Source organism: Pongo abelii, chromosome 16, assembly GCF_028885655.2.
Source record: "Pongo abelii isolate AG06213 chromosome 16, NHGRI_mPonAbe1-v2.0_pri, whole genome shotgun sequence".
Lineage (NCBI taxonomy): Eukaryota > Metazoa > Chordata > Mammalia > Primates > Hominidae > Pongo > Pongo abelii.
This window is the reverse complement of record NC_072001.2, coordinates 51015417-52050449: the sequence shown is the minus strand read 5'-3', so window position 1 is coordinate 52050449 and position 1035033 is coordinate 51015417. Positions and strand designations below refer to the sequence as shown.

General features: G+C 38.8%; 10 protein-coding genes, 4 long non-coding RNA genes and 1 pseudogene across 72 annotated transcripts; 9 read left to right on the top strand and 6 right to left on the bottom strand.

The window, feature by feature from the left end:
• Positions 1-78304: 78304 nt before the first annotated feature.
• On the top strand, positions 78305-135916 carry SECISBP2L (SECIS binding protein 2 like). 2 transcript variants are annotated; one of them, XM_002825425.5, is made up of 18 exons: positions 78305-78791; positions 86934-87112; positions 89027-89351; positions 91619-91754; positions 96038-96267; positions 96552-96576; positions 97236-97351; positions 105159-105293; positions 107069-107149; positions 107678-107845; positions 107992-108133; positions 111848-112017; positions 112803-112935; positions 115308-115470; positions 123514-123734; positions 124632-124786; positions 128077-128296; positions 131748-135916. In XM_002825425.5, the coding sequence occupies exons 1-18, from the start codon at positions 78768-78770 to the stop codon at positions 132428-132430; spliced, it is 3306 nt and encodes a 1101-aa protein (XP_002825471.1). In that variant the 5' UTR covers positions 78305-78767; the 3' UTR covers positions 132431-135916. The 2 variants fall into 2 exon arrangements, with proteins under 2 accessions (XP_002825471.1, XP_009248094.1); XM_009249819.4 differs by lacking the exon at positions 105159-105293 and having other exon boundaries at positions 78335-78791.
• Positions 135917-150967: 15051 nt separating this feature from the next.
• Positions 150968-152820, bottom strand: LOC100431955 (keratin, type II cytoskeletal 8-like; annotated as a pseudogene).
• A 7798-nt stretch (positions 152821-160618) lies between these two features.
• Positions 160619-300473, top strand: SHC4 (SHC adaptor protein 4). The gene is made up of 12 exons (XM_024232402.3): positions 160619-162173; positions 199451-199521; positions 233546-233609; positions 240022-240141; positions 252274-252327; positions 256551-256602; positions 266465-266588; positions 268170-268341; positions 273016-273076; positions 280673-280852; positions 289226-289479; positions 298099-300473. Exons 1-12 carry the CDS (start codon positions 161589-161591, stop codon positions 298252-298254), a joined length of 1893 nt encoding a protein of 630 aa, XP_024088170.2. The 5' UTR covers positions 160619-161588; the 3' UTR covers positions 298255-300473.
• On the bottom strand, positions 239944-313588 carry EID1 (EP300 interacting inhibitor of differentiation 1). Of its 26 annotated transcripts, XR_008513475.1 has the most exons (6): positions 313406-313479; positions 310338-310426; positions 309071-309191; positions 284074-284193; positions 283826-283875; positions 280240-280457 (listed from the first exon to the last, which is right to left on the bottom strand). XR_008513475.1 is itself a non-coding variant. In XM_054531064.1 (5 exons), exon 5 carries the CDS (start codon positions 246238-246240, stop codon positions 245674-245676), a length of 567 nt encoding a protein of 188 aa, XP_054387039.1. In that variant the 5' UTR covers positions 246241-246481; positions 253221-253324; positions 309071-309191; positions 311467-311649; positions 313406-313499; the 3' UTR covers positions 244591-245673.
• CEP152 (centrosomal protein 152) lies at positions 313135-460171 on the top strand. 27 transcript variants are annotated; one of them, XM_054531431.1, is made up of 31 exons: positions 313135-313253; positions 318414-318507; positions 326050-326153; positions 326371-326440; positions 326522-326800; positions 327934-328084; positions 330634-330774; positions 332713-332852; positions 335086-335286; positions 339960-340107; positions 341829-341920; positions 342713-342876; positions 351327-351531; positions 354954-355079; positions 355704-355813; positions 356565-356693; positions 356836-356968; positions 361009-361290; positions 363422-363553; positions 367226-367876; positions 371299-371419; positions 375142-375309; positions 378800-378896; positions 379444-379547; positions 381697-381850; positions 382093-382196; positions 384509-385399; positions 394346-394474; positions 398857-398938; positions 400578-400923; positions 405713-405867. In XM_054531431.1, the coding sequence occupies exons 2-28, from the start codon at positions 318421-318423 to the stop codon at positions 394375-394377; spliced, it is 5016 nt and encodes a 1671-aa protein (XP_054387406.1). In that variant the 5' UTR covers positions 313135-313253; positions 318414-318420; the 3' UTR covers positions 394378-394474; positions 398857-398938; positions 400578-400923; positions 405713-405867. The 27 variants fall into 27 exon arrangements, with proteins under 27 accessions (XP_054387406.1, XP_054387401.1, XP_054387420.1 ...); XM_054531426.1 differs by having other exon boundaries at positions 384509-385624; XM_054531445.1 differs by lacking the exon at positions 382093-382196 and having other exon boundaries at positions 385271-385399.
• Positions 460172-476949: 16778 nt separating this feature from the next.
• FBN1 (fibrillin 1) lies at positions 476950-711997 on the top strand. Of its 2 annotated transcripts, XM_024232279.3 has the most exons (66): positions 476950-477105; positions 477734-478078; positions 509635-509717; positions 511908-512006; positions 522488-522583; positions 526339-526434; positions 584220-584417; positions 587823-587948; positions 595322-595447; positions 600662-600820; positions 605117-605296; positions 605952-606092; positions 607818-607937; positions 611305-611430; positions 612788-612910; positions 616359-616481; positions 617566-617718; positions 622460-622513; positions 624104-624229; positions 625269-625394; positions 625910-626029; positions 626237-626374; positions 627234-627284; positions 628906-629031; positions 631392-631619; positions 632975-633100; positions 633225-633353; positions 634039-634164; positions 634272-634397; positions 635913-636035; positions 637468-637593; positions 639627-639752; positions 646750-646872; positions 647023-647145; positions 648724-648849; positions 650656-650778; positions 652890-653012; positions 653323-653487; positions 655565-655633; positions 655730-655855; positions 657402-657524; positions 658183-658341; positions 661100-661171; positions 664677-664802; positions 668717-668839; positions 672532-672657; positions 674597-674713; positions 675937-676065; positions 676699-676818; positions 679504-679629; positions 683469-683618; positions 683997-684062; positions 684304-684420; positions 686572-686691; positions 688296-688418; positions 690569-690700; positions 692901-693026; positions 693599-693805; positions 695526-695651; positions 695902-696024; positions 699972-700088; positions 700354-700482; positions 701236-701355; positions 706299-706530; positions 709327-709501; positions 710691-711997. In XM_024232279.3, the coding sequence occupies exons 2-66, from the start codon at positions 477915-477917 to the stop codon at positions 711078-711080; spliced, it is 8616 nt and encodes a 2871-aa protein (XP_024088047.1). In that variant the 5' UTR covers positions 476950-477105; positions 477734-477914; the 3' UTR covers positions 711081-711997. The 2 variants fall into 2 exon arrangements, with proteins under 2 accessions (XP_024088047.1, XP_063572713.1); XM_063716643.1 differs by lacking the exons at positions 679504-679629; positions 683469-683618; positions 683997-684062; ... (4 more) ...; positions 692901-693026; positions 693599-693805.
• A 78450-nt stretch (positions 711998-790447) lies between these two features.
• On the bottom strand, positions 790448-801963 carry DUT (deoxyuridine triphosphatase). Of its 3 annotated transcripts, none has more exons than XM_063716644.1 (7): positions 801785-801963; positions 800575-800713; positions 798463-798554; positions 796884-796928; positions 791630-791704; positions 791410-791480; positions 790448-790978 (listed from the first exon to the last, which is right to left on the bottom strand). In XM_063716644.1, the coding sequence occupies exons 1-7, from the start codon at positions 801807-801809 to the stop codon at positions 790922-790924; spliced, it is 504 nt and encodes a 167-aa protein (XP_063572714.1). In that variant the 5' UTR covers positions 801810-801963; the 3' UTR covers positions 790448-790921. The 3 variants fall into 3 exon arrangements, with proteins under 3 accessions (XP_063572714.1, XP_003778493.2, XP_002825465.1); XM_003778445.5 differs by having other exon boundaries at positions 801497-801949; XM_002825419.5 differs by lacking the exon at positions 801785-801963 and adding an exon at positions 801181-801576.
• Positions 801964-811620: 9657 nt separating this feature from the next.
• Positions 811621-846038, top strand: LOC129050102 (uncharacterized). The gene is made up of 6 exons (XR_008513575.2): positions 811621-812680; positions 817846-817914; positions 819343-819481; positions 837275-837344; positions 842921-843082; positions 845897-846038. It is a non-coding gene; the product is annotated as an uncharacterized LOC129050102 (long non-coding RNA).
• Positions 829737-926369, bottom strand: SLC12A1 (solute carrier family 12 member 1). The gene is made up of 27 exons (XM_002825416.3): positions 926341-926369; positions 924561-925166; positions 911797-911928; positions 911566-911641; positions 905394-905489; positions 903234-903373; positions 902057-902167; positions 899720-899831; positions 897555-897682; positions 891043-891127; positions 887737-887888; positions 885632-885739; positions 885188-885311; positions 882990-883091; positions 880871-881026; positions 876766-876865; positions 873595-873706; positions 865235-865375; positions 863167-863273; positions 858174-858256; positions 847642-847785; positions 844720-844851; positions 844378-844489; positions 841010-841096; positions 833576-833711; positions 831485-831552; positions 829737-830429 (listed from the first exon to the last, which is right to left on the bottom strand). The coding sequence occupies exons 2-27, from the start codon at positions 924978-924980 to the stop codon at positions 830294-830296; spliced, it is 3300 nt and encodes a 1099-aa protein (XP_002825462.2). The 5' UTR covers positions 924981-925166; positions 926341-926369; the 3' UTR covers positions 829737-830293.
• LOC129050103 (uncharacterized) lies at positions 890219-907415 on the top strand. The gene is made up of 7 exons (XR_010137467.1): positions 890219-890467; positions 891211-891303; positions 899774-899844; positions 900237-900379; positions 902080-902213; positions 904969-905101; positions 907036-907415. It is a non-coding gene; the product is annotated as an uncharacterized LOC129050103 (long non-coding RNA).
• A 2542-nt stretch (positions 926370-928911) lies between the features above and the next one.
• CTXN2 (cortexin 2) lies at positions 928912-954303 on the bottom strand. Of its 2 annotated transcripts, XM_009249813.3 has the most exons (3): positions 954095-954295; positions 940797-940910; positions 930742-931408 (listed from the first exon to the last, which is right to left on the bottom strand). In XM_009249813.3, exon 3 carries the CDS (start codon positions 931349-931351, stop codon positions 931106-931108), a length of 246 nt encoding a protein of 81 aa, XP_009248088.1. In that variant the 5' UTR covers positions 931352-931408; positions 940797-940910; positions 954095-954295; the 3' UTR covers positions 930742-931105. The 2 variants fall into 2 exon arrangements, with proteins under 2 accessions (XP_054387400.1, XP_009248088.1); XM_054531425.1 differs by lacking the exon at positions 940797-940910 and having other exon boundaries at positions 928912-931408; positions 954095-954303.
• LOC134760266 (uncharacterized) lies at positions 940732-944591 on the top strand. 2 transcript variants are annotated; one of them, XR_010137469.1, is made up of 3 exons: positions 940732-941008; positions 941595-941723; positions 943151-944591. It is a non-coding gene; the product is annotated as an uncharacterized LOC134760266 (long non-coding RNA). The 2 variants fall into 2 exon arrangements; XR_010137468.1 differs by having other exon boundaries at positions 940732-941067.
• An 87-nt stretch (positions 954304-954390) lies between the features above and the next one.
• On the top strand, positions 954391-992489 carry MYEF2 (myelin expression factor 2). 2 transcript variants are annotated; one of them, XM_002825414.5, is made up of 17 exons: positions 954391-954664; positions 963917-964125; positions 965355-965407; positions 966629-966636; positions 966731-966824; positions 972881-973072; positions 973767-973920; positions 974466-974515; positions 974634-974697; positions 978780-978881; positions 980390-980440; positions 980732-980800; positions 981105-981203; positions 981504-981575; positions 983314-983522; positions 983602-983653; positions 989654-992489. In XM_002825414.5, exons 1-17 carry the CDS (start codon positions 954504-954506, stop codon positions 989815-989817), a joined length of 1803 nt encoding a protein of 600 aa, XP_002825460.3. In that variant the 5' UTR covers positions 954391-954503; the 3' UTR covers positions 989818-992489. The 2 variants fall into 2 exon arrangements, with proteins under 2 accessions (XP_002825460.3, XP_002825461.1); XM_002825415.5 differs by lacking the exon at positions 981504-981575 and having other exon boundaries at positions 954392-954664.
• SLC24A5 (solute carrier family 24 member 5) lies at positions 990380-1012102 on the bottom strand. Its single transcript, XM_024232515.2, has 9 exons — positions 1011952-1012102; positions 1011082-1011261; positions 998301-998384; positions 998104-998207; positions 997659-997759; positions 995754-996034; positions 993538-993744; positions 991507-991608; positions 990380-990702 (listed from the first exon to the last, which is right to left on the bottom strand). The coding sequence occupies exons 1-9, from the start codon at positions 1012070-1012072 to the stop codon at positions 990380-990382; spliced, it is 1503 nt and encodes a 500-aa protein (XP_024088283.2). The 5' UTR covers positions 1012073-1012102.
• Positions 1005494-1028204, top strand: LOC129050101 (uncharacterized). Its single transcript, XR_008513574.1, has 5 exons — positions 1005494-1005598; positions 1006783-1006904; positions 1007754-1007918; positions 1026070-1026164; positions 1027161-1028204. It is a non-coding gene; the product is annotated as an uncharacterized LOC129050101 (long non-coding RNA).
• Positions 1028205-1035033: the final 6829 nt, after the last annotated feature.

Below are 1035033 nucleotides of genomic sequence, written 5' to 3'. Positions count from 1 at the left end.
TTACATAAATCATTTGTGAAAAGTGTGCTAAACTTTTTTTACAAGAGTGATATTAATTAGGATTTATTTTTCAATATAATTTGGAGACCCTTTGTTATCCAAATAAAAATGATGAGTTTTTGTGCCTGTATTCAAATATGTATGCATGTGATAACCCTTGAAAGCTAAAGCCCTTCTTAACTTTGAGTTGATGGAATTAGAATTCAGAGATTTGAATGAAATGATTTAACCTTTATCCTCCAATTCTTACAGTGCCCAGTTCTCCTGTGCTATCTTTGCTTTGTACAATAGTGCATCTTCCACTTTCTAGAGAGAAAGCATGCACTTATTTGGAAAACTGGGCTAAATATATAACAGTATCCAAAGTTATACCATAATAATTTATTGTAATTGTGTATTACATAGCTTTGTTTACCCAGATATAGGTGCGTTCTTTTTTTTCTGTTAGTCATCTGTGACTTTTGTTCTGGAATACAGGTTTTTAAATATATCTTAACAGTCTGACTAACTTAAAATAATTTATTCTTCCCTTAAAACATTTTTCTGTGTTTTTGTGCATCAAATATTGTAGAGTCGAAATCTTAGAGATTTCTTATCAAAATATAAATTTAGGGGAAGTTAAAAATCGATTGGCAAATTTGTAGCATTTATTCACTGATTAAATATTTTCCACTTTTGTGAAAGCCATACCAGTGGTTTACGTCATATTGTAATGTGTTCATCTCATTTTTCTTTTTATCCCTAAACGTAGCTAAAAGTTACTGCAAAGAAATCTTTGGCTGCCACAAGTAGATGCTGTCTACTACAAGAGCTGGATTTCCATTACTCACTCTTGCTCTTACATTAAAGTTGATTAAATACTTTTCTCTACATCTTAATGTAACATAAGATTTCTTTTTAAAGATAAGTATATATATACTAAGTAATGCTCTCATTACATGAGTCCCTTCTAACTACAGGCTGATACATCTTTCAAGAAAACTGAGAACCTAATATTTAAGTGAGGCCTATTTTAAATGAGCTATACTGTGGGTGGTACTGTTTGTTACCTTATGTAAGACTTAGGTTTGTCTTAGACTGAAAAACTCTTATTCTTAATATTTAAAATATCCATGATGGTAGAAATTTTGTGGGAAATTTTCTTTTTTAATCAATAGTTATAATTCTTCAGTAAACACAGGTATGTATACTTTTGTGTTGTCAGTGTCAGTCTAAATCTATGGGTGAGGCAGTTAGTCCATAAGACAAAAAATTATTTGCCTAGTGGATTCCCTTTACCTCTTTTTAAGAAGCTCAGAGATCTGTAATCATTAATTTACTAAGGATTTTTAAAAATATTATTTTAGTCACTTTTAAACCTGAAAATTTCTCTTTTGATTTAGATTTTTGAAGTGAGGCTTGAACATACACAAGTAAAGCTGGGAGTTTCATTCTTTGTATGGGATTTATGACTAAATATTTCTAGCATTTTGAAGAAGATAAACATTTTGAACTGAAGTATATAACAAAAAAAGGAATTTGACATTTAACTATTTTGTTTCAAAGTGTTTAAGAACACTATCCAGAACAAGAGATGGAGTATCGGGTTTCAGAACGTGACACAAAAGGCATTTGGTCTTCATTTATGTGATCAAAATTAAAATTTTCCTCTTTTTTTCTTTTTCTGGAGGTTTTCTTTTTGTTTTCATTGTTTTAGGTTTTTTTCCCCCCCCAAATCAGCATCCTATTTATATTTGTTTGATACGGTTTTTTGTTTTTGTTTTTGCTTTTTTTGGAAACAGTTTCGCTCTTGTCACCCAGGCTGGAGTGCAGTGGCGCAATCTCAGTTCACTGCCACCTCCACCTCCCGGGTTCAAGTGATTCTCCTGCCTCAACCTCCCTAGTAGCTGGGATTACAGACACCTGCCACCAAGCCCAGCTAATTTTTGTATTTTTAGTAGAGATGAGATTTCACCATGTTGGCCAGGCTGGTCTCAAACTCCTGACCTCAGGTGATCCACCGCCTTGGCCTCTCATAGTGCTGGGATTACAGGCATGAGCTACCGCGCCCGGCCTGATACAGTTTTAAGCAGGAATTTGGCAGAAATTTCGTAACGAAGACAAATTGGAGGTTCTCTTTAACTCGAGATTATTAAATTTATAGTAACTTCTTGGGCCATTAAGATGTGAGTTTAAATGCCGTTTGGAGGATTTGTGTTATATTAAGCATCACAAATTTAAACTGTCAACTAGTGATTCTACATGTTTCTCAAAATGCTGAAATTTAGCATCACTTACTTGCTTTTGAATTTTAAGGAGATTTGTCTTAGGTAATGTCTCAGAAGAAACCACTGTGTGGTTCTCTAAAATTTTACTTTTTTAGTGTCACATATAATAATATCTAAACTACCTGTAGTAGTTAAAAATATTATGGCATCAAAGGTATATGCCAAGTCTACCTTAAAACCCTGTGACAGGAAAAAAGAAAAAATTATTTCTTAAATACTTACTATTCAGGGGCAACTTTGTTCCATGTTGGCAAAGTTACAAACTTTGCTGAGAATTTCCACATGAATAGCTGGCCAAAACTTTTTTGTGTGCATATGTATACGTATGTAATAAGTGAAACATACTTGTGGGAGTACAAAATTCATCACCAGTTTATCACAGTAATTTTCCAGTTTTCTATTTTACTTAATATCACTTATTTCTGACACAGGCAAATGTCATATGCCATGAAAAGAATTACCAGTGTACCAGTAACTTGCGTGTTATGACTAGGTTTCATGTGGAAGACTGTCCAAATTTACATAATACAGAGTAATTTTTTAATTCTGAAGTAAGGGCATTTTAAAATTAATTGCTAAAGGTTGTTTTATTGTACATCCATTTTATGGGAGTTTAGAGAGTAGAAAAAGTAATCTCTAGCGTCATCCCATGAAGTTGTCAAAAGTTTTGGCATGCTTATTAGCAACATGTTAATGCCAAGTGTTGAGTACCTAATTTCTGTTCAAATGTTTGCCTATCCCTTACTGTTTATGACAGTAATAAATTTTTATGCATCTATTTTAAATAACACTGAAGAAAATTAAAATATATTTCAAGAAATGGAACAATGACATGGAAAATAGAAAGTTGTTTGGTTTTGCAATGTGTTACGTAATTGGTTGCATTATAAACTTTCTCCATTTTATCATAAGCTAATATAAAAGGTAACAAATTCCTTGATCTAACACTAGGTGGGAAGGAAGTAGTAGGTGATTAGGAATATAACAGGATGTCTGCCTGAAATGGTCAGTTCCACCAATTAGTAATTGAGAACTGATTATATGTACAGGATGTGTCATAAGATGCTGTAAGGCTTAAATACTCAAGGGTTTTTTTTACTTATCTGGAAGTGCACATTCCTTATTGGTAAAAAAAAGTACATAATCTACTTCTTAAGTATTTACTGTGTTACATTAGTTACAATGCTCAAGATCAGCACAGTAACTTTACAATATATATGCTTGATCTAGTACTTCAAAAATGTATACTTCTGTGAAATATCTGTTGAATGTTTTAAGAATGCTTCTCTAAAGTACTGAAAATCTTGTTCATTTGGTTTGAAAGGATTTTAGTATTTTCCATGTTTAAGATTACCTTTTTATATGCTTTGAAGCATTCATGGAGGAGCTGGTCTCTCCTGAGCTGTTTAATTATCTGACCTGGAACAATTCATGTTGCAAACAAATGTCTCTTAGGAATTATTCCTTCAGTATAAAATTAAACACTTTAAAGCAGGAAATTAAGCCAAGGAAAGACATGGGGTAAGAAATATTCTCTCCCAAGCTTTGTAAGCCTTGTTATGGTGCTTTAAAATGAACTATTTAAGGACTGCAACGTCTAAGAAACCACTTGTGAATTTATTATATATCCAAAAATAATGTTCTCAGATGTAACATTCACCTTGTGGAATGGACCACCCTAATCTCAAAGTACAGTGATAACGCAATCAGACAGCTTTTGAAAGTCAAAAGAACTTTCAGAGTAATAGCCATATAACCAGGGTTCCAATGTAAGTGTCTAAAACTAATGTCACTGCAAATTGTCATTGCAAATCCTTTGGCCTTCCAAGTTGTGGGAGTAGAAGAGGAGTGAAACAGATTAGCTACTTCTATTTCAGCTGCATTTCACACAGCAGTGGTAGGTGGTATTATGTTGATAGCATTAGCCTAGCAAGAAACTACATAAGCAATATACATCTGACATTTGAGTTATTTTATTTGTGGTACTTAATAGTTTTATATTCCCAACTCTCAATTTTTAGAGTAATGAATGAAATTTTTTTTCTTTCTTTGCAGAAACCTATTTTAAGCTTCGGATTATGAACCACTGTAGGTTAGTGGTCTTCAACTGAAGAAGAGTTACCTAACTCAAAAAATAAGTTTTGTGGCCAGGCAAGGTGGCTCACTTCTGTAATCCCAGCACTTTGGGAGACCAAGGTGGGCAAATCACTTGAGCCCAGGAGTTTGAAACCAGCCTGGGCAACATGGCGAAACCCCATCTCTACAAAAAAATATAAAAATTGGCCAGCATGATGGTATGGGTCGTAGTCCCAGCTTCTCCAGAGCTATTGTGGGAGGATCACCTGAGCCCACGGAGGTTGAGGCTGTAGTGAGCCATGATCATGCCACTATAGTCCAGCCTGGGTGACAGTGAGACCTTGTCTCAAAAAGTTTTGGGACTAAATATAGATAATAAACTAATGTACTAATCGGGTAAGGTAGGGTTGGTTGTTAAAACTTAAGTCACTGTCGTCATTACCATCTTTACCACCAACAGGTAAAGAAAGGAATTCAAACATGCTAGAATACTAAAAGGGTTATATCCTTTCTCTAACCCCTTAATCTGTTGAGACAGGTATTTATTGTGCCTACCATGTGCTAGGGACCATTCTAAAGTTGAAGAATACCATATGGAATAAATTATCCTTGTGCTCAAAGAGCTTAGCTGTGTGGGGAGAGGCAGATACACAAGTTAATTTTAGAGAAAAATTTTATCAATTAAAGTTTATTTCACACTTAAATGAGGAAAGAAGCTGGACATGCAGATCTAGAGGAAGAGCAGTTCAGGCAGAGGTTAAGTGCATCTTCGTAGGGATGGGTATCTCAGATTCAAACGAGGCAGGGTATGATGTTAAGACTTTAGAAGTGGGCGGGGACCAGATTATGTGTAGTCTTAGAGGTAATTAGCTGAGATTTTATTCTAAATACACTGGGAAGACTGGAAATTTAAAAGATGGTACTGGCTATTATGTGGAAAAATTACGGTATGGGGCAAGGATGTGGGCTGGGAGACAGTGGGAGTCCATTGCAGAAGTCTGGATGAAAAATGATGGAGATTTTTGGACTAGGACAGGAGAAGTGGGTAAGATCAGGATAAAGCTGACAAGGATTTGCTTATGAGTTGAAATTGGGGGTCATGAAGGAGAGAAACGTCAAGGATGGCTCTTGGATTTGTTACTGAGTAACTGGTAGACAGTGGTATGATTAAATGAAATGAGAAGACTAAGAAAGTATTTTTTGGTAAAAGAAACAGTGGACAAGGAGCTTGGAAATAAATGAGAGTGGTGTCACAGAAATGGGCATTTCAAACAGTAAGTATTAACTCAATGCTGCTGAGAGGTTAAATAAGGGCAGAGAAGGGCCCTAGGCTTTAGCAAGATGCAAGTCTTTGGTAATGTTAATAAGCATTTTCAGTGGAATGATGGAGATGTTCCAGCTCTTCTATTTAACTATGAGTAATTTAATTTAAATAGTCATCCTTAATTTCTCACTATAAATTAAAGATTTTTTTGTTTGTTTTGTTTTGTTTTTTGAGACAGTTTCGCTATTGTTGCCCAGTCTGGAGTGTAGTAGCACAATCTTGGCTCACTGCAACCTCTGCCTCCCGGATTCAAATGATTCTCCTGCCTCAGCCTCCCAAGTAGCCAAGACTACAGGTGTGCACCACCACTCCCAGCTAATTTTTTTATTTTTAGTAGAGACAGGGTTTCTCCATGTTGGCCAGGTTCTGCATATATGTATATAAATATACATGCATATATTTATAAGCATTTATATATCTATATATGTATAAGCATTTATATATAAGCACTGTATATTTATAAGCAGGTTCTGGCCAACATGGAGAAACCCCATCTCTACTAAAAATACAAAAATTAGCTGGGCGTGGTGGTGCACACCTGTAGTCTCGGCTACTTGGGAGGCTGAGGCAGGAGAATCATTTGAATCCGGGAGGCAGAGGTTGCAGTGAGCCAAGATCATGCTGCTGCACTCCAGACTGGGCAACAATAGCAAAACTGTCTCAAAAAACAAAACAAACAAAAAAACCTTTAATTTATAGTGAGAAATTAAGGATGACTATTTAAATGAAATTACTCTCCTGACCTCGTGATCTGCCTGCCTCTGCCTCCCAAAGTGCTGGGATTATAGGCGTGAGCTGCTGCGCCCAGCCTAAAGGTTTTTTTTAAAGTCCTTTTTTTGGTGGTTGTGGTGGTAGTAGGAACACTAAACATGAGATTTTTAAGTGTACAATAGAGTATTGTTAACTACAGGCACAATGTTATGCAGCAGACCTCTAGAACGTTTTCATCTTGCGTAACTGACTTTATACTAATTAATTAGCATCTCCCCATTTCCCCAACCCCCAGCCCCTGGTAACCATTTTATTCTTTGCTTCAGTGAGTTTGACTATTTTAGATACCTCACATAAATGATTATGCAGTATTTGTCCTTACCTGAAAGTTGGTTCTTTTTTCCATCTTCTGAATGTTAAGTAGAATAACTTAGGAAATTTTGAAATAAAGCCAACTATAACTCCAGACATTAATAACAAACAGCTTTCTATAAAATGTCTCTTCCTATAAAGTATTTTAAAACCAGTTTGTTTCCTTTCCAACACTGTGTGTGTGTGTATTTATATATATTTTATTATTATTATTATTTTTCAGATGGAGTCTCGCTCTTGTTGCCTAGGCTGAAGTGCAGTGGCGCGATCTCGGCTCACTGCAGCCTCCACCTCCCTGGTTCAAGCGATTCTCCTGCCTCAGCCTCCCAAGTGGCTGGGATTACAGGTGTGTGCCACCATGCCCAGCTAATTTTTCAATTTTTAGTAGAGACGGGGTTTCACCATGTTGGCCAGGCTTGTCTTGAACTCCTAGCCTCAGGTTATCTGCCTGGCTCAGCCTCTCAAAGTGCTGGGATTACAGGAGTGAGCCACTGTGCCTGGCCCAACACTGTATATTTATAAGCATTTAACTTTAAAGTTTTTCTTTGATGCCTATTAACTATAAAATTGTTGAAATCCGTGGCTTTACCTAACATTTGTATGTCCCCACAAAAGCAGTCGATTTTTCCTTGATGAAGAATGAATTTTTTATGTGTAAACAAAGCCCTTTTGGTTTATCAATTTTTGTGATATCTCAGAATATCATTATAGCTAGATGTTAATATAAAAATCATGAATTATAGAAAAGTTTGGGTTTGTCTAGAAGAAACAAACCAGTTCAAATATAAACAACATTGAAAGATTATATTTTGAGTAATGTCAAATTCACAGTGGAATAACAATACATCTAAAATTACCATGTTTTATTAGGTTGGTGCAAATGTAATTGCAGGTTTTGCCATTGAAGGTAATGGAAAAAACTGCAGTTACTTTTGTGCCAACTTAATATCTGAAAGTACATACTTGGCTTTACATATTTGAATGCTCATGAAGCAAGAATAATTAAATTTACAGGCAATCATATCTCAGAAGTAATGGCCATTTCTCCTCAATAGACAATCAGGGAACAATTGAGTGAGATTGTGCTTCTGTGGAAAAAATAATGAATTCTAGCAATAGGTTGCTATCTTTTTTTTTTTTTTTTTTAAAGAGTCTTACTCCGTCACCCAGGCTGGAGTGCAGTGACACAATCTCTGCTCACTGCAACCTCCGCCTCCTGGATTCAAGCAAGTCTCCTGTCTCAGCCTCCCAAGTAGCTAGGATTATAGGCATCTGCCATCACACCTGGCTAATTTTTGTATTTTTAGTAGAGATGGGGTTTCACCATATTGGTCAGGCTGGTCTTGAACTCCTGACCTCAGGTGATCCACCCGCCTCGGCCTCCCAAAGTGCTGGGGTTACAGTCATGAGCCACTGTGCCCAAGGTTGCTATCTTAATAGATGCCACTTTCAGCTTCCCAGGAAAGAGGAGTGTGGTAGAGTAGAAAGACCTAGGAAACAGGCGACCTGCATTATATGGTTGACTAAGAATTGAGATCTTGCCACTTAATCTCTCTGGGCTTCATTTTTTTTTACTTGAGTGATTCTTTTTAACCTCAGGTATATAGAACAGAGAAACTCATAATCCTTGTCACCTGGCATAATAGCATGTCTTTTCAGTTTACTTTCCATGTATTTAGTTATGTGTATATTTTGAAAAAATAATATACATATGCCTATTTTTAACTTTTTTTTGAGAAGGAGTCTCGCTCTGTCACACAGGCTGGAGTGCAGTGGCGCAATCTTGGCTCACTGCAACCTCCTCCTCCTGGGTTCAAGTGATTCTTCTACCTCAGCCTCCTGAGTAGCTGGAATTACAGGCATCGGCCACCACACTAGGCTAATTTTTGCATTTTTAGTAGAGACGGAGTTTCACCATGTTGGCCAGGCTGGTCTCGAACTCCTGACCTCAGGTGATCCACCTGCCTCGGCCTCCCAAAGTGCTGGGATTACAGGCGTGAGCCACCGTGCCTGGCCTTTAATTTTTATAAATGACAAATTTTATTGATAAATAATACTTGTACATATTTATGGGGCATGTGTAATATTTTTTACATGCGTAGGATGTGTAATTATCAAATCTGGCTGTGTAGGGTATCCTTCACCTTGAGAATTTATCATTTCTATGTGTTGGGAACATTTTCAGTCCTATCTTCTAGCTATTTTAAAATATACAATACATAGTCACACTACTCCGCTATCGAACATTAGAATTTATTCCTTCTAACTGTGTATTTATACCCATTAACCAACCTTTCTTCAACCACCCCACATACACACCCTTCTCAGCCTCTGGTATCTATCATTCTTGTCTCTATCTCCATTACATCAACTTTTTTAGCCCTCACATGTGAGTAAGAACATATGATATTTGTCTTTCTGTGCCTGGCTTATTTCACTTAACATAATGACCTCTGGTTCCATCCATGTTGTGGCAAATTGACAAGGATTTCATTATTTTCTATGGCTGAATAGTATTTGTGTGTGTGTGTACACACCACATTTTCTTTATTCGTTCATCTGTTGATAGACATGGGTTCTTTTCATATCTTTGCTGTTGTGAATCATCCTACAATAAACACAGGGTGCAAGTATCCCTTTGATATACTGATTTTTTTTTCCTTTTGATAAATATTCAGTAGTGGGATTGCTGGAACGTATGATAGTTCTCTTTTTAGTTCTTTGAGAAATCACCATACTGTTTTCCATAATGGCTGTACTGACTCACATTCCTATCAACAGTGTATAAGAGTTCCTTTTTCTCCATCCTTCCCAGCATCTGTTATTTTTGTCTTTTTGATAATAACCATTTTAACTGGTGTAAGATGATATGTCATTGTGGTTTTGATTTGCATTTCTTTGGTGTTTAGTGATGTTGTGCATTATTTCATGTACCTGTTGGCCATTTGAATGTCTTTTAAGAAATGTCTATTCATATCCTTTGACTACTTTTTAATGGGATTATTTTTTTTTTGTACTGTTTAGTTGAGTTCCTTATGTATTCTGGATATTAGTCCCTTGTTGGATGAATAGTTTGCATATATTTTCTCCCATTCAACAGTTGTCTTTTCACTCTGTTGATGGTTTCCTTGTCATGCAGAAGCTTCCTAGTTTAATATAATCCCATTTGTGTATTTTTGTTTTTGTTGCCTATGCTTTCAAAGCCTTAACCATAAAATCTTTGCCTATGCCAATCCCCTGAATCATTTCCCCTATGTTTTCCTCTAGTACTTTTATAATTGCATGTGGTATGTTTTAAGTCTTTAATCCACGTTGAGTAGATTTTTGTGTATGGTGAGAGATAGAGGTCCAGTGTCATTCTTCTGCGTATGGATATCCAATTTTCCCAGCACCACTTACTTAACAGAGTATTCTTTTCCCAACATGTGGATTTATTTCTGAGTTCCTTATTTTGTTTCATTGGTCATTGTGTCTGTTTTTTACCAATGCCATGCTGCTTTGGTTGCTATAGCCTTGTAATATTTTTGAGGTCAGGTAGTATAATGCCTCTAGCTTTGGTGGTTTTTGTTTTTGCTCAGGATTGCTTTGGCTATTTGAGCTCTTTGGTTTCAAGTGAATGTTAGGATTGTTTTTTCTATTTCTGTGAAAATGACAGTGGCATTTTGATAAGGACTGCATTGAATCTGTAGGTGCTTTGTGTAGTATGGTCATTTTAACAATATTCTTTAATCCATAAGAATGGATGTCTTTCAATAAGTTCTCTCAATTTCTTTCATCAGTGTTTTGTAGTTTTCCTTGAAAAGGTCTTTCGCCTACTTGGTGAAATTTATCCGTATGTATTTTATTTTATTTTATTTTTATACCTATTGTAAATAGGATTGCTTGGTTGATTTCTTTTTCAGAGTTTGTTACTGGTGTATAGATACACTAGTGATTTTTAAAGTTCATTTTGTATCTTGCAACTTTACTAAATTCATTTATCAGTTCTAAGAGTTTTCTGGTGGAGTCTTAAGTTTTTCTATGTATAGTATCATGCTGTCTGCAAACAAGGACAAGTTGACTTCCTCTCTTTGAGTTTGGATATCTTTTATTTTTTTCTCTTGCCTAACTGCTGTGGTAAAACTTCTAGTACTATGTTGAATGACAGTGGTGAAAGTAGGCATGCTTATCGTGTTCCAGTTTTTAAATGAAAAGCTTTCCATTTTTCCCCATTCAGTATGATGTAAGCTGTGGGTTTGTCATATATGGTCTTTATTATGTTGAGATACTTTCCTTCTGTACCCAATTTCTTCAGAACTTTTGTCATAAAGGGATGTGAAATATTATCAAATGCTTTTTCTGTGTCTTTTGAGATGATCATATGGTTTTATCGTTCATTCTGTTGATGTGATGTTTCACTCTTATGGATCTGCATATGTTATACCATCCTTTCATCCCTGGGATAAACCCCATTTGCTAATCGTGTATTATCTTTTGGATGTGCTGTTGGATTTGGTTTGCTAGTATTTTCTTGAGGACTTTTGTGTCTGTGTTTATCAGGGATATTGGCCTGTAGTTTTCTTGTTTTGTTGTATCCTCTTCTGGTTGTAATATCAGGATGATGCTAGCCTCATAGAATGAGTTAAAAAGAATACCCTCCTCAGCCAGGCATGGTGGCTCACGCCTGTAATCCCAACACTTTGGGAGGCCGAGGCGGGTGGATCACCTGAGGTTAGGAGTTAGAGACCAGCCTGGCCAACATGGTGAAACCCCATCTCTACTAAAAATTCAAATTAGCTGAGCGTGGCGGCATGCGCCAGTAATCCTAGCCACATGAGAGGCTGAGGCAGGAGGATTGCTTGAACCCAGCAGGCGGAGGCTGCAGTGAGCTGAGATCACACCATTTCACTCCAGCCTTGGTGACAGAGCAAGACTCGGGCTAAAAAAAAAAATATATATATATATATATATAAAATCATGCCACTGCACTCCAGCCTGGGGAACAGAATGAGATTTGGTCTCAAAAAAATAAATAAATAAATAAGAATACCATACCCTCCTCAATTTTTTGGAATAGTTTGAAAAAAAATTGGTGTTCTTTTTTTGGAAATTTGGTAGAATTCAGCAATGAAGCCATTCAGTCATGGGTTTTTTGTTGTTGTTGTTGGGAGACTTTTTATTACTGATTTATTACTCATTATCAGTCTATTCAGGTTTTCTATTTTTTCCTGATTCAATCTTGGTAGATTGTGTATGTCCAGGAATTTATCCATTTCCTCTATGTTTCCCAGTTTGTTCATGATAATCTCTGACAGTCTTTTGTGTTTTTGTGGATATCAGTTGTAATGTCTTCATTTTCTTTTCTAATTTTGTTTGAGTCTTCTGTCTTCTTTTTTTTTCTTGATTAGTCTAGCTAATAGTGTATTGATTTTGTCTTTTCAAAAAGTAAAATTTTTGTTTTATTGATTCTATATATTTTTATGCTCTATTTTGTTTAGTTCTCTAATCTTTATTATTTCTCTCCTATTAACTTTTGGGTTTGCTTGTTCTTGCTTTTACAGTTCTTTGAGGTACATCATTGGATTGTTTATTGAAATCTTTCTTCTTTGATGTACACATTTATTGCTACAAAATTTCCTCTTGGCAGTGCTTTTGCTGTATCCCATAGCTTTTGGTATGTTGTGTTCGATTTTCATCTGTTTCAAGAGCTTTTTAAATTTTTCTCCTTAATTTCTTTCTTGACCCAGTGGTCATTGAGGAGCATGTTGTTTACTTTTTATATATTTGTACAATTTTTAAAATTCCTTTTGTTATTGATACCTGGTTTTATTTCACTGTGGTCTGAGAAAATACTTGATACGATTTCTACTTTTAAAAAATTGTTAAGACTTGCTTTGTGTCCTAGCATATGGTCTATCCTGAAAAATGTTCCATGTGCTGATGAGAAGAATGTGTATTCTGGAGCTGTTGGATGAATTGTTCTGTGTAGGTGTGTTATGTCCATTTGGTCTATAGTGCACTTTAAATCCAATGTTTCTTTGTTAATTTTCTGTCTATATGATCTGGGTAATGCTGAGAGTGATGTGTTGATGTCCTCAACTATTATTATATTAGAGTCTATCTCATCTCTCCTTTTAGATCTAATAATATTTGCTTTATATATATGAGTGCTTAGGTGTTGGGTACATATATGTTTAGAATTGTCCTATCCTATTGCTGAATTGATCCCTTTGTCAACATAATGACCTTCAGAGCACATCTTGTAGGACCAATCTAGTGGTGATGGATTCCCTCAGCTTTTGCTTGTCTGGGTAAGACTTTATTTTTCCTTCATTTATGAAGGATAACTTTGCTGGGTATAGTATCCTTGGCTGATGGTTATTTTTCTTGCAGCACTTATATATCATCGAATTTTCTCCTGGTTACTGCTGAGAATCTACTGTTAGTCTGATGGAGATTCCCTTATACGTGACCAGATGCTTTCTCTTGCTGCTGTTAGAATTATCTCATTGTTTTTCACTTTGACAGTTTGACTATAATGTGTGGAGATTTTTTGAATTGTATCTGTTTGGGGATCTCTAAGCTTTCTGAATCTGTATGTGTAAATCTCTTGCTAGATGGGAAGTTTTTAGCTATTATCTTGTGAAATAGGTTTTGTATCCCTTTGGCTGACTCTTCACCTTCTGGCACACTGAAATTTTGAATATTTGATTGCTTTGTGGAGTCCCATGTGTCATGTATGCTTTGTTCATTCTTTTTTATTCCTTAAAAAAATAAATTGGGTTATTTCAAAAGACTTGTCTTCAAGTTCTGAAATTCTTCTGCTTGTTCTAGTCTATTGTGGAAGCTTTTAATTGTATTTTTTATTTCATTCAATGAATTCTTCAATAATTTTTGTTTAGTTCTTTTTTATGATACCTATCTCTTGGCTAAATTTCTCATTCATATCCTGAATTGTTTTTCTTATTCTTTATATTGCTTATCTGTGTCCCTCTGTATCTCACTGATACTTTTAATATCATCATTTTGAATTCTCTTTCTGGGATTTCATAAATTTCTTTTTCATTGGGATCTGTTGTTGGGGAATTATTATGTTCCTTTGCAGGTGTCATATGTCTTTGCTTTTTCGTGTTTCTGTGTCCTTACATTGATATCTGTGCATCTGGCATAATAGTCACTTCTTCCTCTTAGAGGAGGACTTTTTCCTGATGATGTATCTATAATGTTTGTTGGGTAGGACACTTTGGCTTTGATTATGAGTGTGAGCAGTACTATAGGGTCTGTATGATTTATTTGGCTATAAACACCATCTGTGGTGTATGTATGTGATTTCCTCAGTGGCTTAGGGTGTGGTTGTTAGTGGAGGCTCTGGTGAAATTTTACTGGGAACAGAGACACCAGGTAGACTACTCCACTGGCCCCATTGGTGACCATGGAAGGCTGGACCTGCCTGTCCTTGGGCCCCAGGACAGCATGCACTGGCACTTGTGTTAGTTGCTTCAGGTGGGTCACTTCTTGGGCCTTCCACCACCTTGCTTGGGTGCCAGCAGTGGCATTGGTGGCCTGGTGTGTGGGCAGGTTGTTGAGCTCCTGGGCAGTGGGTGGTATGTGAACAATGGCAGTGGTAGTGACAGAACAGCTCCCTGGCTCCAAAGTGGTTCACACTGGTGTTGGAGGTGGCTGCAGCAGGTACTCAGGCCCTCAGGTGATGCATTCAGGTGGGTGCCAGCTGTGGTGGTAGTGGCAGGTTGGGTGGTCCCATCCTTAGGACCCTGGGGAGAGTGCTCAGGTGCCAATGATGATGGATGAGGCAGGGTGATCCCAGGCCCCAGATGACATTCTCAGGCACTGGCCAGAGGGTGGAGCTAGGCTGGGCAGACCTGTCCTCAGGTCCCTCAGTGGTACATGTGGGCATTGGCTATTGTTGGCCGAGGCAGAGTGATCCCCAGGCTCCTGTGGGGATGGCAGGGTTGCTTTTATTGGTAGCCAGCAGAAAGCAGGTGGCTGGGTAGCACATGATTTGGCCTTAGAGTGTGGCTGTGGATAGGATAGCCTGTCCTCATGGCACTCATAAATATGCCACAGCCCTGCTTCTGGGGACAACAGGATTATTGCCAATGGCTCCCACTTCAGCCCTGGCAGCAGTAGCCAGCAGTGGCAGTGGCAGTGGCTGTAGGCAGGGCATGTCACTGGGACTCCAGGAATGTGGAGATGCAGAGACTGTTGGGCCCCGTGGCGGGATGCAGCCTGGTGGAGACTGAGCTCTCAGTATCCTGCCATGTTGTAGCTACTTAGGACTCATAGGGATGCGTGGGACCTAGCATGAGTTTCCTCTTTGGAGCAAGGGTGTTGTGTGGTATGGTCTCCAGGCAGTTCCCTATGTTAGTCTCAGGGCCTGCGAAGGTAAGGGACTCTTCCTTTGTCTAGGACTGTGGGAGTCCTCCATAGGAATGTGGACCACGGGTCGTCTCTCTGTCTCTCACTTACCCTTTCTCCACATTGAGCAGCCTCTTTAGGCTACCAGCCAATCCTAGCTGAGCAGGCTGCCTTGATTCCCTCTCCTTTGCCTTAGGTGTTTCCTGTTACTTCTCTGTTGAATTCTAGTTTTCTTTCTTAGATTATCCATTCAAAGTGTGATTATCTACTTGCTATTTTGGTTCTTCTTTGTGGAGGAGACAAGTATCAAATGCCTCTACTCAGTCCTCTTGAACCCGTCCCTTTAACACTCTCAGTACCTTTTTAGACTATGCTTTTATCCATGTGATTTTTAAATCTGGTTTATTACTTCTGACTGTTGTTTTGTCACTTATATCTCATATGCATGCCACAATTTACGTATTTATCCTGTAATAGACATCTATGGAGGTTCCTTCCAAATCCTTACTACATAAATAATTCTGTGATGAACACTTTATCCTTATCTCCTTATGTACCTGTGCAAAACTTATTCTGGCATGTGTATCTGGAAATACTGGGTCTTAGGGCATAGTACTTAATTTCAACAAGTACTGCCAGATAACTCATCAAAATGGCTGTATCATTTATGTTCCCACCAGTAGTGCATAAGGGTTCCAGTTTTCTTTTATCCTTGACAGCCCTTGATAATATCTAACTTTGGTATCTTATTGTTATTTTAAATGCACATTTTTATTACTGATGAGCTTGTACTCTCTTTGTACATTTATTAGCCATTTAGTTGTCCCCTTCTATGGACTGTCTACTCTTCACAATCTGTTATCGGCTTATTTTTACTGATCTATGTCAGGTCATTTGTGTATTCTAGATATTAAACTCCTATCTGTCTTATTTTAGATTTGCAACTATTCTCTGAAGCATTGTCTCTTATGTCCTTATTGAACATAAAACTTTCATTCTAATGATAAGTCTATCCTTTTTCCTCCTCATCACCCATACTTTTTAAGAACTCATTTAAGAAATCTTTTCCAACACAGAAGTGTTGTTTTGTAGTTTCCCTTGTATATTTAGATCTTTATTTGGAGTTTATTATGGTGTATGATTTAAGGTAAGCATCAAGCTTTTCATTTCTTTGTAATGAAGCACATTTTCTCAATTTCATCTACTAAATTATTATTCCCCACTGATTTGTGATGCTACCTTTTTTAACTACCATTTCTACAAAGACAAGGGGTATATTTCTGTGTTCTCTAGTCTAGTTCTATTTGTTTCCTCACCAGTGCCACATTGTGTTTTTATTACTGAGCTGAGTGATGTCTTCATTACAGGAGAATCTCCCCACCCAATTTTCTGCTCATTTTGAAATTTATTTTAGTATTCATGTATCTTTATCTTTATTTTTCTGTATCAATTTTGCCATCGGTTTGTCAAGTTTCTTTAAGGTACTGTGGAGTTTTAATTGGAATTACATTAAATTCAGAGATAGATTTGTTTCCTTTTATGTGACTTTTATGTGACTCTTGTTTTTAGTTTTTTTCACTATAAAGATTTTGAGCATTCTTTGTTGTATTAATTTCAAAATCTTTATAGCTTGTGATCTGTTATTTTCTAAAATATTTTCTAGTTGGCTATTATTGAAATAGAAGAATGATATTGATAATTTGCATACTGGTTTTTATGTTTACCCACCTTGCTGAACCTTATTTATCAATAGTTGGTCTTTGATTCACGTGTGTATGTGTGTGTTTGAGACGGAGTCTCACTCTGTCGCCCGGGCTGGAGTGCAGTAGTGTGATCTTGGCTCACTGCAACCTCCGCCCCCTGGGTTCAAGCGATTCTCCTGCCTCAGCCTCCCAAGTATCTTGGATTACAGGTACATGCCACCACGCCCAGCTAATTTTTTGTATTTTTAGTAGAGACGGGGTTTTACCATGTTAGCCAGGATGGTCTCGATCTCCTGACCTCATGATCCGCCCACCTCAGCCTCCCAATCACCTGTGTTTTTAATGTGGATAATCATGTCAAAAATACAAACACACACATTTATTTATTTATAAGCATCTCAAGTTTCTCCAGTAGGCGAGAAGTTCGTTATCAGTTTTGAGGAGTTACCATTCTTTAAATTACAAAAATTCTCTTCTGTTTTTTGTCTTCTAAAATCTCTTTAAAAATCATAAATAGGTTTTATGAGCTATATAAAATATTCCTAGACCTAATAAGATGAACATGTGTGTTCACATAGTGAGTTACATGATGTTAAATCATCCCAATATTCTGGGACAAACTCAGACTGATGATTATATCTTCCTTTTGAATACAATTTTGCATTTAATAGCCAACATTTTATTTAGAGGTTTGCCACCTATGATTTTAAGTAAAATTGGGCTATAATTTTCTCTTCTTGGACCATCTTTAATTGGTTTAGTTATCGAGGTTATTTTACATCATAAAATGAATAGGCAGCTTTCATTCTTTCTGTTTATTATAACAATATATAATATACATTGTTATAATACATATAATATGTAGCGTACACATACATTGTATTATATGTATAATATATGTATATATATGTATAATATGTATACATATAATATGTATAATATGTTCTTGAAAGAACTCACTTGTAATGCTGTTTGGACTAAGACATTTCAGAGATAGTAAGATTTTTAAATTAATCTTGCAGTTTCTTTAATGATTATTCATCCTTTCAAAAACTTATCTTGTGCTGTTTTGGCATTTTATTTGTTTTCAGAAATATACCTAATTTATATCAGTCTTCAAATTTATTAGAATATAGTTTGTGATATTCTTTTTATTTTTAATATCCATTATATTTATGATTATTCCCCTTTTTTGTTCTGTATTTGTTTATTATGTCTATCTTATTAGTCTTTCTAAATTTCCAGTTTGGGGCTCATCTTTATTATGTTTTTTGTTCTCTTACTGATTTTTGCCCTGATCTGTATGACTTCCTTTATTCTCATTTCTTTAAATATATATTCTGTGGCTCCTTTTCTAGTTTCTTGAATTGAATCATTTTTAAATTAAATTATAGTAAATTTGCTCAAAACTATATGAAAATCCTCTTTGGTATTTTCCTTATATAGATCTGCTGATAATAAATTCTTCTGGTACTTATTGGTCTGAAAATGTCTTTATTTCATCTTCATTTTTGAAGAATATTTTCACTGGGTATATAAATCTAAGTGTGCTATTATTTCCTTCAGCACATCGAAAATATTTTACTATCTTGTGGTTTTTATTGTTTCTTTTGAGGAGTCAACTGTCAATATAATTGTTTTGCCTTTGAAAATTAACTGTCTTTTTATCTTTAGCTGCTTTGAAGATGTTCTCTTTGTCTTTGGTTTCCCACAATTTTACTGTGATGTACCTAGATGTGGACTTTTAAAAATGCATCCTCTTGGCATCCTTTGGGTCTCTTGAATCTACAGATTGATATCTCTCACCAGTTATAGCAGAATATCAGATATTGTCTCCTTGGGTATTGCTTCTGCCACATTTTCTCTCTTCTTTTTTTCTGAAACTCCAAATAAGCATATATTAGACCTTTTCATTATATCCATGTCTCTAACCTTAATTTTTATTTTTTTTGGGTTTTTTTTTTTTTTTTGCCTTTATGTGCTTTATTTTGGATTTTCATTTGCCTTTTTTTAATATTGTCACTTAGCTATGTGTAATCCATTATTAAATTTATATTGGTTTTGTATTGTCACTTAGCTATGTGTAATCCATTATTAAGCCCATTGTAGTGAGTTGAATAATGTCACCCCAAAATTCATGTATACTAAGACCTCAGAATGTGACCTCATTTGGAAGCAGCGTCTTTGCAGATGTAATTAAAGATCTTAAGATGAAAGCATCCTGGATTTAGGATGGGCTCTAAATTCAATGATTGATTTCTTTATAAGAGAAAGGAGAGGAAGATTTGGACACAGACACACAGAGAAGAGGTCAAAGTGAAGACAGAACCAGAGATTGGAGTTTTGCTGCCATAAGCCAAGAAACCAAGAGCCAAGAAACACCAGAAGGTAGGAGAAAGGCAAGGAAGAACTTCCCCTCTAAAGCCTTCAAAGAAAATATAACCTTGCCAGCACCTTGATTTTAGACTTCTGGCTCCAGAACTGTGAGAGAATAAATTTCTGTTGTTTTAAGCTACCAGGTTTGTGGTAGTTTGTTCTAGCAGTCCTAGGAAACAAATATCCCTATCCATGAAGTTATTTTCCAACATTTACGGGAAATTCCTTTGAGCCAATTTGTCAATCAGTCATACATACTTTTGTGTGTGTTTCTGTTTAAAAACAACTTATTTAATGTATATTATTGATTCATTAAGGTTGACCTCATGGCCAACAGCACTATAACTCATGCCTGAACATAGCTTACCTAACACACATATTTTCTCCATAAGATACAGCCTTCCTGCACTTAGGAACACTACACAGCACTTCAGCACTATGTTTTGAGGGCCATTAAACAGCAAAGTCACCAACACAAAGCCCAAAAATGGAAAAACTGGCACTAAATAGGTTGCAAGAAGAACAGTTGTGTATATTCTGAGAGCTGAAACTAGAAGACAGAGAATCAGTCCCAGCTCAGCATGTGCACTTTGGGTTACTCACATTTTTCATTAGTCTTTGCAAATGTATGTTCATGAATGACTGTGAAAGCACCAGAAATATTGATTTTCTGGTTACAAATACATTTTAATGAGTAGGTGAATTCTCAAATATGAAATCTGCAAACAATGAGAGTCAAGTGTACAACTAATCCAGGTATGCATTAAACTTCCAGCTGGGAGCTGAAAGTCAGATTTTATATAATGTCAGATTTGAAGGTGTGGTACTATATGGAGTTTGAATGCCATTCGTTGCAGAAAATGATCTAACATTTTCAACAAAGTGACGTTCCGTGGTTTCTCACAGCTAGCTGCCTAAAGCCCCCACTTTAATGCGTCTTCTATATTGTGCTATCTGGTTTTTTGTTTGTTTGTTTTTGTTTTTTTTAAGACGGAGTTTCACTCTTGTTGCCTAGGCTGGAGTGCAATGGCTTGATCTCAGCTCACCGCAACCTCCGCCTCCTGGATTCAAGTGATTCTCCTGCCTCAGCCTCCCGAATAGCTGGGATTACAGACATGCACCACCATGCCCATCTAATTTTGTATTTATTTTTTTTTTAGTAGAGATGGGGTTTCTCCATGTTGGTCGGGCTGGTCTCGAACTCCCAACCTCAGGTGATCCACCCGCCTCAGCCTCCCATAGTGCTGGGATTATAGGCGTGAGCCCCCATGCCCAGCCTACATTATGCTATCTTAACCCAAGTAAAAGGACACCTCCCTTCTTTCCTTACTTGTTTCTCACCTTTCCCTGGTAGGCTATTCCCTTGCCCTGTTACACACTTTTCTTTAACAGAGTCCCAGCTCTCTCTCCTTGTCTCCAGTGACACAGGTTTGGGGTCTGCCATCACCACCACCATTATGCCTTATTTGCTTATAATGCAGAAAAAAAAAAGGGGGTGAAGGCTGGGCAGATAGCTTGGCTTAGATGAACTCTGGAACATTTGTTATAATAGTCAAAAGCTAAAACTAATCCAAACAATTCAATAATCTTACCATGAGTCTTCTATCCTGTTTTTTCTCCAGGTACTTGTCAATAATGTGTATTTTATACTTGTGCCAGGGACAGAATCCAGCCAGTTTCCTCTTTCCTGTGACTTTGAATCAATATATTTAAGGGTTTGGTTTTTTTACTTCTTATTCTTTTTTTTTTTTTTTTTCCTTTGAGACAAGGTCTCACTCTGTTGCCCAGGCTGGAGTGCAGTGGCATGATCATGGCTCACTGTGACCTCGGCCTCCCAGCCTCAAGAAATCCTCCCAACTCAGTTTCCCAAGTAGCTGAAACTATAGGTGCACACCACCACACCTGGCTAGTGTTTGTATTTTTTTTTTCTTTTTTTTTTTTTTAGAGATGGGATCTCACTATGTTGCCCAGGCTGGTCTCAAACTCCTAGCCTCAAGCAATCCTCCCCCCTTAGCCTTTCAAAGTGCTGAGACTATATGCTTGGGCCACCGTGCCCAGTGCAAGCATTTGGTTTTTTATAGTGCTTCTATCTGGGAAATCAGGCATAGAGGAATAGATTATAAGATGGTTTTGAAAAATACAAAGAAACCCAGATGAGACCTACAGATTCACAGTGACAGAAGACATATTTTTGCAACTTCCTTTTGAATCTCCTTTGCAAAGAGTCCTTTCCTCATTTAGCCCAGACCATAAGAAAGGATATAACAGACACTGTCATGTTAGTTGAAAGCAGGAAATTTATGTTGGCCAGTGATTTCTTTCTGTAAGCCTGAACAAAGTAAAGCTTCACACTCCATAAACTCTTCTCATGCTACCCATATATATAGGTTCACTCACTGTCCATAGAGCAGTTAAAAATGATCGTTTTTTGGGCAGAGAAGCTACAAGTTTTTGGATTATTTCATTTTGTAGAGCAAAATATTTACTGAAGACACCTGCAGGGGAGGTTATAACAATCTCCATAACTTAGAGAGGACTCTGTCAATAAAATGGCATTTTGTCTTGTCTTCATCAAGACTCCTATTTTTGGAAGGTTTTTCCTTAATTTTTAGAATGCTTTTCTTACCTTAGTTTGAAGCTTTTGGGAGGTCTCTTAGTGACTTCATTCTCTGGTTTAGGTCACTTATGACTATAACCCCGTATCAAGAGACTTCTTACCAAGATATTTTAATTTTTCACTAGTTAAATGTCCATTTTTGTGTAAGAGTGCATGACATTTAATTATGAGCAAGTTATTTGGGTTTTCTGTTGTAATATCCAAGAGTCAGAATGAGGGCACAGGACAAAAAGCAAAGTACTTAGAAATGTGCTTTCAGTCAATATAGGGATGGGGGTTCCATTACTACTATGATACAGCTACAGCCCTAGAGTCATTATTCTGACTCAGTGAAGGAAAAACACTGAGCAGAATTGGGTGTAGCAGCGTAGATACATCCAGATACTAAATGTGGCTAGAATCTCTGAGTCAGAAGTTTCTTCTGGATTGAGCTCCACTGGGTTCCTTCATTTTAGTGAAAATGCTGTAGGTCAAACCCCCACATTTATGGAATAACCCTGGGAATACTTGGAGGTAATTCTTCATGGTATTACCCATGAAGAGATCCTGGTTCTCTACATGAATTAGCCTGTAGGTGTCATAATGTGGTTTTTTTTGTTTTGTTTTTTGTTTTTTTGTTTTTTTGTTTTAGAGACAGAGTTTCGCTCTTGTTGCCCAGGCTGGAGTGCAATGGCATGATTTTGGCTCACTGCAACCTCTGCTTCCCGGGTTCAAGCGATTCTCCTTCCTCAGCCTCCCGAGTAGCTGGGATTACAGGCATGTGCCACCATGCCCGGCTAATTTTGTATTTTCAGTAGAGACGGGGTTTCCCCATGTTGATCAAGCTGGTCTCGAACTCCTGACCTCAGGTGATCCGCCCACCTCAGCCTCCCAAAGTGCTGGGATTACAGGCGTGAGCCACTAAACCCGGCGTGTCATAATGTTTTAATAGTTACGTGCACACACATATATTTATTTTTTATCTGTCATGTTTGTCTTTTATCTTGAAAGACAATCTCAGATGACATTTCTTATGCCTTCTCCTTAAATTATTTCTGTAGTTTTGAGGCCTACTATTAATCTGGCAGTGTAATTTTTTTTCTGTATGCATTTTCATATGGCTTAGAAAATTATTCTGCAAATAATACATGTCCATTGTTAAAAAACTCAAGGTACACAGGATATATCATGAAAAGCAAAAGAATCAGGCCAGGCGCGGTGGCTCATGCCTGTAATCCCAGCACTTTGGGAGGCTGAGGCAGGTGGATCACCTGAGGTCGGGAGTTCGAGACCCACCTGACCGACATGGAGAAACCCTGTCTCTGCTAAAAATACAAAATTAGCCAGGTGTGTATGCCTGTAATCCCAGCTACTTGGGAGGCTGAGGCAGGAGAATCGCTTGAACCCGGGAGGCAGAGGTTGCGGTGAGCCGAGATTGCACCATCGAACTCCAGCCAGGGCAACAACAGTGAAACTCTGTCTCAAAAAAAAAGAGAAAGTAAAAGAATCTTGACCTTAGATATAATCATTATCAGTAGATTATTTTCTGTCCTTCCAGAAACTCTCTGCATATAAAAAAATACAATTTTTACATAAGTGGGGTCCAACTAAATGTTCTGCCACTTGCTTTGTGTCTAATGTGTATATTTTAAATTGATATAAAGAAGGCACAGCAAGTCAGGGTCCATCATACAGTATGACATTTCACAACATTGTATTCTTTTATTCTTGACTACAACATAATGTGCGTTTAAAGTGACCTTTTGTTTTAGTGTGTATGGAAGGAACACAAGAGTTTTACAATAAACAATATCTTACAATAATGACTCATTATTTGGAGGAAAAAAAACCTAGTAAATATCTTGGGAAAATGTCATCGTGCATCTGGTGGTCAGCAAACTTGGAGTGAGATTCCTGTCTAGTTCTGTGGCATTCCATATTCAGTCTCACAAAGACTGGGATTGTGAGAAAACTCATTTTACCAGTGGGATGTTTCACAAAAACTTTTTTGACCAAGATACTCCCACCATTCTCAAGACCTATAATCTAGTTAGATTTATAAACGGAAAGCTTAATGCTTATTATTTTTAGCACTGCAAATGTTTCCACTTTTGGCTTTTAGAAAAACAACTTCCACCAGTTAATTTTCAGGCCTACTGTGTGCCAAGATATGATGAATGCTTTTGGTATGTCATTTAATCTTCACTGCAACCTATGAGGTAAATAACTGTTCTTTTCTGATTTCCTTTCTGTTAACAAAACAAAGGCACACAAAGGTTAAATAATGTGTTCAAGACCACATCACTAAGTGGAGAAGCTGAGCTTGAGACCAAGATTAGTGTAACTCCAGAGGCCATATGCTAACCTCTGTGCTACCTAGCTTCTCCTGTGCAGTATTTTGTCCCTTCTCTTTCCACCTATTGCCCTTGCACTGTTGGTGCACCCTACTCAGCACATCTGCAGCGTTAGCTTAAACAGCATATTGCCTTTACCTTTTGTTTCTTTTGAATCTCACTTCTAGAAAGCCCTGTCCTCATTCAGCTCAGACCACCCTAGTACAAGAAGGGTCAGCAGACACTGCCTATTAAACTGAAAGCAGGGAGTTCACGTCGGCCAGGTGGTCTCTTTCTTAAACTGGAACAAAGATAACCATCAAATGAATATCAACTCTGTATGCCACATATGCCTGTTTACAAAACACTGGCTTTTAGTATGACCTACATCCACAAAATAGTGGAAAATTAGTATAACTCGGTAGTAGAATATGTTACAGAGAAACTCACCTTACCTGGTCATGAGTCTTCTCCTGGGCTTCAGCAATCTGAATCTCAATTCTCTCTCTTAACTGTCATACTTCCGATTCTCCTTCCTATCTACCCAGTCTTTTCTCTCACAAACTTATGTTGTAAGCATGTTCTTTTTCTTCTGCATTTGCATCCTTGAAATACTGTTTCATAGATGCTCACAGGCATGTGCAAGTGGGGAAGGGTGAGTGAAAGTACATATAGCGGAGTGTCTTGGTGTGTATGTGTATGGATGAGCAAATGGTATATTTGTGTGCCCAATTCACTCTCTGATATATGCTCTGGTATATGTTCAATAAATATGATAAATAACTGCTAATAAAGATACAAAATTCCTTTTCTATAACAGAAATGTGGTAGTAGAGCTAGGGAATTTCTCTAAGGCTCTCTCTGTCCCTCACTAGCTAACCTGTGCCCTAGTCAAGGCCTGCAACATCTCTTATCTTGATCCTTACATAGAGCTTCCAGATTAGTCCCCTAAGCTTTTCTCTTTCAATTCATCCTAGTAGCCAATATCAGATTTGTCTCCCCAAAATTCTCTAATTGATAACCTACATATTATGAGCTGAATTATGTTGCTCCCCCTACCCCCACCAAATTCATATGTTGAAGCCCTAACCCTTAATGGGAATGTATTTGGAGATAGGGTCTCTAAGAAGGTAATTAAGATTAAATGAGGTAGTAAGAGTAGGTTCCCAATCCAATAGTATCGGTGCCCTTGTAAGAAAAGAAAGACAGACCAGAGTTTTTTCTCTTTATGCCAGCACAGAGGAAAGGCCTTGTGAAGACACAGCAAGAAGCAATTATCTATAAGCCAAGAAGAGAGCCTTCACCAGGGACTAAATTAGTTGGCACCTTGATATGGAACTTCTAGCCTCCAGGACTGTGAAAAAATAAGTTTCTGTTGTTTAAAGCATCCAGTCTACGTTATTTTCTTGTGGCAACCCTACCAGACTAATATACTAGGGTAACTCCCTATTTTTCTGACTCTAGACCGCTTTATACCCCCTACCAAATCCAATCCTACCATAGTTACCCCTCATCTCCAACTTGGCATTCTCTGCAGTCAAGTATGGCTCTTCAGTGTTTCCTGAATACTACCTTTTGTTCGTGGTGGTTCCTGCTTCAAAATAAGACCATGCCAATAGATTATTTCAACAGCCTCCCAGTTGGTCTCTGTGCCTTTCCCCTTCCGTTTATCTTCAGTCTACTCCTAGCACAGCTGCCAAGTGATTCTATTAAAGCATGTCCAAATATCTTACTCCCCTGTCCAAAACCTCCCACTGGATTCCCATGTCACTCAGAGTAGAAGATCATATTCTTAAAATGGCCCCCAAGGCCCTGCCCAAAAAGTTCTCCCATCGTCTTTCTGACTTGATCACCTACTACTTACTTTCTTGTTCATTTCACCCCTGCCATATTCGTCTTCTTGCAGTTTCTCCAGCCTGCCAGGCACATCCCTCCTCAGGCTGTTGCACTTGCTGTTTTCTGGGTCTGGAATACTATTTCCCCTGGATAGCCACATGACTGCTTCCTTCATTTCTTCAGCCATTTGCTCATATATATCACCTTCTAAGAGACATGGTCCCTGACCAACCTATTTTAATTTGCACACACACATCCCACTTTCTGCTTTATTTTTCCATGGCCACCATCTGTCATACTATTTATTTTACTTTATTTTTTCTTATTTTCATGTCCTTAGAATGTAAGCTCTCTGAGGGTAGAGATTTTGTCAACTTTGTTCATTGCTATGTCTCCAGTGACTAGAACAGTGCCTGACTGTTCAAGAAAAACAAATTAAATGAATCCCAGGGCCTCTGCCTTCCTTTTCCTGTCTGATTTAATTTTTCTGGTTTACTATCCCAAGCCATAGTATCTGATCAGACATCAATTGTTCTGTTTAACATGTGCTTGTTTTTTTTTTAATCTTCCCAGCCAAATTGTAACTTTCTTGAGGGCAAAGACAACATAGGATTAATTTTCTGCAATCCACAGCTCCTAGCAGAGTGCTGGGCATGTAGTCAACATTCATTAGATTGTTGATGATTAGATTCTATCTACAGTAAACTAGAGTCTTTCAAGGTGAGGCTGCCTATTGGATAACTATAAAAAATTTCCAAAGGGGCAGACAACTAGGCTAAAGGTATACTTCCTTCTTGAACACTCAAATTCTTTATGATAGAAATTTTCATAGCCCGGAAAAGCCAAGCAAAGGGTCTGTTGTTTATTGGGAGCTTAAGGAAATATGAAGGATGCACAAGAATCATCAATAATTTGTCAGGTGATGTCTTGGGCCAATACAAGTATGGTTATAACTTTTGTAATAGTCTGTCTCCTCGGTCACCAGCTAAATCTGCTGAGAAAAGGATGAAAAAGCCAGATCCAGCTGTCTATCTAAAGGCCAAGAGGCGTACTTTAAGTTCTAGGGTGGAGTTCTAGAAGCTAATATATACTTACAGAAAAGGGCCAGAAAAAAATGTTAATGTAGCCACTTCGGAAAACAGTTTGGCAGTTTCTCAAAAAGTTAAACACAAAGTTGCTGTATGACCCAATGTTTCACACCTGAGTATCTACAAACGAGAAATGGAAACATATGTACACGCAGAAACTTGTACACAAATGTTCATAACAGTATTATTCATAATGGCCACCAAATAGAAACAACCCAAATGTCCATCAATGGAGGAATGAATAGATAAAATGTAGTTTGTTTATATGATAGAATACAGAGAGATAAAAGAAAATAAATTGATACATGCTACCTGGATGAACCTCAAAAACACTATGTTAAGTGAAATAAGCCAGACACAAATAACCACGTGTTGTATGACTCTATTACATAAAATGTTCAGAAAAGTAATAGAGACAGAAAGTAGATTAGTGGTTGCTTGGTGCTGTGGCTGAGGGGGAGGAGCATTAACTATAAATGAACATGAGGATTCTTACTGGGGTGAAGAGAATGTTATAAAACTGATTTATGATGATGGCTGTGCCTCTTGGTAGAGTTATTAAAAACCATTGATTTGGCCAGGTGCAGTGGCTCACGCCTGTAATCCCAGCACTTTGGGAAGCCAAGGCGGGCGGATCACTTGAGGTCAAAAATTCGAGACCAGCCTGGCTAACATGGTGAACCCTGTCTTTACTAAAAATACAAAAAAATTAGCCAAAGGTGGTGGTGTGCACCTGTAATCCTAGCTACTTAGGAGGCTGAGGCATAAGAATCTCTTGAACCCAGGAGGCGAAGGGTGCAGTGAGCTGAGATGACACCACTGCACTCCAGCCTGGGTGACAGAGCAAGATTCTGTCTCCAAAAGAAAAAAAAAAAAAACCAACAACATTGATTTGTACACTTGAAATGAGTGAATTTTATGATAGAGCCTCACTCTGTTGCCCAGGCTGGAGTGCAATGGAGTGATCATAGCTCACTGTATCCCTGATCTCCTGGGCTCAAGCGAGCCTCCCGCTTCAGCCTCCCCAGTAGCTATAGGTGTGTGCCTGGCTAATTTGAAAAAAACTTTTTTTTCTATAGACAGGAGTCTTGCTATATTGCCTAGGCTGGTTTCCAAACACCTGGGCTCAAGCAGTCCTCCCAACTTGGCCTCCCAAAGCACTGGAATTACAGGTGTGAGTCATAACACTTAGCCTAAAATAGTTTTTTAAAAAAGTTAATATTACCTTTTTTCTGCTTGTAAAAGGAATGCATACTCAGAAAGTACAGGAAAGCATAAAAAAGAAAATAATACCTATCCAGAGATTAAAAATTACCTATTTCTTTCTGGTCTTTTTTTTAAAAATGTGTGTGTTTTACATAGTCGATATCATTCTCTGTGTGCAATTTTATATCCTGATTTTCTGACTATTATATGATAAGCGTTTACCTTCTTCATCTAAGCCTTTTGATAAATATCAATTGCTGAGTAATATTTCATCATGGGGATGTATTATAATTCATTCAACTACCCTCTATTGCTGGACATTTCAATTTTATAAATAACACATGCTGAATATATTTGTACAAAAAAAATCACTAAGGCTAAACTAGATTTTCCAATCTAGTTTATTTCTGGTTCTCAGTCTATCTTGCAAGTCTTGAATTTAGAAACATGACCTTGGTAATAGGGGCTTCCTTATCTTCAGTTGGTGAAGTGAGCCCTGCTGAAGTGCTGAGAATCACTCATGATTTCAAAATAGAGCAAGGGTTACAATAGAATGAAACTGATTGGCTGGGCCTGCTTGCTCTGGTGAGAAGGCCACGCCAGTGTCAGGGACTGGGATCTGCAACAGAGGGTGAGGACTCCAGTGCAGCAAGAGGTCAGGAACAAGGCCAAGAGCCCTAGAAAAGGTGGCCAAAGCAATAGAGCACGCTCCAGGGTGTCAGTGGGTCACCTGTAGTCAAGAGCGGGCTGGAGTCTGGAAGCCAAAGGGTCTGAAGCAGAAAGAAGTCATCAGCTCTCCCAACTCCTGGCAGAAACAAAGGTAGATCGAAACACAGCACCAGGAACCAGAAGTGAACCCAGCCCTAGGACAAAGACTGTTTGCTAAATGCTCTGTCACATGTTGACCCTAAGGAACTGTGTGTGTTGGTATATAGGAACTCTAGTTAACCTTCCTACCTATCCAGAGGTAGGACTGGAGTTAGAGGGTGTTAACCCATCAGTCTTGGTGTGAGAAACGTCATTTTAAATAAACAATTGTATAAAGGTAATGAGTGGGTACTGATTTCAAATGCCATGTGAAATAAAGGTATTCGCTTTCTCATCACTCGTAGAAATTGACCATGAATGTTGTAAAATTGACTATGGTGATGGCTGCACAAACTCAGTGACTATACTAGATATCACTGAATTGTACCCTTTCAATAGGTAAATTGTATTATATGTGAATTATATCTCAATAAAGCTATTTTTAGTTTTTAAAAAGAAAGAAAAGAGAAACTGACCATGATTGGCTACTCTTTAATATCTAGAGGATGGGGGCCTATGAACTTCTCCCCATGTTCAAAATCTCTACCGTATCTGCCTCCCAGTGAACATAAGGTTTCAACAGTGAGAACTGATTCCTCCGTATCATTCTATTGCTTCATCTAACCGTCAAGCTACCCTGAGATACCCAACTCCCAGGGTTAAGAAAGAGAAATGGTGGTTAAGAAAACGTGCTACTTGTCGCTGGAGGGTTTAGGGCATAGGCATTAAAGGCTGTGGAATGGTCGGGCGCGGTGGCTCACACCTGTAATCCCAACACTTTTGGAAGCTGAGGTGGGTGGATCACCTGAGGTCTAGAAGTTCAAAACCAGCCTGGCCAACATGGTAAAACCTCGTCTCTACTAAAAATATAAAAATTAGCCAGGCATGGTGGCTAATCAGGAGGCTGAGGCACAAGAATCATGTGAACCCAGGAGGCAGAGGTTGCAGTGAGCTGAGATCGCACCACTGCACTCCAGCCTGGGTTACAGAGTGAGACTTCATCTCAAAAAAAAAAAAAAAAAAAAAAGTCTGTGGAAAACCAAGTTGTGGAATCCATACATTATACACATAGAAAAAGCCTAAGCAAAGAAAAAATGTTTAGCAGCAATTAAAATGCTAACAGCAGTGTAAGAGAAAGGGGAGAATGATTTTTTTCTAACAATTTATATTCTAATGTTTCTTTGCCTGTCAAGAGATGCCATTCTGTGGTTTTTAATGATGAATTATTCTGGAGAGACAACACATTCAGCTCAGCTCAGAGAACTTGCTCTGTGAGACGTGCTTGTTTCCTGTGACAAAAGGAATCCAGGGAAATATGAAAACTTAGGGTGCTTGTAAGAGCTAAAAGAAGAGAAAAAATAGCAGGGGCATAAGGGATCAAATAAAGTTACCTTTTGTTGTTCTTGTTCAGAGTTTTTGTCTGTTTTTTCAATTATATATTTAAAAAAGTCAATTGGAGATGATAGCTATGTAGGACAACCTGACTTATCTTCTCACATCTTGGCCTCTTCTACTGGAAAATATTTTCTTTGTGAAAATACCAAATACAGCTGCTATTCTCTCCCTCTTAAAGGAATATCTTGTACCAAGTGAGCTGGAGTGAATTCAACAGTATCTTATCTGCAAGGAGAGTAGCAAAATAATACAAATGCAAATAATACAGACACAAATAAAAACATTTATGTGGACATAACCAGCTTAACATGAAGGACAAATGTTACCTTGTCCTCCAGCATTGGGAAAGGAGGTAGGGTCTGGTATGGGGTGGTTTATTCAGTTCTGGCTCAGCAGGTAGATTTTGATCTGCTTGAAATGAGCAGATGGTGCAATGGAAGGAGTCATGAAAACTGAACTATCATTTTGCAAATGAAAAAACTAAATCCCAGAGAAGCGGTGACTTATCCAAGGGCACATCAGTGGCAGAGCCAGAATCACACACCACGTCTTAGCCTTGTAGTCCAGCACCAGGCTTTTCAGAAGCAAACCCAAACCTGACTCTAGAGAAGACCTGGTTCTCATCTCTCCTCAAGATTCCTTTGAAACAAACTGGATCCTAATCTGGATTTCTTTTCCCAGAGATGCCTGGATTTAGAGGAGAACCAGGTCTGGCCTGCCCCTCTGGAGCCAGGCCAAAGCTGAGCAGCAGTTTGGGAGGGCCTGAGGGGTTCAGTACTTGGGCAGATCTAGTTAAGTAGTCTCTGGATCCTTCCACATTTCAGTTTTCAGGAGCAACAGCACCAACTCCCCTCAAAAGTAGCAAACATGAATAGCTAAGGCACAGGTATAACACTAGTGGTCCCAAATCATTGTCACATTCATTAAATACCAGCGTACTGGTCATTTGAGAGACAAAACTGGGGAAGATCCTGGTCTACTCTCTGATGACAGCTTTGTGTCTGGGTATGATCCCAAGAAGGAAGCATTCATTCAGGGAACACAAAGGGGGCCTGTGTGGAAGGTAGAACTGGAAGAAAGTAGCATTGTACCTAAGGAAGCTCTGGATGGCTTCTCTTGAGAGGCAGGCTGGAAGAGTGTAGGGAGGAGGAGTGCTTGGTGACAGAGTCTTGGAAAGAGAAGGTGAGTGCTAACTTCTTTCTACTTCCTGCTATTTATCAAGCTGAGAGCTGCAAAATGTTCTATAACTTCAGCAATGTTTTTTCTAGCACATTTGAAGTGTGTCTTACAGTACAAAATCAAAATCAAATAACGACAAATATCAAAATGTCTTTATCTGTTGTCTTTCTGAAGAGCAGCAGCTCATATATTACATTGAGAGTTTTAGCAGATTCTTCTGATATTTTGATAAGGTTTAACCAAGTATTCATAGATAACAGTTATTCATGTTGTAACAGAATTGTTTTCATATGAAAATTCCAGAATCATCATTTAAAAGCATTTTTTAAAATAGAGTACACCAACTCTCCAATGAAAGTGTAGCTCAATTGATAAGAAAATATTTCTCTGTTGTTTATTTTTTTTAACTAGAAGTGACCTTGGAGATTATGTAACCTAATCTGCTTATTTTAAAAGTGCTTCTGGCCAGGCACAGTGGCTCACACCTGTAATCCCAGCACTTTGGAAGACCAAGGCAGATGGATAGCTTGAGCTCAGGAGTTCAAGACCAGCCTGGCCAACATGGTGAAACCCCGTCTCTGCAAAAAATACAAAAACTAACTGGTCATGGTGGTGAGTGCCTGTAGTCCCAGCTACTCAGGAGGCTGAGGTGGGAGTATCATGTGAGCCTGGGAGGTCGAGGCTGCAGTGAGCCGAGATCACACCACTGCATTCCAGCCTGGGTGACAGAGTGAGACCGTGTCTCAAAAAAAAAAAAAAAAAAAGTGTATTAGTATTGTTTGGAAAAATCCTAAAGCATACTCTTCACAACCTAAAGATAGATGGACTGAGCATAGTGGCTCACTCCTGCAATCCTAACACTTTGGGAGGTGGAGGCAGGAGGATCACTTGAGGCCGGGTGTTTGAGACCAGCCTGGTCAACTAGTGAGGCCTTGTCTCTAGGAAGGAAGGGAAGGGAAGGGGAGGGAAGGGAAGGAGAGGGGAGGGGAAGGGGGGGGAAAAGCTAGAGGCTCGTGCCTCAGGAGTTCAAGGCTGTAGCAACCTATGATCATGCTACCGCACTCCAGCCTCGGTGACAGAGCAAGACCATGACTCAAAAAAAAATGTGTGTGTGTGTGTGTATATATATATGTATAAAATAATATATAAAATATATAATATATATTATATATATATTTGGAGGTTTTATTTAAAGCCATAATATAGCATATTTCAAGTTTGTATCACTGAAAAATTGAACTTATTTTATTATTTGACAAACCAAACTAATGTTTATGAAGTTACAAGAAATCATCTCTAATTCATGAGCTTAATCTGATTATTCTGGAAATATTTTTAGACAGTAAAATATCTGTCACTACTTACATTATCTTATTAGAATAAAAAACATGTGTTTCAGATACTTAAAAAACAAAACACGTGTGCGTATATATGACTTTTATGTGTCATTTAAAAATAAAAGTTAAATACTTCAGATGAGTTCACATGAGAAATGTTTATTTATTTATTTAAGACAGGATCTCACTCTGTCCATCGGGATGGAGTACAGTGGACCAATCATGGCTCACTGCAGCCTTGAGCTCCTGGGCTTAAGCCATCCTTCAGTCTCAACCTCCCAAGTAGCTGGGACTACAGGTATGCAACACCAAGTCCAGCTAATTGTTTTAATGTTTTGTAGAGATGGGGTCTCACTATGTTGACCAGGCTGGTCTCAAACCCCTGGCCTCAAGTGATTCTCTGGCCTTGGCCTTCCAAAGTGCTGGGATTTCAGCCATGAGCCACCATGCCCAGCTGAGACATTTTTTAAATAGATTAAATAATTTTATCTTCACTATCCTATTTTTTTTTATTATTTTAAACTGGAAAAGAAAGATGACTCCTACTGTTAAAATTCTTAAATGTTTTCTCAGTATATTTCAAAGGCAGGCAGATAAACTTAGGTGTCTAATACACTGAATCTAGAATAAATATTTAAATATTTCCATAAAGTGGGCTAGCTGATGAAAGCAATAAAGTAAAATTTAGCAGTAATTGATATAAAATTTTATATTGGGTTCCAAAAAATTTTGCATCACTTGGAATTTTTAGTGTAGATGAGAGAAGACTTAGCGGGGAGAAAATAGCTGTTTTCAAGTATTTAAAATGTATTCAGAGAAAGAGAAATTGGCTTTGCAAGGTGTTGCTTTAAAAGTTAAAATTAGGAGCCCAGTGGGAAGTAGATATTGGGCTATAATGAGAAATAACTTATTTTAATTACTGCTATAGGCAGAGGAATGGGCTGCTCTGTAAATGGCAACCTTTGCATAAGAGATTTTTTTTGTAGCAGTTGTGTTACTATCTAACTCCCTATGATTTAAGGAAAATAAGCTAACCATTACCCCAGCACCCAACCCTGCTTTTCAAGGCCAGCATGGTGGCTTATATATAATAGACCCTCCACAAATATTTTTGAGTAAGTGAACTGATTATGGCCTAATTATTGCTACATATCAGTAAAATTATGGAAATATAACAAATTAAAATCAAAGTATGTAGTTAATCTGATAAAAGACATTTAAAAAACTAATGAAGGCCGGGAGAGGGGGCTCACACTTGTAATCCCAGCACTTTGGGAGGCTGAGGCAGGCAGACCACTTGAGGTCAGGTGTTTGAGGCCAGCCTAGACAAAAGGGCAAAACCTCATCTCTGCTAAAAATACAAAAATTAGCCGGGTGTGGTGGCACGCACTTGTAATCCCAGCTACTCGGGAGGCTGAGGCAGGAGAATCGCTTGAGACCAGGAGGTGGAAGTTGCAGTGAGCCGAGATCTTGCCACTGAACTCCAGCCTAGGTGACAGAGTGAGACCCCACCTCAAAAAAAAAAAAAAAAAAAAAAAGGATGAAACATTTATAATCTTTTTAACTTAAGCATTTCTTTTAATGTTGAAAACAATTTTTTTTTTTTTTTTTTTGAGACAGGGTTTCACTCTTGTTGCCCAGGCTGGAGTGCAGTGGCACGATCTTGGCTCACTGCAACCTCTGCCTCCCGGGTTCAAGTGATTTTCCGCCTCAGCCTCTCAAGTAGCTGAGATTATAGGCTCCCACTATCAAGCCTGGCTAATTTTTTGTATTTTTAGTGGAAACGGTGTTTCACCATACTGGCCAGGCTGGTCTCAAACTCCTGACCTCAGGTGATCCACCTGCCTTGGCCTCCCAAAGTTCTGGGACTACAGGCATGAGCCACCGCGCCCGGCCAATGTTGAAAATTTTTTTGACTTTTATTTATCCACGTTACTTTGAACTTAAGGTTGTGTGCAGATTATTAAATAAAAGTCTTACAGCAAATGCCTGCTGGACTGTGAAAGAATCTGTTTTACAACAAAGCCATATTTAGTTTTAGCCCAGCTAAGAAATCAATCAACCCAGAGCATCACATGACACAGTTTAAGATACGCTGTAGCTAGGGATGGTATTTTTACTACTGGAAAAACATAACCATGGACATCATCTGTTTGATTTGTATTTTTTTTTTTAGACAGTGTCTCCCTCCGTTGCCCAGGCTGGAGTGCAGTGGTGCAAACATGGCTCACTGCAACCTTGACCCCCCAGGTTCAAGTGATCCTCCTGCCTCAGTCTCCCTTGCAGCTGAGGCCACAGGTGTACACCACCAAGCCTGGCTATTTTCTTTTTTTTTTAATGTACAGATGTGGTGGGGGGTGTCTCAGTTTGTTGCCCAGGCTGGTCTCGAACTCCTGGGCTCAAGCGACCCTTCTGCCTCGACCTCCCAAAGTGTTGGGATTACAGGTGTGACCTCCCAATAGTCAGCCCTGTTTGAATTTTTTTAAAGCAATCCTTTCCTTCCTGACCATAGAGGAGGGAAAGTAACTCAGGTTCACCAATACATACATACTTAAATAAGTATTGGAACCATTAACTAAAATAAGAAAAAATAGCAAGTTAAGTTCTAGAATTCTTCCACCCAAAGCATATTCAAAACAAGCAAACAAAATATTCAGTTCTGAGTCTTGCATCTTTTTAAACTGTATTCTTGGTTAGGCCTTAGACATGGTAAAAAGAAGCATTCTTTCCTCTTCCTTTAGTTCTTTGTCCTACATTATTAGGGTCTTCCTTACTTCATCTCCCATGCCACCTCTTTAAATTAAAAATTTGAAGGCATTTGTCCATCCTACTTCAATGTCATTGTTTAAAATTATAAACTGAGGATTTGCAAATTCCTTAAAGTGGAATTTAAGAAAATCCTTAACATTTCATAAGTCATATCGTAGTCAATGTCCTATTTTCAGGACATTGCCTGCTTTTTTCCAGAGCAGACAAATTCCCCAGAGTTATACAGCGTGCCAGACCATCCTCCTTTTTATTTAATTATTTCGAAGGATGAAAAGCTTTTTCATAGCACCCCCACAAAATCTGTTATACCAAGCACCATAAGAAGTCACACATAGCATTGAGCTCAACACAATGCCTGTGATTGTAACTCCCCTCCTCAGCTTCTTGTCTCTCCACTCCTCAGGGCTGTAACTTGTACATGTTATCTCTTCTGAATGCGGGCTTAACACTAACATACCCAGCAACCACACACAGCTTCTTGCACCCACCTCAAAGTGGTAGGCTGTTGTTCCTTCAGCATGGGTATCCAGCTATGGAAGACAGGAGATAACATTTTCTTTGGTTGCCTATGAACTGGTTCTGTCATGAGATGCTAGGCAGGGCTATGCTTGCATAGCACTGCTAATTATTCCAAGGCCAAAGTGGTCCATTTTGGTAGCTATCTCTCAAAATACCACTGGCTGAAACTTAATGACTGCATTCAGCAAGGATTTCATTCAGATACCTACCCAGGGATACCTTTGACAAACAATTTAAAAGCCTCACCAACAAATCTATTGCTGATGGTTAGGTTTTCTATGGGTGTTTATGGAGAATTTTCTTATGTGTTCACTTTTGTAATTTGATAAAACTTGCTTTAAAAATGCTCCCAGCTGGGCGCAGTGGCTCACGCCTGTAATCCCAGCACTTTGGGAGGCCAAGGCGGGCGGATCACCTGAGGTCAGGAGTTTGAGACCAACCTGGCCAACACGGCGAAACCCCGTCTCTACTAAAAATACAAAACAAAATTAGCTGTGCGTGGTGGCGGGCACCTGTAATCCCAGCTACTCAGGAGGCTAAGGCAGGAGAATCCTTGTCACCCAAATGATATCCTCCCTTGAACCCGGTATGGGGAGGTTGCAGCAAGTTGAGATTGTACCATTGCATTCTAGCCTGGGCGAAAAAGCAAGACTTCGTTTCACAAAAAAGAAAAAAAAAATGCTCCCCACCAGTGTTATCTCAGCTGTGCTGCCATGGCATAGAACATTTGGTCTTGGATCACTGACATTTCCCAATGTTGACTGAGGGTCATTCAGTCAACCTATCACATCTGATTCAAGCGAAGTGTCAGCCTCCCAGGCAGATCTGAGTGGCTGTGTTTCACCAGTTTCTGTCTCACAGATCCTGTGAATCGGGTAACTGACTCTGGCCCCTCAGTCGTAAGAAAGATCAGACTCACGTTTGTGACCCAGCTCTGGCAAGTATGTAGGACCTTAAGGCACATGTACTAATCTCACGGCGGGCTTTATTATTTTTTTCACTATATTTATTTGTTACAACTCTGTCATGGGTATTTTATGTATTTTTGCAAACCACCTAAAATTCTGGTGTAAGTCAATAATTTAATCATTATTATACTTATTAGTAATCTGATCATTTTAAATCAATTAATTTATCATTCCGTACCGAACAGAAAGTGTTCTGATTGAGTGTTGTCACATTGAAGAGCCATTCTTATTCATGGGCATCTGTTTAAAAGTTACGTAGACTGGGCTGGCGCGGTGGCTCATCCCTGCAATCTCAGCACTTTGGGAGGCCGAGGTGGATGGATCACCTGGGGTCAAGGGTTCGAGACCAGCATGGCCAACATGGCGAAACTCTGTCTCTACTAAAAATACAAAAATTAGCCGGGCGTGGGCGTGCACTTGTGATCCCAGCTACTTGGAAGGCTGACACAGGAGAATCGCTTGAGCCCAGGAGGCAGAGTTTGCAGTGAGTCGAGACCACACCACTGCCCTCTAGTCTGGGCGACAGAGTAAGACTCCATCTCAAAAAAAAAAAAAAAAAAGAAAAAGAAATTATGTAGACTGCTGCTTTCTGGGATATTTAAAAGTCCATCATCAATTACCTCCTTCTGCTATTCATTTCTTACTTTTTGTTGAAGGAGAATTGAAAAGGCAATCAGGAGAGTCCATGTCAAAAGGAAAGAAAAGACTACATGAGGCACACGAACTCAAATTCATTTAAATGTTTTCAGAAATATGTCGTGTATATTTAAAATAATATACACATTGTTTTACTGAACTAGGATTCTATTGTTCTGGGTGAATTACTAGAATTCTTACACAAGTTGATAGGAACTAGAGGCTCAGCAGACGTGATATGATATCTAGTAAATAAATTAAAGATATTAAATTATACAGAAGAAAGTAGGTTATGTCCTATATGAAATTTAATCTTAAATTATTTTCTCTTTTAATTGTCTAAGCCTTTTACAATATTATTTTGTTTGGTGAATGGCTGAAGAGTTTAGATCTGCTTTTGATTAGGAAGTGACTGAGATGTTTAGTGGAGAAAGGAGGAAGAGTAACAGGTCATTGCTACTTGGTAGTAGAATAAAAGAATGGTGATGAGCTCATCATCATCAGGCATGTTTATACAGAAAAATCAGTCTTTTGTAAGATAATTTGCTAGCAAAATTATCATTGAAAAGAATTTCTTGTAGCCAGTTCAACAGAATAGTATTGTTGAAGACTCTCTAAAACTGTATTCTTTTGTATATAGAAGTGAACCTTTGTTATAATGTTGTGCAAATATATATATTTTTCTACAACATATTAATAATATATAATATATACTTCTATGTATACAAATATGTACTTAGCACTTCCTCACTTCTATTGATAAAGGCACAATAAGTTAAATAAAAACGGTGACAGTTTGGTGGAGAATAAAATTTCAAGGTGAATCTCAGTCTGTTTCCACCACAGCCTACCTACCTGTGGGTCACCTTGAATAATGAGGCCCTGGTGGGTTTGAATTTAAAATGAATTGACTCTCACCAATTGTTTTGAATGTTTATACAATCTTCAAACTTTTTTGATTAACTGACATGTATCTGGTCTTCATTGGGTAGATGTAGCAGAGCTAAGACTAGAATTTACCAATCTTGGTAGTTGCTTTCTGTTCTTGATTGATTATCCAGGAGGAAGCAAATCTTGATCTTTCACATTACTGTTTGTTAACTAACACTATATATTCAGCTTATCTCTAGTTTTCTAGAATTTCTCTGGTCTAATTACTTTAGCTTTTCCCCTCATTCCTTGCTTAGAATTAAAAACTTTAACTTGGTTGTGTAAACTGACATTGCACAATTTCTTCTATTTCACAAAATAAATTCTCTACAGTCTTACCTCGTTATCTATTACAAACTTTGCTGAAGGTAAAATAAACATCTTAAAAAGTGCTTGAGTGCAATGCTCAGTCTCCTCATGCATTTTGGTACAATCTAATTTTATTAGAAGCTATTTTTCACACAAAATCTCAACTACTATTTCTGGCTCAAGAAACTCCAGTTATTCTTTCATCTATAGACCCTGCGTTTACTTTTGATAAAAAGGCGGCATTTTGTTGGCTCTAATTAAGTTTGGCTCAACCCATTAGCTTTGCTAACAATAAACTAATTGTTGGTGAAACTTGTGTTTTATTTGTCACCCTCTCCCCTCCTCCATTTTCTAGCTTAGTGTAGTGACAGGAACAGGCGCAGCTGACTTGAAATGTATTATTTTGTCTTTCTGAGCCTCCGTTTTCTCATTTGCAAATATACCCATCTTAGGATTGCTGAGCAAAATTGATCCAATTCCTCCAAAAGAATCAGCACTCAGTAAATGTGAATGTCCTTGCCCTCAGAGAAGGATCTTGTAGGAAATTACACCAGCAAAGCAAAGTCACTGGAAAGCAGTAAGTCATCTCTTCATCTGAGTTTTACATCCAGGCTTTGACACACAATAGATGGTGGTGGTGGTGGTGGTGGTTGTTTTTTACTAGTCAAGTGCAGCAGTGAGAGGTGGGGAAAGAGCAGAACAAGGAGTTCGAGTTGTAGCTGACTGCAAACAATTGACAGGACTCACTCCCTGTTTTACCTTTAGCCCACAATACATGTTTTGAAAAATCACTCTCCCAAATCATTTTCAAAAACTTAAAGAAGAAAGCCCACATTGAAGCCTGGGAAAAATTGTTTAAATTTGTCCCCTCATTTAAGATTAACCTCTAGCTCAATATTGTAATGATGATAAATTATTCTCAAAGCATTTTGCACTTTTCCTTTATAATATTTATCACAATTATAACTAAATGCCTTGATCCCTGGTATTATGAACTCTATCTTGAAGGGAAGAACTGTGTCTGTCTTGGCAACTTCTATATCTCCAGTTGAAATACAATAGGTGATCTTAATAAACATTTGAAGAGTCAGTGAGTGAGTGCAGTAGTCTGTGTTTCTGTTTAAAGCAGTGCTTCTGAAAGGCTGTAGGTGAATCCACTTTAAATCCATTTTTCCCCCCCAATAACTTGTGGTAAAATTATCACCAATGCCTTCTCCCCATTTCAGCCTGCTCTTCACTTGACATTATCTCATTAAAAGAATCTGTTTCTCATTGATCTTCCTTCTGCTCTGTAAATAAATGCTTTGGGGAGATAGGCTAAGGGTCAGAGAAGAAATTTAAAGAAATGCTACTGCTGAATTATTTTATTAAGGCAAAATCTTTTCACATATGAAAAGTTTGTCCTTATATTTTTGTGTAATAGTGTTAGATTTTCACTTGTTGCAACTTCATTAAAAAAATATGCACTGATATCTACCCAGGACACTCCGTAAGTGTACTTAAAACATTTTCCTAAAAGAGCACAAACCATATTTTTTGCCTAAATTTTATTTTAGCTTCTTTCTAATTCTAAGCAAAAAGAGTATTTGCTACAACTATACATCACATTTTTTACTCATTATTTAACTAAAAATTTATCGTAAAATCTGTCTTCAAATCCATCAGTAGAAAAGGAGAAAGGATTTAATACTTCTATAAAACTGTGGACTTGGAATGGAAAAAATGTATCATGAGTTTGAATTCTTCAACTGCTTATTTTTCTGGGGGAGGGCCGGAGGGGTTACGGATGGGAGGCCTTACTCTAAGAGTTATTGTGATAGGATCTTTTGACAAAGGCAGCTCTTTTTAAATTGTTTTTCAGGCCCTTATGGGTTGGGATAAGGACCTATGTGCTGGAACTTACGGAACATTTAAGCTGGGGCTTTTTATATTTCCAGGACATTTCTAAAGAACATGAGAGTCTTTTGCTTTCCAAAACATAAAATTTCAAAAACAGTCTTCTAAACCTGCATATGAGTAGTTCCCACCTTACCTCATTCTTTAAAACAAGATTTTCAACACACTTAAGAATTACCTTAGAGTTTGTGAAGAATGCACATTCCATAGTTACGGAGCTGAGCTCCGGCATTGCATGTTAACCCGCGGGTTATGAGATTCTTACGTACATGATCAGTATAAACTGTGCTTTGGAAAAGGTTATTTTCAGATAGAAGTGGGCAACTGGGTTTCAATGACCTCCCCACTTTTGCTGTTTTTCCTTCTCCACTTCCACTCAGTCAGTGCCTCAGATTACTTTCTTAGACATTCTCCTTCCACTTCTCAACAGAGAGGCAGCCTATCCAGAGAAGGTCCATGACAGAATTTGGTCTCCCACTCATCCTGTCCTCGATCCACACTCCCATCCTGCACTTCCTTTTTTAGCTCACTTGCTTATGATGGTTTCAGAATGGTTTTCTCTCCCACTTTGTTCCTTTGTCCACAGGCTCACCATTAATATTTCCCCAGGCATTTTGTTCTGGACCTCTGTGAACCACAATGACAATCTGAGAATGCATCTAGAGTGAGGTAATCATGGAAACCATATCCATGAGGCCCAGAAATGGGAACTAGGGTATTTAGCTTAGAGGGAGTGGATGTCTTACGGAAGTTAACTTAGACTCATGCTGTGCGGTTCTATGAATCCTAACTACAACAACTGAGTAAAAGTTATGCAAAAGCAGATTTTGGCTGAGGATCAAGGAAAACTTCCTAATGAAATAGTAGCTTTGCAAAGTTATAAAAATCCAGTCACTATGAGTGTTCAAATAGAAGATGGAGAATTTCCTGTAAGCGTTTGGGGAAGGAAAATATTCTATTAGTGAAGATCAGAATTATTCATTTGTTCATTACTCTATAAACATTTGTGTAGCACCCACTGTGTGGATGGTGCCCCAAACAGTGGTGATACAAAGATAAATAAGACTTATTTCATGTTTTGGAGGAGCTTAAGGTCTAGCAGAGAACCAGACATTTAAACAAAACATTGCAATATAGTGTGTTGAGTGTAATAGTAGAAGAATGCACACAGTTGGTATCAATCACAGGCATGTGTGTGAGCAAGATTCAGAGATTCCAGCTCTCAGACTTTAAGCTGGAAGTCAGACTTTGTTATACTTTGACACCAAGTGGAGTAGCAGTGAACTCCCCTCAACCCCTAAGCTTTGCCCAAGCTGCAGATTTGGGAGCAAAATATATATTGTGGTTGTTTTAAGCACTAAATTGCAAGGTGGTTTGTTAAGAAGCAACAAATAACTGGAACAAGGATGAAATGAATTAATTTATATAAAGAGCATAGAACAGTTATCTAGCACATGGTAAGTACTCAATAAATATTAAGCTACTATGGTTATTGTTTTATTATTACTTATCATTGTTACAAAAGTGGTATTATTAAAAAAGCATTAGTATCAAAATCTATATCAATTTATTCAGCTTTATCATGCCATAAACTGTCTGCTCATATTTCCTGCCATTTCCAGATGCTTTTCCTCTTTCTTTTGCCACTTCCGCATTGCCCATAGCCACGTGGAGTATGTCTACAAAGAGCTAAGTATTTTGCATTTTCTATTTACCTTACCCGGAATATAGCAATACTCTCCTCCCTGGTCAAGCCACTTTCAGATTGTCCCTTCTGATCCATTCACTTACATGACAGCCAGAGAGAGTTGTTTTTTTTTTTTCAATTCAAACCTGACCACATCAGTTGCCTACTTAATATCTTTCAATGGTTTCCCACTGTTCTTAGGACGCAGCCTCCAACCATAATTGTGGCTTCCAACCCTGTATGGTTGTCCCTCTGCTCACTCTCTCCCCCCTGAATCTTATCACCTTTACTCACTGTATTCCAACTAGCCTGGTCTGCCTGCACCTCCTCTCCTTTCTGCCTTAGGGTCTTGGAACACTGTTCCCTCTGGGCCCTAGGCTCTTTGAAGAGCCTTTTTATTGAGTTAACTCCTCCTTGGTCTTCAGGCATCACCTTAAATTTTACTTTCTTATGGAAGATCCTGAGCTCCATAGCACTTCATCAGTGGTATATAAATAATAATAATTATTATTAGTATTGTATAATTATTTGTTTAATGTCTGCCTCTACAAAGGCAGGGATGATTTCTCCACAGCCACATTCCCACCACCGTAGCACATAGGAAGCAAATGAGTGTCAAATTGACTCATTTCAGTGGGTTGTGCTTAGGTTCCTAATGTTTATACATATATTAGATATACAAAATATGTATATGGTCATGGACCTCTTAATAGTAGGGATATGTTCTGAGAAATGCATTATTAGGTAATTTTTTTACTGTGCAAACAGCATGGTGTGTACTTACACAAACCTAGATGGTATAGCTACTACACTCCAGGACTATACGGTATAGCCTATTGCTCTTCAGCTACAAACCTATACAACATGTTACTGTTCTGAATACCATAGGCAATTGTAACACAATAATAAGTATTTGTGTGTCTAAACATAGGAAAGTACAGTAAAAATATGGTATAGAAGATAAAAAATGATACACCTGTATAGGACACTTATTATGATTGGATCTAGGAGGGTGAGTCAGTAAGTGAGTAGTAAGTAAATGAGAAGGCCTAGGAAATTATAGATTTTATAAACTACCGTACACTTAGGCTACATTAAATTTACGCAAAATTTTTTCTTTCTTCAGTAATAAATTAACCTCAGCTCAATGTAAATTTTTTTATTTTATATAAAAACTAAACTTTTTTCAACTTTTTGACTCTTGTGTAATAACACTTATCTTAAAACACAAACATTGTATGGCTGTACAAAAGTATTTTCTTTCTTTATATCTTTATTCTGTAGGCTTTTTTCTACTTTTACATTTTTTAATTTTTTTAAGTTTTTAAGCTTTTTCATTACAAACAAAGACACAAACATACACGTTAGCTTAGGCCTACACAGGGTCAGAATTATCAATATCACCATCTTCCACTTCCACGTCTTGTCCCACTGGATGGTCTTCAAGGGCAGATGACGCATGAAGCTGTCATCTCCTGTGATAGCAATGCCTTACAGAATATCTCCTGGAGGACCTGCCTAAGGCTGTTTTACACTTAATTTTTTTTTTTTTTTTTGTAAGTAGAAGTAAAGGTTTTCTAAACAAAAAAATCAATGCACATGATTATATGGAAGTTAGAAAAAAGAAAAAAAAAACATTTTTAAAAACCAGAACTGTGCTAAATGCTCCATGTATTTTATTGCATTTTGTCTTCACAATAATCTTGGCAGAAAAGCACTTTTAACTTAGGCACAGAGAAGTCACTAAGCTCATAAGGAGCAAGTTGGCATTTGAACCCAGTGACTCTAGGTCTGCGCTGTGAGAGTAACCTTCAGAATCGGTGGTAATTCAGGCGAAGATAACAGTGGTCTGCCCTGAGATAAGGGCAGAGGGGTTGAGAACAGTGGACAGATTTGACGACTATTAAGGAGATAGGAATGAAAGGACTTGGTGATTGGCTAAAAGAAGTGAGAAGAAAGAAAGAAAGAAAAGAAAGAAAGAAAGAAAGAGAGAGAAAGAGAAAGAAAAGGAGAAAGGGAGGAAGAGAGGAAGGGAGGAAGGGAGGAAGGGAAGAAGGGAGGAAGGGAGGAAGGGAGGAAGGGAGGAAGGGAGGAAGGGAGGGAGGGAGTATTAGTCAGGACGCTTTGCAGTGCAAGGAACAGAAGCTCAAGACCAGCCTGGACAACCGAGCAAGACCCTGTCTCTACAGAAAAATTTAAAAAGAAAATTAGCCTGGCATGGGGGAGAGGGCCTGTGGTTTAAGCTACACGGGAGGCTGAGGTGGGAGGATCGCTTGATCTCAGGAGTTTGAGGCTGCAGTGAGCTATGATCGTGTCACTGCACTCCAGCCTGGGTGACAGAGGGAGACTCTGACTCTAAAAACAAAACAAAAATGATATAAACCAGAGGCAAAGCTGTTGGAAGGGAAGGTTTGGGGGATTCCAAGGTGTTTCTAAGGACAATTCTCAGCATGCCGGCAGTGCTGTGCCCCTCGTAGCCTCAGAATATGTTTCACTTTCTGGTGTCAGAAGCAGACTTTCTGCTCCTAAGGGTATAAGCAGAGCTCTCCCAAAACTTTCTCCACACGGTGCAGCAACCTGCGCCATTCGGGACCTTACACGCATGCGTGTGGCCACCCTAGCGCATCTCCTCCTGCAATTGGCCACCGTCTGTGTCCAGGGATAAGCACGCTAGCGGCGGGGCGTGCCGTCGGTTGGGAAAAGGACTGGAAGAGGCCCTCTGAGCCCCTGGCAGGGGTCGGGGCGATGAGCCTAAGGAGTTCTGCGTCCTGGGTACAAGGAGAGTGGTGTGGATGGGGGCCACAAGCTCCGCGTGGGAATGTCCCCTTGGTTCCAAGACACCACCCTTTACAGGGAAGGGCGCCGTTAGAGGAGTGCTAGGGAGTCCTTCTGCTACATTCCCTCGTGGCTTCCCAGAACCTCCCTCCCGACCCCTCACACCCAGCGGAGTTTTCTTCAAGTCTCCGCAGCCAAGTGGAGCCACATGCCCTGGCCACAGATGCAAAGGGTTCTGGGAAAGCAAATGTCACCTTTTCCACTTCCGCAGTGGAAGAGACAGTGCAAAGTAGGGGATGGAATATGAGATGGTTGTTGGGAAGGCAGCCAACTAGGACCGCCACAAAAAGTCAAGAGTAACACCCAGAAGTTTCTTTAAAAGTTAACACAAAATCATACCTACCATGTGACCTAGACATTTGGCTCCTGCAAATTTAACCAAGAGAAATGAAATCATATGTACATACCAAGGCTTGTACGTGAAATAGTAGTTTTAATTGCAATAGACAAAACCTAGAAATGACTCAAATGGCCATCAACAGGCAAATGAATAAACAAATTGTGGTATATCCATATAATGGTATGCTACATGCTAATAAAAAGGAATGAACTATTAATACACACATCAACATGGATGAATCTCAAAATAATTACGCGTAGTGAAAGAAACCAGACAAAAAAATACATGCTACATGACTCCATTTATACGAAATTCTGAAAACTGCAAATTAATCTATACTGACAGAAAAGCAAATCAGTAAATATGTGCAGTTTATTGTGGTCTATAATTTATACCTCAGTAAAGCTGTTTACAACAAAACAAAGCAAAATATTGCCAGGGTGTTTTTTATTTGGGCAATTGGTGGTTCACTGAAAGGACCACAGGTTGGGAGGAAGACAAACAGATCTGTTTGGAAATACAGTGCTGAGTCTGAATAGAACCATAGAATATCCAAATAGAGAAGTCAGTGAGTTTTGAATACTAGAGTCTCTTTAAGGAGAAGTATTTGGGCTAGAGCTGCTATTTTACACCTGAAATATGCACATGAAATTTTATGACAACAGCCATTAAGGTTGAATGGTGAGGACAGAGCCAGACTCCAGTAGATTGAGGCAGGAGCAAAGAAATGTAGAGAGAAAAATAGGTAACTCTTTTGATAAGTTTGGCTGTTCTGGATAAAAGAAAAATCAAGCAATCGCTGGAGGAAGTGTCTGAGCTGAGGGGACGGGATGTTTATTTGATTTTTAATATGGAAGATAATTGAGTTACATTTAAAGTCTGAGTATAAAACTCCAGAGGAGAGGTAGACATTGATGCAGGAGAGAAAGAGATAACTGATGTCACTAAGTGCATCAAAATGTAAGAAAGATTGGGATCCAGAGTGTTCTTCTACTGTAACCAAAAGGAACAAGAGACATGTACCCAGGAGTTGGTGGCAGGTGTGACAGCTGTGCTGTGCTCATTGGGAGAGCACCTGCTGCTCACTTGAAGTTTTTTTTTAAATAATAATACAATCATTATTCTATTCCTTATAAATAAATATATGTATATATTCAATATATTCATTATAAGCCCCCATGTACTTGAAAATGTTTTCATTTTCCCAGCCTCAGCAATTATCAACTGATGGCCTATCTTATTTCATCTCTACGCCAACTCATCAACTCCCCGATCCAGATGATTTTGAAGCAAATCCTAGACTCTTTTAAAATAGACATATAATTACTATGCCATTGTTCAAACTAAATAAAAATTAATTCCTTAATATCTTCCATTATTCAGTTGCTGTAGAACCAGATTATTGACCCTGCCTACTGATTTGTCATAGGTAGGGTCTTTTGGGAGAAAGAAACTAATAAAGGTTTGTGCTGAAATGCATACCCAGCTCCTTACTGCACTACTATCATGAGTGTCTTCCCAATTGAGATGTGGGCACAAAGTAGAGCCCCAGTTATAGCCCTGGGTAGTCAAAAAGCTCAAGTCCTAGAGCATGAACTGTGGCAAATCCAGACATAGGAGCTGAAGTCTTAGCAGCATTTGATTCATCCATTTATTCATTTAATATTTTCTAAGTACCTATTCTGTGTCAGGCACCATTGAAGACACTGGGCATATAGAAGTAAGCACATTGGACATGGTCTCTGGCCTCATGGCTATTCCAGCCTACTGCAGTGGGCTCCCTTTACCCTTTACGGAGAATCCATCCCTCCCTCCCTTCTTTAGTTCACCTAACATTGTTCTCGCTTCCAATTTGTATTTGTTGTTAAAACAATATTGTAACATTGGAGGAATTTTTTAAGAAAAAAAATTATCTAAAAAATAGCTAGATCTTTTCATAATTGTTTTTATTTTTCCACGTACCCTTCTAGTATTTGTTCATGTATTAAAATTGGAAGTTGGCTGTAATCTCAACGCTTTGGGAGGCCGAGGTAGGTGGATCATTTGAGATCAGGAGTTTGAGACCAGCCTGGTTAAAATTAGCCGGGTGTGGTGGCAGGATCCTGTAGTCCCAGCTACTTGGGAGGCTGAGGTGGGAGAATCACTTGCACCTGGGAGGCAGAGGTTGCAGTGAGCCAAGAACACACCACTGCACTCCCACCTGGGTGATAGAGCGAGACTCCATCTCAAAAAAAAAAAAAAAATTGGAAGCAACCTAAATGTCCATGAGTATGGAATCATTAAATTCATACAACCATTAAAAATGAAGTGGATCTCTATACATGTGCATATTACAAATATATAAACTCAAAGTTTGCCTAAGTCAGGGATTCTCAAGCTTTAGCATGCATCAGGATCACCTGAAGGGCTTGTGGATGGCTTTGCAATCAGTAGGTCTATGGTGGGACCTGAGACCTTGAAATTCTACCGAGTTCCCAGGGGATGCCAATGCTGTTGGTTGGGGGACTGTAAGAACCACTGCCTGATCATTGAATCTTGCTAAAGCAAGGACAAGTTGTAAAGACTCTACAGGTGCTTTGTGCTGTTCAAGTGTAGTGTTCCAAAGCAAATGGCTATTTATTTACGAGGCCATTTTGGTGAGTACAAAAGTTAGCAGAGTTTGAGGTAGAATCAAAAGGTACTGAGCTCTGCATAATAATAAAGTGGGAGGACACTTGAGTTCTGGGGAAAATTAGGGGAGAAAAAAATAGAAATGGGGAAGAAAAATGACTAGAGATAAGTGGACAAAAGGACTTTGGAGCTCACTGAAATATTCAATTTTAAATTATTTGCTTTCCTTTTCTGCAATAGAAACCATTGAATCGTCTCCAAGTATTCTGATATTGCTTAGTCAATAGTATTTTGCGAAGTGGAGATCAGAAGTGTCCAACATGTGGTGATGTGGTACAGAAAAGGAGAAACACATACAGAAGGTGAGACCAAGAGCAAGAATCAATAATTCAGCAAAAGCAGGATGTCAGAAGAAGGGACTAGGAGAAATGAAAGCCCCAGGAGTCCCTGAGGAAGAAGAGAGATGAGAGATGGTGCTCAGAGCCATTTTTACTTGCTATTATGAAAATGGGTGTGCCCATAAAGCTGGAGGACTTGTAGTACTATCAGCTGATATCCAGCTAGGGACTGATATTGAGCATAGATGACAAGGTCAAGTGTGACAACACTTGTGTGTTGCAAACAATGGGGGTACAGTCATGGTTGTGGCAAAGAATTGAGACAGAATGTAATTAAGAGACCATGTTTACTCTTAGAATAGAATACCCCCAGAGTACGTGGTGAGTTTAAGCTGTTAGAGTTTAGTCAGAAAGAATAACTCCCACAATACCAGCAAGGATTTCCTGGTCAGTGTCTGTGTAGTTCCATTCAACAGGAAACATTATCTTTAGGAACAATCTGTACCTTAATGCCACATGGCATTGGTGTCCAAACAGAAACAAGCAATGTAACACCTAAGGTAACAGTGCTTTCTTTTTCTGATAATAAATTAGCACAGTCTCTGAAGCCAGCAACTGTTTCACATTCTAAACAATATTGCTTTGTGACGCATAAAATTTGCTTTTCCACTAGCAATGCAATAACTTGTTATTTTGTGGAAGGCAGATAGAGCACAGATGCTCTTTCACTTAGAGTACATCCTAATCTATCCATCATGAGTAGAGAATATTCTAAGTCAAAAATGCATTTCATATACCTAACCTCCCGAACATCATAGTTTAGCCCAGCCTGCCTTAAATGTGCTCAGAACACTTACATTAGCCTACAGCTGAGCATAATCATCTAACACAAAGCCTATTTTGTAATAAAGTGTTGAATATCCCATGTAAGAGTATAATACTGATTATCGCTAGCCCAGGAAAAGATCAAAAATTAAAATTCAAAGTATAATTTCTGCTGAATCCCTATTGCTTTTGTGCTATCATAAAAACCATCATGTGTTGGGACCATCTGTATGAGGACTGTCCCTACAATGCGTCCCACGGGGCTGGATAGCTTACATGTGCTCTCATGGCACCCTGTGCGTCATTCAGTCACAGCACCTATTATATCACATTTTTAAAATTATTATTATTATACTTAAGTTCTTGGTTACATGTGCAAAACATGCAGTTTTGTTGCATAGGTATACACGTGCCATGGTGGTTTGCTGCACCCATCAACCAATCACCTACATTAGGTATTTCTCCTAATGTTATCCCTCCCCTACCCCCCCACCTCCCACAGGCCCCGATGTGTGATGTTCCCCTCCCTGTGTCCATGTGTTCTGATTGTTCAACACCCACTTACGAGTGAGAACATGCAGTGTTTGGTTTTCTGATCTTGTGATAGTTTGCTGAGAATGATGGTTTCCAGCTTCATCCATGTCCCTGCAAAGGACATGAGCTCATCCTTTTTATGGCTGCATAGTATTCCACGGTGTGTATGTGCCACATTTTCTTAATTCAGTCTATCATTGATGGACATTTGGGTTGGTTCCAAGTCTTTGCTATTGTGAATAGTGCCGCAATAAACATACGTGTGCATGTGTCTTTATCGTAGAATGATTTATAATCCTTTGGGTATATGCCCAGTAATGGGATTGCTGGGTCAAATGGTATTTCTAGTTCTAGATTCTTGCAGAATTGCCACACTGTCTTCCACAATGGTTGAACTAATTTACACTCCCACAAACAGTGTAAAAGCGTTCCTATTTTTCTACAACCTTTCCAGCATCTGTTGTTTCCTGACTTTTTAATGATCACCATTCGAACTGGCATGAGATGGTATTTCATTGTGGTTTTGATTTGCATTTCTCTAATGACCAGTAATGATGAGCATTTTTTCATATGTCTATTGGCTACATAAATGTTTTCTTTTGAGAAGTGTCTGTTCATATCCTTTGCCAATTTTTTTGATGGGGTTGTTTGCTTTTTTCTTGTACATTTGTTTAAGTTCCTTGTAGATTCTGGATATTAGCCCTTTGTCAGATGAATAGATTGCAAAAATTTTCTCCCATTCTGTAGATTGCATGTTCACTCTGATGATAGTATCTTTTGCTGTGCAGAAGTTCTTTAGTTTAATTAGATCCCATTTGTCTATTTTGGCTTTTGTTGCCATTGCTTTTGGTGTTTTACACATGAAGTCTTTGCCCATGTCTGTGTCCTGAATGGTATTGCCCAGGTTTTCTTCTTGGATTTTTTTTTTTTTTTTTTAAGACAGAGTCTCGCTCTGTCACCCAGGCTGGAGTGCAGTGGCGCGATCTCTGCTCACTGCAAGCTCTGCCTCCCGGGTTCACACCATTCTCCTGCCTCAGTCTCCCAAGTAGCTGGACTACAGGCACCCACCACCACGCCCAGCTAATTTTTTTGTATGTTTAGTAGAGACAGGGTTTCACCATGTTAGCCAGGATGGTCTCAATCTCTTGACCTTGTAATCCTCCCACCTTGGCCTCCCAAAGTGCTGGGATTACAGGTGTGAGCCACCGTGCCCGGCCTTCTTCTAGGATTTTTATGGTCCTAGGTCTTACGTTTAAGTCTTTGATCCATCTTGAGTTGATTTTTTTATAAGGCGTAAGGAAGGGGTTCAGTTTCAGTTTTCTGTGTATGGCTAGCCTGCAAACAGAGACAATCTGTCTCTGCAGAGACAGTTTGACTTCCTCTCTTCCTATTTGAATACTCTTTATTTCTTTCTCTTGCCTGATTTCCCAACACCATTTATTAAATAGGGAATCTTCTCCCCATTGCTTGTGTGTGTCAGGTTTGTCAAAGATCAGATGGTTGTAGGTGTGTGGTGTTATTTCTGAGGCCTCCGTTCTGTTCCATTAGTCTATATATCTGTTTTGGTACCAGTGCCATGCTGTTTTAGTTACTGTAGCCTTGTAGTAAAGTTCGAAGTCAGGCAGCGTGATGCCTCGAGCTTTGCTCTTCTTGCCCAGAATTGTCTTGGCTATGGGGGCTCTTTTTTGGTTCCATATGAAGTGTAAAGTAGTTTTTTCCAATTCTGTGAAGAAAGTCAATGGTAGCTTGATAGGGATAGCATTGAATCTATAAATTACTTTGGGTAGTAAGGCCATTTTCATGATACTGATTCTTCCTATCTACGAGCATGGAATGTTTTTCCATTTGTTTGTGTCCTCTCTTATTTCCTTGAGCAGTGGTTTGTAGTTCTCCTTGAAGAGGTCCTTCATATCCTTGGTAACTTGTATACCTAGGTATTTTATTCTCTTTGTAGCAATTGTGAATGGGAGTTCACTCATCATTTGGCTCTCTGTTTGTCAGAGACTATTGGTGTATAGGAATGCTTGTGATTTTTGCACATTGATTTTGTATCCTGAGACTTTATTGAAGTTGCTTATCAGCTTAAGGAGATTTGGGACTGAGACTATGGGGTTTTCTAAATATACAATCATGTCATCTGCAAACAGAGACAATTTGACTTCCTCTCTTCCTATTTGAATATCCTTTATTTCTTTCTCTTGCCTGATTGCCCTGGCTACAACTTCCCATACTATGTTGAATAGGAGTGGTGAGAGGGGGCATCCTTGCCTTGTGCCGGTTTTTAAAGGGAATGCTTCCAGTTTTTGCCCATTCAGTATGATATTAGCTGTGGGTTTGTCATAAATAGCTCTTATTGTGTTGAGATACGTTCCATCGATACCTAGTTTATTGAGAGTTTTTATGTTGAATTTTGTTGAAGGCCTCTTCTGCATCTATTGAGATAATCGTGGTTTTTGTTGTTTGTTCTGTTTATATGATGGATTACATTTATTGATTTGTGTATGTTGAACCAGCCTTGCATCCCAGGGATGAAGCCAACTTCGTCTTGGTGGATAAGCTTTTCGATGTACTGCTGGATTCAGTTTGCCAGTGCTTTATTGAGGATTTTTGCATCGATGTTCATCAGGGATATTGGCCCGAAATTTTCTTTTTGTTGTGCCTCTGCCAGGTTTTGTCATCAGAATGATGCTGGCCTCGTAAAATGAGTTAGGGAGGATTCCCTCTTTTTCTATTGATTGGAATAGTTTCAGAAGGAATGGTACCAGCTCCTCTTTGTACGTCTGGTAGAATTCAGCTGTGAATCCATCTGGTCCTGGACTTTTTTTGTTGGTAGGCTTTAATTATTCCCTCAATTTCAAAACCCATTATTAGTCTATTCAGAGATTCAACTTCATCCTGGTTTAGTCTTGGGAGAGTGTATGTGTCCAGGAATTTATCCATTTCTTCTAGATTTTCTAGTTTATTTGTGTAGAAGTGTTTCTAATATTCTCTGATGGTAGTTTGTATTTCTGTGGGATTGGTGGTGATATCCCCTTTATCATTTTTTATTGCATCTAATTCTTCTCTCTTTTCTTCTTTATTAGTCTTGCTAGCAGTCTATCTATTTTGTTGATCTTTTCAAAAAACCAGCTCCTGGATTCATTAATTTTTTGAAGGGTTTTTTGTGTCTCTATCTCCTTTAGCTCTGCTCTGGTCTTAGTTATTTCTTGCCTTCTGCTAGCTTTTGAATGTGTTTCCTCTTGCTTCTCTAGTTCTTTTAATTGTGATGTTAGGGTGTTGATTTTAGATCTCTCCTGCTTTCTCTTGTGGGCATTTAGTGCTATAAATTTCCCTCTACACACTACTTTAAATGTGTCCCAGAGATTCTGGTATGTTGTGTGTTTGTTCTCATTGGTTTCAAAGAACGTCTTCATTTGTGCCTTCATTTCGTTATTTACCCAGTAGTCATTCAGGAGCAGGTTGTTCAGTTTCCATGTAGTTGTGCGGTTTTGAGGGAATTTCTCAATCCTGAGTTCTAGTTTGATTGCACTGTGGTCTGAGAGACAGTTTGTTGTGATTTCTGTTCTTTTACATTTGCTGAGGATTACTTTACTTCCAATTATGTGGTCAATTTCAGAATGAGTGCAATGTGGTACTGAGAAGAATGTATATTCTGTTGATTTCAGATGGAGAGTTCTGTAGATGTCTATTAGGTCCACTTGGTCCAGAGCTGAGTTCAAGTCCTGAATATCCTTGTTAATTTTCTGTCTTGTTGATCTGTCTAATATTGACAGTGGGGTGTTAAAGTCTCCCATTATTATTTTGTGGGAGTCTAAGTCTTTTTGTAGATCTCTAAGAACTTGCTTTATGAATCTGGGTGCTCCTGTATTGGGTGCATATATATTTAGGATAGTTAGCTCTTGTTGCATTGATTCCTTTACCATTATGTAATGGCCTTCTTTGTCTCTTTTGATCTTTGTTGGTTTAAAGTCTGTTTTATCAGAGACCAGGACTGCAACCCCTGCTTTTTTTTGTTTTCCATTTCCTTGGTAGATCTTCCTCCATCCCTTTAGTTTGAGCCTATGTGTGTCTTTGCATGTGAGATGGGTCTCCTGAATACAGCACACTGATGGGTCTTGACTCTTTATCCAATTTGCCAGTCTGTGTCTTTTAATTTGGGCATTTAGCCCATTTACATTTAAGGTTAATATTGTTATGTGTGAATTTGATCCTGTCATTATGATGCTAGCTGGTTAATTAATGCAGTTTCTTCATAGCGTTGATGGTCTTTACAATATGGCATGTTTTCATAGTGGCTGGTACCGGTTCTTCCTATCCATATTTAGTGCTTCCTTCAGGAGCTCTTATAAGGCAGGCCTGGTGGAGACAAAATCTCTCAGCATTTGCTTCTCTGTAAAGGATTTTATTTCTCCTTCACTTATGAAGCTTAGTTTGGCTGGATATGAAATTCTGGGTTGAAAATTCTTTTCTTTAAGGATGTTGAATATTGGCCCCCACTCTCTTCTTGCTTGTAGAGAGATCTACTGTTAGTCTGCAGAGAGATCCACTGTTAGTCTGATGGGCTTCCCTTTGTGGGTAACCCAACCTTTCTCTCTAGGTGCCTTTAACATTTTTTCCTTCATTTCAACCTTGGTGAATCTGATGATTATGTGTCTTGGGGTTGCTCTTCTCAAGGAGTATCTTTGTGGTTTTCTCTATATTTTCTGAAGTTGAATGTCGGCCTGTCCTGCTACATTGGGGAATTTCTGGACAATATCCTGAAGAGTGTTTTCCAACTTGGTTCCACTCTCCCCATCACTTTCAGGTACACCAATCAAATGTAGATTTGGTCTTTTCACATAGTCCCATATTTCTTGGGGGCTTTGATTGTTTGTTTTCACTCTTTTTCCTCTAATCTTGTCTTCTCACTTTATTTCACTAATTTGATCTTCAATCACTGATATCCTTTCTTTCACTAGATTGAATCGGCTATTGAAGCTTATATGTGCTTCCCAAAGTTCTTGTACTGTAGCGTTCAGCTCCATCAGGTCATTTAAGCTCTTCTCTACACTGGTTATTCTAGGTAGCTATTCCTCTAACCTTTTTTCAAGGTTTTTAGCTTCCTTGCAATGGGTTAGAACATGCTCCTTTAGCTCAGAGGTTTGTTATTACCGACCTTCTGAAGCCTACTTCTGTCAACTTATCAAACTCATTTTCCATCCAGTTTTGTTCCCTTGCTGGCAAGGAGTTGTGTTCTTTTGAAGGAGAAGAGACATTCTGATTTTTGGAATTTTCAGCCTTTCTGCTCTGGTTTCTCCCCATCTTTGTCATTTTATCTACCTTTAGTCTTCGATGTTGGTGACCTACAAATGGGGTTTTGGTGTGGATGTGCTTATTGTTGATGTTGATGCTATTCCTTTCTGTTTGTTAGTTTTCCTTCTAACACTCAGGCCCCACAGCTGCAGGTCTGCTGGAGTTTGCTGGAGGTCCACTCCAGACCCTGTTTGTCTGGGTATCACCAGCAGAAGCTGCAGAACAGCAAATATTGCTGCCTGACCCTTCCTCTGGAAGTTTTGTCCCAGAGGGGCACCTGCTTGTATGAGGTGTCTGTCCACCCCTACTGGGAAGTGTCTCCCTGTCAGGCTACATGGGGGTAAGGGAACCACTTGAGGAAGCAATCTGTCCATTATCGGAGCTCAAACATCATGCTGGGAGAACCACTGCTCTCCTCAGAGCTGTCAGGCAGGGATGTTTAAGTGGAGAAGCTGTCTGCTGCCTTTTGTTCAGATATGCCCTGCTCCCAGAGATGGAATCTAGAGAGGCAGTAGGCCTTGCTGATCTGCAGTGAGCTCTGCCCAGTTTGAGCTTCCCTGCCACTTTGTTTACACTGTGAGCATAGAGCCGCCTACTCAAGCCTCAGCAATGGTGGACACCCCTCCCACCACCAAGTTCCCACATCCCAGGTTGATCTCAGACTGCTGCGCTAGCAGTGAGCAAGGCTCCGTGGGCATGGGACCTGCCATGCCAGGCACAGGAGGGGATCTCCTGGTCTGGTGGTTGCGAAGACCATGGGAAAATTGCAGTATTTGGGGAGGAGTGTACCGCCTCTCCAGGTACAGTCACTTATGGCTTCCCTTGGCTAGGAAAGGGAAATCCCCCAACCCCTTGCCCTTCCTGGGTGAGGTGATGCCCCGCCCTGCTTTGGCTCACCCTCCATGGGCTGCACCCACCGTCCAGCCAGTTCCAATAAGATGGACCAGGTACCTCAGTTGGAAATGCAGAAATCACCCGTCTTCTGCATTGATTTCGCTGGGAGCTGTAGATCAGAGCTGTTCCTATTCAGCCATCTTGGAAGTGACCTCCCTATATTGCATTTTAATATCTGATCATTTGTCTTTTTTCCTCCAGTGGACTATAGGCAGCTTGAAGTTGGGGACTGTGTCTTTCATTAGGCACTAGGACATTATACAACCTCATAAGAGGAACTTTTTAAAATAAGTGCATCAATGGTTGTATGTGTCTTACAGTAGACAAAGAAAATAATATTATGCCTCAAAGTCCTTCTCTATAAAATGACAGGGTTGAACTGCATGATTGCCAAGATCTATAGATCTAAAGGGCATCATTTGTCTCAGATACTTGATATATTCAAATAATTTAGAACTGCCTGAAGCTTTCCCAAGAATCCATCCACTGTTGATTCAAGTACTTTATTAACAGAGGACAGAATCTGAGATCCTGGAGATCAGAGTCTCCACTAGAAGCACTGGAAAATTCCAAGCCTATCAGAGATGAAGGGATGGAGATTCTTTTGGGAGTCTGCAGCTTCATCTTTGATAATAAATCATTCTACATGAAAGAAGCTAGAAACGAAACGTTGCATATGGTATTATTCCATTTACATGAAATATCCAGAATAGGTAAATCCATGGAGACAGAAAGCAGTTTGGTGGTTGTCAGGGGCTTGGAAGAGAGAGGAATGGAGAGTGACTGCTTAAAGGATAGGGGGTCTTCCTCAGGGGTGATGAAATTGGTCAGGAACTAGATAGTGATGATGGTTGCAAAACATTGTGAATGTGCTAAATGCTACTGAATTGTACACTTCAAAATGGTTAATTCTATTAGCCATGCACAGTGGTGAATACCTGTAGTCCCAGCTATTTGGGAGGCTGAAGCAGGGGGATCACTTGAGCCCGGGAGGTTGAGGCTGCGGTGAACCATGATTGCACCACCACACTCCAGCCTGGGTGACAGAGCAAGACCCTGTCTCGAAAAAAAAGTTAATATTGTGTTATGTGAATTTCACCTCAATAAAAAAAAAGTCACTGACAACCTTGAACTGGGCCAAGATTTATACCAAACTTCATTCTCTAAAATTACAAATAGTATAGTGTTAACTGACTGCAGAAACTTGATGAAGGGTCTGCTTAAGTATCTTATTTGTATCGGGTCTATAGTTCCAACAGTCTCTTTTCCAATGGGCTTTAAATTAACAATGTTCATCATTGTCATAATAATAGCTAACATTTATTGTGTTTACTATATTCTAGATACTCTACTAATCTTTCTGAAGGTATTAACTCAATTAATTCTTATAACAACATTATGAGGTTGGTACTATTATCATTCTAATCTTACAGTAACCCAACTTTACCCACCAGAGCAATAAGTGGCAGGCTGAATTCAAAACTCTAATCTCACTGATTGAAAGCCTATGCCTCTTGTTAATAATGCCAAGGACACAAATGACACAGTTCATGGTAGTACATGCAACTGATTTAAAGAGACCTTGTTTGATAAGATAAGCAAGATTTTTGCATATTTTTCTAATTGCAGAGATATACCTGTCTAGTTTTCAAGTGAATGAGCGCAATGACAGGGTCTTGCTGGTGAACAGCAACCTTGGTGGAGGAGATGCCAAACAGACTTGACCAAGTTAAAGGAGACAAAGTCAGACTCAGAGTGAGCCTTATAAGCTTTCAATGTCTGGAGAAATACCATGAGAAATCTACTGACACCTTCTTCAATCAGACTTTTTCATGGTACAGATGCTGTGTACCCAGGTCTCTTGTTCCTTCTCAAAAGGTGTTATCTCTAGAAAGGATAGGTGGTACTCTCTTCACAAAGGAGTCCTTGCAAGATCAGCTATGTGAGCATTATAATGTTAAAGGAGTTTTGGCTAATTTGGTAATTCTGGCAAAACATCTCATGAAAAAATATTGTGAGCAAAGCTTGTATTGATTATTGAAATGTCATGCTATGCTTCATTTGTTCACTTATCCTGTTTTATATTCTAAAGTATCCTAAGGCATATATCCTCAGTTTTTCTGAGTATGATGCAACTCTTGGATCTCAGTGCGCTGTCAAGAATCCAGATCATCATGTCAGATGATGTGACCCTACCACATAAGTTCTGGGCTTCCATCCATCAGCATTTGAATAGCATGCTCTTTCAAGGTGGCCTTTCCTCATTCAGAATCAACACTCCATATCTTTAAACCTGTGACTCACCACATCCTCTGAAAAAGGTTAAGATGCCTGAAACTGATCTGCAGATATTATGGAACATGCGTTCCTTGTGTTCAGCTGCCTCTGTTGTCCAGAGTTTCTGCCTAGGTTAGGGACAATATTTAAGGAGCACATAACCTCACTAGTTCAGGCCCTTCTTTTTGTTGTTGTTGTTGTTGAGACAGGGTCCTACTCTGCTACACAGTCTGGAGTGCAGTGGCATGAACACAGCTCACTGCAGCCTCAACCTCCTTGTCTCATATGATCCTCCCACCTCAGCCTCCCAAGTAGCTGGGACTACAGGTGCTCATCACCATGCCTGGCTAATTTTTTTGGTATTTTTTGTAGAGATGAGGTTTCACCACATTACCCTGGCTGGTCTCAAAACTCTTGGTCTCAAGCCATCCACCCGCCTCAGCCTACAAAACTGCTAGGATTACAAATGTAAGCCACCATGCCTGTCAAGGAGCACTTCTTAAATGTCAGATTTTAATTGCTCAAGAGGCAGTATCAGAGGATATGATTATGAACTCCATAAACCAGGTGATCCCTCGACATCTCATCTAACAGTCCCTGACCTGTAGAATTGAAACAGAGAACAGGGCTCTGCCAGATAGAGTGCAGTGCCCTCGCCAGGGGCTGAATTTATTTTGTGTTTTAGTTAGTAAATAGCACCTCTCAACGAGCTTCAGAATTGCTTTACAACTGCCTACTTGGTATCTCCACTTGGATGTCTTAGGCCATCTCAAACTTAATATGTTCAACACTGAGCACTGGATTTACTACCTTCCTCCCAAACTTTTCCAATCTCAGTAAATGGCTCCATCGTTCACCTATTGCTCAGGCTAAAAACCTGGGGGTGACTTTGAATCTTCTCTTTCCCTCACACCCAAAGCATCATCATATTTTTCTAATGCAGAAATATACCTGTCTAGTTTTAAAGTGAATGAGTGCAGTGATGAGGTCTTGCTGGTGAACAGCAACCTTGGTGAAGGAGATGCCACAAGATTTGACCCAATTAAAGGAAACGAAGTCAGAGTGAGTCTCTTGTTTCTATTTATAAAATATATCCCAACCCTGACAGTTCTTATCCTCTCTTACTTTGGCTACTTTAACAGCCTTCCTGCTTCTCTCCCTGCTTTCCTGCTTCTCTCCCTGCACTCTTATGTCTATTATTTAATCAGAGGCCAGAGTAATCTTTATAAAACATAAAACAGATCATGTCATTCTCCTGCTCAAATCCTCCAGCGATTTCTCATCACATTTACAAGACATTCACAACTATGAAATATAGCCTATAAGGCTCTGCATACCTTTGTGACCTCACAAGTATTGCTTTTTTCCTGAGTCTATTTTAACTTGACTGGCCCTCTTGCTATTCTTCAAACTCATCTAGCTCATTTCCATCTCAGGGTCAGCACATCTGCTGTTCTTTCCACCTGGAACATCACTCTTCCGCAGATGTTTTCATGGCTCACTACCTTACTTTTTTCAGGGCTCTATTTAAATGTTTCTTTTTCAGGAAGGCCATCCCTGTCCACCTTATCTAAACTAGCCTCCCCTCCATTTTCTATCCCTTTACCATGTTTTATTTTTATTCATAGCATATATAACTTCTGATATATTTAAGTATGTGTCCAATGAATGAATGACTTCCTAATAATGCTAGAAAGTGAATTTTCACCACCTAATGCTGTGCAATTTTATTTATAAAGGCATTGCATCTTTTCCCTCTGAATATACTCCCTCAAAACATACTTTCCTCCAGCAGTAAAGAGATTATCTTAATGATCTTGAAACAGAGTCCAAACTAATCACACCAATATATACAATTTCGAGAACATGAAAGTGCCCAAACACCAGCAAAGATCTCAAAAGAAATCAGTGTAACAGCACTGAATCCCATTGCATGCAAACATATTTCCCCTGCAGCGGTGGGATTGCAAAATGTTACATGTGATAAAGATCAAAGGCTGTCACAGGGAACTGGATGGAGTAGGCAAGGACTTCAGGACTGAGTTATACAATTGAAAGTGTTAGGATGTTTTCAAATTCTGACCTAGGACCTGACCTCAATGAGAATAAGGGGGCTGAATGCTTCGGACTTGCTTTATTTCACTCAGTCCATTTCCTAGTACAACAACATAGTAATGAGCCACACGCCACAGCCAGGGCTAGCAGCTTTTTCAGTGCTGCCTATTTCTGAGTTGAGCATTTACAGAGTGAGAAAATAGAGAAGAAAAAAGTAAATGATTGGGAGATGGAAAAGGGAAAGAGAGTGGCAAAATGGGAAGGAAGAGCAGGAGAGAAAGAAGGAGAAACTTGATGGGCCGGGACAGAGCAGCAGAGAAGGGTCAGCATGTGAGTGATTCTATCAGAACACCTCCCTGGTGCTGGTGCTGCAGTCAGGCTTTGGTTGGTAATGGGTATGTTGAGAAACGAAGAGCTTCGCACACAGGGCTTTGCCCTATGTGGTCTCTCTTTTGTTTCCTCTCCCTTATCGCTCTTATTTCTCCTCTCCTTTCTTTATTTCCTCTGCATATTCCTTGTCCCTGTGCTTTCCTCCTGACAAACACCCTGTCTTACCATCATTTGCAATGGACACATTTATTGCCTGCAAAGGAGACACTAGATTTGCTTGGGCCCTGGGAAAATATATGAACAGACATAGGGACATCTGTATCTGTGAAGCAGCTTTGCTGAAGCAGCAGCTGCTCTTCTCTAATCCCAGCTGATTGGGACATCCAAAATCATTTCCCCATACAGTAATCGGGTTGCAAACTTGCCACAAGGACCTTTCCCCTGGAGGCTTAGTTCCCTTTTCTGTCCCAGACGGATCACTTTGATATGGAAGCGGGGTGGGGAAGTGCTGGGAAGGGAAGGGCAGGTCCCCGGCTAGGGCTCTGCCTACCTGCCGGTGGTCACGAACCTTGGTGAGGACAGGCACTCCTGCCTTCGTGCCCAAATGTTGCATTTCCCAAGACCACGCTGGCCCACCATGCCCCCATCCTGTGCCTATAATCTGTGTGACCTGGAGGTTCTCAGGCTTATTGTGCAATGGAGTGTCTGCCCATTCTCTAGAAATGGAGTAGGAAGAAGTCACTCTCCCCTGCTCTGGGGCCTGTAAAAATGAGGTGGGAAGCTTAGGAAGAGCCCTAAAATAGTCAAGGGGAATGTGAAAGATGAGGCCCAGGACAAGACCATAGCAGGCAGTCACACAAGCCGCTGGACGTCGAGAGGAACACGTTGTTTGAAGAAGACACAAGCAGGTGGACTGCAAGAGGACGTGGAGGGGAGCATGCTGGTGGAAGAGCACATGACAGACGGCACATGGGCGGGCTATGGACTGGCAGAACGGAGAGGAGTTTGGCTGGGGCAGTCCGAGGAGAGCGGGGGCTGCCGCGTGGCCCAAATCCAGGGGAAAACCATCTCCCTTTTGGCTCCCCAATTTGCTGAGAGCTACTTCTACTCAATAAAACCTTGCACTAATTCTCCAAGCCCACACATGATCCAATTCTTCCGGTACACCAAAGCAAGAACGCTGGGATACAGAAAGCCCTCTGTTCTTGCCATAAGGCAGGGGTCTCATTGAGCTGACTAACACAAGCTGTCTATGGACAGCTAAACTAGAAGAGCACATGGTAACACACACCCACTGGGGCTTCGGCTTTAAACATTCACCCCTATACACTGCCGTAGGGTTGTAGCCCCCCAGCCTGGCCGTCTGTATGCTCCCCTAGAGATTTGAGCAGGGGGCCACTGAAGAAGCGGGCCACACTCCCATCGCATGCCCTGCAAGGGGGACAAGGGAAATTTTCCCATTTCACCTTCACTAGGTTTGTGGTTATTTTCTACGCCAGGGCATTTCTGGCTGGTGTGAGGAGCAAACAGTATAACTCAGGGCACATGTGATGAGATGCACCATTTAGGAGGCCTTGCCCAGGACCTAATAGCCTGTGAGCTCCAAGCTGAACTATGAAGTGTCTCCTGTATTAGTCTCACCAACAGGAAGGAGTTGTTTCCTTATGTACAAGTTCTTTTGCTTGCTGTATTCAAATTCCAGCTCTGCCGCTTCTATCTATACAGGAATTTTGTGTAAGCTAATTACCATATATACGTGGTAATTATATCATGTATATAACATATATAAGTCTCAGTTTCTCCTTCTGGAGAAAAAAAAGACAGTACCTTTTACCCCAAGGGTGCTTGTGAAGGTTGAATGAAATGTTTTCTGTAAAGGGCTCAGCACTGTTTCTGGAACAATCAGTGTAAGCTATTATTACTACTTGGTAAGAGGTCATTGTGAACAGCCTCTTATCATTCATTGTTCTTGATGGCCAGGGGCTGTAGTTCCTATTATTTCTTTTAGAGAACTTGACCAGTTCAAAGACTGTGAATTATAACCTGTTAGAGTTTGGCACAACTGGGAATCTGGAGACCCCACAGTCAGCTGGCAAGTGAATGGCCTGCCTGTTACAAGTCAATGTGAAGAAGCAGGGCAGATCAGCCAGAAGCAACAAGACCGGGATTGCAACAGTTGTCTTCCTTAAGAGTTCTGCCAACTCTGATTAAGGATGGACTGGAGAAGAGGCCGGGGTTTTATAAGTAGGTATAGTTTCTGATTGACTTTTGTATTGACGGGTCTTTTGAGATTAAAACCCCACAGGATAGTATTGGTGCCCTTCTCTCTATCTCCAAAACAATTTTAGGGTTTTATATTATTATAAATAATTTCTTATTTCCCTCAATGTTTATCTTATACTACCTTCTACCCACAGGACCCAGATAACACAGGGCCTAGATAGTTTGGCAAGGGAGGATTGAGTTGATAATAATTGTCAACATGAAGATTCCAGCTATCCTTTAAATGGACGGAAATGATATTCTCGTGGATATACCCTGTTCTGTTTTAGAGTCAGTGATGGATTTCTGGAGCTCCCACATCATGCATCAAGCCAAGTGACACATACCTTCAGGTTAGTTCTGGGCCTCATCTCTCATATTCCCCTTGACTATTTTAGGCTCTTCGTAAGCTTCCACACCTCATTTATACAGGCCCCAGAGCAGGGGGCAGTGATTTCTTCCTACCCTATTTCTAGAGAATGGGCAGACACTCCATTGCACAACAGGCCTGAGAACCTCCTGGTCACACAGATTAAAAATCATGTCACACGCACATAGATGACGAGAAACCAAGAAATATTTTTCTTATGTTAGAAAGTTGGTGGATTTTCTTTCTTTTTATTGTGCTATTTTTGCTCTGATGTTATTTATGCAAAAACGTTTAAAACTCTTTCTTTAATTAAAAAAAAACAAATTCTGTCATCTATAATGTATACCTCCTGTCACGGCATTCTTTGAAGCAGGAATGTTTTCAGAGATGGTATCTCTGCTAGTTTTAGTTATTTAGCACTTGTTATTTTCCCTCTGAGACTGGCAATATCTTGCTTATCATTGGAAGCCTTAAGGAAACTTGATGACACATCAAGGTTAACAAGAATTACACATTCACAGGTTGAGCTTCATACATTTTGATTCTAAGAATCAGGGCCTGCTGATGAAGAAAGCGCCTACTGGTTCAGAAAGGACATTCCAGAAAGAATGTTAGGTTTGGGGAGCTGTGGATATGAGTCACTGACATGAAAAATCTAGATAGCTTGTTTGCAAAGGTTTCTAAAGACAGAGTAAAAAAAATTGCGTTTTTTTTTTAAATATTAAAAATAGAGACGGGGTTTCACCATGTTGGCCAGGCTGGTCTAGAACTCCTGGCCTCAAGTGATCTGCCAGCCTAGGCCACCCAAAGTGCTGGGATTACAGGCATGAGCCACCATGCCTGGCCAGAAAACATTGAGTTTTGAAGGATATTTTTCAATTTCAGATTTTATAGTACTTCTAAATGAAGGGGGACTATCAAAGATTCATAGCTTTCACTATCATAAGACAGCATCCTCTAGAGAAAGACTGAGATCTGGAATAGTTCATGAAAATAATATGATAGGCCAGGCACAGTGGCTCATGCCTCTAATCCCAGCACTTTGAGGGGCCGAGGCTGGTGGATCACTTGAGCTCAGAAGTTTGAGAACGCCTGGGCAACATTACAAAACCCTGTCTTTACCAAAATACAAAATTTAACCCAGTGTGGTGGTATGAGCCTGTAGTTCCAGCTACTGGGAAGCTGAGGCAGGAGAATCCCTCGGGCCTACGAGGTTGCAGTGAGCCAATCTTGGCTCACAGTCTTGAGCTAAGATTGTGCCACTGCACTCCAGCCTGGGTGACAGAATGAGACACTGTCTCAAAAATAAAAAAGAAAACAATCTCAAGGACATCATAATAAATCTGGGAAGTTATTTCCTATTTTTAGTTGGAATGGTCTGAAGACCTCACTGCCATAAAAATGAATGTCATGTCCAATTTTTATCTAGTTCTCCAAGTCCATTTATGCATTTATTCATTCTTTTTCAACTCGCTCTTACCTAAACTAGATTGTTACAAAACAGCTAATTATGTAGTTGATCTTACCATCCAAAAATCATTTTTTGATGTTATTGTCTTCTGTTTTCATTTTACTTACCTGCGTCTAATATTCTCAAAGGAGCTAGGGAGTTTTCCATTTAAATCCACCATTTAATTACCTGTCTTCCTTTTTCTGGTAAACGTCTGACTCAGCTCTAAAGGCAAGCTCATTTGTTCATTCAAAAAACACTGTTGAGTAATTTCTCAAGGAGTGTATGCTCTTAGAAAGGAAATAATTACATAAATAATTATACACAGTACACAAATAATTTCAGGCAGGATATGGCACAACAAGCTAGAGGAATTTTGAGGAGGATCTGTTTCACCCAGGAAATGGAGGAAATGATTTTCAATATAAAAAAGACACACTAAGTAGAAAAAAAAAATGTGTGAACAAAGTCAGGGAGGTGGGAAAGCACAGAATACATTTGGGATAGGCAGTGAGCCACCAATGAAGTTTGTAGATTGAATAAGGTGCATGCTCAGAGCTTCCATTTGGAATAGCAATAATAAATGTGTTCTGAGGGCTTGCTCTGTGCTAGGCAGTGTTCCAAGCACTGGAAACATTGAGCAGTGGGCACAACAAACAAACAAAATCCCTGCCTTCCTGGAGTTTATATTTGAGATAAAAATGACAGTCAATAAACAAAACAGACAAATATACAGCATTTTAGATGATGATAAGTGCTATGGAGAAAAAGCTGGAAAGGAGAGGGAGTGTGCGTGTTTGCATGCTGTTTTTTTTTTCTTTTTTCTGTTTTAAAAATTTCAATAGCTTTGAGGGGTACAAGTGGTTTTTGGTTACATGGATGAATTATATAGTGGTGAAGCCTGAGATTTCAGTGCACACATCACCCAAGTAGTGTACATTATACCCAGTATGTAGTTTTTAAATCCCTCACCCCCTCTTCTACCTTCCTCCTTCTGAGTCTCCATAGTCCATTATATCACTCTGTATTGCATGCTGCTTTAAAGAAGGTGGTAAGAAAAGGCCTCACTCCAAGGTCACATTTAAGAAAAGGCCTGAAGTGAGGGCTTGAGCCATGTGGGTTAACTGGTGGAAGAGTGTTCCTGCCAGTGGAAGCAGCAAGGCCAAGGGATCTCAAGATGAGAGTGTGCTTAGAATGACAAGGGAACAGCAAGGAGTGAGCAAGTGAATAGCAAGTGAGTGAGGAATAGGAATTAAGGCCAGAGGCACGGTAGGGGCTTGATCATAGGGACTTCAATGGCCACTCTAAGGACTTGGGCTTTTACTCTGAGACGAGAAGCTCCACTGGAGCTCCTTGGAAGAGAGGAGTGACATGATCTGACTTAAAATTTTATGGCTGACTATGGCTGATTGGGAGATTATCTGCTCCAGAGATTCCGACTTAATCGGTCTAAGAGGGGACTGAATATTCTAGCTTTAAAAGTGCCACAGATTGAGAACCACTCCTCTAGGGCTTGCAATGTGTTCTTGCATTCATTACCTCAACTCGAACCCCTCAACAACCCCGTGCATTGTGCAGATGAGGAAACTGAGGCCCAGGGAAGCTTAAGCGACTTTTGAGGGCACATGGCCTGAAATGGGTATAGATAAAATTTAAACCCAAGTTATCAAGTCTTAGTCTAGTAGTATTCTTTCCATCATAACACTTATATTATCAATGGAATCTTTTTTCTTATCAGTTTGCCACTAGTTTATAGGAATTTTGGTGAATTCATCTTATATGCTGAAAACATAAAGATATTATCTCTAGTAATTTTGATTCATAATATCTTTACTCAGGTTTGATTCTATGGTCTGTTCTGTCACCCTAACCACCCTCTTGCCATTCGATCATGTTACTCTCCTGCAAATAATGAGAGATACATACTCCAGTTCAGCTGTGCCCTGGCCTCAGCATTTGGCCAAAATTTGCTTTTCAGTTTCACCTTCAGCATTGGCCTTTGGAAGGTCATATTGTCAAATTTCTATTTCACCTTCTGGCAAGTCTAAACTGGGTATGGCCTCCCCATCAGGTGATCTTACTGGGTAACCATTATATCTAATCAGCATAACTATGTAAATTATAAGAACAAAGTATGTTAGTCAGAGTTAGTGTTAATATATGAATACGCACTTTCAAATATAGGTAAGCATTTTGGATGTATTTCCTCTGTTGAAATTCTATTAATTGTTTAATATAAACTTCAGTAATAAAGGTAATTGTGAAAATTTTTAATTTTATGCAAAAATGTAGAACTTTCAAGTAGTTAGGTAAGAAAATAATTGAAAATTAATACAATTATGCAAAAGATGGGCTACATAAATTTAGAAAGAAAATTACATCCTTTTGAACCACTAATATTCATACAATTTAATTAATAATAAAAGGCATGCAGAAATAAACACATATTAGAAATTAAAATTTTAAATGAGAGTAACAATCTTAGGTGTGCATCTGAAAATATCCACAAAGCATCTTCTTCAAGCACAGCACAAACTTCAGTTTCTAGGGGGCTTCAATGAAATGGAATCATGTCCATTGGCCAAATCTTCAAGTCCAGCAGCAGAAAAGCAGATAAAACTTAGTTTCTATTAGAAAGGAAGGGAAGCTTAATAACAGACGATGACATCACTATCGGAAGTATCCTATACTAGCAGAGCTAGCCAAAAATAATCTTGTTCCTCCTCTGACTTTGGTTAATAGTGGACTTTAATATTTATAATTGCAATGTGCAGTATCATGACTGTAGGAACACTAGTAATGCTAAGAAATTGTTCCTGCATTATTTAAGCTTCTGAAGTTTGACTACTGCCAAATAAGAAATGATGTTTAACCTTCTCATGTTATATTTTTAAGGATATGTTATTAATATATGTTCTAAAATTGTATGAGACTCCTAAAATTCTGATATGTCTTGGTATATGTTATCAGTCGTAGTTATAGTTAGTATGTTTAATTATTGTAGGTCACAGAAATAGCCAAATTTCCTTGTCAATTGTATCTTTAACCATGACCATTTTAAGTCTTGCTTCCAGTTAATTGCTTAATTCTGGTGCATTTTCTGAAAGCTATTTAAAAGCAACTAAAATCCTAGAGTATTGCGCCTTCAAGGAGGCTCATGGAAAGGATGGAAAGGACCCTGAGAAGCACTCTTGAATACAGGGTTCTGATAACTTTAGGATCATATAATTTGGACTGGGTAGGAATTCCTAGAACTCTCATGAAGAGACTGACTGATTCATAAAACTGCTAACCCAAGCAGGACAAGAATTGATTGAATATCAAGAAAAAATTTTGCCAAATGTTATGCAAAATGAGCCAGTACTGAAATTGTTAAGAAATTCAACTTAAATGAACTCCACGGCCCAAGGCAAATTACCTATGATAACAGATTTAACAAACAGTGCTGTGCAACAAAATTGCTATTTAAGAATGATAAAAATTCAGTGTTAAGTGTGGACTCATGGAGAGCCTGGATGGCTGCCTGGCCCTTCCTGAGTCCTTATAGCTTCCATTATTAAAAGCTGTTTACCCTATGACTCATTAGGAAAAGAGGTAAAATGATTCAAATTATATATGTGTGTGTGTGTGTGTGTGTGTGTGTGTGTCTGTGGTGACTATTCTAAACTGCTAAAATGGCTTATGATCAATGTTTAGTTTGTCAAATTCATAATTAAGGGAAAATATCAAAATCTGAGGTACATTTCTGCTACATGATGAGCCTTTTAAACATTTATGAGGGCATTTCATTCAATTGCCATTTTCTATGCACATTTTCTGATTGTATAGAAGCTTTCCCATGCAAGAAGGCCAATGCTATAACAGTAGCTAAAAGGTTATTTTAAAATGTGTTTCCCTCATTGGGAATTCTGAAGAAATCTCCAGTGATGGAGGTACTTGTTTCACTGGACAGGTTGTAGAACAGTTAAATAAAGTATTATAGCATTAGGCAAAGCTAAATGAATCGACTGGATTGCCTTGATCCAAAGTATTGAAGATTGATGGCAATCAGATCCACTTCCAGAGGAAAACATAAGTTGACCCCTTATGAAACAGTCACTGGAAGGCCTATCCCCCTAATAATAGAACATTATATCTCTTCCATTCCTATACTCTGATATGACTAATTGCCGCAAGGCTTTAATGCATTATGCCAAAGTGTATTTTAGTCAGGCAAAGGAAATTTTAATGACCCATTGACTCAGGATAATTAAAACATTGATGATATAGAACCGAGATATTGGGTCTTCTGGAAGTGAAGAGAAAGACTGCCCTTGCCACACACACTGCAGCAAAACTTTGGGACCACAAACCTTGTATCCATAGTCTCATAACTCTAAACAGCCCTTCCAGACTCAGGACTGTATACCAGGGGTCCCCCTAACAGGTACTGGTCCATGGCCTGTTAGGAACCAGGCTGTACAACAGGAGGTGAGCAGTGGGCAAGCAAGTGAAGCTTCATCTGTATTTACAGCTGCTCCCCATCTCTGGCATTACCACTTGAGCTCCACCTCCTGTCAGATCAGCAGCAGCATTAGATTCTCATAGGAGCGAGAAGCCTATTGTGAACTGTGCACATGAGGGATCTAGGTTGCATGCTCCTTATGAGAATCTAATGCCTGATGATCTGTTACTGTCCCCCATCACCCCCAGATAGAACTGTCTAATTCAATGGTCCCCACCTTTTGGGCATCAGGGACTGGTTTCATGGAAGACAATTTTTCCATGGATGGGGGAGGAGAGGAAGGGGCGGATGGTTTTGAGATGAAACTGTTCCACCTCAGATCACCAGGCATTAGATTCTCATAAGGAGCATACAACCTAGATCCCTCCCATGGGCAGTTCACAATAAGGTTCACTCTGCTATGAGAATCTAATGCTGTTACTAATCTGAGCTTGCTTGTCTGCTGCTCACCTCCTGCTGTGCAGCCTGGTTCCTAACAGGCCACAGACTGTACCTGTCCACAGCCTGGGGTTGGGGACCCCTGGTTTAGTTGCAGGAAAACAAGCTCAAGGCTCCCACTGATTCTATGTTATGGTGAGTTGTATAATTATTTCATTATATATTACAATGTAATAATAACAGAAATAAAGTACACAATAAATGTAATGCGCTTGAATCATCCCAAAATCATTCCCCACCCCTAGGTTCATGGAAAAATTGTCTTCCACAAAACCAGCCCCTGGTGCCAAAAAGGTTGGGGACTGCTACTGTATACCTATTGGAGACCTTAAGGTAAAGTTAACTGGGAATTTTCTCCCCAGAAGCAGACAGAATCCTAGACATGAAGAACTTTCTCAAGATCATGGATCAAGGACCTGCCATCCTGTGGTGCTTACATCTTCTTGCTTATGCCTCTATGAACAATAGAACTGGAAAAGGTGCTTTGGGTGTACCCATAGGGTATACTTTTATGTGTGGAGGATTTTACAGCTAACTTTATACAGGGGAAACCTTATGCTTTAATGCAGTGGTCCTGAACCTTTTTGGCACCAGGGACTGGTTTCGTGGAAGACAATTTTTCCATGGACTGGGGGTGTTGAGTGGTAGTGGTGATGGTTTTGGAATGAAACTGTTCCACCCCAGATTATTGGGCATTCAGTTCTCATAAGGAGTGTGCAACCTAGATCCTTCGCATGTGCAGTTCACAGTGCAGTTCTCATTCCTATGAGAATCTAATGCTGCCACTGACCTGAAAGGAGGCGGAGCTCAGGCAGTAATGCTTGCTCACCCACTGCTCACTTCCTGCTGTGCGACCCAGTTTCTAACAGGCCCCTAGTTGGTACAAGTTCATGGTCCAGGGGTTGGGAACCCCTGCCTTAAGAAATGGAAGATGAGGGGCCAATGTGGCTAGGGATTTTTTTTTTAGAGACAGGATCTCACTCTGTCATCCATGCTGGAGTGGAGTGATGTAATCATAGCTTACTGCAGCCTTGACCTCCCAGGCTCAAACAATCTTCCCACCTCAGCCTCCTGAGTACCTGGGACTACAGGCACGCATTAAGTACATCTGGCTATTTTTTTTTAATTTTTTTCATTTATTTATTTTTTTGTAGAGGTGAGGTCTCACTATGTTGCCCAGGTTGATCTTGAACTACTTGGCTCAAGCGATCCTCATGCCTTGGCCTCCCCAAGTGCTGGGATTACAGGCATGAGCCACTGTGGCCAGCTGGACTAGGAATTTTAATGGTACCTTTGTTGCTCCACTAACAGTCAAAAACAGAACCTTGGTCCACTCTTCTTAGCATACATCATAGGTTAAAGAGAACATTGCCAGGAGGACTTCACCTTTCTGGATGGGCATCATTGTTAGGTTTTCTTTTCTGTGGCATGCCGTAAATATAAATCAGACAATGATTAGAAATGTGTTCCTTGTAGTAGACTTTATAGAAGATTTTACTGCAAAGGCTATGGTTGCACGACAAACTTAAAAATTATCTTGCTAAAGTTGTGCTAGATGACTGAATTACTCTAGATTATTTTTGACTGAACAGGGAAGGATCTGTGCAATTACTGACACTTCTTGTTGTATGAATACATCAGGTTTTATAAAGACTCACTTGCAGGGGATTAACAAACAGCCTGGTTGGTTAAAACAAGATTCTTTATCAGGCTCATTTGCAGATCTATTTGATTTTAGTTGGCTTAGTTCATGAGGACTCTGGCTAGGGAGCATACTCCTAACTCTTGATATTATCCTTCTGATAACCATAAGAGTTGTATCCCTGGTGCACTGTATTTTCTCCAAAATTTTAAATGCTTGCATATTGCCATCTGTAGAATGTCAAATGATCTCCCTTTTATTGGAATGACAAAAACTCAAAGAAATGAATGATCATGAAGACACTGTAACCTATGAATGATGTGCTGTGACTAGAAATCCAAAATGGTGGCAACGGGGAGTAGTGCTAAACCCTAAATTTTGGTTACACTCACTTAGATGAGAACTTGAGCAAAAGGGGGAAATTATTAATCAAAATTATGGGAAGCCAGTGTTCTAGACAGAGCTCCTGCAGTAGGCCCCAACAGACCAGACCAAACCAACATGGAGTCACTCATGCTAAATGCTACATAATCAAACTGAAACATTATGGAAGCAGATCAATCCCAAAACAGATCAGTTTTGTCTATACTGAGAGGGTGACCAAAAGGATGAATTGTAAATTAAGTTAAAGCTGCCTCCTTACACATATAGTAAACTGTCACCTAACTGGATGTGTAAACAGGCTATAACTTACTCTTGTACTAATCACGCAGTTTCAGCCAATCATAGGTGGCCAACTGTTCAAACCATATTCAAATAAGACAAGTACCAAGCTGTAACCAATCCAGCTGTTTCTGTACCCCACTTCCATTTTCTGTACCTCAATTTCTATAAGTATGATTGGATCATGTGGGAACCCCAGAGTCTCTCTGAGTCTATTCTGGTTGTGGGGATCTGCTCAATTGGCAAATCATTCTTTGCTTAATTAAATTCTTAAATTTAATTTGCCTAAAGTTTCTCTTTGAACACTACTAAACCTTTTAATAATAAAATTGTAATAATAATCCAGTTTTTCAATAGTCATTTAGATGTGTTGTTATATCCCAGAAGTATTAATTTTAACATTTCACTATTCAGCATTCAGACAAAATGTGAATTCAGTGCACTTCTTTAAAATTCTCCAAATGGCTTTTTGACTTAAAGTTAAATCCAAATTATTTACCATGGCTTGCAAATTAGTACAAAATCTGGCCTGGTCTAGTCTTCCATTCTATCTATTGTCCATACTACTCTCCCCCTCCTACCATTCACTGTTCACACTGGTCTCTCCTTTCTGTTTCCACAATTTAAGAGTTTCCCCTCCTGAGGCCTTTGCTTGTCTTTCCCCTATCTTTTTGTATTTCTCTAATCTCACATCAGATATCACCTCTTCAGTGGTCAACCATCTAAGGTAATCCATTTCTTCCTCCTAGGGACTTTGTGCCCTGCATCCCAGCCGCTCCAGCCATGGCTAAAAGGGACCAAGGTACAGCTCAAGCCGTGGCTTCAGAGGGTGTAAGCCCCAAGATTTGGCAGCTTCCATGTGGTATTGAGCCTGTGGGTGCACAGGAGTCAAGAATTGAGGTTTGGGAACCTCTGCCTAGATTTCAGAGGATGTATGGAAATGCCTGGATGTCCAGGCAGAAGTTTGCTGCAAGGGCAGGGCATTCATGGAGAACCTCTGCTAGGACAGTGTGGAAGGGAAATGTGGGGTGGGCGACCCCACACAGAGTCCCCACTGGGGCACTGCCTAGTGGAGCTATGAGAAGAGTGCCACCTTCCTCCAGACCCCCGAATGGTAGATCCACTGACAGCTTGCACTCTGCTCCTGGAAAAGCCGCAGACACAACACCAGCCCATGAAAGCAGCTGAGAGGGAGGCTGTACCCTGCAAAGCCACAGGGGAAGAGTTGCCCAAGACCATGGAAACCCACTTCTTCCATCAGCATGACCTAGATGTGAGACATGGAGTCAAAGGAGATCATTTTGGAGCTTCAAGATTTGACTACCCTGCCGGATTTCAGACTTCCATGAGACATGTAGCCCCTTTGTTTTGGCCAATTTCTCCCACTTGGAATGGGTATATTTACCCAATGACTGTACCCCCATTATATCTAGGAAGTAACTAACTTGCTTTTGATTTTACAGGATCATAGGCAGAAGGGACTTGCCTTGTCTCAAATGAGACTTTGGACTGTGGACTTTTGAGTTAATGCTGAAATGAGTTAAGACTTTGGGGGACTGTTGGGAAGGCACAATTGGTTTTGAAATGTGAGGACATGAGATTTCGGAAAGGCTGGGGCAGAATGATATGGTTTGCTGTGTTCCCACCCAAATCTCATCTTGAATTGTAGCTCCCATAATTCCCTTGTGTTGTGGGAGGGACAAAGTGGGAGATAATTAAATTATGGGGCAGTTTCCCTCATACCGTTCTCATGGTAGTGAATAAGTCTCATGAGATCTGATGGTTTTATAAGGGGAAACCCCTTTCACTTGGGTCTCATTCTGTTCTCTTGTCTGCCACCATGTGAGATGTGCCTTTCACCTTCCACTGTGATTGTGAGGCCTCCACAGCCTGGTGGAACTGCAAGTCCATTAAACCTCTTCCTTTTGTAGATTGCCCAGTCTCAGGTATGTCTTTATTAGCAGCGTGAAAACAGACTAATACAATGACTCATGAAGGGTACTGTTTTGTATACCTTATACATATCCACACCTCCCATGGGCAAAAGGAGATGCTTCCCCTTACCTCAAGCTATGTGAGAAAAGCTTTCTGGGAAACACTTGGAGAACTTGATACATGTTGCCTGGAGTGTGGTAGAATACAAGGACCTGAGAGAAACAGTGGGAACAAGCTGCATTTTTGCCTACTGTATCTATATAAATTTTTCCCAGGGCAAAGTGTACTGAAGTCTGTAATCTACTTTGACATGCCCCCAACATAAGACAAATTAATAGCTGGATAAAGGGATGGAGGGATGGATAGTTACATGATAAATCAAGTGTAGCAAAATGATCCCAGGGATTGATGGGATCCCAGGAATTCTGCCTAAAGCCATTTTAAAAGGGAATCCAGCAAATAAGGCTGGCTTGCTGTTCCCCAAATTGATCAAGCTGATATTTAAACCCTCAGAAGCCCAAGGGCTGAGGGCTAGGGTCATAAGTGATTGCTCTGAGATGACTTTGCTGCATGTAAACATGCAGGAAAGTAGTAATTAAACATCTGAGAAGCTCTGCCATCCTCCCCCTCACAGTCCAAACCTGGAGAAATCTAAAAGCCTAATCAGAGTGTTTAAGGTAGAGGAGGTGGAGATATAAAATGTAGAAAACAAAACTGAAGTGGACCAAGCCGCGTCCTTCACTGCAGGCTTCCAGCTTGAAGCAGGACTGAGCTGGGGAAAAGGAGAAGTTTTGACGTGGAATAAAGTTTGTGTGACCTTCATGAGATTTCATCCAAGGCAGAAAAAGAAATAGTCTTCAGAGAATTTGAAGGTACAGGACAATAAATAATAATTCTACTTGCACCCTAGTGAATCCTGCTCCTTCAATAAAATGCACATGCCTAACAAAACCCCAACCCCGGATGAAAGAATCCTGATTTAATATAATATTACAGTTCATTTATTCAATAAATATTTGTGGAGCACCTGCTGCATGCTAGGCTTTGGTATAGGTAGTAAGAATAACAACAATGTATAAGACAAGCATTTGATATAAGTAGAGAAGTTTTCAATGTCACTGGAGGTAATGGTGACATTCTATGTTTTGATAGAGATTTGAATTACATAGGTGTATGCGTTTGTTAAAGCTAGAATTCAATATTTGGTTATAGTTTTTTCTTTTGAGATAAAAATGTACATATAATGACATGTACATAACTTAACTATATGTTTGCTGAATTTTGACAAGTGCCTAGTCACCACAACTCCACCTCTCTTTATTGTCAGCAGGTAACCTTGCCTCCTACATCACTGAGAAAACAGAAGCCATTAGGCATTCCCTCAACTTTTGGCACCCAACTTATAAATGTATATAATCTGTAGCCATATTGATCTTTTCTTCCTTTCTTCTGTTACAGTAGATAACATGCCCCTACTCCCATCAAAGGCCTATTTCTTGCCCCTGGTATTTGTATCCTATCCCCTCCGAGCTTCTCAGAGGCCTTCATCTATTGGATTATCCCTCACATTCTGAACCCTCATCCCAAGGGATGAGCTTGTGTGAGTACTAAAGGCTGAATTTTCTCTTTCCTCAGAATGCTAACATGTGCCATTTCCTCTTCTTGAAACAATTTTCCTACTTCTTCTCCTTTACTGATCATAACTCCTACTCACCCTTCAGGTCTTTTTGTAGATGCTATTTACTCAAATACGCCTTCCCTGACCTTCCATCCCTTACCATGGTAGCACCTATTGTACTTACTTTTTCATTACACTCATCTCATAAAGACTTCTTCTATGCATGTCTTGCCCACAAGACAAACATGGTCTCAGCCCTCAAGGTGTCTCATAAACTGCTGTACCTCTAGTATTTAGCATAGTACCCTGCACATTAAATATTTATTGGTGAATAAAATAATTTGCATTCATTTATATCATCTGTAAAATGTAGTATTTTTAAAATGCCTTACTTTTTTTCATAGATTTTAATTTTTTATCTACTAGCTATTGCCATCTTTTTAAAGATTACATTAAATGAGAAGGGCATTGTGACATTTCTGTTCTCATAATTCTTATGATTCTGTTCTTATAATTTTAATGAATGTCTTGTACATAGAAGATTCTTAATGAAAACAATTTTACAGTCATAAAAATTCTATAATGTGGAAAGATCCTTGGGAATCCTATATTTAAATTTCCTCAGATCATTCCTCAGAAGAAGGAAGAAAAGCAAAAGTACTATAGTATTTTTATGAGTGCATTGCTATTATCTTTTTACTCGGATGAGGGTATATTATGGCTATAGACCACCAGTAGGAAGACAATCTGAAAATTCAGAGTTATTTTATCTTTCAATCGTGAAGGAGGACGGTCATCTGTTAGTTTACATAACTACTCCTTATAAATAACTTAGTTTTTCTGAGCAACCAACCCTAAATTCATTCAGCATTCATTGAATCACAGTTAGGTGTGTGATAGGCACTAGGGACCTAACATTACGTTAATTGCACATATATGTACAAATGTTACATACATTTGCAGTTCAAATACACATGCATTTATATTAAATTTGAGGAGGCAGAAAATTTACTAAAATTAAATAAATATATTTAAATGTAAATATAAATGTGTAAATATAAATGTTTCTCCTTTCAAGATGTTTCTATTGCCAGCCTTGATATAAGTCTCACTGACACAATATAGCTCCTTTCAGCAGGCCAATATATAATACAGGTTGAATGTCCCTTATCTGACATACTTGAAACCATAAGTGTTTCAGATTTTGGATTTTGGAAGATTTGCATTATACTTACTGGTTGGGCATCTCTAATCTGAAAGTCCAAAATCTGAAATGTTCCAATGAAAATTATCCTTAAATGTCATGTTTGTGCTCAGAAAGTTTCTAATTTTGGAACATTTGGGATTCAGGAGGGTTTGGGATTTCATAGTTTCCAATTAGAGATACCCAACCTGTATCAACATAAGTACAGCAAGGGGCCTTCACATAACAAGCCTCATATTGGAGTCTAATAACAAGACTAATAACCTAGACTAATTAAAAAGGCAATTAGTCTTTACTGATATCTCCTGAAGCATGACAAAGCAAATTTCTTAAAATCTCTTTCCCATTCCTGGCTGTGAATCTCCACACAAGTGCCCCAAACAGCAGCCACCTCAACTCTTCCTTCACTTAAGTGTAATTTAGCTTATACAGTTGTCCCTAAGTATCCCAGGGGGATATTGGCTCCGGGATCCCTGCTGATACCAAAATCCATGGGTGCTAAAGATCCTTATATAAAATGGTGTAGTATTTGCATATAATCCATGCACATCCTCCCATATACTTTAAATCTCATCTCTAGATTACTTATAATACCTAATACAATGTAAATGCTGTATAAGCAGTTGTTAAACTGTATTACTTGTATTTTATTGTTATACTTGTTATTTCTTTTTTCCCCAAAATATTTCTATCCGCGGTTGGTTGAATCTTCACGGAGGGTGTGGGTGTTGGAGGGTGTGTCTAAGGAGATGCCCAGAAGAAATTTGCCATGCTAACGGTAGTGCCCAGTTTCAAGACAATCTCTGCCCTTAAGGAGCTAAGGATCTGAAGATAAAATAATTACCCGTTGGGTGGTGTTATACAGATCCTGCATAAAATTAGGAGTTCTGAGATGGGCGAGGTCAGCCTGGATGTGAGCCTAGAGGTGGGCATGAACCTGGATAATGAATTAACTCATCAATAAATATTTGTGGAGAGCTTCCTAGCGGGCCTCTTCCAGTCATTCTGTGTATGCGTTTTACATATGCATTTTTCTAGGGCAAGACTCCATTATTTTCAGAATATTCTCATTCCTTTCTAGTCATGACTCCCTTTATTTGCGTAACATAAGGAAGGAGCAGATGTACGGTGGGCAGATGAAAGCTTTTCCAACATCACTAAGAGGTGGTTTCAGATCCTGAAGAGGTCTTTGAGGTCCCGGGAGACCTGGGTCCCAAGTGGTCTGACACTTCTCGTTTAACAGTCGCAGGGGTGGCGTGTGGTTCGGGGCACCTGCTCCTGGGCGCCTCCACCTGGCCTTAGCCTCCAGGCCAGGCCGGGTTCCTCCTATCCTTGCTGAGGCCATTTGCTGTCACTCCGCCCACTGCCCCTCTCTGCCTCCTCCCCCACTCCTTTTCCTTCCGTGCGCCTCCATTTCTAACTACGCCTCCAGCCCATTCGGGCCCTCCTCGGCTTCCGTCCCAGATGATCCCTCCCCGAAGCTGCCACCGCCTCCTCCATCTCCCGGAGCTGGAGCCGCCTCCTCAACCAGTGGCGTAGCCGAATCGGTGTCGCGGCCAGCCAGATAGGGGCGGAGGTCCGGAACCCAGTCTGGACCCGAGCGGGGGGCCATGGAGAAAGCGGCCCGAGGCGCTGTTTACACCGACTAGCGCGGGCCCCTTGCGGCTGCAGGCATCATGGACCGAGCCCCCACAGAGCAGGTACGCGGGTTTGGGCTGGGCCCGCCGAGCCGGGGGTTGGGGTCGCCGCTTCCTCACAGGCCAGGCCCAGGTCTCCGAACGTGAGGACCGGGGGCCGGTCCTGCGATCGCAGACCCCTTCACCTGGGAGCCTGGCAGCTCCCGGCTCTCCTTCATTGTTCCAGCTGCTGCCTGGGACTTGGGGGCTTTTCCAACCCTGATTACTTCCCAGGCGGAGGGCTCGCCGTTGCCGCTTCTCCCCGGCTTGGTGAAGGGGTCAGAAGGCTCCAAGTTGTCCCTGCTCTCCTGGGAGGAGGGCTTATAACTTCCAGCAGTCTCCCCGCTTCCCCCATTCCCTTCAGCTCTGGAATGTGTTTTCAAGGTGGAAAGGCGTTTGAAGGCTTCTCACCCAGAAAGACTAAGAGAATGTGTGGTAACTACAGATGAAGGGGAGTCACGGGCCTTTTAGATCTGTGTTCAATGGAGCGAAGCATTGTTTTTGCAGTGGTTTTACGGAGGTGTTTCTTTTAAGAAACGATACTACGATTTCCCCTTGTCCTTTTATCCAGTTATTTTGCAAAGAATTGTAATTCGTGGGGGTTTTTTTTTTTAAAGCCAGCTTCTGTTTTAAGGGTGTAAAGCATAAGCTTATTTTCGAACCCGTTTTCATATTCACAAAGTAGTCCTATTAGTGTTCTGTTTTGTTTTTATTTGCATCAGATTCCTGATTATCCATGCTAGTAGGTGGTAGCAGGCAGGGATAATAACAGTGTTAAAAGTAATCGAAAACAATAGTTTCCCCTCCAGTATTTTCCACTCTTAAGATCTCTGCGAAACGACTTAATTTGAAGTCCAAGTTTATTCACTCTCTATTCCCTTCTTCGAAGGCCTTGCCCATTGATGACTAGATGACGGAAGAAGAGAGGCTAGTAATTTCTGCCTATTAATTTTACAGTTGGATAACTAGCACCTGAATTAATGTGATAAGATTTCCCAAATTCCTGTATGTGTCTATATGTAGTTGAAGCCGGTTTGTATTTTGAAATCAGACTCTTAGCAGGCAAAGCACAGCTTCGTAGTTGTGTATACTTGTTTTTACAAAAGACTTATTTTTTTAAAAAAAAAGCTTTATGTGAATATAACTCTGAAGACACAAATGAGTTTTATAAAACAATACATGGAATTACCAAAGAGAAATTGATATGGAGTCTCTTGGCAAATACACGTAGGCATTTATGTGACCCAGAAGTATTCTGTATACAGCCTATATCTAGTTTAATTTAAAAACATTTTTGAAGGTATCTATCATAAATACCTGAGATTTCAAAGCCTGACAAATGAATACGAATTTTCCTTGAATCATTTCCTTGTATGTGTGTTACTAATGAAAGGGTTCAACATTTTGTTCCTTCACTAGGATGCCAGGACTAAAACCAGTAATGCTACCTTATGTATACTTAGAGTTCCTTTTATCCTAGAGGAAATATAATTAACTATTTAGATGGTAATTTTTAGCATAGCTGTTTGTGATTATCCTAGCAGCAAGTGCTGTGAGCAAATTATTTAAACTAGAGAGCCTTTTCCTCTTTCATCCCACATCTTTCCAAAGTCCACGACTTATTAAAACCTTGTACAAATTTAAGAACTAGGAAAAAAACATGGAAGAAGGTTTTCTGTTGACTTTTTTTTCTTCCAATACCTCTTCACTCTTCCCCAGCCTAACCCTAAATGAAAGAATAATTTGAAAATCCTCCACTCCCCTATACACTCAGAAAATATATATAGAAAAGTGATGTCTTCACCTCGTTTATGCGATAGGCAGTTAATGCAGGGGTCCATGAATGACCTGGAAGGAGTATGCTTCTTTATATGCCTTTTTCTAGGGCAAGAATCCATTATTTTCATCGTATTCTCAAAGGACGGCTAAGAACCATTAACTTAATAGTAGATTGGGAACTGAGACTTCTCAATTTTGTGGAATTCTTGATTCTTTATACCATAGAGTCATGTAATGGCTTTTCCAGTATATTTGGATTATACTTCTGTGTTTCTACTATTGAAGTGAATTTAGGTAGATTAAAGTCATTGAAAAGTATATGTAATATGTGTCAATTTACATTTTTCCTCACAGAATGTTTTTTTCCCTTTAGACCAGTGTTGACATACTCAGAATTTCTCTAGATGCCTACAGCATTAAAACTTACTCATTATAGTATTGTAGTAGTTAGCAATTCAGAGAAGTTTGGTTTTTAAAAAGTAGTACTTAATATAGACTTTCTGCATTTTATCTTAACCTAATTAAATCCTTGTGTACTTTACAAGTGTAACTTTAAAAAAAAAAACTTGTTTTTGCCTGAAGGCATTCATGTTCTTGTTCTTGTGAATTACCTTTTTTTAATATATAAAATCTTTTATAAAAAAGGTAAATTGTATGTGTGCTGATCAAGATTGTAAAAAGTAAGTTACTGGGAATACAGTGCTAGATGGATAATCTTAATTGCAGTAATGATTATTTGAAAGAATGTTACATCTAGAAGAAAATCTCAGGAGTATCCTCTTTCAGCACTTTTTATAGAGTATTCTCTGTATTTAATCAAAATAGCTAGCTTAATTTTAACTGCCAGAGTTAAATGTTCTAAGAATATGTGTTGCTTGGTATATAATGCATTTTTTCCCCTAAAAAAAAATTGCATTATGAGATATGAAGAATAAATCATGGAGTTCATTTTGCTTATAAAGGCTTACTGTTTCTATTTTTAGGAAATTTATTGAGATTTTTAAAAATAATGGGCTTAGAAGTGACAGAACACTTGAGGTTAACAGTCTCTTTTCTGTTATCACAAATAATTTAAATGTTGGCTTAATTTTTAGTATATTAGCATTAGATAGTTCTTTTAAAAGAATTTATAAAATTACTAGTTATTAATGTCTTTAATTTTTGGAAAAACTAATGAAACATATGATTTCATGCAACATGCTTTTTATCAATAAGGATAGAAAATTGTCTAGCTTTTCATTGTTTCCTTTAAGTAATTTATAAACTTTAAATAATGTCAGTACTCCAAATGAAATGTATTCTAAATAAGTTATTTTAAATGTTTATTATTCAGTAATACGTATAGTTGGCCCTTACGTAAAGATATAAGTAAATGACCTGTCTTACCAGATTTAAAAAATAATATGTTCATAATAAAAAGAAAGTATTAATATATACATTTAGGGAAATAGCATTTGGAAATTTAAAAAGACATTTTCTGTTTTTTCTTTTTGAGACAGAGTCTCACTCTGTCGCCCAGGCTGGAGTGCAATGGTACTGTCTCAGCTCACTACAACCTCGCCTTCCCAGTTCAAGCAGTTCTCCTGCCTCAGCCTCCCGAAGCTGGGATTGCAGGTGTGCACCACCACACTCAGCTAATTTTTGTATTTTTAGTAGAGACGGGGTTTCACCATGTTGGCCAGGCTGGTCTCAAACTTCTGACCTCAGGTGATCCACCCACATCGGCCTCCCAAAGTGCTGGGATTACAGGCATGAGCCACTGCACCTGGCCAAAAAGACATTTTCAAGCTCTTAGGTCAAAAAAGAATAAAAAATAATATGATAGGTTATTAAAAATGTGTTAATAATAAAATACCACATATGAAAAACCTATGGGGCCCAGCATGGTGGTGTACACCTGTAGTCCCAGCTGCTAAGGAGGCTAAGGCAGGGGCATCGCTTGACCCTAGCTAGGTGTTCTGGACTGTAGTGTGCTATGTGGATCAGGTATCTGCACTAAGTTCAGCATCAATATGATAACCTCCCTGGAGTGGGGAAACTCCAGGTTGCCTAAGGAAGGGTGAACTGGCCCAGGTCAGAAATGAAGCATGTAGAAACTCTGGTGCTGATCAGCAGTGAGATCACGCCTGTGAATATCCACTGTACTCCAGCCTGGACAACATAGTGGGACCCCATCTCTAAAACAAACAAACAAAAAACCTATGGAATGTGGCTGAAGCTATACTCTGAGGCAAATGCATAGTCATAAATGCCTTCATTGTTAAACAGTTTACAAGGAGAATGAAAATTAAGCATCCAAGGCAAGAAGTTAGAGGGGAAACTCCATCAAATCAAAAGAGAAAATAATAAGTTAAAAACAAAGTAGTAGATAATTCAGAAACTAATATTAAATCTAGAAAGCTGGTTTTTAAAAAAAGTAACCATCAGATTTAAAAAATATTAGATTTGGTCTGTTTTTTAAAAAGGAAAAGTATGGGTAGCAAAGCACTCTGCCCAGTATGGGCAGAATCTACGTTAAATGCTTTGATTTTTCTTCCTCATTATTGTCGGGAGTCTGTGAAACTTACACATGTAAGTACTGTGTTTTGTTTTGGCATTTTAATCAAAAAAACAGCACAGCTAGTAGTTATCTCTTAAGCATTCATCATTTTTCCCTTCAGAGGACATTTATTTTATCTTTTGCCATGAGATGTAAAATATCTTAAAGTTTGAGATATTCTATTTTTACCTTAACATAGAAAGAATATGGAGGGTTTCCATGGTCATGTTTTTTCTGTGGGTGTGTGGTACATACTCTGGAGTTTCACTGTGGGAGAGTATCTCGTTATGTTCCAACTTCAGTTTTGATTTTAAGTGGGTGTCAGTTTTTTATTGCTTAATCTGGGAAAATTATTTGCATTCATCTGGAGGTTCCATCTCTGAGGAATTTAGTGTACATTCTCTGCCGACGTGTGCTTTGTGGTAATGTTTGCCTATTTTCCCTAACCCAGTCCAGCACAGTGCTCTTTCCGGAATGTATGCTAAATGCACGTTTGTTGAATTTTATAGGCTCTCAATGATCTGAATACATTTGTCTAATAAACTCTTAAATAACATTTTTGTTTCATACTCTGACAGAGTCTTGAGCTTTCTAGATTATTTACATCAAAGGCATTTTGTTTATAGACATTTGCCTTAATATACACAAAATAAAAAGTGAACATGAAACTGCTTAAATATTTTTACAAAGATGATTCTGGGACTATGATTTTTTTCATTAATTTGGAAAATTCTGAAATAATTTCTGAAAGATGAAGATAGTTTTGCTATGTAGATAGCCCTGCTTTTTTGTGAAGCAAATAATACAAGAATGATTAGACTTTGTTAAGTGTAGTTTACATTTATTCCATATTTATTTCCTTTATGAAGACAACTCCCTGCTATGAAAGTTCTTATTCCTAAAAAATAGATCTTGGCAAAAGTAGAGAGACTAAACACAGAAATTCAAACTGAGGAATAACGTTCTATAATATGTCTAGTCTAGTTTTTTCATACATTTTGTTGTTCACTGTGCAAGGCTTTTTTTTTTTTATTTCTATACTAATATAATTAAAATACTGCCAGAATTTATTTATTTAACATGTTAATTTTATGGGCTTTATTATGTGGACTTTTAAGAATAGTTTGGGATCTTAACACTCCTTTTCAGTCCTGAGAACAACAGATGCTGCATTTTGATGTATATTACTGAAGGCCTCAAAGTCACAATAAACAGTTTTTGAAACCATACAGAGTTGTAGCTATAGGAGAAAGTTTGCCAGTCTGTTCCTACTAGTGACATCTTCTGTTTGTGCAGCTGTTGACTATAGCAGCTTCTCTCTCTCTCTTTTTTTTGTGTGTGCTAAAAACAAAGGATCATTTTAGTGTTTGTGAGTTTTATTGTTGAACTCTGATAACTAGAATTGCACTTAGAATAGAAACCAATACAAACTTTAATAAAGGCACATACTGTGTATATGTGCAGACATTAGTTTTGAATTATACATAATACCTTTTAAACAGGTTGCCAAAGTTTATAAAACTTTCTATAAAGTACAAATGAAGTGGGGTGTAAAAATTTTTTGCAACTTTTGACCTGAGCAAGAATTTGAACTTATTGCTATCAAAGTAATTTGTGAGTTGATATTTTTTGGGGGGAGAGGTCAGAAAAAGTGTTGTTTTAAAATTATTTATTTATAATTATATTAGTATGGTTAAGACTGATAATTTGATGTACCCATATACCTTGCTGAAAAAAATGTCTACTAGCTCAGATTTATAAAACTGCTCAGTGAGTTCTCATATGTTGTAAAGAACTTTTTGTTTCTTTAAAAGAAATCCTGGCCAGGCTCATGCCTGTAATCCCAGCACTTTGGGAGGCTGAGGTGGGAGGATCACTTGAGCCCAGGAGTTCAAGACCAGTCTGGGAAACGTGGCAAAACCCCATCTCTGCATTAAAAAGTTTGCTGCGTATGGTGATGTGCGCCTGTAGTCCTAACTACTTGGGAGGCTGAGGTGGGAGGATCACTTGAGTCCAGGAGATTGAGGCTGCAATGAGCCATGATCACACCACTGCACCCCACCCCCACCTCCACCCCGTGACAGAGCGAGACCCTGTCTAAAAAAAAAAAAAGAAATCCTAAAAATTACATTTTTAGTGCAGTTAAACCGTTATTTCAGTTTCTTTTCTTATGCATGTATGTGTGAACTGTATAAAGCAAGCTTCCATTATCTTTGCATTATTGCTGTAAGTCGGCTTTTCTTTTTCCTAATTGGGGAAATATTTATTGTTTTGATATATTGTGTCCTATATAAGTGAGTTTGGGTTCTAATGAATATCACAGAGTGAAAATTACTAGCTTGTATCATTAGAGTTTGAAGATATTTTTGCCTCTTATGTTAATCTTTAAGAAACCAACTTCAGTTCACTAATATTTGTATTATTATTAGAGTATATCTACTTCTGATTTGGTTAATAGTACAAATGTAAACCTCAAATCAGGTAGGGAGGAAGGATACTGAATTAATACTGCTGGACAGTTCAGATTTTACCATCCCCGCCCCTTTCCTTTTAACAAGCATTTATGAATATTTACAATGAACTTTTTAGAGAACTTAATTTTTCTGAAACAAATGAGCATATCTCGTCTTCAGATTTTTTACTTGGATTCCTTACTAGCTGCTTTTGTGAGAAACATGAAATTTATTCTTACAACTATGTTTTGGTGGGAGCCTCTAATAAATATCACCCTAGTGGGTTTGTTGGGGAAAAGTTCTGGCTAGGACCATGGCTTTTAAGGTAATTTTTTACAGTAGTTAGAAACATTAGCTTGCATTTCACTTACTGGTTTCATTAAAACATGTTTCATATCATTTGATATTATAATATTTATATGATTTTTTACAGAATGTACTTAACGATTTCAAAAAATAATTTAAAATGTTAAATTTGTTGTTAACTATAACATATAGAAACTGCATAAAACCAATGTACAGCTTGATGAATTGTTACAGGACAAACACCTTGTAAATTTTATCCTGGTTAGGATATAAAACTTTGCCAGGCACCCTGGAAGCTCTCCAGATTCCTCTTAATCACAACTCTCTTTGCTAAGAATAATTCCTATCCTGACTTATGGATTTTATTTACATTTCTTTATAGTTTTGTTGCCCATATGTGCATCCCTAAATACTACAGGTTTTTTTTTATGTCTTTTAAATCTCTATAGATTTCTTGTAAGAAAAGAGACAAAGCAAACTAAAATGGATTACATATCTTGGATTACTTTTGTTTACTCACATGTGTACTGGGAAACTGAAGTACTCATATTTTCCCCAGTTTAACTGTGCACATTTTTTCTTCCTAATGTTAAGAATTTTTTAATCTTAGACATTTTTCTTTTAATGATACTGATCTAATTTCCAGAAGTGAACAGAAATAGACAACTTTTAAGACTATTGAAACAAATATAGAGTAATATTATCCTTCATAATTTTGTTCAATTTTTTCCCCCAACAAAATGAGGTAAAAACACATTGTTTTGTCTGAAGAGCTACATCTCTTACTACCAACTTTATTTTTAGACCTTGGGGTATAACTTCTGTGTTCTCTTGACTGTTTTAACAGCTTTAATTACATTGAAATGTAACATTTGGTTTATTTTCCTTATTTGATGGCTTTGTCTAAATAACTTGATCATTATTCAGTTATTTTAAAATTGACATTGCTCTTCCTTTTGGATGTTTTATGAATGCTGAGAAGAGACCTAATTACCGTTTATAAGGACTGACTCTTCTGTTGTTAAATTTTGAATTTGTAGGAAGTTGCTTGCTCATTTGTTATTAATGTATTCTACTTTCTCTTTGAAGAATGTCAAGCTGTCAGCTGAGGTAGAGCCATTTATTCCCCAGAAGAAGAGTCCTGATACATTTATGATCCCTATGGCTCTCCCAAATGATAATGGAAGTGTTTCTGGTGTAGAACCAACTCCAATTCCCAGCTACCTGATTACTTGTTACCCATTTGTGCAGGAAAACCAGTCCAATAGGTAATTTGTTTATTTTTATTTTCTTTTTTGTGGGGGTGGCTATAAAAGCTGGCAAAGTGCACTTAATATTTTTCTTTTGCAACTTTTAGACTTTAACCATTTCTCTATTAAGAGGAGTAAATAAAACAATACTGAAATTTGGAAATTGTTAATATGGATTAGTTTCTCATTTTTTCTAAGAGAAAATTGAATTCTTAGGCTATGTCTCCTTCAGTAAGTCATTGAAATTTATTTGAAGTAAGTCAGCTCAAAGGGAGAAATAAAATATTCAGAGGTGAACAAAAACTTTTTTTTTTTGAGATTGAACGTCTAATCTCATAGTTGCCAAGACAGTCTCTGGTGTAAAAGAAAATACCAAGCAATAGTCCTTAACTTTGAAGCTGTCATGGTTAGCATATATTAGTATTTCTAGACTTAGATTTTAGTTTAAATTTATGTCCGTGCTATAGTTACAGGATGATTTAGCAAAATTGCCCGCAGTTGGGTCATGTGTAACCTAGTGGTTAGGGTGTTACTTATGATAGTCGTGATAGCCATTCTAACCCTGCTTAGACTGTCTGAGTGATTAGCACTTCATTGGTATAGTTTATTTTATTGCTGTATAAAAGTACTTTCAGCCTTTTTCAAGTTATGTCACACAGAAAATTTCGTTTTTCTAGGACTATAAATGGATGAGGCAGCTGGTAACTGGCTATAGGTTCTGTCATTCCTGAGGGCTGAGTCAATCAATATTTCCACCCATCTATAAACCACTGTTGCACATTAGTGTGCCAGTGCACATTCTTTGAGAAATTGTGGATGTATGGTATATAAGGCCATTAAACTACTCAAATATTAAGTGTTCAAGTAAATATTCTGAGGCTCTTAATCAAGAGTCTTGAGGGTTAGACAAATAGTAGAAACTAAGGAATCATTTTCAATTGAAGTTAGCATGATATTAAATATCTTTGCCTATATTGGATAATGTGCAAACTGATTCATGAAACTAAATTTAATAATACTTTTTTTCTATTTGAAAAAATGGCCAAGTATACAGTATGATAAACTTAATTGATTTTCTTGGTTTACCAAATAATCTTTGTGCATTCATGAGTAAACCGGCCAACAGATTATTTAAAAAATATTTTTAGGAATATGGCCGTGAACATTTTACTGTTTTGCTTTGTCATGGGAGTAATGAGGAAAAGCCCTCTGCTTCAACTCCCTAGTCCCTAGGACCCCATATTGATTTGGCGAGGGGCTGCTGGGACAGGAAGAATTCTGCTAGTGTTTTATATGAACTGCATTAGAAGAAGCTCCGCTGCTGAAGATGTCAGTGGGCAGATTTGCCTCTTTTCCTTCCCTTGGACCCAGAGCCTGCTTCTATTGCCGGGAGGGGAGCCAGGAAAAATCACTTGGACTTGGCCAAGTGATTAGGGGAGTATGAGAGGAGGAGTAGGAGGCTCTGGGATTGAGCTGAAAATGAGGAATTAAATCACCCTATGTAAAGATCACCTTACACAATGTTCACTTTACTCTGTTCTTTACAGAAGGCTGTCACAATTGTGTACCTTGGATGGGAACTTTGGACTGCCATTGTTGGTAGATACATTAGTTAGGTGTTTAACTTTTAGGCAGAAATATCTTGAGGAATTTGAAGGCAGAGTTACAGACAATGCTGGTATGTGGAATACTGTAAAACCATCAGGTTGGGTTAATTTATACTGTCATTTACATTGTTACTGCATGTACATAATGATCTCTATAGCAAAGAAATTTATAAGATGATGATAGTTTTCTCTCCTTTCCCAAAATTATCATGAAGCCACTGTTCTGTACTGTTTTGTCTTTTATTAGTATAAGTTAAGAGATTTTGCTTTAGTGGTATTTTTAGACTTGTCAATAGATTTGTTCTTCTTTGATTTTGTTTTGCAGACAGTTTCCTTTATATAACAATGATATACGATGGCAACAACCCAATCCAAACCCTACTGGACCATACTTTGCCTACCCCATTATATCTGCTCAGCCACCTGTTTCTACAGAGTATACGTATTATCAGCTGATGCCAGCACCATGTGCCCAGGTTATGGGTTTCTATCATCCTTTTCCTACACCTTACTCCAACACCTTTCAGGCTGCAAATACTGTAAATGCTATCACCACAGAATGCACTGAGCGTCCAAGTCAGCTTGGACAGGTCTTCCCATTGTCCAGCCATCGAAGCAGAAACAGTAACAGAGGATCAGTGGTCCCAAAAGTAAGTGTCTGGTCTTGATTGGCTTTTAAATTTGATATTACTTATATTAGTATAAGTAATTTGCTACTTGGGTTGATTGACCATTAATGCTGAATTTACTGTAAAACATATTGTTCACTATTGTAAAATGGTAAAGGGTATGTAATTCTTAAAATAATTTTCTTTGTGTTGTTTGTTCCTCATTCTTAATTGTGATATGATTTACAATCATTTTCACATTCCTTTAGAGCGTTTTACATAACATAAGGCAGAAATATTTACAAATAAGTTTAGTGATAAAAATTGCTTGGTGACACTAACATTCGTAAGTGATTAGTGTGTATCTTGTGCTAGCTGTGTTGAATGGCTAATGCACTTCAAGATATTTCAATGGGCCAGGTACAGTGGCGCACACCTATAATCCCAGAACTTTGGGAGGCCGAGGCAGGCTAGTCACTTGAGCCCAGGAGTTTGAGACCAGTCTGGGCAACATGCGAAACCCCATCTCTACCAAAAATACAAAAATTAGCTGGGTATGTTAGTGCATGCCTGTAGCTCCAGCTACTTGGGGGCTGAGGTGGGAAGATCACTTGAGTCCCGGAGATCAAGACTGCAGTGAACTGAGATAGCACCACTACACTCCAGCCTAGGTGACAGAGTGACACCCTGTCTCAAAAAAAAAAAACAAAAACCCAAAAGATACACTTTCAATCTTCAAAAGTTAGCTGGAGACATTATGGAAAAGAACATTTGTGGTTCATTAGATCCCTTCAACTTTATTGTTTCTAATCTGTGAATTTTTAGTAGGAATAGCACTTTGTTATTTAAGAGGTACTTTACTTTTATATGAGCAAGGGTCTCCTAGGACTGAAGAAAATGAAAGATAAATATGTGAAACCACTTATTCAGTACCAGCCTCTTGACTAAGTTAAAAAAAAAAAAAGAAAGAAAAATGAAGGCTTTGAATCACAAGAGAATTAAGGTTTAATTTTAGTTAACTTTTTAACTTAAAAGGCTATTTTACAGTTGAAGCCTTATTGTCAAAGCTAATGGGAAGAAAGAACGTGCTTCTAGTTGGCACTTTTGAGCTGATAGAAGAGGGACATCTTAGACATATCTTATGAGTACATCATCAAGGAGTTGATACTTTCCCTAGATTCCATTAGCCCAACTTCTTCAATGAAGTCTTTGCTGCCTCCTCATATAATTTCTAAAAATTGAAATACAAGCAGCAGAGATTGCTTTAAAAAGCTTTTAGTTTTTGTTCATGGAAACATTCATGGTCAAGAAATATCCTTTCAGGAACTCAGAATGAAAAAAAAGTGTTGGAAATAAGATAGTAGTATATAATTTACAGATGTTTAAGGAACATGATTTCTTAGAATACATTCCCAGCACTTCAATTTAGGACGTTCAAGAAGTTAAATAAATTCAGAGTTCTATTGTGTAAGTTGCTATTAAGTGATGAATACTTACATTTTGAAAAGTAAAGGAAGAGATCAGTTTATTAATATTGATTGATTGATTGACAGGGTCTTGCTGTGTCAGCCCGGCTGGAGTACAGTGGAGCAATCATTGCTCACTGCAATCTCAAACTCCTGGGCTCAAGTGATCCTCCTGCCTTAGCTTCCTGGGTAGCTAAGACTACCGATGCCTTTGTTGTTTTTTTTTGTTTGTTTGTTTGTTTTTTGTTGTTTTTTTTTTTGTAGCGATCGGGGGTCTCTATGTTGCCCAGGCTGGTCCCGAACTCCTGACCTCAAGTGATCTTTCAGCCTAGGAGCCCAGGAGTTTGGGATTATAGGTGTAAACCACTGTGCCCTGCCAGGATCAGCTTTTTTATATTTTCTTTTTGAACGCTGAAGCAGAAACCATTTTTCATGTCATTGCTTTTCTGAAACTAAAATTTACTTTGGGATAAGTTACTACCCTTTTAAAGAAATTTACAACCCCTTATATGACATTATTATACCCCTGCTATTAATTATTTTTTGACTGAGAAAATAAAAAATACAAGTAGCAGTTAAAAATGAATTCATTTATTAATCATACTTGTGTTAATTGTTATTTGAAAAAGTGTATATATATGTGTATAATACATTATTTAGCCTATTATGCTTTGCTGCAGGTATTTCATGAAATCCTAATACTGTTTCCTCATGGAAGCCAAGAATTTTGAATATACACTTAGGATGTGTATTTTATAATGTTTATTTTAGATGTGTATTTTATGATGTTTAGTACATTGAATAGTTGTGTGTTTTTTGTTTGTTTGTTTGTTTTTAAATCAGCAACAGCTTTTACAACAGCACATAAAAAGCAAAAGGCCGCTGGTGAAAAATGTAGCTACTCAGAAAGAAACAAATGCAGCAGGTCCTGATAGTCGATCAAAAATTGTGCTTCTGGTAGATGCTTCACAGCAAACTGGTAAGGCAAGGGTTCTTAGATGTGCATCACTGATTTTTATCTGTTTTCATTCATTCACTTTATAATTGTGGTCTGAACCACTTGTCAGAATTGTAGACTTTCATCCTTTCATTTGTCCTGCCACTTTGTGAAATTCTCTAGGAAGGATAAAGCAATCTATGTCCTTTATGTTCTTTCAATTTGCTTGCTGGCCTTATGTACAATTTTGGGCGGGTTTAAGATGTCCTTTCCTTTTGTAATAATGGAGCAGTTCAGAAACCAGAGATGGAATTTTGCAGATACTATAGAAATTTGAAAAACTCATTTTGGTTAAAATTAAAATTGTACATGTTTTTATAACTAGATTAAAGCCCTTTATGAAACATCCTAATATCCTGTATATCTTTGTAGAAAGAACTTAGGAAGTTTTCTATGCCATATTTTAGCATAGATCTGAACCAAACCTATGTGTGTCATGTATATCATGTTAAACAAGTACAAATTTTGAACTAGTCAAATATCATTTTGTCAAAAATTTTTAGAGGACTGTATAGGCATTAAATAAAAAAGCTTTCACTTGGTAATAGACAAGAATTAATATTCTTACGTGTTATTTTTTATAGTTTATATTATGAAATTTCAGTTTGTATCTTTGATCTCAGTACAGAAACTATCTGCAGAGTAGATGTTTATCTCCTCTCACCGATAGTCACTGACACTAGTAAAAAATCTTTGTTTGTGATCCAAGGCCAAGATCTGTTCAAAGGCACAATTAGCTTTTTTATCTCTGTACAGCCTCCATTCAAATGAAGTCTGAGTTGAAATGAATAAGATGGCTTATACTTTTTTCATTTAGATTATACCCTTTCTTTTGGAGATCTATATATCTTTTTACGGTTGCTTAGATCCATTAGGAGCAGAGAAAGGATCTGAAAATCAGTTTAAAAAGTCTTGCTGATGGTACAGTCATTGTGTGGTTAAAGCATAAAGGCATGAAGCTTTGAGATTAACAGACTATGGGAAAGAATCATAATGTAGTATATTACGAGGTTTTCTGGTTTGGTTGTCTCTAGTCATAGTGACCCATTTCTATGTGCTTTTAACCCTGGGAAGGCTTTAAAATATCCTTACTTCTTTACGTTGCTTATTATTTTAACCACAAAGACATTCTTTCTAAGGCATAGGAATTAGAAAATGAAAAGATGAAGGTGAAATTTGAATAGAATATTATATATTATACATCCTATTAGTATTTTTGTTTTTAGTTTTCAAATCCGAGGATTTTAATTCTATCAGTATTTTTATTCTTCAGTTAAGTTTTTAATTTCTGAGGATTAATTGGTATCAATCAGAGATAGAATGAAATATTATAGTTTATTAGGAATGTCTTTCCATTTGTAACAGATTTTTACATTTGAACACAAGCTCATTATTTAATAAAAGTTTAATAAGATGGCTGGATCTAATATAATATACAAAAGTTAATTGCATTTCAGTTTGCCACCCACAAAATTTAAAAAAAAAGATGTCATTAACAATAACACTGAAAAAGAGAGTCTAGAAATCTTAGAGAAGACATATGGGATGTATAGGCAGAAAATGGTAAGACTAGGCTGGGCGTGGTGGCTCATGCCTGTAATCCCAGCATTTTGGGAGGCCGAGGCAGACAGATCACTTGAGGCCGGGAGTTCGAGACCACCCTGGCCAGTATGGTGAAACCCCATCTCTACTAAAAAATATAAAAATCAGCTCTGTGTGGTGGCACGTGCCTGTAGTCTAGCTATCTGGGAGGCTGAGGTAGGAGAATCACTTGAACCTGGGAGGCGGAGGTTGCAGTGAGCTGAGATCCCATCACTGCACTCCAGCCTGGCAATCGAGAAAGACTCTCAAAAGGAAAAAAAAAAAAAAAAGAAAATGATAAGTCTTTATTATGGGACATTAAGAAAAAACCTAAATATCGTGTTCAAAGTAATTTTGGGGAAACTTGATAAACTAATTCTAAAATAAAGGAACAGTGGTCTCAGAAGACCCAAGACATCCCTGGAAAAGAACTTTTCCTCTAGATATGGAAACTTATAAAGCCATCTTAATTCCTATAGGTTTATTTTGTCAATGCAGTATACAAAAGTTGAACAGAACAGAGAGCCCAGGAACAGAACAGAGAGCCCAGAAACAGACCCCACATGTGTATGAAAACGTGTATATGGAAGATGACAGAGATAGCATTACTGATTTATGCCCCATGCAGATCTATTTCAGATTGATTAAGGACTTAGGGAAACCCAATGGTAGAAGAAATATAGGCAGATAACTTTATGACTGCAGGGAAGGAACTATTTCTAAAATTAAGAATTTCTACTTATTAAAAGTAAGTGAAAGAATAATCCCCAACTTGGAAAAGACTTTTACCATGTATATAACTGACAAAGGATTAGTATGAGATATATGAAGAATTAATATGAATTAATAAGAGAATGATCCCACCCTGTCCTTGGGGCCCGTGGAACACTGTGCTAGCAGGCTAAACAATTTTGTGGGAATATGGGAATTTTTCTTTGGACCCAGTCATCTCATTCCTATGAATGTATCCAAATGGAGCCTCCCCCTAGAAAGAGAGGGGGTATTTGATTAAAGATGCATATTGCAGCAGTGCAGCAAAAGTACTGAAGCTTTCATAGTGTCCACTAGTAGCAGGTAACAAGTCCTGCTTGGATACTACTCTAAGTACAGGACACCCACTCAGTGGAATAATATGGAGTCATCTTATAATTATGATGACTTGTCATAACATGACATCATATTAAGCAGAGCACAACTGAAAATTCTATCAGTGTTGTATAAAAATTATGAGTGGGCAGAAATGTGGAAAAAGGAAAACTTGTAGTTTGTTCAAAGAAAGTCTTGTTTTTTGTTTTTTTGGAATGTCTTGCTACAATTATAATTTGTGAAGTAAATAAGAAATACAACTCAGTAGAAAAATGGCAGAAGTCAGATAATTCAAAAATAATATTAATAAAAATTTCTCAGAAGGGAAAACACTTGTGGCTAAAGGCAAAAAACAAACAAACAAAAAAAGATCAGCCTTATTATTAAGCAGGTACATACAAATTAAAACCCACAATGAGCCACCATTTTATAATCAACAGATTAGGTACAGTCTGGATGATAATGTATTTAATGAATATATGGATCATTGGGGGTATATACTACTGTTGAAGTATAACTGTCTATTAAGTACCTTTGAAAATGATTTGGCATCAGGTAAAGTTGGATATGTGCATCCCCTAAGTTCTGGCAGTATTTACCTTAGAGAAACTTACATATGCATATATACACATTCATATGTGTGTGTATCAATGTCAACAGTACTATTGTTCTTAGTAGCAAAAGTCCAAAACAACTCAGGTGTCTCATCAGTGGTACAAAGGATACGTACACTGTGGTATATTCATGTAAAGGCATTCTAGATTCCAGTGGCATTAATGAATTATATCACATGCACCAGAATCTGAAAGCCAGTGTTGAGGTGTGGGAGGGGTGAAAAGTCACATGGACAAAGTGGCGTTTTAAAATAAAGTTAGAAACTGGAAAATTATATGATTTGGGTTTTAGAAATACAGAAATCCATGGTAAATCTATAAAGAAAAGTGAGGGAATGATATGCACAGAATTCAGAATAGATGGTAAGCTCTGGGTAAGAAAACGGTATAGTAGTGGAGGGGAGCACGCAGCAACCTTCAAAAGATTGACGATATTCTCTTTCCTAAATGGTTGATGATGGTTTTAGTATTTTAGTGATATATTTTATTCTATTTTCATAATAAAAACATATAGGATGGGCGAGGTAGCTCATGCCTGTAATCCCAGCATTTTGGGAGGTCAAGTCGGGTGGATCACTTGAGCTCAGAAGTTTGAGACCAGCCTGGGCAACATGGCAAAACCCTGTCTCTACAAAAAATAACCCCGGTGTGGTGGTGGTGCGTGCCTGTAGTACCAGCTACTTGGGAGGCTGAGGTAGAAGGATTGCTTGAGCCTGGGAGGCAAAGGTTGCAGTGAGCCAAGATTGCGCCACTGCCCTCCAGCCTGGAAAACAGACTGAGACCCTGCCTCAAGAGAAACAAAAAACATTATAAACCAGCTTACCAGGAACATCTTACCTTTTAATGACCTTTTCAAAAAGTTGTCACCTATTTCTTCATTTATGAAGTTTGGTATCTATTTTCTTACAATCTTGATGATGATTTAATGAGAATTTATCAGTTTGTTCATCACAAAGAATTGTCAAACTTTCCTTGCCTTTGTAGATTTCCCATCAGATATCGCTAACAAGTCTCTCTCAGAGACCACTGCAACAATGCTCTGGAAGTCCAAGGGCAGGAGAAGAAGAGCATCCCACCCGGCTGCTGAATCTTCTAGTGAGCAGGGGGCTAGTGAAGCCGACATTGACAGTGATAGTGGTTACTGCAGTCCCAAACACAGCAACAACCAGCCTGCAGCAGGGGCTTTGAGAAATCCTGATTCCGGGACCATGAATGTATGTGACATCGTCTTGATTTCTTTATTGGTCATTGATATCAGTATTATTATTTTGCGTCCTCTGCTAAAGCTTAAGTATCTGTTTTCATTAACAATTCCTGTAGTAATAGGATAGTTACAAATGTATTTTGTATTTTATTAATAAAAATATTCATTTATGAAGAAGTATGATAATATTGTGATATGCATGCTTCACACTAGGATAAATTATAAAACATTTAGCAAAGTACATAATGTTGGTTCTCAAGTAGAGTATAATTGTCTTTTTGTTTCTTTTTTTAGCATGTGGAATCATCTATGTGTGCAGGTACTTGTTTTCTGCATTGTGTTTTTGCTATACTTTCTACTTTGTCCATATCAGAGTTTTCCTTTTAAGCATGAGGCTTGCTGGTACTGCAAAAAAAACTTAGAAGTCTTCCAGAGATTCAAGGTAATTTGAAAGTACAGTTTTGCTGATCAGCTTGAGAAAATGCCAGCTGGAGATATTCTGTAAGAGGACACTTGCATTACTAAGAGCTGTAGTACTGCTTAGAAGTTTATAGGGCCGGGTGAGGTGGCTCACGCCCCTAATCCCAGAACTTTGGGAGGCCAAGGTGGGTGGATCACCTGAGGTCAGGAGTTCGAGACCAGCCTGGCCAACATGATGAAACCCAATCTCTACTAAAAATACAAAAAAGTTAGCTGGAGGTGGTGGTGAGCGCCTGTAATCCCAGCTACTTGGGAGGCTGAGGCAGGAGAATTGCTTGAACCCGGGAGGCGGAGGTTGCAGTGAGCCAAGATCTCGCCACTGCACTCCAGCCTGGGCAAGAAGAGTGAAACACTGTCTCAAAAAAAAAAAAAAAGGTTTATAGAAAAATTTTCACTATTACATTTCTAGTGACTGAATTTCATTATGTGAAGGCAGGTCAATTTAGGTTTTCCTATCTTTTATAAGTAAATTATAATTTAAAATTTCATTTGTTATAGGTGGTGTAAATTGGTCCAATGTAACTTGCCAGGCAACTCAGAAAAAACCTTGGATGGAAAAAAATCAGACATTTTCTAGAGGTGGAAGGCAAACTGAACAAAGAAATAATTCACAGGTAATTCGAATTAGGTTGGAGAAAATTGATTAGGTATGAGATGAGTCATTTTAGATTTGTTAGTTACAGTGGTGTAGTGGATATGCACATTGAGTGATTTGGAAGTGAACTATCATGTGTAACTTTAAAATGGCTTAGCTAATAAACTTAAATAATGAAACAAATGGCAAAGTGTTGAGTGGGTATATATGGTACCATTTTTCTACATTTCTGTATATTTAAATATTTTATAATGTTAAAAAAGGATGCCCTTTAATCCTGTTTCATTTGCCATGTCTTTTTCTCACATAAAAATTCAAAAGCATTTTGTGCTTTAAATATTGATTCTTTGATCTTAAGGATTGTAGCCTTGTCCACGTGTCTTTACTTGACTGTAAATACCCTTTTGTGCTAATGGCAGTGCCATAGTGATGGCTTGCCATGAGGTAGTCAGACAGAGCAGTTTCCTGAGGCCCAGAGGAACAAGGTGTAACTGCAGTACAGTAGAGCAGGCTGTGCACTGCCATGAACTACCCATAACTCTATCTTCCTGCTTTGGTTGGCTATAAAATCAGGGAGTTGTTTAATGGTCATTATTTTTCCTTTTCATTTTTTAAATGGCCTTCTTGGATTCCTTAACTCTATTTAAGGAATTAAAACTATCATATGACTATATGGACATGTTCATCTGTGAATAAACTTAAATAGGAGCAAGTTACTAATGGGTTAAATATACTAACTCTTTGCCTGTTCCTTTGCCTCCCTGGAATGAAATACAGGTTGAGCATCCAAGAAAAAAGTTTCAGATTTTAGAGCATTTTGGATTTGAGTTTGGGATTGTAGAGCATCTGAAACTTTTTTCTTTTTAGTCGACACATGATAACTGTACATAGTTATAAAGTATAGTGTGATATATTGATATATGTATATAATGTGTAATGATCAAATCAGGGTGATTAACATATCCATCATCTCAAATATAGATCATTTCTTTGTTTTGGGAACATTCAGAATCTTGTCCCCTATTTGAAAATAAACATTAAATTATTGTTAACTGTAGTCACTCTACCAGGGCTATAGAACACTAGAATTTATTCCCTCTATATAACTGTAATTTTGCATTTGTTGACCAACCTCTCCCTGTCCCTCTATCTCAACCCTTCCCAGCCTCTGGTAACCACTATTCTACTCTCTACTTGTAAGATCAACTTTTTTAGCTTCCACATGTGAGTGACAATGTGGGTTATTTATCTTTCTGTGCCTTGCTTATTTCACTTAACATATTGTCCTCTAGGCTCATCCATGTTGCTGTGAATGACAGGATTTTGTTCTTTTTATGGCTGAATAGTATTCCATTGTGTATATATACCACATTTCTTCATCCATTCATCTGCTGATGGACACTTAAGTTGATTTCATATCTTGGCTATTGTGAATAATGCTGCAATAAAGAAGACAGGCAGATATCTCTTTAACATACTGATGGCCTTTTCTTTGGATCTGGTCGTGGGATTGCTGGATCATATGGTAGTTCTTTTTTAGTTTTTGAGGAAACTATACTATTTTCTGTAGTGGTCGTACTAATTTACATTCCCAAGATCAGTGTGTATATGAGTTTCCTTTTCTCTGCATCCTCACCAGCATACCAGCATTTTTTTGTTGTTGTTGTCTTTTTGAGAATAGGCATTCTGAGATGAGAAAATACCTCATTATGGTTTTGATATGCATTTCCCTGATGATTAGTGATGCTGAGCATTTTTTCATGTATGCCTTCTCTTGAGAAATGACTGTTCAAATCATTTGCCCATTTTTTAATTGAAAAATATGAAACTTTTTTAGTGCCATGACGCCACAAGTAGAAAATTTTACACATAAGTACTTAACACAACTTTGTTTAATGCACACAGTTATTTAAAATACTGTATGAAATTACCTTCCAGCTATGTGTATAAGGTATATGTGAAACACAAGTCAATTTCGTGTTTAGTCTTGGATCCCATCCCCAAGATACCTCAGTATGTATATGCAGATATTCCAGAATCTGAAAAAGTCTGAAATTCAAAACACTTTTGGTCCCAAGCATTTCAGATAAGGAATAACTCAACCTGTACTTCATATGTACCTTAACATTAATTAGGCTGTCAAAAAAAAAATAATTCACTCTTCCCTGTGGTTATTGCAAAAATAAATCATTTATGGCAAGCTTGTGAGGCAGTCTAACTTCATTTGAGCTAAAAGGGGAATCATTTATGTAGATTAGATAAATGAATTCTACCTAATATTTACATATGGGCTGAAATTTTCTGCTGAGACTGTAATTGCTAGTCCTACCCATGTTTACGGTTTCAGTACTATTGGTTTTGGTATCAGTAGCTCACTAGAGAGGAAATAATACTGAGATGAAAAACATTTTATCTCTTTCTCAAAACTTGATGAGAATGTTAAAAGAACAAAAAAGAAAACTTTGCAAATATATATGGCACCAAAGAACTGGAGCCACATGTTTGACAATGTATTTGCTTTCTACTTCTGATGCTTTGTTATCCTTGTACTTTACTTGTGTGTGTGTTTGATTTTTGATTTGATTTTTGAGATGCAGAATCTTTTTAAGTCAAAATGTTTTTCCCTGTTTGCAATTTCTGATTGTTTTTAGGCTCTAAACATCTTTTAGAAATCAAATAAATACTGACCTGTGTGTTCTGCTACTTGTTATAATATAATATTTCAGGACATTTTTATCTGAGATTTATTTTGATCCATGGTAAAACAAAATTTTCAAAGTAGTTAACCAGTTGTCCTAACATTCTTTCCCTGGTCTGTGTTTCCATTTTAGTGATTTGCTGATTTCTTTCTTTCTTTTTTTTTTTTTTGAGACAGAATCTCGCTCCTGTTGCCCAGGCTGGAATGCAGTGGCACGATCTTAGCTCACTGCAACCTCCGCCTCCCGGGTTCAAGTGATTCTCCTGCCTCAGCCTCCTGAGTAGCTGGGATTACAGGTGCCTGCCACCAAGTCTGGGTAATTTTTGTATTTTTAGTAGAAACAGGGTTTCACCATGTTGGCCAGGCTGGTCTCGAACTCCTGACCTCGTGATCCACCCATCTCGGCCTCCCAAAGTGTTGGGATTACAGGGGTGAGCCATGGCACCCAGCCTACTGATTTCTTATATGTTATTTTGGGGCTACTTGTTTTGTTCAGTTTATCATATTTTTGCACCTATACCATGCTGTTTAATTACAGGAGTTTTAAACATCCTTCCCAGTGTTTTAACATTGGGTAATATAGATCATTTCTTTAGTCTGGTATAGGTCTAATTTTAAATGATAGAAAGAATCCAAAAAGTTGAAATCTTTTAAAATGGCTTTATTTTACGGAATAGGTTGAAAAGTAAAAGAGATTTTTAAAAAAAGATTATATACAACGTAAAAGTCTCATTTCACCTCTGCTTCTCCTTGACTTCTCCTCTCCCCCATACCTCTCCCACTTTGAGTAATTTCTTGTAGTCTTCCAGAGTTTTTTCATTTCATTGTAAGTGAATAGAAGTATATATCTTATTTTTCTTCTTTCTTTACATAAAAGAGCATATCTACTCTGTTCTCTGCTTTGCTCACTTAACAGTGTATCTTGGAGACATTTTCATAATTTCCATATTACTACGTAAAGGGCTTCCACACTTTTTCCTTTTAGACAACTCGTAGTATTGTGTGGATACAATCTTGTTGATTTCTGTAGTCTTACCAGTGGACACTTGAGTTGTTTGCAAACTGTTGCTGTTATAGACATGCTGCTGTGTCATTTAGAAATGTGTATGTATAGAATCAGTTTCTAGTTAGGGACTGCTGAGTCAGAAGGTAAATTCATCTGTTGTTTTGGTAAATATCACCAGATTGTATCAGTTCGCATCCTCAACAACAATGTGGAAAGTGCCTAGTTTCATACGGCTTCAGATATAGTGTGTTTTCAGGATTTTGGGTGTATGCCAGTTAGATAAAAATTATGTCTTAATGTAGTTGATCATTCTTCGATGTGTTTAAGGAGCATTTGTATTTACTTCTTTTCCTGTGAACTTACCTGGTCCTATCCTTTGCTCATTTTTTGAATCTTGATCTATTTCTTTCTTTTTTGGGGGTACATTTTAAAATCAGTTTGATCAAGTTTTTATCAAATTCCTGAAGTTACTTGGAGTCTTTAATATGTAATACAAGTTGCAAATATTTTGCTAGGTTTTCCTTTTTATTTTTTATTTTGCTTATTAGTATCATGGTTATTGCCATGCACAGTTTATTTTTTAAATAACATTAAGAAGTTTATATTTATAAATTGAATTTATTGGTTCTTTTTTTTTGATGGCTTCTAAAGGGTTTTAAATCATAGTTGGAAAAGCTTTGCCCCTACTCTAAAGCTGTGAAGGAATTTTACTTGTTTTTTCCTCTAGTGTATTTATGGCCTTGCTTTTTACATTTAAATCTTTATTCCATTTGGAGTTTTTCTTGGTATATGATGTGAGATATGAGCCTACTTTGTAATTTTGAAGTGACTTTTTAAAATCTTCCAGCACCATTTGTTGAAAAGTTGATCTCTTCTTCACTGACTTTAATTACCTTTATCACTTATTAAATTCCCAAATATATTGGAATCCATTTGTGGACTTTCTATTCTGTTCCATTGGTGTTTAAATTAATCTGTAAACTTAGAGAGAATCAGCTACCTTTATGATGTGTCATCTTTCTATGCAAAAACAGTATGTCTTCCTATTTTTTATTCTTTTTTTTTTTTTTTTTTTTGAGACGGAGTCTTGGTCTGTTGCCCAGGCTGGAGTACAGTGGCACAATCTTAGCTCACTACAACCTCCTCCTCCTGGGTTCAAGTGATTCTCCTGCCTCAGCCTCCTCCCAAATAGCTGAGATTACAGGTGCCTGCTACCACACGTGGCTAATTTTTGTATTTCAGTAGAGAGCAGGTTTCACCATGTTGGCCAGACTGGTCTCGAACCCCTGACCTCAAGCGATCCACCCGCTTCGGCCTCCCAAAGTGCTGGGATTACAGGCGTGAGCCACTGCACCTGGCTTGAGTCATTTTTTTGTGTTCTTTAGAAGTGGTGTAAGGCAGGCATGGTGGCATGCACCCATAGTCCTAGCTACTTGGGAGGCTGAGGTGGGAGGAGCGCTTGAGCCCAGGAGTTTGAGGTTACAGTGAGCTATGATGGCACCACTGCACTCCAGCCTGGGCGACAGAATGAGACCCTGTCTCAGTTAAGCAGTTAGTCAATCAATCAAATAAATGGAAGTGTTGTAAAGTTTTCTTTAAATAGGTTTGTACATATTCTTAGTGGCAATTCCTAATATTTTTTTCCTTTTTATTGTAAATGGGGTATGAAAACTTCAAATTTTTAAATTAATTTTGTGCTACTCATTTAAGAATGTTAATATATATTCAAAGCTGTAGCTTCTGCTTTGTTTTGTTCAGTATACCCTCTTTCTATCAACAAAACTCTTTCTTAGAAGAACTGACAAAAAGTATTTCAATGTCATGAGGTTATTGATTCGTTCATGAGTTTATTGGAATACTTGCACAATTGGCTCACATGAACTTTGTTGGGACCATTAGTTTGGGGGTTTTAATTTCATCCTGGTGCTTTATGTCTCGAAGTGTAAGAATCAGGTTGCGTTTGTTTTTAAAGGAAATTGTTTTACTGTTTGTAACACCATTAATGCACGTATACTAATTCTGGTTTACAACAGCAAGCGTGAGAATTCAGGTGGTTCCAGGTCTTTGTGTGCATCTGTTTGATTTCAGAATCCAAGGCCTGTGTACCAGCACCTTCTCTCCAGGTCTGCTTCCAATTCGCAGTTGTTAGAATTTTGGAGTAGCTGTTACTGAAGATTATACTTTTCATATATTTTAAGTGTCCTGGTTAAGAGAGGCATTTACTGTTAGCTGCATTTGGTACTTAAGAGAGGTAACTTGAAATGTGTTAGAGTCTTAGAATGCTTAATTTTTTTTTCTTGCCCATATGACAGTTGAACATTTTGCATATTTGTTAATGGGATTTTTTGGTCTGTTTTGGCTGCTGTAAGATAATGCTATAGACTCAGTGACTTATAAACAACAGAAGTTTATTTCTCTCAGTTCTAGAGGGTGGGAAGTCCAAGGCACTGGCAAATTCAATGTCTGGTAAGGGCCTGCTTCCTGGTTCATAGGTGGCTGTCTTCTAGCTTTGTCCTTGTGTGGTAGAAGGGGTGAAGGAGGTCTCTGGGGTTTCTTATATGAGGTCACTAATCCCATTTGTGATGGCTCTGCCCTCATAACTTAATCACCTCCCAGAGGACGCACTTTCAAATACCATCTCATGGGCGGAGGGAGTATTGGGATTTTAATACATGAATTTTGGGAGACAGAAACATTTTGGTCCATAACATACAATAGTAATACTAATTTATGTGATTGAGTAAAAGCTTATTCTCTTAAATCTTGGAAACAAGATTTGTATTAAATAATTCTCCTAATTGTTTTATCTATTTTATAAAAAAAAAACTACAAGTATCAGAAGATTTACAGTAGTTAAATTAAAGAGTAGCTGGGCACGGTGAATCATGGCTGTAATCCCAGCACTTTGGGAGGCGAGGCAGGAGGATCCCTTGAGCCCAGGAGTTCTAGACCAGCCTGGACAATATAGGTAGACCCTGCTTCTACAGAAAATAAAAAAAAATTAGCTGGGTGTGGTGGTGCACACCTGTGATCCTAGCTATTTGGGAGGCTGAGGTGAAAGAATCACTTGCGCCCAGGAGGTTGAGGCTGCAGTGAGCCGTGATCGCACTACTGCACTCCTGCCTGGGTGACAGAGTAAGATCCTACTGAAAAAGTAATGTAAAAGGCCAGGCATGTGACTCATGCCTTAATCTCAGTACTTTGAGAGGCCAATGTGGGAAGACTGCTTGAAGTCAGCAGTTTGAGACCAGCCTGGGCAACATAGCGAGACCCCTGTCTCTACAAAAATACAAATAAAACAATTAGCTGGGTGTGGTGGCATGTGCTTGTAGTTCCAGCTACTTGGGAGGCTGAGGCAAGAGAATCACTCGAGCCTAGGTGTTCAGGCTGTAGTGAGCTATGATCAAGCCACTGCACTCCAGCCTGGGCATCAGAGCAAGATCACATCTCTCAAAAAAATAAGTAAGTAAGTAATATGCAATTTCCCCCTTGTGGTAACATCTTGCAAAACTATAGTGCAATATCACACCCAGATATTGGCCTTGATACAGTCAAGATGCAGAACAGATCCATCATCACAAGGACCCTCCTGTTGGCTTTCATAGCCACACCAACTGCTCCTTATCCCCTAGAATCCACTGATCTATTCTCCCTTTCTAATTTTGTTGTTTCAATAATTTTGTATGCCTTCATACAGTCTTTTTGGGATTGGCCTTTTTCACTTCCGTGGTTTTCTGGTTGTTGAGTTTATCAATACTGTAGTTTATTCCTTTTTGTGGTTGATACAGACTTCTATACTATGATCTGGATATGCCACAGTTAGTTTAACTGTTCACTCACTGTAGAACATCTGGTTTGTTTCCTGTTTTCACTTTTGTGAATAAAGATGCTAATATTCATGTCAAGGGGAAAAAAGCAATGTGCATTAATTGTCTCATTTTTCTGTTTTTCTTATACTTACCTTACTTGTCAGAAACTTGATCTTTAAAATAAGTGATGCACTTGGTGAAAATTTATTGAGTTGTACACTTGGGTGTACTTTTCTGCCAGTATGTTATATACTTGAGTGAAACATTTATTTAAAAATAATTAGATTTTTTTTCCCCTCTGGGGTTTACTTAGGTTGGATTCAGATGCCGAGGACACAGTACTTCCTCAGAAAGAAGACAGAATTTGCAAAAGAGACCAGATAATAAGCATTTAAGCTCTAGTCAATCCCATAGAAGCGATCCAAATTCTGAGTCTTTATATTTTGAGGTATTTTTTTCAAACTCTATTTGTAAGCTGTTATAGGAAATGTTCCCATTAAAAAATTAATTTGTTACATTGTGAACATTATGAGTACTTTTTATGTCTTAACATGTGATTCTAGTATTAAATTATAAGTTACTCAGAAGTATTAACTCGTTTTTGTCTTGGTTATATATATTTAATCTAACATTAATTTTACTGATGTTTATTTTTATAAATTTTTGTCCTGTGTGTTCATCATTTTGAGGTAATGTATAGAGGTAGAACTTGATTTCATGTGGACTTTATTTAGTATGGAGCTTTTTCACTTAATTTTTGTTGTTATTCAATCCATTTGAAAGGCTTTTCAGATTTGAGTAGTTCAGTCAGTTAAGTTGTGCTGCCAGCCAGGAGAATTTTAGAGAAGGAAGAAAAATGTTTTACTTTCTCTGATAGACAGTTCATATCCTAATTGCACTGTTACTCATCTAACAGATTCTTACTGGTGGTCTAGTATATGTGTGCAGTTTACGGTGCTCTGAATGATACATTAAGGTGAATAGACCTGCTATCTTTGGGAAAGTTGCTGTGTAGTAGGAGAACATAGGCATATACACACCTAATACTTAGTTGAGTGTGGTTAGAGTTGAGCGCAGAGACAGGTCACTTTGGGTTTGTGGCAGGGTAGGTAACATTTGAAAAGAATTTAAAAAACAAGTAGAATTTGTATGTGTCAAGATGTTTTTCACCACACATCTCTGGTAACTCATTTGAGTAACTCATTGTGGTTGGATCATAAATTCTATTAAATGAGTTAATAGATGGGAGATTAAACTGGAAAACTTGCTTGAGGTCAGAGGATAGAAATCAATAATATGCTGGGCGTGGTGGCTAATGCCTGTAATCCCAGCACTTTGGGAGGCCGAGACGGGCGGATCACTTGAGGTCAGGAGTTCGAGACCAGCCTGGCCAATGTGGTGAAACCCCATCTCTACTAAAAATACAAAAAGTTAACTGGGCATGGTGGCGGGTCCCTGTAATCCCAGCTAATTGGGAGGCTGAGGCAGGAGAATTGCTTGAACCCAGGAGGCGGAGGTTGCAGTGAGCCGAGATTGTGCCATTGCACTCTAGCCTGGGCAACAATAGGGAAACTCCATCTCAAAAAAAAAAAAAATCAATAATATGTTAGATAAGTTTAGTAATTGAGCCAAAGGACTTGAGAGTATATCTCAGTTATTCTATCAAGAATAGTTTCAGTATATCCAGATCTGGCAATTGTAGTACATGTACTCAACTGTACTATTGGTTCTGTACTTATATTTAAAGATATTAGATATAATTTTCAGGATAAAGGAAGATATTAATAAATTAATTTCAATGGAAAAGATTTTTTTTAACCTTATTGACAATCGTGTGGAGTAATGCAGAACAAGGAATATATTAATAAAGTTTACATGAAGCTGTCTATTAAACACTTTTTCAAATTATCTGAATGTGATAAAACCCAGTTTGAATTTCTTTTCAATTACCCACCCATCTGAAGGTAGAATTATTAATAAAAATGAAATAGTAGGTGCAGAAATCCAAAAAATGGAGATGTGTGGATACGCCCCCATCCTTGAATAATTAAATTGTTTATGTTTTAGCATGTGAGAAATGACATTTCAAGACCGACTTTGAATAATTCAGTAGTAGAATACAAGAAATAACTTCCTCATTTTTCAATACTTCTAAGCATTATAAAAAGTTTTTTTTAGGAGTTTGCCTTGAACTCTTTTTACTTAAAATGTGAAATATTTCAGGATGAAGATGGGTTTCAAGAACTAAATGAGAATGGAAATGCTAAGGATGAGAATATTCAACAAAAGCTATCTTCTAAAGTAGTAAGTAACTCTTTAAAAAGAAAAGCAAAATATAACATCATTTGAACAATGGCTATGTTGAAGGGAAATATTAAAGATAAGTGTAAAGGCACATGGAGCAGCAGAGTGTGCAGGAGATGGTGTTTAGTACCTATCTTTAATATTTCTTTCCAGCATAGCCTGAACAAAGATAATTCCCTATGAAATCCACAGTTCTATTACTAAAATACCGTTAATTAAATACCATCATACAACATACAGTCTGTACTGAAATTTTCCCAACTGTTGCAAAATTTTACTTTGGATGTATTTTGTTTTATTTCATGGAAGGATCCAGGCAGCCATCACCCACTGCATTAAGCTGTTTTGTCCCTTTATTATTTCCCAGTCTGAAATGGTCCCACTGTCAAATCCTGTTCTTTATGACATTGAATTCTTTGAAGAGTCTAGTTCGGTTGTACTGCAGAACATCCCACATTCTGGATCCTTTTTCCTTATGATTGACTTTTATGGGATCACTAACAAATGTTTTTTTTCTGGTTATCATAGTTGGATGATTTACCTGAAAACTCACCAATCAATATAGTTCAGACTCCAATTCCCATTACCACCTCAGTTCCTAAACGTGCAAAAAGTCAGAAGAAGAAAGCTTTAGCAGCAGCCCTTGCCACAGCTCAAGAATATTCAGAAATAAGTATGGAGCAAAAAAAATTACAGGTACATATTCATTTTTATGAACAAATGTGATAGTTGACTTGCTAGGTTTGGTGGAATAGATAGAAGGAGTGATAAATATAGTCATCTTAAAATGCTACAGTTTCATACTGTAACAAAAAAATTAATTTTTTATATTTATTTTATAGGAAGCTTTATCAAAAGCAGCTGGAAAAAAGAATAAAACACCTGTGCAGCTAGATTTAGGGGACATGTTAGCTGCTCTGGAAAAACAACAGCAAGCAATGAAAGCACGGCAAATTACTAACACCAGACCTCTGTCATATACAGGTGATATCATTAGTCTGAGCAATTTGCTGTTTGTCTCTGGTAATATATGTTAGATGTTGTTAATCGAAATTTTTAAAATTTTATATATGTATATATATGTATGTGTGTGTGTATATATATGTGTGTGTGTGTGTGTGTGTGTGTGTATTTTAAGTCAGCTTTAAACCACAAGCCTTAAAATTGTCCATGCTCCTTTCCACACCTAGTCCTTTAACATATCCTGTCTGTCCTGCCTGCAAAACGTATCCATACTCTAACTACTCACCAGATTTCCTGCCACCACAGTAGCCCCCATTATCGTATCATACTGGACTGAGTAGCCTCCTTACTACTACCTACTTTTCCCTCTTCACAACCCCTCGTCTGTGTTAAAAGGAGTGACCTTTTTAAAATGTAAGCTGGATTATATCACTTCACTGCTCAGAATCTTCTAATAGTGCTTCATTTCACTTGGCATGAAGCCAGATTCCTAACTAAAGCCATATTTTTAGCTGACCCTATTACCTTTTTGCCTTCATCACCATTCTCTCCTAACACACTCTGCTCCAGCCACATTAGCAGTCCTCAGACACACCCAGCATGATCCTAGCTCAGTATCTGTGGGCTTGCTATTCCCTTTTCCTGGGATGCTCTTTCCCCAGGTATCAGCATAGTTTGCTTCCCTCAGGTTCTTTAGATCTCTGCATAAGTGTCAGTTGACAAGCATTTTGACTCACCCAAATTTTTTTCTTTTTCAAAGATTGAAATAAAAAAATCACAAGTAATCTGGCTCTCTTAAATTATCCAGTTTAAAACTCAGTTGCATACAAGGGTTTTGATCAGATTGTGTGTGTGTGTATATGAGAAAATGATCTGGCTTTCTACTGAAACAGTAATTTCTATTTTAACAAACCTTGTCAGATTTAGAGCTCAGCTTTTCTGTGTTCCCTCATTTCTTTTCATAGTCTTTTTTTAGAGGGTGAGGAATAGAACAAAGGAACAGGAAAGGTACCAATGTACGGCACCAGCACCGATGTTGAGGGGCAAAATTGAATTTTGTGTTTCTTCTGATCCTATGTGAAGGGACTATTACTTATTAGACAGAAAGATATATTACAGTGTATAATTTTAACCTGTGTGCAAAATGTTTAAACCTATTTAGTTACCAATCCACTATCAACCTTTGTTATTACAATAGTTATTTGTAATAACTATTATTACAAATAGTACTGAATGTATATAAAGCTTTAGAGTTGCATGTTGAGATGGGCAGAGTGGCAGTAATCTCTCACTTAAGAGTAAAAATAGGGAATAAAACTGAGAGTTAGCAGTGTTCTGGAGGCGGTATGGCCTAGTAGCTAAAAGCAGGGGCCCTGGAATCAAGTTGCCTTTGTTTGAATCCTGTTCTTCAATGTGTTTCATTGGCAAGTTACTTAACCTTCCTGTGCTTCAGTTTCCTCACATTAATATGAGAGTACCTACTTCAGGATTGTCTTGAGAATTAGATGAGATGATATGTGTAAAGTGCTTAGAGTATCTGGGTTATAATCACTCAATAAATGTTTAATATTATTATGGAGACAAGATTGTTAACCTGTGATACTTCAGATGGCTTATTGTTACAACTTTGATTAATTTAGCAACTGTTAATATATATGTTTATATGTGTACATATATACAGTATATATAGTCTGTATTATATACATATATACAGTATATACTGCTAAATACATACATTTATATATTTATACATATACTGTTAATATACATAAATAAACGTATATATTTAGCAGTTGCTAAATGTTAATATGATTATATAATTACTGTAAATTATATAGCTATATATTGTTTTATATATAATGATATGTCTTTTTTAATATATATACACCCATATATACACATGTTCAAGAAAAGGATGAGACTGATCATGATGAAAAAGAATTATAGGGAAATGATGGATCTGGAAACAGGTCAGTGATGACTCCAGACTCTGTCTTGGATGACTGTGGTGGTGATAAGGGAAGAGCAGATGCTGCCTGTTGTATTTTAAATGCTAGCATGGGAGATTCTGGTGGTTCCTATTTAGCATATAGTTACGAATGTATAGTTTAGGTTACAAGACAGTGAGTTTCAAATACAGAAGATTGTTGAAGTTGTGGAAATCAGATTGTTGCGGGAAAGAAAAATTGGGAAAAAGATGTTCACAGACAAAGCCTTGTGGAATGCTCACATTTAAAGGATAAGACGAAGAAGAACAAGAAACATAGATTTGAGAAAGAATAAGAAAAATAAAGGAGTGTAATGTTACAGAAGGCAAGGATAGAATTTTGAGGAAAAGGATGTAGTCCTTGGTACCAAATGCTGAAGAAAGCTAGAGTAGAGTGAAGAGTCAGAGAATTGTATTTGGCAATTGCAAGATTATGTGTGACCTTGACAATACGTTTCAAGAGAATGGGTTGGGCAGAGGTCAAATTGTAATGATTTGAAAAGTGATAATGAGAGAAAAACTGTTTCGAAGTTTAATAGGGAAGGAAAGGGGAATGGTGGCACCTTAGCTTGAAGGGAAGTCAGTCAAGGGAAGGGTTTAGTTGGTGTGCCTTTTTAAAAAACCCTTTCTTTTTTTTAGATAGAAGATTTTAGCATCTTATTAGGGGATCAAGAAAAAAGTCAAGGGTCAGGGAGGAACTCGAAAGATGCAAGGGTATAGGAATAGAGTTAGATCTTAGAGGAACTGAGATGGGATATTAAGAATAAAGACAGTTGGTAAGCCTTGGACAGGAGTAAGGATGTCTGCCACCTCCTTTCAGGTGGTTTGTAAGTTTATATTGGATAGCATCTTCTCAGGGAAGTGGCAGGAAAGCTCTGCTAGAGTGGGAGGATTGAGGTTGGGGATTTAGGTATAGTAAAGGATTGGAAGAAGCCAGTGGAAACTGAGGGTATCAACCAGACATAAAAGAATTACTGAGGCCGGGTGTAGTGGCTCACGCCTGTAATCCCAGCACTTTGGGAGGCCAATGCGGGCGGATCACAAGGTCAAGAGATCGAGACCATCCTGGCCAACATGGTGAAACCCTGTCTCTACTAAAAATACCAAAATTAGCTGGGCGTGGTGGCACGTGCCTATAATCCCAGCTACTCGGGAGGCTGAGGCAGGAGAATTGCTTGAACCCAGGAGGCAGAGGTTTCAGTGAGCCGAGATTGTGCCACTGCACTGCAGCCTGGGCGACAGAGTAGACTCCATCTCAAAATAAATAAATAAATAAAAAATAATAATTACTGAATGAGGCTGAGTGCAGCTGAGTGGGTAAAATCATTCTTTACTGACCAACTGAAATAAGGAGAGAAGTGATAGATAAGATATCTTACATAAGGACAAATAGCAGATTCAGTAGGAATAAGAAGGGGTGCAGCATTGTGAAGTTTCAAAGGTAGAATGGTTCTGACTGAAGAGCAGTTGCAAGGAATTGCCATGTTTGAGAGTTGTACAGGAGAGTAGAACTAATTATTTATCCCTATAATGGACCTCTAAATTGGTTAATTGCATTGGCTTAGTCTCTAAAGGATAGGTAAAAGCTGTATCTGAGGGACACTGCCTATCCATGTGTAGTGCTCCTACTGTTATGATGTCGTTTTTTCCATGGGAGGGGGATGTTCTTGTTTTTGTAGTTATTGGAAATTTTGAAAGTATGTGGGATTGACCCTAATGGTGAAACTAATGTTCCTCTTTGTTTTTAGTGGTTACTGCAGCTTCTTTTCACACTAAAGACTCTACTAATAGAAAACCTTTAACCAAAAGTCAGCCCTGTTTGACATCCTTTAATTCTGTGGACATTGCTTCTTCTAAAGCAAAAAAAGGAAAAGAGAAGGAAATTGCAAAACTAAAACGACCCACAGCACTTAAAAAGGTAAACCGAAATCTGATGGGATATTTATTTTATAGGATGAATAAGGATTTTAATCTGTTTTATAAAAGTAGGTTGTTGTGTCTTAGCCAACAGATTGTTGTGAGAAGTATTCATACATGTGAATCTTGACGATAATGTGTTAATTTGAAGCTCAGGATATCATCAGTATCATGACTATCTTTCTGTGTAGAACAGGGCCCTGGAAAATGAATTATTTCTATAAGGTTAAAAAAAAAGTTAAATATGTAGTATCCCAAAACATTAGACTCCAGGAATCAGAAGCCCTGGATTTCAGTACTAACTTCAGTGCTTGCTACACATATCATTTTAGGCAACCATTTTACTCTCATCTTTCTCATCTATAAATTGGGGATCATATTTGATTTAACTCACTATTGTTAAAAGGGTCAAAATGAGATAATTCATGTCCAAATAACTGAAAACTGTAGAATGTCAATCAAATGTAACTGTATGACCTGGGTTCCAAACTTTTTAATTTACCCTTTTTTTTTTTTGGAAACTCTAGTTTGCCACCTAGGATTGAAAGCATCAGATATGGTTTGATAGCTGTATATTCTATAACATAATTGCTTTTCTTTATTTTGTATGCAGTACTTCCTTCAACTTATAGTGTCTGAAATTACATTTGCCTTTTTGCCAGTTAGCCAAACTTCTCATGTTCATGTTTAAGTGAACTACCATACCTGTGTTATAATGTATATTGTCATCATTTGTACATAGTTGAAGAGTAATCAGTAATTAAAGACTAGTGTAATGACTTTTAGGTTATTTTAAAAGAAAGAGAGGAAAAGAAGGGGCGCTTAACTGTGGACCACAATCTTTTGGGATCCGAGGAACCAACAGAAATGCACTTAGATTTTATTGATGATTTGCCACAGGAGATTGTTTCCCAGGAAGGTAAGGAAGCTCCCCCTTTCTCCTCTTCTCATGGAATGGTCTGAAATATTTTAATAGATATGTAAGCTATCACTAGTTAATGCTCCTGATTGGAAAACGTGCTCCATATTTTACATAAATCTCTTTATTTTTTAGAGTGGTTTCTTTTAAAGATGCTTTTGTAGGGAGATGGTTAAAGAGAAGGGGACAGGTGTTATATAGGAGGCCTATGACATTTTTGAGGCTTAAATCCTGAATTTGTAGTGAACTCTCAAAATTAAGATGTCATGAATGCATGAGATCTCTGGAATTGTCACAAGTATTTTCATTTTGTTTTCTTTTACATCCAGAATACTGTCGGCTATCTTTCTTTTTAGGGCTACTTTTCATTGAGTCATTTTTGTTGATTTTCTTGCTTTCATGGAATTAATACATATGTCACAATGAATGCAATTGCAAAACAGAATCTAGTTGGTCAGTAAGATTCAGTGTCGTACAGTAAGTAGCAACACATATGATTCCAGTTGGTAACTTAGCAAAACCGCAGATTTCTTCTAATATTTATACCACCATAGAAGAAAGATTTTTCTGCTAGTATATCTTTATTGCCCAACTTTCTGCAACACATTTAAATCTGGTTTACACATAGGTTAAGCAACAATGTTTCATTGTTTTTAGAAAAATGAGTTGATTCCTAAGGATTGTTCACCGGGGACATGTTTGTTTAGGGTTCTCTTTTATTCTCAATTTAATGATTCCCCATGTTTTTAGGTGTAATCATCCATCCATTCATTCAGCAAATGTTTACTGAATGCTTACCCCATGTATTTTAGTAACTAGAGTGGCAGGAGGAGGTTGGGGAATGTAATAAAGATATATAGTAGACAGGTCCTGCTGTTGAAGCGCTTACAGCCCAGTAGGAAGGTGAGAAGATACATGTGGGCTGGGCGCAGTGGCTCACGCCTATAATCCTGACACTTTGGGAAGCCAAGATGGGCAGATCACTTGAGCTCAGGAGTTTGAGACCAGCCTGGGCAACAAGGCAAAACCCTGTCTCTACAAAAAAATACAAGAATTAGCTGGGCATGGTGGCTCATACTTATAGTCTAAGCTACTTGGGGGACTGAAGTGGGAGGATTGGTTGAGCCCAGGAGGTTGAGGCTGCAATGAGTGGAGATCATGCCACTGCACTCCAGCCTGGATGACAAAGGGAGACCCTGTATCAGAAACAAACAAACAAAAAAACCCAAAAGAAACACATGTGTAACTTTGCTAATTAATGGACTAGATATACAAATACAAACTAATTTCCTGAGTTTAGCTGTTTAGGAAAGAAGCAATAACGAAACGAAGGAGACAGTAGAGTTAAGAAATGGCATTTAATAATGTGGCTTCTTGAACACAGAAGCAAAGACCAAATAAGAGAGAAACTGGGGTGGTGCCTGGAGAATCAGGAGTGGTATGGAGAGGGTGAGGTAGAATTTGTCATTGCCAGCAATAATGGGAAGTTTTAGATTGTTTAAAAAAAAAAAAGATTTCTAAGAAATAGATGGAAAACTAGAAATGAAGAAGTGAGTAATGTGATCTGGAAAGAGGTATAGATTTGTGTGTGTGTGTGTGTGTGTGTGTGTGTGTGTCAGAGTCTCTGTTGTTGCCCAGGCTGGAGTGCAGTGGCGCGATCTTGGCTCACTGCAACCGCCACCTCCCGGGTTCAAGCAATTCTCCTGCCTTAGCCTCCCGAGTAGCTGGGACTACAGGCATGTGCCACCACGCCCGGCTAATTTATTTGTATTTTTAGTAGAGATGGGGTTTCACCATGTTGGCCAGACTGGTCTTGAACCCTGGACCTCAAGTAATCTTCTGCCTTGGCCTCCCAAAGTGCTGGGATTACAGGCATAAGCCACCACGCCCGGCCTAAGAGGTGCAGATTTTTTCTCTTTAATTTAAATTCTCTAGGAATACATGTTTTAGATAATGTATATTCTTCTTCATCCCTGTGGAGACTTCTGGGCTATGCTTAACTTTTGAGAGAGAGAGGGAATGTTTTTTTTTTTAAAGAGATGGAAGTCTCACAGTGTTTCTCAGGCTGACCTCAAACTCCCAGATTCAAGCGATTTTCTCGCCTCACCCTCCCGAGTAGCTGGGACCACAGGCATGCACCACCTCACCTGGCTAAGAATATAAATATACTTCAGCAGACAATAGGAGAATTTAATTTTTGTAGTGTATGGAACATGTTTATTTGTGATATGAAAAATGCCCACCTTATTAGCTTCTGGAAAATTTGGAAATGACCCAAAAGACAACGGCCATTCTAAATTGCATTGATCAACGTAGAGCTTTTCAGCATTTGAAGTTTCTAAATTTTTTCCCTTCACTCCACATCTCCACAGATACTGGACTAAGCATGCCCAGTGATACTTCACTCTCTCCAGCAAGTCAGAACTCTCCATACTGTATGACACCTGTGTCACAAGGCTCTCCTGCTAGTTCTGGAATAGGCAGTCCAATGGCATCTTCAACAATAACCAAAATCCACAGCAAAAGATTTAGAGAGTAAGTTTTATACTTATTATTGAGGTTGAATAGTTTAAGGATCTTGATTGTAGTTCTGAATTTAGTATTGTCATTGTTACTCAGTGAGTCAAGCAGACAAAAGACCAGAGATCTTTAACTCCTTTTGGATTTTGTTTAACAGTTGGGTTTATTATTTAAAGCATTGCCTTCTGTCAGCTGTTAGTATTCACGTGAGAGTGATTTGACAGTAAGTATATTCTCTTTATATCAGATAGTATTTCTGTTCTAGAAATCTAGACTCTTAATATCTTATATATTAATACTATCTGTTTTCCTCCTACAAATGCTTTTGCTTTTTTGTTTATATTATTGGCCCTTCAAAAGATCATTCTAACCAATTAATAGGTTTCTAAGACCGTATTATATGAAGTGAACCTATTACATAAAGCTATTTGTGCAAATATTTCTAAGTTCTTAAATTGAGATAACTGGGGGATCTCAGAATATGATACCCCATCTGTGAATAGCTTTAACAGTTGTTGCTGTGAAGGATTTTAAGATTTTAACATTTATGTTGATGAATTAATTTTACCTTTAAAAATGACATATGAAAGAATCCCAGGGTGAAAGTATAATCTATGTGAGTCCAAATTACATTGGTTTATTCTGTTCCTTTTCCTTATACCATTGTTTTTGAGCAAATACTTCTTTCCTAGCTTTGGAAAGTTAATTAAATGTCAAATCACAGATGTGGAGCAAATGAAACACTTGGGGGATAAAATGTTACGTATGTATGAAATGAACAGCTTGAAGGAAAAAGGGAAAAAAAGAATGAAGAAAATTGCATTTTGGGATGTTCTAGTCTTTGATTGCATTCTTCAATTTCGCACACTTTTGACAGTTAAATGTTCCTCAGTCTCTGCATTTATGTATATTCTTCTGAAGTAGTGTCATTCTTGTACTTATTTAACTATTTTTCACAGAAATACAAAAAATTCCCCTGCAAATTTTTTTGCACTAAAGAAGAACAGGCACAGATTTTCCCACTATATAGTATAAAAGTAGAAATTTGCTTGTGTTGGTTATTCATAGATAAGAAACACCAATTCTCCCTATTAAGTACCTGCTTATGGTAGACATGAGGGGTGATTACTAGAAAAGATGGAAAGAGTATACAGGAGAAGTATATACTTAGAAGACTTCTTTATCCCAGAAATTAGGTACTGTAGTGGCCTCACGCTTCTGACTTTCTGTTTCTCACATTATAGTCATACATAATCTCAGAGAGCCCTACTCATTTGCTTTGTCTGATGTAAAGGCATGTGATTTTTACCTCATGACCTCTTTGGTTTTGGCTTCAGTTTAATTATTGAGTTCATCCTCCATAGCCATAAATTTTCGGAGCTCTAGGGACCCTTGAGGCCATTTTACCTAGCTCCTTACTTTTATGACTGAGAAAGCCAGTGCCCAGAAATCTGTCCAAGCCCAGAGGAGGAATTGTTGGTAATAGGACATTCAGTTAGAAATTGTATATATTTCCTACTAGAAGCATCTTTAGTAACTCTTTACCAAAATCATTATATTTGTTTTTATCTAATAGCAGGTTGTCATTTGGTTTATATCCTTAGGAATTTAATAATTAGTAATTCTGATAGTCCTTACCTTAGGTTAACCTATCCTTTACATAAAATCTATCTGAATCGAGCTCGGCAAAGCCGCTGTAGCCAGACTGCCTCTTTAGATTCCTCCTCTCTGGGCAGGCATCTCTGAAAGAAAGACAGCAGCCCTGGTCATGGGCTTACAGATAAAACTCCCATCTGCCTGGGACAGAGCATCTTGGGGAAGGGGCAGCTGTGGACGCAGGTTCAGCAGAGTTAAATGTTCCTGTCTGCTGGCTCTGAAAGGAGCAGCGGATCTCCCAGCACAGCGCTCGAGCTCTGCTAAGGGACAGACTGCCTCCTCAAGTGGGTCCCTGACCCCTGTGCCTCCTGAATAGGAGATACCTCCCAGCAGGGGTTGACAGACTCCTCATACAGGAGAGCTCCACTGGCATTTGGTGGGTACCCCTCTGGGATGAAGCTCCAGAGGAAGGAACAGGCAGGAATCTTTGCTGTTCTGTAGCCTCCGCTGGTGATACCCAGGCAAAAAGGATCTGGAGTGGACCTCCAGCAAACTCCAGCAGACCTGCAGCAGAGGGACCTGACTGTTAGAAGGAAAACTAACAAGCAGAAAGGAATAGCATCAACATCAACAAAAAGGATGTCCACGCAAAACCCCCCCCGAGGGTCACCAATATCAAAGACCAAAGGTAGATAAATCCACGAAGATGAGGAAAAACCAGCGCCAAAAGGCTGAAAATTCCAAAAACCAGAATGCCTCTTCTCCTCCAAAGGATCACAACTCCTCGCCAGCAAGGGAACAAAACTGGACGGAGAATGAGTTTGACAAATTGACGGAAGTAGGCTTCAGAAGGTGGGTAATAACAAACTCCTCCGAGCTAAAGGAGTATGTTCTAATTCAATGCAGGGAAGCTAAGAACCTTGAAAAAAGGTTAGAGGAATTGCTAACTAGAATAACCAGTTTAGAGAAGAACATAATAAATTACCTGATGGAGCTGAAAAACAGCACGAGAACTTCGTGAAGCATACGCAAGTATCAATAGTTGAATCGATCAAGCGGAAGAAAGGATATCAGTGATTGAAGATCAAATTAATGAAATAAATCGTGAAGACAAGATTAGAGAAAAAATAATGAAAAGGAACGAACAAAGCCTCCAAGAAATATGGGTCTATATGAAAAGACCAAACCTACGTTAGATTAGTGTACCTGAAAGTGACGAGGAGAATGGAACCAAGTTGGAAAACACTCTTCAAGATATTATCCAGGAGAACTTCCCCAACCTAGCAGGACAGGCCAACATTCAAATTCAGGAAATACAGAGAACACCACAAAGATACTCCTTGAGAAGAACAAACCCAAGAGACAAAGCATCAGATTCACCAAGGTTGAAATGAAGGAAAAAATGTTAAAGGCAGCCAGAGAGAAAGGTCGGGTTACCCAGAAAGGTAAGTCCATCAGTCTAACAGCGGATCTCTCTGCAGAAACCCTACAAGCCAGAAGAGAGTGGGGCCAATATTCAACATTCTTAAAGAAAAGAATTTTCAACCCAGAATTTCAAATTCAGCCAAACTAAGCTTCATAAACAAAGGAGAAATAAAATCCTATACAGACAAGTAAATGCTGAGAGATTTTGTCACCACCAGGCCTGCCTTACAAGAGCTCCTGAAGGAAGCACTAAATATGGAAAGGAAAAACCAGTACCGGCCACTGCAAAAACATACCAAATTGTAAAGACCATCAACACTATGAAGAAACTGCATCAACTAAGGGGCAAAATAACCAGCTAGCATCATAATGACAGGATCAGATTCACACATAACAATATTAACTGTAAATGTGAATGGGCTAAATGCCCCAATTAAAAGACACAGACTGTCAAATTGGATAAAGAGTCAAGACCCATTGGTGTCCTGTATTCAGGAGACCCATCTCATGTGCAAAGACACACATAGGCTCAAAATAAAAGGATGGAGGAATATTTACCAAGCAAATGGAAAGCAAAAAAAAAAAAAAAAAAAAAAAAAAGCAGGGGTTGCAATTCTAGTCTCTGACAAAACAGACTTTAAACCAATGAAGATCAAAAGAGACAAAGAAGGGCATTACATAATGGTAAAGGGATCAATGCATCAAGATGAGGTAACTATCTCAAATATATATGCACCCAATACAAGAGCACCGAGATTCATAAAGCAAGTCCTTAGAGACCTACAAAGAGACTTAGGCTCCCACACAACAATAGTGGGAGACTTTTTTTTTGAGATGGAGTCTGGCTCTGTCACCCAGGCTGGAGTGCAGTGGCGCGATCTCGGCTTATTGCAACCTCCACCTCCTGAGTTCAAGCGATTCTCCTGCTTCAGCCTCCTGAGTAGGTGGGACTACAGGCCTGTGCCACCATGCCTGGCTAACTTTTGTATTTTTAGTAGAGACAGGGTTTCACCATGTTGGCCAGGCTGATCTCAAAGTTGTGACCTCAGGTGATCCACCTGCCTTAGTCTCACAAAGTGCTGGGATTACAGGCGTGAGCCACTGCGCCCAGCCGGTAGTGGGAGACTTTAACACCCCACTGTCAATATTAGACATCAACGAGACAGAAAATTAATAAGGATATTCAGGACTTGAACTCAGCTCTGGACCAAGCAGACCTGTTAGACATCTACAGAACTCTCCACCCCAAATCACAGAATATACATTCTCAGCACCACATTGCACTTATTCTAAAATTGACCACATAATTGGACATAAAACACTCCTCAGCAAATGCAGAAGAATGGAACAGTCTCTCAAACAAAGTGCAATCAAATTAGAACTCAGGATTAAGAAACTCACTCAAAACTGCACAACTACGTGCAAACTGAACAACCTGTTCCTGAATGACTACTGGGTAAATAATGAAATTAAGGCAGAGATAAATAAGTTCTTTGAAACCAATGAGAACAAAGACACAACGTACTAGAATCTCTGGGACACAGCTAAAGCAGTGTTTAGAGGGAAATTTATAGCACTAAATGCCCACAGTAGAAAGTGGGAAAGATCTAAAATCAACACCCTTACATCACAACTAAAAGAACTAGAGAAGCAAGAGCAAACACATTCAAAAGCTAGCAGAAGACAAGAAATAACTAAGATCAGAGCAGAACTGAAGGAGATAGAGACACAAAAAACCCTTCAAACAATCAGTGAATCTAGGAGCTGGTTTTTTGAAAAGATTAACAAAATAGACCGCTAGTCAGACTAATAGAAAAGAGAGAAGAATCAAATAGACACAATAAAAAATGATAAAGGGGAGATCACAACTGATCCCACAGAAATACAAACTGCCATCAGAGAATACTATAAACACCTCTATACAAATAAACAAGAAAATCTAGAAGAAATGGATAAATTCCTGGACACATACACCCTCCCAAGACTAAACCAGGAAGAAGTCGAATCCCTGAATAGACCAATAACAAGTTCTGAAATTGAGGCAGTAACTAATAGCCTACCAACCAAAAAAGCCTGGAACCAATCAGATTCACAGCCGAATTTTGCCAGAGTTACAGAGGAGCTGGTACCATTCCTTCTGAAACTATTCCAAACAATAGAAAAAGAGGGACTCCTACCTAACTCATTTTATGAGGCCAGCATCATCCTGATACCAAAACCTGGCAGAGACACAACAAAAAAAGAAAATTTCAGGCCAATATCCCTGATGAACATCGATGCAGAAATCCTCAATAAAATACTGGCAAACCGAATCCAGCAGCACATCAAAAAGCTTATCCACCATGATCAAGTCGGCTTCATCTCTTGGATGCAAGGCTGGTTTATCATATGCAGATCAGTAAACGTAATCCATCACATAAACATATCCAATGATAAAACTCACATGATTATCTCAATAGATGCAGAAAAGGCCCTCGATAAAATTCAACAGCCCTTCATGCTAAAAACTCTCAATAAACTAGGTATTGATGGAATGTATCTCAAAATAATAAGAGCTATTTATGACAAACCCACAGCCAATATCATACTGAATGGGCAAAAGCTGGAAGCATTCCCTTTGAAAACCAGCACAAGACAAGGATGCCCTCTCTCACCGCTCCTATTCAACATAGTGTTGGAAGTTCTGGCCAGGGCAATCAGGCAAGATAAAGAAATAAAGGGTATTCAGATAGAGAGGAAGTCAAATTGTCTCTGTTTGCAGATGACATGATGGTATATTTTGAAAACTCCATCATCTCATCCCCAAATCTCCTTAAGCTGATAAGCAACTTCAGCAAAGTCTCAGGCTACAAAATCAATGTGCAAAAATCACAAGCATTCCTATACACCAATAATAGCCAAATAATGAGTGACCTCCCATTCACAATTGCCACAAAGAGAATAAAATACCTAGGAATCCGACTTACAAGGGATGTGAAGGAACTCTTCAAAGAGAACTACAAACCACTGCTGAAGGAAATAAGAGAGGACACAAATTGAAAAACATTCCATGCTCACGGATAGGAAGAATCAATATTGTGAAAATGGCCATACTGCCCAAAGTAATTTATAGATTCAGTGCTATCCCCATCAAGCTACCATTGACTTTCTTCACAGAATTAGAAAAAACTACTTTAAACTTCATATGGAACCAAAAAAGAGCCCATATAGCCAAGACAATCCTAAGCAAAACGAACAAAGCTGGAGGCATTACACTACCTGACTTCAAACTTTACAAGGCTACAGTAACCAAAACAACATGGTACTGGTACCAAAACAGATACATAGACCGATGGAACAGACCAGAGGCCTCAGAAATAACTCCACACATCTACAACCATCTGATCTTTGACAAATCTGACAAAAACAAGCAATGGGGAAAGGATTCCTTATTTAATAAATGGTGTTGGGAAAACTGGCTAGCCATATGCAGAAAACTGAAATGGGGCCCCTTTCTTTTACCTTATACAAAAATTAACTCAAGATGAATTAATGGCTTAAACATAAAACCTAAAACCATAAAAACCCTGGAAGAAAACCTAGGCAATACCATTCAGGACATAGGCATGGACAAAGACTTCATGACTAAAACACCAAAAGCAATGGCAACAAAAGCCAAAATTGACAAATGGGATCTAGTTAAACTAAAGAGCTTCTGCACAGCAGAAGAAACTTATCATCAGAGTGAACAGGCATCCTATACAATGGGAGAAAGTTTTTGCAGTCTATCCATCTGACCAAGGGGTAATATCCAGAATCTACAAAGAACTTAAACAAATTTACAAGAAAAAACAACCCCATCAAAAAGTGGGTGAAGGATACGAACAGACACTTCTCAAAAGAAGACGTTTATGCGGTCAAGAAACGTATGAAAAACTCATCATCACTGGTCATTAGAGAAATGCAAATCGAAACCACAATGAGATACCATCTCATGCCAGTTAGAATGGCAATCATTAAAAAGTCAGGAAGCAACAGACGCTGGAGAGGATGCGGAGAAATAGGAATGCTTTTACACTGTTGGTGTGAGTGTAAATTAGTTCAACCATTGTGGAAGACAGTGTGTCGATTCCTCAAGGATCTAGAATCAGAACCATTTGGCCCAGCAGTCCCATTACTGGGTATATACCCAAAGGATTCTAAAGCATGCTGCTATAAAGAGACATGCACACATGTGTTTATTGCAGCACTATTCACAATAGCAAAGACTTGGAACCAACCCAAATGCTCATCAATGATAGACTGGATAAAGAAAATGTGGCACATACACACCATGGAATACTATCTAGCCATAAAAAAGGATGAGTTCATGTTCTTTGCAGGGACATGGATGAAGCTGGAAACCATGATTCTCAGCAAACTAACACAGGAACAGAAAATCAAACACTGCATGTTTTCATGCGTAAGTGGGAGTTGAACAATTAGAACACATGGACACGGGGAGGGGAACATCACACACTGGGGCCTGTCAGGGGATGGGGGGCTAGGGGAGGGATAGCATTAGAAGAAATACCTAATGTAGATGACGGGTTGATGGGTGCAGCAAACCACCATGACACGTGTATACGTATGTAACAAACCTGCATGTTCTGCACCTGTATCCCAGAACTTAAAGGATAATTAAAAAAAAAAAAAAATGTGGAAGACAACAAATACATTTGTTAATTTATCAGATATTTTTGAGTGTTTAGTATGTGCCTTTTTCTAGGTGATGGGGATAAAGTGATAAATAAAACCAGTATCATAATAAAAGCAAGCATTTGTTGAATACTTAAAAAAATCTATTTGAAATGCAGAAACAAGGAATATCTGTATCACTCTTCTGTTTTTGTAAATGACTGAAGGATTTAAGAAGTTTTAAACACTTCTTTAAAAGACTTTTCATGAAAACTTCTTACCGTATATATTTTCTCTTAGAGATATTTTCTTAATGTAGTTTTATAACTATAGGGAAAAAAATTAGGATGGAGTTACCCATTTTGGTTTTTTTTTTTACAGGTATTGTAATCAGGTTCTTTGTAAAGAGATTGATGAATGTGTGACTCTTCTTCTCCAAGAGCTTGTCAGTTTCCAGGAACGCATCTACCAAAAAGATCCTGTAAGAGCAAAAGCAAGGAGACGACTCGTTATGGGTCTAAGAGAAGTTACCAAACATATGAAGTTAAACAAGATCAAGTGTGTTATAATTTCTCCAAACTGTGAAAAAATCCAGTCAAAAGGTATGCGCTTTTTGCTTTTGAAGTGTTTTGATAGTATAGCTGTGGGATATACAGTGAATATAAAGTGGAAGCCATATGTCTTTCTCATCAGAGTTTAGGTATAAAACAGAATATTGGAGCATGAGAAAAGAAAATGCAGTCTTTCAATATCTGAAATTAAGTAGTAGAATTGAGACTGGATTGTAAATAAAATTCCTCATGTATGAACACCAGTGGAAGATTTCAGTTTGGCCCACCAACTGTCCCTTCTGTTGTGATCAGATGGAGGTCTAGCCAGAATGTATTTCTTCTGCAAATATATTCTGCTTTTAAAATTTTATGGTGGTGATTTGTCTCTGAGAAACCAGCAGTTTCATTTAGAGGCACTTAGGCAAACCAGCACACAAGTACTTTGAGCTACATCATGCATCCTTATTTGTCCTTTTTGATGGGCAACTTTAGGTGACTGTAGTAGACAAAGCAGGTTGTAGTAGTAGGCATATGCATGGCGAGGAATATCAGTGAGACCAGTAATGTGTAATCGATCTCGTTGCATTGTGAGAGATCTTTTCTTGAGCTGAAACATTTGCAGGTCAGCCACTATTAACAATTTTAATTAATTTCTTTATTATAAATATTTGTTGAATTGCAGTTTGATTGCTGCGGTGCTAATCCCTATGGAGAAAGAAAAATACTGGATTTGAGGGAATTTGGAATTTAATAGGGGAGAAATAAAATACATATATACTTCCATATATAGTGTAAAATCAAATAGGATAATGTGTGTAACAGCATTAAGTGCTACAAGTGTTCATAGAATTCTTTGCTGCTGCGATGTTTTATGCTTTAGCTATCGGGTGTGCAATTAGCTCCATGTAGGCAACAACTAAAGGCATCTGCATGTGTTGATTTTCACAGGTGGTCTGGATGAGGCTCTCTATAATGTTATAGCCATGGCACGGGAACAAGAAATTCCTTTTGTGTTTGCCCTTGGAAGGAAAGCTCTAGGACGCTGTGTGAACAAGCTGGTTCCTGTTAGCGTAGTGGGAATCTTCAACTACTTTGGTGCTGAGGTAAGAATTTAGAAGACACACACTCTTGCTCTCCAGCACATCCCCCAGATAGCACATTTTTCAATTGACATATGCCAGTGTTATGTTTAAGCATTTGAAGGAGTGAGTTGACAACCCTCAAAGAATGAGTGGAAATTTTTTGAGTATTACATTTCCTCTTTTAGTGGTGGAAAAGATTTATGTAGATTAATCCTAAAGCATTTTGAAAAGGTTTTAGTTCCTATTTCTGCCAAAGTGGTTTTTTTCTTCCGGGCTCAACTGCATAGTACTTGGTAATTTGTTTTACTGCTGGTTAAAGATATCTGATATTATGTAATGTAATTTCTTCAGTCTCTAGATGGGTATTTTATATTTCCTAAGGGCTGGTCTGGTATATTTTGTGCTACTAGGAATCAGGAGACAAAAGAATCCTTTAATTGGAAGGGATTTTCCTTTAGAAAATGAAATTTCTAAACCAATTGTCACAATCATTGTACCCGTGATACTATCAACCATTATCTCTTTGGCAATCTGCTAATATAGATCTTTATCTATAGGAGCTGATAATATAATGGTTATCAATTTAGAGTAATGCTCATCAACTGTAGTGTTTAAGACTGTTTTTTAACAAAGTTGATTCTGAAGTACTTTGTGATATCATTGACAGACTATTTTTCCCAACCACACTATTTTTGTGTATGTGTCTATCCAGTCACCATGTTTGCATATCCTACATTCTCCTGTCCATTCTGTTTCTTTCCCACCACCCATGAAATTCTCTACCCACCGGCTTTATGAGCATATAAATAATATTTGTGCTCCCACAATAGCCCGTGCTTTTGTCACGTTTAGCATAGCACACTGCCTTGCTGTAGGTTACGTATGTTTCTTTCCCTTTAACTGTGAATTCCTTGGTGATAGGCCCCTTCCCTTGTCTTTATATTCCTGACACCTTTCACATTACTTGAGTATAAGCAGGCAATATATGTTTGTTGAATGATATTGTGAGATAGATGTATATCTGCCCACTATGCTAGACTGTATGTGAGAATTTCTTGGTGCCTCATGCCTGTTAGCCCAGTAACTCGGGAGGCTGAGGTGGGAGGAGTACTTGAGGCCAGGAGTTCCAGATCAGCTTGGTATATTACCAAGTATGTCTATTCACAATGAATGGTAGTGCACCTGTTACTGTTACCATCTGATACAACTAATCTTGGAATTAAGTTTCCAATCTTTACCCTCACATTCAAGGCTTTTATTCCTTGATCCTAGCATCTCTCTTCAGTTTTTCTTCTCTTTCCTTATATTCTTTTATTCCTAACAATTTCTTTCTTTCTTTTATATTGTAAAACCAATGTTAAACTCACATATCCATTTGCATATTTTCTTTTTATTGTTTTCACTTCAGTGCATGGTTTGTTAAACACTGCAAATATTTGTCAAGCCTGTTACATGTAACCACATAGGGGCTGTTGTTTTTCGTTTTTAACAGAATCTGTCCTTCCTCCTTTTTAAAAATAATAAATCCTGATGATATTTTTTTACACTACTAGTAGGTAACACCCACCACTCTTCAAAAATCAATACAGTTAGCAGCATCCTATATTATACCTGCTATTTTAAACAATTTAAAATGCAGCTGGATGAAGGATGCTACTTATATTTTTCCCTCTTGAGATGAATCTTCAGAGACTTATTATTCTACAGCAATGTAGCACTTTTGCCATGCTTTCATCTCAAGGTTTATACTTAGTATAAAATTAAACAGATTCTCAAAAATGTCCAGGTTATGTTTAATTCTTTGAAATTCTTAATGTTGTGAGTATGTTGCATTGTGATACTAAATTGGACATTTAACAGGAATGCGATGCTGTAGAATTATGGCATAACTAAAAGTCATATAGATTGGCCTTCTGGTGGCTGTAGAAACTTAAATCTTTGGACGTCATTAGGTATCATGGTTATTGAAGTGCAACTTTAATGCTATATGAATTTTGCCATCTTATTATTTTTTTTTTTGAGGCGGAGTTTCACTCTTGTTGCCCAGGCTGGAGTGCAATGGCATGATCTCGGCTCACCGCAACCTCCACCTCCCGGTTTCAAGCGATTCTCCTGCCTCAGCCTCCTGAGTAGCTAGGATTACAGGCATGCACCACCACGCCCAGCTAATTTTGTATTTTTAGTAGAGATGGTGTTTCTCCATGTTGGTCAGGCTGGTCTCGAACTCCTGACCTCAGGTGATCCACTTGCCTTGGCCTCCCAAAGTGCTGGGATTACAGGCATGAGCCACTGTGCCCAGCCGAATTTTGCCATCTCGTTAGATGTGAATATGCTCAGTGTACCTACCACTTCACGGAAATTGTTTATTTTGTTCCTATTTTTGTTTCAGCAATGAAAGAACATCTGGTTTTTTAGCTCCATATTCTGCTTCCAAGCTCTATATTCTAATTTGCATTTGGCCCAGTAGTCATGCTTTTTCTATCTTGTGTTATCTTTTCATCATCTTCAAGGTCCTAGCTCTCCATATTATCACCAACTTACTTTTGGTCTTCGTCTAGTTCTTCCAAAAAGTAAACATTACAGAAAAATTTAATTCCTATGGAGACTGCCATCTTCTTCTACATTCCTGAACATCACTCAGAATACACTCATTCCCTTATATTCTAACCCAGATAAAATTCTTTACTGCTCCCCTAACAAGCCTTATACTTTTCTTATGTCTGTAGCTTTATTAATGATTTTGCATATTTGGCTTTGAAGGCCCTTATTTCACCCCTCAAAATTGTACCTTTTTCAAGGCCAATGCTGATGTCATCTTCCCTTCATGACTTCCTCAGTGATGCCCAGCAGTTTAGAGTTGATGCCTCATCTAAAGCCATAACACTTTACACCTCTCAAGGCATGTAAGGTGTTATGCCTTGGATTATAGGTGTCTCTTACCATCTTTTTCCAGCCACACAGAAGGTTCCTTGAGAGTAGAGTTGATGTTCAGTCATCTTTGTACCCTCTGTAGTGGCAGACACTAAAGGAAGAGTGCACTTGTTGAATATTGTAGGAACTTTTAATATATCACATTTAGTGGCTAGTGTTGGAATCAAGACATTTCCTCAGACTTGCGAGAATTAAATAAACAGTAAATGTAAGTTACAGAGTAATTTCATAAGGTTCTGTGGTTTGCATACCATTTGGATTTTTGTCCTCATTGAAATTGTGTCTGACCCTGAAACAAACAGTAGAGATACTTATTATCCATAATAGGAATAAAAAGTGTAACCAAAAAATGGATTAATCAAAATACTCTTTCTTTTCAGAGCCTGTTTAATAAATTAGTAGAACTCACTGAGGAAGCCAGGAAAGCATATAAAGATATGGTTGCAGCAATGGAACAGGAGCAGGCTGAGGAAGCCTTAAAGAATGTGAAGAAGGTACCACACCACATGGGACATTCTCGGAATCCCTCTGCAGCAAGTGCCATTTCTTTCTGCAGTGTTATTTCTGAACCGATCTCTGAAGTAAATGAAAAGGAATATGGTAAGTTGTTGAATACTCTTTTAAATGACTTAAACCATGAGATGATTTAAATGACTTCCTATTCTACCTTTTTTAATCTTTATTCTTGATTATTCAAATGTTGCTCGAAATTTGGTTTAAAACATTGCATTAAACATGTTCATTAAAAATCAGGAGAATATTTGGGACTGAGACTTCTTATGACACCCCGGAATTTAATCACAGTTCCAAATCTTTATAAAAGCCTCAGGGGCTTTAAAAAGCAAAACACACCATACTTGTGACCTATCACTAACTAAACATTAGGAAGTTTTATTCCAATACTTTATGCTCAGTTACTAAAATTTTATGTTTCCTAAGGGCTGGTCTGAAGGTAGTGAGTTATCTAATTTGTTCACAGTCAGTTATAGATCAGTCTCCTTGTTCTGCTCTTTCCCCCCTTCTCACTACTGCACTTCACTAGTCTTAAAAAGAAAAAAATAAATTAAAAAAAACTTTAAATGTTGTATTTACTAAGTAAACTACAGACCTGAATATTATTCACTCTAAGCTTATAAAACCTAAACATGATATTTGCCTTAAGTAAAGTCTGATTGTAATCAAGAAGAGATACAGACTAAAAAATAGTATTTAATGTTTAACTTTTATTTATTGAAGTCTACATCTCAGTAGTTTCTTTGCCTTATTTCTATAATACTTTGAGCTCTTTAGTTCTCTTTCTTGGTTTAGTTTACGATTTGTTTTCCCTATGTAACTTCCTTTCTTCTTTTTTTAAAATTTTAAATAGTATAGCCACCTTCTTTCATTTGGTTCTTTGTTCGTTCTTTTTTTCTTTTCTCTGGAAGGTTATCAAATAGCTTGTTGCCACCTAAAATTTAACATGTAAAAAAACCAAGTCCTCATTTTCTTCCCATATTCCCCTTCCTGGCCTCCCTGTCTGTGATTGTAGTTAGATGTTTGAAATGCTTTCAGTAAAGCTCCAGAGCAGAGGCAATTAACAAGTTGTTGTGGGCCCTTAGGAAACTGTTGGCCAGGGATGGGTGATACTGGTTTAGAGGCAGACATGTTTCTTTTGCAGGAGTGATACTAGTTGAAAATTAAGAAGATAAAGGGAAGGTGCTAACATTGTAAATGAGCACGATCCTCTCTATATAGTGAAATGCCACATCTCAAAGGCAAGCCATAAGAGAAACCTATAAAGCTGTGGGTTTGGGCAGATGACAGAGTAACAAATAATATTCATATGGGCACATATAAACACAAGTAGTATAAAACGAAAGTCTCAGAGATTGAGGTGTTTTCAGAAAGCACCAGATTCAAAGTGTTCAAAGATTGAAGCCTTGGTTTTTCTATACTCTGCCTAAAGGTTTTAGGTGTAATCAGTTAATCTCGGGGTCTTGGATTTCTCTTTAGAAAAAAAAACTGTTGAAATGTTAATGTGCATCTAAAATTTTTAAACATTTTATGCGTTTCAGAGTTTTTTTCATAATTAAATATATGTGGGAAAAATTTCACTTACTAGACTGTTTTTTTTTTTTTTTCCCAGCACTTACTATATACCAGTCATAGGGACACAGAGATGAGCTGGAGTGGAAGTGAGGAGGGATGAGGAAGGTGAAACAGCCAACACAAAACAAGGCTTTTGACTGGATATGTAAAAAGTACTGTGGGAGTTCAGGTTAGCGATTGCCTGTCAGGAGTCAGGAAAAACTTCATGAAGGAACTAACATTTAAGAGTGGTTATCAAGATGAATAGGAGTCTGAAGGGGAAAGGAGGAAAACACATCTACAGAAAGAGTATAGCTTATGTTCCAACTTTAGGGAACAGTGAGAATTTAGATGACACTGAGCATGGAGTGTGTGGCCCATGGCGCAGGGTCAGAATGAAATAGGACCAGAATGATAGATAAGGGCCAGATCATGAAGGGCTTTGCTGTGCCACGCCAAGGATTTTGGATTCTATCCTAGGGTGATAAAAAGCCAGTTAGACAATGATATAATCAGTTCACAAAACTGGTTAGGAAGATGTTAACAAATGAACAGCAAGAAAAAGAAGGCCTGAGCTAAGGCAGTAGTAAACAGATTTAGTAGTTTTTGAGCTACAGGTGTCATGGTATAGTGATTAATTCAGTGGACTAAAGGGATATAATATTAATAAGAGAGAAAAGTAGGATCAAGTGTTACTATAAGGTTTCTTCTGCTTTGAGATTGTGTAAATGATAATGTCATTAGCTGAGAATGAGAATATAGGAGGAGGTGATTTTTTTTTTTTTCCATGAGGTAGAAATGACAGTGGAAAGGACTCATTCTACACTAAAGTAGCTTCAGGAAAGAAATTTTTTCCCAAACAATGTATCGTGACTTGAAGTGCCCAAAACATGTTCTATGTCAATATATAGTCCATAGATGGTGACCATATTGAACATACTAATGTGAATAGGTTTGCTACAACTTGATTACAATATTATACCTACTAACTGCAAATAGTAGCTGTAATGTCAATATGATAGAATTTTTATTTTTTAAAAAAATTTGAAAAAATACAGGGGTGAGAGATCTTTACTGATTCTTGGTACGTTTTTTGCCTTCAACTGATTTCCTATCATGAGAAATAATTTAGTTTGTCATCACTGTAGTATATAATACTTTTTTTGTCCTCCAAAATCACTTGGTAAGCCAAGCTATATATATATTATAAAACAACCTTTCACAGATGTTAGAAACGCATGGATGGATTCTTTGCTTATAATTGGAAACACATGTCCCATTACAGGCCAAAAGATAATTTAAATAACTTGCTGAGTGAGCATGGTACAGACACATGAAATCAGAATTATTATTGCTGGACATCTTGGCTCTTCTATCTCTTGGGTTGTGGGTCCTTGAGCCCAGTACACCTCTAGGCTACCAAAAAGTTAGGCAGTTCATTGATTTTCATGAATATATGGATTTTATTTATGAATGCCAGTGAGCTCCTATTGGTATAAGATCTCTTGCATTCTGAAGCATTAATATACTTATTCTTACCTCCCTGTTTCTTTATCTTGAATGTACATTTTTGGGAATTATTTTCCCTTTATAACATTTAAATTAGGTTGGGCACAGTGGCTCACACCTGTAATCTCAGCATTTAGGGAGCCCAAGATAGGAGGATAGCTTGAGCCCAGGAGGTCAAGGCTGCAGTGAGCCAAGATCATGCTACTGCATTCCAGCCTAAAAGACAGAGAAAGACCCCATCTGAAACACACACACACACACACACACACACACACACACACACACACACACACACTTTCTCTCTCTCTCTGTCTCAAACTAGTACTAAATAAACTAACTTTGTAGTTTTTCCAGTCAGTTTCTAAGCCAACAAATTTATATATTTTGTTGTTCTTTCTTTTTGGGGAGTTTTTAAAGAGTTGCATGATTTTGAAACAGTGTTCTGGTTTTTAAAAAATCTGCTTGATACTTGTAGAAACAAATTGGAGAAACATGGTGGAAACTTCAGATGGACTGGAAGCATCAGAAAATGAGAAAGAGGTATCCTGTAAGCACAGCACTTCTGAAAAACCTAGTAAACTTCCATTTGACACACCCCCAATTGGTAAGCAGCCGTCATTAGTGGCTACAGGCAGTACTACCTCAGCTACAAGTGCTGGGAAATCCACAGCAAGTGATAAAGAGGAAGTGAAGCCAGATGACCTGGAATGGGCCTCACAGCAGAGTACAGAGACTGGCTCTTTGGATGGCAGTTGCCGAGATCTTTTGAATTCCTCCATCACCAGCACCACCAGCACTCTTGTACCTGGCATGCTTGAAGAAGAAGAAGAAGAAGATGAGGAGGAGGAGGAAGATTATACTCATGAACCCATATCTGTAGAAGTGCAGCTCAATAGTAGAATTGAGTCTTGGGTCTCAGAGACCCAGAGAACTATGGAAACCCTTCAGCTTGGAAAAACCCTTAATGGTTCTGAGGAAGACAATGTAGAGCAAAGTGGAGAAGAGGAAGCAGAGGCGCCTGAGGTGCTGGAGCCAGGGATGGACAGTGAGGCATGGACTGCTGACCAGCAGGCCAGTCCTGGGCAGCAGAAGTCCAGCAACTGCAGCTCGCTCAACAAAGAGCACTCTGATTCTAATTACGCAACTCAAACTACGTAACTCAGGAAATGTCGGCTCTCTATCTCCAGCTGTGGAAGGGTTGCAGCCATTACCTTTTATGCTTCATCTCAGCATTTTGCACTGTCCAGTATTTAATATACGTATTTAATTCCCAACAAATATTTTTGTAGCTTTTACTTGTTATGATCCATAGCTTAGCTTTTAATTAGCATCTAAGTGTCTTTCTAAGAACTGTGTGGAAAATTCAGATCTGTTTCAGCTTATTTTGTAATCAAAAATAATGATAAAAAGAAGACCAGATCTTAAAGAAAATAAATTTCAAATGCTTACTTAAAAGTCATTTTGAAAGTTAAAGAACAAGGTTCTAAGGATAGAAGCAGTTATCAGTGTTTGCTTCAGGACTCCACCTCCTCTACTCTAATTTGACCAAAAAGCTGTTTGGGCTTCTTTAAAAAAGAACTGGGGGTGGAGTCAGAAAACTAAATGAAAGGCTGAGGGTAACTAAGTCCACCAGTGTTGTATGTTAAAAAATCAATGCAACTTTTATGTGGTCCACAAATGTTTAGTCAGAAGTCACTGATTATTGTAATTAATTAGTGTTGGGATGGGCTAAAACAGAGCCTTCAAAACTTCAGCTAGCAGTGGAGCCACCATCTTAGATTATAGCTAGCTAGCCTCATTTGTGGAAAGTGATAGATGCTGTCTATAATAGTGAACAGTCACCCATGATAGGACCTCCAGGTTCTGTCTCATATTTGCTTCTTACTTACCTCAGGAATGCTCTTGTACATAGACTTATTTACAAAAAGCTAGGCACATTTTGACAGGTGAATAACTGTAACCGATTGTATGACTGCTGCACTTACATGTAAACTCTGCAGAAACAAAGTCTTATACTGGTGTGTTCTCTTGCATGCTTCTGGTTCAGGACTCTTGATTTGAGATATGGATTTGATTGAGTATCCAAACTTGTCCTGAGTGCAAAACTGTTTCAGCTTTTAAAAAATACCTATTTTGCACCTAGCCTTGAGCACCTTCCACATAGCAATGACCATAGTTACTGTCAGGAGGTCAAGGAAAGGAACTTTGCACAACTTGTGACATGCATCCTGATAATCAAGGCTTAGATGAGGAAGTTTTAGAAGATAAGAGAAAGTTGTTCTAATTGTGCTGAAACTATTAGATGATTTAGAGTACACAGATATGTAGGTATTAATTCTCTATTCACTATTATTTATCTCTGCCCTTCTCTAGGAGTTTGTATACCTGCTTAGGAGACAATAAATGAGCTAAATGTTTTATTTGCTGGTCAGTCACCACCTGGACTTCAGTGACTTTACAAGTTTATGTAATGGTGGAAGAATAACAAACTATGTAATTTTTTTGTCTTCCATCCAACTCCCCACCACCCCCAACTGTCCCCCCCCACCCCCCACACACACATGCACACATCCACACATCCGTGTGTGTGTGCCAGTTTTCCACTTACAAGCTTCCATAAGCAGGCACAAAACTGAGAAGGAAGGGGTATTTTCCCTGCCCTGATTATCTGGGGCAGGGCTTTGCCTCACAGAGGCAGGACAGAAGAATTGGGCAGATTCTTTACTGAACTCATTGGGACTACTGTGCTAGTTTTGATGTTTTATAATGCTGGCATTTAATTACTGGAGAGATTGGATTCTTGGTTGATGATTTAGTATTTGTGAATTGTGAAAGTTTAGGAGGATTGCTGTGTAGAAAATGTTAGTCAATCAACTTTATTATTGTGCTAAAAGGGGACATTCTTATACTGTCCTGTCTAAACTGTTCTCCAGGATAGACTTCCTAGGCACTAAATATCCAATATTTAAAGGAACACAGCAGGTAAGGAATGAAGCCTCTGAAATAGTACTCATGGATTTATACATGGCAGATCTTACTGTCTCTACACATTTGGAAGTGTTCATTGGTTTGAAGAAATGATAGAGGTTTTGAACTACTGACAGTCTTAAAAGTGAATTTAAAAACTGTTCATACTTTTTATGGTGTAAATTTCCTTTGCTCGATGTCAGTGATTCAGATAACTCTTGACCTTGAGATGATGGCTTTTCACAGGTTTCTTATATTTTATATCTCTTCTGAACATGAATTGTCATTTTGGATTTTTGACATTTGTATCAAAAGAGAAGTTGAGGAAATCTTCGGAACACTGGTAACTTTTAGTTTTGCTATAGACTTCAGAAGTGTTTATTTATATGTTCAGTAAATGCTCTCGCATATGCAGTACCTCTTCTGCCAGCAAAACCAAGGGACCATAGCCTTTTTATGAGACAGGTCACCTCTAGAGGACAACCCAAGAATTATTAAAGGAAATGTTACCATTTTGAGAGCATGCTTAAATAAATATTAATAATGTCTTTATAACTTGTTTCCTTTGAATTTTGGAATATTGAATTACAGGCTTTGGAGGAGTTGTGAAAATTAGGAAAGCTTTTATATATTTTTTGAAGTGGGCATGGTTGGCTCTTTGAAGACCTATAAAGAGATCCAGTGGGAAGAGTAAGCGTTGGTTCATCATCACAAGAAGTAAAAAACATAGTGATTTTTTTTTCTTAATGTGTAGAGGTGGTTTTACTGGCAATAATTAATAATAGATTTCTATTTCAGTCTGTAAGTATATTAACTAAAATATGAATTACACTCCCAAAGTTAGATTTCTGCTTCAGTAGGTTTGTTTGCTGTGAAGATTACTTCTCAAAAGACAAATGTTCATATTAGCTTAATTTTTGGTTTAAATATGTTTGTAAATGATGTAATATATTTCTTTTGACTAAACATGGAAAAGTAATGTGTGTTATACATTGAGAAGTTTTTACTGGCTTTGACTGGAGGTCGTTTTTGCAGAGATGGTATTTTATATGATTCCAGTATTTGGAAAAGAATTAGTCAAAAGGAATTCACATAGTTTAAATACTGAGAAATTAATATCCAAATATGTACTTGTCTGATTTCTAAATAAGCTGGGGGAGGAGGGAGGGGTGGGAATCGAAATGTGCAAATGAGTAGTGAATGCTACACTCATTTTCAACTCTTTAACATGAAACTGTTCAATCTTAACACATTGTTACTTTAATATATGTATAAAGAAGTATTACTGTTTGTAAAGCTGCTGTTTGCTTAAAAAAAAAAACACCCTTGTCATGTATTTTCTGTATGTTGGGCCAACAGGTTAGAACATCAACCCGTTTAAAAATTTTTATCTTTTTTTGATTTAAAAAAATTCTGTGAAATAATTTATTTACAGACATCTTCCTCCTCCCTCATCCCTTCCAACCTTTACATACATCACAGAATCAACCAAACTGTTTGCCTAATCTGAAATCTGAATCCTAATGAGAAAAATTTAAACTTTGTTGGCACATCACACCTTGAAAGTATTTGTATTATTTTATAATTTAATTTCTAAATATACCATGTAAGTTTATAATTTAATGTCTTAATTGTAATGCTCTAATAAAAAACTAGCAAAATTAGTGTGAGTTATAACATGAAGGGATTTTCATCTTTTGCTGTATGAAGGATAATTGTTATATCACATTTGGGGGGTAATAACAGCTTTTTTGCACTATGTAAATACTAGTGGGGATTCTTCTGTACTAATAAAATGATTATTGAAATGAAATCTGTCCTTTCAGAAGAGATACTTAAAGAGTTCATGACTCCCCACATGTAGAAGACAGAAAAAAGGGTGCAGCTTGAGTGTTGATTGGTGGTCATATGGGGTTGCCAAAAAAGGCTGTAAAATCGGCACAAAGGAGTTAAGAATAAAAATCTCCATCTGGGATGGTTGGTGTGATCTGTGGCATGGGCCCAGGCGTTTAGCCAGAGACCATCCTGGTATTAGGAGAAGGCTTCTATAGATTCCTTCACCTTTTTATATTAGTTCCTCTGTGCTGGGCACTGTTCTAAGTCTTCCAAGTATTAAGTCACTTAATCCTTAAAACAGTCCTGTGAAGTAGATTTTGGTTACTATTTCTCGCTTTTCAGATGATGGGAGAGTCATGGAGATGTTAACCCAGCCCCACACCAAAGCCCATGCCCCGATCACTGTACTTTGTTATGTCTTGGTACAATGTGCACAGGGTGTGCAAAGCAAACATGCTTCCTTCACCTTCAGGTGTCTTCGGGAATGTGGAACAGGAGGACTGAAGAGGGCCCTGGAGACTAAAGTTATTGGGCCTCACCTCATCGCGCTTTCCCTAAGTAGCCCCAGAACTTCTCACTATGTCACAGTGAGATGTAGGGAATCTGAAAAAGAGTACATTCATCTGTCAGAAAATAGGATACTAATTTTCATAACAAAGAAATGAACTTTTTGGTGATCACAAAGAGGAGGATGCCTCATCGGTTGTATCAGATACTTCCTTTTTAACCAGTACATGTACAACTCCCTAATTTTTTCCAATAGTGATCAGTTTTTCTCCTAACTGACCAGAAGAGAGTGTGCATCGCACCCGAAAACAGTCAAAAGCTACATGTAATATTAATACTTTTTTAAAGCAGGAAACGGTGAAAGAGAAGTAACCTGAACTATGGGCCTTGCCATTAAAGGTGCTTAGTTGAGTCTAAGCTCAGAACTGGGAACCATGCCTATGGGTATCATTTCATTTTAGAGAGAACATTTAGACATGTTGAATAGGTCATGTGAAATTTCTAGATTAGCAGTTCAGTCAGTACTTTTGGCTTGATTTGGGTTCTTGTGATGTTACTGTCATGGAAGATTACACTTGGCTTATATATTAGGCATCAATGGCAGCCTTGTGGATTGCAGAGCCAGAGTATGGTTTGCGAAATGGGAGATGTTTCAGTTCTGGACCCAGTCTCAATCTCTGTATTTCTCCCTTCCCAGTCCTTCCATTTTGACACTTTGAGTTAATTATTTAGCAACCATGTGGCAAGCAAGGTGACCCTTACTCTTGCAGAAATGGGTTGGATAATTGTGCAACTATAAACTGGCTGTACCTGTATCTAAGGTTTCAGTTGGAAGCAGATGATTGGAGCAAATAAGATAATGAGCTGCATGAAATTTGGAGCTTCTGGCTGAGCATGATGTTCTTTATGTAATTGCTGAGGAACCAACCAAAGAATGGAATTGTGATCTGGTGTGCTATGGTTTTGGAGGCTGGCGTAATAGGTTTCTGTGGAAGGAATGAGTGCTTCATGTAGCCATGGCTTTGAATTACCCAGAGGGAACAGATAATAGCTATAGCATTCCTGTGGTAGGCCTCTGATGGGAGGCAGTGTCAGTTGCATCCTTATCTACCAGGGGATGAGTGATGTGAGTAAGGCGGGTTCCTACGCTTCATTGTGCAGATTTCTCCAGGTAATTGTTTTCACCCTTTGCTTCTCAGTCTTCTCTCTGTTTAACTGAGTTAGAGAATTTCATTGCCTTGTAAACCCTCAGCTTAAGAATGGAGTATTGAATTGAAATTAAAGCAGTTAATGTTTGTTAGTTCTGGATAAAGAGAAATGAGAGAAAACTTTTAAAATATTGGCTTCTCAATCACAGAAATAGTAGAGGTCATCATCCCTCTCATTGTTCCTTTTCCTTGCTTCCCCCTTCTTAAAGCCAATATTGTAAGGAAAATGGTGAGCTTCTAACAAATCCTGTAACATCTGTAATTAGAAAGGTAAGAAATTACTGTATTCCTATTTTACAAATACTCAAACACCATGATGACCAAGAAAGATAAAACTATTTCCTTAATTTTCTCTTTTCCTAATAAAGTATAACAATTAAATGATGTAATCTTTTAGATAAGGTGATCAGCAAACTGATCAGCAAACTATTGCCTTATAGCCTGTGGGCCAACGCTGCCCAGCACCCTCTTTTTGTAAACAAAGTTTTGTTAGAACACAGCCACACATTATTTACATATTGTCCATGGTTGCTTCAGTGCTACAATGCAGAGGTGAGAGACCATATGGCCTGCAAAGCCTGAGATATTTATTCTGTGGCCAACCTCTAAAATTGAGATGATGTCCAATATTTTACACTCAGGTGATTCCCGCCCCCAGTTCTTTTATCTCCAGAGATGATACATTTGTTGTGGTTTTACATATTAAAAAACGTACTAAGCTCTGCCCAGTGGTAGAAGGCATGCAGATGCATAGGAGGAGCACCACCAGAAGCAAGCCTGGATGCTTTTGACAGTACTGGGGTTTGGGAAGGCCTGAATTCTTGTTTCTCTATTCTCTAATATTGGGCAAGTCCCTTGAATCTCTGGTTCTTGATTTCCTCTTCTATCAGGGGATGTACTGGATGAATCAGAACTTGGCTCCTTAGAGAAACAGTGCAGCCATTTTTTGGTCAAGGATGGTCATGAGTTGGATGTGAGCTGGGCACTTTCTAAGGCTACCATAGCCAAAGACTGCCAGCACCCTCAAAGTGGCCTGGATGGGTCCTGTCCCCAGAATGGGTCATGGCAATTAGGCTGATCACCTTAGTTCTTCCCGTTCCAACCCTCCCCCCCACCACCCTCCGCTAAAATTTGAACTGGAGGCCAGAGAAAGCAGAGTGGCACAGGTGTGCAGTATGCAGGTATGCAGAAAGTAGAGAGGCTATGAAAGTAACAAAGCAAGACTGACCACTTTGCATTTGTTTTAGCCCATGCTGTGCTTTAATCAACACTACTTTTCCTTAATTGTGTAGAGCTTTTTATGTACTTAAAATATTTTATAAGAATAACCAAAAGGAATGGACCAACTAAAACGCAACTATTTTCTATCCCATAACTGACTTCGCAGATTTTGCACTGACTTCAATAAATTAACAAACAGAAAAAGTATTAGTAGTGGAAATGGAACTGGAAGCCAGATTTAAACCCCTATCTTGATTGATTTAGCAAATAACAACTATTTGTTAAATAGCCAAGAGCTACAGATTTTATTTTCTTCCCACGAATGAAAAACTCTTCCTTCATCTTTTCCCTGGCCTAACCCTCCCCCAAGTAGTGAGAAATATGGGTTCCATCTATGACTCTCCCATCTGCTCTTTAGCTAGAGAAAAGTGCTTTAATCTTCATAGAAAGTTCTAAGATTGTGTTAGCAACCCACTTATTTGGTTTCCTTAGCAACCAGAACACAGTATTTAAAGTAATGGCATTCCTTGCTCGGAATAGAAATTAAGTAAGCTGATCGTGGTGCCCCTGGTCTGCTCAGGGCTGCTTCACCTCTTCAAACACTATTTTTCACCTGCCAATTCATGGTAACAAACCTATAAATGGTAGCACAGGGGCAACTATCTGGAATACAATATAGTTAAAGCTCTGGACCTGTATCCACGGCCAACTTCAGCTTGGCCAGCTGCAATGGCCCCTACAGTAGCCCAGTCTGTGGAAATATTGACAAAACAAACTGTCTCTTTTAATTCCAGAATTTAAAAAATGTTTCCATGTACTTGTAACTTTTGCAGCAATTTAGGTTAGTTGCCACCAGCTTCCAAGAAATCTGAACACGAATCAAGATGATGAAGCTGCTCAGGCATTTAGAAAAAAAGCATAAAGAAAGAAAAAAAGAACTTTAAAAGGAAATCAGTACTAAAGTATTATTAACTAGGCATCTGTTGTTTTGTCTGGTTAGTACATCCATTCTTTGGGGAACAACACTTTATGCCTCACACACCCACCAGCGATATAATCTCTTAATTGCAACAGGAGCAGCCAGTTAAGTGACCCCGAAACCATTGATAAGTCTGGAAATCCTGAAACAGTTGATCTGTGCTGGGCCAGTGGGTTTTTTCTTTGGGAATTTTGGACTTGGGACTGAGAGAGCTTGGCTCAAATGGTTTGGAGTGTCTGGCTTTTAAAAGAGGAATCTCTAAAGTCATCTTTGGCTAAGAAAAAGCAACATCTGGGTCAGGCAGTGTTGAACAGGTTTCCTTACTGTCAGACATTTTATGGCCTCCAATATCCTAATGTATTCTGACTTTCCATGAAGGAAGGATTTATTATATATCAGGCTGCATTTCCTCAACATGTTGGACCATGGCACACAGAGTTCTCCAAATTTAGTCACAGAGCACTTTTTCTGTGCAGGAACTATGAACATCCTGGGGAACTAGTTTTTCAGGTAATGTGCAACAAAATATATGTTGCTTAAACTCTGAAGGTCCAGGAGGATGAGGCACACAAGGAATACCTGGACTGCTGTAACTCGCAGATTCTCAACCAGCGGCAATTTCACCCGCAGGGGACATTTGGCAACATCTGGAAACAGTTTTGATTGTCACAACTGAAGAAGGGGCTACTTGTCATCTAGCAGGTGAAGACCAGAGATACTGCTAAGCACCTTACGGTACACAAGACAGCGACCCCACCCCACAAGAAAGAACTATTTGGCTTGAAATGTCAACAGTGCAGATGTTGAGAGGCCCTGCACTAACTCAATCCTGTGAGACTGCATTAGTCCCGTATAGGTTCATGGCCCCAAGAAGGTGGGCATGTGTTCATATGGTGAGTTATCAAATGCTCTTGACTTCTGTTTCTGGCACATGTTTATACATTCTCTAATGTTCCAGAGTTGGCTTAGCCAGAGACATCCAGGTCTTCCTGATACAATAGGCCTTATTTTAAAAAAGTGTTTTTTTCAACCGCCTGGGGAAGAGAATGAAGAGAGTTTGACCTGGAGCTTCTGATCATGTGCCAGTACCTCCTCCCATGTCTCCCACTTGTTTCCTCCCATCATGTGGGCAGGCGTGTGAGGAGCAAAAGGGCAGGGAGGCACCTCTGGCAAGGGCTGCTCAGCGAACACTCCAAGAAAAGCACAACTCAAGTGCGAACAGGAGGCCAAAGGAATTCAGTGGTCTGGCCCTATCACACAATTGAATCAAGCAAAGGTGGCGGGGACTGAGTTTTCTAAGACACTGTGACATGGAGTCCAGCTGCCTGCCCTGCTGAGTAGCATCTCTGAAGCAGACACAAGAAAGCCTCTGCAGGATACTCCAGCCACCTCCCAGGGAATGGCTGCCCTGGAACCAAGTCCCTCAGGAGAATCACTGGACAGGGGCTTGGAAATGCCTGAGCAGCTCCTATAATTCTGGAAAGAATGGAACACAAAGCCCCTGTCTACAAAGAAGAAGCTCCCTTAAGATTACTGTTGAAAGACATAGGGAGACTTACTAAGCCACAAACTGAGGACCCTCTATTATATTTTAATCAAATCAGTGTTGATTGATGCTGATTCTGGGCCACGGTTGAGTTAGTGTCCTGGCAGAGTTGACAGACACACAGGCTGCCCCATCTCACACATGGCTGTGTACTGAGAGTTCTTAAATTGCTTGAAACATGGAACATTATCCCAGAGTAGCCATATTAAAGTGCTCATTATATTCCCAAGCTAAGCCCTAGAAACCCTTAACCATAAGTCATATTGGAGCTGAAATGATAGGAAAAACCCACAGTTATAGGAAACTATGCTGCTGCAAATGCGTTTCAGCTTCATACACTGAAACTGTTGTTGAATTCCCCTTGTTTCTAGGAGAAAAGTGTATAATTCAGGAAAATAAGTACACATTTCCAATTACGTGGCCACTCCTACTCACACATATAAATACACACACACACACACACACACACACACACACACACACACACGGTCTTTCTCTTACCCAAACTCCCCCCCAGTGGGGCAGTGTGAGAATCAAGGATCAAGGTTTCCCGGTGCAAAGGCAGGTCAGCAGCACTTTCCCCTGCTGGGGTGTTGATGTCTCAGAACAGACGATCTCCTGGCTATGGCCTCCAGATGCAGTGACAGGGATAAGAAAACACAGCACACTCTGCAAGTCTGTCAAATAGAGACACAGGGCAGGCAGCATGTTTCCCCAACACAGAGGTCCCAGGTTAGGGGATCTTTAATATGGAGAGAATCGTAAAGATGATTCAGTCCAAGCCCCTCATTTACAGATGGGGAAACTGAGGCCCAGGGAAGTGAAGGGACCTGGCCAAGGCCACTTAGCTTTGTGGAGGCATATTAGGGCTGGGATTCCAGATCCACCAATCCCCAGGCTGTGCTCTTGTCCCTGCAACCTGAGACTCAGAAACTAGAATTCCCCTCGGGCTCCTTCCAACGCCCAATTCTACTTTTGCGAAACACATTCTCTAAGAGAAGCTTTGTTTTCTGGCTAAAATAGCTGTGCTTGCTGAGTTGAGGTCATAGAACTCTTGAGGCAGAGATTGCCAAACTTTGCCACCCCATGATAACTGCAGATGCTGCAGTTTCTCTGCACCTGGAATCTTCCTTCTCCCAAGCAGAAATCAGCAATTGGCAGCACCACCAAACACCAGCACATGTCTCCCATCCTCACCATGTTTATCTCCACTCGTTGGAAAGGAGCTGCCCCGCCTCTGGCCATCTGACCAGAATGTTCTTAACTCTCAAGAGGAGAGAGACTGCTCTTTGTAGGTGTGTGATGGTGATGGAAAAGGAAATGCAAACACTTTGTCGAAAGATGTAGCACTGGTGCTCCGTGGCCCTCTGTCCACAGATGTCTGATAAGCCTCCAAACCTCTTTTCTAACCTGGAAACACCCATCATCTTGCTCAAAGCCATGCTGCTCTTTACGAGGTCCTCAGGCTGCCAGAGTGAGTGGATCAAGGAATTGACCTTAATGATACCACTATGGTATAATAACATATTTCATGTGCAAGGCTGTTCACACCTTGAAAAATGCTTTTGTGTAAATGATCTCATGTGGCCCTGTGAGGGAGGTAAGAGAAGTGATTCTTATACCCATTTTATGGACAAAGAAACTGAAAATAAATCTGATTATTCTTCAAATGTATCCAGTGGCAGAGGCAAGATCAGAACCCGAGTCTCTTGGATCCAGTATCTTTTCCACCAAACATATAGCAGTCTTTTGAAAATTTTTTATTGTTCTTGAATAGACAATATCTACACATCGTTCATAATTCCAAAGATACCAAAAGATGTACAATGAAAAGCAAGTCCCTTTCCTGCTTCTCTGCTTCGTTCCCCAAAGGCAGCTCCCTGAAGATGCAGCCTTCCAGAGCCCATCTATGCACGTCCCAACAGTAGATATGTGTATGGAAATACATCTATATGTGTGTATTTGTGCATGTGCATAAACACAAATGAAAGACAGCTTTTATCCTCTTAAACATATGTATTTTCCACTTCAGCCCATGTGGAGCTGCATTCCGAAAGGATCAATAATGCTCATTTGGGTGGAAGGTGGGCGATGTATCTTACAGTTAAGTGCACAGGCACTCTGCAGTCAGGCAGATCTAGGACAGACTTAGTATTGATCAGGTACATGTGACAAAACCTCTCTGGGCTTTAGTTTTCTCATCTGACAAATGGACATAATGATTCCTAATACATAAGTGAGAGAGTGTCTGTGACATGTTTAGCACATAGCATGTCCAATAAATGGTGGCTACTTACTGTATGCCTACTATGTGCCAGATACTGTCCTGGGTACTGGAGAAAAGAGGTGTTGGCCCTTAAAATGTGTTTACAACTTAAGGTTGGAGAAGGAGATCTAAACAAACAAATTTATTTATTTGTATATTTATGTTATACTAAATATTTTTATATGTTATATTTATTACAGCAGAATGGTTGGGAAGTCGTTCACAAACAGAGTAAGAGCATAGACTCTTACCTGCAGGTAAGACATTCTTGGGGTCCAATCTCATCTTGAATGAGTTATTCAACTTGCCGTGAGCATCAGCTGCCTCATCTGTAAAATAGGAATAATAATATAGAGTTGTGAGGATCGAGTGAAATAATGCACAGCACTTAAAACAGTGCCTGGCACATGATAGACATTCAATAAACGGTGATTTTCAGAACTGTACAGAACGAATGCCTCTGTAGAAACATGTACAAGGCACCCAGGTGGCACATCGAGAAGGCAAGCCTTCCAATGACATGAGAACGGCCACGTGCCAGGCCTTGTAGTTGATGTTTTACACGCATCCTCTCACTGAATGCTCAAACTCCCTCTGAGAACTGTGTTACCCGCTTTTCACAGAAGAGAAAATCAAGGCTCAGTGAGCTTCTTCCCAGGCTCTTCTTCAGATGTGTGCTGAGCCCTCTTGTGCCCGAGCCTCTGTGCTACACCCTGGGCCAGAGCAGAGATGGCAGCTCTGGTCCTCGAGGAGCTTCTATCCCCGTGGCTGGACAGACCTCAAAGTCTCACTACACATCTGATTATTCATTCACAGCCATGATAGAGAGAAAGGGATGTGCCTGGCTTGGGACCTGATCTGGTTCAAGAGGATGTGAGGTTCCATCTCCATCTGCTCTTGCCTTCCCAACATCTCAGTTTGTGAGGGAGATTGGAGTGTAGAGAGGAAGAGACTATGAGCAGAGGTAGAAGTAGTTGGGCCTGCATGGAGGGGAAGAAGGTCTCTTTTCAGCCCAGAGATCACAGGGAAGTCCTCTTGGGGAGCCTCCCATTGCCACAGCTGTGATGAATGCTGACCTTGGCCAGGCAACGCCTCTCACACCCGCAGCCAAGGAGGGTGTGGAACTGACAAGATGCTGAGTGTATAGCTTCCACTGCTGTCATCAGTGGCATTGTTGAAAATATCCTTTACATCTAATTTACATGGCAGGTTCTAGTCTACCCAGCACTTCTGACATCCACCATTTCATTTGTTGTACATAACATTTATATATAATATTTATATACAGTTGGGGGGGGGGGCCAGGAGAGACTGGGAATTACTTCTCATTACAGCTACTCCTCACTGTAGCTCAATTTTCTACCTTCTGAGGTAAACTAGGTAGGTATTATCAGCACCATTTTACCGATAAGGAAACTGAGCCTGTGAGCATTTAAGTGACTGGCCCGAGTTCACAGAGGTCATTTGCTTCCGAGCCAGGGATTTGGTCAGTAGGGTCCTCACATTGACATGCAGCGATGCCACATGTTGGTCCCTTGTCAGACTGCCCAAGTTTCACCCTGTGACAGAGAGCCTCTTAGCTCCATATTCTTTACCAGGTAGAATTAGGCTGTGTCCTGAGGAAATAAGGTCCTCATGGCAGGTCTGGACTGCTCTCCTTCCCTATGTTCTAGTGACACTCCTCCCTCCCCACTTTGGCTCCTGTTATGAACTGAATTGTGTCCCCTGCCTCCATTCATATGTTTAAGCTCCCACCTCCAATGTAACTGTATTTGGAAATAGGCCCTTCAAGGAGATAATTAAGATTAAATGAGATCATAAGGATGGAGCCCTAATATGACAGGACCAGTGTCCTTATAAGAGGAGACACCAGAATTCTCTCTCTCTAAGCACGCTCAGAAGACAGTTCATGTGAGGACACAGCCAGAAGGTGGCCATCTGCAAGCCAGGAAGAAAGGCCTCACCAGGAACCAACCCTGGCACCTTGATCTTGGACTCCAGCCTCCAGAACAGTAAGAAAATGAATTTCTGTGGTTAAAGCCACCCAGCCTGTGTCACTTTGTCATGGAAGTCTAAGCAGACTAATATAGCTACTATGTCCTAAATCTCCACCCTCCACCTTCACCTAAAGGCATTGAGCACAGGTATTTTACCCAAGATTTTCTTTCCGGGGTTCTCCTCAATTAACTGTTTAAATTAATCTCTCTTGCAGTGTTTATTTTCACAAAAACTTTCAAAAGAGATTTCCAAAGAAATAGCTTGTGACCCTGAGAAACAGGTTTGGCTTCATCAGTGAACAGCATGAATTATGAAACTGATCATGTTCCCCTGTTTGACATGTTTGCTTGGGAGCTCAGAATTAAACTGACAGCCTAAACTTCTAGAAAGTTTACTTGCCCTTCTGTGAAACACTTCATATACTGTCACCACTACTTTCACCTTAATTTCCTTCTTGTTTTTTTCTCATCAGTTGCTTCTTACATTCATTTATTTCATAAGTTAATGGAAGAATAATACATTCTTGTTGTAAATAATGAAAAGAACTCAGAAGTATCCAGAACAAAACTTGAAAGTATTCATTTCTTACGTCATAATACTCTCTGTATTTGTGTAAGTAGCCTCAAATCCATTTGGAACAATATTAGGAATAATCAAATTTTTTAAAACAAATAAAAAATACCTTTATCTGAAAAACAAATAAATAGGTACCTTTGTTTGAAAGCTTACTATCATGCTAGGAATGTTCAGTATGCTTTCTCTTTTGATTGTCACAGCAACTCTATAAGGCAGATTTCATATGCTCACTTCACAAACTAACAGAATTGAATGAGGTTAAGTTAGTTGTCCAAAGTCATAGTAAGTGGTAAAGTCAGGATAAAACTCAGATCAAGAGTTCAAAGTCTGTGTGTTCAATAGCAAAGTCATGGAATCAACCTAAATGCCCATCGATGGTGGACTGGATAAAGAAAATGTGGTATATATACACCATGAAATACTACACAGCCATAAAAAAGAACGAGATCAGGTCCTTTGCAGCAACATGGACGAAGCTGAAGGCCATAATCCTAAAAGAACCAACGCAGGAACAGAAATAACAAATACTGCATGTTCTCACTTATAAGTGGGAGCTAAACATTGAGTACACATGGACATAAAGAAGGAAACAGGCCGGGCGCGGTGGCTCACGCCTGTAATCCCAGCACTTTGGGACGCCGAGGCGGGCACATCACAAGGTCAGGAGATCGACACCATCCTGGCTAACACGGTGAAACCCCGTCTCTACTAAAAATACAAAAAAATTAGCCGGGCGTGGTGGCGGGCACCTGTAGTCCCAGCTACTCTGGAGGCTGAGGCAGGAGAATGGCGTGAACTCGGGAGGCGGAGCTTGCAGTGAGCCGAGATAGCGCCACTGCACTCCAGCCTGGGCGACAGAGCGAGACTCCGTCTCAAAAAAAAAAACAAAAACCAAAACCCAAAAAACAAAAACAGAAAAGACACCAGGGCCTGCCCGGGGGGGGGGGGGGGGGGAGGGAAGGGGGAGAAAGGGGAGAAAATTTAAAAAAACTACCTACTGGGTACCATGCTTATTACCAGGGTGATGAAATAATCAGTACAGCAAACCCCATGACAAGCAATTTACCTATATAACAAACCTGCACATGTACTCCGGAACCTAAAATAAAAGTTAAAAAAAAGAAGTTTGTGTGTTAGTTTATTTGTTTGGTTTGATTGTTTGTTGTTGTTGTTAACTATCTTGACCCTCTATAACAAAGAGAAGGATTAGGAAATTGATGTACAACTGGGTTGTGTGGATGTGCGTGTGTTGCGGGGCAGGGGTTGTGAATTGCTCTTCAATCACAGCTACTCCTCTGTCTGGTGCAAGCCATTGGCAGTATTTAGGCAATTCAGCCAAGAGCCAGGTTTTGTTTTCCCTTAAGTGGCAATAGAGACCTGACCCCAGCCAGCCGACCTTGTGTCAACTCCAGGAGAAAACGGCCAAGGCCAAGTGTAAGGACCGTAGCCTATATCACCTTCCACCACTGATCAGTGGGCTGCTGCTATCAGCCAGAATACAGGGCGGCCTCTCTCTCTGGGAAGAGGCAGCAGAGGAGTCTGGACAGCGGATAGTTGGTGGGAAGAAACTTGCCCACCTCCCACCCGCTACTTCTCCCCAACCAGGGCAAGTTCGCATTGCTATACAACACGTGTGCATAGGCGCCTTCCGGACCGCTGGCTCCAGTAATTTGTACTGGCGTCCCCCTCCTCGTAGGTCCTGGCCAGAGGACTCAGCTCTCGATAGAAACACTGACCGCTGTCCTAGCTAGCAGGCAAGCCCATTTCTATTTTCATCTGAATTCCCAGCATCTTGGGGAAAGAACTTGGCCCTTCCTATCGACCAGACCCATTACGAGCGAGGAGAGCCTGCAGGCTCCTTCTTTAGCCTTCTTTGACTTGGACTACTCCGAAGACAAAGGTGAACTTGAGTGCTGCGGAGACACAGCTTCCCTTTATGCTCCCACCAGGCCCCCGGGCAGCCTAGTATCCATCACTGAGGCCCTATTGTCCCGGCGGGGCACCCGGGGCCTGACTGCCCACACTGTGAAAGCGCAGTTCCAGCCCCCTCTCCCCTCCCCCTGAGTCGCTGTGCCTGGAGAAGGGCTTTGGAGTTTCACGGAATGCACACTGGCCCTTTTCTTCTCGGGGCGCCCGCAGCTTTGATGCTGTGCGCCTGGCAGCCTGGTGCTCCGCTGGTCTTTTTCAGGGAGACCGTGCGAAAGCGCGGACCAGACGCTCTCCCCGCAGCCCGGCGGGGCTTCCCGAGAAGGGCACAGCCCGGGGCGGCCGCGGAGCCGGCGGCCTGCAGCTCCCGCCGCCGCACCAAGGGGGCGCTGCGCCTGCCCGCGGGGAGCCCACACAGCCGGAGCTCATCCGGGAAACTCATCCGCCGCCCGCCTTTCAGACGAAAAACAGGCAGCCCGGGGCCCGGCAATATTACCTCTGGGAGCTCATTCTGAGAGCTCATTCTGAGATAATTAGATTGGCATCTGTGAGAGGATATGTCAAAAAAAACTTCTTCAGCCAAATCTATGAAAAATTGCAATCATGCTAAAAAGTTGGAAGAATGGTACAATAGACACCTATATATCCGCTATCTGGCGTCTGCAATTAGCATTTTGTATGGAAGGATTTAGCAACAATGGCTATCACTGTCCTATTGTGTGTGTGTGTAGGAATCTAAGTCCCCCCCTCTCCGATTTATTAAATTATGCCACATTTGCACAATGGTACTATATAGGCGTTAAAGTAACATCGTATATTCAGCGATATGGAGATTTTTTTTTGTTAAAAAAAAAAGCAGGTGGACAACCGTATGCACAATATTATGTTGTTTTTGTATGAAAAAAAAATACATATGGGGAAAAGCAGCCTGAGGTGGTTTTTGTCTCTAAAATGTGAATAAGGATTGTGGCTAAATTAGGATATGGATGAATTTAGTTTTCATATCTGACTTATCTTTGTAACTTATCTATCAATGAAGTACTTCTATGCAAAATGAAAAAAAGAAATTTAAAACATGTGGTCAGCTCAAGAAGCTAACCAGGCTCCGCGGGATTATTTCAGCACTATTTATCATGACAGAAGTCCTGGGCTCTCCCAGCCCACAAACAAACACTACTGTGTTGCCCCTTCTGGCCATTTCCAGCTCCACCAGCCCCACACAGTTTCCCAAATTTGCTCTAGATCCGCCCTTCTCTTATCCCTGCTTTCCTGCAGCAAACTGCATTCCTCCCTCTCATCACTTACTCTTAAGCCAGAGAGGTTCCTTAGTCTCTATAAAGAAAGAATCCTACCATGGTATTCACTTTTCCCACTAAAAGCAAAAGTCTTGTAAGATAAAATTCCTCTTCTTAAAAAGAAGTCTGGGGCTTACCCCAGAGGCAGACCCTGACCTGTCTCTCTGTGAGAGGCCTGTTCCGGTTAGTCTCCCGGGAAAAAGCATTTTTTTTTTAGTGTGGGTTCTTTAGGCATCTTTAGGGCCAGCTGGACGATATTTTCATCACTACACAAGCAACGGCACTTTGGGAGACTACAGTAATAATAGCTCACTTCGTACACGTATTTTTAGTTCACAAAGTAAATCCACAGACTCCCTTACAGTGATTCCCAGAGCATATCCAAAATCATTTGGAGATAGAAATAGGGTTGCTAACTTATGTTTTGCCAGGTAGAGCCATTTAAAAAGCTGCCTAGTATCCATGTTTGCCATTACTTCATAACAGAAAAGACATTTTACCACACACAGAAAATAGGAAGGACAATCTCAATTTTTTTTTAAAAAAGCACTATTTAAATAGAACTTCACTATAAGGTCCTCCTTTTCCCCCATGTATTTTAAGATTATTACTATTTCTATATAAACTGGAGAAAACATTTTTACAGATAATCAGTGGTTTGGGCACAGCACTCCATTGTTTTTGATACTTAAGAGTTACCCATTTGCAGGTGAGGAAGCCAAGGTTTAGAGACTATCAGCTGATGGAATGGTTAGAATCAAATTCAAGTCTGTCTGCTCTCAGTGGCTTTTTCTTATTGCAGATTGCTTCTGTCTAACCACATTGCCAGTGTGATTCTACCAAGAGAAAACCTAACTGAAAAGCAAATGAAAGTCTTGGCTACACTTGGATCACCAGACTACACCCAGTTGGTCAAATTTTATTTTTGATTGAAAAACCACTGAGCTCATCAGATGGAATTAGCCTTTCAGGAAAGTTCCTCTCTAATTTCATTATTTGCTTTATCAACAAAGTCATTCATATGGGTGGTTTCTAGGGGAGAATTATATATTAGAATGCTAATATATCTACTTGTATGTATCTATCCATATACGTCTATTGACTGGTGCCTGAAATTCCCTCATTTTGGTCTCCTTTAGTGATAGGTTTTTAAACATCACTAAAAATTTAAGAATAAGGCAAAAAGGTAGACAGCATGTCCTTTCAGTGTAATACTGAAGCATTGTTTAACAAGCTTAGTCAATAATTTTTTTTTAACTTTTATATTCGGGGGTACATGTGCAGGCTTGTTATAAGAGTATATTGCACGATGTTAAGGTTTGGGGTACTAATGATCCCATCACCTAGGTACTAAGCATAGTACCCCATAGTTTTTTTATTTTTATTTTTTTGCAGAGCTAGCTGAGGTTTTATTTTGGAAAAAAAAAATGGAATTGTTTTGTAATTGGAGGCATGGGCAAGACAAGTCCCCCAGGCAGGACACTTCCCCACGGGTGGGCTGAGGGCCCGGGCTGAGCCTCAGGTGGGCCTCCTGTTCCCTGTGCTCCCCTGCACAGCGGCCTCCCTCTCAGGCTCTGCGGCAGCGGCAGGAGGGGTAGGCTGGGCGGGACTGCCGTGGCCATTCACTTGGGCAGGACATCAGAGGACTCGGACACCAGCTTCCCATCGCGAGTCTTGATCGTCTTCACAACCACGGCTCTGATGGAGCTGGTGCGGCTGAAAGAGCTGGAGGCCCGGCCAGAGCCAAAGCTGGAGTCCCAGGCCTTAGCTGAGGTCAAGGCTTGTGACGCTCCGGTAGGCCGAGCTTGGCTCACCTGCATAGCCACTGGTGGTCTTCTTATGGATACTCATATTCTGCATCCCAGACTCCAGCCGGCTCCCCTTGCCCTCCAGCAGCTTCCTGTAGGTGGCGATCTCGATGTCCAGGACCAGCTTGCCGTTCATCAGCTCCTGATACTCAGGCAGCTGCCGTGCCATGTGCCATGTCCTGCTTGGCCCGCTGCTGGGCAGCCTCCAGCTAGGACAGCTTAGCGTTGGCATCCTTAACGGCCAGCTCCCGGCGCTGCTCAGCATCTGCGATGGCGGACTCCAGGGAAGCCCTCCGCTCTGGCCTTTGAGGCAGGCCCTCAATCTCAGCCTAGAGCCGGCTGATGTTCCGGTTCATCTCAGAAATCTTCGTCTTTGTACGACGCCGGTCATCCCAGTGCTTCCCAGCCAGTGTCTGTAGCTCCTCATACTTGATCTGGTACATAATCTTAGCCTCGGGCCGGCTGCATTTGGCGATCTCCTAGTACTGCGCCTTGACCTCCGCAATGATGCTGTCCATGTCCAGGGAGCGGCTGTTGTCCATGGACAGCACCACAGATGTGTCCAAGATCTGGGACTGCAGCTCTGGGATCTCCTCTTCATACAGCTGCCTGAGGAAGTTGATCTCCTCAGTCAGCCCCTCCAGGCGAAACTCTAGCTCTACCTTGTAAGCGTCATCCACATCCTTCTTGATGAGGACAAATTCATTCTCCATCTCTGTAGGCTTATTGATCTCATCCTTGTACTTTTTCTTGAGGTCCTCCTTCAAGAAAGACATGCAGAGCCCCTGCATGTTGCCAAGCTCCGCCTCCAGTTTCAGCTTCTCCTGGCCCAGGATCTCTAGCTGCCGCAGAAGGTTGTTGATGTAGCTCTCCAACATGTTGTCCATGTTGCTTCGAGCCCTCTTCTGCTGCTGCAGGAGGCTCCAGTTGGTCTCCAGCATCTTGTTCTGCTGCTCCAGGAACAGTACCTTGTCAACGAAGGAGGCAGACTTGTTGAGGGTCTTGATCTGCTCTTTCTCCCGGGTGTGCATGCCCTGCATGTTGGGGTCTACTTCCAGGTTAAGGGGGGTCAGCAGGTTCTGGTTGACTGTGACGGCTGTGATGCCTCCCATACGCTGGCCCCGCATAGCCTCCACACAGACCTATACTGGTGCCCAGGACATCTGGGAAGCTGATGCTGCCCAATCGGGAGAAGCTCAACAAGCTTAGTCAATAATTTTTGTAACCTTTATATTCAGGGGGTATATGTGCAGGGTTGTTATAAGGGTATATTGCATGATGCTAAGGTTTGGGGTACTAATGATCCCATTAGGAGGCCTGGGGGCCAGAGGTGGACACCTTGTAGGACTTCTGGGTCACCCTGATGGACATGGTGGAGGCAGGAGTGGAGGCAGGCAGGCTGAACCAGGCAGAGATTCGAGAGGGAACGGAGAAGCTACTTCTAGGTCCTGTAGTTAGTTTTTCAACCCTTGCCTCACTCCTGGCTTCTCCCCCAGTAGTCTCCAGTATCTATTTTTGCCATATTTATGTCCGTGAGCACCCGATGTTTAGCTACCGCTTATAAGTGAGAACATGCAGTATTTGGTTTTCTGTTCCTGCGTCAATTCACTTACGAAAACGACCTCCAGTTTCACCTATGTCAACGCACGGGACATGATTTTGTCTTTTTTGATGGCAGCATAATATTCCATGGTGTATTTATATGACATTTTCTTTAATCTGCCATTGATGGGCACCTAGGTAGATTTAATGTCTTTGCTATGGACAAGTGGGACCTAGTTAAAGAAAACTAGGTTTGCTATGGTGAATAGTGCTGCAATGAAGATATGACTGCATGTGTCTTTTCGGTAGAATGTTTTATTTTCTTTTGGATACATACCCAGTAATGAGATTGCTGGATCAAATGGTAGTTCTGTTTAAAGTTCTTTGAGAAATCTCCAAACTGCTTTTCACAGTGGTTGAACTAATTTACATTCCCACCAACAGTGTATAAGCATTCCCTTTTCTCTGCAGTCATGCCAACATCTGTTGTTTTTTGACTTTTTAATAATAGCCATTCTGACTGGTGTGAGTGGTATCTCATTGTGGTTTTGATTTGCATTTCTCTGATGATTAGTGACATTGAGCATCCTTTCATGTTTTTTGGCTGCTTGTATGTCTTCTTTTGAGAAATGTCTGTTAATGTCTTTGCCCACTTTTTAATAGAGTTGTATGGATTTTTTTTTTTTGCTTGTTCAATTGCTTAAGTTATAGATTCTGCATATTAGACTTCTGTCAGATGCATAGTTTTCAAATATTTTCTCCCATTCTGTAGGTTGTCTGTTTACTCTGTTGATAGTTTGTTTTGCTGTGCAGAAGCTCTTTAACTAGGTCCCACTTGTCCATCTTTCTTTTTGTTGCAATTGTTTTTGAGCGCTCAGTTATAAATTCTTTCCCAAGGTTGATGTCCAGAATGGTGTTTCCTAGGATGCTTATGGTTTGAAGTGTTAAATGTAAATCTTTAATCTATCTTGAGTTAATTTTTGTATATGGTGAAAGGTAGGGGTCTAGTTTCTTTCTTCTGCTTATGGCTGGCCAGCTATCCCAGCATCATTTATTAAACAGGGAGTCCTTTCCCCATTGCTTGTTTTTGTCAACTTTGTTAAAGATCAGATGGCTGTAGGTGTGTGGCTTTATTTCTGGGTTCTCTATTCTGTTCCATTGATCTATGTGTGTGTTTCTGTACCAGTACCATGCTGTTTTGGTTACTGTAGTCTTATAGTATAGTTTGAAGTTGAGTAACTCTGTTCTTTTTGCTTACGGTTGCTTGGCTATTTGGGCTCCTTTTTGGTTTCATATGAATTTTAGAATAGTTTTTTCTAATTCTGGGAAAAATGATGTTAGTAGTTTGATAGGAATAGCATTGAATCTATAGATTGTGTTGGGCAGTTTGGCAATTACAGTGATATTGATCTTAATTTAGCCTTTTCTGGTCATGCTCCTCAAAATTTTTCCAGCCACTGCCTATCGCCCAATTTTGAAACCACTTCACATTTTATATTTGTTATAGTAGTACTTCACTTGTGGTGCCAAAATCTGTATTAGTTTTCAATGGCTGCCATAACAAATTATCACCAGCTTAGTTTAAACAACACACATTTATTATCTTGCTACTGTAAGGGTTGTGGTAGATGTTTGACACAGGTCTCTCCAATCACCTGCTTAAATCAAAGTATTGGCAGGGCTACATTTCTTTCTGGAGACTTTAGAGAAGAATCTGGTTTCTTGCTTATTCAGACTTTTAGCAGAATTAAATTATTTACAGCTCTATGTCTGAGATCCCTGTTTCTTTGTTGGCTGTCAGCTGAGGACCCTGTCTTCATAGCACCTTCCTCCATCTCCAAAGGCAGTAACAGTAGGGTGAATCCTTCTCACGCTTCAAATTTTTCCTCCATTTTTTTATATCTCAAATTTCCTAGCTCTTACCACAACAAGGAAATGTTCTCTGCATTGAAGGACTTGTGTGTTTAGATTGGGCCCACGCAGATAATTCCCCCATCTCAAGGTCTGTAATCTTAATCACATCTGAAAAGTTTCTTTTGTCATGTTCCCGGGATTAGGGTATGGACATCTTTGGGAGTGCTTAGTCTGCTTACCATACTGTCAACATCCAGAGTTGAACCCAGGTTGATCTGACTGCTTTTGGACTTTCCCCACCTGATTCTATAATCTCCTCTCGTAACTGTGCTTCTGTCTCATGCCTAGAGGCCCTGCTCTTCTTATGATCCTGTTCTTGCCGCTGTATTTGTGTCAGGTAGCAATGTGTTGGACTGTAAGTAATAACTAACGGCTAAGAGCTGCTTGAGTTGTTTGAACTATTGAGGTTCATTTTTCCCATATAACAAATCTAGAGGTGATTGCTGGTCTTGGTTCAGGGATTCAACAATGTCAAAGCATTGGCTTCATAATTTGGTTGGTCTTTCCTTCATGGTTGCAGTATGGCTACCATAACTGTAGCTATCATATCCACATTCAAGACAAGAAGACATGGGGTGAAGAGAGTGGGCTCCAGTTTTATCTGCCCCTTTAATTAGGAAGTAGATGTTTTCCCAGAAGTCCCCATCATATTTTCACTTGCATCTCATAGATCAGAACTGTATCAAATGCCCCTATTCCCCGCAGTTGCAAGGAAGCCTGAGAAGGAGAGTACTTAGCTTTTCCTGGTGGAGGTGGGCAAAGGAAAAGAAAGTTGGAAATGAGGATTGGATTAGCCAGTTCATAGTGCCAGAATTTCAGCCTATCAGGACTCTATCTTTGCCTTTTTCTCTTGCCAGTCACAATTAGAGTGGAGATTCTGCTCCTGAATCAGCCAACTGATGATTGTACTTGGACCACTTTAACACCCACTTACTCCTTATAAAATATTCCTGGCCCCAATTAACTACTTGGCCTGCCATCTGACATGGCCTGGCTGCACTTTCTGTTGCTTCTAGCTGCTGGCCCCTGGAAGCACCTGACCACCTTTCAGAGGCTTAGAGACTCCCCATCAGCCCCCTGGCTCTGCAGAGGTAAGCTTCTATTCTGACAGTGCCTGTTTTTACATGGGTCATTTATAAGCATCGTGTGTGTGTGTGTGTGTGTGTGTGTGTGTGTGAGTGTGTGTGTGTTTGCATGTACGAAAAAGGGGGAAATTGGACCACATTGGCCAAGAACATTTTAATCCTATGCTAGGTTTAAGTTTAATAAAGTAGAAGGTCTTCTAAAAATATTACCATGGCAGATAATATCTGTTTTTATCTTCTTCCCCCCAGTAACAGAACTGTGATTTTCTGTGCAGCAACCATGCACCCAGACAAAAGACTTTTTCATTCTCAGATGAAGAAGACTTTATCTTCTTTTACAGCTAGGTACAGCATGTGATTAAGTTCTGGCTAATGTGATATAAATTAAAACATTGTATGGGGAATCCAGAATGTTTCTTTAAAGAGAGAGGGCATATCGTTCTTTGTCCTTTCATCCGTTTTGCTGCCTGGAGTACAGATGAAATATCTGGAGCTCCATCAGCCATTTTGGGCTATGAGGAGAAGGACTATACTTTAGGGATGGCCAAGAGCTGACACTGCCTCTGGATTTCCCACCTCCAGAGTAATAAACTTTCTATTTAATCTATTGTAATTTTTAATTTTTATCTTATTTTCAACTGAACCTGACCCTAAGTAATTCATCCACTTTTCATCTGCATGCTGTCTAACTCTTTACATAGCCTTCCTAGGTACATTATTTTCTTTTCAACAGATAGGAAAATATCCGTTTTCCTGTACATTTTTTTAGCTGGTCCTAGTTCTAGGAGTGTGAGATCAACAGCAACCATCAGAAAACTGTTGACCTACAGGGCTGGAGACTGTGAAAAAACAGAAAACATTGGGTTCAGGAAGCAAAAGGTGATTATTCCCAGAGTTAATGACAACTTTGGGGGATATGATCCTGCCTTCATTTTTGTGAGGCTAGGCCCTTACTCTCAGAGATACAATTCTTCTTCACCATCTCATTTCCCCATCCTGAAAATGATATTTTGGTCTCTACCAAGAACTTTATATAAATATTTTCTTGTGGAATTTTTTCCCCAAAATAGAGCTTCAGCAATGTTTTCATTCCCAGCTGATGGGCTGTTAGACTCATTGTGGGTATTGCTCAGTGAAAATCCTTCGCTAGTAGGTCTGCTTTATGGTAGAAATTGTAGTGGAGGGATGGAGTAAGAGTCCTTGTGCTGTAGCACTCAGAAGCCACCTGCTCCACTTTGTTCCAAAGTAGCAACTGGCCTACAGCCCCCCAGGGTTATTGTGTTTCTGCCTTGTTCTCTCTCCTCTTCCCCATATCCTCTAGCACAACCTTCCTCTACCCCGAATTCCATATTGGGTCATCTTCAAAAGCTGGGTTGGCATTTTTGCCAGGTTCTCTTCTCTCCTCCTCCTGGACCTGGCTAATTGTAGCATGGCCCAGCCTGACCCAGGTCTCCCTTGAAAGTGCCTGTTCTACTCAAGAAGCTCAGCCAGCACAGGTTGTCTCTTGAGAAGCTGACAGGTTGTTTCCTAGCAGGTGCCTTTGGAAGAGGGATGTCTCAAAGTAAAGGAGGCATACCACTGGGGTCTAAGCAGAACTCTGTTTTCCAAGGGCAATGATGAGGCGTTCATGGTTCTTAGATGTTTTAATGACAATAATGGTTTTTCTTATCTATTATTCATGTTTTTACTTGTGAGGTATTTAGGGTGAATTTTATAGGTATGCTTTCCAAGGAGGAGAAAGGAGCAAGAACTAACATTTATCGAGCATGCAGTAGGAGTTAGGTTCATATACACTGCATCATGTCACAGTGGTTAAGGGCATAGTTTGGAGTGAGTCAGTGCTCGGTTCTACACCACAAGTACCACTCCCTGGTTATGTGACTTGGGCAAGTCAGTAAATGACAGATAGCCTGCTGCATACACTTGCTGGGGGACTTAAATGTGAAGCACTTAGTTCAGGACCTGATCTAGAGTTAGTGCTCAGCAGATATTATTATTATTGCACACATTTTACACATACAAAACCTAAGTCTCAGAGACGTTACATAACTTACTCAAAATCCCACAGCTGGTTCTGGAATTCCCAGATTAATGTTCATCCAATTACATTTTGCTGCTGAGTGCATACTGCTTGTAGCTAGTGGCCCAGTTACAAAGGTTTCCTGAGACATCTAGTCTGGTATTATCTTCTGATAAATGATCTTTGGGCTAAATACACTTTCCCTGGGGGTTTTGGAGGGGTAGATACAAGAAAACCATAGATAGGAAAATATTCTGCCAGCCCTGATCTCATTGATCTGTGAGGGCCAGCTCAGGGGTAGGCTTCCCAACAACCCTAGAACCTCCAAAAATCCCCAGCTCATCTTCCTGTCCAGTCATTTCTCAGAGCTTTAGGAAGCAGTAAGATGCCCTGTAGCCATCATAGGCCTGGAAACTAGACTTGAGCTCTCTGGTCCCCTGGGAGGCAGCAGAGTACAGTGGCTGCCAGCATAGGCTTTGCAGTCAGGCCCAGAGGGATCCCAGGATCATTATTCAACAGCTGGAGCACCTTGAACAAGTCACTGCCCTTTCTCTCAGCCTCATTTTCATATCTGTAAGGCAGTGAGGAACATACTCTAAGCCTCCACAATTTGTTATAATAATTGAACCAGAATGTAGGTAAACTGTCAGGTGTTCCACAAATAGTAGCTCTTATTAATATTATTTTAATCATTACAAATTGAAGAGGATGTTCTAATGCCTTGGAAAAAGCAAACTATCTGTCTTACCCACCTATCTACCTAGAATGAAAAGCAATTCAATCAATGAGCCTTTTCTTGGGCTGTTAGGACTGAGAGAGTGGTCCAGCTGGGCAGGCTTAGCCTAGAGGCTATTCCCCACTTTCCAGTTGCAGATCTGGTCTCTTTCACCCTCATAAAACGCTGTGGCAGAGTTACCCAGGACAGCCAAGGTCTCCAGGCTTTGGGAAGAGAAGGATCCCACAATGGCCATGACTGCTTTCTTACCTTACCTAGTCCCACTTCGCAACCCCCAACCCTCCCAGGACTCACACTTTCTGATGAATGTAGGCTGGTCTGAGCTCCTGGAGTCTGGCCAGCATGGTGCCTACCTAGATGAGCTGGCTCCCCTGGACACCCCATCCTGCAGTCATGAGACCTCCGTAAGGATTCCTATCAGCCAGGCAGGCCCCTCTCCTTTCCAGCCTTCTCCAGGCCCACCTGATTTAAAAAATTGTTTTCTTTGAACAATGTTGACTTTCTTGGCTTCTCCCACTTTGTACTAATTTTTCTTTTTAGTTGCCTAGAATGATGTAAACTCTGCAGTGTGAGGGGTAAGAATATGAGCTTCAAGGGGAGGCAGCTCTGGTTCCAATGGCCATTTTTTCATACTGCCCACATGTACTTAGTGAGATGGGCACTGTACGGAGCATTGGGCCTCATAAGCCCTCATAACAACCCCATTAGATGGCTGCTGCCAACATATGAGGACATTCAGGCACGGAGAGGTAAAGTAACTTTCTAAAGGAAGCATGTGATGAGGTCATCACAGCATAGCAGAAGCAAGGCAGGGACCCAGGGACCCAGGGGAAGGCAAGAAAAATGAGAGGAAGAAAGCAGATGAGGAATGAGGAGGAATGAGAGGTAAATATTCTTGCCCAGAGCCTGTCTCCTCAGCCCCAGGGATGTGGGGTCCAACTGATTTAGCTACTTTCCTCAGTTTTGCCAGGAGGAGATGTAGGGGAGGGAAAAGGAGGTCAACAAGGGTTGAAGGGAAGATTTATGAAGATGCAGAAAGGCCTTTCCAGGGAAGGAAATGCCTGAACAGGCTTGGCAGACAGGATGTGATAGGTGCGTTATTTCCCTGGGGGACCAGGGAGCTTGGGAGGAGGATGCCGCTTTCACTGGTCACTCTTAACCATTTAAGTCAGAACCTGTGTTTGGATCCCAAGGGAGCTCAGGCTCCCAAAGTCATGAATATACATAAGCCTAATCCAGCGTTAGGGTCAATAAGATGATAAAGGTGGCACCCTTGATTCCTTTGGTTGCCAGTTTGTCTTAATTTTTTAATTAATGAACAATTTCAGATGTCAAAGCCTTGAGCCACGGAGTAATGCAATCTTTTCTGAGCGTTCTTCATCTCTTCCTATGTGTGATTTCCACCCCACCCCGACACCCCACACCCCCAGTGTTTCAGCAGTTTCCTCTTCTCCATTCCTGAAGAACCTGCATTTCCTTTCCCCAGCTCTGGTTTTGGCTTCCTGTGTGCTAAGCCTTTGCAGTTGTCATCATGTCTTCAGTATGCATTTGATAGGTACAGGAAGTCGCACCAGACGGAAGATGGAACCAACAATCAATAAAAAAAGAACTATGTTTCTAAGAAAAATGCATCATGGCTTCCCACAGGAGTTGTGAACCATATGTCCTAATATCCCTGGAACAATGGGTCTAATTTTCAGCTCTTCTGCTCTGCCCTCCCGGCCATCTCAACAAGAATGAAAATAGATCTTTTAACCTGCTGCTCCCCGGCTAATGATCTGTAGTAAAGATTGCCTTTCCTTTTAACTCATTCATCAGATACCACAATATAAAATATGTCCCTCCTCTCCCGCTAGCTTTATTTCTCTCGGCTACTAGTTTAGTATATTTATGGTGTATGAGTCATCAAGCTGCCTCCTGATTGGATAAAAACCAAGCACCTCTGAGACCGTCAGTCAATTACAGCTATTCTCAGCTTCATTCACAGATTTATTAGCTTGCACACACAGAGAGAAATTCATTCGGCAAAGTTCATTCATAAAAATTTCAACACGCTGCGTATCATCCTGCACATCTCAGCTTTCGGCTGCAAATGGGCTTCTGAGAAAAGCTTCGAGAGGAGTCCAGGAGGGAGGGAAGCTCTGAGCGAGGGTAGACAGGCTGGGAGGGTATCTGAGGAACACGGACCCATCACAAGTCAGTGAAACAATGCGGAGCAGCGCCCGTCAGTAGTACTCCTGGCTGGTGGCCCAGAACGGGATGCAAGACAAGATCTTCCAAGAGAGGGCAGCCTTTGGAATCAACGAACCCAGGCAGAAGGGCCTTTGGTTCATAAATACATTTTTTTTTTTCCTTTTTAAATGAACAATCACTGGAACAAATAAAGGGTTAATAGGTCAGTCATTTGCCCCGCCCTGTGGGAGCCGAAGGGAGCAGGTTCGAAAGTTCCTGTGTGCAGAACAGAAGGCTGGGGTGAGGGTGGGAGTCGGGTGCTAAATATTTCTACTAGGCTCCTGCAAGGCTAGTGATGCAGCGGCCCCCCCTGACCGGCGCTCGCCCGGGTTCTGTGCCTAAGAGTTGGCCGTGAGCGACCCGCGCCGCCGGGAGCCTGGGTCTAGGCTCTCCCGACAAGGATTCCAAGGCGAGAACACTGGTGCCTCTGCCTGGGCCAGGGAGGGGCTGAAATCAGAGCAGGGGAGGCGTTTCCCCCATGGGCTGTCACCCTTAAGGGGCCAGGAGCCGAGGTGGGCGAGCTCGAGAGCAGAGTTGGAGAGGTGGCTGCTGCGAGTTGCATCGGGCGTTGAGGCATTTGATGTCTGCACCGTTTATCTACCAGACGACGAGGCGATTTATGCAACAGTATCCTGTTTCAGCACTGCCAAGGCTATGCGAGAACGCGGCCAGGACAGCCTGGCAGGACTCGTGCTGTATGTAGGACTCTTCGGGCACCCCGGCATGCTGCACAGGGCCAAGTACAGCCGCTTTCGGAACGAGTCGATCACGTCCTTGGAAGAAGGTAGCTCCGGAGGCTCGGTCGGGAACAAGGGCTCGCCGCAGCTTCCCCACCCCGCCCTGGCACCTCACCTGCCGGCTGAAGATGCCACCTTGCCGTCGCAGGAGAGCCCCACCCCATTGTGCACCTTGATACCCCGCATGGCAAGCATGAAGCTGGCCAACCCGGTCACTTTGCTGAGTCTGAAAAACTTTTGCCTGGGTACCAAAGAGGTGCCTCGGCTGAAGCTCCAGGAAAGCAGGGACCCAGGTTCCAGCGGCCCCTCTTCCCCAGAAACCAGTCGAAGTAGGTCCGGAACTGCACCTCCACCGCAGCAGGACCTGGTGGGCCACAGGGCAACCGCCCTAACCGCTGATTCGTGCCCGCTTCCTGGCCCTGGGGAGCCACCCCTTAGGAGCAGGCAGGACAGGCACTTTCTACAGCACCTGTTGGGGAAGGGCATGAATTACTGTGTGAGGGTAAGTCCATTTTCCTCTCTGCACTCTTTCTGAGAACTTCCGTGGAAGGGGGCATCTTCTCTGCTTTCTGAAAGGGGTCTAACGTTACCTGCCTGGGTTCTGTGTTTGGACAGGACATGATACAACTGGACCAAGGCGGAGGGGAGCTGGGTTTACAAATGTCCCTACAACTATCTAACTTGTACTGGAGTCAGGCAGCCTTTGGTTCAAGGACATGAACTAGTGCTAACTTGTAGGACATGAACTTGTAGGTACTTGGCAGGTGTAGAGGCAAGTTCTGATAGAGGCAGTTGATGGCACCACTTTGTCCCCACTGGACCTAGTATTCTGGCCAAAAAGAGTCAAGGACTTCAAATCTGATCAGTGATGGAGACCTGGTAGGTTATAGTGGCCATTGTATTTTGGATGAATACAGTAAAGATTTCTGTGCTATAGAAACACATGGTGTGTAAGGGGCTTGAATTTTTCTTTAAAAATTTATTTCAGCATTTAACAAACACTTCTCAAAACATGTCCGAGTCTCTAACCTTGTGCTAGGAGCTAGTCTTAGCTCTCCGGTGCACATTTATTGCCTTTACTGCCTACGCTGCAGCAAGTAGGCCTTGTCCATGAGCTATGGGCAAAATCAAGGTCCTTACTGGCCTTGTATCTGTCCTTGCTTGGTCAAGATTTGGGCAAATGAAGATTTGGCCTGTTCCCTTTTGGAGCTCAGATTTCAATGAGATCAATGAATACACGCGAAATACTAAGATAATAATACCTAGCAATAGATAGCTAATATGAGAATGCTGAGGGAATTCAGAAAAAAGGAAAGATTATGTGATCTGGGATTCATTCACATGGGGAACCCTCAGGAGAAGATGAATCTTGGAAAAAATGTCAGATCTGGGTTGGCAGAAAGCAGGAGATTCCTGGTAGGCCAAGACTAGGAGCAAAGTCACTGTGGTGGCTGCAGGGGAGCATCACACACTGGGCCTTATGGAAGAGGAAGGGGAATGCTGGAGAATAGTGGGTGACTGAGGGAGGGGCTGGCTTGTAGTACTCAAACAAGTATGAGTTGAATAAAGACAAATAGAGATCACAGGTAGCTTGGGAGACCGAAGTTGACTGAAGCTCTTAAATGCCAAATGAGGAGATTGTAAATACTCTGATTGGTAAATGAGAACCCTCCTAGGTTTGTAGGGCATGACTTGCTGAAAGTAATTTTTAAAAGACCAGTCAGTTGATTTATTTGACATGGATTGAAGCAGGGAAATATTAGAGACTTGGAGGGCAGTAAAAAAGATACGCTGAGAGTTTAGGTATGAGGGAATGAGAACACTGATTAAGCTGGAGAGGAGAGAAAGGAGGTGAATGGTAACGCATTCCATGAGAGAAGAATGAGAGAAGCCTCAACAACCCTAGGAGATTAAGCAGATCATTTCAGATCATAATATAACTAATAGAATAGTGAACATTTATGGAGCAGTGGGTAGATTGATTAGTTTGTTACCATTGTTGTTTATTGGGGTTGTGAATGATTATTGATGGAGGGTTGTAAAGGGTGAAAAAAAAAAACTTTCAAATTGAAGTCTCAGAATGACATCAGTGATGCCAATGACTGAAGCAGAGTAAATTAGGAAATGGACTCATTTTAAGTTTGTTTTTGACATATTAAATTTAATGTAATGATTTCTAAATAATGCTAATATGTAGGTAGACAGTCATATAAGACTAGCACTCAGGTGAGATGTCTGATCTGAAGGTATAGAGAGCTAGCCCAAGAACTGTATTACAGACAATTAGGATCTCAGGGAAGTTCAAATAATAAACACTGGAAGGGTTACAGAGAGCAGGCTTGGGCAGTCCTGGCAAATGGGTAACTAAAACCTCTACAGCAGATAAATGTATGGGACATGCAGCTCTTGCCCTCCCCCACAGTGACATGGCACATAATGGAAATATTTTCATGTTTCTACTAAAAGTTCATGGGCATATTCTCATTTGTCAAGATTAGGTGTGTGCCAGGCTCTCATGGGAAAACGAGTGACTCTCCAAACCTGGGCTCTCTGCACCTGTCTTACGATCACCTACACATCCTCTAGCCTCTGCCTCAGCTTTCCTTTCCTCTTGTACCTCCTGCAACCTCCCCATACCCACACACCTGTACAATTTTAAATGTGAAAAGAGTTGCTGTGTGATCTCCAGTTTCCCTAGGGAGTGCCTCCTCTGGCGTTTTAGATTTTTAACGGGGGCACCATCTGTCTTTTCATGGCAATAATCACTGACTCCAGAAAAAGTGCCGACCCCATGACCCAAATGAACCTCACAAGATTGCCAATATCCATGATGTCCAATACAAGCTAATGACATCTCTTATGAAGTCAAAATACATGAAAGAACTTACTTATTAAGTTTTATAGAATCCTAACTTTGAAAGATGGAAGACTCAGAAGTTATCAAGGTCAATTCCTTTATGGTGAAACCAAACCCCAGGTTTTTCAAAGGCCACGCAGATGAGGTAAAGCAGAGTGAGATCTAGAGCCCAAATCTCCTGTGTGCCATTCTTATCTGTCTTCACCACAGGTTTCCATCCTGGTTGTTGTTCTGTTCCTCAGAATTCTTTTGAGATGTGAACCAATTTTGAAAAATGAAATGCTAAGCTATTAATTTACAGTAAAAATATCATACCAAATGAACCAAAGTTGTGAGCTCTGTATTCCCATCTGTAGGAAAAAGCACATAAAAAATTTTAAATCAAACCTTGCTTGGTAATAATGGATTCAGAGGAGAGAACTGAGAGAAAGATGATCTTAATGGCTAGTTGACACAGGGCTGGTGGATTTAGGGGCAAATTTTACAGGAAAAACGCCACTTCATATTCTACCTTCTTATCCATATCATGTGACTGCTCCTCTCCCTGCCCCAACTTATTTGCTAATCCATTCATCCATTTATTCAACAAATATGTATCATGAATCAATCATGCAGCAGGAACTGTTCTAGGCACTGGGCGTCCATGAACAAAACGAATCAGTTCTAAGCATCAGTAAACAAAAGAGACCAGGTCTGAATCATTGTGAAATATTTTAGTGAGTGGAGATAGGTTCAGTTGAATCAATGAAAAAATATACTATTTCAGATGGCATTAAGTGCTATGGAGAGCATTAAAGTGGGGTAAGTGAAAAAGGCAGTAGCTTGGGTGGGAATGGAAGGTATATTCCTCTTGGGTAAAATGTGGGATTGTTATAGCTACTCTTTATTTTGTTTTCTTGCATCTTTTCTCTTTATGATAGGGACTATATTTTCCATCTGCGCTAAGCTAGAGTTGACTTTGGGTTAAATATTATTTTTAAAAAATGGTTCTTCATTTGGTCTTATGATTGTAGAATCAATGATACAGCTGAAAACACTTTATGAATCCTGACCACCTGTTTTGAGTAACTTTAATTTAAGCTCAGACTTTGGGCCCCCCGAAGGTCTCTCAGGGAAGGGGGCCTAGCAAACCATTCTTTGAAAGATATTGAGCCAGAAATAGGACAGTGAGATCCCAGTCTGGGCAAAGTAGTGAGGTGAGCAAAGCCCATTAAATGGTGTCAAATGTGACTTCATTCTCCCCATAAGACTAAGTCTCCTTTCTTTAGAGGCCTTTCCAGGTCCATTCATCCATCAGCAGACATTCACTTAAAGGTCTCCCAGGTGCCCAACATAGTGGGGAATGTGGAAAGTCTACAATGTGACAGTGTTCTCCTCTTTAAAATGAGAGAATTGGCTTGAAAGCCCCCTCGCAGCACCAGTATTTAATGAATGTAGGGTTCCTTTCTCACACGAGAGATGTTTAAAATGTCAGTTTCCTTTCCAACTCTCAACCTGGCTCAAAGACTTAATAAAGCAGAGGCAAAGAAACCAACCTGGACGAGCTTTGGCAGGTAACTACAGTGGCCCTCACCACAACCCCCTGAGGAAAGCCGTGTTCTCCAGGTGAGGACACTGAGAGCCCAGGTGTCTGTGATCCACAGGATACTTCACAACTAGTAAGTAGCAGACTGAGGATTCCTAACCAGGTGGGTCTCACTCCAATGTTCCTCCACTTCCCAACCTCTCACTTGCCTCCAAGCAAGACAGGCAGTCTCTGAAGTATGGGAATGGAGTAGCGTAGATGAAAGGCCACACTGTGCAGGATAGCCTCATCATAGGACCAGCCCATGGAACTTGCCTTGTGATATGCATTTGCATGACTTCAGTCTCTTCACTTCAGCCCAGCCCAGCTAACTGTTTCCCAGATCGCATTAGTTTCCTAGGGCTTCTGTAACAAATCCCACAAACTGCGTGGCTTACTACTATAGAAATCAATTCTCTCACAGTTCTTGAGGCTGGACGTCTAAAATCAAGATATCAGCCAAGTCACACTATCTCTAAAAGCTCTAGGGGAGGAATCTTAGAGCTCTTCCTTGTCTCTTCCAGCTTTTGGCAGTTGCCAGCAATTCTTGGTGCTCCTTGGCTTGTAGATGCATCACTCCAATCTCTGCCTCTGTCTTCACATGCATTCTCTCTGTGTGTCCATGGCCAAATTTCCCTCTTTTTTATAAGAACATCAGTCATTGGATTAGGGCTCACTCTCATCTAATATAATCTCATCTTCACTTGATGACATTTGCAAAGACCCTATTTCCAAAGAAGGTCACACTCACAGGTTCTGAGGGTTCAGACTTGGACATATCTTTTTTGGTGGATATAATTCAACCTAAAACAGTCCCCAAGAACATTTATTGCAATGTGTTTGCTCACATAGGCCTTCTTGGGTATCAAACTTATCAGCTTTGTGTGCAAATAGAAATTTGTGTTGGAAGATTTTCTTTTCTTCCTTTATAAATCCCACAGTATACTCTTACCATCCATCTTTTCCTGTCTAAGGTATCTTATCACTGATTCAGTAAACTAGTATCATCAATCATCTGTTGTGTAGCCTAGATGTAGTCCACAGTACCACAGTGTTATGTCTACCTCAAGTAGCTTTTCCACAGGAGAGTACAGGTCTAGGAGTTTGGAGACTTGTATTAAAGTAATGGCTCTGCCACTAAGCTGTGTGATCTTGGGTGGGTCACTTCACCTCTGCGGGCCTCATTTTCTCATATTTGAAAGAAGTTTCAGCCAGGCACAGTGGCTCATGCCTGTAACCCCAGCACTTAGGGAGGCTGAGGCATGCAGATCACTTGAGGTCAGGAGTTCGAGACCAGCCTGGCCAACATGGTGAAACCTCATCTCTACTAGAAATACACAGATTAGCCGGGCATGTTTGTGTGCACCTGTACTCCCAGCTACTTGGGAGGCTGAGGTGGGAGGATTGCTTGAACCTGGGAAGTGGAGGTTGTAGTGAGCTGGGATCATGCCACTACACTGCAGCCTGGGCGACAGAGCGAGACTCTGTCTCAAAAAAAAAAAAAAAAAAAAAAAAGAAAAAGAAAAGAAAAAAGGAAAAGAAAAAAAGAAGAAGTTTGAACAAAATGCTGCTTAAAATCCTGAGACTCCAGGTCTTCTTTCCTACCTGTTTGAAACCCCTTACTATTAGGATCTCTTTTGGTTAGAAAGAGTTACCTTGAGGAAATAATGTTTATCCACTTTATGTTAGCAGAGAAGAGAAAGAATGTCCTTCAGGGATGCATTCACTTCTATTTTAGCACCCTCTTACTAACACTGAGCTGGCTTCACCAGTAAGGCAGAAAGGAGGGTGTTATACTGGCATGGGTGGAGGCAGTAAGTTTTAGAGAGATGGAGGGTGTTAGAACGGCATCCAAGAGTAGGATTCCAGGGAGGAGTGAAGGGTGGGCTAGTTCGGGGGCAGGCCAGGGTTGGAAGAGGTGAACGATAGTGGATGGGATTGTGGGAACATGGCATTCCTTACGTGTCTGGCCAGCTAGGCCTGACTGGACTTGGTGTCCAACAGGAGGACTGCAGGAGTGACAGAAATTAAGCCATCTCTATTTTCTCTGGACAAAAGAGCCAAGAGAAAAAGGCCTTGCCACACACATAGCCTGGTAACTCTAACCTTGAAAGAGGGAGATTTGTAACTCCAGGAGACTCCTGGAGAGACAGTCCCATGGTTTACACAATGAAGCCAGACCTGGGTCACTCAGGTACCCACAACAAAGGGACATGGCTTTCTGCCTCTGTAAATTTCCTTCTTTTCTAAGTTATTGGTGGTTGAGAGGGAGGTAGTATGGATGGGAGGAAATAATTCCAGCTAAAACTGATGACTTGGCATTGAGGGTATTATATTTTCCTTCCTATTTCTTTCTTCGAGTAGATGTGGAAGTAGATTCTGCTGGAACTTAGAGAAAGCCTGGCAGGTTTGACCCGTTCCCCTGTTCTTCTCTCTAGACCTTCACATATCCCTTGATTGGTCCAGTCCTTTCTTGCCCCTGGACACTAGAGCCTTAACTGCAAGAAAGTCTTAGAGATCAGTGAGTCCACACACTTCATTTTGCAGCTGAGGAAACTAAGGCTCAGACATGTGAAGTGACTTGCCCCCAGCCACACATCTACCAGTGGTGGAGCCCAGACAAGAGCTCCCAGTTCTGTGTACAGCCCTCTATTTTCTACCTCCACCTTGCTTCATCTTCTCCCACTCCCTGAAATAAATGTGCTACACCAAATGCCTCTACATGATTAAAATGCTGAGTGTGCTTTTTAGAAAGATAATTACGAAAACTTCTTTCTAATGGGCAAATTGTCTTAAAATAGCAGTGAGAAGAAAAGAGGGAGCATAGAAGGGTGGCAAGGAGACCAAAGAGCACTGGCTTGGCCAGTTTCAACCTTTTGATTAAGGAGGTCCCCATGGATGGCAGTGTGTCCATGTTGGGCCAGGACTTGTTACCACATGCATGGACTGGCTCCCATTTCATTCATTTGCTACAACCTTAATGACCTTAGGGTCATTTCCCCATTATGGCTTCCTCTCATTTCCATGTTCATATTACTCTGAAGCCAATACGGTGTTATCATATGGAGGGACCGAACCAAGCCTGGATCCCAATATGACAGTTCCATCACCAGGAGAGTGATCTAAATGATGCACACAGGCTGCCCCACACCCCCCTCCTACCCAGCTTCACTCACTTACATCATCTGTCTGCACCTCAAGGTGGCTAGGTTTGCACACCCACCTGTGGCTTTGGAATGTGAAGACGTTGCTAGTCCCTTTGTCTTTCATTTTCCACTTCAGAATATGCGGGAAAGAAGCTGAGAATGTCCTCTTCCTGGGTAAACATACTGGGATGTCTTTCTTTTATGTAAAGGGACAGAGTACTGGGGGCTCCATGAGACCCAAGAGAGGGATCCTGCCTTCTCAACTCATGGAGCTTTTTCTCATTCTAACAATGTTGCAAAGAGTTTTTAAGGGTAGTAGAACTCTAGGATTAGTACAGGCTGTTCCCATTTCATGAAGAGATTGCGGGTGAAGAGTTAATTTGTACATCAGTTCTTCGAGACATGAAATTTCTCAGAGAAATAAAACTAAAACTTGATAAGCCTTCTCATACAGTTAGGGAGAGGATAAAATAACAAACTGTATGTAAAAAGCTTAGCACAAAGCCTGTCTTATAGTAGGTCCCAAGTGAAGGGAAGAGAATGGATTTTCAATAGCCTAGGGGTGCCTCTGGGCCAAAAACTCAGGATAGACTAAACTTGGTTTTGGCATTTCCCCACATTCCTTTAGCATACTTTCTCCTGGCCAGCAGCGCCACCCTGGCAGAACTTTCTTCCCTAAGTCGTGCCTTGTGCTGCTCACCAGGGAGGGCCTGCCTGCCTTCTTCTCTAAAGCTGCCTAATGTTTATCCGCTAGTCCCCTGCTCCTCCAGTGCAGCAAAGCGAAAAGCATCTGCATTTTGGAAAGATGTTTATTTACTTCACTGACTCTTTATTGTAGTGTTTCCCAAAGTTTGCTGAGGACCACCTGTATCAGTTAAAAATGCTTGTTAAAATGCAGATTCCCAGTCCCCATCTTGGACTTACTGGACCAGAATGTCTGAGGCTGGGGCCCAGAAACCTGCATTTTTGGCAAACTTCTTATGTGATTCTGTGGCAGAGAAGATTTGGGAACCTCTGCTGAGTCCAGTCAGAGCAATGGTTCTCAAAGGGGGATTATTTTGCCACTCAAGGGACATTTGGTAATGTCTGGAGACATTTTTAATTGTCATAACTGGGAGGGGAGGTGAATGCTACTGGCTTTTAGTGGCTGGAGGGCAGGATGCAGCTAAACAGCCTGCAAGGCCCAGGGCAGCTCCCACAACACAGAATTGTGAGGTCCAACACGTCAGAAGTGCTGAGGCTGAGAAACCGTGAGCCAGTGGGATGAAGTGTATGAACCCGGGATGTAGATTAGGAGGCAATATTAAATGGAAAAATAAACAACTGCTCAGTGATTCCTGTAAATCGAATCTAAGCCACTTCTAAATCTTCTCATTTTATTCTTTCCCCTCTTTTAAATATACAGATTCTCTAAAAATTATAGTTCACACCACTTTCCACCCAAACAATATTCCTGTGGCTTCCATATCAGGATTTCAATTCATGGGATGAGGGTGGGCCACATGAGCCATATGTTGCTATGAGCCACTCGTACATCAAGGATGTCCACATTAGGACAGATTCTACCTTAACCCAGGAGCACTTGGGCTAAATGACATCGACAGGCTAGCTTACTTTCTTTTTTCTGTGGAGGGGGATAGAAATATGAGATTTTATTAGCATTTATTTGGAAATGTGGGAACATAACATCACATTCTCATTAACATAATAGCTATGATTTGTTGAGCTCTGTGTATGTTGCAGGAAGCTTGCATCAATTACCTCACAATGACCCTGTGGAGTGGGTAGATGGAGAGGAAACTGACACCAAGAGAGGCCCATTATCTGGCCTTGGTGCTTATAAGTAGCAAGCATCAGTATTGAAATGGGAGTCCAACATGTCAATTCCGCTACTGTAGTTTGCTTTACACAGTGTTTTTTGTTTTTGTTTTTGTTTTTAACTTTTATTTTAAGTTCAGGGGTACATGTTACATAGGTAAACTTGTGTCATGGGGGGTTGTTGTACAGATTATTTCATCACCCAGGTATTAAGCCTGGTACCCATTAGTTATTTTTCCTGATCCTCTCCCTCCTCCCATCCTCCACCCTCTGATAGACCCCAATGTGTGTTGTTCTCCCTCTATATGTCCATGTGTTCTCATCATTTAGTTCCCACTTGTAAGTGAGAACATGCAGTATTTGGTTTTCTGTTCATGCGTTAGTTTGCTAAGGATAATGGCCTCCAGCTCCATCCATGTTCCTGCAAAAGACATGATCTCATTCATTTTTATGGCTGTATAGTATTCCATGGTATATATGTACCACATTTTCTTTATCCAGTCTATCACTGATCTTCATTTAGGTTGATTCCATGTCTTTGCTATTGTGAATAGTGCTGCAGTGAACATACATGTGCATGTGTCTTTATAATAGAACGATTTATATTCCTTTGGGTATATACCCAGTAATGGGATTGCTGAGTCAAATGGTATTTCTGTCTTTAGATCTTTAAAGAATTACCACACTGTCTTCCACAATGGTTGAACTAATTTACACTCCCACCAACAGTGTATAAGCATTCCCTTTTCTCCACAATCTCACCGGCATCTGTTATTTTTTGACATTTTAATAACCGTTCTGACTGGTGTGAGATGGTGTGTGGTTTTGATTTGCATTGTTCTAACGATCAGTGATGTTGAGCCTTTTTCATATGATAGATGGTCACACGGATAGTTGGACACTTCTTTTGAGAAGTGTCTGTTCATGTCCTTTGCCCACTTTTCAATGGGTTTGTTTTTTTCTTGTAAATTTGTTTAAGTTCCTTATAGATGGTGAGTACTAGACCTTTGTTGGATGCATAGTTTGCAAAACTTTTCTCCCATTCTGTAGGTTGTCTATTTACTCTGTTGATAGTTTCTTTTGCTGTGCAGATAGCTTTGTATCTTAATCATGGTGTCCTACTGTTACTAGTACCTTCATTTTCACAGGGAAATGCATTAAGATTTTTAACAACTTATTTACAAGTAAATTTTAAGAGCAGAGCCTGTCTTGGGGTTTAAAACTTCCTCTAGTTAGAGGGGTTGACATTCCAGAAGGCAGGAGACTTGAAAAACCCATGTGCTTTAAGGACAACCCCAGAAATTGGATTTTTACCCTTAATATCATCAGAAAATAATTTATTATATATATGAATCATTTATTGGGAAGTGGTAAAATGCATAATTCAAACTTAATCTTTTTTAACCTAATGCCAATCCTAGCTCCTTCAAAGGCCATCGTCCCTCCCACGTCCCTCTCAGCTTGGTTCCTTTAACCCTGGACTCAGAACTCATCTGATACATTAGACTACAAAGTTCTGTTTCATGGTGAGTTAAGCTCTCCAAGGTCACAGGGCTCATCGTCAGCAGCGCAAAGACTAAATTTCACATCTCCTTACTCCCAGGCCAGTGGTCTTTCCACTACATTATGTGAATGAGAAATAATTCTTGCATGAGGAGGTGTAGTAGGAAAGTAAAGCAAAGATGTCCACACACGTTACTGTAATAAATGTTAGGTTATAATAAATGAAACCAAAGTGATACCAATGAAGGATTATGGGAGTTCAGAGAAGAAAGGGCACACCTTCCATCTGAGATGATTAGAGAAAGTTTCATGGTGGAAGAGGTATCTTACCTGAGTTTTAAGAAATGGGTAGAGTTTCCATAGGCTGAGATGGAGAGAGAACATCCTAGGCAAAGTGAAGGCATGGAGGTGGGAAAGCAGAGGATGTATTTGGGGAGCAGTAAGTGATTTGACTTGGTTGAACAGTGCAAGAGGCATATGTAGGAAATCAGAGGGAAAATAAGATGGACTGATACAACAAGATTGTATAGTACCTGAAAAGTTGGGTTTTCAACAGAAAGCCACTGGGTTTTTTTTTTTTAATGGGGGAATGACAAATGCAGAGATATGCTTTAGGAAGATTACATGGGCTGCAATGCTCAGAGAGGATGCAAGAGGAGGGAGCCTGGAGAAAGGCAACCAGAAGAAACAGAGTGGTAACGAAGGCAGTGGCACTAGGAAGAGAGGGGAAAGATGGGACACCTAAGGGAGGAAGAAGCCACCAGCTTCTCACCCCTTCGGAAATGGGTCACAGGCAGGAAAGTAAGGGGGCAGGAAGGATGGGGCTGGGGATGAGTCTCATTGTACACCTGCTGTGTTCAAGGTGACCCCAAAGCATCCAGGTGGAAATCTCCAGCAAAAAATAGAATAGTTAGTACTGGGGAGAAATTATTTTTGTTGTTGTTGTCATCAAGCCCCGTGGAATGGACAAGGCTGCCATAAGGAGAGGGTAGAGCAGGATTTAGGATTTAGGTGTTCTATGGAAAGGGAGGAAGGGAATGGACAATATGAGGAGCAGGATGAAGAGAGGACAGGTCACCTAGGGAGAGGGTGGAGAGAGTTTCCAGGAGAGAGAGGTTGGTCAAAACCATGTCAAAACCTTGTGGAGGGTTCAAGGAACATGAGAACTGAGAAAGAACCACAGGGCTTGGTCTTTTGTCTTCCTACTCCTACCCTCCTCCAGGATATTAACGCCAATCATCGCGACCCAAGCACACCAGTGGATATCCCACACCTCCACTGTCACCTCCGCCCGCTCAGTGAATGGTGCCTCCCTGTTGTCCAAGTCAGAAGTCTGGGGGACATTCTAGACCACTCACTCTGTCTTGCTGCATGCAGCCTCCTCTTATCACAAACTGTCAATTCCACCTTTATGACATTCCTCACACACTCCCATTTCCCTCCATCCCCACTGCAGTTTCTAAGGTGGGGGCTCTAGTATGCAGCATTTTAAAACTTATTTGATCAGCTTCTCATGGAGTTAATATTCTGTGAAACACAGGTTGGGAAACTCTGCTATTATAGCTTTCATTTGAAACTAGGAGATCAATAATCATAATACAAGGTAGAAAATGATATATGCCTATAGAAACAGTCATATACATCAGTGTGATGAAGTAGATATGTCTTCTATCTGGTAGAGATGTCTTCTAGCTGAGTAGTCAAGGAAAGCTTCCTAGGGAGATGGCCTCTGAGATGGTCCCTAATGATCGGTTAGAAGTTTAACCATAGGGAATATATATATGTGTAATTTTATATATTATCTAAAATATATATGAAATTCAATAATATATAAATTTTATATATAATACTATAAATACAATTATATAATATAAAATAACATATACAATTATATAAAATAAACACATATTATTATATAATTATGTATTTACTATATTATAAAAATATATTTTATGTTTATTGTATGTTAATAAATATATTTATAGTATTATATTTATATTATTTATTAATACTAAATATTTTAATAATATTAATATGTTATTTTGTATATCATTTCATATTTCATATTTTATATATTTAAAATTATATACTATATAATCTGCATATTAATATATTATATAAATTATATGTATAATTTATAACTTGTATACATTATAAATTATTAATATACTAATTATAATATATAAATATTACATAATTTACACTTACATCTATTAATTTACATTTATATAAAATTATATTACTTTACATATACATAATTTTTTTAAGGTATTGTAGATGAGGGAACATAGATAAGGAATTATAGGTTATCTGCAAGGGAGGGCACCGATTTTAGTTGGGCCAGAGTAAAGGCTGCTGGAAAAGAATGGTGGGTAATAATGCTGAGATTCGATCCAGATTATAACAAGTCTTAAGCATCAGCTTAAGTTAGGGTGTCTGAGCAGAGGCTTGAGGATTTGCGCTGGCATACGAAGTGCCTTGAGGTGGGGAAGCCCATTAAGAGTAGATTACAGCAATAGTCAAGGTGAGAAGTGTTTGTATCAGGGTCTTGATACAGGCAATGACGTAAAGAGATAGAGATATCGTGGAAGAATAATTGGATAAAGAGGGAAAGGGGAGAGGGTAGAATTCAGTCCAGCCTGCCTAAGGTTTTTTTTTTTTTTTTGAGATGGAGTCTCGCTCTGTCGCCCAGGCTGGAGTGCAGTGGCATGATCTAGGCTCACTGCAAGCTCTGCCTCACGGGTTAATGCCATTCTCCTGCCTCAGCCTCCCAAGTAGCTGGGACTACAGGCGCCCACCACCACGCCCAGCTAATTTTTTGTATTTTTAGTAGAGACGGGGTTTCACCGTGTTAGCCAGGATGGTCTTGATCTCCTGACCTCGTGATCTGCCCACCTCAGCCTCCCAAAGTGCTGGGATTATGGGCATGAGCCACCGTGCGTGGCCAACGTGCCTAAGGTTTTGAGGTACGTGGCCTAGGATGGGATGGGAGAGATGCCAGTGGAAGACACAGGACTACAGAAGGACAAGCAGTGTTGAGAGGGAACGGATGAAGTTCCATTCCCAACATGTTGAGTTTGAGGTGGCAGAGTCATCTAGATGAGAGGGAGGTGTGTGATTTTTCTTTTTTGAGACAAGGTCTTGCTCTGTCACCCAGGCTGGGATACAGTGGTGCAATCACGGTTCACTGCAGCCTCAACCTCCCAGGCTCAAGCCATCCTCCCACCTAAGCCTCCCAAGTAGCTGGGACTCCAGGCAAACACCAACAGGTTTAGCTAATTTTTAAAATTTCTGTAGAGGCTGAGCCTTGCTATGTTGCCCAGGCTGGTCTCAAACTCCAGGGCTCAAGTAATTCTCCTGCCTCGGCCTTCCAAAGCGTTGGGATTACAGGCGTGAGCCACTTCGCCCAGCCCAGTGTGTTTAATATCTGCTTAAATTATGTGATTTCAATGGCAATTACAATTGCGATATACAGGTGCCATATACAGCAATTACAATGGCACAAACATAGCAGAATTCTTGGTAAGCCCACAATTCAAATACTCACAGCCACAAGTGTGGACATACTGGTAGCCTGCTGGCTTCATGCAGCAAGTTGTCAACTGGAGATCAGTCAGCAGAGTTTTATGGTATTGAATTTTGTGTTAACAATTCAGCAACACGATTTGTTGATATGTCTCACAATGAGTTTCCTATTTTTGTCCTCACATGTAAATGCTTTGTTGTATAGCTTTAATCAATGAGTCCATTTTACATTCAATTGTTTTTCTACTAAACTTGACAACAACATCTTGCCCCTGAAGAGCAGAGAGCATTTAACGAATATTGTTGTACTTACTCTCAAAATGGTTTCTGTTCAGGGAAAATGATATATAGAGAGTGTCCCAGGGCAACCTAGAAATAAAAAACACAGCTAGGAATACAACAGATATCTTGGCTGCCCATGCAGAATCCTATCCAAGACCCTGTGTATTCATGAGATGAAACTGAATCAGCAACTAGAAGGGTGTCTCTGGGGATGGAGGTTTAAATTTAGAAACTCATCTATGGCCTTTCCCTTTATAAAGAAAGCCAAAACATGTGAGTTTTGAGTTTCTCCCACTGCTGTCAACGTTTTTATCAGCTGAAGACTAAGTGAAGATGCCTTGATTTTTGTTTTTCTTGATAACAACATCAATCTTCTAGAGGGCCCTTTGCATCTCCATAGCATTCTGTAAACATTAAACAAATTATAATAAAGGGTGTTATAAAAGCAGGTGTAATTTTTTTCAATAGCTTTTGTTCGTCATTTGGAAAAAATACATATCTTTCTCAGGTGTGATGACGTTAACTATCAGAAATACGCTGGCAAAAACCAAGATACTTTACCCACAAAGTGGATATATTTTAGCTCTTATTTACCCAATGCTTCTAGGGACTCAAAGGCCTCCAGGATCCTGGTGAATGAGATTGTTCTCTCACTTGTATTTTTTAAATAGAGGAGTCAGGACAAGAAAAAGGGATGACAAGCAATGACTTTTTGAGGGGTAATTGCACTATTAACAACTTTTTTTGTATTCTTTCAGACTTTTTTCCTAAGTGTTGCATATTTGTATATACACACAAATATAATCGTTGACACAGATGAAAATTATACTGTACATGGTGGTCTGCAATGTGTGTTTTTTTCTCTCTTGTGGATCAGGGCACCCTTGCATGTCAGTACCTGTTGATCCATCAGTGGCAGGAGAGTGTCTTGGAGAAGGGGTCACACTTCTAGCCATTCCTCTATTGAAAGACAAGACCCAGAGGTGCTGGAGGACCCTGGCCAGAGGCTGGTCTGTTTTCATGCTGATTTTCTTTTGGCTTCTGAGATAATGTTAAAGATACTCATTTTGGCCAAATGAAGACATACTTAGAAATAGTTTTTGATTTGAAAAAATATGTATCTTGGAAATACTGACAGTTTGAAATAAAAGACTAAAACTTTTCAGAGTAGCTCTAACTGAAGCCTCATCCCCTAAACCCCCCTAGCATAAGCATTATCTATAGCTCACAGGAGCTCACACAGTCTATTTACATATGCTGGACTCTCAGGACCTGTCTAAGTTATGTCAAGTGTCTCTTCTCAACCCTTTCAAATGCAGAGGTGAGTTTAAAAAAATGTTAATCCATCTGAAATAGATATCTGCTGTTCACTTACAAACAAAGAAACTCTTACTCAATACTAAATCTTGAATTTTTTTATCTTTTATAACAAGCAGCAATAAGTTGCAAAGTTCTGTGAAATAAAGGCAAGTACCATATCATTGTGCCTAGTCCAGTGATAGGAATGTTCTGGGGAGAGAATGTTCCAAATGCATTGCCCAGAGAGCAAGAAAGATAAGCAAGGAATGGGGAACAGCCATCCAGTGAAAATCTCAACATGAAACAAGTGAAAGAGATTCTGGCCTGGAATGTGTGATAAATCTCCAAATTTCTCTTCAGAAAATGTAAGAATCCGATTTTACAACTAGGCTGTCACTTAAGAAAAGAAGGAGGAAGAGGAGAGGGAGAGGAAAGGGGGAGGAGAAAGAGAGGAGGGAGAAGGAAGAGGAAGGATGAGAAAGGACGTGGGCATTGCTGTGGGAGGCCCCTGGGCCCTGGCAAGGAGTGAGTATTGATTCTGGAGGCCTCCAGGAAGCATAATGTGCACAGTCATGGGTAATATATTTATTTATGATTTATACCCTGCTGACTTCCAAAAAGGTTTGAGGTGGCTCACCTGCTAGTGAGTTAATGCTTCCTACACACACTGAGCAACTCTAAGCAAGTGAAAGAGCAGAAACTCTGTGAGTCATCACCCGTTTAAGTGATAAGAGGGAGAAGGGAGCTATTTCTTCTGAATAAGATGCCCACAGACATTGTCAACGCTCACCAGTAAGAATCTTGACACAGTAAAGCTCATTTAGTTGACATCACTAGGCAATCATTGACTTTTTCAGATAATTGAAGCTTCTCCCTTTAGATGTCAGTCTTCTAAAAATGTAGTATTTTACATGGAAACCTCTGTATAATGAAGATTATATGCTTCCTTCTCTTCATAGACAGATGATACTGTTTGAAAAAAAATTTTGGGAGGTAAATGTCAGGTTTTTTTCTAGATCTATGGTTTATTTTTATAACAGTTTTATTGAGCTATAATTCACATACTGTAAAATTCACTCTTTAAGTGTACAATTCAATTGTTTTTCATATAGCCACAAAATTGTGCAACCATTACCATTGTCTAGTTTTAAAAAATTTTTAGCACTCCAAAAAGAAACCCTGTAGCCATTAGCAGTCACTCCCTCTTCTTCCCCTCCAACCACTGGCAGAGACTAATCTACTTCCTGTCTCTGTGGATTTGTGTTTTCTGGCTATTTCTTATAAATGGAATCATATAATATGTGGTCTTTTGTGTCTGGTTCCTGTCATTGAGCAAGTGTTTTCAAGATTCATCATGTTGTAGCATGTGTCAGTTCTTCCTTTCTTTTTATTCCAGTATAATAGTCCATTGTACGGCAATACCACATTTTGTTATCCATTCACCAGTTACTGGACCTTCGGGTTGTCTCTACTTTTGGGCTATTATGAATAGTGCTATAATGAACATTCATGGGTAAGTTTTTGTGTAGACATGTGTTTTCAACTTTCTTGGGTGTACACCCAGAAGCGGATACTGATTGGAATTCAATCTCCTTTTTTTTTTCTGATGGAAATGGAGCCTTCATTCTAACAGTCATGGAATGCAATGGTTGGTTGCCGCTGAAGTCTGGGTTCCCAAGTGGTTGAGCTTTTTGAACTTATCTGTCTATATTTTTATACTTTATCAGATTTCTTTTGTTCAGTCAGCTATCACTTTTTGCTTTTCAGAGTGAGTCTGTCTCTGGGAGGACCCAACATTTCAATCTGGGCTCTTGAGCTCTGGAGAGGACAACCTGTTACCACTGTTATCGAAACCAAGGGTAAATGGGCTCTGAATGAAAGACTGGGTTGCTCTCCTAAGAGAAAAACATAAGCATAAACATTAGTGTTGACTTAGTAGTATTTTTAGATGTTTTTGGGTGCATATTTTTGTATTCTTAGCCATGCTTAAGACATTTGAAGTTGTTAGGTGTAATACTTTCAGTAAGGTGTTATTGTATAAAGACTCTGCTTTCAGATAATGGGGATTAAAACGTTACTTTTGCTGACATATAGGAAAGTCTGTTTAAGAGCTGCTGAACTGATTCGAGTAAGAAACCTTTTTACAGAGCTCTTTTTTGGTAGGAAGAGGGCTGCAGAGGAACCCTGACTCCTCAGCTGCCATCTGAAAGCACAGTTTAAAAGAACCCCCTTATCACTTCAGATTATATCACTACAAAACTCAAATAACTGGAGTTTAAACAAGATAGAGGTTCCCCTTTTTGTTCATGTTAGGTAGGTTAGCCATGGATTCAGTCATCAATAACCCAGGATCCTTCCAGCTTTCTGTTTGGCCATCCTTAACACATGGCTTCCATCTTTGGGCTCATTCAAGATTGCAACAAGGCTGCTAGAGCACCCAGCATCATACCCATTTTCCAAGCAGCAGGAAGAAGGAATGGCAAATACAAATGGTGTACCTTCTGGCTGAGTCAGCTCCCTTTTAAATAGTTTTCCTTGAAGTCCTACCCAATAACATCCTCTCACATCTCCTTGGGCTCCTGGCTTCCAGGGAAACTGAGAAATGGCAGTTTTTAAACTAGGTACATTGGGGATCTGTTGGTAAGGAAGAAAGAGGGAAAGGACAAGGAACAAAAGATGTAGGTAGGACACCCAGAGTCTCTGCCCTGGCTGCCTAGGCTCTCATGCTTTAAGATGGATGCAACAGAGGTGGACACCACATGGTGTTGCACACAGAGCTGGGCAGAGCTTTGCAAGAGCCCATCCTTTTACCACTTGAAAGTTTGTAGGCTTAGATTGTTGAAAAATAAATAGACCTTTTTCTGAAGAAGACATAAAAATGGCCAACAGCTATATAAAAAGGTGCTCGGCCAAGGCAGAGACTCTGGGTGTCCTACCTACACCTTTTGTTCCTTTTCCTTTCCCTCTTTCTTCCATACTAACAGATCCCCAATGTACGCAGCTTAAAAACTGCCATTTGTCAGCTTCAGTGGAAGCCAGGGGCCCAAGGAGATGTGAGAGGATGTTATTGGGTAGGACTTCAAGGAAAACTATTACTGATCATCAGGGAAATGCAAACCAAAACTATATGGGATATCATCTCACACCTGTTAAGAGGGCTATTATCAAAAAGACAAGAGACAATAGGTGAAGGTGTGAACAGGGAACTTTTGTGCACTCTTTGTGGGAATGTAAACTGGCACAATCATAATGGAAAACAATATGGAGGTTCTTCAAAAAATTCAAAGTAGAACTGTCATATGACCCAGCAATCCTATTGCTGGGTATATACCCAAAGGAAATGAAATCAGCATTTTGTAGAGCTATCTGCACCCCCATGTTCATTGTAGCATTATTCACAGTAGTCAAGATATGGAAACAACCAAAGTGTCCACTGATGGATGAATGGATAAAGAAATTGTGGTATATATACTATGAAATATTATTCAGCCTTAAAAAAGAAGGTAATCTTGTCATTTGTGACAACATGGATGAACCTAGAGAACATTATTCTAAGTGAAATAAGCCAGATATAGAAAGAAAACTACTGCAGGATTTCACTTATATGTGGAATCTTGTAAAGGTGGAATATATAGAGGCAGAGAGTAGAACAGGGGTTACAAGGGCCAGGGAGCAGGAGAAAATGGTGAAGTATAGGTCAAGGGGCCCAAACTTGCAGTTACATAGGATGAATAGGTCTAGAGATCTAATGTGCAGCATGAGGACTATTAGTAACATTGGATTGTAGATGGAAAATTTGCTAAAGGAGTAGATGTTGGGTGTTTTTACCCACATACATAAAGATTATTGAGAGGAATGTTTTTGGTAATGGCTGAATTGTCTATCTCAGTTATTCAGTGCGACTTTCTGGAGGATATGGAATTTCAGAAGAATGTTAAAGGAAGTGATGCTATCAGCAGACCCTCTTTAGGTATTATGGGAATGGCTGGCTTAGAGCCAGCATGGTATCACCTACACTTGGTTTCCATTGATGTACTCATGAATGCCATTGGTCAGGGGAATTCAGGGCAATGGTTGAAGGTTGGGTGTGTAGTCAGTGACTGGGCAAGAAAAGAAGCTGCCTAACTTCTACAAAAATCTCAAGCCTGAACTACACTTCTTATTAGCTGTAACCAACTGACCTCTCCCTGCTCCTAGACTCTTACTTCAGCATGCCTAACTTTTTGATTACTTACATCAATCTATGTATCCTTCTAGAAAGTCATTACTTAATGTAAAAACCAATAATAATAATTGATTATCATGAGACCTTCAAGCAATGTAAAAAATAATTGGATAATAATAACCAATAATTAATAATAATCCACTCATGCTAGCAGACTTTAAAGGAAAATAGAGATCTCCCTGTGCTCTTTTTTTCTCCTTAGCTAAAAATGCTGAGTGTGTTTTTTTTTTTTAAAGAAAATAAGCTATAAAATAAGCAACTTGAATCTAGGATCCTATTTACATTGCATCCTGAAGGTGTTGGTTATTTAAGTTATAACGGCGTTATTTGAGTTTGATTCAAAAATCTATGTTCGATTTTAATGGGAACCTGATGTTTGTGATCGAATAGCTTAGCAAATTTCTATGCTTGCTTAGAGCTTTGTGCTGCGGGGTGATCTTGTTCAAGTCACTTAAATGCTTTGAAAATAAAGGGGTTGAGACAAATAGTGTCGTCCATCACAAAGTTTTTATGAATCTAGAGTTTTTGTTTTTTTAAAAAAAATACTAACAGGTCACCTTGTTCTAGCTCTGATCATGATGACCCTGTGATGTAATCCTGAAGCAACCCTACAGTTACTGAAGTCACAGGATCCTGCTGCTGTCCATCTTCATGGCATTGCCATTTACATAAAATTAGGCTCAATCCTGATTATTTATAAGAATATGAGTCAAATACTGCATGTTCTCATTTATAAATGAGAATGAAATAATATGTACACGTGGGCATAGAGTTGAAATTGATAGACATTGGAGACTCAGAAAGGTGGGAGGGTGTGAAGGAGGTGAAGGATAAAAAATTACTTAATGAATACAATGTGAACTATTTGAGTGATAGTTACAGTAAATGCCCAGACTTCACCACTACCCGGTATATCCATGAAACAAAACTGCACTTGGACCCCTTAAATTAACACCAAAAGGAGATTCCCCAAAAGGTATCCAGACATGTGAAAAGGGCAACTGTATCTTCAACTTTCAAAGTTACTTGATTTGAATGCTTGAGAGAATCTGATTCATAATTAAAATACTTTATTTGAATCAGGTCTTTCACATTTCATGGGTAGTCTTCACTCCTGCCTCCCCAGGAACTGTGATCTTGCCATTATTTCTCTTCTCTCCTGTTACTATCAAACTTTCTATGAATAAACATGCTCAAATCTGTTCTACCCTTAAAATAACACCCTCCCCTAAGCTTATCTTGCCCCTCTTGTTAAAATACCAATTTCTCAAAACAAAAACAAAAGCACTATGCTTACCGGTTCACTGCCTCATCTCCATATCAAATTTTAAATCTCTTGCTACCTGGCTTCTGCGTTGACTACTCCACTGATATTGTTCCACAAAAGCCAACAGTTGCCAAACTCCTGTGAACATTTTCCAGTTCCTTAGCCTATTGACCTTCTCCACTGCCCTGAATTCAGTCAACAACTTCTTCCTCCATGGAGCTCTGTGTACCTTTGACTGCTGCTGTCTTATAATCTTCTGATTCACTTTGTACAACTCTGACTTTTGTGTCTTTAGTAGACTGTTCTCTGCCTTCCCTTTAAATGCTGAGTGACATCAGATAAGCCATTTAATTTTTTATCCACAAAAGGTAGAGGAGTTGGAATGGATCATCTCTAAGGTCCCTTCGAGTCCTGGTGTGCTTTTAGTCATGTTATCAGGAGTCAGAATTCACTGCTCAAGGTACAGACCACTCTTGTGTTTCATGTAAAAAGAAGTATAATGAGAAATGATTAACATTTGAGCTGCATTTCTGCAAAGCCGTATTGTTGACTGCTGCTTTTTCAAAGAAGTCATAAAAGCTGAAAACTAATACAGCATAATTCAGCAGTTTATCACCATGTGGGAGAATGACAAATGTGAGTCATGGTTTCAGTATAACGAACATTGATCATTCATTTAGGACTTCAGTGCTGTGACATAGAGGGAGAGTGACATCAATGAGGTTCTTTGCCCACATGGTCTCCAGACATGACCACACATTGGACATGCAAAGTCCTAGAGCGCTGGGAAGATTGAAACCACAATCATACTGATGCTGCTACTAGGAACATCAACTTTGACCAGACATGACAACTGATGACAAAAATTTTGGCCTTTGACACTGCTGAGTCAAACGGAAAATGGAGTAGAAGAAAGGGTTTGATGGAGCTGCTGTTTGTCTACCTTGTGGCAGTATTTGCAGATGCTCTCATTTGTGAATACACAGAGTTCCTCCAATAAATATTTAATTAAATTAAAACTCGACGTCCTAGGTACTCAAAGCTGAGTCAGATTTGTGTGATTTTAGGGTGTAGCATATAATTATTTAATTTTGTTGAGGAACTTATAATTGAGAATGAAGGTCACAATATCCCAAAAATGTTCAATTGTAAGTGGATTTTGTGTTGGCAGGAGAGACCATAAACACAGTGTCACTATTAGGTTAGATCATATTCTCAACTTAACTAGACAAGAATACAAAATATAATTGGTAGGTCATTCACTAAACCATCCTGCAAGGGCATTGCCTTGGCCACAGCAGTAACCATAACCAACTTGATGGTGGACATGTTGGGCCACTGAGAAAATTGACAGGGCCCTGTGCTTAAGGTGTTCTTAGCAGACACCTAGAGCAACCTTGTCAGCATCTGTGTCTGGGCCCATCCCTCTGCTGCCCCATGATGGGGTGCACAGGGCTGCCGCCTCTTGGCATCTCTGCCTGAGAGCCTTGGAATACCAGATGGGCTTCCAATGGCAGGCCTAGTCTTTAGATTAGCTTTGTCTGCACAGCTATGATCCTGGCTTTTTGCCTAACCTTTCAGAGCAAAGGACATCCAGCAAGACTCTCCTGGGAAGCAGATTAACTTCTGTGAGTCACTGCTCTTCCATCTCATTTATGATTCATGACCTGAGCTGTATTTTTAGCTTTTATTTATTTGGGTCTGAGAAGTGGGCTGGGTGGAAGTGTAGTTGGGAAACTCATGAAAGAATAAGAAGAAATTGGCATCACATCTAAGCGAGGGTGGCCTGAAACTTGGTTATAGTCCTCAGACATTCAGCATAGTGTATTGAGAGCCTACTGTGTGTCACATATTGTGCTGGACTCCAAGAACAAAAGGGAAAATGAGAACCAGCTGCTGCCCTCTAAGAGCTCATTGAATTGTGTGGGCAGATGGTTAATTGGATGGTTAATGTAATGTGGCCCCTGCTGATATCTCAGCCATACCCCTGGACATTAGTCATATTGAAGTATTTGGTATTTTTGGACCACCCCTTATTTTTGCCCTTACCTCTTGCACATGCTGTGCCCATTGTCTGGAAATTCCTCCACCATCACCTCTCGTTGCCTGCCCTTCATAACTCGCCCCAGCATCCTTCCTCTGACCCTTCTTCCCTGATTCCCTGAGGCTGGTCTGGAGCCTCTCTGACACACTCCCATAGCCCCTTGCATCCCAGTGCTCATCACATGCCTATGGAGCACCATTGATTGAGGTCCCTGCACAGTAATTGAGGCTTGTTTATCAGCTCCCCATACTAAGGCAGGTAGAACTGAAGACAATCAGGAACAGCAGTATAGTCATCCCACTGTAATGATGAACATATGCTGAGACCTTTGTGTGTGCCAGTCACTGTGCTTAGCACCACACATGCATTACCTGATTGGATCCTCACAATAACCCTATGAAACACATAAACTATTGTTCTTGTTTTATGGATGAGGAAACTGAGGCTTCGAGAATTAAAGTTATTTGTCCAAGGTTTCACAGCCAGTATGTGTAAAGCTGAGATTCAAACCCAGGCCCTTCTGACTCTCAAAGCCCATGCTCCTAGACTCTATGCCATATTCCTTCTCCCCTGTCATGGTTATTGTATCAGTCAGGATAGGGCAGGTCATTCTGTGTTAACAAGTAATGCCAACATCTCAGTGGCTTAGACAAAAAGGTTTACTTCTTGCTCATGTCATGGTCCGTAGCACATTGGCTGGGGGCATCTGCTGTATGTTATTCTCACTCAGCAAAAAAGCTGAAGGTGGCTGTCTATCTGTGCCTCCCCAATTGCAAGAGAAAGGACATGTGACAAATCACTCCCACAGTGATATCATTGGCCGAATCAGGTGCTGTACCCAACTTCAAAGGGGCAGGAGAAGTGCAACGCTACTCTGTGCTGGGAAGGTGAAGAATTGGAAATATTTGTGGAACAGCACTAATGACTCCCACAATATAAAAGAAAGGAGTGAGGGAAATAGAGAAATGAAAATAATAGAGGATAAAGTGTTCAGAGGAATAAGGGCCTTCCAGGGAACAGGAGAAAGCTTGCCTTTTTAAACCATAGGTCTCCAGTTAAACGGCTGCTGGGATCAATTATTCAGTTGTTCTTCCTGTAAGTTGCATTGTTAAGGCTCCTTCTCTTCTGAATGTATTAATACTTTGACACAACCTGGGATTTTGCTGGATCTATCAGGAGAGAGTAGTCAATTGCTATTACAAAAGCATCTTAATCTGAGTAGGGTCAGCTTTTGCAAGCCAGTATTCCAATTCTCATTTTCATTACGGAGAACCAGTCCCACCAGGTTGAAGACTTTCTCCAACAACAGAGAGAAGCATTCCTGGTTTCCTAGGATTAGGCCTACATGGTGATAAAGATCTTAAAAGTTTCTTAGGAGGCTTGGCTACAGTGCCAACACTTGCTCCTCCCCGCAAAAGACTTGGGTTAAAGCTATTGGTTGCAACTTTTAGATCTCAATAACAACGTTAAAATTGAATATAAAATACAAGCCCTCAAGGAATTTCTGCAAAGAATATATTGGGAATATTTTGGTCAAGGAGAATTCACCTTTGTACAAAGCAATTCCTGTTTTCAGAGAGCACAGAATGGCTGACACAGTATAAAACTGAGCACAATACTTACAGTCTTAGGTATTGGATCAGCAATCTTTTGTCAAGTCACTATAAGTTATTAGATAATGTAAAACATTTGCTACATACAGGGGGTGTCTGGCCTTACCACTTCTCTTTCTCTTCATGATATGGATAGATAGATCTATATGTATATCATTTATCTATCTATCTATCTATCTATCTATCTATCTATCTATCTATCTATGTGTCTGTGTGATAGAGTACTATCTTCTATATATAATATATGCAAGGCATGAGTCTCCCCTAGATGATAAACTTCTTTAGGTCAGGATCGGAGAGATGACATGGAACAGCAGCTTTAAACATCAAAAGATCTGGGTTCTTCTCCATTAATCAGCCCTGTGGCTCTTGAGCACAGCATTGAACCTCTGAGAATCAGTTTTTCCATCTGTAAAAATGGAAATCAGGGCCAGGCGTGGTGGCTCAGACCTGTAATCCCAGGTTTTTGGGAGGCCAAGGTGAGAGAATTCACTTGAAGTGAGGAGTTTGAGATCACCTGGGCAACATAATGAGACCCCATCTCTACAAAAATAAAAATAAAAAAGGAGATCACCTACCTATTCAGGTCTCATCACAGTTTCATTATGAGGATCAAATGATATAATACTTTTGAGACTAAACAGAATATACATCTCTATTTGTGCAAAGGCACATGATGAATCACATAGCACAACTTTTCTGGCCATGCCTAGCAGAAGAAAGAGCCATTTGTGTCTCCCAACACATTGGTGCAAAGTTATTCCTAGGAGAAGTCATAGCTCTCCAAATGCTATCAGTATAGTTTTTGCCACAGGGATGACCTCCAGCTGGGTGACTTTGTCTGTGCTCAAGTCTGTAGGCAGAGATGAAACCTCTCTTAGTTCAAAGAAATTCCCCTGTGTAAGGGATTTTCAATGGGAGTAGGACTGTTGGAATGAGACAGTGCATAGCTGCCTCATGGGATGCAGATGGTTGTCATACTTTCCTTGCCCACAGATGACCAGTGCTTTTTTCAGAGAAATTGAAAGATTTCTTTGGACAATTGTAGGCAGCTCATTTCCCAGTGTATTAGTCTGTTCTCACATTGTTATAAAGAACTACCCAAGACTGGGTCATTTATAAAGAAAAGAGGTTTAATTGACTCACAGTTCTGCAGGCTGTACAGGAGCCATGGCTGGGGAGGTCTCAGGAAACTTACAATCATGGCAGAAGGCAAAGGGGAAGCAGGTACAAGCTTGGTTCAGCTTACTTTAGGCGGACTGGGAATAGAATCTTGGGGATGGAGACAATGGAGACTCTCTCCATCTGCTGGGGTGGAGTCCACTTTAGCAGGGAAAGACATCGAAGGAGATGGATTGGGCCAAGTGAAAGGCCTTGCTCACTTCACAACCCTGCCTTTTGACTTGGGCAGGAACCCTGGAGAAAGGAGATCTGCCTTTTGTAAGAGCAAACAGAACACACAACTTACTGTTAGAAGGTTCCATCGTTATAATGACTAATGACTTACAGGGTTGAAATTTCCTGGTTGTTGAGTCTCCAATGTGAATGACTGAACAAATCCAGATTTTCAGGCTTTTAAACCCGGAGCAGAAGGAGGAGCTTTCAGCAAAAATAGATGTTTGTATTTTAAAAATATATATTCAATTCAATCAACCAAAATATATTTGGAGGGTCTACTATGTTCCAGGTGTTGGGGATACAACACTCCCTGTTCTCTGCTACTAATCTTCTAGTAGGGGAGACAGATAGCCAACAAATACATAATAATTTCAGCAGTAAGTGCTCTGTAGAAAAGCAAATAAGAGGACAGAGAATAGTGAAGAAATGGAAAGTGTTAGCAGCTCTATGCTCCTTGATGCTATAGATTATAATATACATATTATTATATAATGCTATTATTATAGCATTCAAAGGTGCTATAAGATTATTCCTAAGAAAAGTCAGTTTTTGCCAAGACCACTTGCACCTCCTCCTTCAAGGTGTGTTCCAAGCAGCTCATCTCTCTGTCCGTCTCACTGAGCTCTCTCTGAACTTGCTTCCCTATTCCAGGGCAGGAGATCCCCTACTCCCACTGCTTCAAAACCCTGCCCAGGTTTTCATTTGATTGATGTTACACTAAAAGGGGAAGGATTTTCCATTCCCTTCTTACACGACCCACATTCTAACTCAAACCTGGCACAAGGAGGGCTTCGGCCAGCTTAACTTCAGGATTATTTTAATTGACAATATACCCCTTTAAGAAGGAACACATTACAAATGGTCCAGTTAGGATGCAGGTTATTTTGAGACTTCCTGAACATCATTTCTTGGCTAGTTCATTCAAATACATAATTTAATTGCACTGTAAGAGGTGCTGGGCATAATGATGACTAAGACTCACTCCCTGCCCTTGAGAAGCCCATAGTCCAGCAGGAGGCATAGATACTGGAACAGATAAATTGCAGCACCACAGGGTGACTGCAACCTAGGGGCGTGACCAAGGTGTTCTGTGACACCAAAGGAAGAGCAATGAACTCCACCTCAAGGCTACAGAATATTTCAAAAAACTGTAGTAACTGCTGATGCCTCATTCATTTATCCGTTATTCATCCATTCATACATATTTCCTGAATAGTTTATATCAAGGATCACACACTGCCTGCAGATATTGCTTGTTTGGATTCCTTTCGTTGTTGTTGCTTCTTGGTAATTGCTTTATTGATATGTAATTCACATACCATATAATTCACCCATTTAAAGTATACAATTCAATGGTTTTTTAGTATATTCACAGAGTTGTGCAACTATCACCAATTATAGAACATTTTTATCAACCCCTAAAGAAACCTTGTACCCGTTAGAGGTCACACTCCATTCCCCAAAACCACATAGCCCTACTTTCTAGCTCTACAAATTTGTCTGTTCTGGACATTTCACATAAATAAAATAAAATCAGTCTTTTATGATTGTCTTTTTTCACTTAGAATTAATATTTTCAAAGTTCATTCATGCTGTAGCATGTATCAATACTTCATCGCTTTTTATTGCCAAATACTATTCCATTGCATGATATACTACCTTTTATTTGTCCATTCATCAGTTGATGGACATTTGGGTTATTTCTACCTTTTGGCTATTATAAATAATGCTGCTATGAACATTTAGGTGCAAGTTTTTGTGTGGACATATGCTTTCAATTTTATTGGGTATATTTCTAGGAGTGGAATTGCTTGGTCATACAGGTAACTCTGTTTAACTGCTTGAGGAACTGCCAAGCTGTTTCCCCTAGTGGTGTTACCATTTTGCATTCCCAGCAGCAATGGATGATGGTTCCAGTTTCTCCACATCTTCACCAACATTTATTTTCACTTTGCTGGTTTGTATTTTAAATTATAGCCATTCCAGAGGGTGTGAAGTTGTACCTCACTGTGGCTTTGATTTGCATTTCCCAATCGTAAATTATATTGAACATCTTTTCATGTGCTTATTGTCTATTTGTATATATTTCTTGGAGAAATGTCTGTTCAGATCTTTTGCCCATTTTTAAATTGGGTTGTCTTTTTATCATTGGGTTGTAAGAGTTTTTTAATATATTTTAGATGCAAGTTTCTTAGCAGATATATCATATGCAAATATTTTCTCCCATTCTCTGAGTGGTTTTTTTCACTTTCTTCTTTGTGTCATTTGAAGCACAAAAGAATTTAATTTTTATGAAGTCCAACCTATATATTTATTTCCTTTGGTTGCTGATGCTTTTGGTGTCATATCTAAGAAACCATTGCCTATTCTGAGGTCCTGTGATTATGACTGTTTCCTTTAAGGAGTTTTACAGTTTTAGCTTTTATATTTAGGTCTTGTAACCATTCTGAGTTTATGTTTTGCTTATGGTATGAGATAGAGGTCCAACTTCTATATACAATTGCTCTGGTGCCATCGGTTGAAAATAATGTCATTTTTCCATTGAATTCTTTTGTCACCTTTGTCAAAATTCAATTAACAGTAAATGCAGGGGTTTACTTTTGGACTCAGTTCTATTCTACTAATCTATATGTCTACCATTATGCTAGTACCACATTATCTTGATTGTGTAGCTGAGCAGTAAGTTCTGAAATTGGGACATGTGGGTTCTCTAACTTTGTTCTTTTTCAAGATTGTGCTGATTATTTTGAAATTACACATGAATTTTAGGAAATTACACATGAATTTGAAGTTAGACATGAAGTTTAGGATCAGTTTGTCAGTTTCTACAAAGAAGCCATCTGAGATTTTGATAGGGATTCTGTTGAAGTTTTAGATCAGCTTTTGGGAGTATTACTATCTTAACATTATTAAGTCTTCTGATCCATGAACATGGGATGTTTTTTCCATTTATTTCACTTTTCTTAAATTTCCTTCAACAATGTTTTTCAGTTTTCAAAGTGTAAGCTTATCCTATCAGATTTATTCATAAGTATTTTATTCTTTTTGATCACATATTACAAATGAAATTATTTTCTTAATTTCATTTTGGATTGTTCATTGTGACTTGCTGGAATTAAAAATTAGGAAAACTTACAAATAAAGTCTGATTTCTGACCTCTTTTGAAAAATCACAGGGTCTAGTTTCCCAAATGGTAACGAGGGACTGGAATGATTGGTTTGGGCCTTGTTCTTTTTGCAGGCCGTATGGTTCCAAGTTTGTCCTAATCTAGCTACTTTCTTATATCTAGTTTACTTTACTCATTAATATCTTTATTATTAAGCATTGAGTTTTCGGCCTTTATGATTATTCTTTTGGGAAATCTAAGTTAGATGAGATTCAACTGGAAAGAGCAGTTAATATTATTTAAGTCCTTAATGTGATTGTTTTTATATGCATATCCCATTCTTTCTTAAAAGTTACCTCAAGCCTTATCTTACTTGCTCATCTCAAGAATATTGTTGATCCAGGCTTTACACAGAGGATACAAAGAAGAAACAGACACCATTCTTGCTATAAAAGAGATACAGACACATTGACAAAGAAGTAGTTCCATATTAGCAAAGGAAGTTTTATTAAAGATCTGCTAGAAGTTCATACAGAGTATAGAAGAGGGCCCAAACAAGATCAAGGGTGCAGGTAGGGATAGGGAAGAAGAGGAGAGATCTCATAAAAGAAGTGACTTTGCATTTCCTTGTGAATGATGAGTAGGTGTTAATCAGATGGACATGGATAAGAAGGACATTTCAAGAGGAAGGAGCAAAGGAAGGGTTTGTTCTGAATTTTGAAGCATGGTGAGTTCAGGCAAATGACTAGAGTGCAAAATGAGAGGGCAAAAGCGGGGAGGAAAAGGCTAAAGAGTTCAGAAGGAGCCAAATCATGAGAGGCCCTGTACATCATTCTAAGAAAGCTGGATCTTTTCCTGAAGACTGGTGTTTTCTCCAAAGTGTGATTCCTGGACAACCTGTAGTAGAAGGAACTGAGTGCTTATCAAAATGCAGTTTCACAGTCTTACTGAAGAAGAATCTCTCAGAGCCCGGGAATTTTATTTTTAAAATCTGATTTGCAAGTTTCCCTGGTGATTCTGAAGTTCTCTCAAGTTTGGGAAGCTCTGCTTTAAGGATGGGGGTCTTGGGAGTGTTTTAAGTGAGAATGATTGGGGGATAGGACAGAATGATTACATGCCATATGTGGGTTTTAGTAATGTGCTGGCTGCACTGGGAAAGACAGATTCAAAAGGTGGGACACCAGAAACCCCATCTTAGGGAGGACCATATTCTAAAGTCAACAGTAGAATAAAACTCAGAATAAAGAATACACTGGATCATCCTTGAAATCTCCAACACCCGCGCATCTGGACGATCAATTGTCAGAATCAATGTCTTGTGTTTCTGTTTGCATTTATGGAGAGATACTCTTTCTTTGGGGCAGAGTATGTCTCTAGAAATGCAAACAGAAACACAAGACATTTATTATTGCAAACAGAAACACAAGACATTATTTAACTCTCCATAAATTCAGATACTCTTTCTCTGGGGCAGATAGTTACCCTACTCTCTGGCAGGTAGGGTTGAAAGACTGAGGAGATAACAAAGGGGCTAATATCTCGCTTTCTGTCTGCCAAATGGATGCAGTTGAATTCATATGCTTCGCCCATGAATATGATGTGAGACCCCAGTATTGCAATTGAGAGAAAGAATGTGCCTAAACTTGGGTAGTAAATGCTGGGGGTAGTGTGCAGAGTTCAGGGAAGAAGACAGGGAATTTATGACGATGATAGGGAGATTGAAGGGATGGATTTGAAGAAAAAGTAAGAGTTGACTTTTCTGGTTTATGTAATTAGGTAGATAGTGATACTATTGGTTTAGATCAGAAATGAAAATAGAGGAATAATTTGAATGTATTCAATTTGAGATGCAATTAGAATATTCATGTGCCAATACACATCTGAAGGTGGGAGAAAACCTGGGCTAAAAATGTGTGTGGCATGAGCATGAGGTAGTAATTGAAAGCAAAGGAGTGTACGTGCTAGAGACTGATTTTATTAGAGTAGAGTAGAACCTAGGAATCAGAATTTTTAATACTTCCCAAGTGATTCTAACATGCAGTCAGGGTTGAGAACCACTGGTATAGGGAGAGAAGAGAAGGAACCACTGGTATAGGGAGAGAAGAGAAGGAACCATTGTTTTTAAAAAATAAGAAACTAGCAAAGGAGACTGAGAACGAATAGTCTGAGAAGAAAGATGAGGAATTGGAGAAAATGTTCTCAGGAAAGCTAAAGAAGAGAGGTTCAGAGGAAAATGAAGAGGTTGAGTAAAGGTCAACAGTGGTAGGTGACCCCGATAGGTAAGTAGGAAAACAAAAATCGTTCACTAAAGGAACTTTGAGGAAGTAGTTGGTTTGCTCAGGCAGTTTCACTAGAGTGTTGAGGCCAGAAACTTTACTATTGTGAGTTGAGGCATGAGTGAAAGGAAGAAAGTAAGACAATGTTTCAAGGTTGTGAAGGTAATGTCCCTGTTTCTTACTCTCCCATTTTTTTTTAAATGGGAAAGACTAAAAATTATTTAAAGGTGGCAGAAATATCCTGCTGTGTTTTCCTGCCATTTTGGTAGCCTCTACCATTGTTGAACATTTATTGCATGAAGGTCAGACCCTCTTTATACCATAGTTGATTATATACTGTTCTTCAGTGTTTGTTTTTAATTCATTAACTATTTATTTTTTATTTAGAGACAGGGGCTCGCTCTGTCCCCCAGGCTGGGTGCAATAGCGCGATCATAGCTGACTGCAGCCTCAAACTCCTGGGCTCAAGTGATCCTCCTGCCTCAGCCTCCTGAGTAGCTGGGAAGTGATTTTCTTCCTTGTCTTAGCACTCTTATTATAAACTTATCAAGTGCAGGGCCTGTGCCTTAAACTTCTCTTGAACAATATTCTCCCATACTCCTAGCCAAGATGCAGGTATATTCTGAGAAAAGGAATAAGCAACGTATAAAAAGAGATTTCACCCTAGTTAATAAAACTGTGGTTCCTACAGGTGAAGTGGTGAGCTTTGCTTATTTTATTTTTCAAATCTAAACTAATACTATTACTTATTTTAAAAAATAAGTATGTTTACACTTATTTGTATAAACAGTACAAAAGCATAAAGTAAAAAGTAAAAACCTGCCTCTCTCCCATTTCTAAAGGCAACCACTGTTAGTTTCTTATTATCCTGCAGACCTTCTTTCTAAGAGTGTGAGAATATGTATCTTTTTTTCTTTATGTAATGTGCTTGTAGTCATCATTCTGTAAGAGAGTTAGGATGAGACTTCCCATAAGTAACTATCATTCCTTTTCTCTGAAAATCCCAGTAATTTCTTCTCTGGAGAGCAAAGCCCAAGATACACATGGCCATAAATAGGCTGTTCACCTCTCCCTGGGAGCAAGTGGTTGAAGCTCAGACAGTACAAAAATATTATGACTGCCTTGGGGCATAAAGGGAGGAAACGAGCTGGGAGTTAGGTAAACCTATGCCGGGGGCTGAATGGGCAGGTTGTCTGAGCACCACTGAGCTCCGCTGCTTTCCCACCATTCCTGTATGGCTCCAAATAAAGGTCTTCAGTGTCCTCTCCTCACCGCAGGGTGGGGAATTAGGGAGTGTCCTCTGTCTCACCTCCTGCAGTTCCCAGAGCAGTTTGGATTCACATCTGCTGTTACCATTGTGGTCCCCCGTCTCGACACTGTGTCACCGTGTTCCTGGGTAGACCAAAGGGAGGATAGTGGCAGCCAGCAGGATAACTCCTCTTTTCACTTTTTCTGTTATACAGGGTCCTAGCAATGCTCTGAAGACTCTAGAATAAACCCTGATTCAGTACCAGTGAATAAATGAAACTGAGCCAGGCACTTCTCTTTAATAGGCTTCAATTTCCTCATATCTTAAATAAAGTTAGCAACAATGACTAACCTCATAAAAAGAAAAGATAAGTCATCTCTTTTCATGGTTGTCCTATCTGAATGGGGCCAGGTTTCTTAAGAACAGAGCCCATGTCTTATGCAGATCCACATTTAATACATGAATGAGAAGTATTGTCATCTCCAGTTTATAGCTAACAAACTAAACTTCTCCTCTCTCGGGTCTTGATAGTCAGCCACTATCTGCTTATGCAGTCATCAAACACCTAAAGAAAGAAGTGGACAGAGTATTTTTATGCACCGCCCCCTCCCCGCTTCCTCACCGAGGTTGTTTTTAAGTGAAATGGATTGTGTGAGTCAATGGGAAGACCCACTCCATTCTTGACTTTGGGGTAACTGTGGCAAAAATCAGTCGTGGTTTTCTCAACACATGCCCACAGTGGAAGGGGACTTGTCCTCATTGTCAATCATCTCAGGCTATGACTCATGTTTTTCCAGAAACTTCTGTTGTATCATACTGAGGCTTGCAGGAGTCACCTGTGCCATAGCTGACAGACAAGTGTATGAATCAAAACAGAGGTTCACACGAAGGGAAGGGGATCCCGAAGCAATGCTTGGGCTTGCCTTAGTCCGAAGCAGATAAGGTGGTTATAACCATGAAATGTGATTAAGAACGAAATCTTGGAGGAGTTCCTCTCACCCCCAAGACACTAAAAATTCCTCTCCTCATTGATAACCAAAATGAATGGCAACTTATTTAATAACTGGGCTGAGAATAGCCTTCACTTTGACACTCTCCTCATGTGGGCCTCAAACTTGATCAGCCTTGTGTGTCCTTGTTCCAGCTGTTTCTGTTTGTCCCTTTGTCCCCCTCCTGTTCAGACACGCAACCTACTCTCCTTTCCTTTTAAAGTGCCCACTGTCAATTCTATCATCCAGGGCTGTTCTCACCCATAGCTTATAGCCCGCCTGAGAAGTAGGGCACATTCTTGCCAGCTTCCCACTTCACTACAAAACCTCCTCGGTCTAGGATGTGTGTTGCCACTCCAAAATGAAGAACAACAAAAATAACAAACATGAAGTAATTGCTGAAAAATCTAGAAACCTTGCAAAGACATCGTTCTGGCCTGTAGCACCTGAGGCTGAGTCCTTGGTGCTCTTGTACTCCTGGGTGGAGAGACCAGCCAAGCCTTCACCTCCCTCCGTCCCTCGGCTCCACCCAGCCCCCACTCATTGTAAAGGTACAATAGAATTGAACAAAAGATGCTTCATTCATTCTTTCAACAAGTGTTTATTGAGTGCCCACCAGATCCTAGGCACTGTTGCAGGGAATATGGCGGTGATTGTGATCTTTACTCTTATGGTGGTTATAGCCAAGGGAATAAAAAGAGGTACTAGACAAGCAAATTAACAAGTAAACCAATAATCAGTCAGTGATGAATAGGGGCTGAGATGAAGGGTGGGAGGGGGCCTCTGAGGTGTGTCATTTGAACTGAAACCTGAAAGATGAGAAGGGGTTTGTCCTGCAGAACAGTGTAGGAGAGCCAGGCGGACAGAATGTCAAGTGCAGGGAAGCGCTGGGGTGTATTTGAGGAGTAGAAAGGAGGCCAATGTGACAGCAAAGTGTGTAAGGGGACAGTGACACTGATGAAGCTGAAGGGGTGAGCTGGGGCCAGGAAACCCAGGGTCTAGGGGTTTATAGTAACGAGCTTGTTTTGATCATAGATGCCAGGGGTTTCACGTGGTGGAGGAACATGATCCGATATACAGTTTTGAAGAACCACCGCGGTGGAGTGTGAAAAATGTAGGTGCTTGGTCACCTTTTCAAAAAGTGTGCACTGATAGGCCAGGTGGTATCACCTTGTCTTCAATCGGTGATTTACAGCTAAAGGGAAAGATGATACCCACCTCCTCACCAACAAGGCCTCCTGGGGGTATTGGAGGGGATCCAGGCCTGCTCCCCAGCCTGTGTGGGGAGTCCACTCTTTCCAGGGCCAGGAGTGCAGGATATAGGGACGCAAGACCTAGGCTTTGAGGTGGAAGAGGGTGCTGGAAGGCACCAAAAGCCAGAGCAGTCAGTGAAGACATATGGGCAATCTTTTCATGCCACCTGGACGTGGAGCTTGGATGCTTGGAATTTCCTGTCTTGACAATTCTGAGATGGGCTTTCTAACCTACTTCCTATATCTAGCTTTCTTCTCTTAATAACACTTACAGTTGAAGAGAAATCTCTAGACACCACTTCCTTAAGGTACCCAAGGCTTGGGAAGTTAGGTGTGATGGGGACAGAGTAAAATATCCAAAATGTTTCAGTACTAGAGATCCCAAGAGGAGTGTAACTGAGTGTGACTAACAGGAGTCTGGATGAGACTGGCAGGGTTATTGTCCTGGCCAGCATGCTCTTCCCAGCACCAGGCTCCAGGCAGCACTCAGTGCATCAAGGAGTTCTGTCTGCACAATCTGCTCAGAAATACTATTATACAGCAGGACGCAGTGGCTCATGCCTGTAATCCCAGCAATTTGGGAGGCCGAAGTGGGCAGATTTTTTCAGGTCAGGAGTTTAAGACCAGCCTGGCCAACATGGTGAAACCCCACCTCTACTAAAAATACAAAAATTAGCCAGGTGCAGTGGCATGGGCCTGTAATCCCAGCTACTCAAAAGGCTGAGGCAGGAGAATTGCTTGAATTTGGGAGGCAGCGGTTGCAGTGAGCCAAGATCGTGCCACTGCACTCCAGCCTGGGTGACAGAGTGAGACTCCATCTCAAAAGAAAAAAAAAAAAAGAAATACTATTATACAAGAAGTGTCTGCGTAGGTGCCCCTCCCCACCAGCTCCTGACATCTTTTGACAGTGTTTTTGCCATTCCCAAGCATAGAGCGGCTGGAAAGCCTCCAAAGGAAAGCTAAACAGGGAGCATATCATTTCCAAGGAGACAACAGATCACTTTCAATTGGACCTCTTAGCTCTAGTAATATTTCTAAGGCAATTCTCAAAGAAGCACTCTCCCTCCTCAACCAAAGCTCTTCTGGGAGGATTGACTCTCACAGCCTCACCTGGCAAAGCTACACAGAAGACTACTAAGTCCACGTCCCTAGGCTGAATCCTCTCAGGACTCCAGAATCTAATTTTCAGCTGCCAGCCTGTTATTTCCTGGATACCCCACCAGTGCCTTAAGTCAACGGCTCCCAAACCAATTCATCATCTTCCCTTCTCCTGGCTTTCCTGTTTCTGTTGATGGCATCACTGTTCCCTCTGCTACCCTGGCTAGAAACGTCTGAGTGAGTCATCCTTGACTCATCCTTCTCTCTTATTCTCCGTATCAAATCAACTGCCGAATTCTGTAGTATCTGTTTCCATGATGTCACCTGAATCTGTCCTGTCCTTCCTATCGACACCATCCCTCTTCAGTGTAGGCTGTCATTACTTCCCTCTCCACAGGATCATCCTAACTTATTCCCTCACCATTAACCCACCTTCATACTGCCGCTGACTTAAGCCTCCTCCAACACAGATCTAATCGCATCATGCTGTTGCCAGCAGCCTGCTATGGATCCTCACTGCTGCCACACTAAATATAAACCATCTTTCAGCTTTATAAGTCACAATTCCTTTTGCAATACATGGTGTTCAAGCTAACCATACTAATCACTGATACAGCACATGACTTTTGTCCTTTCAAGAACCCCCTTAATATTTAAATCAGCTGCAAAGGATGATAAGATCTTATATTACTAAGTTTGGTATTCTATGCCTTTATATGCTTGTTCTATCCACTTAGAAGATTTGACATTCCTGTATTCTTTATCTCACATTTATTTTTGCTTCCTCTACTATTTGGGCCTTTGTATGTACCAGGCGTTGTTCTAAAAGCTTTATTTACATGTAGGAAATACTTTCACTCTCCTAACAATTCCTATTGTATCCCCATTTTACCAGTGACAAAACTGTGAGGCACAGAAGTTAACTTGCTGAGGTTCAGTTTCCATAACTAAGAAGTAGCAGAGCCAGGATGCAAATTCACATGATTTGGCCCCAGAGCCCATGCTCTTAACCACTGAACCCACATTTGTCTTTGTTACTTGCGTTATCTATATTATGGTTTGGATTTAACTGGTGTTTTGTAATTGAATTGAACCTTTAGGCATGTGTCCATTAATAGTCAGAAATAACAGTGGTAGGCAGAGGATGCAAATGTAACTTTATAGCAGAAGCTGATTTGAGATGCTTCCCGGGAAGTTGCTGTGAAGCTAAGAGACAGCTTCTTGGAATTTTTGTCCTACTTCTTCTTTTTTTTCTTCTTATTCTAGTACATGGGCTGTATTGAAGTGCTGCAATCAATGAGATCACTGGATTTTGGAATGAGAACCCAAGTTACAAGGTAAGAAGCCAAAAATGGGAGGGGCTTTGAGCAGTATGGTTTAAAGTCACAATAATTTCTCTCACAGGAATTTTATGCAAACATTCCAATTCATTATGCACTTTTATTCAAGTGACTGGAGCGTAGAAGGCTCGCCCAGTGACCTTCAATGAGTGGCTTGATCTCATCGTGTGAAAGATTTCTCAACTGTGTGGCGGTGCATCTGTGTTTCATGTGAGGATGAATAAGATAATACAGTCTACAGAAATAGCTGGTTTCCCAGGTACCAAAAGTATTTAAAATTATGCCTGGCAGGAAGCCATTACAAGATCAGACCTGTCAAAGAGGTAGCAGAAAATAAGACCAAGTAAGACTTTCAACATGAGAAAGCCCAAGCTTTCCCCAAGCTCTTCCTGATGTGAGAACTTGCTTACTCCTTGTCTGGGTCTCCCTCCTCTATGTACAATGAGCTGTATGGAACAGTGGAACCAAGGAAGCTTTACCCAGGGTGACCCCAGGGAGCTTAGAGGAAGAAATCAGAATCCCTGTTATGTGGAGCTCAAGTCAGAAGCAGAAATACAAGGCATGGTTCATTAAAGCTAAGCCCAAAGCAAGGATGGAAAGAAGGAGTGAGTGCAGACTGGCAACTGGAAAAATTGTGAAGTGAGGGAGATGAGGTGAGAGGACTGGGTCGATATGGGTGGTTCAGAATGAAGACTTGGGCATCCATTGGATGTGGTGCCAAGGTGTGTCTCAGGGGCATGCCACAATAGATCTGTGCTTGCAGGCCTCCTGTTCTGAAGGTGAATGTTGTCATGTAGAGAATAACTCTCCCTAATGCTCATCCCATGAAATTCTAGGCCTAGAAAAAGAAGTATCCTGCGGTCAGAAAATGTAGCGAAAGGAGCCACATCACTCTTTAGGAGACTACAGTATACAATAGTATATTGAAGACTCTGAGCCTGGTGCAGTGGCTCACGCTTGTAATCCCAGCAACTCAGGAGGCTGAGGTTGGAGGATTGCTTGAGGCCAGGAGTTTGAGACCAGCCAGGGCAACATAGTGAGACTCCATCTCTACAAAAGTAAAAAGAACATAGCCAGGCATGGGAGCACATGCCAGTAGCCCCAGCTACTCAGGAGGCTGAGGCTGGAGGATCACTTGAGCCCAGGAGTTCAAGGCTTCAGTGAGAGATGATTGTGCCAATACACTCCTGTGTGGGTGACAGCAAGACCCTGACTCTTAAAAAAAAAAAAGAAAAAGAAAAAGAAGACTGAGCAGTCCTGTGCTGCTATAGTTGAAAAAAACTCTACCCCTCAAAATCTTCTTTTTCTTTTTTCTTTTCTTTTTTTTTGAGACAGAGTCTCACTCTGTCTCCCAGGCTGGAGTGGTGCAATCTCGGCTCACTGCAACCCCCGCCTCCCAGGTTCAAGCAATTCCCCTGCCTCCGCCTCCCGAGGAGCCGAGACTACAGGTGCCCGCCACCACGCCCAGCTAATTTTGTATTTTTAGTAGAGATGGGGTTTCACTATGTTGGCCAGGCTGGTCTTGAACTCCTGACCTCAGGTGATCCACCTGCCTTGGACTCCCAAAGTTCTGGAATTAAGGCGTGAGCCACTACACCCAGCCTTACCACAAGATTTTCTAAACTTATTGGGCCTTGGATCCTTTTCTCATATAACAGAAATGTACATCCTAGGGTTCCACGAAATGTGCCTTAGGAAATGCTGATTTGGATTCTCTGCCTTATGATGCATTCAAATCTGCCTTTCCAAACTTCTCTCAACCTATCCTTGGTATTTCCTCTGGAGTCAAACATTATATAATCCTGTTTTTTGTACTCTTGATACCTACGTCAGTCACTGGCACATGGCAGAGGCTCAGTGGATATTTATTGAATAAATTCATGGTTCCACCTGACTACACTTCAGTATTTGCAAGCAGCTACATTTCTTCTCCCCTTTTTCAGTGCCTTCAATTACTCTTCAAGTGACATGGTATCTAGACTACTTTCCAAACTGTTAGCCCTACTTTGATGGACATATTTCAGGGTTTACTCCATTTTGATGATTCTTAATCTTGAGACAATTTTTCTTCCAATCCTGAGCAAGCTACAGATGAGAAAAAGAGGGCTGATACCCCAGGTGGGCACAGAACAAAGGAATTCCCACTGTCCTAACCTGAGAGCTATGGTCTGAATATGTCCCCTCAACATTTATGTATTGAAACTTAATTCCCAGTGTGAAAGTATTAAGAGGCAGGGCCTTTAGGAGGGGATTAACTCATTGGCCAGAGCCCTCATGAGTGGGATTAGTGATCTTATAAAAGAGGTGCAAGGGAGCATGTGAGGATGCAGCAAGAAGAACCCGGCTAAGAAGCAGCGTGAGCCTTTATCACACATCAGATCTACTGGTGCCTTGATCTTGGACTTCTCAGCCTCAAGAAGTGTAAGAAATACATTTCTATTATTTATTCATTACCCAGTCTGGGGTATTTTGTTATAGCAGCAGGAATGGACTAAGACACTGAGGATGACTAATCTTCTATTCATTCACCCATTCATTCATTGATTCTTTCTCTTTCACTCGAATGTTTATGGAGTACTCATAAAGTGCCTGAAACTGTTCAAGCATTAAGGATCAAGCAGTGAATAAGACAAAGCCTCTTCCCTCATGGAATTTACATTGTTGCTGGGGAAACAGACTATAGGCAAGGAAACAGATAAATAAGCAATATACTTTCAGATAGGAAGAAGTGCTTATTTATTGCATCAAAAAAGCAGGGAATGAGGATAGAGATTTAGGTGGTGGGTTTTTAAATTTTATTTTATTTTCTAGTTATAAAATATTGCATGTTTACTTAGACGATTTGGAAAGTACAGAAAAGTATGAAAGAGAAAATTACTCACAATCTTACCTAGAGAGGGTGTCTATTAACAGTCTGTGTTTGAAATCCCTTTCCAGTATTTTTTTCTATACATGAGCTTACAAAGAATTTTACACAAAATCTGAACAATATTATATACTAAGTCTCCCATATTGAGCCATTTCCTGTTGCTAAAGATTCTAAAGCATGTTTTATCATGGTAAAATATACATAACGAGATTTACTATTTTAATCATTTATAAGTGTATAGTTCAGTGGCATTCAGCACATTCACATTGTTGTGCAACTATCGTCACCATCCATCTGCAGAACTTTTTCATCTTCCCAAAGATGGAAAATCTGTACGCATTAAACTCTGTACCCATTAAACAGTAACTTCTGGCTGGGTGTGGTGGCTCACGCCTGTAATCCCAGCACTGGGAGGCTGAGGCAGATGGATCACTTGAGGTCAGGAGTTTGAGATCACCTGATCAACATGGTGAAACCCTGTTTCTACTAAAAAAAATACAAAATTAGCCAGGCATTGTGGCACATACCTGTAATCCCAGCTACTTGGGAGGCTGAGGCAGGAGAATTGCTTGAACCCGGGAGGCGGAGGTTGCTGTGAGCCGAGATCACACCATTGCACTCCAGACTGGGCAACAAGAGCAAAACTCCATCTCAAAGGAAAAAAAAAAACCCCGATAACTTCCCATTTCCTCTTCCTCCCCAACCCCTGGCAACCACTGTTCTACTTTTTGTGTCTATTAATTTGACTGGTCTAGGTACCTCATAAAAGTGGAAACATACAGTATTTGTCCTTTTCAGTCTGGCTTATTTCCTTTAGCACAATGTATTCAAGATTAATTCACGTTGTAGCATGTGTCAGAATTTCATTCCTTTTTAAGGCTCAATACTACTCTCTATTGTATGTCTATACTACATTTTGTCTATTCATCCATCAGTCAATAGACATATGGCTTGTTTTTCTAAAATTTTAATGACTGCATAACATTCTCTTCTCCTCCTCCTCTTCCTGCTCCTCCTCCTCCTCTTCCTGCTCCTCCTCCTCCTCTTCCTGCTCCTCCTCCTCCTCTTCTCCTTCTCCTTCTCCTTCTCCTCCTTCTTCTTCTTCATATATAGAGACAGGGTCTCGATATGTTGGCCAGGCTGATCTTGAACTTCTGGGCTCATGGGATCCTCCCACCTCAGCCTTCCAAAGTGCTGGGATTACAGGCATGATCCACCATGCCTCGTCTCTTCTATTTTTCATCATTATAAGTAATGCTGTGTTTAACATCATATATATATCCTGATTATATTTCCAAAGGACAAATTCTAGAATTAGGATCACTAGCTCAAACAACATAAATGTTTTAAAGGCTTTTGATATGTATTGCTGGATGGCTATGCAGTCTATTTGTACTAATTGATACCCCCTTTTCCCAGCCATTTATCTATTTTTATCTACTTAAAAAAATCTCTGTCTGGGCGCAGTGGCTCATGCCTGTAATCCCAGTACTTTGGGAGGCCGAGGCGGGCAGAATAATTTGTAGATTTTTATTTTTACATACAACTAGAAACCCACCAAGTAAGATATAGGAAGTTACTAATGTTAAGAATTTGCAAATTAAAATGAGTGCATTATTTGGGTTTATCAAGAATGATCATTCATCATTTGGATGTGCAATATTACAAAGCTCCTGCTCATGCACAGTTGAAGGTAATTGGAATTCCCATGCCGGGCGCAGTGGCTCACGCCTGTAATCCCAGCACTTTGGGAGGCCGAGGCGGGCGGATCATGAGGTCAGGAGATTGAGACCATCCTGGCTAACACAGTGAAACCCCATCTCTACTAAAAATACAAAAAAAAAAAAAAAAAAAAAAATTAGCCAGGCGTGGTGGCAGGTGCCTGTAGTCCCAGCTACTCAGGAGGCTGAGGCAAGAGAATGGCGTGAACCCGGGAGGCGGAGCTTGCAGTGAGCCAAGATGGCGCCACTGCACTCCAGCCTGGGTGACAGAGCCAGACTCCGTCTCAGAAAAAAAGAAAACAAAACTCCGTAAACTCGTAAGTCTATATTTCCCTATTATTTTGTAAATAGTAAAAGGTGAACTGTTGTTTTTTTTCCCCCTCTGCTTCGAGGATTCAGTTATATCTAACATACACACCCAGGGGAAGATGTCTGGTATGGCATCTGGATATTGTTTCTTGTAGATGTGTCTATACATGATTCAGGCATGGCTGATTGTGTTCTAAGCAGTTATGGAAGCTCGAGGGTGGTGGTCTTTTATTTTTAGATCTGGTGGTCAGGAAGTCCTATCTAAGGAGAGGACATTTGAGCTAGGGCCTGAATAAGGTAAGGGATCCAGCCATGAAAGTATGTGAGAGAAGAAAGCTGAAGGCAGAGGGAAGATGGCCACGGACATCATGGGTCCATTGCGGCAACATTCGGGCAGGGAGTTTGTGAGAGAGGTCGGGCATGGTGGCTCACACCTGTAGTCCCAGCACTTTGGGAGGCCAAGGTGAGAGAATCATTTGAGTCTTGGAGTTTGAAAGCAGCCTGAGCAACATAGTGAAATCCCATCTCTACCAAAAATAAAGCATAGTAGTGCAAGCCTGTAGTCCCAGATATGCGACAGGCCAAGGTGGGAGGATCACCTGAGCCTGGAAGATCAAAGCTGCAGTGAATTGTGACCACACCACTGAACTCCAGCCTGGGTGACAGAGCAAGACCCCATCTCTAAAAAAAAAAAAAAAAAAAGAAAAAAATTAAAATAAATTTTTAAGAGTGTGAGAGGGTGTGCATCTTCTCCCAAGAGTGGATGCAAAAACATTCAACGGTCAACTCAGGAGAGGGAAAGGCTGACTGGAGGGGAGGATCAAATTTTAAAATGTCCTATGGTGTCAAGTGGTCCTACTTGAAGTCTGGAGATTCCAGCCACCAGTAGACTGGGGACCTTATCCATGGTGGGTCTTGAAAGCAGTGAGGCTGATTTCCAAGTGCCAGGGCCAGACATCAGTCCTTTACTTCAAAATCCTGTCCCCATCCCAGCTTCTTGAACTATTTCCCTGGGGCTTGTTGAATTTGAAATGCTGTGACTTGCAGCTACTTGGGTGTGAGAGCAGACCTGGGACTCCCTGACCCAGAAGGGAGGAGGAAAAACCCCGTCAAAGAAGGGTAAATTTAAAAAAAGAGAGAAGATATAAAATAGATTATCTCTCACTTTAAAGAATTAGCAAAAAATCAAAATTTGCTGAACAGAAAAATTATATTGCAGAATTCACCTCTGACTTCCTTTTAATGATGAATTCCTTGGTGTTTCAAATAACGTTTTGTATGGAAATAAATTACTTTCACATTTTTTTCTCAGGAGCTCACATATTGCTGAAAGAGAGGGTGATCTTTGAAACTCTTCTTTGAAATTGTAGGTCTTGAACTAAATAGGACTATGAGCTAAATGAAAAGACTTTATAAACATAAAAAAATTTAAAGAAAAAAATGGAAACGATTCAACAGTAATGTTTAATGATAACATCTAAGACAATCGGTAACAAAACAACCTGAATAGTGGTTGAACATCAAAAATACATTGCAGTTGAAAGAAGAGAGAATGACAAAAAAGGAAAAATTAGAAGGAAGAACAGTATTTGGGAAGTTGGGTGGGAAATAGAGGTTGTTGAGAAAGTGGTCCTTATGGCCTTGAGAAACACGCATTATTGAATGAGCCAGTTTAAAGTCAAGGTGAGAGAATGTCCTATGGATACAACACTCAAATCAAATATTTCCATCCAGTTAACATATGGGGGAGTTGGGTGGGAGGGAGGTGGATGGGATCTTTTGTTGTGTTTTTTCAAAAAAAATTTCCATGGACCAAATTAGGATTTCGTAAGAAAAAACTGTATTTTGTGTGATCATAGCTATCTCTAGACATTGACATACCACCAAACATAGAATAATTCAGGTGTGAATGCTGACAAACTGGTGTAAGTAATTACCGCTACAGATACAAACAATTGGAGGCTGATGTCTCACCCACTGTAAATATCTCACCATCTCTAGATTCCAAATATCAGGGAGACAGAAACATGAAATTCCTGATAATAAAAGGAGGAGCCATGATTAAGAGTCAGCCTTTGAAACAAAGGAGAAAGATGGAGCAGAATTCTTGCCTTTAGAGGGACCTTTCTGCCAACCATTTGAGGGCTGAATCCACAGACTTAGAACACAGAAAGTACTCAGATAAGAGCAGAGGAAAATAAAAGGACAACAGGCCATTGACTTTCTCAGCCATTCCCCTGATGTCACCCCTTTCAAAGCTCTCATCTTGCTTCTCTACCTTGACTCTAGATTTAGTCCCTGGGGGAGCCAATTGAATGGCTTTTACTGTTGTTCCTCCACTAATTCTCACCCAGGCATTCATCCCCTTGACTGATTCTGGACCAGATCTCCATTTTTAATAATAGAATATTCATGCAAAAGGGCAAAAGAGGAGTTTTTACTGATAATGAAGAGAAACAAGATCATTAGGAAAATAAAGGTTCCTAGCCGCAGTTGTCTTTAAAATGTCTGGAACGGTATCAAAAGGAAACAAGAGAAGAGAGAAAATGAAGATCATGCTAAGAATGACATTGCTACTTAATCTCTCCTATAAAAATGTTCTCCTTATGTTTTTAAAAACACAGTTAAAGAAAATAAAACAATAACAACAACAAAAACACCTGACCTAAATCAGAAATCTCACACACACACACAAGAAATCAGGTCACTAAAACTTAAAGCTCAGCTTCCTTCCCTTGAGTAAGCATCCACATCAAGTAAAGAAGAAAAAAAAATCTTCCTTCTCCTCTAAGGATGGCTACCTCTTTGTGTCTAGGTGGGAACCTGCCTCAAACGCTGAAAGAGGAATAGACACATCAGGGTAAACCCAGTAAGTGGAGCTGGTGAGAAAGGGCTTGCCTTTCAACCCTGAAGAACAGAATACATTTTGATACCTAAGGAAATTGCAAAGGGAACATTTAGTTCATCACCACAGTACATAATTCACCCCAAGGGGCGGAGCACACCATTGGCAGGAGGGACCTCCAGATCACTGTCTTACTACTCTGTACTTTTCTGATATTTAGTGCCTTACACATGTAACTTGTATTCAGTAATAAAATCAGCCAGGCTCCCAGCACAGGATCTGCCCAAGCCAGGCTTACAGGGCAACTAAGAAGCAGTGGCTTGGAGTGGGTTTTCCTCCTTTGTGTGATTGCCACCCTGGGGGTCTGTGAAGGAAAATGGGGAACTGTTCAAGAATGGGTGGCGAGTGCTCCCTTTTGAGGTCCTGGCTTCGGATTCATTTTCTCTAGCTGATCTCTACCTGTGCCTCGTGGTGTATCTGTCCCATTCCATTCTGTGAAGGAAGAAACCCTGAGTAGTGTTTTTCTTTTTTTTGGAACTGATGCTATAGACAGTAAGGAGGCTCTCTGGGTGATGTGGTACTAGCTAAAGCAACAAGGAAACAGAGATCATCATTCAGAAGATATTGTAATTGGATTAATTTCCTGTGTATAATGTTATTGCTCCTGAGCAGTGATTCTGCAAATTTCATTCACTATGTTGAAAATTTTGATTATTGTGCTTCAGCAGGACATTAAAGGCAGTGACAAATGCCTTTAATGACAAATGCATACTTTTGGGGGTGTGTGTGTGTGTGCGTGTGTATGTGAGCAACCATCAGCTGCAAAGCAGATTCAAGATGCATCCGAACAATTACATAAAGTCCTGTACATGCGGTTTTCAAGAAACGTCAACACTAGAAGGAAAAGCATTCTGGAGAGGTCAAATATCTGTATATTAGGTAGCTAAATTAAGATATGTTTGAAAACAGTCTGGCATTTGTCTAAATTTTCTGAGGATTGTAGGAACAGGATTAGTTACAGCAATGCATGGATAAGTGAGAGTATCTCTGCTAAGCCTTAGAGTAGTTTAACAGCATATGGTATGCGGATTCTGTGTTGACTTGTTGCAGTTAGGAGTAGGATTGCAGCCACATGTCATGTGAAATAAAGACCACCAGAGAGGGGGATAAAAGGCCAAGTCTATTAATTTAGCAGACAAGGGAACACTCCCCAGTGAAGAACTTTACTGAGAAGAGTGCTAAGGAGAAAAAAATCAGGAGTTTTAAGTTCTAATTTATAGTGATTATGCTAAGGATTGAAAACAAGCACTGTAGCTAAGGCAGAATGTCCACGGTTGGTTAAAACAGGTTGCATTGTTCATTGGTCAGGAAAGGGTGTTAAGACCCCCGCAGTGGTCTGCTGTTCCAGGGTCAAGGTTCATGGCCTTTATCAGCTGATTAGAACAATAAACCATGCAATAAAACATAACATCCAAAGTTGATCTCCCCTCAGTGAGCACTGGTGTCAGTGGAAGGATGATTTCCTTTCACACACGTGCAGATGTCAGGAAGCCTTTGCTGGAAGTCTGATGTTGTGTATGTGAGTGTGTGCACATTGACCACCTCTTCTAGTTTCAGGTTTCACTGCTCTCCAGTTTTGCCCAATCTAAGATCTCCCTTTTCAGATACTTGAGATAATTGAAATAGCCAACTAAATTCCTTTTAGAAGCCTTCAAAGATCTAATCATTTAAAAAAAAATAATTTCCAATCAGTTGGGAATGGTTCTGATAGCATGACAAAGTCAAATGCAGACAGAGAGGGTATGAAAGTCAGTTGTACCTTTTTGCTCTGTCATTAGCATGATGTCTTTCACATAGCAGGCACATAGTTACTGTTTGTTTGAATGAACAGGTGTAAAGTCAAGAAATAAAGCTGCTAAGGCAACCCACGGAATGGGAAAAATATTTGAAAATCATATATCTGATAAGGATAAGGAATTAATATCCATAATATGTAAAGAACTCCTATTACTCAACAACAAAAAAAGAACCCTATTGAAAAAATGGGCAGAGGACTTGAACAGATGTTTCTCTGAAGAAGATATACAATCGTACGCATAATTCCTCTTATATGGGGTACCTACAGCAGTCAAATCCAAAGACAGGAAGTAGAATGGTAGCTGTCAGGCAGTAGGGGGAGTTACTGTTTAATGCTTATAGAGTTTCAGTTGGGGAAGATAGAAAAAGTTCTGTTCTGGAGATGGATGGCGGTGATAGTTGCACAACAATGTGAATCTGCTTGATGCCACTGAGCTGTATGCTTAAAAATTATTAAAATGGTAAATTTTGTATTATGTATATTTATTATATATATTTAAAACTGCAGTTACCAGATGAGTTATATTTCTGGAGTACTGAAGTATTCAATATTGTATACCTTTTATTCTTTAAAAAGGGTGCAAAGCAAATAAGAAAAGGATAATTGAGGCTTCAGGGCTTAAGTTTCTAGCAGGTCATACAGCAAAGAGAATTTGGTAAGGAGTGTGTAGTGGCCTCTTCTAATTTCTTGACAGCGAATTCCAACCAAAAGCCACACTGGCAGAGAGGAGCTGCAGCAGAACAAGACAATGAAAGAGTAGCTAATAATAGCTAATGTTTGTTAACACTGCACAGAGCTTCTGCAACCACAAAATCACCTCGAAAGGAGTGATTTCCCCTTTTAAAGAAGGGAAAGTTGAGGCTCAGAGAGGTAAGTAGCCATTCTAAGACCACACAGCTGTTTTGCGGGGACTCAAACCCATGTACTCACACTCCAAATCCCTACCACACTTAATGTTTCCTAGTGAGATTGCTTTGGATTGAAACTAAGAAACGGTTCTTGTGGGCTGTGAATGAACTAATGTGGGAGACAATCAAGCAAAAGGCTCAAGTCTTTAAAAAGCACAACGTCGCGCCGGGTGCAGTGGCTTATGCCTGTAATCCCAACACTTTGGGAGGCCGAGGCAGACGGTTCCCTTGAGCCCAGGAGTGTGAGACCAGCCTGGGCAACATGGTGAAACCCTGTCTCTACCAAAACTACAAGAATTGAAAACCAGCAATCCCGAGAGGACCCACAGACCCTCTGAAGGAAGCAGATTGCTCCTGCAGGACCCAGGAGAACCCCCAAAACTGTGAGTGCCCCAGATGCGGAAGTGGAAAGGGAGACCCTCCTCTCCTGAACAAACACACCCACTGGAGAAGCTGAAGGTCTGTTTGCGGGAGAAGTTTCCAACTTTACCTGGAGCTGAGTCAGTTTGGAGAGCTGAATGAAATACTAGGGTAGAGGAAGCAGTAGAAAGGCCCTGGGAGCTCACTGGGCCCCCTAGCAGGCCATTCCTGCCTGGAACCACAGGGATCCATCGGGAGGGTGACCAGAGGAACAGGGGTTAAAACTCCACAGGGAGAAGGAATTCTCTAGTTGGACTTTGTGACAATTTGAAGGGGGTAAGAAGCCTCCTGGCCAGAACTTGGGGGAGGGCACAAATCCTGTGCTCAGACTCCACATGTAGGGAAAGAACCAAGACCTTTACTTTTGCAGCTGGGAGGCAGGTAGCCTGGAGCTGGGGCAGGTTTTCAAGCCCCTGTCGCTCTCCATCTAGAAATGGACTGGGGGCTATTGGGGAGAGCATGGTGGAAGTTAAACTGGACCTTCGGTTTGCATGGGAGCTTGATGAGGCCTGTGACTGCCAGCTTTCCCTGACTTCCCTGACAACCAACATGACTCAGCAGAGGAAGCCATAATCCTTCTAGGTACACAGCTCTAGTGACCTGGGAACCCCACCCCCATCCCCCACAGCAGCCACATCAAGACTTGCCCAAGGAGAGTCAGAGCTCAGACATGCCTAGCCCCACCCCCACCTGATGGTCCTTCCCTACCCACCCTGGTAGCAGAAGACAAAGGGCATATAATCTTGGGAGTTCTAGGGCCCCACACACTGAGGGCTCCTCTCCATACTACTATAGCTGATGCTCTCTGGAAAGTGCCACCTCCTGGCAGGAGGCCAACCAGCCCAAAAATAGAGCATCAAACCACCAAAGCTAAGGACCCCCATGGAGTCCACTGCACCCGCCCCTGCCCCCTGCCCCCTCCAGTGGAACAGGCACTGGTATCCACAGCTGAGAGACCTGTAGACAGTTCACATCACAGGACTCTGTGTAGACGACCCCCAGAACCAGCCCAGAGCCAGGTAGACCCACTGGGTGGCTAGACGAAGAAGAGACAACAATCACTGCAGTTCGGCTCACAGGAAGCCACATCCATAGGAAAAGGGGGAGAGAACTACATCAAGGGAACACCGTGTGGGACAAAAGAATCTGAACAACAGCCTTCAGCCCTAGACCTTCCCTCTGACAGAGCCTACCCAAATAAGAAGTAACCAGAAAACCAACGCTGGTAATATGACAAAACAAGTCTCTTCAACACCACCCAAAAATCACACTAGTTCACCAGCAATTGATCCAAATGAAGAAGAAATCCATGGTTTACCTGAAAAAGAATTCAGGATGTTAGTTATTAAGCTAATCAGGGAGGGACCAGAGAAGAGTGAAGCCCAATACAAGGAAATCCAGAAAATGATACAAGAAGTGAAGAGAGAAATATTCAAGGAAGTAGATAGCTTAAAGAAAAAGAAACAATAAAAATTCAGGAAACTATGGACACACTTTTAGAAATGTGAAATGCTCTGGAAAGTCTCAACGATAGAATTGAACAAGTAGAAGAAAGAAATTCAGAGCTCGAAGACAAGGTCTTCTAATTAACCCAATCCAACCAAGACACAGAAAAAAGAATAAGAAAATATGAGTGAAGCCTCCAAGAAGTCTGGGATTATGTTAAATGACCAAACCTAAGAATAATCGGTGTTCCTGAGGAAGAAGAGAATTCCAAAAGCTTGGAAGACATATTTGGGGGAATAATCAAGGAAAACTTCCCTGGTCTTGCTAGAGACCTAGACATCCAAATATAAGAAGCACAAAGAACACCTGGGGAATTAATCACAAAAACATCTTTGCCTAGGCACATTGTCAAAGTTAAGACAAAGGAAAGAATCTTAAGAGCTGTGAGACAGAAGCACCAGGTAACCTATAAAGGAAAACCTATTAGAGTAACAGAAGATTTCTCAGCAGAAACCCTACAAGCTAGAAGGGATTGGGGCCCTATCTTCAGCCTCCTCAAACAAAACAATTATCAGCCAATAATTTTGTATGCAGTGAAACTAAGCATCATACATGAAGGAAAGATACAGTCTTTTTCAGACAAACAAATGCTGAGAAAATTCACCATTACCGCATCACCACTACAAGGACTGCTAAAAAGAGCTCTAAATCTTGAAACAAATCCTGGAAACACATCAAAACAGAACTTCTTTAAAGCATAAATCACACAGGACCTATAAAACAGAAATACAAGTTAAAAAGCAAAAACAACAACAAAAAAAAACGAAAGTACACAGGCAACAAAGAGCACGATGAATGCTCTTCAATCTAAACCTCACATTTCAATACTAACATTGAATGTAAATGGCCTAAATGCTCCACTTAAAAGACACACAACTGCAGAATGGATAAGAACTCACCAACCAAATATCTGCTGCCTTTAGGAGACTCACCTAACACATAAGGACTCACATAAAGTAACAGGTAGGGTAGGAAAAAAGCATTTCATGCAAATGGATGCCAACAGCGAGCAGGGGTAGCTATTCTTATATCAGACAAAATAAACCTTAAAGCAACAGCAGTAAAAGAGACAACGAGGGACATTATATAATGTAAAAGGCCTTGTCCAACAGGAAAATAGCACAATCCTAAACATATATGAACCTAACACTGGAGCTCCCAAATTTATAAAACAATTACTAATAGACCTAAGAAATGAGATAAACAGCAACACAATAATAGTGGGAGACTTCAATACTGCACTGACAGCACTAGACAGATCATCAAGACAGAGAGTCAACAAAGAAACAATGGATTTAAACTATATCTTGGAACAAATGGACTGAACAGATATATACAGAACATTTCATGCAGCAACTGCAGAATACACATTCTATTCAACAGCACATGGAATTTTCTCCAAGATAGACCACGTGATAGACCATAAAACAAGCCTCAAAAAATTTAAGAAAGTTGAAATTATATCAAGCACTCTCTCAGACCACAGCGGAATAAAACTGGAAATCAACTCCAAAAGGAACCTTCAAAACCCTGCAAATACATGGAAATTAAATAACCTGCTCCTGAATGAGCATTTGGGTCAAAAATGAAATCAAGATGGAAATTTAAAAATTCTTTGAACTGAACAACAATAATGACACAATCCATCAAAACCTCTGGGATACAGCTAAGGCGGTGCTAAGAGGAAAGTTCATAGCCCTAAATGTCTACATCAAAAAGACTGAAAGAGCACACAAACAGACAATCTAAAGTTACACCTCAAGGAACTAGAGAAACAACAACAAACCAAACCCAAACCCAGCAGAGGAAAGGAAATAACCCAGATCAGAGCAGAACTAAATGAAATTGAGACAAAGAAACAAAAAAACCAATACAAAAGATAAATGAAACAAAAAGATGGTTCTTTGAAAAGATAAATAAAATTGATAGACTAACCAAGATTAACCAAGAAAAGATTAGCAAGATTAACCAAGAAAAGAAGAGAGAAAATCCAAATAACCTCACTAACAAACAAAACAGGAGATATTACAGCTGACACCACTGAAATACAAAAGATCATTCAAGGCTACTATGAGCACCTTTATGCACATAAACTAGAAAACCTAGAAAAGATGGATACATTCCTGGAAAAATACAACCCTCCTAGCTTAAATCAGGAAGAATTAGATACCCTGAACAGACCAATAACAAGCAGCGAGATTGAAATGGTAACTTAAAAATTGCCAACAACAAAAAAAACCTCCAGGACCAGATGGATTCACAGCAGAATTCTACCAGACATTCGAAGAAGAGTTGGTACCAATCCTTTTGACATTATTCCACGAGATAGAGAAAGAAGCATACCTCCTTAATTCATTCTATGAAGCCAGCATCACCCTAATACCAAAACCAGAAAAGGACATAACCAAAAAAGAAAACTACAGACCAATATCCTTGATGAACATAGATGCTAAACTCCTTAACAAAATACTAGCTAACCGAATCCGACAACATATCAAAAAAGATAATCCACCATGATCAAGTGGGTTTCATACCAGGGATGCGGGATAGTTTAGCATACACAAGTCAATAAATGTGATACACCACATAAATAAAATTAAAAACAAAAATCACACGATCATTTCAGTAGATGCAGAAAAGACATTTGTCAAAATCCAGCAATGCTTTATCATTAAAACTCTCAGCAAAATAGGCATACAAAGGACACACCTTAATGTAATAAAAGCCATCTATGACAGACCCACAGCCAACATAATACTGAATAGGGAAACGTTGAAAACATTCCCTCTGAGAACTGGAACAAGACAAAGATGCCCACTCTCACTATTCCTCTTCAACATAGTAGTAGAAGTCCTAGCCGGAGCAATCAGACAAGAGAAAGAAAGAAACAGCATCCAAATCAGTAAAGAGGAAGTCAAACTGTCACTGCTTGCTGACGATATGAGATATGATCGTTTACCTTGAAAACCTTAAAGACTCCTCCAGAAAGCTCCTAGAACTGATTAAAGAATTCAGCAAAGTTTCTGGATACAAGATTAATGTACACAGATCAGTAGCTCTTCTATACATCAACAGCGACCAAGCAGAGAATTAAATCAAGAACTCAACCCCTTTTACAATAGTGAAAAAAAAATAATCCTAGGAATATACCTAACAAAAGAGTCAAAAGACCTCTACAAGGAAGACTACAAAACAATGCTGAAAGAAATCATAGATGACACAAACAAATGGAAACACATCCCGTGCTCATGGATGGGCAGAATCAGTATTGTGAAAATGACCATACTGCTAAAAGCAATCTACAAATTCAATGCAGTTCCCATCAAAATACCACCATCATTCTTCACAGATTTAGAAAAACAATTCTAAAATTCCTATGGAACGAAAAAAGAGCCCACATAGCAAAAGCAACACTAAACAAAAAGAACAAATCTGGAGGCATCACATTACCTGATTTCAAACTATACTATAGTGCCATAGTCACCAAAACAGTGTGGTACTAGTACAAAACTAGGCACATACACCTACGGAACAGAATAAACCCAGAAATAAATCCAAATACTTACAGCCAACTGATCTTCAACAAAGCAAACAAAAACATAAAGTGGGGAAAGGACACCCTTTTCAACAAATGGTGCTGGGATAACTGGCTAGCCACATGTAGGAGAATGAAACTGGATCCTCATCACTCACCTCATACAAAAATCCACTCAAGATGGATTAAGGATTTAAACCTAAGACCTGAAACTATAAAAATGCTAGAAGATAACATTGGAAAAACTCTTCTAGACATTGGCTTAGGCAAGGATTTCATGACCAAGAACCCAAAAGCAAATGCAATAAAAACAAAGATAAATAGCTGGGACCTAATTAAACTGAAGAGCTTTTGCATGGCAAAAGGAACAGTCAGCAGAGTAAACAGACAACCCACAGAGTAGGAGAAAATCTTCACAATCTATACATCTGACAAAGGACTAATATCCAGAATCTACAACGAACTTAAACAAATCAGTAAGAAAGAAAACAAACAATCCCATCAAAAAGTGGGCTAAGGACATGAATAGACACTTCTCAAAAGAAGATATACAAATGGCCAACAAACATATGAAAAAATGCTCAACATCACTAATGATCAGGGAAATGCAAATCAAAACCACAATGCAATACCACCTCACTCCTGCAAGAATGGCCATAATCAAAAAATCAAAAAACAGATGTTGGCGTGGATGTGGTGAAGAGGGAACACGTCTACACTGCTGATGGGAATGTAAACTAGTACAGCCACTATGGAAAACAGTGTGGAGATTCCTTAAAGAACTAAAAGTAGAACTACCATTTGATCCAGCAATCCCACTACTGGGTATCTACTGGTGGTCTTAGAATGGCCACTTACCTCTCTGAGCCTCAACTTTCCCTTCTATCTACCCAGAGGAAAAGAAGTCATTATTCGAAAAAGGTGCTTGCACACACAGGTTTATAGCAGCACAACTGCAAAATCATGGAACCAACACAAATGCCCATCAATCAACAAGTGGATAAAGAAACTGTGGTATATATACATATATATATACACCATATATATATACACACAGATATATACCATATATATACACACACATATATATACCATATATATACATATATATACATATATACATATATATATTCATGCATTCCTTTTTATGACTGTGTAGTATTCCATCATATATATATATATATATATATATATATATGGATTGAAAAAAAGTCATAAAAAGGAATGAATTAACAGCATTTGCAGTGACCTGGATGAGACTGGAGACTATTATTCTAAGTGAAGTAACTCAGGAATGGAAAACCAAACATTGTAGGTTCTCACTGATAAGTGGGAGCTAAGTTATGAGGACACAAAGGCATGAGAATGATGCAATGGACTTTGGGGAATTGGGGGGAAGAGTGGGAGGGGATGAGAGATAGAAAACTATAAGTATGGTGCAGTGTATACTGCTCGGGTGATGGGCGCATCAAAATCTCACAAACCACCACTAAAGACCTTACTCATGTAACCAAATACCACCTGTACCCAATAACTGATGGGAAAAAAAACACAGACTTTAAAAAAATACAAAAATTAGCCGGGCATGATGGTGCATGCCTGTAATCTCAGCTACTGGGAAGGCTGAGAGGAGAATCGCTTGAACCCAGGAGGCAGCAGTTGCAGTGAGCTGAGCTAGCGCCACTGCACTCCAGCCTGGGAGACAGAGCACAACTCTGTCTCAAAAAAAAAGGGAAAGAAAAAAAAAAAGAAAGAAATCACACATCACCATGACCATTATCATTGGTAAGGTCAATCCTCTGGGCCACATCTAATTCTTAATTTTTTTTGCATTTCTTTTCTGATTATGAAAAGTAAATCTGGCTTATTGTAGAAATTGGTAAGTAGAATAAACTTTTAAAAAAGGCAAATCACTGGAGATAACCCATAGTAACAGTTTGACGTATGGTTTTTCTAATTGCATGTTTAAAAACTAAAGTGAGATCCTGTAGTGCATATTAATTTGTAACATGTTTTTGCCACTTGTTGGGCACATTTTGTAGGTCATTGAGTCTGAGCAGTAATTGCTTTGATTTGAGCCTTAAGATAGAGGGAATAATTTTCAGTTCATCTGCTTGCCCTAGGCATATTTACTTCTGGGTTTTAAGTAACAGAAAATGATTGCCTAGCTTACGCAAAAAGGGGAATTCCTTAAAAGGATATTGGGGCAGCTCATGGAACCTGAGGAGCAGTAAACAATCAAACTAATAAAGGACAGGGGCCAGGTCTTCTGAGGCTTTGGCAGCAGGAGTGCAGGGACGCCCCCATCTCTGGTTCTCTTAGTTCCAAATAATAATTTCCAGTAAATATGGCGACTGAGGCTTAACCCTGGACTAGACATCTTTAACCAGGACAGCACTGTATTGTGGCAATATGGTAGTTCCATGGTAATCCTGTATTGAGAAGGGGAGTGGGTAGGGAAAAGGGGATGAGATGGGGGAGTAGGAGAGGGGAAGAGTAGGGGGAAATGGGGGAAGGACAAGGACAAGAAAAATCAGGTGGAAAATCAGGTGGACAAGAAAAATCAGCTTGTAAAATGAAGGTAGTAGATACAGTAAAAAGTAGATTTCCACCTCAAAAGGAAAAGAAGACATTAGATCAATTTCTTTGGACTATTTAAATTATCCCTAAATATGCTCTACTAAAATCTAATATTTGCAAAATTGTTAATCAAATGTTTGATGTTATTATAGCAGTGAGTTAATTGTAGAACATAGTTCAATTGAGCTGTATTTTTATGTGGTGGTTAAACATTTCTAAACTTTGAGACTCCATGTATAGGTACTGTATATATTTAGGCCCCTTTTTTAGGACTTAGGGCATTGTTTTAGTGTTTTAGATATTTATAGAGGTATATAAAATAGTCATAGTTTTCGTTCCATGACAAGCTGTTGGCAGTTTCTATATTTCATTTGCTGAGGAGTCCTTGGTCAGGAATGAAACTCCCAATTATAGCATCTTTTCCATGGAAAATATGATCTACATTATGAAGTGGTTTCTAAAAATATGTTGCGGCTAAAAGCATGGCCTGCTAATTTATCCATATAAATCTATAGAAACATACAGATGTGCAGATATTATTACACAAACACAGCTCCTCAATCAGGCAATATATACACATTCACTAGCCTAAGCAAGAATAGTTATATATCTGTCCATGTTGAAATATACATGGTAATGAATGGCTTCAAGTGTTTGAAGAGAAACAAATTAATTCAGAGATTAAAACACATGAATGTGAAAGCCTATGCATGTGTATTTTTAGCTCTGATTGCTGAATGAAATAGCTTTCTCCAGTGATTTCTTCCCAGGCCTTCTTTATTATGCAGAGTCAGATGACAATACATTCTAGTATCTCTGTTTGGTGGCCCCTTTTTGCTTTCCTTAAGCCTGGATTTCTAATTTTGATTTTGATAGATACAGTGGCCAGCCTCTAGTCTTAATCATTTTACAATGCAAGTAAGAATAGGCCTTTTGAACCATTGTTCTGGGAAGCACAGAAGCTGCAGTCGAATGACAGCCTCCTGAGAAAGCTCAGAGTGTGCCCTGGAGGATGTCTGGCCTGGAAGGAATTGGGTTCCCTAAGGTCTTTTTTCAGTGGAGCAACCACAAGGGCTCCATCATCCATCATTTTTGGGCTTGAAGGTTTTCCTCAGAAGCCCAGTCCCTGCAGCTGGAAGGATTCAGAGCCACAGTTTCTAGAACATAGTTGGGTTGAAAATTATTTATCGAATAACGGAAAAGTTTCTAGGCTTCTCAGGCCTGGATCACAGATCTTGAGATGACCCTGGAGGTCTTGAACTTTCCATGGTCACTGCTGGTTACAGAAAAGCAGAAAAGACCTAGAGAATCTAAAACATAGGATTTGACATGCTAAACCTGGCCAAATTCCAAAACAAGAAGCTCTTGGACAATTAGGTCAGGTCCCTGGCTCAACAGGAGACTGTTTGGCTTATGGGTGCCATCCGTGTGTGTGTGTGTGTGTGTGTGTGTGTGTGTTGTGTCTGTGTGTGTGTGTGTATACGTGTGTGTCGTGTTTAGAGACAGGATCTCATACTGTAACCCAGATCCTGTAACCCAGGCTGGAGTGCAGTGGCATGATCAAAGCTCCTTGCAGTCTCAAACTCCTGGGCTCAAGTGATCCTCCTGCTTCAGCCTCCCAAGTAGCTAGGACCACAGTCATACACCACCACATCTGGCTAATTACATTTTTTTTTTTCTTGTGGAGATGGGGTCTTGCTATAATGCCCAGGCTGGTCTCAAACTCCAGGCCTCAAGCAATCCTCCCACCTTAGCCTCCCAAAGTGCTGGGATTACAGGTGTGAGCCACTGTGCCCAGCCAGGTATATTTTTGAACAAAGGAATAAAAATAAATTCTGTGAAGATACTCATTTGGATCAGACACCCTTGGGGTCCACAAGTTGATTCAGATGAAGGGAAGGATTTCTCAATCATGTGAACTGGATGAGCCTTAACCTCTTTCTAGTTGAAAAGATCAAACATGGTTTCAACTATTAGCAGGCTGTTGAAATAGCAGTTTATTATTAATTTATAGTGACTTATCAACTTTGTCATCACAAAATTTAACATTTATAAAATAGATATTACTATTAACCCTGTTTTGTCCATAAGAATATTGAGACTTAGAGAAATTAAAAAATTTACCAAGGTCATCTAGCAAGTCAATAGGTGGTAGAACTGGAAATCAGATCTGCCCTGCCTCTTGTGCATTATGGGTCAACCAAAGTGGAATAATTTTAAGGAACAAATCTTGGGGAAGTGCTGAAAGCCAGAAGGGACAGAATAAGGAAATGTTTAATCCTGGGTTTAAGATGCCAGATTCCTTGTTTGTGAGTTCTCTCTGGAAGGGCTTCATAAAGATACTCATAAATCTGTAGGAAAAGATACTTTAATGTCCTTTTGTGATTTCTAAGGAGAAAAAAAATGTGTGAGATAGTAGTTCTCAAACTTTAGTATGCAAAGGCTTGTTAAAACAGAGAATGTTAGCTGGGGTTGGTGGCATGCACCTGTAGTCCCAGCTACTTGGGAGGCTGAGATGGGAGGATTACTTGAGCTCAGGAGTTTGAGGCTGTAGTGTGTGATGATCACACACTTGTGAATAGCCACTGCACTCCAGCCTGGGCAACATAGTGAGCCCTTGTCTCTGAAACAAACAAACAAACAAACACGTAATATTGGACCCCAGCCCCAGAGTTTTTTGATTCAATAATTTGCATGTCTAATGAGTTCCAGACGATGCTAATGCTGCTGGTCCGAGGACTGCACTTTGAGGCCCGCATGTGCAAGGGAAGCCTATCCAGTGATTTTAAAATGAGGTCTCCACGTAATTTGGACCACAGACTACATGGAGGCTCCTTATTTTTGAGCAGGTGGTTCCCCAGAAAATCTCCCAAAGCATCTGCAAGTTTTAATTGTTGTTTTGTTTTTGCTTTTAAGAAAGGAAAATGGGAATATCAGGGAATGTGAGAGCAGTGAGTTTTAACTATGCTACATCCTAAATAGCTAGAAAAAAAATAATGATATAATTCCTTTTGGGAAGAGTGAGCTAGATGGGAGGTACCCAAAACTCATCAAAAACTAATCTCATCCAGAGATAGTCTTTTCATTGGTAAAATGAGAGCTTTGTGGCCAAAGTAAATGCAGGACAATTGGTGCATCTCTCTACCTGCCAGGCAGATTTATTCCATTTCCTGCTGGTGTTCTCAGTAGGGAAGCTGAGAAATGCCTTTTAGAGTAAGTTCACAGCTCTGGTCCCTTTAATTATATGTGATTGAGTTGTAGTTTTTGAGAACTGCACTTACTTTAGGAAATGTGTACTGTAGTGTTATGTTTGAACAATTAAAAAGTGGGTGTTTTTGATCCAGATCATCTGTGTCTCTTATGAGAAATTCTCTGAAAATGATTTTTTTCACTGTTGTCTGTGACAAAATAGGTTCTTGAAAGACATCATCTAGTTAAGTGTATGCAAGTTTCAGGGGGCATAACTCTGGCAGCAGCTTGTTAGCAGGTCTCAGGCTGGATATTGAAACATGTTCTGAGATGGAGAGTTGAATGCGAAAGGTTTACTGGGAGGGCTCTTGAAATCAACTGTCAAGGGAGTGAGGGAAGCAGGGCTTGGCAGAGGGAGAGGCTGAAAAGCAATGAAGTCACAGCAGACTCCATGGGCAGTTCTGGAGCTAGGATGGCACTTCAGAGTCGCCCCGTATTGAGGTACGGGGACCAGGCCTTGGAACCCCATATTGACCAATCAGGTCGTTGGATGCCTGCTGCCGCGGGGGAGGGGACATAACATGGGCAAGGCAACTTCCCCTAGAGAGCACAATTTCTGCGGAAGGAACTCAGCTATGATCCATGAGAAGTGAGCATTCCAGCAACTGGAGGAATGAGTACCTCTGTCCTGAAGGGGGATTGGATTTATATAGGGAGACAAGGGTTACACTTTGTTTTGACGACATAGCACTACCTAACATTCATATATTGAATACATTGTATTTCCAAGGCAGCCTACTAGGTACCATGCAATATCTGAAGAAAGCCAGACATGTATTCTGCCTTTATAGAAACTTGTACTATCCATTGCTATACACATGATAGACATAATTTGACCTACTATATAACATATTAACTATAGCATTTCAGTTATAACACACAGAATACTTTGCTGGGTACTAGGTGTTGTACAAATTAGGTTAGACCCAGTTCTTTTTTTTTTTTTTTTCTGAGACACGGTCTCACTTCCTTGCCCAGGCTGGAGTGCAGTGGCACAATCTCAGTTAATTGCAGCCTTGACCTCCCGGGCTCAAGCAATCCTCCCACCTCAGCCTCCCCAAGTAGCTGGGACTACAGGTGCAAGCAAACACACCTGGCTAACTTTTGTATTTTTTGTAGAGACAGGGTTTTGCCATGTTGCACAGGCTGCTCTCAAACTCCTGAGCTCAGGCAATCCGCCTGCCTCGGCCTCCCAAAGTGCTGGGATTACAGGCATAAGCCACTGCACCCGGCCTAGACCCAGTTCTTAAAGTAGATAGCCATTATAAGGATAAAGCAATAATAATGGCTAGCATTTACTGAGGTATTGTTCAAAGCACTATTATTATTCTTACTTTTTATATTTAAGGAATTGAGACATAGAGAGCTTTAAAAACTTGTTCAGGGTGACAGAGATTGTAAGAGACAACTAGATTTTGAACTCTGGCTGTCTAACTGCAGAGTCTACCTAACTAGCTTTTCCTCACTTTCTACTATCATAAGAAAGTAGAGTTATAGATAAAGCCATCAAATTTGAACAGTTACTATAATTTTGCGCTTTTGTTTATTTCTGTATTGCCTGCCCAAACACTTTGCACTGTTTCATGTACATAGTATCACTTAATGAAGGTTAGATGATAATTAAAAGGAAAAAATAATTTGTTTCCATCTGCCTCTACTGAGTGCTGTTAGAATAAAAGAATGGAAAAACAATGATTTACAGCATAAAGGGAGTCCCATAATTCTTATACTGACATACGGAAAGACCCCTTTCTTATAATACCCAACTTCCTGTACCAAGAAACCGAACAAGACAAAGTTCAAAATATGTATAAACAATCCTTGCAAAAGATTGCACTCTAATAAGCTTTGCACCATGCACAAGCTAATAACTGACCATGACCCCAAAGCCTCTTACATTTGTTTCTGGTTTGCTTTAGAGCAAGAGTCAGAGAACAGGAGCCTGCAGGCCAAATCCCATCTGCTACCTGATTTCGATTTTGCCACCTTGTCAGCCAAGAATGGTTTTGACATTTTTTAAATGGTTGGAAAAAACACCCCGAAAGAGTATTTTGTGACACATGAAAATCATATGGAATTCAAATTTCAGTGTCCATAAGTGTTACTGGCACACAAGCACAGCCATTTGTTTATGTATTGCCTATGGCTGTTTTTCTAGCTACAACAGCAGAATTAAGTAGCTGTAACAGAAACTATATAACCTGCAAAGCCTAAAATATTTCCTACCTGGCCCTTTTCAGAAAAAGTTTGCCAACTGCTGCTAGAGTGATTCTCAACCTTAGCCTTGTTGGAAGCATTTGGAAGAGATCTTAAAACTTCTGACCCCCAAGCCCTGTCCTGCACCAATTAATTCACCATCTCTGGAGCTGAGACCCAGTCTTCAGAACTTCGTAACATTCTTGGTGGTGTATTCCAATGTGCAGCCAAGGCTGAGAACCACTGCCTAGAGTGTTGAATGCATTTGAGGGGCAAATGGATTAGATCTTGCTGCCTCCAGAATGACCTTGCTGCCTCCAGATAAGAGAGAGAATGCAGGCCACTCTCTCACTGCTTGTGTGTGCAAGGGATGATGTAAGCAAAGATGTTCAGGACCTCCATGTGCCCTCTGGTAAAAGCCCTTCTTTTTTTTTTTTTTTTTTTTTTTTTGAGATGAAATCTCACTCTGTAGCCCAGGCAGGAGTGCAGTAGCACGATCTCAGCTTACTGCAACCTCTGCCTCCCAGGTTCAGGCGATTCTCCCGCCTCAGCCTCCTGAGTAGCTAGGACTACAGGTGCCCACCACCACTCACGGCTATTTTTGTATTTTTTGTAGAGATGGGGTTTCACCATGTTGGCCAGGCTGGTCTTGAACTCCTGATTTCAGGTCATCCTCCCACCTCGCCCTTCCAAAGTGCTGGGATTACAGGTGTGAGCCACTGTGCTCGGCCATAAAGCCCTTCTTCTTTAGGAGATGAGGATGGGGGAGGCAGAGAGGAGAAGAGAGGATTATACCAAATATCTATCCCAGAATATAGAGTGACTACATTGAAAACAAAATTCCCCAGAACGGAATATCATCAAACGTATAGGCAGTGTAACCTTCCCTAGCCTAGCCTCTAGGAATAGGTGACCTGATTCCTTAACGTGCACTAACACAACCATCTGGTCTAAGCTATAGAGCACAGAACCTGTTACTCTATGCAACGAGTCCAAGTAATTTTAATCAGCTGTGTGGTTCATGAACTCTGTATCAGAATCACTTGGAAGGTTTGTTAAACTGTAGATTCCTAGGCCTCACCTCAGAATCAAAACCTCTAGGAACAGTCCTTGAAATCTGTATTTTAACCAGCACCCAGTTGATTCTTAAGAACTTTACAGTTTGATCACCACTTACCTAAATGGTGTACTCTCTGTGGATGTGGAAGCTGAAGTTGTCCTACTATTATTTGTCAAGGTGGATTAACTGGCTAGACCAGTTGTTCATTCCTTCCAGAGGTGCACACACATTTAAAAAAATGGAATTCCCAATAAAATTTACAACATATATGCCAAATAGCCTTTAAAAGAACGAGAGTTATTTAAAAGAAAAAAACAGTGGTAGAAGTAATATATTCATTACACCAATTGCTGTCTTGCTCAATAGTATAGACACCTGTATGACAAACTGTTTTACTGTTTGTTTATTTATTTATTTATTTATTTATTCATTTATTTATTTATTGAGATGGAGGGTTGCTCTGTCACCCAGGCTGGAGTGCAATGGCACAATCTTGGCTCACTGCAACCTCTACCTCCCGGTTCAAGCAATTCTCCTGCTTCAGCCTCCCTAGTAGCTGGTATTACAGGTGTGCACCACCATGCCCAGCTAATTTTTGTATTTTTACTACAGATGGGGTTTCACGATGTTGGCCAGGCTGGTCTCAAACTCTTGACCTCAAGTGATCCGCCTACCTTGGCCTCCCAAAGTGCAAAGATTATAGGTGTGAGCCACCACACCTGGCCAAACTGTTTTAAATATCTTTAAAATTCCAAGTATTCTCTGAAGAATTTTTGGAAGCAGATATTCATTGTTTAGAGTGAGCTTGAGTGAATAAAGTGGGTGACTAAGTAAGACCTGTTTTCGTTTTTTTTTTTTTTTTTTTTTTTTTAATGAGCTTTGGCTTTTAAGTGACCACATTATGCATCAGTGCACTCTTTAACTCCAAAAGACACACCTTCATAATATTTTGAATGTTTTGTCAAAAACAGAGTTGTTTTAAAGAAGCCCAGTTTACCCTAAAGGAGAACAATCTTTTGAATTTATAAATTCCCATGTATTTTATATGAAACCAACTCTATTTCTTATTGTCATTTCTTTAACCACTTATAAAGCCTATAAGCCATCAGTTTGTGGGTGTAGATGTTTGAATTTTGAGATACATGATTGTATTACAGGAAATCTCTGTGGGGACAGGAAAAACCCAGCACTTAATGTCCGTTAACTAGTGAGATTTATAGGGGAGATGTGATACTCTAGACAAGAGGGTCTTTCACCTCATTCCAGTGTGATTAATGAATTCACATTTGCATCAGAGCCAAAGGGCAAAATCAAGAAGTAGACAGATAAACCCATTTCCTATGGTTGCTGAGCTGGATTGGCTAGCAAATGTACTTTAGAATCAGACTTTAAGTACAATTCAGGTGAACAGAGTGGTACACTCAGTCAGTGTGGGGATAAATGCTGTGGGCAGTACTCAAAGGTTTTATTTGACCATCCTGGGACTCGAGGTGCCTGTTTCTAAAGTGAAAGGATGTATTTTATGAGCTGAGTTCACCCTCCTAGAGTGCACGAGTGATGCCCCTTGATAATAGCACAAAGTTTGAGGCTTTCCATTTTCAACTGGTCTATGGGCATTGATTGCATTCATTGTGTGCTTATCGCCACAGAGGCAGGCTCCTGTTCTAAAGTGTCCTGTCTGAGGGCTTTCACAAATTCTTGGATGTCTTTAATTTCACTAAGCTGGACAAAATTGAACACATAGATCACTGAGCCTTGCTGTCCTGGAGGCAAAGATTTAAAAAAAGATGGTACTGGTTTCCCTAGAACAATGAGAACAGCATAATACCACATGGATGTGCAGTCTGAATTACTCAGAGTCTCTTCATTCATAATAAGAAGGCAATCCGAGACATTTAGGGCGCAACATGTCCCTTAGACTTTGTTAACTGATTTCTTTAAGGACTTAACGTTGGAGATGCAAAGTGAAAGAAAGTCTTTTGGGAAATGCAGGTGAATTTGTTTTGGCTGAGTATCGTTGACTTTTTATTTTGGAAAGGCTCTTGCTGTGATTAAAATTTTATTCTCATTCCTATTTGCAGGGACAAAACTGGAACTACTCCTTCACTGCATATGTGACTATAGATGTGTGTGTGTGTGTGTGTTTGTGTGTCAGAAGGTGGGGGATGTGGGGATCATTGCCTTTTAATCATTCCAGCTGGGCCCCTTCGCCTGGTTTCATGTTGCACATTTCCTGGCTTTCCTATTTACTGAAGAACTGCATCTTGACATTCACCAGAAAAAATCTGCCGCACAGCCTCTCCTCCCATTAAATGCTCCCCTTTGTCTTGGATTGTGATATTGCCTTCCAAACTTAAAAAAAAAAAAAAGTGTGTGTGTGTGTGCATGTGTGTGTGAGGCGACATTGCTTCCAGAGGAGCTTGACTGTTTAAGGGTTAAAGACACAGATGAATTATAACTTAAGTGTTGTAGTGGCCAGGAGTTGGTGAAGAAAGGTGGCTTTGTTTGGATGATTAGTTTGGACTCTGTTAAGACAGACAAAATATCTTTTTTTTGGTCTTATGGCATAGGCAGGGTTTTATACGCTTAAAAGCAAATCTTCAACGGCATTCTCATTCTCTTACATCAGCCCACTTCTCCCCTTCTCTCTCATGTGGCGAAACAATAAACAAAGTGGCCACTGTTGGTGCTCTGGGGCGTTTCTCTTTCTTTCTAATACAGGCTCCCAAGATGGAAATCTTTAGCCATTGAAACCCCAAAATTTCTGCTCCTCTAAGAGCAGACACTTGCTGAATGATTGCTAGCTGGAGAAAGTCTCACCGCCACTCAGCTCCAAAAAGGTTCTGCAAGAGTGCGGCTGCTTGGGCTGCAAGAATGGCGGGGACCCCCTGGGCCCCAGGAGAAATCGCTCTCAACTCTGTTTTCTTTTTCTTTTTCCTCGGCATTTGTAAAGTTGGCCCAAGCGTGTGGCTGAGACTCCAGAAAAGCACTGAAAGTACTATTTGTTCTTGAAAATGTTACAGTTAATGTCTTGGTCCCAGTAGCAGGGGAAGAAAAGATCTTTGTGAACAAAAGCAACAAAATGTAGGCATCTATCTGCCTTTCGTTGCTGGGATTTCAGGAGATTTGTTAACGCTGCTATCAGCAAGGCAAGTGGAATTTGAGAGGTTAATTTAAAGCAATAATTGTTAACCTGGGATCTGTGATTTCTAAGAGGTACACAGAATGTTTTGGGGAGCTTTGGAGTGAGGAGTGGACCTTCTTAAATGGAATAGAAAAGTTTGTACAGGCTGGGCGTGGTGGCTCATGTCTGTAATCCCAGCACTTTGAAAGGCCAGGCGGGCAGATCACCTGAGGTCAGGAGTTTGAGACCAGCCTGGCCAATGTGGCAAAACCCCATCTCTACTAAAAATACAAAAATTAGCTGGGCGTGGTGGCAGGCACCTGTAATTCCAGCTACTTGGGAGGCTGAGGCAGGAGAATCGCTTGAACCCTGGAGGCGGAGATTGCAGTGAGCCGAGATCATGCCATTGAACTCCAGCCTGGCCGACATAGCAAGACTCCGTCTCAAAAAATAAAAAAAAAAAAAGAAAGAAAAGAAAGAAAGTTTGTACAAATAGGTCTTTTACTGGAGAGAGGCATGGCTCATCTTAGAGTCTCCAATTCAAAAAATTAATAACTACTTTTTTTTGAGACAGGGTCTTGCTCTGTCGCCCAGACTGGAGTGCAGTGATGTGATCCTAGTTCGCTGCAGCCTTGAACTCCTAGGCTCAAGCAATCCTCCTGCATCGGGCTCCTGGGTAGCTGTGGCCACAGGTGTGCACTGCTGTGCCTGGCAACTTAAAAATATATATATTTTTGTGGACACAAGGTCTCACTGTGTTGTTCAGTTGGTCTTGAAGTCTTGGACTCGAGGGATCCTCCTGCCTCAGCCTCCTTAAGTGGTGGGATTACAGGCATGAGCCACTGTGCCTGGCTAATAATTACTTTTTAAAGCAAGTTCATAAGCACAAGTTTTCCCCTTTTTTTCTTTTGAGCGGAGTTTTGTACATCAAGAGATTTTGGGCGCTCTGTAAAGCCTCACATGCCTCAAATATACAGTTCTCAGTGAGCACGTGAGTGCACACTCATAGTGCACACTCATATGTGTTTGCCCAGGTGGGCAGAGCCTGGCTCCAGATGCTCATTTCTTCCAGGAGGTGGCAGCCAGCTCATAGACAGCAGAGGGCTGGGGAAGGGCAGGGGCATCCGAGTAAGCCTTTTCTAGAGTCAGCCCCTACCACTTTGTCCTTTTGCCTGGGTAGTTTACCAGCCACGCTGGTGTTAACGATTGGCTGAAGAGCCACCCCTCACTATGTTAGGGGAGTGAGCAAGGGAAGGACACTCAACATACTACTTCCCCTAGTCTCTAGAGCCTAAGACTCCCTCCTTTTCATCCATCTGGCAACGTGGTTCCTCCCCAGTGCTTGTGGGTTTTGAAGTCAGAACTGGATTTGCATTCTGTCTCTCTCACTGTCAATTGCCTTATTTGTACAGTTATTTAAATTATTTGAACTTTATTATCCTCATTGGTAAAATGAGGGTAAAGTCCATACTTTGGAATGATACTGTTACGACTCAGTGAAATGATGTACATAAGGTGCTCACTTCTGGGCCTGACCATAAAAGAGTGCTCAGTAAATAGGGGCTGGCCAGGAGCGGTGGCTCACACCTTTAATCCCAGCACTTTGGGAGGCTGAGGTGGGAGTCTCACTTGAGCCCAGGAGTTCAAGACCAACCCAGGCAACATAGGGAGACCCTGTCTCTACAAAAAATAAAAAAGGAAAAGAAAAGATTAGCTAATTGTGGTGGTGCTTGCCAGTTGCAGTGGTCCCAGCCACATGGGAGGTTGAGGGGGGAGGATTGCTTGAGCCCAAGGAGGTTGAGGCTGCAGTGAGCTATGATCGCACCACTGCACTCCAACCTGGGCAACAGAGTGAGACCCCATCTCTACAAAAGCAAAAATTAAATAAATAAATATAAATAGGGGCTGTTCTTTCACTGAAACTCGGGCTCCCCGCTACTGCAAGGTGTACCATTCTAAAAGGCATTACTAAACGCGCTCAAGATTTTTTGTCTTTATGAAACTTTTGGGAATAGAAACAGGTAACTCTACTTAAAAAACTGAAAAAGGAAATCTGGATTTAGTGGCTACAAAGATGGAGGGGTTAAAAGCTAAGCTGGAATGGGAGCAGAGAGAGAAATAAAGAACATCTGTTAGTATCCATAACAGGAACATTGTCCCATCTCTCTATGGGTGTCACCTCTCCATTGGGACATCTTTGATGTGCCTTCACATCTCAACACCTTTGCCTCACACTAGCAAAACTCCTGCTGAAGGAACTTACTTTGCATTATTTTCAATATTTTAAAGGATTACTTATCCAATCAAGTGCACAATGAAAGTAAAACATAACACTGTTTACCTTGTTTATATCTAAACATCAGTAGAATCAGAAACAAAATAGCAAACCACAAAAAAAGCACCTAAAACCAAGCCATAGTTTATAAGCTCTTTCTATATTACTATTGACACAGGATTAATTTTGTATAGCTGCTACCAATGTGTACATACTGTTGCAAGTTCTACTTTTTCACACTAATTTATATAGACTTCTTCATATTTCTATAGTGCGAGTGGCAATATTTATTTTGATATGTTTTATCTCTATATCACAAGACTTTGGGTTGGTTTCTTACTTGAAGTGTTTCTTTTACTTATATACTCAATGCTATCCCAATACAGGCTTCTCCCCACCTTGTCAAAGGCTGTAATAAATTATTTAAACAAATTGTTTTTAGAGACAGGGTCTCGCTCTGTCACCCAGGCGGGAGTGTAGTGGCACTGCAGCCTTGAACTCCTGGGCTCAAGCAATCCTTCCAAGTAGCTGGGACTACAAATGTGTGCCACCACGCCCCGCCTGTGCTCTGATAAATTTTGACATTTGTCAACTTTTACCAAATTACTCTCTAGAAAGATTCTATTAATACTAACCAAGGCCCCTGGCAATGGATAAATATGCCTAAAGCAGAACATTTCCCATCTTTTCCAACACTGGGTTTTGTATCTTTTTTCCTAATTTAATATGAGTGAAGTATCTTGTTTTAATTTTCAATTTTAAAATTATAATGAATGTGAATATTTTCCCGTCTTAAAAAGCCGAATGGTTTCTCTCTCCTTTTGTGTGAATTATCGGATCCAGGGGTCAACAAACTATGGCCCATGGGCCAAATCTGGCCAGCTGTCAGTTTCTATAAATAAAGTTTTATTGGAACACAGCCATGCTCACTTGTCTACATATTGTCTAAGGCTGCTTTTTGTGCTACAATGGCAGAGTTGAGTACTTGCAAAAGAGCAAAGCCTGAAATATTTACCATCTGGCACTTCACAGAAACAGTTTTTAGACTCTTATCGCTTAGTTAATATTCACTCTTGTACTACCATATGTTATACTCCGGCAATATCAAAGTACCTGTAATTCCTCTCATATCATGATACTTTGTGTTTTGGTGTCTTCACCTATGTTCTTCTGTCTGTCTAGAATTTCCAATCCCCTCCCTGCCAGGAAGGTTCATCCTTTCAAAACCTCCTTGAGAGGTATTCATGCTGTAAATTATTCCTTCAACTTAAATTCACTGCATTACTTTTTGGTAGAAGATATTGATAATTGGTGTGAGAATCAAGAAAACAAATGTGTGGGAAAACAGTTTGTGAAATTACAAGATGCTATATAAAAGTAACTTCTAGCAAAAAGTTACTATATTTGGCATATAATTATTGTTATATTTTTATTATTGTTGTCATTATATTTGGCAGCATCAATATCCACCTTTGTTTTTACTTTAAGTTCACATCATTTATAGTCAACTTTTTTTTGGTTTTTTTTTTTTTTTGAGACGGAGTTTTGCTCTTTTTGCCCAGGCTGGAGTGCAATGGCGCGATCTCAGCTCACTGCAACCTCCGCCTCTCGGCTTCAAGCGATTCTCCTGCATCAGCCTCCCAAGTAGCTGGGATTACTGGTGCCTGCCACCACGCCTGGCTAATTTTTTGTATTTTTAGACCAAAACATCCAAATCACTCTCATGGAGTAAAGGATCTGCCCTATCTTATAATGCCTCTTTATTAAATACTGTCAATAGAGTGGGGTGCCTCGACTAGCTATTTTGGCAGTATCAGTGCCAATTTGGATTAATAATGAGTCTTATCAATTATTGAGTAATCATTAAGATGACTCAAAACGTCAATCAACCAACCAAGCCAGAGGGCCCAACTATCTGTGTTATCCTTCTATTTGACTCCAGAGAACAAAGGATAGAATCCTAGAGAAACAATAAATATGAAATCCTGAGAATATATGCTAACCAAAGATCCATTCTATCCTTTGATTGCAGATGATTATGCAAAAATCAGACAAGATAATACCTTGAAGAAGAGTTTCATTTATATAGAAAAAATGATGTGAGCTAAAACATACATTATAAGTGCGAAATAATGCCTAGAATCTTTGGGAATTCTGCTTATCTTTCAAAAGTATTTTCTAGAAGAACATCGCTCTGCACTACAAAATATCATAGCTGTAGTTTAAAAAATCGGTCTGCATGGCCGGGCGCGGTGGCTCACGCCTGTAGTCCCAGCACTTTAGGAGGCCGAGGCGGGCGGATAACGAGGTCAGGAGATCGAGACCATCCTGGCTAACACGGTGAAACCCCATCTCTACTAAAAATACAAAAAAATTAGCCGACCGTGTTGGTGGGCGCCTGTTGTCCCACCTACTCGGGAGGCTGAGGCAGGAGAACGGCGTGAACCCGGGAGGCGGAGCTTGCAGTGAGCCAAGATGGCGCCACCGCACTCCAGCCTGGGCGACAGAGCGAAAACAAAAACAAAACAAAACAAAAATGGGTCTGCATTCCTCTCTCTGACCTCTCCCCACTTCCTTTGGGAATCTAAACTATAGAAAATATTATTGTGAAATATAATATTTATAAAAACTATAATACAATGTTGCATGTGTATGTGTGTTGGGGTGTGTGTGTGTGTGAGAGAATACAGTTTATTAATTTAAACAATGATCTCTGGGGAATCCAGAAGAGATTTCCATTTGTCTTGTGAGACGTTTAATATATGTGTTCAAAGCCACAAGGCTAAGGTTCAAATTACACAGAGTGAAAGCTTGGGCAGTTATGAATGCTCAGAGTCCCAGAGACAAAACCTTTTAGTTATAACTGCATTTCTGGAAAGGAGGGCGCCAGTTCCTTCACCACTTCCATTAAGGAGCAACTACTTATTTTAGCGGTGCCTTTCTCTCAGGAAGTGCAATATATAGGAAGGGCAGAAAAGTAAGCAAAGGAGGAAATTTGATATTGATTTCTTTTCTTCTGTGAAATTACATGAAAGCTCAATGGCTTGCAGCAGCAACCTAGTCAATAAAACTCCATTTGAGACCACCTTGAAGTTCAACGTTCTCCCGATCCTTTTAAATTTCCTCTAGTGTCAGGTTCTTTTTGTATTTAATTGTCTTTAGTTCTGAGATACTATGAAGCTTTTTATTCATAACATTACAGAGATGATTTTGCTAAAGATAAAACTGTGAAGTATTTCCAGATGACAATGCCCTGCCCCTCCTTTTTGGTTAAAAATCAACAACACAAAAAACAAAATCTGAAAACCCAAGGAAAAACAGAGATGAAAAAAGTGAATAGTAGAGCTCCTTGTTGTAAAGCAATTGCTCAGTATTAGGGTGCTGCTAGGTTTTCCTGCAGAAGGAGTAAGTACAGCATTTCCTCCTGTGGGGCTGGAAGAATACCATTTGTGTCGGACTCACTATTATGTATGTATACTTTTTGGTTGTGATAATTTCTAACATTTCTTAAACACTTACTGTGTGGAGGTAGTATGCTAAGTCTTTATATGGTTTCTGTTCTTTAGGGAAGCAATAAGTCGCCTGTGTGAAGCTGTCCCCGGGGCAAATGGAGCCATTAAAAAGCGAAAGGTAAATGTTGATGTGCTTTTCTTGTTTATGTTTCCCTAATTATGGCAAAGATAGTATGAAAATCGCTGTTAGTTCATCCCACCGTATGACCCAAGGTCCAGCCTGGCCTTTATTAGGTGGCATGATATCAGAGCTGTACTCAAAGCTGCTCTTGTCCCTCAAATCTTTCTGAGTTGCCTGACACTGTCTGACGTGGTGATACCTCCAGCTGCAGAGGGGAGAAAGCCCCTGGGCTTTATGTCAGAAATGTAGGGTGCCAGCCTTGGCTCTTGCTGACCAGTGAGCATGGGAGCTCATCTTGCTGAGACTCTGTTCTTATTTCCTGTGGAGTTAGGGAGTTTCACTAAATGGCCAGTTTAGTGCCTTCCAATTTCCACATTTTATAATGTGTGTATTCTGCATTATAACTTTTAGACTTTTTAGGTTTCCTGGCCTATTTTCTAGTATAAATATGGATAGTGGTAAAGGTGAGGTAATAGCACATGGGTAGAGTAGCTTTCCCTGTGGAAAGAAAGCAAAAGTTTTGATGTTAGACGGACTCGGATTGAAGTCCTGCCTCAGCCACCTACAAATGGTGTACTCTTGGACAAGTCACTTAACCTCTTGGATCCTTGGTTTACTCATCTGTAAAATGGGAGAAAATAGCACTTACTTTATAGGGTTATGTAAGAAATAAATGAAGTGATGTCTACATACTACCTACCACAGCGTCTGGCATCTATTACCCTTTCTGTATTAATGGTAGCTAGTATTATTGCTATTAAGCTATGAGCCCTAGAATATTTTGTTGGTTTGAAAAGTCCAAAGGGCCAATGCAAAAGCTCTTGAGATAATTATATACATCATATAGAATTGCAGACTGTTTAAGGGAAGGGTTTTTTGGTTTTGTTTTTTTTTTGTTTTGTTTTTGAGATGGAATCTCGCTCTGTTGCCCAGGCTGGAGTGCAATGGTGCGATCTTGGCTCACTGCAAGCTCTGCCTCCCGGATTCAAGCCATTCTCCTGCCTCAGCCCCCCGAGTAGCTGGGACCACAGGAGCCCACCACCACGCCCGGCTAATTTTTTGTATTTTTTAGTAGAGACGGGGTTTCATTGTGTTAGCCAGGATGGTCTCGATCTCCTGACCTCATGATCCGCCCGCCTCGGCCTCCCAAAGTGCTGGGGCCACAGGCGTGAGCCACCGCACCCGGTGGAGAAGGGTTTTTTTAAGAGATCTTCCGGTCTAACCTTTTCATTTTGCCAGCTACTAAACTGAGTCTGAGACAAGAGATGATATTTGCCTGAGTCACTAGGATGATTAAGGTCAGAGCCAGCTGTAGAAGCCAAGTCTTCAGATTCCCAGTTTAGGGCTCTATTTCTATACCATTCTTCCCCATTTTTGGTTATCATTCTTCATTATATTACATAGGGCTGAAGCCAGTGTCACCTAGAGAACCCACCTGGTATGAAACATTCTGACAAATGGCTCTTAAATTCTATCAAGGACTCCCTATGACTAGTTTCTTTCACAGAACCCATGGTTCCAGAGTAATCTCTAACTTCTTCCTGCTTCTCATAATTTCTGATTAGGATGCTTTGAGACTGGATGATTCCAGCTAACAGGCAAGATATTCTCATTTAAGGAGAGGGATTCCCCATCCCAAAATAAAACAGAGCAAACCTGGCTATCATCTATCCGGAAAGTACACTTGCAGAGAAAAACAGAAAAGCAGCTAGTTTCCTTCAATAGCTAGCATGTATTGAGTACTTAATATGAGCCAGGGACTCTTTCCAGCACTTTAGGCTTTTTTCTTTTCTTTTCTCTCCACTTTATTGTGGTAAAATATCCATAACATAAAATTTAACATCTTAACTTTTTTTTTTTTTTTGAGACAGTTTCACTCTGTCACCCAGGCTGGAGTGCAGTGGCTCACTGCAACCTCTGCCTCCTGGGGGTTCAAATGATTCTCAATGCCTCAGCCTCCCGAGTAGATTGGGATTGCAATCATGTGCCATCATGCCTGGCTGATTTTTGTATTTTTAGTAGAAATGAGGTTTTGCCATTTTGGCCAGGCTGGTCTCTAACTCCCTGGCCTCAAGTGATCTGCCCACCTCAGCCTCCCAAAGTGGTGGGATTATAGGTGTGAGCCACCACTCCCAGCCTCATCTTAACCCTTTTTAAGTGTACAGTTCAGTGGTATTAAGTACATTCGTATTTTTGTGCAGCCATCGCCATTATCCATCTTTAGAACTCTTTTCATCTTGCAAAACTGAAACTCTACACATTAAACAAGAACTCCCCAGTCCCCTATCTCCCCGGCCCCTGGCAACCACAGTTCTTCTTTCTGTGTCTATGATTTTGAGTACTCTAGGTACTTCATATGAGTGGAATCATACAGTATTGGTCCTTTTATGACTGGCTTAATTCACTTAGCATAATGTCCTCAAGGTTCGTCCATGTCATAGCAGATGTCAGAATTTACTTCCTTTTTACAGCTGAATAATTTTGCATTGTATGTATATACCACATTTTGCTTATCTATTCATCTGTAGATGGACACCGGGTTGCTTCCACAGCTTAGCTATTATGAATAATGCTGCTATGAACATGAGTTACAAAATCTTTTAGAGACCTTCCTTTCAATTATTTTGGGTATATACCCAGAAGTAGAATGGCTAGATCATGTGGTTATTCTATTTTTTAGTTTTTTTAGGAACTGCCATACTGTTTTCTACAGCAGCTATACCGTTTTACATTCCCACCAATAATGCACAAGGGTTCTAATTTCTCCATATTCTCACCAAGCCTATTCACATTTTCAGTTTCTTTATGATTTCATCTTGATAGGTATTCTAGGAATTTGTCCATTTCATCTAGGTTCTCCAATTAGTTGGCATACAATTGTTCACATTAGTCTCTTACAATCCTTTTTATTTCTGTAGAATTGGTAATAATGTCTTCACTTTCATTTCTGATTTTAGTAATTTGAGTCTTTTCTCTTTTTTGCCTTAGTTCATCTAGCTAAAGGTTTGTCAGTTTTGTTGATCTTTTGGGAGAACCAACTTTTGGTTTAATTAATTTTATCTATTTTCCTATTTTCCATTTATTTTATCTGTGTTCTAATCTTTATGATTTCCTTCCTTCTGCTAGCTCTGGGTTTTGTTTTTTTCTAGTTCCTTAAGTTACAATGTTAGGTTTTTGACTTGAGACCCTTCTGCTTTTTAAATAAAAGTGTTTATTTTATATCTATGATTTTTCCTCCTAGCACTCACTGTTTTCACTGCATCCCATAAGTTTTGGTATGCTGTGGTTTTTATACTTTGTTAATCATCACAAAAAACCTAGCCCCTAGTGTTATTATTTATCCTCATTTTACAGGTGAGGAAACTGGGGCCCTGAGAGGTTAAGTAACTTGCTTAGTGACCCAGTCAGTGCATGGAGGAGCTAGGTCAAGCCCAAGCAGTCTGGCTCCAGCATTTACACACTTAATCACGATGTTATCTGCTTCCTTGCCAAGCATCTGCCCTGGGGGGAGGGAGCCAAAAACGATTTAGGAACAGTTGAATATAGTCAGATCTTTGTTTGATTCCTTTAGATCTGTTAGATACTGCATCATTAGCAGTTTGGAGTGCTAATGGATAAATGATTTATTCATTTATGTGATCTCCCATGAGTTTTGAAGTCTAAAAGTTAATGAATAACCGAAAGAACTGGGGGTTGCTGAGAGACTATGCGACATAGAGTAAGAAGAGCTAGGCTGCTATGTCAGTACCAATAAATTGACCCAGATACAGTCAATTAATGTTTCCCTATCTTAATACTTTTCTCGTTTGTAAAATGTGGATAAGCACCTCTGCTAGGCCTGCCTCCACTCTTTAGTAAAAGTTGGTCAGTATCCCATCCTCAGCCTCCTCTTTCTGTTCCCTTCCCCTCTCATTCCCATAATGACCTCTCCCAAGGCCAGGGTCTGCAGTTTCTCCCCTACCTCTTTCTTGAAGGAGAAATCCTATAGCAAAATTGCCAAAATTCATTTTAAAAGTAGTAATTACAATCACTACAGTTTGTTAGCACTTCGCTGTATACTATGCATTTCCATATACTTTATTATTAATACTAAATTTGATTCTCCTAAGACCTCCCATGGCTAGAGGTAGAAGAATGGAAGTGATAGTATTATTACTCCTGTTTTGAAAACGAAAACATTGAGGGGTTCTGGAGTTGTCTAAGGTCCCTTGACAAGTTAGGATCACACCTGGGACTTAAATTCCAGTTGCCTCACTGCCCATCCCATGTGCTTTCCACTCCTTTCTCTTCCATGGGTCTTTTAACTATTAGGACACTTCTAATAATGGCATGAAAGACTTTGTCTCCTATACAATAAATACATTTTGGGCATTTCTCACGAGATTAAGGTTATGGTGAGAACAAAATTAAGATGATTTACGTAAAAGTTCTTACAGATAACAAAATGCTTTTCGACTATGAGATAGTGTTATAATTTAATTTGTATTTCATAATAATAATATATATATATATTTTTTGAGACAGTCTTGCTCTGTCGCCCAGGCTGGAATGCAGTGGCCCAATCTTGGCTCACTGTGACCTCCGCCTCCGAGGTTCGAGTGATTCTCCTACCTCAGCCTCCTGAGTAGCTGGGATAACAGGCACGCGCCACCACGCCTGGCTAATTTTTGTGTTTTTAGTAGAGACGGGGTTTCACCATGTTGGTCAAGCTGGTCTCGAACTCCTGACTTCGTGATCTGCTCACCTCGGCCTCCCAAAGTGCTGGGATTACAGGCATGAGCCACTGCACCCAGCCTCGTAATATTTTTAAAACTAGCATGGAAAAGAAACTCTAGAGAAGGAAATGAGCAACTTGCTATTAAATAAAATCACTGTGGGGTACACAAAATCCCTGAATTGTGTGGCTCGCTTTGCCCAGAGCTGTGTAAGAAGCAAAGAAAGTAGACCAAGAGTCAGCTTTATGATGTGGTGATAGCTGTAAGGTGTAGGGCTCCTTCTTCACATTGTTTGCACTACATTTTAGAATGTGCTTGGAATTAAAAATAAAACTGTACATTAAATTTCAACAGTGTGTGTTTAACAGTTTGGTATGGCTCCAGAATGAATCAAATGAGAGTAATATAAAAGCAAAACTAGGAAAGAAACAAATTGTGTTTTCATTGATTGCTTCAAAGTATTGATTCATATGCTGAGGAATCACTGATTTCCATCATCTGGTCCACTTTCCAGTAGAGGATTTCAGGACTTAATCCAAGCATCCATCAAAGCATTCAAATCTCTCAAATTATTTCTTAGAATTTTTAATGTTAGGAAGGGCAAAAATAAGTAATAATAATACTAACTAACAGCTCTCATGTAACCAGCCAAATACTGTGCTAAATGTTCTCTAGTTATTATTTAATCTTCACAACAGCCCTTATGAGGTGGCTACTGTTTTTCCCCCACATTTTATATAAAAGGAATTTGAGGCTTAGAAAGTTTATTTGTCTAAGGTCATCAGTTGGTAAGTGGCATTTCTGCCTGAGGAAATCTGCCAGCTCAGCCTCTCGCCCCCTTGTTGGTACCTTTTTCCTGACATATGACCCCAGTGCTTTTCTTCATAATTGCTGGGTACCCCCTGCTCTCATGATTCTTCACCAAACCCCCACACCTCTTCTCCTTGAGAAATGCCTGGTCCAGAATTTTGACTTTTATCAAAACATGTCCCTTTCCTCAGGATCTTCCTCTAAATCTTTATTAGTAATTTCTGGTAAATCATCTTTATTAATGAGTTAATGTGGAATGGGCTAACCCCTTCCTAGTAATATTTGTTCATTTTAACAACTGGGGACCTTCTGAAAACAATGGTTTAACCTAAAAGAGTGCCCAGTGGTAGAATTTCAGGCATCATGGTTATCTGAAGGTAACAATTAGACTAGTAGGGAGGACTTTTTAACTCTGGCAAGGGAAAGGTGAGGGAGGAACAGGGATGGCTTCAGAGAAGGAAGCAGTTACGTAATTGGAGAGTTCATCAATGCCTTCTGTGGCATTAGATTCAGTGGATTGTCAAATTTTTCTTTTTTTAGATTTGTAGTATTGAAAAGGACTCAAGAGTTCAGCTGGTCTAAACTCTCACAGGAATTTGTTTACATTAAAGCAGGAGCCCACTCCCAGCACCTGGGGAGGAGAGAAACTATGAGAAAGTTCTGAGGGCCTAAATTTCACTACTTAATAAAGAATTTGCTGCATCCTAATTTAAAAAAAAAAAGTTTATTTAATAAAAACCATTCCCTTTCATTTGATTTACGTAAAGTAAAATAAAGAGGAAGAGTTTGGACTTTGACTCATTTTTAACATTTAAAAAACATTAACATTTATTCTGTAACAAAATTCCTAACAGTGTTTTGTTTTTCTTCTTTAATTTTTAAAGCCTCCAGTTAAGTTCCTATCAACAGTTCTTGGCAAAAGTAATCTTCAGTTTTCAGGAATGAATATAAAACTGACCATCTCAACATGCAGTCTCACATTGATGAATCTTGACAACCAACAGGTAAGATCACAAATGTCATTTATAGATAAACATATCTATTTTTCCAGAGAAGCCTGGGGATAATGAAAAGAATAAAGTTTTAGACAGAGTATGCCTACAACTTAATACAGCACAAGGGAAAAATCTGCTGAAGATTTATGCATCACAATCATTAGAACAACAGCATTACTAACCCATCACTGGGGCATGTAACCACCTACATAGGTGTCCCTACCTAACTGGCTTTGAATGAAGAACTAAGATGCAAAGAACATAGAAAATATCATTTAGCAACTCATATCATTGAATAGATCATTGATGTCTCCACCAACTCTCCCCAAATGGATAGCAATTCCGTTATCACAACTAACAGACTGTGTGTTGGGCCAGGGTGCAGATGAGCAACAAAGGGGAAAGGTTGGGGTTAATGTTCTAGCGAACTGAAATTTAAGCAGAAAATATTTTCTTCCAATTCTTGTGGTTGAGAAGCTTTCTAAAATGTTATTGTAAAAAGATAATGTTTTCTTCCTTAATAATTTATTGTACTGTGGTGTGCCTACGTTTTCATTGTGAACCTCATTTCTCAAAGAACAGCATTGCTGAAGCAAATGTAGAAGATACGTAGGCATTGGGCTAAATATGTACCTAAACCAGGACATTTTGTTTGGCTTGCTTTTAATTTTTTAAACGAAATTCCTTCTATCAGGTTATGTACGTGTGTTAGGATCTGATTTTCCTCTTTGTCTAATATGTTGTGATCCAAGTTTCTTTACACTTAAGGTTTTACCATATGGAGTGCTGTTGATCAAGGTTTAATATGTACTTAGCAATAATAACATGCTAAAAGTCTGAGGTTACTTATGAGGTTGAAATGCTGGCTTTGCAACTTAACTAGCAAATGACTCTACTACTCTGGGCTTCAGTTTTCCTTATCAGTGAAATGAGGATTATGGTACTTATTTATAAGGTTTCTGAGGGGATGGATTTTAAGTGTCTCACAGGGCTGTTTAGAGGATTAAATGAGATAATAGATGTAAATTATATAGCATGTGCCAGTCACATGATACCTATTATTATTATTTACTCAAATATTCTCAGAGACCTTTTCATATACTCAGTACTTCATAGGAAGAGCATATTATAAGATTATAAAATTATCAGTAACATATAAGTACAGGTTTTGAGGGCTATTTTATTTTCTAAATTAAAAAACAGAATAAAATACAGTGTTTAAGCAGTATTATACAACACCTTAGAGGAAAAGTGTTAATATGAAACAGTTACAAATAAGTTCTTGTCTAGTTGGGTCCTAATTGATCTTCCAAGAGTGGTGATACCATTGGTATCATGACAGCATAACATTTTGGGCTGCACTTGGAAGACACAACACATGTGGGTGGTGAAACATTCATTCAGTCATTCTGACATTTTGACTTCAATACATATGTAGATGCAAAATTTATTTTTAGTTTTCATTCACATGGATGGTACCACGCAAGCTCAATGCTTTTAGTTATGAGATTTCACTCAGTAGAGGAGCCCTCGGATTATCTCAGAGTTTTGTAAGGGAGGAAGAGTAGGCAAAGCTGAAGCCATCATAATGACAGCCTTTTGGGTAGAATCTAATGATCATTTTTTAAGATGGCCCTTTCTGTGGGGTGTCTGAAATGAATGAGGAATTTATGAATGGGATTGTGGTGTATGTGGTGGGGCAGAGTTTATTCTCAGCCTCTCTTTCCCCTTCAGTACCCTTCTTTAGGGCAAAGTATTACTACCCATCCATAATCTTTCAGGCAAAACAGAGGTGAGGATAACGGGTGGTTTTCATTACCAGTAACTATAGTAAAATCATGTGCCTTTGAAAGTAATCCATAGCTTTTCTGCACTGGTGGCATGGAATGGGGTTGTATTCAGCCCACTGCTAGAGTGGGGACCAAAGTTAAGATCTCATTTATCTCAGACCTGAGGGCTGATTTTTAATAACTATTTTGAGCTTCTCTGCAGGCCTAGGGGAAATGGCTTCGGGGTATGGGGGAGAGATGTGCCACTGTAGAGGCCTCAACTCAAGAAGCTTTATGTCCCATGAGAAAGGCAACTAAAATGTTTAAGAAATGAAGGCAGCAAAGATGAGAGACCTTGTGGATACAGCACAAGAAAAGGATTAATTAAATCCTTAACGCTACCACTGGAAGTTCTAAAATAAATACAAACAAATACTAATGCCTTCTCCATCCCCACTTAATTTCTAAGGTATACTTTGGACTGAAAACAAAGATTCAAATTTATGGATATATTCATAGATGATAGCATTTATGGAACAGATAGTTCACATTTATCTTTGGCCACTGAGAACATCAAGAATATAACAATTCATTCCCAGAAAATATTTTACAAACCTCCAGAGGCAGAAAATATTAAACATGCAATGCTTGCAATTTTTAAATATTACCATATTTCAGGATGGGAAAATATATTTTTGCAAGGGTAAGTTATAGGTATTTCCTTGTTTTAAAATTCAAGCAACAGACTTCATTGACATACTTTAATATAGTATTTTAGGGCCTCAAGCAAAGTCAGAGAGTCTCAGTTGCTCACACTCCCACTAGTTCTTTACTGATTTCTACAACTCTAACAGGTACTGAATTCAGAAGGGTAATAGAGTTAAGGTAAAACAGGCAAAAATTGAGACATCCTTTAGTCTCTACAAGGACAGGCAACTTGAGATATTTAGAGGCCAAGTAGGTAATGCAAGCTGTGCAAGCACAAGAAAAAACAATGGTGCGGGCCCAATGATAAATGTCAAGTGCTACCTGGCCTCTACTTTGGGGAGACAACACTGAGGAACTTGGCAAACAGAATACCTTCCTTGTCTAAAGGTGAATCAGATGGTTTTTTTTTTTTTTTTTGCTTTGTTTTTTTGTTTGTTTGTTGGCTACATAGGTCTATAGGTCAAAGGCTCCCAGATCTTTTACTTTAAAAAAAAAATAATAAAAAGGTAAGAATCTAGATTTTTAGCTGCTGTCTCTGTACTGAGATGTTGGTCTCTTAAAATTATAAGAATGAACCAAACAAAATAGATCTGTGGCCTGAAGACAGCCAACATGGGATATCTGATCTAAGTGAACATTTATAATACGTATGGATAAATTTGGAAAACTCTCCCTAATCACACCATGTACTCAAAAGCTTCTTTAAATCCCCTACCTTGCAAAATCAGTTAGAATTTCCCCAGAACTCCTTTCTCTAGCTCCCTTAAATGAAGATACACACACACACACACACACACACTCACACACATCGTCATTTAGTCCTCACAATTTGTAAGGTACATCCAATTGTTCCTATTTTCAGTTTAGGACCTGAGCCAGAGAGATTAATTTCCCAGTTACTGAGCTAATAAATAGTAGAACCCAAATTTTAACCAAGTAGTCTTGTTTGTCTGTGGTAACTGCACGTAAAAGAAATACAAATAATTTTACACCCCTAAAAGGGGTGTTAAAATGTTAATTTTCTATCCTCAATAAATACAAGTATTTATAATTTTCATTGTCTCTCAGCTTACTGCCTATTTTTAAGACTGAAAAACAACCGAGCCAATTGCAGAGCCCAGGTTTTTCTCCCCAAGATGGGCCTTCAGATGCAATAGTGTTTCCCACCCCCACCTCTTGTGCCCTACTCAGTCCCAGAGAGAAACAGAATCACAACCTTCTAGTTTGTGGACCTCAGATTTTTTTTTTCAAGAGTTTATCTTTCCTAGTAAAGATAAACTTTCCTGGTAAAGATAAAGATCTGGAGGTAAATAAAACCAGCCAGTTTATTGTGCACTAGCATACCCCCACCCCCACTAATTTACATCATGCATGCAATTAATTATCTATCCACACTCATCTGACCGTAGCTACAGGCTAATTGAGAAAGCAGTGGAAGAGGCAGTAGGATTAAGAAGTCTAAGCACCAACATTTTACTTCCACCATCTCTCCCTCCCAACCCAGCTAGTGTCTGAGCAATTCTGATCAGCCTTGTCACAGTCCTATCTTTTACAGATCTCTCTCCCCAAAAGACAGGATGACCATAAAATAAATAAGGCTCTGAATTGTCCTGTTGCATTGGATATTCGTTCTTTACTGCTATAATGGAGCAGAAGCATTTGGAACCTTTTTACTGATCATGATAAAACCTGCTGATATACTCATTTCGCTGAACCTAGCCTTCTGATGTAATCATTACTCTCCTAGAACTTCAGCATCTTAGTAAGGTAACCACGGCAACATACTCATTGATAGGGCAGGTTTTCCCAGACCAGCAAATTCTTAAAGGCAAACACTTAATTTACAAAGTTTAATTTCCAGAAATTAATTTGTGAATTAGATAGCTGAAGCTGGATCATTTTCCCTTAATACTGGTTAACACATACAATAGAAAGTAGTATACAGAGAAAGTATGTATGCAATACTATTAGCCAAACAAAATACACAGAACAAGAAATTTTATTATCTCCAATGCTGGTGCATAACAAATAACAAGCTTAATTAGAGGAGGAGACAGAGGGAAACTTCAGATACGAAGGTAATTTCTGGGCAGTTTTAAAACCTTTATAAGTTGATAGAATAACTGTTCATAAAGTCTTTTTAGATATAGGACTTTTTACTTGACAACTTTTATTAACAGTTCTTACAATATGAAGTTCAACTAAAGTCTTTCACCTGTCAAGTTAAAACAGCAAGCAAAACAAAATTTCTCTAGTATATAACAGCATGAGCAATGGTTTGTTTTCTTTGTACATTCACACACATTTAGTGTCTAGATTTGAAACTTTTTAATTAAGGATGTCTTAATTTTTGACTTTTAAAAATGGTTATGACAATGGATTTTCTTGATTTATAGATCACAGTGGCTTTATAAATGATCAAGATACATGTACAAACAAAATTTCAGATGTTCTTCGAAACACATCTTAAGATACAGAGCACACGTGATACATATTTGAGTTTACTCATCCTTTTGGCATAATGAAGAATACTCCAATTATCTTACACTGAAAATGTAGCCTTTGATAACTGTGGCTTGACTAGATCACAAAATAGAATTTTCCAAGTTTTCTTAAGCGTTCAGTCCAAATAACTCAAAAGATACGTGTCCTAGTTGGATACATTTTTTTCTCATTATATAATTAGTATCAGTGGGCTCTTGTATTGACAGTTTGTCTTGGTCATGACTTATTCTTGCAAAACCATCTTTACAGCAAACAAATATGAAATAGATTTTCCCCAATGCAAGGAAAATAATCTGGATCAGCAAAGTCAAAGCCATAGGTGTTTTAGGGCATTCTTGATAACAGATTTCAACGGTCTTAAAATCTTTCTTTTTCTTTAATGATTCTCTTCCTTTTTCACATCTGTGCAGTCACTGTCCTATTGTCTTCTATTCTGAAAAACAAATTTTTTTGAAGGTCAAGTTTTTCAATGGCACAAAACTATTTGGAATGAACCCAAAAGATAGCGGAAAGTTGGGTCCCTCCTCAAGTAGTTTCCTCCTCTTTTAACAGCATGTAACTACTCTCTATCAATAATCTCATCACAGCCGAGTTCTTCGGTCAGACGATTGACAACCATCAGTGAAAAAAGCTCTTCGATAAAAGCTAACTGATCAAACGGGGTCTTCTCATAATGCATCTGAAACCCGCCATCCAGGGCTGGTTCTCTTGTTCTCAGAAACATCTTGTCGGCTTCTTCAAGAGCGGCTGATACTCTGTAGCCGGCACCACTAAGCTGCTCCTCTTCGGGATAGTCGTAGTCGTCCTCCCAGTCATCAAATTCCTCGCCCTCGTCCTCGCTCTCGAAGTCTGCGCCCGCCACCTGGCCTGGCTGCTCCCCAGCGTTGGGCCCGTTAGCAAGGCTCCGTTTCCCCTCTGGCGCCGCCATTGGCTGGGCCTCCTCCTCCTCCATTGGGCCTTCCTCCTCGAGCTGTGGCTGGGCCCCGTTGCGGGAGGGACGCAGGGATAGCTCCCGGCTCCCGCTGCCTACCTCCATCTGCGGAAGGTCACCCTCGCCAGGCATCACATCCATCTGCAGGTCACTGCTCTCTTCATACAGCTCGGACAACTCAGCCATTTCCGACATTGTGCAAACCGCTCAACCTCTCGGAAAAAGCTTCCAGCAAGATAGATGCTGCGCGGCCGTGCGTTCGTGCGCGTGCCCAAAGGCTGCGCGCTTGCGTAACCCCGCGCGCAGGCGTGGTCCTCAGGTACCGCCTCCTGCTTGGCGCGCCACTGTGGTTGGAGTAGCTCAATGTTTTACCCGGGGTGTTGGCGTCGGTTTTTGAGCTACGTTTCCATCGATTCGAACTTCGTATGTAGGGACCCTGCGTGCAAGAGCGTAACAGTTTCTGTGTTACTTAACCCTACTGCTGTTTGTAATGCTGCAAACCGGAAAATAACCTTACATGGCCTTCGTAACATTTAATGCTCCTTCGCCCCCTTCTTCCTCCTCCCCTAGGCAATTTACCGATGTACTGATGACTTCTAAATCCACGTCTCCAAACCAGACAACATCCATAACCACAGATCAGCATATTAAGAACTAATCCATTGTGTCCTTTTAGTGTTGTCATTTAGAAAGTTAAATTCACAAACAACATATATTGTACTTTTTTTTTTTTTTTTTTTTAGTTATAGTGAAGAAATACTTGGTCCCATTTCTTTTCGTCTGGGAGTTATCTTTCCACTATTAGCAATGCGGTGTGTATTCTTTAAATTCTTTTTATTTGCATTTACATGTGTCTTTATGTATTCATAGCAAAATACTATTTTGTGTGTTTTTTAAAAACATGTTTTACCTGTTTTTACCTTCAACTTAAAAGCCTCAGCTTTTAAGTTGTATATACTTATATGAATTATATGACTGTATACTCACAGGATTCAAGCACATTTCATTTAGTCTGCACTTTGTTTCTATTATTATTACATTGTAGTTATGTAGAATTATACAACTCACCATAATGTAGAATCAGTGGGAGCCCTGAGCTTGTTTTCCTGCAACTAGATGGTCCCATCTGGGGGTGATGAGACACAGTGACACCTGAGGTGTGTTCCTTATGTGCGGTCTATTTTGTAATCTCATTTTGGTTGCTGTTACTGTGGAAAATCCTGCCTCACAAAGATAGGATGTTGAAAATGGAAGGAGGCTTTTGTGGCAATCTCAGGATGTTCCACCTTGACTTTAATCGAGAACGTATGGAGATTTGAAGTTGTCTCAAACACACTTTTAAGGCCACCGTCATTTGCAATATCAAGCAGTTGATCCTCTTCTAGCGTGGACAAAGTGGATTCACCTGGCTTATTCACAAATGGGTCACAGATCCATTCCGTCTTTTGTGGATGAGAAGTGTGATGGTTAATACTGAGTGTCAACTTGATTGGATTGAAGGATACAACTATTGATCCTTGGTGTGTCTGTGAGGGTGTTGCCAAAGGAGATTAACATTTGAGTCAGTGGGCTGCGAAAGGCAGGCCCACCCTTAATCTGGTTGGGCACAATCTAATCAGCTGCCAGTTTGGCTAGAATATAAGCAGACAGAAAAATGTGAAAAGAGAGACTGGCCTAGCTTCCCAGCCTAAATCTTTCTCCTGTGTTGGATGCTTCCTGCCCTCAAACATTGGACTCCCAAGTTCTTCAGTTTTAGAACTCGAACTGGCTCTCCTTTCTCCTCAGCCTGCAGACAGCCTATTGTGGGACCTTGTGATAGTGTGAGTTAATGAACTCCCCTTTACATATATATACATATATGTGTATATGTATGTGTGTATGTGTATATACGTATGTGTGTGTATATATATATATTCCATTAGTTCTGTCCTTCTAGAGAACCCTGACTAATACAGGAGGTAATGCTCAAAATATTGAAAGCTGAGATAGGTGATCATGCACCAGCTGGGAGAAAGAAGACCCTGGCTCAGTGTCTTTCAAAATCTCTGCTAATGTTTGAAATGTCAGAAATCCCAGTGTTCATTTGTCACCTGCATAATTCCAGTTTGGCTTTGAATGCAGCCACCTTATCTGCCAAGTTGAACACAGTTGTTGTTCGTCCCTGAAGTGACAGAGTTCACTGAGCAGGTTGAATGTGTCACACAAGTAAGCAAGTTTTTTTGTGACCCATTCTCTGTCACTGAAATGTGCCGCCAATGGTGACTGTTTTTCTAAAAATAAATCTCTGAAGCAGCTCTCTTAACTCAAAAACTCTGGCCAGTGATCTACCTTTAGAAAGCCATCTCACTACTGTGTGTAAGAGAAGACGTGTGTGCTCTGCATCCATCTCCTCACAGAGCTGCACAAACAGATGTGAGTTAAGGGCATGTATAATATAGTTGATAATTTTAGTCACATACTGCAAAATGTTGTTAAGTTCAGGTGACATTTTCCGACTAGCCATCATTTCTCTATGGATGACACGGTGCATAGACTCACATTCAGAAGCGACCTCTTTGACCTGAGTAGTGAAACCAAAATGCCATCCAGTCATGGTAGCTGCTCCACCCGTGCATATACCGATGCAAAATGACTGATTCCACTTTCCTGATATGTAATCATTCAAAGACTTGAATAGTTCTGCAGCTGTGGTGTTGGTTGGCAACAAAAGTGCATATAACATATAACATATCCTCATTCACATCCTCCTGAAAAATATATCACACACAAAAAAGCATTGTTCCTTTCTAACAATTGTGCCTCATTATCCTCTGATATTTCATCAGTTCATCTAGTTGTGGTGTTAGCCAAAAGAGGAACACATGCCACCTTTTGAACTGCAGCCTCTCCTGAAAGTTCATGACAAATGTCCTTAGCAGCAGGCAGGATCAACTCTTCACCAATAGTAAAGGGCTTCTTAGCTTTAGCAATGTGGTTAGCCACTAAGAATGATGCTCTCAGTGCAAACACATCTGATGAAGTGGTGGCCTTCAATAATTGCTTCTATTCTTTGCGTTCACATTGTTTTCTTTTGAAAAACTCCAAAGGCTTAGTGTTAATGCAGGGTGTATTAATGCAGGGTGCGTGGTCTCCATGTGACAAAGCAGTTTAGAAGGCTTCATGGCTTTGTTAGATAGCCGCTTGCTACATATTATACAAAGCAAGCTTGGATAATGTGAATCACCTGTTGCAAGGAACTGGTATTTTAAGTAGGACTCTTGGTATTTTCAAATGCAGCTTTCTTTTTGTTGGCAGTCTTAAAGTCTTCTGCAGTCTCATCACTGGATCTTTCCCCCTTTTCAAAGAACCTCTCCAGTGAAATTTGTTTTTTACTCATTTTGGCTAGGGTTAGCTTATGGGCTTACCAAAACTGTGACCGAGAAAGTGCACGGTGCAGGAAAGAGACATGGATGGAAGTGGTAAATAAAATAATGGGTGGGCCAGGCACAAACTAAAATCGTCGGATTCAGACTTAAAGCCTGCCATCAGCTGCAGCTGTACAACTGAAGTACATCAACTCACTTGCCACTATGTAGCCTGCCACCAGATGCAACTTAAGTGTCACTTGCTACTTACTGATAGGGTTTTGATATGAGTCTGCAAGCAATTGATTTATTATGGTCTCTGTGTAGTCAAAGCTCTCTGCGATTGTTAATCTGTATTTGCAGCCACTCCCCAGCACTAGCGTCACCACCTCAGCTCTACCTCAGATCATCAAGCATTAGATTCTCATAACGAGCATGCAACCTAGATCCCTCGTATGCGTAGTTCACAATAGGGTTCATTTTCCTATGAGAATCTAATGTCGCCGCTGATCTGACAGGAGGCAGAACTCAGTAATGTGAGCAACGGGGAGCAGCAGTACATACATACACATGAAGCTTCTCTTGCTCATCCACTGCTCACCTCCTGCTGTGCAGCCTGGTTCCTAACAGGCCACGGACTGGTACTGGTCTGTGGCCAGAGGAGTCGGGAGCCCCTGCTCTAGTTCTCCTCACCATGGACACATAATTTCTGGCTGACTGCTGCTTGGTGTCAGATTTATCATAGACTAAAAGTTCTTAAATACATGAGTCTATTTTTAGACTTTGAATTCTTGCGACATTTCTACAGTTTTATATCTTGCGGTTTGATCAGGAATATTTCGTCTTTGTTCTTTAAAAAACTGTGCTAACTCTTCTTGTGCATTTATTCTTTCATATGAATTTAGGAGCATCTTGAATATGATATTATAATATTTCTTGTTATCTGATAAGGGAATTCTTAAGCATTTGTTCTTTTAAAATTTGCTTTAGCTCTTCTTGCACATTTATTCTTCCATATGAATTTTAGAAGCATTTTTATTGGAATTGCATGGAATTTATAAATTAATCTGGGGTAGGATTGACACCTTTGTAATACCATCTTCTCATCCATGAAAGTGATATATATCTTTCTACTTGTTCAGGTCTTATTTATATACTCTTCAATGAAGTTTTCCAAAAAGCATTACATGATTCTTATTAGTTTTATACTAAAGTACTCTTACAAAGTGTACCTTTCTCCCCGAAATACAGTGTCTAATTGGCTATTTTTCTTTTTTTTTTTTGAGATGGAGTTTCGCTCTGTAGCCCAGGCTGGTGCAGTGGCGTGATCTCGGCTCACTGCAAGCTCCGCCTCCTGGGTTCACACCATTCTCCTGCCTCAGCCTCCCGAGTATCGGGGACTACAGGTGCCCACCACGCCCAGCTAATTTTTTGTATTTTTAGTAGAGATGGGATTTCACTGTGTTAGCTAGGGTGGTCTTGATCTCCTGACCTCATGATCCGCCCACCTTGGCCTCCCAAAGTGCTGGGATTACAGGCGTGAGCCACTGCGCCTGGCCGACTGTTGTTGATATATGGGAATGACATTGATCTTTGTATATTGACTTTGTTTTTACTGAAATATAAATGTAGACAAGTACACAGATAATAAGTCCATAATAATTATCACAAAATGAACAGTTGTATAACCAATACTCAGATCAAGAAACTCCAGCAGTCCCAGAAAATCTTTTGCCCCTTCTTCCTGTGCTCCAGAAATAACCACTATTCTGATTTCAAATACCATAATTTTGCCTAGTTTTGAACTTCATATAAATTAAGCCATGCAGTATATATTCTTTGTGTTAGACTTCTTTTGCTCAGCAAACATGTTGCTGCTATATAGTATGCCGCCATTTGAATATTAGAATAGTCATTATTGGAATTGTTTCCAATTTAGGGCTGTTATGAACAGGGCAGTTACTGTCTTCTTTGAGAATATTTTTTGTTGCACATATTTACACAGTTGTGTTGGATATACATCTAGAAATAAAATTGCTTGGTCATCTTATATAATCAGCTTTGGTAGATTCTGTCACACAATTTTGAAAACAGGATTAGTCAATAGGTGCATAGTTGGTGTTTTAATGAACCTTCAAAATAGCATGACAAATATGTCTGTGCAAATGGTCATTACACTGTGGTTTGCAAGCAAGCAATCCTAGACTCTCAAATAGAAGACAGTCTTCTTAGCTAATTAATGCAGTTTACTTGGCGATTCTCACTCATATTAGAAGTCTTAATGTTAGTGCCTTACTCAGGATACATTTAGTAGTGAATGACTGAAATCAAATTCAAACTAACTTTTGCAAAAAGAAACAAAAATATAAAGGGAGAGGGTGAAATATATTGGTTAAAGTGATGAAACAAATGTTACCACCAGACTTTTTTCCTATTTTTAGTTCTCAGTTCTGTTTTTCATCAGAAGAAAAGCTTCATATTCCAGCAGACTTTTCTCACACGGCAGCGTAATATGGCCCCTAGAAGCTTTGGGCTTACATAGTTTTTAATGGCAGAGAGAGATGCTTTCTCTCCTATTATTCATTTCAGTTCTTGCCAAAAGACATTGATTGGCTCTGCTGTATCCAGAGAGATGGTATTTTCCGATTGGCTAGCCCTAGATAATGTTCCACCTGGGTGGGCAAGGGCAGTGAGATGGGCATCACAAAATCATCAGAATCTCGTGGTTTAAATTAGATTATTATAGAGTGTAGGTTGGGTGGTTTTCAAAGGGATGCTGATCAGGCAAAAACAAAACAAACAAATGTATGTCTATTACTGTTAGACTGTATGTAACTAGAAATAACGATTAATTTATATTAGCATATATGTTTATGTTTTTCAGATTATTGCAAATCATCATATGCAGTCTATTTCATTTGCCTCTGGAGGGGATCCCGTAAGTATGGATTCACAAAAGTTCTTTTTATGAGTTAAAATAACTTCTTGACATTTGGGGCTGGATGATAAAAAATAAAATAACTTTTACATAAACCATATTAGCCACTACATGTCTTTTCCTAACATACTATTACAGTCTGTGAATAGCTACATGTAGCAGATAATAAAATACTTGCTTTAGGCAAAAATTTCCTATTATTAAATTTTAAAATACTTGGATTAGTAGATGAGCTAGTAGTGCTCCATTGTGTTATTAGCCATGGAGTTATCATCTAATAAGCTTCTTGTTGATAATATCTAGGTCATGAAAAGCAAGTATGTCATACATGTGTTGCTCAATCCTTCCTTAGAATTCTTCTCAACACAGAGTTTCTGGCACACTTTACTAATCAACCGGACTTGATATATCAACCAAGTCAACTAAGTCTAATCTGGAATGAGCAACCAGGTTTGCAGGAACTCATGGAGGAAATGCTGAACTGGGGAGAGAGAACTTGTAGTTCTTCTCTACCAAGACGGGGTCGTGTGGTACTCATTTCCCAGAAATTGTACAGGATTTCTCCAAGCCTACTTTGCAGAATGGAGTGTCATTCCTTCACTCCCTACTGCACCATTTCTGGACCACAGCAAAAGGAGAGGGGCTTTGAAGCTAGGGAGCCTGCCACTGAGAAAGAAGCAAATCTGTTTAAACTGAGGGAGTAGAAGAATACTTTTGCCACTCTGTGACATTATCGGTCTTTTTATTGTACTCTTTCCTCTTCTAACCTTCCATATGTTTTGATGAAAGGTTAGATGAGGATGGAGTATGACTTTCATAATGGTTAAACATCAGTCATGTCAAGAAAACAGGGGGAACATACACAGACCTTGTTCTTACTCAGAATGTATTACCTTCTTCTCTGCAAAGCATTGTTTTAAAAGATTATATCCTTCAGGAACGAACCAATAAAATTCAGTTTAACGATTGTTTTCTATCCACCACATTTAGTTTTCACCTGTAATTGAGGAATAAAATGTAGAGTCATAAATGATAGGACGATAACCTAGAAACCCAAGAAAGATATAGAGGATGCTAAAAACTAAATCTGGCAGCTGATACCATGGTAGTTTTCATTTGTTTTAAACTTTTTGCTAAATATTCAATGGGGGAGAAATAATTGTATATCCTAAAAGGAAGTAAAGTTCTGAAGTTACTCTGTAATCATTGCTTCATTTAATGGCATCTAAAGTATTTAAGCAGGTTCTTCCACTTGGGTGTTGGTGTAACTTACCTGTGTATAAAATATATAGCTAAATGCTATTTCAATTAGCCAATTCTTAAAAACACTTCAATAATTACTTGTCTTCACATTGGCTACCAATGACCCAAAGTATTTAAGCATGTCAAACCAAGACATGCTTTTTTTTTTTTTTTTTTTTTTTTTTTTTTGAGATGGCGTCTCACTCTTGTCACTCAGGCTGGAGTGCAGTGGCACGATCTTGGCTCATGAAGCACATGGAAGAAAAGCAGCCTTTACAGGATTTCAAACCCTTGTTTTCTAATTAATGGATATTCAGTTTCCCCTTTAAGCATTACTACTTCCTCATCTTTTAGCCTGGGGTATAGTTATTTTCAAATAACTATTATATATTAGTTCCATGATGCTGCCATTTTTAAAAGTAAACCAAATGTTAAGAGTTCTACCTTTTCCCCAAGAAATTCCACAGATGCCTAATTGTGAATTCCCATTAGCAAACAAGGGACATACAAGGTGTCTGGTGCTTAGCAGCTGCTATTTGAGCCCAAGAGCCTATCTGGACTCTTTTCCATCCAGCCTTGTAATCTGGCCTCAATAGCAACACCAAGGATGGTGGCTGGCAGAGAGGGTCAACTGAATCCAGGCTGAAAAAATACCAGCACTTTCTCTTCTTCCTAGCTCAGTCATCCATGAAGGAACTCAAATACTTTTCTTAAGAGATTTAAAGTAGTGTTTATACATGTAGTGTGAAAAATAATTATTGGCATTTGCCCTAAATTTCTCAAGGGTTGTCATCATGTTAGAACTGGTGTGCAAACACTCATTTACTCAAGGCATGCCCTGAATGATTTCTGTTATTGTTCTCCAGAATCTTAATTTTTTCATACTCTCTTCATGTGCCTTTAGTTCTTTAAATTGACCAAAGCACTGTTCCTATCAAAAACAAACATTAAATAATTTGTGGCCACTATGGGAAAGTTTGTACCTGCTGCATTGAGAGCACCTCTGTGCTCTCTAAAGCTGGTGAGAAAGCCTGTTGATTCTAATTTAAAGTAGAAATCTGGCGGCGGTGCCATGGCTTAGTTGGTTAAAGCACCTGTCTGGTAAAATAGAAGTCTGGAGCCACCCTAAGCATTGGCATTAGAAATCGTCTCTATGAAGTTTTACCATCAGGTCAGGGAGGCAGTATGATGTACTGCCAGGCTTTGGAGTCAAGTAGACATGACTTATTTAAACTCCCTAAACTCCAGAGTCCTCATATGTAAATGGAAGATAATCCCTATTGTCTGACAGTGTTGTGGGAATTAAGTGAAATGATACGTGGTTAGTGTTAGCACAGTGCCTGGCACACAGTCACAAGAAGTAACTACTACCACAATTGCTAACACATGCCCATATTTGTTTTAGGATACTAACTGAGATCGTTTACAGCTTCACAGCGAACTGTGTACAAGGGTAGGAAGTTGACTTAAAAGTCCCTGTGGTCCAACATAGTAATCTTTCTACAAGATTGCCTCCAAAATTTCAAAAATAATGAATAGTCTTCTCATCTCTTGGCCTTTCTCACCCTCATTTTTACTCTCTTTGCAAAAACAGTTGTTTTCCATCTGTCAGCCCTGAAAACAGTTGTTGTTAATGCCTCTATAACTATGTATACTTTCTCCACTTAAAAAATGCATTGTGAGTATGTCAAAAATTAAATACATTTAAACATATTTTCCCCTGCTATTTGTGCTTTACTTTTAGCATTCTGTAAATTCTCCCAAATGTTTACAGCTATAGAATTTTAGAACCATACCAATGTTGGAGGCTGTTTTGAAGATGAGGAAACTGAGGTCTGGAGAGGTCTCACAGCCTCTTTCCCATAATTGGACCTATCAGACAGCGTGGCTGGCATCAGACCACCTCTTCACTTGAATAAGAGTGGCAAAGTCCCCAGCAATTGTGGCTTTCCTTCTAAATTCATATAAAACAAAGCCCAAGGATATGGCCTTATTTATTTAGAGGATATTTAAAACCTTTTTTCTTTTTGCATAAGAGAAACTTACTTAGGTATGTGTTATTATTTTTTTTAATTGCCCAAGACGAGTTATGCTGACCCTGAGATCCACTTCCTGTGTGATTCATTGTGGGTTATTAAGTGATTGTCCTTGAGGGTATTACAAATATGGGCTTTTATTTCCTGCCAGTTGATTGCATCTTCCCTCTAGAGAATCATACTTCTAATCTGCAAATGGCATTGTGTGTATTTTTTTCCCAAGAACTTAGATAACAAAAAGCATCTTTAATTATTAAAACCTTATCATTCATCAGCTTACTGTTTTCAATAAAAGCTGGAATTACCAAGTGGCGTTTTGTTGGTTTGTTTTTACGAAGTCAGCAGTGCATCTCTTTTTGAACTTCTTAAGTTTTTCAGGGGTTGTCTTTTTTATAAATGATTTTTCTTTTCTGTATATTGATCACATAAATTCCTGGTATTTTCACTTTATTATCCCTTAAGTTAACTTGCACTGCAGACAAGCAAGCTAACAACCACAAAATCCAATACTTTCTGATGTATATGGTATATGTTTGGACAACAGGAAATCATGATACCCTATCTTAGTTTATGTCACGTTTGTGATTGCATAATCCCTGATATTTCAACTTTCAACCTAGGACAGCATCATAGTCTCTAGCCATTTTTAAAGAATATGTCCTAACATATTCCCTATCTGCTTTCTCTTTTATTCTTAATGACAGTCTGCCTCTAAATTTTTAATTTTCTGATTCTTTTCCCGAGGGACAGAGAACATTGACTCCATAATTGTTAAACTATATAGTGTATATTTGTTTGTGTTCCGTTTTACAATGCTTTTCTTGTCTCTTTAATTAAAAAACATTTGTATTTAAGTCCTTGCCTCAGTATCATGTCCGAAATATATGTTTCTTTCAACAGTACAGTTCATCCATTTTAAATACAGTCATTTTCCCTTTTTTATAGGATACTACAGACTATGTTGCCTACGTAGCTAAAGATCCAGTTAATCAACGAGGTATGGAAAGCAACTTACAGATTTTTTTAAAGAGCTGGTATATACCAACTCTAAAAAGTAACCAACAGTTATTTTCAATGTACAGAGTGATGAGTATCACTAGGGTGATATAGGATTCTAGAAATATTATGCAAATTTGAGTTGGAAATAAATCGCCGTTAGCAGAGCAAAGTAGAAAAACTATGTAGATGAAATTTAAATCATTTTAAAGATCCACAAACCAAAGGCTTAGCTATTTGTGTACTCAAAAGAGAAGCTATTATGGTTATGATAGAGGGGGCTGGCTGTCACATCCCCACTGGACAAATGAATTACATGTAAGATCAAAGCCAGTGAGGAGTGAGGTTATTGGCCTGCATTGGCTTTGGGGTGTGTGTGTGTCTGTGTGTGTGTGTGTGTGTGTGTGTGTGTGTGTGTGTGTGTGTGTGTGTGTGTCTGTGTACTTGCTGTTCAAGAGCCTGTAGTATCTCTTTGAATGCTTGACTTCATCATATGGATTTCAGCTTAAACGCCTCTTCTTCAGAGACCTTCTTTGACAGCACGTCCTGTCTGCAGTAGCATCTCCTACCTTGCTGCATCACAACACTTATTTCTCTTTTCATTAACACTCCACATTTCTATTATAGGTTAGTGCAGAAGTAATCACAGTTTGCCATTACTTTCAATGGCAAAAACTGCGATTACTTTTGCACCAACCTAATATTTTATTTACTCACGTATTGCACTTGTTTGTATGTTTAATGTGTCCTTTCTACTAGGCTAAAATCTTCATGAGGGCAGGAATCTGTTTCTCTTACTTGCTGTTGTTCCCTAGCACTCATCACGATGCCTAGCATATAGGTGATACTCAAAAACTATTTTATTGAATGACTGAGTGAATGGAAGAGTGATTTGACGGGAATTCTTGTTTCAGGATTTAGCAAGGTCACATGGTTAGTATTGCTTCTCATCCCTAATGCTGGGACATTCAGACTCCTCTTAGGGAGAAGTGTTAGGTTGGTTCTCTGCCTTAACTGCAACATATTAGTTGGGCCACATCCTCGCTGTCCCAGGGATGGAGTTTGCCCCCAAACATTTATTAAGTGGACATGGAGTAGGACTTGAAAATTTAGAGAGCTATAAGACACCGAGGTGGAAATGCACATGGGATGCTGGGGAGTAAATAAATAGAACACCCTGGACCTCACAATGTAAAAGTCTAAAAGGCATCTATAGGACAGATACGAGAGAGCTAATAAGTAGGGACTTAATCCCATGGGCAGATGGGTGGAGAGTACTGTTTACAAAGAAGAGTTTAGACAGATTGGTTTGGCAGCAGGATGTAGTAGATGGATTCAGGGAGAAACTTAAGGCGGGGATATCCATTTGGAAGCTATTGTGATTGTCAGAAATGAAATGATGAAGCCCAGCTGCTGGCATAGAGCCTGGCACGTAGTAGATCCTCAGCAAATGTTTGCCAAAAGAATGTGGCAGCAAAAAGACGAAAAGGAAGGAACAGAGGATAAACACTGTGAAATACTCCACTAAAACTGACCCACTCTAAACTACATAAGAAGAATGAATCATGGTCAAAGAGTGAGCAGGAGAGACAGGAACTAGTGAATGGGGCAGTGGAAATGTAGGAACAGGGTGCAACAAAGGATACCAGAAAAGGGCAGCTTCTTCTAATCCCTGCCTGAACTTCCCTAAATAATAACTTCTTGCTATTTCTGGGAAGGCCTCTGAACAACAACACTTTTTGTCTTAACATGGAAATGACAGGGTGAAAGGAAGAAAAAAATACATCAGGAAATCTAGATGTTTAGTAACTTTGCCATCAGTCACAGAATATCTCTGGGCATGTCATTGCTCTTAAGTAAATGATGGTGAAGAGTTCAAAGATTAATGTTGTTGCTAAGGGTAACGGCCAAGAAGGACCCACATGCTTGCAAAGCTCTTCCTTTGCGTAAGTGAAACAGGAGAGACAGAGAAAATTATGATGCAGCACATTCACTTTGAAAGCCCCTCTTCTGGTGCCTGAGTCATTTGTCAGAGCTGAGCTGCTTGAAGAGGACCCCTGGGGATCCTGGCATGGGGATTTCGAGAAGGCATTCATGAGAACTGTTGAGCGAGGTCCTGGTTGGGAGGTGAGGGATAGAAACAGTCCAAATCAAGGTTTCAGTTTTTTCTTTCTTTAGCCATCAGCCTGTGTATAGGAAATAAGATGGATGCTGGAGTCAGAAAGACTGGGTTGGAATCATAATTATTTCATCATCTCACTGTATGATGTCAGGCAGATTGTTTCACAACCTCAAACCTTGATTTCCTTGTCTTTTAAGTGGGAATAATAACATCTGCATAACACATGGAAAGCATAGTTTTCTTTCCTCCCTCATTACATCTTTCTTTCCTATAGGAAAATGGGTGTGTCCAAGAAGATAACTTAGTAACATAGGGTAGTTTTCTTGGCTTTAAAAGTTAATATGTCTCTATCACTTCTTCCTCCTTTTCTGATCTCCTCGTTCTCTCTCATATAGCTTGGCTATAAAAATCTCTGTGAGAAGACACTGTGTTCTCAACATACCTCCTGCTTGCACACACTCCTCTAGCGCTAAATCTTTTCCCCCAACCTGAAGCCTTGGACTGACAGTACCCGCAAAGAGGTGATGACACAGCTTTTGAATACACAAATAATTATTAATGATTATGGAAGGAAAATCCCACCATGGTATTATCATTTAGTAGGAGGGAGAAGGAGGGAGAAACATAATCCATAAGATGTGCATAGAGAAAGAGGGATGTCTAGAGAACAGTGCCTAAAACATAGTAGATGCTTGGGATTTGTGGAGTAAGTCAAAAAAGACACAGGTGAAAGAGCAGTGTAATGAGAGCTTACAGCCAAGTGTTTGCAGGGTGTGCGAATGTGCGTGTAAAGGCGGGTTTGCAGAGAAAGGAAAGAGTGGAAGTAGGGGTCCCACAGCTGAAAAGATAGACCAGAGACAGATCGTGGGGGGCTTTGAATACTGGCCAGGAGGTCACTGGAGCCATCAAATATTTTGAGCTTTAAAAATATTATTATGTTTTGCTATTCTGAAATTACTAAATGATCATTTTTCTGGCAGTTGTGTCTTTAAAAGTGGTATTGGAGGCCGGGCGCGGTGGCTCACGCCTGGGAGAATGGTGTGAACCCGGGAGGCGGAGCTTGCAGTGAGCCGAGATCACGCCACTGCACTCCAGCCTGGGCGACAGAGCAAGACTGTCAAAAAAAAAAAAAAGAAAGTGGTATTGGTATTGGAAAGCAGAAAAGCCACCTGGAATTATACAGTTCAATTTAGAGGACATCTCATTAGTCCCAGGCAGCAGTGTAATGTTCTAAATGGCACTGGAGGAGGAAGGAACAGTTTGGATCAAATTTGTGAACTAATAGTACTTGATGACTATTTAGATATTTAGATTGATGGAGAAATAGGAATCAGATGTTCCCGAGGATTTAATGCGATATCATATGCAATGCAAATGTTTCAATACCTGGCTTATAGCACCTAGGCAATAAATGGTAGCTATTATTACTATTCTGTGTGATGTGGAGTGGTGTTGCCACTAAAGAAACAGAAATTCTCATAAATAGAACAAACAAACAAATAATCCAGTAAAAAAAAATAGGCAAAGAAAAATGGCCACCATTTATTGCATGCTTACTATGTGCCAGGCATTTTCAGTACTCCGTCTGCATTATCTCATTTCATCCTCACAGCAGCCCTAGGGAGTATGTAAACATATCATTCCTTTTTTTTTAATAGAAGAAAACACTGGAGGTGAGAAAAATAAGGCGGTTTTCCTAAGATTACCCAGCCAATAAGTGGATGGACAGATTCTACGTCCTGAGCACACAAAAGAACACGGCAAGGCACCAAGAAACATTTGGAAAATAAAAAAGTTTAGCCTTACTGGCAATCAAAGACACACAAATTATAATTAGACATCATATTTCATCTCCAAATTTCAAACATTGAAAAAAGATAAAATGTGGTTTGGAGTAGTAGTTATTCTTGAACACTGCTGATAAAGAGTTTAGATTCAAATATTTTAAAGAGCAATTTGATCATTTGCATCAAACATCTTAAAAATGTAAATGCCTTTGAACCAGTAGTTTTATTTCTGAGGAAATAATTAGGATATGTACAAAGATTAAGCAATATAGATCATTTTTGTATATTATTTATATCATAAGACAAAATTAATTTAGTATTCATAAGTAGCAGATTAAATAAACTCAGAATGTACTATGGTCAGCAATTAAAGCTAATTGTAGAAAAATAAGTAATTATATGGGAAAAATATTCGCAATGCTGTTAATGCAAAAAACATTATGAAGATTGTGCATAGTATAATCTCAGGTGACTTTTCTGGGTAGATACAGGTTATAAAAAGATAGGAAAGACATATGGCAAAATGTTCCTAGTGGTTATTGAGAAAACCACTGGATAGTGAAATTTTCTGTAAATTTTATTTCTTCTTGGTGCCTTTTTGTTTTCTAAAACTCTTACAGTGAATATTTATTACATTTATAAAAAGAAAAAATATCCAAAACCCTTGAATAAATGCTTTAAAATAATGAAATCAGAAAGATGATGTTATAAAATTAACTAGCAAGTTTGGTTCATCCGGGAGAAAATGGCAGACAAGAGAAGCCCAGAGAGTAGGTCTGGGGCTGGGGGTGGGGCTGGGGGTGTGGCTGGCAGGGAGGGGAGGGAGACAGGCCAGGCTTGCGGGTGCAGAAAAAAACTGCAACTTCTTAGCAGAACCCAGAAAGAAGAGGGCTAAGGATGTCAGGGAGTGGGAGAAGCCACAGGAGACAGTGACTTGCCTAAGGAGTAGTCCGGGGACGGGAGGAAATCCAGAAATGAGTATTACCTAACAGAGGGGAAGAGCAAGTTTCTTCTGAAGGAGACATCTCAGATGGTCACACACTGAAAAGGAGTTAAGGGGCATGAGGGTGGGAAGATGCTATTCCGCCCAGCAATTAACAGGCCGCTGGTCACTCTGGAAAGCTCAATTTCTGTACACCTATAAAGGCAGGAGCCAGATTGCAGGGATGAGGAGGAGAGTATAGTTGACAGGAAGTGGAGATGAGCAGAGGAGGCTGGGCTTCATGCTGACAATCCCAGAGCTTCCCACACTTCCTTTTGCTTGATTCGCTTTTAGCATTAGTGCATTTAAATCAGGGCAGTTTCCACTTTTCCCATCTTGGCTAGGACCCTTTAGTGAACTCTTCATTTTATCAAAGGCCTTTTCTGTAGAAAGGGTAAGTTCCAGTAAGAATGTTTTGAGTTTAGTTAGTGATTAATACACCCTGCTTCTGTAATTGCTGTGAATGAGGAAATCCACATTGTCTTACTCCAAATGTGTGGCAGTCCAGGAATGTTTTAATATTTTCTCTGAATCTAGTCTGTGAAGAGGACTGGACTGCCTGGACTACCTGGATATAGGAAGGCCATGCTTCTGGGTCTCTGAAGAAAGTTTAAAAAAAAAAAAAAAAACCCAAAACCAGTAAAACCAACTTAAATTAATCCACTTATTTTTATTTATGTTTATAGTTATAAATTATGCGTACGACTGTCCTGGTGGTATTAGTTAGCTATGAACTGAATACTGGCTTGCCTCTTTGAGGTTGTTTCTTCCTTAAGTATGGAGGACTCCCTGCTTTGATCCCATAGCACCATCTGGTGGTTGACCTGAAAAGCTGAACTTTTGAATTTCTAGTTTTCTAAGTATAAAAGGAAAAGACAGAAACAAAGCAAAACAACTGTGTATTAAAAACAAATATAAAACTAGTAAAGAAGTGTCTGTTATCCTTTAATAATAGTTGTAATCCTCTTGTTTATGACTACCTAATTCAATAACCAAATAAAAAAGACAGGTGAATATGTATCTCAGGTTCTTTTGAATCTTAGTGTAGTACTTGATACCCAGGGCTGGAAGTGTGAGTCCATCCTGCTACAGGTGGGATGAAAAAAATCCAGACTTTCATCTGATTCCAGACATGGAAAGCAAAGCTCAGGCCTTGGTAACAAAGTTACCATATCCCTGAAAAGGCACCCTCTTTTTTTTGTGACTTGGCTCTTTTTATGTATAGTTACTCGTCTTTCTTCTTTCCCTTTAGCTGAAAATTGGGCAATTCTTGGCCAAGCTTTTGGAATTGGTTCTAATCCTGGGAAATGGGCATATTTATATGTGATTCAAGGCCCACCTCTATCCTGTCCCATGACCAACCTAAAAAAGACCATTTCCACAGAGCAACATAGCATGTCTGTGAAAGGCAACAACGGAACTGTGAAAGTACATGTGCTTCCTGAAGGTGGTGAGACTGGGCAGAACATCTGCATGGGGTCAGTCTGTTTGTCTGCTGTTGCATCTTGCCTGGAGACAGACAGACACCACTGTTTGTTCTTTTGTTTTTGTCCAGTCTCCTCAAGCTGGGTGTGTTGGGGCATGCCTGTAGTCCCAGCTACTTGGGAGGCTGAAGCAGGAGGGTCACTTGAGCCCAGGAATTCAAGTCCAGTCTGACCAATATAGTGAGACACCTGTCTCTATAATAAATAAAGTAATATGGTAGTAATAGGCTAATCCAAAGAAAAGCAGAAAATTATGTTGATAGCATCGGCCTATGAACAGGACCCAAACCTCAAAGCATCAGAATCAGAAAAGTTGAGATAAGTAAAACATTCTAGAGGTACACCAGAAGCGTTAGAGGCTGGGTGATGTGTCTGATTGATTCATTCATTTCTGTGTACCCACATGCTGCCCTGTTCCTCAGAGACTTTGAGCTTCTGTGACAGAGGAAGAATAGGATTTCTATAAAACAAAAAGGGACTTCAAAGATGACTCAGGGCATTGTCTTGGCAGACGAGGACCTTGCCATAAAGTGACTTGTTCAAGGTCACGTACGTAGTGGCATAATTGGAACTTGAACTCAGATCTGAATCTTTTCACGGAGTTCTTTTAAACATCCTATTCTCTCATCTCCCTCACTGGAAGTACAATTTAGCTTTTCTTATTTATTTATTTAGGCTTAAGTATCCTGCTTCTTTCATTATCTTCCTCATCTTTATCTCTCAACATCTCCTCAATCCTAAGGAAAAATAAAATTGCAAAAATTGTTGTTTCCATTTTGATATGACTCTCTATTTTGACTTCATTTTTATTTTTATTATTATTATTTTTATTTTTGAGATGGAGTTTCACTCTTGTCACCCACACTGCAGTGCCATGGTGCCATCTTGGCCCACTGCAACCTCCGCCTCCCGGGTTCAAGTGATTTTCCTGTCTCAGCCTCCCAAGTAACTGAGATTACAGGCACCTGCCACCATGCCCAGCCAATTTTTTTGTATTTTTAGTAGAGATGAGGTTTCACCATGTTGGCCATGAACTCCTGACCTCAAGTGATCCACCTGCCTCAGCCTCCCAAAGTACTGGGATTACAGGCGTGAGCCACCGCACCTGGCCTTGACTTCATTTTTAATTGGACTGGGAATTTATGAGATTAAAAACAAAAGGATTACCTTTTCTTTTAAAAAAAAGTATTTATTTGGTTAGGTTGCTAGCATGTTAGTGTTAGGAGATATTTTATCATTTAAGCCATATTTGATATTATGTAAGCTCTCTCTCTCTTTCTTCCTTTCTTTCTTTTTTAGAGACAGGGTCTTACTATGTTGCCTAGGCTGGGGTGCAGTGGCTATTCACAGGTGTGATCACAGTACACTAGAGTCTGCAACCCCTGGGCTCAAGTGAACCTCCCTCCTCCCTCCTTTAAGCTTCCCAAGTATCTGGGACTAGTGAATTACCTTTTCTTATAATGTAACACAGCTTCTCTTGGCTCAACTGGAGGATACATCTCCAAGGGTACTTTTTAGGTCTCAGGATATGAAGCCTGACTAGCAAGGAGGAGACTATTTCCACAAATGACCAAAGAAGTGATTTATGTCACCTAGTAGCTATAAGAACATGTCCCATTGCAGGGACTTACTGCAATTCTCACTTCAAAAAACTCAAAGACAATTTCATACGGTAGAACTATTCATATGATTCAGAGAAATCAGTATTTATTCATTCAACAAATATGTTTAGAGCATTTTCTATCTGTTGGTCACTATGTAGAGCTACTGTGGAGAAAAATATAGGAACAATATAAAATGGCAGTCTAAATATAGACCAAATATTTTCCTTTGGTAGGAAAGATATAAATTTATGTATATTCTTAAGTGGGTTTCAAAACTGGAATTAGCTCCTAAGTCTATTTCAAGATCCAATTTGTACTTTAAAGGGGCAACTTTATAAGAATGATTTGACACCTTAGCATTGTTTGATTTAGTAATACCACCACACCACCATCACACACACACACACACACACACACACACACCCACACACCCCTTTCAAACGTGTTCAGACAAAATTTTTAAATAAAAGTCAAATTAGTTTTGGAATGAGAATATCTGAGATTCCTTGAGATGGTTATTAACATAAGGCTAAGAAACACTGTTATAGGTTCTGTTATAACTTACTGTTATCAGCTTACAAATTCTATTAGATGTGAATGAATGGCCTTTTACTTCAAATAAATATGAATTTTTTCCAAGACAATGCAAAGCATAAAATCATGCTTCCAAGTTAGCATAGTTAAACCAGTCCATAAAGATGGCTGTCTTTCATCTCCTCAGATATCCCTTTTAGTAATGTGTTCCAGGTTTGTTTTCAAAATGCTGAGACCCAAGATACTTTCCCTGGTATTTAATCTGATTCTCCATGCACTCCTTTAAGCCCATTGCCTCTCCCCTGCTTTCCTTTTCTCAGAAAATAGCTGACAGTTTTTACAACACTCTTGTGTATATTAAACTGTTATTGGGCTTTTCCTCATCTCTCAATTCTTCTGGTTATCCCAATGTTCCTTTGTAAAAATTCGTCATGAGACTTATTGCCTCTGTCTTTAAGCCATCCTTAGGACTCTTTCTAGGTCATCGTTAGGAAACTTCAATCAATTATATCTTCATATTGCAAGGCCATATTCTAACCAAGGCAGGAATGATGTTACATATGGTAGGGAGATTAATTTACAGTCCCTAACCACAAGCTCCTCTTTTCAGTGGCAGCAGCAGATTTGCTTACTCATTTGTGATAGTCGGATGCCTGCCCGCGCGCCAACTTGTTTATTTTTGTGTGAAAACTGGTGCCTTCCCGGTAACTGTGTCTCAGAAAAAGTATCTAATATAAACTCTCATATCTTCTAGTAATGACACCTTCACCCAATGCTGATTTTGATGCTTATTGAAGACAGTTTTTTAGTGGGATTTCAAAGATGGGGATTGCTGTACTTTTCAGTGCTTTGTAATAGCAATGACAGGAAAAAAGGGTGACAGCCAGGGGGTATTCCAAAGTCCCTATCTTTACCAACAGCTCATTCCCCACTTTTGGAAGGGATTTAGAAAGTCATATTTTTTCAATCTTCCGTAACATACCATGCAAAGATGACAAAGATGAAACCTCAAACTTCGCCCTCTGTGTAGATTAGTGCCCTAAGCATCATCTATATTGAATTCAAGAGCTAGCAGTTAAACATTAGTCACATTATTAGTCAAATCAGTGTACTTTTATAAAAATGTGGCCCCCAAATCCCTGCCTTGAGCCCCCAGTTTGTAAGTGTTGGATATATTTTGATGTAAAATTTGAATGTTTCTTCTCTTCGATTCATGTGAAATGTGAAGTATTGTAGTCCTGCTCCCTTTTATTCAATTATCAGTTCATGGTTTTGAAGCACTTTGATTTTATGTAATCTTCTCTTTCTAAAAATTTATTATAATATTATTTTTTGTACGTCCTCTTGCAGCCTGTCACATATTGGAATGCCACAATGGAATGGCCCAAGACGTCATAAGTACCATAGGGCAGGCTTTTGAACTCCGGTTTAAACAGTACTTGAAAAATCCTTCTTTGAATACTTCTTGTGAAAGGTCAGCCAAGAGTTTTACAATAATTTGACAATATATATATGTGTGCATTTATCTGTATATATTTATTTATTTGTGTGTGTATATATAATATTAATGTGGCATTTTAAAATGAACTAATAAAATTAGTAATTTTTTTCTTACAAAAAGACAGTCTCAGTACAAAATAATATTTTCCTTCCATTCATATTTATCCAGTTATATCCTCTTGCTTTGTAACAAGATTAAAAGAGATCCCTTCTTGCTAAAAATAAGAATAGATTATCTCTATTATTTTAGCACTATAAAGAGCTTTGAATTAATTAATTGAAATCAAAATAATAAACATCAATAAACTCAGATTTGTATCAACCCCAGATCCTTTGCATATCAGTTAAAAAAAAAAAAACAGCAAGAACAAAGAGCAAAATAAGAATCAAATGTCTCTTGTAGGAATTCCTGCCAGTTGGTTTGCAATGTAAATAGATAGGCTCCAGCTAAACTGTGGTTAGAGTGGAACACGACGGGACCCAAGGATTTGGTTGTTCTAAGGCACAGAAAGTCTGCAATGAAAGCTGAACCCTTTCAGGCCTGTCAGACTCCACCAAGTGTGGAATGCAGTGATGCCTCTGGCTCACACAATTCATGCTGGAGAAACAAAACTCTTGGGTACTTTAAAATGCATTTTCCTCTGGTATGTCACTTTGTGTATCAACAAATACCAGGTTTGGAGATCTCCTTTTAAGATGTCGTTTAGGGTAGCAAAGGAGAGGGTGTTACCAGGAGGCCTTGATGCTGAATTTTTCCCAGGATAGCACTTCTGTCTTAGTGCTATCATTTTATTGACACGTAATGAACCCAACAAAACTGTGTGAGTTGTCAGTTGAATCAGTTCAATCCAAATAGACTTGATTTATTCTTTTTTTTTTTTTTTTTTTTCAGTAAGAAACTTTCCCTGATTCCAATTTGGAAGAAAAGTCTGTTTGTTTGTTTGTTTGTCTTGCCCTGTTTCAATTTTAAAAACAATTCCATGTTTATATAAATCTACCCACTTGCCACATATGGTTGTAATATTTCTTTATTAATCCCTTATACTCCTCCAGTTCTGTGCAGACAAGATAGCTGGCCATAGCTCTCTTATTTTTTTTTTTTTGTTTCATCTTGGTTTAATAAACTGGGACAGGCCCTGTACCCAAAGAACAATATTTAAATTTTATCTGGGCAAAACATTTCCAAAATGGAACAATCAAAGTGTGCTGGAGATACTCAAGAATACTTTGTATTTTTATGATCTTATGACAAAAATGTCTTACATTTAGGGAGTTCATATATTGTTATTGTCATTATTTTTATCACTGGAGGAGACACAAAAGCATCACCCTTGGCACTTTCTATTGGCTTACCCCATTTTGTCTACAGAAAGCTAAACAACTCAACCATCTGACTGCTTCCATCCAGATGTTTAACATCACTTAAGCACAGCTATAAACTGAAAACATGAATGCAAAGTTTTTCAGGATGATTTGCTTGGTTCTGATGCCCTTGCATCCCTTACAGTATTTGAATTTTCGCCCAGCCTCTTGAGGATTCTTTTTTCCTTCACAGTGAGGAGGTGCATATTGATAGCCATGCTGAGGAGAGAGAAGATCATGAATATTACAATGAAATTCCAGGGAAGCAGCCACCAGTAGGTGGTGTTTCAGATATGCGGATCAAAGTTCAAGCCACGGAACAAATGGCTTACTGCCCCATACGGTGTGAAAAGTTGTGCTATTTGGTATGTAATGTTTTATTGTTGTTGGAACCAGAAATGCAATTCTGCCCTTATCACTAGAGCATTTACTTTGAGGATTTCCAAATGCTAGTTTAGAGAAAGTCCTGTATTCCTCAAATACAGAGCCAGAGAGTGAATAACTGTCAGAGGCTGCATTAGATCATTTTTACTCCTAATCCCCCAATTGTAGCCTCAGCAGATGATCTCATATCTCACTTCACTGGGAAGACTGAGGCAATCCAACATGTTATCCTCAGCTTCACCCCTCCACAGCTCTAAGTCTGCCCATGTTCTCCTTGCTTCTCTTCCTTAGCAACTATCTCCAAAGCTAATCTTTTCCCTGTGCTTCTCATCCAATCCTCTCCTGCCAACTCTGTGTCCTAGTTCTGTCCAGTAACCTCTGTCTCAATCTTCACTCTTTCTCTACTGGTTCCTTTTGCCTGCAAAAAACCTGGACTCCCTCAACCCAACCTAATAATGTTCCACCTCCTTGTCATCTTCCTTTCACCCACAAACTTCTAGAAAGCATTGTCCCTGTCTTTGTATTACCATGTGCACTATACTGGAAGATCTGAACTCTGCTTGACAATCTGATGGAAGTTACTTGTACAATGGTCACCAGTGGTTTAATTGCTAAATCTATTTCCTTCTTCAGTATTCTGTATCTGTTTATAATGTTTGACCCCTCTTCTTTTTTGTTGTTGTTATTTTTATAATTTTAACTTTTATTTTATTTTTGTTTTAGTTTTTTCTTTCCACCTTTTATTTTAGGCTCAAGGGGTACATGTGCAGGTTTGTTAACAAGGGTAAATTGTTTATCATGGGGGTTTGGCATACAGATAATTTTGTCACCCAGGTAATCAGCATAATACCTCGTAGGTAGTTTTTAAATCCTCACCCTCCTCCCACCCTTCACCCTCACATAGGCCCCAGTGTGTCTGTTGTTTCCTTCTTTGCGTCCATGTGTACTAAATTCAATTTTTATTTTAGATTCCGGGAGTCTGTGTGCAGGTTTTTTACATCAATATATTACATGATGCTGAGGTTTGAGATACAAATGATCCCATCACCCAGGTAGTGAGCATAGTAACAGATAGCTTTTCAGCCTTTGCCCCCTTCTTTCCCTCCTCCTTTTAGTGGTCCCCAGTGTCAATTGTTGCCATCTTTATTCCATGAGTACCCAATATTTAGCTCCTACTTCTAAGTGAGAACATGTGGTATTTGGTTTTCTGTTCCTGTGTCAATTCACTTAGGATAATGGCCTCCAGCAGCATCCATGTTGTTGCAAAGGACATGATTTTATTCTTTTTTGTGGCTGCATAGTATTCCATGGTGTATATGTACCACATTTTCTTTATCCAATCCACCATTGATGGGCACCTAGATTGATTCCATGTCTTTGCTATTGTGAATACTGCTGCGATGAACATACAAATGCATGTGTCTTTTTGATAGAACAATTTATTTTCCTTTGGGTGTATACCCAGTAGTTGGGATTGCTGGGTCAAATGGCAGTGCTGTTTTAAGTCCTTTGAGAACTCTCCAAACTGCTTTTCATGGTGACTGGACTAGTTTACATTCCTACCAACAGTGCATGAGCATTCCCCTTTCTCTGCAGCCTCGCCAGCATCTGTATTTTTGCCTTTTTAATGATAGTCATTCTGACTGGTGTGAGATGGTATCTTGTTGTGGTTTTGATTTGCACTTCTCTGATGATTAGTGATGTTGAGCATCTTTTCATATGTTTGTTGGCTGCTTGTATGTGTTCTTTTGAGAAATGTCTGTTCATGAAATTTGCCCACTTTTTAATGGGGTTGTTTTTTGCTTGTTGAATTAAGTTTCTTATAGATTCTACATATTAGACCTTTTTGGATGCATAGTGTTTGTGAACATTTTCTCCCATTCTGTAGATTGTCTATTTACTCTGTTGATAGTTTCTTTTGCTGTGCTTAGAAGCTCTTTATTTAGGTCCCACTTGTCCATTTTTATTTTTGTTGCAATTGCTTTTGAGGATGTAGTCACAAATTCTTTCTGAAGGCTGATGTCCAGAATAGATTTCCTAGGTTTTCTTCTAGGATTCTTACAATTTGAGGTCTTACATTTATATATTTAATCCATCTTGTATATGGTGAAAAGTAAGGGCCCAGTTTCATTCTTTTGCATATGGCTAGCCAGCTATCCCAGCACCACTTATTGAATAGGGAGTATTTTCCCTATTGCTTATTTTTGTTGACTTTGTCAAAGATCAAATGGCTGCAGGTGTGCAGCTTTATTTCTGGGTTCTTTATTCTGTTCCATTAGTCTATGTTTGTGGTTTTGTGCCAGTACCATGCTGTTTTGGTTACTGTAGCCTTATAGTGTAGCTTGAAGTCAGATAATGTGATGCCTCTGGCTTTGTTCTTTTTGCTTAGGATTGCTTTGGCTATTTGGGCTCATTTTTTGGTTCCATATGAACCAACTGTTTTAGGATAGTTTTTTCTAATTCTGGGGAAAATGATGTTGATGTTTTATTGGAATAGCACTGGATCTGTAGATTGCTTTGGCTAGTATGGCCATTTTTATGATATTGATTCTTCCAATCCATAAGCATGGAATGCTTTTTCATTTGTGTCATCTGTGATTTCTTTCAGCAGTGTTTTCTTGTTCTCCTTGTAGAGATTTTTAACCTCCTTAGTTAGATGTATTCCTAGGTATTTTATTTTATTATATTTTGGTGGCTATTGTAAGTGAAATTGTGTTCTTGATTTGGCTCTCAGTTTGAATGTTATTGGTGTATAGAAATGCTACTGATTTTTGTACATTGCTTTTGTGTCGCGAAACTTCATTGAAGTTTATCAGTTCCAGGAGCCTTTTGGCAGAGTCTAGTGTTTTCTAGGTATAGAATTATATAGTCAGTGAAGAAAAATAGACTTATTCTTTTCCTATTTGTATGTTTTTTTTATCTCTTTCTCTTGCCTGATTGCTCTGGCTAAGACTTCCACCTCTTAATTTTTTTATTTTTTATTTTTATTTTATTTATTTATTTATTGAGACATCGTCTCACTCTGTCACCCAGGCTGGAGTGCAGTGGCATGATCTCGGCTCACTGCAACCTCCGCCTCCCAGGTTCAAGCAATTCTCCTGCCTCAGGCTCCCAAGTAGCTGGGATTACAGGTGCATGCCACCATGCCTGGCTAATTTTTCTATTTTTAGTAGAGACAGGGTTTCGCCATGTTGGCCAGGCTGGTCTCAAACTCCTGACCTCAGGTGATCTGCCCACCTTGGCCTCCCAAATTGCTGAGATTACAAGCGTGAGCCACCACGCCTGGCCCTACCTCTTATTTTTTGAGACCTCTTCTGTAAGCTTCCAAAACATTTCCACCTTATCATTCTCTTTCTGCATCTTTAGTTGCTGCTTTCCTTTCATTTTTTCACATTTTCCAACATTTTATTATGAGTATTTTTAAACACATAGACTATTTGAAAGAATTATACAATGAACACTCACTCGCCATCTCAATTCTACAATTAACATTTTATTATATTTGCTTTATTACATATGTAGCTGATAATCATCCATTGATCCATCTTATTTTTGATATGTTTCAAAGTAAGTCATACCTTTTCTTTTTATGTTATCATTTATTTCATCTCCTCCAATAAAAACACAAGCCCTGCCCTACCACCACATTAGCACTCTCCTAGGCTCTACCCTTGGCCTTTATCTTGCTTCTGGAAGGCCACCTGTGTACACACTTCCTCTACCTTCTCTGTCTTTGGCTTTTATGTATCTCTCTAGCTGTAATGCCACATTGCACTACATTGCTTATCTATATCAAGGTTGAACTCAGCATTTTCTCCCTGACTCCAAACTTGATTCCTCTACTGATTTACTCATGTTTATTGATGGCACTGACAATCTTTCATTAATCTACAATCTTCTGTTTTTCTCACACTTTGGGCCCCATATCAGTTCAGTCTTCAAGACCCAGGATTCTACCATGAAAATATGTTTTGAGTCTATCCAAACTTTTCCACTTCTACTGCCTCTTTCTAAGTCCTGGTCCTCACTTGCCTAATGATTCTGAAAGACTGTTTCCTGACTCCAATCTCATTCCCTCAAACCCTCCTGCACAGTGCTGCCAAACTAATCTTTTTAAAGACACTGCCCATCTCAAAGGCATCAAGTGGATCCCTCCCCTGAGTATATTGCTGACAAGAGTTGTGTGTACAGGGATGATCGAAGCTCTCTGGATGAGATTTTCAAGGGTGAGACGTGAGCCTGGCATAAACCTGAGTAGGGTAGAGATCCAATCTACCAATTCAAAGTTAGATAGAGGTTGGCTACATGGCCAATGTTTATAGCAATGTCCTGAAAATCACTTTCTGGCTGAGACTTAGATTGAGTTCTGGAATGCGACTTCTCAAGCAGAAGCAGTAACCCTCAGGACACAGGACACGTAGCCTTTAGAACCCCCCAGCCCAATCAGAACCAACTCTGCAGCTCCAAGGCGATGAACTATGAAGAGTGTACTCTGTTCACTCCAAATATCAGTTTTCTTTTCTTACCTGTCAAACATTTCCTGTGTCAGAAAGTGAAGTCTGCTATATTCTTCTGGGAGTATTATTAATTTTTTCTTTTAAGTTTATAAATGTGTACTATGTTTGTAAATGTTTCATAATTTGTTGTTCATGCAGCCTGGAAACTCCAAGTGCAGCAGTGTATATGAGAACTGTTTAGAACAAAGCAGGGCAATAGGTAGGTACAATGCCCTTCTCCATCTGCCACCCTCCTTATTCCTTGTAAGTCCTATGGACATATGTGGCCCTTGCTCTTAAACACTTCATTGAAAAGTCAAGTATCTACCACTAAACGCATAATCCTTTGGCTGTAGGCTTCTCAGAGAGGCCCAGAATGTTGCATATGTGTCACTAGGAAGACTCATGGTTCTCCCTTGCTCTTGTGTGATCTGCCATGCTGATGGTTTTGCTTTATGGAGTCTTTTACTGCCTTGACATCATGAAAGCTCTCTCTCTGGAAAGGTGCTTCCTCTGCTCGAAACCCAAGGGAGTTCCACTTCAAAGAAGATCAGGAGTAAGCTAATGTGAAAATTGATGCCTGTCAGATCCATTAGGATTAAGATAAAATCTTTATTCTGGCTTGGCAAAGGGAACAAAAGGATGTCTGAAATGTGAGAATCTCAATTAGGAGCTTGTCCACCCCATACTTGCCAGAGTATTAAATGTTTTATTACTGCATGTGATCATTGATGTTGGACAAAACTTTTCCACAACATCAACTATCAGACTGGAAATATATTTTAATTAAAACATGTTATATTATGAGTTAGTTATTTTAATTCCTATTAGTTGTTGAGCATATTTATTTCTGCAGGAAGGAAACTTTTGCCGTTTTAGAGGGGGAGATGACTGAACTGTATAAATAATGCAGTGGAGAATACAGATGGATAACCATATTTAAGGACTCAAATTAAATTAGCAGGAACTTGCCATCTACAAGGTAGTCACTTCAAGGATACCTTTTTATTTCTTATGGAATTACACCAATGTAATATATTAATTTTATTATGTTTTATATAGTGAAGGATACATGAAGATTTATTCTTTCTAGTATAGGTATGATTACCACCTTCCTCTATCTTGTAAACAGAGTAGTGAACTAAGGCAGCATTTTATTTTATTTTATTTTATTTTATTTATTTATTTTATTTTTTTTGAGACAGAGTCTCACTCTATGGCTCAGGCTGGAGTGCAATGGCGCAATCTCAGCTCACTGCAACCTCAGCCTTCCGGGTTCAGGCGATTCTCCTGTCTCAGCCTCCTGAGTAGCTGAGACTACAGGCACCCACCACCATGCCCAGCTAATGTTTGTATTTTTAGTAGAAACAGGGTTTTGCCATGTTGGTCAGGCTGGCTTCAAACTCCTGACCTCAAGTGATCTGCCTGCCTTGGCCTTCCAAAGTGCTGGGATCACAGGCGTGAACCACCATGCCGGGCCTAAGGCAGTATTTTAAGTTCTGTAAAAACATGCCTTCTTATGACAGAAATTAAAATTCCATGATATTCTTTAAAGTTATTTAAAATTCCAGACCAATCTTTAATAATATTACTAAACAAATTAAATTAATGGCAAGTAAGAATCTCTTAAAAGTTATGCTCTCTGGCAGCCATATTTCCTTCCTCTCTCCTTTCCGTCATCCTGGAGGTTCTTAACCTAAGGATTTAATAGTCAGGAATGTACCACGCGTGCCTTGTGGTATTGCAGCCATGTTCTCCCCTGTACTGAAGCTCACTTGGAAATACCTCCATGTCCTATTTTATCTCATTCATATATTCTTCATTTATTCAACACTTTATTTAATGACTACTTATTGAAGACTTCCCATGAGTCAGGCACTGTGCTAGGTGCTAGAGCTAGAGACACAACTGGCACTCTTGTAGTTGGCAGTTTAGCCAGGAAGACACACCTTGAACAAATGCCTACAAATATGAAGAGTGCTTCAAAGCCCAAGATGTTATGGGAACAAATAATGGGGAAGCCTAACTTAATTCGGGGAGCTGTAGAGGCTCTCCCTAAGGAAGTGACAATCAAACCAAGGCCTGAAGGATGAGTGGGAATTATCCAGGCACAGAGAGGGAGGTAGGAAGGAAGTAGGAAAGGGACATAGGGAGAGAGGGAGAGAGAGCAGGGGAAAGAAGAGAGAGAAGATAAATGTGCACCAGAACTGAGCGTGCCAGGACCTGTTCCCAGATCACTGGGGCAGAGAGAGCTCAGGAGTAAGGAGAGAAAGATGAGTGTCGAACCTATAACAGCGTCCTAAGGATCTTCAAAATGTTCAGTCCTGCCCAAATACCTCCCTTCCCAGCTTGTTTCCCTCCTCTCCATTAAATAGTCAGCATAGCCACATCCCTCCTGTCCTCAATAACCCAGATTCTGAAGGGAACTCACTGAATGAAAGTCTAGAAATGGACATTTCTAGAATTATGTTGAATGGGCTAAATCACAATACTACCACTAGAAAAAGGGGACATGGTTTCCCTTCTTCTTTTTCCCCCAAGAGTTCTCAACTTGATTAATTAAAAAAAAAAATTCTTAAAACACCCATCTCCAAAAACATAAATTTATGAAGGAATTAATGGATATGAAAGTATTTCAATGTTTATTCAAGTTTTTTTTGTAAGTGTAGTCTTGCCATATAATTCAATTTATTGTTTCAGATTATCTTAGTTTTATTTCTTCTTTAAACCAACAAACAATATAACCCCTTATTCTTATTTACATATATATTTCCCTAAGCCACTGTAAGAAGATTCAAACACATTAACAGACTTTAATAAAAGTTTGTTTGGAGCCTGGGGTATATTTTTATAGAATTAATCCTAGCCATGATGGTTAACTCTTAGACAAGTATACTATATTCTACTATTCTGATTTGCCTATATTGAAGCTTAAATGTATATTTTGTAATGACAGATAAAACAATGGAAAGTTCTATTGGATACTCCCTTTCTTAATGGTGGCTCTAAGGTAATGATTGTAACTGGGAACTTCAGAATCTTGAGGAGGTGAGATGGTGTTTGCAGTTAAGAAAAGTCCTCCACCTAGATACTTTGCTCTCCCGTAAATCACTGAATTACAATATTGTTTCCATAAAAAAGCCATTTCTGAGTTCCAGTGAGGAACCAGAATGCTCAGAGGCTATCTCTCCAAACCTTAGCTACTAAAACCATGGTGGGACAGAAGGACTCAACCCATGTCCCAGTGGCCATGACAAGTAAGGTCCCTCCTACTGTGGCAGGAGAGAGTTTCCTACTAGTGTCTTTTCATCCCTAGGCACCTATAAATCAGGTAATCCTATCTTGAGACCTGTCTGTGATTACTTGGGCATATGTTTTTTTTTGTTGTTTTTTGTTTTAGACGGACTTTTGCTCTTGTTGCCCTGGCTGGAGTGCAATGGCGCCATCTTGGCTCACAGCAATCTCTGCCTCCTGGGTTCAAGCGATTCTCCTGCCTCAGCCTCCCGAGTAGCTGGGATTACAGGCATGTGCCACCATGCCCCGCTAATTTTGTATTTTTAATAGAGACGGGGTTTCTCCATGTTGGTCAGGTTGGTCTCGAACTCCCAACCTCAGGTGATCTGCCCGCCTTGGCCTCCCAAAGTGCTGGGATTATAGGCGTGACCCACCGCGCCTGGCCTACTTGGGCATATGTTTTTAAAGTAATCTGAAATTCTTGACCAATGAGCAATTTAATAGCAGTTGCCAGAATAGCAAATACATAGTTTTTGTGGCTTTTCCCAGAGATTCATATATAGGCATTTGAGAGATACCTATAGAAATATTTTTAATAACCTACCAAGACATCCATTTATTAAAATATTGACTTCAAACTTGAATTCCAGTGTATTATAAATACTGCAGTAGCCTCTGGTTGTTGAAAGAGTTAATTGTATTTATCACTAAACATAGAAAAGATCCCTATCCTTCATACTTACGGAAAAATTCCCTCATGGAAAACAATAATTAGCAAAATAGAATAATGTTTCCCTGACCTTCCAGTTAAAATTGAAATGTTGATATTTTTAATCAAAAAGACATTAAGTTCCCACAAACCCTAAGGGCTTACACTTTAAAACGTTGTTACTTACAGTGTATATACTGTGTATGTATTTATTTTCCTCTACAAATCTTCTCTTAGGAAAGTTGGATAGGGTCTTGGAGTAATACTTGGCACAAAGAACTTTTGGAAGGCATACTAGCTGGCATGTGTATCTAAGCCCTCGTGAACCATACACTTCAGCCTAGAATGATTTTAAATTTGGGTCTGGGGTGGGCTTTTTTTTTTTTTTTAATTTAAGGCAACATTACCAACTTAAATATGATGGCCCATATGAAAAAAAAAAGGAATGGCCGTTTCTTTCTTTTCTTTTCGGTACTCTGTTGTGCACTTAAAGGTGGCAGTTTTCAAGAGAGGCTAGATATAAACACCTATGTTTTTGGTGTCATCCTACGGGATGGTAAAATTGTTGTGGTTAGCTCAGGCTAACGCTTTGTGAGGGGCAGATGCATTAGCACCCTATGCTATGGATTGATCCAAAGTCTTCAAAACGTGGTGGGGTTAAATATGCCAACAAAGGAAGATTGGATAGACATGCAGTTATTTGTCTAATCAGCTGATAAACATTTTTCTTTTGAGCACCTGCTTCATCCCAAGCACTGAAGATGCAGAAGATACACAAATTAGATGGGTTCTAGTCTTTCCTCAAGGACACGAGGAATTTGCAGTCTCAAGGGGGAAGACAGAAGTAAAACAGATTCTTGCAGTATATCATGAATCGGGCACCATTCCCGACCTTAGGGAGGGAAGGATTCAGGGGAAGGCTTCCTGCAAAAGATGGCTTCAGAGCAGAATCTTGAAGGACAAATAAGAATTAAGTAAAGAAAAGGAGGGGGAGGATATTGCAGTAAGAGATAAGCATCATGTATGGAGGCCCAGCATCAATGACTAAATAATAACTGAGCATCAGTGGGAACTATTTATCGAATACCTGCTATAAGGCAGGCACTATGCTCAGTGTCTCACCAACATTATTTCACTTAGTCCTCACAACAGTATTTTATGCTAGGCACCCACATTTTACAGATATGAAAACTGAGTCTTAGAGAGGTTAATTAACTCATCCCAGACCGCTCAGATAGTAAGAGATACCCCAGGGATTTGAACTCAGGTCCATATGAATTTAAAAGCTGACCTCTAGCCAGGCCCAGTAGCTCACACCTGTAATCCCAGTGACTCCAGAGGCTGAGGCGGGAGGATCACTTTAACCTAGGAGTTCGAGGCTGCAGTAAGCTGTGTTTTCATCAGTGCACTTAAGCCTGGGTGACAGGGTGAGATATCAACTTAAAAAAAAAAAACTGACTTAGCCACTTTCAAGCACTTTTGATTATATTTCACTTTCAGTAAATTTTTATGAGCAGGCACTCCTACAGAAATGGTTATTTAGTAATATATAAGTTGTACACACGTGCTAATATATTAATATGTGTATATCATAAAACACACAAATATAGGAAAATTTAAAGTTAGAGTAGATGATAAACATTTTTTACAAAGACTTGCTAATTACAACAGCTGGATGCTATCATTAGATAATATCTCAAGGTCTAGTATGCATTTAGAGCATTTATTGAAAAAGAAAGTAGATGTAAATCTACATTTAATTCGTGATAATTTGAACATTTGAGGGGCCAGAGCTCTGATCTGATTAGATCATTCTTGTTTATAAGCTCTTAATGCAGCTAAGGAGAAGCTTGTACTAAAAGAATTATCCTTAATCCTTCATTTCTTTGCAGTAATCTTTTAGCCACTTTCCATTTGTAAAAGCAAGTTTAGTTTAAACTAGATAATATAACTTATAAATCCACTTAACTAAGCAAATGGAAACTATCTTATAGGTGGCAAAATGTACAAAACAAATGAGGCACCCTGTCAACTCCTCCCTCTGTAGAAACCTCACTCCTGTTTTAGGATACCCCCCATACAGAGTATGACACATGACAAGATGACATGTAACAGCTGACAGACAAGGAGTAAAGGAGAAGCAGGTGGTAAGACTGCAGACTTCTGACTGGGCTTCTCCTGCTTGATGTATTCTTAGTTTCCATACTATGAGTTACAAGTATCATAGCATTATTCACCCTGATGTGAAATTCAGTATGTGGTTGGTCCTTGGACCACACTGAAAAGGTTTAATGACTAAAGCAATAGAAGGACTAATATTGTCTTACATTATGGCAATGGAATGTCACTAGTTCAGGTGCAGCCTCATGATGACCGTGAGCACATATGGCTAGCTATGTGGCTAGCACATATTCTGTTTAACTAAATAATAAGATAGAACATAAATAATAGAATGAATTACTCGCATGATATGGACTTTGGAGGTTGTATTCATCTGTTCTCATGCTGCTAATAAAGACATACCCAAGACTGGATAATTTATAAAGGAAAGAGATTTAATGGACTCACATTTCCACATGGCTGGGGAGGCCTCACAATCATGGCAGAAGGCAAAGGAGAAGCAAAGGCACATCTTACATGGCAGCATGCAAAAGAGCTGTGCAGGGGAACTCCCATTTATAAAACCATCAGATCTGAGACTCATTCACTACAAGGAGAACAGTATAGGGAAAACTGCCCCCATGATTTAGTTATCTCCACCTGGCCCTGCCCTTGACACATGGGGATTATTACAATTCAAGGTGAGATTTGGGCGGGGACACAGCCAAACCATATCAGAGGTCAAGTGCAAACTGCTGGGAAAGCAGAGATCTATTCTGGTCTGGAAAGTCAGGGAAGGCCTTCCTAAAGAAAGAGATGTTTAAGTTAATATCTGAAGGATGACAGTGATGGAGAAAAGGAGGGAAGAGCATGTTAATTAGAGGAGACAGCCTTTTGATGTGAGCTCATACTGCAGGAAGGCCAGTGTGATCCCAGACAGAGGCTGGGGAGGAGAGAGGAAGAAGAGTAGCTGGGTAGACAGAGCAAGGCCTACAGCTTGTTAAAGAGCATGGGAAGCAATTGAAGAGGTGTGAAACCTCTGAGAAATATGACTGGATTTGCAGTTTTTAAAAGATTATTTGGGCTACAATGTGTAGAATAGAATGGAAGGGGAGAGGACAGATTAATAGAGGAGGAGGAGATAACCTGAGGCTTGAGTTCTTTTCATTGAATAACAGAATTAAACATCAGCAATTGGTGCAAGGCTGAGGTTGGCAAGTGCAAACTTTGAGCATAGAGAGAAGCCAGACTTCCTACTCTTAAGAATTTTATTGTATTCATTCATTCATTTCTTATTTATAAATTAATTTAGTTCACAGGAAATAAGGATTTAAAATTAATCAGTTTTGAAAAGGAGTTTAATTATAGATAATCAAGTTCAATATGACATGTGTGTTTTCCTGATTCCTGGGCAACCCCTCTGAGCAGTGTTGAGTGCGGGTTTGTGCTGTTTGCTGAGACTATCAGCCCTCTTTCTTCCACAGCGGTCAGTCCTCTTTGGATCTTCCTGCTTGTCTTCTGTCTGCTGTTGATGAAATTGATCAGCTGGGGGCTGGGCCTGAGAAGGGAAAGAAGCCCAGTGAAAGGGTGGCTTTCCCTCAGAGACTGGTGCTTATTTTGATTTTCCAGGTCAAACCTAAAAGTTAAGTGTTCAATCATTGTACAGGGTGGGGCATGGCCTTTAGATTTCTATCAATTCTAGACTCAAACATGATTTTGTTTACTATTTACAAAGAAAAAACATAATGCATTGATCACTACTAATCACTACAGGTAATGTCCATCCAAGAAGGGTGCAGTCCGAGCAAGATACTTCATTATTGAAGCACACGTGCCGAGTGGATCTCTTCGATGACCCCTGCTACATTAATACGCAGGCTCTTCAAAGTACACTTGGCTCTGCTGGAAATCAAAGCTCAGCCCAACCACTGGGGAGCCCATGGCACTGCGGAAGTAAGTAGCTACTCACTGTCTGTATTCATTTCTTAGGGCTGTTTTAACAAATTACGACAAACAAATTTATTCTTTCACGGGTCTGGAGGCCAGAAGTCCAAAATCAAAGTGTCAGCAGGGTTGGTTCCTTCTAGGACCTCTGGAAGAGAATCCATTTTATGCATCTCTCCTAGCTTCTGGTGGCTGCTGGCAATTCTTGATGTCCCTTGGCTTATAGACACATCACTCTAATCTCAGCAACTGTCTTCATATTGACTGCCCCTGTGTCTCTATTTCTTGATCTCCCTCTCCTTCCTCTTACAGGACAACAGTCACTGGATTTAGGAGGAGATGAAATGATTGGATGAGATGAGACTAATCTCATCTCAAGATCCTTAATTTAATTACATCTGTAAAGACCCTTTTGCCAAATTAGGTCATGTTCAGTTACCAGGGATTAGGGCTTGAATTTATCTTCTTTTTTTTTTTTTTTGAGTCAGGGTCTCACTCTGTCACCCAGGCGGGGGTACAGTGGCATGATCACGGGTCACTGCAACCTCTGCCTCCCAGGCTCAAGCGATCCTCTCATCTCAGCCTCCTGAGCAGCTGGGACTACAGGCATGCAACAACATGCCCAGCTAATTTTTGTATTTTTTGTAAAGACAGGGTATCATCATATTTGCCCAGGCTGGTCTCAAACTCCTGGGCCCGCGCCATCTGCCTGCCTCGGCCTCTCAAAGCATTGGGATTACAGGCACCACCATGCCCGGCCTTGAATTTATCTTTTTGAGGGCTACTATTTAACTAATTGTACTATCTCACATTTCAAGAAGGCTATTTTCTTGGTCTCATTTTCAGGGATTGAGTTTTCTTTCTTTACCTCCATCCTTCACCATAGTTAATATCGATTAGACCTTTGTGGAGTTGTTTTAGGTTTCAAGGTTTAGAAATGTTGATTTTGAATAATCCTTTCAAATACTTTAAATTTACTTCCAACTTTTGATTTCTACTATGTACTTTTGCTGAAAGAAGGGCTGTCAAGGCCAGGAGATAATTTTGAATTTGTTTATTTGCATGAGTCACAGTGGCTACTGTTTCTGTTAGGGATAGCATTAATTTTATTCATTTCAAAACCCCTTAATAAGTCATCTATAAAGCACTAAAATAAGTTGGCTCCTTTCTTCACCCATGTACTGTGGGTAAAATACAATAAGACAAACATCTTTCCTGCCAAATTACTATCAGGGGTAAATGCATAAACAGGAACATAAATAAAAATAAAACAAGCCAAAAGCCTATAATCAACTGAAAAATAAAAAATGCTTTTCATAAAATATTGAAGCTTGTTTTGTTCAGAGATTGGCATGGTGTCAAATTTGGTTTGCTCCAATGATGGAGAGCCAGTCACTGAGAAAATCCTTTTAATAGTCCAGGAGATTTCTCCAGAACTGCCAAAGACAGCTTTCCAGTTAGTGTGGCTACAATGCAAGACAAAATTTAAAAGATTTTGTTGAGCCTGGATCTCAGCAGACCGTCTTAACTGTCTAGATTAAGAACCAGGGGTCCTTATTGTCAGCCAGGTGACAAGTGATCCCTCTTTATGCTGACTTTCTCAGATCACTCCTGACACCCTATCCAACCAAGCTGGATTCTCTGGAAGCAGATGCTAAGATGAAGCTTGGCAGGCAGGGTCTGTAAGAGGATCAATATCAGGAAGCAATGGAGAGGAAGTAGGATTGGCCGGAGTGGGAAATGGGACTACAACACAGGCCTGACAAAGCCTCAGCCAACACCAAAAAGCCCATGTGGTCTGTCGGAGTTGTCCTACATTGGGCCCAAATGGCTGAGCCTATATAGCCCCATTTATCTCAGTCTTGGGATGTGGGCCACACCAGGAAGGTCAAACCCTGGGCCGCTGAGGCAGAGCCAGAAGGGCTGGTCAGCTGCAGGCTGACTGCTGACACCTGGGGCAATGGTGCTTCCTTGAAGGGAGATCTGGGCAGTGCATCTCTGTGGCTACCACAGAGGACATCTTATGTGACGGGTGATGAGATGTGAAACAAATTCAGATTTTTGCTGTTAAGCTTACTCAGCTGTGCAATGGGAAATGTCCTGTGTGGATAGGTAATGTTTGTTACAAGTTTTTGGGAAAAAACCCTTTCTGGACCTTAGATTTTATAAGACTATATTCTTGATACCTTTCATTTCACGGACTCTTCAGAGCCACACATATTATCAGAGAACTTATTTAGTGGGTGGCCCAAATTAGGTGATCTGCAATATACTTTGATTCACAACTCCAGTTCCTTTATAATTTAGTCTTCAAAGTTAAAATTATTCATAATCCAAGCAAAGGAACTTTGCCTTTTGTCATAGGCAATTCAATAATATGAAATGGCAAAATTAATACATAACAAAATTTCTATCATTCATTGAAAGTAAATAAAGTCTGCCTTGTCCAAAATTGTAATGTCAAAATGTATTTTCTCTGACTCTAGCCTTTTTTCCCCACCTTTCTCCCTTTCCCTGCTTTGGTGGCAACATATTAATAATTTAGGCCTTTGGTACGATCTCCCTCTTTATTTCCTATTAGGAATTAATGTACCATAGTGCTCTTGGGCTCCTTGCTGCCCTCTTGAGGTTAAATTCAACATTGCTCCCTCCAAAACAAATCCAACTCCAAAACCTTAAATTATGTTGATTTAGGAACATTTAATAAAGAGATGCGGGAGGCTTCGTGGCTTAGCTGGTTAAAGCACCTGTCTAGTAATAAAGAGATGGAGTGGGGATAGCTTTATACATACTTTTTAATAAAATGTCTTAACTGCACCTTTAACCTTCCACCATAATGGATCCTTCTATTTTCTTCCTTCCTCCCTCAAAAATCGTCTTTAGCTTCTTTAGGCATACTTAGCCTCCCTTAGCCAGAAAAAAAAAAACTTTTGATAATTCAGTATAACCAAACCAAATAAAAACAAATCCAGAGTTACTAACCTAATATCTCTCAGGCATGCTCGTAGGGCTCCTCAGTTCATCCTGTCACACTACCAACAGAAAAAAGGTTCTGACACAATCTTCATTCTCACCAAACATGGCAGAAACATTCCATGAGTTCTGGTACTAATTTTTGTTTTGATTTATTGTAGTTTCTGTCTCAGTTGCCATAACAAATACCGCCCTCCACCCCCCGCCACCCTGCCAAATGCTGTAGTGTAAAAAGGGCTGACATTTATTTCTTTTACCTAAAAGCTCAAAGATTAGTGCCACGGGATTGGTAGGGTAGCTTTCTCATTCTCAACATTTGGTTTCCATCTCTGGTCCAAAGTGGCTGCTTGGGCCCTCATCATCACATTTGCATTCAGCTAGTGGGAAAGGAGAAAAGCAAGAGGAGCACATATATATTTCTTTAAAGGACATGACCCAGAAGTGGCAGACATCATTTCTTTTCACCTGCCATTGGCAGACCATAGACATGTGGCCACACCTAGCTGCAAGGAAGGCTAGAAAAATTACTCTAGCTGGGTGCCCAGCTAAACTTAGGAGTTCTGTAATGTAATTAAAGGGAGGATAGATATTGGTAGATGACTAACTGTCTCTGCCACAGTACACCTATCTGCCACTCAGATATTCGTGAGCTTTACTTTTCACATAGAACATATTTGACCTCTCCCCAAGGAAGACTTTGCAAGTACTTATACCATTACAGCATCTAAGATTAGATGAAGATTCTTATTATCTGCCAAGTTGTCTGCCACCCTCCATACCCCAAATTAGTGGGGGAAAAGGAATAAGATAATTGCAGTAGAAACTCACATTCACAAAAGGGAGGAATGCAACAGCATGGGACAGCAGTCACTGGTCCACAATGATGACCAAATCTGGCCAGGCTAGAGTTGTGAAAACTACATGAGCTGGAAGTGGAGAAAGCGATTTGCTTGGATCCTGGTTCAGCTTTAGGAAAGGACTTTTGGTGTCCACTGTCATCTGTGGATCCAGATGACGCCATCTGGGTTGTTCCTACCATTGTTCTCCATGTGCATACTTAAAGTAGATATTGGAGAAAGTGCCTTTCTTGGGGGCTTCGCCTTGCTTCAGAGTCCAAAAGCCGTGGACCAGAAGGGATTGTGATTTCTTTGGCAACGTAGTTTCCTTGAAAACTTAGCAGGATTCCATTTTATTAGCTTAGAGGCAGTTCCATATGAAGTTTTCCACAATATTCCTTCATTGTCTTTTTATTGCCTAAAACATCCATAGTGATATCCCTTCTCTCTCACCTGTTATTGGTAATTTTCTCCTTTTTACTTGATCTGTCCTCTTTTAGGTTTATTAATTTTATTGATCTTTCCAATGTGCCCAGGTTTTGGTTTAATTTTCTCTGTTGTTTTTTGTTTTCTATTTCATTGATTTCCATTTTATTTTTATTATGTTTTCCTTCTACTTGCTTTGGATTAAATTTTCTCTTTTTTATCCAACATCTATTATATTTTTTAAATACTGGCTTCATAGTTTTATTTTCATAATAAAATATTTATTCCCCTTGACCTTTATAGATTATGTGAGGTTGGGGATCTAACTTAATTTTATCCATGTTTGTCAATTTTCCAAACACTATTGACTGAGTAGTCTCCTCTTTTCCCTGATGCTACTTTCTATTATATCAAGCTCTTCGTATATATGTGAATTTGTTTCTGGGATCTTTATTATGTTTTTTCTATTAGGCCACTTGCTTTTTCTCAACCAACATCTTAATTACTATATACTAATTGCTATGCATTTGTAACATGTTTAACAGACATTTAATTCTTCCTTTACATTACAAATAATTTTTCTCTGGGCACTATCTGAATCTCTCTCTCTCATTTATGCTTAATATTTCATGTTAACATGTTTTTCTAACAAATTTTTAGATACTTCGTGTAAATGAACATATTTTTCCTGTCAATGCAAATGCATTTTTTAGAGTTTTCATACACCCAATAATCCATACTAATAAACAGTATACAGACAACTGTCATTATTCAGAGATTCCATATTTGAGAATTAGCTTACTTGCTAAAATTTAGTTGTAACTCCAAAATCAATACTCATGGTCCTTTTGTGTCATTTGTGGCCATGCATGGAGCAACAAAAATTTTCAGTCACCCAATGTGCACATTCTCAGCTGATGTCAAACAAGACAATGCTCCACTTCTTGTTTCAGCTCTCAGTTATAATAATCCCCTTATATACTTCCTTATTTTACTCTTCTCTTTTAGAAATTTGTCTATATAAACACACAATCTTCACTATTTTAAATTGCTCTATAGTATTCTATTGTATGAATGCGTCATGATTTATGTAATCAGTCCCTTATTGATGGACATATCAATTTTTCCAGTGCTTTGCTAAAATAATAATTAATACTATAAAAATTGTTTTACAGGTGCTTTTTAAAAATGGGATTCATCAGTGTGCCATCTTTACAGTTCATATTGGTGTCTTTAAATGTCTCATCCTTTCTTTCTCATTGAGATTACTTTCAATTATTTAATCCAGATTTTGCATGTTAGATTTTTTTCTCTTCCTTAAACTGTATTTTCCCTTTTAGAGGTTTTGCCCATTAGATCCACTTGGGTGTGGATAGCCATATCTATACTGTACCTTCTTGAAGGTCTGATTGTGAACAATATCTCTTTAAGTGTCAATAGGAACTCCAAGATGATATAATTACTTTCTTCCATAATTCCTATCACTTTTTTATGGTTTCAATTAAATCTAGATTGGCCTTCCTTATTACTTCCTTAACCTTCACTACTTCTTCTGAGAAAATATGATTATATCAATTCAACAATTTATTAAATATTATACATAAATTATATATAAATAACCATATTTAGATTATAATTATTATTGTCAAAGTCAACTTATGCATTAGAAAAGGAGCAAGATAATGGATAATGTACCACAGTGTTGAGTGGTTTTATTTAGTGATGAGACCATAGGTGATTAATTTTATTTGTTTTTCTCTTTCCTAGATTTTAAAAAGCTAGTATGTGTAACTTTTAAAATTAAACAAAATAAACAAATTATCATCTATTCTGGCAGAATCAGATTTTCAGCAAATGTTTGGATGATTGAAATCTCCCAGCGGAGTATCTTGTCCTTCTGCTAATTTGGGAAACTGTTAGGGAAACATTGTCCATTTCCTCTGGTTGGCCCACGATCCGTTGCCTCTTTTCAAGATGATATAATGTCTGTTTTTCTATTGTTTTGTCTTTGTCCAAAAGCTCTTCACCATAATCTCAGAATAGACCAAAAGCCATCACGCATTAAGATGTGTATACCCACACACACTGCGTGCATGCATTCCTCCCACACTCACACACTTTTTCCACACACACAGACACACACATAGCTACTCATTAGAAGTTATCCATCATGCCTGAAAGCAGGCAGCACTAAGGCCAGTTACAAGTATTATTCATCAAATCTGCATACATTTTGTCAGGCTATTTCTGGCAACAATAGAAAGATTTGATTGTGGAAGAGAGTGTTTCCAGCCATTAGATTTAGATTAATGATATTTTTTAAAAGATCTGTTTGTGAATACTGCAGTATAACTGTGTGCAGAAAGAAGCCCTCCAGTAGGGACAAAACTATAACGTATTAATAGTAGAATTGAATTACAGCTACAGGACACTGGTTGCCTACACCAGTGACTTCATGGAATGATCATGTGTAAATTGTAGTCATACAAACTCATAGTCAAGATAATTTCTCATTTGCAAGACCCTTACCTAAGGACACATAAACACTTCTTTGTATTTATAAAGATAAAGACTGGTTTCTATTTAAAAGATGCTTTGTATTTAAAAAAAAAAAAAAACAATGTCTAGTTTCTATGGTTATTTTCCTGGTTAAATTTGCCTTATTAAACATACAAATTTCAGACATAAGAACCTGGTTTCAGACATAAGAATTTTACGTTATTAGTTCTGGAGATGCTGAAGGCTACCCCAAATAAGATTAGCCTTGCTACCTGCTAGGGACCTCTGTGGGTACTACTGCAGCAGAGTGGCTAGATTCTACTAAAAGAAAGTTTTTCACATCTAAGGCAAGGGCCTTAGAGTTTAGTAATTAAGAATCTAGGCTTTGGAGTCAGATGACCTTGTTTCGAATTTCAGATCTACCAACTATTAGCAGTGCAAATTTAAGTCCCTTAACCTTCCTTTTTGTTTGTTTGAGGCAGGGTCTCACTGTCGCCCAGGCTGGAGTGCAGTGGCGCGATCTTGGCTCATTGCAACCTCTGCCTCCCTGGTTTAAGCGATTCTCTTGTCTCGGCCCCCCAAGTAGCTGGGACTGCAGGCACGTGCCACTATGCCTGGCTTTTTTTTTTTTTTTTTTTTTTTGTATTTTTTGTAGAGAGAGGATTTCACCATGTTTCCCAGGCTGGTCTCTTAACTCCTGAGCTCAGGTAATCCACCTGCCTTGGCCTCCCAAAGTGCTGGGATAACAGGCATGAGCCATCCTGTCCGGCCACCCTTTCTAAAGATTTATTTCCTTGCCTGTCTAATTTTGAGAGTTAAACAACATAATGTATATAAAGCATTTAGCAGTTTCTATCACACTTGATAAATGAGAACTATGCAGTAACTATTATCACTATTATGAGTGTGGATAGTACTATAAACTGCTAACTGGAGGTCCTGTCCCATCCCCAGTGCTCTCAGCTCTGGACAACACTTATTCGGCAGCGCCTTGGGGAGCTGCTTTGGGCTGTTCCTCCCTGATGATTTGTCTTCTTTTACCTCATCAACTCTTTTTGTCCAGGCAGGTGAATGACACAAACAACAAAGTAGTCCTTTAGTAGGAATGCTGTGAGGTTTAGCAAAGTTTTGAAGTTTTGGGTCAGAAGAATGACTAGACACACACTAATAATTTGGTTTTAAAAAGGTGGGACAAGAGCTAAATGCTAAAAAGTGGGGATGGCCTGAAGTTATTATGGCTATTTTCAAAGGTTTGGAAACACTGTGGAAATTATTTGTATTCCAGGTACAGCATAAGCCTTTTTCTCTTTAACATGCAACCCCTAGGACATAAAGAGCCTCTCTCTGCAGTTATAAAAGCTGTTCTCATGGGTCTGTTCCATTTCCCATCTGAAAGAAAAACTCCTGCACCTGGGCAAGGCTTCCCTGGTAACAGAAGCCAAAGGCAATGTTTGGATCTACCATTAAATTAAAGCCTGTTGGGAGTTCTGAAAACAAAAACCTCATCTGTTCCCCAAGCAGTATTATTTAAACAATGCCTGGCACACAGTAGGACCTCAGGTTATATTTGCTGAGTGAATAAATGAATGAATGAATGGACGGATGAAGAGGTAACTCGATGATGTCTCTCTTTGTGTTCTGACCTCAGAGGCACCAGAAACTGTTCAGCCGGGTGCCACAGCCCAGCCTGCCAGCTCACATTCTTTGCCACACATTAAGCAGCAGCTGTGGAGTGAAGAATGCTATCATGGCAAGCTGAGCAGGAAGGCAGCAGAGAGCCTCTTGGTAAAGGATGGGGACTTTTTGGTTCGAGAGAGTGCAACATCCCCTGGCCAATATGTGCTGAGTGGACTACAGGGAGGCCAAGCAAAACATCTTCTTCTGGTGGATCCTGAAGGCAAGGTATCATTGACTTCTCATTAGAGGTTTCACAAGATGTTGTTCTATTAAGCATACCCTGAATGATTTCCAAAACCTGGTATTGAATAGTGCTCAAGGCTAAGTATTTGCTTTTTCTGGAACCTTCCAGCTGGAGCAGGACATGCTAACTAGAGGGTAGTGGAGGGGTTAGAGTAGGAGGCCACCCTGGAGTATCAAGCAGAGGACAGCCTCTTTCTGCCCTTTTCAATTCAATGAATTAAATGAATACCTGCTATATAGAAGTAAAGGAATTTGCGGCTGTTTGTTGTTCAGTATCACATACATAGTCCTTGCTCTCAGAGTGCTGATAATTTCATAAAACAGGTGCTTAAATAATTATAATATAAAGCTGAATGAGATAAGAATGGTTCAACCAAAGCATTATGGTGTTTCTCAGAACAGAGAGGTCATTCTGGTTGAGGCAAACTGAGAAGGCTTCTTATAGAGTACATCATGTAAAGCAGACCTTGAAAGAAGGCAAGATTTCAAAAGGGGGACATTTGTAGTATAGAGAAGGAACCATAGGTGCAGACAGAGTAATAGAATGGTATTGAGCCAATAGAAGATGAATGACAGTAGCAAAGGATGCCTGTAGACAGAAAATTATCCTGGGAAAGGTAAGTTGGAGCCATCAATATGGGGCAGAAATGCCTAATTTGCCAGGCAGTGGAGAGGCATTGGCAGTTTTGAGACAAATGATGCAATCAAAGCCCATGTGAGTGGTGACATCAGCAAGATGGCAGAATAGGAAGTCCCAGCCCTTGTTCCCCCAACAGAAACACAGAATTAACAACCCTATATTGACCAAAATACCTTTATGAGAACCACAGAATTCACTTCAAAAGTTGCAGTACCTCAGGTGAGCATAGAGCTGAAAACAGTCATATTGAAACAGGTAAGAAGAACAATTTCACTTTATCTGCATCATCTCCTTCCCCAAATCAGCATAGCTCAGTGGCAGGAAGGAATTCCATGTCTCATGACCTCTCCCTTGGGGGAATGGGGGAAAGAGAAGAGTAGAGCTTGCATGCCATGTCTGGCTTTTCAGTGGGTTGCCTGAGGGACTGGTTTCTGTCTCACTTCACATGGAGTGCTCATGGTACTGCCATATTTTGGATGCCAGGAGCCACTGAGAACAAAGAAGAGCACAGGATAGCTTGCTGCAGCTGGCACTCCTCAGTACAAATAGGAGAAAGTACACAACTTGAAGGTTCTCCTTCAGAAGGGAGGGAGGGGAGTGAAGTGTGTCCAGAATTCCAGCTTTTTGGAGGGATGCCTGATGAACCAGTTATCTGTCCTGCCACTTGGGGCACTGAAAGGAAGCTGGCATACCTTGGATGCCTGTGACCATGGAGAACAAGGAAGAGTGTGGTGGCTTGCTGCTATAGAACCAGAGAACTTGCAGTGCCACAGACATCAGAAGGAGCAAGAGATTATAAGTTCCTGAAAAACGGCAAACCTCTGTAATTGAAAAATTGAACACACAGGCCCAGAAAAGTAACATCCCCTCACAGAAGGTTTTGGAGACCCCCAGAATCTCTACTTGGGCTGGTTGGTATGATTCTTCCCTTGTATGAAGCCAGTTTGTAAGGAAAGGGAGAGGTGGCTGTTTTTCAAATGCATAGATCCCAACACAAAGTTATGAAACTCAAAAAGAATCAGGGATACATGGCCCAAACAAACAAACAAAATAAATCTCTAGAAACAGATCCTAAAGAAACAGAGGCATATGAATTAACTGACAAAGAATTCAAAATAAGTATAATAAAGATGCTCTATGAGCTCAATAATACCATCCATGAACAAAGTCAGAATATCAACAGAGAGAAAGAAAATATTAAAAAGAGGCATACAGAAATTTTAGACCTGAAGAATACAATAACTGAACTGAAAAACTCACTAGAGGTGTTCAACAGCAGACTTGATTAAGCAGAAGAAAAAAAACAGCAAACTCAAAGAGAAGTCATTTGAAATTCTTCAGAAAAAGGAACAACAACAAAAATAATAATTTTAAAAAGTGAAGAAAGCCTAAGGGATTTGTGATACACCATCAAGCAGACCAGTTTATGCATTATTGGAGTTCAAAATGGAGAAGAGAGTGAAGGAGAAGAAGGAGAGGGAAAGGGGGCAGAAAGCTTATTTAAAGAAATAATGTCTGAATCTTCCCAAGTAAGGGACGAAAATGAACATCAGATTCAAGAAGACCAATGGACTCCAACTATGAGGAACCCTAAGACATTCACATCATGATACATTATAATCAAATTGTCAAAAATAGAGAATTTTGAAAGCAGCAAGAGAAGAGACTCATTATGTACCTGAGAGCCTCCATAAGACTATCAGCACATTTATCATAACCCCCACAAGACTATCAGTGGGTTCAATATATTCAAAATGCTAAAAGAAAAAAGACTGCCAACCAAGACTACTCTATCTGCCAAAACCATCCTTTCTTTTTTTCATCTTCTTCTTTTGAGACCACATTTCACTCTTGTCGCCCAGGCTGGAGTGCAATGGCACCATCTCGGTTCACTGCCAACCTCTGCCTCCCAGGTTCAAGTGATTCTCCTGCCTCAGCCTCCCAAGTAGCTAGGATTACAGGTGCCCGCCACCACACCTGGCTGATTTTTTGTATTTTGAGTAGAGACGGGGTTTTGCCATGTTGGCCAGGCTGGTCTTGAACTCCATACCTCAGGTTATCCACCTGCCTCGGCCTCCCAAAGTGCTGGGATTATAGGCGTGAGCCACCATTCCTGGCCAAAACCATCCTTTAAAAATGAAAGAGAAATATAGACTTTCTGAGATAAACAAAAGATGAGGAGTTTGTTACCACTAGATCTGCCTTTCAAGAAATGCTAAAGTCCTTCAAGTTGAAACAAAAGGATACCAAACAGTAACATGAAAGCATATGAAAGTACAAAGCTTGCTGGTAAAGGTAAATGTATAGAAAAACACAGAATACTGTAATATTATAATGGCAGTGTGTAAATAACTTTTAATTCTGGTTATAGAAGTTAAAAGACAAAAATATGAAAAATAAGTCATATATCACTTAACAATGGGGAAATGTTATGAGAAATACACTGCTAGATGATTTTTTTCATTGTGCAAACATTTTTGAATATATGTACACAAACCTAGATAGTATAGCCTACTACACACCTAGGCTATATGGTATAGCCTATTGCTTGTAGGTTGCAAACCTATACAGCACGTTAGTGTACTGAATACTGTAGACAATTGTAACACAATGGTAAATATTTGTGTGTGTAAACATAGAAAAGGTGCGGTGAAATAGGATATAAAAGATTTGAAATGGTACACCTATGTAGAACATTCACTGTGAATGAAGCTTGCAGGACTGGAAATTGCTCCAGATGAGCCAGCGGGTGAGTGGTGAGCAAATGTAAAGACCTATGACATTACTGCACACTACTGCATACTTTATAAACACTACGCACTTAGACCACACTGTTTATTTTTTTTAATTTTCTTTCTTCAATAATAAATTGAGTTTACTGTAATTTTTTTACTTTGTAAACATTTAAATTATTTTACTCTTTTGACTTTTTTTGTAATAACACTTAGCTTAAAATATAGGTTATAGAGCTGTACAAAAATATCTTCTTTCTTTATATCCTTATTCTATATGGTTTTTCCTATTTTAAAATTTTTTATTTATATTTTTCACTTTTAAACTTTTTTGTTGTTATTAAAAATAGAGACAGAAACACAGACATTAGGCTAGCACTAGACAGGGGCAGGATCATCAATATCACTGTCTTCTATCTCCACATATTGTTCCACAGTCTTTAGGGGGCAATAACTTGCATGGAGTTGTCATCCCCTATGATAACAATGCCTTATTATAAAATATCTCCTAAAGGACCTGCTTGAGTCGCTTGAGAAAGTGTCACTATTTTCAGACATATGACCTTGGAGATTTGCTTGCTTTGTTTCTTTTTTCATCATAGATTTGCTCGTACGCAGATAATGCAACATGAGCATTCTTTTCTATTAATGAAAACCTTTTGGTGTTGGGGGTCCATGTTTTTAGTCTTTTTCAAAAAGCTTGTTAAGGTCTGAAAAAGCTTCTGCTAAACTCTTTATTGTTAATTTTTGGGGGGATTCTTCTTCTTTTTCTTTGCCTGCACTTTCCTTTCCTTTTGCCTCCTCTTCAGCTATGCCTTCCTGTTTCAGTTCCAACAACACATTAGTCAATTCTTCAGGACAATTGCATTAGGCAACAGGAATTTTTCAGCTTCATTATAATCTTATGGGATCACCATTGTATATGCAGTCTGTTGTTAACCAAAATGTTATTATGCTACAGTAACTATATAACTATAAAATATGTTAATGAATACACAAAATTTAAAAATGTAATTGGTGACATCAATAACATAAAATTGTGTGTGAAGAAATAACAGTGTAGAGTATTTGTATGTGATTGAGGTTAAGTTGTTATCAGTTTAAAATAGATTGTTATAGCTGTGTTTTATGTGAGCCCCATGGTAACCACAAGGAAAATACTTCTAGAAGATACACAAAACAAAATGATAAAGGAATTAAAGCCTATTCACTATGAAAAATCAGTGAAACACAAAGGAAGACAGCAAGAAAGGAGAAACAGGACCAAAAAAAGCTTTAAGACAGAAAACAATAGAATGGTAATAGTTCTTCTCTAGTATTAACTACTTTAAATGTAAATATATTAAATTCTCTAATCAAAAAGCATAGAGTGGCTGAATTGATTAAAAAAAACCAAGATCCAACTACATGCTATCTATAAGAAACTCACTTTATTTTATTTATTTATTTTTTGAGAGTCTCGCTCTATTGCCTAGGCTGGAGTGCAGTGGCACAATCTCAGCTCACTACAACCTCCGCCTCCTGGGTTCAAGTGATTCTCCTGCCTCAGCCTCCCAAGTAGCTGGGACCACAGGGGTGTGCCACCATGCCCAGCTAATTTATATATTTTTAGTGGAGACGAGGTTTCACCATGTCCACCAGTCTGGTCTCAAACTCCTGACCTCAGGTGATCCACCTGCCTTGGCCTCCCAAAGTGTTGGGATTACAGGCATGAGCCACCATGCCTGGCAAGGACTCATTTTAGATTTAAGGACACACGTAGGTTGAAAGTGAAAGTTTAGAAAAAGATATTCCATGAAAATGATAACCAAAAGAGGGCAGGAGTGGCCATACTTATATCAGACAAAATAAACTTTAAGTCAAAATGTCAAAAGAGACAAAGAAGGACATGATATAATGATAAAAGGATCAATTCTTCAGGAAGATATAATAATTATAAATATATATGCACATCAGGGTACCCAAATATATGAAGCAAACATTGACAGAACTAAAGGGGGAAATAGACAGCAAAACAATAATAGTAGGGGGTTTTAATGCCCCACTTTCAATAATGGATAGAATACCAGACAGATCAATGAGGAAAAAAAGAACTTGAACAACACTGTGGACCAAGTGGATCTAACATACATATACAGAACATTCCATCCAACAGCAACAGAATACATATTCTTCTCAAGTGCACACAAAACGTTCTCCAGAATAGATTATGTTAGATAGCAAGACAAGTCTTGACAAATTTAAGAGGCTGACATCATACCAAGTATCAGTGGAATGAAACTAGAGGCAGAAGGAAAACTGGTATTTCCACAGGCAACAAAAGGGACACTAGAGAAGTAGCATTACATTAAACTAAAAAGCTTCTGCACAGCAAAGAAAACAATCAGCTTAGTGAAAAGGCAACCTACAGAATGAGAGAAACTATTTGCAAACAATATATCTGAGTTAATATCCAAAATATATAAGGAACGCCTACAACTCGATAGCAAAAAAATAAAAGCAACCAATGAAAACATAGGCAAAGGACTTGAATGAATAGAGATTTCTCCAAAAAGACAAAAAAATGACCAACGGGTATATGAAAACATGCTCAACATCATTAATCATCAGGAAAATGCAAATCAAAACCACAGTGAGATAATACCTCACACTTGTTAAGATGGCTATTATTTTTTAAAAAAAAAGAGGAAGAAAATAACAGGTGTTTGCAAGGATATGAAGAATTGGGGCCCTCGTGCATTATTGGTGAGTGTGTAAAATTGTACAGCCTCTATGGAACACAGTTTGGAGATTTCTCGAAAAATTAAAAATAAAACTACCATATGATCTAGCAACCTCACTTCTGGGTAATTATCCAAAAGAACTGAAAGCAGGATCTTGAAAAGATATTTGCACTCCCATGTTTATTGCAGCATTATTCACAATAGTCAAGAGGTGAAAACAAAGATCCACTAAATGATGAATGGATAAAGAAAATATGATATATCCATATAGTGGAACACCATAGAACAACCATAGAAAAGAGGGAAATCCTGTCCTATGCTACAATGTTCTCAAGGAAGTGGGTAGTTGCTGTTTGATGGGTATAAAGTTTCAGTCATGCAAGATGAAAAAGTTCCAGAGATCTGCTGTATAACATTGTACTTAACAGTTAACAATACTGTACTGTACACTTAAAAATCTGTTAAGTGTTTAGTACAGTATTAACTGTTACATAACAGATATATATATATATACACACACACACACACATATATAACAGATCTCATGTTATATGTTTCTTACCACAGTGACAAATCTTGTGTGGGTGAGGTTACAAACACAGTGTCTGCAGGGCTAGGCCAGTACTGTCAGTGAATAAAGCTGGGCAGGGGATAGAGCGAGCATAAGGTACAGTGGGCTGTGTTAAAAAAGGCACATACCCTGTGTAAGGGGGCAGTCACCACTCAGCTCCAACCAAATGCTGTCGTGCAGAGCAGAGGCCCAGTGGGACCAGATTTTATTTTTTTCAAATAAGTCATAAAACCAGAGTTTTATAGGAACTCTCCCTAGTTTTAATTCAAAATAGTTGAAACTCTCTGTGCATAACCTCTCCTCCCTATCCTAGCCCCTAGCAAACTAAAGCATATGGGGCATTTGGCCAGAGTGGCCTGTTTACAGTCTCTGTACTTGACAGATTAATTTCACACTTGTATACAGGATTGATTAAAGAGAAGGGGAAATACCAGGGACAGAGAGAGTAATTAGAGGCTTCTAGGTAAAAAGTAGTGAAAGCCTGAGGCAGAATGGAGGCAGAAGAAATACAAAGAAGAAGGCAGAGTGACTTGGCATTAAGAACATAGAATGGCAGGATTGGTCAGCTGATTTGGTGTGGGATGGGAATGAGATGGGGGAGATGAAAACCTTTTTGAGGTTTGGAGCCATTTGAGAGCAAATTGGTGCCATTGTGTCCTTTTCTGCAAATCCTTGAATGTGTATTTCCTAAGAACAGAGATATTCTCTTCCATAGCCATAGTACAAAGATCAAAATCAGGAAACTTAACATTTGTACAATACTATCTAAGTCATAGTCCATATTCAAATTGTGTTAATTATTGCAGTAATTATGCATGATTTTAATATGGCAAAAACCAACATCTAGACAGAACTCCAGAAATCCCTTGTAGGAGAGCTGGCAGAAATACATAACAAGGTGCTGCCTTGTTGCATGCCTTCCCCTTTTCTGGATGGTTCCTAGCCACTCTCCAAACAGGAGCACGTGTATAACCAGGCCACCAAGCTGGTGGAGCCACAATGGATAGTAATGTACAGCTTCTGTCTATGCATAGGGTACTAGGAAGGGAATTCCATAGAAGGCATGCCATAAGAAAATTGAATTTCTTTGGCACGCAGACAGTAAGTTCCATACAACAAATATCTGTGAATCAGCTACTATGAAGTCTGTGGGAAGGAGACATGAATGCCTATTAGGAAGGTCTGAGGAGGCTTCTTGGAGAAGACAGGAATGCTGAGCCTCCAAAGAGAGGTAGGAGGTAGAACTTCTCCAGAAAGGCCTGCTTCTGACAAAGACAAGGTGATATGGAAGCACTCTGGTTAACAGAAGATAATTACAATCCTGGGATTCATGCTTGTATACAAACCAGTTAAATAGTTATAGAGATAGTGACATAGAATATACCAAACAATAATACTGCAAAGAGGCTGATTGCAAATTTGGATTGGGTGACAAGTGCCTACCATTTTCCTAACTTATGGGAATGGTTGCTTTAAAATGGTAATGAGGAATGAGAAAATTGTTGACTAGGGACTACAGAGTTTAAAAGCACCTTTTCTCCTAGCCCTTTGGGAAGCCAAGGTGGGCATTGGCTTTCAGGAGTTCGAGACTAGCCTGGGCAACATGGTGAAATGCCATCTCTACTAAAATAAAAAAAATTAGCCAGGCATGGTGGCACGTGCCTGTAGTCCCAGTTACTCGGGCTGAGGCACTAGAATTGCTTGAACCCAGGAGGCAGAGGTTGCAGTGAGTCGAGATCATGCCACTACACTCTAGCCTGGGCCACAGAGTGAGACTCTGTCTCAAAAAAAAAAAAAAAAAAAAAAAAGTACCTTTTCTTTTTTCAGCAAAGTATCTACTTTAGGGTTATATCTGGCATTTTCCCCCTGATTATTTATATCTTTCAGGAGAACTACTATAATTTAACCTAAATATATTTGTACTTCTTTTTCAAGGTGAGGACCAAGGATCATGTATTTGATAATGTCGGCCACCTTATCAGATACCATATGGATAACAGTTTGCCAATCATCTCCTCTGGAAGCGAAGTAAGCCTTAAACAACCAGTGAGAAAAGAGAATAATCCAGCACTTTTGCATTCCAACAAATGACAGTATTGAAGCACCATCACACTGATATTTCAAGAAACCCATTTTGTATTAGGACACAAAGATAATTTAAACTTTGTTTGTAGATAAAATAGAGCACAAACTGTGAAGTGCATCTTTCTGAGACCATCATGGACCAGGTCCTCTATAAAATGAAGAACTAACAAAAATTGGTCTTCAGAAATGAAAATCAGAAAAGAGGAAGAGGGTTGGTCATTTTAAAAGAAATTATATGTATGCACGGATGTCACTTTTTAAGGCCATATTGCATTGATAACAAGCTAAAAGCACAACTAAAATTTCACATGCTAACGACAACTTGAATGAACTGCTGGGGCAGTGGTATGTGCCTTTCAACTTGATAATTTGGGGGACATTTTCATATTGGGAGATTAATTCTAAGTATCTTCATGTTCTATGACTACAGAACCATTTGCCAAAAAAAAAAAGCTTTTCTTGTTACAAAAAATAAGCAATTTTCTTGAGCCTTATTGACTTTATTACATTTTCTGTTTAGTAGCATTTTTCACTGCAATGTTAAAATAAATATGACATTGAATTCGAACCGCGTGTACGTCAGTGGAATCAAATCAAAAGCCACTAACATGGCTGTCTGTTTCATTGGACTGTCCCATTTGCTGGTTAAAAGGATTGGGGCCCAAATCCTCTGGCCTAGCACTTCTCAGTGTTTGCTATTCAGACTGTTTAAATACAGCATGTGACAAGCTGAAGAGGCCAAATCTATCAGTCATTTCTGATTTCATTATATTCTCCCCCTCTTCCTGCTAAGAAAACAAAAAACAAAAAACAAAAAAAACCTCGTGAGTGCATGGATTTAAAAGAGGGCAAACAAAACCAGTATTCTTCATATTTACTGTTCAAATTGGTTTCATTCTTAGTAAAAAGTACAGAATCTATTTGAAATTACAGGAAAATTTCTTCTTGATTGGCTGACACTGAATCATAGTTTCTCACCTACATATATCCTTAGCACCTTGTGTAGATATGATCAGACAAAATCAGAAGGAAAAAAAAAACATATTGAATGAAGCACTTGGAAAGATTTTCCACATGTAGACCAACTGGTAAACTAACAGAGTGATTAAGCATGGTGTACAGAAAAGAATTACGCTGAGTCTTATCAGTGTGACCTTCAGCAAGTTGCTGAATCTGTTTGGGTTCCAGTTTCCTTGGCAATAAAATGAGCTAAATGGGCTAGGTGAATTCGGAGGACTACTTCAGTCCTAACTTATAGTATGAGTCTCTAAAAAGCAAGTTTTTCATTTGTTAGAGGTCATTATTGATAACCAGTCTGTATAGTTAAGGTAAAAAAATTAAGCTTTTCCTCTATAGTCTGTGTCCATACTCACAGAATGAATGGCACACCTGAGATCAACATTCACATAGTTTAGACTCCAAACCATTCGGTCTAAAATATTGAAACTTTGGAATATAGGGAATGATGATAAAAGTGGATTTGGTTTGAGTAGCAGAAAACTAATTCTTTCTTGCCTTTGCAAGAAAAATGTTTTTTGTTTTTTGTTTTTTAATCTTGAGTTATCTGGATATTGCCTTAACTCCATTTCATTTTGGCTATGTAGATACAACTTAGTCTTTGTGATTGTGATGTATTTGCTAAGTTTTAAATAAAACTTCTTTTGGATAGAAATCATTAGAAACCAAGCATACTGAACTCTAATATTTTACTGTAAAGGCTTATGATTTTTATTTCTACTGCCATTAATTTTTTAGATGGATTTGTTTCCTCTTATACAACTAGAATTAATGTATTTTTCACCAGTTTTCCATATACCTTAGGTCTTGATCATTTGTCCTTAAAAAGGGGATCAGCATGAGTACAGATAGTAGAAATGTATGGGTAGTCTAACCACTTTTATCAGAGACAGAGCAGGGCTGTGGTCTCAGTCTAGCTGAGCAGAGTATTAACTTGGTAGCAAGAGTTTCTGATACAAATAGATGCAATGACTGTAAATGGTGTCAGCAGTACACATGGATAATCAGTATTTGACTGTAATAGTATAGTAGTTAAATACAGCACTTAAAAATACCACAGACACAGTTAAAACAAAAGGAAACAATAAAAGGAATGTCTGCATGCTATTTTAATCTCACATTCTTTATCTGTCTTAAAGTGGAAATCCATTTGCCTATAAATACCTGTAAACGACTTTAAAAAATAAATGATTATTGCTTTGTGACAATTGACAGAATATGTCTGATGTTTGGGATTTGGAAACTGTCATTTGTAAAATGTATCAGGGAAACACATTGGCTTAATCAAACTGCGTAATTCAAGGTGAGTTTAATAAAGGGACTATTTACAAAGGTGTGGGCAGAGTTTAGGGAAATCAGGAGGGAGAATGCAGTGCCCTGGGGCCAATTAAGGGAGAAAGGGAAAGAACAGCTGACAGAATCTGGGGAGGGAGCTGTGTGCAAGGGCTGCCTTTTAGGAGCTGTGGCCTGTAGTGGAGGAATGCAATCAGCCCTGCTGACTCAACTAAGAGGCAGTGAGGGGCATTCATAACCCAACATTTTTCTGCTCCCCCTATCTGTCTCCTGCTGGGATTCTCCACTGGCCCAAGCAACTTGAAGACAGAGAGCAAGGGAGCTCCTTGATGCAGTTCTGGAGGTCAGCCTCCTGGGAACAGAGGGGGATGGAAAAGACTAGAGGGGGAGATCTGGAAGGGCAAATAAATGGAGTACATCTAGCACAGAGGACTTTGAAGAGAGTCAAGCTTCTAAAAGCATTAGAGAGGCTTTGGGTTAGCCAGTAAGGCAAAGCTAGTTTGCAGAGAAATAAGTCCAGATTCTCAGGTAACCATAAATGAATTACAGCAAAAATATCAATTTGTTATTATTAAAACTCAAGCTATATTTTGAAGCATTGGTTATTTTGCTCAAGACCAATCTCCAATGCATTTCAGTCTTACAGAGATACTTTTAATCCCACCTTCATGTTTTTTGCAATTCCTTCTACTAATTTTGCCATTTTATTACTTGTAATTATATATGGAAAAGTAATGAACCTGACCCTGTTACCTTTTATGATTGGAATTATAGACTGACAAAAATTATAATATGAAATCACTATGTCAAACATATATGAAATATACCATCTGCATCTGTGGAAAATATTTAAGTATCGACATATTAGTGTTAAAAATGAATTGTCTGTAGTTTGCCATAGTCTTACTAATGGGACAAACTGTTTTAGTCTGTGAATGAAAGAGAATTTATCACTACAGACTCTGAAAACATCAAAAGAATAATAGGGGAATGCAACACACAGTTCTACACATATAAATTTGACAACAACTTGGATGAAATAGACCAGTTCCTCAAAAAGTACAAACTACCACAATTTAGCCAATATGAAATTGATTATTGGAATAACCTTATAACTATTATGAAACTGAATTCACAATTACCTCCCCCAAAGAAATTCCAGGCTGAGATGTTTCACTGGAGAATTCTATCATTTGAAGAAATAACATTAATACTATACAATTGCTTCCAGAAAATGGAAGAGAAGGGAATACTTCTTAATTCATATTTTGAAGGTAAAATTACTCTGACATCAAAACCAGACAAAAACAGCACAAAAAAAAGAAAACTACTGATGAAATCTCTGTGAATATGATTAAAAATCATTAACAAAATATTAGCAAGGATTATTCCCCAATATATAAAAAGAATTATGCACCATAATATGACTAAGTAAGGTTAATTCAAGGAATACAAGGTTGGTTCAATGTTTGAAAATCAGTTACTGTAATCCACTATATTAAGAAGCTAAAGAAGAAAAACCACATGATATCAATTGATGCAGAAAATGCATTTGATGCAATTCAACATCGATTTATGATAAAAATTCTTAGTAAACTAAAAATAAATAAAGACCTACAGAGGCTATGCTTGGTGGCTCACACCCGTAATCCCAACAGTTTGGGAGGCCAAGGCAGGCAGTCGCTTGAGCTCAGGAGTTTGAGACCAGCCTGGGCAGCATGGCAAAACCCCATTTCTACAGAAAATTTTTAAAATATTAGCTGGATGTGGTGATGTGCACCTGTAGTCCCAGCTACTCAGGAGGCAGACATGGGAGGATCACCTGAGCCTGGGAGGCCAAGGCTGCAGTGAGCCATAGCTGTGCCCTGGCATTCCAGCCTGGACAATAAAGTGAGACCCTGTCTTAAAAAAAAAAATCTACGAAGAACCTACAGCTAACCAACATTATACTTAAAGTCATGGCCTGAGTCATTTCCCCCTAAAATCAGGAGCAAGGCAATGATATCTATTACCACTATTCTTGTCAATATAGTACTGGAAGTTCTAGATAGTGCAGTAAGACAGGAAAAGGAAATGAAAGGTATTTTATTTAAAGATCAGAAAAGAAGAAATAAAACTGTCCCTATTTGCAGATAACATGATTGTTTATGTGCAAAATTCCAAGGATCTACAAAAACTCTCAAAATCCCCAAATGCAGAAAATGACCCAAAAAATCCCTCCTAGAACTAAGTTTAGCAAAGCTTAGAGGATACAAGACAAACATACAAAATTAAATTGCATTTCTATATATTAACAATGAGTATATAGACACAAAATTTAAAATGCAATACTATTTACAGCTGCTAAAAAGGACATGCATGTAAACCTAACAAAATACGTACAAGATGCACACTGCAAATGACAGAATGCTGATGAAGGAAATGAAAGAAGATCTAATAAATGGAGAGGCATACTGTGTTCATGCATCACAAACTTCAACATAAAAAAGATGTCAACTCTCCCCAAATTGGTACACAGACTTCATGCAATTCCTGTCAAACTTTCAGCAAGATTTTTGTAGATATAGACAAGATTATTCTAAAATGTATGTGGAAAGGCAGAAGAACTAGAATAGCTAAAACAATTTTTAAAAAGAACAAGGTGGGAGGAGTCATCTTACCTGATTTTAAGACTTATTATATCATTTTAAAGACTGTATTGACGTTGGTGGAGGAATAGATATATAGGCCAATGGAACAAGATGGAGAACCCAGAAACAGACCACTCAAATATGTCCAACTGATTTTTGACAAAGATGCAAAGCAACTCAATAGATAAAGGTTAGTCATTTCAACAAATGGCGCTTGTGGTGGTTAATACTGAGTGTCAACTTGATTGGATTGAAGGATGAAAACTATCGTTCCTGGGTGTGTCTGTGAGAGTGTTGCCAAAGGAGATTAATATTTTAATCAGTGGACAGGGGGAGGCAGACCCACCCTCAATCTGGGTGGGCACCATCTAATCAACTGCCAGGCAGCTAGAATAAAGCAGACAGAAGAAGGTGGAAGAATTTGACTTGTTGAGTTTTCTGGCCTTCATCTTTTCTCCCATGCTGGATGCTTCCTGCCCTTGAACACCAGACTCCATGTTCTTCAGCTTTTGGACTTTTGGACTTAACACCAGTAGTTTGCCAGGGGCTCGTGGGCCTTTGGCCACAGACTGAAGTCTGCACTGTCAGCTTCCCTACTTTTGAGATTTTGGGACGCGGACTGGCTTCCTTGCTCCTCAGCTGGCAGACGGCCTATCATGGTACTTCACCTTGTGATCGTGTGAGTCAGTTCTCCTTAATAAACTCCCCTTCATATATACATATATCCTATTAGTTCTGTCTCTTTAGAGAACCCTGACTAACACAGTGCTGGAATACTTGAGTATCTTTCGGCAAAATGAACCTCACACTTTACAGAAACCTTAAGTAGATTGTGGACTTCAATGTAAGACGTAAAACTATAACACTTTTAGGAAAAAACCTAAGAGAAAATCTTCAGGGTATAGAACTATGCAAAAACTTATTAGACTTAACATGATCCATAAAAGGAAACACTGGTATAGTGGACTTCATCAAAATTACAGATTTTTGGCCGGGCGTGGTGGCTCACGCCTGTAATCCTAGCACTTTAGGAGGCCGAGGTGGGCTGATTGCCTGAGCTCAGAAGTTGGAGACCAGCCTGGGCAACATGGCGAAACCCCATCTCTACTAAAAATACCAAAAATTAGCCGGGCATGGTGGTGTGTGCCTGTAATCCCAGCTACTTGGGAGGCTGAGGCATGAGAATCACTTGAACCTAGGAGGCGGAGGTTGCAGTGAGCCAAGATCACGCCATTGCACTCCAGCCTTGGCAAAAGAGCAAGACTCTGTCTCAAAAAAAAAAAAAAAAAGAAAAATTACAGATTTTTTGCTCTGTGTAAAACTCTGTTGAGAGGATGAAGGGCAAACCATAGACTGAGAGAAAATATTTGCAAACCACATATCTGACAAAGAACAAAAATCTAGAATGTAGTTAAAAACTCTCAAAAGTCAACAGTTAGAAAAAATACAACAGAGGCTGGGCACAGTGGTTCAGCCTGTAATCCCAACACTTTGGGAGGCTGAGGTGGGTGGATCATTTGAGGTCAGGAGTTCAAGACCAGCCTGGCCAACATGGTGAAACCCTGTCTCTACTAAAAATACAAAAATTAGCCAGGCATGGTGGTGCATGCCTGTAATTCCAGCTACTCTGGAGGCTGAGGCAGCAGAATCGCTTGAACCCAGGAGGCAGAGGTTGCAGTGAGCCGAGATCACACCACTGCACTCCAGCTTGGGCAACAGAGCAACACTTCGTCTCAAAAAAAAAAAAAGGAAAAAAGACAATAGAAAGTGGGCAAAATATATGAACACAGATTTCACTGAAGAAGGTATACAGGTGGCAAATAAGCACATAAAAATGTTTGATATCATTTGCCAGTAAGGAAATTAAAACCATAATGAGATATCACCACACACCTATCAGAATTGGGTAAAATGGAAAATACCAACACCACGAAATGCCAGCCATGAGAAGAGAAAGTAGATCCCACATACAATCCTGGTAGGGACATGAAATAGTACAGCCACTCTGGAAAAGTCTGGCAGTTTATTAAAAAACTGCACGTGCAACTAACATTCAACCCAGCAACTGCACTCCTGGGTATTGATCACAAAAAAATGAATCCCTATGTTCACACTAAAACTTGTACAGGAATGTTCATAACAGCTTTGTTCATAATAACCAAAAACTGGAGACAACCCAGATCCTTCCATGGGTGAATGATTAAACAAACTGTGGTATATCCATACCATGGAACACTATTCATCACTAAAAAGGAGGAAGCATTGAGAGACGCAACAACTTGGATGAATCTCCAGAGAATTAGAAGAGTGAAAAATGCCAGTACCGAAAGGTTCTATGCTATATGTGTGTGTATATATATATATATATATATACACACACATATATAAACATTTTGGAAACAATAAAATTATAGAAATAAAGAACAGATTGGGGTTCCTATGGTCTGAATGTTTGTATCCCCCTAAGATTCATATGCTGAAACCTAATCATCAATGTGATCATATTAGAAGGTGGGGCCTTTGTAAAGTAATTAAATTAGTGCCCCTATAAAAGAGGCCTCAGAGAGCTCCCTTAGCATTTCTGTCATGTGAAGACGCAGTAAGAAGGTGCCTTCTATGAGCCAATAAATGGGCCCCCATCAGACACCAAATCTGCTGGTGGCTTGATCTTGAACTTCCTACTCTCCAGAACTAGAAGAAATAAATTGTTGTTGTTTATAAGCCATTCAGTTTATGGTACTTTGTTATAGCAGCCCCAGCGGACTAAGACAGGGGTTAAGGAGGGAGTTAGTAGGTGGGAGGGAAGTGGGTGCAATTATAAAAGGACAACATGAGGGATCCTTTTGGTGGCAGAATTGTTTTGTATCTTGACTGTATTAATATGGATATCCTGGTTATGATGTTGTAGTATAGTTTTGTAAGATATTATTGGTGGAAACTGGGTAAAGCTTACAGGAGATCTCATTTCTTCCATGTGAGTCTATAATTTTCCCAAAATGAAAAAGTTTAATAAAGTTTAGGGGTAAAACCTAGATATATCAAGAGACTTTAGGCAAATTTCTACTTTAACACTTGGCAGCTCCACTGAATATAGTATATCCACAGAACATGGTGATAAGATCATCTTGGTAGTCCTGGGTCCCATCATGCTAGGACTAGGAGGGTCAATTGGAGGAGCTGCATGAGGTTACATTCTTGAAGGGCCTCAAATGTAAATATCTGATATTATTTCCAGAGATACGCTGATAAGATCAAAGGATGGCAAACAAGGATGTTGTAGGAGATATAGCCAGTGCTTTGTCCAGACCCCCTGGAGTCCCTCAAACCACTTCTGTCTACCCCTCCCCTGGTTTCTGTGTGTTTTGCTTCTGTGTCACTGTTCATTCTGAGAACAGATGCAGGCTAGTGAAGCTGCTTTGGGTCACCAAGAACCAGAACGGCCTGTGAGTTTACACCTCGCACCATCACTCATACAAGAGTGCGAAAGCTCAGTTCCTTCGCATCTGTTACATTCCAAAGTTCAGGATCAGGGTGGGGGCTGGTACTTCTGAAATCATACCCTTACGTGGCCTCTTCTCCTAGCTTTACCCTTTTCTTCACTTCCTTACTGGTTTCTTCTGAAAGCCCTTAAAAAATCATCTGTATGACTTTTCATCTGGGAATCCAACCTCAGATCAAATAACTTTCACCATGTATTCCATTACTGGATTAGTCTAAGTATTCAAATACATTAAAATTTTTAATAAATATGAATGCATACAAATTTATAAATGCTAATAAATTATACATTTTCTTATGAATGGCATCATTCTATTATGCTGTATTTTGTCAATATGGATTGAACACACTATGTAAGCATTTAAAATATACACCAATTTTATAATCTTGTTTTGATACATCTTTCTTTTTTAATCTGCTGAATGTTTTAAGAAACAAAAATGGAATGGCCTGAGCTTCTCTTGCCATTTGGGTGGGTCTTAATTCCACATTCAAATATAATTATTGCAGCTTTGGATCTTTAAAAATGGTCAGTATCACTTCTGACAGCTTTTACTGGTTTCTGATTAAAAGCCTGTGGTGATTAAAAGCCTGTGATTAAAAAGCCTAAACATGAAATCCAAGCCATTGGGGCTTACACTCTTTTGATCAAAGTAGCAAAAGACCTAACTTTCATCCAGCCCGTCTCTTTCTTGGGCAGGGAGAAAAGAACTTGGTGACAACAGAGAACTGGAGAGGAACAATAGGAATTATTTACTTACTTTTTTTTTTTTTTTGAGACAAGAGTCTCCATCTGTCGCCCAGGCTGGAGTGCAGTGGCACGATCTTGGCTCACTGCAGGCTTCGCCTCCCAGGTTCACACCATTCTCTTGCCTCAGCCTCCTGAGTAGCTGGGACTACAGGTGCCTGCCACCATGCCCGGCTAATTTATTTTTATTTTTATTTTTTGTATTTTTAGTAGAGACAGGGTTTCACCGCATTAATACCAGGATAGTCTCGATCTCCTGACCTTGTGATCCGCCCTCCTCGGCCTCCCAAAGTGCTGGGATTACAGGCATGAGCCACCGTGCCCGGCCTATTTACTTACTTTTAAGAGAGGAGTATGATCTCATTCATATGATTTTATATTCCTAAATACTGCCCTATTTTTCAAAAAACAAGTAATTTTTCACACTTGCCTTGATAAATATTTAAGCAGAAAAAATTCACAGCCAGCATATTTTCATAAAGTATAAGCAAATTTCAGAGGAATTACAAGTTGATTGTTTTAGTAATAAGAACTCGAACCTCTAAATGTCTATTATTTAATTTATTTATTTAGTTTTTTGAGATGGACTCTCGCTCTGTTGCCCAGGCTGGAGTGCAGTGGCTGATCTCAGCTCACTGCAGCCTCCGCCTCCCAGGTTCAAGTGATTCTCCTCCCTCAGTCTCTCAAGTAGCTGGGACTACAGGCGTGTGCCACCACGCCTGGCTAATCTTTCTATTTTTGCCATGTTGCCTGGGCTGGTCTCAAACTCCTGGCCTCAGGTGATCCGCCAGCCTCGGCCTCCCAAAGTGCTGAGATTACAGACATGAGCCACAGCGCCCCACCCAAATGTATGTTATTTTAAAGTCGCTATAGAAAAAGTGAAAATATTTAAAGCAGTTAACACTATATAGAGTTGGTTTAACCAAACAACTCACAATAAACTTACTTGATATTGATGAAGCCAAACAAACATAGTTAATAAATAAGCAGTAATAACAGCTCGTAAAGGCCATGACTTCCTGGGGGAATGGTGCTATTAACATCCTCCTTCCAAAACTGGGAATTCCAATTACCTTCAACTGTGCATGAGCAACAGCTTTGTAATAGTGCACATCTAAATGATGATCATTCTTGATAAACCCGAATAATGCACTCATTTTAATTTACAAATTCTTAACGTTAGTAACTTCCTATATCTTACTTGGTGGATTTCTAGTTGTATGTAAAAATAAAAATCTACAAATTATTCTCCTATGATAATTGAAGAAATACCTTGGGCATTTGTATCGTTTAACACAAATGAGGTATACCAGTGGGCCATGGCCCTATTTGGAGTATCACTGGTCTAGACTTTTCAAATATAATCACTAAAAATATATCTTAGTCATGAATGTTTGGTTGCCAAGAATGTAGACCTACCTTTATTAACTTCTTAGGGCTACTGTAACTAGTACCACAAACAACAGAAGTTTATTCTCTCACAGTTCTGGAAGCTAGAAGTCTGAAATCAAGATGTTGGCAGGGCCATGCTCCCTCCAAAGGCTCTAGGGAAAAATCCTTTCTTATCTCTTCCAGCATCTGGTGGCCCCAGACGTTCCTTGGCCTATGGCAATCTAACCCCAATCACCACCTTTACCTTCACATGGCTGTCTTCTCCCTATGTGTCTCTTTGTGTCCTCTCTTCTTCTTATAAAGACACCAGTCATTAGACTTAGGGCAGATAGCACTTCTGTGATGACATTGCTTTAACCTGATAGCTTTGACACCAAAAAAGAGGAAAAGGGAGAAAATGATGGTTTAGCTTTACCTAAGTTTAATCCCAAATGAGCTCATATTAAACAATTGTATCAGCAGAAACCATATTTCCAAATAAAGTCACATTTTGAAGTTCTAGGTGGACATGAAATTTTAGGGAACAGGATTCAACCTCTACAATGACCCAAGCCAGCTCAAGTCAAAAAGTTTTTAAGGTTTAGTTATCACAGAATGTAAGGAAAAGCTAAACTGTCTGGCTTTTCAAAGTACAGGAACCAGACAGATCCATGGCTTTCAGTGGCAAAAGTTCATGATCTTCAGTCTAGGGTCTACCATGTATATGACACAGTTATGGAGGAAGCATATTTCCCATAAAATACAGGCAAGTGTAATAAAAGTCTGCTTCTCCTCTGTATGGCTACCACCTTGCTCAGTTTTGTGGAATCTTAGTTATCTGGGAAGGGAATATGATTGGCCCAGCTTGGGTCTAGTGTTCCCCTTTGATTCAGTCAAGTCTGGCCAGGACCGTGGGTGGTAGGATGGTGATGGTGGTGAGGTCATAATGACTGTGAGCAGGAGCAGATTCTGTGAGAAGGGACTTGAGCAGAGTGGGCATTTTGATCCACATGTCAATATTAAATGATCCCAGCACAGTGTTTGGCACAAAGTAGGTGTTCCCAAAATACTGTTGAATAATGGTCTGATCTCCCTTGGTTCTTTACAAGTACTCCTGTTCCATCTCTAGCACTTCCTATTTTTGTTCTGTTCTCATGAAGCCATATCCTTTGTGTAGACTCTTTGTTTGTCCCATCCCATAAGCTCCTGTTGCCCTTGGCACACATTCACCCTTGTCTTTCTCTGCCATCCACTCCCAGAACACCTTCCTGGTTTTTCCTTACTACCTCAGACCCCAGTGTGTATTCTAATCCAATAAGCCATAGTATATAGAAACACAATGGAAAATAATGTTTTTACATTTAAAAGCTGTTTCACACAATCTCATCTCATTTTTTTTTTGGCTACAATCCTGAGAAGTGGGTATTATCATCCCTATTTTCAGATAAGGACTTTGAGGCTTTTGAGTGTTAAATTGTTATGGACAATGCTAGTAGGTAGGAGAACTGGGACTTGAACTCAGATCTTCTTACTCTAAGTTCTGTGTTCCTTTGAAGATAGTACTCCTTGATGATAGCACTTTGGATAGCACTCCTGTGGTGGCATTGCTTTGACCTGATAGCTTTGACACCAAAAAGGAGGAAAAAGGAGAAATGATGGTTTAGCTTTACCTTTATAAATGCTTGTTAGTGGCAGGGACCCCATCTCATCAACAATGACATTTTCTCTTGAAATGTCTCACCCAGCTCATAGGTGTGCCCATTTAAAACATGCAAGGTAAACATCGAGCCAACGTTTCACAAATAATCTTTTGTCCATCATTTGAGATCTTTGGCAGTTTTACTTTCTTCCCCCGCACTTGCCTTTGTTATCCCAGAATGCCTCTGTCTGCTTGTGTTCCTTTGGATGTTAGATTCATTCCTTGTGCACACCATTACCTGACCTCTGTAGAATGCCTTTCCTATTCTCCCAGGCTTAAAGCTCTTCTATGGACTACCTCCTTCCTGCCTTCTTCTCCAGACTTACCTCTAAATGTAAGATTCCTGCACTTTTGCTGGTCTGGACTTCAAATTGCACTCATGCTAATCAACTGACCTGTTGAGCTCTCTCCTTCTCTTCTTCCTTGAACCTGCCTTGATAGATTCATCTTTAGGTGTTCACTTTCCCTAGAATTATTGCCTATTCTACTCTTATTACACTTAGTAAACAATTTCTGTTATTATTTATCTTTCTATGTAAGCGTCTTGTAACTCAGAGTGTTGGTACCTTGAGCATGGGGGTCCTACCCTGCACCTAGACCAGGACTTAAACAGGATAGGTGGTCAAAGAAATTTAGTTGAATATATCCATAACTCCACCAAAAACCGTTTCTAGAGGCATGGCAGGATGGGAGGCTGACTTATTCTTTATTTTCCCTCTTTGTCACGTATATTCTAGTCTCACTAAAATATTTTGTATGTAGTGAAGAGCTCTGGGTTTGGAGATAAAGGACCTGGCTTCAGATTCTGTCTCCCTTGTATTAGCTGTGTAGCCTTGGACAAGTCATTTAACTTATTTTTATGTAAGTTTCTTCAACTGGAAAATGGGGTAGGAATACCTGTCCTAACCCCCCACAGTGTTGTAGTGAGAACCAAATGAGACAATGCTCGTGAAAGAACTTACCAATTTGTAAAGCACTGTGTAAGGGATTATAAACACTGCCTCCTCATGTGCTTCCCCTGACACCTTTTATGCTTTCTTCCTTCTAAGAAACAGTTGTTTGTGCGTGGGGATCACCTGACATTCTTGCTGCAGCACTCCATCATAACCCTCAGCAGAGAATGCAACATACAGTTTGCCAATCGACTTCAGTGGGATGTGAAAAGTGAAAAGTGCATTTAATTCTCACTAAGATGCCTTGGCTCAGATTCAACAGATGCCATTTACTTGAAGGCCTTTTATTTGCTTTTTCTGCCCACCCCCTGCCAAAATCTTCATCTATTTGTTCATTTATTCATTTACTAATTTAACATAATTGTTTTGAGTGCCTACCAGGGTCATGTTAGATACCCAAGAAGTAAAGTGAGTACTTCAAGATATTCACATTGTACTGAGTGTAACAGACACACAAAAACTTACAGTAGATATAAGAACTATAATAGGATATATAGAATACACTGTGTACAGAGGTAGGAAAGATCATTTTTGCGAAGTGAGGGAGTGTGTGTCATGAAAGGCTTCAAAGGAGGTGCTAGTCTATCTTGAAAACTAAGTAGCAGGAGAAGTAAGGTAGAGGCAATGCAGGTGGAAGAAACAGCTTTCACAGCAGGTGAAAGAAAAAAAGCGCTCTGGGAACCATTGTTAGCTCAGCCTGTGATTTCATTCATTCTATTACAGTGGATTAAATTACCTGTTATTTGCCAAACCCTATACCAGTTTATGGGATTACAGGGGTCAGTGTAGGCATCATGGGGGTGGACGGTGAAGTAGCAAAGGAAAACTAGCCACATTATGAAGAGCCTCGAACTGGCATTTTACTCCATGCCAGTACACATGGGAAAGGGTTGAAAGGATATGTGAACCTGCCGCCACCAATTCCTTGATTATTCACTGGAACCCTTTCAGCCAGAGAAGATAGACACAGTACTGGGCTTTACTGAGGACTGGGTGGCGCTGTCTTTAGGGGCAGGTTAATAATATACGCCTAAGTGACAAGAACACTCACACCCGAGGAAATTAGAGTAGTGAATAGACACGTGGAAAAATGTGCCATCTTATCAGTAATTAAGCAAAAATGTAAACAAAGCGGCATCTAGTAAGGTAGAAGACAAAGCAAAATATCTAAGGCTGTTAAGTAATGGGGAAGCAGGCGCCTTAGAAAACAAGAAGGGCAAATGTAAAAAACTTTTAAGGCAAAAGTTCGGTGGGGAATCTGCAGGATTCTGTGTGCTGAAGCGCAGGAGGCACGAGTCACCTTTGCAGTCTCCGGTACCAAACGGGCAAAGGGTCCCCGTAAGACCGCTGCACCCTGGGAGAAGGTAGCGGGTGAAGCGCTTCGGCGTGTCTAGGCAACTGATCAGCCCGCCCCCTCCAGGGTAACTTCCTCGTAATTGGCTCTCGAATTCACCAATGGGCGCACAGGGGGAGCTTCCCGCCACCTCTGGCGCCCGCTTTCAAACAGCCGTACTTTGCAACAGCAGGCGGACTTCTCAACCAAGCTTGAGGAAGGCGGAGACTTCTGCCTCCTCGCTCCGCCCCGAGCCGGCACGGCTCCGCCCACCGGGCGAGCTTCTAGTCGGCGATTGAAGGAGGCGATTGCTCCTTAAGGGCCTCCGCCCCGTGAGTTCGGTTGTGACTAGGAAGGCGCTAGTGGACTAGAGCCAGGGTAAGGAGATTTGCTGGAAGTTGGTCTTCCGCCAGGACTAGAGCTTCCTCGCGGTAACAGCCTCCGTGGCCTCCGGTGAGTTCCGGTGAGTTCTGATTCACGGGTGGGCTTGGACCTTGGATTAGAGGAGTTGCCGGGTCCTCGGGATGCTGGCTGAGGGTTCCTGGGGGGCTGACCTTCCCCCTCCCCAAATCCCGCGGTGGTGGACTGCCCGCATGTTGCGGGCTCAGCTTTTACCTTTAACGTGTCATTTAGACCTCTTCATTCCTCCAACATCTTACTTAGAAGTGACATATGGGAAGCCCGCCTCGTTTCCAGGCTGCTGGGGTCGCCCCTAGACCCTACTCTGCGGACCCCGCCTTGGTCACCCTGGCGTCACGCCTGGCTCACAGTAGGTGCTCTGTGCACGTGTGTTGACCGAGTACAAGTGACGCTGGCACCCAAAGCCAGCAGCCCCGGGCATCCTGGGCCCCGTGCGGCTTTGGTCATGTTTGTAGTGCCGTAGCTGACGCCAAACAGTTCCTCAAGGTCATTCGCTCAGCCTGTGGATGATGATTGTGTATTAGCATTACTCGCTCCGCTCTCTGGGCAACTTGAATCAATTTGTCCAAAGTGCTGTCATTAGCACTGATCACAAGATGTTGTGATGATTTGTTTATATGTCTATTTTCTTTCCCTCCATCATGTCCTGTTAAACTTTGTAATCTTGAGCAGTGCTTGGTAAATTGTCGAATGATTGAATAGGGTGCTTCCACCAGGTGTTGCAAGTCTAAAGCGGGCTATGTGCTCTGGCTGTTTCCATTCTAGAAGGCGAGTTATGTCAGCAAGTAAGTAGAATTTCCCAACTCCCAGTGCAATTCTTAGAAACCCCTTTTGTGGGGATTTATAACCCTTTCTATATCGTAGTCATGAACTCGAGTCTGATTTAAGCCTATTATCACCTTATACCTTCATAGTGCGTGACAATGAACGTGCACTCCCTAGACATGTGAATGCACTCAACTAAAGAGAAGCTGAAGTTGAAGCCATAAGAAAAGCATAAGAAATACAGTCTGAAAGTGCAAAGGAGTGGCCAACTCCATGGGGGAACAGGCTTGGTAGGGCGTCTTGAAGGAGGGTGGCATTTTTGTTCCATAGGAGGTTGCATTATTTGAAGTGACGTTTCTCATAGACTGCACATTCACCTTTTCTCAGATATGCGGAATCCTCTTTATTCCCTTAACCTCTTCGGTAGCTGGCAGACTCCTGTTCATCAGTAATAATGTCATAATAGTAAAAAAACTAGAATGTATTGATTGGTACATAGTGCTAATTACTTTTCATGTATTATCTTGTGAATCCTCAGAATCAATCTTTGAAGTAGGTGTTGTTTTTACCCCCATTTCTTTAACGTAGAAGCAGAAGCAGTTTGCTCAAGATTGCACTGCTGATAAATAGAAGAGCCAGAATTGAGCCCAGGTTGTCTGAATGAGTGCCCTCATTCTTAGAGCCACTTATAGCCATATTGTGTCCTTTAAGATTTATTTCTAATCTAAAGGCTCTTTTTTTCTGTGAAACTTCTCTAAACTATCCTTTCTTCTTAGGAAAAGTTAATTTGTGCTTTGTACTTTCATCTACTACGGAATTTATTACAATATGTTATTGTAACTGTTTATATCAGTGGCTCTATCTAACAGAGGATGAGCAGAGACAGTGAGCTCCTCCTGGCTGGTACCATGTCTTAGATGCATCTAGGATATGATCTGGAACACAGTGGGCATTCAATAAAATTTTATTGAAATAATGAATTCGTATAAGGTAACATGCCTATATCATATTCAGTCAACAAATATTTGTTATGTGCCTACCATGTGCAAGTGGGCAGATACATTTTAATTCTGCCTTTGGAGTGCTTATAGTTTATTAGATGAAGCAAAAACAATGCTACTTTTGCTTTGTAATCTTTTGTCCAAATAAACACCCATTGGTTTTGTTGCAAGGAGGGCAGAGAAAACAACGGGGGACAACAAAAGGAATGCTGGGTCAGAGCATCCATCTGAGTGTAACAACAGGACATACTTTTTATAGTCTTGTTAAGGGTTCAGAAAAAGTTATCTAGGAAGAAAGTCTACCAGACTGCTATTGAAGAAGAAAACCAAAACGTACTGTTTACTTAATCTGCATCTTGATTTCTTAAGTGGTCAGCCTTGAGTCAATAGATATAGAAAATTTTCATTATTTTTACTAGTGGCATAGTATTGACAAATTAATTCAAAATAATTTTACTAGTGTAAATGTTAATTTTCAATATATTAATATTGATAGTTTTCAAGATGGTTTAGCAGTTGATATTTTCACCAGCAACTCATGAGCCATACAAAATACAAAATAGTCACCACTGGTGATAACAAGTTTTTTTTTTTTTTTTTTTCAATCTAGTGGTTGAAAATGGCATATTGTTTAAATGACACTTCTTTGAAACATCACGAGCTTAAGCATCTTTTCAAACTAATTGATTTACACTTTTTAAAGTAAATTGTCATGTCAGTTGCCCAATTTTATATTGGATTGTCTTTTTCTCATTTCTTTGTAATAATTTTATATTGGGACTTCGTCAGGTGCTTTGCAAATATTTTTCTCATTCTTATTTTTCTTGACTTTGTTATTGATGTATTTTTTCATACATAATATTTGACTCGTTAATGATGTCTTTTGCCTTAAACAAAATTTTATTTTTTGTGGTTAGGTTTCCATCACATTTTTCTTTATGGCTTTTGGGTTTACTATCTTGCTTTTTTTTTTTTTTTTTAAAGAAGTCTCTTTTGTTGTTCTGAATATTATACTAAAGTCTCTGGTAGCAGTGATAATGATTGGTGATTAATAAGTTAAGGTATTAGCTTTTATTTTAAGTTTCATTTAAAATATGTATTACCTTTTTACTATTTATGTTTTTAACCACATTAAGTTGATCAGATTTCCCTTTATGTCTGAAATCATTTCTTAAAGTCTTTTGTAGTTTATAGTTCTGATAAGGAAAACTTATACCTTCTTCAGTGGGGAGATTTTGTTTTTTTCAGGTATTTTTAGATGTCTTCTTTAATGACATGTTTTGGATTTAAAATAACATTAAAGATATATACTTTGATATTTTACATTCTCTTTAAAAACAAAACCGTAAGTATTCTCTATCTGAGAAAAGTAGCTCTCTATTTAAAATATTAGTAGCTACATTTTTAGCAATAGGCTCTTATAAATCTTAATGTTCTTTTTCAATAATCAACATCAGTTGATGGCAGGTTAATAAAGGATTGGAACAAACCTCTCTTCTCTAACTTAATGAAGGAGAAATTAACCCAAATTCCATATTTTGTCTTGTATTTATATTTAAATGAAAGAAAGGTAGAAGACAGAATTCAGAAGCAGAAAGGATTTTTTCTGCCTGGAGGATTCAGGAATTTCTTTAAGGTCCAGCTTAATTTCATCTCTTTTAAGGACATGGGATTTAATTGGGCTAGTATTTTCATTATATATAGTGTTCTGTAGACTATTAAGTCTATTTGCATAGTGGAAAAAAACTAGAGACATGAGATTGTGTGTTTTTTCCTCACCATTTCATGTTACAGGCTCTTTATCATACTCATGTCTTCGTCTTATGTTGACATAGAAAAGGATTCTTATAGATAGACTTAGATTTATTTTCCTCGATATGCATGTCTCTTCCCCCCTTTAGCCCTGGCACAAGGGTAGAAAGGAGTAGGTGTGGTCTGAGAAGCAGAGGCTGGAGGGTTTTAAGTTGAGGTAAAGAGTCTGAGTTGATATGAGTTAAAAGGGACGGGTTGGGTGTAGGGACCAGAGAGGAAGGAATTAGAAGGTAGACTGCAAATTAGAGGTTGGCCAAGAAACATAACTCAGGCCAAAAACCAAAAACTTCTCATGGGGGATTTTCACCACTGAAGTTCATATGTGTGTTAATCTTTAATACCATATTCATCTATTCTAGCTTGCATATTTTCTTTTCACATTTTAATATCTACAACATAGACTGCTTCCTAAAATTAATGTTATGTCATAATTTGATTGGCTACATCTTGTTCCTACTGCTACAAATGGAACTGCATCATAGAATCAAAGACATCTTAGATCTGATGAAATGGGATATTGTCTGCTCTAGAGCTATTGGCTTCCACAAAAGTTTGTGATATAGTTCGTATCTGTTAAGACGAGGGAGCTAAGTTCTGTATGGTAAAATGCATTTGGATTGCTGGATCTCCATGCTTCTGATTTTACTTCCAATTTAATGACATTTTAGAGCTTGAAAGGTGTAGTGAATGAGTTGTGGCTCAGGCTCACATCCAAGTGCGTTTCATTGGCATGAACAACAGTGGACTGAATGGAGGGCAGTGTTAAGCCAGGTAATTGATAACACCTGTCTGCTTTTTTTTGTTGGGATTGTTCAGAGCTTTGAAGTTCTGAGGAGTTTATGTATAGTGTCAGGATCGCTAATTATAATTTAAATCAGCAGCAGCTTTTTTGAATGTAAGTAGTTGAAAACCCATTTCCTGCTGCTGCTTCTGCCCCGCAGCAGTGACTGCTCCCCAGGGAACTCTTGCTGTTGCTTTTGGAATTGGAAGTCCACAGTGGTGGAGCTTCACAGCTTTCACTTCTGTTTTTCCCGAGTTTATTGCCAGAACCTGATTTTATCAAGCTTAAGAGGAGGACATTTAAGACTTATATTTTGTTGTGCGCTCTATGGCATTTACTGAATTGTAAATGGTTTCAGAGTAGCAGTCATTCAGTCATTCACTCATGATTTAGAGGCCCTCTTCTTGTAAAGCATGATATTTGGATTTCTGATATTAAAAAAAATGAGGCAATAGGGTACTGCCTGTGCCATGTTTAATATATCACATTTGAAATTTTGTTTGAGCTTAAGATTTTTACATTTGGCACATTTCTAGTTTATTATTATTGTCATCTTATTTTTCATGTGGGCAAAAATCTTACTGTTTTATACTTTTCAGACCACTAGAAAGGTCTATTCATAGTTTTATTACCTATTTGCATTTTTTCTTTTCCATGAATTGCTGTCATATAGCTATTTTCTATGAATCACAGTTATTTGTATTGGCCATAACTGAGTTATACATATTTTCTCCCAGTCTGTTTCTGTCTTTTCACTTTGTGTATGTATGGCATCTCTTATGTAGTTTGTTCTGGGGAGATTTTATGGGGTATTCAGAAACCAAACATCTTTCTCTTCCCACAGGAGGACCATGTCATTAGACTTTGGCAGTGTGGCACTACCAGTGCAAAATGAAGATGAGGAGTATGACAAAGAGGACTATGAAAGAGAGAAAGAGGTAAGTTGTTAAAAAAAAAAGAGACACTAAACCTAATCTTTAACAAGTTTTATTTCTTGATCAAAATTATATCATCTTGTGTCATTTTGAAGGGATTTGGATTTTTTTTTTTTTTAAAAAACAAAACAACCCTAAAATCTGCTTGCTATTTAGACTGAAAAGGTGAATAAGTGGAATGCTTCTGTTTTTGAGACAAGAATAAAACACAACTGTGAATAATACCGTCACATAAATGGTTAAATTTTTCTTTTCATTTAGGAGGTAATGGTTGGCTTTGGAAGTGGAAGGTTAGTTTCTAGGTGCTTGTAACATTGCCATGAACAAGTCTGACAAGGCTCTTTGCTTTGGGTAGTTTACATCCTAGAGGAGGCAGACAATAAACAAGTAAACAAGTGAGTAAAGTAATTTGAGTGAGTGATAATTTATCATTGATAAATGACAGGGAAACAAACTGGAGTGCTATGAAAGCAATTGGTAGGGGATTGCTGTAGATGGGGTGGTGAGGGAAGGTCTGTGGGAGGAGGCAATATTTGAGCTGAGACTTGACTTATGAGAAGGAACCAGCCATGCAGAAGCCTGAGGAAGAGCAGTCTAGGCCAAAACACCAATGAGTGTAAGCTGGGAAGTTGGGAAGAGACCCCGTGTATGCCACAGATCATGTGCAGCAGCCAGAAGGCCATGGTATTGGGTATATATGAGCCAGTGTTGGGTGGTGGATGTGGGTGTCAGATCATGGAAAGCCATGATAAGGTGTTTGTATTTTATTCTAAGAGCAATGGGAAGCCAGTGGAGGATTTTAAGCAGGGAAAAGTGATATCATATTTTTGAAGATCTTTCAGAAGACGGCATGGTGAATAGATTATAGAAGGAAAGGAATAAAAGGGAGAGACCATATTATTTATATATAAAGTGTTTAGCAGAGTTCTTGGCACATAGCAAATGTTGAGTAAATGGTGGCAATAGTAATAGCAGCAGTAATAGTGTTATTGGTGGAAGTCAATGTAGTTGTTTTGGTTGTTTTTAGTGTAAGTCAAATTTCTTGATTGTCTGTGATAAAAGGCTTCTTTTGTCCTGACGCTATTTTTTTATATGACCCGTTTTCTAACATGTGAAGAAATCTTTTTTAATAGTTGTTGGGGACCATTAGTAGTAACAGGAAGCAAGGAATAGGGTCAGTTGACCATTGCTTATGTGGCTGGTGGTAGAATTAAGGCAGTGATAGAAAACTGGCAACTTGCTGGATTTGGTTCAGACAGGTATTGTTTGGTTGCACAGTGCTTTTAAAAAATTGAATCTGTATTTGAAGATGGGAAAATTTTATGCAGCACTGCAAAGTCTCTGGCTTATCTAAAAAACATCCAAAGCCCTGGCCACACCTGGCCTGTATTTGCACATGGCAGCAGGCGGGCTGGAACTGAGGAGTGGCTCTCCTTCCCCAGCTGGCCACAGTCCCCACTTCTCACACAGACATGGGCTTATGCACTCAGACCTGCCTGCTTCACTCTGGTAAATTCTCTGCCAGGGCCCTGAGGGCATTTGAGTTTATGACCCTGGTGAGGGTTTCCGGATTTTGGCAGGGCCCCTCACAACAATTGTTGTGGCAAGGATGGGAATGAGGATTTTCTGTTACTTTGAACCTGCAGCATGAGGTTTTCATGACTGGGCTTGGATAGTTGGCTGGGGTTTAGCCACTGGGATTCTTGAGAAGGTCAGTTTAAGTAATCACTACTGTAAAGAAGAAAAAATATTTTGACAGGTGATTTTTCATTGAGAAATATATTAGAGAGATAGGTAGGGTGTTAGAGCTTACTGCCAGTATATTGTGTGGTTAAAATTTTAGAGGGGATGCTAGTTAAGGAGGCAATTAATTCTAGATAATATAGAAAACAGCTATTTGGGATCACCTCTGTGATAGATTGTATGCTGGGATAGGGAATTTCAGGGGAAAAGTTGTTCTTGAAAGATCAAGTATCTAAGAATGAGTATTTCTAGCAGAGTGGAAGGATATATAGCTGAATTGACTCTAACATGATGATTATGGTTAAATTTGTAAAAAACTTCATGTTAATAAAAATATTTTTACTTTAAAAAATAATTGCTGCAAGGGAAAAAGTGAGATGAGAGGCTAGAGAGGTTCAAATTTTAGTAACAAACTTTGGAACTGTTCACAAATCTTCAGCTGTATGTATACTTTGTCACTACAAGTTAAAGTAATAAATTGGGTGGTCAAACCCAAGCTTGCATGCATATCTAGGTTTTTTGACTGTCTCAGTCTTCCTGACCCAGCAATAGCCAAATGGTTCACAGCCTTAAGAGATTAAAGAAAAAAAGCTGTTTCTTCCTGTCTACCTGATTGGTAGCTTTGGGACTGCGGCTTTGGGATTGCGGCTAGGTTATAACTGTTAGCAGTGGGCTAATGCATATTGCTTTCTCTACTTAGTGAATCACTTTGTGTTCAATTTGCTGATGTGGGAGGAATGCCTTTATCCCTGATGATGTGCTAGAAGGCTTACCAGGCATACCACATCTGACTCAGAGTCTACCCTGCTAACGGTTTGTGAGAGCCTCTCTTGGTACATGGTTGGATAGTCCTGATTTTCACTGTCTAGGATGAAAGGCCAGTTGCTAATACAGCATGTTTTTCCAAGCTGTGTTTAATTTTGTTGTTTTGATGCCAGTTGGGATTTTGTCCACATGTGCCCATATCCCAATGAATACACCATTCCAACCTTCATGCCATCCTAATGAGCAGCTTTACAATTATGATTTTGCTTTTTCCATTTCTATTCTCTCCATTGTTTGCATTAAAGATCAAATGGAGAAAGTGTCTTTAACATTCAGAAAAAGGAAAGGATTTAGTAAATATGTTATTCAATATTTAGAGGATATTTAGACCAGTGGATCTCAAGCCAGAGACCATCACGAATATACCCATATTTTGCAAAAAAAAAAAAAAAAAAAAAAAACAAGAATTTTGTAGAAAAGTCCTATAATCTATTTCTAAAGTGCTACAACTCTTAATGGTACATTAGTAAAAGTTGGCCCACTGTGGGTCAAGGCATAAAGGCATAGTAGAACGGTACATAAACCACAGCTTCTCACAGTGTTTCAACTGAAACTCCATCTCTTAAAAATCGTCGACAGAGCAGATTAGGGCGCAGATCAGTGAGGGTGATGACATCATAGAGATATGTATCATGTCAGTTAATATCAATTATTTGTCACACATTACTTATGTTTCTCCTAGCTGGGGGACATTACTTTCTGATTGTACCACTTGAGAGCTGCTGATAATACTTGTCCTTCTTGCTAAGAAGGAGATCTCATCCAGAGCAAACTTTTCTTTATAAAGCTGTCCCAGAAAATAATTCAGAAGCTATTGTATTAACTCATTCATAATGTAACAATGTGACTTTGCAAAAATACTTTTCACCTAAAGTCACTATACTTGTGATTCCACAGTCGGATATTACAGTGATATAGTTCTTTTTTTTTTTTTTTTTGAGATGGCATCTCGCTCTGTTGCCCATGCTGGAGTGCAATCGTGGGATCTTGGCTGATGCTGCCTCCCAGGTTCAAGCGATTCTCCTGCCTCAGCCTCCCAAGTAGCTGGGATTAGAGGCATGCGCCACCATGCCTGGCTAATTTTTTTTTTATTTTTAGTAGAGACAGGGTTTTGCCATGTTGGCCAGGCTGGTCTTGAACTCCTGCCCTCAGGTGTTCCAACTGCCTCGGCCTCCCAAAGTGCTGGCCACTGCGCCCAGCCCCAGATAAAGGTCTTTTTGTAATAGGCATGCTTATTATAAGCCTCTTAATTGTTGGTAAAGCCACAGCTTAAAGAAGATTGCCATTTTGGACTCTCACAGTCAGCTGGAGTAGACATGTACTTTCTGCAATGTCACCAGAAGTAGCTCTGTGATTGTTGTTGGTTCTAGATAGTAAAATTATCTGTTTATGTGTGTATATATTCTGGAGCTGGTGATTTGGGGCAGAAATACTTGGTAATCTATGATATCAATATAATATTTGCTGATGATGGATCATTTAGTGTTGATGGGTCATTTAGTGATGACATATTTGAAAATGATCTCGATTAGAAAGGTAGATGGTTTAGGTAGCAGGTGGCAGATAGAAACTTGCACCTGGCAATACTGACTTGGTTTTTATAGCAGTACTTCTCTAACAGAATAATAAAGCTCCATTGAACTCAGCATCATGTATTTTAGAGGCAAGGTTTCCATTGCATAGCCTTTCTTCCACTTTTTAACTGCCTTGTTTGATGTAATTGCGGAAGCATTTTGATGTTTTGTTTCCACTAGAGGGAGTTGTAAAGCTAGTATTTGTTTACATTTAGCGTGTATCCATGAAAGCATTATTTAATAATTCATATTTGAAAATATCAGAATCTTTTTAGAAGCGTACTAAGAGGTCACCTGTTTAAAGGGAATATGACCGTTAGGTGTTCCATTTGCTACTCTTTCTCTTGGGAGAAGATTATTGTATGGTTGGTAACTTGAGGCCTCTTGCCTTCATGAATATTGAGGATTATAGGTTCTGAAGATGATCTGTTTAGTTAATTTAAGTTGAAAATCCTAACAAAAGGTTTACATGTTCTCTGTTTTACATTTGCCCCTGAATGTAGGCTTTTGTATGTTCTACATGGGTTATTGCAAAGTGTTTTGTTAAGAAAGTTCTTTGAGTAAAATGCTCTTTTTTTTTTTTTTTTTAAGAAAGAAACATGTGAAGTAGAAAGGGAGGGGAGTTTATAGAATGATTCTGAATTTATTTAAACTGAGGCCTTAGAGTGGCAGATTATCTTTCTTACAGGGAAGGTATCTGTTAAATTTTTAAACTCAGTTAATACACAGTAATATCCTATTGAGATTGCTGCTTGCTGCCAAAAAGCAGTCTGATGAATTTTAAATTAATGAGTGGTATTAAATCTTATCAGTTATAAGGATTGTTATTTCTGTTCTTTAATCTGTATTTGGAAGTTTGATAGATCTTTAATGAGGAAAATTTATAGTTTCTAAATTTCTCTATTTGGTAACATGCATAACTAGATATGGCAATTTTGTGTTTTATTGCACAGAGTTCAGTGACCAAAGGGCAATTTGACAATGTATATGAGGAGGGCACACTTTGATCCTGGGAAATGGAAACACTGGAGGTGGGATTTTGTTCCTGAATGGCCTTATTTAGGAGGACTTCATTTAGCTTTTCTCTGCCCTGAAACTTACAGAAGAAGCCAGGGAATATGACCCAGCTATGCCAAAGAACTTGATGGATACATTTTTTGAAGATAAATTTTAAAATGTTAGCATATATGTAAAATATCTTGCAAGACCCTAAATACTATAGGGATGATTTTGCTAGTTGATGTTTATGTATGGATCCAGAAGCATTTTGATTAGCTGATTGCTTATACTCAAATTAATTTTTCTCTGTGGATGCCAATTTTGTGGTGTCACAAAGCTATAATAACAGCTGAATTATTATGTAGTTTTTTGTTTTTGTGCGGGGAAAGAAATGTACTCTTCAGATGTCCCTGTCAAGGCGCCCCTGAATTTTAAGGCTATGTACTTGAACCTCACTGAAGGTTTAGAAGAAAATATTCTTTCTGTTCAGGAGTCTTTACTTAATGTTAAGTATAAAAGATTTGTTTTATTTTTCCTTGTGTAACATGTGGGGGTAGTCTTTTTCCTTAAAGCAGTGATGCATAATTATAGACAACAAGTGGTGCTACTTTTAAAAGACCTCATAGATGCGATTTTTTTCTCTAGCGCATTTGTGTCTTTGTAGAATTGCTTTGCTACCTTTCGTTTGAGGCATGTTGTATACAAATATGTTGATGTGTTCTGTTTTGTTTTTCATGTTGTGTCTTTTGTATTTCTTGTTTTTTTGTATCTCTGTCAACTCTGATATGGCTAATTCTTAAAATGATTTTTCAAATACCTTGCATGTGGAGGTGAGCAATAAATGAGGGTCTTACGTGTTAATGTTAGTGTTAAACAGATTTAAAGATGAAGATAACTTTTCATTGAAGAAATTATCTTTCTCTTGTTGCGTCTTTAGAAGACAAATGGATTGAGAAAACCTTAAAAAAAAAGTCCATCCAATGAATATGAGAAATAAATACAGAGTGAGGAAGTATTCCCACCCACCTCCAACATACTCTATTCCCATTCCCAAATTTTATTTCACCGAAGCTCAGTTAAGAATTTGGGGCATTCCTTTCAGACCTTCCATAAAATATATTTATTTAACTTTCACTATACATATTTTGTTTAAGAAACTTTTTTTTTGGTAATTCTTAACATAATACTCAGATATGTTTTATGGACACATTCCATTTCTTTTGTACTAATGACAGGTAAAGTGGAAAAAAAATGCTATAGACCAGGGAGCATCTCATTTTTTTTTTTCCTGAAAGGTTTTACAAAGTATTTAAGGTCTTTAAAATCCACTTGCATAATGTTATGGGGTTTGATTTATGTCCTTTGGAGGGATGTAATCAAGTTGTTAATTAAACTGGTGCTTAGTTTCTTAAAGAGAAGTAATTAGAAACAGTTTCCCTAAAAAGTATTTAGTAACATAATATTTGATCTTCTAATTGTTACGTAATTTAAGAAATATATTATATTGGGATTATTAGGGTAATATTATTATATTGGGTTTTGAAGAAAGACAATAGCAGATAGTTATTGAAATCCTAAAAGTTATTGAATTATGTCTAACAGACTAGCTGATTTATTCATCTTTTTATCATGTTTGAAATTTGAATGAATTAATTTTGTCTATCTAGTTTATGTAATAAGCAGAATGCTAAAACTGATTTTTTTCTAGAAAATAATAGGAGAGAGAAATCAAATATTTAATGTCAGATGTAGTGTCATGCTTTTGCATGTGCTATCTATAGAAAACAGTCCTCCAACTCTTCTTTTACTCAGATGTTGTATGAGAGCAGAGTATTGTGTATCTTTTCATCTTTGGAAATAGATGGCTCTCTACTAATTAGTGACTCCCATGGGTTTCTACATTATCAGAGCATTTAAGGGCTTCTAGGCCACCTGCTGCTGCTGCTGTTCTCATCACCTGGCCAGAGTGCATCTGGCTACTCACATTCCCTATGGGATGTCTAATTGTCAATTCCCCAAGGTCTGATTACTGGTAAAACAGGATTCTGAGACTTAGTCTGCCTGCCCTGTGATAACATAATGCATTGATTGTACCATTATTGTGACTTGCTGTGTTTCCATAAAAAAGTTTTTAAATTCTGCTCTATGTGTATTTAAATCTGAGATCTTCGTTAAAAAAAAAAAAAAAAAAAAAGCCTTCTGATATAAATCCTAAAATTATGCATTCCCCTTTCCCCAAGTGAAATGATGAATATAATTTGTGTGGAACTTAAGAAGTTAATTAAAGGAGGGAATTATGAACTTCTTTGACCTCTACAGTAAAAAACCACTCGTTCCAAGGCAGCTTTGGCTTGGTGTCTTGTGTTTAAGTTGGTATGATATTGATGCAGACCTTTTGACTCAGTTGCAGCAGTTACTCACAGACCTTCCCCATGACATGCTGGATGACGACCTCTCCTCTCCGGAGCTCCAGTATTCGGACTGCAGCGAGGATGGCACAGACGGACAGTAAGCACCTGAAGTCACTTTCACTTGTATATTGCAATTCTATAAGTCTTTTTCTTTTGATGAAGATTAATAATTACATGATTATAAAATTATAAATTGATTCTTAAAATTTTGGGTGAAGGTTGGAAGGAAAAATGTTAAAATCTTGGGGTTCTTTGTGTTATCTATGTACAAATAAATGATAGGCTTTAAATCGAAAGTATTCCTTTTTCTCAAGACCACATCATCCTGAGCAATTGGAGATGAGCTGGAATGAGCAAATGCTGCCCAAATCTCAAAGTGTAAATGTAAGTATCTGGTGTGATGATAACTTTGATGAGGGTGGGACTGGATCTTCATGCTTTTGTTTTACTCTTCTTATCTAATAGGGCTATAATGAAATTAAGAATTTATATGCTGGAGAAAAATGTGGTAATGTCTGGGAAGAAAATACAAGTAAAACTGAAGACCGACATCCTGTGTACCATCCTGAAGAAGGTGGAGATGAAGGTGGAAGTGGTTATAGCCCTCCGAGTAAATGTGAACAGACTGATTTATATCACCTTCCTGAAAACTTTAGGCCATATACCAATGGTCAGAAGCAGGAATTTAATAACCAAGCAACCAATGTAATTAAATTTTCAGATCCTCAATGGAACCATTTTCAGGTATTGTAAAAACTTGACTTTCAAGAACTTGTGTGTGTGCACACGCATTTGCGTGATGTTTGTGCATGTTCAGGAAATGTATGTGAGTACAATGGTAAGATGATTTAACCACACGAAGTTCTGAGAGGGCACTTATTCAGGTTCATGGTGAATTAGTCATGGTATTTTCTGTTTACAGTCTAATACAATCATGATCTTAAGTCAGAAGTTTAAAATAGAGGCTCTTTGGACACAGTTGATTAAACATTAAAAGCTCAGTCTGCCAAAGAATAACTATCCTCGTTTACTGCTGCTTCTACCACTGCACTGTGCTTCAGTGAGAAGCTATGTTCAGGTCTCTTATTGTAGTTTTTAAAGCAGTAATTCTGTGTAGGTGGCAACATTTAATTTCCTCAGTTTTCTTGCTCACCACCCATAACAAATTTTAGGTTAAACACGTCAAAGCTGCTGTTTTGTATGGTGATATAACAGTAGACAGGATGAATGTGAAGGAAAAACCAAAAAACCTTGTTTTTCCTGGGGGGGAGTTTAATGAAGTAAGACCTCAGGATATAGTTAGTTGCTTCTTAGAATTTCTCGATGACAGCAAATACCTCAACAGCTAGTCTGTGTCACGCAATGACAGGATGGATTTTTTAGGGCTGTTAAGTGGTTATTTTCTCTTAATTCTATCTCCGTAGAATGTTATTATTCATCCCATAAGAGTTACTGACTATTTATTAGATATGAGGCACCGTAGTCCGTGTTCATGTTATTGAATATGTGCATTTTTATATTCCCAAGATGTTGGCATAATCTAAATCATTTGTAATAAAATATTTGTATATAATCTTATTGGAATTCTTGGGTTTTATTTATAAAATTGCCTTCATTGTGTGCTCAAAAGTAGAATTTAGGTGTCTATAAATTATGTATTGCAGATTTTCAATTAATAGTGTTAAATAACAATAAGTGCTACTTTTGAGCAGATATATATATGTGTGTGTGTGTGTGTGTGTGTGTGTGTATATAAAAACAACTTTGAACTGTACCAAAAGTAAGTTCTGTAACATAACGTTAATTTAGGTGTCTAATTCAGATAATTTTGGAAGAAAAGGCCAAATCTTAATTGTCAGTTTCATTTGTTATCACAGGGTCCCAGTTGTCAAGGTTTGGAACCGTATAATAAAGTGACATATAAACCTTATCAGTGTTCTGCCCAGAATAATGGCTCACCAGCCCAGGAGATAGCAGGAAGTGACACATTCGAAGGCCTGCAACAACAATTTTTAGGAGCTAATGAGAGTAGGTATCAAGTTTATATTTATTTTTTAATACCACATAATTGGGGAAATTTGAATACACAGTGAATATTTGAGCACGTTCAAGAATTATTATTTTTTAAGTATGACAGTAGAATTGTGCTTGATATTTCAAAGAGCCCTTATTTTTAGAGATATATACTAGAGTATTTATGAATAAACTGACATGAAGTCTAGGATTTACTTTAAAATAATAGGCTGTTGAGGGGTAATGTTGGGTGGGAATATAGATGTGGCCAAATTGGCCATGAGTTCATAATTGTTGAATCTGGGAGATGAGTTCGTGGAGATTCACCATATTATTCTCTTTACTTTCTTATATATTTGAAATTTTTCATAATGAAAAGTTAAAGACATTTTCCCAACTTTATATTTCAGTCATTCTAGTTTGTTAAGCCTTTTCTCCTCATTTGTATAGTGTTAAGTATCCTTGCCTATCATACAGGATACCTGGACTTATTTGAAATTTAAAAAAATTTTAAAAGACTTTTTATGAACTTTATATATTTTTTTGACTGAAGCCTAATTTGGAAAGTGAAACATAGTTTTCAATCTCAGATTTTTGACTATATAGAAGTGTAATTTAATACATCAGCACTATCATCAACTTTTTTCTTTTGATTTTACCGTTTTTAGTCAACTCTGATATAAATTACTTTATATTCAGAATTACTTAGATATCAGGTTCAGTCATGCGGCATTTGCCAGTTTTTTTTTTATAGTATGTATATAAATATCAGAATGAAAAAAGTGTTTATAGGTACTAGAGAATTCTGAGATGAAATGCTAGTATCAAAAAACAAAAATCCCAAAATATAAACCCGTATAGTGACTGTACTGAATTACTCTTGTCATACTGTCTGGCATACTAAATAGCTTCTAATTATTGTGCATATTGAAGAGCCAGTGTAATTCTAGAGTGTGGCAGCAAGTGTTTTTGTTTTACTTTTTGTTTCCCTTTAATTAGTAGGAGAAAAGTCATACTGGATATTCTGGCTTACCTGGGCTATACCAAAGAGAAAACTGGACTTTTGGGTTGTGACTTCATATTGTTGCTTCCATCGTACACTGGGACGGCAGGGTAGTTACAGGGGGAGGCCCAGAATTCATTTTCCCCTGAGGGAGTCAACAGCAAATATGAGGATAGCCTCTCTTTGTTCTTAAGTTTTTTGTGGAATGAGGAAGTGCACAGTGTATATGACATAACTGGTTTTAGGTTGAGTAAATGAACCTCACAGCAGTGGCCTGACATCTCCTTAGTGTTTACTCTTTTAGTTCCCTTATAAAGTTATATTTGTATCTCCTGGTCTTTCTGCATATAAAAACCTTTCCTTACCTTTCTTAACAGTCTGCACTTCTTCAAGTTGAGTCAGTTACACATTTGTCTAAATTTGACATTTGGAAGTTAATTAAATAACTTAATGGTAGTGCCAATTTAGTGATTACAGTTTCTTAGCAACAGTAGTTAAAAAAATTTGGAGATGGGGCTAGCTCTACTATAAGACCTATGAGGAGTTTGACTTGTATAAACTTTTCAGTCTTTAATTTTCTTTATTTAACCAGATCTCTTTTTAAAAAGAGGACAGAATTATTTAGTTAGCAAGTGGTTAAAACTCAGTAAATGCATTTATTTCTGATTGTAAGCTAACAGAAACATTGTTCTAGTAGTAAGTGAAGAATATTTATCATTATGTAGTTGAAGCTTACCTACCAATCCTGTTTTCCATTTTTTTCTCTCTTTTTAAAGTGGTCCCCAAATGACTAATTGTTTCTAAAAGAAGACTTCAAATTTTTTTTTTTAATTATATATTTGTGGAGTAGATTTGCAGGTTTGTTATATGGATATATTAAATAATGCTGGGGTTTGGCTTCTAGTGAACCCATCACCCAAATAGTGAACATAGTACCCAATGGATAGTTTTTCAACCCTTCTCCCCTGCTCCCTCCCCAAAATTCTTGATTAATCTATTCACTAGCTAATTAATTCAGTTATGTGCCAGCATCAATATAAATATAATATTTTCCCCACTCCTGCCTAAAATAAAATATTTTGAGGCTGTCTAGAAATTTTCTTTAAAAATGATTTTATAGAAGCTGATGTACTTGTTTTGTTTTTAATTTTCTGACAGCATATTACTTTATTTCATTGCAGTTGTTATATACTGATTTTTAACTGGCTAAAATGGTAGTTAGTGATTCAGGGTTATAACTTAAACCAGTGACTTTCAAACTTTTCTAGCAGTGACCCACTGTAAGAACTATATTTTTTTACATTGTGATATGGTCTGCAACATGTATCTATATGAACAGGTATATATAAATGAAACAAGTTTCACAAAATAAGACTGTTTCTTACTACATGATGCACTCTGATATATTCTCTCTCTCTTTTTTAATCCTAGTCACAATTCACTGAATTGATTTCATGATGCTCTAAAAAGTTGTAGTCACAGTTTGAAAAACACTGCTTTAAATGACTGTAAATTTATATTTTGGTATGTTTTTATCTGATAAATTGTCTTTAATTCCCAGACTCTGTAGAAAATATGAAGATTATTCAACTTCAGGTTCTTAACAAAGCAAAAGAGAGACAACTGGAGAACTTAATTGAAAAGTTAAATGAAAGTGAACGTCAAATTCGATATCTGAACCACCAGCTTGTAATAATAAAAGGTAAGATGCTGGATGCTGTCATTTATGAGGTACACTGAGCTAGATATCTTGTTTCCAATAACCTCAGATTACATACGAAGCTTAGAGAGTAAAAACACTTGGTTAGAGGGCTCATAGTGAGTGAGGCATAGCAAAACAAAACCCAGGATTTCTGAGTGTTGGCCTTGGATTACTTCTCGTTGGAACACGCTGTTTTGGAGACCAGGTGTGGTGGCTTACGCCCGTAATCCCAGCACTTTGGGAGGCTGAGGTGGGCGGATCACTTGAGATCAGGAGTTCAAAACCAGCCCTGGCCAACATGGTGAAACCCTGTCTCTACTAAAAATACAAAAATTAGCCGGGCATAGTGGCAGGCACCTGTAATCCCATCTACTTGGGAGGCTGAGGCAGGAGAAGGAGAATCACCTGAACCTGCAGGCGGAGGTTGCAGTGAGCCGAGAAAGCACCACTGCACTTCAGGCTGGGTGACAGAGTGAGACTCCGTCTCAAAAAAAAAAAAAGACAATCTATTTTGGAGTCCCCATATTTTCCCTTTTCTCACTTAGGCTTTTAGAATCATTGATCATTATTTAACTGTACTGATGGCATTCTGTCCTAAAAAGTTGTTGATTCCTTATGTCTGATTCCTTATGTCATTACTCTGGATGAAGTATTCCAACTTTCAGAGTGATTTGTGTTTAGTTTGCACTGCAGCGTTTTCTGAGGCTACAAATTAGCATAAACGTTTTAATCCAAATAAGAGTTAGTGATTGTGAAGTGCCATGTCTGGGATAAACACATAGAGTAAATACAGATTCAAATTATAATTGCTTACTCCTTGTGCTTTCTCTAGTTTTGGTCCACATTGAACTTTCATTTGCAGAATAATTTTGTGATTGAACTCTAGCTCATTTCAAATTTAATTGATGGTAAAAATGTCTCTTTGTGTAATGCTCATAACTATTTTGAGAGAAGAACTTGTGAGCTGTTATAGCAAAGTATGTGGGAAGAATTTAACATTAGGTGAATTTAAGAGTTCATTCCAAGTGGGTCGGGCACAGTGGCTCACGCCTTTAATCCCACCACTTTGGGAGGTCAAGGCGGGCGGGTCACGAGGTCAGGAGATCGAGATCATCCTGGCTAACACGGTGAAACCCCATCTCTACTAAAAATACAAAAAATTAGCTGGGTGTGGTGGTGGCGCCAGTAGTCTCAGCTACTCGGGAGGCTGAGGCAGGAGAATGGCGTGAACCTGGGAGGCGGAGCTTGCAGTGAGCCGAGATTGCACCTCTGCCCTCCAGCTTGGCGACAGAGCGAGACTCTGTTTCAAAAAAAAGAGTTCATTGCAAGTATGTGTAGGATAATTAGTCCTCAGATAACTTCTTCGATTAGCAGGGGTTTGTCCCCGAAAGGGATGCAATAATAGTTTTAAAGGAAATAGTTTTGCTTCTCTAAAAAAATTTTTTTGGTGTCAGGTTTTTTTTTTTAATTTTTAATATTAAATAATTTATTTATTTGGGGCTGGGTGAGGTGGCTCACGCCTGTAATCCCAGCACTTTGGGAGGCCAAGGTGGGTGGATCACTTGAGGTTAGGAGTTCGAGACCAGCCTGGCCAATATAGTGAAACCCCATCTCTACTAAAAATATAAAAATTATTTGAGAGTAGTGGCAGGTGCCTGTAATCCCAGCTACTCTGGAGGCTGAGGTTGTAGTGAGTCAAGATTGTGCCACTGTACTCCAGCCTGGGCGATGGAGTGAGACCCTGTCTCAAAATAAATAAATAAGTAAGTAAGTAAATTCTTTATTTGGTTTTCTCTAAATCAACTAAGGCTCATTTTTCCGAATTAAATTTAATTCAACAACATTTATATATGATACAGATGTGATATCTGATAGGGATCGTGACATTGGGGTCCCTCTACAGGAGCATTATTTATATAAACATTTTTAATACCATAGATGAAAAGGATGGTTTGACTCTCAGCCTTCGAGAATCACAGAAACTCTTTCAGAATGGGAAAGAAAGAGAGATACAGCTTGAAGCTCAAATAAAAGCACTGGAGACTCAAATACAAGCATTAAAAGTCAATGAAGAACAGGTACCTATTTTAACTTATGTATGGTAAAAAAGTTAAAAGTTTAGTTATTTAACAAAACTTTTTGTAGGGTAGGACTAAATTTAGAAGAACTTTGAAGTTATTGACAAAGCATTAGAACTTAAATTTCCTGACTGCAATAGTTTGCTTCAGAATTGGTATCCCGAGAAGTTTTTATTTTTATTTTTCCTGCTGCTTCTCCATTTGGAGAACTGTTCTTTAAACTTGAGTGTAAAGTGGTGACACGTTCACATTCTTTGATTAATGAGATAGCCATTTGATTTTTGAAAATAGTCATAAGTCATTGGTAGCTAAGCCTGGTGGTGGTTGATTCATTTTTTGGCAGGGGGCAGGGTTAAAAATGAAAGTGATGGCCGGGCGCAGTGGCTCACGCCTGTAATCCCAGCACTTTGGGAAGCCGAGGCGGTCGAATCACCTGAGGTCAGGAGTTCGAGACCAGCCTGGCCAACATTGTGAAACCCCATCTCTACTAAAAGTACAAAAATTAGCTGGGCATGGTGGCAGACACCTGTAATCCCAGCTACTCAGGAGGCTGAGACAGGAGAATCGCTTGAACCCAGGAGGCGTAGGTTGCAGTGAGCTGAGATCGCGCCATTGCACTCCAGCCTGGGGGACGAGAGCGAGACTTGTCTGAAGAAAAAAAAAATGAAAGTGACTATGAAATAATGAGCTTGATTTTGAGTGAGACTTGTAGCTAAGTCTGAGGATGGTTTAATGAAAGAGTTTAAACAGTGTTGTCTCATGTCTGGCTCCTCCTCATCCTTCAGGTCTTAGCTAAAAACAGTTACCTTTTCAGAGGACTTGCTATTCACTTTATATGTAAGGTAGCCCATAGCTCCATCCTCCAGCTCACCTTCATCATGCCATATTCTATTACTCTATAACTATCTGAAATGATCTCATTTGTTTACTTGTTATTTATTGTCTCTTCCCACTAGAAAGTAGTAAGAGCTTAGACCTTTTCTGTTTGGTCATTATGTCCTTAGTGCTTAGAACCCTGCCTGGCACAAATTATCTGTGTCATTCAAAGGATGGAACTCTTAGCAATGAAAGCAGTATTGGAATAAATAGGCAATCTCTGGAATAGAATGAAGAATAATTCTCTTGAAATTTTAATTTTTGTATGTAATGTAGATTATTTTTAACTTTTTGAAAACCAATAGTTATTAGATTAAAAAGTTAAGTTGCTTTTATGTAGTAAAAGGTTATAATTTTGTAATCTTTTTATGTAAGCAGCAGAATCACCAAGTGTATTAATTTCCTATTGCTGCTGTAACAGATGACCACAAATTCAGTGGTTTAAAACAACACAAATTTATCTCACAGTTCTGGAGGTCAGAAGTCTGATATGGATCTCACTAGGCTAAAATCAGGGTGTCAGCAAGGCTGCATTGCTTTCCGGAGGCTTTAGGGGAGAATCCATTTTCTTGCTATTTCCAACTTCTAGAGGCCACCTGTGTTCCTTAGCTTGTGGCCCATTTCCATCTTCAAAGCCAGCAATGAATGGCTGATTGAGTCTCTCTGGTTCTGACTTTTCTGCGTTAGTTTTCCTCATTTATGGACCCTGTGGTTACATTGGGCCCACCTGGATAATCCAGGCTACTCACCTTATTTTAAGGCAATCTAATTAGCAATATTAATTCCACATACAATCTTAATTTTCCCTTGCCATGTAATATAACTTATTCACAGGTTTTGGGGATTAGGACATGGTCATTTTGGAGGGCTATGATTTTGCCTACAATACCAACTGTGCAGTTATAGCTTTGAAAACTTTGTTTTTAGTAAGTGACCATTGGCAGGTTTCATCAGTCTTTCAAGGAACAGTTGTCATTTTTCTATGACCTAACAATTGGGTTACCCCACACTTCGGTCATAGAGCAATGCAAACAGCACTGGGGCCATCATGGCATCAGCAGATTCCGTGCCTGATAGCCACATCCATCATGCTGTGCAAAATCCTCTTTCACTCCCCTCAGGTATCTACCAAATGTGTTTTCTCAGAGAACATTGTTTCCAACAACTATGGGCCTGGAGGGTCCCAGCTAGGGAAGTTTTAAGGAGCTTGAGCCATGATGAGTGGAGACCCCTTCTCTGCTCTCATTAAAACATGCTTGAGTTTTAGTTTATAGTAAAGGTAAAAGTTTATAGACAGCACAGAGCTAAAATACTCTGTGTATATTTTAAACGTGGATATCCTGTGTGTATTTACTAGATGATCAAGAAGTCCAGAACAACTGAAATGGCTCTGGAAAGCTTGAAGCAGCAGCTGGTGGACCTTCATCATTCTGAATCACTTCAACGAGCTAGAGAACAGCATGAGAGCATTGTTATGGGCCTCACAAAGAAGTACGAAGAGCAAGTATTGTCCTTACAAAAGAATTTGGATGCCACAGTCACCGCACTTAAAGAACAGGTTGGGATGATTTCAAATGAGCAACTGTTATCAACAAGTAAAGCTGGTTATGTTTTGTAACCGATATTTTATGGTTCATCATATAGAAGTCTTGGATGTTTGTAGTAAATGTTAGATTGTGTGTGAGGTGAGTGAAACTTAAAAGCCAGTGATATTGGCCGGGTGCAGTGGCTCACACCTGTAACCCCAGCACTTTGGGAGGCCAAGGCAGGCAGATCACCTGAGGTCAGGAGTTCAAGACCAACCTGGCCAAGTTGGTGAAACCCCCGTCTGTACTAAAAATACAAAAAAAAAAAAAAAAAATTAGCTGGGCGCAGTGGTGCATGCCTGTAATCCCAGCTACTTGGGAGGCTGAGGCAGGAGAATCGCTTGAACCCAGGAGGCAGAGGTTGCAGTGAGCTGAGATCGCACCACTGCACTCCACCCTGGGCAACAGAGCTAGACTCCGTCTCACCAAAAAAAAAAAAAAAGCAGTGATATTTTAATCTGAGAATACATCCTAAAGGTATACTTTTGGAAACCCTACTTTTTATACGATTATTAGTACTTTTTCAACTTTCACATTACTTGTCCTTTATTTGTGGGGTATTTGTGTATGTTGTTTATATGGTCCTAGAATAAATCCAGACCAGAACAAATGAGTCTGCCGGCGGCTGGCTAGAACTTGAGAGGTTACCTTGGAAGCTTAACCAGTAGAAAGCCTTACTTGAGTCTCCCAGCATTTGGTAATTCACCTGTCAATACAGTCTGTTGAGAAATGATTCTTGGGAGGAGAGTAAATTTTGAGGACAGTACAATTTATAAAATAAGAAAGCAGTCTGATCTAGACTTAATGAGATTTGAATCTTGAGCATATTGCACAGTGAATTTTTACTATTTTCACTCAAGGGGGAATAAAATATTGAAAGCTAAATGTGAGTCAGGTGGTGAGTTTGCTTGTGCTCCATAACTCTAGGTAATCACTTGAGTGAATAACATTTCAGAATTCATTTTTCTTAATGTAATTTCAAAATTGATTTAACTTAAGGGAAGGAGAGAAGAAAAATCAGATGTGAGGGTATGGAAAATTTCACCATACTTAAAATTCATGCTGATTTGGGTTATTTCTGACCTATATAGCTGCCTCTAATTTTTCCATGCTTTTAGGTAGAACTATATAAGACTGCATTACTGGCAATAATTGTTTATAATTTTATTTTATTTTTACTTGTATTTATATGCATTTTTATTATATCTATTTCATTATGTATTTATTTTATATAAAAAAATTGTGAATTTGATCAATGTGGAAGATATATAGGAGTAGGGAAAGATGAAGGCCAGTTATGGTGGCTCATGCCTGTAATCCCAGCACTTTGGCAGGTTGAGGCAGGTGGATCACTTGAGCCCATGAGTTCAAGACTAGCCTGGGCAAAATAGTGAATCCTTGTCTTTACCAAAAAAAAAAAAAAAATTAGCTGGGCATGGTGGCATGCGCCTGTAGTCCCAGCTACTTGGGAGGCTGAGGTGGGAGGATCGCTTGAGCTCAGGAGGTCGAGGCTGCAGTGAGCCATGATTGCACCACTGCACTCCAGCCTGGGTAACAGAGTGAGACTCTTTTTCCAGAAAAAAAAAAAAAAAAAAAAAAAGGCTATACCAAATTATTGAAAAGTCTACTTTATAGAATATTTAAACAAATAGAATTTGAGATGTAGCTTCATAAATTTTTATTTTATTTTATTTTAAAGTTAGTTTTGGCCAAACACAGGGTAACATTGAAGTTAGTTGGACTTGGACAGTAGCCCTTCTTGGATGACTAGAGAAGAGTGGATCCTGGTGGCTTTTCCTTATTGGGTTGGGGGTCTCCATTCTCTTTTGACTTAAATGCAGTTTCATTAGAGATGGATTGGAAGGAATTTCTAGTGTTTTCTACCCCTGTGCCCACTGCATTCTCTGTTGTCCACTGCCCCACCCTCTTCAATAGAAGAACTCTACAGTAAAGTCAGAACAAATTCTTGATTCTGCGCTGGGTGGGCTTCAGACCCCTGAACCCATAAATTGAAGGTGTTAAGGTCTTTTCCCACTGTTACGTTCTTTGCCTATTTTTACTTTGTTTTATTATTATTTTTTTAACAGAGCATGGCACTGATGTTAGGCTCTGCATATAATTGCATAGCTGCTTTGCAAAGTGGTGATTCCAAAGAGGCTAACAGAAGCCCAGACCTCAGCATCATGCCACATATCCATGTAACACACCTGTACACATATCCCCTGAATCTGAAATTAAAAACAAAATGTCTGTGACTAGTATATTTTGAGAAATTTATGGATTGTAAAATTATTAGTGTTTTTCTTAAGACACCAGCTTTTCTGGGTAGAAAAGATTGTATGCACTCACAACATATTATAATAGTTCTTTTTTTTTTGGCTGATTTTCCCTTGAATTTTTTTAGTAAGACAGAAAAGGTGAAAGAAATGGGCTTCATGGAACTCATAGTGTTCCTCCAATGTCATAATTCTCTCCTAGTAAACTATCTCCTGGACTGTGTCCACCAAACTGGCTTTTACCTCCTCCCATTCATAGAAGTGTCATGTTAAGATCTCTGATTATCTCCTTGTTGGTATATTACTTTTTTCCTTCTGTCTCCTTGAAATCTTCAGCTTTTGGTGAAGTCATGGACTTTGGTTTCTATGTCATAACCTTCTACCTTTTCTTTAATGTTATATTTAAAGGCTCCACTTTGAACACTTTCTGTTGGCTTAGAGACTCCCACAGACTTAGAGACTCCCACAGACTTCTCTGTGTGTGGTCCAGTGCTCATTTTCCTGTGTGCTAGAACCCTGTCCAGTTCTTTTCCCTCCCACAGATTCAGCTGTCATCTCTATCATCTCTGTCTCTTTTTTTTTTTTTTTTTTTTTTTTGGAGATGGAGTCTCGCTCTGTTGCCCAGGCTGGAGTTCAGCCGTCATCTCTTTATCATTACACTCAGTCTTGAAAAATGTCTGCCCGTATCAGTCTTGAAGTACTCAAGCTAATCATGGCAAACATTAAACTACTCAATCTTTTTTGATTTTTGGTATTAAAACTTTAAAGTTTTATGAGTATGATCTGTTTCCCTGAACTTGTCAACAGGATATACCATAGTTTAATTGATTGTTACATATAATCAAATTATTGGCAGAGTCTGCCTTTTCTTTACAATTTTTTTATACCTACATTTTCTTTAACTTTGTTTGCTAGTTCCCAGTCCCTTGTTAACACTATTGTGACCTCCCCAGAATATAAATATTAGCTGTCTCCCCACCCCTTCTTGCTGTCATTACTGTCATGCTGTCATTGATATGAGCTCATTCATTGTGTTTGCCACGTTACTTTGGCACTTTAGAACCAGGTTTCTCAAGCTGGCCTGGAATTAGCAGCAGTGTGCCAGGAGGTTTGCAGTGCTGAATAAACATGGACTAGTTTCCAGAAGCTTCATTTTGCTCAAAAATTTAGTAGAAAAATTTTAACGCAAACACAGCTTCATTATGAAATAGAATACAAAATTCACATGGATTTTTAAGCTAAAATGGGAGACTTCAGAGTCTTTTTGCTTCAAGGTACTTCTGTGTTAGTGCTCTTATGGAATGTACCTTGTGTTAGTGTCCTTAAGGTATTATTGGGCTTTAGGTTATACTACGGATCAGGCAGCAAAAGCCTAAGGCCTTTTCCCTACTTCAAAGCCCTTTCTCAGTATTCTTCTTATTTCTTATTTTCTTTAGGTTTTCTCGGGTAATTTCAGTTAATTAACTTAATTCACTCCTCTGCCTGTCCCACGCTCTGCCATTTGCCTGGAATTCAGCCTGTGTAGCCTTTTTTGAAAGAGAGGTGATGATTTCGACAGTGTATTTGTTCTACCTGGACTCGGGACTCCCGTGATTCATTACACCCAAACATATTTTCTTTTGGAAGAAACTTGAGTATATTGCATACACGCTCTATATTTTATGTAATCCCATATAGTTACGCACATGCACATACACATTTACCCTATTTTTCTTTGTCATTTATTTTTCAAGTGTTTCTTACAGCACTTGATATGTCTAAGGCACTGCAGAAGCACCTTCAAGGGGGTTATTAAGAGAAATAAGACATCTAAAAGGTGGAGAAAGATAAGAGAGAAATAGATCAAGTTTAAAAGAATTTCAGAGGAGGGAAAGATTATTTTTGGCTGCTCTTAATGGAATGAACTTTTGGCTGCTTAGAATACAGTGAGTTTTCATGTGTTTATCTATATCCTTACTGTTTTGGGATACAAATTGCAAGATTCAAAGTAGTCTGCCTAAATATATATACATACACGTATACTGACAATATAAAATACGTATAGGAATGTAATAAATTTTCTTTGGCTTGAATAAAATCTAATTTTTGAATAACTCATTGTCTTGTGAATATAGAGTCGAAGGAGACTTTAGAAGCCACCTAATTCAACCTTTATTAGCATAATTACAAAAGAAGAAACAGACTGAAGAGTTGAAGCTTCACCCAGGCTCTTGACTCCCAGTTCTGTGCACTTTACCTTGTAAAAGAGGTGATGCTACCATGTGATGATCTTGTGTTTGACATCAAATCTAATTATGTATCATAATTTTTAGTTTACTCTTTATTAAAACTCTTTATGAAAATGACTTCCTGAACTTTTTTCTATTTAGGAAGACATTTGCTCTCGTTTGAAAGATCACGTGAAACAACTGGAAAGGAATCAAGAAGCAATCAAGTTAGAAAAGACTGAGATCATTAATAGGTTGACAAGAAGTCTAGAGGAGAGTCAAAAGCAGTGTGCCCACTTGTTGCAGTCTGGTAGGTGTCTGGTAGGGCCACTGTCTCCCCAGAAGGTTGATTCAATATGCAGAAAGAATGTAGTAGGATCCATGAATTGTAAAAATCCAGAAGGGACAGAAAACACAATCAGCAATAAATTTCTTTAAAAAAAGAAATATATATATATTTTTATATATGTGTGTATATACACACAAATATAAAAATATATATATATAAAGGTTTAGTTTGTTTTTACTAAATAATTTGGAAGCTGGAGACCAGTATAAAGTACCAAATAAAAATAACCATAATTCTACTACTGAGATAATTATTGTTAGCATTTGAATGTATTTCTTTCAAATGAAATGAATGTACACACATAGACAATGTCCTGCTTCTTTATGTAATGCATTTCTGAAAACATACTAAAGCTGAACATGCAAAAATTGAACAATAAAATACATTATAAGGTAATTTCTATCCCTGAAAACTAAAAATGATTATAAAATCCCATTGTATTTTGCTTTTTTAGGCCCAATATTTGATCCTATAGTTCTAGCCTTTGTATAACTTCTCTCATATTTTTCCCGTCATAATGGAATAGTGACTTACCTAGTCAGTTGAGGCCAGAGAGTTACATTTTTGTCATGCTTCAGATTTCTAATATGGTCTTTATAGTATTAAGTTTGGAACATATGCTTCCTATCATTTTAGTTTCAGCAGTTGTTTTATTATTAATTTTTATAAAATGATATTAGAGCAAAGAACAATAAAATAAAATGAAATGATCACGTTTGTACAAACACTGCTATATAGATAAAACTTCCCTGTTTGCTGGTAAGTAGCTCACATTGTGAAAACAGGTCAACAGTTATTCATTAACTGATATATGAAAGTCACACTTTGGCATATGAAAGGTAATTTAGACTGTTGGTACAATATGTGAAAGGGTGGGCTATTCAAAAGCTGAAAATACTAAAGTCAAAGACTGCCTAAATGTATGTGTATATGTGTCTTGATAGGGGGCAAAATTTGGATTATGCTTTATTAAGGGCCCCTCCCTGTTTAGTTTTATAGCCTTTATTTTCATTTGGCATTACTTGGTGAGCCTTTTTCCTGGCTGTTAAATGCTTTGAAAATATTATTTTCTTTATGCCATCATTGCTTCACTTAATCATTTCCCAGATGGTCATTTTCTTTTGAAACCTAATAATGTCCCTTTTAAATTGGGAATAGTCCCCCCACCACCTTGCCCAGTACATTTAAAATATTAGGTTTCTAAAGTTTCAGAATTATAACCCTAATACACTTCATTTACATGTGGAGGTGGGGATGCTGGATAGAAAAGCATCTACAAAGAAGTTAAAGGCACTATGGCATAGTTTTCTTATTGCAGGGGAGAAATGGGTTCCAAAGAATTTTTTCTTTGACTTTCCATGAGTTGGAGTGTTATGCTCCTCTTAAAGGACTTCCGGCATGTTAAGGTCTGTAAATGTGGCTGATTTGATTCATAAAAAGGTCATAGTAGCCCATGCCTTTAACTGCCCAAGGTCATATGGGATGCCATACTAAATCTGGGAAATGTCTGGCCCAGACCTATGCCTTCTGGGTCCCATGGGCTCTATGTATTCTAAAGAGAAAATAGTAATAAAGCAGAACTTTACTTTCTGTAGCCTCAGTGGATTCAGGTCTTCTGTAGATCATAAGTACTTTGTCCCCTTACATTTTTTCAGTATATCCTGTGGTTCTTTCCTCTGCAGGGTCAGTACAAGAGGTGGCTCAGCTACAGTTCCAGCTGCAGCAAGCACAGAAGGCACATGCTATGAGTGAAAACATGAACAAGGCTTTGCAAGTGAGTGTTGCCACTTGGAAGAGACTCTGTAGGTATCTGAATTAGGCAGTAGTTACATCACCTTTTTGAATCTTGGGTTTCTCTGTATAATAGAGGTGGTTGGACCACCTTCAAACCAGCCCATGGGAGTTGTTCACCATCTCCTTCACACAGTTGGCAAGTCAAACTCAGGTCTGTCTAATTGCAGAGCCAAGGCCCTGCACTTCCTGCCAGTCTGCCTGCCACCTCCTCCACGTGGCATGCCCTTTCATCTTTGGGTGTATCCCAGAGATCAGTTCATCTACGGGGGTGGGGAATGTTGAATTTTGCTGCAATTCTCTCATATCCTCCTTCAGTGCTGTTTACATTTTCCACTGGAGGGGGAGGAAAATAAGGGAGAAGAGTTCCATTATTACCTCCACCTTTTCACCACTGGCAGGCTAAAGTACAACCCGTTCTTGGCAAATTAGCGTACTTTACTCTAGAGTACTCCTGTACTCTAGTAAGCCAGAAAGCACCGCCATCAGCATTTAAGCCCAAGGAACACACCACTTTCCATGGAGGACAAAATCTAAGAGACAGAGATGTGAGAGGAAATCCTTATGTTTGTTTTCTCGTTCATTTATTCATTTAGGCTTTACTTGAAAACCTGATATATGCCGACCTTTATAAAGTATAATGTATACTAATAATATATTTGAAGAAGTTTTTTTGCCTTCTGTTGATCATTAAAACAAATTTTGAAACATAGAATGACTGATTTCTTTGTATAGGAAAATAATGAAAATTATTTTTAATAATTTTGTGTTGTAGGAAGAATTAACAGAACTAAAAGATGAAATTTCTCTCTATGAATCTGCTGCAAAACTAGGAATACATCCAAGTGACTCAGAAGGAGAATTAAATATAGAACTCACTGAATCATATGTGGATTTGGGTATTAAAAAGGTCAACTGGAAAAAATCCAAAGTTCCCAGGTATGGAAAGAATATTTTAGTTTACTGTAGAAGAACCAACATTAGTAATACTGATGATGCATGGTATCTGTTTTAAGGTGAGAGTGTATTATTTTCATATGTTAACACTGTATATTGAATGCAGATACCTTGCATTTATCAGTGATAATATGAAAAATATACATTAATTTTTCCTAGAAACCTTACTATGACCTTACTTTTAGAGATTCTGTCTTTTATATTACTGCTTAATACAGATATTTTAGCAATCTCCTAGAAGGAAGTATTTTATCACTCCTGCCAGAGACTGACTGGGGAGGGAATAGTGGTGGTTGTAGAAGGAGAATTAAACACTTAAAGGACTTTAGAAGCACTTGCTGCATGGAAGGTGCTATACAAGGCTCTGGGAATAGAGTACAAAAGATGAGATAGGAACTGTCCTTCCCACAGGGAGCTTACATGTTTTTTGGTCAGGGAGAAAGAAACATTCTTGGAAACAACTAAGTGCTATGAATTCAATGTTATGTTTGATGTTTAGAGGTGGGATTTACACATTTCCTGTGCTGGTTTTGGATAGGGAAGAGAGATACGGTGTTTGGAAGAGATTGTATTTAGGTTAAGAAAAGATTTTTGGATGCGTTTGGCCCTTACCACCACCCTTTTGTTTATAGTTTAAGATGGAGTTTGTCATCATTGTTGAATTATAGTTTCCTGAGAGTGTTTAATACATGTTGTATTTCAGGTATTACATAACTAAATACAAATATATAAATGTCCTGAAAAGTTTGCTCTACGATAGGTTTTAGAAGTTATGTATTTTGATACTGTGATCTCATTTTAAGAACAGTAAGATGAGATTCAGTAAGTTGAAATATAAAGTGATCAGGTGATACTGTGAAAGAAGATGGTATTATTCTAGTTTAGTAAGGCTCCATTTATCTAGAGGTCTGTCTTCAGGGACTCTTATCCCTAGAAATCACAGCATTACTATCCAGAAGGAAGCAAAGAAGAAAATATCAGAACTGGATTATATGATGTATTTAGTAGGAGCCACCTTGAAGTTCTTATCCCAGGACCATATTGACTTAGATTTATTTGTACTCCATGAATTGTCTCATTTCCTAACTGACTGCAGAGGGCTAGGGCAAGGGTTGGGAAAGACAGTATCCATCCTTCGGCCAGCAGCTCAGCCTTAGCAAGGAGAAAACTGTGGAAACCCAACAGGCTGGAGTTGCTGAGTATCACAGCAAATAGCTCTACACATTTACATATGTTTGAGCCACATCAAAATGTCCACAGTTATGATCCCAAGTTGTCAAAGAAAGGCTTCCAGTTTGGTTAGTAAATTAAAGCAAAAAACGAAGTGCATTATATCTTTTTTAGACAGATTTACATAAAATGTTAACATAGTCACCTGGAAAATTCACTGCTGTGAATGTCTCATTTCCTGCTAATGCCAGATTAATTCTAAGGGGCTAGTGGAAAGAGCGTGGGCTTTAGATCCAGATTGTTTTGAATAATAGTTTTGCCATTTTATTACTAGCTTTGTGAGCTTGGGCAAATTTCTTAGCTTTTCTGAGCCTGTTTTCTTATCAAGCTTAAAATCCCTTGGAGGTTAAACTGAGGATTAAAATATGAATATAAAAGGCCTCAGGTAACACGTTGTAACATATATTAGGCAGTTGATAAATGATGGCTGTTACTATTGTTATTCAGTAGATGGTTGATTAAAACATATCACTGATCAGATTTTATATTAAGTCACATGAATTTTATATTAATTCAACACATACCTTGTAAAATGTTCTTGATTCTCAACCTTGTGAAAAATATCAAAACCAATATTAACATGTGAGAGCTGGAAAAACCAGAGTGAACTCCTTTGCTCAGTAAGGCAGACAATTAGTAGCAGAACCAGTACTTGAACCCAAACTCCTAAGAAAGGCTCGGTTGTCTGTCTGTTCATATTTACATGTCAGTTAAACCTTTTTGCCTTAAACTCCTTTCTTCATGTCTTTTATTTTTGAGGATTAAAGATGTAGTTCATGCCAAAAAAGATTTTTCTCCAATTTGTGATTACTTTTAGTTTCTGCTATAGTTGGTCTGGGAATTGGATAAATAATACATTATGTATGTTTATCTTTTCAAATAGTTACTTCTTCATGACGTCTATTAAAACATATTCTGCTACCTTTACACTTTCTATTTACTTAGTGCTCATAGCCAAAATCCTGTACTTATCTTTTTTTTTTTTTTTTTGAGATGGAGTTTTGCTTTTGTTGCCCAGGCTGGAGTGCAATGGCGTGATCTCGGCTCACTGCAACCTCCGCCTCCCAGGTTTAAGCAATTCTCCTGCGTAGCTGGGAATACAGGCATGCGCCACCATGCCCGGCTAATTTTGTATTTTTTGTAGAGACGGAGTTTCTCCATGTTGGTCTGAACTCCCGACCTCAGGTGATCCTCCCACCTCGGCCTCCCAAAGTGCTGGGATTACAGGCTTCAGCCACCGCGCCCGGCCTCCTGTACTCATCTTAAAGCACATTCCTATAGATAATAAACCGGAGACACCACATCATTATTATAGTAAAAGGAATGATGGATGCATTCAGTGGGAAAGTGAAGAATAAAGCACATTGTGATTAGTCACTGAGGCTTGGCAAAAAGACATCCAGTGAAGCACAAGATAAGCGAAGAAACATCCCACCCAGCAGTTTATTAGATGATATTTTGGCTTCGTGGAAAACTAAAAGCAATTATACTCAGATCAAATTGAAAGGAGATAAAGGAGAGAAGATATTTGTCTCTTTCCCCTGGTCTACTGTGATTCCTAGAATAAGAGGAAGCAATAATTTTCCTGTGTTGGGAATTTTAGTTCTTTGTTGACTTGGGCTGCTTTCAAATCACTGACCCAAATATTGGTGGCTACAAGCTTTTATTACCAACTACCTCCTCCCTCAAGCTACTGCCTAGTAAATTTTAAGGGTTTAGCCTCAGTGTTCTATTTTACATTCATGGAATTTGAGTAGCTAAATCTGCATGCAGCTTGCAGACAGCTTCCTCTCTCCCTTATTATAGTTGGCCGCTAAGCTCAAATAATAAACATTTAACAAGTGGAATGCTTTTTCCCTTTGGTCTTCTCAGCAGGCTTCATAAGGGACTACAGTTTATTTGGATTTAGGAGAACTGACTTCCATAGGGCTCAGTAGTGAGCCTTTTTCAGGATTGGTCACCACCACTGATTTTTTTCCCCTTTGAGCAAAGAAGAGAAAATTATTTTAGCAAGCACTTTCTCTCTCTCTCTGACTTGGCTCCCTCTAGGAGTACAGGATGTGCTATTTCAGTGGTCAGCATTCAGTAAGAAGAGAAATTGGGGATGCATAATTTGTTAACCGAGCAAAATAATCATTCTGCTTAAGGTTAGTTCACCATGTCTTATAGCACAGGAAGTTATATCGTAAAATATTTTATATTTCTTATAATTTATATTTTCTACTTCAGTGGAAATAGAAGTGGTTTAAATGAGATCTATGTATATAGACAGACTACTTACACTATATATATATATTACATATACAAAAGTTGCATTTTGTATTGCAAAAGCTCCTTTTATAACATTAAAAAGCCTACCTAATAGTTTATTCATTTTCTCTGTCTCACACACCCATACACACACACACACACACACACACACACACACACACACACAAATATTCTAAGATTTTATTTGGAATCATCTAAAACTGAAGAACAGTAAACATTTTAACTCAGGTATTATTTTTGTTTCTAATATAGGTTTTTTAAAAAAATATTTTTGGAACAGTTTTTAATTTACAGAAAAATTTATATTATGCAGAGTTCCTATATACGATATGCTGCACCCATTTTTCCCTACTAATACCTTATGTTAGTATGGTACATTTGTTACAATTAATGAGCCAATATTGGTATATTATTATTAATTAACATCCAGGGTTTATTTACATGCCCTTGGTTTTTATTTAACATACTTTTTCTGTTCTGGGATCCCAACCAGGCTACCCCATTACATTTAGGGGTCATGTTTCCTTAGATTTCTCTTGACTTTACTTGTTTTTGATGACCTTGACAGTCGTAAGGAATACTGGTCAAGTATTTTGTAGGAAGGCTCTCTATTGGAATATGACGTTTTTCTTATGATTCTGTTTTTCTCATGGGTTTTGTGGAGAAAGACCACAGAGACTTTCATCACCTCATCTTAAGGGCAGATACTGTCAACTGTTTATTTCTTTCCAAAAGTAACTTAATCCTCCAATATGAAAAAATTAGAAAATATGGACTAAAAAAGAAGAAAATATAAATCACCAATAATCTCACCTTACTTCCCATGAAGAAAACCACTATAATATTTCAGTATAAAACTTCCACATCACCTGTTTTGTATGTTTCTAAAATATAAAATAATATTGATAATATTTCTTTATAATGTCATTTTACTAGTATATTCTGAAATCTTTGAATATCAGTGAATATTTTTATATATTACTTTTAGTGACTATGTAGATGAATGAACCAGTTTAGCTACTAAATCGCTGTTTAAAAGTTTTACTATAAATAATGCAATATCATTGTTATAAGCATCCTTGTAGTCAAGTCTTTATTTACATCTTTGATTACTTCCTAAAGAAGTGGAATAATTGTCTTGCTAAAGGGTGTGCACTTATTTGAGGGTTTTGATGCATATTACTAAACATCCCTAAAGTTTACATTATTACCCACGTCCTGAGGCTGTCCCTATTTTTTGGTAACCTAGCCAGTATTGAGAGTTATCACTTTTCCTGTTTATAATTTTTATATGGTTAGATCTGTCACTGTTTTCATTTATGGTTTCTTGATATTTAAAAATAAGGTATTTCTCTAGGACTTTCTATAGTTTTATTTTGCTTTTTAAATCTTTCAAATTGTGAAATATACCATATAAAGAACATGGAACATAAATATATAGCTTAATGAATTCTTTGAAAGTGAATATTTGTGGGACCACCACCCAGGTCAAGAAGTAAATATTGCCACGAGCTGCCCATATTCTTTCTTATTGTAATCTTGAGGCTAACTACTATCTTATCTATTAGGGCAATCATTTTCTGTTTTTTTCTCTTAGCTTTTTAATACCCAGTTATTCACACCTAAGCACTACAGATTATTAGATTTGCCTTCATATAAACAAAACTCATACATTAGGTGTTTGGGTTTTCTTTTTCTTTTTTTTTTTTACTGTTTTATTGAGATATTATTGCACATACCATAAAAGCCACCCACTTAAAGAATACAGCTCAGTGGTTTTACGTATATTCACAGAACTGTGCAGTCATCACCACACCTAATTTTAGAGCATTTCAACATCCCCCCAAAGAAACTCCATGCCTATTACCAGTCATTCCCATTACCTCTTCCTGCCTCCACAGCTCCAGACAACTAATCTACTAATCTGCTTCCTGTCTCTATGGATTTGACTGCTCTGTGCATTTCATATAAATAGAATCGTACAATATGATCTTCTGTGAATTTTCTTTACCATTTCTTCTCAAGCATGTCTGCTGCTGACAGTCTGTTTCCTGTTATGAAAATATCCTTATATTTGTTTATTATACAATTCCTGACCAATTGTTCTTCTATTTCAGCACATTAAAGCTATGTTGGTCCACTCTTTCTGGACTCAATGGTTTCTGTGAAGAAATTCATTGTTATTTGAATTAGTGTTTCTGTCAGTAATGTGTAGTTTTTTCTCTTGCTGCTTTAAGAATTTTTTTCTTTATATTTAGTTTTTGGTACTTTGATTATGATATGTTTAGGTGTGTTTTTATTTTAGTTTATCTCATTTTGGGTTCTCTGAGCTTCTTGAATATATAAATTTATTATGTCTTTCACCAAATTTGTGAAAATGTCAACCATTAATCTCCTTAAATACCTTTTCTGTCTCTGTGTCTTTGTTCTCTCCTTTTGGGTCTCCAGTTACATGTATGTTAGATTTTTTGATATTATACTACAGTTTCTTGAGGCTCTGTTCATTTTTTTCTATAGTTTTTCCCTTTTTATTTTGCATAATTGCTACTGGACTATTTTCAAGTTCACTCCTTTTTTTCTTGTCCTCTATACTCTATTGAGCCTATCTAGTGAAGGTTTTGTGTTTTTTTTTTTAACTTTTGTTTACTTAACAACATTTCTATTTTCTTCTTGTATCACTTTTCTTTCTCTGTTAAGAATTCCTGTTTTTTCATTGACTTAAGGTATCTTTACTTCATAAAGCAGAGATATAATAGCTACTTTAAACTTATAAAACTCTTTTAGTGACAGTTCCAGCATTTGGATCATTTGTTGATTCTCTTTTAAGAATTGGCCACATTTTTCTGGTTAGTTGCATGTCAAGTAATTTTAGATTATATACTAGACATTGTGAATTTGTATGAGTGTTTTAAATCTCAGTTCGGTTCTCCAAGCCTTTGCCACATTGCTTTGAATCCAACCTGTGTATGCATCCCTTGGGGGTTAGTCATTGTGAGACTTGAATGTGTGGTTTAAATTTCTGTTAAGTTTTTAAAATCTTTGATATGCTGGTTTGAGGGTTGCCCTGTACATGCATAGTTCAGGGCTTAGACTGAGGCTTGTACAAATTTATACACAGAATTCAGGATTCCTTTCTCTGGTTCTCTTCTCTCCGGGAGTCTTCCTACACTCTCTCTTTATCACTGGGTTTCAGCAATCTGACATTGGTGTAATGTATGCTGGTTTTCTTTGTGTTTCTTCTGCTTGAGATTCACCAAACTTCTGGGTTTTGTTGGGTTTTCATTTTCATCAAATTAGGAAAAATTTGGCCATTTTTTTTTTTAAATATGTTTTCCATCCCTCTTCTCTTCTGGGACTTCAGTTACACATGTTGGAAAATGTAATATGTTCTGGGTATTTCTGTTTTAGTCTTTTTTCTCTTTGTTTTTAATTTTATAGTTTTATTGCTATATCTATATGTTCACTGATCTTTTCTTCTACAGTTTTAAATATGCTATTAACCCCATCCAGTATATTTTACATTTCAGATATTATAATTTTTTCTATAAGTTTAATTTGGGTCTTTTCTGTATCTTCCATTTTCTTCCACATGTTCATATCTTCCTTAACCTTCCAGAACATATGAAATATATTAATTCTATTGTCTGTGTCATTGATGGGTTAGTTTCTATTGATTGGTTTTTCTCCTGGTATGGTTCATGTTTTTTTCCTACTTCTTTGTATGCCTGATAAATTTTGATTGAATGCTAGACATTTTGAATTTTGTTTTGGATGCCGGATATTACTATATTTTTAAAAATACTGTTTAACTTTTTCTGTGACACACAAGTTACTTGGAATCAGTTTGATCCTTTCAAGGCTTTCTTTATAGGCTTTACTACATCAGGTTTAGAAAAGGCTTTAATCTGGGGCTAATTTAACCCCACTACTAAGGTATTATTTGATGCCTTTTAAATTAGGAAGTCTTTGCATTATGGCTCATTGAAACACAACATACTCCCAGCCTTATTCATTTCCTGTGTTTTTTTCCCTAGCCACACATACATAACAGATCTCCAGAGCTCTTTTTCTGTGCAGCTTCTTTTTCCCCAGTATTTCTTCCCTTCATATTCTAGCCACTCTGGCCTCCCCAAACTCTGAATTCTTTCTCTGAAACTCAGTGAGATTACTGGGCTCTGTTTGGGTTTCACCTCCCTGTGCTATGGCGTGGACACTCTCCAGGCAGAAAGCTGGGGTAATCTTAGAGCTCACCTTGTTTGTTTTCCTTTTCTCAGGAATCCCGGGCCTGTGCTGCCTGTTGTCTAGTGATTGAAAATTATTATTTTATTTTCTTTATTTGGTTTGCTAGTTTTTAAGGAGGAAGATAAAGTTAGTCTTGTTAATTCATTATGGCAAGGAAGCAGATAATCTCTCAATCTTTAAATCTATTGAAACTAAAATTGGGTTTAAAATTAGCATGGTTTTATTTTTGTGTTTTTCTAGTTACTCAGATAGTCACCCAGACTTGTGTTTTAGTAAGTTGAAAAAAATAACAGAAATTGTTGGTTAGGATGGCTAGTGTTTATATTCTTTTCTTCCTTAATATTTATGTTGTTTCTGTTAGAGTCATAAAGGGCATGTATATACAGCATGCAGTTTTCCAATAACACAAATGTAAATTATGTCAAAGTTCCCATTTCTAAGCTACTTACAGTGAGCAGCAGGACTAAGCTTGAGAAGGCTCTTCCTGTGAATAAACGTATTTCTGTATATAGAGACATGGCAAAGGTGATAATCCTTGTGTATGACAACATTTAAAATTGTTTTGAAATACTAGTATATAATTGTATAGGTTACAAAACATGTTCACCACTGTGGTCAGTGCTTTTAGGGAATAGCCATGTCTGATTTATTACTTGATTTAATGTTAAAAATCACAATTTCTCCATTAGCATTGTACAACAAGAAGATCCAAATGAAGAGCTTTCAAAAGATGAGTTCATTCTGAAGTTAAAGGCAGAAGTACAGCGTTTGCTGGGTAGCAACTCAATGAAGCGTCGTCTGGTGTCTCAGTTACAAAATGACCTCAAAGACTGTCATAAGAAAATTGAAGATCTCCACCAAGTGAAGAAGGATGAAAAAAGCATTGAGGTTGAGGTCTGTAAAGCCTATAGAGTTAAAAAATCATTTTTAAAAGGCTCAATAAAGAAAACTTTTACACTTTTTTTTTTTTTTTTTTTTTTGAGACAGAGCCTCACTCTGTCTCCCAGGCTGGAGGGCAGTGGTGGAAACATGGCTCCCTGTAGCCTCGACCTCCCATGCTAAAGCAATGCTCCCACCTCAGCCTCCTGAGTAGCTGGGACCACAGGCACACGCCACTATGCCTGGCTAATTTTTAAATTTTTTGTAGAGACAGGTTCCCGCAATGTTGCCCAGGCTGGTCTCAAACTCCTGGGCTCAAGCGATCCTCCCACCTCAACTTCTCAAGGTGTTGGATTACAGGTGTGAATCACCACATCCAGCCCTTTTACACTTTTTTAAATTAATAAACCTTTGGCTTTCAGGAGTTTATTTGACATTTTTAGAAGTAAAGTTTAAAGAAGGAAATACCATTTTTAAAGGGATACTGACAGTCCCCGACTTAGGATGGTTTGAATTACAATTTTTAGACTTTACAGTGGTGGAAAAGTTATATGCATTCAGTAGAAGCCATATTTCAAGTACCTGTAAAACAGTTCTGTTTTTCACTTTCAGTACAGTGTTCAATAAATTTCATGAGATATTCAACAGTTTATTATAAAAGAAGCTTTGCATTAGATGACTTTGCCCAACTGTCGGCTATTGTAAGTGTTCTGAACACATTTAAGGTAGGCCAGGCTAAGCTATGGTTTTAATAGGTTAGATGCATTAAATGCATTTTTGACTTAATGATATTTTCAACTTATAATGGTTTTATTAGGCGATAAACCCATTGTAAGTTGAAAAGCATCTGTATGTTTTTTCTGGTTACTCTTGGCACCTAGTAAATGAGATACCAATTAGGTAAAATTCCTTTACCATAAATACAAGGAAGTGTTCTCTGTAACAAGGAATCTGCATTTCTTTAAGATTGGTTTTTACCAACAGTGCTCTAAAATCTAGTTAAAATAAATCCTCCATAGAAATCCTTTAGTATTTTCTATGAGATTTTCCGGGCCCATGTTCTTACAACAAAAGTCATTCTATATGAGGACGTTAATTATATAGTGATGATGGTACAGATATTATATAGTGGTGGTGGTACAGATGGGAAAGGCACAAAATCTGGTTATGTCAGTCATTGAAATCCACCTCTGTATTCTTCAGTTTGGAAAATGAAGCTGGAGCACTTTGTGACACTTTTGACTTTACAGAGCCAATTTCAGACAAATTGAAACTAAACACATGACTAATAAGTAAGTCAAAGATATTTCTGTAAGATCATGCTATCACAGAGATCTTTAGGGCTGCTCTCCTTTATAGATCCTTTTTTTTACCCTTCCATATTTCACAAATCATCAGCCATCTATACTCCCAATAGAAAATAATATATAAAACACCTAATAACTAAGAAAAGGAAAAGAAGAGGGAAAAGGAATGTGGGTAGTGTACTCCTTTTCCTCCTGGGTGGAGATAATTGTTTACTTCCTTCTTTAGTACTGTTTTATCTCCTATTCTTTTAAACTAGGAGTTGTGTTCATTAGAACAGTTCTGCTAAGGTATGTATAATGTTCTTTGCTAATTATTGTGGAATTTTAATTGTGGCTAATTTATATTTTGGAAAAACAGTGTTTTTGCTATCAAAATCGTTTCCAGCCTGATTCTCTCTCCTGAGTAACTACATTTGATGACTAAAACATAGATTTTAATATTAACAACAAATGAGAGAGACTCCTCCCTGCCCTGCCCCCTGCACATTTAACATCTTTAAATCAAGCTGTTTTCATCGTTGCCCTACATTTCTTTAAAAGGATGGGAATGAAAGCTTGTTTCTCAATTTGTATTAAGACATTAGAGTTTATTAGTTTAAGCATTTTGGTGGGAGTGCTCTAAGATTTAGGATACTAGAAACCTGATTTTGAGTCTGAACCTTAGCTCAGATATCTTGGTGCTTTCTTTGTTCTGTATTAAAGTTGCTAATGGCATTTGCTATACAGATACACTTTATCATGTGTAGCAGTCGATAGTGGTCATGCATTGCGTTGTTTTTTAGCCTTTCCATTTCCCTCTGTAGTCTAGTTGATCACTAGATCGAAGGAATAACTATCTCATCTTTGAGTATTCTTTTTGTCCAGCTACTCTGTTGCCATAGTGAATTCTCGGTAGTCTATATCTAAACTCTGATTTTTCTCAAAGTTACTTCAGCTGTGGGCTCAAGTGATCTGCCCACCTTCACCTCCCAAAGTGCTCGGATTACAGGGATGAGCCACTGTGTTGTGGCAAAGAGCTCAGAGTCCAGGTACACAACAAGTGAAATGGAGTAGATGTATTTTTAAAATCTTTGTAACCCCCATCAATGCATAAAAAGAAAAGTAGATAAGGAAAACACTCAGAGGAAAATATGCAAAGTTATATAAACAGATAAATCTGGGAAGATGGAAAAACAAATGAACAATGAAGGTATATAAGAGGTTCCACTTTGGTGGTGGACACAAACAAGAAACACACATGAAAGCGATTGTTAGATATTCTTTTCCCATCAAAGATAATTATTTAAAGATAATCACTGCCATTGGATGCAAAGAGAGATGGGCAGACCCATGTACTACCTGACAGTATACATTTGGATGGCATTTCTGGAAAGCAATTCGCCAAAGTCTATCATGAGTCTTAAAAATTGTGTGTATTGAATAAAATATATGTCCATGAGTGAATGCTGACATAAATGAATACATACAGAAATAGGATAAATGCTTGATCTTAGTAGGAGAACATATGATGAGAAATAGGATATTTGCATTGTCTCAAAGTATCCTATAAGATACTTATCATTTATTATAAAACAAAAAACAGTAAGTTTGCAATGGAGATGACAGATCCCACCTTCAACTGATTATTACCAGTGGTGAGACATAGTGATATTATGTGTCTCCTGCAAAGAGCACATATCAGTTCTTGACATGCATGCCAAAGATGCATAACCTGATTTTAATAAACCTAAAAACTCCAAATTGAGGAACTTCCTACAAAATAACGGGTTAGTATTCTTAGAAAACATCATGGGTTTGAAAGACTGAAAAGCTGTCCTAGATTGGAGGAGACTAATGAAACATGACAACTAAATGCCACTCAGAATCATGGATTTGATCTTGGACCAGAAAACAGACATTTGGGGCAAATTGGAGACATTTGTATAAGGTCTGTAGATTACTTGATAGTATTGCATCTGTGTTAATTTACTAGTTTTGATCATTGTGCTGCAGTTATGTTGGGGGAAGATGAGTAAAAGCTATATGGAGATTATTTGTACCGTTTGCAATTTTTTTAAAGTATGGGATTATTTCAAAGTGAAACTTAGAATTTTTTAAAACTTGAAAAACTTTTGACTATTTAATATTCAGACTAAAACAGATACCTCAGAAAAACCAAAGAATCAATTATGGCCTGAGTCTTCTACTTCTGATATTGTCAGAGATGATATTCTGCTGCTTAAAAATGAAATTCAAGTTTTACAACAACAAAATCAGGTGATTAAAAATATTTTTTATATTTTATGAGAATTTTTATTTCCTCATTAAATACAAAGGATATAATAGAGTTTTTGCAAATAAAGAGGCAATGTGAGTTAGTAGACAAGTATATTAGTAGGTGATTCTGAGTTCCAGTTACTTCCCTTTGCTAGTGAACTGTTGGTTAGTAGTTTCATTGGAAGGTAAGTTAGTGTAGTTCCAGTTCTCTTTCTCTATTGTAGCATGGCTGACAGAGGTATTCTTTCCTCCTTAGCCAGCTCTTGACCCAGAAGTAAAACTTTGCTTATTTAGATGGTTGCTGAAGATTATTGAATTCTGAGACTTATTTTAAGGCATCAGCTAGCCAATACTTCTCTGGTTAAATATTTTCATTTTATATATTTCAAAGTAAATACAAAATTTAAACGTTTAGTCCTGTCAGAAAGCTACTTGTTAAATAACTGAATCTGTGTTCTTATCAAAGCGTGAAGAGACTTTTTTGTTTGCAGAATTGTAAAAATAATGTCAAATACTGTTATAGGAGAGAGAGAAAGCATAGAAAATATTTTTAAAAAGATAAAATTAATCAGTGAAAATGATGTTTATTTTCTCTAAGTACTAAGTATATTCTTTTGTGTCTAGGAACTTAAAGAAACTGAAGAAAAACTGAGAAATACAAATCAAGACTTATGTAATCAAATGAGACAAATGGTACAAGATTTTGACCATGACAGACAAGAAGCTGTGGATAGGTAAGGTCTACATAGATGCCTGACGACTGTCTCCTGGGTACCCTTCCCGTCTAAGTCCCTGCCCTTCCCTGTGACAAAAAGATTCAAAATGAGTGAATTCTACCCTGTTGAGATCTTGGATTGGCAGAGATGAGTCCCTGGCTTCTCAAATTAGAATTTGGAACACATTTTCCATAGAGACAGTGTTATGTAGTGGGTTGGGTTCTATAGTATCATTGAAACTGTAGTTCACTGAAATATTATAGCTTAATTTTTTTTTAAAGACTCGTCTGGGAAACTATTCTTTATAAATAAAAAAGTCTGTGAGAGGGAATATGTCTTCCAAATACCAAATCATAAACTTGGAAACAGACTTCTGGAACATAACTTACTTGTGAGTTGGGGACTGCTAGTATTTGTGTTTAATATAGATGACTTGAAATTTTGGAGCCACACCCTCAATTATTGCCATTAATTTTTTATAAACAGAAGTCCTCAACATAGATTACTGTCTCTGTTTGAAGGACTGGGGCAGTCTCACATCCAAGTTTCTAATTGTTCTCTAGAAACATTTGAAGAAAGAAAATTTTGAAGATTCTCATAAGATTGTTGGCTGTTAATTAATTATTACCACTTTCGGTTGGGGAAAAGTAATCTGACCTCAATTATAATTTGCATTAGAGGGAAGAGGTGAGGAGGCACGAAGGAAGCCGATTCATTTTGGTGTTTGTAGTGAGACTGGGAATTGCCTTTGATTCCGCTCTGTTTCCAGGTGTGAGAGGACTTATCAGCAGCACCATGAAGCCATGAAAACTCAAATACGTGAAAGCCTATTAGCGAAGCATGCTTTGGAGAAGCAGCAGCTCTTTGAGGCTTATGAGAGAACTCATTTGCAACTGAGGTGAGAATAAAGAGTTTAGCTGCCTTTTAAGCTGTAGAGACTACATTCCCCTATTCCGTAATTTAGAGGAAAATTGTTTGTTATGCAGCTCTTGTATTTTTTTGTGGTTAAATCATTTAGTTGCTGGTTTTGTGTATCCAAGGTCTGAGTTGGATAAGTTGAATAAGGAGATGACTGCTGTGCAGGAATGTTACCTAGAAGTGTGCAGAGAGAAGGATAATCTAGAATCGACTCTCAGGAAGACCATTGAAAAGGAGCAACAGACTCAGGAGAAGGTACAGTACAAGTTTATGTTGTATCGACATCCTTTCACTCTTTAAGCCTCAGTATTATCATTTAAACGAATACACTTGTTCTAGAGAAGTGAATAAGGAAGGTATTCATAGGTTCTCTTTGCTTTTGGCTGTATCACAGTCATATAGCTCACAAATAAAATACAGTAAATACTGAAATGATTATTAAAACCTTAGTGTACAATGGCATATAGATAGGAGAAAGTGAATTTTTTTTTCTTGCAGATTTATTCTAAAGGGCAGAAAAAAAAAAAAAAGGATCAGTGTCACTTTAAATCTGAAAATCACAGATCCTCATTTTCAGTGTTGACTGTTCAGGAAACCCTATGTAGTCCTGTGAGCACTGCACAGAGCATTCCTTCAGAGCCCTTTTTCTTGGATCCATTTCTTTCTCACTACCTCATTGTCATTTTATTCTTCTGGGGAGAAGAGTAGGAATTTGAATGTTGGTCTCATGATAGGGAAAGTGATGATATGGAGGATATGGACAGCAAGGTCAGCATCTTCGTATGACCTCCTTCAGGGAAGCTGGAGGGGCTAGAGTAGATTCTCCAACTCTGCCTGATTCTTCTGAGTCACCCTTGGTGAGTGTCCAGGAGTAAAATCACATGTAAACAGTCACACCTCTTTTCTTCCCCGTCCTGTCCCAGCGCCTTAACAGGCCTGACTGTCCTTCACACTTTGGACCAGCAGCAAACCACAGTTTGAAAGCTGTCTGCCTCAAGATTAGAAAATATTTTTAAATGCTTCAATAAATGTTCTATACAGAGGTTTTTGAATAAGTTATGTTAAAGCAAGCTATTACTACCACACACTTAAAAAGAATAGTAAAGAGCAGGCAAGGAATTCAGTTCATTCAATATCTTGATTATTGTTGAATAGATTAATATGGTGAAAAACGTGCCATGTATACATATCATCTAGTGGAAAAAGAACTTCTAAAGGGAGCTGTTTTAGGTAGGGATGGCAGTATAAAAGTGAGACAGGATCTTATATTTCCTTGAAATTGAGGACTTAGCTTTCAGTAATGTTTTAAAAATTAAAATAGGGAAATCACTAGTGTGATTCTTTTATATGTATAAAAATTGGCAAGAACATAAGAGGAATTTTCTCAAAGAGATCATTTCAGGAATATTTTCTGATACTTTTACTAGAATCAATTTGACTATAAAATTTGATCTCATATAATGGGTCAGTTACAATTAATATCTGCTACTGACTGATATTTTGGCTCATGAGTGTTTGTACACAAGTCCAAGAAGAAAAGTTAAACTGCTATTTGATCCTTCAAAAACAAATTTAGAGGTTAAATTTTGCACGTGTATCCCAAAATTTAAAGTATAATTTAAAAAAACTTTTCATTGTTATACAGTAAAATTGACTTCCTCCCACCACTGGGCTTATAGTTCTATAAACCTTTAACACATTTATAGGTTTATCAGGATACAGAACAGTTTTATCACCCTAAAACGCTCCCTTTTGCTATCCTTTTGTGGTTACACTCCTCCCCCAAGCCCACCCCTCACTTAAAGGGCCAGTGTACTTAAAGCATTAGAAGTTTAATTTCTTCCCTCTCTGGGAATTCATTAGTTTTTTACTATAGAATTATATAAGCTCTTAGTAGTATAAGCCAGTCAGAACTGAAACATCTTTATATTTAGGAGACTATTTAATCTTCTCACATTCTTCAGAGGCAGGCAAAAATACACCTTTTTTTTTTTTTTAAAGGAGATGTTTCACATACATGGGAGAATCTTACTAAACTCTAGAACAAGTGAGGGCACTTTTGGGGTAGCTCTTCCATGCAGGACATAAGCCATTTTACTGCAGCTTAGCTTTAGGTAGGGAACTTAACCTGGATACAGAATATATGAGTCAGGTAACAATAAGAGTTAAAGGGTGTTTTTTTATGTTTCATGCGTTGTTTTCTGAAACACTTGCTGAGTCAGGTTGCAGGTTAAATAGGAGCTCAATTCCAAGTTTCAAAGCTTTTAGTAGCACACAGAACTTTCCTCACATGTTAACCTGGCTCATTGAGAGAAAGGGGGAAAAAGTCACGTACACAGAATCCTTCAGGTTGGGTAGTAATCAGTGAAGGCTATGAATTTGCAGACAAGGCAAAGATGGTCAACATTCCCATTCCTGATGCCATTTCTGTACACATTAAGGCTTATTTATACAATTGTAATATGAGTCAGGTATGTGCATTTTAGAAGTTAGAGGGATTTTTTTTGCTATCCAAGCCATGCACAACAAGTTCATATGTTTTAACTTGGAGACTGTTAGTGTTGTAGAGAGATATTTATTTGAATTTTGTTTAAAGAGACAGCTGTAAGCAAACTGCAGGTGGACCTTGAAAAAAAGTACCAAGATACACTTATGATGCAAAAGAGCAAGTGGCTGAAAGATCAAGAAACTGATATTAAACAGCAAGTTGAAAGTGAAGTGATCTTAGCCAAAGCACATTGGGATAAGGAACAGAAAGAGGTGTGGATTAAAATTTCTTTCTGGTCACCACATTTTTAAAATGTGGTACTAACTTCAGAGACAATTCTTCCTGAACCAGATACATAATTTTTATTTGCCAGGCACTTACATAATTGCCCATTTTACCTTTCGGAATTGAGCTATTAGCAGTTACCACACCCGTTTTATTTTTAGGAATTTAGCCACCTCTTGACTTTTCGACCCAACTCGGGATATAACAAGTTTTATGGGCACTTCTTTGATTCCTCAAAATGAAACCATGATCTGATTTCATATTGTGGAATGATTATAACTCTAGACTAATATTTATAACTAACAAATAAGCCATACCATGGATTAGAAACAAAGAAGTAATGGGCAGTCTCAGAAGCACATAATTTGTTACCTCTATTACTTAAATAGCAAATGAGATTAGGAAATGCTAATAGTTCCCTAGCAAGCTAGGGAACAAAGTATGATCCTAAAAGCTTATTTAGAAATGAAAACAAAAAAAAATTCTCAAGCTTATTTAAACTAAATTTTTTTTTTCCTTTTTTGAGACGGAGCCTCGCTCTGTCTCCAGGCTGGAGTGCAGTGGTGTGATCTCGGCTCACTGCAACCTCTGCCTCCCGGGTTCAAGCAATTCTCCTGCCTCAGCCTCCTGAGGAGCTGGGATTACAGGCAAGCGCCACCACACCCAGCTAATTTTTATATTTTTAGTAGAGATGGGGTTTTGCCATGTTGGCCAGGCTGATCTTGAACTCCTGACCTCAGGTGATCCGCCTGCCTCAGCCTCCCAAAGTGCTGGGAATACAGGCATGAGCCACTGCACCTGGCCTCAACTAGATTATTTTATCTACAAAATGGCTATTAATTGCTATTGATCTGGTAGCCAGGGAAACAGTTGGAGAACTTCAGATACCCAGGTGGTGAACAGAAAAAGGGAAAACCAAATTGTGCTGTTACATAGTTTTGCCTAAGACTGTGTTTAGCTCCACCTCACTGTACTGTTAAAGTGGAAAAATCATTAAGATGTTCTTCCAATAATACTGCCTCCCTTTTGAGTGTAGTCTACTTAGTAAAATTTAACATTATAACAAATAAGATTCTAATGTGTTCAAGTGAGTTAAACTATTTTTTAGATTGTTCAGGTTTTGGTTCGTTAATTAGATTTCCTCCATCCTTTGTGGAGAGCGTGGTGTTGATGGCAAAACACATTAACTGTAATTTTTTTTTTTTTTTAAATCCTGCCGTCTTTGTAGTGGCAATAGGAAAGATTCCAGAAGGTTGCATATTAAGAGCAAGATATCCTGACTTTACACAACATACTTAAATCTTTCATGTGATTTTTGTTGTATAGTTAAGTTCAAAGAGTAACTTTCAAGTTTTACTTGAGAGTGTATTTTAATTGACAAAATTTCTAAACCTTTTATAATTACTACAACAATATCTAGATGGTTTTCAAACACAGCTGTGGTTGTTTTTCTGGCTAGCCTTTAATTCTAGTTTTTACTTATTTGAAAATTTTTCTTCTGTGATTTTTCTTCTGAAAACAGATCAAAGAAAAACTCACTCAACAGCTTGAAAAGGAGTGGCAGTCTAAGCTGGATCAAACTATAAAGGCAATGAAAAAGAAGACCTCAGATTGTGGCAGCCAAACTGACCAAGTAACCACCAGTGATGTTATTTCCAAGAAAGAGATGGCAATCATGATAGAAGAGCAGAAGTGCACAATCCAGCAAAACTTAGAACAAGAGAAGGACATAGCCATCAAGGGGGCTATGAAGAAACTCGAAATTGAATTGGAACTCAAACATTGTGAAAATATTACCAAACAGGTAAAAGGCAGGTTTATTCTAGTAAATTTATTGGAACTGCCTGTCTCTTAATGAAAACTCATAAAATGCTATCATTGAACTCGTTCATAATTTATACTTTTAAGATTTTGTGCATTTCTAGGATAGAAAACCTGTCATGTTCCTAAATTTTTCTTCATAATATTTCTGTCATAAAGCTGTCACTCCTCGGTTTTTCTGTATATTCTTTCGGTTTACAAAATATTTGCTCCTTTGAGATTAGTCTAAGCATTAAGATGCCCAAGGTTAAAGAGGGTGCTTTTTACATCTGAATGAATCACAGTTTTAATTATGAATCTTTCATATCTAATTTTATAGAAAATATTCCACTAAGGTGGTTATAGATGAGTAAACCTAAGCGCATAAGGTATTTAACAACATTATGTTGAGCCTTGATGCAGTTGGATCTGCAGGCGTGCCCTTAAATGGAACTTTATCTATCATTCCCATCAGCTGCCCAAAAGTGGTGCCAATACCTTTCCTTTGAGGCACTCACAAAACTAGCTTTTAACTGACACAGTTACTTGATTTGAAAGAAATGTCATACTGAGAAAAGTACAGCCTATTGTGACAGAATAAAGATGAGTTATCTGTTATATCTCTCTTACCTATTACAGTGATTCTCAAAATTTTTGGTCCCAGGACTCCTTTACAATTTTAAAAAATTTAAAAATTGGGTACTCTAAAGAGCTTCTGTTTGTGTGGTTTATATTTACACTATTGGAAAATCTGAGAAATTTTTAAAAAACAAAAATACCCAAGCACACATTCCACTGGCTGTCAGAACAATGACATGATCACAGCATGCAGCTTTTGGAGAACTGTGCATGAGAGAACAGCAATAAAACAGATAGTGTCTTAATATTATTTTGGAAAAAGTTTTGACCTCACAGACTACCTGACAGGGTTTCTAGCCTCAAGAGTTCCTTGGACTTTGATACATCCGTTATGTAGTTATCATTTTAATTTTATTACTTATTATAAACTCTTAAACAAGATAGCACTCAATGTAAAGTTTTTGAAAATACACTGTACTTTTGATAAATACTTGAAATTCTGCTTATTTGTTACATTGTTCTACGTGATTTTACAGGGCACCCTTAAAGTCTGGAAATACAGGCAAATATATGTAATGGTGCCAAGGTTATCTTCAGTTAGTTTACCGAAATGTTTACTGAAGGGGGTTTCAAAAGAGTTAAGAAAACGTTCCACAGACAAAAAGTTGAGTTTAAAGGTGCTGCTTTGGTATTTATGAAATTATTAATCTTAAATAGCATAATACAGCAGAAAGGAAATGTTTCATAATAACTTTTTAAGTAGATAAATTTCTACAGGAGCTTTATCTTTTCCCCATTTGTTAACTCCTTGGAATTTGTACATAGATAGAGTTTACACATTGACATATTTAGCACTTTAACGAGAAATACAGCCTCTTATATCAACCCTGCTTTTGTGTTGTATGTACGTATATATACATATATCTGCATATCTGTGTATATTTTAAAATAAAGGAATAGGGTAAAATTATTTAACATAATCTTTTGGTAACTAGTGGCAGATTTACAACCAGATGACCCTCATAATTAATCAAGTCTTAATTTTTTCCCTTCAGAGGTATCACCCTCATTCTTTAGTATAAACTCATTCTCGACAGTAGGAAAGTTCACAGGTGTAGGGCTCTAAACTAGATCAGTGTATGTGTTCATGCACATGGGTAGAGCATGAGGAGTCAGGAAGGTGGTGGGTGTAGTGATTAGACAGCAGTTGGCACCAAGCAGCCCTCCAGGAGGCCTTCTCCTTTTTCCCAGGATAAATAGGAGTTGTTGGAAATGGTAATTGGTACCTCGTATGACACTTTCTAAGATAGTACTGATCATCAAACATTCACAGATTCCCACTTCCTCTGTGGCATTTGTATGGGATGCTATGGGAAGTTTACAACAAAAGGATTAGAATCCACTGTTTGGGATAGGTAGGGTACTTGAAGTCAGTTTGACTTTATTATGTAGTGATATACAGTATAAAATACTGAAATGATAATTGCTGTTTCAAAATGGGGTCTTTTTTAAGTTTTATACTCCCCTTTACCTCTTTCTTTTGCAATGTCCTACAGGTAGAAATAGCTGTGCAAAATGCTCGTCAGCGATGGCTGGGAGAACTACCAGAGCTGGCAGAGTATCAAGCACTTGTGAGGGCAGAACAGAAAAAGTGGGAAGAACAGCATGAGGTCTCTGTGAACAAAAGGGTAAGAGCTCTTCTGCAAAGACACTTCAGGAGGTCCTCTTGCCTGACCCCTTCTCTTATCTCCGTCCTTGGAATTTTTACCTACTCATAGAATTGTTGAAGGATAAACATGTTGATGCATGTTAAGCAATAGCTCAAAGCCTAGTAAGTGTTCTTGTCATCATCAAGTTGTTCTCAGAGAAGGAATGTATCTTCCTATGAGGATAACTTAGAAACTATTTAATAACTCCCATTCTTATCTTGCCCTATCTTTAGATGAAATTGAGAACAGGTATATATTTGTTTATTATTAGCTATACAATATCCTTTCACATGCTTCAAGATTGTTTTCTCTGTTGTGTTAGTAGTCTTGTAACATTCTTCTTGGTAAATAGCCAGTTCTCCTTTCCAGAAATGTCATGTTTCTTGACTGGAAAATACAGATATTATAACCATGTGTACTCTTCCAACTTAATTACTGGTTTAAACCAATTCTAATCAAAATGCCAACAAACTGAATGTATTTGAAGTTGACAAAATAATTCTATAAAATGTTTTTGGAAAAATAAAAGGACGACGTTTTTTAATGTTCTGGAAAAATTATAGTCAAGCCCTAACACATAATGGAATATATTGGAAAGCAACAACTCAGACTGTATTGAGTCACAAAAATAGAATTCAGTTTAATTCAGTGCAATACAGATTTCAGAGGTAGGCCCTACTATAAATAAAAGCTTAATAAATTGTTTTAAATTTATTAAATTTAAATTTAATGAGGAATGAGGAATTATTTCATAATAGTCTTATGATAGCCAGGTAACACTTTGGAAAAATTAAGTTTACCCAACGTGTATCACAATAAACTCTAGGTTAAGGAAGGAGTTAAACATTTTTAAATAAAAGTGTAGAAAAATTAAAAGAAAATTGAAGATTTCAGATCTGTACCATAATAACAACTCAATTTCGAGGCAACATATCCAATAGCAAAGATAAAGTAATAGGTTGAAATATGTTTTGTTTTTGTAGTAAAAAAGTAAAGGGAATAATAAAAATAAGAAAAATGGATAAAACATGATAAATTATTCTCTATACTTTTTAGTATGTCTGAAATATTTTAAAAGGAAATTTAAGAGGGAGAGAGAGAAGAAACAATATGATTGTGAGGATATGTGTCTCAGAGATCAGAAGTCAAGTAGAATAGTAAAGTTGAGTACAATATAGAAAATAAAACAGGCCAAGAGATCTTTTCATAAGAACATAGACGGCTGTATGTTTGTGAATGCAGACATATAGAAATGAGAGAAAAGTGTTTTTGTTGCTTCTCAAACTTCAGCAGGCCTGAGAATCACTTGCAGGGTTTGTTAAAGCATAGCTATCTGGGCTTTCCTCCTAGAGATAATGATATAGTAGGTCTGGAGGGTGTCCTGGGTATTTGCCTTTTTTTTTTTTTCCCCGAGATAGAGTCTCGCTGTGTTTCCCAGGCTGGAGTGCAGTGGCACAATCTCAGCTCACTGCAACCTCTGCCTCCTGGGTTCAAGTGATTCTCCTGCCTCTGCCTCCCAAGTAGCTGGGATTATAGGTGCCCGCTACCTCGCCCGGCTAATTTTTGTATTTTTAGTAGAGATGAGGTTTCACCATGTTGGCCAGGCTGGTCTTGAACTCCTGATCTCAGATGTTCTTGCCCACCTCGGCCTCCCAAAGTGCTGGGATTACAGGTGGGAGTCACCACACCTGGCTGGAATTTGCATTTCTAACAGGCTCCCAGCTGGTCTTTGGACTACACTTGGATGTAAGTAGCACTATTCCAGATAATTATGTCAGCCACAAACAATAATGTCAACATGTTGTGCATCCTTCCTCCAAACCAAAAGAGGTCCAGAAAGGGCCAGTTCCATAGCATTGGCTATAGAGTTATTTTAAGATTAGAGTGCTTAGTTGAGATCTGTGACAGTGTGAAGACAGTTTTTAGAATTCAGAAGTAGTTAAGTTGGTTCAGTGGTTCCCAAACTTTGCTGCACATTGGAATAACTTGAGGATCTTTAAAAAATACTGTTGCCTGGCCCCCTACCCTTAAACTTTGTTTTGTATGGGCCCTGGCCTGGGCATCAGGATTTTTAAAAGCTCCTCAGGTGATTCCAATGTGCAGCAAAGTTTGGGAACCACTGAGTTGATGAATGCTGTCAAATTCTCTTTGTAAAACTTCACATGAGAAAATGCACATTTTGGTAAGGTTGGGCAGGTCATAAAAATTCCGTGGAATCCATCACCTCTATCCAAGTCACCTGGGAATGACTTCCAGGCATCCATTGCAACATGACCTGTTTTCTCTAAAAACACTATTTAAACATGTTTCAAATCACTACTGAATTATTCTGCTGGTAGCAAAGGAATTTTGCAGTGAATTCTTTTGTAAAGCTCACCTTAGATACTGGGTTCCTTTAGCAGAAAATTTATTTAGTAGATACTCTATCCCATCATCCCAGCCATATATATAGTATTGATTAATGGTAACTACCATTGTCTAGGCCAAGCCTTTGGAGATGCCCATTTCTGTCTTTTGACACTATTGTGTCCTTGTGCCTTCTTTGAATTCAGTTAGGAATTCAGTCAGGAATATTAAAAGTGAAAGGGACTCAAGGCCATTATCTACTCTACTCCTTTATATGGGTGAAGATGTTAGTGCCAAAGAGATTAAGTGACTTTTGCAAGGCCATGCATCCAAAAGTAATAACTACATAACATTTATTGAGTTCTTATCATCTGCCAGGCTCTGGGCTAAGTACTTTAAATGGATTATGTCCTTATGTCATTTAATCCTAAAGGATGCTATCAAATTGGCATTGTAATTATCCCCATTTTATAGATGAGGAAATTGAGGCTCAAAGAAGTTGAGGAATGGGCCTTTAGTTCCTCAGCTGGTAAGTTAATTCCAGCAGTTTGTCTCCAAATTCTGTTCTGTTAAGCACCTGTGCTAGGCTTCCTCTGCAAATTGGTGTCAGGATTGGAGCTTAGGTTTTTTGATTTCACTATTAGTTTTTGGTTATGTACTACTATCTGTTTTTTTCTGTGATCCACTAGTTCTATTATTCTGTTATACAAACAAATTAGACTAATGAAAAATGACTTTTTCTGTTTGGTATTGTCCTTTAATGAACTGTTCTAGCCACTAAAAGTGCATTAAAATACAGTTACACTTATCAGCAAGTAATTATGCAGGTGTGTGCTATATTCCTAAGTAATAGTAAAAAATCCTTATGAGTCCGCTTTTGCTTTAGGTAAAAGATACTTAATTTGTTGGGGGCACAGATAAAATTTGAGATTGTATCTGTATTAAAAAAACTAATATGAAATTTTTTCTCACATTAGTTTTGGCTAATTATATAATTATATGTGTGAGTGTTTATGTGTCTATACATACACATAAACACATATTTATGTGTCTATACATACACATAAACACATATTTATGTGTCTATACATACACATAAACACATATTTATGTATATATTTTGACCAGTTTAAGTATAGTGTAAGTATAGTTTTTAGAATAATGTCTTATCTAAAATCACGTTTCCTTTTAATTTTGATTTTACATTTCCTAGCTTTAGAGGTTAACCCAAATAGTTACTTTAATTTTTTTGCGAAGGAGGAGAATCATAAAGACTTTTAAAATGCATGTTGTTATGCTCTTTAGATATCATTTGCTGTTTCTGAAGCTAAAGAGAAATGGAAGAGTGAGCTTGAAAATATGAAGAAAAATACACTTCCTGGAAAGGAATTGGAGGAGAAGATTCATTCTCTTCAGCGGGAACTCGAGTTAAAGAACGAAGAAGTCCCTGTGGTCATCAGGGCTGAGTTAGCTAAGGCTCGGAGTGAATGGAACAAAGAAAAGCAAGAAGAAATCCACAGAATCCAAGAACAAAATGAGCAAGATTACCGGCAATTTTTAGATGATCACCGAAATAAAATTAATGAGGTGCTTGCGGCAGCTAAAGAAGACTTTATGAAACAAAAAACTGAACTACTTCTTCAGAAGGAGACAGAATTACAAACTTGTCTAGACCAGAGTCGTAGAGAATGGACTATGCAGGAAGCCAGGCGGATCCAACTGGAAATCTATCAGTATGAGGAAGACATCCTGACTGTACTTGGGGTTCTTTTAAGTGATACCCAAAAGGAGCACATCAGTGATTCTGAGGATAAGCAGCTTTTGGAAATCATGTCGACTTGTTCTTCAAAATGGATGTCTGTGCAATATTTTGAAAAACTAAAGGGCTGCATACAGAAGGCATTTCAAGATACACTTCCTCTGCTTATAGAAAACACTGACCCAGAATGGAAAAAGGTATGTTCCTGAGAGTGAGAGAAGGTATTGAACACCAAGAATGATTATAGAAGTTGTATATAGTGTTTTTTCCTTTTTTCGTTTTAAATTTTAGTAGATGTAAGTCTTATGTTTTTGTTAGTGGTTTAAAAAACTTTCTGTAGCGAAATCCAAAGGTTTGCATGTTTTGTTGCCAAAAAACTTTACTACTTCATAGTGTCACAAATACAAGACAAGCTTTTAGCCTCTAAATATCTTTTTCCTAAAGAATATTTAGGACAAATACCTTAATGCATGCGGGGCCTAAAACCTAGATGACAGGTTGATAGGTGCAGCAAACCACCATGGCACATGTATACCTATGTAGTAAACCTTCACGTTCAGCACATGTATCCCAGAACTTAAAATAAAATAAAGAATATATGCTGTTCTTTCTAAGGGCCTGAGATTTCAGAAACTGAAATTTTTTTTTTCAAAATTCTGTTTTCTGGGCCTGACCACTTCATGAAATATGCATAATAAGAGTTTCTTAAAAGCTTGTAAAGAGTTTGGAAGCCTATTTATTGCCCTCAATAAATTTATGTCTCATTTAGGCAAAAAAATGCCAACCAAGTACAAAGAGTATTGATATAGAAACAAGCAAATAAATATGACTCACTCGCATAAAACTCTGAAGCCCAGTTTCTGGATGTACTATATATGTGCATATAGAATTAATTATATTCTCTTAGTTATATAAGTACTCTCTGAGACCAGCTTTTAATTTGTATGAAAGTTTCAATAAAACCAAAGTCTTGCTACCTTATGATCAAAGCAATTAGGTATGCATGAAAGATCCAGAATGATATTCTGAGCATGCTGATTAGCCAATTTCAACATTTGGAATTAGAGGCAGGAAAAAAAAAGCCAGTATTATAAAGTTTGTCTAATAGAGTTGAGACTTAAGAGTGAAGTTCCATCAAAATATTGTGATTAAAGAGTTTCAAGGCCAGGCTTGAGCATTTGGTATTAATACCTACTTGGGAGAGTTATAAACTAGAAAAAATAACCTTGAGTTTCAGTTCCATATTCGATGATAACTAGATTATTATATTGGGCAATCACATAGTTGCTCACTGGAAAAATAAAATACAAATCCCCGGCCTAATTCCTTGGGTTTGGGTAGGATATGCATGGCACAGCTTAGCCTTTCTGGGTCCTGCATTTGAAACAGTATAGAATTTTAGAGCCAGAAGGGACCTGAAAGATCAGCTCACTCCATCCTACTTCACCCCAGTTGATATTTTTATCCTTGACTTCACAAAGATGTTGCTACTGAGTAGTTGCCTTCAATGTAAAAATTACTGGGCAAGATCCCTTCCCATGAATACTGCTTCACACTTAATTGAGATTTTTTGGAGAAAATAATTAAAATAACTTGGAGAAAACGTAAAATTATAGCAGATTTGGAGATGAGAAATGATGGGAAAATCATGTTTACATGCTTTCGTTTGTAAGCATGTTTCGATTTTTATAACAGTTATAAAATCTGTTATAAAAATCAAGAAACTATGACACCTTTCTCCTACCATTAATATATACATATAAAATCAACCCTGGAGTCTTTTTACAGGGCTTATAATTGTGCAAGCAGTATAAGATCATCTGTGTGACTTAATGAGGCTCATAAGTCTATGGAGACAGAATCACATAATCTGGCTAAGAATTTAGATGTTTACGGCTTTTGTTGGGTGGGTCAGATTCCATTCCTGAGAAAAGGATGGCTTTGAAATGCCTAATCTGGAATTTGTCATAGAAGTAATACTTGACCTTCTGCCGTTTTCGAGCTATCTTCACTCAGGACCTTGAGGTAAAGCTATGATTATAGAGCAGTGATTTTAAATTTGTTACATAGGTGCTGTAAATGTGAGGAACTATAATTTATAATTTATTAAATCTCTAGTTTTAAAAATTGTTCATGGAAATTAAAACAAAAAATGGTTTATTAATATATAAAACCAAGTCCTCATTAAAATAACTGAGACAATCAAAAGTTTTTAAATGGAGAGGATGCAATGAATGAAAAATACAGCTTTCAAGAAAATGAATGCCTTATCAAAATATATTAATACAGTAGTTCATAACAGATAAATATCAAATGGAACAAAATTTTCAAGCAAACTTAAAGATGTGTGTTGTGTTGTTTGTGTTACCATCAAAGTCAAGTTAAAACTGAGACAAAAAGGTTGTTGTTTTTCTCCCTTTTCTGTCATCTTGACTTTTCTTCCCCAGTTTTGAGTAAAAACTGGAAACACTGACTGCATTTTGGTTCAGCTTTTCCTACTCCTTTTGGCCTCAAACCCATAGCTTCTTGATTGCCTCTTCTCTATAATTGCTAACCTCTGCTTCTGTTGGACATTGTAAGTAGGTTTTCTGACAGTCGATTAAATGGTTTCTCATAATCAAAATCAAGGCTTCTAGAATCAGGTATATATAATATGTTTTAAATAATCAATAAGACTACTTTCTCAGTACCACCTATTCTGTTCCTTTCCGATTTAGTAGTCATCTTAAATCTGAAAACATTACCATAAAAATCCATTGATTTGGCCGAGTGTGGTGGCTCATGCCTGTAATCCCAGTACTTTGGGAGGCCAAGGCGGGCGGATCACGAGGGCTGAGGCAGGAGAATCGCTTGAACTGGGAGGTGGAGGTTGCAGTGAGCTGAGATCGTGCCAATGCCCTTCAGCCTGGCCAACAGAGCAAGACTCCATCTCAAAACAAAAACCAAAAATGAAAAATCCAGTGATTTAGTAGCTGTATTGCTGTGACAAGGACTGGAACATAAAAACGTTCAATAAATATTAGTGAAGAAATGGTCTTGTGCAAGATGTTTAATTTAGCTAAGCCTCAGTTTCTGTCCTTAACTTTGGCATTCAGCTGGCCTTCCTTACAAAATTACTGTGTATGTTAAAGTATTTAGAATCATATGAAGTACTATATAAATTTAAAATGATTTTTAACTGTTATTTTCAATTCATGGGAGGCAGAGGGTTAGCATTATACTTGCTAATTAACTTGTTCCTTGCTGTAGTAAAAATGTTCTAAATTTTCAAGAACAATTCTGATTTTATATTGTCTTTCATGTGGTTTAATCACGTAAACTATTGAAAAATCTCAAATTCACATATATAATGTGCAAACCATATCTTCTGTCTGTCTCATAGCTGCCCACCAGTCGCCTGTCAGACAGTGTTCTAATTTGGAAAGTTTTATAGGAAGCTAGTTCCTAGTACAGTGACAGTACTTATGTAACACCCTAAGAAAAATATTGGCGATAGATAGTTCAGGCAAGATTTTTTTCAGGTAGTGTTTTCTCTTTGTATTTTTAATATTAGCACTTTAAATATAAAATTGTATAAAGATTTTTACTATGCATTAACTTTGAAGATACTTTATTTCAGAGAAATATGGCCGAGCTCTCTAAGGATTCTGCCTGCCGGGGCACTGGCCGAGGAGACCCTGGACCTGCTGCTGGACACCATGCTCAGCCCTTGGCCTTACAAGAAACAGAAGCAGAAGCTGGTAATTGGATTTTGTTCCCATCAGTCTTTGTAGCATCCATAATCACCCTTCTGAAGGGTCGCTTTGAGGATAAAAGGAGATCATAGATGTGAACAAATGTGTAATAATCGTCTGACTTAATGTCTCCTCTTCCTAGATTTCATTTTGTATTTAGAGAAGAGAGTTGATTAAGGCCCTTTTCTTCTATTTATGGTTTTCCCTCCATTCACAACTGATTCTTGTTACAAGGAGAATCATGAGAGTTTTAACAGAGAAGTCATCTTCTTATTCCCTGAAATCAAGGGTTTCACATCAGAGAATTGCCAAGTAATAGACTTTTTCATTCAAATTACTGAAACTAATTTCAATCACTTTTTAATGGAAATCTTTCTGAAATGTATTAAATGTTTTCTAATTGATTTGTGAGTTTTTCTGAGGGCATGGGCAGTGTTTTTAATCTCTTCCTTTCCAACGTATGGCAGAGTGATGAATTAATAGTATAACTTTTCCTTAATGACTTAGACTCTTCATCATGACAAAAGAATTCTTGTACTGTAGTACAGCCCCTTGTATTCAGAGCTTACTGAGGAGTATAGGACTTATATTGCCTATTCATGGAGATTCTTGAGCTAGAAATTTGCAAATCCTTTATTAGCTCCCATCCCTTTTAGCCTCTTGACCCTTTTCAGCCTGCTCCTTTCCTCCCCACACAAATACACAACAGCCTCTCTCTGCTGCTTATTTGCTGTTTCCAATGTAACCTGGAAAAGAACTAATAATTGCCAAGGCCAGTCATACCTACTAAGTAAATAACGTTAGTTGCCACACATTTCTAATTCAGAAGGCAATGTTAACAGAATCTTAGAGAATCTCTGCCTATACCATCTCTGCCTTTCTCATTGTTCACAAACCCTTTTCCCCTACTTCTAGGTTCTAGGTGGCTGAGAATATCTTACTGCCAATTCAGTGGATGATAATATTACCTTAATTTGTATTTTGCATCGTACTTTTTATGTCCTATTTGGAATAGCCTGAGAATTCTATCTTAATCTGTGAAATGAATGGGTAGAAACAAGTTTTGGATGTTATTTAGCTTTAGGAAGTCCTATAAATATAAAAGCAATTAGTTTTGGCCAAAGACAAATCAGACTATAAAAATATTTTTCTTTAGTCTTTTTTCCCTTAAAAACAAACACATTAATAAATTCATTAGAAAGGATTAAATAATACAAAACATGTATTAAGTGATAAAGTCCTTTAAAATCCTACCACCAGAGAGTACCACTGTTCGATGTTTGGTTATATTCTCCTAATATCTCATTATTATTTAAAGTACTTAAAACATTAATTATGAAATACTTAGTTCATTCAAAGAATATATGTATGCATCTGTAAGTTATGAAGCCTAGCAACCAGGAACCCATTATTCAGCTTAAGGCACAGAACATCACCAATGCTATTGACCACAGTTCTATGCCTGCAGCTTCTCCCCAGTCTGAGCTAACAAATATTCTGATTTTCAAAAATTACTGTCTTTTTTAATGTTTTAATTATGTGTACGTACCCTCAAAAAGTTGTTGCCTTTTTATGTTTTAACGTTATAAAAATGGTTTAATACTCACATTCTTTGTAACTTGCTTTTTTCCCATTTAACAGCATGCTACTAAGATTTGTCTGTGTTGATGCAATAGCTCTAGTTCATTCATTTTCATTGCTACATAGTATTTCAATGTATGAATATACTATGAGTTATCTGTTCTCTTAGTGGTATTTGCATGAGTTCCAATTTTACAACAGTATCCTAGATGAAAAATATAAATGCGATTTATGGTACCATTGTGATGTTTCATTAATCCTTTAATGCTCATTAACATAAATGGCACCACTTAAACTAAACTGTCAGGAGAGAGCTAAGAATAATTTTGCTGGATCAATGACTTTACAGTAACATTTTGGCCCCTGAGCCTGTGCTAACTTGTATTCCTGCTTTATTATATCACTTATATTAATAGTCTACTTTTTAATCATTTTTGTATATTTTAATTTTATAAATTTTATATATTACTAATGACAATGTCTGTTATTTATCGTGTACTTGCTCTGTGCCAGCTACTGTGCCAAACAGTTCTTATATATTTACGTCTTCTAAAAGTTTTAAATCATTTTTTAAACTTGGAAATAATTTCAAATGTATAGAAAAATAGCAAAAATAAGAATAGTTGCGAAGAACATTCATGTACCCTTTAATGAGATACACCTATTGTTAACATTTTACTCCATTTTATGCTCTTATGTATATATGTGTATGTGAATATTTCATTTTTTTATGAATCATTGGAGGGTAAGTTATATATACGTTGTGACTTTTATGGCTAAGTACTTCAGACTGTATTTTCCAGGAACAGGAATATTTTCTTGTTTAACCTTAGTACAGTAAATTTAACATTAAAGTATTGTATTAATCTACTGTTGTATTCTAATTTTGTCAATTGACCCAATAATGTCTTATAGCATTTTTTTTTCCCCTCCGGTACAGAGGTTTGTCTAGGATCAGCTGTTACATTTAGTTGTAATGTATCTTTAGCCTCCTTTAATCTAGAACATTTCCACAGCCTCTGTTTGTCTTTCATGACATTGACATTTTTGAGAAATATTCTCTGCTTCCACCTTCACTTTTTTTTAACAGAACTTTTCTCATTTGGGGTTTGTCTGGTGTTTCTTCATGGTTGATTCAGGTTGTGTTTTCTCAGCTGGAGCACTGCAAGGGTGATATGTTGTTACATCTAAAAATTGTGGTGTCCATGTGTCTTATTGGTGAGGTTACTTTTCATTACCTGGTGAAAATGTTGTCTAATTTCTTCACTATATAATTACTGTCTTTTTTTTTTTTCACCCTTGCAACTGATAAGCAATCTGTGGGAGACACTTTTTAAGACCATGCAAATATCTTCCCCTCATAAAAACCTTCTCTTATATTTGGCAACCATTGATGATTCTTGCTTGATCCAGTCTTTACTATGGTGGTTGTGAAATTATAATTCTTCCAACTTCCTCCCTCTATTTATCCCAGTTGGCACTAAGCATGTTGAATCAAGAATCCTTTCCTCTTATTTGTGTATTAATTTTATCTCTCTGTCCATTGATCCATCTACCTACCTACTTACCAACCCACCTACCTACCTACCATTCATAAAATTATTGGTATAAGTCATAAATTCCTATTTTTAATACTTTATAATTCATTACTATATTTCGTTAGTGCTCAAATTGTCCCAGATGCAGCTAGTGGAGCTCCTTCAAACTGGCCCCTATGTCCTTGTGACATGCCTGTATTTTTGAGTACTTTCTTACTTTCTGGCATAGGAAGATATTTCAGTCTTATTTTGTATATACCCTCTCCCAGTACTGGAGTCAGCCATTTCTTGAAGATCCTTGACTCTTTTTAGTAGGGAATGGTATTCAATACCAAGATGCAGAGCAATAGGTTTCATGACTATTTTTAAAGTAGATAATAGTATCCAGTAGTGCTTTAGACAAGTTAAGTAATATGCTCCAAGTCACACAGCGAGTAAGCGGTAGGAACAGTATGTAAACCCATGTCTCTGTAGCTTAAGCATCACACTCTTTCAGTCGTGCTGTAGCCTTTAGTCGTGAGTCATCTGCTTTTGTTTCTTTTTTTTTTTTTAATTGATAGTTCTTGGTCTAAACTGATATAAAAGTTTTCTATCATTTAATTTTTGCAGATAAGAAAAAGATCCTTGAAATTAAGGATTTATGCTGTGGACACTGCTTCCAAGAACTTGAAAAGGCAAAGCAGGAATGTCAAGATCTGAGAGGAAAACTGGAGAAATGCTGTAGGCATGTTCAGCATTTAGAAAGGAAGCACAAAGCTGTAGTGGAAAAAATTGGAGGTTAGCATTTAAAGTAGCACTGCTACCAATATGAATTTCTTTGATCCTTGTTGAAATGTTCAAATGTGACATTTTAGTTAATGTGTGCACTGATCCTCTTTTGGGATTAATGTAAACTAATTTGGATCTTATTTTTACTAATCAAATTCTTATTACAAAACTCAAAAGAGGAAGATTTCGGCTCTGATAAAAAGTCACATTCTTGTCTTCCTTTCTTGATTGAACAGATATTGAGGGCCCAGTATGCATCAAGCAGGCTTCTAAGCACTGGGGATGCAACAGTGAATAAATCAAACAAAATTCCAGTTCTGGTGGAGATGTGTTCCCTTCCTTCAAGAAGCTGTTGGTTAAGTGAGGAGATCTAAAAACAGATTAACAAATAATTAAATGTTGAATGCTGTTGGCAGTGTTTTCCTAAGAAAGAGGATTGTTAATTCTACCTCTTATTAAAGTTAAGAAAGGTTTGACTAAGCCTTGAAAAATAGAGGTGTTTGCCAAGGAGAACAGCGTTTGAGATAGAGGGAAAAGGCATAAACAAGGGCGTGAGGGTCTGGACTGGCCTCCTTCTAGTCCATTCATCACAATGCTATGAGGTATTTGGAAAGGGATATTGTCTACCATTTCCCAGTGCCCCTCTGAAGAAGGGAAGTTTTGGGGCTTAGATCGCTGCTCCCTCTTCTTACCTTTCACTATTGCTTATAGCCTATATGCTATACTCTTTACGTTTGAAATGCTTCCGATTCCTGAGCTGGTCCTATTTCTTTTACTGCTGGACCTTCATTGCATATGATGTTTGTATTATGTCTTGTACTTTTTCCCAACATTCTTTTTAGTCTTACTTTCGTCCTTTAGGATTCAATTCAGAAGATGCTTTATCTGCAAAGCTCTCCTTGATTTTCCCTAGTCAGGGTGAAGTGGGCTGCTCTTGTGCGGCCCTGTAGCATTGGCTCTTCCTCTGTTATCACCATTACCATTCTGTATTGTAATTGTTTGGTCACTTGTCGGATACCTTCTCCAAATTCTCCAAGAATTTTCTGAGGAGAAGGAATATGCCATATCTTGTTCATCCTAATAGCCATGGTGCCCACCACATACCAGATAATAAATGTTTAAATGGACAAAAAACAAAATGCCAGGGTCCTAAATAATGGTGTCATTCAGAAAAGACCAGGTTAATAAGTTTATTTTGTACATCCACTTCTTTCTCTTGCCTGGACACTGGCAATAATCCCCTGACTCTTTATGCGTCTAGTCTAGCCCTTCTAATCCATTCTCCGTAGGGTAGCTGGAGCAACCTTTTTAAAAAGTGAATTGAAACATGACACTCTTGTTTAAAGCTCTTCAGTGGCTTGCCGTGGCCTTCAGTATAAAACCAAAAACACTTAGTTTAACGGGGTTTGAAAAGATCTTGATGCAGCGCCTGCCAGCCCCTCCAAACTTGTCTTCCCCCAGCTCTCTTAATTTCTCTCAGTAGAGCCATAGCATGGATTTCATTGTTTTCTCCCTTCGCCAAAACATCCTGATCTCATTTGGCTGGCTAACTCCTTCTCATCTTTTCCCTAATACATTACTTCCTCAGGGAGGCTTTCCTAACCACTGCAGACCTGTTTAGTCCTCCTGTTATACACTCCCCATAGTTCCTAGGCTTTTTATAACATTCACCATCCTTGTAATTATTTGCTGTCTGTACTTCCCTTTGGAGTGTAGTCTTTATAGCAATATGGATCAAGTCCTGTTCCAGCACTTAGCACAACACCTGGCATCATAGCACAACTCGGGAAATAGTGCTAAGAGAAGCCATATGTAACTACCACCGACTGCTTATTAGTAAGGCACTTATTACTTTTAGTACTTATTACTAAGAGATAGATAATAATTACTTTAAGACCGGAAAGGGTTTTAAGAATTTTGAGATTAAAAATTTAACAACTGCAATTCATTTTGTGATTACTTAGCTCTTTTGTAGAGGCCAGGAGAGTAAATTAGTTATTTGTCCAACTGTAGATATATTTAAAACATAGGTGTGTTAAAATATGATGAAAACCAAAACAATTTGTTTTACAGAATATGGTGACAAAGGCAGTTGGATATGATTATTATTTATAAATAAACATTATTTATAAATATTTAGCACCATACCATTCTACACAGTGCTTTTTGAAGCTGATATCTTCTAGAACTGGTAGACTTGCAAATAATCAAAGAAAGTTGATATATCACTCAAAACAATGCTTGATACAAAGGGTCTGGGTCAGAATTTAAGTCAATAGTTTAATTGAAATTTTTTCTTAATATAACTTTAGTAGGTTATTATATCTTTGTTATTGAGATTGCTTCTTTGTTTCTTAAATTCTATTTTTCCACTCTCTTGGTAGCGTTTATTGAAAAATAGATGGGGTGGGAGTGAGTTGTTTAAAACAAAAAGTTACATCCATCACCAGGGGGAATAGAGTAATTTTGTTCCTCAACTTACGGTGTGTTGAGAGGGTGGCATCATAGGAAACACGAGATGCCATGTTCACATTTATATTGGTATTTCCAGGCCTTGTGTAGGTGTTGTGCGTTTGTTGTTTTATTTCTATTATAATCTGTAAGTTAACATGTGAAGAAAGGTTCAGAAAGGTTAATTTTTCCTAGGCTTATCCACCTTGTAAGCAGCAGAGTTAGAATGTAAACTGATGTCTCTGACTCTGAAATTCATGTGTTTTCCTTCATACCATATGGACTCTTATCAGTTTCCTCATCCTCTTTTCAAAAGCTCAAAGAATTATAATCTCCCCCACCCTTAAGAAGGTTCTTTGTAATTCTCCCCACCCTTGAGAATGTACTTTGTGAGATCCACCCCCTGCCCCCAAAACATTGCTCTTAACTCCATTGCCTATCCCAAAACCTATAAGAACTAATGATAATCCCATCACCCTTTGCTGACTCTCTTTTGGGACTCAGCCCGCCTGCACCCAGGTGAAATAAACAGCCTTGTTGCACACATACACACACACACACACACACACACACACACACACACACACAGTTCAAAGAATTGAAAATCTTACATTATTTCTGAAAAAGACACCTACTTAAGGTTAATTTTCTTTTTGTTTTATATTGAGGTGCATGTTCAATGATCATTTATATGAGCATAAACTGTCTACCAGGATCCATACCAGGATCTAACATGGAGTTAGAAAACCTAGTAGGTTTCTACAGAGCTTCAGCACAGTTGGAAAACAAAACACAGGCATCTGAAACAGTTGAAACCCAATTCCAGAACAGTGTGTAACCCGAAGCAAGAAGAAGATGGGATACAGATTTTAAGCGCTGAGAAAACAGAGCAAGGGAATGGTCTGAGTAGGGTTTCTAAGGGAATGAACGTTACAGAAGAGCGACTGGAAATTACAGTGTCTTGTATAGACATTTGTATTGGGAACTTAAGGGAAAAGAAGGCTTAAAAAATTTTTAACTGTCATATACTATAAACTTTCTGTTATAGAAGAGAATAATAAAGTTGTTGAAGAATTAATAGAAGAAAACAACGACATGAAGAATAAATTGGAAGAACTGCGAACGCTTTGTAAAACACCACCAAGGTATACTTTTACTATTTTAAAGTGCTGTTTTAAAGAAATCTAAGTACAAGTATCTTTAAATTTTTTTAAGTATCAATTTTTTTGTTACACAGCAAAAAGTATAAAAAAGAAGAAAATCCCCCAAAACCATATTTCCTGAAGATACCCTCTAGTGACCTCTTGTTTTATATCATTTAAGCCTCTTTCTACACATACTCCACGTGCACAATGTGTTTTTAAAATTGAGGCTATAGTATAAGGTATTTTGTAACTTTTTATTAATATTACTAAGCATTTCTCTGTGTTATTAGATATTCTCCTACATATGTTTTTCAATACCTGCATAAATTTTCATGTGGATTTACCATTATTTATTGAAGCAACCGTAATATTTATGTCGTTTCCATTTTTCCCCTATTTTAAATAACTGTATAGTGGAGATTGTTCTATATGAGATTTTTAGCACTTCTCAGTTAACTTTATTAGAGTATATGGATACATATATATTTTTCAAATGAAATTTTTCACTTACCATTTCTGTTTTTGTAATCTTTGGTTTGTTTTTTAGGTCATTGTCAGCAGGGGCCATTGAAAATGCTTGCCTGCCATGCAGTGGAGGAGCCTTGGAAGAACTTCGTGGGCAGTACATTAAAGCTGTAAAAAAAATTAAACGTAAGTCCCTAAGAGATTCCGAAGATTTTAAGGATGGCTTGGGCCTTTTTTATTATCACTGTTAAAGTAAACTCAGAGTTTACCAGCAGTAGTACTTTTAGGGAATTTTCCAAATTATCTTTTTCTCCAATCTTAAAAGAGATTATTGATGCCTTTTCAAAATTATGTAGTCATTGATCATTTTGCCCAAATAATATCTTTTGGAAGTGATGTGAGAATAGTCTTATGTTTATATTGTTGATTTTCTTGTTTCTTTTTGGACACTAGTATTAAACTGAAAAGTTAACAATCTTACAACTTAACAAATTTGTAGTAAAGAAAATGTCACATGGGTTTTAAATGAGCAATTAACTATTACTTCTTACCATAAACTTTTTTTTTTTGAGACGGAATCTCACTCTGTCAACCAGGCTGGAATTCAGTGGTGCAGTCTCGACTCACTGCAACCTCCGCCTCCTGGATTCAAGCGATTTTCTGGCCTCAGCCTCCTGAGTAGCTGGGATTACAGACATGCGTCACCACACCCAGCTAATTTTTGTATTTTTAGTAGAGACAGGGTTTCACCATGTTTTCCAGGCTGATCTCGAACTCCTGACCTCAGGTGATCCACCCGCTTCGGCCTCGCAAGCTGCTGGGATTACGGGCGTGAGCCACTGCGTCCAGCCTCCTACCATAAACTTTTAAGGACTGTGGAAGTGGATCTAGTTAGCAATTGTTCTGTTGTTTCTGGTTATTATTTCTCATAGCTATAAATTTATCAAGTCCTTGTCAGTACCAGGTTGTGCCAGCATATCCTGTAGAGCATTCTCCTGATGTGTGTTTTCCCTGTTTTGAATACTTCTTGGTTTTAATTATAATATGCATAGAAGGGATATATGTCCCAAAACAATAAGCAGTGTTTATATAGGAAAAATGTATATTAACCTCCTAAAATTACATTTCTTTTTAACAAAAAGAGCAGGAAAAGTCTGAAGTTTCAAATATAATTGATAGATTCAGAATCACGTGTAGATGTTCTGCAAAGCTCATTCGGTATTAATAAGGGAATTTGCTTCTCCATTGTTACTGGTGCTAATAAAGGGCATATTGCTACAAGCAAAGCAACTTTTTGTTGATAATGTATTAATTGGAAGTGGAATTTTAAGCATGTTTTCATCCTAACGTGATAACTTGTATGTATGTGTGTATATTATGTTTTAGTTATTTTTTAGAAAGTTGGTTGGAGGTTTTGTGTTGACATGTACTCCATTTCATTTTCCATTTCAAATAATGAAAAATAGTCTCCCAGTTAGTATTTTTGCATAGAACCACTAATTTTCAGATGCTTACTGACATTAAGAGGGAGATTCCTGTATGAATTGGTATCCTTAATATAACAGAGATGGTGAAATTCTGGATGTAGGATGTAGTCTTGGGTTTATTAAAAAAAAAAAAAAAAGTTAGCCTTAGCTAATAGTAGTCCTAATCAAAGATATATTGAGTTAAAAAAAAAAAAAAGAACTTGAAAGCTGTGGGCTATGTTTGTATGTAAATTTCAGAGGCCAACTATAAGTCCCATCACCCTCCTTGTAGTCTCATTTTGTACATATCTCTTATGAATTGTAATATTATATTTAGTTAGATGCTCAAAAAGTGCTGCTGAAAGAATTTTCAATAAATAATGGAACGTAAATTTTCAGAGCACGAGAGAAGAATGAGTCTCTCCAGCTCATACTGCCTCCTTTTCTTCTATCTTTGTGTTTGCTTTTTCCTTTCTTTCTGCTTAACCCTTTCTCTATATTTTATTTTTCTCTTTTCCTAACTGGACATAATGTACAATTGAAATAGTAAGTTTTTGTACCTCATATTTACAGTATTTTCTTCGCTAAGTGTTTTAGAATATGACAAAATTTAGCTGGGGAATATGCCGTGTTTCCTTACTATATGTAGCTGTCATCATTCCGAAAGAACTTATAGAGTACTTCTCATTTGAGTCTACCAAAATGATGATCTAAAATATTCCATTTTAATGACTGTGGAAAGTATAATGTTTAAACTATACTGAAAATCACTTCATCTACCAGAAAATTGATCTGAAGTCTGCCCCTCCTGTTTCTGAAAAAGTGCTAATAAACATACATTCTGTGGGCATTTTCTCACTTCCCTATAGGTGACATGCTTCGTTATATTCAGGAGAGTAAGGAACGAGCTGCAGAAATGGTAAAAGCAGAGGTACTGCGAGAACGTCAAGAAACCGCCCGAAAGATGCGCAAATATTATTTGATTTGCCTCCAACAGATTTTGCAGGATGATGGAAAAGAAGGGTGAGTTCAGTCTGAACAATGTGTCCTGAGATTACCAGGACAACATGTTGTCATTTTTAAAGCATTTTCCTTAACCACTAAATTAACTATTTCTACATGATCAGCCATAGGGGGTTAAGAGAGGTTTATGGCTGTGCTACCCTAAATGTTGGCAGAGCCAACAGGAAAACAGAAACCGTGGGGCTAAGGCAACTCATTTTTTCCTTTAAACTATATTTTTAATATTCTGGAATTCCCCACAGGGCTGAGAAAAAGATTATGAATGCTGCTAGCAAACTTGCTACAATGGCAAAATTATTGGAAACCCCTATTTCTAGTAAGTCCCAGAGCAAAACTACACAGTCAGGTATGTCAAAAGTGAGTCACCAAATGGTTTTTCTATCTCTTCTTCTTTAGCTATTTAATATTCTCAGTATGAAAAAGGCAGGGAAGGTAAGGAGTGAGAGTTAATTTGTGAAGTTGTGTATGTTTTACTTAAACTAGAAGTTTACACAAAAAGTACACAGTTTCCAATTTAAGTAGGCAAACTGAGCAGGCCCATCAGCTTCCTATTGCTGCTTCCATCCCTCGAAATGATAGAAAAGATTTTAAACAGCAAATAAAGAATGAGAAAAAGAAGAAATTACAAGTGGGTTTTAAAAAGTTGCAGTGGGCCAGGCATGATGGCTCACACCTGTAATCCCAGCACTTTGGGAGGCTGAGGTGGGAGGATCCCTTGATCCCAGGAATTTGAGGTTGCAATAAGCTATGATTGTGCCACTGTACTCCAGCCTGGGTGACAGAGTGAGGCCCTGTCTCAAGAAAAAAAAAAAAAAAAAAAGTTGCAGTGGATAGACCAGAAGCTACAAGAAATCCCTGAGAGAAAGAAGACAGTATAGGATGGAAGATAGAAACCTCAGTTCAAAACCACCAGGAGATGACAATTGCAATTAGGAGCAATATCAAAACTGTTCCACATATGAGGGTGATATGTTCCAGGAGAAATAGAGGGCCTAGGGGATATGAATGGGGTAATTAGTTGGTGTTCTAAACCAACAGCAACCAGATAAAGAGGGTTAATCCTCTCTTTATTTCTTCTTCTCCCCTCCCTTCCCCAACCTCAATATTGAGCCTGGGCAACAACAACAAGAACAAAGAATCTGGGAGCAGGGCAGTGCTCCAGGTGGCTAGCCATATCAAGCAGGAACTGGGAGCCGACATGCCTTGGGAGGCTGAGATGGGAGGATCACTTGAGTCCGGGAGGTCAAGGCTGCAGTGAGCTGTGATCGCACCACTGCACTCCAGCCTGGGAAACAGAGCAGATCCTGTCTCAAAAAAAAAAAAAAAAAAAAAAAAAGTAAGAGTAACCAACAAAGACATAAAACATATAACTTTAAAACTGGTAAAGGAACAGCTTTGGAAAAAACATTTTCAATCTAACAAAATCAGGAAAGAGGAAAAAAACCTAGAAAGCATGGGTAAGTAGGACATAATAGTAGTTTGAAACATCAACAATCACACTAAATATAAGTAGGTTAAACTCAGTTATTAAAAGACCACAACTTTCAAACAGGGTTTTTTAAAATGTGGAAATTTGCTATTTTTACAAGAAGAACATCTAAAATTAAAAATCAGGGGATGGAGAATGATATACCAAGCAAATGCAGTGTTGATATTAGATAAATTATAGAGGTAAATAAAAGATTAGATACATTAGAGTTAGCATTAAAAGGGACAAAGCTGATAGTTCATAATAATAATGGAATAGTCTCCCAAGAAACTATAATTGTTTTCTTTCTGTAGATAATACAGCTTTATATAAAGCAAGAGCTGATAGAAATACATGCAAAAGTCTGGTAAATTCCCAATCACACTGGGAGATTTTTAACATATCAGTGGGGAAATGGGGTTCTTGAACCTCTGGAAAACTTGAAGCTGAGATTGTTCAGGGGTCCATGAGTCTGATGTTGGTAAACATACCTCATGTACAAGCCAAAGATTATTTGTATAAATTTTGGAATGGTGATGTGAACCTTAGGTATGAAAAGGCAGTAACATATAACAAGAAAATAGTTTTCTAGATCTGGGGCAACAGTGTGCAAATAATGTCCCCAGCAGAGAAGCAAATCCTTTTCATGGACTCTAGGGCTTTCTACTCTGAGATACAATGCCTCTAATTTCATGCTATGTGGCTGCTTTGTCTTTGATCAGATTTAGTGTCTTAGGTAATTAAATCAGAAAGTCTATTTAGCTATTCTAGAAGTGTTTGTGTAGGTATTGGGTGGGTGGGGTTCTTTGAGCGAACTTGTCAGAAACTCCATTCTTAACATCAGAATCAGGGCGGGATTGAAAACATTGTGGCTGGATCTTGAAATTGCTATAACATCTATTGCAGAAAATGATAGGTCAGATGGATAGCAATAATAATTATATGTCAGATTTTAGTAACAAAATTACCAAGCTTTATCTAGTGGATATATGTAAAAGAATATTTTTAAATGTCCAGCATTGATGTATTTTCTTTAAGAATTATTACAGTATATAAGCATTCTTTGGGAATTCAGTATAAAAACATAAATTTTTTCTTATTTTTAATTTTTTTTATTTTTTTGTTCAAGGATGAATCTTCCCTTTAAATATTAATTTTCTCTTAATTTCGTGTTTCCTTGCACATAATAGCACTGCCCCTAACTTCAGAGATGCTGATTACTGTTGAAAAATCAAAAAGAAATGATGTGAATCAGAAAATACCATGTTGTATTGAAAGCAAATCAAATAGTGTAAACACCATCACCAGAAGTCTGTGTGAACAAGCTCCCAAGAGGAGGGCAGCTTGTAACTTAAAAAGGCTGTTAGAGAACTCAGAGCATCAGAGCATAAAGCATGTGGGATCCAAAGAGACACATTTGGAATTCCAGTTTGGAGATGGTAGTTGCAAGCACCTAAACAGTTTGCCAAGGAATGTTTCTCCTGAGTTTGTTCCTTGCGAAGGTGAAGGAGGCTTTGGTTTGCACAAGAAGAAAGACTTACTCAGTGATAATGGTTCTGAATCACTTCTGCATTCAGCTGCATACCCCTTTCTTGGAACCTTAGGAAATAAACCCTCACCTAGATGTACCCCTGGTCCTTCTGAATCAGGATGCATGCATATAACCTTTCGTGATTCTAATGAAAGACTTGGTTTAAAAGTATATAAATGCAATCCACTAATGGAAAGTGAAAATGCTGCATCTGAGAAAAGTCAAGGTTTGGATGTTCAGGAACCTCCAGTAAAAGATGGAGGGGACCTTAGTGATTGCTTGGGCTGGCCTTCCAGCAGTGCAACCTTATCCTTTGACAGTCGTGAAGCATCATTTGTACATGGTAGGCCACAAGGAACTTTGGAAATACCAAGTGAATCTGTTAATTCCAAACAGTTTTCACCATCTGGTTATCTTTCAGACACAGAGAAAAGTAATATGATTTGTCAAACAATGAAATGTCAGCGTGATCAAACTCCATACCTGTCAGAAGAAACCATGTATTTGGAGCCAGGAAAGATCAGTGTGAATTGTGGACACCCATCTCATCGTAAGGCTGATAGATTAAAGTCAGATTTCAAAAAACTGAGCAGTACATTACCATCTTCAGTGTGTCAGCAGCCTTCAAGAAAATTAATTGTTCCGCTATCTAGCCAACAAGATAGTGGCTTTGATAGCCCATTTGTTAATCTAGACTAATTATGGTACAGTATTTAAGAAGAATCATTAATATATTAACAAAAATGGAAGGGAAGACCTCATACTGAAAAAAACTGTGAGCCCTGCCTCTTTTGAGATGTTTTAATAACATCTGTTATATAAGTAAAGCATTCTTCTAAAATTGCTTGAGATATTTATGCTGCCTTAATATTCCAAAGGCCTGATGGTGTATGTATAATCTGCTTTTGTGTGGTGCTTATTTTTGATTTCTAAACCATCTATTTTTATACTTATAAATTGACTCACTCTGCAGTGTTAACTTATTTAAATAAACTTGCATATGGTCTGTAGAATTGTTATGAATTATTTTGTAGTTCAGAATACAGAAATGTCATATTGGCATCATGTTTGAAATTCACCCAGAAAAAAACATAAATTTTGATTATTTGTATGTATTAGTCAGATTTAGTTTTTGAAATTAGTCATGTTTAATGAGGCTATAAACTTAATCTACATATACTTTTCCTAGAAATATCTACTCAAAATTTTGATCTTTTTTTCAGTTAGAGGTTTTCCAGGGTTTACTACAAAATACATAGCTGTATCCTAGTTTTATTATTTAAATATTAGTCTGAATTTTTTTAGTTCTTACTTGTATAATTTCAGATCACCTGTGACATCCAAAAACTTTGTCTTTTTTATGGCTTCACATTTGTTTTTTCATCTGAAATACGACCTTTTGAAAAATTGAGATAAGTTTTGTCATGTAGCAAAAAATGTAAAACGATTAGATTTTTACATTCATTTATAGTGCAGAACTGGCTAATTAATGCTCTAGGTTAAAGGTTATAATTCTAAACTGAAGAATACTTGCAGAAATGAATGACTACCTAAATATCATTGTTTTTAGGTGAATTCTTTTTCAGATCCCTAGCGATGGGTGTGAACATTTAGCTGTATGCAAGTGCTTCCGAAAACAGTTAACTATAGCTTTCTCTCACATCTCCAACACCTATTATATTATGGATTGTATTTGGTGGTTAATCTAGTGTATTTTTCCACCCAGAGCCAGATAACTTAGGTGGTGATGGGGAGATGGCAAGATGCATCCTCCTCCTGATAACCATCTCTAAAAGCAAGAACCTAGAAAGAAAACTTTTTGGGCTTGGAAAGCTCTGTCACCTTAACTCTTGACCAGGGATAAATAAGTCTAAAAATTGACCCTGGACTTCAGTGCTTGAATTCACACACAGCCATAGTAAGGAACAAACCATCTTGTGAAAGTCTCACTTGTATTATGAAGATACAATGCTCCTTCTCCAACAGTTAGGCTGTCATCTCTCACTCTAGAAAAAAACTCTAAACCAGCCAAGTTTATGCTCCCTATGGATCTGGTTGGTGCTTGATCATTTTAAGCCCTTGTTTTTAGTAAACTTAGAATCTAGGCTCATTGCTCACCTACCTTTTCCACTTGGTTCAAAATCCATGTCAATTATTTAAACTCTTCAACATTAAGGTTGAAATTGGAAGTCCTCTTGCTTTCTGCTACTTTTAGAGTATCCTTAATCTTTTTTGATACTCATAATCTCAATAGGATTAAGTTACTTTATGTCATACATCCTATATCCAATTGGTTGGAGATAGGGTGTGGTATAGGGTGTATGACAAAGTAACCTAATTCTATTATGATAAATATGAAGGTATCCACTTATTAGTGTGCAAACCAAGGGGCTACACAGCCAAACTATGACTAGTGATGTACATTGGTTTGAAAGGTCATGGCAGAACAAAAGGGAGGCAGGAGCCCTGTAGATATCATGATCACATAAATCTCACTTTGTCATGATATTTAGTCCTTTTTTTAATGTTGCTGGATTTTTATTTTATTTTATACTTTGTTAAAGATTTTCATGTGTATGTTCATGAGAGATATTGGTCTCTTGTTTTCCCATGCTCTCTGTCTTGCTTTGGTAAAAGGGTAATACCAGTCCCATAGGATGAGTTGGAAAGTGTTCCCTTGCCTCTGTTTTCTGAAAGAATTGGTGTAGCATTGGTATTATTTCTTCTTTATATATTGGATGGAGTTTACTAGGTGAAGGCATCTAGCCTGGGCTGGTGGTGGGGGTGGTGCAGAAGTGTGGATTTTAAGTAATGTATTTTCTTGTTATAGAGCTATTCATCATTTCCATTTTTTCTTTAGTCAGTTTTGGTAGTTTTTGGTTTTTGAGGAATTTGGCTATTTTATCTAAATTGTCTAATTTGTTGACACAGTTGGCCATAGTATTCTCATAATCCTTTAATTTCAGTAGGCTTGATAATGATGTCCCCCTTTCATTCCTGATTTTGGTATTCTGTGTCATCTCATTTTTTTCTTAGTCTATCTAAAGGTTTATCAGATTTGTTGATTTGTTTTCCCCCAAATAACTTTTGGGTTCTTCTCTTTTCTCTTGTTTTTCTATTTCCAATTTCATTGATTTTTCCCTCTTCCTTCTGTTTGCTTTATGTCTCATTAACTGTTCTTTGTTCTTTTTTTAAAAATTTATTTATTTTTGAGATGGAGACTTGCTCTGTCACCAGGCTGGAGCGCAGTGGCACGATCTTGGCTCATTGCAACCTCCGTCTCCCGGGTTCAAGCAATTCTCCTGCCTCAGCCTCCCGAGTAGCTGGGACTACAGGTGTGTGCCGCCATGCCCAGCTAATTTTTGTATTTTTAGCAGAGACATGGTTTCACCATATTGGCAAGGCTGTTCTTAAACTCCTGACCTCAAGTGATCCGCCCACCTCAGCCTCCCAAAGTGCTGGGATTACAGGCATGAGCCACCACGCCTGGCCCTTCATCTATTCTTAAAGTGAAAGTTTAGATTATTGATATGAAACTGTTCTCTATTGATATAGATGTATAAAGCTCTGAATTTCTAAGCACTGTTTAAGTTGCACCTCATATGTTTTGGTATGTTGTATTGTTGTTTTCATTTAGTTCAAAATATTTTCAAACTTCCCTTGCGATTTTTCTTTTGACCCACAGATTATTTAGAAGTATGTTACTTCATTTCTAAGAATTGAAGATTTTCAAAGTTTCTTTCTTATTTATTTTTAATTTACTTGTTTTCAGATAATATACTTTGAATGATTTCCATCCTTTTAAATTTCTTGAGACTTGTTTTATGGCCTGGCATATGGCCTATCCTGGAATGTTTCACATGCACCTGAAAAGAATGTATATTCTGCTCTTTTTTGATGGAGTGTTCAAAAATGTCAGTTCAAGTTGGTTGATAGCATTGTTCAAGTCTGCTATAGCCTTGCTGATTTTATTCCTATTTGTTCAACTGGTTATTAAGAGTGAGATATTGTAATCTCTGGCTGTAATTGTTAAACTTTTTTCTTTCAATTCTGTCAGTTCTTGCTTCATGTATTTTGAAGTTTTGTTGTTGGGTATATATACCTTTATATCTGCTATGCCTTTCAGATGAATTGGCCCTTTATTATTTTAAAATATCCCTCTTTGTATCTACTTGTTTTAAAGTCCATTGTGTCTATAATTACTGCAGCCACTCCAGCTCTCTTATGATTACTGTTTGCATGGCATGTCTTTCTGGTTTTTTCCTTTTAACCTATTTGTATCTTTTAATTTGAAGTGAGTCTCTGGAAGACAGTATAGTGCTGGATGTTGCTTTTTTTTTTTTTTGTCAGAGAAGCTTTGATTGGAGTTTTTAGGTGCATTAAAATTTACTACAATTTTGTTAGGTTTGCATTTTCCATTTTGCTATTTGGTTACTATGTATCTTTCGTTATTGAATTGCTCTTTTATTGCCTTCTTCTGCATTAAACAAATATTTATGAGGGTACCATTTTAGTTTTTTTAACCTTTTTTTTTTTTTTTTTAGCTATTTTTCTAAATGGTGTCTCTACTTATTATCATAGGTATCTTAATTTACTACAGCCTACTTCACATGAATATTGACTAACTTCTGGTACAATATAGCAACTTTGCCCCAGTTTAGCTTCATTTCCTTGCCCCTCCTTTGTGCTGTTATGTCTTACATATGTATGTGTGTATATATATATATATGTATATATTACAGTGTTATAATTATTGCTTTATACAATAAAGCAATATGTCTTCTAAAGAATTTAATAGAAGAAGAAGTGTATATTTATAGTTCTTTATATTTACCAACGTAGTAATCGTTTCTGCTGCTCCTTCTTTGTTCCCATGGATTCTAGTTGCCAGGTCTGTTGTCATTTCCTTTCATCTGTATTCCACTTCCTTTAGTATTCCAAGTAAGGCAAGTATGCCAGCAACAAATTCTCTCAGTCTTTGTTGATTTTGGAATATATTTCAAATTTATATTTGAAGGACAGTATGTGATATATTTAGAGTTCTTGGTTGACTTTTTTCCTCCAGCATTTTGAATATGTCATTCCACTGCCTTATGGTCACCACTATTCATGATGAAAGGTCAACTGTTAATCCTATTGGTCTTTATATATGATGAATTGTTTTTCTTATACTGTTTTTAAGATTTTCTCTTTGGCTTTCAAGAGTCTGAGCATGGTGTGTCTAGGTCTGAATTTGTGTTTATCCTACTTAGAGTCTGTTGAGCTTCTAGGATTTCTAGATTTATCCTTTTAATAAAATTTAGGCAGTTTTTTGGCCATTATTTCTTCAATTATTTTTTTCTGCCCTTGTTTCCTCTTTCTGGGGCTTTCATATACATTAATATGCTTACCATTGTGTCACAGGTCTTTGAGGCACTGTGCATTCTTCTTTAATCATTATTGTTTTTCATATTGGATAATTTTATTAATCTATGTGCAAGTTTCCTGATCCTTCTGCCATCTCAATTCTGCTGTTTAGCTTATCTAGGAATTTTCATTTCAGCTATTGAACTTTCTGACTCTAGAATTTTCATTTGGCTCTTTTTAAATTGATGCATAATAGTTGTACATATTTTGGGGATAGACATATTTTGATACCTGCATGCAATGTGTAATGATCGACCAGGGCAACTGGGACATCCATCACCCCAAACAGTCACCCCTTCTTTATATTGGGAACCTGCCAATTCCTCCAGCAATTTTGAACTTTACAACAAATTATTGTTAACTATAGTTACCCTACTATACTAGAGTGGTTGGTTAACGGATACAAAAACATCATTATTTTTATATATATATATATATATATATATATAAATATATATATAAAAAATATATATGTATATATATAAAATATGTATGTATATATATAAAATATATGTGTGTGTATATATATATATATATATATATTTTTTTTTTTTAGACAGTATATCACTCTGTCTCCCAGGCTGGAGTGCAGTGGTGCAGTCATAGCAGCCTTGAACTCCTGGGCTTAAGTGATCCTCCCCGCTCAGCCTCCCAAGTAGCTAGGACTACAGGTGTATGCCACCATGCCTGGCTAATTTTTTAAAAAAAATTATAGGTAAGGGATCTCACCATGTTGCCCAGGCTGATCTCAAACTCCTGGCCTCCCAAAGTGCTGAAATTATAAGCATGAGCCACCAGACCTGGCCACATTTGGCTCTTTAATAGTTACTTGTTTTAAAATAGCTACAAAGCAGCTATTACAAATATGTTTTAAAAATTAAGGTAAAATGTTTAAAGAATTAAAAACACGACTTTTTTTTTAACCAGAGATTCATCATTGATCATGTATTCTTTTTTTTTCCTTTACTCTAAAAAAAAAAAAAAAATACATGTGCAGAACGTGCAGATTTGTTACCTAGGTATATGTGTGCCATGGTGGTTTGCTGCACCTGTTGACCCGTCCTCTTAAGTTCCCTCCCCTCACCCCAAACCCCCAACAGGCCCTGGTGTGTGTTGTTCCCCTCTCCGTGTCCATGTGTTCCCAATGTTCAGCTCCCACTTATGAGTGAGAACATGCAGTGTTTTGTTTTCTGTTCCTGTGGTAGTTTGCTGAGGATGATGGCTTCCAGCTTCATCCATGTCCCTTGCAAAGGACATGATCTCATTCTTTTTTACGGCTGCATAGTATTCCATGGTGTATATGTACCACATTTTCTTTATCTAGTCTATCATTAATGGGCGTTTGAGTTGGTTCCATGTCTTTGCTATTGTAAATAGTGCTGCAGTAAACATACATGTGCGTGTGTCTTTATAGCAGATTGATTCATAATCCTTTGACTATATACCTAGTAATGGGATTGCCTGGTCAGATGGTATGGTATTTCTCTTTCTAGATCCTTGAGGAATTGCCATACTGTCTTCCACAATGGTTGAACTAATTTACATTCCCACCAACAGTGGAAAAGCATTCCTATTTCTTCTCAACCTCGCCAGCAACTATTGTTTCCTGACTTTTTAATAATCACGTGAGATGACTGGCGTGAGATGGTATCTCATTGTGGTTTTGATTTGCATTTCTCTAATGACCAGTGATGTTGAGCTTTTTTCATACGTTTGTTGGTCACATAAATGTCTCCTTTTTAGAAGTGTCTGTTCATGTCCTTTGCCCACTTTTTGATGGGGTTGTTTGTTTCTTGTAAGTATGTTTAAGTTCCTTGTAAATCTGGATATTAGACCTTTGTCAGATGGGTAGATTGCAAAAGTTTTCTCCCATTCTGTAGGTTGCCTGTTCACTCTGATGATAGTTTATTTTGCTGTGCAGAAGCTCTTTAGCTTAATTAGATCCCATTTGTCAATTCTGGCTTTTGCTGCAATTGCTTTTGGCGTTTTTGTCATGAAGTCTTTGCCCATGCCTATGTCCTGAATGGTATTGCCTAGGTTTTCTTCTAGGGTTTTTATGGTTTTGGGTTTTATATTTAAGTCTTTGATCCATCTTGAGTTAATTTTTGTATAAGGTGTAAGGAAGGGGTCCAGTTTCAGTTTTCTGCATATGGCTAGCTAGTTCTCCCAGCACCGTTTAGTGAATAGGAGATCCTTTCCCCATTGCTCGTTTTCGTCAGGAAAAACATGAGTATTTTAAAATAGCAACTATAAGACAATATTCCCTGTTGAGTCATTGTCATCATATTTTCATCATTTTTTTTTCTTTTCCATATATTTTTCTGGTAAATATTTTTTATCTGGTAAGAACACAAGAAGGTAAGATATACTCTTAACAAATTTTTAAGTGCACAATACAGTGTTGTTAACTATACATACAGTGTTTTACATCAGATCTCTATAACTTTTTCGTCTTGAGTAACTAGAACATTATACCTGTTGAACAGTAACTCCCCATTTCCCCTGACAACCCCCCTTCTATTCTGTTTCTGTGAGTTTGACTGTTTTAGAAATCTCATGTAAGTGAAATCATGCAGTATTTGTCCTTTTGTGACTTTTAGTCTTTATTCAACATCCAAGCACATGCATAGTTTTTCTTGATGGCTTTTTTCTTTGATATAAATCAGACTTTCTGTTTCTTTACATACCCTATAAATTTGTTGAAAACTGGAAATTTTATGTAACATATTGTAGCAACTCTGGATTTGGTATTTGTTCCCCTGGGGTTGTTATTGCTGGTTTATTATTATTGTTGTGTTGTTTCATTATTTGCTTAGACTTTATCTGCAAAATCCTCTATGGTGTGTGCCTGCTGATTTCTCCACTGTTGTTTTAATTTGCATTTCTAGTTTTTAGCTGGTAATTTTAGGGGATTTCTATGCATCTGTATTGCTTAATGATTATTCAATTATTGGTTAAAGGTTGTATTGAAAAACCTTGAGTCAGTAGGTCTTTATCCTCTGCTGATGTGTCTGTGCATTCAATGTTCAGGCAGTTTTCCAGTCTTCCTCCACTTTGCTTCCCTCTGAGCGCTTCCAGGTCTTCCTGCTCATGTGCACATCCTCATTAGTTCAGGGATATGTGGTGGGCATGGGCCTTCTTAGGTTTTCCCTACATATGCACACAGCCTCCCACTCCAGCGGAGATGTGTGGAGAGCTTATTTAGCCCCTCATTTCTAGACTTTCTTCCTGTTAATTTAAAAATTAGTCTGCCCATCTCTTGCCCCAAATGGGACTGCAATCTCAGACTAGCAGAGCTATGCATCTTCCCTGTTTTTGTCCCTCTAACTTTACCGTTTTTAACTAACCCTACTACTGGGCATGGGCTCCTTTCCCTCTACTCCAAATCAAGTGAGCCCACTGTAGCAGAGAAGCTGCTAATGTTCACCGTCATTCCTACACTGTTAGCACTACCTCACTGATCAAGCTGGGGAGAGGAATGGGAGCAGCCCCTGGTAAGAACGCCTCAGAGTCTCACTGATCTTCCAGAGTTCAGCAGCTTCTCAATTTTGCTTGTTTCCCTTTAGCTGATTTTTGGAGCCCTGAAATGGTTGTTTTTGTTCTTTTTTCAGTTTTGTAGTTATTTTTTTTGGGGGGGGGGGCAGGGGAGCTTCTTCACTCCAGCATCTCCAGAAATTTCCTTATTTTTATTTATTTGTTACGTACTGGAGTAATCTCTTTTCTGTGTATTTACTAATTTTTTCTTTATTTTCCCCAACTTTTTATACTGAAAATCTTCATAATCTATAGAAAATAAACACCTATATACCCTGCATTTAGATTTACCAATTGTTTACTTTCTACGTTTGTTTTACATTTGTCTGTAAATATACATACATATGCATGTACATAGTATGTATATGTATATAAAAACATTTTTCCTTAACCATGATTATTTGCAGACACCCTGAGTATTCCTTCCTAAATACTTCAGCATACATTTTCTAAGAACAAAAACATTTTATTTCTTAAATACAATTGTCGTATTTAGGACACTGAATATTGATAAATATTTGTATACATATACACTTAAAAAATTTTTTTTATTTAGGAGATGGGATCTTGCTCTGTCACCCAGGCTGAAGAGCAGTTACTCAAATCACTGCAACTGAACCGAGCCTTCAACTGTTGGGTTCAAATGATCCTCCCCACTCAGCCTCTTGAATAGCTGGGACTACAGGTACACAGCACTGCACTTGGCTAATTTTTAAATATTTTTGTAGACACAGTGTCTCGCTATGTTGCCTGGGCTGGTCTCAAACTCCTGGGCTCAAGCAATCCTCCCACCTTAGCCTTCGAAAGTGTTGAGATTACAGGCGTGAGCCACTGTGCCCAGCCAACATACATACATTCTATATTCAAGTTGCCCTAATTGTGACAATAATGTGTTATAACTTTTTTTTAGATCTTTGCTGTTCACCTTCAAGCTGAGGACTTACCACTTTTCTTCGATTATGAAAAATGCTCAGCCAATAGCTATTCATTAAACAAATATTTATGAGGTGTCAACAACCGATTGTTAATGTTCTAGGGTGATATAGTGCTTATCAAAACATGAGTTTCTACCTTCATGATTCACACTCTAGTCCGGGGAGACAGTAAATACACATAACTTATGTAGTATGTTAGAAGTTGGTAAGTGCTATGGAGAAAATAAGGGCAGGGTAAGGGTAAAAAGAGGAGTAAAGAGGGAGTGATTACAAATTTAAATAGAATAGTGAGGGTTGGTCATGCTGAGATGGTAACGTTTGGGTAAAGATTAGAAGGAAGCCACTCTAACTCCACCATTGCTTCTGTTTCCTACTTCTGGAACTTCTCTTAGACATAGCCCCATCCTCGTTTCTCTTCATTGTTCTTTTGTATACTTTTATTTTTCTGTGCTACTTTGTGGAGGTCTTTTTTCACTGGAAGTACTGTCTTCCAGTTTGCCAATTCTGTCTTTGTTTATTTAATTTATTGAGTTTTGAAATTTCACTTCTGGGATTTCTAGTTGGCGTTTTTACACCTACAGTTTTTGTAAAATTTCTACCTGTTTAGTAATCTTGTTTTCTAATAGATTCTATTTATTTATATTTTTAAAGACTAAGAAATTCTTAAAGTTACTTCTAGAGTAATTTATCATGTCACTTGGGAGTGAGTTCGTATCCAAATTGTTGCTTTTTGTTTGTTTGTTTTTGCCTTACACAGAATTAGTTTCCCCCGTGTGTGGAATTTTGGCTTGCAGTCTAACTTGCAGTCTAACAGTGAAGAAGGTTTTTTTTCTCCTTCTGAGTTCTCTCCCACCACTCTAATTCTTTTGGTTGCCTCCATATGGGCTCCATATAGTCCCCAGTCCAAGACTGGGTCTTACGTAGGTGATTTCTGATCTACTGGAGCTATTCTAAAGCTAGTCACTGAGCCAGCAGGCAGCTTGGCCCAGTTTCTGGCTGCAAAGCTCTGCCTTTAAGCTCTAGGCTCTCTAGATACATAGTTTTAATAATATAACTTGTGGCCTCAGGTGGAGAGTGTAGCTTTTTCAGCCTCCCTGAGGTAAGGAACCCCTACCTGGACTACTACTTTAGACAGCAAGCTTGTCCTTTGTTCCTTTCCTCAGTTGGATGCTTTTAGTCCTTGTTATTCTGCAGAAACTCCTGGCCACCTTTACTACTTTTCTTTTTTTTTTTTTTTTTTTAAGCCAAGTCTCACTGTCTCCCAGGCTGGAGTGCAGTGATGCAATCTTGGCTCACTGCAACCTCTGCCTCCGGGTTCAAGTGATTCTCCTGCCTCAGCCTCCTGAGTAGCTGGGACTAAAGGCACGCACCACCACTCCCAGCTAATTTTTGTATTTTTAGTAGAGACGGGGTTTCACCATATTGGCCAGGCTGGTCTCGAACTCCTGACCTCAAGTGATCCACCCACCTCAGCTTCCCAAAGTGCTAGGATTACAGGCATGAGCCACTGCACCAGGCCTACCTTTACTACTTTTAGATACAGAACAGGTAGTACCTTACTTTTCAAGTCCTTAGGGACATTTTGTGTTTTAAATGTCTTTTTTCTCTATATACTTTTTCCATTATTGTTATATGTTGGTAGATGTTGGGTCCTTCCAAAGTGTAAACTTAGAATGCCGTCAAGGACCTAAAGTCTGCTTTGCCATTAGCTCTGTGACTTAGCTATTTCTGTAGCCTGTCTGGGCCTCAGTGTTTGCTATTATTAAGGTTTAGGCATATGATTACCTAAAGATTCAGGTAAACCAGATTTAAAAGTATGTGAAGGCCGGGCACGGTGGCTCATGCCTGTAATCCCAGCACTTTGGGAGGCTAAGGTGGGCGCGTCACCTGAGGTCAGGGGTTTGAGACCAGCCTAGTCAATATGGTGAAACCCCGTCTCTACTAAAAATATAAAAATTAGCCAGGTGTGGTCGTGGGCGCCTATAATCCCAGCTACTCGGGAGGCTGAGGCAGGAGAATTGCTTGAACCCACGGGGCAGAGGTTGCAGTGAGCCGAGATTGTGCCATTGTACTCCAGCCTGGATGAAAAAAACGAAACTCCCTCTAAAAAAAAAAAAAAAAGAGTACATGAAGAATAGTGAGATAGGTAAATTGAGGCTAGATCATGGATGGTCTTGGATGTCAAAGCCAAAGAATTCAAAATTTGGTTCATAGAAAATGGAGAGTTGTTGAAATTTTGGTAACATGATTTAGAGAGATTAGGGAAGCCATATTATAGGAGGACTTGGAGGAACAGAGGAAACAGCCAAGGAAACAGGAGGACAGTGTCCAAGGACAGTCAGGCAAGGAACAAGGCCAGAACCAGGGTAGATGTGGTAGAAATAAAGAGGCGACAAGATTGAGAATATGACACCCCCATGCTTCCAGGACCTACTGAGAAGTGCCAGAAGGGATTTAGAGCCTAGGTGTTTGTGAAGATGACTGTGCTATCAACAGTACTAGGGAATCAAGACAGGGTGGATTGAAGGGACCATGCCCTCCCTTGAGTACTGAAGTGCTCAGTCCTGTGGTGGGCACAGTCATGAGAACAACTAATTTACAGATACTAACTTGATGATGAGCATTGTGCCAAGCACTTCACTAATTCCTTTAATCCTCACAACAGCTTTTTGAGTGAGGCTCTGTATAAGCACTTTATGGTTGGCTAAAATCAAGGCTTAGAGGAGATAAGTAATTTGTTCATGGTTAATACAAGCTTGCACCAGGCAAAGCCAAAAGTTATACCCAAGTCTTTTTTTTTTTTTTTTTTAAATAGTAAGCTTTTCATTTGAGAATAGGTTTAGGTTTACCAAAAAGTTGCAAAGATAGTACAGAGTCTCTATACCTCTCACCCAGATTCCTCTGTTGTTAATGTCTTACATCACTATGGTAACTTTTTCACAACTGAAGAACCAACATTACATTTAAATATATACGTATTTTTTTTTCTTGTGACGCTAGAGGCCACGGCTTTAATCCCTATACTGTCTTTATTTGGTTTGGCTTACAGGTGAGCTGGAATTTATTTTAAAGGGGAAAGTCCTTTTCTTTTTCCGCTCCTTCCACTTCCCCTCCATGCTTCTAAGCAGGAAAATGAGTTCAGCAGGCTCCTCCACATGTGAAATCAGTTTAACTTGCTTTCTCAGCAGGATGTAGAAAGCAATAGATCTTACTCTTTAGCAGGGGTTTATAGAATATGACATTATATGAAGATTATGCTGCAGCTAGAAATTTACCAACACAATGGGAAAGCCTGTAATATTATAGAACCATCTTTTGTAATTTTAAAATTCAACCAGTAATGGTTCATCTTAAAAGAAAAAAGATATTTAGAAATTTTCTAGTAGTAAATATGCCATTTTTAAATCTCTTGATATAATTGTAACAACTTTTCCCCTTAAGGACCAGACCAGGAAATTAATTAGAAATCAAAATGGTAAAACATCATTAAATAGAAACTTTGTTATTTTCAAAAATAAGATAAATGAATTGGCTTCTTCCACAAAGGTCAGCAATAATCTGGAAACTTTGAGAACATATTAAATCTTGTGCTCTTAAAAATGTTGTCTGGTGAGTAAATTAAGTAGAATCAACAAAACTTTTAAAACTTATTTTTGGTTTTGGTTCAGGCATAGCCCTTGTCTGAAATATTTCCTCATTTCATTTCACAATTTTATCAATCATGTTGTATATAGAATGCACTGGATGAAATTCTGCTTCTTATATTTTCTTGACCCTGTGCTCTTACACAAACTGTTTCCCTAGAAACGGTTAATAAAAATTGAAATACCCTATTTCACCCTATTCAATAAAAGTTGAAATATCCTATCTGTGTAAGAGCACAGGGTGAACTCAATACATGTATTATCACAATGACCCTGTAGATGTCAATGATTTCGTTGGCTACCAATTAGTTTTCCTGGAAAATTTTTTGAAAATGTGGTCCAGTGTCGCAATCTACTCTGCAAGGTCTTCAAGATTATTCATTAAACATGACAATGGATCAGTTATCATATTAAGCTCTGTACCTACACTTTTGTCTTAGTCCTTCCAACAATTTTTCAAACTAGGTCTTATTATCCTCATTCTATAGATGAGAAAGAAGGGAAGGAACTTATGCAAAGAGTCTCATGTGGCTGAACAGGAGTCCAAGGAAGCCGTGGAGTTACTGCAAGGTGAATATGAACTCATTTGCTGGCCATGCATTGTCTACAAATGAAAACAACATATCTCCAGCATCAATATGGCATTGTTTTCAAACATATGTAGATGCCGTTGCTATCATTAATAAGAGGACTTTATACTAAAAACATTTCGGAGTTGCTGCACTGTTCTGAAAAATATCCTGTTAAAATTGGATGAGACCTGTACTGAATAGTTCAGATCTAGTTAGTACAAAGCAGACTTCTCAGGTTAGAAGAGGTAGTCACTAGGATCAAACTTTGGCATCAAATATGTTGCAAATCTTTATCACCTACTGGTGAGCCTAGATTCCACATCTGGAAAATGGGAACATATAGTGGACACTATTGGTTATCTACCCAACGTTATTACCTACCTTCCTTGTTGGCAGACCAAGGGGGGCATAGCTGTCACTTCCCCTCATGACTCAGTTTCAACTCTGTTCCTGACTCCTGTTTGGCCTGAGTAATCCCAGTGGCCTCAATTCCTGTTACCGTGACTTGTTTAGGGATGGGCATATGACTCAGTTCTGGACAATGCCATATAAGGGAGAGGCTGCAGGGCTTGTAGAAAATGTTTCTTTCTAAAAAGTATTTTCTTCCACACTGGAAAGAACTGACTTAAAATGACAAATGTGTAACTTCTAGATCAGTGGTAAGAGCATTTTTTAGATGTTACTGTGTCTGGTTGTAACACCTGGATTTGCAGCAACCATCTTGCAACACTGTCTTCCAAATGAATAGCTGTTATTAATGTTATTCAGAGAAACATAAAAGGCCTCAGGCATCTGGGAAGGACTGGCCTCACACATCATTCATAAGTAAACTCTTTGCTGGCCTCCTATAAACAAGGACATGTCAATTGTTACTTTAGGTCTACCGTCTAAGTCTAGCTCCTAAAACTAAAGCCGTTTGATTCCACACTGATTATGTTGCTTACAAGCTTATCTTCCAGGTGCAGAACAAGGACAAGACAACATCAGTCATCTCCTTCACCTACCAGAGACAATTGCATAATTGATTCATTCTTTTCTCCTTTTTTTCTCTTCAAACCTTCATCTTATCTCTGTAAAATGTAGATTTACTGGGCACTAACTAAAGTCTCAAGAGAATATAACCATTCGCCTTACCTTCCCCCCTTCCTGCATGCGTGTCTTCCTTTAAAGAAATATATAAATTCTAAACCTCCTGAAAACCTCTTCAAGAAAACAGCCACAGATGTGCCTGTGGCTAATGTTTTCCCAAATGCGCCCTAAAACTAGTGTAATAAACCTCCATCGATTGAGACTTTTGCCTCAGTCTCTCATTTTGATTATCAGTTCAAATGAGAATTTTTGCAAAGGAACTTATGCTAACTGGAAAATAGTAAGGACTCAATAATCAATGTTAGCTCTGAGTGACAATGATAAGGTGGTGCTTTTAGTTTCTTCAAGCCCCTAAATCTGGTGTGAAATCTCCCCCACTAAACACTGTCATTTCTTCTATGTTGTTTAGTACTCAATAAAAATTGCAGATGGATATATCAATCTAGGTCAATATAGGACAACACAAATTTGTGTTCCCAGAATGCTGGGAGGTTGAGAAACACCTAAAACCAAGTTTTAAGAAAGGCATATTCTTTTCTTCCCCTCAGATAAAAATATATTTGGCCCATTCCTCCAAAAAGTAAGCAATATTCCCATCTGGAGAGAGAAAAAAGATCTCACCTATTGAAAGCAAATTATCTTCCTCAAGTCACTTCCTGAATAAATACTGTAGGAAGTTTACTTTCAAAGTTCTCTTCCCTGGAGCAAATCAGATTATTTACATGTATTTGCCTGCTCTGAAGAAAAAACACTTGAACACCAGAAGAAAGAAAATCTGTACTTGCTCAAAGTCAAAATACCAAAGAATAAAGAAAGATGTCTCCTTAGGAGAAATGAAAAATTTTGTTCTTCTTGGAAGAAGTCTTCAAAGATTTTAGAGCAAAATATATACAGGTATGAGTATTGGTATGGACACCATAAGATTAAAAAAAGACCTAAAAAAATAAAGATGTTTTGGCTTTAGTCCCTCAGAGTAATTAACATGTTGCTGTAGCTGACAAAATCTGTGGCCAGATAGAAACCTGCTAGTTGAAAAATTTGGAATCCTGTAGCCTCCCATCTCTGCCTAAGATCAAGGCCAAACATCTGCTCTCCTCCCACTTCCCGAGCCATCAGCCTGTTTAGAGGAGTCGGGTCAGTTGTCTTGCAGAGAGGGTGCAAAGGTAAGTGGCAGAGGGGCCAAAGCCCAGTGCCAGGCTCAGCTTTCATAATGTGCCCTGTGATGGATGCTCAGAGTTCAGAACACCCAGCTGGCCAGAGAGGCTTTTGGAAACAACAGAGGATTGACGTTCTTCAGTACTCATTTTCCAGCAAAGACAAATATCTGATTATATAATAGAGAAGTTATGTCTTCTGGCACCCAAAGAACTGACCTACAATGACAAATGTGCAACTTATTAAGCAAATTCCATTGAGCCTGCAACACATACTAGTCGTTTTCTCAAGACACGTAGTTGCTTTACCACCAAGAACCCTTTCCTCAATGGTTCCAGCTGGCAAAACTCACTGTCATTTGGATCTATTGCTTTGTAATCACACAAAGCTGCTCCGTGGGTTCTTCAAAATTAAACTAAGTTGATCTGCTCTGATTTCCCTTTGCTGCCACGATTCTAGAGACCATAGATAATTGTTTAAGCCCAAATCCATAAGGCGAGTTTCTGTTGGAGAAAAACCAGGGAAAGAGTCTTTCCGTGATGTATCTTGTATACGCTGGCTCCTCTGGTGTGGGTGCAACTTTGTTTGCTTAATCAGGATGCACACCCTAAGCAGAGATGCCTGGTTTTGATTTAAATGGGTACAAAATGTGTTCCCTTTGTTCTGGACCTCTCACTAAAGCTAGTACAGAAACCTTGGCTCTATATGTTATTGGGGTTTCTCCTTTTCCAACAAAGCACATGGGATGGGTGGTCATGGCAATGGTGAGCAGGATCATTGCGGCGCATTAAGTTAACTGGCACAAATCATTTGTTTGCTGAGGAGGAACAGAATCATATGTGGCAATACCTTCCCGGGGAGTGTTGCATCACTGTCATCACAGACTGAGCTTTGGAGAGGCGTGGGAAAGGATAGCAGTGGCTGACTCCTCTATGTGTTTTACTTACATATAGGTGCAGCAGAGAGAATAATCAATATCTATGGTGACAATTCATAAGCAAGTCCACATTTAAAACATTAATATATAAAAAGCCCCTTTCCCAGCTCTGGTCCCAGTTGCCTAATTCTCCACCCTTGAAGCAGAGTTTGTTACTCAAAACCTATTTACATGAATATAAATGAATAAATATCCCTTATTTTACATGAGTGGCAGCATAGTATACCTACTGTTCTGTACTTTGCTTATATCAAAAATTTTAAAGCAAGCATATGAATGACATTGTTATGCTTTTTAGTACTAAAAATTGAAGACCTGAAAATAGTGAAAGCTGGAACAAAAAAAGGTTAGCCACTTACACATATGGGGTGGTACTCCACAGATTATTTATAACTGAAGTGTGAGGCAACCTACTAGTGGAAACAGCCTTCCCTTTCCCAAGGAGGTGATGATGACAAAGGAGGACAAAGCTAAACACAGGTGTACCCTGCTAGTCTCCCTCTCCTTCCTACGGCCTCACTTCTTCCCTTTCTCCAGACCTTCTCTCTGTGCCTTTCCTAAACCACCCATCCTGCTTCCTCACCAATCTTGTTCCTCTTCTCCTTCTCCCTCCTGTCAATCAATCCCTCAGTTCTTTGCATCTACCTTTTTCACCTCCATCCCTTCTACCAGGTCATTCTTCTGGATTCCCTGACTTCGGCCCTTCCTTGCCTTCCTGGTCCTCTTTAATGGGAGTGGAGGAGCTGCCTGTGTCATTGGGGGTCAGAGAAGGACGTGGGTCACAGAAAAGCTGAATCTGGAAAGGATAACACTGAGCTAGTGGGGGTGTGTAGGAGGCACAGGGATTGGAATGAGAACTGTGTTCCACTGCCTTCCCTGCCTGCCCACGTGTAAGACGTAGTGTTATCAGTCAGGGTTCAAACAGAGAAGCAGAACCAGTAGGAGATAAAGATGACTAATATGGATAGATAGATATTAAGGAAGTTACTTAGACAATTGTGGGGGCTGGGTAAGTGAGTCCAAAGTCTACAGAATAGGCAGTCAAGAAGGGAAGAGCACAAGCAAGCTGGGACCCCACGTGCACAGGTCAAAGCTACTGTTCACAGGCAGGGTCTCTGTTTCGTGTAGGGCCTTCCAACCAGTTAAGTCAGGCCAACGCAGGATAATTTCCCTAATTAAGGATCACCTGATTAGGAACTTATTTATACCCACAAGTTCCTTCATCGCAGCGCCTACATTCGTGTTTGATTGCATAACTGGCAGAAGCATGTGAATGCAACAAAATGGCTGCTGTTTCCCTTCCATCCCCCAACTCTTGCAAGAGAATATCTCCTGTAGCCCAACTGGGCAGAACCTATTAGCAAGGGAATTCTGGGGAATACATTTTAACCCAAACAAGTTGAGCCACTACAAAATAATCAGAAACAGTTACCGTAATGGGCAGCTGCTGGGCAAATGCCCCAGTCCTTGCCAGGCCAGACTCATCCTAGAGGAACCTGCAGCTATGGGCCACAGCACTGCTGCTTCTGCAGTGCTCCTTTATTGATTGCCCTTAAAGAATGGTATAGTAGAAATAGAACATTTCAATATGCCTTCCATCCTTCCCCAGAGCTCCCCAGACCTTCAGAGTAGCACTTCAAGGAGCACTTGCTGAAGGGGAAGATACTTCTGCTAATAATAATAATAATAAGCCTTTTCTCACATGTTAGAATTGGAACTGTAAGTCAAAGTGGAGATGTTACAGGAATAATTTTGCATCTGCTTGTCAACTGTTTGCTCCTTCAGACCCTCTCTTCATCTTCTCCACCCTGCTTAGACTTTGGGGCTCTGACAGGTTTGAGCTGCATCAACAGTGCTTTCTCATCCTCTCTCCAGCTCCCAGTTGGGTTTCGTCACCGAGTAGCGCTGGCAGGAGATAGGAAGGAAGAAGAAAGTGAAGTCCAGCTGTTTAATTCCCTGACTTTAACCCTGCAGATTACTTCGGGCTGCCCATGTCCCTAAACTAAAGGGACTTGTTGCTTCAAGGCAGCCTCTGTCCACCAGTGCTTCTCAAGCTATACATAGGGAAGGAACAAGTTGTTTTGTTCCTTGTTGTTTTGTTTTCATCACCATTTCCTTATGGACTTACAGTTGAAATCAACTAATTAATCTAGGATTTAAACTCTTGTCCACTGACTCTAAAGTTAGTGATATCCATTCTTTTATCATTCTGTAACTACTAGGAAAGTAAGAAATGTAGACACCCTCTAGAAATACAAATTAAAGAATGTGTGTGCCTGGATTGTCCTGATGCCTAGCCTTCTAAGCTAATTCTCCAGTGGAGCCTCAGTAGGGGCTACCTTCCTTCTCCTGCCCATGTCCCCTCTTCTCTTTCCCTGAAAATGTCTCTCCCCGAGAACAAGAACCAGGGCCCAGATCTTGGAAAACTTTGAAGAGGTGATGAATTTACTGTGTTAAAATTATATTTCTTTAAAGTGGAAGTAGTAAACCAATGGGCCAGGGTCTTTAATAATCTTAATGTGAGGGGACCCCCACCTAAGGACTCTTTCCTTCAGCTTTTGGAAATCAGCTTTTGGAGTGCAAAGAACTTGGAACAAAGAACTTGGAAATCAGCTTTTGGGGTGCAAAGAACTTGGAACAAAAACAACGCTCTGCAGTCTCTTTAAATATTGAACTACTCAAGGATCAGGAACACTGCAGTTGCTTTTGCCTTTCAGTGAGAATTAGTGCTCAGAAGGAAACTTCTCTTCTGAATTAAGGTTTAGGGAATCTTTTTGGTCACCATAACTTAGTTATAAATAAAAAGAAAACTAGAAATGGAATGGGCATGTGTATTGTTTTAAGGAACTGCTCTTGTTCCATTAGTGAGTGGCTTTAAAGAGTACAAAGACTCCCTAGCCTTAGGCCTGGGGCTTTATTCCACAGAGCAGAAGACTTTCACATGGAATTGGTGATTCCCTCACATCTTTGGATTTTAAAGCAATTAAGTGAGATTGATCAGAAACAATAGACATAAGGCAACAGTTGCAAATATAATTTATACAGGATACCCAACTTGAGTTGTGGTATGTTCTCACTTAATGTTTTACTCCCCTCTAGTGGATTTTTATATAGCACATGATACCCTGAGGGTGGTATAGGATAGAAGATTTTAGAGGAAAAAAATGATTCTGCAATATGTTTAAAGCATGTTTATGTCTTGTAGAATTTCTATACAAGTCTATATAATTTCAGAGATTAAAAAAAAGGTTGTCCGGGTGTGGTGGCTCACACCTGTAATCCCAGCACTTTGGGAGGCCAAGGCGGGCAGATCACAAGGTCAGGAGTTCGAGACCAGCCTGGCCAATGTGGTGAAACCCCATGTCTACTAAAAATACAAAAATTAGCTGGGCATGGTTGCATGTACCTGTAGTCCCAGCTACTCAGGAGGCTGAGGCAGGAGAATAGCTTGAACCCGGGAGGTGGAGGTTGCAGTGAGTCGAGATTGCACCACTGCACTCCAGCCTGGGCGACAGAGCAAGATTACATCTCAAAAAAAAAAAAAAAAAAAAAAGGTTAAAGACCTGTTAGTTCACTTTCCCCATTTTGCAGGTGAAGAAGCTAAGTCTCAGAAAGATAACTCACCCAAGAGGACACAAGTATAAACCTGATACCCATGGCAGTAGAAAGCCTACACTTACCCACTCAGATGCTCATCAATGGAGGAGACTTATGCCTGGAGGAACTTGGAAATCAAATTCAGTAAGTGTATTATGGGTTGTTGATACTCTAGAAGGGGAGGGATTTGCATCAGGAAGGGAAGGGTAAGTGTTAACAGGGACATGTAGAGATGAAAGTATTGACAATATAAACTCTGGGTTGCTTTCCTTCTTGCTACTGCCAATTGGTGCAGCACCTGCTTAGAGGTGTCCTTTGGCTTGGAGACCTCCCTAGTCTATATAGTCTGAATTCTTACTGTGTAATTTTTAGTTCTGTTTCATTCTCTTTAAATTTTCACAACCATTCTCCAAAGAATTTCTACTTACCTCCACTCTCCTAAATAAATGTAAAGTTTTACTCTTTTGTATGAAACGTTTTCATCAACATTCCTAAAGTTGATGGTTCACTTTAGGAATGTCTGATTAAGCTTCTGCTAGACTGGTCCTCCCACAGATAACAACTATAACCTCTGGGCAAAATAAGAAACAAACAAAAATCTACCTGGAGGCAATGGAGCCTGAACAAAATGAAATTTATTCTGGAGGGAGGTTGGCATTTGGGAGAAGGGAATGGTAAAGGGTAGATTTCCTGTGTTTTAACAGCTCTTCACCTGAAGGCAGACCACAGTTGGCAACATGTGGTAGCTGAAATGCCCATAGAAAATTGGGAGTCTTTCTGGTCTAAGGAATCAGAGCACAGAGTTCAAGGCAATTGTAGCTACTGGAAAGTGAAGGGGGATCCTAGCAATCATAAAACCAGGAAAGGGAAACTAAAAAATTGCTCAAATCTTTGTTGATCTGTGACTTCTTCATGGATGGACCAGATTCCAAGTAGCTTCCTTAAGAATAAAATAACTGGACTGAGATTTGGGTTATTGCCCAAGAGAGAGGAGTTTACAGTTTTGGTCTAACTAAGTCACTTGCCTGCTAAAACAAAACAGAATAAAAAGTAATACTCTTTGGAGGAATATAACCAAATCCAGAGTCTTCTCACATAATTTTCACAGTGTCTAGGATATAATCCTAAATTACTGAACATAATAGAAACAACAAAAAATGTGATCTATTCTCAAGAAAAATGATAGTCAACACAGACCAAACCTGAGATGATCCAACTGTTGAAAGTAACAGGCAAGAATTTTGAAGTAGCTGTTGTACACATGCACAATGACGTAAAAGGAAATATGCTTACAATGAATGAGAAGATAGGAAATTTCAGCAAAGAAATAAACCATTAAAAGAACCAAATAGGGATTCTTGAACTAAAAATTAAATTATCTGAAATATAACCTTCACCATGGGCTTAATGGCAGAAGGAGATGACAGAGGAAAGAGCCACTGAACTTGAAAATAGAATCAATAGATTTATCTGATAGGCAATAGAGTGGTCAAAGAAACTTAACAAAGAAAGCAAGCAAGCCTCAAGGATTTGTGGTACAAAGCCAAAAGTTTTAACATATGTATAATAAGAGGCCCAAAGGAGAGGAGAAAAAGAAAATTAAACAAAAGAAACATTTTAAGAGTTAATGGACAAAATTTCTCCCATTTTGTTTTTGTTTTTGTTTTGTTTTTGCTTTTTGTTTCTTTGAGATGGACTCTCACTCTGTCACCCAGGCTGGAGTGCAGTGGCGTGATCTCAGCCCACTGCAACCTCTGCCTCCCAGGTTCACACCATTCTCCTGCCTCAGCTTCCGGAGTAGCTGGGACTACAGGTGCCTGCCACCACACCTGGCTAATTTTTTGTATTTTTAGTAGAGACGGGGTTTCACCATGTTAGCCAGGATGGTCTTGATCTCCTGACCTCGTGATCCACCCGCCTTGGCCTCCCAAAGTGCTGGGATTACAGGCGTGAGCCACCGCGCCCAGCCCCCAATTTTTATATGAATTATAAATTTACAGTTTAAAAAAGCTCAGCAAACTCCAAGTCATAGCATAACCAAAGTGCTGAAAACCAAAGGCAGTGAGAAATTTCTGAAAGCAGGCAAAGAAAAGCAACAAACTATGTATAAAGGAACAATTATTTGATGACCACTGAAGTCTCATCAGAAACAATGAGACCAGAAAACAATTAACCAACATCTTTAAAAAGCTACAGAAAAAAAAAAATCCTTCAAAAAAAAGGAAAGGAAGGGAAGAGGAGAGGGGAAGGGAAGGAAAGGTGAACATCAGAACTGGTAACTAGAAAATATTTTTTCTCTGTTTCTTTAAAATATATATATATAACAATTTTAAGCAAAAATTATAACATTGTCTCATGTTTATAATGTATATAAATTTAATGCATAAGACAATTATAGCATAAAATAAGGGATGGAGGTGGCTGATAAGTGGACTATATGCTTGCAAGTGCTCTACAATTTACATGAAGTGATATATATCTTGATAGCAGTTTGGATTACACAGATGTTTGCAATCGTCAAAACTCGACAAATGTACACTTCAGGTTTGTACATTTTACTCAGGTTTTACCTTTTACTTCAGGTTTGTAAGTAAGTTTTACCTCAAAAGAAAAGCACTGCAGACAATGTTGAACTCTAAATATTAACAATACAGAAAATATTGAACTCTAAAATGCATGCTGAAACATTTAGAGAGAAGAGTATGGATGTCTGCTATTTATTTGGAAATACTAAAAAAAATAAGAGGGATTGATGTGGATAAAGGGATGGGTAGATAGGGGATAAAGCAAGTGTAGTAAAATATTATTCATATATTCTAGGTGGTAGGTATACAATGGTTCACTGACTAATTATTTTAACTTTGCCATATGTTAGAAAATGTCTATAATAAGGCTGGGCATGGTGGCTCGTGCTTCTAATCTCAGCACTTTGGTAGGCTGAGGCCAGAGGATTGCTTGAGCCCAGGAGTTCAAGACCAACCTGGGCAAAGTGGAGAAACCGTATCTCTACCAAAAATACAAAAATTAGTCAGGTGTGATGGTGCATGCCTGTGATCCCAGCTACTTGGGAGGCAGAAGTGGGAGGATCGCTTGAGCCTGGGAGGCAGAGGTTGCAGTGTGCTGAGATTGCGCCACTGCACTCCAGCCTGGGTGATAGAGTGAGAACTTGTCTTAAAAAAAAAAAAAAAAAGTAAAAGAAAAAAGTCTATAATAAAATGCCAGCAATATGAGGTTAAAACTGCATTTATAAAGATTTATAGTAATCTTCTCCTTTGTTTTTTTCCAATGTAATATTGATATTTATTACTGGCTCTAGGAAGACTTTAACATGGCATTAGGACACATTTTTCAAACCCAACTGTAAAAATAAACAGGTTTTAGAAATGTTTTTAATACAGAAGTTACTAAAAAGAAGAAACTCCCAAAATTTTATCATCCAGCAGCAGCACTTTTAATATTTTGGTGAATTACTTTTCAGTATTTTAAAACATGAATATATAATCTCTTTCATCATGGTGATTTTATTATGACATTAAATATTTTTATAAAATAAAATTTTTTGTTTTGTTTTGTTTTGTTTGAGACAGGGTCTCACTCTGTCGCTCAGGCTGGAGTACAGTGGTGTGATCACACCTCACTGGAGCCTCACGCTTTTTAATGGCTTAATCCCCCTTTTTAATGGCTTAATTGTATACAGACATTATATTATTTGATGTGAATGAAAAGATAGAAATAAATAAACCTCTTATTTGACATATAAATTGTTTTCAGCCTTTCACGTAAATGTTTACATAAAAAGAGGTCATAGAACAAGAATTAAAAATTAGAAGGGGATCAGACTTCTCACTTGCAACAAATAAAATTAGAAAACAGTGGAACAGTGCTTTTACAATTCTGATGGAAAAAGACCTTCAATTCATAATCCAGTACTCAGCCTGCCAATTTAATAATAATGCAATGCCTTTAAAAATTTACTCTTTCCAGGTACAATAGCTCATACCTGTAATCCCAGCACTTTGGGAGGCTAACGGGCAAATCACTTGAACCCAGGAGTTCCTGACCAACCTGGGCAACATGGTGAAACCCCGTTTCTACAAAAAAAAAAAAAAAAACACAAAAATTAGCTGGGCGTGATGGCGTGCACCTGCAGTCCCAGCTACTCGGGAGGCTGAGGCAGGAGGATCACTTGAGCCCAGGAGTTCAGTGCTGCAGTGAGCCATGATCATGCCACTGCACTCCAGCCTGGGTGACAGAGCAAGACCCTGTCTCTATTTAACAACAACAACAACAACAAATGACTCTTTTTTTAAACAAACAAACTATTTTGGGATGTGCTTTCCCAAAACAAGTTGGCAACAAAGAAAGTGGAAGACACAGGATCCAGGAAACAAGAATGGAATGCAACACAATGGAAAAAGGAAGGGAATTCCCAAGACAAAAAGGAAATTGCCAGGGTGGTTGTGAAGGGGAGTTCCAGCAGTACAGTGATTATGGAATGCAGCCCATCTAGAATCGTGGAAAAGAATGGAGATACTCATGAAAGAGAGTTCTTGAAGAAAAATGAAATGTATAGAATACCCAGTGAGTTTAAACTTGAGAGAATAGTTTTAGTTCTGTTGGGAAACTGTGGATGAAATGATGAGAGGATGATGAAATGATGATGGATGAAGTTTTCTCAACTTAAAAAAAAAGTTGAGAAAATGTAAAAGACAGTATTTTTTCCAGAGAAAGAGTTGTACATGGAAGTAAATATTATCATTGTATGCTGTAGGCTTATCCCTGAACAATATTTATTTTCTCATAATAATGTAAACACGTTACACTGCTTAAAAAAGAATGATAAAGCTATATTGAGATTATCAGGGAAGAAAAGTGTATGTATGTGGGGAGAAGCAGGGTATGTACGAGCAAACTCCTTATTTTCCATAGTTGAAAATAAATAGATAATATCTAAAACTAAAAAATGTTGAGAAAAATCAGTATAAAGATGTTATTGAGAGGCCGGGTGTGGTGGCTCACACCTGTAATCTCAACAATTTGGGAGGCTGAGGCGGGAGGATTGCTTGAGCTCATGAGTTTGAGACCAGCCTGGGCAGCATGGCAAAACCCCATCTCTACAAAAAAAAAAAAAAAAAAATTAGCCAGGCATGGTGGTACATGCCTGTAGTCCCAGCTACTCAGGAGGCTGAGGTGGGAGGATGGCTTGAGCCCAGGAGGTTGAGGTTGCAATGAGCCAAGATGGCGCCACTGCACCCAAGCCTGGGCGGCAGAGCCAGAACTTGCCTCAAAAACAACAACAAAAAGATGTTATTTAGAAATTTGGGGCTAAGCATGTTCTCACTTGTAAGTGGGAGCTAAATGATGAGAACATGTGGACACATAGAGGGAACAACACACACTGGGGCCTTTTGGAGGGTGGAGGGTGGGAGGAGGGAGAGGATCAGGAAAAATAACTAATGGGTACCAGGCTTAATACCTGGGTGATGAAATAATCTGTACAACAAACCCCCATGACTCGTTTATCTATGTAACAACAAACCTGAACTTGTACCCCTGAACTTAAAATGAAAGTTAAAAAAAAAAAAAAAAAGACATTTGGAGGTAAATACTAGAAAACAGCTAAAGGGATTGAAAGTTGCCCTGGGGGACAATACATTGTTGCCCCGGGGGACGACAATTTGGACTAGAAAAAGCTAGGCTAGAATTTTGCTGTTTTTTCATTATGTCTGTTTTTTATTATGATTTTTTTAAACTCTTAATTATGGGAGAAGTGTATATATTCCACTAGTCCAAGCTAAGGCACTTCCAGGTTGCAAAATCCCCTGAGTAGGGCTTGCAAAGCTTAACCACATCATCCTGAAACTCCACATAGTTGCCGTGTGTGGTTATACAATAGCTTTTAGCAGGCACGGTCACCTAGACCTGACATCTGGGTTCTGGGTAGAATTTCTTACACCATGATTACGAGACTCATCCTGTGACATTGCCCATAGTCCCTAAAATAATGACTAATTAGCTCAGATGTACAGTTGAATTGCTGCTGTGAATTTGCAGGCATGCTAGCCAGTTAAAGGTTGGGAGAGGCTGAGAGGGCTGCCCTGGGACTATCACATTCCCCCTTGTGAAGAAATTTAAACAGAAGCTAGATAAAGGCTTCAGGAGAATGTTGTGGAGACTTGTAGATTCCGGATAGGGTTGGCATAGGTGGCTGTGAAGTCCCTCCACCCTGAGATTCTGTGAAAGACTTTCTTCAGGCCTTGCTTAGAGTTGCTACCAGTTAGTATTTAGGGCAAGGATTAGAACCCAGGAAGAGATGTTAATTATCTCTTTACCTCTCTTAGTTTTTCTAACAGCCTTGAATACATTCAATATATTTCCACTGCCTTTCAAATGTTCCTAGTGTGTTTGAAAAGCATGTATATTATCCATTGTTGGCAATCTATATTTTATATGTGATCATTTGATAAAACTTGACAAATGTTTTGTTCAAATTTTAATTTCTTGCCTGTTCAATCTGTCAATTGTTTTAAGAAGTAGTGAAACTCAGTTTCTCCTTGTAGTCATCTCAATTTTTCTTTATTTTGAGCCTATCTTATGTTCATGAACATTTAGAATTCTTATTTCTTCCTGATTTATTAAAACTTTTGAAAACTATGTAGTGACCTTTGTTATCTTCACGAATATTCCCCTCTTTCATTTAAAATTAATACAGCTCTGCCAGACTTTTTCATTAGTATTTTCCTGGTATATATTTTTCCATCCTTCTACTTTCAACCTTTCTGTCTGATACTCATACCTTCTTTCTGGGGTTATTTTCTTTCTTTCTGATGTACTTGAGAAGTTCCTTTCCCACTGTCAGCAATGGACAGATAATGTAGACAGAAAATCAACAAAGAAACATCAGACTTAAACTGCACCACAGACCAAATGGACCTAACAGTCATCTATAACACATGCCGTAGAATACACATTCTTCGGAACTGCAAATGGAAGATTCTCCAGGATAGAATATGTTAGGCCACAAAACAAGTCTTTACAAATTTAAGAAGCTTGACATTGTATTGAGTATGTTTTATGGACAAAATGGTATAAATTAGAAATCTACAAGAAGGAAAACTTCAGAAACTTTACAAATACATAGAAATTAAACAATATGCTCCTAAATAACCAATGGGTTAATGAAGAAGTTAAGAGGGAAATTTAAAAATTTACTGAGGCAAATGAGAATGGAAACATATCACACCAAAACCTATGGGACACAGCAAAAGCAGTTCTGAGAGGAAGTTTATAGCAATAAATACCTACATCAAAAAAAGAAAAAAGATTTTAATAAACAACATAATGATGCAACTGAAGAAACTAGTAAAGCAAGAATGAACTCAACCTAAAATTGGTAGGAGAAAGGAAGTAATAAAGCTCAGAGCAGAAATAAACAAAATAGAGACTAAAAAAATCCCAACAATTCAAAAGGTCAATGAAACAAATAGTCATTTTTTTTTGAAAAGATAAGATAAACAAAATCAATAAACCTTTAGCTAGACTCAGAAAAAAAGAAGACTTAAATAGGTAGAATCAGAGATGAAAAAGGAAATATTACAACTGATATCATAGAAATACAAAAAATTGGATGACAGAGCCTTGGCAGAAAATTAAATAAAAATTTAAAAAAATACAAAAGATAAGCTGGGTGCAGTGGCTCATGCTTGTAATCTCAGCATTTTTGAAGGCAGAGACAGGAGGATCACTTGAACACAGGAGTTTCAGACCAGCCTGGGCAACATGGTGAGACACCCCGCTTCCACCTCTACAAAAAATTAAAAAATTAGCCAGGCATGGTGGCAGGTGCCTGTAGTCCTAGCTACTCAGGAAGTTGAGATAGGAGGATCTCTTAAGCCCAGGAGTTCCAGGCTGCAGTGAGCTATGACCATGCCACTGTACTCTAGCCTGGGTGACAGAGTGAGACCCTTTCTCTCAAAAAAAAATTTTTTTAAGGAATACAAAAGATCATAAGAGACTTTTTCCCCCCATTTTGCCATGCCTTTGTAAAAATCACAGATCGTAAGTGACTATTATGAACAAGTATATGCCAACAAATTTGACAACATAGGAGAAACAGATAAATTTCTGGACACACACAACTGTCAAGATTAAATAAAGAAGAAATAGAAAATCTAAACAGACCGATAATGAGTAGGGAAATCAAATCAGTCACAAAAAGTCTACCATCAAAGAAAAACCCAGGATCTGATGGCTTTACTGCTGAGTTCTAACAAACATTTAAAGAAGAAAGAATACCAATCCTCCTCAAACTATTCCACAAAATTGAAGAGGAGGGAATACTTCCAAACTCATTTTACAAGGCCAGCATTATTCTGATTCCAAAACCAGAGAAGAACATAACAGAAAAAGAGGAAACTACAAGCTGTAGCCCTGATGAACACAAATGCAAAAATCCCCAAGATACTAGCAAACTGAATTCAACAGCACATTAAAAGGATCATTCACTATGATCAAGTGGGATTCATCCCAGAGATACAAAGTTCAACACATGCAAATCAATAAATATGATGCACCAAATTAACAGAAAGAAGGACAAAGCCATCTGATCATTTCAACAGCTGCAGAAAAAGCATTTGACAAAATCCAACATCCTCTCATGATAAAAAGTTTCAACAAATTAGGTATAGCTAGAATGTACCTCAACACAATAAAGACCATATATGACAAACCCACAACTAACATCTTACTGAATGGAGCAAAGCTGAAAGCTTTTCCTCTAAAATCAGGAAAAAGACAAGGATACCCACTTTTACCACTTCTATTTGGCATAGTACTTAAAAGTCCTAGCCAGAGCAGTTTATACAAGAGAAAGAAATAAAAGACATGCAAATTGGAAAAGAATTCAAATTGTCTGTGTTTTTGGGCAACATGATCTTATATATAGAAAGCTCTAAAGACTCCACCAAAAAACTATTAGAACTAATGAACAAATTAAATAAAATTGCAGGATATAAAACCAACATACAAAAGTCAGTAGTATTTCTATACACTAATAGTGAATTATCTGAAAAAGAAATCAAGAAAATGATCCTATTTACAACAGTTACGAAAAAATGAGTTATGTAGGAATAAACTTAAGAAAGGTGAAATATCTCTATACTGGAAACTATACTATAAAATAATGATGAAAGAAATTGTAAAAGGCACAAATAAATGCAAAGATATCCTGTGTTTATTGATTGGAAGAATAAATATTGTTAAAATGGCCACACTACCCAAAGCAATCTACAGATTTAATACAAACTATCAAAGTACCAATGAAATTATTCACAGAAATAAAAGAAACAATTCTAAAAGTCAAATGGAACTACAAAAGATACAAAATAGCTGAAGCAGTCCTGAGCAAAAAGAACAAAGCTACAGGCATCACACTACCTAACTTTAAAATACACAAAGCTATAGAAACTGAAACAGCATGATACTGGCATAAAAGCAGACATATAGACCAAGGAAACAGAATAGAGAGCACCTTTGGGGAAAAGACAGTCTTTCCAATAACTGATGCTGGGAAAATTGGATATTCACATGTGGAAGAATGAGAATAGACCCCTACCTCTCATCAAGTGCAAAAATCAACTCAAAATGCATTAAATACTTAAATGTAAACTTGAAACTCTGAATTTACTAGAAGAAAACATAGAGAAAATGCTTCATGACATTGGACTAGATAAAGATTTTTAAAATAAGACTTCAAAATAACAGTTAAAAGCAACAAAAGAAAAACATAGGCAAAGGGGGTTACATCAAACTAAAAAGCTTTTGCACAGCAAAGAAAAGAATAAACAGTGAAGAGGAAACCTACAGGATGGGAGAAAATATTTGCAAACCCTGTACATCTGACAAGAAGTCAATATCCAGAATAAATAATGAACTTAAGACAAAAATAAAAATGCAGATAAAAAATGAACCAAAGACCTGAATAGTCATTTCCCAAAAGAATATATACAAATGGCTAACAAGTATGTGGAAAAATGTTCAACATCACTAATCATCAGAGAAATACAAATCAAAACCCTAATGAGAATGGTTATGAATGCCTATTATAAAAAGTTAGAATGTCTATTATAAAAAAGACAAAAGAAAACAAGTGTTGGCAATGATGTGGAGAAAAGGACAAACTTACACACTGATGGTGGGATTATAAATTAGTACAGCCATTATGAAAAACAGTATGGAGTTTCCTCTTTAAAAAAAATAGAGCAACTGCATGATCCAGGAAGTCCACTACTGGGTTTATACCCAAAGAAAACTGAATCAGTATGTCAAGGAAATATGTACACTGCCATGTTTATTTCAGCACTATTTGTAATAGCCAACATATGGAATCAACCTAAATGTCCAACAAAGAATGAATGAGTAAAGAAAATGTTGTACATATAAACAATGAAATAATACTCAGCCATGAAAAAAATTAAATTCTATCATTTATGACAACATGGGTGAACCTGGAGGACATAATGTTAAGTGAAATAAGCCAGACACAGAAAGACAAATACCACATAATATTACTCATGTTGAATCTAAAATAAAAAGTTAATATCATAGAAGTAGAGAAAACAGTGGTTACCAGAGACTGGGGATAGGGGGACAAGGAAGGGAGAATGGCCAGAGGTTGATCAATGGGTACAAAGTTACAATAAGATAGGGGAAATGAGATCTGATATTCTATTGCACAGTAAGATGACTGGTTAGTACTAAGGTATTGTATATTACCAAATAATCAGAAGACATGTTATTCAAAGTAAATATATGTTGGAAGTTACTTCCTTCAGTTTGTCTGAAAAACTTTTTTAAGTTTATTTTTTACTTCACTCTTAAAAGATAACTATTCTGGGTGTAGATTTATAAGTTGGTGATTATTTTCTTTCAGTGTTTTGAGGCATTATTCCATTGTCCTGCTTTTATTGTTGTTGAGAAATCAGCCTTTGGTCTAAATATTCCTTTGAAAGTAAAGTAATCAGTTCTTTTTACTCTCTGTTGATTCTCTCTTTCTCTCTTTCTTTCTTTCTCTCTCTTTCTTTCTTTCTTTCTTTTTTGGAGGGGGAGTACTTTTAAAATCATGTCTTTAACTTGATGTTGTATATTCTCACTACAATGCATCTAGGTTAAGATTTGTTTGCATTTATGCTGCTTGAGATTCACTGGGGTTCCTGAATCTAAAGATTCATGAGTCTAATGGATTCTGGAAAAGTTTCAGCTATAATCTCTTCAAAATATTGCCTCTCTCCATTACCTCCTGCAACTCTCATTAGATGTAGTTCAAACTTCTCAAACTGTGCTCTATGGTTTTTGATTTCTATTTCATGTTTTCTATTTCTGTATCTCTTGAGTTGCATTCTAGTTAATTCCTTCAGCCCTGTTATTCACTACACAAAGTTTCTTTTCAGCTGTGTCTAATCTGCTGTTTAAGCTGTCATTGAATTTCTAATTTTAGTTTCTAAATATTTAACGTAGTTTCAAAAAATGATTTCTGTCTATTTTTGATAACTCTTATTCCTTGGCATGTTTTTGATAGCTCTCATTTTTTCTTTAATTATGTTAAACAGTTACATTAGTTTTTAATTGTTCTAATATACCCTGTCTTTGTAAATATAATTCTGTAGTCTATTATTTTGTCTACCTCTAACTCATGATGGGTTGTTTTCTTTTTATGAGTATGGTGATGTTTTTTTTTTCTTTGTTTGTTTGTTTTTTAACTTTTATTTTAAGTTCAGGGGTAAAAGTTCATGTTTGTCACGTAGGCAAACTTGTGTCATAGGGGTTTGTTATACAGATTATTTCATCACCTAGGTATTAAGCCTAGTACCCATTAGTTATTTTTCCTGATCCTCTCCCTTTTCCCACTCTTCACCCTCTGAAAGGCCCCAGTGTGTGTTGTTCCCCTCTACGTGTCTGTGTGTTCTTTTTTGAATGACACACAGTGATATTTTTTGAATGACAGCTCGAGTACCTTGGAACTTTGTCCTTAGAAATTCAATGAAGCCTAGGTTTAATCAAGAAATTCAATGAAGCCTAGGTTTAATCAAGATGTACTTCTCTGCAAAGAACTGTGCTCTGTGCTCACTTCTGTGACATGTCTAGAGGCCTTTCCAACCTGAGAATGCTTTAAATGCATTTTGTGTGTGTGTGTGTGTGTGTGCACGCACGCGTGCCTTATAGAATTTCAACTCCAAACTATTATTTGGGTTAGGAATTTCAGGACATTTAATTTCTTTCTACCTGAGGCAAGTGTCATAATCTGCTTCTATGAGTTGTTTGTTTCTTTGTTCTGTATTTTGTTCACTAAGAGTGTTACCTTTCAGGGGTCTCACTTTACTTGGGGATCTTGACCTGACTCACCTTGTATGGGACCTGTGCTTTTTCTCCTGTGCCCTTTTTTTCATAGTCCACCAGGGATTGACAGATGTGCAACCTTTGGCTTCAGTGCTTTCTCACACTCTCAATTCATACTTTCTTGTTTTTTGATTTGAGGCCTCTGAGGATTTTCCTAATTTTCTTGCCATATCAACTACTCGTTTGATGACTGTGACTTTAATGAATATATATGTATATTTATATATATGAATATGTTTTAATATTTTAAAATTTATTGTACCAGGATTAATTTTTGCCATTTAGTTTAGCATATTGAAGAAAACAGAAATGCCTTGCTTTCTTTCACTCTTAATTTCTTTCTTTTACTCCCTCTCTCCCTCCTTCTCTCCTCTTGTTTTCTTTGTTTTTTCTTTCTCATTATTTCATTTTTCTTTTTTGTCATTCTATTTTTCTTTTCACGTGCCCTTGATATTTTCTTTTTTCCCTCTTTCTTGTCCTCTTATTATTCTTGTTTGTTTTATCTTTCTTGCTCTTTATTTCATTTTCTTTTCTTTCCTTTTTCTATCATTCATGCCATTTTTCAAAGGAAAGCCCCAAAAATTGTTTTCGGTTTAATACAGAGTGATGTTTTAGTAATCTCTTTTTGTAAAATTAGTTTGACTATCACTAATTAGGACAATGAGGTTCTGTGTCATTGGAATGAAGTGCTATTTATTGACTATAATGCTTTTTAAATAATAAGTGCTCAATAGATGTTTTTGTTTTTGAATGAAACTTTATTCAATATTCTAACTCTGTTATGGTGAACACATTGTGAGATCCAAATGTTGCCAAGTAGACTGTACCTGTGACTCAGTCAAGCCTAACCCAAACTGACAGAGAAATTGATGGAATGTTAATTGATAGCAGCTGGATGACTGGCATGAGTGCAGCCACAGGAAAGGGCCAAGGATCTCTCAGTGAATATAAAACTTACATTTATCAAAGGACCCAGAGGCTTTTTAATGAGAATGACCTCTGGTTAAAATTAGAGTGAAAGGGAAATAAAGATAATAACTTAGGGACTTTGGGTTCTAGCATATTTTCCACTTAATAGCCACTGACTTAGAAAATGAAACTCATGGAATTCTCATAATAGTGGTGACTTGGCTCTAATGATCCCGAAACCCCAGTAGGTGGGTTCATGACTTGTTGGTTAGCAACAATGGAAAATATACTAAGTGGAGAAAACAGGAATAAGTCCCCAAATTTGAAATATCATTATCAGTGTTTTGGCTGACAGAAAACAGGTTGTGGTTACTGAATTTGCCTCTTAGAGTGGGCTGAGCGGGGGTAGCTTATTCATTGGAATTGAAAACAACTCTGGATGGATTTGAGGGGAATAAGATCAGAGTTTTTGTGGATCACAAGCTGGCTGTACATCAGTAAAGACCTCCCATTATATGAAAAATTCTAAGTTAATACTGGAATAAGTGACAAAGCTAAACCTATCATAGGTCCTAGGATGTGTTTTGGTGGGGACCCTCCAGGAAAATCTCCTTTTGGGGCTGCAGAGTTCCCCAGAGAAATTAGTGATCACCCTGTCCACTAAATGAGGTCTCTGGTCCCTTACTATAAAACTGGCTGATGCAACTTGATTGTAATATACTAGTTTGACTTCGGGTGTGTTCAAAATATTAAAGCATGATAGTGTTTAACTATATACTGATGAGTTGTTTTATCTATTTGCCGTCCCCAATACACAGCTTTATTTCTATAGCATTTTAAAGCAAATTCCTGAAATTATTGCATTTTATCTGTAAATACTTTCGAATACTGGCTACCTCTGAGAAGGGTTAAGGTTATATCTGGTTGGTCCAATAGAGGATGCCACAAGACATGAGCCTGGTCCATGATACTTCTTCCTCATCTGCTAGTGCTAACATAATGCATAGTAATTTCTAGATATGTGTCAGGAACATTTTAAGTGCTTCACATGTTTTAACACCCCTGACAAACTTGGAGGGAGTCCATTTTCTTGGGGTCCCACAGGCTATCAGAACAACTCTACCTACATATCCATCAATATGTGCTCCACTTTGTTAAAAGTGCTGAAAACTGCAACCCTTTGGACCTGTTTGGCTAGGGTTTCTCTTTTTTTCATTTTCACTGTGGCTCAGAGGATGAAGGTGACTTACTGCTTCCTTGTGTCTTACCTATACATGAAAAGTGTGTTTCTCTGGATAAAATATCATTCATTCAGAAGACAAACAGCTGTTTTCATTCTTGGAAACTGAAAGGTATTTCTTTTTTTTTCTTTTCTTTTCTTTCTTTTTTTTTTTTTTTGAGGCAGAGTCTTGCACTGTTGCCCAGGCTGGAGTGCAATGGTGTGATCTTGGCTCACTGCAACCTCTGCCTCCTGGGTTCAAGCAATTCTCTTGCCTCAGCCTCCCGAGCAGGCGGGATTACAGGTGCCCACCACCATGCCTGGCTAGTTTTTTGTATTTTTAGTAGAGATGGGGTTTCACTATGTTGGCCAGGCTGGTCTCAAACTCCTGACCTCGTAATCTGCCCGCCTCAGCCTCCCAAAGTGCTGGGATTACAGGCCTGAGCCACCGCGCCTGGCCAGAATCTGAAAGGTATTTCTTCATCAGATTCATATTTGAAGACATCTTTAATTTTTTTAACCATTAAATAGTGTTTACTTCAGTTGTGGGCTCTGCTTCTCTGGGATGATTATGAAGAAATGGAAGATGGCATGTCGAACATACAAACTTACTTTGGAATTTACCAGCTTGCTTTCCTTTGAAGGTGCAAGGAAAGTAAATCAGTAGGGTACATTACTATATCCATCTACTAGAAATTGTTACCTACTATGGTAATCTTTTAGGTTGGAATATTTTAGACTGGAAAATGAATCTTTTCCAACCTTGTAATCCAAGAAAGTTTGACCACTGGTGTTTTGACTCAAAAATAAATTTTGAGAGTTATTTGGATTTTTAAGAGAACAGATGAAGAAATGGTATAGTATTTTAAATATATTATTTTGTAGTTAAAAATTATGAATATAAAGTCTGGTCTCTTAGAATTCAGGTGTACAAAGAAGAGTTTTTCATTAGAAACCGGCCTTGAGCAGAGACTGAGCTGTAGGAAAGACAGCCCTGTGCTGCCTCCCTAGAGGGCAGGGACAATGTGGGGGACTGTGTATTCTGACAGGTACCAATATCACACGCTACCACAATTCAGATAACTTTAAAATAAACTTTTGTATCTGATAGATACACTTTTTTGCCCAGATACTTCCTGGCTATTATTGAATACTTTGTCCAGAAGAAAAATTTTAATCATTAGTTAAAATTTTTAAATGGCATTTGAATTCTATGGAATTTATTATTAATTAGGTACGACTGACATTTCTGCATTGATGAATTTTTCAATTTGAGACATACTACATTTGTCCTTTTAATTTTTTATGTTTTTAGACAAGTTTTCTTGTTGTATTGCTTTTGTTTTCTTTATATTGCTCCCGCATGTTCCTTAAGTTTATTTGTAGGTATTATACATTTTGTGTTGTTTTCTACATTGTAATTTCTGGTGGACTAATATTGGTATTATAAGAAACCTATTGGCTGGGAATGGTGGCTCCAGCCTGTAATCCCAGCACTTTGGGAGGCTGAGGTGGGTGGATCACTCGAGCCCAGGATTTCGAGACCAGCCTGGCCAACATGGTGAAACCCTGTCTCTACCCAAAACACAAAAATTAGCAGGGCGTGGAGATGTGTGCCTGTAATCCCAGCTACTCAGGAGGCTGAGGCAGAAGAATCACTTGAACCTGGGAGGTGGAGGTTGCGGTAAGCTGAGATCACCCCACTGTACTCCAGCCTGGGTGACAGAGCAAGGCCCTGTCTCCAAAAACAAAACAACAACAAAAAAAACCTATTGATTTTTTTGTGTTAATTAGTACGATACTGGTTGCTTATTAGTTTTAATAGTGTTTCAGTTGTTTTTCTTGTTCTTCCAGAAAGGCAGTTATCAGAAGTAAATAATAATGATTTTTGCTTTTTCCTTTCCAAAATATATATTCCATGTTTTGTTAGCATATATGATTGTATTGGCTAGCATATATGTTGTATCTAGAGTGATATTAAATCATATGGTAAACAGGATTCATTCTTGCTTTATATCTGATTGAAACGGAAATGTCTTTGTAGCAGTATTCTCAAAGTTCCTGAAAATACTGTTTAAAAAACAGTAGTCAAATATATTTCGGAAACACATATTAATATGTTAAAGGTTCTGAAATATCTGTAGTAAAGAGATTTGTTTACATGTGATTAATTTATTGTTACCATTTCCTAAATGTACTTAATAATTTAATAATAAACCATTAATCTATCCCTTCTTTTTTTTGAGACAGGGTCTTTGTCTTGTTCACGCTATAGTGCAGTGGTGTGATCATAGCTCACTGCAGCATTAACCTCCCAGGCTCAAGTGATCTGACACCTCAGTCTCCTGAGTAGTTGGGACTACAGGGATGCACCATCGTGCTCAGCTTATTTTTTATTTTTTGTAGATACAGGATCTCACTATGTTGTCCAGGCTGGTCTCAAACTCCTGGGCTCAAGTGCTCCTCCTGCCTTGGTTACCCAAGTTGCTGGGGTTACAAGCGTGAGCCACTGTGCCCGACCGACCCCTTCTATTTTTCTTTTTCTTTTTTTTTTTTTAATGTAATAACTGTAACTTTACCTAACCAATACTCTACATATTGAAACATGCTATTGGATATTGGTTGGAAACAACTTTTTTTTTTTTTTTTTTGACATGGAGTTTCGCTCTTGTTGCCTAGGCTAGAGTGCAATGGTGTGATTTCGGCTCACCTGGACCTCTGCCTCCCAGGTTTAAGCGATTCTCCTTCCTCAACCTCCCGAGTAGCTGGGATTACAGGCATGCACTACCACGCCTTGCTAATTTTGCATTTTTAGTAGAGACGGGGTTTCTCCATGTTGGTCAGGCTGGTCTTGAACTCCTGACCTCAGGTGATCTGGCTGCCTTGGCCTCCCAAAGTGCTGGGATTACAGGCATGAGCCACCATGCCCAACAGAAACAATTTTAAAGACCATTTTACATAAATTTATTTGATTCCTATTTTATTAGTAAATGCTAAATTTTACCAAATGAATTTTTAGTAATCAAGATGATTGAAATGTCTTTTTTCCTTTGATCAATGTGATGAATTATATTGATAGATTTTTTGATATTAAACTATTTTTGAATGTTTAAAAGAAACCATTCCAGCCAGGCGTGGTGGCTCACGCCTGTAATCTCTGCACTTTGGGAGGCCTAGGCGGGTGGATCATGAGGTCAGGAGGTCAAGACCAGTCTGACCGACATGGTGAAACCCTGTCTGTACTAAAAATGCAAAAATTAGCCAGGTGTGGTGGCATGTGCCTGTAATCCCAGCTACTTCGGAGGCTGAGGCAGGAGAATTGCTTGAACCTGGGAGGCAGAGGTTGCAGTGAGCCGAGATCGTGCCATTGCACTCCAGCCAGGGTGACAGAGTGAGACTCTGTGTCAAAAAAAAAAAAAAAGAAAGAAACCATTCTATGACCATGGGGTTTCATTCCTTTAATATTCTTCCGTATTTCATTTGCTAATATTTTATTTAAGATTTTTAGGTCTATAGATCTTAACAATAAGAGCCAAGCATTAATGATCTAGGATACTTAGATAGAAGTAGCCTGCTAACTTTTTCTAATTATGTTACCAAAAGTAACCAAGACATTAGTACCTAAATCCAAAATACTGGGTTATATTCAAATTATATTCTTGATATATATTAATATAATCCCACTTGATGTTTTTGCTGTAATTCACATCTTTTCCAACAAAAGACTTGATGTGAAGTTTCACCAGAAAATAAAAGAGAATTTCAGTTATCTTCACTATCAATTACATAATTATATATTTTAAATCCCTGACATATAAAAATTACATATTTTATCCAATTTTACTCAGTTTTAAAAATAAAGATTAGGAGAAGAGAAGGGAATTACTAATGGTTTGTTAATCAGCTGTGGCAAACCATGCTTGTCAAATGATGACTTAAATAAGTAAAAACGTTCTGGGAGAAATAAGTGTATTATGTAACAGTAAGTCCTCACTAGATTCTGAAATAAACACAAAATAAAATTATTCCAGTATCTTTTTTGGAAGAAATACTTCTTTACACATTCACAGGGGAAGCCACGGGGGACCTAGTAGCATATCTGCTTGGTAAGTTGGCGTTTGAGATTCATATAGCTACCTCCTCCCATTATGTGATAGGATGCCAAGATCCCTTAATAACTGCCAATGTCAATTTTTTATTGTTTTGTTTTTTCTTGCTGTATGTCTATGATTAAGAAAAAAATGTCAACACATTTTAACAAAATCCTATACATGTGGTAAAAAAAATTTAAAACCCAAAGTGCTGAATCTAGGCCTTTGCTTAATAATAATCACATGTATGATGAGAATTTTGGAAACATTTCAATTGCAGATTCAACTCGGATAGCATTATTAGTGCATGTAATTATAATCTACATGCCAGTGAGCATAAATTTGTAACCAATAACTTGTGAACTTCTGTTGCTGATTGTATCTGTTAAGGTTTGGTGCAAATAACAGAAATATTCCAACAGCAGAACACCCTGTCCTCCGTGTTCCTCCTCCGTCCCCACAGATCACTTTTAATATTTCTGTGTGTCCTTCCCCCATTTTCTGTAGGTCTTTACTTTTAACCACCCACACCTCTCCAGAGGACTGCCCTCGGGTTCCTGGAGCCACTTTGTCTGCAAGCACAGGGCGTCCGCTGCGCCCCACAGTATGGTTCATACCCAATAACGACAGCGTGAGGGTTTGAAAGCCCAGCTGTCTTACGCTCTATTTAGGACAACCTCTGAGCTGTAATTTCCCCTCCAGAGCACTTCTGAAGGATCTGGCTTGGTGGGCCTAAAATTGCACCCTCACTTGACTTTTTCCCTTTCCTGTCCCACCTCCCTCATCTCCTGAGTGGTTTTTCCTGGAAGCACTTCCTTAATCAATCATAGGCACATAAATCTTCATCTCAGAGTCTGCTTCCAGGAATACTGACCCAAGACACAGCATAAGTATTTTCTTTAGAAGAAAGGGATCTAATGCAGGGAATTGGGTGCTTATAAAATCTTTGGAAGGGAGCAGGAATCAGAGGCCACCATTAAGATTAAGAATATCCTGCCATAATCAGAGGGCCGGTTTATTAGTCCATTCTCACACTGCTATAACGAAATACACAAGACTAGGTAATCTATGAAAGAGAGATGTTTAATTGACTGTCAGTTCCACATGGCTGGGGAGGCCTCAGGCAACTTACAATTATGGCGGAAGGTGAAAGGGAAGCAAGTACCCTGTTCACAATGGCAGGAAAGAGAAGAGTGAGGAGTGAAGGGGGAAGAGCCCCTTATAAAACCATCAGATCTCGTCAGAGCTCACTCATTATCAGGAGAACAGCATGGGATAACCACCCCCATGATCCAATCACCTCCCACCAGGTGTCTCCCTAGACACGTGGGGATTATGGGGATTACAATTCAAGATTAGATTTCGGTGGGGACACAGCCAAACCGTATCAGCAGGGAAGCTGCTGCTAGCATGGACACAACTACCTCTCAGTAGCCAAAGCTGGTGACTAGACAGCAGAACAGTTCTTGGCCACTATCTTGTAGAAGCTATGTCTTTAAGACCTTGATTCCAGCTATAACCCCTAACATCCACAGTAAATTTGCATCTGACTCAGTTCCAGCTTCCTCATCTTGCAACTGCAGATAACTTGCTATTTTAAATGTAGAACCCAGCTGCAAGGGAGTATGGGAAATGTAGTTTTTACTTACCAGTCTCTGCAGCTTAGGAAGACACCCTAGAAGGAAGATGGAAGCTGGTTGCCAATTGATCATAATCACAGCACTAGGGATAAGAGGAAATGAGTTAACATGCAGTCACTTCAGGGACCTTGGGCATAATGGTTTTTTGCCTGGAACATGTGTCTGCTACCCTCAATTCCTACTCTACCCCAGAGATGGCTAACTGATATTTATCTTTAGTTTTAGATGAGTGTTTCTCAAACTGCAGCTATCACTAATCAAAGGGTCATAAAATCAATGCAGTAGGTATTTACCACCAAGATAGAAAAAAAGTATAGAATATAAATCATATTTCTTAGTGTAGGTCATGGTCAAAAGGCTTGAAAAACATTCCCTTGAATGTAACTCCTCAATTTCCTGGTATTTTAAGTCTGAGTGTGATGCCTTTCTTGGAAACACTGTAATTTACTCATTATAGTTCTTAATGGATATGTTAAATGTCTGTGCTCTTCATTAGACTCCAGCTGCCAGAGGTCAGGTACTGTGCTCATCTTGCTATCTGTAACCTTGGCACCAGGTCTGTCACAGTTTTTATACTTTTTTTTTTTTTTAACGTATCTCTTGAATGAATAAAGGGGAAAAGGATTGTTACGAACTTTTGTATTACTTAGCCACTCTTGGGATTAATAAGTAGACTTAAGGCTCAGAGAAGACCTTGAGCAAGTGCATAAGCTAGAAATAAGATTAGTAATAGGGGCACTGAAACAAAGTGAAAAAATATCCCAACACAGATCAATCAGGTAATACAGAGCAAGAGCATCATGGAATCCACAAGGGAGAAACTCTAACCAGTCAGCATGTAAATCACTCCCCTAGCCTCACTGCAAAGACTTGTTGCCTGCTTCTTAGCACTGGAGAATAGGAAGCATGAAGGAAACTCATTCCAAACATGTACGTATAGTTCATTGAATAGAGATTTCATTTGAGTGTGGGTTCAGTTTTTCTCAACAACTCTTTATACAATTCTCAGTAAGTCTTGAATTAATGAATTCCTTAATGGTAATTATGTGTAGATTCCTTTGCTGACACACCTATTTGACCAGAGAGTGAAGAATCTCATGAGTAAAGCCAGTAAACAGGCCCTTACCCCTTAGAGAATTCTGCTGGGGGAGGTGTGTATATAACTGCTGTGTTATTTAGTGAAAGGTACTGATGGCTAATTGAGTAATAGTATGATAATGTATTAAAAAATAAATTAATAAAGCCAGCAGAATTCTTACAACAACTCTGGAAGATTTTAGACACTTTTTGCAGATCAGAAAGCTCAGATACAGGGAAAGCAAGTAACTAACTTGCTCAAGGTAGTAGAGGTGGTGCACAGCAGTGAGGACTCAAACCCAAATCTGTCTCATTCCCAAACTATGCTCTCAACCACTCTGGCAGAGCAAGTGGTGACTAATTGTCTAATCCTTTTTCTAGCCCTTAATTATTGCTTTTTGCTTCTTTGTGGCATGAAGTTTATTTTAATTTTTCCTGAGGTTGATGGCCCATGACATAAGATTCCACACTCATATACTAAAATTGCAAAAATTGCATGGATGGCCAAGAAAAACTTCCCTTTCAGATTGCAATCACTTGGAAACATTTCCTTTACTGTCTTGGGTTTGCATTTATGGTTGGAATGCATAAGCCTTCCTAGTTACTCTGCTTGTTCATTTCTTTAAAAAATGTGTTCTGTACTTAACTATGTCACAGGCAGAGTTCTAGACATTGGGGATATTGACAAAGTCTCTGCTCTCACAGAGTTTTCATTCTAGTTGGGGGAAATAGACAACTAAATTTAAATTTGAAATAGGTAACATGAAAAGTAGTCATAACTATAATAAAACAGCAATGTTGGGCAGGACAGCTGATTATGTGTGTGAATGTGTAATACGTATTTTGTAGGGTAGTCAAGGAAGGCTTTTATGATAAGGTGGCTGCATTCGTGAGTTTTCGCACTGCTATAAAGAACTACCTGAGACTGGGTAATTTATGAAGAAAAGAAGTTTAATTGACTACAGTTCTGCAGGCTTAATAGGAAGAGGCCTCAGGAAACTTACAATTATGGCAGAAGGTGAAGAGGAAGCAAGCACCTTCTTCACACGGTGGCAGGAGGTAGAGAGCAAAGGGGGAAGTGCCACATACTTTTAAACCATCAGATCTTGTGAGAACTCCCTCACTATCATGAGAACAGCATGGGGGAAATCTTCCCCTACAATCCAATCACGTCCCTCCCCAGACATTGGGAATTACAATCCAACATGAGATTTGGGTGGGGATGCAGAGCCAAACCATATCAGTGGCATTTGAACAGGGACCTGAAAAAAATGAGAGAGAAGAGTCCTGTGGGTATATGGAGCAGCACTTTCCAGGCAGAGAGACCAGCAAGTGTAAAGGCCCTGGGGTAGAAGTGCACTTGGTTTGTTTGAGAAACAGCAAGGAGGCCTGTGTGACAACAGTGAAGTGAGTGAAGGGGAAAATAGTAGAGGTGAGATAAGGGCAAGTTCGTATAGGGTCTTGTAGGCCCTGCTAAAGATTTTAGTCTTATTCAGACTGAGACCTTATATTTAATAATGGGAAATAATATACTTTAAATTACTTTTCAGAAGGATCATTCCAGCTGCTGGGAGAAGAATCCAATACAGGGAAGCAAAGATGGGAGGTGGGAGCTAGACCTGAGAGGAGGCTATGGCAGTACCCTTGGATTGTCGTGGATTGGATTAGTATGGTAATGGAGGAGTTGGAGAAAAGAAGTGGTAATCTACATATAGTTTGAAGATAAGCTTATAGGAATTTCTTATGTATTCCTGTGATATTAGATAAAGAGAGAAATCAATAATGACCGGGATGCTTGCCCTGAGAATCTTGGAGAATGAAGCTGTCATTTACTGAGGAGAGGAAGACTATGGAATGAGCAATTCTTTTTTTTCCAGGGGCAGGGGAGGTAGTAGTGAAATCAAGAATTTGGTGTTGCTCATGTTAAATTTGAAATGTCTATTGCTGTCCAAAAGGAGCTTTAGATATGCAGTTCTGGTGAGTGAACAGGGCTGGAGAAATTTCAATTGGGAGTTGTCAGCATAGAAATGAGGCTGAATGAGATCATCTGGTAAGCAAATATAAATAGAGGAAGGATGAGAGTCTAAGATTGAGCTCTTGATACCGCAGTCAGAAAGATGAGGATGAACCAGCCGATATTTCTGAGAAGGAGTAGACAGTGATGGAGGAGGAAACCCAGAAAGTGTAGCATCCTGAAAACTAAGTGAAGAAAGTGTTTCATGAGGACTGAGAGATTGAGTAGAATGGGTTGGATGATTGAGGACTGACCATTGGATTTGAAAACACTGAAATTGTTGACAACTTTGATAAGAGCTATTTATGGGCATAGTGGCATTGAGAGAATGAGAGGAGGAGTGGAGATGGCAGGTACAGATCGCTCTTTCTAGGAGTTTTCCAGAGAAACGGGCTGGAGAAAAATACTGATAGAGACTTTAATTTGCTTTTTAAAGATAAAAAAGGTTTGCTTGTTAATGGTATTTATCTAGTAGACAGAAGAAATTTAGCCTTAGATACAAGTATGAATTGTCTAGCTTAAAAATTTTTTTTTTGGAGTTGGGGACTCACTCTGTCATCCAGGCTGGAGTGCAGTGTCATGATCATAGCTCACTGTAACCTCAAACTCCTGGCCTCGAGGAATCCTCCTACCTCACCATTCTGAGTAGCTGTGATTACAAGCATACAGCACCATGTTCAGGTACTTTAAAAAAACTTTTTAGAGATGGGATTTCACTGCGTTGTCCAGGCTGATTTTGAATTCCTAACCTCAAGTGATCCTCCCACCTTGGCATCCCAAAGCACTGATTACAGGTATAAGCCACCCCACCTGGCCACTGGTTTTTAAGTTCTACTTTTTGTAGTAACCCATAGCTGTTAACAGTTATGGCTTATTTATGACTTGGTTCTTTCTCTAAGCTTGAGGAGAACATATCATTCCAAGTCATTTTAGTTGGATTAGGGCTTTGAGACCTATAGATAGCTTAAATTTACATTCTTAGCACACTCAGCTTCTGCTTTACCTGAGAGATTTTTGATGACCATAAACTTTTTCACTTTTCTAACCATAAAATTATCCATTTCCATCTATCATTTCACATTGTAGCCTAAAAAAGTAATAAAGAAATATAGATTTCAGGTAATTTTTTTTTTTTTGAGACAGTCTTGCTTTGTCACACAGGCTGGAGTGCGGTGGTGCAATCTCGGCTCACTGCAACCTCTGCCTCCTGGGTTCAAGCGATTCTCCTGCCTCAGCCTCCCAAGTAGCTGGGATTACAGGCGCCTGACACCATGCCTGGCTAATTTTCATATTTTTAGTATAGACAGGGTTTCGACATATTGGCCAGGCTGGTCTCAAACTCAATTTCAGGTAAATTTTAAAGACATATCTACTCTAAGAATCTTCTTGCTCCTTTTCTAGTTATAAAAGGATGTTTTTCTCTTTAATACAAAAGTATTTTGTTTTTCTCTATCATGAGATATTAAGTGCCCACCAATGGAATTCTTGAATCTATATACAACTGGTATCCTTGCCAACAGTGAACACAAGACTTCCAGATCACTTGCAAATCAGGCTCTTTTAAAAGATCTCCCTCATTGTCTTTTCTGGAAACATTTAAAGACCATGTTTAATCAGAACCAAAGACAGTTTTATTTTCTATTGAAAGTAAATTAACATTTCTTATCAATGTTAGTGGGTTGTGATAAGGATTCACTATCCCCACTGTTTTTCATTAATGGCCAAGTTTGTTTCTGACTTGTCTTTTGCTTAATCCCCTGTGGAATAGAGTCAAGTGCATGTTTTTTAACATACAACTACTTTCTCTACACCCCAGGAAATGTGAACTGTGTGTCACATCCAGTAAAACATGGTGCCTCCACCATGGAGTCTGCTTTATTTGAAAATTTAATTTTTGCTTTTCAGAGTGTTATAATTTTACCTTTCTTGCTCAATCTAAGGCAGAATGAGTGGTTCTTTTGAGTCTCCTTATTCTAATATTAGATTTCCCAAACTAAATTCCCTCTTTACAATGCACAATTCTAGATTTAAATATGGTGTAAAAAATTCTACTGTCTTTTTATGCTGATTTAATGTATCTCCTGTGTTAAAAGCAAGATTGAAAACGGACATGCAGATGGACACATCCAAAGAATCAATGAGCTTGAAGATATGGCAGTGGAAACTTCCCAAACTGAAATGGAAAGAGAAAAAAGAAGAAGAATGCAAAAGTCAATATACTTTTAAAGGACCAGGATAAAAAACAAACAAACAAAAAAAACAAGAAAAAAACACCCAACCAGAACAGAACATCTAAAATCTGTGGGACAGTATCAAGATGTGTATACGTGCAATCAGGAATACCAGAGGGACATCAAACAACAGGTTCCGAAGCTCAGAAAATAACAAGCAGGATAAATAACAAAAGGGTACACTTACACATATTATAGTCAAACTGCGACAAAGAGAAAATCTGGCAAGAAGCCAGAGTAAAAAAAAAAACAAAAAAAACCCCACCTCATCTACAGAGGAACAAGGATAAAAATTACAGTAGGCTTCTCATCAGAAATTATGCAAGAAGAACACGAAGTTTTTAAAGTGATGGAAGAAAAAATCTTCAGCAACCTGGAGTTCTTTTTCTTTTTTAACTTTTAATTTTTGTGGGTACATAGTAGGCATATATATTTATGGGGTGTTTGGGATATTTTGATACAGGCATATATGTGTAATAATCACATCTGGGTATATGGGTTTCCACCTCAAGCATTTATCCTTTGTGTTACAAACAATCCAGTTATATTCTTTAGTTATTTTTAAATTTACGATTAAATTATTACATCACCATGTTGTGCTATCAAATACTAGATCTTACTCATTCTTTTTAAAGTATTTTATATACCCATTAACCATCTCCACTTCCCTCCCACCACTCCTTGGTGGCCCTTCCCAGCCTCTGGTAACCATCATTCTACTCTCCATGAGTTCAATTTAAAAAATTTTTGGTACTCACAAATAAATGAGAGCATGAGAAGTTTGTCTTTCTGTGCCTGGCTTCTTTCACTTAACATAAAGACCTCGAGTTTCATCCATGTTGTTGCAAATGATGGGATCTCTTTCTTTTTTCATGGCCAAATAGTACTCCATTGCAAATAAGTATCACATTTTCTTTGTCCATTCATCTGTTGACAGACATTTAGGTTGCTTCCAAATATTGGCTATTGTGAACAGTGCTTCAATAAACATGAGACTGTAGATATCACTTTGATATACTGATTCCCTTTCTTTTGTGTATATACCTACGAGTTGGATTGCTGGATCATATGGTAGCTCTATTTTCAATTCTTTCAGGAACCTCCAAACTGTTCTCCATAGTGCCTATATTAATTTACATCCCCACCAACACTCTATGAGGTTCCCCTTTCTCCACATCCTCACCAGAATTGACTATTGTCTGTCTTTTGGATAAAAGCCATTTTAATTGGGATAAGATGGTATCTCATTATAATTTTGATTTTCATTTCTCTGATGATCAATGATATCGAGCACCTTTTCATATAAATGTTTGCCATTTGTATGTCTTCTTTTGAGAAATGTCTAGTCAGATCTTTTGCCCATTTTTAATTAGTTTATTAGATTTTTTTTCCTATAGATTTGTTTGCACTACTTATATATTCTGGTTATAAATCCCTTGTGAGATGAATAGTTTGCAAATATTTTCTCCCATTCTGTCGGTTGTTTCTTCACTTTGTTAATTGTTCCCTTCACCATGCAAAAGCTTTTTAACTTGATCTGATCCCATTTGTCCATTTTTGCTTTGGTTGCCTGTGCTTGTGGGGTATTACTAAAGAAATCTTTGCCCAGTCCAATGTCCTAGTTTCTCTAATGTTTTCTTATAGTAGTTTCATAATATGAGGTATTAGATTTAAGTATTTAATCCATTTTGGTTTGATTTTTGGATCTGGCCAGAGATAGAGGAGTCTAGTTTCATTCTTCTGCATATGGATATTTAGTATTTCCAGCACCATTTATTGAAGAGACTGCCCTTTCCACAATTTATGTTCTTGGCACCTTTGTCAAAAATGAATTCATTGCAGATGTATCGATTTGTTTCTGGGTTCTCTATTCTGCTCCATTAGTCTATGTGTCTGTTTTTAAGCCAGTCCCATGCTGTTTTGGTTACTATAGCTTGGTGGTATAATTTGAAGTCAAGTAATATGATTCCTCCAGTTTTGTTCTGTTCTGGGTTAGCTTTGACTATTCTAGGTCTTTTGTGGTTTCATATAAATTTTATAACTTTTTTCTATTTCTGTGAGAAATGTCATTGGTATTTTGATAGAGATTGCATTGAATCTTTAGATTGCTTTGGGTAGTATGGACATTTTAATGATGATTCTTCTAATCCATGAACATGGAATATCTTTCCATTTTTTGGTGTCCTCTTTAATTTCTTTGATCAATGTTTTATAGTTTTCATTGTACAGATCTTTAACTTCTTTGGTTAAGTTAATTCCTAGCTATTTAATTTTATTGGTAGTTACTGTAAATAGGGTTCATTTCTTGATTTCTTTTTCAGGTTGTTCACTCTTGACATATAGAAATGCTACTGATTTTTGTGTGTTGATTTTGTACCCTACAACTTTAATAAATTTGTTTATCAGTTCTAATAGTTTTTTGGTAGACTATTTAGGTTTTTCCAAATATGATCATATCATCTGCAAACAAGGATAATTTGACTTCTCTCTTTCTGATTTGGATACCCTGTATTTCTTTCTCTTGTCTGATTGCTCTAGGTAGGACTTCCAGTGCTACATCGAATAACAGTGGTGAAAGTGGGCATTGTTGTCATGTTCCAGATCTTAGAGGAAAGGCTTTCAGTTTTTCCCCATTCACTATACTAGCTGTGGGTCTGTCATATATTGCTGTCATTCTGTTGAGGTATATTCCTTCTATATCCAGTTTTTTAAGGGCTTTTATCACGAAGGGATGTTGAATTTTATAAAATGCTTTCTCAGCATTAATGAAATACTCATTTTTTTTGTCCTTCATTCTGTTGATATGATGTATCACATTGATTGATTTGCATATGGTGAGCCATCCTTGCATCCCTGGGATAAGTCCCACTTCGTCATGGTGAATGATCTTTTTAATATATTGTTGAATTTGGTTTACTAGTATTTTGTTGAGAATTTTTGCATTGGTATTCATCAGAGATACTATTCTCTCTCTCTCGTTCTCTCTCTCTCTCTCTGTCTCTGTCTCTCTTTTTGATGTATTTTTGTCTGGTTTTGGTATCAGGGTAAAACTGGCCTTATAGAATGAGTTTGAAAGTATTCCCTCCACTCTGTTTTTCAGAATAGTTTGGGTTGGATTGCTATTCGTTCTTTAAATATTTGGTAAAATTCAGCAGTGAAGCCATCATTTCCTGGGTTTTCTTCGCTGGGAGATTTTTTTAACTGTAATTTTAATTTTAATGTTAAGTTTTGGGGTACATGTGCAGGATGTGCAGGTTTGTTACATAGGTAAATGTGTGCCATGGTGGTTTGCTGCACCTATCAACACATCATCCAAAATATTAAGCCCAGTGTGTATTAGCTATTTTTCCTAATGCTCTCCCTCCCTCTGCCCCATCCCCCAGTAGGCCTTAGTATGTGTTGTTCCCCTGCTGGGAGATTTTTATTACAGCTTTGATCTCATTACTTTTTATTGGTCTGTTCAGGATTTGGATTTCTTCATGGTTCAGTCTTGGTAGGTTGTATGTGTCTAGGAATTTATCCATTTTTTTCTAGATTTTCCAATTTATTGGCATATAATTGCTCACAGTAGCCTCTAATGATCCCTTGAATTACTGTGGTATTGGTTATAATGTCTCCTTTTCATCTCTGATTTAATTATTTTTTTTAAAGATAGGTTCTGGCTCTGTTGCCCAGGCTAGAATGCAGTGGCAGGGTCTTGGCTCACTGCAACCTCTGCCTCCTGGGTTCAAGTAATTCTCAAGTCTCTGCCTCCCAAGTAGCTGGAACTACAGGCGTGTGACACCACACCTGGCTAATTTTTGTATTGTTTGTTAGTAGAGACAGAGTTTCACCATGTTGGCCAGGCTGATCTTGGACTCCTGACCTCAGGTGATCCACCTGCCTCAGCCTCCCAAAGTGCTGGGATTACAGGTATGAGCCACCATGCCTGGCTTGATTTAATTTATTAGATTCTTCTGTCTTTTTTTCTTATCTAGTCTGACTAAAGTTTTGTCACTTTTGTTTATCTTTTTAAAAAACTTTTTGTTTCATTGGTCTTTTGTTTTCTTCATTTAATTTCATTTATTTTTGCTCTGATCTTTATTATTTAATTTCTTCTTCTAACTTTGGGCTTATTTTCTCATGCTTTTCTAGTTCTTGAAGATGCAGTCAGGTGTTTCTTTTTGTTGGTTTGTTGTTGTTTTTTGAAGTTTTTCTCTTTTTTTGATGTAGGCACTTACAGCAATAAACTTCCCTTCTGGTACTGCTTTTGCTGTATCCCATAGGTTTTGGTATGTTGTGTTTCCATTATCATTTGTTTCAAAATATTTTTCAATTTTCTTCTTAATCTCGTCATTGACCCACTGGTCATTCAGGAGCATATTATTTAATTTCCATGTTTGTATAGTTTCCAAAATTCCTCTTGTTATTGATTTCTAGTTTTATTTGATTGTGGTCAGAGAAGATACTTGATATTATTTCAATTTTTTGAATGCTTTAAGACTTGTTTTGTGGCTGAACATATGGACATATGGTCTATTCTTGAAAATTATCCGTGTCCCCAGGAGAAGAATGTGTATTCTGCAGCTTTTGGGTGAAATGTTCTGCAAATATCTATTAGATCCATTTGGTCTATAGTTCAGATTAAGTCTGATGTTTCTTTGTTGAACTTCTGTCCGGGTGATCTATCCAATGCTGAAATTGGAGTGCTGAAGTCTTTAGTTGTTATTGTATTGGGGCCTTTCTTTCTCTTTAGCTCAGATAATATTTGCTTTATATATCTAGGTGCTCCAGTGTTGGGTGCATGTATATTTATAATACTTATAATCTCTTGCTGAATGATTCCTTTATCATAATGACATTCTATGTCTCTTTTTATAGTTTTTGTCTTAAAGTCTATTTTGTCTTATATAAGTATAGCTACTCCTGCTTTTTTTTGTTTCCATTGGCATAGAGTATGTTTTCCCTCCGTTTATTTTCAGTCTGTGTGTGTCTTTATAGGTGAAGTGTGATTCTTGTAAGCAACAGATCATTGGGCCTTGTTTTTTCATCCATTCAGCCACTCTATATCTTTTCACTGGAGGTTTAGTCCATTTATATTCAATGTTGTTGTTGATAAATAGGGACTTTTGTCATTTTATTATTAGTTTTCTGGTTGTTGTGTGGTCATCTCTTCTTCCTTCTTGTCTTCCTTTTAGTGAAGGTAATTTTCTCTAGTAGTATATTTTAATTTCTTGATTTTTATCTTTTGTGAATGCATTGTATGTTTTTAGATTTGCGGTTACCATGAGGCTTGCAGATAATATCTTATAAACCAATATTTTATACTGATGACAACTTAAAACTGATTGCATAAACAAACAAGCAGAAGGAAATCTAATAAAAATTCTGTACTTTATCGCCTAGCTTTTAAACTTTTTGTTTTTTCTATTTATATCTTATTGTACTATCCATGTCTTTAAAAGTTTTTGTAGTTATTATTTTTGATTGGTTCATCTTTTCAACACTCTACTCAAGGTTTAAGTAGTTTACATACAACAATTACAGTTTTATAACATTCTGTGTTTTTCTGAGTATTCACTATTACCTCTGGGTTTTGTATCTTCAGATGATTTCTTATTGTTCCTCAGCATCCTTTTCTTTCTGATTGAAGAACTCCCTTTAGCATTTATTATAGGACAGGTCTGATGTTGATGAAATCTCTCAGCATTTGTTTGTCTAGGAAAGTCTTTATTTCGCCCTCATGTTTGAAGGATGTTTTTACCAGATATACTATTCTAGAATAAAAGTTTTTTTTCCTTCAGCACCTTAAATATGTCATGCCACTCTATCCTGGCCTATAAAGTTTCCACTGAAAAGTCTGCTGCCAGGCATATTGGAGCTCCATTGTATGTTACTTGTTTCTTTTCTCATGCTGCTTTTAAAATCTTTTCTTTATCCTTCACCTTTGGGAGTTTGATTATTAAATGCCTTGAGGTATTCTTCTTTGGGTTAAATCTGCTTGGTGTTCTACAGCCTTCTTGTACTTGAATATTGATATATTTCTCTAGATGTGGGAAGTCCTCTGTTATTATCCCTTTGAATAAGCTTTCTACCCACCCCCCACCTCCTTTTTAAGGCCAATAACTCTTAGCTTTGCTCTTTTGAAGATATTTCCTAGATCCTGTAGGTGTGCTTCATTCTTTTCTCTTTTGTCTTCTCGGACTGTGTATTTTCAAACAGCCTGTCTTCAAGCTCACTAATTATTTCTTCTGTTTGATCAATTCTGTTATTAAGACACTCTGGTCTGGGTGCAGTGGCTCACACCTGTAATCCCAGCACTTTGGGAGGCCGAGGCAGGTGGATCACCTGAGGTCAGGAGTTTGAGACCAGCCTGGTCAACATGGTGAAACCCTGTCTCTACTAAAAATACAAAAATTAACTGGGCATGGTGGTGGTTGTCTGTAATCCCAGCTACTCAGGAGGCTGAGGCAGGAGAATTGCTTGAACCTGGGAGATGGAGGTTGCAGTGAGCTGAGATCATGCCTCTGCACTCCAGCCTGGGTGACAAGAGCCAAACTCTGTCTCAAAAAAAAAAAAAAGAGATTCAGATGCATTTGTCAGGATGTCAATTGCATTTTTCAATCCCAGAATTTCTTCTTGCTTCTCTTTAATTATGTCAATTTCTTTGTAAAATTTATCTGATAGGATTCTAAATTTCTTCTCTGTTTTATCTTGAATTTCTTTGAGTTTCCTCAAAACAGCTATTTTAAATTCTCTGTGAAAGGCCACATATCTCTGTCTCTCCTGGATTGGCCTCTGGTGCCTAAGTAGTTTGTTTGGTGAAGTCATATTTTCCTGGATGGTCTTGATGTTTGTGAATGTGTCATTGGTATTTGGGCATTGAAGAGTTAGGTATTTATTACAGTCTTCATAGTTTAGACTTGTTTGTACTTGTTCTTCTTATGAAGGCTTTCTAGGTATTCAAAGAGATTTGGATGTTGTGATCTAAGTTTTTGGTCACTGCAGCCATATCTGCATTAGAGGGCACCTTAGGGCCAATAATGCTGAGGTTCTTGTAGAATTGTAGAGGTACTGCCTTAGTGGTCTTTGATAAGATCCAAAAGAATTGTCTGGATTATTAGGCAAATACTCTTGTTCTCTTCCCTTACTTTCTCCTAAACAAACAAAGTTTCCCTGTCTGTGCTGAGCTGCCTGGAGCTGGGGGAGGGGTGACAAAAGGACTCCTTTGGCCGCCACCACTGGGACTGTGCTGGGTCAGACCTGAAGCTGGCACAAAAATGGGTCTTGCCCAAGACCTACCATAGCCACTACCTGGTTATGTTCGCTCAAGGCCCTAGGGCTCTACCATCAGGAGGTAGCCAAGCCAGCCAGTCTTGTGCATTTCCCTTTAGGGTGGTAAGTTCCCCAGGGTCCTGACAAGTCCAGAGATGCTGTCCTGGAGTCAGAGACCTTAGAAATCTACCTGGTTCTCTATTCTATTGCAGCTAAGCTGGCACCAAAACCATAAGACAAAACCCTTCCCACTCTTCCCTCCACTTTCCCCAGGCAGAGGACTCTCTCCTTGTGTCTACCACCACCACAGGTTCCTGGGGGAGTACTGCAGGGTACCACCAATATTCACTTAAGGCCCAAAGGTTCTTGTGGTGAATGCTTCCAGGTCTGGGACTCACCCTTCATGGCAGTGGGCCCCCTCTGGCCCAGGAAGAACCAGAAATGACATCTAAGAGCCGAGGCCTGGAATTGGGGATCCGAAGAGCCTGCTTGGTACTCTCCCCACTGTGGCCAAGCTGGTACCTAAGCTGCAAGACAAAGTTCCCTGTATTCTTCCATCTTTTTTTCTCAAGCAGAAGGAGTCTGTTCTCATAGGCATCACAGCTGTGAATATGCTGGGTTACACCTGGAACCAGCACATCTCAGAGTCTCACTCAAGGCTCATAGCATGTACTACCTGGTTACCACTGCTAATTATTCAGGGCCCAAGGGTTCTTTAGTCAGCAGATAATGAATCCTGCCAGAACTGGATCCTTCCTTTCAAGGTGGTGGGTTCCCTTTTGGCCCAGGATATGTCTAGAAATGTTGTTTGGGAGCTAAGGCCTGGAATGGGGGCCTCATGACTCTGCCTGGTGCCCTATCCTTCTGTGGCTAAGCTGATGTTCAAGATGCAAGACAAAGTCTTTTTCACCTTTCCCTCTCTTCTCCTCAGGCAGAAGGGAGCAGTCACTTTCATTGTTGTGAGCTACCCTGCCTGGGGTTGGGGCAGAGGTCATGCAAGTACTCTGTTAGCTGCACCAGCTGGTATGTCACTAGGTTGCATAACCTCCAAGTCCACTGGCTTCAAGCCCAGCCCTAAGAGTTGCCTAGAATTTGCAGTCCCTGTGACCTATGTTGCCTTTCAAGTTTACCTAGGATCCCATAGCACTTTAGCCTGTGGTGGTGAGGGTTGCTGAACCTCAAGTTCCAGCTGCTGGGGTGGGTGATTCCCTTCTGGTTAGGGGTGGTCTAAATGTTCTCTCTGTGGGTCTCAGCTGAGTTCTGCCTGGTGTTGGCAGCACTGAGTTCCAATGCAAAATTCCACAATCACTGTGCTCTTCTTCTCGCAAGTGTACAGATTCTCTCTTCTGTGCCATGTGGCCATTACTGAAGAATTGGGGAGGGGTGGCAATGGCAATTCAAGATGGTCTTTCCTACCCTCCTCAGTGCCTCTTTCAGTGATATGAAGTTAAAACCAGGTACTGTGATCACTCACCTGATTTTTGGTTCTTATGAAGGTTCTTTTTTGTGTAGAAAGTTGTTAAATTTGGTGTTCCTGTGGGGAGGATGATTGGTGGAGGCTTCTATTCAGCCATCTTGCTCTACCTCTATTTAGAGTTTTATATCTAGCGAAATTATCCTTTACAAGTGAAGGTGCAATAAAGACTTTCTCAGGAAAACAAAAACTGAGGGAATTCCTTGCCAGCAGACTGTCCTACAAGAAGTGTTAAAGTATGTTCTTTAGGGAGAAGGAAATTGATATAGTCAGAAATGTGAATCTACATAAAGAAAGGAAAACATCAGAGAAGGAATAAATGAAAGTAAATTGAAATCTTTTATTTTTCTTATTTTTAATTGATCAAAAAGCAAGCTGTTCTCTTAAATTAAAAATTGTGGCAATGTAGTGGGTGAATATATCTAATGGGTAAGTGAAATGAAGAACAGCAATCTCATAAGTGACAGGAGGGAGGAATTGGGACCTTCACTCTATTTGAAGTGCTGTAGTGTTTTTTGAATGTAGGCTTTGATTAGTTTTAATGGAGTATTGCAAACTCCAGGTCAACCATTTAATTTTTTAAAAAAAGAAGTATAGTTGATATTTAAGAGAAGATAAAATGAAGTTACATAAAATGTTTCTTAATACCAGAGAAGGCAAAAAAATTTGGGAAGAAAGAACAAATACAATGAATACAAAGCAGTTAAAATCATGGTAAATAAATTTACATTATACATTTTTGGTTAAAGTAGAATTGTTTAGAACTGATGCATGCCATTGCCTTTTTAACTTAACTTTTTCATTAACATCCAGTGCTCCGTTCCAAACAGGTCAGGAACACAGCATCTGCTCTGTTTGTGGAACATGGAGGAACCACATTGCCCTCAGCTTGGGGTTCCTTTGCCCATTTCTGGGCCTCTTTCTCCTTTGCCATCTCCTTTGTGAAACTGACTTAACTGGAACCCACAGAACATTAGACTGGAGGCAAATGCTGGACCAACTTAGGGAAAGAGTTTTTCCTGCCAGAGAGAGAGCCTGTGCTGACTGTTCAGTCTCATTCTTCTGCCACGTAAAGCCCTCAGGAAAGATGTCTCACTCAGAATTTTCTGATAAGTTAGTGTACATAGCAACAATGATAAACCGTTGGGGAACTAATAATATGATTTATATCCTGGAATTCCATGACACCATTAACTCATGCAAATAACAAGCAAGTTCTGGCTCCCTGGCTCCCCTCCCCAGGAATAATCTAATTGCCAGGTACACTTATCAAAAGTTAGTTTTGCCAAAAGGCATACATCATAAAGCTTCATGACTTGGCTATTGATTTAAGCATTCACTGGATGAATAGAGTCAATTTAATGTAATGTTAAGGGCTGTCACCAGTGAATGGCCTTCAAAAGATCTCCATGCTTTTTCTTTTCAAGCATATTCTTCACATAATAACTTCAGATGCCAATTGGGCATAAAACTATGCATTTGATTCACTCACATATCAATATGTTACTGAATTGAGTCCATTCTATATGCTCTATATAGAATTAGCATTCAAGTTAATCACAAAAATGTACTTTTTTAAGTACAGTCACAAACCACACAATGATGCTTCAAAGATGAATCACATATACCTCAGTGGTCCCATAAGATTATAATAGAGCCGAAAAATTCCTATGCCTATTTACATCATATCTGTCATAGCATTGTAGTGCAATGCCTTACTCATGTGTTTGTGGTGATGCTAGTATAAACAAACCTACTATACTTACTACCAGTCATAGAGTAGCATATACAGTTATGTACAGTACATAATACTTCAGTGATAATAAATGACTATGCTACCAGCTTATTTACTATATTTTTGTCCTTATTTTAAAGTTTATTCCTTATACTTATTTTTTAAAAAGTTAAATGTAAAACAGCCTCAGGCAGATCTTCAGGAGGAATTCCACAAGAAGGCATTGTTGTTATCACAGGAGATGACAGCTCCGTGCCTGTTAATGCCCTTGAAGACCTTCCAGTGGGACAAGATGTGGCAGTGGAAGACAGTGAAATTGATGATCCTGACCTTGTGTAGGTCTGGGTTAATGTGTGTGTTTGTATTTTCATTTTTAACAAAAAAGTTTAAAAAGTTAAAAAAAGAAAAATAGAAAAAGCTTATAGAATAAGGATATAAAGACAGAAAACATTTTTGTACAGCTACACAATGTGTTTGCATTTTATGTTATTATAAGAGTCAAAAAGTTAAGTGTGTAAAGTAAAAAAGCTACAGTAAATTAAGGTTTATTATTGAAACCTTATTTATTATTATTGAAAAAAGACAATTTTAAAGATAAATATAGTATAACTTAAGTGTACAGTGTTGATAGGGTTAAGTGCCCCATATAGCTACACCACTGTTTATCTTTTATTCTGCATTTTACTGTACCTTTCATATGTTTAGATATAAAAACACCATTGTGTTACAATTACCTCCTGTATTTAGTACAGTAACATGCTTGCTGTACAGGTTTGTAGCTGAGGAGCAGTAGGCTAGACCAGATGGCCTAGGTGTGGAGTAGGCTATGCTATCTAGGTTTGTGTAAGAACACTCTATGATGCTCACACCACATCACGGAAATTGCCTAATGATACATTTCTCCGAATGTATTCCTGTCATTAAGCTATGGATGACTGTAATGAAAATCAGTCGCTGAGGACTACGACATGCCTGAGTGACAAAAGATCCATTCAGTTTTTCCTGGGGATTCCAACAATGTCAGGCAAAAAACAGTCTGTGCCTTTATTTTCTACACACAACAGATACTGATCAGTTCATTTTCCTTCAGAGGTTTGTCGAATGTTTATCATTGTAAATTATTATTATAAATTACTATAACTTCAAGCCTTTCAAAAGATATTTAAATATTTCCCATATTTTTATGCATTCAGATGCTTTCATACAATTACACTGCCATTTCCTAAACTGCTGTTCTGTGGGTGTTGAATGTTTGCCACATATTTTCTTGTTGGAATTTTGAGAAGTGTATTAAAATAAGTTTAAAATATTTTTAATATACTAATATACATAAGTTTCCAAAGAAGGGTATTTTATTAAATACTTGGACAGTTTAATAGGACACTCACTCAAAGTCTTTGCATGATGAATTTAGTAGTAAACAGGCAATTATTAATTTTTAAAATGTAATTTATTTACTCTTCTGGAACTTATAATTCAAAAGGACATGTCACATTTTCTTAACCTCTTTGGTGATATACTACGGTTTTATTGGTTCAAATCAAGAAAGAGATCATGTGTTGTTTTCCATCGTGACATATGTGATATTAAATTCTTTGTAGATGGAACTCAGCAATTTGCTTTCTCTGTGTCTGCTGGGTATTTCCTGAACGTCTGCAGTGCCTGCCTTGAATCTATGGGTTTATTTGTTAGTTGAAAGGCATTGTGCTTTTTTATCTTTTGGAGTTAAATTTCAGTGACTTGTCAGAAGCTTTCTTGGACCCCACTTTCTCCTGCTTGGGTGTGATGCGTTTCTTTTGGAGCCTGCCATAAGTGCTTTCACAGCCATCATATCACTTTACCTTGGATATCATAGGGATTCTCTCACATGTACCATGCATCCACTTGCACCTATTTCCAGCAGGCCAGACAGTGAGTCACGGGAGTGAGTGAGCTCTCAGCAGGCATCCAGGTGATCCTGCAAACCTTTCAGTAACACCTGCCTGTGGAAGGAGTCCACGTGTCCCATGGACTAACAGCCCGACATGTCATCATCTTCAGCTTCCTCTTCCACCTTCCAGTCTTATGAATCCTTAGGGAGTGAGATGTTCAAGGCAGCCTTTCTTTCTTTGACAAATAGGTTATCTTTCAGTTTAAGGAGTTAATAAGGGTTTCTTGCTTCTTGCCTTTTACAGTCTTTTAAATCTTTGCAGTTTTTGAAATTCTCTTTACAAACATCCTCAATCTCATCTCTCATATCTTCTTTATGTGTTGTATTTCCTATTATTGATTGCCTATTTCTATTTTTAGTTGACATTTCCAAAGGAAGCCATGATCATATATTTAAACTCTGAACACACAGAGAAAATTACCCTAGTAACCTTGTTTGTGTTGTGTTTGCTTTTGTGCATAAGGCAATCACCAGTCATGGAGGGACTGAGCTTGAAGATAAGACTTCAAGCCTTAAGAAACACTGAATATTCCTGTTTATTAGAAGAGACGAAGAGATTCTTAAGACAGATAAAATACTTACAGTAGGAATCCAGGAGGGAAAAGATTATTGACAAAGAAGCTGGAAGTTGAAAGTATGACAAGAAATTGTTGAAAAGAAAAAAAGAAATTACATCCTTTAAGCTGTATGAGATTCAAGAGGTTGGATCTGTAGAGAGAACATTCAGAAATAAAGCAGTAACATCCACTTCTTGCTCCCACATATTAAGGAGGCTTTTCAAGTGTGGGTGGATTATGGAAACCTATTATCCCAGCCTGAGGAGGAAGGGACACATCCATGGCAGTTGGTGGAGACTCCATGTTGAGAAGAATGGAGGCAGCCACAGAGAGCCACACATGGTGTGTAGGGAAGAAAGCATTTCTCATGGATTATGTTCCCAAGACAAGATGGCTAATGCTATCCCAAGTTGCTGCTACCCATGTCTGCAGGTTCACCTGGAATGAATTACATTGCCTCAGGAGACATGGGCTGTTTATCTAACAGTCGCAGTCCTGACAAGGAAGACAAAGGGCGCATAGCAGAAATTAATGAGCTTTAGAGTCAGAAAGAACTGGGTCCCAATCCCAAGACTGCTGCTCATAAGTAGTGTGATTTGGGACAAGTTACTTAGCCTTCCTAAATCTTAGGATTTTATTTCTAAAATGGGGATGTCTGCTTCTCCAGGACATGTTAAGGTGTCTAGAATAGAATCTTGCACATATAAGCCACTTATATAAATACATGTTTAAAATCTCCAAATGTCTTTAATTCAGCTTTGTTTAAAATTAAAACAAGAGGCCCATGAGTTATTCTTTAAGTAACAAACTTTAGAGACTAAGAAGCAACACACTCTAAAAAATCAAAGCACTATGTTAGTTACAGCCTTTGTTTAGATAGATAAAAGACAGCAGATATTTATATACTAATTATCTTAACATTTAAGTATATGTTTTGTTATTGTCCAGTTTCTGTGTAAATCTGTTTGCCAAAAATATTCTAAGGTTTGTTTTAATTCTTCTAAGGACTATTGAATTGTGATTATAAATGCTTGTTTTGGGAAACTACATTTGTTAAAATGTATATGTGGAAAACAGTTCACTTCAAATGACAACTACATAAGATACTAATTTCACCCATCAATATAGTTAAAATTAACCCTCTCACTATGTTTTGACTGATTTATTGTACAAATTAACTCAACCAGTATAAAAGGACTGTGAGACTCTCTTAGAATTATAAACGTATCTAAAGGGATTTTCCTTTGAACAATTTACCTTACACATCAAAGTAAATGTGGCTAAAACAGATGACTTTAAAATACAATACAGAAACTCAATTTTCCCCAACACATTTAAATATCTGTCCTAATCCACTTGAGTCTGCAACTTATTCCCTATTCTTTGAGAGCTCATATTCCAAATAGTCCACAGTCTGGCCAAACCTTGAAAATTCTAAATAGCATATTTTGATAGAGGAAGACAGCCCTGCCTTTCCTCACTATGTACTTGCTTCCAAGGGGTTATAACCTACCTGGCAGACATGTTTGCTGGCTTAGGAGAGCCATTCCAACTTAGCTGAGTGTGGGAGGACAAGGGGGAGCCCTTATGCAGATCCTATGCAGCCACAGCCATCCTCCTGCACATGAAAGTTTTCATTATCTATGGGTTTGTTGCTGTTTTGATAGGAATCTTCTATATTGGGGTGTGTGTGTGTGTGTGTGTGTGTGTGTGTGTGTGTGGTGTGCATTCATATATATGAGAGGAGAGAGAGAATGATTAATTAGCAAGCAAGGCAAAATGGTAACAATTGGTAAATAGAGTATATGGGTATCCTTTGTACTATTACAATTTTTTGAACATCAAAAATTATTTCAAAATACAAGGCTAAAAATAAAAAAGAAACACACCCCAGATTCCATGTCTAAGAATCCCCCCAATACCTCATGCTAACCAGAGCGCTGCTTGGCACAGGGAAGACGTGAGAGGGACAGTCTGGCCTGGCCTCCTGTGTCAGCTCTGATTTGCAGCTCTGACTGTGCAGCGGTGCACCTACGTGGTGTGTGCAGATGAGGAGCTGGAGACCCAGAAAGGGTGGAAGCTAGGAAGAGATGCCTTGATGAAGAAGACATGCTATGTGTCTGGTTAAAAAAAAAGGTTGGGAGACATATCTAGGCTTCCTGACTTTAAGTCTGTGAGGATAATAACTAACTAGAAAGGTCCAACAAAGACAATTGGGTATCTCCAATCCAACTTCAAACCCTAGTGAAGTTTTTCACCAAGAAAGAATTAGGTGGGAAAACACACACACACACACACACACACACACACAGTACATTTATACATAGAATCTGTGTGTGTGTGTACATATGTGTTTGTGACAGGCGTGGCTGGACCATTTTTCCTCAACAAACTATCTTCTTGGCTCATAGTCCCAACATTTACTTTTCCTCCTAGCGTCTCTCACCCCATGTCCCCAGGGCAAGGCAGACTAGGAAATTTCCCAGTGGAATGAGCCGTACTAGAAAGTCAACAGAGGAAACAGAAAACATTGTAACAGAAGAGAGGATACAGAAACAATGGAGAAGACGGTCATTTGGTGTCCCTAACATGGGCCATTTCCTTGTGGTTCTCTGGTGTTGCATAACTCCATATCTTTTTGCAGCCCTTATGAAGAGAAGGCTCAGTGGGGTGGTGAATACTGGTCTAAGTGCCTGGGGGGCTGACCTTGTACTACTGACTTAGTGAATCCTTGCCTTGGGTCCTTGTAATTTTGTCTTTCTAGGCTTCTTCCTGATCTTTCCCAGTTTTCTCATATTTCCTGAATAACATGTGACTCATAACTGGCCCTCTGGAGACTTTGAGGAGCATTTTGTAATAACTGTGCCTACATTGGTCACCTCTGTGAAATCGGTTGGGAGCTTTGAACTATTGAATCATTTGTTTTTATGTTGGGCCACCTAAGAGGGTGTTGGCTATACTAATACGTAAGGCTTTCCTTTCCACTGTGGTGCCTGGCTCCTAACTTCTTGTGATACTTCAGAGTATATCCCCCTAAAATTTGTTTTGACCACCCAACTGCCAGCTAGAACCAAGATTTTGATATCCTGGGTGGCAAGATTTAATAAGTAGATTTTATGAATTCCTAGATAATAAAAGTTAAAATAAATCTTAGATGCATTTAAAAATGTGTCATGTATTATTTTAGGCATGTGAGCTATGAAATAATGGCAATAATGATGTGTTTAAAACCATTAAATCATGTAGCTGGCTGAAAATGTTCCATAAAATAGAGTGAGAGCAATAACTGTAGGTCAGATTGAATTCTGAAAGATGACCACACAGGGACCAGGCAGGCTTTAGGACATGAACATGCTCTGAAGCAGAAATCATTTTAATGGAATTTCCTGAGGTTCACAGAAAATTTACGTAGTTCATAAAACAAAGATAGTACGAAGGTCCAGACATTCAACAATTGAAGCAGAGTTCAAACAGGACAGCATACTAAGACAGTCCTGCCATAAGTCAATCAGTGTTCCACAAGTTCTGTGTGTAAAGGAATCTGGTAGGCACTGAGGAATTCACAGCTGATTTGTTCTAAGTTGCTTTAATGCACAGCATCCCATTCAGTCCTCCCATGAACCCTAGCGATGTAGGCAGAGCTAATAGTTATCTCCCCAACTCAAAGATGAAGAAATTGAAACCTGGGCAGGACGTCTCAACTTTAATGCACGTATAGAGCAACTGGAGCTTCCATTAAAATGCAGATTCTGTTATAGAAGGTCTAGAGTAAAGCTTGCAATTTTGCATTTCTAACAAGTTTCCAGGTGATACTGATGCTGCTGTGTGTTGTAAGACCTTAGAGAATATAAATGATTCCCATTGGCCTGGCCAAGAAAAATTGAAAAGTTTCAAAGCATAGTGGAGAAATAAATGGCTATTATATGTTTGGTAAGTAAGTATCCTGATGCTATTAGCTAATAATTTTTAAAAATTGGGGCACACTTCTATAATAAATTTACCATGATGAATTATATCTTACTGATGTGATTAGCTTCCTTGAGTAGTCTGTAGCTTCCTTGAGAAGAAGTAAGAAGAATGGAGTGGTGGTAAGGGGGGTGAGATGGTAATAGTAATGACCAGATGATCCTGAGAATGGCAGCAATTTATTGAGCACTTACCTGTGTAAGGCATTGGATTAAGTCTTTCACATTACTGCCCTTGATCTTTATAACAGCCCCATGATATATCTTTATCCCTAACTTACAAAAGAGGTATTTAAGGGCTAGAGAAGTTAAGTAACTTAGAGCTGGTCTTAAACCAGGTCTGTTTCATTCAAGACAGGGGCCATAGCTTGCTGGTGTTTGTTTTTTGACAACTGGCACAGAACTGGAGAGAAGTGGCTTTTGTTTCTGTGAAATGGGAAGCTTGGCCCAAGAAGAGGTTGTCCTTCCTAATAACTATCCCAACAGTAGAATGGGCTGCCCTGATGGAGTAGGCGTCCTGCTTCCAGGGATTCTTGAACTGGGTGGGCTATTGGGCTACCCAGTGGTTTTAAATCTACGTTTTACAGAGTTGCTTCAGAGGGGACCCTTAACTGGGGTAAAGAATAGACCTGGAAGGCAGGCTCTGGGCTCTCCTCTGCTTTTAGCAGAGTAGCACTTCTTTATTTTATTTACATATTAGAGTTGTGTTTGAATAAACTTTTCTGATGCCATAAACATGTTCAAAGCCTTCAGACTAGGTGATCTCTAAGATATTGTCTAACATTAACGTTGCATGATTTGGCCAAGGTTTCATGGCAGAACTTGGACTAGAGTTGGGTCAACTGGCTCTTTCTTCTAACCTATGCTGTCCTGAAGTCCAGACCTAGTACTTGCTTCCTTAGGCAGTACATTGACACAGTCATTGCTCTGAGGCTCAGTGGTTTAGGGGAAAGAACTGTGAATAGGATGATCTTGGTACAGTCTAGCTTCTCCACTATTAGCTGTGGAAACTTCAGCAATCATTTATTTATTCATCAAATACTTATTCTGACTCACTATGGACCAGGCACTTTTCTGTGCACTGGGAATATGATGGTGACAAGACAGGGGCCCTGGCTGTCATCAAAATCATGTTTAAAGGAGTTATATAGAAAATAAAAAGTAAATACAGAAGATAATTCTACTTATTTGTTGCACCACACACAAAATAAAATAAAACCAAGAAATGTGATAGTGATTGGTGGTTTTGTGGGCCACTTGAGACAGGGAAATCATCTCCTCTTTACAGTTTGGCTGAGACCTGAAGGAAGACTGTCCATGTAGTGACCTGGGGGAGGGGATGAGGAAGAACATTTGAGGGTGAGGTAGCTGCAAACACAAAGTCATGACATGGGAATGAATTTGATACTTTGAGGAACAGAATATTCCAGTGTAGTGGGAAAATTATAGCTAGAAGGAAAGTTGCTCTAAGAAAGACTGGAGAGGTAGACCAGGACACACATACCGGCTTTACTTAGAGTAGCATCATTATGAGGTTAAGATGAGACAGTGGAAGTGAGAACCCTGGAATGAGAATGTATCTTGGGCTGCTGCAGAGGCTCATAAATAGCCCTTTACTTCTCCACTTTCCAACAGAAAAGAACATCCAAACAAAAACAAAAAATGAAACAAAACAAAGCAATCCAGTATCTCTTCCCAGTTGGATCCTCCTTTTGGTGTTATCTGACTCGTACTCAGTGGGAAGAAGCATAAATGCTCAGAACTTCTGAGACCCCATCTTCAGAAGTCCTGCCTTGGGGCGCATGGGCACTCAACAGACATGTGAGGAGGAAAAGAAAAGCCCCACATGTGACTCCAAGGTATCCCAGTTGCCCCTCCCCCTTGGTTTTCACAGCTTGCCCAAGCAGTGAGAACATCTAAGAAGGAAAGATTGGCTTCCAGGTGTTTCTGCTGTTTCCTCCTTCTGCCTTGTCTTGGCAAACAGTTCACTTTAGTAAAAAGAGCATTCTGTCAGGGGATGTGAGCTCCAGTTAGGGATCCACCGCTAATTAGTTGGGTGACCTTGGAAAGTCCTGGAATTTTAGAGCACAAAACACCTTAGGAAAATTACTCATTTTCCTACTTCATGTCCAGATAAGGAAATGAGATTCTGAGAGGTCAACCTCAACCCCAGGTCATTTGTTGCATGGAGAGTCGGGTCTAGAACCTCAGGTCTCATCATTTCCAGTGCAGTGTTCTTTCTATTGCAAAGTGCTCTCATGCCTCTCCTGGGACAGATACTGCAACTGTAAGATGAAGCAACTGTGTTGGCTCAGGTGTCTCATCAGTGCACAGTTGTGCTTTATCCGGCTAGCACGGGGCTGTAAAGTCCTTCAATGTGAGCCCTTGGGTTGGGGCATCAACTCTCCTGTTTGACATGACCCTATCACTCCCATGTAACCCATCTGTGTCATCTGCCCAGCCTGTTCACACGAGCTTAGGACTCTGGACCAGAAGATCTCTTAGGTCTCTTCTAACCTTCAAAGTCTCTGATCCTGAATCTTCTCCTTTCAGATTTTTAGAGAGCAAACAGGATTCTTGATGGGAAAAGAGAACCTTTTGGATTAACTTTGTCCCCTTCTGGCAGAAACACCACCCCTCAAACCAGAGGGGAGTAAGAAATCACAAAAGTTTAGTCATCAACCCAGAGAGGCCAAAGTCTGTCTAAAGACAGCCTCAGCTTATTAAATATAACTTGTAGAAAACCACCCAGCAAGATCAAGAGGACAAACCCTTTCAGGGTTAGGAATAAAGGGCCTCTTGTAGTTAAAACAGCACCCTTTCAGGGAGACCCCAGCATCACACATGCCAAAAGTATGTGAGGCTGGAACACCATGTTTCTGGGATGGCAGTGTCCCAGTGGACTCAAGCTGAAGCTCAGTGCTGGGAGGAGCAATGTTGGCTGCAGATATTGGGTTGGCCTTGACTGAAACAATGACTATGCATGCTTCAGGGAATTTTAGTAAGAATGAGATCACCCTGGCTGTGCTGGGCTTTCTTCACATAGCGTGTTATCAATAATGGAAGAGTTAGAAAAGGCAATGACTTTAAATATCCCAGGGAGACTTCACCCTTCTCCATAAAGTGTAGGTCCTTCTCCAACCCTGCTACATCCCTGCCTGTAGAACACCAGCCTCAATCCAGGGGGATTTTGCCTCATGTTTTTCTGTGGTAGAAATGTGAATTGCTATATAGTTTGCCCTATCAAAGGACCTATAGGGCCTGAGTGAAAAAAACATCAATTCCATTATGCCTATATTCCTCATCTATTCATTCATTCATTTGTTCATTCTTTCAACCAATATTTATTGAGAGGCTACTATGTACTGGACATTATTCAAGTGCTTGGAATACATGAATGAATAAATTTTTAAATCTTGCCTTCATGGAGCTTATATTCTATGTAATAGGTGGGCTATTCTGTGTAGATACTAAAGAGGTTTAAAGTTTTATGATCATCCTTTTAGCCATTTGGCACCCTTTTCAATGGCATTTTTAAGAGATGCTAAAGGTCTAATACACTTTTCCTTCACTTACTTTTCTTCTTACATCCACAATGACTGTTAGGAGCAAAAATATAATTTTTCACTTTCTATGGCTTTTTCTTCCTGCAATCTTTGCAGGAACCTCAGGCTTAATTATTACAACGTCAGTTCCCACCCTAGATTTCTGAATACCAAAATGAGCTTTTTAAACCCCTGGTTTATATCTTGAGTTTCAAGACACTTCTTGGATGTCTGTGTGAAAACTCAAGATGTGTAAAAATGAACTGGTCTCTCCACAACCAACTATCTTTCCTAGTTCTAATATCAGTGTTGTCAACACCAGGTTTTTTTTTTATGTTCCATTTGAAACCTTGTCTTCAGTCACGTGTTATGACTCTGATACTCAGTCAGCTAATCTACTGACTTCTTTCATCTTGTTCCTTGTGTGTGTCTCTGTCTCTGTTCTCACTGCCTCCCTCAGATCCTTTCCAGCTCATTCTTGGATCAGTGCATCAGCCTCCCGGGGAAGCTCTCCTACCCCAGGATCCCCTGTTCCAATCTATCCTGCACGTGGACCCCAGGTGAATGTTCCTTTCATCCCACCTGTTGCTTTCATCCCACCACTGGCTGCTCGTATCTAACATAAATCCCTTGCCAGATTTCTGAGGCGCTTCATGGTGTGACTTGCCTATACCAACCAATCCAGCAGCTCTTTCCCTTTTCTCAACATGGTCTCCCTACTCTTAATATTAAGGTGGGTCTCTTAACATCCCTCAAATGCATAAAGCTCATTTAATTTGTGTTCACACTTTTCCTCCTCAGCCTGGGCAACATAATCTTTTTCCTTTAGCCTAAATAGATAACACACCTCTTATTTGCAACAGAACTCTAGTGCTACCTCCTTCGCAGAACTCCGTTCCTGTGAGCTTTGATAGAGCTTCAGTTGCATCATACTGTTCAGCAACCAATCCCATTAGTCTTTAAGGATTTGATGTATTCATAATCTTGCCAGATGAATCCATAATCTTGCCAGATGAATCCTAAGCTCCTTAGGCCAGGAACTATAGAGTATACCGTTATATATATATATATATATACTATATTGTACTACACTATATCATATTCTACTGTACTACATAAAACTGTACTCTACTATTTTGTACCTACATTTTGTTTTTTGTTTTTTTTTTTTGGTTCATCGTTGGTTTATCTAGGTAAACTCTTCCCCCACTCCATATCCCACCATCAAATATGATGTTATTTCACTTCACTGTTCCCTCACAACTCCACTGTGTCAAAGATAAATAAAAAGAGCTTTTTATTAAGGGGAAAAATATATACAGCATATTACCATGTTTATCCCATCTTTGATAATCCATATTTATGTACACAGATATATTACACATTTTTGGGTACAAGGTTTATTCTGGTGTTCAAGGCCACATCTTTTATATTCATTTGAAATTGTTAATTAAGAGCCTGGCTGTTTTTTTTTTGTTCTAGTAGTCTGATCTCAAATGAGAAAAATAATTTAAATAGACTATTAGAGAGGTTCACTCATCTTCAATAAAGGTGTTTTTCTGCAGAGAGCTAAGGTTTGACAGACATTTCCTTTTTTTAAAAGTCATTTTATGCCTGTCCACATGGAAAATAATTTGCCCAGAAGTAATGAGAATATGGTTGTTTATCCTTTAGCAATATATGCAACTTCAAATTCAATGAGCTAAAAATCTGTTTCTTTCAGAATATAAATTAACTGTCAAAAATCTGCATCTCAAATGTTTGTGTGCTGTGTATTTCTCTCTTAATTCATGCACACCATGGATTGTATAGCATTACCTCATATACGGTAATCATCATGTGTCAATGTGAGATACTGAAAAATACACCATGAGTGTCCTCCTTGAGATCAAAGCCATCCAAGTCTAATTAACTTGTTTTGCAAACTGTTTCTAGTTCTTGTCCCCAAATATACAAACATCAGAAATCAGAAGTCAGTCTAAATATTTGAATAGCCATGGCTGGGTGCGGTGGCTCATGCCTGTAATCCCAGCACTTTGGGAGGCCAAAGCAGGTGAGTCGCTTGAGGCCAGGAGTTCCAGAGCAGCCTGGCCAACATGGTGAAACCCTGTCTCTACTAAAAATACAAAATCAGCCGGGTGTGGTGGTGGTGTGCCTGTAGTCCCAGCTACTCAGAAGACTGAGGCACTAGAATCACTTGAACCCGGTAGGCGGAGGTTCCAGTGAGCTGAGATCATGCCACTGCACTCCAGCCTGGGCAACAGAGGAAGACTCCCTCTCAAAAAAAAAAAAAAAAAAAAAAATTGAATATCTTATTGCAGTAAATAATACAATTTTAACTTGCTATTCTTTGGTTATCTGTACTTTTAGTTTGAATTTATATACTTTGTGCTTTTTAACATTGTCTTGGAACAATTTAATAAATGTTACAAAAGACATTCCTTTCCGTATGGAACAGACTCATGAACTGTGAATTATTGTATGTGGGTCATTTACCATTTTAATTCATCATTGGTTTTCCTAGTGTCAAAAATCTATCTTGCTTCACTGCAGAGGAAAAGTTATACTCCTTTCAATTCAGGAGGATCCATACATAAGAGAAAATCCTACAGAAGACAATAGAGCTGATTATCTCTACAAATCCAATGGGCATATTGAAATTTCTAGCCATTTGGGATCTGCACTATGTTAGGGGGAGATCAGGCCAGAACTTGGCAGGTCACAGAAGAGAAGTGCATGATGTGGCTTGGCCTCCATCATCTTTTCAGTGCAGGGTGGTTGTATTCACAGAGTTCAGGCAAAAGATAATAAAAATGGCTTATGCATGTCCCGTATTCATCCGGGCCAAGCCTGCTACAAAGTTACTCAGTCTCAGGGTATAAGAAGCCCTCAGCCTTCCCGGAAGAAAGCAAAGGAAAGGAAAACTAGGAAGAGTTCAACAGCTTGGGTTGTAATTTCTGCACTTTTTATGACAAATTCTTGTAATGTTTACTCATTTTTTCCAATTTTTTCCAGAAAAGGTTATATCTCTGCCTCCTAGGGTTTTGTAAGTAATGCTGACACATTTTTATAGCAGCCGTCATTGAACAATATTTACTTTTCTCCTAGTTTTCATAATGAAGTTAGAATTCATAGAAAAGGGACATATGAAATATTTTATCTGTGGTTTTAAGACCATATTGAGGCAGCAGCAATAAAGGAAATGGGTGGAGAATTTTCATTAACTCTATTGAACTTGAGTTTTCCCAAACTGGACACATTATCTTGCTAGAAAGTTACCCTGAGCTCCCTGAACACCAAATTCCTTTCTTTTTGCTCTCTCCAACCTTACCTCCTTTCTTTTTAACTAATCTGAAATGTGAATTATTTTGCCTAGCAAAGAACATAGAATAACTATAGAACAGTGCTTTGCAAAGAATAGGTAGTCAATAAATTGTTTCAGAATGAAAGAAAGTCACTTGTAATTTTAATTGGCATGCTTAGGAAAGATGAATTTCAATAAATCATTTTTCTTCTGCACTTTAAAATAATGTTTACTTATTTTTAATGCATAACCTTTGTAGTAAATTATATATAATACAATGAGAAAATAAAAACCACTGATAATCTTATCACAATGATAACATTTTGATGTATTTTTTGGTATTTTTCTTTTGATATACATTTCATATATATGATTTGTTTCCTGTTTCTTTTTTACTTACCATTGTATCATGCACATTTTCCCAAATCATTAATAGTTTTCCAAGACATTATATTTCAATAGGAATGTCATATAATGGTATCACCGTGTATTCAACTGTTGCCTTTCTGTTAGTCAAAAATATTATTTCTAATATTTCAATATAATAATACAGCGACGAATATCTGTATATAAAAATCTTGTTTATAGTTCTGATTGTTTTCTTAGTTTGGTTTCTGGAATTACAATTAAAAGTATAGGTATATTGGCATTTTAAGACATTTTTATTGTGGACAACTTAAAGCATAAAGAAAAGTGACAAAATAGCAAAGTGAAACCCGTGCACCCATCACTCCGCTTCAACAGTGATCAGCTTGGGCAAACTCGCTTATCCTCCACCACCACCCACATCCCTCCGCCTGGGTTATTCTGAAGCAGATACCAGGTGTCTGGCCATTCCATGGTAGAACTCATCCTTGACTTTTTTCCCTGGTCCCACACATCCAATCCATCAGCATGTTCGATTGTTTTTGTTTGTTTGTTTTTGTTTTTGCTTTTAATCTCCAAGGATACCCTGACTGTGTCCTGCCCTCTATCTCCATCAGTGTTACTGTAGTGTGGGCACCATCATCTCTCACCTGGACCACTCCGAGAGCCTCTTAATTGGTTTTCCTGCTTCTCTTGCCCACATATTTTGAGGTAAAGGTCTAAGACTTCTAGTAATGACTTTAAGACAATTTCCCATAACAATTTGTAACAAATTCATCTTGCCTAATTCTTAAATTTTTCTGTTGAGCTTATTTTTTTTTCAAAAGAATTTCAAAAAATGTCCAATCTATTTCTTTATTTTTTTTTTTCTTGAGACGGAGTCTCACTCTGTCACCAGGCTGGAGTGTAGTGGCACAATCTCGGCTCACTGCAATCTCCGGCTCCTGAGTTCAGGCGATTCTCCTGCCTTAGCCTCCCGGCTAGCTGGGACTACCGGCACATGCCACCACGCCCAGGTAATTTTTTTTTTTTTTTAATTTTTGGTAGCGACGGGGTTTCACCATATTGGCCAGGTTGGTCTCAATCTCCTGACCTTGTGATCCGCCCACCTCGGCCTCCCAAAGTGCTGGGATTACAGGTGTGAGCCACTGCGCCCGGCTCATCAAATCTATTTCAACGAGGTTATTCTTGGTGAAACATCAGCAAATAATTTCTGTGTGTGTGTGTGTGTGTGTGTCTGTGTGTGTGTGTGTCTTCCTCCCTTTCTCTCTTTCTCTAGAGATACAGAGGTGTAGAGAGAGAGAAAGAGAAAGGAATATATGTAGGCATATATCTATACATCTATCTAGATCTAGATCTATATTATGAGCACAGTTGGATGGTTGAGGGACAGTTCTGTCTGGAGAGAGGAAGTTAAATTAAGTGACTCATTAGGGTTCCTTCCAGGTATTGAATTTTTTGAGTCTATGAGAGCTCTTAATATAATATAAATTTCCAGGTAAAAAATGAGAAGAAGCTTATTACTTTTGAAGATATGGTAAAGAAATAATATTAGATTAAAGCCAAGAAGAGTTTAAGTGAACGATGATAATGTTTGCCTAATTACTGAATAAAACATGTAGATTTATGTCTTGTCTCTCCTGTGGTTATTGAAGCCACTGTTACGGAAAATGTTGGGGGACTAGGATGTGATCGTTTATAAATAATAGACATTTGGAAATTTGACTGTGCTGGTCCCTCAGAAGACTCACTTTCCATCACTTTGGTATTTAGAGTTCAGACTCATATCAGACAGCTCTAATCTTCCTTTCTCACCTACGTGGCAACCAGCTGTATTCGGACTCCTTCCAGCCTCCTGCATGTGCAAGGTTACAGACTCTCTCTCAAGGCCATCCACATTAGGGTGGTCCCATGGCTACTTCAAGAGCTTTTCACATGCTGCACAGAGACTTCCCATGAAATCCCACTCTAAGCTTGTGTTTGCACAACTTGGATGAATCAATGAATTCATGCTTTCTGGGGCAACACTTTAATAAACAAACGTTCCTTCCTTTCTGTTTCTGGATAGACAGTTCTGAGAAGTATTTCTTAAGGATATTAGCCTACTTGCTAACCCATTTTGTATTGGCACTTCCTCTCTCCCTGCACTGTGCTCCCCACCCTCCTGTGGTAGGCAGCTCCAAAATGATCCCCAATGTCTGGGCTCATGATACTCATGCCCTTGAATAATTCCCTCCCTTCGAGTGTGGGCTGCACCTAGTAACCTCTTCTAAAAACAGAATACCATTCAGAAACACTGATGGAATGTCACTTCTGACAATAGGTTATAAAAGCACTGGCTTTCATCTTGCTCTCTGTCTCTCTCTCTCTCTCTCTGGAAGCCCTTGTTCTCAGGAAAGCGATCTGCCATTTTGTGAATATCCCTGAGAAGAGGCCCATATGGCAAGGAACTGATGCTATCAACAGGTAGTGAGAGTATGAACACTGCCAACATCCACATGAGTGAGGTGGGGAGCAGATGTCCCCTTCCAGCCTTGAGATGACCACGGCCCCAGCAGATACACGGTTGCAGCCTTTTGACAGACCCCAAGTGAGAGGCGCTCAGCTAAGTGGCTCCTGGATTCCTGACCCACAGAAACTGTGAGATAATTACATGTGTGTTGTTTCAAGTGGCTAAGTTTTTGAATGTAATGTGGCATTTATCATGCAGTAATAGATAACTAATACACTCTACACCCTACCTCATCCCTGCCCTCCACACCTGCCTGCTGGGATCACATTCCCCAGGAAAGTGCTCATAGGTAGGTTTTTTTGTCTTAGGGCGTGTTTCTGAGAAACTTTGGCCAAGACGTATTTTCTTCATGTTCTCTGATAGTTACTTGTTGATAGCTCATTCTCAATGTTAGATGCAAGCCTCTTTTTAAACATTTATTTGGCCTAGAAGACAGCAATTTTTTTTGATTTGCTCATTCCCCTCTTTTCTCAGCTCAGAATAACTTTCCTCAGGGGTGCTTTCGGCTGATGCTTCTGTATCAATTTTCCTCATTTCTCCCTTAGGAGCCCCTACAAGTTTTGGGCATGCATCTGCATTTCCTACCCTCCCTGACTGCTATCTTCTCTCTCTTCACGTCCTCCTTTTGTATCATGAAATAGGTTCTCATGTTGATTTTTCACATTTTCGATTCAGTTTTCAACTAAGTTATTTTCACTCCAGCTCCAGATGATAGTAACTTTTAGAGTTGTTAAAGATACCTTTTCTGAAAAATCTTTAGCTACTTCTTATTAAGTTTTATATTGCCCTTTGTTTTGGTTAAAAATCTATTTTTGCAATACAGGCGATTATGGTAATAGCCTAGAACACTGGGGAACTCAGGTGAGGAGCAAAGTAACTCAGAACCTGGGGTGCGGCAATGACCTGGGGGCAATATGGAGAGAGTGGAGGGGGAGCTGCAGACTTGCTTTGATGACAAACGCAGCTACATTAGGATCAGCCTACATGTTTCTCTTGAGTTAACACCATGAGAAGCGCAAGCTGGAAAAGATCATCTTATGTGTTGTCCTGAGGCTGTAGGTTGCCTTTCTGGGATGGTCTGTCTCCTTCAAAGCTATTCTTGACATTTATTTGAGTTGGGTTTCATTTATGTCAGAATATTTAGAGTGAGGCCACACTACCATGATTGATTTCAAGTTTCACCCTTCCCTAGGAATGACCTTGGAAATAAGCAAGGGATGTCTTCATTTCACACGTGGGAAAAACTGGTTCGCAAAGAAATTAAGTAATTTATCCAAGATGGGAAATCTGGCGGAGTGGCGGGACAGAGAACTTTTATAATCTTCTAATATTTGTAGAAATTATTTAACAGTTATGCTGTTTTAGAATCAGGTATTTATGAAAGTTTTTAAAGTTTAAGTGAAGACTGACATTCAGTGAAGTCCTCAATGTTTATCTTCCATATGCCCAGTCTTCCATTTCCACAGACTTTGGCGCCTTTCCTGGTTTTCCAACTCTCCCTACGTGTGATGTTTCAACCAAGGATCCCTTGTCAAAATCTGACCTCAGCAAAGGAACCGAATCTATGCCCTCATACAAGAAAAGCATTTATGAATGCTTAATGTATTACTTCCCTTTAAAAATTATTACAAATAAATGAATCTCTAATTATAGAATTTGGGGACTCCAAAAGCTGGGAAAAGGGTTGAAGAACAGAGGTGATGAGCAGGGAAAGAAGTTTTGAAAAACATTCTTTTCTTGGGCCTTGTTGCTCACTATGTAACAACATCCTCTTACTTTTCCTGTGGTGGGAAAGTACCCTGTAGTACTAGCAAGGTGCACCCAGGTAGAGGACAACAGGAATAGTTATCCTACTTGCTCAGGTTTACATTTTTACACATGAAACATAGTTTCTTTTACATGTTTATTTACTTATTTGTTCTCAGGAAGACTGACAGCTGGGTGATGTGAAAGGGACATTATGTTCTGATATCCTTCAGATAGAGAAATCCTAAATTGCGGTTAATTTCTTGTGCGTATTCAGCTGCTGGATTGCATACATCACATCACTAGCAACCTGTGCAGAATGGCCAAGGGATGGAATATGTGGCATTGGGAACAGAGATTGTCCTTGGAGATTTCTGCTATATTCCCTGCAACTTCAGGACCTTCTTGCTCTTGAAAGTTGCAGTTTCATATTGGCTGCTGGACCAGTCCTGTATGATGTGCCACTTATCAATAAAATGAATTGGTTTCTCCAGGGTGTGGTTATCTCATTATGGTTTTAATTTGCATTTCCCTGATAACTAATAATGTTGAACATCTTTCCATATGCCATCTATATATCTTTTTATGCAAAACTTAAATATTTTGTACATTTTTCTAAAATTCGTTTATTTTCTTATTGAGTTGTAAGAGTTCTTTATGTATTCTGATATAAGTCCTATGTCAGACATATATATTGTAGTCATTTTTTTTTTTTTTTTTGGGACAGAGTCTCTCACTCTGTTGCTCAGGCACTAGTGTGATCATAGCTAGTGAGCTTCAAACTCCTGGGCTCAAGCAATTCTCCTGCCTCAGCCTCCTAAGCAGTTGAGACTACAGGTGCATGTGGCCACACCTGGCTAATTGTTTATTTTTTTTGTAGGGATGAGGTCTCACTATGTTGCCCAGGTTGGTCTTGAACTCCTGACCTCAAACACTCCTCCTGCCTCAGCCTCCCAGGTTTCCTTACACACACACAAAAACGCTAAAACAACAACAACAAAAACCCTGTTCTCTGCCATCAAAGAATGGGGAAAAGAGTGGCCTAACAAAACACAATTTTTTTGGCAAATTCAAAATTTGCCAAACACTGTTCAAACGCCAATGGAAAAATTGCAGCCTCCTCCTCTAGCCCACAAAGACAGACTTGAGTGCTATGATTCCCCAGCTGAGTGGTATCAGCAGGGCTGAGGTGGAAGCTGATCGTTCCTTCTCTACCTAATGAAAGGGAAGGGTGCTCTGATTCTCTTGGAAGTGAAGGGTGTTTGGACTCTCATGCCAGGGTACCATCTGCAGGGTCCTGTGCTAAAATGGGCCTCCATGCTCACCTGGAACCAACAAGAATTAACAAGGCAGTGTGAGGCAGCTGTAGTCACCACTAGGTTGAAAGGAGAGCTAGACAAATCCACAATTATAGTTGGAGACTTTAATACCCTACTGTGAGCAATTGATAGAATTATAAGACAAAATTGTTTTGGCTATTCTAGTTCCTTTATATTTTCCCTATAAAATTTGAATCAGTTTTTTAATTTCTGCATAAATGTATACTAGGATTTTAATTAAGATTATGTTTATCTATAGGCTAATCTAGGAAGAATTTAATTCTTAACAACATTGAGTCTTTTGATCTATAAACTATTATTACATCTTTCCATTTATTTAGATCTTCTTTAATTTCTTTTATGAATATTTTATAATTCTTATATGATTCTTGCATATATTTTATTAAATTTATTTCTAAGTATTTCAAATTTAAAGTGACATTTTTTAGAATGAATATGCCTTTGTTTGGCCTTCATTTTGGAGGATGTTTTTGCTGGGTAGAGAATTTGGGGCCAACAATTTTTGTTTGTTTGTTTCCACACCCTAAAGATATTGTTTCACTGTTTCTTTACCTCTGTTGTTTCTGATTATAAGTCAAAATTAATTTGCATAATTGCTCCCCTGTATGTAATGTGTCATTTCTTTGGTTCCTTTGAAGATTTTCTCCTTATCTGTGTTTTTTTTTTAGCAGCATAGTCTTTTTTATATTGATTCTTCCCCAGTTTGCTGAGCATCCTCAATCTGTAAATATAGCAACATTTTTGGTCATAGTTATTCAAAAACTATGCTTTCTGCTCTCTGTCTCTTTCTCTTCTTCTATAACTTCAGATGCTTGTATGATAGATCTTTTGATATGGTCTCAGAAGTCCTTGAAGCTCTGTTAATTTTTTTAAGTCTTTTGTCCTTTTTCTTTGTGTTCTTCATATTGGATAATTTCTATTGATTGATATTCAGGCTCCATGACTCTTTTCAATATGATCTCAATTATAATGTTTAGCTCATCCAATATATTTTTAATTTCAGATATTATATTTATAAATTCTAGAATTTCTCATTAGTTCTTTTTTATACTTTCTGTTTCACTGCTATTCCTCTGCCCTTTCATTCATTATAAGCATATTTTCCTTTGTGTCATTCATCACAATTATTTTTATTTTTATTTTTCAACTTTTATTTTAGATTCAGGAGGTACACGTGCAGGTTTGTTACCTGGGCATATGGCATGATGCCGTGATTTGGGGTACGAATGATCCCATCACCCAGGTGCTGAGCACATTACCTAATATGTTAGTTTTTTACCCCTTCCCCCATCTCTCCCTCCTCTCTCTAGTAGTCCCCAATTTCTATTGTTGCCGTCTTTATTTCCATGAGTACCCAATGTTTAGCTCCCACTTATAAGTGAGAACATGTGGTATTTAGCGTGTAGTATTCTATGGTGTATATGTACCACATTTTCTTTAATTGATCAGAATTATAATACCTGCCTTAAAACTTCTTTTCTGATAATTCCAATATCTGGGTCATCTTGGAGTTTCTGTCTCTTGATTGTCTTTTCTCCTGAAAATTGCTCACTTTTTATTGTTTCTCTGTATTTTGAATGCTAGGAGTTGTATCCTGGATATTATGAATGTTTAATAGTGAAGACTCTAGATTTTGTTGTGTTTCTTCAAATAGAGTTGTGATTTGGTTTTGTTTTGTTTAATGGGCAATTAACTTTGTTGTATTCAAAGTTATGAATACAACAGACTATGAACTCTGTCTCTTGGACAGTAGCTGAAACTGCAGTTCAGTTCTTATAGCCTTTACTGGGTTGGGTGCAGTCTGTCCATCTATGAATATTCACAGGCCAGGCAGACATTTGAAAAGCATGTACACACAAAATTTGTTGTTTCCCCTCTTTGATTCTTTCATTTTTGGGATTCTCCCCTTACTTTCCATCAGGTGGGTTGCCCTGAACTCTGTACTCTGTTTCTTCAGTCCAGAAAGACTATGGATTTTCTCTCAAAATTTTAGTCACCCTGTGCCATGCTGGTTGCAGCCTGTCTTCAGACCAAAAGTCATAAGAAATAGAAAATTCACCCTGTGCCATTTCCTTCCTCTGGGTATCAACTCCTCTCCAGAATCGGCCTGCCTTTATTCACACTCTAGTCCTTTAGATAATTATGTTGTTGTAATTATTGTTCGTTTTGTTTTTGTAGTTTTTCTAGCTTAGTGTTATTTGTAGAAGAGTTCATCTAGCAGGAACCAATTTAGTCAGACTAAAAGTGAAATACCAAATGGTATTGTTTTTAAAATGTTCTTTAAAAAATCTATTTTACTTTTTTTTGCTAATATATAGAATGATATTGGATTTTTATATAATGACCTTGTGTCCTATGTCATTGCTGAATTCACTTTCTAGTTCTAGTCACCTTTTTGTCTATTGTTAGTGTACTCTATCTAAATGGCTGTTTTGTCTGTGGCAGTTTGATTTCTCCCTCTCCAATATATATGCCTTTCATTTCTTTTTCTTGCTACAACATTCAGTACAGTGTTAAATTCAGTGTCAGTGTCAGAGATTCTTCCCTTCTTCCTGACTAAAGGTGAAAACATTTGGTCTTTCACCACTGAAAGTGAAGTTAGTGTCATTTCTCCATAGATGTTCTTTATCAGGTTGTTCCCTTTTATTCCTAGGTTGCTGAAAGTTTTTTATTACAATTTTGTGTTTAATTTTCTCAAATGCTTTCTCCGTATTTTGTTTTTCTCTCTTAATTCATTAGTATGGTGAATTACATTGATTTATGAATGTTAAAAAAACCCTTTGATTCCTAGGATAAACTCTGCTTGTTCATAATGCATTTTCCTTTCCATATATTGCTGACTCTGATTTGCTAAAATTTTGTTTAGGATTATTGCCCCATATTTCTAAGGGTTATTGATCTGTCCTTTCTTTTCCTGTAATGCCCTTGCTTGGTTTTTTCAGAATAATGGTAGGCTAATAAAATGACTGGGAAGTGTTTGCTCTGCTTCTATTTTCTGGATAAGTTTTTGTAGGAATGTTACTATATCCTCCGTAAATGTTTGATAAACTGTATCAGTGAAGCTATTTGTACCTGGTATCTTCCTTGTGGAGATATTTTAAATTATGAATTTAATATCTTTAAAGGTATCTTCAGCCCTGTTTCTATTCTTTTGCACCAGTTTGGTAATTTATGTCTTTCAAGAAATTTTTGTATTTCATTTAATTTTCCAAATTTATTGGCACAAAGTTGTTCTTAATATTTCCTTGACCTTGTAATGTCTGTGGGACTTTTAACAATGTCTTGTCTTTTATTTTGAAATGGGTCATTTGTCTCCTCTCCTTTCATCTTGAAGAGTATTTAACTTATATTATCCATAACAGACTTTTAGGAATGTTGGAAATATTGGGCCACACCCTAGAAGAGGGCATCACCTTGAGCTAGCAGTTTTCTGAGGCCAACAGCAAAGCTCAAAGAGGGACACAGCTGTGAGCCGTTAGTAGTTAACATTCCCAGCAACTGGGGGCTGTGTGCGTCGGCACAGAGAGGAGAGTTTGGCAGAGAACAGCGTTATCCACTTTGTAAGGGAAAACACATTTTGAATGTGAGATAAAGTTTGAGCAAAAGCAGGGTATTAAATAGAAAGAGATTTGCAGTGACAATATGGAATTGGGCTTGGTGAGGGCCAGGGGGCAGAGAAATAAATGTGGAAAGGGCCTCAAACAGTGCCGAGCAACCTGAGTTCCCTGGATCCATAGGGGCCTAGGAAAATAGTTATGTGCATCCTAGAAACAAGGACAAGTCAGCCTAGCTAACGGTATCAACCTTATGTATTTATGTTGATTATCTCATGCTGATGGGCACTCAGACTAGTGAAAGTGGATATTTATTTTTACTCAATAAATATGAAATATACTTCCTGGTTCCTGATCAAGAAAGTAATTCAAATGTATTCTCAAATCTTAAGAGCTGAATATTTATCTCTGGAAATGTAAATTTATTATTGTGTATTTTAGACAGTTTTTAAACAAAAAAAATTCTGTCTTGGAAACAAAACCATCTTGCAAAGCTTTCTTTAATTGATAATCATTTGAGTATCTACATGCACTAATAATATTTATTATTCACAAATTATCCAGACATGAATGTATTACATGAATGTAGTTTCTTTATCACCTCCCAAAATTCTCACTATCATTCCAAATGGAGATATGTAGGTCTTTTTTTATCCTCATGTTTGCCAGGAGCAGAGTCTGTTTCTGATATTTAGAGGTTGTCCCTCCTTTCCTCTTTAATTACACAAGATTCCTACCCTTCTTGCCATGAGAATCTGTTTCCAAGAATATATCTGAAACTCAAAGAACAAATGCTGGTTATCAAGAGGGTTATCCCTTCCAGGTCAATTTGCAGGTTTATTAGGAATCAAAAGTCTAAACTATAGGAAAATGCAATTTTAATTAGCTGATAAATTTAATTTCTTACAGATGCTCACAAGTCTGAATCCCAAGTCTCTTCAAAACTGTTGCATCTCCTTTACTGACTGGCAAAATTGCTCCAAAACCTCTGCCTTCTGGCTACTTCACCTTGGCTGGGCTGCCTTCAGAACTGCCACATGTGACAAACACCAAGCTCACTATCTTCTCTCTTCCCCATTCGCATCTTTCTCCTCCTCAATTCCTTAGTTCTGTTCATTCTCTGGCCAACCAAATTCAAGTCTCAGTGTTATCTTTGGCTTGCCTCTCTCCATTGCTTTTCATATTCAATCATTCATTCAGCTGTAATGATTCTATCATGAAATGACACTATAATTTTCTATTCATTTTCATGTGTACTGACACATCTTTGGAGCACGTGCTTATCACCAAGACCCAGCTGCTGCCTTAACCTCCTGATCTCCTTTCTTAAAAGATTTCTGTTTTCCAGTTCTTCTTGCATGGTGACAAAATATTAATTTTCTAAATCATGTCATTCCCATGCTTTACATTCTATAATAATGTGCATTTCTTCACAATCCTCAATCTTCTGGTCCCAACCCACTTTCTAATCTTCTCTTTCTCTTTTTCTTCTTTATACATTCCACCCAGTTTCGTCCATTCTTCCAAACAGGTTGCATACTTTCCTATCTTTGGTCTTTCCTTGTACAAGAGTTTCTCCTCCAATATGAGAGGAGGGCTCTACCGTTCACCTGTAAAAGATTTTTTTCCCAAGTTTTCAACCCTCAGCTTATCTCCTCCTTTCTCCATGAAAACTTTTCTGGTCACTGTGGCATAGAGGTCTCTTCCTGTCCTCTGAACATCTAGAACTCCCATTCTCTGTTGGTTTGGCACTAATTGCCTTAAATTGTTAGTTTCCCTTTTTTTTCTTTTTTGGTGTACAGGGTTAAAAATATACTAGACATTAACTGTGATCCTGTATTCCCTTTCAACTGAAAGCGAATCCCACGTTGAGCAAATGGGAGAAGTTGAGAGAAGGGGAAATAACTCTGCCTAACAGGGGGCTGGTGGGCCTGGAGGGTAGACTGAGGAATCTTAGGAAAGAGGCCAGGGGCAGAGAGGAGGAGAACCATGGCAAGCACAGGTGTAGGGGTGGATTTGAAAGATTTGGAGATGGGAAAATTAAGGTCTGAGGGAGACATGGAGATTCTACAGTAAAGAGAGAAAACTGTGCTGTGCGTGGTGTGGCACAATCTTCCCTTCACATCTCATGAGAGTCCTTCAGTAATAACTTACGTTACTTTTTACTGAAGATCATGTCATGTTTTCTCATTAAGACAGATTCTGTTTCTTTGTGATATGACACTGTATGGAGATGGGCTTTCAGGTGAGAACAAGAAGGGCTGACTACACACACACACACACACACACACCTTACACTTCTCAGTATTCCATGTGATGCCAAGCAGTACCACAAGTAGAAGGAGCTCGCCTGCTACCTTGGATGTTTGTGTTGGTGTTCTTAGACCTTTGTACCCCTTTTCACCCAATTCCCATAGACCTGTCACGGTCTCCAGTGGTTCTCCCGAGATTCATATATTCTAGTGACGATGCAAGAAGATCAGTTAGGGTTTGGGAAGAAAATAAAATGAAAAAAACATATATGCACAGGCACATGTACACACAAAAAATTATCCTTTAAAATTTGCGTTTTGTGGGATACGTTTTACAATATGCGTGCAAAGTAGAATTGCCATATAATAAACACTGCTTCGCAATACAGCACTAGAATTGTAAATATTCTTTGAAAGGATCTAATTCATGGATTTCCATACCTTGTTGTATTTCAGAGAACTGGACACTTTAAAAATACAGATTCCTAGACTCCACCTCAGACCTACTGAATCAGCATTGGGTGAATGTTAGGGACAGGAGTCTGAAGTTTAACAAGCTCCTTGGTTTATCCTGAAACAGCCCACTCGTGGCCTGCCTTTCACTGAAATCTAACTCCCTCATTTTCTTAAAGAGGAAAAGGAGGACCCTAGAAGTAAAGTGACTTTCTGAGGCCACAGCAGATGGGTAGCAAAGCCGAGACAGGACCATAGTCTTCTGTCTTCTAATTCCATGCTTGTTGCATCCCTATTTATGTGGTTGATTTTCATACCACAGAATTTTCTAGCATTTCCCAGACTCTTCCTTCTCCTATTCTATTACTCTGGACACTTCCCCAAGTTTTTTTTTTAATCTGTGGAAAGATATCCAGTATGATGTCATTAATATTGTTGCTAGCAGAATCATGCAGAAATTGAGAAATTTCAAGCTGTAGCACAAATGGCTTGAGTTCCAGATGGAACTCAAAGGGAACAAGTTTTAAGACTACTAAATCATACCAATTGTGATTGAAAAATACAAAAAGCATTCAAGCTTTCATAGATGAGAGAAACACAGATAAAGGACCTTTGATAAACCCTTTTGCAAGCATAGATGAGTGAGAACATGGTGGTCCTAATAATTAAAATAGAGAATTTAGAGGAAGAAACAAGTTTAGGGAGTTTGCTGACATATTAGTTACCTCTTTCTGTGTAACAAATAACCTCAACATTTAGTGGCTTCAAACACTACACATTTGTTATCTCATTGTTTCTGTGTCACAAATGAGGCACTGCTTAGCTAGATGCCTCGGGCTGAACGTTTCTCACTGCTGAATCAAGGTGTTGGCTGGGGTTGCAGTCTCATCTGAAGACTCCCAAGCTTGCTTGTGTGATTGTTATCAATAGCAGAGTTCAGTTCATCAAGGGTGGTTTGGACTGTGGGCCTTAATCCATCACTGTTGGCCGGAGGCCTCCATCAGTTTCTTGCATAGGGCCTCCCTGCAGGGCAGCTCACAACATGACAGCTGGCTTCCATCAGCGTGGGCAGGCAGGAGGGCAAGAAAGGGCAAGCAAGACAGGCTCCTGAGTCTTTGTGTAACCTCATATTGGAGGTGACTTCCCATGGCCTCTGCCATACTCTCTCTGATAGAAGACAGTGACTAGGTCCAGGCCATGCTCAAGGGGAGGGGATTACCCCTGGGCATGAGTACCCAGAAGGGGGATCTTTGGAGGCCTTCATAGAGGCTGCTACCACAGTTGAGTCTGAATGCCTGTGGGAGGACTAGGTGGAGGCATCCAGCAGAAACTTGGACATCTGAATTTGAAGCTCTAGGGAAATGTCTGGGTTGGAGATTCAGATTTGGGAGTTAGTAGTGTGTTATGAGCAAGGGGTGAAATCATGGGAATAGATCAAGTCAGCCAGGAAAAACATTTTTTTAGGTATCAAGTAATTACTGGTATGCACTAATTACTAACTTTTTAGAGAAAATTCAGATCTAGAGTGAAAACAAAAACAGATGTAGGAAAACAGAAAAGTCACTAACCAAAGCTACTTGTTACTCATAACTTAATCAAGACTTTCATATTTTCCATGAATATTTGGGTTAGGGCAGGTGGCATTTTCTGGTATCATTAGAATACTAAGATCCTGAAGAAAAAGTGCATTATTTACGAAAATTATTTAAAATAGGTGACCAAATGAAATGTGGAAAGCCTCTGGATGGAGAAAAATAAGGTCTAGTTTGCCTTTCATCAGGTTTAAACCAGAGATCAGATGGATCTCAGTGTTTTCAACAAGTTTTGGGTTATGGATATTATTAACATTCATATAATATGATTAATCGTGGTCATTTAAAGACTGACTCCTACAGGCCCACAATACCCCTTCTCTTCATAAACACATAGCCCAGGGTGTGTCACAGAAACCTTGGAGAGCTAGAAGTATGTCACCGTGAAGGATGGTGAAACACCCCGCATGTCCCCTTTGGCCCATAATCTTCCCTCCCTCTGTGCCTTGGACTCATGCTCATCACTTCCGCCTGGAATGTTCTCCCCATGTAGCCAAATCCTACCCTCCCTTCAAGGCGATCCTCAAATCCCATTTCTTCCATTAAGTCTTCTGACTGGACCACTCCACCCCACCCCACCTCTCTCCTCTGTGGATCCCTGTCTTGGTGCCAGCCACTTTGGAGAATCATGCCCAAGCTAGGTTCTGTGCTGGCCTTTTTCTTTAACTCCAGAAGTTGGTAAACTATGGCTGCACAGAGCAAATCTGCCCCCACGCCCTGTTTCTATATGGCCTGCAGGCTATGAATAGTTATTACACTTTTAAATTGTTGAAAATGATCAAATGAAGAAGATTTCATTGCACATGAAAATTATATGAAATTCAAGTTTCAGTGTCCATAGACAAATTTTTATTTTTGTCAGTAAAATGCGTGTGGAAATTTGTTTTCTTTTGCCTTACGGTTCATGAGCTTAAAGTATTTGTTAGCTGTCTATCACTTTATAGAAATTTGCTGACCTCTGCTATAAGCACTCATTTTCTCCCTCCTGAGAGAGAGCAGGCTGCAGGACAGACACATTTTGGTGGCTTCTGTAGTGTCTCCCACAGTCTGCAACACAAGGCTGGTGTTTGGTAACACTTGTTGAATGGAGCTAAGAGAGAATGTTTTTAATTTGTGATGGATACGATGTTATGTCCTTTCCTGCTGTCCAGGCCTCTGCTTTATTCGCCTCTGCCTTTGGGCTGGTATCTGTTATGTCTGGTAGAAAAAACGACAGGGAATACCAGGGTGGGTCACAGAACTCATGGAAAACACAAGTGAAATGAAGTCTGGGAACCAGAACTTTTTGTTTTGGGTGGAGAGCAACTGTTTGCTTTGGGGGATTGAGGTAATGAAAGTTATTTCAATAACATAATTCAACAGTTGTACATGCTTTCTGCCAGAAAGATGGCTAGGCAGACCTCACCCAGGGACCCCATCCACAAAATGCAAAGGTTAAACACTCAAATGCTGAACAAATTCTCCTCCCTGTTTAGCAGAAGATAAAACTATACATCCACCAGGGTTACAACTATGTAAAATGCACTATATGGACAAAGACTAGAGGCAAAATGAGAAAACTAAAACAGGGTGGTTGGGATTAAAAAAAAATACTTTAAAAAATCTTTTATTTAAGTAGTTAAAATATTTCTAATAAATAAATTTTCTGAAGAATCATGAAAAAGAAAACAATTCTCATTTTTTTCTAGCATGTATACATTTTTACCTTTTTAAAACTCTTTTTCACCTTTTGCCCTCACAACACTAGAATTTTATATTGAAGTGGGAATTGCTCAGGATTGTTAGTATAACACAAAAGCACAAACATATGCAAACTTTCCCTAAAACAAAGGTTTATTTATGTCATTTTAAACTGCTCTTTCTTAAGCCTGCATTATATTTTTATAACTACAAAATTCTAGAATGGGAAGAACATTACTAACTTCCCTCTTAACGCAGTGCCTGCACTAAGCGAAGGCCTAGTTCATGGTAATTGTTGCTGTAAGGACCTCCTGCAATGCTCTAGCCCTTGTGATTCTTAGGGGGCAGAAATGGCATCCCTACGCCAGTGAAGCCTCAGCTTCCAGCAGTGTTTGGCTTTTAATCAAAATTGGTTACACAAATGAATGAACCAAACAATCAAAAAAAAAAAGAAATGGCACATACATAGAGGTACTATCTATGCTAGCAATCAGGCAACTGAATTCCACCTTCAGCTCTTTAAAACTAAGACCAATTCATTCATATCCTCTCCCAAGTGGGAGTGATGGGACAACTGAGGCGCAATGAGGCAATATGACACACCAAGGCTCTGTCAATTGCTGGAAAAGTTTAGGGCTTTCTTTAACCCAGAGAATGATGAGGAAGAATGGCATGAGGTTTTAAGGTTGCCATCACATCACTATCTAGAAAAGAAGTTCATTCAACAAATATTTATGGAGCACTCGTTTTGTACAAGGAATTGTCCTATATTATGAGGGAAGTAGAAGCTGAAGCAGAGAGGTGGAGACTTGTCTATGGCAGCCCTCTTGATCTCTTCATTTCCTGGAGTGATCTTGGTGATCCTGGAATCTTGCATGGATCTTGTAGCATGGAATAAATGAGGCTCTCAAGTAAGATGCAATAGATTCAGGCAGCAATCAAACTCAAGGGATGAAATCTTAGCTTCCCAGAAGACACAAGAGAAGTGTTGTGGATACTGGGAATGACTCCAGTTTGCATCAACCCTAGATCTTGACTGAGATTTTGTGGCCACAGATGAGGTAGCAGTGACGACATGAAAAGTTTCCTTGATTTGTCAAAGGCTTGGTTTTAATTACAGCTCCGCCTCTCCTCTTGATTTTATGAATTTGAGCAAGTTTCTTAACTCTTCTGAATGTGAGTTTATTCATCTCTAAAACTGAGAAAAATTATTTTATAAGATTTCAATTATTTATCTATTCCTACATAATAGACGACCCTAATAAATAAGCAGCTTAAAACAATGATATATGTATTCTATGGGTTAACTGGGCAGTTGTGCTGATCTGCTGGGCTCACATATGTGACTACATTTAGTTGGTAGCTCAGGAAGAGTCTTGATGTAGCTGAGAGAGTTGGGGCTGTCTCTCTCCACATTGTCTTTCATCCTGGACTTCTTGAAGGCCTATCCATCTCAGGGCAACATCTAATAGGTAAAAGAAGAAACTGCAAGATTTCTTAAGGCCTAGCTTTGGAAGTCATACAATGTTACTTCCATGATATTCTACTGGTAGAAGAAAAATACAAAGCCAACTCAGATTCATAGAGTTGAGAAATAGACTCTACTTCTTGATGGAAGAAGATAAGAAATATTGCGGCTATGTTTTTCAATCTACCAAAAGTTGTGGCAAAAATTAAATGTGATTATGTATGTGAACGTATTATTTTTCTCTCTCTATATATAAATAGGTATGGTTTCTGGTAGCTGTGATATATGCATTACATTTTTATAACTACAAAATTCTACAAGACTCACTAAAAGTCAGAAGCCAATCTTTGAAGATATAGTTGGTTGTATCATGAGTGATCTATTTGCCACTATCAATGGCAGGAACTGAGGCTACATGAAAGTCTAGTTACCTTTTTGTGAAGTCATGATTTAGTTTGCAAAGGAAGACATAGAAGCTGATTTTAGAGTACGCTTCTTCCAAGTAAAGCTTGAAAATGCTTTATTTCAGTAAGCTCTAAACATCTTGAAAGTTCTTGAGATGATGTAATGGACATCTGGATTTTTTTTTTTTTTTTTTTTTTTTGCCCCGACAAGCATTAATGCCCTTCAATTTTTGGTGCATGACCAAAATAGTGTTTTGCCCATCTTTTATAGATGAACCCCTTTCCCATGGCATGCAATCTTGTTGGGAATATCCATCAAGATACTCCATCATCCTTTGGCAAGGATTGTGCCCAAGTTCCCTAAATAGCTATGTCAAAAGGACCCTGTCCTTTGAACTCCAAGAGGGGTGGCAAAAAGATGAAAATGGTTGGAATTGATTTACTCACATGACATCAGCCTAAAGAGGTTCACTGCTTACCGTTATCCCAGAACTGTACTACTCCCCATTTCATCACAAAGTCAAGTTCAGTGAGCCATCTCATAACCTGATAATACTTAAAAGGTCTTTTTTTTTGCTTAAATTTTCCATAGCTAGTTTTCATGCTTGTAGACAAAGAACCCTTGCTGACATAGATACTTATACAGGAGGTATAAAATGATGAGAGTGGCTTGAAGCTAAAAATGCCACAAGATTTCAATTGATCATCCTGGTTAACACGGTAAAACCCCATCTCTACTAAAAATACAAAAAAATTAGCTGGGCGTGGTGGTGGGCGCCTGTATTCCCAGCTACTTGGGAGGCTGAGGCAGGAGAATGACGTGAACCCCAGAGGTGGAGCTTGCAGTGAGCCGAGATCGCGCCACTGCACTCCAGCCTGGGCGACAAAGCGAGACTCTGTCTCAAAAAAAAAAAAAAAAAAATTTCAATTGATCCAACAACAAACAAAGTATTTGTGTTTTGTCATAGTTTTCAGAACACTAGCAAGTTTCCTTGAATAAGGAATGCCACCTTATCTTTAAGGATCTATCATACAGCTAGGGGGAGTAAGTACAATGGCTACAAAAAATATATATATATTTAGGTTGATGCAAAAGTAATTGCGGTTTTGCTAGTACTTTTAAATGGCAAAAACTGCAGTTACTTTTGTGCCAACCTAATAGTTCACTATAGCAACAGAAGAAATATCCCTAATGTTCAGTGCCTGACATGGCACTTGGCATATAGTAAACATACTATAATTATGTATTAAAATTAACTATTAAGTGAATGATTCAGTTAATAAGTGCAATGATGTTAGAACAAGAGAGATGGGCATGAGCTAAAACACCTACGAACAAGAAGGAATTTGAGCAGGGTTTCTCAGGGTGAATAGAATTCTTTGAAATAAGGAGATGGAAGCAAGGAATTCTAGCCCATGGACTTAATTTGCAAAGTCTGTGATAGGTTTAAGGAGAGTTGGGTCCTCAATCATCTGGCATCAAGAAAATCTTGTTGCAAAGACACAGATTTTTATTATTGGTTACTGAATTTTGTCATAAGTAGCATGCTACTCTAATATATGTTGATTGCCTAGATAGCGGGAATAGTTCTTGTATATTTAAAATGCATTTACTTTTAAGTAATCAAGTTACCCCTGCTTCCCCTTCCCCTGTAATCTTCCACTATTGTGGTGAGAACATGAGACTTATTGCTCAAAGAGGGGAGTATATGGCTTGGAGCTGCCACCCAATATGAAGGAAGAATTTTTCCTTTATTGGAGAAAGAGACCAATGAATAAAGAGGAGGTTGTGGGGGAAAGCAAAGGCCAGGTAAAAATGTTTAATCCAAATCCCTCTCTTGGAGGTGAAACCCTAGAAGGCAGTTTGAGTTAGAAGTAATAGAAATGTCCAGAAATGTTGGAAGAGGGGACTTGCAGGGCACCAGGATTTGGCCTTTACTTCCTGGGCAGAAGCCTTAGAAAAGGCTTGTGTTTGGTTGCTGCTGACCAACATGTCACTGAGTGTAAGATTCTGAGAGGGCACAGCATGTCTTGCGTGCTGCTGGAGTACAAGGAAAGCATGCAGTTTCCAGAGTCCCCTGTGGGTGCAGAGCAGCCCAGAAAACTGGTGGGCAGGACAAGGCCTTTCTGGATGTCCAAGAGCCCTGTTTTCTCCTGATCCATGGTCCCTCTGCTCAGATCCTTTTCCCAGTGTGAATTACCTCCTTACCCCTCCCTACCCAGGCAGCTTTAAAAAATGTCCATGTGAAGGATCCACTACAGACTACTCAAATCAGAAACTCTGGGTGTTGGGGCCTGGTGTCAGTGTCAGATTTTTTTTTTTTTTTTTTGAGGCAGAGTTTCACTCTGTTCTGCCCAGGCTGTAGTGCAGTGGCACAATCTCCGCTCACTGCAATCTCTACCTCTCAGGTTCAAGCGATTTTAGTGCCTCAGCCTCCTGAGTAGCAAGATTTACAGGCATGCACCACCACACCTGGCTAATTTTTGTATTTTTAGTAGAGACAGGGTTTCACAGTGTTGGTCGGGCTGGTCTTGAACTACTGGTCCAAAGTGATCCACCCGCCTTGGTCTCCCAAAGTGCTGGGATTACAGGCCCAGGCATGAGCCACCACGCCCATCCTGGTGTCAGAATTTTTTTAAAGCCTCTCATTATTTTACTGCATAGCCAGGGTTGAGAACTGCTATCCTAAGTAGAGTCTAGTTATGTTTTAGACTTAAGTTAAATATCACTTCCTCAGGGATCCCTTTCCTCATCAGCCCTAGCCTAGGTCAAGTCCCCTTGTTATATATCCTCCAAGCAAGCACCCAGTACTTATCCTGTTTGGCGCTTAACAATTGGGCCATTATTTGTTTCAAGTCTGCCTTTCCTTGTTGACTACCTGCTGTGTGAGGGGAGACACATTTCTGCCCTTTTCACTAAATTGTTGAAGTCTGCCGTGTTCAAATTGTTGAACCTGCCTTGTTAAAATTGTTGAAGTCTAGTTCAACAATGCACTAAGTGGTACACAGTTCGTGCTCAGTAAAAACATCTTGAATGAATGATCTCCTTTACTCAGCCAGGAGTGTGTGACCAAGGCTCTCATTCATGAATCTGCTAAGAGACCTTTTGCAGGTGAGACCTTAAAGTACACCACATACATACTTACAGGACTATGGCTTTAGATCAGCTCATAGTTCGCACAGTTTTACTGTTTCATCTTCATGTATCACAGCAGTTCAGCATGTCCATCATCACCATTACAACCCTGTGTGGTGGACACTACAAGTCCCATCTTGTAATTGGAAAAAAGTTGAATAACTTGCCCAGGTCTCTCTACCCTACTCTCTGGGCCCCTTTACAAACAATTACAAATAAGGAAAATCCCTTTCAACAGGATACGTTCCCAGGGTACCTGTTTGTGCTGAGCTTTTATTTTTGGCTTGACAGCAGGCTGGTGGCTGCTTGCAGGGGATTTTCTGGGGGTCTCCAGTTACAGCAGCCAGGACCCAGTGTGCGACTTCCGGCCTTTCTAAACTGTTACAGGGTGCAGGCATCATCGGATGCCACAAATACTATACCTTTCAAAGCCACTAAATTCACTGTGCCGCGCATATCCTGGGGAGAGGCAGCTGTGTGTGTGGGAGGGTGAGGGGACCGGGAGAGTGTAAGTAGAGTCCTCCAGATGAACCCCAGTCTTAATCTGGGCTAGGCAAGAGGACCATCCCTTCACCGCTCCCATCCTAAATCCTAGGTTCCAACATTTACAGGCCCCTGGGTTGGACACCGACTTAGAGAGAGCATCCTGGATTCAGGCCTGGGTGGCTTGAATTGAGCCTCAGAAGAGCCGCGTCTGGAGTGGGCTCTCGACACCCAGGGCAAGTGGGGGCGGCAGAGCCCTCTCCTCGGTCGGCACAGCAGCCTCTGCCGCGGTCCCGGCCTGCGACGCGCCCAGTCTTAGCCTCCCGGCCTCCGGTGTCTGCTGAGTGTCTGGCGGGAGAGGCGAAAGGAGCGCGCTACCGGGAGGCGCGGGCAGCGGGGACTGGTCTCCTCTCGGGCCAGGGCCTCCGGGGCAGCCGTCTCCAGCGTGCATTCTTGGTGCAGGTGAAACAGCTTTCTGCTCCGGCAGGGCTTCACCGGTCGCGGGCGAGGTTAATCTCGGATCTAAACCTCGCAACCGCAGAGCGGGCTAAAACCGCTACTCCACCTCTTCCCATTTCTCTCCTCCCCACCTCTTCCCATTTCTCTCCTCCCCACCTCTTCCCATTTCTCTCCTCCCCACCTCAAGACAAAAAGTCCCAGGCCGGGCAGGACCCGATCACCTCTGCCTCCTCCCACTGCGCTAATCCTGCGAGCGAGAGGCCCCGCACCGAGGCGGAGGCTGGCAAAGGGGAGTGGAAAGGGAGGATGGATGGGGCTGGGGGGTGGGGTGGTGATGAGGGCGATGAAGGAGGGGGTGTCATTTTCTTTTTCTTTCTTTTTTTTAAAAAAGTATTTCTCTCGCGAGAAACCGCTGCGCGGACGATACTTGAAGAGGTGGGGAAAGGAGGGGGCTGCGGGAGCCGCGGCAGAGACTGTGGGTGCCACGAGCGGACAGGCGGCCACAGCTGGGACAGCTGCGAGCGGAGCCGAGCAGTGGCTGTAGCGGCCACGACCGGGAGCAGCCGCCGCCGCCTCCTTGGGAGTCGGAGCCGCCGCTTCTCCAGTGGGTGCAGCCGGGGTCCCGACGGGGGTCGGGCGGCCACCGGGGCTGGAGCTGCGGCCACGGAGGCTTTTGCGTTTGCGCCGCGCCGCGCCGAGGGCAGGGACAGGGACTGGGGTGAGGGGCTGTCCCGGAACGTCCACAGCTGGCGCTGGCCCTCCCCTGCCTGACAGCTTCCTGGCCCGGGGCTCTTGGTGCCGGGCTCAGCGTCAGATGTTCGGGGGGCGGTGGCAGCGCCCGGAGTCGGCGGGGACGGCGCGGCGGGCTTCCAGCCTGGCGGAGAGGGCAGACTGAGGAGTGGGGCGTTCAGAGAGCGCATCGCGCGCAATTCGTGCCACTAAAAAAATAAACCTAGAGAGCTCGCCCGGGGCTTAGGACCGCTGGGGATATGGGTACTTTGCGCTGCGCTCTTCTGGCGGGGCCCGGGAGGCCGAGGGATCGGCCGGGGCTGCTGCCGCCGGGGGCCTGGGCTTTCCAGCCAGCTGTGGACCAAACGGTCTTCCCTTACCCAAATTAACTGCGCCACGCGCAGGCGGCGCACGGGTTGGGCTCGGGAATGGGGACCGCGAGGCTTCAGCATCCCAATGCCCTGAAAGTCTCCCCGCCTCGGGGATTTGTCTCTGTGTTGCAGCTGGCAGGGGCCGCCTGAAGTGGGAGCAGCGCCTGGAGAAGGCGGGAGGAGCCCGGCCCGGGGGACGGGCGGCGGGAGAGCGGGACCCCGGCGGCGCGGTGCGCTTCAGGGCGCAGCGGCGGCCGCAGACCGAGCCCCGGGCGCGGCAAGAGGCGGCGGGAGTCGGTGGCGGCTCGGCATCATGCGTCGAGGGGGCCTGCTGGAGATCGTCCTGGGATTTACCGTGCTTTTAGCGTCCTACACGAGCCATGGGGCGGACGCCAATTTGGAGGCTGGGAACGTGAAGGAAACCAGAGCCAGTCGGGCCAAGAGAAGAGGCGGCGGAGGACACGACGCGCTTAAAGGGTAAAGGAACCGGTTCCCTCCTTTGGTGTGGGTCTCTCAAGTTTCAAGATCCAGAACAACGGGCAGGATGACTCTCCCTGTGGAAGACTCCTTGGCAAGACCTCCTGGGGGCACCTTAGAGATGCTAGGGTTGTTTAGTCCCCACCCCGTTCGTGGTTAAACTACCTTGCCCCTACTCCCAGAGATTTCTGCCCCAAAGGAGAGGACATGATTAAAAGGAATCTTGGGCCATTGTTGAGGCAAATTTTGGGAGGCGAGAAGAGTTCCTTGGGGAAGAAGGGGAGGAGTTGCGAGTGGGATAAGAGGAGAAGTCCATTCCTTTCCCTGCAATATCAATTCTGGTTGTTTCTAGAGGAAAGTACTTTCCTCGGGGTCATTTTGGTAGATGCTGTATTTGAAAGGGGGTAAGGAAAGGAAGGGATTCCCATGACAGTCAGAGGAGAAATCACACAGCAGTTGACTCTTCCGTAAATTATGCTTATTAAAATTACGGATTGGGTTTTCTGGGCAATGCTTCCTTTACATGTCTACACTGGAAGCAGAACAGGGCAAGTGGTTCTGAGAACTGGTTTTTTGGGTTGTGTGGGGCTCTCCGTTTCACTGCAGCAGTAAGGCCGCTGTGGCCGGCCTTAAGGGGGTATTTTTAACTAGTGGTGTTTGTGTTGTGTACATGCAATTGACCATTTCACGGGCTTCCCATGCCGCTATTATAGATGTTTCAGCCGGAAACATTTTAATTAGGCTTGACTAAGGGTTGTCACTTTCCTGTATTGAAGGACAGTGGGAATACATTTCCTTTAAGAGAAATTTGTCTGCAGTTGTTTAAGTTAAAGCCTCCATGGAAACAGCAGGATGGACTGTCAATGACCCCTTTTGTCTTCTTGGAGGAGCCTGTTAAATAAACTCAGACAGTATATATAGGAAGATTTTGTATTAAACTCTTACCATTCTCGCTGATGCTCTTTTCCTGAGTGGTTCTGTAGCTTTATTATATAGCTGTGGGTCACCAAGTGATGGTATCCACTTGGATATGTGGCTGATCATGTCACTTACTCTTTTTTTGTTATGAGGTGTTACAGTCATGTATATGTAGTAAAATTTGTGTTTGTATGGCCCAGATATGAGAAGAAAAAGTAAACTCACCAGACCAGTTTTTGACTCCTAGTCTGGAGTAAGGACAGGATGATTGTAAGAGCCAAGCACTTAGGCTGCGATAAAATAGCACAGAAAATAGTTATGATTAATTCGGTTCCATCTTGGCCTTTGTGGAAAATAAACCCAGAATTCCGATAATGTTGGAAGGAAGTTTGCTTATCATGGTAAGCCTGACCCTGATCAGACAGCAGATGTTTATTGCCCTGTGTGCAAGGCACATGGCAAGTTCAGTAAGTAGACTGAGGCTCTGATTTTCATATGTTCTCAAGAGGACCTCATTTAGTCCAGTATTTTTCCTTCAAAAAATACATTTCTCCTACATCATAATATCTTAATATCTATTCTGATAGGATTGCTCCTATATATAAAGGATGTAGGGGTTTAATTCTGTGGCTGAAGATCTGCAGGGAGGTGTGAGGCCTGGTCAGACATTTGTCTCATTTCTCTGGGCTGTCATCAACTAGTGTGTTCCCTTGGGAGGCACAGACTGAATGTGAAAAAAGAAACTAAGCTTTACTTTGTTGCTTAACAGGATGCCACACTTTTACTCACACTTGTGCTTTTTCTCTCTGGTTTTACATTTGTTTGTTATTATAGGGAGATACCTCTCTGTGCTCCTCACAGTATTTGATCATTAACACAGACCTTATCCTATTGTAAACTATTTATAAAGCCTTCCTAAAAACAGGGTATTAATAGAATTGTAATTATGTGTGTTCCTAATTCTCATGTTAACTATAAGATTTTATAATAAGAGAGAGATATATATATACACACACACACACACACGGGGGTGAAAATAATAATTTAGAAATATATACAATTAAAAGTATTTCCCTGCCACCTTTCAGAGACCATTTTCTTGTGTATTTTTCTATAAATCTTTTAGGCATATGTATACATGTACAAATAAACACAAATATATATGTATACATACATATGTGTGTGTGTATCCTTTTTAATACATGGAATATACTGTACATGCAATATTCTGAACTTTACTTACTTTTTATGTATCTTTAATTCATCCATCTGTTAACTCATATGGATCTACCTCATTCATTTTCTTTCTTTTTTTTTGAGACACAGTCTTGCTCTGTTGCCCAGGCTGGAGAGTAATGGTGCAGTCTTGGCTTACTGCCTCCACCTTCCCGGCTCAAGCGATTCTCCTGCCTCAGCCTCCAGAGTAGCTGGGATTACAGGTGCGTGCCACGAAGCCTGGCTAATTTTTTGTATTTTTAGTAGAGATGGGGTTTCGTCATGTTGGCCAGGATGGTCTCAAACTCTTGGCGATCCACCCACCTCTGCCTCTCCAAGTGCTGGGATTACAGGCTTGAGCCACCGCACCCGACCCCATTTTCTTGTTGTATAGAACCTCATTATGTCACTGGAACAGTTCCCTAGTGATGGCTTTTTAGATTACATTGAGTCTTTTGCTATTACCAACTTTCTTCTGCATACCTGTGTTTACATACACGTGTTTATATGTGGTATATATTAGTAAAAATAGAATTGCTGGATCAAAGGCTTTCCCATAGATTTTAAGCAAACCCCAATTCTTATGTTAAATTTGAATAACATTTTAAATTTATTCCCTCTGCTTATTGCCATTACAGTCTCATGAATAAATCCTTTAACGGTGCCCTGCTGTATAAATCATCAGAAAAAGCAGTTATGTACTACATTTTTGCAGTTATTGCTTAAAATTTCTGTTTCTGTCCGTTAAAATATTACCGGCTTCAAAACTCACCTCTTTGACTACAGTGAAACCTGTTTACCATTCTGATTGGAGATGCACAGTTTATGAAGTGAAAGTGATTTGTAACCCCTGAGTCTTCCTGATGCCCAGTTGGTGGCAGCAACTTGCAGCACCTCACTAATCTTTCCTCTAGTTAAAAGGTGCTTTAAACTCATCAGTATCTGCTGTGCACTGGTTCCTTCTCCCCAGCAAATACTGCCTTCTTGTTTTTCTCTGATGTGGCAGGTGACTACAAAATCCGCCTTGTTATTCTTAAAATGCGTATATATTCCTTTCTTGTCAGCTCCCTCTCTTCCTAGATTAGAAAGCTGCCTCATTTTCTGCTCACTGGATGTGCAGTCCCAGCTTGTCTTCTTCTTCTCCCACCCTGTTGCAGGTGTTCTTTTTTTTTTTTCTTCTCTCCCCACTGGGCAGCAAAAGTTGTTCCACAGTGGAAATTTAGGCATCCTCAAGTTTCTTCCCAGCTTCTGCTGTGTTTTCTTAGAGTAAATTGCCAATTTCTGTTTTTACAGGAAATCCTTTTTTAAAAATAGAATCAGTGTGGTCCCCATCCACTCTGCAAAAATTGCATTTTTATCTATTTTCAAATGAGAATTGTTCAGATTTCAAAACCACGTGAAATAATAAATGTATAGTAGTTTTCTTTTCCTTGGGCGTTGCTTGATATGTGAAATGGGCTTATGAAAAATAATAAAATCATAACTTTTTTTCAATTCATAGGAATTTTTCTCAGCTAAACTCTAAACGGTGATTAGGCAAAAAATGTGGGAGACAGTCCAAAAAAAAAAAAAACTCAACTGTACTTGAATAGCAGTAGTTATGCACCATTTATTTATGATTGCCTTATTGCTTTAGCTCCCAAGTAAGGATATATTACTGTTCCCTGTCAAAGGGAAAAGTTCTTCACAGTGAGATCTCCTTTCCCGAACCTTGGAGAAGATGGATTGAGACTTCTGCCCTTGTCGTGTGGTTTATAGGTACATGAGACCAGTTGTATTTGACACAATTTGTCCCCTTGTGTGTGATTCCTTTTGGTCTTTGTTTATTTGTTTATTTTTTTCCAGAGGTCTTGTTGCCAGAAAAATACACATGGAACAGTTCATACCCATGGTAGATTATGTGATGGCAAACTCCAAGGGATTAGTTACATAGAAGTCTGTTATTAAAATAAAGAACTGTAATAGGGAATACAGAAAAGGTTCTGTAGACTTTATAAAGTCCATTTTACTTTATAAAGGGGACTTTAAGACTTCACCTGAAGTCAGATGGGCTAATAATTAAATATGGGGAAAGACTCCTGCAGGGGTATGGTTTACATTTATTGAAAAGATTAAGCTAAAATATTGGGACACAATTTTTTCTTAGAAAAGGGTATAGTGTTCTTAAATAGAAGATTTCAGCAATTCCACACATGAAACAAGAAGGTAGAGGCAAAATATTTATTTATGTGACTCATTTTGTAACATTGAGGACATAGAGGTTGTTTATAAAAATGTGTAAGTTGGTAATACAAATTAATTAAAACACACATCAGCCTATGGTGAAATGAGATGAGAGCTGATGGAAATGGAGTACAGACTTCCCTTCAACCTTATTTGGAATTTTAAAGAATATTAAAATGTTCCTTTATTGTCTTGTGTAGCACATACTTTAAAAATTATAGTATTATACTGATGACTGTAATCAGGCAAAATACTAAAAAATTATTAGAGTATTCATGTACTAGTTTGTTGGCTTTTTCTTCCAATAAGTCAATCAGCCTAACCACTTTGGGAATTTTAGCTTTATTTTCAATGTGAAAATAAGATTTTACAAATGTTTTCTTGAAAGAGAAATACATTCTTTTAACAATTTCTTTGTTTTTAAACACAAACCCAGCAAATGGGCCTGCTTAAGCAACTTAGAATTTTTTCCCATGAGATTCTTTGAAGAAACCGACATCGATAATATATCAGGCTTGAGTTATGTGGCCTAACTCAGGCACATGATAGTTTAGTGTTTCATGATTGTTCAAGTCAATTTTCTCATTAGATAGTTAAATCATCAAAGACAAGAATCCTATTATAAGCATTTTACCGCTAACTCATCATTAAGTGGGGTTTCAAAAAGTTCATTAATTCAAGAAGGCTTGATTGAATGCCAGCTTGAGTTTAGTTCTGTGGAATGCCAGAGACATACACCCCATAACCCTGGGGGTACTTCAGGAACCATGAGTGCACAGAAGGGTAGCGTCCCTGGAAAGGGGGTCTGGTATTAAGTCTAAACAAATACATAATAACAATTGCAGCCATGGTAGGTAACATTTAGATAACATCTATATGCTAAGCACTGTTCTTACTGTTTTGCGTATGATAATTCATTGAATCCTCATAGCCACTCTACAAGCTGGGTGCTTTCATAAGTTTCCCTTCACAGATGGGAGAGCCGAGGTATGCAGAGGTTAAGTTCTAAAGACAAAACTTAATGTTAACTTTTCTTTCTCCATTAATTTTAGTTATGGTTTTGGTTTTTCATTCCACCAGACAAAAATGCAGGCCCAAGACATTGGTAAAATTCCACTTAAAATTCCTAATATTCTTTCATGCTAGTTCACAAATCCTAAGTATGGTTAATCACATAGTATTATTTAGTCCAACAAGAAACTTTCTGCAAAGACATTAATAAAACAGAAAGAATCATAGGATGTTAAAGCCAGCGGGACTTAGGACAGCGTGTGTATTGTATTTTAATATTAGACTTTGACTTGTGTGAGGGTGGTAGGTAACCATTGCAGGCAGCCTGCTGGGCGTTGTGTGGGCTTCTGAGCTGGAGGCATTGCTGTTTATGTTGTTCAGAATCCTCTTGCTGTCATGTCCCCTGTGAGAAATCTCTCTCTGAATAGGGTTGCAAGAAGTATTTCTCTTTCCAGTGGAAATTGGTATGTGTCTTAAATTGTGACCAGTCATATGAGTTATTTAATTATTTCTTTTTCATTTTTTACCTTGGTTGCCTGTAAGCTCAGCCCAATTTTTTACATTAAATTGCAGCCATAATGGTAAAAAAAAAAAAAGCTCTGATGTATCACTTATGATTGTACTTTGCAAATACTAATTCCCTTAAAACATAAATCCTTTATGAGGAAAATTAAGCTTATTTATTCATTTAATTGATGAAGAAACAAGGGATGCAGAGTTTCAGTAATTACTCCAGGGACATAAACTAGTAAGTGGTAGAGTTGGGAAATCTAGCTTCATAGCTGGAGCTCTTAATCTTAATATTTTACTGCTTTACAGTTCTAATAAATCTTGTAGCTGGTAAATTTTTCTCTTCCATACCTTTTATACCTTCATTTCCCAAGAATCTTCTCCCACCATTGCTATGTGGAAAGACTCAACATTTATTGATGGCAGATGCTGTTATAAGCCAAGGGAAGCATCATTGTGGGAATGGGATTGATCAGAAGTGACTTTACAGTGAAAGTCTATTAGGGCTGGGCATGGTGGCTCATTCCTGTAATCCCAGTGCTTTGGGAGGCTGAGGCAGGAGGATCACTTGAGCCCAGGGGGTTGAGGCTGCAGTGAGCTATGATCATGCCACTGCACTCTAGCCTGGGCGACAGAGCAGGAGCCTGTCTTAAAAAAAAAAAAAAAAAAAAAAAAAAAAAAAAAAGGTTTATCAGTGGTCAACAAACTGAAGACCAAGCTCACTTTTTTTGAAAATAGAGTTTTATTGAAACAAATCCATGCCTGTTTATTTACTTATTATGTATGGCTGCTTTCTCCCTACAGCAGCAGAGTGGAGTAGTTGCAACAGAGACAGTATGGCCCACAAAACTGAAACATTTACTCTTTGGTCCTTTACAGAAAAAGTTTAACAATCTCTGATCGACGTGATAAAAAGTGACTGTCTACTAGGAGTGAGAACTCCTTGAAGGCAGAGATCTTGCTTGTTTTATTTATCTCTAGGAACATCTAGGAACTGGGTATGTGGCACGTGTTCAGTAGAATAGTTTTTGATGGTTGAACTCTGGGCAATTTTGATGAGCTGATTAACTGGATATGGTTAATTATATAAACTAGAGCTTGGAGTAAGTATAGCTGAGAAATAAAGGAATGATGAGTGAAAAATACATCAAGGGAAAGGGATATGAAGTGTCTGAGGTCTTAGGACATTGACTGCAGTTGGGCAGGGTTGGCACGGCATGGTTCCAAGTGACATGGTTTGTAGTGTAGTCTATGAAACGAGTGCCCTCTGGAGCTGTGCAGTTTGCAACCTTGAACAATCTTGTGAGCCCGTACATAGGTGGCAACGTTGTTAGGGAAAGGAGAGGGACTAGTGGAAACATAAATGTCACTGATTGTTGTGAAAGGCAAGGACGGGGAGCCAGTAAAGGATTTTAAGATAGGAACATGATCAGATCTTTGCCACTGGGTAGAGGTATGAAAAGTAGATGATTAGAGAGAAGAGAGACTGAAGACAGGGAGATTTGGATTTGGGAGGCTAATATAGGAGTCACAGTGAAAGTCTGCGATGGTCTGAGCAAATTCAGTGAAAGGTGTGAAGAAAGAAGAGACTCAGGTGGTTCCAGAGTTAATGCAGACAGTACTTGACTAGTTGCTTGTGAAAGACAAAGGGGAGGAGGACCTAGAATGCTCCCACCTCCATATATATTCAAACTTACCATACACGAAGTCATTGCAGCACCATAAAGAGAAAATAAAGGGAAATGAGATCAGGCCTAGGCCCTCTACTACCACGAAACAAAGTATTTTCATTTGTGAGTGTTTGGGTTATTTTATTGCTACGTAACAAATTGCCCCAGACTTGGTGGCTTAAAACAATAATTTTATTCTTTCTCATGATTCTGCGGCTCAGGAATTTAGACAGGACACAGTGGGGAATCTTGTCTCTGCGCCCCACAATGTCAGTTGGGTTGGAACAGGCAGTATGACTTCTTCACATACGCATCTGGTTCTGTGACCAGGCACTGGCGCCTGCAGCCCTGTTTACTTGGGTGTGGTTTATCTAAATGGACCCACTGAGGAGGGGAATAAAGGAAGCAAAGAGCCACTTGTCTGGCTCTGCTGGGGGCCTTCCAAGTTTTAAAGCTCTCATGCAGTCTCCTGCCTGAACCTGCCCCCGGGATGGAGCCATTGAATGTGTTTTTTTTTCAAATGGGGAGACTGAGCCTCAGATGCAGCGACTAGGCCTTGCTCAGAGTGAGTGTCTGTTGGGGCTGGATCTTGAACAGCAGCCTCCTGACCCTGGTCACATGTGTTAATCCCACATATTGACCGTAGGCTAACTCGAAGGGCTGGGGGCTGGCTGGCTGGGGTCACATGGGCTCATATGTCCTCGACATTGCCTGGATTCCTTGATTCTCCTTTATATAGTCTCAGGTTGTCCCCTTTCTGTACGTGGCCTCTCTACATGGTCTTCAGAGCAGCATAGCCAGACTTTTTCCATGGCAGCTCAGGATCTCTCAAGAGCACAAAAGTGGGAACTACCAGACTTTCTTCAAACTTAGCCTGGAATCGCATGACCTGGAATTCCATCCAGGTCATAGGCCTCATCCAGATTGAAGGGCATGGACTATTAAGACCTACCTTTGGATGTGAGGAGCAGCATGTGTCTGCCGGGAGGGGGGAAAGTGGAGCCATCTTTGGAGACCAGCTACCACTGTGAGGCAATAGATCTTTGAGGAGGCCAATCAGATACTTTAAGTTTTAATTCTAACTTGATCAAGTGCAATTGGCTTAGTTCTCTACTGAGGATGCCTCATTGTATTTTGCTGCTGTAACTTCAGAATGAAAAAGCTCCATAAATATGGTGTTTGCATGTTCTGTTAGATTAATGTTAGGGCTTTGTTCTTAGTTTGTCCACAGTTCTGCATTTAAAGAACTCACAACTGTCAGGAATAAAATTAAAGTTCCTAATGAACCAGTATGTTTTGTTTTATTCAAATATGAGAATTTCAAAACATCTAACCATTTTCCATTTGCTTTTAAGAAAATCAGCTTTTAAGATTATACATGAAATAAATTTAATGTGCAATCACTCTAATTTATTGACTTTGGTATGTTTTAACTTTCTTCTGTATGGAATTTTATTTTCAATTTCTATTTATAGCCTCAAATGTATGTATCTGTTGGTGTAATCCACCTCAATTTTTTAAATTAGGGGTTATAACTAATAAGTAAAAATAGGTTGCAATTGCTAATAGAATTGGTGTTGTAATGAGCTGAACTGTACTATTTTTCTTATAAATGGAGTAGCCACATTGTCAATAGAATAAAATTGGATTAGGAATATAGTCAAGTTTGCATTGTGGCTGTCTTATACTATATCAAATCCTAGATTTAAATTTCTTGTGACTACCACTTTTTCAACTTAAGTGACTTTTTTTTGGTTGAAGTTATCACTGACTCTATTTATTCAGCTCCCTCAGAGCGGAAGAGAGAAAGCAAAAATCCCTATCTCCACCATTCCCAGCCGGAGATGTATTCCAGACAGCAAGCAGGCTCAGAGTGGGAGAACTGCTCCATTAAACAAGTGGTTTAGTTCAACATTTTGAAGGATTATGAATTCCTAGACCATCAGTCATACTTACATTCAAATATAAGTATCCAAACACATCTAATTCCAAATATAGTACAACCATTTTATGATGTTGGTGTTGGGAGACAGGATTTATGTCTGCCCTACAGACACATTGTCTGCTGTCAAGTTTCATGGTTTTGAACTGAAGTATTGTAATATCTTTATTAATAAAGACAATGTATTCCAGAGGCAGGGTTTCATTGTATGTGTGTGTGTGTGTGTGTGTGTGTGTGTGTGTGTTTTGGTTTCTTCTTCTTCCTTTTCCGTTTCTGTTTCTCCTTCTTTGTTGCCATCTTTTCCTTTTCTTCTTTTTCTTCATCGTCATTGTTTCATCTTCTTTTTGTAAGTAATTTCATAAGCTGTGCTGCAAATAAAATAGGGAGAATAGGAATATCAAATGAGAGTTAAAACCTAAAGAAAAGTAAACAAGGTCTAAGTAAAATACAAAATTTTTACCTGGGAACTTTGGGGTGTTCAAAAAGAAAAACAGGGTTAAGGTTTTTGTTAGAGGAAGGAAGGAGAAAGCCTGAGGGAGGCAGGAGGAGAGAGCTGGGAGAAGGTTCTGGAGTGAAAGTCTTGCCAGCCAGTGGACCTAGGCTGGACAGAGCAGACGCTGGGTTTTGAAAGATATTGATGACAACCCCTTCACTCCTGGCAGCATTGGGACCAGGCGACCTGTGGCCTTAATCAGCCTCTTTTAGGGGACAGAGAGCTTACGGAGGAGAGTCAGGACATAAAAGAAAGACACTTGGATGCCAGAAAAGATTCGTATGGAAACATTTAGAGGAACGCAGTGGAAAAGCAGGTTAATCCATTGTCTGGTATGCACCTGTGTATATGGTACTATGTAAAGTTTGATGCATCCTGCTTCCCGTAACTAATGGTTTATTGTGTATCATTTCCCCTGTTCATTCAGTGCTAATTTATAAGATTGTGTAATCAGACCCTAATAGGTTTGGGCCTTTGATGAATAACTTTTAAAGGACCTTCTTATTTTTAAATGCTTTTATTTTTGCCATTGAAATTATGGCTCATATCTTCTTCCATAGCCAGACCATCCATCTTTAGAAAAATTCATATTACAAATTAGTTATAGGAGGACAGATTTTAGAAATGTATAAATACTGAAACTGAGGCCCAGAGAAGGTCCAGGAACAAGTGCTCGAGGTGCTTGTTTTCCTCTCCGGTTTGTAGGTGTGGAAGCTGAGTCACGTGGTAGCTAGAGCTGACCTAAGACGCGTGTTGTTGGGTAATAGATTGGGCCTCTTTGTCTTCATACCCTCAAGAGGTTGACTGGTATCTGCAATTTCTCTGCTATGCTTGAAATAACCAAACCTTATCAATCCTGGGGGCATGGGTGTTTTTCTTTCTCTCATTTATTTGACCTTAGGCGGTCTGATTAGTCTCTCAGCGGTCAGCCCTGAAGGAGTGATGCTGTAGCAGAGTTTTATGTCCTCAGTACTACCCTGCTCTCAGTGGGAACCTCCACATTAGAAGGGATTGGGTGGGATGGGACTTTTTGAGGGAGGTAGTTGTCAATGAGGGTATCAGTCAGGTGGTTGGAAAAAGAGAAATAGTCTTCTCCAGGAGTCTGAAGCATGACTCCTCCCCCCAACCCTCCACCACACACATACTCACACTTCGAATTGGCAGTCAAAGAGTCAAATGACCTGGGATCAACTAAGGCAGTTCTGGGTCTGTGATTAAGCTTGGTTTCTTGTTGTGTAACTTGCTGGCTTAGTTATCCAAACTATACATTAAGAGTTCATGTAATAAACATGCTAAACAAAGAAAAAAATTCTTAAATTCTTGTGTTTTCTTCCATATCATCTCCCCTAGTAATACTGTAAAACATCTGCCTACTCCAAGCGACAATTACGTTTTGAGCATTAGATGTGTTTGAATAGGACCCAATGCTTCATTTTCAGAATGAACACCCTGTCTTGGGCTTGTTGATATTATTATCTTTTTTTCCAATGATTCTAGGCAGAACTGCTATTTGGAATATCTTTCTCTCCCTTTACTGATGGGGTTAATGTCTGAGGAGATGTAGGCAAGTGCTTTTCAGTGAAGGACTTGATGTGCAGCCTTTAAGTAGACAAATAGTTTTTTAATCTTTCATGGACTGCTGGTGCTTCACACCCCAGAGTTGAGGCCACTGACCTCAAGTTTGCAAATTTTATATCCCATTACCACCCTGTGAACTCTGTACTCCCCAGGGTCACATAGTCGATGTTTTAGCTGGAATCTGAGAAAGTGCCTGAACATTTCCTGAAGAGTTGGCTAGGAATGTTTGGCAGTTTGGTCATAAAAACCCAGAGCTAGTGGCTGGGGTATATGTTGTAATTACCTCACACTATTTCCTATTTGAGCCTGGCTGTGGGTAGTGGGGTAGACTGTTATTGATTGTGGGACCATATTTTAAAGGACCAAGGAGTCATATTCAATGATCACTAATAACCATTGGCCACACTTTCAGGGAGGTTTGGAAGTGTGGAAATAGACATGCTTTGGGTCAAATCCTGGCTCCACCACCTACTAGGAGGAAACCTCAGATGAGTGATTTGACCTCTCTGGGCCTCAGTTTCTTCACTTGTAAATGCGATTAAATTACTCATCTTTCTGTGTTGTCCTAAGATTTAATGGGATGGTACATTTCAAGTTCTTAGTACTGTGCCTGACATGTTTAGCTATGATGTTAAGAATGATTATAATGCTGTTACAGATAAGGAAAATGAGGCAGAGAGTCATCCAAAGAGGCTGTTTTTTATGGCTAAAGCAAAAATCTAGATAATCATTCCTATCTGGATACCACAGTCTCCACTTTCTTGTCATAGACATGATTATATTAAGAAACAGGATGCAAACCTGAATTTTAAAATGTTCAAAAGTGTAATTTTAATGGACTTACTGTATCTGCGGAGATCTGGTTATACTTAAAGGCAGTTTGGGGATAAGTTTTTATTTTTAAATTTTCTGTTTCCCTAAATTGTGTTGTCTTCATTGGGAAACAAACTTACTAAATATTATTCCTTATTAATATGCACCCCCTCAACTCTTCCAAAAAAGTTTGCATTTTTTAACTGGCAGATCGGTCAAATAGGCCTTGCCTCTTTCCTGATTAACACATTTTTTTAAAAGATACTTTGTGAAAAGAATTTAAATTTTAGTAAATGGAAAGACTGGGTTGAAAACCATTCTCTTTGGCAGCAGTGCAGAGATACCCTGGGAGTTAGAGTTGTTTCATGGCAAGGTGGTGCGCCATTCTTGAAATGTGCTTTAATTGCCTCTGTTGGAGTGAGGATTTGGTTATATTGGGTAGCCCAGATGACCACCTGCAATTCTTAGCCACACTGCCTTTCAGCAAATAATCTCAAAGGTAAAGAGATAAGCCCTCTTTTCCAGATTCCTCATATCAGATCTCACGGAGAACTCCAGCACTGCCCCAGTCACACGCCCTTCACTGTCGCCAAAGAAATAGGACTCTCCAGCTGGTCAGGACTGAGCCATGTGTTAGTCCTGCCTGAACCACGTGGAATGGGCTTAGGAAACGAAGAGTTTGGTTAGCAGAGAAGGGGAAGGGATACTGGATGGGCAAACACAACACATCTGCACTCACAGGGAGAACGCTCTCTTTCCCATGGCGTAAGTATTCCCTCCACCCACTCTGTTATCACTGTCCTCTCTAGGTGCTTTGTGGGCAGGCCTTGCTTGCGTGATTGGGGACAGGCTGACTCAGATTGGCAGCCCCTGAGAAGAGCCACTTTCTAATTGAGCGTTCCCTTCCTTTGGCTTCATGCCATGCAGCAACATAATGCTCATTTACTACAAAGAGATTCTTATTTGTTCTTCTTCTGTGCCCTCTTTCTCTTGAGAAATTGAAAATCTTTTTATTTTTAAATTTTCTTTTAATGATTTCCATTTTGATTTTAATGAGAGTTGACTTTCAGAGAGATCTTAAACTATTGAACATCCGTGAGAGTGGAACAAAACATACATTATCTTAATTTAGGCATAGCTTTCGCAGAGTTCCTATACGCTGCACCCTACATGCCAGCTCTGGTTAACTGATTGGCAGTAAACTCTAAGAAGTTGCGGTTGCTTCATATTCATTCACAGCCTATAAAAATAAGAGTAGAGTGTTTTAAATAAGGAACGATTTAAACAGATAATAGTTACTTTTCTATTTGCCATTGAAAATGTTCAAATTACTTAATGTCTCTCATCCCCGTGGGGTAAATCACACTATCACCAACAGAAAGTTTGTAAAAAAGTAAGAATATAAAATCGAACAAATGAATACCAGGTACTTTCTTTTCTCTCTTTTTTTTTTTTTTTTTTTGAGATGGAGTCTCACTCTGTCATCCAGGCTGGAGTGCAGTGGCGCGATCTCGGCTCACTGCAAATACCAGGTATTTTCTGTGCTCAGCCAACTTCCTGGGAAAAAAATAAACCTCAAATAAAATAAATTTTTCCTTTTAAAGTTTTGAAAACCTTTCAGGTATTTTACAAAGATAGGCAAATCATTTTTTCTCTTTTTGTTTGTAAGAAGTTCTAACTTAATCCAGACATTATTGAACTTTGACAGAAGACAGCAGGGTCTAATTTGACTGCAGACTGACTCATCTGCTCATTTGCATTTGGGACCTTCCTTCCTTGAAAATAGGTTGTTTGACACACATTCTCACACATTGAAAGGTCAGAAGACATACCAGGATTCTTTGCTAAATGATTTCCTCCCTTCATTTCGTATTTCCCATGACCATAAGAATTCTTCCACTTATGCACAGAAAAACCCAAATTTAACCTTTTTATGGACCTGGTACACATAAACCCCTTCCCCCAAAACACATCTTTTGTTAACTGATGGGTTTATGTTTGTCATAAAGAAAGATAAAATGTCTTTATAAAAATGCATCATGTCAAAAAGGACTTGTGATGCCCAAGGAGATCCATCCCCTGGACCGACATGTTAATTGTTTGCACAGGTGTAGTGAAGTCGTTTGTTCTTGGATTCCTCATCTAGTGAACTGTAACCTTATTTAGTAGCTGGATACTTAGTAGAAACACTTTGGTTAGTTCTTGCCACTGATTTAACATGGTACACATGTTGGGATTGGACTGTTGTTGTCTCTTAATGGGGGTCCCCTCCCTCTCAGGAATGTTGAGCTGCATAACAGATAAAGGTGGTTCTTCAAGTGAACGAAAACAGAAAACAAAAGTGTGGTGTGATGGCATGTAGGAGACTGTGGATATCAGGATGGACTAGGCCAGGTGCTGCTGCAAATTTGTGTTTTTTAAAAAGAATTTTATTTAACACAGATGTGGATAATTTCAAAACTAGCAAGAAGGATACAATGATGATCCACCTTCAGCATTTATCAATTAATGGTCAATCTTGTTTTATCTACTTCTTCTCTCTTTCATTGCATTTATTTTGAAGTAAATCCTTGAAAAATCGTTTTACTTTTAAATATTTCAATGTGTGTCCTAAAAGATAAGGGCCCTTTAAGAAACATAAACACAATAACACTATTCTGTTTACCATTAACACTAATTTTCTAATGTTATCAAATATTCAGTGAATATTTAAAATTTCCTAATTGAGTCATAAATTTTATTTGGTTTTTTTGAAGTTTATTCAAATCAGGATCCAAAAAAGTCCATATTTTGCAATTGGTTGATCTGTCTTAAATATTTTTGAATATATAGATTGTCCCCCTGTCAGTTTTTGCTTATAATTTATGTATTGAAGAAATTGGTTCCTGTCCTCTACACCAGTGCTTCTTAAGATGCCAGTCCACAAACTCCTGTTACTGGTCCATGATGAGATGAGAAGCCAGGGTGTAAATCCAAAATATGTCACTAAGCACACTATTTAGTTCAGCTGATATTTTATTTCTAGGGAGACTTTCTCTATGAAGGAAGCAGTGAGATGGTTTAGATTCTAGCTTAAGCTCGTTATCTCATTATAGACTGGTAATGTCTAGTTTGTAGAACAGCACTGGCCAGTCCTTGGACCACACATGGCTTTCACTGCTGGAGAGTTTCTTGCAGTCCAGTGATGACTGCATTCCAGTGGTATGGTCCTACCATGTTTCTCAGTCCCCTGTATTTGTTGTGAATTGCTAGTTAGAGCTAGATGCTTGATTCAACTCAATTAACTTTTTTTCAAGAAGACTTTATGTGTCCTTCCATTAGGTATGTGTCCTTCCATTAGGAGGGACATCATTACTACTAGTCTCTCTTTTTGTGTTATTAGCAGCCATTGATAATCATTTTCTAGATCTATTTATTAGGATGGCAGAATGGGGATATTCAAATTCTGTCGTTTCCTATTGACTTACTAATGCTGTAAAGTTTTACTCCTAGTTTTGAACTTAGGCTCAATGCTTCACAGCCAGTAATGTTTGCATATGCTGGGTCTGATTTTTCTTATCCGCGACTTTGTTGTAGAAAAATTATTTAATATCTAACAGTAAGGATAGGCTATAATGAGCTATGAAATTGTGGAAAATTCACACAGAAGGAGCCTGGCATTTGAAAGGGAAGAAAATAATTCTGCAAAGGTCCATTTATCCCATGATCTTTTGTGAGTGTCAAGATGGAAGCACTCAATGTGTTTTTATTTTAAAGTAAGGAATTTCAGGCAAGAACCTTATGAAAAGTTGGTAACATTTTGGACTATGAGGGTAATAAAGAAGATATCTGCAGAGATTTTAACATTCAGAAGTGAATTTTTGTACCTTCATTTCGGCATTGCTTTCTCAGGAATACTCTTTTTTTTTTTTTCAAGAAATTGGAACAAGTACAGCCTTAGTGATTCAAATGAAAGATTCTGAAAATTACTGGTACACCCAGTCCCCTTTGGGGAAAGGAAGGTAAGGACAAGAGCTGCCCCAGGAGCTCCTCCCCGACTGTTTGTAGGGGATAGTATGTGCGCATGTGCATGTGTGCCAGGCACATCACCCGTGTGTTTCATGTCAGTGAAACATGTCCGTCATTCTCTTAAGGCCTCATGTATTCTTACTTGATAGAAAAATCCTGGGTGAAATGACAGGCTTTTGGAACTGCTTTTTAGTCAGTGGGTGCTGCTGCAGAGATTTAGAAGCCCTTTAGGTATACAAGGTGGATGTATTTCTGTCTGTTTTGACATCATCATCACCACTTCAGAAGTTGTCATGTTGAAGCTTTGTGCTGGCATTTAGCACCTGCTCTGCTTAATTATAGCTTGAAACACAAATACTGTGACATCTTCCCTGGAGCTGGAAGGGTGCTGAGAGGACAGTGCGGGCATCACTCACACTGAGAGGGAAATCTTTCGGGTTGGATTTCAGAGAAGAGCTGTGCTGGCCGTTGGAATGAGGACAGTCACCGCTTTCTCTGTGTAATGGACAACATCCCAGAAGCCTCTGAATTAAGTCACAGAGACGTGAAATCGGAGGGGTTTTTTTTAGAAGATCATCTGGATCACCCAGGCCTTCGAGCGGCTCATTGTCTTCCTAAGCCGGGTCAGACAGTTGCCTGCGTGTCCTGATGGTTTTGCTTAGAGCTACTTTTCAAAAGACAAGCCACACCCATGTTGAAGTGTATGTACTAACACATTCCAATGCCAGCTCTGAGTAGGTTTTGAATTATCCACATGTTGAATCTTTCTTGTGCTCTCTACACACCCACTCCCTCAAACATTGAGCATGTTAAGAGCTGACTAATGTTTTTACTGGAGGGTGCAGGACAGAATACTCATTCTCTACTGGGAAATGCAGAAACTATTTCAGAAACAGAAGTGCCAATCTATAGTAGTGAATGTTCCTAAAATGTGTTCTCTTTACATTGTTTTCCTTTGCTAATACACTTCCCAAGCGCTGTCGTATTTATTTATTTTGCAAACCTAGTAAAAAAAATCAGAGCACAAAAAATGACGTACAAATTAGTTTATACAAAAAAGAGAATACGTTCTCTTTGGAGTATTTATGGAAACATCCTTCTAATCTCTAATCTAAAAGTCTTTAACACTAACCTTGGAATGTTTTATTAATAAAGTCTTTTGGTTTTTAATTAGGGATTTATGACGTTTCCATTGTGTAGCCTTTGAAAAATTACTTCACTTCTCACATTTTCAGTTTCCCCATCTGAGAATGAGCACACCAATACATTTTCTTGATAGGGTTTAGGGGAAGAGTAAATTTTATAAATTAAAGCTCTCTAATGGTTGCTAATTATTATTTTTATTTCACTGAATGACTTCACATGGACTAAAGTACTGATTTGGTGAAATTCCCTCAAATTTAAATTAGACTATTTTTATTAAAAGTTTTCCAGATATCTAAATGTTTAAAAAATAAATGCTTACAACTTTGTTTCAAATGCAAAATTAAAAAAAAACTTAAGTTTTTGACTGCTAATATTGTGAAGTGTTAATTTCAATGAAATAATCTCAGCAAGTGCATGCTTTTACCTCACTTCCTCTGACTTTATAGAAACTTAAAATCTGTTAGTGATTTATTTATTTTTGTTCCTGAGCAACAGTATTGTCCCTGTTTTGATGGGAAGGCTAGATAGAGAAATGTTTTAAAGATCCGTGGCCTGCTGACTGCTGTGAAATATGGTTTGAGCTACAAGATCTCTGAAGCTTTTGTAGCTATAAATGTTTCTAAATGATGCAACTGAAATGTGGAAGAATTTCATTCTCGTACCCCATGTATTCCACTTATGGTTAATTGTTGTTATGTGTTAGATTTTTTCCTTTTAATTTTCTAAAATTTAAAAAAGTAGATGAAATCATACTGATTTCTTACTGGTAATTATACTTTTCATTTTTTTTTTTTTTTTTTTTGAGACAGGGTCTTGCTCTGTCACCCAGGCTGGAGTGCAGTGGCATGATTGTGGCTCACTCTAACCTCAATCTCCTGGGCTCAAGTGATCCGCCCACTCAGCCTTCCCAGTAGCTGGGAAGCTACAGGTGCATGCCACCATCTTGGCTAATTTAAAAATTTTTTTGTAGATATAGGGTCTTGCTATGTTACCCAGGCTGGATCTTTTTTTAAAAGTTTCTTATAAACATATCCACCTTTTTAAATAAATTAAATACTCACTACTCTGACAGAATTCTCATTAACTTATGTTGTCTTAGTGGTAAATGAAAGTTTAGAGTTTCATTTACCACAATACTTAGATTCAAGTATTGTGTTAGGTGCTGGGATTGTAAAGATAAATCTGAACTTGCTATATTTAAGGAACTTGCAAAAAAAAAAAAAAAACCCTGGCAATTTCCAGTTTTAGGAGAGGTGAAATTCTTGAATAATTTTGGTATGAGACTGAAGTCATCAAATAGGATTCAAAACGGACTTGCTTCCTTGCTTCACGTGTAAGCCACTCGTGCTAGAAAATAGCTCACTGAAGTCCATCTGTGAGCCAGTCCAGGATACTGATTTTATGTTATAGTTGCTAATGGGGCGGGATCTTCTGGTCTTTAAAATAAATCAGGTGCATTGAGGATGAGAACTCTCCAGGTTTTAAGTCTCTGATTCATGGACTTGTGGATGTCCTCTATTGGCCCTGATAGTCTCATGTAGGGGGTCCAGAAGGGTGGCAAGCCTGGGCTGGGACGGCTCTGACTCTGGCTGCCCTCTCAGGACTGTGTGGAATTGACTGAGTTTAAGGTGTTCAGTTCTCACAGATCACTGGGCAGCTTACTAAGCTGAGACATGGTGGGTTTGAGTGGCCAAGTTTTCCTCTGGTTGCCTGCTGTGGAATGTGTTTTCCCATAGAAACAACATTTTAAGTTGTGGTCTAGTTCCCAGACCAGCCCACAATAGCCTATTCAGCTGATAATGCAGCTGAGGGAGTGCTATTTGACTGGTCTGGAGACCAAACCACCACCTATTAACATTGTTTCTATTGGACAGGCCATTCCAAGTTCTAAATACTAATATATAAATGAAATTTTGGACCTCTACCTTTTTGTCAATTGGGGGCTGACAGCATTCGGAACTCAAGTATCAAATCACCCTGCACTCTAGGTTCCTGAAAGACCTCATTCTTTCTGTCTCCTAAGTCTGACCCCATTGGCTGATTTTCTTGTCTCTTCCTGGGGCTGCCAGTACATTCAGAAGATATTATCTCCCTGGACAGAGCTCTTGGTTTGAGAATTTCTGGGAAGTGGCAAGAATCATGGTTTTAGTCCCCAGTTGCTTCTGTGGGTGGTAACGGAATTCCATGAGCTCCACCCCCAGCTCCGCCTCTGGCCGGCCTCTCTCTGTGCAGGCTCAGAATCCCCTCACCACTTGTTTTGTGTTTTCAATCATTTCTATAATTTCGTTCACCCTTTGGAAAAGTATAGTGTGGCTTCAACTTGAATAAATGGAATGAATATCCCAGTCAAAGAAAAGCTCTTGATAGACCCTGAGCTCACTGGTGAAGTCCAGGGGTTTCAGAGTGCTGGGAAGCAGTTCTTTACACGGACAACATGTTCTCATCGTGTCATTGGCCATATCCTCTCAGATGCTCCAGAAGCAAACATTTGAGATAAGCTGGATTTTTTATTTGGAAGCAATGTTTCCTCATCCTTAGATGGTCAAATAGTTGAAACTTCATGAAGAAATTCACCTCTTCCCATGTATGGGAGCAACTTTTACCCAACCAACCAGACGTGTGACGCCAGTAGGCCAGATACAGATGCCCTCCCTTGGAGAAGTGATCCAGTACACACTAGGACAGCAAGTTATTCAAATCATTGCCTGAGAACTTTGAGGAGTCCATTCTGGTGGTGTAATTTTCTAAGCAGACAAGCAGACTTAGTGTTCTTAGTGCTGCTTAATCCAGAGTTCCAGAAGCATGAAGTGAAGAGTGCTGACTTGCTGCACACATGATGTACTTTAAACATCTGTGCTTCTGGTCTTCATGGTTCAATTGTCTAGTTTCCTGTAGAGTGCATCCCATGGCTTTTTGAGCTTCAAATTCTTTTTTTTTTTTTAAATATATACACTCCACCTATAAAAGATTCCAATAGGATTTAAATTGGCTGTCAGTCTAAAAATGATGTCCCAGATCCGAGGAACTGCCTTTTCAGCTTTCTGTTTCCTAATTATCTTAGGCTGTGCGTGTGTGTGTGTGTGTGTGTGTGTGTGTGTGTGTGTATGTCTTTGTGTGTGTGTATGTGAGAGAGAGAATGTGTGTGTTGGGGAGGAGGGTGCATGTGTACATGCCCTTGAAGGGTGATGACATTTTTGGACCATAAGTTCTTGGGCTATTGCTTTTGATCAACACAAAATGTCCATGAAAAGTTGAGGGTACACAGTGAATGAAACTGTTGATGCAACACCTTTGTGCTGCCTGTGCTGTGAGTTACTCCACTTAGCAGTGGGAAAACCTTTCATCCAAGCAGCACATCCAAAGAAACCTGTGAAGGTCACTCTGTGAATTTTGTCATGATTGTCTGTAGGAATTGGCCACATGAGGCTGGCTCCATCTATGGCCTTGATCAGTTGCAGCAATCTGCCATAATAAAATGCATGCCAACTTGTGAGCTGAAAACCTTCGTTTAGTTGCTTGTGGGATTTTTTTTTCTTCTTTTGCCAAAGAAATAAATAGAATCAAATGTTTACATATGTGTGTTATTTGTCTACATTGATTTTGTATTTTCTCAAAGGAAAATATTGATTTCTGAGTTATAAACATGGATAACTTCACTGATCAGAATAAGCTAATGACTGGCATGTCAGTGAAATAATCAAGGCACAAAACCACCATACATTTCTGTTTAACTGCCTATATAGCCTTTCAAAGATATGTTAAATAGTCTTCCTTTAAATAGATAAATTTATAAGAAATAATTCTATCGCACAGATTTTAATGTTGGTGGTATATTCCATCTGGCCTACTTTTGGCACTGAGGAGATGATATTAATCTTTGTTAATTGTACTTCGTACTCACTATTGCCTTTAGTCAATATTATCTGTGTGCTTCTAAATAGACTCCAGGATAGTCTAGGCATAATAGACATTGTTTCTGTGCTTGAAGAACAATTTATTACTTTGGGAGTAAAGGGAGTGGGGGGTTGGGCTTCAGGGATGAGATCTAGACATATAATTGTTTTAACTATATAACTACAATATAGCCTATGTAGGTTTTTGAAGATATGTCTGGAATTGTGTTTGTAGTATGAAAGATGGATGGATTCATCAGGGAACACTAAGGGAGATGGAACTACATATTGAAATGGAAAGATGGAAGAGCTGATATAAAAATGGAGGAAGTGTCTGGTTTTAGCGTGTGTCAAAGATAGCAGTGCGTGCATGAGTGAGGGCTGAGATGGTGAAGAAGAGGAGCTGGGTAGGAGGGTGGAAGTTGAAGGTATAGGTAAAGATAAGAGTCGACAGGTAGATTAGGCCTACCTGGTAGATATCTGAAGCTAATAATGAAATGTTTAACATTACAGAGAGTGAAGGTCCATCTTTGGGCTGCAGGGGAATAGAAATAAGCATGGTGAATATGAAAAGATACTTACCCATATTGTCCTAATGGAGTAGAAAGAAACTAGGAAGCCAGGAAAAAAGAACATGATATTAGTCCAACAATGAAATCACCAGGATTTGGACAAGGGATTTGCTAATGGAGTTGGAGAATTTAAGAGGAATTTCATCAGTGGGATGAAATAAAACTAGTGACTCCCCTTAGCAACCGGGAAACATCAAGTCATAGCTCAGATAGTCCTCTTCTGAGCTTACCATGCATGCTGTAGCTAAAGGCCTTTGTTCTGGCCTCCGTGAGTTCCCCGGGCCGACCTTGATGTTAGTGCTTTGTCTGTTGTGTAGATACTCTTTGTCTATATGCCTGTATTCCCAGACTGTAAGATCCTCGAGAGCAAAGACTGTGTCTTAGTCACTTTTTAAATATAGCTGTTTTGTTTATAATTGCATTGTGACAGGATTGTTGTTATTTTACCTTAAAATAAACTTTTCACTTTAGAACGGTTTTAGAGTTACAGAAAAATTGAGAGAGTTCCCGTACACTGTGGACACTTTACTCTGTTATTAGCATCTCATACTAGCATGGTATATTTTTTGTAATTAATGAACCAATTTTTTTTTTTTTTTTTTTTGAGACGGAGTCTTGCTCTCTCACCCAGGCTGGAGTGCAGTGGCGCGATCTCGGCTAACTGCAAGCTCTGCCTCCTGGGTTCACACCATTCTCCTGCCTCAGCCTCCCGAGTAGCTGGGACTACAGGCACCTGCCACCACGCCCGGCTAATTTTTTTTTTTTTTTTGTATTTTTAGTAGAGATGGGGTGTCACCACGTTAGCCAGGATGGTCTTGATCTTCTGACCTCGTGATCCGCCTGCCTCGGCCTCCCAAAGTGCTGGGATTACAGGCGTGAGCCACCGCGCCCGGCCAATGAACCAATATTGACGTGTAGTTAGTGATTAAAGTCCATTCCTTATTCAAATGTTCTGAGTTTTTACTTAATGTCCTTTTTATGTTCAGAATCCCATCTAGGATACCACACTGCATTTAGTAGTCATGTTTTCTTAGACATGACTTAGCTGTCACAGTTCTCAGACTTTCTCAGACCTTGACAGTTTTTAGGAGGGCTGGTCAGATATTTTGTAGAATGGCCCTTAGTGGAATTATTTGATGTTTTTGTCATGATTACACTGAAATTATGGGTTTTTGGGAAAAAAACCACAGAGATAAAGTTCCATTTTTATCACATAATATTAAGGGTTTCACATAATATTTTATCACATAATATTAAGGGTTTCACATAATATAGTATCAACATGATTTGTCATTGTTGCTGCAACTCTTCATTGCCTGGCTGAGATAGGATTTGTCAGGATTTTCCACTCCCCCACCGCTTTATACTGTACTCTTTGGAAGACAGTCAATATGTGTAGCTCACATGTAAGGAGTGGGGAGTTATGCTTCATCTTTGGAAGGCAGAGCATCTACGAAATTATTTGAAAGTCGGAAGCACAAGAGATTTGTCTCTTCTCTCCCATTTATTTATTTCTTCAATCATTTATTTATCAGTATGGACTTATGGATATTTATTTTTTACTTGGTGTTGTAATCCAATGCTGCTTTTTTATTTTTCTCCAAAAGGGTTCTAGCTTTGGCCATTTGGACTTTCTTCATTTGGCTCCTGTGTCCCTTGCCATGCTCCCCTCAGTGTGGATGTTTGTTTGGCACTTCCTTATACTTTCTGTCACTGCAAGATGCTACAGATTCAGCTTGTCTATTTCCTGCCCAGCCCTAGAATCATTTCCCAGGAGCCCTGATTCCTTTTATTGAATAATAGTATTAGCAACCAAGATCTAGGCATTAGACGTGCTCATCTTGGTCAGTTTTATTTCTTATCTAACACAGTGCCTGGCATATAATAGGCTCTCATTAAATATTGCTGAACAGCCAGCAATAATGGAATGTTGAGTAACTGATGGTACAAATCACTCAATGAAATATTATGTATCTATCAAAAATGATCATTAGATTTATACAATAACATAAGTGAAAAAGTAACAAAAAATGAAGATTGTAATAACACTCATGCAAAACAAGCAGAGACTTGTGCAAAAAATGCTAACATGGGGAACTAGATTTGAATTTTGGCTCCCCAGTTTATTAACAGTATGAATTTAGATGGATTAATCTCTATGGCTCAGCTTCCTCACATTAATTATAATGCAATAGTAATGATACAAATAATAACTTATTTCATAGGAGTATTGTGGGGAGGTAAATGAGTGCTGTGACTGAAATAGGATAAGCACTCAATAGATATGATTAATTTAGTGATTATTGTGAGGCTGATGGAACTATGGTGTTTTGTCTTTGTTTCCCAAACCCTCAATGATGTATAACATTACATACATCGTGATCTCTTCATCTCTCTTCCCAATCTTCTGTAAGGAATATCTGGAGCTGGATCATTTCAGCCATGGTAGTCTCACTCTCCCTTCCTAAGAATTCTCATAGTGCTTCCTATTTGAAATGATTGCTCAGCAATGTTTTTATGTTGTCTGGGGTTCATCACTACCCTTTGTACATACATGCTCCTCCAGTCCCCCGACCATGGCTCTCAGGAAAGAGGCAGCTTGAGTCCCTCTCATGAGCCCTTCAGTGCACAACCAAATGTATCTCAATAGGTTAATTTAATTTTTAAAACATGTTGATTTGGCAATCATATAGGTCGAAGCATGTAGAGTATCCAGACTTCAATAAATGTTAGCTTTTCTCCTGTTTTTTTTTTTTTTAAACTTTTATTTTAGGTTCAGGGGTACATGTGCAGGTTTGTTATACAGGTAAACGCGTGTCGTGATTGTTTGAGGTATAAATTATTTCAGTTTGTTTCTTAATCATATTTTATTTCCATAGTCACAAAAGAACAAGAAAATTAAAAAAAACCTTTGGGCTGTTAAAAAAAAAAAATTGTTGAACAGCTTTGTGCTTGTGGGCAAGGTGAATAGTCCTGATGTACCTGGTTGTGGACCTGGCAGTGAACTTATCGGCTACACAGGAAGAGGAGCTATTGATCTTGGATAAATTGAGTTTGAGATGGTAACAAAGCATTTAATTCTAAATGCCCTGAAAACAGGAACTGAAGAGAGAAGAAAAGAGACAGAGTGGAAGAAAGGCAGATAGGGAAGGGGAGATGAGGAAGGGAGGGAGAGAAAGAGGGAGAGAGAAACAGATGGACCATGGCTTGGGAGGAAAAGATAATAGAGTCACCAATCTACTGGTGATGGAGAAGGCAAGAAGGGGATAAAGCTCTTGCAAACCAGCATAAAATCTGTTATTCATTCTGTTCCTTTTCAGATTACTTTCATCTAAAAAATAAAAAAAAATCCCAAACTGCACAAAGTAGGTTAGAGTGGTTGGCTGGCTTGCATCCTCAAAGGAGGAAGCCAGAATTGCCCATGTCCCAAGCAGTGTCGACCCAGACAATCCAGAAAAGAGTTTCTGGGTCTACAGCAGCGGTCTCCAACCTTTTTGGTATCAGGGACTGGTTTTGTGGAACATAACTTTTCCACGGACCAAGGGTGTCGGAGGGATGGGGGGATGGTTGCAGGATGATTGAAGCTCATTACATTTATTGTGCATTTTATTTCTATTATTATTACGTTGTAATATATTATGAGATAATTATACAACTCACCATAATGTAGAATCAGTGGGAGCCCTGAGCTTGTTTTCCTGTGACTAGAGGGTCCCATCAGGTGGTGACAGGAGTCAGTGACAGATCATCAGGCATTAGATTCTCATAAGGAGTGGGCAACCTAGATCCCTCCCACACACAGTTCACAATCAGGTTTGCACTTCTATGAGAATCTAATGTTGTCCCTGATCTGACAGGAGGTGGAGTTCAGGTGGTAATTAGAGTGATGGGAGCAGCTGTAAATACAGAAGAAGCTTCACTTGCTTGCCTGCCACTTACTTCCTGCTGTGTGGCCCAGTTCCTAACAGGACATGGACCGTTACTGGTCTATGGCCCAGGGGTTGGGGACCCCAGTCTAGAGAGCCAAGCTGAAGCTTAGGGAGGTCATAGAAGCTGTTCTCATTACCAGGGTTTGAAGTTTTGTTACCCAGGTTGCATTGTGACTGGCAGATGGACTGGAACAGTCACTTGAGGTATTCACATCACTAATGGGAGACTTGACTTCTGACTTCAGTGAAGAGGGCCAGAATAAAGGCACTAAAATAAAGGGGGAATATTTGAAAGGTTCGTCAGAGTAGTATGGGCCCCTTCATCAGACAGTACTCAGGTGTCTTTTCTTTTTTTATCTTGATAAGAAAATTGTCAAAGAGCAAATAAAATCATGATGTGTAGTTCACAATACAGGCAGCTCATTTATGTATTGTAATTGTTTCATGATCTATCACATTTTTTATAGTGGAAGTTATTTTAACCTGGGAACAGTAGAATGTTAAGATATTAACATGGGACACATTACATGGGAAGTTGGGTGTCCTTTGTTGTATGAGGGCATATACCTTTTGATCCCCTCTAGATTTATACTTAAGGGGCTAAATCATAATTTTTTTCCTTAAAGGTTAAAAAAAAGCAGTTAATGGAGCAGGGTCAGCTTCATTAGCCCTTACCTAGTGCTTAGTGTTCTCCTTGCCCAAGAGTTTAATCACTAACAAATATGTTGAGAAGCTAACATATATGAAATAAGAACCTCCTGACCTTGTTTTTATTACCTTATTAACCTTTTCTGAAAAGGAGTTTGCACTTTGCATAGGAAAACGGAAAGGCTATCTTGCTGTAAGAGGCCAAATTGCAGAAGTGGGCTCTGGCTAAGGAATGTGGACACACTGCAGACATCTTGCACAGAGGCCAAGTCTTGCAATGATGTGGTCAGACGTGGTAGAGGCCAGCTGTTTGCTCCGTTGAGAGAGGCTTTTGCCAGTCCACAGGATCTCTGAGGGCTGTGTTTAACTGAATCCAAGTATCAAACCTGCTGAGACTCACTCATCCCCCAGGTTGTTTGGAGTTGGGTTCTTACAGAGCACAATATTGAAAGTAACTGGTAAGAGAAGTTACAGATAAAGACTTAGCTATTTAAAAAAAATGTAACATACAGTGGTGAAGTGGAATATAAATGTATTTTCCCTCTTTCCCCTATAAACTATTAGAATACAGGTAAAAACAGTTTATGCTGGCTGGGCACGGTGGCTCACAACTGTAATCCCAGCACTTTGGGAGGCAGAGGCGGGCGGATCATGAGGTCAGGAGTTCGAGACCAGCCTGGCCAATATGGTGAAACCCCGTCTCTACTAAAAATATAAAAATTAGCTGGGTGTGGTGGTGTGTGCCTGTAGTCCCAGCTACTCGGGAGGCTGAGGCAGAAAAATCTATTGAACCTGGGAGGTGGAGGTTGAGGTGAGCCAAGATCACACTGCTGTACTCCAGGCTGGGCGACAGAGTGAGACTCCATCTCAAAAAAAAAAAAAAAAAAACAAAAAAGCAAAAAAAACCCCCAAACAGTTTATGCTATGCTTTATCCTTGGTCTATTGATGGACATTCTATGATTTGTGTTACTTATGTCACCATGAATGCTACTGGATGAACTATCATCTTGTCCTCTAAGTACACTTTTGACTTAACATAAGGTTAGGAGAGCGTGCTCTAGAATCAGGCTTCTTGAGTTCAAATCTCCATTACACACGTCTAAGCTATGGGACCTTGGCCAGGTTGTTTAACCTTCTTAAGCCATAGTTTTTTTTTTTTAGTGTTAAACATTATAACAATAAAAATTACCTCAAAGAGTTGCTATTAGGATGAAATAAAATAATATGTCTTTAGCACTTAGCAAAAAGTTATGTCCCCTTTGAATTTTAATTTTTTAAAATTTGTTGAATGTTATTGCTACTTGCACAGAGCTTTAAATCCGACTTCGTGTGTTTGTGTTGGAGTGATGGGGGTTGATGGGGATGGCTCATGAAGTGAAAAGAGAAAGAGGTATGGATGCTATACTTTCATTGACCCGAAAGAGTAACTTTATTAAAGATTTACCTTTCTTGTACAAGCATTTTTTATTGAAACCTTATAACTAAATCTTTTATTATGGAAATAATCCAGCATGTCTCATTTAGAGTTTACATGTTTTGGTTCTTTCCAACTTCAATAAGACATTCATTTATTTCCAGAATTAGAGCTGTTTTTTTTCTGTGTATAAGTAAAACAAATGTCACGCAGCTTGTTTGAACGAGTTCTATTGGTTTGCAGTTTCTTAAGACCAAAAGCAGCAGAGGAGAAATCTTACATGTTTCAAATACTTTGCGTTGAGCCACATCACATAGCATTTAGAATGATTTAAGAATGAATGGCAACACAATTAAAACAATCATTGTCATTTGAAGGTATTGGTTGAAACAACTGAAATTAAATAACGTATTACTTGTGAATGATAAAGTTTTAAAACTCATTGAAAGTCAGAGGATGCAAATAAAATAAGTCCAATCCAAAATTATAAAGAACCTTAAGAAATACAGTGAAATGAAAATGCGATGCACTAATGAAAGGGAATGGTGAATGAATGAAACAAGAAGTATCCTGTTTCAAAGATAAGACGTTCGTACTTTGAAAGTCGAGTTATTGCTTTAAGTGAAAGACGATGATGGAAATAGAAGAGCATATATTTTAAAATGAACAGTGTGGATGAATATTAGAGAAGAAATCAAGAGAACTCTCTCTCTGCTTCCCCAGGTTCTCATCTCTTAAGGTAACTAGGTTGAAACATTTCTGTTTTTTGTTCTTCTCATATTCATCTCCATGATACCATCTACCATGTTTGTACCTCTGTATCTAGATTTAAACAGTACCCATTGGTTTCTTGCTTTGAAAGATGGGGACTTAGCTCACTAAAGTATCTGTACCCTTTTTCTCTCTTCTTCTTCACAAGTTTAAAATATAGTTGTAGTATAACTTTTATTTATAGGTTATTTTAAAACAATGTAATATATATATGACTCTGTTTCTAGGATCAGCTGCTTTATTGACTGCCACACTTTTCCTCCCAAATTGTTTCCCGAGTTATGTCATCTGTCTCATTACTTTTACTCTTGTGAAGGTTTACAACATTTACATTTTCTTTTGTAACTATAGTAAATTGTAAAATCTTCCATGTTTTGGCTGTAGATTGATTCTAAACATTAAAAAAAAAGAATGTTTATATTACCATGCTTTTTCAAATACCTTGGAAAATCTTTAGAATATTTTGCTTTGTAGGACTGAAATAGTTATTCTGGACCCTTTGTTTCTGAGCTTCTTCATCTTGTGTGTGTGTTACGACATATACATTTTTGTCAGACACTATGTCTGTGACATATTATGTCAGACAGTGTATGATTGTAGTAAAAAAAAAAACAAAAACCTTGTTATGTCAACCACAGGGCACCCTGCAAAGGCTCAGGAGTGCTCTGACACTATTCCAGGATTTGGTAGGGATTGTACTATCTCCAGCGGAGCTGTTCTAATGGGCTGTTGCTGGAGAAGGTTTGAGGTGGTTGACTTTGGCCTGGATTGTCATTTCAAATTGAGAGAACTTTTATAATAAAAGTTTGGAAGGTTTGTGTGTTCCCCTCTACCCCAGCTGTCTACCCTGACTTCCTCTCTCATTTTCTTTTCCGAGAATTTGAATTTCCCCAGGAACTTCTGGACACTCTGAAGTTTCAGGCATTACTTTGTCATGGAGGGACAAAGGGTTGAGAGCCTTTGACTTAAAATTCTCCATAACATCTTTCTTCCTTTATTCCTTATGGTTCCACTGGCTGAGTAACCTAGGTCAGAAGATGATTCCATCAGGATGATAATGCTGCATTGCATTTTCATCATCTTTTTCATATATGAAGCTTTCATGTCCATTATTTGACATATATACACACAAGGGAGACATTTCATTATGCCATTGTACACAGAAATATACTGAGCTCACACAGGCTCTAACATCATGCGCATATTTCACCTCTATCCAATCATTTCCTCTCTATCCTTAGAGAAGGCCTGGGCTGCTGGGTATGGAGTTAGGGCCCTTTCCTTGGCTCCTCCAGCTTTCTTCCTAATTCCGTTTCTGACCTCAGCATCTGTCAGTGTGAAGCATCTGTGGTGCCCTGCAGGGTGTTCCAGATTTTCTGGAGCAACAAAAGGAGTAAAGGACATAGCAAAGACCTTACGTTGGTTCCCAAACCTGCATGATGTTGAAGTAGTGAGTTCAGAGGAAATGTGGGAGGACTATGTACTGTTTCACATGGTCTACATATACAAAGAGAATGTGGGAGTGTACCCTAACTGAAAATACATTTTAGCTATACAGTTATTTTTAAAGGTTTATGCTTTTGGGGTTACAGTGTTTATACCAGTAAGCTTTGGAATTGCTCCTAGTTTGTGAAATTGATTGCAAAACATTTGACCTTCCTTATTAGCCCTTGATCACCAGCAACTAGCATCAATGCTTAGGCCCTCAGGATATGGCAAAGTAAAACTAATGGTTGCTTCTAGGTCTCTGTGTATTATGGTCTCTGTCCTAGTTTCCAGTGTAGAAGTCATTGGATCCTTACTTAGTTGCTCCCTGAAATTGTTAAATGTGGATCATCTGGATTCTGAATGGAGTTTCTACTCCAAGACATGTGATGAACTGTCTGTAAACAAGAAACCCAGAGTGACACTGATTTTATTTTCTTGTAACTGCTGTTATCAAGTGTGTTTCCATACTTTTTTTTTTTGGAGACAGAGTCTCACTGTGTCGCCCAGGTTGGAGTGCAGTGGTGCGATGTCAGCTCACTGCAGCCTCTGCCTCCTGGATTCAAGCGATTCTCGTGCCTCGGCCCCCCAGGTAGCTGGGACTATAGGTGCGTGCCACCATGCCAAGCTAATTTTTGTATTTTTGGTAGAGATGGGGTTTCACCATGTTGGCCAGGCTGGTCTTGAATTCATTACCTCGAGTGACCTGCCGCCTCGGCTTCCCAAAGTGCTGGGATTACAGGCGTGAGCCACCACGCCTGGCCTGTTTCCAAACTTTTGCTAAAGAAATATTTACATGTTTTGGCCTTTATTTTTTCTGACTCATGTCAGAGTTTGCATTCCTGTAATTTTAGTGAAAGAATATGTAAAATTATAGAGGTGAGATGGGCCATAGGAAAAAAAAATATATATATGGCTTCAAAGAGTAGAAATGTAAAGTCTTATGTGCGTTAGATTTTATTACAACCTTTCTTAACCATATTGGTAAGAAATTTATTGTTTAAGTTTATTGTCTAATTTAAGACTTGTATGGTTTCATGAGTTGTGACAGAATGTGCTACATTTTATATCTCTGGTTTTTATTTCCCTGATGGGCCATATGCATAGGTGATATTAAGGGCTGTCCCTGTTGATATTGCTATGTTAGTGTCCCAAGCTACCAACCCAGCATTGAGTCTCATGAGTTTGCTTTATCTGTCTGCCAGGAATCATCTTGCTTTTATAACTCAGGAATATTTTTTTCCTTTTATTTGGCCATCTCTTCCTCTTCTTCTTCTTTTTTTTTAATGTATGGAATTCTTCTGTTTTTGTTTTAGACCCAATGTCTGTGGATCACGTTATAATGCTTACTGTTGCCCTGGATGGAAAACCTTACCTGGCGGAAATCAGTGTATTGTCCGTAAGTAAATAGAAAACTTGTCATTCTGCATGTCCTTCTTTTGTTGTGTTGGTTGCATGGGGAGCCTTAGAATGTGGCCCTTTGTAACTGTACTATTAATCTGTTGATAGTAGAGCCTTCCAGCTTTAAGACTTTTCTACCTTTCCAGTTTGGGAAATACATCAACTTGGTCAAACCCCTGTCAAAGTTTAGTCACGGGGATGCTTTGCTCAAGGTTGTGTCATTTACATATGTTGTGTCTGGCTACACAGACTATCTAATTACTTTGATGGGAGTTTGAATGAAAGGGTATTATTGCTGCTTTTCTTATTGTAATTTCTAACTTTGTTGGCCACCCACAGGCCTAACCAAACCCTGTACATTGAATTTGAGTGATTGAGGGACCAAGAGCAGACCTGACTCTTAGACAGAGGGGAAAGGGAGGAGATAGAGCACCAGATGAAGATCAGTGGAAAGACTAAGAAAGATCTCAAATGATAACAGAGGTTCCTCTATTGATTTCTGCTGGCAAGGCAAACTTCCAGATTTCTCCGATATCCCACAAATGTTGAGTGACAAATCACATGCCAGACAAGGTGTTCTTTAATGGAGACACCAGAGTCAAATTTAGTCATGATGCCTGCCCTTCATGAGCTTTTACAGTTGTTGTACCTATGAAATAATGTCCAGTTTTCAGAAAACTCCAGTAGTATAATGGGGAAATTTAGAGCTGAAGAGACATTAAGAATCACTTAGTTTACCTTCTCACTTGGCTGACAGTGGTCAGTGGAGTATTCAATAGACTATATTGGCCAATATTTGCTTCATGACCTGAAAAAGTTTAACTGTTTCTCAATTCTTGATTTTGACCAGAAAGCATCTCCTTTATTTGGCACATTATGGTTTAAGACCAAAATTGGATCACTAAAAGAAAAATATAATGGTATTTGGATTTTCTCAATGAACTTTATAATAGAACCCTTTCCTAGCGTTCTGTAGAGTTCTCTGAGAAATGATGTCTCCAGATATTTAAATAAATGTTTATTGGATCTTTGACAGTTTGTTTCTTAGTCATTTCCAGTTTCCATCCTAAACTCTTTGGATGTTTGAATGCACTTTCTATCAAGTGTACTCTTTTAGCCTTGCATATCACGTTTGCACTTGCAAGGTTGTGCAGGAGCTTGAGGAAAAGATCATGCCTGTCATGACAAAAAGTAGTAACCAAGTGCTAGTCTGCTGATAAATATAAATCATATGCCATTTAAACTTACTGTTGTGACCACTAGCAGAGCATTTGGTACCAGCATGATATTAGTCTCTGGGTGGTATGCAAATGTTAGTATTTTTCTAAAGGATGAATGGCTTCCTGACTGTAGAATCAGTCAGTACTCTGGCAGTAGATTCCAGCATTCTTCTCTCAGACTGTTGATGGAATTCAGAACAGGATAAAAATTAAACATTAAACATTTACAACAGGCCGGGCGCAGTGGTTTATGCCTGTAATCCCAGCACTTTGAGAGGCCGAGGCGGTCGGATCACGAGGGCAGGAGATTGAGACCATCCTGGCTAACACAGTGAAACCCTGTCTCTACCAAAAATACAAAAAATTAGCTGGGCATGGTGGCACATGCCTGTAGTCCCAGCTACTCGGGAGGCTGAGGCAGGAGAATGGCATGAACCCGGGAGGCAGAGCTTGCAGTGGGCGGAGATCACGCCACTGCACTCCAGCCTGGGTGACAGAGCGAGACTCCATCTGAAAAAACAAAACAAAACAAAAAAAACATTTACAATAAAATTGGCTCCCAAGAGTAATAATGTAATTTTTATATCATTAAATCTTAGAGTTAATATAATAATATATTTCTTGTGATCATATAAATATGTTTAGATGCAGGATTTAATTTGTTTGTTTGGTTTTCTCTTCATAGCCTGTCCTGGGCTTTTGATGGATTGAGTGCTGTGGACTAAGCAAAGAGAGGTTGAGAACCACCGTTACTGGATAAAGGAGTTGTGGATTTTAAAGCCAGAGTTTATTTAGTTCAGTAGACTTGTTTTGAAAATGAGTACACCTGAGGCTTAAGGTCATATAAGTCATGACAGCAAAGTTCGTGAGGGACCTGAGAACCCAGGTTTCCTCATTTGGGGATTGGTCCCCTATAACAAATCGTGTTCCAAATCCATGTGCTAACAGACCTGTGGTTTTATTCACAGCCATTTGCCGGCATTCCTGTGGGGATGGATTTTGTTCGAGGCCAAATATGTGCACTTGCCCATCTGGTCAGATAGCTCCTTCCTGTGGCTCCAGATCCAGTAAGTCTAACGTGTCATTATATATAATATTATTTTATGTGGCTACACCCCATTTTCTCCTAAATTTGATTTTGGCTTTCCTCTTTCCTGCAATACATTTTTTCACGAGAACATCTGCCTTCTCTGTTCTGCCCAAAATACTTGGAAAGGCTTTCCTTCATCTGGCCTCTCATTTCGCTTCTTTACTCTTTATAGGAAAATTACCTATGGGGCATAGTTACTATGAATAGTATAAAGCTTATGGCCTTTTATGTAGGTATCGCCTTATTCATCTTTGTATCTCCAATGTAAACGCCATAAAAGGTGCTCAATGAAATGGTTGTTTAACGAACATTTTTGGCTCAAGAAATCTAGGCATGCTTCCTTGTGGTACTGAAATATGAATCTGATTAAAAACTTATTTAAGACTCAAGACCCCTGCTTTACAAGAAGAAAATGTAAGAAGTCATTATGGAAGTTTCTGGGGGTGATTTATAATGAAGCATAAACATATTTTTCCTTTCAGAATTTTGCCACTTTCTGTGATGCCAGATGAATATCCACAGTTCATTCTTCAGAGCCTTTTCTTGCTTGTTCTATTGTTTTTCTTTTGGGGGTTTGGGCAAGTGAGTCATAATTGGTTGTTTAAGAAGCTGAAGTTCTTGTTTGTATAAACAGCCCCTCAAAACTTTGACCATCCCCATGGCAAAAAACATAGGTCCCTTTTCCATTTCTTTTTGTCCGGTGAGAAAATGTATCCCCCTTATTGTGTGTCCTATTTTGACAAAGTTTTAAAGAAAAACATTGTGGAATAAGTGCATTCTCTTTTGTTTACTGCAAGTAGAGACTTCAGTGTGTCAAGGCTCATTACCTGTTAAGAGTCCGAACATTTGAGTGTGTCTCTCACAAGCCAATTAACAGGTTAGGGCAGATTGTCCTGTGTAGCACTCTTGGTGCCCTCTCGCCTCCCTTCGCTTCATGGATGAACACGGGGGACTCTGCCTGAGAGCTTTGTATACTTTTCTGGCCAGAGAGCATGCCAGGTCTGCATGCAGGGCAAGCTGGAAGTGCTGGGGGTTAGTGGACCTAGAAGTGACTTTTAACCAACAACAGATGGAGAGTGGTTGGATAAGTGCCTCAGCTTCCTTGCTTCTCAGTTTGGATAACCATGAGGTTCACTCTGCACTGTCTCCTGAAGTTCCCCAGTGGGACTGAACCCTCGCTGTTCACAGTGATAATAGATTTGATAATGTACTTTATTAGCTTCCTTCTCCTTTTGTCTCACTTTTCCACTCTCCTACGAGTGTTTCCTAGAATTACTTTCAGAACAAACTACTTCCATTTAAATTATTGTCTCAGAATCTGCTTCTGGTGGAGCCCACACAATAACAGCCACCTTTTACTAAATATAGCCAGTTACAATTGGGGTAGAAATTCCCCTATGGGCTGGGACTCTTGCTTATTGCACTGAATGTAGCATAGTTTTCCTTGATCTCAGCTTGGTGTCAGACATGCATCTTCCGAGTAACAGCAGGTTCATTCTACGTAGCAAGGGCCCCTGAACTGCAGGAATAGAACGAGGCAGAGAAGCCAGCTGGCAGCACATCTGGGAACATGCGGGACATCTCCGTCTCTATAAGGGTGACTTCCAGGCTGCCGATGAGGCATAAGCATCTCAGGGTTGGAAAAGAAGTGCATTTATAAAGTTGGGAATAGACCCCATCTCTCAGATTGGTTCCTGAACCAACTAACAACATTGCACCCCTCTGGGGGAAGAAATATAGCCAGATGGCAAAACTGGGTATTAAGTTTGGAAGGTCTTCAATGATAGTGTGAAGTGATAATGACTTCTCTATCGAGTAGAAATCATGAGATGTGGAGACAGGATGTTAACAAGACCCGAGGGAAAAGCCGTGGTCCTGGTAGAATCCAAGTTAACTGTGGGGTGTGATGAGTATAGTAATAAGGTCCTGGGGCCAGATTTAGTCTAGAGACTAAAATCCAAGACTGTGGGTGGTGCTTTCTGAGGAAGTCTGAGTCATATCTGTGGTACCTGGACATTAGACAAAGTCCCCAAGTAGCTTGTGGATGAGAGTAGTGTAAGGAGGAGGTTCTGGTTTCATCAGGATCTTTGGGGGTACTTGAAATCTTTAAAATTGTTGGCTTTGAGTCTCTCCACACTAATATTGTCTAAATGGCTTGCAAAATTAAAGGTGGCAAAATATTTTAAATTAAGGGTAGCTGGGGATGATCAGAATTCATTTCTCATCTTTTGGAGTGATGTTCTAGGGAACAGCTGTGCCATTCCACAGAACATCCTGATCACTTTGCTAACTTTCCTGCTAATAGAAGGACAATTCTACTCAGTGAAATGTTTGCATTCACTACATGTGGTTCTACTAAAAAGGATCAATTTAGATCACTGAACCAATTTTTCCTATGAAAAATTTTATACTTGTTATATGATAGGGATCAGGGAGGTCTAGGCAAGTCCTGGGACCTCAGAGAGCCTTAGTTTTCCCACTTGAATATGAACAGAATGGAAGAAGTGTTGTTCTTTCAGGTGGTTTTTGACTTGAGTGTCCTGTGACTCTGAGAATAGAAAATGATCTCTTAGTGACCTGAATCAGAGATTGCATTTCCAGGAGGTTCAAAGTACCAGCCAGTGATCTCTTGGACAACAGGAAGTTGTGGCTTCCCTTAGTGCTGGTGGAACTCTTGACACTCGTCATTCAGCACCAGGGCAAAAAGAATGATTAGCTAGACAGGGTCAAAACAGTAGTTTTTCTAGACTTTAATTCCAGCCCTCTTTAGGACTGTTCTTTGCTATGTCAGTCTCTGAGGCTAGAGATGGATTTTGAGCAATCCTAATTGTCATGAAGACCTGTCATGGTTTACTGATGTATGAATTTACTCATTCTTCTAATATGTGTATACACACATACAAATATGTATTAGCTTGTAACACTGGAATTAATAAACTCTATAACTTTACATATATATTAGTCAGTTTGGGCTGCTATAACAAAATACTATAGACTGGGTCATTTATAAACAATAAAAATGTATTTTTTTACAGCTCTAGAGGCTGGGAAGTCCAAGATCAAGAGGCCAGCAGATTACATGTCTGGTGAAGGCCTGTTCCTCCCAGATGGTGCTTTATGTGTGTCCTCACATGGCGGAAGGGGCAAACAGGTCTCCCAGGCCTTTTTTTTTATACGGATGCTAATCCTTTCATGAGGGCTCTGCCTACATAACTTAATCACCTCCCCAAAGGCCCCACTGCTCCATACTCTCCCATTAGGGACTAAGTTTCAACATATAAATTTTGTGGGGACACAAACATTTAGACAATAACATATATATATGTATATGTATGTGTATATATATGTTATTGTCTAATTATATATATAATTATATATGATACATTATAAAAATTGTTTCCTATAGTTTATATTTTGTAATTTTGTATTTTCTATTTTGTAATTCCTATAGTTTATATTTTGTAATTTTGGAATCTTATTCTGTTTTATGCTTTACACTTTTGTAAAGAATGCTAAAAATTAAACTTCATATTTTGAGATAATTGTAGATTTACAAACAGTTGCCTTAGTCTGTTTTCTGCTGCTATAACAGTATACCACAGACTGGATAACTTATAAACAACAAAAGTTTATTTGGCTCACGGTTCTGGAGGCTGGGAAGTCCAGAGCATGGCACCAATGTCTATCGAGGGCCATCCCACGGTGGAAGGCATCACATGGGGAGCAAGTATGAAAGACAGACAGAAAATGGGGCGGAACTCCCGAGATGACCAACCCGCTCCAGAGATAATGGCATAAATCCATTTATGAGGGCAAAGCCCTCATGACCTTATCACGTCTTAAAGGTTCCACCTCTTAATATCATCACAATGATAATTAAATTTCAACATGAGTTTTGGAAGGAACATTCCAACCATGGCAGTTGTAAGAAATAATTCAGAAATATTCTGGGTATTCTTTATTTAGTTTTCCCCATGGTGACATCTTGCAAGACTATAGTATAAGAGCAGAACCAGGATATCACAAAATCAATACAGTCAAGATACAGAACATTTCCATCACCACAAAGAGCGCTGATGTTACCCTTTTATTGTCATTTTCCTCCCAACGTAATTCTCTCTTTAATTCTGACAGCCACTAATCTGTTCTACATTTCGATAATTTTATCATTTCACAAATGTTATATAAATGGAATCACAGAGTATGTAACCTTTTGGAAGTGGCTTTTTTCACTCATCAGAATTCTCTGGAGAGTCATCTAGGTTGTTGCAGTATCAACAGCTTGTTATTTTTTATTGCTGAGTAGTAGTACATGCTATGGATGTACCACAAGTTTGTTTGGCCATTCACCTATTGAAGGGCATCTGTGTTGTCATCATTTTTTTTTTCTTTATTGTTTGAACTAAGCTGCTATGAACATTTGTGTACAACTTGTGGTGTGAACACAAATCTTATGTTCTCTGGGATAAATGCTCAGAAATGCAATTTCTAGGTTGTATGATAGTTTCATGTTTAGCATTTTAAGAACTGTCAAATTGTTTTTGGAATCGCTGTATGTACCATTTTGCATTCTCACCAGCAGTGTATGAATGACCCAGTTTCTCTGCATCCTTACCGGCATTTGGTGTTGTCTTTATTTTTAATTTTAGCTATTCTGATTGCTGTGTAGTCGTCTCTTCCTGTGGTTTCAATTTGCATTTCCCTACTGGATAATGATGTCAAACATCTTTTTATGTGCTTATTGCCACCTGTATATCTTTTTCAGTGAAAGGTCTCTTTATATCTTTTGTCCACTTTCTTATTTTTAATTAAAATATTTTTTTTTAGACGGGGTCTTACTCTGTCACCCAGGTTGGAGTACAGTGGCACGATCTCAGCTCACTGCAACCTCCGTCTCCCAGGCTCAAGTTATCCTCCCACCTCAGTCTCCTGAGTAGCTGGGACTACAGGGGCACACCACCATGCCCCACTAAGCTTTTTGTATTTTTGGTAGAGACAGGGTTTTGCCATGCTGCCCAGGCTGGTCTTGAACTCCTGAGCTCAAGCAATCCGCATGCCTTGAGCTCCCAAAGTGTTGGGATTACAGGCATGAGCCACTGTGCCTGGCCTCTTTTGCCCAGATGCTAATTGAATTGTTTATTATTTCATTATTGAGTTTTAAGAATTCTTTATATACTCTAAATACTAGCTGTTTGTCAGATATGTGATTTGCAGGCATTTTATCACACTCTGTAGCTTGCTTTTTAATATTTTTAATGGGATGTTTCATAGAGCAAATGTTTTCAAATTTGAGTAAGTGTAACTTATCAGTTTTCCCTTTACTGGATCATGCTTTCAGTGTCAAGTCTAGGAATGCTTTGTCTACTCCTAGATTCTGAAGATTTTCTCCAACTTTTTTCTGATAGTTTCATAGTTTTATTTTTATTTACTTATTCTTTGAGACAGGGTCTTGCTCTGTCACCAAGGATGGGTAGACAGATTTTTCCCACTTTATCTTTTTTTTGTTTTAGCTATTCTAGTTCTTTTCTGTAAAAACTGTAGATTAATCTTATCTATATTTACAAAACCTTTTAGGATTTTGATAGGAATTGCATCAAACCTGTATATCAATTTGGGGCCCCTTACACTTTTCAGACCCCTTATACTTTGATCACATTTTCTCATTTAATTTAATTCAATTCAATGAGAGTGTCAGTAGGACTGGTCGCAGACAAAACCTCTCGGACACCGGTTTTAGGAAGGAAGGGGCTTTAATCAGCTGGGAGCAAGAGTTTGGGGCATTGGTACTCCCAATGCAAATCTGAGCTCTAAGGGTGTAAGAAGGCCAGCAGAACAATTCTAGACCAGTGTGTTAGCAAGTTTGAGGGAGTGCGGTGCAACCAAATCCTGAAAGTGTGAGGACATTCAGAGGAAGGGAAGGTGGTGCTTTAGCTAGTCTGGAAGAAGTCATCCTTGAAAAAGCTTTTCAAGGAAGTGTGGGATTTATATGGACTGGGAGGAGAAGCATGCATGGAATCTACTCAGACTTGTCCTTAGAAATGGTTGGACTCTTTGCTTTCTAGTCCACCCCTTATGGAAGCACCTTTATCACTACTGTCATTTAACTTGTCCTTCTCTGCAGCTTTTCCAGCTTGGCTAGATTTTTTTGTTTGTTTGTTTGTTTGAGAATTTTAGTGAAGTTTCTCTTCCAAGCTGTGTGTCTTTAGGCATCCCCAGACATCTGTTCACTTAAGGGAAATGCCATTGCTGTTATCTCTCCAAATGAAAATTGTTTTTATCCTGCAGTGACTCTGATTGTCTCTGTGGACTGTTGTCTCAGGTGTAGAGTCCAGAAATTAGTCTAGCTGTTTAATTTGTCTGTCTGTGCTTTTCCTAGTACCTAAATTAAAATCAAATGTTCATCATACAAATGCTTATGTGCAAATTGCTCCCAGTGTTCTTTCTGCCAGTTGTGCCTGCCAAGATGATGGCAGGTCTTTAGAGTCATTCCAAACCTAATGCATCCCAAAGAAAATCATTACCTGAGGTATTTAGATCCAAGTGCCAACCCTGCCTCTCTCTCATTCCCATAGCATGCTCACATTGTTCTCTTCTGATGAATCATTTAAGAACTAATCTGTGCTGGGCTGTAATCTAAAGAAAATTTCTTCTGCTCTTTCTGGCCAATGCTGCCAAATGAAAGACGTTCAGTAAGTCACTGTTGAATGACTGAAATGACTGACTGACATCTGATATGAACACAGAATTAATTTGGGATCTTTTATGGATATGGGGAAACGGCAACATTTTCTGTTAACTCTGGGTTATTGAGCCTTACATGAAACCCTTTACGGCTGTCTGCTTGTCTTCAAGGGCAGATCCTCACTGGGACTCTAGGACTCTCAGGGTTCACTGCATATGGCAGGGTCAGTGCACTTTGATTCCCCTAGTATTTTCAATTTCTAGTAAAATCTTAACACAGATTGAGTTTAGGAATATCTTCTGACTTGGGGTACTTAGTGCATCCAGTAAAGAATACAGCATCATTATGGGTGTAGGAGGAACCTCTAGTTTTCAGTTGGCTTTTTTAAGAGACGTAGAACTTGGTCTCCTAATTATGATACATCTAGAATTCTTGTTCAAATCAGCATAAATTTAGAATATGCATCAATGGCAGGACTGAATCCAAAATAAAACCAATTTGGGTATATATTCTCTGTAAAATATTTCCTACGTGTGCAGTGAAACTGCGTATCTAGTTCCTTCACTTCCCCACAGAAATCCTGAGCGACTGCTCCCACCTTTATCAGAATGTTTTATTCCCTCCTAAAGATCTAAGACTCACAATGAATACAAAGTTTCCCGTGGTAAACAAGGTGGCAAAGCAGGTGATTCTGAGCCTATTATCTGTGCTGAGCCTGCCTCCTCCCGGCTTCCCCCAAGGATTCATGCATATGGTTCCTTGATGTCTTCTTGTTTCACAAGTCTGAATGAGTGCTTTTATTTTGTAAAGAAAGAATATTTTATGCTGGAAAAGGTTTGCCTGAAAGGGTAAAAAATATATATCAGGGAGATTTTTTATTATATTGCATTTAATTGTAAACTTAACCATTCTTGCCAGAAAGAAGAATTCGTTCTGATTTTCAACTTGAACAAATAATGTAAAGTCACTAAACTACTGTTAGCTTTTTTATCTCAAAGTAGTTAAATGGCTTTGTTGCTCATGTGGGAATGGAAATTAGCTCTTGGCATGAACTGCTTTAATTGAAATCAGTTTGAAGGCTGAGTTCCTATGCTGCTTGACAGATGACATCATTTCCTGTGCTTTTCCCAATCCTCACTGTTTTTCTAAGATAGGATGAAGCTAAGTTTAACTTCAAATTTTAAAGCAACTATACACCTTTTAATGACCTACTTAGAATATTATTCAAAGTTTTCACTAAATCATTTTTTTTCTTTGTGTACATATAGACAGATTTTTAGTTAAAAAAGCATTTTGGCTGCGATGGTTTAACGGAATCATAAGAGCCTAAAATAACTGCAATCAGTTTCCGGGGTTGCTTGATTTCATTACTCCAACAAAGGAGTTATTTCTGCTTTCATACATGGGGAAACAAAGATAAAAATATTTTTAATAGCAACCTACTTAGTAGGGCTGTAGAAGTGCTTCGGACACAATGGACAACTTCTAAGTCTCAGTTTGGTCTTTGGGCATAGCTTTTGATGTCATCATCAGGCAGCATGAGTTAAGTAAATAAAAATTAATTTAGCACAGTTTTATACAGCACTTACATTTAAAGCAAGGTGCTACTCTAGGCACTTAAGGGGATATTGCATAATTAATGCTCATGACACTCCCCACTCTCAAGAAGTTTTTAAACAAATCAGGTGGGGCAAAATAAGTAAAAATAGGCTGGATTATATAATATATGCTTCAAAAGAGAAATATGAAGTAATTGGAAAGGAGAGAGGGCTCACATTTGGTTTGGGAGGTATCAGAAAAGATCAATGGAAAGAAGCAATATTTGAAATGGGTTTTGGAGATAGATAGGATTTCAGGTTTGAGGGAGAACTGTGTGTGTTGTGTTGGGGTTTAGGAGTTAGGGGCAAGGAGACAAAGAGGCAGGTAAGAGAGAGGGTTCTACAGAGGGACTAGGACAAGGAACGTGCCAGGTGTTTTGCATGGCACATAGTAGGCACTCAGAAATGTTTGTTGAGTGAATGAATGACTGATAAGTAGATCAGGGGATGGAGGGATAGAGTCATAGGACATAGTAGGCATGTGCCAAGGAGCCCCGAAAGACACCTGGGGCCATGCTGAGGGGGCCGTGAACGTGGAGAGATGGAGGTGGCTCTAGTTCAGTAGAAACAGGCCTTTGATGGTGTTTCAGTGTGTGGCATGTTCTTGAAAAGGCATTTAACTTTCAACTCGACCTAACTTCTTTGTGCCATAAAAGGGTATAGAAGATATTGGGTTCTGCACTTTCCTTCCCTGTTGGCAGGCTGAGATTTGTGTAGCTCCTTATAAAAATTGTCCCTTTCTCCACTTTTCAATACCGTGGCTGAGGATTCCTAACAAGGGGTAATGGACAGGGTGGCTGTTGGGAGGAATCTTTTATTTGCTCTGGAGAGAAGATTTGGCCCCTGTGCTTCAGGAAGAGTGAGCATAAACAGCAGATTTCTGCTTTTGTGTAGAAAAAAGACATTCTCTTCTCCTTAGCTAAAGTTATTGAACCTTCTTCCCTGAGAATTTACTCCCGCAACTTGGAGGACCAGACAGAATAAGCCAAACCTCCAAAGTCCAATCCTGGCTTCCATGTGTAGGCAGGTATCAACAAGGATTAGTGGTTAATTCAATCAAGCCTTGGACTGGGAAATAGCCTAGGATTTTGAAAGTGCTATTAGCACTCCTAAATTACTGACCTAAAGATAGCCTGAACACTGGAGAAATGAGAGGACTTGCCTGCGCTGTTGTCATTGCTCACTATGAGCCCGTGGCTGTCTTTTACTTCAGCCTCTCTGAGTGTCTCATTGTCTGGGGTCTAAGGCTGTCAGCCCATGGTCTTTCTACCCTGGGCCCTGAAATGTACACTTCTGTAGGTGAAAATGAGGATCTTATTTAGTTAGAGGTTACAGTTTAAACAAGCAGCTCTTTCTCAGGCAAATCCAGCTGTCCCTGCCATCAGGCAGTCTTGTTATTAAATGTCTTTGTAGGTATTTTCTTTTTTCTCTATTCTGCCTCTAAAATTTCTTTTAACAAAATTCTGTGGAATTTGCTACTCTTAACTGTTCCCCTGAGCCATCTACCTGGGATTCTAAATCTTTTCACGGGAAAATTATTGCCATCATAATCTTGTCTCATGGTTACCCAAGGCAATACTTTCTTGTTGGTATAAATTACAGAAATGACACTGAGTTGTAATTTCTGTTAAATTAAAGAAGTCATTTAGCACTATTAAAGTGAATGCCAAAGAAACAATTGCATTGCATGGTAAATGATTTTTTTTTTTTTTTCGCTCGCTCTGTCGCTCAGGCTGGAGTACAGTGGTGCGATCTTGGCTCACTGCAACCTCTGCCCCCCCAGGTTCAAGCGATTCTCTTGCCTCAGCCTCCTGAGTGGCTGGGATTACAGGCATGCGCCATTACGCCTGGCTAATTTTTGTATTTTTAGTAGAGACGGGGTTCCACCATATTGGCCAGGCTGGTCTCAAACTCCTGACCTCAGGTGATCCGCCCACCTTGGCTTCCCAAAGTGTTGGGATTACAGGCGTGAGCCACCACGCCTAGCCGGTAAATGATTTTACACACACAAATAATAATATGTTTAGCATTCTCAATTAGGTCATTATCGGGTAAAAATAGATGAATCCTGATAAGCTATTTGATTTTCTCTTCAAATAACTACAAATCAACTCCTGCGAGCTGTTGCAATCTATGCATTTAAGTTGCAAAAGTGAATTCTTCTTCTTTTTTTTCAAGTACAACACTGCAATATTCGCTGTATGAATGGAGGTAGCTGCAGTGACGATCACTGTCTATGCCAGAAAGGATACATAGGGACTCACTGTGGACAACGTAAGTACACTGTAGTTATAAGTATTCTAGATGTTAACCTGTTTGTAGACAAGTAGAATAAAGAGATAAGTGCTGATGGATTTTCTTCGATTACCTGGGACACAGCATGTTTACAAGTGTCCAGTGACCTTTACAGATGAACAAATCACTTACTCAAAAAACTTAGCACCAAATTTCCAATTGGAACCTTGGTTGGTTACAGGTTGTTTGATTCATTTTCCTCTCATTTACCTTCACCACCCTTCTTTCCTGATCTCCTTGATTTCTAGTCACCACCAAAGGAGCAGAATTCTTGTTCATTCCAGACGCGTACCTTCCACTCACTTGCTGAACTTCAACACTTGGATTTTCAGGAAGCATCTCAAATAAAATATTTCAAAACTCAGCCTCATCATTCTCTCCAAACATGTCCTTTATCTTGATTGGTGGTATCTGCATCCCTCTCATTTCCCAATCTGGATTCTGCTACTGAAGTGCTTATCACGTGGTGTTCAGTTTGAAGGTTCATTTGCACACACCATTTATTGTGTCTACTTTCTACCAGTCCCTGTGCTTTGCAGAAGACGAACATTCTTTTTAAAAAGCTTGTTTTTTTATTACTTTAAGATGAACATATATACCCTACAGAAAATTTGGAAAAGTTTAAAAATACAAAAAGTAAAATTATTCATGATTTCATCATTCCAGATACTATCTTCTAGACTTGTAATGCATACTTGGTACATGAGTTCTTACTGTATATATAGTTTTTGTACCACTTCTTCACTTAATATTTTATTCAAAGTATACTCATTTCACATTTTAAAATACATTTTAATGGTTGCCTAGTACTCTATTACATGGATGTTTGACTGTTTCTTTAGTGAATCCTCAATGGTGAGCGTTATTCAGGGCGTTTCTAATTTTTGCTTTTGTGTATATATGTATTAGGATTAATAATGTTATTATAAATAAACAAAAATGTAGAGAATGCCCTAGTGACCATCTATGTTAGTCTGTTTTCATGCTGCTGGTAAAGACATACCCAAGACTGGGCAATTTATAAAAGAAAGAGGTTTATTGGACTTACAGTTCCACATGGCTGGGGAGGCTTCATAATCATGGTGGAAGGCAGGGAGCAACAAGTCAAGTCTTACATGGATGGCAGCTGGCAGAAAGAGTTTGTGCAGGAAAACTCCCCCTTATGATAACCATCAGATCTTGTGAGACTTACTGTTATGGGAACAGCATGGGAAAGAGACCTGCTCCCATGATTCAATTACTTCCCACCTCCCACAACATATGAGAATTCAGGATGAGATTTGGGTGGTGGCACAGCCAAACTGTATCACCATCCACACACTGCAGTGGGAGAAGAATATTGGTTGAGTTTTGTGTAGGCCAGCCTGGAGAGAGGAGAGGCAGGCTCCCCAGTGTTGGTGATCCTTGGGCTGAGTCTTGAGGGATGGGTAGGAGTTTACCTGTCAGGTGATGGGGAATGGACCTTTTGGGTAGATGGTAGAGCATGACCAAAGCACCAGCACAAGACACAGCAAGGGATGTGGGACATAGCAAGTGCTTTGGTGTTGCTAGAGCTTAAATGCAGAGGAGAGTGAGGGGAAAGGAAGTAACGTCAGATAGGATGTCCTGGGCCAGGTTTTGATGCCTTTATATATATTTATACTGTGTTTTCTTCCAAAGTAGGGCCAGGAAACAGGAGTGAGACCACAACAATAAACAACACTAATAACATCAATAACATACGTCTTTTGAGTTACTCTGTGCTTACTGTGTGCTAGGCACATTTTAGAACTCTATGTGTGTTAACTCATTTAATATGACAACAACCCTTTGTGTTAGAGGCCACAGATGTTACCTTCTGGCAGATGAGGGAACTGGAACACAGGGACCTCAGTAGTTCCTCTAAGGGTGTATAGATGGTAATTGGCAGAGTTGGCGTTGGAACCCAAGCAGTCTGACTCCATAGCCTGTGTGTTTACTCTTGTGAAATACCAACCTTATTACCCGTCACTTATGAAGGTTTACAGTGAGGAAGATCACAGTGTGGAAGCACAACTGGAGGAGGACAAAACAGGAGCAGGAAGACAAGTCCTAACTAAGGCTGTGGCTGTGGAGATGGCGAGAGGGGCTGGATCCCGAGGCATTCCAGGAGAATCAGGAGGGGCTGCTGGGCATCTCTCCTGCTCCCCTTGGTGCTCCATGAGGGAGTTTAGCCCAATGCCCAACACACAAGTGCTTAATTAACACTGGCAGAATTAGAAAACTTTTCCTAACCTTCAGCTTCCTCATCTGTAATCTGGGAGGGTTGGCTTAGGCAAGCTCAAAATTTCTTTTCTGTTTAGAAGCTCTTCATTCTCCCTGGCTATAAATCAAGAGGCAAAGAAGACAATTAATTTACATAAACCTCTCTGGTTATATGACGAGTAATGTCCTCCTGCCATAATTTTTGGTTAAAAAGGGTTGTGTCAGTTCAGGTCCTCTTATGCCAAGAAAATATCAAGACAGAATTTGACATAAAAGAGAGTTTATTGGGGAAAAGGCCCATGAAGAATAAAGGAAAGAGGAAGCAGAAGTAGGAGGGAATGGTCTTCAGACCATGATGCCTGTCTGATCCTGTGCAAGGAGGGAGGGAAGGAAGGACAATTGCATAGAAGGAACTTCAGCCTATAGTGTAGCTCCAAAAAGCCTTAGCCAGGCTGATGGAGAACCCAGGGCAAAAAGTGCCCATCAAAGAGTTCCATGATGGGTGGAAATGGCCAGGCTTTAGTATCCTAATGCTGTGTTCAGTCATTGGCTGTGAGCCTGCCCTTGACATAACCACTGCAGCAGATCTGAAGGTACAGCAGCTGGAAGTGGTCTGCCAGCTAAACTTGCAGGAGATTCTCTTGAGGGGAAGTATGAGTGGCTCAACTTCATGGCTGCTACAGGGTAATGTGTGGAAAAATGTATAGAAAATATATAAGGAGCAAGGAATTTGAATGGAGGTTTTGGGGGAGCCTCATGGAGCAGTAGGATTTCAGCTGGGCTTTGAAGAGTGGGTGGAACTGACATATTTGGCAGAGAAGAGCCTGCCACGCATGATGAAGATGCCTAGAAAGAGCCTATGCATGCACGAGTTACAGGAACTTGTACAAAGAGGAGTTGTTCAGCACATGAACTTTCAATTCTTATTTTAATGTCTTTTCTAACAAGCAAAATATCCTGCCCTGAAGCATCTCTAGATTTACTGCACCAATAGTTTCCGTAAGTTCTGTCATAACTCTCAATTGGATTTTCATTATGGTACTTAAATTACTGAAGATCATTAGTAGTATTTTGTTGTTTGCAGTTGTGCAATTGAACATGCTGCATTTCTGTAAGGGTGACATCAGAGGGGCTGATATTTCCCCTCATGGGAGCCCTGTTGCAATTAAACGTAAATCATAAGCAAAAGAGTCTTTGCTAACACACAGTTCCCATCCAGTGACATCTCTTAGAAACCACTGTTATCGAGGTTGAACTGAAAGCATTGCTCAGATGCTTCATGGAATGAGACCATCAGCATTAACATAGATACAAACTCATCTATTCCCGGCAGCTTTACCTAAGAGTTGACTGAGGAATATCTGAGTATCTGTAACAGTAGAGTGACCGTTCAAAACAAACACCAGGGTGACTTTAGACATTTTATTGTTGTCCTTCCAGGGGACCACAAGTGTTACTTCATTAGCATTTATTTTCAGGTAAAGCGTCTCAGCTCTCTCCTTATTTTACAGCTGTTTGTGAAAGTGGCTGTCTCAATGGAGGAAGATGTGTGGCTCCAAATCGATGTGCATGCACTTACGGATTTACTGGACCCCAGTGTGAAAGAGGTAATGGTTTTTAAAATCATTTGCATAAAGACATGCTGGTACCTAAAGCTGTTACTAATTTGCACAGACATTGGGTCTGCATGGCTACTTCCTGAATGTTGATGAGCTTTGAGGGGATTTCTCAGTTGTCATTGGGAAGGTCCCTAGGATGATAAGACAGTGGCCCTGAATCTACACATGATATTCAGCAATGTTTGTCAGTCCAAGTTTACCTAAATTCAGTTATTTGCTAATTTGATGGTACTCAGTTATGAGCGTATACATAATTACCAGTTGGCATCAGGATAAAAAAGGGGAGAACTTTCTTCTGTAAGGGTAAGAATTAAGCTCTTTTTTATGCCAGTGAATTAGAGAAGTGGTCTCGAACAAAACATATGTATGGAAAGGGAGAAGTTCAGTATGAAAAGCACACCTAAAGATCTGTTGGACCCGTTGGGGGCTGTAGAGGTGTACAAGCTCAGCATTCAACACTCACCATAGATATATTGAGTGTCTGCTGAGAAGCTGCTTTGTGTAGATGGTTTATTCAGTACTCATTGCAGCCTGCTAGAGTGTGTAGAATTATCCTTAATTTTGCATGTGAGAAGATGAAGGCACAAAGAGGTCCAGGGATGTCCCCAAGGCCACATACATATGAAACCTTTAATTTGAATATGTGTTTTGTCTCTTCAAGTCTAATGTTTATTGCTGCTCTTAATTAAAAGAACATTCTACCTGATTTGCCTACCTAAAAATACAAGTATGATATTGAGATATATGTGGATATGCAATATTCTTAAGTTTTTTTTCCCTGAACTTTGGTCTTATTAATAATCTTGTCTCTACATTTATAGATTTTTTTCTCATCATCCCTAGTTATATAATGAAAGTTTAGAAGTTTTATGTTACACAAAACTGTAATTGAAAATTTGCATGAAATTTTAAACTGCAATAATCACTTTTAGCCAAAGTTGTGTAGACATCTTATTCTAAGATGGAAAGTAAAGATTCAGTAGCAGGTGTTGATTGAATATGTCATTTAAAACATGTAATAGAGGAAAACAAAGAGCAGAGAGTGGTTTGTGAGAAATTGTTTATTTTATGTCTATGTTTATAATTTATCTAAATTCAGTTGTTTGCTAATAATGCAGTAATACCTATTTGAGCAAGAAATTCCAGGTCGATTACTTTGATTACTAGGTAAATTACATTGTATCTCTATTAATGGGACCACTGCATGGTATTGATGGGTGATGCATAATAGACCTTTACATTGCATGTTGATATCCTTTAGGAGTCCCTCCTTAAACTGCTTGTCTTTACAACTTGCACAGATGTGTTTTTATTCGCTAATAATTATAATGGTCCAGAGTACTAAAAACTATTTCTACTAGGCAGTATCATTCTGTGGCCCTATTACGTAATCAGGGAAGTTGTAGGAGATTAAAATTGTTAATGTGTAGCTTGAGGAGTGGTGTGTGAAAATAATTTCTCAGATGATAATACTGGGCTTAATTTGTTTTAGAAAAATCACTAATAAGATGAAGTTACAGGGCATTTTACCTGTAACATTTTAACTGTAAGCATTTTAACAAAGTGGTTAAAGGTTTGCTGCAAAGACTATTGATGCTCATAGTTGATATTGATGATAACACAGTCTAAAATAAAGGGCCTGATATTGAACCATTCCACAGTGATTTCTTCAAAGATTTGATCTTTGTCCAAGATTAAGAAATGCCCTGAATGGGTTAAATTACTAAGCTACTAAACAAAACTGGCATGTTACTCAGAGGTTTCTCCAAGTTTGGGGGTGTCTTCAACTGCTCCCCTTCAGGAAAAAGGGCTATCCTGAAATCTGCATTAAGGTGTAAATATCTGTTGGCGCCATAGAATTTTCCCAGTGGTGATTTTCAAAATCAAATTCATCCCCAAGTGGCAGATTTTCAGGCATTTGTGGTAGTGGAGACTGGAGAGCAGAAGGCAGGCTTGCCCATTAGTAGTAGAAGGGTAGTGCCATCTACCCACTGCCTGTTTTACCCATGGGTACAGTCTCAGACCTTCAATGGGAGAAGGAAAACATGGGTGTCATTTCCCACACCACATGGGAGAGGGGAGTCTTTTTGATTCCAGAATTCTATTTCCATTTGTAGAGTCTTCACTGTTTGCTGCTCTTATGAAAGTCATCTGCTTACCTCTTTGAAGAATTAGAGGCAGTAGATCCTCTTACTTAGATGTATGTTTGTGGTTTCAAGAGTGATGAATAAAAATCTGGCACCGAGTCAGGACAGATCCATCCTGAAGTGTGGGGAAGTATTCAGGGTGACTTCCGATGGTGGGTTGGTATACTTATTGTGGTGCTTATTACTGGATAAGTACCTAGATTGGTTGTATTCTGTTTTAACTGGGATGTGATGTTTTATTTTTTAAAGTGCACATCCGGGAGGTCTTTACTACTTTCCTTTCTCCCTTCATCTACATTTTCCCTTAGTATTCTCTCCACATCTCTTTTTATAGCATTTACCACATTGCATCAAAACAGCAAGTTTCCAATCTCCCTCACTAGAGCATGAGTTTTCAGGAGCAACTACAGTTTCATCATCTTCTTAATTCTAGCCTTACTGTGTGATGCACAGTACACGACCCATAGATGATGAATTGGATTCATTTAATAGCATCAGAAAATCTGGAGATATAATGATCGGATATGAACAAGTATCTCCTGGAAATAATTGCTGTTTGCCAACAGTCCTGGATATTGGTTTCATTGGTTTCATGCTAAACAGAGCGATCACAATGTTGATACCTAATTTAATTTGGTCCCATCTTTCAGAAGAATGATCTTTCAGGTCCACGAGACTGTCATTTTTCAGTTAACAGGGATGCGAAAGGGAGGAATGTTTTAATCAAAACTAAGTAACAATAAAAACAAAAGCAAAAACCTCTTATCATGATGTACTACACATGTAAGGGAACATTTAGAATGTCAGTTACAAGTACTTCTCAGGATAAAGATCTATGTCCCTGGGAGATCTTGGAACTTTTATACATTAATAACTACCTCAGAGACCCACTATGAGTGTGAAATACACCTTTGGGGGTCATACTGGCAGGATTTGTATCACATTAAGCCAATAAGTCAATCTTAATCATCCATGAACATAGTATTTTGGTTTTGTGATGGAGAGAAGCAGCAGATCTCATGCTTGAATTATGAATCATAACAGTCATGTAGCAGTGTAATAAGATTATAAAGCAATTTGTCTTACTTGCAGCCTTTTGCCATTAAGATAAGTTTGTTTAAAAAAATTCTTGGCTGGCCAGCCTCATCCCCAGTGGGCAGGTAGCAATGATATATTTTACCATTGCCATTACCATTGTTTCTCTACACCCAGAGGATGAAAAATAGAGACCTGTGGCTTATTTGGCCTGTGGTGTCTACTTTTTAAAAGCTGAATAGGAATACCTTTAAATACATCTTCTAGTTTGTCATAGTCCCCACCACTGCCTATTGTCACATCTTGCTCAAGTTCATTCATTTAGCTTAGGTATTAGCCCTTGTGAGCATTCAAGTTTGCCACCTCCTGCTGCTTTCTCTGTCAAAGATTGTGTCTCTTTATTTTTTTTAACCACAAGTTTCTTTAATTTTTCTTCCTGTCACTTTTTTTTAGTAAGTTCACATTTGTGGTTTTCTTGTTGCCTCCTACTCCGACCCTTTGCCTTCTCTCTGCATGGGCCTTGAGCAACTAGTAGAACTTAATCACTGTCTTAGCTCAGTGGTACAGTATGTTAGCATTTGTTATCAGATTATTGAAGTGAGGTCAGTGCCTGTTTTGGCAATGACAATACAAGCTAGTCGTATATTGCCATAGTTACTGCTAACAAAAAAACTGTGTGGAATCACTTTCTCTTGCCATCTTGCCTCAGAATGCACATTTAAAATCTTGTTAAATGCCTTTGTATTAAACACAGTGAATCATATGAGTGGATGAGACTTTTCAGGGTCATGACAAAAGAGAGAAGAGTGATGGAGACAGACCTGAACTTGGAGATGGGGGTGGGGTGTGATGATGGGGCTTAGGGAAGAAGAGAAACAAAGAGACACAGCAAGAGAACCAGGAGAGCATTGCGCCAAACAAACAAAAAAGAGTTCAAGAAATAACTTGGCAATTGTTAGACTCATCGAAGGTCTGAGAATGAGAATCATAAAGCGGCCATTGGACGTAAGAACAGCTGACATGTACTGAGTACTTGCAGTGTGCCAGGCAGTGTGCTAAGCACTTCACTTTGATGATTTGCAATAACATTATGAGAAAAATCCTGTAGTAAGTCCCATTTTATGGAGGAATAAGCAGAGGCAAAGAGAGATCAAGTGCCTTGTCCAAGAAGGGACAGCTTATAAGTGGTAAAATAAAGGCCTGAACCTAGACATTCTGGCTCCTAAGCCTGTGCACATAACCACTGTGTAGTACTTGGACTTCACTGGAAAGGGGCCACTTGCAACTCTAAAGACCTCACTGGAAAGGGGCCACTCATAACTCTAAAGACTTTTCTGAGGAATGGTAAGAAGAAACCTAGAACTATGAATTTTAGAATGGAAGTCAAGATGAAAAGGCAAAAGAAAGGATTCTTGCGTATTCTTGGATGTTTCAAATGTAGGGTTTTGGAATATTCCTCTATTTGATTTATTTCAATGTACGAATCTGCTCTTGGAAAGAGAGAGATTCCTGTGTGTTTACAGGACATATAAATGTGCTCCAAAGGACTGAACTAACATGCCTGGAAGTAGACATATGGAATGAATATTGTCATTTAGTGCAGTTATCATGGAAAGTTATATAGTTTTCTTGTAATATTACAACTGCTCAAAATGTGTTTGGAACCCTTTTTTGGAGGTGCCTTTACAGAATCAGCAATACATTCAAATCAGTGTGTGATTTTTTTTTTCCCTTTTGAGGAGGCATTTGAGTTTTCAGAAACAGCCTACAATAATTTACTGTTAATTCTAGTGACTACGGTGGGTAATCACACATTTTAGCTGTTTGGGATCAAAAGCAGACTTAGATTTAAAAAATAGTAAAAATAATTTTCTCATGTGGTTCATAAAGCACATGGAATTGGTTTAATGTTTTAATGTCAAACTTTATGTGAGCCAGAGGATGAAGCCTTTTGGAAGCGTAAATGCAAATAGCAAGAAGTTTTCTCTCATTTCTCCATCTGAAGCTCCTCATCATGTATCCTCAGAATATTAGCATGCACATGGACGCTTCTAAATCCTGTTGCATTTGTTCTGTGTTAAATTCCTACCCAAGTCTAAACTGTGAAGACAATACTTGGATTGCTGCCAACTTAAGAAAGGCTGTTGGCTGTTAGGCTGGCTATCATTAGATAAAGTATAGGGGAAAGCATTGTTGAACTGATAGCCTTAAGGAAAAGGAACAATTGGGGCCAAAGTGGAGTAGAATAAAAATGAGAGGATGGAAATAATCCTTAGTTCATTAGAGAAGCAGAACAGTTGAAAGTGAACTAGCTCTTCATGCATGTACTTGCTTCCTAGGAAATTACAGTCTTAATGAAGCTGAAAAGGTTTTTCTATTTGTTTGCACAATAATGAAACAGAACAGAACAAACAACAGCTAGGTTGATTGTAATTCCACTTCCTTCTTATATGTGCAGTTGACATTTGAGAAACTTATCCTCACACCTTGTTTCTCTGATGATATAAAAATGATTTTGCACAGATATCTTTCTAATGATTTTATTGAATGACTTTCAAAAATACTGCATTAAGCAATTGATAAACACATATTATATAAATCCAAAAAGGCAGCATCTATACTGTGTCTAATGAATGGAAAGGACTAACATGTAATTATCCAAATATATAATAATCAGATAGTCCATTTTGGAAACACTTGCTTCGAAAAAGAAAGTAAAAACATTACCTTATCTCAAGACCTGTTTAGAGAGCTTTATGGAATCAGGAGCTGATTTTCCTGTGCTTTTTTTCCCCTGGTGTTTTTCAGGAAGGTATTAATAAAATATAGATTCATTTTTTTTCTCTATGTGGAAGTAAGTTTTACACAGCTGCATTTCTGACACGAATTTTACATAATTTTAAATTGTAGGTGGCTATCACTAAAGTTCCCAGGGTAATGCCACAGACTAACTCCCATTCTCCATGTGCCTTTGGAAGACAGAGCTCTGTGAACTATGTATATTTTCTTCTTTCCAAAAGCAAAAAACAATAAACTGTCATTACTAAACTATACTGAAGGCCTCTATGAACCTCTCTTTTGGTATTTAGTTTCAATGGAAAGTAACAATGTGGCTGGGCGCGGTGGCTCACGCCTGTAATCCCAGCACTTTGGGAGGCTGCGGCAGGCGGATCACGAGGTCAGGAGATTGAGACCATCCTGGCTCTACTGTGAAACCCTGTCTCTACTACAAATAGAAAAACAAAATTAGCCGGGTGTGGTGGCGGGCGCCTGTAGTCCCAGTTACTCGGGAGGCTGAGGTGGGAGAATGGCGTGAACCCGGGAGGTGGAGCTTGCAGTGAGCCGAGATGGCGCCACTGCACTCCAACCTGGGCGACAGAGCGAGATGCCGTCTCAAAAAAAAAAAAAAAAAAAGAAAGAAAGTGACAATGTGTAGATAGCAGGGGCAGAATGCCCTAAATGTTACTGTGCGTCTACAGTGGTATTGCAACATTTGTGGCAGCTGGTGGATCATTGAATAAACTAGATTTTCCTAGAATAGTTCCAGGAATTGCATCTATTGACACACACACTTGTTTTTTTGTGGCTGGGTGACTGTATACACTGAGGGAACACATGCTGCTCTGTCTCTGCACATACGTGGTATGAACAAGCAGCGGGGATGGGATGCAACCAGAAAGAAGCTTGATTTTTGTCTCCCACTCACTGTCCCTCTCGGCCCACTTTGTAGGCTACTTCTTCTCCTGCTGGTAGATGAAATCATCTGGTCTGTTTTAGACTTTCTCCCCTGCAGGTCCCTTAATGGGGGCAGAGGCATCTGTGCTCTGACTGTTGCTGACATTTCCTTCCTCAATTGCTGGGCATCCAGTGGTACCTCCAGCTTCTCGAGTTCTATTTGCTGCTCCAAGGAACCATCTGGGAAAGGAGCTAGGCTCAGTCCACATCAGCTTTCTTTTTGGTGGCCCCTAGCTTGTTGGCAGAAAACATTCATGCATTTTTTTCTGCCACGATAAATTGCTGGAGTGCAAACTATTGACACATTAGCAAATGCTCATTGGAACCATTGTCCAAGCATCTGGCCAGACAGTTTCCAGGCATTTGACAGTCCCTAGTCCACAGTGTCCTCCAGACTTCTGGGGATAGGTATCATGCAATCTGAGGAGTCTCCCTGAAGCCTCTCTCATGACTTGGCATCATAATGTGGCCCTCCACCAGTTTCCCAGGAAGGGCTAGTAATAGCCCAGCTCTCTCCAGAGTAACCCGCTTCCCATCACTTGCTACTTTGGACATATTTGAATACTCCTGATATGCATAAAGGCTTAAGAGGTCATCATCACCCACTTTGCAAATTATGCATCAAAATATCACACTTGACTTAGAAGGTGGCATCTGTTCCCTTGGTGCTTCAATTGAAATTTTGATTCTAACATTCTCTTGTGTTATCAAAGCTAATCATTTAATACAACTGTTAAATTTAGTGTCATGGTTTCATCTTCAAAAACAGTTTTTTTAACTTCATTTTTTAGCTCTTATGAACTTATTAAAAAGATAAAACTAATTTTTATAAGTCGTTAGCCCCACATTTAATATTTGAACCACTTTTCGATCTTGGATGTTCAAACAGTAGAACAGTACTGAACAATAGAAATATAATGTGAGCCACATATATAATTTTAACTTTTCTTGTAGCCACATGAAAAAGTAAAAGGAAACAGGTGAAATTAATTTTAATAATATATTTTATTTAACTCAATATATCTGAAAGTTTTATGTCAGTAGATACTCAGTATTAAAAATTATCTATGAGATATATTGTATTCTCTTTTCCATTCTAAGTCATTGAAATCCAATGCATATATTATACCACATCTCAGTTTGGACCAGCTAATATCCACATGTGGCTATCATCTAGGACAGCACAACTCTGGAACTTCCAGTAATACATATCCAAACTTTACCCAAAGTATCTACTAGATTTCCAGTTTTTTTTCTTTTCCTTCCTTCTGCTGCTGCTCCAACTCTTCAGAAAGCAGCATCTTAGGAAATCAAAGAGAGGCTGCATTGATATTTGAAAAGTAAACCATTAAAAAAAAGAACTGGGGCCTCAGAGCTGAGCCTAATTTCTCAGGTTCTCTGTCTTAGTAGAAGTTTGATCAAATATAAGTGATAAAGCTCAATCTCTTGCAGTCATGTCAATTAGATATAACAACTACAGCATATATTTAATAAAGCCTTGACACTAAGCTATGCATGATGATATAATCATGAGAGGAGTGTATGGCTCTTGTCATGAGGGACTTAAAATAATTTTTGGAAAGAGAGACATGCATACTATGTTGGAAATAGTTAAGTAACCAAGCAGGGCCAGGATTTAGCTAGGCAGAGGAGATAAAGGAAAGTACTACAGGTAAAGGGAAGAGTTAGTACAGATTTAGAGGCTCATATTGACCTGGGGAAAAGGGAGGACCCTGCTGTGTCAGCTTTCATGGTACTGGAGCCCTTCTATGGGAGAAGAGGCAAAGGCACAACGTCAACTCACATAACTCCAAAGAAGGGAGGGTCTATTGCAAGCCTCTCTGTGATGCCCTTCCATTCTATTGAACTGTGCTTCTGTACAATTTCTGTCTGAAGCAGGATATTGGGATTAAAAAATGCCCCTTTGTATGTATAAATTAGTGGGAAGACTGGTCTATTTCTGAAACTGTTTTCACTTTCTTATAGACGGCATTCAGGAAATCCTTACCAATTTTATATGCCCAACTGAGAGTACTTCAGAACACTTAATGTTTATGTTCCCAGTAGTTATGGTCTCTAGAGAGTCTATGCTGTTTTTGGTTTATGAACATATGTTGGACAAATACATGGGGCTTCATGGTCCCGACGATGTGCCAAAGTACTTTTTATAGAACATCAGTCCTGTGAGGGGTTCCATGAAATAAAGTTGCCATGGATATAATATCATTTTTGGAAACTCCATCCCATGTCTTCTTCTTGGGGAGGCACTGGGTATGTTAGCTCTTGGGAGTCCTGCAGGAAGGAAACTGTTTTTACTTAGTTTAACTCACATCTCCAAGCCCATGAATTTTATAATTTCTTCTTTCCAATTTATTTTCCCTTAACACCTTTAATGTCTTCATCTTGGAGATCTGGATTCTTATTATTTTGACAGTCATTTTGAAAGTCATTTGACATCTGCATGACAACATTTTCATATTCTAGATAGATGTTTTGAAGCCATATATTATCCACATTTTAAAGATAAATATTTGCCTAAATGTCTAGAGGTTTTTGGAGGAAGATCTTCATTATTTAATCATTCACCTTTTGGGTTCCTAAGAGGATTCATTTGACCATAAATTTAAACACAGCATGAGACACTCATTCTTTGGGGTTTGGTTCTCAAATACTTTAAAGAATCATATAGGAAAGCTGGACTATCCCATTAAATACCGATAACTTCCTAGTTTTTAATGGCTTGATGTGGTCAGTATGCATGCCATCCTGGTTCTGGTTCTTATCAGCCACTGGGGGTACTACTTCTAGAACTAGGAGTATGAGATATTCTTAGAGCTAGAGCTCCCTTTTCTATACTGGTTAGATCCTTTTCTTTCAAGGTTAAGTTTAAGTCTCATTCTCTCCCCAATCATTTCCTGAGTATAGGAAGCCAGCCCCCAAACCCCCACCCCAACCAGCCCTGTCAGTTTCTATGCAACTTTGCTGACATGGCCACCTCTGGCCTCCTGGACCCCGCCCACATTTCAGTTGCTCAGTGAATCTATTAAGTTTTTGGTTTTTGCCATTCACTTTAAGGATTACATCAGACATTTTAGCATTTTTATTCCTCCAATGAATTCTTGTTTTTCTTGCATTTTATTACATTTTAAACTGATTAAGTGACCCAGTGCTTGTCTTTGGGGATATGTACTCATGATTTTTAAATATTTACTAAGAGGTAAAGAATGAGCATATTCACCTTGTCAAAAAACTTTTTTTCCATGTACATTTATTGATTTTTGTGTTGAAATACTTCTATCAGCATAAAACCATCTAGAATTTTGTTTCATGGCTTCAGGAAGCCTTATCAGCAAATTGCAATATTTAAGTTTCCTTAAAAATATTTTCTTTACTAAGTGAAACATAAATCATCTATTAATTTTAAAATATGAAATAATTATATAGGTATTATTTCAGTATTTTCTTTAAAAAGTCAATTTGGTTTATCAGTCCCATCATCTGGGAATTACACAATTGGCTAATCTGCTTTTGGGACTACTAAAATAGAGGTTTATGTATAGTCTCTCAGTCAGACTATGGTACTCCCCATAGGCCAAAGACTAGAAATTAGATCTGATACTTCTTCCTATTTCACTACCAAGCTTAGAGCTGTGAAGAGAGTAGGTATCTATTAAATATTTGTTGATTTACATAATTTAACTGTGGGCTCTTGAAGTCGATGAGAGGGAGTGTTTAAATGTTAAATACATCTGTTTAATCCAACATTCTAAGGAAAGACATTCAGGACAACAATATTTATAAATCTGTGTGTATGTTATATGGAAATATGAGTGTAGTTATTTATAACTGAAATATTGTAGGAAGTGAACGCATGAAAGAAAGTTCTCCAACTTTCCTACCATATTCCCTCAGTGATAATCTTTTGTCTCTGAACTGTTTCAGAAGAGCTTTATAAGTAAACAATAGATTGGGATATTTGTTTTCTCAGGAAATAAAGAATGTTCTAATGGTTCAGTTTATAAGATAGACCCATTTCTATCTGTGTCCTTAGAGAGCCGTTATTCTCTTGCCTGCCCTCTCCTAGGAGGCGTTATTGACCGTTACCATTGTAGGCACTGAACCAGGCTGAAAGAGAAGCCTTACAGGATGGAGGCAACTTTTATCCAAATTGAAAATGTTTTTATAAACATACATTAGCTCTTCATGAACCATTTGTTTCCTGAAGTCCCAATGGAAATGATCATATTCTGTTTGGGATTCCAATGATATATTCTTTAAACTAAGACTCATGAACGTTAAAAGGCCAAAGCGAAGCCGGAAGTAAATTTTGACTCATTCTTTATATAATCATTTGAAAACTTCACTTGAAAGCTGGAGAAAATTTTGGAACTTTCTTGTTCTACTATGGAGAAGATAAAAGCAGAAGCATCCACAGTATCTTAATGATATAAAACTGGCTTTGGAAAGTAGTATGTAATAGAATTCAGATTGTCCTTGGAGGAAAACAACCCTAAAACACCATAGAAAATTCTTTATTTATTTTTTTTTCAGACAGCATAATTTGGAGTGGGATTGGGCTATTTCTTTTCAGACCTTATTTAGGCCTCATTTCTTTCTACAGTGTTCTCCACATTGCCAAGCAGAACAAGCTATCACAAAACTAAACAAAAGGCAGTGCCTAGAAGGCATCCCATCCCTTGACGGAGCCAACTGGGAGTGTACCCAGGACTTTCCTGTTCTCATGACTCCTGGGGTTGTTATTCTTTACTTTTTATGAATGAGACAAAATGATAGTGAAATTATTTTCAGAACTAAATCATATCTCAAAGGAGTCTTCATTCCGACTTGTCAGTATCACATGACAATCATTTTAATGTTTTCATTTAAAATGTCTAATTAGGAGGAGTTGTGTTTTTCTAATTGCCTAGCCATTCCTAGAAAACTGATCACGAACTCACACTGAGGATAAATCTTGCTACTTGCTGGGTTGGTGGCCTTGAGCAAGTTACTGCATGTCTCTCAGGCACAGTTTCCTAATCTATACAATGAGGGTAATGATAGTATTTATCTAGTAAGATTGTTAGGAAGATTAAGTGAGATAATCCACAAAGTACTTAGCACAGGATCTGGCACATAATACATGTATAAGAAATGTTAGCTATTTTAAATTCACATGAAAGTGAGGGTAATCTTGGTTGACAAGTATCATTTCATTAACAGTGTCATGAAATGTTCACGTATCACTGAAATTACACCTAAACTTAAAGGCCTCATTTTGACCATTTTTTCCACTTAGAAGTTTTGTTATTTTACTTGAACAGCGTATTTTTTGGATCCCCTATTCAGATGAAACCCAACATTCTTGAGCTGGATATAGAAAGGTCAACATCAAGACAGAAGCACATCAGTGATGTGCTTTTCTTTAGTACACATTCAACTGTTGCAATTGTAATGAAGGCTAAAACTGCAATAGTGCAAATAGTAATAAAGAAAGAGAAAATGAAGGGGTAAGGGGAAACTATTTCCATAAAATGTAATGGTAACTGTGGCTGGGAAGCATTTGTTCTCCCAATAACTAACCAAAAGTTCCTGAAAGATTTGCTTACTTTTACTGACATATATGCAGGTACAGAAGGGAAAATGAACTTGTCTATTCAGAAAAGGCCAATAACGAAATATAAGAGGTACTTAGCTATTAGAAATGTGGCATTCTAAAATCAATGAGAGGTAATAGACACTTACCCATCAGTAAAATAAACTGAACACCTCTGTAAAGTATATATTCAGTTTCCAGGTGGCTGTAAGACCTGAAGTCTACAAATATGGCCTGGTCAGGTTGGATGGGAGTGGGGGATGCTTTTACTCATGGAACCATGTGCCATTCTTCTTTCGTTGCAAAGGACTAAAAGTGTTAGTCCCAGAGGACTAAAGTTAGAAAAATCAAAACATTTGGTTATTTTAAACCCACAAATTTCAAGCTGCCCTCGTTAGTGTTCAGTTTTGTTAAATCTGTCCATAAAAAGGTGTGATGTTAAGCTGAAAAGAAATTGTTCTAAGACAAAGAGCAGAGGTGTGAGTTTATCTATCATGCATGAGTATTTCTCAGGCACTATGCTAATGACTGGAGATGTATAATAATGAATGGAACACATGCATCCCACCTTCTGGAGTCGCATTCTGGTGGGGAGATGGAAGCAGTGGTTAGAAGGGCATGTGTAGAAAGGCTGGCCGCACATTGAGAGGTGTGCAGTGGTGCTGTGACTCCCACACTGGGAATAGGAGCTCTGTACATTTTTCTATAACACATTAGAAGTCTGATGGCTCCAGCTGACCATGAGACTCTTCCCAAAGGAGCCTCTGGAATACCGACTTTGTTAAGTTGAGAGAGCTCTTCTTATAGGTTTCCAGTGCCCTTCAAAGTCAGAGGGATCTTGAGTCTTTTGCTGCTTATATTGCTTTTCCTCTAATCCTTGTGCTCCCACAGGGACTCTGATCCCTAGCTTTCCCCCAGAAACGTTAATGAACTGGAACTCAAGTATCCAAAAAAAATGCAAGTACACCACAAAAATGGTTTGTTTAGGCGTCAAACATTTTGAGATAATGCATACTTTTGAATGGATGCCTGCAGTCTTGTCCCTGGGGAACGCCTTTGGATGTCATGCAATCCTGGCTTCAATAAATCATTTGCTGTTTGGACAAGTCGTGGCCACCACGTCAGTCACTAGATACATTTGTAATGGTTTACGTGAACAATAACAACAACCACCTAGCAACACACTGTTTGGTCATGTCATTTTTTTCTAATACCACATGTGGTTTTGTGGGCTTTAGAAGAATAAATTCTTACTGCATCTAAAAGGTCTTGAAAATTAAACAGCAAATATTGTTGGAGGCCTACTATGCACAATAGGTGAAATCACACTGCATGGTGTAAGAATAAAACATGGGTCTTTGCTAGTTTATTAGTAATTTTATACTCCACATGGGAGAGACTGTTTCTGTTCTGTTCAACATTTTACATCTAATGCCTAACACGCGGTAGCTCAGCAAGTATTTGTTGACTGGAAAAATGAACAAATGAGTAGTTTTCAGGCATAGTTTATTTCTTGAATTTCCTGTAATTCAAAAAAGGAATGACTGATCTACCATCTGTACTTTTTAGCCGATAGTTTTTTCCCTCGACTTTTTAAAACCATGAACACAACAGTGTCAGGTAGAGGCAAGTGTATTCTGTGAAATGTTAATACCTCAGAGATGCCACATTTATGTGATCCCTTCCATTTATGCAGCACTTAACGAACACATACCACCTCAGTCAGTCCTTGGGGCAACCCTTCATATTTTATAGAAAAGAGTGAGATTGAAGGGGAACCTCTGTGACTCAGAATTCTAAGGCATGTGTCTAGGAATGAGACTTATGTCTTCTCAGTCATCCCAGACTATGGGGCATCTATATTCTCCAACACGTATTTGCTTGCTTTTAGAGCTCACTGTGGTCACTAGCATTACCTTTTGTTATTATTAACTATCTTTTAATTTTAGCTCTATCTTTGTTCTTTCCTCTCATTTTGCACACCTTTTTGATTTTCAGTCAGACTGCTGACACTTTGCTATTTCTGTTCTCTGTGTCTCTTAGACACTATGTCAATTTTAAAAATTTCAAATTTGAGGGAACTAGGCAATATTTAGAATTAATTTTGTCAAGGAGAGCTTGTCTTTAATTGTAAATGGATATTATGTGGTGAAAACACTTGGCTTAGCTGAAATTGAGCTATGCATAGAATCAGAAGACAATCTGGTCCTGATGGAGTCTGAGAACACACAGGCATGGATAATCTGGATGTGTGAATGAATGAACTGCTGCTGTGTCACACTGCCTGGGACATCATTCTGTTGGAATTTCTGTGAAAGTAGACCAGGCATATTGCATATTGGAGTGTGTATTCAAGGAAGAGTTGAGAATTGGTTTTCTTTTATGACCTCTTTGTTTTCTTCTGCATGTATCAGGAGATTTGCAGTTTCTGTCATATAAAAACTACTAGAAATTTAGAATTATCTCTCTAAGAGCATGAGCCCCATGAGAACAGGGCGTTTGACTGTCTAATCACAGTGGCTAGAAAATGTCTGACACAGAGTAGATGCTCAATAATATTTGTTGAATTAAAGAATGGATCTGGCATATATACAGCTGATCACTTTTAGCAATAGGACATGGGTTGATGGTGTAGTGAATGATTTGTTGGTGCATTGCTGTGATGATGTTCTGAGCTCACCCTGCCTCAGTTACTCAATGACAGCAAATTCAAGTCATGTCAGAGTTGGTGTTTGGCTCTTGTCTGCCCCACTATACAAGTGCATGCAGTTCTAGTCTCCGTTTTGGTGGATCGTTTCCTACCCTCTGGCTCGCTATACTTGATTATGAAATTATAAATGGCTTTCGTTTATCTCTGTAGGATAGAATAGTAACTGCAGCTAATCTGTGGCTGAAAATAGGGAGATAAGAATGAAAATAATTAAAATGGATCACTCTGGGTAGCCTGAAGTGACATGGATTAATGTGCTATCAGTTTTTTTCCCCCTGAGAAACATTTGGTCACAAGGAAGTTTGGCTTTCAGAAGAAATTCAAATTTGGGTGTGTGGCTTTTGGCATAGTCTAGCATCACTGGAATGATCTAAAGTAGATGTTTCTTTTTTTCCCATGCCTTCCTGTGGGTGTTCAGAACAACCCAGTCTTTTGACTGTAGGGTTATCTGCCATTCGTAGACTGAGCATTTCTTGCCAAGTCATATGGAGAAGCCAGTTATCGAGTGCACTTGGAGCAGAAGATAATACTTGGCTGAAGCATCCCAGAAAGCCTAAAAAGCTAATGTCAGAGGGATATAATGTAGAGTTTCTAAGGAGACGTGGAGAAAGAGACTGATGGATCGATTGCTTGATCTCCAAAGGGCAGGGGCTCTATCACATGTTTCATAGTGCTAGGAAATGGCAAACTTTAAAAAGGTGTTTTTCAGTTGCCCCAAGAAATACAAACATGAGCTTGTCTGACTGTCAGGGACGAATGGTCCTAGTGCATGCATGATGACTGTATGTTCTTCTTTGATAGCACCACGGTGTGGGTAGGTATGAGGATCTGTTGGCTCAGGAGCAATTGGAAAAACTGGACAAGGTAGGAAAAGAAAATGAAACTAAGAGGTTGGATCGAGAAATACCAAGAAGGGTAGAAATTTCAAGCTTTTTTTAACTTCAGTAACTGTAAGAGAGAAAGAAAGAATGAAACAGAAATGTCTGACTCTGTCCCTTCAATTTCAAAACATATTTTGTAGCTCTCCACTGACTCTGGTTTCTTCATTATTTATTTAATAGGCTCCTTTGTTAGCTTCAGGAAGTTAATACTAGTGACAATTCTTTTAGTCGTATTGGGTTGCTAAAAAGCTGTGGACCCTACCACATACCACAGTTTAGATTAATTGAATCTAAGTGTGCATGAGTTTGGTTAAATATGTAAGAGGGATTTATTATTAAGAGCTCTTCTTAGGACATACGAGCTTGGAAGAGCCTGATTTATAACTTAGGAGCTTTTTGACTTTGTGAAGGGATGGGACATAAAGTGTTCTTTTCCAGAGTGATGTGGACTGAGATAAGATTTATAGATTAGTGAAAGAAGTCCACGTCTCAGTCAAAAGATTTCCAGAAATGTTCTCCTCATTATTCTTCAGAGACCTGAGCTATTCCAGATGTCCATAGGTTTCAGAAAGGTAGCTTCTGGGGAGTTGAGACTTTCTAAAAGATGAAAATGTCAACTTTCTTCCTTCCCTGCTTTTTTGAGATGGTAGTAGAGCCATATATTCAACTGTATGTAGATGAAATTGTAATATAAGAAGAAAAATAATGGCTATAATGGCCATTATTAAAATTCAGCAGTAGGCCAAACAGGAATTATATAACTGTTTTGCTTCATAGATAGAATTGTTCCTAAATTCAGTTGATATGGAATTTTTAAGAATTTATTTTTTGGGGGATCAAGAAATGATCTGTTGTAAGCATGCAAGGAAAAACTTCTTATTCTCTGCTCTAATTGCTACATCCAGATATTTATTATGACATACAAGCAAGATTCAGTGCTCGTGGTGAAATCTCTGTGCCTCATGTTGCATTTGCCCTGCTTTCCCTCCTTTCAAAGCTGTGCTTACCACTTTGGTATATGGTCACTGAAAGTGTCTGCGAGCTTTAACAAGTTGGAGATGCATTTCTACAGCTGACATTTTTCACTTAAAAATAAATTATAGGATGCGCTTTGGAGAGCACACACCTAAGAGTGGAACATTAACAAAGGATTCGTCAAACCACAGACACTTCTAGTGGCTCCAGTTGACAGTGTTGCCACACGGCCTGAAAAAATAACATTAGTACCAGCAAAACTATCATCCCTAACATTCAGTCATTATCCGTGTGGACAGGCTTGGGAACAGCCATGTGGATGTATCTACTTTGTGCTTCTTCCCATGCAGATTTGATTTTTCCTTCCAATTTCTCCCTTTTAATGAATGAACTAATAATGAATTTGAACTACTTGCCAACCTTAGAAGGTTTGATTTTAAAATATATTTTCTTCTCAAATACATGAACCAGTAGCATCACTTTCAATTCCCTACTCCTATTCTCTGTCCAAAAATACATATGCCAATCTTCAATTTTTTTTTGTAGATTGCATGTAAACGATGGTTGGTTTGTATAAAGATAAATATTACTTTAGTAACAAGCACATAGTAACAGCTTAATTTCTTTTTGAATTGTTAGGCTGCACAAATCAATCATGTGGTGCCAGCTGAAGACTGCTTTTACAACAAGACATATGTTACAAATATACTAATCTTAGCGGCATATGGCACCTGAGACCTCGTAGGAAGGCGTTGCAAATAGGATGATCATGCCATATTAGCTGGCTCACTTCCTAACTTACATTAATTCACGCATTATGGAGCGTCACCAACACATGAAACAAAAAGTAGAAATGGCACTGCTGAGTAATCACAAGCCATTGACTAAAGAAACTTTAGGGAAGGAGGGGCAATGAGCATTCTTTGAACCACTTAATTCAAGAAATAACAGGCTTTGTTTATTTAAGAGGCCAGTCTGTCTGTTTCCTGATCGCATTCTTATTGTGAAAATGCCGGAGCATATTACAATGGATAAAATGAGAGGAAAAAAAGGGCGATTTAAGTAGGCCGGGAAAGAGTGGTGGTAGATGTTTGAATGCCCCCCCTTGGAATTAATCAGTGGTTTATAAACCTGAAATGCTTTTTAATTTTGAGAACTGAGTTTCTGACTCAAATTATACAAGAGAAAATGTTACTTGGCTTGAGAAAGGAAAAACTTTGGTTCATGTAAATATGTACCCTGATGCCTTTATCATGGGGGAATTGTAATTAGGGATTCAGAGTCTTGAGAACACGATTGTGACCTAGTTATTTCTGTACAGCAAGTGCTCACAGGAGGTACTGGCTAGACCTGAAAATAATGAATTAAGAGATTCCAGCTGGGATGTGATGAAAGCATTTTTGGGAATCTCTGTATCTTGGCTGGACCACATGGGTTATAACTTGGAGAGACCTAAACGAGTAGTAGTATATGACAGATTTATAGTCCAATTGATGTTGGGCATCAGAAAAAAAGGCTGAGGTTAAAAAAATGACTTGAGAATTATGAGTTCTTAAAAGAATTGCTATTGGAAGGGATGCTAATGCAGGAAAGCATGCATTCCTTATATGAGGGCAATAAAAATAATAAAATTTGGTGCTGAGGCATTGAATGGGAAACACAGTAGCTTATTTTTCACAGAGACCCCTCCTCCAAGATCCCTTATCTACCTTCTCTGCTGTACAGTTCTCCACAATACATCCTCCATCTAACATATAGTATATTTTCTGTCTGACCTAGTTCTTCCATGACATTATTAAACTCCATGAGGGCAGACATTTTGTTTGTCACTGCTCCCACCATCCCCTGCACTTTGTTGTATCCTTAGCTACTAGAGTGATGTGTGACATTTAGTAGGCTCTTGATAAAAATTGTTGAATGAATGAATGAATGAACGAGTGCATCAGTGGTGTCATTTTTAAGCCAGAAATTCATTTTAGTCCCTCTCTTCCCTGCATCTATCTCTCCCACCCTCCCACCTTCCCTTCATTCCTCCAGCAAGCACTGGATGTGCCAAGGCACAAAGACCAATAAAAGAAGGTTCCTGCCCTCCAACTTATGGTCTGTTGGGATCAACCCTTGGGTAAATGAAGGAGTCCAGTACAGAGTGATAATGATATTAGACATGCACAAAGGGAGATCAGAGTAGAGGAGGAGAAAACATTTAATCAGGCTGAGAGGTCAAGGACAATTTTTTTCTAGAGAATTAAGGATTGGAAAATTAAGGATTTGTAGAGCCTAAGAGAATATGTAAGAGTTGATGAAAAATGAAATGACTTGCAAGAAAGGATACGACCTGGAAGAAGAAGACAACGTTGTCAGGGAAACAGCAGGTGGTTCACTGTGGAGGGAGGGAGATGATGGGAGCAGATGGAGTTTGAAGGTAAGTTAAATGGAGAGTCATTTCAAAATCATTGGTTTTCCAAGGTGTTTTGTTGTATTCATTGAGAGTCAACAATACTGAGACTTCATAATACTTCAGACAAGTAGGTGAGACCACTCCATGTGAGTTTCGGTCCTCTTGCTCTTCTGTTTCCCAGTTTACTATGTGCCCCTTGCCAGCTTGATATCTCAGGCTAAGAAGTAAGTGGACTTTCTGTTTCTGTTCTTTTACTTAGGATAATGCTTTCCAGTTCTAACCATGATACTGCAAAAGACATTATTTTATTCTTTTTTATGGCAGAGTAGTATTCCATGGTGTGTGTGTGTGTGTATGTGTGTGTGTGTGTCTGTGTGTGTATCTCACATTTTCTTTATCCAGCCCTCCATTGATGAATCCTTATGTTGATTCTATATCTTTGCTTTGGGAATAGTGCTGTAATAAAAATATGAGTACAGGTGTCTTTTTAATATAATGATTTCTCTTCCTTTGGGTAGATATCGTTGGATTGAATGGTAGTTTTATTTTTAGTTCTTTGAGAAATGTCCATACTGTTTTCCGCAGAGGTTGGACAGAGCCAAATATTACATGTTTTCACTTATAAGTGTGAGCTAAACAGTGGGTACACTTGGACAGAGAGAGTGGAATGATGGACATTGGAGACTACCAAAGGTGAGAAGGTAGGAGGAGGGTGAAAGTTGAAAAATTATCTCTTGGGTACAATGCTCACAATTCAGGTAATGGGTACAGTAAAAGCCCAGAGTTTGCCATTATGCAATATATGCATGTAAGAAACCTGCGCTTGTACCCCCTAAATACATACATACATACATATGTAAATACATAAAGAATTAAGCGGAGCTCTAAAGCTGGTTTACCATTTCCTTGCCAGAGCATTATTTGGAGTGTGGAGGCTTTAACATTTAATACCAGTTGCAAGACTCTAAAGTCCATGCTAGAGCAATTGCTCTTTCAGCCTCATTTTGTTCCCTGTGATTGTGGGCAGGAGCCATCTCTGAAAGAATACTCCTGTCTTTCATGTTATTTACTTGAGTTTACACTCTATGTCACACATGAACTATTTCCTATCTCTAATCTGCAAATGTTCCCTTCTGGAACCCATTTTTATGTTTAACCTATAGGAATGCCTAACTGTTGAGTAAAATGGTGCTTTTGTGTTATTTTCATCTAACATAACCTCAGAATTTTAGTATTAATATCTTTATATGTGATGGAGTCATCATCAATATTTGTTCTTTTAAATTGACATTCAAAATTAAATGAACGAAACAACAGTGATATTCATAAAATTGGATGCCATTTTGTGTCATACTTGAGTTTCCAAATGGAAGCCTCCTGATTGTCCTGATCTGATGTCACATGGAAGCCACTGCATACTCTTGATCTTTTCTATGTCCTAATCATTTTATTAACATTTCTTGGAATCTTTTCTAGCTTATTGCATTTATATTGGCTGGTTTTATAGTGATAAGAATATTGAGAGCTGTTTAGGATATAGATGTTATCTGTATGTGGTGCCTGTACAAAGTAGGTGCTTAATATGTTTTTTTTTTTTGAATGGGCAAGTAAGAGTTATATTTTTAAAACATGTATCCAATCATTAACCACTTCCTACTGCCTTTAGGAAAAAGTCCAGACTCCTTTGCCAGAGCCACCAGGCCATTTACAACCTGGAACCAGCAGACCTTTTCAGCCTTATCTCTTGCTGTCACAAACAACAATCCACAATCTACAGTATATGTTTGTAGTGCCATGCTTCATCCATGCTGCTCCTTCCATCTGACATTCTTCCTGATTTGTCAGATGAGAAAGCTTCCATTAGCCATACACAGAAGAATCACTTCTCTATTTCCAAAACATTGTTTGTACTTCCCAGATAATCACACTGGTTCATTTCACTGTCTATACTTATCTCCCCATCTAGGTTGTACACTCAAGACAGAGGCTGTGTCTTACTTACATTTGTATCTTTAGGGTCTAATATTGTACCACTGACCATTGCAAGGACTCAGGAATGTGCTCTGAATTAATTAACAGGGTAATTAGGCCAGTGCCACAGCCTGAGTATCACACAGCTTCATGGCCTCTGCTCCACACCATGAGGACAGGACCCGTGCGTTTGGGACAAGGCTGAAGAGGCCTAACCCTCAGCCAGAGCTCTGCAAGGCTGCACCAAGGCTGGGTTTAATCTGGGACCCCTCATTCATCCACAGTCAGTAGAGGAGTGGCCATCACTGGCTTCTAAAAATCCATGGGGTCCTGGCCTGTCTGCCCAGCCTACCCTCTTCAGAGAAGAGTTCTTTGATGGTACTGCCCAGGGTCTCTTGATAGCAGAGATTTTCCTTGGGGAGCAGGCTCAGTCAAAGCCTCAGTCTGGTTCTGATGGTTCCTTTAATTGTTTGCCAAGAATCTGGTTAAAGGGAACATGACAGACTTCAAGGGACTGATGAGAATCCAAGATCTCCTTGCTGGCCACAAATCATTAATCGAGAGCTATGCCTTAGGAGGGTAATACATATTTTTTTTCTTATGACCATGATTTTACATTTGTTGAAGCTTATTTAGTCTTTAGCTCTCCATTCACTTAGCCTTGTAAGACCTGTTTTGGAATAATCATAATTATTATTGTTATTTTAAAATTTAGCCATTGTCCTTTTTTATTTTTATAACACTATAAGCCATATTGTTTAATTTACAATTTATTATATTCTGTTGTGATATGAGATCATAGTGATGGTTAGTACAACAATGTGATAGCTATCACTTAATGCACCATTTTAAGATTAATGTGCATCATGGTATGAGTTATAGATATGAAGTTCCAATGTATAATTTGAGCTGTGTTGTGTATTCTGGGCCATAATCATCACATAACTCAGCATATGTATATATAAATATATGCAAAAATACAAACTTGCAAAAACAATTTGAGACAATCCCCAAAGATAGATCTCAAAGAAAGATTTCTTTCTTAGTTGAAACCCTTTCTTAGCCTCCTGTTTTCGGATAATGCTCAAACTCCTTAGTGGACCAGACAAAGCCTCCCATGAGCTGGTCTTTCCCACTTCGCTGGCTCATCCCCAGCAGGTGCCCTTCATTTGCCTGCAGAACCATGCCCACATCCTCCCTTTGTTCCCCCTTTTCACACTTAACAGATGTTCACAACTAGTCTACTTGTCTCTGTTTGGAGCCCTTCGCCTCTTGTTTTTTTAAAAAAATTTAAATACAGAACAGTGCAGTGACTAATAAGACAACCATATTTAAACCCTCTACCTGGTATTAACAAATGTCAACATTTTATGAATTTTAAATAAATGAACCAGAGCATCTCAGATAAAGCTTATGTCTCTCTTTTCCTCCCTAGTTCCTTTGCCATTCCTGTCTCCAGAGGTGACTGCCATCATGAATTTGTGCTAGAGTTTTTAATCTTAACAATTTACTGTGTGTATGACCTCGTGGCCATTTGTAACTGTGTAGATTTTACTTGCACACTTTCTCTCCAAGATTTTAAAGAAAATGCCGTTTTAGACAATCCCCAGTACTGATCCTTGGGGGCTCTTTGCTTCCTATTCTTTGAGGGGTCTTTGTTTTTTTTAACAAACTAATTAAATTGTTGCTTATTTCTTAAAAATTTTTCTACTGTTTCTGGTCTGGAGCTTCTTCAGTGATTTTGTGACAGTCTTGGAAAATCTAATTTTAATTCTCCCCTTTATTGAAAACTTGGTTGGTCTTTTCCTTTTCTGACCTCCTCTTGCCCCAACAAATGTAGAGATTAATAATACATAATTTCTTTTTACAGAAAGCACATTACTTATTTATTAGCTTGGAAGTTTCAGCAATGAGAATCCTTAATTTGTAATGTTCAGAATTTTTCTCAAAGGCCTTTTAACATTTCGATCCTTTACTTAAAAAATCCTGATATCAAAGTAATCCATATTCATAATAGACAATGTGAAAAGTATTTTTTTTAATTTAGAAAAGTGCAGAGAAGTTGGAGAAAATACTCATAGGCCCCTGAGCGACTGCTATTAATGTTCAATATGCTCATTTAAGAAAGTTTGGGAAGTAGCGAAGGAACTACCTACCATACTAATATAATCACAGTTAATATTTGCCTGACTATATTTCCTTCTAGTTTCTATTTTTCTTTACATAGTAATTTTCTCTGCAATCACAATATAAATTCAGTTTGTATTATATGTTTTACACACATACACATCTTAAAATACTGTATAACCCTGTGTTTTCATTTTTTAAGCATTTGGGCTCTACCCTTAGCTTTCATTATTTTCTGTTATTTCGTTATGTGTAACATCTTTGAACACAGAGTGTTTTTTATATTTAGAACGGAGTGGAATTGTTGGAGAATGGCTACAGGCACTTTAAAGCCCTTACTACCTATTATGAATGTGGTCACGTGTGCACCTGCATATCTAAGTTTTGGTTTCACCTCAGTCTTGCCATCATAGGGGTTTTTTAAATAATAAAAAAGAAAGAAAAATCCTTGCTTATTCCCAACAATAGATATTAACTCTTTATTGAAATAGGTTCTTAAATCTTTTTTTAAATCTTTTTTACTTTAAATATTTTTGCAGGTATTTAAATTTGTATTAGTGTACATGTATTTTTATTTTCATTTTACATGTGGTCCTTTTCCTCGTGATTTATCTATGGCTTTTAAGATTAGAAAGTCTTTGTGCTTTCAAAGATTCAATAAATATTTTTATTCATGTTCTTCCAGTTTTTTGTGGTTCGATTTTTAAATATATTTGATGCTTTAATCTAATTTGGATTTGTTGTAGGCCTAAGACAGATCTACCAGGGTACCATTGTTCTGCTATACCTAGTTTAAACCAGTGATAAATGCTGTCAGTGGTGGATGGATGAATTCCAGGATTCATTTCACATTTTGTACCTGACTCTTTGTAGGAGTGTTATTTAAATCAGACTGATGGGTGTTGCTAAAATGTTGGACGAGCCTTGGACTTCTCATACCCATGCTGACCTGTGGCTCAGTGGGAATCTAGCATTTGTCCCTGAAGGTGCATTGCCCTTGGTTTCTGAATAGCCTCCGGCTAGTTTATACTAGATCTTTGGCCTTTCTCTGGGGCTTGTGAACTCTGCTTTCCAGCAAACAATGTACCCTCACTATTAGTCAACAGACCATTTTCCTTAGGCCCTGGAAAGCCTATAACACAAGCTCCTTCATCCACAGGCAGAATCCCTTCCAATCACCTTTCCTCTTGGATATGCCCACCCATCCCCTGCAGCCTGGCCAGCAGATGCCAGTTTGCCTGGGCTGATCAGCACATTCACACCAGCTCTCTCTCCTTAGCTGACTGAAAGGCTTTCTTTTTTAGCTCCATGACTGCAGAATAAAAGCAATAACACTGCTCTTTTGTTTTAAATAAATGAGTATGGGGCAAGTGATTCAATCAATAACTGAGCAAGAATTGACTTTTCCAGTTTAAATGTAGTGAGCACCCTATCACCTAGATTGTTCAACAGATTGAGGAAAACATTTTAAGAAATGTTAGATAGGGGAGTCATGAATTTCATGAGGATGACTGTCTCCATAATCTTCTCACCCTAAGGTTCTGAAGTTACATGAGTATCTCATTTCCCACCTCCCTTTTTTTTTCAAAGTTTTCCCAACATTTACGGTAGCAGAGGCACAAAACAAATTTTTTTGCATGTGTATTTATGTATGTGTATACATCCTTTTATTGATCTCTTCATGAAAAGTAAGGAATGTGATATAGATTTATGTAAAGAATCTTACTTGCTAGAACGTGATGTTAATGAGGTCATAACCGCAGGGTTGATCCTTAGATAGGCCAACTGTGTTAAGTCCTAGGATTAGTTTGGAAAAAATGGCTTCTAAAAAACAGGAAAAATATGATTGGAAAACAGGTTAAGTATCTGCCCCAGGTGGTTAGATATATAAAGCTTACTTATCCAGTGAGTGCGAAGACGAAAACCAAAAGAAACAGAAAGAATATTAAGTCCATACAGTTGAGGTAGAAGTAGAATATCTAACCATAGACTTGTAGGTTGTATTAGTTGACAACGTGTGCATCTTTTTAGGTAAATATAAGAATTGGTTTGTCAATTGGTTTTTTTTTTTCAAAAAAGCATCATGGAGGTGTAATTTACATACCATAAAATTCACCCATCTTAAGTGTATAATTCAATTCAATTCAAATTTTAGTAAATTTAGAGTTATGCAACCATTACCACAATCTAGTTTCAGAACATTTCTGTCATCCCCCAAAAGATTTCTTACACCTATTGGCAAAAAATCCTTCCTCTCTCCCAGAGCGCTGGGCAACCACTAATACACTTTCTGTCTCTATAGATATGCCTTTTCTGGACCTTTCAAGTAAATAGAATCTTATAATTCGTAGTATTTTATATTTGGCTTTTTTCACTTGGCATAATGTTGTAGCATGTAGTTTATTCCTTTTTATTGCGGAGTAACATTCCATTGTAAGCATATATCGTATTTTGTTCATACATTCACCAGCTGATGGACATTTTGATTGTTTCCAGTATGGGGCTATTATGAATAATGTTGCTATGAACATTCACGTACAAGTCTTTGTCCGGCCATATGTATTGCTTTCTCTTGGGTGGATATTTAGGTGTGGAATTGCTGGATTATATGCCAAGTTTATATTTAACTTTTTAAGAAACTGCCTAATTATTTTCCAAGGTAGCTGTACCATTTTACATTCCCATTAAACAGTGAGTGAGGGTTCTAGTTTCTCCATATTCTCACAACTACGTTACTGTCTGTCTTTTTCATTATAACCATTCTAGTGGATGTGAAATGATGTCCTATGGTTTTCATTTTTATTTTCCTAATGATTAGTGGTGTTGAACATCTTTTCATCTGCCTATTCATGTATCTTCTTTGGTAACATGTTTACTCAAATCTCTTGCCAGCTTTTAAAATTGGGTTATCTTCTTATTGAGTTGTAAGAGTGCCTTGTAGTTTTTAATGCAAGTTCTTTATCAGATATTGGAAATATTTTCTTCCAGCCTGTGACTTGTCTTTTTAATTTTCATAATGGCGCCTTTTGAAGTATAAAGATTTTTAATTTTGATGATGTCTAAATTATCAGTCTTTTTCTTTTATGAATTGTGCTTCTGATATTTTATCTAAGAACTCTTTGCCTACCCAAGATCTTAAAATTTTTCTCATGTTTTCTTCTAGAAGTTGCATAGTTTTAGCTCTTATATTTAAGTCTGTGATCCATTTTGAATTAATTTTTGTATATGGTGTGAGGTGAGGGTCAACTGTTTTGCATGTACATATCCATATCCAATGTTACTAGTACTATTTGTTGAAAAGACCATCTTTTCTCATTGAATTTCCTTGACACTTTTGCTGAAAATCAGTTAGCTGTAACTAGAAGGGTTTATTTCTGGCCTTTCTATTCTGTTTCATTGATCTAATCTCTATTCTTACTCTAGTACCATAGTCTCTTGATTACTGTTGCTTTGTGGTAAGTTTTGAAGTCCTCCGACTTTATTCTTCTTCTTCTAAATTGTTTTGGCTACTCTGGGTCCTTTGCATTTCCATATAAATTTTAGCTTCAACTTGTCAATTTCCACAAAACATTCCATTGAGATTTTGATAAAGATTACCTTTAATCTACAGGTCAATTTGTGAAGAAATGTTAACAATATTGATTTTTCCATTCTGTGAACATGGACTGCCTCTCCACTTATTTAAAGATTTTTTGACTTATCTCAGCAATGTTTTGTAGTTTTCAGTGCACAAATTATGCACTTTTGTCATTAGATTTATTACTATGAATCTTATTCCTTTTTATGTAATTGTGAATTGAATTGCTCTGTAATTTAATTTTCTGATTGTTCATTGTTAGTATATAAAAATATGACTGCTCTTTGTATACTGATGTTGTATTCTGTGACTTTTCTGGACTTGTTTTTTTTTTTTTTTTTGGTAGATTCCTTAGGATTTTCTATATACAGGATTATATTGTCTTGGAGTGAAAATAGTCTTTCTTTCTTTCTTTCTTTCCTTCTTTCTTTCTTATCTGTAACTTTAATTTCTTTTCTTTGCATCATTGCACTGGCTAGAACCCCAAGAACAATGTTCAATAGAAGTAACAAGAACTGATATCCTTATCTTGCTCCTGATATTAGAAAGAAAGCATTTGTTATTTTGCCATTATGTATCATGCTAGCTGTAGGTTTTTCGTAGGTACCCTTCAACAGGTTGAGGTAGTTTCTTTCTATTTATATTTTGTTGAGAGTTTTATCGTGAATAGACATTGGATTTCGTCAAATGCTTGGTCTGTATCTATTGAGATGATCATGTGGTTTTTGTCTGTTATTCTATTAATATGGTGTATTACATTAATTGATTTTCAGATGTTAAACTGACCTTGCATTCCTAGGACAAATTCCATTTGGTCATGGTGAATACTTCTTTTTATATATTGTTGGATTTGATGTGATAGTTCTGTGTTGAGGGTTTTTCTGTCTCTGTTCATAGTGAATATTGGTCTGTAGTTTTCTTTTCATGTCTTTGTCTGGCTTTGGTATCAGGGTAATCCTGGCTCACCGAAAGGTTGAGAAGTGAGCCAACTGATTTTTTAAAACTGGTCTCAGTTAGGGGGAAGGAAGGATGGTACACAACAGTGTTTCTCTATCTGTGATGAAATTTCATTTAAAAATCATTTCTTATCTTGTGAATTGATACTTTAAAAATATAATAAAAATGAGTTACTAGAAAAATCATACAAAAATATACAAATACAAGCCCCACTGATGAATTATATTCAGCCTGTATTAAATTACTCCATGAAATTGATACAAACGTTCCTAAAGGTTTACTCTTAATTTCTGTGTTTACCTCATCACAGACTGGACACAAACAGTTCTCACAAATCTGTGAACCAGCTTTTAGTCGCACTGGTGTAAACCCATGCTTCTCAAACTTTAATGTTCATAGAAATCACCTGGGGATCCTGTTCAAGAGCAGATTCCGATTTGGCAGGTCTGGGGCAGGGCCTGAGTCTCTGCATTTCCATCAAACTCCCAGGTGATGGTGATGCGGCTGCTGCTAGGCCACAGGTCACACTTTGAGTGCCAAGGCTGTGAAAAACAATGCAGACAGCAACGTAAATGTGATTGTTAAATAACCATGTCGTAAATTGCTTTGGGACATATTTTGGATTTTCCAAGATTGTTGGATTGTTACTCAGCTGTCAGGATTCTCTAGATATCAGTTGTTTTTCTTGGCCTGTGACCTTTCTGGGTCTCCAGCTGTTGGTCTATAAATCCAGGGGGTTGAACTAGAAGATCTCTGAAGTCCTTTCCAGATCTCACGGTCTATGATTTTAAGCATCCATGTCAAAGGAGAATTATGGTTTCATTTTCTTTTTGTATAAACCTAATAAAACATGAACCCAAAGTTTTATGCTACAACAGTTCTTAACATAATGTTAAAAAGTAACAGTAAACATGCTTTACTAAATTTTGGATGATCCAGAAAGATTAGTGTCAACATTCAAAGGTTTTTCCATGTTGAAGTCTTGAAGAGAAAGGGTGGGGGTCTTGTTTAACCTTATAGTTGGAAATCCAATTAAAAAAATAATTGACTTGCTTAAACTGTAGAGACACAAGTAAAATAGGTGTTTATATTATGAAATTCAAGTTGACACAAAATAGCTGAAAGGCTTCAATTTCAGCCAAGTTGAAATGATGTCATTTTCCTTTATATTTCATTTTATTTACTGAGATACTTGAAACTTTTTCCCCTGTTGCTTAAAAGCAAATGAAAAGGGTGGTAAATCAGTGGTAGAAATGTGTTGTCGAAACCTCCAGGGGCTGTATCGTCAGCCTTCAGCACATATTAGTGTGATTCTGCTATTCTTACTACAGATGATTACAGCAAACTCTGCAATGAAGGGTGGAGGCATTTGGTCAGCCTCCAAAGAAAGTGACTAATATTTGACCTAATGTACAGAGTACATGAATAACATATTCGTAGGGTAAGAAAAAAATTCTGGTTTACAGGGTGTGTAAGAGTTCATATTTCTTTTTCAATTCTTCCAAAAGATTTAAAATACTCAGCTGCTCTATTAAATTTTTAATTCCTCAGGCTCAAATGCAAATCATGCATTAGATGCCACTATTCAATTCAATTTAAGAACAGACTCTTGCCCCAGGAATTTATTAAAATAGTTTAGAATCTTGAAGATAAATAGTATCAGTTTTGTTTCATTTAAGTTTGTAGTGCCCTCATTCTTCAAAACAGCTTTTTCGTTTTATACACTGTTGAGTAATGGTTTCCCTGGATACAGACATTTGAAGTCTACAAAATATATAGGAGTTTTTATTTGCTGAGATTAGTGGAAAGTTGGCATTTTCTTTTTCTTTTTTTTTTTTATCACATTGAACATCATTTAAATAGTATACTTACTGTATTTCTGTTATTTTTGGCACAATATTTTACTTGGTGGGTTTCCTTTTATTCATTTAGTAATAATGGGGTCAGCTTGGCAGGCCTTTTATTTTTAATTAACTAACACATGATTGTGTTATGTGTTAAGATATGTTCATTAATGTTAGGAAAAACACAGATGAAAATGTTTACAGTGGTTCACTCTGGGTGGTGGGATTGTAGTTGAATTTCATTTTCTGATTTCTAATTTTTTGTGTCTTTTGAATGTTCTACAAAGGCCACATGATTTTTTTGAATTAGAAAAGACCACAAGTATAAAATTAATAAAAGCTTAGAATTTCTGGCTTTATTTCTCTCTAGAGAAATGGAACTTTTCATGTATCTATTTAATATATATGATGCACTTACTATACATCATGCACTTTGCTGGGTCTGGGGAGGAATAGGGGAGGTGAGAGACAGCTGTTTCCCTTAAGCTCAGTTCTAGATCTTTATCTGACCAAGGTATGGTGGGTGGCGAGCAATAAATGATATCCCCCAATGAATTATTACCATCGTAAAGTGGTAATCATTTTCTGCTTCTCGCCTGGAATTTAAAGAGAATGAATTGAGATTCTATATGTAAGGCACTTGGTCTAATACTTGGTACATAGGAAAGTAGTCATGACTACCGTGCTTTGCACATTCATGGTGTTGAACTCATTACCTCTAGAGTTAGGCCGGTCTGTTTAGATAGCCTGGGGAAAAGGTAAGACCAGATACCCAGGTGACATTCATCTCTGAGATACCTCCCCCATTTCTGCAGTTATTCTTTCATGTGGCATCCTTTTAAATACCAACCACTAAAAGTTTGGTCTATTAACTTAATTCCTTCCAAGCCAAGTTTCTGTTGGGACCTTTCTCTGAGAATACAATTCTAGTTTTATCATGAAGGATAGTGAGAAACTAGGATTTATTATGTAGTTATGCAACTGTAAATATTTATTTCATCGATATGTGAGGGCCACCTGGGGTTTTTGCTTTTAATTAATTAAATTAATTTTATATTAATAGAAAATAAGCATTTGAGAAGGCAAAGATATACCTAGACAAAAAAAAAAAAAAGTCCTGAATCACTGAAAGCAGTTTAGACAGAGACATTGAGTCCAGAAACTTCAACTTAATTCTCCCCAAAGTGTCTTTTCTGTGACCCCACAACAAAGCACACATAAAATCTCATTGGCTTCGTATCACAGAAATGCTTCCCTGTCCCAGCAGATGATTCTAATAAGTTTATTTTATTGATCTGGTTGCAAGGGGTGCTGTCCAACAAATAATCCTATACAATAAAAAGCCTTCTCGAGTGACTGTTGAATAGTCAGGGTGGTGTTGGTGTCTGTGTGATGATGAGGGTGATGGGTGAGCAAAGTTCAGCTAATCACAGGGTTATTGTTCTATGGTGAGGCAGCCACAGCATCACTCTTGAGCTTTCTGCATGCCTGCCTCCCATACCAAACATTACAGCCTTCCCCTAAAACTTCCAGACCACCCACTGGAACAATATAGTATATAAAAAGATCCAGATGCTTGGAAAGAGAAAGGGTGAAGTGCAGAGCATGCGTGATACCTTCTCGTTGGCCCTTCTAGATTTTGAGCACTGTTTTTACATAGCTGGCTCACTAAAGAGATCAAACTTCATCTCCAAGTCTCGTTTTCAGAGCATTTTTTGAAATATATCAAGATTAAAATGTATCACAAAAAAATCTGCATTTTTAAGATTTTTCTGGATTCAGGGGTGTCTGTGCCTCTACGGCTCAGCACCTTTCTTCAGTATTCTCCAGAAAACAGGGGGAAACAAATCATTGTAGGATGTGCACACACGTGGAGTTCTAAAGCTAGACAGGATGTGGGGAATAGAGGAGAGAGGAGAGAGTGTCAAATAACAGAGTGATACCCACGCGAAAAGAGTACCAAATACATGGGGAGCGCCCGTTTGCAGAATGGCACAGGAGAGTTGGCTAAATACACATAACTTACACTTGAAGGCTTAATTGCTTGGAAATTTTCAAAATATTTTATTTTATACATGTATATATTTGGAACTTAGGCTACTTGGTAGCTTTGCAGTGGTTCACCTCGTGAAATATGGCTTCTCAATCTGTTTGTTCAAAACAGATTTAGTAGATAGGGTTTTTTTTCCCTCCTTCCTGCCTGCTCCCTGCTGATTTACAAGAGGCAGTCTTCTTCATATGATACTCATTAATTAATTTATTTACCTAACCCCTTCATTTTCTCTCACCTTCCTCTCCAGTGTTGCTTCCTTAGTTTCTCTTTATCACATTACCATTAAAAAATATTTACCTAAAACTCTCTTTCTCTCTCTCAAGTTAGCTTCAGAAAAGGAGAGCTGGCCGCCTGTTTTCTCCCATATCTTCAGTGCCTAGAATGGTGTCTGGCAGACAGTAGGTACTCAGTGAATATTGATGGTAAAACTTAGTTCATGAAGAAGTTCTAGACAGGAATATGAGGAAACATCTTGATTCATTTGATTGCTCATCTGTTCATTCATTCATTGTCTCTCATGTATTTATTAAAGACATAGTCTGTGCTAAGGACTGTAGTGCTGGGTACTGGCATATAATCCTCCTCTAAAGGACTTTACAAATAGATAAAAACATCTTCTTTTGGTACAATCTCTTCATTTAAATAAAAGACTAATGAAAATTAGATTTAAAATGTTTCATTACAAATTTTAGAGTCCTCCAAACTGTTGATTAAAACAATACATAAATGTTTCCCTTCCAGTTTAAATTAAATCAGAAAGCTTGTGTGGGCTGTTCTCCTTGCCTGGTTTAGACTGGAAGACCTCAGCTGCAGGGAAGATGCTTTCCTCATACCATGGGCAGGTAGAGCTTTCCTGCCAGTGAGCAAGTTGGCATGCCAGTGTTTGAGTGGCAATCCATTAGTTGGAATCACCACCTAGTGCGATCTCTAAAAATAGCAATCTTTATCCTTGAAAATGAAAATACTTTGGTTTTAAAAATATGTTTCTGTTTTTAATGAATCCAAGACTTGGGTTAATTTAAAGGCACTCACATTTCCCTTTGCTGATGGCGACACCCAAAACGTTCATGCCCATGCACAAAGGGCTATTCCATTTGGAGTTCTTTTACGTTGACTCAATTCCCCATTTGTAATACACAACATGGCCACCACTGGGCAACAGAATAAATTTATTAAAGCAAAGAAAAACTGGGGGTTACTGTGTTACATGCTCTTTCAGATTTGTAAAGTTTCCCTGAAGTAGATATATCACAGTAATCCATGGCCTCTTTGTGGGCTACGGTCTGCCAAAATTACTGAAGATGTCCCAGCATCACAGCATGGACCTATGGAGAGGAACTTTATGGCATTCTGGCCCAATCTCTGCTTTTTGTAGAGGGTTCTGTGGAGTTTCGGTGAACTGAGCTTACTAACCAGGGGTCACAGAGCTAATTGATGGGAGTCCAGGCTTGACTCCATTCTTCTAACATCCAGTCCAATGTTGCCCAAAATGTGATCTACTGACAACTTACATCATGATTGCCAGGGTTACTCAACAAAAATGATTCCTGGTCCCCAGCAGAATCAAAATTATTGAGGGTTCAGTCCAGGGATTTGCATTTCAATAAGTTCCTCAGTGGTTCTTATGGACACTAAAATTTGGGCTTTTACCAATAAGCCTTAAGACCCCATTTCCAGGGAAAGCTATGTGCTAAATAGTTCTTCCGGAATGCTTGCCCAACAGAATGACTTGCCTTCATGTTTGCTCTGCTGTGTATATTGACAGTATAAACCATCTCAAGATGAGCTTTAAGGATGAGTAAAAACATACACTAAATTAGGAGCTGAAATCTTTAATTTAGAGATACTTTTTCCATAGTCTGAGAGTAGGAAAATTTTCATTTGAAGGTTGTTGATTCAGTGGATCAATCAAAAATTGTTGGTAAAGTGTAAAAAAGGTAAATATGATTCTTTAAAATTTTGAATTGAGTGTAATGGAGCTCAAGTTGATATTTAATATGTTCAATTTACTTGTGTTTTCATAAAAACCTTGCTGGATGAATATTCAGGGTACTAATAAAGTTGTTACCTGTTTGGCCGTAGGAACTGGGCAGAGGGAAGTTATGGGAAGACTTTTCAGTGAATATTTTCTATGCTTCTTGATTTTTGAACCCTTTGAATATAGTGCCTATTCACAAATTTTTAAATAATATAAATGTTTAAAGCATTAACATTCATTGTAGGGCCTTAGTAGGTGATTTCTCTGACTCTGCCCAGGCTGCAAAAACACATACTCTAGAATCTAGGTGTCCCTGTAGCAGAAGGTAATGAACATTTCCAAAGGGCAGAGCCAGGAAGGGAAAGACTGCACATTCAGCTAGTTTTAAGGAAATCACTAATTGGCTTGAAAAGATAAGTCATTTTGTTTTAGCACTTACACTCATTATTTTAAAGCCCCTCCCTGATAGACCACTCATCACTGGGGTTTTGGGTGACCTTGGGCAAATCACTCAACCCTCTTGAGACTTTGTTTTCTAGTCTGTAATAATACTGATGAAAACTCCCTGTATTTCAATTGGATGACAATTTCTGAATACATTATTTAGTTTTCACAACAACTCTGGGGGTTGGGTAGTATGGCATGATCCCTATTGTTCAGATGAGGAAATTATGACCCAGAGAGATTATATGGTTTAGAGAGGGTCACACAGGGGTGGGACATCTAACTTCCAGTACTGAGCTCTTTCCACTGTGGCATGCAGGGGACGTGGATTAGGCAATTTCCAGGGCCTCTTCTGGCATCCAAGTCCTTGAGTATATGAGCTATTTGGGGCTCCGTCAACTTTTGTTGAAGTCTTTTGGAAAAATCCAAAGGAAATTGAAGCCATGGGTTTGCAGTTTTAGAAGCTTGCATTGTAATTAGAGTATCAAAATGTGCTCATATGAAGACAACCAAGGAATACTTACAAAGCCAACACATACCAAGTTATGCAAATTACAAATATACCAGATCTCATATCACATAGCACAAACTCTGCACCTAACTACCGAGGGGATGGGGAATCCCAAACCTCAGAGAATAACATTTGACTCTCTCATCCTCTCCTAAATGATACCAGCAACTGCTCTTTGAGCACCCAGTAAGGCAAGCATTTGTTATGTATTATCACATTTAATCCTTACCACATCCTCTGAGGCAGGTATTATTATCCCAATTTTATAGGATAAGGAAACAAGACTTAGAGATTGAGTGATTTGAATAAGGCTTGTAGGTGGTAAAGCCTGTCACCAACCAGGGTCCTTATTTTTATTGTTATTTTTATTGCTATCTCCTACAGGAAAGTTAGGATCCTTTATTGATTTAAGGTGTGTGCGCTTTGTCTCATGCCTGGCTCGTCTGCATGTATAAGAGTACATGTAGCATGGTTTCAGATAAGGGTATGTTGAAGAGAAAACTTAACGTACCTCTGCCAATACCCAGGGCGAGCCTGATTTCATGCAGTAGCAATTTGAGTCGCCGTTAGTGGGCCCATGAGTAAAGGAGGCCCATGAATTCTGCCTTCTTGCCTCAAAACTCTTTATTATGTGAGCCTGGCTTCTCCTGTGTAGCATCTGTTACTTCGTTTTGCCTTCCACATGTACTAAGTAGAAATAGACAAACTTAACTCTTGCAGATAATAGATGACTGAAAACAGATGATGGGAACACAAAACAGGCTTTGTCTCCATAGGATTTTGTTGGTAAAATACTTCGTCTTTCACTTCAATATATTTTGTTCATTGTTTTGCTGCTGCTTAGATATGAAAACTTTCCTCTATTGTCCTAATCTTCTGATATGCCATCGTCTCTTTCAACCTCTTTTCCGATGCCAGAGTGAATCCAGTCTGCCCTTGAATACTGTAGAAACCTCCTGGCAGTTGTTAACAAGCCTTAGCATTTACTCAGTTATTCTGGGAAGAGAAGGGAATTTACACTGTTTCCTTAGTTCACATAGACACAGGCGAGGTAAGTAGCCTGGCTGGGTTGGCAGAGGTTCTTGAGGATTGTAAAAACTGTGCTTTGCTCTGGACCCTGGCTCCTCACAGAGGTCTGCCTGCTTGTCCTTGGTCTGTGTCCTCGGCAGGCCTTTTACTTGAGTCAGACTCCTCTAATGAGAGAGTTCTTGGGTTTCAGTCTGGGGGAATCCAGCCTCCACCCGCCAGACTTCCTGGAGAGCTCTCTGCTGATGCTGAAAGTGCCTGGAGCCTTGAGGATTGGATCAAGCTTCCTTTCGAAGGGGTCTCAAAATTCTTTAGACATAATATATTTGTGGCTACAATTTGTTAAGAAAGGAAACAGGCTGTACTAGCCAATAAATTGTCAAAGGAGCACATACCTAAGATAGAGGAAATGGTTTGCAGCACACAACGCTCTCACTCCCTTTTCTAGTGCTCTGCATTCAGTATTTACACTAACTTTTAGTAGCAGCTGATTTCTAAGAAGACTTCTGGCTTCTGCTCTTTGCATTGACCAAAACTCTTGGGGCATGTGTTGAGTGAGGGAATGCCTTTTTATTCACCTGCTTCCTAGTCTGAACTTTCAGATAATCAGCACTTCTTGTTCCCAGTGTGAATCCAAAGAGCTGAAACAGCTTTCTTTGTGGGAAATCAGGTAAGTGGGATTTCTCTGCAAGGATGCAGATGCAGATCTGAGTGCATTTACAGTGCTCCATAGCTCACTGACTAAGCTTTAACCAGCAAGTCAGAGCTATACAGCACCTATAGGTACTCCCACGATACTTCAAAAATTTTCATGGAATTGTAAGCATTGATTGTCAGAAAAACAGACCTAGTTATCTCATTCTGCAGGCTTTGCATCTTTCAACACATTTGATATCCATTCCTACTAAATTTTCTCTCTGAATCTGATCCGTCTGCTATTCATATATTTCTGTTGTTTTATTAGTATGTGCTGTAGCCAGATATTTTGCTAATTTGTGTGCTTTTTCTTTGCTTTTTCATAATTCTACCCAACTTCTTAGGTATAGAATTTCCAAAGCTAGTTGTCAATGTGCCAAAACAGCCAAAACAGCTTTAACAAAAAAAACTGTGCTTTGCTTGACTGGGCTGTAAGATGACTTAGATAATTTATGCTTCCCTTCACCATACTTGGGGGAGTACCTGTTTAGAAAGGGTTTTATATCCTGGCTTGGAATAGGTCTAATAATTTAAACCCTCTCTCCTGGAATTACCAAGGTCTAAAACTAAACCTCATGCTAATAATGCTGAAGTTGAAATGGTTTTCAAAATGATACCCAAGTGTTTATAATTTTTTATATGCTGAACTATCTTGTTTAGATAAACTGGAAGAAGATATTCTGGGATAGGAAATGGCTGAAGGAAACAAAGGTGTGTGCAGAGAAATACATGAAATGTGTTGTAGGATCAAAGATTTAACAGTTTATATGGAACAAGGAGAACTCAAATAGGGAGATGGGAAATGGAGTTGGATGGTAGCTTGGCCTGGCTGAGAGGACTTGGAGTGCTATTTATTATTTATGCCCAGCTTGTTTAAGAGTTTTTAAAAAATAGGAAACCACATTTGAATGGGAGTGGGGAAACCACTCTAACTTTTAGCCACATAGGAGAAGCCTAGTTATTCAGACCTCAAGCCTTAGTCCTGGCAAATTCATCTCCTGGTGATGGCTTAATTATATTTCAGGCATAGTATTTAAGGTGAGTGTTAAGTTTTTATTTTTAAGTGAGAATCTTGCAAATGCAAGCATATCAACTGATAGCCAGTGTCTTAGGGCCCCTGCACAAACAGCTAAGTATGCTCAGAGCGCCCTACTGTGGAAAAGATGCCATAGAGGAACACCCTGTCATCCTTTCCTTTAACCTTCATCTCATCATTTTCTCTTCCCTTCCCCAACCTGGACCTATCTTGCCCAGCCTTCTCAATGAATACTTGGCATGAACTTCATTCACTCAACTTTGTCGCTGACACGCCCGTTGTACTGACGGAATCCTGGCTTGAATGGCGCTTGCTCAGCTGTGCTTTAGACAAACCCTTCTGGCTGACCTGGTTTAAACCTGGCTTTCTTGACGCCATCCTCGGCGTGTTCCAAGGTGAAAAGGGACTCTGCTGCCCCTTCTGTTGCTCCTCTGCAGGGGAAACCAGTTGCCACTTGGCACCAGGATGTATCAGGCCTGCATCCAGAGTAGTAACATGATTTAGTGAAAATAGTACTAGACCAGGAGGAAACTTGAGTCCTAGTGCTGGTCTGCTTTTCAGTGGCTGTGTGACCTTGGGCAAATCATTGCGCCACCCCAATCTCAGTTTTTTTCATCTATAAAGTGATGAGCTGTTCTCTAAAAACCTTTTTGGTCCTCAAAGTCAGGGATTCACATAGGTTACCAAATTCTTGAATGAATAGAGATTTGGGTTCTAAGTGCATTTCTTTTCGTCTACTGCACTGCCTTTTTCCACAAAACAGGGGCCATCTCTATATTGTTTTGTAGTGTGCACTCAACTCCCCTCTCAATCTTGGGTTCAGGTACCAAAAAGACTTTCCTTCACCTGCACAGTTCACTACAAAGAAGGGCATTCTAAAAGTCTGTAAGTGGGCCAGGTGATTCAGGATGTTTTACATTACTTTAAGAAGCTTTTTCTTGAATTAAATCACTCTGTTTTTAGCAGCTCTCTGGGTGATGCTTTTAAAAATATCACTGATAAAAAATATGTGCTTGAGACAATTACAGGTATTTCACATATAATATTTCACCCAAATCTTAACAACCTTAAATTATCTCCACTTGACACGTGAGGAGATTGAGGCTTACTGAGATTAAACAATGACACAGGGCTAAGAATGGGCAGGGTTGGAATTTAGGTCAGAACTTTCTGTGTCGACAGCCTGAATTCAACTCTGGCACTATGTTCGCTATGAGGAGTAGCTGCCATTGCTGTAAGAATACCTGGCGTTTTGTGCAGGAGGTCTCAGGGAACCCTTTTTGTTAGGTTTCAAAGAAAATGATTTCTAACTGCATTTCAGATGCCTGGAATTTATGCTGTGCCAAGCACTTTTCCACTTAATTCTAAATCCGTGGGTATTTCAAGGGGAATTTAACCCATATGGTTCTGATTCACTTGTACTTAACTCATCAAAAAGGATTGTTTTGTAAACCTTAGCCTCTTCTTATGAATGCTTTCGAGCTCATATTTGGCTGGCATTGGCTGGATTTTGAATCTGCCATGGTTGAAGCTTGGTTTTAAATCCTTCTTTCCAACAACTATTTTGTGGTGGTTTCATCCTAGGAGTGGATGGAAATTGAAGGTGAGTCATGAAGGCTCTTCCAAAACTTTACCAGGATTCCAGTGATATAGAGAGTCATTAACCTTTGAGGTTCGTGATGTTTGTTGCACTCACCTACAGCCTTACCCCATTAAGTAGTTGAATTGTGCATGGATGTGATCTATGAGGGTAAAAAATTAAAATCATAGATGTTGCATATTCCCCTGGGATGGTATAGAGAAAAATTGTCTTTGAGATAAAAGGTATTTGTGGAGGTTAGGTATATTACTACTTTGGAAAAGCCTTTTAGCATAAAGTCTTCTATTTGGGAGACATTAGAGTTATAGAGCTAGTGGAAAGTTTCTTTCAGAAACCCCCATTAGAAATGTAGAAGGCAAAAGCCTGTTTATTATCTTTGCATTTAGATGAGTTGGGTACATTCAGTTCTGATAACCTGCTGAGTTGGAGAATTAATTAACTTGTCTAATTAACTTCACATGAGCTCATCTAAGGAATGTGTGTAGTTGTGTGGCCCAGAGGAAGCAAGAACAATTTTTATACCTAGTTAACAGTTTGATTTAAGAAAGATATATTGAGTGTCTTCTATTCCAGGAAGTTGGGGTTAGAAGATAAGAGTTCAGAGATAAACAAGACTCTCCTCCTAAGGAACGTACCATTTGGTAGATTATAACCTATATGCTTCTCTTTGGACCATGGCCAAATGGTATGACTGGCAAATAGTCAATGTACAGCAATACATCATGGGAGCTCAGAAGATGAAGATGTTCATTTTGATATATGAAGCTGGACAGGCTTTTCCCAAAATGCAGTGTTTAAGTTTGGTCTTGAAGGATAAGAAGGCTTTTGAAGGCAGGGTCAGGGGTGAGACAACCAGACATGTTCTTGGGTAATACAGACAATGCCAAATAGTCTCCACAGATTTCTGCTCTGTTTATAGACGTGGAGTGGGGTGAGTCTGCGGAGGTGAATCAGAGCGTTAGAAGCTCATGCTGGGCAAAAGGGGGTTGTGCACAGTCCTCGATAATGAGCAGCTAGGATTAACATGACAGTTTTTAACTGAGCACAGATTTTCAGGGCTGGGACAGTTTAGCCTTGGATCAAGAAGGAAACACAGGAAAGGGACAAGGAGGGGAACAAGATGTGAAGGAACAGTATGTGAGATTTACACATCATCACTGCATGCCATGTTTAAATAGAACATACTGCATAACATCTTAACATGCCCTTATATTTCTGTAGTGCACAAATAATGGCTTATTCTGTCTCACGTTGAAGAAACCAATTAAATGATGCGTGTTGGGTATAAAGGTTTTTTCTGTTGAAAGTATCATTGTCATAGAATAGAAAGAGGTACAATCAGACAGAAAATTAAATATCTTAAATATTTCTCATGTATAATGTTTACAAACACCCTATTATCATCCCTATTTATAATTAAGAAAACTGTGGATCAGAAAGTAAATAATTTGCCCATGGTCACATAGATATATAAGACACTTCCGTTTCAGTTTGCAGATATAATATGTATGTGTGTATGTGGCTTACCTTTTCTATTTGTCATACTTTTTCAATTCACTATATGACGCATTTACAGAGTATATGTCATGTATGTGTTAGTTACAAACCTAATTTAAAAATGAATACTGCCCAACCTAAGCACTAAAATATGACTGATACCCATTTAGGATTCCCCGTACCATCTCCTTCCTGCTTCTCCACAGGGAGGTAACCTCTATCATAGATGTTATTACATATATTTTTTTAGCTGACATCAACATTGCTTCTGTGTTATCATGGTTTACAGTGAATATATTTACAAAAACAAAATTGGGATAATTTTCATTTCTTGCAAACAACACTCCAACACTGCACTGAGGGTTTTGTTAGCTCAAGATTTAGGAGTATGAGAACAAGGTCCTGAAACTGATTTGAACGTTGCTTCAATCTCAACAGCTGTGATTTAATCCTGGGGAGCAAGAGGGCAAAAAATGAGGCCGAAGGGGAGGCATGAAGTAACCAACAGGGCCTGATCTGGGATTTGAAAGATGTAGATTGTCGTTCCATCTGCCGCTAATTTGTTCTGTGACATTGAGAAAATAACTTCGCCGCTCTGTGTTTTGATTTACCCTTGTGTACGTTGTACCGTCATTTTGAGGAAGGCAAATTAGTGGGGAAAGCACAGCTTTTAGAATGAGAAACACCAAAAGCTGAATTCTCATTCTGCCACTTACTGTTTGTATAACCTCGGGCAAATTTCTTTACTTTGAGCCTCAGTTTCCTTCTTTATAAAATGAAGCAAAAGTCTTCCTCAGAGAATTGTGAGAATTAAGGGAGACAGCATGTCTCCCTTGTAGCCAGCACCATGCTCCATAAATGCTCATTTTCTTTTTCTTCTTCTATAAATTTCCTTCCAATTCTAAAATAAGAGATTCCAGTGCTCATCTTATACATAAATGACTGAAGCACAACCAGCTCATAATTATGGAATTTCCTGTATTAAAGGGCTCAACATTTCTCTCAAATCAGACTTGTCATTAGAAGACTTTCCAAGGTCTGGATGAACCTTTTGAAATTAACAATAACATCTGGAAAAAAAAATGGCTCCTCTCACACTCACAGAGTAGAGAGAAAGGAGTGAGAAGTATTAAATAAGTTCATTTACTACCCTTGTTTCTCCCGTTCCCTGAGCCAAAACAATAGACTATAAAGCTGCGACTTCATTTTTATTGTTTCATAAGCCATCTGCGTTTGCATAAAGTGTCAGTACCGTTACCCTATTTAAAGGTTGAATAATGTCACTGTGAGTGCAATACTTACCTTTCACTGTCTCCCGGGAACCTACCTAGGCATTTACATAGTTCTTTGCTTTCTTTTCAATCCATTCTTATTGACGTATTGTTTGAAATTGGCCACTGTTTGGGAATAGCTCCAAAATTCCATTATTTCCATGTGTCCACTCTGTTTATATTTTTATGATTGTTATGGTAACCAATCAAATATGTAACATTTGGGAACTGAGGGGAGGGGATGGTGGTCTTTACTTTCAATTGAGGGTAGTATATAGGGCATATCACATTCAAAATATCTCAATTATTTAAAAAATAGAATAGAGAAAGAGGGTCATCTAACAGAGATATTAGTGAGCTTATTTAAAAAATAGAACGTATCTTACAAATGAGAACTGGCAGTAACTCTTATGATGGTAATGATGCATATGACCATTTATTTGATTTAATTGGAAAAATACGTGTACATCAGAGAACAGTGGATTAACGGAGATGATCAGAGTTGAGTCATGTCCCAGCATTAGATATCTTACTAGGTTTCGAGGAAGAAAAATTAAGTTGATTTGGGGAATATGAGCTTAGGAAGGAATATCTGGAATTCTCATTTGCATTTGGGTAAAATTTGTTTATGCACTTGACCTACTTTGCTCAATCTTTTTGCTCTTAATTTTTAAAATACAAGCTACATAAAAATTCCAGAAATGTAGTATCTTATGCTTGGATTATTCACTCATATATATGTCAAATGACAACACAATTTGTGGACTTGGTGTCTCAGTTAGAAATGAGTTTGGATGCAAATTATGCAAAACCTAACCACAGTGACTTAAACAAATAGGGCTTAATTTTTCTTATGTCAGGAATGAATTTGGAGGTATATGGTAGCTGATGGTGATTCCACTGCTCAAAAATGTCATCAGGCCAGTCCAGTGGCTCACGCCTGTAATCCCTGCACTTTGGGAGGCTGAGGTGGGAGATCGCTTGAGCCCAGGACTTCAAGACCAGCCTGGGCAACATAGGGAGACCCCATCTCTACAAAAAATAAAAAAATAGCCAGACATGGTGACATGTGCCTGTAGTCTCAGCTATTTGGGAGGCTGAGGTGGGAGGATCGCTTGAGCCCAGGAGGTTGAGGATATAGTGAGCTGTGATCCCACCACTGCACTCTAGCTTGGCCGACAGAATGAGATTCTGTCTCAAAAAAAAAAAAAAAAAAAAAGTCATTGAGAACTGAGGTTCTTCTTTCTTTGTGCTTTACAAAACCACAATGAGATACCATCTAACACCTATTAAAGCTACTATTAAAAAGTCAAAAAATAACAGATGCTGCTGAGGTTGTGGAGAAAAAGGAACACTCACACACTATTGTTGGAAGTGTAATTAGTTCAACCATTGTGGAAGACAGTGTGGTGATTCCTCAAAGACCTAATTACAGAAATACCATTTGACCCAGCAATACCACTACCAGGTATATACCCAAAGGAACATAAATCATTCTATTATAAAGACACATGCATGTGTATGCTCATTGCAGCACTATTCACAATAGCAAAGAAATGAAATCAACCTAACTGTCCATCAATGAGACCGGAAAAAGAAAATGTGGTACATATACACCATGGAATACTATACAGCCATAAAAAGGAACAAGATTATGTCCTTTGCAAGGACATGGATGGAGCTGGAGGCCACTATACTTAGCAAACTAACACAGCAACAGAAACCAAATACTACATATTCTCACTTATAAGTGGGAACTAAATGATGAGAACAGATGGACGCATAGAGGAGAACAGCACACACTGGGCCTTTTGGAGGGCGGAGGGTGGGAGAAGGGAGAGGATCAGGGAAAACAGCTAATGGGAACTAGGCTTAATACTTGGGTGATGAAATAATCTGCACAACGAACCCCCATGACACAAGTTTATCTATGTAACAAACCTGCACTTGTAGCCCTGAACTTAAACTAAAAGTTAAAAAAAAAAAAAAAAAAGAACAAGGTCTTCATGAATCCAGGCTAGGACTTGATCTGCATGTCACCTTTATCTTTGCTCTATATTGCAAATTCAACTATTGTTTATAACAGAAGGCCAGGCAAGAGAGTAGAGATAACTTAGAACAAATCTCTTAGCTCTTCAGAATGGATTAAAAGGTGTGTCTTGCAGATTGTGGGTCATTGACATCATTTGTTTTTAAGAATAGCGGGATATATTGGTTATGTGTACCCATGGTATGTGTGGGAGGAGAGGAAAAATAGAAGGATCAGGGACTATGGTAGGTATTTTGTATACTCATTTACTACTCATACAACCTCAGGAAGCAGAGAAAACTGACTCAAAGGGTAACTTTCTTCACTGCCACATTGATAATCAGCATTCCAGAATTCAAATCAAGCATGATAGATTCATGGAATTATAAGTGGTTAATTACATCTTGAGCAAAAGGAATGAATAGTTCAAAAGATTAAGGATTTAGACTAACTTAAAGATATGTCATTTTGCATCCTCCATTCATTCATTCATTCATTCATTCATTCATTCATAAATACTTGAGTGCTTATTATGGGCCCACGGGGATATTCTAGGCCATGGAGATGCAAAGTTTAAAGAGACAAAATATGTATCCTTAAGGCTCACAATCTGATGAAAGACAATCATATAAGTGAGAGTTTACCATGGAGTTTGGTTAGTGCCACAGAGGAGGGATTAGGAGTAAGTCGTCAGGGGAGACTTCCAAGTGGAGGAATTTGGTGGAAAAATAGGGAGAGGAAAGGCATTCCAGGTAGAGGAAATGGCATTTGCAAAGACGTGTGGAAGAGAAACAGCACCGTGAGTTGAGGAACTGCAGTTCACTCAGTGTCAATGGAGGGGGAAGGCATTTAGGGAAGATGCCAGAGAGGAAGCCAAGTAGGGAGCATTTCACAGAGCGTGTTAGGGTCTAACTGAAGTTAGGTTCACTCCAGCAGGGCAAAGGGAAATGAGGGTCTACACTAAAGCAGTAGCAACTGGATTTCAGAGGAGGGGCAATAAAGAAGCTGTTGAGGTGGTAAATTTGACAAAGTTTGCGGGTGATTAGGTGGGGGTGTGAGGGATACTCTGTGATCCCCGCTGCCCTGAGTCTGTGGCCCTGTGATGTGGGCTGTAGTGATGCCCTTTCCCAAAATAAGAAGCGTGGGAGGAGCAAGTCTAATGGCAAAACAAGCTTCTGTCAGACATCTTTCTACACGCTCTGCCCTTCCTGCACTATGGAAAGAACCTTCTCTTCCTAACCTGGCTGCAGCCATCCTGGCTCAGGCCACCTGAAAGGCCACGAGGGCATCTGAATGGTTCATGATCTGACCACTTGAATGCCATCAGAGAGTGATGTGTCTAACTCGAGACGAACAGCAAATTGGTTGCTGAGCTGAGACTGGCGTGCAGGCCTCCTCCCTTTTAGGCTTATTGTCTTTAGGTTCTAGCCCTGCACTGTGTTCTGCCTAAATGGGCAAGGTAACATTATCCACAAATGCCTGCTGCCATTTGGGGAAAATTAACCAGGACAGTATGTGTTACTAAAAATTAGATATCAATTTATAGAGGGCAGTGATGACTTTCCTGCAGGTTTATGTTTCTCTGTGGCTCCCTTTGGAATTACAAGTAAAGGAAGGGGAGAACTGGAGTCGTTTTTTTGTCTGTGCTTGTGTCACTAACTAGGAGAGCTTTTTTTTTTTTTCTTTTCTTTGAGAATGAACATATAAAACTCTAGTAAATCAGAGTACGTTATCTAAGTAATGCCAAATTCTTATTAGTTACTTCTTTTTAAATAGTGCAGGGGGTTATTACCTTTTCTGAGCCATGGACACTTTTAAGAATTTGGTGAAAGAACATGTTCTTCTTCCAAAAAGGAATAAATGAAGGCATTGTATTGAGTCCAAGTGCATTGGTTGCAAGTAATGGAACTAGCTTAAGCAGAAGGGGGGATTTACTGTAAGGAAATCCCAGGTTATAAGAAACCCAAGGGCAGATGCTATAGCAGGGCTTTACCCAGGGCTGGAAGCAAAAACCAAATGCTCTCTCCAACTCTTTCTGGAGCCACCTGGTCTCTATCCCTGCCCCATGCAGGTGGACTGCTCTGTGCATCATGCACATGCTGCCTCCCTGCTCCCAAGGTACGTCACCTGAGGTCTAGCCAGCTGCAGAGGTGAACACCAGTGCTCCTCAATCCCAGTTCCAGATTTCTGAAAGAGAATATGTGATTGCTCACTTAATTGTGTTCAGATTCATCAAACTTGTACATGTGATTTATGTATAGTTTCAGGGCACCTTTAGACCTACCAAGTCCCAATCGTGGTCTTCAAGTTAAGAACCCATAACTAGAGAAATCTGAATACCCATAGACCAGCAGCACTAACTTTTAGCCGTACAACTACTGCAGAAATTTGAAAATACATTTGAATAGAAAGCATTTGCATGAGCATAGTTCCTAAGAACACTTGCTTTGTGTAGGAGTTGTGAATTTTAAATATTAATAGTGAAATCCCAGGATGGCGAATATGATGTATATTAAATTATAACACTTTCCAAGGTCGTTGATATTCTATTCCTAACTTTTACCCTTAAAGGTTTGGAAAATTCCATTTTAATTATTGTTAACATGCTTCGTAAATATCCAAGGGAATAAAACATAGACCTGTTAATACATCCAGAGAGCTAAAATCTGGCTCAAGTTTTTTTTTCTTCCACAGTTGGAGAAAATTGTGGTGTTTGGCTTCCCTCTTGGGGCATTTTAAACCACTTTTAATGCTGTCTCATTATTTTCTAACCATATACACTTTCCGCACGTATCTAACTAGCTGCCTTAGATGAAACCCCAGCGTCTGGCCAAGCTGATGTAAATCTCTAGTAAGTGGTAAGAGGGAACAGAGTAACACAGTGCCCTGTCAGTGTTCAGACAGTACACGATTTAATAGTTGTAGACCTTATAGTCTCAGGAGCAACTTTAAATCTTTTTTCTAGTTCTATAGAATGGAAGTTTCTAAGGCATATACTATTCTCCCACTGGCTCCACTGGGCAACACTTAGCTAGAACTAGAGTGGCCTATCTGCCCGTAGGATAGTATTAAGATTTAACTTTTCACATCATGTGTACCTGGGGTGTCTGGGAAATAACTATTAATTCAAAAGAGCAGGGTGAATATTTGCATAATTGCTAGTCTGTGCCATAAAACAGTTGTCACTCACCAGTGGCCCAGAATATCGAAATCTGTATGTTTCCAGTGGAGCTGCCAAGAGGCCCCATGTGATTGTCCCATTAGTAACGTGTTCTCACTCCACTTAGCAGGTCTGAAAAATGGACGAGCATAAAATAACAGTGAAAACCCAGTTCTAGGGTCTGCTGCCTTAGTCTTTGGTGTCTGAGAATATGGATCATCTGTTGTATTTGATATCTGAGCATGTACTGATTTTTGTCAGGAGTCTTCTCTTGTTGATGAATTAAATCTACATAATCGGGTTTTGGTGCTGCTGCCTCTCCCACCCCCTCAGCTCCCATGCCTGTCTTTTGCACGGTTCACTCACGTGTTCTGAGTAATGCTTGTACTTTCTTCCAACTTGTCTTTCTTCAGCTGAGTTCAGCGCCAGACTCTGAGCTGGAAACAGTCTCAGGAATTTTTCATTCATCAGACATTTTCTTCCAAAGAAAAGTTCTGAGGAGAGGAGGGCCACCTTGATAGTATGTTAGCATGCTTCTGTGACTCTGTGTGTGTGTGTGTGTGTGTGTGTGTGAAAGAGAGAAGATATACAAACAACCTATATACCACATATCTATTAGCACATGGATATTTGATAAAAAGCCAATTCTAGAAATAACGTTTGCCAACCAATGTATCAAAACCATCTCCCTGCCGTTTATCTGTCTTGATATTACAGAAAGTTCATATTTATAGGAGGCATTTCTCAGCTGTGGTTAATAATGGCTGAACTTTTGTCCCTGCTTTAAGTTTTCCACCACATCTCTCAGAATTGATGCTATCATGGAATGTGAATGTGGTGTGTCTCCATTTCCTGTAGAATGAACTCAGGGCTGGCAGCTAACGCTAGTGGTCTTGGATTCCCATGCCCTGTCATTTACGAAAGGGGCAGTGGAGTTCCTCTGGAGGAAATCCCACCCACCACGCCGGGATTCCATCACATATTGTTGGTCTGGGCCATGGGTACTTCATACTTGGTTTTCTGTGAAAATTCACCAAATACGTTTGAAGTAAGAATCTCAACCCTAATGTTTATACATAAATGTCTGAATATGATAGGAGTAAATGCTTGCTCACAAAAAGGAAGGGAAGGAAAAGAAATTTATAAAAAAGCAAAAACACACAAGTCAGGGTATAATTATATTTTACACAAGTTTTGTTTTTGTTCATTTTGATAGCGTTAAGATTTACAGATAATATCATTTTATTTAGGGACAGCCTCACTAATTCAAGTTACCTGTTCTACACCAGGTACCTTATTGTGAAAATGGGAAGAACTTGTTAATGGATTATTAGTATTTATAGCCTAATCTTCCCTAGTTTCCCCATTTCAGCAAATGACCATTTATTCAGTGATGGAAGCCAGAAGCCCAGGAGCCTTTCGGTTTCCCTCACGCTTCCCATCTGATCCATCCACACGTGCCGTTGGTTCTTTGGCCCAAGGACGTTCCCTACCTGCTGGCCTTCCACCCTTTCTATGCCACCACTCTCGCCAACTTTCACCTCAAATCCTTCAGTAGCCTCCCTGAAAGCCTTTCCATTTCCACTCCTGAGCCCTTAAAGGAGCACACTTCTCAAATAACACATGTGTTTTCAGTGGCTTTTTATTGAGCTTTGAGCCAGATCCAGACTCCTCATCATATCCTGAGATGTTCTGCATAATCCAGTCCCTGCCAAAGGATCCAACCTCATGGCATGCCCCTTCCCCTTTGCACTCAAAGCTCTGGTCACAGCAGCTTTCTTTTAATCCTAGAGAAGCCAGGCTATCTGCCAGCCCAGAGCCACTGTTCTTGCTGCCTCCCATACTTAGAAAGCACTTAGATGTTGCTCAGCTGGCTTGTGCTCATCCTTTAGGCCTCAGTTTAAATGTCACCTCCTCAAAGAAGTCTTTTCTGATAACTTTTACCAAGGTAGGTGTACCCAATTATTCTCTATGACAGCAGCATGCTTGTTTCATTTGTAACTAAATTACAACCTCAAATCGAAAACTATTTTAATGTGTTGATCTATTTATTCACTACCTCCTCCACAAGATTGCAAACTCTTTGTGAACAGAAGTTTTATGCTGTGCTATTCACTGATACAGGGTCATGGCTCAATAAATATTTGTCGAATGCATAAGGAAACCCATGATTCTGTTTTACAGTTGTAAAGTGTAGGCCTTTACAACTGTAAAGCATTGAAGTCAAAGTGTTTAATTTAATTTTAGGTTGTGGAATTTCTTTCTGTTTTTCTTTCTTTCTTTTTTTTCTTTGATACAGGGTGTCACTCTGTTGCCCAGGCTTGAGACCAGTGGTGTGATCACGGCTCACTACAGCAAACGATCCTCACGCCTCGGCCTCCTGAGTAGCTGGGAGTACAGGCGCCTACCGTCACACCCAGCTACATTTTTGTGTATTTTTTGTAAAGATGGGGTTTTGCCGTGTTGCCCAAGCTGGTCTTGAACTCCTGGGCTCAAGCGATCCACCTGCCTCGTCCTCCCAAAGTGCTGGGGGTATAGGCATGAGCCACCGTGCCAGCTAGAATTTTCTTTTTATTGTGTTAAAGTATACATAAGATAAAATTTACCATTTTAACCATTTCCTTGTGTACAGTTTGGTGGCATTAAGTACATTCACATTGTTGTGCACCTTGTCACCCCCATCCATCTCCAGAACCTTTTCATGTTCCCAAACTAAAACTCTCCATTCCTCCTTCCCCTAAATCCCTGGCAACCATCATTGCACTGCTGTCTGTGAATTTGACTGCTCTGGGTACCTCATATTAGTGCACTGCAATTGATTGATATTTTATATCAATTTATTTTTATTGCCTCTTTACTAACATAGGCCTTTACCCTCCATGTACACAATGTTCAATGTTAAAATTGGCCTGCTACTGAAAATCTTATTTCTAATAATTATTTAATGATAAAACATTCTATTAGGATTCTTCATGAACTTAATTCATCTTCTGTGGAACTTATTTTTGGAAAATAAACAATATTACAAGGTACTTTTATGATATACAGGTTAATTTAAGAATATGTTGCCCCTGACAATTTTTATATTTAATCATAAGACCCTTTCCTCTTGGGCTATTAATCTTGTTTTTGGATTGGAGAGAATATTTTATGCTTCATGGCTTTGAAAAAATATAAAAGAACAAATAAATTGTTATATAATATTATTGTTTTTGTCTTGCTGTTTAATAGCTGATGCTCTGTGGTCAAACTTCAATGTTTGGTTTAACGTGACATTTCATACAAGCTGTTTTAAAAGGGAATGAATCAGAGCCAACTGGTTCTTTAAAGTGGAATTTGCAGACCATTAAGAATGAAAGTATTCTGTATGATTTTATTATCTTGATGGTAAATATGTCACCCAAACTATGATTTGACTTTACCGATTCTCCCAGTCTTTTTTTTTCCAGTAAAAGTAGAGATAACTTTGCAGGAAGATGAAAGTCAGTAATGACTTGTAGGATTTATAGTGAAGGAACAAATAATATCAGGTAAATGATTATTTCAAAATGAGATGTTCTTTTACTCTGAACAAGATTTCTAACTGTTTTCTTCATCATGGAACAGAATAAAATGTGGTAACAATTTGCTGTAGTTGAATTGCTGCCATGTATAATTGGGTCCCACAGAACTATGGCCTGGATTTTGGTGAATTGCTTAGTCTGCATGTTAGATTAAAAGGTGTACAACAAATCACCTTGTTTCTGCAGTTTTGAATGATATTTACATTTAAGTCATAGTGGTAATACTTTTCATTTATGGAATAAAGAAAATAAAATCAGGGAAAATACTAATGTAGAAATAGTTTTGTTTTTTTCCTACGTGGTTTATTTCTAAAGTGCTTTTTAAAAACATTTAGTTACAATTAAGCCATACCTCAGATGCAGTTTGTTAAAGATAAACATTTTGCATAATATAGTTTAGTAAATTTTGCCAAAAGTTCGTATTCTTTTAATAACACTGTATAGACCATGTTAAATAGGTAATCTTGTGTGCAGTATTTTATATAAATGCATGGATTGGAAAGTACATTCAAACCTTATTGTGTCATTTTAAAAATGCCATGTAGCTTGAATAAGATGGGAGAAGCAACATTGCATAGTAAAAGTAGGCCTGAAAGGAATTTCTTTCACCTGAAATTTTATTATAAAAAATTTCAAACTTACATTAAAGTTGAAGGAATAATATAAAGTATACACATATACTTTCCACTTATATTGAATAATTGTTTCCACTTTTATACACATAATAGCTCTCTATGTGTATGTACACATATGTATGTATATATGTGTATATAGAATATGTAAAATACATATTAAAATATGTATTTGTTATTTATTTACGTTGCTGAATTATTTGAAAGTTAAGTTGCATAAACCATGAGACATCACCTCTAAGCACTAAGGACATTCTTGTATGTAACCACAGTACCATTATCACACCTAGAAAAACAACAATTCTGCAATGTCATGTAGTATGTAGTCCATATAAGATTTCTGAAATTGTCTCTTTTAGAAACAGTATCCAATTGAGTTTTGATTATTATGATTTTTAATCTAAAATAATCTCTGTACTTCTTTTGGTGAAGAGAAAGTCATTTGCTTTTGGAAAAGTTCTGGACAATTGCCTTAGAAAATATCACATGTTCTGAGTTTTCTGGTTGTTTCCTTGTGGTGTAATTTACCTTGTTCCTCGATCCCTATATTCCCTTTCAGCTAGAAGCTTGGTGTGGAAGTTTGATTAGATTAAGCCTTGACACTTTTTGACAAGAAACTTCATAGATAATGTGCACTACTTTATATTTTATAAAATCAGGAGTCCCGGAAGAATTTCAGATGGTCTCTGTGATAGTGCAATTCTGGAATAAATTAAGAGTTGACTTTTGGTGTTACTGATGCTAAATAGGCCTTGTATTTGGGCCCCAACTGGAGGATCCCCCTGGAATTCCACTCAGATACAAGCTGCAGCAGGGGTTGGATGCAGGGGTTGGATGTGAGAGTTCCTGACAGCGGCATGAGATCATGTATATCAGTGTGCTTTGTAAAACTAGAAGGAAAGAGACTGGAAATGGGAATTCTATTAACTATTAGGACACTGCCGTAGTGGATGATCAACCTTCCTAAATTTTGACTTTGTTGTTTGCTTTGATGAGCTGGTAGTTAGTATAATTAACTATAATATAATTGGTAAAGAACATAATAAAGTGCCTCATAATCAGTGCAGCACTGTGGAAATGAATAGTATTTTGCCATGATTACGATGTCAGTCCTAGTTGAGACATACTGGGTTATGTTGAGTGGCAGCGATGCCAGTTTATGGGCTGTCTTATGTTCCTAAAGTTAGACTTTCAGATAAGTAGTTGTTATCTTGCAGACATCTCCAATTAATCATGGCACATGAGCACTCTTCATTAAAGGAAAAGAGAAAGAGAGAAAGAAAACACACACACACACACACACACACACACACACACACACACACACACACAGACACCTTAGAGTCCTAGAGGGCAAAAATCATCTTGGGGAGCTTTTGCAAGACGCATATGCCTGGGCCCCATGCCACATCTACTGAATCAGGTTCCATGGGGAAAACTGGGGGAGGACAGAGTGGGGCCCAGGCATCAGCATTTTGCAAAAGCTCCCCCAAGTGATTCTGTTATGTCCTAAGGTTAAGAATGATTGCAGTAAGAGGAAGTAACAGCAGTTTGGAGGCTGATTATGATAATGGAACTTCTTAACTTTAATTTTCCTTAGACTAAAAGTTCTCTGAACTCCTTCCTCAGAAAGTTGTATTGAAATTCCACACATTAGGAGCCTAATGTTCCCCAGGCCAACCTACCTGGGAGAAATAAGTGTGCTGTGACCCTCTATGTCATGGATAAATTGATATCTCTTTCTTTTGTTTGTCATTTTTATGAAAAGAAGGATTTAAAATAATTGGAGCCTAGTGCCCAAAATTATATCCTTGTGCCTTCCCTGCAGTTTGTGGTTTAGTGACTGGGCAGGAGGGACAAGAATTCATTGTACCACAGAATATTCTTTCCCTGTAAACGATGCATTTGCTTCAGGGTGAAGTCTGATTACAAATGAAAGTGAAATAATGCTGTAGACCACAGCATTCTGAGCTGCAGAGCTGGGCATGAGCTGAGGATCAGAGGCTGCAGACACATGTTGGTCAGAGCCCAAGCCTTGAGGCCAAATCTAACGGGACTGGAGAGCAATCCTTGAGCTAACCACTCAGAATGGGAACATGGAGATGCAGAATTTCCCATGAACCAGCCACACTGGAGTAAGCCAGTTAAAAACAATTAGAATCGCACTTTAATTTTGGAAAGACTTGGCCTGTTGCCCTAGTTCATGAAGGTCTTATAAGGAAGTGATTGTAGAGCAATTTGCAAATAGAAAGCATTTCTAATACTATATTTTAGTTGCATTAGGAATAATGATTTACACTGAAGCCAGGAATGAGTCAGACGTTACACAAGCTTTGAGTTAAGCACACTCCCTGTCTAATGCTGAGACTATCTGAAAAAAAAAAAAAAAAGAGTATGTAAATTTAGCTTAATATCATGTAAGTGCTATGGGAATAATTGTAAATAATTGGATTATTAGTAAGGAATTGGGAGTGTGGGCAGATTTCTTTCTGCGGTTGGAGTATTGGACTAAAAACAGCATAACCTTGGCAATCTAAATGAAGTACAGGACGAAAAGCACATGCCGCCAAATCGGAATGACATTTGAAAACCATGCTAATACAGCATTTACCTTCCAAGACATTTTTAGATCCAATTTTATTTCATCCAGATTATGCCTCTCCCTCTGCAATCAGCAATTTTTGTTTAAAATATGAATCTACAAATACATTTATATCCACTTGCTAATCTGTACTGTCAAATAAGCCAGTTCGAATTTGTTTCCAAAATAACTTTGTCTATAGTGATAAGTATCTAGCACAGAAATGTACTAAGTCCATAGATTCTATACTACATAAAGTATTCGCCAAATATATAGTATACTTAATAAATTGGATCCCTGTGGACTGTTGGGATGCCTAATATAGATTGTCAGAATTAACAACTACCATCTCGATTCTATGTATTTCGTATTGAAATAAGAATAATACGTTATTGACCCTGGAAAAGTCTTAAGGGTTTTTTTTTTTTTAATGAAGATCTTCCAATGAGAAATTCACATCTGAAGTTATGAATCAGTGGCACACAGAACTGAATCAGATTTGTGTTAGCATTTTGTAGAGTGTCTGGATTTTGCTGGTGTCACTCACAAAACACCATATTTGTATCTATCCTGAACCTTGGCAATTCTCATATATAAGATAATTCCATAGAGTATCTTGGCGAGAGGAGGTGGAAAAACAAATCCAAGCAGTGTTGAAGAGAGGATTATAAATTAAAATTCATGTTGCATTATGCTTTTTAAGAAGGATTGAATATGGCAAGCTAACCTGAATCTGTTTGATTAAAGCATTTGCACTTGTCTCAGTAAATTAACAGAAAGAAACAAGCCTAAATTCTCTTTCTTGTTACCTAACATAGAAAGTTTTATTTATTTTTTAAATAAAAGATTACACTGCTGTGATCTTTCTAGTCTCAGAGGTAGGTTATATATAGTCACAAAAATCTTGATGACTGTTTTTATCCTGAAAAGGATTCATTGTAATGTACACTGAATGCTATGTGTAATAATGGAGAATTAGAGGCAATTTAAATGATAGACAGTAAGAAAATTACTGAACACATTCTGTTATAACTTGATGGAAAATTATGCAGCAATTAAAATCATATTGTAGAATAGCATTTATTACATGGGAAAAAGCTTTGGCACTGTTAAGTGAAGAAAATCCAGCAAGATTCAAAAGTATATTTTTAGTATAATCCTTATTTTATGATTTAAAAAAAACACACACACATGCATACACACAAAATCTTATGTACGATAATATAATCAATATGTTATCAAGGGTTTCTTTAGGTGTAATTACATTTGTTTATATGCTACTGCCTTTTCTCAGTTGTCTAAAGTAATTACTTAATTTTGAATTAAAATACATGATAAAATATTGAAATAGAAAGGAAAGACCAAACAGCAAACATGTATTTATTAAATCCCTATAGGTATTGTTTGGGAGAATTGAGCGAAAAAAATAAAGATGACTTTGGTATTTCATTTTGTCCACATAGTTCCTGCATTTTAAAGAGATTTTGTTACAAATTACTGCAGTGCTGAGTGACTTTTTCTTCATCGAAAGAATGAAATGAGGGCTGAGATTTATTCAACAGCTCAGTATTTAATATTTGTTTATATTTTTGTTTGAATTCAGTATCTGTGGAAGAAGACAGCAGGTTTTGAATAAATCTGGCATACAATGTAAAATATTAAAATATACCTAGAGCTTGACTATATAAAACTAAAAAAACAGTAGAGTAAGAAATGCATAAACAAAGTAAAAAAAAAAAAAAAAAAAAGACAAATGATCAACAGAGAAAGTGTCAGGAGAAAGGGCTGGAAAGGTGGGTGGGGCTATATCATGCAGAGAAGAGGGACACAGAGGTCTCAGGCTTGTCTTTTGGAATGGTGAGTCTGGTTGCATGTAGATATCACTCACACAATTTTTGACCTGTTTGCATATCACTTGTACTAGTATTTAATATTTTTAAAAAATTGAATTAAAAGGTTTTTCAATTCATCATCCTCATAGCAGACATAACTGTGAAATCATGAGTCTGATATATTTATGCTGTTTCATAATACACATTAAAATTAATATATGACTACTAAAATCTAAAATCATCTTGCATCCTGTGAGTGGGACATAACACTGGCATGGAGGGAGGGAGCTGGGGAGCTGGGGACTCGGCATTTGGACCATCCCGTCTGTCTCTCCAGTGCTGCCATAGCTTGGATATGGTAGCCTTCTTTACATATATGACTGGCATGGAGTTTTGTTTTTGGAATTCTTCAGAAGGTTGATCTTACAGCATGGGCATCAGAGCAGTGCTATTTCTGCAACACCATTGAACAGAGGTGGTTCATTGCAGATAGCAGAGGAGAGGGAGGAAGAGCGCATAGTGGTGGGGAGCAGATGGAATTGAAATTCCAAGGGAGGGGTTGGAGTGGAGGTGCAAGAAAAAGAAAGCAAGAGAGAACACACAGGATAGAGGGATGCCAGCAGATAAGATTCAGCTATTGCCAAAACACTGTTACGATCCAGAATGTTCACTCTTGCTGGTACTGTAATGCAAAGTTGTCCTTTTTTCCTTAGTAAATAGCATGTCTGCCATGTCCTATGAGCTACTTAAAGAAAGAAGAAAATAATGAAAGCATCCCAGTAGTTTCATTAGCACAGCCAGTGATTTTTGTAAAACTGTTGCATTCACAGGTGAAAAGAACTTACTGGGGTCATTGAGTCCATTTTTAGACTCACAGGAATCACTGCACCTGTACACTTCTGAAAATGACCTGGAAGCATGCAGATGTTGGTTTGTGGATAGAAGCCCATGAGTCCCACCCCAGCCCAGCCTCCCTTGTCTGTCAAGGTCATTGTAGAACTACAGAAATGGATATTATGGCCCTGATTTCTCTCACAAGGGGACAACCTGTGAGGACAACCTGGGTTTGGTCCTCTCACTACGTCTTTATCTTTCTTATTCGTTGTTGGCTCTCTCTCTGTAGGAAAAAAAAAAAAAAGAGGCAGATGTTATAACTAGTGGTAGACTGCTCTGATTGGAAATTCTCTTGTGGACTTAGCTTATCCCTGTTTTGCTTTAAGATGGTCATTTTGCCTAGGGGTTCCAATGATTTCAGACCAGTGTCCTCACTCTTTATATTAAAGCCTAATGTGTTTTGCATGGGCAAAATTTTAAATTCTTGTTTGTTGGTTTGCTTGTTTTGTATTTGAAATAAGATGACCCCAACTCAAAAGAAACAGATAACCATTTCTTTTATTGAAGGAACTCCCAGGAAGAAGGTGCCATGACTTGCCTCACTGCAAGCTTCAAAATTCTTTGCTTTCTCAGCCCTAAAGAACAATAGACTGGAAGCTCTGTGAGGTCAGGGATTTGGCCTCTTTTAGTCACTGAAGCATGTGTATCAGGCATAGGAGCTGATTCAGTGCAGGCACTGATATATTTTCTTAAGTAATGAGTGGATAATAATATTACCATGTTACATTTGTACAGCAATTCACAGTTGTAAAGAGTTTTCCATTAGCTCGTCTGATCCTCACAATGCCGTTTTCAAAGTGGGTAAGAACTGATGTTTTCTTCCCTATTTTGTAGGTTAGGAAATCGGGTTCAGAAGTAGAATGGTCTATCCAAGGCCTTACACAGAGGCAGTGATGCATGATTCTGTCCCTGAAATTCATTTCTCAATTTGGAGTCAAGCAAGATGGAGCACAGCTGTTCCTCTGCATGATGGTTCCTGCTTTTCTGGATTTTCATCAGATTTTTATTCTTTATTTTCAGATTACAGGACAGGCCCATGTTTTACTGTGATCAGCAACCAGATGTGCCAGGGACAACTCAGCGGGATTGTCTGCACAAAAACGCTCTGCTGTGCCACAGTCGGCCGAGCCTGGGGCCACCCCTGTGAGATGTGTCCTGCCCAGCCTCACCCCTGCCGCCGTGGCTTCATTCCAAATATCCGCACGGGAGCTTGTCAAGGTAAACCCGGGCTGATGGAATTATTAATGGATTAATCTTATTTGCTCTGGAGAGCCATTCTCCAATGAAGTTGAAGAGAATGGAAAAGTAGTGTCAGCTTCATAACTTCACAATTTCGCTGACTGCATGATATCCAGCTAAGGCATTAAGAACGTCGCTCTCGAGAGAGCAGCTGAAGTCTTACTGAATGTTTTCTTGCCAACCATTCCCCCTTTCTGACCCCAGAGGTGTTTGTATGTACCTCTGACTCCAGGGGTCGTGTGATTCTGTTTACAGCGATGCAGTGCATTATGGCAATGCTGTATAGAAACACAAAGCAAGGTTTGTGAACAAGGTAGTTTATGTTTTTCTTAATTTTTTTTTCTTCATTTGAAACTGTTAGAGTTCCTCTCTCTCATGGGTTGTGCTTAACTGACCTGAAGAAAATTGTTTCTCTCGACATTTTGCATGCTACATTATGCATTTTTTTACAAGTCCGAAATAAATTAGGATTTGTTTCACGTTTTAAATATCCCCAGATGTCGCCTGCTAGCTGCTTCTCCTGCCTCCCGTAGATGCCCTTACTCTGTTTTTGGCTTTTACTCCTGTTCTTCCAGCTGTACAAATTCTTTCATTGTCTGGATGTCTGGCAGGAAACAGGAGGAAGTGAACAGAGGCAGCTCCACACTAAACTGATGGGATTGAAAACTCTCAGGCTGTATCTGTTTCCTTTAGACAGCCTCAGGACTTTTTATAGCAAGTTGCAATATTTTCAGAAAATTCAGAATATGCTTTTCTGAGGCAAATAGATAATACTTTGGCTTTGTTTTATGTGTTAATTCTAACGGTAATGTGCACTAAAACAGAACTTGAGCTTAGTCACACAGTTTTGTGGGTCTCCATTACATTCCACTTCAATAAATTCCACTTCTGATATTGTCATTCCTGGCCTTCAGCTCCCATGTACGACATACAGCTCCTTTGGATGCCCTTAAATGTATCCCTCTGAATGTCAGGAGAAGAAATAAGTCAGCTTGAAACTCTAAAATTATCAAGGGATGGATGGTAGTATTTTATAAAATTAAAAGTTTAGTTGTTTTTTGGTGCCTTCTTATTTTTCCCATTTTTAGAAAATCCCAGTGAGTTTTGAAGAATTTGTTGGTCTTGGGATTACAAAGTTAGCTAATACCCATGAACTCGTTGACAGTGACCAGAGAGCTAGACTTTTAACTGCCTCAGCTGCCCATCAATGAGCCATTGTCAGAGGTTAGGGTGCTAATGGAATTGGGGGGTGGGGGGGTGGGGAGAATGAACTGCCTTCTCTTTGTCTTTGCTATTCGTTTCATAAATCTGGATCTTTCCAGCATTTGCTTCCTGTTTCTTTCTAACTCTGCTATTCAACATCCAAGAAAAAAAATGTTTTTTATAAGAAAAGTTTTGAAAACCCATTGAATCACAATGGCAGTTATATTGCCATTTTGAGAGTGAAATTCTTCACGTTTGGTTGTTGTTGTTGTTGTTGTTTTTTCTAAGAGATTCTGCCACCAGGTTGTGGCTCTCGCCCCTTGCTGGTGTTTCCAGTCCTTGGGTCAGATGTGAGGGGCTGTGGGCAAATGGGTTCATAAAGGAGCTTATTCTGTCTTCAGACCTGGAGTATACAGCCAGTGGAGAATTGCCTTGTCTATATTTTCTGTTGGCCAGAAATCATGATCAACAAGACAGCTAGTTCTGCCTATATGTAAAAATCTTGATTTTCAAAAACATTTTAAAAAATACATTCAACACAACAAGAGAGTGGAAAATTCTGGTCTAAGACAAAACTGAAATTGGCTAGAAAACATAATCTAATGATTTTCCACATATAATCATGTATCTGTGGGTTAAGACATTTCATTTAAAACAGTAAGTGACACTTTTATAGTAAACTAAATTGTTGTTTCTTTAATATCCCTCTTACTGCATGCTGACTTTTCTCAAGAACACAGGCGTTGAGATCTTATAAACAGCAATCACTTTTTTGCTTTACTCAATGAAGAGTGAAACTAAAGAGCACATTAGGTTTCCAGGTTTCAAAAAGAATACATTAGACTGTTTACTTGGGGATTCTTTATTAAATCAGACTTTTCTGTTATGAACAAAGAGATGGAGAGAATGTACATGTACTTTTATAATCTTTATAACAGAAGTAGTGAGCCTGAGATGATTAATTTTGCTCCTGGAAGGTTAATATTTGGGCTTACACATAAGAACCCAAGTTAGTCCTTAGGTGCTGGTTATACAACAGTGAAGAAAATGGACAAAGTCCCTGCTTTCTGGAAGCTTATATTGAAGACATTCAATTTATTAAATAAAACAAACAGGCATGTATTAGGTCAGTGGGTGGTTAGTCCTGTGGAAAAAAATAAACAGGAAAGGAAGGATGATTAGAGCCAGGAACCAGGTGTTGCTGTTGGACTGTCAAGGGAAGGGCTCGTGGCTAAAGTGGCATTGGAGCACAGACCTGGAGGATGAGACATTGTGGGCCATGCAGCTCTCTGGAGGAAGAATATTCCGGGCAGAGGGGCAGCCATTACAGAGCTCTGTGGCAGGTGCATCCTTGGCATATTTGAGGAATCCAGTGTAGTGGGAGAGATAGGAGGGTGGAAAATGGGTAAAAGAGCAGAGAAGTCATGTAGAACTCCCCAGGACGTAGTACACACTTGCACGTTGAGCTGGGGAAAGACATGATCTCACTGACATTTACAAAGGTGCCTTCAGGCGGCCACTGTGCCAGCAAGGTAAGTCTGCAGCTGAAACTACACACTCACTCACCTAACAATTTCTCTCGCTTCTTGGCCTAATTTTCTGAGTTGTTTAATTTTTACTGTGCAAGGCACTTCTCCAGAATGTGAAGTGAACATTTCCACTTCATTTGCGCAAAAACATTTAGCTGTCTCGTGTAGTCTGAGTGACCTTCAATAAATTCCGTTTCAACTAAATCACTCAGTACAACTCTTAAAGGTAGTTTCATTGTAGAAATGTATTGCATTTTGATTTGCAAGATTTTTTGAATAACTGATTATTACTACCAATCTGGAGATAAAAATGAAGCTGTGAATAATGGCCTTTTAAACGTATCTTTCTACTTTGCTGCGTATGTGCTAAAACCCTCAAAAGTTAATACACTCTCCTCTACATTAGGAAACATGGAAGGTGGGAAAACAAACAATGCTTGTGACTTCTTATGGAACATTATTAATCAAATGATGTATTTTACATAATGCAATTGTGAGAAACAGTTTCTCTAATCATATTCCAAATATTGTGATGGACAAATCCCTCACTGATGTAAATATGCTAACATAATTTTGGACAAATTATCACGTTTTATTCTGCAATGAATTTTATATGATTTTTTTTTTCTCTCTGTCTTCTGTAATCTGACAGATGTGGATGAATGCCAGGCCATCCCCGGGCTCTGTCAGGGAGGAAATTGCATTAATACTGTTGGGTCTTTTGAGTGCAAATGCCCTGCTGGACACAAATTTAATGAAGTGTCACAAAAATGTGAAGGTAAGAAATCTTATGCTTTGCAGTTGTGGGGGGTGTAGTGGGGGCAGGCAAAACTCAACATTAGAAACAAGCTTGTTTGCAAATTATTCCTAAATCCTTCTGTCTTTGTCATCCCTGTGAATGTGTAAATATAATATTTTTAACAGTAATAGTATGCCTTTGTGCTATTGGACCAGAAAAACCCTGTAGCTTTTTCCACTTTTATAGACCCAAAACAAGAGGTCCATCTGAATGAAATTAAATATTAAAAACATGAAATATTTTTGAACCAACGTTTGGTTTAAAATGTTCAACACACATGTTTTTGCATAGTTTTAGAGACAATGAATTTAAATTTGGTCATTAGATATCATTCAGAATAATATATCTTCCGAAGTTTTTCTAGTTAAAAGGCATGTTTGATTCTGTGTGTGGGGAGGCAGATTGATCTATTAACCCTTATATTTATGCTCCTAGTACATGCTCATGATTTTCTTTTCTGGGGGATGGTAATTGCCTATCAAATGAAAAGCTTTTAATGTTAGTCAAACAGAAAAGTAATTTGAGATAATTTGTATATTTACATTTAGTTTATAGATTGAACTTCTACAAATATATATACAGAGGATGTGTTTATATTCACCACTACTGCTACTGCTATTTGCCGAAATGAGGCCTGACTTCCAATTACAGTCATAATTTCTTCGTGGGAGGGGAGCATCTAGAAAATATGTAGGCAGCATTGGACTCTCTTTGATGAGTACGTGTAACTTATATATAGTAATGTCCAACAATAGTGTAACAGCATTCTCAGGGCTACATCTCTCATCAAGATCAGAAGAGAAAACTTTTTCCTTCATCCTCAACTCACTCCACCTTGAGGTTTCATTTCGATGGATGCATTTTTATTGAAAACAGATGCTGTTGTATTTATGCCCCTAGACTGTAACAGTGAGGACATTCTAAGTTATTTGTCTGGGCTGGATAATTAACCTTGTCAGTTGCCACTGTATATCAGATGAGCAAAAGACAGCTTTAAATTTAAGGTGCAATTCATAAATTACATGTAAGACATTTAATATCTACTTGCCCTGAAACTGAATAATCTAACTCTGATAGAACTATCTTTATGAGTTGGAGTTGTTTTTAGGTTATAAATCATCATTGAATTTATAATTGATACTGCATTCTTGAACATGTTATACATAGTTATTTGGGGTAGTTGTGAAAAAATAGTTCTTTCTAAAGGCTTCTTAAAAAAACATTTTAAGTTTCAAAGAACAATAAAGTTGACTCTCAATAGGCCAATGTATTTTAGAAGTTGTACTGTAGATCTAAATTTGAAGCAGAGAATGTTGACACTGAAAGGGGCAAAGAACTCAGCTAGTTCCACACTCTACATTATATATTAAGGAATGGTGTCTTGGGTGTATTAAGTGCCCTGTCTGAGGCCATTCAGACAAGACTGCTCAAATTTACCTCTTTAACTCACACTCTGGTGCTTGCTGAGCCATATTACATTGTCCTCTTTCCTAGATGAAAGTTATTATTCTGGAATGGATTTTCAGGCCATATATACACACACACACACACACACACACACACACGCACACATATATATATACACACACACACATATATACACAAACACACATATTTATATATATACACACATATATCTATATACACACACATATATATATGACATTAACAAGCCATTAAAGTTTATCACATGCAAAACCTACATCAACGATAGGTTGTGTTTTATCTTTTAGGCTTTCTCAGTTTAATATATTCAGCTTCAGAATATATAATCAGCTCCAAGATTGAGGGGAATATAGTCCTTATGATTTGTCCAGTCTGTGTTTTGTTTTCTGAAATTATGATGGCTTCCAGCCTGAACTAGAATTGATTTTGTCTCTTGCTTTTCACTCAGACAAGTCAATTAACAGGAATGGTCTATGGATGTGGACTAGACAGAAGATTCTAATTTAATGCTCAGACTGAAAGAAAAATCATTCGAATCTTTTTATTGATGCTAAGAAACCTATTATGGTGGTGTATCCAGTGGACCAAAAACTCAGTCTGAGTATTACTTAATCCTTTTCCACACACACAAAAATTTTCCAGCTGCATGTGAAAGTCAGCAGCAAGATAAAAACAGACTATTTTGGCTAGATTTTTTTTCCTTTGCCATCTACTATTACATTAAATTTAGATAATGGTTTTTTCCTTCTTTTCCTTCTAGTATCAATGCAAAATTGATACTAGAAGAGAATGTCCTGTTAGTGCTGTACATTCTCTGGCCTGGAGACTGGTGTGAGCAGGGTTGACCTGTCTTACTCTGGTAAGAAAGTAATCAGGAAGTACCCTGAGAGCTCTTGGCAAGCTGGGTTCACTTCTTTGACGTCCTTGCTCCTTTCCGGTTACAGTGTCTCACTGTGGAAATGGCATAACTCTGGGCATCGGCTGGTGTCTAGATGGTCAATAGAGGGAACCCAGGAAGTCTGGGCCGTAATCACTGAATATGTGCCCTAGAAAGATGATGAGTATAACCGTGGGGTTCTGTGCCCTTGTGAAAATGTCCTGGTACCTTTGCCATTGCTTTGAGTGGCTTTTTAAAGGTAGCTTCCTTTAGACTTGGAGGGGAAGGAATTGAGTATTTTTCATAGAATTTTTTCAAGAAAAACCAATTCCATCAAATTGGCTTTAGCAAATTCACAAGATGCTAACCCTCACTCTCTCAGATCTGAGAATGCCATTATTTGAGTTGCTTTCCGTGAGATCTTCCTTTTGCAGAATTCTCACTTCCTTCCTAAAATGTCCCTCTTTCCAAAAACTAAAAAAAAAAAAAAAAAAAGTTATGGAAAAGTGTTTTATAAATACATATAATTGGAGGACATTTTGAAATGTAAATTAAGCTGAAGGGATTTAAATAACAATTATTAAATTTTCATACATTTAAGAAGGAAAAGATTGAGATTTATAGCTGTGATTTGAGAAAAAAGGAAACAGAGTTCATGCCCACCTTCTTTGTTGATCTTTCCAATGACTGTAGAGTATGCCTGCTGAAAGAACACATGAACCTTTTTCTTTGGAAACCAAGTCCATATTTGCATAGGTTACTATGGGAGGAAATTAAGAAATAAAAAGCGTAATTAAGGGATTAAGTTTTATTTCTGGAAGAAGTCCGTTGGATTCCTAATTAACCAGTAATATTTTGGGATTTAGATTATCGCCAGCCCAGCCTTTAGCAATTATAATAGCACTGCATGATGCACAGGACCTTTTTAAAAATGTAGCTTTTAAATCCATGCACTCCATAATATGTGAGCCAAAAACCTCAGGACTTCCCCTTTCCAAAATAATGGCATATTTATCTCATGGCTACTTACTGTTAGGGGCTCTTATTCTTTCAGGAGCTAAGGAGAATTCCTGGGGTGGCTTAACCCACTACCACAGATGGGGCTCCATCCTCTTTCAGCTGGTTGCAGGCCCTAGACTTTTACTGTTCAAGGTAACTGGTTCTCTCTATGCAATTAGTTGAAAAAAAAAAAAAAATCTCTGCGGTGAAGGTGAAAGAGCCCTGGAAATAAGGTAGGCCTGGCCCCCATCCTTGATGCCCCGTGGTCAAGTCCCTAATCCTTTGTGTGATCTTAGATAAGTCAATTACCATCTCTGAGTTACTTCAACTTTCAAATGAGGGGGTTGAACAAGATGCTATGTGGGGGTTCTTTCCAGTTCCAGAATTCAGACTCCATTTTCAAGTTGTGATCAGACAGCGGATGCAGCATGAATAAAAGCTGGCGTACATGGTGTGACTATAAAATAGTATGGCTGATGTTTTTGTCAACATGACTCGAAGAATCAGCTTGTTTAGTTTTTAGTGATACGTTTTACACTGGGTTGAGTTTGTACAATCAAACAAAGTTAAGCTTACAGGCTCAGTGGCATTCGTGATCATTAGTGTGTCACATGTTACTTTTAAACAGCTGCCACAGTTTTTAGTTTTTTTCTCTCGTTGTATTAGTATCTAGGCAATCAGGATCAGGTTAACTGTCAGGATCAGGTTTCTCTTGTCAAGTCCACAATCTTGGATGGAGCTTCTAGATAGCCAAGTAATAGATGGTGATGCCTGTCCCAGAACAGACACCAAGCTCCATCCATCTGCCCTCCACACTCTTTCCTCCCATTCTGCCAGAGGAGCCCTAGGATAAAGGGGCTTAGGCATGGGAATAATGCTCTGGGAGAACAGATGAGACCAAACGATGGGAAGGAGCAGAAACAAAGGACAGGTGGTGAATAAGGAAGGAAGAGATCTGCCATTTGTGACTATTCTTAAGGTCACAGCAAGAAGCCAGTGGGGTCATGGACAGCTACCATGGGACAGCTACTCCCCAGCAGCTCTGCCTCCTTTCCTGCCTCAAGGAAGCAGGGAGAAATGTCCAGAGCACGGAAATAGCTCTTCCCAGCCAAGCACCACTCCCCAGCAGGCCTCCCCACCTGGTTTACTTTCATGGCTGGCATTTGACACAGCCTGATTTATAGAAACTGAGAAAGTGACCGTTCTCAAATTCCCTCTTAACTTGGGATGCCTCAAATTCAATTAAAAAGAGGTGAACACAGAGTGGGAAGAACTTGGAGAAATAATAAATTCATATGAACGAGTTTCAGAGTGTGAGTCAATCCAATTCAAACACCTTTTTCTGGCCTTTGCCATCAGGAACTTTCCACCACAGCCTGGTAATAGATAGAACTCTTGCTTTTATTTGTTACGAAGCCATGCCACTGAGAAGCAAGGTGGTTTAGGAAAGGGGAAAGGCACTAGACACCTGAAGGCAAAAGGGTGTGTCACTGAGAAGGAGACATATTAAGGGGAATTTGAAGTCATTTAAGCTCCTTCAAATGTAACAATTTAGCCTAGTCCCATTTTATCTTAATCTATGTGAACTCAGGGAGGTGTGCACTATGACATATTTCCTGACCTGCTGGCTTTCAAAGGCATGTACCTAGGTGGAAACTCCCCACACCCACCATAAAAACCCCTGCCAGTTGGAGACTTGGGTTTAGCCTCACTTTATAAATGATGGGCCTCTTTGCTCTTATTTTAGGTTTGATTCATGTCAGTTTTCTGAAGGCCTCAGTGTAATGCAAGTGGTATACCTGGGCACCAGAGGTATAGAATCAGGCCCACAATCCTACCTGCATTATAAGGATTAGATGATTGGGTACAGATAAAGCATTTTGACTATGCCGAGCACTCAGCACATGCAAACTCTCATCATTATTGTTGTTGTTATTGTTATCTTCAATAAAGGGCCCAAATCTCACTCAGCCAGCGTGGAAAAGATGTTTCCCCCATTCTGCCAATGTTAATTCTATTGTTTAAACAAATTTTTCTGACATGGGCTGTCATTTAAACTTTTTGGATACTGATGTACTCTAAGTGGCCTTAATAAGAATGGTAGCTGTCATTTATATTAATGGGTTGAGAAAAAATATCTAATACCACATTGTCTCCTCTTGTGATCTTTGGCAGGTGTTGTAGGACTCAGATATTAACTTTTAGGGACACTTTGAAAAAGGTACATTCTTCTTAATTACAATTATGGCTTCGTCTATCCTTAAATGAAGCTTTGAATCCTGTAGGCTCTTTGACACACTTGCTTTTTGTTTGTGTTAAGTAGAAGTGTGGCTGCCTTGAGATATTACGTGGGTAACCCTAGGCTCTCTCTGCCCTTGGCAGTTTCTCTACCTGACCCTTTCACAGACTCTAGTGAAATTTATATCTGTCAGAATAGAATGTGCACCTTTACCGTTACATAATTTTGCAATGACAGTGCTGTTTATGTTAACATTGACTCTAATATAAGCAGTGAAATATTGTTTGGTTTAGCCTCTAGCCTAGCATGGAAGAATGGTGATTTTGGTTTTAAAAAGGTTAAACTGAATGTAAACACTGTCATTGCTGCCTTTTTTACTAACAAGGTGAACTTGAGTCAGAAGATACTTGAATCTGGTTCACTTAGAATTCTATTTTGTCTTATAAATGAAGAGAGTACTTAGCCTGTAGAATAAATGTTCTTATTGGGGGTTGTAAGCCTTTCCCAGTTTTAACGGTGTCAGGCTGGCCATTGTAATACTCCTAGGAGGCCTGGGTCAAATGTCAACTCTCCCAAAGTCAGTGTAGAAAGCTCTGCTGGTCTCAGAGAGGAGACCATGCAGATTCCCTGTGCCCTGAGTTTACTTCTAGCCTAAGAAGGAAGCTGTCATTTTTTTTCTCTTCTTCTGCTGGTGCCGTATCTGTTGACATTTGTCAGTGTGTGGGTCAGGCTATTGAAAATCTCTCCTTGAAGGAAATGGCCAAATTTGTCCTAAGGGAATTTTACTGCTTCCTTGATGGAAACCAGTGGTGTCAAGCCCTGAGGGCTAACCCCAGCTTTGGCCTCCATAGCATTCAGGATGTTTATTAGAGGATGTCCTTGGGATCAACACCTGCAGAAGAGGAGAGGAAGAGGCAAGAGCGTGCAGAGAAGGCAAGCTGGGGTGCAGCCCATCAACAGCCTCCACTGGCCCCAGAAGGAATTGGGGAATTGGAGTGACCTTCAGTGTTGTCTTCCCTTGGGGCAGGATGCACCAGACTTTGATCCTCCTCCACAATTGCTTATTGGGTGTCGGGTGCCTGGGAAGGGTGTGACCTTGGGTGAGGTGGCTCTCTGAGACTCAGGCAATCTTAGAAGGGGCTGAGAGCCAAAGACCGTCTGTTGACAGTATTCCCAGCCTCCTGGGAAGCAAGTCCCTCTTTGAAGGGGACATTGGTTAGGGCACCCAGTGTCCATCACAGTTCATTCACCAACCACAGAAGACCATCATAATGGTAGTTTGGATGCTACTGAGAACACCAAGTTGGCCAAGTTGGGATCAGCACTCAGATCACAAGATCTCTTCTGTAGGATTCCAGTATCTGCATTGTGGAAAATAGATTGAAAAGCAATGCAAGAAGTGATACAGAATATAAAATAATTAGTAGGAGAGTTTAACTTAATGCAAAACATGGAAACAAAAGGAAAACAAAATTTTAAAATAAATGACATTTGTAACATTAACATGCTATAGTTACTTGGTGAAACAACAGTACACAGTTTTAGATTTTAAAGGGGGGTGATTTCATTTTGCCCTAATCTATTGAATTTGGTAAATCTTTTGGGTAAGTCTGTGTTGAAAGAAGCAGCATCTACCTTTGAATTGACTGTTCTCCATGCAGTTTTTACTTTCTAAAGGTAGCTGTTTCCAGGGACATGATTTGACTAGTGTTAACATCTGAATCCTTGTACTGACGAATGGTTTTATATTGTGTTCTACAAATGCTGAGATTCTTTTTTTTTATATTCCAGATATTGATGAATGCAGCACCATTCCTGGAATCTGTGATGGGGGCGAATGTACAAACACAGTCAGCAGTTACTTTTGCAAATGTCCCCCTGGTTTTTACACCTCTCCAGATGGTACCAGATGCATAGGTAGGTTTAATTACAAACAGCATGCATGGTTTGTTTAAGTCAGTTCCATAACAAACAACTTTCTAAACAAGCTTGTTAAGGAGCACATATAATTTATCAACTGAGGTAAACTGTACATTTTTGGAAAAGTGTTAAACAGTTGACTGCCCTCTTGAAGAACAGAGGCACCTTGTGGTCATTTTGAAGACGTTTTGCCTCCCATAAAAGAGGAATGATCCAGGAGACCTTACAGATATCTTCAGTCTGTTAATTAATGTTGCAGTCATGCAGCATTAAACCTTGAAGCCATCCCAGGTGTCTCTCTCTTTTTACCCCCACCTTCAGTCATTCCCCGGAACCTATGTTAATTTGGCCTGAATTTTTTCAATAATCTCTTAATTGGTCTCCCTGCTTCTTGGCTTCTCTACAATCCATCTTGTCAGATTTATCTTCCTAAAATAGTGCTTTGATTAAATAACACTCTTGCTCAAACCCTTGGTAGTTTTCCATTAGGACTTAGAAATTAGTGGTTTTCAGTCTGTGTCCAGTGGATCCTTCAAGTGTTTCAAAGCCCTCCAGGGCTGCAGGGATTGCGGAGGGCACAGAGAAAAGGGAGAGAGCTGAGTGGAAAGGGCTGTTGTCCCCCCACACTCCCACACACATTCTAGGCATAGCAATTTCACTTTATCTGCTGTGAGTGTTAGACTTCCATGTCAGGTATCAATTAAATAAGGGGTTCTATTGTTTAAAAAATAGATTTGGCTGGGCGCAGTAGCTCACGCCTGTAATCCCAGCACTTTGGGAGGCCGAGGCGGGCAGATTGCCTCAGGTCAGGCGTTCAAGACCAGCCTGGCCAACATGGTGAAACCCTGTCTCTACTAAAAATACAAAAATTTGCCAAGCGTGGTGGCGGGTGCCTGTAATCCCAGCTACTTGGGAGGCTGAAGCAGGAGAATCACTGGAAGCCAGGAGGCGGAGGTTGCAGTGAGCTGAGATCTCGCCACTGCACTCCAGCCTGGGCAATGGAACGAGACTTCATCTGAAAAAAAAAAAAAAAATAGATTTGACAGCTGCTGGATTTAATAATTGTTAAGACTTCTTTAAAAGTGCAGTGTTCTAGATTAAAATTCAAGTTCCAAAGTGCACAGTCTGATATTTAAGGACTTTAAGAGAGCTTCAAACTACATGGGGATTAAGACATATTTAAATATCAGATGGTTCACATTTTAAAAGTTATTTTCTTTTTATCAAATAATATCCATACTAACTTTTTACAAAGGAGGAATGGAAGGGAACTAAGATTCATGGATCACGGGGTATGAGGTGTTTTATGTAAATTATCTGACTTGATGATGTTCATTTCACAGCAGTATTGTAGATGGGAAGCAGCTGAGATTGAGAGAGGTTAGATAAATAATGGCCCAATAGTTTAAGTGGGTAGTGAGAGAGGGATCTGGGATTCCACTGTGACCTGAGTGCACAGCCCAGACTTCCTTCATTTTGCCTTCTACCCCTCAACTCTGGATGCAGTTCACTCTTTCTTGCCAGATCCCTAGGCAAGCCCTGTTTCTTCTTTGGAACTCTGTTGTGCCCGTAATTAGCAACTTATCATACAAAATGATCCAAGTGACCTTTCTGCCTTCCCCGGTGCTCCTGTTTCCCTCCATGGTAAACAACAGAGACCCCAAAATTATCCCTGGTGATGAGAAAATACAAGTAGCCCCTGACAGTATAAACAAATCCAAGGCTTGTTCGTAAGACAGTTGTTTGGAATGAGTAGGTCTCACCAAGAGAAAACCCCCTATGTAGATAGTGGTATGCAGTATCTTCCGTGCACATTTCTTCTAACCGTAAAATTCCAACTGTCACCTTCTGCCGCCACATTCTGAGACTCTCAGACCTCCCAGCCCCGAGCTCCCTTTGTGTTCTAAGCTCTTTTAGTATTATTTTATTTGTTGTTCTTTGATCTTCCTGTGGCATTTGTAATACTACCTGTAGGGTTATCTTTTTATATTGTTCTCTCTCTTTGACTCCTAGGAGTCATAAAGATGTCCTTTCCCTAGTTCGAGCCTCACAACTCCTAGCTCCTGGTTTTACACAACCATGTTTGTGACAGGTTAGGAGAGGCCTGTTGACAGGCTAGATGACCTGCAAACACCTATTTAATCCATAATATATTTGCTTTGATATAATGTGATTTCTGGGTCCTGAGAATAAGGGCCAAGTGATTCAAAAGGGGAGAAAAGAGTGAGATTTCCTCCTGCTTTTCTGCCAGATGTTTTGGCCAGGGCAGATTTAAAATAGAAGATGTTTGTGGTTCCTTCTGTGTCCCTTTAGGTCCCCTTAGCTTGGCTCCTGAAGGTCTTCAAGTTATTCTACAGCCACCCCTTACCCTCTGTACAAAGTGACATACCACCACAACAGTTCCCCCCCACTTGGTGTGGCACTGTTGCCTAACGAAATGAAAAACTTCAGGCTGGTGTGTCCTGGGGGTCATTTACTCCAAATGGTTTCTGATTTTCAGTTTTTTCATTCCTTTACTTATTAGCCTGTAGGTTTTCATTAAAATTATAAGTTATATAAATGTGTATTTTTAACAAAGGTACTTCTTCAGCAAAAAAAGAAATTAGAAAAATTATTATTATATGTGCAGGTGCCATTTGTAAATCAGGGACTGCCAGTAACCCAAACTTGATTTGTAATTTTTTTTTACCCCCAACGTTCACCATTTTGATGAAGAGTTTGTGACCCATTGATTTAACATATAAGTCAGCCAGATGGGCAATAACATGGTATCATAGTTAATTTGCAAAATAATAGACATTAGCCCATTAAGCTTTTGTCATTGGCAACTGTAGGCCCTAGTTTTGCTCTGAAAGATAGCCCATGCCGAAAATTATATGTACAAATTCCATAATTTGGTCAAGTGTTTACACTGGGTTTTGACCACTGCATTCATTTGAAGCTGGGATATAAGCCAGTTTTGAATATCTCTTCCCATTCTCAACAGTCTTTGGTTTCCATGCCCCAAATATTTACTAATTCCCAAGTATATAAAGTATTAGTGGTTTTAAGGCATTACAAATTAGAATGTAGGAAGTTCAATTTCTCTGCCCTCTTGATGGGGGGAGGTACCACCTGAGGCTTCACAGAGAGCATACTTGTCTATACTCCCTCTCCAGCCGTTTATCCTGGACCAGGCTGGAATAAAACTTGTTCTGCCTCTTTGGTGAAGCTATTAGTCTGACCAGAGGTACAGGAACTGGAACCACAAAAAAATTCTGGAAAGCACATTTATACTGGCTAGTGGTTTTAAGTACTTTTTGGAAATAATCTTGTATCCTTTAAAACTGACCCATAATTTTCTTTTATGGTTTGTCTAGGTTTGTTTTAACCTTCTTCACTTGATGTTAATAATTTAAATGTTTCTAAATTACCCTTGTTTTTATTTTATTAATTTATTGAAGCCTCAAGACATGAGGGCTTTGTGTTCTTAAGAATGATGTAGATGATAACAATTACAGGTATGACCCTCTTTGAGAAAACTTGAAATTTAATATTCAGACTTACAGGAAACCCAGGGACGGATTTTTGGCTATGAAAGATCTTTGCTTTACAAAAGGAATTAACCCTTATATTCCTTTAAATCAGTGGTCCCCAACCTTTTTGGCATGAGGGACTGGTTTCGTAGAAGACAGTTTTTCCATGGACTGGGAGGAGAGGATGGTTTCAGGATGATTCAAGCACATTTTATTAAGCACATTTATTGTGCACTTTATTTCTTTTATTATTAAATTGTAATATATAATGAAATAATTATACAACTCACCATAATGTAGAATCAATGGAAGCCCTGAGCTTGTTTTCCTGCAATTAGATGGTCCCATCTGAGGGTGATGGGAGACACTGACAGATCATCAGGCATTAGATTCTCATTGGGAACACACAACCTAGAACCCTCGCATGTGCAGTTCCCAACAGGGTTCACCCTCCTATGAGAATCTAGTGCTGCCACTTATCTGACAGAGGTGGGGCTCAGGCGGTAATGCCAGCAATGGGGAGTGACTGTAAATACAGATGGAGCTTCACTCATTTCATTCACCTGCCGCTCACGCCCTGCTGTGCAGCCCAGTTCCTAACACGCCACAGACCAGAACTGGGGATTGGGGCCCCTGGGGGTTAGAGACCCTTGCTTTAAATAACAAGCATATTGGCAATACTATTTGCTTTCAAAATTTAATTTTATATGATCTCTATAGAGATATAGTTTACTTGAAGAGAGGTACACCCTCAGCACATGTCAGGCGGTAAAAGAGTTTTGCATTTTGCTACCTGCCTTCACTGTTTCACGGTAATATCTCAAAGGCATATGGAGCAGTTAGGTTTTCCTATGTCACAAACTCTTTCGGTAACCCAGAGCTGCACTGCAGTGTGTGGGATGTCATGACAGTTAGACATGATGTAACCCAATAAAAGTGATATAGAAATATGTCTTACCATGTTGCTTTGAGAAGACACTTTCTGCCAAAAACGACAACAACAAAATCCTTCTAGAGCTATTGTATCATATAAGACTAAGAACTTGGAATCATGTGCCATTTTGAAGTTATAAATAACTAGTACCTTATAAAATCTGTTAGGGCCCCAAGACAAAAGGAAATCTTGATTAATAAGCATTGGATCTAAATGCAAAGTGGCTCATTCTTCAAAAATAACAACAACAACAACAAAAACTTATGTCTGACTGTCACAGTTGCAGACTGGAAAATAAGAAAGATCTTTTAGAAATGTAGACTAAATATTGTTTTAAAATAGATTTACATAAATGTTTTCTTAAAATGGCTCGAATTAAGCAGTTTGAAACCAGGGACAACCCAGTCTGTCTTCAGCATAGAGACATGTCTTTATAAATAATTAACTGTCACTGCTTGTGATTTTCTTAGTCTCTCTTTTTCTATGGCACACATGGTTTTAATCATTCGTTCCCACCTTGGGTATGGAATGTGGGACTTCAGCCAAGTGCACCAGCACACAGGGGCAAAAGGTGTGAGACCAGGGATTTCTGACTGAGCACTGTTCCTGTGCAGCGCTCGCAGCTTCCCTTCCAGGGGGTAGAGGTATGAGTTAATCCTGCCGTAGCCCAAGTGTGAAGTATGGAGCTGCTGGGGCAGGGGAGTGTTTTTACGAGTCTGATCTCAGTGATGTGTGTGTGTGTATGTGTTTCTTCGTCCTCAGATGTTCGCCCAGGATACTGTTACACAGCTCTGACAAACGGGCGCTGCTCTAACCAGCTGCCACAGTCCATAACCAAAATGCAGTGCTGCTGTGATGCCGGCCGATGCTGGTCTCCAGGGGTCACTGTCGCCCCTGAGATGTGTCCCATCAGAGCAACCGGTAAGAGCCCTTCCAGTTATCTGCAGAATATCCCATCCCAGCCCTCACAAGCCCAGTGGCAATGTGCATGATGCAGATGTAATGGAAACTTGGGTAAATGAGTAGACTCCAGGAAACATAAGAGATGACGTCCAGGGAAATTTCCCTAGAAAATGCACAGGGAAAAAAAGGGGTCTGTACAAAGAATAATGTTTTCAGATACTGCTTTTTACTTAGCTGCCATATTACTACTAAACAGAAACCTTTTGGGGAAGTACTTATTCTCATTTTAGTACTTAATGGCTCTCATGTAGTACTCAAAAGCTCAGTAAAGTAAAACTCAGCTTTCAGAATTTTTCGGGTAAGTTGTTCAGGAGACACATTTCCTTTTTCCTAACATTGGACCCTTTCCTTCCTGCTAAGTCCTGCTTATTTTTTTTTCCTTCACAGTATCTCTTTTATCTGTCCATTTTTTTTTGTTTCCATTAGAAGCATATTTTCTCTAGTCTGGACTGTTCCAGTAATCTCCTAACTAGTCTCTGAAATCCACCATTGCCATGTACCTTTCCCAAAGTATTAGTCAGTGAAGTTCAGTTTAAAAAATTTTATCTAGGGGAGAAAAAGGAGACACCTTTTGACTAATTGAGCCTATTTCAAAACACCATGTTGTACATAACGAATGCGTACATTTTTATTCGTTAGTTTAAAAATACATAACTAAACAAATACATAAATACAGCACACTTTCGTTAGTCCAGAAAGATGTCCAAAAATATTTCCCCAGGATGAACTCGGGCAATATTTAGTGGCCAATTCACTCCATTTCTTGCAAAGAACATTTGCTACTTAGCACAGCATTTAGAGTCCCCAAATCTAATCCCAGTTCATCTTTTTAATTCTTGTTCTTTATAGTAGTTTAAATTATGTGATTGAGTTTTCATTGCACCCAATCTGAGCATTTCTAAATTCAAGTTGGCTTTCTTTCTAAAACTTCTTGCCAGTTTAGGCTCTTTCTCCCTACTCCTGCCATCCTTGCCTGTTATATATCCTCTTGTCTTGTTAAGGATCTGCTCAAACATGTCCTAATCCATGAATGTCCCAAGGTAGCCGCAGCTGGAAGTGCTCCCTTCTTCCTTGTGCTCCCGTGGTTCTGGCTGGTACTATCACTATGGCATGAGTCCCATATGTGTGTTCACATCTTGCTCTTTTACTGGTTGATCAATCTCAGTAGGAAATCTCATTCATTATTGTAGTCTCATATTTCTCATGCTTTTTACACTTCCACAGTATTTAGCAAAATCTTGCTTATAGGAGGCATTCAAATAGAGAGAGCAACTTATTAGGCAACATCTTTCCCACCAGTTGAGCATATTTCAAAACATCACGTTGTGCACAATTAATATATACAATTTTTACTTGTCAATTAAAATAATGATACATAAATAAACAAATACATAGATGAAGTTTACCTTCCTGAGTCCAGTAGGGGACCATTTAGTAGATCACTGTTTAGAAGCACATGACTTACTACTAAGACGTGGCTTAGGTACCAGGAGAATGGCTTTTAAAATGCATATGTTAACGTAGGAATCAGCAGCTTTGATGTGGATTCCTTCCTGTGTTGAGGCTTTGAATAGAGAAGAGGACTAGAGCAGGTTTAGGTGCCTGCAGGAAGACCTACTTTGGGACAGTTGGAGCAGAAGACCAGGTTCCTGTGTGTGGCTTTACAGGGAGCTGCCCTCCCAGGTATACCACTGAGAGATGCACAGCCCTGAGAGGCCTTGGGCAAAACAGATTTATAGAGCAAAATAACTTGAAGGTAGGTTTTTGTTTGTCCAAATGTTCCAGTACCGGTGCTACAGAGATCTGGGCTCTTAGAGAGAGTGATGCAGGAAGGATTTTAGATTGGCCAGCTTTTCACTCTTTAAAAAATAAATCAGCATCATCTTGGGTTAAGTGGAGTTAGGAAAGATAGACATCAGCTTGACAAAATTAGCCCCACGTTGCTGATCCTGAATGTAAAGGGGCAATGAGAAGATTACTAATCTGTAAGAAATAGGAAGAAATATAGGATTCAGTCTGATACACTTTCCTAGAGAGGTTAAGATGAATTTAATGGCATTCTTAAAGTAAAATACCCACCTAATTAGCAGAAATGCTGATAAGCTATTCAATTTCTTTTATATAAATTCAAAAAGTCTTAAAAAGAAAGGCTGAATTGGTAACTACAAATGCTTGGAAGCAAAGTGAGTTCCTTAATATAACTGTCATTTAATTAAATTAACACATAGTTAATGAATTCCTGTTATGTGCAATTTGCAGGGCAAGGCTGAGAGTGGGAACTAGTCATGAGTTAGAGATGATCCCTGACTTCAAAGACTACACGGTCTTAGTGGTGGGAATTTGGTGAGAGCAGGTTCCCAGGGAATGATGGATATGGCACGTAGAGATGATAAATCTATAGGGAGAATCACTGTTGGTTGACAAACAGAATTGTGACATCCTGAGTCAGGGAAGCATGAACAACATAGAATTCCTTTACAAATACATTCAAGTACGTCAGTATCTCTGTAATTTGAAATTCCAGTTAAATCAGAATTAAAATGCTGTAAGAGAATTCTCTGAAAACATAAACTTGACCTGAGCTGGAAATGTCAAATATGAATGAAGAAATTTTAGAAACGGACCAGAAAGTACCAACAGTACTTTCATATTTAACCTCATGTAAATTGGCAGAATGTCCCGTGAGGTTGAAATATGAATGCATTTCAGTAAGACCTATTACTGTCTGAAAATAAGTTAAATTTTAGTCTGTAAGGAAAAGAAAAATATTAGTCTAATTTCTATTAATGGCTGAAACTAGCATAGAAGGTATCCATGAGAAAATCAATGTACAACTGTGAAAATAAAATTACCAACATCCTAGCAAGAGAGGAAAAAAATGAAATTTAAAAGTCACATAAGTTACTTATAGAAGGGAACTATGATAAAACATGGCTATTTGTAGGCAACATGAAAATGAATAAAATAAAAACATCCTTGGAAACCTGGATACTGCTTAAAAACACCTTTTTGGAAGCCCAGAACAAATGTGTTGAAACCTAAAGATGATTTATTTGATAAAGACCTGACGCTGTGAAAAATAGTAATCATCCTAAAAATGTAGAATCATAGGGAAGCAGATGATGAAGTCAGGATGTCCTCATTCAGAGGGTCACTATGCAGCATTCATACCAGACCCGCCACCCCTTGGTATTTCTCCTCTCTTATGGGCCACTTCTCCATTGATATTGCTTTCTTTTACGAATCAGTATTCTTCAGGGTTCTGCCTTTGTACTCCCTTCTCTTCCCCTTCCACACCGCTTACATGAGCTTATCCATCCCCATGGCTTTGAATAGCACCTCTCTGTACTGATGACTCTGCAGCTCACGTCTAGCCTTGATTTCTCTAAGCTTCACACTATCTTTTACAACTGCAAGGTGATAGCTCCACTTGGATGTCTGATCTCTCAAAACTCATATGTTCAAAATGGAACTTGGTTTCTTCTACCCACCAAACGTGCTACCACCATGATTTTTCCCATCCAGGCAAGGGCACCAACATTCACCCAATTGCTCAACCAGAAAACTAGGAGTCATTCTTGACTTCTTGTCTCCTGAGCTCTGACACTTACTACTTCACTGAGCACTATACATTTATCTAAAAAATGTACTTCACTGAGCACTATACATTTATCTCTAAAATGTGCTTCAGATTTGTCCACTTCTGTCCGATTCAATCACTGCCTCCCCCATCCGGACATCATCATCTCTCCCTTGGTCTTCTGCAACAGCCTTGCCTCCCCACAGTAATGTTCTTCATATGTTGTAATTGTAAGCATGATCTTCTGAAAATGGTCATCTGATCATGTCCCACCCCTGTTGAAGACATCCAGTGGTTTTGCACTGCGAATAAAGTAAAATCCAAACTTTTTAATGTATTCTGTAGAGCCCTGTGGGATCCACAGGTGGGACTGGATGGAGAAAGTAGTACTTTTATGTCTTCCATGAGGTGAATTTTGATACAGATAAAGACTCTGAGGTTTTGGGAGGAACATGGTTTTGGATTTGAATTATTGTATCAGAGTGGTTGCTGCTGCAGGTATTAAAAATGGGAATCCAGTCAGTTGGTTCTTTCTCTTTTCTCCAATTTACCTGTGAATTCTGAGGATCAATTTTATTCAAAAATATCTTTAAAAAAATAAGGATGACTTCTATGGGCCTATGATCATAAGCTACAGCTCAGCTGTTGTGTTTTGTTTTGTTGTGTTTTTCTAGAGGATTTCAACAAGCTGTGCTCTGTTCCTATGGTAATTCCTGGGAGACCAGAATATCCTCCCCCACCCCTTGGCCCCATTCCTCCAGTTCTCCCTGTTCCTCCTGGCTTTCCTCCTGGACCTCAAATTCCGGTCCCTCGACCACCAGTGGAATATCCGTATCCATCTCGGGAACCACCAAGTAAGAATTCAAAAATCATCTAGTTATTTTTCTTGCATTGTTCAAGTTAACATTTTTTATTATTTGTTTATGCTGCTTTAGTCATTAAATAAGTTTGTAAATTGTTATATTCATTTTTGGTTTACATAATGTTATCTATTTCTATATCGTCTGTATGTCTCAATTTTCCTATTGCATAGAGAAAAACGAGAGGCTTCCTATTCTCCAGAGATTAATGTCCTTTTGTTATTGGTGTTTTCAGGCAACTATGGGAGAGTTAATGGGCGATAGTTAAATCTCATTCACAGAAAGGATTAATAGAGGAAGTATAAAATTATACTTTAGGTTATAGAGCTTGCAAGGCAGTTTTATAAGTAGTTCAATACCAATATCTCTCTGCCTTTGTTATTTCTGCAAACTAGAGGTTTGAGAGTGAGATGGTGAAGAGGGCAGGGAAAAGCAGGCTGCAGCTGGGTTGCGAGCTCCCCTGTGCTCACAGTGCAATGTGATCTCTGTTGGCAGGGTGGAAATATGCTCTGTTGTCACCAGACGACCTTTGCCCAAAGAGTATCCTCTTTCCTTTCTGATTCAACATCTTGTTCATTATTGTCAGATTAAGTACTGATGAAAGGTACCATAGTTAAAATAATTTTAATGGGGCTTAATGTTCTTCTAGGGGTGCTGCCAGTAAACGTTACTGATTACTGCCAGTTGGTCCGCTATCTCTGTCAAAATGGACGCTGCATTCCAACTCCTGGGAGTTACCGGTGTGAGTGCAACAAAGGGTTCCAGCTGGACCTCCGTGGGGAGTGTATTGGTACGTGAGCCATCCTAGGTTGGCACCAAGGGTCTGTTGCAATTCTGTTCCTTGACTCTACTGGTTTTCTATTGCTGCTGTAACAACTTACCCCAAACTTGGTGGCTTAATACAATACAAATTTATATTATCTTTCAGCTCTGTAGGTTAGTAGTCCAACAGAAGTCTTACTGGGCTAACATCCAGGTGTTGGGAGGGCTGTCTTCCTTTTGGTGGCTCTTGGGAAGAATCCATCTCCTTGCCTTTTTCAGCTACTAGCAGCTGCCTGCGTCCTTAGCTCATGACCCCTTCCTCCATTTTCAAAGCCAGCAGTGTTGCATCTTCAAATCTCTCTCTCTCTCTCTCTCTGGCTCTCTCTTGCAATTCCCTCTTCCACGTTTAAGGATATTTGTGACTGCATTTGGCCACCTGTATAATCCAGGGGACTCTCCATCTCAAGATCACTGATTAGCAACCTTAATTCCCTCTACAAGTTTAATTCCCCTTTGCTAGCTATATAACATATCCATAGGTTCTGGGAATTAAGACATGAGCATATTTGGAAGGTCATTATTCTGCCTATTAAAGTTACTTTTAACTTTCATTGTAAAAGATACTCAATTCATTTCTGGTAACTCCAATTTAAGACACCCTACCAAAAGCCTAACCATTAAAAGAAAGCATTAAAAATGTCCCCAAATTATGGAATTTTGCACATTATGCTAGTCTAAATGTGTAGCTTACCAACTGTCTTAGACTAGTTATTTTAAATGGAAGAAAGAAAGTTTAAATTGCTGATGAGGCATTTAAGCTGGTGAAGGGAGGAAATGTAATGAAAGAATAATCAATTTGTTGGATTGGATAAGAACACTCAGCTCCTATCAACTTGTTTTTAAAATAAGTTCACCTCTTAGTTCTGTTATGAATTCTAATTTTATAATTATAAATTTATGATTGGTCAGAAATGATTAGTTCTTATTTTCCCAAACTATTTAATTTCCTGATGATATGAACACTCCTTCTAGAGGTCATCCAGAGCTGAGCAGAAGTGGGAACATCTAACTCAGGGTTGCGGAATGTGAGGTCAGATCTGTATCTGGCACTAAGAAGCATGTGGACAAGTGGGTTATCTTTGCTAAATTTTAGCTTCCTCTTGTTTACAAGTAGGGTCACATAAACCAGTTTATCTCTAAATGTACTGACAATTCTAAGTGACTGTAAAACTAGTGTGAGCCTGTGTATTGAACACATCTGGGGATGGGGGAAACTCCGTGGTGATTGAGAACTGCCCTTTAAACAACAGTTGCTTCATGTTTTGTTCTAACATTTTAGTGGAACTCAGCAGGGAATGCTTGAATATGGTTAGACCTTCTTTTTATTGGAAAAAAACAGAGCTTCAGGAGATACTTGGAATCCTATCCAGAAGCCACTTCTGAAATGTTAGTCTGTTTGGTTCTCTTAGATTAGACTCAAGGAAGAAAAAATGTTTATTAGATCAGATTGTTGAGTTGCTACATGTTTGGAATTTTTCTCTGCAAAATGACACATGAAAATAATACACTTTAACTGCTCAACCAGTCTTCAAATGGCTAATGACATATCGTAGTGGAAAGAAAAAAGATCCTTTTATTATGTTATTTATTTCTCAAAGGAAAATGTTTTATATGTATAAAAGGAACCAAGAAAGTCTTAGAATTATGAGGTATTGCTATCTAATTTTGCACTAAAATACATTGTGCTTTGCAGATGTTGATGAATGTGAGAAAAACCCCTGTGCTGGTGGTGAGTGTATTAACAACCAGGGTTCGTACACCTGTCAGTGCCGAGCTGGATATCAGAGCACACTCACGCGGACAGAATGCCGAGGTATGGTCCTGGCGTGGAATGTGGGACATATATGCTAACAGGGGGTTGGCTTCAAAGAAGTTCCATGGAGTTTAAATAACCCATGCCGGAAGAGACTAATATAGTCCCATGGCTTTTTTGAACTTAGTTCCACCTATTGTCATGCTGGAAGACAGTGTCATAAAATCTGGCAAACATTGATGTTATTTTATAGGATGCGTCTATGTCTGAAGGAAAATCTTATTTTCAGTACTGTTGTCTCATCACTATTATTGCCTCTTTAACTTTTCATCTGAGAAGTAGAGAGTGGGATTGTCCTTTGTGACACAGCAACTGAGGAAAATTTCAGTTGAAATTATGTGCAATTAATTTCTTAATGGAAAGTTCTAAAAGATAAGGATGTCACTCTAAGCCCTTGCTGCTTTTTAGTGTGGTCAGCAACAGCATCACCTAGAGCTGCTTGGAAAGGCAGAATCTCAGGTTCCACCACAGACATACTGTTGCAGAATCTATATTTTAACAAGATCCCCCAGCAATCTGTATGTACATTGAAGTTTGAGAAGCACTGCTATAAATGTCCCCTCATAAAAAATTTCCCATCAGGTTTATTAACTAATTTATTAAGCCACCCAATATGCCTTTTATTAAATGACTCTTATGTACTAAGTTTCTAAAACAGAAATAAATAAGATACAATGATCACTGCCAGGGAGCCCAAACATCTGTCTCCATCTCTATCTCTAAATTAAGCACAAAATGAACTGTATCATTAATTCAGTAAAGACAGAAAAAAAAAACAGGCAAATACTCTCTTAAAGTTAAGTAAAAAGGCCCATCTATGATAGACTGGATAAAGAAAATGTAGTACATATACACCATGGAATATTATGCAGCCATAAAAAAGAATGAGACCATGTCCTTTGCAGGGACATGGATGGAGCTGGAGGTCATTAAACTTCGTAAACTAACATAGGAACAGAAAACCAAATACCGCATGTTCTCACTTTTAAGTGGGAGCTAAATGGTGACACATGGACACATAGAAGGGACCAACACACACCAGGGCCTATTGGAGGGTGGAGGGTTGGAGGAGGGAGAGGATCAGGAGAAATAACCAATGGGTAGTAGGCTTAATACCTGGGTAATGAAATAATCTGTACAACGAACCCCCATGACAGAAGTTTACCTATTTAACAAACCTGCACATGTATCCCTGAACTTAAAAGTTTTTTAAAAGTTAAATAAAAGATAGCAAGGTTTATATCACTTTAGAAAATTGGTAGCCATTGACAAGAGTTAATTTTATTTGCCCCTTTTAGCAAAAGCTCTTCATGAGTTGAAGACATACAGAAGTTTTAATTTTTATCAGTGAACTGGCTTCAAAATTTTTGAATTTTGTTCTCATGTAGAGATTTCTTGCCATCAGTGTGTTTTAGTGCACTACATATAAATGACCGTTTTAAGCAGAAAAAAACTGGAACAAGGCCTTTGAACTCACTAACATTTCTATTAATTAATTATAAATATGGATAGGTTGAACACGTAACTGAGTTGAGAACCTTCTTAATATTATGACTATTGTTTAAAATAATTAACATGTACAAATAGCATACTAGGCATTTTGCAATAATAGAAAATAAAATGAAATCAATGTCCAGAGACTGCACTGTTAAATAAGCAAAGAGAGGTGGTTATAGAGAGCACTCAGCTGGGGCAAGGACCAGCCAGTATAAACTCATGTATGTGGTTCTTATCAATCTGAGACTTAGTATTGGAGACTGAAGATGACCTGAATACTTCAAGCGCTGACTTCTTTAAGAGCTAGTGCTAAGGTTATCCGGAAAATAAGAAGTTGAGAATGTGCTCACATTATTTTGTGGATGAAAGTTGCAACAGAATGGTCCAAAAGGCTGTGCACATAGCTGGGAAGTAAGTGAGGGGCCGAGTAGAAGGGGACAGAAAGATGGGCAGAAACACAGTAGAGGAGAACTTTGAATGGCAAGCTTTAAATTTGTCTTATAAGGCAATGGGGAACCCCATGACATTCTGAAATTGAGGAAGAGAGAAAAAGATGAACTCTTTATCCTGTTTATTTTAACCTTGGGCCTCAAAAAATTATAGGATCCTTAAAAAAAAAGTCTGCTCAAGAATATGTGGTTTTTACCATTTTTTTTTTTGAGTGTGGAGCAAGTCTGATTTTTAGCAAGGATTAAGAAATAAACGAGAGAGAAAAAGATCGTAGGTTGTTGGCACAAAGATCAGACAGAAGAAAAGCCCAGACTGCCTCAGCTCGTCCAATGACTTGTGTGGAAACCACTGCAGGATCTGCCCAGAAAGAAAGTGCATCTGAGGGCCAACCACAAGACACCATACAGACGCAGGGTAAACAGTCAGAGTAACTGATGTGCCATGAACGCACGTGCTCATTGTTCAGGGGATATTTAGGGCACTTAGACAAATGTGACCTCAACTCTGCATAGATAGAAATGCTCCCATCCAACTCCACATAGTTTCTTGGTCCCTGTCTTCTGGGAATAAGCCCTGGAAGTGATTGTGTGCCTGTGTAGACAAAGTGGTTTGTGTTCATCCTCTTTGATGTTTATCCAGGTTTGTAGCTTCTAGAAACTGAGAGAAACAGATAATCCAGGGTACCATGCTATCCACTTTGGGTAGATTGTTAATCTTTAAGGGAGAAATCAGATACAGGTTGTTTGAGTTATTGTTATTTTAACACTTCTGTGTCAAGCTCTATTGTGTACCTTGGCATAATATTAACCACAATAGAAAAAAAGGAAAAATACCCTCACAGAATCAATATTTTATTTGGTTGGTAGAATACTCATAAATTTGTTTTTTAAAAGACTAAGAATCTATCAGCAATAACCCTGCACGTAAACCAGAATTGGCATAAGGAAGATGGACATTTTAGAGATGTGATTGATGGTTTTCAGGCAGAATTAAGTTGATTGTTTAAAAAAATAGCATATGTTGTATTGTTCTGAGATAGCTGTAAAATATGTCTTTTAAAATTATGTGTTTAAAGATGCCAGCCAAATTTCAGTATAAATAATGATTTATACTGGTTAAATAGATGTGCTTGAAAAATGGTGAAGAAGAATCTATTTTGTTTACAGACTTCAGATTTAAGGAGTCTTATTAGAAATTAGAGTTACATCTAATGCAATTATACAGGGTTTTTATCATGTCTTTTCAACTCTGATAACCCTAAATATTACATTATTTGATAACCAATTTATGTTGGAGAATATTATTAAGTAATTAAAACCAAAAGCTAAGATCATGAGTTTGCAAATGGAGGGAGGGGGAAATAAAATAATTTTAACTCCCCTAAATAAAGCTATTTCTTCTTTTTAAACTTTGATTTTAGACATTGATGAGTGTTTACAGAATGGCCGGATCTGCAATAATGGACGCTGCATCAACACAGATGGCAGTTTTCATTGCGTGTGTAATGCGGGCTTTCACGTTACACGAGATGGGAAGAACTGTGAAGGTAATAATAGTATACTAATGTTAGTCCTCTCCTTCCATTGCAGTTTCAATATCAGGGGACTTTAACAAGACCAAATAATGAGTGAAATGTCAAAGTATCAAATATGTTTTATATATTTTATCTGGGAGGGAAGCCTAATTTTCCACAATATTCATTTCTTAATTTACATTTGTGTGAATCAAATAACATTTTAATATGCTAGGAGAGCTTGCCGTTTAAAGATCCCTGGTGTGATGAAACTTTTGTGGCACAATTTCATACTTCCTAATTTTATACAATCAGAATTTGTACATTTTTTAAAAGTAGGACATACCTAAGTCCATGTATTATCTAGCCGTTTATAATCTTTTTGTTTAAAGTGTCTGCCTAGTAATAAAATGCTACTAATCAGTATCTGAAATATATATCTAAAATAGATATAATGTAAAATACATGTTATGTATATTTTCTATATATGTAATATATGTGTATATATATTATGTATATATGTATTTCTAAATATGTAATATATAGATAATATTCATAAAATACATATTTAAATATAAATAATATATATCTAAAGTATAAATAATATATATTTAAAATACATTATATATGTCTAAAATATGTATGTGTTATATATACCTAAAATATGTATATATAATAAATTACTTTGGTCTTTCTAAAGCCTGTAAGTGAAAACACTGTATCTAAAAGAGCAAGTGCCTCCCAAGACAGCTTTAATATCAAATAAAATAACATACTGATTAATTTAAAGAACCATCCCCAATGTTTAAGGGATCTTAAAAGTTCACTGGCACAGCTATAATCCATAGTTGAGCCATGTATTTTAAAAGTCCACTTTTTACCTGCCTCTATTTAAAATTGCTTCAAACTACAAGTTATCTTCTGGTTTTCATCTTTGAAAGAATTAGGATGTAGCCTAAATACATTTCAAATTCCACTAATCTTAGTTTTGACTTATTTTCATATTCAGAGCATTAGAAGTAATATGAATCTGTGAAATAAATATACCCACTAGGCTATTAGCACATTTTTCAGTTTGTAAACTATTATTCCTAAAAAGAACTCTGATAACTTATATGGAGTCAAATTTTATATATTTTATAAATAAATATACCTATACATCTAGCCCTAGAGTTTGCATGTACATGCCAAAACTCACGAACTTGAGATATGTATTTCATATGTCCCATCTTCTCCTTCCTTAGATGATCTTTTTTGGATGAAAATTAGCCTTAGGCTGTAATAACAAAAAGAAAGAAATATGAAGAAGCAGAATTATTTTCATCCAGATTGCTTTCCTTCATAAGCTTACTCTTCCGGTCATAAGAAAATGTATGTTTTGTATTTTCAGATATGGATGAATGCAGCATAAGGAACATGTGCCTTAATGGAATGTGTATCAATGAAGATGGCAGTTTTAAATGTATTTGCAAACCTGGATTCCAGCTGGCATCAGATGGACGTTATTGCAAAGGTTTGTGCTATAAAACCCTAGATCATGTTCTTCACCTGCCTTTTCTCCTCTTTATGTTGTTTAGAGGTACCGCCTTTCTTTACTGATTCTCCCCACTTAAAGTACCTTGAATTTTGGTTTGGGAAAACTGACTGAAACTCCTTCTTAAATCCAGCCATCCAAAGAGCTACAGTTTATGCCCGGAAGACTATTGTTATTTCAGAAAGCGTATTTGAGGTCTTCTCAAAGGAGTCAAAAGCTATGTAGCAAATAAATAATCCAAACTGCCTATTGGTCTTCCAACAGATGTGGGCATTGTTCTAAAAAAGCTGAGTTGTACCTCTTCTTTCCATTTAGGGAATAATGGTGGTTAGGCTTCTTGATGGCTGTTATTTGCCACCTCTTACATCTTTATCTGGACAGAATAGTGTAGACTGTTATTTGCAATGATCTCTTCCTCATAATTTCCTCTAGGCGTCTTAAGACTCAGAAATTTTTTTAAGGATAATTTATTTAGGCTTTATCAAGTTACATAAGCAAGAAGGGAAACAGGATTAAGCAGAATAAATAAACAACCAAGACCCATTTTTTAGTTTGGTAAACCATTTTGAAATAATCTCATTGCTCCAGGTATTGAAGCAAAAATGAGGATTTTTATTTTTGCTGTTGAGAATTGGGGTCCTAAGAAAAGTTACTGGAGACAAATTTGTGCTTAGTGTCTCCTGTCTTATGTAGGGATCAGTGATTATTGCACTTGGTCCAGGATCTGAGTTGGAACCAGACTTCTTAAGGAACCTCATACTCAAAACAGGTCCAGAAAATCTGCTAAAATGCTGCACTTAGAGCTTCTGGGCATAGTTTCAGATGCAGAAGTGTAGAGGGTCAAGCTATTCAAGGTAGAGGAAAGCAGGATAAAGTCCTATGGTGCCTCTTCTCTGTGTGCCCCTAGTGGACAGCTTTGGTAAACGTGTTATGGAAGAAAGCCTTGTATTAAGTCCTTGGCAAGATGTGCATTTTCTCCAGGCTTAAAAGAACTTCAAGCCCTTGGTTGTTTACCTACATTCTCTATGACCTTCACATCAATGGCTCTTAATATTGTGCAAATCTGTCTTCCCAGCAAGAGAAAACAGTTGGGTGTTTCAAATTTGAAGTAGGAAGGTGGTTTCTGTACTTTTGAGCCCTGTGCTGGGAGGAACTTATAGGAGAAGAGAGGATTAACACATAGAAATATTCTACAATGTAAAATAGTATAAAACAAAGTGCCAAATTGTGCAAATTTATCACTGTAAAAGTAAAAAAGAAAAAGGAAGAAAATGATTGCTGGAATATTTGGAATTAGGCTTCCAAAAAAATAAGAGAAAGAAATATGAAAGCCCTTTGTGAGCAGACCTAGGAGAATACATAATCTTCTTGTTGATACACAGAGCACACTAAGATTCACTTTTAGTGCCTCTAGGCTCCTGCTGACCCAGGCCACAGCGTCCCAGCGTTAAGTATGGCCAATGGATAATGCTATGACCTCATAGATGAAACCAGGTTTGGCAACCATTGGCAACCAGTGAAATAGTATCCTGTCAATAAATTGGTTGTTCTATTAATTTGAAAGTGCTGATGATATGGATGGTTTGTTCTAACTTTAGCATTCTGGCTTAAGGATCTGAGAGAGAGAGAGAGAGAGAGAGAGAGAGAGCTCCACAGCTCTGTATTATTATCAATGTCTTCTTTTTTCTAGCTTATAGAGCATAGAATACACACACTGTAATAAGACTAAAGGATGAAAAAAGACAGAAATTAATCCCATGTATACTGAATTTCTTCCTTTTTATAATTTTTCTCTTTATGCCATAGGATAAGATTTTCTCTTAGCCCAGAGCACTTAGTTCTGAGCCCACAAAGATGTGACCGTTCAAAGCTGAATCATCAATGCTAATTCAGTCTCCACAGTTAACCCATCTGATCAACAACATGGCTTCTCTGTTCACTCTCTGAAAGTTGAGGCCACTAACTTTGACCAAGGTTACCTCCCTTTGGATCTACTTTACATCTCCGTTCTTATTAAAAACCCTTTGTGTTACCTTTCAGGTTGTAGTCTCCACGTTTTACTGTGTGTCACAATTTGAACAAAAAGATGACCAGAATAACTAACCAATTTGAGTTCCTGTATTTAAATATAACTGCTGTTTCAAATACAGTCTGTACACAGAACCTTGGACCACCCGAATATATTTTGTGCCAAACAACACAAGCTAAGTAAAACACGAAGGTGTTTTACTCTCAATTTGCCTTTTTAAGGTCAGGAGAAAGTTAATAGTCACATACACTAGTTGTATATTGTAAAAGGAGTTGTTATAAAATCATTTGCTTTTTTCTTTTTCTTTTCTTTTTTTTTCTAAGACACAGTCTCACTCTGTCTCCCAGGCTGGATGGAGTGCAGTGGCGCGATCTCAGCTCACTGCAACCTCTGCCTCCTGGGTTCAGGTAATTCTTGTGCCTCAGCCTCCCAAGTTGCCGGGATTACAGGCGCATGCCATCATGCCCAGCTGATTTTTGTATTTTTAGTAGAGATGGAGTTTCCCCATGTTGGCCAGGCTAATCTTGAACTCCTGGCTTCAAGTGATCTGCCCACCTCAGCCTCCCAAAGTGCTGGGATTACAAGTGTGAGCCACCACACCTGGCCTAAAATCATTTGCTTCTAAGTGTTGTATGTTTTCCAAACCACAATTTTGGTGCCTTTTGTACTTCCCCATATTAAGGGGGGAAAAAACCTCTGCTATTATTAATATGTGTCCGATAAAGTCTTTTACCAGACCTCCTTAAGTATACACATAAAATACCATAAAGTATGCGTAAAGTTTAAGAAAGATTTTTCTTTGCTGGGTTCCAACTGCATACAGTGCTGTTATTGGCCAAGAATGGTCATCAAAATAATCTGTATTCATTTTCTGTTCTTTTACTATGGTGTTCCATTAAGGCTTTAGTTGTATATCCTTTAATTTTAGGCGAATTTTCCCAGAGAGCCAAGACATGGGTGATACTAGAAGAGATGCCAGTCTGGGTGATGAATACCAAAAGGAAAGTCTTCCTGTAGTTTACTATTACCCTAGATTTCTGAGAGCCCTGGAAGAGCTACCCTGGTTATGCGTTTCACAAAACCCTTTGTCTTTTAGCAGCCATTGTTCTCCTTCCTCTGATTCTGTTTTTGCCTTTGTGATTATTTTGGATACAAAAATCTCTTGGGAGAATATATTAAAGTTGCTTTTTATGGAAAATAAGTTCCAACAGTTGATTTCTCTTGATTTTGTTACTGTTCTTTCAAAGGAAAATGAGAATGCCATTTGAGCTTTTGTTGCTGATGCTGCATATTATTTCCTATCTTCCCCATTTTCAAGTGTTAAAACATAATTGTCAACATGTTATCATTTTAGATAAATGTCACTTCATTTTTAATAAGTGCCTTTCTCTGCCACAGACATTAACGAGTGTGAAACCCCTGGGATCTGCATGAATGGGCGTTGCGTCAACACTGATGGCTCCTACAGATGTGAATGCTTCCCTGGACTGGCTGTGGGTCTGGATGGACGTGTGTGTGTTGGTAAGAAAACATCATGGCTAACCTTATGAGAGAGGTTCAGCCTCTGTCACTCAATAAAACCCACTAGTAACAAATGCTCTCTACTGTAGCAGATAAGATATAAAGAATATTTGCAGAGCAACAAACCAACAGGGTCAGTTCTCTTTTTGGTAAATTGAACATTAATTTGAGGATTAGAAAGAGGAGCTAAGTGAAAAGCAAAGGAATCCCCACCTCTCCTTCCCCCTTTTCTTCCCTAATCCCATAGCTGTCTTCAGTTTTCTCCAGGCCTCCTTTGTTGATATTGGTCATTGAAATTGATGTGCATATGCTATTATCTCATGATGAACATTTTAATAGAAAATTGATGTCCATGGGCAGTATAGAATTCAAAGGAGAATATGGATATTCCAGAAACCCTCATGATAATAGTTTTATGAAGTTTTATAAAAAGTATGAGACTTGTTGAAAAATTGATACCAATTTTATCCAGATTATTTTTAAGAAAGGTACTCAGTAAGCCATTTGAATTGGAAAAGGATAGGGCATAGCAGGAGACTCTCTTCCTGGTGGTAAAGATAACACAGCTTAGTTGACCAACATCTACAGATTTATATAACGAACCTTTTACAGATTAAACTTTCTCCTTTTTGGAAAGTATACCTAATTCAGACATTCAGTAATTGCATGTTTATTTTGGGATAGGCCGCATTTCTAATAAAGGTCTTATTTAGCAGGATGTGAGATTCAACATTCATCCATCATTAATTCAACATTTATTAAGTTCCTGCTCTGCACAGGCCCGAGAAAGACAAAATAAGTGAGATATAATTCCAGCATTGAAGGGCCTCACATTTTAGTAAACCATGATACTCCCTAGAAAACTGAAACAGTCTGGCCATTAGTTTCCAATGCTTAGAAGCTGAACGTGTTTTGTTTTTCTGTTTTTGTTTATTTTTTCTTCAAATGGAGCCCTGATATCAGAGGCATTCCCTGTGAGTTACACCAGGGATGATGGATAAATAAAGCCCTCTTCAACTTTGACTTGGGGGGTTCTCATCTGTTTGAAGTGACAGTGTGATGACAGATGCTTCTTCCTGTTTAGACACACACATGCGGAGCACATGCTATGGTGGATACAAGAGAGGCCAGTGTATCAAACCTTTGTTTGGTGCTGTCACTAAATCTGAATGCTGTTGTGCCAGCACTGAGTATGCATTTGGGGAACCTTGCCAGCCGTGTCCTGCACAGAATTCAGGTATGTGGTATCATGGAGATGCCCTCGTACTGCCAGCCTTCTGCCACCATTGAGGTCTTTGCATTTGTGGAATTCACAGGGAAAGATGACATTTTGCTCTCCAGGTATGCCATGTGCCTTCTTGGGGTCTTGGCAGAGGCCAGCCAGTGTCTAGTCACAGGTACTTATCTAAGCCTCATAATTATTTGGAATAGGCATTGTATTTGTGCCTCTCGTATAAACTCTCCTACCTCAATAATACTCAAGCTGTTTGCAATACATGCACCTTGCCTTGTTTTCTAAAGTTGTTTCATGATGTTTGCATTTTGCAGAAACTATTATAAAAGCAGACTTTTACACAGCATAAAAGTAAATAACTGTCATATTACTTGACTATTTCCAATAGCTTTCCAAAAAACCATTTGTAAATTTTGTTTACATCCCACGTATTGATTTTGGTGTGGTTTTCTTTTTCTTTCTTTCTTTTTTTTTTTTTTTTTTTTTTTTTGAGATGGAGTCTTGCTCTGTCGCCCAGGCTGGAGTGCAGTGGCGCAATCTCAGCTCACTGCCACTTCCACCTCCTGGGTTCAAGCGATTCTCTGCCTCGACCTCCTGAGTAGCTGGGATTACAGGTGTGCACCACCACGCCTGGCTAATTTTTGTATTTTTGGTAGAGACGAAGTTTCACCATATTGGCCAGGCTGGTCTTGAACTCCTGGCCTCGTGATCCATCTGCCTTGGCCTCCCAAAGTGCTGGGATTACAGGCGTGAGCCACTGCTCCCGGACCGGTGTGGTTTTCTTTAATGATTTGATTTAACCTGAGAGAAAAAAGTATTTTTCTCCAGTTGAAGTGACATGGCCTAATGAAAAGAGAACTGGATAGCGAGTCAGAATTCTCTTCCTCCATCAACAGGCAGCCAAATTACTTAATTAGGGGATTTAGTTGTCTGTGTATTTTGCTTATTTCTGAATTTTCCTCACCTACTTTTCGAAAGGATTTGAGGTGGCTTATATTAATAAACATAATTATAAAATAGAATAATGCAGACAAGCTATCCTTAGACACTGCATCTACAAAATGAGTTGCCTTAGATAATCCAAAAGGTCCTGTCCAGTTGTAAATTATTTCTATTTATAAAACAAGAATAGTTTACTGAAATTAAAACAATGTTCCGCCAGTATTTAAACACAATTTTAAGGTAGCTTGGCAGTGGACCTCTAATGTCCTAAAATAAAGTTAGACCTAATATTGAAAATATGTAGCTCTGGTTGGTTGGTTTTACATATAGGATTTAGTCAGTTTATTTCTGCCCTAAAGCAAACAAATTAAAGAGTAAATCATAATTTTAAAAGATTTGTTATTTTAAAAATGATAGTATTTGAAAGTAATAGTTGGACATTAAAATATACTATGAAAAGTTAGAGAAAGTTAAATGGAAGACTTTAAAAGAAATCGGGGGCCAGGCATGGTGCCTCACACCTGTAATCACAGCACTTTGGGAAGCCAAGGCAGGTGTATCACTTGAGGTTAGGAGTTCAAGACCAGCTTGGCTGACATGGTGAAATCTCATCTCTACTAAAAATACAAATGAACAAACAAACAAACAAAAAGTCATGCGTGGTGGTGCGCGCCTATAACCCCAGCTACTCGGGAGGCTGAGGCAGGAGAATCACTTGAATCCAGGAGGTGAAGGTTTCAGTGAGCCAAGATAGCACCACTGTTCGCCAGCCTGGGTGACAGAGCGAGACTCTGTCTCAATAAAGAAAGAAAAAGGAAATGAGGGATGCCTATTTAAAGAAAGAAAACTGCTCTGGCTAATGAATTCACCCAGTGAATAATATAGAAATTATCATTTTATGTATGATCACCAATCAGTTCAATATGTGTTTATAATACTTTTATTATATACAAATATCATTCTGTTGAAGATACTTTCCTATAACTTTATAGTTGTTTATTATTAATATCATCCTTTTGTGTGTTACTTTAACTTTTCAAAGTACTTTTCTTACCTACTTTGAATTTGCAATACAGACAAGTATCATGAAAGCTGGCACACAAGAGTACAGGTGACTTGTTCACATGTTGAATGATTGGAAGAGCCAAGATTTAGAATCCAGGAACCTTGGTGCATATAGTTATTTGCCTTTACATTTTCCTCTGGACCAAGTGCACTTCCAAAGAATTCTTAAAATCCATAGGGAAATTATGTGAGTTTATGAAAAGGTGACCAAAAGACCAGATTTCTTTAAGCAGTTGTCTTAGTCCAGTTTTTGTTGCAGTAACAGAATACCACAGATTGAGTAATTTATAAAGAAAATGCGTTAATTTCTAACAGTTCTGGAGCCTGGGAAGTCCAATATCAAGGTGCCAGCATCTGTGGGGGGCCTTCTTGCCAAGTCACTTCACAGCTGAAAGTGGAAGGGCAACAGAGCATGCAGGAGTGAGAGAAAGCTAGAGAGGACTGAATGTGCTTTTATAACAAAGTCAGTCTCATGATAACTAACTCACTCCCATGATAATGACATTAATCCATTCATGAGGGTAGAGCCTTCATGACCTAATCACCTCTTATTAGGCCTCACCTTCCAGCATTACTATTGCATTGGGGATGAAGTTTCCAGCACATGAACTTTGGAGGACACATTCAAACCAAAGCAACAGTAAAGCTTAAAGAGAGTTAAATGTAAGGCCCGGTTTCACTAACTTTTGTCTTATATTTGAATGAATTTACCCAAAAAAAGGTCCACACTGGAAGTAGTTTCATTCATTTGGTTTCTCCACCTCTTTGGTCGTGAACCATCTGAATGTAGGATATCCCTCATTTCAAGAATGGGGGGTAGGCTGTTTAAAGTACTGAAAATATTCAAAAGGAATGTCTTCAGTCAGTTGAGGGAGAGACTCCAAATATACAAAATCTGAAGTTCATCTTTGTGGTCTGCAAGTCAGGCAAGCTACATATGAAGCTGTTTCTCACTGGCTGCTGGAGCTGATTCACATTGTTCAGCAAGCCCTCTTGTGTCCTCAGCCTTCTGACAATGACATTTCACAGACATGGATCAGTTAAACCCACGGGAGTGTAATTGGTCAGTTAAACCCACAGGAGGGTAATTCTGGGGGATTTTCTCATGGATCCCTCATGTCACTGACTCCATGGCACTACACTGAGTTAGCTCATCAACACCTACCCCTTACTATGTATTTATAATACTATTATTTACTTATTTTTTTATTCAGGGCCTGAGCTGTGCACAGTACACGTTCAATCATTAAACATGTAATGTTAATTCTGTACAGCCACCAGGTGAAATGGGAGTTGTCATTCCAAATTTATGGGAGAAGAAACTAACAGAGGAAAAGGGCTGCTTCCAAAACTCCCAGCAATTAGCATTGTCATCGGTATTAAAACCCATGCTTATTTGAGCTCACTACAAAAAATGGTGCAGTACCAGATCCTGCCTAAATGGAAAACAATGGTGACAATAATTTGCTTCCATTTAGGCCAAACATCAGCAAAATTGTCATTATCTCTAAAAGTTCTTTTTATAAAACTGGCATGATTTTGGTTTTCTTGTTTTATTACTTACAGTATTTCATGCATATTTTAGCTTTTTGCTGATATAGCAGAATAAAAAAGATGAATTTCTTTTTGTTCCCAGACCTGGCTTTCAAACACACCTTCCCATCTGTTGTTTTTTTGGCCCCTTCTAAGATGGTTTGAAAATTAAATCATCACTGCTTTCTCAAATTCACATTTGTTAGAAGACATGATAATTTTTGGTTGTATAACTCATTGATGTCCACTGTGATCAGGATGCAGTTCTCTGGCATGCAGGAGATAGGAACTATTTGCTTCAGCAGTGAGGTGCAGTCGCCTCTACAATAAGCCCCAGCCCCTGATATCCAGTTCTCCTTCCACTTAAGCACAGATGATTTACACTTGACCGTGAGACTGTGTTTGCCAGAAACCATTGGCAACTTAAAGGGACACTAGTTTCCTTTCCTTGGATAGTGTGATTCTAGTTAGTTCTACATTTTCAGCATTCACTCTTATGTCAAGTATTGTTGGAATTGTATATAAAACATGGTATTAATTTTAAGAAATAGAAATTTGATTCTATCTCAAATTTGGGGACATATTCTTTATACTTCAGTTTCTTCAATATGATCTCACAGTTTTAACATTAAGCAGTACTTTCTCTATGGACATATCATAATGAATCCAGTATCCTGATACATATTAACTTTAAAACTACACTTAAATGCAAGAGTAGGTATTCTGTTGTTGCTCTTGTGAGAGGAGGCTAGAGAATTTGCAGAGAGAAATGAGGAAATGTTAAGAACCAATTGTACTGAAAAAACAGCTAGCACTGAGAAACAAGATTATCCCCAAGATGGTGGGAGAAAGTTTTATTAACAGTTAAGAAACCACATTTTAACAGGCACATTTCACCGTAAGTGTAAAGTGTTCCCTGGTGAACAAAATCAAGTTATAGGAAAAACACCTTTTCCGAAAGGGCTTTGCACAAGGAATTGCTATAACTTGCCTGTATCCTTAAAAGTTGTTTTCCTCGATGATGTGTAGCCTTTAAAATGGGAGCCTGGTGTAAAGGTGACTCCCTGGGGAGATACCTCCTTTTCCGTTACCGCTTAAGTTTGGTTCTACTCACTTTGGAGGAAATGATGTGTGCAAAACCAAGGGCAGGATCTACCTGTTCTGCAAACAAGGGAATCATTTACTATCTGTTAATTTATTGCAGCGGAATATCAGGCACTCTGCAGCAGTGGGCCAGGGATGACGTCAGCAGGCAGTGGTAAGGATTCCTTTCAAAATTTACTACCTTCAGTATGTGCAGAGGCAGCATCAGGCTTTCCTGTGGGTTTCCAGTTGATCCCTTTACACTAGTCTGGCCTGACTCCCTCTCTGGCCATCACTGTGCCGTGTATCTGGGATGTTCAGAAGCCTTCAGTGGCAGAGCAGCCAGGGCACTGTGGGCTCTAGGATTTCTGGGTGTGGCTGTGGGGCTTGGCCACTGAGGGTGTCAGGTGCTCTCCCAGTGTGGTTGATGGGTGCTCGCAGATGACGTGTAATGACTTTTGTTGCTCATGCTTGAGAAGGGGCAGCCTGACTCTCCTGTGGATCTTCCACTATCAAGTACCACTCAGGATGATGGGCTAGTTGAACCATTCTCCATCTGCATTCTGAAGGATTCTTAACTGTTAAGTGCTCAGTATTATAAAATGGCAATAGAGAGCAGTGACAACAATTAACTGAGTTAGAAGAGAATGAAATATTTAGCTAGAGAAATATTGGTGCCATGCAAGGAATTAAAGTTAAAAGAGAGAATTGGAACAAGTATGAAAATAGGTGACAAGAAAGAGGAAGGGATTATTTTATTAATATAAAGCTACGTAGTTTGATTCAGGGAGATCTGAAAGAACATGGACTGGCTGATTGATTGTCAGTTCATTCAGCATGATTAGTTTCATCATTGTGTGTGAATGAAAATGTGGAGGGGATATTTAGAGGAGGAAAGAGGAGAGGTAAGGAAACTTATAACGAATAAGGAGTTAATGGGGAATAAGTAAGTTGTGATAGGGACTTGGAAGAAAAAAAAAAGTCAACCCTAATTTATAGAAGAGTCAGGCACCAGGATTTGAGACTATCCATTCACTGGTTGTCATTCAGCACCTGCCTTGACTATGAGATCCCTCCTCAGTTGTGAGGGTACAGAAGAGGGAGGGCCCCACCTCAGGTGGGCAGAGCAGCGGAGGCTTTTTCAGAGCACGTGGTGTTGCAGCTGGCTTTTGACCTGTAAATAGGCCTACTCCAAGCATTCCTGACGCAGAGTGAAGAGGACATTATATGTTCACAGAAGAGTGTGAAGTCTGGGATAAGTAAACAAAGAATTTATATTTTAGTTTAATCTTGAGGATATTGTTGAACCTATGAAAGTTTGAACCATGAGAACGATATAATACCTTGTTTTTAGGATGGTAAGAATGGTTGCAGTGTAGAGTAGTGAAGGGTAGATGGAAGAAAGAGGGGCTGGTGGTAGGGAGACCAGTTGTCGGGACTTGGGATCTGCTGTCGATCCATTTTTCTATCTTGGTGCTTGGACTAGGGGAAGTCCGGGAGGTCTCCTTCAGCTTGATTAAGGATTGGTTATCTTGTAGTTCCAGCTGAGACGCAAAGTTCCTCTCAGGAACTTGTGGGAGAAAGGTTTGACTCAGAATATCTTACAGTGAGAAAAAGAGATTGAGTGTTCTCTTTCCAGTGAAATCGATTTTTTTTCTCCTGTAGCTCCTAAGGTCATTACATTTATTGTAGTGTTATATTTTTAACAATTCATTCAGTGTTTATTTTATAATCTTAATTGATTTTGACCTTTTTTGTGGTGCAGATATAAATGAATGTGCACTAGATCCTGATATTTGCCCAAACGGAATCTGTGAAAACCTTCGTGGGACCTATAAATGTATATGCAATTCAGGATATGAAGTGGATTCAACTGGGAAAAACTGCGTTGGTGAGAAGTTTTACCCGTTTTCTGAAACATTTCCTGCTTAATGCATTCCTTCTTTCATTGCTGGGAGAAAACTGCCTTTGAGTAGCTTAGAGGACTGGGCAAATGGACACGTTATACTTCGGATGTCAGCACAGCATATGCATATCTTTAGTAACAAAAAGTTACATCACTGAATCTTCACAGTTTATGAGTAACGATGTATCAGATTCACTCCTTGAAATGATTTGCTCCTTAAAATAATGATGTATCAGATTTCACTCCTTCAAAGAGAAGCTCATTAGATATAAGATGCAGAGATTCTGAGCCATTCTCATGTGACTACAAAGTCAACCTTGATTTTACTGAGAGAGAAGCAGCTCTTCTCCTAACCATTTATTAGACTTAATCAGAGAAACCACAGCTTCTTTTCAGGAATACCTGCTCTCTTAAAGTTGGGTTTTGCTTCAGACAGGCATATTATTCAGTGGAAAGCAAGCAGTTTTCCTGAGGTCCCTGAATCATGAAGCTAAATTCCCCATGACAATCATAAATGCTACAGATTACTTTATACTTTATAATCATACCTGGAGACAGTTTGAATTATTATAAGGAAGAAACACCCATTCTGGAACTAACACATATCAAAGATGGACCATACTTTCTAAATATTTATTTAGTTCCTTAAATCAATAAGGTTAATCCTTTTAATTCGACAAAATGAATTAAATTATATAAATTTAATTATATAATGTAACTATATAAAGATTAATGATTTCCAGCAAATCTGTATTTTCTTCCTGCTAAAGAAATAAGTGAATTAAATAGCCTAGTGACTTTAGGCTTTGTAGATATTTAGTTTAGATACTTAGTTTAAAACCAGGTCAAGCCTCTGTTTTCCTAAAATGAGATAGTTTAGGTAAAAGCTAATGGTACAGGAGTTTTGCCTTTTTGCTTGAATTGATCATATCGTTATGACTTTAAAGATCTAATGTAAAAGAGCAAAGTAGATACAGGCAAAGTTTGGGCCCTTTTTAAGTGTTTATTTTCATTGACTTTGCAGATATTAATGAATGTGTACTGAACAGTCTCCTTTGTGACAATGGACAATGTAGAAATACTCCTGGAAGTTTTGTCTGTACCTGCCCCAAGGGATTTATCTACAAACCTGATCTAAAAACATGTGAAGGTAAACCATATTTTTGTTCTTATACTGTGTACTTTGCTATCTTTTGGAATGCCATTAGAAAACCATAAGACTAAATTAGAGTCTCCTGTATTTTAGACAGTGATGCCAATTTAGTTGAAATTCTGTGCTTCTACATGGCACTAGTATGTACTTTGTAAGCCACTTATGGTATTTACTCGTAATTGGCATTTTAATTGCCATCATTTAATAGATAAAGAAAATGTTATGTGTCTGCTATTTGAGCTATTCATTCAGAAATCACATACACATTTACTCCAGATTTTCTAAATAAAAAGAAAGATTCAGCCAAGTCCCATATTCCATACTATAGAGATGTACTAGTCTATACTATAGGGTTATTATTTTGGCATTCCATCTAGTGTAGGAAAAACTATTTAGCCCAGCTTTACTATGTGGGATTAAGGATATGTAGTAGCAACTGGGGTCAAAGTTGAAGTACTCTTTTAGGCCCAAGACTAGATTTTAGCAGTAATGTAGACCTGTTTTTGTTTCAGACATTGATGAATGCGAATCAAGTCCTTGCATTAATGGAGTCTGCAAGAACAGCCCAGGCTCTTTTATTTGTGAATGTTCTTCTGAAAGTACTTTGGATGCAACAAAAACCATCTGCATAGGTATTTATCTTTCTGAGAATGATTCTTCTATGTTTATCAATGTTGTTATACTTAATGTCAGCTTTTCCTGCAAAAGAATTTAAGTATGGATGAACAATATTAAAAACTTCATTATTCGTTGTTTCAAATGCTATTTTTTCTATAATTCCAAGGTGTATGTTTGAATTTTTATATAGATTCTATTAAATATTATTCCCTCCTCTGCAGAAACCATCAAGGGCACTTGCTGGCAGACTGTCATTGATGGGCGGTGTGAGATCAACATCAATGGAGCCACCTTGAAGTCCCAGTGCTGCTCCTCCCTCGGTGCTGCGTGGGGAAGCCCGTGTACCCTATGCCAAGTTGGTAAGAGAAACCCGTGCTGTGGTTCCTATACCGCTCCACTGGTCTTTGCATAAAAAGGGGAAGCCTAGTATTTCATTTATCTAGGCTCACATGAGAATTTGCAAAGATTTAATCCTGATGGCCCCGAACATATTGCTGAGTGGGAAATAAGAAGTGTCAAATTTTATGTGATTTTGTTCATTTAGTATTTTCTATCTTCACATTGTAATGTGATTAGTTTGTGTTGCTTCCCTGGTGCACCAGTGCCTACCGGCTCTCTTGGGAACCTTGTGGTTAGAGGTTCTGAGCTTTTGATAGGTACAGATTATCTTTCAAAAAGCTAATTGATGTAAAGAAACCGGTATTCATGACTAAACTTCATAAGGGTTTCTTCTAAATCTGTTGGGAATTTGAGGTTTGACAGCCTTGCTCATGGTTTTGCTGATTTAATGTTTAAATATATAAATGTGTAAATTTATGTGAATGCTGGAGGCTATGAGATCTCCAAATTATAGATTGAGTTTTCCATATTCATGTTAAAGTAATTCTATAGTGTGATTCCTATTTTCAGGTGAACGGCAAGAGAGAAAGCTACCTTCAGTTTTCCTCTTAGCTATCACTTTAACGTGATCTATAGGGTACGTCTGTGTCTTTTGTAGTATCTTAGTGGAATTGAGCTTTATTTGAGGAGACATTTCATTACTGTTCTTCCTCACCTATGCAATCACAGAAACATTTTGTTATCTCATAGTTATAGCAACACAATCTACTTCATGTTCCAGGTCATCTTTCATGTTTCTTACACTATGTCAGAACTGCAAAGTCTGGATATTGTTATCTCAAATTTGTTTTCTGTTTTGTTTTTCGCTTTTTATTACAGATCCCATATGTGGTAAAGGGTACTCAAGAATTAAAGGAACCCAATGTGAAGGTATTTCCGATTACTTATAAACCATACATTCTTGTGTGCATAATGAATGTTTGTGTTAACTCGGACTGGATAAAGCTGTCATATAACTTCACAGGGAGAAATATGCAGCAGAGAAAAAAAAATAATGAGAACTACAAAACAGAACAGCTGTTAATTTCACAAGCATTTATATACTATTGCTAGTGTCAGAACGCTATGTCCAAAGGACAGGGTGGGTGGCTGAAAATGTTTTAGGTTGATCACAGTTTAGAGAGACTGCACTTTCAAAATGCTATCAGGAAGAGAAAAACAGGAAGTTTTTGATGAGTCTGTAAAATTTGCCTTTCTTTGGTTTGTCCTGGCATTTTTTGTTTGTTTGTTTCACAGTCATGGATGATTTAGAAGGACACATTCTGTTTTCTCTTTGTTGAAAGTCTGCATGGAGTTTCTTCAGTTTGCTGTGATTCTTTCTCGTGGAGTTTCAGATAGACATAGGTCATGGTGACTAACACAACCTGACATGACACAGCAGCTGAAAAATTTTAAAAACAGCAATTAGTCCCATATGTGGGATGAAATGAAGTTTTTTTCCCTGTTAAAACAAAGAGTCACACTACAACCCCCACCCAAGGTCTTGCTTTCCAAATGATGACTGAATCCTTTGGCCTTTCTCTGGTCCAGACCCGCTGTTAATAACTTATCTGACCTCAGCAGCATATTTTGTTGTACAAGTGACCAAAACAAAACAAAAAACCCAAAAAGGTAGATTCCACCCTCTCCCCATTGATCTCTCTTACAAGGAAAGATTCAGAATATTTTTTCAGCATTCCTGGTGTGGAAAATTATTTCTTCTAAATAGAGACACAGTGTGTATGAGTTTCTTAGCTAATGTTCCCCCCCCCCTTTTTTTTTGGCATTGACAAGTAAGTGCCTTTCTTTTGATTAACTTGGTGGTGAATACTTTTCCAAATTAAGTGCAGAGAACATATTGCTCTCCATTAGGCAAACTGGGAAGGACTGGTACATTTGAGAGAGACTAGATGAATGATGAATGAATGAACATGAGTATCTTTTAATTCTCCTCAACCCAACCTGAGACCAAAGCATGGACAGAACAGCCTGAGACCGTGGCTGAGTTAGAATTGATTGTACATTTTCTGGTGATTTATCAGAACTTCTTAAAAGAGACCCTTCACTGGCCCACATATTCCTTGGTGGGATATTTTTCTATGCTGACCTTCAAGGTGTTTCTTCTTTGCTAGTTTGAAAAACCAGGTTTTTGCTTCTCTACTCATTTCCAGACATCTGGTCTCATAAAGCAAATTATATTGCCAGGAACCTTACCTGAAATGTCCACAGCTACCAGAGCTGTCTCCAAGAACTCACACCAGCTGCCTGTCTCTACAACTCAAAAGTTATTCCCTGAAACCAATGGAGAAACTCTTATATATTTAGTAATAGGTGGGCCTGTTCTGGTTGCTATTCAGGCACCCTAGAAATTCTACATGAACTACTTGTAGGCAAACTAGTTTTATGAAGTTACCAGGTTCAAAATGGGGAATAATTATGACTCCATGAGTAGAATAAGGTAGAATGATATTATAAAGATATATTAACTTTATGCTTTTTTTTTCCTTTTTAGATATAGATGAATGTGAAGTGTTCCCAGGAGTGTGCAAAAATGGCCTGTGTGTTAACACTAGGGGGTCATTCAAGTGTCAGTGTCCCAGTGGAATGACTTTGGATGCCACAGGAAGGATCTGTCTTGGTAAATACTGAGCTCATTATTTTTCTAATAATAATTTATTAACGATTATTAAAAATGAAGTTAACAAGATATAGCTGAGCACTTAGCTTCAGGTACAGACACACACTCCAAAGTTCAGCATATCCGATAGGGTCCATGACCGCTCCTTTGACAGTCTTTCGAATAGTAAGGAGCAACTGTAGTTTCTGTTGATATGCAACTATTCCTTAAATCACTAGCATCACAGTTATTTTTCCAGAGCTCTTAAATCGGCCCCATATGCCATGAACTATAAAATACAACCTGAGTGGTGGAGAAAAGAACAATATTTGCACATACTTGGAAACTGTAGCCCATGTCTTCTAAGCATACCCTGACATTGGCCAGAAGGACAGGTCCTTGCAAAAACACCTGGGAGATCAGGAGTGAAGATGCCACTCCCCTGAAAAGTGAACCTGAGAAAGCCCAAGGCAGGTATCACTGCTAGTCATAGTGGGATACTCTATGCCAACTGCTAGAGCCCAAGTGGGATCCTCTAGCCAAATTGTCTCACCCCAACCCTAAGTCCTTAGAACTCTTAAGTCCTAAGTCCCTATGGGCTTGTGATAGCGGCAAGTTTGAGATCCCACATCTCATGCATCTAAGGTCTGGCAGACTTATTCTGGTGTTACTACTATGGCTTCTGCCTGCCTAGAGTATATCCCTTGGATCACTGGTTTCTGAGTCCATGACTCTGGAAATGATGCTTACCTGTACTTTGCATCTGAAACCACATTACTCTGAAGTGTACACTTAGTGAAGACTATTGTAGGTAGTTAAAAAAGTCGGCCGGGCGCGATGGCTCATGCCTGTAATCCCAGCACTTTGGGAGGCCGAAGCGGGCGGATCACGAGGTCAGGAGATGGAGACCATCTTGGCTAACACCGTGAAACCCCATCTCTACTAAAAATACAAAAAATTAGCCGGGCGCGGTGGCGGGCGCCTGTAATCCCAGCTACTCGGGAGGCTGAGGCAGGAGAATGGCATGAATCCGGGAGGCGGAGCTTGCAGTGAGCCGAGATAGCGCCACTGCAGTCCAGCCTGGGCAAAAGAGCAAGACTCTGTCTCTAAAAAAAAAAAAAAAAAGTGGTATACAGTGAAGGATTTTGATCACTTATAAATTAGAATTAACAAACCTTTAAATATTGAACTTTATAGTTTATAGTGTAAATAAATAATATGGAATGGAAGCGGGAATTCAAAGCCAAAAGTATTTTTGTAACTAAGGATGTCAGTTAATGCTATTCTGAGTCTTAGTTTATTTGTTTAGGAGGGATCAGTATTTAATGAGAATCTTCTTCTAGGTTCTTCAGTTGAAAGATGCTTCAGTGTTTAATTTAGGATTCATTTAAAAATAATTTATCTTAATATGGGCAGTCTGAATATAAAACTGCCCAGAAGACTTCAAAAACTTTCTAATGTTAGAGGAAACCCAGGGAGTTAGATAAATTGTTAATGACCCCATTGTGAAGGAGAAAGAGAAGGAAGATACATCTTACGTTTCAATTACACTTCATTATTTTCAGATGCATAATCTCATTTGAGCTTCACAGAACCTTCTGAGAGATGAGTGCAACATCCTATAACAGATGTGGAAATTCAGGTTTAGGATAATTTATTGAAGACAATCCACTGAGTTACAGAAGAGGACCAAAATCCAGCTCTTCTGACCTCTGCTCTGCTAGGCTTTCTGCTCTTCTTCATAAGCCCATGAATTTGGGTTTGGGGCTAGAGGTATCCCACATGTACCTTGAAGAATGTGCCCATAAGCACGTGTTTAGGTGAAAGAAATATTTGAGAAGAAAAGTGAATGGCTTTTCTTTGTATTTTTCTCTTTAATCTCAAGTAAGGCAGTCCTCTTTCCAGAGTTCACCATTCCACCTTTCCAAAAATGAAGTGGGTCTGAGGAAAAGGTGATTGCACTAGGGCAGACACGCTCCAACAATAAAGAGTACAGTTGGCTTTTAGCTGTGGAGGACATGCCAAGACATCATGGCGTGCATGCATCGGTGATAGGTATTTCTGTACAGTAGAAAACATCTCCCGAAAGAGCATCGTGGGATCTCTCAGAATACCATTCCTTATGTAGAATTATCAGACGTCGAAAGGGAACTTTTCAGAAATAGGAGGTGCAAACATGGGCTGACACAGAGAGTCTTTATTAGGCAAGGATACTTACCCCAGAGCCTGGGTTTTTTTTTTTTGAGGAATAAAACTAATTCCAGTCAATACGTATACGGCAAATTATTACGTGTGCAGTATTTTGCCTAACAGAGTGTTGGCAGTTTGGGGCAGTGGAAGCCGTGTGGCTCTATTTAACCTCCCTTGATTCTCTCTGACAGATATCCGCCTGGAAACCTGCTTCCTGAGGTACGAGGACGAGGAGTGCACCCTGCCTATTGCTGGCCGCCACCGCATGGACGCCTGCTGCTGCTCCGTTGGGGCAGCCTGGGGTACTGAGGAATGCGAGGAGTGTCCCATGAGAAATACTCCTGAGTACGAGGAGCTGTGTCCCAGAGGACCCGGATTTGCCACAAAAGAAATTACAAATGGAAAGCCTTTCTTCAAAGGTACAGTGTTACGTTTTCCATGGCCAACTGCCTTCCTTTTTAGACCAATAGGGTGCATTTTCATGATCTCAGCACTCTACTTGATCATCCCAGCATGGACTTTTTGCTTTCTGAATTATATAATTATCTTTGTTTAGAAAAGTATGAACTTTTTTTTTTTTTAACTGTTTGGTCCAAGAAGTCCTGAGGGTTAAAATTGTTTTGTATGGAGAGAGAGTTTCAGATAGTTTCTAGGTGGCCCTCTTAAATGTCAGTTACGTAAATTCAAAGGAACTTTAATTTTGCTTCCAAAGGCTATGGTAATTCATTGCTGAAGAAGGACTTGGTGTTCTAGAGATTTAATCTCCCAGTTCTGTCTCACATGTAGAAATTACTTGTGTATTTCTTGAGTGTTTGGTCTTGCTTTGGAAAAAGGGCCCGTAGTGGGAAACTCAGGTTACATGTTACATGTATGTAGAGTCTTCTAGTGTACAAGAAGCTCTTTAAATTATATTAATGAGATCTTGAGCTGGACACGGTGGCTCATGCCTATAATCCCAGCACTTTGGGAGTCCAAGGTGGGCAGATTACTTGAGTCCAGGAGTTCAAGACCAGCCTGGGCAACATGGTGAAACCCTGTGTCTACAAACAAACAAACAAAAAAAGCTAGGCATGGCATGGTGGTGCATACCTGTAATCATAGCTAAAGTGGCTGAGGCACAAGAATTGCTTGAATCTGGAAGGCAGAGGTTGCAGTGAGCCAAGCACAGCACTGCACTCCAGCCTTGATGACAGAGCAGATCCTGTCTCACAAAAAGAAAGAAAGAAAGAAATCTTAAGGTATATACATTGAGAAAAGATTTTTAAATGGTACAAATTATTTGCAAATAATTTAAATTATAAATTATATCTTTGAAATTTTTATATTTTTGGCATATCCAAAAAAGCACCAAACAGTATTAAGTGAATATCTCATTCTGCTACACAGTCAATTGATAGCTGTAGGATAATATATTCTAATAATGTTCTATGTGCTTTAAATATAGATACTAGTGGTTTAGAATATGTTATCTATTCATTCAGCAAGTAGTGGTTAAATATTCACTATGTGTCAGGCAGTGTGCTGGGCCCTAGAAGTCTGAATAGACACATTCTTTGCTTCTTTAACAATGCTTTATAAAATGTAGAAATTTGAAAGGCTAGAAATGTTTACAAAGTCATATATCTCATGGATCATCACACATTCTTGGAAATGTGTACTGCCAAGACCTTAAATCAAGAACTTCCAACCTTCATGATTTAAAATGGTGGGCACTGAGACCTCCTGACTGCTTACTCATAAACTTATTTTGCCCCACATTTTCTTATTCTTGAAGATATCAATGAGTGCAAGATGATACCCAGCCTCTGCACCCACGGCAAGTGCAGAAACACCATCGGCAGCTTTAAGTGCAGGTGTGACAGCGGCTTTGCTCTTGATTCCGAAGAAAGGAACTGCACAGGTCAGTGAATGAGCCTCAAGGGCCAGGAGAGGGGACATCCTTTAAAACTCTATCTTTAACATATTGTCGCAAGAATTAAGGCTGTCCTGAGACTCATTTGCTGCCACTTGCTGTTTTTGTGCAGACATTGACGAATGCCGCATATCTCCTGACCTCTGTGGCAGAGGCCAGTGTGTGAACACCCCTGGGGACTTTGAATGCAAGTGCGATGAAGGCTATGAAAGTGGATTCATGATGATGAAGAACTGCATGGGTAAGTTTGGGATCATTTGATCAACACGGAAAGAGAAGGATTCCATGAAGCTTTGATGGCTCACAGCCTGTGTCCCAGGTTCTTCCTGCTGCCCCAGTGCACTGGGCTCCAGACCAGTGAAGTTAGGAATCAGTCTGCAACACAGGGAGACTGAGGTAGAAAGAATGAGGGAATTCGTGCTGTGGGTTTGTGGGTGATGGCCGAGACCAGTTGTGGGTCCTTGAGAAGTGAGTTTAACCCCTGAAATGGATACCTGGGGGAAGAGAGGACAATTGAAACAGAAGCTGTAGTAGAGGTCCCTTTACGAAGTGTCTGTCCAACACTTCTAGAAAAGGCGATTGATAAACTGGTTGCTTTAGGTCTGGTTTCCTAGAAACAAAGTTTGAAATGGAGATTCTTGCAAAAGTGTTATTTCTTTCTGTGAACAAGTTCTCTCAGAAGGTACTTGTCAGGAAGTAAGGAAAGCAGGGTAGTGCAGGAGAAGAAAATAAACCAAGAGTTTGGCTGCATTTTGGTTTTAGTCTGATCCTGTAGGGAGCTCTGGTGTATGAATAGCACCAGAGAGTTGTCCCGCCTTGAGACAAGGAGGTCAATATGGACACCCAGCAATGGGTGGGGGAGGAGTGCTTGGTCTGGTGGAGGAGATGAGGCCCCCACCTTTAACATGGTCATTTCCATTTTGCAGATATTGATGAGTGTCAGAGAGATCCTCTCCTATGCCGAGGTGGTGTTTGCCATAACACAGAGGGAAGTTACCGCTGTGAATGCCCACCTGGCCATCAGCTGTCCCCCAACATCTCTGCGTGTATCGGTAAGGAGGAAGACTTTCACACCATTTACTTGTGGTCAGCTGTTTGAACGACATCACTGCCAGAGTTGGAAGCTTATGTTTGGGTGTTCTTCTTATTTTCCCAACAGACATCAATGAGTGTGAGCTGAGTGCACACCTGTGCCCCAATGGCCGCTGCGTGAACCTCATAGGGAAGTATCAGTGTGCCTGCAACCCTGGCTACCATTCAACTCCCGATAGGCTATTTTGTGTTGGTAAGTTCTTTTTATTTTATTTTATTTTATTTCATCTCTCCCTAAAACACTCCATGTACTCTGAGTTTTGTTTTCATCACTACTTTTACTTATCTTTCTTGTTTCTCTGCAACATTCTTTTTATAGTGGCTCACGATCTTTGGATCTCATCTCCATTATCTGTTTAAAGAGCCAGTTAAATGAAGGACATAGGATGTTTTAGCTCTAATAAGCATAATTTGACCCATGCCGTTTGGATGGGGAACAGTAGTAGCATGTGCTTCGTCTACGCACATGCATACCAATGATGGTAACTAACCACCTGAAATAAACTCAACACGGTGAGTGCTGTGGAAAAGACAAAAATGCTGAGGTGAAATCACTGCCCTTATGTGGTTTAGATCAGCTAAAAGATTTCAAAAAATAACTATTGGAAAGAAGACCATGGAATGTTCGTATCTTACACTGCAGTTGAGGTATGCCTGGCACTCCTTAAAGATGGGTTTTTGTGGGACAAGAATTTTGCTTTGTGGTCAGCCCTCTGTAGGTTTAGTCGTGCTGTGAAGAGTGGCACAGACAGTCCTGTGGCTTTATTGTGCCCCGAGTCAAAGCGAAACTTTGTAGAAACTGCCAGTTTTTGCCTGGTTTGGGGTGTACACCATGTGGAACTGCCAAGTCTCAGATGGTTTCCACCCAAAACCATAAATCAGCCCAAAGTTTTCTGAAACATGGCCCAGGACAACTCAGAACTTCAACTCAGGTTATTGAAAAAGATTGGAACCTCAGCCAATCAAACTGAATTTCAAGTTTATAAGTGAATCTGTGGCCAAGAGAATTTCATCCACGTGCCTATTATCATAACTGAGATGTGTTCTCCTAGCACCCAATACTTCTCCTGCATTGCAAATGGCACATCATGCATGGTGCAATTAATTGTTCATCTGTCTCCTGGCCGCAGTGTAATCATTTTGAAGGCATGGATTGTGTCTGTCCCATTCACTATTAGAATCTCATCTCTAGCACATAGTAGGTATGTCATTAACGTTTGTTGAAGGAATCAAACAGTGACTGCCAGTTGCCCTAGAATGCTTTTTCCCCTTTATTTGACCTATGCCTGGAAACTTTAAAAATGTGCCATGCTCATAAACACAGAGGGAGGTGTGTTAGCCCATTTTTGTGATACTGTAACAGAATACCTGAAACTGGGTGATTTATAATGAACAGAAATTATTAGTTCACAGTTCTGGAGGGTGGGAAATCCAATATCAAGATGCCAGGATTTTGCATGGTCCTTCTTCCTACATCATCGCATTGAAGAAAGCATGAGGGTGAAAGAGAGCAACAGGGGGCTGAACTTGCTCTTTTATAACAGCACCGATCCCACCATGAGGGTAGAGCCCTCATAGGATGATTACCTCTTTTACAGGTCCTGCCTCTTAAATAGTGTTACAATGGCAGTTAAATTTCAACATGCGTATTGGAGGGGACAGACGTCCAAACCATATCAGAAGGTGATATTATTTTCATTTCTTTTAGACATTGATGAATGCAGCATAATGAATGGTGGTTGTGAAACCTTCTGCACAAACTCTGAAGGCAGCTATGAATGTAGCTGTCAGCCGGGATTTGCACTAATGCCTGACCAGAGATCATGCACCGGTGAGTAGGTTCTAGCCTCATGTTGAATCTCTCAGTAGGTTCCTAAGTAAAGTAGTTTAGGGCCCAGGCTTTGGAGTCAAGCAGGCTTGAGTCCAAACCCTTGTTTGTCATATATTTTAACTGTATCCTTAATCAAGATACCTATTATTAGAATCCTCATCTATAAAATGAAGTTAAAATTGCCTGCATAAAATAGTATTTACAGAGCTTACCGTAGTACCTGGCATATAATAAATGGAATATAAAATACATTTTCCTTCATTGACCAGACTTTTGAAGAGTTTGATGTTTTGGCCTAATTCAGTGCAACTCCAGGTTTATTCCTTGAACCATCGGCAACAGCATCACCTGAGAACTTGTTAAAAAATGTAAAATCTCAGGCCCCATTCCAGATCTACCGTATCAGAAACTACTGGGGTAGATCCCAGGAATTTGTTTTCACAAGCTCTCCCAATGATTTGGGTGCATGCTAAAGTTTGAGAACCAGTGGTCTAATTTACACTTCCTTTTGTATCACCCTGGCTGCGAGAGCTGTGAGCCAGGCAGAGGTGAGAAACAAAGTGGGTAATAACATAGGCTTTGATTTTGGCTTGGCTTAAGAAGAGAATTTGGATTTAGGAACCAAAATTATTTTACTGACCTAGAAAAATGTCCCTTAAAAAATCTAGATATAAATTTGGCTACAAAAATTGTTGAAAATAAGGCCAGGCACGGTGGCTTACACCTGTAATCCCAGCACTGTGGGAGGCTGAGGCAGGCAGATCACCTGAGGTCAGGAGTTCAAGACCAGCCTGACCAACATGGTGAAACCCCATTTCTACTAAAAATGCAAAATTAGTTGGGCGTGGTGGCACATGCCTGTAATCCCAGCTACTTGGGAGGCTGAGGCAGGAGAATCACTTGAACCTGGGAGGCGGTGGTTGCAGCGAGCCAAGATCGCGCCATTGCACTCCAGCCTGGTGACAGAGTGAGACTCTGTCTCAAAAAAAAAAAAAAAAAAAAAATTGTTGAAAGTAAATATTATTACTAAGAACATCTAAGTAGGTATGGTTATTTCAAGTAATTCTTACCTTAAAATATTGCTAAAACAGTTGATAGAATTCAGGCATTTATAATTTGACAATAGAGAAAATAAGATTTATAATAGTTTTTGAATGATAAATGAAAGAAAGATTTTAAATAAATAATAGACTTTTAAGCAGGTATGGACTTTGCCCTTGAGCAGTGTATTATAAATATTGAAAAATATTTTTTCCTTTTTTTACCAAGGATAACCCAATGGGCTAGTTTATGCAAAGCTTCATTTGGATTTGAGAGTTAATAGTCTTACGCTAGTAGGCTAAGTTTATTTGACTTTGGTCAGTTAATATTTTCTCACTGAACAGTGGAACCAATGTCAACAACCTGTGGTTGTTGGTTTTATTCTTTGCAGACATCGATGAGTGTGAAGATAATCCCAATATCTGTGATGGTGGTCAGTGCACAAATATCCCTGGAGAGTACAGGTGCTTGTGTTATGATGGATTCATGGCATCTGAAGACATGAAGACTTGTGTAGGTAAGCAAAGAAGACAGAATTTTTCATCTTGTCTTATTAGTCATAAGCACTGTTAAATTACATAAAGTTAGTTTGGGTCATTGATAGAAAGATTCCATAAGAAAAGTAAGGATATTTAGGGGCACAATACTCATATTTTAACCAGCATTCCAAAGAGAGCTTTCTTGTGGCTATTAAATGGTACTCTCGTCAGATATGTTATGTGGACTGACTGACCATTTGTCAGCTCCAGATGGACATTTCTTTTATGCCTATCCATTACTTTCGTCCACTTAACCCTCCTTCTGCTTTGACTATCATGTAGGCTTCTTAAATCCTTGACTAAAGGCAAACAAAATTTACTTCTGACAAGAATGCAATAAACTTTAGAACTGATCTATTTGTTTTGTATAGTTTCTATTGTTATGTCTTCAAATTTGATAAACTTTTCTTCTACGATCTCTAATCTGCCTTTCCTCACATACAGTGTATTTTTCATTTCAGATGTTGTAGTTTTCACCTCTAAAAGTTTGACTTGGGTATTTTTTCATATATTCTGTGTCTCTGCATAAGTTCAATCATTCCTCTAGCTGTTTGAACACATGGAATACAGTTATAATAACTTTTAGTGTCTTTGTCTCCTAATTCTATCATCTGCATTAGTTCTGGGTCATTTGAATAAATTGACTTTCTTCCTTATTTTGGGTCATATTTTCCTGCTTCATTGAGTGACTGGTAATTTTTGATTGGATGTCAGATATTGTAAATTTTGCCTTACTGAGTGCTAGATATTTTTGTATTCCTAGAAATATTTTTGAACTTTGTTCTGAAGTGTAAATTACTTGGAAACACATAGATCCCTTTCAAAGTCTTGCTTTTAAGCTTTTAAGCTACACTTAGTCTAGGGGTAATTTTGCTCTGTTAGTGAGGTAAGACCCTTCTGGATATTCTACCCAATTCCCTGTGAATTATGAGGCTTTCCAGTCTGGCTGGTGGGAACAGGACAATCCCAGACCCCCTGTGAACTTTGAGGATTGTTGCCTCTCATTTTCTTGGGTAGTGCTTTCCCCAGCCTTGAGTAGTTTGTTTCCTTATATGAATGTGCTAGTCACTACTCATCTGAATACTTGCAGAAGACTCTTAGCAAATCTCTGGCATTGCTTTCTTCTGTGTAGCTCTCTCCTGTCCTTTACTCTGCCCTATGAACCCTAACTACCTCAGCCTTCCAGGATGCCCAGATTCATCTCCTCAACTCAGGGACAGTGCCTGGCTCCGTCTGGTACCTCCTCCTTATGCCATGGAGTTAAAACTCTCCTATTCAGTAATCTCAGGCAATTGTAGGATTCACCTAGTTTTTCTTTCTGTCAGGGATCACTGTCTTTTGTTGCCTAATATCCAATGTCTAGAAAACCATTTTTTAAGGTATCTGTTGTCTATTTTTTTTGGTTGTTTCATCTGAGAATGTAATTTTAATTCCTGTTATTCTATCTTGGCCAGAAGCAAGAGTCTGGTATTGATTATATTTACATTTTTATCACATTTATCTTCTGAAAGCCTTTACTGAAAATTTTTGAAGTCCTAGAATTAAAATGAATGTCATAAAAAATGAATAATTTTTAATTTGGAAAAGAAGTGAAGTCTTCTTCTTACACTAAGACAACCAGTTCATCTATCCTTTCTTTCAAAATATGAAAACTAAATTGTTATCATCATGCAGACTGAATTAAACTTTTCATCCTGCAACAGAGTATGCTGTTCTAGAAAGTTTTCTAGACTGTCACATAAACGAGCTCTAAACTCAGCATGGAGCCCATCTGTTTATTTGATTACCTGGCCTGTTGCTTATGGGCCAGATGAAAGCCAGTCGGAATAATGAGCCTGCAATGTAAAGAATGAAGAGCAAGTGTAAATTGCCCTCTAAAATTTAACATTGTTTTTCTGAGTGAAAGCATTTCACCTTTTCTAATTTATTTGTCATAGTTATTATGTCTCGGGGGGAAAGTATTCAATGATATCAAATAGCTATATGTATTAATAATGTCTATGTTTTACAGATGTCAATGAGTGTGACCTGAATCCAAATATCTGCCTAAGTGGGACCTGTGAAAACACGAAAGGCTCATTTATCTGCCACTGTGATATGGGCTACTCTGGCAAAAAAGGAAAAACTGGCTGTACAGGTGTGTTTGTTCAAGTAGAACAATAAAATATTAAGTAGTTAAGAGATTGGTATCATAATTATAGATTGATACATGTTTTAAAACTCATACATTTTAACTGTATTATAAAGCATTTTGCATAACATTTTTCATTAATTTAGCTTCCACTTCTTTGAAATTTGTCATCGTTTGTATTGGATCCAAGTTGAAGGTTTTTTTCTTGACCTGTGGGGGAGCAAAGGTGTATTGAATAAATTAACACTGTAAATAGCACATTTTTATGAGGTTAAAAATCACATTTTCATATCAAATTAGTGAACATGCTAATTACCAAATATTCATGGCCCTTTACTGAAGCAAGGCTTTTCCAATAACCTCCTTTGCCAACACTTCATTTAAGGTTTATAACTGGAATTGCTCTTTAAAGGAACACATCCTACAATTCATATATTTCATCAATTCTCACTAGTCTTCCAGTGCCTTAAATAGGAGCACTTTTGATGTATTAAGTCGTGTTAGTCCAAATAAGTCTTTATTCATGGGACTTAGCAAATCTTATGAAGTGATAATGGAACCATTTTAATGTTGTTTGTCCATTACCAATAGCACATGAGAAAATGTTTTCACAATATTTGTAGGAGACTATCCTATTAAATGCCAAATGGACGAAGTTACTCTGTGGTAATGACATTGTGTTTCGTTTATAAGTGTTTAGTTGGTATTTTCAAATATGAGGCAATGACATTAAGTCCATGGAATGATATAATAAAGTTTTACTCTAGTTACTTATATTAATTTGACAGATTATGGCGTATAACATAATTTAAAACATAATGGAAACCATGGTGAGCTTGAATTAGGTAACTGAATAATTTCTTAATAAATAACAGTCTTTAATTCCAAAACCCAGTTTGGCAAGCTCTTATGACTTAAAACAAACATTAAAATATTTGCAGATTGGCAGTGGGGCAAATGTGCAGATCCTCCTCTTAATTATATCAACGTATTTCAAGAAAACACCAAAATATATTTATTATTGTTTCAAACTGGCCAATAATGCTATTTCAAATTTATTGATATGTAGGATGAGGGCAATAATATTATTGTTGGTTCAAAAATAACAGATGCTAGCCAAATTATGAGAAGAAGCATGAAGCTGGAATGTTTTCATTTTCACTATGCTACTCCTTACGTGAAGCCTGGCTAGGGGTCCATTCTGATAAATGGCACAGTGTTTAAACTCTCAACTCCCCATATGGCCTCTCGGTACAAATGGTGCCTAGCTTTGTATGTCTATGGTTCAAGCTTTATTTTTAGCTTCCAGTATAAATATAGGACTTGGTAAGGGATGATGGTCTGGCAGTAGTGAAAAGAAAGGTAAGATAGTTCTGTATTATATTTTAACTAATAGAGGATAATACCACTGTTTTGCTAAGCTGAGCACATTGAAATTCAACCCGGAGGCAGTGATGCTTATGAAAGGAGAAGTTAATCTCATGGAACAGCCTTCATTCCCCGTAAGAAAGAGGTCTCTAGAATTCAATGCTCCAAATTCTAGCTAACTGGGTCATGTGCAGTGGCTGATTATTTTAGGCCTTACCCTGAAGAAAGCTTACATTTTCATGTTATTTAATATAGTTTTAGGTAAATAAGATATGATGTATACAATGCTGTTGGCGCAGTGCTGGTCAATAAATAAAAGCTATTGTCAAATTAAATGAAACGTAGACACAGTGTCTGGAGGCCATTTTAATGAAAGCCATTGCTTCTAGTCTATATCTATTGTCCATTGTTTTGTTGTTTCATTTGAGAATGTAATAGTCTAGCAAAAATTTTATGCTACTGTTTATTGATTCATGCTTGAACTCAGTTTAAAGAAGGAAAATCTTACTCTTTATATTGAAAGGCTTGTTTTTCGTAGTTGAATTTGCACAGATACTAAGACCATGGTAACAGAGCTGTGCACTACAGTTGCATGAAGTGACACCAGCTTTACGTTAAGAACAGCAGCCTTTGAGTCAATCACGTGAACATAGATTTGAAGTCAAAGAAACACTTGATCCTCTTCAAATCTTTTTCATAGATTTAAAGTCAAAGAAACACTTGAGCTTTTCCTCCAGTTTTAAAAATTACAGCCTAAAATGATTTTCCAATTTGCTAAAATCCAGCTAGCACTGTAGGAAGACTTGAGTTTTATGCCCCTTTGATACCAGAGTAACATGGCATGTGATATTCTCATCTGAAGGAGTAGTACCCTGAATTGTGTTCTTAGTAAATCCACTCATTCATGATCTTGAACAAATCACGAGGGTGCTCTGCAGTTACTCAAATGTTCTCCTTGGGTAAGTAACAGCCCTGACCTGTGGAACGGCATCACATTTGATTGGAAATGGCTTAACCAGTCAGTTTGGTATACTTAAAAACATGTTTTTAAAAATCTGGGGCAAAATGTTTTTTGAATCCCATGTCACTAAGGCTCTTTTAGCTGCTTTTAGTTTAAAATTCGTGTCATTCACAACTTAGAACACCGTCAGGTTACCTTGGTGATGGCTTTGTTTATAATGTTCCAGGCAACTAATATAAGTAGAGATAGGTATCTTGCCTAACTGGATAAGCAAGCAGACAAAAGGAATATGTCTACTTATTTATCTATCTATTTATTTATTTATTTAGATTATTGTTTAATGAAAAGAATTATGAAAATATGTATGCTATTTCATAAGGAGAAATTTTGTTTCATGAGAACTAAGAAAAAGACCTCTGGGCTCCATTACAGTTTTGTCTAAATATTTCAGCTCCCTGTCATTACTGAGTATTTCCATTTTAACAAATAAACACGTTTTTTCCCCCAATCACTTTAGCAATGTTCAGAATCCACCCACTGACTTACATTCCCAGCCCACACAGATGCAAAGGGTTTCTTTTTACTCCGTAAGCTTTGTTCAGACCATGGGTTTTGCCAAGGGGGAATGTTCCATTTAATGGAGAGAGAACACATTTGCTTGAAATGCAGAACACAGCTCTTCTATCCTTGGCTTAAGTGGGCTGGATTACAATTTTTCTATGACCCAATGTAAGGCATCTGCTGCTTGTTCTACATAATTAGGGCCCTGCTAGGTGTCATCTTTGATGGGTGGTCCTGGCTTTCACAAGCTAATTTTAAGACCCTACCTCCCATCACGTGCTTACTTAGTTAATGAATAAAGCAAGCATACCATTAAGTGGAATTAAATCAGACTTGTTTTCAGTTAAAATAGCAGGATTTCTGGGTAATTCCATATTGGAAACTAGCTGGTTCCTTTCACAAGAGAAATGTCTCTGGTGGATCTTGGTCCATAGGAGAGAATCATATATTTCAGCCACCAACAGTCAGTGAGAATTTGTGTTCATTTCGTTCCAGTTTCTTATCACTGCTAATTTTCCTTCACTGGCTGTCGGCCTGTGAAAACTCCATGGGTGTTCAGTTAATAGTGTTGGCTCAAATTTGGATCCAAATTAAGAAATCCAAGTAGCCCTCACGTTTGGCCTCTCCATTCATGGTAACGCCCTCTTCCTCAATGCCTAATCAAGGAGTTTCTGCAGTGCACAGCTCTGCCAGGTTAGGATCCAGGAGACAGATGCCCAGATGGCAGGGAAGGCAGGTGTTTGTGTGGGTGATACAGCCTCTCCCTGCGTGACTGTAAGAGGAGGCCACAGCAGCCCCGGGCACAAGCCCATACTTGCATGACAGACTTGCATGGGACATACCCAGAGCCTGTGAGCAGACCCTTGCCCTTCAAGAGAGCCATGCAAGAGGACCTTTGAGTCTTTGTGACAAAGGTTTGATGGAGTTAAGAAGGTTGCGGGGTCACTTTAAGTTTGAATTTCTTTGCTTTTCTTGGCTTATGCTGTTCTTAATCTTAAAAAGGAATTTTCTGTTTGCAGCAAACTTGTGTAGGAAAGAGAACATTTTTACAGAAAGAGATATTCTTGGCAAACATGTACTATGTTTCCTTCACGTTACTGAAGAGTGTTTCAATACAGCATTTTTGTTTGCTTGTTTTCCTTATGGCTCACTTTCCCCTTCTGTTTGCTTTTATGATGACTTACAGTCCAAGTCTGCCACAGAAACAATTAATGAATGATAGGTGCATGCATGCACACACACCCACATGCAAAAACCTTTTATTTGGAGATGCCTTTATACTTTATGACCACTTGAAGTCTCTCCAATTGTTACATACTGAGAGTGTAAAGCATTGAGATAATAACTTATACAAATACTCACAAAATGGAGAATTGAATATTGGCTCCTGAGTTACTCTCTCCTATTACCCAAAAGCCCATGATACACAGCCTGTTGTAAATATAGTTTCTTTTCACCTCGAAAACATTGCCATAAAACTGAAAACACTTCCTTAAATTGTAAATTTCTATTAGCATATTACTAATGATTTTTAAAGGAGACTCTCCGTTAAAAACAAATAATAATTTTCTTAATTGCAGGATTAGACATGGAAGGTAAAAGCCATATGAAAATGATAATACTCATAAAATAAGAGTACCTTTGGTCATTAGAAAACTGGAAAGAAAAAGATTACAGAATTACTAGATTAATAGGTTGTGGTCATCTCTGAAAATTATGCTTAGTAGAAGATATTAGTGAGTATTTCTATAAGTCAGTTAATATTCACCAATATTTTGGTAACTCCATAAAGCAAGGTTTAGAATAAAATCCTGATATGACTAAAGAAATGAGCTCAGCTGGGCGCAGTGGTTCATGCCTTAATCTCAACACTTTGGGAGGCCAAGGCGGGTGGATCATCTGAGGTTAGGAGTTCAAGACCAGCCTGACCAACATGGTGAAACCCCATCTCTACTAAAAATACAAAAAAAGAAAAAAAAAAAAAGCCAGGTGTGATGGCAGGCACCTGTAATCCCAGCTACTAGGGAGGCTGAGGCAGGAGAATTGCTTGAATCCAGGTGGCGGAGGTTGCAGTTAACCAAGATCACACCGTTGCACTCCAGCCTGGGTGACAAGAGCAAAACTCCATCAAAAAAAAAAAAAGAAAGAAAGAAAGAAAAGAAAGAAAGAAAGAAGCTCAGCTAGGCAGCTGTGGCCCAAGGAAAGGAGTGCCAATCACCAGATGGGGAAATTGAGTTTCAGGAGGTCCTGGCTCTGCCCCTCACTGACTGTAGGGCCCAACTTCTTTGCCTTCTTCTGAGAAACTGAGGATTGGGAGAATGGAATTACGAGTTCTTTCCACTTAGAAAATTCCTTGATTCTATAACATCTGGAGGCTTTGATACTTATGCAGTTGAAGCTTTTTGTGTCCACATAAGATTATTTGTCAGAGATCATGGCAAATATAGGAGAGAAATTTAGGCAGAACTCCACAAAAATGGTGATTTGTTGCATTACCTCTGAGGGGAGCAATTACCTGAGGCAGAAAGAAGTTTCGACAGCCCTGCTTGGGAGTATCTTGTGCTAGTTCTACGGGATCTGTTAGGTCAGGTATGGGAAGACATACATTCTTGAATTCCTGTGCCTACTTAGCACTGTTATCCCTGAATTGGCCTTCCTCCTCATTTCCTTGGAATGTGCCATGCTCGATTATTTAGCTGGTTAAAGCTCCCAGTCACAGTCTAAAGCTATGTGTCTCTCTTGACCTGGAGTAATAACTTGATAGGTCCATGTGGCTGCCAAGGTTACACTAAAATCCACCTGTACAATGTGTCATGACTGAAAGGACATTCTTCCAGGCATGCTGCTTCATTTTTATGATCATTAGTGATATTATAAAGTTCTTTTGTGGGAGCAATCTGTTCTTATTTCATTTTGTGTTTGCTCTAAAAGTTATGAAGAAGCCAAAGATCCCAGGACCATTTCAGAACTTCAGATGGAACACTTGGCAGATAGCATGTTTGTAAACACTTTCAAATCATTTAGTTGGGCTTCATAAGTAGACAAAAAGGCAAACATGAATTACTTGCCCAGTGTCTTTTTCATGCCACTATTCAAGTGTTCACTGGGAATTCTTGCAGAGTTTTGTATGGCAAAATTGTTCTTCTTGACCTAAGATTGGTGTTAGATGTTGGTTTCCATATAGAGTACCATATTTATGAGTTCTTGTTCTTAGTTAATGACAAAGTTGATTATGGGGGTAACCCATTATAGAATGGGCTCGTTTCAGAAAATTTTCACTTAGTGCTTTATGTTCTTTTCTGTAACATATTTATGTTAGAGAGTCTATCTTGGCTAAAGCTGACAATAGAATTTTGGAGAATAGAGCATTTTGGAAAATTTGGAGTCTTTTAGTAATGTGACCCTAATCTGGTATTTCTTATATTCTGACAAAATCCCCATTGGATTAACTTGAGTTTTACATGAAATATACAAGAAGGCTTGGCTCTCCAATGTGCTAGGACTCTAAGAAGCTAGGGAAAAGATGGCTTATATACTGTCTTAAGGAACATTTTCTGCAAATGCTTACATTAGCAATACCTAAAGTAAAGCTTTTGTAGAAAGAAAGCATAATTAAATAACAGTGTTTTAAGTTTGAGAATAAAATATATTTATATAGAATATAATGCAAAAATTTTCTAATATGCCAACAAGTTTGTATTTTTTGTCTATACAAGATATGAAAATAATGTGCATCATTACTGCATAGTTGACTTACTAAAAATACTAGCAAAAGAAAATATATGATAAGGAGTATTAAAACCATAGAAAATTAAGCAACTCATTATTTATGGTCTTCAGCAGTAAAAAGTCACTTTGCAGTGACTGGAAACTCACATTAAAATATGGAAAATAGTTAGAGTTAACAATAGCTAGTACAATCATATTGTTATATCTTTATAATTTGAAATTTAAAGCTGTTTGATATATGTAGAGTTTATATATGGATGCAAAACCAGTCTATACTATACCTGGGAAGTTTGAAGGCAAGTCAACTTTTGAATATTACTTATTTTAAAAACCAAAAAGACATTTGTGCTGAGCCTTTTTCTAAATCACTGTTCATTTTTCCAGACATCAATGAATGTGAAATTGGAGCACACAACTGTGGCAAACATGCTGTATGTACCAACACAGCAGGAAGCTTCAAATGTAGCTGCAGTCCTGGGTGGATTGGAGATGGCATTAAGTGCACTGGTGAGTAGGAAAGTAACAGAGATTGCTTATCAAGGACTGCATAGATTACACATATGAAAATATTAATTATGTAAAGTTATTTTAATTTGTGTATTATTGGTTTTAAATACCACACTTTCTGTTAATAATGATATAACCTTTTTCCATAAGATTTGGACGAATGTTCCAATGGAACCCATATGTGCAGCCAGCATGCAGACTGCAAGAATACCATGGGATCTTACCGCTGTCTGTGCAAGGAAGGATACACAGGCGATGGCTTCACTTGTACGGGTATGTTCACACTGGAAACAACCGTGTCAACACCAGTCAGAGAAGCAAGGCATTCCACATTTCTCAGGCTAGCAATTCTTTTTTGAAGACTGGGTCAGTTAATAGAAAAGATTCATCATTTGGCACTAGAGCTCTGTGGGAGAAAAAAAAATTTGGAACCAGGTCAATTAGAGAGACCTCAAAAGCTTCTCGATAGATAGGTAGGTAGGTAGATAGATAGATAGATAGATAGATAGATGTTTAGGTGCCATTATCACATCATTTACAGTGATCTGTGCTCTAACACAAAATGATACCAAAAAAGTCGTATCATTCTCCACCTCAAGTCAGCTAGGCCTTATAATAGTTACAATTGGCATATATATCATTATATAACTGTGTATAATGATGTCATTAGTTTAAACAAATCATACTTCCTTTTATATGCCTAGCCTTTATATTTTTTTTGCCTATTTCTCGCCAATGACTTCCTTTCTGTACCAACACAAGGATAAGCTTGCTGTAGGGAACTATGTAAGGAGAAGGGATTAGATGTTCTAGATTAGAAGAACAGTATATATTTTTCTCCAACAGGCCATCATCATCATCATCATCATCATCAACAACATTCCATATTGGTATAAGTAAAAATTTCAAACCTGCTGTGGAATTCATTCACTTCCAGTTTTGCAATAATATATTAGTGAAATTTTCTTTTTGGCTCTAATTAATAGCCATAGAATTAACATAAACTGCTATACACATGTAAACACACATGATTAGACTTGTCATTACATAAATTATACATATACTTACATGTGCATGTATTTACAGACAGCACTTTTTATATCAGAGCTCTGGAGTTAAATAAAATAGTAAGATCCATTGGCCATTAGGTTGCATAGCTACTCCTATAACTTAAAACATTAATTTATCCTGAGCACTTTGTTCATAAAAAGTCATTTAAGCACAATAGAGGCTAAGGCTCATTAAGTGATTTACCTGGAATTTTTTTTATTCACTGAAAGTTTTATCTCAGATGAAATCATTTTTGCCTAACTTATTGATGTTTTGTCATCAAAAACCTCCCATCATTTTGAGAACATATTCAAATTCCATGTATTAGGCATGTGTGGTTTATGTGTTTGATATTTAAATGCCTGTGATTATTAAGAAAACTAGGTAGAGATTAAGCAGATGGAATTTTTCTTCTCCCCTATGGTTGCCACTCTTTTGCACTTTTGGTGCCCGTCTAAGCTAAGCCCAAAACTTGAGAAATAGGCACAAACGTGATGTGTCATTTCCTGTCATGGGTGTGCCCTCCATATGGATGACCCTTCTTGAACAGGCCTTAGTTTGCATGATTCCTTTGGCTTATTCATTTAATATCATTCAGGGTAAATTATCATTCAGGATTCTGAATCAGCCCCATGTAAATTGCATATTCAGTATTAACCTTCCAAAGAGAAAAATAAATGACTTTCAATGTGTCAAACTGAAGTTATGCTGAAACATTGCTGCACTGGAAAGTTGTTAGACCTGAGGAATTAGAAAGCCCCTAACCGAGGAAGAGTAACATGTGTTTCTTTCTGGCTGTAGACCTAGATGAGTGCTCTGAGAACCTGAATCTCTGTGGCAATGGCCAGTGCCTCAATGCCCCAGGAGGATACCGCTGTGAATGCGACATGGGCTTCGTGCCCAGTGCTGACGGGAAAGCCTGTGAAGGTAACTGATGGGGAAGCCGCTGGGAGCCTTGCCGGGCTTGATGAGATTAGGTTATTTAAACATTCCTGATGCTTTTTTTTTTTTTTTTTTTTTTAACTGAGATATGTTTTAGCTTCATTTCTAAGCTGGTCAGTTCAATTTGTAGAGGGGTTAGGTTTCCAGCTGACCATTTCTCTTGGTGCACAGAAAACCTCAGCTGACTGGCCACAAGCTGTACATCCAGCCTTGGCCACATGGTCTGCAAGGGTGTATCCATTGGTCAGTGAGGGTAACCAGGTGTGGTTAAATCAGTGCAACCCATTTATCCCTACGGAAGGGGACGCAACACATTAATCCCTACTGAGGGAGAGAAGAGCTCAAAGTGCAAGTTCACTGATAATGTCCTGTTGTGGGATTATCACTAAATATGGAAACACAGTTTTTAATCTCCACTGTATTTGGTTTCTAGAAATAAAAGCGGAGCAAATAGTCTTGTCCATATGTAGAATGGTATGTCTCACATTTGCTGTAAATATCTAACATATATGAACATGGGACAGTTTTGCAAATCTGTTCAATAGGGGACCCTTGGGATACTGCCATATGGCATGGTATCGCTCAGCTTTAGGCTCTGTCATTCTGATAAGTGTTGGTCAGACAGGAAGAGTCCTGGGAACCTGTTAGCTAAGGCTGGATCCCATTAGGAAACACAAGATTCTTCCCTTTACCCACATTTGTCAAATTTAAGCACATTCTCCTTCATTGAAAAGAAGATTTCAGTAAAAATAAACAAATGATAACGATTGTCAGTAGAAGTTTAAACAAGACCCTGATTAATGTATTAGTTAATAGTTGTTCCTTGTTAACAAGACATGAACTCAAAATCAGTCATTAGCTATGACATGTATACTAATTCAGCCTCATGTATTTTTATGTAAATACTTTGTTATGGAACTGTTGGGTGTTCTTTATACAGTTTATATTAAATATGCAGAGTTTGATATAAAACTCCTTGGAGTCAAGAAACCAGATTATGCTCTTGATCATGTGCCTAATGCCTTGTTTACTTTTGTTACTCCAAATATCCAAGGAAAACAGGTACTGTGCCACCTCTGGTAACAGAAATAGTCACAGTGAAAGTTTTGCTTCTCTTATTGCTATAAGGGAAGGTTCTGTTTGTTTGTTTGTTCTTAATATAAATCATGGCTGGCGGAGTGGTCATGGCTATTTAAAGCTAGTCTCAAGCCTGAAAATGTAACTGTGTGTCAACTGCACACGAAGAATGTTAACAGGAGGTAGAGACAGAGGCCTGGAAGAAGCGTGTGCGGTTTTTCAATCTCCGTCAACAAAGGCAAACACACGCCATAGGACTAGGGACACTGGAGATTATGCAACTAATTATGACAGTTCCCCGAAAGACATTGTGGCTTGTGAAGTTTTAATTCACAACAAAAACAGTGACTACATAGATAGATTAAAAAAAAAAAAAAAAACTGAAAAAACGAATTTAGTGTAAGGTGGCTTGCTTGCCTCTTACTTTACGAAAGTGATGTGGACCTACGTGGAACACTACAAATGAGATATGTATCTATAAAATGCTCAGCCCGCTGCTTGGCATGTAATAGGGACTCAGGAAAAGTAACCTCTCACCTACGAGACTTCTCTGTGCATGGCAAATCATCTAAAAGTCTATAGGAGAAGTGCCCAGATTGGTGTTAGGTAGTCTGCATTTTCTTAGTATTTACATTAGTTGCCTAATTATATTTGACAGGTTTGTTTTAGAAAAATATAAATTAAGTTTTTTTGCTTTTTTCTCCCTCCCCCAAGATATTGATGAGTGCTCCCTTCCGAACATCTGTGTCTTTGGAACTTGCCACAACCTGCCTGGCCTGTTCCGCTGTGAGTGTGAGATAGGCTACGAACTGGACAGAAGCGGCGGGAACTGCACAGGTAAGACCTCTACTGGCATCAAAATCGGCTCCCTGGTGTCCCGGGGGACCCAGCTATTGGAGCCTCCCTGGGACTGCACGAGGGCTGTCACAGAGGACAAGAAAAGCAAGGGGGAAGTATTAAGAATCACAGATACCTTTTCTCAGACCTGGCACTGATTGGAGGTGAGGATCCAGAGGAAAGAGTCTAAGACAATTGAAGGAGCAGAGTTTGTAGCCTTGAAATTGAGTTTGTGGCTACAAAGGAGTGTTCTAGGGGTGCTCTAGCGGTGTAGCTTCCCAGCCATTTCCTTTTCTACGTGAGTACATTTTCGGAGAGTTTCCTTTTGGAGGCCATGCCCTGGGATCATGGGTTTTCTCCTTGTACTTTGTTGTTGCAATACCCACCCCACTCCTTCCTATCCCTGCCCTGCCCGTGGTCACCAGAGTACTGGGTACACAGAGCTCAGCCACCTATCTCTAGTGTATAAATCATTTTCTTGTTGAGCCAAGGACTCTCAGGGAACATTAGAAAAAGCTTAGAAAAACTACAGGCACCCAAGCAGACTGCCACTCGGTTCTCTTTGGCACTAAGACTTTGAAAGCCATTTGCATTTCCCCTTCCTAATTCACCCCTCTGTTCAAGGATACTGAAGAAACAACTTATGTTCTGTATGAGTTCAAATTTCAGGAAAAAATCTGGTCTTTTCAACCACCTAAACAAACCATGACTCAGGGGCTCTCCAGATCATGATCACCACCACCACCCTGCAAATGCTCTGGATGGAGTATTCCTCTCCAGCCACACATTCTTCCCTTGGTTTTCCTTAAAGCTATTACGAGACCAGGCTGGGTCTCTTGCATGCCTCAGGAAGTCCCCTCCCCATGGCCTGTACCCTCTCCTGCGTGCCCCAGATCACTATCAACATCATTCTGTCTAATCTCATTTCTGTTACTCTGGCCCTGTCCGTCCAAATTCACATGCAATTTCAACAGAAAAATCATCTGCAGCGCAACCCACAGGAGGGTTGCCAGATCCAAGGGGAGGACCAAGGCGAAGGTGTTGTCCCTCTTCTCCAGTCCCTCCTCACAGAAGCCGTTTGTCTATTCTTGAGTATTTCATGAGTGTTCAAAACAGACAAAAGGAATTGTACAGAGTGGAACTTGCCAAAACCCATGTCCTAAATATCTGGAATTCTGTACATATTTTTGGAATAGAAACTGAAAGGGAAATATTCAACTCAGCATGGATGATGGGAGAGACACTCCTTGCCGACCTCAGGGAACACGCTAAGCCTCACGCGTGTGTGTCAGGGGAAGCAGCAAGAGTTGCCCTTCTGAGGGTTTCCTGGGACATCTTGCTCTAATTTGATGAAATAACAAGCCACATATACTCAATATATTTTCTTAAAACCTGTGTCTGAATTTTTGGTTGACCGAGGTCACAACAGTGTTTTGCCTTCAGTTACCTTGACTGGAATATTTTACCTAGTGCCAAAGTATATTATATTATGTATTTTATATTTTTTTATTATATTATGTATTTTTATATATATATATATATATATATATTTTTTTTTTTTTTTTTTTTTTTTTTTTTGAGATGGAGTCTCGCTCTGTCGCCCAGGCTGGAGTACAGTGGCACCATCTCGGTTCACTGCAAGCTCCGCCTCCTGGGTTCACACCATTCTCCTGTCTCAGCCTCCCGAGTAGCTGGGACTACAGGCACCCACCACCACGCCTGGCTAATTTTTTGTATTTTTAGTAGAGACGAGGTTTCACTGTGTTAGCCAGGATGGTCTCGATCTCCTGACCTCGTGATCTGCCCGCCTCAGCCTCCCAAAGTGCTGGGATTACAGGCGTGAGCCACTGCGCCCGGCCCAAAGTTATATTTTATCCTGATGACAAATTTGAACGGTAAATGTGTTCTGGGGAAAGATGACCAAAGACTATACCATATTTCCTTCCTGAGGTGTTTTATCTCTGAAGTGGAATACTGCATTTCTAGATGTAGTTATAACTAGTAGCTTTAAAATTCTTGTTTGGAGCTCTAGATTGGGCCCTGTTCTTTTATGGTGATGTCTGCCTACACTGGCTCAGGTGGTAACTCCACTGCTCACTGTTCGGTTTTAGATGTGAATGAATGCCTGGATCCAACCACGTGCATCAGTGGGAACTGTGTCAACACTCCAGGCAGCTATACCTGTGACTGCCCACCTGATTTTGAACTGAACCCAACTCGAGTTGGCTGTGTTGGTAAGACCTTAAAAACTTTTCAGAGAAGCAAGCATACTGTGTATTATTTTGAAAACAGCACCAAACGTTCCATTCTTAAAGTTTGCAAAATGAATGATACAGAAATTTAAACATTTCCTAACTCTGCTTTAAATTCAGATATCTTTTCCATAGGGAAAATTCTCGGTAGTGTATAATGTTCATGGGTACTTTTTAGTTTCTCAGTAAAAGTGAATTATGGTTTTTGAACAGTTCCTGAAATGGGTTTCAATTTTCAACCCCAGTAGAAAGATTCTGCCTGACGCTTCTTGTGTTTGTATATGGTAAATAGATACCCGCTCTGGAAATTGCTATTTGGATATTCGACCTCGAGGAGACAATGGAGATACAGCCTGCAGCAATGAAATTGGAGTTGGTGTTTCCAAAGCTTCCTGCTGCTGTTCTCTGGGTAAAGCCTGGGGTACTCCTTGTGAGATGTGCCCTGCTGTGAACACATGTAAGTGGACGTCCTCCTATTTATTATTATTTCAACTCCAGCCAGTTCTCCTTTCTAGATCAGAAGATAAACCTTTTCTACTCTTAGATCAGAGAAGAAAGATCAGTCGTCTCAGCCCTGTAGAGGGGACCTTATTCCCAATTCGAGAGTCAGAAAATATTCCTGGTTGGCTCACAGTAAAAGATCAGGTAGGGCAGATAACATCTCACTTCTGTGTAAGTGAAAAGCAGATAGCATTACTTTAAAGATTTTCCAGATTAGGTTACTTTCACCATGTTGCTTACCTTCCAGGGACACATTGATTATCTCTCCTCTTCTCATCTGTTGACTAGTTTGGAAGGCTCTACTCCAGACTCAGTGTCCCTGGGTTTGAAGAGAAGCAATTAGTTAAGCAACTGCGAAATGGAAGATTATTCCATTGTTATGGTGTGGCTTGAAAGAAAGCTTTAGCATGTGATTGTAAGGACATACAAACTATGTCTCCTAAAAATATAAAAGGGTTTTCATTTTTCCTAGTGGGTCCTGTATTATGATTCAGAATTAGATGTAGCTTCTTTGGCAAAAGTCAGTGGCTACTGCTTATAGCGTATATTGGGATAGGTATGGATTCTTTTTTTGCTGAAGGGTCATTTATTCAGTTCTTCTAAAAATATTCGTTGAGTACCTAGAGTGTGTACTCTGGATGTGCAAAGGTGAATTAGACTAGATCCTGCCATTCAGGAGAATATAGCATAGTAGGCAAATTATGACCTAAACATAAGCGCTATAATTCAAAATAGGCCTCAGAAAGAGAAGAAAGAGCAGGCACAGTGCTGTGTTGGTACAAAGAGCACACCTGGTGCAAATTAGGACTCCACTACTTGTCACCCGTGTAACCTTGGGCAAGTTCCTTAGCATTCATAAAATACCTCATAGGATTAAATGAAATCACTCATGCAGAGCACCCAGCACAGGGGTGTGTGCTCAGCCGGCTTCTCCTTCTCTCTTCTCTTCAGAAAGGGAGGTCAGTTCTGCTTGGGAGAGGGTGGGGACTTAGTGTGTTTTTTAATTGAGCCTTCAAGAAGGTTGTGACATGAAAGAAGAAACTCAAAAAGTATGGATGATTGCAGAAAGAGGAGAACAAGTAAAAGAGGAGGACTGTTCATTTCATTGGTGTCGAAGGGGGCAAACTAGGACACTTAACTAGGGGAGTCAGCTTTGTAGATTAATAATAGTAGCAAAACAATAGATATCCACGCCACACCAGATCTGGACCAGAGTTAGAACTGGAATATATACATATAGGCATATGTACATATAATTTCAGGAAGCCAGGACAGGGATTAGCAGATCGGGACAGACCATGACATTATGAAAGAACTGATCTTATAGATCCTCACTGGGATGATACAGCAGGTTACAGACATTCTTATTCACCTGTCCTGTACATATCACCATGCTGGTGCATGCCACTGAAATAAATGTTTCTGGTAAAATAGTTGGATGAAATAATTAATGGGGGAAACCCAAGGACACTATAGAAAGTTGTTTTTGGAAACCAAGAGAGTCAATATTGCCACCCGTAGAAACAGAGGCGCAAGAAAGGTCTCTAGTCATTAAGGAGAGAATTGGGATGGGAATCAACGGAGAACAGCTTTTCCTAAGGCTCTGTTTGGAAAGGGTTTTGGAAACAAGCCAATTAAGATTATTAAGGGAAGCTGTAATTCCCAGAAAGTAAGGCTGAACAGAACATAAAAATGAAGATGAAGTTTTTCAGAAAATAAAAAGGGAAAGAAAATCTGTAAAAAGAAATAAGGGATGAAGGTAAGGGATAAAACAGTCCACACGCATATAAGACCAGGGAGTGGTTAGAGTTCAAGGACTGAGGACAGTGGCCTTGCATTGGGGACACAATAAAAACCATTGGAAAATGGGAAGTGTACACAAAGGTGTTAACTGACTTCAGACGGGCAGAGTAACAACTAAAGTTTCCTGAAAATGAACATTTTCAGCTGGATATGTGAGTATTTCTCTTGAGGATATTATTTCTAAAAACTTTAGATTCAGAACAACTCAATTTGAATTTTTGTTTCAATAGCCGAGTACAAAATTCTTTGTCCTGGAGGGGAAGGTTTCCGACCAAATCCTATCACCGTTATATTGGAAGGTAATTGTGTTTCCTTTGTCTTAAAGCGCACACAACTTGAATTTCCTTGGGTTTATTTACAATGCTAAAGGAATGCCTTTGTTTTGATTTTGATAGATATTGATGAGTGCCAGGAGCTACCAGGGCTGTGCCAAGGAGGAAAATGTATCAACACCTTTGGGAGTTTCCAGTGCCGCTGTCCAACTGGCTACTACCTGAATGAAGATACACGAGTGTGTGATGGTAAGTGGTCCTTGTAGGATGATAAGGTCTTGCAGATATCAAGAACTGACCTGCAAAACCAGAATATGGTTACCAGGAAAATAGAATTTAGCAGTGTAGCACAATGGTCTAAACAGGAACATAGCCAGGTAAATATGTCACACATGTGGCAATTTGGACTAATGTTACTCAAATGATGTCATTTCTGGTAAGTCCTAAATCTCCCTCTTTTCCTGAGAAAAACAGAATCTTATTCTGCTGGACCATAGCCTCATTTATGCTTACAAAAGAGTTTTCCATGCTCTTCAGAAAAGCCATTTTTTACGAGAGTGGCATAGGTCCCGTTTCAGTGCTACTTCTCTATTTGGGGGAGTTCTGGGCCCTCTTCTTTTAATCCTTCACCACTTATCATTGGTGCTCATGTATTCAAATAAGCTTCTCCTAGAAGGCGGCCCTTTGGCTTTGTACTATGAGTGGTGGCCCTTGTTCATCCTGTGTTACTGGAAAGGTGGAGAATATTAACCACTTACAGGTTCCAGAGCACTTCAGCCATGAGCCATGGTTTTCATCTACAAGGAGGAATCACCCACCTGTTGAGGAGAGAGACCTCCTTGTGCTCTGCATAAGAAGTATTCCCCTGGCTCTTTAAATGGCTTATTAGGTCACCCAGACAATGGCAACCTTATTGAGTATTAGTTGAACATCACAGTGTATATGGCACAGCTCTAAGACCCATGGAGTTAACAAAGATTAGAATCAAGTCCTTCATTTGGAAGTGGGGAGAGGATGTGAAATATGCTCCATGCTGCCTTACCAATGCAGATTCATGAAGCCAGCTGTTAATGGCTTCGGGATACTATATACCCTATCATAGATTTTGTGAACATAAGAAGCATACTTGTCTTCCTAAGGGATATTTGATATTTTAATTTCTCCACATTTCTATCTCTGCCTACCTTTGAGGATATTATAGGTTCATTTATTAGGAGACTCATTATTATATTTGATAATGCCTCATGTCAGGAGGCAAGAGTTCCTTCTCTTTTTTGTTTTTGGTTTTTGTTTTTTGTTTGTTTCGAGACAGTCTTGCTCTGTTGCCCAGGCTGGAGTGCAATGGCATGATCTTGGCTCACTGCAACCTCTGCATGTAGAGTTCAAGCAATTCTCCTGCCTCAGCCTCCCGAGTAGAGTAGCAGGGACTAAAGGTGTGTACCACCACGCCTGGCTAATTTTTGTGTTTTTAGTAGAGATGGGTTTCACCATGTTGGCCAGGCTAGTCTGGAACTCCTGACCTCAAGTGATCCACCCACCTTGGCCTCCCAAAATGCTGGGATTACAGGCATGAGCCGCCATGCCCAGCCAAGAGTTCCTTTTCTAAAACCCTCTTTCCTCAAAAGGCACACATTTGCACAGAGAGAGGACGCGGATGAATGAAATACCTATTTTTGTTATCTTATTTGAAAATACCCTATGGATTTGCTCTCTAATGTCAACATTCATTAAGTATCAGGCCATTCCAAACTGTGAAGTTTTCGTATTCATATACCACTTTCTCTTTGGATTATAGATGTGAATGAGTGTGAGACTCCTGGAATCTGTGGTCCAGGGACATGTTACAACACCGTTGGCAACTACACCTGTATCTGTCCTCCAGACTACATGCAAGTGAACGGGGGAAATAATTGCATGGGTAAGTCCAAGCTTTTCTCAGTAATGCATGTTTGGTTCTCATCTACAAAGAGGAAGAGAGCTCACAAGTTCATCACCTTAGGGTGATGTTACTCATCAGACTGAGTGCTGGCATCCCTTCACTGTCTTGTTAGGAGCCTCTTCCCCTGTAAATCATAACTTGGCATTTTTTCACCACCACGGGTGAGTGGTTGGGAGTTTTCTCTAAAATGTAATGTTGGAAAATCCCAAACAACAGTTAATAGTACTTCTTTTGTTTGACTTTTGGGTGTATCTTTGTACAATTATATTTACAGCGCTGACCTACCGTATTAAAACATCATGAGTCGGAAATGAGAAACTTACTGCCAAATGGCAGTAGAGAATTGTTACTAGGAGACTGGGCAGAGAGTCATTTAAAGTTTATTAATGCTACAGCTATATAATGACTTAGTTCTGTGGCAGGAAATATCAGGGAATGTATTTCTCAAAGTCCTTTTTCTTGTCGTAGCATAGGTAGCTAGAAAGTTGTGTAAGAGCAAGTTTTTTCTGTCCTTATCAAAGTCAAGCTACAATACAACTCAAATGAAACTTGCTTGTTGAGTATCCACTTAGAAATTTGTTGTGATTTCCCACATGGCATCACCAACCCTCCAATCCTTTTTTTACCTCCCTTCTAGATATGAGAAGAAGTTTGTGCTACAGAAACTACTATGCTGACAACCAGACCTGTGATGGAGAACTGTTATTCAACATGACCAAGAAGATGTGCTGCTGTTCCTACAACATTGGCCGGGCCTGGAACAAGCCCTGTGAACAGTGTCCCATCCCAAGTACAGGTGAGTTTTAGTTTCTCCATTATCAAAAATATAGGTTGAAAAATTACCCAAGAATTGTTGGGGAAAGCAGTCTTAGTGAAGGAAGCAAAGTGTGCATTGTTTATCTTTACAGGGAAAAAAATGGCTCATGATTTAAATTCACAGTTGGTGCTGGTCATTCCAGCTGAACATTGAGTCACAGAATATGTTTTCTAATGTATACCCTAATATGTAACCAGACTTGTAAACTCAGCATATCACAAAAATATAAACTATAAACAATGTTCTCATTGTTACTGAATTCTTCATGTATCTAAAAGACTGTAAACATTAGACAAATCAATGTGACAATAAGGGAAACATAATTCCTTGTCTTTTTACTTATTTAAAGCTAAACTCGTTCCAAAAATAAAGGCAGCCTACAAAGATGTAAATGTTAAACAAGAAATAAACATAAGGCAAATGGCAAACAAGAATAAGAAAGATAGAGCCAGGAACAGGACTAATACACAAAATTCAAGCCGGGAATTCCTACACACTTGCCTGAAATAAGCAATAACTTTAGCCCCAAACTTTCTGGCAGCTCCTATGAAAAGGGAGATGTGATCAAGTACAAAATTCTCAATGACCATAAAGAAAACTCAAAATGAAAGGAAAGTGCAACTTTTCTTGATAATGAGATCCGAGATAAATTTCTTCTTATATTCTCATAGAGAAAGAAACTAAATAATGTTGTCTTAAAAAAAAAGGGCTAAATTGCATCCTTTGAGTAAATAAAGACATTAGTGTACTGTTCTTATATCATATGGTATATGCTGTGCATTATGTATATGATGATGACATCATTTGCCAAGATTATGATTTGGGTTAATTGAAATTATCAGGCAAGGAATTGATTAGGGTATTCTATAAAGGGAATCCTACACCATTTTCCACAGTGATATATAAAATATTAAATCTGTTGTCTGGCACTACCTGACATTGTATGCAACAGAAAATTCTTTTTTAGTAAAATGTATTATTTCATCCGTTGTTTACTCCAGAAATAATATAATAACCACCACTTAGAATTCTGATTTACCTCCACCCTGCAAAATGTTTCTAGACCAGGGCTTGGGAAAATACACCCCATGGGCCAAATCTATTCCACCATCTACTTTTGAATGGCCTGCAAGCTAAGAAGGATTTCTACATTTTAAATGGTTGGAAAAAATCAGAAGAATAGTATTTCATAATATGAAAGTTACATGAACTTCAGATTTTGTTTCCCATAAATAAAACTTTATTAGAGGACACTAATTTATTTCCATATTGTCTACTACTGCTTTCATGGCAGCATTAAATAGTTTTGACTGACTGTACAGCCTGCAAAGCCTAAGACATTTACTCTCTGTCCCTTTATTAAAAAGTTTGCTGGCCCTTGATCTTGAATAATTGTCTTTACAACTTTAGGTGGTACTTACCTGTTGGTAAAAAATCTGAAGCTTATACACACCTGGTGTGCATTTGTATGTAAAAGTCTATGTGTATATATCTATGTATGTGTATATGTATTTCTTTTCAATTATATTGAAAAATATATTTATTATTTTTCTGAGCTGTTCTAATATAAAGTGTACACAAAATTAATTTTTTTAAAGATTAGATTTTTCCAAAGATAGATAGAAGTCCTCGCATTTTCTTTTTTATCCTAATGGATTATTGCATATTCCTCTGGAGACCGCTTTGGAAATCCTTAATATAGACTAACACTTACTTTTAGAAATGATTGCCTGAGTTTTGAATATCTACGTACTCTTGTGTGAAATGCAAGATTTCTTCTTGATGTTGGATATTCACCAAATCCAGTCATGGCTTTTCATTAGCTATGAAATCTGCACGTATTTTAAGAGTCCCTGTAATTTCTTTGGGTGACCAATGTCAGCTGGCGTTACAGTGTTGGAAGTGAACACTCATAGATTAAGGAAACAAAACACAAGGAGAATAACATGCTATATTTTGATTAAAATACTTCCAGAAATCTTTTACTGATTTTCACTGAGCGTGACCAATAAGGCAGTGGCCATCTGAAGCTTAGATTGATACCATACCTTACCAGTTACAGTCATGATCTGGAATTACAAAATCTCACAGTTAGAAGGGACTGCTGATAGAATTTAGTTCATCTTTTATTATCTGTTAAATTTGACTAATTCAAGTGAGAGAAAGACAGAGACAGAAAAGGAGAGAGGGAGAGGGAGAGAATATGACAGAGCTGTACCAAATGAAATCCAGCTCCAAAAACTGAAAAACTGGTGAAGGTTGGTTGATTGACACAAACTAGTCATTAATAGATCTGATGTCAAGAATGTGGCTAGATTTGCTATGGTCTCCTATAATCTACTGAGAAAATGGATTTTGTACATGTTCCTCAAACCCTAGATCTCTTAATGCAGAGTAGAGAGAGGCACTCTTACCAGTCCCTGAGTTCAGAGCTGTATAACATCCATATTGAAATCCAAACTCCTACAGGTAAACTCATGTGAATGAGTGGCATGTGATCTGGGGATCTCTACTTCTCCTTCATTATCACGTCAACATTAGATCATTTTTTTCTTCAATATTTGTCTTACAGGCAAGATTATATCTGTAGGAATTTTCAGGTTTACTTTTTATTTTAAATTCTTCAAACTACAGAAAAATACCTTTCAAGAATGCTTACAAAATAATTTTCTTCAGTCCAATTATTGCTCTTTGCTGACCCCTATCCTCCCATCCCACCTTTGTTTAATCATTGCAGATGAGTTTGCTACACTCTGTGGAAGTCAAAGGCCAGGCTTTGTCATCGACATTTATACCGGTTTACCCGTTGGTGAGTCGTGGCGGCATTGTCAGAACTTTCTGGTTTTTTGCCTTTGTGTTAGCAAGAGGAGTACACCATTATTTTCTCAGTTCCCATTTTTTTCCTAAAGGAAAAGAAATGTTAAACAATGCCTTTCACTTTATTGAAACACTGATTCTTAGTTTGAAACAAACTGTGCAAACACCCTGTGCAGCTCCACCTAATTGGCAACAACATTTGTTGTTCATGATTAAGGGGATTGGAAAGCTTTTCCCAAAATTACAATCAAGCATAGTTAAACCAACCTTAGGCATCAACATGGGGAGAGATTCTGGGAGTAGGGCCAGTTGACATTTGATTTGAGTGTAATTCTCAATCCTTCCTTCTGACTAAGACCAGGTTAAGTGATTTTTCACACCAATCCTTACATGTAGATTGTTTATATAAAGTCCTTTCGTGGATCAATTTTATCTTACATGGAATCTCCTCAGGTCGTCTGCTTTGGGAATTTCAGAAGTGAAATAAAAATCTTTTCAGTCTGAGGCCCTGCCTGGTAAATGAAGCAGAGAACACAACATTGGGAGAGATGCTTGTGCAAGATTCAGAAGTATTGCACAGCACTCAGCCAGTGCAGGCAATGCCCTTGTGGTTTAAAACCAAATAACATAAAAGTAGATGGAAAGCTATTGCATTCTCTGAGTTTTTCCCTGGTGTGATTTATATGCATCCTTAGATGCCCTCTTAAGTCTGCACAGTTGTGTCTAGTAGCAAACATCATCACTTGCTTTATTCCACCTTATTCATAATAAGTAAACTAAAATCCACATCAGCCTTTCCAGTGACCTTGTTTAAGAAAACAAGAGTCTGGTCCAGCAATCCGCCTGGCTCCCTTAGTGCCAAATCCATATGGCTCCACAGTCTCGTCCACGTCCAAAGAAACTTCATGGTTTGGAAAGAAAAACTGCTAAATGACATTGGCATGGAACACCTGGCCCTAGCTGCTTTGTTTTTCCCCTTCCCAAAACAGATCTTTTAACCTCCCTAGAATCTGTGATCACAAGATAAGTGGTCTGTAATGGTAACGGTTCTCCACGGACTGACCAGGCATATACCCCAGCAAGGCTGCCCTCCAAGGTTGGCAGTAAGCAAAGACTAGAAACAACATTAGCGTTGTCCACTAGGAGAGCTGGAAAGGCGTCAGACTTCATCTAGTCCAAATGCGTTGCTTCATATTTGAGGAGACAGAGGCCCAGAGAGGGGAAGGGACTCACCCAAGGCCACCCAGCCAATTAATAACAGAGGTGGGACCAGAACACAGTCCTGACTCATGGCTTAGTTTGCTTCTAGCTCTTGAAAACTGGACATCTGATATTTAGCTATATGCTTATTGTTACCAAATTCCACCATGACAAAATATTTAGATGACTGAAAAACTTTGTTTTATTTAAGCTTTATACTCTCCTTTTGGAAAATCTTATGATTGTTGGCATGTGGAGTCCATTCATATAGGGTTAAAACTATAGCATGTTTATCAATCTTGTCTTAAAATATAAACTTCACTAAGTTGAAGTTCAAATAAAATCCTGACAGGAAAAGAAAATATAATTTTTAATATATCCTTTTGCTATTTTACACCTAACAATGGCTGGAAATTAGACTCAGCCGTTATTGTTAAACTTGATAATAATATATCACTTGTATTTAAAACAAATGAATGTGAGTATGATGTTTCATGTTCTAACCCACACTGAATGAATGGCATCTGAATTTGTTTTTTGTTTACTTATGATACACAGTTGTGATGTAACTTTACATGGCTTTTTCATGACATGAATGACAAAGGTGTGAAAGATCTAAAGACATAATTGCGTGTATTCAAAATAGCAATGAACCCTTTGAGATTCCAAGCCGTTTCTTTTCATTAAATAGGTCAACTTTGCCTTCACACAAAATCAACCCCTTTTTTAAAAAGGGTCTAAAATAAATCTATGACATCAAATTTCTCCTTTAAAACAGATTGGTTATAAAGTGTGGTTCTTCTAAAATTGCAGCAGCTCTTGTAGGCTCCACTTCAGTCCATGATCATCTTCTCACAAAGTATGCAAGCAAAGTATGTACCTTGCAAAGGCTCCTGACTATAATAAGTAAACAACGTATCTCAACAACAGTCATAGAAACTAGTGAATTGGAAGACTTTGGATTATAGACCAAGGCTTTGCATAACTCCCAGCTGAGGTGTTTCATCAAACCCAGCCAAGGGGCTGATGGAAGGGCCCTCCAGGATAACAAAAGTGTTGATGACAGTTCTGTGAAGATTGTATTAGGGTGATGCAGGAAATCACCATAATACGATCTTCCCTTATATGATAAGGGAGGCAGGATGGCCTGTTAACTGAGTCCCAGTGTCAAATCCTGACTCTGCCTTTCATTGGCTGCTTGGTCTTGGGCAGGTTATATCCTGTGGCTTGGCCTCACTTGCTTCATCTCTTAGTTAGAATAGTCATAGTACCGAGACCATCTCATGGGGTGACTGTGATAATTCAGCCAATAAATACAGGTTGAATGCTTGAGAAATGTACCAGGCATGCAGCAAATGAGATACCATCACTATTAATACTATTACCATTATTATTACTATTACTACTCTTATCCTAGAGGACACTTCAGTGGTCAGGAGTTCAGAGTGGGTAAGACAGAGATGGGACCACTCCAGGCTGGGGACATGGCCAGGCTGGTGAGGTGTCCAAAGTCTCTCTCCATAGCTGGCCAGCCCTGCCTTAGCAGCCTGGGTCCTGGCCGTGTTCTCACTCTTGGTCCTGTTTTAGTGCTCACCAACACACTGCCAGACACTTGCTCTTAACTGAACAAATTTGAATTGAGCACTTACTACCTGTCATGTAGAGTGCTAAGGAACCATAACACAGTGATGGAGAGCCAAGCCCAACTCCCAGCCTTAGGAAGCACACATTCTACTGCGACAGTTCTTCCTTAGTGCTGACCTCGTCTTCATTGTCAGCCCCGGCCCAGCTGACATCCCCACACTTGACTTACCTCCTTTCTAAAGCCACATGAAGTAGGAAGGGGGAGTTGAACTGGAATTTGAAAGATCAGAGTTCCATATGACCATGTGCTCCTCTGCAGTTCTTTACCAGTTCACCTCTCCCTTTTCCCTAAATATAGGCACACTTGGGTGGAGAGGCTGTTTACCCTTGACCATCCCTTCTATTCTACTCATCTGGTGTATCCACAGTGCCCAGAGGATACAAAGATATCTCCTACCTGTACAAAATTGACATTCTGAAGCAAAACCCAAAACATATATTTTAAATCCAGTTAGACTCATGTCTGGAAAGTGGTTTAGTTATCTCAATTTGCTATTCATTGATGTCCCCTATTGCCATCACCACCACCCCAACACATGCACACACACACACACACACACACGCACACACATGCACGTACTTTGCATCTTGTCTTACCCTGCACAGGGATCATGTGCTGTCGTGTCACTCATGAATGTTTACTCTGTCTCTAGATATTGATGAGTGCCGGGAGATCCCAGGGGTCTGTGAAAATGGAGTGTGTATCAACATGGTTGGCAGCTTCCGATGTGAATGTCCAGTGGGATTCTTCTATAATGACAAGTTGTTGGTTTGTGAAGGTAAGTGGCATCGTGACTTTATCATATCCAGAAAAGAGCTAACTGATGAGCTGCTTAATGATACACACTTGGCGAATTTCACAACATTGAAATTTCAGAAATGCATTAAGCTCTAGAAATAGTAAACGTCATGGTGTGGAACAGCATGAAATTTCATGCAAAAAAAAAAAAAATTCACTAACTTCAGTGGAAAAACCAGGAGGCACATTCCCAGCCCCCTTTCCCCAACACACAGTGTGTTAATATTAGACTTCCCAGCTGATATGAAAAAGCTTTGAGTTCCTGGGTGTGTCACATAGATTGCTTTTGTTTCACATTGCTTGAAAATCAATATGAGTGGACAGTCATCCTAGTTGACTCTCAAAATCAATTCTCTTCCAGACGGAGACTTTGCTACTCCCAAGTGAAAACAAGGTTAATGCAGATATTCCAAATGCATGAGAGAATTCCAAATGGCAGGAACAGCAAATTTGATTTTATATGAAGAATGTTGGCATGCATGTGTACTTTTTTCATTTTCAAATTACCTCCTGTTGCCATGTATATGTACTGTGATTCGGAGCATTCCTTATAGCACTTCATATTTTTTCCTACATCTGGGAAGGATAGTTCTCTTACATTTTAGTGAAAGGGACATTACTGGTTATTAAATATACCATGTGCGCAGGATAGTTGGAATAATTTTCTATTTAATACTTACACTTCAGGCCTCTAGCAGAGTTTTTATTCATGTTAGAAAGGGTTATTACCCCGTAGAGCACGTATTATAGCACATATGTCAACATTTTAATGTTAAAAAAAAAAACTTTTTTGTCCAAACTGAAGACAACTTATATACCACAAGTAAAGTTATATTCCTAACCACATACTTGTTAAGTTCCTCTCACCAGGCTTTCAGTTACTGTGGCCAAGTGGGCACATATCCCTTACTCTGCCTGCTGTGTGAGTTAGTGGGAATGGGGTAATAGCCATTCCGAGCCTTCCTAAGAAGATAGCCAGTTCAGACCTTGGCCCGAGTCCCTGGGCTTTGGGAAGCCATCAAGGATCAGGTACCTGGAGAGGAAGCATGGATGTGGGAGAGGGAACCCACGGCAGATGATCTTACAGTGCTAGAGTTGGCTGCCTCCCTCACAGCCGCACTTTTCCCCCTCTCAAACATGCTCAGCGTGCCTGCCACCTGCCTGTGGCATTTTCCTCCCCACCCTTCCCCTCAGAGATCGCTTTGATGATGACTGTACCCAGGTACCTTTTAACCACTTATATTTGCTGAAGCCACAGCCCTTGGCCAGAACCCATAGACAAGACCACCCATGACCACCAAGTCAACTTAGACCTTGCTAGATCCATGAGATTAAACACATGCAACTGTACCAATGCAAGGCATTTTGCTGTCAGGGTAGCATTCTGTGGATATTGAGATAACTAAGTGCTCCAACTTCTGATTGCCATTTCACAGAATATCCGTCTTCAGGGTGAATGTTTAATCCAGAGTAAGCTGCTTCCTAGCATACTCTTAGCTCTTAGAATAGGAAAATGAAGGTTGAGTGCATACATGCCTCAGCAATGCTGAAATTGGAATGGATTGCAGAGGTGATTTAGGGAGCTTCCACGCCTCTGCTCTCGCCAAGTAGCCACATTATCAGATGCCACATCATAGAAGTGCTTGTCTGTGACACTACTCAGTTTCTCCAGTGGCGCAATCTGCCCCCTGTGTTTCTATACATCCTGAATTCAGAGCAGGGCAGACCTGGTGAGTGAGGTGGTGCTGGGTCCCTTGTAACCCAAGGCAGGCACACTCCTGCTCCTGTGTCTGTTGCCCAGAGAGGCACAATCCACCCGCCTTAGACAGGAACCCTCACTGACTGACTGACAGTCCTGAGGGTTTTCCACCGCAGAATCATGCCCAAGAGGCATTGGCTGATGTATTTGCCACCCCCTTGTAGGAACTTCTTTGGTCGAGCCAACTTCTGTGTAAAAGCCCAGAACTGGTACTAAGGGCCAACCTTCACCTGTGTTATAGGCCATCCCCTTTACTGGACTTAGTCTGAATTAGATTGTTCCACTGGAGCAGGGAAGAGGGAAACATGTATTTTGCCCCATGATATAGCATGGACATGTAGTAACTTTTGTGATGCCATGAATTTGAACTATATTAGTATCTGGTTTTTTTGTTGTTTGTTGTTGTTGTTCTTGTTTTGTTTTGTTTTGTTTTGTAGACAGACAACCCCCTAAGCAAAGTCAAAACTCTGGAACACACAATATCCATTATCCAAAATCTTTTCTGTTTTAATGAGAGTTGGTTTGTTTTCAGTAGTTTTATGATAACTCCCATGTTAGGTTTTCTTGATTTGATTGCCTTGTGGTAGTAATTTGAGCAGGTGTCTCTACAGCCCTGTACCTCAAAGCACTCTCTACAGACCAGGAGCACCTGCATCAGCTGGGAACTTATTAGAAATTCAGACTCTCAGGCCATTTCCCAGACATGTCAAGTCAGAATCTGCCTTTTAGCAAGATCCCAGGTGATTCATGTGGACTTTAAGATTTGAGACATTCTGCTCTTGCAGGCTTTCAGACAATAGCAACCTTATTGAATCATAAAATCCAGATCTTTGAGTAAATACAAGGCTTCCTAGGATATTAATCTATACCCATGTCAAGTGCTGGCCCTAGCAGCCAAGTTTCATGACTTTTTTTTAGACATGAGCATCGTTAGAGTCCATATGTGGTCATAAATCAAGCCTTGCATTTATAAATATTACTGAAGTGGGAAAGTTTAGATAATGGACTTTCGGTCTTCCTTTCTCTCTTTCTCTTTTTTTTTTTAATAGACTTTATTTTCTAGTGCAGTTTTAGATCCACAGCAATATTGAGAAGAAGGCACAAAGATTTATCATATATTCCCTACCCTTACACATGCACAGCCTCTCCCGTCATCAGCATACTCCATCAGAGTGGTGCATTTGTTACAATTGAATCTCCGTTGACATCATTATCACTCAGAGTCCACTCTGATGATTTACATTAGAGCTCGCTCTTGGTGTACATTCTATGGGTTTGGAAAAATTTATAATGACATGTATCCACCATTCCATAACTATTCATAGAATAATTTCATTGCCCTAAAAATTCTCTGTGCCTTGCCTGTGTATCCCCTAATCTCCCCTAACCCCTGGCAACCACTGATTTTTTACTGTCTCCAGATTTTTGCCTTTTCCAGAATGTAATATGGTTGGAATCGTACATTATGTTGCCTTTCCAGATTGGCTTCTGATTCACTTAGTAATATACATTTAATTTTCTTTTTTCTTCTTTTTCATTTTCCTTTTTTTTTTTTTTTTTTTCCACATGGAATTTTGCTCTTGTTGTCCAGGCTGGAATGCAATGGCATGATCTTGGCTCGCTGCTACCTCCACCTCCCAGACTCAAGTGGTTCTCCTACCCCAGCTTCCCAAGTAGCTGGGATTACAGATGCCCGCCACCATGCCCAGCTAATTTTGTATTTTTAGTAGAGATGGGGTTTCACCATGTTGGTCAGGCTGATCTCAAACTCCTGACCTCAGGTGATCCACCCACCTTAGCTTCCCAAAGTGCTAGGATTACAGGTGTGAGCAACCGTGCCTGGCCATATTTAATTTTCTTCCATGTCTTTTCATGGCTTGATAGCTCATTTCTTTTTAGTGCTAAATAACATTTCATTGTCTGAATGTACCACAGTTTATTTATTAATTCACCTATCGAAGGACATCTTGGTTGCTTCCAAATTCTGGCAATAAATAAAGCTGCTGTACACATCTACGTTGTCTTTTCAATAGAACAGATCAAAATAAAATATAAATTTGTTTTCATGTGAGAGGCTTTGTTGACTGGACACCAGATTCTGTTCTCCTTCGAATTCAGTTCTCTTCTGCTTGTAGATATTGACGAGTGTCAGAATGGCCCAGTGTGCCAGCGCAACGCCGAATGCATCAATACTGCAGGCAGCTACCGCTGTGACTGTAAGCCCGGCTACCGCTTCACCTCCACAGGACAGTGCAATGGTATGTAGTGCCCCACAGGCCGGACGTGCCTACCCAAGAGTTTGTCTTCATGAAGCTTCAGATATCTGGATTTATTTTCAGATAGTTAAGCTGAAGAATATATGAGTTAAGATTTAGATTGATGAACTCTAATATTAAACTAAATTGGAAAAAGGGATATTGTCAAAATGTCTAAACACTTAGCTTTTTAATCCTCTTTCTGGATGAGATATTTTCAAAACAAGAAGTAAATCATTCACATACATAGATTTCATATTTGCCTATCTGCTGCCCTGCCTGCAAACACTCACCCCCACACATTACACACACACACACACACACACACACACACACACACAATTATGCATACACACACTCCCCTAAGCAACATTTAGGACCAAATGATTTTTTTCCTTCCACAGAATCCCTCTCAGAAAGGTGAGGTTTTCACTATCTTGGCTACATACCCCAAATCTAGACAGTGAAGCTCTCCTGAGCTGGGTCAGATTAATCTGCAGAAACAGAACAAACAAAACCATCGCTTTTCTTTCCAGTCGTCTTACAGGGAAAGGGTCACTCACTGAAGGCAACAAACATCAACAGCCTTTATTAGCTATTTATTCCCATGTCCCCTAGAGATTAGATTTTTTTGGTGCTCACTTTTGTCAGGGATGTGATAGAAACAGGAAGCACGTTGGCATATTATCAACTTCAGTGCATGGTGAAGTTATTCAGTATCTGATGGTATCTTGTAGCCAGTGGTATGAAAATTTAAAAGACTGCTGTTTCAGCCCAGAAGCAAAATAATATCTCAGAATGATTTTCTTGTAAGTTTTTAAGTAATTCTGAATCTGTATATTTAGCAAAAATCACTGTATATTTAGCAAAGCAAATCATTGTATATTAGGAAGAATGTGTTATTTTGCTCACGGTTCATTTCACAGGGGGTTTCCTGGATATTTTATGCATTTGTGAATGAAACAACACAGGGGAACGTGGTCAGATTTTCCTCGGATTTCCTTGCCTACCAGTGATTAAGTGGTAGGAAGTGCACTGTTCTCTTTAGGGTATTTTGCATTGTTTTATGAGACCTTGGTGGGAAGAGGGTGTAATTGCCAAACAAAAAATCACATTGAGAATCAAGACTTGTTTTGTTGAGTTTGAAGGAACATGTGTAAGTATTTAGCATTTTGTCAACAGAGCTGTTGCTATCCATGGATTAAAAATACAGGACAGGAAAAGCAGGGACGTCTCTGATATGAACCACAATACCCTAAAGAAACTTGGCCTTGATACCACTTCCCTGCATTTTGCTCATAATTTATATTTCTTTAGAACTGGATGAAATAATTCCAGTCAAAATAAGGAATTGCTGATAATATAGAATGAGTCATTTCATACCATTTCACACTCAGGTAAGAAGTGGGACAGAGCTATTTATAGATCAAGATAAGACATTCAGCCATAGCTTGCTGGAGCTTAAGCCATTTACTGTTTTCTTGTAGGAGACTATCATACATAAAATGCACCCAGCTATAAGTGTTGTGAGTGAGCATCATTTGCAGCCAAAAGCTTGATTTCCTTTATTCATTGAAATCCTTAGAAGAAAGGGAATTAACTTAAGTTTTGCAACCATTCAGCCAGTTGGGTTGAAGACTTCATTCTAGAAATGTCTTTATTTACGTCTTACTTTTAAAATATCTTTAAATGCTATTCTATACTTGGCATTTTTTTTTCAGGCATGCTGCAAAGTACTCCTTTTTGCGTCAGTTGAAAATGAAAATAACTAAAACTTTCTCTCCATCATGAGATCTTTATTTGAATTCGTAAGCACATTATTTCAAACCCCAAATTACACCTGGCCATAGCACTCACATTATTGCTGAGAGAGCTGAGAGAACAATTAGATATCTGAGCTCAGGATGCTAGTCTGACAGCAGAAGCTGGATAGTTAGAGCAAATGCAACCCCATTCTGAAATGTCTTGCCCCGCTAAAGACAAGGAACAGTTTCTTCCCAGCTACTTCCTTGTGGTTTCCTCTCTCTCTCTGTTGACTGTTTGGGTTTCTTTCCACAGTAGCCTGTTCAGACCTCCTATCCCAGCCTCAAATATGATCATCTAAGAGTTCAAATTCTGGTGCTTGTGGAAACCTAGATTTCTGCTCTGGTTTTACCAGTAGAACTCCAAAGTACTCTCTCTGTTTCATTTTTCATTTATTTAAACCATCATAAAATAGGGCAATAGATGAAAGGAAATTCCTAATTGGGGATCCCTTTCTAATAAGATCCTTAAGGCTCTCCATTTCCTTGTGGAACCCAGATATGAGACAGACCTTGTCCCCTGCATACTTCCAGGTCCAGTCCTACTCGAAGGTGCCAAAGTTTTGGGCCAACTGTGGTAGGACCTGAGACACCCTTCCTCAAGATCAGAAATCAGTCTCCTCTGCCTATACTGGGAAGCAGTTGGCTCACTTTAAATTCATTTTCTCAAATGGGAAGAATCATAATTTGTTAAATAGCATTTCTGCATAGGCTAGTAGTAGTTCCTAAGCTGCTCTATTTCAATTTCCCCTCATAATGATATACTCAACTTCACTTGGAACTTCTAAATGGTATGATGATTCATCTACTAAATAGGAGATAACCATAACAATGGCATCCCGGACACATGAAATGGAGGAAATGTCCATGATTCTGGCACAGACAGGGTTGCTGTGTGCAGCAAAAAGTGTCCATTCATGATTACTGTGTTCTGAGTAGAAACTGCAGGCAAACAGCAAGTCTAGATTATTTAACTAAGAGCGAAATGCCGTCTGCCCTACGGCATCTGCAGCAAAGATGACACTCCATTTGCTTTCTTCTGTGACAGTAGGAAAATCAGAATGGCACAGTGTTCTTCAAAGTACATTTACTCTAAACATAGAGCTTTAAAAAATTAGAGACATAAGTTGGCATATAATTATGTCATATGTGAATTCATGCATTAAATTCAGCCCCTCAGATAATCAGATTTCAGGAAAGCAACAAAGATTCAGTTGATGATAAATATAATTTAGAGCTTAAAGACTGGCAGAAGCAAGATGAGAGGGCTTCCTTTTGAATGGATGAGAGTAAAAAGAAAGAGACAGTGTTCAGGTTTGTCACATGCTAAAAGGAGCCCTGTATAGACGTGAATACTTGGTGAAGATGGAAGAAAAAGTTACAGGCATAAGACAAAACAAAGAGATGCAACTTGAACAAGCGGCCATGTAGGTTGTCCATCAAGAAAAACTTAATCTTAGTCATAGGATTTGACTTTGATATAAATTTCCAAAGGAAGCCATGAACTATCCATGACGTGAGGCACCAAATCTTAACTAGACAAAATACTTCAATTAATTCCACAGTCTGTGGTGCTGCGTAGGCCGATAATCAAACAGAAAATCCTCCCAGCTTGAATTTTTTCCCCCCATTTTACTTCTAAGTTTTCTCATCTTTCAGAATATTTTTTGATTACTTACCCTTATTTTTTATTGTGTCAAGTATTGTTAACATACTCTGACTATGCCTGGTAAATGAGAGTAAGTTTTAATCCATTTTGATGCAAAAATAAATATATCTGTTTCACTAATTTAGTTTAGAGCTAGGATTACTCCTGAGAACGATAGCTAGAAATAAGTTATTCAATTATATTTTGTCTTCTAAGTTCTCACTTAAGATGCTTTTTATTTACAGATCGTAATGAATGTCAAGAAATCCCCAATATATGCAGTCATGGGCAGTGCATTGACACAGTTGGAAGCTTTTATTGCCTTTGCCACACTGGCTTTAAAACAAATGATGACCAAACCATGTGCTTGGGTAAGTATGCAATTATTATTCTTTTTTTTCATATGCTGTTGAAAGCTTCATTTGATTCTAAATATGGATAAAATTTAATACTAAGTCTTTTAGTAGTATTTTTGCTATATACAAAATAAAAACACGGACAGATATGCAGCAGTGATATCCTGTTTAATCTTTGGCAATCTGAACATGATAAACCTCTTCCTTGTCACTCATTTGGCTGTCAGTTTAGAAAAAATTGACTAAGGGGTAAATTGAAAAAGATATTAATACAAAAATATTAATGTTAATAGACAATTATTCATATGTAATATTGATGTGGATTTTTTTTTGAGTTTTTGAGTGTGAGATGACCATTTTTTTGAGAAGGCTTTATAGTGTGTACCAGATTCTCAAAGGTGAATTTATAAATCCTACAAAGGCAAAGAAAAGTTAATCATTTTTCTAGAGGAAAAAGAACTCAGGATTTTAAATCTCTTCCCTGATTTCTCTAGTGTCAGGATGCTGATTTAGAATAAACTTCAGTGTGTAATGAATCATTTTCTTCTTTTCCTTCGTTTCTTTTTCTACTTTAAAGCAATACCATTAAGTCTTTTTGGGACATTAGGTACATAAATCAGATTCACAGCTGAAAGAACAATTAATATAGTAATGTTTAAGTCCTTGACTTTGGCTATGACTGGGTTCATCCATTTGGGAACATTTCTCATAAAGTTGTATCTCTCCAGAGTAATGACAAGAGCACTGACAACCCTGCTCATCACTGGGCAGCTAACCTGTGCAAAAGCTATGATGACCCTGCCCAACTTTCTTTCTGTGTCTCTCATCTGAATTTTCTGGAGCCTCCTAACATAGAACCTCCCCAACCAAAGAACTCCACCAGTTTGGCTAAAAATGAATGAAGGCAGAAATTCTTGATTACTAGCAATGACTCATCTGGGTGTAGTCTTCAACCACGGACACACATTAGAGTCCCTTTGGGTTAGCAATAGCTTCCTGATTCAGGAATCACAGATCATTTATCTTCATGTCCAAAATGTGACAAGAAGGGGAATCCTGGCTCTAATCATTACATTTTGCTATTCTCTGTTGTTACCTTCCACTCTCTCTCTCTCTCGTTTCATCCTTGTCCCTCTTCATGGTGCCTCATTCTTTCAAACCAGCAGTAACAACTTTCTTTCATTAAATTTTTTTCTTACTTCGTCCTTAATATAATGTGCACATACTCTTTATAAGAAATATGCTAGCTGCTGTGATGAGATGCAAAGACATATAAGATGCCAGAGTAGCTTTACAAAATCATCAAAGTACAGACCAATCAAAAGGCGAATAAGAATGCAAGCATGTATGAAAAGAACAAATTAAGTGCCATCTCGTTGGGGTAGTTTAGAAAAGTGAGAGAAGTCATCATTGGTGGAAGTTGTTCTATGTTTTTACGGGTGTAGGGAAAAAGGAAAAGTTGTCTGAAATGACAGGTGAGCTAGAAAGCTGAGTTATTTTGTGCTGATTGTGTGGGGTAATGCCAGGTGAATCACTGCTTTTTGGTAAATTGGAGTGAGAATCTTGAAGGTTGAAGTTTGCCAAAGGTGGCAACACCTCAAGACCCAGATGCACACAGAGTTTTTTCCATTTTCAAGTGAAAATATTTGAGAAAAGTGGCAAGGGTGGAGAATTCTAGAAGTAAATAGAATAAAATAACTCTTGTTCAGGTCTCATGTCCTTAGCTTGCCTTTCACTGGCCAGCCAAGGAAACCATTTATTCCCAAGGTTTAGAGCTTTACCACTGCCTGGTGTCTTGCAGGGATGACTGCTGCTGGAGCTGATACCAACATCAAAAACTTCTCAGCCTATGGATGAGGCCTGGTGAACCCTAAAATGCTCTTTAGCCACTGTAACCGTGTAACCACTTTTTCTACTTATAATTATGTTTCTTTATGGCCTTTCTTCCTACTAGACATAAATGAATGTGAAAGAGATGCCTGTGGGAATGGAACTTGCCGGAACACAATTGGTTCCTTCAACTGCCGCTGCAATCATGGTTTCATCCTTTCTCACAACAATGACTGTATAGGTGCGTGTGTAAAATTGTGCATCAGCAAAGGAAGTCAGTTTTATATGTGTTCTTTGTAATTAGCATTATCTCTAGTGTTCCAGCTGTCTTTTAAAAATATATGCTATCTTATGCATAACAATTGGTTACGGGACTTGTCAAATACAATGTGCTAATTCAACATCAAATATATTACAGAAGTCTCCCCTTATACGTGAGGGATACGTTCTGAGACCCCCAGCAGATGCCTGAAACCACAGATAGTACTGAACCCTCCATATACCATGTTTTTTCCTACACATACATACCTAGACTAAAGTTTAATTTATAAATTAGGCATGGTAATAGATTAACATCAATAACTAATAAGAAAATAGAACAATTATAACAATATACTGTAATAAAAGTTATATGACTGTACTTTCTTGTGCGCTGTCTCTCTCTCTCTCTTTCTCTCTCTCAAAATATTTTATTGTACTATACTCACCTATTTTTGGATAGCAGCTGACCTTGGGTAACTGAACCCCCAGAAAGCAAAACCATAGATAAAGGAGAACCACTGTAACTATATCCATTACTTTTATTAAAATGTTCATTAGCAGCTATAAATTTTTGTCTACTTTGCTGTAAATTAAATAAATTTCAAAATAAACGGAATTAGATTAAGCTTAAAAATTTTTAAATATACAAAAGTGATTCTTTGTATAGAAATTATATTATTCAGGACTATGAACCTTCTGGTCTAGATGTTTCATGTAGCCTCTCTTAAATAAATCATTGAATCTACAGAATCTCCCTTCTAAAACATACTAGGCAAGAGTAATAAGCCAAATTCTTTAAATTTTATGGTGCTGTAGGCTAATTTAAATCTAATTGCAAGAATACAAAATAATGCCCTTAGCTGAATTGTGTATTAGGATTTTATTTTTTAAATAAAAAAAATTTTTAAATCTAAAATTTAAAAATAAAATCTAAAGGAAAATCAAGGAAAAACTGACAGGAAATTTGAATGTAAATTGTCAGTCTCTAATATAATAATGTAATCTTATTGTTAAATGTGCATAGGTGCTTAAAGCCAGTTCTGTTGTTGCAAACTAGATCTTCATTGGCATTTCTTGTTTGGCTAAGCCAGCAAAGGCCACTAAAATTCAGAAAAAGTATTTTTTCCTTTAAAAGTTTTGATTATTGCTGGGATTATGACATCTTTGGAATATAGTAAAGGATTGTTGGGGATTTTTCTGCAGATGTTGATGAATGTGCAAGTGGAAATGGGAATCTTTGCAGAAATGGCCAATGCATTAATACAGTGGGGTCTTTCCAGTGCCAGTGCAATGAAGGCTATGAGGTGGCTCCAGATGGGAGGACCTGTGTGGGTAAGTACAGGACTTAGAAAGACCTGGAAAGAATGCTTCCAGAGACCACTCAAGGAATCATGCAGTCTCTATTCTAATGCTTCTTTCTGGAAACCTGGAGGAAAAGTCAGAGTAGAATTATATTAATCCTCCCTATAAAGGCTTGTTTTTATTTAAGTATATATACATATATGTATATATATAAAATCACTTTTTCCCTTATTTTAAAAATTAAGCTATTGTACTCACCAAGAATACTCAAACTGTTAAACAGTGAAATTGTTAAATTGTTCTGTAAGCAATTGTGATTTCCCTTCTTAAATTTTTTTCTTTAAAATACTTTTGTAGTAAGCTCTCATATCTTTTGAATATCCTTAAAATCTTTATATACTCACTGACTTTTCACATGCTACAATTTTCTGGAAACCTTTAATTTGATGCAGGTAAAATAAAATATGGTTGTTATACTATACATTTTTGAAAGCTGATAAAGCTTGTTTTTATTATCACTTATTTTTCTCCATGGTGGAATTTTATGAACTTTAATTTGCTTTATGTATTTCTTTGATTTATTCTAGTTTTTTTGAATTTTAATTGTTTGATGGAAGTCATGCCAGTGGGAATCTCTTCCTTATTTTTCCCTTTTCTTTGCAGATATCAATGAATGTCTTCTAGAACCCAGAAAATGTGCACCAGGTACCTGTCAAAACTTGGATGGGTCCTACAGATGCATTTGCCCACCTGGATACAGTCTTCAAAATGACAAGTGTGAAGGTAGGAAGGCTATCAGTTGTAGCAAATGAGGAGTGTCGGGTATCCACTGGACTTAGCAGAATGAGAATTTTTGTAATGACGTCTTCATTTTGGAATACTTTATCAGAAAGAAATGCAAGGGCATAGGTATGACATGGTCTCATCCTTCTGGCAAGACAAGAAGCACTAATTCTCATGCTAATCTCTAATGAAGTTACTTTGTTGTGTGCATATGACTGATCATATGATCCTGACTCTTTTCCACTGTGCTTTCATACATTTGTTAGGAATGCTGTGTCCTACTCCCAGTATTTCTGAATTACATTTTTTAAGTGGGATTCTTTGCAGCTAAAAATAGCTCCTGATTCCAGCTAAAAACTTTAAATGACCACATTCAAGGTTGGATGAATGGGGTTATATCATTTGTCTATTTTGTTTTTACCTATGGAGCAGTGGAAATGTGTTATTTCAAATAAATTCTCAGCAAATTTTACAGTATTACATTCCTTTTTGTTTGTTTGTTTTTAATGGAGACAGGAACTTACTCTGTCACCAGGTTGGAGTACAGTGGCACGAGTATAGCTCACTGTAAGCTTGAACTCCTGGGCTCAAGTGATCATCCTGTCTCAGCCTCGGGAGTAGCTGGGACTACAGGCATGTGCCACCATGCCTGGCTGATTTTTTAATTCTTTGTAGAGATGGGGTCTCCCTATGTTGCCAGGCTGGTCTCAAACTCCTGGTCTCAAATGATCCTCCTTCCTCAGCCTCCCAAGGGCCTTCCTTTAACCTCAACAAATATGTCATATCATTAAGTGAAGGACATTAATTGCTAGAATTTCATAAATAAGTAGGGTTGAAAGGATTTTCAAGAAGTCACCTAGTTCACACCCCTGACTTTAAACAGGTCTGCATCTAATCCACAATGAGAATTTTCTCTACTTTTAATATCGTCAATTAGAAATTTTATTATATATCCAATTTAAGTAACAATCAAGTGGTGATATTTAAAATGGAAACAGCTTATTGAAATTGTCTAGATGCAGATTTTTTAAGCATGTTATTTTACTTTTATTAAAAATTGGCTTTATTTATTATCAATACATAAGTTCGCTAAATTGAACAGAATGAATATATATAGAAAGAAAAATAACTGCACAGTCAATGAATGTGCCCATTCTACAATATTTGGCCCTATCCTAATAAGTTGGCATGTACAGGCTAATTTCTACCATAATAGAAATAGTCATAGTAATAATTAAAAACAACTGAAAACATTTGAGCATTTTCACAAAAGTTAACTTTTATATTAAGAAAAGGTTGGATATAGGGGTGGAAGGAGTGTCAGAATGGAGTGATTCAATTGGCAATAGTAGATCAGATTCATTAATAAACCACAGGGAACATAACACAGGTATAAATGCAACCCAATAACCTGGCATGATGGAGAAGCTGATTTTGCATTGCACAGAAAGAGAATCACTTGGCATTGCACATTTCTAGAATATTTGTTGTGTAGTATTTACAATATTAAGTCAAGATAATAAAGTTAATTTCTCAATTTTTCCTTAGTTGGGCCTCCTGAGAATAAAGTTATGTAGTGCAAGTACATTTTGGTGTGAGTAGAAACCTTTGCACAAATGTAAAAATAAAGAGCCCAGGATACAAGGATATTTTGTGTTTTGTTGAAAAAATAAAAAAGTATTATAAAAGTGGCATGGCTCAGAATTAAGACTTATCACATTGTTCACTAAAAATTCCCACTGAAAGTCAGGAGGAAAGATAAGTGAGTTTGTTGGAATAGAGTGGACATATTTTTCCACAGGTAATCATATGTTTTGTTGACCAACCCAAGCCAATTTTGAAAGTAGAAAAGGGCACTATTAACAATAAAGTCAGGCCAACCGGCATGAGCTGGGGCTCCCCCAGGCAAACTAGGACATATGGTTACTCAAGCCATTCAAACTTCTTATTGGCTACTCTTAACTACCCCTGTACAGGAGCTAAGATGTATAATATACTAAAGAAAACATGCCACAATTCTAAGTGTACAGTTTCCTATTATCTATATGATGAAAGAAAAAGCCTGTACAAGAAAGGTATTTTTGTGTCTTTAGAAAGATTAACCCACAAATCAGGAGCCTCATCTTCTATGATATCGTTAGTTTGCACTTCATAGGATTATACTTATTTTCATGAGTCTTAGTGTTCTTGTAAAACTCACAGTTTTAGGGCTGTAGCATAGGGTATTGGGAAAAGTTCTGTGGATGGTTGGAGGGGAGTAAATTTGGATCAAAGGCCTAGATCTCACATTGAGTGACTCACTAGCAATGTGCTTAAAGTCTCTTCATTTCTGTTTCCTGATCAATGGTGCAGTGTGACTCTAGAATTTCATGCTTCTTTCCTGGCCTAGGGTACTATGAAATTACTCTGACCAAGCAACTCAGTCTGGGTAACAGACGTTTGTCACTGCACCCCTTAGAAGGCAGTTGCACATTCCATTTTTATATCAATAACTGTCAAAACTAATTTTTTTGAAGTCACAACAACCTAGAAGTCCAGTCCACAGTGTTATGGTACAGAAAAATACCTTTATTATTGTAAGAGTTTGGAAACTCAGTTGCCCTTTGTATGTCCACATTGTGTATTTGGTACCTGATGGTGTCTCCATCGTGTTTTGACGTTGTTTGACTCATGTGATTCTTTTAGATATTGATGAGTGTGTCGAAGAGCCAGAAATTTGTGCCCTGGGCACATGCAGTAACACTGAAGGCAGCTTCAAATGTCTGTGTCCAGAAGGGTTTTCCTTGTCCTCCAGTGGAAGGAGGTGCCAAGGTAAGTGTCTTTGAAGGCTTTGGGCTTTCATTGCTCCATGTTTATTTGTGGTGGTCTTATTTTTCAAACATGGCAAAGCTCTGTTTCTTTGTGAACAGGAAGATGGAGAGTTTTCATTCACCCAGAGGTCTAATGATAACCATATGTCAGAAGGTTCATTTTCACTTTTAAGGTTAAAAGCTCATCCATCAAGTTATGGTTGCTTGTACAAATGTACTGACACATAAACCTCTCTCCCACCAAGAACGCAAATGCTGATAGGCCCATCAGTGGGGAAGCACCTTGAGCCACCGAAACAGCAAAGCCTGGGGGAAGTTGAGCTACATATCCCCTACCTCTGAAGAGATAAGCTGAAAAATGTGGGTCCAAAGTTAGACTTGAGACTGAAAAACTGCACATTAACCCATCTGTCCCCGCAATATGGTAACCATCCCTTCTATCACAAATTCTCCAAGAAAACAAAAATAAATTTAAACTGACCAGGATTCTTGCTGGGCCATTGTTCATTTTTAGGAATAATACTTGTCAACTATTTGAGTAAAGATTTTCAAGGGTTTGCCAATGACTTTCAAATTTTAAAGAAAAATCAAAAGGATCCTGAACTTCGGCATAACACAGTATGTACTTAAGTCCCAGAAAACTGTTTAGACTTCTCTAAACAATACAGTTGTGTATGGCTATCTACATACACAAACTAGTTTCATGAATTCCGGGGAAGGGAGATGAAACAAACACATGTATTTCTTTTTTTTCCACTTGTAGCTTTTGTTGTTTGGTTGTTATTGTCGTTTTGATGTTGAGTTGGGATTTTTTTTTTTTTTTGGTTGGTGGGTGTTTTTTTTTTTTTTTTTGCGTGGTTTTTTGGTTTTGCTTCCATATTACCAAATATGGAAGAGGCACTGGATATCATTTAAGATTCAAAAAATTGAGTTTGGGGTCCCAGCCCTGCCATATTTGGTCTAGAGCAAGTCATTTAATCTTTTGGAAGCTCAATTGCCTCATTTTAAACAACAATAATATCTGCCCAACCAGCCTTACTGTGACAAAGCTTTGTTAGTTTCTGAGTCCTTTGTAGACTCTTGTTGTTATTCTAATGATCTGATTAAATTTTTACTTTTCAACTAGTTATTTGGGAAGCAAGAAGGAGAGTGTTGAGAATTCTCTGGTTGATTTCAGCTTGTTGGTAGTTGTCAGTGGTCTGTGTGGATTTCAGGGTGGTGCTTAATTCGAACAGATATTCTGCATGGTACAGACCAGCCAGATAAATTCTAACTCCTACTCCCTTGTTTTTGTGTGCCTTTGGCTTGGCCTGAATTTGGAAAGAAAGCAGTGAGAAACCAGGTGTGAATCTGCCGATGTGGCAGGCCAGAGGAAACTCCTAGGCTATTAATTCAATTTGCACTGGCCCATCACAGAGCAAGCTAACGCTGCAGGAAGAATCAGCCCAGCTGTGAGCAGCCCTGCCACATGCTCAGCTCCAGGAGGCAGAGCCAGAACTGAGGAATGCAAGCAGGGAAAGTGACTTTTGTAGTTCTGATGAAATTTCGAGGTCATTAAGGGCTCTTTGCAGATGGACTGGTAAACAGGCATCCCAGCAAGTCCTAAAGTATGTGGGCAAGCACAGCTCTCTTCCCCAACGCAAGGCACCCTTGATTAATAAGCCAATTCTAGAGAATCACCACAAGCTAAAGTAAGTCTCCTACAGAGCACAGATTTTGCTGGAGCCAGGAAATTGAGAGCTGGGTTTTTCTTGTAAGATGACAAATTAGGAGTCAGACTTCTATTGCCCATGAAATGAGAAAATTCCACAGAACCGTGGATAGTGTTTTTTAAAAAGCAAATGCCATGACACTCAGGTGGACAGAGCCTGGCACAAAAGACCACAGGTGTAAATGAGCCACTCCCACTTGCAAAGTTCAACAAAGAGAATTTGCCACTTAGACTGACTCAAGACTTCGTGCATTTGAGTCTCTGTCTAATGCCAAGGTTTTTTTTTTTTTCGGGGTGGAGTGGAGTGGTGTCGGGGAGATAGAGCTGGGGTCTGGGACGAGGTCAGCTATTAAAGGAAAGGAGAATGAGAATTTTAATACACCAATATTACAACATACATTTCTAAAGAAACACTACAAACTAGAAGACAAAGCAGAGTTAAGTTTTCATACATTTGTTGAGACATTTTTGTGTGTAGTCACTGAATTATATCTAAAGGTAGTTGGAGGCATAAATAATAAAAACAAGACTGATAAATACAAAACATTATATGTGACAAAGAACTTGAAGAATAAAAGAGATCAAAAGTGTTCTCCAAGAAACGAGAATTTGTTCAGTCTTGAAGTTTCTCAGCAAAGCAAACATTTGGGTGGCAGAGATGCTGCAGGACTGACTTTTATTGCTCTTGACCTTCAGAAGGATAATTCATTGAAAGGTGCTTGTTAGGTCCTTGCCACAACAGATGGGGAAGTGGAATAGAAATTAGAGAGATGATTTATCTGGATGAGTTAGTAGCCATGAAAGGCTGAACAAGTTTACTGGGGAGGCTACCTGAATTTGATTTACGTAACTTGGTAAATATAATAGATAGATAGATAGAAACTTTAATTCACGAAAACCTTTCCTTTGTTATCTCTGGCAACTCTGTTATTCCTACATTGTCTTCTTTGTCATGAAATAAAAGCTGGCGAGACTGTCTTAACAGAAGTACTTAGGTAGTTATGATAGTATGGTTCCTGGGATTGAAAAACAGTGATGGAAGTGAATGAAAAAGGCAGAGGTGGTCAGATATAAAGAAAGAAGAATAGTACAGTATGGGTGTGAAAGCATTTCTTTTAAACCTGCAGATTGTGGCCTCTGTGTAATGAGAGGAGTTTTGCAAGGCTTTAAGAAGTCAAGTTTGAGGGAAAACACAGTCCATGCCTCTGGTTGAGCTCACTTTTTGGAGTCAATGTGTTCTATAAGAAATGGAAAAGCCCATTTCCAAAATTATGTCAAGCAGTGTTGGAGAATTTTATAGGAAGTAGATCCCATCTTCTTTGTTGGAGTCATCAAAGCAATAATCAATATTGAAATATATTCTTTCAAAGAAAGACTATTCTGTTCCCACCCACCCACAGCCCTGCCCTCCTCTTCCTTCCCTCTCTGTGTTGAGCTAAACAAGCTTCTTTTAAAAATTTAACATTGACACAGCTCTGCATGTGTGTGTGTGTGTAAAATCTACAAAAAGCCCCACTTGCATTTTGTAGCCAGCATCTCCGGGAGTATCTGCTTCAGTGACCAATCCTGGTGTTGTATTTTTGCCCATCTACAAAGTTGCCACTTCTGTATTTGTTCTGTGCCTGTGATCTGGGATTTTATTTTAGTTCCAGAGTTTAGGGGACACAGAATAAACCACAAAGTGTGATATCACAGTAAATATTAGAACTAAGAGGATTCTCTTACTCTAGTGTGCTCACTAAACATGATATTGCAAGCAGAGCTATCAATGAAGGAATCTGGTGAATGATTCCTTCTGTGAACTTTCCAATCCTGAAGTCACTGACAGATGTCAATTTTGAAAACTGTCAGTTTTGGATTTTATTGGATTCACATCAGGTTACTTTGAAATAGTGACTAAAATGAGAAGTAATAAATTTAAGTTCATAGAGTTGTTCATCAGATCTCACTATACAAAAGATGCCCATGACTTTAACAATCTCAGCTCAGTTACTATTAGAATCACATAAGGAGTATTGCTGTGGTCCTGAGAGAACATATATAACATAGTGGGTTGTTCTTTATTCGCTATCGTGCAATAAGGACTCAGTAGGAAAGCAACTGAAGAGTGTCATAAATTTATGCTGCAGATTTGCGAATGAGCTACTGTTATGCGAAGTTTGAAGGAGGAAAGTGTTCATCACCCAAATCCAGAAATCACTCCAAGCAGGAATGCTGCTGTGCCTTGAAGGGAGAAGGCTGGGGAGACCCCTGCGAGCTCTGCCCCACGGAACCTGATGGTATGTCTGTCATCTGCATTTCTCTCTCTGGGCCATGCAGGGTGCAGACTGGCCATGATGTAAGTAAGATTGTAGGCCTTAAAGACAGTAACACAGGTTAATTTAATTGTAAGTCTAATTAGAATGTTCATTAAAAATTATTTTATCTCAGGAGCTCGGTAGTTATTTTCTTTTTAATTATGTCATGAATCACAGATGCCCAAGGAGTAGACACAACATCTTAGGGAGTCTCGTTAACTTCCTCTGGTTTCTGGGCTTGTTTTGTCCATCATTTATCAATATGCATAGCATGTAGCAATTTTCTACCTCAAAATGCTTGTGGAGAAGCTTGTAATGAATTGCTATTGTTCTATCTATTAATGAGTGTCTCCACCACAGAGGCCTTCCGCCAGATCTGTCCTTATGGAAGTGGGATCATCGTGGGACCTGATGATTCAGCAGTTGGTCAGTTGCCTGTGCTGGATTCTCAGCATTTCTCAGTATTCTCAATCAGCTTCTTCTCTAGTTATTCTTATTTCTCTCCATCTATCTTGGAAAATTAAGTGCTACTTTTTTGTCACTTCATTTAGATAGCAATTATATTATTGCATTATTAGATAATCTATTGATTAAACACTGAAATGATCATAATTTATCTTCATGTTTAAAAAATACCTTGTTATTTTTTTTCTCTTGCTTGCTTAAGATATGGACGAATGCAAAGAACCCGATGTCTGTAAACATGGACAGTGCATCAATACAGATGGTTCCTATCGCTGCGAGTGTCCTTTTGGCTATATTCTAGCAGGGAATGAATGTGTAGGTGAGTAATACGTTTTCTTCCATTGGGATTTTACAAATTAAAAATTAAGCTATACAGTATTCACTGTATAGCCATGAATATAGGTACCAAGATGGCACTGAAATAAGTTTTATCCATCCACTCATACATCATTCATTTAGAATACTAGTGAGTCACCATCAGGTCCCAGGCACTGTGCTAGGCTCTGGAGCTGCAGCACTGAACCAAGAAGACAAGTTCCTTCCTTGAATGGACCTTACAGCCTAATGGTAAAGGCAGACACTGGACATATCAGAAGAGGTACTAGAAAGGACAACATCATAATGAAAGTCTTTGTGAAATTTTTTAAAAATTGTTAATGGTCATAATCTTATTCCATTATCAAATAAAAATTTTATCTGGATTCTTTTACATTTAGTAAGATGAAAGGCTATATAACCAGTACACAATCTTTTTGTTGTAACCCTGTTTTTAAAATGTCAAATAATGGCTCCTCTGGCTGGCCTTTGACCCTTAATCAACACTAACTCTAACTTAAATCCAAGGATCATATTTAGATATCTAAGAATTCCAAAGTGATTCAATATAACATAATTAATACTAGCATAAATGCTGAGAGTTTGTCTGTGTGAATTAGAAAGTACTTTTTCCATACAAGAAATCAGGTTATGAAGATTTCAGCTCCAGCTATGGCTGTGGGAGTTTAAGCAAGTTTTTTAGCTTTTCTAGGCCTTAGAATATAATATTATGCAAGTAAAATAACATTTCTAATTACCTTTGCAGCTCTAAAGATCAATGGTATCGGGATTTTTATTAACTTGAAAGAGAAATAATATTCTTGACAGTAATTGAATATTATAGTAGAACAAAAGCAAATATTTCAATGTTTTCTCCTCAGAATCTTCAGTTAGTGATAATACGTGCATATGAAATGAGCCTCTTCACCTAGGAGCTCCCCACAATAGCCTCTTGCCTTCACTTTTGACTTAAGAACCTCAGCACAAGAAACAACTGTTGACAAGAGCCATTACTCTTCTGTGCCTTAGATAGCTAAAATATCAATGTTATTTCTCAAAATTATTTCTTTCCCAAGGGGAGATACTCTCCCCAAGGGATGTGTCAGAATAAGAATGGTGAGTATTCTAGGTGGATGGATTAGAAGGCATATACACACACATACACACACACACACACACACACACACGCACACACATATTTTAGGTCTCTTTGGTAAGATTTGTTCTCTCTGCCTGTGTTTTAGAGCGGTCATAACCTAAACATATTTTTTTCTAGCCTTTCCTCTGCCTAATGTAAACCATCTGGTTTCAACAGAATCAACACAATCTACTTGAATCTTGATTTTATTAGATGTATTAATTATACTTAACCTCTGGTCTTTTGTTTTACGTAAGTTTAGTCTTTTATTTTATATCTGGCAAAAATCCATCATGTTTAAGGCTTCTTGGGGAGTGATGTAATGTAAGGCCAAACTGTGGATGTATTTCTAGCTTTAAACAAGCAGAAACTTTTGACGAGTGATAGGGGCCTTTTTTTTTTTTAACCCTTAGAGCATCTACTTCAAGTGGAAGATTTAGTTTATAACGTGGGAGGCTGGAGAAACTCATGGAGAAGAGCACTGTAAGGGCTAGATGTCCAGGCACTGTTATTCTCACTGTCACTGCCACTGCCAATGAGCAAGTCGAATTTCACGGCTATAAACCTGAGATAATAAGACATGCACACTCCCTTTTTGCAAGAACAGAATGAGAATTAAACATTACAGATCAGGCTGGGCTTGGTGGCTCACACCTTTAATCTCAGCACTTTGGGACGCCGAGGTAGGCAGATTGCTTGAGGTCAAGAGTTCAAGACCAGCCTGGCCAACATGGTGAAACCCTGTCTCTACTAAAACTACAAAAATTACCTGGGTGTGGTGGTGTGCACCTGTAATTCCAGCTACTCAGGAGGCTGAGGCATGAGAATCACTTGAACCTGAGAGGCAGAGTTTGCATGAGCTGAAATCGCGCCACAGCACTCCAGTCTGGGTGTCAAAGTGAGACTCTGTCCCAAAACAACAACAACAACAACAAAATTACAGTTTAAAATCCCCGATAGAATAAAAGGTATTATCTCAATTCATCATGTTTTGGACACATTCCTGGTTTCTTGCAGATACTGATGAATGTTCTGTTGGCAATCCTTGTGGAAATGGAACCTGCAAGAATGTGATTGGAGGTTTTGAATGCACCTGTGAGGAGGGATTTGAGCCCGGTCCAATGATGACATGTGAAGGTACATCTCTTAAACAGAGAACAGTTGATTACATGTACTGATCATGGGAACAATTGGTTGATTACAAGTCTTAATATTAAATACAACTCAGGGTGTATATAATAAAGATCATCTAGGCCTGATGGGCCATTTGATCATTCTTCTTTTGTGGCCTCTTCTCTGTAGGGAAAGAGAGATATCCAAGAATGATACAGCTGTGTGTTCATGGCACATCTACACTGTATATCACAGAGAGTTCTTGTTGGTGTCTCCCTACCACTTATATTTAGATGCTCCCGTGTTGTTTAATACCTTCTTTCTTACTCTCACTTTCTCCTTCTTTCTGTTTGTCTCTCATACTCCCTTTCTTTTTCTTTTCTCTCTTTCTCTTCTTTTCTATTTCTAGGAGCACTGCACACTAAGATACCCACCATCATCCTGTAGCCATTTGGAGGCAATCACAGCAAAAGCGGTTGCCTGTAATATATAAGCATCTGAAAAGCGTCCATCCGTAAGCCTGGTGGAATGTATGGAAAGAAGGAAAGGGAGGGAGTGTCTAGAGCAGTGGCTCTCAAAGGGTGGTTCCCAGTAGCAGCTGTATCAGCGTCACCTGGGAACTTATTAGAAATGCACATTGTCAGGCCTCATCCAAGACCTCCTAAATCAGAAACTCCGAGCGTGGGGTGGAGCCCAGCAGCCCTCTAGGTGACCTGATATACTCTCAAGTAGGGATTCACTGGCCTAAGGAAAGAATGAAGGAGAGGTGAAGGCAGAGAATAAAGTTGGTAGCAAAGAGAGCTCTTCATCAGATATGATCCATCAAATGCCCATTGTCAGAGTTGTGGTATCTTTAAAGGTTGTGACTAAGTCATGATCTGGGCTCTCACTCGTGTTCTTAGTCAGCACTGGCCTTGGGAAGCAACATGATAGTTGAGATGGTCTATTTTAATCCTGCTTTTCCAAAACACATTCTGATGGTTCCAAACTCTGTAGTCTGCAGAAATCACTTTTTTTCCATTAATGGTAAACTCATTCCCATCTATTTAAGGTTTGAACATGGGCATCTGTGTAAACTGAGTGTCTCTGTCAGTATAAAATGATCTGGAACACTATTTGCTTGGGCAGAAGAATCGCTGTTATTTCACAGGAGCCTCTTTGTTTGGGGAAAGAGAGGTGGTTAACAATATTGGAGGAGCTGGTTTCTGTTCTGACCACAATTGTTTTGGCGGAATGGGGCAAAACTGATTCCCACGCCATGTAACTGTAGGGAGTGACAAATGGTCAACCTGAGCCTTCTAAGCCAGAATTTCAGAAAAGCCCCTCATATGTTGGGTGGCCTGTAATTTCCCATCCACCTAAATAATCGTTAATAATTATACCAGGACAACAACATAAACTGGGACTGTGCTGGGAGAACCGGGATGGAGAGTCACCCTGTTTATACCAAATATAAAATAATCAACCCATTTTATAATTTCCTGGAAATGGGAGACCACTTGATCCATCCATGTTTATGACAATGAAGCATTGCAACTTTTGGTAAAAGTTTTAGTTTTAGTTCAATTGGTAGGTTCCCTTTTGTTGCTGTCCATGATCCCTTACTTTCTTACTCTCCTCTGCTGCAGATATAAATGAATGTGCCCAGAATCCTCTGCTCTGTGCCTTCCGATGTGTGAACACTTATGGGTCATATGAATGCAAATGTCCTGTGGGATATGTGCTCAGAGAAGACCGCAGGATGTGCAAAGGTGAGTCATCGTGTTCAAGGTCATCTAAGCCAGGAAGCTCTATCTGTGAGGGGAGATGTCCCAAAAGCTTCCATTAGTAGGAGAAGGCTGGAAATTGGAATAAAAATAGTCCGTGGACAATATGGGGGTTGTCACTGCCACGTTTCCCCCTAAATTGTAGCTGGAAGCATCATCAAGCCAAGTCGAGGACTGCACTGCACATCCTTTATTAGGTCTCACTGTGCATCGCATGCTCACAACATGCCAGTATTTCTACAAGATGTGGGAATATAAAGAAAAAGACATTTCCCCACATTCAAAAAACCCAATATGAAGAGATTGAGACAGATATAAATACATTCTCATAATCCAGTGTGATAAATGCTATGGTGGTTATATATACAAAATGCTCTGAGAACACCAAAGGATATTCTATTTCAAGAATGGGTAACACGTGGAATCTACTTTAGCTAAACCATCTCCATTAAAAATACCTCCTGAACACCTGCAATTTCCTGAGCACTGAACTAGGCTCTATTTCACAAACTGCAGTAATCATAGAGTTTGCTCTTGAAGAGCTCTGATTTGCTCCTCTCAAGATCTTAAATGAACAGACACCTGTTCTCTCAAGATGGCGTAAATATAATTTTGCTTAAGGGTGGGGAAATTTCCTAAATGAAAGGTCCTAATCATATGCAGAATAAATTTCAAATTTCTCAGCTCAGAGCATGTGAAAGGGAAAGATAGAAAAAGAAAGAAGTACAATAGGACAGAAAGTAAAGACTGAGGAAGGCCCAACCAAGTCCAGAAAAGGAAATGAAGGAGGGAACAGCCAGTAGAATAAGATATTTTTAGATGTTTGGCTTTTCATTAAAGTATAAAAACCATATATATATAAAACCATATATATATAAAACCATATATATATAAAAACCATATATGTATATATAGTATATAAAATAGTCATTCTACTATTGTATCCTGATTATTAATATTATCATATAAAAATAATGTCATATTGGCCAGGCGCGGTGGCTCACGCCTGTAATCCCAGCACTTTGGGAGGCTGAGGTGGGTGGATCACCTGAGGTCAGGAGTTTGAGACCAGCCTGGCCAACATAGTGAAACCCCGTCTCTACTAAAAATACAAAAATTAGCTGGTGTGATGGCGCATTCTTGTAATCTCACCTACTCGGGAGGCTGAGGCAGAAGAATTGCTTGAACCCCGGAGGTGGAGGTTGCAGTGAGCTGAGATCGTGCCACTGCACTCCAGACTGGATGACGGAGTGAGACTCCATCTCAAAAAAATAATAATATCATATTATAATATATTGTTATTATTATAATTATTGCATAATGTAAGCTTTGATTTGTTACTGTTATAATCCATTATGATTGTAGTACTATTATAATTATTGCCTTATCATATATTGTGATTATAATGCTGTTATAATTACTGTTATATTAAGATATATCCATTATATTATAATTACATGAGGCCCTTTTAGTTCAATTAGTCAACAAGAATTAGAAATCATGCTTCAACAAAGGAGTATAAAATATAAAGGGACAGCCAGGCACGATGGTTCATGCCTGTAATCCCAGCACTTTGGGAGGCCGAGGTGGGTGGATCACTTGAGGCCAGGAGTTTGAGACCAGCCTGGACAACATGGTGAAACCCCATCTCTACTAAAAATACAAAAAAAATTAGCCAGGCCTGGTGGTGCATGCCTGTAATCCCAGATACTTGGGAGACTGAGGTATGAGAATCACTTGAACCCAGGAGGCAGAGGTTGAAGTGAGCTGAGATCGGGCCACTGCACTCCAGCCTGGGCAGCAGAGAGAGACTCTTTCAAAAACATAAATAAATAAAAATAAAAATAAATAAAAAATAAGGGAAGGAGAAGAGAGAAAAGGCATGATGAGAATCATGCTTCTTGAAGAGGTCATCAGTTGATTAGGGAGCAATTTCTTCAAGTTCAAAGGTGGTTAGAAGATTCCTTTCCATTCTTTAGAGATCATACTCAACAGAGCAGAAGGAAATACAGCCAATAGTGAAATAACATAGATGAAAATTGGTTACTTACTAACATTTTATGTTTAAAAGTCAGGTAATTAAGGCAGATATATGCATTTTCTTTGACAAATTTGTGATTGTACATTTTTTACAGATGAGGATGAGTGTGAAGAGGGAAAACATGACTGTACTGAAAAACAAATGGAATGCAAGAACCTCATTGGCACATACATGTGCATCTGTGGACCTGGGTATCAGCGGAGACCTGACGGAGAAGGCTGTGTAGGTAAGAGGATCCCTGTGGAAGGAGCTTTGAGTGCGTCAGAAGCGACAGTGGACAGAAGGAACCTGGGCTCTGACTTCTTGTGACACTGTGTTCTTGGCGAGACCCATTTTGTTCTCTTACCTCATGTCAGGACTCTCCATGGTGGTTCCCTTGCCTCGTGATCATTTGTGAATTCCAAGAGCACTGTCATTGTCCCTCTGAGCTGGCCTTTGTCTACTTTCTTGACCTATTTGCTGCCAGGATTTGAACAGCATGCCTTTTCTCTATTCTCCTCCTTTACTTTCCATACTCTTTTGTTGATTTGGGGGTCAATTCTCCCCATCACATTGGAATGCCTCCCTATTGACTTAGCTTTGCTACAAATGCCAGGTACCTCTGAATCAGGAATATCTCAAAACTATTGGGATCTACCTCCAGAAAATCTGGTCTTGTCTAGAGTAGCATCCAGGCACTGATATTTTTTTAAGGCTCCTCAGCTGATTCTAATATGGATCCAACATTGAGAACTTCAGCTTTATACCAGGAGTTGGCAAACTGCCTACAGGCCAATTCCACCCTGCCAGCCCGCTGTGTGTTTTTATAAATAAGGTTTTATTAAACATAGGTATAACCATTCATTTGCATATTGTCCATGGCTACTTTCATGCCACAATGGCAGAGCCAAGTGGTTGCAACTGAGACCATATGACCCACAAAGCCTAAAATATTTCCTATTTGACCCTAACAAAAAGTTTCCTGACCTCTGCTTAGATAATAATTACAGGAGAAAATTATTAAAACCTTCTCACATGCATTCTCTTTCTTTTTAACAATAAATGGTGTTATAAAGATATATTTTATGTTGTCATTCAAGAAGATTAAGAATCCCATTGCCCTTTTACTCTGTACAATACAGATTGAAGCAGTAATTAAAGAACAGACTCTAAAAGCACAGAAAAAGAAAATCTGTAGATTAATTGTCACACACTGGATCCTCCTGGATCAGTAATTCTCAACCTCAGCTGCACTTTGGAATCATTTGGGGAGCTCAAGTCCAACCTCAGATATTCTGATTGAATTGGTCTGGGGGTGGCTGGGGCGTTGCATTGGGGTTTTGAACCTGTTTTAACACTGTTCTGGATGTCACCTTCCAACTTTCTCTCTTTCCTAGTGAGAGCTCCATCTGAGGGACCCTGAACTATTCTCAAAGGAAGGGAAGCACCTCAGCAAATTATTTTTGATCTTTCTAAATAATCATCAGATAATTCTAAGAATCTGTAGATATTTTAATGTTTTTTTAATCCTGGGAAACTGAATTGTAGTTTATGATTTCTTAATAATATTGTTGAAATGTTACAATAAATGCAACCTATATTGGAGATATAATCTAGGTTAATCTGAAGATTAATCTAGACAAACTCCCCCAGATCAATATTGACCATTATAGATATTATTCTAATATGTATTAAAATATTTCTTTCATATGCTGATATTCACATTTTTCCCTCCTTCACTTGAAATAGCCCTTTGAGAGTCCTTTTTATGTCCTAATATGAAAAGATTTAAATTTTACTAAGTGAAAAATGTAAGTGTGCAAAAAATGCTACCATCTGTGTTTAAGTATATAAAATGCTATCAGTTATGCTTTTAAAAGATCAGAAGTGCACACACACATACATATATTATGTATGTATTTGCTTTTATGTGCATAATCCAGCTCTGGAAGGATACATTAGAAACTGGCCCCAGAACTGGTTGCTTTTCAGGAGGGGAGTTTGGTGTCTGGGAAATAGGGAATGAAGGGGGTACTTTTGCTGAATCTCCTTTTGTACCTTTTTAATTTTGAACCATGTGAAGAGATAAGCTATTTACAAACTATATAGGAAAGAAGGAAGAAAATCTATTCTTCTATAAAAGATTCAGATGGCTCTTTCTGTTTTCAGTCCTTCAATGAAACCAAACAGTTAAGAATGAGTGAAGTCCCTTTTATACCTTTTAAATTTTGAGCCATGTGAACAGATTAGTGATTCAAAAGCTAAGTTAAGGAGGGAAGATGAGAGAGAGGGAAGGAAGCTGAGAGGGAGGGAAGGGAGGAAGGAAAGAAGAAAGGAACAAAGGGAGGGAAGGAGGGAGGGAGGAAGGAACGAAGGAAGGAACTCCATCCTCTATAAAATGGTCAGATGACTCTTCTTGTTTTTGGTCCTTCAATAAAATCAAACAGATGAGAATGAATGTCAGACGAAGCCAGGGATCTGTGAGAATGGGCGCTGCCTCAACACCCGTGGGAGCTACACCTGTGAGTGTAATGATGGGTTCACCGCCAGCCCCAACCAGGATGAGTGCCTCGGTGAGTACAGTCGGCAGCGCACTTTCCTAACCTCAGCCTCCACACTGGGATGCCAGAAACCCACACTTCTTATTTGAAATACAAGAAAATGTCAAAATCTGAGGAAGGATAAAAAATGTTCATATTTTGGAGATGCCGTAGTGACTGTGATTGTCCATTGGGCTTAGCACCACCCTGCAGCTAAGTTCTTCCTTTGCTAATTGGATCCTGAATCACTTGTTTGGAATTTCTTGGCTGCCTTTGAAGCCCTTGGTGATCAGGATCCACTTCCATATGTTTCTCTGCCCCTCTCTCTGTAAGCATGGCTATTCCCCTGTATTTCTGGGAGCAGAGAGAGTTATAAGCTTGTCTAGGCCAATGTCTTTCTGCCTACTTACTGAATGTCTTATTTGTTTCCCTCAGACGTCATCCTTTCTCTTTTACTGCTGTCTCCAGCTTTCCCCTCTTGCTTCTTCTCACCCAGGGTAAAGTGTTACATCCTTTTTTGGTTTTTATATCTGACCAAATTTTTAATATTTTGTTTGCTCTTAAAATTTCCTGACATCCCCTTTGCCATACAATGTCCCTTCCAGACAATCGGGAAGGGTACTGCTTCACAGAGGTGCTACAAAACATGTGTCAGATCGGCTCCAGCAACAGGAACCCTGTCACCAAATCTGAATGCTGCTGTGATGGAGGGAGAGGCTGGGGTCCCCACTGTGAGATCTGCCCTTTCCAGGGGACTGTGGCTTTCAAGAAACTCTGTCCCCATGGCCGAGGATTCATGACCAATGGAGCAGGTACTTCATTTATAGTCCAAAAATACTTGCAGGGAATCTATTTATTTGTTTTTTGTGTGAAAAACAGATGAAAATATGGAGTCTGCAATATGTGCCTAGGTTGAATTGCACAGCTGAGGCCAACAAAAATTCTTCATTATGGAGTTTTAGACATTTGAGGTCATGCTGCCAAAGTGGCCTTGGTCCACTTGATTAAGCTGTGTGTGCTTAGGACCCTGCCTCTGCGTTCCAGCAAGTCTTCAACTTTTTAAACAGAAGTTTACTATAAGTCAATTGGCTACTCAGAATATAATTTTTAAATTTTTTAGATAAACTTTGAAATAAATGATTATTAAATGCGCAAACCAGTCCACCAAGATGTGGAACTCCTAAAACTGGCCAAACTGTATTGCATAAAAGTATAAATCATGCTGATATCCTGGCAATTAAACACAGTTGCATCTGGAAAAGCACAAGCTCCTTAACTAGAGCAGGATGAGGAAGTGTCAGACTGTCTAAGGCAACTCTAGAGATATCTAGGCCTGTCACTAATATAATTCCTGTGTTTATCAACTGTAACTACAATTGGTTTTTAGTTCATAAAAGGACTGAGAAAAGGTGAGAGCTTTTTTGAGCTTCTTGGGAGGGAATTAGAAGTGAAAGGGGAAGAAGGAGGTTAAGAAGGATTTGTGTTTGTATTGGAAAGATGTGGCTGAAGGCAGAATAATGGAACTGGATGTGATTTAAAAAAAAAAAGAAAAAAAAGACCTAGAAAGGTAAGGTGGAGCAACCAAAAGCAATTTATGATTCTTTGGAGGATGTAGCAATAAGATGGTCGAAAAAACTCATTTCTGGAGACCAATAAGAGTGTGCTAAATTGCACTTCAGAGTAGACTTGTAAAGGTCAGATGCACCCAGCTGTTGGTATAAAATGGTTATTTGGCAGTCAAGGGCTGAGAACCCATGTAGAAAGTGCTTGTATTGGCACTTCGCCAAGCAGTAAGGAGGTAAAATGGGTCAAGATGTAGAAGACAGTGGTTTTAATGCTCAACGGTGCATATTGACCCAGTCTTTCTCTCTGTGGTACAGCCATGAGTAAGGGGGTCTCCCTTCCTTAGCAGGCTGCAAAAACCCAGCACTGTCATCCACCTCAGAGCCCTGGTGAGTTTCCCCCATCACCAGAGGACAGAAGTTCATCTCATTTCCCCAATCTTATGTAATTTGAACTTTTTCAGGATTAACCACAAACACAACAAAAATAATGTGTAAAAAAAACAAAGAAGAAAAACAAACCTTACTGCTTATTTTGAGCATGCAAAACTGGGGGGGAAATGGGGTTTCCTCGTCAAAAGGATCTGCTTCTGTGATTCATTTATGAGATGTCAGCAGGAGGCAAGCTTAATGGCATGAGATGACACAAAAAGCCAAATATGTCTAGATGGGGTAGCTGTTCTATGGACCCAGAAGAGAAAAATATACATTTAGAAGACCAGTTGTTTTTAAAGTTTTTCTGTGGCTGAATTATTTTATCAATTATAGTCTAATGAAGTTATTTGTTTGCCTTTTGATATAGCTACTGTTACACATTAAATTTATGCTATCATCTTACTGGTTTAATTTCTTAGGCCCAAAATATAGTAACACAATTTATTAGTATTTACACTGAAGTGACCCCCTACATATTAATGTTGTCAATTTTATGATATATTTCTTATCTTAATTTATATTTGTTAAATTACAGATATCGATGAATGCAAGGTTATTCATGATGTTTGCCGAAATGGGGAATGTGTCAATGACAGAGGATCATATCATTGCATTTGTAAAACTGGGTACACTCCAGATATAACTGGGACTTCCTGTGTAGGTAAGTGTCTATTTCTGATGGCTTATCCTCAAGTGGAAATTTTAGATTATGGAAAAAAAAAAACAACCCAAAGCTAAAAATCTAAAAAGGCTGTGCAGTTTCATAGGAAAGCACAGGACAATCATCAAAGTCTACACAGAGTTTACTTTTTCTTTCCCCAAAACTAAAATTCGTCGTTAGACCCTGTGGAAATTGAGCATGTAGACATCATTTTCAGATGCACAGTCACACTGTATTTCTTTGATCATAGATCTGAACGAGTGCAACCAGGCTCCCAAACCCTGCAATTTTATCTGCAAAAACACAGAAGGGAGTTACCAGTGTTCATGCCCGAAAGGCTACATTCTGCAAGAGGATGGAAGGAGCTGCAAAGGTAAAGTAGAATTGACCATTGCCCCTCACCTAGCTTCTGACACATGGCTGCATTCCTTTGCCTGTAAGAACTCCACAGGCAAGCCGAAAGACCTGCTCTACAGGCAGGAGGTGCTTCCCTGGTGTTAATGCCTCCATGGGACCTACCTCCTGTGCTGGAGGGAGGGAGGCTAAAGCCAGGGAGATTGTGGAGGACCAGTGGGAGCAGCTGTCCTCGCTGCATGCCCCCTGGGCATCCATGGTGGCCATCCATGACGGTCTCAGAGACAGCAGGGCCAGTTCTCAATGGCTCTGGTGGGGCAGATTCTTCATTGGTGACCTCCTCTCTGCTTTCTATTTTTAGTATTTATTCTTTATAGCTATATAGTTCAGGTTTCCAGGAAGGTCGTGCCTCGGAATAATCAGTGCCATGATCATAGAGGACATTGTGCCTAATGAATTAGATGCTGTTTCCAGATTTTTGTTCTGCAGAAAAAGTCCATTTCTGCCCTGTAGGAGCCTGCCTGAGACATAAATATCACACAGAATTAGGAACCAGCAAAGCTCTGGGCAGAAATCCCTTCTCAACCAGAAGTTATCCTTTGCAAAAATTTTTTGGTGTAAATTTACTCCTGTAAACATCTTCCTCCACAATAAGAACATTATATTTAGTGAATAGCACTAGTGAGTCATACTTAACAATAATTTGGGAAATTAGAGATTTGGAGAAGAAAAGGTAGAGAAAGAGATATCATGTCATGCCATGAAACTTTGAAGGAAATTTATAGAAACATACAGAAGTAAGGTAAAGGGTAGAGTGGAGTCTTTTTTCCTATTTTATCTCATAAAGCTTAAGTTCTTCCACTTACTTGGTATATATAACTAAATACCAAATGAATGATGCAGCTGTGTGTACCACTGAAACTGAGAAGAGGCTAGAAGGGTAGAGGGTGGGACCAGCACATCCCCACGGAGGATCCAGATTGGAGGAGACGAGAGGAGAGAAGTGGAGAGCAGCGAGAAGTTGGGCTCTTGACCTCTTTCCTGTGTCTGCTGAAAGGGAGAGTTAAGAGGCATGTAATAGTGGATGACATCATGGGCAACTGCCTGAGGCCTTCCTGTGCAGCACAAAGCCTGTATAATCCTGTAGTTTGGGGAGAGGAAGTTGAGAGACCTACTTACACATTCTAACCATCTTAAATGAACAGTCACTCATAGCTTTGTTCTTCTCAAATGTGGAACTTATTTTACATCTGGGGTCACTGTGAGTTCTAGGCAATGTGAAGCTATAACTCAGAGCCATAAATTTATTCATATAAATGAAGAACCAAATTCAAGGGGAAAATATCTCTCATTGTATATATTATCTGTAACAAGCAAAACAAATTTATAGCATTTTTTCTAACCTCTGGGGGCAGAAAATTCTCAAAAGTTTCCAGCAATTAAAAGATGAAAACTGAAAATGCATCAATAAAGTTCTCTTTATGGCTTTAGGAGTGCAAAGAGCAACTGTAATTTTTACATATCCACTCACAACTTGTCCCTTTTCCTGTTTTTTTCTCATAAGGTTCAAATTCTTCCACTTACTTGTTATATATAACTAAATATCAAATGAATAGTGCAGATAGTTGCACCACAGACACTGAAAAGGAAGAGGCCAGAAGGGTGGCTGTGGGAGCAGCACATCCCCGGTGAGAGATGGGTAGAATGCGGATTAGAGGGGAGAAGAGGAGGAAGGGCATTCTTGGAGGCAAGAGCAGCGAGTGCTGCTGTTCTTCATGTGTTGTACTCATGAAATGGTGTTAGGAGAAATCACTGAGTCATCTTCCTCACCTGTTGCAGGTGAGCTTCAGCAAATGTGTCATGATGCTCCAGCCAAGCTCTTTGGGCCATAGACGGGAAACCAATCCACAGGCTCTGAGAAAGCTGAGCAGAGAGTGCCTATCAGTCAAGCTCTCAGCAGTGGAAAGAGCACAGGACAGGCTGCATTATAAGAGAAGCCGGGAACTAGGACAGGTCTCGGGAGGGTCTCTCAGTGTAGGTCCACTCCAGATGTTACTCTAGCCGGGAACTGGCCCTGTGGAGTGGAAGCAGTCACTGTAAAAGCTAGCACTGATCTGCAGCTCCAACGCAGTTGTGCAGATGGTGGGGGCATAGTGGTTGAATTTGTGACAGAATAAAGTCACTAATGTTTTTTCCTGAATATGCAGCAATTTTAAAATTATCATTAAAATTTAACTAGAAGCTAGAACACAACATTTCATTTCTTGATGTTTTGAAATAACATTGGAGTTGAGAATGCAACTAGAAGTTGAGGCGTTGAGGAAAGAGGCCTGGTCAAAGCAGAGGGTTTTATTGAGATGTGGGAAACAATGTTGGATAAACACTGGAGGCAGTTGTCAGTTTTGGATTTTTGTTTTTTTGTTTTTTGTTTTTTGTTTTTGTTTTTGTTTTTGTTTTGTGATGAAGTTTCACTCTGTTGCCCAGGCTGGAGTGCAGTGGTGCTATCTCAGCTCACTGCAACCTCTGCCTCCCAGGTAGCTGGGATTACATGCACGCACCACCACACACAGCTAATTTTTGTATTTTCATTAGAGACAGGTTTTGCCATGTTGCCCAGGCTGGTCTCAAACTCCTGAGCTCAAAGTGATCAGCCTGCCTTGGCCTCCCAAAGTGCTGGGAATACAGGCATGACCCACCACGCTCAGCCTGGAGGAAGTTTTATTAAAGTGCCTTTAGCTATTAAAATGAATTTTTCCTTTGCTTTGTTTCCTTCCTGATTGCTCAATTTTGTTTTATCCTAAGAAGAATCCCAACTAAAGAAATCATATTTTTTTTAAAATTTATTTATTTATTATTATTATACTTTAGGTTTTAGGGTACATGTGCGCAACTTGCAGGTTAGTTACATATGTATACATGTGCCATGCTGGTGCGCTGCACCCACTAACTCGTCATCTAGCATTAGGTATATCTCCCAGTGCTATCCCTCCCCCCTCCCCCCACCCCACAACAGTCCCCGAAGTGTCATGTTCCCCTTCCTGTGTCCATGTGTTCTCATTGTTCAATTCCCACCTATGAGTGAGGATATGCGGTGTTTGAGAGAAATGCAAATCAAAACCACAATGAGATACCATCTCACACCAGTTAGAATGGCCATCATTAAAAAGTCAGGAACCAACAGGTGCTGGAGAGGATGTGGAGAAATAGGAACACTTTTACACTGTTGGTGGGACTGTAAACTAGTTCAACCCTTGTGGAAGTCAGTGTGGCGATTCCTCAGGGATCTAGAACTAGAAATTCCATTTGACCCAGCCATCCCATTACTGGGTATATACCCAAAGGACTATAAATCATGCTGCTATAAAGACACATGCACACATATGTTTATTGCGGCATTATTCACAATAGCAAAGACTTGGAACCAACCGAAATGTCCAACAATGATAGACTGGATTAAGAAAATGTGGCACATATACAGATTTTGTTTTTGACAACTTCATTTGAGTAGATTAAAAACAGCAAATAGAAGAGAACTAAGCCAGCAAATTCATTTCCAGCTTCAACATTTCTCTTTATGTTTTAACTTAAATAGATCTTTTCAGTGCTCTGGAAAATTTGCAGAATCATTCATCTTTCATTTCATTTAAAAATTTGTTTAAAATGTCATGATTCATTTGAAATTCCTTTGTTGAGGAATTCCTGCATTTCTTCAATTAGAATTGTGTTTTCTTGGATCCCCTAAAGATCTCTTGATATTTTTTTGAGGGGAGGAGGGTCTAAATTGACGCCTTGTTTTATCTTTCAGATCTTTACCCCCTGTGTCTCTCCTTGCCTTTTGCTGTGGCTTCTTTCTAGTCAGGGTCATTTGAGACTTCCAAATCAAACGTGGAGCTGCTTCATAGGGGCGGCTTCCCTGATCCTGTTTTGTTGGCTTGACTCAAATGCCTATCTTGCATTTTCTTGTAGATCTTGATGAGTGTGCAACCAAGCAACACAACTGCCAGTTCCTTTGTGTTAACACCATTGGCGGCTTCACATGCAAATGTCCTCCCGGATTTACCCAACACCATACGGCCTGCATTGGTGAGTAGGAGAGGAAAAAATCCTACATGGAATGTAGCGATTCTTTTAAGGGATTATTTTCTATTTCCTCTGCTGTTGGGATAAGAAAATAAAAGCTCAAAGAAATATATGGGTGCGTGTATGTGTGAGCACATCTGTATGTGTATGTGAAGAGTTGTTGGCCTTATTTGGCCTTTTCCGAGTCATCCTTCTAACTTTCTTTTAAACGATACAAAGAGAGCTTTGGGGAATTTTAACCCCTCTTTGCCCCCACTGCTTCTCATAGATAACAATGAATGCACCACTGACATCAATCTGTGCGGGTCTAAGGGCATTTGCCAGAACACTCCCGGAAGCTTCACCTGTGAATGCCAGCGGGGATTCTCACTTGATCAGACTGGCTCCAGCTGTGAAGGTGGGTGGAGACTTCAGCTGCCATCCAGCTGGTGAATCCTTGTGGAGGTGGCCTGTGTGGCTATCGGCACCTTCATCATCAGCCTCTATGAGATAGCAGATCTGAGCCCAGGGGGGCACTCAGCTAAAATATTGTGCACAGGTCCTGTATCTTAGAGAGTCATGTTTTGTTTCATGCTTGATTGTGTCTAACATACATGCCTTTCCTAAGTATATCAAGACTTTTTCTGCTAAGTTTTTAATTTAACCTAATAGGGAATAACTCAGTCAAGAAAAATACACTTGACTTTGATTCATTAATTTTCTGGTCACTGGGTCCAGAGCCATAAAGGGATTTCCCCCATGTGGACTAAACATATGAGGAATAGCTCTTCTGATGATATTTAATTAGAAGTTTAAATGATATTTTTAGAAGTTGATTGTGGCTTTGACACCTTTTGGTTTCTAATTGTGGCACCAAAAAAAAAAAAAAAAAAAAGAGCAAACACAAATAACTTACAATTTACAGAGCTGTCCCAGAGAGTGCTTTGGGCTTTGCACTAATTTCCTGATCATTTTTATTTGTAGACTTTGCCAGGGCTCTCTGAATGATTTTCCCCTTGGACTTAGCAGCAGTTCCAGAAGAGATATTCTTGAAGTTTTTGGTGGTAGAATAATGTGTAGGATGTGTAGGGGCCAGATTTCTTATGAGAATCCATGTGGCTTCAGAGAGAGATGTTGAGTTGGCCTCATGGTGGCTCTGCCTCTTTTTCAGACGTGGACGAGTGTGAGGGTAACCACCGCTGCCAGCACGGCTGCCAGAACATCATTGGGGGCTACAGGTGCAGCTGCCCCCAGGGATACCTCCAGCACTACCAGTGGAACCAGTGTGTTGGCAAGTAACTTTTCCTTACTCTCAAGATGCGTGGCTATCAGCTCCTATGAAGCAAAACACTGCTTTCTTTCTGAAGCTGTAAATGTGTTATTGAAGCAACAAATACTCATTTAAAATTGCCCTAACCTGGTTGAAACCCGAGGGAAGTAACAGTCTTTGCAAAACAGCAAACTAAGAAAAAAAATTGTAATTGAGGGTGCTTTGAGAGCATCTGAAATGAAATGCCCCCAGAATTTCTTGAAGCACAATATCCTCCACCCTCCCGCTGCACTGCTAGTCATCAGCCCACACTTGAGTTATGTTCACATCAGGGGTCAAAAAATCTTACTTATGACTGAAAAATATCAGCCAGCCAAAGGCTATTTTGAGTGGCTTTTGGCTTGAAGATGCCAAAGTAGTTCGGTTCAGCTCTACACATTTTGAGACGGAGCGCAAGCAGGAAACACAGCAAGGTTGTGTTTTTTGTGTGTTTTTGTTTTGTTTTGTTTTTGTTTTTTTTCAAGATTGCTAAATTCTTTTGATAATTAAGGGAGATCTACTGACTCTCTCATTAAATTGAAATGATGTCATCTTTGATTCTACGATGTCATGGGAAAATAACTCTTAATGCACATCAGAGAATCAAAACATTGTGAGTTTGGAGGGATACCAGAAGCCACTTAGCTCAGGCACTTTGTTTTACAGATAAGGACCTAGAAGTCCAGAAAGGGAAGGTAATATTTCCTTGCCCAGTTCTTTTGTGACATGCTTGGAACTAGAACCCACAACCTTAACTTTCTGATGTAGAACTGCCTTTCAAGTGTCACATTCACTTGTTTATGTTCATTCAGCAAGCGTCTGTGGAGTGCCACTGCAAGCTTGGTGCTTTGGTAACCTGTTCTAGTTGCTACATTATTCTGTACAGAGCCCTCCTTAGCAAAAACTCAAAGAATTACTGCTTCCTGGGTGCAGGCTCTGCATTGCAGTGGTTCACTTTCATGCAGATGAAGGCATATGTGGCGTGTTTTCATTTATCAAAATCATCTCTGTCATCTAGTTTGATTCTACACAAGACAGTTTTGCAGTGGCATGTAGGGTTGACTGAAGTGACCCCTGTGCTATAGGAGTTTCGACTGCGTGAGTCTCTGGCTAGCTATCTGGTTTTAATAAAAATGTCTTTGTTCATTAGCAGCTCAGGGAGATCTTTGATTTTAATCACCAGTTTCTGACATTGTTCACAGAACTTCCAGAGTGAACTTTGTTGATTCAACACCCAGTTTATGAGCCTGTCTGTTCTCATTATTTAGGTCCTTGTAATAACACTAGAGCTAAGTGAAAAAAACATTAAGAGAGGAAAGGTATATCGCTCCTGTACCTTATCCTCCTCCTCCTACCATCAGTCTGAGGATAGTAGAGGCGACCAGGCCACGCACTAGCGTCCTGGAGATTCTGCTCTGGTCTCGTGAAGATCATCTCCTGGCTGGGCACTCTAAAAAAATAAGTTGATTTAGAAGTCAGAAGAAGTTTGGGGTTCTTAATGCCTCCAAATGCCAAATTGCTCTCATAAATCTTGAGAATTAGAGTTACCTAGAATGAGCATTGCCTTGGGCTAAAATAGCTTCCCCAGAACCGCAAGAAACAGAGCAGATCTCTTAGACCAGCCCTCCCTGGATCCTCACTCCCAGGTGGCTGGAAGTTCACTCTTTGGGGTAAGAGGGCCACTGATTTCATTGCTTTCTAGAAGGAAATTTCAAAAATTCAGCTTGCAGATAGATAGAGTTGAGCCATTTTCCCCTAGAGGAAATGAGTAAAAGAAAGCCCATCCTGCATTTGTGAATTTTCCTGTCGGTACTCCCTTAAGGCCACAGCTAACATGAACAGTGCAAGCTGGATGCTGAAACCTTTGATTTTAGAGGACAGAGTGGTGGGTTTCAATCCACTTTTAAGGAGTAGTTTTCAGACTTTAATGCTATTTTGATAAAACTCGAATTGTCTCTTTTTATAAAACAAACAAAACCCTCACCAATCTAAGTACCAACTGGAAGAATAAAACAAATATTTTGGAGTGTAAAGAAATTCCTTGTGGAGTCATTTGCTCCAGAGTGCAGAGGATGAAAAAGGTCAGGAAGAGTGCAAAACATGTTAACCAAATCGTGGTGTTTGTATATTGATAAAAAGGGCGAGTGCACAAACATGCTGTTTTCAAACTGTAAACACTGAATATTTGCCAATTTCTTATTTTAATCTGTGCTCTACTCCATCATACCTCTCCAACCTAGATAAGCAAGTTTAATTTAAGCTTTATTAAATTCTCAGGGAGGGGAGAAAATGTAAAATAAAATTTAAAAGAATGTGAAAGGAGAGGGGGAGAACTCTTGATAGTTGTAGTAACACAGATAGATGCTCAAAGTTAAAAAGAACCTTAGAGATCTAGCCTTCCCTCTTTCCTAATATATAAATCCTTCTCCAACTTCCTTGCTTATCCCAGTTTGGCTTAAATACCACCTTGAAGGGCGCCCACTTTCTCCCAAGATAGCCCAATCTATGTATAGACAGCTTTTAATACTTAGAAATGTCTTTTTTTGGTATAAAAAAAATCATTTCTCCTCCCTCTGATTTCTCACCATTGGTCCTACTTCTGCTCTTTGGAGGAAAAAACACGAAATAAATCTAAGCTATAGAATGACAAGTCTTCCCCCTCATATACCCACACCTTGCAGGTTTTATTAGTCAGGGTCCCAGCAAGAAACAGATGGCTGAGGCGAGCCAAAAGTGGGGGACAGGGGAGCAGAGCTTGCGCATGCTCCATAGATCAGCCACCTGGGGCCAAGAGCAAGTGGAGAGGGTGGAGGATGGACGTGGAGGAGCAAGAAGACATCAGCCCAGGGGTGTTCTCTCCAATGAAGTAAATATGTTTGGTTCTTCATTCTTTGTTTAACATGGAGCTTGGTGCCAATGGTTTCTGTTGCTCTCTATTGCGCACTTCGTCCTCAGTTTAAAATAAGGAGAAAGAACACAGATAATGTGTTGAGCACAGAAAGAGAAAGGGAAGAATGAGAAAGAGAAAATTATTATTTCTATTTTAAGAGGCCTGGAGCCTAAGTGACCTTGGGTGAAGACTTGAAGGTCTTTGGATACAAAAGATTTTCAGACAGGCAGTTAAGGTCAAAGACCTGTAGCTGAAGGGAAGGAGGGAAAGAGAGAAGGAAGGAGGGGAGGAGAGAAGGAAAGAGGGGAGGAGAGAAGGAAGGAAAGGAAGGAAGGAAGGAAGGAAGGAAGGAAGGAAAGGAGGGAGGGGAGGGGAGGAGGGAGGGAAGGAAGGAAGGAAGAAAGAAGGGAAGGAGAGAAGGAAAGAAGGTAGGAGGGAAGGAGACATGGAAGGAGGGAAGGCAGGCAGGCAGGCAGGTAGGAAATGTGAATATATACTAAGTATATACAAGTGAGCATCCTTCCCCACCACTTTTATCCACCTGTTTTCTAATTTAAAAAAAAAGAAAAAATAGATTTTTTGAGAAACATTTTTTTTTCTTTATAAATGAATCTGCCTTAGCAAAGAAGGTAAACTAATTACAGGAGAAAGGAAGCACCAGCTTAAATGTGGAGCGTCTCTTGAGAGGCACTGTGGTATAAAGGAAAGCACATGGATGGCCTTTGCAGTCCAACAGACCTGGCTGTGAATTTCTGCCCCGCTGCTGCGGGCTGTGAGATCTTGGAGAGGTTTCTGAGCCTCACTTTCTTCAGCTGTGAAACAGAGAATATAATACCTCTTTCTCAGGATTGTTAGGAAAGCTAGGGAAATGAATGGGCCATACCTGTATCCTATCTATCATAAAATAGGTATCTAATAAACATTCATTCCCTTCCCCTTGCTCTCTTCCATAGGAAGTGGGTATTCACTAAGTGAAGAGAAGGCCAATCTATCTACATTCAAATGAATGTATGCCTGAAAATGGGCTATGGCAGTTAAGAAATGTCTTACCAGCAGCTTTCCAACCTGCCCTGCAAAGGCAGGTCTACAAAAATATATTAGAGACTTCCAAAAATTATAAATCAGAAATAATGAGAAACTCATGGTTTTCCCCCTTCTAGCTGATTTTTTAAAAGTAAGACTTCTTTTTCCTGCTTCTTAGCATCAGACTTGGCAGGTCCCTGTGGGTAGCCAGCCCTGCAGCTTCTGTCTCTCTTGTGGGTTTTCCCCAATTACTGCTTGTGAAGTCTGCACCAAATCTCTTCCAGCCACACGTAGTTTTAGACAGGGCTCAGACACTCTGGGCAGGAGGCTGGTTTGAATAAGGAGGGGGCCGATTCGGTGATGGGAGCAGACATACCAGAAGGCATTATTCATCTCCCAGAACAAGTACCTGGGGGCTTTTGCAGAATTTTGAAAAGGAAGTCCAAGTGGGGCAGACACGTGGGGCAGACGCTTGGGGCAGGATATCAGCCCTTGCCAAGTCGGCACATCCTGAAATAGGCGGACAGGGAAAGCAGCCTGCGGGAAAATGGTTGGTCTCTGCCTTTGAGATATTTGTCTCCTCGCTGGGCATTTGTGAAGCAAGTACGCAGAGAACTGCAAGATTCCTTCCCTCCCACCTTGAACCCTAAATCTTAGCTACGGACCAGCACCATGTTGGTTCATGACCGGATGTTTACATGGAGCAGAAGATACCAGTGTTGACTTCTGATGAGAACTGGAGTCTGCTGCTCCTCAGAATGCCATCCTCTAATGCCCTCTGCCTGGTGCATTTGACTTCATCTTCCGTGTTTACTCACAACATAGCAAGAAGCCACATCCATGCCCGCATCTTTCTCTGCTGTTGCTCTCCCCACCCAGCCACCTCTGCCTGTCTTACCTTCCTGAGAGCCTAGCTGAGGGCCAGCTGGCCGGCAGCAAGTGGCCAGATCCAATGTCCTCAATAGAAATCTCTGGCTGCTGCCACACATGCCACTTCTTGTTTTGCCTGCAGATGAAAACGAATGCCTCAGCGCTCACATCTGCGGAGGAGCCTCCTGTCACAACACCCTGGGGAGCTACAAGTGCATGTGTCCCGCCGGCTTCCAGTATGAACAGTTCAGTGGAGGATGCCAAGACATCAATGAATGTGGCTCTGCGCAGGCCCCCTGCAGCTATGGCTGTTCCAATACCGAGGGCGGTTACCTGTGTGGCTGTCCACCTGGTTACTTCCGCATAGGCCAAGGGTAAGCAGTGCTCTTCCTGGTCATGGTTGGAGATTCCTTCATTCGTAATATAATTAAGTATACTGAACTCAAAATTACCTGTCCTAGCAGAGGAGAACCATGCTTTTTGTAATCCTAAAATTAATTCCAGTTAGCTTGGCAAAAGTTTTAGGTTATTTTATTTGAAAGGAAGCATCTGGATTTCTTGAAACGTCAAAGTAATGAAACTACATTGTAAATATCTCGCTATATGGCTCCTCTATCTCATTCTCTTGATGTTCACATCTTGTTGGGAAGTGATTCGTCTCTCTGTAAATACACCTCTCTGCCAACCCATGACAGAACTGGGCTCACCCTGCACAGACTGATCCACTCTTCTCCTGAGGCAGGGAGGATTCTATCTGGACTTAAAATGCCTTTGTATCTAGCTCCTGTTAGGATAAGTCAAAGACATCCCTTTGGGTTGGAGATTATTTAGGGTTTTAAGTTATATTTTACATTTCAGACTTGAATTTACATTAAATATTACCAAAGGTGCATTGGGTATGAGAATTGAAACACTTACTGTATTTTCCTGGTTAAAAAAAAAACAACAAAAAACACTTCACCAAATTACAGGTGTGTCTGTGTGAGAGTTGGGGCAGGGAAGGCCTTTTTTTTTTTTTAGACGGAGTGTTGCTCTGTCGCCCAGGCTGGAGTGCAGTGGCACAATCTCGGCTCACTGCAAGCTCTGCCTCCCGGGTTCACGCCATTCTCCTGCCTCAGCCTCTGGAGTAGCTGGGACTACAGGTGCCCGCCACCACGCCCGGCTAATTTTTTTGTATTTTTAATAGAGACGGGGTTTCACCATGTTAGCCAGGATGGTCTCGATCTCCGGACCTCATGATCCGCCCGCCTCGACCTCCCAAAGTGCTGGGATTACAGGCGTGAGCCACAGCACCTGGCCGGGAAGGCCTATTTTTATTTTACTCAGCGATTTAAAACGTTTAGTCTTACGTTTTCAAAGTTTGGATCTTTTTTCCTGCTGAATTAATCTAGACTCGGGTGTCCACCTAGTTTTAGCTCTCCTGAGAGGAAGTGCACATTTTAACTTTTTAATTAGGAACACATAGACATTAAATATATGTATACATTATGTACTCCCCCACATGCATGTACACACACACCCCCACACGCATCCACACTTATACCAAATTATTAATGTAGCAGTCTTTGATTTCTTGACATACAAACATCAAGTGATTCATTTTGGATCTGGATAGGTAGAAGAATGTTTCGTGGGAAGCACACAGAATGCCAGCAATCGGACACAAATTCCCAGATGTTTGTGTCTGGCTCTCAGTAGACTCATTCTTTATAGTCTAATGCCAGAACCATTTTTTCCCAGCAAAAATTGTGACACTCTAAACTGGCTTTTGGCCAGTGGGATTTTGTAGTCACACTTCTTATAAGTGGTGCTCCCGGGATATGAAAATACTGGAAAGGGGTTCTGAGAAAGGAACCAAAGCCTGCAAATTTGCAGTTTACCTCCTAATAATTTAATCATTGTGTGAATGTATACGCATGCACACACACCCACAGGATGAGCATTTATCACTTCATCCATTGTATTGTTTCTACATATTTCATGTTGCAAGATAAAGAGGAAAGGAAGTGTATTGGACTCTGGCAAGATTGGGGGAAACAGTAGGAACCTATAAACTGCTTTGAAATACAACAGATATTCTGTTCATTGGTAACATATTTTGAATCCTAAGGGTATATAGGAAAATGAGTTCTAAAGAGCAGATCAGCTATTACACAAAAACAGATAAATAATTTTTGGTCTATATTATGACCCATTGTTAGAAATCTACCCATTTAAAACCGTTTTGGCTTCTCCAAATCACTAGAATGGACTCTGCCCCCAAATAAAGATTCTTTTAAGGACCATTCAAATGTTTCAACACATTTGGAAAGAGGAGCTTGATAAATACACATTCCAAGTGGCCTCTGAAATAGTAAGCAGAATAACAAAACAAGGTACTTGTGAAACATTCGAGCCTCCCTCCGTAACTTGGCTTTGATAACTGAAAGGCAAAGAAAAACAGCTGAACGAGTTCTCTCTTGGGCATGGGTTTGTTTATCTGTCTTCACATGAGTCAGAGCCAGTGGCCCTAGTGGTTTTGAATGACTTGAAACAGTTTCCCACAGTTGGGCAAGTTCTGATACATGCATTTTATATACTATGTATCTTCATAGTTTATTATTAACTTAACCTTCATTATCAACTGGAGCTTTCTTCTTATCCTCAGTAGCATAAGCAAAAGTGAAACGTCAAGGAATAGGAGCAATTGCTCCAAAGCTTGAGTGAGGAAAAGTAATGATGGAAGTGGGAGAATGCAAGAAATTCAACAGTGATGTCTCACACCTTGCTCACTCCCATGGAGCCTGTTTCATAAAAAGAAGCCATTTTTATTTAGCCTCCCAAGTTACATGGCCTCCCTCATGTACTATTCTCTTGTTTCCACTCTGTGTCTCCTCCCCAGGATAAGTACTGCAAAATGCTTTCCATGTTAGGTTTGGGAATGAAGAGATAAATAAATATCCAAGACAGGGTCTTGATAGGCAGTAGAAGGAAATCAATACATTAGGGAACTGGGAATTAGAGGCCAAACAGAGGACCTCAATGTAGTTCTCAGAACTAGCTGATCCTCCAGTGGACAAGCAAGGGCTGTATCTCACAATTGCAAGGAGCAGGCTTCACCAGAAGTTTTGTACCACCTACCTTGTCTTCCCATTCTAATGAAAAACATCTGTGCTCCCCTTCTGCTGCAGGCACTGTGTTTCTGGAATGGGCATGGGCCGAGGAAACCCAGAGCCACCTGTCAGTGGTGAAATGGATGACAATTCACTCTCCCCAGAGGCTTGTTACGAGTGTAAGATCAATGGCTACCCCAAACGGGGCAGGAAACGGAGAAGCACAAACGAAACTGATGCCTCCAATATCGAGGTGGGTCAGAAGTTAGTTTCTCCTGATGTCTCCTATGGTGGAAAGCCCTTCCAGATTCCTGTGGTTTCCTCCAAGGATGCTCCAAAGTGTGAAAAAGCTCCCCAGGGAGAAACTCCAGACATTCCCTGAGCTCTAGGCTGTATTTTACAAGAGGCTGTGGGGCTTTCTGGAGTTTCTTGCTGCTTTTCGGGAGTGGCCATTTGAAGGTTTTCACATACTTGCTCATTTCCTCTGTCTCGCCAAAAAAAAGTCAAATACCCACCCAAAGTCTGCTGAAAGGATAAGGTCTGAGATCCAGGACAACAAGTGGGCAGAATAGCGAAGTGACATAGTGCTCCCTACATAGGGACGCCAAGTTCTGAAAGCTAGAGGCTCCTCTACTGAAAAGAGCCATGTGGAGTGTGAGGGAACTTGGATTGTAGACAAAAATAACGTGGAGCTGAAGCAGCCTGGTTTCCTTTGCCTACGGCTGCTGCAGCCTTTCAGTCAACTCAGAAGTGCACAGATACTCACCCAGACCTCTGGCTCTGGGCCCATAGAATCCAGCACATGCGGTCCCAGAGAGGCAAGCAAGAAGCCAGGTGAAAAGCATTGAATATTAGCAGATCATCACAGTCAGGAAGTAGGCTCATAGGTGTGTCCTTAGGAGAAGATGGTTTTGTGTCAGTGAATCAAATTGAAATAGTCTGCTTCTTCATATTGGTGCTGCAACCCATCTGCTGTCGTTTAAGAAATGAGATAAGTCTTTGGAAAGAACATAATCTATTAAAACAGTGGTTCTCAAACTTTAGCGTGCATCTGAATCACCTACTAGGTCTTGTTAAAATTGATTGTTGGGAGACATCCCCAGGGTTTCTGATTCAGTAGTTCTGGGTGATGCCGAGAATTTGCATTTCTAACAGATTCCCAGGTGATGCTGATGCAGCTTGTTAAGGGAGTACACTTTGAGACCTCCAGATACAAATGATTTCAACCTGCCTTTCTTCCTGACATTAGTTAATATTTTCAGATATTACCAATATGTGCCAATTTAGTACATTTGTGGTCTAAACAAAATGCTTTCAATATTGTATATGCAGCATAAGGCAGAAAATTGTATTAGTGTGAAATTTGAGTCATTTTTTCTTTAATATGAGAGCTAAGTGGCATATGTACATTGTATTTAACACATTGCCATGTGTCTTTCCAGGATCAGTCTGAGACAGAAGCCAATGTGAGTCTTGCAAGTTGGGATGTTGAGAAGACAGCCATCTTTGCTTTCAATATTTCCCACGTCAGTAACAAGGTTCGAATCCTAGAACTCCTTCCAGCTCTTACAACTCTGACGAATCACAACAGATACTTGATCGAATCTGGAAATGAAGATGGCTTCTTTAAAATCAACCAAAAGGAAGGGATCAGCTACCTCCACTTCACAAAGAAGAAGCCAGTGGCTGGAACCTATTCATTACAAATCAGTAGTACTCCACTTTATAAAAAGAAAGAACTTAACCAACTAGAAGACAAATATGACAAAGACTACCTCAGTGGTGAACTGGGTGATAATCTGAAGATGAAAATCCAGGTTTTGCTTCATTAATTCACCATCCAGAGACCAAATAATTAAAAGAAAAACAAATATAGATAGGTAGAACTATATTTTCCCCCAATCAGAATCATCATATCATAGGTACAATCTTTCACCAAGTAAATTTGTATAAATAAGCACTATTCTTTGTATTACCAAAGCAAGGTACAGGTGACTACCCTAGTTCAAAACAACCACTTTCTCAGGCTTCTCATGTGTGTAGCTAAGCTACCTTGTCATATGTGTTGATTCTTGAAAACTGGGACGTGTATTTCCATTGGGGGTTGGCCATTTATGCTGACATGCCATCCTTCCAGCAAACGTACAGGAATGTGCTTTCAATTGATGGACTACTCTGTTTTTTGCAAATTTGTAAACTTTGCTTCTCCAAATACAAGTACTAGGTTGGCCATTTATGGTACCTATTTGGTGCTAGTAAATTTTCAAACTAGATTTATAAATGCACTGTAATATTTACACAACTTAGAAACCAAATTACAAGTATTCAGTTCCAATACTTCATTAATTTCAATCAACCAAAGTTAGTTCAGTAGCTTATCTCAGTTATGAGTATAATACATTACATGTAAATTAAGTGTGTGTATACTGTAATCGTGCTATTTTTTATCATTGAAACATTTATAAACTAGAATAATAATGCCCTTAATGTGAGGGTTTGTAATGGTGCTTATTAAGACCAAAGACTTGTTAAATGTATACACCAAGTGGTAATGAAATTTCTGTGACTGGCCCACATGTGCATAGAGGTCTGGGAGGACCAGGAAACAGCCTCAGTGGCCAGAGGATCACCAGTGCATCCTTCATCACAGCATGTGCAATATGCCAAGATTACCCTCGGTCATTCCTGTCAACAAGGGGTCAATGTCATCAATGTCACAATAAAACAATCTCTTCTTTTTTTTAGTTTACCCCTTGGCTTTGTGTTCTTGCATGCATTTGGGGTTGGAGGGGCCATTCCGGAGGCTAAATAAAGTCTCCTGGATTTAAATTATCCTGGGTCTCTTAGTTATGGCTTATGAAAGTACCAAATGTATAACCACTAGAAGAAAATTTAACATATGAGTCGATCCCTTGTTTTATCCATTAAAGATAGCAGAGTCTGGTGTCATTAACCTGACTTGCTTGTGAGAAATTTAGATTGTAGAGTCATTTCTGAAACATGACCTAATTCATCTTGTGACTTTTAAATAGTCTTAAATACCAAGTTCAGTCATTGTCTTAGAGCACATGAATTTCATTATAATAGATTTATCATGCCCCCCTCTCAAATATACACAGTTTTGGCAAGGCTTAGGTGTTCTGTTCCATTTTTTTTCCCCTAAACATCTTCGTTAGTCAATGCTCATCTCATTACAAAGGGATAATCCCAGACTGTATCCAATTGCTGTAACTTTTGGTTTCTTAATGTCATAATTTTTAAAGTCTGTTTTATTTTAAGTGCAATATTGAGTATTTAGCTGTTAGGCTCAATCCGTCGATATGAAATAGTTTTTTAAATCCCTAAGGGCAGGAAAGCATTTCGTGGTAGTGAAAATAAGAGGAAATAAGATTGCTGCATGAAGGTGAGGGCGGAGAAACTAGGTAGGACACAGGAAAGTGCTCTCAAAATCTTTGAAGAGCTCAGCTGAAAAAAATGGAGTAGATTTGGCTCATACTATTCCGGAAGGCAAAACCAGGGTCAGCTGATGTCAGCCCCAGTTTAATACACATGGTCCCAATTATAGAGCTACTCACTGAAAGAATGGGTTTCCTTGCATTGTGGTGAGCTCCCTGTCACAAGATAGAAGAGTTTCAGTCTAGGCTTAATGGCAACCATTGGACAAAGATGCTTTCTTCCACCTAACAGGCCATTAACATCTTGAAGTTATTTTTGTATCTTTGATTTTGTTTATAATAGGTGCTCAACAGAATGAGCTGAATGGCTGTTACAAAGGGGGTTTGTACCTTGGGTAAGAGATTAAAATATAACTCAAAATTTCCTTCTAACGCTGCACCTATGGAACCATGTGATAGAGGTGTATTAAAATTGTTAGCAAAGAATATATAGCATATGGTAAACAACAGTTTGCATATGGAATATGTCTTTGATAATTTAACCAGAATTGCATTATATTCAATAACGGATTTTCTTTATAACAAACAACAGGAGAAAATGGAGTTGGCACACAGTGGATCACTTTGATATTTTCAATAGTCCAAGTCTGGATTTTATTTATTCCTGAGCCAACAATTTTGAACAGCATATTTTCCATGTTTCTGACTGTAACAAAACATTTTCCTCATTGTTCCATTGTAAATATTCCTCTTGTTGGAACTCTTTTTAATCCTGAGATTTAAACCTGTACCTTTCAATTGTCTGTGACCTTTCAATTTCACTTTCAATGGTTGAAGAACTTGGCTTTGTAAATCTCTCAGAAGCTTGAAAATATCTTGTCTCTACCCCCTCAGCCCATTTCATTTGCCAATAATTATTTTGTAAGTAGGGTTGAAATGAACTCAGCTGGCCTTGTGAAATGTTTAAACTTGCACAAACAACTACATTTTTGTTCAACAAATAGCAGTTTACTCAGCCAAAATCACTTTGGATATTGCCATTACAAATCTTGTAATGTTAAACTTCAGAAATCATGTCTGTAAATTAGATGAGCCAAAATAAAGGACAATTGGGTTGATGCTGCATTAGTATCCTTAAAAGTTATATACCCATAAATGTTAGGGATTTTAAAATTACTGTCAGCTTGGTCCACAGAATATACTTTATTCTGGTTTTAACTGTAGTTCTTAGAGAACTGTATTAGAAATGTAATTATTAGGAATGTAATTATTAAATGGTTTAAGGACATTGTTTTTAAAGTTAGAAGATCATTACTGGCAGAAATATTAGTTTCACACTTATAGCTGAAGACAGATATTTACCCCTTGCCAATTTAAAATAACACTTTGTAAAAAAGAAAGAAGGAAAAAAAAACAATTTACTTCATTATGCTTTTTTTGAAACCCAATATGGGCCTGACATTACGTATGAGTTAGGAAAGGATGATCTATATTATTCTGAGTGTTAGGGTTGGAGAGATAGAAGAGGGCTGTACTTTGACTTTGCAAATTTCCATGTATATTAATGACTGGGTTTATTCACAGGATTGGATCTCAGTTAAAGACATTCTCACAAATATCTGCATAAACATGAGGGTCTTGTACATTTGACATCTGACATGCATTTGGCAAGACCTGACAAAAATCACAAAATCTGTTGTTTCAACTAACTGCTAATAAATCTAAAATGTTTTCTTTTTTTCAAACAAAGTCGTAAACCTCGTTTTAGGACATAGGCTGCTTTGAATCCTTGATTCAAACCTGAATTATGGCTGGGCACTGTGGCTGATGCCTGTAATCCCAGCACTTTGGGAGGCCAAGGTGGGCAGATCACTTGATGTCAGGAGTTTGAGACCAGCCTAGCCAACATGGTGAAACCGCATCTCTACTGAAAATACAAAACTTAATCAGGCATGATGGTGCACACCTGTAGTCCCAGCTACTCGAGGGGCTGAGGCAGGAGAATTACTTCAACCCAGGAGGTGGAGATTGCAGTGAGCTGAGATTACACCACTGCACTCCAGCCTGCGTGGAAGAGTAAGACTCCATCTCAAAAAAAAAAAGAAAAAAAAATCTGAATTATAACCTCTACAAATGGATGTCAGTTTCATTTTTTACTGTTGGATGGTAGAAGGACTGAACCAAGTTATAGCAGGTAAGTGGATGCGATTTCTGGCCAGCTCCACCCTCTGCTGTCTCTTCATTGTGATTTTTGATCTTTGTGACCATCCCTATTTCATAAATGAAGGCAAAATTATCCTCTCTATGCTCCCCTGTGTCCCCTGTTGGTCGGTTATGGTGTCAGCTAGAAGGCATCAAGCCTTCCAAGTACTTCTGGAATCCATAGCTTGGGTTCAAATCTAAGCAACACAGAGGTGGAGATTTTAAGCAAAAAGCAGCTGCTCCATTGAGCATGTCCTAACTTTCATATCCCACCTGATGTATTCTTTGCAGCTGTGCTGGGAGTTGCAGAAATAAGAAGAGATCTGTTTCCTTTTTACCCTGAAATACTCTCTTGGGGAGAATTAAATCAAACCTACATGATCAACCTTTTTCTTCTCCTGGAAATGGAGACATTTGAAAACATCCTGATGATAATCACACATCCCATCAGTCCCACTAGACAGTGACAGAGGTCACAGGCGTTTGTAGTTGTGTCTACATGGTGAACTCTGCTCTGCGTGGCCCCACCAGCTCTGCTTTGGGGGCCAGACCTGTCAGAAAAGATTAATGAGACCTGAATATATCAGAATTTCCAAGGCACAACAGACTAGATTAGGTTTGTGTCTGTGTATTTTTGTAACTACATGAAATCAGCACGATGTGCTGTTTAGCCTTTCTGTCTTCAGCTGTATGGAGATTATCCCTCTTTGGGCAGTCCCATGATCAGGCGGGGTGGCAAGCTCCTCCCTGAGGCCTGCTGCTTCCTGCGCCTTTGTGGCTTGGCTTCCGTGGGCTCTCTGGTGGGTCATTCACAGGAGGTGTGGTGCCTCCAGCTGGGGAGTCAGTGTGCTGTGGAACCAGCTCCCCAGGAGAAAATGGCTCCTGATCTCATGCCCACATGTTCACCCCCACAGGCCTCACCCCTGCCGGGAGAGGACACGGAAGCCAGGTGCACCATCCTTAAAGGCTGATGCTTTCAGCCTTGATTTTTTTTTTTTTTCCTAGCGTCAGTGATTCTTCATTTACAGAGCTTTGACCTTTCCGTGGACTGCAAAGAAATTTCACTGAGAGCTCATTTTGCTCCTGAGGAGTGCCTGCCTGAGAGTCCTGATACTGCAGGACATCTGGGCTCAGAAAGCTGTGCTCAAATCTTAGTTCCATCCCTTTCTAGTTATTCCACCCAGGGCAACTCCTTGATGTCTCTGAGCCTTGTTATTGTGGATAATAGTAACACCTTCCCTATGTCCTTGCAGGACCATTATTACCCACTGTATATAAAAGTCTAATACTTCTATAGAACTTCACAGTTTTAACAAGCACTTGTGAACTGTGACCTCTGATCCTCAATCCTCACCTCAATCCTAGATTTTTATCATCCTCATCATGCACAAGTTGGGGTCTCTTGCCAAAGGTCTCTCACCCTAGAGTTGGAACTGAGACTAAAAACTCCAGATCTTCTGACAACACAGTGCATATCCAGTTCACCGTGCGTGCCAGAAGAAGAATGAATAAAATGTAACACAAGAAAGTAAAATAGGAATCTGTAAGCCACAAATTACATTTGTGATTCAAGATCTAGGCTTCTCTCTGCTCTTCTAGAAACCAAGAGAAGGCCGAGGAGAGCGTGGGCCGTACCATTGTCAGTCCTCTTGCTTCTCTGCTTGCTCCCCTCCCTCACCCCTCAGTAAATCTCATCATGGCCCCTGTAACCCGCTGCTGCCATAAGAGGCCTCTGATGACAAGGACTGGGCCTGCTTTGTCCTCATAGCTTTATCACCCGGCTCAGTGCCTGGCACATAGCACGCACTTAATATGTGTTGAAAGGATCAATGACTGAGATTAGGAGAAGGAAAATAGGAAAAATCTCCGCAGAAGAGCAACCTATTTCTTCTCTCTATCTCTTCCTCTTCATCTCCCTCCCTTCCTTTGTTTTTCTGAAAAAATATTTTCTGAGCACTTGCCTTGAGCCATCTGCATGAAGCAGTAGAGACAAAGATGAATGAAGCCAAGTTCCTAACGCAGAGGTACTTTCAAATAAGGGGTAGCAGAGCAGCTCTCTCCCAGCTATAGTCTTAGAGGGGATGTGAGCCTTTGAGGCTCTTGAAGGAAGTAGCAGAGTATATGATCTTCAGTGCCTTGGTCCTAGAAGCCAGGAGGCAAGCTATGCTTCTGTAGTATGTTCCTTCTGACATCTGTAAAGCCCCGTGTCTAGATCCTTATGAATCACTGAAATTAAAACACCCTTCTAATCTATCTCCCCCATATAATGCTGTGGTAGTTTTCACATAAAAAAGGTGATTTTCAGTGGTGAGTTCATTTTTAAAGTTAAATTTCTATATTTAAATGAAACTTACTCTGAAATCCAAAACATAAAATATAAGCAGGGCTTCGTGGGTTAAAGCAAAGCTAGGCAACCTGGAGACACTCACTGCCTCCAAGACAATTCTTATTAAAAATTATAACAAAGACTGAGTGTGTGGGCTCATGCCTATAATTTCACAGCACTTTGGGAGGCTGAGGCAGGTAGATTGCTTGAGCCCAGCCTGGGCAACATAGGGAGACCCTGTCTCTACAAAAAATACCAAAATTAGCCAGGTATGGTGGCACATACCTGTAGTCCCAGCTATTGGGGAGGCCAAGGCAGGAGGATTACTTGAGCCTGGAAGGCCAAGGCTGCAGTGAGTCATGATCACACCACTGCACTCCAGCCTGGGCAGACATATTTCATACTGTAAATGACCCTTTTTTTTTTTTTTTTTTTTTGAGGTAGTATTTTATTTTATTTATTTATTTATTTTTGCTAATTTTTTTCTTTTTATTATTATTATTATTATTATTATTATTATTATACTTTAGGCTCTATGGTACATGTGCGCAACGTGCAGGTAAGTTACATATGTATACATGTGCCATGCTGGTGCGCTGCACCCACCAATTTGTCATCTAGCATTAGGTATATCTCCCAGTGCTATCCCTCCCACCTCCCCCCACCCCACAACAGTCCCCAGAGTGTGATGTTCCCCTTCCTGTGTCCATGTGTTCTCATTGTTCAATTCCCACCTATGAGTGAGAATATGCGGTGTTTGGTTTTTTGTTCTTGCAATAGTTTACTGAGAATGATGATTTCCAATTTCATCCATGTCCCTACAAAGGACGTGAACTCATCATTTTTTATGGCTGCATAGTATTCCATGGTGTATATGTGCCACATTTTCTTAATCCAGTCTATCATTGTTGGACATTTGGGTTGGTTCCAAGTCTTTGCTATTGTGAATAATGCCGCAATAAACATACGTGTGCATGTGTCTTTATAGCAGCATGATTTATAGTCCTTTGGGTATATACCCAGTAATGGGATGGCTGGGTCAAATGGAATTTCTAGTTCTAGATCCCTGAGGAATCGCCACACTGACTTCCACAAGGGTTGAACTAGTTTACAGTCCCACCAACAGTGTAAAAGTGTTCCTATTTCTCCACATCCTCTCCAGCACCTGTTGGTTCCTGACTTTTTAATGATTGCCATTCTAACTGGTGTGAGATGGTATCTCATTGTGGTTTTGATTTGCATTTCTCTGATGGCCAGTGATGGTGAGCATTTTTTCATGTGTTTTTTGGCTGCATAAATGTCTTCTTTTGAGAAGTGTCTGTTCATGTCCTTCGCCCACTTTTTGATGGGGTTGTTTGTTTTTTTCTTGTAAATTTGTTGGAGTTCATTGTAGATTCTGGATATTAGCCCTTTGTCAGATGAGTAGGTTGCGAAAATTTTCTCCCATTTTGTAGGTTGCCTGTTCACTCTGGTGGTAGTTTCCTTTGCTGTGCAGAAGCTCTTTAGTTTAATTAGATCCCATTTGTCAATTTTGGCTTTTGTTGCCATTGCTTTTGGTGTTTTAGACATGAAGTCCTTGCCCATGCCTATGTCCTGAATGGTATTGCCTAGGTTTTCTTCTAGGGTTTTTATGGTTTTAGGTCTAACATTTAAGTCTTTAATCCATCTTGAATTGATTTTTGTATAAGGTGTAAGGAAGGGATCCAGTTTCAGCTTTCTCCATATGGCTAGCCAGTTTTCCCAGCACCATTTATTAAATAGGGAATCCTTTCCCCATTTCTTGTTTTTGTCAGGTTTGTCAAAGATCAGATAGTTGTAGATATGTGGCATTATTTCTGACGGCTCTGTTCTGTTCCATTGATCTATATCTCTGTTTTGGTACCAGTACCATGCTGTTTTGGTTACTGTAGCCTTGTAGTATAGTTTGAAGTCAGGTAGCGTGATGCCTCCAGCTTTGTTCTTTTGGCTTAGGATTGACTTGGCGATGCGGGCTCTTTTTTGGTTCCATATGAACTTTAAAGTAGTTTTTTCCAATTCTGTGAAGAAAGTCATTGGTAACTTCATGGGGATGGCATTGAATCTGTAAATTACCTTGGGAAGGATGGCCATTTTCATGATATTGATTCTTCCTACCCATGAGCATGGAATGTTCTTCCATTTGTTTGTATCCTCTTTTATTTCCTTGAGCAGTGGTTTGTAGTTCTCCTTGAAGAGGTCCTTCACATCCCTTGTAAGTTGGATTCCTAGGTATTTTATTCTCTTTGAAGCAATTGTGACTGGGAGTTCACTCATGATTTGGCTCTCTGTTTGTCTGTTATTGATGTATAAGAATGCTTGTGATTTTTGCACATTGATTTTGTATCCTGAGACTGCTGAAGTTGCTTATCAGCTTAAGGAGATTTTGGGCTGAGACAATGGGGTTTTCTAGATATACTATCATGTCATCTGCAAACAGGGACAATTTGACTTCCTCTTTTCCTAATTGAATACCCTCGATTTCCTTCTCTTGCCTAATTGCCCTGGCCAGAACTTCCAACACTATGTTGAATAGAAGTGGTGAGAGAGGGCATCCCTGTCTTGTGCCAGTTTTCAAAGGGAATGCTTCCAGTTTTTGCCCATTCAGTATGATATTGGCTGTGGGTTTGTCATAAATAGCTCTTATTATTTTGAGATACGACCCATCAATACCTAATTTATTGAGAGTTTTTAGCATGAAGGGTTGTTGAATTTTGTCAAAGGCCTTTTCTGCATCTATTGAGATAATCATGTGGTTTTTGACTTTGGTTCTGTTTATATGCTGGATTACATTTATTGATTTGTGTATATTGAACCAGCCTTGCATCCCAGGGATGAAGCCCACTTGATCATGGTGGATAAGCTTTTTGATGTGCTGCTGGGTTCTGTTTGCCAGTATTTTATTGAGGATTTTTGCATCAATGTTCATCAAGGATATTGGTCTAAAATTCTCTTTTTTTGTTGTGTCTCTGCCAGGCTTTGGTATCAGGATGATGCTGGCCTCATAAAATGAGTTAGGGAGGATTCCTTCTTTTTCTATTGATTGGAATAGTTTCAGAAGGAATGGTACCAGCTCCTCCTTGTACCTCTGGTAGAATTCGGCTGTGAACCCATCTGGTCCTGGACTTTTTTTGGTTGGTAAGCTATTGATGATTGCCACATTTTCAGCTCCTGTTATTGGTCTATTCAGAGATTCAACTTCTTCCTGGTTTAGTCTTGGGAGGGTGTATGTGTTGAGGAATTTATCCATTTCTTCTAGATTTTCTAGTTTATTTGCATAGAGGTGTTTGTAATATTCTCTGATGGTAGTTTGTATTTCTGTGGGATCGGTGGTGATATCCCCTTTATCATTTTTTATTGCATCTATTTGATTCTTCTCTCTTTTTTTCTTTATTAATCTTGCTAGCGGTCTATCAATTTTGTTGATCCTTTCAAAAAACCAGCTCCTGGATTCATTTATTTTTTGAAGGGTTTTTTGTGTCTCTATTTCCTTCAGTTCTGCTCGGATTTTAGTTATTTCTTGCCTTCTGCTAGCTTTTGAATGTGTTTGCTCTTGCTTTTCTAGTTCTTTTAATTGTGATGTTAGGGTGTCAATTTTGGATCTTTCCTGCTTTCTCTTGTGGGCATTTAGTGCTATAAATTTCCCTCTACACACTGCTTTGAATGCATCCCAGAGATTCTGGTATGTTGTGTCTTGGTTCTCGTTGGTTTCAAAGAACATCTTTATTTCTGCCTTCATTTCGTTATGTACCCAGTAGTCATTCAGGAGCAGGTTGTTCAGTTTCCATGTAGTTGAGCGGTTTTGAGTGAGATTCTTAATCCTGAGTTCTAGCTTGATTGCACGGTGATCTGAGAGATAGTTTGTTATAATTTCTGTTCTTTTACATTTATTGAGGAGAGCTTTACTTCCAAGTATATGGTCAATTTTGGAATAGGTGTGGTGTGGTGCTGAAAAAAATGTATATTCTGTTGATTTGGGGTGGAGAGTTCTGTAGATGTCTATTAGGTCTGCTTGGTGCAGAGCTGAGTTCAATTCCTGGGTATCCTTGTTGATTTTCTGTTTCGTTGATCTGTCTAATGTTGACAGTGGGGTGTTAAAGTCTCCCATTATTAATGTGTGGGAGTCTAAGTCTCTTTGTAGGTCACTCAGGACTTGCTTTATGAATCTGGGTGCTCCTGTATTGGGTGCATATATATTTAGGATAGTTAGTTCTTCTTGTTGAATTAATCCCTTTACCATTATGTAATGGCCTTCTTTATCTCTTTTGATCTTTGTTGGTTTAAAGTCTGTTTTATCAGAGACTAGGATTGCAACCCCTGCCTTTCTTTATTTTCCATTTGCTTGGTAGATCTTCCTCCATCCTTTTATTTTGAGCCTATGTGTGTCTCTGCACGTGAGATGGGTTTCCTGAATACAGCACACTGATGGGTTTTGAGTCTTTATCCAATTTGCCAGTCTGTGTCTTTTAATTGGAGCATTTAGTCCATTTACATTTAAAGTTAATATTGTTATGTGTGAATCTGATCCTGTCATTATGATGTTAGCTGGTTATTTTGCTCGTTAGTTGATGCAGTCTCTTCCTAGTCTCAATGGTCTTTACATTTCGGTATGATTTTGCAGTGGCTGGTACCGGTTGTGCCTTTCCATGTTTAGCGCTTCCTTCAGGAGCTCTTTTAGGGCAGGCCTGGTGGTGACAAAATCTGTCAGCATTTGCTTGTCTGTAAAGTATTTTATTTCTCCTTCACTTATGAAGCTTAGTTTGGCAGGATATGAAATTCTGGGTTGAAAATTCTTTTCTTTAAGAATGTTGAATATTGGCCCCCACTCTCTTCTGGCTTGTAGGGTTTCTGCCGAGAGATCCACTGTTAGTCTGATGGGCTTCCCTTTGATAGTAACCCGACCTTTCTCTCTGGCTGCCCTTAACATTTTTTCCTTCATTTCAACTTTGGTGAATCTGACAATTATGTGTCTTGGAGTTGCTCTTCTCGAGGAGTATCTTTGTGGCGTTCTCTGTATTTCCTGAATCTGAATGTTGGCCTGCCTTGCTAGATTGGGGAAGTTCTCCTGGATAATATCCTGCAGAGTGTTTTCCAACTTGTTTCCATTCTCCCCGTCACTTTCAGGTACACCAATCAGACGTAGATTTGGTCTTTTCACATAGTCCCACATTTCTTGGAGGCTTTGCTCGTTTCTTTTTATTCTTTTTTCTCTAAACTTCCCTTCTCACTTCATTTCATTCATTTCATCTTCCAGGGCTGATACCCTTTCTTCCATTTGATCGCATCGGCTCCTGAGGCTTCTGCATTCTTCACGTAGTTCTCGAGCTTTGGTTTTCAGCTCCATCAGCTCCTTTAAGCACTTCTCTGTATTGGTTATTCTAGTTATACATTCTTCTAAATTTTTTTCAAAGTTTTCAACTTCTTTGCCTTTGGTTTGAATATCCTCCCGTAGCTCGGAGTAATTTGATCGTCTGAAGCCTTCTTCTCTCAGCTCGTCAAAGTCATTCTCCGTCCAGCTTTGTTCCGTTGCTGGTGAGGAACTGCGTTCCTTTGGAGGAGGAGAGGTACTCTGCTTTTTAGAGTTTCCAGTTTTTCTGCTCTGTTTTTTCCCCATCTTTGTGGTTTTATCTACTTTTGGTCTTTGATGATGGTGATGTACAGATGGGTTTTTGGTGTGGATGTCCTTTCTGTTAGTTTTCCCTCTAACAGACAGGACCCTCAGCTGCAGGTCTGTTGGAGTACCTGGCCGGCCGTGTGAGGTGTCAGTCTGCCCCTGCTGGGGGGTGCCTCCCAGTTAGGCTGCTCGGGGGTCAGGGGTCAGGGACCCACTTGAGGAGGCAGTCAGCCCGTTCTCAGATCTCCAGCTGCGTGCTGGGAGAACCACTGCTCTCCTCAAAGCTGTCAGACAAGGACATTTAAGTCTGCAGAGGTTACTGCTGTCTTTTTGTTTGTCTGTGCCCTGCCCCCAGAGGTGGAGCCTACAGAGGCAGGCAGGCCTCCTTGAGCTGTGGTGGGCTCCACCCAGTTCAAGCTTCCAGGCTGCTTTGTTTACCGAAGCGAGCCTGGGCAATGGCGGGCGCCCCTCCCCCAGCCTCGCTGCCGACTTGCTGTTTGATCTCAGACTGCTGTGCTAGCAATCAGCGAGACTCCGTGGGCGTAGGACCCTCTGAGCCAGGTGTGGGCTATACTCTCCTGGGGCACCGTTTCCTAAGCCCGTCGGAAAAGCACAGTATTCGGGTGGGAGTGGCCCGATTTTCCAGGTGCCGTCTGTCACCCCTGGAAGGGGAACTCCCTGACCCCTTGCACTTCCCGAGTGAGGCAATGCCTCGCCCCTGCTTCGGCTGGTGCACGGTGCACTCACCCACTGACCTGCGCCCACTGTCTGGCACTCCCTAGTGAGATGAACACGGTACCTCAGATGGAAATGCAGAAAGCGCCCGTCTTCTGCGTCGCTTGCGCTGGGAGCGGTAGACCGGAGCTGTTCCTATTCGGCCATCTTGGCTCCTCCCCCCTTTTTTTTTCTTTTTTTGAGAAGGAGTCTCACTCTTTCGCCCAGGCCGGAGTGCAGTGGCACCATCTCGGCTCACTGCAAGCTCCGCCTCCCAGGTTCACGCCATTCTCCTGCCTCAGCCTCTCGAGTAGCTGGGACTACAGGTGCCCGCCACTGCACCCGGCTAATTTTTTGTATTTTTAGTAGAGACAGGGTTTCACCGTGTTAGCCAGGATGGTCTCGATCTCCTGGCCTCGTGATCCACCCGCCTCAGCCTTCCAAAGTGCTGGGATTACAGGCGTGAGCCACTGCGCCCGGCCATAAAGGACCTTTTTATTTCAAATACAAGTGTGTGTGTATGTGTATATATACATATATATGTAAAAACAATATACATATAAAATGTATATGTATGATAGATTCTACATATAGAAGAGAAAAATAATATATAAAGTTAACTTTTTTCTTTTTCTGAGATGGAATTTCACTCTTGTTGCCCACACTGGATTGAAATGGCACAATCTCAGCTCACTACAACCTCCGCCTCAGGAGTTCAAGCGATTCTCATGCCTCAGCCTCCAGAGTAGCTGGGATTACAGGCACCCGCCACCACGCCCAGCTAATTTTGTACTTTTAGTAGAGATGGGGTTTCTCCATTTTGGTCAGACTGGTCTCAAACTCCTGACCTCAGGTGATCCGCCCACCTTGACCTCCCAAAGTGCTGGGATTACAGGCTTGAGCCACTGTGCCAGGCCATATAAAGTTATTTTTAAATATTGATACTTAAACTCTAAGCCTTTGGTTCTTAAATTAGGAAGTTATAAACATTTTTATGATATTTATATGTGGCAGGAATGGACTACAAGCTCACCAACCCTGTATTTTTTCTCCTGGGCCCACAGAAAGATGGCATATCCTAACTTCTTCTGCAGTTAGGTTGGAGCTGGGTGATGTGATTCTAACCAGCGGGATGTCAGGAGAAGTAATGTATACCATTTTCAGGTCTAGCTGAGAAAACACTTATAAAATCGTCCACACTCACAAGAAATAAACTTCCTTGTAGTAAACCATTGATATCTGGGGACTTCTTGTTGTACCAGCTATATTAATTACCCTCATACAAATAAATAATATATAAATAAATAAATATTCTCCACTTTTTCACTATAAGGAATCCACAGCAATGGTTCTCAAACTTGGTTGCATGTCAGAACTGCTTAGGATGCTTTATAAAAAGAATCCCAGTGTCCTGACTGCACCCCAGACCAATTAATTCAGAATCTGGATTTGAGGTTCAGCCATTATCGGTTTTAAAAGCTCTCCAGTTGACTGCAATTTGCAGCCGTGGTTGAGAACCACTTTTCTAAATCTTTCGATAACACAGATGAGGGTGTTTTCTTGGGGAAATCCACGATTTAATTCTAGTATGTGCCCTTCCACTATTGTTACCGCTAGTCTGCAGGACATTGTGTTATCACCTAACAATATTAACCATGCCATTTCCTGACTCTGAGCTGTGTTTTTACTGGAGTTTTATGGCATGTCATCAGTAGACAAGAATTAAGCAGCCGTGAGGCGTGGTGGATGCTGCCAGGTGGTTTCCTGCATTAACCAGCTACCTGACTCCTCTCACGCTAGCCTTGGGGCAAGATTACAATTCTTGCCTCCACACTGGGTAGTTCCCAGGGAGTCAGCGTGTCCAATGTGAAGTCTGTCCATAGCAAAATACTGCAGAAACTCCCTAAAATATACAAATCAGAAACAGGGCCCAGTTAACTGAAGCTGCTTCATACCACTTTTTACAAAACTGGAAAATAGAAATTAATTCTTTTGAAAAAAATAGTCCTCTGGAGTGAAAATAGAAGCTTTTTCTTTTCAAGAAGCTATCAGTTTCTGCTAAAAGTGTGCAGTGATGGAATACAGGCTGAGCTACCAACCAACATGCTCACCAACCTCCAGGCTTAAGTGAACCGATCTTGAAATGCTAAAGCTAAAGCATGGCAGGGGCAATGTATTCTGTTACCTCAAATTTAAACCTTTCATATGCCTCCCTAGAAGTTTTCTGATTCAGAAAACCACAAAAGAAAAATTGAAGACAAATCAGCTACAGAAAAGTAGAATGTTGTTGCCAATATGAGAGTCAGAAAAAAGAACTTTAAAATATATTTTGAATAAGAAAGCTCAATTATATTTTTGTGTACTTCATGTGTGAGGGACTAATGCTGTGCAATTATACACAGTAGAAAGATGTGAAATAAAAAAGTCATTCCAAGAAAGTTTAATTATTACGTTTCATGCAATGCATGCAATAAATTCTCTGTGTTAAATGTGAAGAAAGAGATCTATTTTAATTTATTCCTGTCCTTAGTAAATAAATGCTAAATAATCGATGTTTAAAGAGTATCCACCTTGAAGGGCAACAAATTACTGTCCTGCCTAGAGCAGCCACACGTCAGTCTAGCCTGCCTTAAAGTCTCCTGGAGCAGTGTTTCCCAGACTTTAATGTGCACACACACCAATTGCAAATGTTATTAAAATGCAAATTTTGAGTCTAAAGGGCTGGTATAGGGGCCAAGATTCTGCATTTCTAACAAACACCCATGGGATGCTCATACTGCTCCAATAGAACTCTGTTTACAAAAGCAGGCCACCAGACCACAGTTACAGTTTGCAGTTTGAATTTTTAAAATACTGCATAAAATATTATTTATTATAGGTGCTGAGGTTGTTCTGGAAGACTGCCCCACTTACCCTGCCTTAGCCCAGGTCCTGGGTGTGGCCTGTGGACCACACTTTCAGGAGTGAGATCCTAGTGGGATGGCTCTTGGCTGTTGTCCTTGCTCTGTGATTGATTTGCACTTCTCTTTCCATTCAATCCAATTTCAATCCCCCCAGCCTGCCTCCTCTCCATACCACTGGTTCTTATTATACATAAAATGTGTTCAAAGGCCCCGAATTTTAAGAAGACACTGTCATGTGTGCTAATTGTGCATATGTTGTTTCTGAAATTTCAGCTCCTCCTGAATGAAACTCTTTCTATGAAAGAGAAATAATATTTAGCATGCTTCACTACAATTATGGATGCTGCATTTCTTGATGGTGTATGTGTGCATGCATGTATGTGTGTATACTGTACATCCTCTTTTTTTTTTATTTTTGAGACAAGGTCTCGCTGTGTCACCCACGCTGGAGTACAGTGGTGTGATCATAGCTCACCACAGCCTTGAACTTATGGTCTCAATCAATCCTCCTGCCTCAGCCTCCTGAGTAGCTATGACTACAGGTGTGCATCATTATGCCTGGCTAATTTTTTTATTTTTTGTAGAGATGAAGTCTCACTGTGTTGGCCAGGCTGGTCTTGAACTCCTGGCCTCCCACATCGGCTTCCCAAAGTGTTGGGATCATAGGTGTGAGCCACCATGCCCAGTCCATACTCTTTTAAAATGAAGTTTATATATATGTAATTATATATATAAACATATATGTAATTATATATATAAACATATATGTAATTATATATATAAACATATATGTAATTATATATATAAACATATATGTAATTATATATATAAACATATATGTAATTATATATAAACATATATGTAATTATATATATAAACATATATGTAATATATAAACATATATGTAATTATATATAAACATATATGTAATTATATATAAACATATATGTAATTATATATATAAACATATATGTAATTATATATAAACATATATGTAATTATATATAAACATATATGTAATTATATATAAACATATATGTAATTATATATAAACATATATATATTTATAAATAAATATATATATATATATTTTTTTATTTTTTGAGACTGAGTCTAGCTCTGTTGCCCAGGCTGGAGTGCAGTGGCAAGATCTCGACTCACCGCAAGCTCTGCCTCCCGGTTCACGCCATTCTCCTGCCTCAGCCTCCTGAGTACCTGGGACTACAGGTGCCCACCACCACGCCCGGCTAATTTTTTGGGTTTTTTTTTAGCAGAGATGGGGTTTCACCATGTTAGCCAGGACGGTCTTGATTTTCTGACCTAGAGATCTGCCCGCCTTGGCCTCCCAAAGTGCTGGGATTACAAGCTTGAGCCACCTTAAAAAAAACTTTTTGAATGGTCCTTGAAGCAAAAACATTTTGCTTTCCCTTGGTTGGGCATTTATTCTCTATCTAGTATAATCAGAATACTGATTGGTGTTACTTTGCTTTTTTAGAGAGCTTTTGTCAAGGGATCAACATGCAAAGGGCATATCAAAATGAAAAGGCGTAAAAGGAGCTTCAACTGCTTCTTCAATGGTGGAGGACAAGTCTGATTTGTTTTTAAAAGATAAACTAAACTGTGCTGGCTTAAGATGACCTCAGATAATCCATTATTCCTTCATTGCTCTTATTCTTCAAATATGTGTCCTCTCTTTAAAAACACATTGACATGATTACCAAAATCTCAACATACCAATCTGATGAGATGGTTGATCCTCATCAACTTGATATTTTATACTGGGCAGGAATGCTTGATGATATCTTTCAACTCAGAGATTTCATCACACAGCTCGTGTCTACAGGTCACTTGCAAAAATACAAAACAAGGTCCCTTCTAGCATGGTTTCCTCACCATCTATTTCCAAATAATTCAATAATCTGCCCCCTCCCTTCCCTGTCTGGCTTCTACTCCATTTGTCACAAACCACAAAAGCACTTTTATCCAAATAAATACACCCATTTACTTACATACTGAGCAGCAAGTATACACAGAAATCCACTTTAGAAGAGAGGATCAGTGGGACGCCAAGGGAAGCGCTGCCCCAGTGGGAGAGGGCCGTAAACGCCTCGCATTGCACAGGGGGATGTTATAAGTAGGTAGCACAGCAAATTAGTTTTCCTTATATTTTAAGCCAATTTTTTTTTGCTCTTAGTAAATATTAATTGAGATCTTCCATTTGCTTTGCACTGTGCTAGGCTTTAGAGAGAATATAGGTTTACAACATTGAACCACTTATTTACAATTTAGCAGCAAGAGTACCACATATGAAGCCACTCACTATGTGGATGCACACACGCCCTCACAAACACATAAAGATATACAAATTATTGGATTTCTATAATCTTTCAAGCAGTTCAGAAATATCTTATTTATTCCTCACAACCATCCTGCAAGGTTGGGTGTCACTGAGCTCTTCTTATTGATGGAGAGTATGAGGCCCAGGAAGGGTGAGTAATCTTCCCAACATGACAGGGCTGTCAAGTGGCAGAGATGGGACTCAATCCTAAACTTATCTAACTTTGTTTTGGTCAAGAAAACCTCCAGTGGCTTGACCTGATACAAGCGTATTTGTTGCCCAATGTCCTCTGCAGGTGTTCCTGGCTGGCTGGGCTCTTCTGGGAGGTGATTCTCCAAGTGGTGACTCAGGAATCCAGTCCTTTCCATCTTGAAGCTCTGCTGTTTCAAACAGGTGGCATTCAGATCATCAAAGAAGGGGAAGACTGAATGATGATGGCACATTAGATACTGCAACAACTCTTACCCCAAAATGAGATACATCACTTTTATTTCATGGTCCATAATTAGTTACATGGCCCCAATAAGATACAGAGGGGTTGAGAAATGAAGTGGCCAGATAGCTGTTTTCCAGAAACAACCTAACCTAATGGAAGGAGAGCAAATATCCTAGCTTTCTCTGCACAGACTCCAAAGCCACCAAACCTCACTGCTTCTGAATCATGTTGGAGGAACAGCTAAACTGTATGGTGCCAAATTACAAGTCCAGAAAGAAGATCAAAGGATTCAGAGATCATAAGGTTGGAGCGGAAAGAAGGAAACCTAATTAGGGTACTGAAAAGTGGATATGAAGAAGACATTTCTGGCTGAGAAGAACCAGAGTAAACATGCAGAACTGGGAAGGTAAGGATGTCTCACAGTGCTGCTGTGAGATATATTATGAGACGTATCACACGCAATGATATATATCACCGGTTGAGCTCCTAGGGGAGGGCAGCACTCTAAAAAAAAAAAAAAAAAAATGGAGCCTAGTAAATAGTTTTCAGCTGGTGTAGACTGCAGCCTTTCCAGGAATTTCTCAAAATGTAAGTTCATGGAGGCTGGGGACCCTGTTTTGTATGTTGTATTTTGTTGTTCAATACCCAGAACTTGACAGTTGCTCAGAAAAGATGTATTGTGAGTGGTCTATGGATAAGAGTGGGCTTTAGAAAAATGTGCTGGGAGTGGCCAGGCGCAAGTGGCTCATGCCTGGAATCCTAGCAGTTTGGGAGGCTGAGGCAGGAGGATCACTTGAAGCCAGGAGCTTGAGACCAGCCTGGGCGACATAGTGAGACCCCCCCCCACCTCTATAAAAAAATTAAAAAATAGCTAAATGTTGTGATGCAGGCCTGTAGTCCCACTTATTTGGGTGGATGAGGTAGGAGGATTGCTTGAGCCCATGAGTTTGAGCCTGCAGTGAACTATGATCACAGCACTGCACTCCAGCCTGGGGGATGGAGGAAGACCCTGTCTCAAAAAAAAAAAAAAAAAAAATGTGCTGAGAGATGGCTAGTTCAAGGTCTTCCAGTTTCATTTTGTCTACTATTGGGCTTTTCATTACCTGAAGGGAGTTGTAAATTTCTTGAATCGCATTATATATATTTTCCACAAAACGAATTCCTAAAATTTAGTATGGGGGGTATGTAATGGAGGTGCTGAAAGATCCTTGCCATCAGAGGTGTTGGGGAAAGCTTCTTGGAGACCAGACAGCCAGGCTGGGCTTTTTCAGAGAGAGGATATCCCGAGTAAGGGCAGTGCAGTGGGCCAGACGCCAGCTGGCAGGCACCGTGCGTAAAGGAAGTAGGTTAGGAGGTGTGGTCGTAGAGGGGCCAGAATGCCTGTCTAGAGTAATTTGGAATACAGTGGGCAGCTTTGGGAATATCTGGAGGAGTAATCCAGCAGGAGTGCACAGGATATGTCTGGGAAGCCCAGAGACTGGGGTGGTGGAACAATTCAGAAAGTCTCTGAACTCTCTTTTGCATTGCTCATTTACAGTCAGTTGGCCAGTGCCCACCTATCCCGTTGCACATTCAGGCATGAGTGCAGGGGCTGTGTCTGTCTCAATCCTTTGTGGAAAGAATGAAATCCTGCGGGAGTCCACATGGGGCGGCCTCTCACAGTGTGTTGGCTCAGAAAGTGGAAGGAAGCAATGCATGAGTTAAGAGGGCCTGCCCCTGCTCTACTGCCCAGTGGCCCGGGGAAAGTCACTTCTCTCCTGGTCTTAGTTTTTCCACCTTTACCTAGTCCCCTAAATATGAACACTGAGGAGATGGAGTTATAGTGATTATGGAAAACTAAAAGTTAAAGAGCATGTTTAAAGACTTTGTTGTTGTTGTTTTTTAATTAAAACAAACAAAAAAAGAAGGTGAAGCGAGTGTGAGCTGGTGGTGTATAGGACAGGCTGAGGTGGAGAGCACATTAGCCTCTGCAGCCGGGGAACCTCGTTTGGTTTCCTTATTCTTGCCAGGAACCTTTCTGGACCCCCACAGAAATCACTCGCCCTGACCCACCATGGACCCAACGCCTCTTCCTGCCACATTAGATTGTACCTCCCTTTATCCTTCTGGACTTGTACAAGTTGAAAAGGGTTTACTTCTTATATATGTTCCTGATCTTTTCCAGCCACCAGGCAAAACCACATTCTACAATTGCTAAGTTCACGGGAACACCATGAACTCAGTTGCTTTCATGATAAAAGGAGGCTATCTGGCGCGGCAGCAGGAAGAGGCAGTAGTGGGTCGTGGTGGGTCTGGGAAGCGAGTGAGTCTTTTTGTGCCTCAGTTGCCACATCCGTAAAAGGCAGATGATACTCCTCCGCCTGAAAGCTGTCCTGGGTGACCTCCCACATCTGCCTGCCCCCCATCTCCCTCCTCTGTTCCCACTCCCATACCCCCTGTGCTCCCAGCTCTCTGATTCTGTGAGACTCAATGCCTGGGACAGCCCATCACAAGTCACTCTCCATTCTTCTGGTTTCTGTAGGGATACAGAGAGGTACCTGACAAGAATCTGGCACCCAAGCCTTGCAAACTGCAGTGACTAACGTGACAGCTCCACCTCAACTTGACTTAAGTGATGTGTGTCCCCGTTTGAGAGTAATGACACAGAACCTTGTGCTCTGAAGTTCTAGAAGTCCTAAACCCCAGGCCTAGGTTTTTGTATGTTTGGAAAAAAACTTTCCGATTTGCAAAGCGCTGTCATGTGAGCCTGTTCTCCCCAAGACTGAGGATGATAAACAACCCCAGTGAGCCCCATGACCTGGCTGCTGTGAGTTCCAAGGGAGGGGAGCCCTCCCTGACCACATGAGGTGCCCCACACCCTCTCTCTTCCCTTACTCACAGCCTTCCACACCCCCACCAGGGAATGCTGGAGGAGAGGAGCTACTTCTCAAGTCTCCCAACCAGGGTGAGCTCTGGGCCACCCCTGCTGCCTCCCAGTCACAGGTGGCTAAGAGGAAGGGTGCTCCCAGCTCAGATTTGTGGCTGGAACCAGAGAGTCTCAGGAGAAAAGCTGAGCAAATTGGGTCAGACTTCTGAACAGGGATGGGAGATTCCTTGGAGTGACTGGGTATGTGTCAGCTGCTTAATGATTCCACCGTCTTCTCCCAACTTGTAAGGCACCACCCTCCCCTTGGGGAGCTGCAGCTGCCAAAGAGCGCTGCTCAGTGCTCTGGCTGCTGTGACACGCGTGCTTAATAATAATGAGAATCATTTATGAAGCCCTTAAAATATGCCAGGCAGCCTGCTAACCACTTCACAAATGTAGCTGCTTCACAAGCTTGGGATATAAAATGCAGTCGCAGTCTTTCAAATGTGTACACTAAATGCCTTGGCACCCCTGTTATGTCTATGTAAGAGCCCCAAGACCCCAGCAAGGCTTCTTCAGTCCAAAAAGTTGGTCCAGACGAGTATTGCCCTAAGGCATTAAACCCAAAGCCTTCCTTAGTGTACCGAGGAGCCTCATTGTTTTTGGCTATAGTTGCCACTGCCTGGCGGTCACCATTAAGATTCTGCAAAATCTTTGACTGTGGACTTCCTCCCAGTGAAACAGATGACAAAAACCCCTGCCCACTCCAGGAGCCAGATCCCTTCAGACAGGCACTTTCAGAATGGGAACAAGGCCAAAAACACTGCACATGTAAGGATGGCATCTGCTCTTCTCCACTGTCCTTGGTGTGTGTCATCTCAACTCAGGGACCCTTGGCTGGCAAACAACAAGTGCCAGGCACAGCTCTGGCACTTTATATGCAGTGCTCTGCATTCACACACAGAGTTATTTTTCCAGACTCAGCTACCCACCATTATTCCTACTGTGCTATGGGTCTCATCCCCTAAATGGCAAAGAAGGGCTACCTCTCCATACACAACAACAAGCCTATTTCGTGTCTCAGTAGGCCTGGTGTGCTTTTCAGGGAATTGTCCCACCTTATTATTCGTGGGTGATCTTTTTGAATTCTCACACCTCTTTGCATAATTAGCTCCATCCCACAAAAGAGGAAACAGGTAGAATGATGTGAAGGGACTTGCTCAAGGTCACACAGCTAAGACCTGGTTGAAGTGAGACTTAAACCCACACCCTGAACACACTCTTCACAGCACTGTTCCATCCTGCCAAAGCATTCTTGGCTGGGACATCCACCTGAGTTGAAGTCAAGGGAAGAGGTTCTTGAGGCAGGTTAATGTGTTTCTCTGTGGAGCCACCGGACCTGGGCTCAATGGGAAGAACCAGACGGAGACAGCCAAGCTGAAAGGCCTTATCTGAACTCCACTAGAGGAGATGAACATCGAGTCGTTTGTGAGTAGCCAGAACAAGTCATGCCACATGTGGGGTGTGGTAGTTTCGTACATATGTTGGCCTTGGACTGTGGCCTGGCCTGGCACTCTTACTAGGCCAAGGGCCTGGGTTAAGGAGACCCAGGAGGGTAAATGTGAGAGAATCTACAGGCACGTGTGCCAGTTTTGTGCCTCCCTCCACTCCTGGGCTGTTTTTTTGGCCTCAAACTCAGCGCTCGCCTTTTTGGCCATAATCGCCTCTACACTAAGCCCGATGCTTTGTGGACAAAAACTCATGGGAAGAAGGGCTTTTTCTGGTCTCACTTGAGAATCATTTGGATACATGAACTTGTCTTTTCCAGTACCACCCCGATCACCCCTTTGTCTCCTAATAAAGGCCCATCATGGTGAAACACTATCTGGTCCAAACAAGAAGCTGGCATGGAAAATACTTAAACAGAAGTGAGATTTGAGTCCCAGTTAAGAGCCAAGCAACGAATGGAGAAATCAGAGAGCTGAGGTTATGGGCACAGAGAACAGAAAGAGCAGGTGGCTCTGAGAGAGACCCATATTGTGGGGTGAGAGGTGGAGGAATGTTAACAGGAAATAAGCTGCGAACCACCAAGCCAAAGCAAACACAGGCTCCAAACGGCCCATACGGCCTATCCATAAGGAAGGCGGCCAAGACAGAGCACAGCAGGAGGAGGGGAGGGGAGAACGCCCAGCTCCTTGCTCAACTGTCAACAACTGGGGGAGATGGTGCCAGTGATCCATTCTGGGCTCTACTTGAATAACTCAGATGGGGTGTCTTTGCCCCTTAGATCAGAGTAAGATGGGCTTGAATTCTATCATCACCCCCTACCCCAACCCCACCAGCCTGTGGAAATGTAAAACTCTCCCCCTGGTTTCTATGAATTCCTGAGGGCGTTTGTAATTGTCATCTCCTCTGGTAAGCTTCTACTTTCCAGTGTGTGGTGTCTGTCATGCACCATAACCCAGGCATGAAACACAGCACCCCACCCCTGCCGCTTCCGTTTCCATGCACCTCTGCCCTCTCCACTTCCAAAGTAGACTCTAAAGGATTTGGGTTTGAGAAGTGATGGAAGAGAGGATTGGTTATGATGATATAAAGCAGTTTATATGACAATGCTTTTTCTTATATATCTGCTTGCCTTTGGGCTTTTTCAAGGACTAAACACTTTACTACTACATGAACCTAAATATACATATCTTTTTCATGACAGAGGGCTTTTATGACATGATGGGTTTTTATATAAGTATCATATAATAACCATAATTATAGCTAACATTTATTAAGAATGTACCAGGTACCAGACACAATTAAGAAGTTTATATGAGTAATTCATTTTATTCTTACATTATCACCATTTTACAGACTAGGAAGAAGCCCTACTAGAGATTGAGTGGGCTACCCTCTTCAAGGGTTCACAGCTAATAAATAGCAGGACAGGGATTTGAGCCCAGGCACTCGGACGCCGAACCTGCATTCACCACTAATGCCTGTCTAGATCCACAGGAGACCCGAACATCCCTGGAGAGGGCGAAGAGCAGCTACAGGAGTAACAGGACCGTTTGTGTGGGAAGCAGAAGATGAAGGAAGAGAGAAAGGAGATGAGAAGTCCTGATTGATTATTAGGTCAACAGAATCTGGGCACTGAGAGGGAATGATCTATTTCGTGAACAGGCTGCTTTGCTCTTGGAGTCATAGTCTCTGGAACTGGATCAGAGAAAAACCCAGAAAATAAATGCAGCTTTAGTGAACAGAGAAGTAACCTTAGCCTGAACCCAGAGAAACAGGGTATGGGAATTAAGATGAGAACTCGGGCTTCCTGGAAGGCTGGGCAGGAGGCTCCGTCTCTGTTCTATGCTGCAGAGACAAGAAGGTTCTTGGCTCCTTGCCACTGGCAATGAGAATAATGGGACAGAAAGTGGGGAAAGCCTGTTAAGCCTGAAACAACAAGGGGAGGAAAGAGTGTTACCAGAGTCTTGTAAGAGCTAGAACCTAAGAGAAAATGCAGTGCGGTCACTGCCAGAACTGTGGGAAGGCCAAGAGGAAATCAGGGAATGCTCCAAACTCTCTCTTTTTCCCACCCCCTAAACTCACACTGTTACCTCCCATTTCCCAAACCTAACTAAAAGCTGAAGGCAAGGTACTCTAGTAATATGGTACATAAAGGAACACAGAGCAAGGCACAGAAAGACAAAGAATGGATTAGGGTGGAAGGGTAGAAATCGAAAATAACCAGCACCTCCTATGACCCAGCAAGTCCACTTGAGCTTTATACGGTAAAGAGGCTCAATGCACTGTGTACAATGTGCATGGACAAGAAGGTTGGCAGCAATACTATCTGCAAAAGGCCCAAGCTGGAGACTACTCAAATATCCACTCATAGTAGAATGGATAAACTGTGTTACATTCATTCATACCTAGGGACACCAAAGCAATGAAATTAATTAATTAACCACAGCTATACACAATGGCAAGGATGAATTCCACAAACCTAAGGTTGAGTTAAAACATGAGGAAAGTATAATCCTACGTATATTAAGTTTAAAATTGAGCTAAACTAACTTACATTGCTTAGGAATAAATATACGTGATAAAACTATATATATATATAAAATATATGTATATTAAAATGTTATGTGTATATATATATAGAAAATGATTATCACGAAAATCAGCATAGTGTTTACCTTTAAGTGAGAAGACAGAATTATGATACAAGCTGTTTAAATAAATTTTTTAATAGTCTTACTAATAAATAATTTTTTAAAGTCTTACTAAAATTTGGACTTAAATAAAAGACACATTTTTCAATAGTTTGTCTCAAAATATGAGGCCACTAATTTTCCATGTCTTCTGCTTTTTTACACACTAAATTGAGAAGTGCTGAAAAAACTGTGTTTCCCCCACCTTTATCAGAATCAAGAACAAGTAACATTTCTTGTTAGAATATAAAACAGGGAAACATAGTTCACATATATTACACAAAATTATTTAAAAAGAAAACTCTGGAAAGAGACAGAACTATGCACAATGGAAAATTGAAAATTCTCCAATTTCAAGATGAGTCAGCAAATAACTTTTCTCTGACAGCGACCTGGGAACCCTGCTGAACAGAAAAACGTACTTTAATGGGAAATCAGACCTATTTCCTGACTTTTAGAAACCATAATCATTTGAAGACCTCTTTTAGGTGATGTGTCTATGTCTTTGCCTGTTGAAATTTATTAGGAACAGAATATGATATTCCCAGGACAATACTGACCCACAGGAAAGGATCCTCACTCAATGGAATGCAATTACATCAGGCCTCCTTGTCCCAACCTTTCAGGCTTTTCTTTCCCACATGGTGCAAGCTGTTCGGTGGGGCTGCCAGGTTTTAATTAGAAAGTCTTACGTTTCCAGGGAAATCATCGGCACCTGGCTTCTTGCTTACACCTCTCCCAATCCTTCTCTCTTTCACCCCCAAATATTAATTTCCCCTTGCCTCAAAAGGGACATGCTTTTGCCAAGGATTCTTAATCCTTAGCAAGTTGCTCACTCAAAGAAAGGAGGTGGAGAAGGCAGGGGAGAGGAGAGGAGAGAAGAAATGGTGAGTTCTTTCCTTTCAACATTGATCATCCAAATAGTTTTGGTATTTCCTGGTGCTTTGCTTGGTACCTTCTTATTTTTGAGATGAAACTGCCCACTATGTAATTACCTATGTATTTTTAACTGATAAAATTGCTATCCTCTTATTCCCAGTGGAATTGGGGCATAGAAAATGAATAGAGTGTCAAGATCCTGAGGCAATGACACCAATCTACTTAGTAACTATTCCCCATCTCCCTGTTACCTCTGAATTCATATAGTTGTCTCAAATTTTCATTAGCTCAAAATTAATTTTTCTATTAAAATGTCATAAATGGTGAACAATACCTAGTTTATTGCAGTAAGAATAGGAGCAGCTAGAATCAAAAAGTTTGTGTCTTCCCCTTTCTCAAGCACAAACTAGCCAGACACAGACACAGACACATTGTTCAATGTATTCGTCACCTTTGGTCTGTCTGCCCAACAGCCCTCTCTTTTTCTGGGAATGGCAGTGCCCTCTCTTTGGGGAATTGTCTCTTCTCTAATCAAGTAGATTTATTAAAGACATGGGGCTAGAAAGGCCGGCTCCATCTGAGAGTATGCCCAAGAATCCAATACACTGGGAAGTTGTTAAATTTCTCTAGCAGGATGTCCAGCCAAATATAACTTCAATACATTTTTAGAAAGAAAATTTGCCAACAGCTTTTGTGTTTAGGAAGATGCAGAAAGTCATCCTGGGAAAGATGATACTCGATGTTTCCCTGCAACACTTGGATGGTCTAGGTTATGCAGACTTGGCCACTCTCCAGGAAGAAGAGTGTGTTACACACTTCAGATTCAGAACCACTGAGGTGCTTGTGCAGTTCTACAGAATGAAAGCCTCTCTGATGGATCGCGACAGTCCTAACAGAAGTTCCCCGGGACTTCAAGGGCCCCAGAGAAGAACTTCACAGGCAGGAAGCAGGAGTCTGGATCAATGAACAAGGCCACAGGTTTATAGGAAGAGCTGGTTCCAGGAGTATTGACTGGGCTGGACTCTTGCATGCTCAGCCAAGACCAGCCACCCTGCTGTGGTATTTATGTTTGGGAGGCTATAAATAACCTTCTGCATATAACTGAAGAGAGCCTACATCCTGAAGCCTGAAGGTGAGGTTCATTCAGAGCCAGTGCAGGGCTCATGAGGGTCCATTGCCACAGCAGACAACATGCAGGGCACCCTGCAAACCACACTAGGGCATTAACTGCCCAAACAGCCTAAAGCTTGAGAGCCAAACTAACCCATTTGCACTGAACAAGTTGCCAGGTTTCTGTACAATTTAGGTTGGGAGCAAAGGCTTCAGAAGAAAACAATAAATTTCCTACTAATATGGCCAGATGAGGAAGGTTGTTGTGCAATTGATTGGAACAAATATAAACATAGGAATGTAAATGGGTTATAGCCAATATTAAATGGCTCATATTAAAGATACCTCTCTACATGAATATTCACTCAGAAGATCCATGACTTTTTAAATGTCCACTTGTCCGTCACTGGTGTTTAGTGTTGGAAGAGAGGGTGCCTTTGTGTGAATGGTCTGTCAGTCAGGAGGTGCTTACAGCAGAACTCTGGATGCACATCACTAGAAAGTGTTTATACATTCCCCCCCACACTGGTATTTAACTGCATCTGTCCAGTACTTCAGAATTAAGGCCAAGCCATCTCCATTTCTAATTCAGTAGAGACACATATTCCATAAATGAAAAATTGATGTCTGTAATCCCGATATTTTGGGAGGCCGAGGTGGGCGGATCACTTGAGGTCAGGAGTTCAAGACCAGCCTGGCCAACATAGTGAAACCCTGTCTCTACTAACAATACAAAAATTAGCCAGGCATGGTGTCAGGTGCCTGTAATCCCAGCTACTCAGGAGGCTGAGGTAGGAGAATCACTTGAACCGGGAGGTGGAGGTTGCAGTGAGCCAGTATTGCACCACTGCACTCCAGCGTGGGTTACAGAGTGAGACTCCTTCTCAAAAAACAAAAAAGAAAGAAAGTAAAACTGAGACATAAGAGGACAAAATACCTGAAATCAAAACTCAACAGGTTGTGATACTGCATAGTATTGGTGTTTTAGCAGTGTGGTTGTGACCATGGATCTTAGAACTAAAGTGTCTTGGTTCAAATTCTAGCTTGATCACTTACTAGCTGTGTGACTTTGGGAAAGTTACTTAAATTTTCTGATCCTTTACTCCTCATAGAATAGAGATAGTAATGGTACCCATTTCACACTTGCTCAGAGCACTTACATTAGCCTACAGTTGGGCAAAATCATCTAACACAAAGCCTATTTTGTAACAAAGTGTTGAATATCTCATATATCTCATGTAATTTGTTGAATACCGTACTGAAGGTGAAAAATTGGATGGTTGTATAGGTACTTGATGTATGGTTATACCGAATGCATATTGCTTTCACACCATTATGAGGCTGAAAAAATCATTTAAATAGAACCATAGTCAATTAAGACTATCTGTATTATCTCACACAGCTTCTGAGGGTCAAGTGTGACTTAGCTGGATAGTTCCCAGGAGTGGCTTAGCTGGATAGTTTTCACTGAGGGTCTCTCATGAGGTTACAGTCAAGTTGTCAGCAGGGACTTCAGTCATTTGAAGTCTTGACTAGGGCTGGAGGACCCACTTCCAAAATGGCCTCATGTGGCTATTGGCAGGAGACTTCAGCTCATTACCATATGGGCCTCTCTGTAGTGCTGAGTACAGCATAGCAGCTGGCTTCCCCAGCGTGAATAATGGGAGGGAGACAGAGACAGAGATAGAGGCCAAATGGAAGCCATGGTGTCTTTTATAACTTAAACATGGAAGCAACATACTATTTTTTCTTTCATACTATATTGGTCACGTAGACCCACCCTGGTGCACTGCCGGAGGGAACTTCACAAGGGTGACATTGTCAGAAGGTAGGGATCATTGGCAGTCACCTGGTAGGCTGGCTACCACACCAGCAGAACCAAGGGGAGCAGAGACTGAGTCTTATTGACACTTCTTGACTCCCTGGACCATCCATATCTCATATGAATCAATTACTGCCTTTCTGTGCTTAAGTTGTTGTGAGAAGTGTTTGGTCCATTGCTACGAAAAAGTTCTTGACTGGGATAATTGTTAGCTCTTATTGAGCATTTAATCAATGCCATGCAGTGTGCTTGAACCTTCATGACAACTCCATGAGTTAGGGATTATCATTCTTAATTTCCTTTTCCCAGATGAAAAAAAAGGAGGCTGAGAAATTTGTGGCTTGGCGAAAAGTCATGCAACTGGCAAGTGGTAGATCCAAGTTTCAAACCCAGGCAGTTTTATCTAGAGCCTTGTCTCTTCCTATTATGAAAGGTCACTTTTTTTTTTTTTTTTTTTTGAGATGGAGTCTTGCTCTGTCGCCCAGGCTAGAGTGCAGTGGCGCAATCTCGGCTCACTGCAACCTCCGCCTCCCGGGTTCGAGCGATTCTCCTGCCTCAGCGTCACGAGTAGCTGGGACTACAGGCACATGCCGCCATGCCCAGTTAATTTTTTGTATTTTTAGTAGAGATGGGGTTTCACCATGTTAGCCAGGCTGGTCTCGATCTCCTGAACTTGTGATCTGCCTGCCTCGGCCTCCCAAAGTGCTGAGATTACAGGCGTGAGCCACTGCACCTGGCTGAAAGGTGACTCTTAAGCATTTCCCCCTCTTGATTCAGTTTGACATCTTTCTCCCCGAAGATGGGCTCTGAGCTTGCATTCTCTCGTGGAGTGGTTCACATATAAGCTGAAACTGGGCGCATATCCAATGAGTACTGGGTGGATGGCCCAGGCTAAAAGCTGAAGTGAATCATAGGAGAGAAAACTGTTGCCCTGCTAAGCCATTCCTATTGTGGCATCCATGATGCATATCCAGCAGAGGCCAACCAGCCATCTGTCACCAACCCAAGGTGCCTTCAGTTTCTGATCCCAGTAATTGAGGACATGTGTTACTCTGCAAACAGTCCTGATGGGAAATGGCTGGTGGTTCTTCCCCTCTGACGCTTGGGAAATGAGAGAGCAAAGGAGGGGAGTAGAGAGGAGGCCGAACACTTTTATTTTTTTTTATGTTAACAGCTCTAAATGATTAAGGGTAGGAAGGGAATGGCAATAGAACATAAAAATGCTTTGTGTAGAGTTCACATTTACTCACACTTTTAACTCCACTGTGGCTTATTAGTTCACGGGAAAAATTACAAAAGGAAATAAAAACCTGACTATGAATCCAGTATAAACAATTTGCAGCCATAGTAACCAAGAAAGTGCAACTCCTAGATTTAAAAAAAAAAAAAAAAAAAAGTCTGTGCAAGAGTGTCCATGCAGAGGATGTCAGGAAATGGTTACAGAGTGAAGAACTCAGTCAACCCCTGGTCAGTGAAGCAGAGCAGCTCTGAAGAGGCTGCGTGCATACCCTGGCTGAGATGTACATCAAGAGTTGGCAAAGTTCTAATTCCTATTTGATAGAGTTTCCAACTCAGCTGTAAATATTCACTCAAGAATAAAACAACATCAAAAGACTTTGCCTGACAAGAATTTGATTTTTGTTGTTGTTGTTGTTTAAATCAACTTTGGTTTGCATGAGTTCAACCCAACTTCACTGCAGGAAGACAATAGGGTGTGTGGCTTCTTGTGTGTTTCCACATTAGCTTTGGAATGACTCGAAGCTGCCTTGTGAATTCAATTCTGGATAAAATACAGCAACTCAGGACTCACAACCACACCCTATCTTTTCACCTTTGGGATATGAGTCATCAGCTTCTAATTTGTGTAGCCAGATCCTAGCAATGTATGGCCCCAGGATCTGAGAGGAAGTCCAAGCAAGTGCCAGTAGTTTTGGAGGTCCTGGGGCAATCACCCAAATGGGAATTGTGGGCACCTATCCCACCCAGCTATCAAATTTGAGGGTAAAAGCGTCTTTAAGAGTCATCTAATCCAATGAGCCATATGATGCCTGAATTCCCTCTTTTCCTCTTTGTGCCAGAGGACATTCATCCCATGCCTGGAGCCCCACCCTTTGATAAGGAGAGCTCCCCAAGGCAACTAATACAGTGTGACTGCAAAATACTCTTTCTTAAAGAGTCTGTCTCTGTGTAAATTACAACACACAGTTCCTTCAAGCAAGTCAAATATTCACATATTTGAGAATGAATGGCTATTTTGTCCTCAGACTTCTCTAGTCTAAACCATAAGAATTCTTAACTATTCTGCATCTAGTTACTTCCCTCTGAACACCTCCGGAGGACCTCTTGAAGTTCAGTCCCTCATATGAACACAGCACTCAATGTATATTCTGTTCAGGGAGAGGAACCAACACCATTATTAGTTTCTTCATTCTGAGATTTTACTTCTATTGACTTTGTTTCCTATTTATCTGTTTCTTAAAGCCTGTGGTATTTTGAACTCATAATTAATTTACTTCTCACTAGAATTTTTGGCTAGGCATGGCCCTTGGTCATCAATCACCAGTTCTGCTCTACTCTCTGAGCACATGGAAGTAGTACACTTCCCTGCCTCTTGAAGATAGCTATGGTCATTGTGACAGAATACAAAATATATATTTTGTCTCTGCCCTTGTTTCCTGAAATACAGTTCCTAAAATCCTTAGAATCTCCCAAATGATAAGTGTATTTTGTATGCTAATGAGATGACTGGTGGCTGGGCTTCCTGGATGGCTTCAGGATAGGAACTGGTTGCCTAAAGAAACAGCCATGTGATTAGAAGATTGGACCTTTGTTTCACACCCTCTGCCTTTCTGGGAGGGGCGAGGGGCGAGGGGCTAGAGGTTGAGTTGATCATCAATGGCCAATGATTTAATCAATCATGCCTATATCATGAAGCCTTCATAAAAAAATTAAGCAAAGGGGTTTGGAGAGCTTCCAGGTTGGTGAACAAGAATGCATCCACATGCTGGGAAGATGGAGCACCCCAAATTCCATGGAGACAGAAACTTCTGTGCTCGGGATCCTTTAGTGGTGTGTTCTTGTAGGACTGAGACCTTAACCTGTGGGGTCGGCACCAACTCTGGGCAGATAGTGTCAGAAATGAGTTAAATTGTAGGACACCTAGTTGAAAATTGGAAAAATTGGTTGGTGTGAGAAAAATCCCCACAAATTTAGTGTTAGAAGTGTTGTGAGAATAGAGAAAAACAGTTTTTTAAATAGTCATGTTACCAGCTGTGGCCAATAAGAAATGAGTAGAGTATCACATGTCAATTCCAGGTTCAGGCACTTAAGTGCTTATTCTCATCTTTCCAGGCATCTCTTTGCCCATCCTGACTATTGTCAACCCATATGTTGATACAGAGGTGTCACAGATTGAATCAAGCTGGAATGCTGAGCCAACACATGGAGGACAGCAGCCCTAGCACGCTGCCCAGACATGCAGCACAATTTGCTTGAGTGAAAAATAAACTGTTATTGCATTGTGCACAAGATTTTGGGATTGCTTTTGCAGTATAATGCTCTTCCAAATCAATGTCTAAGTGTTTTTACATGCAGGGTCAGATTTACCACTCACACATTCTCCCATACCTTCTTTTTGCACTTTAGTAATTGGTTTTTGGATTTGATTTAGCAACTTATATTTGTTTTTCTCATAAAAATTAGTTTTAATCATTTCAGTTCAATGAAAAATCTGGTATTTTGATTCCATCAAACAAAAATATTCATTCTTCCCACTACCTTCATTATATTTGAAATTTTGATAAGAATAGAGATGAAGCCTAGAAAAAAGAAATTTCTGATGACACGCTTTTCTTAGCTTTCTACTCTCTATTCTCATGGTAATGTTCAACCCTAATGAAGATAGTTTCAGACTTTCTTAACTCAGGATAAACGTAAAAGGAAAAGTCACCAGGGGAAAAATAACAACCGGAAATCTTGTTTTTATTAATTAGTTGAGCTCTCAGTTCTCATAATGAAAACAAAACATAACTATGGAAAAGATATGTAATTGTCTTACTTTATTGAGCTACAAAATAATTTAATTTTAAGCATTTTGGGGGGAATCTAATGATAAACAGGACTTCATTGCTATCTCAAAGAGTCTAAAGTTAGACTTGTGAAAAGTATACACTGAAATCAGGTTGATTATATTAACATAAAGCTCCAACACTGTGGCTGTCACTGTTGGTTGTGCACCCAATGACCATTCCCCATTTCTTGAACTTGAATTCCCTTCACCTGATGTTGTTCGGGTATCAGGAGTACATGGGCTTCAGGAAGTATTGGCCTTTTCCCCCAGACCAGTTATGAGCATTATATTGTCCTTGGTCCTTCCTTGGTTTGGAAATGGGCATGCCATACAATTCCGGCCACTGAGATGAAAGTGAAGTCTGCAAAGAGGTTTCTGGGAAAGTTTTTCTCACTCTTAAAAAGAGACATAGAGAAGGAGGCTTCTGTCTTCCAGACTTAGATATAGGTGTGTGAGAATGCAATATTTAGAGTCTCAGCCATAGGACCGTTAGAGGAAAAAACAAAACCTCACACAGTCAGCCTGGCAGGCCAGACAAAACGGAAAGAACTACTTTCCTTATTACATAAAGGAGATGCTGAATTAACCCATTCAGGAACTGTTTTACCACTAGACTTCTCATATGCATCATAAATATTTTTATCATGTAAGCCATGTTGAGTTGCATAGGTGTTTTGTTACTTGCTGTCAAAAGCATCCTAATTGTTATAATCACTAAGAAAATTTTCAGCATACACATCCTTATGCTATTTTATAAAAAGTAGGACCTTAGTAGTAGTAGTAGTAGTGCTAACACTCTTACAATTATGAGAATCTACTTTGGGTGAGGCACTATGGTAACCACTTTAGATAGATTTTTTTTTTCATAACCTTTAGTCTTCCAATTCAAGCATAGGGTCTGGTATCTTGTTTCTCATCTTCTCTGAGAATGGGTTTAACTATAAAGGTCTGAATTCACTTGATATAAAATTTAGTCTATGGTATTCTAAGTTCTTTGACCAACAAATATTTGTCAATATGAGGTGACCCAGAAGTTTGTGATGGCTTCAAAAAAGAAAAAAATAGATTCGTTTACTTAATTTTGCATTTCTCATGAAATATTGAACTAAGTGTAGAAACAATTCCCTTAGAGGAAGTTAGGGATTTGCAGAAGGGATCTTAACACTTTAGGGCTACCACAGTACCAATAAGTACATTTTGGCTTTGGATTTTGGAAAAGTGCTTACCTGCCCTCTGCCTGCCCCCTGGCTTCAAAAGGCTTCACCCATGCTCAGAGTTCATCTTGCTGCTTCAATTAAATGGGCAGGTGGCTCTCAGTTCACTTGAACTGTGGACATACCCAATGGGGAAATGTTCTGCAGTGTGTTCACATATGAATTTATGTGGCCTGGGAGGGTTGTAGGCTGTATGATGCTCCTCAATAGTTTCTGAGTGACTAAGCTAAGGCCAGCACTCAATGGCCAGCTAGAGAGTCTCACCTCATATGCTTCCAAGGTGGTCACTGGGAGTGAAAAGAGGGAAGGAATCATCACTGCTTCCTTTCTGTTTTCCCCTCCAGACAGGCAGAGCTACAAGAGTACTATGTCAGGAAAACATTTGTAAACAGGTTGCAAATTGCTGTTCACAATTTTCCTTTCACATTTCAGCAAGGAGGCCACCTGTGAAAACAGAATGTTCTAAGTGTCATCCTCTAAGAAAACAAAACAAAGGCTTATGGGCATTCGGGACAATGCTTCCTGCCCTGCTGTCCATCCTCAGCCTCACCAAGCCTAGTAAATAGACAAGCTTGGAAACAGTGATGTTTGTTTCCGAAGAAATGACATCAGTGCAGGGTTCAGCACCTCACCTATTTTATTGTGGGGGATATGAGGGTGAAAAATGAAAATGAATGCATAGTGGATGATGAACATTTTAAAAAGCCTAATCCCCGGTGGTTGCTGGGTGCTCCCTGTCCTGAATAGGTACAAATAAAGTGGGGCATAATTTAATTTTAAGTTCATATTGTATGAATATAAGAATAAGCATGATGATATGGCAGTGTCCCCACCCAAATCTCATCTTGAATTGTAGTTCCCACAATCCCCAGGTGTCATGGGAGGGACCCAGTGGGAGGTAATTGAATCATGGGGGCAGTTCCCCCATGCTATTCTCATGACAATAAGTTCTCAAGAGAGCTGATGATTTTATAAGGGGCTTCCCACTTCGCTCAGTTCTCCTTCTTCTTCTCCCTGCTGCCATGTGAAGAAGGAGATCTTGGTTCCTCTTCTGCCATGATTGTAAGTTTCCTGAGGCCTTCCCAGCCATGTGGAACTGTGAGTCAATTAATCTTCTTTCCTTCATAAATTACCCAGTCTTGGATACGTCTTTATTAGCAGCGTGAGAACAAACAAATACACATGGTTTAAGAAAAAAAAAATGGAGAAGAGCTTTAAAATAATAGTCTTTCTCTATACCTTTCCCTTCCACCCATGCCATACCCTGAGGCAAGCACTGACATCCATAGTACTGGGTAATAGGTGTAGATTTCTATTTCTTGATCTATCAGCACTTAATGATATCAATTTACTCTTAAAATGACAATTTAGTTCTTTACATCATCCTTCACCTTCCCTCCTCCTTCTGCTCCTGATCTTTAATAGTTCTGTTACTATTTTTCAGTTTTTTCATTGACTGCCTTTATGACTTTAAATAACACATTTATACACTATTTCATCCTCCATCAACCTTAGCCAATATCTCAACTCCTTTTTTTGTAGAGTAAATTACAAATATAGACATAGTTTTTGCATAACCATAGCAGTTAACATTTATTTATGCTCAGCTGTCAGGCATCTGTACTTTGTCTATTGATTAATTTTAGAAGGTAGAAGTGAATACAGAGCATTTGTATTTCTGTGACTGAGTAAATCTTGCTCAATGCTGACACAAGTAGCATGTTAGAATTGCATTTTCTTCTCAAAGGTCTTCTGGGATATGTAAGGAAAATGTTTATAGCATCAAGGCCAAACAGATTCCCTTTTCTTATATATTATCAAATTGCTTAAAATCATACCCCTTTATTATTTACTCTATATTCAGACCAAGATTTTCTGTCCTGATTATTGTTTTTCCTGATTTTTTAATATCCTTTGTGTGAAGTAGTTCACTGTGCATTGATTACCAACTTGCCTGAGTCTGGTGAGACAGAACACACTCATATGCAAGAAGTTACATGAAGCAAATTTATTACTTACAGATATGTAGCAAGAGATTGCAGAATACCAGAATTCATTGTAAGCCGGTTCCCCAAGACTCAGGAAAGCTACACAGGGCAGATGAAGTCTCAACTGTGCATGCCCTACTTGCACCACAAGCTGAGACTCTAAAACTAACCCATTCTGAGCTTTATAATCTGGGGTAACAGGACCCTGTGGGATGAAGCACTGAAGGATGTTCTGTCCTGCAGGTAGCTGGACTGGGACAGAACCCAGGCTGTTCTGGCCAGTCCCTCCCTATCTAAGGATGTTGCCTTCCCAGAACATTCTACAGCTATTCTTGAAAATAAAAAGTGAGAAAGAGGTGAGAACTGGGTCTGTCCAGGGCCACCTAGAGAACTGTCCTGCACTTTGCCTTTTTTCAACAAAACATAATGTGCTTTTATGATTTCCTCAAGTTTTCTCATCCCCTCAGTCGTGCTGTCAAATGCAAGCCTTCCTCTCCAAGCAGCACATCCACCCGTTTCATGACTGACCTCTGAGACCTGCCTTTTTTGTACTTTTGGGTTGAACCTTCTGTTTCCAGAATCCTATGCTGCTTCTTCCTTGACTTTCATTCTCATTTACTTTTTCTGAAGTGCATCCTTACCTAACTTCAAGCAAGGATACCCTTGCTTATCAGGAAAGAGCTTTATTTTGGCCTTACACTTCCTGGACAGTTTACCAAAATTCAAGACTCAAAATCCTTAGCCCTCTACCTCACACTCAGCTGCAAAACAATTTTCACAGGTAAAATTGAGTACATTTTCATCAACATATTTCCTTAAAGTTTTATCAAAAATTAAAAAGTTCAATTTCAAAAAACCTTTCAGTTTTGACTCCTGACCCCAGCAACTCATGGAAACTGTTGTCTCACAGATGATAGATTCTTGCCTCATTTAACAATCTCTTTTCAGTCTGCAGTGCCTGAAGGTGCTGACTTCTGTTCATAGACCTAGAAGGCACAGGTGCTTTCTAATATGCAAGAGTTTCAAACATGCAGGAACTAAGCCTTTTGGTTGGAACAAAAAGTCAGGGGCCAATGGGAGTCCGAGAAATAGTGAGAGAGTCAGTGAAACGGAGAGAGGAGATGGAGAAGAAATAAGGGGAAGAAGAAGGGCAACAACCAGAAAGAATATTTTCTTTCCCTCCCCCTTATCCTCCTGATCTTTAATGGTTACATTGTTACTTTTAGTTCTTCCATTGGCTACAAAGGTGACTTTAAATAACACATATCCATCACTACTCAGATTTATATCAATATTCAGAAAAAAGGCTGTATTAGTCTGTTTTCATGCTGCTGATAAAGACGTAGCTGAGACTGGGCAATTTACAAAAGAAAGAGGTTTCACTGGACTTACAGTTCCACATGGCTGGGGAGGCCTCACAATCATGGCGGAAGGCAAGGAGGAGCAAGTCACATCTTACATGGATGGCAACTGGCAAAGAGAGAGCTTGTGCAGAGAAACTCCTGTTTTTAAAACCACCAGATCTTGTAAAACCCATTCACTATTACAAAAACAGCACAGGAAAGACCTGCCCCCAAGACTCAGTCATCTACCACAACACATGGGAATTATGGGAGCTACAAGATGAGATTTGGGTGAGGATACAGAGCCAAACCATAGGATTCTGTTCCTGGCCCCTCCCATATCTCATGTCCTCCTATCTCAAAACCAATCACACCTTCCTAACAGTCCCCCCAACGCCTTAACTCATTTCAGCATTAACTCAAAAGTCCACAGTCCAACGTCTCATCTGAGACAAGGCAAGCTCCTTCTGTCTATGAGCCTGTAAAATAAAAGCAAGTTAGTTATTTCCTGGATACAATGGGGGTACAGGCATTGGGTAAATACAGCCATTCCAAATGGGAGAAATTGGCCAAAACAAAGGGGCTAGAAGCCCCATGCAAGTCCAAAATCCAGCAGGGCAGTCAAATCCTAAAGCTTCAAAATGATCTCCTTTGACTCCATGTGTCACATCCAGGTCACACTGATGCAAGAGGTGGGTTCCTATAGTCTTAGGCAGCTCCACCCCTGTGGCTTTGCAGGGTACAGCCTCCCTCCTTGGTACCTTCAGTGGCTGGTGTTGAGTGTCTGAAGTTTTACCAGGTGCACAGTGCAAGCTGTCAGTGGATCTATCATTCTGCGGTCTGGAGGATGGTGGCCCTCCTCTCACAGTTCTACTAGGTGGTGCCCCAGTAGGGACTCTGTGTGGGGGCTCCCACTCCACATTTCCCTTCTGCATTGCCCTAGCAGAGGTTTTCCATGAGGACTCCACCCCTACAGCAAACTTCTGCCTGGGCATCCAAGTGTTTCCATACATCTTCTGAAATCTAGGCAGAGGTTCCAAAACCTGAATTCTTGACTTCTGTGCACTCACAGGCTCAACACCACATGGAAGCTGCCAGGGCTTGGGGCTTCCACCCTCTGAAGCCATGGCCTGAGCTCTACATTGGCCCCTTTCAGCCATGGCTGGAGCAGCTGGGACACAGGGCACCAAGTCCCTAGGCTGCACACAGAATGAGGACCCTGGGCCCAGCCCATGAAGCCACATTTTCCTCCTGGGCCTCCATGCCTGTGATGGGAAGGGCTGCTGTGAAGACCTCTAACATGCCCTGGAGACATTTTTCCCATTGTCTTGGGGATTAACATTTGACTCCTCATTACTTTTGTGAATTTCTGCAGCTGGCTTGAATTTCTCCTAAAGAAAATGGGATTTTCTTTTCTATCACATTGTGAGGCTGCAAATTTTCTAAACTTTTGTACTCTGTTTCCCTTTTAAAACTGAATGCCTTTAACAGCACCCAAGTCAATTCTTGAATGCTTTGCTGCTTAGAAATTTCTTCTGCTAGATATCCTAAATCATCTCTCTCCAATTCAAAGTTCCACAAATCTCTAGGGCAGGGGCAAAATGCTGCAGTCTCTTCCCTAAAACATAACAAGAATCACCTTCGCTGAAACGTAGCAAGAGTCACCTTTGCTCCGGTTCCCAACAAGTTACTCATCTCCATCTGAGACCACCTCAGCCTGGATTTCATTGTCCGTATCATTTTCAGCATTTTAGTCAAAGCCATTCAACAAGTCTCTAGGAGGTTCCCAATTGTCCCACATTTTCCTGTCTTCTTCTGAGCCCTCCAAACTGTTCCAACCTCTGCCTGTTACCCAGTTCCAAAGTTGCTTCCACATTTTCAGGTATCTGTTCAGCAGCACCCCACTCTACTGGTACCAGTTTACTGTATTAGTCCATTTTTACACTGCTGATAAAGACATACTTGAGGCTGGGCAATTTACAAAAGAAAGAGGCTTAATGGACTTACAGATCCACATGGCTGGGGAGGCCTCGCAATCATGGCCAAAGGCAAGGAGGAACAAGTCACATCTTAACACGGATGGCAGGAGGCAAAGTGAGAGCTAGTGCAGAGAAACTCCCATTTTTAAAACCATCAGATCTCATGAGATACATTCACTATCATGAGAAGAGCATAGGAAACACCTGCCCCCATGATTCGGTCATCTCCCACTGGGTCCCTCCTACAACACATGGGAATTATGGAGCTACAAGATGAGATTTAGGTGGGGACACAAAGCCAAACCATATCAAAGGCAAAGGGTTTTAAGTCAATCTGTGAGTTGATTGGGCTATTTTTTAGTGCTGATTTTCACCAAGAGGGTGGGGATGAGAGAGGAAGGGAGTTCTTGATAGGCTGCTGTTCAACGGTGCCTGGGGGCAGGTGCAGGGGAGCTGAGATCTTTCCATATTTCTGTTTCTTCTCTGAGCTCCACAGAGCCAGAGGCCATGAGCAGACAGGCTTTGGGGCCTGGATGACAGTTGTGACAGATATCACTGCCTTCTACCAGGCCCACAGGGAACACAAGATGCTCCAGTGCTGTCAGGATCTAGGGGAAGCTGCTGTCATTTTTGAATCTCCTGGGTTTCAGCTTTGAGATCACCAGGAAATAATACCATGTGGAGGGAGCTGGTGGGATTCTTACAGGGTTGGGGCAAGGTGTTCTGTGACTTTGGGGCAGCAAATACCTGTGAGAGGGCTGGAGTGAATGACTGTGAGAACTGGGTGGGAGCACATATGAGGCACCCCGGGGAATGTCCAGAATCACCTGGAGTAGCTGAGGTCCCACTTCATGCACACAAGCCCTAACTTTCAAAAATGCGTCCCGACTGCTAGCTCAGCTCTGTGTCTCCAGATGGAAGAGATCTGTGAATCTATGAAACCCAAATTGTTCTGGCAGAGCAAACTAACTTTGCCTACTTTGTAGCTACCAAGGGATCCAATTCAACTCCATCTTTGAAAACCAGATTAAATTAGTCCAATTTCCACAGTTTAGCTTCCAGTTCTTCATTTGCAGGTTGACAGAAGGGGATGAGAGAGAGAGAGAGGGATTATACTATTTCTGCTCCCTTCTATCCCTATCCTTTTTCTTCCCCTCACTTGATAAATAGTAATTTGTCCAATATTTGTATCAGGGAGACCAATCTCTCTACCCCAGTCCAGGTTTTCTGTGCATAAAGGAGTGAATATATTCTTAGAAGTGATATGGAGAGAATGAGTACAAATGGTGAAGTAAAATCTAGCTTCAGGGCTGCAGAGCTCATGAAGATGCTAGAAGTCATCCAATCCAATCCAATCCTTTCTACGTTCTTGTGCTCATTGCTCTTTCAGCCTCCTGTCCGCCTCCAGTAACACAACAAGAAAAAAAAAATCGATTGGACTTTATAGCTACATGGTATTGAAGAAAGTCTATCAGTAGACAAAAGAGAATGAATAGTTTGAATGCAGATCATGATGAGAAATGTCAAACCCTTGAGAAAATGTGCTATGAAGGGTAGTATAGGTCAAAACACACTTTCCTCTGAGTTTAAGTCTCAGCACTGTGATGTTTAAAAAGAAAAGAATGTCTAGAGGAATAGACATAAAAGATAAGAACTGGGATGAATAAGGAAGGGTGGAGCTCAGGAAACTAATAAGTGAGAAGAATGGAAAGAAATGGGCTACAGCAAAGAGAGTGGGAGTGAGAGCAGAGAAAGAGGCTGATGAACAGAAAAGTGACACTGGGTGTGGGCCGAGGACTGGATGCCGAAAGGGTGGGTCGCGACAGATAATGGTAGCTGGGGGAAGGTGAAGCAATCACAGGAGTGGAGATGGGCAGGGAGTGGACCAAGCAAAGAGACTTCACAATCCATCTGGGGAGAAATGGGGAGGAGGAGGGAGGTAGTGGGGGAAGAGCAAGCATGGCGCAAGTCCAGATAGCTGCACACCGGGGCAGCCTCAGAGGAGTGACTCACCGCCTCTCAGGCAGATTTGCTTCGCAGCCCCTGGGTCGTACAACTACTTGAGCTCATCAAGAAGCTTAGCAAATTAAGAAGTGATTAAAATACTAAGGGTAGAGCCAGCTATTGTTGCCAGCATGACATGTTTAATATTATACTAGTCTGTTTTCAGCCCTATGGATTCCATCTTGTCTTGTCATTCACATGGACTGTGAAGTCATTCATTTTCTTCTCCTCTAAAACTCTGTGATTCCTTTGCTTAATATCACTCTGCACAGAACTTAAGCCTCCCTTCACCTTGCCTTACCTCACCGTAATTTGACCAAGTCATCGGTGGCACTGACATGGAGAGAGGGAGTTACCAAAATCTTAGAAGACGATGTCTCGCTTATGAAGGGCTGTTTAAAATGGAGGTGAGATGCTGTACAGTACCATTCCAGAAAGCAGACACAATGACTGGTGTTTCCAACCATGATCAATCTTTACAGGGTGTATAGTACAGTGGACAGGCAGCCCTCCTTCTCCCTTAGCGTCAGTTTCCTTCATCACAAAATGGTGGTGGGGGCCAGGCTGGGAGGAGGGATTGAACTAGGAATCACTGGAAATGGCTCCTAGGTTTCTTCTCACATCTTGGAGGTGGCTTCCTAGAGTGTTGTGTCTGGAAAGGGATTCTGAGACTACATCATGAGTAAGTGGGAAAATGCTAACATGGGTCATTGTGAAAAATAGCAATTTTTGAGTATTCTGTGAAAGTCACTATTCTAAGTGATCTACATAAATTGTGTCATTGTTAATCCATTTTATGATTAAGGATTCTCACAGTGAGTCTTGCTTAGCGGTGTCTGCCATGGTCCTGGGACAGGTAAGATGCAGTATAAGTGCCATGGGTTTCTGACTTCTGCACCACATAATCTCTAAATTCCTTTTTTCACACTCTAGAATACTCTAATATGTGAGAGATTACAGCAGTGACCTGCCTTAGGCTACTCCTAATAGGGTTCCTCTTTGCCACTGTCAGTCTTCATTGTCCTTCTCTCCAGGATCCTGAGCACTTCTGCGTGAATGCATGGAAGCAGTCATTGGCTCCATGGCTACTTTCTCATGGATGACGCAGGACAAATGCTGAAACTTGCCTTGCTTTGCCTGCAGCCTCACATAGGTGCTTGGTCAAACACCCTATGCTGGTTGTCAACAAATTCATCATTTTCCTGGTGTTGCCAAAAGTCTGAGTTTGGCAAAATCATCTTCTGCTCCGTGACACTTCACCAGGGGAGATGTCCATCTTCCTTAAATCTCCTAGCATACACTGAGATTCGTGACTATACATCACAGGTCAACTCTGCATTCATAGCACCAGGAGGATGCTAAAAAAAAAAAAAAAAAAAAAAAAAAGCGGGTCATTTTTCTCCAACATTTGTATCCTCTGTGTGTGCCTCCAGAGCTATCCAGGTTAAGAACGATGATTACAGTTTAACCATAAATCTTTGGTAATATATCTCTTGTCTCCAGTACTCTAGTGTATATATTAATAACAACTTCCAAAGTATATATAATGCCTAATTTATATAATACTTTCATACAGTTAACTTATATTAATCTTTATCCACACAACAGGTAAAGTAGGTTTTATTATCACCATCAGTCCAGAAGGAAATCAGGTCCTAGGGAGTTCAAATGATCCTTACATACAGCTGGAAAAAGCAGAACCGGAATTAGAATCTAGATCCTTTGACTAGAGATCTGCAGGACATACAAGAGCAGGAAGTTGGTGAAAAACTTGGAGAAGAAATTTAATAAGGGAGTGGGAAGCTTGCTTTATTATAGGTCACCCCATTCCCTGGCTCTGAATAGAATCCAAGAGGCTTGGGTTCAGAGGCAGGTCATGGAACAGCAGCTATAATTACTAAGTGAAGAAACTGTTGAAATGAGCTGCAAACTTTTTGATTTCTTCATCCCATTTCAGAATCCTGTACAGTAGTGGTTTCCAATCCATGTTCCGGGGAGCCTTAGGGTCAAGTTTGTGAAGTTTCCTTAGGGTCAACACGACATCATGGTGGAACATCCCTGCAGTACCACTTTCACCTGTCTTAGATATTGGACATCTGCATAAGATTTAAGTTGAAGAATATTTTGCTACTTAGGAAAAATCTTTGAAAATCATCATTATACAGGACTATTTAACCTCTTGCCCATTTAGTTCTGCAGGACATCTGGATAATTTTCAGCCAAGGAATTTACCATCAGGAGAGGTAAACAGTGACCTAGACTGTCACAAGGGAGCTAGGAGGTGGAGTGATGATCATGCTTAAGACATGGGATTAGAAGTCATGGGGATTTGGTCATCCGGGGTCAGAAAAGGTGGCCCACCAAGGCTGTGATAGTGGGAACTCTGAGCCAAGCAGGACCTCTTCAGGGAATATGTGTAGTGTGTAGGAACTGAGAAGTGAATGTAGGGGATCAAGTTCCAGACTTGGATCCTATGCCAGAATTCTATTAAATCTTAGGACCCAGGTTAGGCTTTACTCCTGGGAGCTTTGATGCACCACTAGAAACGCTACCAACCACATTAAACAAGATTGGATCTTGTCTTTTAAGCATTCCAGTTTTACCTGTCATTTCCATGAATGTGTGAAGTCAACATTCAACCCTGTCATCTCCCTAAATTGGATAAACGTCATAAATTCCACTAGTGAGCCTAGCCCATTCCAGGTCAGGATCTGGGACTGGGTAATGATTAGCAACAAGAACAGACGCAGACTGAAATTTGATATAAAAATGACTACATTTAAGCCAGGTGTGATGGTGCACACCTGTGGTCCCAACTACTCAGGGGGCTGAGGCAGGAGGATCTCTTAAACTCAGAAAGCCAAAGCTGTACTACTCTATGATTGTGCCTGTGAATAGCCATTGTACTCCAGCCTAGGCAACATAGCAAGTCCTCATCTCTTAAAAAAAAATCAAAATACATTTAGTCACAAGCCACCATCACCATCATCACCATCCTGAACCTGTTATAAAAAAATCAACAAGAAATTTTTTACACTGCAAAGGAAAAACCAGAAACCTTGTCAGAAATCATTTGGGGGATTCTGAAATTAAAACATACTCTGAAATAGAGGCATGAAAACAAGACCAGCAATGCAATTAAATGCTGTCCTTTGCTTGACTCTTGTGTCATAGAAACAATAGCTAATATACAATATTATCTCAGAGAGGAGGAAAAGATCTTGGGAAGTTTAATCCTGGATATCCTTGGCCTAGGATTAAATATTTAGGTGGAGCATTGGCCTGCTTATGAGCTGTGCACGTTAATACTGCAACCACTCAGCCTAAGTCGTTCCCCCTGGTAATTCTACCTCCCCACAGCAGCGCCCCAAATTCACTGTTACATTAGGCAATTGTGGTGAGCTGGTAACCTGATAGCAGCGCATTATGTAGTTATGTGGGAACTCTGGTTTCTGGAACAGACTGAGGTTCCCAAGCTCTGGTCTTATGCTATTTGGACGTGTCTTTCATGAAGCACTCTATGTAGAAAACAGACAGAAACACTAACTAGCACTGTTTGGGGGGTTGTTTTTCAATAGAGGCATGGCATTGACCCATTTCTTTCAAAGAGTTCTCGTCAGAAAGGAGAAAAGTTGGTAATAACAATAAATAACTCCCTTCTCTGCCTGACATTTGTTCCCTAGCTTGTTTAAATACTGTCCTTTTGGGTAAGTTAAATACTGTCCTTTTGGGTCAGTCTTAAATATTGTTCATAAATTAAAGTGTAGTAAAATAATTCTCTGTCATCAATGGTAGAGGTACATTACGCTTTTGTTTCGTTTTTTTTTTTCTTTTTTTTTTTTTTTGAGACAAAGTCTCATTCTATCACCCAGGCTGGAGTGCAGTGGTGCAATCTCAGCTCACTGCGACCTCCACCTCCTGGGTTCAAGCGATTCTCCTGCCTCAGCCTTCCGAGTAGCTGGAATTACAGGTGCATGCCTGGCTAATTTTTGTATTTTTTAGAAGAGACGGGGTTTCACCATATTGGCCAGGCTGGCCTCAAACTCCTGACCTCGTGATCCGCCTGCCTCGGCCTCCAGAAGTGCTGGGATTACAGGCATGAGCCACTGCGCCAGGCCTACACTCTTGTTTCCTAAAGAAACCATTGAACTTGGTAGGAAAGCAAAGTGAAACATTTCAGATTTAAGCAGTGAAAATTGATAGGGGAAAGTAATAAGGGTTTATGTTCCGGTTTTCATGCTTTTGATAAGAAGCAAATTCCCTGTGCACAGTCATCCACCCTTTACAAAAGCTGGCTTTGAGAAGATGGGAAGGAAAGGAGAAGAGGCAGGATAGAGCATCTTCAATACTTCAGCTGAGGGATGGCGTCACTTTGGCCTTACAGCTGTACTCCCGTATTGTCACAATGAGAGCTCAGATGTTTTATGGCAATTTGACTCCACTAGTCAGATCTTCTTGAGGGTTACTCCTAAAACCACGTTAAGGAGAGGTGGAGAGCACAACCTGGTAGGAGTGGAGGGTTGTGGGAGAGGATAAAAAGAAAGTGAAGAGATGAAAAGAGAGAGATTGCTGAGACAACTAGGTTAGGAAAGTAACTCAGAAAAGCTTCTGAGATTTTACTATGTCGCCTTTGGATATGTGTAGAAGAATTTTAGGTATAAACTGGAACATGGGAGATTCACTCTGAGAAAAGAAAATTTCAGGGAATAGATAGTTTGTGTTCACAATTGGGCTTGGTCACCCAGATGAACAAGTGCCAGGTGCCTCGCCTCATGGGAGAGACCCTTCTTGACCCATCCCTCAGGAGCTCCCTCATCAAGCCCACTTGTGCCTATGTGTGAGATGTATGCAGGTGACATGCCTGAATGCCAGGTTCCTATCTAATTCTGTAGCCAGGTAAGCTGGCTCAGTTGTGGCATGTGCCCCTTGGTCACCCCCTCTTAAATGAGCTAGTGAAGAAACAAGTGGTGCTACATCTTAGGAGTTTCCAGAGGTGAGATTTTAAAGTTTGGAATGACGTCACTTTAGAATTATTTGCAAACAGCTTCCACATACAGGAAAGTTTCCAAAAGAAGGAGAGTGATCACTCAGGTACCTAAATTTTTAATACAGAAAATTCCAAAAACACTCTACATCATAGGATAAGTCTTTTTCTGACACATTAGTTGTTTTTGGCGGGGGGCGGGGGGGGGGGTACTTTCTCATTTAGAATAAGCATCCCAATATTTGTTTTCTTTTTTTTTTTTTTTTTGTTTGTTTGTTTTGAGATAGAGTCTCACTCTTATTGCCCAGGCTGGAGTGCAATGGTGCAATCTCGGCTCACTACAACCTCTGCCTCCCAGGTTCAAGCGATTCTCCTGCCTCAGCCTCCTGAGTAGCTGGGATTACAGGTGCACACCACCATGCTCGGCTAATTTTTTAATATGTTTTTAGTGGAGATGGGATTTCACTGTGTTGTCCAGGCTGGTCTCGAACTCCTGACCTCAGGTGATCCACCCACCTGGGCCTCCCAAAGTGCTGGGATTACAGGTGAGAGCCACCATGCCTGGCTGCATCCCAATATTTGTAATTTTGATCCAATCCAGTGCACTGCTGTGTTTGGAGCTGGGAATTCTGGTCATACTATCTCCTAAGACATTCATGCTCCAGCTGGGAGGGGCATACACAGAAAGTCACAGAAATTCCAAGCAATGCTATTCTCCCAGGCAATATCCAGTTGGACTAGGATGGACATTGATCAATGCTAACTCATGCATAAGCAGGCCATCGAGAAAAGAGAAAAACTGAGCCAGGCAAATTAGATTACTTTCTTTAAAATTTTGGACTTGAGAAACTGAGAGACTAACTTCTTAGCTGTAAGAAGACAAATGGAAGGTCATGTAGACTGGGAAGCTGGGCTAGCCATCATGAGACATGTTCTATATGACAAGAGAACAGAGCAGATGTAGAGAAAGGGGGAGGAAGGGGGCAGAGAAGAAAGGGGAATACCCCTAAAAAGAGTGGCTTTGGGCCCGGCGTGGTGGCTCACACCTGTAATCCCAGCAGTTTGGGAGTCCGAGGAGGATGGATCACGAGGTCAGGAGTTCAAGACCAGCCTGGCCAAGATGGTGAAACCCCATCTCTACTAAAAATACAAAAATTAGCCAGGTGTGGTGGTGGGTGCCTGTAATCCCATCTACTCAGGAGGCTGAGGCAGAGAATTGTTTGAACCCAGGAGGTGGAGGCTTCAGTGAGCCGAGATTACACCACTGCACTCCAGCCTGGGAGACAGAGTGAAACTCCATCTCAAAAAAAAAGAGTGGCTTTGGTTCCTGGCAAGATTCCAAGTCCCATGAGTTCCCATGCTATTTTATTTCTTGTTTTCGAATTCCTGTGACTCTTCTTTGTTTTGTAACCGTCACTCCCCGCCCCTCAGCCACAACCACCACTCCCAACTCTCCCTCCAAACTACCCTCACCTCTACTGAGTGGGCTCTCCTGGTTCTCTGTTCCTTCCAACTGTGACGATGGATGCCTGAATAAAACACCCCCAAACGCTATCTGGGATTACCCTTCAAGCCACCAAACTAAGAGAACACAACGTGACAAAAAATGAGAAAGAAAATAAAGTAAAAAAGATAGAAATCATCACAAAGCAGATGTGAGAGATATGACCAACATTTAACTAAACTTTATGAAATGTATACTTTTAAATTTATATTTTAAACTAAAAACATATTCCCTAAATAAGGAAAAATGAAAGATGATATAAGGGGTGGAACAATAAAAGACTGGCCAAAAAATTTAAAAAGTACCAACAGTAAAAGGAAAAAAAGTAAAAATCTACAGAGCAGAATGGTGACTTCCTTTCTGGGAGGAAAAATACTGGAAGGGGATGCCTGCTGGGTGCTAGTTGCCTTACACACATGATGTTGTTGAATTCTTACACCCAGCCCTTTGAGGCGAGTGGTGACACTTCCATTTAACAACAGCGCAGTCAACAGTTCAAATAGATAAGACCTGCTGAGATCAGACAGCAAAAAAGAGCAGAATCCCATGTCTGGCTGCCTCCAGGGTTGATGCTCTAAATGAAAAATGTGCTTGTCCAACTGTTCTCAGGAAAGGTGCACCAGCGTGGAGATGAAGTTTCCTGAGAGGAACCACTCTTTCACAGGTTTCCCCACCTGGAAGTCTCAGCAACAGAGTTAAAGACTCTATTCTATTGACTGTTTGCAGTTGTTGGGACTTTCCATACAGCTGGATCTTTTACAAAACAAATCCTGGCCCACGACATGATTACCAAGGAGACAGCTGTGGGGTGGATCTTGAGTGTAGGCTCATCTGAGGTCAGTGTTGAGCAAAACAAGGTCAGACAAAAAGGGTGCATCTTTTAAAGAGGCTTGCTCATTTGCCATTGCTAATGACAACAACAAAGCCATGGTGTGGTGGGTAGCTAATCATGCCTAGATGTGGGGCATTTCCCAATGGTGGTGTCCTTGTCTTCTTGGCATTTGGGAGAAGCAAACTTATCTAGAACAATTAGGAAAACAATTCAGTTACAGAGTTTGAAACAGAATTGCCTGTGACTTTATTATAGCTGGTCTAAGAGACTTTGGAACCCAAAGCAGTTTTTTAACCTGTCTTCAAAACTTATGACGCCTGGGCAACTGACCCTATCTCTAGGGTATTGCTTTTTCATTATCTGGGTGTGGTGGCATATGCTTGTAGTCTCAGCTACCCAGGAGACTGAGGTGGGAGGATCACTTGAGCACAGGAGGTAGAGGCTTCAATGAGCTATGATTGTACTATTGCACTTTATCCTGGGTAACAAATTGAGACTCTTGAGTCAAAAAAGAGGGGGGGAGGGGAAGATAACATTCTGAGAGATATTCCTATTGTACAAGTGGGTAAATTCAGGAGCAGAAAAGTGACAGTGGGTTATGCCAGGTTACATCCTGCAAGCTCAACTGAGGCAAAAATCAGGACCTGGAAATCCTGGCTCCAGGGTGAAGGTTTTACCTTTTGATGCATTGTTTTGCAGCACCCAAGAGGTCTCAGATTATATCTTCCTTATTCATTCATTCATAAAATATATGCTGAATGGCTGAGATATGACGGACACTTTGCTAAGTGCTAGAAAAGTCAAGGAAGAATAGGACACAATCATAGCCATTGAGGGCAATATTTTGTACAGCAGTCCTCCATTGTGGAACTGCAAAATACCACACCTAAATTCTCCACTGTGGGATTGAGAAAATATAGTTGTTTTTAAAGAAGTATATTATGTGCTATATGAACACACAAGAAGAGACTTACTCTGATCTAGAGAAGTCAAAGAATGCTTCATAGGAAAGATGAAGAATGAGTAAGTGTTTCATAGGAAGAAGACAAGTAGATTCCATGTAATGGAAAGTCTATGCATAGCCTTGAAAACAAGAAAGAGTAGGAATATTTGAAAAATAGCAAACAAAACAAAACAAAACCTTTTGTCTGGGCTGTTTTATTAAGGTTAGAAAAGCTACCAAGAGTTAAATCATGAAAGATCTTGCATGCTTATGGGTTAAAACTCATGCTGTAGGATTGAAGTTCTAGGAACAGATTTTAGCTACAGTAGTAACATGATGGTATTCTGGCTTTACAAAGTAGTTATGATTCAAATTAAACATTGAAAATTAAAGACAAACATTTATATATACTCTCTGGAGAAACCTATTGAAAATGACAGTAAGGGGATTTAAAAAGGTGTAAACTCCCAAGGACAAAGAGAGCTGTAGAGGAGACATCAGACAAAAGTTGACAATTGTATTTTGGAAGATGGAAAGCCAAAAAGAGAGGAGTTGCTGACTGAGTAAAGTGGGGAAAACAACCAAAACCTAAAAGCCTAATAAAACCTAAGAGGAAGCCAAGAAGAAGAAAGATAAGTTGCTCTAAAAAACTTAGGAAAGGTCAGGATTGATTGTTCTTGGTGTTGATGAAGATGACAGGAATGGGTGGAGCCAAAAGCAAAGACTTTGTTGAATGTTTATAAAAGTAAGTTATAGAGTCTTCCCCATGCCTCCAGCCAGATGAGCATCTCTCCTCTTCCCTGGTAGAAGGCAGGATGTTTGCTCTCTGGAGAGGCTGAACCAGCAGGGTTCTGGACTCAGTGATACTGGGGAGTAGGGTAAGAGGCTGGACAGAAAAAGAAGGATTAAGTGAAAGTCCGCATACTCAAGGGGGACACGTGGAAACCTTCCTGCAGCTCCATGAACACAGACATCCAAGCCTATGCTCCCCACAGAGGAGACTGGCAAGTTCTTCTTTGGCAAAAGTGACCAGCCCCAAGGAAAACACCTGCTAATACTGACATGGTAGTCACCCAGTGAAGTGCCTGGCTCCTGCCTATCATTCTACAGTGCAGCCCATCAGTCTGCAAGTCCTACCAAAGCACACAGGGCTTCCAATCAACCTTTTGTTCCCTGACGCCTAAATGTAGGCAGCCAAAGATCTCCAGATACATTAGGACATTCTCCAATATGAGAGGCAGGTTTTAAAAACAGAGCAATGACAAATAAACAGAAAAAAAAAACATGAAGAAAAGAGAGGCAATGCAAGAGAAGACTTCAGAAACCCTCCTTTAAGAGTTCCTGCACCTATATAACAAGATGCTATAAAAATCTCTTAAAAATTAAAATGTTAAAGTAGAAATGTTTTTAAAAATTCACAAAGAATTGGCAGGTAAAGTTAAGAATATCTTTTAGAAGGCAGTACAAAAGAAACAAACAAAAAAACACATTGAGTAAAGATAAGAAAGTAAAATACCCATACCAAGGTATGTCATTGTGAAATTTCAAAATACTAGGAATAAAAAAGAAAATTCTTTAAAACTCCAAAGAAACAAATAGTTTCCACATAAAGTTGATTCAGAATGTACTGGACTTCTTAACAGTAACAGTAGAAGCTAAAAACCAATGTAGAAATGACTTCAAGATCCCAAGGAAAACGATTACTTTCTACCAAGGCTTTAATCCCTGGCCAATCTGTCATTTCACTATGAAATTAGAATCAAGGTATTGTCAGGTATGTAAAGTGTGGTATACAGTATTTATGCTCCCCAATATCTGGTTCCCCTTTCCTTCCTGGGTGCAAAGAGGACTACACTTCCCAGGCCTCTCCAAGTTAGGCAGGGCCACGCGTTCTGATCACGGCTGTGAACAGAAGTGACATAGACTTTCTGGCCAAATAATTAAAGACAGGAGTATGAACTCCATGCTTTCTGAAGACATCTTATTTTGAAATGGTGGAGCCACGAGATTGAAGCAGTTTGCATTACTGGATCACCACATGAAAGATAGTTGCCCTGGAGAGTTACCCAACTTCCAGCCAACTTGGTGTGACCCAGAAAAAGACTTGACATGTTAACCCATTAAGAAGTGAAGCTACATTTTCTTAATCCAGTCTATCATTGTTGGACATTTAGGTTGGTTCCAAGTCTTTGCTATTGTGAATAGTGCTGCAATAAACATACGTATGCATGTGTCTTTATAGCAGCATGATTTATAATCCTTTGAGTATATACCCAGTAATGGGATGGCTGGGTCATTAGGAGATATACCTAATGTTAATGACGAGTTAATGGGTGCAGCACACCAACATGGCACATGTATACATATGTAACAAACCTGCACATTGTGCACATGCACCCTAAAACTTAAAGTATAATAAAAAAAAAGAAGTGAAGCTTATTTTTTTCTGCAGCATAGTCTAGCCTAACCTAATATACAACCTATCAAAGATATTTCTAACTGTACCATTTCTCAAGAAGTTAATGGCTACCCTATGACCCAGCAATTCCACCTCTAGGTGATATTCCCCAAAAGAAATGAGTGCATGTGTGCAACAAAAGACAGGGACCAGACTGGTTGTAGCAGCTTTATTTATTATATCCAAATACTTTACATTCATACCACATAAAATAGCAAAAACAAACAACAAAATAAACAACTGGTACATGCAACAACATGGATGACTCTCCCAAGCATGACGCAAGAATACAAAACACAAAACAGTACATACTGTATGATGATTTTATATAAAGTTCAAGAACAGGCAAAACTCATTGATGGTGGTGGAAGCCAGAGTAGCGATGACCCTGTTGAAGGTACGGGGTGGGATAGAGGTTACTGATAGGGAAGAGGCATGAGGGAGCCTTGAAGAGTTTGGGAACTATTCAATATCTTGATCTGGGTGTCAGTTACGTGAATGTCTGTGTATACAAAAATGCATTGGGCTGAGCACTTAAGTTAGTGCACTTAAGTTTAGCAAACAGTTTGCTATACTTCAATTTAAAAAAATGTTTAGGCCAGGTGCAGTGGCTCACACCTGTAATCCCAGCGCCTTGGGAGGCCAAGGCGGACAGATCACCTGAGGTCAGGAATTTCAGACCAGTGTGGCCACCATGGTGAAACCACGTCTCTACTAAAAATACAAAAATTAGCCAGGCATGGTGGCAGGTGCCTGTAATCCCAGCTACTTGGGAGGCTGAGGCAGGAGAATCACTTGAACCCAGGAGGCAGAGGTTGTGGTGAGCCCAGATTGCACCACTGCACTCCAGCCTGGGCAACAAGAGCAAAACTCCATCTCAAAAAAAATAATAAATAAAGTAAAATAAAATTTTAAAATGTTTAAAAAGCAGCTGCTGGAGACTGTGCTTTACCAAAGTGAGGAACAAACCCAAACTGGAAAAGCATGGGATACAGGCAATAGGAAATTGCATGGAGGACACAGATGAAAGGGATTCCTAAGAAGACTGAGCTCCAGGATGGCAGTTGCAGAGTAGTCGGGAGTGACAGGAGCTGGAGACAAAGGGATTAAAGTGGGGAAGCATCTAGAAGAAAAAAAATGAAAAAGAAACTGATAGATTATCTTAGCGTCCAACTCTATTCAAGGGAGTATCACAATTCTACCAAAGAATTTGGGGAGAAATTCCTACTAAGCATAAAAAACTAAGCAACAACAAGAAATAAGCTATTACTAATGAAAAAAAGAAACCCACAAAAAGTTACATAAACAAGTTACCATAGTACACTATATGACTCAGCTTTAAATTTAGCCAGAATATTGTTAGATGATTATGTTGGGAGGATAAGAGGAAGGACAAAGTGGGGGCATGGGAGGAGTGCAGCCAGGTGGGTATGGTAAGAAAGCTAAATTCTCATCAGCCCCAGAAGAAAACCAGTAGAAAGTGCCTACACTTGAAACGAAATGAAATAACTGCACTTGCATATTATTTAGGAACATGAAAGTAAATCACAAACATTTGAAAGTGTTTGGACTCAGAGTGGAGAGGGGTAGATAGAGGACTGATATTTTTATTGTTGTATTGACTTCTACATTACGTACATAAAGTATTTCAGCACTATGCTGAAGCAATTTTTAAAATTTCAGATGGCCAGGTGTGGTGGCTCACGCCTGTAATCCCAGCACTTTGGGAGGCCAAGGCAGGCAGATCACGAGGTCAGGAGATCGAGACCATCCTGGCTAATACAGTGAAACTCCGTCTCTACTAAAAATACAAAAAAATTAGCCAGGCATGGTGGCAGGCGCCTGTAGTCCCAGCTACTCAGGAGGCTGAGGCAGGAGAATCGCTTGAACCCGGGAGGCTGAGCTTGCAGTGAGCAGAGATCGCGCCACTGCACTCTAGCTTGGGCAAAAGAGTGAGACTGTCTCAAAAAACAAACAAACAAAAAATTCAGAAAACTCTAAGAAATCAAAAATAAAGTGACTCATTTGAAAACACATTTTGATTCCAATTGGTTTTTTGCTGTTTTTTTTTTTTTTTTTTTTTTTTTTAAGATGGAGTCTCTCCATGTCCTATAGGCTGGAGTGCAGTGGTGTGATCTCGGCCCACTGCAACCTTCTGCCTCCTGGGCTCAAATGATTCTCCTGAGTCAGCCTCTCAAGTAGCTGGGACTACAGGCACATGCTCCAGTTGATTTTTTTAAAAAACACATACATAGCACATAGTAAGTTGCATAGAGAGGACTTTGTGGCAGGTTATAAAATCACACTGTAATCCTCTTAGAGATCCAAAAAGATGGGACATTAAACTCGGTCAGCCACCAGTGCTTACTTCAAAGGAAACAGAGTCATGAGACACAAGTGTAAGCTCTATCAGCTTTCAGCTCCATCACAGCTAATGGCATGATAATATTGTACCAGTTTAGAACTTTCAGGTGTAATCACTTTTGTTATTATTTCAAATCACAACTGCACAACTTAAATGTGCTTTTAAAAAATTAGGTTCTATTAAAGAAAAAATGATTCCTTTATTTAAACAAGGCAATCTGTACCTACAAGGGGCTACACCTATAACTTCTGGAGGCCTATTAAAACCACCAATGTGGAAAAAAATAGGTACTGGGCTAGTTAAAATGCTAATACAATTTCAAGTATTACTGTATTTTTTTTCTAAAAAGGAAGACAATACAATAGTGTTTTGAAAACTATAGTATAGGAAAGTATATGTGTTACATGTGTGTGGTATAAATGAAATAAATCTTGATAATACAATTTAAGTCTCCTTGGATTTGGCTCTGAAAAAGAAATACTTAGAGGCAATGAACAATTAAAGGAAGTTTGATGACAGGTCTAAGAAAAAATAATTTTTTTGGAGACAGGATCTCATTCTGTTACCCAAGTTGGAGTGCAATGGTGTGATCTCGGTTCACTGCAGCCTCGAACTCCTAGGCTCAATCGATCCTCCCACCTCAACCTCCTGAATGGCTGGGACTATAGGCTACAGGCATGCACCATCATGCCCAGCTAATTTTTGGTAGAGATGGGTTTTCACCATGTTGCTCAGGCTGAAAATCTTAAATTAAGCTTATAGTTCTGTGTTTCAGACATTTTGAGAAAAAATATTCCACACTAGAATGATGAATGTATCTTTTTAGTCCTCAGCTTTTTCTTTGTTACTGCCTATACATCACAGGCTCTTTATTAGAACTATATTTCTAGCCAATGATAAAAAACAAAAAACTACTAGTTGGTGGTACTTTTATCAAATTCCATTTGCTGCAGATATTTAGATTTTTGTTAGCCAAGACTTTCAGAACTGCTGCTATGTGATTATAAGAATTTATTCATGACACCTTCAAATCAACACAATCTATTTTCTTCAGATTCTAATTAGTTATCAATATTTCAAAATTAATATTTAGCAATTGTCAATCTTTAAATGCAAGAGATGTTTACCATGATTTTATTCTCATAATGTCCACATTATTGAAAAATAAACCAAAAGATAGAGAAAAATGCTAGCAAACAGCTAGCTACCTTAAAAAAAGGAGGTGCATTTGATTGAGACTTTTGATTTTGATGGTTCTTATCTTATAGAATCCATTTCAGAACTAAATAGACCTAGGTATATAAGGATGAGACAACAAAGATATTTCTTCCATTCTCTGACTTGGAATAGCAATACTCCTCTCACATACAATGTGTTTTGGTTTGAAAATATGTTTTCAAAAATATGAATTACTAGACAGAACATGATAAATAAAAGCTCTGTGTCTTCATATAGCTAGGCCAGTTTGAGAAATTATGTAAGTTTAGTAGCAGCAAAATGTTCACCAAGTATTCATTGGTTTAATATTTTTAGTAGCTTATTAAAAAAAGCTATTTCTATTTGTTTTTTGGTGATGTTTGGGAAACAAACATGCTGATAATTCTTTCATAAGATACTTTTTAAGATTGAGACCCTATGAGGTACCGAAAAAAGCATTCACTTCTCTCACACTTGAGGTCACAAATTTTTGCAAGTCAAAAATGTTGGCCATGCCAAAAACATCATGCTGCACACTACCAAATAAAAGGACACTGTTATTCTTACAAGGAAAGGTTTGACAAGACAGGAAATAGGCAGGGTCAGAGAGGTTTACTTAATACGGAGACTCATTTAACCATCATGAAGCCAAAATACAATGACAGTTAAAAAAAATAAACAAATAGCTGTTACACAAAACAAAACCCCAGGATACATGGTCTCTACTGGAACTGATTATTAGAGTTTTAGCAAATACAGGAAGTGGATAACCCCAGAGAACCCTCACAACATTTCTAGACATCTTCTCCATTTACTTTTGTCACATGCATTTTACTGAGATAATGAAGATTAAAACAGTTTTAATTTGTGGGTAGAAATTTGAACAAAGAAGGATTGATCTTAAAATGCTGCAAGTAACCTCATTAAAGGGCAATCATTTTAAAAGTCACATTCTCCTAAAAATGGGGAAGGAGGAGGAAGAAAAAAATGAAAGATAGGAAAAATCTAGCTGTTCATTACAATTTTCCATTTTTGTTTAAACACAGCAGGAGGGCAAAGCTGCTGGCTTCTCTGGTCCTTACAAATGCCAGGAGAGATTATACAAACCCTGCAACCACCCACATCTTATTTAAAGTTAAAATCATTGTTCTCATCTAATGACTTTTGCCTGCTTTCACTCAAATATTGCAGCATTTTGTTTTCTGTCAGCTTGGACCCATTGAGAATTGTAGATTTATAATTGCAGATAAACTATGAAAAAACAAAAACAAAACAAAAAACTACCTTTTACAAAAAAGCAAACATCAGGTGACATCTAGTGGTTGCTAGATACTATTTCCTAAGGCCTCTAGATAGCAATATTTTCAACAACATATTGTCTTAATGTTGGTTATAATTTTTGTTTCCCACATACAGCCTCTGTCTTTTTTTAAGACAGAAACACATCTGATAAAGATAGTAAAGTTGCCATTTTCTTTTCTCAAAGAAAAATTCTTTTTCTATTAGAATATAAATAAGGAAATAACTCAGCTATAACTCATGCTATCTGCATGCAAAAAAAGTTCGCAGTCTATCCCGTATTAAACTTATTTGGGCAATTATCAACTGTCTAGATGCATCTTAAGAGAAGATGACATTTCAAATCCCAAATTCCTCTGTTTATCTATCATCTTTTGTTTTGTTTTGCTTTTTGAGATTGAGTTTTGCTCTTGTTGCCCAGGCTGGAGTGCAATGGCGCAATCTCAGCTTATTGCAACCTCTGCCTCCCCAGTTCAAGTGATTCTCCTGCCTCAGCTTCCCAAGTAGCTGGGATTACAGGCGCCTACCACCATGCCTGGCTGATTTTTTTGTATTTTTAGCAGAGATGTGGTTTCACCATGTTAGCCAGGCTGGTCTCGAACTCTTGATCTCAGGTGATCCACCTGCCTCGGCCTCCCAAAGTGCTGGGATTATAGGCGTGAGCCACTGCACCCGGCCTATCTATAATCTTAAAGGCATTATTAACTTGATAAAATTAAATTTAGTTCAATTATTGTCCATATTTTCCTTTCCCCCACCTTGAGAATGCTACAGGGTAATTTTGCAAGAATCTAGGTTCACTTTTCACAATTTTTGCTAGTTTCACCACAAGTTGTTAAAGAATAGTGACTTAAACAAGGCTACATAGATATCAGCTGCAAACCTAATTGGGATTGGAATTGCTTAACAACGCTCCTTCAGTGATTTCATGTTTCTGAAAGGCACCATAGAAAATAAATGCCTTCAGTTGATGTCTTGAAACTGCATTTGTGAAAGAGACAGAAAAGGAAATTATTGACTGAGAAATTGAAAGATGGTGTTTAAATTTAGTATTTTCTTTCCTTGCAAGGAAAGGAAACTTGGAAAATGCAACTGTAACCCAAACGCCAGCTGTCTGGCTGTCCCCAAGTCTTCCAGTCTTCCAGAGTCACTCTTCATTTTAATAACAGCATACACACACACACACACACACACACACACACACACACACCCCTCTATATAAAACTCCCATCTGACTTCTGTGGAAGAACTAGCATCCCTTCACCTCCAATCTTTTCAAGGATTCTCAGGAGCTCTGCTTCTTCTTAATCTCAGCTGTGCATCAGGCTTCTCACTACTTTTTCTTCACCCACTTTGGCCCAGATGCAAACTCTTTTGCTTTTAGTCCCCCTCTAAAGTCCCACTGACACTAAAGGAGTGGATTTGACTGAAGTTTGGGTAATAAGAGGGGAGCTACAGCACAGATGGCTCGGAAAACAGATTAAAATGTAATCTGTGAAGTGATACAATGTCTGGGATTTGTTTTAAAATAATTCACTGGGGGTTGGGAGTGGGCAAGTAGGTAGCGATAGGGAAGAAACAAAATCAGCTATGAGAGGATCATTGTTAAAGCTGAGTGATGATTACACGGGGTTCATTATACTTCTCATTCTGCTTTTGTATATGCTAGAAATTTCCATAATATAAATTTAGAAGAAGTGTCTTGGCACTCCTTGATGCAGGAAATTTCTCACTGGTCCTTTCTCTGATTAGCCTCCTACCATATTTTGGCATTCCTGCCCCCTGCTAACCACCCCCGCCACCAACTCCTGAGTCCCTCACATCTCTCTGCCTCTCCTTCTCAGCCTGCCCAAACAAGCCCTTGAACTCTGAGATCCTACTCTAACATTTGAGTAGCCCATCAGAATGGCTTGCTGATTCCCTAAAAATAAAGGGACCAGTTTTTCACCCTAAGAGTAAATTCTGCCCCCAGGTTTACAATACCTCGTTCAGGTAAAAGGAACACAACTAGAAGAGCACCTGGTGTATATAGCACTTAAAAAATGTTAGCTCTCTTCCTTTTATTACTTGTATTCTAATTTAAGTTCTGAAAATCAATTCTAAAAATTTGGACACAGATAATTACATTAGAACAAAGCAGTTTAAAAGATGATACTCTGGCCGGGCGCGGTGGCTCACGCCTGTAATCCCAGCACTTGGGAGGCCGAGGCGGGTGGATCACTTGAGGCCAAGGATTCGAGACCAGTCTGGCCAACATAGTGAAACCCCGCCTCTACTAAAAATACAAAAATTAGCCAGGCATGGTGGCAGACACCTGTAATCTCAACTACTCAGGAGGTTGAGGCCGGAGAATCCCTTGAACCCAAGAAGCAGAAGTTGCAGTGAACCGAGATCGCGCCACTGCACTCCAGCCTGGGCAACAGAGCAAGACTCTGTCTCAAAAAAAAAAAAAAAAAAAAAAAAAAGGTGATACTCTATGCCTACAAAGTAAAATGTGGCAGGCAGATGATTATTTTGCCTTCTAAACAAGAGATGTTCAATATAGACACAAGTAAAAGTATCTTTAAATAACAAACAATATTAATACATATTTTCTCTCCCAACCACACTACAGTGGCCAAAAGGCTAAGCAGTTATCACAGCCCCTGCTCATCAGAGGTGACCTAGAAGGCTGAGGAATCTGAACTCCAGATGAGCTATAATGGGGGAGAGGGCGGTGCAGGGGGTGGAACCTAGCGTGAGTACCCAGCCTCTCTTCTACCTTCGTCAGCATCAACTGGCAACAGCTCCTTTCACTTCACTTTGTCTACTTTGGCCTAGAAAACACAGGCTTTGCTTAGTGCAGCTCTGAAGTCAGTTGAGGTTAATGTTCAAACCCCACAGAAGGTGTGCGTCTGAAGAAAGGAAGTGAAGTTTTGTAAGGGAAAGGATTTTTTGTTTCAAAATATGTGTGGGGAAATAATAAGAGAATTCATCTGGATAATTACGTTAACAATACAAAGGTAGAAACTGCATGTTGTCCACATTTCACATTCCCAGGAGGGAGAAAAGAGATTCAGAGATTTGGGGTGAGATAAAGTAGCCATGGCTTTTGCAGACTCATGCCAAACACATCTGAGCAAGGGACACAGAAGAGTGGATGTGTTACCGCTGGCCTGTGCCATCGTCCCCAAACACACATGAGACAATGTCAGCACTTACTTCTAGCTCTAAATTAAAAAAACACTTCCTCTCTTTCTGCCAGCACCATTTTCCCTCCCACTTACCCCTGGAGTCTGACACAGTTTCCATTCCAAGGAGACCGGGTAATGATTCCAAGGAGAAAGGGTAACATACTCCAGCAAAAGAGCTGGCGGACACCGTGAGACGGGCACGGGGATCAGTTTAGGCTGAAATGAATTAGGAAACATTTTTAACTTGCCCTTTGAAGTTTTTATTGCCTTATCATCAAACGACTTCTCTTCTTGGGCTGTATATTGATTTTTCTGACTATCAAAAAGTGTTTCATCTCTTCTATGATAATCAAACAGTCTCAGTCAACAGCACCTTCTTTTTTCTAAACCATATTATTTCACTATTACACAATTATCCTACACTCCTCATCTGACAGGAACCTCATACAGCATTAGTCTTTTTCTAATATTATTTTCCCTAACATCCTCATTCCAAACATTTCCATTTCAAACATGTAGCTGCAGGGCATTATATCATTATTTGCCTTTGCTCTCATCAAAGTATATTTTATGAGAGCTTCCTGTCGTTTGTCCTGATCTATGCTACTATTTGTCAAAGCATCACCTCTGAAAGTGTCTGCTTCTCTAAGATGCCAGAAAAAAAAATTTCTTCTCAACTAAAAGTTAAGCCATTATAAATCCCATAGGGATTTTAAAATGGGCACACTTGGGATTTTATTTTATTCTAAGTAGAATGTTCTTTCTGATACTCAAAGTGAATGACCTTGTAGAAAAGTATTTTGTCATATTTCCTCTCTAGCCCCTGGCACATTAGAAAATAGTCACAAAGAGTTACTATCCTATGTGTTGAACAATGTGTGATTCGAAGGCCAAACTTGTATTTGGTTCAGACCTCAGTAGAAATTTGGGCTAATGCCTTTCATGGATGGGGAAAGGGTTTTAGACCCAGGCCAGGAACCCTGGAGTTTAGTCCTACAACTGCTATGGCTGGTTGGTGTCCTGACACTAAATACGTCTTAGTTTCCCTTTGTCTCAGGTAGTTCATTTGTAAAGATTCACTCACAACGGCAGTTCTGCAGTTTTTCAGTGTCATTCCTACCCATCTTTCTTTTTTTTTTTTTTTGAGACAGAGTCTCACTCTGTCGCCAAGCTGGAGTGCAGTGGCGTGATCTTGGCTCACTGCAAGCTCCGACTCCCTGGTTCAAGCGATTTTCCTGCCTCAGCCTCCCAAGTAGTTGGGATTACAGGCATGTGCCACCACGCTTAGCTAATTTTTATATTTTTTGTAGAGACGGGGTTTCGCCATGTTGGCCAGGATGGTCTCGATCTCCTGACCTTGTGATCCACCCGCCTCTGCCTCCCAAAGTGCTGGGATTACGGGCGTGAGCCACTGCGCCCGGCTTCTTTCTTTCTTTCTTTCTTTTTTGAGACAGAGTCTCACTTTGTTGCCCAGGCTGGAGTGCAGTGGCATGATTATGCCACATTGTAAAACAGCCTTGTTGCCTGGAGTAATTACCAAATGTCTGCATCCTCAACTTCCTGGGCTCAAGTGATCTTCCCATCTCTCAGCCTCCCAAGTAGCTGGGACTACAAGCGTGAGCCATCATGCCTGGCTAATTTTTTTAGAGACTGGGTTTTGCTATGTTGCTTAGGCTGGTCTTGAACTCCTGGGCACAAGAGATTTGCCCACCTCAGTCTCCCGAGGTGCTTTGATTACAGGTGTGAGCCACCATGCTCAGTCTCCACCACCTCTCTTTTGCCATCCTCTGTGCTCATTACCTGGCTTCTTAACCTCATTGTCAGACATTTGATTAATATCAGTATTCCTGAAGCTCAGCTCTAGTGATATTATTCTTTGTCCAAAACTCTTCTGTGACTGGCCATTGCTTCCTTGACGTTTGGGACCCTCTAGAGCAGATCTGCAACCTACCATTCCAGAAGAGTTACCAACAATTCCCTACATGTCCTTTATACGCCAGTCCATTGGAACTTTGGTTTTGCCATTTCTTGAATATACCTCATGCCCTCTTTGTATTTTCATGCACATCATATATGTCACACTATCTATATTTGCACAGATGCCTATATTTGTCTTATTTCCCCTGCTATAGATGGTAACCTTCCTAAGGATAACTACTACCATTTATTGACTAAATACTTTTTGCCATGGACTGTGTAAGATACTTTACACCTATCATCTCTAGATCTTCTAATAATGTAAGGTGGATATTATTAACTTTATTTTTCAGATGGAAAGGCAGACTCAAGAGGTTAAATGATGTCCTTAAGGTCACACAGCTAGCATGTCACAGCTCATGTCTTGGTTGTTTCACCTACATCATCTAGAAAAACACTAAATTGGATAAACAATAATGCTGACACTTGCCTGGCACATAGATGCTAGACAAACACAAGAATGCATGAATGATGGTGATTCTATCCCTTAAATACAGCCAGCTCACTTTAGATAACTGCCACCAGGTGGCAGTAATTTGCCACGGCTGTACAGTCTGGTCTTATTCAAGATTCATAAAACGGGAGGGGGGAGAAGACTACAGAGATTATCCGACTGACTCTCTTTATTTTATGATAAAAATTGAGGATCTGGAAGTTTACTTTATTTATTGAAGATCTTTTAGTTAGTAAAAGAACAGAACTTAAACTCAGATGTAAAACTCCCAAAGTTACTATTTTTTTCATTAGATCAGGCACATTTTTTACTTCAAAACTTGTAATTTATAATGTTATATATTTTCAATATTAAAAATATTTGTTAAAGTAGCAAATGCAATACAAATTTAACAAAAGTATTTTATAATAAAATTTTAATCATTTCTTAGTCAAGTAATATAGTTTTCATGTTTAAAAAATGTTAAAATAGGCTGGGCGCAGTGGCTCATGCCTGTAATTAATCCCAGCACTTTGGGAGGCTGAGATGGGCAGAACGTGAGGTCAGGAGTTCAAGACCAGCCTGGCCAACATGATGAAACCCTATCTCTACTAAAAATACAAAAAAATTAGCTGGGCATAGTGGCGCGCGACTGTAATCCCAGCTACTCAGGAGGCTGAGGCAGGAGAATTGCTTGAACCCAGGAGGCAGAGGTTGCAGTGAGCCGAGATCGCACCATTGCACTCCAGCTCTGGGCGACAGAGCAAGACTCTGTATCAGAAAAAAAAAAAAAAAAAGTTAAAATATAGATCATGCAAAAAGGAAAAAAATTACCTGCAATTCCAACAGCCAAAGATATCATCACTTTGATATATATTCTCCTAGAAGTTTCTTTACTCATAGGTAAACCCATTTTGAAAACATATGATCAAACCTAGATATAATTTGGTAATTTGTTAATCTTTTTTTTTTTTTTTTTTTTTTTTTTTTTTTTTTTTGAGACGGAGTCTCACTCTGTCAACCAGGCTGGAGTGCAGTGGCACGATCTCGGCTCACTGCAAGCTCCACCTCCCGGGTTTATGCCATTCTCCTGCCTCAGTCTCCCAAGTAGTAGCTGGGACTACAGGTGCCCGCCACCACACCGGGCTAATTTTTTATATTTTTAGTAGAGACGGGGTTTCACCGTGTTAGCCAGGATGGTCTCAATCTCCTGACCTCGTGATCTGCCTGCCTTGGCCTCCCAAAGTGCTGGGATTGCAGGCGTGAGACACTGCGCCCGGCCGGTAGTTTGTTAATCTTGACTCCTCTCTAATCTTGCTCTCGTAGTTATTAGACTTTTTCTTTATGAGATATCCTCTTTATGAGATATCCTGGATCTTTTAGAACCTTACCAACTTAAATGTGTTTAGTTGCCATGAAAGACTTTTTAATATTTTTTAATCATATGCTTCTTGAGATAATTCTTCCAGTGAAAATTTGTTTCAGTTATAATTTCTTTTCCATTTTTTCATCCCCTTTTCAGTAAGAAAAAGAGCAACATCAAAACATTGCTTACATACCCATCTCCAATGGAGAAGCATCTTTTCACAAAAGGCATTTTATCTTCCCTTTTGAGAAGTTACTCCTCCCCATTTCACCTCTTTTCTTAGGATGATAATACTAGATGGTATTTCTCAGCTAAAAGGACCAGGTCAGCCTGGCGTGGTGGCTCACACCTGTAATCCTAGCACTCTGGGAAGCCGAGGTGGGTGGATCACCTGAGGTCAGGAGTTCAAGACCAGCCTAGCCAACATGGTAAAACTCAGTCTCCACTAAAAATATAAAAATTAGCTGGGCATGGTGGCGGGTGCCTGTAATTCTCCAGGAGAATCATGTGAACCCAGGAGGCAGAGGTTGCAGTGAGCCAAGATCACACCACTGCACTCCAGCCTGGGCGACAGAGTGAGACTCTGTCTCAGATAAATAAATAAACAAATAAATAAATAAAAATAAAAGGACTAGGTCAGTTACCAATAAAACAATATATATTTTACATTAATGAATGGAAGATGAAGTGGTTTGAAATGCTTGATCAAGAATTATACTATTATCTTTACTAGAATGTTCACATGCTTGTTAGCATGGATTTTGTGTGTAAAGTTTTCTCTATATCCAGAGATACTCTGTGAATCTATAAGTATTACTGCTAATACAGTGGTCCCTCAGTATCCACAGGGGATTGGTTCTGGGAGATCTCTCTGCCCCCTGCAGATACCAAAATCCTAGGATGCTCAAGTCCCTTATATAAAATTGTGTCATATTCATAGAACCTATGCATATCCTCCTGTATACTTTAAATCATCTCCAGATTACTTATAATACCCAATACAATGTAAATGCTATGCAAAAAGTTGTTATGCTGTATTGGTTAGGGAATAATAACAAGAGGAAAAAAAGTCTGCACATGTTTAGTACCGGCACACCACCTATTTGTTTTTTCAAATATTTTTGATCTATGGTTGGTTGAATTCACAGACACAAAACCCACAGATACAGAGGGCTGACCATCTTATAATTGAATTTGGTCCCATATGATTTTTAAATTTTTTTTATTTTATTTGTCCATATGTTATTTGGGTACAGGTGGTATTTGGTTACATGAGTAAGTTCTTTAGTGGTGATTTGTGATATTTTGGTGCACCCATCACCCGAGCAGTATACACTGCACCCTCTGTAGTGTAGAGTCTTTTATCCCTCTCCCCACTCCCACTCTTCCCCCCAAGTCCCCAAAGTCCATTGTATCATTCTTCTGCTTTTGCATCCTCATAGCTTAGCTCTCACATATCGGCGAGAACATACAATGTTTGGTTTTCCATTCTTGAGTTACTTTTATCCTATGTAATCTGCAGTTCTGGTAACTGATAGTCGATCCTATTACCTTAGGGTATGTAGTAGAAATAAACAGTAGGGAGAGAAAGGAAGCTGGATGGCATAGATAGTACGAACTATTGGTACCATCCTACCAGGGAGCCCTGCTGGAGGTGAAGAGGCAGGGGGAAAGAAGGGCAAGTAAGACATAGGTGGTATGGGGACAGTCAACAGACAGTCAACACAAGGGGACTGGGGTAGGAGCTCTGCTGAGAATGCTTTCTATGTGACTACTTGGACTACTCAATACTCATTTAATTTTGCCAGTTATGTTCAAGGCCCATTAACCCCAATCTCTCATGTGCTCGCTTCACAACACTCCAGGTGTCTGCATATTTTGGCCCTCCAGCCTACCCTATTCTTCCATTGATAAAATATGCAAAGATGAAAAAGAAGTTGAGGTACCAATTTCCTGCAAGGTAGGATGGAAATGGTCAGGAAGTACAGTACTGTGAAGGGAAGTACTATGAAACTCAGATCTGAGGCCCTGGCCTCCTTGCCCAGCCAAGCCAACTGTTTAAATAATACTATGTTGCTTCCTCTGCAAATAGCCCCGCTGAAGTCAATTAATTGATGGAGCATCAGATTTGTCTGTAGGAGACTCCCTGTTATTTCTCTTCTGATGTACATATAGCACCAAGGACAGGAGTGAACAGTGGGCATCATTAGTGAGTGAGGCAGACTGTCAAGAAAGAAGACAACTGCCTGATTTCTGCTGGGAAATTACTAAGACTGGCAAAATGGTTACTGCTATTCAATTAGTAGTTAATCTGAAAATCATAAGGTCTTCTCCTTGGCCATAAGTAAATAACTTTGGTTTCCTTTCTAGTGCAGAAGAACTTGCCTTTAGAAAAAGACACTTCCCTGGTCTCCCTTTGCCCCAACAGGAATCTAGCAAATGGGAATGCAAAGCTCAATGAGCTCAGGAACCAAGCCTCATTAGCATAAGGCTTCCACCTCCTAGAAAACCAGTTTATTTTCTTTTTTACTTCTTACTTATAACTGTAAAGGCCCATATTTAAAAGAAAAGAAAAGAAAAATCTCAATTTAATAATCTAATCCTTTACCTTAAGAAACTAGAAAGTGAAAAGCAAACTAAAACTAAAGCAATCAGAAAGAAAATAATATAAATTAGAGTGGCAATAAATGAAGTAGAGAACATAAAAAGCAGAAAAATCAAAACCACTTTTGATTCTTGAAAATATCAATAAAAGTAATGAATCTTTATTTTGACTAACCAAGAATAAAAGAGAGAAGACTCAGATTACTGAAATCAGGAATGAAAGACGTACATTGCTATTGACCTTGTAGAAATAAAAAGGATTGGCAGGACGCAGTGGTTCACGCTTGTAATCCCAGCACTTTGGGAGGCCGATGCAGGTGGATCACCGGAGGTCAGAAGATCGAGACCATCCTGGCCAATATGGTGAAACCGCCTCTACTAAAATACAAGAAAAAAAAAAATTAGCCGGGCATGGTGGCGCACGCTTGTGGTCCCAACTACTCAGGAGGCTGAGGCAGGGGAATCGCTTGAACCCAGGAGGCAGAGATTGCAGTGAGCTGAGATTACGCCACTGCACTCCAGCCTGGCCACAGAGAGAGACTCTGTCTCAAAAAAAAAAAAAATAAATAAATAAATAAATAAATAAATAAAAAGGATTATAAGAACACTATCAACAAGTGTATGCCAAGAAATTAGATAACCTAGATGAAATGGAGAAATTTCTAAAAAGACACAAACTACCTGTGATGGTTAATACTGAGTGTCAACTTGATTGGATTGAGGGATACAAAGTATTAATCCTGGGTGTGTCTGTGTGGGTGTTGCCAAAAGAGATTAACATTTGATTCAGCAGGCTGGTGAAGGCAGATCCACCCTTAATCTGGTGGGCACAATCTATTTAGTTTCCAGTGAAGATAAAGCAGGCAGAAGAACGTGAAAATGGAGAGATGGGCCTAGCCTCTGGGCCTACATCTTTCTCCCACACTGGATGCTTCCTGCCCTCGAATATCGGACTCCGAGTTCTTCAGTTTTGGGACTCGGACTGGCTCTCCTTGCTCCTCAGCTTGCAGACAGCCTATTGTGGGACCTGGTGATCCTGTAAGTTAATACTTAATACTCTCCCCTTTTTAGTTCTGTGCCTCTAAGAGAACCCTGACTAATAAAGATTTTGTTACCAGAAGTGGTTCTAGAGGAACAGAATATTAAGGATGGAGTTCTTTTGTTGGTTTTGGGGTTTCTAGAATTGGCTGTTTAATATGGTTAGACCCAAAAATGCTAAGGACTCTACTTCTAATAGTATGGAGAACACTGATAGTCCTTGGAGTGAACTGTTTAGAAAGTTATGCAAAATAAATGCATTTGACACTCCTGATTCGCTGCTCATGACAGTCTGCTCATGAGAGGCAAGTTTAGTGACTCTATACATAATACCTTAGACCATATGTGGAGAACCAAGGAACATAATGAAGCTGGTTGTTTGCTTCTAAGTTCAGTGGACAAAGTGATGAAAGAAAATGATGAACTCAGGGATTCTCTCTCCTGGCTTCAGAAGCAGATACTGAGCCTCAAATCTGCTAAGATTGCCCTGAGTGAGAGTCTTATCTCCTGTAGGGAAAGAGCTGAAGTTGTGGAAAAACAGACACAAGCTCTTATGCGAGTGGCTGACTTGCAACAGAAAGGTTTATGCACAACCTCGGGAGGTGTCTACTGTTACAGTGAGGGCATTGACTGGAAAAGAATGAGACCCTGCAACTTGGAATGGGGATGTGTGGGAGGACTCTGATGAAGCTGGGGACATTGAATTTGTAAACTCTGATGAAATTTTTTGCAAGAAGGAATAGTTTCTCCATCCCCCATAGTGGCAACATCCCCTCCCTGACCCATGCTGCCATATCAGCCTTTCCACCTTTGAGGAGATAAACCCTGCGCTGCCTGAGGCAACAGTGATGGCCACCCTGAGGCAGTTCCAGGCAAAATAATCTTGATTCTTCTCAGGAGCTACTCCCAGCACTCCTGTTAGCTTCTAGACCTATAACTAGACTAAAGTCCCAGCAAGCCCTTAGAGGAGAGGCTGAGAATGTGACCCATGAGGAGGTGCTCTACTCTCAAAAAGAACGGCTTGAATTCTCTAATTTATATAAACAGCAATCTGGAGAACAGACATGAGGATGGATATCGAGTGTATGGGATAATGGTGGAAGGAACATAGAGTTGGATCAGGCTGAATTTATTGATTTGGGCCCACTAAGTAGGGACTCTGCATTTAATGTTGCAGCTCAGGTAGTTAAAAAAAAGGTTTTTATAGTTTATTTGCTTGTTTAGCTGAAATATGGATTAGAAGATGGCCCACTGTGAGTGAGCTGGAAATGCCTGATCCCCCTTGGTTTAATGTAGAGGAAGGGATCCAAAAGCGTAGGGAGATTTGGATGGTGGAGTGGATTAGTCACTTTAGACCTACTTATCCCAGCTGGGAGGGTCCAGAAGATATACCTTTGACCAATGTCTTGTGAAATAGATTTGTGAGGACAGTACCTGCATCTCTGAAGAGCCCTGTAATTGCTCTTCCCTGTATGTTAGATCTAATGGTGGGAATTGCAGACACTCAACTACAAAATTTAAATACAACGGGAATAATTGGATCCTGAGGTGGCAGAAGCCAAGTGGCAGCACTCAACCATCAAAGGCAAGGTGGGCATGGTAACCATAATGGACAGCAGAGGAAAAGCAGCAATCAGAATAGTCTGACTCGTGTAGAGCTCTGGCATTGGCTAATTAATCACAGTGTTCCTAGAAATGAAATTGATAGGAAGCCTACTGCATTCCTATCTTAATTATACAAACAGAACACTTCTAGGTCGAATGGACGAAAGACTAATTTGAATTATAAAAACAGAGAATCATGGCCCCTCAATCAGTTTCCAGACTTGAGCCAGTTTACAGACCCAGAAGCCCTTGAATGAAGGGGAGGCCAGGTTCCCTTGAGGAAGGACCCCACTACATTACTGATAATTTATGCAGTGAATCTTTCTCTCATCCTTCCCCAAGGAGACCTCTGGCCTTTTACCAGGGTAACTGTGCATTGGGGAAAGATAAATAATCAGACACTTTGGGGACTACTGGACACTGACTCTCAGCTGACATTGATTCCAGGGAACCCAAAATGTCATTATGGTCCTACAGTTAAAGTAGGGGCATATGGAGGTCAGATAATTAATGGAGTTTTAGCTCAGGTCTGACTTACAGTGGGTCCATTGGGTCCCTGGACTCATCCTGTGGTCATTTCCCCAGTGCCAGAATGCATAATTGGCATAGACATATTTAGCAACTGGCAGAATCCCCACATTGGTCCCTGACTGGTAGGGTGAGGACTATTATGGTGAGGAAGGCCAAATGGAAGCCATTAGAGCTGGCTCTACCTAAAAAAAATAGTAGATCAAAAACAATATTGAATCCCTGGAGAGATTGCGGAGATTAGTGCCACCATCATGGACTTGAAAGATGCGGGGGTGGTGATGCCCACCACATCCCCATTCAACTCTCCCATTTGGCCTGTGCGGAAGACAGATGGATCTTGGAGAATGACAGTGGATTATTACAAGCTTAACCAAGTGGTGACTCCAATTGCAGTGGCTGGACCAGATGTGGTTTCATTGCTTGAGCAAATTAACACATCTCCTGGTACCTGGTATGCAGCCATTGACTTGGCAAATGCCTTTTTCTCCATTCTTGTCCATAAGGCCCACCAGAAGGAATTTGCCTTCAGCTAGCAAGGCAAGCAATATACCTTTACCGTCCTACCTCAGGGGTATATCGACTCTCCAGCTTTGTGTCATAATCTTATTTGGAGAGACCTTGATCCCTTTTGCTTCTGCAAGATATCACACTGGTCCATTACATTGATGACATTATGCCGACTGGATCCAGTGAGCAAGAAGTAGCAAATACACTGAACTTACGGGTGAGATATTTGCAAGCCAGAGGATGGGAAATAAATCCAACTAAAATTCAGGGAACTTCTACCTCAGTAAAATTTCTAGGGGTCCAGTGGTGTGGGGCCTGACGAGATATTCCTTCTAAGGTAAAGGATAAGTTGCTGCATTTGGCCCCTCCTACAACCAAGAAAGAAGCACAACGCCTAGTGGGCCTATTCGGATTTTGGAGGCAACACATTCCTCATTTGGGTATCTTACTCCAGCACCTTTATTGAGTGACTTGAAAGGCTGCCAGTTTTGAGTGGGATCCAGAACAGAAGAAGGCTCTGCAACATGTCCAGGCTGCTCTGCAAGCTGCTCTGCCACTTGGGCCATATGACTCAGCAGATCCAATGGTGCTTGAGGTGACAGTGGCAGATAGGGATGCTGTTTGGGGCCTTTGGCAGGCTCCCATAGGTGAATCACAGCAGAGGCCTCTAGGATTTTGGAGCAAGGCCTTGCCATCTTCTGCAAATAACTACTCTTTTTGAGATGGCTCTTGGCCTGTTACTGGGCTTTGGTAGAAACTGAATGTTTGACTATGGGTCACCATGTGACCTGAACAACCTATCATGAACTGGGTGCTTTCTGACCCACCTGGCCATAAAGTGGGTCATGCACAGCAGCATACCATCATCAAATGGAAGTAGAGTATATGTGATCAGGCTCGAACAGATCCTGAATGTACACGTAAGTTACATGAGGAAGTGGCTCAAATGCCCATGGTCTCCACTCCTGCCACCCTGCTTCTCTCCCCCAGCCTGCACCGATGGCCTCATGGGGAGTTCCCTATGGTCAGTTGACAGAAGAAGAGAAGACTAGGGCCTGGTTCACAAGTGGTTCTGCACAATATGCAGGCACCACCTGAAAGCGGACAGCTGCAGCACTACAGCCCCTTTCTAGGACTTCCCTGAAGGACAGCAGTGAAGGGAAATCTTCCCAGTGGGCAGAACTTTGAGCAGTGCACCTGGTTGTGCACGTTGCATGGAAGGAGAAATGGCCAGATGTGCGGTTATATACTAATTCATGGTCAAGAACTTGGAAGAAGCATGATTGGAAAATTGGTGACAAAGAAACTTGGAGAAGAGGTATGTGGATGGACCTCTCTGAGTTGTCAAAAACTGAAGATATTTGTATCCCATGTGAGTGCTCACCAACGGGTGACCTCAGTGGAAGAGGCGTTTAATAATCAAGTGGCTAGGATGACCCATTCTGGGGACACCACTCAGCCTCTTTCCCCAGCCACCCCTGTCATTACCCAATGGGCCCATGAACAAAGTGGCCATGTTGGCAGGGATGGAGGTTACGCATGGGCTCAGCGACATGGACTTCCACTCACCAAGGCTGGCCTGGCTACAGCCACTACTGAGTGCCCAATTTGCCAGCAGCAGAGACCAACACTGGGCCTCAATATAGCACCATTCCTGGGGTGATCAGCCAGCTACCTGGTGGCAGGTTGATTATATTGGACCTCTTACATCACGGAAAGGCAGAGATTTGTCCTCACTGGAATGGACACTGACTCTGGATATGGGTTTGCCTATCCACGTAATGCTTCTGCCAAGACTACCATCTGTGGTCTCACAGAATGCCTTATCCACCGTCATGGTATTCCACACAGCATTGCCTCTGACCAAAGCACTCACTTTACAGCTAAAGAAGTGTGGCAGTGGGCTCATGCTCATGGAATTCATTGGTCTTACCATGTTCCCCATCATCCTGAAGCAGCTGGATTGATAGAACGGTTGAATGGTCTTTTTTTTTTTTTTAGACGGAGCCTTGCTCTGTCATATAGGCTGGGGTGCACTCAATAAAGGTGCTGGAGTAAGACACCCAAATGAGGACTGTGTTGCCTCCAAAATCCGAATAGGCCCACTAGGTGTTGTGCTTCTTTCTTGGTTGTAGGAGGGGCCAAATGCAGCAACTTATCCTTTACCTTAGAAGGAATATCTCGTCAGCACTATTGTGGCTCACTGCAACCTCCACCTCCCAGGTTCAAGCAATTCTCCTGCCTCAGCCTCCTGAGTAGCTGGGATTACAGGCGTGCACCACCACACCTGGCTAATTTTTTACATTTTTGGTAAAGACAGGGTTTCACCATGTTGGCCAGGCTGGTCTCGAACTCCAGACCTCAGGTGATCTGCCCGCCTTAGCCTCCCAAAGTGCTGGGATTACAGGCATGAGCCACTGTGCCCGGCCAGAATGGCCTTTTGAAGTTACAATGCCAACTAGGTGACAATACTTTGGCCTTTTGAAATTACAAAGTCAACTAGGTGACAATACTTCGCAGGGCTGGGGCAAAGTTCTCCAGAAGGCTGTGTATGCTCTGAATCAGCGTCCAACATATGGTACTGTTTCTCCCATAGCCAAGATTCACAGGTCCAGGAATCAAGGGGTGGAAGTGGCACCACTCACCATCACCCCTAGTGATCCACTAGCAAAATGTTTCCTTCCTGTTCCCACGATATTATGTTCTGGTGTCCTAGAAGTCTTAATTTCAGAGGGAGGGATGCTGCCACCAGGAGGCACAACGATTTCATGAAACTGGAAGTAAAGATTGCCACCCGGACACTTTGGGCTCCTCCTACCTTTAAGTCAATAGGCTAAGAAGGGAGTTAGTGTTGGCTGGGGTGATTGACCCGGACTATCAAGATGAAATCAGTCTACTACTCCACAACGGAGGTAAGGAAGAGTACACATGGAATACAGAAGATCCATTAGGGCATCTCTTAATATTACCATGCCCTGTGATTAAGGTCAATGGAAAACCACAACAGCCCAAATCAGGCAGGTCTACAAATGACCCAGACCCCTCAGGAATGAAGGTTTGGGTCACTCCACCAAGAAAAAAACCACAACCTGCTGAGGTGCTTGCTGAAGGCAAAGGGAATACAGAATGGGTAGTAGAAGGCAGTCATCAATACCAGCTACAACCACGTGACGAGTTGCAGAAACGAGGACTAATTGTCACGAGTATTTCTTTGTGTTTGTGCATGTACACACCTATACTAAGAAAATGTCACTTTATTTCCTTTCTCCTTTGTCATGTGATGTAAGATTTATTGACTTCATATCAGCATTTAGGTGTTTTTAACTTTATGTAATAGTATTTGGGTTAGGGACTGGTGTGGTTCCAGTTGTACAAAGGATAGTCGTATCATGTAATTATGACATTATTGTCTTTATTTGAAGATTATGTATGATCTCAAGAGATGTGTATGGGTTCAAGTTGCCAAGGGTGGACTTGTGATGGTTAATACTGAGTGTCAACTTGATTGGATTGAGGGATACAAAGTATTAATCCTGGGTGTGTCTGTGTGGGTGTTGCCAAAAGAGATTAACATTTGAGTTAGTGGGCTGGGGAAGGCAAATCCACCCTTAATCTGGTGGGCACAATCTAATCAGCTTCCAGCAAATATAAAGCAGGCAGAAAAATGTGAAAAAGAAAAGATGGGCCTAGCCTCCGAGCCTACATCTTTCTTCCATGTAGGATGCTTCTTGCCCTAGAACCCGGATTGGCTCTCCTTGCTCCTCAGCTTGCAGACAACCTATTGTGGAACCTTGTGATCGTGTAAGTTATTACTTAATAAACTCACCTTTATATATATATATCCATCCTATTAGTTCTGTCCCTCTGAGAGAGCCCTAATAAACTACCAAAACAAACTCAAGAAGAAATAGAAAATCTGGACAGACCAATAACAATTAAATACACTTAATTAGTAATCGAAGCTTTCTACAAAGAAATGTGCAGATGCAGATGGTTTCACTGGTAAATTTTAAACCTTTAAAGAATTCAAACAATCTTCACAAACTCAAAAACAGAAGAGGGAAAACATTCCATCTCATTCTATGAGGTCCTAATGCCAAAAACAAAGACATCACAAGAGAAGAAATATACTTTTAATTATATCTGTAGTGGGTAGAAATGTGTCCCCTAAAAAGATATGTTGAAGTCCTAACTTCCAGTACTTGTAAATGTGATCTTATTGGAAATATGGGCTTGGCAGATGTAATCAAGATGAGGTCATACTACATTGAGGAAGAGGGAAATATGGACACATATACAGAGAGACACAGAGAGGATGCCTAGGCCAGGCACAGTGGCTCATGCCTGTAATCCCAGCACTCTGGGAGGCCGAGGCGGGTGGATCACCTGAGGTCAGGAGTTCAAGATCAGCCTGGCCATCATGGTGAAGACCCGTCTCTACTAAAAATGCAAATAATTAGTCAGGCGTGGTGATGGGCACCTGTAATCCCAGCTACTCAGGAAGCTGAGGCAGGAGAATCGCTTGAACCAGGGAGGTGGAGGTTGCAGTGAGCCGAGATCATGCCACTACACTCCAGCCTGGGCAACAAGAGCGAAACTACATCTCAAAAAAAAAAAAAAAAAAAAAAAAGAGAGAGAGGATGCCTAATTTCAAAACTTAGTAGAAGCTATAGTACTCAAGGCAGTGTGATACTGGCATAAAGACTAACAAATAAAGATCAATGTAACAGACTTGAGAATTCAGAAATTGGTCCTTATTATTTATGGTCAATTGATTTTCAACAAAGATGCCAAAACAATTACATGGGGAAATAGTCTTTTCAACAAATGCTGGAATAACTGAATATCCACATGCCAAAGAATGAAGTTAGACCTCTATCTCACACCACATACCCAAGTCAAGTCAAAATAGATCAAAGCCCCAAATGTAAAAGCTAAAACTATAAAACTCTTGGAAGAAAATTAGGTGTAAAATCTTTATGACCTTGCATTATGCAATATATGACATCAGAAGCACAAACAACATTAAAAAGATAACTTGGACCTAATCAGAATTTTAAAAATTTGTGCTTCTTGACACCATCATGAAAGTGAAAGCACACTCAAATAATAAATGAAAATATTTGCAAATCATATACCTGATCCTGGACTTTAATCCAGAATAAAAACTCTTACAATTCAAAAATTAAAAGATCATTAAAAAATTCAAAATGGATCAGAGCTAAATGTAAAATGTGAAACTATAAAACTCCTAGAAAATAACAGGAGAAATGGAAATGCACATTAATGAAAGAAGCCAATCTGAAAAAGCTGTATCCTATGATTCCAACTATATGACTCTGGAAAAGGCGAAACTATGAAGACAGTACAAAGACCAGTGGTTACTTAATTGTGCTAAGCGAGGGGTAGGCAGGCATGGGTCAGAAGAGAATAGGTGAAGCACAGAGGATTTCTAGAGCAGTGAAAATGTGCTGTATGATACAATAAAGACGAACACATGTCATTATAAATGTGTCCAAACCCATAGAATGTACAACACCAAAAGTGAACCCAAATGTAAACTACAGACTTTGGGTAAAAATGATACATCAACATAGGTTCATCAATTGTAACAAATATACCACTCTGGTGGGGGATGCTGATAATGGAGGGGGCTGTGCACTTGTGTGGGGAGGGGGTATACGGGATATCTTTGCACTTTCTTTCAATTTTGCTGTGAACCTAAAACTGCTATAAAAAGAAGTGGTTTTCTTTTAACTTAATTGAGAATAAGCCACTATAACTGTAATTTGAGCAGACATTTCAGAATATTATAATAAAACATGCAGAGATAGAGAAGCTGAGATTTTCCAGAACTGATGAAAGATATCAATACACAGATTAAGAGACTCAGTGAATCCCCAAAAGATAAACGGTAATCGATTCCCTAGTTGTGCAACTACACTAAACCAAAGACATATACAAACACATACTCTTAAAACCAACCAGAGGAAAAAAGGCACATAACCTGTCTAGAGCTTGATTGACAACTGACTCTTTAAACTGTTACAAGAAAAGCCAGAAACTGTAGAAGTGCTGGAGGTAGGAGAGGGGAGGGGAGGGAAAGAGAAGGGAGAAAAGAAAGGATGGGAGGGGAGGGGAGGAACACAGGGGAGTAGAAGAGAGAGAAAGAATATTCCTCAATTCACATTATGAAAGTAGCATAATTTTGGTACCAAAAGCTGACAAATACAATGTGACAAAGGAAAAATTATAGGCCAATCTCTCCTGTGAACATTGATAAAAAAGAAGACCCTAAACAAAATATTAGCAAACCAAGTTTAGCAATAACAATAATACAGCAAGGTTGTGGTGCATTAACACAACAGAACACTGTAAGGTAAAAATGAACTACAGCTACATGAAACATGGATAAAATCTCAATGTTAAGGAAAGGAAGCAAGACCCAAGAATTAATGAGTACATTGATAAAGTTCAAAACCAGGCAAAGCGAAACTTAGGCTTGATTAGGTTGCAAACTTTAAAGAAAAGGAAATTAAGTGTCAAAAGAATGGATACCCCTACAGGTGGCACATGATTGAGAAGGAATGTACTCCTGGCAATATTCTGCTTGGTCACTTTGGTAATGGTTATTCAGATGTTCTTATTTTGTAGTTATTCACTATACTGTAAACTTGCTTTGTATGCTTTTCTAAATTTTATATTTCACCTAGTAAAAATACTATATTCAAACTTTATAGAAATAACAGAGAAAAATGAGTCTCCAATAATCCCATTACGTTATTTTCTTTTATATGGCAATACTTTGCTTTTAGTTCATTAATTTTGCTATTTTAGGGAAGTTCTATGAGTCCGCCCGTATGCCACCATCTTCCTATAGATTAACTCCTCTAATCCTATTTCTGGTCCCTCAAGTCACATGTGACAAGGCTAATTCCATCTGAGTCCTTTTTGGAGACAGAGTCTTGCTTTGTCGCCTAGCCTGGAGTGTACTGGTGCGATCTCGGCTCACTGCAACCCTGCCTTCCGGGTTCAAGCAATTCTCCTGCCTTGGCCTCCCAAGTAGCTGGGATTACAGGCGCGTGCCACTATCCCCAGCTAATTTTTGTATTTTTAGTAGGGATGGGGTTTCACCATGTTGGCCAGGCTGGCCTCAAACTCCTGACCTCAAGTGATCCACCCACCTCGGCCTCCCAAAAGTGCTGGGATTACAGGCGTGAGCCACCGTGCCCAGCCCCATCTAGGTGTTTAATCTAAGGACATCTATCAATCATATCCCAGGGACTTTCAATAGCCACTGCTTCCCCCATATTCCTCCCATTCTCGATACATTTCTTCTCTAAACAAAACATCCTGGGTCTTTCATCTAACCCCATGGACATACTTCAAATCTCTAATTTCCCGAGCAGCTTCATATCTGAGCATGTTCCTTTAAGCATGGTACACAGATGGAAACATTCTGGGTATGAAGAAATTAAACCATCTCTTCTACTCTACATTCTCTACCTCTACCACTTGGAAGAAGCTGAAGATACTGCAAATATGGACTTGAAGGCATAAGGGCCTGCATTTTAAGTCACTGCTGTGGTCTCAACGTGTCCCCCAAAATTCATGTTGGAAACTTAAGTCTCCAGTGCAACAGTATTGGGAGGCAGCGCCTAACGGGAAGTGTTTAAGTCCTAAGGACTGAGCCCTCATGAATGCATTATAGTGCCCTTATAAAATGGGCTTGTGGGAGTGGCTCTTTTCTAGTCTTCTGCCATGTGAGAACATGACATTCCTCCTCTCTGGAGGACACAGCAATGAGGCACCATCTTGGACTTGCCAGCCTCCAAAACTGAGAATAAATTTCCATTCTCTGTAAATTACCATCTCAGGTATAGCAGCACAAAACAAAGACAGTGATCATCATAGCTAAAATGTTATGCAGGTTACTAAACCTCTCTAAGCCTATTTCTGCATTCTGTACAATGGGTTTTACCTACTCTCTCACAGTATGAGTAAAAAACCAGGTGTTTATGAAGTACCTGTTACAGCAGACTTTCTGTAAGAGGTAACTGACATTAACAGTGTAAACTAAGACCATATTTCTCGGTAGCCATGTAATACTGTTTGTTCTTACTCAACTGTTACTCGGTGTTGATCACAGTTCAGTTGCACAAAACAGAATTCATTCTGGTTAGTTTAGCAGAAAAACATTTAAAATTTATTGACAACAGAAATAATTTATAGCCCAACCCAGTATGCAAAAATGCTGGCTATGTCCCACTGAGTTGATTTCATGGCTCACTAATGAATTGTGAGCCACAGATGGACAATTACATTGCAGGGTATTAAATGGCCTGGAGAATCACCAGAAAAGAACACTCTTGCCTGTGCTTCCACAAACTGAGTGGTCAAGCGGGCTGATAGTTCCAGAAGCACTCCATGTGTATAACCCACATCCTCAAAACGATGCCTAGTGTCTCGTAGAATCTGATGGACAAAACCTAAGTGACACCCAAAACCCTGATACAAAGGAATCTGAGAAACATAGTAAAGAAAGGAAAGCATACTAGCAAAACTTCCAAAAGATGTTCATCAAGCTAAGCCACAGAATCAGTCCCGTATCTGCAATGAAATGCTGCTTATGTATGTGAGACAGAAAAACCTGGTGGCCGAAGTATGTATTATTTATCTTATCTCTATAAATGGCATATTTTCTTGATTACAGCCTATTGCTACTTCACTGAGGGAAAACTCATAACTACAACTAGTACAATTTGCCTGATGACATGAAATTCAAGGGAACAAACCTAAAGTAACAAATCCCCAAGTTACATGTCTTTCACAAACATACCTCTACCCAGTCAATAGAGGATTTATCAAAAGAAAGATTAATAGTGGAAAAATAAACTGAGGATCCTTTTCTCACCCTCATCACAAAGAATCTTAAGATTAAAAAGAAGTTTTTAGACTAGTGAAGAGAAGGGAAGAACAAGGAATACCTTTAATCTCTCCTTTTCATTTTTATTTTAGTTCAGCTTATGCAAGACTTTGTACCTTGTGAAAGAATTTGTTTACTGAATAAAAAATATTGCTTAATATTTAAAGCAATTAAAGCAAAATAAGTTGCTGAAGGGGGATCATTTTGAGTTAAATACAGGCTTTTTTTTTAAATCTGTAATTGATGTACATTTGATTTTAAGAAGACACTGTTTACATCAGGTCACCACAAAGGAGATTTACATACAACCATCAATTGCAGAAAAACAAAGTTTCTTTTTGATCCAAACACAAAGAAAAACTTTTTTTTAATGATCTTTTCCTTGATCATAAAAAAAAGTAAAAAATGCAGTACTGTTAGAAGGTAAACCTAGTAAGTTTACAGCAGTGCAAAACACCAAAACGCTTTAAGCAAAAACTTTTTTTTTTTTTTAAGAAAAAGGTAAGACTTCTCGTTTTCTGTTCTTGGCATAAATTTTAATTCTTTCCAGTGGAACCAAAACCTCCTGAACCCCTTTCGGTGTCATCCAAGGCCTGAAAGATAGAAAGGTAGTAAGCTTCACAGTTTTTTTAAGAGCCTCTTTCAGTTTTCCTCTCTAGCTCCTAAGAAAAATACAGCCAGAATTCTACTCTTGCTGTATCATCTTTTCAAAAGGGAGATTACAGAAAATTAAATTCTAAAAAGCTCCATAAATTAGAATATTGGATAACTTTAAAAAATTCTAATAAAATATTAGAAGTTCACAGTATGTTTAAATAACTTATTATCCAAAGTAATACTACATAATAGCTACATGAAAAACATTTAAAGAAATTCTAAAACTAGTATTTTAAATTTGCGTAAAATAAGTTTAGTCATATATACTATTTAGTTACAAACAGCATATTAAATTCTCAAGATTATATATATTTCTTCACTTAAGATGTTATATTACTTATTCTCTATCATCCTTTATAATACTTACTTGAACTTCTTCTATTTCTGGATAAAAAATCCGTTCGCAAATGAGCTGTGCAATTCGGTCACCTTTTTTGACTTCAAAGAAAGAATAGTTTATTACTGATGTTACTGGCACATTCGCCACATCCTGTCTTATTCAATGAGAATTAAAGGAGTCAATATTAATTTACACATACATGACTGAAAATTCACTAAAATTATGTGAATGTATATATTTAACATACCTTCAAACTTTTCTTTGCCAAAATTAAACAGTACAACACCAACATTTCCTCTATAATCTTCATCTATGACACCAGCTAGAGAAAAGAAAAATAATATTATCTCAATTTTTGCTGTCGGAATACTAGAGGTATAAGATTATCTCACAATCATTATCATGTAGCTCTGAGATTTGTATTCTTACAACTGAATAAGTGAATCTTGCCCTGGTACTATGTAAAGCCTCAAAACCAAGAAATGACATTACTAAAATACAAATAAAAATTTAGAAAACAGGTCCTAATTTTCCAACCTGTCACTCTTTATCAAATGGCGACCATTTCCTATTTTAAGCTGGCAGTAGCAATGGCCATCTCCAACCTACTGTCTACCCACGGCACACTTGCCAAAAAGACTAGGAGAAAATTACGATTTGGGTTTTAAAGGTTTTTCCTGGTATCAGCTTCCCGCTAATACCCAGATTGAAATACGATTGAGTCATAAATAAAAATGTCAAAAAGCCTAAAGCTCTGCAGTGGAGTAAATCAACGCTGACATTGTTAAGCAGCAGTCTTGCAAATATTAGAACATTTCATTTTTACACTAAAAATGAAGCTGAATTTTTCAGTTCATAATCTTCCTCTCCTTTTAATCTGAACCACCATCCTTTCTTAGAGCATGATTTCTCAGAAGACAGTAGCACATAGGCTTCATGAGTACAACTTTATATGTGTAATTAATACTTGAGATTATGAACACAGGGGGAGAAGATCTTTGCAGGGGAGACTTGAGCCAGGTCCCTGCCATAGCCCAGAGAGTTATACTTACCAGACTTGCTAGCATTTATCTTTGAGCCAATAATTTAAAATATTTCCATAAACATAAGCACAGATAATACAGGTGCACCGGGCCTTTTCATTTTTTTATATTGATAAATAATTCACAAAGCATACAATTTATCCATTTAAAGTGTTACAATTCCACAGTTCATAGTGTATCAGAGTTGGCCAACTATCGTCACAGTCAATTATAGCACATTTACATTACCCTCCCTCCAAAAATCCCCTACCTTATTAGCAGTCACTCCCCTTCCTCCTCCCACCCCCAATTTCCTGCTATACATGTTAATTCTTTCTCCTCAGTTTGTGAAAGGCTGGATAAGACTCACGTGAATCTAACTGAATACAGCTCCATGTCACATCTTACTTGTTATTAATACTCTACCCAAAACAAAAGCCCTGATGAAGGAAAAAATATGGAAATAAAAATAATCCTGTGTTCAGCTCAATGGGCAGTAATGCTATTTGCGCATACTCCTCATTATTTGAAAGCTGAGAAAACAGACAAAAAAACCCCAAAGCATACCCACCCCCCATTTTTTAAGAACATGGGTAATTTCTAAGCATAGCCTTTCAATTTTCTCATATAACGAAGGGAAAAAAGCAAACCCTTAGGTCCACCACAGGGAAAAATATTCAGCAAAAACAACATTTTAGATTTTCCGAATGGATTACAACATACGTTTAAATGAACCCCTGTGCTTTATGAATGAATTACTAGGGACAAGTGAATCTGAATTTAAGCACTTCTTAAAAGGTTCCTGATGCAACACTTTTACAAGAAGAGTGAGTATAAAACTGGGCAGAAAAGCAGCAAAGGCAGTTCATCTCCTGTCGGGCCTGAAGGAAACAATCAATTATTGAACTTGACCAATTCCAACACCAAACCCTGCTTTATTTCTTCACTGTCAGTTGACCATTAATTTAGACCTTAATATTTATGAAAAAATTTGATATCAAGATGAAACCAGCTGTTTTCCACATTATCTGTATGGAAAAAATTTTGACTGCAGGGACAATTTAAATTAGATTTAATGAAGAAATCCCTCAACATAGCATGTTGTTCCACGCTAGAAAAAATGGCCACAATAGGATAGAGAACTTCCATGCTGGGAGATTTTGAGGTACAAGCTAATAATTCATCTATCTTGAATGAGTTAGAGAAAGACATGGACTGACTTCTGAACTATTGTTTCTACTTTATTCAAAAATTTTTAAATAACCAAAACAATACAAATAAAGTAAAAGCTTATAATATTCTCTTACCCTCCCTGAGATAGCTAATGTTACAGAAATATATCTTACATACTACTTTATTTTTTTCTATTTATCCTTTGAGATTAATATATGTAAATGTTAGCCATTCTTTTTAGATACAAGATATGGAAATATGGGATCTCTCTCTCTTTCTCTTTCTTTTTTTGGCAGGGTCTCACTCTTATAGCCCAGGCAGGAGTATAGTGTTATGATCACAACTCACTATAGCCTCAACCTCAAGTGATTCTCCCACCTCAGCCTCCAGGTGCACAGGCACCACCACACCTGGCTAATTTTTGTATTTCTTGTAGAGAGAAAGTATCCCTATGTTGCTCAAATGAGCCTCAAACTCCTGGGCTCAAGCAATCTGCCTGTCTCAGCCTCCCAAAGTGCTGGGATTACAGGCATGAGCCACAACGCCCAACCTGTACCACTGTTTCTATGTAACTATTCTCTTACATAATATCAGACACAGGCTGCTTTTACATTTTGCTATAATAAATGAAGCAGCCCTTTAAATATATCCTTGTACATTAATGCTGTTTATTTTCATCAAATAGGTTGCAAAAAAGGTGTAGCCATTCAAACTTCCATCAGCAATATTTGAGAATGCCCATTTCCAAAATCCTTGCCAATATTCGATGGCAACAATCTCTTACATTCTGGCCAATATGATGAGTACAAAATGGCTATCTCATTGCCTTACTTTTCATTCCCTGATGACTAGTGAGGCTGGATTTTTTTCCTCCCGTTTGTTGGACATTTGCGTGTCCTTGTCTATATTTTGTGTATGTTTTTTTCTCATTTGTTCTTTTTCATATAAGTTGCAAATATTTGCTTGTTGGCTTTATAGTATCTTCTAACATACAAAAACACTCCCTTTTTGAAAGGCCTCTGCTACCTATCTGTAAAGTAGTCCTATCAGAACTACTCAAATGATTGGGTGTCTTGAATTCTGCAGAGATAGGTGATCTTTATGCTTGGGCAACGAAAATGTGAAAAACCTTTAAGTGACTAAAAGAAATTAAGAAGTTTGAAGTCAATTCAAATGTATGGCAGAAAAAAAGGCCCTCAATAGTTTTTTTTAGCATGAATGCTGACGGTATAAAAATTTCAGTAGTTCCAAATTCATTTACCACCCAATTGCCATTCGACCTTCAAGAAAAGCCTTCTCTGCCTACAGGATATAAGTATCAGGGATATTTCTCCTCAGAGAAAGCAGAAAGTATCTTGAAGTTATCACTGGAAAAATCATGCATTGGAACTGGCAGAGTGATTAACTGACTTCAGGCAAAAGTTTTACTGTGTCAAGAGTTTGGCATGTCATTTGTTGGAAACCTTTTTTAGTGAAAAACTATCCACACCTACCAGATGTGAATTCTGAACAGAATCCTGAATGCTCAACTTTTCCCTTTGACCCTTATTTACAGCCTGGGATTTCTAACAACATCTCTCTTCAGAAATAAAGACTGCTGCCAACTATGATAAACTTGTGCCTAAGGGAGACTGTTAAGATTCTCTGCATCCAAGAACACACCACAATGTAATTTTATGAATAACACCATACCAACCACCAGGAAACTAACTTTCCATTCTTTTACATGAATTTTTTTTCCAGAAAGTTGTTTTAAACAGAGCAAAAATTAGTAACAAAGTCGAATAAAAGAAAAAGTTTCCACATAAAAACAATCTGTGAAGTCCCTAAGGACAGAAATTATATCTCACAGAATCTAATATGTGCCAAGTACTATATTACGTATTTCATACACATTATCATTTAATCCTCCTACCTCTAGAGGCAGGCACACTAATTTCCATTGTAAAATGAGGAAACAGGCTCAGAAAGGTTAAGTAATAACTAGTTAGTGACAGAGCTGGGACCTACATCCAGTTGTTATTCCAAAGCTCCCGTTCCTTGCACAATCATTTGAAACTTCATTGAAAATATATACAATCATTTATATCCTTAAGTTACAGTCCCAAATGACCACAGTTGACCTTGTAAAAGCATTTTTGAACATCGGGCATAACTTACAGAGCCCAAGGAATCCTCAACCCAAGAGTGGGCTGTCAATGTCCATCCTGCTATGTAAAACTCAGCTCCCCTTTAGTCCCTAAAGGGTGTACTTTTGGGGTCCTGTCTTGTCCCACAGCACCACCTAGTGACACTATGGAGAGACACCACACCCACCAAATGTTAGACTAAGGAGCAGGTCTAGGATAGCCAGGTTTCATTAAGTGCTTACTTAGCCCTTGCAGTGGCACATAAAAGTGAGCTAATTCTGGATGTGTTTAGTTGGTGAGGGGGATGCAGCAGGGTAATCTCCACAATTAATTGCAGTGGAAAGAACAAGGGGGTTGGAATCACACAGAGACTCCAGTTTTTACCACATATCCATGTAGGCTCATTTCTAAGCCAGTTTTCCTGATCTGTTAAAAAACCTCCATAAAGTAGCTCTGTAAAAACGGGGGGAGGAGGAGATCTAGCACACCTACTTATGTGGGGCCAAGATATCTTGTTAAGTGAAAGATTCACTACTGATAGGATAAAGGGTCAATATGTAGGGACCACATAAGTGGGGTCTGAATCCCAGTTGGAGCAGACCTGAAACAAGGAAACCACATCAGGAAAGTAGGAATTTCCTTACAATAAGAAGAGTAGCTCTGTATCAAGGGTAGTTAGCAGAGGACACTGAGGGTTCTTCATGAAAGTTACCACATGAGGTAGGGTTAACTTTGAGAAACATGAGAAAGGCATTATTATAAGGGAAACAGGTAACAGAGGACTGTCTTGACAAATTTAGAGAAAAGTGTTTTCTCTCCTGACTTCAGGGAAAGATTTTCTTCTTATATTTTGCTAAAGACAGATAGCTCTCTTATGAAGAAAATTCTTACAAGATAGACTTGTGTTTTCTAGAACTTTTGTTGCTTAATTACTTATTATATCATTAAATCTGTCATTATTAATAATTAGGTAATAATTATTTTAAAAATTAAGTTTGTAGTTAAGCAAAATATAATTGCTTAAAATAACCACAAAGCTTTCCTCCTATTATAACAAGCTTTCCTCTAATCATTTTCTTTTCTTAAAAATAAAATCTGTCATTTGAATATTACCTTTTAAACAAAGACAAAGTAAATACTTGCAAACATTTACAGAATAAAAAAGGAAATATATTACCTCCTACATCAATAAAGTGTTTTGCAGCCAAGCCTGACCGTGGAGCTAAAAAACAAAAAAGGAGACATTGGTTATTTTAAGGAAGAAGGGCTGTATCAGAGATAACTGATGCAATTTAAGCATGTCATTCTCTTCACCCATAATATCTGTATCTTCATCTTAACTTTAGCACATGGTTTTGAATTAAAGAATATATATTCATCATACTGTATTACCAAAGTTGGAAAGACTAGTTTAGAAAAATTCCACAAGGTTTTCATTCAAAACTAACTTAAACCACTCCCATGTGACTTCAGTCAGAATTTGTGGTGCTGCAGACAGGGCAGAAGGACTGCTAGAATGAGCTGAAAGGTGAGCAAGCGGGAACAACTGTAGGCTGCTCTTTCAAGAAGTTAAGCCTCAAAGGGGAAGAAAGAGAAGTATGGCCAGCAGGAACACACTACTGAGGAAGAAGACTTTGGTTTTAAGATGGGACACCACAACATGTACAATGTAGATGGGAAGGGAAAGGAAAAGGAAGGGAGAGGGAAACAAACCTAACCAAAGAGTAGCAGAGCATAGCCTACAACTTGGGACCCCACTATTCATGATTCAGATGCCAAAAGACATGCCTGTAGGAAACACATGAACCAGAGTAAGATAAATGGGCTAATATCAGTTAAGTAAAAATGCCAAAAACTAAGTCTCAATGATTCAATGCTAGTATACTTTTTAATCCTAAAAAACGAAAAAAATAAAAAGCTAAGGTTACACCTTATTATTGCAGACTCAAGCATCAGGCCTATAATTAATTATCCTAACTTCCAGTATTTTATTTTAGAATAATTTAAATCAGGCACTTTGTCAATAATGCTGCCTCTTTCTGTACTAACCTTTATTTCACTCCATCTCCTGCCCCTTCCCCTGAAAAAATTCTAAAAAATGCAGTCAATGATGCTCAAGAGATGAGATGAGAGCCCATCTTGTTATCTTTTAAGGGCTGAAGTACTGGCAGTTTCCCCACTCATGGCTAATAAGATAATGCCAGTCTAGCTCCTTTCCCTGGAGGAGGGCGTCACAGCTCCATTGCCTCCTTTATGTTTACTCTGAAGTTAGTCAAAAAGAACTTACGCTCTTGCAAAGAACTATCTGTTAACAACTGATCCGCTCCAGAAAAATCAAACCTGTTGACGTGTACTCCATTTTGTCCTAGCTCCTCCCAGTGCCTCTGCAACACTGAAGAGTATCCCTTACCCTAACCCCATGACCAAACAAGAAAAGGTTAAGTAGGCTTACACATTCCGGAACCAACAGGTCAGAAGTTTTACTCTCATAATATAAAATGCCATGTTCTGAGAACAGCCTTCTAGGCCAATGTGAGCCTAAAAGCGCCAGTGAGGAAGGAGAAAAATAAAAGAGTCAAAAAGAGGCAAAGCAGAGATGTAAATAAAGCCTTTCAAAGAGTGCATTTGCTATTACAAATGGTGCTTCTTTTAGGACACAGCCCAAGCAATATTGCCTGATTACCCCAAATGAAACATGAAGAATCTATCACAAAGGAGAACTTGACAAATAGTTACCTGTTTCTTAAATGACTTACCCACTCTTCCATAACACCCAGAAGGGAGGGCTATCTGAATGTCCGTTTTCACAACAGCTTTCTCCATAGGTAGTATTGTGTAATCATAGGCACTAAGAAAATATTGAAAGAAAATAACTGCAAATCTATTTATAAAATTGTTTTTATATTTTCTTTGTGACCAAGCATACAAAATTGCTTTCAGTGTATTTAATGAATTAATGCAACTTTAGTTTCTAAAATCAACCTTGCTATGATGAATTACCAATTCATCTTAAAAGTTTATGAAGAAGGTAGAGGTAGCTATTTTATTATTAAAAAGACAGCTTTAGATAAAATAGTTCTCCATGAATATTTTTGGTGGTGTGAAGAGATGTCAACATTGTAAATGTTTGCCCCTGAACAAAAGTTTATTGGGAAACTGAGGTACTTAGCGTGAAAGGGCAGAAAGGCAAACTTTCAAAAGCTGTATGCTTTACAACCATAGTTTGAAAAGGAAAAAAATGAAGAAAGAACAAAGAAAAAAAGGCCAAATACTACTAATACTACTAGCTATCATTGATTAAGCCTTTACTATGTGCCAGGCACAGTTCTAATTGGTTTACATATATTAACCCATTTTATTCTCACAATCATCTGTGTGATTAGGGAAAATCTGCAGAAGGAAAGGAGAAAATGGGTGGACAAAATAAGAGATAAAGAACTGTGTTGTATCTGTCAGGCAGGGCTTGGTAGTTTACCAAGCTTAGGCTATGAATTTCCTGGCTGAGGAAAAGAGCTGATCACTGTGAACAGCCCCTGGAGATGGACCTTGCTAGGAACAGAATTCCTCTAAGGTCCACGTAGCAAATGCTGCTACTCTTGATATTACTGTGGCCCTCTCCTGGGCAGAAATTTAAGAGATTTTACAATGAGCAGAACCGGAAGTTTACTTTGGAGACCTTAATTAACTCTAGTAAAGCAGTACTATACTTCCCCTTCTTTCACTGAAATCCCTCTTTAAACAGTTAAGCCCTAATTTATTACAGATCCATTATTTCCATGTCAATTTCAGTATACACAAAGTCACCTGTGTTTATTAGGAGTCTACTTAAGGTATCTTAAATCAAAGACTCCCCTAGGACTCAAGAAAGCGCTCCAAAATATACTTTGGAAAGGTCTAGTCAAGCTATATCACTCTACTTTTATTCATCAAAATTAAGAGACTGTAGTTTTTCCAGCTACAATTGTCCATACCTACTTTCCTTTTCCTTTCTTTTCTGTTGCTAACATCATGCACTACTTTCTCTTCTCCTGGGCTTAGACCAATAGTTCTCATGTTTGAATTACCTGAGATACTTTAAAATAAATCCCAATGCTTGGGATTTAATATAAACTCTCCTTCCCTCTCAGCATTACTTTTCTCCTACCTTAATGGTTCTAAGAACTGGGCACAGTAGTCAGATAGAAAAAAAAAAAAAAAAAGCCCAAAATTCGGGATAAAAAATTCTATCATCATCAAGCCTCTGGGGAAATCAATTCAGCTCTTCACAAACTCCCGCCTATGTAAAAAATAACACCTATCTAGTTAAGGATTGTTGTGAGGACTAAATACAACAGCATACGGAAAGTTTTTAGTACAGGTAAAACGTGCTGTAGAGATGAAAGTGTGGTAGATTACAGGCAGCTCTGCCTTTCGTATTCGGATGCCTTCTCAAATTCCGCCCTGGGGCCGGATGAATGTATAGGAAATAACTTTTTAAGGCAGATGCGTCTTCATTCATCCTCCTTAGGTATTTTCACGCCCACATCTAGGCTCTCACCTTGGTTTTTCTATTGAGCACAGCATCAGCCTCAGGCCACTCGAAAGCCACCATGGGCCTTCCTCTCTATCTTCTATGTAGCAAGGGCACAATAAACGTTGCAAAGTAACGCCTTGCTAGACACTGTATAGCTATTTTACTTATTCTGCAGTCTTTGCCCAAATCTCTATTTAATTTATGCCAAAGATGAAAGCTAAAATTTTAAACATGAAAAAGGCAGAAATCCTATTTATAGCTTGTGTGTTCCTGTAAGCTCTTCGGTGACTGTTTCTAGCTGTGGCAGCGGACGGACGGCCCCTCCCAGCCTCCTCGCCGGCAGGTCCCCGCTCACCTGTACAGGTCGTAGCCCGCGGCGCGCGCGGAGCCCCGGGTGGGGGCCGTGGCGTGCTCGGAGAGCCGGGCAAAGCGGAGCTGCATGCCGCCCTCCTCCGCAGGCCGGGCCCGCTTACTGGGTGAAATGGTGGGTGTCTCTTCAGAGCAGGGCATGGCAGAGCCAGAAGGCGAGCGAGGAGACCGCCCGGAGAACAGGAGAGCGCACGATGAGTGGCGCCGCAGGGAACCCGCCAAAACCTAAGTTCCTCGCCAGCTCCGCCCCACCCACCGCCCCCTCCGGGACGAGTCCACAGTTCTGGCTGAGAGGGGAGGCGGGATTCACATTTTGGGTTAGAAGCCCTTCTGGAAAGCAGGTTTGGGATGGGAAACTACTGGGTCCCAGTCAACTTTCCACATTCAGCGCGTGGGGCCAACGTTAAGGGGGAGCTTCTGGGGCGTCGCCCTCACACACTAGAAAGCCGCCCCCTCGCCAGGGGACCCTAATGGACCACACCCCCCCGCCCCGCGCGCAGAAGGACCGCTCGCCACCCTACTTCCCCCACCGCCTCAAGCCGCGAGGTTTTCTTTCTGGACGGCCGGAGCCCCTCGCCCGCCACGTTCCTACCCGGCCCCGGCGCCGGGCATCCCCCCGCCTTAGGAAGCTCGCCCTTCCAGCCAGCGGCCCCGACTGTACTGGCTCCGCGGCAGCCTCGGCTCAGGCGGCCAGCGCTGGACAGCGGCCGGGGAATCCCGTGCTGCGCGGCGCGGCCGAGGGGCTGGCCTGGCCCGGAGAGTACCGCGGCCTCGGCCCTCTGCCGTGCGCCTCGCGCGTTTTGCATCGCTGAGCGAAGCAGAGACGGAAAGAAATGGTAGCAGAGCGCGGGGCGAGGGCAGAGGGGAGTCATTTCCCCCCGAGTTTGGGCTGGTTGGGTCCTCGGCACCTCCGGACGTGCGCCAGGCTTCCACCCTGAAGACGCGCGCGTCCCGGGAACATGACCTCGGAAGCAGTCGCAGCCGCCGCCGGACGAGGGGCGTGGAGAGGCGGTGCCCCGGCCGCCCAGGGATGGCGCAGGCCCAGGAGCCCCAGGAAGACGGCGCCCTTGGCGTCTTGAGTCTTGCTGCCGCCTCTGGCTGCCTAGGCCTCTTGCTCTCGCTCTTCTTGTTTGCTCTGGCCCCCATTTTTCCGAGAGTGTACGCCAGGCCCGGGCCCTGCTCCTGGACTGACTTACTTGGGGCGGCACCGCCCGCAGCCATGACTCCCGGGCTCTGAGCTCAGCGGCGCCCTAAGCGCCGGAACCGCATCTCGGCGCCGGTGACAGTTACTGCGCCCGGGGCCGCTCCCCAAGCTGTGGGCAAGACACCGCGCCCGATTTCCTTTCAGCACCGAGTGTCAGACGTTGTAGTGTTTATTCGACCGGAGGCAGGGAGGGCGCTACTATCCTATCACAGGTTTGGGATAACCCAACAGAAACGCAGCGGGAACCCCTTGGCTAGGAGTCGAACAAGGATCCCGGGTCGTGGTGGTATAGTTTACAGTGGGGGATAAAGTGGTAACTTTCTAGATAGTTGTTAATAATTTTTTCTGAGCTGCAAGTATCTCGTTATTTCTCACAAAAATCTAAGAGCTGAATTGAATGGTTTTGAATTTTCAAAATTAAAAAAGCTGTGGGGCAGTTTTAAAGTATTATTGGGGAAGTTTTACATTCGTTGCTATGCCTTTCCATACAGGCCCCACCTTTTCGGTCTCCTTAACTGGTTCCTCTTCATTGTTGGAATTCCTTTGCATGAGGCTATGGAATATACACTACCTTCTCTGGACGTTAACTATTAGCTACACCTTGAGAACTCCCAAATTTATGCCTTTAGCAACACGATCCGAGCCCTGCAACTTTTTGACCTCATTTTGAGCCAACATTATTTTGCTCCCTTATTTTGCTGAAGTACTTACTCCAGTTATTTACTTAAAATGTTCACATGAGAGACATATTATTTGATTCCTTGCTTGTACTAAGATGTTATGATTGTAGTGACTTCATTTTCCTAGACCCAGATAAAAGTCTCGCTTCATTCATGAAACTTTTTACAATCAGTAGTGACCTCTGCCCCATCTTATCTTTTAACACTTACTATATCATTCATTAGTCGTTAGCCATATACTCTCATTGTGTAATCTTCTGATGTATATGCGTTTTATCTCTCACATGAATTACAGTCATAAACCTTTATGAATTCTTCAAAGCACCTACTTCAGTGTTTACACAAAAGTTACTTGTTTGGCTTATTACAATATCTAACACCAAGCAGGTTACCTGCTATTTTTTGTTGTTAATCTGCATACAGAAAGTGTTTATTGTTACTTTTCAGCTGAGTTTATTTTAGACTAAAAGAGAAACGGCCATAATCTAACTGGCAAGAAGTAATAGGATTCTGAGCCAGTAAGCATTTAATAGAACATTCTTTATGACAATAGAAATATAACTTGTTATGAACATACACCTTAAATGCAAGATACTGCAGTTAAGAACTACACGTTTCAACCATAATTTACTTCATGGTGTGTTTTTTTTTTTTTTTTTTTTTTGAGACAGTCTTGCTGGAGTGCAATGGCTCGATCTCGGCTCACCCCAACCTCCTCCCAGGTTCAAGCAGTTCTCCTGCCTCAGCCTACCAAGTAGCTGGGATTACAGGCATGCGCCACCATGCCTGGCTAATTTTGTATTTTTAGTAGAGATGGGGTTTCTTCATGTTGGTCAGGCTGGTCTCGAACTCCCGACCTCAGGTGATCCGCCCACCTCGGCCTCCCAAAGTGCTGGGATTACAGGCCTGAGCCACCGCACCCGGCCCTTCATGGTGTTTTCTTTTTCAGACTATAGTTATCCTATCAGTCATGCTGATTAATTCAGTTACCTAAGTCTAGTGCCAATTTGAACCCTCTGAAAATGCAAGTCAGTACTTGAAAAGCACAGTTGTTTTTCCTATCTTTGCCATTTTGGGGATTTCTCTCTCATTTTAACAAAGATATACATTGTTACTACTTTATGTCAGGTGTATTCTAAGTGCTTTAAAAAATATTAACTCGAGGCCAGGTGTGGTGGCTCACACCTATAATCCCAGCACTTTGGGAGGCTGAGGCGGGCGGATCACCTGAGGTCAGGAGTTCGATATCAGCCTGACCAACATGGAGAAACCCCGTCTCTACTAAAACTACAAAATTAGCCGGATGTGATGGCACATTCCTGTAATCCCAGCTACTCGGGAGGCTGAGGCCGGAGAATCGCTTGAACTTGGGAGGCAGAAGTTGCAGTGAGCTGAGATTGTGCCATTACACTCCAGCCTGGGCAACGAGCAAAACTACGTCTCAAAAAAAAAAAAAAAAAAAAAATTGGCTGGGTGCAGTGGCTCACACCTGTAATCCCAGCACTTTGGGAGGTTAAGGTGGGAGGATTGCTTCAGCTCAGGAGTTCGAGACCAGCCTGGGCAACGTAGGCAGACCCCATCTCTACAAAACATATACAAAATTAGCCAGGCATGGTGGGTGGCAGGCACATGTAGCCCCAGCTACTCAGGAGGCAGAGGTGGGAGGATCACTTGAGCACAGGAGGTGGGAGGCTGCAGTCAGTTATTATCATGCCACTGCATTCCAGTCTGGGCAACAGAGTGAGACCCTGTCTCAGAAAAACAAAACAAACTCGTTTAATCATGACAACTAGAGGAAACAAATTCTATTATCCCCATTTTGCAGATGAGGATACCAAAGCACAGAGTGATTAAATAACTTAACCCAAGATCACACAGATCACAACTAGAAGGAGGTTAAACCACAATTCAGATAGTCTGGCCTCAGAACCCTTGCGTTTAGCCACTGTGCACTGTAGATTTATATGTGCCCTGTTGAGTCTATGTAACTCTTTTGCTGTTGTTGATGTTGAGACAAGGTCTTACTCTGTCACCAAGGCTGGAGTACAGGTGGTCCTTCCACCCCAGCCTTCCAGATAGCTAGGACTACAGGCATGTGCAACCACACCTGGCTAATTTTTTGTACATTTTGTAGAGATGCGATTTCACCATGTTGCCCATGGCGGGTCTCTTGAACTCCTGGGCTCAAGCAATCCGCCTTTCTTGGCCTGCCCAAGTGCTAGGATTACAGGCATCAGCCACTGTGCCTGGCCTTGTGGTAACTTAATACTGACCTTGCTACTGGCTGTGTTTCCAGGTCTGGGAGAGATGTTTGTAGTAAATAAGCCAAGCGTTCTTAATTTCACAGTTGATCATACCATCCTTCTTGAAACACTTCCTCCCATTTCACTGGCTGTCTCCTCCTCAGTCTCCTTGGCCCCTCTTCCCTTCTCAACCTGTTATTGCTCAAGATAAAAACCTTTGGAGTCTTACCTCGTCTTTCTATCTTAGGTCTTCCCTTACCTAAAAATAGTCTCCTCCTAGGCAGCAGCTAATGCTTTACCCTGTTGGGTTTTTCTGCATAGTATATATTGCTATGTAAAATTACATGTATATTCACTTGGCTTGTTAGCTGTATGTTTCCTCCGTTATCATATAAGCTTCATGATGGATTTAAACCTATCTTAATCTGGGTTTCAGATGTTCCTTTTTAAAACCTTTTCCTGCCTTCTGTGAAATTTACTAAATGCTTTTTATTTCACCTTTCCCCTCTAATTTAGATGTTTTACTCTTTAGTTTTATTATTTTAAATAAATTAAAACATACATGCTTAATTTATCAGTGTCTAAAATATAAAATTAATCAAAATGATTGTCTTTCTTCTGGATAACTCAAGGACCTTAGAATGCTTTAACACCATTAACCCTTCTTTTGACAAATATGCTATTACTGTCTAGTATATTAAATGTATCTTTTAATCTCAATAAGCATCATTATTTTAATACTTTTTATAGTCATTTAAAAAATGTTTACCCATGCTTTTATTACTTTCTTTGCTCCTCTTTCTCATCTCAGACCTCCATCTGGATCACTGTCCTTCTGCCCAAACCTCCCATGGAGAGGATCTCCAATAGACAGATGAGCTGTCTTAGTTTTTTGTGAGTTTGAACAAAACTCTCAAACTCCTCCTCGGGGAATATGTTCTTTGGCGATCATTGAGGAATGGAAGAACTGAAAAAATTAATGGAAAATTGTCATCATTTCCTATAACTGAGGGAATCTACATTTCAATTTAGAACATTCCATCATGGGACAAAATACTCATTTGTTGTGCCACAGTTCACCCTTAATAGAAATATGTGTAAGCCAAAAAAAGACAGAAGCCATACTTTGGGTTCTGGCACCAAAATTTAGAAATGCTACTTTGTTTCAAGCCCAAAGGTTTTTATACCATAGGATAAAGTGCCAGTCAGGTTTTGGATAGGTAGGTATGCCTATCTTTTGCAAAAGGGCAATTGCAATAGAGGAGGTAGGAAGAAGGGCCAGAATATAGGCAGATCAGTTTCAGTAAAAAGTACATTTGTATGTTGACTAGCTGACAGTTCATTCTTTTAAAACTGTTTTGTCAGATCAGTTTCAGTAAAAAGTACATTTGTATGTTGACTAGCTGACAGTTCATTCTTTTAAAACTGTTTTGTCAGATCAGTTTCAGTGAAAAGTACATTTGTATGTTGACTAGCTGACAGTTCATTCTTTTAAAACTGTTTTGTCCAGAATACCATCAGGAAACTTCTTGGAATGTCTTATACTCCCCCGAGAGTATATATGGCTGAATGTGAAAACACTGAACTGGGGTATAATTTATGAAACCCACAAAAATGTTCCTGCCAGGTTCTTGGGAAGAACACAAAGACCAGATAAATATATGTAGACTTTTGATTTCATAAGACCAACACAGAACTCTTAAGCATGTAAGTAGCTCAGTAGATTGACATTGAGTGGCAGTTAAATAAACAGTTAAGGAGCTAGCAGATAATCAACAAAACAAGCATTTATTTCTGCAAAATTACTTTGGACAAGCTCACAAATGACTGCCTCATTGGACTAAAGGCTCAAAGGGATCAGAATACTTAAGCCACAAACTCACAACTATAGTTCTCCCTAATACACTGAATACCCAATCTCTCTTAACAAACATAATCACTATGAAAAGCATACTCTGAATTATGCCAGTGGCATAGAAGCAGCAGGAGACAAAAGTTCTGTACTTACAGTCCGGAGAAAGACTATTGTTACTTCATTTTAAAGCATCATTGAGTTTTAGGAAGTGAAATAAAAACAGGCCAGACGTGGTGGCTCATGCCTGTAATCCCAGCATTTTGGGAGGCTGAGATGGGCAGATCACTCGAGGTCATGCGTTTGAGACCAGCCTGGCCAACATGGTGAAACGCCGTCTCTACTAAAGATACAAAAATTAGCCAGGTGTGGTGGTGCATGCCTGCAATCCCAGCTACTTGGGAGACTGAGGCAGGAGAAACACTTGAATCAAGGAGGTGGAGGTTGCAGTGAGCCAGCCTGGATCACACAATTGCCCTCCAGCCTGGGTGACAGAGCAAAACTCCATCTCAAAAAAAAAAAAAAAGAATAAGAATTATCTTTTATAAGCAGATGGCTTAAGTGCCAGGGTACACAGGAGAATCATCAAAAGAGCTAGAGTAAATGCACATATCCAAGCCCCATCACCAGCTGACTATGCAAAATCTCCAGGGTGATTCTGTTGCCCACCGCTGGTTAAAGACCACTGCTTTAGGGGATTTATTTCTAGAGAGTCTGTGCGGATCAAGACATCCTGAAAAGAATAATGTCACATATAACAAATATTGCCAGCTTTGCCAAGTATACTATACTGTGGACCATTTTAATAAAGGCTCCATTGCCTTAAATATAGGGGCAAAGCCAGGTCCGTGTTCTTAGCAATGCTTCTGTGGTACATTTGTATTAAGAGTAATTGCATGGCTGGCCCGAAGGTAGTGAGTTATCTCAACTGATTGTTCACAGTCAGGAGTTTGATCTGAAACTCCTTGTTCTACTTTCTCCCCTTCTCACTACTGTGCTTGACTAGTCTTTAAAAAAATTTATTTAAAAAGAAAAACTGCAACCCAGGCAGCATTCAGAATATTTGCTTATTTCTTAGTTTTGCTGAGACTATTAAATAAACAAGTCCCTAACGAGGCCCCAGTAGTTAAACAGGACTGCAAGGCTGAAACACTGTAGAATGTAAAGTGAAATTTTAATGTAAATTTTAGTGTAAGAAATATATTTCCTGGTTTTAATTGTTCAAGATTAGATAAGGGGAAAAGAGTAGGGGGAGGGGAATCATGGACTAAACTGGAAAGCTCTTTGAAAACTAAGCTCTAAGCTCCCACTGTCTCCTCTGGCTTGTATGATCTCTTCATATTGTGTCTGCCTCTCTCATCTTTGGAGGGCATCCAATTGGACTGGAAAAGTAAACATATAATGCAGACCATCTTTATACCTGGTTCAGACATTAATTGTTTGGCTCCATTTGTCTAGGGTAGCAGAACCGGTTTCACTCCAGCACATGGACTATTTTCATAGTAGTGGTAAAGCAGTGTAACAGGCAAACGTTGAGATTTTGTAAGCTGCCCAGTGTATTTCGATTGTTAAATATGTTTGGTGATGAAAACCCTGGAAACTTCTGTTGACCAATCAGTCTGCCCAAGGAATCTTTTCAGTTCATCTTCAGTAATATTAGCCTTTCAGCCTGATCTTTGGCTCATAAATTTCAAGGTATGATGATGGAAGCTCAAGCAATGTTCCTATCTGTAATTATATTAAACCAAACAAGGTAAATATGGACGCAATGTCAGAAACAAGTAACGTCTGGAAACCTACATTATAACTAAGGGGCACTAAGTTGCAATTATGGCATCAGAGATTTGGGAACTAGAAACATTTTAACCCATTTTGTGAAAGCTCAGGAATCAAGATATTCTTCCTTCGAAATACTTAGACATGTCTTAGTTACCTTGGGCTGCCATAACTAAATATCATAGACTAAGTTAAACAACAGAAATTAATTTTCACACAGTTCTGGAGGCTCCAAGGTCAGGGTGCCATCATCATGGTGTTCTGCTAAGGGCTCTCTTGTGGCTTGCAGAAGGCCACCTTATCTCTGTGTACTCATATGGTCTTTCCTTGGATTAAGACCCCACCCTTATGACTTAATTTGAACTTGATTACCTCCCCAAGGCCCTATCTCAAATACCATCACACCAGCGGTTAGGACTTTAACTTTAAATTTGGGAGGGTGGGGCACATTCAGTCCACAACAGGAATCAAGATATTTTTCCTGTAAAATGCTCTCGCAAAATTAATGTGTATCCTTGATCACATGCGTTCGTTATTTCTTAATGTAACACACATTTCTTTGCAATATTTTCATTTGGGAATACATTTCAGATCACCAAACATATTTCTATATCATGGGGCTTCTTTAAAGGGCTTGAAAACTTCAGGAGAGCAACAAATACCCCTCTCCCCCATATTTTTGACTCAGGAGAGGTGAGGAGGGTAGCAGGGGAAAGCTAGGATCCTTAGATTTCTCGGCCATATTCTTTCTTTCTGCTGTTTCCTGTCTTTTCTTGTTGTTTAGAGACCTTCTCTTCTTTATAAACTTCTTCAATCTCACCCTTCCATATTCTGAGCAATAAAGGGTAAGTAAAGAAAAAACCCTGGATTACCAAGAAGGGCATTTCAAAAGTATTATCCCGACTGGGTGTGGTGGCTCATGACTGTAATTCCAACATTTTGGGAGGTCAAGGTGAGAGAATTGTTTGAGCTTGGGAGTTCAAGACCAGCCTAGGCAACACAGTGAGACCTTGTCTCCACACACACAAAAAACTAACAAATTAGCTGGACGTGGTGGCACGCGCTTGTAGTCTCAGCTACTTTGGAGGCTGAAGTGGACAGATTGCTTGAGCTTGGCAAGTCGAGACTGCCGTGAGCAGTGATCGCACCACCTGCATTCCAGCCTGGGCCACAGAGTGAGACTCTGCCTCAAAAACAAAAGTATTATCCCTTTTTCTTTTAATCAATATGTTAATGCAAATTATTTATAAAATGCTACATGATATGTGGCCAAGACAATCTGATGAGTTGGCAAATTCTTTTGGAATAACGATGTGATTGCCTCCATGCATTCATTGTATTCACATATTGCTAATGGAAGTTTTACACTGACAAAAGTTTGGGACATTCTCTTTGGGTAATAATGGCTTATATAGTTAAAGTAGTGTCTGTATTGCAGGACTTCTCAAAGTCTTTAATGACCATTGTGAATTTCCAAGCTGGGGCTATGTGCTATGTAAGCATTTCCCAAGCACATGTGGCCATAGAACCATTTTTTGTAAAGGATATATTAGTAGGCTTTTGCTGGTAAGTAATAGAAACTAACCTGAGCTAACCTTATCAACAAATAACATTTATTTGGAAGAACAATGGGTGTATTGTTCAACCTGTTGAATTGAACTACCAAGCCCCAGGAAGAATAGGCAGCTATTGGAAACCTTGCGATTAAATGTTGTAACATTTCACCTTGATCTTTGTTTGCAGTCAAATTTGACATCCAGTTTTACTTTTTCTTTCCATTTTTGCTTTTGATCTACATTATGATCCTTTTAGTTATTACAAATCTTCATTAAAGCATGTTGCATACAAAGTTAGTGGCATTTTAAGGTAAGAAGGGATAAAGCAGAGAATGGGAGTATTCTCTCCAAGGATCACACCTCCTCTGATTTTTAACCTGATGATGACGACATTGTGCTAAAGGAAATCTTAGAATCCCCCCAGTAATCAATAGAAGTGATCAGAGGCCCCATATGAGTTGGGGTTTGGAGACTTACGGGGCCTAAACAGGAGTGGTTCTGAGAAGAAACTAGGCAACAATGTAGAATTAGACCTTAAAACAAATTGACTCTCAAATAAGCTGGAGGAAAGCAACTCATGAGATAGGAGAGGCATTCCCTTGGCATACACAGTGACTCCCTATAGCTCTGTGAGTTGAACATCCATAATCTGAAAATCCAAAATGCTCCAAAATCTTGAACTTTTTGAGCACCAAATGACACCACAAGTGGAAAATTCCTCACCTGACCTCATGCAACTGGTTGCAATCAAGACTTAGACACAAAACACACTGTTTATTCACCATTCCCAAGGGGTTACAGTGCACAGTAACTTTTCAATCAAAACACAGAATTGTAGGTGGAAACTGAGAGCCTGTCATTGTTTGTGATTGCTGTTGTTTAATGGATGATACAGGTGTTCTGGTGGTGCTATTGTGTCACTTAGTTACCCTGAACCCATTTTTTCACCGTATTAGTGGTATGTCATATTTTTTACTAAGTACTTATATGTGAATAAGTATAAGAAAATGATTGCTTATTGGTTGCATATCAATTCAAAGTCAGGAATGATGGTGATGCCAAACAACAGGTGACTGTCCATATGGGTGGCTGAGATAGTGACACCTTTGCTTTCTGATGGTTCAATGTACATCAACTTCATATATGCACAGAGCTTGCTTCATACACAAAATTATTTAATATACTGTATAAAATTACCTTCAGGCTATGTATATAAGGTGTATATGAAACATAGGTGAGTTTTACCTTTAGACATGAGTCTCATCCCCAACATAACTCATTATGTATATGCAAATATTCCAGAATCTGAAAAAATTCAAAATCTGAAACACTTTTCATCTCAAGCATTTCAGTTAAGGGATACTTAACCTGTAAATGCTCCCTGCAGTAGAAGAGGTAGACTTTACTTGGCAGGGAGGGAATAGGGAAGTTGGGTTGGTTTCTTGGTGTAAAAAGGTCTGGAGGTGAATAGAAAGGCTTTCTCTGGGCTGGGCGTGGTGGCTCATGAGACCATCCTGGCTAACACGGTGAAACCCCATCTCTACCAAAACTACAAAAAATTAGCCGGGTGTAGTGGCGTGCGCCTGTAGTCCCAGCTGCTGGGGAGGCTGAGGCAGGAGAATGGCGTGAACCCGGGAGGCGGAGCTTGCAGCGAGCCCAGATCACGCCACTGCACTCCACACTCCAGCCTGGGCGACAGAGCAAGACTCCGTCTCAAAAAAAAAAAAAAAAAAAAGAAAGTCTTTCTCCGAGTTGAGAGAAGACTGAATGATTTTAAGCTTCAGTATTTGCACTCTTCAGGGTGTGGCTATCAATAGGAACATAACTGTTTGTAGGTATTGTGAGTAAATTGTTCTGATTGATGTGAAAGATTACTTTTGGGGACTAAAGGAGTTCATAGACTAGAGGAACAGAGTAGGGTGAGATTGTGCAGGCCTTAAAAATTGAGCCGAGAAGTTTATATTTAATGCTGTAGGTCAAATGCTTGTAAAGCAATGGAACCCATTCTTTCAGCCTAATTTTATTCTGAAGTACACAGTGTAGAACAGTTAGAGCAGAACTTTTGCTATTAAAATAGGTGCATGGTGAGCCTCCCATCTTCCCCCCGCTTGGCAGGCCCAAAGAGGACACCACAGATCTTCTGATGTTCAGAGGTGCTTAGTTTGAAAAATTGCCATTTGTAGGCTCTTGGACAGGGGAGTAGAATGAGTAGAGTAATATTTGACAAGAGTTTAGTGGAATGAGATTTTCTAAGATGACCTGGAGACTAAGAAGCTGGAGGCTGGGGAGACTGGAAGTTTTCTATTGTGCTAATCCAAGCTTGAGGTGATGAAGACTACACAGTCCAAATTTTCTATTGCTGCTGTAACAAATTACCACAGCCTTGATGGCTTAAACAATACAAACTTCTTACCTTGCAGTTCTTTAGGTCAGAAGTCCGACATGGGTATCACTGGACTAAAATTAAGATGTTGGCAAGGCCGCCCTCCCTTCTAGAGGCTCCGAGGGAGAATCCATTTTCTTGCTTTTCCCAGCTGCTGGGCTGCCTGCATTCCATGCTTTGTGACCTCCTTCTTCCATTTTCCTCGCCAACGCAGCAGGTTGCATTCTTCTCATGCTGCCACTGCCACCTCTCTGGTTCTATGTCCACAGCTGAGAAAGTTTCTTCTCTTTCAAGACTCATGTGATTAGAGTGGCCCCACCCAGATTATCCAGGATAATCTTCCCATCTCAAGGTTGGCGACCTTAATCACATCTGCAAAGTCACCTTTGCCATGTAAGGTAATAATATTCATAGTTCTGGGGATCTGAATGTGGACATCTTTGAAGGCCATTTTTCTGTCTACCACAAGACTTAAAACAGATATTTAAACAATCAATAGGACTTCCCTTTTAGCTGAGTTGATGGCTCAGTAAGTCAATTTGATATGGAAATAGGGTAGAATAGGTGGAAGAAGATATTGAGATGAATTATTGGTGATTTGGGTAATTTTACCCCTTTTTAATCATTGTAAGACTTGTGAAGGTCTCTGTATGCCTGCTTGCTGCCTTTAGAGAAACAGCCCTGTAGTCATGAAAGCAGTAATCTGAATGTCTTGGGAGAGCTTTCAGATCTGGTATCAATAAGCCTTTCAAAAGCAGGCCTGATCTGTTTCTGAGTGTCCCCAGGGATGGATTTACTTTCCCACCTTCCCCAAGAACACTGGTGCCTCTCTTGTTGGCTCCCAGTTTCTAGGGTGGCAGAGAGGGCATTTTCCTCCCTCTTCTCTTCTTCCTCTTTACAAAGCCCATCTCAATCAGTCTGATTTCCCGGATGGAGCAAATGGGGCCAGGACACAAGATATGACGAATGATTGCCAAAGCGCAGTAGAAGATGGCTTTGGGATTGCACCGGAATTGGTAAATGGAGATCCTGGTGTCCACTGGGTAGGTGATTTGGGTGCTGGTGAAGGTTGTGGCAATCATTCTGAGCAGAATGTGCCTGTGAGAGCCTTTCTCTACTATTGGGGGTAATTCCAGGAGAAAGGATGCCTAGTTAAGACACTACCTTATATGATTTTGATCTCTTTATTTCTCAGTCTCATTGGTTGCACCTGATTTCCTCCATGACATTATACAACTATTGTATAATTTTTTCTGCTGGTAGCACATGATTTTTCCAAATTAAAAAAAAAGAAATAAAAAGGTTATACTTTTCATCTATGTCTGTGTAAACAAACCCAGTAATTACTATAACTCAAATTGCTGCTGAAACTCTCCATATTTTAATGTGCACACTGTTGCACTTGTTACTAAACGTCTGCATATATACTGGGAAGCTAATCCTGAATTAGGAAACTGAAAAACTGATTAAAATAAAATTGGGCCAAGTCCATGATTTTTATATTCATAAGATTCAAATTTTCTGTGGGGAAATGTGCAATATGAATTGAATTATCTTCCAGAGTAATAACAACAACAACAAAAAGGAAACTTAAGCAATGGCAAAATATGGGTATCTGTGCAGGGAGGTGTATGAATTCCGCTTGTGGTTTCGGGTGATTGTGATTCCGTATTCTGCCCTGGTGAAACAACCTTTACTTACTAGACTGCACAAACTCAATTCTCTTTAGTCCAAAGTGGGTATTATCCGGTTCTCCTATAGAAACGTTTTCTCAAATTTTAGAATTTTACCAAAATAATTTTTCCACTGAACTTTGAAGACAGCATTATTAATCTTCATAAGTGTTTTAATCACTTTCTTTCCTGATTGCCTTTAGGACAAAAGAGCAGTTGCAAATGTTCAAAAAAAAAAAAAAGTCAGGAAGGTGAGAATTCATTATTTTTGTGCCTATAGGCGTAGGCTAGGTGAAACTGAGTATTAAGGAAATCATGTAGAAAATTCAAGCCTCTGCATTTTCTTTTAGTAAATTGTAATAATTGGACTATCCCTAACACAACTTTCTTTGTTCCCTCCAGGCCCACCCACTCTCTGTCCCTTTACACCTTGTTCTCTGTCCAGGTGATACTGACCTGTATGGGCATCACCAACAAGCTCCTTTGTCTTCTGGCTTCCATTTGGGTTAGGACAATGGAGAGCCCCAGCAGGAGACCAGAGGGAGAAGGGCGGGTAAGGTCAGGTGGACGTTATACCTCTACTGAACACCACTGCTCTTGTCAAGTTGCCCTGTCTTCCAAGTTCTAGAAATGATGTTCTCCCCTTTTCTCTTCGGACCTGGCAAAGGGAAGAGCATCGCATTATTCTCAGCTTGTAGGTACTGGACTCTCCCTTGTGGTTTTGGGCTTCCATCTCTTGCCCACATCTTTATGAATTGTCCCTTTAGTAAACCCTCCTCAAGTTATCCTAATTTGACTGTATTCTCTGTTTCCTACTGTGACCCACACAAAGACAGAATCTGGTTCATCCAACCCTACTCATTCTGTATCTAAACAAATCTAAATTACTCTCGCATTCTGAGGCCACCATCATCTCTTACCAGGACTGGTTTTTTGTTTTGTTTTGTTTTTGTTTTTGTTTTTGTTTTGAGATGGAGGTCTTGTTCTGTCGGCAGGCTGGAGTGCAGTGGCGCGATCTTGGCTTACTGCAACCTCCGCCTCCCAGGTTCAAGCCATTCTCTTGCTTCAGCCTCCCGAGTAGCTGGGACTATAGGCACGCAACACCACACCTGGCTAATTTTTGTATTTTTAGTAGAGACAGGGTTTCACCATGTAGTCCAGGATGGTTTCTATCTCCTGTCCTCGTGATCTGCCCGCCTCGGCCTCCCAAAGTGCTGGGATTACAGGTGTGAGCCACCACACCCGGCTACCGGGACTGTTAACTAACCTCCCTGCTTTCACCCTTTATGGCTTAAAATCTTCTAAAGGTTTCCCATCACACATATAATAAATCCCCAGTTCCCTGTCATGGCCCAAGGCCCTGCATGATCAGACTGTTATTGTTCAACTTTCTCTTGAGTCACACTCATTTCCTAGGTTCCAGAACATCTCAAGTCCTCTCTTGCCTGGGGGCTTTTGCCCATAGTGTTCATTCTGCCTGGCCTGTTCTACTCTCTATTCTTCACATGGGTAGCACCATCAAAGACAAAAACTGAACAAGTAAGGAGATTGATTTTATTTTGGCTATTGCAGTAGGGAAAACACCCCAGATTTGAAGATTAGAGTATGTATTTATTTTCTATTACTGCTGTAAAAAATCATCACAAAATTAGTGACTTAAAACAATAGAAATTGATTCTCTTACAGTTCTGGAGGCTAGAATTCCAAAATGAGTCTTCTGTGCCTAAAAATCAAGGTGTCTCTGGTGCCATATTGCCTCTGGAGAGATGCAGATTCTCTAAGGGAGAATCTGTTTTCTTGCTTTTTCCCATGTCTAGAGCTGCATTCCTTGGTTCATGGCCCCTTTATCTTCAAAACCGGCAGTGTAGCATCTTCTATCTGACCCTGCTTCTCTCTGCTTCCATCACATGATTTTCTGCTTATAGTCAAATGTCCCTCAGCTTCCCCCTTACAAAGATACTTGTGCTTATGCCCGTGGTGCTTAATACCTAGGTGATGGGTGGATAGGTGCAGTAAACCACCATGGCACGTATTTACTTATGTAACAAACCTGCACATCCCGTACATGTATCCCAGAATTTAAAATAAAATAAAGTAAAATAAAATTTAAATTTGAAAAATACTTGTGCTTATATTTAGGACCTAGCCAGATAATCCAGGATGATTGCCTCATCTCAAGATTCTTAATCACATTTGCAAAAGCCCTTTTTCCATATAAGGTAAAATTCACAGATTTCAGGGATTAGGACCTGGATATCTTTAGGGGCCATTATTCAGCCTACTACAGTGTATCTAGCAGGATAGTTTTGTTTTAGATTTTTTTTGTCTGTTTGTTTTTTTGAGACAGAGTCTTGCTCTGCCGCCCAGGCTGGAGTGCAGTGGTGTGATCTCAGCTCACTGTAACCTGCGCCTCCTGGGTTCAAGCAATTCTCCTGCCTCAGCCCCCTGAGTAGCTAGGATTATAGGCACCTGCCATCATACCCGGCTAATTTTTTTGTATTTTTAGTAGAGACTGGCTTTCACCATTTTGGCCAGGATGGTCTGAAACTCCTGACCTCAAGTGATCTGCCCACCTTGGCCTCCCAAAGTGCTGGGATTACAGGTGAGAGCCCCCACACCTGGCCTTGTCTTAGATTTTTATAGGGAAGAATAGACAAGTTATAGTGGAGTAAATTTAAAGTTGGGATTGTTTATTTCTGTGTCTAGTTAGTTTCATGAGGACAAACCTAATCTCAGCTAATTATCCATGAGACAAAGAATAAAGTTAGAAGAGAAGGTCTGTCTGACTTTATCTGCAGGCTCCGTTTAAAGGCGAAAAGTCTGGGTTTGACCTTGTCACTGGTAAACAAAGGAATCATCTACAGTCTTGTAGGAATCGTGAGAAAGAGTTGGCAGTGTCTTGTCTAAATCATATAGGGAATGGTGGTTCATTTCAGTTAGCCATTTCTAGAACACAGAAAGTTGGGGAGACTTCTTAACAATTGCTGTGTTCCAGGAGCACAGGGCTCCGGTAAAGTTCAACATTGTCAGCACCTTCTGATCCTTATGTGTTTTTCATAGACACCCTCACTGAGTACCCTAATAAAGTACTACTATTTCCATTATTCGCTGTCCTACTGATACAGAACAGCTGGGCTCCTGGCTAAACCCCACCCTTAAGCCTGGAACCACGGCCCTAAGTGAAAATAGCTGACCCTGTTTTTCCGCCCAAATGTTACTTTTTTGGCCTGCCACGCCCCTATCCTGTTGATATAGAAAGACTTCAACTGGCAGAGCAACACAAGCAGCGGAGCAGTGGGGATACAAGCTGCTGAGCATCAAGACTACGGATAGATGTGGCTAACTTCAGAGAGTGTGGCTTCAGGGAAAGATCACCTTCTTCCCACACCCATCCCCTTTCCAATTCCTTATCCTGCTGACAGCCACTTATATTGCCTAGTAAAATCCTCCACATGCACCAACCACCCTTCTATTCGTTCTTGTGGCCTGATTCTTCCTGGATGCCCTGGTGCGAAGAGGGCAGGGGCTTGGATGCTGCTACAAGGCCTGCACAGAGCGTACTCCTGCCGGAGAGGAGTCATGGGCCAGTTCCAGCGTTTGTCTTCGGTTGCTGCACTCGCTTGCTCGCAGGCTTCTTTTGGGAGGAGTGGCTGACAGTGGGCTGAGTGAAAGGAGCCTCCCCAGTTCCCGCCCACAAAGGGGGTCAAGGTCAACAGAGTTATCCCGTCTCAATACCTTCTCTTTATTTCCTTCACATTATTTTTCACAATTTGTAATTATTATGTGTAACTTGTTTTCTTGTCTATCTAAACCTTTAACTTTTTGAGGGCAGGGAATGTGGATGCCAATATCTTAAGAGCTCAGAACAGTGTATCTTTGTGTCTTTACAGCCTGACACATTATTGTTGAATCAACTGACAAAAGAACTGACACCAGATGGCCAATCAACTCAAGAGAAAGTAAGTATAGTAATGAACTAGGTAAAGATAAAAATAACAGTGATTGGAAAAAGAGAGGCTGGGCGTGGTGGCTCATACCTATAATCCCAGCAGTTTGGGAGGCCGAGGTGGGCAGATCACAAGGTCTGGAGATCGAGACCATCCTGACCAACATGGTGAAACCCTGTCTCTACTAAAAATAAAAAAATTAGATTGGCGTGGTGGCTTGTGCCTGTAACCCCAGCTACTCTGGAGGTTGAGGCAGGAGAATCATTTGAACGGGAGTGGGAGGTTGCAGCGAGCCGAGATCGCACCATTGCACTCCAGCCTGGGCAACAGGGCGAGACTCCATCTCAAAAAAAAAAAAAAAAAAAAAACGAGAGAGAGAGAGGCTGGGTGCGGTGGCTCATGCCTGTAATCTTAGCACTTTGGGAGGCCAAGGTGGGCAGATAACTTGAGATTAGTTCAAGACCAGCCTGGCCAACATAGTGAAACTCCATCTCTGCTAAAAATACAAAAATTAGCTGGGCACAGTGGCGCATGCCTGTAATGCCAGCTACTTGGAAGGCTGATGCACGAGAATTGCTTGAACCCGAGAGGCGGAAGTTGCGGTGGGTTGAGACACGCCACTGCACTCTAGCCTGGGCGACAGAGCGAGACTCCATCTCAAAAAAAAAAAAAAAAAAGAAAAAGCGAGAGAGTCAGAAATCCCAGGCAGCAGGATGAGCATATTCAGAGCCCTGGAGAGTATAGAGTGTGTGGTGCGTCAGGGCATAGCTGGTGTGGAAGGACCCTGAGCAGGGCAGAATGTGGCTTCATAGTGAGTCAGAGACCAGACCCCAAAGGAGTTTCATACTTGCCATGTCTCCTCAGTGCCCTGTATTAATTCATCCTTCCAAGAAATATCTGTTGAATGTGTTCCATGTGCCAGGCACTGGTCTAGACTTTGAGGATATAGCAGGGAACAGAACAGACAAAATAAGTCTGACAACAGATAGAAGATATGGTTCAAATGAATAGTGCCGAGAGTTAAGGAGAAAAGTAAAGCAGGGAGGGAGGTATAGGATTTAGACTTCTGATTTCAGAGAGGGAAGCCAGGGAAGGCTTCAGTGAGAACATGTTATTTGCTGAGTGTGGGGCTGGGGGCGGGGGCTTGTTTTACCTAACTTGAAGGAAGTGATATCTTGGGGAAGGGCATTCCAGGCAGAGGACACAGCAGGCACTAAGGTCCCAGGGTGCAAACTCACCTGTAAGAAGGCCAGTGTGGTCTGAACAGTGACAGAGGAGGGCGTACAGTTGTAGGAGTTGAAGTCATAGAAATAGGTGGATGGGGTGCAGGGGTAGGGCCTTGTAAGCTCTTGTAAGGACAGTGGCTTTTCCATGGACTGAAATGGGAAGCCATTAGAAGATTTTGGTAACAGGAATGACAATCTCTAGTTTACTTAACAGGATTGCTTGGGTTGCTGTGAGGCAGAGGAGGAGTAAGGCCTGATGTGGAAAGACCCTTGAGAAGATGTTGAAATGAAGCAGAGGGAGGAGTAAGGCCTAATGTGGGAAGACCCTTGAGAAGGCTCCTGCAGTGATCCAGGTGAGAAATGGTCCAGTGGCAACATGGATCAGAGAGGCAGAAGTGGAGATGGTGACAAGTGAGTAGATTCTGGATATATTCTGAAGCCAATAGGATGTGCTGATAAATCAGATGTGTATGTGACAGTCAAAGATGACTCCAAGATTCATGGCAAGGACAGCATTGTCATGCATGGAGATGAAAGAAGAGTGTTAAAGAGCACCTTTGGGAAGGAAGAGTAAGAGCTCACTTTTGGACACATTAAGTCAAAAGTGCACAAATAATACTTTTTTTTAGTAGAATTCATTTTGTAAATGTATCTTTGAGCATTAGGAAATCATAGTATGGTGACCTGTTTCCAATGTGCATGTTGTGTTAGCAGCTGGAGTTGTTTAATATTTTTTTTTGTGTTTGTTTTTGTTTTTTGTTTTTTGAGACGGAGTCTTGCTCTGTCACCCAGGCTGGAGTGCAGTGGCGCAATTACAACTTACTGCAACCTCTGCCTCTAGGGCTCAAGTGATCCTTCCCACCTCAGCCTCCCAAGTAGCTGGGACTACAGGCATACACCACCACACCTGACTAATGTTTGTATTTTTTTTTGTAGAGACAGGGTTTCACTGTGTTGCCCAGACTGTTCTCGAACTCCTGAGCTCAAGCTATCCTCCTGCCTCGGTTTCCCAAAGTGCTGGGATTACAGATGTGAGCCACTGTGCTCGGCCTAACATCTTTAAATACCTGTTATTTCTTACTCCTCTGAACTTCTCACTTTCCCTGAGAATAATTTTACCACCTCTTTGCTGGGCAGAAGTACAATAGGAACATCAGAAAGTGCAAGTACATAATAACAGAGAAGTCAGTCTCTTTTTCTTCATCTCTTGGGCATCCAGAAGAGCAGATGATCCAGATTTGGAAGTCTGGGAAAGCCATGCTGTGTGAGAACAGGGGCTTGCATGACAACAGAGGGTTGGGCTTGAGCCCCCAGGGTCTGCAGCCAAGTCTCACAGTCTGGCAGTTACTTATGCCTTTCTCTCAAAAGTCAACTGCTGAGTTTTGTCCCAAACTACCCTCTGCTGCAATATATCTCCCAGGCTGAGGAGGAAATTAGTTTTCTTGTCCCAGTTGTCATTGCTTGTCACCTTCTCTGAAGCAATGACATTCATGACCTGGTTCTTGGCCTCAACCTCTGAGAAGTTCTCCTTTCTGCATTCCTCATCTTAAATTACTTAACCTGAAAATATACTGTTTAAATCTTACACTAGAGCTCCATATACTCTGCTTAACTGAGAAAGAGTCAGTCTATGTAAATTAATTTTCCAGATAACTGAAGCTTAGCCATCTTTTGATGCCAGCCATGTGGATGAGAATTTTTCTGAGGGTGAATTGCAATGCAGGTATCCTTGCTTTCTTAACCAGGATACATGGAACAAAATTGAGCTTTTCTGCCATTAGTCTGTCCTCTTACAAAGTAATGATGTCCTCAAGCTCTACTGGGGTATGTAGAATCTGTGTCTCTCACATTTTTGACCTCAGATTGCTGCAATTTTGTGCCTTATATTTCCTTTGTTAAAAGTTTTTGATGTTTTGCTGCATTATCCCTGGTGTCACTTACGGCTAGTTACTGCTCATTTAACATTTTGTTGACTGGAAAACAATGTAACTAGAATTGTGTGCAAATGTTCTGTATGGAAACACCATTTTAGTACTTGAGGATCTCTGAGGTCTTTTTCAGGTTTAATTTATTTTTATGGTTCTAGATATCCTTCCAAACGAATATGATCTATTGTGCATGCACAACTTTTTGGGGGACACTTCATGGACCATTTTTAACTTATCTAACTCCCAGCTTGGCTCTTAGTAGCTGATATATATGATCTCTAGAAATGTGAGATAGCAATGTTGAAGGCAGGATTCTAAGATGGCCTGTGTAATCTCCTCCTCTTGAGTCTGGGAGGGACCTGTGAGTATGGTGGGATGCCTCTCTAATTATTAGCTTACTTTATAAGAAAGAGATGAAAATTTTTGCAGATATAATTAAAATCCTTAATCTGTTGACTTTAAGTTCGATCTTTTTTTGTTTGTTTTTTTTTTTGAGATGGAGTCTCGCTCCCATTGGGCAGGTTGGAGTGCAGTAGAGCGATCTTGGCTCACTGCAACCTCTGCCTCCCGGGTTCAAGCATTTCTCTTGCCTCAGCCTCGCGAGTAGCTGGGATTACAGGCACAGGCCACCACACCCAGCTAATTTTTATATTTTTAGTAGAGATGGGGTTTTAGCATGTTGGCCAGGCTGATCTCTAACTCCTGACCTCAGGTGATCCACCAGCCTCTGCCTCCCAAAGTGCTAGTATTACAGGTGTGAGCCACCATGCCCGGCCTTTAAGTTCAATCATAAGGGAGATTGACTAAAGTGGGCCTGACTTAATCAGGTAAGCCCTTTAACAGAGGTTCTAGAGTTTAAAGATTTCTCCCTGGTGGCCTTAAAGACGCAAGCTGCCATGAGTTCTATAGCAGCAAGAAAATTAATAACAGCTGCCAACCACTTGAGCTTGGAAGAGGATCCTGAACCTCAGAGGAGACTGTAGCCCTAGCTAAAATCTTCATTCCAGTATAGTAAGATCCTGAGCAGAGAACCCAGTTAAGATATGTCTGGCCAGCCATAGGGCTCACACCTGTAATCCCAGCACTGTGGGAGGCTGAGGCAAGAAGATTGTTTGAGGCCAGGAGTTCTAGACCAGCCTGGGCAACATGGCAAGACCTTGTCTCTACCAAAAATAAATAAAATAAAATAAAAGGTATGCTTGTACTCTCGACCCATGGAAACTGTGAAATAATAAATGGGTACTGTTTTAAACCATGAAGTTTGTGATAATTTATTATGCAGCAGTAGAAAATTAATACACATCCCACTTGGGTTTTGTGTTTAAAAGGATGAAAGAACATACTATACTTGTAATGCATAGATTCACACAATTCAGTTACATTATAATAATTACCCTATGCTACTATGGATAATATCAATTCTGAGTTTTATTTGGCCCAGAAAATAAAACTCAGAACCTATTAAGATTATACTTGGCTGAGTATGGTGGCTGCTGCCTGTAATCCCAGCATTTGGGGAGGCTGAGATGGGAGGATTGCTTAAATGCAGGAGTTTGTGACCTGCCTGGGCAACAAAGTGAGACCCCATCTATACAAAAAGGAATAAAAAAAAAAAATAGTTCAGCATGGTGACTTGCACCTGTAGTCCCAGCCACCTGGGAGGCGGAGGTGGGAGGATCACTTGAGCCCAGGAGTTCAGAGGCTTCAGTGAGCTATGATTGCGCCACTGCACTCCAGCCTGGGCAACAGACACTCTGTCTCCAGACAAAACAAAACAAAACACAGCACAAGGTTATACTTGACTATTCCTGAGTTTCAGAAAGTGAAATATGCAATATGAACCTACTGACCTAAATAATGTCTGCAGGGCTATAGTAGTAAATCTGATGCAATATTTCTCTATCACTTTCTCCACCCAAGAAAGAGGCATATATATATTTTAAAAGATCTCATGTTTAAAAAAAAAAACAAAACTAAAATAACCTAAGCTTATCAGTAGGTATGTGATGGGGTCAACTTTTTCTTTTTACAGTGACATTTTAGTTGCTCACTTATTTTACAAATAAGTACAACACAATAATGATGGTATATTTTTGAGTGTTAGAAATTTATTATATATGACCTTCACAATATATGTCAGATCGAACATGAGTTAATAATTAAATACAGTCTGGAAGACAAGTAGCTTGTTTATGGATTTAATTATTTAAATGTTAGTTTTGAGTAGTTATTATTGTATATAGTAAAAATGAAATCTCTTACTTGTCCTTCATTCAGTTTTCTTCTCCAAAGTCAACCCTAATTGGTTTCTTATGCATTCTTCTAGAGGTACACTGTGCACTTACAAATAAATATTCAAAAAATATGAATAAGTAAATGGTTACTAATGCTCACTAAATTGGATTAATTAAATTAACTGATTTCCTAGCAATAAGATATATCTGTATTCCTAGAATACCATATTCCTGATTATAGTGGAATATTGTTTGAATACATTGGTAAAATTGAGTTGCTAGTATTCTATTTTGGATTTTCCTGTGTTTATTCATACAAGAAATTGACTTGTATCCTATTTTTGTGGTCTGTCATATTTTGGTATCAAGTTTATGCTAGTTTTGCAAAATAACTAAGAAAGGGAAAGACAATGTTTTATCTTGTTCTGTTCAGCAATAGCTTAAATAGAATTGTAATTATATTTTCTTTGAAAGTTTAAAAGAAGTTGCCTAGAAAAAATCCTTTGGGTTGAAACCTTTTTTGAGCTAAATCTTTGACAATCTTCGTATTTTATCCTGAAGTATTAGATTTTATCAGGTATTCTATTTCCTTTTGAGTTAATTTGAGTAGTTTATATTTTACTACAAATAGATATGTTTATTGTAATTAAAAATTTACCATACTAGAGTTTTAAAGGACATTCTTTTCCAAAGTTGAACCTAAAGTCCCTTGCTCATTTGTAAATGTGTATATTTATATTTTATCTATTCTTCTAAAACTAAAAATAATTTTTTTTATTTGATGTTATTCCTTTTTTTTTTTAGCAACAGCAACAAACAACAGTTGAGTTTGTCATTTGAACTGTTACTGTCTTTGTTGAAAATAATAATGTCTATGCTTAAGTATTTACCATAAAGTGCTGAGCCCAGTACTGTGCTCATCTATTGACCCACATTATCTCATCTGTTTGCAACAACCCTAAGAGGTACATTCTCTTAATCCCCATTTTACATAGGAGAAGACTGATTCTTAAGGACGCCAACTAACAACCCCTCTTCTAGAGAGTGGGGAAAGTGAGATTCAGCTCCCAGCTCTCTGTCTCCTAGGCTTGAGCTCTTCATCTTACTATGCCGCTTTTTCCCTCAATTTCTTTTTCATGCTTTCCTTTGATTACTTTGTGCTGTTTTTAATTCTTGAGTTTAATGTTAACTTTCATTTTTCTTATTTATTAATAAAGCCATTTATGGCTACATATTTACCTCCAACTCCTGCTTTTTTATCATATGTTTTGCTATGTGGAATTCTCCATGTCATTTTTACCAAAGAGTCTAAAGCTGCATTTTCTACTTCTTTTTGACCTATTTAGGAGAATTTTCTTTTTCCAGTAAGTAAGGTTTTTATATTGTTGTTTATATATTTGTAATGTCAGTTTTATTGTGTTGGATAAAAGTGTTATATTTACTATTTCTACATTTTGGAATTTACTGAGTTTTTATTTGCTATTAACATAGAATTTGTTTTCATAAATATTCAATAGATTTTTAAAAGTTGATGTATTTTCTGTGGGTGAGCACTATTGTACCTATTCGATTTTTTTAAATGTTGTTTGAATTCTTCCTATACTTGATTTGTCAAAGATTGTCATGGGGTGAACTCTTTCCTAAGAAAATTGACTTTCCGGCTGGGTGCAGTGGCTCGTGCCTGTAATCCCAGCACTTTGGGAGGCCGAGGCGGGTGAATCACCTGAGGTCAGAAGTTCAAGAACAGCCTGGACAACATGGTGAAACTCCGTCTCTACTAAAACCACAAAAGTTAGTCAGGCATGGTGGCACATGCTTATAATTCCAGCTATTCAGGAGACTGAGGCAGGAGACTCATTTGATCCCGGGAGGTGGAGCTTGCAGTGAGCAGAAATCGTGCCAATGCACGCCAGCCTGGGCAACAAGAGTGAAACTCCATCTCCAAAAAAAAAAAAAAATCAAAAATTGGCTTTCTGGAACTGTCCTTTTGTTTCCAACAATTCTTGTATTATTTATGTCAATACTATGCTATTCGTTTACAGAAAGCTGCATTGTGGCTATATGTATTTTATAAATATAAAATGATACTCTCCTGTCATTCCTAATTCTTTTAGTCTTAAACTTTGAAGTTAATATTGTCAACTCTATTCTTTTTGCTTGAATGTTTGTATATATTTTTGTTTATTCTTTTGCTTTTAGCCTTTTCTTCACTTTCACTTGTAGACTTTTAGCCTTTTTATATTCAATTCTGAATATGATGCTTGCAGATAGAATAGAGTTTGATTTTTTTCATTAAATTTGAGAGTCATTTTCTTAATAAGAAAGATGAACACATTTGTGTTTTCTATTTGTTTCTTGTAGGTTTGATTTTTCTTCTATTATAGGATTCTATTATTGTATAATTTATTTTTTATTTTTATTTTTATTTTTTCTTTTTATTATTATTATTATTATTATACTTTAGGTTTTATAGTACATGTGCACAATGTGCAGGTAAGTTACATATGTATACATGTGCCATGCTGGTGCGCTGCACCCACTAACTCGTCATCTAGCATTAGATATATCTCCCAATGCTATCCCTCCCCCCTCCCCCCTCCCCACAACAGTCCCTGAAGTGTGATGTTCCCCTTCCTGTGTCCATGTGTTCTCATTGTTCAATTCCCACCTATGAGTGCGAATATGCGGTGTTTGGTTTTTTGTTCTTGCGATAGTTTACTGAGAATGATGATTTCCAATTTCATCCATGTCCCTACAAAGGACATGAACTCATCATTTTTTATGGCTGCATAGTATTCCATGGTATATATGTGCCACATTTTCTTAATCCAGTCTAATTCTTTTTTACTTTTCTCTTTTGGATTATTTTTTCATATTTTTATGCTCTTTATGTATTGGGATTTACACACAATGTTGTTGTTTTCTTTTCTGATGCCTCTGCCAAGGGCATCCGTGAGATGCTGCATAGCAATGCCCACCAAGCACACCACGCATCCTCTCAGGGAAGCTGTTCGGAATACTTGCAGTATCCAACACAAGGGGTCCTAAGGAAGGTGCTCCACCCTGTCCTACTGCCTATTCTCACTTCTAGCTTCAAATTGTGGGGAGGGGTTATTGGAATTCTCCCAGGGTCTCCTGCAATTATTCCCTAAGATTTTTTTTTTCCCCAGGAACATTGATTGTAAGCTGATCTTTGATTGCTTCCATCAGTCTCCACTCATGTGAACTATAGCATGATTTTATTTCTAAAAAATATTATCATGTGAATGGCATCCTTCCTTAGTTTTCTGCTGTGATGCAGATTTTCTTCTGTTTTTTAAAAATTTTATTTTATTTTTTTTTGAGACAAAGTTTCACTCTGTTGCCCAGGCTGGAGTGCAGTGGTGTGATCTTGGCCATTTCAGGGGAGACCTGATACGCATTGAGAAAGAGAATTAGATAGACCGGGCGCAGTGGCTCACACTTGTAATCCCAGCGCTTTGGGAGGCCAAGGCGAGGAGATCACCTGAGGTCAGGAGTTCCAGACCAGCGTGGCCAACATAGCAAAACCCCCTCTCTACTAAAAATATAAAAATTAGCCGGGTGTGGTGGCGGATGCCTCTAATCACAGCTACTCGGGAGGCTGAGGGCTGAGGCATGAGAATTGCTTGAACCTGGGAGGTGGAGGTTTCAGGGACCTGAGATTGTGCCATGGCACTCCAGCCTGGGTGACAGAGTGAGACTCCATGTCAAAAAAAAAAAAAAGAGAGAGAAAGAGAATTAGATGCCATTCCTCCAGTGTATGTGTGTGTTTTTTACAAAAGTCTGGTCAATCTGCATTTAGGGTATCTGCAGGATACCTAGAGAGAAACATCAAGACAATTAGTGTTTAAATATATGGATCTGAGGCTTAGAAGAGATCTGAGTTAAAAATGTAATTTAGGAGACACCAACATGTAGTGGAAACCAAATCATGGAAATGGGAGGGACTGCTCTCAAAGCAGTAGTTCCAAAATCTTGCAGATCATCAGAACATACAGGTCCCTCAGTCCCACTCCCAGAGATTCTAATTTACCAGGGCTGTGGTGGTCCCTAAGAATTTATACTCTCTTTTTAAAGTTTCCATCGAAGGCCTGGTATGGTGACTCATGCTTGCAATCCCAGCACTTTGGGAGGCCAAGGCAGGAGGTTTGCTTGAGGCCAGGGGTTCAAGAGCAGGTTGGGCAATATAGTGAGCTCCTGTCTCTACAAAAAAATTTTAAAAGATTAGCCAGGTGTGGTGGCATATGAATGTAGTCCTAGCTATTCAGGAAGTAGAGGTGGGAGAATTGTTTGAGCCCAGGAGTTTGAGATTATGGCGAGCTATAGTTGCAGCACTATACTCCATCCTGGGTGAGAGAGCCAGACTTTGTCTCTAAATAATAATAACAATTATAATAAATAAAGCTTCCACTGAAATATTTCTAAAATTGAGTGTTAAGTGAAAAACTCATAGGACAATGCTCCCAGTATGGCACTATCTATGAAAGAAATTTTATGTCTATGAATATGTCTATGTTTGTGGGGATGGGAGCAGAGACAGCAACTAAAAAAGTGATGTTGAAGTCATGGTGAGGAAAGGGTGGGGACGCTGATGAGAAACATCTACAAAGTGAGGAGACAGAGACAGTTGGACACCAATGCACATGATTCTGGAATGTTCTCCTTCTTGCTCAGAAACCTGAGTGTAGACATGGAGATGACGGGTGGCTGGATCAATAGAGTTGGGTGAAGCAAAGGACAACAGCAGGGCACCAAGGGCTGGACAAATCTGCTGCTATGTGACTGTAGCCCCTATCCTTTTAACTTTCTGCTCTCCGAATTTATTCCGAATACAGTTGCTCTTGACCTCAAGATCTCTAGTACCTTAGAGCCACCCAACCCTTAACCTGGAATCCAAGGGCTATACTCAGCCATCTTCTTGCTACTAGCCCTCAGGAAATTCAGTAACTCAGTTTCTACTACTTTATATGGCCCCTTCAGTCCTACCCAGACCTTGTTTAATGAAGAGCTTGTTGCCCTAACAGCTAGGAGTACTGTCAGCACACAGACTTTCCCTGCCAGGCACTTGGGGGATTGCCTCGGCTGCACAGAGCTGCCCCACGCACACCCCTGCCCCAGAGGTCACACCCCTTCCCAGGCAACCCCCATGCAATAACTGATAAAAGCAGAGTACAAAAGCCTGGCCCTCTCTGCCCTGCTTGGGATGACTCTCTGTAGGGTCAGCAGAGGCTGTCGTTGGGCCTGCATCCCAGCTCACTGCTTACCTCTATGTTTCCTGTTTCTTCCCCTCCTTCCCTCAGGTGTTGATCCCCAGGGGATCATGCTAAACTTTGTCTCAGAGTCTGTTTCCCAAGGAACCCAATTTGCAGCAGCCCGGAAAGAAACAAGAGCCAGAATGTCCTGTTAAAGAAGTCATATTACTTCTCACCTTTCCCAGAGACCCTCAAATATTTCGGAGAAGTGTCAGGCCCACATGAAGCTGAGTTTGGGCATTTGGATTTCAGGTCCATAGTGTTCAAGAGAAAGGGTTTTATTGAGGGCAGAGTTAAGCACAGTGGCCCTGGATTTGGAATAGGAATATCCAGCTGCCTAAGCTTTGCTGATGGTCTCCCTTATTCTCTGGTCATCCTTCTGAGCAGAGAGGCTGGGTTAGGAAGTCCTGATCTTGAATCCTAGCTTTAAACAACTGCAGATGAGGCCACTGATTGAAATCTTCAGGCTCACATCTGATACACCATTGCACCACAATTTTAGTGACTGAAAGTAAAAACATGACCTAGGCCAAAGCAATCGAATTTGAGTGCTTTTATTTCAGGTTCATATTTTCCCATATATGTTTTCAGTTAGAATGAACAGTCAAAACATGTCAAGGAGAAAAATCAAGCCATTCATCAGAAAAACTATTTTCATTGGTTTGTCAATGTGATTAAGTGTTATAGGTATACTAACAAAAATGAAAAAAAATCAGTATCTGTATATTCCAAACTTTACAAGTTTTTCAACTTCACATTTTAATTATTCTTTTAAATCCATAAAATCACTATAGAAAGTAACTAAATATATGATTCAGGATATATTTCTTAATAATGGTTTGAAAATTTGTGGCACTTAGTTTTCAAGTAGTCATCTATAAAGATTTCATCTGTACTAACCATTTAATTAGAAAAAAATATGCAAAGTAATGCCGTGATGGAAATTTCAAAACATTTGATAGGGAGTACAATTAAAGTTTATATGTTGAGAATAGAATATATTTCATTTTATTGGAGTATATGGTGTCTTCTAATCTAGTTAATATACTTTTCAGGCAGCAGCAAATTTAAGCCATATGTTATCAATGATTGCTCAGATCACTTTAAGTATATAATCTGTTACATTAAATAACCTTATTTAGGTAACTGCTTTGAATATTTTGTAGACTCAAGTACTTCTTAAAATTTTGAGTTATTGATTTTTAAATCTGCTTTGTAGGTATAAGCCTCTGAGGGGGCCAAGCATAATTATGTTCCCCAGCCTATTGGTCTTTTCCTTTGATAACCACCTGTGGTTACTATGCCAGCCTGTCAATAAGCATTTATTGAGATCCTGCTATGGGGCTGAGACCTATACCAGGGCTGAGAAGCAAACACTCAAAACAAAAAATTAAGAAACAAAAGATTAAGTTTGTCTGGAGAAGTTTACAGTTACATTGGTGGTTTTCATGAGCATAAACCAACATGAGTTTCCTTGATTTTCTTGTTTATCAACAGCAGTGACAAAAATGTTTTTCTAGGGATAGCATTGGCTTTGACAACCCCTTAAGCTGAGAAGAGAAAAAAAAGCTCGCATTAACTGATAAAAATTATGCAATGTATGTAGAATCTGATAGGATCATCTCCAGAGGTTTGCATATCCATAGATTAGATTTACAACATAAAGTACTGGAACATGTTTCTTAATTATGCATTACATTAAGTTAAAATGTATTCTAATCTTTCATGTTTTAAGAGTAAAATGTCAAGACATTTTTGTGATTTCCTCTAACTAGTAAGACAGGCGGGAGGTTCTTTGTGAGGATTTCCAACCAAGCCATATACAACAAATCCGATATGGATCCCTTTCTTGCCACTGGAAGGCTCCTAATGACATGAAAGAAAAATTTAAAAATGAAAGTGAAAATTACTATAGGTAGTAACGGCACTAGTATTTCTGAGCTATTTAATAACTGGCAGCCTTAACTTTTACCCCACCCCAAGATGAAAGCACTGAAATTATTTTTACTATAGATAGCAAACTGATGTATTTTTCAGGTAATACTATCTATAAACCAGGAAAACAGGCTTAGGTATTATAAAGACAAAATAAAAATGTTCATTTTCACTTTCCTTTAAATAGGGAATTTGATCAGCTAATACCTGCCCCCCTTTTCGGTGTAAATGATTTTTTCAAATAATTTAAATATCTTATATTTGGGAAAAACCTCAGAAATCATCTATTGGAACCCTACCACCCAATTCAGGAGACCATTCTACAATGTCTTTGATGAATATTTTTCCACTCTACACTACGTGAAGATATATTTATCTTTATACATAGGAGTCAATTCATGAGGTGTAAATGTGAAGTCACTGGAGGTTTTCTTGTTTAAATACCAATCTTTAAGTAAACAAACATACATTTTCAGTAGACGCAACCCTAACATTTGTAAGGCTAGAGCGTAAAGAGTGAAAATGGAAATGGCTTTGCCTTTTTCTCCTACCCTGGCCTCTTCCTACACTACAGGGAGCCTCATGAACCTGCCATGGGCACAGTGGCTCAGGGACACCCACCCAGGGAAGGGGCCCGTGAGCTGTGGTCACTGACTTGCGGCTGTTAGGCAGAGAAGTCCAGGGTCTCAGATTTCTGGAGCGTGGTCTTACTAGATGGGCACACGCCTCTTCATAAGGCATGGTGGACAGCAAGTCCAAGTGAGGCTCTCTGATGCTCATGGGCCTGAGGGGTCAAGGTCTCAGAGTGGCACTTATCTTCCTTCACTGTCTAAGAATCCCACATGTTCCAAAAAAAAAAAACCAAAACCAAAACCACAAAAACAAAACAAAATTCCCACCTGAAGAGTCATAAACTTTTAAATGGATTAACCCATTAACCCTAAGATTTATTTCTAATGTTCTTCAATGCTTGCAATGATACTTACAGGACAATGAGATTAGCAGCTCTGGAGTGCTCCTGTAAGAGTTCATTCAGTCGAACTTGGCGGTAACTCTGTGGGCAACATTCAGATTTGTTGAGTACAGTTCTACCAGAATTATGAATGAGAATTTATTTTCTTAACTCATGAACAAGCAGAAAATCTCATCTTAAAAAATGTGTAAAAATTACAATTACTTTTTCAGGTTTAGAAACTTACGGTGTTTTAAAACCTCATGAGAAATTTTAGAAATATAAAGAATAAGACACAGTACAAAGAATTTCATTGTGCTATAGTGGCTTATTAAATTCTAGGGAGAGGGGAAGCAAACAACATAGATAACACTAAAAAGGTGTTTTCTCGTACCCTGGCCTCTTCCTACACTACAAGGAGCCTCATGAACCTGCCATGGGCACAGTGGAATGGCCAGTTTGAGGCAATAGGTTTTCTGTTTAAAAAAAACCGATTGAATCTTGATACCAATTTGATACTCTAAGAACATAAATTATATTATAGCCTGCCTTTCTTTAAGCTCTCTGAATATTCTGTAAGCAGAGGGAGCTTTCAATTAAAAAGCCACCAAAAGAGTCACTTGGAAAAATAACCACTTTGCAGTGATGAGAGTGATATTTATTATTGCATTTCACTGGTTCAGAAACCAAGGCTCAGGTGCATGATTTGCTCAATTATATGAAAAAACTTGGTCAGAACCGGGCAGTTTGTTACACACAGACTTTATAATTCTAGTTCAGTCTCTTTTTTTTCACTAAATCTAAAAGGCTTTTAGTGTTTCTTGCTCGAATTTTTCCAAGTTCAGCTCCTAATGTGGTTTATGTAGGACATGGTGGGCAGTCAGTCCAAGCGAGGCTCTCTGAAGCTCATGGGCCCCAGGTATCAGGGTCTCAGAGTGGCCCTTATCTTCCTTCACTGTCCAAAATCCCACATGTTCCAGTAAAACAAAATCCTACCTGAAGAGTTATGAGCTTTTAAATTGATTAACCCATTTATCCCAAGATTTCTCTCTCTCTCTCTTTTTTTTTTTTTTTAAACAGGGTTTCACTCCTATCATCCAGACTAGAGTACAGTGGCACGAGCTCAGCTCACCTCTGCCCCCTGGGTTCAAGTGATCCTCCTGCCTTCGCCTCCCAAGTAGCTGGGACCACACACCAGACTACCTCACCAGGCTAATTTTTGTATTTTTTTTGTAGAGGCGGGGTTTTGCTCTGTTAACCAAGCTGGCCCTGAACTCCTGGGCTCGAGCAATCCTCCCGCCTTAGCCTCCCAAAGTGCTGGGATTACAGGTGTGAGCCACTGCACCCGGCCCTAAGATTTCTTCCTAACATTTGTAAATGCCTGCAATTATACTTAAAGTACAATGAGATTAGCAGCGCTTGAGTACTCCTGTGAAAACACTCAAGATTTTGTAGTTTAGAAGTTCTTGTGGTCCCTTTTCATTTCCGTCCAATCCAGGTGTCAATTCTTCTACCTAGTTGTTGACCCCCTGCCCTTCGCATTATTCTCATTATCACCAACTTCATTTGGCTCAGGACAGAAGGCACAGATGGGAGCACCTTACTGGTCTTTCTAGAAAGGCTTACCATTTTACATCCATCTTACAATGTATGCTGGATCCAGCTTCCATATTCATTGTTCCAATCACATCATATGTTTCCTCAGATGCCTTTATAAGTTTTTCATAGCCATCTCTTCATCAGGTTAAAAGTATTTGTTATTGTGTTAAATTGTGAGTCAATCTAACTTTATCAACTTTGCACACATATTGACTCAAATTATTTTAGGCTGATGGGTCTGTCTCCTGCTCTTTAAAATTAAATTTGAAAGGAGACTTCACAATATGTACCAATAACCTATTTTTTAACTTTTAAAATATAATTGACCTTATGGGAAAAAATGAAACAGTTTTCTAAATAATCGTATCCAGTAAATGATTGAAAAGCACTTGAAAAATGCAGAAATCTTGGATCTTGAATAATGACATTTGATAATAAATATATTGCTTCTTTGTCTTTAAATCAACTACTGTTTCCTTTTTCAGCTAGTTAGACAGCAAAAAAATTAAGAAAGATGAGTCCTTACCTTTTCCTTGACTGCTTCCAGTTCTGCATCTGTAATTTTCCACGGAGTTTCTCTTTTTAATTTCTCAGCAGTTGTTAAATCTTTACAGCTTTCATGGAGACGATATGGTTCAATCATCTCTTCAAAGACTTTCCAGCTAAAATTTGAATTATAAAGGAGGCCTCACAGTGGGAAACTAACTCATTATTTCACAGATACTCCAGGTATGACTGGCTCTGCTGGCTATGGAATCAGAGCTGAATATCATGCAAATCTTTTAAGAATTATCTTTGCAGGGAATTTACTGTGAGTAAAACCATGGCTACAGTACTCCCTCCCTACCCCAGAAAAGGCCTTAGAGTGTTCGAGGCCTTGTTAGCCTATTAGGTATTAGATCTTCAATATTAATACACATACGTATACATACTTACAATATTAACACATATACGCATAGGTAGGAATTGTTCTGCAAATACATTTTCTGCATAGTGTAGTCAAAGACATAGTTGTAATGTAGATACTTTACCACACAAATGAGTTTCCACCTGCTTATTGTACAGACTCTATGGGAGACATTTATCAATTAATGTAGGAAATGGATATGGCTACCCTCACCCTTAGTCCACATGGCAACTCCCACTCATGGCAGGAGGCCGCAGGCAGGTAGGAGGAGAACAGCAAGGGCTCCCACAAGTTTAATGATTGTAGAACAATTTGGATGTTTTCTGCAAATAATGCTCCCCTTGTCCTTTTGTTGTTTGATGTTGCTGTCTGAGATTTTCAAATGAGTATTATTCAGGTTCATGTTAGGAGAAAGAACAAAAATCAATAATGTTTTAATGCCTAAAAATCTGAGGCTATGTTAGAACATTTAAAAAGAAATCGCTGAGGAGAAAACTAGCAGCTAAGAGCTATAGAACATTTTAAAAATTGCTTATAAGAACCTCATAAGATTTATTTTTAAAAACAATGACACAAAGTAAAACATAATTTATGGCAGTAGTTGTCTCTAGTATGCTACTTTAAGATGATCTCAAGTATGAACAATTTCTTTGGTTTTATATAATGTAGCTTAGTTATAATTTAGTAATTTTGGAATGAATAATAATTAGAATTGATATGCTGTTAAGTCAAGAAATGAAAATATGAAGTAATGAGTTCAATTATCTCACCAACTGGCCTGATTTAGGATTTGCAGATAAAAGTGCAGAGATTACAAAGGAGCAGGATTGTCCCTACTAGTGAGCCTTTGTTAAGAGACTGAAAAGATACTTAATGCATTAGGCTTCTATTGCATTGACTTATTTAGAAAGGTAGGCAAAGACAGGGAAAGAATAAGACTGATAGGCCCTATCATTCTTTCAACTTTTATTTCCTATTTCAACAGTGTCATGCCTTTAGAGACCTCTGGGAGTGGTCATTACTATGGAAAGGTGCTGGCTTTGGAGAGTAGGGTCTGGGTTCTCGCTCCAGCTCTTGCATTGTCCTCCTTGACCTGGATATTCTAGGCTATAAAAGGGGAGTAACAATGGCTGCTAGAAGGGGAGTAACAATGGCTGCTAGAAACTGGTTTGAGAGTCACTGTGAGGATTTGGGTTACAGTGCTCTGAAAAGCATGCAGTGCCTTGGAAAGGCAAGACGTTCACTTTACTCAGCAGCCACAGGATTGAGGTTAGCAATGGAGAGGCTTTCTGTTTAAGCTCTTCATATACTTATTTTGATCAGGATGAGAGTTTCTTTGCAGCTCAGCCCAAATCCTTGTTAGAAAGCACAGTGCAAAAATAGTTTCCTAAGAAATAGAAGGTGGAGTAGAAGTTGCTGGTTGTCTCCCCAGTATCTGTACTGTGTTTTCCTCATTGTAGTTTCAGTGGGAATGACTCCATGCCAGCGTCAGCCAATCAGCACAACTCTATGTCTTCTTCCAGAGTAATTGGCCAGGTGGGCACATAACACAGGTAAACTTGAACCAATAAGCACCCACAACTATGCTGACCACAGTAATGTCTCAGTGGCTTAGGTTAGTGAAACCTGAAAGGAGCCCTGGACCCTGAGCTCAGTAATTTGGGAAGAGACAAACTTTCTCTCCTACAGAACATACATGAGTGAGTAGATAGTCCTGGTTGCAATTGACAGTCATCTTGTTTTTATAAGTGAAATCAACTTTGATAGATGCTTTTATTAAAAAAAAATAAAGTAGGGAGACTGAAAGAGAATTAGTCCTTGATTACAAAATTAACCTAGATCAAGCTTACCCTGAAATCTAAAATATGATTTTATTTTTAAGTTATAGATGAAAGTAATTCCTATTGTCTAAATCACTGTGAGTTAAGTTTTTTTTTACTTGCAATTGAAACATGCTAAGTGACACAGGGGGTGATAACGGGGCTGTATTTGCCCATTTTTGTCTTTGAACTCTTACTGCTCCTTCTCTGTGTTCATCTTTGATTGGTCTATCCTTTGGATCATCTCTGAGCTGGCCATTTTTCATTCTCTTCGCTAGAGGATCCTGACGTAGCTCAAGATTTCTATTTTGATTCTCATTAAATCTGATTTTTTTCCTTATAAGTACATTTAATTGACTATAGAATAAGCCAAGTGTTACATGCTATTAAATATAAATAAGAATTCAATTTTTAAAATTAACTGCTGCCTTCCCCATCCTTGTTCCTCATAATAAAGTTTAAAAATTTTTAAATTGCATAATATTTTCCCCGTAAGTCCACATAAAATTTCTTCTCTCAAAGTAATGTACCAATTGTTTCTGGGACTACTCTAGCATCTTTAAACTAAATTATCTACTTAATTGCTTCTAGTTTCTCTTTGATTTCCACATAAAGATTGTTGTCTTTTTGTCTTATGACTTTTAATTCAGTCTATACAATAAAAAATAGAATTTAAGCACAAGAGCTTTTCAGTTTCTCCTGGCTCAATTATTTTCTCATTAACTTTGCTTTTGTATTCCCTTTCACCCTTGCCCTACCATGTTTATAGATAATGTTTCTATGATAAAATTCCTCCATCAAGACTTACTGATGTTTTATGGGTAGTCAAAAGATTTATTAAAGGCAATTTGAGGGCATTTAAAATTAGCCTCCAACATGAAAATCATTGACAAACTATTTTTGACATTGTGTATCACCTGGCAACCAAGAAAGAATAGTGAGTGATCAGGGGATAGTTGTTAACAGTAGGTAAGGGCCGCCTGGCCAAGGTCCAAGTGGGAGCTGAAATTGAGCCAGTGTTCTATTCTCTAAGCCTTAGCCCCTGGGTCTGGGGCTGCATCAGCCCAGAAGAAGAGTTCTCTTTCTCTGATTAGACCATCCAGAGGAGTTGCCTTAATTAAGGTATTACAAATGTGCCAGATGCGCTACTAGTGGCCATCCGTGAGATTTATTGAATGACCATACTGTCTTCTACATTAGGGTTACTTTCAGGTATTGGAACAGCCATTGCCAACATTAGATATGGACTGTTTTGTAAGGTAATATGGCATCACTGTGGTAGGAGGCTGAAGAGAGGAGGATGGCTCTTCCAGCACACTCCTGGTGGCCTCCTCTTTCGTCAGCAGGGTATATTGGTCACAAGGATTCTTTTATTTTGGTAAGAATGGATTCTTTTTTCTGCATTTTCCTTACTACCTTGAAACAACAGAGAGAAAATCTCCAAAATTTTGAAAACTAATTTATTTCCTGACAAAGAAATTAATTCTCTTTATTCCAGGATAAAGAGGACATGTGACAAATACCAAATTAACATGGTGGACATCAGAAGAGGACATCTTGGGACAAAGGTCAGAGTAGTAAGAAGAAAAGTGTCCAGACTATGAAAAGTATTCAAAGAATAAAGAGGCTTGGTTAATGGAAGAGGTACATCAGCCTCCTCAGCAACAGGACAGAAAGGATGGCTATGCAGGGTGGTGACCATGGCAGCTGGATAGAGACTATTATGAAAGAAGGGGAAGGAAACAAGGACTTAGGTTGAGAAAACCAGATTGACAAGTAAAGAGACAAAGAAATATAGGGACAAATTAATCAGCAAACATTGATAATGCTTAGCTAAGGATAAGACCAACAACAGCAAGGAGAATTTGGCTACAAGAAGTGGGTGAGGCCAGGTGTGGTGGCTCATGCCTGTAATTCCAGCACTTTGGGAAGCCAAGGTGGCAGGATCAATTAAGCCCAGGGGTTTGAGACCAGTCAGGGCAACATAGTGAGACTTTTCTTTACCAAAAAAAAAAAAAAAAGCTGGGTATAGGGGCTCATGCCTGTAGACCCAGCTACTCAAGAGGCTGAGGCAGGAGGATCTCTTAAGCCCAGGAGTTAGAGGCTGCAATGAGCTGTGATTGTACCACTGCAATCTAGCCTAGACGACAGAGAGAGACCCTGTCTCAAAAATAAATAAATAAATAAATAAAATAAAAAGAAGTGGGTGGATAATTCATGCCCAGCATTAAGCTAGGGCTTATAGGAAATCCAAAGTCAGTAGAAGACACAGTGACTACCCACTAGACAACAGAAAATGGCCCTATCTTGCAGAGCACTGGCCAGCTATGCCCTATTGCTAAGTGGCATGTACTAAGGAATTGTTGGACTTGCTGTTATGAAAGAGGATGTATTTCTACCAATTAGAGCCATATGATGAGCTTGTTTGATTATATCACTGCAAATGCCAAAATGCAATGACATAGAGAATGGAAATTCTTTGAACAAAAAGTGGAAGGCTACCAGAGATTATTGTATGACAACCCAGTTCATATCAGAATGTTAATTCCATTTATCAATGAAAATTATATGTTCTTAATTTTTCTTATGTATTTACAACTGTAGAAATATAAGAATGTAAGGTAGTAGAGTACGATGTAAAGAAATATCACAAATAATCAGTTTAACACTGTCAATTATAGCTTTCTGATCACAGTTAATGTATTTTTCTTTTCTTCTTTTTTTTTTTTTTTTTTTTTTTTTTTGAGATGCAGTCTTGCTCTCTCGCCCAGGCTGAGGTGCAGTGGTGCGATCTCGGCTCACTGCAACCTCTGCCTCTGAGGTTCAAGTGATTCTCCTGCCTCAGCTTCCCGAGTAGTTGGGACTACAGACACCCACCACCATGCCTGGCTAATTTTTGAATTTTTAGTAGAGATGGGGTTTCACCGTGTTGGTCAGGCTGGTCTCAAACTCCTGACCTCAGCTGATCTGCTGCCTCAGCCTCCCAAAGTGCTGGGATTACAGGCGTGAATCACAGTGCTCGGCTCCTTTTTCTTTTTTTTTGTGATAGGGTCTCACTCTGTCACCCAGGCTGCAGTGCAGTGGGGTGATCATGGCTCACTGCAGCCTTGACTTTCCAGGTTCACATGATCTCCTGCCTCCGCCTCCTGAGTATCTAGGACTACAGGCATACACCATGAAGCCTGGCAAATTTTTGCTATTTTTTGGGGTCTTGCTATGTTGCCTAGGCTGCTCTGGAACTCCTGGGCTCAAGCCATCCTCCCGTCTTGGCCTCTCAATGTGCTGAGGTTACAGGCGTGAGCCACAGCGCCTTGCAGTTAAGGTGTTTTGTAAAGCCATTTTAACTGACCCATCTCCTTGGAAGGATCATGAATAACCTCAAATAATATGAAATTCAAGTTTGTTTGATCAGTAGGAATGCATCTTAAATTGGAATAATTTCTTAAATTGCAATAATTTTCAGTTAGTTATGAAGCTCATATAGAATAGCAATAAATCAAAGGAAGGAAAGAGGCAAGAAGCCTTGAAAACTGTGGAATTATAATCCATCAAGAAGTACAAAAGGAAGAAGAAAGGATGGTCAACAGAAAAGGGAAGAGATCTGACAGAACCGTGATAATCTAAGCCATTCCGGGACCTTCACATCCCTCTGTATGATTCCTCTTGGAGGCCCCACTCCACACGAAATCAAATGTATTAAATTACATCTGAATGCAACAGAAAATATGATTTTAGACTATAAATAATTGAAGACGTTTTATAATTGTTAAATGATAACTCTAAATATTTAATTTAATTTATAATTGGCCATGGTTTTTAAACAATCTTCTTGCACCCTTGCAAACTACTGTCAAGATCTAACCTACAAGTGTTTTCAAATATCAGTGTTGCCGGGTACGACGGCTCATGCCTGTAATCCCAGTAGTTTGGGAGGCTAAGGCGGGCAGATGGCTTAAGCTCAGGGGCTTGAGACCAGTCTGGGCAACATGGCGAAAGCCCATCTCTACCAAAAAATTAGCCAGGTGTGGTGGCACGTTCTTGTGGTCCCAGCTACCTAGGAAGCTGAGATGGGAGAATGACCTGAGCCCAGGAGGCAGAGGTTGTTGTGAGCTGAGATTGCACTGCTACACTCCAGCCTGGGTGACAGAGTGAGACCCTGTCTCAAAAAGAAAACCACAAAACCCCCCAAAAATATCATTGTTATAAGCTGAATGCTTGTGTCCCCCCACCCAAATTCATGTGTTGAAGCCCTAACTTCCATGTGATAGTATTTGGAGGTGAAGCCTTTGGGTGGTAATTAGGTTTAGATGAGTTCATGAGGGTAGGTTCCCTATTTTAGGATTAGTGCCCTTATGGGAAGAGAAAGAGACAGCAGAATTCTTTCCACCATGTGAGGACATAGCAAGGAGGCGGCCATCTACACACCAGGAAGAGGGCCCTCAAAGGGAACTGAGTAATTTAGCACCTTGAACTTGGACTTCCCAGAACTTCGCCAGAACTGTGAGAAATAAATGTCTGTTGTTTAATCCACCCAGTCCATCACATTTTGGTAGAGCAGCCTGAGCCGACTAAGACACTAATGGAATTGATAAATATAACAATTAATGAGGATTAAAATGTCACATTTTGAAGGTATTTAAATGATTACTTTTATTTTGTCATTTTCTTTCTTTTTTTTTATTTTGGAGCCAATACATTTCTTTTCCAGGCTTCAAATAGTTTTAAACGTCCCCCCAAAATTCATAGGCCTTCCCTGTTGGGCCTTTAGTGCCTAAAAGCTAAAATGGTCCTTTAGAGTTGGTATTGTCAGTGTGCCAAGAAGACACAAGCTATTTCCACATCTTCTCCATCAGAGCTCCCCATCCAGGCTGCCCCACGAGTAACTCTGAGTAACAAAACTTGCCCTGATGGCTCTGGTCAGAATAGTATGACCTCGCACTTCGTGCTACTCTTGCCACCATAGAAACCAAGAACAGGAAGGGCAATTCTAAAATACTAACTAATCTGTTTCAACAATTCTCCCTCTCAGGCTTGTCTTCACTGTAAAAGCTTTTCTTCCCTTTAGAATGTACTTGTTAGTTCCATGTCGTGATTATTTGAAGGCCCTTCTTATTAGATCCTATCAAGAAGTCACTGCAGTAAATACATAACATTTTTACTGTTTGATAATCAACACAAAAGAGAATGAGAGAGTACCATGGGTAATCAATGGCTCTTGTTAAATATTTCATACCTCTCTTTGTTTGGCTTAATGTTGATGTCACCAATGATATGGATGTCTGCAAATTTTATCCTAAATTTGCTCAGAAGGGAAGCCATTCTGAAAATATAAAAGGAAAATACTTCATCATTGCATATTTAACTATTTTCAATCAAAGAGTTTTGTGTTTGAGTTAAGATATCAAAAGCAATCACATCTTATTTCAGCTTAGCTTTCAGACAGAGGCTTTTTGGTTGGTGTTTGATTTTCATTACAGTACTTGATGAATGCATTAAGTGTGGACCAAGCTATTTCACAGAAGGCATAAAGAAACCCCTGTAGGTGCAGACACTGGCAACAGCCAATCCAACTCTGCATTTATGTCACAGGGAACAGAATGCAAATCTTTCCGCATTTCTTATTATTTGAAAGACAGCAAGTCTTAATACTTATGGACTATTATATTGGTGATAATTTTTACAGAGTTACTGACAAGCTACTGACAAACAGTTATCATATAATATATCATAAGATGATAAATTATATGATTAATTATATATACAAACATATTATATCTAAATTATATAATATATAAACATAACATTATAAACCATCATATATATTATAAAACCTCATATATATATGGCTTTTTCCTGGCAACTGATAATTCTGATATAATTTCAAAGTTACAGAAAAGTTTTTAAGATAATACAAAGACCTCCCAAATTCACCAATTGTTTATATTTTGTCCCGTTTGATTTATCATTTTCTTTGTTTCTCTGTCTTTATATTTATCTATCTATTTACTTCTATCTCTATCTACCTATCTACTCTAATCTTTTAAAGTCAGTTGCAGATATTAGGCACCTTTACCCCTAAATTTTTCAGTGAGCAGTTCCTAAGAACAAGGATAATCTCTTATATAAAGAGAGCACAATTTTTGAAATTGGAAAATTTAACATTGATGCCATACTACCATCTAAGCCACAAAACATTTTCAAATTATACTAATTGTCCCAATAAAATATTGGCAGCTTTAAGAAATATAAAATTTTATACACATTATGTTAGTTTCCATGTTAATATGATCCTCTTTAAGTAGAATTAAATCTATATAATATTAGTATATAAATATCATATTGCTTTGATTGAAAAGACATATATGCAAATATGCATAATATATATGCAGTCATACACCACATAAAAACATTCTGGTCAATGACAGACTGCATATACGATGATGGTCCCATAAGATTATAATGGAACTGAAAAATTCCTATCATCTAGTGATGTCGTAGCTGTTGTAACAGCATAGCACAATGCATTATTCACACGTTTGTGATGATGCTGATGTAAACAAACCAACTGCACTGCCAGTCATTTAAAAATATAGCATATACAATTGCGTACAGTACATAATACTTGATAACAATAATAAATGACTGTTACTGGTTATGTGTTTACATACTATACCTTTTATTATTATTTTAGAGTGTACTCCTTCTACTTATTAAAAAGAGTGAACTGTGAAACAGTTTCAGTCAGGTCCTTTAGGAGGTATTCCAGAGGAAACTTTGTTATCATAGGAGATGACACTCCATGCCTGTTATTGCCCTGGAAGACCTTCCAGTGGGATACAAGATGTGGAGGTGGCAGACAGTGATATTGATGATCCTGACCCTGGATAGACCTACACTAATGTGTGTGTTTATGTTTCAGTTTTTAACAAAAATATTTAAAAGGAAAAAAAGAAAACAATTTTAAAAATAGAAAAAAGCTTATAGAATAAGGATATAAAGAAAACACTTTTGCACAGCTATACAATATGTTTTAAGCTCAGTGTTGTTACAAAAGGGTCAAAAGCTTAGAAATTATAAAGTAAAAATGTTTACAGTAAGCTAAGGTTAATTTATTATTGAAGAAAAAAATATTTTTTATTCCCAGATCCAGCTTTGAAGAAAAATATTTTTGTATAAATTTTGTGTAGCCCAAGTATACAGTGTTGATAAAATCTACAGTGGTGTAGTCATGTCATGGGGCCTCACGTTCACTCACCACTCACTGACTCACCCAGAGCAACTGCCAGTCCTGCAAGTTCCATTCATGGTAAGTGCCCAATACAAGTGGACCATTTTTTACCTTTTATGCTGTATTTTTACTGTACCGTTTCTATGTTTTGATATACAAATATTTACCATTGTGTTACATTTGCCTATAGTATTCAGTTCAGATTTGTAGCCTAGGAGCAACAGCATATACCATATAACCTAGGTGTGTAGTAGGCTATACCATCTAGGTTTGTGTAAGTATACTCTATGATGTTTGCACAATATGAAATTGCCTGACACATTTCTCAGAATGTAACAATGTAGCAATGTATAACTACGTGTGTGTGTGTGTGTGTGTGTGTGTGTGTGTATGTGTGTGTATATATACATACACACATATACACAGTTATACATTGTTATACGTTATACATTATACATTATACAGTTATACATAGTTATACATTATATATATATATCACATTCACAGCAGAATACATCCTAAGAGGGAAGGGGGAAGAGAAAATATTAAAAATTAATGAATAAAGCCTGTCATTATTTTGGGACTTCTGGAAGTGCTGGTTCCAGGAAGGGCTCAGAGCTTAGTCCCTGCCCTGAGGGACTAAGAGCTGCTGAAGGTGGTTTTCTGGATTTCCACCAGAGACCTCTAGATGTGTCATGTTCTCAGTATGCTTATTATTCTCACAACTGGCATCAACTCTCAATGGCTAAATTAATGAGAAAGATACAGACTTACACTGTGGGATTTTTTTTTTTTAAATTAAAAGAGTTCTCTACAGTCATCCCTTTAAACTCTTTCAAACTACAAAGGAGAAACTGGGGACCCAGATGCGTTTGGAGACTGTTGCAAAGTCCTGCAGCTCCTTGATGGCAGAGCTGGGGCTACAACCCAGGTGCAGTCTCTCCATTTAGTTCTCTTTTACATACGCTGTGCTAAGAGTGACTGCCATGAATTAGGAGGTTTGAATTCCCACAGAAAAAGCAACTGGACACAGATTTCCTTTAGGCTCTTCTTTTCTTGGATGCCTTTACTGGTCAGAACAAAATAAGCATTATATGAGATAACGAAGCTCCCACTCAAGACTTGAGGCTTCTGTGGCACCTTCCTTTTGGAAAGCATTTGTGACAGAGGATAAGAGGACTTGCTTGAAGACAGTGATCAGGAAAAATATGTGAATAATTTACTGACCAGAGAACCAAGTAAACACGAGGCCTATCCTGGTGGCTTTGTCTTTAAGTCTATTGTGTCTCAGAGACACTTAAAGTTATTAAAATTAAAGCATTAAAGCAACAAACCTCTGAAATGACCTAACATGTGAGTGGCAAACTACTTACACAATTTTTTCTTCTTCAATGCGGTTGATCTTCCCTCCCACATAGATTCTTAATTTACAGTCTTTCCATTTTTTTCTGAGAGTCAAGATATAGGGGATAAGAAGTGTTAACCCTGGAATAAAGAATAAATTATGACACAATGAGTATGTCTAAATGGGAGGAAATGAATAGCTTTATATCTTTATTCATTCCCACATTGATAGCTCTTAATTAAGTTACAATCTTTGGAGAACACAGAAATGTTATTCTTTAACCAGTATTGTTCCCATATACCTTCTCATGCAGTTTAAGTTTATCAAAATAGAAATTCTTGTCCCTAGTGTATTTTCTGAAAGTTTTTACCTCCATCATCAAACAACCACCAAACATCAATGGTGCCTTTTTCTTGTTTCTTTTTAAATTGAGTGCTGGCTTCCACCAGTTTCTGGTTGAACTCTCCCACGTGCATCGACTGGCTTGTGTTAATGCTGCCATCTGAAACGAAAGAGGAACTGATGCATCTGTTTGCTTTTGAGGGCAGAAACAAAATAACTTTCCAATCAATCTAGTGATGAAAATAGAGAAAAGGTCACAGATTTGTGTTTATTATACCTAAAATAAATAGCAACTCTATTCTTCAAAAGGCAGAGATAAAAGTCCAATCCCAGAATAATTGAGAACATCTTCAATAGTTAAATAAAATATTTACAGTCAATAAGTAAAACAGCTTTATAATTATAGTTTTTATTAAAAGACAATGGATTTTTTCAGACCTTTAGTAATCTGTCTCAGAGTGGAGTTATTATTTAGGCATGCAACAATGCTACTAGCCAGAATATCCCCATTTCCCGAAATCTCAGATATAAATCACCTTAATGATATTAATATTTTTGTATTTACTTAACATGTGGTAAGTGGTTTTCTAGAAATAAGCTATAGAATCAGAAATATCCTTTCATTAGGGAATTGATTCATGAAGCACTATTTTGGTTTAAGTTCCATTCAGGTTTGGTTTATAAAATTTGCCAGGGACCGTGTGCATCTTGAACTCTATGACTATTTAGTCCCTTAGTCAGCCTGGCTTACTCCTCTGCTTTCTTTTCAAGGAATCTTGTGAAGCTAAAGTAAAGCCGTTTGAGCTATTTGAATCTTTGTGAATTAGATGAAAATAAAAAGCTTAGAAAATATAGAAATACAAAACATCTTTACTTGAGTTATAATTAAGGGTGCATATAAAATAGTTAAAATTTTTTTAAATGCGATTTCTACCCTAACATGGATACAGTGAAAGTGTACTAGGGAACTCAGCCAGTGTTGGAACTGGACCTGTTCCTGTTTGCCAAGAGGGGTTTATCTGCCACAGTGTACGTAGCATTTCTCATATCTGTGTCTTTGAAAGTCGTGACTTTATTGCTCTGTTTCAAAGAGGTGGTGTCAGCCTGGTGCTTAGAGGAGGGCTGACAGCCTCTTCAGAGCTTCCTCTCTGATCTAAGAGGTTCTGAAGACGCTTTGTTTTATCTTTTGCTATTTCCATGTTTAGGGTCTGTCAGTTCTGAAGCAATGATCTGATATTGTTTTTACGTCCCTGGGGCCGTTGAGGGAGAAAAATTTATTTACAAAATGGACCAAACTCTGCCCTCACTTACAGACAAGTCAAAGCAGCCAGAGGCCTCCTGTTCACACTCAGGTACCTGGGGGCAGGATTGGTTCTGGTCTAGAACTCAAAAGAGTTGACAACCAATGGAAGCCCAGAGTAGTGAATGGGCCTACTTTAGAGCTGTGTTTAAACTTCTAGGTATTAAAACAGTATATAACATTATTACTTTTCTTTTCTGAACAATTTGACATGTTGACTTTTGGAAGAGTATATTTTTGCCAAAACAAGTGTTGTGATGCAGAAATAAGCTTCCAGAATAAATAACAAGTCCTGCTGTCATAATAAGGACATTAATGCTTCCCTCTCTCTAGTTAGAGCACATTATTGGGCTATGACTTTGGAATTTTCCATTATTTTCCAGACTGTACCACTTAATAGAACAGATTTAATGGATTGTTAACTTTTTTCACAGTTAAACCAAATAATTAGAAAGAAAAGAAGACAGTAGTTAGCATCCAGAACAGTCTTATTTAAATATTTTCACCCTAAAAGTCCTGATGTAGCTTCAACTTGAATTCAAACACATCATTTATGTCATTTTAAGGTGGACTGTAAGGAGTAGGCCACGGCCCATGGGGTATCCCAGGAACTAGACAGTAGCCAGAGTATTTGAAGTGGGCCAATATCTGGATTTCCCATCATTCTCTGTGGATATATAAAACTATTATATTACAGGTGAAATTTCATCCTTGGGCTACAGTAGGAAAGCAAACAGACAATTTACAGGGTAGGAGATGGCCGTGTCGAAGGGCCTCTTTAAAGGGTTGGCGCCGGTCAACCTAGACCAGAAGCCTGCTAAGTCTCCCCTTGGATCCTGCTGTTTGACTTGGAGACCCTCCCAGAGAAACCATCTTTTGCTGGCCTCACACCAGTGTATGACTTCAGTAACTACAGGACATTCGTGCATAAATAAATGCCTGGTAACATTCTGATTTTTGACCAGCAGAGGTCACTGTGGACCTCATTAAACTCAAACCCATAGCGTTTCGGAAAGTAATTTTCAAAAAACCAAACGTTTGAATCATCTGTTTATAAAATGTGTAACAAGCTCTCCCAACCTCTGATCCTCTGTCCCAGGACTGCATACCATAAGTCCACATATAAGTGTACCATTTAGATGAAATCTACAGGTAGTGAGTACCAATCAAGTTCTAAGTCCTGCATTCTGGTTTGTGATAAAGATGCTTTTGTTGAAATCAGCGTTCCAGCTGGATACCGTATTTGCATGTACTAGTCATATTTCAGTTCCCTGAAATGTCTGAAAGGTAAGGGTGTGTGTGGATAAGACAGTTTGGGTGTTGGCTCTTAAATTTCTATCCCCTTTCCATCTTAACTGAGAAACTTCTGTTTTATGGCATGCAATCTGCTTAAGCACTATTTGACTTCCAAACCAAATATTACATTTAAAAATAATTTTTGACAGTAAGATGGTACAAAGTACTTAATGAGGTTGATAAATGACAATAGCTGCTACCGTTTATCCATACTACCTTCTGGAGAGAAACCTTTCAGTTCCTACCCACACTCAATGCCCCCAACATCTTAGATGCTGACTTTGGACTCTTCATAGATGCTCCAATAGTGGCTCACCTTGTAAACTTTTTTGCAAATTTTTAAAAAGTTCTTACCTTTTTTAGGCGTTGCCTTGGTAATGTTCAACTTGCCAGCTTTTTTAAACAAGCCTCGGATGCCTCCACTTTCCTCTTCACACTCACTGTCTTTGATAGTCGCTTCCAATGCTAGTCTCTCCTGTTCTAATCTCTCTAATTCCTCTGATGAAAGAAGACAAAATCACCTACTTAACTCAGAACTACAAAGTTTCTAGAAACAATCTTATAAACTTTTAATATTTAAAATGGTATGTATGTGATAAAATAATTGTTTATACATAGTATTTTTTTTCTAAATGATTTTTATATATTATCTTTTAATACAAGTAATATATTTTGGTTGGGTGAGGTAGCTCATGCCTGTAATCTCAGCACTTTGGGAAGCCAAGATGGGTGTATCGTTTGAGCCCAGGAGTTTGAAACCAGCCTGGGCAACATGGTGAAACTCCATCCCTATGAATGATACAAAAATCAGCTGGGTGTGGTGTGTAGTGCCAGCTATTGGGAGGCCGAGGTGAGAGGATCACCTGAGCCTGGGAGGTAGAGGCTGCAGTGAGCCATGATCATGCCACTGCACTGCAGCCTGGGCAATAGAGTGAGATTGTGTCTCCAAAAGAAAAGAGAAAAAGTAATGTATCTTAGTAAATTGTATTCAGAAAGTTGTCACAACTAGCTTAGAAAAATAGCTCTATGTGTTAAGTTATGATACATGAAGTTACTGCATTTTTATTTGTGAGGGCAAGAGAGGCTATTTAATGCCATCCTTATTCACTACTGTGCAAAAACAAACAAACAGAAAGTCTTTCACACTGTAAGCCACTGATTTACTGACCTAAGCTAGTGGGTCAGATGTTTTACAACTGGAAGTGGCAAAATTACAGAAGTACACTGGGTATATATCAGCCACATAGCAATGCTTCATGAATTGAAACATAAAACTAGACAGCAAGAATTAAGAAAAGATAACAAAATCTTACAATAAACTCTATAGGCTCTGGATACAAATTACAATGGAAAATATCCACCACCAATTCCTTTCAATAAGCAAAATACTTTGTGGAGTGGGTGACCAAAGTCAAAGAAATAAAAGCTGAGGTTTCTGGGTGCCTGTCAGAGTTCAAATTGCTAAAAGGGGTCTTGTGACACGTTTTAGTCTGGAACAGGAGTCAAGCAGTACAAAATTTCCTGCCCAAGGTTGAGACGCACTATCCAAGCTTTGATGTTGTATCTGGCTGCCTTTTATCTTTTTTGGATTCTGATTGTGACGAAAATTTCCTAGCTGCTATGTAATGTGCTGGATCTCTCTTTGACCTCACCCTGCACTGGATCAGGGTAAATAAGACTTTCAAAGCAGTCATATGACAGTGCTACACTTTAGGAGGCTTCTTGCTTCTTGCTTACACAGGGTGAGGTGGCACTCTTGTCAGATGCCCTCATCTTATTGCCTGCTGAGAACAGAGCCTTAGAAAATGAGCAATGCTCAGAGGAAGAGGATAGAAAACCTAGATTCAGTGTTACAAAACACTGGGAGAGCTTCTGTAAATGTCAACCCTTGGAGCCCATTGCCTTATCTATCTGTGAAGCGAAGCTATACAAACTCTAGATTTATCAATTATGTACTAACTAAATCTGTCAGGACAGTCACATCCCTAGACGAAGCTGCTATTCAGCTACACAGAATTGTCTGGCCCCTTTCCAGGTCTTAGCAATTAATCTTTTGCTAGTGGCATGAGATTTAAGGTCAAATCACCCATGTGATTTCCCCAAAGCTTCAAAGGTTCTCAAGATCAGCAGCTATAGAAAATCTGAGAAATTAGACTGATGGTATTAAAGCTGAGACAGAAGTTGCTTACCCCTGACTTTTGAAAGGTGAAGACAAGCTGCATTGCACTGTGGGGTCACAACCGATTACAGCTCTGCTGCTGGCTTTATGTGACATTAAGCAAGTAATTTACTTTTTCTATGCCTCGGATTTCCCGTCTGTGAAATGGAAAACTGTAACCCTTTCCTTTTCCCACCCCCCAAGCTTTGCAAAAAGAATAAACAAAGTTTCTGCACAGTGTTTTGGAGGTCCTTAAAGAACAGAGCAAGAACTACATTCTGTAGGCAGTATATTTATGCAACTTTTGGAAATGGGCCTAGTTATGCAAAACAAATTGAGTATTTTGAGATGCCTGGGAGTTATTTTAGCAGTTGCTATTTATTGCACACTCTTTGGGTGCCAGGGAATGTGTTGCATTTTATTCCTTTCTAAACAACTCTGAGATATTTACTACTATTATCATCTTCATTTTGTAGATGAAGAAACTAATAGGTTAAGTGACTTGCCTGATATCACCCAGCAAGTTACAGGGTTCATATGCAAAGAGATCTGCATATGCTTCCCACCATGAAGACCCTCCTCCTGTGGCTTATTTTTATTATTTCAGAGTTGTTTTATTACCTTCCTACGCTTTATCATCAGATAAACCTAAACACTCTCAGGCACATGGTGTAATGGGCTAAGTTAATCCCCCAAAATCATGGCCCATCCAACATGTCATTTTAAAAGGAGGACCCTAAAGATACGGTTCTATATGGAAGGCTGCACTAGAGCAGCAGCACTGGTACCCAGACTTTGTTGTCACTGTCCTGGATGACGGCACCCTAGCTGTTATTTTGTCTTCTGAGGTATTGCAGGGGCCACTTATGGGGTAACCTGCTCTTTGCAGTCATCTGATGTGGCAACTGTAAGGGCTGCCCTGGGAGGGGATTCTTCTCTTTTCTTTTTTTGGGCAGGCTCCAGTGGGCCCTGTGATTAGCCACTGGTTGCCATGCTCTTTGTCCTCTAGTTTGGACAAAGAGGGAAAGAAAGATAAATCCTCTTTTGTAATGGAGTCAGCGGGCTGAGTGAACTGGGAGCGATTCCAACAATTGCTTGAAGGTATGTGCACAGCCCATCCAGAACAGAGCAAGCTGCAAAATTGCAGGCCTGAGAGACAAAACCAAATTTTGCTGGAATGCTTTAGATGTAGCAGTTTCCTCAAAGATGATAGAGACAGAAGATTACAGAGAGTATTTATTCTAAAGGCTAAAATCAGCTTGCTTTGCCATCTTGGATTTTCAGATCCATACCATGGTGTGATTCCCATTTGCATAGTGATTTTCGCAAGTTCTTATTCAAGTTAATTCTTAATTATTCACTTGGTAGGTGATCTAAGGTCTCCTTCTGTGCACTCCTTCCTTTTTGCATTTCAACACTAAACAGAAGTGATGTTTTGATTATCTGTTCTTCTGAATGATCTATCTGGTGTACTGCTTGCCTCTGTTTGTATGCAGGGAAATTAAGAGTAGACTTTGTCTAAACATTTTTGTCAACAGAAATACTGGCCAGATGACTTGCAAAGGCATACCATTAGCCACAAGGGGAGTCAGCCAAGAGAGTATGAACGAATGGATATAAGTTGATTTCCACTAGCCAGACAATAAAAGTTATTTATTCTATCATCACCACCATCACGACTACATTTTTAATTTTCAGAAATTACAAAGCCCTTTCTACATAGTATCTCATTTGATACCAATACTGGGATGCATGCAGAGTTGGTATTATTCTCCCCATTTTACCAAAAAGCCTCAGAAAGTTCAAGTGATTTGTCCAAGGTAGCACAGCTAGTGACCCAAGTCTTCTGCTCCCAATTCTAGTGTTTATCCCTCTTCTCCCTTCTCCTTCGGTGATATGCCTTGATCACAATAGCTGCTTGTTGAAGGAACACCCAGTCTGCATGTTTTCAAAAACCATCCCCAAATTTCTCAATCAGAATCAATCTCCTCTATATTTCCGTAATACCTTGCTTAAACCTTTATTGCACTAACTACTATAACTGTGTGACTTGGATGTCTATCTTATTCACAATGGACTCCAGACTCCTGGAGGGCAGAACTTACGCCATTTTTCATCACCAACATTTATTGAGAATTTACTGTATGCCAAGTACAATGCTAAACACTTTGCAGCCACCAAATTCTTTAATCCAAAACAACAAATCTGTGACGTAGGTACTATAATTATTCCCATTGGAAAATGCAAAAAGTGAAACACAGAGAGGATGGGTAACTTGACCAACATCACACAGACAAAAGATGTCAAATTTGGGATCCAAATCCAGGTCTGTCTATTCCAAACCCTATGCTTGGACCTCATGTTATCCCTCCCATGTTCTTCATGGTGCCACCCCTCCCGTTTATTACCTGGAACCATGTTTGCACCAACAGGCACTCGAGAATTGTATGTTGTAATAAATTAAAGAACAGATCAATGCTGTTCAATTCAGTTCAATAGTTTTGAAAGTACTGTCTTTATAAAAGAAGAAAAACAAGTACAGAGTTGTGAAGAATGGGGATGTGAGAAGTGTGTGTGGTAAGTACAAAAGACAATGTTTGAAAGAAGTGCAGTTAATACTGTATACAAAGTTATATAAAAAAGCGGGAGATAGAGGACAGAAGGTGGGACCAGTGAGATAAGAGCCTGGGAAATGGAAGCATGAGAGGCAAATGGGGAAGGAGAGGGGACTTTTCCCTGGAAAAGACCACCACCTGGAAATCCTTTCATGGTAACTACTGGGAACTTGAATACATTAGATAATTCTGTAGTATGTCGTAGTTTATAAGGCCACATTGCTACTGAGAGATAGAGATAGAGATAGATAGATAGAGATCGAGATATAGAAATAGAGATAGAGATATAGAGAGCACGCCTGCCCTTCTCTCTTTTCAAGATGTTTATAACCTCAACCTGAAGTTATGATGGTGGAAGAAAAAGCTCAGACCTGTAGGTTCTCTCAGTTGAGGGTAGATTTCTAATCAATTTTGTCATCCACATCCCAAACAGTTTTCATAGTAATAACTAAGAGTGACTCTTGAGCCATACTGTCATGTAAATGCCAAAAGTACTTTGAATAGTAGTTACTGTATTTTCAAGTGCTTTATAAATCGATTATATGGTACCCAGTTGGAGTGACTATTTTTTGAAACTCAATTTACTTATCAAGATTGCTTCAAATGTTATGTCTCCAGTCTTTTTTTTTTTTTTTTTTTTAAGATGTCTTTTAGAAATAGGCAGAGGTCTACAAATTACAATCTGCTTTGAATCTTAAGGATAGAGATTTGTTAATTATCTGACACCAGAAGGGAGAGCAGGGAAACCCACTGGGTAATGGAATCCCTTCCCATTTTACAGCATCCTTTTTCTTTATTAATTATTAAGTTGTAATTCTTTCCTTGGTCAGTCAGCTCAAAGCTGTAAATGCTCATATGAATCAATGTGCTGTACCCCAGGTGAAGTCTAGTTGAATTGAAGGCAGGAAGCAATCCTGCAGTGGTTGCCTTCTAATCAAGTAATTATTTACTACATTGCTATCTGTCTTTATTTTGCTAAGCCACTCGATCAGACACAGCAGTATCCCCGTGCTCTGAGATGGTCACAAATCATGCTGTACTTACATGGAATACTTGACCACAATATTTTGCAAATCATGTTCCATCACTTTATTTCTTACCAGTACAATTTTGACTCCTTGTTGTAGTTGGAAAACTTGCTAAATACCTCTGGGAAGTGAGCAGTATGAAATATCATGCCTTTTTTGTGTGTGTTGTCAGGCAATAATTTATTAAGAGACACTATCAGTCATCAGTATTGGATGAGTTGCTACAGTATACAAGTTACAATGTTATGAGCATCGATCTTATTTATATTAAAAGTTATTCTCACATAAGCCTGTGATACAATATAAAAATAATTGTCATTAGCTGGTAAATTATCTATAAAGCTGATTTCTATTCACTGCTTTATTAACTACAGTATATGGGCACTCTGAATTGCTAATATTTCCTTTAAATTATAATCTGTGATGACACTGTGGTGCCTGTGTTGGAAAAGCTATGATGATAATCATTAACACAGTATAATGCAATACTTAAGATTTATTAGGCCCTGAATTACAGCATAATATAATGAAATGCAAGTTTATTTCTTCCAATTCAAAATCTAATCAGAGGTTTGTGTCATAAATTACATAAACCTCAAAACAATGCATGGAAATGTGGCGGAAAGTTAATTTCTATCATTATGTTGTTTTTCTGCATGTTCTTCATGTATTTGTGTAACATTGTTTTTCTTTGTTTACCCTAGATAGTTGGTACTTGTAATTATTTTATTAGCATCCAATTGTATTTTCCCTTTCTTGACTAAGAAGCAGAAATATTTCAAACATCAAAGTTTATTTAAATAGGATACAACCCTTGGGAAATTAAAAGGGGATGCAGTTCACTGCCAGGATTCTTTGAGAAATACTGCAAAACTTGGTTGCTGTATTGCTTTATAGAAGTAAATTGATGATGCATCTTGGCAGATGGAACAATGAGGGGTGGGAGCAATGCTTTTCAGCTACATCACATCTTTCAGCTTGAAGAGATCAACATAACACACAAAGCAAATGTGTAATCTAAATACAAGTTACATTTTGCATTCTCATTTTTAGATGGAAAACATTATAGCACAAAAGCCAGGAAAAAAAATTAAAACCTAGGAAGTTTGCAACACAACAGTTCTCTTAATTTTAAGTACTTGTAATTGTCCTCAAAGTCAGGTCTATGTTACCATAGACAGGCAGCCCCCTTGTTGGGTGTCTTAAGGAACACATAGAAACAGCTTTGCCTCATTTCCAGAGCTCAGATTTCACCATTGCCTCTCGTTATATGTCACCATCCTCTCTAGCTCTTCTTTTTCAAAGATAAAATAGGGGCTTCAAACAGATACAGGTTTGAATCCCAGCTGTACCAATGACTAGCCTTGTGAATTTGGGTAAGCCCCCATTTTACCAGTTGTAAAATGGGGACAATGATAATGCTCTCCTGATAGGGTAGCTGGGATGATAAATGCTATGTGTGAACATGAAGCATAATAGATGGCACATAATAAGTGCTCAATTTTTTTTTTTTTTTTTTTCTGAAACGGAGTCTCACTCTTTCGCCCAGGCTGGAGTGCAGTGGCGCGATCTCGGCTCACTGCAAGCTCCGCCTCCCGGGTTCACGTAAGTGCTCAAATATTTTAACTATTGTTGCTACTAAAGTATTAAGTTCTACTAGGAGGGAATATACATTAATAGTGAATACTCACTGAGTGGGAGTTAGTATTTCTGATCTGGAGATTTAAAATGTCCATAAAGAAGAAAAGGGGCATAAAAAGGAAGGTTAAAGGCACCAAGAGATAACTTTTTGTGCTACAATTTCGCATAGGATGCACTCTCCTCGCAGTTTTATTTTTTAATGCTTCATTATCATAGAGTATACATAATCAGATAGTAGCTCTCTGTCTTATACAAACACTGGATCTCTAGTTTTTTCTTCGTCCTCCTCTTCTCCTACAACATACCAGAATGGTCGCATCAGAAAATTCACCTAATCCACTCATATTCTTTCCTGTTTTGACGGAGACAATAATGAACCAGCAAATAGAATATGAATCGATCAGGCAATAGCCCTTAAGAATTATTTTTTCTGTCTGCTGAACCTACTCTCAGAAATACCCTGATGCTGCTCCTGTACCTTGGAGACTTCATGCTGCCAGAGAAAACTGGACAACCACAACTGGGTTTTCACTGTTGTACACTGATCAGTTCTTGCTGATCTTTTTCATTCTCCATCATGACTTTTTAAAATGCTTACTAGTTTCTTCTCATTCTCAGTTAAACCATTCCTCTCTTGCTTTTAGAAGTAAACCATTGCTCCAGCTTAACAGAAACAATTGAGACTATTGTGCATCATCTTCTTCAATTTACAACTCTACTCTCACACATCCACATATCCCATCATCAGTCCTCACCTCCTTTGCTCCAATTTTAGATGAAGTGTTTTTTTTTTATGTTTCAGGCCAACTCTTCCATTCATGCCTTTCCCTCAATTTTCTGTTCCTCCTGGATCTTACTCTGTGGGTCGCCCCTTTCTTTGCCTACATCTTCAATTTTTGCACTCTCTTGTGCCATTTCCTTAGTCTGGAAACATGATTTGATCTCCCAGAGATCTATAGGCTCCCCACAGTAAGCCTGCTCAATCTCATTCCTCTTGTTACCATTCAAGCTTCTCAGAAGGGTTGGCTACATCCATATTCTCTGCTTGTTCATCCGATAGTCTCTCCTCAACCCACTGCAATCTCGATTCTGATAACCCTGCTTTACAGAAATTGCTCTCACTAAGATTACCTGTGTCATGCCAATTCCATTTGATTCATGATCTTACTGTAAATTTCTGCTGCATTTGGCAATGTTGATTATTCTCCCCATTTTGAGCACTGTACTCCCATGGTTTACCTGATCCCAGACTTCTGGTTTCTTCACCTTTCTGACCTCTCCTTCTCTTCTTTGGGGCCTTTTTCCTACACTTTGGAGTCCTTGGCTACACGCAGTCTTTGAGTTCTATTTTCTAGGATGGTGGTTTCAATCCACATTAGCCATGATGTCTCCTGTATTAGTCTGCCCAGGCTGCCATAACAAGTGTCACAGACAGGGTGTCATAAACAATAAAAACTTATTTCCTCACAATTCTGGAGGCCAGAATTCCAAGGTCAAGGCATCGGCAGGATTGATTTTATTCTGAGGCCTCATTGCTTGGCTTGAAGATAGCTGCCTTCTCATCATGTCTTCCCATGATCACCCCTCAGTCTGTATCCTAATCTCTTCTTATAAGGACACCAGTAATATTGGTTAGGGCCCACCCAAATAACCTACTTTTACCTTAATTACCTCTTTAAAGACCCTGTCTCCAAATACAGTCACATTCCGAGGTCCTGGGGGTTAGCACTTCAACGTATGAATTTGGTGGGGGAGACACAGTTCAGCCCATAACATCTCCTAAATCTGTATTTCCAGCTCAGATTTCTCTTTTATGATGAGGACTGTCTAACTGCCTATTAGACATTTCCCGTAGGATTTCCCACAGGAGATTGTTTGAAATTGAGCCGGGCATCTCCTCATTAAACCTATACTTCCTCTTGCATTTCCCATTTCCATTGGCTCATCCAGTCAGCCAGGGAGTTTTTCTTTACTCCTCCCTTTCCCATATCCCACACATTCAATCAACTCCCAAACGCTGCTCTTCGTACCTGCGAAATACTTTTCAATTCTGTTCTTTTCTCTCCATCCCTACTGAGGCTGCCCTAGTTCAAGCTGTCACCTTGTCTTGTTTGATTATTGTAGAACTCTTTGATTTGTCTATTTCCATTCTAGTCCTGAGTCCATGCCCCATATAACCGAAAGAGCATGAGATCTAAAATCCAAATTTGACCACGTTATTCCCTCACTTGAATCTCTCTGATGGTTCCTCATTATCTACAGAATGTGATCCATCTTTTTAATATGGCAAATGAGGCTTTTACAGTCTAGATCCTCCTTATAGTGGCAGCCTCATATTTTACTATTGTCGGCTTCCTACTTTTCAATTCAGTAACATGAATCTGCTTTTGGTTGTCTACATATTCCATTCCTCTCTATTCTCATGTCCTCACCTTTACAAATGCTTTCCTCTTTGTCAGGAATGCATTCTCCAAACTGTCTCCTTACTTTTCTCTCCCTCAACTTTGTCTGGTTAACTCCTACTCATCCAGTGCATCTCAAATCAAAGGTAATTTTCGCCAGAATGCTTTTTTGGAGTGAGTTAGGTGCCCCTTCTTTCTTTCCCATAATTCCTTATTTATACCTATTATAATTCTAATAATTGATCTACTTCCCTTACTAGGTTGCGTGTCTCTTGAGGGCACCGACAGAATTTATTAATCTTAGTCTACCCAGCACCACTTGCACCTACACTATGCCTGGTACATAACAGGCACCAGAAAAGCATCGTTTTTTCTTAATGTTGTGTTGTAAGTGGACTCTGTCGTGAAGCTCAGCGGAAGAGGTAAATCATGAATTCATGTCTTGTGCTAATTTTTCAGTAAGTATATCAATATGTTCTTTATTTCATACACAAAAGAGTATGTTTAAATTCTAAGACTAAGCAAGTATACCAAATTCTCTACAGGGAAAAAACAAAGAGTCACTCATCTGAATTAGTGTTTCTGCCTCTGACTTAGATTGGTGATTCACAGCATGATACATTCAGGCTCATTTCCATGTTAGCTACAAACCAGTTCATAGACTCTCAAAAGCAAAATACGTGTTTTTCTGAGGAAAGAATTAATCTTCATTTTCTGAAACATCTTGCAGAAATTAATTTGGCAGATTATTTTACTGAAGGTGTTTATTTTCCTTGATGCTGGCTTTGTGGTCTTATGATAAGAAAAATAATTGATGACTACCTTGAATTCCTCTATATTTCTGGTTAGCAGGGCAAAGGCTACTTGTCTTAGCATTGGAGAAAATACTGGGGGAACTATATGCACTACGAGTAGCACTAGAATGTAAGCTCCACTGTCAAGGAGTTTTGTCTATATTGTGCCCTGCTGTATCCCATAACAATGTCAGGCACAAAGTAGGTGCTCAATAAATACTTGTTGGTTGAATAAAGAAAGTACATACCTTGCACCTGAAGAACCTGAGAGATGTCAAATCCTTGGCTGATTCTGACTATAACCACGCCAATCTCAAAATCAAATGCATCACTGAAAGAGGAAGCAAAGCAGTCAGCGTTTTAAATGGCTCTTTTAATCCTCAAGCTTTGGACTAGTATTACACTTGCTTCTAGGATTTTGATATAATGAAACTATTAAAATCCACCTTAGAATATAGCCAACAGCTGATGCATTTGTTTGTTTGTTTGTTCTTCCCCTATGCCTTTTTAAAGTATATTTTGGGTAGAGGTAACTAAATTATTCACTTTAGCCAATTTGTTCAAATAATACTATAAATCAGAATTTTGATTAAGAGCTTGTTGCATCTTTTAAAAATAATCGAACCTTTTATACAGTGAGCAAAACAATCACTGGTATATTTAGAACAGAGAGTTTACAGACTGCAAAGACTCTTTGAAATGATTAGCCACCACCCCCAACCTGGCCACCTCCCAGAAGGACTTCTGTAACATTTCTGACATCAAGTTCATGGTTAGAAATGTCTCCAGTTCCTCTATAGAATTTTCAGAATTGACTCTAAACCGGTCATTTGGAGCAATGCTTTTTCATGGCAACTCTACGTACTGGCTCTTGTGTTTTCTCTGTATTCAACCCAAAGGAATTAGATTACCTAGAAGAGAAATAAAGTCTGTCTTTCTTTTATCTCTGTTTGAAGAGATTAAAGTTTAAGAGATAAATGTTTTCTCTGGTGCTAAATATGGAAGCAAGTCAATTAATACTTTGAGTCATTTAAGTTTTTTTCATTGGGAGGTCCTTTGTTTATACTTCTATGGGTCTAAAACTTAATGACTTCTTGCCATTAGGTCATCCTACCCCAGAAACAATTGTCCCACCATATGCAAACAGTTTCCAATGGCCTAGGTAAATCTGAATTTTCATTTGGTATACATAAGTTTGATGCAATATGAATATCCACTCAAAATCCAAACCATAAATAATCTTTACTTAACAGAATAGGTAGGTCCATTCTGGCACAAGCTGTCACAAAGTAAATTCCTCATAAACAAATCTTGTTTCTGATTGTCCTCAATAATAAAAAGTAGACAATGTGCTCCACAAAAAAATCTGGATTATATGTTAGGTAGAATAATGCACCCTCAAAGTATCCTAATTCCTGGAACCTGTGAATATACTTCCTTACATGGCAAAAGGGACTTGGCAGATGTGATTAGGTTAAGGACTTTGGGTTGGGGAGATTATCCTAGATTACCTGGATGGGACAAGAGTAATCACAAGGGTACTTAAAAGTGAAATTAGGAGGCATAAAAGGAGGTCACAGTAATGTGGTGTGAGAGGAACTTGACCAGCCGTCGCTGGCTTTGAAGATTGAGGAAGGCATTCCTGAGCCACACCCACATGAGGGGAGCTTCTGGAAGCTGGAAAAGGCAAGGTCAGAAATTTATCCTAGAGCCTCCGGAAGGGAATGCAGCCTGGCCCACACGTGCCAGACTAATCGACAGGACTGTAAGATAATCAAGTGTAGATTTTTTTTTTTTTTTTTTTGACAGAGTCTGGCTCTGCCACCCAGGCTGGAGCGCAGTGGTGTGATATTGGCTCACTGCAACCTCCGTCTCCCAGGTTCAAGCAATTCTGCCTCAACCTGCTGAGTAGCTGGAATTACAGGTGTGCACCACCACGCCTGGCTAATTTTTGTATTTTTAGTAGAGGTCGGGTTTCATCATCTTGACCAGGTTTGTCTCAAACTCGTGACCTCAAGTGATCTGCCCACCTTGGCCTCCCAAAGTGCTGGGATTATAGGAGTGAGCCACTGCACCCAGCCTAAAGTATTGTTTTAAGCCACTAAATGTGAGGTAATTTGTTATGGCAGCCATTGAAAACTAATATATACAAATTCTAATTAAAATTAAACCATACTTGGCTGGGCAAGATGGCTCATGTCTGTAATCCAAACACTCTGGGAGGCCAAGGTGGTGGATCACCTGAGGTCAGGAGTTCAAGACTAACCTGGCCAACATGGTGAAACCCCATCTCTACTAAAAAATATAAAAATTAGCTGGGCATGGTGGTGTGCACCTGTAGTCCTTGTTACTTGGTAGGCTGAGACAGGAGAGTCGCTTGAACCTGGGAGCTGGAGGTTGCAGTGAGCCAAGATTGCACCACTGCACTTCAGCCTGGGCAACAGAGCGAGACTCTGTCTTAAAAAACAAACAAAAAACTAAACCATACTTAAGAATATTACAGACATTTAAAATCTTTTATTCAAAGAAAAATGGTAAAATACTATAGTCTTATAATAATACCCCTGTGTTAACAATAATACTGTGATTTAAGTCATAAAGCCACAAAAATTAGAAAGAGAAATGTAATATGGATACATGATTGTCATTATTAGCCCCATTGCTGTGCTAGAAAAGTCATTTAACTTTACCAGTCCAGCTAGGTTTTATACTAGTACAAATCTGGGTCACCTTAATATTGAACTTTATTACCAAGGAGATCTATTATTAATTTGTCGTAAAAGCCAGAGGCCTCCTTGGTTCAGTATTACTGGGTTTGACTATTTTGCTCCCTTTGGATTTCTAGAATGTTTGCGGTGGTAGGGAGGTTGGGAGACAGTCCGAGGTAATTCTGTATCAAATAATGGACTATTTCATTGAAGATTTACACATTACTTCCTATTTGCTCTTTTCCCCCGCCTGCATCCCTTTTGTTCCCCAAGGTGAAGATGAAATTTTACTGAAGAATCTGGGTAACAGAGGACAGATCTGGTCAATTTCAAGAATGTCTGATCAGCAACTGACTATGATTCTAAATATATCAAAATACTGTTTGCTGAGCCTGGTAAAATTCTGATTCCGATCACCTGGTTTAGCCTTAACTTACTGAACTTATAGCACCAGCAGGAGCCAGATGACAGCACGTGGCACCCAGGGTTTATACGTTTGGAAAACACAATGCACTTAATATATAGGTTCCTCACATTAGAAAGACTGTTGAGTGAATTGGTTTGTTCAGTAATTCCTGTACTTTCAGAAGATAAAAGTTATTTTCTTATGCTTCCTTTTAATAGAACTAAGAATGCTTTTGTTAATGTGTTGCATAAATCTGCTCAATATAATGATAAATGTTATGATTATAATAACAAGCGGTAGAAGAAATAGTCTGCTTTAAGAAGTGCTAAGCGTATACTTGTTTTCCTTGGATAGGGTGAACTTTGAAGTTCAGCTGTATCTCTCAGGGTATGTCATGTACCCTGTGGTCTGAAATCAAAGTGCAGCCAGATCCCAGACACAGAAAACCTTCCATTTCCAGAGATGTTGACACAAAAGATGGCTTTTGGGCATAGCTAACATTGCCCCTCTGGAGTCTGATTAAGTATTTTCAAGCTTAGAAGAAATGCTTAACTTTTTTTTCTTTTTTTTTTTTGAGATGGAGTTTTAATCTTGTTGCCCAGGCTGGAGTGCAGTGGCGCAATCTTGGCTCACTGCAACCTCCACCTCCCAGGTTCAAGTAATTCTCCTGCCTCAGCCTCCCGAGTAGGTGCCCACCACCATGCCCAGCTAATTTTTGTATTTTTAGTAGAGACGGGGTTTCACCATGTTGGCCAGGCTGGTCTGGAACTCCTGACCTCAGGTGATCCACCCGCCTCGGGCTACCAAAATGCTGGGATTACAGGCGTGAGCCACCGTGCCTGGTTGAAAGGCTCGACTTTCTACAGTGTTTCTCTCTGTATGTGTAGAATTTGTTTTCTCTTATTCAAAGGAAGAAACTAAGCCAGGTAATACTTGGAGTATATATGTATACTCCAAATATTACATATTATATACTCCAAGTATTATGTGTGTGTGTGTGTGTGTGTATATATATATATACTCTAAGTATTATATATTATATACTCCAAAACTGTGTGTGTGTGTGTGTGTGTGTGTGTATATATACACACAATTTTGGAGTCTATAATATATAATACTTATGTGTGTATATATATATACACACACATACACACATAAGTATTATATATTATAGATTCCAAAATTGTGTGTATGTGTATATATATAAATAATATATATATACTTGGAGTATATAATATATATATAAAATACTTTGGAGTATGTAATATATAACAAATATAGTATAAAATATATAACACTTGTTTTGGAGTATATAATATATAGAGAAAGCATAGCGTTATAGTGATGAGTTTCAACTCTGAATTTGGATAGTCCTGGGTTGGAATTCCAGCTCTGTCACTAAATGCTGAGATTTTTCAGCATGCTACTTAATTTTTAATGTCTTTGTCTCCACTTGTAGAATGGGAAAAAATATTAGTACTTCCTTTGAAATCTTCTTATGAGAATTAAATGAGATAATACATGTTAAAGACATTAGCCTGTGGCCTGCTAGTCCTTTAAGATCTATCATTATTACTTATATCCTAAGTCTCCTCAAATATCTAGCTATTAGAGGTTATATACCACCAGAAACTCACATTCTGTGCACAAGCCGATGATGCTCCACCTGGTAGCAGAAGCACCTGGCATATGGGAGCCTCTTAGCAGAGGGAGATATAGGGCTCTGGGATTGTGAAAGAATTATCAGAGGCTCAGAAGAAGACAATGACTGAATTGGAGACACCAGCCAACCCAAGATTCCAGGTGTTTTGAAAGAAAAATTTCTCCTTGCTTAGCTGTGCTTTGCTTTTAATCTTGTAAATAGATTTTAAGGTTGTAACTCTAAACATTTACTTTTTCCTCTGACACTGGTGTTTCTCTCACCCTGCCTCCTCTGACACTCTGATTCCCTCAAACTCTATTATTGGTGGTGTTTTTTTCACCTTGGGAAAGAAGTCAGAGTACCAGGGGAATGTACTCTTCTCAGGCAATTTAATCTGACACAACAGTGTTATGTGCAGTACAAGTTATGTACTGCCCTGCTTAGTGCTTTATAAACAAGAACACGTCTTGAAAGCCATCACTTACTGTATGATTCCCACGTAGTTCTCAATCTCTGCCAACGGAGCTTTCCTCCAGTTTTTCTTATATCCAATCACCAGAGTGTTTGGTTTCATTCTTCCTAAGCCTGAGGCCTAAACAGAGGACATAAAAATGTGAGCAATCCTTACCGTACTGGGAAACTACCAGCACAAATGAAAAATAATGTCTAAAGGAGCACTGAAGTAATGTTCTGAAGATTCTGAAGATTAGATTACATTTTAGTGCATGTCCTTCATGCCTGTACCCAAGCATAAAATAGAAAGATTAATTCTAAGTCATCTCAGCTATAAATGGATTTTAGATGACACAAATGTAGCTTTTCTAAATTAGCAGTCATTTGCATTTCTTCTGACACACTCATTAAAATGGTTCAATAATTTAAAATCAAGTGAGGGTCAGCTTAACTGTTGGTATGCACGTTGTAACTTAGTGGTTCAAAGCTCATTTCCACCTGTTATATCCATAATGTCATTAGCAATAAAATCCATGTTTGGAAAATTCTTATGTAAAAGGATCACTGAAATCTCTACTTATGTTATTTATTGAAGAGTGACTGCATTATGTTTCCAAAACCTAATTCTTTTATATGACAGTATCATTAATAGCCATCTTCCATATCAGAAGTGTTGTTTCCCTTCATTAGATGACAACATACAGCTTCCAGTTAATCAAATTTAATTTAACAATATTACTAAGCACCTATGAATTGCATAGTGCTATGTCTTGTCCTTTTGCCATGGCTCCCCTGTACTTCACTTTTTATGTGAAAAAATTCATATGAATGTATGCATGTTCAAATTTTCTACCATTTCTTCTGGATTCAATAATTCTTTTTCATACTTGTGTCTTTTCTTTCCCTGCTCTTATTTTATGTCCATATTCCCATTCCTACTTGAAAATATTATTTTACAAGTCTTCTATGATAATTTTATAATAAATGACTAATAGTGACAACATATTTAACCAAAGAGCTATTGAAAACTAACTTGGTACTGAAAGAAAGATCAGCATCTTGCAATAACACCTATTTCCATGGTTTAGCAAATTAATAACAGATGAAAAGAGGCTCATTGTGGGTAATAGGTTTTGCAGAAATTGTTTCTCTGTATGTGCAGCTACTTCACAAGTGTTCTTAAGGGAAATTAGGCACAGGATTGCATCAAATGCTCTTAAGCTCCAAAATGTTACCAATTAAGCTTAACCAATATTTTTTCTTTCCTGCCTGCATGCGCATCTGAGTTACCTGGATGCAGTTTTGACTTCTGACACTCTGAGATACGGTAACTCTGAAAGCCAAATGCACCATTTCATGTATATATAATTAGGGTTTCCAACCATATTAAACCCAAAATGCTCGGAAAGCCAAGCTCTACAATTTCTGAGGGTCTCTTGGATTGTTTTAAGGATTCTCTGTCACTCTAAATTATGAAGATCAGAACTAGGGAAAGATTTTATGTACTTACTATAGCAGAGATAAAGGAAGGAAAAAGGAAAAAAACAAGGGAGAAAAGATGTGAGAACTGTGGGATTTAACGTTGAGCTGTAGAGATTATTACATTTTATTCAACATTCTGGAAATAATTCAGGAGGATAGGGAGATTTTATGCCCAGATCACCATGCATTAATTTAGTTGGTTTAGCAGCTGCCCTAACACCATTTGCAAAAGAAAAAAGGAAAAGAATGCCTGACTTGAGCGTTGCTATATGCAGTATGAGATATAAAAATAGTTTGAAGTTTCAATAGGATCCTGAATGTCGTCAACCACCAGAACAAATTTGCATTTCAATAAGTACGGGGGCAGAATGTATGCTGGTGGCCAAAGGCAACCTCATTTTCCATTTCCAGTGTATCATTCATAGTTCATTGTAATAGAACTTCTCTGCTTTTGTTCTAGCTTTGCCTATACCCAGGAATTCAAAATAATTCCTTAACCATCTGCACTGATCTCTGATGCTGGGCTGCCTAACTACAACCGTTCACTTTGGGAGCCTTATTAACATGGAGCGCTAATTGTCTTTTGCCTCTGTGCTCATTCCCTCAATGCAGCCTTACCTGAAGCAGACTTCGGACACCATCCCTGAAACAGTCTGCCGCCACTGCAGCATAAAAAGCCTTGATTTTGTTCTTTATGAGCCAGGCCTGTTTTTTCGCCATGCCACTGTTCATCTCCTTAACACACAGTTTGCGCGGTCCCTGTGCGACACAATGAAATATTGGTTAGAACCCTGCTATTATATATCACATTGCTGTTGTTCTCTAAAGGACAAAAATAGTCAGCAATGCCCCATTGAGTTAAGAAATGGGAAAGGGAAAAACACCTCACTGAACAGGGTTCCACAGATTCAGCCTTTTGGAGATGACCTGTGCTATTCACACCATTCATTTTCTACCCAAAACATCTAGACTGATTAACATCTACTTAATTTACTGCCTGACACTGAATGAAAGGAAGAGCTGAGGGCAAAATGACACAAGGAAAATACTGAAAATGTGATTGAAGAGGCTTAGGATAAATACACAATCAACCTTTGACTCATTAGCGAGAGCCACTTTGAGGAACACCAAAGAAATCTCAGCTGGAGCCTAATTTCAAGAAATGGACAGAGCTCCATGGGAGGTAGAACATGGTGACCTGCAAATCCTGCCATGAACTGCACATCTTGTCAATTCTATTTGGCTGATGCATTGCTTTTTCGTGTGGCAAAAATACCCTTATACCACTTTTCCCTGTGTAATGTTGCCACACTTCCATTCAAATACATTAACATTTCCTTGTCATTCAATGAATTTGGTGGGAACAAAAGTTTACATACTTATGACCTAAGAAGAGTGGAAGAGATTAAGAGGGAAGAAGACAGGTGTTGTGATGGTTGATAAGGCATTTTATAATTTCAAGACTTAGTTCTGGAAACCTATTTTTAATGAAAAATTCTATTTTTATTTCTCCTTCCTTAAATGTCCAAGCTAGTTCTTTTCTTCTCATGATGTAATTCAATCCAAAAGTTATTTCTGATTATCTGCCATATGTCTGACAGGGTACAGATCCATTTTCCCGGGAAATTCTTTTAATTTATAGAGAGATTTGTATTTTGTTGAGATGGCTTAGATTTTACATGAATTACTTGAGATCTTGATAAAATGCAGCCTTGTAGGTATTGAAGCAGGGCTCAAGATTTTGCATTTCTAACAAACTCCTGGAGGCAACAGATGCTGCTGCTCCTTAGACAGACCACACTTGGAGTCACGGTCTTAAAGGGTCTTACATTGGAGAGAAAGGGCATTGGGATGCATGAAAAAAAAAAAAAAGCCCAGGTTTTGCGGTCAGACAAAACTGGTCTCAGATCTAAGCCTGAGGAAGTAATTCCTTATCTCTGAGCTTTTATATCTTATTCTGAAAATGAGGATAAACTCTTGCTCCTGCAAGGTTGCTTTAAGTAGTAATAGTAAAGTACCTAGTGCAATGTCATCAAAGCCCCAGATGTGATTTTACCACTGTGCTTGCAGGAACACCGAACTGTGAGTCCGAATGTTGGGTTGAGATCTGGTACTGACTGGCTGACACCCTGGGCCTGCCATTTGTCCTCTCTTGAGGTATGTTCTACATTGTTAAAACTCAGGCAATTGCCTAGGTCATCACTGCCCAATATGATAGCCTGTATGTCCATGCTGCTATTGAGCATTTGAAATGTGGCTGGTTCACATTGAGATATGCTGGACGCATAAACTACACACTGGATTTCAAAGTCTCAGTATGAAAAAGAATGTAAAATATCTCAGTAATGTTTCTATATTGATTCTATATTGAAATTATAATATTTTGGACACATTGGGTTGAATACAATATTATTAAAAATAACTTTACCTATTTCTTTTTCCTTTTTAATTAGCTACTAGAAAATTTTAAACTACATATATGGCACATAATATATTTCTATTACACAACATTCAATCTCTGGGGTCCCTTCCATTTTAATATTCTATTTAAATTGGATCAGACTCTTTATATTCTTATTTTTTCCAGCATATTTCCTAGAACCTGCCGACTTTTCAAAACAGTTTAGTTGACTTCCCATTAAAGGAAAATTTAAAAACAAGAAACTTCCATGAAGATAGAAAAGGTAGAGCGATTGGGAGGGTAGTTACTAAACTAGATGACCTAGTCTAAGGAAAGATGTGCCATTATGGATCAATTTGGCTCAGGTTTCCAGATTGTCAATGCATTTTGAATCACTAGTCCTTCTTTGAGCATTCTAAACTTCATCAACTGCAAAAAAAAGAAAGAATATTTTATTCAAGGAAGTTCAGTGGTAACAACAGCTGTTAGATAGAAGAATAACAAACAGGAAAGACTTTGAACCATCAGTGTAGTGAGTTGTACCACAGTGACTGTGAACCCCTGGGGAGAATGGCATTTATTTAAATAAATACAGTCTAATGTATGTCTGTTAGTATTATAAAAATCCAGATTAAACATTAATTGTGACAGAGAGATTTACTTTAATGCCTGAACTTGCCATATTGAGAAGTCATAAAAATGTTTCATGCAGAATCTCTCTTTGCTAAAAACGATTATAACATCATTGTAGCACACTTATTAATGCGAAGCAAGGAAGGCTGCAATACAAATGTAGTAAGAATAAAGCAAACTAACAAAGAGAAAAGATACTGGAATACAATTATTCAACATTCAAATATGTCATAGTTATAAAAATGAATTTTACTACCCCATTATAACATTATAGAGATTAGCTTCATTGGGATCCAAAATATGAGTACATAAATTAATTCAGGATTCAAACAAAGAAGCTTTAAAAATGTTGTATATATTATAACTTTAATATTAATTGAGAAAGGGGTAAAGCATTTCTAATTATGTAGTGTGGAGAAGTTGATGTGATGTTACTTTAAATAAGTGACTATCATGAAAAAGAGTTTGTAAAGGGGTTCCAGCCCCATTCGGATCAAACAGAGGAATTTGCCAAGTGCAATATTCCTTCCAACTTTTTTCTTTTTTTTAACATTGAAAGTCTTATTAGTCTGTCTTTGTTTTCATGGTGCTTTGGTTGGAATTGTGGGAAAGAAAATCTTTCCCTTTCTGATTTGGTCCATATTATCTTACCATACATGCTAGTGCCCATTCATAGGTCATTTCATTCTTTCAATATTTGGTAATGTCACTATTTTATTAACATCATAACAGAGGCTCACTGATAAAAAAAGAATAAGATGCATCTAGAAAGAATACATTTTTTCCTTGGTGGATGTGAAATTTGAGATTAAGAGGAGGCTGAAAGATAGAAGAAGAAACGAGAATTTAGTTTTCCCGGGGTTATATGGGCTTGAACTGCCTTCCTTATGCAGTTCAAGAGTTAAGAGGTAGGTGTCTTCTGTGAGATTTATTGAGAACTCCTCAAACAGAGAATTCAAAGAGAGCTTTAGGTTTTCTTAAGATAATTTATAATTTTTTAGAAAAAAAAGAGAAAAAGAAACAGGGTAAAAGTCTAAGAGAGATTCTACATGAGAAAGTCGGTCAAAGTCCATCCCTTTCTTCCTTTACAAGAGAGGACAATCAGGTTTAAAGTAACATTAATGAGTAAGAAAAACATGAATAAAGATAGATTTACATTTTGGTATCCATGTGTGAAATGATTAGAAGAATACCCATAAAATTCAGATAACATTGCCTCTGGGGGACGGAGAGAACCAGGGGTTTGCAGTGGTATTAATAGGGGCTTTAACTTGATCTGTAATGGCTTATTTCGTTTAAAAAGTGAGTGGAAGGCCGAGTGCAATGGCTCATACCTATAATGGACCTTGGGAGGTCGAGGAGGGCAAATCGCTTGAGCCCAGGAGTTGGAGACCAGCCTGGGCAACATGGCAAAACCCTGTCTCTACAAAAAATACAAAAATTAGCTGGGTGTGGTGGCACATGCCTGTAGTCCTGGACACTGAGAAGGCTGAGGTGGGAGGATTGCTTGAGCCTGGGAGCTCAAGGCTGCAGTGAGCTATGATTGCGCCATTGTACTCCAGCCTAAGTGACAGAGGGAGACTCTGTCTCAAATAAATAAATAAATAAATAAATAAAAATAAAGTGAGTAGAAGCTTCTATAACCAATTTTTTTTTCTTTTTACTTTTTTAGGCAGGGACTCACTGCATCTGGCCCAAAATGTTAACAGTCATTAATTAGGAAAGGTAGAATATAAATTAAAGGTCTCATTTAATTTTATATAGTGAGCCATATGAAACTGCCAGTATCAAACAATTTTGATCTATAAAAATGCAAATTTTATATGATTCAACCTAATTAATTTTTTGTGTTTCAAAATTAAAAAACAGAATCAATCTTTTAAAAAAATTCTTATTTCTTCAGCCACCAGCACAACACAATGTACTTGATAAAAGATGCCACTGTAAACCTGAAAGCCTTTTGCGAGGTAAGACAAGCAAAACTGAGAAAAGAGGTAAGCGGCGTGTTTTTGGACAATAATGACTTTCTCTGATTTGTGTTCCAAATCCCAGATCAATGGAATCGACTTTCAATTCAATTAACTTTTGATCCTTAAATGTATATCTGTTTATTTGTTTTAATAAAAAATTCCTATTTTTAAATGTAAAATTGAGAAGTATATGAATAAGGAACTGCTGTAGTATGATGCCTTTGCACCTGGGAAAGGTAAGTGTCAACTGATCCCATAAGACTTCTAAAACTGAACATAGTGTGCCCAGAGAATTACAGGTACATAAATTCAAATTAAGTTATCTGGGATGATTGGTTTGGATATCTCTGTATCTACTATGAATGACATAAGTGAGGAAACTTCATTGACAAAGGCAGTGCTTATATGTGTCAGGATACATAGGGTAGAACTGGTGGAGGATGCAACTTGCAACTTTTAACTAATAACTTACCCTTTGCTGAACCTGTTGAACTTGGCTATGCTTAGAAATATGAGGGGCATACTACAAGGTGGAGTTTTCCTCCTTCTGTCTTCCTATGGTGATAGGTACAAAAGAACAAATGACCCACATGTTTAATATAAAGCCTATTGGGATAGAAGTATGTCATTTATTTATTTTATGTTAGTTCAAAAGAGAAGAATAGACAGTATTTTTTGAATTACCAAGCTGGATTCTTTAGAATGGGTCCCCAAATTTACCTTGATGAAGAGTTGCTCACTTGAAATCTTTAAGCTGAATAGTGAAAAAGCAAGAGAGAGGAAGAGGCATGCGGAGAGTGTTAAGAGTTAGCTGGATAGTTGGAAGGCCACGGCGGGTGCTTGGGGCCCAGCAAAGAGTACAGCTGTCTTAATTTCAAATACAAAAATGCTGCAGTTGCAGGAAATGACAGCTGTGGCCACACGTTTTCCCTCTATCCACCCACATCAAAATGCCAATGAGTTCTAAGTCTTGCTCCTTTCTGGTAATGTAACAGCACTTAAAGCAAGTACTTCAATAGCTGCAGGCCACCAGGAGGATGGAGCCCAGAGCCTGCTGTCCTGTGATTAGTGGGTGGAAGCACATATCTCACTGTTACATCATGATCAAACTGCTGCACACTTAAAAAGTTCGAAATCCAGTGGCTGGACCTAGTTTTTCTAAGAAAGCATGCTTTAGGTTTTTATTGAAGGTAATATATTTCTGGAATAAAAATGGCAACTATAGCATACCAAAAATAACAATATTGGCAATAACAATATCACAATAACAATGAAAGTTAATTGAGCATTTACTCTTTGAGGGACACCGGACTCAGCATTAGAAAGCTTATCTTCTATAATTCAAATAACAACTCTATAACTTAGGTGCTATTTTCATTATTTTCATTTTACAACTGAGAAAATTAAGGCACAGATAGATGAAATTATGTGCCTAAGGGACTCACGGCTAATAGGTGGCAAAATAATGATTTGAAACTTGACTGTTATTCTCAAAAGCCCATGAGCACCAGCTTTCTAGACTTAAAAACTAAATTGTCATTCTCTCATCATCATCACTATTTAACATTTTCCGCAAGGTTGGCCTAACCATCAACCATTTTGCTTTTGGAAAAAAATTTCTAATGGCGTACTTACTCCCCCTATATCCCCTTCCATCTGTTTCTTTGCAAAGATGATTGACGACTGAGCCTAGAGTCTAAAAATGCTGTCAATATCTGCAGCCCCAGGAGCTCATACAAAGTAACTAACTGGAAAGTCATTAACTGATGCAGTAACTATTTCTGCCCCCAAGAGAACCTTGGCACCTTGGAGCAAGACTCTTAGGCCCCACATGGAGAGACCAGTATAGTAATGTATAATGCAGCCCAACATATGTGTCAAACAAACAGGGCCATTGGTGGCACAGACTAAGGTGCCTACTTCAAATGAAATGATATTCCAGCACTATCCTCCTGTATTATATATAGTTAAAGCAGCAAACGGTTAATTAAAAGCAATCTCTCTTGTTTCTGAGGAGACCCTTTCTCCTTTGCCAATAGATGACTGTTTATACTCCCAGTTTATTTCTTCAGTCCTAAAGATATTTTATTGCCTGCTAAACTTAGTTTTCTCTAAATTGCTGGGGAAGAAAAACAACCCAAACTGCTTATTTCATCAAAACTGGCTCCTAGATTATATTGGCCAAAATGAAATCCACCAATCCAGGGCACCAAAGTTGATAATATGAGAGAGGGGTGCTTGATAAGATTTTAAAAAATTCTCTGGAGTCACAGTTGGTCATTACTTAACCTGTCATTCTCACAAGTACTCAGTAGGAGTCTCTCCATCTCCCACCAGATAATTGCATTAAGTTATATTGTTTGAATTACTGTCAGATAAGCATTGAGAGGAAAGAGAATATGAACAACTGCTTCATAGAGCATTTAGAATACTGCCAAGTGTAAAGAAATGCTTAAGTGATGATCATGATGACGTGGTAAATTAGCCCCCAGCATCATGGCAGAGTTGACTGGCTCAAAAGTCCCCTGACTTCCTGACAGCCCTATTCCTTGGCAGGTATTGGAGATTTAAGTAGTGGTGCTGGATTTCAATAGTACTCCCAAGGATGCAAGTGTGCTAAGGCTTTCTCCTCAAGGCGTGACACTTAGCACACTTGTGTGGCCTGGACTGATATCTTGGCTCTGCCACTTTCTTGTCATGTGATCCAGTGCAATAATTTAATTTTCCTGAATCTCACTTTCCCAATCAGTAAAATGGGAACAGGGCTACTTTTCTCTCCTGCTTTACTAGGCTATTGTGTGGCTCCAATAAGAAAAACTGTAGAAAAATGCTTTGAAGAAAAATGGTTTGAAGAATACGTAAGTAATTAAGTACTATAAAAATGCATTGATAGCTGAGAATTTTGAGTGGTGTGTGTGTGTGTGTGTGTGTGTGTGAGAGAGAGATAGAGGCAGAGAGAGAGAGGGAATACAAGTAGAGGTGGGGTAGTGTGGAGGACTTAGACTGTATTATTATTATTATTATGGAGTCTTGCTCTGTAGCCCAGGCTGGAATGCAGTGGTGTGATCTTGACTCACCATAACCTCCACCTCCCAGGTTCAAGCGATTCTCCTGCCTCAGCCTCCTGAGTAGCTGGGATTACAGGCATGCACCACCAGGCCCGGCTAATTTTTGTATTTTTAGTAGAAACAGGGTTTCGCCATGATTGTCAGCTGGTCTCGAACTCCTGACCTCGGGTGATCCGCCCACCTTGGCCTCCCAAAGCGCTGGGATTACAGGCATGAGCCACTGCACCCTTTGGCTTATTATTTTATTATTATTTTAATGCTTTCTCCACACTCGAGCAATTGGTCAACAATTATGATTAAATTACTGGCACCAGTTTTGAATACCTCTTAGGAAACTCACCAATAAGTTATTATTAGTCTACCATGTATTTCCTGGACAAAAATAATTCATTTAGCTCTGAATGTTTATCTAAGGCATGAAAAACTTGGTTTAGTTTTTTGAGTATCTGCAATGTCATCAAACTTATCCAAATATTTAATCTAAATTCTATGTGCTGTCATTTAAGGCCATTATGTCTGGTTCTTTCCTCATCAGTTAATCTCTATAATAGTGCTCTATCTGGCTCATTCCATCTTTTTATATTTCTGTAGACAGTTATCACCCCAAATGCCTTCATTTTATTTCTGAGCTAGCTATCTTTTTCTTGACTCAAAGGCCATCATTTGGAAATATTTGTCACTTTTAGTTGGTCTCTTATGAAATCTGAAACACATTACAGCTACCTGTTTAAATTCAGGATCACGGGCTCTTGCTCGTCCTTGCTCTATGAATCAAGGTAGATGGCTCTCCTATAAACTGTTTTTTTGCTATTTTCCTGTCACTGCATGTACCTTTTCTCCTCACCCAAAATAATCCAAGGTAAGCAGGGAAGAAAAAGCACTTCCCTGGGGTGAAGTGGCTCTTACCACAAAGACTTCACAGCAGATGCAAAGGCCACTGTTCTTGGTAAAGGCGTGAGTTATGTCCAGGAGAGCAGGTCTTGTCATGGGTCCCCCTGTTAAGACAATGCACTGCGGCCTGGAAGTAAAAAAAAGATGTGAAAATGGGCCCCTGCAAGAAGCCTGTAACCTTAGAACCATTCCAATGGGATGACAGGTATAAGGCTTGAAAAAATGGGGCAACCTCTCCCCTATCTATTTTTTGGGTTTCGCACCAGTATTCTTGAATCATCCTGCCTGTCTGTCTTGACATGTTTGTATTCTCAGTTCAGTTAGTCCTAGCAAAAGTGTGCAGTAAGGAAAAAGTGGTCTTGTGGTCCCTGATATGGTTTGGCTTTGTTCCCACCCAAATCTCATCTTGAATTGCAGCTTCCATAATCCCCACGTATTATGAGAGGGACCCAGTGGGAGGTAACTGAATCATGGGGACAGATTTTCCCATGCTGTTCTCATGATAGTGAATAAGTCTGAAGAGACCTGGTGGTTTTATAAAGGGCAGTTCCCTTGCATACACTCTCTTGCCTGTCACCATGTAAGACATGACTTTGCTCCTCCTTCACCCTCTGCCATGACTGTGAGGCCTCCTCAGCAATGTGGAACTGTGAGTCTATTAAATCTCTTTTTCTTGAAAAATTACCCAGTCTTGGGTATTTCTTCATAGCATCATGAAAATGGACTAAAATTCATACTGGTAGAGTGGGGTGCTGCTGTAAAGATACCCAAAAATGTAGAAGTGACTTTGGAACCGGATATAACAGGCAGAGGCTGGAACAGTTTGGAGGGCTCAGAAGAAGATAGAAAAATGTGGGAAAGTTTGGAACTTCCTAGAGACTTGGAGGACTCAGAAGAAAGGAAGATGTGTAAAAGTTTGGAATTTCATAGAGACTTATTGAATGGCTTTGACCAAAATGCTGATAGTGATATGGACAATAAAGTTCAGGCTGAGGTGGTCTCAGATGGAGATGAAGAACTCCTTGGGAACTGGAGTGAAGGTCACTCTTGCTATGCAAAGAGACTGGCAGCATTTTGCCCCTGCCCTAGAAATCTGTGAAACTTTGGACTTGAGAGAGATGATTTAGGTATCTGGCGAAGAAATTTCTAAGCAGCAAAGTGTTCAAGAGGAAACAGAGCAAAAAAGTTGGAAAAATTTGCAGTAGAAAGGAAAAAACCATGTTCTGGGGAGAAATTCAAGCTAGCTGCAGAAATTTGCATAGGTAACAAGGAGGCAAATGCTAATCAATAATGGGGAAAATATTTCTGGGGCATGTCAGAGAACTTCACAGCAGCCTCTCTCATCGCAGGCCTGGAGGCCCAGGAGGGAAATATCGTTTCCTGGGCATGGTCCAGGGCCCCCCTGCTGTGTGCAGCCTAGGGACTTGGTGCCCTTTGTCCTAGCTGCTCCAGCCATGGCTAAAAGGGGCCAAGGTATAGCTTGGGTGGTGGCTTCAGAAGGTGCAAGTCCCAAGCCTTGGCAGCTTTCATGTGGTGTTGGTCCTGTGGGTGCATAGAAGACCAGAATTGAGGTTTGAGAACCTCCACCTAGATGTCAGAGGATGTATGGAAATGCCTGGATATCCAGGCAGAGGTGTGCTGCAGGGGCAGAGCACTCATGGAGAACCTCTGCTAGGGTAGTGCAGAAGGGAAATGTGGAGTTGGAGCCCCCAGACAGACTCCCCACTGGGGCACTCTAGTAGATCTGTAAGAAGAGGACCACAGTCCTCTAGACTCCAGAATGGTAGATCCACTGACAGTTTGCACTGTGCACCTGGAAAAGCTGCAGACACTCAACACCAGCCAGTGAAAGTAGCCAGGAGGGAGGCTGTACCCTGCAAAGCCACAGGGGCAGAGCTGCTCAACACCATGGGAACCCACCTTGCATCGACATGACCTGGATATGAGAATGGAGTCAAAGGAGATAATTTTGGAGCTTTAAGATTTTACTGCCTCACTGGATTTCGGACTTGCATGGGGCATGTAGCCCCTTTGTTTTGGCCAATTTCTCCCATTTGGAACAGGTGTATTTACCAAATGCCTGTATCCCCATTGTATCTAGGAAGTAACTAACTTGCTTTTGATTTTACAGACTCATAGGCAGAAGGGACATGCCTTGTCTCAGATGAGACTTTGGACTGTGGACTTCTGAGTTAATGCTGAAATGAGTTAAGACTTTGGGGGACTGTTGGGAAGGCATGATTAGTTTTGAAATGTGAGGAAAAGAAATTTGGGAGGGGCCAGGGATGGAATGATATGGTTTGGGCTGTGTCCCCACCTAAAGCTCATCTTGAATTATAGTTCCCATAATCCCCATGTGTTGTGGGAGGGACCCAGTGGGAGGTAATTGAATCATGCGGGTGGGTTTTTCCTGTGCTGTTCTCATGACAGTGAATAAGTCTCCCAAGAACTGATGGTTTTATAAAGGGCGTTCCCCTGCACACACTCCCTTGCCTGCCGCCATGTAAGACGTGCCTTTGCTCCTCCTTTGCCTTCTGCCATGATTGTGAGGTCTCCCCAGCCACGTGGAACAGTGAGTCCATTAAACCTCTTTTTTTAAAATTATGAATTACCCAGTCTTGGGTATTTCTTCATAGCAATATGAAAATGGACTAATACGGTCCCCCTGTCCTTTTTCCTCTAGCCACCTACCCCAAATCCCAAGGCAATCTGTTCCTCTCCAAGCAAGAATTTTATGTTACTTTCTTTCATTCTTCATACAAGCTTGCACTTGAGGTTTTATTCAAAATAAGATACAACTAATGAAAAGCTAAAAGCGTTACTTTTAAGAGAATTCAGTAAGCCCTAAAGCCTTAAGCAGAATGGAAACAATAGCAGAGTAATGTGTGTGGGGATTTAGGATCATCTCTCTGAAGTCACATTACTTAGTCCACCTTGCTATCTCCACGCATGGAAGGTGACATCTGGCACTATGAGGGGCTGTAGTTTGGGATGGGCATAGCTGAGTGTGGAAGGAAACAAGCACTCACAGGAGGTGCTGTCATGAAAATGTGGCAGTTTTGTATGACTGCTTATTTTTAGAATATACCCCTAAAGCTTATAACTACTTGAATGCCCTTGTCTCTCATAAAGGAGAGCCACTTCTAGGGTGGAACAACACCAGGATGCCTGAGACACCAGCTTTACCTGAAGTTTTTTACGTGGTCTTCCACTGTGGTTAATTCCAGAGCATTGTCTAAAGCACTCACGTAGGAAAGAGCCTGTGTGGAGGAGCCCCAGTTCACATCTGTGGATAAAGGAGGAAATTGGCATAAAAAGCACTGACCTTTCCTCTGTGCAGCATGAATAATTTTTACAAGTCATTCCCTTCTACGATTTTCCTTGGCTATGCCAGCAAAGATGAGTGCCCAAATTAGAGAAAATATAGTGTGGGATTTCCTAAAAAGCACTTTGTATCTTTCTGTGAATACTACGTGAATCTTCAGAAGCGAAGGCTTCATTCCAGCAAAGGATCAGACTGTACAACTGCAGTCCTAGAAATCTTGCTTGGTGGGAGAGGCTGTGCGATAACCACATTGCAGGCAGATAGACTTGGGAAACTGGTCAGTCCCTGAATAAATTCAAAGCGTCTTTACAAATTCTTTTTTTTCTTTTTTTTTGAGATGGAGTTTCACTCTGTCACCAGGCTGGAGTGCAGTGGCACGATCTTGGCTCACTGCAACCTCCACCTCCCGGGTTCAAGAGATTTTCCTGCCTCAGCCTCCTGAGTAGCTGTGACTACAGGCACCCGCCACCATGTCTGGATAATTTTTGTATTTTTAGTAGAGATAGGGTTTCACCATATTGGCCAGACTTGTCTCAAACTCTTGACTTTGTGATCCACCCATCTCGGTCTCTCAAAGTGCTGGGATTACAGGCGTGAGCCATCGCGCCTGGCCCAAATTCTTAAACTGGAAGGAGAAGCAGCATTTCTGTATACACAGATAGTGTGCAGTAATCTTTATATTTTGAATAGTAAAACTGAATAGCACGGGAATTCTATGAAGAGGGTCAAGATTCTTTAGCAAACATTTTAGTTGGATCTTTGAGAACCTAATCCCTAATCTTCATCATAAGGGAGGTCGGCTCTACCATCCCTCCCCTCCCCCAACCTTTTTCTTTTTGTTTGAGGCGGAGTCTGGCTCTGTCGCCCAGGCTGGAGTGCAGTGGCGCGATCTGGGCTCACTGCAAGCTCTGCCTCCCGGGTTCACGCCATTCTTCTGCCTCAGCCTTCCGAGTAGCTGGGACTACAGGCGCCCGCCACCACGCCCGGCTAATTTTTTGTATTTTTTTTTAGTAGAGACGGGGTTTCACCGTGTTAGCCAGGATGGTCTCCATCTCCTGACATCATGATCCACCCGCCTCGCCCTCCCAAAGTGCTGGGATTACAGGCGTGAGCCACTGTATCCGGTCTTTTTTTTTTTTTTTTTTTTTTTACAAATTTAAGTATTAAATGGATCTTCCAAGGTTTATGAGAGGAAGTCCCTGGCAAGAATGTACAGATACACCCCAGATGACAAACAGAACCTATTCTCCTCAGCCTTGTTCTAGAGAGCCAGGGAAATGGGTGAACGGTAATTATCTGGAGATAAAGAAGATCAATATTGATTAAGTGTTGATTGTGCATCAGGCATTAAGCATACCTTAGGCTGTTTATTTTTATAGGGATAAAAACTCTACTTGTCAATTGGACGTTTATATGTAAAAAGTGAACCTTGAACAATACCTCACATCATATACAAAAATTAACTCAAAATGGATGATAGACCTAAATATACTTTTCAAAGCATTAAAACTTCTAGGAGTTTGTGACTTTGGATTAGCAAAAGATACCTTAGATCAGATGCAACATGGTAAGCCATTAAAAAAAAAAAAGATAAATTAGACTTCACAAAAACTTAGAAATTTTATTCTTCAAAACAAACTGTAAGGAAAATAGAGAAACCACAGATCCAGAGAAAATATTTGCAAAACACATACTACTAAAGGATTTGCATCCAGAATAAAGAACTCTCATTACTGAATAATAATAAAACAACTAAAAAATGAGTGAAAGATTTAAACAGACACTTGACTAAAAAAGATATATGGATGGCAAATAAGATGTTCAACATCGTTAATCATTGGGAAAATGCAAATTAAAACACAATGAGGTGTTTTACACATCTATTAGAATGGCTTTTAAAAAATCATCTGGCAATAATACATGCTGACAAACACGTGGAGCATCTAGGACTCTCATTCATGGCTTGTAGGAATGGAAAATAATACTGCTACCACAGAAAACAGTTTGGCAGTTTCATATAAAGTTATATATACACTTACTATTAATCATAAATCCCACTACTAGATATTTAAGGGAAAATGAAAACATAAGTCCACATAAAGTCCTGTGGACCTAAACTGAAAACAACTCAGATGACCATCAACTGGTGAATAGAATTTAAAAATATATGTGATGTATTCATACAATAGAGTACTACTCAGTGATACCAAAGAATAAACCACTTACATAGGCAACAGCATGGATAAATCTAAAAGCATTCTGTTAAGTGAAAGGAAGTCTTCTCAAAGGCTATATCCTGTATGTTTCTATTTATATGGTATTTTGGAAAAAGCAAACCTACAGGATCAGACATCAGAAAAGCAGCTGCCTGAGGCTAAGTTGGAGGGTGGAGACTGACTACACAGGGGTATAATGGAACTTGTGAGGATGATGGAAATATCCTGTACCTTGTTGATGGTTACAGCACTGTACAAATTTGTCAAAACATATAGACAGCACATTTAAAAGGGCTGAATTTTGCCATTTGTAAGTTATACGTGATGTTAACAATATGTAAAGTAATAAATAAAAGCTAAACAGACCCCTCCAAGGTAGTTACTACAAGCTCTGCTTTACTGGCAGAGTAAGGGAAAGGAGAATGTGAGGGTGGCTCTGGGTTACCCTGCACTGCACTGTCTGCAGCCCTTCTTAAATTTAATATACATGGTACTAAAGTGAACACCCAAAGTTCAGATCCAATTGTTTCTCCAATTGATTAGCCTGTGGCATCTTCCTATTGCTCACAACATCAGATTCTTTGGCATGACCTTTAAGTTTCTTATTTATCTGGCCCCCACCAACTCTTCCAGGCTGTCCCTGTGATCCTTCTCCCCATCACTCAGGAACTTTCTGTGTGTTGAAGGCCTTGAGCCTTCCCAAATATGCCGCCCCGCACTTGCATCTGTCCTTAATGTCATTCATGCTTCACCTTCTGCCCAAAATACCATTCCCTGACTGATTAACCAAACCCCAGGTGCTTGCTTTTTTTTTTTATTTAAAAAACCCCTAATTTATTTATTCATTTAAAAATATTTGTTAAATGTCCACTGAGTGTTTGACTCTGTGAACATAAGTTAGGAACCAGAAAGTTTTCCTGGATAATTTCAAAGTTAATCCTTCCCTCCCCTTTTCTCAGCAATTTGCTCATATTACTCTCATAGTGGTTACTATATTGTATCATAATTAATTCCTTAAGTGTGACTCTGTGAACTCCTTGAGGACAGGGACTATATCTAATTTATCAGGACATCAGAAACAGAAAGTGATATAATGGAAAGCTTGTCAGGTTGGTTTGGTATCATACACATTCTGGTTATATGGTCAGCTCCATCACATCTTGATTATTACTTTGGCAAGTAGTAAACTCTTTGAACCCCAGTTTCTTCATCTGTAAAATGGGACTAATAGTATTGTGATGATTGAATGAGTGCATGGTATATAATAGGTGCTCAACAAGGTTAACTATTGTTATTCTTATTCTTATTCTTATTTTTTGAGATGGGTTTCACTCTTGTTGCCCAGGTTGGAGTGCAGTGGTGTGATCTCGGCTCACTGCAACCTCTGCCTTCTGGTTTCGAGCGATTCTCCTGCCTCAGCCTCCTGAGTAGCTGGGATTACAGGGGCCCGCCACCACACCTGGCTTATTTTTGTATTTTTAGTAGAGATGGGGCTTCACCATGTTAGCCACACTGGTCTTGAACTCCTGACCTTGTGATCCACCTACCTCAGCCTCCTAAAGTGCTGGGATTACAGGCGTGAGCCACCGCACCCGGCCCCAAATATTGTTACTATTATGTTGTATTATATTATTAATATCCACCTTACATATGCCTCACCTAAGCACATAAAAGCTGCTCAATAAATGCTTAATAAATGAGTAGTTAGAGAGAGATTTGGAAACCCTATTCCATACAGTCATTATCTTACCTGGCTTCTTATAAGTCACATAGACATAAAGGAAGAATTCAATGACATAGGTGATGACAGCTGCCCACCAGTTGATGACAAACATGACTGCACAGCACAAAACAGCTCCAAAAAGAGATACCCACATATTGTAAATTCCATACGCAGGTCTCCATCCTGAAAACAAAATATGCAGAAGGAAAACTTCCACTCTACTGCGATCATGCCACTGAATATTATAAGAATGCAGGTAACATGTTTTTTTCCTGACATAAAGAATCAGAACTTTTAGGCCAAGTTCCAGACTCTGTGATTATTTTCCTATGATCTTGGGTCCCTGGTCTATGAAGATGGTACTTACACCAAATAGAATGCTGTAAAGTTTAGGAAATGTTAAGCATCTGAAAAATATGCCATTCAGGACCCTCCATACTCCGTGCTCCCAACTGTCTTCCCAAACTTCCAAACCTTAAGCATCTGGTATCTATGCCATCAGGAGCTGAAAAGAGGCAGGAGGAATGGAAAGAGTGGGATCTACCAGGTGGGGAGGAGAAACTTCTTGGTTGTCAGAGAAAGAAAAAAAGAAGACAATGGGCTTTTTGCTCCATTGGAGAAGGTGGAGTAGTCATCAAGAGTCAATCTGCTTGACTTCCTGGTAGCTTCCATTACCCTAAGAGGACAGTGCTTGCCCTTTCAGAAATAATAATTGATGAAAAAAGATGGAGAAATGGCTTTTTAAACTTAATGGCTAGCAAAGGCTTCTTAAACCCAATGTGTTAATATGTCATGCATTTTGCAATGAAAATATTTCTCACAGTGCACACATGCGTGGGGGTTTTCTGTGTTCTCTTAGTTCCGTGAAATGGAAGCAACTGGAAGACAGTATGGACAGGAGGGAAAAGCTCTGATATGAAGGGCACCTTTTGTTAATGAATGGGGTACGTTTTAAATTAGGAGATGCCAAAACACAACAGAACTTTAAGTGTTTGGGAGCAATTTCCTAAATGGCCACAAGATGGACATAGCACTTCAAGAACATCATTGAAAATAGCCTTATTTTTCTCTGAGTCTGGCTTCCTGTCCGTGAGTGTGTGTGTGTGTGTGTGTGTGTATGTGTGTGTGTGTGAGAGAGAGAGAGAGGGGCAGACATTTTCTGGGTTTGCGTATCCATGTGTCTTCCTCTATATGCTGTTCTATATTTTCCTCTCTCTCCCCCTCTTTCCCGTTCTCTTTTTCACTCTTTTCCCTGGCTGCCTCTATTATTTCACCTTAGTTTTCAAAAGTGGCCATAACATGGCATGGAGTCACACATTTCTGTGTTAACAAAACACACAAAGAAACAAAAATACTCTGCTACTTTCTGTAGCCTAGCATTCGTTAGATTAAGATTGGTCTGCCGTCTATATTTTGTCTTATTGGCAGCAAGTTTTTCCAAAGGAGGCTTAATACCTTGTCAGGCCCTCAATGAGTGGAAATGTGTTTATATATCCGGTAAAAGTTCTCAAGGTGGAGAACTTTCTGAAGGTAGATAATGACAACTCTCTATTCTGGTAGAAAGGCAGAAGAAACTGTAGTGGACAATGAAAGCAAAGAAGAGGTGAGGAGTGACTAGAAAGGGGAAGGTTCTTTGGTGTGAAATTTTGAACAGCTTTAAACCACAGCCCAAAGGGTGCACTGATGCCACCAGCATCAATGCAGCCTATCTACATTGCCTCCACTCAGCAGGTAATTATGGGAACTACTCATCCTTCTCTTCTGCACCACGGGCAGGAAACAAATTTGATAGTAAGGAAGTTTCAAATATATACATTAATTCCACTTCTGTGGTCACTTTCACCCTGGAAATAAATAGTGGTGTTTTTCTACTGCTGAAATAAATGTGGTTTCTCTTGCAATGAATAATTTATTACCACAGGAGAAAATTGACTTTCCGGTTGGTCAAAAAGGCCATTGCTCAAATGATTCCTTTTCTATTTCAAAACTCATCCCCAAACTCACCAAAATAAAGTGGATTACGCTTCCCACTAGGATATAAGGAAACATATAAACACAGACTGAACACTTTTCACTGATTTATTTCATTTTATTGAGACAAACTAACTGTTTGCTTAGGCATATTTTAGTTTGGAAGTCAGCTTACCTGGAGATTTGGCATAAGAGGCATGGAAGCAGGAGAAATTAATAAGTGCATATGAGGCCAGGAAAAAGTTGGAGATGATGGGAGCAATGGTGTTCAGTTCCGCTGTAAAAGTAACAGAATTGAACATGTACGTATGAGTGATGAGACCAGGGGCTGAACAGCTGTTATAGCCTGGAAGCTTGACTTTATTTGGAAATTGAAAACATAGCGAGCATCTGTCAAAGTTTAAGAAGTTAGTCATTTTTCTTTGGGGATACATATTTACTCTTAGCTAGGGTTTCCATAAAGTAAGTAATAAAAAAGCCTACCAATCAGAAAATAGACAATCGAGACCTCTACCTACAAAAAGTTCAAGTGGCAATGGGTAGGTGTGCGACTGGGCATACAATTAACTCCCCTGTAGCTTTTCTGGAGGCATCTAATCCTGTGTTCTATAACTGTTATGTATGCAATAAGTAGGCTCTGCAGGATATTAGTTAAATAGCAGTGCACTGAAAACTCCCCAGTTGAAATCTCCCTACATAGGCACAATATGTGTTCTCTGATTTTCAGGACTCTTTGTCATTCATACCTTTTTCACATCTCTAGAGAGTTCTACCTCTCAAGGCTAGCCAAAAATATTATTATTATTATTTTGAGATAGAGTCTAGCTCTTGTCGCCCTGGAGTGCAATGGCACAATCTTGGCTCACTGCAACCTCTGCCTCCCGGGTTCAAGCGATTCTCCTGCCTCAGCCTCCCTAGTAGCTGGGACTATAGGCACCCACCACCACGCCCAGGTAACTTTTGTAGTTTTAGTAGAGACAAGGTTTCACTATGTAGGCTGTACTGGTCTTGAACTCCTGACCTCCAGTGATCCACCCACCTCAGCCTCCCAAAGTGCCGGGATGAACAGGCGTGAGCCACCGTGCCTGGCCCCAAAATACTTTTGCCTCAGGAGTAAATATCTGGTATGATTTAATTCCAGCTGGATTTTTTACTGGGCAATATAAGAAAAAATATAGAGACGTCATCCTTTATCTGAAGGTCAGACATCTATCACCCTCAATGATGCAAATGATGCAATGATGCAAATGCAGGCAGCTGGGTGTGATTCTGGAACATGGATACCAACAAGAAAGTAGGCAAAACAGCTTCCATGAAGCTTATGCGTGGAGCCAATGCGCTTGTTCTGAAAGAATTATTTTAAAGGATATTATCTAATGTATACAAGACTTTAAAAACTTTGGTTGCTTATTCGCTTAAATGCAGCACAAGGCAATGATTTGAGATCTTAGAGGCTAAATTACATAATTGAAACATCTCTATATGAAATCAGTTTTAATTTAATTTTTAAAAATCTAAAAAACACAGAGAGTTACAAATTCCCCTCTTCAGCCTCATACAAATGCTGTGAGGATTCATGAATTATAGTCCCTTCCTGAGTTCAATATGTAATGATGAGGAGCCCCCATTGCTTGGCACTGCTGTGCTGAGAAAGTCTCTGCCCGCCTATGTGTGGCTCCCAAAGTCCTCTGCTTTCTGCTTCTTTTCCTCTGATATACTCATCAGCAAAGGTGGGGCCTTAGGGAGGAGAGAGAAATGTTCAAGTTTAAGTTGATGAATGTGCCTCTCCAAGATTATGTAGCTGTTTCCATATCACCTGGGGAGAGGAAGCCAAGATTATAGTCTAGGTAAGTGGTTCTCAAATACCAGTGGTCTACGAATCTCTTGAGGAGCTTGTGAAATGTAGACTCCTTACCCTCAGAGAGTCTGACTCAGTTACTCTGGAATTGGGCCTGAAGTCTCCGCACTTTCCCAAACACCCCAGGTGATTGCGATATAGATGGTCAGTGGACCACATTTCCAGAAACACTAACAGGCAATTCAATTCTGCTAGCCATCAGGTCAGTAGATATGGCAGCTGGGGGAGACTCTAGATTTAGACAGTTTCAGGCAGGTGGGAGGAAGGATTCAGCTGTATTTGGTTGGATGGATTTAGAACACTCAGATTCAAAGAATAGATTAAAATTCAAAGTCTACCTCGAGTTCCTCAAAGGCCCTCTACACACAAGGATTTCTCATTTCCTTCTTAGATGCCAGTATTCCCAAATGGATTCCTAAACATAAAACGAGTAATTTTTCAAACTAAAAGGAAAGCCCTATGAATAATCAGAAGAATTCTTTGGTTTTCAATAAAAACAAGAAAACTTTACAAACCAATGAGAATAAATGCCATGGCTATAAGAAAAGTGAGAATATATCCTCTCAGGGGTTCATTGTTTTTCCCGTATCCCTTTGCAAAAAACTGCAGGGCTTTGTAGATGTTGTCCTTGCACAGAGCCTAATGGAAAAGAAGAGAAGAAATTTGTCATTTATAGCTATGCACAGTCATTTTCTCTAGGTGATTCAAACAAGAAGATTTGGGGAAAGATTAAGTGATACACAAGATGAGGCACAAGTTAACACTGCAGTTTATCATTCTTTATATTATTTGAATCGATCTTGACTATGTGGCAGACATAGCACTTGAGCCAGATGCAAACATTAACTGTTTCAGAAAATGATGGAAAATGATTGCCAGTGAGAATGACTATTTCAGCTTGATTCACATTCTGTGGAAACAGCAATAGGGAGAAGCACAAGCTGTTGTGCTTGTATTACCTGGAACACTTTGGGTGCGCTGACAAGGGAGGCCAGGGCGGAGGAGAGTGTTGCAGAAAAGATTCCCGCAGTGATGAGGGGGCCAAACCCTGATACCATGCTCATGACCTTGAGAAGAGAGGTACAAGTAAGGAGACTTTCTGTGATTTGGGATCTGTTTCATAAGCAAATTGCTTTCAACTAGATTTTTTCCCCCTGCTTCATTCTCACATTCCTTTTTTGTTTGTTTGTTTGAGACAGTCTCGCTCTATCGCCCAGGCTGGAGGGCAGTGGCACGATCTTGGCTCACCGCAACCTCTGCCTCCCGGTTCAAGCGATTCTTGTACCTCAGCCTACCGAGTAGCTGGGATTACAGGCACCTACCACCATGCCTGGGTAATTTTTGTATTCCTAGTAGAAACGGGGTTTCACCATGTTGGCCAGGCTGGTCTTGAACTCCTGACCTCAAGTGATCCGCCCGCCTCAGCCTCCCAAAGGGCTGGAATTATAGTCGTGAGCCACCGTACTTGGCCATTCTCACATTCTTAATTTTATTTTTTAAAAATAGAAATGGCCTTTTTGGTTATTTATAAGATAATAAATGCTCACCACAATATATCCAGAAGATACTGGAAAGAATAAAGAAGGAAATGGTTTCAAGGATTTTGACATTTTCCCCTCTGTTCTTTGTGGCCATATGTTTCTTTGATGATGGGGAATTCTATCCAGCAGAAAGTAGAATTTTAATAAGGTTTGGGGAGGGGCTCAGCTGTTTACTAGTCTTTTTACAGCCATTAACCTTTCTTCTTCCTGCACACACAGGCTTTTCAGACCTTTGCTATTTCTGTGCTCATTAAACATAATTTTAGATCTGAGGCATGATGTGATTCTATCAATTTAAGTCATATTTTGGAATAATGACTTCAGCTGAGTTAATTTCTCTTTGTGGGTTGTTAAAACAGAAGAATGAAGCTTTCGTGACAAATTTACTTCTCCCTCTGCTCACCAATCATGCAGACAAATTAATATGTTTAAAGTCCTACAGTTTTCCTAACTTCCATTGTTCCTTCCCCCTTATTTACCTTCCCTCTGGCACTCACAATTTCTCTCTTAGCCTTGTCTTCTAGGCTTTCCAGGGCCACCTCAAAGGCTTTTGTCTAAGCTGAAGGCCATGTATGAAATGCATTCCAAGATTTCTCAATGAACTTAAAACAGGACTATCATTTGACCCAGCAATCTCTTTACTGGGTATACATCCAAAAGAAAATACATAATTCAACCAAAAAGATACAGGCATCTGTATGTCCATTGCAGCACTATTCACAATAACAAAGACATGGAATCAACCTAGATGCCCATCAATGGTGGACTGGATAAAGAAAATGTGGTACATATACACCATGGAATACCACACAGCCACAAAAAGAATAAAATCATGTCCTTTGCAGCAACGTGGATGCAGCTAGAGGCCATTATCCTAAGCAAATTAACACAGGAACAGAAAACCAAATACCACATATTCTCACTTACAAGTGGGAGCTAAACGTTGAGTACTCATGAACATAAAGTGGCAACAAGGGACACTAGGGACTACTAGAGAGGGGATAGAGGAAGGCAAGGGTTGAAAACTAGCTATTGAGTACTATGCTTAGCACCTGGGTGAACTACTCACAGTGAACAGAGTCTACTTGTTGTAATACCCCCAAATCTCAGCATCACACAATACACTCATGTAACAAACCTGCACATATAGGATACTCCCTGAATCTGGAATAAAAACTAAAATTATAAAAGAAAGAAATACATAACAAGTGCTAACTAATCTAAGTTCCTTTCCACCGTGAAATCTTGCACAACTGATTGGAAGACACATAGTGCCAGGAGATGATCTCTCCCTGGTGATGCAATTCACACGACTGCCTATTGTCTCTGAACACAGGAAATGTAACCATAGGATTTGCTACCATGTGATGTCTGTATGACTCCTTTCCCTTCCACATGAATCATTCCATGCTGGATTCTTATCAGCCAATAACCAATCAGTTGCAGATTCAGAAATCTTACTCTATGTGACATTCAAAAAATGAAAATAATAGCAGTGAACATTTTTGAATTTTGCTTCAAACCTGGAAATTGTTCATCAGCCCATACTGACATGGTTCATGTCGACATCTTGAGAAGTCATAGCCCAACCCACATGCTGCTGAACCATTGCAGTTCATCCCAGAAATGATGGTGTCATTCATGTTCCCGGTGGCATCTCGGACCACACAGGCCCCTGTGGAAACAACCGTGGCTTGTTATTTCTTTATAAAGTTCTGGTCCCTTACGGTTTTCTACTGAAAACGTAGTTTACTTTGAGTCTGAAAAGGTCCATTTCTTAGCCTCTGTTCACTGTGAGTAGTTCTTGATAACTGGAGGCTCCCATCTGCTGAGTCCTGGGGTTTCCCCTTTTCTGTAACAGGCTGCCATTTCAACTGCCTGTGTGACTTAGATTTGAGTGGTAAGAGACTTGAGAGTTGACACTCAGTCTTAATTTCTTATCTTTTAAAACTTGCATGGCAGTGCTTGGTACATAACACATACTCAATACATATGTCTGGCTTAGTACTACCAACTGGAAGTTTTTCAAGTAGAAGGATTTATTTCTTCATCTGCAAGAGAGCCAAGGGGTGACATTATGGAATTCTATTATAGCAATTAAGAGAATGCATCCCCTCTTTTCAACTAATGATATTCCTTGCATAATTTATCAAACAGAGTTACAGTTCTACATTATATGCAGTTTTAATGGTTTAAACAATGAAGGAAATGTTTTAGGATAAAATACTCAGATTTCCTAGGCAATGGTCAAATAATATTGATCAAGTATCTATCTCAGTTGATCTATTCCATTATTTTCATACATTTGAGTGTATCTGTCGTTTTCTACTATAGCATTCTATGATGAACATCTTTGTGCATAAACTTTTCCTTCTAGGATAGATTCTTAAAAATAGAATTATGGCCATTTAGAAGACTCTTGATATATATTTTAATCACTGGCATTCCCTTATGATTTTTTCTAACTAATCTTTGCCATGTATTTGATAGGATTTTTGAAATATATGAATATACGTGTGAAGTATATATAAACTTTTCTGAACTACATGAAGGATAAATACTTTACAAACTGAATACCAACCAATAAAAATGCTTTGGATTTCAAACTCTACCCAGGGTGGATTCTCATGCCTTGCTAATAATACTTTTAAGACAGGTCCCAGTGACAGGAATAAATGTGTTTCCTTAATCTTAGCCATGGAATCCACATTCTTTGAAATTGGGAGACTTAAAAATTATAGACTCTTTTTGTTTGTTTGTTTGTTTTTGTTTTTGAGACAGAGTCTTGCTCTGTCACCCAGGCTGGAGTGCAGTGCACGATCTTGGCTCACTGCAACCTCCGCCTGCTGGGTTCAAGCAATTCTCTGCCTCAGCCACCCGAGTATCTGGGATTACAGGCACCCGCCACCATGCCCGGATAATTTTTGTATTTTTAGTAGAGATGGGGTTTCACCCTCTTGGCCAGGCTACTCTTGAACTCCTGACCTCGTGATCCACCCGCCTCCGCCTCCCAAAGTGCTGGGATTACAGGCGTGAGCCACTGCACCTGGCCAATCATAGACTCTTTTATCTGAAAGAGCCATTTTAAATAATCAGTGCAGGGATCCTTTTTATCATAGTACTGAGAGGTAGCCTGCCAGCCTCTACTTGAATGCTTGAAATTATGGATGTCAGTTACCAAGTCAAACTATTCTTTCATATTTTACCTGTTTGCATTGCTCATTTATGTTGAACTGAATTCTTTGAATCATGTATTTTAACCTCTGCATAACAGATCTCTCAAATTCCCATGAAGCCAGGACATGAGCCATTATTTTTACTAATGACAGGATATTGACTCCATGACTGTCCTTCTCCTATGCTGGGAAAGTGTAGAAATGTATATTTTTCCACCCATTAGGGGCAAAACTAGAAGAAGCTCTGAAATCAGGTCTATACCTTTACTCATTCTCTCACTTTAACTGTAGAAAAAAGAAAACCACTCGGGAAATTTAACTTTAGTGGTTTCAGTGTCATTTAAAAATGTGTTGATTTCCTAAAGCACTGAAACAAAAAAAAATCTCTTTACATGTAACTAAACTTGGACATGCCCCAACAATACATTTATCTACCTATTTATTTATTTTTGACACATGGTCTCACTCTGTTGCCCAGGCTGGAGTGCAGTGCTGTGATCACAGCTCACTGCACCCTTGACCTTCCAGGCTTAAGCAATCCTCCCACCTCACCCTTCCAAGTTGCTGGGATCATAGGTGTGTGCCACCACGCCTGGCTAATTTTTTATTTTTTGTAGGAATGGGGTCTCTCTATGTTGCCCTGGCTAGTCTTGAACTCCTGGGCTAAAGCAATCCTCTGGCCTCAGCCTCCCAAATTAGCGGGATTACAGGCATGAGCTACTGTGCCCAGCCCCAACAATACTCTTAACAAAGTTATCAAATTTCCTCAAATTAGAGACAATGAGACAGGGAAGGATTTAAGTTCATTTTTTCTTTTATCTCCAGAAACCAATTGTAGGTACAAGTACCTTCTCAATTTCTGTTATAAGCAGAAGAGGACTGGGATGTACCCTTTGGCTTCCATGGTGGTCCAGCCTGGAGCTGTTTTCCCTATTGTACACAGAAGACGGTTTTCTTCTCTAAATGTTGGGAAACCTCTTCCTTTCCTATTATGGAAAAAGTATGAGGCAGCCCCCAGCCAGGAGGAGGTGTGGCTGCAGGCAGCAGGTAGAACCAAAGTCAGTCTCAGGAACAGCAGGTGAGTACACATATTTTCTGTTCACTGAGCAATGTAGGGGCTGGCCACCCACACTGCCAGCAGCTGGGTCTTGTTCTGATATCCTGCCAACTGGTGACAGTGACATTTCCATATTAAGGATAGCAGTACAAGGATGAGACACAGTCACAAATTCCACATCTTTCATACTTTCCTAAGGCTGTTTTTAGGTTTGAATGGTTTTGTTTTTCACTTCTTTTCTCTACTCTGTTCTCTCCTGCCTCCTAGAACAAGGGAAGTGTATGCCGGAAGTGGTGGCCTCCTTAGCGGTGGGATTATCATCAAGGGTGGTAAAATGGGACTCTCTTTGTGTTCAGGTAGAATGACAACCTGATTAGCTTTACTCTAGCCCTGACCCACAGATGTCTGTATTATAGCTTAATTGCATTCAAATCCCTAAAGTATCCAAATCATTAACATTAAGGTACCAAGAAGGGAATTAAAATTGTTGCCTTTTAAAAAACTCATGTATTTATGCTGCATTGAAAGCCCACTAGACGTGAACAACTGGACCCCTCGTAATTCTGACATTCTGACACTAGAGACGTACCACTTACCTACACAAATTGCAACCCCTAAGTAGGCAACAGTGGTGATGAAAATGGCCAGCATGGTTCCTCTGGGGATGGCATCTTGGGGATCCTTTAAAAAAATAATGTGGAGGTAGAAGAATACAGAGCAGAATAAGAACCATAGATCACTTGGAGTTATTTTCATATTTTCAGATTTTTAGGCTACCCTTCCTGAGGCAAGTTCTAAGAAAAGATCGAGCAAACAGCAAGTTGATGAGCTCAAGCTTTATTTTGGACAAAGACAAGGTGTGCAGAGTGAATAAAGAAATCTGTAAAACTTTCAGCTGAACAGAAGAGACCTCTAACTGTCCAGAAGGAAGTTTCTATAGAAAAGTATAGTAGGTAGTTCACTCACCAAGGCCTCATCCTTCTCTTTATCTCCTATGAATTTCATTTAGATGTATCACATCTTGAATTTGTAGGGGAAAATATACAAACATATCTGGCATGTGGATAATATCTCTGGGTGTATTTGTTTTATACTGAGCTTAAGCTTGCCTTTAAAAAAATCACTTTTGACTGAGTAAAAAGGATGATCTACTTACTAAATTTTTCAATCCCTTAAATCCCCTATTTGAAATCTAGTTCAGAAATGTCTGCAATGGGAGATATTTAATTTCCATAAGCAGACATAAAGAAAGAGGCAAATTCAAGCTTATACCAGAAAATGGGCCTTTCTCTTGCTTATAAGTGTATATACATTCACTAAGTTGCGTTCACATCATACTTAATTTACCATTTTATATCCTATGGGGGGGATAAACCATATAAAATCAATTTTTAAGTAGCATATTGAATTGTATTCAATTCAACTTAATAGGGATTATTAAATAGGAATTTTAACGTCTTCACTTATACAGGACAGGGCCTGGCATAGAGTAGGAGTCAATAAATATTGAATTGAAGAAGGTACAATCTCAGCAGGTATGAGTCCCCCCACCAGAGCACATTAGACTCATCAATACAAATAAGCAATCACTGCAGTCAAACAAAGTCTGTGCTTTAAAAAGAAAACATAAATATGCTGAAAAAGTCATCAAAAAGGTCACGCATAGTGAAACTGTAGACTCAACTTGATGACTGGAAGTCACAACTGAATCAAGCAAACCTGCCCCACATGGCAGTAAGCCAGCCCTATGGGACCACTCTGTGATCATTAATTTCTCCCCACTCTTCTAGGAGTATCTGCACACAGGGTTTGTTCTGACATGTACATACCCAGTCTCTTTCTTCCAAACTATTGTCGTCAGTGTGGCAGGTGTATGCAATGGGGCAGCACACAGAAGGAAAAAGAAGGCAGTCATGACTGTGATGGGGCCTACTGAATCCCCAAATTCATGTTATGTTCCAAAATTTATTTTATTGATGAAGAATTTCTTGAGATCTGAGTAAAATGTAAAGAACTGACAGTGGGAAGAACAGAAATATATATGTATATATAAATTTATGCATATTTTATATATATACATATATATAAATTTATGCATATTTTATATATATACATATATATATATATATGGATAACAGATGTGAAGATGGAAGGCAGTCTTATACCTAAAACACAAAAACTTAGTTTTTGGCCAGGTGCGGTGGCTCACGCCTGTAATCCCAGCACTTTGGGAGGCCAAGGCGGGCAGATCATCTGAGGTCAGGAGTTAGAGAGCAGCCTAGCCAACATGGCGAAACCCCATCTCTACTAAAAATACAAAAATCAGCTGTGCATGGTGGTATGCGCCTGTAATCCCAGCTGCTCGGGAGACTGAGGCATGAGAATCACTTGAACCTGGGAGGCGAAGGTTGCAGTGAGCCGAGATTGCGCCACTGCATTCCAGCCAGGGTGACAGAGTGAGACACTGTCTCAAAACAAACCAACAAACAAACACCCCAAAAACTTAGTTTTTATTTGCAACTGTCTGCTACAAGCTCTAAAATGGCTTAACAGGAGTCACATGAGATTCCATCATGACTCTAAGACATTATTATTATTTATTTATTTATTTATTTTGAGATGGGTTCTTGCTCTGTTGCCCAGGCTGGAGTGCAGTGGCTCAATTGTGGTTCACTGCAGCCTCAACCTTCCTGTGCTCAAGTGATCCTCCCACCTCAGCCTCCCAAGTAGGCAGGATGATAGGTGTGTGCTACCATGCCCAGCTATTTTTGTGTGTGTGTTTTGTAGAGACACGGTTTTGCCATGTTGCTCAGGCTGGTCTCAAACTCCTGGGCTCAAGCAATTACCCACCTGGGCCTCCCAAAGTGCTGCGATTATAAGCATGAACCACCATGCCCAGCCATGATCCTAAGACATTAACATATAAATCTGGACGCCAATATATTAGTGTATGATTAGATATTCACATTGTCTGGTCTGGCTAGCTTCCTCTTTTAGATAGGGCTCAGGAGGACTTTGACAAATTATTGGTTTTCACTTGAAATATAGTTTCCATCCACAAGCAGTAACCCAAAACCTAACCTTTTTTTACCTTTTTTCATTAGACGTTGTATTTTTCCTTAGGACAGAATGCAAGCAATCTATTAGATCCCTGCTTTCTGGGTATGTCAGCCACATCCCAATTTTGCTTCTCTGAAATCACTTCTTAGCTTTCTTGATTAGAGTTGGGTATTTTCTAAATCTTCTCCCAGGTACATATTTACAGATCATCTGTTAGTGCATTATTAGGAAATGTAAGGTTCTGGATGGGAACTTTGTAGCATGCCTTTGTTGTCTGTGAGCTTCCTTCCAGAGGAGGATTCTGAGGCTGTGAGCGGATATCAGGATCTTGCCTACCCTATAGTGTGTAAACAGTAAATGTTTCCTAAACTGACTGAATCCATTATGTTTTATTTCTAGGTTCACTTTCAAAGAGAAATAATATCTACAAGTACTGAAGTTTCCTCCCCATTTCCCAACATATTGTCACCTCCCAGAACTTAACATGGTTGGCCCCTCCGGCTTGTGACCATGTTACTACTTCTCAAAGCATTCTCCTCTCTTGATTTTCATGACCCCACTGTCTTTTGATTTCTCCTGCTTCTTAGCTCTGTCTCTTTTTTCTTCATGGACTTGCTTTTTACCGTTAATACTTTGAAGGTCTGTGTCTCCCTGAACGCTGCCTCAAACCTCTTCTCTCTTCCCTTTTGCACATACCTGCATTAACTCATCCATGCCATGGCTGCCAGTCCTGCCCTAGCTCCTTTCAGAGCTCCAGACTCATACATCTAGCTACCCACTCACTAGACATCACCACCCCATGTCCTTCTGCCATTTCAACCTCAGTAGACAAATGTGAGCTTCCTTTCCTCATCTACTATACTGTGGAATCAATTCGACAGGTTACAACCAGCGTTAAAAGAATCCAATAGAATAGAACTGATGTGAGAATATCAGAAGGCATTGCTTGTAATAAAGTAGAGAATCATTGGGGGAAAATTTTCTAAGTGTGTACTTGGTTGTGATGTATAATGTTTTCTCACTGTGGATCATAATAAAAAACATTTTTTTTTCCTATTTCTTCTCCTAACTCTAAAAAAAGCTGATATCTTTGGTTCTTTTCCTCTGCATGGCCTTAAATCAGGCCCATGTCATCTCGTGTCCAGATTATTATGATATTTTCTAATTGATCTTTCTGCCTCCAGTCTTCCTACCTATTACACCCTTTCTCCACCTTCCAAACCACCCTCCACAAGCTGTTAGCAGGCTTTCTCTAAAACACGTATTTAATCATGTTACTCCCTTGTCTAACCTCCTTAGAGTCTCTAGCTAGTTTGGGGATAATATCCAAACTCTACTGTCTGTAGTTAAAAGGACCCCTGAGTTCTGTGTATAGTAAAAGTATATAGTATATAGTAGTGTATATGTTAAAAGTTAAGCCTAATTATAAAATCATAAAAGTATTTTTAAATAAAAAGAATGCAACATTCTACAATAATATTATGACCATGTATGACCCCAAAATCTTAACAGGCCATTGTTTGTAGTTTCTTTACATGTGAACTGAGAATCAGAGATTTCTCAGTAGAGGCTGCTAAATAAATAAAAACTTCTTCACTAACATAACAACCCTAAATCAAGTTAACACTTATTTTGAAGGGGGAAGAATTTTAAATCCCGTCTTTTCGGATAGAAATAATATCTTCTCTTTCTTTGCTTACTCCCAGAGTACTTAGGACACATAGAAAATTATTTATGAATATGTTTATTAATATATTAATGAAGGATTACATACTCTACTCTGCACATAAAATAATTCTCATTAGCAGCATCTTTCTCGGTACCTTCTTACATCCCATTCCTTCTGTTTCAAATGTCTGTCTCTTCTTTGTCCTGTTGGCAAACTCCTGTTCATCCCTCAAAACCTGGATTGAGTGTCCCCTCTTCTGAAAGTCTTCCTTTACTTTTTGAGGGGACAGGCAATCGCTGCTTCCTCTTTCCTTTGCACTTGATTCTACTCTTGCTTGTTCTAATTCATATAAGGGAAGTCTGTCTCCTCCTTCGACTCTGAGCTCCTTGAAGGAGAGGTGAAGCTCCTTGTTTCCTCAGTGGCTGGTGTGAACAGGCACTCAGTGACGGCCAGCTAAGCAGAACTGACTACTAAACATCTGATACTCCTTGTTTTTAAGGAGTCTAAAGAAAGAGCAATATTCTTTAATTTAAAGGTGTGCTTATAGTTGGCAGAAATTTAAATCAGTGACCTCTGATAGTCTTCCAGAGCTGAGAAACCAGAAGTTCAACATCCATAGCTAAATTTCATTCAGCAGTGATACTATTTGAATCATTTTGAGCAAGTTTCTTAACTTTTCTGCACTTCAGCATAATATTTTTATGCCATATTTCTGCTGGAGAATTTACCATAGCACTGTGGCCCCTAATATAAAAATCTAAATGCCTTTATTTATTTACTCAATTAGTATTTATTGAGGCCTTACTAGCTTTGAGGATACAGCAATGAACAAAATCAAAGGCAAACTCTCTACTTCCATGGAGTTATATTCTAGGGCAAGCACCTCTGGCTCAAGTCCCTCTAACAGCTGTTTCCCTTTGCCTTCAAGGTGATCAAGCCCCATCAGGGTTTCTCCAGTTGAACTATAAGAGACTTCTCACTGTTCCCAGTTTCCTCATGCCTGACTATCCTCTCTGCCTGGAATACTCTATATTTCTCCATTAATAGCCAGCATCCAGACTTTGCTTTATGCTCAGGTTCAAAACTTATTTCCTTGAGAAAATCATCCCTGATTAACTTAACAATTATTTGTTCAGTATTTTCATTTCACTTCCCACTTGGACAATGCATATGTTTTTCATGTATGTATATTTCTTGATAAGTCTTGAAAATATTTCTTGTCTTCCAAAGTTGATAATAATTTGTTTTGGTAAAACCTGTGTCTTCTACTTTGCATGTGCGCGCGTGTGTGTGTGGTAGAAAGGGCTTATTGTCCCCGATATACGTCCTCACTTTCCTCCTTTTAATACTAGGACCCCCTAAAATTTTATCTGGGCACATGGCTGCCCAGATAGAGACTGTATTTCCCACCCTCCTTTGCAACTAGGTAAGGCCACAAGACTAAATTCTGGCCAATGGAATGTCAGCAGGAGCGATACATGCAATTTCTAGGAATTGCTTGCCCTCTACATGCTTATCCCCCTTCCCATGGGCTGGAATGTGACCTTGCAGATGGAGGGCAAGCCCCAAAGTAACGGTGAAACAGAGAGGTTATCTGGGTTTCTGGGCTACCTTTTGGAGCAGACTTTTCTTATTCCACTGGATGGCCTACGGGCTTGATTTAACATAAAATTTTTATTTATTTATTTATGAGTATATCAAGACTCATCAAGAAATATACATACGTTTTATTTATTTTTGTTTTTTAAGAGACCAGGGTCTTGCTGTGTTGCCCAGGCTGCCCTCAGATTCCTGGGTTCAAGCAATCCTCCCACCTCAGCCTCCCAAGTGTCTGGGATTATAGGCACGTGGCACTGTGCCCAACTGAGCTAGATTTTGTGGATTAAAACCTGCATCTTGTTTAGGCCACTATTGCTGGTCTTTTATAACATTCCCATATCCTAACTTATACCATGCTCTTCGCAGTACTTCACACAGAATAATTAAGTGGGAAGCTAAGTGAAAATGGGATTATTTTCCTTTGTTTTGTTTTCTTTTTACTTTTACAGGAAAATATTCCCATTCATTTGGGTTTAAAAGAGAAAGGGTGGTTCTGGTATTTTTTTCACTAAACTGCATTTATTTTGGGGAAATATGATACACTATCACACTATCCCATTCTTCTGATATCACTGAATAGGACTTTTGGAAGAATTATCTGGAATAGAAATCCAAATTTGGCATTAAAAGAGATAACTTTTAAATCATCAGGAAATCTTACAGAAACCTACAGTTTGAATCTGTAGGGTAATACGGTCACATTTAACCTCTCTAGCTCCTTGTGCTACCCACCAACTGTACCACCACTCCCAGGACTGCAAAGCAGAGCAAACAACGTACCTCCAAATCTCCTGAGATATTGGCACCAGCAAGAATCCCAGTAGCTGCTGGGAAAAAAATGGCAAAGACAGAGAAGAAACCTTCACCCTTTGTGAAGCGTGGCCCAAAGTTTTCTGCAAATATTGATGCTGTAACATAAATTATAAGAAAATTATGATGTAGACATTTTTCACAGTACAGGAGATTAAGTTACCATTGGCTTCCCTAGTCCTAAATGCAAATACATTCCTATATTCTAATTTTTTTTTTTGAGACAGAGTCTCACTCTGTTGCCCAGGCTGGAGTGCAATGGCACGATCTCAGCTCACTGCAACCTCTGCCTCCCAGGTTCAAGCAACCAAGCAATTCTCCTGCCTCAGCCCCCCAAGTAGCTGGGATAACAGGCGCCCACCACCACACCTGGCTAATTTTTTGTATTTTTAGTAGAGATGGGGTTTCACCATGTGGGCCAGGCTGATCTCAAACTCCTGACCTCAAGCGATCCACCTGCCTCGACCTCCCAAAGGGCTGGGATTACAGGCGTGAGCTACTGCGCCCGGCCAGATTCCTATATTCTAAATGGAATGAACTTGAAGATATGGTGTACTCCTGAGGAGCTTTATGTTAATATTTGCCAAAAGTCAAAATATATATCATGAGGTTTTAGATCTCTATGACATAGTTCTGAAAAATCAATTTTTGTGCCCAAACAGATCCAGGATGCCTGACTTTTTTGCATCTAGAAAAGGTTGAAAGAGGAGGAGATGAAGAATTCTCTCATGATCACACTGGCATACCCACAAATGCACCACCACACACATTCACACACACACACAACTACATTCTCACATGCATAAATACCATAAACAATCAACACACTGGTTTTCTATGCCTTTTTTTGTAGTTGAAGAACCTTGTGTGTGAGTCTACTTTACAATTTTGCTACTAATGTATGAAGCTTTTTACTTTTTACTCCTAGATATTAGATCTTAGCTGCTTATACCAAATCCTCAGTATGGGAGAATATTATGATGAGAAGCTTTGTTAATAAAATAATACCATCCCACACATTGCCACCAAATTATTAAATAAAAAGGAAACAACCTAGAAGAAAAACAGAAGGAAAAAAGAGAAAAGGAGAGGAAAAAAAATGTGAACAACAGAATCTGGGTTGCAAAAATAGGAAAAAAGGCTTAAAGAAAAAAATATGGTAGGAATGGGAAGGAGGGAAAATAATAGAAGGGAAAAGGATATTAACATGCAAAGCAAACCAGAAAGTCTTTATGAAGAAAAGGAATCAGGAAGAAAGAGGTGTGTGATATCAAAAAGAAATAAATACTGACAACTGAGTAAATAATAAAGGGAAACATTTAAAAACTCAGCAGTGGATTATTGAGTAAGCTAGAGGGAAAAGAAAGGCAAGAACAGATAGAAGGAGTAAAATAAGGAGAGAAAGAAGTCAAATTTCATGCTCCGTGATGTTATCACAGTATGCTACACTGAGTAACTCCTACAGTCTTTTCTGCCTGAAAGCCTGACAGTGATGCTTAACTAGGTAATGCTATGGGAAAGCAAGGTGCAAACAAGTCTAGCAGGAAGAGAGAAATGACTGTTTGACTTTAGTGCTCTGCAGTGGTTGAACAAATTGAGCTGTGTCTCTTTTTCTACTATTTGACAGCAACAACAAAAGGTTTACAAAGCACTTTCACATCCACTGTCTGTATTTGTTTCTCAAAATTCCCTCAGGAAATTCTTATTATCCCCACATTTTGGCAGGAAAATCTGAGACCCAGTCACATTAGGTGTTCTGTCCAGCTGTTAAGTGGCAGAGTTGAGATCCAACCTTGGGTCTCCTGAATCCAACTCCAGGCTCTTTCCTGGAGAAATTTACTATCCATTTTATCACTAGTTAGTTATCACTAGTTAAACTCATATATTTTCTGGTTCTAAAACCTATGGTGTGCCCAAATTTGCTGGTGAAGTACTGGGTTTCAGAAGAGAATGATAGTTTTCGCATCTATTATGTTTCCCCAACGTACTTCCCATTTCTTTTGGGCTTCCTCATCCACAAGTAACTTGAAAGGGGAGCCAGGCATTCCGAAGGCTGGGGTTGGGGTGATGGGGATAGTGATGAGGAGGGCAATGGAGAAGTATTTAATGAAAAGCAACCAATTTATTCCATGTACCTTGGTAATTAAAGAAACCTCTGGACTTTTTCTCATTGTTGGATGGGATGACAGTTCCAATGAAGAAGTTTGCAATAGCAATTAGAAGAATGACCAGAAGAATCACTTGGGCCTGGAATGGAAAGGTAAAAGGAAACCAAATCAGATTTATTTAACAACTTTTTACATAATTATAAAAGTTAGAAGTGTCCACTGCAGAAAAACTCTATCTGATATTTCAGTTAAGTCTCTGCTACCCAGAGTAGGTAATAAATGCATCCTTATTAGAATGGCATGTAAATAGGCCTTATTCTACTTGGGTGTATATGCCACATTTTTAATGGCACAGGTGTTTGGGCACTTGAAGGTGACATTTCTGTAACATTCTAAGTAGCAGGTGGGTAACTTCCACCATTGTCCCAGGAATGTAAATGAAGCCAAAAGTTTTAACACTGATAAACTTGAGGGGGGTTTTGTTTGTTTGTTTGTTTTCGGCAGAGCACTTATGGGTTGTTTCTGTTCCCAGTGCTAACTGCAGGAGTTCGAGAATGCAGAATGATGAATAGAATTCCTGTGATTCCCAGTGCACTTGATGTCAGGCTGCCGCTGTGTGCTCAGCACAACCAGACTGCAAGGTTGACTGGTCAGATGGTCTTCCTTCAGCCCCTCCAATGCTGCAAGGTGTTTATGGCTTGGTGTTGCCATATGCTGTTTCCTTTACCTGGAAAGCACTTCACTCTATTTCTTGCACAGCTATTTCCTTCTTTTCATCCTTTAAGTCTTAGTTACCTTCTCAGAGAGGCCTTTCTTGACAATTTAATCTTTCATGTTTTATTATTTTATTTTGTTTTCCTGAGATGGAGTCTCACTCTGTCGCCCAGGCTGGAATGCAATGGCGTGATCTTGGCTCACTGCAACCTCCACCTCCTAGGTTCAAGCAATTCTCCTGCCTCAGCCTCCTGAGTAGCTGGGATTACAAGCATATGCCACCCTGGCTAATTTTGTATTTTTAGTAGAGACAGGGTTTCACCATGTTGGCCAGGCTGGTCTCAAACTCCTGACCTCGTGATCTGCCCGCCTCAGCCTCCCAAAGTGCTGGGATTACAGGTGTGAGCCACCGTGCCCGGCCCATTTAAATAATAACAGCTATCTGTTCACTGAGGGCTTACAATAGAACAGATGCAGATTTAACTTTACCTGTATTCTTTTAGGTAAATAATACCACTAACAAACTGACAACCTTATGGAGTAGGCAATATTATCATCCTCATTTTAAAGGTAAAGACACTGAAGCACCGGGATGTTAAATAATTTACTGAAGGCCGCAGAGATATAAACTGGATTCAAATTCAGGCACTCTAACTACAGAGCTGGAGCTTTAAATGCTACCCTCTACTGCTACTAAACTTCATTGCCTCACTCAGGGAATAAGTTATCTAAAGTAGGGTTCTCCTGTGTTTTTTCATCACAGTGTCCTGTTGATACTAATTTTCACAAATTCCCTTTTTATATTTATTTCTTTATTTGCTTGCTTATTATTGATTTCTTCACAGACCATGTATAGGGATTAGGCCTGTTTTGGTCACAGGTGAATATCAGTGCCTAGAAGAATGCTCAACACGTGGTAGACACTAACTTAATTTTTGTTGAATGTGTGAATGCATAATCTACAAATAAATGCCATGTAGGAATGTTTTCTATTGACTTATAGGTGGGAGGCTTTGGCTGTCTTTCCACATCTCATGACTGCTTGAGATCTGGTTATTTCATCCACAGGCACGTAGGAATATTTTCAATTGCACCAGTCACTTGAGGGAATTACAAAGGAGGCAAAAGACATGTTTCCCATCATTCAGAAATTTACTATCCATTTTATCACTAGTTAAACTCAGAGATTTTCTGGTTCTAAAGCCTATGATGTGCCTAAATTTGCTGGTGAAGTACTGGCTTTCAGAAGAGAATGATAGTTTTTGCCTCTCTTATGTTCACACTTGCCATTTCTCTTGGGCTTTTGCACCCACAGGCAGCTTGAAAGAGGAACCAGGGTTTGTGATTGAGAGACCCAGGCTTCCAGCGTGCACCACTGCTATGATCATAAGGGGTCTGTGCATAAGGCAGCCGCCTTGGTGACAGCACAGAGGGACAAAATACAGCAGTCATGTGACTCGTGAGCCCTGAGTCATGACTGCCTGGGCTTCATGCTTTTCAGGCTTGGTGTTCCACCTAGCACTTGCCTGCTCATTTCACCATAGCAGGTAATAACATTAATTCTTTTTGAATATGGAGTTCCTTTTACTCCTGCAATTTGTTCAGGACCTGACCAGCCACCGTTGATAGTATCATTTTTGAGAAATTTACCTTTGCCTCCCATTCCATTCCAGCTACTGAAATTCCTAGAAGAATCACCACTGTGATGGAGCCTATAATCCGGATGTCATTGGTTGGATCCACCATCATCGAATCACTCTCCTGGGGAAACAAATTATTAAGTGCCTAGAGATACAGCTTTTTGCATGTGAGTCTTATTGCAGCATTTAACAGTAAAAAGAGATACTATACAATTACACCTGGGGCCATATAGGATAATAGAAAAATGGAGTATTCATAAATTTATGAAGATAAAAAACCTAGCATTTTTTTTTCTGTGATAATAGGCCTTTGATAGTCAAGGTTAGGAGTTAGACATTTTAAAGATTTGTTCTAGCTTTTGAAGTTGTTGTAGTACTAAGTAAAAATATGTATACATATACATATTGTGTTTTATTTCAGAAGAATGACTAGTTATTTCTGTGTGTCAAGGGGCATCCTAGCAGAATAAAAATGAATGGTTTACAGTGTAAATACTGAAAGTTAAGTGGTGTCCTATTTAAGAACAGATGACACAAACCTGATAATGCATCTCTTGAAGGTAATATACCTTATAAACTGTAAGCTCATTTATTTATCTAATTTTTAAATAGAGGTACTTTTACCAATTGAATTCAGTGAATGCTATCATTACTATGAGAAAAGGACTAGAAATTAGTTGATATATCAGCTAATAAATGTGCTTGCACATGCAACATCCTGGACTAGGCACCTAAACTAGGAAATGGCTAGTTTTCTGGAGTGAATTATTTTAATATTTAAACTTTCTTTCCTTTTGGAAATCTATAACCATAATCATAGTACTACTGTTGACAGCAATATCCATTATTTATCTGATGTTGCATATTTTACACAATATTTCATGTACCTTATTTCATTTGATCTGTGCCACACTTCTGTGAAATATGTATAACAGTATTATTAGCCCATATTATAGATTTGGAAAACAAAGTTCGGAAGAATAGAGGAACTAATCCAAACTTTCTTGGCTGGTAAGTGCGAGAACCTGGACTCAAAGCCAGATCTTCTGATGCCAAGCCCAGGCTCCTTCCACTATATTTAACTTTTTTCCTCTCATTTAGCTGTAATGATATCCCCTAGTGCCCTGAGAAGGCAAACTAAACTAAATTATGCTGCTTGGCAGAAAAAAAGAAAAGCTTTTAATTACCTTAAGAAGATCTACTACAGTCTCAGCAAATCCCACCACATACATAGCAACAGCCACTGCATTAGCAAAAGCAAAGATCAGGCCTATTGACCCACCGAACTCGGGCCCTAAACTTCTGGAAATAAGATAGTAGGCCCCACCTGAAACAAGAAATGAACATACTTTACATTGAGGAACTGCTAGTTTATATGACCAAATGATTGTGACTATCTGAGAACATTTACAGTGTGAATTATTTCGATAACAGTATTACAACTTCCTAATAATTTTAGGAATCCTGTGTTACCCAGTGAATAACTTAGCCCTTCTTGGTACTCTGTACTGAATCTACAATAGAAGTATCCTGACTTAATAAAGCCCAATCTATTAAAACATAAATATAAAAAAGCTACAAATAAGAACACAGCAAACTTTACAAAAAATGCATTGTCTTTATAAAAATATCATTGGAGTATTCAAATTAATAATGCAACTGAAGTAAAGTTTTATATAAAAAATTTCCAGGAGTAGGAAAGTCTAGGTAGAAAATGAAGTAGGTGAAGTTTATCTTTGTTTTTCTAACTTCCTTTCTGTTGTGTATATATGTAAAATATATATTTACACATATATAGATATATGTACATATATACAATTTCCTGATACATATGTGCTGCATAAAACAAGGTATCTGTATTATCCATTCTATAAATCAAACTTGCTTTTCTATGTTTTTAGTGAAAGAAGGCATGATATATATATATATATGAACATACATATACAAAACATTTATAGGTACATATGTAAAATTTTGTGATATATATGTGCTGCATAAAACAAGATATCTATAGAGTGTGATGTATTATTAATTCTATAAATCAAACTTGGTTTTCTATGTTTTTAGCTCCAGAAGGCATGATTATTGCTAAATACCCATATAGGTATGGGTGTGGCAAGTAGGTCCCTTGCCTGTTGGCCACTGAGAGCACAGTGTTTGGGTGTTGCAAGTGGGAAGAAAAGTGGGGAGGGTCTGGAACAATTACTTCTCCTTTGGACATTGAAAAAGTAGTTCTATTAAATATATATAGTTGCATACTTCTGTGCACATGAAGGATTGAACTAGATTGGTCAACTGCCTAGAGCGTACCTAGGGCAGCTTATTGAAGGTGAAAACGACTAGATGTTAGGAGGTCTGATTATCATAGACCATAGTAAGATTATGACTTCCTATACAGAGCTGGCTTTGGAAGTAGGCAGAGTTGGCACAGGAATGACAAACACACCTAAAAACAAAACAAAATTACTTTTTGCTGAGAGAAATTTCTTTCACTATAGTAACTCTTTTGGGCTGAGGGGTCAAAGTCCTCTCTAAAAATGTAGCATATTGGCTGGGTGGAGCAAATCCCCATTGTTTCCTTTATACAGATCACCTTAAACAAATGAACTAGTCAGTTACCTAGGTGGGCTGGATCAACATGAGAGACAGGCAGAAGTTGAGAGTGGAGGTGTGTTGTGGGCAGGATGTTTTAGAAGGCCCTGAGTAGGAAGACCTGGATAAGGTGCCCAAGTCGAGAACCAGAGAAACCAAAGGGGAGGGTGAGGGGGAACAAAGGAAGATAGAACAATGATACATTTCATCCATTTCACTTTCTGCCTAGGCCTGCCTACTCCTAGATTATTTGAAAGTAACTCTTTGCTGATTTATTTATTTATTCCCTTTTAATGATCGTCCCTTCCCTGTTGGTCATTGGGAGCACAGCGTTTGGGGTGAGCCCCGAGGCCTGGGTACAGGAGTGGTTTACTGAGTGGGAATCATCAGCAATGCCATCTGGGGCGTTGGAGAAGACCCATGCTGAGAGGACCTGCGAGAGAGCCAGTGGGTCTCATCCAAGGTACAAATAAACCATATATTTTGCTATAATATTCCATACCTTCTTACTAGACACATAGTCACTCTGCACTTTATAAGCATGTTTCATTACAAGAAATGGGTCATGTCAATGAAGATATTCCAATTTTAGTTGAGAAAAATTTTGCTTTGCTGTTTAAATTTTGGGTTATTTTGTTTTGTTTTAGGACATTGGGGACTAATTAGCAATATGTTAATTTCACTTCCAATAGTAAACTAACTCCAGACATTACTAGTAACCAAGCCTCTAGTCATAAGTAAATTAATTGGCTTACCTCCTCTTACTACTCCATTCGTGCAAATAGCAGACATAGAAATACCTGTGAGTGTCGTCACTACCACACTTAGGCCAATGATGATGACTCCAAGACCTGCAAAATCCCCCAAGAAAGGTGTTTGGTTCCAGTACTGAGAGAAGTCACCAGTACTTCAGGAGGCAGCAGTCTGAATCTTGTCACAGAAAGATCCACCTCCCTGTGAAAACCTGAAATGTTCTGAAAGATCCCATTTCATGAAGGTCTAGGAAGCACCTGAAATGTACTAAACGTTAAAACAGAAGCCAAATCTGGGAATCAGTTTCCAAGGAACATCAGCTAGAGGTGTGCAGACTAGCCTGAAAAAGAAAAAGTTTACCTAAGGAAGGTGCACATCTGTAAGGCATGACCTACAATGTTCCAGAGAGATCCATTAGAAAAGAGACCAGAGTAGACCTGGACTATTCTCATCGTACCTTAGGTTTTCTTTGGCATCCAGCTCCTCCAAATAGCCAGGCTTCAAGAACATTGGGCTACTTCCTTGTTCCCATCAAAAAGAAGTATAAAAAATTGTTTGCCTACCCGTAGCAAGTGATGAGGGCATTAGATATCTTAGAGATTTTACCTCCACGAACAAACCCGTTAGTTGCTATCGCAGAAGTTGACAACCCAGTAATAGAAGTTACCATGGTGGAAAGAAGAATTATGAGAACTCCAAGACCTGTTAGCAATGAAAGATAGAAGATATTGCATTTTACTTTACTTCCTTGGATTCCCTATTGCTGCAAACTACACTGCCTTTAATTTAAGTTTTCAGGTCCATGCCTCGGGCTCCAACAGGGTTTCTTTGTGCTAAGGAGAAACTGGTGTGCCTGGCATAAAGACCAAGTCAGAGAACTGCTCATTATGATGAAGGATGGTTTCCAAAAGTAAACACAATCGAAAGTGCAGCCTTGGAAAGGAAAAGTTGACTTATGCTGGTGTCCTGGGAGAGAAACTATCCTGGCTGTGAAAAGAGAAAACATGACATTTGACCTTCTTTCTTGCTTGAAGGAACCGGAATGAGAAAGTTGGGGGTTTGACAAAGGTTAAATCCTTCCCCATTTTTCTTGCATCTCTTTGCCTGATGGGGGAAAAGAAACCAACTTGCATTACCTTTGAAAACACTCCAGAAAGGTCAGTGGTGAACTATTAGAGCCTGTGTTGCCTTTACCTTACAAATGATGGTGCGGGTCACAAGTTTAATTACCTCCTCTGACACATCCATTTGTGGCAATAGCAGAGGTGGATAAACCAGTGATACCAGTCACTGTCACGGCTAAGCCGATGATAATCACACCAAGACCTCAGTTGAAAGAGGAAAAATAAAGGCATTAAATGGTGGAAGAATTCATTGGATCATTTACATAAAAACCAGCAAGTCTAGGGTAAACATCAAAGGATCACATTTGAGTTTAACAAGTTGGCTAGGAAATCACCATGGAGTAAACGCTTAGCTTTGAAGTTTTCTGCTTGTAGTAGCTCTGGTTCCAAGAAACTCAAGAGACAAAATGTGCAGAACTAAGTTGTACAAAGCAAAACCACTAGACCTGGTCAAAATTTAATGTGCACCCCATCTTCTTCTTCTTATTATTTTTAGAGACAGTCTTGCTATTTTTTCCAGGCGGGTCTCAAACTCCTGGCCTCAAGTCATCCTCCTACCTCAGCCTCCCAAGTAGCTGGGACTACAGGCTTGCACTATTGCACCTGACAGAATTCCATCTTTGGAGAAGTTCTAGACACTTATAAACATGATAATTGGCCTACAATTCCAAGCTGTCAAGGTAACTAGAGATTAAATGTTCATCCTTCCAGGTTACTATTTTTTTATATACATTTGGTCACATAGAGGTGGAGAACTACATACAGTATAGCAAATTATTCATCTGGCAGATGGATAAAGTGGAAAGAATGAAATTAAATTACATTAACTTATTGACTGACTGAATTCTGGAAAGTTACTTATTATGATAAGTCACTTTAAATAAATAAATAACTGACCAAAAATAGCAATGAAATTAGAAAGAATGCATGTGTAAAGTGGCTAGCATAGCACATGGAACACAATACACACTCAATGATATTGCTTTTAGATCATATCCACAATAGTCATAATACTTACTGCTTTTTAGAAACCTACTATATATCCAGCTATGTGGCAGCTAATGTAAGAAACACAAGACACAAATAAAATGAAATTTAAAAAGCTGCCCCAAGGATTTTATGGTTCAGAAGGTTGATGATTATAAGGAGAGGGAGAAAGTGGTAGAGGCCAGAATTCAACGAAGCCGTGACTGCTTTCAGTTTCAAGAAACACATAGCCAGGAGGCTACAGAAGGGTATCAGAATATATCACTTTGGCATAAGGATTATTTGGAGCTGAGACAACCGAAAAAAGTAGATACAAGAAAAGCTCTCGATCCCCTTCCTATTTACCTAAAAACGGGACATAAATTTGTCCTCCCTCCCCTCTCTACCAGAAAGTGATGTCTCTGATTACCAGAGACAATTTTGGATGCTTATCAGCCTGACAAAGGCACCACAGGCATCTACACAACAAGCTTTGCTGACTAGCTCTTATCTTCCATTCCTTTCCCTATATATTTACCTTGCCAGCATTTGCCACCCTATGAATGAAAAGTCCTTTTCCTTTGTCTTGTCACCTCTCTACAATTTAATTGTTCTATTGTTAAGATGATATGTAAGCCCATGTTCTAAGCCCCCCTTTAAGTCACTCATCACTGAGTGGTCCCATGTGTATGTACCATGTACATGTTAATAAATTCTGTTTTTCTCTTATTGATCTAACTTTTGTCAGTCTAATTTATAGGCCCCCAGCCAATGAACCTAAGATGGGTAGAAGACAACTGTTTTTCCTCCCCTACAATATCCTCTCTAATGGAGGCCGACCCAGAATTCAGGGAGAGGGCTGTGGAGTCACAGCCACTGAACTCACCCTGGCTCCATCCAGAATGCTCTGGTCTGGGCTGTTTGGTAAGCTCCCCTGTGTAAAGTGAATGTTCCATAGTTGTTGGCAGGCTCTCTCATTCCAAGGATGGTTAGAAGGGTAGTCAGCCATGAGAGGCTGTGATCTCTCTGGCCATGCCCAAAGAGAAGGGAAAGTGGAAGGAGGTTAAGGGCAGCAGTGGGAAGGAGTCAAGATATTAAAGGCTGGTTCTTTTGAAGCTCTTGGCCATACCCTGTCTCTAACAGCAGCCTCTAGGCTTTTTTGCAGGTTAAAGTGCAGTGGGAAGAGGCTAACTAAGCACAGGCTGCAAACTTGGACCATATTGCTTTGGACCCTGTAGACTCTTAAAAGCTAGGGGTTGTAAAAAATAGTTGGACTAAATTCTTCATATCTATTGCAGGGATACTGTGGTGAGCAGTGCCTCTATATCACTATGTGGCTTCAGGTCCTTGTGCCACTAAAAGTGATTTATTTTGCACTTGTTCTGCTCCTGACTTTGCTTTGAAGAAGCTTGATAGAAAATGTTTAGCATACCCCAGAAACTCTACAGGACCATATAATTCGCATTTCATAACATTAAACCTACTCCAACTTTATTATTTCCTCACTATTATTTTCCTTTTGACTCTAGTTTTTTCAACAATTCTTAATTCATCCTTTTGCATTGTATATATTTCTGCAAACCATTTTAAATCTTGGAATAAAGTTTTATACTTTTGAACAGCAACGGATTTGCTTCTCTCTCATAATCAAACATAAAATCCCAGGGCAGAAGGCAGCTTGGAGAACATTTGGTTCGTTGTTTTCTGAAATTGTGGTTCTTGAACCACCTGCTTCAGGAAATGCCTGGGGTGCTTATTAAAAATGCTCAGACCTACTGAGTTTGGATCTTTAAAAGTAAATCCCAGGATTCTGCAGTTTCCTAACCTAACTTCCCAGATAATTCTTATGCATCCCACAGTAAGACAACTAAGCTACTCTCAGCCTATTTCAACTTGTGTCTGCCTGTTCAGAAAGGTACTTTAGCTTTATCTTCAAAGAATTCATTGGGTAGGAATTAACCTGCTCCTTAATATTTAGAAAAGAAAGGGAAACACTGAATATAAGTGGCTTGCTTCAGGTCATACCGGCTTTTCACACCCAACTTCCTTGCTTGATGGTTAAATTTATTGGAAACCATCTTGCCCCAGCAAGGTCTCCAAGACAGAGAAGGTCTCCAAGCTAGACAGCATTATCAGCTCATTCCACCTTTTGCTTTTGGGAACAAGACAGCCAAAACTCGTAGCCCAGAATGGTTACCCAAAGGCTGTAGCTACTGTTACTCCTGGCTCCAGATTCCTTTTGGCTCTATTTCTAGGGTCTGGGCTTGAAAATGTATTCAGATTTCTTCCTCAATCTACCCCCAAAGCAAGAACAAATAGATGTATTTGTTTCTTTTTTTCCCCAATAAGGAAAACCCAAATGGGACCTAGATGGTGACTTAACTCATTTAGTTTTAGGTTCATAGCAAAGGCCAGTAAAACTGAGTAAGGTTGACAATAAGTTTCTAGTACTTACTAAAGTCTATCTTCCGAGAATTTAAAAAAAAAAAGAAAAGAAAAGAAAAGAAAAACACAAACCTCCATTCAAAGGAAAACCCATTGAACACTTACTAGGTAGAATTTTACTCTCTTCTAATATATAATTTAACTACTTCAATATAAAGATCTTTATTAAAATAAAATTAATGTCTGATAGCATAATAAACCGTTTAGCAGAAGATGGGATTCTTCATTCTCTACAGTTTTGCAAGAAACTCAATACTGGGTTGACTGTGAAGAGTAATGTAAGATCTGATTAAAGTTCAGATTATTGCCCAAACATATGGATGTTAAATAAGTTGCATTAAAAAGAATTACTCTTGCCCTTGGCTACTCTCACACCTCCAAACAAAGTAATGTTTCTTGATGATCTCAATAAGTTACTAAACTACCCTTAAAAACCTAATTTTGCATGAAACCCTGGAGCAAAACCTTGGCAATATTAAGATGCAGATTTTCCATGGAACGGCATATACTTATTTTGGACCCTGCGGCTGTGAGCATTCATTTGCTATGCATCATAAAACCGGCAAGCAGCCCTCTGTCAGGAACCCAGCAGTTGCCAAACATGAAACATGGAAAAACTATGGGAACTGGCTCCATTTTTTCAATTTACAGCTTAGCCCTTTCTTTTTTGAGTTAGTCTTCCGGTGAAGCTGAATGTGTTTTGAAGAGCAAAGCCAATAAATAATGACAAACTACCTTTTAAAATGTGAATTGAGATACCTTGTGGAGTGCTATCTGAAAGCACAATAGAACTTCCATATTCTTGAGACTAAGTCTTCTCCAGAAAGTGAATTCATAATATATTTCCCATATATGGAATACGACATTATTAATTTTTATCTCATTAAATGGGGAACTTTAATACAATTCAATTAGATTTTTCATAAAAACTTTACTAATATGCTTTCAACAAAAAAGATTTGCTAGAAGAAATAATATTTAAAATGGAATGTAATATTTAAAACATTAAACAACCACTCAAAATATTGTCATTATTATCCATTTTTCATTTAGAAAAAAATAACAGTAATATACATATTATCTTAGTCATTTCATCTTTCACTTTAAGCTTGTATCTGGCAATATTTGATTAACCTTTGTTTTCTTACTGCTGGTACCTGAAAGTAACACAATTATTTTCTTTGGAAAAAGTTCAACAATTCAGCATTTTTATTAGTCAGGTCACATTTTCACCAGTTTTCCCACAAGTTATTTTTGTTCAGTGAAGTTTTACCAATCATACCAAGAAGGATACTCTGTAACAAATGAGAGGCAAATGTCAATACGTCCCCAAATACAAATATTATTATCTAAAATTAATGTGCTATTATATGTCTGTATACCTAAAACTCTATCAAAAGATAGAGATATCTCCTTGAGCATTCACCTGTTTGGCAAGCTGGAAAATTCCAGTTTCATAGGAGTTAACTCTTCACCTTTGCTTTCTAGCAAACATCATCAAAGAAGCAAAGTAAAAGGAGCCCAACTGTAAATTATTTCTGTGACCTTCATCTCACATTCAGTATTAATGGTGAAAAAAGATTGCTTATTGAATTTATAATTTACATGCAAAATTATTTAGGAGGGGAAAAATTCGTACCAATTCCAGCTTCTCCAACAATCCAGGAGAGGCGAATGAAGAGCATGACTCCCCAGATGTTCAGCATGCATCTTACCTGTGGATAGAAGCGGTATTGAAAGGAGACAGGACAAACGATAGTGGGACAAAACCCGGAGCTCTTCATAAAGCTGTGCCCAGGCCTTGTTCACTCTTAATCCACTGGAACATTGAATGGATAGTTTTCATTTATTATCAGAAGAGGTTTCTCACCAGCACACCTTTCACCCATCCAAACTTCACAACACCAGCTTGATCATCTTCCTTATTTTCAGCTTGTTCATCTCCAGGTATCCCATCACCGTTAGCAACTCTGTCAGCTGAACTTGGGGTGACTGCCACATTCTGCATTTTATAGATAGCAAAAACACAGTAGTTGGTCAACGAACAAAGGATTCCATGAAACTTTTCAAAACAAATCAAAACAATTGAAATAAAACTTAAAATACCAAAAAACCCCCAAACAAACTAAATATATTCTGAGAATTTTAATGAAACTTACATTTTTTGCCCTGGAAGCTGAAAGGTTCATTTTGTGAGTCATTTTAAAGTGTTTTTTAGGGCTGGGTGAAGGGAACCTGAGATGTTCTTCCACTAGTGAGAATATTTCCTCTGGTGAAAAGTCAGATTTGGATAAGTTTAGCACATAAGAGGAACAAAAGAGAGAAGGACTACAAAGAAAGGGACAGCCAGAGTAAATAAGGGTCTTTGGAAGTCATGTTACGACCAAAAAGAGAACCTTCCTGAGCTAAGTAGAGGATCTGTGCTTCTTTCGGTGAAACTCCCTGTACTTTATTCTATCTATCTATCTATCTATCTATCTATCTATCTATCTATCTATATCTATCTATCTATCTTTTTTTTGAGACATAGTCTTGCTGTGTCACCCAGGCTGGAGTGCAGTGGCACAATCTTGGCTCACTGCAACCTGCGCTTCCTGGGTTAAGGCAATTCTTGTGCCTTAGCCTCCCGAGTAGCTGTGATTACAGCCACACACCACCACACTCAGCTAATTTTTTGTATTTTTAGTAGCTGTGATTACAGGCACACACCGCCACACCCAGCTAATTTTTTGTATTTTTTGTAGAGACAGACTTTTGCCATGTTGCCCAGGCTGGTCTCGAACTCCTGAGCTCAGGCAATCCGCCTGCCTCGGCCTCCCAAAGTGCTAGGATTACAGGTGTGAGCCACTGCACCCGTCCTATTTTATTCATTTAAAATCATGATGATAAAATTTCTCTACACATCTCAGAGGATCTTTAAGAGAATTCAATGAAAGACACATAGACATGTTTTCTTTCTTTCTTTCCTTCTTTCTTTTTCTTTCTTTCTTTCTTTTTCTTTCTTTCTTTCTCTCTCTCTCTCCTTCCTTCCTTTCTTCCTTTCTTCCTTTCTTTCTCTTTCTTTCTTTCCCTCCCTTCCTTCCTTCCTTCCTTCCTTCCTTCCTTCCTTCCTTCCTTCCTTCCTTCCTTCCTTTCTCTTTCTTTCTTTTTTTCTTTCTTTCTTGCTTGCTTGCTTGCTTGCTTTCTTTCTTTTTCATCTTTCTTTTTTTCCTTCTCTTTGACAGAGTCTTGCTCTGTCACCCAGGCTGGAATGCAGTGGTATGAACTCGGCTCATTGCAACCTCCACCTCCCGGATTCAAGTCATTCTCCTGCCTCAACCTCTAGAGTCGCTGGGACTACAGGTGTGCACCACCACGCCCAGGTAATTTTTGTATTTTTAGTAGAGACGGGGCTTCACCTTGTTGGCCAGGATGGTCTTGATCTCTTGACCTCATGACCCGCCCACCTTGGCCTCCCAAAGTGCTGAGATTACAGGCATGAGCCACCACACCCGGCTGACAAGTTTTCCAAGAAAACAAAACAAAAAAGTTTAAAGTATTCCACAAAAGTTTAAATGCACTGGATGATGACAAAAATGTTATTCCTGTAGAAGTTTCTTTGAGATTCCGTTATGGCTTTGCCTGAGAGTTGTTGAATATGCTAGTACCTTATAGAAGATAAGAAGTTTCATAACTGATTACTAGTTGAGTAGAAATAAGAAGTTGGTAGTATAAATAAGGGTTTAAACTTTTATATGGTTTTTTCCTGTGGCCTGATTTTGAAAAAGACTTCCATTCTCATTACGTTAGTATCTGAGCTCAAGAGGGCAGGAAACAGCTCCTTTTCTGTCAAATTGAGAATAGTTCTCTAGCTATAATTTCTCTTTAAGATGTGGGTTTGAATAATTTCAGATGCACCTACTTAATTTAGCTTATCTGGCTTTTACCTGGCCCTTTGTATAGACTGTACTTCTTTGAGCTCTGAAAAGTTTTCTTTTCTAGTAAAGATTTAGAAACCACTGGGGAAGTCTCTGAGATTGAGCCCTCAATTACCACGATTATAGAATGACTATATCTAATTTAAGTGGTCTAAACTGGTTTAAGCCTAGGATGATATGTTCTGATATCACTAGTTAAGAAGTCTTAGATAAAGCCATTTTTTCTTCCTCTAAAATGGAGCTGGTGTGAAATAAACATCCATGTTTATTATCAAAGGTTCATTTTAGGAAGATTGAAGCTCTTGCCCTTGCCATACTCAAAGGCTCTTGCTTCTTTGGGCTAAAGTATAGCTTACCCACAGTAAACTGCCCTCATTTGGCCTCTATACTCCAAGTGACTTTGACTTCTTGTCTTCTTCTTTTAGCCTGTTCTTCTCCTTGTCTTTTTATTTATTTGTTTTTCCTTCCCGAGGTGAGTGCATTTTCTTTGTCTTTGTAAGAAAATTTCTCCTCAAATTTTCTTCTTCCTTGAGACCTTGTTCATGATACTATTGTGACGCTTAGATAACCAACATAATACAAAGTCATAAGAGTCATTGCGTGACAAGTGAATCAGAGAAAGATTCAGCACTTAATTACTATTATTATAGGATGATTCTAAATTGTGGGTTACTTTTTCTCAGTACCAGCCAAAGGCTTGGCATACAGCAGGCCATCAATAAACAGTGCTGAATCAGCCAGGCGCAGTGGCTCATGCCTGTAATCCCAGTACTTTGGAAGGCTGAGGCAGGAGGATTGCTTGAGCCCAGAAGTTTGAGACCTGCCCAGGCAACATGGCTAAACTCTATCTCTACAGAAAATAGAAAAAAATTACCTGCGTGTGGTGGCATGCACCTCTAGTCCCATCTACTTGGGAGGCTGAGGTGGGAGGATCGCTTGAGCTAGGGAGGTCAAGTCTGCAGTGAACCACAATTGTACCACTGCATTCCAGCCTGGGTGACAGAGTGAGACCCTATCTCAAACAAACAAACAAAAACAACAATAACAAAACAATGTTGAATTCAGAAGGTGGACTTGAAAGTTCGTGATCTCTACCACTTGAGAGCAGATATCCTAGTTTCTTATCCATTCTTGCCTCCTACTTCTTTTATCTTTCATCTCTATGGGACAGCTCATTTCTTATTGTTTCTTCTGGGTAGGTCACATTTAAAAGGGAAGAAGAAGGGAATGAATCCTAAGACAGATTATTTTATTATTTTCTGACAGTATTGGGAAAAAATGGAATAACAGAGGAGATTGAAGTTAATAATTAAAATTTAGTTTTTAATTACCTGAGGAATATGTTAATCTTAGATATCCTCAGTCCTTATTTGCACAAATAATTGAAAGCTAACATGATATATTCACACCAGTGTAAGAATAAACGCAGTCCAAAAAATTGAGGCTAACATAATGGGGCAGAAACTGGTCATCTATACCAGCTATAAATGCAAACCAAGTATGTAATTCAAAATTTTCTACTTTTTAAAAAGTAAAAAGAAATTGGTGCAGTAAATTAGGTTTAGAGATGGGCCCTTACATTTTAAAGATATGTTAATCTTTGGAGAATATCATATTTCTAATATTTGCAATATAAGTATTTATTAGCAATAGTTGCACCCCAACTTGTAGGGAACTGAATCACAGGAGTGTTTTAGTAATGTATTTTACTTAATAGAATATCTATAAAATATTATTTCAATGTATAATCAGTATAAAAATATTAGGAAATATTTTACATTCTGTTTTTAATAGTAAGTCTTTGATATTCAGTGTGTATTTTCCACTGGCAGTACATCTCAATTTGGACTAGCCACGTTCCAAGTGCTCAATAGCCCCATGTGGTTAGTGGCTACCATATTGGACAGCACAGATCTATACAATGCAGTCAATTTCAGATGTATGAAACATTTGAGGCTGTTTTCCAGTCCATTAAAAATTCTGTTTTTCTCTGAAAGAATTCTATACACATAAGGCAGCTGAATAGGTCAAATGTAACTTTCATTTTTTCATAACTGAAATGTATAATCAATGAGAGCAGGGAATTGAGGAATATGTTAAAATGTCCATGAATATTGAAGGGATTATTTTGTTAGGAGATCTATTTATTTGGTTTGATTTGAGAAAAACTTTTAAAAAAATTGTCAATATTCTAGTTAATCAAGATCCCATAGCCAGACCATCAGTAGTTACTCACTTTGGGAGAGGGCAATTTTCTTTGTGTAGATTAATTGGGGATCCCAAGAGACACAGCCTTAGTCGCTTGCCTTTTTTAAAGATGGTCTTGGGAATAAAACCTATGTTTTCTGATTAAACTTGAAGATTTGGTCTCGGAAATTGCTCTGCTACCTGATAAACTCCAATGGTGATTGTGACCCTTAGATATGAATTGATGAGAATATCCAAGACTGTAAACAAATCTTACAAAGTAGGCTAAAGTATGAATAGAGTATTTAAAATTTCCTCTAAAATGAACTTTCCTTCCTGCTGGATGCCCTTCCTGGTCACAGTTTAATGGTTCTTCAATTTATCACTAGGACTTCACAATATGATGCAAAAAGAATATTCTATGAGAGGATGACAGGGAAACCACTATATGTGCAAGTTAGTAAAGCAATCATTTTCTAAATTATTCAAAGGTTTAGTCAATGTAGGGTGTTCAACTCTCCCTTAGGTATTAATAATATGTTCAACCTGCTACAGTTTCAAAGTTTTAAATATATTTATACCATAGAGGGGGAAAAAAACCCCAAATATATACTTCTTTTGTTGACTATTAAGGTCTGATAGTAAATTTACAAGCACAGAAGCCATTTCCATTGCTTACTCTCATGTAGGAGCCAAAAAATCCTGCACCATATAAACTAAGATACTTGGAATCTAGTTTTGGTTGTGCAATTAATTCAGGGTACGTCCTCTATCAAGGTGTTTAACCGTGCTTGAATACTGCCAATAAGAATAAATCCAGTGGATTTTGTGAAAATCTTATCTTGAAGTAATTTACTTTAAGGCAAAATTGTTTTTCTCTGTTTGCCATCTTACTGTTCTGACATGGCAAAGCAAACCTTGATTTCACTCTTTAATAAATGCCTCCTTAGTAAATCAGAACAGCAATTGTAAACTCATCATCAAAGTACTGAACATGACTTTGGGTGGAGGGTTTGTGGGGACTTGATGGCTACGAGCTGTGTAGCAAGTGGCCTGCAGTCTCCCAGCTGGTTCATGTTCTTGAGGCCAAAGTCTCAAAGACTAAAAGTTTTATGATTGCTGCCTGAAACCAGTTTTTCCCTGCATACATTGAATTAATTTGTTTGTTCACACTCCCATTACCATAAGTGATGACCCATAACCTTTTATAAATGTATTCTAAATTATGTAGCTTTAGGGAATGATTATTTATTTACTAAGAATTTTACCTGTGTGTTAAGGATTCAGGAAAAGTAAAATAAAGTATGTTTAAAAAATGAAAAGAAAGAAAGACCACTTGATAAAAGATTACCCCCACTCCAATTTTGACAACTAATGAATCTTCAATCACATGCAGTTTAAAGGGCAATGAGTTCTTGATAATGAAAGATTAAATTATTTTATTTAATATGTAATGTGACTTTTCAGACCCCAGAAACATATCAGATACCTTTATAGCTATTATCAAAGCAGAGGAAAATAAATATATTTGTTCTTTAAGTTCCAGCTAGATACTATTTGTTACTTATATCTTTATGTCTATCATCAAAGCAGGGAAAATAAATATATTTATTCTTTAAGTTCCAACTAGATGATATTTGCTACTTATACATTCTTTTGAATTTTGAGCCTTTAATCTCAGGTTGATGGAATTCTTAGACCACCACCGAGAGACAGTTCCATAAATATTCACACCTAGATGATCACCCTGTTGTTTTAAACTTTCTTTTATTATTGTCATATTCAAACATATGTAAAAGTAATGAGAATAACAAAATAAATCTCAGGTACTCATTATTGAGTTTCAACAATGATCAACATATGGCCAAACTTATTCCACCTAACCTAAGCCCCTCCCACTCCTGCCACTCAATTATCTAAAAACCAATCCCAGTAAGAACCAGATGATTACTAAGCTTCATTTCAGAATGAAAAACATATGATTCTAACCATATTTCCATACCTTACTGATCAATATTATTATGTTTATACATTTCTATCCCTTTGTGATAAAAGGCAATATTTTAAATTATGAAAATGAAAGTCTTTTCTTTCTTGTTTTGAAAGTTATTACACATTATGCCTACAAATCACTACCAATGGTCACAATTTGTAATCATAGTGCATTTACTGTAGCTGAAAACACATATCTCACACACAAATTGACTTGTGTTTTTGATAATTTAGGACAAAAGTTAGCTATGTGCAATAAACTGGCACATGAAAAAGAAAATGGAAAGGTTCTTAATATTTTCCAAGTATAAGTTTAAGGGAACTACTACTCTTCTTGCCACCTATTACTAAACTATTTATAATAAAAAATTAATTGTTTTTGTTTTTGTTTTTTTCCCACAGATTGTTTTAATAGTGTGAGCTCCCCGGGGAACTGGCCCTGAGTACTAAGAAACTCTAACTAAAGTACCAGAATGAATCTTAGTTGCAGAGGTTCACTTCAACAAATATTTTAGGGGTGGCTTCTGGTCACTGGACTTTAAAGAGTTTATTGCTTCAATTTTAATGTTTATTTTATTTGGCTGTTATTAGCTTAGTAATTATTTCTAATTTCAGATATCCCCAATTTGAATGCTAAAGTTGCAAATTTGAACTTTGAAACACCGTAGAAAAGGTTATTTTCTAGAGAAAACATTTGTACATTTTTGTCCTTTTATAGAAGATAAGCATTTAATACATTTTAATACATTGATTTATGTGGTTTAATGTTTGTTAACTTGCCTACATTTCCTTTGTTCGTATCCATAACGATGTCGTTTGACTTACAAAATTCTAGAGGAGGCTGGGTGCGGTGGCTCACACCTGTAGTCCCAGCACTTTGGGAGGTTGAGGCGGACGGATCACGAGGTCAGGAGATCGAGACCATCCTGGCTAACACGGTGAAACCCTGTCTCTACTAAAAATACAAAAAAAAAAAAAAAAAAAAAAAAAAATTAGCCGGGCATGCTGATGGGCGCCTGTAGTCCCAGCTACTCAGGATGCTGAGGCAGGAGAATGGCGTGAACCCGGGAGGCAGAGCTTGCAGTGAGCTGAGATTGCGCCGCTGCACTCTAGCCTGGGTGACAGAGCGAGACCCTGTCTCAAAAAAAAAAAAAAAAAAAAAAAAAAATTCCAGAGGAAAGAGGTCAAGTCACTTTAACTCACTTTACACAGAAACTCTTGTAAATACATGCTTAATAAATGCTTTTGATGGTGACAATGAAAATGATTGAGACATAATTCTGTAGGACAAGCAATACGATCTTTTGTCACAGTCTCAGAATAAAGGACTGAAACAAGGAAGAACCTCCTGCTCAGCCCATCATGACAGTGTGATTTTCTTCTTCGTGGCTGAGTCCAACCATTCTCTACAGCTGTTGAATGAGTTAATGAAAAGTGCCATGGGAAAGCTGACTGAGGATGGAAAGTAGAACTGAAGATCATGGACTCTGGAGTCCTGCAGACATGGGTTCAACTTATGAGCCATGTGACCTTGGTTTCTTGACCTTGGAAATTCATTGACTTTTGCAAGCCTTTGTTTTCTCTTCTAAAAGATCCACAACATTTTATAAAACTTTCACCATCCATAAAAAAGCAATAATAGTACCTCCCTTGAGGGGTTGTTGTTAAGGATTGAGTGAGAATTTTTTAAGTGTGAGCACAGTGTCTGAAACATAACAAGTTCTCAACAAAAAGTTGGTTATTACTACACTGCATTTAAAGTTAATGCTTTTATTTACAAATTATTTGTAGTTGTTAACAGCATAATGGTCCAAATATACAGTCATTCCATTGATTTTTGTTTTGGATTAGTTTCTATAGAGTTAGCTTCTTTAAGAATAATATTTGTCTTAATTTTATAGTATTTTATACTTTTCATAGATAGCTTATTTCAATGACACATGGCTTTGATAGAAAGTCTATATATTTCCTTGAATCCTTACAAATTATATTTTTCTGAAATGCTAACAACAATGGTGGTTAGTAAGGCTGAAAAGGAGTTCCATTTTGGTTAGTCCTGTAGTAAGGAATTGGATATGAAAAGTTGGCCACAGGAATTAGGCTGGATACTGAAAGCAAAATTCTCTTTACAAAGTAAAGACACTAGATTAATCTTTGCCAGATGTCAAATAATTATTACATATGCCTTAATATGGAAAGATCTCGAGGGTATGTTTGGTAAAAACTGCAGAGTGCAGAACAATGTGGAAAATACGTTCTGGTACATGTTTGAAAATAAATATAAACAGAAAGTTAGATTGATAGGAATCCAGATATTTATAGATATATGTGTATGTTTATATAAGCCTAGAACATTTCTGGAAGGATTTACAAGAAACTGTTAGTAATGATTATCCTGGAGAGAATAACTGAATATTGATGTTAGAAGAGAAACACTTTATTACATATTTTTTAGTACTTGTTAAATATTTTATTAGTATTTATTTTACTTTTAAAATAAAAAGCTAGTATAAAAATTACCACTATCATCATCAAGGATCATATACTGAATTCTTACCCATTGCAAGGGTAGACTTCATACTTATAGAAACTAATGTTCACAAGCATCTTGCAAGATAAGTAGACGTTATGTAGCTCGTACAATAGCTTGTAGAGAGCAAGTAAAGGACAATTGTTTCTCCTGCTTTTAAGTAGAATTTTCAGAAATTTATAAAACTGTCACCAGTATAGGTATTTAGCTCTTTACTAACATAGATAATAAAAAGAATTTATTCAATTACGATCTGAAGTCATTGGGATTACAGATTCTGTCAATATCTATCACACCTAGAGTTTCATTTAAGGTAGAGCCTTAAAATGTCTTTCAAACCTGTTTTTTATTTTGCCTATTAGGATAATTTTGCCATGTAACTTTTTTCTCACGTGGAAATTATAACCGAAATTTACACAAAATCCAATTGGTTTTCTGACTAACCATGTTCTGCCATTCAGTATGAATGTGCTATTGCTATTACAACTTTTAAAAGCATTATAATCATAGTTACAAAAAGTATTGTTTAGCTTGTACTGTGTCAATTACCTTCTACTTTTAAATGATTTAAGTAAACACTATTTTTTTTTTGCATACAAAATCTGTGAAGGGTCTGAATATAATCATATACTGTTCGTTCTGTTGATGATTTCTAGTTGTGATTTGAGGAACTACCATAAAAATGTCAAGGGCCACAAGGAGGTGGCAGCATAGCTACAGCACATTGCAGGTTTTCACTTCTTGTATTTGACTGGGCAAAAGTAAGGGGAGTAGCTGAGTCAAATTCATTAGCAAGCAATAAAAAGATAAATTAAAGAAGGCCCAGACTGCTACACATGGAGAGCCAGGCTAGGCCATACAATTGCAGCAACAGTAGAATGGGCCTGGCTGCAGAAATGTGCACATTGTAGATTCTGTGGTTGAATCTGAATTCTACTCCCAATTTGGCTATGTGGATACCTCTTCATGATTTAATCAAGATGAAGGGTCCTAGATAACTGAGCAAGTCTATAAAAGAGTAGCTTATTACTACACACTTTCAAAATGATTTTTCAGAGCTTAGGCCTAATTTTTAATATTTTAATTTGCCATTCCTTTGTGTCTAAGAAAAAAAATGCTTTAAGTCAAAGTTCAATCTTTAGTTTCATTTTATCTCTTCAAAAGTGATACAATATTCCAAACAGCTATTACATTTACCTAATGCAGCTATAACATTCCTACTGTGTGGTCATTTAGATGGCTTTCTTTTTTCTTTTTTCTTTTTTTTGAGATGGAGTTATGCTCTTGTTGCCCAGGCTGGAGTGCAGTGGCACTATCTCAGCTCACCGCAACCTCTGCCTCCCAGGTTCAAGCAATTCTCCTGCCTCAGTCTCCCAGGGCCAGGATTATAAGCATGTGCCACCATGCCTGGTTAATTTTTTTTTTTTTTTTTTTTTTTTTTTTTTTTTTTTTAAGGAGAGAAGAGATTTAACCAGTTGGTCATGGCTGGTCTTGAATTTTTGACCTCAGGTGATCCACCAGCCTCAGCCTCCCAAAGTGCTGGGATTACAGGCATGAGCCACCACACCCGGCCTTTAGATGGCTTTCTAAACACCTGTTCCTTCAGAGCTTTTCTCCCTTTATTGAAAGATTTACATAAGCCATGGCTTTTGCAATTATAAATAAACTAATTTTCTCTGTCTGGAATGTCAGTCCTAAGAACAATGTGAATTTATCCCATTTCTTTTTTAATGAAGTTAGAATTCTATTTTCTTTTGTTGTAAATTGGGGAAGTAGGTGAATGATAATATTTAAATTGTGATACTAACTTTAAAAAAGGAGGCAGATTTAAAAATTATCATGTGTGACGCAGTAGAGTATTGTGGGATAGAATTTCAGGTCTTTTTAAAAAAGAACTCTGATTCATTTTAATTCTTCAGAAACAATTAAAATATCTTTTTATAATGCCCTAAATTTCTTTCTCCCCTTTCTATGTCTTGGAAACTCCTGGGGGCTGCTTCTGTCAACCTTCTTTTCCTTTTTCTTCTCCTTTTTCTCTCTGCCATTTTCCTTTCCTTTCCCGACACAGAAAAGGACAGTGACACCTCAGCTGGATTTCAAGAGTTCAAATTGCCTCCCTTCTCAAAATTCTTCATGGGGGCTACCATGTTGTCTGAAATTGTCGCATTTCTAACTTCTTTTGATTAAAGCATCAAATACGCCAGATAAAATCCAAATCTTAGGTCTATAAGGAAACCAGCCATTTGGCAGACTGTTGCCGATTTAGTACACAGGACTAGCAAGGTTTGGTGGGGAAAGGGGACAAGGAAACAAAATTAAAAACATGGGCTCCTCCTCAGGAAGTCACTCGGTCTCTGGTGGTAGGCCCCAGAGTCAGGGACCCTAGCAGCCAAGGCAAATACGTTTTGGAGATGGATTTTCTTGTGGAAGGAAAGGTGAGCAGAAACTAAAGAAAGATTTTCCCCTTTATTAGCATCTTTCCTGAGAGTAGTATTCCTAGACTCTCTGGAGTGGATGATCATTTAAAAAAATATTGAAGGAATGAATGGATGAATGCATACAAAAGAACTGTTTGAATCATTTTCTTCTCTCTCCTCAAAACTTGGGCAAGAGTAAACTCATTTGAATATGTGACATCTAATCATTCTTTTTAGCAGGTAATTGTGTTTCATAAAGAATGATATTTATTCCAAACTGGTCTGGAAGAGCAGGAAGATAAAGTTCGTCAGTATATTTTGGAGAAAGTTATGGAAGAAGAAATCTACTAAATTCTAAGATTGGAGGCCGGGTGTGGTGGCTCACACCTGTAATCCCAGCACTTTGGGAGGCTGAGGTGGGCAGATCACCTGAGGTTGGGAGTTCAAGACCAGCCTGACCAACATGGAGAAACCCCGTCTTTACTAAAAATACAAAAAAATTAGCTGGGTGTGGTGGCACATGCCTGTAATCCCAGCTACTCAGGGGGCTGAGGCAGAAGAATCGCTTGAACCTGGGAGGTGGCAGTTGCGGTGAGCCGAGATCGCACCATTGCACTCCAGCCCAGGCAACGAGAGCAATCTTCGTCTCAAAAAAGATTGGAAAAAGTCCTGCCTCATACTTCTAACAGACTTGGGAACCCTGGCTGTATTTCTTAAATAATGAAAAGTTTAGCCACTTCTGCTGCTTCTGTACTTAAATTTAATTTAGTCATTTTTATACGCTTAAGCACATTCAGGAGCCTCAGGCAAAGTTTTAAAGAGGAAGGGATAAAATGCGGAATCTTATAAATCTCTGCTCTCTCTTTAAAGAATATAAAAAATACTCCTATGCACTAAAGGCTGGCACCCACAGTATTAACTACAGCAAGCACAGGTGTTTTGCTTTTTATATGATTGACACAGAGACATTAATACTGACGTGAAACCAGCTTGGTATTCAGTTTGACGTGTTTAACCAAGTGTGAATTGAGTGGACTATAATCATATACAAGGTACAACATATTGCCTAACGTTTAGTTAATTCTTTAGTTCTCTATCCTAAGTCAGAAAACATTTGTGGAGCTGGGCACAGTGGCTCATGCCTGCAATCCCATCTCTTTGGGAGGCCAAGGTGGGAGGATTCCTTTAAGTCAGGAGTTCGACAGCAGCTTGAGCAACATAGCAAGACCCTGTCTCTACAAAAAATAAAAAAGTTAGTCAGGTGTGGTGGTGCATGCTTGCAGTCCCAGCTACTCAGGAGGTTGAGGTGGGAGGATTGTTTGAGCCCAGGAGTTCAAAGCTGCAGTGTCCACCACACTTCAGGCTGGGTGACAGAGCGAGACTTTGTCTCAAGAAAAAAAAATCCAAAGAAAAAGCATCTGTGAAACACTTTTCTGGGAACTAGGGACAGTTTTGTAAGTAAGATGGATAGTGTTTGGAATAGACCTCTCCATTTGACTGTTTCACATTCATTCATAGTGTAATGAAAGAGAAGGAAATTACCTGAAGTTATGAATAAGGGAGGACACTTGCTTGTGTCCTTCAAGCTTACCTTTGCGAGTTGCTCGTGAATCTCAAGCAGGCTGGGTCGGTTGACCTTGGGCCCACTGATGCTGCCGGTGTTACGATAGTACTCTATCTTGGGAACGGCATCCATGGTGTTGTGGCCAAAAGTTTGTAGATAGTATGTGTTTGTGTGAGAATCATAAGCATGAAAACTGGCATCTGTTTTAGCAGTTTCTCCACCTTGGAGGAAATTGTCATAGCACTCCTGATTCCCAGGCCTAAAGCTGATTCTGAGTCTTTTCTGAGCTTCTTCCCCAAAAGAGGTTTCTTCATAATGTGGTGGGTCAGTATTGTCATTTGCAGCTGCACTGCTCTCATGGTTCTCATTTATGACATTAACTTGAAAGCGATTGGTATTACTGGGCACTGAATCCAGAAATACATTGGAAGAGTTGTTCAGTGACATCTTCCAAAATTGATTTTTTACTGAGCTATCTACTTTGTGGTTGTTTTAAAAAATCTATATATTTCTTCATCAAAATAAACACTAATGTGCTTCCATTAGGGAGCTCCTGGCTTTTGTTCTAGATGATTCAATAAATAGATTCTTGATATATTGTCTCCTATATAATCTTCAGAATGTTCTTCAAAGCTGTCATTGAAAAAGAAAATTAAACTTGTTCCAAGTAATACAAATATATTTAGGTAAGGGTGGCATATAAGGGAACAGTTTTATTTTATAAGACATACAATTTTAAACTCATTTCACTAAAATTTATCTGTCCAGGAACCTTAGTCATGTGAATAATTAAATCTGATAGTAAATAACTGGAAAACTGTTCCAGCAAACAGAATTTCCAATGCAGTCATTAAAATGTTACCTGTGTTTGTAGTATTTGCTTGAATTCATTGCAAGTAACTTTACCTATTGAATACAGTAAGAACTGATGAGAATGTTCTCAGCCTAAGACACAGTTCACTGACAGTACTAAATGCTGAAACTGCAAAGTATTTGGATTGATAGGAAGATATACTATATGACATATAAAATGAAAAACAAAACTTCTAAAAAATATATTCTTGCTAGTTTATAAAAATCTGTACATGTTCAACTAACGAATTCCAAATTTTGTTACCTATGCAACAAATAAAAAATTATGTTTTAGAATATGCATTTAAAAAATACATCCCATCAAGATGATGTTTCTGTGAATTCTTGGATCTTTTACAAGATCCAGATATTTCATTTTCTCATACATTTGTTTGTTTTGCAAATACTAACATGAAACCTTAAAAAATATGAATATAGAAATAAGTCATATATCTATAAGAAATAAGTCATGTACCTTAAAAAAGTCCTCTGCTATATTTAGGTAAAATAATCATGCTCTACTGACTCGTTTTAATGAAATGCCTTCAATAATTGAGAGGTTTATATTTGACTGTGAGATGAATAGACTTCATAATAATTTTCACAATTTCATAGTACTGGCCTGTCTTAAAACACTTTCTTTAGAATTATATTTCCTTATTGATATCTTAAAATTTGGCTTTTCAAGGGAAGTTCTAGAAAAATGAGATAAATATAAATAAAAACTTGTCTGTCTCATGCAGTTATTAAAGCTGTGTATTTGAATTAAAAAAATCCTCAACTTCATTTCTCAAGTAACCTTTCCTGGGGAAATTATAAATGAAGCTACTATCATTTTAGTTTTTACAAAACACTTCTCTTCATAGTCCTTGACACCCTCACCTACTCCTTAGAATCTACTTTATGACATAATATTAAGTATGATTTTTACCCTGCCCAGAAGTGTTCAACTTACCACCAAGGAGCCTTCTTCTGAGGAAATGTAACCTGCTTCAGCGTCACCCAGGAATATATGGGGCGCTTAGCTTTCAGCCCAGAATGTTAGGCTTCTGCTTATTGGTTAGAAACTTTCTTGAAAGAGATGACTGTGCAATGATTGGCCTGGAATAGTACTGTAAGCCCCACCAGGTCATTAGCCCTGAGGAACCTTAAGTACCATATCAACTAGTAACTAGTAGTAAACCATTAATCCTTTTAGACAGGAAGTAACATAGAGTTTCTTTAATTCATAAGGAGAATTGGATCCCTTAATAGCAATTGTCCAAAAAATATGAGCATTGGCATTAGTCATTTGGGAATAGATAAACTGAGTTCCGCCGTCTTACAGATGAGTCCTAGTGACCTCCTATTGTTTAGCATGTGTATCAAAGTATAGTTCTCCAGAGATAATTTCTATACTCTGTAACTAGAAAGTAGCGTCTGAAATGATTTTATCTTGCTTCTGGTAGATATTACCTTGACTCTTTTGCATGGGAAGTAAGCAGATTGAGAGTGGAATCAATTATTTATTGAAAATATTTCTATTTTGGGAAATATGGGAAAACTTTTTTTTTTTTTTGAGATGGAGTCTCGCTCTGTTGCGCAGGTTGCAGTGCACTGGTGCAATCTCAGCTCACTGCAACTTCTGCCTCCCAGGTTCAAGCGATTTTCCTGCCTCAGCTGCCTGAGTAGCTGGAATTACAGGCTCCCACCACCACGCCTGGCTAAATTTTTTTGTAATTTTAGTAGAGACGGGGTTTCACCATGTTGGCCAGGCTGGTCTCGAACTCCAGACCTCAGGTAATCTGCCCAGCTCAGCCTCCTAAAGTGTCAAGATTACAGGTGTGAGCCACCGCGCCCAGCAGGGAAAACTGTTTTAAGCCAGAACCAAACTGTGGGTAAGTATCTCAGTGGCACTACTAAATGACCTTTCTGTCTCCAACTAGAAAAACATTTTTTTGTCAAACTCAGTTTTTGAGTTTTGTTGAGGAAAAGATTTTTCTTTTTCAGATCTGCAAGTAGGTGATTATTAACACTGCAAACAATTCCTCCCTCAGGTCTGTCACTGATTATCAATCAGGATGATTTAATGAGTCCTCTTTGTTTCTTATAAGAAACGATTCAAGTGATTTCCAGTTGGCTGAGTAGCTTGATTGTGGTGTAATATCGTGGCTAGGAGCAAGACTCAAGTCAGAAGCCCCAACTTATGTCGTGGCCCTGCCACTTGCTGTCTGTGTGAACTCTGTCAAGTTACTCAATCTTTCTGTGCCTTAATTTCTCATCCGCAAATGCAGATGTGGATAATAATTGTACCTACCTTGTTGCAGAGCTATTTTGAGGAATAAATGAGTTAGTTTGTGTATGGGGTTTAGAACAGCAACAATTTGTACCTAGTGCTTGCTTTCACTATTTTAGTGCTATTTACAATTAGCTGGGGATTTTTACTTAGCACATACAAGATTGTGAGGTGAATCATTACAGATTGGGATAGATATTTTGTCTATAAAAAAAGTGTAAAGGTAAGTTAGTGAACTGATACAGGATTATAGAAGTGTCTAAAGACACCTAAGTAAAACTCTTTAGATTCTCTTCATTAGGTAAATGTCATGCTAATCAGTCAGGCTAATGTCGTGAGGCTATATCAGAAATAGAGACAGAATTACAAGTATGTACCTATAACTCATTCCACTCTTAAAGGTCACCAGTACAAGGCATTTATCTGTTCAACAAAGCGTTCTGATTCCTCATATAGAAAGTGTTTTGGCATAGGAATGTCCCATTTCAAATTCAGCTGGGTGGGGCTGGTTGTTTAGATCAAGACAAGGGACAGCTAGGATGGGGCTGGCACCTAAAACAAGTTCTATTCACCAGACCAGGACAGGAGCCATAAGCTGACATCCTCCAACCCTTTTGGGAGCCACTTATTTACTCTACAGCCTTTTTCCTCTACCAATGACTGAATACCTCTGATACCAGTCAATTTCCTTTTTCTTGCTGACTGACTGCCTGACTTCAGAGTGGTATGAATTTGTTTTAGTCTTGGTCTTACATCAACCAGACATTTTCATTCTAAGCCTTTTATCTCTCACTGTGAAATGAAAGTCTTTGTTCTCTATTAAGGGGATTCAGGCATCCTGGAACAAATGGGAGATGGTTTTGGGGGATATGGATGAAATAACACCATCCATAAAGCCAACCTTGAAAAGTGAATCTGATTTAGGCCTTTCAGACAGGTGGGAAAGGTAACAGGAGCAAGCTATCTTGAGGTATGCTCCTCTATCTTTCCTCTGTCCTCTCTGACAAGGCTTTTGGGAAGGGGAAGCTAGAAGCTGATCCAGCTGTGACATTGAGCATCTATTCCTAGAAGAATTAACATTTCATGAAATTTCCATGTTGTTTTCATGTTGTAACCAGCCTTTTATATTTTTTATATTCTTTCTGTTTCTGAAAATACAGATGCTGACTTTTCTATCCCCCCAACCACTCCACCCCCCCAAAAAACTAAGGCACCCAATAGACCACAAATAAAAACCACAGATGAAGACACTTTCGGTTAATGGAATTTTTCTTTAGTGGATTTGGAAATAATATTATGGTAGAGTTGATATACTTGAAAAGCTTATGGGAGTTGAACTTCCAGAAACAATGCTTATATTTCATAAAGTTTTCTTGGTTGTAGAGGTCTTTCTTCTTTTGAAATAAAGATCTGGACTTGGTTTGTTCTAGTCATCAAAATGGAGGGTCTTGGTGGGTGTCTTCTCTGGGAGACAAATGAAACATCTGGTACTTTAAAGGCCTTGGTCAACAAAGAGACCTAGTTTCCTGGCACACACAATTTTCAGTATGTTCAGCTGACCTTGGCCCAATGACCTGTTCTTGGGCCAAGTTACTAACTGGCTACGAGGTATACCAGGCCTACACTCTTGAACCAACTGGGGTACAGAGAGCCTCCTTGAGGTGAGGATTTGGTCCAGAAGATCCACAGCTAATAACAGATATGTTCTAAATCTATTATGAGATGGAAAGCATCAAGGAATCTCACAGAGACAGCTGGTTTTGGAATTCCATAGACCAGAGCAGTAACCATGTCCATAAACTATGTAGAAGTGTTAAGGACAGTGTCTAAGGATACAGCAGAAATTAAACTGCCCAAGTTCAATCCCTAACATAACCATTCCCTAGCTATGGTGACCTTGGGAAGCCAGTTAATTTCTCTCAGCTTCAGTTTCTCTTCTGCAAAATTAAGATTAAAAATAAAATGGAAATAGTAGTCTCCAACTCAAATAATTAATAAGAGTATCAAATAAATTGAAAGTAACTAATTTAGTGCTACCTCTTGGTAATATTAGTCTTGTTCCTTCATGGTATGTTTTGCAGTTCTGTGTTTTCAAAGGACATAAATATTTTTGTATTTATCTCCTGCTATGTTCCTCCATTCTGACTCATAGAGAGTCAGAAGTTTGTAGTTGAAAAGAATTTAGAACTATATAATTCTATCTTTTTATTTCTCAATTGAAGAGAATGAAATATGAAAGAGATTGAATAATTTACACTAAGCCGTTGCTTCTTAGGGTTTGAGAATCTCTATTACTGCTACTGATGAGGACAATAAATATTGATAGCAAGGTATGTTTAGATACTGTTTTATGGTATACAAAATGCTTTCATTTTTCATTATATCTAATTGGCCCTCTCAATATTCCTGAAGATATGCAGGATGGGTTTCTTAATTCTTGTTGTGGAATATAGGTTCCCCTTAGGTAACTTTCTAGGTCATAAATCTAGTTCTTGGCTAAGCTAACATTAGAATTCAAATGTCTGAAAAACTTTTCATGATATCTTAAATCCTCATTCATTTCAGATCTCTGGGTTTTCAGCTACATTTGTAGCATTCATAGGGCACTAGAATTGAAAAGGATGTTAACACTACTCTTCACTGAAGCTCACAGAGATTAGACGACTTACCCATTAGAGCATAGCTCTACTGGTGGCACAGCTGAGACTGTCTTTGTTTCTGCTTAGAGTACTCTTTCCACTAGGTCATGGTGGAAACTCCGTTTTAAATTCATTTATGCAAGGGGTAGGGGAGGGAGCATCAGTATGAGGCAGATCTGGTTTAGATTCCAAGCTATGGGATTTTACTGCAAGAGATTCAACAAAGAGAAGAGATAGGAGGGTCAGGGCTCTGTGAAATTTGGGGAACTTTAGGGCCTGTGACTACTTGTAGGCTTTGGGTGTTAGATTTTTGAGATATTTTTTCACCTGTGAACCTTTTGGACCTATGGTTATTATTAGACAAATAATATTTTGATTATTCTTTGGACTAAATTCTCTGTTTAAGACCTGACTCACTAAAGCTAAAGGGGTCTGAGTCAGGAATGTGGAGGGGGTGCCTGGGCTTTGCAGAGGGGAGAGAGCAAGATGCCTTTAGCACAGTCTATTAGCACAAGAAAGGAAGCAGAAATTCAAGGCAGTTGTTCAAGATAAGAATAAAGATGGCAAACGTGGCTGCAGCCATCCTTATGCTTTATTCATCGGAAACCTCTAAGTGGGAACAGAGGAAAGTGATGAATCCCAACAATAGTTTGTCATTTACACAGCATGGTGAAGAAATTAGTCACAGATGTTTATTGAATTCACCAAACAAAATGAGCCTCTATCCCACACATTCAAGGTAATTACAATTGTATCCAGAATGTGTCCCAATGGCGCAACCATAAAAACCATATAGCTGCGAACTCTCACGCGAGTGCATATTCAAATGTCCCTTTATCAAACTCTTCAACTTCATCTTCCCATGTAGAGGAAGGCATGCTACTATATGGGTCTAGCAGGATTTTGAAGCATCGGATAATAAGAAGTCCCAAGAAGATACACAAAATCCCAACAAAAGCAAAGCCAGTTTTTTGCTCCAGAGTCAATGAGAAAGCTGATACTTCGTTGACACTCATCTTAGCTGAAGAGTTGCCACAGTAGGTACTACTCATTATTCACTGGCACATTGTTGTGGCTCTTCACAATTCCTTCTGGAATCAACTCTTTGCCTAGGTACAAAATTGGACCCAGTTTAGTTTTACCCTTGTATGGTATTGGGTAGGTTGTTGCTTAATAAAATCTGACATTTTTCAAACCTTCTTGATTTAACTCACAAAAGATGTTTGAAAACATCATCCGATACAGATTAGAATCAAATTAGCATTGGAGGTGCTATTTCTAAATGTTGTAATTGAAGAATTTCCTTTGTGGACACATAAGACTGTGCCTACATACTCTAAATAAATCAAGTATGAAGGTGAATATTCAAATTATCAGCCCTAAAATCTTTTGATTCATTGCTAGACAGTTAGATAGCTGCTTCTTTGATCTGAATTGTCATCTAATTTTCACCTCATATTTGCACGTGTAGGTAGATAATATAAACAATCATAGCATGTAAGCTGCTCAAGCTGTTTAAAGTCCATACTTCAAGGTCTATTTCCAGTGCCATTTTGACTGATATAGATTCTGATCCTTTTAAACAGATATAATGACTTCTTTCTTTTTCATCCCCTTAGGTTTTATATGTATGTATTTACATTTTTTTCCTTCACTACCACTGGATACACTAAGTGTCAATTTCTTAAAGAGAGGAATTATGTTTTTAAAATCACATTAATGCAGGCAGTGCCCAACATAGCAGCTTGCAAATAATAAGCAGCAGTGGCTATGGCCATTAGCCACCTCCCCACCATCTCCGTTAGCTTTCAGAACACTCTAAGTAAACATAAAATCCAAGTTAAACAGCATGCTTTCTCTGCAAATTCAACTTCAAGACAAGCTCCCCAGTCTCCCTCCCAACAAGATTTCCACTCCTAAGTCCCTATTGTGCTGAGATTCTAAAACTACCATTAAAGCGTTCAGAAAGTATATGTTGAAACAAAATAGATTTTTTTCCCCATTTGATGTCTTAAGTTAGTTAAATGAATTAATTACAAATAAAGATAAATTTAATTAATCAAATAATTACTAACGTACAGCCACCTTTTTTAAGAGGACTGCCACCAAATAGCTCTTCATCCAATAACTGCGAATAATAGACGGTTGGTATTTTCTTTTTTATTGTTGCTTTTTCTGATAATTTTTAAGAATTATATTTATTAAAATTACTGGCCCTTGAGATTTGTTTGGACCTAATTTTCAGGAAACAACGGAGACAGAATAAAGGATGGGAAGTAAGGAATGAAGAAAGAGAGTAATGAAAGCAGGCCTCGTAGCTTTCAAAGTTATTCTGCAAATAATACACCAACTAATATCAATCAATATTTTGTTTTATAATGATTTCGATTACAAAAAAGCTCTATCCTCAAACCTTAAGTGGCAGAAATATTCAATAATTATGGCTTATGTTCATTGTTTGATTTTTTTGTTTAGTAAAGGGAAAAAATATTGTTCAAACCCCTGCTGAGTTTCTTTCCACTAAGTCATTTTTTGTCCTAATCAATATAGTATAGTGAAAAGACTTTAGTTTTTTAAATATAGGGACACTTATTGGCTGAGAATGATCTTCCTGAAGATTGAGTTCTTGTTGTAGTATTTATCCTGTAAAAGGCACAGAAGACTGGATTGAATCTCTAATGACTCTGAGACTTAACTGGAACTTCTTTTGCTAAATGTCTAATTTTCTTGCTTTTGTCAATTAAAAATCATTTGTTAAGATCCATACACTCACTGGATCATTTATTTAAAGGATAGAGAAACTGAATAGCAGGATGTTTCTCTATGGAGATGTTGGACCAAGGAGATGATTCAGCCAACTAACTTGTTCACTTAGTTTTTTACTAGAGCATAACCTTGCTGGGCTACAACATGTGGATATTTCAGGGGATATGTGAGTAAGAGGAGGCAATAAACATGGTTTATTGATGGACACCGTGGTTTCCCAATAGATTTCCTTCAGTGAAGGACTTGTTGCCCAGCAACAAAGAATGTTGGCAGCAAACAGTCTTAAGCTGTCAGTCCCTTTCACCGATTGCCTCGGTTGCAGAGAGCTGCTTCACCCAAAGTCATGGCCCTTCCCAGGGAAGACCATACTCAATCATTGATTATATAATAGTATAAAGGCGTGGCCATCTTGTATCGAAGGGGGACAACTCTAAAAAACTATTTTAGCTTCAGAGTTCTATATGGGGTCAGCGGAGACTGTCATTGGGTCCATAGCACACACAGTTCAATTTCTGGCCACTCCTAATTCCCCACTCTTCCATGGGTGCTGAGCCCAAGGACAGTCCTCAATAAAAATTCAGCAAACTAACCTCTGTTTCAGAGTCTGGCTTCTGGAGAACCCAACCTTTAGCAATTGACATCACAAAAGTTAAAGCACTTGGGCAGTTTTAATGATCTGTTCATTTTTCAACTAATTCTTTTTGTTATCATCTAGCAGTAGCCTAAACTGACTATAGTTATGATGTTAGCTAAATTTATTTAGGTGTTTTGAAAATGCATAATGTAGACACAGACACAGTATGATAGCTGATTGTTGGACGAGTTAAGTCTGTTGGCTCTTAACCAGTGATTAATCCACTACACTCTTATTTTTCTTAAAACCTACCAACCAACCAAACAAACCAACAAAAAGAGGCATTTTTTAGAGGCAGCAATAAAACATTCTTGTCATTTGTTACTATTAGTTTAAAACAAGGCATCTTCCTAGTTAGACAAACAAAATCCTTTTATACTTTAGAATATAATATGTCCATCATACACCAAATAATACTTTGTTCCTAGAGCCTTAGATGATATGTAAATTAATGAGTTATTTATCATTTTTAAAGGGAAAATAATTACTTCTTACATAGTGATCACAGTTCCCAGCACACTGTAGGTATTCAATAAATATTTTAATTGAATTAAACTAAATATAGTAAAGGAAATATTTTTTGAGGAATAAAGTCCTTCAAATAAAGTTTTGTACAAAATTCTAGTTTTTAGATATCCAAAAAGCATGAAAATACATTGTTAAAATGAAAAAGAAAATTTTTATTTGATTTCAAAAATTGGATTTGAAAATAAGTATAAAAACTCAGTAGCTCTTTCAGAGTTCAGTGTTTTTGTTCTTTTCTATCAAATTTACTTAGCATTCTCAGACTCACATAATTTTTAGTATTCAAAGGTGGAGAAAACAGATCTTTCCTAACAACCTTGGGAGTTTCCTTTTGTTTTCTAAGGAAAGGTATATAGCCATCTTATATTTTGGCATTAGTTTGTGCCAGGAAGTACAGGGTTAAATTTTGTATTCAACTGTAGTGACATTGGTTAGCTGAAGATTTCTGGTATAATTACTCCTTCTTCCTCTGTCCCTGCCCTCTACATTACTTGACTGTTACCCTTAACTAAGAAGGTATTGTAAGATACTTCAAAGGCTTTTGGAATCAGGTAAGGGCATAAAGAATGAGTAGATATGCTGAGTCACTGTTAATGAATAAACAAAGTCACCATTTTTATACTACCTTGGAAGAATAGATGAATGGTTATTTCATGGCTTTAAACATAATTTATAAGCACTCTGTGTCTCTATTATTGGTACAAATATAGGAGCAATGCAGTATAACTAGGGAAAATGCTGAGAAGTGACCAAAAACTCTCAGAATGCTGTTAAGAAATCTAAAGAACTAAATGAACTTACGATAACATATAATAATATTTTAATTTATTCATTAACCAAATGTATATTGAGTATCTGTTAGATGTCAGTACTTTTTTTGGTACTAGAGTACAGTGGTGAACTAGCTAACAATGTGCACCTGCCAAAGTGAGGGTTACATCCAATGGTGAAGACAGACCAATTATTTAAAAATATCTATCTCTATATATCCATATCTATATATTATACCAGGTACTCATAGTCATAAAGGCTATGAAAGAAAGCAAAGCATGTTAAGCGGAAAGAGAATGATGGTGGATAAGCGGCACTCCTTTAGTTAAAGAGGTCAGCAAAGGCTTCCCTAAGGAGACAATATTTGCCCTGAATGATGTCTAGAAGGGAACCATGAAAATATTTGGAGGAATAGATTTGAAATTTGTGGAAACAGCCCTTACAAAGGCTTTCAGGTGGAAGGGTTTCACATACCATATGTTCAGATCAAGAGATAGACCAATATAAGATTAAGCCCTTTATTTGTACAAGATGGTTTAATGCTATCAAATAACAAAAAAAGGCAGAACTACTTAATCTACTTCTGTCTTTTTAACCAATATAGAATGGGCTTTAGAAATGACCAAAAAAAAAAAAAATCAAACAATGTAAGTGGATAATACTTTAGTAGAATAATGTTTAGCCACATTAAATGAGTTAAAAATCTCATGATCAGACAACTTATAACTTGGAGATATACTTTCAAGACTTTTGAGAAATTACAGACCATGAAAAAGCTGCCAGAGGTAAGGACATGGACAAATGTCTCAATTTTCAAGAGGAGTAAGGGGGAATTGTAAAAATTATATATTGGCAACTCGGAATTGATCTTCGTTGCAAACCCATAATTAATTATTTAACGAGTAATTTGTCAATATTTAAGAAGTCATTAAAAGTTAACATGAGTTTAATAGGTAATGCCAATTCACTTCCTTTTCAAAAGTTTGCTACTAATATGATGAATCAGAGAAATAGCATGGACATGGTTTAGTTATTTTGGCAATGCATTTAACAATCTCCCATGATATCTTTGTGGGGAAGATATGAGATATGCCTGGATAATAGTGTTTTTACGTAGATTCATAGATCTGAACTACCCTAATAAATATCGGGTTCTGTAATCATGCACATGGGTCTCCAGTGTGGTATTACAAAGGTTTCACTTTAATCTACACATACTTTTCAGTGTTTTTGAACAGTGACTAAGTTGAAGATGTTGAAGTGAAGCTTATTAAATTTGACAAAGCGTGGCTGAAATATGGTAGCACATGGAAAAAAGGCTCAAAACAATTCTGATGCCTAGAATTCTGGGTTGAAACTAGAACATAAAATTTAATAGAAACACTTCTAAAGCCCTTTGTTTAAGTGGGAGGGAAGGAGATGCACCAATTCCAAATGGGGGAGATAATGACTTGGCAATTCATGTAAAATAAATCTGTAAGCTGCAATTAGTCAAGTTAGCCTGAGCCAAAGATATGAGGTGGTGGCTTATAAAAGCAAATGTCTTAAATTGAATAGGGGTGAAAATGATAGCAAGTAATAACATTATTATAATGTGTCAGGCCACATATAAAGTAACACTGCATATATTCACTATACTTTCATTGAAAAATATTTATTGGGTTGCTAGTATGCTCTAGTAGACATGGACTCCTCTACTCAAAAAGATTCCAACTAGTAAGGGAGAAGAGCCATGTACACACAAGGAAAGAAACAACAACATAGCCTTCTACAAAAGCAATAAAAAAGGAAGAGGAAGCAAACTTGTATTTAGAATCTACTGTGTATCAAATACTGCTTTTCATATATTATTTTATTTTATTCCCACAACACCCACAGTGTTGATATTATCTTCAACATCTTGGTGAAAAAAAAGAAGATCCAAAAAGGATAAACAAGTTTAGATGAAATCAAGATTTCACCCATCGAGGGATCAGGAAAGTTTTTCTTGCAAGAGATTGTATTTGAACTGAGTCTTGAGAGACAGAATGATTCAGATCTGTGAAGAAGAAAACAGCATGACAATAAATATGAAGGCAGAAAAGTACTGGATTTTTCAGAGCACAGGGAGCAATTTGGTACAGGCAAGGGGGAGTATGGGAAACAAAGCATTGGAAAGGTAGGTTGGAGCCAAATGGTGAAATATGTTGACTGTCAGGCTAAGAGTTTGAAATGTATTTGCTTAAAGGCTGAGTGGCTTGATGAGGAGACTGAAATAGACATAATTTTGAGGGACAGAGATCATGGGAAAGAAATGGTTCAGGTGAGAAGCAATGAGGGTCTCCACTAGGGAGTAGATGTATGGAAGAGCGTAGAGGTTGGAAAGATATTTAGAAAAGTAGGAGGGACAGGATTTGGAAAGGAGTGGGCCCAAGGAGAGAGAGGCATCAAAGATGACTCTACACTATTAAGCTTGGACAAGTGTAAATATAGTGTTTTTATTAAACAAAACAAAGAAAATAAGAGCAAAGTATAGACTTAGACAGTAAATGACAAGTTGATTTCTAGACCTGGTGAATTTGTGGTACTCATGTGTGGCACATAGTAGGCACTCAATTGTCAGCTTTCAATAAATTAATCCAGATCATTTTGTCTAGCATAAAATTTTTGATGGGGAGAATATTTTCAGGTATTGTTGTCAAATAATGTTTGTGTAGAAGGCTCTATCCCGGATGGATAGAGCCCAGTACATAGAAATATTTGCAGATCAAAACTTAAAGAGAAGAAAAGAATTGTTGAGTTTTGCCTAGGAAAGGGAAGACCAAGGAGGATGATAGGTAGACTCAAATATTTGAAATATTATCTTGTAGGAAGCCAGATGGACTTGTTCTAGATTGGTCCAGAGAGCAATTTTACTGTAATTCCATTAAAGTCTATTTTGTGTTACCAGAAAAGATTAAAGATGGAAGAAGCCTAGCAAGGAGCTTTAAGGAATGCCTCTCCTACAAGGAAGATCTCCTAGTGGAGTTACATAAGATGAATCATGAGTAAATCTGTAGCAGAAAGTTCACCTATAATAAAGGAGGCTAGGGTTTCTAGAATGAGGCATTAGCAAACAGTGTCAAATTCTGCAGTGGTGATGGAAACTAAGCACTGAAAAACAGGGTCTTATGGTTGGCATTCAGAATTATTTCATCATTATAAAAATTTAGTTGAGAGTCTAGAAGGGACACTAAATTGAATTGGATTTAGGAGTGAGGGGTAATGAGAAAATGGAGTCAGGTGGTAAATAAACTTGACAGAAAATAAGTTTTACTTAGTTGGTACAGAAAGTTAAATCATATGATGAATCACTTTCAATAATGAAGACATGACCGCATATTCAGCTTTTAAAGGAAGAGCTACGTAAATTTACCTGGATCCAAAGAACTGTAAAATTTCCATTTTTAACAACAACAAAAAAAATGGGTTGAGAAAGAACAAATGTTTTATTAATGTCTTAAAAGGGAAAACAGGCTTTTATATTTATCATAAAAGTATACTTTATACTAAAGATGAAAACAAAATACAGGTCAAGGAGAGCAACCGAAAAAGTAATATTCAAAGGCTGATTAAAAAGTCTGTCCATTGCTGCAGGCTGTGCCTACACAAGCAAATAGAAGTAAAAAGTTAAGCAATTGCCTTAACAATGTGTTCAGCAAATAGATGGTTTTGGTAATTTAAACCATATATGTAGCAGTTGAAATATCAGTATTTCAGGCCTAAATTTTTCAAACAATTGGCCAAACTTTCCATTTTACTTGCTCTATGAAATGAACAACTTGTCTTATTTCAACAACAAATCCAAAGTTTTTGAGAATATACTGTTAAGTGTGCCAAGTCTTCTGCTTTTCTATTGATATAGAGCATAATATATGAAAATATTGTTAATAACAAAATATTGTTAAAAACAAAAGTCTCCAGTTATAAAACTGATTCATTCACAATTGCTAAGGTATTCAAAATACTCAACAGTTATAGATAAAATATGCATTTTCTCTTTCTCTAATTGCTGGAAGAGCTCTTCACAACAGACACTGTAATGCCTAGCTCCGGAGAAGCATCATCTTAATATCCTGTTTACTGGGAAATAGAAAAAGAAAGAAATCTGAGAAAATTTAGATTAAGTTACAAAACCATATATTAAAAAAATCCATATAAAGATAGTTAAGAAAAAATGAACTTTCAAAAATAAGTAGAATGTAAAATTGGGTAGTGGTAAAAATTATTTGAAATATATTATACCACAAAATTCGGTAAAATCAACAATGCACAGTTTAAATATCAGGATCAATATATATAATGATTAAAATATTTAAGCATCTTTTAATACTACTGATGCAAATGATAAAATACTGTCTTGAGCCATATTCACTGGAATAAATGGTTAGGTACTTTGGCAATGAGTAACTTGGTTGAAAGTACATTTCCTTCATGGCAATTGTCAGGCACTAAGATTTCTAAGTATGATGAGTCTTAAGATTGGGCCAGGGGTGTTCCTGTAGATATCAAATAGCCCAAATCTCATGAAGTTGCTTTGTAATTAGCAACTAGTAAGTAAAAAACAAAGTCTTCCTATGATCAGTACTTACAAAACATATCTCTGTAAGTAGTTAAGAAAAGATGATAGTATTTTTATACCTGATATGCAGCCTTTCATATTCATGAATATTGTTAGTGATGTTTATTTCTTCTGTGAAATAACCTTACTAGAGATATAAAAATACACCTTTCAGATAAAATCATTTAATCATGCAACAATGCACAATTACAGAAACTAATGTTAAAAAGTGTGTTCCCATTAAAGAAAGAACCTCCTGTGTTTTAATCAACAGGTTTTTCCTCTTGTTTATTTCTCTAGTAATGGTATTCCAAACAATAAACCTGAAATAATTACTATTAGAGTGGAATATGATGTTCTAGGTAGAAAGTATTTTAGCACTGGTCATTAGATATAATGATCTCTACCGCTAATGATGACATTCATAATTTCATGAAATAAGACATATAAGAAAACCCAAGCTTAAAAAATAGTGAACCATTCCATACATATACACGCTCCACACAAAATATAAAGATTATATCCCAGTAAAAGAGAGAAAAGAAGCATTATTGAAACCACATCTGCACAGAGGTAGTTAATCATTAAGAATCGAATGTGTTGGAATCAAAGGAAAACTTTAAATTACAAACCTAGATGTCTTCATCATGGTGAAATGCATAAATTTCAGGGCTTTCCAGAGATCCCAAACCTTAGGATCTGCCAGAATCCACCCCTAAACCCTCAGATTTCAACCTTAAGAGAATTTCTCTCTTAAGATAATCTTTGGATGGCTCAAGGACTCTGACACTCAATCCTTCCAACGCACTGGGAAACCTGGTCTGAAAATTCTCCAAATATCTCATTAAAGAAACCTAGACCATCATCATCATTCTGCGTTGTTTGTTTCCAGGTCTCTTTCTACGCACTAAACCGAAGAAGCATGGAAACTTCCTACAAAACATTATGGGAGAAGCATCAGCAATCTGCACGTACACAACACTTTTCCCCCGCCTGGCAGCCGCATCAGCAGTGGTGCTAGCATTAGGGGTGCTGTTTCCCCTTTAGAATTTGAACTTATTAGACCCACTGGCTCCTCCACCCACAGCCCCACCCCCGCTCTTTTGCTTCAGAAATACAAGAGAATGAGGACATGCTTCTCATCTGGACCTGCATTTGGAACGCTGTCAGTTAATGCGGAGGGAAGGGGGAGAAAGTTACTTAGCAGACAGCAATGTCTCACCTTCCATGCTTGTTGCCATGGAGATGAAGTCCAGCCAGAAGACTTAAGTGTTGGCACGTTTGTCTGTGTTCGCCGATCGGTTCAGTAACAAATGTAGAAGGCGTGTTCTGGAACCTGCGTAGAGTCACAGGGCCCTGGTTAGCGCTTTCCTGGCCTAGAAGTGTAAATGTCTGTGTCTGTCGGTGAGACAGAGGACGTGGGCGCCCGCCGAAGTACGTGTGCGCGCGCGCGCGTTTGCAGGAAAACGTGCATGGATTTCTTCGGTGTGGCAGTGTGTAAATATTTGCGCTCGCGTGTGTCTGTGACAGCGTCTGTGTGTGTATGTGAGACTGAAAGGAAGTGGGAGATGAGGAGGGGAAGGGAATCAGCTCCAGCAGCAACAGGCTCTATCTATTCTTCAGTTCTGCTAAAAGAAAGAGAGAGGAAGAAAAAAATAGACGCTCCTTTTTTTTTTTTCTCACAACACACCCTGAAGGTTAGCAATTAGATTTCATCACTATCTTTGTTTACTAAGGCAGTGAGGGTTTAACTGATTTACTGCTGAAATCCTTGTTTTGCTCTCTTTGCTGCATTCCTGGCTGTGCCGCGGGCATTTTGCTGTGCTTTGGTGACAGCCGTTTTCAGTAGAACAGTAGGCACTAAATTCTTACATGTTTCTTCTTATCCTGTAAGGAAAATTCAGGAGTGAAAGGTGTACTGGTTTAACTGGAGACTGAATATGTCGTTTCGAGTTCTTTTCCTCTACTCTTTCCCTTCTCTCTTCCACACAAACACAACTGAATCCCCTTCCGTTTCTAGGAGAAGGCGCCTAGGCGCTGTCCGTAGTGCTGAAATGGTGCGTGGTGAGACCTGGCTCCCAAACACAAGCTAGAAGACAACCAAACAGCAACCAGGAAACGCTCTGAAAAAGCCCTAGATAGCTGCCAGGTACGTTTTCTAAACAGTGTTGAATATGTAGATTCTAAACCTAACCGACATTGAAAGCAAGGCAAGGCAAAGCAAAGCACAGCAAAGGAAAACAAAAAACAACAACAGAAACCTTGCTCTTTATCCTTATTTTAGGGGTCTGGTCGTTTCAACAAACTCTGTTATAGGGTTCCCAGTTCTATTTATGTTTTGCTACTCTATCCAGAACCTACAAGTTACAAGCACTTGTAGATTCCCTACAACCTTAATTATTCACCTTATAACTACTGGACTGTGAGTGGTTGGGGGAAATGTAGATAGAGAATTGGGACATTTATCTAAAGAAAATACGTTGAAAACATAATGTAAGTGTAACTAAATTCAATAACAAAGTGAAGATAAACTTTATGATTATTTAGGGTATTTACTGATTTAGGAAATGTAATGGTCTTACAAAAAAATGGGCAATGTATAACTGGGAGTTCATATAAGACCGCATTTTTTAAAAGTTGTTTTTCGATTTGAAACTATTAAGATGTCCTAAAATGTAGGTGAACTAACTGCCCTCTGTGAAAGACTGAAAGACATATCTTCTTCTAGAGACATTTCCATGGCCATGGTTTTATTGACCCTTTTTAAGCTTGCCAAGGGCCACATTCTTTATTAGCATTCTGGGCTGGAACAGTGCTTCTTGAAATATAACATGCACATGAATCTCTAACGATCTAGCTAAAATGCAGACTCTGATTCAGTAGATGTGGGGGTTGGGTCTCAGATTGTGCTTTTCTGACAATTTCCTAGGTGATGCCAGAGATTACTAGTTTTGGGGCCAATTAAAGTAGCAAGATGCAGCCAGCAGTGGTGGCTCATGTCTGTAATCCTAGCACTCTGGGAGGCCGAGGTAGGAGGATCACCTGAGGTCAGGAGTTCGAGACCAGCCTGACCAACATGGCGAAACTCTATCTCTACTAAAAATACAAAAATTAGCTGGGTGTGGTGGCGGGTGCCTGTAATCTCAGCTACTCAGGAGACTGAGGCAGGAGAATCGCTTGAACTCAGGAGGTGGACGTTGCAGTGAGCTGAGATTGTGCCACTGCACTCCAGCCTGGGCGACAGAGTGAGACATTGTCTCAAAATAAATAAATAAATAAAAATAAAGTGGCAAGATGCTAGAGATATTGTATTCTGGCAATGCAGTCAGTCATAGATTGTGGGAAAGGAGATCATTTTATTCCATCTATTATTCTATGTATGTTTCCAAAGTGTTACAAAAAAATTTATTCAAAATTAGTTCAGAGACTAATCATGTAAACATTTTGTCTGTACAGTATGAACAATTTTTTATGAATTTGATTCCTTTGATTTTGATTTTGACATTGTCTGGACCAGTGGTATAGTTGACTCTGTATTTCCATAGTATGATCTACAACCATTCATTCTCTTTGCAGGCCCAGCTCAAGGGAGCAGAACTAAAGTTACATGATTCTGCTGTGGATGTATGAGCTCCACTCCAATAATTTATTATCATGGTTGGAGACTTTGACTTGTCACTTTATGACTTGAAATATGGCTCCATGGTAAATGCCCATGAAGCTGATTTTTAAAATATGGATATTACAGATCTAATTCTCACTTAGTTTAAAAGGTAGAATAGGGTTCTCGTTTCATAGATCATTTGTGTGAATGTTGATTTGTCATGTCATTGACATCATACACACATGCTTACATTTTGGAGGTTGCTAGTGTTTCCCATTAATGCTTCTGAATTGATGCCAAAGGAAAGCATTGATTATAAATTAGGTTCCTTGGTATTAGTTGGTGCATGATCCTGACCCTTTTCAAGCTATATGAAAGGTAATGATGCTCTCAAAAGTCTGCAAAATGGCTTATTCAGGAAAGCATAATGGATTAAAAATCCATTAGGTTCCACTTTCTTTGCTAGATGCTGAGATACAAAGATAAATGAGATTTGGTTTCTGCCCTTGAGGAGATACATGGCAAAATAATATGGTAAGTTCTACAAGGTTCTATACAAACACAGATTAATATGCTATTCATATTTTATTAGCCATTGCCAAAGAAGGGATGAAGAATTGCAAAAAGATAAAACACAGAATACTTGTACTTCAGGTCCTTGCCAATATTTGCTGCCCAACTTTTACAAAAAAAATTGCTGAAAGACATGAAATAGATGAATGCCTTTCTAAAGCACACGTGGATAATCTATACTTCTGGAGCATCTATGATTTATTTTCAGAACAATCCAAGTTATTAGAAAGGTAAATATGTGTGGCATTGTTTAGAAGTTCCCCAAACAGAATTGCCTTTACTATGCTTTGACATTATGCTCTCAGCTTATATACAGTAATTCTATGTGAAACAGCTCCCAGCTTACACAACCTGCTCTATATCTACTACAGAGCTGTTACTAAAGTCTTGGTCAACATATAACTTATTATTTCTTATATAAAGATGCCTTAAAAATTTAGATTTCATAGACATATCCCCAAAAGCATTTCTTTCAATACCAGTTTAATGAATTGAACTTTCATACCTCTCTTCCTCACTTAAATCAACCCAGGGTAAAGTGGTATGTTCTGTTCTTACATACAATGAAAATCATGTAACTAATTAAAGTTAGCATTTATTTTAGTTACTAGGGATGTCAGAGTCAAATTAACAGCTGAAAATGAATAACTATATAAGACCTTAGGCCTTTTATGTCTTTTCTTTTGTTTTTATCACCTTAACTACTGCAATTTTGGTTTCTCAGGTAATGATAATATTATTTTCTTTTAATTATTTGTTTTAATGTGTGACCTCATGTAAATGTCCTCATAAAATCAGAAGTGGAGTAAATAAATAAATGAATAAAGTAAATTTCTCTACTTTTTGATTATTGGATGAGTGTATATGGTTGTTTTATAAATTTATTCTAAATAGGATACTAAAATACAGAAAATGTATCATCTAATTAGCTATGAAGATAAAAATCTAAACTATAATGAGGAAATATTAAAATGTCAAGATGACAGAAGAAATTTTTCAGTTTATATAATTATAGATCAGCTTAATTTCAAACCACTTTGTTACCCTATTGCTATTTTTTATACTCTAAATAGTGTCCCTTATATGACTAAGACTTTTTGTTATCTCAGAGATTGGAAGTGTTAATTGTCCACCTTGTTAGAAGACATGGTAACTATGGGAATTTAGAAAGCATGATAGCCCGACTCTAATGCATATATTCTAGAATGAGGTTGTCACAAAGAAACTGAAAACAAGAATTTCCTCTAACAACTGAGCTCAGGATTCTTTTCAGAGGAAAATTTAACTTGCATAAATTCTTGCCATCCTGGCTCTAGTTGACTTCTTGCTCTCAACTTTTGCAAAGTGAGATCACCTTTATCTCTTCAACCTATTAGGCCAACATGTTACTTTCAACTTTTCAGGAAAATCTACATCTTGTTTGGCTGAGGTTTGATTACTATTCCTTAACTAAAATATTTTAATGTAGCTGTACTTTTTAATTTGAATATTGCTATTGATTCAAACATTGGATAGCATATCTTTCAAATGTGAAATTTTAAAACATGTATTAAAGACAAACATAAATTAGTTTTGGTATAACTATTTTTTAAGATCAATCCAATGCTTTTTTGGCTTTAGATGATGTTAGGTAATTAGCTATGTTAAAAAGTCAACCTTTTTTTTTTTTTCAAAAAATGAATTCCTATGTAGTTGAGTGTTATGTTTATCTACCCATGTCTTTTTTGTCTACATACACAGTTTTAATCATTGTTTTGGGGGGAGGAATAAGAATGATTTTGAAATTTCACTAAGAAATATATGCCCTCTTCCTAAAAATACATATATACAGATGTTTTGCTCACAGCTCAGGTATTCATGGATCTCTGGAAGTTCATTTTTATAATCCCAAGGTAATCCAAAGAACCTACTAAAAAATCTGCTGTAAATGAATGGTACATGATCTCATTCTCTGTTTTGCAACAAAGTATTGAATGGCTTAAACTCCTACTTTTCTTTTCTTTTTTTTTTTGAGATGGAGTCTCTCTCTGTCACCCAGGCTGGAGTGCAGTGGCTCGATCTCTGCTCACTGCAACCTCCACCTCCTGGGTTCAAGCGATTCTCCTGCCTCAGCCTTCTGAGTAACTGGGATTACAAGCACATGCCACCAGGCCTGGCTATTTTTTTTTTTTTGTATTTTTAGTACAATCAGGGTTTCAGCATGTTGGTCAGGCTGGTCTCGAGCTCCTGACCTCATGATCCACCCGCCTTGGCTTCCCAAAATGCTGGGATTACAGGCGTGAGCCACCACGCCCGGCAAACTCCTACGTATTTTAAAGCCGCCTCCTTAGTTTTCTATTTTTTTCCCCTTGGAGATCTTCCTTTAGGTCATTTTTACCATCTGATATCTCAAAACTAAGCCAAGGCTGAATGTGCTGAAATAGGATTAGAGAGTACAGTAATAGGATAATTAGATTTGATTAGAAAATGACTGTGTGGGATTTTGTCAACAGTGAAGAAATGATCTAAGTACGTGGACTCCTAAGTGAATTGAGCATGATGACACTTCAGTGTAGTTAATGATCTAATGCTGGTCTGGTTGATGAGTCCCATTGAAAATGAGATGCTACGTTTTCTGGTAAACTTTTCTGCAAAGAAAAATGTACTAAATATTTCAGTTCAGAGTGATCTATTTAAATGAAGTTTCATTTAATTGCTTTTAGTTTTACTGCCCATAAGCCTTCAATTGTTTCATTTAAAGTGTACTTTAAGCCCTCTACTATATTCACTGTTGAATCTAATGAGTATGAGAGGGTACCTTGGGCACAATCTCCACGAATGTGTGAGCCATAACTACAGTATAGTATATAGAGATTAGCTTAAGTTATTTTGCTCTGCTAAAGATAGAGAAACAAGAGCAGTTTTCTAACATAATGTATGCTTCTCTAATAGGACTCAGTTAAAAAATAATTGGCAAATAGGAATGTCAATGGAATGTGGAAATCAATTGTTTTATACATGATTTTCCCCAATACATTAATGTTTTGACTGTCAAGTAAAAGCAGTTGCACTCTAAGTCCACCAACACAGCTGAAGGTAGTAAGCTGTGGAGGAAAGTAGTCCTATATACAACACCCATTCACTCCTTTTTCCTCTTGGCTTAATTTGACCACATGATCTGTCTGAAAATGCTTATTGCACAATTCTTCCTGATCTTTGTGCATTTGTCCTTATTTTTGTAACTCAACCTTTGGTTTATTTATCCCATTATTCTTTCTTAACTCAAATTTGTGAAGTTCTAAATATGTTGAAATATATATCATAACTTTTATTTTTAATTGTGCTAGCATTTTCTTAGCTTTGTAAATGTTTTTGCAGTGCTATGGTTGTGATGTTATGTAAGTTTTACACTTTTTTCTCCAACATAATTTTTTCCCTAAATATTGCCAGTTATTTTTGTTATTGAATAGACTTAATTTTCTTAGAGCAGTTTCAGGATTACAGGAAAGTCAGAGAGTACAGTAAGTTCCCATATATCTCCCATCCCCTTTCTCACAGTTTCACTTGTTATTAACATCTTACATTAGTGTGGTACATTTGTTAACAATTGATAAAACAATTTTGTTATATTATTATTAATTAAGTACACAGTTTACACTAGAGTTCATTCTTTGTGTTGGTCAGTTCTATGAGTTTTGAAGAGTGTATAATGTCATATATTCACCACTATATTTTCATGCAGAATAGTTACACATTTCTAAATATCCCCTATTTATCCCTTCCTCTTCACCTCACAAACCCCTGGAATCCATTGATCTGAAAACTGTCTTGTAGTTTTCTCTTTTCCAGAATGTATGTATAGAGTCATATAGACTCTGTTGCCCTTTCTAACTGGCTTCTTTCATTTAACAACATGCATGTAAGCGTCCTTCATGACTTTTCATGGCTTAATAGCTCATTTATTTTTTATTGTTCAATAATATTTCATTGTATGGATATGTCACAGTTTATTTATCTATACATCTGTTGAAAGATATCTTGGTTACTTCCAATTTTTGGCAATTATGAATAAAGACACTATAAATATTTGTGTGCAGGCTTTTGTGTGGACATAAGTTTTCAATTTGTTTCAGCAAATAACTAAGAGCATGATTGTTGGATTCTATGGTAAGACTATATTTATCTGTGTAAGAAATTGCCACACTGTCTTCCAAAGCGGCTGCATCATTTTGTATTTCCACCAGTAACGAATGAGATTTCCTGTTGCTCCACATCATCTTCAACATTTAGTGTTGTCAGTGTTTTGGATTTTAGCCATTCCAATAATATATAGTGGTTTCTCATTATTGTTCCAATTTTCAACCCCCAGTACATCTGATGTTAATGATAATTTCATATGCTTATTTTCCATTTGCCTATCTTCTTTGTTATGTGTCTGTTCAGATTTTTCCATTCTTTAATTGGGTTGCTTGTGCTCTTATTGTTGAGTTTTAAGAGTTCTTTACATATTTTGGATATAAGTTCTTTATTAGATATGCGTTTTGAAAAGATTTTATTCCAGTCTGTGGCTTATCTTTCCATTTTCTTAAGTTGCCAGTTATTTTTAATGTATGATTTTGTAGAATGTGAGTTATTTTTCTTTTTCAGGGTTCTGTGCATTGTTAAAGAATGAACACTTGTATATTTGGTATCAGAGTTCTAAAACTAGGCTAGCCAAATAAAAGCCACACCTCTCATATTTTAAGCAAAGCTAAACTGAATGAACATTTATCTGGTGAGATGCGAAGACACTTTAGGCAACTATAGAAGACAATCAGAAAGAACTAAGGAGGGGCCTTCTTTTTCAATACTACCTAAAAGTCAGTATAAAATAAATTGAAGTTAGTGACTATGATCTAAAACAGTACTTAAAAATATGAAATTTTTGAGGAGAAAAATGTAAGCCTAATGTTTTGAGGACTGATTAATTGTAATAATTTTTTAGTCTACAGTAGTTCTACAGTAGTTCTTATGTGACTGTCCCCAGGACTTTAGATAGTGCTCAAAGCAAAGGCACTTGGGAAGAATAAGGTTTGATTTTTCAGAAATGTTGTTGATACTAGTTTCCAGAAATATTCAGAGTTCTGATGCAGAAATCTGGTTTGAAGTACATGGACACTTATGCAAGCCTACATTTGCTCTGTAACGCTGGGACTGTCAGAACATCTAGACTGACAGTACTACCATGCAGTCTCTTTAGTAGCCTGAACGATATTGCAAGGAACTCACAATTGAGATTTGTTAATGGAGTCAAGAGAATAAGATAAGTCACAAGTATTTTTACATACTTTATCTTATTTAGAAGTTCAGGCATTTTTAAATCTAACACACACAATGAATGAATGGATTGTGAAAACAAAATAAAATGGAGACCAGGCTTGAGAATTCTCTGAGCAGACAAAACCAGTTAGGCCATGTAAGAGTAACTTAGGTTATTTCTTGTAAATACCTCTGACAATTGTAAGTAAAACTTAAGTTGTCTTCCAAAAATGGTATAAGATGATGAATTTTAAACCAATCTGTTGTCTGAAAACCTCCATGGTAATAACAAATCATTGTAAAAGTTAAAGTTTCATTTTTGCTTTATAAGCCAGCCTATGATGCCATGCTTCTGAGCTTCCACTTAGCATTTTCGGTTTGAGATCTCAGTTTGTAAGTTGTTGTTTTCTATGTATAATCTACACATTTTAAAACATTTGACCTGATTTTATTTTTCACAGCATGATTGCACACATAGTGTAACTGTCTCCTTCATATGTGGGTACCTCAGAAAGCATGCCAAATGGTTTAGAAACTGTGCGAAATATTACCTATTGACAGTTAGCGTCGTTTTTGCCCTTCTAAGTTCTGTCTCCTATGAGACATTTCTCAAACTCTGTTGCTAATAGTATTTCAACCTAAATTCTACCAAGGAGAGGCACTGTTACAAAATTTGCAAGGAGGAAGGGAAAGAGAAGCCATCAATTTCAGTAGTGGCTGCAGGTAACTTTGTGGGTATCAGCAAACAGCAGATGGAATGTTAAGTCAGCAGATTCTGGGCACAAGGAAGTCTTGAGACTTATCTTGTTACAGGTCAGAGGGATCCTTGGCCATGGTTCCTTGTGACTCCTGCTCTTCCTAATATTTCAAACTCTAGCAATAGCTCCTGGACCTTTGCCCTCTCAGCCTTACTAATTGTTGTCTAAGCCTCTAAGACTTCATGCATTAAATCCTTTCCTAGAGGAAACATCTATAGTGTTAGACCAGTCAAAAGCTTTCTTTTCCTGACTGATAAAAATAGCTAGAAATGAAAATCATGGAAATATATCTTGTTTATATACATAATGCATATTGCATATACACACATATATATATATTCTGCATGTTTAAACACTTTGTGAATTGAAACATAATAACATGAAATCACTTCAATTTACCATTTTGCAATACACCATGAAAAAATATCACATTAGTATACTACAGAAAAATCATAGCTTTCACCAAACTAGGCTCATAAGCAGCCATCAGGAATGGTGTGACCCTTGAGGAAAAGGGCTGTAATAAGGTAAAATTTTTGGATTCTGTTTAGTTTCATGAAATGGAGGATCACAGACAGAAATCCAGTGGCAATGCCTAAAGGCAATGGAGGTTATTTTCTGAATTATTTGAATAATTGAGGTAAAAGTGGAGTTTCTGCCTGGATTATTCAGATAATTGTCTTAATTCTAAACTTCACTTAACCAGCTGGTAGAGACCTTTCTATAGGATGTATTTTTGGAATGCTAAATGCTAAAAAAAAAAGTGAACTCCTAAAGTAAGCAGAGCTGTGGTGTAATGAGGGTGTATGGGGGGTGATACAGAGATATGGAGGGAGAGAGAGAGAGAAAGGAGGAAAAGAGAAGAAGAGAGAGAATGGTAAATAGCTAATTGTCAGAATAAGATTAAACTTTACTTTCTACTTGATAGTAACCAATGTCCACATTTTCATCACAGAATGAACTTTTTATAAAAAGGGAAATACATATGTAGATTTCAAATATAACCCATAGTATTTTAAAAAGTTACAAATTCCTTTTTAATCTTTAAAGAGGTAAATTTTTACTTTGTAAGGTTTAGAAACTTCATGCCTTCAAATCCAGCAATTTAATTTATATAGTGAAGCAAATTGACTTAAAAATTATACCATACTTTTTGTTTTACTTCACATTGTTGGTCTTTGCCTTTTAATTCTTTTTTTTTTTGAGTTTCTGAATCCCCCAGAGAAGGTAATCTATTTATTATGAATTCTAGGGCTAGAATATCAGCACAAATATGGAAGTATTTTTAGAAGCTATTGTCACCATAGAAATAAATGTTAGCCACCCTTTTTGTCTAGTTTTTTTTTTTTTAAATTTTATTATTATCCCTAAAACTTAATTCTTAAAGACAAAATAAATTTAAAAAAAGAAGAATGATGACATCCATTCTCTTCTTCATTGGTAACAGAACCCTGGGCAGTAAGCCCAGCCCCCAAATTATTTGCCAACCTCCCCCACAGCTGAGTGTGTCATGTGACTAAGTTCTTGCCCATAAGCGGAAGTGTTGTGTGAGACCTCTGGATAGGTCCCTTTTTTTCTGGACTCCTTCTGACTTACAATGCAGACAAGGTGCCTTGATCTCCAGCAGCCATCTTGGGTCATAGGGCAACCTTAAGAATGGAAGCCTCACACTAGGATGGCGAAAGATTAAGGTAGCAGGAAGCTAACTCCATGATGACTGTGAAGCTTCTATATATCTTCTGGGATGCTCCTTCTGCATTTATTTTACTTAAGAGAGTAAAAATGTGTATCTTGCTTAAGACACTATTATTTCTAGTTATTGTTATTAGCAGATGCACAATTCCTAAGTGATACATATATTAAGGTATTAATTGAAAATATTTTGTGATTTCTAGGATTAGATTTCTAGATATGTGTAATAGCTTTCCCCCATTCCTGCCACGTACACCCACATAAACATGCATTCTAATTTGTAAGAAAGAAAACTAAGTGATCATGTGAAGTTTTACCAGTAAAATATTTTGTGCAATTGCAAAGGATAATGCTTTTGCAATGTGAATCATGGGAAAATAAGAATTTGAGCATCACTTAAGAATTTTTCAATGTACCTACATGCACTAACAAACAAACAAACAAACAAAAAAACCCAAAAAACCAAGGCCGGGTGCTCTGGCTCACGCCTGTAATCCCAGCAATTTGGGAGGCCAAGGCAGGCAGATCACAGGGTCAGGAGATGGAGACCATCCTGGCTAACACGGTGAAACCTGTTTCTACAAAAAATACAAAAAATTAGCCGGGCGTGGTGGTGGGCCTGTAGTCCCAGCTACTCAGGAGGCTGAGGCAGGAGAATGGTATGAACCCGGGAGGTGGAGCTTGCAGTGAGCCGAGATGGCGCCACTGCACTCCAGCCTGGGCGACAGAGCGAGACTGTCTCAAAAAAGACAAAACAAAACAAAACAAACCAAAACAGTAGAGAGGAAGACAAGAAAATACAGAAATGGAATTCAGCAACAGAATATTAATAGTTGTTTTCTTTATCTTTTGCAATTAATAGCAAGAAAGGAAGGAAAGATCAATCTATTGAGCAGTCAGATGGAATGGTAAAGATTAATCATTCTCTTCCCTTCAGAAGTTGCCTTATATTCTTTGTCTTTTAAGATCCAGCTCTTTTATAAGGCCCTCACCAATCTCTCAGTAGGAATTAACCTCTGCTCTTTATCAGGACTAGAACTAAGCTACGGCAGGTGAGGCGTTTGTCTTGGGTACAAAATTTAAAACTCAGTAATCAAGATAAATATTTTAATGGAATATTTTAATTGGCAAACTAAGGCATGTGGGCCAGTCTCCTGTTTTTGTAAATAATTTTTTAATTATACTTTGCTTTTATTTGTATTATAGCACTCAAATAGTACTTTTTACATTAGCCCTCTCCCAACAGGGCTGTACTCATTTTTGTATTCCTCATGTACCTACTATTCTGTTTGAAGCATAAAGGCCTCTTAAAAAAATCTTGCATTGAGTTGATTAAAGGATTTTTGCGAGAATATATTGTACTGGTGATGGTGGGGTTCAATTTTCATACTGAATGCAACAATAGCAAAAGAATAATGGAATGATGACTATTTTGAAAGTACTTATAATTTAGTGCTGTGGGAAAAATCACTTGGCTTGTCTTTGACTAAAACCCTGCTGAGCTTAGGGAGATAGAGAATTGTAATATTACATTATGTTCATATAGCACTTTTTCCTACATAAAGTGCTTTCTTTTAATCCTCACCTCAATCCTGTAAGATCGGTATTGCTATCCTTATTTATTGTAGAGAGATTGAGAAATGAGGTGACTTGCCCAGGGAGTTATGGGCAAAAAGAGGCAGAGCTGGGGTTCTAACCCAGATTTTGTCTGTCACAATTGAATGCCCTTTCTGCGATTATAAATCTTATGTCTCAGAGTTCAAAGAGAAACAATTTATACCGCAACTACAATAGCATTCTCATCATTAAAATGTTCTGATTGTGTGTGTGTGTGTGTGTGTTTGTGTATGTGTGTGTGATGAAGTAGCTGAACTTGGTATTTTTCGGTAGAGGGTAGGAAACTACACATTGAAAAGCTGAAGATGAAATTATGTTATTTGAGTATTACTTTCTAACTATAACTTTACCACTGATGTGTGTATGATATTCTGCAAAGTAACTAAACTGTACATGTTTGCTTCTTCATGGAAAAAAAAATTTGGGAAGGCATTTAAACTTTTCAGCTGAAAAAGTTTATGTCAATGTGAAAGATTATAGTACTCGAGAATTAGAAGTTGATTAAATTTAATGGGTTTCCTTTTCATACTTAGGGGGAAAATCTACGACTATATTTTAAAACTCCATATGGCAATTAAATTTGAGAGCGTATAACTACTTCACATAGAATTTCCATCAGTATACAATAAACACACAATCAAAACCTCAAAATGTCCATTATTAGCCCATCCAGTGGACGATATTTTATAATTATGGATTCCCCACATTGACTGATGTCCAGAGAAAAACTGCAGTCTTCTCTTACTAAGCTGATAGCTGAGTTCCTGGGAAATCCTCACCTCCTAAGAACAAATAATCCTCAAAGAAATTCAAAGTCATTCCTTTTGGTGAATTGCAATCAGTCATCAATAACTATTTATGGAATGTCCGAAGGATGCCTAGGCATTGAAATGGCAAGAGACTTATACTTGCTTAATTCAAAGGATTTCTAAAGGGAGTCTGAGGACTTGCAAGAAGGCTTTAAAGATGCAAAGTGGTATGTTCTTTAACTGTCCCTACCTGGAATGAATTGAACACTCTGGGTGTTAGGGCTTTGGTGTCTAATCCCGCTTTGCAAGCGAAGACTCCACTGGTGCCAAGCGACAGGCGGGCTGGTGGGCAGACATGGCACCACCACCGGGGGCTTTCAGGACTGGTCCAGCCCTCCCAGGCAGGTGTAGGGCCGACTGCAGCAACGGCGGCCCTGACCCCCAATCCCACGGCTCCCCTCCCCCCGCACTCCCACCCCCTGCACCCGGCACACACCATCTCCCAGTCGCCCAGTCTCGACCGGTTCTCGCGAGATCCGGGTTACTGAGCGCTCGGGGCCTTTTCAAATCGGGATCCGTTACCGCTTCCCCGGCAGCCGCCATTGTCGCGCTCGGAGCCCCTTAGTTCAGGCGGCCGAGGCGGAGGCAGTGGCGGCGGGATGGCGGATGCCAATAAGGCCGAGGTGCCCGGGGCCACTGGTGGCGACAGCCCGCACCTGCAGCCCGCGGAGCCGCCGGGCGAGCCGCGGCGAGAGCCGCACCCCCCGGAGGCGGAGAAGCAGCAGCCGCAGCACAGCAGCAGCTCCAATGGCGTTAAAATGTATTGTCTTTTCCTCCGGGAACCGGGGCGAGGTGGGGGGCGGGGAGTCTACCGGGCGGCCAGAGGCCGGGCTGGGCCTCGATGGGGGACAACCACTCCCAGACCCCGGCCCGCCCCCGGGCCATCGGCTGCCTGAGGAGCAGGTGCAGCTGGGCCGCTCCCAGGGCCTTCCCCGCCCGCCCCAGGCCTGGCCGCCTGTGGTCCCGGGAGCCGGGGCTGGGGGCCCGGGGACCAGCGCTCTTCCCTGATTTCTAGCCCGAGACAGTGGACACCCCTCTTCCCTGACTTTGGTTAAAGAATCTTTGAGCAAAGCTCAGCGACCGCCACGGTTTGCAGGAAAATGGTCCCCCTTTAAGGACCAGTAGTTAGTGTTCATCACTAGGGAGTATCTAGGGATGACATCATCGGACATTTCCTCTTAACCACCGAGAACATATTTGAAAGGAATATTCCTGGCTTCTTTCTGAGCTTCACAAGTTTAGTGTATTGTTGTTTTCTAAAGTGTATGTTCATTTTTAAACTTGATTTATACCGAGAGGAAGTTTAATAATGTGCTGTTAGACTGTATGTATTGTGTTACTCTTGAATTGGCTAGACGTACTTTAAAAAGGGAAATGTGCGATGTGCGTGGCTTCCCTTCCCACTGGGTAATGTGCGTCAGCTGTGGAGAGTAATTTTTTTTTTAACTCAGTATATGATTATCTTAAGTTTGGTATAATAGATGGTTAAGATTTTTTTTTTTTTCCCTAAATGAAGGAAAACTTTTAAGGTCGCAGCTGTCACTAGTGCCTATGAAGAATTTAGTTGACCCCAATCCATAATAATTTCTGGTTCTAGGGAAATGTTATGCTCCCCTTTGTTCTTGTTCTGTGGGAGGATATGAAGTTAAGCGCTTACTTTCATATGCCTACCTCCTTAAACCTGAAGTTGAAAGTATGTTAATAAGTCAGTGAAAACATCCTTTTCCTTCTCTGTTATGCCTCAGAGCAGAAAGCAATAGATATATGCTCACAGTAAAATAGACAAGGGAAAGGTCTTTCTGACCTTTGTATAAGAATGTTTGAAATTGTATGGTAAGACCTGGACCAGTCTGTATAAAAGTTGGTGGCAAAAATATGGGGTAGCTCTCCCCAGCTCTTTGACACTCTTGCTCTCAAATGAGTTTGAACAGGATCGGCAGCATCTTCTAGGAGAATAGAGGTGCAGGTATAAGAGATTGGAACTTAGTGGAGTTTGTTCCTGGATGAAGAGTGGTGCACCTCAGTAATTGAGGAACCAGAAAGTGAATGAAGCGCTTTCTACCATGCTTGCCAAAATGTGGGCTTTCGGGAATTTGGCATTAAAAATAGAAATGAAAACCGGTGGAATGATAAACTTAAAAATATGTGCTATTCATATCTAAACACGAGTATACATGCCATCTTTTCTCCTGAACAAAAAGTGCAGCCTTGAATTACAGAGAGAAGCACTCCTATACTTGGGTATGATTAGTGTTGATATAGGGGAAGTTTGGTATCTAAACCTCCATCAGATTTTCTAATCCCTTCTAAAGTCTCATCATGATTTAGCAAGACAGGAAAAGAGAAAGGAGAAAGGTGGAGAAAGAATCCTTTTCTAATTTAGGAAGAGAAAAATATAAGGTGAAGAAATGAAGAAATATTACTGGTAAATACAGATTATTTCCATATTGCTTATAATTCACCTCTCTCCCTTTCTCTTTTTCCCAGAAGTTGAATCGAGTCCAATTTACTCTCAGGGATTTCTCTTACTGTCTGTTTCGTAAGAACATTTGAGATGGTCCAGCATGAGACATTCAAACTGAATAACTAGCGACCTAGTCCTTTTTTTTTTTTTTTCACTTCGTGAACTAGTAGGAGTGGATAACAACTCCAATACATAAACCTTGAGTTGATTACCATATACTTTTAATAATAAAAATAATTCATTGTTGATTATAAAAATTACCGTAATATTGCCCCAAATTATATATTGGTTGGAATTGAACAGAGTACTGCTTGTCATCAGGATTGAAATAATATTTGCTGAGGTTAATCCATAGTTATTGAGGATGGGAGACCACTATGTCTTATTCTTCTTTGTATTCTTAAGGCCTAGTAAATATTTGTGGATGAAATGCAGAAGTGAACTTTCATGCTTATGAAACTCATATACAGGGAATTTAGTTTGCATGTTCACACCTTTAGAAAAGATCCGTTTTCCAACTGTAGTCTTCTTTTTTAACGCCAAATGGTATACTAGCTCTCCTTTTCTTAAAAATGAATAGGAGGGAAAAGGGCAGTATTATTATAACTTTATTATTCATGTGTAATTAAGTATAACTTTGGAGTAGGTAGAGATTGAGAGTTATATTAGGGTACTATAAAATATTAAGCATTGGAGCAAGGTAATGTGTTCTTTAGCTGAGTGATTTTTATTAGGAATAAAGACTAGAACTGTTCCCCCCAGCTTTATTGAGGTAAATTGACAAAAATTGTATATTTTCAAGTGTACAGTGTGATGTTTTGGTATACAAATAAATTGTGAAATGATTACCACAATCAAGCTAATTAACGTATCTGTTACCTCACATAACTACCATATTTTTTGGTGTTGAAAATACTTAAGATCTACTCTGTAAGCAAATTTCAAGTGTACAGTAAATATGTTCAGTATAGTCACTATACTGTACCTTAGATCTACAGAACTTACTCATCTTATAACTGAAAGTTTGTGCCCTTAGAACATTTCCCCATCCCCTGCTGCCCTCCACCTCTGGTAAACACCCTTCTACTCTCTGCTTCTGAGTTTGACTTTTTTTAGAGTCTGTGTGTAAGTGAGATCATGTAGTATTTGTCTTTCTGAGTCTGGCTTTTTTCACATAGCATAATGTCCTCTAGGTTTATCTCTGTTGTTGCAAATGGCAAGATTTTGTTCTTTTTGTAAGGCTGAATAATAATATTCCAGTGTGGATGTGTTGTGTAAACACAAAATATAATATATATCATGTTTCCTTTAACCATTTATCTGTCAATGGACACTTAAGTCGTTTCCATATCTTGGGTATTGTGGATGATGCAGTGAACATGGGAGTGCAGATATCTCTTTGAGATAGTGATTTCATTTTCATTGGATGTATACCCAGAAGTGGCATTGATGAATCATGTGGTAGTTCTGTTTTTAATTTTTTGGGGACCCTTGATGCTGTTTTCCATAATGGCTGTACCAATGTATATTCCCCACCAGCAGTGTCTAAGGGTTCTTTCTCCACATCCTCAGCAACAGTTGCTGTCTTTTGACTTTTTGGTAAGTCATATCCTATGAAGTGATATTGCAGTGTGGTTTTGAGTTGTATTTTCCTGATGAACCTTGATATTGAGCACCTTTTCATATATCTTTTGGCCGTTGGTGTGTCTTCTTTGGAAAAATATCTATTCGGATCCTTTTCTCATTTTTTAATTGGGTTGCTGTTGAGTTGTATGGGTTCCTTATACATTTTTGATATTAATCCCTTATTGGATATATGGTTTGCAAATGTTATCTCTCATTTCTTAGGTTGCCTTTTTATTTTGTTGAGTTTCCTTTGCTGTGCAATAACTTTTTACTTTGATGTAGTCCCAGTTGTTTACTTTTGTTTGTGTTGTCTGTGCTTTTGGTGTCATATCAAAAAAAAAAAAATCATTGCCAAGGCCAAGGTCATGGAGCTTTTCTCTTGTGTTTTCTTCTAGGAGTTACAGGGTTTTAGGTGTTATGCTTTAAGTTTTTAATCCATTTTCATTTTGTTTTGTATGTGGTTATCTAGTTTTCCCAATACCATTTTTTGAAGAGACTGTCCTTTCACCATTGTATATTTTTGGTGCCTTTGTCAAGGATTAGTTTACCATGTACTTGGGGATGTGTTTTTGAGTGTTCTGTTATGCTCCATGGGTCTGTGTGTCTGTTTTTGTGCCAGTACCATATTGTTTTGATTACTATAGATTTGTAATATAACTTGAATCAGGTAGTGTGATACTTTTAGTTTTTTCTTCTTGTTTAAGCTTGCTTTAGCCGTTTGAGATCTTTTATGGTTCATACGGATTTCAGGAATTTTTCCATTTCTGAGAAAAACGCTGTTAGAATTTTGATAGAGATCACATTGAATTTATAGGTCATTTTGGGTAGGAAGGACATTTTGACAATATTAATTCCTCTCGTCTGTGAACATGGAATATCTTTCATTTGTATTATTTTCAATTTCTTTTATCATTGTTTGATCGTTTTTCAGTGTATAGCTCTTTAGCTTTCTTGGTTAAATTTATTTCTAGGTATTTTATTCTTTCTGATGCTATTTTAAATGAGATTATGTTCTTAATTAATTTTTTGGATAGTTCATTAATATTAGTGTGTAGATATGCAGTGGATTTTTGAATGTTGACTTTGTATTCTATAACTTTACTGAATTTGTTCTAATAGTTTTTTTGGTGGTGTCTTTAAAATTTTCTCTGAATAATTTTCTATGTAAGATCACATCTTCTGCAAACAGAGATAATTTTTCTTCTTTCTGTCCAATTTGGTTGCCTTTTATGTCTTTTATTTGCCTAATTGCTCTTGCTGTGACCTTCAGTACAATGTTGAATAGAAGTGGTGAGCATGGGCATCTTCTCTTTTTCCTGCTTTAGAGGTAAAACCTTCAAATTTTCACTGTTGAGTATGACATTAGCTATGGGATTGTCATATATGACCTTTATTGTGTTGAGGAACATTCCTTCTATACTGAATTTGTTGAGAGTGTTTATCTCGAAAGGATGTTGAGTTTTGTCAAATGCTTTTTCTGGATCTATTGAGATGATCTTTGATTTTTAAAAAATCCTTCATTCTGTTAATGTGGTGTATAACATTTATTGATTTATGTATGTCATCCTTGCATCCCTGGTATAGATACCATTTGATTATGGTGTATGATCCTTTTAATGTGTTGTTGAATTTAGTTTGCTAGTATTTTGTTGAGAATTTTTACATCTGTGTTCATCAGAGATATTGCTGTAATTTTCTTTTCTTGTAGGGTCCTTGTCTTGCATTGTTATCAGGGTAATCTTGGTCATATAAAATGATTTGAAAGAGTTTCCTCATGTTCAGTTTTTTGGAAGAGTTTGAGAAGGATTGGTACTAGTTCTTAAATGTTTGGTAGAATTTACCAGTGAAGCTATCGGGTCCTGGGCTTCTCTTTCTTGGGAGATTTTTGATTACTGACTCCATCTCCCTTGTTAGTGGACAGTTCAGATGTTCTAATTTTTCATGATTCAGCCTTGGTGAGTTGTATATTTCCAGGAATTTATTAGTTTCTTCTAAGTTATCCAATTTGTTGGTATATAATTGTTAATAGTAGTTTCTTATAATTCTCTGTATTTCTGTGGTATCTGTTATAATGTCTCCTCTTTGATTTCTTTATATATTTTTCTATTTTTTCCTCTTTGATTTCTGATTGTTTTTTCCCCCTTAATCTAGTTTAATCTTTGTCAGTTTTGCTTATCTTTCAAAAACCAACTTTTAGTTTTATTGGTCTTTTCTATTGTTTTTCTAGTATATTTCATTTATTTTTGCCCTGATTTTCGTTATTTTCTTCTTTCTACTAACTTTGGACTGAGCTCTTTTTTCTAGTTCCTTGCGGTGTAAAGTTAGGTTGTTGGAGATCTTTATTCTTTTTTTTTTTTGATATGGAGTCTTGCTCTGTCTCAAAAAAAAAAAAATGTGCAATGGTGTGATCTCGGCTCACTGCAACCTCTGCCTCCTGGGTTCAGGTGAATCTCCTGCCTCAGCCTCCCGAGCAGCTGGGATTACAGGCATGCATCACTACACCTGGCTAATTTTTGTATTTTTAGTAGAGATGGGGTTTCACCATGTTGGCCAGGTTCATCTCGAACTCCTGACCTCAAGTCATCCACCTGCCTTGGCCTCCCAAAGTGCCAGGATTACAGGTGTGAGCCACTGCACCTGGCCTGGAGGTCATTTTTCTTAGTATAGGCATTTATTGCTCTGAACTGCCCTCTGGTAGTTTTCATCTGGAACTGGGATTAATATTGGATCTCATACTACACCATTATACTTTTAAAATCACACATTAAAACTATGTTTCTTCTTTTGATGTTGGAGGTTGTTTTTTTTTCAGAAATTTATGTTATAATTTAGATACGCACAGTTCAATTTTAAGAATGGATAACATTTTTATGACTATTTTAGAGTTTTTATTTTAAGTACATTGTGGGAGTGGTTGTCTAAATGAACAGTTTGGGAATTTAGTACGTGGAATTCTGGATGTAGTACCAATATTTTGGAATTATGTAGCATCATTTCCTTAAGAGTTTTCACATATATTTTTACTTTCTCTCCCAAAGTATTTATGACTTGGAAATAGTTCAGAAATTATATAATTATGGTTCAGTTTCTTAATAATTAGATCATCCCTGTAGCCTCTAAACTGTTATGGCTTTTGTAGTTTTTTTTTGTTTGTTTTTTTGTTATACACTGGGAAGAAACTTAAGATAAATTTTAATTCATACATCATAGATGAGCAGTTTATCAGTATTTTTAAGATGCTTCTTATTGGGGAAAATGAAGAAATTACTTTCTCTGATCATCTTTGAGTAAATATTTTAAAGAAAATATTATATATAATGTTACTGTTTTTAATGGAGTTTTCAGATTATTGTAAGCAAATATTTAATCTATGTAACCCCACCTAAGTCAAGAATAGAACATTGTAAGTACTTCAGAACTTTGTGTAATTTTCACAATTGGTTTAATCCTGGAAGAAAATAGGCAGGGGAAGGGGTATTAATCTAGAGACTATATAGATATCTGCTTACTGAATAGAGTCTTAATTACTTTACAAACATTCATTGAATTCATCTAAGCCTATTATATAAACAGGCCCTTTGGGAATTGAAAAGAAAGGTTTGTTCTTCTATCTGCAGTACCCAGAAACCAGAGAAAAGGCCTTTGTGCCTTTTGGCTGCTTGCTGCCATTTTCAAAAGGGTCACTGTGTTCAGACAGGTAGGTACTTGCTAGATTTAGACAGTTGAGAAGACTCCCCCCTAGGCCATGCCATTTCTGATGGAGGAATATGTTTGATAGTGAAGATGTCCCTTTCAAGGTCTAAAAAAAATGGCAAAGCAAGTTGGTCCAAATGTCTCTTTCTTTATTCTAGCAGTTTTTCTGGCAACATCTGTGCTCACATGAGTATGGATTCTTAATTGACTGTTAATTCATTAAAAAATTACAGCACAATGTTATATGCAGTCACCGTGCAAGGTGCTGCTGATACCAAAGCAGATAGTTTTTGTTCTCATAGAGTTTACATACCATATTTATGGCTGTGTTACCTACAAAGAAGAGTAGTGTTCAAGAAGCTCTGTATATTATGTAACAAATGACTGCAGTTAGAGGTGTGTGGAGCATTGCAATGTATGGGTCACCAGAATTGCTGGGCTTAGAAGATAATTTAGAGCCTGGCTCATGAAACTTGGTTTGTTGTCAGAATAATCCAGAAAGCTTTAAAAAAAATTTAGATTCCTGGGTGTCATGCACAGTGATATTATTAGTAATGTTTGTGAAAAATTTCTTTAAAATTGAAGTTTTGTTATTAAAATAGTTTTAAATTGACTAGAGCACTTATTTAAATAAGAAATCTATTGGCCGGGCACGGTGGCTCACACCTGTAATCCCAGCACTTTGGGAGGCCAAGGCGGGTGGATCATCTGAGGTCAGGAGTTTGAGACCAGCCTAGCCAACATGGTGAAACCCTGTCTCTACTAAAAATACAAGAATTAGCTGGGTGTGGTGGCAGACACCTGTAATTCCAGCTACTTGGGAGGCTGAGGAAGGAGAATTCCTTGAACCCAGGAGGCGGAGATTGCAGTGAGCCGAGATCGTGCCACTGTACTCCAGCCTGGGTGACAGAATGAGACTCTATCTCAAACAACAACAACAACAACAACAACAACAACAACAAACCCCACAAAAACCCCTATTGTTTGTTCTGTAAAAAAGACTTGTTTTGAAAAGTAAATTGCATTTTAAAATAGAAATCCAAATTTTTATCTGTAGGGTTTAAGTGTACGCCTACATCTTTTGGATGGTTGGCATATGACATCATAGAGTTGCATTGTGATTACGGTGTTATAAATTACTTTTTTTTCTAGTTAAGGCGTCATTAAAAATCAGGTTTGGCCGGGTGCGGTGGCTCACGCCTGTAATCCCAGCACTTTGGGAGGCGAGGTGGTTGGATCACGAGGTCAGGAGTTCAAGATCAGCCTGGCCAAGATGATGAAACCTTGTCTCTACTAAAAATACAAAAAATTAGCCGGGCATGGTGGTGGGCACCTGTAATCCCAGCTGCTCGGGAGGCTAAGGCAGAGAATTGCTTGGACCTGGGAGGCGGAGGTTGCAGTGAGTCGAGATTGCACCACTGCACTCCAGCCTGGGTGACAGAGCAAACCTCCGTCTCAAAAAAAAAAAAAAAAAAAATCAGGTTTATAAAATTTTGGCTTACTTTGCTTTTATGTACTGCTTCTGTCCTACATTACCCATTGTAGGTAATATTAATGAAACGGCATAATTTGATGAAGTACCCTATTCTAGTTTATAGGTTAAAATGTAACATAAAATATTAGGATACTTTATAAGTTTTCTGTGTTGATCAAAATTGGGAATAGAAGAAAGTTTGAGAGTCTTAATGTGAGTATATACATATATAGATGTGGATTTATAGACATAACTTTGTATTTTAATTATGCTTCTCATTAAGGGAGGAGAAAGTTCTGAGAAGAAACTATTAACCTTTAAGAGATGAACTTTTTCAGAGTATCACTGTGTAAGTTAGTTTTTAAAAAAGTTTTTAATGATGCCCAGAAAGTTAATTCTCCATCAAAGGTGGCAGTTTTAGATACCTTAGAAGTAAAATTATCTGCTCTCCCCTCTGTTCCAGTCTAATAGCATTTATTAATTAAGTAGTGTGATGGGAAAAACTGGGTGATTGGATGCTTACAACTATTTAATGTGGGAAAAAAATGAGGACTGTTAAATGAGAAACCAAACTCTTGCTTTGAAATAGCATTGGGTAATTTCAAAGCTCTCAGGCTGATTCTCCAGCTACTTTGCTGAGGTCTAGCTTAGTGGAGAGTTTTGCGAGGTGATAAATATGAAATACTTATTTAATATAGACTTCCATTCTTATAAGCACAACTGAGGGGTTTTGTTTGACTTTTTTTAATTCACAGGGAGAATGATGAATCAGCAAAAGAAGAGAAATCTGACCTAAAGGAAAAATCTACAGGAAGTAAGAAAGCCAATAGATTTCATCCTTATTCAAAAGACAAGAATTCGGGCACTGGAGAAAAGAAGGGTCCAAATCGTAACAGAGTTTTCATTAGCAACATCCCATATGACATGAAATGGCAAGCTATTAAAGATCTAATGAGAGAGAAAGGTAACTATCTCTGAAATAACCCACTGTTGGATAATCTTCATATAGGCAGGGGAGGGAACTACACAAACATTTTTATTCCTCTGAGCCACACAGACTCAAAAAATTGATTTTTATTTCTTGACATGTGAATTAATCTTTTCCTCTTCTTTCTCTTGACACAATTTCATTACAAGGTAGTATGGATATTTTTCTTTTTGCCATTTTAGTGGGATAGTAGCGAGCCAGCATATGCATGCCACCAAGAATTTTGTTAAAGTGATTGCTTTGTCTAGTTGAAGTTTTTATAGATTTTAAAAGGGCTATTGCATTAGTTAAGTAATACATTTAGCGTGTTAAGAATGAATAATAAGGTCTGATTATTTATTTTTTTTCCAAAAGCTGTTTTGTTATTATCTTGGTGGAGTCTGGAATCTGGCTGTGGAATTTATTTTGTTTGCATTGTCATGACTGCCATGATGCTGTCTTTGCAGTTCTAAATTAAAATTGCATTACTGCTGTTGCAGTTTTGTTTTCAGAATAATCTGAAAACCTTCATCTTATATACATGGTTGGTTTTGGGGAAAAATAATTTTAATACTTGATCTTGTAAAAGTTAGTTTTGTTATCTCTTGAAAAATTGAGTTTCAACAGTCCTGCAAACTATGTACTTGGCTTTGAGGCTGATCTCTTCTAATAAATTTTCTTTTTTTTAAATTGCATTGGTGTATCTGTTGTAAGGTGACAACTATTTGATTGGTTTTATTCATTGACTTTATTTAGAAAGTGTGTGGCTTGCTGTGAAGCATGATTTGTAAATTTAGTTTACTGATGGCAAACATGATTGAAGACATTCAGGTAGAAAGTCACCTTAAAACAGCTGTTGTGTGTAGGCTGACCAAAGTTATTTGAAAAGTGCTAATGTGATGTTTTTTAATATGATAGGTTAAGGGACCATTTGTATGTATATGTGCATTTGTTCACCAACTATATCATGCTGGCCAAAATATGATCTGTAGTATGAATTAGGTTAATATGGTTGTTAGCTTTTTTTAGAGAATGTGGATGATGTACATTTCTGAAAATTAGTTAAATTTACATAGCCATTGATAGGAGGTATGTTGGTCTGGTTTTGATTGTTGGTGAATAATAGGTGCTTCTCTGTAGAGTTGTGCACAGGTGTGCAGTAAAGCAAGATACTGGTGTTTAAATGTATTGTTTCTTGGTATCTTCCTTTTGTATGTCTTATGTAGTTGGTGAGGTTACATACGTGGAGCTCTTTAAGGATGCGGAAGGAAAATCAAGGGTAAGTGCTGTGGGCAATAATCTGCTTGAGGTTTAAAAGTTCCTCAGCAGTTTACTTTTTGTATAATACTTGTACCAGTTTTTGGAAACTTAAGTTTCATTTTGTTTTACTTTATTATGCAAGATTTGAGGCTCTATACCAGCAAGTCTGACACTTATACAAACCTAGCTGCCTGGAAGGGATGGGTTTTGTAAACACTCAAAAGGGGCATTCACTTTTCCAATGCTCTAAGGTAATACTTCTTCTTAGCCAATAAGATTTTAGCATAGGATTTTTTTGTTGTATTTTGATGTCTTCGAGGATACTTTAAAAGTCACTGAATTGATAATATTCCTGAGTTTTTTGAGGGGACTATAGCTTAAAGGTGTTAGTTCAGAATGTATTTTTGAAATTTTACTGAAAAGCTAAATTTGGTAGCCTGTAGGACTACATAAGAGGCAGTGCTCTGACCAATTGGTATGAATGACATTTACGATTATATTGACATAGAAGGAATTGGTTGATAGTATATTTTGATTTTTAGCAATAAGAATGCAGTATACTGAAGAATACAATGGAAAACTCTTAGCAATGTTTCCTTATGTTAGTAAAACTAGTTGGGTGCATGATGAATAAAAATTTTGTCATTACATTCAAATGGGACTTTGAATGGCAATCACAGGGAATAATTTTTTAAAATAACTCTCCAAATTAATTTATTATTAGTTTATGGGTGATTTTTACATACTTCCAACTGGGTGCTGTTAAATGTGCAGCCAGTTTTAATCTGATAGAGAACTTGTTAAAAATAAAATTAATATTTATTTACTATTTTGATTTTAATAGAGTTGAAAAATATGTCGTAGACAATACATCTTTTGAAAATATTTGTAACTATAGAAGGATAGGTCTATTGGAGCCTTTAGTTATTTCCTTGAATTCCTGTTGATTTAATTTGTGCAGTGACATTAGTTTTAACTTAATGAAAAGTCACCTAAAAGTAAAAAATGTGCTCCAAGCTTGTTACATGTTAGATTCTACTATCTTTAATAGATATATTTAAAAATTTAGAGAAAATTTGTGGTTACTTGCCTGTTATGTTCTGGAGGTATAAAAGATGAAGTGATTCTACCATATTATTAATTACCTTAATGATTGAAACGTTAGAACTGATTATTAACTTCATGTACTGATCTAAAACTTTTTTCTTTTGCATATTTTGACAAATCTACCTGGATATAGGGTTGTGGGTAAGAAATTTTTTCTTTAAGTATCTTAAGTCAAATTAAACTTTGGAAAAAAATTAGCACGTAAACATTTCCTATAAATTTTTTCCCTATTAAGTGTGGTTGAATTCAAAGATGAAGAATTTGTAAAGAAAGCCCTAGAAACTATGAACAAATATGATCTTAGTGGAAGACCCCTTAATATTAAAGAGGTAAGATTTCTTATATTTAGAATTTAAACATTTGAATATAAAGACATGTTTTCCTTGGATTTTCAATTTGGTAATATATTTGCCTGACTACAACTTTTTTTTAAAGCATAGGTGTTTATTAAAGCATTATATATTGATGGTAGTTTTACTTGTACGTGATTTTATATTTGCTCTTAAGCAGTTATCCTATATACTTGATTTGTTCCAAGTTGTTAAAAATAAAAGCACATAATTTAAAAAAATTTGAGGACCTAGAAATTCAAAGGGGATAAACTTTAGGTGCTGAGTTTATTTGGTACAGACATTTTCAATATTTAGATTTTGTTATTTGAGAAATATAATATCCTTGTAATTGATAATTAAAGGTCACTTAATAATGCAAATATGTTATGGATTTGAATAAAATTGATATTCACTTTTTATCAGAGTTACCTGAAAACTGTACTAGATTAAAATTTAAGAAAAATTATAACTCTATTAGTGAAATTTATAACTAGAAGTTGGAATCCCCTAAAATGGAAATGCCCTCCTTGTACAAAATTGTAGCAGTGTAAATAGGTTGACAAAAAAATGACTAGAAGATACAAACAAAAAATTTACAGTTTAACCTTGAGAATTATTGGCTTGAATAGCACTCATCTTCATAGGTTCCTTTATTTTGTATTGTTAATCTTAATAGTTGGATTACAGACCTGTTACATACATATACTTGCTAAAGTCTGTGTTAAAAGAGACTTTGGGACCCTGAAGATTTTGTACTAATACTGATGCCAATCATTGGTTGTAGAGCAGTACTGTCAACCATGGCATTTAATAGTATAGTAATGGTTTGATTCCTGGCTTTATCACTTTCTAGTGGGTGTCTAGACATGCTACTTAATTTCTCTAAACTGAAGTAATGGTAGTAGTACTACTGATAATAGAGGCATACTTTGGAGCTGTTGTAGGTTTGGTTCCAGACTACTGCAATAAAGCAAATATAACAATAAAGTGTGTCACATGTATGTTTTGGTTTTGCAGTACACATAAAAGTTACATTTATACTATATTCTGTTTAAAGTGTGCAATAGCATTATGTCTAAAAGCACAATATACATGCCTTAATTTAAAAATACTTTATTGCTGAAAATGCTAGTGATCATTTGAACTTTCATTGTAACCTTTTTGCTGGTGGAGAGTCTTGCCTCAGTGCTGATGGCTGCTGACTGATCAGGGTGGTGGTTACTAAAGTTTGGTGTCGCTGTTGCATTTTCTTAAATTAAGAACAATGAAGTTTGCTGTATCAGTTGAGTCTTCCTTTCATAATAGATTTCTCTGAAGCGTGTGATGTTGTTTGATAGCATTTTACCTACAGCAGAACTTCCTTCAAAATTGAAGTCAGTCCTCTCAAACCTGCTGCTGCTTTATCAATTAAATTTATGTAATATTCTAAATCCTTTGTTGTCATTTCAACAGTGTTCATAGCATATTCACCAGGTGTAGATTCCATGTCAAGAAATGACTATCTTTGCTCATACAAGAAGCAACTCCTAATTTGTTTAGGTTTTATCATGAGTTTGCAGCAATTTAGTCACATCTTCAGGATCCACTTCTAATTCTAGTTTTCTTGCTCTTTCCATCACATCTTCAGTTACATCCACCATTTAAGTCTTGAAGCCCTCAAAGTCATCCATTACGATTAGAATCCATTTATTCCAAACTCCTGTTAATATTGATATTTTGACCTTATGAATCACAGATGTTCTTAATGACATCTAGAATGGTACATTCTTTCCAGAAGGTTTTTAATTTACTTTGCCCAGGTCTATCAGAGGAATCACTGTCTATGACAGCAATAGCCTTACAAATTGTGTTTCTTAAATAATCAGACTTGAAAGTTAAAATTATTTCTTGATTCATGGGTTACAGATTGGATATCGTGTTAATAGACCTGCAAACAACATTAGTCTTCTTGTATGTCTTCTTTAGCGCTCTTGGGTGACAAGCGCATTGTCAATGAGCAGTAATATTTCGAAAGGATTTTTTTTTTTTGAGCAAGAGGTCTCAACAGTGGGCTTAAAATATTCAGCAAACTATTCTTAAACAGATGTGCTGTCATCCAGGCTTTGTTATTTTATTTACAGAGCACAGACAGAGTAGATTTAGCCTAATTATTAAGGGCCCTAGGATTTTCAGAATGGTAAATGAGCATTGGCTTCAAGTCAATTAAGGTTATCAGTTGCATTAACCCCTAATAAAAGAGTCAATGTGTCCTTTGAAGCTTTGAAGCCAAACACTGACTTCTCCCTTCTAACTCTGAAAGTCCTAGATGGTATCTTCTTTCTATAGAAGACTGTTTCATCTACACTGAAAATCTATTGTTTAGTGTAGCCATGTCATCAATGATCTTAGCTAGGTCTTCTGGATAACTTGCTGCAGCTTCTACGTCAGCACTTGCTGCTTCACTTGCACTTTTATGTTATAGAGATGGCTTCTTTCTTTAAATCTCATGAACCAGCTTCAAACTTTTCTTCTGCAGCTTTCTCACCTCTCTCAGCCTTCATAGAATTGAAGAGAGTTAAGGCCTTACTCTGGATTAGGCTTTGGCTTAAGGGAATGATGGGGCTGCTTTGATCTTCTGTTCAAACCACTGAAACTTTCAGACCACTGAAATGTTATAAGCACAAACAAGTGAAATATCTTAATAGTTCAAGAAGCATCTTCTGTGTTGTGTTATCCTTCTTCGCCAAAGGTAACCGGTATCTTAAATTTTGTGTTTTTACCTGTTTTGGAAAAGCATTAAGGCTGTTTCACTTTCTCATCATTCGTGTGTTCACTGGAGTAGCACTTTAAGTTTCCTTCAGGAACTTCGATGCAAGAGGCCTGGCTTTTCACCTGTCTGAACTTTTGACATGCCTTCCTCACTAAGCTTAATCATGTCTAGCTTTTGATTTAAAGTGAGAGACTTGCAACTCTTTCTTTTACTTGAACACTTAGAAGCCATTTTAGGGTTATTAACTGACCTAATTTGAATATTATTGTGTCTTGGAATAGGGAGGCCTGAGGTGACGGAGAGAGATGGGGTGCGGCTGGTCGGTGGAGCAGTCAGAACATTTGTTGATTAAGTTCGCTGTTTTATTTGGGCATGGTTGATGGTGCCCCAAAACAAAACATCAAAGATCACTCATCACAGATCACCATAACAGATAATAATGAAGAATAATTGAGATATTGCATGAATTACCAAAATGTGATACAGAGACACAAAGTGAGCACATGTTGGGAAAATGGTGCTAATAGACTTGCTGGACAGGGGGTTGTCACAGACCTTCAATTTGCAAAAAGTGCAATATCTGCAAAGCACAGTAAAGTGAAGCACAATAAAACAAAATGTGCTTTTATTTACCTAATAGGATTTTTATGAGGATTAAATGAGATACATGGTAAAGAACTTATGTTCTGGCATCAGAGAACCTCTCTAACTCAGGGCAAATTACTTAAACTTTCTCCTTTGTTTTCATAATTACTAAGATGGGAGTAATGATAGCACCTACCTCATAGTGCTATCAGGACTCAAAGAGTTAATATATGTAAACCATTTAGTGTTGGCTATTTATTATGCTTGTATATTACCATTGTACAAAGCACTAAGCACAGTGCTCAAAATATTTTAGCTACATAATAAATGTTAGCTGTAGTAATGATGATTGTTATTCCTGTCCAAGAGTCTCTTGTTCCTGAGTGTGAGATAATAGCTTGAAATCAAAGGCCATGCTACCAACATATAACATGTATCCCAGATAGCTTTATTTGGGTTTGCTTCCAAATTATTCTAGTCCTGTTTGGGGTTTATTATTAAAAAAGTTATTAACAGGAATGTATAGAATTAGCAGAGAAAATTTTGACTGTTGTGGTTTGTGTCAGCCAATTATTTGGTGATTTTTATGCATAAGCCAGGGCCAGTGTTTCAGAAATATATTGGTATCTTAATTTTCTTTAAATTATAATAATCAGAATGATCATTTTGAGGATTATATTAGGTTGGTGCAAAAGTAAATGCAGTTTTTGCCATTAAAAAAAGGTTTGAATTAAAATAATGGCAAAAACTGCATTTACTTTTGCACCGACCTGACAATTTTCTGTTTTCTGTTTTCTGTTTCTTTTCAAAGGACAAGTACTACAGATTCTTAGTGTCTTTTTCTTTTATTGGAAAAAAAAGTTTATTGGATGCTAAATATCAAAGCCATGTTATTGTGTTCTTTTAAGTTTCAGCATATTGTAGATCCTCAGTAATACTTCAGAGACCCTGGAGTTATATAATCCAAGTTGAAAAAGGATGCCGCCATTTTTAACCTTTTTAAGAGAAAAAAAGGCTAAATTTGGCCTAGCTGAATGATGAGAGATTTATTTAGTTGACTTTTTTGAATTAATGTCACTTTGGCAGTCCCTTTCCTGGGATATCTAATTTATAGAGGGGTGGATGGAATGAATGCTTAGAACTGCTACTGAGGAAAGTCTAAGGAAGGTGTATTTCCATTGTTCCTTAAAAGACTTTAGAATTACATTTTTTTAATTTAATTAAATGCAGAATAGTAGCAGTTATAAACTGCTATTGTAGGCCCTCCAAAAGCAATAGCAGTCAGTAACCAGCAGGCTGACAGCAAGGGGAAAAGAAGAGTAAAAGTCATGTTATATAGTAGGTGGTTTGTTTTATATAAATTTTATTTTACATATGTTTTATATATGTATGCATGTATTGTATGTGTATATATTTCTGTCATATATATGTATATAAAAGACAGATCAACACAGCAGTACATCTTGTTAATGTTATAAGCACAAACAGCCGAAATAGCTTACTATACTAGTTCAAGAAACATCTTCTCTTCTGAGTTATCTTTCTTCCCCATAGGTAGCCACTATCCTAAATTACGTATTTTTACCTCTTTTTGAATCCTCAGGCCTGAAGAATTTGTTATTTATTAACTTATATGTTTTGAAGCATTATTTGATACATTTTTTTAATAATCCTTTTTATTCCTTCATAGTGAAGAAATATGTTGGAAGCCAGAATGGTTTTATTATTTTACCTTTTCACCTTTTATTCTCCAGCCATCCTGGAGAATTTATTAAAGTCACCTGACTTTCTTTTTATTGGTACTGTATTCCCAGACTGAGGCCAGCAAAGTAGATTTGATGGTTACCTTTACACTTCATCTTAGCCTAAAGATGGAGAAGTGATGATGGTGATTACCTTTAACATAATCATTTGGCATTGCAGATGATAGTCTGTCAATGTGTTTATGTGGTTTTTGTTGATTTATTTTTGTTTTTTAGTATTCCACCTAGTGGGATGAGTGAGAAGTACATTTATGTTTGTGTGCGTGTATGTGTGTGTTTGGTTTTGTTTAAAGGTAGGATGTTTCTCTTACAAAATTAATGAACCTAACAAAAAAACAATGTTTAATATCATTTCTAACTTGGACACCTACCCCTCCTTTATCTCTCCCCTCCTCCATCTCAGATTATAATCATTGTTGAAGAAGGTAAGAGTTTAGAAGGTGGGTAATTGTATTTTGTTCAGGAATAAAATTTACACATTACAATCAGCCATCCTGTCCTCTACCCCAATATTTGGGTTTTATAACAGTCTGTTCCACTATTGAAAAGCTTTGAATTAGTCTGAATTTGGCATTCCATTGGGCATCCAGTAGTGAGAATTGACCATTCCTACATTTTGGAAAGAAAAGTCGCAGTGAGTACTTCGCTCTTCTTTGAGTTACATGTATGTATACCTGTACCCTAGTGTGAGAGCAAAATTAAACTAATTTCAAGTTCTTAAGTGGCTTTAGTGATTGGAAAAAAATATTTAACTGACATCTCTGGAGGCTGAAATCTTTTGTTTATCCACAGGTTTTTATGGGACTCAATTCTCTGGGTGAGAAAAAAGCTCACTCTTCAAGAGGGTCAATAATTTGAGCCAGACGGGATCGCTACTGTAGAATTTAAGTTGTTATTTTAATTATATAGAATTACTGATGTATTTAGTGGAATTTAACATTCAATGTGTGTTATAGGATCCTGATGGAGAAAATGCTCGTAGGGCATTGCAGCGAACAGGAGGATCATTTCCAGGAGGACATGTCCCTGATATGGGATCAGGGTTGATGAATTTACCACCTTCCATTCTCAATAATCCAAACATTCCTCCTGAAGTCATCAGTAATTTGCAGGCCGGTAGACTTGGTTCCACAATTTTTGTTGCCAATGTAAGTTCAAACTTTAGTCTAAAATTTGTCATTCAGATAGATGGATAATTTGATTAAATGAATGAGTTATAGGTTTATAGAACATTTTGCTTATTTTTAACTAAAGTAAGTGAAAGAGTAATTATTGTAAACTCAAAATCAGTTGACGTATACACATACATATATATATATACACACACAGACACACACAAGGTTAGAGTTTAAATACAACTATTTGGATTTTTTAAACATGGAACTGTGCAGTTTATACACATTCAAGCAGTTCTTGAAATTATATGTGTTTTGGTTTATATTGGTAAATGGATTTCTTCTTTTAGTCTTGATATTTGTGAATGCATGCCATAGTTGGTTTGTTATTTGTTCTAAGCATTTGAAAGTCAGTGAAAACAATACTTTTCAAAATCTAGATTTCTCTTGGTAAAAATAGATATGCAAGTTTCAAATGTACAAAACAGGTTTGAGCAGTTGAGAGGTGATTTTGGAAATTAAAAAAAATAAGGATAAGGAACAATGTAGATGTAGCTTAAATGATTTTAAGCAACTGAAGATGTTTTTAAATTTGAACATTATCAATATATTGTTGAACTAGAATTATAGTTCTTTATGGTTTTAAGAGTTTAGAAAAGATTTTTTGTATTTACAGATGGGGAGACGGATTTATTAGGTATGTAACTTTATACAATTTTATATTAAGCTTGACTTCAAAGTTGGTTGGAAGAAGCTAAAGGAAGTGTTCAGCATAGCTGGAACTGTGAAGCGGGCAGATATTAAAGAAGACAAAGATGGCAAGAGCAGAGGAATGGGCACTGTCACTTTTGAGCAAGCAATTGAAGCAGTTCAAGCAATTTGTATCCTGATTTACATTTCAGCATTGTTTATGAGGTTGAAGAAGCATAATACCACCTTTGTTTTGGCAGGGGGTAATTGAATTTAAGGTTGCTTGGCTTAGAGATGTGTGTTAGACTTTAGTCTCCAGCAAATAAAACGCTTAGTAGGTCCAAGTATTAAAGTCACTCTTAAAACTTGAATTGGCCATATTGTACAGGGCTGGTATGAAGTTTTTTCTTTTCTCTCTTCCTACCACAATTAATTGTATACATGCATTTAACAATTGTGTAATCCATTGTATATTAATGCAATTACTTTAAGCGAAGCTTTACAAGTTTACTTTTTTCAATGGTTGAATTAAAAATACATCTTATTGATGAAATAAAACCATAAAGCAAAGAATTGAATTTTTTTTGAGTATATGAAAGTGGCTAATATGAATAAGTATTAAAGATGTTAATTAAAATATCAGAGATAGTTGGACTCTAAGATTATTAAAAATTAGTTTGTGTTCTGTTATAATTTTATAGTTATCTTAACTGGCTTACCTTGACTGAACCAACAGCTATGTTCAATGGGCAGTTTTTATTTGATAGACCTATGCATGTGAAAATGGTGAGTTCCTGTATATCACTTCAGCCTCCAACCTCTTCAGATCTTTTATTGGTTCTCTTCTACATTACAGTTCTTTGTGGTAATATGTTAACCATATTATAAACTTTCTTGCAATTAGGATGACAAGTCTGTTCCTCATGAAGAGTACCGTTCACATGATGGTAAAACACCACAATTACCACGTAAGTAAAAGCTATTATGAGAAACAACATAGGCTTTTTTTGGTTTGTTTTATTATGTGCTAAGCAACACTTTGTTTTTGTGCCTACATCCTAGTTTCTCACAATTTGGGATTAGTTTGGAGTTATGAAGATAGTTTGGCGCTATTGATTAGGAAGACTGAGAAGATAAGTGTTATGTGCCATTTTTTTTTTTCTCTTTGGTAACTTTTCCTGACTAATCAGCAATACATTCTAAAATGTTTGGTAAATTTATACACTTGAAGGAAAAAATGTCCTCTGTAATTTCACCATCTGTGGGTAACCTCATTATAACATTTTTGTGTATTTTCTTCTAGCCTGCTATGTATATTTTTTACACAGTTGGGAACAAAAATAATTTTGAATTATTTTTTGTTTAACAGAGTATAAGCATTTTTTCATGTTGAAGATTCTTTTCAAACATTTTTATTGGTAGTATAATAGTCTATCATATAGATGTTCCATAACTATTTCACTGTTCTGTATTTTAGGTGTTTTAACTTTTATTTTCTTTTGAGTAACCACAGAGTAACACATGCCTTTTTGTTCACAAATCTTTGTAATGTTGTTGGGTACTTCCTTCAGACAGATATTCTGAGGTAGATTGACAGTTCTCATGGGTTAGTATTATCAAATTATTTTCCAAAATGACTATAACAGTGTAATATACTTATTGTATTATGTGTCTCAGTGCCTCCTTTGAAAAGTGGGGAGAATAATAGTGTCTACTTCATGGGGTTGACATGAGTATTACATGAATTAATATAAAGCACTTAGAATCATTTTGGCATAATGTAAACACTCAATAAATATTAGCTATTGTTTTTACTATTTCACTGCATCTTCTCTGGTTTTTAAAGTATTCTTATAAGAAATCTGAAATATACAGACAAAAGTAAAATTACTCATATAGTTATCATATGCCATATTTGTTGTAGATTTTTTTCTTTAAAATAAATAAAATTTTACGGTAAAATGGAGCTTCCCCATCTCCCTTGCCCATCTTTCAACTATGCCTTACCCAGAGGAAACAACTTACGGATAGAGTATCTATCATTTAGGTTTTAATAATTTGACTACACGTTTGTACATCCATAAACATAGGGAATTGTTTTGTTGGATTTAAAATTTTATTTGAGTGATATCATAATGTATTATGTAACTTGCTTTTTTTTTAAATTGTTTTTGAGATTCATTTATGTTGATAGATGTAGCTCTAGTTTCTTCATTTTAACTGCTGATACCACATTTTATACATTTTTCTGTTTTTTAGGTTATTTTAATTTTTAGTTATTGTGTATTAAGTTGGAAAGTATTTGCTATTTTTTATCAGAATTGTATGTTCTCTTTATATTTGTTAGAAATTATGTGTAAAACTGGCCTTCCTCTGTTGTTTCTGGGAAGTTTTTAACTACTGATGGTTTATATTTTCTATCGTTTTTTTGAGTCAATTTTTGTAATTTCTATTTTTCTAAGGATTTTTTCTGTTTTTGTTCATTTTCAAATATTTTGGCTTAAATTATCTCTTAAGTTTTTGCTACATCTATGTTTCTGTTTTAAAAATTCTGAATGTTTGCAATTTTTATTTTTTCTTGGTTAATTTTGTTAGAAATTTGTCAGTTTTAATAGTGTATTCAAATAACTGAATTTGGATGTTTTGTATTTTTAATTTCTGCACTTAGCCTTCTTATTTTTTCCTTCTATTTATTGGGGTTTAGTTTGTTTTTGTCCTAACTCCTTAAGTTGAATGCTTACTTCAAATTGGTAGCTTTTCCTTTCTAATATAAGCAGTTATGACTATAAAGTTAGTACATGGGTTTTGCTGTGGAGCATTTTTATGATGGGTCAGTTTTTAGAGTGTTTAAAAATTACCATTATGGGCTGGGCATGGTGGCTAACATCTGTAATCCCAGCACTTTGGGAGGCCGAGACAGGTGGATCACTTGATGTCAGGAGTTCGAGATCAGCCTGGCCAACATGGCGAAACCCTGTCTCTACTAAAAATGCAAAAAAAAGTAGCCAGGCATGGTGGGGCATGCCTGTAGTCCCAGTTACTCAGGAGACTAAGGCAGGAGAATTGCTTGAACCTGGGAGACAGAGGTTGCAGTGAGCTGAGATTGTGCCCCTGCACTCCAGCCTAGGTGACAGAGGGCGACTCTGTCTCAAAAAAAAAAAAAAAAAAAAAAAAAATTACCATTATGATTTCTTATTGAGCCATGTATGATTTGAAAATAGAAGTTTTCAATTCCCAAATGTATGCGTTTTTTTTTTCCTTTGTACTTTTTCATTTCAATGTGGTCAGAGAACATGGTTTATATGTGAGTGTGATTCTTTGGAATTAATTTGGACTTATGGATGGCCTACCATATGGCACATTTTTCTTAGTATTCTGGGTATAGTTGGTGAGTGCAGTGATCTATATATGTTCATTAAATCAAGTTTGTTAATCATTTAAATTGTCTTAGATCCAATAATTTTTCTGCTGTAACACTGTTTATCTTATTATCTTATGTGTCTGGTAAAATTGCTCAATAGAATAGTGGATTTGTTTACTTTTTCTTGTTTTTACTTAAATATTTTTAATCTAGCTTAGTAGGTGCATCTAGATTAGAATTGAAATATTTTCCTAGTGAATCAAAAATTTTATAGGGTGATTTTTTTCTCTAGTAATTACTTTGAGTCTTTGGTCTCATTTTAATGTAAGTACAGCAGCTTTATTTTGTTTAGTACTTGCCTGGTACATTTTTCCTATTTTTTTACTGTTTTAGGCATGCCCCTTATAAAGAGTGTTATTGCTGGGCTTAGACTTTTTAAAAAAATCGCTTTGATAGTTTTTTTCCCCATGAAATTGAAGAGTTCAATTTCTTCACATGTATTGGTTCATTTGGATTAATTTCCATTATATTATTTTGTGTCTTATTTTTCTGTCTTACAAATACTTATTTTTCTCCTATCTTGGATTGTTCTGGATATTTTAATATTTCTATGAAGCCTGAAGTTAATATAATTATTCTTTTATGTAATAGTAGAGTGACCTTTGGACGCAGTCACTTTCCTACTGAATTATACTATCATTGCTCAGCATTTTAGTTCTGTATTATTAGTTCTGTACTATTTTTTTTTCTGTCCTGCGAATTAGACAATGTTATTTACCATTTTCTTGTGTCATCACTCCTCTGCTTTTATAGACTCTGGCACTAATTTTTTTCCTCTGAAGCATATATGTTAGAAGCTCTTTTAAGTGAGGATCTTTTATTAGTAAATTCTCTTAATTTTGGGTTTTAAATGTCTTCAAAGATAGTTTAACTTGTATAAAGATAATTATTTTCTCTAAGCACTTTGAAAGTATTCTACAGTCTTCATGTTTACACTGTTGCTTTTAAGTCAGCTATTTGTTGAATCCTCCTTTCTTTATAAGTAATCTGTCCTTCCTGTGCAGTTTGTGCAGTTTGACAGCAAAGACCAAAGTCTTAAAATCAGCTGCATGTCATTATGCAAGTAATCTAAGGTCTCAAAAATTTCCTCTTCTATGGACAATAGATGTGGAAACACTTAAGGTGCCATATAAATATAAATAAATATTTATATCAATGAGAAAACTAGGTAATATAATATTTGCCTTATTCAGTGTTATACTTCCATGGTTATTGACTTTTTAGTTTGATTTGAACCATTTAAAAAGTAATTATCAAATTTTAAGTGGGTCTACAAATTTGGGCAAGATGCTCATTTTCAGATATGCATGCCATATATAAGGTGATATGATATTCAAAATCCTCTAGGTATTTTATTATTCCTTTCAGTGTACCTTTAAGTGGGGTATAAGGTGTACTTTATATTATATCATGTTTTATTTCATAAAACACTTCTCATTAATAAATGGTTTTATAGTCGGGCTTCAGTGTGCTACTTTCTAGATAAAAACAAGAACCAGTGCTTTTGTTTGAAAATTTGCAGAAATTTTAGAGATACTACTACAGGTATATAGCTGTTTAAAAAATTTTATTGCCAATTAGTTAATCATATATAGATCTTTGTAATGATTGTTCTCATTTTTGTTTTAGGTGGTCTTGGAGGCATTGGGATGGGACTTGGTCCAGGTGGACAGCCTATTAGTGCCAGCCAGTTGAACATAGGTGGAGTAATGGGAAATTTAGGTCCAGGTGGTGAGTATTCTAACTTCCTCTTTTCTTTTTAAATGATACATATGCTAGCTAATAAAGCCTCCATTGATGTGGTCTTTAATAATGTTTAAAGGACTCTAATTAATAGATATTTACGGTGTCACTTCATTCTGAAAAAGGAATGAGACCTTGAGCACAGCTAACATGAAAGAGACAGGCAGAAGTCAGGAGGGTTTCTTTGGGGCCAGCTATGTTGTAGCTAGCCTTTTAGCATTTTGGATTTTGAAATGTCTTGAAGGCAGAAGGAGAATATATCATGTATGAACAGTATTTATGGAGTAGCTGAAATGCTACCATATCATAGGCAACTAAAATTTGTTTATCCAGTTGGGAAGGTGGCTTTTCAGGTAGTTATTTGGCTGCTCACCTGGAAGAACTCACAGGTCATTTTTAGAGATTGGTTTTTAAACTTTGGTGTTAGGACCCTTTTATATCTTAAAATTTGTTGAGAACCTGAAAATGCTTTGTTTATGTAGTTATAATTACCAGTATTTACTGTATTATAAATGAAAAATTAGAAATTAAAAAAATTACATATTAAAAAATGATAAACTCATTACATGTTAACATACATAAAAGCTTTAAGAAAATAAACTATTTTTCAATGCAGAAAAGAAATTGGTGAGGAGAGTGGCATTGTTTTACCTTTCCACACATCTTTTTAGTGTTTGGCTTAATATTGCTGTTATATCTGTTTCTGCATTTAGTGTTTTGTGATATTGTACATCATATAGTGTTTGGAAAATTACACCTTAAACTCAAGAGAATGAGGGTAAAACATCAAATAATGTCTTAGTAGTATTTGGTGACTTACATAGTTTTGACGTATTGAACCCTCAAGAGTCCCTGGACCATACTTTGTGAATTACTGTTTTAATTGATGGACTAATAAGTGCTATCAGATTCCTATTTTTGTCGAGATGCTGTAGTCACACTTTAAATTATGAGGCTCATTATCATAATCATTCTGATCCAAACAAGTTTTCTCCCTTACCCTTAGACTCTCACACCTACCTCCCCTCTCCTAAATACATACTATTTATATTTTAAAAATTTTTACTGCTCTTTTAACTGCGATGTTTAGAGAGTCCTGGCATTCTGGCCTGATCTCTAAATCTGCTGTAATGCTATTTCTGTGTCTATGCTGGAAAAAAAATCATTGATAGTATATTTGTGTGTTTATTGTGGAAAAAAAGTGAATGTGATGAATGATTACCTAGTTCTAGATATTCTCTAACTGAATGTTATGGGTGTTACTAGTGAATTTTGCTTTCTTGTCTGATAAATGTTCAAAGAAACCCTTTTGAAGGTTCATGATTAGACAGCTGCTATGGCATAGCACTTTAAACCATGCCTCCTGTACCCTACCGCTTCTCTAGTGTTTCATTGTGGTTATACCAGTGGTATCTATTTTGCTATAATGCATTATATCATCTTTTAGTCATAAAAATAAAATATACTTAAAGTACATACTGTGTATTTTATTTGAGGTATGGGAATGGATGGTCCAGGTTTTGGAGGAATGAATAGAATTGGAGGAGGTATGTATAAAGATTTGTTTTTTTGTATGTACCCATCACCATTTTTAATAAACTAGAAACTGTGTTGAGAATTCCATGGAAAAAAAGTCATGGTTTATTGTTGGCTCATGTTCTAAAGGCTGCTAGCAGAAATTGAGCCTGGTACATACTTAAAGGAAGGTGATGTGTTAAGAAGTAGCTGCACAAGGTAGGGTGGATGAAGAGCTTACTGGTGAGATTTAACATTTACAAAATGTACCTTTCAGCTACATGACTGACAGTTGGATCTCAAAATTAATCTTTATTCCATAGGAATAGGGTTTGGTGGTCTGGAAGCAATGAATAGCATGGGAGGATTTGGAGGAGTTGGCCGAATGGGAGGTAGGTAAATGTATGCAGTGGGAAGTGTGTGCACATTTAGTTTTCCCTATTATTAATATTTCCCCCCTATAACTTAGGAATGTGTGCTAAAAATGTCTTCAGAAGGCATATAGGCACTAGGGGATAAGGACAGGCCTGGGGAATGGGGATGATATGTGTGGCATGTGAGGTAAATTGGGTAAATGACAGACTATTTTGTATTTGTGACTTATGCTGTCTTTTCATAATTTAGATACATTCCTGAATGTTTTCATCATGTATTGATATATTTGAAAAGGGTTAATTTGTTGCACAATTTTTTCAGAGCTGTACCGTGGTGCGATGACTAGTAGCATGGAGCGAGATTTTGGACGTGGTGATATTGGAATAAATCGAGGCTTTGGAGATTCCTTTGGTAGACTTGGTAGGGCTGGCTGCATACTTCTCCTTTTCTTTTTGTAGGCTATAATTTTCGAAATTTGGTTTCTCTTTTTTTGTGAAAAATCAGAAAATCATAATGTTTTATACAACTTATTACCTGAAGAAAACACTTTAAGAATTTTAATATGCTAGCTCTCTTTTTCAACATCTTACATATTTGAACTCTATTTTCAGAAGACTTTATGCTTTTCATTTATTGTAAATCAGAGCACATAGTACCTTGGGAATTTTAAAGTATGATTATTTAAATTAATTAGTATATTATCTTTCCATCCTTGTTTAGGCAGTGCAATGATTGGAGGGTTTGCAGGAAGAATAGGAGCTTCTAACATGGGTCCAGTAGGATCTGGAATAAGTAGGTTTAAATTTTACTAGAATTTATTCAGTAATATTTGAGTGCTTGCAAAGACTTTGCAAGAGTAGTTATTGTAGTATAGTAATACTTTGTTCTTATATGTTAATGTGTCTTGCTATAATTTGAGAAACCTTGGTAATTGAGCAAAGCCTTTCTGTTTGATTATTGTTTGAAATTTCTAAATTAACTGTTTGAATTTTACTTCTTTGATATTTCTAAACTATGTGTTAACAGCCAATCCAAGAACCTTCTTTCCAACGAAGGAATCTGGGGATTTCTCTGATCATGTGTCAGGAACAACTTTTGCTTTAGCACCAACTTTGTTTCCTTGCTTATTTTCTATAATAGCTATTAGTGACTAGCTTATTTTATTTGTAAACATCTATGTCTTTTGGTAAATGCAGATATAGCACTCTTAGGCATCTCCTGAGCTTGAGTCAGGCTAAGGTTGAAAGAGGTACTTAATTCTTTTCCTCTTGAACCTTTCCCGTAATAGCATCAAGAGTAGTTGCAACACTGGGGAATGCTGAATCTCCCATCCGTCTATTTCCACTACTACTTTTTAGGCCTTATATTAAGCCTGAATACATGGATTATTTATTATTATTTTTTTAACCTCTTTTGCTTACTGGGACACATCTCTGAGCTCTCCATACTTTATTGACTTCCTTTAATTGATCAAATTTCACAAATAGAAAATACAACTTATTTGAACTATTCCAAGAGTAAATTCTAAAATCCTGTCAGCTGAAGACATCTACTTCCATTGTATCTTGCTCCTCATTTTATTCCTCCTTCCATCATCTTTTAGCCTCAGCCATTTCCTGTTAGTCCTAACTTCCTTACCTTCCTCTTTTATCTCAGTGTTTGTACTTCTGTTTCCCTGATGTTATATTGGTTATTCACAAAAAGCCAATTTGAGGGTGATGTTAATTTTTAGGATTTCCATGTTTGGGGATATTATGTACAAGACAAAAGGTTTGATAATGAGTAAGATGGGAGTAATTGAAAAGGACAGGAAATCGAGTCAGTGCATAAGAATGAAGTAGGTATGAGTTCGGAGCTAAATTCTTAAGCTCTGGCTAACGGGGAGTAATAGCATTTTTTGTTCCCTTGACAAGTTCTGTATAATATTGAGATTAAAAGTTATGTTTTGCTATGAGTATTGAATTACCATAAGAATAAAAACTGGGAAACAGAGGTGAAGATGTTGAGGTGAAAGATAAGCTAGGAAAGGAATATTTACTTGTAGGAGAGTATGATGAGAGCGGCTTGAGTGCTAGAGTTGTAATAATTTGAATTTATCTCTGTGTATCTTTATTCTAGCAATTATTATGCTTGATATTATTGGAAAATAAAAATAAGGATCAGAGCAACTGTCATGTTATTGGAAGCAGTGATTGGTAGAGGATTTATTTATTTATATGATATATTTAGTGATCAGAATACAATTTTATACAGTTATATATGTATAATGTATTTATACAGTGGCTAGAATTTCTCAGCTAACTAAATGTATACGTAAGCAAATTCTGTTCTTTGGAAAGTTGTTATCTGTATGAAAATAATTTTATGTTTGTATATTATTTAATTATATAAACAAATTAATTTCCCCCTTCTTTCTCAAAAATGATTATCTCCTCTTCTTTTCCTCCTTTCTCCTCTTCTCCTTTTCCTTATGTTTTTGAAACAAAAACACAAAATTCCCAAATCCCCCCGTCCTTTCTTGAAAATCCAGGTGGTGGAATGGGTGGCATGAACAGTGTGACTGGAGGAATGGGGATGGGACTGGACCGGATGAGTTCCAGCTTTGATAGAATGGGACCAGGTATAGGAGCTATACTGGAAAGGAGCATCGATATGGATCGAGGATTTTTATCGGGTCCAATGGGAAGCGGCATGAGAGAGAGAATAGGCTCCAAAGGCAACCAGATATTTGTCAGAAATGTAAGCAAATAAATATTAAGGATGATTGAAATTCTTTTTTTTCTTGTATATATGTTACTAATACCTCTTTTCATTCTAGCTACCTTTTGACTTGACTTGGCAGAAACTAAAAGAGAAATTCAGTCAGTGTGGTAAGTATGCAAATGACTGCAGATATGTTGATATTGATTATGGAGGAAAATTGATTTTAAACTTTTATACACTGTGTTTAGACCTTTGCCTGTCCAGATGCCTATTCCTGGATAGTCTTGATAGTGTGCCAGGTCTAATTCCACTTCAAATAACTGAATTATTTCACTATCTTTTGACTTAGAGCAGTGCTATTACTACTAGGTAATAACAAGGTTTAGGTAACAAGGTTTAGGATATACCCTATCATTGTTTTCTGTTAATAAATATAGGGCTTATTTTATTACCTCATTTTAAAAAGATAAATACATTATCATTCTTTACATTAAACTTTTTTTCTCAAGAGAAATATTAATAAATGGTATATTTATTTCCTTGTTTATAATATAGTGCAGGGGATTATCAGCATAACCAATTGAGATGCTGATGTCCAATTGATAAAGGAGTTAATAGGTGAGACCCATTCTACATACACTGTATTCCTACCCAACACAGGAAACCTAGCTGGTAGCATACAACCCACTGCCAGGAATGCCTTGGACATGGGTACATTTTGGTTGCCCTAATTATTCTTTTATAAACTGTTCTTAACTATAATGATACTATTTATACAACCTTAATGTGTTCCATAGGTCTGTGGAAGATTAGGTGGTTTATTACTTTTAAAAAAGAGCTTTTTATATACCATACTTACTTTTGTTACACATATCTTAATTGACTAAATTCTCACTTTTTCTTTCTTTTGCAATAATGAGAGAATTCATGTGAGTGTTACAAAGTAAAATATTTTTTGCTAGCATTAGTATTTTTCTGCTATTGCATGGAATCTCAGCGACTGTAGTCACAATAGGAAATTACATAAGATAGTATATATATAATATCTGAGGTCAGGTAGCATATGTGTAATTTCTAAGGTCATGAAGGAATAGGTTTAGTGTTCTGTCACAAAACAGCCTTAGTGGCCCCTACAGAGATAATATTATCTCATATTTCTTTATATCTAACTCTTTTGTAGCTTTTATTATATTAATAGTTATTTGTTCAAGTTTTCTTCCATCTTACGTGGAAGCTCTTGAAGGCAAGAACTGTCTTTTTATCTTAGCTCCTTTTATTGCCTCTGTACATATGGTAAGAGTTTATGAAAAGTTTATAAGTTAAGTATTCTGGGTAGATGTTCATTTATTCAGTAATTTATTCATTAAATCTACAAACGTGTTTTTGGCAGTCTGTTAGGCACTAGAATTTTGAAGGTGAACAAAGTCAGATGCTTCTGCCCTCAAAGAACATACAACATGAATTTGTCTAGGATGTTCTGTTGACTCTCTTTCTTGATCATCCTTTTATTTTGCACTAATCAAAAATTCAAGAAAAAGTTGTTGAAAACAAGTCAACTGGTTAATAGTCACCACTAAGAGAAAGCAAAATAGTAAAGTGGCCTTGAGGTATTGGTCTTCTTTGCAGGAGTAAGAAGATCTATCAGAATGAGTAAGCAGTGTCTGGCCATGAATCCTGTAGACTACCGAGGAAAGAATGTATATAGGGTCTTAGTGAAATACATCAAATGAGGAGCAGTGGCAGCAAGTATAATCTCTGTTGATTTAGTTTGAGTGAAAAAAAAATCTCCAAATGAGATATGACATTATGTTAAAAGTAGAAATGAAACTTAGCAAGATAAAGAGCAAAGCAGGACAAAGAAATGACAATGAAAAGGTGACCAATGTTGAGTTGACTGTTCTTTATTCTTTGTAGGCTGCTTTCCGTTTGAGGTTAGATATGAGCAAGGCTTGCAGCAAACTTCAGGTGTTTGGTGGGCTTCTGGTTGGAGTGGCATTGTTTTGACATGAGGACATCAGCAATTGCAAGACATTTTTTGAAAGGAAAAAGCATTCAAATCTACATAGAAAATTTTTATAGTATTTTAGCCATATAAAATAATGGTTAAATTATTATTCTTTACTTTGCTATTTTAGCTCTATTCTTATAATCCTTTTTTGATTAATCTATAATTATATTTTAAGATTACTGATTTTTGTTTTATCAATTCTTTTGTAAAAGTTTCTGACTCAGATTTTATATTAAGATAATACCATATTTACACAAATCCTTATATCTCCCTTATTTTTAACCTTGAACTACATTGATGGGAAAGAAAGTTATAATAATATAGAATTAAGTGTCCAGCTATTGACAACTGTACAGATTATCTAGCTAGTATGAACTGAACCATCCATTTTTCTGCCATGTCACTTATTTATAAATCTTTTTCTTAGTATGAGACATTTCTTTTTAACATGCTGCAAGCCAGTAATGGCCTCTTGGGCAGTAAAAGGCAGTCTTCTGTTGTTGTTTTTCTTGTAAGCCCAAAGAGAGTAAGTATATTCTCTTGCTTGCTTCTTAGTAAGAATCTAGTAGTACTCCATGCAACTCCCATAAACAATATCTGTCAGTAAAGGGTGCCACTGGCAACCCCCTCTGCTTATAAATTATCTCTAGTGATTAACTGTTCTTGATGGAGTAATTACAAAGGCTGAGTAAATGTTATATTATGGGTTATATTACCCTCAATAGAACATTTTCTCAGCCTTTGTAATTCAGAAAAGATTGTTTTCAGATCTTTCCAAATATAACAAGATGAGAAATAAGTGAATGTAACTGCTATTTTCTAGTTCCATCAGGCCCCTAAAGGTAACATTTTTGACCCCAGGCTGGTAAGATACACATCTTTCCTGTAGCAAAAGAGATCTATCTTTTTATCTTGCCTTGTGTAATTCCTCAGAGAGTTGCATTTTCAAAAAGGCTGAGTATAAATAAATTAACCTGTTTAGTATTGGACCCCACATCATTTCAGCTTGTGCTAATAGGGTCAAATGGGCATAGTCTTTTAAATGTGCTCCCATGTCATCTGTATACTTTAGCTGCGTTCTGGCCTTCTGGCTCAGTATGATGCAAGACTATAACATTTTAGAACTTCAGCACAAGGAAAACCCATTCTCAGTTATTCTTGCTATAAGCCATATAAAAAGATATAACTTTGTTCCACAGATTTCCATTATGTGGTATTTCTACATCAGTGTGCTTGTTAACTGCATGGAAAATGGAGGCTTATGGTAGATTTTATTGATTGAAGTACTTGCTGCTTCAAGCATTTTGAGTGGACTTTAGAATAACTTAAGAGTAAAATTGCATTAATAGTACAAATGATATATGATGAGCATTCATTGATAGGCTCTGTCTTTTGTTTATAAAGAAACAACAGAATACTTTGCTTTTCTATCCCTTTTATCCTTATTATGTTTTCTTATCGTAGAATTTCTGATTTTCCTTTTTTCATCCGTGGTTGTGTTAACAACTTCATGTAGGCAGTAGATTTTATTGAACATCCTTTAATTTGGTCTATTTTTACATGTGTTTTTATACTGGCATATCCCAAAATATACCCCACAAGATGTTAATAGGCTGGGTTAAATAAAAGAGAAAGGTTTCTTTTACTGTGGGACAAATCCTTTTTATTACTAGTATATGTAACAGCAATATGTTTGATTATTCTGTGATACTGATTTCTCATGGCATACTATTTTGTCCTGTGCTGTTGCCAAAATATCAGTCCTGTTTTTGTTTTCTTGGAATCGTACAAGATTATTAGATATTTAACTTAGTTGAGGAAGTTCTCAGAGCATGTAAAAAGTCAGGCAGGTCTGATTTTAATCAGCTGTTTGAAACTAATTTTTTTCTCCTCAATTATTTAACTTTAGAAAAGAAAATATTTCAGTTGGTGTTTTTATAGGATCAGGAAGAAACTTAGAACATTTATAACTGTTTCTGGTTCTGTCCTGCTGGGATTCTTTTTAGGGGAGCAGTCTAACCATAAAACAAATATTTATGGGCTGCTGTCCATATAGCTTGAACATCAGAACTGTAAGAAAGTTCAAGTATCTTAGCTGAGGGACCTTGTCAACTAGAAAATTTTTGAGGTCATTGTGAGGTCAGGAATTTGGAGGTCTGAATGCTGATTTCTAAACTGAAAGAGACAATTTAAGAGAAAAACAAAAAAGAGAAACTGTCCTGAAAGATGGAGAGACAGATTATGCAAGAAATAGTGACATATTTTCTTTTGAGGTTTTGAAGAAGATTTCTTGCTTAGGTGAACTTTACTCTTGCTGATAAATCTATGATGGGATACTTAAGAAAAACTCTACGTTTTTAGGTAAAATTAAGATGAGGAAGAACCTTTAACCTTAAAAGCCCTTGAAAATCTTCCACAGTTCTTTTCAAAATAACTGTAAGGTGCTGTCGTTTACCAACAGCTTCTTTAATTAAACTTGCTTTTTTTCAGGTACCAGCATTCAAGATATTAAGAGGACTCTGGAAATTGTGCTGCATTTATCTTTAAATTGTTTTAAAATGTGTTTTCCAGTTTCATTTTATGATGTTTATTAGAAAATGTGATTGCTGTGTTTTTGCTTTTTTTCCCCATTTCATTCCAGTTGTGGGATAAATATTATTTGCATCTACTTTAACCATTATCATGTAATTTCTCTGGAGATTAGCCTATTTTATAACTTTTCAGAACACATTTAAAGACTATCTGGCCTGTGTAACAAGATACTTGTTTTGTCTCAGTATGACATTTATTATCCTAGACCATTTAATTAGTGTTTAGTAGGTGAGCAGTTGACTACCAGTTGGTTTTCAAAAAGAAATGCAGTAATAGGGAGTGGATGAAAAAGTGAAAGTATAAAGTAGTCCATCATGTTATAGGTAAGAGATTATTCAGATCAAGATTTCAACAGAAAAAAAAACTTCCTTATGGATTGATATTAAAATTTGATCTTATCATCTGGAAAGGGCTTATGCAGTTTTTTGACAGGCCCTCTTGCTTTTACCTTTCTCCTTTTTTTTCTCCTCCCTTTATAGAACTAAATATGTCTGGCTGTCTGATTTGGTTGCCACACTAAAATTAGCCCATAGTGACCTGGCAACTATAATATTTAAAGTCTTCTAACTTGATTTGTTTTGACATGTACATCTAGTGGGGAGGGAAATGTTTTGGTAAGTAGTCACACCCTAAATTTATGACCTGTTTGGATTGAGTGACCATGCATTCCAGTTTGCCTGGGGATAGTCTCCCTTTATATCTGTTACTTATGTGTAATTATTGATAACTCCCCCTTTTACTCTTAAAAGTGTTCTGTTGTAGTGATGAATTCTTATGGCCACTTTGTATTTTGATAAATGGTATTGATTTACTTCAGATACCAGTCTCTAGAGTTAGCAATGATACTATAACTGCATAAGGACAGGTTTCTGGTTTTCTTCCTCTTTCCTGAAGCTTCTCTGATATTCTCCTTGACATCACTGTTTTTACCTTTATTAATTTAAATCTGTGCTATCTCTTCCCATGACTATTTCCGTAGCATATTTGGTGCCATTCTTAGACTTTGAGCTCAAATTGTGATATTGAATAAACGGCTTTGGCACTGTGGTTGCAAAGCAGAATTAGTGGGGCCCTTTGTAGCCTGATAGAAATTAGATTTCTGGTCAGTTGCACTTGTTTGCAGGGGATAAAGGAGTGAAATGAGGATAAAAGGGAAGGAAAGAGAGATTAGGGAGACTGGGCAGTAAGCAACCATTTATTCTAAAAATAATTTTGTTTAAATGTGTAAGTTTGTTATAGGGCATGGTGAGTTGGTGGCATTTTGTGCTGGCTTGACTTATTGCTTATAAAATTAACCTCAGGAATTAGGGATTTAACATAAATAAAATACATTAAATCCTAAGAAAATCTTTCCTGATTCCAATTTTGTATATTCTAATATGTATATATTTATTACTTTATATGAATTGTATTTTAGTCCAAATATAATGCTTATATTATTTATTTTAAGTAATTAATGTTTTTAATCAAATTAATTATCACAATTGGCTATGAGGAATTTCAGACCTATACAGTGAAATGGAACTCATTTAAACTGACTGGTAATTCTGTAACTTTTATTTTACAGGTCATGTAATGTTTGCAGAAATAAAAATGGAGAATGGAAAGTCAAAAGGCTGTGGAACAGTCAGATTTGACTCCCCAGAATCAGCTGAAAAAGCCTGCAGAATAATGAATGGCATAAAAATCAGTGGCAGAGAAATTGATGTTCGCTTGGATCGTAATGCATAATTTCAAGCCATGGTTGGAACATTCCTACATCTGTTTTGCTGAATCTCCTAGTAAAAGTCATTTTTTTAAAGTAATATTGTATGCTTACAAAAGCTGTAAAAATGAACTTTTAAAACTCCCACCAGCTTTTAACAGTATAATGTTAAAAATATACTGTAATTTTTGTTAATCTCAAGTTTGGGTTTTTAAAGACAGCAAGTCTGGTCATTCAGTTTAAATGAATGGTTATACTGTTTTTAATGAAATAAGCCATTTTCCTGTTGTTTTCAGTACTACATAGTTGGATTTGTTTGTTCTGGTTTCTCCAGTTTTTGTCAACTTATTGTATGGTAAAACATAGATTTTTTTCCCCCCCAAACTTCTGTTTTATAATATGTAATTTTTCATGAAAAGAAAGGGCTCAGAAAAATTAGGATGTGATTTTGGTTGGTTTTAAATTACTGTAAGTAAGTTTTAGATTCTAAGGTTCAGGATTTTAAAAATTTGATTTAAATGAAGAAATGGATTTTTCTCTCTGCCGCTCGCTGCCATTCATATTTTCTGCATAACACTATTAATAATATCAACCTCCACAGCCCCTTATTTTATTATTTCCAATAATTCCAAGTTCATATAGAACTGATAATGTAGCAAGCCCCAAGTATGATAATAGGCAGACTATTCCCAACTTTCTGTCTAGTTTCCAGCCATTGAAGTGAACTGCTAAAAAAAGAAAAATAATTGAAATGTTGAGAGAGATGGTTATGTAAGTTAGTCCTCTGCTGTTTACTTCTATAGGAGCTGATCCATTTATAAATGCAGTTTTAATAAACCATGGAATACCAAGGCACAACATATCAAACACATTGGATCCCACGATGTTAGACATAGCCATATCTCCTTTCCCTACAAAAGAAAAGCATACTGTTAAAATGTGCTTACCAATACTGTATTTTATTAATAATCTTCATAAGAAAAGAAACACTGGATACTTTTTTGTTGTTGATTCGTTTTGGAAAATTGTTGTTAGAGCAAAAGTCTTACTGAATTTGTATTTTTAAATTTTTCTTGGGTTAGTATTTAAAGTCTTAACATTTATTTAATAATTATATTTATTAAACCATTTTTCAATAAGGTATATAGCTTACTTGTTGCTTTTCATTGTAATTTAACATGGTTAATGGTTAATTACTATTTAATGCACATTTCAAATGAATATTATTTGGGGGATTAGATTGAGTGAAATTAACCTGCTATTAAATAGTAAACTTTTCTCTCTGGAGTCACTTTTTTTCCCCCCTTCAAAGTATGTTACTGAGGAAGTAAACTTTTTTTTTTTTTTTTTGAGACACAGTCTCGCTCTGTCGCCCAGGCTGCTGGAGTGCCGTGGCGCAATCTCGGCTCACTGCAACCTCAGCCTCCTGGAGTCAAACAATTCTCATGCCTCAGCCTCCTGAGTAGCTGGGATTACAGGCGCATGCCACCACGCCCAGCTAATTTTTGTATTTTTAGTGGAGACCGGGTTTCACCATGTTGGTCAGGCTGGTCTCAAACTCCTGACCTCATGATCCACCCGCCTTGGCCTCCCAAAATTCTGGGATTACAGGCGCGAGCCACCACACCCGCCGGAAGTAAACATTTTTAAAGCTACTTTTTACTCATTCTAGCCTTGTAGAATGACCATTGCAGCTTGAGGGACCTAGTTCTTACCTTTTCTTGCAACCAATACACTTGCAATTGTGTCTGGTATGCTTGTTCCTGCTGCTAATAAAGTAAGGCCCATTACTGTAGCTGGAATTTCTAGTGTTTCCCCTGTAATAAACAGATATTTCAAGTTACAAATCTTAAAGATTCACTAACCATCCTTTGCAGTTATTTTGGGTATTTCCATCCTGAACAAAAATAAAATAGGCACCTTTAGAATTCAGAGCCAATATGTGCTTGCTTAGTTTTTTAGCTAGCAACATATTTGAATCAGGCTGGTAATTCGGGTAACCTAGGTAGCACAGATTTTTAATGACATATCTAAAGATATGTAACAGCCAAGATTCTGCCAATGAGAAATTTTCCTGTTTGATATTCTTACAAAAGATGTTTATGTTCACCATTATCTCATCAGGGCTGTGCTGAATATTGGCTAAAGAGACTGATCATTCCGCTTTTTCTTTCTTAAAAATTTTTATTAGAGTTAAGCAAATTAATTATAGCTATCTTTAAGCTATAAATGTGTTAGCATGTATATATACCATTTATTACGTTCTACTTTAGTGACATACCTTAATTTAGTGGGCTTTGGCAGGGTGGGGGAGGGGGAACATTCATTAATCTGTGAGGAAAACAAAACCTGTTTTCTACTTGAGTCTAACATATGGTCCCAATTTATTAATACTTCTGTTAAATTTGATGTCAGGTCAACATTTTTCAGAAATGTATTTATTCTCAGAAACAACCAGAGAGAAGTTAAAAAAAGGATATGTAACTGTTCTTTTAATGTTGTAATTGAAAACTTGGTTTAGCGTCTTTTTTTTCTTTCTGTTTTTTTTCTTAAAATGCCAATTAAAATAACTTAATTAGAAAGTAGCTTATTTATTGCATGCTTATATATTGATACTAGAATTGGAATTGGTTGTTAATTTCTGTTACTGGCTTTGCTAGAATTCATATGTGCATAAATAACACTAATATTTATCATCTTGGGGGCTGTTTTGTGATCTATTACATGATTTTTGCTCTCTTTTTATTTTCCTAATGTCAAATGTGTTCTGGCTGAGTGAATTTGGATAGATATAATATGCAAGCTAATTGGACTTTTTCATTTTTCTCATTAAAAAAAGGAAGAAATAGTCCACTTTTTGCTAGCATACTATTCTAAGACTTACATTAATTTGGGAAGAGTCAAGGGTCAACAGATTTTTGTGTCTGTGAGGGGCCAGATAGTAATTATTTGGGCTTTGCAGGCTGTGTGATTTCTGTTGCAGTTATTCAGCTTTGCCAATGTACTGTGAAAACAATCATAGATAATATGTAAAACCTTACTAATAAAAATAAGCTGGGTTATTTTGGCACACAGGCATTAGTTTGTTCACCTCTGCTGTAAGTTAATTTGGGTTAACCTTTGTAGGAGAAATTACAGATTATTTTTGTCTTTGTTTATAGTTTTTTGTTTAGGGACTGTAGTGGATTATGGCCAAACAGCAGTAATTAGGTAAGTCTTAATCGTGAAGGTAGTAGAAACCTAGAATAAAACTTTCATACCCTTTTCACTCATTTCATAATATGTTTGTATTGCCATGTTGAAAAGCCAAATAAAATATAATCCAGTTAAGCAGTGAGCACCCATTGTTTTCCCAAAAATAGAACTCCTTGCTTTGTTTTTGTTGTTGTTTTTTTTTTTCATTATGGAATGGAATTCAATATAAAGAGTTTATTGTGGACCCCATGGAATGTGATTAAATTTTTAGCATAATAAAAAGACATCCTATGAATTTGATTTCATTTATAAGATCTCTTGAATTGTACCCCAGGCTAAATAACAGTGGAAAATACAGTTTATATATAATATGCGACTCACAAACTCCAGTGATCTTGTTATAGTAATACTTAATCATTTTGTAAATGGTACTAATCTTCAGTCTTGCTGAAAAGAAATTTGCTGTGTAGCTAGACTACTTTGAGTGAACATATGCAATTTGTTCTTATATGAATATTTTCAAGTTGTGCTATTGTACTTAAAATACATACCAGTTATTGTGACCATCCAAACCAGGATATATGTAAATGCAGATATCCATATTGCAGACATGAAAAAGGTTATCACAAAGTAGTTTTTCCAAAACTTTGTTCTACAATCTGGTGTGGTTAGAAAAAGTAATGTAATAATAGGAAGGGATAATACCCAAAAAATTCTTTTTAAGTCTGCTTCAGGCATGTTGAAAACACTTGGTGGATCTGTTGTGGAAAAATTAAACACTTTTGAGTTTTCTCAAATGGCTAATTAAGTTAGAAATGCCTATTTAGAAAGCTATATTGAAATGAATTAGCTGTATCAGTTTTTAAAAGGCTGTTTAAAACATTTGAGTACCTCATTACTGATATTGCTGGTGAAAAGAAACTAATTGAAACTTTAGGGCAGACAGTGTAAGATGTGATACTCAGCATTTCTTTATTTGGGGCCTTAAATCTATAAAAATGTCTTGGGCCATTCGCTAAATATATTGTAGATAGTGTTTATGAAGTGTCAATTGGACGTCTCCTGTGGATTGTCTTCAGTAACTTTTTGCTTAAGGGATTAACCTGGCTTCTAACCTGGCTACTCCAGTTGTCTCCACTTCACAATATTGATGATGCCTCTGCCTGTCCTATGTACCAGATAATGTATACTTAGAGAATATAAAATAATCATAGCATAATTTTTTTATTAAGTTGCATATCCTAATTCTTATTGGAAGTGGTTTTTTTGTCCTATTTCATTACTATTTTATTTATTAAATTCAGACTTTACCACAGTTCACAGAAATAACCTTAAAGTAGGAGGTAGTATATCATCTAAAATATAATTTATGAAAATTGAGTATATTTCTTTATTCAATTTAATTTAGTAGAAGGTAATGATAATATATTGGATAAAAATTGGAATTTACTTTAAAATTGTTCAAAATTTGTATGGCATTTACAAAATAATGTAACAATTGGATCAAATCATGTTAACACTAATGCTAGTAACAACAACTCATAAAAAGTTTGCCAAGCTTCAACCAATGTGCCATTAAGTAATATTAGATATAATTTTAACATAATCAAAGAATTTGGATTGGTTCTTTTGCGTTTCTTATTATAAACTTAATTTGGAGAGGCATACCTCTTATACCTGAAAGAGTAGAAGCTAAAATTTTTGTAAAAAGGGGGAAAAGTCATGTTTTAAAATTTTATATAGTAAATTAGAATAAGTACCCTCCTAAAGGCTTAATTACATTTAGAATGTTTTGGACAACCACTTTATAAAAAGGTAACCCATGAACTTATAATTCTGACCATAGCTGAATTTTCTGACTTCCTACTGAACATATTTACCTAAATGTTTTGCTATTGCTTTAAACAATGGTAAACCTCAGCTGTTTTTCTTCTTTCTTCCAAACCAGCCCCTTTTTCTGAGTTCCCAGTTTTAATAAGTGGTGTTCCCATTTTCTCAGTCAAGATTAAAACATAGGAGGTGTCTTTGTTCCTTTTTCTGGCCCCATATAGTCTTGGTGATGCTTCCGTCATATAGTCTCACATCTGTTCTCATTTATCCCACCACTTTCACTTGGTCTAGGCACCTAGTAAACACATCAGCTGTTGTAATAGCCTCTCTTATAGACCTCCTTGTCTCTTCATGTTTTAGTTCGGTGAACATCATTTTGGGTAACATTACTAAGATAACAGTTCTAATAATTTCTCTCCTCAGAAACCTTCCAAGATTCTTAAAATAGCATTTAAGAATCTTCTTATCCTAGTCCTTTCTACCTTTCCTCTCCTTCCTCACTATGCATATACTGTGCTCTCTGTGTATTATCTCTGCATCATTTATGGAATGAAGACCTCAGTAGCTGCTACTTATTGGTCATAACATCATGTCATTAGTTAAAATCTTTCCTGTCCAGCAAGGCCCAGTTTAAATGCTCCCTTCTCTGTGAAAATCTCCTATCTGTCCTCACCACATTTTGGCAATCTGTCCCATTCGTGAACCACAGTCACACTTTATTTTTCTCTTTTTATGGTACTTAACGTTCATACTTTAGCTATTTTGTATTTCCTATGATATCGGAAGTTCCTTAAAGGTAGGGACTTAGTCTTTATCATTTCTGAGTCTTCACAGTCTTATTTACATAAAAAGCACACAATACTTGCTGAATTGAAATGAAATTTTAGAGTTTTTCTTTTGTGAATAGAGTTAATAATGGGCAAGATTTGGTGATTACCTTCAGAAACCTGACTAAGACCATGTAAACTTATAGAGAGCTGAGAGTAGCCAGAATCTTCATAGAATATTCCACTATCAGTTCTTGATTGCCGACGAATGAATGGTTGACCTTCATCTTCCCATCCCATCAGTGGCTGTTGTTCATTTCTCTCCATAGCTTTGGCAAGACAGGTGCAGCATGGACTGCATTTCTTTATAATATATTGGTTAATTTTAATGTCAAAACACAGCACCAAAACATACAATCCATATATCAAAAGCAGTAAAGCTCCTTCATACCTATAAAAGAGAAATTTGTGTTTTAAAATTAAAAGTGAAAGTCATTTTAGAGTTGATAGCTTTTTGGCAGTATCTATTGAATGATTTTCTAACAAAAGTAGCCATAGAACAATCAAACATTTCTAGATATTTTTTGTTTTGTAGATTTGTCCAGACTTGGTTACAGCATTATTATGTTTATTGATAAAAGCTGGACACTTCTATGTTTTTTTTTTTTTTTGAAAAAACAAGATCAACAAACTCGTTTTTACTTGTAGATTCCTTCCAAATGGTAGGTATAAAAATGCAATGAAAATGATAATTGGAGATTTTCAAAATAAATGTAAAATTAATAAATAGTGGTGAACATTTTCTGCCTCAGCTCATTGGCATAATACATTGCCCAAAATACATAATAATTATAAAATAATATAGTAACTTATTTCAACTTTCCAAGTTTTCTGGTATAGGAACTTTGTGTAAAATATTTATAGGAACTTTGTGTAAAATATTACTCAGAATATGGGAGGCTTTGGCTGGGGTTTTTCAGTTTGTCATACAGAGCATTTTTAATTATTTGAATGTAGTTGAATTTGGCTTACAGTCACAAGAAAACAAGATGTTCTAAAACATAAAATTATACCCTGGGAACCAAGAACTGTTTCCCTGTACTCTGGCAGTTAGCTAATGCCATCACATTGGAACCTTGCATTTACCTTTTACAGCAGTGAATCTCTGTCTGCTGTATCTTAAAGAACAGTTCTGATTTCCCTAATGGAGGAAGAATTAGCTTGGATACTCTCACAGTCACTTTCCCTTACAGACAACTGCTGAGTTCTAGAAGGATTTCTACTCTACCAACACAGTGTCTTAGGGAGACAGACTAGAGGACAGGATGATTAGTTTAGAAATTATGCTTCTGGCTAGGTTTTAAGTTTCTTGATAGCAGGTATTATGCCGTGCTGCAAGGTTATGGTTCTCCAGATGGACACCATTACATTTTTTTCCCTATTTTTCTGGTGTCCTCTGGATTTATGCAATGTATAACCTGTGTAGCTGTGTTTTACATTTCATTATCCCTCGTGATATCTAGCATAGTGATAAGGACCTAGTAGGTGCCTGCTGCTTACTAGTTGAAAAAGTATCTGTCCACTCAGTCACCACCTTTTTCATTTTCTTGGACCAGCTAGGCACAGAGAGATCACAAGGAAAGCAAACAATTTTTAATATTAAAAGCTAAAGCATTGTTGGTTCTGAGAGGAAGGCTATAGTTTCTCCTGAATGAGCATCAGAAGTTTGGTGAGTAATAACCCAGCAGAAGAAAAAGTCAACTGTTGTGGCTTTAATGGACAACAGGAGACGGGAAACTTTCTGAATAGGCAGCCAGTGGGGAGAAGGAAAAGTGGTGGTCTCCAGTGACTAGTGAGAGAAAAAAGGAGACTGTGAAGTGACTAAAAAGAAATTGCAAACTAGTGAGAAGAACTCAATCAGCAATTGTGATGAGGTTAACTCACAGACCTGTTGGAATATGGTATAGAAGTGGCAGATTAAGTGACTGAAATAACATTTCTGAAAAAAAAATTACTGAACCATCAGAAATTCATGAAATCTCTAATTTTTACATAAGAATTATTTTCAAGCTTACCAGTAAACTTGGTTGTCATATATTATACCAAGAACTGCTGCTACACTAATTGTGTACGCTGCACAGTCTCTGAATAGGGGCCAACATGATAGTGTTGAGACCTGTAATATGATAAGTTATTATTTCCATTACATTGTAACTTCTTCAAGTACAATCCTTAGTATAATACTAAAATTGTTTATATATTTGTAGTTAAATATTGTTGTCTTTTGCATATTGCTTAGAGAAAAAATGTAAAATTGTGTTCTAACTTACACAGACTTTCATAAATCTGACCAAGAGCTATTTGTGGATTAACATTAAATTGAATACATGTTGTTTTTCTACTGATTAATAAATTTGATTGCACATATTATTAGTGCCCTGTTGTCCATCCCAGACGACGAACAGTTATGTTTAGAATTTTTTAAGACAATAAATTTTGTTGAATGGTTTTGTTACATACCGTATTAGATAGCAAGCCACAGGCAGCACAGATGCCAAGAAGATTATAAATTGCAGATCCAAGGATGGTGCTAATGCCAATATCTCCCTTTGTGATAAATACACCTATGTGCAAGATAGTACCAGCTAAGTTAGTGTTAACTTGAAGAAAATAAAAATCACACTGAGTAAGCAAAAAGTATAAGGAGCAATATTTACCTAGGAAAGCAGTAACTAACTCAGGAGCTGAACTACCCGCTGCCATGAAAGTTGCGCCTGCAACATCCTGAGACAATCCAAGGGCTGAACATAAATGAAATGATTGTTATGCCTAATAAAGTGAAAGAGTATGTCTTTACAACTAAACACAATAGATACTCAAAGCTACAGCTTCACATAAAACCACTGTTAAACTAGAAAAATAAAATACACAGATTAAAAGAGTCCAATGTTTTGCTTCTTTATGACTTCATTACTTAATGCTTCTATAGAAAGGGTGAGAGAAGGCCAGGAGACCAAAGGGAATATCCTGAGTGCCAGATATAGGGTTATTTGGAACCCAGAAAAGCGTTCAGAGCTGGAGGGCTTGTAGGTGAGTAGCAACAGCATGGCTTTGAAAATTAAGATAATTTGGAAATCCTAACCCAACTTCAAAGAAGAAAAAAAGATGGTAGTTTTTTAGATGTATAATGCAGCTGAACAGAGCTTGTTCACAAATTTGCACACATCTGTTAAGTCATCTCAACTATCCATTCAAATTTTCTGGTATAGGACCTTTGTGTAAAATATTATTCAGAATATGGGAGGCTTTGGCTGGGGTTTTTCAGTTTGCCATGCAGAAAATTTTTGATGATTTGAATGTAGCTGAATTTGGCTGATAGTCACAAGAAAACATGGATATTCTTAAAAAATTTGCAGTTTCAACCTTGTCTAATTACAAATGAGAGAAAATAACTAGATTTAATATTGTGTAGTCTATTGATTTAAAACATGGATCTATTAAAATTTTGCTCTAGAATAGGAATATAAGAAAATACGTAATACTACAAATAGTTTGTTTCTATCCACCAGGCTTACAAGCATGCAAGTTCATAAACTTTAGTGACTGACAAGATGAGAGTCTTAAGAAATTTTTTGTCCTTTCAGTTTTAGGGCCAAGGGACCTACCATGGGAAGGAACAGAGAAAGCCGTAGGCCAAGATAGGTTTGCATAAGAAATCTCCAACCAGGCTTTACTGATAAACTAAAAACTAGCTAGTAGAGGTAGCATGCCATACATTAAATTATCTACCCTAGGTCACAAAGTTAGTATCAAAGTCAGAACTAAAATTTGGGTTTTCAAGACTTGATGGCAACTCTTTGTTGATGTTTATTGTCGTTTACTATACCTATTGGTTTTTGATGCTTCAGTCTTCCCAGACCCTCAAACTCTGGTGTGCTTGGTTGACTCCTTGTCACAGGTGGTCGGTATTTCCTTCTTTTGTCTCTGGGACCACCTGTTGCCTGCACTCAGGTCAACCTTGTTCTCTAGTCTGCTGGGACTGCATTTGAGCTTACTGATTCCTTTTTTGTTTCTTGGTGTGGCAGATTGTATATTACAATAATAGTTATGGTATTTTTCTGCTCCACATAGTTTTCCAGAACCCTTTAATCCCCTACATAAAAGGTGATACGACTTCCTTAGTGTAATCACAGGACATTTCCCTTAAGCTACGACATGGTAAGTCCTGCTACTTTGTTGAAACCCCCATACTGGAGAAACCTCATGAAAAGCCCATATAGAAATAGAGATGTCTAAGGAATTGCGCTGTTTCAGTCCCCAGAATTTGAAAATTCCCAGACTAGGCACCAGACATGTGAGAGAGTGAGCTCTCAGATGATTCTAGCTCCATCCTCTGACCATAGCTGCACAAGAGACCCTGAGTGAGAACTACCTAGCTTAGCTCAGTAAACACCCAAAACTGTGAAAGTAATTGTTGTTTTTAGCCACTAGTTTTGGGGTGGTAGTTAAGTCATCTGGTGGTTCATTTATTTGTTGTATTTATTGAGTACTTACTATATGCCAGATGCTTTTTTAATGTGCTAGTAATATGGCAGTGAACAAAACAGACAAATATTCCTGCTCTCACAGAGCTTTACTTTTAGTAAGGGGAATCAGATAAGATAAGGAAAATAGGTATGATGTTAGAGATAAGTTGCAAGGAGTAAAGGCAGGGAGGGGAGAGAGAAAAATGTCAGAGAGGAAGGATTGAAATTTTAGATTGGATAACCAGAAAGGACTTAATTGAGAAGGTAACTAAAGACCTTGAAATGAGGAACTAGTCACTTGTATACCTGGGCTAAAAGTATTCTATGCAGAATAAATGATTGCAAAGGTTCTGAGGTAGAGGCTGTCTGTGTGGTGAAGAAACAGAAGACCTGCATGTCTAGAATGAAGAGTGTCAAGGGAAAGCAGTGGGTGATGAGATTAAAGGTAATAGGCAGATCATGTAAGGTCTTGTGGATCCTAGTAAGGACTTTGGCTTTCATTTTGAAAGATGTGGGAAGTACTTAGAAATCTGTCACCCACGTACTGTCTGCTGATGATACCAGCTCCAGTCATTAATTTTATCCTTGGGGTAGTTTGGTCTGAGACATCCAACCAGCCCTAATCTGAGCTATTTTGACACCTGAAAAACCATTGTGAAAAGTTCTCTTGGGGTGAGAACTTAGAATTATTTAGGCCAGGCCTTCTATTCTGTTTGCCTTTGGTCATGTCGCTTGTTGAACATCTAACTGCAGTGACTAGTGAAGGGTGAGAAATGAATGATCTGTGTAGCTTACATTGTATCCTAGTGCATTTTGTGTTGTATAAAGGAATATCTGAGACTGGGTAGTTTATGAAGAAAAAAAGGTTTATTTGGCTCATGATTCTTCTGTCTGGAAAAGTTCAAGATTGGGCATCTGGCGAGAGCCTCAGGCTCCTTCCACTCATGGTGGAAGATAAAGGGGGGGAACTGGTGTGTGCAGAGATCACATGGTGAGAGAGGAAGTAAGAGAGAGAGGTGGGTGGTGCCAGGCTCTTTTAAACAACCAGCTCTCTAAAGGAACTAAAGAGAGAGAACTCACCCCCTAGGAAAGGATTAACCCCCAGGATCTAAACACCTGCCATTACTCCCCACCTCCAACATTTAGGATCAGATTTCAACATGAGATTTGGAGTGGACAAATACCCAAACCATAGCATATTTCCTAGTATTTCTTTTCCTGATTAGAGTGATTACACACATATACACACATACATGCATATGTATAATCACTCTAACCAGTGTGTGTATGTATATGTAGACACATATATACTATATCATTACAATTCTGATGTGTACAACTGACCATAATATTTAAAACATAGAACAAAAAGATAAAGGAGATGGCTCTGTAATTAACTGTTTTTCATTTTAGAAATGAAGTAAATAATATATTCATGGTGTACAATGCACTCCCATATACATAATTTAATATCAACTATCATGAGGTATGAGTGGTGGTATTCCATTTTACAGATAAACAGGCCCAGGAGGTAAAATAATGTCACATGGATTGCAAGGATCTTAAATGTTGAGAGTTAGGGCATAAACCCTGAGCCTGTTGATTCTAAGCCCTATGCTGTTTCTATTTTACCACAGAAACCCAATATAAGAATGACACTTAGGCCAATTATGACATGGTGGGTGATTGAATCTTTTTTGTTTACACTTTGTGGCACTGGCACCATAATTACCCTCATTCTATCCTTTCCTGGTGGAAAAAATAGTAACCGAGAGCCAAGAATACTTTGGAAGTTTTCTGGCACATTCTAGAGAATTTATAGATTTAGTGCTGCTGGATATTACCATGAATTGTCTTCCCAAATCAAATCAGGGCTAGATAATATGTGGAAGAAATTGAAAAAGAACAGAATGCCTTATCTTAAAATAACTGCCCAAACAGTGCAGCTGAATACTGAACAATCTTCATTTAGCACTAGCTGAAGAATGCTTCATTAGAAAACTCAGACTCAAGGAAGGACAATAGGTGGTCCTTTAGAAAAGTTTCAGTCTCAAAAGGCAGTAAGAATAAAGCTTGTTCCTATTCACTGCACTCAAATTATGAAAGGAAAGATTTTGTATAGATGGATGGATAAAACTTAAAGATATTTTAACAAATTATATCTTAATGTTCTAAGAATATTTTATGAAATGTTTTATACCTCTGAACTTTAGAATAGATTGGTTTTGTCTTCTTTGACCTTTTGGGTAAAATTTCTTTCTGCTATAGTTTATTATTAAGGATAAATTTTTCTAGTTTTTTCCTCCCATAGCTATTATTCTTTTTTTCCTCTATTACTCTAAAGGAATAATCATATATCCTGGAAGATATAGTAGAAATGTTCAACTTGAGTTTTCTTTATAGGTTTAGGTATCAACACATTGTTTATATAAAGTACAACTTCGTGGTAATGAGCTGATTATGAAAATTCATCAGACTTTTTCTTAAATGTGTTTTTTTCTGTGATGTCATGTTAGAAAGTTTATAATGGTTTTTGAAAATCTCCTTCTGGAAATATGATATAGTAGGAAGGATATTAAACTAAAACTGAAACCTGGATTCAGCCCTGCCAGTAACTTGATAGGAAACTTAACTTATTTAGACAAGCCTCATTTTGCCATCTGTGAAATAGAGGATCAGACCACACAATCTTTAAGGTATTATCTATTTTTTTCAATCTTTACTCAAAGTTATAGAATGTGAATTCTATGCTTTAAGACTTTATAAGACTTTTGATTTTTAATTAAATTTATTTTATAATACCTACCCCCCCACACCCAAGTCTACATTACCAAAATTTAGACGATGAAGGGGAAAAATAGAGGAATGCTTTTATCACTGTATTTTAACCACTCCTATCATTTCAATGTGTCTAGTCCTTTTCACAATGCACATTTTAATATAGTTACAGCCATAGGCTATATGCAATTTGGCGTCCTCTGGCATCATTTTTAAAAGTCTGCAAACTTTTGTGCTTTGTGAATGGATTAGAGTTTTAGAAACAATCAAAAGTCTATCAGACCCAACTCTAGTGACTATGGTGAGTAGTCATGCTGAGTCATACAATTTAGGGTCCAAAATGAAGTGCGACAGCAAACTGATGTCTTTTTTATGATTTGCAAAACTGGTTCTGAAATTAATTTCAAATGTATTCCTAGAAATATTTTGAATGGAATAAATGCCTAGAGGGGAAAAATAGTTACTGAGAGTCAGGAATACATGACTGCATGTATATACTCTGGGATGTTTTTAACAGTAAGTAAGATAACTTGATTACCTTACATTTACCAACTCATATTTTGTCTGAGCAATGAAAGAATGAATTCTGAAACCTGTAATGCTTTTAAAGGCTGATTCCACCAAAAAAGACTCTCCCTATCCCCAGTCTAACAGCTGTAATATTACAGTGGATTTCCACCTGCCCTTAGCCTATCATATGAGGCGTAATTCTTTTATACAAGACACTTTACCTCCAAACCTAACAATTACTTCATTTTTTGTTCCATAACTTTCCCAAGGTCACATAGGTAATAAATGCAGAGGTAGGAAGGGAACCTAGATCTTTTTGACACCAAGAAGCTGCCCTTTCAGCTATCCATGTGGGCAAAGTAAAGAGATAATACGTAACTTTATTATTATTTCTTGTTCCTGCAATAGCATCTTGGTAACACACTGAGTACTTAGCACTTATTTAGATCTATATGCCTGGTGTAGATTTAGATGCAGTCCAAAGGGACCACAATTTAGATCAGAGAGAAAAGAACAACAAAGAGGATGAAATGCTCTTAGGAGAATGAGTGTGTAGCAGGGAGGAAGCACTATTCTTAGATTCTTTGTTCTTTAGTAAAGCTTTTGCTTCTGTAAATTTCATGAGGATTAAAAATCAAACAATCCCCTGAAACTGTAGGCTATCCAAATGCCATACTCACAGAATTATTTGAATCCCAATTTTTTCAATTTAGAAACAATTCTACCTGGAATTAAAACTTGCATTTCTTTCTTATTGCCTATTTCTGAAACATAAAGTAGAACATAAGCAAATATTAGTCCAAAGCAGAGTAAGTGAAAATTTTTTAAAATAAAAAGTAAATATTTAAGTATATTTCCCCCAAACCTTATTAAGATCATTTTCATGTATGACATGTTATAATTCAAAGGTATCTGTGTGGTAGAGAGGTTATATCTAATTGAATGGTATATTAGTGTAAATTTTTTTTAAAGTTTCATAGCTGGCTCACTGTGGAATTTGGACTCTATCAAGTGACCAATCTTAAGGGGTTCTCAGAGTTTTCTATGTATATGGTTTGGAAAAATATAAAGAAAACTGCCCAGAACAGTGGTTCAATACCTCTGAGATCCCCATTACATATCAAAAGGATATTTTGTTTTCATTTTATATCAGCTTTTGGGTTTCTAAAATTAAACTGCTTAGAGAGATTAGACATACTGGTCCTATTTGGTCTTTAAGTGAATATAGTTTATATTATATTTTTAATTTGTATTATATATTGGCTTATATTTAAATTATTTAAATTTAAATTATATTTAAAAGTGACTTTTTAAACAATAAAAAATGAAGTAAAATGGTATAGATGCGAATGTAAATGAAATAAAAGGAACTTTAAACAGAATATTTTTTAATTTTAATTTTTATTTATTTATTTATTTTGAGATGGGGTCTTGCTCTGTCGCCCAGGCTGGAGGGCAGTGGCATGATCTCAGCTGACTGCAAACTCTGCCTCCTGGGTTTAAGCAATTCTCCTGCCTCAGCCTCCAGAGGAGCTGGGATTACAGGCCAGGTGCCTGCCACCATGACCAGCTAATATTTGTATTTTTGTAGAAACGGGATTTTACCATGTTGGCCAGGTTGGTCTCGAACTCCTGGGCTCAAGTGATCCACCCACCTTGGACTCCCAAAGCGCTGGGATTACAGGCGTAAGCCACTGCTCCCGGCCTAAACAGAATATTCCAGAGATATTTAAGGTATAGTTTAAAGTTGTCACATGGCTTATTAGATAAAATAACTAGTTTAATAAGCTTACTTCCTACCTTGTCAAATAGACCTTACTTTTATTTACCTTAAATTTGGTGTTCAAGTTCTAGCAGATGCACCGTAGATTTGGTTGTTTGCTCCAAAAATACTTAAATAGGCTTTGGTATTCTCCATCCCCACTTTCATCTTTCCTGAGTAAAGGATTCTAATCTCTGTAGTCTGTTCTTATGTAACAATGAACATTCAGTGAATGTTTTCTATGTGCTAGGTACTTGTGTAAACAGTTCACTTGTGTTTCTTCATGCACTTGTCACACAGTGCTATGAACTGAAAGTTGTAATCATCCTGTTTCACAGCTGAGATAACAGAGGCAGAGGGAAGTTAGGAACTTTGCCCAAGGTCACAGTGCTAGCAGATGGCAGAGCTGGGATTTGAACCTGGGCTATCTGGCTCCAGGGTGGGTACTTTCAATTGTCTCTCTATAGGAGTGTGGCAGTAGAGCATATGACGGCTGTGTCCTCCCCTTCTAGCTGTCCGGGGATTCTCAGCATTTGTCATAGACCACTGAGCAACTATATCAATATAGAGATAGAAAAAAGTGGAAAAAGCCCCAAGCAAACAATACCAGATAGGACTACAAAGTGATGTAACTAAATTCACAAACTAAGCAAGGGAATCTTAGACACAGGTTTCTAAGTCAGGCTTACATGAATGATCAGAGACTACAAAGGCTCCCTCATTTTCCTTAGTCATTTGGATTCCTCTCTCACTGTGTCTCTGTCTCTCTTCCTCTCTCTCATACACACCCCTTAGGGTATCCATCTGGGTAACATTCTAGAGTAGCACAACTGGTTGGGATGAGGAAGCTCTCCTTAGTTTATTCCTCACCCCATTACCTCTAGGTCCTTTAGCTCTAACTTGGGCTTAGATAATGCTCCTCTTCTGCTCACATCTTTAACTCTTTTCCCAGAATCTCCATTCTGTTTCCCAGCCCAGAAGCCAAGGCTTTTCTCCAAACGTGAAATGCCCTGGACAATTAGAGGTGATACATTTATTTCCCCTCTACAACACCGATTAATTTCATTTCAGCCCTCTGTGTTCAGAGAATTATTAGCTTCTTTTCCTGTAGAACCAAATGGAAAGAAAAAGAAGATAGGATTAGAGGAAGAGGGCATAGCAACAGCATTTTCTTTTATTGACTCCATACAGTTAAGATGGTGGTAAAGTTGCCTGAGGTTGCCTAGTAGAGATACGTGCTTTTCCAGCTTTTCCAGTGTTCGAGGGTAGAGGAGAGGGTGTGTGACTTTTATGATCATGAGCAGAGCAAGGAGAAGGAAAAAAAATCCTTGCTGGAAGCCTCTGGTGGAGGCAGCTCTAGGATACCAAGACCAACATACGTAGGTCCAAAAGAGAAAGAGCACTGGTTTGACTGAGCGGGGGGCCCTGCCAGAGCACCAGCAAGAGGCTCTGCCCTCTTCCACTTCCAGCTCATCCCTGCACGGAGATGACAATCCTGAGCCTCTTCTAGTCTTCACCTGGCTAAAGATCCTGCTGTTGGCCAAATGAGCCACTGTGGTGATTTGAGGAGTGAGTGGGGCTGGGGTGGGACAGGGGCCTGCCAATCCTTCCATTGTATTCTAGGTTAGAACTCAGTATACATACCCCACAAGACATTATAGCCTCATCTATGATGATTAAGTTCCACTGTACTACATTATGATCTCATGATCCTGGACAAAATGTTTAGGCCTGGGAGCTTATGGGTAAGTGTCTATAGCATTGATTTACAATCACCTATAGGTTGCCAAAGGTCCAAAATGATTTTTGTAAATAATTCAATGTATTCTCTTTATTTTGTAATATACTTCTTCTGTAGTAACTGTGGATATTTTATTTTATTTTTTGTCAAAATTTTCAGTGCTTTCGAGAGGAAAATTTCTTGTAAGATGGTTCAAATAGAACAGTTCTGAAACAACTATATTCTAGAAGTGAATCTCAAACAAGGATGTGTAAAGTTTGATCATGTAGCAGTTGAGATCATGCTTGAGTTTTGGCATTAGAGAGATAAGGACTTACTGTGTGTGGCTATGTGGTCATAAGAAATTACCTACCCTCCCAGCCTTGGCTTCCTCATCAGTAAAACCAAAACATTAGTCCCTATTTTGTAAGGTTTTTGGGAAGACTAAGTGAAACCATATATGTATATATAATCTTCTTATATATATTATATAAACCATATATTATTATAAGATATATATCTTTCATCTATAATTGTATCATAAGTAACTGATAAAAAATAACACTGTAGTACATTGTGGAATACTTTAGTAAACTGTTTTGAGGGTTATGTTAATAACTATTTAGTTGACAACATGGGTGGAACTATTATGACTCAATGCTCATCAAGAAACTGGGGAAAGGCAAAGCACTTGCAGACTTTTGAAGCCCGTTTCTGCAGATGTAAACACATTTCTGGAAAATTGTTTTTTATTGCTGATGTCATAATTTGGATAAGACCATGCTAGAACTTGAAAAGAGAAGTGACAGAATTAATTTATAAGCATTTAAAAATGAATTGAGCTAGCACTATTTCTATCTCATTTTGTTGCCAGTATTTTCAATACTCAAGATGAGGGTCAATTTTTAACAGCTGAAGATTTGGCAGTGGCATGGATATTCATCAATCACACATCTGTAAGAACTACTGTATTTCAGGGCAGAGAGACTCACCTGAGAAATGCATGTTTGCTGATGATGTTTCAAAGTAATTTCACGAGGTGCATGTTGGAAATCATTTAGACATATTAAGTCACTTAATGAACAATATTTTGAAGTCATAATCTAAATTTTAATGCAGTAGTGTCTTCTACAGGGCTAGAAAGGTTTTTTTATTTATTTTTTACTTCTCCTAAGATAATTTTTATAATAAAATTCTTGATAGATCTACTTTTTCAGTCATATCATTGTTCAGTTAAGTCATTGGAAATGGAAATAATTCTTTACAATTTAAATTTCTATGTTTTATATGATTAACATTTTTAATTTTTCAATTTTTAGTTTTTTACATTTTTCTAATTAAAAGTGCAGTATTGGCATAAGAATGAACAAAAAGGTTATTAGAATAGAGTTGGGAGCATAGAGACAGATCTACATCTATATAAGAACTTAGTATATGAAAATTGATCAACTGTTGGAAAAAATAACATTACATCCTATAGCAAGACAGATTCTTAGTGGAAAAAATAAATAAAAAAAATCCTGCATGTAGAATAAAATATGATGATTTTTATGACCTATGGATAAAAATGTCTTTCTAGTTATAAAACCAAAAGGAGAATCATAAAGGAAAACATTTACAAATTTACTTAAAATATTTAAACTTCAAACTTCAATGTGATAAACACAAAATGCAAAAACAAACAAACCATGAAAAAGCATATGATATGAAGTAATACTAGAAAAAGGGTTAACATCCTTATATATTTTTAAAGTCTTGAAAATCAATAAGAAAGAGACAGAATACCCCTGATATAATATGGGCAAAAAAACACAAAAGCAAAACCATAAAATTAAATAAACATATAAAATATTCACTCTCATGGATAATAAGATAAATACAAATTTTATAAAATAATGTTTAAAGCAACCAAGGATATTTCACATATTTTTCATGGTTTTCTGGAATGGATGCTAAAGAAGTTATAAGTAGGCACAACTTTTGTGGGATGCCTTTTGCAAATAGATATCATAAGACTTAAAATATCCACATCTCTGCCTCTTAATTAGGAAATGATCAGAGAGGTGTGCAAAGATTTTATACAATTATGGGCATGACATTAACACAAAAAACTTAAAACAGGCCAAATATCCAATGAGAGTAATAGTTTTAAATTTTATGATAAATTTCTACTGGGTGCCTACTATGTGTAAAAACCAGTGTCAGATGCTCAAATCATTTATAGAGTCATGGACTATCATGATATCATTAAAAATAATGTTTTTGAAGAATGTTTAATAATATTGGAAAATGCACACAATAAAATATTATGTGAAAAAAAGGAAAGATCCCAAACTGTATATAAAGCAAGATTCAAAAGATTTAAAAGAAATATACCAAATGGTAACTGTGTAGATCTCAGGGTGATGGAAATATAGGTGATTTTATCTTTCTCTTCTATTTTTCTTGTATTTCATTAATCTAAGTAAAACTGTTAAATAATTTAATCTTTATTAAAGAAAATATCAATGTATATATAAGATGTAATGTCAAGATAAAAGCGTATGTTTGTATCTACTTAAGAAAAATTGTAATAAATTAGGCTAATCTATCATATATATATTTTTTCATTAAACAGATAGGTGTTGAGTGCCTCTGCTATCACCAGTTACTGTTTTAGATCCTACAGATACTGGCATACTGCAGCGAACAAGGGAGAAAATAATTCGCTTTGCATTTCAGCAGGGGTTGGGGGTGGGGTGATGGGAAAAGGGAGAGTTTACATTCATGCTCTTTCCCTTTATGAAGAAATGGCAGCAATGTGTGTGTGTCAGGGGGTGGGTGGAGGTTGAGGACGCTGCTGTTTCTGTGCAGTCTTGTGAATATGCAATAGGAAACCCAATCCTTAACTTTGATGTTGCTTTTTGCTGTAATGTGAGCATGCTCAACCAAATAAATAACCAAACATGAGACCAAGTCTAGAAACACACTTTTGCTCATATGGCACAAAACATAACTGCTATCCTGGTTTTTAGGGACCAGTGCACCAGTGAAGGTCTACGCTCAGAATTCTGGGCAGCACATACTGCTGAAGGAACAGAGCTCAGAATTCTGGGCAACATATACTGCTGAAGGAATAGAGCTCAGAATTCTGGGCAGCATATACTGCTGAAGGAACAGAGCTCAGAATTCTGGGCAGCATATACTGCTGAAGGAACAGAGCTCAGAATTCTGGGCAGCATATACTGCTGAAGGAACAGAGCTCAGAATTCTGGGCAGCATATACTGCTGAAGGAACAGAGCTCAGACTTCTGGGCAGCATATACTGCTGAAGGAACAGAGCTCAGAATTCTGGGCAGCATATACTGCTGAAGGAACAGAGCTCAGAATTCTGGGCAACATATACTGCTGAAGGAACAGAGCTCAGAATTCTGGGCAGCATATACTGCTGAAGGAACAGAGCTCAGAATTCTGGGCAGCATATACTGCTGAAGGAACAGAGCTCAGAATTCTGGGCAGCATATACTGCTGAAGGAACAGAGCTCAGAATTCTGGGCAACATATACTGCTGAAGGAACAGAGCTCAGAGGCTTGGACCAGCTGATCTTATTTTCAGAAACCAATAAATGGAGCTCCTAATGTTTAATAACTGAATTTACAGTCATCTGATGTCTAAGGTCACTTAGGATACAGGACTTATTCATCTATCTGTTTATTGGTTCTTAAATATCAATTAATTTCCTTAATGGTAGGATGCTGGGAAAGGAAGATGGGGAGGGTGGTCCTTAATTGCATTTGTTTATCACTTTTTATAATCAAAGTTATAGTGAGCTTAAAGTAAAAATAAAAAAAGTTTTTTGAAGCATAAAATGGCAAATATTAGGAGTTTCATCGTATTAGAAGCACACACAAAGTACATACAAGTGAAATCTTGGAACAGTTCTTATAACAAACATCCAGGCAGTAGACAAACTAGAGATTTCTGGAAATAGGCAGGAAAATAATAACTGCTGGGTTCTAACTTAAGAAAGTCTGATTCACATTAACTACCAAGAGAAACCACACTCGACCAGTTCCTTAAGACATGGGACCCCACAACACAGAAGCTGGTGCTCTGCAACCAGTTGAGAAGTACAGGACAACTGCTGAGCTGTTTCAAAGACAGTCATATCTGTGTGGCACACTCTCCCAGAAGGTTACAGGGCAACTTTCCAGCCACTTACATTCACTGATGATTTCCAGGGAGGGTAGGAAGTACTCATCACAGACAATAGATATGGCCATGAACATGTAAACGATAATTAGGAAATAGATTATGATGCCTCCATCTCTGCGCTCCTGTCTCGTGAAAAACCCTTCGGGAAACTCCGATGATGAAGAAATAACACACTGGGTACTATTTCCTGTTAAGGAAAAGGAGGTGAAAGTTTGAAGAGTTTGGAGTCACACATTCCAAGCCCACAGAGAGCTTCCTTAAGAAATCTGTAAGTGTGGGGTAACCGGGTGGAACTTTAAGGACCCACTGAAAATGTATAAAGCACTTCTGAATATAACACAGTTGTAGAGTTTTAAAAAAAATTTTTTGGGGACTGAAAAGAGATATCTTAATGAAATATGTTGATGATGGTGAAGAATTAAAAAGAGGAAATCATGAAATCACTCCTCCTTGTTTTTATTTCTGAATCTCTCCTCCACAAGTAGAAACTGTATCTCTGATACATGAAGATTTCTATTATTTGTACAATTTCGTTTTCTCATTGCAGAGCCTAAATTGTTCACAGGCCTGCAAAGAATCATCCACTGTTGCAGAGAGAATTTCTAAGATGAAAGATTTTTTTGTTTTCACCAAAAAGTCTCCAAGAATAAAAACTGGAGACTTGGCCTACTATGATCTCTGTGAATTACTTTGGAGTATATTTAAGAACTTATTTGAAGGATCAAAAGTGTTTGATATCTTTTTAAATGCTAAAATTCAGAAGCATAAGTAAAAGTGAGCCCATTGAGAATTTTCCTCTTTTTGCCCCTTCATCTGTATGTGATAGCAGCAGCAGCTGCTGCTGCAGCAGCGGTAACTGACCCCAATATCCACCTACCTGTGGCCCTTGGGAGACGTTGGGGCAGGGAGGTCCCTGGGAGAGGCAGATGTGCGGTGGCCCACAGGATGCCGAGCAACAGAACCCTTCTCGCCCATGTTTGGCCCCCTTTTGTCTGCATTTCTGCTGTGCTCTTACTGCAGCGTGCAGCTTCAGGAAGGGAGAAGAGGAGGATTAAACTGGATCATGTGAGGAGTCTCCTCCTGCCCAATACCCTGCCCAGGGCACATCTCAGCAAGGCCAGCACAGGAGAAAGGGCGAGTGTAGCCAGCCAAGCTTCTCTGATCAGGAGACCCAATCTCCAGGGAGGCCGGAGGAGACAGAGGAGAGCTGACAACCATTGTCTATAGCTATTTCCATGGCCTACAGTCTCCAAGGGCAGATTAAGGCAGCTTGTACTTTATGAAAATGCATGGTTTTATTTAATGTCTTCATACTGGCTCTGCTTTTGACTTTCTCTAGATTTGTAAAAAGTTGGGTTTGCAACTGCTTCCCATCTCTCTCCAGCCGTTTCTCCTAGAAGTTGTTTGGGTTGATATTAATAGATGTACATGCATTGGCTAGCTTGGCATCCTTTCATATTTCTGTTTTAGCCTCTCGTCTTCATCTTCAGTTAGGGCCAAAGGGAGAAAGGCCAGTTAGGGCATCACTGCAATCATCTGGCTGAGAAATGATAGCGGCTTGAACCAAGGCAGTGGCAATGGGGATGGAGAATAGCCGACAGTTTCAAGAATTATTGAGACGGAGTGGATGCTATTTGATCATTGATAGGCTGTGCTTTCTGCCAGAGGGAGCTATCTAAAACACAAATTTGACGTACAAGGAGTGTTTAAATATAGACTACTATCTTCCCTACGCTAACATTTATGAGGCTTGCCAAGATATTTAGAACTTTTGGCAGTGTAGTAACCTATAGCTAATAGCACAGGCTATGGAACCAGACCACATAGTTTGAGCCCTAGCACTGCTACTTACTAGTTATGCGACTTTTGGCACGTTATTTAACCTTTCTGCTACAGTTCCGCTATCTGTAAAACAGGGATCACCTGTATTTGGGTTGTGGTAAGAATTACAAAAATGAACGCAAATAATTTGCTTAGAATGATCTCTGGCTGATGTCTTCAATCCTTCCTTTCTTTTTTTGTTTTGTTTGTTTTCCTTCCTTCCTTTCTTCTCCTCCTCCTCCTTTTCTCCTTCCTTCCTCCCTTCCTTCTTTCCTTCCTTCCTTCCTTTCTCTTTCTTTCTTTCTTTCTTCTTTCTTTTGATTGAAATAGAAGCATTTTTGTTCATAAAAATTTTTGTAGTTTTGCAACTTTCATGGTTCCTTTGCTTTGCAGAAAAAACACAAAAATTGATATGCTTAGTAAGTTTTCTATTTAGAAACTAGCTTTATCTGATGGAACGGAGTAAGTTGCTTCCTGATATTTGTGATCTTGGGTCGGAAAAAAGTCTCAAACACTCCTTTGTTTTGCTGGGAATTGGTATCCATTATAAACCTCTCCAAAACTGTCATTTCTAGATATTCAGATGTATGGTGTGATTGTGAGGCTGTGATAATGAGTCACCAAAGCATGGCCCAGTATAGAGCAGATTCTCAACAAGCAGAGTCCCAGCTGTCTACACTCGCAGGAAGCAGCACTCTGATCACTGGGGAGTGGCCTAGGTGCCAGTTAGCTAAGACTAAGGGAAGAGGTCGTTTAGTTTTATGCTGAGTGGAAGTGTCTTGCGAGCCTCTCCTCTTCAACACACAGTACTTCAGTCAATTCATAAAACATCATAAACAAATAAAATACCAATAATATAAAAAGCTCAAACCCAAAGTGAAAACTTTCAGTGCACATTGTCAACTAATTCAAGAGAGAGAGCAAGTGTCTGAAGGTACAAGCCAATTGCTATGGAACAGCAGAAGTGCCTTGCACATAGTTAGTACTCCATCAACATTTGCAGATCGATTACTTTGCAATGAATGGTCTTGAAAACACATTGCCAGAACATGCATATGCTTGGTCTAAACAAATTACCATTTAAATATGGATTTACCAAGAAAAGGGAATTTAGGAGATGAATTAAATTTGCTTCACACACATTCTTCATTTTGCAAAAGCATCTTAAAGATCTTTTTCTTGTAAAATGACACACAGATAAAGCTACATACATGAATAGTTTATTATATTATTATTTTCATAAGATGAACACCCTAGTAAACGTCCAAGGTCAAGAAATAGAAATTTGCCAGCCACCCACTTATACACCATGGAATACTATGCAGCCATAAAAAAGGATGAGTTCATGTCCTTTGTAGGGACATGGATGAAGCTGGAAACCATCATTCTCAGCAAACTATCGCAAGGACCAAAAACCAAACACCGTATGTTCTCACTCATAGGTGGGAACTGAACAATGAGAACACTTGGACACAGGAAGGGGAACGTCACACACCAGGTCCTGTCGTGGGGTGGGGGAAGGGGGGAGGGATAGCATTAGGAGATATACCTAATGTAAATGACGAGTTAATGGGTGCAGCACACCAACATGGCACATGTATACATATGTAACAAACCTGCATGTTGTGCACATGTACCCTAGAACTTAAAGTATAATAAAAATAAATAAATAAATAAATTTGCCAGCCCCCCTAGAAGCCACTTTGTGAGCCTCAGTCTCCTCTCCTCCCTTTCTTTGAAAGTAACCACTCTCCTGACTTGTAATCATTTCCTCATGTGTGTAGTTTTAATAGTTCATGATGTAATCCAGTGCATCTTTACGATACTATAACTTAATTTTGTCTTAAAAAGGTATCTTTTAACTTTCTTTTAGTCTGTAGTCCTCCCCTTTTTTTCTCTTCTGTTTCTTATAACTTGTCTCTGGGAAAAGCCCAGGGCATTTGATCTGTAGAGTTTCCTACAGTTTTGATTTTGATGATGTGTTCTTGTGATATAGTTCAATATGTTCCTGTTTTCTGTATTTTTGTAAACTGGCAGCTGGATGCAGAGGCTTAATCAGACTCAGTCCTATCCCTCTGGCAAGGCTATAGGTGGTGGTGTGTTTGTTTACAAGAAGCACACTATGTCTGCTCATCTCTCTTTTGTAATGTGAGCAGCCACTCATGCTCATTACTCCCATTAATTAACTCCCATTAATTCTTTGGGAGTTGTGAAAGGGTGGTGTATTACTCAGGGTTCTCTAGAGGGACAGAACTAATAGGATATATATCTATATATCTATATCTATAACATATATGTAGTTTATTAAGTAGTATTAACTCACATGATCACAAGGTCCCACAACAGGCCATCTGCAAGCTGAGGAGCAAGGAAGCCAGTCCAAGTCCCAAAGCTGAAGAACTTGGGGTCCAATGTTTGAGGGCAGAAAGCAGCGAGCACTTGAGAAAGATGTAGTCTGGGAGGCTAAGCCATTCTAGCCTTTTCATGCTTTTCTGCCTCCTTTATATTCACTGGCAGCTGATTAGATGGTGCCCACCCAGATTAAGGGTAAGTCTGCCTTTCCCAGCCCACTGACTCAGATAGATATTATTCTCCTTTGGCAATACCCTCACAGACACGCCCAGGATCAATACTTTGTATCCTTCAATTCAATCAAGCTGACACTCAGTATTAACCATCACAGGTGGCATTCTAATTTGAATTTATTCTTCATTCATCAGTCGGAATATTTTACAAAGAGATGATTTCGATCATCTACTCTTTGAATACCCAGGGGTACCCAGTTTCTGATTCTTTCCCTTTATAGGTTTTCAAAACAATAAATTGGTTCCCTATTTTCCTCCATAAATAACCAATTAGATTAAGTTATTATGAATTAATATATTTGAATATATTTGATGGGTTCCAATCAATTGCAATTATTACCCATGTTGAAGCTCGTATTGTCTCATCGTTAGCCAGTGGGAGCCCCTTCAGCATGATTTCTGAGCATCTTTGACATGATCTTAATCATCTTTGATAGCTTCCTCACTACCTAGTATAAAAAGATGTTCCAGGATCATCATATATATGAAATCACCCATTTCTCCAAAACCTTTATTTTTTTAAAGTGGATTCTATTTCAAGACTGTGATCTAAGAATCTGGGTTGCTAGAGGTGCTCATTGCAACTGGGTTGGTCACCGTTTCTAAATCTCAGTCTCTCTCTGACACACACACGGACACACACACACACACACACACACACACACACACATTCCTACCTCTTGATAAAATACATCATGAGTTAATACTGATACTTAGCATTCAAATTCATGATGACAACTTTTTATTTTAATCTGAACTTTTTCTATATTAACTTTGTGTCCCCTTTCTTTCATACCACAGGTTATGGTTCCCAAGAACACAGGAGATGACAAAATAGGAATATCCAAACTTTTATAATTTATGATTTTATAATTATAAAATCATATATCTATAATTATAGGTAATAGTACCACATTACCTATATACCAGTGCAAAATAACAATATTGTTACTATCACCCCCAATATAAATACTGAGAAGAGTTAAACATTTGTGCATATGCGCTTCCATTCTCCCTCTATTCTTTTAAGAGCTATAGTCTCTCTACATTGCCACAGCTTATAGTCATTAAACCTATCGTTTCTCCCTTTTAACCCACATTTTGCCTGGTTCTACAAGTAACTATGTGTTTAATGCTTGCCATCAGTCCTTAGGCTGTTGTTTCTCTAGATATTTTGATACCTGCAACTTATTTTCTAGTAGATTGCTGGGAAGGACCTTTGGGAACAATATTGCTTGAGTTCTATCATGTTGGTAACAATTTGTTAATGATCTCTATATTTGAAAGTCAGCTCTGCTGGATGTAAAGTCATTGGCTTGCATTTTTTCCTTTGAATATCTTAAATATGTTACTCTATTTTCTTCTACCATAAAGCATTGTTATTGACAAGTCAGTAATTATCTAATTTGTATTCTTTTACAAGCCACTTGCCCTTTTTTTCTAGATACCCAAAGGATTTTTTTTCTCTTAAACTTCAATAATCTTACTAGAATATATCATAGTGTGGGTCATTGTGGGTCAACATTCTTAGGTCTGTAGTGTGCTTTTTTACCATGTAATTTCAAATCCTTTTATTTCAGGAGTGTTTTCTTGAATTATAGTTCTTAGTGTTTGTTCTGCCCTCTTTCTCTGGATTTCTTGTTCCAGAGACTTCCACTATTTCTCTGTTGGATGTTCTTTGAGTATCTTCGATATTGTAACTTGGTTACAAATCCTCTTTATCTCTCTTTTCAATTTCTTTTTTGACTTAAAATTTTTTCATGCTTTTTCCTTTCTATCTCTGAAGACATTATCTGTTGTGTTTATTGCTCTTGCGTTCCTTCTAGCTTGATATTAATTTTTGGGATGGCTTTTATCCTTTATATCTAATTCTTTCCAGAGTCCTACCACTTAATTTCTGAGTTTTTTTTTCTACTTCTGTTTTAGGTTGTTCTTTATGTTCTGTATGATTTCCTTCACTTTTTTTTTTATTTTTTAGATTTTAGAAGGTTACAATTTTGATCTGTTCTGTGGACACGTCTTCCTGGCACGCTTCTATTGTCCGAAGGGACGTAATTCTACTTCTTATTATCTTTTATTTATTTGTTTATTTATTTATTTTTTAATTTATTTTTATTGAGACAGAGTCTCACTCTGTCACCCAGGCTGGAGTGCAGTGGCACCATCTTGGCTCACTGTAACCTCCACCTTCCAGGTTCAAGCGATTCTCGTGCCTCAGCCTCCTGAGTAGCTGGGACTACAGGTGCGTGCGCCACTGTGCCTGGCTAATTCCTGTATTTTTAGTAGAGACAGGGTTTCACCATGTTGGCCAGGCTGATCTCAAACTCTTGACCTCAGGTGATCTGCCTGCCTCAGCCTCCCAAAGTGCTGGGATTACAGGTGTGAGCCACCGTGCCTGGCTCTTTTATTCTTACAATAACTTTGTGTGGGCTTTAACCTCTATGCCTTTCTTTTCTCATTTTTATAGAAAATTAATTTTTCTTGAACTTTTAGAAGAAAGTGTTATTCACTGTGGCTTTTCTCAATTCGCAGAGCTCCCTCTTCTGTTGTTTCTTACAGTGTTCCAAAACAACATGACTTGCTTTCTGAGATTTTCTGACACAGTCCTCCAGGCCTGTGTTTATCTGGATCTTCTCTTTCCCTTTATTCTCAAATGTCTGTATCCTGCTTAGCTTTTCCGCCATGGGTAGCAGTTTCAATGTGTAGTTTAAGACCTCCATGGATTGGGACCTGTGCTGAAAGGAGCTCTGGCTGATCAGTTTTGAGAGTTCATATGGGTCAGACCTTACTATGACCTCTATATTCACCTGCTATTGGAATGAGCCAAACCTTTTATAGTTGTAGCTATTGTTCTCGGATAGTCTTATGGTACTTTTACAAATACCTGTTGTGCATTTTGGGGTCTCCAGTTCTCAGGTCAGTCCGATTCCCTGTGCCCTTCCTGTACTTCTCTCTCATAGAAGCTGATACCATGCATATTTGGTGTCATAATGATAGTTTGTCCCCACTCATTTGTATTTGAGTTTCATAGGGATAGCCTGACATAATTACAACTCTTGTCCATGAGTCTTTGGATTTGCTACCTAGTTGCCTTGTCTATTTCTATGTAGGAATTTGGAGAGATTGGAAAACCATATAACCACTGTCTCCATCTTCAAAAAGCTTTTTGTTTTTAACCAAAAGCATTCATAGATGTATTCTTTAATCAGAAAATTATTTTAGTACATTGCACATGTGATTTGCTTTATGAAGATTCTATTTAATACAATCAGTAGGGAACCCTACTGCATTTTGGCTTATATTTTCTTTTTTATAATTATGACTTTTCATTTACTTAAAAATTTTGATAAATGTATATGTTTCTTTAAAATAACTATACAAAAGGATAGTTTTTTTTGTTTTGTTTTTTAAGATGGATATGTCGGGACATAACCCCACCATAAATCAAAGAACATCTGTATTATGTAAAGTTGCATACAGCTAAATTGTTATACAAGTTTGTGCTGAGACCAAACGAAACAAAACTTTGTACCTGTTGGATGTTTGATCTTGGGAAAATCACTTCACTTCTTAGGGCTTCCTTGTTCTCATTTGTAAAATGAAAGGTCTAGGCCAGATATGATTCTAAGATATGTTCTTAATTCTACTCCTCATTAGCATTTGCTAGTATGAAACAATATTAAGCACTGAATGGCTTGTACTAAAAATGGAAATTTAAATAAATCAATAAATAAGCCATCTCTTGAAATAGCCAAGTAAGCTTGCCCATTAAGATCAACACAGTGGTGGTTATTGAGCTGTGATCAAGTTATAGACTGGCAGTCATTTTTTCCCCTTAGGGAAAAACCATTAGAAAGAGCTTCAGCTCTTATTTGCTCATGGACCAGCTTCAGGTTAACAGTCTTCTCCCATATACCTGGGCCTCTGATTCCTCTGATTAGTGAGACGGCAGCTGTGATGTTTGGGAATCAAAGCTAACATGTTTACTAAGCACAAGGTATTCACGTACACTATTCAGTGCAGTTCCCCCCACAGACCCTAATGAATAGAGGAGTAGTTCTCACTGGCTGCTCAATAGATGTGTCTGGTGGCTTTAAAATTACTGATGACTTGGTACTTACCCAGACCAATTGAATCACAATCTATAAGGATGGCTTAGGGGTAGGTATTAAAAAAAATTCCTATGTGATTTTAGGAGGGTGGCGAACTACTGGGGTGAATATTACTAAGCCCTGCTTTATAGATGATTGATTGAGTCAGTTACCCAAGATCTGAGGATCCATAGCTCATAAGTGAAAGAGCCAGGATGTAGACAAAGGTCTATCTAATGCCAAAGTGCATGAATATCCTTAACTACTAAGCTGAGCCACCTCCTCAGAATCTGTTTCATGAGGGCATGAAACCATGTCTACCTAATTTCCTACAGCACTTCCAGTGTACAACACAGTGCCAGGCACATGGTGGGTATCTAATAAACATTATTGACTGAATGTATAAAGTAGATAAGCTATTCCACCTTGAATTTTATTTGATAACATCCACAGGACTCTGTAATAACACACTGAGTTTGTTGAGGGTGTGACTGGCTGGGGCCGGTGTTGTGGACGGTAAAACAATTTACCAGGACAGTTATAGGTAAAAAAGGGCAGATTTGATAAAGTTCGAAGAAACACTGCAAGGGTGCAACAGGCAGCACAGCAGAGAAGGGGCTGTCTGCAAAGAGGCAGGGGCTGGAGGGAAGTTTTATGGGGTATATTGGAGGGGCTACATGCAGATAAGGTGTGCAGATCAGGTCCTGCTGCTGGGGCCTACATGTGAATGAGGTATTTGGAAACAGGATGTCTGCAGGTTGCCTGTGATTAGCAGTTTCTCAGAACAATTATTCTCTCCGACCTGGGGCCCCTTCCTTATTGTTGCTTGCTTATCTTATTAGGACTCCGCAGGGTTTTTTGTACATTTGCCTTTCTATCTCATCCAAAATGCCATCTGCCCAGTTGTCTGCCACTTGTCTGAGATGTCCCCTTACTCAGCGGCTCCATTAGCTCTTCAGCTCCACCTGCTGATGCTTCCACACAGGTTGGGCTTTCCCAGCTTCCCTTGAAGGGAACACAGGCCAATGCAGTGTTAGGAGGCCTGTGAAATCTGTCCTTTGAAAAGGCATTCTGACTCTGCCACTGAATGAAGAATTCGCAACGTTGATCACCCTTGCACTTTATTATCTGCACCCCCATCACTCAATATGAAGGCTTCCATAGGTGTCCCTGATCACTATGAAGACTAAGGCACGGAAAGGAAGCAGATGGCTTGGGCTATCCCATACTCTGACTCCAGCTTGTCAATATTACTTGTTTATTTTTAATTTTTTACTGGAATATATAATATACATGCAGAAAACAATGTACATATTTTGCAGTTACCTTTTGCAATGGAAACATGCAGAGTCAGATCGCATGGGTAACCTTTAGCAAGATGAGTGAGTGATTGCTAAGAACAACGTGGAGTGGAGTGGATTTTGAATGTAAATGCATTGTTATGTGGAGCCTTCATTGCCTCAGTTGCTGCTGTCCCACGGGCGGCTTTCCCTCAGGATCCTGGAACAGGAGGCCAGTGTGGGCATCAGCTCGACTAGGAGCTTTCAGCTCATCTACTGAGTCTCATTTTTTTTTGTCTCTATCCATCACATGAGTTTCTAACCGGAGCCACAGCCATGACTGAGTGTTGAATGGCATTTCACTCAATGGTTCACATATTCACAAGGCACCTGCCAACTTCCCCAGACCCTTGTCCTTTCCCAGACTCAAGTTGGGCACTAAAATCAGGGTTCAGCACTGGTTTAGAGCATGAGTGAACATTCCTAATTTTCGACCCAATTCAGATTGGTCTAATTTTACTGCTGTATGGCTCCAATGCTGTGAAAATTGTCTAAAACATTTTCAATTCCTAGGAGGCCTTCACTGTCTTCTCAAAGTTATACTTTTTATTTCCTTCACTGGAAGGCATATTCTAGTCCTCTAAATACTAAGGGGGAGTTTAAATTATTTTGGCAGTAGTCAAGTTTTGCAGATCAAATACTATTTAAAATAAACAATATTTTAGAGTGGAAATAATTTTAGAGCTTGCCAAATCTGGGTTAAATTCTTCCTCCTCATTCTTTCTGAAACAGTCAATGTGGATAATACCGTATGCTTTTTAGGCTGTGTGATAAAAAACAAAAATATAAACCCCTTTTCCCTCTGTACTATAACTGTATGAGAGCACATTTTATGTTAGTAGAACTTGGCAGAGTCCTTAACTCTCAATGAAACTGAATGCATTGGGCAGGCCATCAGCTGGGGAAAAAATTAACAGATAAGACATTTTCATTAGCTATATTTACACAGAATGGAATTGAATATTTAGCCTCTGCTCTTTGATACTTGTTGCACTTACTTCATTTGTGCTAGCCTTACTCTGCCTTTGTTCTCAGAGTTTGAATAAAAGCCTTCCCTGAGTGTTTCAGCAAGTGGTGGTTTAAGGAGTGATCTGGAAAAAGGCCTGCCTCTTGCTTAGCTTTGCCATTTTCTCCTCTAGCTCTGTTTCTTCAGGGGGTTCTGAGGGGGGGCCAGTGAGAACAAGTGGAGGGGCCCTGACTCAAACACAATAGAGCGTGGAGATTTATTTCCTTCACTTTAATATAATAAACCCCTCAGGGTCTGAGTTAGCACCATCATTTTTCCTTAGTCTGCTATGTGAAGGCTGCCATCCCTGTGTGGGGAGATTAACGCCGCCTTTACTATAAATAATCGGGATGAAGGAATTCATCAGGAATGCTTCAAAATTTGCTGGGCTTAGAAGTTCTCCTACAGGGTTGGAACTCAAAAGCCAAAGAACTGAACATACAAGACTCTGGTCCTGAAGAGAAAAAGCCAACGAATGCTTTATTATAATTCTCTCTGTCCTGGGATAAGATATGCAAATTACTAAATGTGCTTTGAAGTCCTTCCTTAGCAATCAGAGAGGGAGGTTGTCATATCTGTTGTTGTTGCAGTTGTTGTTGCAGAGGAGGCTGGTATGGGGCTAGAGAACAAGGAGAAGAATTGACCATAAAGACTGACCATTGTAATCTGAGTAGCTTAGTACATCATGCCCATGCAGTCCAAGACTGTTCCTGGGATTGGGACTATGGCCATTCCTAGTAAGTCTGTCTGCTGAGTGCATGACCTGCAGAAGTCTTTGTGAAAAGGGTCCTTGTGTTCTGGCCTGCTGGGCTACTATTTTAGATATGTCCAAGGAATTAGAACTATATTACTTTTTTCTAGAACATGAGGACACACAAATCTCCCCTTTTGCCTTTCTCTCCCTCGTTTTCCAGTTCTTTCTGAAACTATTAGGTCACTGTGGTCTACATGGATATGGGCCTCCCAGATCCCCCTTGAGGAAGGAATGCCACTCCAGCTGCTGCGAGTGCCATCTCACAGCCCCTTCATGCACTCCTCAGCAGCAGGGAGCCACCTCACCTGAGGGCAAGAGGTTCACAGGGCAGCCCATGTCCAGGTAATGCAGGGACAACAAAGCCCAGCCGTTTCAGCCCGACACACAGCTCTAGTGATTAATATTCATTTCGGAGCTGCCCTCTGGTTTAGCTGAGGCTTTGTTGGACTTAACTTTGAAGTTTGACTTCTCCCACTTCCCGATCCTGCTCCCTCTCACAGTTGCTGAGCCCAATAAATATCTTGTACTCCCAACTTCATCTCAGTGACAGCCTCTGAAGAACTCTACCTTCAGTGACTTCATCTTCCTGATAGGCTCAGCCTGCCTGGTAGCCTGGTAGAGTTCTATGCTCAGACTTCCAAACTTTACTCTTGATATGTAAACAGTGAGTTTTAGATTTTAGAAAATGCTTTTTTTTTCCTTCAACAAATCTTGGCTTTGAAAACTGTTGTCCTCTGTGGATAGAAGGAAAAAAATTGCATTTGACACTTGAAGTTGGGGAATGACTCCTTTGCTCTAGGCTGTGCTGTGTTTGGCCTTTACTTGAAGCAATGAATGCCATTGATTCAATGCGTGGGTAGCCATAGGGCAAAAGGAAATGAAAAAAAAAAGTTGGAAGGCATTGTGAAAACATTATCTCCATTATATATATATGAAAGAGTTTTGTAAACTCCAGAGCACCAGGCAAATGCTGGTTGTTACTGATAGCAGAGCACTGCGGCAGTGCACTGAGCACTGGGCTGTCCGCCTCGTAGTCTCCCTCAGCAGACCCTGTTATTCCGCCAAGTTTGGGGGTCTGGAAAGTGTGGAAGGGATGAGGCAGCAGCTATGATGGTGGGGTTGGCTGTTTTCTAGCTATAATCTTTCTATCTCAGCGCCCCCCCCACCTCGTGTCCTAGGCTTTCTGCCCTCCTTTTGACGCATGTGCTTATTTTTGTGCCTCTGAAGGATCTTTCTAATGAGATTTTCCTCCTGGATACAAAGGGAACAAGAGGTTTCATTTCAATGGCAGGCTGTCCTTCTGTGCCTTCTGTGCTTATCTTTTGAGCATGACTGCACAGCCGTTAAATCGTCCTGCATGTAGACTCCCACTCATATCATTGGTGTGGCCACTGGAGAACCTCAAATGAGCAGCCACCTTAGGTTTCCTTCTTAAGGGATGTGGTTTAACTGCAACATTGAGTGTCTACACGGCACCCACCCCGTTAAGCAGACTTGGCTTCCCTTGCAGAGGATAGGTCAGCAAGAGAAACATGAAAGGGGGCTGCCTTGACAGTAGCGTCTCTCAGACCCTGAGCTTCATAGAGACCAGGTCTTTGCGCCTAGGAGACTGAAGCAGAGCTCAGAAGTTTCAGCAAAGTCTCAGGTCTTACTCTCCTGAAGACCCACAGTTTTCTGCTAAAAAAAAAAAAAAATCATGAAAGTCATTTGGCCCTTCTACATGGCAGAGTAGAAGTTTCCTAAAATATATTATTATTAATTATATATATTATTAATCAAAATAGCTCTTTTGAGCATGCACTGCTCTAAGCATTTACATTTATTATGATATTTAATTCCCACAATAACTTTAGGAGAAAGTTGTCACTAATATTCTCATCTTATATATGAGGAAGGAGAGGCACAGAGAAGTTAAGAGGCACCCATTCTTGTGTAGTCCCTAACTGTTCATAAGGGTTTGCTAACTAGGTTTTCAGTTACTGAGTAACTATTCATAGAACACCTGCTGTATACCAGATGCAGCGCTAGCACTGGAGACAGAGTGCTGAGCAAATAAACATGGTCCGTGTAACGTTGGAAGACAAGGATGGTCAGAGTGTGTGGATCTTGATGGGCAGTATCTACATATCAGTTTTTTTGTTTTGTTTTGTTTTGTTTGCAGGGGAATAAAACCTCTTAAAAGCTCAGTTGGGAGAAACCAGGTTTCTGGAACATTTCTAAAGGATGTATTATATGTGGCCCATCTTTCTCCCCCATTTCTAATCTCAGTGAATGATGCCGCCCAGGTTGTCATCCTTGACTCCTACTTCTCCCTTCCCTCACAGCATCCATCAATGACTGAGTCCTGATAACTCTGCTTCCTAAACTTCTCTTGAGTTCACTCACTCTCCATATCCATCACCGCCATCATCTGTTGCCCAGAATTCTGCAATAGCCTCCTGACTTGTCCCTTGTCATCTCTCTTGCCACCCTACAGCCCACTGTCCTTCCAACACCTGTGTGTCAAGTGGGCAGTTGAATGTAGGGGTCTAGTGATCAGAGGTGCAGTCAGGCAGGCAAGGAGAAGCTGGCAAATGCATTTCAGAAACAGGGTCACTGAGGCAGCAGCAAAACCAGAGGAATGTGGTATTTCCAGAGTAGAAGGCAGGTGGCTTTAAAGGAGGGAGCAGTTAGGGGTTAAGATGAAATATGAAACATCCCCTAACGTTTGCCAGCACGGAGAACATGGGTGTCTTTCAGAGACGTTTCAATGGAGTCCTTTGGGTAGATGTAAAATTGGAGTAAACTCTTAGAAGTGGAAATTAATTTTTTTTAACTGTATGTGAAAGAAAAAATTGAATAGCAGCTGGAGGGGGGATATCGAGTGAGGGAGTTGGTTTTTTGTTTGTTTGTGTTTGTTTTTACCATGCTAAACCTTACAGCATGTTTATGCATTGATGGGAATGACCCATAACAAGAAAGAGATTGAAAATGCAGCAAAGAGAGAGGAAATCTTTGAGGTGCTGGGGCTCAGGGTTCCAGAGCCTCAAGGGGAAATGGCATTTGTTGGATGAACTCTGTTTTTCCCACTGAAACAGGGGGAGGAAGAGAGATATAGATAAAGGAGACTTATAGATTTGGTGGGGAGGAAGATGCATACATTCTTATCTGATGGTTTCTATTTTTCTAATCATAAAAACATTTAAAAATGTTTAATTTATATTTGAAGGAGGTTTGAGGAGAGAGACTACAGAAGATATAAGAGAATCATTTTGAAGCTGGAGAGGCTAATTAACTAGGGAAACGTAAAGGGAGTGTTGAGTGTTTTGTTCAGGTTTTCATTGTGGGTTTAAAGTGCATCTGGTCAGCAGGATTCTGTTTGTGTTTTCCACCAGTAATACTCAGTTTTTCAAATGCAGGTGTGGATAAACTGGACTCAGCCAGGCTTGGTTTTATTCCAGTAAACTGTGACAGAAGAGAGAGGAGCCAAGGAGGAGAGGACATTTTCAAGGAGGTGATTGGGATGATAAGCCCTGTGATCTAAATGAGTAAGAAGGAAAATAAAAACAGGAGCTGGCGGCTAGATAATGAGCAAGTGGTTTATGGTTTGGGGATACTGGTGAGGCTGACGACTATGTCAGGGAGCTGGAGCTAGGAGAGGAGGTATGGGTCGGAGATGGGGTTTTCTGAAACGGATTCCAGAGATGGTGCTGATTGCAGTAGCAACAAGGTAGTTTGTGATAACAAGAACAGATTGGCTACAATGAAGTGAAGGGAAAAGCAACTGGGCATAAGACATTCAAGGAGCTGCAAGCCCGGGGTTTAGAGGTCCTCTCATTGTGCACACATCTCAATATTTTGTGGTTGTTGGCTCATCTTTCCAACAAGTCTGTTATTCTTTGCAGGAAGAAACTACATTTATCTTGTCACGGCTCCCTCCCTAATGCCCAGCACAGTACCTGACCTGCACAAATACTCAATAAATATTTACCGAATGAACAAGGAACTCCATTCTTTTTAAAATTTTACAAGTTATTCCTGAATTGAGAGCTGCACTCTGGGACTCCATTGTCTTGACTCCATATGGACCACTTTTTGTGAGCTGTCTTGTGGATAATGACAATTACTGCTGCTGTGGATGCTGTAAGAAGCATCCTGTTTAAGTCTCCTTGGTATTTAATATAGGAGGTTGCTGAGGAAGTAGTTCACTCCCTTACACAATATTCCCTTCATTAGGACTCACAAAGGAAATTTTTCTAGGGTTTCATTGCTAGGGAGACCTGTGACTTTCCTAAGTGAACTGATACTTTTTTGTAACTCTCATAAATAAATATGTTTTCGTCTTTGCTTTGCCCAGAAGAGCCAGATTTATGGCCCCAGCTCAACCTCAGCAAATATGTAGAAAAATAGGATATCTGTTTCTTAGGAGTAATTCTACCCTTTGCTTTATCTGATTGTCCTGGCTTCCTCATCTTGGTAATTTCTTCTCATGTTTCCTTTTTCATTCTAGGATCTTTCCCCAGAATTCAATGCTAAAGTATGTTTCTCTGAAGTTCAGCTGGGTGAGATTTTCTCTTGATCACATCATCTGGTGCAAGCCTCTAGTGCAAGCTTCTGGTGATCACGTGAAATGCAAGCTTATTGTTTTATAAGTCATAACAGTAAAATTCAGATTATGACCATTTATAAGTAATACATGTTTCTGAGGATTTATTAAGCTAACCTTTTCCAGCTAAGTTTAGAATTTCCACAACATATAATATTAAACATGTCACATATTTTAGACTAAATATGAGACATAAAATTGCTTACAAGAAGTGAAGTATTTCTGAGCATTTATCAATTAAAGGCAACCTATCTGAGCCTTTATTAAGAGACTTCATGAATTTTTTTGAACATGTAATTTGCTTAGCCAAATAATTTAAGAAATGTAAAAATAACTAAATTATGAGTTAAAGACTTAGGAAACTTTCTAAAAATGCAAATGCAGTAACAAAGCAGGGATCAACATGCAAATATGGACAGAAGCCACTGCAGGCAGAGGATAATTAATGGAAATGGGAAGACAAGTGAAATTCCACAGGACTAACCACACAGGAATACTGGACACAAAATCTACATGGTGGAAAGGAAATAAAAGGAAAAAACAGAAGAAACATATTACAGCTGTGAGCTCTACCATACATGATACTTGAGAGTCATTAAATACATTGAATAAGCCAATTAAATACTGTCATGATAGGAACAGTTATTCCGGAACCCTGGTTGAGAGCACCTACTATATTTTACAAGAGTTGTTTTCAGCAAATACAAATGCAAAGCCTGCAAGGACAGAGAAAGATACATGGGTACAGCTCAGCAATGGCCCTCCCACCAGTAGAGTGGAGACCACATTGTTGCTTGTAATTTGGTCAGGGACAACGGCACACTTCTTTCTCCAAGCTTTGATCACTAAACTCATTTAGTGTTGTATATGAGGAGAAAGAGATTGTTAATTGTGTTTGCCATGAGATGTATGAATAAGTAAACAAAATGCATTAAAATTTTATCAACGACCGTGAAAATCTTCCAGAATGGTTTATGTTATGTTGGTACAGGTTACTTTATGTATTTTCAGAAGCTGCCTCAAATTCCTTCTTGTGAGAAGCCGAGTTATTTATTAAAGACTATATAAAATAAGACCACATCAAGTCATATTTTCACTATTAGAATTTTACAAAATAACTCTGGTAATGGATGAAGTCATATTTTCACAATTAGATTTTTAAAAAATAATTCTGGTAATGGAATGTTTATAAGTATTATTAGAACTACTAGCTATCTGACATTGTGGACTTCTAATATGCTAAGAAACGTGCTAAACATTTTTTGTGCATTATTTATTCAATCCTCATAGTAATCAAATAATAGATGCAATAACTATTCCCATTCACTCATTCAAGAAATATTGAATTGCTATTATGTGTTGGCCACTCTTCTAGAATGGGTGAGACAAAAATCCTTGCTTTCTTGATGCTTTCCTACCAATAGAGGACAATAAACAAACAAACAATCTTACAGAATATTGGTAGTAATAAATATCCAGAGGAATGTTAAGCAAGACAGGAGATGATGGATAGTGACAGGAAGCACCGTTTTAGACAGGGTGGTCTGGAAGTGCCTCTCTGAGGAGGTGACATTTGAGAAGAGACTTGTACACAGTAAGAGACAGTGATACATCTTATAGAAGAGGTAGTACGAACTCAAAAAAGGCTAAGTAACTTGTCAAGAGTTACACAAACAGAAAATGGTGAAGCCATAATTCAAGCCTGGGGATGACAAACTTTAGAACTTCCACTTTCAGCTACTGTACTTCACAGCCTCAGTGTTCTGGGCTAATTCCACCACAAGCCTAGAGGGCAGATCTGAATGCATGACCCCAACTCCTGGAATTTCAGCTACCAAGGTCAGGGCTTGCTGCCCACGAATGTTCAGTGGTGTTCTTGCTATGGCCACTGCAGTGTGGCTGGGTTGCGATTTCACAGCAAATAGATAAACATGTCTTTGCTTAGATCAAATGTGAAAAAGAGCTAAGGCTCTTTTTTGCTGGGTAAAAATAGTGGAGGGGAGTGTCTTTTGGAACTGTGTGGTGCAATGTTAAGAACTTCTAAATACTCACATTGTTTAAGGGCAATTCACATTGTGCCCTCAGCCTGAGTCCTACATGATAAGGTTAATAGAAGTGGAAACACACTTCTCCCTTTAATCTCCTCTCTTTCCATGTGTAGTTGCTCCTAGAAAGGAGTGCAAAGACTCTGTCTCCTTTACATTTTCCAGCCCACCTTTGTTTGACTAGAATTTCTGTAACCTTCCCCTCACTTCATGGATATCCAAAATATGGATGGTAGATAGTACCAGGTTCCATGGCACTGTGTGTATGAACTAGGTTTAATCACCTTCTTCCCCAGTCCAGGGATGAGAACTGGTAGTAGGTGTTTGTTCATAAAAAGGAAAGAAGAGCATTCTATTAAGAGGAGCCTGGATCTGGGATAAGACCCAGAAGAAACCCTGGCCCTTAAATGTACAAAATGACAGTCTTCAAGTTGACGTAGGTTTGAGTAAATCTCTTAACTTTTGGAGACATCACAGATGGAGTCACCTGTTCATTCACTTGCTCATTTGCACATTTATCAAGTACTTATGAAGCATCTTTAATACGCATGACATAATTCTTAACCCAGGAGATACAGAGAACACGTGGTCTCATGGGAGACACGGACATGAACAAGATGATTGCATTCAGTGTTATAAGCATTTCAAAAGAAACATAAATGGGGTGAGGTGGGAGAAACAGAGTGAATGCTGGGGAATCCACAAAGGTGTCCCAGAGAAGGTGCTATTGGGGTGGACCTTCAAAGATAAGCAGAAGTTGATAGGGGAGGAAGGAAATAAAGTTAATGGTTTAAGATTGTGGGGATAGTGTGTCCAAAGACTCAGAATTCAGGAATGGCCTAACTAATTCAGAAGACAGCACAGCAGCATGAAGATGTCCCAAAGGGAAATGGAGGAGGGATGGCTCCTCCATTTCTGTGGTCTGTGAAATGAAACCATAGATTTTTCTAAAAGAAGGGACCTTAGAGAACATCTAGCCAACAAAAAACCTAAGACTCAGATGCTGACTTGGATAAACTAGATTTTAAAAAACAATGTGGTTTGGGGGTTGTTGTCAAATGAGAATCTCCTGAGGATTTTTGTTTTGGTTGAACAAGTATATATTGCTTATCAACGTAAACATTTTGTTTCAAAGATGTGCTTGTGTGCCGAATGATAGAAATGCAGGGGCCTCAGATTCTTACAGTCATAAACAGTTGGGTCTGCCAGTGAGAGTTCGTGGCACAGTGTAAAGAGGAATGCCGTGGACGCTCACACTGCACAGGTGGGAGTCCAAGTTGGAACAGCTCTTCTGAAGGGTGATTTGGAAATTCACATCAAAACAACCTATGAAATCTGAACAGCTTTGACCTCAAATTCCTTTTGAAAGAATTTGTCCTGAGAGAATGGCCAGAAATACTTCTAGAGTATATTCATTCATTGTAGCATTGTTAATAACATAAATACTAGAGATGGCCTACATTTTCTAATAAAATAATTGTGGTACAGTGGAGTGCTCTGTAGATATAAAAATGATTAAATAGAAGTTTATTTGTTTATATAGAAATATATTTCTAAATTAAAAAGTAGGTTAGAAAATACTATGTACAATGACCCTGTTCTTATAAAAATTAGGTATATATACATTATTTAGGTGTCTGCATGAAAAAAGTCTGGACAAATATATACCAAGATATTAATAGTGGTTATTAACAGGTGATAGTGGGCAATTTTTAATTTCTACTATTGGTTTATCTAGATAATTTTTACGGTTTTTTTGGTTTAATAATAAACATGTTTTACTAGATTACTTGTGCAAAATAAAGCTATGTATCATTTCTCCATGTGTGTACAGACTGGCTGGCTGCCTCTTCACCACACCTATTTACAATTCTTCTATTGTTCCATTCAAGGCCAACAACTAGGGGGGAAGAAGATATAAAGTTTTGGGCCCATATTTTATGGTTGGGAAACTTCTTCCTTGTGTAGGCCGTTTCTGTGATGGGAAAGATAAGCTCAGCTTATCTCTATTACTTTTTGGAAAGCACACATCTTTAGATTAAACATGACTGGCCAACTTCCAGAATTTCCATTTCCTTAGTAACTGAGTGGTATAATAAATTGGATAAAAGCCTCTGCTACTTTTTAAATCATCTATGCTGTGCAAAAGTTTCACCCGGACACCTGGATTCCCTTTCAAAAACTGTGCGATTTTCACATTCTGCACACACAGATGGAAATAATCTGAGGGTAATCCAGTCCTCTCCGCAGGAATTGCTTTTCTGGTTGTGCCTGCTATTTTGACTCTAACGTTCAAATGGATGTCACCCAAACCTTGTGTCTGTTTCTAACATGTTTAGGAAGGGTTCTGTAACTTGGTTTTTTGAAGATGGTAACTGTTTCATGGAGAAGGAATGGAAACGTCATTCACTGTTCTGATGTATAAACGTCAAGTTGGAAAGGAAAGATACGCGGCAGATCCAGCCTTTTTCTCTTTTTGCCTCCTCACTAAGAACTTTGAGATCACCTTTTATCGAACTAGCTCTGGTCCGAACTGGTTTCTTGACTCCATGTCTCACATTGCTTTTTATCTGAAGAGGTCTGATCTGCCCTGGGATATCTGTATCCTGCTATATTTTTATTACAGAGTCTTTGTTTATGGAAGAAAAAAGGATTGAGATATTTATTGGTATATGTATGTCTCTGTTTTCCCTCTTCTTTGTTGCAGATGGGAAACAAATTTGTTTATATTTCTTTTTTCTGGAAATTTTTGTAGGGCAGAGAGGAGAGCTGCCTGAGGGCCAAAGTCCACCAGTTCTTTATAAAGTATTGAGCTAATCAGAGAGGTGGTGTTGGGCAGGAAGAGTGGTAAAGGGTGCACCCTGGAGAAGAGCGGACACTCAGTAGGGTCTGAAGGCCAACCCATGCCCTACTCTCCAGCAGTGCCCTGGGAGGGCACCTCTAGGGGCAAAGACTGATGGGCAGCTGGGCAAGTGGGGTTAGGCTTTCTGCTTTGGGTAGTCTGACTTCAAGGAATCACATTAAACCTTGAGATGCTAAGTCTTAAAGACGCCAGAAGAAGCCATTATAGAAATGAGGACCTGTTCCTATTCTCCAGGTTCTTTGTAAATCTTCTGGATATTGGAGAAGAAATAGGCTGGAATAAAGTCTGAGAGGCCATGTGTCCCCAGGCCCAAATAACATGAGAGGTTAGGCAGATTTAAGTTGATAAAAAGAAAACAATGTTTCTGGCTCTGATGTCAATGGCCCTGAGTCCATCAGTTACATTCTTTAGAAGACCTGGTTTCCCTTCAGTATCCCTCCATCATGTTGCCTATGGTCATGTAGATCGCTGAGTTTTGTGACTCTAAGAAGAGACTGATTGGAGAGCTGCCTTTCCTCTGTGAGGATTAGTAATTTGAGGGCCAGAAGCTGATATTTTAAGGGCTCTGATTATTGATGGCGTTTGTTACCCCGTTATGTGGGAAAAGTCAGATGCAGGTTGAAGCTAAGAATAGATCATCAATTTCTGTAGTATCGTGATATTTCCTATATCACATTATTAAACATCATCCCTCCCCTCTGTAGCAGCTCCAGCTATAACTGTTTCCCTATACTTAGCAGCAGACAATGCATTTCTAGTTGCACTATTAAAAACTATGGCATTGATTATTCCTTGGTTTATGTCATGGTTTCTGAGGTTGTGATATAATGTCACTGTGTCTCAGTCACTACAAGTATGGGTCTCTAATGGTTGTTGCTCATGCAGCAAAGGGGGCTATTAATGCAGGCTGGAGCCACAAGGATGACACAACATGAAAACGAACATGGATTCCAAACTAAGCACGAGAAATAAAGGCAGGAGACCTGACCTCAGGTTTCTGCTGGCCCAGTGCAAAAGTTGCAACATAGTCAACAACAACTATAACCTGTGAATAAACTTAAAATAAGGCAGGAATTAACAGGGGCTAGACTCAAGTTACAGGGCATTATGGGCACTTAAAGAAGGAAGAGTTTATTCCCAGATAGAATATTTGTAGAATAGTTTTAAATAATGGGTAGGCAGAAGGAGAAGGGGTTATCCAGACATCTATTTTTGATGAAGTATTGAAAGGAAAGCCTCAGAAGTTGATTCTTGAGATATCCCACAGGCAACACAATCTGCCATATTTTTCCATCACATCTTAAGCCCGAGTTTGAGGTAGTTCAGAACAAGGTAAAATTGTGTTCTATTTCTTTTTTGGAGAGTTTTAATTTCATTTCCTTTCTCCTTTTCATTCCTTTAAACTGAAGATTTAACTGAGCCAATGATGTAAGTCTAGGCATTTCCCAGGTATCAGGAATGATTGGGGACAAGGGGAGAGTTGAGACCTCCTTTATCCCTTGAAATCAAACTGCACTGGTCTACACTATTCTGCCTGGGCTTAAAAGCATTATCAGTGAGCAGGGCAGAAAAGGGTGTAGGAAAAGAGGTAATGTCTCCAGGCTGTTCTGCTCTTGCTGGATACCTGCTATGGTTTGAATGTTTGTGTCCCTCTAAAATCCATATGTTGGAACCTAAAACCCAATGTGATAATAAGAGGAAGAGTCTTCAGGAGGGGTTAAGTCTTAAGGGCCCCATACCCTCCATGAGATTAATGCCTTGTAAAAGGGCTTCAGGGAACTCGCTAGGGCCACCTTCAGCCATGTGAGGAAGCAGCAAGAAGACACCGCCTTGGGAGCAAATGTTGGTCAAATCTGTTGGTGCCTTGATTTTGGACTTCCCAGCTTCCAGCGTAAGAAATAAATTTCTGTTTTAAAAATTATTCAGTCTCAGGTATTTTGTTTTAGCAGCACAGACAGACAAAGACAACATCAGACATGGGGAAACTACAAGGCAGAATGAGGCAGTGAAATGTGGGGGACATGGTAATCAATAGAAACTTGCCTTCCATGAACTGATCATCCGTGAGGCAATGGTGAAATAGAGAAGGTACCAGATAGACTAGCAATGACTCAGGCTACTGTATTACTATCTAAACACACTAGCTGATATTTATTGAGTGCTCATTTGCTGCCAAGATCTTTATAATGCATTATCTTGTTTATTCCACATAACTACCCTATGAGAGAGATACAAATGTTAGCCCTATTTTACAGATGTGGAAACAAGCAGAAAAGTTAAGAAAATTGACCAAGGTTATTATCTAGTAGTTAGTGTAGCATTGAAGTCAGATTCCAGAGCCCCAAAGCTAAATTCTTATGCCAGACTGACTGATTTCAGGAGAAAAGAGCAGAAATAAATGTATAGGGGATTTGTGTATAGGGAATTTCTGTTAGCTTCTTGGTGTTCTGGTGGGTAATGGAGATTTTGCTTAGTTTACTTGCATCAGAAGATAATTTAATAAATCAGATTAAAACAAAAGCAGTTCTCTGCTTACAGAATTCATGTCTTGCATTTCCCCAGATATCTTCTCTTTTATTCTCTGCCATCAATAGGGTGTTGGCTCGATAGTGGCATTAAAAAAAATCAATAATAAATTAAAATTGCTTTCTTATGGAAAAACTATTGATAGCCTAAAAAACGGTAATGTTCTTATAACTTGCCTGGAGTTGACTGAAGAGAGTAAATGAAACAAATTTGCAGCATGTTGTATTTTGCTGGTTTATTTTCTGAAAAATAAATAAGCCAAGAAACTCCACTATTACAAGATTGTTGGCTGTGTGTTGAGTTATAAGACTACAACATTTATTCACCAATCAGAAAACATGAA

Bases quoted from the DNA above. Each gene is read 5' to 3' on its own strand.
- EID1 (XM_054531061.1), bottom strand. From the start codon at position 246,240: ATGTCGGAAATGGCTGAGTTGTCCGAGCTGTATGAAGAGAGCAGTGAC.
- SLC24A5 (XM_024232515.2), bottom strand. From the start codon at position 1,012,072: ATGCAGACAAAAGGGGGCCAAACATGGGCGAGAAGGGTTCTGTTGCTC. The intron at 997,760-998,103 runs GTATGTAACAAA...ATCATATTACAG, and splicing joins GTGGCTTGCTATCTAATACG to GTCTCAACACTATCATGTTG. The intron at 991,609-993,537 runs GTATGTATTTTA...TGTTTATTACAG, and splicing joins TTGGATGGTCACAATAACTG to GGGAAACACTAGAAATTCCA.
- CTXN2 (XM_054531425.1), bottom strand. From the start codon at position 931,351: ATGAGTAGTACCTACTGTGGCAACTCTTCAGCTAAGATGAGTGTCAAC.
- SECISBP2L (XM_002825425.5), top strand. From the start codon at position 78,768: ATGGACCGAGCCCCCACAGAGCAG. The intron at 89,352-91,618 runs GTAAGTGTCTGG...TTTTTAAATCAG, and splicing joins GAGGATCAGTGGTCCCAAAA to CAACAGCTTTTACAACAGCA. The intron at 107,150-107,677 runs GTAAGTAACTCT...TGGTTATCATAG, and splicing joins AAAAGCTATCTTCTAAAGTA to TTGGATGATTTACCTGAAAA.
- SHC4 (XM_024232402.3), top strand. From the start codon at position 161,589: ATGCGAGAACGCGGCCAGGACAGCCTGGCAGGACTCGTGCTGTATGTA. The intron at 199,522-233,545 runs GTAAGAAGCCAA...TCTGTTCTTTAG, and splicing joins ATGAGAACCCAAGTTACAAG to GGAAGCAATAAGTCGCCTGT. The intron at 240,142-252,273 runs GTAAGATCACAA...TATGTTTTTCAG, and splicing joins TGAATCTTGACAACCAACAG to ATTATTGCAAATCATCATAT.
- MYEF2 (XM_002825414.5), top strand. From the start codon at position 954,504: ATGGCGGATGCCAATAAGGCCGAGGTGCCCGGGGCCACTGGTGGCGAC. The intron at 954,665-963,916 runs GTATTGTCTTTT...TTTAATTCACAG, and splicing joins AGCTCCAATGGCGTTAAAAT to GGAGAATGATGAATCAGCAA. The intron at 964,126-965,354 runs GTAACTATCTCT...TGTCTTATGTAG, and splicing joins AGATCTAATGAGAGAGAAAG to TTGGTGAGGTTACATACGTG.
- DUT (XM_003778445.5), bottom strand. From the start codon at position 801,809: ATGGCTGCGGGCGGTGCCGCCCCAAGTAAGTCAGTCCAGGAGCAGGGC. The intron at 796,929-798,462 runs GTAAGTCATTTA...TTTGTTTTTTAG, and splicing joins TGGGTGTTATGGAAGAGTGG to CTCCACGGTCAGGCTTGGCT. The intron at 790,979-791,409 runs GTAAGTATTATA...TCTATCTTTCAG, and splicing joins CAGAAATAGAAGAAGTTCAA to GCCTTGGATGACACCGAAAG.
- FBN1 (XM_024232279.3), top strand. From the start codon at position 477,915: ATGCGTCGAGGGGGCCTGCTGGAGATCGTCCTGGGATTTACCGTGCTT. The intron at 478,079-509,634 runs GTAAAGGAACCG...TTTTTGTTTTAG, and splicing joins GGACACGACGCGCTTAAAGG to ACCCAATGTCTGTGGATCAC. The intron at 605,297-605,951 runs GTAAGAATTCAA...ATGTTCTTCTAG, and splicing joins TCCATCTCGGGAACCACCAA to GGGTGCTGCCAGTAAACGTT.
- CEP152 (XM_054531426.1), top strand. From the start codon at position 318,421: ATGTCATTAGACTTTGGCAGTGTGGCACTACCAGTGCAAAATGAAGAT. The intron at 351,532-354,953 runs GTCTGTAAAGCC...TTTAATATTCAG, and splicing joins AAAAAAGCATTGAGGTTGAG to ACTAAAACAGATACCTCAGA. The intron at 378,897-379,443 runs GTATACTTTTAC...TTTGTTTTTTAG, and splicing joins CTTTGTAAAACACCACCAAG to GTCATTGTCAGCAGGGGCCA.
- SLC12A1 (XM_002825416.3), bottom strand. From the start codon at position 924,980: ATGTCACTGAACAACTCTTCCAATGTATTTCTGGATTCAGTGCCCAGT. The intron at 883,092-885,187 runs GTTTGTAAAGTT...TTACTTTTACAG, and splicing joins CATGGCATTTATTCTCATTG to CGGAACTGAACACCATTGCT. The intron at 830,430-831,484 runs GTAAGTATCATT...TCATGTCATTAG, and splicing joins GCTGCTAATCTCATTGTCCT to GAGCCTTCCAGTGGCAAGAA.